Source organism: Thamnophis sirtalis, unplaced genomic scaffold (assembly GCF_051295495.1).
Source record: "Thamnophis sirtalis isolate CommonGarterSnake01/CBP01778 unplaced genomic scaffold, rThaSir2_p1.2 scaffold_6, whole genome shotgun sequence".
NCBI lineage: Eukaryota > Metazoa > Chordata > Lepidosauria > Squamata > Natricidae > Thamnophis > Thamnophis sirtalis.
Genome location: NW_028261386.1, coordinates 97,570,541 through 98,600,495, shown reverse-complemented (window position 1 = coordinate 98,600,495; position 1,029,955 = coordinate 97,570,541). Strand labels below are relative to the sequence as shown.

Here is a 1,029,955-nt window from a genome sequence, read left to right as displayed (position 1 = left end):
GACACCAAAAGTGAAAAACCAGAAAAACAGGCCACAGTTGAATTCTGGAAAGAATTGTGGGAAAATGCAAAGGACTACAACAAGGAAGCAAAGTGGATACATGACTTTGAGAAAAGCATTGGCAACAAACAAATGCAAGTATTAGAAATAACAACTGAGATGGTCAAAAATCGAGTTAAAAAGGTAAAGAATTGGACATCACCTGGAAAGGACCAATTACATGGTTTCTGGCTCAAATATCTGACCAGTTTACATGCAATATTGGCCAGGCAACTGAATGAAATTTTACAAAAGGGCCAAATTGATGAATGGTTGACAACTGGAAAAACATACTTGATTCAGAAAGATCCAACTAAAGGAACAACACCTGAAAACTATAGACCAATAACATGCCAACAACCTTCAAATTACTCACAGGCATTATTGCAGATAACATGATGGATTATTTGGAAACAAACAACATCTTCCCAGTAGAGCAAAAAGGCAACAAAAGAAGGAGCAGGGGCACAAAAGATCAGCTTCTAATTGATAAAATGATATTAGAAAATTGTAAGAACAGAAAAACGAACTTGAATATGGTCTGGATTGATTACAAAAAGGCATTTGACTCACTGCCACATAGTTGGATCATAAAATGCTTAGAAACAACTGGCATTAGCAAAAATATTACATCCTTTACTGAAAAGGCGATGAAACAATGGAGAACTGAGTTGGCAGTAGGGAATGAGATCTACGGAATGGTTAATATCAAGCGAGGAATTTTCCAGGGTGATTCACTTTCACCTCTTCTCTTCATCATCGCAATGATCCCACTATCAGTAATCTTAAAAAAAATGAAATTAGGCTACCAAACAGCCAAAGAAGTTGAAAAAATTTCGCATTTACTATATATGGATGATTTGAAACTCTATGGAAAGTCATAAATAGAAATCCAATCATTGACAAACACAGTCCGAGTATTCAGCACCGATATTTCAATGCAGTTTGGCATGGAAAAATGAGCCACTGTATCCATAAAAAGGGGCAAAATCACTGCATGTGAGGGAATTGAAATGCCCTATGGCCAATTAATTAAATGCAAAGAAAATGAAGCCTACAAATACTTAGGCATTCTGCAGTTGGATAACATCAAGCATGGAGAAGTAAAAACTATTGTCAGGCGAGAGTACACCAACAGAGTTAGGAAAATTTTGAAATCTAAATTGAATGGTAGAAATACAATCAAGGCAATAAATACCTGGGCAATACCAGTTATAAGATACACAGCTGGTATAGTTAACTGGACACAAGCTGATTTGGACCTTTTGGACTGAAAAACCAGGAAACTAATGACAATGCACTACAGTTTACATCCACGTGGTGATACTGATAGACTATATCTGCCCCGAAAATCAGGTGGCAGAGGACTACTTACAAGTGAAACAAACAGTTGAAGAAGAAAAACATGCACTGGCTGATTATTTAAAAGAAAGTCAAGAACATCTATTAATTGAAGTAAAGAACAAAAATCTACTGAAGGCCCAACAGACGAAACAAGAATACAGAAAAGATGTGATAAAATCAAGAATGAAGAGTTGGCAGAACAAAGCACTGCATGGCCAATTTCTGGAAAAAATAAAAGATAAAGTGGACAGTGAACAAACTTGGTTATGGTTAACAACAGGTACATTAAAGAAAGAAACAGAGTCACTAATCCTGGCTGCGCAAGAACAAGCTATCCGCACAAATGCCATTAAGACCAAAATCGAAAAATCCTCTGATGATGCCAAATGCAGACTTTGCAAAGAAGCTGATGAAACTGTTGATCACATACTCAGCTGCTGTAAAAAAATCGCACAGACTGATTATAAATTGCGGCACAATTCAGTAGCGCAAATGATCCATTGGAATTTGTGCAAAAATTTTAATATTAAAACAGCAACAAACTGGTGGGAACATCAGCCTGAAAAAGTCACCGAAAATCAGATGGTCAAGATCTTGTGGGATTTCCGTAAACAAACAGACAAAATACTGGTGCATAATACACCAGACATCACACTGGTTGAGAAAAACAAGGTTACAATCATAGATATTGCAATACCAGGTGATAGCAGGGTCGCCGAGAAGGAACATGAAAAAATCGCAAAATACCAGGACTTAAAAATCAAAATTCAATGACTATGGCACAAACCAGCAGTGGTAATTCCAGTGGTAATTGGCACACTGGGTGCTATTCCAAAAGCACTGGAATTACATTTAAAACAGTTAAAAATTGACAAAATCACCATCAGTCAAATGCAAAAAGCCGCACTGCTTGGATCTGCACGGATATTACGAAAATACGTTACAACGTCCTAGGCCCCTGGGTGGGGCCCAACTAGTAACCACTGCCAAATCCGGCGAAACAACTGGCCGCTGTGATACAATTGTATAATAATAACATCTATCTATCTGTCTGTCTGTCTGTCTGTCTGTCTGTCTATCTATCTCATCTGTATCTGTATCTGTATCTGTATCTGTATCTGTATCTGTATCTGTATCTGTATCTGTATCTGTATCTGTATCTCTCTCTCTCTCTCTCTCTCTCTCTCTCTCTCTCTCTCTCTCTCTCTCTCTCTCTCTCTCTCTCTCTCTCTCTCTCTCTCTCTCTCTCTCTCTTCATAGATTTTTACAGGTGTAGGTATGCTGGTCTTGTTGTATTCAGGTCTTTTCCTGTGTAAGATTGAGATTGTCTTGGCAATGTCTCGCTCGCCATCTTCAGGCTGGTGTTTTGGGCTTAAAACATGATCGGAGGGGAGTGCTGGTCCTGTTTCAGCAAGTGGATTGATTGGATGTGTGGCTGTATCATGATTGGTGCTGATTGGTGCTTTTTTTCTTTTTTTTTCTTTTTTTTTCTTTCTGCATTCTTGTGTTCTGCGATGCATGCATTTATTTTCTTGTTCGTTTGTCCTATATATGTTGCAGGACAGATTTTAAACCATATATATATATATTAGATGTTTACAAATTTATTTATCAGCACAAATAAAAAAACACACACATATATATATATATATATATATATATATATATATATATATATATATATATATATATATATATATTTAAAGTCACAACCAGTCTTCGGCTCGTCACAAGAGACCATCCAGACAGAAACCCAATATTTTTTACTGTTGCATAAATATAACAAATATATATATATATATATATATATATATATATATATATATATGTGTGTGTGTGTGTGTGTGTGTGTGTGTGTGTGTGTGTGTGTGTGTGTGTGTGTGTGTGTGTGTGTGTGTGTGTGTGTGGTGTGTGTGTGTGTAGATATAGATGATGTAGATATAGAGATAGATAGATAGATAGATAGATAGATAGATAGATAGGTAGGTAGGTAGGTAGGTAGGTAGGTAGGTAGGTAGGTAACCCCAAGTAGATTATTGTTACATCACTTCATGGCTATACACTTTGAAAGAAAATTGATCAATCTTATCTATAATTTTATTCTAAAGTTCCAGCAGTAGAAGTGTCCATGATTGTTTAATCGCTTCTCTAAATGAATTTCAGTGTTAAGGCCTGATATAACATCACCACATGCTTGTTCACCCTTGGCACTCATGGGTTGTCTCATTAGGTGAGAAGTTGCGGATGCATAATTAATAAATCAGTGCCTGGTTATGAAGGCTAGCAAACTAAAGCTAAGTGCAGACAAGATAGAGTCCAAAGGATTAAGTCTGTAGCTTAGAGGTGCTTCTGGATCAATTTCTGAAATCACAGCACACATTGCATCAGTGACAAGAAACAGCTTTCGTCAGTAAGGGCTGGTATGCCAGCTGCAGCCATACTTAGACAGAAATAAGCTCCCTATGATAATTTTTAGATTGCCATATATTTTACATGACCCTGAGTATGCTCCAAAACACCAATTAAATATTGTAGTAAGAATTCTTATTAGAACTGAGTTACATACAAGAAACAGCTCTTTTGGCTCTTCAATAGTTCCCAATTACTTTCCATTTAAAACTTAAGCCCTTCACAGCATGAGACCAAAGTTTTGAAGTAATGACTCTTTCCATGTTATCAAACCCTTTAAGACTGGAAAACTCGGGAGTTAAAAGTCACTTTGACTTCCGAAATGAATGAATAATGCTAAGGTAACAGAATCTTGAAAACCATCCAAAGTTGTTCTCCAAACCAGCTGTGAGATGGGATTTGCAAAAATAGTTCTGTAAATATGTTGCTTAAATTGCATATTCTAAGCTGTAGTAAATAAAATAATGGATTTGCTACATTGCACCAATACATGTTCCTCAATGTTGTGTTGCCAGTTTGATGAACTGTTTAAGGAATTAGGCTAGAAACCAGGAAATTGTGAGTTCTAGCCCTGTCTTAAGCACAAAGCCAGCTGGGTGACCTTGAACCAGTCTCTTTCTGGAAACAACAATTATCAACTTAATAGCCAGCCATCAACACCCTAATTAACAACTAAAAGCTACACACAACCAGGACCCATATAAATACAATGCATAGAATAGCCCAGCGCTCATATTATGAAGAAAAAGTTCCCTAAGGATGGGCTCCAGCATGAGCCCAAAAGCTTGGAAGAATAAACCTTTAGTCATGGTGACTGTCTCAGATTGGAACCTTCAACATTAGCCTGGGACATGTATATTTACCTTCATTCTCCAGTCTCTTTCTCTCTCAGCTCTAGGAAGTAGGCAAGGACCAGCCATTGTGAAAAATTTTGCCAAGAAAACAGGGAATCCAGACAGTTGCCAAGAATCAACAATGATATGAAGGTACCATCCATCTCCCTCCTCCTGAGTTAAAAACAAATTGTGGAATTATATCTTCAAAAGCAAAACATTGTTTCCACTGTAAAAATAATTGCAAATCACAAAAAGTGGAAGTTTTATTTTAAACATTATGTTCCATTTCTAATAATTGATTAGTACACAGTATACCCTCCTACAAATGTTTTGCTTATTGACAGGCGCATCTATATCCATGCAGCCATAGTCTTGAAAATACCTGGCATATACTGTGTTATTGGAACAGAATTACCTGTTCACTGACATACATAAATGATGCTTGTGATGACACAAGCTATATGAGTAATGCTAGGACATACATTTCTTCACTTTAGATGATGAAGACAGGAACTCTTTCTATACTATACTGTAATTATGGACATTTTTGACAATCTCTTTCATTTCACTGGGTCCTGAACTGTGATTTTACTCTGAGACCTGCAGGCTTCCTTCTAAGCTGTTTGCCTTATCTAGAGGACTGAAGATAAAGAGGAAATTGGTTTCTGTAATATTTAATTATATCTTGTACCTCTAGGATTCCTCATCTCATATTTACATCTTGCCTTTAAAGCCAAAACAATTTCTTGTGGAAAACTCTGAATTCCATTAATTATTTTGATGCCTTGTGTATAAACCTGCAAGTTGTATTTTAGTATTAAAATGTTATAAGCAACTAATAAAAATATTCTGATAGCAGAGAGATTCAATGGCACAGAAGCTCCAACTTCTCAAGTATCATGAGGAGAAAATAAGTGCATCAGCTTCAAAGCTAAAACCATTTTTCAGTTTTTCTTAGGGAATGGTGTGCTGCCCCAGCAGTATATATAGGTGGTATATGAATTAAGAACTGTCTCCTTTAAGAAACTACCTCATGGGAAATGTAGGCAGAGACTGCCTTATGGGAAATGTAGTTCTATAACATGTGATCACATCTATGTTTCTGATTGGCCACTGGGACATTTGCCCGCGTGCAAAGTTTATAACTGGTCAGTTTGAATGCCTTTGTGAACCGGAATAGTAGTGTGTATCTCTGCTCAGCATGGGAGTAAAATCATCATCTTTTTACACCACATGATGGAACAGATTATGAAAAGTCAGAAATATCTTAATACTGAACTGTAAGTTTTGCTATTAAGAATGCCTGATAATAAACTTGATTTGAAAGAGATTCCTAAGCGTGGAGTTAACTGCATGCCCCGAGCAAGTCTACAACGCCGAGGCAGAACAAATGGAAAGGATTTGAATCTGACAGATCCAGAGTTTTTAGTTACCTATCTTTAAGACCCACTATGACACACTAACCAAATGTTCTATTGACAAAGTAATAGCTCAACCTCCCACCAGAGGAGCTATATAAGAACATTATTCAGATGTGTACAAATACAGTGCAATGATCCAGAACACCAGAAGAAGAAACAGACAGCCTATATGAAATGAATAGTGATGCAACTTTATGTAAAGTGCCCGACCACTCAATCCATTACAGCAGAACTACCTCAAGCTATGAAAAGGGTAATAACAGAAATATCTTAGAAACAACCAGCAAATATTGCAACTACATGGGATCATCATAGCACCCACCAGTTAAAGCCCTCCAAAATATCTTAAGTAAATGCAAAGACCCTGTACCCAAGAAGAAAAAAACATGAGTCATCTACAACATACAATATAAGGACCAGTGGGGGGTTGCAGGTTGTACAACCCAGTACAGGTGTACTGGAGCCTGCCTGGAGCACCAGATACTGTTCCGGTACAGTGCTCCAGAGGGCCTGCCCGCCCACCCGAGCTCCTTACCGGTCTTTTAGGTCTTCGACATGTACAGCACCTGCACGACGCTCTGCTGAGCAGCTGGAGCATCATGGAGGCTCACAGAAGTGGTAAGATGCATGTGCACGCTGCATGCGTCCATGTGGACAACGCCGGGCCCGTTCCAACCATACCAGTTGGAACGGGATCTGGAACCCACCACTGATAAAGACTGAAACAACCATTGTATATAACAGACAGGCTGAAGATTAGCAGACTAGCAGAGTGCATCCAAGAACACCAATTAGCAGTCAGAAGACACAATGACAGCTCCTTCATCTCACAATACATGGACAGACTAAACCATACTTTCCTTGGGAAACTGGGAGCATCCTAGATCAAGCTAAATCCAAAAATATAAGCTTGACACTCAGATATTTTAGCCATCAATAGACACATAAAAATAAAATACATTTGCACACTATTAAAAAAAGACAGTGGTCAAGGCTGATTTGTAAGGCACCTCTATTCGTAACTTGACAACAGAAACTAAGAGAGGTAGGAGGAGAATGCTTGGAATGTATTGGGAGCTGGGAGGAAGGTGACAAATTTATTTGAGCCATTTGCAGCCTGAGAAAATTTTGACACTTTAAGGCCATGTAATGGGAACCTTCTGAAGGTGCAGATGTGTGGGATTGGTGGACAATGGACAATGGGTGGCCCAAATGAGGAAAAGGGGAAATTAACTATGCTGTTTTTCATCCAAAGACCTCAGAGCTTCTTCCATCCTTCTTCCGTGCCTGTATGGAATTATCAGTAATGTTTATACTCTTGTTAATAACGTCCCTAATCCTGGACAAATAGGCAGAATTTAACCCATGCTTGGACTCTCCAAGCAGTGCACAGAAGAACCTCAGAGCTTCTTCCATCCTTCTTCTGTGTGTTTATGGAATTATCAGTAAAGTTTATACTCTTGGTAAATAATGTCCCAGATGTTTCTTTTGCTGCCTATGCCAACGGTACGGTTGACAACAATAAAAATATTAAGAAGGAAACAAAAAGAGCAGAACACATCCTCTTCAGCAAGCAGCATTAACAGCATTAAAGCAATCAATCAATTAGAAAATAATACCTTAATCAAGAAACTACTAAGAGGCAAACAATGAAATTGAAAACAATACCTTAATCAGTACCAAGGAGACTGGTCGCTCAGTGGTTAGAATGCAGTATTGCAGGGTAACTCTGTCCACAGTCTGGAGTTCAATCCTGACAAACTTAGGGTTGACTCAGCCATCCATCCTTCTGAGGTTAGCAAAGTGAGGACTCAGATTATTGGAAGCAAGAGAGTGCTGTAGAACACTATGGCATGGTATGTAAGTTTAAGTACTATCACTATTGCTAATCAAAGAATTACCATGGGAAAAAACTTCCATCTCACCATCACTGACAGGGCAAGCTACTATACATAAATAGTGAGTCAACACCCACAAATAGCGAGCCACTCATTAGCACTGATGTTATCTAGTTGGAAAACAAAATGTCTGCAAACAAATAACTAAGATCAGAGAGCACCAAGGACTCCACAGTATTTCTAAATGTGAGGACTGGTTGTAAGTCACTTTTTTCAGTGCAGTCATAACTTCAAATGGTTGTTAAATGAATGGCTGCATGTTGAAGACTACTTGCATCAAAATAGTCCTCCAAGAAAAAAGGTCATACACAAGAACCCTGATATTACGCAAAGTAACTAGCCAAGTCATACCTTGGCTAGTTACTTCATTGCAGTATCCCAGACTCTAGGAGGCAGGCTGTTCAATACTTAATAGCCTCTGCCTGCAAGCTATGGCTGTAACCCAGGAAGACCAGGAAGATCTTCACATGAGGATTTGCACTTGAGTGCAAAGCAGCAGAGCAGAGAGCAACAAGGATCAGCTGCCTAGGATAAGAAACAGCTGCTTTCACAAAATTTAGCATAGATGCATCTATCCCTGAAAAGGGTGTTTTGGGGGAAGGGGCAAAAACATTCACAAAATAAGTACTTGGCAACATCGTACCATGCGGTGATTGAGCCTGGATTCTTTCTACCACTTGCTATTTTGAAATTTAGAAATATAATCCTCTCACATTCCATGAAATTGAATTCCATTCTGATTCTCATATTTCTTTTCATTTTGAGAAAGTCAAAACAAGATAGTATCAGCTTTCAGTATTTGCTCTTATCTACTGGTCATCCAGATTTTTGCAACTCAGATCTGGTTGCTATAGCTGTTTTATATATTTTCTTAAAATGTTAATTGGCATTATGCATGCCTTTGAGCCATTTACATATGTTTGTCCTGTGAGTCGGAAGGGTTAAAAAATGGTATACATGCTTGTTCACTCATTGGCTATGTTCAATAATTTGCTTAAATGGATTAAGTAGTTGACCTAGCAGACATATTTGTAATATACTAAGTTCATGACTTTTTGTTTTTGGGAGGCAATGTTTTGTGGCTTAGTGTGTTGAGTTTATCTAGCCCATTCATTAACTTGCTTTCCAGATACAATTCAAGGTGTTAGTTATTATCTTTAAATCTCTCCATGACATAAGGCCAAGTTACATGTAGGATCACCTCTCCTCAAAGATATGTGCTTACTAGGACAGATAGAATGGGCATGTCCCAGGTCTCTTCCTTTAAATATTGTCATTTGTTGGACTTTGGAGGTGTGTCTTCTCTATAGGTGTGACCACCCTGTCAATTTGCAATAGCCACCCTCATTAAGATTCAGGGATCCTCTACCCTTTTAGTCTTCCAGAAGGCTGTAAAGATCTGTTTGTCTTCCAAAAGCAGTGGGCTAGAATGGGGTTGAGTCAAGGGGTCCACAGAATGAGTGATCTGGTATCTGGTGGAAAGGGTATGACCTGTTTTTATATTTCTGTTTTTATTAATGGTTAGCAGCTGCCTAGGATCAGTGTCAGATAGACAATTATATCTATGTCTATGTCTGTGTCTGCCTGTCTATCTACCTACTATGTTTCCCTGAAAATAAGACTGGGTCTTATTTTATTTTGACCCCTGAAATAAACATTTGGCCTTATTTTCAGGGAGGTGTTATTATTTTTGAGGTGCAGGAAGCAGCGACCGTGGTCATCTCATGGCTGCTACTATGTTGCAATATTTTCAGGAGGGCTTATTTATTCAATTGGGCTTATTATCTGGGGAGGTCTTATTTTCAGGAAAACAGGGTATCTATCTATCTATCTATCTATCTATCTATCTATCTATCTATCTATCTATCTATCTATCTATCTATCTATCTATCATGAGTTAACAAGCTCATGGCTTATTTCTTGATGAAACCCAGAAAATGAGTTATTTCAGAGACTGAATTAATGAGATGCTGACAAAATAATAAATAAGAAAATATAATTAACAGTAGGGTTGTTTTCACACAGCGCACAAAGCTGTTTTCTTTAAATTTGTATTATTCTGATTGGCTGAATAAAAGTAAAATCAAAAGCTACTGTCCATACAACATTAAAGTACCATATTTAAGCTACTGAATTCAATATTTTCTAGTGATTGTTTACATTTTTGCAACTCAGATTCAGAAGCCCCGTGTACCTGATGAAGCCTGGCACACAATCTGCTAGGTTAAAATAAGATTGAAATTTGGAGTTGATGTGTCACATGGTACAGGTGAATCTATATACAATAGAATCATAGTTGGGCACAGACAGTTCAGGAATAGCAGATAATGTATTGATAAAATGCCCTTTACTAGATTGGTAAGACTGGTTGCTCTCTTAGACATTTAGCAGCATTTGATACCTTCCTTTTCCAACTGTCTGTGCTCTGATGATTTATAGCATGATGAGGAAAGGGAAGTTAGAAATGCTGGAGACTTTGGTTGGATGCTTAATCAACCTGATCTCATCTGCATTTCCAAACTCTTACAAAGAACAAAATATAATTATTCTTCAGGTTGTGTACATCTCTGAATTTTGTAGTGCAGTTTCAGCCAAAACTGAAAAACAAAATTCAAATAACAGACAATGTAGTATATATATATTGGGTAAAATTAGGAATGTAAAGAAAGTTTTGGTTTTTGTAAAAATAACTGTGCAAATAAAAAAAATAAAACTTCATATGGTGAGCTCAATATTTCCCAACTGTTTTGGTAAGAAAATATTGGAATTCAAATTTTCAATACAATATCGGTTGTCTCTAGAAAACAAAGCTTCTTAAAACAAAACTGTGATACACAATTGTATCACTCCAACTGTAGTGCACCACATTTCTCTACCATTATTCATTTGCTTTAAAAATGATCAAAAAAAGGGTATTATTTGAACAAAATATGTTATTTAGATTTTGGAGGAAATAAGACTGCAAACAGGGAGAAGCTAGAATTCAGTTGTCTCTGCCTGATATGTTTGTACTTAGTTACTCTCTGCCAGAAGTGCAGTTTTTTATTCTGCATTTTCTGAGATTTGAACCATTTTATCAGCCAGACCTCAGCAAAGGCAATAGGAAAGCATGAGTTCAAGGTAGTCTGCAGTGACATAGATCTGTTGAGATCAAGGCTCAGATATTTTTGCTTAAAAGAAGCAGAAATTAGCACCATCCACTTTTTGGTAATACTGAGCCAAGCATCCCCTGTTCTCTCTGGGAAACACTTCACTCTTGAAAGTAACACTGGACTCCAGCTGAGAAACATAAGGCTTAACAGCTATTTGTGTATGCTTTTAGGCCCACTTCTGCACTCAAAATCAATTGCGCTCAGTGTAAAGAACAGCAGCTTGATCTCATGTACATGAAATGCCAGGAGGCCAAAATGACAGACAGCCTGGCATGATATAAAATTCCCTTTCTATTTCATTTCATGGAAGAGTTGAGAGTTTTTCTGCTGATAGTTTTGACCCTTATGGTCACTGACGGTGATTCACAGCATGCATGTGCCCTCAAAAATCCCATCTGTCTTAAGTGACAAGAAGAATCTTGCACGTTTCACGGTTTGGAGTTCAGCTGTTTTCTGAGTGCTCAATTTCCAATACAATGAATTTATCAGTGATAGGTTTTAAAAATCGAGTTTATATAACCGATTTTGAGGGATCAATTTCAAAGCCACCTTGCAATCTTGAAATATTCAGCTTTTTGCAATCACTTTTCTTTTTTGTTTGCCAGTAGGAGGTTTCCATAATTGGCTGTTTGCAATTCAAAGAAAGCTCAAAGGTTCCTTATAGCAGATCTTTTTAAAATAACTTTCTTTTAAAATGATAGTATCTCATCTCTTTTTTCAACCTAGAAAAATCTGACTAATCTTTTTCTTTTCATTAACTGGAACTACACAGTCTCATGAATTAAGCCACACGTGCGCACACATGATCTCTTATTTTTGGTACATATCTATAAAATTAGAACAAAACAGAAATGATCCTATAGATTTTTCCCATTTTAGTGTCACTTGGACATGTTGAGTTTAGAATAGTCAATACTTAGCAGCAAATTATATTATTTTTCTGTTGGAAAATTTAGCATTGTGTGCTTTGGTTTTCTGCATCTATAAAACCAATTAACAGACATACTCCACATTTTTATTTCTCCCAGTTGTTCTTCAATAGTATGGACTCTCTATATATACATCTGGAGGATGCACAATGTGGTTTTAAGCTACAGACTGATACAACTTAGCTTTTCTATCATTTTACTTCATGAATAAAGATTATCTTTCTGTTTTCTTTCAAATAATAACCAGCTTCCACAGTTGTTTCTACAAACATTATTCTTCATAGACTTCAACAGTTAATTAGAACTGCAGAAAAAACAATTGCTACTAATCTGCCTTCCATTGAGGATCTGTATACTGCACGTGTCAAAAAGAGGGCTGTGAAAATATCCACAGACCCCTCACATCCTGGACATAAATTGTTTCAACTTCTACCCTCAAAACAACGCTATAGGGCACTTCACACCAGAACAACTAGACACAAAGACAGTTTTTCCCCAAATGCCATCACTCTGCTTAATAATTAATTCCCACAACACTGTCAATAATTTGCCAAGAATGTGTTACTATTATTCTTCTCTTCCTTCCTAATATCTATCTCTCCCAAATTATGACTATAATCATGTTGCTTGTATCTTTCAATTTATATTGGTTTTTATTGTTTCCTAATATGATTTGATAGCTTATTAGTAACCTTGACTATTATTAGTAACCTTGACTATTATTAGTAACCTTGACTATTATTAGTAACCTTGAATATTATTAGTAACCTTGACTATCACTAAGTGTTGTATGTTTTTATTCTTGATGAATGTATTTTTATTCTCCTTATGTACACTGAGAGCATATGCACCAAAGACAAATTCCTTGTATGTCCAATCACACTTGGCCAATAAAGGATTCTATTCTATTCTATTCTTAAAACTTTATCTCTAAACATTATTTCCCCTGTACAAAGCTACCTCCTCCAATATTTTAGTCCCAAATCAGAGGACACTTTTCTGAATGCTGGTTTACATTCAATAAATCTAAAGATAATATTGCATCTACTTGATTATGGAATTTTTTTATAGTGCTTTCGTTTTGCTTAGTATATAAGAATGTGGGTACTGATTAAGTTTCTGAAAAAGAGGCCTTGTTGTTTAGAGCATTGTTAACTGTTGCTAATGAAAAATAATTCTCTTGGGCATCATCTTTCTGAGTTGCATGTCCTGAAGTGAAATGTGGCATTGAAAAGTGGATTTTAAACTGAATTGCTGCAAAACGTGGCTTGTATCAGATTCCAGGAAATTGTGATTTATGAATATATTTCTTTTAGCAACCACAAAATTCATCATATTAACATAGATAAATTGAAGAGTTACAATAATACAAACTCCACTGAGAAATAGTATACATAATCTTTATGGAAACATGACTAATATTCATCAACTATTTCTTTAGTGGCTGTTCTAGATAGGAAGGATTTACTTAGCAAGCTTGGCAGCTGCATGTTATCTACACACAGCACGCAATCGCTTGGAGTTTGTTCTGAATTCAGTCTGAGTCCCAAAATACAGAATTGTGTTTGTAATCCAAGAAAAAGTTAAGCTAAGATTCAGGAAAAGAGAACTTGCAATTACTTCCATGTGCTGCTTCCCTTTTCCATTAACTTTTATATAAATTGATTTTGCAACAGGGAAAGAGTTAAATTATATTATTTACACTGAAAATTTCATTTTAACTCATTAAATTGGAATTGGAATTCACCTAAGAACAGAAGATCTATGACAGGATGAAAGTTCTTAATAGCATTCTCAACACTTACATGAATAGACAGTTGACAGTAAAATATTACTATATTTGTTAAAAAAAAACTCAGGACCTGCCATGGTTTGTGCAGATGTAAATCTAATGGCCATCCTGTTCTGTATATTCATAAAATGAGAATTTGTATCTGTAGGGGTATTGGTTAGAAAGTCTAAGATTTCATATCTCCTTCCTTAATCAGACATAAAACATCTATGTATTGCCTATAATTTTGAGCCATGCTATCTGTAAGCATAATTTTGTAGTAGTTGGAAGGGCATGGTTTGCGGTTTGGATGGCATGGCTATGGTATGGCATGGTATGCCATAGTCAAGGTTGATATAGATTTTTAAAATCATTTGTTGAATGTGCCACAATGAGGATTTGGAAGAAATATAAAGTAAGTTAGACTCCTAAAATTCCTTTAGACTTATCACCCCAAGAATCTTTTGTAGAAGAGAAATGAGTGTTACACTAACTTGGCTGACCTATGCGGATTTATTTTCTCTGAAAGGAGAACCTAAATTAAAAATAGAGGAGAACTGGAAAGTGATAGTAACATTTGTCAATGGTTTACCTACCCTCAGTTGACAGGGAGATTAAACTGGAGGAGAAGAATTCTGTTTTTATGAATGAGAAACCTGACTTTGAATTGGATTTATGTAGCACTGGCAAGCATATTATTGCTAAGATGTATAAATTACTATTGAAGATGAATATGGAAGATGAATATGTCAAAGATCATATGATTAAATGGGTGAAAATATTGGATACAACATAATGCTTGATCAATGGGAAAATATGATGAGTAAAGGGCTGAAATTTACATTGAATTTATTATTTGAAAGAAAATCTTTATAAAATGATGTATCATTGATATTTAAATACTTGATAAATTGTCAAAGATCTATAAGGGTGTGTCAAATGTATGTTGAAAATGTAAGAAAATTGAAGGTACCTTAGCATCATAATGTAAGAAAGCTAAGAAATATGGGGCTGAGATCTATATTTTAATTCAGATAATTCTCAAATTGAATCGAACAATTGAAAGCAAATGTTTTTCTTCCAGGTTTGATGGAGAAACAAACTGAAAATGGAACCAAGATAGCTTAAAAAAAACCCTTCCTCCAGTTACAAAGCTGTAGCAGTTTTGAGAAACAGATAATACCTAACGTACTTTTAAAGGATGCATGGTGAAGGAGTATGGCTAGTTCATTTGTAGACTAATAAAGATTCAAGTGTTCATTGTCTAACCCACCCTGGAGAATAACACCCCGCCCCATTGTTCATATTTGAGACTTCTCATTGTCATAATGCAAAACTATGAGAAAAGACATAAAGTTCCTATCCTAATCTAGAGATATATACTTTTATTCTAAAGGAGAAATAATTCACTTGTTGGAATTCATTTTAACACTCCTACTTTTATCTTTGTAAAACATGCTCCTGAGATTTGTCCTTGGGAAAAAAGATTTACTTTTGGTTTAGGCAGCTGCCAACAGCCTGTGAGGAGCAATTTTTAATGTTAATTTATTGGAGCATAACAAAAACCTTACTTGTAGAATACAATGAGACTGGCTAATATACAGAGATTGTGGAAAACTCCTTAAACCTACAGCAATCTTTAGCAACCTTCTATTAGCAACAGGATCTGCAAGTTTTACTTTTCTCTCCCTGATGTCGTGGCACATAAATAATAAGAAAGTCTGAATTATTTTGCAATGAAGCATGGAAGAAGAGTACAATCCTGCAGTTGTCTCCTAAACTTCATTTTCTGTAAGTGAATAACATCTAATAAAGATATCAGGTTTATAGAAAACAGCTTTTTTCAGTAGGAAAACAGCTTTTTTAAATTTACAACATTACAATATGCCCTGACACTCCAAATTTTATTTTCTGCATTATACGCTGGTCTTGTCTCATTCTTGTATTATGATTTAAGCAATCAAACCCACAGTTTTCCATTTCACAAAATCCTTGGAAGTAACAGAAGAAAATGATGGAACTTAAGGCAAACACAAGGGTTGGATTCCTCTAGGGGTGCTATGAAGAAAGGTTGTTTGTTTGGTTTTTTTGACAAAGAGGATATCCTTATGCTTCTTCCCTCTCTCTTCCTGGTTTCATAGCTGGAGATCTTGGAAGAAAAGAATTAATTTTCATAGAAAAGTCCATTCTAAAATTCCAAAATTCTAATAACTATTCAGAGCTCTCCAGAGTGGTTCATGAGAGCTTTCTTTTCAATGACTCCTGTATGTTTCTAAAATGACTAGTTCTGATTTGAGGTACAGAATTTATTTGAAGCATGTTTCAAGTCCTTTGCTGTAAACATAACTACTCATACACACAGAGAGAACACAGATATACATAATAATATAATAAATACTTTAATTAAAAATATAAACTTTTGAGGCTTCCAGAGGAAAATTCCTAAGTGAATAGCTAATAATAATAGCCTCCATCTACCTTCTTACATCTCAGTGGTACATTCCTCTCAATACTTCATTATTTTACATAATCAGTGTTTTCCATTTTTTTACTGTTCTTTATCTCCACTCCTGTCTGATTCAAAGAATTTAGAAATTAATGTATACAAAAATCCCCATATGATACATTTAGGTCTACAGCAATTTTCATCCGTTTATTTATGCAATCCTGTATTATCAAATATGTGAGGATGTTTAAAAAATTTATTAGTAGGATGACTATAGTAGATCAAAATGAGAAAAAATGGATGTGAAAATAAAAACTAAAATAAAAACTAAAATATTGACTCAATTGTGTTAACCACACTGAGAATAGGGGGGAGAGGAAGATGAAGAAGTGCAAGAATTGTGGTATATTTGTGAAAAAGAAGGCTTCTTTAAATCAGTTTATTCTTCAGTTAAGAAGCAGGTGAGAGCTCTCTCTCTCTCCAGCACAGATTCCATCAGAAAAGCAGGATTTTCTGGTATGGCAAAATATAACAAGCAATGCTAAGTCCATTTTTTCGGTAATGAATAAAACCAGGAATTAAACAGTCCAAATTCTCCATCTAGTGAGGGCAATCGACAAATCAACAGAGCCAGATCTATCCTCAGAGAGGATCTATCATTGGTTCTCATCCACAAATCATAGCTCAAACCATTCAAACACATTTTATAGCCCATCCTGGACAATAACACTTCACTTTCTCAAGCATGGATAAAGGTGTGGTGCAGCAAACCCAGTTCTTAAACATTTAGCAGCACACCATTGCATACTTCAGATGGTTTCAAGCAATCCCACAAAAACACAATGGGTTCTTTGACATATGACAATTGTTAATAGAATAGCCCCAACTCACCCTAATTTATGTCCTACTTCAAGTTATTTAAGTCCTACATTAAGCCCTTCTAGCCATTTGATGAAGTGAGTTCCACTCATAAAAGTTTGTACCTTTTAATAAAAAAAGGGATAGGAAAAGTGCTATGAGACTTCTTTTGATATGTCACTCTAGACTCATACAGCTCCCTTCCTTCAATTCTTCACTAATGACTTAGAATACTTTGTAGAATCAGCCAACCACAGCTCAGAGTATATAAACTTTGTTACTGTTATATCAACACAATAATAATGTGGATGTTGTTAGCCCTTCAAGGTAGGCAAAGTTAAAAAAACCAGGCCCAGGCAGTTTCAAAAATAATTTTCACTGGAATAGCATAAGAAAATCAAGTCCAGAGTTTTTTCTCTGCCTCATATCCAGCAAAACAATCAAAACAGGTTTAATTACATGTTTTTCTCACACTTTCCCTTCTTCATGGCTGAGTAATATTTTCCAAGGCCACATCTGAATTTCTTCACAGTTGATATTGTGAGACTCTACAAGTCACTAGGAGATGAAATATGTCCTACTGGGACTTAATCAGGGGTGAGCTGCTATGGGTTCACCCAGGTCTGGGAGACCTCGTAGCTAATGTTATGGCTGGTTCGGAGAACATCCAAATCCCACCCCTGGTTGGCCCTGCCCACTGCTCCCCTCCCATGAGTCTCCATGCAGCCCATTTTGGATGTGAGGTAGGTGCAGGGCCCATACAGAGACTCTGGGAGGGGGAACAATAGGGCTCCTGGAAGGCCTCTGTAGTCCAGGGGAGGCAGTTTTCACCCTTTCAGAGGCTTGAGGAAAGCCTCTGGAGCCTTCGGAAGGTGAAAACATCCCCCCCCCCCAGTGCAATGGTGCAGGAGGCAGGCTAGGCCATGCCTACCCAGCAACCAGGCAGAGAACCCATTGCTGAAATTTTTGAAGCCCAAATGGTATAGTAGAGGGAATATGAAAGATACCTAATGTTTTTTTTAAATCTATAAAACTAAATCACTATTTGTAAGGTAGTTTTTCCTCAATTTATCATCCTTCAGTATACAGTCTCAGTACGGTCTCATCATTTTTTTGGTGAGTATAAATGAAGTGCATGTTGTGTGGAAACCCACACTTCATTCATTCTCCGAGAAGTATTCAAAATTTATTAACAATAATTTAGCTATGAGTAACTGAGCACTCAAGTGTCTCCTTTCTGTGCTAATGGTTATGATGTGTGTGCTTCCCATGAACTCTGGTTAAACAATTAAAAATTATGTAGTTATTTATGAATCCTCAAGAGTTTAGGAAGTGGACACTTATGGGTTTGGAAGCAATAAGGATAAGGAGGGATAGAAATAAGTACTTCGGCATATCAGTAATTACAAAATTGGCATTTCACTTTACAGGCACTATGAAGAAAAGAAGCAAAAGAAATGCAATTAGAAAACCAAAGCAATTGCTAGAAATAAAAATAGAGAGAGGTTAATGAAGAAACTGTCTCAAACTATAATTCAGGCAGATTGTTGTTGAGAGAGTACTTTTAGAAAACAGTGGGTGGTATCAGTAAAAAATGTGGCATGATAGCAATGGGAATTCAATTTGAGAAACATTGCTAGATTCCCCATCTGCAGTTCTGTTAGAGAAAACCCATTTTAAATCTGTTGATGAAGACAAACATAAACGTGTGCAATTCAGAAAAAAACGTATGTGCAGGGGCCAAATACCTTCTTGAATGAATTCAAATAGGAATATTTTTCCCTTTCCTGGCAAGAATATTTGGAGAGTGTATCATTAATAAATCTTTATCTATTATAAAATTAGAATGATGTTACACTCTGAAATATTGTAGCATAACAGCAATACTTGGCTTTTTCTCCAATTTAATGTAGTATTTTTACAACATATATAGTGAGAAATTAAAGTTGCTTGTCCATATGTGTGTCTCATAGCTACCAGATGTTGCCATGCTGCAAGAAGCTGGAGAGTTATGGATAAGGAGAATGTCAAAAATGATTGTCTTAAAGCAACTTTGGTTTCCAAAGTTTTCTAAACTCAGTTATCTAGCCTCATTTCCCCCTTTCTGAAGGTACAAAAAGCAGAGTCGAGAAGACAGAACATACAAAGATTAAATGTTAGGCTGTGTAGACAAAATGATAGAAAGAACAAGTACATAACATAAGTTATTTAAAAATATCAATCAACTCTGAAGAGTTTCCTTTGAGGCATGGATAAATGTGATGTTACTCTAAGAAAAAGATTTACTGAAATTCTCTGAAAGTGAGTTCTTTGAATGACTCATACATAAGCAAGGTCTGTTGGCTCTCCAACACTTTCTGACAATCTGTTGAGCAGCTAATAAAATTGTGACTCAATTGAAATGTATCACTGGGAGCCCATTTTACGGGGGAGTATCTCTAACTGATCTCTTTGTAGCAGGGGCTGCATCCAGTCCTTTCCAGGTGTGTTGGATTCTTGGATTCTCACAGTTCCTTGAAAGGCTTTGCTAATCTGGAAAACTTCAATTTGCCTATTGCTCTTCTATGGATGGAGCTGTAAAATGAACTTCAAGTCAGTAAAATCCTGTTTAAATGTCTCAGTGAAGGCTAGTAGGTCAAAATTGTTCAGACATGTGAAATTTCCTTAAACACACAGTGATGGGGGGGGGGGAGAGATATTTAAAGGTGGACACATGGGAGAACAGGACTTGGGGATAGGGATTGATGGTATTACTCAGAAAAATCCCTAAATGCAGCATGCACACCTTGTTTCATTTCAGAATCAATGCAATAATACAACTATTTACTTGAAGCAAAGGGCAACATTGCCTTCCCCACCCGCATAGCCTTTACTCCAAATATTAAATTCACCAAGCTGTTTTACTGTGACTGATATATGTAAAACCTAGCAAAGACAAGTAAAATCATACTTAATTCCAGTTCGCTTGATGTTATTGTACATTCATACTCCTTTAAAAAGCATTGAGCATCTGGTAGATGTTTTAGAGCATGGAGGAGAATTTAAATCAAGTATATTTGTACTCAAAAGGAAGGGAAGGGAAAAGGAAAGGTGGAGAAAGGGAAGTAATCTAGTCTCTTGATGCCTGAAGAAACATCCTCCTTATTTGAAAATCCACTGAATTAAGACTATGTATTCTTCAAGCAGTCCATTGCTCTGTCAACATTTTTAGAATATTACGATACTGGCAATTCATCTTTTAATGTAGCCTGCTCAAATCCAGCTGTTCCATAACAGCAATGTAACTCACAACCCATTAATGTGCGCAATATAAAAAAAAATATGGGAAACATGAGAAGTTTTTTCCCTCTCTCCCCATCCCCAAGTTATAGCAATTAAAAATATATTAAAACATAAACTTCAAAAAATGCATTCAATTTAAATATCAGAAAGGAGAAAAAATAATTAAGCAATAAAATATCAGCAGGGCAGCTATTATAAGAATTCCTCTGGGACTTTTCTGAGGTTTCTAATCCCAGTTATAAACAAGATGAAAACAAATGCCAATGCTTAAGTATTGCATGTGTGTGTGTGTGTGTGTTTAATAACTATGATGACAGATGAAGGAATATTTGAATGTCTAGAATGGTAATGGCAGAATGAGCCTTATTCCTAATAAGGAAACCTAACACAATATATTGACTGTAGTAGAATATTAAAACACTGGCTTAGGAGTGGACAGATTTATCTTCATATTCTCATTTAGTCATGAAGCTCGCTGAATAACTTTGGCTAGTCATGATTTCTCAGACTAATCAAGTTCATAAGATTTTCTTTATATACCATGAGTGAGTGATGATGAGCTTAGTGTCAGCATTTACAAATTTTCTTCATGATGATCCCTCCCTAACATGGTCTCTCAGGTCTTCCATTGCCACTGTAATCTATCCACCTTGCCATTGGTCTTCCTATTCTTCTCTTCCCTTCCATCTTTCACAACATTAGAGCCTTCTCCAGAGAGCTGGGTACTCTCCCATACATAATATGGGAACATCAGGTAGTTCTACTGGCTCCTGCACAGAGTGCTGGACCAATAACCAGATGAATAAACTAGTAACCAGAAGAAAAGTCATGAGTTACTTTAGGAAATGAGGGGTATAAATGTTATAACTCAGGGGTGTCAAACTCTGAATGACACATTGTCTTCATGTGACGTATCACAACTTTTTCCCCCTTCGCTAAAATGGGTGGTCATGGCCAGTGCAGGATGTATCCGGCCCGCGAGTTTATACTCCTGTTACAACTGTTTGAAGCTTCAACAAACAGCTTTTAAAAGCATTTATTGAGGGTTCAAAATATTGAAAAGTACCTTCATAAAGCATCGTGATTATATCCTGACAACACAAATCATGCTACCCTATTAAGGCCTAGCCAACTCAACTATCACACCCTTTCACACACCTTTAAAAAATTCAGGGAAACCCCTGAATTTAAGGAAGGAAAAAAATATAAATGCTTTTTGAAGGAGACTTCAAAATGATGCAAAGTACTTTCTTATGTACTATCTTCATGTTGTATCAACTACCTCCCTCTTCCACACATTAAATTCACATAAGCATGCAAACAAATATGTTTATGCTACCTCAGATTATTTTAGATTAGAAGGAAGCATTCATAATATAGCGAAACACATTTATTGTAATAGAATTTGCTTCCAATTAATAGGCATGGGATTATATAGCCTTAATCTCTTTTATTCTGATTCAACACATCTACAGAAAAAGCTTTCCCACATACCTGTTTTCTATTACAAATGCAGATAAGGAGTCTCCATTCTATCTTTAATATCCAATAAAAAGCATACTTTTTCCACCAAAAAGCATGGAGAACTTGTGGCCTTTTATATGTTACTGAAGTACAGATCCAAGAATTTCCAGTTCCATAATTAATTTCAAAAGACACTTATTTAGTTTTTGCTGCAGCTGGGTACCAAATCAGGAGATTCCCATTGATTACTTTGAAAATTTTAATTCTTCAAATTAATATAAGAGCTATATATTTACAAAGGGGATAGTCAAATGCCTATTAAATTTAAAACTTTCATTCTTTCACACTTGCTTTTTTTACCAAAAAATATTTGGTTTACATATCATCAGGCCTCCTTTTCAGCCCAAAACCTGAGAGATTAACAGATCCATTATCTCTTTAGTTGTGATGGAATGTGCATCTGGAGAATCAGTGGATAAAAAATTCTGGCAGCAGATAACTTTCCAAGAAGCCTGGATTAAGAGACTGTGAAATTCCAAAATAGATGGAAGATGAGACTGGATGAGTAAGGGATGAGTAGAAGGTTCAGGATAACCACACACCTTTCTCAGGATACATCCAGTAGGTTAGAAGGTTACAGCTTTAGTTGGACAAAATTCTGTTTTATTCTGCAAATAAGAATTGGGCTCAATAGTTTGAAGTTTATTGGTATTTGTATGCCGCCCACTCCCAGGGGACTCTGGGCGGCTTACAGACAAACAAGGGAATATAAAATTAAAAATAGAGATATATTCATTTTAAAATTACACAACATACATACACTTAAAATGGGGCTGGATGCTGATCAACAGCCCCAGGCCTGCCGGAACATCCAGGTCTTAGTGGCTTTACGGAAGGCCGGAAGAGTAGTGAGGGTCTGGATCTCTACGGGGAGATCATTCCATAGGGCCGGGGCAATAGGATTTTGCTATGGCTAGGCTTGTGCCTGATTTGTCTACCAGTGGTTTCATTCAAAAGTAGAACATCCCCTCTAATGAACAATTTTATGACTAGCTCTGGTAAGAATGACACCATCCATTCTGATGAATGTGCTGTCCTTTAAGGAAAACGAGAAAACAATTTATTAAACTATCTTGGGATAAATCTCATTCACTTTAGTAAAAAGATAGGAATTCTTCACTCTAATGTTGCCATGGGTGCTTTGTATGAACTTGCTTTTCCTACCCATGACATGAAATATTAATTATCCTATGAAATCATCAATGAACTCAGCCATATTACAATCTATTGAAAAAAAGAAGTCACCCTTAGTGGAAATGAAACATATCTTTCCTCTCTAAAGATCTTACAGAGTTGCTTGAAAATTGTGTGCTCTCTGGAACTCTCTGAAAGGTAGAAGGTAAAATGAGCAGCAAGCCTCCAACCAAAAGCAAATTGATTCCATTTAGCAATAAGTTGGGAGGCGCCAAACAGACTTGCTTTCCCAGAGGAACCTATTTGTGATTACCATTGCTTTGCTGTGACCACTGCAAAAGGAGTAAGAAAGCAATCAGTATTAAATCATGACATTTGTCCTGTTTCTGGCTCCAATTGAACACTCATTTATACATTTGCTATGGGAATTAGCAGTTTACTCAAAATCAAAATATAGCAGCAGACAACAAATGCAAGTCAAAACACAATATCTGAAAGAAACTTGCCTGAATGGCTTTTCTTTTAAGAGAAGCATACAGCAGGGTAATCCAAATCCAATTCAGAGTTCCAAGATTCAGGTCAGAGCTGTCAGCTAATCAAAATCAAACTTTCACAAGCAGATTTCACATACAAGCATCACACAAGAGCCAGAGATCAGACAGTTGCTTCCAACAAGGAATCATCGGTCAGGGGTGCTTCTTAAATCAGAAGGCAGTTTTCTGTCTTTGATTAATAGATTTAATCCCTTGCTTGGCAAGGAGCCTCACATAATTTTTGCTCTGCTCTCCTCTCTATTTGCAAAATGTGGGGCTGGGAAGCCTTACTTCATTATCTGATTTCTTCATATGCCCAGGTAGTGAGCAGCCTCGTGAAATTCTTTGCTTTGCATGTCCTGAGATGGACATTTCACAGACCTTGCTGAAATGCATAGCTTCTTCACAGAGTCATTCTCTGATTTTTTTAAAAAAGATTTTTTTTTTATTTTTGGTTAAAGAGACAAACACAACACCATAAAATAAAATAAAATCATCTTTCGTTACATATTGTAGAAGTGTGTCGATTGGTTACAAATAACTTTCGTGCATCTCTTCCACAGTTATTACTTATAATTCATATCACATTTTATATTTTAAATCAAAAATCTTTATATATCTTACTATCAACATCCCACAATTCTCATTTGACTATAATTGTTTTAACGTCCTTCTGCATAAAATAATCCAAAATTGAAAAACACAACCACATGACATTTCATTAATTATTTCTAATATATCCAAAACATGTTCTAAGTAAGAATTAATTATGATTGATAACAAAATTTCTAATCCTCTTTTCCAAGTTACTATTTGTATCCCAATACCTTTTATTGAGCCAGTACATATATATATTGTTAAGTATATCCCCTGTCATTTCATTGTTATTATTATTTGTTATTTATTAATAGAAATTCATTCGCTAATTATATCAGGTTTCCTCTCTTCAAACCAACACATGTGTGTACCTTGTTATCATGATCAATTATTTATTTAACATATCACTCTAAAGATTACTAAATTATTAATCACTAATCATATTGTAGAAGTGTGTCGACTGGTTACAAATAAGTTTCATGCATCTCTTCCACAGTCATTGCTTATAATTCAAATCACATTATGTATTTTAAATCAAAAATCTTTATATATCTTACTATCAACATACCATGCTTCTCATTTGACTGTGGGGGTCATGACAATATTTTTATTATATGTAAAACTCAATGTGCAATATTCCTTCAAGAGAAAATCAAGCAAGTAAAACAGTAGCAAAGAGCTTTGATGATTAAAATGGCATGTTTCTATTGTAAAATTAATTGCCCAATCATTTCTCAAATGCAAACAGAATTGAATAAATTTGCATTATCCCTCATCATTGGCCATGCTGATAGGAACAAGTGAGAAAACTAAAATTCAGAAACATCTGTAACGCCATCATTTGTCTTCCCTTGTTCCAATAAGTAGTTCCAGAGTGAAACACAGTGAGTGGTGAAAATCCAAGATAATGAAATGATCTGTTTGGAACTGATGTGATTTGAAGTCCAAACATATGGAAAACACCAGATTGTCCTCCCAGCTTAGATATACTTTTTTTAAAATACTGAGTTATGGCAAAGCTAACCCAGAGGGAAAGGTCTAAAACATGAAATATAGCGAGCATTATAAGGGAATAGAATAGAGTAGAGAAAATGAAGTAGGTACACTGGTAGTATGATCAAAAGAATATTTGGAGAAATGAAAAGGAAACCAATGTGATTCTAAAAATAAAGCATGTAAAAATTAGCATTTGTTTCACAAGAGGAAGAAATATGAAAAAAGAAGAGGATCATAACTTCAAGTCAAGTAAATATTTTGAAATTGTAAAATAGTACATTAATTGTACTGTAATAATTATGACACTCTTTCAGCTGAGCATTTAAGCTTCCTTACCTATTTTACAACTCAGTTCAATTGTCTGTTTGGTTTGACCCAGCATTTAAAGAGGGGTTAAGAAGGTTATCAGAATGCAAGTGGGATGCAGCTTTAAACCACTATAAACAATAATTTTATTGTAGAAAAATAAGCACAAAGTAGCATTTTTCTTTTCTGCTTTTTTACCTCAGTGCTTTGTGGATTCTCAGAACAAAACCAGGCAGTGTCTTGCATTGCATGATAGATATCACCAGATAATTAAAACCCACAGCTGCAATTATGATCTCAGTGGTTCAGGAAAAAAGACAAGAGACACACTTCAGTTGCAAATATTCAGCAATTATCATAAAATGAAACTCCTGGAATTCTTTATGGGGAGGGGCAAATCATCAGGAACCTGTATTTTGAGACTTTTTGGATAAAACAAAAAAATGAACTTATGATTTATAATTTTGATGATTAAACAGAATAAATTATACAAAGAAGAGAGATATGTTGTAACCATGGAATAAGATGTACTTATAATAATTGCAAAGAAAATCAGAAACTACTTTGCATCTTTTTTCTATTTTTCATTTCTTTTCCTTATATTTCTCTTTGACTTCTTTTCTCTTATTTGTATTAGTTTGTGCTTACTTTTATATTATTTTTAAAAATATTTACACACTGAAATAGACTGAGAAAGAACGAGGCAGGAGGCTCCTGAGGTAAAGTTAACAGCTCTTTATTCAACAGATCTGAACAGTAGACAGGCTAGCGGTAGATCGGGACCCCGCCCTGCTTGACAGCTATTTATACGGAGCTGTGAAACAGGGAGGCCAATAGGTGCACGTTTGACAGCCTGCGCTCAACCAGCCGCGCCTTAGCCAATCAGGCGCGGCCTGGCTGTTGCTGGCTGTCAAGTCGTAGGCGCGAGGACTAACACTTCTTTCCCCCCCTAGCGAGGGCACATGCACCAATGTGGAGCATGTGTACTCGCGAAGATAGGCGGGACGGCGGTGGACATACCCCGAATGCCTCAGTTCAGGAGGCGATACTGGAGAGGTAAGACGTCCCTGTAGCAGCTCCCCCCAGAGGGAGTGGAGCTCCAGGTGACGTCACAAAGGCCTAGTCTGGAGGGCGGAATCCCAGGAAGAGGTAGGCCGGGTGGCGGGGGGCGCGCCCTGAACAGGCAGGGAATTACAAACTGGTCAGTATGCGGCAAAGGGGTTGGGAAGGCCTGGAGACAGAAGGCCTAGGTGGAGCGAAACTGGGAAATGAGAGGTCGGTTTGAGAAAGTGCAACAGGTTGCTGGGAAACGGTAACTGGGTAGGAGAGGCCTTATTCGAGGAAGGCCTCATGTGGAACGGAGACTGCGAGCAGCAGCGGGCCTGAGGCTGGCTGCTGGGCGACGGTGGCCGGCCTCTGCGGGTCGGATTGAGTCGAGGCCTCTGGAGAGTGGCGGCACCTTAGTTGGTCCACATGGCGCCGCCATTCGGTGCCATCTGGTAGGTGGACCCTGTAGGAACAGGGACCAGTTATTTTGGTGACGGTAGCAGGCACCCACGGAAGATCCCCAGAGTAGCTCCTGGCCCAGACCAAGTCTCCCACCCGGAAGGAACGGGAAGGGCCCCCCAGGTTGCCAGGCTGATCCCCTGAATAGAGAGGGTGCCAGGTTCACTTAACAACCGTTCTAACTTAACAACTGTAATGATTAACTTAAAAACTGTGGCAAGAAAGGTTGTAAATTGGGCAAAACTCACTTAGCAACATAATTTTGGGGGTCAGTTGTGGTCGTAACTGGAGAACTACCTTTACAGTTTTTGAAAGAAATTAAGGGATGACAATCCACATAACTGCTGCACTTTGGGGAGTGCACAAACTAGAGTAAAACAGGCTAAGGGGAAATTAACTGCTGAGAAGGAGTAAAAATTCAACTCCATTTGACTATATTTAAACAGAAGCACGAAAGACTTCCACCTGGGACAAGCCAAGCATCATAATATTTCTCTTAAAGCAAGCAAATTGTCAAACAAACATATTCTATGAACCAATAATTTTAAACCCAGATCTTCTAGGTCAGAGTTTTCCAAACTGTGAGGTGAACCTCCCTTAGAGAAGGGCAGATAGCGTCCAGAGGAGGCATGTGAAGAACCTTTCGGTTACAAGGTTACAATCAATCCACTTTTCCCAAAGTTTCATTATATTGTTTGTATTGTTAACTTTGTATTCATTGTGATATTGGAATTTTAGAGGTGATGTTTACATTAGGATTACACTAAAGATACTGTATGTTTCATAGCAAAAGGTTTAGGAAGCCCTGCTCATATTTACATTACCAGTAGCTATATGAAAATTAATGAAAACTCCCTTTCTCACCCTTAATTTCTGGTGTTTTTTTTTAATAGGAATAATAAGAATATGATTTGATATTGCTTTCATCTAGAATGTTCTTTCAACTTCCAAGGTTGTCAGGATGTTGGCTGGATGACTTTGGACCAATCATTCTCTCTCAGACCAGCCCACCTCACAGGGTTGTTGTTGAGAGGAAAATAAACAAAAGGGGTATTATGCATGTTCACCAGTTTGGGTTACTTATAAAGTAATGAAGGCAGTGTAATGTCCTCGACTTGTGACTGGTCTTAAGTCCTTATGACCAGCCGCAAGTCCTCGACATATGACTGACAGCCGGCAACCAAAGGCTCGTACCTATTGACTAAGACATGCCTGGCTGGAAGCGGGCTTTTTACACTGTTACCATTGGCTGCTCTGCTTGACAGCTCCCGTATAAATAGCTGTCAAGCAGAGCAGGGGGCTGAATTGTTTTGTAGTTACCTTGAGAGTTGTCTGTTGCAATAAAGCTCTTCTTTTTACCTCAGCCAGTCTGTTGCCTCATCTGTCGGTCCAGACTTCTGCAGGCAGGATAAAAATCTAATATACTGTATAAATAAAATTACATTTCCTTGTGGCTTCCCATCGAGTATTTACAACAATTGGTAACTAGTAACTTTGTAGACGTCTTCCACTGCCTCTTTCTTTCTTTTTTTACTTTCCCAAATTCCTTTGTGATCTCCACTTGTTCATTGTTGAAGCTATGGTCAGAAAAAATGCCTGTCACCAAAGGTTAAATTATAAAAAAGTCAAACTTAGAATCTGAATTTATAAATGACAAATGTGGTCCTTTAAAAAAAAAAATGCTCCTTGGGGACATTTGGAGGCATTCAGTACAAATGCACTAGCTGACATCTTAGACATCAAAAATTATATTATGGCCTAGCTTTTTGTGAAGAAAGAAAGAAATGAGGTAACAGTTATGGGAAGGCTCCAAAAGGGATCAATATATTAGAGCACCTTCCAGGTAAAAACAAAAATCTCTATGCTTTTATACATTGCAATATATTAGCTAAATATTAAAATTGACCAACCAAGTATCAAGTGAAGTATTGCAGTCTAATAATATGTGCAAGCTTCTGAGATGAGCATATTTGTACAGTAAACCACCTGAGATAACTGCACTGATAATTCATGCTATGTTCATAGAAATTTTTAGTTCATCAATGGATGCTTTTATGGAGACTGGGATGAATGCATTAAATTCAAATAAATCATAAATTGCCATACTAACACATACATTTATTCAAAGTGGGGGATGGTAAGCTAAATCAAACTTAAGGAGCAAAACGTCTTCCCTGAAGATCCAAATATCAAAGGTTCCTGGTGGCTGCACCTTCTTGATTTTTTGTTTGTTTTTTATTTACTCTTGAGACTGATCTGACTGGCTTATCATTAGCAATAGCTAAGCAGTCCGCCAATGTCTATCAAAGGCTGAGACATTTTGCAAACCAGCCCTTATTGATATATAATGCTACATGAATCAAAAGCGAAGGAAAGAACAATTTGTCATTTTAACAGCCAGGTTTCCAATTAGCCTTTTTAACTATTATTTCCTGCATATGCCATGCATTTTTATTACTCAATACATTTTAATTGAATATCACAAATACTCAAAGGATTTGATGCTAATCCCCCTTCCTTTTTGTTTTTAATTTAATCAAAGAGAATGACTTCTATTGCGTACTAAGCAGAAGCCTGAAAGAAGACAAAGGCTGCTTTTTCTTTTTTTTTTTTTGGGGGGGGGGGTGTTGATGCCTTATTTTGTGCCTTACTCTGTCTATGAGTTGAGAATCAGGGATGGACAGCATCCCACTCTTTCTGTCATTTCTCCATGTCTTCACAGGCATGTTCACCTTTGATCCCAAAGATAGCATATAAAGAGACTCATAGTTGGTAATCAGTGATACCCTTTGTCTTTGATTCATGAGTTGCCATATCTGCCATGAAAGAGAACATTTATTAAGTGTAGTAAATGAATGATGGAACCACTGAAAGATGGAAGCTTTTCCAAAGTCGGTAAGAACTCCCCCCCCCATTAGAGAGACCCCCTCTCTCTCTCTGCAAAAGAATACTGAATCTTTCTCCCCACATTCTCCACATGCCTCTAGCTTATATATGCATGGTTACCCTTAAAGGCAAAACCCCAGAATTAGAAGACGGCTAAGCAGAATCTAAACAGGTTCTGCTTATTTACCTATTAATAAGTATTCATATCTTTGAAAGAGGCCTTTGGGCACTGAAGTTCTCCATTGGGTTTTGGTGCTATTAAATATCTAAGATAACTTTTAGTGAGCAAAGATGGTAATTCCTTTCCTGCCAAAAGAGCAAGGAGAGGCTCCCCCCGTTTTTGTGAATGTTCCCCACCACCCAAATTCCCCTACTTAATTTTACAAGTCACTTCTCTGCTTCTTTATTGTATACAATATTTTTTTCACAGCAAGAGGGGAGTTAACCTTGAGTGTTTAGAAGACGTTAAATGTCCACAGCATTTTATGGAGGAGGAGATAAGTTGTGCATGCTATAAAAGTTGTGGTAGCTTTGTTACAATATATATGTTCAAACTTTTGTATTCTAAACTCCTAGTAAAGCTAGAATAAGTTATGGTAAAGTATTAGGGTTCTTTGTGTTTGCAGCAGATATCTTGTGATTACTGGCAATCACCTGAAGACTATTGCAGTTTAGAAATCACATTATATCCTGTCAGATAGGGAATCTTCATGTACTCTTTAGCCTGTCAGCAGAACAAGTCAGCCATCTCTCCCAGAATGCAGAAGCAGATGACATCATGCTCCTCTTTTTCTTACCCTACTGCAAAAGCAGTCTCTGCTAGTGTTTTCCAAATACAATAAAAAAAGTATTTTTCAGCCCAAGTTGCCTTATCCTCAAAGCACATTGTTTCAAATCCCGTGTTCTGATTTAGTTAACAGCCACAACTATGATTAGCTTTATGGCTTCCTACCTCCTTCTTTAGATAGCTTGATCTAGTTTGATCTCTACTCCCTTTTATATTTTTTAAACACTTGCAATTTTAAAGACTTTAAAGACCTTTTTAAAAATCTAAATACAAGGATGGCACAAAGATTGGCAATTTCCCAATATCTATAAAAACTCTAGATACACTTATTCCCAGAAAGCACTCTTCCAGTTTCCTCAAAATTAAGTGTGAATCTTGCTCATTTCCTCTCCTATCCTATGGCTATATATACAATATTCTCCCTTGGTTCCGCAACTAATAAAGAAAACTCTCTAGATGAGAGCATTGCATCACATTCCTAAAGAGCTGCTTTTTGCTCAGGGGTCAAAAAGAGGGAATATTCTGGCAAATATATTTATTGTTCTTCAGCGAGAGCATTACTGCTCTCAAGACACAAGGGTACTCTTTCCTACACTATATTTTTATCTTTGGTGATCACCCCACTGTTGATTATAATTATGCTTTAAACCATGAAACAATAATACTGTGCCATGTATGGCACTTCCTCCTCACACTGCTGTATATATTGTGTGATGAATCTAGGCATATCTCCAATGCTACCACATCGTGACTTCTACTTAGGATAGCTAGTTGGCCAGCACAGATCTCATGTTATCACTTGAAGCAAATCTAAGTTGCCCAGATGATAATAACTACTTTTTAAATTCTACAAGGAACCTATCGACTATTATTATCAATATGTTATGGCTACTTTCTGTTTTGATGTTTCAAATCCAAAACATGTAAACACTTGGAGTGAGCTCTCCCATACATTCCTCCTTCCACTAAACAGTCTCAGTTTGTCCAGAAATTGGGTATAATACAACACTTTAGACATTGTTTTTGAAACAAACAGGAAATAAGAGAATTAGGCTGCCTGTAACTCGATTTTTCACCGAGAACTAAAAATACTGAAAGAATGCCCCCAAACTGTTTAAAAAATTGAAAGAAGGATTGACAATTAACATTTATAAAAGGATATTAGTAGTTAAGCTACCCTTTATTAGAATTGTGGCTTCAGATCATCAAGCCTTTTGATCCATCTTTACTTTAAAATGCAGCCTTTTGTGTGCATTGCAACAAATAATCCTTAAATTATCCCCCAGCCAGTATTTTCATCACAAATTCTAGTCGTTCAACTTTTAAAAAATACCTACAGATGCCATTTGGTTAGAAACAAGATAAAGCACTTTGGTAAACTTCAAAATCAACATAATGCAAATGTAACTTTTTTAAAAATTTGAAATATTTAAAAATCCATGCATTTATGGTATAGTGGTATACAAATGGAAATGTTTCTTAAAGATGAAGATACATTTAATGGTTCAAAAGTTATTAACAATGTATGTATTCTTGGTGAATATGAGATAAGAGTGAAGATGTACAATTGTGGCTAATCCAAAAGCTTTACATGTTGTTTTTTAAAATCCCTACATAATTAAGCATCTGTGTCATTGTAAATGAATCAAAGGCTGGTACATTGGTTAATTTGTATTGAAGACTTTTCACAAAGTAAAAGCAGTACGTGTTTAGCAAAAAAAAATCAATAGTAAAGAAATGAAAGGAAAAAAGCATAAATAAATAAAAAAGAAGTGGCTTCTGGTCTTCTTTTACAGCAGTTATAAATGCATTTATATATTTTATCCTCTCTAAAATTACATAATGGTGCACTTCTTTCCATATTCTACTCTTTGTAATTATCAAACCCATAAAAAGACTGATAACATAAGAAAGAAAAACAGAGGGATATATGTATGTGTGTGTGTGTGTGTATGTATGTGTATATCTATATATCTATATCTATATCTATATCTATATCTATATCTATCTATCTATCTATCTATCTATCTATCTATCTATATATATATATATATAGAGAGAGAGAGAGATAGAACTTTTATAACTATCTATTCCCTCTTTTGTTGATTACAGTAGCTTTAATAAATTTTGTGCTTCAAAATTCAGGGTATAACATAGAGTCCTAGAATTAAATTAGCAGCAGTTTCCAACTGTGGTTCCAGGGCTTAAAAACTAGAAAAATAGATTTGGACATTTTAATGACTCCATTTTGATATGACACTAAGTGGCGCTCTAGGCAAAATTAGATTTGAACTCATATCACTTTGGAAAGGCAAAGTCCTGAAGGCTAAAGTGTCAGCACCAGCAAGGAATTGCAGTGATTCAACAAAAATACAGCAGCAGAATGATTCTTAACTGCTAGGGCACATGCAGAAAAAATGATCTCACTCCCTGGCACAATATATCACAGTGAATAATTCCTCTCTGAAAACTTGTCTCAGAGCAAGAATCACAAAAGTGGATTTGGAGAGGCAGCTGAAAGGGGCGGTATCCTCTGTTCCACCTGAATCTCTGAAGTTAACCAAGGAGAAACAAGTACAGACATCAACCCTGCAGATCAATAAGGTGACAGATATCACAGCCAGATTGCCTGTACAACCAGAACAGGTCAGAAGACTTTTTATTTTTGCTATATATTTCAAAAGTGGATAGACTGCCATTACTCAGGTGATTTACAACCACAAATAAAGCTCAGCCTGAATACATGGGAATCAAGATAAAGACGAGCTGTTCTCTAAGGATTTCATTTTGTCTCCTTAGAGACTAGGTAAGCAGACATATGCCTAGTAGCCTAGAGCAAGATTATCCCCCCGAGTAAACATATATACTGAATCATTTCAATATCCCTATTTAGTATATGCATTAAAGGATCTAATAGAGAGGAGTCAGAGGAGTGTGGTACTGGCTAGGTAGTCCAAAGATGAGAAATTTGATGTAACTGGACCTTATTCCTTGTCTGACTTGATGGGTGTCAGACCCATCAAGGGTGAGATTTATCTGTGTCATTTAAGCACCACTCCTTGGTTTTATTCATATATTAGTGCTACTTAGAAGGTGAACTTCTATGCCAACTGCTTACTATAATCATAATTGTGATTATACGTATGCATATAAAAAACATTCTACTACAGTGGTTTTCAACCTTTTCTTCACCCCGGACCCTCTTTAAATATCTTTTGTGGCCACAGACCATGGCTACAGATCTCAAAAACTACTCAAGATTTAAATCATAACATTTCTTCAAGCCTTTGTGGAGCCCCTGTGATACCATGGACCCTCAGGGGTCCGTGGGCCACACTACTCGTTTCTTATCCACAGCATATGAGTTTGTAGCAATTAACTGTACCAGCAGAAGATGCATGCTTTATTGGAGGCATCAAGTACTGATTATACCTGAATGATGAAAATTTTTATTACTTCTTATAAGGTGAATCCAGCAGTTTCAAGAGCAATCACACACTATAACCTTAGCCATTCTCCATGTTTCCTGAGTTCAACCAAGTGGCCAAATTATTTCTTGACCAATTTGGTGGTCTGCATTGTTCTTTCAAGTTGAAGTTTTCAACACCACACAATCAGTGCTCATGCCGGCTAGAATCTGTGCTTTTTATAAACTATAGAAATCTTGGGTGAATATTTATTGTATTCTATTATAGGTCAGTGCAATGATTTACTGACAGTTGATGGATTGTATATTTAGGACAGTCTAGACAATGAAAGGCAAAAGATACTTGAGTTTCTGCAGAAGATGGGTGACAAAATGTTTGTTACAACTTACAGTACACTCTGTTCCTTATGGATTTGCATGTAAATTGTGACACAGTTATGAAAGGGTGAAGCTTACATTGCAATGTTATGCAGCATATTTTGACATTTTGGCATCAATGTAATTTGCTGGGATAGCTATGAAAGAATCAGTTTCACTGATTTCATATATGTTCCATTGAGTTGCAAAGGTACATTGCAATATATAGTCCTAGGCTACCAGACAGTGTGACTGACTTGCCCTAAAGGCCACAACTATAATAGGAGCAGAATTAAACAGAATAGTGTGCAAAATGACTGCCAATTGTTAGATGTTTGTTGCATTGTAAACCACCCACAGCCACTTAGTGAGATGGGCAAGGTAGAAATGTGATGTATAAATAATAAAATAAAATAAAAAAAATATGAATACTTCAACTCCCCCAAACTCAGAGGTTAGGCTCTTTCCCATCCTATCAAAGGCTTTGATGACTGAAAACATCCCCTTTCTTGGTGCATTTGATCAGTGATTCTCATTCAAACTTGAAAGTCTTATCATAATTCACATCCTAGACTAATTATTTCATAACATTTCAAACTCCTCTCCTTAAACATCTACTTTTTCAACAAATGGTTTTATGAAAGTTATAAGAATTTTTACCCCAAATGCATACAATTATGGCTTACTTATTGAACATCATTAGTAAGTATCTATGAAAAAACAAAATTCCTACAGAACACAAAATACAGTTTTATTTATTTTATTTCCCCTTTTTCCTGGAATTAAAAATCCTGTTTCCCATTTTCATGTTTTTGTTAGAGCAAGACATTCCTCTTTTCCTTGCTTTTTCAAATTCACATATACCAACTGGTTTCCACTAGTCATAGACTGCCAGAAATCAATCAGAACATAATTTCTTAAGTGCAGGTCATAATCTGTGATATGTCAATCCATCTGAGTAATTCAGCTATAAGCAAGCATAAATATTGTATCTCAAAACTTTGACAAAATGGCTGTGCTACATAGTTCAAAAGTAGTTTTCTTAGCCTCTCAGCCTTTTTAGGACATCAAATAGTTCTGTGAATTCAGAAATAATATGTTGATTTTAGTGCTGTTGGCAACTGTCTTGAAATAAATCAGCAAATAGAAGTTGTCTCCAAATTAAATTTTTTATTTTTGAAAAATATTGGAAAATTATCCAGTACAAAGAATTTAAACTTTAGACTGTTATCAACATAACCTTTACAACATATAATGCCAAAAAATCCTCAGTTACAATATGTGTATGAAATATTGAATAGAAAGAAACATTATTTCTGATATGGCTCATTTTGCAAAGAAGTGTGGTTAACTTAAGACACTTCATATCCATGTTGATAGGAAAGTACAAATGTGAACATAAAGCTACAAAGATTTATGACTAAAAAAAAAGCCATAACACAACAGATGAAATAGAGCAAATTGTCTTTTGCAAGTTACGTTCTTGCATGTTCAGCATACTTTTTCTTATAACTAGCACACTTATCCATATAACCAGGTATTGTAAATGATTCATGTTATGTGATAAGTATGAGACTGCACACATTTGTGAAATGAATATAAATAAAAATGAAGCTGACAGATTCATCCATTCATGGATATGGGTTTTATTGGCTGACTCTTAGAATGCCCTTCTGTATTTGGCTATATTTCTGATGTTAATATTGATATTAATTTTTTGGCAGTTTCCTCATTTCGAAGACTGATGGAAAGGGGAAAAGTCTAAGATAGACATATTTCCATTTTTAGATGTTGAAAAGCTGTAGCTATTTAATTTTGGTGGTTTAAGTTATGATTTATCTTCATTAAAATAAAAAGACATCCAAAATTTACATTTGTTTCATTAATGTAATAGAAAAGCTTACTGCTTTTAAGCAACCATGGGAGAAAGCTAAGGTGATCCATCTATCTCCTGATTTTCAGTTAAAACACACCTTCAAGGAAGCATGATTAGGATTGCAAACTAAATGCCTAATTATATAAAACAGAATAAAGAAGTTCTTTTAGTATCTCCATGAGAACCAGCTCCACAATCATACAATATCATCTAGCTTTGAAAGCCACATCATTTGTTTTCAGGCTCTGCTATGATTTATATGAAATCAGAGGTGGCCAGAACAACATGCAATTTTTCACATTTTCTTTTGGCTTCATAATGCAGATTTGTGCACTAAGCAATTGCTATTTATCTAGAATCCTTAACTGCTACTTTGAATTCCAGTAGTTTAGATGCCAAGGATAGTATTGTGTGTACATTACTCTTTTCTGTAGGTTCTAGAAAGGATATGCTTTCTTAAATAATTGTTCAAATTCATTCCAAATAAAGCTGGGGAGAATTGTCCACTGATCCAGCCATATTATCAAACAAAATGAAGTTGACATCAAGAACAGATATGGATAGTGAATAAAGGATCCTATTCATTTTCTTGAAGTAAAATACACTATTTCATCTGATTAACTTCTATGCATGCATTTGGAGTGAGATGGACATTGTCCTACACTCAAGGCAGCAAAATATTTAAAGCTAGGCCGGTATATACAATGAAGATCACTCTTCCCTAAACTAGTCAAAGTTAAATGCATTTGACTAGAATTCCTAGCAATGCTGAAACTTGTTGGAAATTAAGGGAACTAAAATCTGCAAATTTGGAAAGTGCTTAGATTGGAGCAGCTAGTAAAAGTCATTCCTGCTCAACCATGACAAGTTTTAACCAGCCTTTTCTTTTAGCATTACCTATAGGAGTAATAAAGTAAATGCTTATTTTAAATTATCTATAAGAAGCAAAACCTTGCTGGACCTGAGTCAATCCCTTTTGGAAGCTGAATAATATGTTAGCCACAGATACATTCCTCTGAATTTTTTTTTAAATAGTAGTGATTTATTATTCAGATGAGCAACACCCTTCAATAAAGTCTCCCTACATTCATAATCAGGTGAGAAGGCATGTTGCATCATGACCATGTATATTTAAAATGAACATTAGGAATGCATGGTTTAGAGACTGAATTGAATTAATCTTTAAGGTCTTCTTATTTCTATGAATTTGAACTCCATGAATAACAAAAAAGGAAACGTATGTAAGAAGATTTTTGGGGAAAGTAGCCAAATTGTTTAACTTCAGCAAAAGATAATAATAAATACGTTCTGTTGAAAGTAAAGGGATATATTAGTTTGAATTTCAGGATAACGTAGCGATAATTTTACCTAGATCAGATGTAATAAGTATTATGTAAATATTTTTTTACCTACCTAATGTCAGTAGATTACAAATTACCACATTAAACAAATCAATTAATGTCTGAGATCTTCAAAATTGTAAAGACTAGAAATGTTTCTTGATCATTAATTGTCAATAAGATGGCCTATAGAAGAAAGGCCTTTTATCAAACCACCAAAAAAGCATTTAAGAATGAAAAATATCATGCTTAGTTATCCTCTTATACTTTTTTAATGTGTTAATTTTGAAAAAGAGACTTTCCTATTGATCTCTGAGAGATAAATCCTAAAGCAATAGCCACATGAGGTCACTGTTGTTCATATATGAATTACAAGTTTAAACTCACTGTGTAGCTAAGCTGACTTGTCCCACCATGTCATCAACACAGAAGACAAAAATATATCATGAAGGAATAGTGTTTACATCAACTTTAATTTTTAAAAGAGTTATTAAAATAAAAACCAATGTAATGCAAAACAAATGTTCATGCAACACTAACTATATTCAAATATTCTTACATTGTTCAAGTAAACATGATTCAATTATAATATTCTGCCCAGGAAATTAACTCTGAATTTCAATAATTTATACAAATTCCTGCTTCCACCTCATAGATATTTTACACATACTGAATTTTTGTAATCATACTATACTTTATATTAAGGCACTGAATGTGTGCAAATTGCTGTCATAATATTTTTAGCCTCACAGAAGACTATTGATATTTGTTTGTTTGTTTGAGACATGATCTCATCAATGTAACCACTGGAATCCAACATTCATATTTATTTCTCATGACAGTCATTAGTTTCCTAGAAGAGAAGATGACAGCATGGTAAAGGCTTATTTTCAAATCTTTTAAGCCCACATAGTAAGTTTATGAGGAAGCAATACCTCTAAGTCACATTTCTTTTATCCAAATCAGCCTTTAACCGTATCCAACCATTTCTATTATGAATAAAAGCAAAATGATATGTTATCATTTAGATGCCTAATTAAAAGTCTATTTTTTATTTCCTAAAAAGTGTATTGCTATTGAGAACTGACTGAAACTAGCAAAAATATGAATTACATTCAAATGCTTTTTAAGACATACAACTGCTTTAACTGAGTACCTCAAAACATGTAGAGTGAGAATGTAACAAATCTATTGCTAAATCTCTTTTGGTTATTTTACATTATCCTGTTTGCTTTACTATTTTATATAGTGGGCTATTTATTTAATGATGTATGATTATCTCTTTTTGGTTAATGATTATTTATATGATACAACACTCAAGAGTTGTACTGTTTGAGTTAGACACCTTATAAATGTTTGAAATACATGTTCGCATATATAGAGATTGTTGATTATCATACAGAACTAGCTTAGGATGTGTTATCTTCAAGACAGCCTTGTCCAAGGTGTGAAATGGTTCCAAGTCTTTCATTATTATTAAAAGTGTACTTGGCAGAAGGTAATCTTAGTAATCTTTTGTCTCCTCTCAAGCCCCTTTTGAATATAGAAATAAGTTCCAATCTCTTTATATACAGGTAGTCTTCAACTTACAACAGTTCATTTAGTGACAACAGCACTGAAAAAAGTGACTTAATACTTCAAGAGTTTCTGCCTAAACTTGTTATCTGTGTTTCATACCTTAGACCTTTGTTCATTCACAGTTTGTTATCAGAGACCTATATAAGAGTTGTAAACAATATGTGAAGAGAGATGAGGAAAGCTAGAATGTAGGACTGATGCTGCAGTAAAATGGATGATAAATTATCTTTTTGAAGATGATCTACTGACAGGCTGAAAGCCTTCATAGGATCAATTCCCCTTTGATCCATGGTCCCGTAAATGAAAATGGAGAAGTATGGTAGGAATGTAGTTTGCACTGTTTTTCAAGCTGAATCAAATAATCTATTTTCTAGTGAGTATTCTACAACAATTGGGATTTTCCACCTAGTATTTGAAGTCATATGTGAACAGTGGATCTAAAAATTAATTCTTTTCTGTCAACAAGGAATATTGGAAAAGCTATCCAACATCATTTCTCAGAGAACTGTATCCCAAACATTTAAAGCCGTGCTCTTTTCTAGCTTGAATTTTGTAACAGTTTGAAGTTTGCAATTTAGCATGTTGAGATCACATCAGTTGCCCTTCATTGCCTTTTATTTCAACTTAAGAAGTCGGTTTTAACCTGCCTGACATCTAATTAAGACACTGCTAATGAGGCTGTTTTAAATTTGGGGTCTCTAGAGAGCGGCTACTGACATTAGTGCCCTCTTTATCTGAGAAATATATAGTTGTCTGTCTTTTGAGTGTTTTCACAGAGAACAACTTCTCATAAAACTTCCAATGCATTAAAAAGAGAGGTACCTGGCTGTTGTAAACCTTAAAGCAGAAAAATGTAATAACAGCAAGTAAACTAGTGTTATGTTGCAGCAATTTGCATTTTATATTCAGACAGATAAGAGGGCATTTATTTTTTCAGAATAGCATAATAGTGCAAAATCCAATACACATTTAATATTGTCGGCATTCTGAAATGTTTCATAAGCTTGTCCCAAAGGTACTTTTTCAGGAGGCAACTGGACTTTCTTGTTTTTTGATTTAAAGACATTTACTTCTCATCCAAGAAGCTTCTTCAGTTCTCACTGGATGGTGGGGAATGGAAGGATTTATATTCCTTGCAGACAGCTGGTCATTTGCATCCTTTTAAAGCTTCTTGGATGAAAAGCAAAATGTCTTTAAAGAAAACACAAGAAAGTCCATCCTCCTGAAAAAGCACCTTTGGGACAACCATGACCTGGATGATTGAGAATCTCTACAGAGTTTCATAAGCTTGCAATGTTCCAATTAGGAAAATGAAAGTTGTCTTAGAGGCAACATATTATCTGTGCTAATGGACCATTATAGCATAATTTATTTAATGTGGTTACTAGTTCAAGCTTAAATTCTATTTCAGCAGTTTGTTATATAAAAATTCCACAGGCTTTTGCAACTTGTATAGCAATAACACTTCAACTTATATACCACTTCATACTGCTTTACAGCCCTCTTTATGCTTTACAGAATCAGTATATTGTCCCCAACAATCTGGGTACTCATTTTACCGACCTCGGAGGGATGGAAGACTGAGTCAACCTTGAGTCAGTGAGAATCAAACTGCTGGAAGTCAGCAGAATTAGCCTGCAATACTGCATTCTGTGGCACCATGGATCTTACCAGAGGTAGTATTTAGCAGGTTCTGACCAGTTCTGGAGAACTGGTAGCGGAAATTTTGAGTAGTTTGGGGAACCAGTAAATACCTCTGACTCCCCTTGCCCCCATTTATTCTCTGCCTCCCGAGTCCCAGCTGTTGGGAGGAAATGGGGATTTTGCAGTAACCTTCCCCAGGAGTGGGGAGGGAATGGAGATTTTACAGTATCCTCTCCCTGCCATGCCCACCAAGCCATGCCCACAGAACTGGTAGTAAAAATGTTTGATTCCCACCACTGGTTCTAACCATATCCAAAATACAAGCTACTTCTACTTTGGCCTCCCCTAAAGTCTTGTTGGCAAACCCTTGCAGTCCAGATCTAGGTCTACCTTTATAATGTAAACATTGTAAATGCACATTGCTATTTTAGACGAACACATTTATTACATTGTAGTCTGCAGTTATTTTATAAAAAATATGGAATATTATTCCCATGGCGTGCCACCCCTTAAAATAAAACATTTGTAGTACTCCTTATGAATAATAATCCTGCTACTGAGCAGTAGCATTGATGATAATGATACTAATATTATTTATTTATTTTAATTTATTGGCCACCCAACTCTAGTGGACCCTGGGTGGCACATAAAATTAAAAAGACATAAAAACCGTTAAAATTATTAAATCATCAGGAAACACAGAATAAAAAGCTCTGATAATAAAATTCATAAAGCAAACAGCGTTATTAAATCACCAGCAAACATCAGTCCTAGGGTTTGAACCAAAGCCAGGTTTCAAAGCTTTCTGGAGCCCCAGGAGAGAGGGTACTGTCCTTCTTTGGGGGATGCTCTTCCAGAGGGTGGTGGCTGCAACAGAAAAGGCAGGCTTCCTAGATCACACAAGATAATAATGCTTAATAGTGGGGGACCGGAGCATATCCACTCTGCTGGAACATTCTGGGTGGGCAGAAATGACTGGAGACAAGTGGTCTCTTAAGTATCCAGGTGCTATGATAGCTTCTCTTCCTCCTCCTTCTCTACCACCACCACGATTCTCTAGACACAAGTACCTCCAAGAAACAGGCAGCAAAAGTTTTTTAAAAAAAATTTCTGGATTCAATTCCTTCCTTTAGATGTCTATGGAGATTCTCATACATCCACATCATGGTTGTCCCAAAGATACTTTTTCAAGAGGCAACCGGACTTTCTGGTTTTCCTTTGGAGTCGTTTCGCTTCTCATTCAAGAAGCTGAAGAAGCACATTTGGATCATTCCTTTAAGTATTTCCAAACTTTATCACCCTCAAAACAGGAAGGAGTAACTAGGAGAGAATAAGAGGCTGAAAGAAGGGAGAAGAGGCCCAAAGGAGAATATCTCTGAAGGCTGTGAAATTACTACTTGTTTTGTTTTCTGGGTTTTGTTTCTCTTCCCTGAGTTTTGTTTTCAATTCTTCCTGTGGGCTGTTTTGGAGGGGGAATCAATCTGGATCAAACCATGGGGACTCAGTGACCGAAATGATTTTCCTGGGACAGAAGCACAGAGCATATTTCACTTGCTCTCTACTGCTTTACTTTCTTGATTTTCTATTTCCATATTTCTGTCGTCTCTTGCCATTCTATATTTTTGTAAATTGGTATGAAATGCTACATAAATTAGAACTAATTTCATCATTGCTCTTTTGCAGCTACTGTTTATTATTCCATTTATTTAGTAACAGTAAGAAAACATAAGGATTGAAGGGAAGAACTTTGCATATATGCACAAGCTAAAACCTTGACCTAATGAATCTTTGAGAAATCAACCCGAATGCCTATACTTTTGTGCACACAAATAAAGCCAGTCAGCTGTGTTACAACCCAAAGTATTACAAGTAAGGGTCAGTACCACGGATATTGCCAGTATCACTGATATTCCCAATTCCTTTCCATCCTATACCTTCTCATCACCTTCCCACTGATCTTATTGGCAATTCTTCCCATCAATCCTCCTGCCCAATCTCCCCCAATTTTCCCATTACTGTCCTTCTTGTCTTCCCATTGGTCTATTGATCTTCCCAGCACCTGCGCACAAACAGTAAAAAGTCATGATTTCAGGGACATTATTTCAAGATAATGTCTACCTTCCAATTCTGTCCATTACATTTAAAGACAAGTAGATAAATAAATATATTCTCTGGGGCACATATCTATTTCTATCTCTTTTAGTTTTTTTCCTACTATTTGGTAAACTTAGACATCCCAATGCACACAACCATGTGCTTGTAACACAAGATACTCAGGCATCAGTTGGCTTCCTGTCTCTACGCTTGCACCTCAGTAATAACAGAACCATCTTTATATGAGAGAATGGTAGCGCAGTGGTTAAAGTGCAAAATTGTAGGCAAAACTCTACCCACAGTCTGGAGTTCAAATCTAACAGGACTCAAGGTTGACTCAGTCTTCCATCCTTCCAAGCTCTGTAAAATGAGAACCCAGATTGTTGGGGGAAATATGCGAATAATGCTTCTGCGTTGTATATCACCCAGAGAGTGCTGTAAAGCACTACAGCAGGTAGTGCTTTACATTTAGATATAAATCTAAATGCTATATCTTTCAATCTTATGAGTAGGAATTTCCTTACTTATTAGAGATATTCCATTAAAAGTTTTGATGAATTTTAAAACACTGCCTTTTACTTCTGTCATCAAATTTTGTATGGTTATTAATAATTATTTGATGCTTCTACACAATATTAATATTGTTACTCTTTCATTTCTTCGAAGTTGATACATGGTTGATTTTTTTAAAGGAATTTCAGAGACACATCATTTACTTTCAATAATGTTAAACTAATGAAGATGCTTGAGACAATTGACCTATTAGTGACTCCAATGTCATTTCCCCATTAGAGTTGATCAATTACCCTTTGTTTGCTATAATTAAGCCATGTGACATATCTATTATTCTCAGTTCTTTGGCAATTTGAATTAATTCGGGGAACATTTTGTTCAAGGATGATGCTTCTTATCCATCAAAATGTGTATCATCCCATTATTTTTATCCTATTGTATTATTTTGTAATGAACAGGTTTGTTATGTGCTATTGCTTTTAAAAGCATTATTTTTTTAAAAAAAAATATTTTACACACATAAACACATCAACAACAAACACATGACTTAGGACAACATAGGAACCAAAAGTTCCATCAAAAATCATAGGGCAGTTCTGTATTGGTTTCTTTACAGTTAGTATTTTCCCTTTCTATAATTAGCTATTTATAACCAAATATTGTTTATCTCTAATGTGCTATATATACATTCATACAATTCCAGGTAAACATCGTTATTCTTTTTCTTTGCCCATCTTATACTATTGTTATTCCATTTAAGAAATTATAGAGTAAAGTTTCGATTGTCTTTTTTCATTCAAATGTTTTATTTTCATTTTTTCATTTTCATTTCATACAGTCACATATATACTGTGCATGATTGGGGCCATATAACATTGGGCAATAAACACAGCCATCCTTGTACTCCCCAAAATACAAAACCAATATACCACTTCAACCCTCCATACACCCTTTCTTTCTCCCCCCTCCAACTTTCCTTTCTCCCCTCCAACATTCCCCTCTCCTACTTCCCCTCCCCCTCTATCACTCCTTTCTCCCCCTCCCTTCCATCTCCCCCTTCTTCCGATCCTCTCTCCCACCCTCTCTACCCCTCCCTCTTCTTTCCCTCTACTCCTCCCTTCGGTGTATTTCTACTATCTATCGATATATTCAGCTTCTTATTTTTATACTAAAATTAAAAAAAGCAACAGTATACAAGTGCAACCATGTTACTTTAAAATCTGGCACATACTATATCTCCCCCCTATGACCCCACCTCCCTTCCCCCCTCCCGCCTTCCCAGAGCCCATACACGGTATAGCTTTTTATCAAACACAGTCTAAGATGTATTACAACCAAGAAAGTTAGGGAAAAAATAATAATAAAGAAAAAGAAAAAGGGAAAAGAAAAAAAAAGAGAAGAAAAAAAGTCAGTAAAATCTCTGCGTTGAACTCAGCTTCTTACCATTACACAAACTTTAAGCAGTTTACATTGTTCCTAATCTTAATTGTTTGATTACCTGCAGGATTTCCCCAGAAGTTATTTGTTGATTCAGCTTTTGCCTGTACTCTTCTCTAGCTAGGGGCCTTATCTCTTTATCTAAGTATCTGTCTGTTTCTAAACCCTTAAATTTTGTCCCCTTTGTGCCTCCTTCCTCTATAACACAATTTGGATACATTTCAAATTTTTCTTTTGGTATCCTCTTCCAACTCTTTTCGTTTTTGCCCTTGTTTATGTCTATATATATATTTTTGTATTCATCAGTACTCCTCTCATATATGCTTTACTTACATCTCCTACAAATTCCCTGAATATACCCTTATTCATATTCAGAACAAATATTCAGATAGCAATTTTTTACGATCATTAATATACTTTTCATATCAAAATAAACTCCCATTCAACCTCCAAGACTTTCTTGCCTGCACTACCCTTCCCAATTCCGTCCCGACTGGGTTATGATCCAAGAGAACCCTCGCCGCAATCTTTGTCTTCTTCACCCTAGAAGATAAATCATTAGTGATTTGTATAAAATCCAAAGTTATCCATCAAGTCTTTTTCCCTTCTAGAATTAGGTCTAATGCGATATATCTTCCAAAGGGATCTGCTTCAGTTCACTCAGCCTTAATGTCTTTTCTTAAGTATACAACTATACCATTTTTCTTTTGCGTAGCAGAGGTCACAAAATATTGACCAAGTTCGAGGTTGAACAGATATTTTGGATCAGTTAATTTAATATGAATTTCTTGCAGACAAGTTATATCGTTCTTGATCTGTTTGAGATAATAAAATATTTTCTTTCTCTTCTGTAAAGAGTTCAGACATAACTCTTTGATCAATGGCCGATGATTGTTGAAGTTGTTGCAATCTGCCTTGTTTTCCCATTCGTCTGGTAGTCGTACGGCTAGGTCCTTGTTCTCTGGTCCCTTGCCCTTCCGGAAGGAAGAAATGGTGCTTTCTGTCTGGTAGTTGTGTGATTTGCTGTTTATCTAGTCCTTATCGTAGTCGTTCTCCAGATCCAGATGATTCAGGGTGTCCCACCTTCAGGGTCTTGTGATAGAAATCTCGGGCTTCCCATACAGAGTTGAGACGATATTTTTCCTTATCAAATGTAATTATAATACCAAATGGCACATCCCACCTATACTGTATCTGACGGTTTCTGAGTTCTTTCACTAGAAAAGCATAATCTCTCCTGGCTCTTAGCATTTGGGGTGGTATTTCTTTCAAGACAATCAAGTCCTGTCCGTCAATTTGTAGCCTGGTATTATAAGACTCTTGCAGTATCATGTTTCTAGACTCTCTTGTGGTAAAATATATAATTACATCTCGAGGAAGTTGTCTCTGTTTTGCCGCCCAAGAGTTAATGCGATAAATTTTTTCGATCTGCCAGTCAAAGTTGATCCCCGGTCTTCCCACCAGACGATTAAAGGCCTCTGAGAAAATCTGCTTCAAGTTCTCCTGTTCGTCTTCACGCAGCCCCCTGACTCTTAATGCAAGCTCCATCTGTTTGTAGTGTATCAAAACATTTTGTTTTTCTGCGTTTTCAACTTTTTGTTGCATCACTTCCATTTTGGATGTCAAGTTAGTGTTGGCTTCATCAAGAACCTCTAGCTTATCTTCCATTCCAGCAACATATTCTGTCAATACAGTTACAAGTCCCACCATATCGTCCTTTGTTTTGGCAATTCTAGTATCAAGCTTATCACATAAGTCTGCATTAAGTTTCTTTATCTCCTCTCTAAATTCTCTAAGAGTCTCAAAAAAAAATTCTTTCGTTAGCAAATCTCCAGTAGGGGGTGTAGAGGGTGAGAGCTGCAACTTTGTGCCAAGTGCGTGAGGTGTATTCCTAAAAGGACGTCTCCCCGACTTTGATTTTGATGCCATTATTTCTTTTCTTCAAACAATTATTCAACAATTATTCAAACTCTGCTGGCTCGTTGTGTAGCTTGCGAGAGAAGAAAGTATTAAGTCCCCCCTTTATTTGTTCTTAGAAGTTTTTCACCTCCCTTTTTGCAGAGAGTTTACGGAAGGTTTCAAAAGACTGGCATTACACCAAAACAGTTCGGCAAAAAAAACCCTCTGTTTGGAATGTCTCTCCTTCTCTTTCTCTCCCTTCCATCCTCCTCTCCTTTCCCTTCCTTCTTCCCTCCTTTCACTTCTTCCTTCCTCTTCTCCTCTCCTTCCTTCTTCCCTTCCTTTCTTTTTCTATTGTTACAGGTGTCTCTTTCAAATCTCAATTTATGTTTTCTTGGAAATGGTATTTCCACAAACCCATATAATTTCATATCATTTCTTTTTTTCTTTTTCATTCTATAGTCTATATTCCACATTCAGTCCATTCAAATTTATCGAGATAATTGTTATTTCTTGATCATCTTTAACTGGGGTTTTTTTGTTTTTTGTTTCTGCTTTGTATCTGACTTTTCTCTTTCGCGTGTTCCTTCTCTGCTCTCTCTCTTTCATGTCTCTGTTCTTCTCTCCTGTTTCTTTCGTTATGTTCTGATGTTTCTTCCTCTTGACCTTCACTTTCCAGTTCCTCCTTGTTTCCTTTTTCTATTTCTCTCTTGCGGAATTCATCATAGAATTTCTATGCATCTTCTGTATTTTCTATCTTATATCTTTTTCCTTGCCAAGATACTAGAACCCCTTCTGGTACCAACCATCTATACATTATTCTGTTTTTATTTAACTGGTTTGTTAAGAATTGGTACTGCCTACGTTGTTCCCGGATTCTTCTTTTAATAATGCTTTTAAAAGCATTATTAGTAGGTCAAATTAGTTTTACTGAATCTGGGTCTCACTTGATCTCTTGGGACTACTTCTTTCCAAATGCCAGGTGGGAACTCTGAGACCAATTACCACTCATGCAAAAATCTTCAGAATGAAGCATCACATGGGACTGAACTGCTGGTTAAAATTGAGGGGTCCTAGGTAGGAAAAAAGTATTCCACAATATTAAAATTATTTAATATTGAAGTATTGAAATATTTTTCACTCAGTGAAAAAGGAGCAACATTTCAATAGGAACAACTCTGTATTTGAAATATTAAAGCAGAGAAAAACAATTTAAATCTAATTGTCACTTAAATTTAAAACATTAACTTTCAATTTCAACATTAATCAGTGGCAAATAGGCTTTGATGTTATCTTTACAAAGATGGTAAACCATGAAAAATCCTTAATAAAAAAACGCCTAGAATATGAGAGCCAGTTTGCTCTAATGGTTGGAGGCTAGAAATAATGAGCCTGTGAGTTCTACCCCTGTTTCAAGTACAAAGCAAGTTAGGTGACCTTGGGTCAGTCACACTCTCTCAGACAGTGGCAAACTATTTCTGAAATCTTGCCAAGAAAACCACAGGGACAGTTGTCAAAACAGTTGTCAGATGTCAGTACTGACTCAAATGCTCAATACACTCAGATGGACATAACAGTATGCATCATATTGTCTTTAATATCTCTTCCACCTTCTCTACTAGTATCTTTAAATATCAGAGGTTACTGGTAAATATTTAACAGTAATGTACAATAACCATGAGAGCCAGTTTGGTATAGTGGTTAAAGCATCAAGCTAGAAACTGGGAGACGGTGAGTTCTAGTTCCACTTGAGGCACAAAGTAGCTGAGTGGTCTTGAGCTAGTCACTTTTTATCAGCCCCAGGAAAAAGGCAATGATTGAAAATCTTGCCAAGAAAACTGCAGGAATTTGTCTAGGCCCATGATGGTGAACCTATGACACGCATGCCACAGTTGGCATGTGGAACCATATTTGGCTGTCAGGTCTGCACGCCAGCCATCAGTTCCGAGCCGTCAGGTCTGGATCGAACTTCCAGATGGCCCTTTGGGGCTGTTTTTGGCCCTTCTCAGCCTCCGGAGGCTTTCCTGAAGGCTGGGGAGGGCAAAAAACGGCCCCAATGGCCCAACTGGAAGTTTGGAAAGGATCCGTTTCTGGCTTCTGCAGGGCCGTGGAGGGCCGTTTTTGCTCTCCCCAGGCTTCCCTGGAGCCGGGGAGGAGTCGCACGTCATAAGAAAAAGATTCACCATCACTGGTCTAGGTGATCTCCAAGAACAGGTCATGATTGAATGGAAGAAAATAAAACAATATCCGTAGTATTTGGAGAGATAACAAGTTATTGTAAAACATCCCAACTAGAAACTAGCACAATAACAAGGTCAAAAGGAACAGTTCAGTTGGGAAGATTTTTCTCATTCAAATGTGAACAAAATATGGGACTAACTACCAGAGGAAGCTTTTACTAGTAACTGAGAACCAACCCTGTCTTCATAGCCAGGTTATCACTCTGTACTCATCCTAGACTGGGAAGAACATGCCCCTCACATGGTAAAGCCCTATCCTGCTTTTAGTAACTTTGTTTTGACATAACCTAATGGTATTATACTAATGTTAGATGTGGAAAGTAACTGGTTGATTCCTCTGACCTCCCTCATCTGTCTTCAAAACTTCTATCAGTTTCAGTATGCCTCTAATGTTAAATGAAGCTAATATGCGGCTGATTTTAAAACCAGGTAAAGCTCCAAACTCTTGTGTTAGTTGTAGACTTATTTCATTTATTAATATGGATATTAAGATTCCAACTGCATCATTGGCTAAGCAGTTGCAGAATGCTTTATTATGTATAATTCCCCTTCTGAATCTAGGTTTATCAAACATTAGATAATCTGTGCTTATGAATTGATAGGTAGGATAGAGCTAAATATAGAATGGATTTTGCTCTACTAGTATCTCTGATGCAGAAAAAGGCTTTGATTTGGTTTGGATTAAATTTTTATGGAGTATTAATGGCCATAGAACAGAATAAGTGGCTTGCTTTAAGTATTTAGGAATAGTCATGTGTTTCAGTGACTCTAAAAAGCCCATTGTGAATATGCTGCTGCTACTAGAAAAGGATCTGCCAATGCCATCAATTTTTTTCTGCTCCAAGGGAGGATATATTCCAGTGAGCTCTTTCAAATTAAGCCATTAACCCAACTCCTTTTAGGGACTGATTGGCAATCCAGCTTCTTGTTTCACTTCCTTGGAAAGGGTAAAATCTAAATTCAACATAACAACTCTCCAGAAAGCTTTTTGTTTCTCAAGTGCACATCTACAAAGGAGATAGGCATGATCAAAGTTGAATTTATTATGTATAATTCCCCTTCTGAATATAGGTTTATCAAACATAGAAGCCTAGCTTCTATAAACTTTTGGTTAAACTTAACTTTTATCCTCAAGGCCTAGCAGCATTCAGGACAATACAGGACTTCAGGACAATTTTTTAATCCACATGATCAAAACTGTTGAAGCAAATCTTTTAAATCTAGGCCATCTTCCTTTTTTGGTTCTTAAAATAAAATATGATCAGATGAAACAAACTCTGGAACAAGAAAAAAGGATAGAGAGCAGCAAGCAGATCTAGAGAGGCTCAGGCTTCCTGTCAGTAGTAGACAATATATGTGTTATCATTGTTGCCAGCTACTTTACACACCTGGAGACACCCTGTTATATCCCATACACTAGAAAGGCATATTATTTCCAGGAGTGCAGGCTGCAATAAATATTTGCGCCATATCAAGGCGTAGATTATATTTTAGTAATGAGACTCATGAATATTTAACTCTTTGGATAAATTCTATCTTAAAAATAGGTGATATTTTTTTGTATTGGAAGGTATGTTGGAAGCAGTGACTTTAATTCAATTATAATGTAATATATTTTAAGGATTTTTAGTGACTGCAAAAAGAATTTCTTAGTTCACAACAATGGTAATATTTTGAATTTAAGCAAGTTTTAACAACTCAATATGGGCCAGATTCTTTGGCTACTCCCGGGAGTCTTTCTTATTTGATGGAATCCATGGCAGAAGTTAAATGCACAACATAACTTTATCAAAAGTTCAATATGAATGGATATAACTAGGGATGTATCAAATATGGATTAAAAAATGAAATCTCCAATAATATACTGTATATCAATGGCAGCATGCCCTTAAAATGTTATAATGACATTTTATAGTAATATTATTATAAGATTATGTATAAGATTACATTATATAGCAATAAAAACTAATACAAAGTAAAATAGAATAAAAAGAAAAAAGGTGCAAAAAAGAAAAAATAACAACACAAAAAATGAAAGATAAGAATATAATGAATAAATAAAAGAAATATATAAAGAAATGAATTCCCTCTCATCACAAATTTAAACAATATTAGTAACTTATTGCCTTCTTTTAAAATGAAACAAACAATATATTCTTATTCCATCTCTTATTTATAAACAAATTCATAAAACATCATCATTTCAGTACTGATATCAACAAAAATCCACTAAAGGTCACCAGAACAATGTATCTATTTTAATCTTAATCAAATAAACCAATTTTACATTTCTTATTTCTAACAGTCTTGATCATTAGTCCTTTCAAATAATGTCCTACAACTTGATTTCTTTTCATTTTTTTCTTTGTTCCTTCCACAAAAATATTCAAAGCTTTAACAAGTTTTTTTAGACCTAAAAATATTTTCAGTTAGACTAGAACTCCTTTGAACTCATTGGTGTTTGCTTTAAAGTTCATATATTTGGAATCTTGTTAATAAATCAGTTGAGGATGGAAGCTTATTATTCAGTTGGACAGGTGCTCATGTTTTCTGAAACTATAAAGATGAAACAATGCTTTTTTTTTACATCATGTTCAAATGATAAATGTGTTCTCAAGAGTGGCTTTAAAGACAACAGATGACAAAGGACCTGTTCCATGGCAGCTGAAAAAAAGTTCTTTTATTGGAAATTAGCAATCATGAAATAATTAAAAATTATGATATCAAATTATTAGAAAGCATGGAAAGACTTATCAAATTAATATATTTTTGACTTTTTTGCAATTTAAATGCTCTGTGAATAAATAAATAAAAATATTTGTAATACTTAAATTTGCTCATCACAATAAGGTGGTTTGCCTACCCCATCTGGGTTTTCTCCAATTAGGATTTCAAGTTCAAGAATTTCTCAGCCTGCATAGCCATTGTTGAAATTTCTGGGAGTCATATTCTATATATTTGAAGGAAACTAAGGTTGAGGAAGGCTGTGTGATAGAGGAATTTGGCTACTGTGGTAAACAACATAATAAATTGAACTGTGCTTGAATAATAGCTATTCATTGACCACTATGAATAAATATAGTCAAGTCAATCATAACATAGTATAAAATGTGAACCAAGATTTTCTAGTCTTTCAATCACTCAATTGTCAAAGACACATATAGATGTGACATTTTGAACAAACAAGTAATTTTTTCAACATGGAAAAAAGCAAAAAAAAAGTCAAGGAAACAATTGATCCACTAACGGGAGAAGATGGCAAGAAGGTGACAACTCTATCACTAGTTTCTATCCAAACATTGAGGAGAGACTGTGATTGTTTTGGAACAGATGACAATGAGCTGAGATACAATCTAAGAGCCAGGCTGGTCTAGTGATTAAGGCATATTAGTCTAGAAAACGGGAGACCATGAGTTAAGTCTCAACTTAGCCATGAAAGGCAGCTGGGTGACTTTGGTTCAGTCACTTTGTCTCAGCCTAACCACCTCACATGGTTGTTGTTGTGGGGAAAATAGAAGCAGGAAAGTGTATGGGATATGTTTGCTGCCTTGAGTTATTTGTAAAAATAATAAAGATGAGATACAAACAAAATAATAAATAAATGTAATCATAAATGACTGAAGATGTATGGATAACAAAATATCATGAATAGAGGGTTATAATTAGTGGGTTACAATTAACCTGTATACACTCTTCCTGAAAGGGATATACAATTTGAGAGTTTTCATGGAGTGAGGAAATAAATTTCCCCAAAGGTATTTTTCCAGAGTTTAGAACATATGCTAACTGCAACCCTTTTGGATATAATACTGTTTCCCCCAAAATAAGACAAGGTGTTATTTTCTTTTTACCCCTGAAATAAGTGCTTGGCCTTATTTTTGAGGTGCAGGAAGTGGCAAGTGTGGTCACCTCATGGCTGCTGCTGTGTTGCAATATTTTCGGGCTTATTTTAGCCCATGTGCTCAAAAGCCTGATTGGGCTTATTATCCGGGGAAGTCTTATTTTCAGGGAAACAGGTTAGATTTCATCTCTCTTATTTAGAATAATTCTATATTTTATTGGCTTTTTTGTTTTAATCTGGGGCAATTTATTGCTGAGATCCTCAAGTTTGCCAGAAAATTGAAATCCAACTGGCATAGACTGGAAGCTCCAGGAGATGTAGACTGCTTGTTACTTAGAAAATGGGTTCTTGATCTGTGAAAGCTAAAATCTTTTGCCAGGCTATAGTTATAGCATTCCAAATGGCTACAATGAATGCTGAAGAAAGCCAGAAGCTAGTTAGTAGCAAGATGGACCATCTGGTATTACTTGGCATTCTGAACCCTACCTCCTTTCTGCATAAATTGCATTAGTTTTATTTTTTCCTTATTTTTTAAACCTACGGATTAAGCCACTTAACCAAAGGACACATGGCACTTGGCAATATCAAAATTAGGAATGGCAATGTTTCAATACACAATTCATAGTGTACTTTCCTGTTTCATACATTTTGGTGGTTAATTGACAAGAATTATGGAGAGAAAGCCTTTTACATCCAGAAGAGTGCTTATAATATATCCACTGGCATCCTTTTAAGATGCTAACTTCCCCTAGAGAATCATGATAGATCATCAATTTTTGACAGCAAAATACTGCAGCTTTTATGTGTTTTCTCTCACAAAGTGCTTGGACCAGAAAAACTGGAGAACATTAAGTCCTGATGATGAAAAGAGGAAACTGTATCATATTTGGTTGATTATTGAAATGACAGGGAAAATAGAACCCAACAAGAATGGATGGAAGATCATTAAAGAGAGATCCAACTTAGAACTAACAAGAAATTTCCCAACAGTGAGAACAATTAATCAATCAATCTGGAAGTTGCAGGAGCTCCATCACTGGAGATTTTCAAGAAGAGACTGGACATCCATTTGTCTGGAATGGTATAGGATCTCCTGCCATGGGCTTGGGCTAGAAGATCTCCAATGTCCTTTCCAACCCTATTATTCTAACGTCTATGTTCTATTTTTGGTCAGTTTATATATTCTAAGTGTATTAAAAGGACCATACTAAATTTGTGAGAGAACATCATCTCCTATTTCTTTGTTACTAGTTTGGTTTGATCACTGCGAATGACCAACTTTTTAGGGTAAGATCCTTAAGCTGTGGTTCATATCTGCTCCCTCCTCCCTATGAAGGGCATAAGCATAAGAGCAGTGTGCAATTTTCAAAATAAGTTTGTGTCAAGTTTGAATTTTGAGAATTACTGAGATTAGAAATTGGTTTTCCATCTGATTCTAGATGGAAAAGATTCTATCAATTACCAAATCAGTCTCTAAATTATTATTTGTGTTTGAAATTTTTTACATCCACATATCTATTTTACAAAATATTTAAATATATCCATTACTATCTACTATGTCAAAAATACCTACCATGTTATTAGCACTAAGGAATTCAGCTTAATTTTTACATATAACCATACCCTCCTAGCTTTGGGTAAGCAGGTGAAAATGGTCTTATTCTATCATGCTTTTAACTCCAGCTGAATGGGAACACTATGATGAGGGTTTTATGGTTTTGATAAGAATTCTATTGTATTAGCTTTTGTTTTAATTGTATTGTTACTATTTTATAGTTCATGACCCAGAGTCTGCTGAGAATGGAACAGCCTAAAAATGTGTATAAACAAACAGAAGATTCCAGAAAGATGGTATTGAGGAAGCATTTGTTGTTAAAAGCTCCCTCTAAAGCCACTTTTTAAATTTTTAATTAACTCCTTTGTGTTTATTCCATTCCATTTTATCTTATTTTTATTTTATTTTATTTTGTTTTTATTCTTGTTCTGCTAGACTCCCATATTTTTACTCTTTTTAATGGTGACCTATATTCTTTGCATTTCTGTCATGGAGAAAAGGAAGAAGAGGCAGTATTCACATTCTGCTTCTCAGATTTCACTCAAGCCTACCAAACAACTCAAAGTTGACAGTTACTTTAAAAGCAAACAGCTAACCAAACCCCCTGCACTTTTCCTGATAGCTTCTCTAATAGATCCTCCTGGAATGGGATTTACAAACGGAGACAGAGAGTTCCCAATTTTTAGATCTTTCTTCTTCTATCCCTGAGGAAGATTCTGCCTCACAGATTGCAGCCATTTGTCCAGCTGCTGCAAGGCTTATACAACAAGGGGATTAGGACTTAAAAATGAAAATGTTACTGACTTTATAAGCAGCCAATGCCTACTGGTGGCACAAACTGTATTGTCAATTCTTGAGCTTTTAACAACTAAGTAGATATTCTAAGAGTCTCTTATTAAGCTTAAACACATCCATACACTACCGGCAAGTCAGTTAATACAACTTCACCCTGATATAACTGTGTCTCAAAAACCAATAACTGGACTGGAAAAATGGATCTCGTTTTGGAACCTAAAAAGAGAGTGAGGAACAGAACAGAATAACAGGATTGGAAGGAACCTTGGAGGTCTTCTACTCCAATCCCCCGAACAAGCAGGAGAACATATACTATTTCAGACAAGTGACTGTCCAATCTCTTCTTAAAAGCTCCAGTCATGGAACACTCACAACTTCTGAAGGAAAACAGTTCCATTGATTAATTATTCTCATTAATGGGAAATGTCTCCTTAGTTCTAGGTTGGTTCTCTCCTTGAATGGGTCAGCAAGACCTGATAAAGACCACCATTCACCAACATCTACCAGTTTATGACTTCACACTGAGATTGAGAAACAGCTTCCTTAAAAACGTCCGCCCCCTGCTAACAAGCAGTCACCGCATACTTCCCTGGAACAATGGAAGGGAGTAAGTAGCTATTGGGCAGTTGGGCAAAACTACATGATTGTCTGCTGCCTGGTCAAGAGCAACTTTGGCCTGTGTGAAAATTGCTAAATAGATTGTGCACTGAGGTAGGAGGATCAAAGGTCAATCCAAGAAAATGAAGTTTCCATACAGAAGACACACTGTGAAGAATCCATCTCATACATCCTACAGTACATACAATGTCCGATCTAAAACATATACGGGGGAAGACTTCATATTTAGAGGTCTAAACCTATATCCAGAGAAATATACAAGAAAAGTATCACTTTGGATGAAAGGCAATTACATCATAACTGCTGCTTACAGCCAAATCAGATTCCAAATCCAAAATAACAGAATAAACACAGGAAAATTGGGATCCAGAAGTGCAACCATTCTGCCTCTCAGTCAGCTTCCACACTGTGAAAAGCAGTGCATTGATTTGCAAAAGGTTGCATGGCTTCCATCCAGGAGAACTACTAAACAAATCCTCCTAACATTTGAATATCCTACTATTGCCAGCAGGTTGTTCAAAGCAAAGCCTTTTTAGAGCAAATTTGTGATCTTCCCATTACATGTGTTTCACACAGAGGGAGTAAGCTCATTAATAACTCATCTTGGCAATAAAAGTGCTTTTACTTTAAAGTTTAATTGTAGCAAGATAAAAGTAGGTAATTCCAAGGACATTCTATCACCACTGTCCTGAAGAAGAAAAAGTCTGAGCAAACAATCTGTACTTCCCACAGCAAGTCAATTTTCTGAAGAACCCTTAGAGACAAATTTGATTAACTCTTTCAGTTCCTTGCCAAATAGCGAACTAGTTGATGTTATAACTAGATGATCTGAAGGAATTATTAGTTACAACATACTATACTATGTTTATTGTACTATGTTGGAAGCATCAAAGTGCTCCTGTGGTGAAAGGATCAGTTAGTGACATCATCATTGCTCTGGTGGATGCCATGTTGGGGGCTCCTTTCATGTCCCCATTAATGAGCCCACTGAAGTGGTACCTATTTATCTACTCACATTTTTACATGTTTTTGAACTGCTAGGTCAGCAGTTATTAGAGCAAATGACAACAGCTTACCTCGTCACACAGCAGCACTCAGGCTTTGAATGTGGGCTTGCAAATTGTCAACCCAGCGTCCTATCATGTGAGCCACCACACTCCTAATAATAGCATGTAAAGTTACTAAATCTTTAACAGAGCTGGTCACTCTGCCCATGAAAATAACACCTATTGAGAAACCATCTACCTATTTTAACATGAAATATAGATATGGTAAAGAACAACAGTGTCTTTAGGAGTACTTTCTAGCATACTTTCTCTGCTTCTTTATAAAATACTACACCTTATGGAAAATGTCAGAAATGAAATTAACATTAAGGGCAATAGACAAGAGGCAAGAGGAAGCAAAGGCAGCCCAAACGTTCATGAGTTACCAGTAGAACTTGGCTATGGAGTAGGACTGAGTTATGAGGAACACAGTTTTATTAGTTCAATGTTTCTAAAACTAGACACAAGTCCCAAATCATCTGTTAGGGCCAGAAAGCAGTCCAAAATAGAAACACTCCGAGACATGGCTGACCATAGGTGATAAAAACATTCACTTTCCAGGCAGGCAAGAAATAGGGGTTTATAAATAAGTTACTTTCACTTTTTAAACCGCTTCTAACTTTACTAATTCTATTCAGATTCATGTGTACATCAATATTCATCTATCTCTGCATGTTTCTCTCTCTCAGTGTTTTGTTTCCTAATTGTCAGGCCTTTTACCAAGAGCTCAATTGTAAATCTTGACTCTCAAAATACTTAACCCTTTATTCAGAAATTGGATTTCTAGATATTACTCAGCTAAATTAATATCTGTATTATAGACAAGAATGAAAATTCCATCACAGCCATCACATATAGATGTATGTTTCAAGAATTTGTTTTTTGGCTGTTTTTCTTTACCAAGAATTCATATTCTGAGGATATTGTATATATATTTATTAACAATTTTAGCTGGCCCACAGCTGTCTCTCTATATTCAGCAAGAAATCCTTGATCACAACCAAATTTGTCATTTTCTCTCTGCTCTCTGTCCTTGGACAACTAGCTTCTTCTTTACTAATCAATGTAATCTACAGTATTTATACATGTATTTATATCTTATAATGATAAGATTGTCAAGCAATTTTTCTTGGAAATATTTTGAAAATGGTTGTTTTTAGTATCTATGGTCCAGAATGCCCAATAGTCTATCCTATTTCCTAACACTCCTCAAACTTCCCCACTATTTTAGTTCTCACCCATTTCATAAAAATGTCTCCCCCTACTCCATTTTGTCGCAATACCTTTGCATGCTGGCTTTAATTTCTCATTTTCCTTAATCTGTTTAAGTGTGTAAGGTTCTGCTATCTTTGTTCTTATACAAAGGCAGCTATACATTTATTTAAGGATATCCGCAGTTGCTTCCAGCTAAAGGTCACTATCAGAGTTTGAGCTCTCATAAGTCAATTTCTTATTTTTGGTTTATGTTCTAATCTCTGCTTGATTTCATGAACTGATTTTAATGTGGTCCTCCTCTCCCATTTATTTCTTAGAAATGCACCTAGGTTTTTACAAGGTGTTGTTTTCCTAATATTAAATCTAATCTCACCATGTTGCAATCATATCTTATAAAAGTTTTTAATATAGTATAAGAATAGCGTATAACCCCTGCTTTCCCACCTGCTCCCAATAATGCTTTATAAAATACTGAAGCAGATGCAGGATTTCTCTTCCCCCAAATTTAAATTCTAAATTCCATATGATAATGAGGTTGGGCTATCCGATTTCAGTAATGAATTAATTAACAAATGCAGAAATGCATCTGATCATTTTGTACTGATGCCACAGCTATGGCTAATGTATAGCATAAGAATTTAAATAACAAAATGCTCTTAAAATATAATTTTATTTTGCAATTTTATCCTATCTAACAAACTTTTCATTCTTTTCCACTCTAGAAATGTTCCTCCCTTTCTCCTTTCCATTTTTTTCTTTCAATTCTCTCTTAATCTAATATAAAATAGCTTAATATAAACAAAATTATATTAACATTAATCACTTAATATAAATAGAAGTTGCTTATATATGTTATCTATTGTCTTTCCTTTTGGTAGAAATTTTACATTTCCTCCATTTTTATGTACCTTTAGACTTGTCTGTAATCAATGTTTCATTTTACAACAAGCCTTGTATATTAATCCCATTTTCACTGTTTTGGAATAAAACTATGCATTACAGACATCCTTGGCATAGGTTTTTACACAAACTGCTATTTCCCTAATGTAATATATTTTCACTCTTCAGTTTTAGCTGTAAAATCCCACCACTTTGACTGAAGTAATATATAAAGATATTGGTCTTATTATGATAAAAGGAGATTCATTATAATGTATCTAATAAGTATTAAACATATATCTACTCTTCTAATGAAATAATGTAGAGGGCTGTAATTATCCTAATGTTATTGGACTTTCATCATACCTGATTATTGGTTCCTACCCCTCAAAATTAAGTGAACAGAGCAACAAACTATATATCACACATATATACTAGGGATACTTGGGAATTTATTGTTAGTGACACTAGAGGGCGTTAAATATTTCTACCATTTAGTTATCATAGAGTAGTAAATGGCATATGTTAATAATATATTATAGAATTTTTGCAAAGTTTTCTAGAACAATAAGTAAATTTCTTGGTTGTAATCCTTATAAAGAGATCTTACTTTTCCATGGATTTCTGTGTTCATGGCTAATTCTGGGGAAAGTTCCATTTAATACATCCTAATATTTAGTTAAAATCTGATATAAGGCACTTGTAAATCAGTTTTACTGCAACAAATTACATTTTTCCACTAGGAACTGTTATTTAGTTAAATGGGTTTAAGACATCAGACTATTATATGACAGATGATTTTGTCACTATGCAAAATATGAATCCTCTAATCAACTTGTTACAGCATTTCACAAATGTATATGACAGTAAAGTAAGTAAACTGTCATTTGGGCAATCAATCCTTGAAATCCTTCAGGACCAGGAAAAGGGTGTTTGACACAGTCTTTGAAGCAGCAATAGGGTTTACAGTCATACATGAATGCATTACTGAACAGCGATGCAGTAGAAGATATGTAAACAGAGTTGCTAAAGATAAAAATGTTACATTCATTTTCACATGACATTTCATTTTCCCTCAAAGCACAATTTTTCTTAACATTTCATACATCAGTTAAATCCAGAATTTCTTTCTCATGCATACATCATGGGGAGGTTCTTAGAAACCGCTCCTTTTTCCAGTTGCCCAATATCATTTTCATGTGTTTTCATTTGAGAGTGGGCAAAATCAGAATTTCATTTTTTTAATGTGTGCCAGTGTGCTCACAGTAAAAAAATTGACAATAAAGATTATCTTATCTTTTCTTGTCCTGTCCTATCCTATAACCTAGTTTATCCTATTACAGAAATTTCACTAGATCTCAGAAGCAGCTTTTCAAACAGAAACCTTCAAGGTGAAAGAGATATTTGCAAGATGGTCTCTCTTTCCAGATAGGATGCTTTAAGTAATAAATTACCAGAATATTAAAGTCCATACAAAAACTCATACAAGATCAAATTTCTGAATTATGGTAGTAACTGCTGCAATCTATTACAGATGTACAAATTTATAGACCGAATGGCTGTTGTGTTTTCCTCCCAAAAATTTGGCTAACGTTCCATCAATCAGGCTGGGGGGGCAAAATTTATCCCCCTCAGATAGGGTCCGCAACTTGGGAGTCCTCCTGGATCCACAGCTGAGTTTTGACCACCACTTGTCGGCCGTGACCAGGGGGGCATTTGCCCAGGTTCGCCTGGTGCGCCAGTTGCGGCCCTACCTGAACCGGGAGGCTCTCACAACAGTCACTCGAGCCCTTGTGATCTCTAGGCTGGAATACTGCAATGTGCTCTACATGGGGCTGCCCTTGAAGAGCATCCGGCGACTTCAGCTAGTCCAGAACGCGGCCGCGCGAGTGATCATGGGCGCACCACGGTTCGCCCATATAACACCAATCCTCCGTGAGCTGCGCTGGCTACCTGTTGATCGTCGGGTGCACTTCAAGGTCTTACTTACCACCTATAAAGCGCTCCATGGTAGTGGATCTGACTATTTGAGAGACCGCCTCCTGCCAATTACCTCCCTGCGTCCCATCAGATCGCACAGAGTAGGCCTCCTCCGAATTCCATCCGCCAGCCAGTGCCGACTGGCGACTACGCGGAGGAGAGCCTTCTCAGTTGCAGCTCCGACATTATGGAACAACCTCCCCGTGGAGATCCGTACCCTCACCACAGTCCAGGCCTTCCGCACAGCCCTCAAGAACTGGCTATCCCGTCAGGCCTAGGGATAGGATTACACTAACCCCGCCCGAATGTTGAGTGAATGTTGTGTTTTTACGATTAATTTTCTTTTTATCACGATTCTTTTCTTTTTAAGTCTTGTCTCGCACTCCCTTCCCTTATTGTTGTAAGCCGCCCTGAGTCCCCTCAGGGAAAAGGGCGGCATATAAATTTCCAATAAAATGAAAAAAAAAAAAATAGATGTGATGCTGGTCAAAGACAATATGTTTTCCTTTGTTTGTTTATAAAATTTATTTGCTCTTTTGTTATCCAATAATTATTAACCTTACTATACAAAATGCCACTCTCCTTTCATAAAAAGAATAGCTATACAAAGAAAATAGTATAAATTGTCATACCTAATACTGTTATTGCCTAAAATACGTTCACTTTGAATTGATAGGACCTCTGTGAAAAATATAAGCTTGCAAAGAATGTGTGGATGGAAAAAGACTGAGAAATGAGAACAAGGGAGACATAGATCACAATAAGCTATCCTCACATTAAGCTTACTGTTTTTAATCTGAACTTGAAATATTTATATTTATAAATTAATACTATAAAGTTATTGTCTGACAAAAATGTTTTTTTTTAAATGAGCAAAATCCGTTTAGATTTTGGTGGGTTTTTTTAACATTTATTTAATTGCTATAAAATGAAATTCCATTTTGTAAAAGCTGATTTTCTCTAATACGCAACATATACTCTTCACTCATTTGCAAGCATCCTAGAATTTTAAGTTAAAGTTTATCTTTAATGTCAATGCTTTGCAATCACATATAGAATCTTTGCTTATACCTTAGTCCCTAAATATCCACCCATACAACCTGCTGTGGAATGCATCAGTACAGTTATTAAAGACAGCACGAAAGACAGGTTATTTTGAACATTTTGACACATGAAAGAATAATTATGCCTTAGTTACTTTATGATCATTTCAGCAACTGCCAACATCTCCCTCACTCTGAAGGTTAAGCAGGATTGGGTTGGTTTAATGCTTAGAGAGATGGCAGAGAAATCCACATTAGAAGGGGATGGAGTCAAGTGATACAATGTGCACTTTTATATGTTAATGAAAATCGTGCCCCTTAAATATTTGCAAGGGATGTTATGATGCAAATAAGAAATGGCAGATCTTGTAAAACATGCATTGTGATGTCAGAGCTGATCTTAATAAATACAGTTAATTCATCTTGGGTCTTTCCCTCCTCATAAATGAACCCAATACCATCTAGTCATAATAAGGAGTTTTGCAGTCCAGATCTGGTAGTGCTAACTTTATTTGCTACCTTTCTAATTACAGCTAGTCCTTGATATGACTGGTCACTTAACAGCAGTTCTAAATTACAACAGATCCCTTAAAAGCTACCCATGAATCTTTTTCAAACTTACGGCTGTAAGTCCCTTCTGGTCATTTGCTCTTATAAGTGCCCACAGGGATGCTGCAACACCCCCATGTCTCTCTCCACCATCCCACCTCAAAGAGGATCCCACGCCTGCTTCCCATGCCTCCTGGAAGCACAATTACTTGTGGAAATAGCAGCTGCTTTTGGAGCTTTCTGCCCCAATCACCTGGCTGTTAGGAGATTGTAACCTCTCCTAGGCTTTGGGGAAGTCAGCTGTCTGCATACAAAGGTGGCAGCTTCAGGACAAACTTCCCCAAACCTTTCCTTTTCTTAATTCCTCCCTCCCTCCAAAATTGACATTTCTTCAATAAAGAAAAAAGCTGGGAGTAACAGACTTCTTGATCTTTCTCCCTCAATTAACTGAAACTAAACTCTCTGCCACTAACTCTCTAATCTCAGTCTCTTTTAACCACTTAATTTGTTAAATTTACTGCAGGCCTGGAAAGAGGGTGACAAAATCTATAAGTTATTTACCTTGATGTGTCACTGCCAGAACCAAAACAGAAGGAAGGAAACAAGCAAAGAAAATCTGTCTGCGACTTGTTTGCCTTGAGAATCTGAAGAAAAAGTTCAGGTCCAAAGAAAAAGTGCATCGAATGGCTACAGCAGAAGCTGGGTCCTGAAGACAGCAAAAAGGTTGGAAACCTCTGGTAGTTTGTCCTGAAGATGTTGCTTTACATGGAGGCAGCTGACTTGCCCAGAGCTAGTAAAAGCCAGGAGAGGTATGCAGTTTCCCAATGACTATAAGATTGGGGCAGAGGGCCCACCCACAATCATGGCTTCATCAGTCAAGCATGGAGGCTTGTTTGGAAGCTTCTCTGGCATTGAAATGCAATGCTAGGCCCTAATTTACAAAGTTTTTTCCTGCCTCCTTTATAGACCGAACTGGGAGGCTGTAATTTCCTCGACTTGCGACCAGTCTTAAGTCCTTGACTTATGATCAGCCGCAAGTCTTCGACATACGACTGACAGCCCGGCAACCAAAGGCTCGCCCTATTGGCTAAGATGAGCTGGGCTGGAAGCGGGCTTTTTTGCTCTGTTACTATTGGCTGCTCTGCTTGACAGCTCCCATATAAATAGCTGTCAAGCAGAGCAGGGTGCTGAATTGTACATAGTTACCTTTTGCAAGTGTTCTGTTCAATAAACACCGTTCTCGTTACCTTAGCGGTCTGTCGCCTCATGTGTTGGTCCAGTCTTCTTCAAAGGCCTGCCTCTCAGGGCCTTCTCCTCCCATGAGATACCCAATGCTCATTTAATGACCTGTGCTTTTAACAGTGGCATCAGGGAGAACAAGAGATGGGGGTAATTAAACATGGATCTCTCATAATAGTTGTCACCACTTGTGATTGTAGTGGGGAGGCTCCATTACGGTCCCTTCTGTATTCTTGTTCTTAGAACAGAACCAGAATTTAGACTGCCTCAATAGCATCACCATTTTGAACTTCTAACCTCTTTTATTTGTTAACAAACTTTTAAAAAGTCTAGTTAATATTACAGAAAAAAACTACAAAATTTCCAGAGTAATATTTTGATGGAAAATGCTAAACAGAATAGAAATGATTGTTGGAAAAATGCAGCTTTTTATGTTTTTCATCATCTGCTTCACACAATACACTACAAATATTTATTTATTTAGAAAATTTATATAGCCACCTACTAATTCACAGTAACTCTAAGCAGCTTACAAACCATAAAACACAGTACAAAAAGAAATATTGTAGTTATTCTATGGATTCACTTTTCACAAAGAAATCAAGTAACTTACTCAGTTGTATATTAGTGCATTCAGTGGAAAGTCAGTTGCACGTGAACCATGCCTTGTAATCCAATCAGAATCAGAGGTGGAACAATAATTGTACAGTGTTTGGAAACAGAAGCAGTTTTGTTTACCTTATGTTGTATCTCTTATGTTAATAACAATCTAGCTCTTGATGATATGAGGCCATCATTTCATGATATACAGTTAGACAGTCACTGCAGCTGTAATATACCCAGAAGCAAAGAGTGATTTTAAAAGTGCTGCAATTTTTAAAAAAGCAATGCAGAGAAAACAATATATAAAAACAAATTAAAAAGAAAATAGTAATATCCAACAAATTAAACAGGTAAATAAACAAGCAAAAAAATAAATAGGAAAAAACCTAAAATAACCTAATATACTAAAAAAATAAATCACCTATATATCACAAATTTACCCCATCGTTTTTAAAGGTACCAAATTGTTTTTTAAAAGCACCTTTTCTTATAACATATCATGGAACCTACATCAAGGGAATCAGGCTGTATGATTTTTTGAAGATAGCTTTTTCAAAAACTGGATAAATATCTCATTTCCTGAATCCAGTCTTGGATATTTGGATAATAGCATTATTTCAATTTCTCATTAAAATTCTTTTGATTCTTCCTCATGCCCAATGTAACCAAATGGTCAGATTTCACAATTTTGGAACATAATTAAAAATTACATTGGCATATTTAATTTGAAAACATTTAATATATATGAAACATCTACTTGTATATGTTACATATTTCCAAAAAGAAATCAAAATCAATAATTACATCATATATTTAATGTACCTCTTAAATTATCAACACAAACACACTTATATTGATAAATTTTTCAAAAGTCTAATAGAGTTAGAATAAAAAAATTGATGGATGAATTTAAGTTTCAAATCCAAAGAAGCAAAGTTTTTATACACTCATTCGTGTTCAATTATTAGGTTTTGAAAGTCTTTCATAATCTTTCATAAATCAAAAATATCAGTAATTTCAAATTTAAAGATATTTGCAACACCTCACATAATTTCAAACTTAGTTGTAATTTCAGGACTAGAATCTATTTTTAAAAATGATAGCAACTTAGGTTAATGCATATGATGCATATTAAAAAATCAAAACACACTTAAGTTAATTATATTGCTATTGATTTGCATTAAGCCAAGAAAGTTCCACATTAATTGTTGAAAAATTGTAAAACAATAATTACAAAATAATTGAATTAATGTGTCTATTTTAGTATTTGCCAATTCTTTCCAAAGACTAACTTATCACCTATTTTTAGAGCAGAGTTTTTCTATAAAATTAAATATTCATGAGACGCAGCATCAAAATCCAATCTATATCCCCTTAGGGCCTAAACATGTTTAGTTCTATGTAAGACAGGAAATGAAAAAAAGTTTTTTCTTTGGTTTATATTGATCTGAGTAATTGCCAAGATCTAAATAGGGATACATAATAACTTTTGAATAGAATCCATAGAGATTGATATGCAGTTAAATTCTCATTCCACATAAATATAGATAATCAAATAAATTCCCAATGATATTTTGAAAAGTCTGGCAAATTAAAATTTCCTTCTTTGTGACATAGTACCAATTCAGCCAATAAAAGTTTTGGCAGCCTATCTTATCGATTGACCGACAAATGCGCCATAGACATGTGTGCGCCAACAAAACCGCGATGGACAAATGAGCGCCGTCAAAATCGCTAATTGATTTTCGACAATAGCGTGCCGACAAATGCACGCTGACAAAATCGCGTCATCAACAAACTATAGACAGCCCAGTGAGTGTGCTGGGCCTTTAACATAGTGGGATGCATATACATACGTTATAACCCTAACCCCAACCCTAAAAAAATCTCGATGTTATTGTGCTTGTCATCGTGCTTTTGTCATCGCAATTTTATCATCGCGAATTTGTCAGCGCAATTTTGATGTCACGTTTTAATCAGCGCTATTTTGTCGGCGCGCATATGTCTATCGTGCAATTGTCGGGTCACGTGTCTTGTCATATAAATTTCCTTAGATCAATATGAATTAAAAAAACACTATTTTGAATTAACACCAGAATGCCTCTTAAAATTTATATTGAGGAGTAATATTAATTTCATTAATATTGATTTTACCCACCAATTAAGTAGAATTTTAATGCATCAACTACAGGTGGTTCTTGGTTAATGACAGTAACTAGGAATAGAATGTCTGTCACTAAGCAATGTTGTCAGAAAGAGCAAAGTCACATGACCACATTGCTTAATGATGACAATTCCAGCACTCCCAATTGCCATTATTAAGCAATAATTGAAAGTTGTTAAATAAGTCCCTGGTGGCTTGCAATCAGGCCAGCAAATAATTAAGGCATGGTGAGCACAGCAGAGCCAGAGATGGCTACTGTCTGGCAGAGGACACATGGCCTGCAATACATGGTGTGAATGCAGAGGGGCTTGGGTAGGCTGGTGCTGAGCATGATTTCTTTCATGACAAGCCATTTGCACACTCTCGTCCAAAGGAATGACTTTTAACCTTCCCTGCCTGTTTCCCCATTGTTTTTGCTTGTGGAAATCTAACAAGAAAGATTCCAAATGTGACCATGGTATGCTGCAACCATCATATGTGCAAGCTGGTTATCAGGCATCAGTGACCACATGAGCATAGAGATGCTATGACAACTAGAACTTCAAGGACAAGTCATAAGTGCCATTTTAACTTTGACCAGTCACTGAACAAATGGCAATAAACAAAAGCTACTTGTAATATCCATAGAAATCTTATCTATGACATTTGACATATTCATTTCTACATATTTAGAAGTATTTTGGTATCTTTAATCCTAAACATTTAATATATTTGTACATGCAACAAATAGTTACATGTACAATTTAACATGTAGCATGTTAAATTGATCTAGTGATCAGAAAGGAAAATGGTTTTTTTCCCCATCCAATTAATCTTATATACTGAATATTTCCCAACCAATTGAACTAATCTATACCAGGGTAGATAATGACATATAATAATGATCCAGATTTGGCATATAAAATAACTGATACTGTGAACTCACCATTGTAGTATCAGAAGCAAAAGGTGATAACATGTTAGTGGAAGAGGTAACTTGTAAGTTTCTGTAGGTGCTCTGCAGCCTTGGTTTTTGCCTCCCAAACCAGTTATGCTTTCAGAGATAGGATCTTTTGATCAGTTGTTGGAAGATTCAACTAGCATTTTGATCAAGTAAGGTATTTCTATTTTGCAGTAGATGGGCTACAGAAACAGTACAAAAATGTCAATAAGCACCAAGTGAAATGTGTAAATTTCATGCTTTTGTTTTGAAATGTCACAAGAATTTTGACTGGGTGATTTATTTATTGTACAGTTAGAAAACAAAAGATAGCACAGAAATCCAAACTACATGAAAAGACTACATACAAGGATTTCATAAACCAATGTTATGTATCAGAATCTATTATCGTCTGTACATAGTCACACTCAACATCCTCTAAGGGTGATGGTAATGATACAGATTTTCAAAGAGATTTCTTCAGGCTGATCTCTTAATAAACATTGTGGCCTGTGGAGCTATCTAAGAATCTGCTACTACTGAAATAAATTAGTTCTGTATGCCAGTCTTGATGTAGAAGAAAACTCAATCAAATATTCAGTTAAAGTTCTAATGCCTACCCCTGTGTCCCATCCAGGCTGCATCTAAATCCCACTTTCAGTAACCATACCATCAAGACCTGGAGGAACATTGTCCATGGGGTTATGATGGGCAGACACAATTTCGCAACTAACAACAACCACCATCATTTGAGAATAACCAGTTTAGATATGACTTTTCCAATATGTTTTTCCAAGACTTCTGAATTACAATATCATTTGCCATCCACACTATGCTGTTTGGGACATATAGAAAATGCAGCACTTTTTAAAAAGATCTAGAGTAAGATTTTCTTTTTCAGGTTGTGGAAACTTGGTGATGATCCCAAAACAGTCAAGAGCAAAGGTCTAGTGATTTAAAACTTATTTAAGTTTCCTCTTTAATCTCACATGAATCTCATCCAATTCTTGCAGATTTAAAGTTCCACAGAATATAATTTTAAAAATGTTATTCTACAGGACACTATACTGCCAATTTTGTACTTGAGTGTCTTCTAGTCTCTTTTTACTCCTGGCGATTGCCTGGACAAGTCCTTGCAGTTTTCTTGGTTTGTTCTTCCATTCTTCCCAAGGCTGAGAAAGAGTGATTGGTCCACAATTACCCAAACAGCTTTGTATCTGCAGCAGAACTAGAACTCTCCTGGTTTCTAGTGTCATATCTTAACCATTTCCCCATGGCAGGCAATGTATATGACTTGAAATAAGTGAGAGAGATATGCCTAGTCTTGCCAAAGCATTTTTCTCCTTTTAGCTTCTGTTCTTGAATATACTGAAAAAGCTGTAGTATCTGCTGACACCCATCAGATGGATATTGACTCATTCTAGTCACAATGGGTAAGTAACAGTGTTTTAATTATGTTTTAAACTACAGTAATGACTTGTAATACTTGGAGAAAGCTGAGAAAAACGATGCGAACAAAACAGATAGAAGTTCTCCTTTCTTTCTTCCCTTCAGCTCAACTTCTAATGCTATGTACTGTAAATGCTACCTGATGATTGTTAAGGTGCTTAAGATGCTTAAATACCCAACTACCAATTTGCCCACCAAAAGGATTTCAGTAAACCAAATGAAGCTGATAGCCACACCATCCATCATAAAAGTATATTTTCATTTTCCTTTACCATTGTTGTTTCTATAGTTGAAATGAAATAAATTGCAATAACATGAACCTATCTTCCCATTTCAAGGTGTGAGTCAGGTAGGGCATGTGGGTGACACACAAGTGGAGGTGTGTATCTGTGTGTACGCACAATCTAGAAAGGGTTGATGGAGGTTTCTTTCTCTCCCCCTTCCCTTCTCAGCAAGCACTGCTGTGTGGGGACTAAGGGAGGGAGGGATTGTGAGAGTGGCTGGGAAAGTGTCCCAGAACATTAAAAATGAGAATCACTAGATCACAATACTCACAACGTCTCTCCATCCCTCCCTTGAATCCCTGCTAGTACAACTACCCCAATTTCATTCCCCTGGGAGTCATTTTGGAGATTGTTTTTTTGTTTGTGAGTCATTTTGGAGATATTTTGCAAATTCTCCCATTTGAGGTACCTTGGTTCAAAAATTGTGATGCCTTGTTTCACCCAGTTAGATTATAGAGAGTTTCAGTAGTATGTAGACTCAAGTCTTAAAGAAAACTTGAATGTAACTCTTTTAAAATCAGTCGATAGGAATGGATAAAGAAATCCAGCGGGGTGGATGAGAAGCGGAATATAAAGAGCAAGCAACCACACTTAGCAACCTCTTTCTGTCTTTCACGGGCCGAGGTGGCCGCTAATCAAGAAGGGGACGGGCACGCCTGCCTTGCTTTCCTTTACCTGAGCTTGCCTCGGCAACAAAGGCCCAGCAGCCGGCAGTAGAGAGTGCCGCGCCGCTCGCCTGAGCCGGTGTCCACTTCCAGAGACACAGCCCCCGCCGCTTCCTCAGTTGGGGAGGAAGGTAGCAGAAGCGAAGCCAGCCAAGCTCCCTGGCGGGCTTCTGGGAGATAGCAGGCAGGTGGCGGCGCCCGGGGACCCTTCCTTCCGCCAACCGAGGCCGCCCCTCATTTCCTTCTGAAGGGAAGCGGTCAAAGAAGCCGCTGTCCGGGGGCGACTCTCCCTTTCTCTCCTACATCTCCCTCGAGGTCCTTGTGTTGTGTAATCCCGCTCAAAAAGCACCGCTTACAGTCTTCTCAACTTCACGGTTTGCGCCGCGACGCAGGCGGGGGTGGACGCGAACGCCGAGGTGCCATTTCAGAAAAGAGAAGAAGAAGAAAAAGGTGGGGGGAGCGAGGCGAAAGGCTGGGTGCGCGCGTGAGAAGGAAGATGTTCTCGAAGTCTAGGGCAGAGCTAAGGTCATAAGGGGATCGGGAGGTCTTCCTCCTATCCTCTCCCCCCACCTTTCCTTTCAGCCTCCCTCCACGCCGCCCCGCGTGCTTCAAACTGAGTAGGGAGCGGCGGCGGCTGCCGTTGCCTTGCAAACATTGAGAGACAGCGCCTGTCATGCTTCTGAGCAACAGCCAGCTCCCTTCTCCTCCTCCTCCTTCTGTTGCTGTGCTGCATTGGGAATAGCCGCGTTGCCATTGAACGGCGGGACCGAGGCGAAGAGGAGCCCCGACCGAGCGCCGACAAGAGGCTTGGGCTTGCTGTTGTCTTGAGGCGAAACAAAACAAGGAGGGGTGGAAGGATTCTGTTTAAGCGGGGCGTGAGAAAAGAACCAGCGCGGGAGAGAGAGAGTGTGTGTCAGACTACAGAAGGGGCTGAGCTCGCTTGCTTCTCTCCTTCCCACCTGCCCGAATGGCTGGATGGATCAAGAGCTGAGCCCGGCTGGCGAACAAACTTGCAAAGGCCGTCGGATGCCTTTGGGAGACGCCGCCGTGCTTGCTGGATGCCGGGACACCATTTCCGCCCGCGCCGCTTTGCACGAGGGGCGGGAGGGCGCCGAAGGCGATTGTTGGCGCGGCGGTTGCTGCTGCTGCTTCTGCTAAGGCGATCCTGATGTCCGCCCCTTCCCGGGACGCAATGGCGGCGGCGGCAGATAGGAGCCCCTTGAATCCTGCCCAGGCTCGCTTAGCCTCTCCCACCATCTGATTGGATACGGCTGGGCTCTGCGTGGGACTGCGGGGCTGCTGCGAGGGCTCGGGGAAACCATGGGTTACTGCAGCGGCAGGTGCACGCTGATCTTTATCTGTGGCATGCAACTGGTAAGTGAGTATGCTGGCTGCTTGCTTTGGCTTCCTTTTAATTGTGTCTCCCGATCCCCTCCCTCCGATCCGAAGACTCCCTTGCGAAAGAAAGTGCAAAAGAGGGGTGGGGGCTTAGGGCGGTAGTGCTAATGCGAGGGAAGCAGGAATTAGAAGAAAGGTAACCTGAAGTGTGGCGACACTGTAGGTACTTGCTAAATGGATTTCACCTGAGGACCGGGTAGATTTTTTGTTTGGGGTTCCGGTTCTGTGCTCTTAAGTCGGGAGCGAGTCTCCTTGAACGGAGTGGGCTGTCTTTCCGAGTGCGGGAAGCATTGGTGTGGTGTTTAAAAAGTGAGACCTCTTTTCCACTTGAAGGCCCGCCAACTCAGAGAGATATGGGATCTTTCTAAAGCTGAACGGTTTTTGAAAGGGAATTGGACTTAGAGTAAATTGCCACAAAAGGTGTAGTTTAGGAAGGCATGAAAAGTTAACTTATCTTCAGGGAGGTTTAAAGCGGAGACTTGGAATGGGCTGTTTTTAATTAAAACGGGTGAACGCTTTGCGATCGTGATTATAAAGTGGTTTCATATTATCAGGTGAGAGGCTGTGTTTAGGGATTAAGTAGCGTATTGTTTTTAAGTGGGTGGTAAAAGCTCAGATAACCGCACCGTGTAATTTTATTGGATGATGAAACTGCCTTGGCCACAGATTGAAAAGAAGATAACTAGCAAATCGGTCTCAGTCTCTGACCTTGTGTGTCAGAGATTCCAACTACTGTAGTTTTGCTGAATACTTTGACTGGTAACTGAAAAGGTGTTTCAGAGATGCAGTTCCAATTAGCCAAACAGTTTGTGAAGGTACCTTGATTGAATGAATTAGGTGGAACAGGTTGTGAAATAGTTTTCTACAATTGCAATTCTGTCCTCTTTGCATGGGAGTGGATGGTTTGAACCTCTGTGTAGAGTCTAGTTATAAATGAGTGAGAAAAGCAATTAACCTTGAGAACAGGAACAAATTTTCTAATAGTTGGTATGATACTATTTAAGGTGCTTTATTTTCTGGGAATGACAGGTGGTTAAAAAGATAGTCTGGGAGAAGAAAATGGCCAACTATAGGTACATAGTCTAGGAAGGTGTTTCAGTGAATCTATCAATTCTAAGTTGTCTATGGTGGTATCTACAAATAAAATCTTCTTCAGAATACTATTTGTTTTGCTTATTTACCTGCAATTTCTTAGGGGGAAAATGCTGTCTTAAAAGTTATACTTTTATGTTAAACTGTTTGAAGAACCTGGAACATTTATCAGTAACATTTATCAGTAACATTTATCAGTAACATGTATTAATTGGCTATTTCAAATCTTTATTTTCTTCTTTTGTGTCATATAGCCAAAAAAGTCAGTATTCAGGACTTGTCCTATGGAATCTAGTAGAAGGATGAGTTAGTTCATTGTAAGCAGATGTTTTTTTTGGGGGGGGGGGAGAATGCTAGTAAAATGCTCTATTTCCTTCTTTGTCCCAGACACCCAATGTTATTGGGTTTGGTTTCCTTGTATTTTGGCTCAGCATAGAAGGACCTATGCACACAACCATTAATTAATTTAAAATGTGCCAAAGTTTACTTGAGCTGAAATGGACATGAAGTTGTACAGTTTCCCTGTTTCAAAGTTTATTAAATAGAATATAAGGGCAATTGTAAAACTTAATTCTTGAGTTCATGACATTAGTTTAGCTCTCTTGACTCCTGCTAAGCAAACCTTAATGCCACATAGCACTGATCTATTAGAGAGAGAGGAGAAAACTGACCGTTTGATAGTTCAATTGCTTTATATCCTTGGACAACTATATGTTACATATATTCCAAAATATTAAATATTGTTGATAAATGTTTTCTTACTTATTAGATATTTCTTCATCGTTTGCTCATGAATCACTTCACTGTGACTGATCTGTGAAAGACAGTGATGCATGTGAGCATGTATTGTATTACGATGTTTATTAATTTTTATTACTGATCCTGGAAAGGTTGAAAGTAACTTAAGACTGTTATAGACTTTACTTTTTTTCAGCATGCCCTAAGAAATTTAAAATGTGTAGTTTGTGTAGGACAGGAATCTTCAGAAACATTCATACATTGATTCAGAGACATACATTAATTTATCAGGCAGTTTAAACTAATTGTGTTTTTCTGGTGAGTTTTTGCATAGTTGCTAAGTGCATTTCAGAATTTCTGGACTGAGAAAGGCCACCTTCACAGAAAGAGTTAAACATATAATATTTATCATATCCCTGTTTGTGGATTGTACAAAGCAATCTATGAATAATCTACTTTTAGACCAAATGTTTATGCTGCAATAATTATATCATAGTTGTGAAATTGTATGGGTGGACATCAAGAAATTATAATCTTCCATTTAAATGTTTTCCCCACTGCATCCTCTCCCTTTTTTTCCTCGCTGTTAAAAATTCATTAAGGTAAAAAGAAGAGCTGTAAATTGACACTTGATTGATAGTACTGGTATGAAATCAGCATACCTAGGGGTAGCAAGGGAGCTGGACCAGGTCATCTCTGCATTCCTTCCACTAACACTGCTTGCTATGTATTCAGTTCATGATCAGTTGCTGAGAAACCGACCCCTGACAAGACAGATTATAAAATAAAACAAGAAATAAAAATAATTAAAGACAAAGAAGGAATTGGCATTTAAAGGAGTTCAAACATTCTCAAGTTTGCATGCTAACAGTTTATCACGATTGCACTTTTAGAAAATGTACTTCATAGCATCAAGATATTGATTGTTCACAGTGGTATAATTGATCAAAATTTTACATTTTTATTTTTTATATTTTAAAAGATAACTAATATGAAATAAACAATTAGAATAAAAATAATTTTCAGAAAACAATAATAAAAAAGGAAAAATAAAAATTAAGCAGAGAAAAATAAAGAAATGTATAAATAATTTTAGTAATTAGTCACTTAAAATACAACAAATGATGTATTCTTCCCATGTCACCTTTTTATCTATGAACAAATCCTTGAAACCTCCTTGTTCAGTCCTGATCAGCAAAAGTCCATTAAAGTTTACTAAACATAATATATCTATTTTAACCTTGATCAAATAAACCAACTTCATCATTCTTCCCTTTTACTATTAACAATCTTCATCTATTACTGTTCAAGTAATAGTCTAGAATTTGATTTCTTTTCATTTTTGTCTTTGTCCCTCATCACAACATTCTTCAGAGCGATAACAAGTCCCTTTTGTAAATCTGATAAAATTATCTAGGTCACTATCTTGGTATGTTATTTGTATATCCCTTTTAATTATTAAGAGCTCAGTTGGTTTCATTTATATATTCAAGGTTACCCCACACAAGCGTGCTAGTTGTTTCTGGCTCTAGGGGCAGTGCTCATCTCTGTTTCTAAGCTGAAGAACCAGTGCTGCCTGAAGACATCTCCATGGTCATGTGGGCGGCATGACTAAACGCTGAAGGCGCACGGCGTTTTGTTATCTTCCCACCAAAGTGGTCCCTATTTTTCTACTTGCATTTTTACGTGCTTGCATTTTTATGTGCCTTCGAATTTCTAGGTTGGCAGAATCTGGGGTAAGTAATGGGAGTTCACCCTGTTACATGGTGCTAGAGATTCGAATTGCTGAATTGCCAACCTTCAGATCAACAAGCTCAGCATCTTAGCCACTGAGCCACTGCGTCCCTTTTATATTCAATATAGCATCTTTTCCTATGTAATTCTTGTAACCTATCATTTTAAAATCCACTTTCAGAACAGTCTCAATCTTGTCATAGTCTCTCTATAGAACCAAACATTCTTAAAATTAACTTCTGAGGTCATTGTTCAAAGATATTTTTCAATATGTCTAATTTAATAATATTTTACCTCCTTTTTTATTGGTCACATTTAGTCAAATTAGTGACATTTCAGTATTCTTCTCTTTTAATTGTAATCTTTAATTCCTTCTAGTTTTCCTGATTTACAATCATTCATTTAAAGAACATTAAAAGTAATAATGGTGCTTTAAAAAGTGACTTATGACTGGTTCTCACATTTACGATCTTTTGTAGCATCCATGTGATCACGTAATCAAAATTTGGTAACTGGCATGCATGTATGATGGTTATAGCATCTTGAAGTCATGTGATCTGCATTTCTGACTTCAGGACTTCCAACAAGCAACGTCAATGGGGGGGGGGGGAGACAGATTTGCTTAACAACCATGGTGATTCACTTGTAACCCCAGCAAAAGTGGTAAAACTGGGCACAAGTCACTTAAACACTTAGCGATGGAAGTTTTGGTCTCATTTATGATTGTAAGTTAAGAATTACCTCAGTATCCAACTTTCAAAGTCTCATCATGTTTTTCAGAGAATTCAAAACAATAATATTTTCCAATGGGGAGGATTCTTATAATTAATTGCAAAATGTTATTTCAAATCCACCTGGACCCTCAGTCCATTTGTAACTTTCCAAAATCAAGATTCTAATCACCCTTTTGCTGTTCATTCCAAAATATTTCTTTTTTAATCGTTAAGCTTCTATTTAAAACTTCTTTCAATAAGGGTTGAAGGACACTCATCTGGAGCTCTAAAGCAAGTTGATCCAAAGCTTCCTAATAGCTGAAAAGCAGTTAACAAGCAATATTTGGAAGTGATTAGAGAAGGAAGTATGCGAACCCAGTATCTCTTTTGAGGGCACCAAATGTAGTTTCAGCAAGACAGTTATTCCCTCATTGCTTAAAGCTCCGCCAATTATTGTGTTGCCATTTACAGTAGCAAGCATCTGGAACACATATGGATGACTTCAAGTCCTCTCCTTGCCCAGAGAAAAATTATTGCAAACTCTTCATTTGTTTGTCATTTCTCCCACCTAAGTGTTTACAATATAGGTTCCTCTTGTTGGTTTGATCTGTTCTGTTTTTTGTTTTTTTTTGTTTTGTTTTTTGTTTTACTTTTCTGTCCAACTGTATTTTGCGTATACTGGCTTTTACTAGTAAGTTGCCCAGAGTCATTTAGTAAAATAAAATAAAGACATTTTTGGAATAGACCAAAAGGCATTTTGGTAGAGTTATATATAAGAAAAAATCAAATTAAAAATGAAGTGACTGGTACAAGAACCAAGATGATTTGGCCAATAGAATAAATGAGTGGGAATTGTAGTGCAAAATGGTTCGCATTTAGGCTGAAAAACAAAATTACGATGTAAATGCTAGGTTAGTGAAAAATGATGGTTTTCCTGTATATGGAAAATCAGCACAGTATATAAATTACAGTAAAGTCTAATTTGGTTCAGTCTTAAGAACATTGCTTTGATCAAATGACTTGTGCTAAGAAGATACTATAATGAGTTAGGATTGTGCTAGCGCAATCTTGAAGGTGAATGTGATTATCTAGGCCAGAATTTATTTCCATCTGGTAGCAGTACTGCTGATTAGCTATCAGTAGGTTGTCTGCATGTCTCCTGTGATCTGTCTGAGTGGACATTCCACCTCATGGAGAAGCAGAGAGTTGAGATGGGCCCGACCTCCTCCACTCCATTAACAAAGCATTCATGTAAGCAGGGCACAGGCATGGAATCTGCTGTGAAGCAGCAAAGCAGCTGTTCTAGTTTGGCAAAGAAAAGCAAGGTGCTTCATTCAAAGCCTCATTGAAATAGAACAACTCTTCAGAGATCCACATACTCCCACAAACAAGTTATTGGCCTTATGTTCCAAGAAATAATTGAATTATTTTAAGGGGATTTTAATGTTCTGCAAGTTGCTAACCATTATAATATCTTGTGCTGGTAGATTATAGCTTAGAGATTGGAGATTAGTATATCTTTCCTGCCCTTGGTCTGTTATCAATAAGCTTGATTATATCACCTTGGCTTCCAATTATGTGAATAAACAAAGGAATTATTTTTCCATGGCATCATAATTTTACATGCCTCTGTCATATCATGACTCATACAGGTTTACTTTTAAAAAGTTTAAAGCCCTCAAAAGTATACTCTTTTCTCATCATGGTTTATTTTTTCTGTCCACATCTTTGGCTGTTGAACACTAAATTTCTTGAGGAAGTCAGCTAGGTGACTTTAGGTCAGTCACTCTTAGTCCAATTCATCTCACAGTGTGGGGATTGTTGGAAAAATAGGAGTAAGGTTTGTGAGATATGTTTGCACAGAGGTGGGTTGCTCCCGGTTTTACTACCCGTTTGTTTCACTCATGCATGCCTAGTTCAATGTAAATTGTTCTTCTCGCATGCACAGAACAATTTACAGAGAACTGCGCATGCACACGCAGTAGTAAACAACATGACGGCAGTGGCAACTGGGGAACTGGTTCAGGGTGTCACCAGCCTGAGTCGCTGCCGATTCTATGACCCAGACTAAAATACCACTACTGGTTCAGCCGAACCAGGAGCAACCCACCTATCTGTTTGCAGCCTTAAGTTTCTTATAAAAATAAACAGCATTCTATATAGATTTGTATATAGATTTGTTTTGATATGAGTAATTTTATTTTTTATTCCTTTTCTTATTAATCAGGTTAGAATTTCCTTTTTTAGTAGAAGCTGTATGTTGATTTCAGTGTCTCCACTAGATATTTGTCCCTGAGTCCCTTCGGGGAATAGGGCGGCTTACAAATCGAATAAATACCAATACCAATTTAGTGATTATCCACAGAGACTGTATTATATATGTTAAAAATGCCATTTGGTTCACTTAGTACTTGCCAATGCTTAATGATTACACTAGTAGGAAGATGTGAATCTCTTAAGAGAGTTATAAAGTCTATTTTGTCATAGTGAAGCACCCTCAGAATGAAATATAGAGGCAGGACCCATCTACTTCACTTCCAGTACCTTCCTTTAAATGTCAGTTTGAGATAGAGATCCACTGCTTATTTTATCCAAGGGAGGAAGTTTCAAATAATTGTTGTTTTTGTGGAGGGTCCACAACTTATATGAGGGTGCATGTTGGTGAACAGTAAGTAATAAAACCATGTGGGCTACTCATTTTTATGAGATTCTTTGGAGATTATTTGTTTTTTTTTCATGATCTGTAACCTTTGTATAAGGACTATGCAAATCCTTCAGACTGGTTACTAAGGAATGCGTGGGAGAGCATATGCAGCACCTCTCTTTAAATAATTAAAGCAGCCCTGTCTTTTTCCAGAATCCCCTGGCTGCTTCAAAAGCTTTCCTTGTTGTCTCCAAGTGACTGCATGGACAACCACTTTGTTTTCAGCAACTAACAATTATATAAGTGAATGAAGCACAGTTACCATTTTTGTGGCAGCTCCTTAACTGTGTCTTTAAGTACAGGTTACATAGAGACATTAAGAGGTGATAATATTTATTTCCAAGCTGTGAAAATCTTTAACTGCTGATATCTGTAAATTATATTGCTATTAAACATACTGAAACTGTCCAAGTTAGAATTTCATGTTCTTTTTAATCTCACTTAGCTTGCAACTTCTTTGAACCATAATTCATTCTATGATCCATATGTTATCCTTACCACTTTATTTTTGGATAATTGTACTTCTGTTTTTCTGGGGAACATATGCTGATTGAAATATATCATAAAAATTGAATTCAAAAGTTCTACAAAATGTCTTTGAAAAATGTTCTAGGCTATAGCTTTCAAAATTAAAATTCTTTATCTTATCTTTATTTTAGAGTACTAAACTGTTCTAAATATGTTTGTAATTTATCCCTGATTTCAAATTGACCTGGTAATTATCTTATAAATAGTTTTTAAACTTTATTGTGATTTTATTTATTATGCTTATGACTCACCAGCCATTTCTGACTCTGAGAGAGGCTTACTGGTATCCAGAATAATATGAAATTAAAAACAAACAAAAGAGCATAAATACCACAATATAATAAATATTAGTCCAAGGAACAATCGTTACAGAATTGCATTTCAGGAGAAACTAAGATAACCCTCTCAGTCTTTGAAATCTTGCTGTTGAAATCTGTTTCAAACCATATTTCAATAAAATTATGGAAGATTGGTAGAAGCAGACCTGCCTGATATCAGGTGGAGTTCTCTTCCAAAGAAGTTGGGTAAGTACTGAGAAGGCCCAGTGCCAGGACTTATGCAGATGACTTTTTGTGAGAGTTTGAAGAAGGAGAGAATTCCCTCTTCTGCTTCTCAACAATGATCAGAGTTCATTGGGAGAAGAGGATCCTGCAATAACCAAATCCTGAGTCATGAAGGGCTTTGAGGATGACAACCTCAATGTTCAATATATTTATTTTAGATCCCTTGGAAATAAACCCATAATCAGTGCAGTTCTTGAAGCACAGATGTTACATGGGTAGATTGGCTAACAGCAGTTGAATTGTTCAACTGTTCATTTGCAGTCTGATGCAATTTCTGGGAAGTCTTCAAAGGCAATTCCATGTGGAACATATTTCATTATCCCAAACAGGAGGTGAGTGACAATGAGCAAAGTCTCTTGATCCTGAAATTGGTGCACAAGATGGATCTTTGTAAAGACCCTTCTAGCCACAGCTGCCACCTGTTCTTCTTGATAAGAGCTATGAGCCCAGAGATTCCCCAGCTTACAAATTAGCTTTGCACAAGGAAGCATAACCCTATCCAGATCCAAAGATAGAGATTCTCCCATTGAAAGGCTTCTGCGCACAAATATATTCAGTCTTATGAAGTCTAATGTTTATTTCCATCCAGACCCTCATAGCCTCCAAACATCAAAGACAGAACTTTGGCCACATCTTCTTCATGGCTCAGAATTGAGGTATGTAATTAATTGTCATCTATGTACTGATTCAAATATGACTTTATACCATTGGGTGATCTTGCCCAGTGGCTAGAGGAAGGAGAATGTCAACCCTGGTGTCATCAGGATCCACAATTGCAAATCCAAAGAATTGATCTCCCCTCCCCTCTACTGATTGCAACCACCCACTTAGTTTTAAATTGTGTCTCCTTTCTTACTTTCATAGATAATCCAGAAGGTTGCCGTAATCATTGATATTAAAACTGCTGAGAGATCAAACAAGTCCAAAAGAATTACATTCCCCTTTGTTGTAGTATTTCCATATATTATCCACAAAAGCATTCAGTGTGGATACAGTTCTATATCCGAGTCTCTACCTGATTGAGTCCTGATTTTATTAATAAAGTTATGGATCAACTTTTGCATAAGGTTTTGCTTGCATTGCATTGTGGAAGGCAAGTCATGTTACATGATTTGACTTACAGTGTCCTAGGCAAATAGCATAGCAGCTAATGATAGCAGGTTAGTTGTTATTGTACAGACCTGCTTCTTCTGAAGCTTCAAAATGCTCATTTAAACAAGTAAGAGTACAAGTCTTGCTAACTATTGGAAGATCTTTATTTTCTTTTTAGTAGTTTTAGTACAAAATACAACTTACAACAGTCCATTTAGTGACTGTTCCAAGTTACAATGGCACTGAAAACATTGACTTAAGATATTTTTCACACTTATGACCATTGTAGCAATCTCATGTCACATGATCAAAATTCAGATGCTTGGCAGCTGGTTCATGTTTATTACAGTTGTAGTGTCCCAGAACCTTGTGATCACCTTTTGGGACCTTCTCACAAGTAAAGTCAATGAGGAAGCCAATTTCACTTAACAGTCATGTTACTAATTTAACAAATGCAGCGATTCACTTAACATCTATGGCAGGAAAAGTCATAAAATAGGGCAAACTCACTTAAATAAATGTTAGCAACATAAATGTTGGGCTCAATTGGAGTCGTAACTTGAGAACTACATGTACTATCTGTATCGTTATTGTGAATGAGAGTACAACCATGTGAATTCCTATAAAAGAAAGTATTTTTGCATGTAATGCAATGAATGTCTGTGCAATTTGGGAATATCATCAGAAGGTTTTAATTTGCAGAGAAGACAATTCAAGTATTTTTATATTACAGTACTTTTGTTGTAATTCATGCATTATGTACAATGGCATAGTTAACACAGAGAACAATAGTGTATTCTCTCTACACAATAAGTATGTTTTAGTGTGCAGTTGTACAAGAGCTATTGTTAGGAATATAATCTAATGGTTGGGTTGTCAATATATAAATCATGTAACAATACTATACCTGTTCCTTTAAATCATACTGTAAAATGTGATTGGTTGCTGTTTTCCTCAATCGGCCATAAGAGAGAGCCAGAATGACTGTTATCTCTCTGTTTGTTAGATGCTGGGCTGATCTGATCTGAGTGTTTTGGAAGCTGGCTGTTAGAAAGTGCTGTGAGCTATTGTAAGTTTTGCAACTGCTAGCTAACTTTGAGTACTGAACTGATTATATGATACTGGACTATGTTATTTGTGTTATCCCTTAACTGAAAGACATTGATGACTGACTGTCTTAACTGTATATGACTTGGACTGTTTGATGGACTCTAATACCTCTACTTCCATGAAAGTAAAAGCCTACTTAAACTGCAGTGTCTCTGCTGGTTTGTGTGTTCTCCAACAACACTCTCACAACGCTTCTCTGAATGTACTCGCTCTCCCAACGGGGAGCTTTCCTAACACTGGACATAACCCAGTTTTATTTGAAGTGTACAAACATCTTCATTTCTTTCATTTTTTTCATTGTTATAATCAACATTTACCATCCTGGAATCCTTGAGTCTTCAGACTGCAGTTACATTTTACAATTGCATTTGTTTATTTAACAAAGAAAAAAGTGTACACCATTTAATTCATCAGACTCACATGGATAAGAAGTAATTTGCAACCACAATCCATATATAATATAAAAAAAAGCTAAAATACTTTGCTTGGAGTTCTGGAGTTCCATACATTTTATAAGTACTAGCTTAGAAAAGTTGGCTCTTAAACTATTCAAACCCTGTTGTAGATTGCAACCTGCACTGAAATCTTCTGGATAATGGATAGGCTATAAATACTTTAACTGTATATACATTTCTGCTATCCAATGAATGTTTAATTAGAAGTTAGACACTTAGAAGTGATCCAAATCTCTTCAGAAGGCTATATCACCCAGGATTGTAGAAATTTCATGTGTACATGTTGCTTCAGCTTTCTTGTTTAGCATATCTTGCTACAGGTGTGGCTCACAATGTGGATAGCTATGACTGTGGTTGTGATATTGAGGCAGCCGGGAGAAAATGGCCAAAATATGACCATATCACCTGGGTATATGAGCCCCCAGGCTCTAACTAGTTTTTGAATATCAATATAGACTTAATATAGATTTTTATTAAGTTGCAACAAACCTTACTGGAACAGTGTGGCAAGACTGTAAAGGAGGGGCACAGGAAGCCAGGCGTGGGTGTAAGATAGAACAGAGGTGAAACGGCCGATAGCTTAAGACATTATAGGAACTTCTCTTTTTGTATTTTTCCTATGTATTTCTTTGTTTGTAACATTCCAAAATGAACTTCTCCTTTTTGAAATGTCATGTTTGTCTCGTGTATTGAAACGCCTTGAGAATGCACAGTGTGGAACACGGCATAAAAGTAGCGTCCTGGTCAGAGCCAAGGCAGTTCAGATTTTGGTGTGTGAACACGCTGAACTCGATGTATCAATAAACCTGTTTCTCTTGCACCTTCGTGGTCTCATGTCCCGTTTTTCTTGAGCATTGTGGTGAAAGCCTCAATTTGCTGCAACATTTCGGGAACTGGAAACTTGCTAGCCTCTTTGTTTTGTAAGCAAGAACCAGAGTCATTGCTCTTAGAGATGGATATTCAGTAGCGCTGACTCCTTGTGTTTGTATGTAGGTATGTGTTTTTCAAACTTTATTAACATTTCAAAGTAAAATACAAAGACACAGGGAAAAATGTTTATTTAAGCACCACATGGTGTGCTTGTCTTATTCTGCAAAATGTATTTTCTTTATTCTTTTTAAATATAAGCTTCCTAGAGTCTTCCTGTAAGCTTCTTAGAGTCACTTGGCAAGTGGATAGATTCTAAACTAACATAATAGTTAATGACCTAGAAAGTGAAGAATTTATTTTATGTCCCTTCTTTGTTTTATTGATACCCAGAGGACATTCTCTTTTGACTCTATTGACTCTTCTCCTGGTGGTCTACAGTTAGCTGGGTGCTAAGATTTGCTTATCCCTGTAATGTATTTTCTGTGAATCTTTCTCTTATAGTTGCAAAACGTACATCATTAAACATTGCTTAGTTTTGATTTCCCATAATGCTTGGAAACGCAATACACACACACACACCACCCCATGGGTTTTTACTCTGGCTTATTCATAAAGAAATAAGTGCCTGATGTGCATATGATGAGTAGACTTGGCGTTGCTAGATTCTTTTTGGTCATCCCCGCTGGCAGCATGATCGAAGGAAGACAATCAAATAGCATGAATAAGCAAATTAGAGCATGCTGTTTCCCAGGTAAGTTGAAGCCTGAGGAATTTTGGATGTTCATTACATGCAGTAGTAACTCTAGCTTTGTTCTGCTACTTTGTTGTAAGCGTAGTTTGGGTAGAGTATTAGTATACTCTCAAACTAGACAATGTCAGATCTCCTAGTTTTAAACATTTGATTCAGATGTTGTGTAACCTTTATTTTCTCTAGTTCAGGAATGTCAAACTCAAGGTGCTTAGATCTGGTCTGTGGGGCCACCCTGGAAACAGCGAAGGACAGGCTCACGGTGCCTCTGCCAGTGAAAATGGAGCTCCATTTTCACTGGCAGAGGGCTGCAGGAGGCCATTGTGGTTGAAAATGGATGTCGAGCTGGCCATGCCCACTCTTGCCATGCTCCCCCGGCCCCCGAGATCAACACAAACCTTGATGCTACCCCTGCCTTAGAACGTTACAGTATATTATTGGTAGAAATTACATTTAAAAAATGAAAGGGCCCATCTTTTGTTTTCACTAAAAAGTAAACATCCATAGTGAATTGATCTATTTTCACATATATTGCACTTAATGCATTTTTAATAATTTTCTTGATTTCAGTCCATCCATTACAGTCCAAGATGAGAAATGTTTATCAGTTTACAGCTCTCTGAAGATCGCAGCCAGACCTGCATGCATATCTTACCATATATTTTTAAGAGTCCTTTATTTTATATTTTTAAAAACATTTTTCTATCAAACTCTCTTCTTGAATATACAATTGTGATATAATCAAAATAATGATTAAAGAAATCTTAATGGGAAATAATATGATCTGCATGCAAAGAATTCCAATTTCCTAGCTTATTCATTTTTTTTTAATTGTGGGAGAATATTGGGACATCAGCATTTTATGTTGGGACAGATGATTGCTTTTTATCCTGGAGAACTGTGAGTAGGGAAAGTAGATTTAGTGATGTGAATATTCCAGGTTTCTTTTTTGAACACGCAGAGAACTTTGAATGTATTTCAATATGATGCCCGGCACAACATTTTATGTAACAGGCAGCTCTTTAAAACTGGTTTAATCCTTAGCTGCATTGTTATGTTACCGTGTCTGGATCTGTGGATAGGGGAATGGAAATTGCATTATCATATTTATTAACTTCTAAAACTTCATGGACTCATTTGCACTGGAAAACGCAAGACTTTTTTCATGTGAATTTATTTGTGCTTGATTTGATATAGTTCTAAACATAGAGCATTTTCCCATACCATAACTGGTTTTTGTATAATTTAAAAAGAAGAGTACTATACTGTAACATTCCTCATCCATTTTAATGTGTATATGTGTGGGGGTGTTAAATAGCCTAGGAAAGAATGGAGAAAGATATCTAGATTTCTTTTTAAGAGACTTTCACATTTCTATTCATGGCATAACTATATTGTGGAAGACTCAGACAGATCAAGCTTTATTCTTATTATTTACTATAGAGTAGAATTGCCTTGAAGTGCGAGATAGGTGGCAAATAAATCTAAAAAATAATAATAGAACTTTACATCTCCATGAAGTACATTTGAATTATGCATTGTATACAACTGAACCTTGTAGTTTTAGTATGGAATGGCAAGTAAGCTTGTTTTTTAAAAATGGCATATAATAGGAAAATCGAAGGTATTAAGAAACTTAAAATAGATAGCACTGCAAATATTTTTAAACAATGTTTCCAACTGTTTTCTTATGGTATGCTTGTTTATATGACTAGAGTTTTCTACCTGAGACAAGACAGCTTTGTTACTTAATAAAGTATGCAAAATATTTTGAGGAGTTTTTTATGTTGTGAACTGAATGTTATGTTGAACAAACTGAATCTACGAGCTTATCAATGCCTCCCCTTGTAGGAAGCTGTGTGGTGTGTCTAATTTTTAAGAAGACTTCCTTGGAACTAATGGCACTTGATAACTATTGCTCATTTTACAGCATTCTATTTTTAAGCAAGATTATTGAGTAGGATAGGGAATTCGCTGCAGAATAAAATAGGGGAAGCAGATTACCCGAACCTATTATCAGTCAGGACTAAATGTGGGCATAGGGTGGAAATGACATTGATGATAGATTATCTTTGTTTGGACCTTAAAGGGGATAGTGCATCCCTCTTGGTCCTATTAGACTTCTTGGTAAGGGATATTGATAGTGGCAATCATGATATCTCATTGGATTTGTGAAGGCTGGGAACTGTTGTTATACAATGGTTCCATTCTTATCACACTGAGAAATTTCAGTCAGTAGCAAAGGGAGTTGAAGAAGAGGATTACCTATAGTTTAATCTTATGATGTCCTTCCCTTGCTGATTAAGCTTAACAAAGTTGCTGGCAGAGATTGTCCAATGGTTCAGGGTCTGTTATTTTGATAATATTTACATTGACATTGCTCCCCTGGGCCTAGATGAAGATATCATGAAATCTTGTCTTAATGTGTAGTGGCTATGAGACTCTAGATGGTACAAAGAAGGCTGAAACAGATCTCTAGCAAAAATGGTTATTGTTCGTTCAGTAGAATTCTTTTTCAACTGCAATGCTGTGTTTCTAGTGCGTGATACTACCTCTGAGGTCCATAACAGACTCATGCCTGTCTTTAATTGATATACCCGCTGCAGCCTTTCCTGGAGTGGGAGGCATGGCTATTGGGACTGAAAGCTTTATTACGAGCCATGGTGGTGCAGTGGTTAGAATATAGTACTGCAAGATAATTCACAGTCCATTACCAGGAGTTTGATTCTGAGCAGCTCAAGGTTGACTCAGCCTTCCATCTTTACAAGGTCAGTAAAATGAGGACCCAGATTATTGGGGCCAATATGCTGACTCTGTAAAACTGCTTAGAGAGGGCTATAAAGCACTGTGAAGTATATAAGTCTAAGTGCTATTGATATTGCTATAACACAGACTTCTGCAATGTGATCTTACCTGGGATCAGAGGACATTGTCACAGTGACTCTTAGGCTTAATGCTTTACTCTTGGTTACTGTAGGTGGTCTGTATAGGGCTACCTTTAAAGAATGAGTGGGAGCCAGTCCTATCAAGACTAAGTGTGTCCTATCAAAAGCTACAATTTTTCCTAGGTAACTGTTAAGAGCAGTTGATACATAATAGGATTTTTATGGGATCATGAAATAGTGAGATTTTAGATTTTTATCTGAGTTTAGTAAGAGGACATAACTTTTGAGATGTAATTCCTTTTTGTCCATTTTTAGCAATATTTGATGTGTGTGTGTGTTTGTAAATATGTGTGTATAGTTAATTAGATTGGAGATAGGGTGTTGTAGCTGTGTTAATAATCATGGCTGCTGCATTCCTAGGACTTTCTTTGTTACAGAACTTCTATTTAAGATAAGTATTAGAAAAAGATCCCACTGCAATGTCTTCTCTGACATCGAGGCACTCTTAAGGCAAGTATGTTCTTTAATTTCAGTGCCTTCTTGTGTAGTATGGGGGGAAATAATATTGATTTCTTGAGCAAGGATTTGATTGGATTTCAATTAGTTAATGCATATGAAATCCTCAGTGCATTTGAAAGCACTATCCAGTGTTAAATATTACCATAATTGAACTACAGTATATCCAAAATAAATGTGGTTTGACTTGGTGCTTAAGCATTAGAAATTTCCCATCCCATCCCACAATCTTCCAGAATAGATTTGAAAATATCTGAGTTGATATAGGACAAAGAGATAGTTTTTCTGTGGCAAAGGGACAACGCTTAAGAGTGATATATAGCTTTATTATAAACAAATGTGATGCAAGTTAAATTGAGAATCTTTATAAAGAAGTATTTTCACAGATAGTTACTTTCTCCTATCTATTAATTTTCACAAAAGATTTTTACCTATGTGTTAGCTGTTTCTCTTCAGTACTGTTTCTGTCATTGTCTTGTAAATATTTTTTAACATAATGCATAAAGAGGTAATGCCCTAGACTATTTATTAAACTAATTTTTCATCTTGTAAGAATCTCCTTCATAGGTCTGGTAAATCTTGGATAGTTTTGATGCATTACAACCCCCTTTTTTCTTTTATACTTTATTTTTCTTTGAAAACTGTTTCTTTGAGAACTAGTATGCCGAACTTTTAGCAGTATATATTTTCTTCAGTGTTGTAACATACAAGACTATGAGGTCCTAATCGAAATTAAACATGAAGCAATCTATGTAGCTCATGACACAGCAATGAACGTCAACATATTAAACTGAATGTTCTTCTTACAGATTGTCCTGCCCCTTCAAAAAAAAAAACCCCTCCACGGTTAATATTGAATATTACTCACTTAATTATGTACATAGCAGAAAAGGACATAGTGATTTCATTATGATAAATGTGTGAGCAACTACACTAGCACTAATGCTGTCATAATGCAATCAACATTCATGGTCATCTAGCAGCCAATCAGAAACCTCCCCCCAAAATTGCAAAATAAAATGTTAATTTAGAACTGATGAAAGTTTTTACAGTTTCTTAGTTAACTACCATCTTGGTAATTGCTGATAATTCGTATTATCTCAGCAGGAACATCCACTACCAGCTGTATAACTGTGGCTGAATAACCCAATCTAATATGCACATATAGTCCAACTATAGTGTTCAACTGTGTCCTGTATATTGGCTTACTATGCAGTTTTATACACAAAAGTTAAGAGTCTCCGTATATTGCTACTGAGTTCCCTGTTACTTTTCAAATTACAATATTCTGCGTAATAACTAGGACCTTTCTGTATGATTTAGCCTAAGCTTACGTTGTGGAAAAAGAAAATATTGCAGGCTAAGGGAGAGAAAGGTCTTTTGTTTCTAATGGAAAATTATTTATCATTTACAGTATGTAATATGGATATATATTTATATATTTTTATTCCTTTGCAGGGTATTATTTGCAACATATATGGATTTGGTTTGAAAGCTGGCAAGTAAGGATTAGAAAGACCAACTTCATGTTTATTTCCATGTAAAGGCAAATTCCACATTTGATACCACAGTGCTAATTCAAGACAAGCTATATAGTAATGATAGCAAAAGTCATGACACAAAGCAGGAATTGGGAACATGCATCAATTCCTAAACAGCTTCTTCATAACCTCAAAAACCAAGGAAGATGGAGGAAAAAGCTCTGAGCCCAAGAATAAAAATCTAGAGATTGTGATGGACTTCTATGATGGGTCCAAAGGCTGATACTGCAATCTGTCTAGTATGCTTGGACCTGAATGTTGATGATGAACCAAATTGTAGTTTAGTTGCAGTCTACTATAGGTGCTCTTCCCCAGCCATACAGCTTGGTTAATAAAATAATATTAAAAATTCAAGAATGAATAAATATTATGTACAATTTAGTTAATCCAAGATAACATTAGCTCCACTAATCTTCCTGTAAAAATTGAAATAAATAATTAGGATTTATTCAATTGAAATTCAGTACATTTCATGTGAAGGAAGACTGAAATCTAAAATGTCCATATCTTTCAGTCTGAAACTATGTTTAATAAGTACTTGAATTGCAGAAGCTTTGGAATGAATTAATAATTGTTTAACAGTAATACATATATCTGAATTGTAAGCACAATTAGATATAATGTGTATTAAAATTTCTTCTTCTGTTCTCTCTGACCTGAATACTTCAGTGTTTCCCTTAATGACTTACAATAGATTATGTGCTTGTCCTTTGTTAAGCATAAGCTACACGGTACAAGCAAATGCATACCATGTTGGCAATTCCCTTTAAAGTAGAAAAATTTTGCTACCTATGATGGCGATTAGAAATAAAATGAGACAAGAAGCAAGGAAATTGATACTTAAGTCTTTCCTTGTCACTTGCTCCAAACCTCCACACAAGTATCTTATTTCTCCCAAATGTAAAACTCTTGGGATAGAGGCCAAACACTCAATCTGGAATAGAGAAGTTTCTGGCAAGAAAAGATTGCTTTTTGGATTTCTTTCTAAATCATACAATAGGAATAAGAAGTGACATTTTCTCAGTTGAAGGGATTAGTGGCCTACTATCCATATGTAATGGGTGCTCTAACCTTAGTATTCTGTTACAAAGAATTAATTAAATTTCCTTTACTGGTAAGCCGTGATAGAAGCTTTTGTTGTGCAGCAGTGAAAGGAGAATGTGATGCTAGCTACCCCTTAGTGTCCATTACAACCCTCATGAAGTTGAAAGCATTTGTTTCCTTTGTGTTTGTTGAAAAGGAAGAATGAGTTTTATGAACATGAACTCCTGAAATGAGTATATTGGATGGTCAGAATTGAAGCACTCCCTGTTCTTTACAATTAAGTTGTTTATTCATGTACATCCCCAGTAAATGACTATTTTAACTGTTTAATCTTCATTTGCTTGTAGTATCACATAATTTTGCTATAGTGTTCCTTTTCATAGAAATATTGTTAGTTTATGTTTGGAATGAGGTCTCAAATTTCTCAGAGTCAATATACCTGTTTTATTTATTACGAGAGTTATAAATGTTTCAGTGTAGGTGGCATATAAAACCAGTTTTATCACAAAACATAATAAACTCAGAGGAGAAGCCAAAGTCACTTAACAGCCAAGTTACTAACTTAAAAACTGCAATGATTCACTTAACAACTGTGGCAAAAAATGGAGCAAAACTCACTGAACAACTGTCTCACTTAGCGATGGAAATTTTGGGCTCAACTGTGGTTGTAAGTTGAGGACTACCTGTATTTAAAATAAAAATTGTACTAACAGGACCTAATGGCATGTATTTTCTTTTAGCTGCTTTTGTGCCCATTGCTGACATCTTTTCCATGAGATGTGCTTGCATGAATATTGAATATTCCCTCTGATGCTATTAGTACTAAATAGAATTTTTCTACAGCTGTCTTTATATAGACATGTACTGTACATAGACTTTTTGTTTTCATTTATTCCTAAATTATTTGGTACTCTGCTCTCTCCTACTGCTGGAGCTCTCATTATTATGTACAGGGATAAGAAAGTAAAAAGGTTGATAAAAGATATTTACTGTAATCATTGCCTCATTCTCATAGCTCTATTCAGCCCCGCTCAATTTGCTAACCAAGGTTGTAGTAAAGGAGCTCATGCTTTCCAAAAATACTTTCATAAAATGGTCAGTAATTAACAGCAAGGCATTAAAATGTACTTTGGTAGCTCACCGATAGACGTTATCTGATCACTGTTCCCCAAAATGAAAATTATTGGATGTAACTAATTCCAAAATGATAATCATTGCAATTGAAACATACATATACATATATACATATACATATACATATACATATACATATACATATACATATACATATACATATACATATACATATACAAATACAAATACATATACATATACATATACATATACATATACATATACATACATACACACACATACATACATACATACATATATTTCAATTGCAATGATTATCATTTTGGAATTATATATATATGTATGTATGTATGTATGTATATATACATACATACATACATACATATAATAAAGTCTGTTTCTTAATGGATGTACTTTATATATGAAGATCTTGCATATTAAGTATATCATATGGCATTTGTGTATTGCATTCATATATCAGTATTCAAAAGCACTTTGTTCATATTTTTTGAACTTTGCCGAGTACAAATCCCAATTCACACTTAACCAGAAGGGTTCAGTGCTGGATAGAGATCAAAAGGCAACCTGTTGTGTGATTGTTGCTTAAAATTATAACAAATATACTAACAGGGCCAAGCCCAAAGATGACACAGTGACATCCAATCAAGTCCAATATTTTATTTGCTTATGTCTAATGGACAGAACCTTGTCAAATGAGAGCTATAACCTTCTAACCTCCTAGCTACATCCGTGGAGATTCTAGAGCAGTGATGGCAAACCTTTTTTGCCTCGGGTGCCAAAAGCACATACATGCATGCTATCTTGTGCGCTCATGTGCCCACCCCATAATTTAATCCCCTCCCAAGCGCACGGCTTTCTTGGAGCCTGGGGAAGGCAAAAACTGCCTCCTTCACCCTCGGGAGGCCAGAAGTGGCCCGTTTTCTGACTTCCAATGGGCCCAGTAGATTCGTTTTTGCCCTCCACAGGCTCCAGAGGCTTTCTAGAAGCCTGAGGAAGACAAAAAACATGCAAACCAGAAGTTTGGGAATGGATTGCTGTGTTGCCCATTGGACACTTTTTCTCCTTCGGGAGGCTTCAGAAGGCTTCCCTGAAGCCTCTGGAGGGAGAAAAACAGCCCAACACGGAAACCGGAAATCCATTCTCAAACTTCCAGTTTGCGCTTTGGGTGGTTTTTCACGACGAAGGCGCACATCAACCGCCCGGGAGGCACGCGGTCCAGGTCCTTGATGTTGGAAACCGACGACCTAGGTCGGTGGACAGAGATCCATCTGCTGTCCATACAGGCGGAGCACACCTCTGGCACGGTGAACACCCAGGCGGACTGGCTGAGCAGGGCGACTGTCGATCACTCAGAGTGGTACCTGCACCCGGATCTATTCCAATGCATAGTTCAGAAGTTCAGTTACCCCCAGGTGGATCTGTTTGCAACAGCGGCCAACTCTCATCTTCCCAGGTTTTTCACCAGATTCCACGACCCAAGGGCCGAGGGGGTAAATGCTTTACACTGCCCCTGGCCGAAGGAACTGCTCTACGCCTTTCCACTGTTGCCTCTTCTTCCCAGAGTTATCAGGAAGATCCTAGCGAAGGCAGCGAAATCCTTCTAGTAGCCCCCTTTTGGCCCAGGAGGACCTGGTTTGCCGATCTGGTGAGTCTGTCCGTCCAAGACCCAGGGTGGATTCCTCCACATGAGATTTCTCTGCCAGGGGGCCCTTCTTCATCCAGAGCCCCAGTGGCTACAATTAGCCGTTTGGCACTTGAGAGGGATCTCTTGAGCAAGGACAATCTTTCCACCAAAGTAATCAGCACCATTCAGGCGTCACGTCATCCTTCCACGACTCGGATTTACGATGCTACCTGGAGGGCTTTCGTTGCCTGGTGTTCTTCCAGAGGTGCTTCAGCTCCTTCAGCTTCGATTCCTGTCATTCTGGATTTTCTGCAAGACAGCCTTGACAAAAGTTTGGCTCCTAACACTCTTTGTCGAAAGCTGCACTTTCCACCATCCTGGCCCCTGAAGGTCAATTTTCTCTCGGCCGTCACCCCACCATGTGCAGTTTCCTCGGGGGTGACTAACCTGAGTCCCCCGATGGTTCACAGATACCCAACTTTGGGACCTTAATGTGGTTTTGTGGGCTCTGGTCGAACCGCCATTCGAGCCTCTCCATTCGGCCAGTTTGAAACATCTCACCTTTAAGACCGTTTTTCTCATTGCCATCACCTCGGCTAGATGTATCTCTGAGCTGGCTGCTTTGTCTGTCCGTGAGGACTTGTGTTTGATTCACCAGGACAGGGTGGTCCTTAGGCTGGATCCTTCTTTCGTGCCTAAAATTAATTCCTGGTTCCACCGAGCCCAGGAGGTCATCCTTCCTGACTTCTTTCATCTGCGGCTGCGTGAGGAAGATGGCTGCTTGAGCTTTTCGCTCGGCTGGAGAGCAAGCTGAAATTGCTCAAAATCGAGCCTCCCGCCGAACGCAAATTTTTTATTCGGTGGGATTTTGGAGGAGATCTTTTGACCAGCCTGGAGAGGTGATGTTCGTGTGCAACATTGCCCTGTTGGCCCTGAGACGGGCCGCGGCGTGCTTGGCAGTTGCAGTGTGCTCGGCTTTGTGGACGATGCCCCCCCCTACGCGGACAGCGGCTTGTGAGAAATACTGCCTCGAGGCTTGGGGACGGGCAGTGGCGTGTCTGGCAGTTGCGGGCGGCTTTAGCTTCACGTACGCCCCCCCTCTTCGTGGATGGCAGCCCCCAGTGTGAATTAAGCTGGGGACAGCGCTAGCGGAGTTTGGGTCAATTAACATTTTGTGCACTATTGCAGAGAGTGCTTGGGGGCGACTGAAGAGGCTTGAAGAGTGCTGGGACTGTGCTGTGATTGTGAAACGGAGGGTTACAGCTGCTTTGGGTCATCACTGCTGCAGCTGCCTCCGTTTTGAATTACCATTTAAATAACCGACTGAGCTGCCATTTCATATTACTACGCTGAACTGCCGCGCTATTTCTGCTACGCTATTTCACCGACTGAGCTGCCATTTCATATTACTACGCTGAACTGCCGCGCTATTTCTGCTACGCTATTTCACCAACTGAGCTGCTATTTCATATTATTACGCTGAACTGCTGTGCCTGCGGGAAGAGCTAGGGACGGCTCTGGCTGCCCCCTGGCCGACGTTTCTTTGTCTCTGCTAAGACCGCAGAGAGGACTTGAGAGGATTGAGCGCCCCACCTACAGGAGAATCGATCCTTGGGAGATTGCCGGAATTGGTTCACCTGACTGCTGCTCGAATGCTGGAGCCTGGAGAAGCTGGCTGAGGGGATTCGACCTACTGAGACCGCCATTGGTCACTACGGGGGTGGTGACTGGAGGCCTGTCTTGGGGGGACCTGACCCCTTCGATTGCCTGACCCTTCAACCGCTGGTGTGCTGCTGCAGGGCCAGGCTAGGGACAGGGTTAGGGCTAAGGCTAGGTTTAGTTAGAGTTAGGGTTAGTTAGGGTCAGTGCAAGTGTTAGGTGTAGGGCTAGGGTTAGATTTGATTAGGGTCAGATTTAGCGTTAGGGTCAGGGTTAGGGTTAAATTTAGGGCTTAGATTAGGGCCGATTAGGTTTAGGGTTAGGGTTAGCCTTAGGGGGAGGTGGGGGCGGTTGCTAGCCTGATGACCTGCCGGTTTGCTGCCGCCATTTGAGAGCGTGGCAGCTCAGCTAAGACTGGGGGTTTCCTTCCCCCCTCCGCCACTAGTTCTAGTTCTGGGCATTGTGGGAGCAGTCCTCTGGCGTCTCCTGTTCCTGTAGGAAGCTGTGCTTTGATCCTGGCTAGTTGTGGCCCATGGCTGGCTTTGTGATATCTGCTGCCTACTGCCTGCTAGCCTTCCAGTTATTCCTCCCCCTATTATCAGGGAGTGAACTGGGACTTATGACTCTGTCGTCGGCCCTTGTGGGTTCCCCATTTATGCCCTTCCCGGTCATCTTTCATCTTTACGCCGTCAGAGAGAGTGGGCAATGGACAAAGAGGACGTGGCTGAGGAGTTTACTTCCCCCTCCAGTTGCGGTCATTATACTGTTTTGCAGACTTTTGGACCCTACCCCTTTGTGGAAGAAGACCGGGACATCAACTCCTTCTTACACACTAGGACAATTCTGAGCTAATTTTTGCTTCGGTATTACTGCACAGCTTTTAAACTTTTTGTATGGTGAGTGTTTGGTATGAGTGCGGTTGACGGAATGTATCCACTTTTTAACTATAGTGTTGTTATTCTGTCTTTAAATTGTCTGTGGGGATTGTCTGATAGTATGGTTGTGTATGTCTGAGTAGGCTGGGACCATTGCAGGGTACCTCCTGCACTGAGTGCTTTGCAGAAGTGTCAGGGGGGCCCTTGCCTAATCCCAGCCTTAGAATGTCTAATTCGAAGGGCCTGCCGGGTAACGCGGTGGCCTGGGGGGAGGTGGGAGGAACCATGGACACGGGAGTGGGCCGGAACATTAAGGTCATAACAGAGAGGGGCAGATATGGTGGGGATTTTAGGGCAAGCCATTACCGGGGAAGGAGGGTTCGCTACGTCACAGAGATCCCTCCTTCCGACCCTATTAGTCCCACTCCAAGGCCAGATGGCATGAGTAGTCAGGACCCTGGACTCAGGCTGTTGTCGCTAAATGCCAAGTCTGTGGTTCACAAGGCTCCCCTCGTCCGGGACCTAATTTTAGACGAGAGGGCAGACCTGGCATGTATTACTGAAACCTGGCTGGGCCCGGAGGGAGGAGTCCCCCTCACTGAAATGTGTCCAGAGGGTTTTCAGGTGCTTCATCTTCATTCAGCGACCCCAGAGAAGGGGTGGGGGAGTGGCCATTGTTATCCGAGAGTCTCGAGTTCCTCGTAGGATCCCTGCTCCGGAGCTTGTCGGGTGTGAGTTCTTTCTGGTGAAGTTGGACCTTGTGGGTCAACTGGGCTTGTTGTTAACGTACCTGCCTCCCAACAGCGTTACAACAGCTCTCCCCTCGCTCCTCGAGTCAGTAGCCGAGCTGGCAGTTGAGTTCCCCAGGCTTATGGGGCTGGGGGACTTCAATTTGCCTTTGCTCGGCGAGCACTCTGATGGAGCGCAGGAGTTCATGGCTTCCATGACAGCCATGGGCTTGACCCAAGTAATTCGGGGCCCGACTCACTCAGCGGGTCACACGTTCGACCTCGTATTCCTCTCAGAGCAGTGGAGTTGTGATCTTGGTTTGAGGGGTAGTGAGATCTTGCCCCTGTTATGGTCGGACCACTTCCTACTGAGGCTTGACTTTCGGAGGCCAATCCCCCACTGTAGGGAGGAAGAACCGATTAGGTGGTTCCACCCCAGGTGCCTTATGGACCCTCAGGGCTTTCAGGCGGCGCTTGGAGTTGTACCTTTTACTCTCATCCACAGTCGGGCGGAGATCTTGGTTGCTGCTTGGAACTCAGCAGCGTCGGAGGCTCTCAACCAGATTGCGCCTTTATGGCCGATCCGAAGCAGTGGATCCAGGAGGGCTCCTTGGTTTACTGAGGATCTCCGGGAGATGAAACGCCAAAAGAGACGCCTAGAGTGCCGCTGGAGGTCCAGTAAATCTGAGTCAGACCGAGCACTGTTAAAAGCCTGCATCAAAGCTTACCTTCTGGCAATTCGGACTTCTAAAAACACATATATTGCCACTCTGATTGCATCCGCTGAGTCGCGCCCAGCCGCCTTGTTCAGGATAACCCACTCCCTCCTGAAAGGGAGGGATACGGGCAACCCTTTACGAGGTAGAGCTGAGGAATTTGTCCAATTTCTCGCGGATAAAGTTGCTCGGCTTCGGACAGACCTGGACTCCAATTGCGCAGAGCCAGCCGAGGTACTGGGGGAGGGTCTTGAGCGCCATCTATGGATTGATTTTCAACTTGTTACTCCTGAGGAAGTGGACAAGGCCATGGGAGCAGTGAGTGCCTCCACGTGTGCGCTGGACCCGTGCCCCTCCTGGCTGATCACGAACAGCAGGGAGGTGACAGGCGATAGTTACTGCCTCCCTTTGGGAGGGGTTCTTTTCCCCCCCTTAAAGGCGGTGGTGGTGAGACCCCTCCTGAAGAAGCCGTCTTTGGATCCAGCCATTCTAAATAACTATCATCCAGTCTCCAACCTCCCCTTCGTCGGGAAGGTTGTTGAGAAAGTGGTGGCCTCTCAGCTCCGTCCTTCCTTAGATGAAACCGATTATCTAGACTCCTTTCAGTCTGGATTCAGGCCTGGCTACAGCACGGAAACTGCTTTGGTCGCACTGACCGATGATCTCTGGAGAGCCAGGGACGGGGGTCATGCTTCCGTCCTAGTGCTCCTTGACCTCTCAGCGGCCTTCGATACCATCGACCATGGTATCCTTCTGCGACGGTTGCGAGAGGTGGGGGTGGGAGGCGCCGTTCTTCGGTCGTTCTCCTCCTACCTCTCGGACAGGTCGCAGTCAGTGTTGGTTGGAGGGCAGAGGTCGACCCCTAGGCCCCTTAAGTATGCGGTTCCGCAGGGTTCGGTCCTGTCCCCCCTCCTGTTTAACATCTACATGAAGCCGCTGGGTGAGATCATTCGGCAGCATGGGATAAAATATCACCAGTACGCGGATGATACACAGCTGTATCTGTCCGCCCCGTGTCAACTCAGTGAAGCGGTTGATGTGATGTGTCAGTGCCTGGAGGCTGTTAGGGTCTGGATGGGGGTAAACAAGCTTGCACTCAATCCTGACAAGACTGAGTGGCTTGTGTTTTTCCCTCCCAATAATTGGCCATGTATTCCATCTCTCAGGCTGGGGGGTGAAATTATACGCCCCTCAGCCAGGGTTTGCAATTTGGGAGTCCTCCTGGACCCACAGCTGGCTTTAGAACATCATTTGTTGGCTGTGACCAGGGGGGCATTTGCCTAGGTTTGCCTGGTGCACCAATTACGTCCCTACCTGAACCGGGAGGCTCTTGCAACAGTCACTCACGCCCTTGTGACCTCAAGACTGGACTACTGCAATGCGCTCTACATGGGGCAGCCCTTGAAGAACATTCGGAGACTTCAGCTTGTCCAGAATGCAGCCGTGCGAGCGATTGTGGGTGCACCTTGGTACACCCACGTTACACCTATCCTCCGCGAGCTGCACTGGCTGCCTATCGGTCTCCGGATACGCTTCAAGGTGCTAGTCGTCACTTATAAAGCCCTTCATGGTACTGGACCTGGGTACTTGAGAGACCGCCTGCTGCCAATTACCTCCCAAAGACCTATTAGATCCCACAGACTAGGCCTCCTCCGAATTACATCCGCCGGCCAATGCCGATTGTCGACCACCCGGAGGAGGGCCTTCTCTGTGGCTGCTCCGGCCCTCTGGAACGACCTCCCAGTGGAGATTCGGACCCTCACCATCCTTCAAGCTTTCCGCAAAGCCGTCAAAACCTGGCTGTTCTGACAGGCCTGGGACTGATGAGTTCCCATCCCCACTCGAATTGTGTGGCTGTTGACTGCTTTTAAATTTTTTCCGTATTTTGTTTGTTTGTCTTTTGCTTTTTTGTCTGTATTATTCCCTCCCCTTTGGTTTGTTAGCTGCCCTGAGTCCCTCCGGGAATAGGGCGGCATACAAGTTTAATAAACCTTGAACCTTGAACCTTCTGTCCGCATCCGAGGCATCCTCGCGAGGAGCGCTAGCACAAGCTGGATGTTCGCAGGACACTACACAGATACATCAAGCGTATGGCCAGTTTTCAATGTTCTGAGTCGTTGTTTGTCTCCTTTCAGCCATTGTCTCAGGGCAAGAAGCTTTCCTCGTCTACGATTGGCGGATGGCTTAGGGCCTGCATCGCTCTCGCTCATGTTCTGCAGTCTCAACCGGTACTCATCACGGCACATTCGACCAGAAGTGCTGCCACCACCGCGGCCTGGGCGACGCGGGCTCCCATTAAGATTTGCAGAGCGGCCACATGGACTTTCTTATCTCTGTTTGTGCGGAATTACAAGTTAGACAAGTTTGCTTCAGCGGAAGGGGCCTTTGGGAGGTGTGTGCTGCAGGTTATTCATTCCAGCGGAGAGACCCTGTCTGCTTCTGCTTCCCATCATAGTGACATTTAGCTTGGGTATGTCCCTTGTTTTGACTCTCCTGAGCAGCGCCCTGGAAAAGGACCATTGACTTACCTGAAGGATCGTTTTCAGTGTGCTGCGAAGGAGAGTCCACCCCACCCTGGGGTCTGGCTCCGCTTTTGTCATCTTTATTTCCTTGGATGTTCCAGTTGGACTTGTTCCGGTTATGTTTATTGTTGATCCAATGTTGGACTTCTCAGCGCGCAATAGTTCCATGTCTTCATTGAAAAATCTGAAGATAATCAGCACCAGAGGCATGGCTTAAAGTTTCAATTCAGTTCTGGGCAGTTTGGCTGTATTTAACCCTTGCTTGGACTCTTCTTCGCAGCACCCTGAAAACAACCCTTCAGGTAAGTCAATGGTCCGTCCCCTTCCCCCATTGACCTTGCTTGAGGGATATCAGCAGGGAAGGCTTCAAATGTGATCATGTGATTGTAAGGTACTTGGAAACTGTTCATAAGTGTAAACAGATTGCCAAGTGTCAAGATTGTGATCATGTGACCATGAGGCTACAACAACTGTAACTTTGGCAATGAGTTAGTATTTCTATGGTGCTACGAAGTATACAGTAACCTTCTGAACTTTGGAACATCTATTACATTTTTTAAAGAAAATATTTCCAAAATACAACTGAAGGGTTAAAGTTGTTTTCTGATAGCTTTTGGATGTGATTAATGAACAGTCTGGGAATACATCCTGAATATTGCAATTTGTGACTATGTACATGCGCTTTTGGTAGAAAATATATAAAATGTAAGAAAGAATTCAGAGAAAAAAGATATTAAACTTGTGTTTTGTGTTTTCCAAGCAAATTGTTTTTCACATTTTATACAAGCAATGTGTGTTTTATTTTTATTTCTTTAATTATTGGAGTTTATTCAGTTTGAGATCTCTCTTCATTATTGTTATGGTTTTAATGTATTGTCTGTAACCTAACGTAGAAATTATGTAAATATGTGTAACTATGGACATAAAAATGTTAATTAATTTGAATGAGAGATACATGACTTTTTAATGAAGATATTTTCATTCAGGTGGAAAACATTTTTTTCTTGAATGTGGAAGCAAAAAACATTTTCCCTGTACAATCTTATAAATTTAATTAACATGCTAATTCCTATGATAATCACAAATATTTTTATATTATATACTGGGAATTTCTGTTATTTTATTAAACATTTGAAATAGAAAGATCATCAATAAACGTTCATGCCAGAAATAATGATTCTATTCAAAGTTTGCATTTTAATGCCAGTACCTGTAATTTCAAGATTAAAGGTTTTGGATACTGTATTTTTCAGAGTATAAGATGTACCAAGGTTTTGAAGAGGCAATTAAAAAAAAAAAAATTCGCACTCTGCAGACCTCCTAAAAAAGGCCCGTTTTTCGCAAAAATGGCCCTTATTTTTTAAAAAAAGGGCATGAATAGCCTTTAGGAGGCTTGTAGAGTGCTCCTGGGGGGTGAGAACTCAAAAACGAGCAAAAATTGCCTTTTTGTGAAAACGGGCCTCTTCTTTGTCAAAAAAAGGGCATGCATAGCCTTTAGCAGGCTTATAAAGTGCTCCTGGGGGCTGGGGGGGAGAATTAAGCAAAAATGGCCCTTTTCCCACTCATTTCTGCCCTCCCCAGCCCCCAGGAGTACTCTGCAAGGCTCCTAAAGGCTATGCATGGCCATTTTGGTAAAGGGGTTGGAGTTTCAGGAGGCAACAAATGCTGTATTCAGTGTATAAGATGCACCCAGATTTTCAGCCTCTTTTGAGGGAAAAGGTGCATCTTATACTCCGAAAAATATGGTAACTTCAAATATTTTTCATAACAGTATGTAAATAAGTTACAAACCAAAGAAGTATTGGCCTTACAATTAACGTAAAAGAACTAGAGAAGTATGCTGTTTCTGGAAGTATTTGGTTCATTTCAATCACTATCACTATCACATTTCTAGTTGCTTGTTTCAAATCCCACAAAGTCTTGCATTTATATAAATAAAGCATTTGAATTAAGGGTGAACTAAAAGGTAACCATGTAACCTTGTGTCAATACACCTGAAAATAAGATACTTATTTATAATAATAATTTATAATAAATTAGTGGTAGACAATGATCAAATGTGAATATTCATTTATTGTGTAGAAGGAGACATTGCTTAACAACTACCTTGTTCAAAGTTATGATAGCAATGAAAAAAATAACTTTGTGATCTTTTCTCGCATGTACAACCATTGTACCATCTACATGATTATTTGGTTGACATTAAGATACTTCACAACTGGTGAGCATTTATGATTGTTACATGTCTCTTGGTCCTGCAATTGCCATTTGTATTCTATACAATCAGTTTCTTAAAAGCAGAATCAATGAAGAAGTCAACAATAAAATCACAAGCTGTGATCACATAATGCCTTGCTTAATGATCCAGGGTGATTCACTTAATGACCATAGTAGAAGTGAAGTTGTAAGTCCATTGCAATCAGGTGATGTTTCACTTAATGATTGTTTTGCTTAGTGACAGTTGCTGGTCTCAATTGTGATTGCTAAGGGGGACTATCTATAGCAGTGATGGCGAACGTTTTTCTGCTCGGGTGCCAAAAAGGTGTGTGCCCCCACCCATAATACAATGCCCTCCCTGGCACATGTGCGCACTCCTGCCCTTCTCCCCACGCATGCACGCAGGCCTCACTGAAGCCCCCGGACTTCTTGGGCCATTTTTCACCCCTCTGAAGCCTGGGGAAGGCCCAGTCTGGCCCTTCTGACTTGCCACTGGTTTCAGGGCAGCCAAAGGCCAGAAATGGGATGAAATCGGCTGGTGGAGTGAAAGCGAGTACCTTACTGAAGCTTAGGGCTGGGAAGGACCAATCCCGGAATGGCTTGAATTGAGACGGATACTTATTTAATGACCAGCAATTTTCAATTAATGTCTGCAGAAGGAAGTGCCAGGATTGCTGTTGTAAGTCATTGCGGTTATGTGACATTTCACTTTGTGACCTCACAAACTTATGATAGCAATCGTGGACCAAATGGTAGTTGTAAGCCAAAGATTATCTCCATGAAAATTACAATTTTCCTATTTTGCTCAAATAAATGGATGTTATTCTCTCTATTTTGGCATTTTGTTGTGAGACAACAAAATAGCCCAAAGGAAGTACTACACAAAGATTTCTGGTTGTCAAAACAATAAAGTGAATATTGTTCCATTTTTCATGTGCTCTGATTTGTCTTTCAATTTAATATCAGAAAAGAGGAAATCTTTCCTAGGATGTCCACTTCAGCTGCATAACTCTTCTTCTCTTGATTTTGAGAGGCCACGTAATTAAACAGATTTGGCTATGTAATGGCATGACATCATTCGGCATGGCATCATATCTCTAGTAGCTAGCCAAAATTTGTTTTCATTATAACGCTCTTCCTCATGCTCTGGCCGAGCTGAGATTGGCTGTTTTGATATTACATTAATCCTGAATATCAATTCAGTTGTGATTCTCCCTTGATATTCATCTCCAGTGCTGGGGTATTCTCCAAAGTTGGAGGAGACAGCGGTCATGCATGGGTTAACTCAGTCAGTAACCAATAGAACTGAGTCTACCAAAGTGATGTCATTGCCTCAGAGGAGCATGCTCCCGCTTTTTTAGACTCAGTTCGATTGGAACTGGCTGTGCTAATCGCTTTCTCCGTAACTAATATTTAATAATTGACTATTCTAATTGGATTTAATTGGCTTTTACTCAAAGAACAAAATTTCATCTAAATTGGAAACAGAGAATAAGCTACTACTGGACCTTTGGAGGCAGGACTCTCAATAGCCCCTCAGCGGCTGGAGAGACATTGCCAGGGCTTCTTCGAGGCTTTTGCCTCTGAATAGGTTTCTGAGGCTCCTGGGCTAACAGCACAGTTTTGCAATAGCCGTTGGAGGCTCCGCTTAGCGCTGCCGCCTCTGCTGCCTTCCCCTGGCTCTTCCTTGCCTCCAGCACTGCTCACCACCTCCGCCGCCTCCAGAAGCCGTCGGACGCGCAGGGAGCCTCAAAAACCCGCGAAAAGCCACTGTTGCCGCTGGGAAGTGCCGCCGTTGCCACCGCACCTTTCTGCCATTCCTCCATGCTCCCGCTGCGGCTGGGCCACCACAGCTTTGCCCTTGGCTCCTCAGCCTTGCTGCAGGGCCTCAGATGCCCACGCGCACTTCGGCAACTTTGTGGTGCCGGCCCATAGGCTCTGTAGCTTCAATGGCCATTTTGATTGGGCATGAAATTTGTCTGGTGGCTATTTTAAGTGTCTTCAAGAGCCGTGAGTACAGGCTATGGCCTCCTCTCCTAATCCTGAGCCTCAACTGCCTTCAGTCTCCTTGGCCCCTGCTCCCACCACCAAACCCCCTTCATCTCGGGCCCACAGGCACAGGCCTGCTCCTGAAGATACCCCCACTGAGCTCCCTTCCAGGAACCCCAGGCCTAATCAGGGGGGCGTAGATAATCCATCCCCTCGGGAGGATGACAGAGCCTCTTAGGTCCCTACAAAGAAGGCCAAAACCAAGCACACTGAATCTCGCATATTCCAGGCCCAGAGGCCTGTTCACTCCAGTCCCCTTCCTGACTTATCTTCGGATTCGGAGGATGACTTCTCCCCTACGGCTTCCATTCTCCAGCCCGAGGATGCCAGGGGCACAGACGATTTGGCCAAGGGGGGGGATGATTCGGATTGTGGCAGGAGCATTACCCCTGATGAGGATCCCCTCTACCAGGAAGATATTTTCCCCCTCCGCGCTGCCACCGTTGTTACCGGGCATGGCTGATATGATCTCTGAGGCCATCGAACGGGGCATAGCGGCTGGTCTTAAACACAGATCTTCTAACATTTCTACTTCTTGCAGGTCTGCTTCTTCCTCTAACTCCAGGCGCAAGGATGGCGATCTCTTGGCTTCATCTTTGCACGAGCTACCCGGCACTTCCAGTCAACTGTTGGTTTTTGGGGAAGAGGAATGCCCTGCAAGAGACTCAGATCTCTCAGAAGATGAGGGTCTTTCTCCCGACCTACCTCCTTTTGTCAGTTTATTTAAGCCTGCTGTTTTTAGATCCCTCCTTTTTAAGGCCAAAAAGATCGTGGGCATTCATTGTCCCAAGACAGCTCAGGGTACAGAGGCAGACAAGAATGACACCACTGATTCTCTCTTCATCCAGCCTACGGTAGAAAAGGAGGTGATTCCCTCACCCAGATTCTTCATAGACGTCCAGAATCAATGGGCTTCATCAGGTACAGGTCCCCTTCCCAATACCTCGGACAAGCGCCTGTATAATGGCACTCCTGACCTCGCCAAGGCTTCTATTGACTTACCTATAATTGGCCTTTCCTCTCCTAATGTAGTCTCAGCAGCTCCTGAGGAGGCTCTTTGACCTGAAGACAAGAGGATAGAACAAACTCTGGTCAAGGGTCACCAGGCCTCAGCTTGGGCCATTAGAGCGGATACCTCCGCTTCTTTCTTTAGTCGCTCCGCTCTTTTATGGCTGATACATCTTCAAGCTTGCCTTCCATCCCGAGATTCTAGGGCTCGCAGGGACATTAACAAAATTAAAGCAGCCCTAGAATACACAGCAGATGCCTCCTTGGATGCGGCCCAATTTACATCCAAAGCTATTGCATCCTCCATCTCCACCCGCTGGCTCCTTTGGCTGAAAGTGGTAGGCAGAAGTGCGTGCCAAGTGGAGACTTGGCTCTCCCTATTTTTCCTCCCTTCTCATTGGTCCTTCATTAGAGCCTGTACTGGTAGAGTCCAAGGATAAGAGGAAGGTTCTACAACCAGCCACAAAAAAGCAGGAAGGTCGGAATCAGGTCTTTTATCACAGGCAGCCCTTTCGTGGCCAGGACGGGGGTGCCTCCAACACTTGTCCGCAAAGGCAGGCCCCACCCAGACAGGCCCTCTCCCAGATCAGGCAGAAACAACCAGAGATTCCAGCCCAGAAAGCCTTTCAGAGACAATTCCAATCGTTCCTTTAAGAGACAGAAGTGAATGCCTGGAGGATCTCCTAATAGGGGAGCTTCTGCTGGCCTTCGTGGATTGTTGGGACGACATCACCAACGATGCGTGGGTCAGGTCCACAATCACATTCAGCCTTCTCCTGGACTTGCGCTCCCGCCCTCTGAACCACTTTGTCACTGCCCGAAATCCAGGGACCCTCAAAGAAGGCTCCTGGTAGAGCAGGCCATTCATCATCTGCTCCAGATTCAAGCAATTCAACCTGTGCCTCCAGGCCAGGTGGGACAAGGGTTTTATTATTATCTTTTTATCGTGCCATATCTTCGGTGGGCTGGAGAGCAATCCTCGATCTCAAATTTTTAAATCAATTCATAAGATACAGGAGATTCAAAATGCACTCTCTCCTATCAATTCTGGAGAGTGTGAGCAGACACGATCTCCTAACATCAGTGGACCTCACGGAGGCTTACCGCCACGTGCCCATTCACAGGCGACACACACGGTTCCTCCACTTTGTCCATGTGGGTTGCTACTTCCAATATTGGGCCCTTCCGTTTGGGCAGTCGTCGCCCCTCGAGGGTTTTGACAAAACTACTGTCGGTCATAGCAGCCCACCTGCGGGCCAGGCCCATCCGGATCTTTTGTTACCTGGACGACATCCTTTTGTTGTCCAGGTCACGCAACCAGGCCCTCAGGATCTCCAGGACACCCTTCAAGTGCTGCAGGAGGTGGGGTTCTCCATCAATCCGGAGAAGAGTCACTTCATTCCCACCTCTTACCTGGTGCACTTGGGAGCCCTCATCGATTCCTCGCAGGGGAAGGTCTTCCTGTCTTAGGACTGCCAGAGCAGTCTCAGGGATTTAGCCAAGGAGGTGCGAAGGAGACAGTGGGTCCCTCTTCTCCAGCTGTCTCAATTGCTGGGGAAGATGGTCTCCTGCTTCTCCATCATCCCTTGGCCACGGCTTCACAGCCGCTGCCTTCAGTGGTTTCTTCTGCCATTCCAGAAGACCAACAGCAGCTGTTCCCTAGTGAAGGTCAGCTTGACTCCAGAGGTTCTTCAATCTCTGGACTTGTTGATCTCCTCGGCCATAGTTCAGGGCTCCCTCTTCAGGGAACCTCCACGTCTCGTAGTTACAATGGATGCGAGTTTGACAGGTTGGGATGCTCACTTGGAGGATCAGGTAGCTCAGGGTCTCTGATCCGACCTATCCCACAGTATGAATTGGCTTGAATTGAGGGCCATTCATCTGGCCCTCCTTCATTTCCAAACCTCTCTTCAAAACACATATATGCTAATTCGGACAGACAACACTACGGCCAAGACGCATGTCAACCGTCAGGGGGGGATGCTGTATCTCTCATGGAATCTGCCTTTCTCCTAAGAACCTGGGTGGAAGCCAACCTTCTCTCTCCACGCTGAACGCATCTCGGGGTCCGACAACACTAGGGCAGACTGGTTGAGCCGCACAACGATTGATCCAGCAGAGTGGAGCCTGAATTGTTGCATTTTCCACCAGTTGTCATCCAGGTACGGGACTCCGACTCTGGATCTCTTCGCAATGGCATCCAACAAACAGCTGCCCAGGTACCTGTCTCACTACACAACACCAGGCGCGGAAGGGACAGATGCTCTACGGTGCAGGTGGTGTTGCGGTCTCCTGTACGTCTTCCCTCCCTTCCCCCTGATACAGAGGGTGATTCAGAAAATGATAGAGGAGGAGGCCGAGCTCATTCTAATCGCTCCCCATTGGCCGCGTTGACCATGGTACGCAGACCTGGTCAATCTTTCCTTGGAACCTCAGTGGCTTCTCCCAATGATACCGTACCTCCTTCATCAGGGCTCCATTCACCATCCCAACCTGCGCTGGCTCCACCTAATCGCTTGGATGCTGAGGGAGCGATCTTGAGGGCGGCTAACCTTTCCAAGACAGTAATCCAAACTATTCAGACCTCCCGCCGCCCAGCCACTAATAGAATCTACAAATCTACGTGGCAGACCTTCATGGCTTGGTGCCTGTCTCAAGGGGAGGACCCTCTGAAAGCTTCGATATCCCAACTTTTGGAATTCTTGCAACGGGCTTGATAAGGGACTCTTCCCTAACACCTTATGGCAGCAGGTGTCAGCTCTTTCCTCAGTTGTCTCACTTCACCGGGATGAACCCCTCTCTTTGCACCCTCACGTCCGCAGGTTCCTTAAGGGGGCTTCTAATCTCTGTCCTCCTGTCATACACCGATTTCCCTCCTGGGATCTGACCAAGTCCTTGACTTTCTCACTGACCCGCCCTTCGAACCCCTCAGGTTGGCATCCTTGCATCACCTCACGCTTAAAACTTCCTTTCTGGTGGCCACAACATCTGTGTGGAGGATTTCAGAACTGGCGGCTCTTTCCATCCGGGCTGACTTATTTGTGTTCCACCAGACTATGTGGTCCTTCGCATCGACCCCCACCTTTGTCCCAAAAGTGAATTCAGCATTCATCGCTCTCTGGATCTCACTCTTCCAAATTTCTGTCCTACTCCATCTCACAGTCTGGAATGCAAATGGCACAAACTAGACGTCAGGCATGCTCTTAAGATCTACATCGCCAAGACAGCAGTCTTCAGACGCAACAAAGCCCTCTTCGTATCTTTCCACCCTACCAACAAAGGGCTGAAAGTTTCTCCATCCATGATTGGCCGATGGATCAGGTCTGCCATTGCACAAACTTACATCACACATCATCTCACTCCTCCATCCAACATTACGGCTCATTCCATGTGCAGTGCGGCTATGTCAGCGGCGTGGGCATGGCAGGCCTCTGTGGAAGAGATCTGCAAGGCAGCTACCTGGTCTACTCCTAATTCATTTATACAACATTACAAGGTGGATCGGCATGTGTCGGCGGATGTGGCCTTCAGACGGCGAGTCCTCCAACAAGTTCTTCCTTCTTCCAGCTCCTAGGCCAGTCTCATTCCCTCCCGGGGACAGGCCAGCTTCGGTACGTCCCATGCATGACCATGCATGATGTTCACCAGCTTTGGAGAATGGGGCATTGGTCCTTACCTGATATGCCCCTTCTCTGGGCAGGTGGAGACAGTGGTCATCCCCACCCTTGGGGTCCTGGCCTAGGGAGATCTGGGAGCATGTTGAAGTCACAGGACGGAAAGCGATTGTTCACCGCACAGCAGTCTACTTATCTCCTTCGTAAAGAAAAGCAAGAGCATGCTCCTCAGAGGCGATAACATCACTTTGGTAGACTCAGTTCTATTGGTTACTGACTGAGTTAACCCATACATGACTGCTGTCTCCATCTGTCCAGAGAAGGGGCGTATCAGTTAAAAACCAATGCCCCATTTATTAAAAGACTGGCATTTTGGAGAGTTCTCAGTTTTCTGTGATCACATAAGAACCTGATTCTGATTATGTGATTTCTTATAGCTGGCATCATTTCCTGCAAGAAATGTAACTGACTGAATAAGAAGAGAGAAGTAATACGACAATAGTAATTTTGTTGGATTATATTTATGATGGAATCACTCATTTGTGCAAATAACCAGATAAGGCACAATTGTAGCTCATTACAATTATTCTTTTCTTGGCTTTTTTTTAGGAAATAAGAGAATTGCGTATCCTGATTAGTAAAGAAGATTGTTGTTTTTTTGAACCAGACATTGTTAACATTATGAAGAAGGTAACTTTTCCCCCCATGTGGTAATTGGTCATTTTGTTTTGACAAACTATCATGCATGGAGAGCTACACTGAATGATTCTTGATTCTCCTCATAGGGAGACTGTTATCTTTGGTAATCCCTATTTAAATTAGCAGCTCTATGATCTATCTAAACCAGGCTACTTACTAAGAACATCTTTTGGATGTGTGAACTCACATATGTGGAATTTTAAGAAAGGAGGAAGTGACATAAATGATTTTTGTGCTCACATTATGGTGACACTGGAAGAGTTTTTTCATCGCCGAACAAAAAAATGTAATCCCCAAAGTCATTTTTTAATGTTTTACACAAAAAGTCCAAAAGGGGTTCCTAGTCAGGGATCAACATAAGTATTGTCTCTTTCCTCTAATCTTTGCGGGTACAATTCAAGTTGTGGCTATCTCCTTTAAAGCCCTACATGGGCTTTATCTGACTATCCCACTAAGTTTGAAAAGATGAATGCATTCCAGGTCGCATCTTAAATGTTGCCAACTGAAAAGATCTCTTCTTAGTGGTTGCCCCAGCCCTTTGGAATATTCTTCCACCTCAGAGCAGAGAGATCCCTACATTTTTAGCCTTCATGCAGACTGTGAAGATCTGGCTCTTCCCCCAATATTGAGCTCAGATGCGAGTTGAGGTGTGAGGATGTTTGGTCTGGCTCGGGGGTGGGGGGCACCTTTGTTTTATGGATTGTTGTGAGCTGCCTAAAGTCATTGTATGAGATGGGCAGCCATATAAGTCCTGCATATTCATACATATATGCAATTCTTTTGTTTATTTTTTTACATGGAGTTTTCTCATGCAAGCTGACATCATTGTGTGGAAAAGCAATATAATTTCTTGGCCCCCCTCTTTTTCTTTTAAAGAGGGAGAGAGAGAGAGAGACTAATAAGTGTGAAAGTAATTTCTGGAGATTAGTGTGTTCATTTAAAGTTCTCAGCTGGTTGAATCTCTATTATAGACACTGAAATGTGATAGTTTATATAGGCTGTCAAATAATGGTTTCCTGCTGGCTGTGTTAGATTGTTTCACTTCAGATTCATCAAAACTTATAGAATAGTATGATTATAATGGCTGTAATTGAGTTTTCACACTCTTAAACCTGTAATTCTCAAGAGTATTGAATTTGTGTAGTACATCCTTTCAGAAATAAATTTAGGCTTAGAATTTATTTTAAGAAGTTATTTCATCCCTTTGAATGATCAAATAAGTGTCCTGAAGTTGCACATGTCTTTCTTCTTGTCTTGAAGGAAATTCTCCTTATAATGATGTGCCTTTTAATATGCTGCCATTTATTCCCCATGTAATTATTAAAGTTGATGTGAGCCAAGTTTCATCCCATGGGTAGATAAAGATAAATATTTGTTATGCTTTACAAAATTGAACTTTATATAATGCTCAATTTCAAACTGTTAGGTTAGATTGACTGGAATAAATTGGATCTTAGTCAACCTAAGATCTGAAAATAATAAGGTAATGCTTCTGGGGTGGTACTTTAGTGGGGTGAAGATCAAATAATTAGATTAGGTTTACCATTATCCTTTACCAGAAGGTGCTAAATGGTATTATTTTGAATCAAACCACTTTTTTTTAACATTTAGATGTAGATTTGCAGTTCTGAGGCCTTCAGCCTCCCTTTTTAGTTTTAGATGATTTAATACTGCCAAAGTGATCTGATTGTCATCTTTTTTTTTAAGTATAATTATCAGGAGATTTTTACTTGCCAGTGTAGGAATTAACAATGCTTAGAACTTCAAACTCATCTCCTGCTGCACATGTCCATGTGCATATGGGTCTTCTACATCATATGGGTCTTATAATAATTGTACAGCAGGTTAGGGTTTTGGATTTAAGCTCCCTAGTGCAAGTTTATGCTCAGCTTTGAAAGTTTATGAATGATTTGGAGATAGTAATTCTCATTCCAAGCTATCTAACAATTTGTTGTGTTGGGAAAAATGTAGAAAGGAGTGGTCTTAAAAGAAGTGAACCATAAAATCAGAGTTCCTTAGAGTTCATCTAATCCAACTTGCTGCTTAGTGCAAATTCCATTAGAGGATCACTGGAAGATAACCATTCAGACTCTATTTGGGGACTTCTAATTCTACCATTAATTTTGCACTTCAAGTTATAGCTTGTTTTGTTATCTGATAGCTCATATTGTCAAGATGTTTCTCTTGGCGTCTTCTTTCTTTGTAATTTTAATGCATTACTTCTAGGGCTGGTCTCTGGGACAAAAGAGAATAAATCCTCTTCCTATTTGATAACCCTCAGTTCTCAAGAAATCTATTATGTCTCCCCCTCAGTTCTCCCCCTCCTATTTAATTAGCCATTTTCTGAACATGCTCTCATTTGTAACTGATCTTTTTGAACTCATTTCCCCAAATTTGGACTCAACACTCCAAATAGAGTCTGAACAAGAAAGAGCATAGTGAAACAATTACTTTCCGTGAGCTAGCATTTATCATTTTTAGCCAGATGCATTGCACTGCATTGCACCTCACTGTTGGCTCATGTTTAACTTCTAATTAATAGGTTTAATCAGATCATTTCACATGTACTACAGGTAGTCTTTGACTTACAACCACAATTGAGCCCGACAATTGATGTTGTTAAGTGAGAAATTTGTTAAGTGAGTTTTGCTCCATTTTACAACTTTTCTTACTACATTTGTTAACTGAATCACTGCAGCTATTACATCAGTAACACAAGTTGAATCTGACTTCCACATTGACTTTGCTTGTCAGAAATTCACAAAAGATGATCACATGACTCTGGAACACTGCAACCATCCATATATATGAACCAGTTGTCAAGCATCTGAATGTAAATCACGTGATCATGGAGATGCTGCAATGGTCATAAGTGTGAAAAATGGTCTTAAGTTACTTTTTCAGTGTTGTCGTAACTTCGAAGGAGTTACGACGACACTGACAAGGACTGCATGTACTCCCAAGCCAGGTTGACTCCATTGTCCCTACTCTAAATTCATCACACAGTTGTATTTTAGGATTTTATTATTGAGAATCCTTATTGTCTGTTTTGCTGAAATCAAGTTACTGTAATGTTTGCAACATCTCCTCTAACCCCCCAGCCCCCCCAAATGTATTAAGCAGATAACTGTCGAAAAGGGGGGGAAAATCTTAGGGTGGTAAGACTTGCTTATGGAGGATCTATCTTGTGATTTTCTTAATAATCTGATAAAAAAGATCAGTATATTAATCACATAAATAATAAGGAACTTATTGGTGCAGAACAAGAACCAGAAAAAAGAGGAACCAGGAACAAGAGCCTTCCAAAAAGCCACCAAAACCTGGCTGTTCCGACAGGCCTGGGGTTGCTGATTTTTAAATCAGATCCAACCCCCAGCTAAGCCAAATGTATGTTGTATTTTTTAAACTGTTTTTGTTTCTTTCCCCTATTTGTTATTTTATTTTATTTCGTATTTGTAAGCCGCCCGGAGTCCTCCGGGATTGGGCGGCATATAAGCTCATTAAATTGCGAAATTGCGAATTGCGAAAAACAAGAGATAAATAGTAACTAATATAATAATTAGGTACTGAACTTTTATTCAAAATTCTTTTAATTCAAAAAATTCTTGGAGAAATCCATACATATCCCAGCTTGATGTAGAATCATTGAATTCAGTGTGTCTGTGTCTGTGTCTGTGTCTGTGTGTCAACACACATGCATGCACTTCTGCAGAAAATTTAATCAGTGTTGAAGGAACAAGTGCAGGTATACTATAAATCTCTAGAAAAAAGAGGAGACTTGTTCCCCTCTTTGTTTTATCCACCCTCTTTTAAATTTTATTTATTTATATACCTATAAGTCAATATTGACTCTTAGCAACTGCCAACAGTACTGTAGTGCCTGTAGTTTTGTTGGCAAGATGTTTCAGAAGTGACTTGCCATTGCCTCTTTCCTAGAATTGAGAGGGAGTGATGGCGCAAGATCAGCCAGCTAGTTTAGTGCTTAAAGCAGTACTAGAACTCAGCATCCTCTGGTTTGTAGGATAATGTCTTAACATACTGGCACTCTTTTATCCCTTATACTTTTGTACAGATTATCCCCTATACAGATAATCTCAAAATATAACATGCATTATATTGTGTGGCAACTATCAAGCCATCTGACTCATTAGCATTTTAAAACATTCACTGACATTTCGGTGGAGTGATTTTAATTCCAAACAATCAATCTGAATTTATTAAAAGATGATAGGGATCTGTTAACATCTGCAAGCTGATTGATCTGGTTTCTGGAACGAATGAGATACAGCTGCTTTTTCAACCTGTGGACATGTGTACAGTTCTGGAAAAAAAAACCTCACAAAAGGTTTCATTATTTAGGGCTCTTCATAAATATGTTTTTCTGAAAGTGAACAGGTTAGAAGTAATTTAGAATGCCCAATAGGATATCATTAACCCCACATGTTTTGTCAATTTGTGCTTTGTCCTAATACATATTATGAGTGAATGGGATATTGGATTTGAAATTGTTTCAGAGTACAGCAGGGCATATTTGAAAGATCTCCTACAGTCCCTAAAAGCAGCTGTATTTTTTTCCAGGATCATACAGCTACCTGACAGATAGATACATTTGTTTTAACAAGTTGCAGGCTAAGCCCTTTGAGGTAGGCCAGGTCAAGAATTAGACTACAAAATTTTCTGGAACACTGTATTATTGATATAGCCCAGTTATGGCTAATCTTTTTGTCGTGTGCCAAAACCATAATGCACTTCCTCACATGCCCCGCCCTGGCACATACGCATCTCCCCACGTGCCCCGCCCTGGCCCATACATATGTGACACCCCCCATGTTCTCCCCACACCCACACATGCATGTGTGGCTAGTTTTGGGCCTAGTAGACCTCCCTCAGCCTCCTGGGAGCAAAAACAGGCTACTGGAGGGGGACTCTGCATTCTCCTGTGCCCTGTTTGGGCCTAGTAGGCCTCCCTACAGCCTCCTGGGAGTAAAAATGGGAGCATACGTGGTGCAGTTGAGCTGGGTCGATGGCTCATGTACCCACAGACAGGGCTCTGCGTGCCACCTGTGGCACATGTGCCATAGGTTCACCATCATCGATATAGGTTATAATACCAAAATCTTTAAAACTTTGCAGCATTATCCTCTCTCCCTCTTATTGTTAAGGAAGAAACAGTTCCAGTTTCTTTCTAATGTTCTCTTCCTGTCCTGGACTTAAATCATATTTTGCTAATTCTGTTGTTTATCTTCTTGGAGGTTATCTCTGTAGTTCTCTCCATAGATAGATACTCCAGTTGAACTCTTGAATCCTCCAGAAATACCCAACAGCTTCCAAATGAAATTAAAACCTTTAGTCTATTGAAGACTGCAGTAAAAATACACAAACCTATAATGAATAGAACTAAAAGTAGACATAGAATACAGTGGTTTCTTATTTAAGAAAGCTAATAAGAAAACTTTCCTGTCTCCTCCCGACACAATATTCTGTAAGTGACTTGCCCTTGCTTAACTTGTACACAACAAAAATCCACATAAAAATGAAACTAATTTATCTGATTGAAAATATAGTACACTTTTATTTTTAAAATGCTCAGTTAGATTAGTGGCAAATAGTCACATTTGACAAATTATGGAACTGATACTACAGCGTAATCTACCTATCTTGTGACAGCATACCTCACTGAAATAATTCGTTATGTTTAAATTTACATCTGATGCTTCAGATACTATTCCTCATTGTGCTCTGAATACCTTGTTCTCTCTCCTGCAGTGCATGTTCCTAGAATGAATGACATCTTCCTTAACTGTCACAGGTAAATGCTAAGCACATTTGGCAGAAGAATGAAGGTCAGGCATATAAAAGCCAAAATGGGAAATGGTACGATCAGTTATTAAACAAATTATTTCTTACCTTAGATGAAGACTGATCCAAAAACAAATGAATCTGGAGAGTTACTTTGTACTTTGCTCAGGCTGCATCTGAAAGCTGGGTGCATGACAACTATTTGGTGGTTCAAGAAGGGCATTTTAATTTTTATGACCCGATTCCATCAAGCACTTTAGTCCTTTTCTATGGGAAGTTTATAGGAATTAAAATGTAGTTATTGGACTATTGACATTCGTTGAAAAAACATCACTCAATGTGTTGCTGTAGATAGATTTGTATGTATATGCATATGGCATATCTTTCTGTTAAAAAATTGTTTGGATGTCTATTCAGAAACACTTGCAGCAACCTTGCACTTAAATTCAGTTGCTGCTTTTATGTTCAATATATCAAAATGAGGTTGTACTCTTCCTGTTTGGATGAAATTTAGACATTTATTTATGAAGTATGCTTAACATGTACGGTGTAGGAAGTTAGTACATACCCCTCTCTTAGGAAAATGAGATATTTTAGGAAATATTAAAAGGGCAGAATATTTCCCCTAAAAGGTAGGCAGAAACCCACCCACTCCCATCTGTGTCAGTGGGCCATTAAGGCCTGAGCCAGTCTATTCTACATAACAAAGATCATCTTCCTTCAGGCAGAGCCACAGTAAGAATTGCCCAAAGCCCTTTCATTACATCATCACCCAGCAAGAATCAACCAAGCCTGAGACTCAAAAGACAACCTACAAAATTTCCCCTGCATGGCCCATGGGAGTCTGATAACCAGTCAGAACACAAGCTCAAATTCAAAGCCCACAGAGGGCATAAAACCCAGACACTCTCAGCATCTCTGCCCTTTTTGCCCAGGATCTCACGCCATGTGATCCTGTTCATCAATAAATCTTCTTTCCAAGCAACCTCCATGAATCCAGTGTCTTTTTCCCCACCAGATGGAAATTTCTCCCAACAACGGTATACAAGAATTAATATTATATAAACATGTATTTAGACAACCCAGGCTTTATTCCTTGTCTTTCTAGAGTAACTTCTTTTTTTTCTCATCTCCTTTCTTCTCCATGGCTACTTTTCTCTTTCCAAAGACTGGTTTAGAAAGCATCCATTAAGTATACAGTTGCAAGAGTAACTTTTATATCAGCAATCCAATTTGGGCAGGATCATCTTATTTGGATAATTTATTACATATTGGGGAGAAGAGGGTTCCTTCTCCCCAAGTTCGTTGCTTCCAATTTCACAGTCTCCTAGCTTTGAATTAAATTTCAGGAACACGAATGAAATTTCTGAACTTGTCACAGTGGAAGAAAATAGCTAATTCCTATGCCTTCCCTGATATGACTAACACAAGAAGAAGTTAGGAGACCCCAAGGAGGACTATCACCAAGCTGGGGAGGGGCTGATAAGCTTATTGGTATATTAAGAAAAGGAATCCCTCAGTCTCAATGCAATTATGCAGAAATCAGCATGCATCCTATGAAAGATGCCATATGTCACATCCTCCTGTAATACATGGAAAAAATTAAGAATTGTCAAATTATTGTATTAAAATTGGGATGGATTTTTCACCAGTATGTTTGGAGGTAAAGTTGAAGGAAGCAGTCTCCTTTGCCTTGAAGTGTTGACGGAGCTTGATAGGTACACCAAACAGTAGCCTTCTGCGTTGTTTCAAAAATATGCCTTTGTTGCTGGATGCCGTGACGGGACGATGTGCGATCTCAAAGCTCTGAGATCGCACTCGATACTTTTATTTCTGGGGGGTTCTAATGAACCTAAATCATCCCGAAGAGATGGTGAATAGGAAGATTATATCTTGCTGATCTCGGAGATATCGCAAGTCTCCGAGAAAAGCAGGTTTAAAGTCTTCGTTTGGTAGTAAAAATTCCAGTCTTTTAAGACTGTCAAAGTCAGGGCAACTTGAAAGAGAAAGTGTTTCCAGCTGGTAAAAACATTTTATTCTTTAAAGAAAAACGGAGTGCCTAAAAATTCTAAAACTAATTTAAATTAAAGAATAGAAGAACCTAGCGGCGATTTTGATCTTTTTAATGGTTTTGGACAGTGGTTATCTTACTCTTTAAATGTTATTCACATGGATTGATTCTAAGTAAAACCTTTTCAAATGGATAGATTACTCCAACATCTCTTCTGATTCTCTGCAAGTGGGCTGTAAACTAATTCACTACAATTTGACTATTTACATCTTGACACTTTTATTGCTTGGTTGTTTTGGCTTAAGATCTGATAAGATTGTACAGCTTTCAGTCTGCTTTTACTTGCAAATACTTCAGAGCTCTTAAGAAAAAATACAACTGCGTATAAACATGGCGTCTATTCAAGCATCTCTTCAAGATACTCTCAGCTCTGAAGACGCTGTCTGATACAGAGGACAGAATTCAGAGAAAATTGGATTATTTGGTGGTTTTGGCAACAAAGTATGAGGAAAAAACTGAGGATGTTTTCCAAATACAAAATAAGAATGAAAACGGAGATAAAGAATTTGAGCTTGTTGATATTCGTGACAATTGGTTTACTTCTGAGGGAGGAAAGAATGGAATATTTGAAGAGGAATTAAATGGAGAGAAAATGTACTTCAAAAGACAGGGCGCAGGAGGAGAAGAAAATATCAAAGAATTTATGGTTTATGAAATACTATTTGCAAAACATTTGATACCACTGCTGAGAATTAAAGACAAGCTGATAAAGGAAACAAAAAGAGGGCGTCAACATCATATGAGAGACACCACAGACAAGAAGGTGCAAAGATTTCTTCGTATGGACTTGTTCATAAAGATGTTTGGAGAATTGGACCCACAAATGGCAGCAGATATAAGATTGTTCTGTTATTGGAGAGATACAGGTTGATAGATGGAAGAGTATAATTAAAAATTAGCTAAACTTAGTTAAATCCATTGGTAATAGGTATAGTTAAATAAAAATTGATAATGATAGTAATGTATACAATGTTGAGTTGATATGATAAGTAATAATTGGATATGAGAAGGGAAGGTTAGAAATATTTTGGACTATATATAAAGTTTATTAATAACAATAATAATTATCATAAAAAATAAAACTATATACAGTTAAATTTTAACTAATCGGGGGGAAATGCTATGATATAGGATATAATTAAATAAAGAAAGGATAATGATAATAAATTATATACATGGAGGATTAGAAATCTTTGGTATTAAATATTATGGATATTTAGCTAAAACAGGATATGAGGACTTAATGTTAATGGAGGATTTTATAAATAAGTAAATGAAATGCCAGCATGTGGTTATGGATTGAATCTTGGTATATTTAAGGATGAAGGATGTTTAAATAACTGTAGTTAAATAAAAGTGGAGGTATGATGATTTTAATATAGTAAATATTTGAGTTAAGGCATTTGATTTAATATGAATTATATTTGATGATGGTGGAAGAGATGCACATAAGCTTTTTGTAACCAGCTGATATACTTTTTTACAACATATGTTTCTTGTGTTTTTTTGTGTTTTTTATTGTTATGTGTATCAAATATAGAAGTATATATACAACAGTGTGTGTGTGGGGGGGGAAATATAGTTAGGATAGATTAGCAAAGGTAAGGGAATAAGAAATGATACTAAATTATGTCTGGGTTGGCGGAAATACCATCCCAAGGAAACATAAACTGAGATTTAAAATAGACACAACAACAACAATAGAAAAAGAAAGGGAGAGAGGAGGAGAGAATGAAAGGAAGACGGGGGAAAGAAGAAAGAGGTAAGGAGAGGAGGATGGAAAGGAGAGAAAGAGTAGGAGAGAGGGTAGAAAGGGGAAGAGGAAAAGCAGGAGTAGGAGAAAGGTACGGAAAGAAGGAAGGGGAAGGAAAGGAGGAAGGAGGAAAGGAGAGAAGGGAGGTAGGGAGAAAGGAAAGGAAAAGGAAAGGATGGAAGGGAGAGAAAAGGAAGGAGAGAGGGTAAGAAGGGAAAGAGGAGGAGCAGGAGCAAAGGAGAGGTAAGGGAAAAAGGAAAGGAAAGGAGAGGAGGAAGGAAGGAAGTAGAATTTATGCTCAAATTTATGTGAAATGCAGAAATGATGGGCCTGATTTAACTGGCCCTGATGGATAACTTTATTTTTCCTGTTTAATTATTTTTTAATTTTCATCCGGAACTATTAATTCTATGTCTTATTCATAACAATTCATAAAAGGTAAAAGTAATGATAGACAATATGCTGGGTATTGTTCTGAGGATCAAATGGGTAGGGCACATCCTATCCCACATCAGACTGATGGAAGTGTAAGACAAAACACAGTAAAATTGTCCAATTGAAAAGGGCTCTTTAAAACATCAAGCCCAACTCTTTGTTCAGTGCATAAATTCAAATTAAAGCTTCCCTGGCAGATGAAATCTATCTTCTTGCACAAATCCATGAAATTTACACCATCCTTCTTTGTAGTTTTTTTCCTTACTATCAGGGATTATTTTCCCCCTAACAATGAATTGGAATCTGCCTTACTGCAATGTAAGACTACTGTCTGTCCGTCCATTCTGGGAGTACATCAACAGGTCTTAACCTCTGTGTAACACCCTTTAGGAACTTGAAAAATGTTGCTCTTGTATCTCCTTAATTTTTTTCTTAAGATAAAATATACAAAGTTACCTCAAAATTGCCTTGAAGTGATCTAGAGCCTTTATGGTAGTTACCGAAAAGTTTAGGCCTGCAGGAAATGTTTTAAAGAGATTTTGCATTTAAGTAGGCAAAAAGCCTACCTTATTTTTCGGAGCACCTTTTTTCCTCAAAAAAGAGAGTGAAAATCTGGGTGCTTCTTATACACTGAATACAGCATTTATGGCCTCCCAAAACCCTGTTCCCTTCACCAAAATGGCTGTACATAGCCTTTAGGAGGCTTCCAGAGTGCTCTTGGGGGTTGGGGAGGGCAGAAATGAGTGAAAAATGGGCTGTTTTTTCTCATTCCCCCCCCCCCCGAGCATTCTATAAGCCTCCTAAAGGCTATTCATGCCCTTTTTTTGACAAAAAATGGGCCCGTTTTTGTGAAAAATGGGCCATTTTGGGGAGGTCTGCAGAGTGCAAAAACTTTTTTAATTTGTCTCTTCAAAATCTTGGTGCATCTTATACTCCAGTGCGTCTTATACTCCAGTGCGTCTCATACTCCCAAAAAATACGGTAAATAGGTAAAACAACTTAAAGTGCTTAAACAGGTTCTGAAACAACAATCCCAACATCATTTGGAATAGAGAAGCTTTCAATGAAGTGCTAATAATGTCAGTGCTAATAAAAAAAATTGTTCATACATCTAACGCAGATAGCAAAAAGAATCTTGGTTTAGCCAAGGAATAATATGGTTGGTACAAAGGAGATAGGTTGTTCCCAGGTTTATAATTTTTACTAATACATTATCAAAAGCATGCAATTTTAAAGATTAATTTAATGCTTTTGAATAGTTAAATTATCTCTTTGTGACCAAAATATAAACCTTAAAGTATCTGTACTTACTTGCTTATTTTGAGGTATATTGAAAACTATTCCACTGCTGTAGGACATTGAATAATATTATGGCAGAATTAACAACTATATGGCTCAAATCTGGCAATTTATACTGTTATTTAGCTTTGAATGAATTATCTGTTTTTGCAGAACATAGCATAAAGAAATAGAAAGCAAGAATAACATTATTATCTTATTCTACGGGACTTAATAAAGAAATTATTTTATCCAGCCATCTGAAAATATGAATGCTAAATCCCAGTATCAGATAAATATGTGCAGTTCATTACCTGAATTACTTATACAGTAATGGCAAGGTATAGATGATACTATTGCAGATATCTGACTTTTTTTCCTCCAAAAAAATCTTAACTTTCCTGTCTAATAGTACAGTTGAAGGTTTTTGCCCAAAACAGTTGCATTTGCAAAGAGACAATATAGAAATAACATGGGGGGGGGGGGGGCTCTCTTGGTTATATAGTTGTTACCAGCATAATAAATTGTTGTTGGTTTTATTTTTGTCTTTAGCCATTTAAGTTCAAGGGCTGGCTGATTTCTTAACATATTTATCATTATTTTAACATAGTTTGCAAACATACTGAATTCTTCTTCTCCCTCCCGCAGTATCTCTATGTGCCTGTATGGGAGTTTTATTCATGTTTGGGTTAGCAGTCATCTCCTATTTTAATCAGTTAATTACAATTATTAATCAGCTGCATATACAAAAAACCAGAAACTTAGAAGTACCAAATATGGTTAAAGGTATCATTTTGAATTGGTAGTGTCTTACAGTTGGCAACTTTTATAATAGTATCTAAGTTAGAACACACCACCCAACCCCCATATAATCCTGCTGTGCTACCATATCTTGGTGGGATGTTCCCGGGAGGGATAAACAAAGAAGAGTATATGCCAAGACTATATAATCCCAGGATAGCTACCCAAGGTATGAAGATTATCCTAGCTGCCCAGCTAAAGCAAGGAGACACCTCTATTGGGCAGCCACAATATAGGAAGATCACTCTGGTGTCAACAGCAAAAACGCCATTTCATACTGCATAAGAGAAAGCATCACTCCTGTATGATACTAAAAAACCTCCTCATTGAAAGATAAAATAAAATGTGGCTGCATTGTCATGGAGAAAATTTATATTGTTGGTATGATTTAACATTGAGTTGATGGCACATAATAAACTAAAGAACACCCATCCAGGCAATGTTTAGTCCTTCAAGTTAGGCCAGGTCAAGAAACAGACTCCACAACTTTCACTGGAACTATACTTTATTGATATAGACCTGTGATGACGAACCTATGGCACGCATGCCACAGGTGGCACGCAGAGGCCTGTCCGTCGGCACGTGAGCCCCAGCTGAGCTCCACCAAGCATGTACCGCCAGGCAGCTGATTTTCGGGTGTCTGCAAAACACTATACAAGCCATCGATATACATCCAACAGGAACAGGAAGTTCCTCACAGGAGCAGATAGAGGTAAATCTAGAGAGGCAGGAAATGCATCACTGAACAATGTAGATTAATGCTAGAGAGAAATAAAGCTGTATACAAAGCTGACATAACTCCTATAACAGTGTAGGCATACACAGGGGGGGACCACGGGGGTGGGTGGGTCTGTGGCCCCCTGCACCCTTTTTTTGGTCCTAGGAGTACATTGTATTATGGGTGTGGGCACACGTGCACATGCTGTCGTGCACGCAGGCGTGCTTTTGGCACACAAGGACAGAAAGGTTAGCCATAACTGATATAGACTATAGCAACAGAACCTTGAAAGCCTGACTGTGTTCCTCTTCTATTCTGAGCTTCTTTGTCATGCTCTTTTTGGTTCCTTGGCTTTACACAGGTTTTTGTTTTTATTTATTTGTATGGTTGTTCATCTCAAATTCATGACTCTGCATGGTAATCTGCAGCTGAGGTAAAAACCACTTATCAGCACAACCATTACATGTCTTTAAACCTTGCAAAAAGGCAATAGAGTCAGGGACAATCTAACATTTGGAAGAATAATGTTCTAAGGCAGTGGTTCTCAACCTGTGGGTTGGGACCCCTTTGGTGGTCGAACGACCCTTTCACAGGGGTTGCCTAAGTCCATCGGAAAACATGTATTTTCGATGGTCTTAGGAACCGAGACACCAATTTTATGGTTGGGGGTCACCACAACATGAGGAACTGTATTAAAGGGTTGCAGCATTGGGAAGGTTGAGAACCACTGTTATAAGGAGTGGATTTCTAAGCTCTTTCTGTGATGTATGTTTGGGAGAACCCAAAATACCACAGAAAAAATGATGAATATATTTTTATGCAGAATTTTGATTATAATAGTAAAACCTAATACAAAGAAAAAGAAACAAGTGAATAGAAAGAACTAAAAAGAGAGAAAGAGAAAAATAAGTATAGCAATAGCAGTAGACTTATATACCGCTTCATAGGGCTTTCAGCCCTCTCTAAGCGGTTTACAGAGAGTCAGCATATTGCCCCCAACAATCTGGGTCCTCATTTTACCCACCTCGGAAGGATGGAAGGCTGAGTCAACCCTGAGCCGGTGAGATTTGAACTGCTGAACTGCTGATCTAGCAGTAGCCTGCAGTGCTGCATTTAACCACTGCGCCACCTTGGCTCTATAATAAGGAAAGAGAAAGGAAACATAAAATAATGATTTCCAACCTTGATCACAAATATAAACAAATGTACCTCTTTAAAGTTACAAATATTTGTCATTTTATCCATAGCCAAGCTCTTGTCAATAAACAAATCTTAAAACTTAAAACAAATTTTATGAATATCATCTTTTTAGTTCTAGTGTCAGGAGAAAAATCTGTAAAGGGTTGCCAGAGGTAACATATCTTGTTTTTAACCTTAATTATTTTTCGTTATTTCTAACAGTTTTAATCTTTAATTCATTCTAATATCATTGTAGGATTTGATTTGATTTCTTTTTTGTACTATTTGCACATAGTTCTTCAAGACTTTAAAAGCTTCTTTTGTGAATCCAGTGGGGAAAAATTATTCAGGTCACTCTCTTGGATTTTCACTTGTATTTCCCTTTTAGATTTTAAAGCCTCAGCCAATTTTTTTGTAGACCCAGTGAAACATCTTTTTATACGTTTTTCTGTTGCCCTGTCAGTTGCGAATCCTCTTTTGATACCATCTCTATCTTGACAGCTAAAATTTGTCCTACATCTGTAATTCTTTCAATAACATCTTTTGGACATAGTCTATCCATAGAAACAGATATCACTACTGACATTTTTGATAATCGTGGCATTTTCTGATGCCATTGTTTAAAAATCATCTTCAGTATTTTCACTGCTAGAATGCTTTGCAACATGTTGCAGGTTTGCAAATAGTTCCTCTACCTAAAAACTTAAGACTTCTTTCAAAAACCAATTTTGAAATCATGAAACTGTTATTTTGTCTTGTAATAACTAAAACCAAATCTATTTCCCATAAGAAACTGTTGTTCTTTATAGTTAATTTCAAAATCTTGCACTCCAAATTTTATCTGCCCCCTAGTCTTTTTATAATTTTCTAAGATCAAAATTTAATTTAGCTTTTTGTTATTTATTTTAGATTTTTAAATTCTTAAGCATATAGTGGAAATTTTATTTCATTCAGGATTGGTCCGAAAGTCTCTAATAAGTTAGAAGTAGTTAATGTGCAATTTCCGAAAGTGATTAGAAAGTGAACTTTGTGAATTTAATGTTCCTTAAAATAGGGATTCCATACCACCAGGCCACAGCCCCGAACCGAGTCACATGAGCAAATGGGCGTGCACACAATTGTGCAAAGCTCCATTTAGCAATAGCAATAGCAGTTAGACTTATATACCGCTTCATAGGGCTTTCAGCCCTCTCTAAGCGGTGTACAGAGTCAGCATATCACCCCCACAGTCTGGGTCCTCATTTCACCCACCTCAAAAGGATGGAAGGCTGAGTCAACCTTGAGCCGGTGAGATTAGAACCGCTGAACTGCAGATAACAGTCAGCTGAAGTGGCCTGAAGTACTGCACCCTAACCACTGCGCCACCTCGGCTCTTGAATTTGTGCAAGCGGCAGGTGCACACATGAAACCATCCCCTCTCCCCCTCCACTGCTGCCACTAGTCCTCAGAGCTGGAGAGGTTGGGGAACACTGCCTTAAAAGACTATTCCATGGATTGCAAGCAAGATTACTCCTTTCCCCTTCTGACACTCACACCTGTAGAAAACTGCTGTCTTGCAGTCTCATTGTGAGGTACAGCTGTCTGGTGCATATGTGGTGATCTCCCATCCTGTTCTCATCCAGAGAGGTTCCAAGGAACTAATTTACTCACTGGTCCTTTCGTCTTTGCTCCGATTGTCAGCTCTGCTCTTGCACAGCTGTCTTCAGTTTGCCATAACCTCCCTTGGAAGCCTGAGAAAAAAAGTATCTTGCAATTTAGTGAAACTAGAATCTATGCATCCACCATGGGATTCCATAAAAGAATTGAAAACCCAAGTTGGCTCTTTTAAAAATAAATAAATAAATAAATTTGCCAATTTGTTTTTTGCCAATTTAGAATAGTATTATCCATTTGGCAGCATATGAAGGTCCAAATATTTATGCATGAAAGAGGACATAAATTTTAAACTACTAGAATAGACTAGATTTTAACAGAATTCTTTCATTTTCATATATAATAATAATATGCCTGACTCAGTCTCAAGTAAATCTTGGATAGTTCAAGATTCAGAGATCTAGCTCTACTGATCAGACTGTGATACAGAAAACAGTTTTGTCTTTCTCTTTTTAATGGATTTGTGTGTGGGGGGTGGGGAATAGTGAGAAATGAGAAAATATGAGAGATTTACAAATTGAAAATAATGGCATCTGTCTTCCCTGTAAAATTGTATCCCAGAGGAAAAGTAAATGCAACATAAAGTGTATCTGAATATATCCATATCCTAACATGTTGTCGCATTTGATGACTTTGGAGATGTATGTAGATACTTATTGATGCTTAAGATGGCTGTTTTATTTCAGTCCTTAAAATGCCTAAAGCTCCTTCCAAAAGGCCCTTGGCATGTTTACTTTTGGAATATGCAATTGACCTACCATACTAAGCCTTGAACTGCTGGAGGTTTGGCATTAAAGCTCTAAGTGGATGCATTTAGACATCGCTAAAGACTGTACTTCGCTTATACTCTTCAGCACTTTTGCACCAGTGTCTGAACGGTATTGTTGCTGTTGGATTGACTTGTGCAACAATTATTTATATAGAACAAATAAAATGACATAGAATGCAAATTCCTTCAGCATATTAATTACTTGCCTATTCATCTGTGTTTAGAAATGAGTGCCATGAGACACTGGAAGTTATTCCTGGGAAAATGACATAGGATGTTGTCCACTCTGATAATATAAATTGCCAGAGGAAGAAATCAGTCAGTGTTTATGTGGTCTCTTAGGAAGTGATGTTTATGTTCTATGGAAGATAATACCTAAGAAAATATTATTACTTGAACATTACTTTTTTTTCAAAAAAAGTTAATTAACATGGTTTACCGAACAGAATAAACAATTTTAAAAACTAGTGAAAACCGACTTCAGTCTCAGCAACAAGCAATCAGAAGAAAGTCTTAGCCAATGCAATAACAATAAAATATAATCATATATAATAAAAGTATATATAATTACAGTTTGAAAATTGCAATTAAGGTAGCATTCCTGGCACCAGGGAATCTACAGCACTCAGTTCTCAAAAACTTTCTGGAACAGCCCAATTTTTATGACCTTCTGAAAAGCAGTGAAAGCTGTAACTTCCAGGGTCTGCTACTAATCCTCTCACAGAATTAGATCTGCATGTTTACAGAGTGGCTGCTATGGGGCGAATTGGCAGTTTAAAAAAAGACTTAAAAAAAAATAAACCAACAAACTGGTGAAGACATTATTTGTGCCCCTCCCACTCCAGGTCACTTGTTTATTTCTCTTAGAAGACTTAGACAAATGTTACAGAATGCTCCGAATCTTGAAATGGTAATGTAAATTGGCAAAATATTGCAGGATAGTAATATGGAATATTGTCTTTTCATATCAGGCATGCAGATAGCAACATCTCCCTTACCCCAAGAGGCAGTTAGAAAGAGGAATCAAAGAGGCCCTGCTTATTGATAGATGGAGCGCTCAAGCATACATATCCAGCTTCTTCTGTAACTTAATTCTTTTTTCCTTTCAATGAATCCAAATAATGAGGTTCTGTGAGAATTGAGTTTTCTTGGCTGTAGTCAGCTTTTCGAGACTTGACAACACACTTTCAAACAAAATACTTGGCTGCAGCTACTTGGCTTTTTTAGTTGTTAACATTCTAACAATGGACTATATATGGGGCAAAAACACCTTGTAAATAAAGAGCCCTGGACTTTGGCACTTTGCAGTGCTTTCATTATCTCCTCTGTCTTTTGTCTTTTAACACAAAGTTGGGTGAAGCTGAAAACTAGTAGGCTTAATGTGACTTTCTATTGCCTCTGCCTAAACCCATTTTTTTCTTTTGTATCAATGGTTTGATATATTAGTTTTGCAAACAAAAGAGATAGATGCTTTTCCATTGATCTGTGCTGTTTTTTTGGTTTTTTTTTGGTTAGGGATCTTTATAAATAAGCCTTTTTTCCATGAAGCACCACAAAAATATTTCCAGGCAAAGGACATCTTTAAGATAATTGGTCTAGTGTTGTTAATATTGTTAGGGACTCTGCCTCTATCTAGTTCAGGTTTATTGCTCCAAAGAATACTTGCTCTCAAATTAAATTGGGATGTGCAATGTCATTTTGAAATGATATATTTTCAATAAATTGGAAAAGTATTCCTGTAGGCATTAAAACTTTCATTCTCTTAGGCAGCTGGCAGTGATAGGTGTTTATTTGATATCAACATTGTGGTAACTCCCCCCCCCCCCCACACACATTGCAGTTTTAAAAGTTTATACATTGTTAAGACAGCACTGTTGCTTAAAAATAAATTTGAGGGAAAACATAAAGTACATAGCCAAAAAACACAGCTAAATGATGTCAGGATAATTTATTCCTAAGTGAAATGATGAAAAAAGATAAGAAGGAAAGCTCTAACAGATTTGCACATACATTTCACAGTCAAATAGAGTCTGTGGTCTTAAAGACATGAGATAGTCTGAATACCCATAGTACTTTTCCCTTGAAGGTGCCATATTTGACATAGGCAAGACCGACTGGATCCCAGTAATTGGGAAGCAATATTATTTTTGCATATCCAGAGGACAGTTTTTAATGTTGTGTTGTAAATATATTTATTTATTTTTTATTTCAACTCTTTCCTCCCTCTCTTTTCTTTTTAAAATAGAGCTATAATTGATACTTTTATTGCACTGTTGTAGTACAAGTAGTTCTCAACTTTCAGCCACCATTCAAAGGGATGATGGTGCTTTAAAAATGTGACTTATGGCCAGTTGTCACACTTATGACCATTTTAGCATCCTTTGGTTACATAATCAAAATCCAGGCCTTTGGCAATTGGCATGGATTTACAATGATTGCAGCATCTGTGGTCATGTGATCATCATGTGCAACCTTCCCAGCCAGCTTCCAACAAAAGTCAATGGGAGAATCCAGATTTGCTTAATGGCTACATGCTTCACTTAATGACCATGGTGATTCACTTAACCACCATGTCAAAAGAGGTCATAAAATCTGATACAACTCACTTAGAAAATACTGAAATACTTGTAATTCTATATATACAGAAATAGGTGGCTGCATCTCATTTCCTTGATGGATCTTGAAAAAAATTCAGCAAGGTTAGAAGTGGTTGCTAACTAGGGAATTCTGGGAGTTGAAGTCCATGCATCTTCAAGTTGCCAAGGTAGAGAAATGCTAGTTTAAAATGTCTCCTGAAATAAGATAGTAACAAACCATTTATGCTTGTTGGAAGAAAATTGCATGGATTATGGCCACAAAGACATAAGTGAGAGCAGGTATTTTCTTTTTATCTTAAGTATCAGCTGTTTTTACCAGAAATACAACAAGCTTTTGAGTTCTTTTCTGTTTGTAATTTTTTGTGCTTGCTTGTTAAAACTGAAAGGCCAAACTTATTACATTTCGGGCTATGCTGAAATTTCTCTTTGAGTCATCTGCATTGTACCAAATGATAGAGCCAAAACTTAAGAGGTCAGTTTTGTTTTCCACTGCTCATTGAAATTTTACGAAATTTGATCATACTTGAATAGGACTTCCACTTTCTCCAATTCCAGTAGCTCAGAATGGGTTTCATCTTTCATTTGGAAATAAGAAATGCTTCCATGAGCAACAGAATTCCTGCAGAGGTTTGTCAGATGGGGCCAGTTTTTAGGACTGGAGTTGCTGCTAATTTCTATAGAGAGCTTTGTTCGGTTCTAGTTTCTTACAGCTGCTGTTGAAAAACTGTAAACAAGTGTGCAAAGGAACTAAATCTGTTGGTGCTGTTGGACTGAATGTTTATACTGGGCACAAGGCACCTAAATCTGGAGTGAATTTCCCAGATACAAAGATTACTGTAATAGTAGTTTGTCAATTTGGACATTACACATTACAGGAAGAGCAAATAATGGTTTGCAAACTTGATTCATATTAGGGATTCTAATTCTTCTTTCCTTTCCATTTTTAAAAATCCAATTTTGTCAAACTCTGGCATTTTGAGGAAGATAAAACCCTCTTGGTGAAGAATCCATTCTATTAGTATTCTTCAAGAGGAAATGGATTTTCATCATGTTGCCTCTTAAAGGATAATGGATGCCATATCTCTAATATGATTAACTATCCTGTTCAGAAAGAAAATACAGAACAGAAGGAAATTGGTGACATTGTCTTTATTAATGATTTAAAAATGGGAAACAGCTTATTAATTTCTTTTGGCAGATCATACAAGTCTGCAAGACTTTTGAACGCCAGTGAGGGATACAAATAGAGACATTAGCACCATAAGAAAAGTAATAAAATTCAACATAGAAAAAGATAAATTAATGAGCATACAAAACAGTGATTTCTTAATACAAGTAAGTTCTTTGTAAATCATAAAATGCTTGAGATGGTTATAGGGATAGTAAATTAGGTGTGAGTCATCATGTAGCTCCAGGAAGGAATTCTACAAATCAAGCCATTTTAAAACTTTTTGAACAATTATAATTGTGGCCATTTTTTGGCTGTAACAGAGATTAGTTTATCTTAATTCAAAGTTATTTTGTAGCAACAACCAGCAAAGCCGGTTTATGTCAATAAAGTGTGTGAAAGGTTGCAAAAGTTCTTATGTGCCAGGAATGAGGCTCTCTATAGCTACAATAGTTAAATACACAACTCTCTATTAATTCCTAATATGAATTAAGTTTGCAAACCATTACTTGCTTTTTCTGTAATGTATAATGTCCAAATTGACAAATTTTGCAGTAATCTTTCTATCTGGGAAATTCATTCCGGGTAGCATTTGAATGGAGTAAATGCTAATTCATCCAAAGTCCAGAATCTAAAATTGGATTAGAATAATTTGGAATATATTTTAATTTATTTGAAGTGAAATCAATGGATCTGAAGTTGTTGTGTTGGTCTTCATTAAGCGTTTGCTTCTCTATTTTTCCAAAGGACTAGAAATGCTTTCCAGTGTGCCCCCCAAAAAAGAGGGTGTAATGGGAGGACAAGTGTAGCAGCTGTGCCCAAAGAAAGAGATCTGGGCAGAAGAGTATTGGATGCAATGACTGACAGGTTTGGCCTCAACTAAGAATAATGAGAACAGCCATGAGATCAATATTTCATTTTTCTATTACAGTTGTGTCAGTAATGTATCTGGTTCAATATTGCATCTAGCCAAACTTGGGGGGAAAAAACCCTACAAAACTAAGCATAGCACAGCAAGAGTTAGTTTATGTTTGGTTTGGACCACATCAGGAAATCCTAGGGCCCTAGGCTAGTCTGGGAAGTTGAAAGATGCCCAATTGTTCAGCATTTTTGCCAAGAAAATTATATGGATATACCCATGCAGTCAAAAGGAACCAAGGTTAACTCTTGGGAGTTTAAATCTTTTTACCTTGATCTAAATTTAGTACCCTGACTGCTCTTTAGAAGGCCAGATCCTGAAGATGAAACTCAAATTCTTCAGCCACCTAATGAGAAGGAAGGACTCACTGGACAAGAGCCTAGTGCTGGGAATGATTGAGGGCAAAAGAAGAAGGGGACGACAGAGACTGAGGTGGCTGGATCAAGTCACTGAAGCAGTTGGCATGAGCTTAAATGGACTTCAGGGGATGGTAGAGGACAGAAAGGCCTGGTGCCCATGGGGTCTCAATGGGCCAGGCATGACTTCATGACTAACAACAACAACAACAACAACAACAACAACAACAACAACAACAACAAAGTTTAGTATTTGGCTTAATTCCATCATGCTCTTGTAAAACTTTTGTTTACAAAATTAAAACTTTGTAGAAAATAGTCTCCCTTTTTGCACTTTAATTTATTGACTCATAATAGCATATTATTTTAGCATCTTTGTCTTTGTGTTCACATGTTGAAAATACATATTGTACGTATGGTATACATTGCCAGTGATTCAAGGTTGTTATAGTTTTGTAATCATGGTTAACTGTTCTTTGCTTTAGTTAGATATGGCAGTACAGTTTTACAGAGGAATTATTGAGTCTGTCATTTGTACTTCTATAATTGTCTAGTTTGGTATAGTGACCAAATGGGACAAATACACACTCTAACGGATAGTTAAACCTGCAGGAAAAATAATTGCAAACAGCCTGTCTTCCATAGAAGACCTGTATATTGTATTAGAATGAGGGGTGAGAAAATATCTGGAGACCCCTCACACAATCTGTTTCAACTCCTCCCCTCAGAATGGCACTACAGGGCATTGCAGGTCAAAACAAGTAGACACAGCGACAGCTTTTTCCCTTATGTCATCACACTGCTGAACACCTAATTCTCAGTTGGTGGAAACAGCAGCCAGGATGGGTTATCTCTGTCCAGTGACCAATAAGACTGAATCTACAGCTGTGACATCACTGGTACCATTGGTGATTCCTCTCAGCTTTAGACTCAGTCCGATCAGGACTGGATGCATTTTGCAACTCTCCTCCAAATTTATTTAGTAATTAGTGATTAGCTATCTTTATCTAAATATTTCATTTGACTTTAATTGGCTTTGGTTCCTGCCCATCAGAACTCCAAATTTCTTCAAATTGACTGCTGCTGCTCAATTTGAAGACTGCTGCCTCTCAGCAATCTGTGGGTGCCATAAGTATACTCAGGAGCACTCCGCGGCCGGATCTTTGGATAACCCCACGGGCAGTAACCTAATGGCCTCTGTCCTCTCTGTGGCTGGCTACAAGGCTCCCTTGAGGTTCGCTACGTTTGGCACAAAAAACAGCTCCAGCAGCCATTTTATCGACGATTAGAGTTCCAGTGGCCATTTCCTTTGGCGTGAAAATGTCTGGTGGCCATTTTAAAGCACCTGAAGGGTCGTTTTCTTGCTGACAGCACAGTGGTGGCTTGTAATGCTCAGTGAGAGAGCCCTGAATCACGAATACTATGGCTTCTCCGGTAAGAGGAGATATGGACCCTATCAGCCCACAGTTGTCCCCTCCTGATAGCCTTGTCGCTGCCCCTCTGGCTTACCAGCAGCTAGAAAGAAGGCAGCACCAGAACCCTGCCCAAAGGACAGACCTTCTAAGATTTCCAAGGCAGCCCAAAAGGTGGAGGATCGCCGCCAACGCCAGCTGGACAAGGAATTTGGCAAGGCACAGCATTTGGCAGCCAAGCAGCACACCCAGGTCATTGCAGAGCACCCAGCCAGCCCTCATCCTTTCCTGCCAGGGCCATTACCGATTGAAAGTCCCAGACCCACTGACCTCTCTTCAGATAGTAAGGAGGAATCTCAGGAATCACTGGGCCAGCCTAGTCCAGGGTCGGTGGAACCTTCACCATTTCTTCAAACCATTCAGCCATCTCCTGAGTCTGGAATTCCTCTGGCTGTGCAGGGCCCCTTACCAGCTATAGGATTTGATATGGCCTCCATAATATCTGAGGCCATTAAGCAAGGCATCGCTGCAGGTCTCCAACAACATGCTGCTGACTCTCCAGCTCCAATTGTACCATCACCAATACAGTCTCAAACTAGCAAGAGCCCATCATCTCAGTCTGACCAGGCATCAATGGGGGTGGAGGAAGAACAGGCAGTCAGGAACTCTGACTTATTGGAGGATGAAGATTTAACAGCTGAGCAACCTACCTTTGTGGGTTTATTTAAGTCAGAGTTGTTTAAATCTCTCCTCCTCAAGGCTAAAAAGATTGCCATGGTAGGATTAACTCCCCCTCAGGTATCAGATCCAGGCACTGGGGATCCAGTGGATCCTTTGTTTCTGGAACCCATGGTAGAGAAGGAAGTTATTCCCTCTACTAAACTGTTTCTGGATTTGGTCCAAAGACAATGGGGATCCCCAGGATTGGGGCCTCTCCCCAATTCCTTGGAAAAGAGACTCTACAATGAGGGACCAGAGCTGGCAAAGCTACTGGAAACCTCATCTGGAGATCCCCCAGTGTGGTCTGTCCTCCCCTTTGGCACTAACAAGGGCATCAGAGGAAGATTTGAAGCCCAAAGATAAGTGCTTCAGCCAGTCAAACGCTTGTCAAAGGGCCCCAGGCTTTGGCCTGGGTTGTTAGAACCTCCACTTCTGCTTTTTTCAGCAGAGCTGCCATTCTCTGGATCAAACAGATCCAGGAACGCCTTCTCCCGTCAGATTCTATGACTCATAGGGACCTCAATAAAATCAAAGCTGCCATGGAGTTTGTGGCAGATGCGTCCCTCAATTCAGTCAGGTTCTCTTCTAAGGCCATGGCCTCCTCAGTTTCTACCAGACACTTGCTTTGGTTGACACAATAGCAAGCCAATGCCAGAGCCAAATGTAAGCTGACTTCAGCTCCATTTGGGGGAGAAAAACTTTTTGGGGCTCCATTGGACCCCCTATTGGTAGAATCTCACGACAAATGCAAGATTCTGCCTTCTCTTTTTTGCAAATCCGAAAAAAAGCCTTCTCCCTTCTATCGCAGATTTTTCTTTCGGGGAGCGGATGGGAGGTTCTATGCCTCTCGTTCTCAACGCCAATCAAATGCTAGACAGTCCTATCAGCCACAGGACAGATTTGGGAGGGGAAGCCAATAATAAGCCCTTCAAGGGCTCTACTAACTGACAGTTCAGACATCAGAAGTGACTATCTGGACAATCTCCCTAATGGAGGGTTGTCTCCTGGCCTTTGCTGCCCAATGGGAAACCATGACCATGGACCTGTGGGTTCTGAACACAATAAAATTTGGCCTGTCTTTAGAATTTCTCTCCACTCCCCCAATGCTTTTCTTCCCTTGCCCCATTTCCTGGGAGCAATCTCGCAGACTCCTGATGGAACAAGTGGTCCACCATCTACTGGAGATCCACGCAATTCAACTGGTTTCCCCTGATCAGGCAGGTCAAGAGTTTTACTCATGACTATTTGTAGTCTCAAAAGCACTGGGGTGGGTGGGGGTGGAGAGCAATTCTCAACCTAAAACCCCTGAACCACTATGTCAAATACCGCAGGTTCAAAATGCATTCCCTCCAGACCATCCTAGAGGGGATCAGGGAGGGCGACCACTTCACAACGGTGGACGTGACGGAGGCATACCTTCACTTCCCCATTCTACCAGCCCACAGACAATTTCTAAGGTTTTGCTATGTATCAAAGCATTACCCTCCCATTCGGCCTATCGTCCGCACCGAGGGTGTTCACAAAGGTCCTCGCAGCACTAGTAGCCCATCTCCATGCCCAGCCCATCAGACTGCAGTGCTACCTGGACGACATGTTAATACAGTCCAGGTCAACAAATCAGGCGTGCAAGGATCTCGAGGCCACCCTCTCGACAATCAGGGAGCATGGCTTCTCCATCAACATGGAGAAAAGCCACCTTGTCCCCAAAACAAGCCTGCTACATTTAGGTGCAGTAACAGACATGGTGCAGGGCACAGTCTTTCTCTCCCCAGACCGCCTCTCCAGTCTACAAGAAATGGTCTGACAGATGAAGAGGAGCTGCCAAACATCTCTCCTCAGACTCTCCCAACTCCTGGGCAAAATGGTCTCCTGTTTTGGCATCGTCCCCTGGTGCAGACTGCACAGTCGGAGACTGCAGTGCTTCCTCCTGCCACACCAGAGAGCCAACGGGAGCTGCTCGGCAAAGCTGGTCACCGTTCCAACAGAGCTAATCAGGTCCCTGGGGTGGTGATTCTCCCCAAGGATCACTGAGGGAGTCCTCCTTCTGGAACCCAGCCTGCATCACGATGATGACAGACACCAGTCTCATGGATTGGGGAACCCATCTCCAATCTCAGATTGCGTGGGGCACCTGGTCTCCTTGGGAGACAAAACACATCAACTGGCTCGAGCTGCAAGCTGTCCATCTAGCTCTCAAACAGTTCCAGGACCTTCTAACAAACTCACATGTGTGGTCCTCATGAACAACATAACAACAAAAGCACACATCAACCAACAAGGAGGCACGCGGTCCTGTGTTCTGATGGAGGAGGCAAATCACCTAGTCATCTGGGCACTTGGGCAGAACATCATCTGTTGTCCCTCTGCACAGTGTTCTGCTAGCTGTTCAGTGGAGTGGACAACATCCAGGCAGACTGGCTGAATCGCTCCCAGGTTGACCATGTGGAATGGAGAATAACACCAGAGCTGTTCCTCAAACTGACCAACAGATTCGGCATTCCAATGATAGACCTGTTCTCGACTCATCTCAACAACAAGCTGCCCACCTTCTTCACCAGATATGCGGGCCTGGGGTTGGCGGGGGTAGATGCCCTCCATTGCAGGTGGCCAGAGGGTCCTTCCTTTCCGCTGGTCCAGAGGGTAATCCTCAAGATGATCAAAAAGTGGAGGCTGTGGTTCACGGACTTGGTCAACCTCTTCGTGGCCCTTCTGTGGCAGATCCCCATCCCCAGGGCCACACTGACACAGAGCTCGCTCATCCATCCAGACCAACTTTGGTTGCAGTTCACCACTTGGAGATTGAGCGGACAGCCCTAGCTGCGGCAAACCTCCCTCCAAGGGTAATTCAAACTCTCCAAGCCTCCAGGCGTGTCTCGACCAACCATATATATGACGGTACTTGAAGGGCCTTCCACACCTGGTGCGACAGTCTCGATATTGTCCCCACCTCTGCATCGGTCCTATTGATATTGGACTTCCTCCAGCAAGGACTGGATGCAGGCCTTTCTGTCAACACCCTAAAAAGGTAAGTGGCTGCGCTAGTGTCGGTTCTAATCTCTCCATCATTTGAGGCTCTTTCCCACCATTTTTTAGTGACTCGATTTCTTTGGGGGGCGGCCAACATCAGCCCACCCACAGTGCACAGATTCCCCACCTGGGACCTGGGCAGGGTTCTGGACGCTCTCACGCCTTTTTGTGGCAATTACCTCAGCGTGCCGCATTTCTGAAATTGTAGCCCTGTCCACTAGGCAAGACCTGGGTGCCAAAGTCTCTTCCAGGTCTGTTGGACATTGGATCAGATCCTGCATCTTGAAGGCCTATGGAGCTCAGGAACTGCCGCTCCCTCCTCACATGACAGTGCATTCTACGAGAAGCGTGGCCACTTCGGCAGCATGGTCTACCCAAGCTTCAGTCAAGGAAATCTGCAAAGCAGCCACGTGGTCTTCACCATCTCTATTTGTAAACCATTATAGACTAGACAGATAATGCGTCAGCAGATGCTGCCTTTGGCAGGAGGGTACTCTCAACAGGTCAGAACAGGACAATCAGTATCAGGCCAGTGATCTACCCACCCTTAATATTATGGACAAGCTTTGGTATGTCCCATCTTGGCTGCTGTCTCCACCAACTGGGGAGAATGGGCGTTGGTTCTTACCTGATATGCCTTTTCTCTGGACGATGGAGACAGCAGCCAGCCCCATCCCATAAGATGACTAAACTCTGAGAGACTGTTACTGATTCATTGATTAGGAGTAGTTTAGGGCATACTGGAGGAGAGCGTGAGTGTGTTATTGGATATTCGTGATTAACACAATGCGTCAGTCTACAGATCTACCTTTGTTAAAGCTGGGAGGCGTCACCAGTGATGTCACAGCTGTAGACTCACTTCTATTGGTCACTGGACATAGACAACACATCCTGGTTGCTGTCTCCACTGTCCGGAGAAAGCGCGTATCAGATAAGAACCAACCCCCATTCTCACAGTACTGTCTTATGTCACATAGTAGTAGTAGAATGCCTGTAGCACTATTATTTATTCTTCTGACTATCTTCCTTACTTCCCCCTCCTATTAGTATTGTTATGATTATCATTCTGTTGAATGAACGAAATGAATTTTATGAGAGATTTTAAACGCATGCGCGCGCGCACACACACACACACACACACATGATCCATGAAAGCATTTACAAAAAGTCAAGAGAACCAAATCTTCAGTAAAAGTCAGGAATCAGAAATCATATTTATTGAATTCATCGTGAAGATGCTATAATATACATTTCCTTCTGTTTATGTCTGCTTTCATATTTAAACTCTACAACCTTTTAAGTATAAAAATCAAGAGATATGCTTGTGTCTCCAATATTTACAGAATTATGTTTGCTAATTATGCTTATTTTATTGTCAGAATTGTTCCTATGTTACTTATGAATGCTTGCAACCCTAAGCAAAGCAATCAAATGACTTTCTAGATCAGTCTTGCATGACATACAGCCTTAAGCAGCATGTGGCCTGCCAAACAGCCTTGTGCAGCCCACTGGCACTTTTAAAAAAGTAATAAATTCTCAGCTGTCTCCCCAAAAGACGTGCATTGGTATTGCCTCCAAGCCTTATTGTCACTGCCAGCTCCTGTGGTGCCACCGCTTTACTAGCTGTGGAATAGCTGATCTGTGTGCCAGGTGGCTTGTGAGGATTTTAAATTTATCAATATGGCCTTTTCTCTTCTATAGGTTGTATATGCCTGTTTTAGATTCTCTGAGATGAAGAGATATATGCATTCTAATGGTGAGGCCAGGTTTTTTAAACTTTATTCCTCCTAGCAAGTATTTATTTCTCTTACCAAGAATCATTATGAAACTTTTCCTGCTCTGGAAGGGATCTTAATACAGGTAGTATCATTCCTACATTATAATATTCTGTTATTTCCTAGAAATCTCTAGTCTGAGTTGTTGATCACTTTATTTTTATGATGAGTTGGAAGTAGACTTTTTTCCATTCAGGAGCCAAGTAGTTTGAAAAATCCGCAGTGGTCTGTGGTATGTACAGCCACTCATTTTCCTTGTCTTTTGATTTTCAAGTGGGTTTTGCAAGTGTTTGAACAGTCATAATACAGCAAATGCATTTAAAGAGAATCCACTCTGTAGTTTAGTCCTTCCATTATTTTATATAGAAAGATACATAGATTACTAATGTGCACTAAACCTGAGTTTTCTACAAACATAAAATTTAGCTATTTGCATTATAAAACTGCAATTGTTGCTACCGATGACATTGCAATTTTCTTTGTAGTATATAATTTGAACATTTTGTACTCTTTCATTTCTCTCTGTCTTTAAAATGTATCCGAAGTCACAAAGAAAACTAGCTAAAAGCAAAATGCCCTTTTAACTACTTTCTATTGTTCCAATTGTACTTCACTTAACCCTACTTTTCTGAAGATTTCAGTTTCAATAAGGGAGAAAACATTTTGCCCTTATTTTAAGTCGCCCTGCTAGGACTGCTGTTTTTTCCTTCCTTTCTGTTTGTCTTTTAGGTTGGTTTAGATTGTAGTTCTTCGGCCTCTTGGCATCACTGATCATAGTGATATACTGCCCTCTTTCTCCAGCTTTAATTCCATGCAGTATTGACACTATGAAAGCTGAGTTTCTGCTTCCTACATTTGAATAGCATTTGTTACTTAGTTCTTAGAGGCTTAAGGAATTAGCCAGAGATAGCACTCTCCTGATGGTGTATTTTATGTGTAATTTAATTCTCATCTAGAAAGAGTTGGAAGTTGATTTAGATATTTGAATATAATCTAATCCTTTCTTTATAGCTGGAAATACTTGCATAATGAGACATTCATCTTGAATTTATACAGAATAACAGAGTTTAGAAGTCTTATAGTCCAACCCCTAGAGCCAAGGTGGCGCAGTGGTTAAATGCAGCACTGCAGGCTACTGCTAGATCAGCAGGTCAGCGGTTCAAATCTCACCGGCTCAGGGTTGACTCAGCCTTCCATCCTTCCGAGGTGGATAAAATGAGGACCCAGATTGTTGGGGGCAATATGCTGACTCTCTGTAAACCGCTTAGAGAGGCCTGAAAGGCCTATGAAGCGGTATATAAGTCTACTGCTATTGCTATAACCTCGTGTCCAAGCAAGAAACCTTATACTATTTGAAACAAATTGCTGTCCAATCTCTTCTAAAAATCTCCAGTGATGCAAAGCTTCTACTGATTAATTGTTCCCACTGTCAGAAAATGTCTCCTAAATTCTCTCTCTCTGATAAGTTTCCATCTATTACTTCTTATTCTTTGTCCTTTGCATGGAAGATCCTGATCTGTGATCTCAAAGTGTATCAAAATCAACAAAATAATAGCAATAATTTCTGATATTTTAGAAGATAAAAGCTAATACTGCCACTGAATATGCTCATAAAACATACTTCAGCAATGCATTGTAATTGATCATTGATAGCATAGTGAATATGCATAAGTCCTTATATGGCTTATAACTAGGTACGTGGATCAGCTTTGGATATCAACTTGTTCTGAAATGCTTCACCACTTGAATACAGGAACAATGTAAGAAAATTTTCTGAAAAAAACAATTACTTTAGATCCTCCATAATCTTTTAATTAGTCTATGCTGAAGTCATATCCTGAGCTAATTACCTGGAAAAGTAAACTTGACTTCAGATAAATGAAAATAATTCAAGAAGGCAGGGCTGACGTCGCTATATCACAACATGCAATCTTGGAGCTCCAGGATTGCTATTGATATCTCTGTTGCTGGATGGTCCTTTTGGACCTAAACTGTCCCGAAGAGACAGTGATAGAGAAGAGCATATCCTGCTGATCTCAGGGACATTGCAAAGTCCCTGATCGATCCAGGACAAAGCTCTTTTTGCCGGCTACAAGAAAAGCAGCCATTTTTAAGCTGCACAATTTTGGGACAGACCCCTGAACAGAAGCTGAGCAGGAGAGTGAGTGTGTCAGAATTGGTGAGATAAATTTTACTTTTAGAGAACACCCAAAAGATTTAGATTAAAGTTAAAATTGAAGACACAAGAGAGCAAGCAGCAGACTAGCCTGAATTAAAACTATTCTGTTATCTTTTTTAAAAAAATTGTTTCCTTTTTATGGATAAAATGTTTTCAAGTGCTTCTTACTTTTTAAATTGGACTGGTCTCTTTTTCCCTTCTTCTATTTTTTCTTATTTTTTGTATTTGTGGATTAAGGATTCCTTTCTTATCTTTCCGTCAATGCATGGCAAGATCGTCCTTTTTAACCTTTTTTTCTTAATCCAAAGAAAGTTTAAAGAGAGAGCTAAAAGCAGAGGAAAAAAAAGTAACACTGGCATCTGGAGGCTTGGTAATATTGTTTTTTTATATTAGACATATATCTTATGCTTCAAGGCTTCAGAATTTGTTTATTGAAAGAATAGTGGGAAGAGTACAGTTTGTTTACACAGGTGCTCTTCTGGAATATTATCAGTAGCTGGACTACAGTAAAGAGAAAGCCTTGACTTGAAAGATTATGGTGAATTTATTTGAAACCTAGTAAAAGGCCATGGATGTCCTAGTGGCAGTGTTTACAACCTGGAAAAATGACCAAATATGAAGAAGAAGAGGAAATAACTTTGCAAAAAATTTGCAAAAAATTATGTTAGAAATTCAAAAAGTCCTAATAAGCATAGAAAGAATTGAAAAGAATCTGGGGATTATAGAACAAAGAACAGAAATAATGGAAGGAATAGTTGAGGATATTGATGAAACAATGATGAAACTTGAAGATAGACCTCAAAAAGTTGCAGAAAAATATGAACAAAGTGACAAGAAAATTGTTGATACTGACAGCAAACTGAGAGTGGAAGGAAATGATACATATGGAATACTGAAAGGAGAGGTAGACAAACTGTATCTTTATCTCATGCTTCAAAACACAGATGAAGAAAGGGGAGAAAACCTGGCAGAAACAATGAGAGTATCTTTGGCAGAAGCACCAGTGATAACCAAAGGCAAGCTGATGAAAGGAACAGGCAGAGGGTTTCGAGTCTTTACAAAATATGCAACGAACAACAAGTTGCCAAGAGAAGTTCACATAAGACTTATCAAGAAAACATTAGAATACAGATTTTACAAATGGCAAGAGATATTGGACTGAACTACTACTGGAAGGATACAGGATGATGAAATGAAATATCACAATAAAATTAAGTTAAACTTAGAGTATTATATATAAGACAAAGTAATAATAGTTATAGTCAAATAAATGATTAATGATGATAATGCATTTATATACACTAGATTGATATATGGAATTTTATATAAGATGTAAATGCGGACCATGGAAGTGATGTGGAAAAGCCTTTTTTAATAAAAGATAAACAATACTATATAGAATAGAATACAAAGATGTAACACCATTGGATGAGTCCAGGATGATGTAATGAAATGTCATAATATAAATTTACTTTAAATTTAGTTTCCTTCACATAAAAAGAATGTAATAATAGCTATATGCAATGAATGTTTAATAATCATAATAATTGTATGCATATATATTAGAATAATATGAGCAATGGAATGTGTGAAAATGAGTAAGTTGACATATGAAATTAGAGAGCAAGAAGATAAACAATTTTATAGGACAGGGGATCTATTTAATTAGTGGTTAGATTTAAAAAAAAGATATGGAATTGAAAATTTATTAGAGAATATTACCAACACTAAAATAATAGAATGATTTAAAATGGGAGAACATACATACATACATACATACATACATACATACATACATACATATGTTGTATTTGTGCTGATAAATAAATAAAGGGAGACTTGTATAGATCTATTTCAAGCTATTTAGCTCTCATCAGCTAGCCATACCCTTACTGGGATTCGAACCTGGGCTGTATTACATAATAGGCAGATGTGTTAACCACTAAGCCACAGGCTCTCCTCCTTTATCAGCTGAGCCAGGGAAATAGGTATGTAATTAGTGCTACAACCCCTGGTATGCCCAAATATGGGAGGAAACTCACTGCTTCCATTCTCTGTCTATCGGCTCGTCACAAGAGATCATCCAGACAGAAACCAAATATTTTTACTGTTGCCTTTGTTACATTTGTGCTGATAAATAAATAAAGGGAGACTAGTATAGATCTATTTCAAGCTATTTAGCTCTCATCAGCTAGCCATACCCTTACTGGGATTCGGACCTGGGCTGTATTACATAATAGGCAGATGTGTTATATATATGTGTGTGTGTGTGTGTGTGTGTGTGTGTGTGTGTTTGTGTATGTATGTATGTGTGTGTGTGTATATATACACACACACACACACACACACACACATACATACACACACACACACACATACATACATACATACATACATACATACATATATACATACCACTTATTATTGGACATGTTGAAAATGATGTAATGAATTATTATAATATAAATGAACTCATATTTAGAATACCTTGTTTAAAATGAAGAAATAATAGTGACAGTCAAATGAACTACTATAATAATAATGTATACAAATATACTTGATTGACAATATGTGACTTCATATAAAATTTCAAGGATAACTATGGAAAGGATGTACAAAAACTTTGTAACCAATCGACACATTATATGGAATGGAAGATGTTTTTTACGTTACGTGTTTTGTTTGTTATGTTTGTTTAAAAAAATGAAAACATAAAATAATAATAATAAAAGAAAATAATTCAAGAATTTCTCCTTGAATTCTTGAAGTAGTAAAAATGGAATTTACTTGACTTAGGTCAAATTCTGATATTGTCAGGTGTGGGAAACCAAGAATGACATGTGTAAATGCTCATAGCTGTTCACCAATAGCAATGCTTGTTGCTGTTCACAAATAGACAAAATCTTACCGGACTAAAGCACACACTGCATAACTAACTAATAAATGCTGAGAAGAAATTAGGGGGATCCTTTCTGAGTAGATTTTTGCATTGCTATGATTAAAGTCTGATATTTTTCTTTACTCTTCCCTCTATAGCTTAATGCCAGATTCCGCCACAGATATTTAGCAAGTGAAGCTGTAAGATTATGAATGAATTTGGTATTATTTTTTGCCTCTGGGGAGAGGAGTTTTAGATGATGAGGGTTATTTTGTCAAAAACAATTCAATTACTTTTTTCTATGGGAGCTTTGTTTAATCAAGTATCACATGTACATTGAAAAAAAGTCCTACCTTAGGCAGAAAGCCAACTGGGTACCTGTGAGCCAGTCATTCTCTTTCAGTCCTAGGGAGGAGCCAATGGAAAACCACTTCCAAAAACATAGCAAAGAAAATTTCAGAGATTTGTTCAGGGAGTTGCCAGGAGTCAATGTTGACAAATGTATCAAATGGTTGATTGATGCTGGCATTTAATTTTTAGGTGCACTTTCCTATTTTATGTTTGATTTCTACACTGCAGTTTTAAGTATTGTATGTTGTTAATTAAATTTTATAGGGGAAGAAACAAGGAAGAAGGAGAATGACCAAAAAAGCAATGTGTTCTAAGGGACTGTTAGCTCAGCTGTAAATTAATCTTCTGATTGCAAGGGGATTTGTTCTGAGATTGCTGATTGTCCTTTTTGGGTAACTTGATCACTGTCACTTTTGAGTAAGCACAGACTGTGAGACAGTCAGATTCCATAGAGTGAGAGAAGAGGAAGAAAGAGAAGGGTGTTAGTAGAGTTCAGCAAGGAACAAATTTGCCCAATTGTGTTTTTTTTCATAGTTCTTGGCTTACAGCCACAATTGAGCCCAAAATTTCTGTTGTTAAATGAGAAAGTTAGAATAGAAAAAAGATTTCTGTCCCATTTTGTGATTTATCTTGCCATAGTTGTTAAGTGAATCACTGTAGTTGTTAAGTTAGTAACATAGTTGTTAAGTGAATGTGGATTCCTCGTTGACTTTGCTTATCAGAAACTCACAAAATGTGATCACATGATCCCACAACACTGCAACCGTCATAGTCAGGTGCCAAGCGTCTGAATTTTGATCACATGATCATAGAGATACTGCAATGGTTGTAAGTGTGGAAAACAGTTGTAAGCCACTTTTTTCAGTGCCATTGTAACTTCAAATAGTCACTCTACTTCAAACAGTTACAATTGTTGTAAGTCAAGAACTGCCTATATTAACATGTGAACGTATGAATGGGCATAAAAAATTAACAGATTAACAGAGTTGGAAGGGACTTTGTATATCATCTAGTCTAACCCACCCACTCTGCCCAAGCAGGAGACCCTACACGATTTCTGACAAATGGCAGTCCAGTCTCTTCTTGAGTACTTTCTACCAGTGGTACCTTAAGAATCAAAAGTAAAGATGGTCAAGATTCAGTCTTCATGACCTGCAGTGGTGTTTGAAAACAACAATTGCAACCATACTTGAAAGAAGTCAGAGGATTGGCACAATTGGTGACCATATTTATGTTTATGAGCAGATCAAGAGTTCTGTAATGAGCTGATAGGGGAAGCAACCAATTCCCAAGAAAAGCAATAAGCATATATAGTTTGGGAAGATGTTTTAGAATGAAATCCAGTGTATTCGGTTACAGTGTTCTAGAGGTAATAGAATACTTCAGTTTTTGTTCTTTGGGAATGGGGAATACATTCTGGCCTTGAAGAGGAAATTTGATGTGAGGCATCCACTATTTCCCACATCTTTGTGGCAAGCTATTTTAGAAAAGAAAAGAAAGACAAGACATCCTTTAAGGGCTATGAATTGCTTGGACCAAATTATTTTGCCACCCTCCATTCTAATTATAATCCAAGCAAAAGTTGAGATTAATTTTGCAATAATAATAAGGACTTTTTAAAAGTCCAAAAAGAAGAAAGAGATGCAGTATTTCTCTGCCTAACATCAACATCCCCAAAGACTCTAAAATTGGAGCAAGTCATGAACTGCAGTAGGATTGCCCTTATACTTACTTCACCATATCCATAATTGTTTTCCTTAAGAAGGGAGCACTGAAGGTATAAAGGGTAGAAATTTAGGATTGCATGATAACTTACTACCCTTAACGACTGCAAATGAGTATGTATTATCATAAAATACCACATCCTGTTCTATATAGAGAAATTTGGCACAACTGAACAATCTTTATCATTTTTTTAAGATTTTGCAAGCAAAAATATCAAGATTACACTTAGTAATCATTTTCTGTACTTGGGGTTTTACTTGTGAATTCTGATATTGTCAAAAGATCATTATCTCAACAGATATCAGTAGCAGGTTTGTTGGAATCTCAAAGTTGAAAACAAAACTAGCAGGAAAAATATCAAAATGAGGGAAATTCCAAAAGCAACCTAAGTATGTTCATTGGCTACAGAATAATGATTTGTTGTGGATGGGTGCAGAATATGACTGTGAGAAAACAGGATACTGCACCCATAGTTAACTTTTTAGAACATTAAATATTTAAGATGGCAAAATATTATTACATATAATTCTTGTATATTCAAAATATTTTACCAGAAAAAACAGTGAAGCATGCAATCGTATTTACAGTTATGGAAGAAAAATTGAAGAGTATGGAACAGTGGCCAATGAGTATTTCTTTTATTCTTCAAAAGGCACATTTTCATCTTCTGAAAAAGAAATAAATTTATCCACCATTTTTTTCAATAAATGATCAGAGAACTGTCTCGAATGTAAGCTTCCTACAGCCAATGAAAATTTGGGTTACCATAGGTGAGGACAATTTGCAGTCCATGGGATATTTACAACTTTTAATCCCTTTCTTATGATCTTCAGTATCACAAAAATACATGCTAGGGAAAAATCTATTATATGATTTCTGGCTTTGAAAAAAAAAATGAAATAGGTGATAGCTTTAAAATATCTAATTTCTCCACCCTTATTGCATCTGCAGAGTATCTGTTTTGCTGACCAGATCTTTCCTGTATAAGGAAGAGTTGGGGAGATTTTTCAGGGCTTCTACGTAGAATATTCTTGGCATCTGTCAGATAAAGTTGCTTGATTTCATTCGGAGTTGGACTCTGACTGAACAGATCCTTTGGAAGGGATTGAGGCATGTCTGAGCCCTGTTATATAGAAGGCGTTTGAGCCACTTGATCCTGAGGATGTGGAGAGGGTTCTTCTGCCTGTGAACTTGGCCATTTGTGTTCTGGACCCTTGCCTTTTCTGGTTGTTAAATGTCCTGTGAGATGGGTCCAAGCAATGGTTAATGCTAACTTGAAGGAGGCAGGAATGTGCTTCCTTCTCAAGAGGCCATTCCGGCATCCAGCTCTTAGACAACTTTTGTCCTGTCTCCAACCCACCCTTTTTGGGGAGGAACATGGTGTTTGACATGCAGCTTCAGAGGAGCCTGGATGAAGTGGATTATCTAGATTCTTTTCAATCTGGGTTCAGGCTGGAGTCCGGCAATGAGAGAGCAATGGGCACACTTGCTGATGGACTTGGAAGGGCTCAGGAAGGGGTGGTATAATTGTTCTGATTCTCTTGGTTCTTTGCCAGTTTTCAGTACCATTGCCTATGGTATCCTTCTGGACTGGCTCCAGGGGTTAAGAGTGAGAGGTGTCATTTTGCAGTGGTTCTCCTTTCTCCATGAACTAGTTCTAGTTGGTATTGGTGGGTGAAGACAAGTCAAGTCCCAGGTCTCTACACTGTGGATTGCCTCAGGGCTCAGGTCTTGTCATGGGCCAAGATTTAGATTCTCACTCCAATTCTGGACAGGATTATTCTAGCTGAGTCTGTAGATTGTCAGCTTCAGGATAATCTTCAAGTCATAATTCATCTGAGGATGCTGATCAATCACAGACATCTCCTGATCAATTGGAGCAGTTGGATGATATGACACAACCCCCAAGTCCCAGATCTTTATGCATGCAGTGGTGAGCAGAGAAATGTTAAAACATACTTCTTAGGCAACTACTCTTTGCATAGACATCAATTTATGATCTTGTCTACTTTTATCTGCTTTGCTATAGTAAATAACTCACCTCCTTAGCAGGACTTCTGCATATGTTTGTCTAAAATCTGAGACAGAACAGGTCTCTCCCATCTCTTCTTTAATATCTAAATGAAACTGATGGATGAGATAATTCAATGGCATAGGTAAGGGTATCATCAGTACAGTGATTATACTCAGCTGTACAATTCTATCCCTGGCTGGGTGGTAACACCATCCCAGTGCTGTCCAAATACCTGAGTTTGGATGGGGAGGAACCAACTTTATTTCAACTCTGGCAAGATGCAATGTCTCTGCGATTTTGATCTCCCAGGATCTGGAAACTTGTCATCTTGGACTCTGGATGAGGTTGCATTCTCCTGGGCCAAGGGTGCTACTTTGATATCCTCCTGGACTTATACCTGAATGAGCAGGGAGCAACCATGACTAGAGATGTGTTTGCACAGATCTGTTTTGTGTACTAATTGTAGCCTTTCCTGGACCAGGAGACCTTCTTCATGGTCCCTTATGCCTTAATCACTTCTCATTTGGATTACTGAAATCATTTGAATTACTGGCTTTACATGAAGACCATTTGGAAGTTACAACTGGTGTAGAATGCAATGCTGTCTATGATACTGAGTGTTCATAGGTTTGCCTACATTACACCTTTATTGTGCTGCATGCTCTCAGTTTCCTACCAGGTGCAATTCAAGGTGCTTATTATCATCTTTAAAGCCCTACCGGATATCTAGTTATTTGCCGAACCACTTCTCCCTGAGAATATCTGATGATCCCACTATTTGAGACAGCATAAGCACTCTCCAGATCCCTTCCCTCAATTTTTTCCACCTATTGGAACCTTGGAAGAGTGCCTTTGCAATGGCAAAACCCTATCTTTTGAAATATCCCTCCCCGCTCTGGCAATTCAGTAGGATCTCACCATTTTAGCCTGTTGGAAGAACATCTAGTCCTGTTTTTTTTACTGTGACCTGGGATAGGATAGAAGGGAAAGAAAAGAATGAGGGTAATTGGAGTTTGCTGTAGGGCATCCTAAGTACATTATTAAGGTGTAGGGTATTTAATGTTTTTTATTGTTGTACTTTATGTTTTATAGTTATTGGTTTTATTGCTGTTGTGAACTGCCTGGAGTTATTTAAGATGGCCAACCAATCAAACCTTTTAAATAAATAAAATATATTGGATATTAAAAATATACACACATATATTCTAATTTGGGATATACTGTATGTGAATACAATGAATCATAGAGGCTGTAGTTTCTTTTATGTAATGGTGTTATAATTTACCTTGCATTCTGAAAATATTATTCTGTTACTATTGCTTCTATGTTCTTTGCTTATTTTTTATGGGTTTGGAATGCTGCTATAATATCAAATATAGACTTTGAACATCTGGTGTGTAACTCTGAAGCTTCAGGCACAACACATTAATTTGGGAAAGGAAATAATATGTCTCTCTTGAGACCTGTATTAGGAACATATGTTCATAGGATAATTAATAAGTGCAAAAATGGTGAAGATGAGACCTTGATAGAAATTATTCAGAAGTTACTATTGTAGGACCTGCAGGGAAGAAATGGCAAACTGAAGATGAGCAAGCAAAATGAAGGGGGCTTTCTTCATAATTCCTCTCCAGACAAGGAGAGGACTTGAAATTGCTCATAAGCGCATGATACAGTTACTTCTTGCCAGTGAGTTTAGATGTCTGCAGGTCAGGGGAAAAGCCATTTTATTGCTCACACCAAGATCAGTAAGTTTTAAAAGGACATTGAGTTTGCATATTTGATTTTCTAATCATTTTTGGAAATTACTTATTAATTGCTTTTCAGCTAGTAGAAACCTTTGGATCAGCAGGTTTTATAGCAGTGGGTAATTTTCTTTTAACTCTTAGCAAAAGCTGTTTTCAATACAAGTTTAAGGACAAGAATTATTTTGGAATAAACAGCAAAAAAGTCATTAAGTGTTGATTCTAGAAAATTACAAATGGACTAAAAATCTCAATAGATTTGAAATATTTTGGAATTGATTATAAGAAACCTTTTAATGGGAAATTATTTTGTTTTGAATTATCTTAAAAATCATAATAGACTTTGAAGATTGGACATTAAGGAAATCAGAAGGCACTAAAGATTACAATTAAAGGAGAGAACATTTACATTTTGTTTACTAATACAGAATGGAGCAGAATATTTTAACATTGGATAATGGATGGTTGAGTGCTTTTTATTGGTATATTTAACAAGATTTTCTGTGCTATCCAATTCCCAAGATTCTAAATATTTCAGAATTAAAAATCAAATCCCTATTACACAACATCAATGAGAAAGTAATAAAAATATTACCCAAAACTAAACAGACAGCAATATCAGTTATGAGTCACTGAATACTGCTAGAATGCAGCTAATTTTGATACTTTGCAGAAGGCCAATTAGGTGCTTGACATATCTCTTAGGATGGGATGTTTCAAAGTGGGGGGATGGCTGACCTCATTGGGGGTAACTATTGTAAATACCTTCCAATATAGCATTGGACAGATTCTACCCTGAGAACTTAGTCTCTTTAGACTAGGAATGAGAAAAATGCATATAAAAAGAATGGCCGTTGCAAAATGTTTGGATGAAGGAATGGCTATTATTAAAACATAAGAAATGGTTATGATTTGGGTGGCATGTTTTTTTGGTATGATAAAGTAAATATTGGCTTTAAAGATCATTATATTAGGAATCCCATATTATGAATATGGAATACATACATACTTCAGACTATGGCTGAAAATACTTATATTTGCCTCAGCTCATGTATTTTACAGAAAATAAATTGATTAACATATGAAGATTTGTTAGTATAGGAAAACAGGTAATTTAAGATGAAAACCAAGAAAATTATTAATTGAAGAAGAATGTACTTTTCAGTAGTTTTCATAAGTACATTTAAGGGGGAGATTTTACATAGATAAAAAGTTATCAAGTATAGAACAGTTGTACTTGATTTGAAATGGAAGAACAAGTTAAAAGAGGGTATGATAAAATGGACTAAAAATCTTGGTTATAATTCACAGCTGAATGCTTAAAAGGACTAAAATTCATATTGTCTTATGATTTCAGAGAAAATCTCTATAAAAGGATGTAACATTAGTATAAGGAACCAGAGAGATTCTGAAAGATACATAAAGGTACTTCTAGCTGCTACTGGAAATATGAAAAGCACAAAGGGACATTTCACCATGAATGGTAGATTTATTAAAAATTGTTGAATACAAATATATATGATGATGTGGAGAATTTTTAAACTTAATTTTCAAGTTAAACCACAGCTTTTTATTAGGACTTATGGATAATTGACTAGATAAGACTCATGGACAATTAGTTTTACATATGGTAACTGTGGTGAGATAACTTTAAAATGCACAAAACTGAAATAATAGTGAAATACCCACAATGGAAGAATATACAATGAAGGAATGCTGATATGGATTAATTTATTTGCATAATTAGACAGAAATAATAACTACTTTTTAAAAAGACTAGAAACCATTTCTAGGTGTTTTTTCTAAAAAGGAGCAAAAATGAATTGATTTCAGATTTATTTATTTAAAATGTTAGTTTATAAGATGAAGGCATCATATAGTTAGGAGGGCGGAAATGATCATGAACATGTTTGTATTGGCTACAAAGAAGATCAGAAGTAATGTCTTTAGATAATTTTCTTTTTCTTTCCAGCCAATGTGACTTGAGGTCCCAAAACTCCACAATCAAATGGAGCCCCCTGCAGGTTCATGAAAATAGTACCTGCTTGCATAATAGCATGAAGTTGCCATGAGGCAGGCAGCCTCTCTAAGAAAGCTGAGCCTCATGTTGATTTGGCTGGGCGTCACTGCAAAAAACAGAAAAGCAAGATGGATGCTGCCGGACCCTGAAACTGGGTGAGGAGCAGTCCTGTAGGTCCCTTGGATGTCTGGATGGGAAGGCCTATGTGGAGGTCTACAAGCTGTAACTGCCATCCTTGTGCCTATAGTTGTGCTGTCTGGCATTGGGCTCCCTTGGGTGTGACTGAAGGGCCAGGTTGGGAGCAAGCTAAGGCCTGCAAGAATCCTGGGGGCAGGGAATGGAGCATGGAGCCTCAGAGGGGTCTATGACAATTCGCCACAGCCAGCTCACCAGGTCCAAGTAGCCACATCCAACTTGCTATAGCCAACTTGCGGCCAAGTCACTCTGGCCAACTCTCCACACAACAACTCACCGTGGGACAAGAGTTACATTAATATCAAAGAAATGGTGGAACAGAATAGAATAGAATCCTTAAAGAAGGGATTCCAAATGTAATGTGGATGACAAAATTTAAAATATTGTTTTAATTTATTTTAAATGAATAATTAAATTGAATTGTTAAATTGCCCCACGGCAAGTTGTCCCACAGCGAGTTGGTCATGGCGAGTTGTCCTGTGACAAGTTGGCTGCGGTGAGTTGTCCTATTCCAGCCCCAGAGGTAGAGAAGGCCTTGGTATGCCAGGGCAGTAGGCAGTAGTTTCCCAGGGCATCCCCACCCCAAGGCACCCTGTGCTCCACTTAACAACCCACACATTTGTTTAACAACTATATCAGGGATAGAAGGGGGTGGGGGGATGACATTAAATGTGACTGTCTTGCTGTCTACTGGTGACCATCACCACTTGTGACCTTAATGGGCAGGCTCTATTATGGTTGTAAGTCAAGTACTATCTGTAATAAAATAATATCCTGAGCTTCAGGAAACAATGTATTAGAATGCTGATTATATTATTTTGCTTCACATTTATATATGAGATAAAGGCTCCTCCAAAGGAATGCAGGTATTAAATCCCTTGGAGTTGTACCCTGGGAAGCAGCCATGTGGCTGATGTGGCATTTCTCTTATCCAAAAGTTGAAACAAACTAGTGGGAAGTTTGCGGACTTCCTTTTAAAGACTTCATAAATTATTTCATTCACACTTGGTTGATTGGTAAAATGAAAAGGTTTGGGCAGCAGTATATTGAACAGTTGGGCTAGAAATGCTGAATATTATTCTTCCTGCTCTTTTCACAAATGGAGGATCTGTAGGGAGAAAGAAAGTTATTCCTCCAAAATCTACGGTAAATTCAAATCTTGTATGCCATCTCTCTTCAATTCAGTGCCAAGAAAAGAATGAGCTATCTATAGTATTTTTTTGTATTTTTTCTGCTCTCTATATCAGTGTATGTACAGATTAACAAATGTATCTAAGATTTAAAAAGTGGGTCCAAACTTTTGTAGCCTATTGGGAGTGGGGGTGGGTGGGCATCATCCTTCAGAACTACTTTTTGTAGAAATCTCAAAACTATATAATAAAATTAACAGCATAATTTAAATAGATAAATGCATTTTTTTAAAAACAAGCACAATATTGTTTTCTTGGTACTGCTTTTTAATTGGACATAGCGTACTTTGGAAATACAATATTCCAATCTACATATTCAGAGAGATATTTAGTGGGAAGAGGAGTAATAATTATTTTCCCAATGAAGCACTGATGTTCCACTTAAAGAGAATAATCATTATAAATCAGCAAGTGTGCTGAATTCTTCAAAATATCTGATCTGGAGAACTTCAAGATAGATAAGACTGCTACTTTGCTTCCTTGTCGATATCCACACTCTACACTTTAAGAGAAAGCAAGATATATTATTTTGCATTGAAGAAGTGAAAAATAACTTCTAATTGGAAGATGTGATTTTCAGTTCTCTTTAATAATTAATAGTGTGGGTTTTTGCACACTCTTTCAAGTCAGTGTTCACTCCTGGTGATTACCTGAATAAGTCCCTGCAGTTTTTTGGCAAGATTCTCAGAAGCGAGACATCAAACAGTTTCTATTTGGAAACTATTCCTCTGGAATGAGCTGCCCTGGAGCTTCGTATAATCCCCGACCTCCGGTCCTTCTGACGCGCCCTAAAAAGTTGGCTTTTCCAGCAAGCCAGCCTGGCCTGAACAAAACAAATCAAAGTATTGATTATTGTTAATTTGAATTTGAATTATTTTTTAAAAATGTGTCATTGTTAATTTTAATTGGGCTTGGGGATATCCTATTTAATTTCTTTTTAATTTTTGTAGTATGTGTTTCTTTTAATGTTGTATGCCGCCCTGAGTCCTTGGGAGAAGGGCGGCATATAAATCGAATAAACCTCAAACCTATTTAAAAGAGTATTAGAAGTATTATTTTTTAAAGATAACACTGCATAGGGAGGAGAGTAAGTTTGGTGCAATGGTCAAGGCATCAGAATAGAAGTCAGGAGACTGTGAAATCTAGTCCTGCCTTTGGCATGAAGCAGACTGGGTGATTTGAAGCCAGTCATTCTTTCTTAGCCCCTAGGAAGAAGACAATGGCAAACCACTTCTATAAAATCTTGCTAAGCTAATAGTAAGGACTTGACCTGGCAGTTGCCAGGAGTGCAAACAGACTCACAAGGCACCAAAACAAAAACATTTGCCTAGGGAGAGATTATAATTCAAACATAAAATTTAGAGAAAGAATTAGGGAATAAAGAAGAGTTTCTGTTCTCTTTCTTAACAGAGGTAGAAGACATAAGGATATAGAGTTTTGAGCACATAAATTGAACAATAGGAATTTGGAGTGGAAAGAGAGACAAGATTACCTCCAAGAAGAGCACGGGAGAAAGCTGATGACTGCTTGGTTGGTTTTGGATCCAACATGGTTAGGGCTAGTGTTGTTTTTTGCAGAGAAAACATGAGAAAGTGGAGTCTGTGTCCAGGAGAGCCTTTGCAAGAGCCTTTGCACCGTTGCTTATTAAGGAAATTATTAAGGAACATTTCTGGATTGGGAATATTTGTGCATGGGGTCAGTCATGCCTGAACTATTGAAATGCTCTCATTTGGATTCTTCAACTTGTGCACTTGTATTGATTGATGGAAGGAAATGGGAAACAGAATCAGGGATAGGTAAGAAGAATTTTGTAAAATATTCAGGATTATGGTAGGGTGGAAGGGACTGGCATATTTTGTTGTTGTTGTTTATATATACTTCTGTTCAAATTCATTATGACTGATGAATCAATTCAGGAGAACAGCTAAGAGAGAAGAATAAAAGTAGAGAACAGCTACTTCTGGTCATTCTGATGATATTTAGCTTAGCTCATTAATAAGAAATAATTACCAGAATTTGTATTCAACACATCGCTTCCAGATTTTCAGAACCAAACCTGGGGAACTAGAAATGGTCTAATCAGACTTCAATCACTCAAAAGATGGTTAGTTGTGTGCAATCAAGTCAAGCTTCACTTCTGGCTAAATGGACAAATTTATGTCATCTAAATTATAAAACTTTGTTTAAAGTATGTGCTTTCCTGCAAGCTGATAGTTGTGTTAAAAAAGAAACAGACTACTTTTTAATCTAGACGGTTGATAGGTTCTTCTCTCAATCCATGATACTCTGATTTCAATTCTCTAGTTTTTTCTTTTCTTTTTCTCAGACTTTTATACTGCCTGTTTTTCATAGCCATTCAGTACTGCAGAAAAGATAACTTTATTTTTCAGCCCAAGGGGGAAAAAAAGGCCATGTCCACTTCTGAACTGTAAATTCACTAACTTTATAGGTTGCATATTTTTGTCTTGTTCATATTTAATTTTAATCTGTATTTTTCACATTCCATTTTTACTTTCATAATGAGCTCTAAGTCTTTACTTTGAGCTAATGCAAGTACCATAATCTTCCACAATATTGCAAATTGTAACTGTTTTAATCTACAGGTTTGATTCTAGTTCTTATCTGTTTGAATCCTGCCATTCTTACATTTGTTCTATAAGATAAATAAAGATGGGGACAATATGCACTCTCATCTTATTCTCTTATTTTGGACATTCTGCTTCTTCCTTTATTTTAATAGACTTTTGTTCATTGTAAGGTTTCCTCAGAAGGATAATCAAGCATTCTGGCATGCCCATTAGTCTTGATATGTTCCACATCTAGCCTTGCAGTAGTTAGGAAAGTGAAGGTAAACTTCTATCTTCTGTTCTCTTTCCATTATCCATCTTGTGTTAGTTATCTGATTTTATGTCATTCTGCTTTTTCTGAAACCTGGCTGTTCATTTGTCATTTTTCTCCCCATGCATTGCTGTATTGTTCTTTGTAAGAACAGAAGCAAAACTTTGCATGACTAGTACAGAGGTTTGCTAATTGGCACATTCCCTTCTCTTGATCCATATTGACTGACATACAGCTGTTAGTACTTTAACTTTCTCTTCTCTTGCAGCTTTAAATAGTAAAGTGAATATTTCATCTGTACTTGCTGTTTTCCTATTTGACAGTTGGTCTGCTTCTTCACTTTTTAATGAAGTTGGTTCTTATATATATTCTGTTTTTACAAATAACTTAGTTATTCTATAATCCCATATTATGGCAGACTTCCATATTTTAACTTCGTATGCCTCTGATTACCTCTGAGATTATTCTTGAATTTTCCGGTCTTAGCAATACATTATCTTGTGATTCTTGTTATCTTTTTTTAAAGATCTTTTATTTTTCTACATTTATGAACATTCTTGATTGAGACATCTTTTCTTATCCTTTCCTTTTGATATTTGAAGTCTACATTCAGTTATCATATGTCCTTTTTGTTGCCCAAGACTTTCATCCTTTATCTTTTCTATCATGCTAGCTTTTTGTGAAAGGCACTTTGATTTTTACCTCTTTGAAATTTAGTGATTTTTGTTCTGTTTTAGTTTCATAATACCTCTTTTCTCTTTCTGTAGCTTCTCAAGCTCCATTTTGCATAAATGAAATGTACTAAATCTGTTCTTTCAACTGATCTTATATTCTGACTGTATCTCTTCCAGGTCAAGTTTTGCTGACACATTTACTCTGCTTAATTTTCTAATTTTAACCTATGCTTGACACCAATATTTCATGGTCTTTTTCATAATCTGCACCTGAAAGTATCCTGGCTGACTGGATTCCACTGGTCTATTTCCTCTGAGGACGTTTATTTGGTTCTAATTCTGTCACAGTCTCTGATGCTATACAAATGTAGAGACTTTTTTTATGTTGCTGGAAGCAGGTATTGGCAATGAAGAAAGTACACTTTTCCAATTTTTAATTAAAATTTTATATTTTTCAGAGGAAGGGAGGGAGTGGTCACATGTGGGTATTCTCAAAGCCTGATTGGTCCAAAGACTGAGAGCAAAGGCTTAAATATTGGTGCCTTCCAATCCTGGCCCATTTCTCTCAGTCTTTCTTGGTCCAAGTACTGTTTGAGAATATTCCATAGGTAGCCTTTATTGTTATTGCAATCTGGCTTTCTATTTGGCTTAAGCAGCTGCTACGGCTGCTGCGCTTGCTGTTTGAACTTTGGAAAGGAGCAGCGCCGCTGCGAGGCGCCTGCAAGCCGTTTGCGGACCCGGCGATCGTCAGATCAGCTTCCACGCTTCTCTGCCTTATCCCTGACTGCGAGTGGCCTCTGGGGGAGGGGGCTGCGAGCCTGAGTGCCGCGTGGCCTCCCCCGATCTCTCTGGAAGCAGTGCATGGGAGCCCGGTTGAGCCACTGGAGATTTGCTTTGGCCGCTGGACTTGTACAGAGGTGTCCGGTGGCCATTTTGGTTTGCCACCATGTGCGCGAGGAGTGCGCTTCGATCTGCAGCTGCTCAGGCCTCGATTTTCACAGCGTGCTGAAGGCCTCGGTCCCGGTGGGGCCTATAGAGTCTTGAAGCCCTCATTCCAGCATCGGACACGTGAGTAGTCATGGATGAGGGGGCTGAAAGTCCCCAGGGCCAGGAGGTGGGCCCAATCAGGGGTGGAGAAGGCCTAGGGCAGGGGGCGGAGCAGGGGATTCCCCCCCCCAGGTTCTTTGGCTGCTCAATGCCCATCTAGGTCCTCTATTAGGGAGGAAGCCAGGAGGCACAGGGCGATTGAGAAAACTTTTGTAGGGGCTGAAAGACAGGCCAGGTCTACTGGGCCTTTATCTTGGGATAGATCCAGGTCTCCTCTGGGGCCTCTTTCAGCATGCTTTTCTCCTAGGGGATTTAGCCCTTCTTCTCCCTCGGTGTCTCCGGATAGGCCTCATTCCTATTCCAGGAGGAGGAGGAAGTCCCCCTCTCCTTCCCCTTCGAGGGATCCTTTGGAGGGTACGTCTAGGAGACCCTGTCCCTCACACAGATTGGCTCCTCAGGGGCCTAGCTCTGCCTTTGGTGATATGGATGATTTGGAACGACTCCCTGAGGGTCTTAAGAGGCTTATTTCTGCTGCCATTTCGCGGGGCATTGCCCAGCGGGATAAGGGCTCTATTTCTTCCAGACATGGGGGGCCCCTGTATCGGGCTTCCTCTCCTTCCATGGTTAGCGAAGCTTCCTTCTTTGGGGTGGAGAATCTCCAGGACATGGGCTTCTCGGATGATGAGAATGCGGGTCTTCCAGATGAGCCGTCTTCTGTGGGCCTCTTTGTTCCAGCCATGTTCAAAACCCTCTTGGACAAGGCACGGCAGACCACCAAGGTAGGGACGGGGGATCCTTCGATGCCCCCTCCTAGGGATCCAGACATGGCCATGTTTTCTGCCACAGCCACAAACAAGGAGGAGATTCCGGCTCCTCCCCTGTTTCTGGAGGTCTTGACCAACCAGTAGGCTCGCCCCTCCAATTTCTCGGCTCCTGGGAGTAATGACCGCCGGCACTATAACGTGGAGCAAACCTTTGCTCAAGCCATTCAGCTGCCGGCCATTGACACCCCGGTGGCAGCCCTTGTTTCCTCCTCTCCGGTGGTATCAGGCGATGCGGCAGATAAGTTGAACCCAGAGGATAAGTGCGCGGAGCTTACCTTGCGGAAGAATTTTAATGCCACGGCATGGGCTATCAAGTCCGCGGCCTCGGCATCCTACTTTAACCACACTTTAAGTCATGTGGCTTAAGAAGCTCCAGGAGCACATTCCCATCCAAGACCAGCGGCTCCACCAGGATCTCTTCAAGATCATGGCGGCCTACCATCATGGCGCTCCGCCGATGCGACCCTGGACCCGGTCAAGTTTGCGTCCAGTGCCTTAGCCACCTCTGTCACCTCTCACAGGCTCCTTTGGCTGCGTCACTGGCAGATGGATAACAAGGCTAAGTGGGACTTGGCGGCCGCCCCTTTCAAGGGGCCCAATCTTTTCGGGGAGGCCCTTGTCCCCATTCTTGTAGAGGATAAGGACAAGAAGAAGGTTCTTCCTTCTAATACTAAGAAGCCCAAGACTAAGTCTCATCCTTACCGTAGGCAAAGGTATAGGGCTGCGGATTATGGCTATAACCAGCGTTTTTTTTCTTTCCGCTCTGATAGGCAGTTCCCCAGGTTGTCCTTTCAGGACAGGAATTGTTTCCAGAACCAATCCAGGCGGCCCTTTCGTGGAGGAGGAGGCCGTCTTTACCGCAGGGGGAAGTGACTCGAACCCAAGTCATCCCATCGGTGGCCGTCTTCCCCTCTATGCGGATCAATGGGATAAGATCACATCGGACGCTTGGATCCGAGCCATGGTTCGTCACGGTTTCAGGTTGGAATTTCTCTCCACCCCTCCGAACCTCTTCAGGTTGTTCTCGGAGCCTGGAGTGCCGCCGCCTGATGGATCAGGCGATTGCCCACCTTCTCGACATTCGGGCAGTGGAGGCAGTTCCACTAGAGAAACGGGGCCTGGGCACTACTCCAACCTGTTTGTGGTTCCGAAGAGCACGGGGGCCTGGACAGCGATTCTAGACCTCAAGCGCCTGAACTGTTTCCTGGTATACAGGCATTTCAAAATGTCCTCCCTCAAATCTATCCCTCAAGGCATAAGAAAAGGGGACTTCCTGGCCTCCGTGGACCTCATGGGGGCCTATCTTCACATACCTATTCTGCCCACTCACCGCAGGTTCCTGAGGTTCTCGCACGGGACCCGCCACTACCAGTACAGGGCTCTTCCTTTCAGGCTGGCCTTGGCTCCCTGGACTTTCACGAAGATTCTGGTGGCCCTGGCAGCTCACCTGTGTTCCATCCCAGTGCGGCTCCAATGTTATTTGGACGATGTCTTGGTTCAGGCGGGGTCTCTTCCTCAGGCCATCTCGGATCTTCGGCTCACCATTCGGAGCCTTCAGAGCCTGGGCTTTTTGGTGAACTTTGCCAAGAGCCATCTTTCCCCCTCCACGCGTATCCTCCACCTGGGGATGGTCATAGACTCCGTGCCGGGGGTGGTGCGTCTGTCCCAGGACCGTCAGAGCAGCCTTCATCAACTGGCGGAAAGCGTTCGCGGAAGGCGGTTAGCTTCCATCCTTTCCCTGTCACAGTTATTGGGCAAGATGGTCTCTTGCATCGGGATTGTCCCGTGGACCAGGCTTCACCTTCGGCCCCTCCAGTGGGAGCTCATCCCCTTTCAGAGGGGGCGACTGAGAAATTCTCTTCGGACTCTCCATCTCCCAGCGGGGGTCCGGGTCTCTCTGGCGCCCCAGTGGCTCCATCTGACCACCTGGCTCTTGAATGGCGGCTTCTAAGGGGGGGCTAACCTGTCCTCTGGGGTCATTTGTACCATCGAGGTGTCTCGGTGTCCATCGACGACCCGCATTTACAATTCCACCTGGGCAGCCTTTGTCCGGTGGTGTTCTCCTCTTGACATTTCTCCTGATAGGGCCACTATTCCCAATGTCTTGGACTTCCTCCAGAAGGGCCTTGACGGCGGGCTTTCACAGAATGCATTGCGCCACCAGGTGGCGGCTTTGTCTTCTGTCCTGGGGGTGGGTGGAGTCTTCTTCCCTCTCCCATGTCCTCCTGAGCAAGCATTTTCTGAAGGGGGGCTAATCTCAGGCCTCCCCCCCATCCACAGGTTCCCCACGTGGAATCTTCCCCTGGTGCTCAGGCTTTTGACGGGGGCCCCGTTCGAACCTCTCCGGTCGGTTCATTTGTGGTTCTTGTCGCTGAAATTGGCTTTCGTGGTGGCGGTTACTTCCGCCCATCGTATTTCGGAACTGGGCACCCTGTCGTCCAGGGACGGTCTTTGCCATTTTCACCAGGACAGGGTGGTGCTTCGCCTTGATCCTACCTTCATCCCGAAGGTGAACTCTCCCTTCCATAGGGCTCAGGAGATCATCCTGCCCGACTTTTGCCTGGGCCCGTCCAATGATAGGGAGAGGCTATGGCATCGGTTGGACGTGCGCCGCACTCTGCGGATTTACCTCCGGTGGACCGAAGGGATCCGTAGGTCGGAGGTCTTGTTTGTTTCTTTCCAGCCGGGTACACTAGGTTCTAGTGGCTGCGTTAGGCTATTACGGAGGCCTACAGGGTGGCTGGTCATCCGGCCCCATCGGGCATCACGCCCCATTCTACCAGGAGTGCCGCGAACACTGCGGTGTGGGCCATGAGGGCCCCATTTGAGGACATTTGTCGTGTGGCCACTTGGGCTTCTCCGACGTCTTTCATCCGACATTACCGTCTAGATGCCTTCATGTCTGCGGACGCGTCGTTTGGTCGGAGGGTCTTGCAGAGGATGGCGGCTGATGCTCCCCTTGGGTCCTAGTGGTTTCTTGTTCTCCCTCCCTGGGACTATAGCTTGCTTATGTCCCACATGTAACCACTCCCTCCCTTCCTCTGGAAAAAAATATTGGTCTTACCTGAACGTGTCTTTTAAGAGGAAGGGAGGGAGTGGTCACGACCCACCCCGAGTGTTGTTCCGTTGGGGCCAAGGGGAGGGCCCGGGTGGTCCCGGGGGGTTGTTGTTGTTGTTGTGTTTTGTTGTTTCAGTTCTACCGTTCGACTTCGAGGAAACTGGGCCAGGATTGGAAGGCACCAGTATTTAAGTCTTTGCTCTCAGTCTTTGGACCAATCAGGCTTTGAGAATACCTACATGTGACCACTCCCTCCCTTCCTCTTAAAAGACACATTTGGGTAAGACCAACGTTCTTTCTGCATTGTTGTGTTTACTCAGTCCAAATTTTCCTGTAATTTCAGATTCTCAAGTTTACATTCAAATCACACATTGAAAGTATTAAGTTCTTTCTTAATATGCATTTAGTGCCTCTTACAATTTTTGACCAAAGTTGTCAGTGTCTTCCTCCAAGTTATTTATTTGCATTTTTTAGCCACCCAACTCCAATGAACTCTGGGTGGCATTCAAAATCTATTGATAGTAGGTGTACCCTGATTTTTTGCTATATATCTGTTTATTCTAATAGCTGTGGTCCTGTCCTGTAGTCTTAGTATTCTTTTTAAGAATAATTATCACTCTTTTCTTTTCAATGGATGAGTGCCAGGAATAATTTATCATGTAAATAACACAGTGGAGGCAGGGCATATACACACTAGTCCACAACAATCAATGGGTTAATATAGGAATGGTAATTTTGCCTGCAAACCACCAGATTGTCCACCTACTGATAAGGATTGTCTTCACATTTAAACTGCCTTAATAGGGGAAATATAGGGGAAAAAACTCACTACTTTAAATTGCAACTGGGTTACTTAAACCTGTCTGAGCTATCGCAGCTGAGGACAAGATGAAGCCAGCATTATGAAGCACAAGAAGCACAGCAAAAATGGTTGCCAGACATGTTCACACAATGCTTAGATGCAAGTGTGGAAAGGCCATCTTTTTCTTCACAGGTTACATTTTTCTCTTGCTATTTGTTTTTTTAATGAATGTAATTGAAGGCCAGCCATGTCTATTTGCCATGTTTTAACCTGTATTCCCCTTAGGTCCCCCAAATATAATATATCTGAAAGGACTATCTACAGATTTGTATTAAGCCCTATTTCCCCAACTTACTTAAAAATGGGAAGAGACTATGTAGAAAAACTGGAAGTTGTTGTTATTTTTTTCCCCTAAGTGCCATCTTTGGCCATACTTTCTGGAGACAATGATCATGACCAGGAAGGCTGATACAACTCATTATAAATACCTGTTAACTATGTCTGTCATTTATATTTCCAGATGCTAGCTGTTCATATTGTTTCTGTAACATTCTCCAAACCCTTTTGAACTCATAGTTGATTTAAAGTTGCCTCTGTCTCCTCCTTGATTTGTCCTTCTGCTACTGTCTTCCCTAACCAGTAGCCACAAGATCTGTCCCTATGATTTTAGGGTTTAAGTTTGATCTGATTGCAAGGGTAACTTTGAGTTGAGTTGAGAAAAGGCCACACTTAGTCAAATCTTACTTATCTTTGCACTTTATGCTGTGGGCTTTTTAACAAGTACTGTATTTAGTGCCAGCATTTGCATCATATTGAAACTCCAGGGCAGGAGTATGAATCATTAAGAGCTATTTACTTAATCCCAAATAATTGACAAGCTGTCCTGAATTAACTTGATCTGTTTTAGGATTCAGGATTTGTTCTGATGGGGAGCACGGCTCATTCTCATGTCAAATGTAGATTTAAAATTTAGAAGTTTTGTTTTATGACTATACCTAAGAGGTGGGGGTGGGAATGGCATATTAATATTTAATGAATTAGCAATTGAGACTTTAAAGCAAACCCCTTACTTAGCTCTGTAAAATAGTTTCTCAATGCAGTTTCTCTTATCTGATTTTACTTGTTCTATACTGTATAGCAGGGGTGTCAAACTCAATTTCATTGAGGGCCACCTCAGGTTGTGTTTGACCTCGGGGGCTGGGTTGGGCGTGGCTAGCTCAACGTTACTCTGCCAGCGAAATCGGGCTCCTGAGCTCCATTTTCGGCTGTGATGGCCTCCTGCAGCCCTCTGCCAGCAAAAACGGAGCTTGAGAGGACTGCATAGAGGCATCGTGGACTGGTCCTTCGCTGTTTCCAGGGCAGCCCTGCGGGCCAGATCTAGGCACCCCATGGGGTGGATCTGGCCAAGGGCCTTGAGTTTGACACCCCTGCTGTATAGCATAATGGTAAAAAGTAGCAAAAATTGAAATGAAACAATTCAGTTGTATTAGAATATAGTAGAACTAATGAATGAAAATTAAATTATTTACCTCTACAGAATTACTTTGCAACTAACAATAAATCCTCCTTATAGGATCATTACCAATAGCTTTCTTGAGACTAACAATTTAAAACTGCTGGTTAGTGAAAATCCTAGCACACCCTTAGTGTAGTTCTGACGCAAGTATGCCTCTGTGGGTTATCTGATTTTTCTTGAAACCAGAAAATCATTTTTTTTTAAAGTCAACATGAGGGGCATAGGAAAAGTATTTCTTTAACCTCAGAAGGAGATTTTGTCAGCCCTGGAAAGTTTACACATTGATCCCCTTTTATTTGAAAGGAAACCAAGACATTAAGTGTAACATATTTGTAATAGCAATAGCTATTAGACATATAGTGGTTCATAGTGCTTTACAGCCCTCTCTAAGTGGTTTACAGAGTCAGCATATTATCCCCAAAAATCTGGGTCCCCATTTTACTCACCTCAGAAAGATGGAAGGCTGAAGCAATCTTGAGTCAGTCAGGATCGAACTCCTGGTTGTGGTAATGCAAAGCTACCCTGAAATACTTCATTCTAACCACTGTGCCACCACGTAATCCTAAGAGCACTTTCATGGTAGAACCAATTACATGTAGTCCTTGACTTATAATCACACTTGAGCCCAAAATTTCCATTGCTAAGCAAGACTGTTGTTAAGTGAAGTACTCCATTTTATGACCTTTTTTGCTTCAGTTGTTAAGCAAGTCATTGCAGTTGTTACGTGAATTTGGCTTTCCCCATTGGCTTTGCTTATCAGAAGGTGGCTGGGAAGGTTACATAATGATCACATGACCACCACCACCCCGGGATAGTATAACTTTCATAAATACATGACAGCTGTCAACATGGGATCAGTTTTGACTCCATGACCACAGACATACTGCAATAGTTGTATGTATGAAAACTGGCCAATAGCCATTTTTTTCAGAATTATATCTTTGAACATTCTCTAATTGAATGATGGTAAGTTGAGCGCTACCTGTATATAGAGAACTGCTGGTCTGACTTTCACTAGCTGAGTTCAGGTGAAGTCTGGATGGCCATTTGTTAGATATCCTTGAATTAAGATTTCTGCACTTAATGATGTATTAGACTCAATGGCTAAAATAGCCTTTCTAACTGTGATTTTAATGAAACTTTGGAGATGCAGAAAACACTTTATCTTTGCAGCATGTTCTTGTACCACTTATACATATATTAAATCGGAATGAAGACTACTTTAAGAGAACTTTCAGGGGGTATTCCTGATCTGGGGATTAATCTGGAAAGAAATAATATATTCAAATGTAGAAAATGGTTGAGTGATTTAAAAGCTCATCTCCCAAAGTCCCCTCATAGGCATTAGAGATTTCTGTTTAATTACCAAGAGAATAGAAATACACATGTTTAAAAAGTTTGAAATAAAATCTAATTGCATTAGATAGGTATTACTAAATTGGATCTTGAAGAAACTGACAATTCAGTGAAAAACCGTTAATACCAAATTTGTTATATCATGTTTACTTTCTTAAATGCTACTTATCCCCTGTACTTATTACATCTCACTAATTTATTAGCATTTGTGGAAGAGGTGAGAAGATGTCTCAAAATAGCTTCTAAATTATAGGAAAATGTCTTACATTGAATCAGACTATTTGCCTTCTTCTGCAGTGTTTATTCTGACTGACTTTACATTTTCTAAAATTGTGTTACTTCGTATTTTATTTGAAGAGATGAAGGATTTGAGTAACTAAGGAAAGTATGAAAAAAATGTAATACATATTTTAAAAAAGCAATTTTTATAATTGCCAAACTATTATGGGCCAAATGCTTGTTGGAATAGTACAATTTTATAATTGCATTCTAAAAACAAGGAAAGTTGGGGCATCTGTATTTGGAAACTGGGTAAATTATGGACCACCACTAAGAAGGTCTGTCACATGTTCTGCCCCATGAATTTCAGCAGAAGGTAGAACAATACACTGCTAAGTAGGATTAAGAATACAAGTTAAAATAGGCAAGACAATGGTAAATGAGCACCTGTGCACCCAAATGAGTTCAAATCACCAGGACCAAATGGGTTACACCCCAAAGTTTTGAAGGAACGGGCAGACATGATCTCAGAACCACTGAACTATATCTATATCTTTCAAAGATCCTGGAGTACCGGAGAGCTACCAGAGGACTGGAAAAGAGCTGATGTAGTTCCCATCTTTAAAAGGGGAAGGGGGGAATAGATCTGGAAAACTACAGACCTATCAGCCTGACTTCAGTACCTGGGAAGATTCTGGAAAAGATAAGCAATGAATGAGTGAACACCTAGAGGCAAAGTCATAACCAAAAGCCACTATCGTTTTGTCAAAAACAGATCATGCCAGACAAATCTTATTGCATTCTTCGAGAAAGTGACAACATTAGTAAACCAAAGGAATGCTGTGGATATAATTTACTTGGACTTCAGTAAGGCATTTGATAAAGTAGACTACAACCCTACTACTTGGTAAGATACCTGTAGAAAAAATGTGGGTTAGACAGCATCACCACTAGATGAATTCATAAATGGCTGAACGTAGTCCTCAATGGCATTGCATCTAGATGGAGGGAAATATGCAATGAGGTACCCCAAGGCTCTGTTTAGACCCACCACTCGTCAACATCTTCATCAATGATTTGAATAAGGTGATAGATAGGGAACTTGTCAAATTTGCAGATGACACCAAGCTGGCAGGAATAGCCAGCACTCCAGAAGATAGGCTTAAGATATAGAAGGATCTTGACAGAATTGAACATTGGTAACTATCAAACAAAATGAAATTCAATGTGTAAAAAAGTAAGCACAAGCAAATGCATAGATATAGTATAAGTGATACCTGGCTCAATAGTAGTAACTGTGAGAGGGATCTTGGAGTCCTAGTGGACAACCATTTAAATATGAGCTAGCAGTGTGCTGCAGCTGCCAAAAAAGCCAACACAGTTCTAGACTGCATTAGCAGAGGGATAAAATCAAGATCATGTGAAGTTTTAATTCCAGTTTATAATGCCTTGGTAAAACCACACTTGGAACATTGCATCCAGTTTTGGTCATCATGATGTAAAAAGGATGTTGAGATGCTAGAATACAGAGAAGAGCAACAAAGATGATTAGGGGACTGGGAATTTCCTGACAGTTGGAATAATTCAGAAATTTTGAATGCTCCAACACTGAAAGTTTTTAAGAAGAGATTGGACAATCATTTGTCTGAAATTATATAGGGTTTCCTATCTGAACAGGGGGTTGAACTAGAAGACCTCCAAGGTATCTTCCAACTCTGTTAAAGTAAGATAGCAGTATAATTATTCTACAGTTTTGAAACTTTATTAGGGTAGGAACAAAACCCTTCCCATTCCTTTTCTTTGTATATAGGTAGCCCTCAACTTATGACCAAAATTGAACCCAAACTTTTTTTGTTACTCAGTGAGACAGTTAAGTGAATTTTGCCTCATTTTACGACCTTTCTTGCCACAGTTGTTAAGTGAATCACTGCAGTTGTTAACTTAGCAACATGATTGTTAAGCAAATCTGGCTTCCCCATTGACTTTCCTTGTCTGAAGGTTGCAAAAGGTGACCACATGACCTTGGGACACTGCAGCCATCATAAATGAAAGTCAGTTGCCAAACATCTAAACTTTGATCACATGACCATGGAGATGCTGGAACGATCATAAATAGGAAAAATAGTTATAAGTCACTTTTTTCAGTGCTGCTGTAACTTGGAACAGTCTCTAAATGAATGGTTGTAAGTCAAGGACTACCTGTAATTACCTAGTGCTGTCTATATTGAGACTCTGGTTACAACACTCACAAGGCAATATTGTCCTATTTAATTTTTTGGAATTTATAGACAAATAATTTTAAACTGGATTACATCCATGTTATAAAAATAAATTATAGTTAGAGAAGCCAGAAAATTACAGAGGTAGACTACTAGGTGATTATTGATTTAACAGTCTGTTGTGTGTTAAGAATTCCTCCACATAGGCCTGTTGTATTACATAAATAATGAGAATTATGTTTTATGGTTCCCCACTGTTTTAACACAAGGTTGGTGACAGTAGCAAATGATTCAAATGCTGGTATAAGCCCAACTATTAGGAAAAATGTCTTCTGGACCGTATCCAGAACTAACACTAATGTTGGTGTAGATTTCAAAAATTAATATAAAATGCTTTAAGATGCTGTTATTTATCTGTGAACAATTTCACCGCAGGAGCTTTTCTAAGGCAAAGAAATTAGAAAGAGTTCTTAAACAGACTATATGTTTTGAAATAGTTTCATTTTTTTTCTTGTATTATCACAACAGGTTCTTTGTATGTAGTTCAAAGTTGAAGCCAAAATGCATCACTTTTTCAGAATTTAGTTTGAATGAATTCAGTTGTGCCTTGGAATGGTAATGAAATAGCAGACTGTGCAATTTCTAGAGATGACTTGAGGCATGGAGGGAGAGTTTTAGTTGTCACTTTGAACTGCTTCACTTTTATGTAACAGCTTTTCTGTAAAGGAGGTAACAAATATAACAATTGGTATATTCATATGGGATTATCTGCTGCATATGCAGTCTTTGTAGGATTCAGAAAACAGCTGTCAGACTAAATAAAAATACATGGAAAAAATGGACTCATCTCTTTAATTGATTTTAATCTATTTGCATGCAGCCATAAAAAGTTTCTTGATGATGATGATATGGCAAATACTGTGAATGCAATTAGTTAGCAATTCAGTAAACCTTCCCGGAAAAAAAATCTCATCTCTCTAAAAAAGAGCTATTGTGGATCCGTCGAGAGAAAGCAAATGCTTGTCGGCTTTATAGAAATTATTGATATTGTGTTCAGCATTAAGCCTTTAATCTTTTTTTGTTCCCGTTTCCTCATTTAAATTTGCTGGATTGTTTTTCACTTACTCACTTATTTCAATGGCCATAGGAATTATGAAAATGCAAACAAAACATGAAATTTCATTTTCTCTGCCTGTGTTTCACCTAGTAGTAATTTTAGTATGCTATTCAAGAGGAATGCTGTTTATGTAGCAACCCCTAGTGACATCATCAAGGAAGATCAATTGATAATTAGGCTAGAACTAGCATAATTCAGGGAACCATTTTTTAAAAAAATTTTTGAACAGCCGGGGATATCAAAAATAGCAGCAACAACAACAGATTTAATAGTGCCCTGATGTTTTCCTTTCATGTATTGTATTCCTTCATTCCTCTACTGGAGAGATTTAGATCCCTAAAGTAAAAACATCTATGAATGATAAGATTTAGTATTTCATATTAGCATATTACAAATTAAATGCTGAGGGTTTTTTATTTTTTAGCTTTCTGCTGATATGAATGAACCAAGGTGAACCATTTTTTCTTATTGTGGTACTCTGCGACAGATGTAATTTTTCTCTGGATTTTTTTTTCCTGCAGTTTTTGTAGTTCCTTAGACTTGAGCCCATTTGTGATGAAAAGAGCAAGGAATTAGTCCAATTTGAATATTTGCAGAAGGAAATCCTGTTTTGCTCCTACTCCAATTAAAATATTGGACCTTTATATAAATTTAAGAATCTTGAATACATTTGTGGAGAAACAAAATATTTAAAACATCAAATATCCACAAGAATTAATAAGCAGATTGTTAATAATTGTTTTAAACATATGTAAATGTGTTGGGGATGGGTGAAGTCACTGGAGATAATAAAGTTGCAAGGTCTTGTATCTTTTTGCGACATTAGTGTTTAGTGGAAGTGATAAACCCTTCCAACTCTTGGTGTATACAAGTTCTATCATATATCTGTACTAACAGTAATGAATTAACAGGATCTGTTTTTCTGGAAGCAGAATTTATGTATATGTATGTGTTCCATGTCTAAAAGGACTTCATACCTAAACAACAAATATGATGTACAGTTCTTTTATTTGGAAAGCATTACTGGAGTACAGTAATATACATCGAATTGTGTTAGTTTCAAAAGTTGCGTTCTAGAGTTCAAATTTTAATCTGACACGTAGTGTATACATTATTTACAATATTTTAGTATTGTTTATTATTTATAGCTTTTCTTTTCCATCTTACTGATTTTAGTTGTCCTAATCAAGTATTTTATAGCTTAATAGAGACATATATATCAAATGTCTGTATATTTAAGTTAAGAATGTTGTACTAGAATATATTAACCATATTATATATTCAATTTGCTATTTATTCAAGACATGTTAATTGTCAAATTGTGTTTTATTGCTTAAATTGCTTCTTCCTCTTTTTTCTTTTTACCACCCCAAAATGACTTTCAATTCAGCATTGAGGTTTGAAGTTACTGTGCGTAGTATTAATGTTCAGACCTCGACTAAGATTCTAAACATCATATTTGCATAGAAGGACTTTGCAGTCTTGACTGGTCTCCAGAATATTTAGGCCAAATCAGTAGTAAAAAAAAGGAATCTGGAACATTGATAGTCAGAACGATATCACCAGTGCCCCTGAATTCTGTTAGATCCGCGGAAGAACCAGTCTGAGGCGTCTGAGGTAACCTTAAGTCAACTGCTTTTATTACAGGCAAGAACGAAGTACATCAGTAGACCGGCACCCTTCCTCCGTCTGACAGCTTTTTATATGGAGCTGTCAGACGGAAGAACCAATAGCCGCGTGTATGACAGCCCGGCAACTTGCAGACGTGCCTGATTGGTTATTCGATTGCCAAATGGTAGGCAGGCGTAAGCCCTCTTTGACAGGTTATCTATCAGAGTTGGGTAGCAAATCCCAGCGCTACTGGTATGCTTGTGTGCGGGTGACGTTTCTGCGCATGCACAGAAGCGTCCGGGTGGGTGGGTATTGCCTCCATTACCACCACTACCAATTCACCCAATCTGAACTGAACCGGGAGCAACCCACCTCTGGTATCTATAGAATCTAACCATAAGAAATAGAGATAGGTCTTTTCTAGACCACTCTTTGATGCCTTCTCATCAGTTCATCAGCGAGATTTTGTGGGATTCCTTATTTGCAGAGAATTTGCCCTTGTGGATCCAGGAAGGTAGAAACTCTTGTTCCTTTCCTCATGCCTTTTTATGATGTCATCTCAATAATGTACAAGTATGAGGGCAACACTGATAAATTTTATGTTTCACCTTGGATTGTATAAGGACTCCTGCCTTGGGCAGGATTTTGGACTAGAAAACCTCCAAGGTCACCAAATAAAAATCCGCCATGGGTTTCAATAGCAGCATAATGGCATGAATCTGGCAAAATAAATTATGTTTAAGTTTTAATCAGCCTTATTAGAGTCTGATAATGCCAGGCATTTCCTTACTAAAAAATCATAGAGTATATTTAATATTTTTATAATATTTTTGTAATTTAAAATATTAGAAGTAGCCTCAGGATTTTTTCCCTATAAAGCAGCAATTCTTTGCATATTTATTCAGAGGTAAATTCTATTTAATTTATTAATACACTGAATGTGGCTTAATTGTACTTTATTAATCATTCAACTATATAAATATAACACATATTAATTATTCCTGCTATTATTTTAACATAGTGAGTTGCAGATCAAGATGAAATAAGATAGAGGAAAGGAGAGGTTTTTTTGCTGTTGTGGATACAGTGCATTGTTCAGTATTAGTGAAAAGATTAGTAAAAAGATCATGAGGAAATCCAAAAATGTTTCATAGGGTTATGATTAGGAACAATCCTAAGTCACTTTAAGAAAAATGGAGAGACTTGGTTAACGAAATGGATATAAACATATAAATATATATTGCAAAAAAAGCTACTGTTTTGTAACTCAATCTCAGGTACCCAAATCTTTTTTTACACTTTTTTTGACCAATTATTATGAAATGTAAAAAATGCGGGTTTTTCCTTTGTTTTTCTTGTTACATCTTTTTCTATCAGTCTGTAGTCTTTGCGGCTGTAAATGTTTTCTGAACTGGAAAAACATGAATAAATTATCCACCATAGCTTCCTATGATATTTAATTGAAATGTGAGAAGCCAAGAAAACCCCAAATCATTTGAATGATTGCTGTAAAATGAAAGAGAAGATGTTGTCACCTACAGTATGTGGCACTGGGCTTATTTATAACTAAAAATAAATTAGTGTCCTATGAATACGTCACAAATAGTTTCTTTTTCTTGAGAAAAAAAGGAAAGTGATTTCCTATCAAATTAAAAGTGCATAGCAAAATAGGGGGGGGGGGAGCTGCTGGAGATGAAAAGGAACTCTGAATGGTGAAAATGAGAACCTGCAATTATACCTCTAAGTAATCTTTGATCATTGGTTATGACTCCATTTGAAGGGAATAAAATGGTTGCTCTAACAATATATAGAATGGCCTTCCAAAAGATAGCTTGATATAAAATCCTTCTGTTGCTCAGGAACTAAAAATCCTGAATAAAGAATTGGAAAACTGGTGATGCAAAACATCTAAGAGATACATAAGAAAGGAATTATAACATCAAAGGAAGAGGAGGAGCAGGAGGGGGGAGATGATGAATAAAGTGCTGATTGAAGAACACCTAAAGCATTCATAATTGAAATTCAGTAGCATCTTAATTATTAATGGCTTTCTAAAAGACATGAAGGACACTGATTACCAGTAAGGGAAGACTGGATTAATTTTCCAGAAAATCCTGGTCCTATCTTGTTGGTTGCTTAATAACTCTAGGGAACCAGAAATAGATTGTTAGACTCGGATCTGGTTTAATTCAACTGTGAATCCTTTAACTCTTTAAATGACAAGCTATGACAATCTTTCAACCAAACCTTATCTACATATGTGTTCATTCCAAAAGCAAAATGAAATAATGTTAAGAATTCCATCATGAGCTTCTTAGACTAGGGGGACTGATACAAATTAAATGAATGCTGTAAAACTAGTTGCTTATCACATTTGCCTACCACTGGACTTCTTCATTGATTGTTTTTAAACTCTGATGTATTGTTATTAATAAAGGTTATATAAACATTCACTGAATCTTGATGACAAATTTAAATAGTCTTTCATTTTCAGTTACACTGGCTATAAAATTGCCTTCAAGAATCACCTGCCTTAACAAAAAAATCAGTCTGACAGTGGCTTCTGTTATAGCTGAAAATCTCTCCATGTGTGACAGTAAAATTGGACATTTTAAAATATTTTCTGTAATTAAGACAATTATTATGATTAAGAGAGCTGCAGTTGTGCTTCAAATGAAAACTTTGGGTCATTTTGATTCACAGTTGATAGTGCAGAAAGATAAACTGGGATGAGACTTATAATTAAAAGTAGATGAAAATGTACTGTTTCAAGGATTTCCCTGGGGAACACTGCTCTAGAGAATATTTTGCATCCAAACATCTTTCCTGGAAGTACAAACAATGCTTAAGTAAATACCAAACAACTAGGATCCTAGATGTACGTTATTTATTTTTTTTGCTGTCAAAACTCTACTACAACTATAGAAAAACTTCATTGCTATAAATTTGAAATTCATTCATATGTGAAGCAGAAGGATAAAAAATTTAAAGCATGAGCATGTTTCCTTTCCTCCCTTTTTCAAATTTTGTTTTTAAAAAGTAGCATATTTTTGAAGCAGAACACAGTCATTTTCTGTCTTGTTTTACAAGTGCATGGAGGTTTTCAGGTTTAGAATAATATTTGTAGGAAATACCGTGGTTCCCTGAAATTACGACATGTCCTGATAGCCATATTTTTCCCGTGGGCAAAAAATACACCCTCCCCCAATAATAAGCCCCATGGACAACCCCCCCTCCAGTCAGGCAGAGTGCCACTCACCAACCTAGCGATGCCCCGAAGGCGCAAAGCCGCAGGAGCTGGGGGGAGGGGGCAAAGGCTCTCACATTGCTTGACACCTTTGGGATACCGCTAGGTTGGTGGGTAGCGCTGTGCCCAGCTGGAGCGGGGAGTTGCTGGGAAGCTGCTCTGATGAGCAGCTGCCCGGCAACGCCCATTTCCAGCCAGGCAGAGCGCCACTCACCGACCCAGTAATATCCCAAAGGCACTAAGTTGTGTGGGGCTCTGCCTGGCTTGAAAGAGAGGTTGCGCAAGCACTTGTTCTACCTCTAGCTCGTGTGCCTCCCTGCCTCACCATGCCCAATTCTCCCTGCCTGGCTGGGCCAGGGTGCTGCTGGCACCAGCGCCGCCACTCAGCAGCGGATCTCCAGAGTTTGGAAGCCAGTTATTCTTGGAGCACCCTGACCCAACCCTGCAGGGAGAATTGGGCATGGTGAGGCAGGGAGGCATGCAAGCTGGAGGCAGAACAACCTCTCTTTCCAGATGGGCAGAGCACCACGTGGCTTAGCGCCTTTGGGATATTACTGGGTCAGTGAGTGGCGCTCTGCCCAGCTGCAAAGGGGGTTTGCCCGGTGGCTGCTTGTGAGCGTGGTTGCTTCATGGCTGTTGTGTTGCACTGCTCCAACAGCGCAACACAGCCATTCGCCCATGAGGCAGTGCCCAGCTCTTTGGGAGCCCTCTCGCAAGACAGCAGTCACCCGGCAACCCCAAAACAATAAACCCTCCCCCCATAATAAAGCCAGAGCCATATTTTGTAGGTAAAAAGAAAATAAGACCCTGTCGTATTTTCAGGAAAACACGATAGTTATAAAATAAAAGATGGAAAAAACCCCTGTGCTTTATTATTGTATAAATCTGTCTCGTGGGAGTTTAGTATACTTTTAGAAAATCATCCCATCTGTGGGCAATACAAAGTACTTGCTTTTTCTATTTAAAACACTAAATCATGAAGTATTATGGAGAGTTTTACTACTAGAGTTATCATGTCTGTGTATTCAAAGCCACTATAATAGAGTCTGCAGGAATTTACCAATTAAAAATACAAATCTGATGCTCTAATAGTTATAATGGAAATGTAAAGATATTTTGAAGATCTAAATTCATTGGAAAAGTCAGATTACTTATCAATGCCTCCACTATCTCTTGGTGTCGTTAACAGTGAAAGCACATCTAGCTTCCAATGAACTCATGGTCATTCTATGACAACAAGACTTCATCACATGTTTAAATTAGCTTTTGGCTGTTGTGATGGACTAGATTTTGGCAATTAATCTTTGCTCAGATGTTTGAGGTGCCTCCTATAAAGCTGCTTTCTGCATGAATTTGTTTGCCTTTTTTAATGAGTCAAATAGATAAGACTTTTTCCTTTATAATAACAGCAGCTCTGTGTTTCATTTATCTTCTGCCCTTTGTTAAAATAAAGAGTGAAGACCAAAATAGAAGTGGGAAATGTAGTGGCCTCTCTTGTCCTTATTATGAATATTTATGTTGTAAAAATATATATGTACTCTCTTTTTTTACTCTTACATCCTACAAAGATGCAGAGGAATATAACAATTAAACCAAGAATGTTATAGCTTGATTTTGCTACATGTGATTTTTGCAAACAGAGAAACTATTCATACTCTTGTTAATCCAAATCACATGATCTAGTTCTTCTCCCTAGATATGTCTAAGAATTCACTGTTGTTTTTAAATTGCTCCAGGCAACATGGTTTTGACAAAGCTTTTAATTTTCAAAGGCAGATCTTGTACTTTTGATTGACTGATGGCATTTGTTCAAGTCAATCTGAATAGTGGATCCTCTTTAAAGAAACAAAGGATCATATATCTAAAATTAAGGGTTATCAGAGTTGAATCTTGAACAACGCGATCACCATTTAATAGAAAATGCCCACTGGCCATGCATTATTATTCTTATCATGGGCCCCATTGGATTACCACTACCGTAGCAATTTCTAACAGTATAATTCTTATATGTATTTGAATTTAACTACAGCTGCTCAACTCCTGTGCAGAAGACATGTAAAAAACCTACTTTTATTATGCAGGTCAGCTGATCTCCTAGAAAAAGAGATAAGAAAATATCTAACCAGCTGAAGCTGTGAGACCTAGAGGATTTCAGAGTCATAGACCTGTTCCTTTAGGGGCAGTGCAACCAACAGGAAACACAGAAGAATCCTGATGTGCAAATAGTAGTTCCATTTTGCTAGGGTTCAGTGTGTCTCTCTCCCCCCCCTCCATCCAGAATGAATTGGGACAAAATTCACTCAGCATCTGCATTATAGCCTGGAGATGTACAGTTGGGTATCATCAACATATTGGTAGTACCATATCCCAAACTGCTGGATAACTTCCCCAGTGGCTTCATGTAGATATTAAATAAGCCGTAGCAAATGTTTAACAGATGCATAATATAATTTTCTTTAACCCTCAAGGTTACACAAAATCTACATGTGGTATTTAACAAGAGGAGACACTAACAGAAAGAAAAGAAAAATTACATTAACGATGTATGATACTGTGAATAAGAAGGGGAGAGAGACAACAGAGTTATGGAGTAAGGGGAAAAAAGAGGGAGAAGAGTAGATTGATTTTAGGTTTGTGTAAAAATGTCTGTTTGAAGAAATCCAGGAAAAGATAGGAGACAATTGTAGGGAAAGAGAAAATAAAATCATAACTATAGAGTTGGAAAGAAAATAATCTACAGAACAAAAGTATTGTTATAAAAATAAATATGTGACCAAAGAACACTATAGGATAGGGAGATAGGGGAAAATCAGAAATCAGCTTTGAAAGGAAAGGAGGATTAAAGCCATTAAAAAGCCTTAAAAGAGCACAGCATATTTTGAATATTGGGAAATAACAAGAAATAATAGCAAAGTAAGTTTAATTTAAAACTATCAAGGATGGAACCTAAGAAGGACATAATCAATACTGCAGTCTGAAAAGGAAATTATCATTTAAGAAGGAGCAGAACAATTACATGTCTTCAGATTTGGCTGAACGTTGTTTGATATTCAAGGCAAACTCCTTCTTCAATTGGAAATAAAGAGTGAAAATTGAACAGTGAAGGGATAAATAAGAGAATGATTGGAACAGTTGAAAACCAGTCAAATTTCCTTTTAATCTTGTTGGAGGGAAAATGTCATAAAAAAAGATACAAACTGCAGTTCTAATCCTAGATCTAATGGCTGGAGAAGACTTGGTCTGGACATCAGTGTGCTGCTAGAATTCAGTGGAAGGGTAATTCTACTTCATAAGCTCTTAAGTTATAGTTTCAGAATAGTCCTTTAATACAATAAAGGTAAGTAAATCCACTTATCTTTGGCATTTTCTGATTTGCTAAATTCAATGGAAAGAGGCTAGGAGAAGAAAATTATAGTATTGTATGCCACAGATGTAGCATCAGATTTTATGTAATGGTTTAGATAAGTTATAGTTTTAAAGATTCCTAATTTCATGTTCAGAGTTTATGGATCAAAATTGAACAATATTTGGTTGAGCTAACTACTTTGATATGTTTCAGTGCTCACTTTTTTTTTTTTTTTTTGGCTTAAGGACGTCTAGAATTAGATTTCTAGATACAGTTCAGAGGTGGGTTCCTACCGGTTTGGCTGAGTAGGTAGTAATTCGGCATGCCACTCCCCCGAACTGTTTTTTTCCGTGGTGCCGTAGGCGCTGTCATCTTGTTTTTCTGCAGGTGCAAAAGCATTTTTAAAGTACTGCACATGCATGCGCAAAGCACATGTGCGGCACATCCCTGAGTGAACTAGCAGTAGCAGCAGCCGAAACCCGCCCCGATACAGTTCATTAAATGTATTAATCAGAGGACATATGAATTACATTTTCTGTAAATATAGCAAGCACTTGGCTCAGGAATTAGGAAATGTTAGGCTAAAAACTAATTAGAAATATTGCGAGGTTTCCACAACAGCTTTATCTACAGTGGCATTTCTTTATTTTACTGTTGAAAATTTATTGTGTGGTATATATTGTCTCCATGGTAACTTTTAATATTATTTTAGTTTAAGGAACAATAAAACATTTGGATATATATGTAGATCAGTGGTGGGTTCCGGATTCTGTTCCAACCGGTATGGTTGGAACGGCCCCGGAGTTACCCACATGCACGAGCGCGGTGCATGCATGCGTTCTAGTGTCAAATGATGCTTCCGCAAGCCTCTGCAATGCTCCAGCTGCTCCACGGAGCATTGCATAGGCGCTGTACGCACCATGCATGTGCGCAGAAACGGCAACAGCATAAAGCACTGGTAAGGAGCGCAGGCGGGCCCTCCGGAGCACCGTACCAGAACGTTATCCGGTGCTCTGGGCAGGAGCTGGTACGCCTGTACCGGGGCTGTTGTGGCCCAGCAGGAGCTGTTGGGGCTGCCACCAGACTCCGACAGCGAGGGGCCCTATGAGTCGGCTCTGGAGGATGTGGAGGACCCTGGACAGGGTTCCGACCCCGAGCAGGGCGCAGAGAGGCTGGTTGGCCACCAGGAGGTGCCTGAGCCTTGGACCAGTGGGGAGGAGACAAGGGAGTGTGATCCAGACGTCATGCATTGGAGCAGTGGGAGGAGCCAAGGGAGTTGTTCCTGGATGCCCAGCACCGAAGAGCTAATAGGCGTAAGGAACAGTTGCGCAGTTACAGGAGATATTTGCAGTCAGCTGGTGGTAATTAGGCTCCTCTCAAGACTATAAAAGGAATGATTGTGCACACGCCCTTTTGCAGGAATCAACATATTCACTTGAGCTGGAGAACTCTTGGGGCTAGCTTGCAGGCTGGATTGCTGCCAAGGTTAGTCTGTGCTGGATTGCTGCCAAGGCCTGGACTGTGCTGGATTGCTGCCAAGGCCTTGACTGTGTTGGATTGCTGCCAAGGCCTGGACTGTGCTGGATTGCTGCCAACTTATTGTCTGTGCTGGATTTCTGGCAACATCTTGTCTGTGCTGGCTTGCTGCCAAGGTCCTGTCTGTGTGTCAATAAATCCTTGCAGTATCTTTGTCTTGGCGTGCTTTGGTGTCGGAACATGGGGCATACCGCGTGCAACCCACCACTGATGTAGATGTATGTGTGGGTGGATGTTGTATACACATACACACACATATAAATAGTGTCTGAGTGTGTGTGTATCTATAAAAGAGAGAGAAACATATGGTTGTTGATTAAAGTTTATAAGAACATTATGTGAGAATTTATATAGAACTATACCGAGAAGCTAAATGTTAACTGAATATAAATATCAGAAATGTGATTTAAACAGATGGTTCTGACAAGAAGAGAGTCAGTTAAGCATTAGGTAGAAAATCAGGAGGAATACCAGGGCACATTCAATAACCTATTGAAATTATAGTCAAAATTACCAGTTCAATATCTACAGAGATTGGAAATGTAAGGGAATTCTCTCAATTCATGATTTATTAAAAGAAAATGTATGTGATTCTCACACAACATAGTTGTGAAAGCTCATGTGATTGTTTCTCCATAATGCATTACTAGAAGAAAACTGATGAACAGAAATGCATATTTCTACTCTTCCAACATATTAGGAGGAGGACAGCTTTTCAGGAATATTAGCTTATCTGATAGATAAGATTTAGATTTATATTTCCTGGTAAATTACAAGGAAAATCCCATTAGTGTGCAAATCATTTTAAGGTTAGGGTTATGTCACCATGAGTTCAGGCAGGAAAATTGTCACCACCAATGGTTTGTTAAGGCATCGGAATGTTTAGGAGGATGCTGATTTTTTGAGCATCCATTCCATTTTTCCTGGTAAAAGTCATGTGAAAATCCCATTGTAGGCAAACCCGTTTAGGGTTAGGGTCATGACTGCATGATTTGTGAGAGCAAAATGGAGGTTTCCTAAGCATTCATAGTGCATCGGTATGCTTAGGAGGGTGGTGATTTTTTTGACCCATCCCAATCTACATTTCCTGGTAAAATTCATGTAAAAATTCCATTCTGCAGCAAACCACTTTGGGGTTAGAGTTAGGTTTGCATGATTTCAGAGAGCACAATGGAAGTTGCGAACGTATTTGTAGCACATCAATAGGTTTAGGAGATTGCAACTTTTCCTGTCCACCCTATTTTCATTTCTTTGTGAAATATATAGGCAAATCTAATCAATGTGCACAAATCCCATTTGTGTCAACTTAGGGTTAGGTCACCATGAGTTCAGGCATGCAAATTGTCAGCACCAATGGATCCTTAACATATTAATATGTTTAAGAGGGCACTGACTTTTCGAGCACACACTATCTACTTTTCCTGATAAAATAAAGGGAAAAATCCCATAAACAAACTTAGTGTTAAAGTTAGGTCTGCTTGAATTTTAAGAGCAAAATAGAGGTCAACAGATTTGTAGCACATTGGTATGTTGAGGAGTGCACTGACATTTTGCGTCCTATATACTAGTGATGGCTAACCTTTTTCCCATCATGTGACAAAAGCAGGGGGAACGCAGGGGAGATCGTGCACAGGCGTGCCCATACCCATAATGCTAGGCACGTGACCCCCATGTGCATGCACACATGACCCCTGCCCCCCCGCTTTTGGCACGCGATGGACCCATTTTTCACCCACCCCAGGCTGCAGAGGCTTTCTAGGGCCTTATGGGCAACCTGGAAGTGACTTCTGGGTTGCTCATAGGGCTGTTTTTCGCCCTCAGGAGGTTTCCTTGAAGCCTCTGGAGTGTGGAAAATGCCCCAATGTGCAAACTGAAAGTCCATTCCTGAACTTTTGGGTTGCATGTTGTGTTGTTTTTCGCCGAAAAAGAAGGCCGAAGTCAGATGGCCAGTGTGCACATGCATTCTGGAGCTGACAGAGCAATGCCTCATGTGCCCTAACAAATGGCTCCATGTGCCACATGTGGCACACATGTCATAGGTTTGCCATCACAGCTGTATATATTTCCTAGTTTAAAAAATTGGGAAAATCCCATTAGGAAGCTAATCTACTTTGAGTTTTTGTTAGGGTAGCATGACTTCAGAGAGCAAAATGAAGTTCACTAACATTCATTGTGGATCAATATGCTTAGGACGTTGGTTACTTCTGGAAATCTGCCTTTTTTGCATTTCATGGTAAAATATATGAGAACATCCCATTGGGAGGCAAACCCATTTAGGGTTAGGATTAAGTTCCCTTGGATTCGGAGAGCAAAATGGAGATTACCAACAGATTCATAGTGCATCTATATGCTTAAGAGTTTCTTTTTCTTGGTAAAACACGTAGTATAATCCCTTTATAGTGGAAATCAACTGTATCCACATGTCTTTATGAATTTGCCACAAAAATAAATATCACAAATACATTAATACAATGTGAGAGTGTATTTTTAGTTAGGATTGGGATGAAGATTCTGGTTAGGGTTAGGTCTACAAGATTTTGTAGTAGAAAACAGTATTGCCATTAGAATTCTAGAGTATCAGTATACATAGAAGGGTTCTCTTGTTTTGAGACAGCCTTACCCGCGTGTCCTCTAAAACATATGCAAAAATTCCACTAGGGTGCAATTGCAATTAGGCTTGGGGTTAGGGTTGTTATTCAGATTAAGGTTAGGGTTAGTTCTCCATGAATTCAGCCAGCAAAATTGATATCGCCAATAGATTTGTAAAGTATTGATAAGATTAGGAGGCCTCTCCTGTTTTGAGACTGCCTTATCTATGTTTCCTGGTAAAATACATTGAAACATCCCTTAGAGTGGAAATTCACTTAGGGTTAGGTTTTCCTCTTCAAGAATTAGTATTGGAAAATAGATATTGCCAAATAGAGTAATAAGAATATTGGTATGCTTAAGAGCCCCCTCATGTTTTGGGACTACCTTATTTGCATTTCCTGATTTTAAAAAAAACTTGGAAAAATCCCATTAGGGTAGAATTCCAGTTAGGGTTAGAGTTAAATTTCTGTGAATTTGCCCAGTAAAATAGATGCCACCAATACATTTGGTGTGCTTAGGAGACCTCTAGTTGCCAAGGTTGGAGATCCCTGCTTAAAAAAGATATTTGGCTGATTACAGGTGTGGAAGTGACCTAGGTTGTTTTCCAGTTCTCTGAGATAAATAATGCATCATTGTGACTATGGAAGCAAATACTCAAGCGACAATGAAGTATGCTGTTATGGTTTTCTAACTAGATATAACTCAGTAATTAATATAAAGCAGTAGCTTTGTATTCTTTCTCTCTTCTCTCCTGAGTACAAAAATGCAACTTCTATTACAGAGCATAAATATAAAATTAAACATTTGTTTCTGCTTTCATCTCATTCTCCAGAACTTGCAGTTGCTTGTTAACATCTGTTTTTAATATGATTGCCATTGTTCATAGTGCTGCATCTTGGAACCCCTGATTAATACAAGAGGGTAAGTATTGTCTTTTCAACCCCAAAATCTTATCTTGAAACTTGAAACTAAAGCAGGAAGTCATTACTGCATTGTATTAACAACATTGCATTATCAAAATAGGGCTAATGTAGGAAATATCATACCAGTCATCCTACTTTCAGGATCCCATGACAGAAAATTACATGAATTGTCTGGGCCAGGCCGAGTAAAATGCTGTCTGTCCAGCAGGAAAAAGAATGAAGTATGAATTGTTGAATGGTGATAGCTCAGTTGTGATTTCTTAATACAAGGAGGAAGGGGAAAGAAGGTTAAGAGTCTTCCTTGCATTATATAAACAACTAACATTAACAAAATGAACTGTTGTTTTCTGGCATCAGCTTTTATTTTTATTTTTTTGGACAGTTGTCTGTATATATATCCCACATCTTAAAAGAACTATAAGGATGTAACCCTCCCCTCAACTTCATTTTCTTTAAACAAATACTTTTTTTTTTTTACTATAATGCAATGTTCCCTTTAGAAAGAGACCAACTCTTGGCAAACAAAAATATAAAATATAAATGTTTCAGGAGATGATTAGCAACAGAAATCATAGAAATAATGCAGATGACCAACAGAACACAGTATAGTTTGTAGTAACACTAACCAAAAGGTATTTACGATCTGATTTCAAAGTTACGGCCATCACAGTGCCCCTGTCATCGTTCATCCCTACACAGTGGTGGGATTCAAATAATTTAACAACCGGTTCTCTGCCCTAATGACTGGCTGGATGGGCATGGCTGGGTGGTCATGTCTCACCCTTAGGAAATTTCTCTTTAGTCCAACTCACAATAAAATAGCACTGTTTTCCAGGGCGCTGCTCAGTAGAGTCCAAGCATGGGTTAAATACAGCCAAACTGCCCAGAACTGAATTGAAACTTTAATCCATGCCTCTGGTGCTGATGAGCTTCAGTTTTTTTCAATTCAGCAAGCCCAGCGGACGTGCTTTAAGGTTTATCTTCAATTCTATCTCTTGCTTGGACTCTTTTTGTCTGTAAGTAGTTTATGTTTGATTATATTGGAGCAGGCTTGGAGAGCAAAAGGAAAAAAAGGTTTTCCTTTAATTGTGTGAATTTGGCCATTCTCTCCCTTTCGGTCCTCCCGGTGTCCTGGATACCTTAGGCACCATGGGGGAAACAGGCAGCTGTTGGGGGGGCGTGTGGGTCAGAGTGCCGACACCAGCGCTGCTGCAGCAGCCCTGCTGCAGCCAGATTCCCCACGGAGAGCTCCGTGGGCCATCGTCCGTGCTTGCTGAAGCCGGCGTTCGGCGTGGTTTTTCTCCGAGCGTTAATTGATTCTGCCGGCTTGTTAATGCACAGGCGCAGCATGCAAAAAGCCACCCGCCATCTCTCCCCTGTTCTGCTGGTTTCGCTTTCGACTCCTCGCACATGCTGCAGCTGCCTGAAGCCTGACTCATCGCAGGAGCCGCTCGGAGCTATTGTTGTCCAGCCTGGCTGGCAATTTATCTCCAAAACACCTCATTAGCAGCGGCTGAGTTTTGAGGCCCCCTGGGTCACAATTGTTATTCCTGCCGGTATTTGGAGCTGTGATTGCTTGTGATTAACACTCAAATTGCGAGGTGGTGAGTGGGGGTGCCCCTTATCTATTGAATTGAATCCAGGGTCAGATTCCAGAGCAACCTGGCCAGTCAGGGGTCTCCTCCAAGGCCTTTTCTAGGCAGGCAGGCGTGGCTGCCAGGGAGGCTATTAGGGGCTCCAAGCCCTATTCCAGACCTGGGCCTAAGCAAGGTTCAGGGCCTGATAAGGATGCCTTGCGCCGCCAGAAGGCCCTTGAAAAACATTTTTCCAAGGCCCAACAGCTTACCCAAGCCTCTCAAGTGGTGTCTCCTGAGGAGCCCAGCTCAATCCCATACTATTTCTGACAGTGATGAGGAAGGCCAGGAATTTTCTCCCATGGCTTCCTTGGCCATGGGAGTTTCCCCGGGTGTGTCCTTGGTGGACCAGGTCGACCTGTTTGCATGTCCTTTGGACCTGGAAGAGGGACCAGTTTTGGGGCCCTTGGCTCCACAGGATCCATCCTCCAGACCAGACCCCAGGGTGCACCCTGTTGAGGATTGGGGCCCCAATCTCTCAGCAGAAATGCAGGAGGTCATTAACAGGGCCATTTCTTAGGGTATTGAGGCAGGCATGCAGCAGAGAGGTAAACGCACTTGTAAGACCTGACACTTACAACCCCCTATGACTCCCAGGGCGGCTTCAATCTCCCAGGAGCCTCAGTCTTTCCATTCTTCCATGGTTTCTGATGATTCAGAATGGGAGGAGGAGGGGGGATCTCCTACCCAGATAGGAGTTCTCTGGGGACAAGGGAGGTACCTCTGAGAAGCCTGCTTTTTCTGGTCTCTTTAAGCTGGCCAATTTCAAGACCATCTTGGATAAGGCTAAGATAGTGACCCACATGGGGTCCAAGCCCCCAGTTCAGGTGCCCACCGAACTGGATGATCTTTCTGGGGACCTCTTTGAGGAGCCTGTTTCGGCTCAGGAGATAGTGCCTATTCCCAAGATGTTCCTTAATATGATTCAGAAGCAATGGATGCAGCCTGCCACCCTGGCTACCCCCAGTAACAATGATAAGAAGTTGTATACGGTAGATGCTTGCCTGGAGGACTTGCTTAAGCTCCCCCCCCCATCGATCCTCCTGTGGCGGCCCTTACTTCAACCTCCGTTCTCCCACCTGATTTATTGGAAGGTCTCAAGGCGGAGGACAAAAAATCTGAGACCGCCTGTCATAAAACGCACCAGGCGGCCGCTTGGGCAATTAAGACCTCAGCTTCGGCTTCCTTTCTCTCCAGGGCTGTCCTGCAAACAATCAGACTAGGACTCAACTGGAATTCCTCTCCCTTCCCCCCCCCCCGCCACTTCATCAGGTACCCAGTTCCGTTGTGCCCAGTAAAAAGTGCTCTTATGGAACAGGAGATCAAACATCTCAGGGAAATCAGGGTCATAGAGCCGGTTCCTCCAGGCCAGGAAGGGACAGGGTTTTACTCAATCCTGTTCCTGGTTCCCAAGAGTTCAGGGGGGTGGAGGGGAATCTTGGATTTAAAAAGACTAAATTATCACATCACCTACCGGAGGTTCAAGATGAAGTCCCTGCAGTTCATTCTGGGATTCATCAGGCCGGGAGATATCTTGACCTCCATAGATCTCAAAGAGGCCTACCTCCATGTTCCTATTCACAAAGCCCACCATTGTTACCTCAGGTTTGCTTACACCGGCTGCCATTACCAGTATCAGGCCCTGCCCTTCGGCCTCTCCTCGGTGCCAAGGACATTTACAAAGATACTCGCGGCTGTGGCAGCCTTCCTCAGATCCTGTCCAGTTCGTCTGCACTGCTACCTAGACGATGTCCTCATTCAATCGTCATCGGCCCTATTATTCTATGTTCCAAATTCTGCTTCACAGCAGAAGCAATACAGATGGCTGGACCACACATGTATTAAATTCTGTATGATCAAGCTGCATCTTTGTCCCCTCCTGTATCTTTTTCCCCTAGGAAGAAACAAAAAGTAGCCAACACTGCAGAAGCTATAAAAGGTCTTGGGGAAATCCAAGGAGTATCAGATGATCACAGAAGTGTTATTAATATTCTTTATAATGAAAATGTTTGTAATCTTGTCCTTCTTCCTGAAGGGAAGAGGTTAATCCCATCCCTAGATGGGTAATTGATGGGTTTCCCTGCCCTAATCTTGTCATTTTCTGTTGTTTATTGACTTTATTCAAGGCATTCCAGCTGCAACTGTTAAATGGTTCTTGGCTGTCTGTCTGGAGCTATTAACTGAAGGGAGAGAGAAGAAAAAAAAGCCTTGCACTTTATTTTCAGCTGGTTCTCCAAACTGCACAAGCAATTTACTAGTGTTTCGGGTGAACTGGTGCGAACTGGCTGAATCCCACCACTGCCATTACAACTGATGGGAGATTTGTTCAGCACCTATCCCCCTTTTCCCAACCATCCCGCCAGGACTCCGCAGACCTTGGCCTGCTCTCAAGCCAGCCACTCAGCTAGGCAAGGGAGCCTAGATATGGTCAGCAGAAGTGACCAGAATGCAGAGGGCTACTACAGTCAAAGCCTATTTCCCATCTGACTTGCCAAGGGCTTCCCAAGGCTTCCCCCTGCCCTTTGGGGTTTCCCAGGCTTCATACTGCTCCCAAACTGGCTATTCAGCCAGGCAAGTGGTTAGACTCCCTTTGTGCTGGCTTGGAAGCAGGTCAAGGCCTGGAGAACCCTGAAGGAAGCAGAGCACCAGGTGCCTTGAGATTTGGGGAGGCCTTAGGAGGCCTAGAGGAGGTGAGCCCAGGCTTTCTCTGAGCCTCTAAGAACCTCCTCCACCCCTTTGGCACCCTGTTCTTCACTTAAAAACCTTCACACTAATTAACAATTGCATTTGAGAGTACAGGGATGGTTGGGGGGCGGTGTTAAATGAGATGCTTCACTCAATGGCAATTGTGATATGCAAATGCAATGGACAGGCTCCATTTCTATGGAAAGTATCACCTGTATTTTGGTATAAGGTTTTATTAATTATTTTAAATTAATTCAATGACTATTTATGTATCTGGATTTATTGTCTATTATAACAAACTTTTCCCAATAATATATCGAAGACTATTTTTGAAAAGAAAAAACAAAGTGGTAGATTTTTAGCAAAGTGGCATCTGCTAACAAAAAACTGCAGCTGTGAAAAAGTTACCAGAGTTCTTTGTTCTTTGCATTTCTCATAATTATTAAACTATACACACACACACATACACACACACACACACAGACAAGCTGCTTAGTAAATTTGCTGACACAGGAGGGAAAATAATTACATACACATTTTTTAAAAAAAGAATTTAAACACTTCGATCTATTAAAGGACTTTTTACTTGTAGAAATTGATTTATAGCGTATTTTGAATATGGGAACAAGTATATGAGTCTTCAAACATATGACAGAGGAAAGAGGCTCCACAGAATAGTGGTGAAATTAGTGTCTTTTAAATATTTTACTTACACATGAACTCAGGTATTTCCAGTTCTTGTGTCCTTTATGCAGGGCAAGAAAGTCTTTTTTACCCAAATTATTTCCAAATAATTTCCATAATTTAAAATATAGAAATAAATCCATATCATCATTAATAAGGAAGTAAGAGGCTTTTTACCATAGTGCTAAATGTTGATGGTTAATTCCAAGGCATAACTTTGCAATTCTTGTTATTTAACCTGGATTTAGAATGGATAGACCCTAAAACACATGATGCCTGTAACTCTGACTGGGGGGGGGGGCAGGACAGGGGGGACGACGATGACCAAAAGCACATAGCTCAGATATGTTGATTTCAAATACAGAAAAAAAATACTATAGAACCTTTTCAAAACATTAATTTTCTTTTTTACCAACAAACATGTTTGTATCAATATTACCTGTGGTGACCCTGAATCTCCTGGTTTTAATTGGGGATAGGTATATAGGAAAAAGTCTAAAATGAACACTTCAGACCAATTGTAAAAGAAACTAGGAACTAGAAACACAGCAATTGACACTTTGCAAGTTACATTGTGATGTAGGAGTGACAGATGAAATTTGGTTGCCACATTTCTGATTAGAGATGAAAGAAGATTGTACACTGTCTTCAAAAGCAGCTCATAGACAGTGCACTGTGTATTGTATGAAGCATGACTAACGGAAGCAATGTCTGTCTTCTTCCGATAAGATTGTACCTTATGTTTCAAACTATTTGAGAAAAGTGAGGATCAAGGAGAATCCCAAGGGATATACGGAATAGACTTCCCAATCGAGGAAAGGACGTATTTAGATTTTTAATGTCTTTGAATAATGAAACCCTGCAACTGGTATGGATTTAACATTGTTGTTGTCCCTCATTCATATTCCAATTCCCTCCAAATGAGCTATAGAGTCCATCTTCCAAGTTTCTGATTGAGTGTTGCAAGTCATAATATTAACCAGATTTTAAAACTATCTTCAATTGCTAGCCAACCTGCAGAGTAGCTTTGTGATTTGCAGTGGCATTCTAGTGAGATGTTAAGAACAATTTTGGTTCAAGTAGACTAAGAATGATGTGATATAAAAATTAGAAAGATATGGTTCAGCAGACACTTCTCTATTTTTTAATCCTGAAATATTGTTAATGTTTTTACAACATACTATTTCTATTGTATTAACCTAAGAAAAAAAAATCCAAAATATCATGAGACAAGAAACCAAAAATTGTATAGCATGGCATTTCAAAGGACAGCATGGGTGCTGAGTGGTTAATGAGATGTAATAGCTGCCTTTTGAAAAAGAGACAAGTTGTTTTAATCAAAAAGGTCATGGGTGTCAGATAAGATTATTGTTTTCAATGTTAGCTTGACTTAACCCCAATCTCTGGGAATTAGTTTCCAGCATACATTGCTAACAGAAAATAATTTGTTTGAAGATGTAAGTTGATGTGTCTTTTCTGAATCTGTGATACCAATAAATAAAAAAGTACATTGTGCATGGGATTGCAGTTTAAATAATAGAAACAGCTATGCATTGATTAATCCTCTAAATTCAAGCAAATGCTAAACAGAAAAGAGTTCTCACAGTCCCACAAATCAATAGTATATGGATAAAAGCTTCCTTTGTCTTGGAATGTCACGTCCAAGCTATATACGTTTCTGCTTTGAACTAATTGAGAGGGGAGACATATTGCAAGATTGTTCAGCAATTCATAAGATTCTCAAGAATAAAATATGCTTGACATCCCTGTGAATTCTTCCAGCAGTGACACTGGACAGCAAAGTTAAAAGTAATAATTTAATAATCCTTAATATTGAAGGTCAACAACAATAATTCTAGTTTATAAGAAAATGAACAGAGGACAGAGACAATAGACAAGTACTACTTGGTGCCTTCTGTGTGTACTTGTTGTCCCATATGTAGCTCCCTCAAATGTGACTTGCTCTTCTATCTCAAATGACATAGATTGAAGAGGTCTTTGAATTGAGAAAAGGAAGTTTAAGAAGTTCAGGTTTGATAGAGCCAAGGTGGCGCAGTGGTTAAATGCAGCACTGCAGGCTACTGCTAGATCAGCAGGTCAGCGGTTCAAATCTCACCGGCTCAGGGTTGACTCAGCCTTCCATCCTTCCGAGGTGGGTAAAATGAGGACCCAGATTGTTGGGGGCAATATGCTGACTCTCTGTAAACCGCTTAGAGAGGCCTGAAAGGCCTATGAAGCGGTATATAAGTCTACTGCTATTGCTATTGCTATAGTTTACCCTTGAGTAGTACATGGGTGATGAGTCAGGGCTGTATGGCTGTGGACACTTTTCTTAGGTAGCTATTGCATTGTCTTGCTTAAGTTTTCAACAGTATAGTTTTCATGAATATTGTATCAACCTGTGAATATGTTTTTTTTTAATTTCTATTTTAAAGAAGCCTTTTTGCAAAGAATTTACAGGTGAAACTCGAAAAATTAGAATATTGTGCAAAAGTTCATTTATTTCAGTAATGCAACTTAAAAGGTGAAATTAATATATGAGTAAGACTCATTACATGCAAAGCAAGATAATTCACGCCGTGATTTGTCATAATTGTGATTATTATGGTGTATAGCTCATGAAAACCCCAAATCCACCATCTCAGAAAATTAGAATATTACATGCAATCAATAAAACAAGGATTGTACATAGAACAATATTGGACCTCTGAAAAGTATAAGTATGCATGTGTACTCAGTACTTGGTTTGGGCCCCTTTTGCAGCAATTACTGCCTCAATGCGGCCTGGCATGGAAGCTTAGAGCTGAGGTGGCACAGTGGTTAGGGTGCAGTACTGCAGGCCGCTTCAGCTGACTGTTATCTGTAGTTCAGCGGTTCTAATCTCACCGGCTCAAGGTTGACTCAGCCTTCCATCCTTCCGAGGTGGGTAAAAATGAGGACCCGGATTGTTGGGGGCAATATGCTGACTCTGTAAACCGCTTAGAGAGGGCTGAAAGCCCTATGAAGCGGTATATAAGTCTTAACTGCTATTGCTATTGCTATTGCTAGCTTATCAGCCCGTGGCACTGCTGAGGTGTTATGGAAGACCAGGATGCTTCAATAGCGGCCTTCAGCTCTTCTGCATTGTTCGGTCTCATGTCTCTCATCTTTCTCTTGGCAATGTCCCATAGATTCTCTATGGGATTCAGGTCAGGCGAGTTTGCTGGCCAATCAAGCACAGTAATCCCACAGTCATTGAACCAGGTTTTGGTGCTTTTGGCAGTGTGGGCAGCTGGAAAAGGAAGTCAGCATCCCCATAAAGCTCTCTGCGGAAGGAAGCATGAAGTGCTCCAAAATCTCTTAGTAGACGATGGTGTTCACCCTGCTGTTGAAGCACAGTGGTCCAAAGTCCTGTTGTTCAGTGGTCCAAAGTCCTCTTTTCTGATGAGAGCAACTTTTGCCAAAAGCACCAAAATCTGGTTCAATGACTGTGGGATTACTGTGCTTGATTGGCTTCTTCATTCTTCTTCCATACTCTGGGTCCTTGGTTTCCAAATGAGATGCAAAAGTTGCTCTCATTAGAAAAGAGGACTTTGGATCACTGAGCAACAGGACCACTGTGCTTCATTAAGACCAGGGTCAACACAGCCATCTACCAGGAGATTTTGGAGCACTTCATGCTTCCTTCCGCAGACAAGCTTTATGGGGATGCTGACTTCATTTTCCAGCTGCCCACACTGCCAAAAGCACCAAAACCTGGTTCAATGACCGCAAACTCGCCTGACCTGAATCCCAGAGAATCTATGGGGCATTGCCAAGAGAAAGATGAGAGACATGAGACCGAACAATACAGAAGAGCTGAAGGCCGCTATTGAAGCATCCTGGTCTTCCATAACACCTCAGTAGTGCCATAGGCTGATAGCTTCCATGCCACGCCGTATTGAGGCAGTAATTGCTGCAAAAGGGGCCCAAACCAAGTACTGAGTACATATGCATGCTTATACTTTTCAGAGATCCGATATTGTTCTATGTACAATCCTTGTTTTATTGATTGCATGTTCTGAGATTGTGGATTTGGGATTTTCATGAGCTGTACGCCATAACCATCACAATTATGACAAATCATGGCTTGAACTATCTTGCTTTGCATGTAATGAGTCTTATCTCATATATTAGTTGCACCTTTTAAGTTGCCTTACTGAAATAAATGAACTTTTGCACAATATTCTAATTTTTCAAGTCCCCCCCCCCCATATTTCTGTTGAGGATTTTTTTAAACACAATTGCAAGGTGGGTATACTTACCTTTTGCTGTTCATATTACAGAACATATTTCTCCATTGCAGTACAGTCTCTGGGATACCTGTGATTTCTGATCCAAAAAAGTTATTTGGGAGAAATTAATTTATAATTCTTCCTTTGGGATTCAAATGATGTATGAGAGGTCAGAAGAGCTGCACATTGCTGGAAAAATGACTATACAGTGAAATACACGACAGAACATTCTTCTTTTAAGACAGCATGTGTGGAATGCCGTGAACTGCTCCCAGTTCAAAGGATATTCTTCTGGAGAATCAGTGGACTAATTAAGGAACAGTTGGATCTGTAGACAGTGGAATTAAAGTGATATGTTTTGCACATACCAAAAGCTTGGCCTCCTATGGTCAGGACTGTTATTCATATTGTTAGTTTAAAGAACCATTTGATTCAGTGGTTAAGGCCAAGGGCTAGAAACAGAGAGGTGCGTAGTTCTAGCCCTACCTTAGGCACAAAGCCAGCTGGGTGACCTTGGGCCAGTCATTCTGTCTCAGTCATTCTTTCCTACTTCTCACTGGGAAGTAGGACAGGGCAAACCATTTCTAAAAATATTGCTAAGAATGTTGCAGGAGTACTCCAGGTAGTTTCAGGAATCAACACTGCCTTGAAGGCAGAAAAAAAGGGCTAATGTGGTTCACAGGATTGCCCTGTTTTCCAATTTACTTTTATACTTAAGTCCGTTCGCTCATTGCAAGAAACTATATACTGTAAAGAGTACCTTTTCCCACATCAACTTTTCTTTATAGATACCTTAATTTTATTTGCATTATGTACAGTGGTACCTCTGTCCTTGTCGGTAGTTGGTTCCGGAAGACATGCCGAATAGTAAAGCCAATGGGTATGGACAAAATCACACGATTTATCACGTGACCAGCTATTTCAACCGGAAGAAATAGCAAGTCACAAGAGACTAACATCAGCAAGTTCTTCCTTACATGTCGACTACCAGGAGAAATATGAGTTCCTGGATAAGATTTCTGCTTCAAATCACATTGAATACCAAATTTGAGGAGTTTTGAAGCAGTCAAGTGCTGAGGTATGACTATACTTATTTTTAAAATAATTTTGTACCATGTTATAAAGTCTTTGGCAATGAAAGATATAATAAAAAAACTTTAAATTAAATAAATAATTAATATATCATCCTAAGACTGGAAATGAAATTGACATCTTACTTGATCACTGTGAAATGAATATCCTAAAGTACTTTAAATTCTGACAAACTGTTCCCCTATGTTTGAAAATAAGAAAAGCAATGTAATTAAGTTTGCCAGTGTATATTCCTTTGGTTCTGTAGTGTGGATAATACAGTTATTCTAACTCATTCCCAGGAGTATCTGTAAATTCACATGGAATGGGCAGACTCATTTTCTTACCTCATTCTTTTCCTTCTCTATCATTTCCCTTTCTTTTTTAAGAAGAATGTTGAATCTAAATTATTTTTGGCTTTATGAATTCCAGTTCACAGAATAAAATCTAGAGCACAGGTAGCTGTACTTATGATGAATGCACATCTGATTACAAAATGAGTCATCTATTTAAAGGGAATATTTGATTAAATTATGACCCCTTTGTGCCAGTGTTTCCTTTCTTACTAAAAATATGTGTATAACAAATAGACAAATCTGTAAATGTTGTTCATGTTTATTAAATGTTATTCAGAATTTTTTGAATGCGTGGAACAATTATTCACTTTTGGATATATGAATGGGCAGTTCTTTCTTCAAAAGTTGGAACCATTTCACAGAATAATTTACTTTGCATTTCTATAGTATAGAGAGGGTAACATGCCAACATCAATCTATACTCATAGATTACTTACACTCCGTTTCAAATGTATATATGTACATCCATCAGTAAACATCAAAGTATTTCTTTTGGGGGGGTAAACAATATTCTTTAGATCCACCAAATGAATAAGTATTGCTATAAATCAGACAAATTTAAAGATATGAGGTTTTTAAATGGGAGCTTAGCTTAAACTAGTTGATACCAATAATCATTCCCTATCTCTATCTTTCTCTCCTTGAAAACCATTCCTGCTTCCATTGCAGCCAAATACAGCATGGCTTAGGATTGTATCTGAACAAATCACAAGATCTTTTGGACAGATGAGATTAAAGTGGAGATATTTGGTCACAGTGCCATGTTTGGCAAAAACCAAACAGCATATCAGCACAAACATACCAACCATCAAGCACAGTGGTGGAGAGGTGTAAAAGCCATCTGTCCAACTACTAAAACTTGGCTGACACTAGGTCATGCAACAGGACAATGATCCCAAGCATATCAGCAAATCTACCACAAAATGGCTGAAAAAGTAAAGATTCAAGGTATTGCAATGGCCCAGTCAAAGTCCAGATCTCAACCAGACTGTGGCAGGACGTCAAGATAGCTGTGTATAAATGAATGCCCACAAATAAACTGAAGCAATGTTGTAAAGAATAGTGGACCAAAATTCCTTTATAATGATGTCAGAGATTGATAAAGTTATACAGAAAATGATTACTTCAGATTATTGCTGCTGCTGTTCTACAACATATTGAATCACTAGGTGTACTTAGTTTTTCATACATGCATCCTCCATATTGGCTTTCTTTTTGTAAAATAAAAATATGTTCTTATTCATCTGAGGTTGTATTTATCTAGAACTGCTAAGGACCAGATAATTTTTACTATGTCCTGACAGGTAAAACCATAGAACTCAAAGAGGGTGTGCTTTCTTTTTCACATGACAGTATATTCCTTTTCATTTTTTATGCCTCTCACTCCTCAGTTTTAGGGTCTTGTGAACTCCATTCAACTACAATTTCCTTTTGACCCATTTACTCTTCCTTTATATAATTATTTTGCAATTCAGTTTTCATTTATTATTTTTCTGTGACTAAAACACTTCACTCTTTTTGCACTGGTTGCCTACTTTTAAATTGAATGCACATTCCTTGAGCACTCATTTGTTCTTGACCCCTATATCTTCCGGTTTTTCCACACACACTTAAGAACTCCATTCCAGATGCTTTCAGCTCTTTAAATCTGTTTTGTCAAATTCACAGTTCCGTGTAACAAAGCGGGCAGAACTACACAGCTGTTTCCATTTCTTTCAAAAACCATTAATTTCTTGCAACAGACCACATACTATTCACAACCTTTCTGTTTCCATTTGCGCGTATTAATATCCATTTTCCATCTTTAATAAACATTTGACCAAGTTACAGAATTTTTGTTCTCTTTATTACTTTGTCATTTGTGTATAACTTAACAATATTTCACTCCATTTCTTTTTGGTTTTCTGCAACATCTTCAGAAACCAATTCTCATTTCTGTATGGGTAAAATAATTATCATAATTCTATTTTTTTCATTTTATAATGCACTTTCTGAAAATCAAGAATTGTACTTTCTGATATTCATACATTTCATAATTGCCTTCATTGGTATTTTCTCCACTGAGTTTGGACATCTTCACTCTTGTGATTATTGACTTCTAACCTTTTTTACTTCAGTGTGCTTGATGTTGTCAGCTTGAAGGATGTCCAGATTTGTAGTGATTGTCTTTATCCAGATTCTTGATGTTATTTGCATAGGAGATCTGGATCCCTTGAGTTTTCACTAGTTTTCCCCTGTTGATGAGGATGGCATATTTGTTCAGTCAAAACTCCATTTCAATGTCTCAGCTACATATATGTTGAGCAGCAATTCTATTTCAGATCTTTTACATAGCTACAGATAATCCATATTACTGAGGTGGGGTAGCCTGGAAGATGTTTTTGATATTTGATCGACTTGGCCTGAGTTATTCTGTATTTTTGAGAGAGGAATCTGCGCAATGTTAAACAATAGGGGTAATTATGAGTCTCCTTGAAAGATTCCTCTTTTGATATTAACCTCTCCCAATCTATCACCATTGACCAACAACTGTGTCATCCATTGTGCCACCGATTTTTTCACAAAAACTTCTGATGTTTCTATTGACTCTTGTTATTTTTAGGAACCTGATTATCCAATCATGTGGCAGGAAGTCAAATGCCTTCTTGTAATCAATCCTACATTCAAATTAGTCTTCCTACTCTTGTAGTTTTCCAGAATCATCTTGTCAATTAAGAACTAATATTTCCTTTCTCTGCTGTATGGGTTATTTCCTTTTTTGTTTTGAACTACTTGTGGTTGCACTGCATCAGCTGCAGTCACTGATCTGCATTTATGACTGTTTGCAGTGTGCCAATCATGGGACCACAATTTATGATAATTTTGCCAGAAACCACTGTTTACGCCCAGTTACTTAGCAATGCCCTTCCAAGAATCTGTATTTTTTTTTTCTTATTTTCTTACCTGTCTCCAAGGAGTAAAGTTATTTTATAGATATCTGCACAATATTATCCTATGGTGCTTTAGGACATGAACATACTTATCCATTCTTCTGCCAGCTAATGGTCCATTTGCAATTAGTATCAAAATACTGCTTCCACAGAAGTAAAATGCTTCAGTTCCAAGGAGGAAGAGTTCATAAATTCATAGAATTCATTAGCCTCTAAGGCATCTAAAATTAATTGGCTATCTCTCTGGAAATGCGGATTATCTCTTCCTTTAAATAGCTGAAGCCTTCTTTAGAATGATCCAATTATCCAAGATATGCAGATAAGTCCTACACATGAAAGAAAGCATATGGCCATCCCTGTGGGAGTTCTCCATGGCCCTTTGTGTACAACCTCATCATCTTTTCCAATATGACATGTGCCAATTTAAGGGAAATGCCATCTGTATATTACATAGCAGAACATAATTCTTTGATCTGGATATATTATTTTTATTATGTAAATGGTGGCAGAGGTAAGGTTCTATTTTTACTCTGGGTAGGTAGCATTTATTACCTCCTCACCGGTCTCGCCTGCTTCTGCCTGTGGGGTGAAATTTCTGTAAAAACACAAGGGTACAAAAAAAATGTAAGAGTGTGCTATAAGCATTTCTTTTCCTATTCCATGTAATACAGTTGCCAAGATGGCTAGTCACACAGCAGCTATTAATAAGAGGTGGGTTGCTTCCGATTTTACTACCGGTTCGCTTAGCGCGCATGCCAAACATGTGCAGCGTGTGCATGCACAGTTCAATGTAAATTCTTTGTGCATGCGCAGAGCAATTTACGGTGAACTGTGCACCGTACTGAACAACATGTCGGCTAAAGCAGTAGCGACCAGGGAACCAGTTCGTGGATATGGCTACCCTAGGTCGCTGCTGGTTCTGTGATCCAGGCCAAAATACCACTACTGGTTTAGCCGAACTGGGCCAAACCAGGAGCAACCCACCTCTGCTATTAATGGATTTAATATGGTAGCCTGCTGGGTTTGAATACTGGAGTGTGTTTAAAAAGGAAAACTGCTTAATACTTCAGGAAACTCTAAATTTTTAGTGTTACACTATGAGATTCTTTACAGCATGAATTAATTCCTTGAGGATTTTGTGTTGTTTTAAAGAAATAGAGAAGGCTATTCTAAAGGTAATTCCAATGATCTTTTCATGCTGAAAAGGATGCTTTCTATTTTTTAAAAATAAATTCTTAAAACTTAAAAAGATTGAAAGAATTAAGGGAGATAAAAATAATGAATTTTTCTTTGTTTTTTGAGAGAAAAATTGAGAGAAATTTTAAAAACAGCCGTTCTGATATTCTCAATTATCTACTGCATATGTGTTTGTGTATGTGTGATATCTATATATACATGCATATCCAACATGTTAATCCAACTTTGGGATAAGTAACATTATGCAAAGTGTGGAAAAGAACTAAGAAAGTATAAGTATAATCTTTATTGTCATTGTACTTAAATACAACAAAATTGGTTGTATTGAATAATCCAAATAAATTAAGTGCATCAAGATAAAGAAAAACATATACCAATACAATTTACTGTACAAACCAAATCATCTTTGCTTCCACAGTGTGCTTCATCCATGTTATTTAAATTTGTTACTTCTCATTGAAAATGAGGCAACTCCACTCCATGAATTTATCAATCTTCATTCTTTGTTGCTATGTTTATTTTGTGTTTTGATTCCCATTTATTTTCTCTGTAGAATGAATTATTTTAATGTATTTCTTTCACACTATTCACTTTCCTATTCTACTGCATTCATTCATTCCTCATTCATTCACTCACTCACTCACTCCCTCATTCCCAACCCCCCTTTTTTTGTTCTATTACAAACATTTTGTAACTGCCATTATCAGTACATTCAATTCATTTTAATGTTTCTCCTAATGCATTAACTTTCACTTTACTGCCCAAAATATGATTTTTAATATATAGCCAGTTTTATTTCTTTTGGTAAGCATTGATTCCTCTTAATAAACTACATACTACCTAACTCCCCTTTCTGCCAGTATTTGCACAACTTAATTTTTTTTATCCAGCTAGGGAAGGAACATTATAGAACATGAGTTTTCATAATTTCCCCTTCATATATCCATAATTTATAATAGTTCCATCCATTTTCACTATTAAACATACTTATTTTGGTTTCTAATGCAATAATTTTCATAATTGTTATTTATACAATCCATTCTAGCATTTGCTGCAAATTATTTAACTTTCTACTTAAAAATGTCTTCATAAAATAGCACATGTACATTCACGACTTAAGTAATAATCCAAAATCATAAGAAATGTTTACACATGTATTTATAGTCACATTATTCAGAGATACTTTAAACAATCAAGATAACAGAAATCTTGTTATCAATGTTCAAACATTTTTAATATAATTTAATGCATGCTTTATATCTGTTTAAACAATTTATATTTAATAAATACCAGATATTTAATAATATGTGTAAGACTGTCTCAACAACAATGATTCTGGGTGAACAAAGATTAAAACAAACAACTGCAAAGGATAAACCATGACTTCTGAAGTATATAATACATATCACTCAGCAGTATTGCTCACCTAATGGCCTGGCCTAAATTCCTAGGAAAATAACCTGGTCTTCAGAATGATTCAAAAGGCTAGTGGGATTAGAGCATCCAGATCTCTTGTTTGTTGATGTTCCATAAGGCCATGTGTTGTCACTGAGAAGGTGTGACTCCTGAGTCCAACAAGACATTACTGTTTAATTTACTGTTTAATTGAGGGGACTTGAAGTATGTCCTCTCTTCTAGTTCTGGTGAGATAAACTGAAGCAATAGGAAAAAGGAAGTACCACAAGTATTCTGGCCCTAGGTTGTGTAAGGCTTTATAAGGAATAATCAGCACCTTGCATTATCCTAGAAGACTATAGGGAGCCACTGCTATTTGCGGAGTAATAATGGTATATGAGAGTGGTGAGAAGTTCCAAAAACTGCCTGTATCAGTTATACCTTCCACATGCTCTTTAAAGCTATTCCCAAGTAAAATGGCTGATAATAGTCCAAGTAGTAAGTAACTAATGCATGAGCAAGGAATGCAGAAGTGGGCCCAGTTGGTTGGACCAAAAAAAACCTGTGCAAAGACCTGGCTTAGCAATTGGTGTCACCTGATCTTTGAGCAAGAGCCATGAGTTCAGGAGGGCCCCCAAATTGTGTATCATCTCTCACAGGAAAAGTGCACTCCAGGCAAAGTTGAAAGTGAAAAATCATCTAAACCAAGAATGGATCTTAAATCTCAAAGGCGTTCCGTTTTGCCAGGATTGATCAAAACAGACTCTCAGAGGTCCAGATACTGGGAAATAAGCGGAATCTTATTTTAACAAAAGCTTTTGTTGACGGGGGCCTTATTAGTTAGTCCAAATTGTATCTGCTAGGTCAACTTGCATCTCTACCAAGGTATATTTCTTTTCAAAAGAGTAACTATTTCGTCTTCTATATTTTTTATTTGTCTGGCATATTCTCTCTGCGGTGCTTTGATTTGTGACTGTAAACTGAAGTATCAAGAATCTGTTTATAGAAGTGCTGTAATTGTAGTTTCAGAAGAACTGAAAGTATCTGGTTTTAATGTTTATGAACTTGTTTTGCTTTGAGGCTGGGCCTGAAGGAGGTAGTGTCATAAGGCTTTGGGCTGTCAGAAAATTAAGAGATCTTGAGGTCACAAATCCCTTCATTTTATGAGTTCTTTTCCCCTTTTCACAGCATCATCAAAGATAGGAATATCTCCTATTCACTATTAACCATGCAAGACTAATTCTATAGCTGTCAGTGGGTATAGAGAAAGAAACCAGTTCTCACTTCATAGCTTCTGGCAGTAGGAAGCAATAGCTTGATTTATTATGTCTAAAAGCATGCCTAGATTAACTGTTTCTCTTTCTGCAAAGTAAGTCATCCAATAAAGGAAGAATACCTATTTAACTCATATGTATGTGTATCTAGTTTTAAAACCCTTCTCCCTCTTTAGCGTTAACCATGGGTATTAATCCCTCAGTTGGCAGAGCACTGCTGGCTTGGATCTTCGCCACCAGACCTATCTGTGCCAAATAGTTCTGTCCTTCACTTTGATTATCATGATACCCATCTTCTTTCTTCAGAGAGAAACTTCAGTAAATTTGTCTCAGCCAGTTATAATTTATAAGGGAAATTGTACATGGAACAAAAATTGCAAGGGAGTACTTTAAAATATAAGAGAAATTTCCTAACAGTGAGAAAAATTAACGGCTTGCCTGCATCACTGGAGATTTTTAAGAAGAGATTGGACATTTATCTGAAATGTTGTAAGTTTTCTTGCTTGAGCAGGGGGTTGGACTAGAAGACCTCCAAGGTCCCTTCCAACTCTGTTATTTTGTTATTCTGTTCTACTATCTGCATTTACTTCCTGGAGTGGCAAAGGATGATAGCGTTTGTTATCCCTCATAATAAGAGAAGGCTGATTAATGGAATTAACCTCAATGTTATTTACAATATCTAACAATGAATAATGGATAAGAATGCATTTTCAGATATCTTATTAAGATAAAATTTCATTTCTGAATGAAAGCATGTTGGCTAAAGCACAGTTATTAAAACAAAGGTTATTTTTAAGAGCTGAAGAAAACAAAATTAATATTTAATATTTCAAAAATGCTTATTAACATAGCATGGTATGATGTAGAAAAGTAGAAAAGTTAAACTGCCTTAGAATATAGGATGTATTACTTAGCATATAGGATGTATAGGATACAGGATATAGGACAGTGGTGGATTCCGGATCACGTTCCAACCGGTATGGGCCCAGAGGCGTCCACATGGACTCGCCCAGCGCACACGCACACATGGACCTCTACGATGTTCCAGCTGCTCAGCGGAGCGTCGTACAGGGGCTGTACACGCCTTGCATGTATGCGGAAGTGTCAAAGACTTAAAAGACTGGTAAGGAGCTTGGGGGGGGCTCCGAAGCACTGTACCAGAATAGTATCCATTGCTCCAGGCAGGCTCCAGTACGCCCGTACCGGGGTATACTGTCTGCAACCCACCACTGATATAGGATATACACAGGTGTATGTGTATGGTTACTCTACTTCCTGTTCTAGATTTTAATTTAGATTAAAATGTGAGGGACTGTGATAATTTACAGCAAGAGAACAAAAGTGAAGATAGTTTAGAATTATGAACTCTAGAATATTTATACTCTTTTCATTTATAGTTTACATGTTAAACAATTATATAAATTTCTGCTGTAGGTGGACAGTTAGTAAATAGGCATTTGAAGTCCTAGATGACAGCTTCAAAGTGGGTTGAAATAATCAGATGGATATAGTTCCGTTTGAAACCCCAGGGGCTGCTGAAAGTAAAGGATTATCCTTGCCACCTACAGTATTTTGTTCCAGTAATCTCATACAAGAAGAAAAGGTTAAAAAAAAAACCACCTTTTGTATTAACTCATCTTTTCAGCTTTTATACAGCATTACATTTTCTAGAAATATCTGTCCTGCAATTAATTTACTGCTGGCCTTTGATTTATTAATTACATTATTAATACAACAGAGGCCTCCCTCTAAAGAACAGAAAATCATGTTTTGCCAATTTCCCCTTCCCATTGTAGTCTGTATAAGGTCTCCAAAACGTTTTTGCAGGATGCCCTTACCATCTTGGAACAATTTTCAAGGGGACACAGAGGAAGTGGGAAAATATAATGATAATAATAATGATGCCTCCTTTTTCACTTGGAAATTTTTGCTCAGTCCCACAGTCCTTCTAAAGATGCAAAGACCGTGTGGGCTCAAGCATCAGTATTTCCTCCTTGAAGTGTTCTTTTTCTTCTGTCTTTATGCTTTTGCAATTGAAGCCACAGAGGTACTCTGTAATCTTTTGGCGCTTCTTTGTTCATCAATATTTTATAATAGTTAACAATAATCTCTCTTTGCCACACATCTGGGAATGCTTTCGCCAGATAGGCTGCCTTGTAAGCAGTAGAGTCAGAACAAATCTTCATCAATTTTGTGAGCAGAGAAACATTCTTTTTCTTTAAAGCTTTGTGAAACTAGCCAGGAAACTTCTTAGGGATTGCTCTTTAAAGGCTCTTTTAGTCTGGCTTTGTCCTCTAGCAGCAAGCCTCCTTTTGATTTAAATTTTTAAAAGTGTTCATTCTTGCGAAATATCTTAAAATTGCAAGAACTTTTTATGGCCTTGTTTAATCCGTAGATGTATATTCTTTCTGCAAAGTGCAGTTTTGTAGTTTGTAAAATCAGTCTTATCAAAGTTTTTTTCCCCCTCCTATACTAGGCTGAGAACACTATTTTTAGTCTAATGGTTAAAACCCTAGACTAGAAATTGAGAAATCTGAATTTAGTCCTGCCTTAGTGGTGAGTCCAAGTGAGTGATTTGGGAACAGTTGTTTTCTCTTAGTATTATGCAAAAGCAAGGAGAATTTACTTCTTAAAATGCTGCCAAGAAACAATCTCTTTTTAATTGCCAGGAGTCAGGTCTAACATGAACATGCATACATACACTCACACATGAATACAAATGAATAAATGTCTATGGAGATTCTCGGTCATCCAGGTCATGGTTATCCCAAAGGTGCTTTTTCAAGAGGCAGCTGGACTTTCTGGTTTTTCTTTGAAAATGTTTCGCTTCTCATCCAAGAAGCTTCTTCAGCTCTGACTGAACTGTAGGGAATGGAAGGATTTTTATGCAAGGAGTATAAATCCTTCCATTCCCTACCATCCAGTCAGAAAAAGCACCTTTGGGACAAGTGAATAAAAGTTGTTTTTTTAAAAAATAACAGGTGTTACAAAACCAAGATAATATTGGTTGATATTTGTCTGATAATTGACTCACAGTTTTAACATTTGCTGTGCCTGATGAGTATGGTGTTGAGGGCTCCAAGTGTGATGATGGTTTGTGGCAATTTAAATCAAACGTGGAAGCTTCATTGATTCATAGTTTCATTATGACCATATAAAAAGTGTTTATGATAGCAGGCCCAACATAAAATAGCAGACCATGCTATGGAACTAGTATAGATATGGAGAACCAATCTCATGAACAGATTAATGTTGAAACCTAGACTGTTTTGCTTTTTCTGCATTGGACCTAATTCAGTAGTCTGCTGAGACAGATAAAATCCAGACATTTTCTAAAGGCTTGGGTAGATTATCTACCATTGGTCCATCTGTTGCTCAGGATGTCAATTGGCTCAGGGATATGATTCTGATTTTAAGCAATGCCACTCACAAGTGTTTTGAGCAGAATTACCTGATGCTCTGAGGAGTTAAAATCACTGAAATGATTGATGGATAATTATAGCATAAATGATGTAACCTTCAAAAGCATGATCTAGCCATGCTAACTCTAGCCCTAACTAGGACCACCAATGAAACACTGCACTTCTGCATGCATTAACAGCTAGGGACAGCTTCGAAGTAGCTGTGCAACCTTTTCAAAGGACATGGATGCTTTAATGTTTGAAAATTCTGGTCAGGATAATCTGCTCCATATACATCTAGTGGATACAATGTTTCAATTTTCATTCCGATGTTATCACCAAATTTGCAGTGCATTCAAGTTTTCTTAGTCTGCCTTGCGCTAAATGCTTTTGCTTGGGATTTTCAGTCAAAATGAGTAAAGAGTAGTCAATCAGAATCAAGGCAGACTGGGCAAAAGACAAGAGATCACAAGGAAGATCAATGTCCAATCCAGGAAACAAGAATCAAAAACTAATTGCATACACAGAACACTAAGATTGTGGACCAGATATGTATAACTGCTGAACTCCAAGTTCCCCCAAAAATTTTTATAATTGGCCTTTCTCCTTAGATATTTTCTTTTTCTCCCATAGATTGGATCTTGAGGTTCTGAATACACATAGCTTCATATGTATGCACATGGCTTCACTTTTGTCAATTTGGAGGCATTCCAGGCTCTTCCAATTTTAAGATATTGTATTACAGTTGGAATCTCCCCCTTTTCTTCGTTCTATGAAATAGTGCCATTTCCTCCGCTGCCAGTTCTCAGTCCTCAGAGGAGAAATCAAATTGATCTTTGTCAGAGATGGATGTAGCATATGCATTGTCTTGATTAATTTTAATAGATATTTTTCAGCTTGTTTAAACAGAAGATCTAGACAAGCTACTCAGAAATAGAATCAACCCATTATTTCATTGTTTGCCCGTCATAATTATGCAAAATATCTAGGTGGATTAAGAACCTACCTTTTTATTTCGGAGAGGGTATGGTCAGTGCTGTTTTGGGGAAACCAGTAATATGATTAACAACAAAAACAACTCTAAACCACTAACATGATTACTGTTCATTCAGAAGAGCAATTAGGATGTTGAGTTAAAGTGGGAAGATCTCAGCTTTGGATAGAAAAACTTGCAATGTTTGTGTGAATACATATGTTTGCAAGATACCTGAGCTGCTTTGAATGGTAGCGATTGGGGGACCTGTTCTATGCTGAAAGTCTTTCTTTCATAGAAGCCAGTTCCACTCAATATTGGTAGTTGGGGAGAGATTATTCCCATGGTACCTTTGTGGTACCTACCTTCTACTCACTCTTCCAACCTTTTGTGTATCTAAATTTATATATTTATATTAAATATATAAAAATTACTTTCTCGGTCTTATGGGTGGTCTGTGTCTCTTCCTCAATCTCATGTCCCTTATCAGAGACCTGCAAGTGTGAGGATTCTTCCCAGAATCTTAGCTAGCACTGCACTCTTCTGGACAGAAAAGTTTTGATGTTGTTTCTGGAATCTCTTGGAGCCACTCTCCCAGTTTAGAATTCACATCCCTGAATACTCCAGCACTACTGGGACCACTTTGGCCTTTAGTTTCCAATCTGCCTATTTCATTGTCAAGTGATTCTGGGCAGCTTACAGCAATACAAAAGTGTAATATAAAACAATAAGAACATTAAAAACATTCAATTTAAGAATTAAAACATTAAAATAAAGCAAGAATGAGATAAAAATGGACCAATGCATAAACAGTATGTGGGTGGGATCTTCTCCTAATGAAATTTCTAGATGCGTTAATCTGCTGGTTTGTACTATGTTTACCCGAAAATAAGACAGGGTCTCATTTTCTTTTGACCCCCCAAAATATGGCTTGGGCCTTATTATTGGAGGAGGGCTTATTGTTTTGGGGTTGCCGGGTGGCTGCTCTCTTGTGAGCAGGGTACAGCCTCGGGCAAAAGGCTGTGTTGCACTGTTGAAGCAGCACAACACAGCAGCCATAAGGTGACCACGCTCACAAGCAGATGCCCAGCAATCCTTCCAGTCGGGCCAGCACCATTCACTGACCCAGGGATATCCCAAAGGCACCAAGCTGCATGAGTGCCTATTCTCTGTCCCCCCGGCTCCCGTGGTTTGGCGCCTTCAGAATACCCCTAGGTCAGTGAATGGTGCTCTGCACAGCTGAAGGGGGGGTTGTGTGAGCGGCTGTTCTGCTCCCTGCTCGCATGTCTCTGAGCCTCACCATGCCCTGGCCCACCTCTCCTTGCAGGGCCAGGGCGCCGCCGCCGCTGCCATCCCCAAAATTCTTTGCGGCTTCCAAACCCCAGAGGTTGGCTGCCAAGTCTTCTGGCAGTGACTGCTCTGGGAGTATGCTCTATGGTTGTGGGCCAGCTGCCAGAACCATAGAGCGTACTCCCAGAGTGGCCACTTCCAGAAGACTTGGCAGCTGACCTCCGGGGTTTGGAAGCCGCAGAAGAAGCCATGCAGTGATGGTGATGGCAGTGGTGCCCTAGCCTTGCAGTGAGAGCTGGGCCAGGGCATGGTGAGGCTCGGAGGCATATGAGCGGGGAGTGGAAGAACAGCTCGTGCAACCCCGCTCTCCAGCCATGCAGAGCACCATTCACTGACCTAGGGGTATTCTGAAGGCACCAAGCTATGGGGGGTGTCAAGCTGCGGGGTGGCTTGGCACCTTTGGGATACCCCTAGGTCAGTGAATGGTGCTGTGTCTGGCTGGAAAGGGGGCTTGCCAGGCGGCTACTCATGAACATGGTCACCTCATGTGTTGCTGTGACAGCGCAACACAGCCGCTCACTCCTGAGCCTGTGCCCGGCTCTGTGGGAGCCCGCTTGCAAGAGAGCAGCTGCCCGGCAACCCCTCTTTCCAGCTGGGCACAGTGCCACTCACTGACCTTTGGTATACTGCTAGGTCGGTGAATGGTGCTCTGCCTGGCTAGAGGGGAGGTTGTCCGAGGTGCTTATTTTCAGGGGAGGGCTTATATTTTTGTCCACCTGAAAAATATGGTATGGCCTTATTTTCTGGACATGTCATATTTTCGGGGAAATACAGTAGTTTAGAATCAGTAGTATGCTCATGATACCCAATTATATCTCTTGACCTCAAGGTAATCAAGTGCCTCTGTTGAGAGTCTCTTCCTTTGCCTGAAAACCCTATGAGGAACTGGTCAACTGAATCCTAGTAAGATCGAAGACCATGTGTTGCTTGCAGAATCCAAGCATGGGTTAACTTCGGTCTGTCTGCCCAGAGACTAGGTTTGTAAAGCTTTGGCCATGCCTCCTCTGCTTGGCTGCTTCCAGTTTTTCAACTCAGTCTGAGCCTAAGAGATGTGAGCCAAATCTCTCTTACAGATTTGAGCAGAAAGACAGAAGCTTTCTCATTTGGATTCTTCAGCAACCTTTTCCAGAGAGTTCACAGTGCAGATGATTTGGGGGAGACAGCTCAGTCACCATGTGGCTCTTCAAGCCTTCCCCAACTACTGATGTGCGTGCTGGTTGCCTGGCTTACCAGCACCAGTCACCACCTAAGGAGAACAGGCAGGCACCTCCGAAGCGTTGCTTGTTTGCTTGGGTATGCTCAGAAGATCACAGCTGGGATCAGCCAACAGCTCCTGATCATTGGTGCACCAGTTGTATCCTTTCCTTCAATACAAGGCTTTTGTGACAGTCTTTGTGCCTTGATCATCTCATGGCTTGATTATAGCAAACTGCTATCCTTGAAGACCATCCAGAAGATTCAGTTGGTCCATAATGAAGCTGTGCAGGCAGTGATGGGTGTTCCACAGCACGCAGTATAACAACTCTGCTTTGTGAACTGCTCTATCAAAATGGAACTTTGGCTTTGTACAATGTCAAGAGTCATTGCAAGCAAGCTAGTATCTCAAAGAAAAACTGGAAAAATTCCCAATGTCATCATTATGTTCGCTCACATAAAGAGAAAATAACTATGTTCCTTTCAAGAAGTATAAACCTAAGTCTTCTATGTGGTGTTTCCAAGTAGTTATTGTGGTTCTTGAAGAATCCTGATGAGAAGCTTTTCTTGCTTTGACTTTCTAGTCACCGCTGGGACCATTCAATATTCTGTTCTCTGCAGGACATCAGTATCACCAATCACAGCCTTGGGAAGGTGACTCAGCAGCTATTCCGGCTAAAGTATAAACCCTGATAACCCTTCCTTGTGTTCTTTTGATATCATTAGTGAGCTCAAAGAATCTACAGCATACCTATATCCTGGAGGCAATAAAACGACTGAAGAAATATGGAGTTTCTCAAATACTTTAAAATTGTTTCTACTCTGGAACTGCTATAGGATTCTTAAGTTTCCCAGTTGAATTAGAACATCAATGTTTTTCAAATTTAGGGTGATTGTTAAGAGTTAAATATTTACATGGGTTGGAGTATAGGAATAGATTTCTCTCATGAAGAGTGGAAATCTGTGAAGCATATTTCTGCATTTTCTGTTACTGGGATATCTGAAAAATGATAGGAAATTTCATCTTGATTTTAGCAAGTTTTTTGAGATACTTTGTACTGGTTTCAAGTGATATTCTTACAAATATGATGGACTTATAAATATGATAGACTTCTACCACCTTCAGAAATACAATCAAGTGTCTGTCCTTGGCCGCCACCTTTTTGAAAATACCAAGAGATTTAAAAGGAGTTGAAGGAAATGGATGAAGTTGCAGCCTTATCTAAACCCAGTGATTTGAAATGTAAAACCCATTAGGATGCTGCTAGACAGGAAGGAAACAATACCTGTAATTTATCACAATAATGTATGTGTTAGAATACTGTTCTAATACACAGAGGTTTTATTTGCAAGGTCAGAAAACCAGAGTTATGACGTCAGTATTAAATAAAATTGAAAGGCTTAGGGTTGAAGTTAACAAAGAGTCTGTAACAAGCTGAGATAAATGCAAGTGCACACATGTACAGTAGCTTCTGAATTATGCCTTATACAGCAAATCCGAAGGCTGGAACTTCTTCCTATGTTCATTTCAGAACTAATGGCAGTGTACTCAGTAATATCAGGAATAGAATAGAACCAGCTATCATAGTGTGCTTTGATGCTTCCATTTGCTTAATAGCTAACACAATGTCTAATTGATGATAATATTTATTTGAGTGCATTTTGGGTTCAGTATGCTCATACCAAAAATGAAAATGAGGATCCCTTCAATCAATGAGCATTAGTATTATAATACTGAACATCTCAACAGCACCTCGCAGCCAATCTACCAATTATAATGTTCATAACTGGTGACTAATATTTCTGTTTGAACTGTTTCTTTTATTTAATTCCCCCAAGAATAAAAATATTTTCAGTCACATCATACATAAACAATAAAAATAAGGGGAGAGGTAGAGTTTAGGTTTCCCACTCCATTGAATAATTTGACCTGCAGACTTAGATGTAAGTAATGATTGAAAGCAGTATAAGTCCTTGAATGATGTCAACAGCAGGTTGGGTGTTTTTTAATCAGATATGAAAAACAAAATACAGCAAGAAACTTTCTTTAAAGCAAAACAAAAGAACTTCACTGATTTGGAAAAGATAAAGGAAGGCTCACGATGACAGATCGTGAAATTACTTCCACAAGTTGGATATATTGGGGACAAAGTTTAGAATAGTACTTTGTAGTTAAAAAAAATTCAGTTTATTTTGCATGAAACAGAATATATTATTATATGATTTAATGCAACAAATTGGGTGGCTTTCTATGTAGGAATAAAGAATATGAGATGAATCAGATCCCTTTATAGACTGGGATGTTGAGATGTATCACTTTTATCTAAACCTTCTACTGTTCTCTGATATCTATAATTTCCAAAACATTTTCTATTCATATCTTTTACTCAGGGTATATATAATAGATATTCAACTGAGAATTTCAGTCAGTAAGTGATAGCTGTCAAAGATAGTAATATACAGTAGTTAGCTATACTTGTACAGATTTAGCTGTATTCTACAGCAGGGGTGGGTTACGGCAGTCACTACTGCTGGTTCACTTGTGGCCGCACTGCACATGCACTTTTTGCATGCACACTTAATGTGTGCACATGCGCAGTGCAATAAAAATTGCTCTGTGCATGTACAGAAGCAAAAGAGAGAGAGAGAGAGAGAGAGAGAGAGAGAGAGAGAGAGAGAGAGAGAACCAGTTCGGGGGCTTGGCAGGCCTGGGTCGCTGCTGGTTCCAGCGACTCAGGCCGCCAAACCACTACCGGTCGGCTGAACCGGTAGGAACCCACCACTGTTCTATTGTCACTCTGATACTTATTTTGATTTGCTTCTGTTGCTTTGCATATACACTGACAGCTTCTGCACTGGAGACAAATCCCTTGTGTGCCCGCATCAATAAAGAATATTCCCCTTCCCTTCCATTCCAGACTTTCTTTCCTTGCATCTTAAACCTATTCCCCACTCCTCCCAATTTTGTACAGTAATTTCTGCAATTAAAGCTTTTCCTCCTCTCTCTATGCTTCTGTCTGAAGGTATTTCTCCACTTCATTTATGCTTTGCCTGTGTAAATTGTCTCTGATTCATCATCAGGAGGCTCTTCCTTGAGTAAATCTCAACTAAAAAATCGTAAGATCATACTTGCCTCCATTGCCCATGGAAACCTTTAAAAAATATTTCCCCCATGTCCATTGTTTTATTTAAATTATTACTGTTTGACTTTAATTCACAAATTATTAAATAGTAAATCCTGCTCTGTTACGTTGGTGCAGGCTAGTGCACTGGCCACCTTTTATATTGTAGCTTGTGAGGTTAAATCTGAAGTATGTAAGTTATCTAATCATCTAAGTCATCTCATACCTAATTTAATTAGATACTTTGTGTTTTTAATATGCCCCAGGAGTATTATGACTCATAAAATTAAGTTGACTTCTGTTTATAGCAAACTGTTTCATTTTTAACTGATTGGAACATACATTTAAAAAACATACAAATAATATGTTGAATGATAAGATGTCATTATTTTTTGAGATATTAAGGGGAAAAAACTGGCTCTTTGTGGAAGGGATTATTTTTTGTTGCCATAGTCATTCGACTGAAAGGCATCTGAAGTGATTTGGTTAATTTAACAACACTGGCATCGCATCACATTTGGCACATTAAGGCAGAGGACAGAGAGCTGTTTGGTGGTAATTTAGTCATTAATGACAAATGCCATTTTCCCAAAAAGGAACAGATCTCTGAATTATTAAACATCTGGATCAGCAACTCAGTTGGGAATTTTCTTGGGTCATGAAAGTTGACAGGTTGTCAGGGAGACAGGAATAATGCAATTCCATGCTTATGTTGATTGTAAAAAGACTTCATTTTTCTTTTTTCTTTTGATTGAAGGTGAGCTCAGTTAATGAAAATAAATTTAATTTAGTTTTGATTTTCTTTAGACTTGCTATTCAGTAATAATTTATAATGGCTTGTTTGAATTTATTTTAGTACTTTAAGTTATCCTGCATAAAATTTAATTTGGGATGAAAAAAAACATCCATTTCATGTTCATATTTTTCAAATACAGTTTTGTTTAGATTTATTTCTGCCTTAATTTGGAATTTAAAAAAAAAAATTAAAAGAATATTGTAATATATTTTTGTTGGAAAACTATATTAATAGATTGGGAGAAATATGAAACTAAAGAATATGTTCCAGATCAGGTATAGTTCTTGAAATATAGGTAGGTAACCCTTCTTTCAAAACCCTGTTCAAAACCTGTTTCTTCTTGAAGATGTTTAATCTTTGCTTTTAAATACAGTAAACTCATAGAAAGCCGTAGATCATAGATGTCCTCTTTGACCCTTCTTTCAAACCAGTGAGGAAGATTTTTCCACCAAAACAACATACATGCATACTTTAAACACAAGAATACACTAAAGTAGAAGCTTGTCCAGCCCAAGGACAAAACACTCGGATACAAACTGAGCAATGTGGTATGTGCAGTTATAATGCAGTGAGACGTGCAGATCTGTACATTGGAGAAACAAAACAACCACTTCACAAACACATGGTACAGCATAGGAGAACAGAACCGTCAGGATAAGGTTCAGCAGTCCATCTGCATTTGAAAGACCGGCCACTTTTTTTTGAAGACACCAAAATCCACTTTCTAGACAGAGAAGATCTCTGGTTGGAAAGAGGGGTCAAAAAGGGAAACTATATTAAAAATTGAACAGTCCTCTCTCAGCAGAGAGGGAGGGATAAGATTTCTCCTATCTCCTGTTTAGTCCTTTCAGCAGTTCCAAGAAGGTTCCACACCCATTTGCACTATTCAGGTGACCCTGAGGGCACAGATAACCTTCAAGTTACCCCAACGATTTTCAGAGAGAGTACTAACAACAAGATGCCTTCAAGGAATACAAATCCTTTCATTCTCCACCATTCAATCAAAACTGAAGAAGCTTCTTGAATGAGCAGCAAAATGCCTTTAAAGAAAAACATAGAAGTCCAGTTGCTTTTTGAACAAGTACCTTTGGGGCTGTTGCTGGATTGTTTTTCTGACTAATTCCACAGTAGTGTGATAGTACTATAAGCCTGCTAACTATAGAATGAGACGAAAGATTGTTTGGTGGCAATCTTCAAAACTTTTGTAACATTAAACTGTACAGCTCCAAGGTCCTCCTTCATCATGCTGTCAGTAATTGCTTGTCAACCTGTAAATATGTCGACAAATACAAGCAATGAGTTATTTGATGGCCATGGCTGCACTAGTATAACTGATATGGAAAAAGACATTGGCATGTTTTTGATGAAAATGTCAATTTTTTTATAACCATTTAACACCTTTAGGAATAACTTCCCAGGGAAGATTTTGATTGTTGTTTCTAGTAAAATAGTGCCCAGTGTGACATACTTCAAACATCACATTGGGAGCAATAAGCAAGGACTGTCATCTCAGAATGTTGTCATTGTATTGAGGTAAAACATTAATGTTTATATTATTTCTCATGCAAGTTGTAAATATTATCTTTTTGAAATAAAAAAGGTTTTTTTTAATATGAACACTCCATCCTTTCTTAAAAAGTGTGTCTTGATAATATATGGTTACCACTCAAATATATCCAAGTTATGAAATGATGATTGAAGTTCAGGGAATGTTTGGATAAAAATTGTGATTACATTTTTTGAGGACTTTTTCCCCAGGGAAAAACTCCACCAAGCCAACCTTGTTTGTCCCATTCTTTAAGATATGCATTTGGGATGTTTTCCCATATATTGGTACATTCGAATTTATTTTTTGAACTACAAACTGCATCATAAAGAACATGGTCTCTTAAGTAAAAATCAATTCTCATATTAGTGATAAATTATTTTTGAGACAATGCCGTTAAATGAAATAAGGGCAAGAGTGAAAGAAAGCCAAGTCTCTAGGAAGTAAAAAATATGGAGAAGTAGCAGGACATGTGCTACACAATATTTTTACCCCTACTTCACTTAAAACAGAGAGCGCAAACCTGGGAAGGTGGCAGAGACCTGAACCTCAGATCTGGCTAAATTTGAAGTCAAGAGAATGAGGTTTTCTCATTCACAAAAAGGGAGATACAAACAATAAATCCGTTGTGGAGAAGGTGTACAATTTGCCTACCTCTGATGCCTCATCAGATCGATTCCAAACAATGGCCTACAGAGTTGCATTATAAACTTTAACGAAGTTGCCTAGTATTGTCCATCTTCCAACTCATACAAATTGACCAAATGTCATCCAATTCTGTAGGCCATAAACCACCTACTGAGAATATCAGCAGAAGAACACATTTCACCATATGAAATGCTTTCTAATTTTTATTCCTTTTTTTAAAGACTGCTGAATAATAATTTTTATTAAAAGGAAGATATCAACACAAAATTGCCTCTACATACTCTATTTTCAGAAAGGACATCTCTACGTAGGCATTCGTCAAAACCCATGTCCATTTTGTTTCACGTCTTCTATGCAAGGGACTGGACAGTCTTCATGTTTATGAAGAAAAAGGAAGCTTCCAATCCTAGGGACAGATAAATTTCATCATCTAGACCCAGGTGTGAAGATTGAGCAGATCCAGCTCTACTCCTAGAATATGCAGTAAAATCATAGAGCAGATCCTAATGTTTCAAATGTGCTATGTCCATGTGCTAATGAATCACACATTACACAGGCTATCAATATCTACCTGAAGAAAAGAAAAAAAGAGTTTGCAATCTCCAACAGACTCTTAATTAACTTTTTCAGCAGTTCATCTTCTCAGCAGAGGTGTGTTGGCTGACCGTGATATGCAGGTGAATCAAATTCTGCATCAAGCAAGCTACAAGACATAGAACAGCATTGCTCCATGGGGTGTATAGGTATTCCTCTATTTGCGACTACGATCCCAAAATTTTGTTTTTAAGTGAGACATTTGTTAAATGAATTTTGTTATGAAATGAATCACTGCGGTTGATAAGTTAGTAATCCGGTTGTTAAGTGAACCTGGCTTCCCAATTGACTTTGCTTGTCAGAAGGTTGAAAAAGGTGATTACGTAGCCTTAGGACACAGCAACAGCCATAAGTATGAACCAGTTGCCAAGCATCTGAATTTTGATCACGTGATCATGGGGATGCTGGAAAAGTTGTACCTGTGAAAACGGTCATAAGTCACTTTTTTCAATGCTGTTATAACCTTAAATGATCACTAATGAATTATTGTAAGTCAAGGAACCTATGTGAAGCGTTCCATGTTGGCTACCCTCAGCACCAACATCTCTTGGGGACAGGACTATCATGTGGTCATTTATGTTCCCCTTTATTAAATACTACACACAGCTTGAAATTAAGCAAAATCTTTCATCAGGAGAGTGGAGGGAAAAAAGACTGCTAATTGATTGGCGGTCTTCGGAATGAGTTTCCATCCTCAGGGATAGTTCTGGTATATTCTACTGTAGAATATCCTAGCTAAACTGTAAGAAAAATGATACATTGGTCATTATGAAGGCCATTTTTTGCAATGGCATGAGTACATCCAACAGACTAATTTAAAAAGGAATTTAAATACCACATATTAGGGCCGCCTCAATACAGTCTTCCTTGGCATCCTTCAGTCTCCAAAGGCTATACTATCATGCTCTGAAAACAGGTCCTAAAACCACATCTGGGGCTGCTGAAAAGGCTAATTCGAGAGTGGCAATCCCTTCCACACACATTCTGTCCCCTGCCTAGCCCCCAGCATTCGCTGGTTCTGGGACTGCCTCTTTGCCCCAGCCTGCTGAATAAGTGTCTCTTCGAATTGGAGAAGGCCATGCTGCGTCTAAGCTAATTGATCAGAGGTCAAGATTTTCCAGCTGTTCATGTCCATTCTCGAGGCCTTTAAATCCCTCTTGCAGATGTCCTTTTACTGCAGCTGTGGTCTCCCTCTGGGATGCTTTCCCTGCACTAATTCTCCATATAGGAGATCTTTTTTGGAATCCGACCATCAACCATTCTCACAAGACGCCCAAGCCAGTGTAGGCATCACTGTGTATACATGCTAGAAATTCTAGCACATTCCAAGGCTGCGCTATTTGGAACTTTGTCATGCTAGATGATGCCAAGAATACATTGGAGACAGCGGATATGAAAAGTGACCAACTTTCTCTCCTGCCATGCGTAAAGGGTCCATGACCTTCAATACAGTGAAAAAATTATAAATAGTATCTTTTTATTATGATTTTATTTCTACTTTTCTCGTGTATTCTTTTAAGTTCTCTTTCTTCCTAGTCATTTTGAAACTGAGAAATGCGACAGGAAGGAGCATCAGACGCTTCTAGCATTGCCTCTTGAATGAATGGGAGAGATATACCCTTTATGAAATACCCTGCCTCTGCTATAAGAAATGGATTCTCATAGTGCTATACTCTGATGAGCAATAATCTGTGCTACTTAAAAGCTTGATGGAAAGTAATTTGCCTATCATTAATTAAGTCCAGTAGATAAACACATTGTAAACATTCATGCCATACATAGTTCAAATGTTTTTAAAATATAGGAGTAATCTAGCAGTGCTTACTCTTAAGCATTATGTGTGAAATTAAATCACAAAATATGACACTTGATCACTGCTATAGCCTGTAGTGGATTCATATTAAAAGTTTGAATCAGTCTGCATGATCTTTCTCAATTACATTCTAGAGTGTTAAATTACATAAACTTTCTCATTTATGTGTCATTTTTAATCTGCTTTGCATTTCTTGCAATTCCATCAATAAAAACTAAGTTGTTATTGAAGCCTTGGCAATTAACAGATCAAGAATCCTGTGTAATTGATCAAGAGTCCCATGATGAATGATGTTTGTCTGAGTCTCTAATATGGAAACTAAATCTTTTTGAATAGAATATTGCTCATCTTTTTCTATGTTGACTAAAGATTGAGATTGAAAATCTAGTAAGAGCTTCTTCTTCTTCTTTTTTTGTATGGGCCATTCAGGCCAAAAATGTTTCTGAATAAATGTTCATCTTTTTTATATTTTAGTTTATAGACCCCTGTTTTATTTAAGCAGACATATAAATATTAATAATTCCAAAGCATAAAGCCAGGGGTGCTGTTTTCAAATCTCCCGTCCCATTTGCTTCCCCACGAGTGACTTGATATATAGTACACATCCACCAAAATGTTCATTTGCCTAATCAAGATCTTTTCCATTCCTTTTTTAACCCTAATGTAGTGCAATCAGAGCCATAATTATAGATAAATAAATTGTAAGTTATATCTATAATATGTTTATACTATTAATATATTAGTAAGGCAATTAGTGAAAAAGCAAATGAATTGCTAATATAGCTCATTATAACAGTCCTCTAGATTTTAAAATATTATCACTATAACAATGTAGAACATTCTTGCTAGAATGTTTTTGAATTTTTTAAATTATATTTTGGGGTATTTTTAATTTATATTGATGTTTTTAAATTGTATTTGCAAAATCAACAGCCATATAAATCTATTTTTTAAAAAAAGTCTTGAATTTTTATTAAGTAATTTGCAGGTTTTTCTTAAATCTAATCCAGTTTTAAATTTAATGTAAAGTTAACCAGGTAAATATGTCTAATATGTCCAAAAACAAGATCTGCTTTACATTCTTTAATTATATTTAATTCTATAGGGGGAAAAAACATGATAGGACTTTCTTTACTATTCACAAGTCTCCATATAAGATCAGATAAAGATTTATTCCCACAGTGGAATTTCTTCGGCTTCAAAAGATTCTTTCTTGCTCTAAAAGATTCTCATCCCTCATGGGATATGTGGGGAATGGAAAGTGAAGAGGGAATAACAAATTTTGTTTTGTTGCTTTATTGTTCTGTATACTGTCTCCATAGTTGCCCATAGTTTTGTAGAAGGATGAAAAAGTAATCGACTAGCGATATTTGATATGAATCCCTTCCTTCTTTTCTTCTTTTAGAATCCAATATCAGAGACCCAAGTAATACTCTGAAAATCTGATGTATATACAAGCAGAGGCATTTGGTGCCATAGCTGTTTTATATTTGCAAGTCAAGTAATATTAAACATTGATGCATTATTATTTTGAACCTTCATGATGCATTTTTTTGACAATTGTTTAACGTTGGGCATGCTTTCAGCTATCTACAGGAATTACAGGAATTTAATCTGCAGGAATTTAATCCTTGTATCCATTGTTTTGTATTTTTTTAAAAAAAAAAGTTCCTTGTTTCGAAGAGACTTTTACAATGTCTGTGATTTTCATTGGCACAGTTCACTAAACAGCAGAGATAATTAGTGAACCCCTTTTTCCAAATTTGAAATTATCTTATTTTCACAAGAGCCTTCCACTATACCTGGATAATGAATTTATACAGGTAGTCCTTGAGTTTTGATGGAAATTGGGACAAAAATTTCCAGTGTTAAGTAATTATGTGTGAAGCATAATGCTGCATGACTATAACATTCCTGCTTGCCACTGTTAACCGAATCCAGGCATTCATTAATTGAGGACCTGCCCTGATCCAAGCCACTCCTGGCTTTTTTCTAGGAGTGTTGGAGTCTTTGTTCTAGCCCCAGGCCTTGGTTAGATAAGGAACTGCCTCTTCTTCAACTCCTCCTCCCCCATTCATCACCCCCTTCAATCTCTGCCCTTTTCGCTTCCTTGCACTCTACTGACCATACTGTCACTCTGCTCTCATTGACCTTACAGCCTCCAGTTGACCTTTGCCATGTTCCTTGTAATCTTCTTCCTCCCTGGCCCTTTGTGAAATAGTGCTGACTTCACCAAGCTGAACACTGGGCCCTACCTAACAAAATGAAATTTAATGTAGACAAAAGTAAGGTTTTACACTTAGGCAAGAAAAAAAACAAATGTATAGATACAGATTAGCTGAAATCTGGCTCAATAACTGTAAGAGGGATCTTGGAATTCTAGTGGACAATCACTTAAACATGAACCAACAGTGGGCAACAAAAGCCAACACAATCACAGGTTGCATTGACAGATAGAAGTCACATCCCATGAAGTATTAGTACAGCCTTTGTAAAGCCTTTGTAAGACCATACTTGGAATGTTGCATCCAGTTTGGTCACCATATTATAAAAAGATGTTGAGACTCTGCAAAGAGCGCAGAAAAGAACAACAAAGATGATTAAGGGGATAAAATATAGTGAGGAGCGATTGCAGGAATTTGTTATGTCTAGACTAGTGAAAAGAAGGAGTAGGGGTGACATGATAGCAGTGTTCTAATATTTGATGGACTGCCAGAAAGAAGAAGGTGTCAACCTATTTTCCAAAACAAGCAAGGCAAGAAACAATGGATGGAAACTAATTGTTGCGGTCTGCCAGCGGCCTGCAGAGCTGGCAGCAGAGGTTGGGGCGGAACATGGGCCAGTTCTAGAGTCTGGGGAAGGCTCTGATGAGGGCTCTGCATCGGAGGCAGAGAGGGGGCCAAGGCCATCTGGTAGTTATGTGCTGCCTCTGGAGTCTGACATCAGCAAGGCAGAAGAACTGTGTGAGCTTGTTCTCAGTGTGCGCATGCACAGAGCTATCAGAAGGCAAGAACAGTTAAGACAAAAGGGGTAACTTGGGAGTAAGGCTTGGAGATGATTGGCCCCTCCCATAAGACATAAAAGAGGACCAAATGGACACGAGCCTTTGCAGAAAGCAATTTTGTTCATTCTGGTCAGTTTAAACTCTGAAGCTCTGTTTGACTCTGTGTTCTGTTTGGCCTTGCAAAACTAATTGGAAATTAGGTCTCTGGCAGTGTTTCAAGGGAAATAAAAATGAGTGCTTATCAGCATTACTCTGAAAGACTGTGAATGATTACGGGCTGTGAACATAATTCACAGCCGTTTAAATAAAAAGAGGGTTTTTGGAACTAAGCATGTGATTTTTACTCTCTCAGGAAGCTTAGGTCAGAACACTAATCAAAAAGAGAAGCAACATAGAACTAACAAGAAATTTTCTAACAATGAGAACAATTATCTTGCCTTCAGAAGTTGTGGTTGCTTCATCACTGGAGGTTTTTAAGAAGAGACTGGATAGACAGTTTCTGTAATGGTATAGGGCAGTGATGACAAACCTTTTTCACCTTTGGTGCCAAAAGCATGTGTCACACCAATAATTTAATCATCCCATGCCATGCCCCCCTGTGCACGTGCCCCCCCACTGCCCCATGCATGTGCACATGGCTTTTTTGGAGCATGGGGAGGGTGAAAATGGCCTTCCCTGCCCTCCGGAGGCTGGAAACAGCCCATATACTGACTTAGATAGGTCCATTTTTCGATCTCCCCAGGCTACAGAGGTCTCCTGAAGCCTGGGGAGAGCCGAAATGACCTCCCCTACCCCCTTCTGAAGGCCCCCCGAGGCTGAAAATGCCCTCCCTGTACTTACCTTGCATCATATGAAGACTCCTGGGAAGGAAAGGGCAGCATGGGTTTGCCAGCCAAAAATCAGCTGGCCAGTGTGTGCATGCACATTGGAGCTGAGCAAGGGCAATGGCTCCTTTACCCACTGATATGGCTCCACATGCCACTTGTGGCACGCACACCATAGGTTTGCCATCACGGGTATAGGGTCTTCTGCTTCAGCAGCGGGATGGACTGGAGAACTTCCAAGGTCCCTTTCAACTCTATTATTCTTCTCAAGACCATGCCCACCCCTTTGAGTTGAGTTCAGAAGTGTCCAGAGAAAGAAGAAGAGATACATCAAAGCAAAGCCAAACACATTGTGGGAAGGTGCCAGCTCTCTACATGCCACTCATCAAGAAAAGGGGAAAAGGGGAAAAATGAAGAGAGAGAAAAGGGTGGGGGGGGGGAGGAGGTGGGAGAGAGCGATGTGGAAGGGTTTCTTCTATAGACCAAGGTCTATAAGGAGAAAACACTGCTAACTAGTAATACTAGTAGAATAATAACAATGATTAAAATATAGTAACAATAGAGTATAATATAGTATAGCTGTAGAAGTAATGGTATAGACCAGTGGTTCTCAACCTGTGGGTCGGGATCTCTTTGGGGGTCGAACGACCCTTTCACAGGGGTCGCCTAAGACCATCGGAAAACACATATTTTCGATGGTCTTAGGAACCGAGACACCAATTTTATGGTTGGGGGTCACCACAACATGAGGAACTGTATTAAAGGGTCGCAGCATTGGGAAGGTTGAGAACCACTGGTATAGACTATCATAAAGGAGAATATTTGTAACTCGAGGTTGAAATGAGGAATGCACTGGTGATGTTACCTAGTTTGGGTAATGAAACATCTGCAAGAAAACGACCATTTTCAGAGAGCACCAAAGACCCCCCAGTGTAGAGTAAGATGTAATAATAATAGCAGAATATAGTATACAGATTACTGTAGAGTGTTAATAGTAATACAAATACAGTATAGTTTCAAAACAATAGACATAGAAAGAACTCATATATATATATATATATATATATATATATATATATATATATATATATATATATATATATATATATATATATATATATATATATATATATATATATATATATATATTACCATGTTTCACTTTAATATCTTAGATTTTTTTTCACAATAAAACATTTTTCCAACCCTTAGATGGAGATATAAAAATCTAGTTGGCTAGATTCCAGTGCTTTTGATGGATATTTTGAGCTTTAGCCAATCAAATTGGGTACAGATTAAAAAGAGCCTGTGATACTCCTGTGTGTCCAAATTTTGATCGCACGATTGTGAAGGCATTGCAGCAGGTGTAACTTCAGTGAACAGGTGTAACTAGCATTTGTTCAGTGCTACTATAGCTTCAGTCACTGAACAAATGGTGGTACATTGATGACTACTTGTAATGTTTATCCATTTCAAACAATATGCCTGCAAATTTATTTCTTTAAACAAAATGACAACCACAATCAAATGGAAAAGAAACAGTTCAATCACAGCTGTACTTTCTGAAAGCAACTTTTTCCAGTTTCTGAAAAATTAATATGTTAAAAAATAACACAATGACGATTGTCTGTCTTTCCTCCTTTTTTCTTAAATTTAAAGATTACCTACCTCCAATTGACTTCAGATTCCAGAACAATGAAATACTGTAAAAAATACATTCAGAGAACACATAGACACAACAAAATCCCACAAGAAAACCTTAACGAGATCGCCTACTGCCCTGCAGTGCCTGGGAGAATAGTATAAGGTGACCAGATGTTCCGCATCTGGCGGGGCAGACATGCCTTTTCATAATTTTTCCCGTGTCCCGGGCCGTTCTAGAAAAACCCCGCTTTATTTTGGGGCTCGCTCGCTCCCCTGCCTATCAGCTGCCACTAACTCGCTCGTTCGTTCCCTCATCTATTCTATTCTATTTCTAAAAATCTAAGCCAGCCCAGCCTGCCGCTCACTGATTGCCTGGACTCCAGCCAATCAGTGAGCTGGCTGGGATGGAAAACTTTAAGCACGCACGTGGTGTGCTTAAAGTTTTCCATCCCAGCCAGCTCACTGATTGGTTGGAGTCCACTTAGCACGCCACGTGAGTCGCAGGAGTCTCCATTTCATTTCAACATCGCGGCCGTTTGCTTTTGCTGCTTCACTGGTGAGTAACCGGTGGGAATTAGTAACCTGCGCCGCCGCCACCCTCCTCCCCTTCCCTGTGTGCGAGAAAGGCGCCTGCTCACCAGCCCGCCCACCCTTGGGCTCCGGGGGCAGCACCTTCCCAGCGCCGATGTTGCCGTGCTGGTTCCTTCGCGCCCCTCCCACCCCTCTGCCTCCTTAGACCTCCACGCAAGAGCGGTGGAGCAAACGAGCGGCCACGGCCATCGTTGCTTTTAAATGAGGCTCCGCTCACTGCTCATCCCGCTCCTTCAGGGCTGGCGAGCGCCAAAATAAAGCCGAATCCTTTTGAGAGGGGACGGGCGCGATTGGCAATGGCGGAGGCCGTGCCGACGCTTCCCAGGTCGTGGAGGGTCGTGTAAGTGGAAGTGGGGGGATGTCTCCCCGGCCAGGAAGGGCTGAGAGGCTGCCGGCCCCTTTCGCAGGAAAGTTAACTTTTCTGGGCGAAATCCTGCCCCCCCCCCTCGTGGGTGAGTGGTCGGCTGTCCTCTTCTGGCCTCCCTTCCCCTCTGCCATCTCCGCTCAAGGTTGGGTTTGAACTTTGATGTGAGATGATCGATTGTGTGAATGCCGCGTGTTTGAAGTGCCTGGGAAATCACACCGCATTCGCATAAAGGAGGCAGCAACACAATAGGCGGCAGGCAGGTAGGCAACCCTCCCAGCTTTGCGCTAGACCAGCAGCTCATTCTCTGACCTCTTTGTTTGGCTGGTGAAGAAAGTGTGAGGCTCAAGAGCTAACATAAAAAAAAAAAAAACGAGGACCATATTTTCCTGGCAAGATTCTTGCAAAATTTACTTGCAAAATTTTAGAAAGGCTCCTTATGTGAAGATTTTAAAAAGGTGAACTGGACCTCTATTAGGGAGGGGAGTAGAAGATCAGAGGTAACCATTTGGATCCCTTTTCAAAAGGGAATAAATATTATCAGCAGTTTGGTTAGTAAATTGTAGTTAACAGCATGTTGGCTTGAAAAGGTTGGTGAGGCATTTAGTGGCCTATGGATGAGAATGGTGGCTGTTTAGTAAGAAAATCTGTTTGGAATGTGCATATATATTATATGTGGCCATAGCAAAATAATAAATAGAAATAAAAAAGCATGATTGATTTTTACTGTTTTTGATGAAAGTTTCGGAAAGAGGAGGTGTGGGGCAGATCGTGGGATTGCTGGTGCAGCAAGGATCCCACTATCTTACTATTTTATTTTTCTTTATGTACAGTGAGAGCATATTCACCAAAGTCAAATTCCTTGTGTGTCCAATCACACTTGGCTATAAACTATTCTATTCTATTTTACTCTACTCTATTCATTTCTATTTCAATTCTAACAAGGAGTTTAGCTTCTCTCTCTCTTGAAAATGTAAGCTAGCATAAGGCATTATAATGCAAGCTAGCCTTAACTTTCAAACAGTTCATTTAGTGACCAAAGTTACAATGGCATTGAAAAAAGTGTCTGATGACCATTTTCACACTTAGTGACCATTTTCACACTTAGCAACCGTTGCAGCATCCTCATGTCACGTGATCAAAATTTTGATGTTTGGCAACAAATTCGTATTTATGATGGTAAAAATATAAAATTTTTAATCAAGGCCCCCCCCCCCCCCCGGTCAATGGTGTCCCTCTTTACCAATCTGAAAATCTGGTCACCTTAGAATAGTAAGATTTTCAGCGTGCTTCATGAGAATGGGAGCCATTTTGCTTCAAAGCAGAAATATTCCAAAGGACAGACAATGCGATAGAGGAGACACATCTCTGAGGTCTAGAGTTTCATTGTTTAGTTTAAGGGACTCAAACTTCTCCCACTTGGCTGAATCTTACTGGAGATAGGCACTCCCTCATATTTATTTGTGCTATTACTAGGAATTCAAACTGTGGTTCAGCCAGCAGGGCACTTGGCAGTTAAATACATACACATTAAAACAAGCTATTTTGTAAAATACCAAGTGGGATCCCAAACTACACGTTGTGTTTAGTGTCCATCATTTCTATATCTCTCATTTATTCCTTGAAAAAGTATCCAACCTTTGTAGACTTAAATGAATATATTTAGGAAGATTCCAACCAAAATTCTTTTTTCACTATTATTGTAGCCTGGTCTTTTTATACCCCATACTTCATTATTACATTCCACCTTCACAAGAATGCCATACTAGATAATGCATGAGTTGATATTTTTGATAACTAAAGGGAACATTCAGGATGTCTCTAGTTCTTCACATAATTGCATTAAGTATCAACAATACTTAAACCAACATTTAATTCTAGGGAAATCTTTGGAGTTTGGGGACTAGCAGCTACTGTACAAAAGGCTTACGCTGTACAATGTGTTTATTCATGTCTTTTCAAGCTTTAAAAACCAGAAATGGTAACCTAGTAACCTTTCTTTAGTTGAAGGTCTTAACAATGAGGCTAAGTGGTTCTTTCAAGGCAGGAGTGATTATGTTTCAGCTGATTTCACTGAATTACATTTTACCTACATTTTTAAATGAATCCCCATTGATAAGTGGTTTTCATAACTAAACCTTATTCTGCAGAGTACCGTAGTGTTGTGGCCCGGCAGGTGCCGTTGGAGCTGCCGCCAGACTTTGACAGCTAGGGATATTATGAGTCAGCCCTGGAGGAGGTGGAGGACCCTGAACAGGGTGCCAAGTCCGAACAGGGTGAGGAGAGACTGGTTGGCCACCAGGTAGCGCTGGAGCCTTGGATTAGAGGGAGTGATCAGGAAAACACTTGTGAGTTGTTTCAGGGCTACTCGGCGGCAGGAACAACTGCATAATTATAGGAAATGATTACGCTCAGTTGATGCTTATTAAGATCCTCTCCTGATTATAAAAGAGACTGCTTATGCCACGCCCTTTTGCAGAAGTCAACGTTTACGATTAAGAGAAACCAACTTGACGAATTGGTTTGCTGTGAGAGCTTGTTTGCAGTGCTGCTTAGACTTGTAGAATTTGCTGCCAGAGTGCTTATCTCTTTGTTTATTTTGGGCTTGCAGCCAACGAGAGTCTGGACTGATTAAAAACATTCTCCTTTACGTTTGTTTTGGCATTCGTTCCTGGACAGAGAAGGGGAGGTCAGAACACCATACTATGTTGGTAGAGTATGCCTATGATGATAATAAAGATACAGTATTTAAATAAAGTTTGTGTATATATGTGCATATGTATATATACACACACACATACAAACCTTTCTATTATGCATGGTGATAGTGAATCAAGGTGATTAAATCTCGATTTACTTCATCCATTTAAAATGAGATAGAAACACCTTAATTACTGTCTTGTTTTTAAACTGGTTAGAAATTCAGAATGCTTTCCCAGATGCCTTTTCTCACTTAGCTGAACTGTTTTGAAGATAAAGGGATGCTGAGTGACTTTACAGACATGTAAACCTCCCTCCTTAGTGATACCTAGCCAATATCTTAGGATGTTATCTAATTCCTGGAAAATCTGGTTCAAATGACTATAACCATGTTTCGTTTTTTGTCCATGGAACTACTAAATTGATAATTGGTCCTTCAAGGAATGCCTTCAGACCCTAAGGCCAGGCTTTGCCAAATTCATATTTTTCTTTTTTAGAAAAGATGCAAGGTGGTTTTTTTAATGTTTGCCTGTAGCAACTTATGTATATACTAGGAAAGTACAAATTAAGTTGTACAATTATGTTGTACAAATTGTGTTCATTAAGAGGTGCAGAAAATGGATTCATATTTTATGCATTTATTTTAAAAATGGTTTACAGAGTGCATCAAAACCAGATCAAAACAATTTGGAAAAATGAGGCTAAATCGAGAGTTGTCCAGTCCTACGTCTCAGGTAGGTCTGGCAATGTGCTGGTCAAAATATGGTCATGTTCATGAAGAGGCAAATGTGTTAATTCTCTCAGAGCTCTTAGACATTTTCACAAAAACTGATTTTAGCATTATTCTGGATATATTTCTGGGTTGGATCCTGGGAATATTTTTAAGCTGGGGGAGTATTCTTGCTTTTTACTTGTGTTATGCTTTTTTATAACTTATGCTTATTTCATATAACTGCAGATTATACTATAGATTTTTATATTTATTGGTAGGAATATAATCTAACGGTTGGGTTGGCAATATATAAATCATGTAACTATACCTGTTTCTTTAAATCATACTGTAAAATGTGATTGGTTGCTGTTTTCCTCAATCAGCCATAAGAGGGAGCCAGAATGACTGTTAGCTCTCTGTTTGTTAGATGCTGGGCTGATCTGATCTGATTTTGGAAGCTGGCTGTTAAAAAGTGCCGTGAACTATTGTAAGTTTTGCAACTGCTAGCAAACTTTGAGTACTGAACTGATTATATGATACTATGATATTTGGATTATCCCTTAACTGAAAGACATTGATGACTGACTGTCTTATCCGTGTATGACTTGGACTGTTTGATGGACTCTGATACCTCTATTTCCACGAAAGTAAAAGCCTATTTAAACTGCAGTGTTTCTGTATGCTGGTTTGTGTGTTCTCCAACACAACTCTCACAACGCTTCTCTGAATGTACTCGTTCTCCCAACGGGGAGCTTACCTAACACTGGTTATGGGCCCAGGGTGTATCAGACGCCATTTTAACTTGAAATTGATCTTGATTTCAGCACAATTATTGAATGAACAAATAACATTGGAAAAATGGTTTTCCTTTAATAGTGTCAGGCCATATTTGTCTAATAGGCTACCTGTCAAAGAGAAAAAAAAAACCTACCTAAAGTTATCCTAAAGGTAAAGGTTCCCCTCAACATATGTGCTAGTCGTTCCCGACTCTAGGGGGCGGTGCTCATCTCCATTTCAAAGCCAAAGAGCCAGTGCTGTCCGAAATCGTCTTCTTGGTCATGTGGCCAGCATGACTAAATGCTGAAGGCATATGGAACACTGTTACCTTCCCACCAAATGTGGTTCCTATTTTTCTATTTCCATTTTTTACATGGTTTTGAACTGCTAGGTTGGCAGAAAGTGGAACAAGTAACGGAAGCTCACTCAGTTACGCGGCACTAGGGTTTTGAATCACCAAACTGCTGACCTTTCTGATCGACAAGCTTAGCATCGTATCTAATCAAAATATGCAATGAAAATAGTGCTAACATATGTCTGGCAATGATCAGATGAAAATAAGTGTGAATACTAAATAATATAAAATAAAATACATTTTAGTCTATTTTCAATAGCCTGTACTTTGTATTCACAACCAATAGACAACACATTAGAAACAACATCTGATAAGAAGAAAGTAAAATGTACATCCTTTGACCCCACTGACCTCACTGTAAAAGTTGTTGAAAAGTTGCAAATAGGAAGGAGGTTACATCTGCCCCCTTTATTATTTATAAAAGTAATAAATGATTCATTTATTATTTTCTCTCTCTCTCTCTCTCTCTCTCTCTCTCTCTCTCTCTCTCTCTCTCTCACACACACACACACACACACACACACACACACACACACACACACACATAGGGATACTACCAAGTCTTGTTCAATAGGGCCAAGGGTAAAACAATTGAACTGCACTAAAGCTATTCTTCAACTTAAGTGTGAGCTTAAATGAATAGTTCAGTGATAATAAACCTGTCTACACTTCAGTCTGTCTGAAGTTCAATATTCAATAACTATTCTTTAATAGCCCTTTACAGCCTCTGTAAATCAGGAATTGAGAAGTGAATTGGCAGTTATTCATAAAGCCTTCACTTTACTTTTTTACAGGATAAAATATAACTATTCCAGAGGATTGGAAGTACTGTTTCTTCAGTACTCAAAAAAGGTATTTGAAATGCAACATGGTCTCCTCAAAATGGCTTTCAGAAGCTTGTCAGTTGCAGGTATCTGTAATCCCTATAGAATGAGTCCTTGGTGACTTGCAGTCCATTTTTTGATTCCATTCAGAACACTGCAATTGCTGGAACTCCTAATGGTGACCTGAATGACTGTTTCTTACTATATATACTTCGGTAGACCCTAAAGCCATCCCCTGAGGTCCTTTCTGAGGTGCTGTTTTCTATTCAGGTAACTTAATGTTTCAGAATAATAGTTCAGTAACTACCATGGTTGTAAAATTCACTGTCCTGGTGTGTTTTGGTGCTAGATTTATTTATTTATTTATTGAAATGATCATACACATCACCACTTGCCACATTTGCCATTGCCGGTGCTCATTCACTTGCTACAATGCATATCTTGCCTCACTTTTAGATTCTAAGCAGCTTACTTATAATAAAATACAGAGTTATAGAAAACTAAAAATTAACAATTTTCAGAACTAAAACATCCTAGTCCCAATAACAACATAATGTTCATAATATTAGGACTCTCAGACGCCAAAGTTTTTGGTTCTAGAAACACATCTTAGGATTTCTGTCTAGCACATTGCTAGTGTTGTTAAAAAAAACTGCTTGCTTTATATTCATTCTGTGCTGTTCAGTAGGTTTAATAGGTATCAAGCGAACAGTCATATTTAGGGATTACATAAACATGCTCCTAATAGTAGTATGATTTTTTTTCAATTTATTTGTTTTTATTTTTATCTGTGCAACCACAAAGATCACAAAGTGATCTGCACTTTAAAAATAATAATATTATATTTCTGTGCCAGAATGTAAACATAAAATAGAAACAGTAGATTTAAAAACATTGTTTGAGGTCAATAGTCTTGAATTTCTCAATCAACTGAGAAAATTGCCATGTGTCAGTTTTGACTTCTGTGACTACTCCCTGCAATTTTCTTGGATACATTTTTCAGAAGTGATTTGCCCTTGCCTTCTTTCCAGAGCTTAGAGAAGTGGCTTTGTGGCCAGGATTGATGGAAAAGAATCACAACCATCTGATTTGGATAGAATTCAACCACAATGAATGGATTTAGAATTTAGTCCAAGTCCCAAGAAGATCTGAATCCGATCCTCAATTTCCCAGGTTTCCACCTCTGGTCTGAACTTATTGTTATAAAAAAAATGGACGTTTTCACTTATTCCTGCCAGATATGAGAAAGACACATTCCACAAGTCCACATTTTTCTTAGCATGGAGAACTTTTGATAGGAGAATGCTGCATTTATGAAATGTTTGATCACTGTGGAACAAAATTCCAGAGATTTTCTCCAGAAAAAGTAAAACTAGAGCTTTATCGAAAAGATACATAGAATTTTTAATAGAACAATGCTGTAAGAGAAGTTTTGCCACATATCTTATTTACCAGGAATAGGATATTTTGATATCCTAAAACATGCTGGGAACTCTGTAAGAGAAATCTGGCATACACTTCATTCTTATTTCCTGTAGTTCAAGAACCGATCCCTTTTAGTTATCTGAACTGAATCTTGCTTACATAAAACTCCACTTTTTTACCTTTCTTGCTACAAAACAAGGTGAAGCTTTTAAATGTAATGCCCCATATGAGCAATTTATTTTTCAGACCGCTTACTGTGTCTTCCAAAAGTGATTTAGTTGCATAGTCAAAATTATTCAATGTTACCTAAATGATGAATCAAAGAGCATAAGCAATGAAATTAATGTGCTGAGGTACAACAGGAGGTCGTCTTTATTTAAGAGTTATATTTATGTGGGAAAGAACCATAAGTAAACCAAATAGGTCATTATATGGAATAATCACATCATAAATTGAATATAATCTGCATTTTATAGGACAGACCTTGGGTCTTTTCTCAGAATCCATCTTATTTGGAAAAGTTTATGGTTTTATTACTTACTAAGGTAAGAAGTGATATATATTTTAATGCTGGAAAGCTTCAGAGATGAATAGATTTTCATCAGAATATATTGCCAAGGTTGATTAGGAATCTCCAAAGAAATTTCTTCACTGGTCCTGAACACTAACTCTTGATCACATGTATGCAAATAAACTTGAAGGAAGGAGTCTTTGCTCTCTTCCAAATAATTCACCTTTAGTGAAAAGAATAATGGAAACTACTGAAGTGGTGCACAAAATTAAATGTAGATTTTCCTGCCATATTTTAGCTACTGAGCATGAACAATTCATCTTCACAATACAATCTGTAGAAGTAGTGGAAGAATCTAGAAGAGATGCTAGATTACATTGGCAGATAGACAAATTGTCTCATAAAACATAGCCACCCTAAAGGACAAGAATAAAGGTATTAAAAAAACAGCATTAAAAGGGGAAATAGTGAAGATTAATTTATGGATAGTAAATCTCTTGAGATCGAGCTTGCTATGATTGTGTAGGTTCAGTTATGAACTTTTATCCATATTTTGGTTTCTTCTTTGTTCTATCCCAGAGTGCTGCTTTATAATGTCCTTTGTCGTTTAATCTCCCAGAGCTCCTCAATAACCAAACAACTTCCTTGGATCAGCAAACAGGGAGAGGATGCTCAAGAACAAATCTTTCAAGACCTACTGTCATCTTAGAAGTCTTAGGTCAAAAAGGCTCACCACAGGACTACCCACGAGAGGTTCAGGTGATCTCCTAGGTATCATTGGAAATATATCATGGTCTATTAGGCACCTGGGGGAAATTTGCTAAAATAGCTTCATCTTCTCTCTTATAGTGAGTCACAGCCAGGAAGAACTCCAAGGAGACCATACAGTGACCTGACCATAATGAAGGATTTATAGAAATGTCCTCTAATTTCAAATGACCTCTCTCCCTGCCCCTCTCCCCGCAAAAAAACAGGTTTACTAATCTTGAACCTGAATGGTCAGATTCCAGATTAATTTGAACAAGCCATGATTCTCATCCAGTTAATTGATGCATTAACTTGTGGACTGTATTCTTACTCAGGGAAGGTATAGCATAAACATCTTGGACACTCAAAGATCATGCCCAAGCATCTTGGGACAGTGGAGAATGATCTAAATGGGAAATTTGTGAGAATGGAATATATTGTCTAACCTCATCATTCAACTGTTCTATCAGCTGCAACCTAGGGTAGGGTAGGGAATAGACATTAACATCCAGGAAGCCTTGAAGAAATGCTACTCCAGATATTATTGCGGTGAAGCCTGATATACAAGATGAATCCATAAGGAACATTAGGGGTGCAGCAATCCCACTAAGATCGGTTTTTTTTTAATGTAAGCGACAATGTTCTGGGGAAACTAGTCCATCATCAGCTAATTTTTTTCAGGTGGTCATTTGCAGTGATCTGTGGCTCTGTCCACTTTTTATATAAGTGTAGCAGAAGTTTTTCTTAAATTTTTCACATATTGCCTGTCTTTAACAGTTCCATGTAATTTTCATTCTCAGCAGTACTTCGCACAATGGTAGACTCCTAGCTGGAAGTATTTTAGAGGCTCCCCCCCCCCAAAGTCATTCATTGCTTTGTACTAATGAATTATCATGCATGCTCACATTTTCGGTTCTCTAGGCAAACCAGTCGTTAACTTATGTGAAACCCACTTCTGAGTAAAGAGACTTGTTCTGCTTGATGCATTTCTTCTGGAGTTGCCTCATGGCAAACATCAAAACTCCATTCTGGCCAAAAACAACACAGCCCCTCTGGAAGATTCCTTTCCAAGATAATGACCAGTCTGTTCAGGAGGATGTGGGCAAAGATGTCACCTGCAGTGGACAGCAATGAGATAGTTCTGTACTTTTCACAGTCTGATTTGCTTCACTTATTTTTATAGTGAGCCACAAGAGAGCATCAAGGAAGTCATCAGGTATCATCCCTGGACTCAATATCTTGGAATGCCAGCAGTATATTTAGGTCTCATGCTTTGTAGATCTCAGAAGAATACCATCTTGCCGTGTCACTTTCTGGATCTCATGAGTAGAGGTCTAGGACAACCAAGACTGGCAGCTGAGGAATCTGCTGTAAGATATCATGATCAACTATGGATGGCTGATTAAATTGGAAAAGTTTTTAGCCCAGGATTTTTTCAGTCCTTTCTGGTCAGCCTTCTGCCGTCCTTCATCCTTCATGTTTCACAGTACTGTCTATACTTTGAATTTCAGGTGCTTAAACTTTTCTTTCTTTGAGAGAGTTGATAAAAGAACAAAACTGAAGGGTGTGCAAATATCTACACCTATCTTGCAGTGGTTCATGGATAAGGCATTGAGTTCTGTTTTTTTCTAGGGAGCCTGGCATGCTATGGTCCATGGGGTTGTGAAGACATGACTTAGCAACTGAAAAACAACAACAAATGATGGCCAGGTTTACTTTGAATACTTTTCTTTAATTTAAATTGTCTGTCTTTTTTTTACAATTTATTTGTTTCTTTAACATACATTAACATTTCTATGCTACTACAATAAAAATGATTTTCAGTAGCTCACATAGAAAAAAAACCCTACAATATGAAACAAATCCAGTACAAAAATTAAGCCTGATGTGTTTCTTTTTCATCAATTTTCATCAATTTTGAAAATTTAACTTTCCCTAGCTTCCTAATATTCAAAAATAAATATTGGATAGGTACTATGACTAAATCCTTGTTTAATGCTCTGTAACATTTGGACTCTCATTAGAAAAGTGGTTAGTTGCCTGCAAAATGACTAAATCAATTGCTTTTACTCTGGAACTATAACAAAGAGGCTTTTGTGTACTTTGTTGTGTATTTCCGTTCTTTCCAATTGTTTTTTTCAGAAGAATTGGATAAAAATATAAAGCTGCAATATACTTCATTTATTTTATAATGAACTGTGCAACAAAACAAATCAGAAATATCATAGATTTTATTTTAAGAGATTAAAAATTATTCCTTAGAATCAGATGTTGGCAATAAATGATAGATCAATACTATTTTACCTTAGCTGGAAATTTAGAACATCCAAAATTAGCTTTCTCCTTCATTGGATCTTTTAAAAAAATTACTGCAATCTATATTGAATATGATAGGCAATATTTAATGTCTTGCAACTTTACTTAGCTGGGAAATGCAGTGTATATAATATTGCTAGATTAATTTTGCCAGGAAGGGTTTCTATATTTTCTAGTTTCCAGATTGAGCCAAGGAAAAGATATGTATGTGGTGTACATTTATGGCTACGGAAATGACTATTCAGTCCTGGGTTTGCTTTTGATTAAATTTAACTGCATATAGAGTTAAATTGAGTTAGGTTGGGAGCAGTGGTGAGATTCAAATTTTATTACTACTGGTTCTGTGGGCGTGGCTTGGTAGGCGTGGCTTGGCTCAGTGGGCATGACAGGGGAAGGATACTGTAAACTCTCCATTCCCTTCCCACTTCAGGGTTAAGGTTACTGCAAAATCCCCATTCCCTCCTGATCCTCTGGGACTCAGGAGGCAGAGAATAGATGGAGGTGGGGCCAGTCAGAGGTGGTATTTACCGGTTCTCCGAACTACTCAAAATTTCTGCTACTGATTTTCCAGAACTGGTCAGAACCTGCTGGTTGGGAGTTAGTATAGCTTTCTGGGGACAACTTAAGTGGGATGGTTGCTAACTTTAAAAACATTGCGATTAGGTAATAGATATCCTTGGGACTGCCTTTCCCCTACCTATACGTGATCAGTAAGATATGAAGAATTGTTTCTTTCCAGATCTCAACTGTAAAGCATATTAAGAAAGGGGATTATCAGTCCCCAAAATCAGGAAAGATACATAGTGATTCTTCCAAACTAAGTTCTTTATTGTTTCACATTTTTAGACAGAATCTTGCCAAATTGACGTACTCTACTATCTGCATCTGTCATATACCCTAGATAAACTATTAGTGAGAGGCTTTTTCCGTCCTCATTCCCTTACACCTAATACCTGGACCAAGCTGCCTCTTATTTCTCTGGAATGCACCCCTCCCTTCTGGGAATCCAGCCTACTACATTCCACAACAGGGATCTAGAATATAGTGTATTTTTCAGAGTATAAGACGCACTGTTTCCCCTGCTAAAAGATAGTAAAAATTTGGGTATGTCTTACGCACCGAATGTAGCCCCGCTCGCCCACTAACCCCTACCTTTTGGCCCCACCCTCCCAGCAATTTACCTCCTTGCAGCAAACGGAGAAAATGGGGCTTGCGGAGGCGGCAATAGGCTATGGCAATCCCTGCAACCTGAAACAGCTGATCATCGGGAGGCCCATGCTTAAACTGAAATTGAAAGTGAAACTTGCTGTTTATTGCAAGGAGGCAAATTGCTGAGATGCAGAGGCATATATATATTTTCTTCTAAATTGAAGGCTAAATTGAAACAGGCTGTTTGCCATTTGCTGAAAGGAGGTAAGTCAATAACTATAAATGCCTATAGAATGTTCAAATTATTAGACTTATATTTTAAAGACTGCTTTATTATTGTTCTACACAACTTAACAAAATGAAGAAGCTTTTTAAAATAAATGCTTGATCTGAAGAGGCCCAGTGCTATTGTGTCTTCTTTTAAATAGCAGAGAATAATGTATACTTCCAGAAACCCACATCAATTTTAACGGCATCTGTACAAGTATAGTCTGAAATGAACACCACAAACAGTGTATATGTTCTGTGCTGTTTGCTTTTAGCTGCAAGGAGGCAAATTGCTGGGAGGCAGAGGCAGATTCCCCCCCTTGTTTTCCTCCCCAAAAGCTAGGTGCGTTAAGACGTATAAGTACTTTGGAGCATCTTATACTCTGAAAAACATGGTAGATCTCTGTGGCTGTGGTATGGTGGGCTATGGTCTGATTTTTTATTAAAGTTCCAGCTTATAATTGTGATTAAATGTGGTTCATTTTCTTTTTATTTTCTTTATTTTCTCCAAAGTGCTACAGAGTTTCCTTATTTATGGTTTATCTGTTTATTCTTATTCTTCTTAACTTGCTTTTTCTTTAATCTAATCTCTAACCCACCTACACTTGCCTTTATTTTTTAGGCAGCATACACATTGGTTTTAATTTATTAATTAATATATGAGCCTTCTCCTTGACTTATTGTGAGAGGAAGGATTCAGTGTGATAATGGGCATTATCATTTTATTTATTTCTAGTTTTGGATCAGTCCAAATCTTAGCTGCATAGTTGTAGATTGTTGTACTTATATTAATCAAATTATAATATTTTAAAATGTGCATTTGTTGCAAACTTTGTATAGGTGTCACGGCTCCTTCATTTAATAACCAAGAAAGAAACCACTCAACTCCATGTTTCAGAATTAAGTGTACTTTTACTGATTATAAACGATGAGAAGCGAAGCAAAGCTGGAACTGAGTAAAAAAACGTGAAAGCAATAGATATCAGTACATGATTCATTCCTCTCCCCTTGGTACCCCAGTGTATAGTCCAATCATATACCACCCAACTGTCAGGTGGGAGACATCTTCAAAAATCATCATCAGGATGGAATGCTGGACAGTTGGCCTCGGCGGGAAACTCCTCTTCTTCCACATGCGCAAATGGATGGTGAGAATAACTCCCAACTACTTCCATTTACGTAGCCAGGGTAATCCCAATATAAGGGGTCGGTCCATCCTTGGGGCTACAATAAAACTTATCATTTCCTGGTGGGTTCCCATCCACATTTCAATAGGTTCAGTAATAAAATGAGCAGGGCTACCCCCTGCAATAGAGCCATCTAATTGACAAAAAGCAATTGGGATTTTCAAAGTTTTTAGTTTTAAACCCAATTTTTCCACTATTTCTGGGCTCATAATGCATTGTGAACAACCGGAATCCAAAGGAGCAAGAATTTTCTCTTGCGTGCCAGAAGATGGCACTCTAAGCTCAACTGGGACAGTCATGGGCCCCAAATGGGAACTTACCCAGCGATCAGTCTCATCAGAGTCACTGTCATTGGAAGGGCTGGGGCTTTCGTTGTCTCCTTCTTCCGGTTGGAAACGTCAAGAAAGATCTTCTCCTGTTAAGGCTGGTTCCTTTTGCTGGGAGGTTTCTCCAGCCTTTTCTCTTTCCGAGGGGGTAGGGCGCTCTGGCTGATCTTGACTCGGCAGTTTATGGCACAATGCCCCTCCATCCCACAGCGGAAGCACACGGAAGGCTTGGGTTTGCCTGTAAACCCACCCTTCCCCCCTTTCAGCATTCTCGGAATGGGGGTTTTGGGTGGGTGGGGAGTCCTCCCCCTCCCCCTCTCCTTTGTAATAAAGTCTGGCTAGGTCAATTTCCACATCAGCGGCTGCCTCATACCAGGGCTGCAACCTACAGGGGGGTCTCCTGTTCACACATTGCTGGTAAACCTCTGTTTAATCCATCAGCGAAATGGTCTAGCAAGGCTTCTTCAGACCAACCTCTCATATAAGCTGACAGCTCCTGAAATTCTTGCACATACTCAGCCACTGATCTTTTCCCTTGTCTAAGGGTTAAATTTAATTCTTGCTCTGCGCTCAGTGAGGGGGTCATCAAAACGCTTCCTCAAAGCTGCCATAAATCCGTTAAAGTCTCTTAAAAGGGGGGAGTCATTATTATGTAGCCCGCTGCTTTTTTCTCCAAAGCCATTAATACTATTCTCACTTTAGCTTCATCAGATCCCAGATCTTGTCCATACATTTGCATATAATTCCAGACCTGAATTAGAAATAACCTGAGTTCTTTAGGGTCTCCTGCGTATTTCACACTTAAAGGAGGAACTTTAGCCATTCGGCATCGGCGAGCCCCCCCCTTCTTGGAATGTCTCTAGCCGCAGGGATTGGGGTCGGCCATGGGTCATCATGGGCAATTCCCCCTTCGCCCCCCCCCCCAGCCTCTCTGGAACTAGGCAAAGTGTACCTTCTCTCTGGTTCCTCCTCAAGCCCTCTGTCCACTCCACTCTCGCAAGTCCGCCGCTTTTCCCAGGCTCCTTTGAGAAGTTTCATGGCTTGGGACATCATGAGATCTTCCTCTTCAGGGCCTCTCCAGTCAGCTGCTGGTTTCCTGGGTCTCCTCACCGTAATCCCAGTTAACAGTTCTTCAGATTCCTCTTTCTGTCCCACTCCCCAAGTCCACCTGGGTCAAACAGGTTGTTCCTCTACTTGCAGGTCGGCCAACATTTCTGTCACCGAAGGAACTGCAGCCGCTCCCATGTCTTCTTCTTGATCACTGCCATGGAGGGACATTTTTCAGCGTTGGGTACACCCCCCTCGGAAGGTGTTCGCTCCGGGATGGGTGTGAAGTAAGTTCCAGCTTAATGTCACGGCTCCTTCATTTAATAACCAAGAAAGAAACCACTCAACTCCATGTTTCAGAATTAAGTGTACTTTTACTGATTATAAACAATGAGAAGTGAAGCAAAGCTGGAACTGAGTAAAAAAACATGAAAGCAATAGATATCATTACATGATTCATTCCCTTCCCCTTGGTACCCCAGTCTATAGTCCAATCATATACCACCCAACTGTCAGGTGGGAGACATCTTCAAAAATCATCATCAGGATGGAATGCTGGACAGTTGGCCTCGGCGGGAAACTCCTCTTCTTCCACATGCGCAAATGGATGGTGAGAATAACTCCCAACTACTTCCATTTACGTAGCCAGGGTAATCCCAATATAAGGGGTCAGTCCATCCTTGGGGCTACAATAAAACTTATCATTTCCTGGTGGGTTCCCATCCACATTTCAATAGGTTCAGTAATAAAATGAGCAGGGCTACCCCCTGCAATAGAGCCATCTAATTGACAAAAAGCAATTGGGATTTTCAAAGTTTTTAGTTTTAAACCCAATTTTTCCACTATTTCTGGGCTCATAATGCATTGTGAACAACCGGAATCCAAAGGAGCAAGAATTTTCTCTTGCGTGCCAGAAGATGGCACTCTAAGCTCAACTGGGACAGTCATGGGCCCCAAATGGGAACTTACCCAGCGATCAGTCTCATCAGAGTCACCGTCATTGGAAGGGCTGGGGCTTTCGTTGTCTCCTTCTTCCGGTTGGAAACGTCAAGAAAGATCTTCTCCTGTTAAGGCTGGTTCCTTCCTTTTGCTGGGAGGTTTCTCCAGCCTTTTCTCTTTCCGAGGGGGTAGGGCGCTCTGGCTGATCTTGACTCGGCAGTTTATGGCACAATGCCCCTCCATCCCACAGCGGAAGCACACGGAAGGCTTGGGTTTGCCTGTAAACCCACCCTTCCCCCCTTTCAGCATTCTCGGAATGGGGTTTTTGGGTGGGTGGGGAGTCCTCCCCCTCCCCCTCTCCTTTGTAATAAAGTCTGGCTAGGTCAATTTCCACATCAGCGGCTGCCTCATACCAGGGCTGCAACCTACAGGGGGGTCTCCTGTTCACACATTGCTGGTAAACCTCTGTTTAATCCATCAGCGAAATGGTCTAGCAAGGCTTCTTCAGACCAACCTCTCATATAAGCTGACAGCTCCTGAAATTCTTGCACATACTCAGCCACTGATCTTTTCCCTTGTCTAAGGGTTAAATTTAATTCTTGCTCTGCGCTCAGTGAGGGGGTCATCAAAACGCTTCCTCAAAGCTGCCATAAATCCGTTAAAGTCTCTTAAAAGGGGGGAGTCATTATTATGTAGCCCGCTGCTTTTTTCTCCAAAGCCATTAATACTATTCTCACTTTTGCTTCATCAGATCCCAGATCTTGTCCATACATTTGCATATAATTCCAGACCTGAATTAGAAATAACCTGAGTTCTTTAGGGTCTCCTGCGTATTTCACACTTAAAGGAGGAACTTTAGCCATTCGGCATCGGCGAGCCCCCCCCTTCTTGGAATGTCTCTAGCCGCAGGGATTGGGGTCGGCCATGGGTCATCATGGGCAATTCCCCCTTCGCCCCCCCCCCCAGCCTCTCTGGAACTAGGCAAAGTGTACCTTCTCTCTGGTTCCTCCTCAAGCCCTCTGTCCACTCCACTCTCGCAAGTCCGCCGCTTTTCCCAGGCTCCTTTGAGAAGTTTCATGGCTTGGGACATCATGAGATCTTCCTCTTCAGGGCCTCTCCAGTCAGCTGCTGGTTTCCTGGGTCTCCTCACCGTAATCCCAGTTAACAGTTCTTCAGATTCCTCTTTCTGTCCCACTCCCCAAGTCCACCTGGGTCAAACAGGTTGTTCCTCTACTTGCAGGTCGGCCAACATTTCTGTCACCGAAGGAACTGCAGCCGCTCCCATGTCTTCTTCTTGATCACTGCCATGGAGGGACATTTTTCAGCGTTGGGTACACCCCCCTCGGAAGGTGTTCGCTCCGGGATGGGTGTGAAGTAAGTTCCAGCTTAATGTCACGGCTCCTTCATTTAATAACCAAGAAAGAAACCACTCAACTCCATGTTTCAGAATTAAGTGTACTTTTACTGATTATAAACAATGAGAAGTGAAGCAAAGCTGGAACTGAGTAAAAAAACATGAAAGCAATAGATATCATTACATGATTCATTCCCTTCCCCTTGGTACCCCAGTCTATAGTCCAATCATATACCACCCAACTGTCAGGTGGGAGACATCTTCAAAAATCATCATCAGGATGGAATGCTGGACAGTTGGCCTCGGCGGGAAACTCCTCTTCTTCCACATGCGCAAATGGATGGTGAGAATAACTCCCAACTACTTCCATTTACGTAGCCAGGGTAATCCCAATATAAGGGGTCAGTCCATCCTTGGGGCTACAATAAAACTTATCATTTCCTGGTGGGTTCCCATCCACATTTCAATAGGTTCAGTAATAAAATGAGCAGGGCTACCCCCTGCAATAGAGCCATCTAATTGACAAAAAGCAATTGGGATTTTCAAAGTTTTTAGTTTTAAACCCAATTTTTCCACTATTTCTGGGCTCATAATGCATTGTGAACAACCGGAATCCAAAGGAGCAAGAATTTTCTCTTGCGTGCCAGAAGATGGCACTCTAAGCTCAACTGGGACAGTCATGGGCCCCAAATGGGAACTTACCCAGCGATCAGTCTCATCAGAGTCACCGTCATTGGAAGGGCTGGGGCTTTCGTTGTCTCCTTCTTCCGGTTGGAAACGTCAAGAAAGATCTTCTCCTGTTAAGGCTGGTTCCTTCCTTTTGCTGGGAGGTTTCTCCAGCCTTTTCTCTTTCCGAGGGGGTAGGGCGCTCTGGCTGATCTTGACTCGGCAGTTTATGGCACAATGCCCCTCCATCCCACAGCGGAAGCACACGGAAGGCTTGGGTTTGCCTGTAAACCCACCCTTCCCCCCTTTCAGCATTCTCGGAATGGGGTTTTTGGGTGGGTGGGGAGTCCTCCCCCTCCCCCTCTCCTTTGTAATAAAGTCTGGCTAGGTCAATTTCCACATCAGCGGCTGCCTCATACCAGGGCTGCAACCTACAGGGGGGTCTCCTGTTCACACATTGCTGGTAAACCTCTGTTTAATCCATCAGCGAAATGGTCTAGCAAGGCTTCTTCAGACCAACCTCTCATATAAGCTGACAGCTCCTGAAATTCTTGCACATACTCAGCCACTGATCTTTTCCCTTGTCTAAGGGTTAAATTTAATTCTTGCTCTGCGCTCAGTGAGGGGGTCATCAAAACGCTTCCTCAAAGCTGCCATAAATCCGTTAAAGTCTCTTAAAAGGGGGGAGTCATTATTATGTAGCCCGCTGCTTTTTTCTCCAAAGCCATTAATACTATTCTCACTTTTGCTTCATCAGATCCCAGATCTTGTCCATACATTTGCATATAATTCCAGACCTGAATTAGAAATAACCTGAGTTCTTTAGGGTCTCCTGCGTATTTCACACTTAAAGGAGGAACTTTAGCCATTCGGCATCGGCGAGCCCCCCCCTTCTTGGAATGTCTCTAGCCGCAGGGATTGGGGTCGGCCATGGGTCATCATGGGCAATTCCCCCTTGCCCCCCCCAGCCTCTCTGGAACTAGGCAAAGTGTACCTTCTCTCTGGTTCCTCCTCAAGCCCTCTGTCCACTCCACTCTCGCAAGTCCGCCGCTTTTCCCAGGCTCCTTTGAGAAGTTTCATGGCTTGGGACATCATGAGATCTTCCTCTTCAGGGCCTCTCCAGTCAGCTGCTGGTTTCCTGGGTCTCCTCACCGTAATCCCAGTTAACAGTTCTTCAGATTCCTCTTTCTGTCCCACTCCCCAAGTCCACCTGGGTCAAACAGGTTGTTCCTCTACTTGCAGGTCGGCCAACATTTCTGTCACCGAAGGAACTGCAGCCGCTCCCATGTCTTCTTCTTGATCACTGCCATGGAGGGACATTTTTCAGCGTTGGGTACACCCCCCTCGGAAGGTGTTAGCTCCGGGATGGGTGTGAAGTAAGTTCCAGCTTAATGTCACGGCTCCTTCATTTAATAACCAAGAAAGAAACCACTCAACTCCATGTTTCAGAATTAAGTGTACTTTTACTGATTATAAACAATGAGAAGTGAAGCAAAGCTGGAACTGAGTAAAAAAACATGAAAGCAATAGATATCATTACATGATTCATTCCCCTCCCCTTGGTACCCCAGTCTATAGTCCAATCATATACCACCCAACTGTCAGGTGGGGGACATCTTCAAAAATCATCATCAGGATGGAATGCTGGATAGTTGGCCTCGGCGGGAAACTCCTCTTCTTCCACATGTGCAAACGGATGGTGAGAATAACTCCCAATTAACAGTCCTCCTGCACAGATTATTTCCCTCACCCCAAATGCCATGCCCTCCCTCCCCGTTTCAATGGCAGCCGAAAGCAAGCAGCAAAACAGAGGCTGACATCAGGTTTTCAGTTTTTTCCCCTCTGTTGTGGTCAGTTGCTTTTTTTCAGATGTTAAACAGAGAAAAAAAGTTTATATTCCTTTTTTATCTTCCTTCATCCCTAAATCGGGGGTGTGAAACTCAAGGCCCGCAGGCCAGATGTGGTTAGATCTGGCCCATGGGGCTACCCTGGACAGCGAAGTACTGGACCTGGTGCCTTGGCCCTGTCCCAGACTGGATGGGTGCTAATCTAAAAGTTGGGGCAGCCATCCGGGCTGGAACATGGTTAGCTTTAGATTGGCAGAGCCACCCTCTAGCCTGTGAGGGCTGCTCTCACCCTACCCCCTGAGACAATGTATTGTACTGTATTGTATTTAATGAATTTATAGGCCGCCCAATCCCGGAGGACTCTGGCCGGCTTACAGAAAAGAAGTAAATTATAAAAAATAAAGAATTAAAAAAAGACAAAGAAAACAGATTAAAACCTCACCATGCACCCAATCTGGTCGGGGCTGGACCTCAGTAATGAGGTCAACAGCCCCAGGCCTGCCGGAATAGCCTGGTTTGGCAGCCTTTCGGAAGGCCATGAGAGTGGGTAGGGTCCGGATCTCTGGGGGTAGTTCATTCCATAGGGTCGGAGCGGCTACAGAGAAGGCCCTCCTCCAGGGAGCCGCCAGCTGACATTGCCTGGCTGACGGCACCCGAAGGAGGCCCGCCCTGTGTGATCTTACTAGCCGTTGGGAGGTATGCGGCAGTAGGCGGTCTCGCAGGTATCCAGGTCCTAAGACATGTAGGGCTTTAAAGGTAATGACCAGCACCTTGAATCAAGTTCGGAGACCAATAGGAAGCCAGTGCAGCTTGCAGAGGATAGGTGTAATGTGGGTGTACCTTGGTACACCCAGTATTGCTTGCACAGCTGCGTTCTGGACTAATTGTAGTCTCTGAACGCTTTTCAGGGGCAGCCCCATGTAGAGCGCATTACAGTAGTCTAGACCTGAGGTGACAAGGGCGTGAGTGACCATTTGAAGTGCCTCCCGATCCAAGTAGGATCGCAACTGATGCATCAGGTGAACCGGGAAAGATCCCTCCTGCAAAGACGCATTCGTAATCATCTGGAGCCAGCCTCGTGTTACCTCCCTGCTGGTCAAGACCAGCCAGGAGGGACACGGGTCCAGTAAGCAAATGGAGGCACTCGTCGCTCCCATGGCCTTGTCCACTTCCTCAGGGGTGACAAGCTCGAACTCATTCCAGGAAATCTGATCAAGACTCTCCCTCGGCATCTCCGCTAGTACTATCCAAGTGGAGTCCAGTCCAAGCGGATCCTTCCACCTGGACCACCACAGTCCCCCCCTGACGCAAGTGATGGTGAGCTGGCCCACCCCAGCCATGCCCACCCAGTTGATTGGGATCACCTGGTAACGCCCATCCTGGCTACACCTGCCCGGCCTCCTGAGGTTGGCCACAACCCTGATGCAGCCCTCAATGAAATCGAGTTTAACACCCCTGCCCTAAATGATAGTCGCACTGTTGCGCCAGTCCTGTATACAAGAATAAACATTTTAATCATTCATTACATCTCTCCAGTGATTTAATAAATAGATTGAAATTCACAAATATAATTGGCCATAAGGAATTCATTGTATATTTGTTTTGGATAAAATTTTAAATATGGCAGAATCCAGTTTTGTGTTATTATTGTAATATTACTATGCATTATTATTGATCCAAAAGTAATGTTGTCATCTAAATGATTGCAAGATTTACATGTAAAATAAGTAATGTCACAGTCACATAGAAGTAGACTAATCCAGCTTTTATAAGCAGCCTCACTTACTGTACCATGTGTTTACTTAATTTTAATTGCTCTTTGAGTTACAAAAGAATACAATACAATGCAATACAATAGCAGAGTTGGAAGGGACCTTGGAGGTCTTCTAGTCAACCCGCTGCCTAGGCAGGAAACCCTATACCTTTTCAGACAAATGGCTATCCAATATCTTCTTAAAGATTTCCAGTGTTGGGGCATTCACAACTTCTGGAGGCAAGCTGTTCCATTGATTAATTGTTCTAACGGTCAGGAAATTTCTTCTCAGTTCTAAGTTGCTTCTCTCCTTGATTAGTTTCCACCCATTGCTTCTTGTTCTGCCCTCAGGTGCCTTGGAGAATAGTTTGACTCCCTCTTCTTTGTGGCAATCCCTGAGATATTGGAACATTGCTATCATGTCTCCCCTAGACCTTTTCATTAAACTAGACATACCTAGTTCCTGAAATTGTTCTTCATATGTTTTAGCCTCCAGTCCCCTAATTATCTTTGTTGCTCTTCTCTGCACTCTTTCTAGAGCCTCCACATCTTTTCTACATCATGGTGACCAAAAGTGAATGCAGTATTCCAAGTGTGGCCTTATCAAGGCATTATAAAGTGATATTAACATTTCATGTGATCTTGATTCTATCCCTCTGTTTATGTAGCCTAGAACTGTGTTGGCTTTTTTGGCACACTGCAGTTCCATTGAGGACTACATGTTGAGTGCGGTTGGTCAGCCAGTTACGAATCCATCTAGTGATGATGCTCTCTAACCCACATTTTTCTACTTTATCTAGTAATAGGTTATGGTCTACTTTATCAAATGCCTTACTGAAGTCCAAGTAAATGATATCAACGGCATTCCTCTGGTCCACTAATTTTGTCACTTTGTCAAATAATGCAATAAGATTAGTCTGGCATGATCTGTTTTTGACAAACCCATGTTGGCTTTTGGCTATTACTTTGCTTACTTCTAGGTGTTCACTAATTGGTTGATTGATTATCTTTTCTAGAATCTTTCCTGGTATTGAGGGCAGGCTGTTAGGTCTGTAGTTTCCTTGATCTTTTTTCTCTCCTTTTTAGAAGATGGGAACCACATCAGCTCTTTTCCAATCCTCTGGCAGTTCCTCGGTGTTCCAGGATCTCTGAAAGCTATAGCTCAGTGGTTCTGAGATCTCAACTGCCAGTTCCTTCAGAACCCTGGGGTATAATCCATTCGGTCCTGGTGATTTGAACTCGTCTAGGGTAGACAGGTGCTCATTTACCATTTTCTTCCCTATTTCAATTTGTGTTCCTAATCTGATTTTTGTGGTTTTGTTTTTGATAGGTTGGACTGTTTTTTTCTCCTTTGTGTAAAGATAGATGCAAAAAATGAGTTAAACAGTTCTGCTTTCTTCCTTTTGCTTGTCACCTTCTTGCCACTTTCTCCCAGCAATGGACCAATTGTTTCCTTAACCTTTTTCTTGTTTTTAACATGTTGGAATAAGCTTTTTTTGTTATTTTTTACTTTTGTGGCAAGCCTTGTTTCATTGTGAGCCTTAGCTTTCTTCACTTCATCTTTACAGGCTCGGACTATTTATTGATATCCTACCTTAGTTATGTCCCCCTCTTTCCACTTTTTATACTTATCTTTTTTGTCTTTCAATTTGTCAGAGAGTTGTTTATGCAGCCATGCTGGTTTCTTTTGGTATTGTGCTAGACTGGGCTTTTGTAATCTCATTTTTCAAAATTTCCCAAGCTTCTTGAGTTGTTTTCCCCTTGAGGATTCTCATCCCTGGAATTCTTCCCAACCTCTCTCTAAGTTTATTGAAATTAGCGCTCTTAAAGTCCAAGACTCTAGTTTGACTTTGTTCTACTACTTGTGTTTGCATAATGTTGAATTCTAATATTGCATGATCACTTGCCCCCAGGGTTCCTGTGGCTTCAACACCTTCTATCATTTCCTCTCTGTTAGTGAGACTTAAGTCCAATATGGCTGATCCCCTTGTTCCCTTCTCTACTTTTTGGGAAACAAAGTTGTCTACTAGGTTTGTTAGGAACCGGTTGGATCTTCCACTTGGTACAGAGTTTGTTTCCCAGTTGATGTCAGGGTAGTTAAAATCTCCCATTACTATTGTGGTGTGCTTTCTACATACCTTAGCTGACTAGCAAAAAGTTCATCTACTTCCTCTGCTTGGTTGGGTGGCCTGTAGTATAGACCTATAGCAATGTCATTTCCTCCCCCTCACTTTAATATTGACCCAAATTCATTCAAGATAGTTCTCATCACTGTTGTGCTCTATTTCTGTAGAGATGTAGTTATTTCTTATATATAGTGCAACTCCACCTCCTCTTTTATTTGGTCTATTTCTTTTAAATAATTTAAATCCTTCTAGCTGTATGTTCCATTTGTGGATTTCATCCCATCAAGTTTCTGTAATGGCAACAATATCGTATCTGCCCTCATTTACTCAAGAGTTCATTTAGATAGCACAATAAGAACAGCTTATGGTTAACTGTGAAACATGTGATCACACAAATTGGTTCCTCACTGTTCCACCAGATTTACTAATATGTGCTGTTCTTTTGGTTTCATCAAGTTCCAACTGCTTCTTTTAGAGACACCTTCCTAAAGTATGCCTTGTTAACACTTAACAATACACTTTTCATTTCTTTTCTTCTTTGTTTTGGTGGGGGAGGGATATTTCATTTGGCCATTTAAGGAGAATTCAAATATTTTTGAAGATTAGTGCTGTGGAAATATTTTAATAAGCTTTTTCTTTAATTTGTTCTACACAGTTATTTATTTTTTATTTTATAATTTGTGTTCAATTTCTTCATTTTTTTTATAAATTTTTATTTTTATTACCCAGACAACACATACATAAAAAACCAAACACACACACACACAAATACAAAGCATCATCACATACAGCATGTCGTTTGGTTATAGGTGTTTTAACATCCATATTCTCAAATAACATTTAACAGCACAGATTTTTCATCTAGTATAACTAAATACCTCACTTTCATTGTACAGTATATGTTCAATTACGATTAGTATTATTTTTCCCCCCAATAAATCATAGTTCCCTTACATTCTTGATTATCTATTTGATAACATTATACCTTTATATAATCCCCATGTGAAAGAAAAGATTTTTTAACCAACCTTTTATATTTATATATCACTATTTTCCATTATACATAATTCCACCAATCAACTATCAGGTATGGTTATGTTCATTGTTATCCTTGTACCTCATACCTTCAAACAGAGATCTTATTCCTTCATTTTTCAACAAAATATTCTAAATAGTCACTACATATTTTAATAAGCTTTTTCTTTAATTTGTTCTACACAGTCTTATTTATTTTTTATTTTATAATTTATATTCAATTTCTTCATTTTTTTGTTTCAGGTTTCAGTTTTTTTTTTAAAAAGCAACAATGGTTATGAACCTTTATATCAACATTATACAGGTTGAAATTAATAAGGCTGAGGGAAAAATAAGTGTTCTCAACATGTAGAATGCACTACATCTAAATTTAGGCAAATAATAAATCTGTACCATTAATCATTAATAAGCTAGCAACAAAATACAGGATCAGCATAATCTCTTAAGACATCAACAATGGCCCTCTCTGCCATTTTAAATAATGGGATTAAAAGATTGCATAGCTACTCTGTATGGATTTACCTTAGCAAATGAGTGTGTGCCACTGTGTATATTTTGTTGAACATCCCCCTATTATCATAAACATCCTTTCTGCCTCACAAAGGGCAGCCCGAGCTGGAAAGAAGAATTACCATTCTGCATGGAGTTGGTTTATTGATGAGGTGGACAAGAAGTAATATTTTTAGCCTACTGGCTGTCCATCTGTAAGCAGTTTCCTGAAGCTGCCACTTTGCCTTCCTTGGTGAACTGTTATGGCTTTGTCTACCCAAGAAAAATAATGAGATCCATCTATCAAAAGGCAAGCAAACAATAAACTCTCTACCTTCCAATTAATTTGTTTTTCACCTCTGTTTACTAGTGTGTATGCAGTTCACTATCCATCATATTATAAGCCTTTAAAGCAGTGCATTTTTCTAAGGCTGAATCCATTAACCCTTTTGCTAGCAAATATATCGGAGTGCCCTCCAGCTAAAGAGGGTCTGACAAAATCAGTCATTTTAGAGAGGCTGTAACCTAATGAAATAAAGTGCCTGGTAAAACTGAGTGAAATAGCCCTGTTAGAGCCTTGTGAAGGCCAGGTGCTGAAATCTTTCTGAATATAATTTCAACGCAAGGAAGATGCACAATGTGTAAGGGAAGGATTATACCAGGGGTGGTTTCTTCTGCATTACTGCTGGTTCTGTGCGCACATGATTTTGCTCTGCGCACATATGCAGTTGCCTGTAAATAGATCTGCACATGTGCACAACATTTAAAAAGGCCAAAATAAGATGTCATGGCGACTGGGGAACCAGTTCGGGAGGATGCCTTTCCTACCGGTTCAGCAACCCAGTCGCCATTTCCACTACTGATTCCACCGAACCAGTGCTAACCGGTAGGAACCCACCTCTGGATTATACCCATTTCCTGTTCTCGTCCAATATAGTTCCTCATTTGCGTACAGTAATACTTATTTTGGCAGGAGAGACAGATTTGAATTACCATGTGAACATCAGCACATCTGAATTTTAAAGGTGACTTAGTTTGTATGCTAATATTACATTTGAGGCAGGGGTGAGTTGCTGGCGGCATTACTGCCAGTTCACTGCATGCGTGCTTCGCTTGGCTGGCTGAGGAATTTTGGGAGTTGAAGTCCACAAATCTTAAAGTTGCCAAGGTTGGAGATCCCTAATCGAAACTGAACCTTTGTAATTTCCATTTGCTGTTATCAGGTCTTGAAGGTGTTCCCAATCCAACTATAAGTTATTGGCATATAATAATACAGCAGAATAAGGTGCCATATTAATGGCAATTAATGTAGGAGTGCTGTAGATAAAGATACATCTGCACAGATATTCCTGTGTAATTTGCATAAGGAAAAGCACAAAAGAGCTAAACAATTGCTGGGATGGACGGCGCATTGATAAGAGGATTGCACATGTAGGTCCAGTTGATCCTATACATTTGTGTTCCCTGTTGCAGATTGTAAATTTGCCAATTGTCTTTTCTGTAGAGCACACAAAAAATACCATAAGCACAACTTGAATATTTTGTTGCAATTATTACTACAATAATAGTAAAAATTGCAATACAATGATAAAGTAGTAAAAGCATCAAAAGTATGTCCTTAGCCATGATACTAGCTATGCTTATGCCTTGGACATATGCCTTTTCTTTTTCAAAAATATTCATATACAGTGATCTAATGCAAAATAAACATTTAGATTTGCATAAATATAATAGATCAATAGAAACAAATAGGTTTGATGAATATAGTTTTATCTTTTTTTAAAAGGTTTTTTTTATCCTATATTTTGCAATTTAGATTTTGTAAACAAATTTAAAGAATTAAGTTAAGAGATTATTCAGGTCAGGTTATCTAAATCTAGAAACAAACTTTTAGTATATCCTTCTGTGATACATATTTCATACCCTAGTACTCTGATGGTGAACCTATGGCACACATGCCGGAAGTGGCACACAGAGCCATCTCTCCGGGCATGCGAGCTGTCACCCATTGCTCTTCCAGGTTCTGGCACACTGGCCAGCTGGTCTTCACGTGCACTGGGGAACTGGAAACCAGAAGTGCAACTGCCCAATGCACCTGTGCATGCTGGGAAGATGACCTTCCGGTTTCCAGATGTACATGCATGTGCAAACACCAGCTGTCTGGTGTGCATGCATGCATTGGAAACTGTAAGAGCAGCCACCCGGTGCGCATGTGCATTCCGGGAAGATGATCTTCCAGTTTCTGGGGCACATGCATGCATGAGCAGCAGCTGGCCAATGCGCATGCATGCACCCAAAACTGGAAGATCATCTTTCCAGTGTCCACATGCATGCCAGCCGGCTGCGCTTCCGGTTTCCAGTGCAAGCGCACACCCGTTTCGGCACTCGGTGCCGAAAAGATTCACCAACACTGTACAAATACGTATAGTACCCTGGACTTTAAAGCCTGGGTATGCTGAATTGCCAAAACTTTGGGGTGTTAAAATAATAATTCCCCCTGCAATAGCACCGTAGAGGCTACCTTTTTAATAGGATTTTGAGAGACATAGAAATTCTTCAAAGACTAGCTGGACCAGATTAAAATACAGTACCTGGTTGAGTTTTTTTTCTTCATAGCAGTGCGACGGTTTTGAGTCATCTCTAGGTAATTATGGGGAAATGTACTTTTCTTATAATGAATAATTGAAGCCAATTAGAAGGTAGCGTAGAAGACATGAAAGGAAATCCAGCAGTTTCTTGTACTATAAGTATATTGTTTCTGCAGTCCACTTGTTATTTGCAAGACATTGAGCAGTCACGTGTCTTTCGTGCACAGGTTAAAATAAATAAGCATTGATGAGCAATACTTTACTAAATAAAATGACAGTTACTTAGTTGATTTAGAAAGATGACTGGAAACAATTATTTCTTATTTTAGGGGGAAAAAACTTCCATGTATAAAATTGTTGCTTTTAATCCTACTTAATTACAAGATGGAATCTGAGGTTAATAGTGAAATATATTTTTGTGAATCACACCAAATTATATTGAAGATTTTGAAAATGACCAAATGCTCTCCAACAATGGTTTGTAAGACCCCAAAGAGTTTTGGTTTATGTGGATTACATCTATCAGTATGTACTATATTGGAAATTTGAAGTTTTTAAAAATTATTTATTTGACTTTGTTGCATCCCTGGCAGGGTCTCAGAGACATCTATGGGCCCTGGACCACACTTTAAGAACTGCTGTCCTAAAATAATGCAAATTAGAAGAACAGCAATCTAACATTGCAAGTGGTTTATTATAAGTAGGATAATATGTAATTTCTGTTCACATATATGATATTGACACATTATTATTAAATATCAAAAAGTGATTGAGTTTTCTTGATGACACCAAAAGCATTCATTTCCAGAATAAGTAATATTCTACTTCAAATATGAGACAAGTAAGCAATATAATCCCAGAATCTTGAGTTGTATTATTACTTATACAGTTAAATGATCCAGTTGGGTCTAGTGGTTAAGGCTTCATGTTAGAAAGCATGTGACCGTGAGTTCAAGCCCTGTCTTAGCCATGAAAGCCAACTGGGTGACTTTGGGTCAATCACTTTCTTAGCCCAAAAGTGGCGTGGGAAAAATAGGCGGAAGGTACTTTTGATACGTTCACCTCCTTATTTGTAAAAATAACGGAGGTGAGATACAAATAAATAATAATAAATTATGAGTTTAAAACTGAAAAAAGCAGAGGGAGCACCCGCAAGGCACCAACCACCCCCAGGGGTACATACCAGTCTTAAACCTCCCATGCCAGCTGGCAGAGCCATGCCTTGACATTCTTCTGGAAGACTTCCGGGCACAAGATATTCTGGGGGTGGGAAAATGGCAGAACAGGCTCTTTTCCTGGATACCACCATTCAAAATTCTTTTAACAGGTGGGATCCATAACATACCCACCATGATTGACCAGGTGGGATGGGTCAGTGAAAAAGGATCAAGATTGCTCTGCAGGTAACCTGGTCCGATGGCATGAAGGGCTTTAGAAGTAATAACCAACATCTTAAATTGGACTAAGGAGCAAACCAGCACCCAGTGCAACTCACATGTTTTTGGTACAACCCTAGGGAGGCCCAAAACTGCTTGAGCCACTGCCTTTTGCATCAGCTGCAGCTTCTAGAGCGGTGGTTCTCAACCTGTGGGTCGGGACCTCTTTGGGGGGTCGAACAACCCTTTCACAGGGGTCGCCTAAGACCATCGGAAAACACATATTTTCGAAGGTCTTAGGAACCGAGACACCAATGTTATGGTTGGGGGTCACCACAACATGAGAAACTATATTAAAGAGTCACGGCATTGGGAAGGTTGAAAACCACTGTTCTAGAGACTTTTTAAGGGTAGTCCCATGCAGAGTGCATGGCAAGATCACTTTTTTGTACTCCTTTCCTGCCCCCCTTAATCTATGTTCATTGTTCATATTTTCAAAAACCACAGCAAAAATAATTGAAGAAAAAGAGATAAATGCAGATTTATGAATACAATTTTCAATTTTGGAAACACATATTGAGAGAAAATGAATGTCTGATATACAAAAAAAAAACCCACATCCTGTTATAAATAGCAATATGGGAAATCAGTGAAGAAGGAATTGTATTTTAATAAAAAGAAATCTAGGCAGTTGATACAAAATAGCTTCATGGTATATTAATAATAACTGATTGAAAAGGGTTACATTTTGCATCACAGCCAAAGAATAAACTGCAGTTATGTTCAGTGCAGAAAGATCACACATTTATTAGATCATCTGACGCACTCCCCATACTATTTAAAAAGAATGATACAAAACAAATTAACTGAAAAAGGGATGAATAAAGCTGCAATTTTTATTATGAGGTTTCTAAAATGGAACCCTAATAATATATGGATATACTGAAGAATGTAATGAGCAGGCCATGTTGTAAAGGAATGAACTCATCTATAAAGTTTATAAGAAGATAACTTAAAGTTCTATTAACAGAATCCAATAAATGAAGGTAGAGTAATTTTATCAACGTGTCATAGAAATGACCTAATAAGTCATTTGAAGTTGATTAATTGCAATTATAGATAACCAACCAGGAGAGCCAGTTTGGTGGGGGACAGGGGGGACTATAAATTCTAATTGTGCTTTAGGCATAAAAATGAGCTGGGTGACTTTGGGCCACATCAATTGTTGTGATATTTAATAGAAAATTTCCTGGGAGCGGACAGTGTACCTTTTGGCGAATGAGAAGCATATTTTACAGAACTTTAAAGTAATATCTATACAAAGGAATAATTTTGAGTGAAGGGGATCATTATAATCAGTGACTTCCAGAGACCATTACTTGACCCATCAGGCTATTAATCTAAATCTGGGAACTATTCCATTTCTTTATCTCTAAGTAACTTATCTCTCATATGGCCTCTGGTTGATGCCTAGGCAAGGATTTTTTTAAAAAGCTCCTTCTGGCATTAAAGGATTGGATTGGATTCTGAGTTATTGTGAATAACACTTAACACCTGTAAGAAGACAATATTTAAAAACATCGAGGTCTGTGTTGGTGACAAATAATTCTATGGAAATTGGAACGATTGTTCAAATATTGCTGTAAATGTCAACTTCCTTCCTCTTGATATGCCTGACTGACCTTTGTTGGCTGTGCTTAAAAGAAAATACAAATACCTTGAAATGTAAACACATAAGTAATACTTCTTGTTTATAATCAATGAACAGAATAAAAAAGTAGAGATTTCTATTTATAGTAATTTTAAGGTCACATATCTAAAACACATCTGCATACCCACAAACACCTACAGATTTTATATTCCTTCAACTTAAACTCAAACTGTAGAATATTAAAAACACACAATAAAACTGAGTTGTTTCTCTTTATGAAACATGAGATTTAAAACCCCATCCACTTTGGCCAGCTGTGCAATGTTAAACATTGCACTTCTGTTTAAATAAAGGTGACCACTGCTACCAAATATATCAAACAAGCAACCTGATTTACACAATATTTTGTTTCCATTCTTGTATAATGAAAATATAACTTTTTGAAACTTAATTCCTCCCCCAAACTCTTGAAAGTTTTAATAGTGGTTTGTTTATCCAACCATTCTTTCTCTGGCCCAAGACCTTGGTGAGGTCCCTGATCAAAACCTGTGAGTCATGTTATGTGTGTGTCTTTTAATAGCCTAAATTAATCAATGTCAATTCATCCTAGATTTGGTAATAAGAAAGCCTATTGTTAGAGGAAACATTCAGGACAATAATCAGACAGCAGATGGTAGAACAGCCTGCTGTCCTTTACAAAACTCCTAGCCAACTCTTGATGCAAAGTGACATAGTGAGATCTTATTCATTGTAAGACTTTTTTGTTAAAAAATTGGAATGCTTTTTAACCAAAAATACAAGAGGCTATAAATATTAATACAAAAACAAAAATCAAAAATCAACTTTGCTCCTGACTAAGATACTAATAATACTTTTAACTGTTAAAGTTAAAAGATACGAGGAGAGCAAGACTGAGTAATTTTTGGATGCAAATTAATGGATGCAGAATGTACTAAGAGTTACACAGTTAGTCCTCAACCTACGGCCACAATTGAGTCCAAAATTTCTGTTGTTAAGTGAAACATTTATTAAGTGAGTTTTGCCCCATTTTACAAGTTTCCTTGCTTCTGTTGTTAAGTGAATCGCTGAGGTTGATAAGTGTATAGTATAGTATAGCCTTTATTGTCACTGTACATCATGTATACCAGTGGTTCTTAACCTAGGCAATATCGCCCCCCAGGGGGCGATTTTGTTTTTGGGGGAGGGGGAACGAAAAGGGGTGACGCAGGGGTGAAGGAACGGAAAGGGGGTGATATGGGGGCAATGGAGCAAAACGTTTTGGGGACAGTTTTGAGACTTTTTTCGTACAGTGAACCGCTGTATATCTGTCATACAAAAACATCAGATCACTCGCTATTAGTGAATTGAACTGTGTTTTAAAATGTTCCTCCAGCTAGCTTCAGTACAGAATGCCGTACATATGTGAATACGCATCGCTCATCTTCATGCGCATTGCGCAGCAGACTCTATCACTCTACCCATACAGTGGAGTACCATTGGCCAGAATGGGCAGTGATGGAGGAGTGAGCGCTTCTTTCAAAACATCGCATGCTGAGTGGCTGTCCCCCATGATGTCAACTGTAATATCAACGTAACTTAAGAAACTCGGTTTATCGACGTCCACATGTGTTTTATAGTGTTCCAGTGCAGTCGAAAATTTAATTTGCAGTTAGTGCCTTTCCTTTCGAAGACCTCTCAACATGGCCAAAAAGAGGAAGTGTCACCAATATTCGACGGAACACCTAAAATTGGGATTCATGGCTGCTGAAGTGGAAGAAAGGCTTATTGACACCTTGAAAAGTACAGAATTCATGATGCAGATTGATGAGTCAACGATTCATGAAAATGAAGCCTTGTTATTGGCTTATGTCTGTTTCATCAAATGAAGGGATCGGGGAATACCTGTTATTTGCTCGACACAAAAGATTCTTCGATTTAAAAAGGTTGAAGAGTTTTTTAATGAGAAAAACATCCCTTTGACAAACATAGTGGCATGTGCAACCGACAGAGCTGCATCCATAGTTGGACGATATCGTGGATTTCAAGCTCATCTAAAATCAGTTGTACCTAGAGTTATGATTGTCCATTGCATCATTCATAGGCAGCACCTTGTCTCAAAAAAATTGAGTGGCTGTTTGCACAAGTCTATACGTTATGTCATTAATGCTGTGAATAAAATTAAGTCGAATGCCTCGAACAACCGACTTTTTCACAAGCTTTGTGAAGAAAATGACGAGGAGTTTGAACATCTCCTTTTGCACACTGAAGTAAGGTGGCTTTCAAAAGGAAAGTGTTTGTGGCGATTCCACGAACTTTTTGACACAGTTGTTGAATTTCTTGAATCCATTGATCCAAGTTCTCTTAAACTTCAACGTCTGGATGTAGCTTATCTCACTGATGTTTTTGACAAGCTGAATGAAGTGAATGTAAAGCTGCAAGGTGATAAAATCAATTTTCTTAAGGCCAAAGGAGTAATCTGCTCATTTATTTCCAAATTGGACCTCCTTGCAAGCAATATGAGTCGCCAGGAACTGTATCAGTTTCCAAGCCTTTGTAATGAATGTCAACTCCAAACAGAAGATTTGGATGTTTTTGCTGCCACTTGAAGCAACTAAAATAAAATATGGAAACCAGATTCTTTCTCTAACCTTCCACTTACTTAGTGGAGAGGGGCTTCAGCGCCGTCCAACAGATCCTTTCTAAGTCAAGAAACATGTTGAAGATCACTGAGTGCGGTGATTTAAGAATGAGATTAACAAAAATGGTTCCAGACATCAGAAATTGGCATCAGCTCACCAAACACAAGGCAGCCATTGATGTTCCCTTTTTTTGCTTTTTGTGTACATACATTTTCTTTATTAATAATTGTCTCAGCTCTTATCTTATCATTGTATTTGCTTGCATGGGATTTCATGTTCCAGTTTGAGTTTTCGGCTTTGTTTTCGAATTCTTCTTGTGCTCTGTAAAACATTTTCTGTGTCTCTTTGTATTGCACTTTTTTAGCGTGCACTCCAGTTTGATATTATATTTTCTCTGTTTTATGGTTTCAATTTTTTGTTGTTGTGATCTTTGTGTAGTGTGTGTGTATCTTCAGTTTAAGGCATTAAATTTGTCGCTCTGATTTTTGTTGCTTTCCTTCTGTAAAAAATTTCTTTGTGTCTTTTTAACCCTTTTTACAGTGTGCATGAATATATATTTTCCTCGAATCTTAATTTAGTTTCAGAGTTTTCGTCTTGAAATTCTTAGTTCCTGCATTGCGGTTTGTTCTTATGCCCTTTTTATATTTCTTTCTGTGTCTTAAAATTCACTTGTAATTAAATCATTAAATGTTACTGTTTTTTGGGGGGCATTTCATTTTCTTGCAATTGAATTTTGTTTTCAGTGGTCATTGCATTTAAGTTTCTTGAATAAATAAGATAATAATGAAATACATGTATCACGAAGTGTGGGTGGCATCAGAATTTTTCACAAAGTTGAGATATGGGGAAAAGACTTGAAATAAATTATTTGCATCGATATGCCCTGATGACAATTTTAAAGAAAACAAAAAATGTCTTTGCATAAATTGAAGAATTATTTCCCTGTGTTGTGATTGAGAAGTTATGTTGGGAGAGCGGGGCGATGCTAACTTCCTCAATGGCTCAAGGGGGCGATTTTTTTCAAAAAGGTTAAGAACCACTGATGCATACAATGAAATTGGTTTTAGCCTCACTGGTGCAATCCATGACAAAAAATACAAACAACATATCATAAAGAATAAGAATGTTAAGTCAATCTGGCTTCCCCATTAACTTTGGTTGTCAGAAGATCACAAAAGGGGATCATATGAGTTTGGGACATAGCAGCAGTCATAAATATGAGCCAATTGCCAGGCATCTGAATTTTGATCACATGATCATGGGGATACTGCAAAGCTGCATTTTTCGTAACTCTGAAAATGGTCATAACTCACTTTTTTCACTGCCTTTGCAACTTTGAATGGTCACTTAATGAATTGTTCTAAGTAGAAGACTACCGATATATTTTTACTTTTTAAAGTAAAATTGCATCCAACAATTAAGAAAAAAATTCTGCTATTTTCTGACATCTAGAACTGGGTTCTCTCATTTTTGTAGAGTTACCCAGTAGTTTGAGTGCTGTGCATAGCAAAATGCATATCAAGAATTTCTGCATTAAAAACAGATACAGAGCACTAATCCTTCAAAGAGATGTTGACTTCTTGGAATGCTACTTTCTATTTATACAATAAATCTGATTTAAGCAATCAATTCAGAGGTGCTGAAGAAATAACTGAATTTAGCAATCAAAGCTCTTGTTTTTTTCTTTTGTTATGTTTATCAACGCTGTGTAGACTGCAAGAAAGACATGAATATCCCAGGTTTAAATGTCAAACTTATACAGAGTTTATGGAGATAGCGTGGGATACCCTATATCCTGAATTCTCACTTCAAATAGTCCTTATTGGGATGGAAGTTTAGTTTAGTTTTAGTTTAATTTTATTGAACTTGTATGCTGCCCTATTCCCCCGAGGGGACTCAGGGCGGCTAACAAACTAAATAGGGAAAAGGGGAAGTACAAAAAACAAGAAGACAAGACAAATACAAAAAACAGATTAAAAATTCGTCAACAGCCGCAACAATTTGACTGGGGCTGGGAACTCATCAGCCCCAGGCCTGCCGGAACAGCCAGGTTTTAACGGCTTTGCGGAAAGCCTGAAGGGTGGCGAGGGTCCGAATCTCCACGGGGAGATTGTTCCAGAGGGCCGGAGCAGCCACAGAGAAGGCCCTCCCCCGGGGGGTCGCCAGTCGACACTGGCTAGTTGATGGAATCCGGAGGAGGCCTAATCTGTGGGATCTAATTGGTCGTAGGGAGGTAATTGGCAGAAGGACCTTACTAGCCTAATTTGTGTTTTATTTTACACATATTTGGGTTGAGGAAGGTTGCTCTGTCTTAATTTAGTATTGTTTAGCATCACAATAGTTGTTTATGTAGCTTGTAGCCCACAGCTTCTCCAAGAATTTCTTCTAAACATTTATATTTTTCTTTCCTGTTAAATACAGTGATAACTATGGTTAAATATAGCATATGCAGTGATTTTTTTTTTAATTTTTGAGCTTTGAGGTCTGTTCTTGGCCTCAAGTGACATAACCATCCTTGTTCCCCATAAAGGAACTTACCTTTACAAAAGCTTGAACTTTAAGCGTCCTGTTTTACATAAGAATAAAAACTTTTGCCATGGTTTTGCCTTAGAAAAGTTCCACGTTCAAACTATTTTAGAAATCTTGAACTTATTTTGATACAAGCATTTCTTTCTAAGGCAAGTGAAGGCACTGCCAGGGGACACTTGTCTACATTCTCTCTACATGTCTTAAAAAGACACACTTGTCTCAAAGCAAATTAAACTCTGACTTCTAGAAGCACTTTTACATGCAATAGTAGTCTAAGGTCCAGGATCTTGTTCCCCAGGGAACTTCTTCCTGTGTCAAGTGGTTATTTCTCCCATTGGTCTCTTAGGAGTTTCTTTCCTGTTTTGCTGCCGTAAGGATCATGACTCAACCACACTTGGGGCTCATCTGAGTTGTGGCAGGAAAAGCAGAAAGTTTCTATATCCCCCCCCTCCCCCCAAAAAAAGATAGTTGTTAGAAACTTGAAAGTCTTGTTGCTATCAGTTTGTAAGAGAACTAAGATTGCCGATACAATTAAAAGGAATAAATTCTAAACTGTGGAAACAAACATAAGAAATGAAAAAAATAGCATGTCTAGGTATGGTCGGATAAATAAATGTATGTAGTCGTTGTTACTCTCTTCCACTCTTTGAAGTGAAAAGAATATGACAGGAAGATTTTTTTATTTTATTTTCAACCTGTCTTTCTACTCAGAATACTTGGGTCAGCAAATAAATAAATAAAATCCCAAGTAATAGGACAAGCCATTCCTGAGGTTATATCCCAGTTACATGCTCTGATGATGTGGCAGGCAAGTGAACATTAATGTTAGGACAATCTCTTGCTTTCTAGTTCTCACTGATATACATTAAGCATTTGTTGAATTGAGACATTTCTGATATCTTGATTACAGTACAAAGGTATGCTGTGAACAAAAATTAATAACATATTTGTTTTAAATTAGTTATACTCCATATTTCTAAATGGAATCTCCCTCAGATACATCCTTATTTTTATACTTGCATATCTTTGCTTATTTTAACAATAGTGTGAAAAGAAAAATAGAGCCCCACTTCCTCTCTTTGTTCTTTCACTACTTTCACAAAAAACACTAATTACGTATCAGTAACAGGTAAATATATAAAAAGAAACAAATCCCTTAACATGTAGATACGGTTGCCAATTATTATCTATGACATGTGAGCTTCAATACTTTTATATAAAAAACAAATTATAAAATAAACAATTTTTCTTTGATATTTTTTTAACACAGAGAGACCAACATTTTGGCAGTGTAATCAGTGACTACAATGTTTTCCCCATTGTGGTATTAAAACAAAGAGCACATGAATATTTCTGTTTAATGAGAAAAACCAAATGAATGGTTAATGTACAATCACTGTGAAAAACAGAGAAATATTGGAAGAAATAATAAGTATGGAAGCCAACTTTGCAAATGGTTTTAAAAGATGTAATCTTTTTAAAACTATACTTTCTAGAAATATAACTAAATTCTAATGTCCAGAGACCTGTTTCGATCAAATCTCTACAGATTTGTGTGATTTTGTCTTTTTCAGAACTATATTTCAAAATAGTGTGCTTTCCGAATAGATCATATCCCACAAAGTTGTCATGTTCAATACCTTTCAGACTTCAAACAATTCCACATTAAAATATTATCTTTAACAACTGCATATTGCAGGCTAAGTCCAAATGTTTTTATTCGTTATTGATCGAAAAACACCTTTACATGAGAAAGGCATATAATTGGGATTTTCAAAATAAAAATCAGTTACTTTTTATTTTGCTTTGTTTCATCAAAGAATGTTAACATTTTACATTTTGAGAGTCTGCTAGGAATAAAGGAAGTTGTGGAGATTCAATGCAGTGAACAATCTTTGAACTATGTGGCTTCATTGCCTCTGAAGAACACATTTAATGTACACATACACATTGTCATTTGTCTCTCTTCCCTAGCCAATGTCTTATACTTTTGCTCTGTTTAGGTACTGGAGATGATAATGTGATTTTAGTATCTCCTTAGAAAATGTGATTCTTTTGTACATAAATAACACATCAGGAGGATTCATTTAAACTCTATCCACAATGAAGGAAGTAGAGCTATTGTACCTAGGCTTCAAAATTCTAGAGAACTACTAGATGGCATCAAGAAGTTCTACATAGATTTAGGTGAAGCTTATCTACTTGTTTTAGGTCTTTATTTAAGATCTTCTCTAATCACTCCTCAAATAAGATGGGTAGAGGGCATGGACAGCCCCCATTTACAGTCATTTCATTGACTCTGGAAATATCCTCTGTCACATCCTAAGTAAGCATGTAAAACATATCAGCAAATTACATGGTGATAGAGAATTATAAATATTGAAGACAAAGAAGAAACCCAGTGCAATTCACAGAATGAAACATAAATAAAATAGTGGGATATCTGTAGACTGTTCAAAGCATCAAGAGTGGGGTTGTGTTCTTTTCTTTATTCTCTTTCATCCTTTTCTCATTAATCTTGGCAATTCCTAGCTTGAGACTTATATGGGCTCTATCATATCACTGGATATTGTTTCAAATATGATTATTTGGCTTGTTTGAATTTTTATTATTTGTTCAGCGGTTGTGAACCAATTTTATTGGAGTGATTTTTTGTAATTTCTGTATTTTTCTAATAAGTACCATGCATTGGTAAAAGTGCATTAATTATTATTGTTGCAAAAAGGTGCTTCAAAGATGCAAAAAGGTGCTTGTCTGTCACCTGTCTACAACTCTTTAAAATAGTTGTGCTTTACCCAGGGTTGTGCAGCAGTTTGAGAGCAGCCATAGCACCCGAGCTAGCAGCATTTAATTCAGTAAGGGACAGTACTTACCATCTTTGCATTGCCATCCACTCTAGACAACGTTTTGTAATCAAACCCACAACATAACTTGATGACCAGGGGTGGCATTCAGCCGGTTTGGACAAGTTGGGGCGAACTGCATGCTAATTTTACATCTGGTTCACCAAACTGGTAGTTGCAAGCACTGGCTAGCCCTGCCCACCCTGTCCTGGCCCTCCTAGGAGCATCCACACAGCCCATTTTGGATGCCAGGTAAGTGCAGGGTCCGCGAAGAGGCTCTGGGAGAGTGAAAAATGGGCCTCCTGGGTCTGGAAACAGGCCCATTTCCGGCCTCCAGGGGGCCTGCAGAGCCCGGGGATGGTCATTTTCGCCCTCCTGGAGGCTTGAGGAAAGTCTCTGGAGCCTGGGGAGAGTGACCCCCCCTGCTGTGGTGCAGGAGGCCAAGTAGGCACGACCACCATGGCCACACCCATCCAGCAACCGGGCAGAGAACCAGTTGCTAAAATGTTTGAACCCCACCCCTGTTGATGACCAAGGATTGGCCCTAATTTGAGTTGGCTTTCTTATTCCTATAAGAAAGAACGGTTTCTCTTGTATATGCATAATAAGTCTCATGGAATAAAACTTTGAGTTCCAAATCTGTTCCTCATTCTAAGAAAGTAAGCCTGTATAAAAAGCATTGGAAAGCCATAACGTCAACTTCTCATGAAGCTGACCTTATAGCTTTCCAATGTTTCTCACACAACAAACATGCAAGAGATTTTTCCACCTGTTATTTCTTCCTGAGCAAAGGAACTGATCAAACAGGAAGACTGTCTTATGACAAGCCACACATAATTGAACCTCAAGATGGAAGACTTATTATCTTGAGGGGGAATTCTAGAGATCCTCATTATAGGTACCTCAGCTGTGGAAGTTAGCCTCATCAGGCAGCACTGATTAACATATATAGTTTCCTAATCAATCTTCATATCTGGTAATAGGATAATACATTTGCATATTTTCACACTGAGAAATGTGTCTGAATTATTTGACATTTTGACTCAGAAATTTCTTTGGTATGGAATGGTGTTCAGTTTGTAATTGTAATGGACATGCTATATTTGAGGATCATAAATATGCTTGCATTTAGCATATTCTGCATCTGTCTTTTTTTGCAGATTGTTTTTCCCAAGATCTGCATTTATATCTAAGTGTTCCCTCTCTTTAAAAGAATTGATTAGTGATATACTGTAGCTCTCTGAGGAATTATTTTTATTCTCTTTTTTGGGAAAATAATAAGAAATGGTCATCCATTCTTAGCAAATACAGCAGTATTAAATATCCAATTCACTGGTTTCCTTGGACAGAGCTGCAAATGCTGTCATAAGATGATTGAATGGCTGAAAAATCAGTTACCAGTATTGGCATGTCCACATGTTGGCATGTATTAACATGTAGATATGGGGAATTTCATGCATCTACAATTGATTAGATGCAATTGCTCTATGTATTTATTTCATCATGTTTATCAAATTTGTGTGGTTGCCATCTCACACAATAGTGACTCTGGGCAGCATTTTAGCCTTAATTAAGAAACGATAGATAGATAGATAGATAGATAGATAGATAGATAGATAGATAGATAGATAGATAGATAGATAGATAGATAAAGATGATCTGCAGTAAGGGAGCCATCAAAAGGTCTCGCTGGTCCCCTCCTTTCTCTTCCATGGGATATTTTATATACCCATTGGCAAGGTCATTTAAAAAGAATCAGCATCACTTAAAGCTGTGTAACAAAAGAAAATAAAACCCTAAATGCACCAAGCATTTATCTAATGAAGTAAATAAGCGTGTTTGCATGAATAAGTTATTGCTCTGTCTCCTTGTTAATCTGCTTGACAGCAGGAAACCAAGGTGATGTATTAGTGCTTTAGTTCTCCTTCTGTTCTAATGTCATGTACTAATCTCCTTTGTATCAGATGAGGAACATTTGACACAGACTTTTTTGATAACTTCATTTCTCTTACGGGCCCTGGTAAATTTGTATGAGAGACTGCCATTACTTAATTGAACATAAGTGCTTAGAAAAATGATGTATAGCCCCAGGTGAATGCATTTAATGTTTCTTTTTAAAAAAACACAAAGCTTATGTTTAGGAAAATAGCCAAGCAAATCATGAATAACATTCAGATTCCCTGTGGTAATTGGCATGGATCCAGGCAAGAGTGTTAGAGTTCCTTGGCCATTAGGTATTTTGCAAACAGTGACCTTATTTTCTCATAGAAAGCCTTTGAAACCATACACTAGTAAATGCCAATTACTGTAAAAGTTTTTAAATAATGCAAAGAATTATATCCTAAAGTGCCTGGAAGAGATAGTTGAATTAGTTCTGGATGGAACTATGTGATCTCTTGAAAGGATCAATATAGAGCTGTTAATTTTTTTATAGACACAGATGCAAATTTACCCTATATTCTGTATCATGATCCACCATATTCTGATTAAATCTATATTGAAACATTGCTTTGCTATTCATGGGATGCCTTGACATTCTCATAGCTCAAGGCTCAGGGTGAGCAACTAGTTTGCCAAATTGACATGACTTTTGAAACAATTCACTATCTCCTTGCTTATTTTTATTACCTTTAAAGACAGAAGTGATTTATGTATATGGCCAAAGGTCTTCTTTTATGTCTGAATGCTCAAAATGTGGTAGTTTTCCTGGCTTTGGACTTGGGTAGATGGGATTCCCGTTTGTGATGTTTTATATTCTGATAGGTTGTCAGGATTCTCATCTTGAAATAATAATAATTATTATTATTTTGCTGTTTTTTATGAGCTGCCTAGAGTAGGTTAGACTGGCAGGTAGCATCAAAACTGAATAAATGAAAGAAGACTGTGTGGTGTAGTATCTGAACCTCAAGCTTTTTGTGTGTGCAGATGGAAGAGCTTTCTTGATGGAATAGCAATGTTTCACAGTGCTTTACAGCCCTCTCTAAGCAGTTGACAGAGTCAGCATATTGCCCCCAACAATCTGGGTCCTCATTTTACCCATCTTGGAAGGATGGAAGGCTGAGTCAACCTTGAGTCTGGTGAGATTCGATCTGCCAACTGCTGGCAGCTGGTGATCAGCAGAAGTAGCCTACAGTACTGCACTCTAACTGCTGCACCACCACGGAATATCTTTGCTACCATACTCCTAGTTCTTCGGCATATATGAAAATACAATTCATGCCATTTGTTTACCTTATATAGTATAGTATAGTGAAGTATAGTGTAAGGTTTTTTTTACCCCATCTTCCATATACATGGTCAAAGAGGTATACCTAGAACTCTGTCCTCCTACTTTTCCCCAGAACAACAATCTTCAGGTAGGTTAGCCTGAGACAGGGAAAGAGTGTAATGCTCTTCAGCCTCTTCATGTCATTTTCCAAAAATTCAGTAAATGTTAAAATAAAAATTCCAGTGAAAAATGGACTACTGTTGGATATATCCTATTACCATTTTCATTAAAAGGTATTTAACATTCCCACTTAACAATTGCAGTTCTGCAAGGATTTACAATATACGATTCCATAAAATGAGCTAGTAATGCAATTGTAACCATGTAAGAAAAATATTGTATTATGAATATTATAAACTATTCCAACAATATGCAGAATGTATTCATTTTACAACCAAATAACAAAACTTCAGGAGAATATAGAACATATTTGCAAAAGTTTTTCTCCCAAATATTTACAGAAGTAAACTGAGGTTTCACATACAATAAATGTCAGGGAACTTTCTGGCTGGCTATTAAACCATCAATATGAAGAATTATTAACTTAGTTGTAAAATTATTGTTTATTTTATTTTATTTTGTAACTCTTCAAATTCAATGCAAGGGGGCCATAGGTAGGACATTAAAAGTAATAGAGTTTGGAAAACATGCTACCTGGACAGTGCACATACTACTAGTAAACATTTTCTAATTTCAGAAACAAGAAAACACCTACTGCATAATCATATTATTTATCTTTTCAAAATTTTGGAAATTAAAATGACAACTTCAGTGTCTTATGTTTGTTCACATTTTTAATTTTTAAAGAATTTTCTCCCCACATCACAATGTGCAATAGTTTCTCTTTTGTACAAAAAATCAAATCGTCAATATTCAAACCTGAACCCAAACAGTACAAGAGAAATGCACCGGAACTTTTAGCACTGTGTAAAGCTGTAACATTAACCTGTTGTCATATTCATTAACAAAGTCAGTTTGCAAGTTCTAACATAATTGCAGCCAAAACGTGGCTTGGAAGTAATGCAAGTTTAAATAGAGTTAATGTTGAGAGGCAGAATACACTGTGATATTTTGCAAGTCCTATTTATTGACAAGCTGAAAGTCACAACATTGCTGTGCAGTCATTCAGGTGTGAATGGCAGGAACCTAAAGAGGGATTTTTAACAGGGATCCTCTATAGAAAGCCAAGGAGATGGCCTTGAAGCAAATATTCAGAAAACATTAGGTATACAAAGATGACAGAATCATTCCTTAGTCCTGGGAAGGGAGATAGCATTAAGGAGAGATTCGGGCATTGTAAGGGGTGAGATATAAGTGGGAGGGTAAGAGAAGCTCAGTCAGGATTACAAGATTCTGTTTTATAATTCATTTCAATAAAATAAAGCTATGGTCTACCTGAATGGCTGGTATCACCTGTACCTTGCAAATCTCTGCCTTCGAGGTTTGTTTCTATTTCTTTCTCCCATTTTCAGGTAGTATTTGATTGCCTTTTCAAACAATTTTTGTTGTTTGATGGTAACCAAAGTGAGCCCTTAACTGGAAAATGAAATACTTAGTTGCTATTGATGTGAACTGGAAATCCAGGATAGGGATTTAATAATTAATGAAAAGGAAGAAGAATTTCCGTAATCCCAAGGAGTTTTAGGTTTCTTTCTGAATAGAGAAGGTGCTGATGAAAAGGGAGAGAGAGAATTGGTTAGAGATGCAGATGATTACAGATATTCCTATTGTAAGTGGGGATAGCCTTGAAGATTAGCTTGTTCCCCACCCAACTTGGAAAGAGAGAATGCGAGCCTTTTGTAAGTTTTGTAAGTTTCTTTCTCTTGTCTTTCATTCTTTCTTAGTTCTAATTCAGCTAGGTAGAGTTTTGCTCATTGCTTTTCCTCTATTCCTTTTTCCAGTGTAGCTTCCCTTTCCGTTTCCTTTTCCCTTTCTCTCTCTCTCTGTCTGAAATAAGGAAAGGTTTTGTGTTTGTATGTGTCTGTGTGTTGTTAGAAAAAGTACAGGATTCTCCCCCACTTATTCTTTTATGCTTTTCCCAACCTGCTATTGTTTTTCTTTTGGGGGTGGGAGGGAGGCATTCTATAAATTTAGAATTGTTTTCCTTTGAAGAAAACATGGTAGGAACATATGACAGATGAATAATATACTTTAAAATTTCCAATAAGATAAGTCAGCTTTTCAACCTGGCACTCTCAAAATTGGTTGGGTAATAGTTGCTATCATCCTTAGCCAATTTGATTGATGATGGAACAATCTGAAAACCAGTTTGTTGTTCAGACTGCAATTCTATATATGGTTGTCAGAAAAAGTCCTGCTAAATTTAATAGAAGACGCTCTTTAAAAATGATCTTTAAGATTGCAGCCCTGACTTCAGAAAATAAAAGGTGCTGATGAATATGCATTGTGTCTTGAAATCTGTATCCAAATAACTCAGGATTAAGTATAATGATATTGTTTACGCTACAATTTGTTAACATTATTTTTTGTGCCTTTAAGTTGCTATTGATTCCTGGCAACTCCCAGGACAAGTCCCTGCAGTTTTCTTGGCAATTGATTTGGAAGTGATTTGCCCTTGCCTGCTTCCTAGGGTTGAGAGGTGTGACTGGCCGAGTTCATCCAGCTGACTCTGCCTAAGGCAGGTCTAGAACACACAGTCCCCAGTTTCTAGACTGGGGGCTTTAGCCCTACACCAAACTGGCTCAATATTGTGCATCCTTTAAAATACACAAAGTATGCTAAAAATATTTCCTTTAGGTCTTTGGACAGTGTCTTCTATGCAATTTAAACACATTTAGGGATTATGAAAATATTAGGTTTTTTTTCTAGAAGTTCCATTTTAATGGATGGACAAGTTTCATCTGTACGTTTTGGCATTAATACATATTTAAATGATTATATCCTATTAAGATATGGTACAATTTTTGGCAACAAATACATCAGGACTTCTGGAAAGAAATCTGGCACAAAAGAATGAAATCCCTCCTTGCTCCTCGTTGTTTCCCTGAGCTGCTTCCCTCATCTAAAGATAGAGGTATCTGTGCTGATTGACACTCCTGTAGGATGGAAGATGCTATCAAAATCTGTAAGCTAATTTACCTGATCCTGGCATCTGGCATTTTTAAATTCCTCTGAGGATTGCAACCTGTTTTCACCCAGCTGATGTATATATTTCTCTATCTTTTTCTCAATTGCATACCTGTTTAGAATTCATAATGGCTTAGGTTTTTATATTAATACATATTTAAATGATTATATCCTATTAAGGTATGGTACAATTTTTGGCAACAAATACATCAGGACTTCTGGAAAGAAACCTTTCATTGTAACAAAAGCAGAGAATTATTTTTAAGTACAGTACAGCTAGCACTATAGAACATTTGTGATCTATGAAACTACCAGCTTATACCCAGCAACACATATGTTCTAAGTGACAATTAACTGAATGCCCCCTCTGAGTTTTATTGCCCCCCCCCCTTCTGTTATACACAGTACTTGACTTCTGGGAGAGAGGAGAGTACGGCCAATCACTTTGTGATAGAGTGATTTCTATGGGATCGAAGATATTCTCTCATATTTTAAAAGAATACTCTAAGGTATAGGGTCACATAGCTATTGTGTAATTGCTGCTACAGACTCTCCACTTGGAAATATATGCTGCCGTAAGCCGCTGTATTAATGAGATGGGTGGTATAGACATTTAATGAATAAATAAAAACAAATAAAACCATAGTGCAGTATGGTGGAATGTAATCTGATTTCCATTCTAGAAACACAAGAGACAGAAAGGTTTAGATAGTTTGGTTGTGAGGAACAATACTGGAAACTACTTTGAAGAAACTCATTGTGTCTTTCTTCATTTTTGGAATCTGACATGCAGGAATATTACAGATGCATAGACAGGTTAAAATTAGAATAGAGTTAGAAAGGACTTAGGAGGTCTTCAAGTTCAACCCCTTGCTCAAGCAGGAGATCCTATACCATTTCAACAAGTGGCTGTCCAGTCTCTTTTTAAAAACCTCCAGTGATGAAACACCCATAACTTCTGAAGGCAAGCTGTTCCAGTTGTTAATTGTTCTCATTATTAGGAAGTTTCTCCTTAATTCTGGGTTGCTTCTGTTCTTGCTAAGTTTCCATCCATTATTTCTTGTCCTGACCTCTGGTGCTTTGGAAAATAAGTTGACCCCCTCTTCTTCATGGCAGCCCCTCAGTGAAGGGGAGGGGGGGGTCAATTTATTTTCCAAAGCACAAGAGCTATGTCTGATAGCAGCCTACAATAGCCTGAAATCCTTTTCTTTCTCACCCACATCCCAATGCATGAAGGAGATATGCATACATACGTACGTACGTACGTACATACATACATACATACATACATACATACATACATACATACATACATACAGTGGGGCAAAAAAGTATTTAGTCAGCCACCAATTGTGCAAGTTCTCCCACTTAAAAAGATGAGAGAGGCCTGTAATTGACATTATAGGTAGACATCAACTATGAGAGACAAAAAGAGAAAACAAATCCAGACAATCACATTGTCTGATTTGGAAAGAATTTTTTTGCAAATTATGGTGGAAAATAAGTATTTGGTCAATATCAAAAGTTCATCTCAATACTTTGTTATATATCCTTTGTTGGCAATGACAGAGGTCAAACATTGTCTGTAAGTCTTCACAAGGTTGGCACACACTGTTGCTGGTATGTTGGCCCATTCCTCCATGCAGATCTCCTCTAGAGCAGTGATGTTTGGGGGCTGTTGCTGGGCAACACGGACTTTCAACTTCCTCCAAAGGTTTTCTATGGGGTTGAGATCTGGAAACTGGCTAGGCCACTCCAGGACCTTGAAATGTTTTTTACGAAGCCACTCCTTCGTTGCCCGGGCGGTGTGTTTGGGATCATTTTCATGCTGAAAGACCCAGCCATGTTTTATCTTCAATGCCCTTGCTGATGAAAGGAGGTTTGCACTCAAAATCTCACAATACATGGCCCCATTCATTCTTTCCTATACACGGATCAGTCGTTCTGGTCCCTTTGCAGAGAAACAGCTCCAAAGCATGATGTTGCCACCCCCGTGCTTCACAGTAGTGAAGGTGTTCTTTGGATGCAACTCAGCATTCTCTCTCCTCCAAACACGACAAGTTGTGTTTCTACCAAACAGTTCTACTTTGGTTTCATCTAACCATATGACATTCTCCCAATCCTCTTCTGGATCATCCAAATGCTCTCTAGCAAACTTCAGACGGGCCCAGACATGTACTGGCTTAAGCAGGAGGACACGTCTGGCACTGCAGGATCTGAGTCCCTGGCGGCGTAGTGTGTTACTAATGGTAGCCTTTGTTACGTTGGTCCCAGCTGTCTGCAGGTCATTCACTAGGTTCCCCCCGTGTGGTTCTGGGATTTTTGGTCACCGTTCTTGTGATCATTTTGACCCCACAGGGTGAGATCTTGCGTGGAGCCCCAGATTGAGGGAGATTATCAGTGGTCTTGTATGTCTTCCATTTTCTAATTATTGCTCCCACAGTTGATTTCTTCACACCAAGCTGCTTCCCTATTGCAGATTCAGTCTTCCCAGACTGGTGCAGGTCTACAATTTTGTTTCTGGTGTCCTTTGACAACTCTTTGGTCTTCACCATAGTGGAGTTTGGAGTGTGACTGTTTGAGGTTGTGGACAGGTATCTTTTATACTGCTAACAAGTTCAAACAGGTGCCATTACTACAGGTAATGAGTGGAGGACAGAGGAGCCTCTTAAAGAAGTTACAGGTCTGTGAGAGCCAGAAATCTTGCTTGTTTGTAGGTGACCAAATACTTATTTTCCACCATAATTTGCAAAAAAATTCTTTCCAAATCAGACAATGTACATACATACATACATACATACATACACACACACACACACACACACACACACACACACACACACACATAAAGAAAGAGAGAGACAGAGACAGAGACAGAGAGAATGAGAATGAATGAATGAATTCTTGTTAAAATTATTTTTGGGCTTTAGCTTTGCACTAAATGTTCACTCCAGATTTACAAATCCAAATGGAAGCCTCCACAACAACAAAGATTCAATCTGATGTTGTATCTCTCTGGTACAATTGAGCTATTGAAAAAGAAAAAAGAAAAATAAAGGCTTTATCTAAAGGCTTTGTTTAAATTTGTGTCTTATCATGATTCTAATCTAAATCATGATTTGGTAATACAGCTACATGAAAATTGTTTATTATTCACCTTTCACACACTTCCAAGTTGACTAAAATTTCTAACATTATAGCAACAGACATTGTTAACTACAGCAATTTCTGGAAAAAACAATCTTTTTGCTTGAAAGCACAAATGGAAAGGGCACACCCTTGAGATTGGAAAAAGAAAATCAACCGTAATTTTATAAAAATGGGCAACTGTACAGTGAAAAGAAACTATGAGTGTCACAAAAGTAGAACAGATTATGGCATTTGGTTCCTGAATAAAGCTTGGTCCAGAAGTTGAAGCAGGAGATGTGTCAGATAAACAATTCTGATCTTTGACAGCTTTGTATCTCTGTGATTTTATTTACTTACAATGAATTATTTGGCATAAAAGCATTAACTTCATTATATATTTGGGAGCACAATTAAAGAATATATACATTAGGAATTTAACTTTAAATTATCAATCATCACGAGCAATTTGGGATTGAGGTGGAGAAGACTACTGGAGTAATACTTTAATAAGTATTACTTTACTAAAAAAATATGCATATTGGATATTGATGCTGAAATTATTGGAAAATTATAAGCTTTAGAACAACTATGTTTTAATTCAGCTAACTTGCATAATATCACATTTTTATGTTGCACTGATTCAATTCATAATGTGTGCATTTAGTTTTCCGCAAATGCAGGTTTTTTGCATGTGATCTTGTGTTGCAGGAGTATTGATACTAGATAATCCTGTTTCTATAAAATGGCAACTATTTTCATGTGCAACCAGACTGAACCACTATTTCCAAAGCTAGTTGCTTCTCTTGTGTTTTTTGTGCTGAATTTTCTTTTTTGCCTTTCCTACCCTTGATTATTCTGTCCGTGCTAGAAACTGACCAACAACTCAAAACCTGTCTTTTTATAATAAATTGTCCTGTCAAGTCTTCAGTATACCATTAACAGCAGTCCGTAGAGATCTTGCGTACAGAATCACCATCATGTCTTTAATTTTGTCCTAGTTATGAAGGGTAATCAGAAGACAAAATAAATTGCATTTTCCCTGTTCCTATTTTCATAATTAAAAACCCTGTAGAAATTCAGGGAAAATGTGATTAAAAATAACTGTTCAAATTAAATGTGTAGGTTATACGACACACTGATATTTAGAATCTCCTGAAAAATGTACTTGTGTGAACATGTCCTTGTCTTCCTCAAACCACCAACATCCATCATTCAGCCTAATGTCCAGAAACAAATCCTCTGTGTCTTATTTTCCTTCCAAAATGAAATATATATTTGTCTTGCCTACTGCACAGAGACATGGTCAGGATTTATTAGCAAATACCTCTCAACATTTTTTTAAAAAAATGGTTTTAAAATGGGAATGGGTTTATTCACATACTTGTTCCTAACGATGCAGGAGATGGATGGCAGGATATATGGAAAGCTTTACTGATGTTTTAACTAAAGAGTCAGCTAAAATTTGTCTGTGATAGTGTGGGGGCATGTTGCCTCTATTTTGACTTACACTTATGTCCATGCAGTTATAGTCTTGGGCTCCTGGCTAAAAAGCTGTGATATGAATAAAATGTTCATGGGAATCAAAGATTTATAGTGCAGATTGGAACCAGGTTCAGAAAAGGATAGCATTGTTCGCTCTTCCTTAGCTGGGTCAGCCAGCACAATTCACTTCATTTCTGACCCACCATAACCCCGATATTCCAGCTAGAGGTTTCTCTTGAGCAGAGTCTGGGCAATTATATTACAAGAGAAAAGTGTAGCCAGAAAAATCATGTATTAGCCTCTCTCATACATGACACTGAAAACTTCTTTGATACTGAGGGCAAAGTGAAATCATTACTTATGTTCTTGGAATTATATGAAATACTTTTCCTTGCCTTTATTAATAATTTTTCTGAAATAAGATAGAATTTCAGTCCTATATGCATATCTTTATTTCATGTTCTCCTCTGAATTTAAAGTTATCTCTGATATTGTATATGTGTGTGTAATATAAGTATATATCAATACATGGTTTTTCAACACATGAGGTTGAAGCTAGAGAATTAGGTTTATATTTTCCAAAAGACTCTGTATTTGTACAATCAGCGCTAGAATTTTGACCACTATGATATTGACCAATTTAAAAAATCAGGGTTGCAGCAATTTTGCACTCTTACGCTCTTTGTATCTCTTCATCTGCCCTGCTACCTCTTGAAAAATACCTTCAAATGCCAGTCATGACAGGGGCAGTGGAGTAATGCACTCACTTAGCTCTTAGAAGTCAGGAGGCCCATGAAGCAACTTCGAGACTTGAACAAAGATCCACTCAGCTCTAGTAGCTACAAATGACATTAAGTAACTAGTTTGCCTTCATTCACAGTATTATTAATTGTGCAGTCCAGGTAGACTTTGCAATTCTCAGATAAGCATGACAGTGAAAATACCGTATATTTTTGCTTCTTTGTATATTTTGCCTCTTCCATATAAGACAGGAGGCATTGCCCATAGCCTCCCAATATTTCTCTTTCAAAAAAAAAAAAGCTTAAAACTCTTAACACAGGTCAATGCATTTGGTTTTGTTTCTTGATTCTAGTTCAGTATTAACATTGTCATAATATATCCACATTCTTGTACAAGGCTGCAACTTGAACAAAACAAGCCAGTTCAACTGAGTAAGCTTTATATAATTAATTAATTAATTAATTAATTCATACATACATACATACATACATACATACATACATACATACATGCCTACTTCAGTCAATCTGATTCCAGATAAACATTGGAAAGCTCACAGTATCGAGACAAATACAAATATAAACTAAAACATTAATAAAGGAAATAAACAAAATGGCAGATCTGGACCACAAACATATAGCCATATGACAAATATATCTAATCAGAGTTTCCATCTTCTCTACTCCAAGGCCTGGGAGTACATTTGAATTTTTGAACTGTGTCCAGAACACCCCCTGGTTAGAAGCTGTCTGAATCCCAGGGCAAGTGTTACAACAGAGAAGACATGCTTCCTGCTGAGACATGCATCCCCAAAATGACACTGTTTAATCAAGGGGACACGGAGCGCAAGCATTATGTTGCCTTCTTATATGATAAAGTTTAGATTTTAAAGTGATTGTGTCATTCAACAAAGCAACAAAGAGCCAAACATTAGTTTAACAATAGGGCAACATTAATAGGCTTTATTATGTCTGTAAGTGAACCTTGCTTATTGACTGCTTCATGCAGTGACAGTTCAAGGTTACCTTATTGTTGAAAAAAATAACTTCAGAGCAAAGGCATCTATTTATTGCCTTCTCTCTCCCTCTCACACACACGCACTTCAGCCATTATAGTCAATTAGTGCACTTTGTCCTATCCCTGACCATTTCCCCTCTTGCTCAGCGGTGAGATTGGAGAAGAAGGGATGACAAGAGAATAATCAAGCACACAGTACACATTAAAAGCAATGCTCTTGCCATTTGTCTAGTACACTGGGGACTAAGAGATGTGAGCATGCTGGGCAAGTAGCTGTTACTAGTACATTCCTTTCAGTGAGCATTCCTCATTGCTTGCTTACTCTCTTGTCTTTCCTCTCCTCCAGTGAATGTAAATACAAACATAATTCCTTTCTAATTTTTCCAGCTTCAGAGTGAGTATTTCAAAGGAAAGAGGAATGGAGAAAAAATAAAACTGACATAAAATCTTAAACAAAGTCATGGTCTTTGCAATAGCATCGCATAACAACCAAGTTGATGGACCCAATTGTGGATATAAAAAACTATCAATACAACCAATTCCTGATAATGTCAAGGGTTGGGATGTATTGCAGTGATTCCAGTGTTCCCATGTTTTCCATTTCTTCTTCTGATTTTCCCATGTTAATCTGGAAAACATGAACATTTGATTGACCACTCTTAAAAGTATTCTGAAACACAGCTTCTAAGTGCAGGGATAACATATGTATCTTTGCACAATGGATGTAGAAGCTATCCTCACATATACAGTCACAACAATATGGATGAATAACCAAAGCATATGCCCTTTGTGGAAATTATAATTGTTCTCAGACATAAACAGGAATTATGAGTCATTAATAGAGGTAAGACTGGAAAGTCATTTTGAAAAGAGAAAATTGCCTGTTTCTGCTTGGTTCTTCTTGGATCCAGTCATCTGAAGTTGAGCTCTCAGCTTGAGGGCTTCTGTATCATTTAATATTGACTAGATTTTGTTCAACTAGAATTAGTCAATGTTATGTGTTTCTTTCAAAAGCTAATAACCCTGATGAAAGTTTCTCTCAAACTGGGTTTTATCATACCCACTAAAGAAGTTCTTAATCAACCATCTTCATAATTCTCTTTGTACATTGTAGCCTTTGTATATGGCACTACTAGTGTGATAAGCAATTGGCAGGGAAGGAATATAAGCCAACACAGTTACATGTGTACTTAAATATGCTTACAATTGGGGTGGGGGATTAGAGGATTAAGGACATTTAAGGAGGTTTAGTATAATTAGCTTTGGTGAGAAAGTTGATTTTCATATGCATATGTTACTTTTGAGATTTAATGTTTGCCACCTTCTGAAAACATAAATTTATTTCTAAATTTATAGGTAGTAGCAAAACACAAATGTTGTAAATTGCATTAAAAATTTAGGGATGCCATAATATAAACTCCAGTTCTCCATGTATGTTTGGCCTTTAATGTTGCTCTAAGTGCAACAATAAGAAAACTCCACTGGTAAGCAATGTTGAATTCAGTGGGGCTGACTCCTGGCAAAATAGAAATAGATGTGTGGGTCAGATTGCAAACACAGAATTTCTTTCAGGATCATTTGCTTAAACCCCGCATACACAGCATTCAAAAAAAGGCAGACCCCACTAAAATGTTGCCTTCTGCTTTAATGCATTAATTGGTATTGCACCTTCCTGACCTGATAGCAACCCAGAATGCTTTGCCTCAGGCACCCAAATTATACTGTCAGGTTTTCAGCAGTGCAAGGCTTATGAGGCTAGCAAATGAGCTCAGTGCAAGGCACTGAATTACAATATACTAAATTAATATTGTCCATGTTAGTTAGTGTGGCATTCATATGCCCTTAATAAAGCAGAGCTAATAGCATCATTAAACTCCTTGTTATACAATATTCCTCTCCTGTATACTTGTTCAGGGTTAAAGCAATCTATCCATTTCTAAAAAAACAAAAACAAAACCTATAACTGTGGGAATGATAACCATCTAATGCTTTTAACAGGGAAATCCAAAGGTTTTAAAGAAAATCAAGTATAACACTGAAACGTTATAAAATTTAAAGTCAGAGATGAATTCAACTAGCCCATAACAATTCAAAAACCACTTTTTTGAATCCCTTTTTTTATTTTTTTTTATTTTTTTTATTTTCTTGCACTTTTTGCTTTCTCTTTGTTTTCTTTTCTATTTTCCTTTCTTCCTTTAAATTAGTAGTCCTCGATTTATGGCCACAATTGAGCCCAAAACCTCTGTTGCTAAGTGAGATGCTTGTTAAATGAGGTTTTTTTCATTTTACGACCTGTCTTGTCACCGTTCTTAAAGGAATCACTTCAGTTGTTAAGTTAGTAACATGGTCATTAAGTGAATCCTGCTTCCCTATGATCTTGATTGTCAGAAGGTCGCAAAAGATGATCCCACTGCAACCATCATAAACATGAGTCAGTTGCCAAATGTCTGAATTTTGATCACTTGACCAGGGGGATGTTGTAATGGTCGTAAATATGAAAAACAGCCATAAGACACTTTTTTAAGTGCCATTCAGTGGTGGGTTGCTCTTACTGTTGCTACCGGTACGCTGCTCATGGTCTGTTCATGCACACGCCAGACATGCGCTGTGCATGTGCCGGACATGCGCTGCGCATGCATGCACACTCCACCGTCCCTGCAACACCCAGTTGCTCATTGGAGGCCGCACAGGCACCCCACACTGTGTGCATGTGCACAATTGGCCCAGTTGCTTCAAAAACAAGTATGGAACGTGGGTGGGCGGTTGGGCCAAATGAACCACCATACCGGTATGGTGGCCGTTGCTTCCAACTACTACTGGTACCGTCTGGAACCCACCACTGGTGCCATTGTAACTTCAAACAGTCACTAAACGAAATGTTCTAAGTCAAGGACTATCTGTATTGTATTATCTTTGAAAGTTGTATTCCAGTGGACTGAATGAGAATATCCTGGAACTTTGGAGTGATCAGATCTGTTCTTTATTATTGAGAAGATATAAAATTGAAAAACATAAGTTTGAATACTTAATAGTTGTTGAGCAAAAGCAAAGTAGAGTAATTCAAAAGGAATTCTTAAATTCTCATAGGCGCTGCTTGGAATGTCCAAGCATGGGTTAACGTCAGCTTGCTGCCCAAGGACTGAGTTCAAAGTTTGTGTAGCCACGCCTCCTGCTCCCTTTAGAGGCTCAGTTTAAAAAACTCAGTTGCCCTAAAAGGGCACAGTTGGGGAGATCCAGTTCTTGAACAGCAAGTTGGACTCTTCAAACAGTCTAGTTTAGCCTATTTTTTTTTATTTTTGTTGTCAGTAGATAGTTTAGGAAGCATTAGGGTTTTATTATTTTTCCCTGCAAGTGAAAACTTTCTCATACAGCCTTCCTGATGCATGGAACAGGCAGCTTGGAGTGAGCGACCACCGCAGTTAAGGCACCACCGGAAGGGTCATCAGCAGCCGCTGGCGAGCTCAGGGGGCAGGTATGAAGGTTAGGGAGCCCCCAGAGGCTGTCAGAGGACTGTTTCTATCCCTGGAGGCTCTATTGAGCTATCCGGATTGCCAACAGTTCCCCAGTTCTGCTCCAAAGCTCACGGCAGCCATTTTGAAAGAAAAAAAGGGGCGCACCTTATTTCCCAGCCATTTAAAAATGCCGCAGCCTGGTTTCCAAAGCAGATCACCGCTGGGAGGGCGTTTAACATCGGAATCTTGTTCTGGGGCTTCAGGCAGGTTCCCCCCTCCCCAGAAAGACTATTGAAAGCGGCCGCAGGGAGTTTGGCTTTGCTCTGACCATTCCCTGTTTTATTATAGCACGGATCTGCGGGTGCTCTGGTACTTTCCAATTTGGCGCCAAACCTTGCACCGCTGTTGCTCCCTGTCTGGCCCTTCCCTCAGAACTGTGACTGTATAAGGGGCTCATCACTTATATCCCAGGCACTTCCAAGGCTTAATTATTCAACTTGCCTGTGTTACAGCTTGGAATGGACCATGGCCAGCAATAGTGTGGCTGAAGTCAGTGATCAGACAGGTCCTTCCACCAACAAACGCAGCAGACTTAATCCTGCTGTCAAGGAGAACAGTGCAAGTCGCCCTGCAAAAGGGAAGCAGCCCAAAAACAGGAAGGCTTCCAAAGCAGAAGAAAGATTGGCTGAGAGGCGACAAAAGGTATTGGAAAGGCAGTTTCAAAGGGCACGATCTGCCCAGGAGCAAACTGCCCAAGCCAGGGAGGCACCATCTGCTGAGGTTCCTCCAGCTCCTTCCGCAATTACAACCAGCAGGATAGATCACCATCCCTGGCAGAGGAAGGGGATTTTGGTTTTTCGCCCGAGGCTTGAGATTCCTCAAGGTTCCATTTTGTTAGAGATGTCATATTGGCACATCTGGGGAAACCCGAATCTGAAAATTTCCAGATTTTCCCCACCCAAATGAAAGTCCAAGCCCCTGTCCATCACCCACATGTCTATCACATAGCCCAATCTGCCACCCTCCCAACTGCAGATGCCTCCCAGTCACACCCTTCCAGATGCAGTGCAAGATGTTCTTGACTCTCTGAGAAAGGAATGTTATTATGACCATATATCTCCCATATGCCATATAATCCCCCCTCCCATTTGCCCACAGCATTAAATGTGGCAGGCCGGAAGGCCCAATGCAAAAGATGGCTTCCAGGCGTGACAATAAGTCCCAAATGAAAGATAGTAAACATATTATTTAAGAAAGCCTGAAGAAAATGCATTGATATAACATTATTCTAAGTGTAGATTTGTTAAAATCTTTGCATGGAGGAGCTTTTCCTGGATAACTTTGCAAGCATAGCTGTTCCCAGAGGATAAGGTCCCTGATGTGCATCTTTTAGGAAACCATTAATTATACTGACTTCTTATGTAGGCTATTTGGAAAGGAAGGATTTTATTTCAAGGAGAGAAATCTGAGAGTGTTTGAATAACATGACTAACCATGATGGAGACTTATATTATTATGGACAAGGAAAATAATAGTTTGTATCAGCAATGCAAAAAAACTGAGTTGACCATTGCATGCATATACTTTAATTGGGTGCTGTTCGCCTTGTTAATGGGAGAGAAATTCAGTTATGCACATGTGTGGTGACCTCAAGTATCTATTCTTAGCACAAATCTAGCATGCTAGGACTCACTGAATAGCATTTGAATTAGCAATGAAAAATGTACCGTCTATTTGTGAACCACAGGAGGGAAGTATACAGTAAATCATCATTCAACAATTACTCTACCTCCGCACAGCTCTAATGGCAGGTGCACTTCTTCTCTAGAATTTTCTGAACTGTAAAGAGGCCATAGAGCTGTCTCTTTTAGGAAGGGAGGGAGGGAGGGAGGGAGGGAGGAAGGAAGGAAGGAAGGAAGGAAGGAAGGAAGGAAGGAAGGAAGGAAGGAAGGAAGGAAGGAAGGAAGGAAGGTTGGTTCATGGAAATCTGCCAATTTATTGTTATCCTTCGAAACCCAAACAATTATCCCTATCTAACATTAGGCAGGTTTTTTTTAATTTAGTAAAACAAAAGTGCTTCTTTTGTGTGTTCCTTAGATAGAATGATTGCAGTTAATTTGGTGAATTTATTGACATGAATGAAGATGCACTGTGAAAAGAACTCCTTCTATATTTCATTTTCTTCATGTTATTAAGTACAGCTGCAGTCATTTCCAGACTTGCTTGGAGGTGATTATTTAAAGTTCCAAGTGTGAGGTTTTGACTTAATATAATCCAATTGATGGGGGGAAGGGAGGAATAATCTGTTACAACTACAAGCAAATACACTTAACAGATCTAAGGGATAACCATCTTTTAAAACAGTATAAAATTAATAATATTTCAATGATATCCATTGACCCTAATTTTCACTGGAGTATTTTAAAAATAAAATGAAATACTTCAATAGCTCTGGCAATCTATTCATAATTAGAAATATTTGCATTTAAAGTTCATTAAAACTAGTGATGCTACAGTATAGTTTTTTTTTTAATCAGAAGATCTTGCCATAGTCATATAGCATAAGGAGACTTGGGAAGTCTTTGGTTTTTATTGTGGATAGCAGGGGAGCTTGTTAAAACACTGGCCTAATAATATAAAAGAGTTTTCTCTTTAGATGACTGGATGATGGTGACTTTTTACCATCTCCAATGCTTTAGCATGCTTTACAGTACATACCCCTACATAATTAAATAACCATTATTTTTTACAATGTTCAGATTTAAAAAATACTCTATAAATAGTTCTGCTTTTTAAAATTTATTTCAATCATAGTATCATTATTACCACTAGACTTTACTATCTTACTTTCTAGCAACCATTTAGTCCGGTGAAAAACAATATAACTTAAAAATTAACAATAATAGACTTTGTACCTAACTCTGCCCACTGCCAGGAGTTCAGACCAACTCGACTCAACCTTTCATCCTTCCAGGGTTGGTAAAATGAGGACCCAGATTGTTGGGGGCAATATACTACTCTGTAAACCGCTCAGAGAGTGCTGTAAAGCACTATGAAGCAGTATATAAGTCTCAAGTGATATTGCTATTCCTATTGCTATTTTAGCTCTTTTACATTTTCAAAAAAGAAAGCACAGTGCTTCTCTTTAACCCTCAGGAAGCACTCACAGGTTCAGGAAGTGTGGTTTTCAAACACAGTTGTGTGTGTTTGCTTTAGTTTGATCATATATTGTGGATAAGCCTGGGCTATGGTTCTTGGAGGTGAACATTGACATCGAACTGTTGTTGCCCCTCTGAATGTAATAGAAGGCAAGGGAAGCTTAATGGACTCTCATAAAACTGATTTAATAATTCTACATTTAGATTTATTAAATTACATGAATTTATATCTTCTTTGTTTATAAATGAATGTGAAAAAAGAGGTTTTTAATCATGTCTTAGATAAAAATAAATATTGAGCCATCACTATCTAAATGTACGAGAATCTCTGTTCCTCGTGTTTGCATTAGAAAACGTCCGATAAATCTACATTTTAATATCTTTATAAAAGCAATCTTTTATCTCTCCATGTTATGTTGCACCTGGGTTCTGTTTAACTACAATAGCAGCGCTATTGTACTTTTATTTAGTATTTAGTTAGTTAGTGCTTCATTTGTGTTTTATTTAATTAGGAGAGTTCTAGTAGTTCTCTTCTTCAAATACTACACGATATTGTTTATGGAAGTGCATCTGGCCTTGGAAATGAATGTAGGGCTATTGCTTTTCCTTGTTTTCCGAAAATGCAAAATCCATATGGCATGCTCCAAAATGAAAGTGTTTATGTTTCCTTAGTGCCAACTTAGTTGTCATTACATGTGAAAAAAAGGTGAATCGCATGAGGCAAAAATCTATTGATCCTTTAGTGTTGCTTAGATTCCTTATGCAAATTAAACATTTGCCATTTTAATAACTATATGGAAGATCTAAATATATTTTTGTTGCTCTAAGTATATCTTTGTTGCAGTGAATCTTTATCATTTCCTAGGCTAAGAAACTCTAACCAGATGGATTGATGAAAGAACAAGGATATTAACTGATCAAAATCGGTGTCAGGCTGGCTAACAATTAACAAAATGCTGCTTCAGAATTTAGATGTAATCAAGAGGATAGTTGTGTATAGCTATTGTTTTTCTTTCTAATTTTATGAATATGTGGCATTCCCTGTAGAATTTGATACATGAATGCAATTCTTAATTTAGCATAAATTATTTATTTTCTCAGAGTACAGATTTCTTTTTCTAAACAAGTCACTGGCCTACTGATTATCACAAAGCAGAGGGTGAGTTTTCTTAAATATCTGCATAATTTATACAGCTTTGTACAATATTAAAATATAATTGTAATTTAATTCTTATTATTTTTCTTGTTTTTTACTTTCTTATTGTATGTAGTATGTAAACCATTCTGCATGCTGCTGGATTGGATTGGCAAGCCTATAAATGCAAGTAAATAATTAATAAATATAGATTTCTAAAAGTAGAATATGGCTTTTAGAAAGACATGTTTATTTTTTTTGAAAAAATAAACTCAAATTCTGTCTAACCATTTGCATTTTAGTGTGTACTTATAAAAACACTGATTACAATTCTCACTTATGTTTATCAAATTCCAGGTACAGTTATTCCCACATGGTAAACAGCTTGCTATGTAATAGAGAAATATAATTTCCCTACTTAAAAAAACCTCCACAACTACCGTAGAAATCATAAAGTAGAGTTCCAAATATAGACTGAATATCCAGGGATTCAGATACAGTTGCTTAAAAGCTGAACAGTTAAAATTCTTTGCCTTGGTTTTCCTTTGTTCTCATTTGAAATATCTTAATTATTAATTAACTTTATGTACTGTTTATGAAGAACTGTGCAAGTTTGATAAGACAGTATTGAAAAGCAAAGAAAATTCATACCTTTCCTTGTTTCTCATTTCACTACATTCTTTAAGTAAAGTGACAAATCACCAGTTAACATATAAACACATTAAAATTATGGAGGCATTTTTACAAAATGGCTTCAATTTTCGGGAGTGAGTTGCAGGATGGTCCAGTAGTGGTATTGTCATGTCCAATTGGCCTCAGGACTGAGTTGAAGATGAAGCCACGCCTATGTGCTCCTCCCTTCTGACTCCAGTTTCAATTCAGTCCGGCCTGAGACAAGACTAAAAACTTTGGACTCCTGATTGTTTTCACCATTACTGGATCTTCCTTACCTCATCCCTGCTTTCCCTGTAAGCCCCTGGCAGTGGCTGTGGTTTTTCCAACCACCTGGGGGTTGGGTGAAGAGCTCAGGGGCTCCGGAGGCTTGATCACCGTTCCGGCTGCCATTTTTAGCTGGCAGCCACATGGAAATTCTTTCCCTCATTCGCAGCGGCGATGGGGGATAATGGGCCTTGGGTTTCCAGCCCGACAACCCCTGCTGTCTCAGGCAGCCTTTCCCACCTGTGTGCCATCGAGGGTGAATGCGGAGAAGAGTGTGAAGCTTTTTGGTGTTCCGGAGAGACGCAGCAGCAGCGGAGACCGGCACACATCCTGTGAAGCCTCCCAAAGCCTTCACAGCAGCCCCAAAGCGCGCAGATCACGGTGTTTTGCATCGGAGCAAGCTACAAGGTGGGAGGTGAAGACCTTTTCCTTGCCGTTGAGTGGAGGTGTGGGGCGGATCACGATGGAGAAAGCACGAGGAGGGTCATAAATACAAATTGCATTGCGTGGCCAAGATGGCAGATGGGACTGCGAGGTCTCCTCCTCCTCCGATGTCCCCTGGGGAGGGAACTTCTTCCAGGCAGTGGCCAATTGCCTCCTCCAGGAGGTTTAAGGCCTCAACTGCCACTCGGCCTTTTCATGCCACCCAGAGGGACGAGCAATGGAGGCATAAGGCCTTAACCAAGACCTTCTCCAGAGCGGAAACGTTGTGGGACCAGCAGGACAAGCTCAGCCCTTCGCCATCCAGGTCCAGGTCTAGATCGCCTTTGGGTGGCACTTCGAGGAGGATTCCCCTCCTGATTCCACAGATTTGTTGAAGGAGTTTTTGGGGAGGCTTCCCCTTTGCCGCCTCTTTCCATGGAGAATCAAGAAGACCTTCCAGTCAATGGCTTGGGCCTTCAAGGTGGCGGCCTAAGCATTATTTTTCAACCACACGGCTATCCTTTGGATGGAGCAGATCCAGGTGTATATCCCACCGGAGGACGTTTGTGTCCACAGGATCTGAACACGTTAGTTGTGGTCTCTCAGTTTTCGGCGATGTGACCTTAAATGCTATGAAACGCTTCCAGGGCTTTGGCTTCATCCGTTGCATCTCGTCGTCTCCTCTGGCTCCAGGGCTGGCAGGTAGACAACAAGGCGAAGTGGCACCTGGCTTCAGAAGCATATTCTGGGGATTCCCTTTTTGGAGCTTCTCTCGACCTGATCCTGGTTGAGGACAAAAACAAAAAGAAGGTCCTGCCTACTTCAGCAAAGAAGGTGGAACAGAAGTCCTTGCCTTATTTCTGCAAGTCTCCGTATCTCCCAAAAGAGCAGGAGGCGCACTAGAGCAGGTACCCTCCCGCCAGGTCAGATAGGCAAACTGACAGGGGTTATATTAGGGATAGATCATGCTTCCAGCCCTAGGGTAAACGGCCCTTCCAAGGGAAAGGTAGTCGCCCTTATCGCTGGCGCAAGTAAGTCATCTTTGACTCCACACATTGGTGGCCACTTGGCACTGTTCTCAGATGACTGGGCAGAGATTTCCTCTGATGCTTGGGTACTTAGTACGGTCATGTATGGTCTCTGTCTGGAATTTATCCCCCTTCATCTAAATTATTTTCACACATTCCTTCCTGCCAAGAATATAAAAAAGTGCCAGTAGATTCTGCAGGCTATCCAACACCTGCTTGACATTGTAGCAATAGAGCTGATCCTGGGGAACAGGCGGGCCGGGAATTCTATTCAAATCTTTTCCTTGTGCCAAAGTCTTCAAGGGGATGGAGAGCCATTCTGGATTTGAAGCTTTTGAACCAGTTCTTGGTCTACAGATATTTTAAGATGGCTTATCTCAAGTCCATCTTGGCAGGGATTCATGAGAGGGATTATATGGCCTCCATCGACCAACTGGAGGCCTACCTGCATATTCCCATCCTCCCTGAGCATAGATGATTTCTTCGATTCTCCTACCTAGAGGTGCACCCTCAATACAGGGCCCTGCTGTTTAGGTTGGCTTTGGCACCCAGATCTTTCACCAAGGTGTTAGCGGTAGTTGTTGCCCACCAGGACGCTTTTTTGGACGCTGCTCCCATACCAGAGATCTGATTCCAGCAACTCGACGCTCAAGGTGCCAGCTACACTGCAGGTATTGGTGTCCCTCAAATGGTGGATGTCCCCAGCATTGCTCAAGGGCTGTGAATTCAGAGAGCAGGAGTGCCTCATCCTGACAGCGGATGCCAGTCTATTCAGCTGGGGGGGGGGGCAAGCCTGGACTGTCAGCTGGTGCAGGGCCAGTGGTCATGAAGCAACCTTCAGCACAACATAAATTGGCTGGAGTTCCGGGCGGTCCATCTAGCCCTGCGACATTTTCAGGCCACAGTTGAAGGTCACCATGTTCTCGTCTTAACCGACAATGTTGTAGCAAAGGCCCACATAAATCGGCAAGGTGGCACATGGTCCAAGGTGCTTCACATCGAGGCGATGTCACTCGGGCACTGGATGGAGAAATGTCTGCGCTCCATCTGGGCCAAGCACATCACCAGCATCGAAAATCACCAAACAGACTGGCTGAGTTGAGAGACGGTAAACAACGGGGAGTGGAGTCTTTCCAATGAGCTGATTCTGAAGGTCTGCCAGAGACTGCTGTTGGACCTATTTGCCACTCCGTCCAATATGCAGGTTCCGCGATTCTTCTCCCGGTTCCCAGATTGGGGAATGGAGGGGGTCATTGCTCTTCTCACAAGGTGGCCAGTTGGGCTACAGTACGCTTCCCCCCTTCCTCTCCTTCCCAGGGTCATCCAGAAGGTGGTCAGAGAACAAGCAGAGGCCATCCTGGTGGCCCCACACTGGCCCAGGAGGGCCTGGTTTGCGGATCTCATGGACCTGTCAGTGGGAGACCATGGAGGATTCCCCGTGGTGAGATAGAGTTACATCAAGGGAAACTGGTTCACCTGGAACCAACTGGCTTCAGCTATCCATGTGGAAATTGAGCAGGAGCGCCTGAAGGGTGCCCATCTGTCCCAAAGGGTGATTAGGACTATTGAGGCTTCATGCAGGCAGTCATCTAACAGGATATATGACTCAACCTAGACAACCTTCATGGCTTGGTGTCAGTCTGCTCATGTAGTCCCGACCAATGCCACGGTTCCGCAGGTCCTGGATTTTATCCAAGACAGTTTGGACAAGGGCCTATAACTTGCCACGGTAAAGAGGCAATTGGTAGCGCTAGCCATGGTGATTCAGGTTGAAGGCCAAATTCCGCTGACCCAACTGCCAATAGTTAGGAGATTTCTCAAGGGGTAGCTCACTTCCGTCCCCCTCCAGTTCATAGGTTTCCTACATGGAACTTTTCCACGGTGCTGCAGGCCCTTGTGGTCAAGCCCTTCGAGCCATTGCAGACGGTCAGTCGGAAGCTGCTCACCTGTAAGGTTGTATTCTTGGTAGCGGTTACTTTGGCTAGGCATGTGTCCGAGCTGGGAGCTCTTTCTTCCAGGGATGACTTGTGCATGTTTCACAGCAACAGAGTTGTGTTCCACCTTGATCCGGTATTCCTGCCTAAGGTAAACTCTATCTTCCATCGTTCGCAGGAAGTTATTCTGCCGGACTTGTGTCTGGCCCCAGCCATGGAACGAGAGCATAGTGGCACTGCTTAGATGTAAGACGGGCCTTGCAGATTTATCTGAAGCGGACAGCTGACTTCCGGAGATCTGAGGCTCTGTTTGTATTCTTCCAACCTTCATCATTAGGGAAGAGTGTCTCATCTTCCATCATTAGTTGTTGGATCCATTTGACTATCGCCCTCACTTATGAGGTGCAAATGTTGCCTGTACCGGTCGGTATCACGGCACATTCCACGAGGAGTGTGGTCACATCAGTGGCCTGGGCTACTCAAGCTCCAATTGATGATATCTGCAGGGCAGCGACTTGGGCCTCCCCTTGCCATTCATCCAGCACTACAGGTTGGATGCCTTAGCATCCTCAGATGCAGTATTCAGTCAGTCTTATAGAAGGTCCTGTCAGATAAGTAACTGCCCACCCTATGAGACAGTAACTTGGGTATGTCCCACTACTGGACCATCCTGCAACTCACTCCGGAAAATGACAGTTGGTCTTACCTGAACTGTAATTGTAGGAATTGTTGCAGGATGGGTTTAGTTCACACCCTAGGATTAATTAGAGTGTGGTGGGTAGAGGTGTCTCCTTTGTGACTTGTTTTCAGGATCTCGGGATTGCACACTTCACTGAAACTGGAGTCAGAAGGGAGGAGCACAGAGGCATGGCTTCAGCTTCAACCCAGTCTCGAGGCCAATTGGATGTGACAATACCACTATTGGACCATCCTGCAACAACTCCTAAAATTACAGTTCAGGTAAAACCAACTGTCATTTTCAGCCACAAAAGAAACAATCATGTTATTATGTTTTGCTTTGCAGCTCCATTCTATTAGGAGAAACAAAAATAAATTATTGACATTAAGAGCACGATTCTCCTTTTAAATATTTTCTAATATGCCTTTTTTCTTTTCATCAATGTAGTCACTTGAAACATTTTTCTTCTGTTTTGAATGCAGTTCTTTTTTATTGCTGCTTGTTTTTATTTGTATACTTCTCTTCCTTTTTAATATTTGTTTTAAAGTTTCGCTATTCCCATACATACCCATACTCCCATACCCTCTTGTCCCCCTCCCCTCTGTACAAGTAGCCCTCGAGCTATGGAAGCAATTTGGACTGAAATTTCCATTGTTAAGTGATGTGCTCATAGAGTGCAACACCACATGAATGCATTGCTTAGCCATGGCCATCCCTGCAGCCCCAGTAGCCATTTTTAAGTAAGGATTGTGGGTCATTAAGCAAGTACTTCCTTGCAATTGTCTGCTGGCTCCCAATAACCAAAGTCAGTGGGGAAACTATCAAGAAATTGCATCTCCTGGGTGGTTTGCAGGCAGGTTGGCAATCAGGGAAGGTTTCATGAAAATGTCCAAGGAGGCCAGGGAGACACTGTGCAAGCTCAATAAGGCTCATGGGATGTGTGCAAGGGTGCATGGTTATCAGGGGAGGCACGACACGTGCACAGTGGAGCTTGGGGTGATTGCTGCCGGTTGGGGGAGACTGTGTGACTGATCAGGAAGGGTGTGTAAGTAGCAGGAAAGGTGTAGCACAAGCATAGGAAAGTTGAGGGAAGACGTGTGAGTGGGTGTGGGTTTCTGTGGAGGTGTGGCCTGAATGCAAAGAGGCTGGGAGAAGGTGCCCATGTGAGGGACATTTACTTGAGCAACTTGCAATATTCGCTGCCAGCATTGATTTTGCTTGTGGGGAGACAGCAAGGAAGGATGCAGATTGCAATCAAGTGATTGCAGAACACTGCAACCTTCATATAGACCGATTGTAACCACCACTGATGCAGTGCCGTCATAACTTTGCATAGATGTTGAAAGACTTGTCATTAATTGAGGGCTACCTGAATCTGTATTGCATTCTCTGTGCTTTCTAGTGACTGTCCAATTTTACCTGTAATATTTTCATATTTTATTTGTGGACTAAAATACATTTTAATTGTCTATAAGCAGGGGTGTCAAATTCGATTTCATTGAGGGCCACATCAGGGTTGTGTTTGACCTCAGAGGTCTGGGGGGCATGGCCATGGTGGACGTGACATGGGACTCGTGTCGTGGCAATCTGTGGGGCCAAGTGCTAAGGCAGGACTTCCCTGAGACCCTCCCTCACTCTCATTATAATCTCCTTCCTTCCTTTTCCTTCCCTCTTCCTTTTTTTCTTCCCCTCCTTTTTTTCCTTCCTTGCTCTCTTCCCATCTTCCCTTCGTATTCTTTGTAATTCCTCTTTCCCTTTCTCTTTTCCTGTCTTTTTTTGCATGTTCAAATGCAAAAGGGAAAACATTTCTCCTTTTGTTTTGTTTTTAGTTTGTTTTAATAGCCCTCTGCCAGCAAAAATGGAGCTCAGCGGGGCCGTGTGCTCTTCCTCCATGCCCCGTTTTCAACCGTGATAGCCTCCTGCAGCTCTCTGCAGTGAAAATGGAGCGCATGCCCCTCCTGAGCTCCATTTTCACTGACAGAAGTCCTATGCTGGCTGGTCCTATGCTGTTTCCAGGCCAGCCCCATGGGCCAGATCTAAGCACCCCACGAGCCTTGACTTTGACACCCCTGGTCTATAGCTATTCAGATATTTGTTCCAATGATAACATCATAACTAAATCCTCCATTGTTGATTTTAATTTGGCACAGCATGTAGATGTAATACGGCCAGTCTTTGTTGGAATAGATAGAAATAATGCATGCATCGTAAATGATTTGTTTCAGGAGAAATCCTCTCCGACAATGTCCCTCTCCGACAATGCTTCAGACCAAGATGGTATATGATACATTCTCCTTATTTATTTATTTAAATTAATATTTCATTATGGATATTTTAAATATGTATATGTACCTCTGGACATATGGTGCACTTGTAGAATCTAATTTATTATCATTATTTATTGATAAAAGATGCCACATTTTAGTGACTTTTGATATATGGTTTTTACTTTTGCATTAATTTTTTACATTGCATCAAGTGAGTTGATGGCCTGAATTAAAAAAAAGAGGATTTTTAATGGTTCATACTTTACATGAATTTTAATGTATAACTGCCTCAAGGTGTTGCTTTAAATTATTTCTGTTTATCATTTGAGCAATGCTAATGGAGTCCATAACAAAGAAAGTTTTTGTTTTTAATAAGAAACAAGAAATTGCTTGTTTATTTATTTATATTTACAAATAAATATACATAAAAATATACCATAAATGCATAAACAATCAATAAACAATACAAAACTATATGAACAGTTTCCATGCTATTTAAGTTCAACAGGACTCTAATCTTAACCATGCTAATAAATATCTATTTACTGTAAGCTAAAGATAATTAATTGGATATTAGAACCTCACACGAGCCCAGATTGTATTAAGTGGTAAATCAACTCTATAAAATTTTATGAAATTTCATTTATGTTGATAGACATTGGTAATTCTCTCACTTCCATCCAGATGAATTCCTTAAAAAAGAATGTATTATAAATATAATTATATGGATATATTCCTAAATACAAAACATTTCAACTTATCCAGATAAACTGGAAAAATAACTCTTTGGTGTTCAACTCAGGTTGCTATGAACTTTCTTGACAATTCTTGTTGTCATTCTCAGTTAATTCTTTTGTTTCTGCACTACATTTACTGCATTATTTACATTTTTTATCTTTATCTTTTATTTATTAGACCCAAATTCCTGACTACAAGTCAGGAAGTTGGGTCTAATAAAGTGTTTTAAAGAACTAAACATTAAACACATTTAGTGTTCTTTTTATACTAAGACAGACAAAAATTTTTTTTTGCTACAGTATGTATGTGGTCCTTGACTTACAACCGTTCATTTAGCAACATTCGAAGGTACAACACCACTAAAAAGGGGATTTGTGGCCAGCCCTTCCTTACATTTAAAATTGTCACACCATGCCCACAGTCAAATCAAAATTTAGGCCCTTGGGTCAAATGAATTTATGAAGGCTGCAGCTTCCTTGGATCATCTGATTGCCATTTGTGACCTTCCCAGCCAGCTTCCAACAAACAAATTCAATCACTTAACAACTGTGGAATTCTTTGAATGACTGCAGTGATTCACTTAACAAATATGTGAAACCTACAGCTAGTTAATATAACCTCAGTTAAGCTGAAGCCTGTTCTTCCCCATTCAAATCCTCATAGTTTCCAGGCAATGGAAAAGAACCTTTATGGTATCTCTTGGGATGGAGTTCTATAGCTGAGTATTATCAGTATACTAATAGTAAAGGTAACGGTTCCCACACACATATGTGCTAGTCGTTCCTGACTCTAGGGGACGGTGCTCATTTATGTTTCAAAGCCGAAGAGCCAGCACTGTCCAAAGACATCTCCATGGTCATGTGGCCAGCATGACTAAATGCTGAAGGCACACAGAACACTGTTACCTTCCCACCAAAGGTGGTTCGTATTTTTCTACTTGCATTTTTTACGTGCTTTCGAACTGCTAGGTTGGCAGAAGCTGGGACAAGTAACAGGCGCTCACTCTGTTATGCTGTGCTAGGGATTTGAACTGCCATCCTTTCCAATCGACAAGCTCAGCATCTTAGACACTGAGCCACCACGTCCCTATACTAATGACATTTAATTCCATATTCCCATATTCAGCAGATGACCTTACACAGCAGCTTCTTTGAGATATTAAAAAGTAGATAGAATCCTGAGAAATCCAGCGAAGTTACACCTTTGTCACCCAATATACCAACTGGAAGTGGCCCTAAAAGAAAGAGAATTGTGAATTTTAGTCCCACCTGAAAGTTTGTTGGGTGACCTTGGGCCAGTCATTCTCTTTCAGCTCAACCTAGCTCATAGGATTGTTGTGGGGGGAAATAGGAGGTGGATGAACTATGATATATCTTTATCACCTTAAGTTATTTATAAAAATAATAAAATTGGGATAAAAATAAAAAAGAGGATAACCACTCAACACTGTGCCCCCATTCCTAAACCCTGAACCTGGTTTATAAGGATATTATAATCAATGGTACTGAAAACTGCTGAAAGATCAAGAAGAGCCAGAATTAATGTGGCCTGACCATCTTCTCAACCACTTTCATGAAAAAGGATGGAGATAGCAATGTTGTATCCAGCAGAGTTTTCTTGGGGAAGGGGTAGACCACTCCTTCCTCCTCCCTCAAAATGTTTTCACTACTTCTGCTGGAATGTAACAACATATCATCTCCCAAGGGACTGTCCAAACAAAGGTGCTGGTTGTAATTCACAAGTGACATCACTTACTGCCCCAAGGATTCTGTCCAGTTCAATAGTACCAACAAGCTAAAAGTCTTCCCAGATAATCAAGCATGACTGTGTCTTAGTTAATTCCACAGAATCTACAAAGCCAGCTTGCAGTTCAATGCAGAACAAAGTGCCTTTATCCAGCAGATAATTTGAATAGTACACATGGCAGCCCAGTAGGTGTTCCTCTGGATCCTTCTTAGCCAGAAGTGGGTTGCTCCTGGTTCGGCCCAGATCAGCCGAATTTGTAGTAGCGGCAGCGGGAAGCTCCGCCCACCTACCCAGATGCTTCTGCGCATGCACAGAAGCATCACATTCATGAGCGCGCATGGGAGCATGCCCAAACCAGTAGTAAAAAAAAAATAGCAGCCCACCTCTGTTCTTAGCCATAAGGAATTAGGTCACTTCAAACAGGGCCACTGCCCAGCTATCTGTAGATGCAATTTGAGTGAAAAAAACAATTATATTTTGCTTCTGTTGTCATCACATTAATAAAAGCTCTCAACATGCTTAGATGAGTTCCTTCTTCATTTCCTCCAATAATTGTTTTTCTATTTCATCTTCCAGATTCCTCTGATCAGTGAAGCCTTTGGGGGGTCACATATAAGAAAAGTCTATGTTAGATTGTCTAACAGTCTGAAGCTGTTGCTTTTTCATTCCAAGCAGTAACTAAGGCTTCAGTGAAATCATGAACCAGAATTTTAGGAACACTCCCCAATCTCCTCTGAAACCCAACAAGGATCCATTAGGTACCTGAGGCAAACTAGAGAATACATTTTTCCTCTCAGCAGTGGAGAGCAGCTACAGAAAACTTAAAAAACAAACAAACAGCGATCTGACCATTACAAGGGACTGATGATAGCACATACCCTAGCTTCAGATCCCATCTCTACTGCCCTAAGCCAAATACCAGTTCTAACATGTGACCACTGAGAAGCCAAAGATATACAATAGAAAAGACTGAGTAACAGTGACGGTCCTTTTTGTATATTGCAATCAACTTCATCTCAAAACAAATTATATCCCACTGACAACCGATCACTTTATTTAATGGCAAAATTTAAGTATAAACTAAACTATATGATCGCTTAATTCTAATTATGTATTGCCATTTGTAACTACTGAAAAAGATTGTGGAAGTAGACAGCATATTGTGTATTACTAAAGAATCTAAAAGCAATGATTCTTCTTTAAAAATAGATTTGGATAACATAAGTGAAGTGTCTTATTATTATCATGCATTTGGTAATATCATAGAAAACTTGTGCTTTTCATCCATTCTTTATGTCTCTGCACCCATCATTTTTTTGTGGAGCTAAATTGACTTCACTGGCAAATTATTATTGCTTCTGATGATGGAAGCTTGTAGGCTCTAAAAATAAAGCATTACGGCTTTCTTCTAACTACGCAAACAGACTTGCTGCTTATGATTTACGGTTCCCTTTTTGTGGAAACATTTGAACCATTAATGTATATTTCCTGAAAAGTATTTCATATTGACTTCAGAAATCAGGCATTGCAATGGACAAAAGATCAGCCCCAATAAATATAAACTTTGCAGCAGAACAAAGAATCCTTCTGAATTCTGACATTATCCCTGGATACACATTTCAGAAAAAAGAATAGGGATGATGTCTGTTCCATTATTTGCCTTCCCATATAAAGCATGCTCACTTTGATGGGAAAGATAAAGGCATGTAATTTATGCAGAATTTTTCTAGCCTGTGACATCACACTTTTCTTTTTCAAAAAAACCTGGCCAAACAAGATGCTTCATCAGTGACCTAGGTTGCATTAGAATTCATAATAGAGAAGGGAAGAAAGACTTTAACCTTGTCATCCTCTGAAATTTCCATGAACAATGTGAATGTGTGGTGGTAGGGATGTGTATGTTTCATTTCAACTAATACCATCAGTCCAATTAATTGATATGTTCCACTACTGCTTATCTTTAAAAGTTCACTTCTGATTTTGACAGTCCCTTAAAAGGTAAAGGTTCTCCTTGCAGATATGTGCTAGTCGTTCCTGACTCTAGGGGGTGGTGCTCATCTCCATTTCAAAGTTGAAGAACCAGCGCTATCCAAAGACGTCTCCGTGGTCATGTGGCCGGCATGACTAAATGCCAAAGATGCATGGAATGCTGTTACCTTCCCACCAAAAGTGGTTTCTATTTTTTTACTTGCATTTTTACATGCTTTCAAACTGCTAGGTTGGCAGAAGCTGGCACAAGTGACAGGAGCTCACTCCGTTACGCAGTGCTAGGGATTCGAAACGCTGAACTGATGACCTTTCTGATCGACAAGCTCAGCGTCTTAGTCATGCACCATGTCCCTCGACAGTCCCTTAGTGGCTAAAAATATATATTAAAGATTCTATCTATGATATGGATGCTTGATTTTTAAAATCTAGCAAATAAAACATCCTTGCTTCTAAGAGGTATCTACAGTATGTTGTGGTCAAATTTCTTAATATCATCAATAAAACAAAATTAGATGTATTTTGGAGTTTCTATTTTATCTATTGAATGTTAGCAACATGAGTTGGCATTCTGAATCTAATTTGCACATCTGGCATTTGTCATTCCATATATTGTTGAATTATGGGTTGGAAATCTTGAACATTATCTTGCTAATGTATGTGATAGGATACCTGGTGTGAATTAAATTAGCAAAGTTTGTGTCAAGTCAATCCCTATGATTACAGTACACATGAATTGAATGAGATTACCCTATTTTTTTTTACTTTCTGCAGAAAACAGTGGGTCTGAGTAAACTTTTAAGAGCGTGTAATATTAGATTTTGTGATTCACATTTGCAAACAAACAATGTATACAAGAAAAGCATATGTTATTCATATTTTGTATAGGAATATAATGTATAAATGGTATAAAATAGAGATTGCTTATAAATATTTCTGCCCGTAAAATCATTCATAATTTTCCATGTATGTATGTATGTATGTATGTATGTATGTATGTATGTATGTATGTAATAATGAACAAAAATATGCATAAACTTTTTTTGCAGATTTCAAGAAACATTCACAAACCGATGCAGGAACAAGAAGACATTAATTTAGCTCTGAAAAATTAGAAAGTCAAATGGCCCAGTGCACCACCACCTTTGTACTTTTGGGCAATCAGACTGAAAGTGAAATCAGAAAATTACAAACAAAAACATTGCTTAACATCGATGTTATTTAATCCCATGTCAAGATCGATTGCCTACTTTAGGAAACAACACATAAGCACTTCCCTGGAGAACTCCATTATAATTACGGTAGTTACATCAGAATAAGAACAGTTTTAGCTGAGAAGTAGCCAGCATATTATAATCACATACTGTTGCTCATTTATGGGAAAAAATGAATTAATGCTGGAAGTGAAGATGTGTTAAGTTTGTGTTATCACCTATTCCAGAGAACAGCATTTGCATTGGACCTGTTGAATAACAGCACGCTTGAATGTTGATGATTCATTTTTGCGGTTTGTCTAGCACTTCTCTGCACATCTGAGGTGGCATTCTAGTTTTCTCTTGGGCAGCCAAACAGAAATAATTATTTTATCCAAAATTCTTGACTAATTTTCTTGATTTATCTGATTTATGAGGAGTCCATGTTATATATATTTAATTTATAAATATATAAATTAAATCTAACAAAAGTAAAGATTTTTTTTTAAAGTGAGAAAGGCATGTAGTTTTATTGCACATTTCCAGGCCATTGACCTGTAATGTTTACAGGTTTCTTTTTATTTCTGTTGTCCCAACCCAAATTACTTTTTCATAGCGTGTTGCTTTTCTCAGCTTTCAGCTGTTCAAATCTGTCTTATTACTTTCTTGCCTTTTACTCAGTGGAATCGATCGATAGCAAGTGTTTTTAGCAGTGACACATGACACCCGTTTACTGCAGAGTAGGTGCTGGATGGGATTAACCCTGTTGATCTCCCTCGCACTGTGTGTGGAGTTAAATAGCGGTTATCCTTTTGTGATCTTTTCAAATATGTCTTCATAGGCTTGGAACATGCCTAGAATTAAGCTTGAATAATATATATGCCTTCTTGAACTCTGCTGAAGAATGTTGTAGTGCCATTGTTATTTCAAATTCCACCTGCAGAAGATATTTTTCAAGGACCTGTAGGTCCTTTATTCCAAGAGAAACAACCCATACTCCAAAGATCTCCAGAAAATAGTGACTATTATCTATTATTTTTACTATTTGCAATCTTCATAGAGTATAACCATTGCCACCTAGTTGATGATTATGGTTACTATGTTCTCAAATGAAAAGAAAAAAAAAAGGAAAATGATTGTTAGTAAATACATAAGGAGTGAACATTTATGAAACAGTCACCACATTTAATATTACATTAAATTGCAGATGAAATATAATTTCTAAGATCCAACTTACGCTGTGATTGGCAGAATGTCTCCACTCTTTCGTACTGTATATTTTTAAATTTGTCCTGGAACTAGTTCTCCTCCCCCCCCCTCTTTTTTCATTGTAGTATATCCTTTATTTATTTTATGAATGATTTACATGTCTTGCAGAACTCAAGATACAAATACTTACAGTAGGTTGACATTAATTCTCCTAAATAAGTATTTCTGCTTGTTTCAGCGTTACAAATCAAACTTCAGAAATGCTGCATACTCCCCATAGGAAGATACAGTTGATCAACAAAATAATTTCACCACTTTCAGTAATTCTTGTTGAGTTCATATTCTTACTTGGTCAAATTAGACTGAAAATGCACAAATACATGTTTGTGCTGAGCCCATTTTTTCGCTCAAGTGGCTTGGAGTACATCTATCAGTTCTGATAGTTTTTCCATATCTGTTCTGCAAGTCAGCTCTGAAAATATATAATATGAAGACCTGATAACCCAGAATTCCTTTCTATGAAAAAGAAATGAATCATGAAAGCTCTCATAAAGTCCCTACTTATTTACTGAACTGAAATGTGATTTAACAGAGAACTCATTTGGTCTATAAGGCATGATTTATGGCGTACTACTACATGTAAAGCAGGTCATAATGACACCTGGAACACACTATGGTTTTTCTTCATTAGCTTTCTCAAAGACATAATGAAGGAGGGTTTTGTCCCCCCCCCCCCATAGAATGCTTTTCCTGTTAACTTAGATTTCATATTTGAATATGCCATAATATAATCAAAATATAGTTTGATTTAAAGTTTGAATGTCAGACTGTGCCTTTTACTTTTCTTCTGAGAAATAAAGTAGCTAACTGAGAACAGGTAAGAAATAATGATAGTATACCATATCCACAATATGTTCCATATTTGCAAGTTGAATTACATTGAACCCCACAAAAATATGTTTAGCTATATGATTTTGGAGATTTTCTTACTTTCAAAATATTATTTATATTCTATTCTAATATTTAGATTTTTGGAAATTATCGTTCTTTTTTTTTTCAACAGCAGATAATTGAAAAGCACTGACATTTTGCGAAGGTCCTATTAATGAACTCTCACATTCTTTTAATATTCAGATTACAATTATTCATTCCCATCATTTTCTTTTACATAGCTATGCTAATGACATTCACCCCAAGAATGCACCTTTTCTCCTTAATAGCTTTACATCTCTCTCACACACTGACCTTCACTATCCATGCAAAGCAAAAAAGGGACTTGTTGCCATCAATCCCTTTTGCATATTTGATTAAATGACCGTTGACTGAACTGACACATTGTTATCAAATGCTTCAGGTTATCCCTACAGTGTAGTAAATTAATGAGTGATATATTGACACAATTCTAGGAGATAAAAGAGGACAAGTGATTTCCCTCTTCTACCACCAAATTGTAAGATTTATTTATATTCTCATCCTTATAAAGCACTTATCATTCCATGTTACTGTTACTCTATATCTTTTCATGCAACTAAACAACAAATTGTATCTGTGTTTTTCTTTTTCAAGTATATATCACACGAGAATAAGTACTGTTACCCTATTGTTTGAGCAATTACATAGAATGAGTGAAATATTTAAAATGTTCGCTTTTAATGTTATTTAATTCAAATTCCATTGGAAATAAAGGACAATTTATTTGCCGAACCTTTACATCTGTTTTGGCCTATTAGACTGATCTTTGCCTGGAGAGATTTCCTATTCAAAAGATTTGTAAGATAGGGACATTTGTAGTTTGGCAAATTGCTATCTATCAGTACCAGTCTCTGTCCAATTACACAAGATCACCCAGATGCAGCATCTTCCTTTCCTCCTTTCTGTCACCTGTCATGCTATTGAACAATGCTAGGAGTTTGTGGGTCTGTTGTGTTGACTTACGTGCTGACTTTCAGAACTGGACACTGCAGTAACTACCCAGATAAACTAAATTTTGAAGCCTTGTTGACAAGACATACTATATGTTAGAGTACCTTTCCCATGAATTTTTTTGCATTTCCCTGTTTTTTGTCCAGTTGTATGTATGTTTTTCTTTATCTTGTTTCTTCTAGGTCTCCTGCTTATTCCAATGTCTGATTTTTGCTTTGTTCTTCAGTTCTCATGCTTGCTTGTTTTCCAGCTTCAGATTCATTTTTTACAGGTGCCTAAATCCCACTCTTATAGACACAATGTGTCATCACTTGGATCCACATTTTCTCATCCTTCTTGTCTCAACTCATATATTATATTTTGTTTGCTGAAAAGAAGAAAGCTTGTATTGTGGTGGAATTTTGACGTACATTTTCAAGAATTTACAGAAAATAGTTTATGGAAATAAAAGTTGTATGTTCCTGCAGGTCTTGATGCCCTGCTGGTTATAGGAAATTGTAGTCTTATTGCATCTGTAACTAAAGTGCTATATTACACTAGGTGGTATTCACTTCCCTTCCGGTTCGCAAATGTGAGCGCTCATCCTTTCGCGCATGCGCTTTGGCTTAAAAAAAAGTGCCTAAATGGGATGCCATAGAGCCAGCTGTGATTTCCGCTACTGGTTCGGGCAAACTGGTCCGACCTCAGATTACCACCACTGACTATGATGATATAATAGTATAGTTGCAGCTGCAGCAATTCTTTTGCATGTACTCAGTGTTAAGTCTAGTTTGTTCCCAGAGTTGGTAGAAATTGCCTGGTGTGAGAGACCCATGTGGGATTGTATTGCTCAATTTCATGAATTCAGCATAGACCATAATGTTGATTCAAATGAAAATACAGAGCTAATGGATGGTATAATCAAGTGTGTGCCAGCAGCAAGGCCACTGGGAATATAGCCAGTGTAGGAAACCAAGTGCTGAGTCAAGATTTTCCAGTTCATATGCTTAGCAAAACCAGGCCTTTATAAAATGAGTGATAAAATGTTTTCCTGCTTAATGCCTCTTTTTTTTTACACTGACTGCACTAATTGCTATTATAACTGAACAATGGAGTGCAATCTCTATAATTATTCAAATAAGCATATTTGCTTTATGTGGAGTGGCCATAAAAAGCAAGAAGGAAAAAAAGCTTTCAGTGCAGTTAAATTAAAAATATTTTTAAGATGAAAAGCATCCAGGCTATTCATAAATTATCAAGAGATCTTATGCTATCTCTTTTTACTTGTACTTTGTGCTAATTTGACTCTTAAATTCTAAGCTTAGGAAGCTTTGAAAGAAGGACATTGAAGAGATTTGCTCAATATAGTAGTTATATTTGTAACAATATAATTGTTCTTAAAATATTTTTCTAGGTAACTACATCTTTAAAAATATTTCCTATATTAGTGATCCAAGTACAGGTAGATTTATGCCTGATTGCTTAGCAGCTGTTGGAAGTTATGACAGACTCTACAAAAACTACTTATGACTCAATTTCAAAATTACAAGGGCCACAACCTTAATAACCACACCCGGAGTTAGACGATTACATTTTGGGCCTTTCGCAACCAGCTCATGTTTATGGTTTGTAGCCTAATGATGGCCGTTTGTAGCATCCCAAAGTCATTAAACAGCACAAGTCATGATTTTTACATTTCTTGGCTGTTTCCAGCATTTACTTCTGGGTTTTCAGCACAAAAAAAAAAGTCCATTGGGTAGAATGGATTTGCTTAGCGGCCTTTGTATTTGCTTAATGACTGCCACAAAAACAGTCATAAAATCAGACCTGGTGACATAACAACCTCAATGACTTAAAACCATAATATCAGGCTCAACTTTAGTAGTAAGTCAAGAACTACCTGTATATTACCTTTCTCTGTACAATAGCCTCAAAATAAAGAATAGCTGGGGAGGGCATATATTTCAACAACTAATAGTCTAATTTTTATGAATCAATATGCCAGAATAATATTTATCTATACGCTCCTTGTTTGGTGTAATATTTGGGGCAGCTTTTGAGAACTGAGGATTTATCTCTGTTCTAAAAAAACAATTTGCCAGGTTGAAAAAACAGTTGAGATTAAAATGTAAAACGCAGATGGTCTTCACCAGTCCTAAATGTGAAGTACTTCATAAAGAAAATATATTGCAAAAAAAATCTTACATGAGAATCCTTTCCTTTGGGTAGTGCAGTATCTGCTGATTCTTTGTGATCTCCCAAGCTCCCAAACCAAGAGGATTTGAATTGAGTAGTGTTTTTAGTGATAATGCTTTGTTTAATTTTTTTTTTAAAAAAACCCTCAGAACTTTTTCTGAGCATTTTATGAAGAATAATTAGATTTCAATGCAGAAATATTTTCAATTTAAAGGCTATTTTATTATCAGAAGCTAATTGGACGCTTTTCCCTACCATCTTTCATAGAATATAGGACATTTCACACATGCATAATAAAATGAAGTAGTGACAATCCAACTTTTTGTGGATTGCACTCTAAAACAGCTACTTAGGAAAAAAAATAGCCTAGTGAGCAATTGAGCTTCATATTCGTTTCCGATGTGATGGTCATTACCTTCTGCAAGATTTACCTGCCATCGAATTGTTTAGAAAGCCAACACAGTAATAGGTAGTCCTCGATTTACAATAGTTCATTTAATGACCATTCAAAGTTATAACGGTACTGAGAAAAGTGACATGGTTATTTTTACAGTTATAACCTTTGCAGCATCCCCATGATCATGTGATCAAAATTCAGATGTTTGGCAACTGGCTCATACTAGTGACCATTGCTTTGCCCCAAGGTCACGTGATCATCTTTTGCAACCTTCTGACAAGCAAAGTCAATGGGGAAGCCAGATTCACTTAACAATCAGGTTACTAATTTATCAACTGCAGTGATTCACTGTAGCAATAAAGGTCGTAAATGAGGCAAAACTCACTTAACAAATGTTTCACTTGGCAACAGAAATTTTGAGCTCAATTCTAGTCATAAGTCGAGGACTACCTGTATAAAGCTTGTTAGACTAATCCTGGGGAGACCCAGCTTCAAATCTACTCTTATTCACAGGTTTACCAAAGTCAGAGAGGTGATTTTGGGCTAGTCAGTAACTCAAATAGGAGAAAATGAAGATTGTGTATGCCTTTTTGATCTGCTGAAGGAAAAATGAGATATAAATCTAACAAATAAGTAAAATGAAGATTGTATCTGTTTCAGAAGCTTGCAAACATCATAGGTGAGCCATTATGTGAGACCTCTGGTTGCTGAGTATTCGCTAGCAGCTGTAGCATCAAATGAACCAAGTGCTGCATGTGATTTGTCAAATTACAGTGTAAATTGTAAGTTTTACATTGATTCCCTTCTCCCAGACGGGGAAAAAAAAACAATGTTAAAGTGCAATTTTTGATCTTTAAGTGCTGAAATAAATTCTTGTTTTTGAATTCAGTCATTTAATTTTTTTAAAAAAATGTTTAACTTGTCTATTATACTGCATATGTTAGGACTTTGGCATAGTATTACAAAATTATTGAACAACAGCACAAATTCAGTAAGAAAACACACAGTTCAGGCTTTCAGCAACAATAGTGATGCAGACTTCTGCAAAATCAATGATCCAGTAAGAGTTTTGATTTTCAATTAAATGGTTTTCCTAAGTTACTATAAATCCTTCAAAAATGGCACTTTTTCTCATTAGGTAGCCAGAATGCATTGGGACTATTATTGTAGTTGGCAAGGCACTGAGAGTAGCCCATTTGACTTAGAGGAGCATGAAATGTTTGATCTTATAGATCAAATGTTGGAAAGAAAGAATTGGTAGAGAAGAAATCAGCATGAAGCTCCATATTCTATAACCGTAATGGCGAACCTATGGCATGCCACACGTGGCATGTCGAGCCATTTCTGAGGGCATGTGAGACGTTGCTCTGTCAGCTCCTCAGCTGATTTTCGGCCTTGATTTTCAGCTGTTTTTTGCCCTCCGGAGGTTTCCCTGAAGCCTCCAGAGGGCGAAAAACTGCCCAATGCACAAACCGGAAGTTCGGGAATGAACTTCTGGTTTGCGCATTGGGCTGTTTTTTCCCCTCCGGAGGCTTCAGGGAAGCCTCCTGAAGCCCCCAGAGAGAGAAAAACAGCCCAACGGACAACCCCGAAGTAGAAAGCCTCTGAAGCCTGGAGAAGGTGAAAAATGGACCTACTGGGCCTACTGGAAAATGGGCCATTTCCTTCCTCCGGAGAGCCTCTGGGGGGCAAGGGAGGCTGTTTTTGCCCTCCCCCAGCTCCAAGAAAATTGTGCGCGCATGTGTGGGGCAGAGGGGAGGGTCATGCATGCATGCACTGGGGGAAGGGTACAGGGGGACATTAAATTATGAGGATGGGCACCTAAGGTGAAAAAAGTTTGCCATCACTGTTCTATAAGGAGTAGATTTCACATTGCTTCCTGATTACAGGAAACTATGTAAGCAGTCTGAAATAAGACCGCTGCTTTATCTTTATAAAAACTATCAGTGTTTACCAAGACTGATTTTATTGAGTGGTTGTCAGTGACGCTAGAGGGCAAAGACAATCTTAAAAATGATCTAGTGAGAATTTGATTTGAATGGCACCAACTATTTCTGCCTAAAGGAAGAAAATGAAAAGAAGACATAGATACCTACCTATAATAAACACTGAGAAAAATGCCTCCAGTTGCTTTGGGATGGAATCTCCTGTCCAGCTAAAGGCTCAAGAAATTACCTAAAGATTTGTATTTACAGGAAAAGGAAGAGGGATTAATAGGTTTAGGCTTTGGAAGAAAAAATCACCTCAGAATCTGGAGAACTCCCTGATCCCCAGAATCAGGATCATTGGGAAATCATTATAGACTAGCTCAGATTTTTTTAAAAAAAGTGTTTTTCTAGCATCAACATATGGTTGATGGCAAGATTAAGATGGCAAAGCCTTTTGCTCTATCTCTGGATTGTTATAATTTATTTTCATTCTTAATTGCCACCAAAAAATGTGGTCATGTGACTGCAGGACGCTGCAAACAAAGAGCAACAAAAATGATTAGGGGACTGATGGCTCAAACGTATGAAGAATGGTTTCAGGAACTGGGTATGTCTAGTTTAATAAAAGAAGGACTAGGGGTGACTTGATAGCAGTGTTCCAATATCTCAGAGGGAGTCAAACTATTGTCCAAAGCACCTGAGGGGAGAACAGAAGGTAGAACAAGAAGCAATGGGTAGAAACTAATCAAGGAGAGAAGCAACTTAAATTTCCTGACAGTTAGAACAATTAATCAGTGGAACAACTTGCCTCCAGAAGTTGTGAATGCTCCAATACTGGAAGGTTTTGGATAGCCATTTGTCTGAAGTGATGTAGGGTTTCCTACTTAAGCAGGGGTTTGGACTAGAAGACCTCCAAGGTCCCTTCCAACTCTGTTATTGTAAAAAAATAAAAATATCTGTAAATGCAAGCGGGTTGCCAAAGTGCAATCACAGGATCACGGAGGAGGGGTGGATATAAGAACTCTGAAACTGGATCATAAGTAATTTTTGAGGTGTCCCATCATAACCTTGAATGGTCACAAAACGATTTGTCATAAAGCGAGGGCTGTTTTGAATTCAACAAGCAATTGCAAAGAATAGAGGGTGTATTTCCCTTACATTGCAAAGGGAGGCATGCTGCTCTTATGAATTGTGGCCTTTTCAGAAAATATTCCATGTACCAGAAGCAATACTTGGGAATAACCATCCCTTTCCCCCAAGACATAGTCTAAGTGGAGGACAGAGAGGCAGAAAGGAGCTAAGAAGCTATCCCTTTTAATAGTATTGCAAATTGCTGATCAACAATGCTGATTTTTTATGCCAGAATAGCAGTGAGACTGGAAAAACCCTAATAAGCTTTCTGTTGCTCCCAGAAAAAAACGAAGAAATTATTCAGTAGGAAAACCAGCCCAATCCTATATATTCTTTTTGGTATTAGAAGTAAAGATGTCACCAGTTTAGCAAAAAATCCACTATTTACATTTTGTTTTGCAGGGAGCTTCAGACAATTGCCACCCTCTGTAGTCTGAATCACAGATACCTTTACAATATTTTCAATCTGTGGCTTTTTGGACAGAAAACAAACCTTGTGGTTGATCTTCCTTTTAAATCTTCCTTTTAAATCTTCCTTTTGTTTGCTTTGTTCCCCTTGAATGATGATGCTAGAAGGATGAGCTTCTTTTTGAGGCACCTGATATGCAGGGCCTGGCTAATGGTCCCATTAATATTGTCATCTTCACTGGCTAGCACAGGTAAAATGCAGCTGTACTTGTACTTTCTTGCAGGGAAAGGTCACCAAACAGTCTATTATTCAATGTCCTTGGTCCTGAGGAGCAGGGTAGAGGGAAAAAAAAGTTCTTTACTTGATTTACTTAAAAAAATGGTCAGAGGGTACTTTCAGGTTACCAATGCTATTTCCAGATCAACCCACTGAAATGTCTTTGTAAATAAAGAAAATAAATATATACTGTAAAAAAAGAAATGACCATCCATCTGCTGAACAAGGAGGACGTGTGATCAGTCCTTAGAGTTCTAGCTATTGCAGGATCCCCACAGTCACATGATCACATTCCAGCTTGCAATTATGATGTCGCAGCAAGTCACAGTCACATAATTATAATTTCTGACTCTTTATGCCTGCGGGCTTCCCACAAGCAAAGTCAATGGGGAAGACAGCAGGAAAACAGAATTCATGTTCATGTGAGGTGTGAAATCACACTTTGTGATCATGTTGTTTAGCGATGACAATTCTCAGTTGCCCTTATAAGCTGTTATGCCCCCAAAACCACAAAAGACACATGGTGATCATTTCAACTAGATTTCTTGATTGTTGCACATAGTATTGTTCCATACAGACAGAATATTGCCAAACTGAAGCACTCGACTATCTACATCAAGCATATATTTCGAGAGCTATTAAGGAGTTGCTGTCTTTACCCTCATTCTCTCAAACAAACTATCTGAACTGAGCTGTCTGTTATTCCTTTGGAATGCATCCCCTGATTCCAGGGAATTCAAGCTACTATATTCAATCACATAAGCTTAGGAATACCTGTAATAAAACAAGATACAAAATAAAAATAAAAATATATAAGTGCTGTGGGGATGCATCCAATAAGCCTCTTCTGGGCCAAGTGCCAGTAAACAAAAACAGGTGTTTATTGCCTTCCGAAAGAGTAATGTTGGGGCTAACCAAATTTCAGGGGATACTATTGGAAAACAAATGGTCTCACAAAAAACCTGGTTCTATACCATATAATTAAGTATCAGCACCTTGAATTACAGGTGGAAGTTATTTATATCCAGGGTATATTAAGCTATACCTGTAACTGACAACATTGCTGTATTCTGGACCCAGTGAAGCTTTTGAGTGGTTCCCATAGGCAGCCCCAAGTATGTATTATTTTATAGGAATTTCCAGACAAAATTTCCAGATTGGAAAATAATGGAAATGATAATGCTGTTATTATGTATTTAGAGCAGAGGTGGTATTCAGCCATTTCTGACAGGTTCTGGAAAACTGGTAGCGGAAAGTTGAGTATTTCAGAGAACTGGCAAATAGGCTGGAACCGCCCCTGCTGCCTCCCAGCCTCCCAGCTGATCTTCTTTTGTTGCCCTGAACAGAAGAAAGGAGCTGGAAAGCAGGTTAGTGGAGTGGGAGAGAATGGGGATTTTGCAGTGACCTTCCACCAGGAGTCGGGAGGGAATGGGAATTTTGCAGTATACTTCCCCTGCCAAGCCCACAAAGCCATGCTGACAGAACTGGTAGTAAAAAAAATTTGAATCCCACCACTGATTTACAGCTAGTTTGGCATAGTGGTTAAGACAAGAAGCTAGAAACCATGAATTCTAGTCCTAGTTTGAGCACAAAGCCAGCTAGCTGTATGACTTTGAACCAGTCTCTTTCTCGTAGCCCTAGGAAGCAGGCAATGGCATATCACTTCTGAAAAATCTTACGAAGAAAACTGCAGGGATTTGTCTAAGCTGTGTCTATTAATTGGACACAACGTAATTGAAGAAGAAAAATATTATGCATATAAAAGGGCATCATTGTTACTGTTATTGTTGATATTAGTTTAGGTTGCTTTCTTATTAAGTCTATCATATTATCAGTCCATCAAAGAACAACTGATCTCTCTTTTTTCTGTATATGTGCTATGAATCATTGAAATAAAGCATGATATACAGATCAAGAGTCTAATAAAAAATATGGTTCACAAGCAATCTGTTTTTGTGTGAGTTCTCTAAACATCCTCATTGCATTAGCAATAACTGCATATCCTGCATAAAGAGTTGATATTTGATGTTATTTCCATCTGGGAAAAGGGTGATAGATGTAGAAATACAGAAAGAAAAACAATGACTAGAACAATGATATATATGGAATAAAATATGGTTTGAAAATCGATGGGAGATGCATCAAGAGCTTTTGGCAGCAATATCACTCACACAATTCCAGACAAGTTATAACATCAATGAATGAAGTTTTTTCAAAATATTGGTATAAAGATTAAACATCTAGGGAAGCTTTTAGAATTATATCTGGACAAAAGTAAAGGACTATGGATTTCTGAAAGTGGAGAATGTAAAAAAAAGGGAGAGAGTTCCCTCATCACCTACCCTGGAAGATATATGTACACAATTGGAGCTGTCTTTGCAACAGAGTATATATGATTTATTTCTATGGAATACAGCACATAGCAATATGGAGAGAGCAAACAAAGCAGAGTGTGAGCAGCTATTTCAGTCTTCAGAACTCTTATAGGTGTAGTCTATGTAGTCTAGGGTTCATGGATCCAAAAAATTTCAGAATTACTTCTTACCAGATTTATCTAAACAGCCACAATAAGATATGACAGAAGAGTGCATATGGTCACCTGTGAGTGAAATAAAAGTTGCACTAACCCTGTGGCCGGTTCAGCATGGTCCATTCCCTGCCAAAGCGGCCCATTCAGTGTGGGCCTCTTACCACTTACTCTTACTTTGTTGCCGCCACGGCCCATTCGACATAGCCCATTCATCGCTGCCGTGGCCCATTTGCCATCACCTGTTTGCTGCTGCCCATTCTAGAACAGCTGATCTGTGCCCCACCAACTCCCTCCCTCCTGCTGTAACATACACTGTATAAGATGCACCAAAATTTTCACCCACTTTTAGGGGGGAGTGCATCTTATACTCTGAAAAATACGGTAAGTTTTTCAAAACAGAACATTCTGTCAATGGCAGTCCCCATTCAGAGACTAAATAATTAATAAAGGGTTGCAGATCCAAGTTTTGTTTCGGTCATACATTTCTCTGAATGTCCAGATTTTCTCTCATCTAAAACTTGCATGCCTTAGAAAATAATAAGTATAAAACTGATACAGACTTTGCTTCCCGAAACAGAGAAATGCAGTTGTAATAGCGTTTGAGCAAAGAGTTTAGGACAGTATCTTAAAAATCAATAGGAATAGGAAAAGATAATTATTGAAATGTTAGATGAAAGTTTTAGTTTCCCAGAATTGTTTTCACTGCATCTGAAGGAAAGAAATTCTAACTCTGTTAACCTATGATCTTGGCATGCTATAACAAATGAACAGTGATAAAAAGCAAGAGAGAAAAAAAGCTTGAGCAAACAAGGCTGCCAAGCTCTACTGGTTTCATTACAGACAATCAATTTTCTGCTGTCCTGCTAGCCTAATGTCTAATTTAATGTTCTGATACTTCGGCAAATATCCACTTTTTCTTCATAGGATTCTTTCATATACACTCTCAAAGTCTACAGCCCACCAAAGTGTTACGTTACAAAGAAAACTTTGCAAAATTGCTGTTATCCAGATTTCCAATCTTTGATTGCCATAGTTAAACAGAAAATATTATTTTTTCACCACTTTTCAGGTTCTAATTTCATCTGTATGGGCATTAAAAGCTACCCTGTCCTGTCCTGTTCTGATTTATCATACCCTTCCCTTAGCAATAGCAGTTAGACTTATATACCGCTTCATAGGGCTTTCAGCCCTCTCTAAGCGGTTTACAGAGTCAGCATATCGCCCCCACAGTCTGGGTCCTCATTTCACCCACCTCGGAAGGATGGAAGGCTGAGTCAACCTTGAGCCGGTGAGATTTGAACCGCTGAACTGCAGATAACAGTCAACTGAAGTGGCCTGCAGTACTGCACCCTAACCACTGCGCCATCTCGGCTTCCCTTGTTTCTTAGCTGTTTCGGTTCTATGTAATTTTGAATTTTAAAATAAATAGAACCAATTAACCATATATTTTTTTTAAAAAGCAATAATGTTTGCCTTATGAAAACTTCTCTAACTAATAATTCATACTTAAGCTTTTTTTTAAAAAAAAGTAAGAGCATTTTTGCCATGAACATTTGGCACTAAAGAATCCATTTTTATTTTACAAATATTGCAATTTGTCTCAGAACAAAAAAGTTAAAACCTTTTTAAAGATTTTTAAATATGAAAGAGATTGGTATAATATTTAAGGCACCAGGTTAAAAACTGGGAGACAGTGACTTCTAGTTTCATCTTAGGCATGAAACCTGATATGTGACCTTCAGTTAGTGGCTCTTTTTGATCCCTAGGAAGAGTGAGGCAATCCACTTCTGAAATCTTGTCAAGAAAATTGCAGGAACTTTTTCATGCAGGCGCAAAGAATCCAGATTGACTTGAAATCACAGTAGAATGAATGAATGAATGAATGAATGAATGAATGAATGAATGAAGTTTGAAAGTTGAAACCCTTTCAAATTTTCCAATAACATTTGACAGGACTGTTCTCTTAATAGAGACCTAAACTTCCTGTATTTTTTAGCCCAAATCTTATTTGCATTTTAAAGAAACAGATTTCCAAATCATGTAACTCAAAAACCTTGCCCTACAATATTTGTGTAATGGTTTAATTTTCCTGTCTTGGAAAAAGATGATAGAAAACAAAAATTTAGGGGCTTTGTTTGTTTGTTTGTTTCTTTCTTTCTTTTGTTTTGTTTTTGTTCCATAGTCCAAATTTTCTTGGAATCAGTCTAGGATGATCTTTTAGATTAATAAAAATGAAATTAAACCTCTTTTAGAGCTAAGGATTCATGTGTCAAGCAGATTTCACAGCCTTAATATTATGCATGTTGTAGCTTTTTGAAAATGAAATTTGCATTGTTTTCAAGAAAAAAAGCCATTCCCACATGGATACGAGTAGGGTCTCTCTCTCTCTCTCTCTCCGTCTCCCCTCCCTTCTCCTCTCCCTCTCTCCCCCAAGATTTTGGATTAGGGAAAAAAGCTACATTATCTGTTTTCTGTTCTACATTTAAGAAAGAAATTGCAGTTCCTTTCCTTGCCATTCTCCTAGTGATTTGCTAGAGAATCAGATCGAATAATGGCAAAATAAAGACAACTGTTACTAGCATGTCTATTTTATTCATTTGTATTCTTTCCTTAGATTCACATATTGATTTCTTTGGCCAAATGACAGTCCAAAAAGCATTTTAATCAATAGCAAAACATATTGATAAAATTGAATTGCCATTCCAGGGCATAATACTTCTGATCTTTGATTTGGCTTCAAGGTTTGGACAAAATATCTCTTCAAAAATTACTATTTCTAATTACCACAATTGGTGGGGGGGGGACACATAACTTTTTTGCTTTGAATGACTCTTAAGAGTAGCCACTCCCATTTTAATGCTTGTAAGGAAATTTCTGTTTCCTATTGTCAGCTCATGTTTGCTTTCTTTTCCCCTCCTTCATGCTTTTTCTCTCACAGTGCAGTTGGCTTATAGCAAGTCTGGGCATCATTGTGGTATCTATCCTTTGCACTAAATCTCTCCTAATCCTTTGGATTGATCATGTTGGTCCATTCCCTCTGGAGAGTACTAATCATGTACAGTTTTTTTCTTGTTGTTATTTTAGACCTGTATCTGACCGAGTTCCAAAAAGATACTGGTTGCATAGTTTGCCTGAACAGTAATTGGCAGTGAATTTAATGAGAGAAAAGGCAGAGAAGAAAATATCTAGAAGAGTAACAGCAGAAGAGAAATGTATGTCAAAGGATAACAATCAACATTGGAGAAAGTAATATTATCAATGGTATAAATGCTATCTTTTAGAAGAGAATCTTTGTAGCTCAGGGTTGAACTGTGAGGTTCTTGGACCTTTGGTGCTCTCTGAGTTTGGTTGTTTTCTTGCAGACATTTCATTACCAAACTAAGTAACACCATCAGTGTAAACAACCAAAAAGCAACCACGCTCAGAGCACAACAAGGATCCCATACTGGAGGCTGGAGGCTGCGTGGCAGCTGCGCGCTGCCGAGCACTAGCAGGTGTTGCAGGGCGGGCTGGCCGAGCGGCCTCGCACGCACATTGCCCCCCCCCCGCCCCAATGGAGGCTGCCTGGCTGCTGGCGCTGCTGCTGCTGGCGCTGCTGCGCCTCTTCTCCACCGCCAAAGATGCCACCGCCACCCCCTCACCCGGACGCCTGCTGTCCAGGAGCCGCCCGAAGCCTTCCAGCCCGCCCGGGGCGAGTCGGCCGCGGTGCAGCTGGTGGTGGGGATCAGCAGAGGGTGAAGATGAGGCCAGGCGAGAAGAAGGACATGGGCACGCTTGGCTACGTATTGAGCACCCCTTCGATTTCCCCCTCCCACTTTTCTCCTTGAGTATTGAACTAGGTGGTGAGTATTTTAACTTGTTGGGGACTAGAATGTCATATCAACTTCCATAGACCAAATTTTTAATCAAGACTCTCCCCCCCCCCCCCCCCCGTCAATGGTGTCCCGCTTTACCAATTTTAAAATCTGGTCACTTTAACCTAAACATAGGCATGAGGAAAGAGGCTGCTTAACTAATCTTAACTATTGGGGAGCAATATGACTGTGTTATAGTGAATCTGAATTTGTCATTGTACCCAAAGTTCTGCATGGGAAAACAATATACCTATGATTCTTCTACAGCAATTTTTTTTCTTCCTCTTTCTTTTTTGTGCAAGCCATTCTTATTGTAGATGCATTTAAAACTTAAATAATTGCTGAAAAACACTGGAAAAAGACATAGCTTGTATAATAATAACAACTCTAAATAAGGTTAGTTGGAATGAAAAGCAATTAAACGTAATTAGATATCTTTTCTTGCAGTTGATAATTTAGGAGGTACAGCAGCATTATTTAATTCACAAGATTGCATAATGGCACCTAAAGCTGTTTCTGACCCTGGCAAGGGTTAATTTACAAGAATAGTTAGAAAAAGAAAATGTGGCATGTTCCAATTAAGCACTAGATAATCATCAAGACTGAAGAAGCAGCCCTAACATCTGTGTGACTTTTTTGAATGTTTTAATATTTAAAAGCTGTTGCAGTCTAAATCTAAAAAGACTCACCTCACACACACCACCATGTTACTGCATAGAACAACTTTGAAAAGGAACTGCAACATAAGACAGAAGTGAGGAAAACAAGGTGTCAGAGCAAAGAATCAGGACCATTCATAAAACCTTATGAATGCAGTATAGAATATTTATCAAGCATATATACAAGTATCTGGTCAAGTAAAGTTCAACACCAAATTGGTACTAAATGAGGGTCAATCGAACTCAGAAGGAATGATTTTGGATCACTTATGGGAATGCAAGGATTCTAAACTGATGATACATTTAACTCTGCCCCCACCCCAGCTTTGCCGGCTCTTCTTCTACACAAGGCCCTCTAGAAGATACTGAATTAAATCTCCAATAATTCTTACAATCCTAATCCAAATTGTGGTCATTGACCACAACTCACTTAATGACCACTTCACTCAACAACCAAGATTCTTATCTCAATTGTAGTCCTACTCTGAGGCTTTTTTTTTTGCTATGGTTCCCATACATATATGGGTGTGTAGATGTAGAAGAACAACAGGCACAGCTGGGTGGTGGTGGAATTAAGTGAGTCTTCAGCCTAGAGCTATTATATTGCCACAGATGGTCCAAGTTCAACCCATCTTGAATTCTGTTGAACTTTATTTGGTGCCAATTTAGTATTCTATGTTACTTGACTAGATTATTCTGTATAAGTTTCAGCAATAAACCTTCTGAACTAGAATTTATGTGCAATCCTGATCATTTGTGCCTGAGAACAGAAGTCCTTCCACTTGAAGGTTCCTGATATTGATTTGCTCATTATTTTGTTGGAGTATGCTTATGGAACATAACTGTACATTAATAAAATCATTTGCAACTGTACCTTGTGTTTTATAAATGCTTCCCCCTGTGTAACTTTTAAATCCAATTTCTAATAAAACATGGATAAGACTGTTCTTCAGATCTTCCTGATAGAGAGGCAAGGAAGCAAGGTCAGTTATGCAAACAGACTAATTCATAAGGCCTCATCTCCTTCCATGTTTTCAACTTTTATGGATTCCAACAAAGAAGGAGAAGGCGATTTTAATTTATCTAAATCTTGAAGTACATTCAATAAGACTCTGCAGTGGGTTTATAGGTAGTATTCAAACCAACAGCTTGGATTATCAGGGTGTGGCATCATCCTCAAAGCACTCTGTGTGTGTGTCTTTTCCACTTGAAATGCCCTTTTCCACTTGAACCACTTGAAATTTTCCAATGATCTTTACTGCTAGGAGGGTAACATAACAGAATCTCTCCTGTCAAAGCTATTCCCAGCTGAATTTATCTTTAGTGTAATTAAGGCAGGGTTGCTTTGAGTGTCTGCATCGTGCTGCTTTCCTCCCCTTGGCTGGGATCTCTCCTTTGCAACATTCTCCTTTTCTCCTCCACTTGCCCAAAATCTATTAGACATTCCTTCATAATTTAAAAGCCATTAGTACCTTTCATTAACGTGGTTATCCATAGGTTTGGAATAGCAAAAAATGCAACTAAATAGAAGTTATCTACACCAGTGATCCCCAACCCCCGGTCCGTGGACCGGTGCCGGGCCGTGGAGTACCTGGCACCGTCCGCGCAGCGGCCAGGGGCCATGATCGCTGCAGCGGCCGGGGGCCATAGTTTCTTTCTGTATGCAAATTAGGGCTAACTGGCACAAGGGGTGTTACTGGACCGCTGGTGGAACTCTGACGTCACCAGCGGCCCACCGCCCCCCTGTGTCCAGCGCCGCCCTTCTCATTCCTTTTCAGCGCTTCAGTGCTGGCCGATTCCTGAAAAAAACCTAAGAGCGCCTGCGCAGCTATGTAGGGCTAGCGGACAGTGCTAGTAGCGTAGCCTTGCACTTTATATTTATGTAATTGTATTTTATTTTGTAAGGCATGTTTAAATACAATAAAATAAAAGTTGTTTAATCAAAACAATCTGATATATAAACAATCAATGTGTCGTCGCGAACAACGCCCCCCCACCCCTGCGCGCGCTCAGCGGGCCACGGTAAAATTATCAAAGGCTGACTGGTCCGCGGCGATAAAAAGGTTGGGGACCACTGATCTACACTATTCCTTGCATACGAACTTGACTAACAAGCACTTTTCCAATTAGTCAGCACAAGCGCAAAATGAAGAAAAAATATGTTTAGTATGAGATAACTCTTTTCAGGTAGGAAAGCAATAAGTGTGAACTAATTGGATTGCAGACATTTGGTGAACTCAGAGTCAAGTATCACCAATTCTGTTATGAGATGCAACGAAAAATGGAGAGGGAACTAATTAGTTCAGCAATAGTTATCTAAAAAGTGCATACGTTGGGGTGTTTTCTTGATCTCCAAGACCTATGTAGCTTGGCTTTCTGGAGATGAAGTCTGTTCCACCACCCTCACCCCTGGAGCTAGCAAAACTCAAGGTACTATTTAGGTGGGGAAATCCTCCGAATTAATATATTTGCTGAAGAAAAAAATGGAACAAGCCAAAACAATATGCATCATGGAATATGCCTGATGAGGATCTCAGCCAGTCAGGCATAGGATGCTTTAGAATTTCATACTCTCTTAATTTTCCTTCTTCCCAGTGGATGATTATTATTCTGTGCCCACTGAGCATATTCAGTCCTCATTGCTCCACAATTATATATTTATGAGTTTATTTATTTGAAGTCTTTTTGGCTTACATATTTCATAGAATAATATTGCGGTGAGAACAAATTAAAAACATAAAAATAGCAGAACAAACTAAACAAAGCAGCATGCTATTTTATATTATCTTGGTAAATAATTAAGTTTTAACCTGATGTTGAAATGTTTGCAAAATCATAGGTTTTTGAACTTATTTTTGGGGGGGGGGAGTTTACCAGTGACAAGTCTTCCCTTTGGAATATATTCTCAGCAATTCTAGAAACAAGACAGAAACCACAGTTTAGAGAAACTTAGAGCAGATCCACATGACTTTTTAAGCCAAACTAGATGCATCAGATTACTGTGGCTCTGTCAGTTTCAGTTCTGGAAGTTGCATTCTCCCCTATTTAAAGCTTCAATACTATCATTCTTACAGTTTTATTATAGGCTAAGATGTAAAAACGACCTTCAGGCCTTCCATCACTACTGTAATTGAATCCATCTACCTTGCTGCCTCTTCTTCTTTGGCCTTCTAACTCTCTCAGCATTATACTATTTTTCAAAAATCTACTCTACAAAATGTATTCAATATGAGGCTGATCATTTGCGCTTCCAGTGAGAACCCAGAACTGATTTGTTTGAAGATCCACTTGTTTATTATTTAAGATTCCTTGAGGTTGTCCAAGGTATTCTTGGGAGTCTTCTCCATCATAGCAATAGCAATAGCAATAGCAGTTAGACTTGTATACCGCTTCATAGGGCTTTCAGCCCTCTCTAAGCGGTTTACAGAGTCCTCATTTCACCCACCTCGGAAGGATGGAAGGCTAAGTCAACCTTGAGCCAGTGAGATTTGAACCGCCGAACTGCAAATAGTAGTCAGCTGAAGTGGCCTGCAGTACTGCACTCTAACCACTGCGCCACCTCGGCTCATCAAATTCAAAAATATAAATACTCTTCCAATCCTGCTTCTTCAAAATCCAACTTTCATTTTCATAGCGCCATGATGGCAAACCTATGGCAGGAGGGCCAGAAGTAGCATGCAGAGCCCTCTCTGTGGGCACGCACGCCGTCACCAGCTGCTCTTCTGGTTTCCCATGTACACTGGCCAGCTGATCTTCGCATGTGCCAGAGCCCTGGAAACTTGAAGACCAGCTGGCCTGTGCGCATGTTCCCACTGGCCACCTGGTTTTGGGGTTTCCAGCATTCTGACGCGCATGCGTGCATGCACACACACCCATTCCGGTTTGGGCACTCAGTGCCAAAAAGGTTCACCATCACTGTCATAGAGTGTCATAAAGAACATCATTACCTGCACAATTCTGATCTTTTTTATGGAACAACTATAGTAGTGTATAGTATTTTCCTGGAAAAAATAAAAGGCAAATCTAAAAGACGCACATAAGGGTTAAAAAAAGGTAATTGATTATGTTTTTAACTGTGCTTTACAAAGGAAAATTCAAGAAACCAAGAAAATAAATACCGTGTTTTTCAGAGTATAAGACGCTCCAAAGTATAAGATGCATTTAGATTTCGGAGAGGCAAGTAAGGGAAAACTATCTGCTTCTGCCTCCTTGCAACAAACAGTACAGACAATGTACACTGTTTGTAGCGTTGTATTTCAGACTATACTTGTACAGACGCTGTTAAAATGTGCTTTCTGGAAGTATACTTATTCTCTGCTATTTAAAAGAATAGTACTTTTTAAAACAATAGCACTGGGCTTCTTCAGATCAAGCATTTATTTTAAAAAAACCTCTTCATTTGTTGTCTAGAACAATAATAAAGCAGTCTTTAAAAATAAGTCTAACAATTTGAACATTCTATAAGCATTTATAGTTGTTGACTTACCTCCTTGCAGCAAACAGACTGATTAGGGTAAGGAAAAAAAAACATCTGCCTCCCAGCAATTTGCTATGTGGAGCAAACAGCTAGTTTCACTATCAATTTCTCCCAATCATCAGCTGTTAGAGGCTGTAGGAATTGCTACATCTTATTGAAGGCTCAGCAAGCCCGTTTTGCTGCAAAGAGGTAAATTGCTGGGCGGCAGAGGCCAAAGGGTGGGGGCCAGTGGGTGGGTGGGACTACATTCAGTGTATTTTCACCCTCTTTTAGGGAGAAAAGGGTGTGTCTTATACTCCGAAAAATACGGTTAATTAATTAAATGAATCTAAACGACAGCTTTCTGAAATAAAGGATTGACGTTTAAGGACATATGATCACTATAGTGTAGAACAAGTTAAACAACACACTCAAATTCTAAATATATCTTATTCCTACTTACATGATCTACTTGTAACCTTTTAAATGATTTTTTTTAAGCCTTGAAAGGCAATAATGCTACCTGCAAGCGCACAAAAGGGAGAAGGAGCATATGAAACTTTTTTATTCAAGATGTTCATTCCCAAAGCTATGAAAACTTCTTGACAAGTTCTAGTTTAACAATCCTTTTTATACTGTATAGAGCAGGATTCTTGAAATCTGTGCCAGACTCTTAAAAACAATTCATTTAACAGTTTGCTGCCTGTCACGGGTCACCTGGGATTCTCCACAGCTCTGTTATTTACTACAGCCAATGCTGGCTCAAGGGTATATGGCACCCCTCGACGACATTGACTGATGTCACCTTCGCCCACTGATGCAAAATGTTGTATTTTTAGAAAGTTTAGGAAGGAGGAAGGCATTGGCGCCCTAGACCACTGTCTACTTGTATTTAGTCTAAATCTGGTCGCAGCTACATGTGACCTGACAGCATCACTTATTTTTAGAGCAAGCCCCTTTCCCTGATTCCTACCTGGACCAGTTTTTTTGCTATAGTTTAAGAATAAGCCTTAGCCTGAGTTCACTCTCACCTTACACATAATCACAAAACTTCATATTTATCTCCCACCCCCTAATTTCATTTTCCATGTTAAATAAAGTTCCCTCTTTATGTCCTTATGCCTTCTACAGCTCTACAGCCCCTTGTATTACCAAGACATTTCCTTCATCCTAGGCAGGTTTTTGTCTCACAGACAAAAAAAAAACATAAACAAGAACCATTATTTTACACCAATTAAGCTATTTGCATACAAAGCTTCAGACTATATTAAAATAGTGACATCAAAGACAAATTTACTTGTGGCATTGTCACATTCCCCCAGACCTTTTACACTTACAATTGTGCACCACCACCCCGACTCTCAACATCCCTCCCTTGTCCCCTCTCTCACATCTCTCCCTCTCACACATCCTTTCCCTCTCACTTCATTTGCACTACCTCCCTGTCCCAGGCTATATTCTCAAACACTCCTTTGCACACTCAACCTTTCTGTCCTCACATACCCCATCACACACCCTCCAATTGCATTGCCTTTGCATTCCCTTACACCCCTATGGATCCTTCACACCCACTTGTACCTCATTCACCCTCTCCAACTCACATCACACCTTTTGAAGCCTCACCTGAAGCCTTGCAACCCCTTCCCACTCCTTCACCCACCTGTCAGCAACTACTTACCTGTCTGCTGGCTAGGAGCTTGAAATTTCCTGTCATTGACTTTAGTTGTGGGAGATGGATGGAAGTTGTAATGTCAAATGACCATAGGATATGGTTAATGATGGCAACTGGAACTGCGGGAATTGTGTTTATTAAGCAATATGGTTTTGCTTTATGACTGCATTGCTTAGTGATGGAAATTCCGGTTCTAATTTCCATCATAAGTTGTGATAGTTGTAGAGCAAGTAATCATGTGACCAGAACTGATTTGATCATAATTTTTACCATGGTTATTAAGTGAATCACATGGTCTTTAAATGGATCAAGCTTCCCCAGTTGGCTTTTTTTGTCAGAAACTGGCTGGGAACTTTTTCAAATCATGAACACATGACTATAGGAATTTGTAACTAGTCATAAATACAAGCTAGTTACCAAGAACCTAAATTGTGAAAACGTCACCACAGAGGTAGGGCAACAGTCATAACCTCAAGGACACTTCCTGGGGCTCTAAAAACTTTGAACTATCACTAAACAAATGGTCATAATTCAACTTCCAGTATATAAATGGGTGGAAAATTGATCCAAATTTATAACTATTTTCTTTCTTCTCTATCCCTCAATCGCTCTTTCATATCCATCTGGAGCCTTATCCTAGACAACTAATATGTGATATTTTTGAGTCCTGACCTCCTTTATTATTATTTGTTCCTGTAGTTTTTTGACTGATAGGCTACAGTAGGTTTGAGAAATTTCTTAACTGACTGTTCAGATAGCTATTCGTCATTTCGGACTTATTTATTATTCAGTAAAATAATGCTGAAGCAAGACACTAAAGGAATTTTAGCCTGTGCCAGTATTAGATTTATATACTTATATTTGTGCAAGGGTCGAAGTAGAATATTAGCAAGGGAATGATGATAAGAGGGGAAAAAATCAAATATTTGTCTTCCAATAATAACTACTTAGGATGAGTTAATTCTGCAATATGGTAATGGAATTTATTCATGCATTTGTACATGATTGAGCTATAAGTTACTGGAATATTTATTTTAATTTGTCAAATAATCATTCTGTTCATTTTTTAAAATTTGGTACCATAGGAAGAATAATAATATTAAAAGGCAAGCAAAGTCCAGTGTTGCACTGAGCATTTGTCAGACTTGTTTTTTAACAAAACTGTAGTCAAGGTGAATTAGCTAGCTAGTGTGATAGTTTCTGTTAAAAATTCAGTAAGATGAGTAAAATTAATGACCTACTGAACTGAAACAGTAACTTTTTAATTAGACAATTAATATTTAATGATGTATACATTTTAATAATTTTGTTTTCAGCTTATTGTCTTTTAGCCTCAATAGGTAGGCTTTGTTATAACTGCAAGAATCAGTTTGAACCTTGATGGCAATGCAGTTGATGGAAAACAGGCGACATACCAGTGGTGGGATCCTCCCGGTTTAACAACCGGTTTGGTGATCGCGTGATTTGTGTGCGCATGTGCAGTTTGAAAAAATCTTCACTTCCGGGTATCTCTGGAGGAGTAACACAGCTGATTTATGTGGCAATCTGCTCTGCCGCACGAATCACCTGAGAAGATAAAGGTAGGAAAATAGCACAGGTGGGCATGTGGGCCAATCTGATCATTGAGGTTCGCTCCCAGCTGATCATCGGAGCTACGGGTTCACCTGAACCGGTCCAAACTGGTAGAATCCCACACCTGCTACATACTTACATTCTCCTAACTGTGTGTTGTGGTCCAGCGGAAGCCTGTGGAGCAGGCAGCAGAGTCAGACAGTGAGGAGATTGGGGAGAACATGGGCCAGTCCTGCAATCAGGGGATGGCTTGGACAAAAGGGCCATCTGGGAATTATTTGCTGCCTCCAGAGCCGGACATCAGCGAGGCAGAGGAACAGAATCCCCCTGTTCCCAGGGCGCTCGTGTGCAGAATTGTCAGAAGGCAAGACCAGTTAAGACAGAAGGGACGACTCAGGAATAAGCCTTGGAGGTGATTGGCCCCTCCCATAGGACATAAGGGAGGAACAAAGGCATGTGAGCCTTTGCAGGAAGCAACTGATCAGTTTACCTTCTGAAGGTCTGTTTTGACTCTTTGCTCGGTGTGGCCTTGCCAATCTAATTGCCAATTAAGTCTTTGGCAGCATTTCAGGAAAGATAAAGATGGGTGCTTATCAGCCTTATCCCGAAAGACTTTGGCAGTCTACCCTTTACAACTATTTGGGACTCATTATGTGCTGTGAATGAACATAATTCACAGTCTTTGAAATTAAAAGAGCATTTTTGGGACAAAGCATGTCCTTTTTACTGTATCAGAAAGCCTAGATCAGAACACTGTGCACAAATATTCCTCAACAACCATTTTGATGTGATCTCCTTATTAATGTGTAAACTTCCACCTCACCATCAATCCATCTTGAAGTTCTCTTTATTTGTCCTAGTTTGAAAATGTGGCTTACCCTCTTCTATCAAGATAGGCATTGCTATGGATGCACTCTAGCATGTTTTATTAACAATTTGATTTCTTTTCCAAATCATGATTTATTTTTTTACATAATAGTATTAGCTACATTGCTCTTTAGCTTGTACATAAAGCTATAGCTACGAAGACTTTCTAAATATTACTTACAATGTTTTTAAAAGTTTAATGACGTGAAAATTTAAATTTAAAAGAAAAGCAAGCAAGATTCAAATCCTCAGACACTTTCTTTAACTTACTTTAAAACTGAAAAGAGAGCACCCCTTGCTGGCCTCATTACTGTGGCAGAATAAAGCTCAGCTATCATAGCTGCAAATTTTATGCTGACACATTTTCCTGCTAGCTCAAGGACTGATGGATTGCACTTTAATACATCTGACTGGATGTATCTGGGAGCAAATCCAGAAGAAGTGTAACAGAGGCATCATTGATTCCCTAATTTTGTTTGGGTTGGAATATTAGTAAATCATTATAAAATCTCCAAGAAAAAGCACTTGGACAGAAATTAATGAAATGAAAAGGGTTTAGTTAATATGATAAAAGCAAGCTATATTTCTTATTCTGACCATATCAGTGGAACTCAGAGGCATGAAAATTAGAAAATGAATGGGCTTAGAATAATCAATTCTCTGTCGATTCTTCGATTGGAGACTTTTACAAAGTGCCAGAAAGATTAAAATATTCCAGATATTAGCATTTTATCCATGTAAATAACCTTCTATAAAGAGGTACTTTTAAATATGTGCAAGCTATGCAATAGGAACAATTAAATATATATTAGGTGGGGAAGAGGATGAAATAGGAACCCACTTAAGCTATGCCAAAATGAACATCTCACATTCTTCTGGCTTGGGTGTGATTCTAATAGATCTGTAAAGCAAATGTGATTTGAAGACTTCAACTCCTAGAATTCCTCAACCAGCATGGTCATTGCTCAAAGTCTGAGGATTTGATCTATAAATGTGGACATAGCCAAGGCATTGTGATAATAATTCAGACAAATATATTAGCATAGGTAGCTGTAGGTAAATTGTATCCAGTCTACTAAAGAAATAATTGGCTAGATATGTGAAAAATCTTGGAGAAGACTTGGAGCGCCACCAGATGATCATTAGAAGGGAAATATGGGGAAATACAGAACAGTCTGTCTAACCTTGATGCCTGGGAAGATTCCAGAGTAAATTAATAACATACCTAAATATCTTGAAAGCAGTGTGGTTATTACCAGAAATCAATGAAAAGCTTTGAGTAGAATAATTTTTAATCACATTTTGATTGGATAGCTTCCTTAGTGATTGTGGGAAAAATTATACAACTCAACTTCAACAAATTATTTAAGAAAATACCCCATGAAATTCTGATTAGCAACCTTTGTGTATAGGCTCAATGATAGAAGAACACACAGTTGTCTTGAAAATCATTTTCAACAATATCTTCTCAGTAATTTCTCATGACACTGTATTGTTTCAGAGTTTAATGCAGGGCCTTATACTCTTCAGCATTTCTTTAAATGAATGATTGAATGATGTGATGCAAGGAATGTTTATAAATATTCTGGGAGGCAGAAATAAAATCCAGAATTCTATTGCTAAATTAGAAATATGGGTTGGAAATAACAGATTTAACAAGGTCATAAAGTGTTTCATTTTATGGAGCGAAAAGCAATACACAGATTCAATGTCAAATATATGTGACTTGATAATAGCACTTCAGAAACAGATCTTGGAATGCTAGTGGATTGCAAACTGAATAAGAGTCAACAGTAGAATATGGTTGCCTAAAAGGCAAACAAAATTTTAGACGGTGAGAACAGCAGTACTGTTTCCAATCAGGACATATTATGTTGATCAGATCCCACCTTTATTGTGCTATGTGTTGAAAACCATGCTGGGAAAGATTCAGACAAACTGGAACAGATTTAGAGAAGGATAATAATAGTCAGAGGACTAGAAAGTAAATCCTACAAAGAGAGATTAAAGTTATTGGGACTGTTCTGTTTGAGATAATTGTGGGGTGGAGATGTAATAGCACTCTTCATATCTCTTAAAGAGTGTCTACCTATCTATCCATCTGTCTGTCTGATACACAGCGATCAAGACTTGTTCTCTGTTGTTTCTTCATTTAAAGGATATAGAAAAATGACTTTAAATTACAATAGAGCAGATTGTGACTGAATGTTAGAAGAAATTTCCTAGTAGTAAAAGCAAATCAACATGGATGCCACCCTCCCCCTTCACCAGAGGCTAGAAAAACATCTGTTGTAGTTGTTTAACTTTAATGCATAGCCCCTGATGGGATTTTATGGCTTAAGTGTTGCCTTCCAATTTTCTAATTCTATGTTTCATTATATCCCGAAATTCCAAGCCAATGAATGAATTCCTACTAGCTCTTTATTCAACATTCTGTTTTAAAAATATAGAAATAATTGAACATGTTAATAGTGATGAACCTATGGTGCTGAAATTTCATTTTGAAATATTCCAAAAGTCAAGAAAATAGCAGACAAAATGAGTAAAGTACAAGTCAATCCCTCAAGAAAAGGATTCCATGATTTAAACTGCACAATTTCTCCTTGTTCTGTCGAGTCTGGCTAATAGGTGGTTATATATATATTTGAAAGCAATCTGTTGGATGACTTAAACCTATATATTAGGGGGGGAAATACCAATATAAATGGCACAAAAGTAGTCACCTATTGAGATTTTCTGGTCCTGTCTAAGCAATAGCAACCAATTTTTAACAGCCATTGCTTTCAACTTATCCTGAAAGCTAAATTAATCAAGTTTAAGAGATAACTGTCAAATAGATGGCTGTGACTAAGCTCAATAAAAAAAAATAACTTCACAGATGGTGTCTTATCCATAGTGGATAAAAAACATTCATTATCTGTCACCTTCAAAACTTCACCAACTAGTACCAAAGAAAAGTATACATCTAGATGAGTGCTGCTTTGTCACCAGTATCTTCAAAAACTGATTTTCCTTTTCACAAAGAACCTCTGTCTTACCTGCATTAAAATTCAGTATATTTTCTCTCCTCCCTTTTGAAGTAACTTCCAGTCCATATATCATCCACAGTCGCTCTAGATTCAGTCATTTGTCCTTTTTCCTTTTGTATCAAAAAACAATAACATGATTCTTTCTGTCACCAAGCACAGCTGTGGTCTTCACACATGTAGAACATATTGTATATTTGTTTCATAAATAAACTGCATCCATATTTTAACATTTATCCAGTTACTGTGTACATTTGCAATGTTATTGGCTTTGGCTTATTTTCTAAATGTTAAGTGTTAGTAATCTCTTATTTTCTAACTCAATCACTATGGTAATTTGAATTTAGGTTTTGTAGAAAGGGCTGCTTATATTTTGTTTAAGCAGTATTTTTACACAGTGTTAGTGGACTTGTGAATACCTATAGTAGCTGTATTTTTGCTACATGATTTTAACAAAACCAGATTCATTTTGCAAATCTAGATTTGGCAGGTTATTGCAGTTGAATTGATCATTTTTGATAGCCTCATATTTTGGACCCAGAAAAGCTCTATTTGACATAATTGATGCATAGGTGCTTAAATTGAATATGCCAAGGATAAAAAGTAGATTTTCTTCACTGTCTGGCTTTGCAGTTCCATCAATGGTGTTTCTGATGTTTTTAATTTACATAGATTAAGAAAGTAGCTAGGAAAAGCATTTAGTTCCTTTTCTCATAATTAAGTAATTTTCTAGTTCAATTTTAAAAAAATTAATTATAACAACCAGTGGTCCATAAATTACAAGTGCCCTTGGATTGTTAAGGTTGGTTTTAATTTTCTGCTTGAACATTTTGTTGAATATTCATTTTGATTGAATGTTTGACTCTAAGAAAATAAATTTGCCTAGAAACTAATAGAAACAACTTTTTTATAATGGGAAAGGAGCAAAGCTACAAAAACAACTTCTTAAAAAAGATGATCCAATTGGCAAAGTTATATATGAAAAATAGGCCCAATTAATTCATATTTTAATAATACTTGTTTTTCTCTTGTAAAATGCATATGTGAATATGGAATTTGATTATTACGTTCTTTCAGACATGAAAACTTTAAGGTTGTAGATTAAATTATAAATAATGCAGATTATGCTGTAATATATATTGTAGTATCAGCCTATACATTTTATGATCAGTTAAATTCAATGCAGCATCTTATGAATACATCTTTTAAAATTATTGCCTGTCTCAATCTACAGCAACATGGAGTTTATTACTCACTGGCAAACTACAACAAATTATTGGTGAGCCACATTTAAAGTGAAGTTTTTTCAGATCATCTTAGGAACTAAATATGTCTTTCATTTATTCACCTTGTTCCTGTCCCAAAATCTGAGTGTTGAAACCTGCCTTGTGAAATGCATTTGAGAGACAAAATACATTCCTAAATTCTCGATCACTGGGAAACAATACACCAAGTTGGCTCAGCTAAATCATGAACTTCATATTTTTTCCCCTCTCAGATTGAATCAGGAAGCAGAAAAAAATAGCAAATTCTAGTTCCATAGATATAAAGTATTGCCAAATCTTATGTTGTACATTTCATTATAATTCATTTTTGAGACTGAAATACTTTGCATACCCTGCTTCTAATGATTTCGTTAACATGGTTATTCTTAAAGATTGTTGCTTGGGAGAGGAAATGAAAGGTTTGTTGGTGTTTCATGTAGGGATAAATCTCATTTAGCAAAGTTTTAATTCTTGGATTGACTTGAAATGTGGGCTTTTGGGACTTTTTGTCTATTACCATAAAAGTTGACGTTTAAAATTCATCTGGATTTCAAATGTCAACTTTTGAATTTAAATCCTTTTGCTAATTGTGAAGCCTGATTCAATAAATTAAATAAAAAGTAGAATGTTGCCTACCTGTTAAAGGTAACACCAAACTACCTGTTACCCAGGAGCCTTATGAACACCTATATTATTTGATGGTTAAGATTAGACTCATCTCAATTTTATGAGTAGCCTGTACGGGAGAAAATATACGTCTTCTATATAACTCACTGACTTTCACATAGTCAGAATCTGCCACACACTTATACTACAGTATTATTCATTCATTCATGAGGATAAAACGTTTCTGTATTCCTAATTGTTTCCGTGAAGGGTAATTTTACTTAGTGTCTGAGAATATCCCTCTGCATGCATAAAACATACCCCGTGCTAATAGAAGATAACATGGCAGAATCCTTCTGCATATGAAACGCCATAAGTAAAAATAGTTCTCTTGCTTTTGTGTCCCACGCAAAAATGTTTCAATGATTAGAACTGAGGAAGAAATTTCTCCTAATCTGATTTTCCCAAACTCCCTCTCAATTCCACCTGGCAGATTTGAGTGGCACTAGTGAATTCTTTGGGTTTTCCCAGAAGTGCTTAGCCTGCAGGGGGCAAGGAAAAGAAATACACATTTCTTTCAGTGTATAATCTGCTTGCTGTTGATTTACATTCATCTCCTCTCTATCACCCAGGAATCATTTGCAAAGCAAAGAAACTCCAAAGCACACTGCATTTCCAATAACCCATACTGTAGCTTTTAAAGCGTTGAGCATGCAGATTTCATTTTTTTCTATGTAAAGGATCAGTTTTTCAAAACAATTCTCATACATCGTCACCCTTTTTCCTATACAGCCCTCCCAACTATTCTTAAGGGATTCAGTAAATGTCAGGCAATTTATAGAGGACATTAAGATTTCAATTATGTATTTATTTAAAACATTTATGTGGCCTCCCAAGTGATTTAGGAGGGGGGAAAGCGTCAAGAAATTTTTTATTAAAAACAAAGAGAAAGATAATCTCTGGATGAGTTTTCTTAACTCTGGAATTGATCCTTCTTTTCTAACTAAAAACAGCTCATCTCTTATGACTAAAATAGCTCTTGAACAACTCTTGTATTGGTATAGCCAGTCAGATTGCTTGTTTTTGTCTATTGCTGATTGCTGATTATTGTCTAATATAAATGGATTGAATAACAATTGAAGTGAATTTTATGGGTGCATGCACCACCATTTCTTTCAAACAAGGAGGGTACACTCTGTCATAGGTGAACTTCCTTGATGCAAGCCCCATCTTCACTTCCCTGGAGGATTTTATGAAATGTGTTTGTGGAGCTCTATCAGTGGTGGAGTTTTTACTGCATGTAATTTTTCTTTCAGGGGAAGAGGTATATGGGATATGGTTGCCTCGATGTTCCAGGTTTTCTGTTATTATCCATTGATGTTGTTTAGCATAGCAGTTCAAGTTTGGAACCTTCTGAGTTCAGAGATCTTTTTTCATATTCTATGTCTTTACAGATCTTTGTGTTAAATGGAAGAATTGATGGCAGTTAAGTCAAATCACTTAGTAAGGTATAGATCTTCAGTCAATAGAGAATGCATTTAAGATAGAATTCTTCATATTCGGGTATGAAGAGAGAGCTACCTCCAATAGGTGAACTCCCTATTGGAGCGTCAACATTTGCTATCATTAAACTTCAACTACTGTATAAAATAAAACACATTGCAAATGCAGTAGTTTTTAAAGGATACACCCATATCATTCTGATTTTTAACTAAGTAAGAAAATGGTTCATTCCTGATAATTTTAAATTAGGTATAAAATCTTTACTTTACAAAACAGCAACAGTATTGTAATATAATTATGATAGTCAGCGGAAAATAACAAAACTTATGAGCTTGCTAACATCTAAACTGAACTTTGTAAGGTATAGATCTCCAGTCAATAGGAAATAAAAAGAAAATTGGGACTGTTGCTGCTAAGAGATTAACTGCAGATCAAGTTATGCCAGTAATATATTATATTCCGTGCCATTCATCAGCAATGCTTTTTTTCTTCTTCCATGCCATTGTGGTTTAGCAGAGAAGAATTATATGCAATTTGAAAAATAACTCATTACTCTGTCTGTGCTAATAATTGGTCTGATCTTTTTATATATGAAATTATTTTCACACAAATTGCATTTGAAAGGGTGATTTTAGAGGATGGCCTATGATAGAAAAAAAATCATTTGGTACTTTTAAGTAGACACTCCAGGATGTGAAGTTATGCAAGTCTTTTTGTTGCTTATTATGGACTGATGCCAATTTCATTTTCACTGTACATAAAAGTCTTTTAAGGAGATATTTCAAATGTGGTTTTACAATAAATGGATCTATAGGTCAAGTAGAAAATTTCACATTACTTATGGCTGACACTTATGAAAATTGTAGACTTAACTTGCTCCAGTCAACTGTGCAAAGACTTACTCATAGCTCCAGTCAAAGGTGCCAAAAAAATCATTATCATTTTATCTTTAAATTATCTAAAATAAAGTGCTACTGATTTACTCTACAAATGTGCCAAAACTTTGATAGGTTTAACAACAACTAGGGCAAAATCAAAACAGAGTAACTTCGGTTACAGGGGATCCTAAAATACACCAACAAGAATTCACTACTTGAAATAATGTCATAATCATCTTGTCAGCCCTAGAGGTCATCTTTTTCATAAATTCTTCAGAGCTGCCACATTTTAGTGCTGTGGGAAACTGGGAGAGGGAATTGCATGGAGTCGCAGGGATATCTAGCCATAATAACATTCCTTTCTCAAAGAGGACATTCGACCTGCATCTGGAGTAACATGACTGGGAGGCATCTCTAGTTGGGATGGTGCATTGATTGGACTATGTAATGGACATGTGGATGCAGGGGAAAGGTCTTGGACTTTCTTTTGGGTGAGGAAAACTGGAAGTTTTCAGATTTGGGTTTTCCCAGATGTGCCAATATAACATCTCTAATAAAATGGACCATTGAGGAACTTCTAGACTCAGAGTCTCCTTTCATTGGGGGTGTTACTTGGAACCCTGACACATCTCTAATATTAGATATGTAGTATATTATTTAAAAGGTGCTTATTAAATATAACTGCCTCCTCCACTCAGAAGACTGAAGAATGTTGTTGAGGGTATTACCATGGCAGACATAAACCAAGTTTATGGTTACATAGGTTACATAAAAATAGTATGATAATATCTCATTATAAATTACAACTATTACAGTGAATTGTGTGCCAGCAATTATGGCAAAGTGGCCACTATAAGCTTCAAAATACTTAAAGTTCATGAAAGACTTACCAGAATTCATTATCTATTTTCCATTGAACATCTATGCTTCAGTGGGGGATTTCCATTTTTTTTTTACTATTGGTTTGCTCGTGCACGCACACATGCTCACGCACAGCACTTCTGCGCATGTGCAGAAGCGTTCAGGGTGGATGGGCGGAGCCTCCCTCCCCCGCTACTACTGGTTCGCCTGATCCAGGCCGAACCAGAAGCAACCCTCCTCTGCTATGCTTGATGAGGGAATATGATAAATAGCAAAAGTCAGGAACCAAAACATACTATAGAAGATATGGAATTCTGTTTATTGACTTCAACATTAACAAACAAGCATTAACATTAACATAGCTGCTCACCTTCTTTGTATTTACTCTGTTTAATTTTTGAATGTCAGTAAAATCTACTTGATTTGCCAATGTAAGCTGACATTTATACATTTCGGTGTATAAAGTAGTTTCAGCAAGCTGAACAGTTCAGAATATTAAAAAAACTATCCTGTGGATATAAGAAAAATCACACATTTTCTTAGGCCTTAAAATGTGTCTTTAAAACAGAATATCATTTCTGATTTTAACAGAGCAAATATGCAGACCTCTGGGCCTCTCAGATAGTGAGAGTATTTTAAGATTTCTTATAGTAGTTGCCTTTAAAGTTTTCTTCATCTGGAATTTTAGAAAATAGTCCTCCATTACTTACTAATTTTCAAATATTTCAGAAGTGATTTATCAAATAATGGATTTAAAATACTGGATTAAAACAACAACTAATTGGACCTGTCATTCTCACTCAACCCAGCTTACTTTATAGGGTTGTTATTGAAGAGATAAAATGAAGGACACTGTCATGATCCCTTGGAGAAAAGGTGGGATAGAAATCAATCGAACAAATTGCTGCAATTTGTTTTCACGATCTAATTAGAACATTGTTTTTGAGAGACCAACAACATATGTAAGAGGAGTCATATTATCAAATCATAGCTTGGGTCTCTGTAATGTGAGATGTCAGTGGATCGATTGCAAGCCTCTCTTTTTTTGCCATTGATGGAAATAAGAAAGAGTACATCTATTCATTTCTTTTCTGCCTCATTTTTCTGTAAATCTTGCTCATAATTGAACAAACCTGAGCGAATCAAGAGAGACAAAAAAAGAGAGAGATTTGACATTTCATGAGTTTTTTCACAAAGACAAACATTTTCATTTTACTTACATTTCTGTCTTTGTTTAATTACCTTTGTTCAATAGGTAGCTAATAGGAAAAGCCATTTGCATGAATATAGGTAGCAAATGAATCAACAGCCAATGTACAGGACTCCAAAAACGTCCATATTAGAAGAAGTTCTGTTCACTTTTCTTCCCTGCTTCAATTCCTTACTTATGAAGATGCCTGCAACCTTTAACTTCAAATACAAGAATCATTAGGATTCAGAAGAGTAGATTTTACTTATTTGTTTAGCATACGGCATATCATACATGAACTAGCAATATAAATTAACATTTCAACTAGATTAACAGAACCCAATAAAATATAAATGTTAAAAAAAATCTATATTCAGCTATCAATGTCTAGGCCAGTGATGTGTAAACTTTTTTGGATCATGTGCCAAAAGCAGGGGGAGCGCAGTGGGGTCATGTGCGGGCGTGCCCACACCCATAATGCTATGCGCATGACCTGAGTGTGCATGCGTGTGAGACCACCACTCTCCCCTCTTTTGGTGCAGTTTTTTCATCCTCCCCGGGCTCCAGAGGCTTTCAGTCTCCCCTGCTCCCCTGGAGGCCCTCCGGAGGCTTCAGGAGCTTCCTGAGGCAAAAAATGGCCCTACAGCCATACCGGAAGTTTGGGAACAGTGACTTCCGGTTTGCTCGTAGGGCCATTTTTTGCCTTCGGAGCTTCAGGGAAGGCTCCTGAAGGCTCCAGTGGGTGGAAAACGACCCTATGGCCAAACCGGAAGTGACTTCCGGCATGTCTTTTGCCCTCCAGAGGCTTCAAGCCTACAGAGGACGAAAAACAGCCTTAAAAGAAGGCTGAAGTCAGCTGGCCAGCGCATGCATGCATGCTGGAGCTGACAGGGCAATACCTCGCATGCCCTAATAAATGGCTCCACGTGCCACCTGTGACACGTGTGCCATAGGCTCACCATCACGGGTCTAGGCCATCTAAACATTGAAGTACAGCATCATTTATATTATTAAAAAATCAGATACTGAACCAGTATATGCCCTCAGCTTATAGCTGGTCACAATGTGTTCAACCGTTTGATGTGGGACCCTGTAGTCACAATGAGGGAGGATACTATGCCCCATTTATAAAAAGATGCATGTGAGGTGCGGATCCTATTCAGGATTGTCCATTACTGACATGATAGTTCAAATTTTTTGGTGGGAAGGGAAGTGTCATTTATATGTCTTCCTATAATTGGGCATTCAGTGACCCATTTGGCTTTCCATTGGGAACTGATGTTAAAGTTGTTGGGCAGATGCTGTGCAAGTACCACTTCCTGGATATGAGTCAGAAGAGTAGAAAAATGCTGTTATAAGTTGTATATTTTTGTCATTACTCTCTATATATGATTATACTTGGTATCAGACTCATGCGAACCTCAACAATTTTGTTGTCCAAGGGCAAACGTTTGTTTTAGCTTTAGTGTATGGTTATTGTTTTTTACAAAAGAATAAATCATATTTTTTTTAGTAAGAGGTGCTCATTCTAATTCCAAAAATGCAGTGATTCTAACCTAAGAAACTTCTTTTTCTTAGTTTCTTTATTTGCTTAAAACTAACAAATTTTAAAATCAATTTATTTCATTTACTCATTACATATTCATTTCTTACATTGCATATTCATTCAGAATCGTGAGGTCAGTCCACCATCTGTGTCAGTGAAGAATCCAATATGGCAGTTACTGTGGAACAATATTTATAAGTATTGATCCTAAAAAACATTATCCTTGAATGGAGAATGCATACTAGGTTTTTGATCCATTAAAACTGTGCCAAAGCATACTTTTCTATAGGCATTCACATACAGTATTTAGGTTTCTTGTAAATATTTTAACAAGTAAATGTAGGATAGTTAGTGAATCTACGCTCCTCCAGATGTTGAGGAATTATAAATCATTGCAGCCCTGCCACTTTTGGCTAGTGATAAAGGATGCTAAGAGCTGTGGATTTCCAACTTTTGCAGGGCCACAAAAGTTGTAGTGCCTCCTTCTTCACATGGAGAAGGTTTCAAAATTATATTTGTTTCTATATTCAGACATTTTTTACTAAGCTGTAGAGATTTTTTTTAAATGTTCAAGGCACTGATGTTAGATTAGGAGCTCCAGGTAAAAACTGGGCTGCCGCTATTTTGTTGAATAAAACATACTTCAAGGTTTATTGTAACTTTTGGTAAAATGTCAACATGTGTTTCCATTGTCCGGGGGGTGGGGGGAAATAGAAACCTCTAATTCTTTATTCCATACGACTGTTAAAGTGTGTATTTCAGTTGGAAGCCAGTATTTTAAATACTCAGATAATACTTTAGTCTTAATGCTATGCCCTGCTTTATTTGAATTACAAAGTGTTTACAGCCATTGTAGCATTGGACAGTCATTTGTCCAATACTACAGGTCTCCTCCTCAAGCAGGATATTGGACTAGAATACTTCCAAAGTCCCTTCCAACTCTGTTGTTCTGCTATTCTGTTACACTTTTCTTTCTGTCTGTACACATAAATGGCCTAAATTTTAAGGGAAAAAATTTCCAATCAACATCTACTAGTGGAGCAGCCTGACTCATACCTTGATTGATTGATTTCAATTTATTACCCATCCTACTCCAGGGGATTTTGAAAAGTGTATAAGCCTAGAAACCACAACAAAAAGAACATCTAAAAATCACCAGACAGTGCAGAATAAAAAAGAACAAAATCAAAACAGGGCACATTAAACAAATCATAAACATAAAACCCAGGCCTGGAACAAAAGCCAGCTTTTCAAAAGTTTCTGGAGTTCCAGGAGAGAGGGTGTAGTACTGTCCTTATCTCTGGAGGATGTTGTTCCAGATAGTGGTAGCTGCAATGCAGTGGTGGGATTCAAATAATTTAACAACCAGTTCTCTGCCCTAATGACTATCTGGGTAGGTGGGGCTCGGTGGTCATGTGACTGAGTGGGCGTGGCCAACTCAAGTTCATTCAGGTCGATGGGTGCTTCGCCTTAGCTGTTACAATGTAATAAGGGTTAACCGGAGAGGCAGTTTCTGTAAGCAGGTCAATAAAGATTAGGCTAGAAATAACACTAGAATGTTTCCTTCCTGCCTTCCTTACAGGATTAGCCCTGTAAAGTGGAAAAAAACAAAAAGAGATTTCTTCCAACAATCGGTTTTCTGAACTACTTAGAAAGTTACCAACCGCTTCTCCCGAATAGGTGCGAACTGGCTGAATCCCACCACTGCTGCAATGTATACTAGATCCCACAAGAGTACCCACTCTGCTGCAAAGTACTAGGTGGAGAGATGAGATATGATATCCAATAGTTAAATCCAAGTCCTGTATCACAGTTATTCTCTCTAAATTAAACATATCTAATATATTTCACCATACCTCATAGAATTTTAGCTTTAGCATCATAATAACCTTGTCTGAATTTGCACCAATTTATATTGTCTTTTGGAAGTGGAGTGGACCCAATACTCCAAATGAGATCAATCTATTCTGGGGCATATTCCTATGCCGGCCAAGTCCATCTGCCTCTTAGTATATTTCCCAGTATGTTGTTGGTGACTGAAGTAGCTTCACAAACTGGCACAATTGCAATAGTTTAGACATGTCTGCAGGCTTGGAATTCCCTCGGGCATACAACTAATCAAGGGCTTCTTCATATTATAGAGTGATAATGAAAGTCTGATTATGTTGCTGCATACTGTGAAACAGGAATAGCTAAAGATTATTTGCAGGTGTTGTTTGAACTTTAAGTTTAAAAAAAGGAAAAGAAAGCCCATTGTCTTAGTACTGAGGCCACTGATCTGAGGGAGGGAGGGGGGAAGGAAGGAAGGTTGGTTGGTTGGTTCTAGCCTTTGCACATATTCTGCTTTTCCAGATAAAACAGTAACTAAACCAAAGCAAACCCTCTAGATGATACCATTGTTATTGCTGCTGAAGTATCATCGCAGGTGACAGAATATGACTTGGAGGCTCTGGGCTGCATGTTTGAGGCCCCTGTGGTAGAGAAACTGCAAACAAACGAATTTAGAGTTAATGTAGACTGTATAAGTGAAGTAGGATAGATAATTATTGTAGTTGTTTGGTGTCTTTTATTTTTGCATTCCATTCTTCAGAATCAAGTTTTCAGAGTAGTGGTCAGGGACTAGCCAGAAAAATGTATTTAAAAGTTTGAGATCTTTCTCAGTTGCATCATTAATATAAAACTTACTCTAATGATGATGAATGGATTTGATTTGTTATATTATGATTCTTCCTAAAATGCCATTTATGTTTTTTTATTGCACTATGCCTACTAGTCCTTTCTCCTGAAATTTTAAAATTGTTAAAATTGCCAGTCCCAGGTAGCTAATGAAACACTATTTCCTATTTCCCAGGGCATCCGCTGTGTCCGACATAGGGCGGCTTTTGCCCGCTTGCCTCACCAGCCATAAACCTCACTGCATGTCACTGGTGTGTATGGTACTAAATCATGTATGATTTAGAAGGAAAAACACTTGATAGAAGTCTCTGTTCTGGGGCTGTGCATTTGGAAGAGGTGCTTTGCTAAGTGTGTTAGCATGAACTAAATACTCCACTCTGAAATATTAAAGGTGCCACCTCCTTGGCAAGGCTCAAGTATTCCTCTGAAAACTATTCCCAGCCAGGTATTAGGACCAGGTTTTCTTGGTGGGCCTAATGACATTAATAACATTATGATGGCTGGAGAGAAAAAGTCGGTTCAAAGTTACCTGGTGACTTCCAAGTTGAATTTGAATGGCCAATTGTGAAATCTAACATCTAAACCCTCACATAAGTCTCGCATGTTGATTTTGTTCCAAGCCTGCCACTGACTAATCTGTATAACTGATTTTAATTAACTTAGTTCTTTCTTAGTTAGATTTTCAGTGGAAACTATACAGAGCTTTAATGCCTAAAATCCTTTAAAATCAATAGGGATTATATACCTGCTAGGAATCTGAATATTCTCAAATCTGTCCTTTTCCCCCAGTTTAATGATTCGGCAGACTTACCTGGCTGGAGCCTTCAGACATATAGTATCTTATTACAGAATAAATAATATATATTTTATTGGATTATAAAACCTGTCCTACTCCTTAATGAAACATCCTATTTTGGCCTAGTATATTGAATTGCAAGTTTGTTGAAACTCTACAATCACCTTTTTATTGTGATATATCCACCTACATATCCATCTGGTTCAGTTCCAAACTGGGAGAAAGACACTGGAAACATGGAGGCTGAATGGAAAAATGTTTATTAATGAAGCAGAACCACATCAGTTTGTGGTTCTGGGCAGGTAAACAAAATGGAGTTGAGAGTGGGGAGTTTTTATACTTGCTCTTGGGCTTTGCACTTGAGCTTCCATTCCTGTGCAAGAACGTGTATTATATTGGCTATTGTCAGACTCCCATGGGACTATGTAGGGATTATGTAGGGATCATAGCTGGCTCTATAGACAAAGTACAAAATCCTAGATGTTTGTCTGGGCTAGGTTTGGTTTAAGTTTGGACTGCTCTGAGAGTGATGTAATGAAGGGGCTTGTATTATGAAAGGGTGTTGGGTAATTCCTATTGTGGCTTAATGGCTTTTATCCTGTTTTGGCTCTTGGGTGAGGGTATTTGCTTATGAACAGAGCTATCTAGATACTTGTCTTCTTTCAGTAAGCTCTTTCTCTCTTAAGTGTTGACATCTGCTGTGGGCTATTAAGGAAAGTGGGGTTTGATTTTTTCCATTTTAATATTCCTCAAAATATTTCATTCTTCTAGGAGGGGGAGATGGCTTCCCACAATTGATAGATTGTTTTTAGTAGAAAATAGTTAGAAATCTGTTCAGAATAGACGATACACATTACAGTGTCTGCAGTTTGTATAGTTAGATTTGTTTCAAAAATGGAGATTTTGATTCAAGGTATATTTTATGTATTTATTGTTACTAAATCTGAGCATTTCTACTGCTTTTATGAACTTAAATGAAGCATTAGATTTCTTTTCTCTTAGACTAATCTGTGTTAAATGGGTCAAAAACAGTTGTAAACACCTAGCTTTCGCTGGTCATGATTGCATAGCTAATTGCTTCTTACCTCAAAAAGGGTCATTAGCTAACAAGCCAATGTCAATGAAAACGGGAGATAATCTGAAATTTTTCCTCCTGATAGGCATTGTGGAAGAGTATGGCAATTTAATTTGCCTTTCATATCCTATGACAAGACTCATGATTATTAAAAATATTCAATGCTACAAATGAGTAGACCCTACTGTTTTGGACAGGCAGAATTTAAATACCTGCCACCTAACTGTTTGCTGCATTGCACCCTGCCGGGATAATAATTATTGTTGAATTCTTGGATTTTATCAAACCAGCAAGGTGATCACCCCCTTGATATGAGGTATGGCCAGAAAAAGGAAGCATCAACAATATCTCTCTGTTAGAACTCTGGCAAATGCTCTTCGAAACACGACATTTATTTGGCAGTGGCAAGATTCTGTTGGAAAATTGCTTGCAGCCTCACCCTTTGGCTGCTTCCAAGAGAAATTGCTGTAAGTAATGAAGCAAAGAAGCCAAACTCAAGGGAGGAGAGCGCAAGAGTTAGAAGGCAAATATGGGGTGGAAAATTGGGCTTTGAAATGGTATGGGGTTGGACTTCCAATGAGCTTGCTTGGGTTTTCTATCAAAGCTTAGGAAATGTTCTATATCCTCTTCTGTTTTTCCCCTGAAACTTAGCAGGATTTATTTGAGAGATGGTGAATGATGATGTGCAAAATATGCTTAATAGCATTATCCCATTCTCACTTTTTTTAAAAAAAGGTAGGAGTAAGCAGGAAGCTTGCTGAACATATGATTGCACATAATTCAGTAGGAATTGCAAATAACTTATGGTGGGGAGAAGTGTTTATTAATAGTGAACCTTTTATCTGTCAGCCCTGCAAAGTAGTCCAGGCAAGAAGCACAAACCATGAATATTAACCTTACCTTTATTGTTAGGTTACAGTAAAGAACTTCGAAAAACTGAAAATAATTGTACTCTCCTCTCTATTCCTTTCCTTTTACTTTTCATAAAACTAAGGAGAGTAATGTACATTTTACTCCATTTCCCCTTTTTCCTCTTATAGTTGTGATGGTGAACATATGGCATGTGTGCCACAGGTGGCATGTAGCGCCTCCTCTGTGGGCATGTGTGCCACCGCCAGCTGCTCTTCTGGTTTCTGGTGTGCCAGCCAGCTGGTCTTCACAGGCACTGGAGCGCCTGAAAAAGCCCAAAAAAATGGATCATTTGGGGGGTATTTTCAGGTTGGTTTTGGTACCATTTTGGTACCAAAACCGACCAACAGGGAGCAGGCAGGCAGAGAGGCAGCAGGAACATGTAAGACACTGGACTGGAGGGACAAGGCTAGGGTCACTAAGCAGGCGAGGCTGGAGAGGGGGGTGGGGGGAAAGCTAGGCCGCCTTCGCCGCCAGCCCGTGGCTTTCACTAGGGAAGGCCTTCCCTTGCAAAAGCCACGGGCTGGCGGTAGCCACGGCGGCATAGTTTTTGCAAGGGAAGGCCTTCAGGTCACAGGCTGACAGTAGCCTGAAGGCCTTCCCTTGCGAAAACTAGGCTGCCGCTGCCCCCCACCCGCCTTTGGCCTTGTGGCATACGCCAGCCCCGCCGCCGGGGCTTAGTTGCTTACCTGAGGGGGAAGCAGCAAGCTCCTGGAAGGCGAAGGGGGTTTTCAAATGGAGGTCAAGCACGAAGCTTTTGAACGCTTCGCCTCCAGCCTGCTCACTGATTGGCTGGACTCCAGCCAATCAGTGAGCGGCAGGCTGGGCTGGCTTAGTGTGGAAGGGCGGGGGAGCGAGTGAACGAGCTGCGACGCACCGGCAAGGTCACTTTGCAGCGACAGGGGCCAGGACCGGTTAATTACTTCCGGGTTCACCGACCAACCGGTTCACAAGGATCGCCGCGGAACCCACCACTGGTATATTCACTTCCCATTCTCCCGCCGTTCCCTAGCTTGTTGTGCATTCTTTCGAAAAATCGGGTTTTTTTTAAAACGCTGCGGGACGTGGGACAAATTGTGCAAAATTGGGATTGTCCCGCCAAAAGTGGGATGTCTGGTCACTTTAATCTTGCAGGGCTGACACAGTTTAATTGTTACATGGCAGTTGCCCTTGAAATGAGAGGACCAGTATTATTTAGTGATTACACTGCTGGACTAGCATCAGGTTCTAGGCCTCCCTTGGCCTGCAGGCCAACTGCGTGATTTTAATCCATCCACTTCCTCATGAGTCCTAATCCATATCAGACTGTGTGATATGTGGGCTTGAAATTGCATTATTCATTGACAGCTCTGAGAAGTCAATGAATGCAGTACAAAGCAAGACGACCTGCTAACCAAGTGGAACAAAAAGTATGAACTATCTCTCCAAATGAGTTGACTTGCCCAAAGACCAGATCTATTTCCAGTTATAACCAACCTTGTCATGTGTCTCCCCCCCTCCCCACCCAGCCTTCTTCCTATTTATTTGATGAAGCCCAGGAAAGATTATATACAGGGCCTCAGGCTATTTATGTTAATTGTCTTTTTGGAGCAAAGAACCTCTGCAGTGTATGAAGAAATATCTCACGTAGCTAAGGGTTTGTGATCCTAATAATAGAATTATTATTTCAGTGCTTCCTTCCTAATTTAAACATGATAGGTTGGTTTTCTAAAGTTCATAAATTTACAAATGGCTAGAGTTCGTTCTTGTGGATACTCTTTCTTACTTCGGCTATTTAAGGATATCAAAGTTTAGAATAATAAGAATAGGGAGACTCTTCCTTACGTAATGATCTGTGAAGCATTAGGAAACCATTAGAGGGACGTATCACAGCTTCCACTGTCCAGTGTAATAACCTTTACGTTTAATCAAAGAAGACCACTTTAGAATTACAAAGAGGCTTATGCAGTGCTGCTCTTGCCTGTGTTGAACTTTAGAGTTGGCCTCTGGTGGTTTCAAAGACTCTGCCAGCATGATAAGCAATAGAACTTTTGCGGAAACTGTTGTTATCTCAAGTGATGACTCTGTAGCTGTGTTTGTGGGAGAGTGTTGTGGCATTTGCTTCATCTTCCACTATTCCTGAATTTCTGCTGGTCTGTCTCCTTCCCTGTCAACCTTCAATGGGAAGAAGTCTGAAAGAAGGATGCGGATCAGAGGTGGCTTCCTACCGGTTTGGACCAGTTCGGCTGAACCGGTAGTGGTTTGCCAGCCTGGGTCCCTGGAACCAGCAGCGACACAGACCTGCCAAGCCTCTGAACCGGTTCCCTGGTCAGCACGGCATTTTTTTTTATTTTTTAATGTTCTGCGCATGCGCAGACCTATTTATGGGCAACTGTGCATGAGTGTAGAGTGCGCACACACAAAATTTAACGTGCTCTGAAGTGGCAGTAATCCACTCCTGATGCAGATGTATAAGCAAGTAAGCATCTCACATAATGTAGAACTTTCAATGTGTCGTACAGTAAAAATGTAAAACAGCAAAGCTAATTGTAATGTTGGATCATATCTACAATCCAATGTAACACCTGATGTTGATATGGTAACTATAATATTAACACAGTACTGTAAATTAGGAAGTAATGGTGACATTTATGGTTACTATGCTAAAATGCCTTGTTAATGCCATGAAATCCGTTTCTGCATATTAGCACTCTAGAAGTGCTTGTAACAAGTTGAGCAGCAAAAAAAGAATTAAAAAAAAGCCCAACAGTACAAATCTCATAACATTACAAATATTTTTTTATATAGCAGCACAGTAATCTTTGAAGTTGAAATGCAGACAGCATGTTTTAAATTCTGCTATTCCCAACTATGGCTCCAATCAATGTTATATTAGACCTCTCTTAAGCAAGATGAGCTTTATAGAGGAGGGGGGGAAAAGCAACTTGAATGTTCGGATTTGGTGCCAAGTAACTAAAAAGCAGGAAATTTCTTCTTCCTCTGAAAACCTACAAGGACTATCTGTACTTGTCATTAGTGCAGTCTGTAAATAAATATTTCTCTCTGAAGAGAAATATATCAGTCTAAAATTGCATTCTGACATTAATAAATTGTTTATTTTTGCAATGTAAAATTTTTTAAAAACTAGAAAATTCTTACATGTATTATAATTCAAAGAACTCTGTGTATCTGCGTCTGTAAACAAATTCTAAAGGAAAGAGTTGTTTTGTAGTCAATAGTCATTTCAAAAAAAACATTTACAGAGAATTTTAACTACAGAGAGGTTTCTACATTTCATTAAAAGAAACAATGGGCTGATTTACACAGACACATCCATTGCTCAATACTTTTGTCATGCAATTTGCTGCCTAAACTTTTACTGTTGAAACTGCATATATAGAAGTTTTTTAATTGGAGTATAAGAACATGACATTTTTTTTAGCATTAGCTTTTGGTGGGTCACTTCTGGATGATGTAGTGAATAAACACATACATTTTCAATGGAATGGAAAACCTGCAGGCTTTTTATGATAGTGTTTATAATTCATAACTCTGTAAATGGTAGCAAACTTAATGCATAAATTACAAATAAGAGTAAGTTAGCTCAGATAAATTAATAACAATAAAGTTGTATTTTGATATAAATATGTTTATTTTTTAATAGCTTGACCTATTTATCTCTCATTTCTAGGATGTACAGAATGCAACAATTTTCCAATAAATATATCCTTTGGGTTATTATTGCAGCTGTTAATATGCAGGCTATTAACTTTTGTGCAGATGCAACTAGTTATTTACATCTCAGTGACGATATTGTGCATAAAAACCCTGTTGCATGAAACTTACAACTAAATAACATGGAAGATCTAACATATTGAATACAATCTAAGCGATCAGTTTTTTCAAGATCTTTGAAAGAGGATGTTCCTAAATCTTGTTGCTAAATATCAGCATGAATTAGTTAGCATTTATTTTACACTGGTTGTATATTCAGTGATATTCATTGTACCTGTTTGTTAGGCAAGAATGTAACATTTAGTTGTATGGCTTCAAATCATGTACTTGTAAATTAATATGGCAACTGCATTCAGAAGTCATTAAAATCTGGCAGGAGGGGCCCATGCCTCTCTTAAAACACCATAAACAAGGGGTAAAATGGGGAAGCATCTTTGAGATGCCTTTCAACTGAATATTAATTAATTAATCAATCAATCAATTAATTGATCCCTAGCATGTTGTACCGTTCAGTCCAGCATTTGTCTAGATAGATGTGTATCTCACTGAAAGGAATGGAACTGGAATATTTTAAATTCTTCCTGTAGGATTTGGGATTTGTTTGTTTTGGCACATAAAGTGTGTTAAGTCTCTTGGGGTTTAACACACCTATTTTACTTCTTATTTTGATTTTATTCACCATCAGGATCCTTTGTGCAACTCATCCTGAATTGATCTGCATTGCTTTATATAGTTTAAAGGGCCTTGACAGTACACCTGTAAGGCATCATAAACCCAATATCTTGCTTGTCCCTATTGCTTGGTTGAGGCTTTATTTTCATAACAAGGTTGGGCTACCGTTAGTATAAATTATACTTGAATCTGTCAGTGTTCCTACTAAACAGAAGAAGCCCAGAGACAATGTTGCTTGCCATCAGCAAAAAATTAAAAGCATTTTCAGCATACACAGGGTGCCTTTCTCCTTGCACTGAATACATGAAATATGCAGTTAAAATTAAACAGGGCTCCATGTTCTTAGCAACCATTTCCTATGACAGAAACTGCTAAAACCTGAGGCTTTAAGGATTCTACATTGCCCTTTTATTCTACTCTGGATATTAAAAAAACAAAACCAGAAACAATGTCACAGGGGGCAGAGCCATCACTTATACTATCCCATAAGCCATAAACTGCAGAGACATACATATACTAGTGAACATTGAATTACTACACAATTCTGTATTTAATAACAACCTGTCCCAGCTAGCCAAAAGAGCCACCAAGAAGCACAAGGAGGCTGAGAGATAAGCTGGATATAATCTGTTGAGACCATAAAAGAGAATTCTTGGTTCAATTGCAATTTTTACGGGAAAGCAACATCTGCCAAAAAATGTATATATTATAATCCACTTTTAGTAGTGGACTTTAGCAACACATTTTGGGATGTTTTCTAGCCAGAAATTCCTTCTGTCAAGGAATAGTACTAAAATTCGAATTCAAGCACATTTTTGATCCTGTGACTATATTTTAAAAAGGAGTCTAATATCTTGATTCTATTGTATGAAAAGCCAATACCCCCCTCCTTCAGTTTCCAAGATGATTTGAATGAAAAATAGGACATAATCAGAATTTTTGAGGGATATGCAGAGATCATAAAGGATAGCTTGTCAGGTGGCTAATAATTATTTTTCTTGTTTCTTTTTTGAAAACAAGTAGTGGCTTACTGGGTTGAGTTAAAATGACCCTGGTATAATTTTCTGCCACTGAGAACTGCAAAACTGAATCCCTCGTGCCCAAATCCCATTTCCTAGTAATCCTGCTGATTCCAGAATGCAGCTTCCAAGCATTTTGTTGAAAAAATAAACCTATGGATTATTTTAGAAAATATTACTGAGGCTTCATATGCAATACTCTCCAGTTAAAAAATCTTGGCATCTGATTAGTGTCAGTTGTTTCCATTGACTGTGGGAAATAAAAAAGAGTGTTAAAACATTCTTGGCAACATTTTCACTTGTCTGTCTTATCCTGGTGAATGTTCATATTTTTCTTCTTTGCACTTATGTCTTCTTGTCCAGTGGTATGGCTTTATATAGTCTGATTATAAATTCTCCTTGAGTTCTGATTTGGCTGGAATCTCTTCTTAGAATAGATATTTTGCTTGTGGGCATATTTCTGAAAATTTTGATGTTCAAAGTTGGATTGCTGAAGGCTAGAGTCCAGGTTTTTTTAAAAAATAACACCTGGTCAGAAAACTGGTCAGGGGCCTCCTAAAAATAATACGTAGCTGGTCCTCGGGCAATAGTAAATTATCTATGTGGCATTAATTTTGTAGTTCTTGCCAAGATGTTCTTTTACAGTTCTTTCCCTTTTTTAAAAAATGGCATTGTCTTATTTCCAGGAGCACAGTAGGTTTCTGATGGAGCCAACCAAACTTAACTGCCAGATTATATAGTTTGTCATAATCCTTACATTATATTCTCTATACTAATTTCAACACTATAAATATTGAAAATTATTATAGTTTACAATATATAATACAATTTAGATTAATAGTCTAGAGCACGGAACTCGCTGCGTCATGTTGCTGTCATATGGTGTTTCACAACTTTTCCTCATCTACAGAGCTGGGGAGGGCGTGGCTTGTGCGTGACGCATCTAGACCATGGGCAGCCAGTTTGACACCCCTGATCTAGAGGGTAAAGTCCAAGCAATCCTTGAGTAACGATGGCAATTGGAATCGGAATTCCCAATGCTAAGTGATGTGGTTGTAAAATGGAGTATTACATAGCCACAAAGCTTAGTGATGACTGTCCCTGTTGCCATCATTAATGAAACCCCACTAGTCATTAGCCGAGGACCCACCCTGATTTAAGCCATTGCCAGCTTGGTCCCACCTTTCATAAGGTAAAAAGTACCTTTACCTGTCTTTATACAATAGTCTATAGGATTTTTTTTGTCCAACGATATATTTAATTGTTGCAGTTCATTTTTTGAAAGCTCCTGCAATATTTCAAAACTGAAAATTGAAAATGATTTTTAACATGCATAAACAGCAAGCTTCTATTAGGTGAAATAAGGTTGTACTACTTTTGGACAAGTTGTTTTCTAGAATTCTGTTTCAATGTATTTCTTTCACTGTGGCCTGTGACACTACAATCCTGTTCCGAACTCTTGTGTTCCATAGTATATTGTAAATTTAGTAACAAAGAGAATTTTTTTTTCTCTTTGTTACTAAATTACAGTTACACTACAGTTCTTTCTACATTCAAAGCGTTCAAAGGCATAAAGTAAAACAACAGATTAAAATACCAGGATTAGTTCATGAAGTAAACCTATCAAATAAAAATTACCAAAATATCAAAAATTAGTGTACATATGGTATTAGTGTGATACCATATTTTTCGGACTATAAGACACACTTTCCCCACCTCAAAAGTGGGTGGAAATGCCTGTGCGTCTTATAGAGCGAATATTGCAGCAGAGGGGAAGGGGTTGGTGTAGGACTGATTAACTGTTCTAGCACGGTTCTAGCATTCTAGTTCTAACATTCACGCACAGGCTGTGGCGGTGGACCTGTTACAGCAAATGGGCTATGGCGGTGGCGAACAGGCTGCAGTAGTGGCGAATGGGCTGTGGCAAACAGACCATGGTGAATGGGCCACGGCTGTGGCAAAAGGGCCATGGCAGCAAAGGAAGACCTTTTTTCTTGTTTTTCTCCTCTAAAGCTAATGTGTGTCTTATAGTCCGGAGCATCTTATATTCTGAAAAATATGGTAATAATGTTTTGCATAAAAATATTGCCTACATGGAAAAAAATATCTTGTGTTGCTAATGTGAATTGATAAATTTTCTCTTTACTTTTTAATTTATACTTATTGAAATATATTTTTGATTAGCCTCCTTCCTCTCCAAAAAAGCCAAAAAAAAGATCAAAGCAAACAAGAAATAGAAATTTACAAACTGCATAAAATGATATAAAAACTTTGGAAGTAATGTTAATGTGGCAATAAGTCTAAAAGTGATGAATTATCAAATTAGCACACAAGTTATTTTTTACATTGAGACATACTCCCACAATTTCATTTTTCAAAAGAATTATGTGTGATTTCCAATAAGTAACTAAAAGTGTCTCAGCAAATGTTACCATATAAAAAGGGCAACTCCATGTACTTTTTAAAGTTATAAGGTTGGCAATGTATTTTGCTAATTAGGTTTTTCTCCAGCATTTTTTTGCAAAATGCTTTTAGTAAATCATGATGTGTTTCTTCACTGCTTTCTTGTGTGTGTGTGTGTGTGTGTGTGTGTGTGTGTGTGTGTGTGTGTGTGTGTATGTATGTATGTATGTATGTATGTATGTATGTATGTATATATGTATAATGTGCATAATGGCTAAGACGTTTGCCTAAGATGCAATGCAGCACAGGTTCGAATCCCAGTAAGGGTATGGCTAGCTGATGAGAGCTAAATAGCTTGAAATAGATCTATACTAGTCTCCCTTTATTTATTTATCAGCACAAATAAAACACAAATATAACAAAGGCAATAGTAAAAATATTGGGTTTCTGTCGTGATGGACTCTTGTGACGAGCCAATTGACAGATGATGGAAGCAGTTAGCTTCCTCCCATAATTGGGGCTTACCAGGGGTTGTGACACTAAATATATACCTTCTTCCCTGGCTTCAGCTGATAAGGAGGAGACCTGTGGCATAATGGCTAAGACGTTTGCCTAAGATGCAATACAGCACAGGTTCGAATCCCAGTAAGGGTATGGCTAGCTGATGAGAGCTAAATAGCTTGAAATAGATCTATACTACTCTCCCTTTATTTATTTATCAGCACAAATAAAACATATATATATATATATATAAATATATACCTTCTTCCCTGGCTTCAGCTGATAAGGAGGAGACCTGTGGCATAATGGCTAAGACGTTTGCCTAAGATGCAATACAGCACAGGTTCGAATCCCAGTAAGGGTATGGCTAGCTGATGAGAGCTAAATAGCTTGAAATAGATCTATACTACTCTCCCTTTATTTATTTATCAGCACAAATAAAACATATATATATATATATATATATATATATATATATATATATATATATATATATATATATATATATATATATATATATATATATATATATATATATATATATATATATATATATATATATATATATATATATATATATATATATACTTAAAGTCACAACCCCTGGTATGCCCAAGTATGGGAGGAAGGTCACACTTCCACTCTCTGTCATTAGGCTCGTCACAAGAGTCCATCCAGACAGAAACCCAATATTTTTTACTGTTGCCTTTTTTGTTACATTTGTTATATTTATGCCGATAAATAAATAAAGGGAGACTAGTATAGATCTATTTCAAGCTATTTAGCTCTCATCAGCTAGCCATACCCAAGTTTTTTGGGAATCGAACCTGTGCTCTATTGCCTCCCAGGCAGGGAGTTAACCATTTGAGCACAGGTTCGATTCCCAAAAAACTTGGGTATGGCTAGCTGATGAGAGCTAAATACCAGGGGTTGTGACTTTAAGTATATACCTCCCACCCTGGCTGGCTGATAAGGAGTCGTTCTCTGTAGCTCAAATGGTTAACTCCCTGCCTGGGAGGCAATGGAGCACAGGTTCGATTCCCAAAAAACTTGGGTATGGCTAGCTGATGAGCGCTAAATAGCTTGAAATAGATCTATACTAGTCTCCCTTTATTTATTTATCAGCATAAATATAACATTATATATAATGTTATATATATATATATATATATATATATATATATATATATATATATATATATATATATATATATATATATATATATATATATATAATAAAATTATATATTATATATATTCAATTAGTATACCTGTGATATACTGGTTACTCCATCTCTAGCTTTTCTCTCTCTTTTGCAATCCCTTTCTCGGTGTCTAAAAATGCTGAGATCTCTTTGGGAGGAAATATCCCTTTTTCTAAAGTTCATTTTTTTTAAAAGAACTTGTCTGTTCAAGCTGTCTTTGCCCATCATTTTTTGTTTCCTTAGGGTCCCTCCTGGCAGCTGAGCATTCCAAGTTGTTTGCCCTATAACAAAGATTAGCTAAAGTGCTTCCTGATGTGCTTCCTAAAATATGGGAAGTCTTTTATGCTGTTAATAATATGCCTAATGTAATATAATTAGTTGACAAAAATGGAATTATTGGATGTGTTGCTTGCCTGTAAATTCAGAGCTGAAGCAAAGTTCAAAGAAAATGCGGAAGAGAGAAAGCTGTTTCTTCTTAAAATGTAAAAAAAAAATGGAAATACTCTGTACGTTTTTTCTACTCAAACATGGCAGTGGAGCAGTTGAATAAGGTGCTTATGTTATGCATGCCCTTTTGTTTATTTAAAAGCTAATATTGGTCTCTGAGATAAAGTATCTCACCTGAATAATTAATTTTGTTTACTGATTTTATTTTAATTTATGAAGGATTTCAAGGACACAGCTAGTTAAATCCTCTTGAGGACCTTGTTCCTTACCAAGCTGCTGTTTGCATATAGCAAAATGATGCAAAGCATTTACCGATATATGCATGCCATTTAAAATGGTACACCGTGTGCATATTTTGTTGGGTCTGGAATAAAGTACATAAATAATCATATTGAAGAGCTTTTCTATATTTCTTCGAGATTAATGTGATTATTCCTCAAGAGCGTCAAAATCCCTGATCAATTGCTCACTTAGTTTATTCATGTAAACAATTAAAATAAACCAGTGCTATACATACATACATACATACATACATACATACATACATACATACATATGTCTGAATCAGTTCAAATAAAAATGTGTTACTGCTTGTTGGCAATGTTCCCTCTAATTTTTTTTCAGTGTGTGCGGAAAAGTATAGTATTTGAGCAGCACATTTGCATCCCTGAGCACCTGAATTTTTTTCACAGATGTTTCACAGAGCAATTGATTTATAGGATCTGAATTGGAATGGAGAAAAATGGTTGTGTGTGTGTGTGTGTGTGTGTGTGTGTGTGTGTTTTTGAGTGAGCAAGGAATCCAGTAAGGGAACTGCGCCTATTTAGGAAAGAAGGTAAATTATTGCAAACATGATCAATCGAAGATAAGTATGGGGACAGGTTGGGCAGTAGAGAGAAAGTGATAAAAGAGTGGGAGAGAGGAAGAAAAAAAGTGGGAAGAGAGACAGAAAGAGACAGAGAAGGACAGAGAAAGTGACAGAAGAGTGGGAAAGAAGGAGAGAGAAAGAGAGACAAAGAGAAAGAGGGTGAAAGAGACAGAAAGAAACAAAGAGGAGAGAGAAGGGAGAAGGAGAAAGTGACAGAAGAATGGAAAAGAGGGAGAGAGAAAGAGAAGAGAGACAAAGAGAAAGAGGATGAGAGAGACAGAGAGAGAAGAGAGAACATCTCATTTCAACCCTGAGGTGCAAATATTCTCTTTGATTGGTAATTTTATTTGTCCATTTACTATCCAATACTCTCATTTCTCCTTAAATTCATCAAGAATTCCCTTCTTTTTATTAAATTTATCACAATACCATGAGAACAACTTTTTCAGCATAGCTTTACAGCTATTTAAAATATATAGAAATTTAGGTCACGTTTTCAGAACATTAGTCTTCTATTTATAAGTCACTAAGTCAAAGAAACAGATTCAGAAAGTTGGCTTCCCTTTTTGTAATTGCCTATTGCCTGCTTAATTTTCTACCTACATTTTTCATAACTGATATTCACGTTGACCCAAAAAGCCCATCATAGAAAGAAACGCTCCCTATGAACTTTGTTGGGTTTCCATGGAATGAAGTTTGATCTTTTTCTCAACCATACAGTAGCATATTCTTTCTAAGGAGGATATAATCAAGATAGTCCATAATTGCCTATCAATCTAACAGTATGGCGATTGACAATCTCTTTATATTTCAACTCTAACTCTTTCAGTCTTAAAGGTTTGGTGAGGAGAAATCCAAAAATTCTTTTAAAGAGGAAAAAAATGCTTGCACAATTGCACCCATTGAGACATGTATATACACAACACACAGAGAAACAAACTTAACAAAGTGCTAAGTCTGCCCACCAACTAACTAACTAACTCTCTCTCTCTCTCTCTCTTAAAGAGAGGGAGAGAGAGAGAAAGAGAGAGAGAGAGAATCCCTCCTTCCTTCAGCCCAACATGCTTGCTGGTATCCCGGACGGATGAGAAGGATTGCAGAGGGTCTCCTTGAGTCTAGGACAGCGAGTCATTCGATGGGAAAGTTGCCTCTTGGAAGGAATGACCTGGATTGGCTCTCGCTTCATCTCTCCTGCTTTGTCTCTCCTGCCTCTTTGCTTCTCCGTTCAGTCTTTGGGCGGCAGATCGAAAGCGGAAGCTCCCGCTCTTACTCACTCACTCCCCTCCTCCTCCTCCCTCCCTTCCTCTCTCTTTCTCTCAAATGGCAAATCCGAGCAGCCGCTGCTGGGAGCCAGCCTGGTCCCATGCCTTCTCCCAACCCCCGCACCCCTTCTCTCAGCTACTTCCTGCCGTGATTGCTGTCTCCAGGCTGGCTCTCCCCTCGTGGAAAGGGTCTCACAAAAACCACTGGTCGGCAGTTGGAAACTGCTGCGCGGTATTTTGTTGCCACGTGCGCGGCCACTCACCTGCGCACCTTAGAGGGAACAGTGCTTGTTGGTGCCATTTTTATAATTATTACAAGATATGCATTGTTATTACCACAGTATATCTTAGGATGTATACTGATGTTGTTTGTACTTGATGTAATGTTAAAGATCTTTAAGGATGAAATATCATTTTGTTACATAACAAAAGTCAAATTTCTTTGTTCCCTATGTCTAAATCTTCAATTCAGCTTGGAAAAAAAAAGATAAATTTGAACCTGTTATGTGCTAGTACTGTTGTTTTTTTTCCCATTTTGATTTACAACAACAACAACAGGTAATGCATAAACCATGTGTATTCCTTGGCTAATGGTAATGGGTACCCAAGGGTTACAAGCAAATGTTTTGCTTTCCCTTGCTTTTAGTACCACTTTTCAAGATAGATGAAAAGGATAGGCACTAGTAAAATTAATGAATGGATTTATGGGTAAGTTCAGAAATAGTTTCCAACTATGCAGTGAAAATTTCTTAATAAATTTCAATAAATGCATGAAGAATGCTTGTGATGATATTAGAGGCATTGAGGATGTGAAAGTATTTTTGTGTGTGGATGCTGTGATTTAGTTAGCTGAGACCCTAAGTTATTTGCAATAAATGTTATATAGACTGTATGATGCAATGGGAATATAGATGTGAAAACCGATACGTATTACACAGGTCAATTAGATTGAGTGATTGTTCTATGTTTCTATAAGTGTGATGACTTAATTCTAAAATTATATTAATCGTATTACACAGTTTGTGAGCAAAATTGAAAAAAAAATCCAAATTTCCTTGAAATAATGTATTATTTAATTGAAATAAAGAATTATGTCATCCTTGACATGTTAAAATGACATTAGTTCAAATTTACATGTTTGTGTGTGTATGTGTGTGTATATACACACACAAACACATTTGACAAAACATATACAAAACAAATCACCTGGTATGCCTAAATATGGGAGGGAGCATACTGCTTCCCTTTTGCCTTTGAGCCCCACTTCAGAAGCCTTCCAGGCAGAAAAACCATTTTTGTGTTGCATTTTTGCTGATAAATAAATGAAGGGAGACTAGTATAGATCTATTTCAAGCTATTTAGCTCTCATCAGCTAGCCATACGCTTACTGAGATGTGAACTTGGGCTGTTGTTACATCTTAGGCAATTATATTAACCTCTAAGCCACAAGCTGTCCTCCCTTATCAGCTGAGCCAGGACAATGGTTAAGTGTTTTGTCAAAGTACCTGGTATACCCAAATTTGGGGAAGCAGTATGCTCCCTCCCATATTTGGGCATACCAGGTGCTTTGACAAAACACACACACATACACACACAATTCTGCATGCCTTCAGCATTTAGTCATGCCAGCCACATGACCACAGACACCTCTTTGGACAGCGCTGGCTCTTTGGCTTTGAGATGAAGATGAGCACTGCCTCCTAGAGATGGGAATGACTAGCACATATGTGTGAGGGTAACCTTTACCTTTAATGTGATTTTTTATTTCCCAGCCTGGTCTATACCCCTGGGATATTATAATGGTTTCCCATTCAGCGATGAACCAGACCTCTTCTAGTTAACTTTTTATATGACAATCAGGATGCTTTCATCTTCTGGGATTTTATGAAAAATATCTGATTCAGCTAAACCTGAATCTCACAGGTAATAGTAGTCATCAGAAAACTAAGCAAATCTGCTGAATCAAACATCCCTCTCCTTTCCATAAATAAGATTCTGAAGGTGAGAACCAGGATTCAGCTCTCATTTGTTTGTTCTTATGCATACTGTGTGTGTGTGTGTGTGTGTGTGTGTGTGTGTGTGTGTGTGTGCATTTGTGCTGATAAATAAATAAAAGAGACTAGTATAGATCTATTTCAAGCTATTTAGCTCTCATCAGCTAGCCATACCCTTACTGGGAATCGAACCTGGGCTGTATTACATATTAGGCAGTTATGTTAGCCACTAAGCCACAGGCTCTCCTCCAGGGAAATAGGTATGTATTGTGTCACAACCCCTGGTATCCCCAAATATGGGAGGGAGCATAATGCTTCTCTTTTCTGTCTATCGGCTCACTCTGGGAGCCATCCAGGGAGAAAGCAATTTTTTATGTTGCCTTGTTACATTTGTGTTGCATTTGTGCTGATAAATAAATAAAGGGAAACTAGTATAGATCTATTTCAAGCTATTTAGCTCTCATCAGCTAGCCATACCCTTACTGGGTATCAAACCTGGGCTTAATGGCTAACATAACTGCTTAATATGTAATACAGCCCAGTAGTATTATGTAACAAGGCAACATTAAAAAAATGGCTTTCTGCCTGGAGGGCTCCCAGTGTAAGATTGACAGTATCTTGGTGACGTTTTGACAAGGTCACACTCATCATCTTCAGGCTGGTGTCTTTGCATATGTATTTATATATTTATTTATTTATATTTATATATATATATTTGTTCTTTGCAACATTAAGGAGAAACTCCTTCTATGGGAAGCAGCAGAAGAGGGGAGGCTACTTTGATACTGTTATTGCGGTTCTATCATTCTTTAGCTTTTTCAGTCAACTCACTGGAACCAAGTATGCTTAGTCTGTGAATGGTGATGGTGCTGAAACGGTTGTCATATCGTTTCATCTGAGGCTGTTATCCTTAGATCTTGGATCAGAAGTGTAAAGCAGTGATGCATTTAGCTCATATGAAGCCATTCCATAGGGCTGAAAATTACACTACATGGGTTTTGACAGTTGCTGAAATGGACTTCCACTTTACACAATGAGAACAACTACAATTAGTGTACCTTCTATGTTTGGCATTCCTGAGAAAAATAAGTTCTATACGTTTCCAAGAGCTTGAGATATTTTGAGAGACAATTATCTGAATGATCCATCTTTGTTCTTAAGCGATGGTATGTGTCTAATGAGTCTCTGTCTTTCTCTCTGTCCCCCCCCCCTCAATGTTTTATCAAGGTAGAAGAAAAGTCTTAGAAATAAACTGAGTTTTTCAATAGATTTTCAGATGGTTTCAGTAAGGCAGAATATAATTTATAAAATGTATCTCGTTCCCAAAATCTCTTTCAGGACTCTACAAAATGTTCAGGTCCATACTGTAAATAAATCCTTTATTTGATTATTGTTAATTTTAACCCTTTTAGTGCTGTCATGCTATTGTAAGCCATCCAGAGTTACTCTGGGTAATGAAACTAGCAGCATATAAAATAATTAGTAAATAAATAATAAATCATAATTTTGCAGTGCAATCACTTGCCTTGCAAACCTGGATCAATCTTGATTTCATATATCCAAGACTTGATTCACATCTCCTTTGCCATATACGCACATGTATGCGCTCACATTTTGATCTGTATTGGACTTGCACACAAGCCACCCATTCTAGACATGGAAATCCTATTAATGGTAAATGATGAAGTTGTTAATGCTTCACTGCCTTCAGCTGCAGCGTCTCATTGAATGGGGATTTGTATCTTGCTAAAACTGCCCATGTGAATATTTTATCTAAGTAGATTTCAGTGGACTGTTGCTCTAAAAGTGTACATTTTTAGTAAGACAAAAAAAGTGAATCATAGTGAAAATCTGCTTTTCTTTGCCTTCTTTGCCTCATCAAGCGATATGACAAGTTTCTAATGGTACTGAAGAAGGAGAAACTTTTTTTCAAAACACTGTTTTTCCCCTCTCTCTTTTCTTTCTCTTTTTTTCTTCAGCTATTCTAATCAAAGCACTGTTGTTGTTTAATCCTAGGTCTGTGTGCTGGAGAGACAGATATTTGATTTCCTTGGTTATCAGTGGGCACCAATCCTGGCAAATTTTGTACACATTATTATAGTCATACTTGGCCTATTTGGAACCATCCAGTATAGACTTCGCTACATAACAGGCGTAAGTATCATTAACTTTGTATGCTTAAGAATGTACCTGCTATATGCAGTAAGAATTAAGAGATGTTAAGACAATCTGTATAGATTAGGATGCATCTGTACATATAATCTTTGTGATCAACACAGATTAACTATATCCAGAAAATACAGCAAATTGTTCAGAGATCACTGGATTATTTTTTTTAAAGTATGTTACCAGGATTTACATAATGTCATGTATAAGTACTGGGGTATTTCAATATCTGAAAAGTTAAGCTATTTATGCTTTGTGAGTGAAATAGGCGATTTCCATCTCTCTCCCTCCCTCCCTCTTTCTCCAATCTGACTCTTTCTTGTACTGTTTTTCTAAAAGAACTAAACTTAAAATCCACAAAGAGCTATGCAATCTTGCAGTTAGCTGCTCATAATAAATTTTGAAGGCCAGAATGGGTAAAGTGGCAGAGAGAGGAAAAAATACTTACCGTATATACTCGAGTATAAGCCGAGTTTTTCAGCCCACTTTTTGGGCTGAAAAAAGCCGCCTCGGCTTATACTCGAGTCTACAACTGGATCCGGCAGTGCTGTTGCCTGTTGGAGGAGGAGGAGGCGAACCAGCCTGCCATCGCCGGCCACCGCTAGCCCCGCCGCTCTTCCCACCCCCTTCCAAGCCCCACAGTCCAGCGGATGGAGCAGCGAAGCCCCGGGACTTCGCTGCTGCTCCCCGCATTTTCTGCACGGGGATCCCTTGGAGAGGGGATTCCAGCCTGCCATCGCCAGCCACCGCTAGCCCTGCCGCTCTTCCCACCCCCTTCCAAGCCCCACAGTCCAGCGGATGGAGCAACGGGGCTTCGCTGCTCCATCCGCTGGACTGTGGGGCTTGGAAGGGGGTGGGAAGAGCGGCGGGGCTGGCAGTGGCCGGCGATGGCAGGCTGGTTCGCCTCCTCTTCCTCCAACAGCACTGCCGGATATCCGCCCAACGCTGCGGGGGCTCCAGCGGGAGCTTTGGCGGCTTCACCTCAGCCGCAGCGCTGGGCAGCAAATGTGCTGGTGCTGTTGGAGGAGGAGGAGGCGGCGGCAGCAATAGCACCTGAGGACAGGACAAGAAGCAATGGAAACTTGTCAGAAGGAGACTCAAGCTGGAAATAACGAGCAATCTGACAGTAAGAACAATTAAAATCCTAGGAAAATGTCCTTTCATGAAAAATTACTTTTTCAGTCAACTCTGCCTGACATTAGTTGGGTGAACAGAAATATTAGTTGGCCAATTCTAAAAGGGAGCACCAGAAAGAACTTAAAATATTTTTTTAAGAGAGCTGGGTTTTTCATTTATATTATATGTATGAACAGAATTAACACAAATTGCAGATACCAATCAAACATAAAGAAAAAAAGGATGAAATAATGCTCATTTTTAAAAACTCAGTGAAAATAAAAACAATATACCAAGAAGGTGGCATACTGGTTGTGATTTGATCTCTTCGGGGGATCCCGGGGATCCCCTATACAAGTATTTTAATATTGCAGACTTGCAGTATTATAAGTCATACTGATATTATAGAACACTTTAATTAAGCAGGTCCCTTGAATAAACATAACTTTGAGTTTCAAATAACACTGATTTTTTATTTTTGAAATTTACCGTAGCTGCTGCATTTCCCACCCTAGGCTTATACTCGAGTCAATAACTTTTCCAGCTTTTTGGGGTAAAATTAGGTGCCTCGGCTTATATTCGGGTCGGCTTATACTCGAGTATATACGGTAGATCCAGTCCTTAGCTCAGTGGAACACTTAAGACAACATGCATATAACTGTAAGCTTAAAACTATTCACGATAGTGGCAAATCTAATTCAGAGCTGAACTCAAATAGGAATCAGAGTTGTATTCAAAAAAGGATGAAGGTAAAAAGGAATGCAATAAAATGGTTTTAAAAAATAATACAAGATGTCTGGCCAACAGAAATGACATTTCCATAGATTACAGCGTCAGACTTTATTCTTTTATGGCTTGGCCTACTGGATTGGATGGCTTATTTAGCTTTTCAACATATGCTGAAAAATGTTATCCATAAGGATCAATAATAACAGCAGATTAAGTTCATCCGCTAGAATTTAGCAACTGCTATTTTGACTCTATCAGCAACTTTGATGATTCAGGGTTATTATATGAATATAGACCTTCATAATAATGTAGCTGTAGTTATATACTTCCAATTTTTGAAATTGATAACTGCTACTTGAGTGCTCAGAAGGCAAGAGGACTTTATTTATTTATTAAAGTTATTAGAGCTGCCCACTCCAGAAGATTCTGACTGTCTTACAAAATATGATACTAAATTAATTAAAAACATTGATAAAACAAAACAAGGGATCCTGGGCTAAAAACTGCCATTAAAAACAAAACAAAAATGGGGTAATGAAATGTCTACAAGAAAACAACCAAGCTCAGAGAGCATCTCATTTCAACTCTAAGCTACAAATATTCTCCTTTATTGAAAACAAAGAATGGCAAAGTCCTTCCCAAACACATCAACTCTGAACCTGGGACTAAAAGCAGATTGTAAGAGCTTATTAGAATCACAAGAAAGAGGGCAGCATCCACATTTCTGGAGAAATGATGTCCCAGAGTGTGGAGGTTGCAACAGAGAAGGTGTTCTTTCCAAATCCTAAAAGATGGCAACATGTAATAAAAGATAACTGGAATGCACCCATTCTGTCCAAACACACTGGATGAGCAAAAACAATGGGAGAAAGATGGTCCGCATATAACCAGTTCATGAAGGGTTTTAGAGGTAAGAACCAGCACCTTGAACTGTATCTGGAATCCAACTGACAGCCAATGCAGCTCTCACAGCAGTGGTGAAATATGGCTACAATGAAAAGTGACCATTACTTTTTGCACCACTGCATTTCTGAACTATCTGTAGTCAAAAACATAATCAATGTCCAATACATCTTTTGAGAATGGCTGATATGGTTTGGAATGTCATGGAAGACACTTTTTAAATATTATGTTTCTTGTGGATATTCCTTTATGCTTAGTCACTGTTGCTTCTAAGGAGCAGTTTGAAGTTTTGGTAGAAATAAAATTTCCATTTGGTTCTGGGTATGGTCTTACTAAACTCAGATAATTGCAATAGTTCCTTCCTCGGGATTCCCTATCACAGTGTTTTGATTTGAATATTGTCTTAAAAGCTATGTTTATAATAAAAATGATACAGTAGAATATCCTATCACACTAAGTATTTTTACAAGTCATTCCTTTAACTATACTGTGTAGTTTGTAGTATCCTAGAAGAATTTATGCAGCTTTACCACCATTGACATCTCTGCCAATACTATAGATTTTTTCCCCACACACATCAATTTGACAAACAAGCCAGTGTCTACTCCTTTGCTTTATGTCTGCAAGACTCATGTCCTGTATGCTTCTTATACTTAGCATTCTCTTCATTGAAGTTCATCTCTGAAGTGCTCTCCAACTCATTATTTCTTCATAGAATCATTCTGAATTATTGACATTATAAAACATAATTCACGGTTTTCCTCCGAATTATAGTAAAAGAGCTCCTAACATGCATGCAGATTCTTCTTTCCCTTCCTTCTGTTAGAATAGGTCACACAAAACAGGAATTCTCCGTCTGTTAATTCTTGGCATGTTTATAAGCAATCTCCTTCTGTTCTAAATATATAGCCTTTTATACAGGATAAAGCACAGGTCAGTGAACTATCTGGATGATTCACAGATTACAAGCATTGTCACAGGATAAAGAAGTAATTCTCAAGTCTATAAGAGCTTGTTTTTTTTATATTTTGCCAAATATCCTGATAGGAAGATCCATGCAGCAAATCTACTCTCCTAATTTCATATAATGATTCTTGGATGTTCTGAGTCTCTCTGTTCACTGCTGGGAATAGTATAGATGCCAGCCTGATGCTCTTGTGGATTAAAATTAACATGTCAGAGGAATGATATAGCAACTTCCATTCCTGATATATACATGTTAATTAGGACAGATCTACATAGCTCGTTTGTGTATATATTTTGTGGATGATAAACAGCAACATGTTTGGCATGGAGTTGAAGCTGCTTAATGCAATGTCATTCTGTCTCCAGGTAAAAAGGAGCACTAGAAAAAGGAGCACAGAGCCAATTTTTTCTTCTTACATTGATTTACAAATTACTTATGCTTCATATCTGTCTCGGGCACATTTTTCTGGTAAAGCAATTTGGAAACATTGTTCTACTAGAACAGCCATTCTGCTAAAGAACATGAACTATTTTCTTCCTAATTCTGCAATATATGATCATTTGATTGCAAATTTGCCCTTCCAGTAGAATAGGATATTCATACTCCCATTATCACCCTATTTCTATTTCCACAGACAGAAAAGAAGGAGATCTGTGAGAATTTTTGTAAATACAAGGAGTATTCATATAATATTGAATATAGTCGTGTGCTTTGAAATGCTCAAATTATTTTATAAATTCTTGACTCTACAATAGTTACTTTGAGAGAAGAATAATTTATTTGCAGGCTGGTCCTACAGATTCTAATTTAAAAAAACAACAACAGTAAAGCAACAATCCTATATCTTTCATATTTATTCAAGGTCGAGAAATGGAAACATGTTTTGGTTTGAATGGTTATAAAGACTCAACAAATTCCCCTTTCCCAAACTATGTTAGAACCAGAATAGATTTGCAAAAAAAAAATCAGAAAATATACAAGTACTATATACAAAAAGCATCTTTTGAAGTATGTACAAAATGAATATGTTTGAAGACATGTACATGATAGGAATAATAAAGAAAACTAATATTTATGAAACATGTACAGATTAGAAAGTTCTCTCAATGACTAATATGTTATTAATTTCCAATCAGGTTTTCTTATTTTATTTTTTTGCAAGGTATTATCATAAAGTACAGAAATGAATGAAATGAATGTACAACTTGGTTGGGAAATGCAAAAATGAATGAAAGGGAAAGAATTGCCCATTCTCCTATGTCAGTGGAGACAGCAGCCAGACTGGGTTTGCTCTGTCCAGTAACCAATTGGACTGGGTCTATAATCTGTGATGTCGTCATGCACTGGTGGCTCTTCCCAGTTCTCAGTCCAACCTGAACAGTTGTGATATTGATCTCTCCTTACTAAATTTAGGGTTTTTTCAAGAAAGGTACTTTTAATAGCTTTTCCCCCAAAAAATTACCTTTTAAACTTTTTTTCTCCTGCTCTCCATACCATCAGATTGAGCGGGAGATTTGAAAATTGGCCTCTGGGCCTCTTGCCTGGCTGCTAACTCCCCATGGATCCACAGACTCACGCGCCTACGAGTTTGTTCCGGAGCGCAGGGAGTCGCATTTCGAGCTGCACTGACTACCAAGCTCACGAGCTGCAGCTCAGAGGCTGCCCGGGGAGACCGCTTTGCCTCCTTTTGGCTCGTCTCAGCTGCATCTGAAGAATCTGACCTCAAAGGGTGCCGTTGAAGCCACGAAAAGCCACGGTAGCCATTTTGATGCTTCTAACGGCTTGTTTGAAGCGAGGAGAGTAGCGGATGCCATTTTGTGGCCATCAGCCTCACTGGAGCTCAGCAGAACTACAGAGAGGCTTCCTTTGGCTACCTTCATCTCGACTGTGGTGAGATTGGTCCATTTTATTACTGGAACTTTGTTCTTAGTGGCCCCTTCCATTTACCTCATGGCTTCATCTGGGGATTCCAATGCCCTTTCTGGCCCTATCCCTCAAAGAGACCTAGAGGAGGCAGGGCCTTCGGGGGTCAGAACCAGCCATAAAAGGATGGCTAAGGATAATGGAGATAAGGGCAAAGCTGCCAAAATTTCAAAAGCTTCTCTGAGGGCTGAGGAAAGGAGACAGAGGGCCCTAGACAAAGAATTTGAAAGGGCCCAAAGGCAGGCTGCTCAAGGGGCCAGATCTATCTCTCCTCCCACAATTGTTGCACCAGATCCTCCAGAGCTGCCTCGTATTGATGCTTGCCCCTCTGGGTGAGATGTCTTCTGATTTTTCCTTTTCTCTGCAGCCTGATATGAGAGGGAATTTTTTTGATGCACCTCTCAACAGGGATGGCTCATTCGAACAGGGCATTTCAGGTCTTCTTCATTCCCTCCAAGACACAGGCCCACAGGCTTCAGCTGCAGTCCCTCCTGACATGGCCTCAATCATCTTTGAGGCAATTAAACAAGGCATTGCTGTGGGCCTTCAACAGAGGCTTTCTTTTAGGTCATCTAGCATGCGCAGACACAAGTCCTCCAAGGGGTCAAAACATCCTCCTCCTTCCACCTCAGCAAGTCAGGCTTCATTTTTTTGGGAACAGGATACCCTCAGAGTCTTGGTTCTATTGGATGACGAGGGCATCACCCCAGATGTTCCGGCATTTGCCGTTTGCTTAAACCAACCACTTTAAATCACTTCTGTTTAAAGCCATAAAGACAGCTAATCTGATTTCTTCTTCTCAGGCTCCGACTCCTGACACAACATCTGCAGAACATCCCAATGCCCTATTCTCCACCAATGGTGAAGAAATGGTTCCATGCGGAGGACAAAATCGCGCTCGACGAAAGCGCGCATTTGACGTCATCACAGCGCAACGAAAACATTGCGCTGTGATCGAAAAATGTAAAAATAAAGCGAAAACCTTACCCTAACCCCCCCAAACCTAACCCTAAACCTAACCCTTAACCTAACCCTAAATCTAACCCTAAACGTAACCCTTAACCTAACGCTAAACCTAACGCTAACCCTTAACGTAACGCTAAACGTAACCCTAACGCTCTAAACCTAACCCTTAACCTAACCCTAACCCTAACCCTAAACCTAACCCTTACCTTTATGTGAATCAGCTTGCTTTAATTTTAATTTTATTTCAATTTTAAAAATTTTTCGTCGCGCTGTGATGACGTCAAATGCGCGCTTTTCATCGAGCACGATTTTGTCCTCTGCGGTCACGTGAAGAAAGAGGTCATTCCAGCTCCAAAACTTTTCATGAATGTGGTGCAGTGGCAGTGGGCATCTCCAGGAGCAGATCCTCTTCCCACCAACTTGGACAAGTGCCTCTACAATATTGCTCCTGATCTCTCCAAGTTCCTAGAGACACCTCCAGTTGATGCTACAGTTGCAGCCTTGTCGTCGCCTATGGTAGTTTCTGGAGTTCCTGAAGAGGTCCTCAAGGCCAAGGAGAAAAGGTCAGAACAGACATTAGTTAAGGGCTATCAGGCAGGTGCCTGGGCTGTGCGGACTTCTACAGCCACCTCCTTTTTCTCCAGGGTGGTCCTAGTATGGATCCAGCAGCTCCAGGAAAGAATTGCTACCACAGATACCAGATACCATCAGGATCTTAATAAAATCAGGGCTGCTATCGAATACACTCAGGATGCTTCTCTGAACGCAGCCCACTTTGTATCCAAGGCAATGGCATCCTCTATCATGGCCAGGAGGCTGCTATGGCTTAAACCATGGCAAGCTGATGTCCGCACCAAATGCACCTTGCAGCCTCCCCATTTGCGGGCTCTCACCTTTTCAGAGCCCCCTTGGATCCGTGAATCCAAGGATAAGCGTAAGGTCCTCTCCTCCATATATAAAAAGCAGGACAACCGCCCTACCCCTTTTTATAGGAGGTGCCCTTTCGAGGGGCAGATGGGGGATTCTCTTTCCCCTGTCCGCAGAGACAGTCTTTGCCTTCCAGACAGGGACCCCAAAATCAGGACAGGTCCAATAGAAATGCCCAGACCCCCTCCCCCCAAGAAGTCCTATCGAGGTCGGGGAAATCATCAATTCCAGAGGAGAAAGTGACTACCTGGACTCTCTCCCAATCGGGGGTCATCTAACGTTCTTTGTTCACCGGTGGGAGGAGACCACATCAGACAATTAGGTCATCAAAACTGTCAAATTTGGTCTCCTTCCTGAGTTCCTCTCCACCCCTAAGGAGCACTTCGATCAATGCCCGATTTCCCAGTTCCCTCACAAACAAGCTCTAATGGAACAGGCCATTCAGCATCTGCTGGCTATTCGGGCCATCCAACCGGTTCCTTCGAACCAGAGCAGACTGGGATATTACTCCTGCCTGCTTGTGGTACCAAGGGCTTCTGGGGGTTGGAGAGCGATCCTAGACCTAAAATCATTGAACTGCCACATTGTCTATGGCAGTTCAAAATGCACTCCCTCCACAGCACTCTGGAACGGGTCAGGAAGGGCAATTTCCTCACCTTGATAGACTTGACCAAAGCTTATCTTCACATTCCCATATTCACAGACCACCAAAAATATCTCCAGTTCTCCTATGGAGGGAGACATTCTAAATATCAAGCCCTCCCGTTCAGCCTCTCCTCCGCTCCAAGGGTCTTTACGAAAGTGTTGGCTGCCTTAACAGCCCACATCTGATCGTCTCCCATCAGGATTCTCTACTACCTGGACAACATCCTGCTGTTTTCCAGGTCAGCACACCAGGAAGAGAGGGACCTTGCCCAGACCATTCAAGTGCTGAGGGACCACTGGTTCGGGGTGAATCTGAAAAAGAGTCACCTTGTTCCCGAAACATGCATCCTGCACCTAGAAGCTGTCATAGACTCCGTGGCAGGAAGAGTATTTCTGTCTCCAGACCGGATTCTTGCCCTGAGGGAAATAGTCAGGACAGTATGTCACTGTCACGCAGTATCCCTCTTCCTGATATCACAGCTGCTAGGAAAAATGATATCCTGTTTCAGGATAGTTCCGTGGGTCAGGTTCCACAGTAAGCCACTACAGTGGCTCATGCTTCCCCACCAGAAGACCAACTGCAGCTGCTCCCAGCACTAGGTCCTCCTTCCCAGGGAGGTCTTACAGTCTCTAAGGTGGTGGGACTCCCCTGCCATCCTGAGGGGAACACTTTCAGGACACTGTCCATCTCACCCTTACGACAGACACCAGCCTGATGGGGTAGGGAGCTCACATGAAGAACTTATTGGCACAAGGCCAGTGGTCACTAGCAGAAAGCCAAAACAGCATAAATTGGCTCGAACTGTGGGCAGCCTGCCTCGCCTTGATACAGTTGATACAGGACAACCATATTCTAGCCCTAACCGACAACATCACTACCAAGGAACACATCAACAGGCAGGGAGAGACCCGGTCCTAGCCTCTAATGCAGGAAGCCAACATGCTTTGCCACTGGGCAGAAACCCATCTAGCATCCCTCAGGACGGAACATATATCGGGCATCTCCAATATCCAAGTGGACTTGCTAAGCCAAGCCACAATAGATCAGGCAGAGTGAAGTGTCCATCCAGACTTCTTCCATCTACTCACGCTCTGGTTCGGTCTGCCAGTTCTCGACCTGTTAGCAACAGCAGACAAAAATCAAGTCCCAAGATACTATTCAAGGTTCGCGGACCCATATGCAGAAGGGGTAAATGACCTCAGGTGCCAGTGGCCCAGGGGCCTCCTGTACGCATTCCCACCCCTTCCACTCATCCAACGGTTGGTACGCAAGATGCTGGAACAGGAGGCAGAATTCTTACTTCTGGCGCCCCATTGGCTGCATTGCCCCTGATTTGCCGAACTTATGACCCTATCGATCTCCCCACTGTGGGTTAATCCAACACCCAGACCCCCAGTTCTTGCATGGTGATTGAGCATGGCCTTGACCGCTGACATCCCTCCCTCAACGTCATCGCAACCATACAGGAATCCCACAGAGATGCAACAAAGCATATGTACGACACCACATGGCGGGCGTTTTAATGCTGGTGTTCCACCCTATCTATCAACCCACTCAGGGCCTCCATCCCCCAAGTACTGGAGTTCCTACAGAGGAGGCTGGATCAGGGTCTTATACCAAATACATTTCGATGACAGGTGGCGGCCTTGTCTTCAGTTCTCGACTGATCTTCTACAGAACACCTTGCAGCTCACCCACTGGAATGGCGATTCCTCTGGAGTGCCTCTAACCTATGACCTCCTGTCATTCACAGGTACCCAACCTGGGACTTGCCTAAGGTTCTAGTGTAGCGGTTCTCAACCTGTGGGTCAAGATCCCTTTGGGGTCAAACGACCCTTTCATAGGGGTCACCTAAGAGTCTTGAGTGTGGCTCTTCCACAACCCGTGTGTCCCGACCCCACGCTGATACCAGCTTGGAATCTGGCAGGCGGTGGCAATGGAGCCATGGCGCTCAACCTGCAGAGGCGGCAGCTGTGGTGCTGCTGGGCACGCTTCTCTCTGCTACACCTGCTGCTCCTCTGCTAGGCCTCCCATCCATACCCCGTCGATGCTACCCGCTACCCGCTGCCTGCAAGAAACTTCTGCAGAAGTGGTGCACCTGCCCCGTTGCCCTTCACCCACCACCCGCCAACTCCTCAGCCAGGCCGGCGGGCAACAGGGGCGGCGCGAGCAACCAGGCCAAGGCAGCGGTAGCGAAGCGGCTCCCGCACGCACTGATTGTGGGCATCAAGAAGGGAGGCACCTGTGCTGTGCTGGAGTTCATCTGCGGCCACCCGGGCATGCGCGCCCTTGGCATCAAGCCCCACTTTTTCAACTGGCACTACGAGCAGGGCCTGGAGTGGTACAGATGAGGCGGGGAGAGCCATCCAGCAGCCACTGCCCGTCGCACTGGGTTGCCTGGCTGCAGCGCTCTGCTTTCCATTGGGGCCGGAGCGTTGGAACCTCGCAGCACTGCTCCACGTCTCGGGCTCCCCTGCAACCCGCCAGCTCACTCGGTGGCCTGTCCTGTGCTCCCCGCATGCTTTCCCAAGTGCCCCGCTGACCCTTCACCTCCTCCTTGCCCAGTCTGAGGCGGTGGTGGTGGGATGCGGTGCTCCTGCTCCCCGTCCATCACCCGTTTCCTGGCCAAGACTTCGTTTCGAGTGACCACCTCCTCCTCCTTCTCTCGCAACCAGCTGTGGTGGGGCTGGGAGGGTGTGCACACATGGGGAGACCACCCACAAGCAAGCACCAAAGCGCAGCAAAGGTGTGCATGGGGAGGCTGGCTGCTCGCTTAACGAGGGTCTTAACAGGGCACAAAAGTATGTGGCTTCTCTCCTGCACTAAGGCTCCAGTCATGACCGTGCTGTGAACTCCATGTCTTTGGCACAAGCTCAAACCTGAAGTGGCAGGAAGCGAAGGCTGCCTAATGGATGAATGTGGTGCAAAGGGAAGTACAGGGCTGCTTCACTCCTGCACTAAGGCTCTGGCGACCCTACTCTTTCTCCCTCTCCTCCTCACGTGTGAGAGAGAGGGATGACACAGCAAGGCCAGGGGATTGTGAGAGGGGGAGGTGGGAGGTGGGTCAGGGGGAGGCCTCCACCATGGCTAGCGATTGTTCTTCAGCAGACGGAGGGAGAGAGAGAGGAGAGAGAGAAAGGGAGAGATGGGGAGAGGGAGGGAGTGATAGGGAGGGAGAGAAATGAGAGAGGGGAGTAAGGGAGATAGGGAAGAAGAGAGAAATGGAGGGAGGGAGAGAGAAAGATGAGAGTAAGAGAGAGAGAGATGGAAGAGGGAGAAAGAAAAAGAGGTGGGAGAGGGAGAATGAGAGAGATGGAGGAGACGGAGAGACAGATAAAGAGATTAGAGAGGGAGGGAGAGGGAGATAGAGAAGGAGAAAGAGAAATGGGAGAGGGTGAAAAAGAGAAGGGAAGAGGGAGAAATGTATGTATATGTGTTTGTATTTCCCATAGAAAAAAGAACAGCCACAAAACCTGGGAAGCTGTGGCTAGGGGGGAGTCAAGTGACTCAGTGGGAGTGAGTAACATCAAGTTGACCATGCCCACTCAGGTTTTGTGGCTCCCGGTGTTTTGTTTTCTCTGGGAAATGGGCCCAAGTAGCTCTTTGAGTGTTTAAGATTGCAGACCCCTGGCCTAAGACTATCGGAAAACACATAATTTCTATGGTCTTAGGAACCGAGACACTGGTTCCTATGGTTGGGGGTCACCACAACATGAGGAGCTGTATTAAAGGGTCGCGACATTGGGAAGGTTGAGAACCACTGTTCTAGGAGCTCACACCTCATAGCCATTTGAACCTTTATGATTCACATCTTTGAAATTATTGTCTTTAAAAACTTTATTTCTGGTAGCCATAACATCAGGTAGGCATGTTTCAGACCTTGCAGCCCTGTCAGTGAGACACGATGTATGCATATTTCACCCTGACAGGGTTGTGCTACGCCTTGACCCTGCCTACATACCAAAAATCAACAGCAGTTTTCACAGGGCCCAAGAATTGACATTACTGGACTTTTGCCCAGCTCTTCAACACCAGCTGGAGCGCAAATGGCACACCCTTGATGTCCACAGGGCTCTTAGAATTTATATCAACCACACTGCCTCATTTTGATGTTCTGAATACCTTTTCGTCTTGTTCCACCAGACATCTTTGGGGACCAAGGCCTTACCATCAAGCCTGGGGCGATGGATTAGAGCCTGCATTAAACTAATCTAAGATTACGTCTCACTCCACCAGGAGTGCGGCAACCACGGTGGCATGGTCTACTCAGGCATCCATCGAAGATGTTTGCTGGGCAGCCACATGGACATCACCTATAGTCTTCATGCGCCACTACAAATTAGACAAATATGCTTCGGCCAATGCAGCCTTTGGTCGCAGGATGCTGCAACAAGTACATGTGCCTTAACAGACTTTTACCGTCATTTCCCTTCCCTAGTGGACAGCCCTTCCTTTGGTATGTCCCAGTCTGGCTGCTGTCTCCACTGACATAGGGGAATGAGCATTGGTCCTTACCTGCTACGCTCATTCTCTCTGAAGTAGAGACAGAAGCCAGCCCCACCCTGTTTTTGTCTTAGTCGAATCGAGAGCTTTTTGTACATAGGGAGAGAGTGCTTTTCTGCAGTGCTATTTGTTTTCTCAATTCTCACATGAGTCTACAGTCTGCTTTGTCTAGAACTGGGAGAAGCCACCAATGCATGATGACATCACAGATTGTAGACGTAGTCCAATTGGTTACTTGACAGATCAAAAACATGCTGGCTGCTGTCTCCATTTCAGAGAGAATGAGTGTATCAGGTAAGGACCAACACCCATTCTTAGTGCAAGGTCACATGAGCAGCATTTCTTGACTATTTCTGAAAATGTCTTCCTTGCTGCATCAAAATCATCTCCTTTTCAAACAGCAGCAAGTTTGGATTCATAAAATCAGAGTCTTTTTGTTAGATAAGTCTAAAAGTTACATTAACTGCAGGTAACGGTTAAATGTCTTTTTCTCAAACCTCTCTTAGAAGGAAAAATAAGCAAATGAATGTTGCACTTTCATCTGGAGATTAGCAGTTAAATTAGTCCATCTTCCTACTTATAAAATCTAAGATACTGCTTTAATTACTGCTATGCAAATCACTGCTTGAATTTCAGGAGCTAATATGGATTTGTAGGTAAAGACTGTAAATTATCATAATTGGCTTTAAACTGCAATCTTAAACTCAAATGCTTGGAAGTAAACTTTATTGACTTTAGTGAGACTTCCTAGTAAACCTTTTAGAGATGAGCTCTTTCCCCTCCTCTTTGTATTTTAGATATTTCTTTCTTAGATTATTTGCAATGTATATATTCCATCTTTTTTTCCACAAAATCAGATTTTTATTTATTCAAATATAAATTTATGTTTTGTTTCATCTTTATGGAGCAGGTAACTGTTAAAAATCCATTCATCTTTGAAGAGTACCTGATATTTTCAGCTATACTTCTTCATTATGTTAGCATGGTTTATTATATTCCTGTGGTCCCTAAGCCAGGTGATGGAAGAAAGGCCACAACTCCCATAAAATGTATTACTTTTTATTTCATTGTTATTTTAGGGGGGAATCATTTTATTCTTCTGATGGCTAATGGATTCATACATCCTATTCTTTGTATTGACATATTTATATTTCCCTAAGGTAATTCCTTTCTATGATAAGCAATATTATGCAGAACACATAAAAGTGAGTAAGGAATAACGCATCAAAGAAAATAAAAGCATGAAGCAAGATAATATCTAAATTTAATTTACGGCAACACCATTTTTCTATAGTTCTCAATAACTTTCTGTTCTTGCAAATATCCTTTTAGCACATCCATATATAGTTCTAAACATATTTATATATGAACCAAATAGAGCCTCTAAGGAAAATGACTACTTACTAACTACTTATATTCCAGCAGGAAGGAAAAAATAAGATTTATTCATAAATTTATCTACAAATGTCTTTCCTGGTTGTTGGGGTTTTTTTTTTTGTTATTTGAATAGGTAGTTAGCTATTAATATCAGCTTTAACTCTCCTAACAAAAACTTCTATAGTTTATCTTGACATAGGTGCCTATAACGTGCTTTATTGAAAGAAAAATAGAACTGGATGTAAGAATAGACGAGTTAGAAGGAGGATACCTGGGATAACTTGGTTTAAACTACATTCAAAACTGTATAATAAAACATACCACCTGGCTGCTTCCTTCATGCCTTGAAGTCATGAAAAATACCAGTGCAAGCTTATCCTTATCCTTATCCTGGGGCCCCATGGGCCAGATCTAAGCATCTTGAGTTTGACACCCCTGAGTTACAACTAAGAAAAGCTCCAGTCAGAAAACTTGTAGACAATCTGTATAAGCTATGCCAAGTGGGGTTTGCACTTCTTTGACAATTTTCAACTGGGAAAAAAAAGGAATTGGAATCAATGCAAAAATGATTCTTGAGAGATAAAATACAATTGAGATTGTATATTTGAAGGGAAAACATCTTCATAACTGCATAATTAGATATATGGGTTTTTTTTAAATGAAAAACATTGCTGATTGATGCAGAAATAAAATGGATTGACATATGACATAAATTTATACAGTAATTAGAGCTTATTGTTTGGATAAATAATTTGCCCTCATTCTTTTTTCACAATCTGTACAGACAATCCGCATGCAGATCTATTGTGATATTTTCTGTGAATGCTTCTTTTCTCCTTAACATGATTCATATCTTTTCTTTTGGAGAAGTAAGTTGTCTCTTTTTAATTTAAAGATCATTCTTTAAGACATGTGCACAATACCTTTGCAGCTGAATTGCTTTGTACTAGCTGACTTCCTTTAACTTTGGGTTTATTGCGTCTTCCCTTTCTTGAACGTGTGCATGGGGTTCTCTGTAAATCTCGCCATTTTGATCCTTCTCTATCTTACTGTTTCAGCAAGTTGTTCAGCTTTTGAGTGGTCTGCAGGGAAAACAGCAAATTACTTTTTCACACCATGCTTGTTGTCATGTGTGCTATTCCCTGGAAAGAAACATTTTACAGCTGACATTGAAAAGCAAGATAAAAAACATGCATAGTGTGAAACACAGCAGTTAGAGTGCCCCCAAATTCCAATTTCTCACAATTTCCATAGTTTAGTTGTAAATTGTGCGATTTATCTAGAGACTTGTTTTATGGTTTATTGTCTATGCATAGGCACAGTGATAAGGCCACACAGATTCCTGTCAGAGGAACCATACTGCAAATAATATATATCAAATGTAAAGTAATAAGAATCTCAGTGCTGTAACATCTGATGTTCAGTTAGGTTTGGAGATATTGCATTATAAATGACTGCCAATATGGCACTTTATCCATGTGGCACTGACAAAAGAATTATTTTTTTCCTAAATAGCATGATTTTCTTTGCAACTTGTACCCTAATAAATATCATGCCACACGTAAGAGGCAGTGCTACTAACTTTGGTTTTCTCTCTCTGTATGTGTAATCCTTGTTTAATCACAACAGTTGGGATTGGTAATTTAGTTGCTAAACGAAACAGCAACTGTACTTACTATTTCTGCTCTTCTTTGACTTACACACTTGTGAAGATCATAAATGAAAGGACAAGTTGTAAAATTATTTTTCTTCACTGCTATAACTATGAACAGTTGCTGTACGAAAGAGTCATTGCATGAGGATTACCTGTAATTAAGAAATTAGCTGTGGTAAAAAGTCAACAAATTGAGGACCTGTATACTGCACGAAACAGAAAGAGGGCTATGAAAATATCTACAGACCCCTCACATGCTGGACGTAAACTGTTTCAACTCCTCTTTTCAGGGCACCACTATAGGCCATTGCATGCCAAAACAACTAGACACAAAGATTTCCCCCCCTTCCGAACAGTCTATTAGACACCTAACTCCAATAGCACTGTCTTTTATACATACATACATACATACATACATACATACATACATACATACATATTCAAAACAAACATACAAATCCTCCTTCTTTACATACTGTAGAAAGTATCAGTTGGTTACAAAAGGCTTTTGTGCATCTCTTCCAGAGTCACCAAATATAATTCATATTAACTTTAGTATCTTAACTCAAATGTTTACCATCATCATACCTCCACTTTTATTTGACTATGATTGTTTAAACGTCCTTCATCATAAAATATACCAAGATTTAATACATAACAACATACTGGCATTTCATTTACTTATTTATAAAATCCTCCATTAACACTAAATCCTCATACCCTATTCTAGCTAAACATCCATAATATTTAATAACAAAATTTTCTAATCCTCCTTTCCAAATCCCTGTTTACAATTTGCATCCTGTTCTCTTATATTATACCCATACATATATATATATATTTAAATTATTATCATTATCCTTTCTTTATTTGACTATATCCTATATCATAACATTTCCCCCCAATAATCAAAACTTAACTGTGTCTAATTTAGTTCTTTTTTATTGTTATTATTATTATTAACCTTTATATATAGTCCAAAAGGATTTCTAGCCTTCCCTTCACGGGTATCATTCAATATTCATATCCAATTATTGCTTATCATAACACTACACATTGTATACATTACTATCATTATCAATTTTTAATTTAACCATATCTATTGTCACTAAATTTAACTAGGCTTAGCTAGTTTTAAATTATACTCTTCCATCTATCAACCTGTATCTTTCCAATAACAAAACATTCTAATATCTTCTGCCATTTGTGGAACCAATCCTCCAAACATCCTCTTAATCAAATCTGTATGGACTCCTCTTAGCAACTCCTTGCTTGTAGGATAGCTCATGTAGTCTTGGTGCCCTCTTTCTGTTTCCTTATTCAGCTTGCCTTTGAATATCAGCAGTGTTATCAAATATTTTGCAAATAGGATTTCATAATCCATAGATTCTTTAATGTTTTCTTCTTCTTTTATGTCTTGCCCTTTGAAATAAATTTCCTCTCTATTTAATTCCTCTTTCAATATTCCATTTTTTCTTTTTTTCAGACAGCACTGTCTTATGCCTAAATATACTTACCCATGTAGTAGGGCTGTATTGCTATTATTATTCTTATCTTTCTCATCTTCTCATCATTCCTACTACCATCTCCTATTGGTATCTTATGATTTATTATTTGTACCTTATAGCAATAGCAATAGCAGTTAGACTTATATACCGCTTCATAGGGCTAAAAGCCCTCTCTAAGCGGTTTACAGAGTCAGCATATTGCCCCCAACAACAATCCGGGTCCGCATTTTACCCACCTCGGAAGGATGGAAGGCTGAGTCAACCCTGAGCCGGTGAGATTTGAACAGCCGAACTGCAGAACTGCAGTCAGCTGAAGTAGCCTGCAGTGCTGCATTTAACTACTGCGCCACCTCGGCTCCTAATGATTTATGATCTGTAACATCACTTCATTGTTTGTGTAGTATGTATACTGAGAGACAATTCCTTGTGTGTCCAATCACACTTGGCCAATAAAGAATATTCCAAGTCCAATATTCCAATTATGTGTTTTCATTTCTATTGCAATGTATAATTTTGTCTGAACATAGAGTAAATCATTTAATACTTCTTTATATGTTATTTAATATATAAGGTGTTATGAATAAGCTACAGAGATTACAAGACTAGAACACCTTTGCTGGAGAAGATATATTTAAATCAATTTTATCTTGCCAACCATTATTTAAGAAATTAAATTAAATAATTATTATTTAAGAAAATAATGTAATATTTATTCTTATAATTGGAATATTCATTTCTTTAAATAAATATTTTAAACTGTATCTTTACAAACCATTAGAGAAATTACACTTACATTCAAGGAAATCTGTGAGAAATCATTCATATTTTCATAATATCGTGATGTGATACCGATGAGAAGGAAAGCATGAAATTATTGAATCTCAAATGTGAACTTATTTCTGGATGTGTATTAATTAATTGTTGCATGTTCCATCTACTACTAGGAAATGAGCAGATGAGGATGAAATTTATTTTATAACCAAATTTGAAATTCAGAATGTACCATCATTATTCTGACACATTAAGACTAATGGCAAATCTTAACATTTTCATGTAGTTTATAGACAGCAGAGTTCTGATGAGGCAGCCTATTCATTCCAACAAGTCATAGTAAATAAACTGCTAGTCTTCTTGATTTCTGAACAGCTTATGTTTTGCCATAATTCTTCAATTTTACAAAAGAAAAGCAATTCAGCCATTGAGATGACCTTTAGAAGTGTACCAAAAACAACTGTCCTTGTAATGAGATTAAGTCAGATGGTGAAGCAAGGTGATATCAATATATTAGTCTGGTATTTCATTTTAAATGCTTATGAAAACTTAGGTGCAGTTAGGAAGACATGAATGTCCTCAGAGAGGAAGGGGAATTGTGCAAATGATGGAAGTAATTAGTTTGTGTATGAGTTACCATTGTGTTTTTTAATGGATGCCTTGCGATGAGTATGTGTATGTGAGTGGGAGAGAGAGAGAGACAGAGAGCGAGGGAGAGAAAGAGGTATCAAAGATTTTTTAAAATACCATTTTCAGTGCAAAACTAAAGATACATAAGATGAGAAGAGACTGACTATTCCTTAGTAGAAACTATATGGGATAATAAATTTGTATATAATTGTATTGTATCTGCCTGCAGGAGTAGAACTAGAATTGGATCTAACCTTTCTACCCTTCATTCTTCTTCTTTTTTTCTGTGTAAATGTGTTTTTTTATTTTCTATTTTCATTTTCGTACAGTCACATATATACTGTACATAACCGGGGCCATATAACATTAAACAATAAACACAGCCATTCCTCTTGTCAACAATACCCCCCAAAATAGAAACCCAATGTACCTCTTCGACCCTCCATACACCCTTTCTTTCGTCCCCCCTCCAACTTTCCATCTTCCCTCCCTACCCTTCATTCTTGATACACTCCAGAATATGTAATGACAACAAACTGCTCCTCAAAATATTGTCAAGGTCCACCTCTTTCTTCCCACTCCCCCTTTCCCCAGCTATGCCAATCTATTTCAATCCACGTCTTGCTTGGGTAAGCAAGCATCTCACCCTAACCCTAACCCTAACCCTAACCATCTCACCCTCTGATGAATCCATCTGTTAGCTCAGGAACAAGTTCTTTCTTTCTTTCTTTCTTTCTTTCTTTCTTTCTTTCTTTCTTTCTTTCTTTCTTTCTTTCTTTCTTTCTTTCTTTCTTTCTTTGTATCCTTAAAAATACTCTTCAACATCCACATGAAATCTAACAATGATTTTACTGGTATTGTTCAATTCATTTTTTTAATGAAATGAGATTTTGGAGGCTTTTAAAAAGCAATATAGATGCCTTAAGCTTAAGAAGCTTAATATGGTCATTTAGTTCTTATCTGAACTTCACTAAAACTGTAGCAGAAGAAACCAGCAATTTGCTGCTGAATTTTGATAGTATTTCTGATCTTGTAGGAACCAGAGGCCAGGCAGGCACTGCTACAGAGAAGACATACTTGCAGGGTCCTGAAAGGGCTTTATAGATAACAATTAGCACCATGAATCACACTGAGAAGTAAATTGGCAACTAGCGCTATTCACAAAACAGAGGTGGTACAACATGGGCACACCTATCTAACCAGTGACTGCGGTGAGGTTTATGGCTGGTGAGGCAAGCAGGCAAAAGCCGCCCTATGTCGGACACAGCAGCAGGGTGTTTGGACGCCCTGGTGCTGTGTCCGCCGTAGAGTCGGGACACCTCTATGTCGGACATAGCGGCAGGGCAGTTTTTGCCTCTAGTGCTGGGGCCATCCAAATGCCCTGCCGCAGTGTCCAGCATAGAGGCATCCCACTATGTCCAAAAGCCCTGCTGCTATGTCCAAAAACCCTGCAACTATGTCCAAAAGCCCTGCTGCAATGTCTGACATAAAAAAAGTGCCAGCCCGCACACCAGCAGAGGCGGGTAAAACACACATACACACACACACAAATTACTTACAATAATACAATTACTTACAAATTGCATTAATTTTGAATTCCTCCCCCTCCCTCCGACCCACATAGCTTTTGCATCTGTTTCACAAAGGATTTCAACTCTGCTCTTTTCTGCCATGAGGAAAATATAAAAATGTAAAATGAAAAAGGCAAGAGCTGCTGAGGTCAGGATAGGTTAGCTGCTGCCAGAGTCTCCAATGGATGACTGCTGCTTAACTGTTTAAAAAAGCCTCTAAAAAAAGTGTCCTCTACAGGAGGAGGTGAGAGAACCACGTGCCTCATCTACATAAGGAATTTTTCGGCTTTTAACCCTTGCTTAACTCTGCTCGAGTGATCATAAAGATAGACTAAATGAGGCACGTGGTTCTCCCGCCTCCTGTAGAGGGCACTTTTTTAGAGGCTTTTTTAAACAGTTAAGCACTAAGCAGAGTCATTGTCAGCCTCTGCTTCGCTGCTGCTTTGGCTGCCATTGAAAGGGGCAGGGGGGGCATGGTATTTGGGAGGGCAATCATTATGTGCTGGAAGAGTGTTCTAGAAGCTCTCCTGACCATCTCTCTGCACATGTGGATAATTGTCCAGCATTCCAACCTGATGATGGTTTTTGAAGATATCTCCCACCTGACAGTTGGGTGAATTATTATTGGACTATGGAATGGGGTGCCAAGGGGAGGGGATTGCATTATACATGATATCCATTGCTTTTGTGCCAATTTACCCAGACTCAGCTTTGCATTGTTACTTATCATTTGTAATTAGTAAAAGTACACTTAATTCTAAGAAATGAAGTTGAGTGGTTTCTTTCCTGACTGTGACTCTGGCAGCAACTACCTCAGCCTTTTTCCTTTTACATTTTTTTTCTTTTCATGATGATAGTGGTGAGGCCCTGTATCCTCTGCCTCCCCTGACTGCATGTCCCTGTATCTAACATATATCAATGACCAGAGTTTGATTAATAATAAAAACTGGGAAGCACTGAAGAAGAGGTTCAACCTAGGTCTTCAGCAAAGTAATATCTTCCACTTGAGCTACTCCTTAAAAAACTTGAAGACTACCTGTAGTCTATGCATTGCATTCTATGCAATAGGGTAACACTTTTACTGTTACTTTTGCGCTGAGCCCACTTGAAATGGCAGCCCATTCAATTGTACTGTTCACTGTAAGCCTGTCAGATTTGTAATGTCGCTATTCCAATAGTAGACAATGTGACCTGGTTTGGATTGCCTCTTATTCCGTTCCATTCTCTTCCTTATTAAATGAATTTGTTCCCACAAATTGTTCTAAATCTTAATTTACTAAGCTGTGCCACACCACAAACTGTACAATACCCAAAGCATACCCTCCCACCTATTTTTTTCTTTATGCCAGACTTTGAGACCCTGGCAGCTCAGAGGCAGGCCTGCATTTCATGCTCAGCTTCATATGTGCTTGGGGACTTTATTGGCACAAATATACTGTAATATGTATGGCAGCAATTCTGAGTTTGAGATTTTTCCTGGACTAATCTTTTTTTTCCTTCAGTATTTAATTAATAGAACATTATCTGTATCTTAATTATGTACATGTGCCTGGAAGGCCTTTGGGTATTGGGCACACATCACATTACTGTTAATAATGATATCGCTGCTCATATTATAATTACTAACCTATTATAATAAAAGTGTGTGTGTGTGTGTGTGTATGTGTGTGTGTGTGTGTGTGTGTTTATATATATAATTTGTGCTGATAAATAAATAAAGGGAGACTAGTATAGATCTATTTCAAGCTTTTTAGCTCTCCTCAGCTAGCCACACCCTTACTGGGAATTGAACCTGGGCTGTATTACATATTAGGTAGGTGTATTAGGCACTAAGCCACAGGCTCTCCTCCTGTGTGTGTGTGTGTGTGTGTGTGTGTGTGTGTACAGGTTTTGGTGTATTCGGGTCTTTTCCCATGTAAGATTAAGAGTATCTTGGCGACGTTGCTCGCACAGGCACGAGGCCGAAGACACCAGCCTGAGGATGACTAGTAGGACCTTGTTGAAACGTCGCCAAGATACTCTCATTCTTACACAGGAAAAGACCCAAATGCACCAAAACCTGCATACCTGTACCTGTGAAAATCTACAAAAACATACACACACACACACACACACACACACACACACATATATATACATACATATATGTACATATACATATACATACACACAGACACACACACACTGGTCTTGTTGTATTTGGGTCTTTTCCCATGTGAGATTGAGATTGAATCTCAATTTTACATGGAAAAAGACTTGAATACACCAAAACCTGCATACCTGTACCTGTGAAAATCTACGAAAACATATACATACACACACACACACACACACACACACATACACATATACATACACCCCCCCCCACACACACACTGGTCTTGTTGTATTTGGGTCTTTTCCCATGTGAGATTGAGATTGAATCTCAATCTTACATGGAAAAAGACCTGAATACACCAAAACCTGCATACCTGTACCTGTGAAAATCTACGAAAACATACATACATACATACATACATACATACATACATATATACATACATGTGTGTGTGTGTGTGTGTGTTCTGACCCCCCCCCCCCCCGGCCTGTGAATAAACCAGAACATAGACCTGGCTGTTTGTCACTATTTACTTACTGAGATAATGAATCCTTTGGCTGAGGGCCCAGACAACTCACTTTCAATAGAATAGCTTGGCAGCAATCCAGATAGTTCAAATGAAGCAACGCAGACAATCCAAACGAACAGACACGGCTAGAATACAGACATTTTTTCTTCACTACTAATTCGAACGGTTGTTTCCTACAAATGTCCCCTCCCAATGCCTCACTTATAAACTCTCTTGGAAGGGGCCAATCCACAACCACCCGTGCTTAATTATCTTCTGTGAGTCTGCCTACAGAATTCCTGCTTCCATTTCTCAGCCCTTCTCAATCTAGCATCAGGGACAAACTGCCTTTGATCTTCTCCACTGCTCCATGCCTCAGGTGCCTCCTGGTGGCCAACCAGCCTTTCTGGTCCCTGCTCTGAGTCTGAACCCTGCACAGGATCCTCGACATCTTCCATGGCAGATTCATAAGGTTTCTCGCTATCCGAGTCCATCAGCAGCTCAACCGGATCCTGATGGGCCACAACATACATACATGCATGCATCCATGCATGCATCCATACATACACACACTGGTCTTGTGTACTGGTCTTGTTGTATTCGGGTCTTTTCCCATATGAGATTGAGATTGAATCTCAATTTTACACAGGAAAGGACCCGAATTCAACAAGACCAGCATACCTATAGATATAGACATAGATTTTCACACCCGTGAAAATCTATATCTATATCTATATCTATATCTATATCTATATCTATATCTATATCTATCTATCTGTTATCTATCTATCATAGATAGATAGATAGATAGATAGATAGATAGATAGATAGATAGATAGATAGATAGATAGATGATAGATAGATAGAAAGAAAGAAAGAAAGAAAGAAAGAAAGAAAGAAAGAAAGAAAGAAAGAAAGAAAGAAAGAAAGAAAGAAAGAAAGAGGGGTTTAGATGTGCCTTATCGGGTTAGAAATGCAAGAAATAATTTGGACAAGAAAATTCTTGCTTCATCATTACTTCAATCCCTATTTTATTTAATAAAATACGTGTGTGCTTTAAGATTTTCTTGGTGGTAATATTCTCAGCATGAATAACATCTTATATTGCTTACATAACATGCCTAAGATGAGAAAAATATTTTCGTTGTTCCTGTGTTATTTAGCCTTTATTCTAGTTTGAGATTTTTTTTAAAAAAATGCTACCACCAAGCACTCTTCTAATATACAAGAAACTAATGGTCATATTCCAGCAAATGATTGTCTAATTAACCTGACAAAAATCAGCAAGCTATATGCTAAATTTCTTTATATAAACATTTAGACTTATTCCAGAAAACATTCTGGCCCCTAAATGGACAGGACATGAACCTGGATACTGTAGTTCTATTGGCAATTCTGTAATACGTAAGTTTTCCTAAAGATTCTTTTTACATTGCCTTTGATTTAAGAGTAGACTTTGAGTCTATTATTTGAGACTGAAGCTGCAATATCCAATGACTACCACCTTCTCAGATTAATAATTTTGCTACATCAAGATACATTCATGTACATTTGAAGTAATTGTAATAGTGATCTTACAGAACAATTTAAATATCCTTGAGGTCATAAATGCAGATGGGTTGCCAAATGCTCAAATCTTGATCACATGATTGCTAGGATGCTGAAATGATTGCAACTGTAAGGACCAGATGTAAATAACTGCAACTGTAAGGACCAGTTCGGCTGTAACTTCAAATTATCATAGCTCAAGGTGTACTTATATCTGTTATGCAAGTGAACCTTCATGCAGATTGGTTCCCTGGTCCATCCCCGTCTACTAGATGGGTTTACCTCATCCAGCAGGAGGTAAATTGAATCTGTTGGGTTATGTAGTCTCCTGGCTATATCATCCCTTAGCCCAGATAATGTTTTGGTTGATCTTAAACAGAGGATTTGATAGTTAGGCCTATAAAATGACAAGGATAAAATTCTTCTTTTTTTAACTTTGGCCCAAATTGGCATGCTATCCATTGTGACAATGTCAGACCAACGGTTGACCAGAATAAGAAACCAATGGCATACAGGTCAATAATACTTTTATTGTAATGGTTGGTAGTAATAGAATCATGCAAATCTGAATACATTTTCCCCTCTCTTACCTTAACTTTACTTAAGAGCAGGGCCTTATCTGAGACATTTTTCTCATGTTATTTTCTTGGCTGAGATTCAAATCCTCCTCTGACATTTTTCTTCATAACAGATCTTCCTCCTGTCCTTCAATGCCATTCCCTATATCCTTTACAGACAACACCTAACAGTTATACTAGCTTCCTATATGATAACCACAAACAGGTAGAATCAGTAATATGTACTACTAAAATATCTATTATCCTATAAAACCTGTAACTGATAAACCTGATTGTTAGCCATCTCTCTGACCAACAGATTATAGACTTCCTCTATAAAACCAAATATGGATAAAAATCAGAAAAGTTTCCAGGTTCTTAGCAAGAGCTATGACTGGCAGAAGTCAATTTGACATTCTCTTTTTATGAGTGTTTCAGTGTTTGGCTTACTATGTCCTTTTGAACTGTGTTTTTAATTGGTTTGCAATTGTAAGTCAATAAAAATAAAATACATGCATAAAATACAGGGGCTTTTTGCCTCATTTTCTCAAATCCTAACCCTAACCCACAGATTTAGGAATTTATAAGAATCGTCACATAAAGGCATAACATAAGAAGTGGAAAAGAGCAGCATTCAAATGATTCTGAATTCCAATTTTATAAACCCCTTTTGGCTTCAAAACACTAACTTGTTAGTTGTACATTAAGCATGTAAAAGTAAAAAGTTGGGATTGTAATTTTACTTTTGGAAGTCAATGCTTTTCTTTCTTTTTTTCTGCTTTACCATACACTTCTTTTTCTTCTCTTTTTCCTTCCCTATTTTCCCACTATTTTCATTTTTTTCAGTAGTCTATATTTTGATAAGGTTAATAATTAAGAAAAGAAAACACTCATTTGCCAACACATTGTTTCTAGATTTCATGTAGGTCAGCTGTCCACCATTCCTTACCACAGCATAATAAGGAAATTGCCTTCTAACTGTTCAGACTGGTTTCTAATGAGCATTTGTTTGTTCAGCTTTGCAAATAGGTAGTTGTTGCAGATGAAGCTTCTATTTTAAAAGTAGACATAGAAATACAGGATGTGAAATGGGATTTTATATTGAAAAATCTCGAGTTTTTCTTTTATTTTTTCCCATTTTTCCAACTCTTTTACCTTGGTAAAAGAAGCAGAAAGAGGGATGATTGGGATGATATGACTAGGATATTGATCACATTTTGACCTTAATGAGGTAAAAATGAAATATTCATATATACACTAGAAACATTTATTATTCTATCTACCCAAAATAGCTTCTTCCTGACAGTTTTGCATGCCTTGAGACTATCTGTGAGGAGAGTGGAAATAATTTCTATCTGGAAATGCTAACATTTAGAATTGGAATCTTGTTCTTTATGACAGTACTGAAGAAACTATAATTAAACATTAAATGTGCAAAGAGAGAGAGCGACAGGTTATGATCATCTCAAAAATATTCACTGACTTAGTTTCTTTTCTTGTCAATTTACTCAGTGCCACTTTCCCTTTCGAAATAATGAGCACTAGCAGAAAACTTAAATGCTAAAATGGGAGAGCTTGGCTGTAGTTGTATGAGTGCATTGTTATCTTAGAGAATTTCAGAGTCTGATCTATGACTGCAGATGGTTTTTAATGCTTCTTTGCATACAAAAAAAACCTATTTATGTAAGCACTTGCAATTTTTGCTAAGTGGGGAGGCTGAGGAAAAGAATCACCATAGATTGAAATTATAACACATGATTTAATTGTTATCATTTCCAAGCAGCAAAATTAAATTTTCAGGTGGAATAATTAAACATTCATCTCATTCATATTGAAATACACTGCTGGAATATACTGCACAGGTTGCTTTATGCCTGAAGTTTGACTAGTGGATTGACATTTTTATTATTAATATAGTGTGTGTGTTTGTGTGCTCGTGCACACGCACTAACTTGGATCCCCTTTTTATTTATACTTTCTTGGAATCCTATTTTTATGTGTAAAGACTAAGTGTTTTATAAGTGGGTGGATTCTACACAGACTTCATCAAAAAATTATTTATCTCTATGTGTGCATAAACAGAAAAGTGGGCTATAGATGAAATCTAGTAATTTAGAAAACAGTGTGTGAATCTGAAAAATGTAATATATAGTACTATAATAATCATTCAAAATTGAGTGGTTATTACTTCTTCACTCTCTCTGAACTGGCTGAGTTTAAGAATAGAACAACATACCCGAATTTTGCCTGCACTACTTCAGTGGGGTTTTTTTTTAAGAATTTTCAATGAATATTTTTATTAATCCATTTTCAAACAGTTTATAGGATAAAAAGAACAATTCTCCATATAAAAGACCGTCATGCATGCTAATTCCACTTTTAATATAAGGTTATCTTAACAGAATTTTGCAAGTCCAAATGTTCTTTCCCTCTATCTTTGTGAAAATAGGATGGTTCTTTCTGAAATACTTTCTGAGATTACAGTTTTGACCCTGACTCAAGTTTCTTTTAACTGACTGTTGTCCTTATTACAGCTCTTTTGTTCCTCAAGATTATTCCTCCTTCCTTCGTTTTATTTACTTACACTGAATACTAGCTTTCCTAGATTTGTGTAGCCGGTTACAAAAACCCAGGATTGCAAACTCCCTTTCTCCTAATTATCAAGATCTATCTTGCATTGTTTTTTGTGGATACAGACATCCATTCCTAATTATGCCAACACCAATTTTTAAAAAAGCATTATGACATAACAGTGCAAGCTCCACCCTGCCATAGTTGCACCTCAAGTTGAATGGTAGTAGGGGCAGAGTTTGCACTGTGATTTGTGATAGATGTTATTTCACTTTACACACCACTAGCCCTTTGCATCCTTCCCCGGTTACCAATGTATATTAATAATTTGGACATTTGACACTTAGAGAACTAAGAAAGAGATTGCAGGCACTTTCATCATTAATTTCAATATTTAAGCTTGGGGTGAAAACATAATACATGAACCTGCCGGGGGAGGTCATCTATCAGCACAAGGTCAGGTACCATTAGTATGCTGATGATAGCTAGTTATATTTTTTGACCTCAAGGCAAACAGGAGTACAGTAAAAGTGTTGTCCAACTACCTGGAGACTATGTAGGTTTATAGGGGAGGAATAGATTGAGTTTGAATGCCCCCAAGCTAGAATGCTTTGGGTTTCGAAAACGCTGTATCTAACCCCATTTTCTTTTCAATAAATTTGATTAATTAGACTCAATAAGAAAGCAGCTGAAGAGAGATAGTCATAATGAATGGAGAAATCAAGTCTGGAGTCTAATAGAATTAAATCACTGTCCATATCTAGGAAATGCAGTCTAGATTAACTTTGAATCTAGGTTTTATTCCAGCACCTATGTGGCTTCAATTTAGGCTTTAAGAAAGATAAAGAGGCTGATCGTTTCTCTGCTGTATCCCAGGGGTGTCCAAGCTTGGAAACGTTAAGACTTGTGGACTTCAGCTCCCAGAATTCCCCAGCCAGAATTGCTGGGTAGGTATTCTGGGAGTTGAGGTCCACAGGTCTTAAAGTTGCCAAGGTTGGACATCCCTATTGTATCCTGTTTGCTGCTGACTTTGCAAGTAAAGGACCCTAAAGATTGAAATGAAATTCATGTAGGCCAGTAAAACTACAAAAATTATATAAATGTGTCAATTAATGATAGATTTTATCATCAGTCCAGAAGGATATAAAAGTCCTAGATGTTGGGGATTTTAATTCAGGATACTTATTACTACCACATGTTTATCGGAACTAGACTGAATCTGAAAATACAGCAACATTTTCCATTTTCAATGTGCACATTTCAAATATGTCCTCATATTTTAGGATAGTATTCAGATGAGGTTTCTTATAATATGTTGGAGTCTCCTTTTACCTTCTTCTAAAAAAATGATATTTAGGATTAAGGGAGAGTTCCTAGTTGACAAGAATTCCATTCTCTGTAGTATGAGTGTGAGTGTTGTGTGTTTTCAAGTTAATATCGACAAATTACTGCAGATTTTCTGGCAAGGTTTTTCAGAAGTGATTTGTCATTACTTTCCTCGTAGGGTTAAAAGAGGGTGACTAGTCAAAAGTCATTCAGATGGCATCATGCCTAAAATGAGTCTAGAACTTCCAATCTCCTGGTTTCTAATCCAATGTTTTAACTGCTACACCAAACTGTTTTTTGCAGAGTTCATTATGGACAAACATTTTGATATATGCAGGATGTATGGAAAAGTATTGTGCCTTGCCGTTCTTTGTGGACTTTTTTTTATCTTGAAAGTTGGATCTCCAATTTTAGTAAGAATTTTAGACCAGACTGATATTTAAAAAAATATTTTCATTGACTGATTATCCTCAACCTAATTCTCAGATAACTGGACTTCTTCTGGATTCTCTAAGCATGCAAATGTTTGTTGATGCAAAGAAATGTGTGTTAATGATGAATGCCACTTCTTTTCCTGAAACAACAAACATGCAAGACAGATTAAATGTATACCACAACAATAACATAAATGAAGCTCACTTCAATTTTTAATTTAGCTTGAATTTTTGAAATTGTATAAGTTTGCACATTAAAATAGCATGCATTTAATGTCTTGTTGTTATATGACAAAGGTAATCTCAGATTTTAACAGGCTATAATAATGTATGTTTATGTTTCATATACAAATAAATGGTGTCTCAAGTACGGCTAACATTTGTTTATTCAGCATTCCATTAGTTTTCCTACAGCTGTGTGACATTGTGAGTGCAGAACTGATGTGGATAAAATGTGTTTGCTGTTTCCTTCAAGTAAAATTAGTTTTCATGAAAAAAGTCATCTTGGAGGCGTTAGAAAAAGAGTCAAGCTTTTATCTTTTGAGGATTAGAACAGCATGAGCACTTACCTCTCTTGGTAACATATGTATCAAAACCTTGGCAATTGGCCGGACACACCAATTCAGTCTTCCTTCCTCGAGTTCATTGATGCAAATTCTCCATGACCAAATATTTCAATCTTTGCCCTTTCTGCCATATCCAATCTAATCTCAGTAGTTTCTGCTAGAGAGCTCATTAGATTGGTAAAGTGCCTAACAAAATTCTAAGTCAGCAAAATGTGAAAGTGTCAAAGAATATAGCAACAGTTTCCTTTATTGCAGCCTCATCCATTATATCGTTGGATTTATTTTATATGTCTTCTTTTCCTCTTTTCCACTCTTTCCTTTGGGTTACACTTTATTTCCAATGCAATTCATTAAAGAGATTTTTCCTGCATAATGACTTATCCAAATTATATTGTGTATATTTATTCACTATAATAGTGAATAAATCTCTCAAAGTGTATTTTAATGTAACCAGTTATTTCTTTTGCATTCATAAAAAATATAATGTAAATCATAGTTGACTTAATACATGTATAGATCCTACATCTTAATTGGAAAACAGACAATGCATTATGTTATACTTAGGTTTTTAAAAACACTTTAGCTAGCGAAATGGATTATTGAATCAAAACCACTCAAGATTTCTTACACAAAATGGCAGTATGAAAAGCATCTTAATGTAATCTCTCCATATAAATTCACACTAAGCCTCCTTTTTGCTTGTATGTTTTATCAGTATGTGAACCTAGATAATTTATTCTAACAGGAAAGAGTAGTCTCTTATAACCAAATTGGTTTTGAAACCAGTGGTCTGTTTTATTAGGCAATCAAAAAATATTTTGGCTATAAAGATAGATAGAACTGAACAAAACTATTATGAGTTATACATTATACATTGGATATCTTGATAATTATCGAGATGTTTCATCTAAAACTATGGATATATGTTTGATTATTAGTTGTTAAATTAAAATGAATGTCTACTAGACATCCAGTTGAATCACAAACATTTTAAATGCCTGTAATATAGCGGAATAATTAGTTTTAAATATACTGGAATAATTATCCCAAGAAGATAATAGTTTGTTGATTCAAATATTTCAAATTGTTTCAATTGAGTTTCATATTAATGTATACAGTTGGTTGAAAATTGTCAAAACTTTATGTGGCAGAATAAATGATAAATATATTTCTCACAGCCTTAAAATGAGCTTAATTCATCAAAAAATGTCATGTTTATTAGACAATCCAGCAGACATTTAAGAAGCTTTTGGTATCAGTTTTTATGCTAAATACTGTACGTAGTATTTTTGAGAAGACTCTGACATATGATTTGGGCTTGCCAACTTGTCAACCTGTTAGTTGTTCCATTTTGGTTTAATATTTGCATAATTTGGGGAAGATTAATAAGTCTTCAAGATGTTAATATGAATGATATACCAAAAATAATTTTGTTGAACTTTGGGCTTAATGTATTTGTTTTGTTGAACTTTTGCCTTAAGAAGATAATTTTGTGTTAGAAATAAATTACCTGTGAATTTAATCAATGTTAAGTCTCAGCCATTGAATATAATATAATAGAAAGTCTATTATAGACTTTCTATTTCTTGCTAATATAATAGAAAGTCTGATCAATATGATTCATTTGTCATATTTGGGAGACAAAATCTAGAATTAATATCAGCAGTCAGCCCAAAATTTATGTTTGTGAGACAGTTGATAAATGAATTTTGCCCCATTTTATGACATTTCTTGCCACAGTGGTTAATTTAATGACATGGTTGTTAAGTGAATCTGGCTTCCCATTGACTTTGCTTGTTAGAGGGTGGTCACATGAGCCAGGAACATCGCAACTGCAAGTCAATTGCCAATGCCTAAATTTTGATCCCATGATCATGGGAATGCTGCAACGGTTTTAAATATGTCTATTTCATTTCTGTATTCTTAACAAAATTGCAAAATGTCTTTAATATTTCTGTAGTGATATATTCAGAAGCAGGATGTAGGAGGACTGGGAGCACCTGAGGGGAGAGTCAAAAGAGGGATCAGCTTAGAATCTCTGCATTGCCATAAGCACACTAAGTCCAACCCTTCTTGAATACTGTTAACCCTTATCTACCACCAAATTGTACTAACCATTAGTTAATTAGATTCCTCTGCATAAGTATGAGCAACAAATCAGTTTAAGCTGCTACTCCACATAAAAGGTAGTCTTACTCTATAGTACCTACTATTAAATAATTCTGTTTTTAATTCTTGCCTAAGATAAGGCATAGGATTTTATTCTTTATCCATACTCTTATTTTTATTGAAGGGCATATGGGAAAGAATGATTAGTTTCCATTAATTTATAGCCGGTTTTTAAGAAATCCCCATCCAATCACCGATGACATAATATTTAGAAATCTATCTGAACTGAGGCAAAGGATATATAACATATAGCTCAGTGAGTTACTTAAATACTAAATAATTCCGATTGAAATAAATCTATTCGGAAATGAGCACCAAATAGATTTTGCAGCTGTTTTATGCTGTCAATAGCTTCCTGGGTCAGCAAATATTAGTCATATGTTGATATTCTCTCTATATATTTTTTTCTTTGTCCTATTCCCAATTTGCTGTGTCTTTTATAAATTGCTAGTTGAAATCACCAGGATTACATTCTTACCTTCATTCAGATTTTTCTGCCCATACAGTTTTTAACAATATGCAGGGACTTATGGTATACCAATGTTTCAGATAAAAGCTACTTCTTGCGAAGAAGGCACAAGGTTTGGGAACCTGTCTATCAAAGGTTCCTTGGCACTAAAGCCCAATCTCGTACTGTAGCTAACCGAGAAGTGGCATGAGGCCATTGCAACAGATGGACCTGTATGTGTGCAGAGCCAAAAGACAATGTCTGTGCATCAAGTATAAATGCTGATGGCAACTTTCCCAGCCAGCGCCTTAGCTGTAGCTGCAAGAATGCCAGCTTTGCTGTGGATTAAATTTCCAAAGAACTGAAAAGAAATCCACACCAATGGAGATGTTTTACAGTAGATTCCAGGTACAAGCTAAAATAGAAAATAAAGAATTAATGTGAATCTCATCTGCTGAAATGTCAGACAGACACTTACTCAGGTTGAGCTGCTACCAAAATTACTATTGACTGAATATTATTCAATCAATACTAAATTGACTGAATAATTGACTGAGCCTAGTCTTAAAATCTTCTAAAGCTTCCTGCTGAGCAGTGTTGATATATCAAATCCCTTGTAAACGGAAGTTCATTGGAACTCATGCTTTATCTTCTTAGCACTGGGTATCTTGCAGGCTATTGGTTTTAAATTTGAAATTAATTTTAAGGGAAACTTTTTAATAGTAAAACATTTGCAAAATCGCAGATTGACTTTTCTAATTTCTCATTCCAACTCCCTAATTCCTCCATGAATAAGATCTTGAATTTCAGTTAATATAGATTCATTGTTTATATTTGTAAGGTGATAAGCTTGGTCTTCTCTTTTGTTTGTATGTGTGTGCATGTGCATGTGTATGTGTACATGTATGTCTCTAGCTAGCTAGCTAGCTAGCTAGCTAGCTAGCTAGCTAGCTATCTACCATCTATCTACTTTAGAAATAGTTCCTCTTACTCACAAACCTTTTGTGCTTCATACTTCCCCCCTCCCTTTCTTTTCCCACTCCTTGAGCACAATCCTCAGTTTTATATGTGTAGGATAATTAAATATTCCTCTTTGGGGAGACTCATTTTTTTTGAACAATTAAGAAAAGCATTCCATGTTTGGTATCTTTAATCATGAAAATTATAAATTATCTAATAATTAAACTTTTCTTATTAATATCCTTTGGAATTATATATGCACAATTGAGCTTCTACCAGCTGGGACATTCTATAATGGTATTATATCAGGAAAGGGTTGTTTTTTTTTTACAATTTAGCATGGTGTCAATTTATCAGATGCTTTAGTAGACACTGTTGTGCCATATCAGTAGTTGTCACACAAGATTACACTAAAGTGTAGCAGATTGTGAGGTGCCAGATTGGAAGGCTCTTCTCTGATTATTGATTCCATGTTCAGACAAACATTGTAAGGAAGTTTGGTCACCAATGTTATTAATCCTGAAAAAGAAGCTCCTTGGTTTTTGAAGATCCAAGAGCAAGAGATTTGAAAAGCACGAAAGAAGAAAAGTTGGAATTGTTAAAACATGAATGAAGAGTGTGTTAGGAATAAGTAAACCTAGATGTATTAGAATGTACTACTTTGTTTCAGATTATTACACAGGATACTAATTCAAGGCATTAGATTTAAAAAGAACCCTGCTAAAAAGCTCTTCAACCTAATAAAAAACAGAATTCTATCTATTATTATTAGTGAATATTTAGTTGTACAGCTGTTTTCTCTTACTGCTTTAAATAGTCTTACTGTCTTTAGAGAGGAGCACAAAGGTTAGGAGTAAAGTTGAATAAATCTCTAGATGTCTAATTAGTTTAACAGTGTTACTAAAACCTGTTATTTGCTGCAGATGTAGCTTTTCTTCAGATCGATTCCATGTGATCTTCTGGGTCTATTTTAATCTGATATCCTGATACAAAATCATACCGTTGTAACTGTTCTAACAATCTTTCTGTTTCTGCTATTGGAAAAACTAAAAGACACTTCAAAGCCCATTACCTGGTATCACACCTGGGGACACCTTTGCCTTTGGAGACACATTTACAATCCCTGAAAACAGAAGCTGGCACCCAAACTATCTTTTAGAATAGTGTCAGATTTATTAAGACACCAAATGGCAAAGAGAAACACACAGGTACAGTAGGTGTAAAGAAAAGGAAGAAGCCTCAAAAAAAAAAGAGGACAAAGGAACAATGGGTAGAGCAGAAGAAAGAAACCCTCTTTTTATATTTAATGTCAAGGGAAAGTATTTATTCTACTAGAGGTAGAAGGAATTATTCTCCAGGTATGGATGTCTGTGGGATGCAGAAAGCAGATATTGTTGCAATGTTGCAGTACAAATTCCACTCCTGAACTGCTGGCATGTGGCATATAGGAAAAAGACAGAGTTTGTGCATTTGGTACAGGGAGTCTTTAACTAATAACTAATCCCATCGTGACCATCCAAAATTACAACAGGCCTCCCCCAAGCTACAGGTACTTATATTTTGGGCAATTGTCAACCAGCCTGCATTTATAGACATTGGCAGCATCCTGCATTCACATAACCATATTATTACTATGACTATTATTAAAAAATTTTGTGGAAAACTGGCATTTACTTTTGGTTTCCAGCAAAAAAAAAATCCCCATTCATTGGGTATTATGGGATTGCTTAATAACCTCTACAACAGTGGTTCTCAACCTTCCTAATGCCGTGATCCTTTAATATAGTTCCTCATGTTGAGGTGACCCCCCAACCATAAGATTATTTTAAGTTTTCCGTATTTTTTTGAAAATATGTGTTTTCCAATGGTCTTAGGCAACCCCTGTGAAAGGGTCGTTTGACCCCCAAAAGGGTCCTGACCCACAGGTTGAGAACCACTGCTCTACAAAAAAAGGTTGTAAAATTGGGCACAGTCACATGGTGACCCACTTAGCAACTGGCATGATTACAACTAAATATATTGCTATTATAGCAATAGCACTTAGACTTTTATACCACTTCACAGTGCTTTACAGCCTTCTCTAAGCAGTTTTACAGAATCAGCATATTGCCGCCAACAATCTGGGTCCTCATTTTACTCCCCATGGAAGGATGGAAGGCTGAGTTAATCTTCAGCCTGGTGAGATTTGATCCGTCAAAATGCAGGCAGCCAGCAGACAACAGGAGAAGTAGCCTGCAGTACTGCATTCTAACCACTGCACCGCCATGGCTCCTTATGGACAAAAATTGAGGCTTACCTATATCAACATGGCTATTTTCAGTCACCACTCTGCAGATAAACTATAGCTATGTTGCTAATCTAATAGGAAACTCTTAGAGCTTGCACTATTTGAAATACCACTTACCTCCTCCCACCAAGAAATTAACATTGTGATCTCTAGAGTTTAGTTTAAATATTCTTCTCCTAGCATTAAAGATAACTGTTTTTTACAACCAAAATTCTCTCTCTACAAATTAATCAGATGCAAGATAATATGCGGGTCATGAGTCTATCCATAAAACCCACTCATTTGTGTAACCTCTGAAGACACCATAGCATCACTGCTATCCCGTCCCATCCATAAAGTATGTCTACTTATGTTTCTTTATAGCCCAAGACTTTGCTCTCCTTTAAGAGCTTAATAAAAAACCCAAATCTGTTTCTCCCACTTTTAATTAGCACACCTACTGAATTTATCTGTTCTGTGTATCTCTGAAAGGTATGACATACCTCTTGGGGGCTTGAGCCTGGCAATCCTAATTTTCTATTGTTATAAAGACCTTATTGATTTGTGACTCTTGTAATTTGTGTCATGCTTGCTCTCTTATGTAGTTCTCTTACTATTCCCAGAAAACAGGAGGGCAGATTTTCACAATTTGAAACTCTCTCATAAAATGCAGCGGTAAGTAGAAATAGGTCATGGTATGGGATTTGTTCATTATCTTGCCACAGAGCTTCTATGCTATCTTCCCACATTGATTAGTTCAAGCATGAACCCAAAGAGGTATTTAACTGGCTGTAATCTGGAGGTCATATATCCTGACACATTTGACACATTTACAATATTTTTTGTAATGAGGCTTTGATTTTGAAGATAATTGTACTAGCAATTACATAATACAAGGCAACAGTTAGGAACTAGTACAGTTGCATTCTGTGGTCATTGTGAACTAGGAAGACTTTGATTCAAGCCATTAGCTGGCCTTAGGTGAGTTAATTATTTTCCAATCCAATCCCTTCACCAACATATCATCAATATGTTGATGATAATATTGACCAATCTTCCAATGAAGACAAGAGGAACTGGGAAGAAATGTGGTATGCTTAGGAGCAGCTTTAATTACTGTTCTTACAGCAAAGCACCTTTGCACACCTGTCTGAAACAGAGTCCATGCATTAATTAATTATCTAACTTAATTAGTACTTACATCTATCAGGACATAGTGTTTCTTATTTATAGATAATTAAAGTTGTAATGATCAAAGGAAAATTCAGCTGTGTATAGATTGTTTCCTCTTGAGAAAAAGAGAGGAAAATTTGCCAGGAATTTAAAATTAGCATTGGAAAAATACTTACACACATTATGGCTCAAAGTAGAATTTTCAGAATTATATGGTAGCATTATTTCTAATGGGGCAGTTTTGGTGAGATGAATTTATTGTGACAAACAAGGAGCAGAGATATTAGAACAGTTTACCAACCTCTCTCATTTTCCAGAGCAGCCACAAAGTGCTGTTTTGAAGGTGTCAGCAAGGTAATACCAACTGTGATTTGCTGAAATCATACTCAGAACCTATGATTTGGAGTTGGTTTGTGAAGAACACTTCCTACCAAGGCATATTTAAATGGAAGCCAAGATATACTTAATTTGAAGTATGAATTCATATATTAATTTGACCAATGCCAAAGTACCAAAGACTAACAGCCAATACTTGGAGGAGAAGGATGTTATACCGTATATCCTCTCCAGGGATTGATACATACAAATCTTCAATTTGATTGGTTAGATTATAATTGCAGTTAATCAACATTAATATAGTCAATAATTACTGTTAACACAAATGACAACATTGCCTTTGTTCTTTGGGTAAACCTTATGCTTATTAAAATACTCTGGAAGAAGTGAGCTAGATAAAATCACTCTTCTTTGTACACAGAGCCTTAACTTAAGCAAGTGGATTTTTAAAATCTAATGTTTTTTTTCTAACTGCCACCTGACACCAACCACTAACCATTCTCCGCTATCTTATGCACTCCTGCTTGCAATCTTGAAGTTAACACTTTCTATTATTTTGTCAGTGCCTTTTACTTTAGGGACCTAATTTGTTTTTGCTGAGTTTACAGTTAAATCCTTTTTGTAAAATTGGGATTCAATGTAAGATTCTCCTAAATTCACTCTTCATCTATACATACAGTATCTCACTTGAGAATAACTATGAATTGAAACAAAACAGTTGTTCAATCAATTCATTTTGGTTTTAGTCTTTAAATTTTAAACAGAAACTAAAACTTTCCATCTTCTTCCAGACTAAGACAAGAAGTGAAAGGAAATGCATTAACAAAATAGATAGCCCTCAACTTACAATCACAATTGGGACCAGAATTTCCTTGGTTAAGCAAATTGGTTAAGTGGGTTGTGCCCAATTTTATAACCTTTTTTACCATGGTTATTAAGCAATTTGCAGTACTTCTTAAGTTAGTTAGTTTACTTTATTGATTAGCCCATGGGCCACATCAAAGTGCAGAATTCCAAAGACAAATTATTACTAAAATCTGATAAAATACAATTTAAAATGAAATTGGAATAAAATACAATAATTTAATATATGGATAAATAAAATATAATAACATTATATTTCAGTGTTACCCCTCCAATCTACCCCAGTCAGTATCACATATGTCGATCTCAACCGAACTATTTTGCTCAAGTACTGTGCTATATTAAATGTTGTTTTCAAATGCTGGCCACACATACGGTAAGTTGCTTTGATATGGGGTTCCCAATGGATCGTTCGCTTAGTATATACCATGTTTCCCCAAAAATATGACCTGTCCTGAAACTAACCCCTTGCCACATTTTTCACGTGGGCAAAAATAGAAGCCCACCCCTGAAAATAAACTCCCGGGACACCCCTCCCTCTCCGGCCAGGCAGAGCACCGCTCACCGACCTAGCGGTATCCCGAAGGTGCCAAGCCACGGGAGCCAGGGGGAAAGGCGCTCATGTTGCTTGTCGCCTTCATGATACCGCTAGGTTGGGGAGTGGCATTTTGCCTGGCCGGAGGGGAGAGTTGCCGGGCGGCTGCTCCCTTGCGAGCGGGCTCCTGAAGAGCTGGGCACAGTCTCAGGGGTGAAGCAGAAATGAGGTAACCACGCTCACGAGCAGCCACCCGGCAAATCCCCTCTCCTGCCGGGCAGAGCACCATTTACTGACCTAGGAGGTATCACTAAGGCGCCAAGCCATGTGGCGCTCTGCCCACCCCCCAGCTCCCGCAGCTTGGCACATTCGGGATACCCCCCAGGTCAATGCATGGAGCTCTGCCTGGCTGGAGAGGGGGGTTGCATGAGCACCTGTTCTGCCCCCAGCCTCACCAAGTCCTTGCGCAGCTCTCCCAGGGCACTGCCACCGCTGCCACACTCCTAACATAACTTACAAACTCTAAAACTCAGCTGCCAAGTCTTCCAGCATCGGTCGCTCTAGGAGTGCTGTCTATGGTGGGCCGGCTGCTGGAAGTTTTAGTTTTTTAGTTTTAGTTTTATTTGTCATTTATAGGCCACCCTTTTCCCTGAGGGGACTCAGGGCGGCTTACAATTCGTGGGAAGCAGTGTAAGACAAAACATAAAATATGTGAATAAAATAAAATAAAACAGTAAAACACAACATTCATTCAACATTCAGGCGGGGCAGATTAGGATCTTATCCCCAGGCCTGACGGGATAGCCAGATCTTAAGGGCTGTGCGGAAGGTCTGGACGGTGGTGAGGGTACGAATCTCCACGGGGAGATCGTTCCAAAGGGTCGGAGCTGCTACTGAGAAGGCTCTCCTCCGTGTAGTCGCCAGTCGGCACTGACTGGCGGATGGAATTCGGAGGAGGCCTAATCTGTGCGATCTGATGGGTCGAAGGGAGGTAATCGGCAGAAGGCGGTCTCTCAAGTACTCAGATCCACTACCATGGAGGGCTTTATGGATGGTAAGCAGCACCTTGAAGCGCACCTGGAGATCAACAGGTAGCCAGCGCAGCTCGCGGAGGATAGGTGTTATGTGGGCGAACCGCGGTGCGCCCACAATCACTCGCGCGGCCGCATTCTGGACTAGCTGAAGTCGCTGGATGCTCTTCAAGGGCAGCCCCATGTAGAGCACATTGCAGTATTCCAGCCTAGAGATCACAAGGGCTTGAGTGACTGTTGTGAGGGCCTCCCGATTCAGGTAGGGCCGCAACTGGCGCACCAGGCGAACCTGGGCAAATGCCCCCCTGGTCACAGCTGACAAATGATGGTCAAAAGTCAGCTGTGGGTCCAGGAGGACTCCCAAGTTGCGAACCCTGTCTGAGGGGTGTAAAATTTGGCCCCCCAGCCTGAGTGATGGAACATTGGCCAAATTATTGGGAGGAAAACACAACAGCCACTCAGTCTTGTCTGGGTTGAGTACCAGTTTGTTAGCTCTCATCCAGTTCTTAACGGCCTCAAGGCCCCGGTTCATCACATCCACCGCTTCATTGAGTTGGCACGGGGCGGACAGATACAACTGTGTGTCGTCCGCGTATTGATGGTATTTTATCCCGTGCCTCCAAATGATCTCGCCCAGCGGTTTCATGTATATGTTAAATAGTGGGGGGGATAAGACCGAGCCCTGCGGCACCCCATAAGTTAGGGGCCTCGGGGAAGACTCTCTGTCCGGCAACCAGCCACTATAGAGAGTACTCCTAGAGCGGCCGATGCTGGAAGACTCGGCAGCCGAGTTTTGGAGTTTGAAAGTTATGCTCAGAGGGTGGTGGCGGCGGCGGCAGCCAGTGGCGGTGCCCTGGGAGAGCTGCGCAAGGACTTGGTGAGGCTGGGGGCAGAACAGGTGCTTGTGCAACCCCCCTCCCAGCCAGGCAGGGCTTGACCTAGGGTTCTAGGGGGTATCCCAAATGTGCCAAGCCGTGGGAGCTGGGGGGGCGGGCAGAACACCACGTGGCTTGGTGCCTTAGTGATACCCCCTAGGTCAGTAAATGGCGCTCTGCCTGGCTGGAGAGGGGATTTGCCAGGCGGCTGCTCATGAGCGTGGTTACCTCATGGCTGCTTCACCCCTGAGGCTGTGCGCGACTCTTCGGGAGTCCGCTTGCAAGGGAGCAGCCACCCAGCAATCCCAAAACAATAAGCCCTCCCTGATAATAAGCCCAAGGCCATATTTTGTGGGGCAAAAGAAAATAAGACCCTGTCGTATTTTTGGGAAAACATGGTAGACCCAGGTACCTGTCTTTCACCCTCTCATATGGGCAACAATCAAATATGATGTGTTGCTCAGTGAATCTAGAGTCCTCCATTGACAATGGTGGATAAAAACTGGCTGGAAAGGTCGCAAATGTGGATCACATGACTCTGGGATGCTGCAATCATTGTAAAAACATGCTGGTTGCCAAGCACTGTGGATAATTGATATATAATTATCCTTAACAAATAAAACAGAATCACTGATTTACATGGTTGAAACAAGTAAGTAGCTTTTGAAATGATAAAATGAGAGCATATAGCTTTAAAGTTGTGCTTTGATTTGCTTGAAAACAATTTCGATAATAGTAATGTAATGGTCCTATATAATTAATTTAATTATCGTGGAGTTGAGGCAGATTAGCATGAAATTATTATTTATTCTTTGAGAATTACCAGAACTATCAGTACGTTGCTTATCTTTCCTAGTGGTACTTGTGACTAATAACATTTTGGCTTGCAAAGTAGTCTCTCATTTGCAAGTCTGAGGTTACTTGGAAAAGTGTATGCATATTTTTGCATAATTTATGAACTTATGCATATTGACAATATGTACCAAAATTGACCTAGACTGATTATGAATATACATGTGACACACAGACCCATTTCAGTCAGGATTCATGCAAGGATTCATACAGAGGTAGGGTTGCTTGAACTTGATGATGAACTCTGGAACTGGAATAGAAATGATACTCATCTTGGTGCTTCTTGGTTTCTCAGCACCTTTTGGTACCGCCAATTACAGAAGCCTTTTGGATAACCTGCAGGAATTGGAAATTAGGAGCACCATTTTGTGGTGGTTCTTCTTCTTCCTGGCCAAATCCAGTCAGTGTTGGCTGGATTCGGTGGAAGTTCTCTCTTCTTTTGTCAGGTACCACAGAGCTCAACTCTCTCTCTCCCCATCTGTTTTACATCTATATGAAATCCCTGGGTGACCTCGTCTGTCAGTTAGGGTTCTGTATCATGAACATACTGATCATATCAAAATATCTCTCTTGAGTATGAGTTAATCAAGTGAAATATGGTCCTCTCTCAGTGCCCGTAAACTGTGTGAGACCAGATGGAAAGGGACTAACTTCAAATCGGTCTTACCAACACTGAGTAGTTGTGGCTCTTGAGGTTCCTTGGAACTGAGGATTTTCTATCTATGTTCTTTGAGGGAACACAAGAGTGAGACGTAATCTGGGGAGAGTCTTGAATTTGCAGCTGCTGCTCAAAGAGTAATAGGTGCTAGCTATGACTAAGGGACCTTGGTAAAGCTCCATCTGGTGCACCACATGTACCCCTTCCTGGCCCAGGAATCCTTTCAGATAGTCACTCATACTTTCATCTTCTCAAGGCTTGACTATTGGAATACACTCTACCTGGGACTATCCTTGAAAATCACTCAAAAGTTTCAACTGGTCCAGAATATGGTGTCATGGACAGTGATGGGCATACTAAAATGACACCTCTGCTCCATGAGCTGCACTGGTTTCCACTAAGCTTGGCATGATTCAAGATGCTGGTAATTACCTAAGAAGTCCTACATGGCATAGGGCCAGACTATCTTAAGAATCATGTATCTCCCATAGCTGTGCAGAGTGGCCAAAAAAGCAGAGATGAGGAAGATATGCAAGTGGTGGGAGTTGAACTTCCTCTGCATTTGTGTCAATGGGCTGCCAAGTGCCCACTTTTTTATCACGTGACCCTAGGAGCATTATTGGGGCCATAACTCAGGGACCAGGCATAAGTAGGAGTTGTATAACACTGCTGTATGTTTGAATGGTTGCTGAATATATTGTCATTCATTGAGGACTAGCACTCTATCATATTATTATATGGAGTAAATGTGAAATGAAAGGTGCCAGTCATTTTGTCTTTATTTGGGAAGCTAAAGTAAACCTCTTTCACGTAACAAAATGATTGCATGCTGTGTATGCATGCCTGTGTCAGCATTTTCACTTTTCTTGTTTCAGAATCATTTCAACCTAAATGATATTAAAAAATAATAACATTATTTTCTTTTCCTTCTCTACAGTATGCTGTCTGGCTAATCCTCTGGGTTACATGGAACATATTTGTTATCTGCTTCTACTTGGAAGCTGGAGACCTGTCAAAGGTAATTCACTGCCTGATAGGCTAAATCATCTGATGTTTACCTCTCCTGTTCTAAAGACATTTGCTCTTACATATTTAAAATCTGGTCATTTCTTTAATAATCTTGGAAATGAGGAATATCAGGGTTGCTTCAATAGTGCATGTCCTAAATCACTGGCAATATATTATCAGTATAAAATACACACCTAGGAGGACAACTTCTAATGATGATAGTGAATGGACTAAGATTTCCAAAGACAATATATATATATATATATATGTGTGTGTGTGTGTGTGTGTGTGTGTGTGTGTATACATACATACATACATACATACATACATACATACATACATACATACATACATACATACATACATACATACATATATATATATATATATATATATATATATATATATATATATATAAAGTTAATTTCATACTTGGGAATACCATAACTTGGTCAGATGCTTTTAAATATGATGCATATTATTCTTTTTTTCTTGTGCATTGAGTTGTGAATTTGATATAGAAGTATGCATTTCAAAATATTTGTGCTTATTAGTGAAGAAAGGACAAGATAACTGGCATTGGCAACTGTTTTGTAATTTTGTTTCCTTTTTAGTAATATATAGAAGGATTGAAGTACCATATTTTTCAGAGTATAACACGCTCTGGAGTACAAGAAACACCAAGATTTTGAAGAGGCAAATAATAAAAAAAAGTTTTTGCACTCTGCAGACCTCCCAAAAACGGCCCATTTTTCATGAAAACGGACCTGTTTTTCATTTAAAAAAAGGCATGCATAGCATTTAGGAGGCTTATAGAGTGCTCCAGGGGGGGCAAAATGAGCAAAAAATGGCCCGTTTTACGCAAAAAAGGGACCCATTTTTGTCAAAAAAAGGGCATGCATAGTCTTTAGGAGGCTTATACAGTATTCCTGGAGGCTGGAGGGGGGGGGAAGCGAAAAAAATGGCCTGTTTTTCGCTCATTTCTGTCCTCCCCAGCCCACAGGAGCACTCTGGAAGCCTCCTAAAGGCTCTGCAGGGGCATTTGGGTGAAGGGGGCGAGGCCAAAAATGCTGTATTCAGTGTATAAGTCACACCCAGATTTTCACCCTCTTTTTGAGGGAAAAAGGTGTGTCTTATACTTGGAAAAATACTGTATTTTGTTTATACTTTAAGTGATTTCAACAACTTTACTTCCATATACATACTGAACACACATCTTGGGAAGAATAGGAAAAAAACATCTTTGTATGTATTATTTTTATGCCATCTTTATTCTGAATAAGGTGGTGTTCATAGTTTAACAGAACATAATAACAGAGATGGAAGGGAGGCTTGTGAAGTAGAACTCTTCCTACCAAGGTCATAGGACAAGATAGTCTAATAGGGTTGGAAGGGATGAAGGTTTTCTAGTCCAACCCCTTGCTCAAGCAGGAGACCCTATACCATTTTAGACAAATGGTTGTCCTCTTAAAAACCTCCAGTTTTTCTGGAAGTAAGATGTTCCATTGATTAATTGTTCTCACTGTTAGGAGGTACCTCTTTAGTTCTAGGTTGCTTCTCTCCTTGATTAGTTTCCATCCATTGTTTCTTATCCTTTCTTCAGGTGCTTTGGAGCAATTCAATAGGGTTGAATTTATGTCAACCCTTAGATATTGGAACCCCTAGTCCTTCTTTTCATTAAACTAGACATACCCAATTCCTGCAATGTTTTAACTTCTAATCCCCTAATCATGGTGCTCCATTTTCTTTTCCCCAAAGTACTGTGAGGTGGTTGCCCTGAGAAAATGGCTGGCCCAAAATCATCCAGCCAGCTGCCAAGACTATGAAGCACTTGAAGTCAATTCTGTATTCATACAGATCTAGCAATAGTTATCTGAGAAATCCTGTCTTCCTATAAATGTGGATGGAAGGACGGAAGGAAGCAACAAGGGAGAGAGGGAATTCAATGGGGAAGCCAATATGAATTCAGAAGTCACCTCCCACTCCCACTTATTTTTCTTTGCCTGTAATCATTCTGTAGGGTAATACCTCTAAAACAATGACCCAATAGGTCACAAATTGTCTAGTTTCCTATAAAGCTCTTTATGACACAGGTATATGTTACATTAGGCACTGTTTTGCTGCAATTAATTTTGTGGTCTAACTCAAGAAGGCTTTATGGGAGTCCCCTCTTGTGAGGCTCATGGGACTTGAATGAATCCCAGTATATCAGCTTGAAGGTTTAAAAGGTGCCTTCCACCTTTAGAAAAATCAAAAAGCTGTCCTTTGTGTACATTTTTTTAGCTATTACTGATTGGACCATTGTGTTCCTCCATTCAATTAATTTTCTTGTATCTTTATTATTATTTTGTTATTTGTGTATCTTTGATTTGTTTTACCCTGATGTGTGCCACCCAGAGTCCTGAGATTGTGATGATTTACAAATAATATAAAAGAAGAAAAGAAACAGTTTTAGTTACTAGTACTGCTTTGCTGGCCAAATGTTTCAACAAAATTTTCAAAGTTTTATAGGAAGTTATCAAGATTAATCAGAAATGCATTTTTGAGAAAAATGTATAATATATATTTTGAGGCAAAATATAATTATGAATAAGTGATAAAATGTTAATGTAATTATGTTTCACTAAGTCACAGTTGACTTACAGACTAAATAGATTGTCTTCATGAAGTAATGAAATATCTGCTTTTATTTAATTTTGTGTATGGTTTAATAATACTTATACAGTTCATTAAAAGGATAGAACAGACAAAGTTGGACACAAACAAAAAGGTTAAAGAGTTTGAAAATAGACTGATCAATCTATTCTTACTCAGACTATGTGGAGAAGATATACACTGATATGCAAAACAGAAGAGATGGATTCAAATGGAAAAAAAATGTCTGTTGGTGGCCCAGCATATTTTGGATTAAGCCCTTTGTGAAGGGGATTACAGATGAAGAAATATTTATTAAAATGTTTGATTATACTGCAAATTGTTTTTTGCCAAACCATTTAAACAATAAACATTTTGCCTTTACTTTGGAAGCCATTTTCCCTGCTTTTGTTTCTACTACTATTCGGTGGAATTTGTGAATTGCTTCAAAACCACTTTTTCTGCTTACCTTGTTTCATTCAAATTGGCCTCCAGGTCACCTAATTTTCTTTAAGACCATGTATAAGACAGACCATTGTATATAAGCTATTTTAAAGCTTTTATGTGAATTGGCTTTCAGAAATCAAATGATTTTCTCTCTGATATTGAAAATCTTTGTCTATTGGAAAGTGAGTGTGTGAGAGAGAGAGGGCGGGAGGGAGATGATGGTATGGGGGGAAAAACTGATTTGTATGGTGGATTAATCCATACAAACAATGAGGATCTCAGAGGCTGCCAGCATGGGAAGCCACAGCTTTCATGCTGTGCCCACATAATGGACAATGATTCTAAAACAGATATATATTGTCTAAAATTTTGCCTGTGTAGCAGTATGAAAGAAACACTAGTTACAGTATGAATTGGTTGTGGTTCCTGCAGGGAATCGAGAGGTACTTAAAGAGTCATATCCTTTTTTTCTAGCTTTGAAAAAAAGAATTACTAGCAACTGCACATTTTCTGAAAAAATACTTTCACAAATCAAAAGTCTGAAAGTTTGATGCAAAAGCAGACTCAGTTAGATTTTGTAAGATTTTATTCAATTAGTATGAAAAAATTTTTTCCTGTCCCATGTCTAAGTGCATTTGAGGAGCTTTTATTTCCCCATCACTATTTGATTCTGTTGTGATGCCCTCAAACTGAGATTTGTAACGAACTGGGTGGAAATTCCCTACTGTGTAGCATTCACTTCAATAGTCTCCTGTGTCACACTTATCTAGGATAGCTTTGAAGCTGCTGTGATATATCCACACATGTGTTGCTCATCTGTTCCAAATGTTGCTACTAATACATCCCAAGTCATAGAAAGTCTAAGCATTGAATCAGCTTGCGATAGTAGTCACAGAAAAAGTACTATGACCCAACTGCAGATCACCAACTTTTTGAGAATAAATTGTTAGATGAAAGTTGTAAAACTGTTCCATCTTTTTAACAATATTGAAGTATAAGTTTAATGACTTTTGAATTATCAGAAATATTTGGAATGTAGACAAATTGATGGATACTTTCACAGCAATGGTTGACAGCCATTAACTATGGGTTGTTGTTTTTTGAAGTAACTGCAGGGATGGGCTGCTATGGGTTCGCCCAAGTTTGGGATAACCCGTAGCTAATGTTATGGCCAGTTTGGAGAACCTCCAGATCCTATCCCTGGCTGACCCTGCCCACCCTGCCCCATCCCTCCCAGGAGTCTCCATGTGGCCCATTTTGGATGTGAGGTAAGTACAGGGCATGTACGGTGACTTGGGGAGGGGAAAAAACTGCCCCCCCCCCCCGGATGTTCCGGAAGGCCAGCAACAGGCCCGTTTCCAGCCTCAGGAAGGCCTCTGGAGTCTGGGGGGAGCAGTTTTTGCCATCCCAGAGGGTCAAGGAGAGCTTCCGGAGCCTGGAGAAAGTGAAAACAACCCACCCCTACCCCGCCGTGGTGCAGGAGGCCAAGTAGGCCACTCCCGCCATGGCCACACCAGAGAACCCATTGCTGAAATTTTTGAAGCCCACTCTTGAGTAAGTATGTATACATTCCTAAGAACCTAAACAGATAACAGATAGGGAGTGAAAGATTTTGATTATGACTAATAAGAGACAAATGCAATCCTTCTTAAAGTTCACACCCAAACACATACTCTTATTCAACCCGACACTCCTGACCACTTGATATATTTGATTACAGTATTCTACATGAGCATCATTGAAGATCACACATTCTAAAAACAACTTGTTCACTGTTTTCTTTAACAGAAAGTTCAAGTAGTCTTGAATGATCAAATGAGATTTAAGGTTGCCAACTGTTTTGGTTTATTTGAGTCGCCCTCCCCCCTCATTTGAATGTTTTCCTGAAAATAAATATGACAGCATGGTTAAATGCACTCATGGGAAATTCTTTGCACAAGAAAAAGAATATTGAACCTTGTTTGAAAAGGCTATTGCTGTGAATTAACTGTAAATAGCAAATAAAATGTGACCTTGGGGAAACTCTGGAACATTCCTATGTTACACCAGGGACACAGTTCAGATTGTAAAGCATGAGAGATAATCTTCCGCAACGTTATCTTAGGAATCCATATGTTAAAAATATAGCTTAATAATTGCCCAGTTGGGAATATATTATTTTTCTCTGTATGTAAAATATACCTTTCTTCCCTACAAAAAGCTATTTCACCTGAGAAGGAAGTAGTTATGAGCCTTATTTTCCTCTTGCTTATCTACAGCTGATTTTCTGTCATTACTTGACTGATCAAGATAGTATTTTCCGAGCTATTGCTCTATTCCCTGTGAGAAAATTTACTAATGGTTCTTTCTCCTCCTCCCATGTCACAAAGGTTGTGACACTTTTACACAGCTCTTTACCAAAGTCAAAGAGTTTGATAACAATAATGGGATATTCAGAATGATGAGATTAGCAGTTCCTGCCAATGAGTTGCTCTTTTTGCATTAGAACCTGAGATAGATAAATAATGTGAAGTCTGGCAGAAGACTTGGGACATTTTGGGCCATTGTGTCATTGTTAATGTCCTCCCCATGACAGAATGGCTTTCACAGCTTATCAAAATTATTGCGAGCGGTTGCCAGGTAACAAAAGGACAAAAGTTACATTTTAGAAAAGCTGCCTTATGCATGCAATATTTTCTGTTGGGAGTACAAATTACATAGAGCTCATGCTATTACGCAGATGCTTTTAAATAATATTGTGTTGGCAAGAAAAATTATATGATATGCTTTCTTAAAGATTTATTACTTTCTTTTTTAGAAATTAAGCTGTAATTTACCTCAGATTCACAATCTCTTAGGTCACTGGAAGTGCATCTGGTGTCCTTACTTCAAAGAACACTAAGTAGCACGGAATGTTTGCATGAAATTTTAATTTTTAAATTATCACCTTGAAATAAGGTGAGTTAGAAATACCAGCAGAGGAGGAATATTGGTTGTGATATCCCTGAGTACAAGGTGAAATAAAATGTGTCCATTTTGCTTTAGAATCACATCGAACTTTGTCCTGGAATTAAGAGCAATACTATATAAGCTTCAGAAAGTGCTTTCAAGAGCACAGATGCATGAAGGCAGCCTCTGACTGCAACTCTTTAAAGCAGTTGTGCTTTTTCCCAGGATCAGATGGCAGCTGCAGAGGGCAGCATTATTTTGGAATGAAACCAAGGTATAAAATAGGTGAGGGCAGACTTTTAACCCTAAGAATGATCAAGGCTGATGAACGTTGAATGTTGACTGTCACAGCTAAGAATGGCTACATAAATGCAGAGGAAGCATAGTACTTTTAAAAAAGCAGTCTTAATAGATCCAGGAACTAAATGAGTTGATTTAAATTCAAATATTTTCCTTTCCTTTCTTATTTATGAGTCTAGATTTCCTCTTTCAAGTTAAGAAACTCAATAAAGAATTTCTTTCTTCCTCCTCCTCTTCTTTCTCCTCACTTTCTTCTCCTCCTCTTATTTTTCCTCCTCCTCCTCCTCCTCTTCCTTCTCTTCCTTCTCCTCTTCTTCTTTCTCCTCCTCTCTCCCCCCAAACACACACACACACACAAGTGTAGGATATCTCTTTTACAATCACAAATTATTGCCTTTTTCATATAAAATTGTGTATTCTTACTATATTATTGCATGTTTTTTATACTTGCTGCTCTGGGGATTTTACTAGCTAATATAATAAGTTTATTATGAAGAGTTGAAAGAATTGAATGCAAATTCAAACTTATATACAAACTGGTTTAGACAGATAGTACTAGTGAAAGGGGAATGCACCATCAAATAGAAAATCTGCTCAAAACAGACAAAAATGTACAGTATTCCTTTGATCTATGAAAGTATGTCAGTTATCTGACTGAAATATTATGATGTGTTATCATCAAAAAGTAATTGTATTATATATGTGTTGTTTAACATGCGATAACTCTGGTGCCTCTACAGTTACAATTTTTACACTCTGTTTGACATGGTATTTTGTTTGACATAAAATTGTAATTGAATTGTTGCAAGTCTAGCACTTTTAAAATGTGTCTAGTTTGGTTTTATCTATTCACTAAGGATGTAGAGAGAGAATCATTTGGTTTGCAGATCCAGTCTGATTTGATAAATCGATCTGGAATGGCACTTAGAAAAAAACTGTTATTTCCTAGTCTGACATGAGAAAAACAAATTATATTTATATCTGTTTGCTTACAAATGAAATTTGCAAAGAAGTTAAATAGCAATAGCACTTAGACTTCTATACCACTTCATAATGCTTTTACAGCCCTCTCTAAGCAGTTTACAGAGTCAGCATATTGCCCCCAACAATCTGGGCCCGCATTTTACCCATCTCGGAAGGGTGGAAGACTGAGTCAACCTTGAGCCTGGTGAGATTCAAACTGCAGCTAGAAGTCAGCTGAAGTAGCCTGCAGTACTGCACTCTAACCACAACGCTATCTTGGCTCTGTTGAAGTGTCATAAAGGAATGAACATTCCAACTGTAACAGAAATCATGTTTTTTAGGTTACAATCCTTTAAAATCAGTTGCATTTGTTTGTTTTTAAGTGCTCAGAGCTTAGCTTTGTTCCTAGAACATGGTACAGGTAGTCCTCGACTTATAACCACAGTTGAGCCAAAAATTTATGCTGCTAAGTGAAACATTTATTAAGTGAGTTTTTCCTATTTTACGACTTTTCTTGCCACTGTTGTTAAGTAAATCACTGTAGTTGTTAGGTTAGCAACCCAGTTGTTAGTGAATCTAGCTTCCCCATTGACTTTGCTGAGCAGAAGATCACAAAATGTGATTGCATAACTCTGGGATACTGCAACCTTCATAAATGAGTCAGTTGCTAAACATCAAAATTTTGATAATGTGACCATGGGGTTGCTACAATGGTCATAAATGTGCAGAATGGTCGTAAGTCACTTTTTTCAGTGCTGTTGTAACTTTGAACGATCACTAAATGAACTGTTGTAATTCGAGGACTACCTCGTTTTATCTCTCCAGAAGGTTCATTTCACTTTGTCAACAGATGGAACGAGTATAGGTTGTTCTTGTGGCCTTCTGCAAAATTCTCTAGAGCATCACATGGCCTGCCATAATGATGTGTCCTAAATATTCATCTGTCGAGCCAGGATCTTTAAATGTCAAAAAGACCATCACCCTTGTAGAAGAGAGAGATAAAGCGCCTATCTGCATGTTTTTTTAGAATTTTTAGCAATTCAAACAACTAGACCAAAATTAAATTAAAGGAGAAAGATAAGAAACTAAATACCCTCTAGATGGACAATTTATTATGTATATTAGACTTACTTTTATTCTTCTCTCTCCCTATTTTCACTTCATGCTATCTGCTTTCAGCATATCTCAAAATGAATGTCTAGAGTGAGGGTTCCTAATTAAATTTATGGATTCTTTTAAAATTATTTGTAGGTTCACATGATTATGTTAGTGTTCCTTTCCTTATCTACATGGGGCTAGTGATTCAGTTTCAAAATGAAAATGAAAAATCACACATTGGAGTCCATAAACATTATGCATAGAAGACATTACAGATATCTAAGGTAACAGTTTTGACGCTTTGTATTACATTTTCAACCACGAGTCAATGAAATTACATAATTTCAAATGTATGTTTGTACATTTGTACATAATAACAAGTTAAACATGTTATTTCATAACATGTAAAAGATAAGACATTTTTAATACATTTCAGCAATTTTCTCATTGTATTTTTTCCTACCATCTTAGTATTGGAGTGATTTAGCCTTAGAGATATATAGGCCCCTTATTACTTTATATCTCTCAGATAAATAATTTATAATGGAGTGGTTAGCAGTTAAATTTCAGTGTTGCATGTATTCTAATAAGGTACCTGCAGGATATTTAATTTTGAACATATTAGCTTCCATGGATATTGGTTTAGCAGATGTTCTGTTAAGATAACTGAGAAATTAAATTACTTTTCTTCTCAAAGCATCCAGTTAACTTTGTAGGTAAATGCCTTTGAGCATGAAATCTGACCAGGTTTTTTTTTTTTTTTTTTTTTTGAGCTATCAAAATGTTTTAAGTAAATGACTTCATTTTATTTTTCCAACTTCTATTACTATTACAGATTTGACATGGTTGATCATATATCTAACAAATGAAAATTGAAAATGGAGCTGGTATCCAACAGTGTAGGCTATATTGAAGATAGTTTCATGGGTAGATACTATAAGGATGCTTGTGGTTCCAGATAAATTAGTTTGCAGGGTTTTTTAACCTCAGCATTTCTACCAGTTAGAATGGAAATGATTGCAAAATTAAATTCAGTATTACTGTAGAAATGGTGTATTTGGGTAAGCTTTCATGAACACTTTTATTTTTCTACTTTCAACTAATAATTCATATGGTAATAAGAAGTTAAAGGTGATAGAATAGAAGGAAATTATATTCATAGTGTGTTAGAAATATTTGAGTCTCTAGCAGATTGTAGGAGAAAATCTGACTAGACTTTATTTGAAAGAGAATGGGATAGAGAGAGTACATTAACCAAATCTTAAGAGAATTCATAAAAATTAAAGAAGAGGAAATGAACTCATGTTGGATGTATATTACAATATCAGCTACACATAACATGCTTAATCCCGCTTAATTGCAATCCTCAAATTTCAGCCAGGACTCTAGACAGGATTTGAGATTAGGTACGTTAATGACAAAGAGAATGGTCTTGAAGGACAGGACAGAAGGAAAACCCACTACCAAGGCAATACTTAGATAAGAGGGGCTTGAGCCAAGGAAATTGGGTGAGAAAACCACTTTCTATCTCACCCAAAGATGAAGTAGGAGAGGTGGAAACACATTCATACTGAAAGATTCTGTTACGATAGATGTTACAACGAAAAAAATCCTGACTTTGCTGGCATTGGTTTCTTACTTTGGTCTACCGTGTAGGACTGACATGTATATTTTTCATGTCATGAGGCACACAAAGGCAGTCTCTCACCGAAGAACCTTCCAAATTCACTCCAGTTATTCAAATTTCCATTAGATCCTTTCTGTTCCACTCGAGCTTAGTGCAGACAAAAGGATCTTCCCACACATTGTTGGTGTCTTCAATTTTTCAATTCTAACTGACTTCATCCTGACACGCTTCCTGCTTCTTAGTTATGCTTGTTGACATTATAGTTGTTAATTACCAAGATATACTGACCAACATAATTCAATTAGCAACCTCACGAGAATAACATAAGAGAATTCCTATGCCAGTGATGGCTAACCTTTTTGTCATTGTGTGCCAAAAGTGCGCCTATAATGCAATGCGTGCACAATGCCTCCCCTCCATGCCCTGACCCCTGCATATGCATGCATGACCGCCTGCATTCCTGCTTTCCTCTGTCCCTGTGTATGTGCGCATGACCCCTGCATCCCATTTTGGCCCTAGGAGGCCTCCCTACAGCCTCCCGGGACCAAACATGGGCCATGGGGGGGTGGGGCAACCCCTGCACTCCCCCCACATGTGCACAATCAGTTGGTCGGTGGGAGGCATGCACCCATGCACGGTGGAGCTGGGCTGGAGTGAGAGCTTGTGTGCCACAGAGAGGGCTCTGCATGCCACCTATGGCACACCTGCCATAGGTTCACCATCATGGTCCTAAGCAATATCACTTAGGTATTTCTAGGTGGTCAATCAGACAAGGACATTTTACACTTAATAGTCTCGTTTCATCAGCCTGTCCCACCCAGTCAGGCAGGGAAAGTATTTTGAAGACCCTGCCAAGCAAAGAATTTGGACTGGCAGTCTCCAACAAGATAGACTTCTCTGCCATTGCTCCCACTCTGTGTAATATTCTCCCCTTGGAGGTAAGGCATGCCCTTACTTTTCTGACTTTCTGGAAAGGCATACAAATGTGGCTTTGCAGCCTTGCTTGGGACACACAGCCATGGGACTACTTAGTGCCCTAAAAGTTCTACTCCCTTTAACATGTTAACTTTAACATTCCTTGCACCAGTTTTAAATTTTATATACTGTTTTTGTGCTGTTAATATTTTATTGAAATATTCTAATATTTTAATTTTTATTGTACACAGTTCTTAAATAAATAAATAAACAAAAAATTAGCTGAAAGACCATGTGTAAAGAATAGCTTAGAGAGAAACTGTGTTACATTAAATGTAAAAGGTTGGGAAAATACAGATCAAAAGGAGAAAAAGAAAGTTTAATGTAGAACTAAACTCCAATGCATGGAGAAACAGCAATATATATCATTACATATCTCCATTTTTTTTTCAGTAATGGTACTACAACATCTGACTTTCTCTCTGATCCTGCCTTCTAGGTATATTTTAGCTGTGTCTGATCTCATCACCTTGGCTGCTGGCCTCCTTTACAGATCGTGATTTTCAGATTTCTCTTTTTCCCAGACTACTGCTTAGGTCTTATACCCAAATTTCATTACATCTTAGTTTCTGGAGGACTCCAAGGGAAGAAGATGCAGTTTGAAAAGGCAGTCATTCTTATGTCAGTTAAATTCATCAAGAGTTGCTAGGGGAATCAGACTCATTGGACAGAAGTCAAACTTTGACCAGTCTCTATCAATGGGCAGTGCAACTTTTAGAGACTCAACTTTTTTCTGCTATTGGTGTTTCATTTGTATGTACAGTCATACTGCTTTTCTGCACAACTAGTACATTTATTTGTTCATTCATTTAAACCATTTATATTGTACTGCAAACTTATTTTAAGAATACTTTGTTGACTATCTCCAGGAAGATTAATTTTTTTTAAAGTTCTAGAATTGCCATAAAAATGGAGCTACGTTTCTAATATATTCATGATACTTAGCCCTCTTTTTTTCCCCCATTATGGCTTGTTTTTGTTCCATGATGATGAAAAATTCCGTTATGTGGTGTCTTACCCCATCCTACCCTTGTACATTCAGATATAGAGACTTGGTTGTACCTAATGTGCTCTTTCTAAAATCTACTGCTGCAATTTTAATGGGATTAATTTATGGTGCATGCTATCTGTTCACCAGACAGTTGCAAGAGTATAGCATTCTACTTACTGAGGAACTACAAGCACTTATTTAAAAAGAAATTGGATTTTGTGTTTGTGGGATGGGACTTGATTGATCAAGTAACATTGCGAATCAAACAGAAGTGTAGGTGATTGTTGATTTCATTCCAAGAGCTACCTCTTTAACAAGGAACAGTATAACAAAGCATCTCTCTCCTAAAATAGGTAGCTAATTTGAGCAGTTCTATGATTTGGACTTTTATTCTCTTGACTTTGCTCAGTGGTAAGTTTGTTTACATGCTGAGATCTATCCTAATAGAAAAATACAGATTAGACAAGTGGTGGAGCAGAGGTGAATAATTAATTTATGACTGTAGGTCTTCAATCTGTTAAGGTAGCTTTCAACTCCCCCTGGCAAAAAAATGTGAAAACAACTAATAAAAATAAAAGGCATATATAATAGAGACTGGCCAGCATAATACTAACATGAAGGAGGTAGCACACTTATTTCCATGCAAACAATATTTGCTGCGGATCTTGCAACAAATGCAAAGCTACCCAATCCTCTGTCTCTCTCCAAAATAATTCCTACACCCACCATTGCCATGTTTACTGAATCATGCTGTTATTTCTTACTCAAGAATACTCAATTCACCTGAAGTTCTATGTTCAAGCTTATTATTGGAATACCTTGTGGAATTGTCATGCTATATAAACAGCTACTGGCTTTCCTTTTCTTCCACAGGAAGAATTACATTTGGGTAACAACGTAGAAGTTTATCTCCCCTTACAGTTTACACTGATAGTTTATGATATTTATGTGATTGATTGTCAAGACTGGGTGTCAACCTCAGTGGCTGGCTGAGTGGGTGAGGCCTCGTTATTATTTGAATGGGGAAGTACAAAGAAATCAGTGTAGTAATTCATAATACATTCCGGAAGAAGGCAGTGGCAAACAATATCCATAATGTTGCATATAACACATTGAGTTGAGAATGACTTGACCTCTGCCTCTTTATTTTACCTATTATATAGATTTTATTCATGTGATTTATTATTATTTTGGTGTCAGACACGGAAGACTAATTATACATGTGAAGTTCTAATTATAAGTATAATCTTTATTGTACATTGTACTTAAATACAACAAAATTGGTTACTTAGTTACTTGGTTAATTAGAATTTGATTTAATTCATCCTTATGCACAGGAATTTGTTTAACTAACAGTCGGCACAATTTTGGCACTAGTTAAGGGTCAATTCAAGAGGGGTTGTACTTTGTCCATTTGTGGCTATATAAAGACTCAAGGTCTATGTTGGTGAACCTATGGCACAGGTGGCACGCAGAGCCCTCTCTGCGGGCATGCCAGTCATCGCCCCAGTCTAGCTCCACCGCACATGCCTGAGTACCTCCCCCCAGCCAGCTGGTCTTTGGATCTCTGCTGTGCATGTGCAATGCACATATGGGGGGTGGGGCACATGCATGGGAGGTGCTCGCATTGCATTTTGGGGCCTTGTTTGACTCCACTCTCGGGTTCTGCCACTCCTCCTACAGTAAGCCACACAGAACTGTTTGACAGTGAGCAACATATAAATTTGTGAAATAAAATATTACACAGAAAGCGGTTCCATGGAATTAAATAATACTTCTGATTTAGTGTGTAAATATCCGAACTCTAGATGGAAGATAAAATTCAAGCTTTTTATGATTTAACAGTTTCGTGGGATGCAGTGCTTTTTAATATATAAAAATGGGGAAATTAATGGGCTTCTGATGTAATCAGGCATTTATTTGGAAGGAAGGTTTTTGGGGAAAGACTTACTAGGTTACTGATTATTAGTTTTTCTTCATTAGCACATGACTTGAGAATACAATTGTAATGATAATTGCATGGCTCTTGGGTTTTGCATTTTGAAATACCATGAGGTTATAAAAGTGGAGTAATTGGAATCTGTTTCTAGGAATGTTTCTTGATGCATTTTTACAGTTTTCTTCCTACCTAGTGAAATATCACATTTACATGACTATTAAGAATGAACACAATTTAGTAGTCAATGTCCTTATTCAGACTCTTTGAAAAGTATGCAGCTTCCACAGGAATTTAATGGAATATATGATGCCAATTGCTGAGTAAAGTGGTGAATTCTCCTTCACTGGATAGAGGTAGGACAGCTATCTGTCAAAGATGAGGTAAACTGGATTGTATTAGGATGTCTTAAAGAGCTCTTCCAATTCTATGACTCCATGTTTATTTATAAACAAGCAAGCAATTTTATAGATGTGTGTATTAAAGCATCTTTGAATTATCAAATGCATAAGATATGCTAATGGAAAATTCAAGTATTCCTGATCTCTAGAGTGCATCTATTTTGACATTAAAAAGACCACAGATTTGATCTTTGTCATTTGCTGTATTTAATAACAATACTGAATATATTAAAATTTACAATTTATTTAAAATTTTAAATTCAACTACCATACTTTTAAATAGTTATTTACAAGAGATTTTGCTCTCAGCATATAAGAAGCAGTGGTCATTGACCAAATCACTTGATCTGTAGGCAATCTAATATAGTCTGACAGTAAAGGCTGCTTTGTGAGTAGGGCTGGATTATGAGTGCCTGATTCCCAGCCACCCATAATCCAGCAGTAAAAATGACAGCTTCTGTGGTCTACTTACAAGGAGCAGTTATATAGAGTTTGGATGATCTTGTGGATATATTCAATTGTTCCAGAGAAATTATTCCTGCTCCTATTCAGTCACATTTCCTCTCACAAAAGCTGTGTTGTTAGCTAACAAAAGCCAGCAAAATGTCAGCTGACCATGGAACTGTGCAGCAAATCGCATTTTTTGATGGGGACCATTTTTCATCTGGCAGTCACTGAGATTGTCCAGTCAACACTGGTTTAGGATTTCATGCCCATTGTAATGACCATGTACTTTCTCAATTATTATTCAGCCCTATGCTTGCAGTAGGATATATGCTAAGTTTGGTACAGTGAAATCTCAATTTATGGACTCATGATGGAATGCACTTTATGCATGAAATGGACTAATATTTACATTACACAATATAAACATATCATCTGGATAATGATGCTGTTACAGAAATGGGCTTGTTTGCACAAATCACTTGTATTTGCACAAATAAATAGGAGACATGTCCTCCTCCCAATTAAACTTACTAGGGTTTATTGTCTTCTGGTTTTACTGTCTTCTGCTTATCTGAAAGAGATGATCTGAAAATATAGGAAATCTGTGTACCTCAATTATTATGAATAGCTCATTCTCAGATAAATTATAGATTAACAGCTGATATTATAAAATGTTTGCTACACTAGAGGAATATTGAAATTGTCCAGCCTCAATCTCTCATGGATCTCCTGAATATCCTGCTGTAATTGTCTATCTAGTATGTCAATGATACTTTTGGAATATAGCAGTAGACTTATATACCGCTTCATAGGGCTTTAGCCCTCTCTAAGCGGTTTACAGAGAGTCAGCATATTGCCCCCAACAATCTGGGTCCTCATTTTACCCACCTCGGAAGGATGGAAGGCTGAGTCAACCCTGAGCCGGTGGGATTTGAACCACTGAACTGCTGATCTAGCAGTAGCTTGCAGTGCTGCATTTAACCACTGCGCCACCTTGGCTCTCTTTGACATTATCTTTCCTAAATCCAATCTTCCCTCTAACTAAAGGAGCATCTCAGTTTACAGGAACCTGAGTTCAGTGAAGCAGCTAGGTAGAAAGCAGAAGACTGAACATGGAGTGAATCCTTTTTTTAACGTAATGGATGCAGCAAGTGGACTTGGCACCCCCTGCCTTATTTCATCTGCATAAAATAAGTTGCTAGTGTTATGGATGTCTTGCATTTTTAAGATTTTTGGAGAGATGAGCCAGAATAGTTGAAAAATCATTGTGATGAATTCTCATATTCTTTGCAGAAAAAGACATAAGATATACTGTATATGGAAAGATTATAGTCACCATATGCTTTCTTGATCTTTCTTATTTCTTGTTGGGTCAAAGAATCAGATTGGGATTAGTCCATAAATGAAGAGTTCAGTGGTTGTTTGAATGTGCATTTTCCTACAGAAGAATTACTTGAATATTTATTTATTTATTTTGTTTGTTTGTTTGTTTGTTTGCTGCCCATCTAATCGCAAGGCAATTTAGAGGTTCTCCTTAATTATAGGGTGGAAGAGTCCTGCAGATTTTACTCCACTAGTGATTGCCGACTATAGGGGGTGGTGCTTTTCTCATTTCAGCAAAGTTAAGCAAGCACTGTCCAAAGACATTTCCACAATCATGTGGCCAGCATTACCTTTAGTTCTATGCTTGATTCAATATTCCATTATTCAGTGAAATAAATGTAGAAAGTACTCATCTTGCAGCTCCAGATGCATTGTAAGATTATCTGGACCTGTTTCAATCAAAATTTTGTCCATGAATCGTATCCATCAATATGGATCCAATATCAATACCTAGGCCTTGATTTCTGAACATTGACAAGATTCTATCTTGTTCCGATGCTACTTTTCATCTTCATGTAGATGAAAAATCATTTAAGCCTCTAGTCCAAACTTTAGTACAATAAAGGAACTCATACCCTTTGGTATTGCTTTATCTTGATTAAAGTCTGGATGAAAGAGAATAACTTGGTATGAAATCTCAAAAGGTGAAGATTGTGTAGCACACAAGAAAATTGGATTTGGAGATTAAAATTACGCCTGTTTTGGACAGCACTGCACTCGCTCAGAGAGAATGGGTTTATAATCTGGGCGTACTCCATGGTAATTGAATTCTTACATGATGGCTCTAACAAGGAATATATTGCCCAGATTATTGGTACTGGTTAGCTAGACTTTGATTGCAACAAATATTTATTACTGCAACATGCTCTAAGTGAGGCTATCCTTGAAAAGTATTCAGAAATGACATTTGGTGCAAAAGGCTACAGGTATGTTGCTAAGACTGCAATGTGTGGGTATCACATGATATCTATACTGAAAAATCTGCACTGGCTATAAATCACCTGGTGGATATTATTTATGATTTTGGCATGGACTTTTGAACCCTATATAGCTTTGTGTCTGATTCTCCTAGTGAAAATACTGTAGTCCGTATTTTCAAGTATTTTGGAAAACTAACAGAAACACATCTCTTTCACCAAGCTTTCAGTTGTTAATTTATTTAATGATAGTGATTGTTAATGATACTGATTTCACTGACATGGTTTATAGTTTGTATTTAGTTCTAATTATTTCAAGCCCCCTGGAGTGCTTATATAAGCAGAAAAGCAGGAAATAAATATAATAAATAAATAAAATGTTACTTCTGCAGTAATACATCTCTATAAATATTTGAATGGTTAAAGTACTGTTAAATGAAATTAAAAGAAATGGCATGCATATCATAAAAAGTTGTTCCTGTAAATTTGAGTCACTGGCAGTTTCCAAAATATATGCCACTTTTAGTTGTTGCTGTTCACTCTTTCAATTTTATTCATGATCCTTTTAATTGGCTTAGATAAGCTCTCTCCCACTGATTTAAAACTATGTATTAAAATGCCAGCTCTCTGAAGACAAATGTTCTGGCTTAAGTGTCTGCAAGTGTGTTGTGCCAATGGAATTAAGGATCTGAGACATTTGGGAAATAGAGAACGAAAGTGCTCCTAAACATTTCTTCTAGAGATATATACAATTTCCTGTTGACTTTCATGAGCACCAGACTCTTTTTTGCAGTTTTAGATGTAGTGAAACATATGAGTTCAGAGTGAAAATAAAGACTTTTCAATTAATGTACACATTTCTAGGCATATGCTGTTTCAGATTTGATCCTTTTAAGCACGTCTTCCTGAATCAGTTAAGACAGATAAAATGAGTTTTCCTGACAGACATCTTATTTATTTAGCTAATACTGTGTTCAAATCTGTCCTCTAGTCTCTTGTAATTTTTAACTTGTAAAAGAGGTTTTTGTTTACTAACGTATTCTCAAGCCACCTTGAAAATGTCTCTTGCCTTACTTTTACTGTTGTTTCAGCTGTTTTCTTTTTGTGAAGTGGTAGAAAGGTGTTGGATCTCTTGTCATTTACTTCAGTCCATCTCTTCCCCAACATCGAAGCCTCCTGTCTGTAGAAAATGGATTAGATTGATTATTTTTTCATGTCCTTCCTTGAGATTTAATTTTAAGAAACTGGAGGCCCATATAATGAAAGACAAGACATAGCCAAATTATGCATTTTTATCACAATTTCGATTTTAAAACAAATTGCACATTAATATCTCTATATTAAAAACAGTGGTATCCCCCTAAAATTGACTAATTTTAAAAGATATTTTTCCATGATTAAAAAAGCAAAATGGTTTAAAAAGAAAAAATGATAAAATTGAAACAGAAGGCATGCTTGGTATCACAGAATAGTTTAGTGGTGGGGGGGAGGAATCAAAGGCCCTTTCAGACAAGAAATGTTCTAAACTTCTGGTTTAATTAATATTTATGTTAAATGGATGAGTCTGATATATACCCTGTTTCCCTGAAAATAAGACCTCCGCGGATAATAAGCCCAATCAGACTTTTGAGTGTACAGGCTAAAATAAGCTCTCCCTGAAAATATTGCAACACAGCAGCAGCCATGAGGTGACCATGCTCGCCATCTCCTGCACCTCAAAAATATTAAGACCTCCCCAAAAAATAATAAGACCTCCACAAAAAATAAATCCAAGTGCTTATTTCTGGGGTCAAAAGAAAATAGGACTCTGTCTTATTTTCAGGGAAACACGGTAATCCTGTCAATTTTTAAGGCAAAAAGCAACAAGCATTTGTATAAAAAAGGCAATAAATACATGGAAACTTTGCATTCTGAGAATCTGTCATTTACTGGATGTACATCTGAGTCGGTAGGACAGGACAACAGAAAGGTAGTAGTTAGACATTCTAGCTTGCAAAGTAGAGCATAGTAATTTCATTGGGAGAAATGCCAACTTTGTTTGTGCTTCTGACATACTTAAGGTGACCAGATTTTCAGATTGGAAAAGAGGGACGCCCTTGACCGGGGGGGGGGGGTGGGCTTGATTAAAAAAAAAATTTTTTGTCAAAAGGTCACCCCAGGACACTGAAACCAGCATAAATACAAGTCTGTTGCCAAAGAAAATTTTGATCACGTGACCATGAGGATGCTGCAACGGTCGCTAAGTGTGAAGCCTCTTGCTTACCTACCTTCACCTTATCCGTCTTCTGCTCTTTCCCTCTCTTCCTTCCTTTCTCCTTCCATCATTTCCTTTCCTCACTCACTCCCTTCCTCCTTTTTTCTCTTCCTTCCTCCTTCCATTCTTTCAGCTTCATTTCTTTTGCCTATCTACCTTCTCTGTCTTTCTGCTCTTTCCATTTCTCCCTTCCTCTTCGCTTCTGTTCCTTTCTCCTTCCCTCCTTTCCTATTTCTTGCTTCTTCCTTCCTTCTGCCTATCTACTTTCACCTTCTCTGTCTTTCTGCTCTTTCCCTGTCTTCCCCTTTCCTCCCTCCTTCCCTTCTTTCCTTTCTAGTTCCATCCTTTCTTCTTTCCTCTCTCCCTCTTTTTTTCCCTTCCTTCCCCCTTCCTCCTGCCTATCAACTTCATCCTCTTTGTCTTTCTGTTCTTTCCCTCTCTTCCCCTTTTCTTCCTACCTCCTTCCTTCTCCCTCCCTTCTTCTTTTTCTTCCTTTCTTCTTCCATCTTCCTCCTTCTCCTTCCATTCTTTCTCCTTCCATCCATCTTTTCTCCTTCCATCTTCTCCCCCCTCCCTTCTTCTTTTCCTCCCCCCTCCCTCCTTCTTTCCTCTCCTTCCCTTTCTCACACACAGGAAGGGGAGGGGGGGGCTATCTAGTCGCTTTCACAGCATAATTTCTTTATCTAACTTTTAAAAAACAGTGTGCAAATCAAACGAGATTTTCGTAACCTGCGAAGCACCAAGTTATATTATGTTGTTACAAATTCGCAGGTACTCCATTCTTTCTGATAGGGAACTACATTTCCCAAGATGCCTCAGGTCCTCAAAGCGCTGAACGCAGTTTTGCAATTGACTCCAGCGAGGCCCGGTAGCCGCCGGCTGGGGTGGTTGTCAGGGCGCTGCGGAGCGGACGCGCCGTTTGTTACTGCTTCCAGCAATCAAGACGGACAAGGGAAGCGACTGAAACGGACACTGGCCGCAGGAGAGCGAGGCTGCTGCCAGCCGTTTCACCTCACGCAGAGAATTTCCACTGGGTCCCGGGGCTTCTGCCGGGCGGCACAAGCCCGGGAAGCGAATGGAAGTTTTCTGCGCGACTGAAACAGAAGCCGCAGCAGGAGAGCGAGGCTGCTGCCGGCTGTTTCACCTCGCGCAGCGAATTTCCACTGGGTCCCGGGCGGCACAAGCCCGGGAAGCGAATGGAAGTTTTCTGCGCGACTGAAACAAAAGCCGCGGCAGGAGAGCGAGGCTGCTGCCAGCCGTTTCACCTCGCGCAGCGAATTTCCACTGGGTCCCAGGCGGCACAAGCCCGGGAAGCGAATGGAAGTTTTCTGCGCGACTGAAACAAAAGCCGCGGCAGGAGAGCGAGGCTGCTGCCAGCCGTTTCACCTCGCGCAGAGAATTTCCACTGGGTCCCGGGCGGCACAAGCCCGGGAAGCGAATGGAAGTTTTCTGCGCGACTGAAACAAAAGCCGCGGCAGGAGAGCGAGGCTGCTGCCAGCTGTTTCACCTCGCGCAGAGAATTTCCACTGGGTCCCGGGCGGCACAAGCCCGGGAAGCGAATGGAAGTTTTCTGCGCGACTGAAACAAAAGCCGCGGCAGGAGAGTGAGGCTGCTGCCAGCCGTTTCACCTCGCGCAGAGAATTTCCACTGGGTCCCGGGGCTTCTGCCGGGCGGCACAAGCCCGGGAAGCGAATGGAAGTTTTCTGCGCAACTGAAACAAAAGCCGCGGCAGGAGAGCGAGGCTGCTGCCAGCCGTTTCACCTCGCGCAGCGAATTTCCACTGGGTCCCGGGCGGCACAAGCCCGGGAAGCGAGTAGAAGTTATCTTGACGACTGAAACGGACTCCAAACGGACTCCACGGCAGGAGAGCGAGGGAGCAGCCGCCCGAGAACTTCCACGTGGTTCGGGGGCTTCTGCCGGGCGGCGGGAGCCCCGGAAGCAAGTGGAAGTTATCTTGATGACTGAAACGGACTCCAAACGGACTCCACAGCAGGAGAGCGAGGGAGCAGCCGCCCGAGAACTTCCACTCGGTTCCAGAGCTTTGCTGCCCATGCCAGCGCAGCACAGGGGCTGGCTGTGAACTCCGCAAAGGGGGAGAAGGAGGAGACGAGGGCTGTCTCCTCCCCCCAGCGCCTCCCGATTCCCACCGGTACCAAATCATAACATGAACATGATTTACTCACCAGTGAGTAAGCGCAGCTGCAACCCCAAAACAAAGACGAAATGAAATGGGAGACTCGTGCAGGCGTGCTCAGCTAAGGAGTCCAGCCAATCAGTGAGCTGGTTGGGATGGAAAATTTTCAGCACATGGCGTGCTGAAAATTTTCCATCCCAGCCAGCTCACTGATTGGCTGGAGTCCAGGCCAATCCAATCAGTGAGCGGCAGGCTGGGCTGGCTTAAATTTGTAGGAGGTAAAAGGCTAAAAGCACGCTTTTTTTGGCGCTCGCCGCTCCCGCCCATCAGCTGCTAGCTTGCTGGGCTGGCTCATCTGGTAGGATAGAGAACAGAACGATGAGCCAGCCCAGCAAGCTAGCAGCTGATGGGCGGGAGCTGCGAGCGCCAAAAAAAGCGTGCTTTTTAAAAAAGCGTGCGGGACGCGGGAAAATGCATTGGAAAGCGGGTGTGTCCCGCCAAAAGCGGGACGTCTGGTCACCTTAGACATACTGGCAAAAAAGGACCAAAATTGATCCTTGAACTATATGTGAGACTATGACTAAAGTTGATAACCTTGTCTATGCTGAAAGCCTCAATTAACCCAAACCATCATAAGTGGTGGAGTTCAATATTTATGAGCCCATCAGATTATACTCATGGGAAATTGCAGAATGAAATGTAAGACGTAAGGCATGAATCAACAAATGAAATGAAAAATCTTCCAGTTCTAGATTGAACGTTGATTGCAATTATTATTATTTTTCTTGTAGATAAAAAGTATTATGATTGTGGGGGGACAGAAATTTAATAAAGAACAGAAGAGAATACAGAAAAATAGACACCTTATTAATTTGCAAAATTTAAAGGAAAGGTTGAAGGGTATAACACTAGTTTTCCAAAAATGTTCTGGTCTCATGATTGATCTGATCAATACATACAATATAAAAAAATAAAACATGGGTTTAATTGTAAATAAAAGGAATAACATGTGTACCAGAAATTAGTGTGTATGAATGTAAAAAGTTGTAGCATGATGATAGTTGTATGTACACTCCAATAAATGATCATAGTAGAAAATGTAGACATGATTCAGAAATAAAAATGTAGAATATTCTGAATTGTTTTGCTGGCGAGAAAGACAAGAATCATTGGAAGAGAGGAAGGGAGGGCAGCACTGTCTTCACTTATCTTTGTCAACTCCAATTTCAAGACTGATAGCTGTTCTGCCAAATATCTGATGTACGCTATTGATCAAAGATAACTGTTTTATGTAATGTGAAAAACATCAGTACAATGTTGAATGCTAAAGCATTCTACTTTTTTATTTTTTTGACTCGGAAGAAGGTGATTAAAATAGCATGCGTGCAATTTGAAGCAATAGTAGATGATTGCAGATTGCTTCAATTATTTACTCTCCTGCTTCAAGGCACTGTCTAGTTTGATGATCCAAATAATATAATTTGCCCAGCATTTTTCCTGTCCACTCAAGATTAGAAAAGGGAAATGTCATGTTATAGTTCTGTACTAAATCAATATATGATTTACCAAATGGAATGGAAAGATAAAAAGTGTTTTTGCTGTATAGTTCCTTGGTACTTAGCACTTAAACTAATAAAAAAATTGTGGGGAAAGCTGATTCATGGACAACTTTCTCTTATCCTATTTTTCTTGTCTAAAGAAGAAAGTTAGTCCAATACGTTCACAGAATAGAACTCTGCAAAACTGATGTTTCTTCGACTGCATAGAAAAGTGATTTCATTAATTCTGCTGTGCATCCAAAACTTTTTGCTGAAGTGTTGAGAGACCTTGTAATACATGGGTGTCAAACTGAAGGCCCGGGAGCTGGAGCTGGCCCATGGGGTGCTTAGATCTGGCCCCTGAGGCTGCCCTGGAAATACTGAACACCAGTCTCCAGTGCCTCTGCCAGCAAAAATGGAGCTCGCAAGGGTTACACGTGGTTCCCTGAGCTCTGCTTTCGCTGGCAGAGGGTTGCAGGAGGCTGTCTCATCCAAAAATGGAACTTGGCAGCCCATTTTCACTGGCAGAGTACTCGGGCCACCAAAGGCGCCCTCCCCCGACATGAATGACATCATGCTAGCCAGGGTCACCCCAACCCCTGAGGTCAAACACAATCCTGATGCAGATCTCAATGAAATCAAGTTTGACACCTCTATTGTAGAAGATAACCTGGGCCCAAGTCAAATAGAGTTTGTACATCAAATATATCACTTTAAATTGTATGTGGACGTTTATTTATTTATTTATTTATTTATTATCAAAATTTATATGCCGCCCAATCCCGAAGGACTCCGGGCGGCTTACAAAAAAAAGAGAGAGAGAAAAAAAGACAGTTTAAAATCACAACACCACATACATTCATTCTAATCAGGGCTGGACCTCAACAATGAGGTCAACAGCCCCAGGCCTGCCAGAACAGTCAGGTTTTTACAGCTTTCCTGAAGGCCATGAGAGTGGGTATGGTCCGGATCTCTAGGGGTAGCTGATTCCAAAGAGTCAGAGCAGCCACAGAGAAGGCTCTCCTCCGGGGATCCGCCAGCCGACACTGTTTGGCTGACGGCATCTGAAGGAGGCCCAATCTGTGGGATCTTACTGGCCACTGGGAGGTATGTGGCAGTAGGCGGTCATGAAGGTACACTGGCCCTATAGTGTTAGATGCTAGCATCAGCTATAATGGTTTCCACCAAGGTCTTCTGTTTCCAGCTATAATGGTTTCCACCAAGGTCTTCTGTTCCCGCCGAAACAGAGTTCAATCTCATTGGTCAAAGGGTCTGACAGCTGCCTTCGCTGGATTGTACATAGTTGTTACTGAGTTAATAAAGAGCTGTTGTTACCGTTAGCCTGTGTGTGCCTTTCCATTACCCGATGTATCATATAGCATCCCCAAATCCATGACCTATAATGTAGGAATGTTTCAATGTCTGAAATAATTTTAATCTACCAGCATTAGATTTTGGAGTAGACTTCAGAAGCAACCCCAAGCAAAGCACATTGCAGTAATCCATGATGGCATAATGAGGCTATGAGTGGCTCTCATCAAGGACTCTCTTATAGAGACCCTTTTGAGGAAATTATTCCCCAATTGGAGAATTATTGGTGGGATTTTTATAGGCAAGAAAAAGTGGATCCTCTACTTACGGTTCAAATTGTCCTTTCAAGATAGAATAAAACCAGTGGTTTGAATTACGCTCAGAATTGGCTAGCAATCAGTAAAGATGAATATAGTTCTGATGTAATATGATTCTCATGCAATTTTCAATTATTATGGTAATGCTATATAAATTTCTACAATGAAAATCTTCAGGTCTGAAGTATCATAGGCATTTGTTGTTCTAAAAGAAAAGAAAAATGATCTATAGAATATTAGATCAGTCTAGAAGTGTACCAATAGGTCTAGAAATGTACCAATAGATCTAGAATTAAGATGTTTCCAAGGAACAGAAATTTGGACTCCAGATCATCCTTGAAAAATATATTAAAATATAAGTATTAAAAATACATACTTTGCTTGTTTAAATGTGGCACTGAATATACAACTTGGGAAAAAACTATTTTAATTAAACCACATAAGGACACTTTTAACTCATTTTATGTTTTGGAGACATTTTATAACTTCAGTAACATTATCTTTTGTCAAGAAATTTTGGTTTGGGGTATTTACTATTTAGAACTGTGGCTCTTGGGATTTTAATGCTGGTGTTCTTCTTTAAATGAGTTTGTGTGCACAGTAAAAATAATAATAATAAAGTAACAGAAATAAAATGACATTTTTAACAGATTTAGAATACAGTATTTTAATTATGATGCATCTGAAAGCAATACCAACTTTTTGGCTATAATTGTTGATTTGTTAAAAGGTTGGAACCTGGCTGACATACGCAAAAAAAGAACAAAGACTTTGCTGTGAATCTTTCTTTGTTTTTAGTGGTATGAAGTCCCTTTATATGAGAAATAAAAATGCAAATTAACTAAAGTCTATTACTGTTCAGTTTCTGAATACATTAACTTGTAGATGAAAGGTTACATGACTTTTCAGTTATAAACTGGTACTCTGAGAAGTGCAGTAAAACTTTTACTGAACATAATTTTTAGTTGGGCCTGTACCAACAACTTTTAAATACCTTGAGGGCTTCCAAGAATAATTTTATTCAGTCATTCTTCAGAAATTGTCAAATAGAGAAAGGATTTTTCTGGAAAGACTGCAGGCTAAGGCAGGTTTCTTAGCAGATTGCATAATATTATTAGGAATTGTCAGTCTATTCCTACTAAAGAAAAAAGAAAAAAAGAAAAAGAAATACTGAATTTCCAAATATAGAGTGAATACTTGATAGGCCATCTGAAATATAAAATGCAGAGGAAATTCAGATACCATATGCAAGATAAATTAGTACCAGTTTTTCTTTTAGATTACCTAAAATGTAGAACATTTACATATTGCTTTAGAGCCAAATAAAGAACTTCCTAGCTTGATTTCAATTTTTATTTCATCCTTACTAAGCAATTAACCCAGAATCAAAATAATCTGATTTTTATTTTTTAAAAATCTGTATTTTCTTAAAATACAGTCAGTAAATTTTGCATGAAATTTATTGATTGTATTTATTGAATATGTATTTATTCTTCTCTATTTTGTGTCGGGTTATGATAGTCACATTTCCACTTAATCCACCTCCCTCACTCTCATGTAGAAGATGGCTTCTCCTCTTTTCTCCTCCAATGTTTTAATTGCTGGTGTGAAGTATATACAGATATATATTGTGACTATTGTGTTAGCATTAGGTGTTGACTTTGAAAGAAGCTAGGTATACCTCATACTTGTCAAAATAAACCACGGTTAGCATCCAAGGGGATTTGAAGAACCTTATTTAGAAGTTTATTGATAGACCCTTCTTATGAGTGGAAATTTATGTGAAGAAAAGAACATGGTTTTGGAGGCTCACTATGAGCATTTATAAGCTATTTGGGTTCTACGCTGTTTCTCTTGTCATTTAATAAGGCATTTTGGAATCCAGTTTGTCCGATAATTGGATTCAGGATAACCTAAACCATGTTTTGGGAAATAATTCCATTCTCTAAAGCAGTTATTAATCTGTTATAAATACTCTTCAAAAAAAATAGTTTTAAGAATAGTGAATTCCTAAAAAAAACCCTTAGAAATTAATAGTAATTTTGATTTCCTACTTTTCCTACAAATGTTTCATACAAATCATTCAAATATTCCAATTGATCCAAAATAATAATTTTCATAAGTTGGAAGTTTTATTTGTTCTTACTTAGTTAGTAGTGAGTTCATATTATGCCTCATTTTAATTAATTCAGAAAAAACATAAATTATCCCAAATGTTTTTAATTTACTTTTGTTTTTCTTTTTAATTCTGAGTTTGTTCTACGTGTGGAGACATTCCAGCTTGTTACAGCTGAATGTAAAGAGGTAAAATATATGTTAAATTATTGGAAAATTAAAACCTACAAATAGTTATAGTAATATTTTATATTATGTATTTCATATTATTGTACACACACACACACAGACACACACACAAATATTGATTGATTGATACTGCATATTATACATACATATATACTCCCAATCAATATAAACTAGAAATAATTTGTATAAAATTATAATAAGAGTAGGTTACCATGTATATCAAGTATAGTCTTTTCAGTAATAGAATATGGAGCAAACATTTTATATAAATCCGAAGGGATGTAACAATAAGATTGTCTGCATGTCTGTGCAAAAGAAATTGTATTTGGAAAAATAAGAGAAAAGCAAACTTCAACAATGTGATAATTATTAGAATTTGAAGAACAGGATTGTGAAAACTATCTGGTTTAAATATTTCAATCCATATATTGTTGAATAGTTTATTTTCTTGAACACATGAAGTAATTAATTTCTTGCCAATCAAGAAAAGGACTATATATAAAATAAGCCATTCATTCTCAAAATTTTCATCATGTACAGACATTATTATGTATGTGTTCACAAGCAAAAAATATTGTAAGAAAATTTCATTTATGCTCAGGTCCATTACAATTGCTTTGTTTAGAATATCTGACCTCTTAATGTTTGCACATGACAAGGATATCTGTCAGCTGGGTATACTAACATTTTTGTACCATAACCATTTTTGAATTAAATATTATATCGAGTTCTGAGTTTCTGTACTGTTTTTTTTTTAATGAAAATAATTACATGTTTAGGTGGTGGATAATGAACAGGTTAAAATTGTTTATGTCTTTCTTTTAACAACAGAAATATTTCTTAACACAGTGCAAAGTCAGAGTATAAAATCACTGTTGGAAAATATATTGGCCACCACTTTGAATGGCTTTAAAAAGAAATTACACAAAAGCATTGAAGGTAAAGCCATCAATTGTTTCTTTTTACTGCATGATCTCTAGAATCATAGGCAATACACCATTTCAATGAAAGTTGCTGCAGCATAGAAACAGAAATTATTTTGAGAATATGGTGCTTGGTTTGATAAGTATTTAGTTCGAATTACCTTGATATTTCTTATGAATTTAAGTGACAGGTACAGAGATAAATTTAAATATTAAATATCTAGATACTCTAAACATTAGCAGAAAGACTAAGCTCAAGGAAGAAGTTATAAGCAAATGTATTTTATACATAGCAGTATATACAGTAAATATAAATCCTGTAGTAAAAGTAAGTACATATTGGCTTTCCCATCTGAACATACATATCTGTGTTGCACATTTAAACCTTTGTGTAGTATGAGAACAGTTATTTCATTGAACTAGCTGAAAAAGTTTCTACATAAGGGTTTGTGATAGAAAATTGTACTGAAAGAGTATTCATCAGACATTCCTCATTGAATTGGAGAAAGGTATTGAGTGAGATGCTGTGGGGCTTAGTCCTACATTATCTCGTCTTGAACAGTTTTATTAATGTGTGTGATAGATCTACAAAAGTAACAAATGCAAATTAGGCTGTGTTAACAGAAATACCATTTCCAAATCATGCAAAGTAATTGTTCAATTTGGTTCTGCTTTGGTTAGACCTTACCAAATCATTGGATTTGTTTATGTGCATCACAGTTTAAGAAGGATTCAAGAAATGGGAGAATGGTAACAAAGATGATATAAAATTTGAAGGAACTGTGTATTTAAATTTGTAAAAAGTCAACTGAGTACTCAGCATCTAGAAAAACAAAGCAAAAAGATGCTACAGTTACCATCTCAGTTTCTATCTGTTAACAAGATAAAATGTGCAAGGGCTGATCCTGCTGGAAATGCATGGCCCACAATTACGGAAGGAATATTGCATCCCCCTCCAAAAAAAGGGAAATGCTTGTCCACTTGATGAAAGAATAGAATTTCCAGGAGTCTGGAAGTGAGGAGTGAGTTCCCACCAATGGGAGACTTTCCTGCCTATAGCTCCAAAGAAAATGTTACATGTTTATTATGTCTTCAGCAGAAGAAGAGGTAACCTCAATTTTCCAATGCTCATGTGGGTTCCGTAACGTTATGAGATCTAGGGCAGTTCTAGTCTCAAAACATAGCAGCCCAAATATATGGAAAGATGTTTACAGCCTTCCCAAAATGAGAGAGAGAAAAAACAAATTTATCAGCCTAGGACCAAAAGCTTTTAAGGTTCTGCTTTTCAACTATTCAAAAGTATATGTAATTTATGAATTTTTATAAAATGAGAAATGTGAGATATTTCTCGCGCGTGTGCTCTCGTGCTCTCCCTCCCTCCCCCTTCCCCTCCCTCCCCCTCCCCCTCCCTCTTGGATCTTGGACTACAGAAAAACCTATATGATAGGTGAAATACCTAGGCTAGGATTCACATATAGATGAGCATTGTACAGTACTTTTTTTTCTATTTACATTTGTATTTCTGTCTATTCTTCCTTTAGGAGACAATGTTGGTGATGACAATTCATCGTTGTCTTTTCACACATATTTAAGGTGACCAGACGTCCCGATTTCGGCGGGACAATCATGATTTATAACAATTTGTCCCATGTCCCGGGGCGTTTTTAAAAAGTCCCGATTTACTGGCTTCATGTTGAAAGCCCAGTGGATTTACTTAAGAAATCCTAACCGGGGCAAGACCAAAGATACTCTGTCTAACCCTCTCTCTGTCACAGTACTTTCATTGAAGATATTAAAATGTTAAAGCAAGAAAACGGACACCCCCCCGCCCCTTTACCTCATTTTGTAAGAAAAAAACGACCCAGTACCATAGAGCTCCAGGAAATACTTGGCTAGAGAAGTTGCGAGTGTTCCTGGATTTTCGAGAGGGGAGGGGCACGAAGGTTGGAGGTCGGCTCGTGTGGGGAAAATGGTGGCAAAGTTTCTTTGAAAAATATTTCCCTGACTAATTTCACCATTTTAATTTGCTCAGTTCTTTGTATTAACATCTACATCATTCTGGATTGACATGGAGTGCAAGCCTGCTGGTAAGTGAGCTGGGTTTTTTCTTTTATTTTTTTAATGTATTTTAAAATAATATTTTATTTATTGTGCATAGGATTTTTTAAAATAGTTTTATTCTGTGTGAATTTTCTTAGACTATTTTAAAAAAGATTCTATCCAAAATAAATTGAAGTGAAACCATTTGTAAAAATTCTATGCACAATACTTTGAAATATATTGTGCATAGAATTTTTAAAAATAGTTTTACTTCAATTTATTCTCTGTGGAATAGTTGGAAATGTTTTACTTCAATTTATTCTGTGTGGATTCTTTTTTTAAATTGTCTTATTTAAAAAAAGATTTTATCCAAAATACAAAAATACCAGCTGCAGTTATACACTAAAGAACTATGGCAAGAAAGGTGGTATAGCGACCAAAGTTACAATGCCATTGAAAAAAGTGACTGATGACCATTTTTCACACTTAGCGACCATTTTCACACTTAGCGACCATTGCAGCATCCTCATGGTCACACGATCAAAATTTTGATGTTTGGCAACAGTTACAATTTATATTTGTAAATTGTAGTTATGTTGAAATTTAAAAAAAATATTACAATACTATTTTTGCGTTGTATGAACATTTTTGTTGCCCCATATAAAATTTTTAATCAAGCCCCCCCCCCCCCCGGGTTAAAGGTGTCCCTCTTTATCAATCTGAAAATCTGGTCACCTTACACATATTTCTAATAGTATGTTGGTTTCTGTGAACAAATTAGTAGTTCAACACACTTTTAACTAGAATAAATGAATTGCTAAAGTCCTAAAAACAATATTTGGTAAGCATCTCATAGGAACACCATTGAAATATGTGAAAATATGTGAAGTACTGGAATGCTTAGGAACAGTGACCTTTTAAGACCATTTGTAATACTCAGATCTTCTATTTTAAGTGCAGAGTCAAAATACTATGACATACTAAAGTTATTGAATGAATATATATTATTGTTTCTTGTCATGACAGAGCACTGCCAGTAAGCTGTATAAGTCAGATGGACAGTTAGAGGCACCTGCATTTCTAAGTGAAGTAACTCCCTGTGGATTTTTCTCAACCTTTTTAAAAGCCATTTTCCGCCCTCCCCAGGCTCCAGAGGCTTTATAGGAGCCTGGGGAGGGTGAAAAGAGCCTCCCTGCACAAAAAAGCGGCTCTTGGGGCAAACCGGAAGTTCAGGAATGGACTTCTGGTTTGCTCAGAGGGTTGGTTTAAGAGCTTCGGAGGCTTCAGGGACCTTCAGCCTCCTGAAGCCTCCGGAGGGCTTAAACCAGCCCGAGAAAACTGGGGCGGGGGAGGCTGTTTTTGCCCCCCCCCCAGGCTCCTATAAAGCCTCTGGAGCCTGGGGAGGGTGAAAAAAGCATGGAAAAATGGGGGGGGGTGTTGCACCTCTCATGCATGCATGTGCACTGGGGGGGGGTGTCGTGCGTTGCATTATGGTTACGGCACGCCCATGCACGATTCCCTTGTGCTCCCCCCCCCCCATGGCATGCGACCCAAAAAAGATTTGCCATCACTGGTCTAGGGCAAGGGTCCCCATCTCCCAGTCCATGAACTAGTACTGGTCCACAGCATGCCAGAAACTGGACCACAGAAACAAGCAAAGCCCTACCCATGGAATGTAGGCAGCACATGAAACCACATCCTCTCAGTCTGCAGAAAATCCTCTCTTCATGGAATCAATTCTTAGTGCCCCAAAAGTTAGGGACTGCTAGTCTACTCTGTCAGTATCAGTGAGGGTTGGCCCTTGAGTGGGATATTGTTTACTTGATTATTGGTCGGTTGCTAATCTTGGAGTTTATCTATGCTTATCTATGCATATGCTGATTGCTGGTAGAGAGGTGGTTAGCTCTTTTTGTTCCCTTTTGGCTAGTTGTCTCCTTTGCATAGTCTATAGATGTTAACGTCTATGTGTCTATTGAAGACTAATTTGTCAGATTGCCAGGCTGCTAGAAATTCCCTATGGTTTTTTGACTTGACTTTCAGATGGTCATAGTTTTCCACCATGGCTAAATCTGTCTATATGTTGTGAAATTAAAACATTTTAATCATGTCTTCTGATTGTTCATTGGTGTTCATTGAAGTTTTCTGCCAGTCTTCTGTTGTGTATATATCCATTTTGTTGGAATATATTGTATAGATACAGTTTCTTTTTTCTGCTGCTCAGAGTTGCTGCAGTGAGTTTGTGCTCATCTAAATAATGTTCTTCTTCAGCTTCTCGTGTGGGAGGTTGGGTTGTTGCTTTCATAGTGGAACACTTGGTGGTGTGGGTGGTTTTTCTGTACACTTGTGTTTCTAGTTTGCCATTATGGCCTATGCTGATCAGGATGTCCAGGAAGAGCAGTGAGTTGTTGCTTGCTTGCTTTTCTTATAAACTGGATTCCTTTCCAAATGTTATTGATTCCATTGGTGTCATTAACCTACAGTATTATCTAAGAATGTATCAATGCAATAATTATTTTAAGTACAGTTGAAAGGTTCTTCTTGTGCTTCTTTTTCTTTTTTTCTGTATAGATACATCAAATATTGCTTAAGGAAATTTTAATTCCAAAACACAGTACTCAGTTTTGTTAAATTTAGGAATAAATGTATGCAAAACACTAAATTTACTGGGCATCAGGAGAGAAAGTATGATTCTTTCTTAACTATTTTATTATTGGGGTACTCATCTAATTTAGGGCTAAGCTTATTTGCGATTTCCAGCTGAACAATTTTTAAATCTATGGCTGACAAATCTTCAAGGAAGTCTAGTAGAAATGTCCTACCTGGTAGCCTATCAGAATAATCGGAAATGCTGAGAAAGTTCCCTTGCCAAGTACAATAATTTTATCTTTATCAAACAGCTGAATTATAGACTACACACTGTGGACAGGGAAGAAGGAATCTATTCTGCAAGAAGAAGTCATTCAATCCATGGACAAACACTATAACTCTCAGTATTTGCAGTACTGATATTGTAGCAATCAAATAAATTATAGGTTTGAAGAGTTGTAATGTCAGTTATTACTATCCCCCAAAGTTGTAATTTATGTGATTGTTACAAGTGGGGCTTTCCTTCTTGATTTGGAATTGGAGTATGGTTCTATTTCAGTTCAAGAGAAAGCCTGACTAAATTCAACTAACCTTATTTTCAATAAGCAGTTAATGCACCAGATAACTCATTTAATGTTTTTTTTATTATTGCTATCCCCATAAATATCATCAATAGTATTTAATTTAACTCACTTCTGACAGGTTCAGTTTGGACAAAAATATTTTTATATCTAAAAAAACAAAAACCATTGAAATTACATTCTGATATGATTTGAATATATTTTAAATATATTAATAGTTCTTAGTGTAAACATCCATCTGTTATTTGACCTATGCTTTGATTTTCTTTTGTTTGCTGATTCAGTGTCTGACTTTTTGAGTTTCAGAAATTGGCTTTACTCATTCCTTCTTAAATTATTTCTCCCCTAAGTACACATTTCTTTCTTGGTCAGAGCTTTGTGTATGTTCCCTACTTTATTAGTATTTGCATATTTACATTCCATTGGCACCGAACAACTATTCTAGATTAGGGTCCCAATGCTGTTGACCTTTTTCAGTAATCTGATTTGCATACTGTTAATTGCGAAGGGAAGGGAAGATGCAAGCACAGTGCCCTTTCTGCTTCTGTCTCCAACATTATAATGAAATGGCAAGTTAGGCACAGATATTAACTCTTTTGTTGATGTTATGTACAACTGAAAATATAAACCCCCTTTCTATGTATTCTTTACTCTATAAGACTCCCACTTTCCTTCTTAGCTGCTTGTGACCTCTTATCTAACAAAAATCAGTAGCATTACAACTTTAGATAAAACATTTTTCCAGTAGTAAAGAGTCAGAAATGATTATTAGGAATAATATTTATTGGGAATTTTGTAGTGTCCTTGGTGCTTTCTGAGCTTGGTTGGATACAAAATATCAGGCCTGTCAAACTGGTGGCCCACGGGCTGGATGCATCGTGCACAGGCCACACCCACCCACCCCAGCTCCACAAAGGCAAAAAATGTCACAATACGTCATGCGATCAAGTTTGACATCCTTGCAATCAATGAACCAAATGTCACTGAATAATCAGCTGTTAACTGAAGATATTATTGGATACCAAAATTTTTGCAAGTAAACAACCAAACTCAGAGAGCACCCAGGATACCACATTTCAACTCTAAGAGTTGTATTCTCTTCTATTGATATGCATTTTAAAAAATCGTTTAACATTCTATGGTATTGGTTCAGCATCATATATGTATCCAGGATTTATGGCTAATAATTAGTGGCATTTGGTTCATGCATTATGTGGTTAAACCAAGCCTAGCTCAGTGAAGTGTGTAAATTCAGCCACGGTTTCCTGGCTGTAAAAACCCTCCACCTTTCTTTCACAGACAATATTATAGTAGCATTCCTACCACAAAAAAAATATCAGACTTTATCACTGTCCTTCATAATCCTTCAGAATCTTTTTTTTCTTTGGAATGCATTATTTTCTTCTTCATAATCAGTCTTAAAAAGTTTTTGCTCATCAATCTGTTTTTCACCTACAGTAAAACAGTAGCATTTTGGAACAGACACTTTATATTCAGCTTCATTGATCCCAATCTGTGATTCTCACAAAACACCAACTACAAGCTACAAAAACAAGTCTGCCTTGATCTCATTCAGCTGTCACCTTTTTTTTTATGATATCTCTTTTGGCCTTTGGGGGTCTTCTTTTCACTAGCAGTGAAATGGCACTAACTGCTCTCTCACTTTTTATCAAAAGCAGAGATAAAAGGAACAATAAAAAAATCAGCCTGGTTTGATTATGACTAGAAATATAATTCCATTTGCTTCCTTCTGTACCGCAGGGGTGAACACTGCATAAGAAAGAAAGAAAGAAGGGCTATTTTGTATCGCATAAATATATCTAGCGATATATACCTACATTTCCTGGGGAGGCTCCATCTCTCCATGTGCATTTAAATAAATAAATATTGAATATGGGATGCTGTGAATATTCTCAGCAGCTATTTTTATGTTGGTTTTAGATTTTTGGCTATTTTATCTTGTTTTTGTTTTAATTGTTTGCCACCCAAATGAGATGAGCCACGCGTGCATCTTACTAAAAAAAAATAAAGAAATTTTCAAATGCAAGGCTGTTGCACATACACATTTTTTTAACATAGCTGTGAAGGTAATAGATCATGAATTGTCCCTCTGTGAAGGGGATCACAGAACTGTGACAGTTCAAAAATGTAATAAATTAAAAATAAATAAAATAATATGACAAATTGGCTGTTTTATTATCCCATTACTGTCTATTTCCAGGTGTCAGACTTGGAAGCCATCGTTTACCTTTTGGACTCATGCCTGCTACATTTTCTACTGTGGGAAATTGGGAGGGGGGATTATACAGAGTGTGGGTGCTATGTAGCCATAATAACATTCTTTCGCAGAAAGTCAAGGTCCACTGGCCCTGCAGCTGCAATGAGGTAAATGGGAAGCATCTCCAGTTCGGATGGTGCCTGATTGGACCATGTGACGGACATGTGGGTACTGGGCAGGGACTTGAACTTACTTTTGGTTGGGGAAAACCCAGAAAATTTCAGATTCAGGTTTTCCCAGATGTGTCAATATGACATCTCTAATAAAATGGAACTTTGAGGAAACTCAAGCCTCAGAGGCTTCTTCCAGTGGGGGTGTTACTTGGAACCCTGACACCAGACTTATAAGTTATGATAGGGTTATGATAGGTCCATACACACAAAGTTTTCATTTTTGCCATAAAATTGGATCAAGACTTTGCTCTGACTGGTGGCAATGTCCGTTGAACAGAAGTCTGGTTTAGAAATAGTTGTATTAGCAGAATGGGATTGCTCATACTACTGCAAATTATGGGGAGACTAACTAGAACTGTGGACAGCTGCTTTTGTATATGACTGTGCTTCTAAATGGAGATTCATCCTGCCTTTCCTCCAGTAGATCAAAAATCTATGTTTAATTTTCCAGTCCCCAAATTTGTTCCTCTGCAATCTTACATAAGAGTTTTCTTTTGGTTCTGAATATTCCCATCCCAATAGATTATAGTTCCTAGATTTTTTTTCCAATTGCAATCATTGTTCTATTTTTCTTTGCAGAATCATAGCAATTAGCTTCTCTAAATGAAACTAGTTTGTAGCTGGGGATTTGTCATTTTATTGTATAAAATTCCTACATTATAATTCAGAAGGTTCAGGATACTAATATTATAAAATTCATGATACTGTAGTTGGCTGGAATTTCCTTTTGAGTGTAACAATCCAACCTATATATCTAAAATTCCATAAATTACTGTAACTTCTGAACAAAATATTATTGTGAGTCAAGTATACTGTGAAAGGTTTGCATATATGAAATAAGATAAAAACCAAACATTTCCTTGGATTTACAGGGATTTCTATCCTAGCTGGCTTCTTAATGTCATTTTAATAGTCAAATATAATACCTCTCCATGTTTATATAGGAAACTGCCTAAGCATATTATTTTAATTTAACAATAACACACACACTTAAGCATGTGTGACATGCAGTAGAAAAAGTCAATGTGAATCTTCCTTTTTATTTGCATATGAAATGTATCCTTTCTACATTTAGTACGAATTTTCTTCCGAATCTGTTTATTTTTCACTGTTGCTAAATAGAAGTTCATAGTCCATTTGATATATGAACTGCACCCTATTAAAGAAATGTTAGCAGGTTGCTGATGTCTTCAGGGTCTAATGTTTCTGTTATCAAACAAACAAACAAAAATAAATAAAGCGAGAGATCTGAGAGGCTATAAAGAGTTCAGGATCAAAGTGGTCTACATTCTTGTGTACGTTTAACAGCCATAATATTGCACAAATCTCCACCTTCCTATGTAATGGATCATGGACTAGAATGTTTCACAATTAAATTATAAGCATTGCAATTGAATTGTGTGACCTTTGGGGCAGAGCTCTATCTTCATTAATTTTCTAATACAAATATGTAAATATTATGCATCCCTAGCAATCATGATAGCAGAGCCTTTGCTTGCCTTTGAAAGTTTCGCTTCAGTGCCATATTAAGTCTTCTTTGTAAGTCCTCACGATTCTAAGCTCCCCTCTTCTCCCTTCACCTTTGTTCTGTCAATCTTAAATTGTAAGCCTGTAGGCGAGAACTTCTGTATTTTGTGCTCCCTATGACTCTCTGTGAACACTTTGATGCAAAGAGGCACTCTTTTCACCCCAGGCTGTCTTAGATAATTACTCTGTTTTTGGATCCCAGCTTTGAATCGAGTTTGATAGTTAATTGAGCCCTATATCTAGTATTTAATGACATTCTGGGTTTGAAGCGGTTTACAGTACATGAAACATTTTTCAGCCATTGATCAGGTAAAGAACTGCACCCTCACCTGTCCATATGGTAGAAAAAAGTGTCCTTTCTCTCTCTATTCTCTTGTATTGCAATGACATTTTTATATGCTATTCATGTTTTAATTGTTACTGCTATATTTGGAAAGTAAGTGTTTATTGTGCATAAGAAATTCCACAAAGAGTTATTGTTTTCAAAGGAGATGCAGAATATTGCCTTTTGTTCAGGTATATTTTTAAACATCGACTTTATGGCAAGGCACTGTCAATTGTTGATATGGAAAATAGAAGTCCTTATTTGTTCATGTATTTACACATATACACATTATCATATGTGTTATAAGGGTTCTATTTACTAAATGGCATTAATATTTAAAAAGGGGGAGGATGATAAAGAATAGATAAGTAAATGATTTTATAATATACTTTTTTCCCCAAATCCTTATTAGTGCACTTAATTATTTTCCTTATTTACTGTCTGGACTGAAAATAGATTATTGCCTGCTGACATAAGCCACAAGGCACAAAAATATAAGAACAACCTGGAAAGAAACACTATTTAACAGTATGAAGAGAATATATATTCTGTATTTAAGCATAATACACAAAATTGTGTACTATGTACCCTTTTCCCCTGAAAATTAGACCTCCCAATTGGGCTTTTGAGCACATGCTCTAAAATAAGCCCTCCACAAAAAATAACCCTCCCCGAAAATATTGCAACACTGCAGCAGCCATGAGGTGACCACACTTGCTGCCTCCTGCATCTCAAAAATAATAAGACCTCCCCAAAAATAAGGCCAAGTGCTTATTTCAGCATCAAAAGAAAATAAGACCCTGTCTTATTTTCGGGGCAACACAGTACATAGTACACAAAATTGTGTATGTTCTTAGCATAGTACACAAAATTGCCTGCTGCAACATCTTGCCTGTCAACTTCTTCAGCTTCAACCACAAAAATATATGGGCAAACAATTGATACAAACTCAAGGTAAACCGCTTCAAACTCGGTTGCAGAAAATACAACTTCAGCAACAAAGTGATCAACGCCTGGAATGCTCTACCCGACTTCATTGTTGCAGCCTCAAACCCTCACAGCTTCAATCTCACACTGTCTACCATGGATCTCTCTTCATTCCTAAGAGGTCTATAACGCCCCGTCTTACTGTTCCCATTTATCTGTATTTACTTCCTTTGTTCATGTTTATGTTCATACCTGTTATCTTGTGCATGTTTGTCAAACAAACAAATAAATATACTTACGCATCTTCTGAATTTTGTTTGTCCCCTGCAAGATATCTTTTCCCTCATAGTTTAATGTACAGGGCATCAGTTTTCTAATATGACAGTGCATGTAAGGAATCTTTTATCTCTGCCTTGCTTTATGAAATTCCAGATTTCTGATAAACATTCACAAAGACAAATGATACTGAAATATATGCTTCCAGAAAGGAGGCTGTTAGCTTAGGTCTTTAGAACAAATGAGACACAGGTCATAAAGCAGTTTGACGAGGCATCATTTCCCATCTCTCGACAGCCAACAATGAATTGTCTAGGAAGAAAGTGAAAAACAACTGAATTTTGGTGCCAGGTGAATCTAACACAATTGCACCATCAAACCAAACTTGTATAGACAAGAGAACACCATGAATATTTGATACAAATGTCTTCCCAGAAAGAACAGTGTGAATATGTCCTCTCATTTGCAGAAAAGGGGTCCTTTAGTGTCAGCTCAACTCTCTTTGAAAAAGACCATTTGTAAACCACAAAGCTTTCTCTGGTGTTTTACTCTTTGGCTTGGTTGTATTTGGCAGAGCATAAGGGTAGCTTAGTGGAAAGAATATATATCTCCAATTTGCTGGGTTATTTTTCTGTACCCCTAGCATATTTGTTATGATGTTTCTCACTAAACAGCATTATGCTTATTACAAGATAATCACCTGTACACAAAAATAGATGCGACCAAGATGAATACAGGTATAAAACATTCTTCCATCACAAACAGGCGAACATTAGGATCAGATATGAATCTTTTTTTTCTTTATCATACTAAAAATAATCAATGTTAACTAATGTTGTGTTATCTATACTTTCAACTGCAAATTGGTGCTGAAGTCTGTAGGGTTCAGTTAAAAAGTATGGTGTTCTCCTTATACAAGGTTATATTGAACAGACTCGTGAGAAAATAATCAATTCCCAATATTTTTACTGCATGGTTAATTCCAAGGAGAAGTTTACCTTTACCTGAGAGACCGCCTCCTGCCAGTCACCTCCCAAAGACCTATTAGATCCCACAGACTAGGCCTCCTCCGGATTCCATCTGCCGGCCAATGTCGGCTGGCGACTCCCCGGGGAGGGCCTTCTCTGTGGCTGCTCCGGCCCTATGGAACGATCTCCCCGTTGAGATCCAGACCCTTACTACCCTTCCGGCCTTCCGCAAAGCAACTAAGACCTGGCTGTTCCGGCAGGCCTGGGGCTGTTGAATTATCCAGCCCCATTCAATGTTATGACTGTTGCTGAATTTTTAATTTTTGTTTTTATTTTTGTACCCCCCTCTTCTTCTTAATGTTAGCCGCCCTGAGTCCCCCGGGAGTAGGGCGGCATACAAGCTAAATAAATCTAATCTAATCTAATCTAAGTTTGGAATATGTTTGAGGGTAAAAGCAGGATTTGCTACTTCCTCTCCCAGATGATATATATTTATTTAGTATTTAGTATTTATTAATACTTATAGGCCGCCCTTTTCCCTGAGGGGACTCAGGGCGGCTTACATAAAATGAGGGAAGGGGATATACAGACAATAACACATACAATACATAGAGTAAAATAATAAGCAACATTCATTCATCATTCGGGTGGGGGCAATTATCTTTGTCCCCAGGCCTGATGGGCTAGCCAGGTCTTGAGGGCTGTGCGGAAGGCCTGGACGGTGGTGAGGGTACGAATCTCCACGGGGAGATCGTTCCAAAGGGTCGGAGCTACTACTGAGAAGGCTCTCCTCCTTGTAGTTGCCAGTCGGCACTGACTGGCAGATGGAACTCGGAGGAGGACTAATCTATGTGATCTAATTGGTCGCAGGGAGGTAATTGGCAGGAGGCGGTCTCTCAAGTACGCAGACCCACTACCATGAAGGGCTTTATGAGTGACAAGTAGCACCTTGAAGCGCACCCGGAGATCAACAGGTAGCCAGCGCAGCTCGCGGAGGATAGGTGTTATGTGGGTGAACCGAGGTGCACCCACGATCACTCGCGCGGCTGCGTTCTGGACTAGCTGAAGTCGCCGGATGCTCTTCAAGGGCAGCCCCATGTAGAGCACATTGCAGTATTCCAGCCTAGAGGTCACATTTAAAATAAGACTTAAGACTTAAAGCAGGAATTTTTATCTGCCCAGATGAAAAAGCATTTCTATTAATGCAAGCCAAGTATAATACATTTCAAGAGATAAAATGCTTTCAAATTAGCACACAGAATCACATAAGAGGAAATTTAGAAAAGATCAGTATGAACCATATCTTTACTCAAATGTTTAGTTTCCCAAATATTTTTCAATCTCGATTGCCTATTCAGTGATAACTATATAATTATCTAACTCTATTGCGCAAATCTTTTTTCCATCTATTTTAGATTCATTTTGTATTAAGGTAAAGGTAACGGTTCCCCTTGCACATATGTGCTAGTCGTTCTTGACTCAAGGGGGCAGTGCTCATCTCCATTTCAAAGCTGAAGAGCCAGCATTGTCCGAAGACGTCTCTGTGGTCATCTGCCAGGTTTAATATGACTAAAGCCAAAGTTGCACAGAACGCTGTTACCTTTCCACCAAAGGTGGTGCCTATTTTTCTACTTCAATTTTTACATGCTTTTAAGCTGCTAGTTTGGCAGAAGCTGGGACAAGTATGTTGAATGTTGAATGTTGATTTTATTTATATGCTGCCCTTTTCCCCCGAAGGGGACTCAGGGCGGCTCACAACTCAACCAGGGAAGGGGGATACAAACAGAAAATTAAATGACACAAAAACAATACATAATTTAAAATACACAACAGTCATACCAATTCGAGACGGGGGCAATAGTTCTTTAGCCCCAGGCCTGTCTGAACAGCCAGGTTTTAAGGGCTTTGCGGAAGGCCTGGAGGGTGGTGAGGATTCGAATCTCCACGGGGAGTTCGTTCCAGAGGGTCGGAGCAGCCACAGAGAAGGCTCTCCTCCGGGTAGTCGCCAGTCGACACTGGCCGGCGGATGGAATTTGGAGGAGGCCTAATCTGTGGGATCTAATCGGTCTAGTGGAGGTAATTGGCAGCAGGCGGTCTCTCAAGTACCCAGGTCCAATACCATGAAGGGCTTTATAAGTGACGACTAGCGCCTTGAAGCGTATCTGGAGATCAATAGGCAGCCAGTGCAGCTCGCGGAGGATAGGTGTTACGTGGGTGAACCGAGGTGCACCCACGATCGCTCGTGCGGCTGCATTCTGGAACGAGATGACCGAGAGCTCACTCCATTAAGTGACACTAGGGATTTGAATCGCCAAATTGCCGACCTTTCTGATCGACAAGCTCAGCATCATCTTATTCACTGAACCACCATATCTTTTATTTTGTATTACAAAGAAAATTTAAATGAATTTCTTTTTAGCAGTAGCAGTAGTAAGCAGTATTACAGTGCATTATCACCTATTGCAAATATTTCAGGACTCTGCAAACTAAATAAAATAAAAACTAAATAAAAATTGCATAGTGAATCTGTAATAGGTGATGAATTTTACTCTTCTAAGTAGACAAAGCAGAAATAGATTCAGGATTTTTCCCCTCCTAAGAAAGGCTTAGCCTTGAAAAAGTTGAACCAAGACTATTTTTAACTAATTAAACATTACAAGAGGGTTTAAAATAAGATGCGCCCCCCACCCACAGCTAAGCTCTTTTAAGTCTTATTGATTTCACTTATATTCCTCTAAGATCAATAATGGAACTTGAAAGTTTTTGGTGAAATGATGCTCATACTGATTAATATCAAAATCTTTCTCTCCTTCAGCCACTTATATTGATTCATTTGACTGATCATGGGGCAGCTTTCTGAATGAGCAAATGTTTTCATTTGATGTAATCATAAAAACCATAATGTCTTGCAGCTTCCCCCCAGTTACATTTTTCAAAATTCAGTAAATTGATTTTCCAGAATCAAGGCCACCTGAAATAAAATCCTATTGATGTTATTGTTTCCAGATTCATTTTTAGATCCAGGAAGCTGAGGATACTGCCTCTGAAAATATCACTAATGGGGTTAACTTGGCATTTATAACTTCCTGAAGAAATAAAGATGAAAATAAAGCTTGCCTACATTGGGCTTCCTAGAAAAATGCTTTCAAGTGCTTTCAATGTTAGATAGTATCCCACCACCCAATTTAACCCTCACATGCATTTCAACCACCTAAAAATGGGTAGAAACACAGCAATAGTTAAAAGGAAGCATTAGGCTTTCCAATAATGATGCCAGCTAACAGAATGCAAAATATTCTTTCTAAGAAAAGGTGCTTTCAGGAATTAATGCATCCATTGTTTTTTAAATGATGATAATGCTTGCTCATTTACACTAATGCATTACAAATGAACTGCATTATTACTACAAATTTACAGTAATATAATCAAATGAAATAAGACTACAGTAGCAAGGAACACATTTCAATAATTCTGATACTGAATACATTATATAAAGGAAGGAAGGAACGGAAGGCAATGGGAAATCACCTGTTTAGTATGGTTACTAAGAAACCAATATAGGGACTTCCTCTGGTGACACCATCGTGCTTAGATCTGAGGAACGGGAGCTCTCCTAACCTCAAGAGCCAAGGTGGCGCAGTGGTTAAATGCAGCACTGCAGGCTACTGCTAGATCAGCAGGTCAGCGGTTCAAATCTCACCGGCTCAGGGTTGACTCAGCCTTCCATCCTTCCGAGGTGGGTAAAATGAGGACCCAGATTGTTGGGGGCAATATGCTGACTCTCTGTAAACCGCTTAGAGAGGCCTGAAAGGCCTATGAAGCGGTATATAAGTCTACTGCTATTGCTATTGCTATCTAACTCTAACTTCTTTGTTTGGGCTCATTTCTAAGTACTGTGGATCCTGAAGGGATCAGCAGATTAAGGGGGAAACTCTGAAGAATCTGGGGTGATAAGGCAAATCCCCCAGCGGGTAGAAGAAACCCACTAAACGGACGAGGATCTATCCTGCTACTTGGTTAGGACCGGAGCGATGGCGACTGCATAAGAAGGAAGCAGAGAGAGAAAGCAGTTGAAATCGAGCAGTTGAAATCTATTATTGACAACCCAAAGAAGAGAAGGACAACGTGAAATTGGCAGAGAGGGTGAGCTGGAAAGAAAGAGGTTCTGGGAAGGAGACTGTTTTTGCAGTTCAGATTTTTGCCGAATAGAAGTGAGAGCATAGACACTGAGTTGGAATTGACAGCCTGAATAACTTGAAGGAAATTGACTACAGTGAGAACGAAAACCCAGCATGGACAACAGGAGTAGAACATAGTAACTGCTGAGAAGACTTGGAAGGCACAGAAAGGATTGTTTAACAGTTGGGTTGGTTGTTATTTTCCTTCTTCTTGCTCTTCCTTCTACTGTTTGTTTTTCCCCAAAAATAGTTGAACTTGCAAGTATTTGGTATTTATTCACCTCGGAACTTGGAATGGTACCAGAGACAGTAGAGAGAGAACTGTTTTGGAATGATTAGAGGGCATCTTTACCCACCCCCTTTATTTTCCTTTGCCGCTGGACTTGTTGTATTAACTAATTGACACTAACAGTGATACTGAGGAGAGGGTGACACCTAGTGGATTATAAATTTGAACCGTGAAGTCTGATGCAAGAAAACCAATTGAGAGACATCTATTTGTATAAGATAACAGTGTGATATATAACTCTATGATATATAATAATTAAGGATCAAAAACAGAATAGAATAATACATAGGAATGTTTAGATATTGAAACGTGATATTAAGGAAGGTTAATTATTGTTAAATATTGAGATATATAATTATTGATACCATTGTTATTGCTGATAAAGTAGAAGTAAAGTAGAATTTACATGCAATTGTGGGCAAGGATAAATAGGGGGATAAAAATGACAACTTCAGTAAAGTTAGTGAAAAAACTACACCCAATATGATTTCAGCAACCCCCCCCCCTCCTCAAATTAAAGATCAATTGAAAGTGCATTGGGGCTGGAGAAAGGTGGAATGATGGCAGAAACAACGGGACCAGCACCAACAATGCAGAGTATGCAGTTGATGCTCCAGATGATACAAGAGACATTAACGAAAAGCCAAGAAGTGACGGCTACAAATCATGAAGAGGAATCATGAAGAAATGAAAAATGAAATGGGAGAATTGAAAGGAAATATCAAAAATGTGGATGACAAAAGTGAAAGGTTAAGAATGCCTTAGCAATCAATGAACAGAAAATCCAGAATATCGAAACAAAAATAGAATAAACAGATCAGAAGATGGAAAAATGGAGCTGGAATATGGACAAGTTAATAAAGAATTAGAGTTTTCAATAATCCAACTTGAAAATGAAAGACCTGCATTCTATCTAAGATTCCAAAACATACCGGAAGAGAAGGAGGAAGACCTGAAAGGAAAAATGATCGAAATCTTCACCGAAATTCTACAGAGAAAAAAACAAGAGTTGAGAGGGGACATTGATGAAGCTTATTGTGTGCATTCTAATTATGCCAGAAGACATAGGCTCTCGAGAGAAGTGTACGTAAGAGTCTCTAAAAAAAACAACTAGAGATGAAGTGTACAAAAAACCCAGAGAAGGGACAATTACATTTCAGGGAAAAGAGTTGATCACACTTAAACAGATTTCACGGAGAATTCGTGAACAACGTAGACAATACCAATTTTTAACAAATTAGTTAAATAAAAACAGAATAATGTACAGATGGTTGGTACCAGAAGGGGTACTGGTATCTTGGCAAGGGAAAAGATATAGAGAATATAGAAGAAGTGCAGAAATTCTATGAAAAACACTGCAAAGGGGAAGAAGAACAAGGAAGTAAAGAGGACCTAGAAAGTAGAAATCAAGAGGAAGAAACATCAAAAGACAGGGAAAGAAATAGGAGAGAAGAACAGAGGCAAGAAAGAGAGAGAGCAGAAAAGGAAGGTGCGAGAGGGAAAAGTCAGATACAAACCAGAAGCAACAAAAAACACCCCATCTAGATAGACAAGGAAATAACAATTATTTCAATAAACTTGAATGGACTGAACACACCCAAAAAAAAAAGAGCGCAGATGTTTAATAAACCTAAGAAACTGAAGGTAGATATAACCTGTATACAGGAAGTGCATATTAAAAGGGAACATAAGAACTTACTAGAAAACAAAAAAACTAGGGAAATTATATACACCACTGGCAGATTAAAAAAAAGAGGAATAGCAACCTATATAAAGGAAAAAAATAAACTCCAAAGAAGTCTACTCTGATGAAGAAGGCAGGATACTAATGATTGAATTAGAGACAACAGAAAAACCAATATTAATAGTCATATATGCACCAAATCAGAAACAAGAGGAATTCTATAGGAAATTACACAACAAAATAAATGAATTAGAATATGAAAATATTTGCTTAATTGGGGATTATAATGCAATAGTGGATTAAAAAATGGACTATGAAAGCAAAAAGAAAAATAAAACAAAAAAAAATACATTACCCAAATCCTTTTTTGAGATGGCAATGGAATATAAACTACATGATATTTAGAGAGAAAGGCACAAAACAAGAAAGCAATATACCTTTTATTCGAACCCCCCCACCAGTCCCTATCAAGAATTGACATGGCTTGGATTTCATCTGGTCTATGTAATCAATTAGATGAAATTAAAATAGAAGCAAATGAGTGGGCAGATCATAATCCAATAAAATTAAGATGGAAAGGTCAAAGAAGAAGAAAAAGATGGATGATGAATTCAAATATTGCAAATGAAATAGAATACACCCAAATGCTGGAGAAAGAATTAAAGCTATTCTTTAGAATAAATAAAAAAGAAGACACCTCAATTCAAAACCTCTGGGACACTATGAAAGCATACACAAGAGGCCTTACAATTGCCTACATGGCGAGAAAAACTAGAAAACAAAAAGAGCAACAAGAATGTATGCAAAAAGAACTCATGGAAGCCGAAGATGAACTACAGAAAAACCCAAAGAATAAAATTAAAAAAGAAAAAAGAGAAATGATAAAACATAAGATCAACTTAATAACTCAAAAGGAATTAGCACAGAAAATTAAAGCAGCCAGACAAAATTACTTTGAACAAACCAACAAACCTGGACGATGGCTGGCATACAGATTGAAGAATGAAAGAGAAAAAAGGATGATATATCAATTAAAAGATGACAAGGGAAGAATTCAATACAAAGAGGAAGAAAAGAAGCATATTATTCATAAATACTTCACAAAACTATACATGCATGGTAGTATGGAGGAAATCAAAATAAAACATTATTTAAACACAGAAAAGATAACACCAATCTCAAAAGAACAAAGGGAGGTGATAAACAGGCCAATAACATTAGCTGAAGTGGAATTAGTCCTGAAAAACCAGAAAAATAATAAAACCCCAGGACCAGACGGAATACCGGTGGAGTTAGATAAATATAACAAAATAATATTGGAAGAGCTAGGAATGGAAATGTTTAACAAAGTTTTAGGAAAAGCTAAGATACCTGAATCATGGACAGAAGCAATAATATCACTAATCCCAAAAGAAGAAACCAACCTACAAGAAATCCAAAATTACAAGCCAATTTCATTACTAAACTCCTATTATAAAATATTTGCAGCAATTATGGCAGGTGTCAGGCCTGCAGCAGTTCCTTTAAGAATCTTTGGCCTGCCGCATTCTTATTAAGGTGGGGATTTAGCAAATGGTAGAATGTGTTGTTTTCAAAATAAAAAATTCCTTCCTAGAAGTTAAAGGTCATCTTTTGTCTCCCAAACCTTTACACCTGACCAGAAGCAGTTAGGCGTAGACGCCAGGGTGGAAGAAGAAGATTGGACCATGTGATGGACTGTGGGTGTGGGGGCAAGATCATGAACTTTTAACTGGGTGGGATTCTGATGTAACTTCCAGAGTCGGAATCCCATAGCACTATGCCAACATCCCTGCTTTGGAACTTTAAGCATAGTTTTGGCTTCGACTCTGATTTAATTTTACATGGTATTTGGAACGCTAACAGCAGGAAGAATTAAACAGGTTTTAAATGAACGAGTACACCCGGACCAAAACGGATTTTTACCTTACAGACACATTAAAAATAATATGAGAGTCATCCTAGACATAATAGAGTATTACGAGGCGTATCCAGAAAAGCAAATGGTACTGGTTTTCCTTGATGGACAAAAAGCATTTGACAACGTAATCTGGAAATTTATAATAACACTATTGGATGAGATGAAATTCGGAGAAAAAATTATAAAAATGATAGAAGGATTTTATAACAGTCAGATAGCCAAAATTCTGATGAATGGAGATCTCTCTCCTTTGCTGTTTATATTAACTTTGGAAATTTTATTAAATGAAATTCAGAAGGACCAGGGAATAAAAGGTTTAAGACTCAAAAATGAAGAATATAAGGCCCAGCCTATGCCGATGACTTAGTATTTGTTCTAGAGGAATCCAGCCTGAAATTAATTCAAAAATTAGAAGAATATGGCAAAGTGGCAGGACTAAAGATCAATAGAGACAAAACAAAAATGATAACCAACAACAGGACAAAAAAGCAAGATGAGGAACTGAAAGTAGCAACCAGAATGCAAATAACTAAGAAAGTGAAATACTTGGTGATCTGGGTGTCGCAAAATGTTCCACAATTAAAGACGATAATTATAATAAATTAGTGATACAAATAAAGAAAGGTTTAGAAAATTGGAAAAATATTCAGTTATCACTCATAGGACGTATAGCGACAATTAAAATGAATATTTTACAAAGAATCTTATTCTTGTTGCAAGCCGCACCTATTAATCCAGGTAAAAACTTGTTTTAAGAATTAAAAAAAATCACCGCTAGGTTGATTTGGCAGGGACGAAAAGCAAGGATTAAACTAAAGTCAATGCAAGACAGCAAGGAGAGGGGAGGCTTAGCATTACCAAATTGGGATTTATATGCATCAGCAGTAACAATGACATGGGTGAAGGATTGGCTAGAGCTAAAGAATAAAAGAATTTTGACCTTAGAAGTCCATGATTTGCAAGCAGGCTGGCATACATTCCTATGGGATGATAAAAATAAAACACACAAATACTTTCAAAATCATTTAATCAGAAGAGTGTTATTGCAAAAATGGCTCAAAATCAAAAAAATCCACTATGTGAAAATCCCGAATTGGCTATCACCGACAGAAAGGACAACCCATCCAAATTTTATAGATTTGAACAAAATGCTAAGATACAGAGACTTAATTGATAGACAGGGAAATTTAAAAACAATTGAAGAATGCAGAACAGAACATGAAAGTTGACTGGCTAGCTTACCTCCAAATCAAAACTAAATACAATAATGATACTAAATTATGTGACATTGAAACAGAACCACACGAATTGGATAAAATTATTCAAAGCTCAGATAGAAAGATGGGGAGAATATATAAATTTCTCCTGAAGTATAATATGGAAGAGGAAATTGTGAAAGAACAAATGATAAAATGGGTGCAGATCTTTGGCTATAATATTGAATTAGACAAATGGGAAAAATTTTGGGGAACAAACTTAAAAATGACACTATCAGTAGCATACAAGGAAAACCAATACAAAATGTTTTACAGATGGCATCTGGCACCAACAAGGTTAGCTAAAATCTTAACAAATACCTTCCCAAAATGTTGGAAATGCGAATCAATGCACGGAACATATTACCATTTATGGTGGACCTGTGAGGAGGCTAAAAATTTTTGGAAAAGGATAAAAAAATGGCTGGAGGCAATAACAGAGGTTAAAATAGAATGGAAACCGGAAGTTTTTTTATTAGGAATAATGTCTGCGAAATACAAAAAAAAAAAATCCAGTATTTAATACTACATATAATTACAGCGGCAAGGATTGCCTTTGCCCAGAAATGGAAAAACAAATTAATTCCAAGTGAAGATGAAACAAAAAGAAAGGTTATGGATTGTGCTGAAATGGACAAACTAACTAAAGAAATCCAGGGAAAAGAAGAATCAGAATTCTACCAGATATGGGATAAATGGTATAGGTGGTTGGAGGAAAGAAACAAACAAGAATCAATGAAGGAATATAACAAAACTCAAAAATAATAGTTATGAGTAAAATAAGAGGGTTAAGAATGGTGAAATCCAAATGAAATATAATAGAAGGGGAAATAATATGAGGTGAGCGGTATCGATTGATAATTGCTATTAGAAAGAACAGGAAGCTCCTGTTTGTATTGTATTGTGTAAATGTAGTGTACGTCTAAGTTTTGTGTGTGTGTATTTTAGATGTTTGTTAATAAAAAAAATTAAATAATTAAATAAAAATAAACCAATATAGGCTTATTTAGATTTTCCCTCCAGATTTTTTATCCATTCTTTATTGTTTTTATAAATAACGCAAACATACATAATATTCCTTCCTCCTGCTATTTCTCCCACAGCAATGAACTTGAGGGAGTGATTCAACTGGTTTTCATGCCTAAGGCAAGACTAGAACTCACAATCTTTTGGTTTCTATCCTGGTGCCTTAACCACTAGACCAAACTGGCTTCCATAGCTTCATAGTCCTATAGACTTATCGGTTTAATTATCAGGATGTCTATGGAGATTCTCAGTCATCCAGGGCATGGGTGTCCCAAAGGTGCATTTTCAAGAGGCAGCTGGACTTTCTGGTTTTTCTTTGAAGATATTTCGCTTCTCATCCAAGAAGGTTCTCGGATGAGAAGCAAAACGTTTTTAAAGAAAAACCAGAAAGTCCAGCTACCTCTTGAAAATGCATCTTTGGGTTAATTACCAGGTGTTTATTCAATTGATGAGAGCAGGTGTCATCTGCTTGTCTGATCTCAGAAGCTAAGTAGGAACAGGACTGGAGGATCACAAGGAGAGTCCTTGTCTGTAGTCTACATTGGGGAGTTGAAAACTATCCTGGAGGAAGATGCTGACAAGCCATTTCTGAACCAAGAAAATTGCCTAATTTTTCTTCAGGTAGTTACCAAAACTTTCAATATCTTTTGCTTCTCTTTTCCTCCTCAATAATTAGAACATTTCAGCCATTTATTGAATCAGGAATGAGGAACAAAATATAAACATTTCCCAACTGTGAAGCAAAATACAAAAGATCTAAATATTATGTATGTGGAAAAAATAGAAAACAATGCTGAACTAATGACATATCTTGCTATGCAATTTTGTTTCCCTTTTTCAAAAATTAAGAGTGATTGCCTAAGGTCCTTCTCTGTGTATTGTTTATTTGTACTGGGCCATAAGAAGCACACAGTAAAAGTAGTTCTAATATTTCAAGTTTGATTAACATAAGCACATGCAGAAGTGGTGAAACTAGTGGTGAATGGAGAGCTGTAGGGTGTATCTGCCGTTGGCTAACCCTGTTATCTCAATATGTTTATGTTCTCTCTATCCAATTCTATTAAATGAGGGCAGTGTCTTGAAACACTGTATTTTGCAAAATAGTCTAAGCTATGATTGCTAGCATATATGTTCTGTTGTCAACAAACTCAATTTCTTTAATATATTAACCACATCCTTATTATTAATTTATTTAAGGATTCACTAACAAAACAAGCTTAAAGCCCTGAAATAGAATGTTCTCTATTTTTATGCATTACTGAATTTAACTTTGATTCTAGCTAGACTTCCCAGTGCTTGTTTGCACAATTACCTACTCCAAATTCCTGCTGTCTTTCACAGAACTGCTTCAATGTTTTCACATATTGCTATCATCAAATATTGCTATCATCAAAGGGTAGATACAGGTTCAAATTTGCAGTGATACATTGGTAAACGGGAATTCACTGGTGGTGAAATGCTTGTGCTCATAGAAATTAAAACTAAATCTTTTCAAGCAAAGATGTGAGCACATATATGTATTTTTATAATTAAGAATTTTTTTAAAAAATGGCATTGTTAGAGATCATAAGATTTTCCCCTCTCAAACTTGAAAAATTACACAGTTTTGAACTGCTCCTATTGCTGGGAAATAATTGAGATAGAAACAAATATATGGACATTTCTGCACTGTGCATGTGTTTATTTGTTTATAAATTTATGTGCCCCCTATTTTGTATATAATAATCCTAGACGTTCCTCAATAATACTTAATAAAAAGAGAAGAAATATGAAGAAATATAACATTATCCAAACCACCGAACAACATCCCACTAATTCCACATTTATATTAACATTTATTGGGCTCATATCTATCTTAGTACAGTGCCTGGACAAAAACCAAGTCTGCAGCTTTCCAAAAGGCTGATTGTGCTGGAGCACTCCAAATCTCAAAGTAGAGATTGTTCCAAATGATTGGGGCAGCTACAGAAAATGCATGTTTCCAATGTCCCACCAGATGGCAATATTGAAGGAAGGCATCTGGAACACACCCAGGTTGCCTAACCTGATAGGCCAGGCAGATACTCTCAGGGAAAGGCAGTCCCCAGAATCCTAAAAGGTGGTTTTCCCCTAGGCTATAGCCAAGAACAATAAAAAGGACAGTGAGAATTTCACTATTCAAATTATGATGGAAATAACTTTCAAGATATGTCAATAACATCTACCTAAAGTACTGGACATGCAATATAGACTTTCCATTTTTTTCTTTAAAGATTTATACCCAAATTGATCCTAAAAGTTTCCTTCTGGTATTTTCTACATAATTAGATCAATGAAGTTAGTGAGAGGCAGATTTCAGATTTTTGGGATCTATTTTAAACAGAGCCCCATGGAAAAGACAAACATTTAAAATGGAACAAGAAAATTTTGTAATTTAATTATATTTCTAAAATTCTTCCATCATTAAAGTTTCTTTACTTCATTTCTTTATTGCTCAGAAATGAGTAATAAAGATGGTGAACGGCTTAGGGATTATTTTGAGAGGAAAAAGAGAAATAATTAGGCATGTTTAGTTTAGAGAAGGAATTATAAAGATGCAATATCATTATCATTTGAATAGCTGGAAGGGACCTAGGAGGCGAGCTAATGTATCTAACCTCTGTCTAATGCAGAAATCCACTATGACAGGGATGTCAAATTCAAGACCTAGGGGCAAGATCCAGCCCACTGAGTGCTTAGATCTGGCCTGCGGGGCCACCCTGGAAACAGCAAAGGACTGACCCACGGTGCTCTGCCAGAGTGCTCAGGCCACCACAGATGCCTCCAACACAAGTGATACCAAGCTGGCCACCCGCACTTCTCCCCAAACACAAACCTGATGCGGCCCTCAATGAAATCAAGTTTGATACCCCTGCACTGTATAGCAAGGAAAATTTAAAAATGTGTTTCATGTTGTTCAAGATGCTAGACAAGAGATCCAATTTAGAAGATTCAGATGATACCACAAAGTCTCCAAAAATGGAACAGATTCTATGGGGAGCAGGTAAACAATGTGTCCTGTATTTGGCATCTTTAAGTGAATGATGGACAGCTGTCAACAAGGGCACAATTTTTCATACATCAGAAGAGTTGAGATTGGGAGTGTCTGCAGTAAGCCAAGGTTTTGCTAAAAGATTTAAATGTGTGCTGTTGACATCATGTGTGAACTCTGCCTTTTATATTATTGCATTGTGTCTTGACATATATGTCATTATTTGTGCCCGCTCATTGTTCCTTCCTGAGGATGCCCATGATGAAATTATGTTTCTGGTCCTTCTGTTATTCTAGAAGTAACTTCTTGCATTTCTACAATGTTTTGGTAAGAAAAGTGAGCAAAAGCTGATAAAAGCTCAAAGCAAAAAGCAAAGAGATTGTAGGCCCACAGTTTTATCTAATTCTTTACCTGTCAGATTCAAGCTGTTAAGGAGAAATCACACACATGCTTGCTCATCATTTAATAGCTGTAGTATGAAGTAATGATATGCAAAATGAACCTCACAAATCAAACACCAGAGACATAACAAATGCAAAGCAGTTTACTGGAAGCTGTCCATGCATTAAACAGTAAATTATACAATAATAGAGATGCATGTATGAATCAGCTCTTAGAATGAGCTTTATGTCACTTTATATTGTGGACAGTATTACTTTCATTGTTGAAGCTATTTCACTGCTTTGAAAAAATACAAACACTGAATATCTAAGGTGGGTGGGTGGGTGGGTGGGTGGGTGGATGGATGGATGGATGGATGGATGGATGGATAAAGGGACTGATGGATGGTCGGTGGACAGACATATGTTTCACTCAGAACTCTGCCTTCTCTCAGATTGAATTGAGATGGGGACAAAAAGAAATTTAGAAAGGTATAAGACTGGGTGTCTAAAGGAAAAATTAAAAAGACTCAACTTCACACACATTATATAACAGCACATTTTATGGCACATCCAACACTGCTAAAATTGGGTCTCTCCACCTTTGTCCTCTTGTTTGCTTTCCTTCCAGCTTTGTTGGTATGTTAAACTTCATCAGAAAACTCGATCTTTGCATAATGTGACTGAAGTATGATCATTTGAGCCTCGTCATATTTGCCTCGAATGAGAACTCTGGGATGATCTGTTGCAGATCCTGCAAAACCAATAATCAAATACATTAGTATTTGTTCTTTATTGCTAAGTACTAATTCAAAGCCCAATATTCCCTATCTTATACCTATGCATTATATCTGTTTCGTTAGGAAATAATTTTGCATTTGTTTCTATTAAACTTGATACTATGATTTTTAATCTCTATCAATAATCTATCATATTGGTCATTTCAATCCACTTAAGTTTTACTTCTAGATTTCTGATAATGATACACAATTTTATGTCAGCACCAGTCTTCATCCAAGCCATTAATAAAAATACTAAAGAATGCAGGGCCAAACCATAAAATTTTGACATCCCACTCAATATCTTGTTCCGGTTTGATAATGAACCATTGATGAGCATACTTTAAGCATGTTTTCTAAACCAGTTATGTACTTACTTAATTGGGGTGTCATCAAGCTCACACTTAATTATTTTGTTAAGCAATTAATTTTGAGTTATGAGTTACTTTCTCAAATGCTTTGATGAAATCAAGGTATGTTACATACAGTATTCTTGTGATGGTAATGATAATCATAACAGCAACAATCTGATCAAAAAGCAAGATTAAATTTCTCTGTCCCTTTTTATCTTCCAAAAAAGTAGTTTGTCTTCATTCATTCCTCTGTTCTAGGAAAGTTTAGTTAGATAGCTTCACTTTAAAATATAAAACCTAAATAAAGAGCTTTTTATCCCAAGCATTTGGTATAGTGTATAATCCCTTAAGATTTTTTTTTCTTCTTCCATTCTGGAGAAAAGTGGAGAAAGACCATTGTTCTTTATTTTGGAAGTCTCCGTAAAAAATGGGCAGGATTGTTTGGTAAATCTGCCATTCAATCCTTTGGCATAGAATCAAGGAGAGCATTTGAATTACCTAGCACCTCTGTATTTAGGCTAAAAATATGCTGTTTCTAATTCTACCATTCATAACTGTAGGTACAGTTAAAAGTATATCCTTTCACTTTTTCGTATATTAAGAGAGTAACTACAATTTACTTTGAATTACCTTGCATTGACAATGTGTTTAAAGATTAATTGAAAATTATATGTTTTTCACTTGTTTGGCAGAAGAAATTCTTTGAAAAAGCTTTAGAACACTTCAGAAAAGAGAAATGTTTATGATGTTAAATGTTCCACTTCAATGTTATTATGTTGAAGGTTCATGGAAAATGTGTACTTAAGATATTTCTAGGGTTACCAGGTTGAATTTCTGCATTGTTTAGGCATTGTCTAACATTAATTTGCCCCCTGTGTGTTTCTGCTTAAAGAATAGTCCAAATTTGCTGACACCCTTTTTCAAATTTGCTGACTGACGCAAATGCACTTTTATGGTGTAAACATAGAATCCCAATGAATTAATATGTAAATGAATATTGCCACCGAGCAGCAAATTTTCATCCATGATATAAAAAGGAGAACTCTGTGAAGAAATCCTGTGTATGTCTTAGTACTATTTTCTTGGAAATGCAGCTCTGGTTTCTTTGAACGATTTAAACCTCAGTTCCCTTAATTGGTCAATATTCACTCACACACGCGCGCGCACACACACACACACACTCACACACCAAAGGTCAGTAAGATTATCCAAGAGAATATTGTTGTTGTTATTTATAGTAATATTAATGAATTGGGGGTTCATGAACAATCTGGAATTTCAGAAAAGGGCCAAAGTTTGGGAAAATCTGATGTAAACAAAACTTTAAGGTAATTAATTCATGGGTGTCAAACTCACAGCATCACTTTGCAGTAATGTGATGTTTTGCAACATTTTTTTCCTTTCACGGAGCTGGGCTGGGGGTGGCCTGCGTGTGACGCATCTGCCCCACAGGTTGCTGGTTTGACAACCCCGCTCTAGGTAAAGAGAAAACATTTTGCAACATTAATCTGAAAAGCTTGCCTCAGTTCACAACATGCCCTGAACAGAGTCAAGGGGAAGAAGATGATCCACATGCATCTTGTAAACGTATTTTGAACCTCTTGTCCCGAAATTGGAGTTGAAGTCTCAGGCATCATGGAAGCCTTAAGTTCTTATTTTGATGATGGTTCAAAGCGGTGATTTGGGGATACTCCTATAGAACAAAACTTAAAGATAATTAATTTGTGGTGTGCGGGTTTTCTACCAGTACTCCAAATAGAGAGCAATGACATCAAAAATATTTTCCTTGCATCTTCTTCAATTATTTCCATTTCTCCTTCTTTTTTTTTGCTTTTGCAAAAAGTAAGTAAGCACCTGACATATTAAGCTTTTGGGTTCAATCTATTACATAAAAGGTAGAAACAAAATGCAAGCGAAGAAAAACTATGACGTGTGAATAGAGGTTGACATTGTGATTTATGATATAGGTAACAGCAAGGACATTAGTCATCAAAAGTTTGTGTCAAAAGTCAAACAAATGTAAGATTCAAATCAATTGATACCAATGTAAGCATCATTTAAAAACATTACTTGAATTTTGACTGGAGCTCTATGTTGCAATAAGATTGGATTACTGAATTTGTGTTCTCTATGGGTCTCCCTTTGAAGACTGGAAAGATTAGTTGCTACATAATTCAATTAACAAGGCTATTTATTAATGGAACTAGCCAGGCTGTAATATATAACACAATAATTCCTTGTTGGTATCCAATTTTATCTGTGGATAATACTCAAAGTAGACCTGGGATCAGGTTCTCTAAATGTCTTGCTCTGATCATCTATTTTTTCTACTTGTTCCCATCTTTAGAGCAGGCCCCCCAACCTCCAGGCCGCAGTGCTGGGCCACAGCCCATTCGGACTGGGCCATGGAATTGGTGGGAAAGTGCATGCATGCTTGCAAAGCTACCTTTGTGAAAGCAAGCACTCACACACGAATGAAACTATCCCCTCTCCTCCACACACCTCACTGTCACTGCTTCTGCCTGTCCGCTGAGCCAGAAAGGTTGGAGACCGCTGCTTTAGAGAATAGGTCAGTAAAGAAAAGAAAATATTTTTTCTCTATAGCCATACCTCATCGTAGTTTATATCTGTTCCATCATCAATGGGAAAACCAATGTCAGTTTTCATTTTCTTAGATATAACAATCCTTTTCATCTGAGCAACATTGAGGAATAGTTTATTCTGTTATTATGTTGGACTTCCAGCCATCTGTTAAGGTTTTCATCTTAACACTGCTACTACACCTTCTGCTGCTGGCTGCCAGTTGCTGCTGCTATTTTTGCCGGTTGCTTTGCTTCATTTGATCAGTGTTATTTATTTTGGTTTTATTGTTTTGGAACCGCAATGCTGAAAGGTGAGGTGCAAGTGCTCTAGATAAAACAAGCATACAGACATTAAACACTTTCCAGTAATAAGGATTGTATTCAAAACAAAATTTGGCAGTGAAAACTACGTTGTGTATGTGTTGAAGCCATGCTGGGCAAGGATCCAGATAAATAGAATCCAGGAGGTGCCAGTTGTGAGGTTTGGAAAACATCCCTGACATTGTAGATGTACAGTACTAAGCCTATGAAAGAGCAGAACACATTGAACAAATGCTAAGATTTTAGAAGAGCTTTGCATGATAATGAGAAAGTTATCTCTGCATGTAGAATATAAATTTATAGATAACAATAAGCAAGGTCCTGAAGAGACCAGGAGCATTTCCCGCTCAGCAAACTTTGCTCTACTTGAAACTCTTTAAAAGCCCATTCACATCTCTCCATGCAGTCTTGTCACTAAGTGTGTTAACAAGTTGACCTTGTGTCCTCAGCTGCTTCTCTTATAAAATCCTCTTCCTGCTAAAAACTTTGATGCCACAAAAATTTAAAAGAAGAAGAATTTTGAGCATCTGAATATGTCCCTAACGAAGTGGAAGAATCCTTGTTCAACAACTTATTCTGTTAAATAAATAGTTATAATTAGGGCAAGAGCGGTTGGAAAATAATGACATAACTGAAGTTGAATCATATGAAGTTGTCGTCCTTTTTCTTTTATAACAAATTTTATAATGCAAAATAAATATAAAATGGTGGGTTTCAAAAAAAATTCAAACCTACTCTGTGGGTGTGACCTCCTTTGTGGGAGTGGCTTGCCGGCCATGTGTTCTCTCTCTCTCTCTCTCTCTGTCCCTTTTTCCTTTTTTTCTTTCATCTTTTTTCTTTCTTTTTTTCTTTTTTCTTTTTTTCTTCCTTTCTTTTTCTTTCTCTTTCTCTGTGTGAGTCTGTCTGTGTGTGTCAGTGGTGGGTTTCAAAAAATTTTGGAACCTCTTCTGTAGGTGTGGCCTGCTTTCTGGTGGAACCTCTTCTAACTGGTTCAGTAGATTTGACAAACCGGTTCTACCGAACTGGTGCGAACTGGTAGGAACCCACCTCTGATGTAAAAGTATAAGGGAAAAATATTTTTCCTTATCTTATTTTTAAAAATTGATTAATCTCTACTTCTCTACTTCTACATTTTTTCATTCATTATAAATTTTCTTTCCCACGAAAAATGAGAAGGGAAGCTGGATAACGCTGGAGTTCTAAACCTGTGCATTTTACACTTGAAGAAATTTTCCTCACACTTTCAAAACGTGGATAATGGTGCTATAACTTCAGTGGGATATACAAGCCTAATGTTAGAATGAGTTGATACACTATATCACAAGGAATGGACTTTAGTCATTAAAGTTCTAAATTATGGGCTACCTAAAGGAAAAGTTCTAGATAATCCAGTTTGATGTAACAATTAAAACATCACATTAGAAACCAGAAACTAAGAATTCTAGTTTCTCCTTAGACATGAAACCAGTTAGGAGACCCTTGGTCAGTCACTCACTTCCAGTCCTAGGGAGCAGGCAATGAAAAATGCAGAGATTTGTCCAGGCAGTTACTGTCCAGGCAGACACTGACTCAAAGGTTCCTCCCCACCCTCCAAAACAATCCAAGGAATAAAGATGTCTGGTAATATATTCATTTATATGAAAGCTTCTTTATTGCAATTTGTGAGAAATATGATGTTGATATGGTAATAGGATACTGTTGTGACTCAGCAGCAGCTTGCTGTGAGTTGCGTCGGGATGCAGGAATAATGAGCAGCTGTTGCCTGTTAGGGTCGTCTTCTGCAGATAAAAGACGGATGGTGCCACGCCTTAGTTGCAGAAGTCAACGTTCGTCGTTCGTCGTGTGTGGTTCATCATTTCAAGATTCAAAGAGGCACTTGAATAAGTGATTTGCTTTCTGTAAACCTGATTCAAAGAGGCACTTGGATAAGTGATTTGCTTTCTGTAAACCTGGTTTGCTGTAAGAGCTTTTTGTTTTTGCTTTTGCTGTGTAACGTTTTGCCAGAGACTTTATCTACGTTTATTTTTGGGCTCGCAGCCAGCTTGAACCAGGACTGACAAAGATATTTACTTTGAAGTTCTGTCTGACTGTCATTTGTGAACGAGCAAAGAGGGGGGGTCAGAACAGGACACTATGAAACTGAGTTGAACAAGGAACATTTTAGAAATCTGCTTGTTTTCTATGAAAAATCAGTAATCCTCACATTTTGCCAGGTTCTATTCAATATCTCTGTTTATATTTTAATACAGTAAAGATAGAATTTAACGTAGAATGTGGTTTCTTTAATGTAATTTCTGCAATTCTATTATATATAAAATATTGTGAGTTATTTAAAATGGGAGGGAGGGAAGGAAAGAAGGAAGGTCCAATTAAGATACACATTTCAAAAAAAAATCCAAAAACCACTCTGATCCACTTTTGCTAGAAAAACACAGCTGTAGCAGAACTGCCCTAGTGATGTATTCTATGGTAAGCAGATTGCAGAGAAAATCTGATATCCTCATTTTGGACAGCATTCAATTTTTATCAGCATCTTCTAAGGTCACTTGCTCAACTTCATAATACTGCCTGAACGTAATTCGTACCTTGTTACATGCCCATCAAATCTAACTGAGGCATTTTCGTGCCATTGCTGTATAGTAGCTTGAGAAGCATTTCATACAGAAATGCACAGTATTTTATAAGGGCTATCCACAATACTGTACATACACATTTTGCAGAGCAAAAAAAAATCCAACCCAATACCTTTTAGAAAACTGCTCATTTTTCTGCTCATTTAAATAAATAAATTAATTAATAGGCCAGATATTAGTTGTTCTTCCTTTTTATTTTCAAATACAGGTAGTTCTCAACTTACAACAGTACATTTAGTGACTGTTCAAAGTTACAGCAGCACTGGAAAAAAGTGATTTATGATCATTTTTCACACTTATGAGCATCCCCATGATCATGTGATTTACATTTGAATGCTTGACAACTGGTTCTTATTTTTTGCAATGTCCTGGGGTCGTGTGGTTATCTTTTGTGACTTTCTAACTGGCAGAGTCAATAGGGAAGCCAGGTTCACTTAACAACTGTGCTACTAATTAATAACTGCAGTGATTCACTTAACAAATATGGCAAGAAAAGTCATAAAAAGGGGCAAAACTTATTTAACAAATTTATCACTTAGCAACATAAATTCTGGGCTCAATTGTGGTCAATGTTACCACAAGGTAACATCGAGGATTACCTGTATATAGTGACCACATTTACCTAATTTATTTATTAGATAAACCAGTTTTTAAACATTTAGCCAACAAACAACTAGCTTTTTATAAAGGAACAAATACAATTATTAGACGCTAAGCATATCATAGAAGAGATGTTCCATCCTTTCCACTATCCAAGAGAAATGAATGTGTTCACCTTTTAAAAGCAAAGAAATAATCTACTTTTTTAAAGAAAATGGTAATGTTCAAGGATTTGTTTACTCAATTTTCCAGGCTAATCTACAATTCTGAATTATCTGCTGGGCTCTTATTCTCCAAAGCTAACTAATTCTGATGCAAGTCAAGGACAGTTAATATCAAGATCAGTTAAAATGTTACCACATGCTGTGATTACTGTGTTCAGTGTACTCTATGTCTACAACTCCTAAGTCGCTTTTAGTTAATTAAATAAAATGACTTTCTGTTGTGGTCTAAAGAAAAATGGATACTGATTATTTTTTAAATATGTAGATTAGATTTCAGATTTGGTTTAACTCTGTAATAGAGAAACCCAAAGAAAATAGGGAAGAAAAGCAAAATTATGTGAAATTTACGCGAGCAGTGTGAAAGATAGGGATATAACTGAAAATTGTAATTGTATTTATGAATGACTAGGAATTATGAGTAATGATTATATTGCCGTTCAGGCTGGAGAAGGTTGCACTAGATAAAACATGATTAGGTGTAGTGTTTTCTTTTTCCATCATGTACCGAAATATATTATGCCAAACAAGAGAACAAGTGATTCATCATTTGGTTTGCATTCATTTGCTATGCTGAATGTATGGCAAAAGTTGTCAGTAAAACAATCAGAAGTGGTTACCTATGTCCAGTTCTCTATTTTGCTTATGTTAGTTAATTCAAGCTAGCCTTTTTTTTTATGCTCAGACTTGACTGCATCTTCGGAACCAATTCTCATTTTCCCAAATCTGGAGCCACATTTTATGCAGCCATATAGATAATTCTGCAGAATACTAAAAATATTTTCAATGAATTTTAAAATATTTTGTCTGTCCACGCAACATCTCTCCTACCTCTTCCTGCCTGATTTGTGAGACCCGTTCCAAATGATGGTATCTTTCAGTTAATTAAAAGAAAACTGGTAAAATATTTTCCTTAAATATAATTGCTACTGTGGAGCTTATGTTATTTGCCACTTGTGTTTATAAAAAATGTATGACTAATACCATACATAATGCAGATAAAAATCTTTCATCTGTTTCTGAGTTGGAGAGAAAATATGTAACCCGAGCTCTTTAAATTTAATGACTAAATTATACTGGCCAGCTAGCCAGAAATGAATACTCAAGTTCCTTGCTTCTGCTTCTTTCTCTGTTAACAGCTAATATATGCTAGGAAAGCGTACATAGTAAAAAAATATTTCTAACTGTTGTTATTTGTTTGGTTGATTTATTTTATTTATTCTGTTTTATTTAATATTATAGTGAACTACCTAGGATTATCTTGAATAAGAGGAAGGAAGGAAGTTTTAATGTTATTAATATAAAGAAAGAATATAGAGCAGAAATCTCAAACTTGCAGTTCTAGAGGAGTATGGAGATGGTCCCGAAGCACAAATTCAGCAACTGTTACATAAGCATCAACTTAACTTGAATACGCAGGAGAGAATGAGGAAAAAAATTCCAGTTTGACCCACTATGATTATTTTTAATATAAGAGGGAAGAGAGAATCTCTTTCAGGCTTTCAACCTGTGTTACTATTATTATGTTGCTATTATAACAACAGCGTTCCAGTCATTCTTGTGACTTCTGTTTCCTAAGCTATACCATTTCAAAATGCTGACAGAAACCCATAGGTCATATTCAAACTCCAATTATTTTGTGTGGCCCAAAACAAAACTTCCTAGATGCGAAGAACTTTGTCCAGCAATATAAGAATCCTGACTACCATGTAGACATACAGGAAGCACCCAGTAAGAGGAACAGCTAAACAATCACAACCTTAAACTTTCCATAGCCCAACCTACAGAAATATGATCAGGGAGTGATTGATGCATATGCCACTATGACAGATACAACTTCTTCAGCACCATCTGGAAGAGGTCAAAAAGGACTCCTGATCACTGTTGCTAGCTGAACATCTATCTACTTCCTTGGATAACTTTTAGTGAGAGTTGAATTGCTGATTAACAGATTTATTATGCTGATGTTCTTTCCGGTGCAATTCTAGTCAGATAGTCCAATGTCATCTCAGAAATTAATTAATTGACTAATTAATTACAATTTAGAGGCCTATAGGTGACTCTGGATAAGTCACACTTTAAAAACAAGAAATAACCTTGCAAAAATTGATTGATTGATTGATTGGTTTTATATATACAGTATAAGATAACTTTTATTGTCATATTTTACTATGGGCACACTGGAACACATTAAAAATGAAATTCTGTTGCCCGCTCTCAAAGTATATATCTATCTATACACATACATAACACACATATACACATGTTATATACATGTGTGTGTGTGTGTGTGTGTATGCACAGACACACGTATAAAGAGAGAGTTCACAAGATTGATGCTCTATGGAATAAAACTGTGACTGAATCTAGATGTTCCGCTTTGGATACCAGGAAGCCTCTTCCCAGAAGGTAACAAGAAAAACAGATCATGAAGATGATGTGTTGTGTCCCAGGCAATGCTGCTGACCCTTCTCAAGCATTGCTTACCGTATTTTTCAGAGTATAAGATGCACCTTTTTCCCTCAAAAAGAGGGTGAAAATCTGGGTGCATCTTATACATTGAATACAGCATTTTTGGCCTACCAAAACCCAACCCCCTTTGCAAAAATGGCTGTGCAGAGGGTTTGGGAGGCTTGCAAAGTGATCCTGAGGGCTGGAGAGAGCAAAAAATGGGCCGTTTTGGGGGTGCCCCAGGAGCACTCTAGCAGTCTCCCAAAGCCTCTGCATGCCCCCCTTTTTTTGCAAAAAATGGCCTATTTTTGCAAAAACAGGCCATCTTTTGCTCATTTCCTCCCCGTCCCCCAGGAGCACTTTACAAGCCTCCCAAAGCTCTGCATCCCCCCCTTTTTTTTTTGCAAAAAAATGAGACATGCAAAATGCTTGGGAGGCCTGCAGAGTGCAAAAACTCTTTTTTAAAAAAATTTACTTCTTCAAAATCATTGTACATCTTACAATTCGTTGAATCTTATAGTCTAAAAAATATGGTATATGCTATGCTATGCTACCTTATGCAGTGGTGGATTTCAATTTATTTTACTACCTGTTGGCATGTTTCATATTTAAAAAGTAAATCTGATGTTTTTCTCTATGTGGAAATTAATATTGGATTATAATTTTATACATGGAATCATGCCACGTTCCAAATTTGAGTTTTCTTATTTGCAGAGCATGTTATAATTTGACATATTGCTTCTAGTTTCAAATTGGTGAGTGATGTAATCCTGAATATGAGTTGTTATTCATATTCAATCAGGCATGTTGTTCATCTTCCTGTTACAATGCTTCAGACATCTCTGGCATTTAACCTCCCAAAGTTCCTTGGAAAACCAAGATGCACCATGGGATTAGTGCAGAGGAAGAGGCTGAATAGGGACAATGTCATCTAAGGCCTCAGTCACTCACTGATTCCAAGCTGTGACTTACCTTCAGCTGAATTATCCACCAGGCCCTAAGATCCTTTTAGAACTCAACAGATCCATAAGTCACCTGGAGTAAGCCATTGCAGAAGGCCTTATCTCACTAAAAGGGTGGGGGTAATACCAGAAGCTGAAAGACAGAGAGACAGAAGTGTGGATCACTACTATTTCCCTTCTCCAACTATCATGACATTTTATACAAATTGGAAATGTTGTGTTGTTGTTTACTTGTTTTGATTTGGTACGGTTGCTGCACCACCATCTTTAGCTCTGCATCAGAATCCAAGGACAACAGCTCAGTATTTACTAAGCTTTATTAAAGGTTTTCAATTGGGACAAGGCAGATTAGAGGTTTGCTCCTCATTGTAAATTACAATCTGTCACAAAATCACTTTAGCCGACCCTAATTTCCAGGTTTTATCCAGATTCCAAGAATTAATAGAAACTAGGTTTGTCATATCCTACACTTCCAAGGAAATAGAGATGTTGAGCAGAAAGCAGGATCACAGAAAAATTATGTTCCCTGGGATTAGGAGAAATTCACATATGGATTTAGAGGAGAGAAATAAACTACCAACTTACATTATGCAACCCAAGCTTTGTTATATGAGAGTTGACATCAGAGTTAAGCCTTTTTTCCTGGCCAATTTCCTATCAGTGGTTTTCCCCATCCAACTCAGTTAACAGGATGTCTCCTCCAGAAACTGCATTTCTCCTTCTGTCTAAACCAGCCCATAATACAGAGGACCCACAGGCTGCCTAGTCACATTAGCCATTAAAAATCTGCTGAACTACTCCTTAAAATGAATATTGCATTTGTACTATAGTAATGGAGTTACCCCATTATTAGGAAAACATCCTAGAAGTCTGTACATACTGTTTAATGTGCATAGTGATATGGTACATAAAAGGATTATTTATATACCTTACTCTGAATTAATATAATTTTGTTCTCTGGAAACAGGTTTAATAACAGATGCTAAGGCTGGTATAACTCCTGTCTAGTATAAATTGACATTGATTACCTAAGTGACTCTGGACAGAACACACTTCCCAACAGAAATAATAAGAAGCTCTGCTAATGCCTCTTAAGTCGGAATGCCAAAGGATGCCCTTGAGGGACTTAAACAAGAGAGTTCAAAATTAGCTAGAGCACTGAGCTGGTCACTTGTTAAATAATTATAATTTACTTATCCTGCTGAATCTCTCCCTTGCTCTGTTCCACAATGGATGCATAAATTATTTCCCATAATTCAAATACAAATTATAGGTAGGTGCTTAGAAAGAGAAACCATCCTATGCAGAAACATTCTAAAATAACATTTATGCTGTTTTTAAAATATTTATGCAGTTGCGTTGAGTGCAAAGTAACATTTCACCCTTTTAAGATAATAGGCTTCTACCAACTACTGGATCACATTAAAAATAAGAGGTGAATACCTTTGGGTGAAGCTTCTAAGATTCATAATGCCCTGAAACCTCAAAAGAATGAAGTTTTCAGCCTCCTTTAAATTGCACACATTATCATACTACTCCAAATTTATATTAAAAGTATTTGCCCCAAACTAACACATTGCTAGTTTCTAAAAGGCATTCCTGGAAAATGTCAATAATGCTGGACAGATTAAATTGAAAACAACTAATGGATGCCTACAGTCTTCTCTGTATGATCTGCAATCATGTACAAGTAATTGACACATGCTAAGTTCATTGTCATTTTGCATGAGATGGCCATGCAAAGAAACAATGCTTCTTAGGACACAGTTCATAGCTGTTGTGGCCCATCGGCTGCCAGCAGAACTAGCAGCAGAGGAGGAAGAAGAGGCTGGGCCAGCTTCTGAGCCATTGGAAGGCTCCAATAAGGAAACAGCATCAGAGACAGAGGCAGAGCCAGGTCTTCCATCCTCTCCCAAGTAGAGAGGCAGCTGTTTTGGGGGCCTGAGCTGAGTGAAGGGGAGGAATAGATGGGGCCCATCTCAGATGTGCATATGCACAGAGAAGAAAGGAGAGGAGATCAAAGACACAACTTTTTTCCTCAAAAAGGAGGGTGAAAATCTGGGTGCATCTTATACACTGAATACAACATTTTTGGCCTTCTGAAACCCTTCTGAAACCCTGTCCCCTTTGCCATGTGGGAAATGTAGAAAAAACTAATAGGAATTTTCCTGGGTTGTTGATGTTGTTGTTGTGGTTGTTGTTGTGGTTGTTTTTAAAAGAATTTCCATAGCACCATAGTGGCCTCCAGAACACAATCATCTCCAGGCACTGCAGCCAATTTTTAATATAATTTTTTAGATTAAAAAACTGAGAAATCACATGGCAAGAAGCAAAATCCCATTTTTGCTTATCAGGCACAATGCCCTTCAAGATGTAAAAAGTGTAGGTGGAAAGAAAGAGCCGAGGTGGCGCAGTGGTTAAATGCAGGCTACTTCAGCTGACTGTTAGCTGCAGTTCGGCTGTTCAAATCTCACCGGCTCAGGGTTGACTCAGCCTTCCATCCTTCTGAGGTGGGTAAAATGAGGACCCAGATTGTGGGGGTGATATGCTGGCTCTGTAAACCGCTTAGAGAGGGCTGAAAGCCCTATGAAGCGGTATATAAGTCTAATTGCTATTGCTAAATCAATGGAATTTGAATGATATTTTAATATTTTAATTTGCTTTTATGAATTGCTATGTAATGTGCATTTTATACTCTGCGGTGTTTTGTATGTGACCAAGTATAGATTGGTTGAATTACATATTTTTCCAATTCTCATCTTTATGATTGATTCTTGAACTAAGATTATTTTAATTCAAGGACAGATGATGTCTTAGAACAGGGAGGTCAAACTCGATTTCATTGAGGGCCTGATCGGTGTTGTGTTTGACCTTGGGGGCCTGGGTGGGTGTGCCCTGGGTGGGCATAGCCATCTCTACATCACTCACATCTGCTTGATGTTACTTGTTTTTGACTGTGACCGCAGTCCTCTGCCAGCTAAAATGGAGTTTAGACGCGCTGCACAAACTCCATTTTTACTTGCAGAGTGCTGCAGGAGACCATCACAGCCAAAAATGGAGCTTGGGAGGACCATGCATGGCCCTCCCAAGCTCCATTTTTGCTGGCAGAGGCAATGCGGGCTGGTTTTTTGCTGTTTCCAGGGTGACCCTGCAGGCCAGATCTAAGCACCCCGTGGGCCGGATTCCACTTGCAGGCCTTGAGTTTGACACCATGTCTTAGTAGAAAACATGTTGCACTATGGGATAATTATTGCAATTGACAATATTCAGCCTAGCTAAAGAGTATAAGACCACAAATCTTGGTCATTTACTTTATGTTGAAATAAATAACTCTGGATATGTTGCATCAACTCATTCATGCTGGTAAGGTGGGACTTCAGTATAGAGTGCAAGGAATTGTTTTCTGCAGTCCTGTTTGTTAGAATATATAACTCATTGGAATTGAGGGCGGAAGCAAATAAAAAGAGGGAGAGAAGCTGAATATGGTAATAGGGCTTATTTATCTTTTCATTAAAATGTTGTTTTGCTCTCTTTGAGTGTTAAGAATCCCGGGACTTAATCTTTGATCCGAGACCTTTAAAACAGCAGATATTTCTGCTTTGTGACATTTTCACTTGCATTTAATTGATAAAAATGCATAAAACTTCAAATATGCATTTCATTTTAAATGTTACAAGCTTGATTTTAATAAAATTACACAGTTTGCAATTATACTGTCTCTTTATGCATTAAGGAGTTTTCTTAACACTAGAAGACCACTTCTTTAAGCAATCTAGTGCACAGTGAGGCATTGAACTTGACATTTTATGGCGCACGGATATTTGCATCATCTGCCTTTCCATTTTCAAGCATGCTAATTGTGCTTTTCCAGATGTACTGTTTATTTTACAGCTTTTGATTCCAATATGATCATTTTTAGTACTGTATCATGAGGAAAAAGATAATATTGTATATTCATTGTAATCCATGTTGATCTTACATAATCAGCATATCTGGAAAACAAGAAAATGTATACATTCAGATTAAAAATGAATGGACAGCATAGCTCATGTGAGAGTACTGGGGTGGGAAGTGTATGTCTTGAATACTTTTTGTATGTATCCCTTTTTCCCCCAAAGAAAATTACTGTATTAGGAAAGAAGTTTTCTCTTTATTTCATAGATTCACGGCATTCTGAATCATGAAACAACAGAATAACAAAGTTGGAAGGGACCTTGGAGGTCTTCTAATCCACCCCCCCCCCCAACATTTCAGACAAATGGTTGTCTAATCTCTTCTTAAAATCTTCCAGTGTTGCAGCACCCACAACTTCTGGAGGCAAATCGTTCCACTGATTAATTGTTCTGTTAGTTTCTGTTCTGTTCACCTTAGTTCTAGGTTGCTTCTCTCCTTTATTAGTTTCCATCCATTGCTTCTTGCCTGCCTTCAGGTGCTGGGGAGAATAGCTTGACTCCCTCTTCTTTATGGCAGCCCCTTAGATATTGGAACACTGCTCTCATGTCACTCCTAGTCCTTCTTTTCATTAAACTAGTCATACCCAATTCCAGCAACTTTTCTTTATATTTTTTAGCATCCAATCTCCTAATCATCTTTGTTGGTCTTCTCTGTATTGTTTCTAGATTCTCAACATCTTTTTTACATCGTGGCGACCAAAACTGCATGTAGTATACCAAGTGTGGTCTTACCAAGGTCAATCAGGAGAATCTGTCTTAAAAAAATAAAATGTGTATTAAAAAATTGTAAGTCTTAGCATTAAGCAGTCCTCTTCTAGGCACAGACCCATACCCACATCAACATACACCAGAGAGAAATATAATAAAAACTTTGTATCTTGGCTTTGGGAAAGCTAATATACGGAACTGGATCCTTTCCAGAGTTAGTAATGCTTAGGATAAACCCATAACAATAGGACAAGTTATCATGATTGTTAGTACAAAAAAAACAGCAGATGGCAGTACCATGTGATCTATTCTAATTTCTTTTACAAAAGAAAAATGTAATTTCTAAAACTATGCCTATGATTATGAATGTGGGCATCATCTAAAATAAAAATATGCCTCTTCCTGCAGAAATACTGTGTTTTCATTCATATGCAAAATTATGCCAGTGTAAGAGAACAGTCAATTAATTGTCTAAAGCTCATTTGATTAACTATTTGAAATTTCTTTAGTTAGGTTGCAAAACCACACACAAACACTTATATACAATGGCATTATATGTCAGCTGTACAGAATTGGGACATTATCTCTACATCTAGTTATTTGTAATTGCCAATTCTTTAAGAAGTTATGTTTAATTTGTCCCCTCCAATCCTGACTAATTATATGTTCTTAGTCTATTTTTCTACAGATTAATTACTTTCAAACTTTTATATTTGGCTGTGACAACCAAGCAAGTCATTATACACTGTGATATCACATAATTATAAGGCTTGTTTATAGACGTCCTCAGTTTATGACCATCTGTTTAGCAACTGTTACAATATAACAGTTGTAGTGGCGTTGGATGAGCAATACTTACTGGTCCTCAAAGTTCCGGCCATCACAGCTTCCCCCACAGTCATATGATCTTAATTCAGGTCCTTGACAACCAGTTCACATTTACAAAGTTGCAGCATCCCTGCATCATGTGACTGCATTTGTGATCTTCACTTCTGGCTTCCCACAAACACAGTCAATCTCCACTCCTACTACTTTTTCTCCTCAGAAACTTCACTATGTTGACCTTGTAGCACTTGCCTGCAGCACCTCTCACCTGCACTCTATAATGACCAACCACCCGGCTGTAATTGAACTGGACTACAGGACCCAACCTGCCAGTATTCATACCATGCTGAAGCACCTTCACCAACCCGCATGTATTTGCACCACTGTACTTGCCCAAACATCATACCGCATTATGCCACAACACTTCACAGCACCTGACATCCTTCTGCCCCCAGCCTGCACTCATGGCACAGCATCTACCCTCCCACACGCCATGGTACTAGCCTGCCCAGCAACCTACGGAAAGGTTTGTCATAACTGTCACTTCCAACTTCCTGCTGGCTTCCCCATTAAATTCACTTATGGAAGCCAGCAGGAAGTTCCAAATTACAGGTAAGCTTAATAATACCCTATGATCTTCACTTGATTATTGCAACAGGGTCTATCAGCCTGCCAACACTAAACAATGTACTCATGTGATGACACATTTTGCTACTCCACAGAAATTCTGGTCCCAATTACTATCATTAATTGAGGGATACCTGTATCTAATCTGTGTACACAAATTCTTAATGCATATAGAGATATAGAAAATATAGATATATACATTTGGAAACTGCTGTCAAGATCATGATGCCATGTTGATGATTTTATTATCACTATACCAATTCTGTAAGCTTATTTTTATAAGCTTACAGAATTGGTATAGTGATAATAATATAGGAGGGCCTTCCCTGTGGCTGCTCCGGCCCTCTGGAACCATCTCCCCGTGGAGTTCCGGACCCTCACCACCCTTCAGGCTTTCCGCAAAGCCATAAAAACCTGGCTGTTCCGACAGGCCTGGGGCTGATGAGTTCCCACCCCCTCTCGAATTTGTGTGGCTGTTGGTTGCTTTTAAATTGTTTTTGTATTTTGTTTGTTTGCCTTTTGTTTTTGTCTGTATTATCCCTTTCCCCTTTGGTTTGTTAGCTGCCCTCAGTCCCTTCGGAAATAGGGTGGCATACACGTGCAATTAACCTTATAACCTTAACCTAACCTTATTTCAAAATATTCCTAGTTCTTGTATAGTCTGACCGTGATTTTGAATATTTAAGGTATTGAATATTAAACCCGTGTTAAAATGTTCATATTCATTATGATGAATAGAGAAGATGACACCAACTTTAATCTGTGTTTATTGTCAAACCTTAACATTATATTGTACAAGAACCACAAAGTCAGTTCACCTACAAACACTAAACTCGATTCTTCTTCCTTGTGAGGCTCCTCTTGGTGCATTTACGCTTGTGAGTAGCATCTGGAATGTCTCTCTGAAGCATCCAACAGTAGTCTGCCATCATTGTAATGCTCAATTTTCCCTGGTATCTCCTTTCCATCTCTTTAATGTCTTGGTGGAATCGTTCACCTTGTTCCTCACTCACAGCTCCCAAATTTTCAGGAAAGTAGTTGTTGCGTCCTCCTGACATAGCCGGCAGCCAAATCACGCCCTGCCGCAACCTGATTGGTCCAGGCGCGGTTGGTTGCTGGCGGGAGATTTGCGCCTCTCCCATGGGCTGGCCGCCTGACAGCTATCCGTATAAATAGCTGTCAGGCGGCGCTGTCCGGCGCGCGTGTTCTGAATTGTCAGTTGTATTGTTCCTGTTAAATAAAGTTCTACCATTTTACCTCAGCGCCTCCTCATACATAAAACCACAGAAAGCAGCGTAGAGTCCGGCCGATGGCCGGTGGGAGCCCTAGAGGCTCGAAGAGCCGAAGCAGGAGACTGGCATGCGGCTGCAATGTGGCCGTTCTTTCTGCATTGGCGGCAAACGGCGGCGCGGAACCGGCAGGAGGAGCGCTGGTGGCGGCCGCCACAGCTGAGGCAGGACCCGGCGTCCTTGAAGGATAAGGAACGCAGCCGGTCCACGGAGGCATCGAAATTGGGCCGAGGTTCTTCGTGGGACACATGGCACTGATAGGAAGAAGGAGGAAGTGAGGCCAAGACCGAGGGCGGGACCTGCGGTAGTCCAGGGTGGACTGGCCGGCCATCTCGTACGCCCTGGCCTCATCCATGGAGATCTTCAAGGACAATTTGGTCCTAGCAAGGATGCGCCGGTGAAGGTTGATGTCACAAACGCTGTATATGAACTGCTCCAGGATGGCATCGTCCAGATCATGGAATTCGCAGTCCATAGCAGCGGTGCGGAGGGCCGCTATGTATTGGGCAATCGACTGGCCCTCCCTCTGGATGCAGCGACGAAAATGCTGTTGCCTCGAGTAGCGGGAGGGAGCCGGCTCATAATGGACCCTCAGGTGGCTGAGAAGGGTGTCAAAAGGAATGGCGTGGGATGGCGAAGGAGCGGCGCCCATTGCCTTCTACTCGCGTACCTTGTCCAGGGCTGAACGTAATTACAGCCACCTGGACAGGGAGGTGCTGGCGGCCGTAGCTGGGGTAAAGAGGTTCCACCACTACCTCTATGGCTGCCCCTTCACGCTCCTTACTGATCATGTCTGGTGGCCCTCTCTGGATGCCAACATCACTGACTGGGTGCAGCGGTGCCCTCCCTGCCAGGCAGTCCGCCCCGTACCCCCCTCCGCCCCGCCCCAGGAATGGGACATCCCCTCCTCTCCCTGGAGCCGCCTTCATGCCGACTTCTTCGGCCCCATTGATGGCCGCTCCTTTCTCCTAGTTGTCGATGCTCTGTCCAAATGGGTGGAAGTTGTCCACCTCCGCTCCCTCACCTCCGCCGCGACTATCCATGCCCTGGAGTGCCTGTTCTCCACCCACGGCCTCCCTGACACATTGGTGACCGACAACGCCCCCCAATTTACCTCGACAGAATTCTGCCTCTACCTTGCCAGCTTAGGGATCCGCCATGCCCTGGTGGCCCATAACACCCAGCCAGCAATGGCATGGCAGAGCATGCTGTTCGCTCCGCCAAGGAGGGCTTGGCCCGCTTGAGCCACCAGCCATGGACAACCTGCTTGCCTACCTACCTCCAGGCCCAGCACTCCACTCCCTGCGCTGCCACTGGGAAATCGCCGGCCGAAATCCTCATGGGCCGCCGGCTCCGCACAACCCTGGACCGGCTACACCCCCACTTCTCTCCCCTCTCTGCTTCCCTGACTGCCACCCCTAGGGCCTTCCATGTGGGGGAGGAGGTCTACGCCCAAAATTATTCGGGCGAGCCGAAGTGGGTTCCGGCCGTGGTCCAGGAACTAACAGGACCCTGTTCCTACAGGGTCCAACTTGGCGACGGAAGAATTTGGCGGCGCCATGTAGACCAATTGCGCTGCCGCGCATTGGTCCCACTCCCAAGACAACAGGGCCGAGCCACTCCAACGTCTGCACCTAACCCTAGCCTCCAGCCGCAACCGCAAGAACCTCGGCATGCACCACCCAGCGACCGCCCACCACCACCCATCTCATCCGCTGCCTTGCCTACCTGTTTCGGTGCAAGGCTAGGGGCTGGGCCTCGATCTCCACTCCTCCTCCCGGCCGGAGCTCCTCCTCCACGATCGTCCTCCTTGGAGACCACACCCGAACTGAGGCAGTCCCAGCGCAGTAGACCAAGATACTTGGACGACTACGCATGCGCCATCTGGGGGGAAGGAGTGTTGCGTCCTCCTGACGCAGCCGGCAGCCAAACTACGCCCTGACGCAACCTGATTGGTCCAGGCGCGGTTGGTTGCCGGCGGGAGATTTGCGCCTCTCCCATTGGCTGGCCGCCTGACAGCTATCCGTATAAATAGCTGTCAGGCGGCGCTGTCCGGCGCACGTGTTCTGAATTATCAGTTGTATTGTTCCTGTTAAATAAAGTTCTACTATTTTACCTCAGCACCTCCTCATACATAAAAGTAGTCAAGGTGGGACTGGAGGAAATGCACTTTCAAACTCATCAGACAACCTAAAGCTTGAAATGCTTTTAGCATTCTTCTGACGATCTTTTTGTAGTGAGGATCTTTGTTATTGCCTAAAAATTTCTGTACGACTTCTTTAAATGCAATCCACCCTTCTTTTTGAGGATCCATCATGGTATTGACAAACACTTCTAATGTCTGGTCCGATGAACACACCTTCCTTCAATTTTGCCTCTGACAGGCAAAATTGGGATATGAAATGGAATGCTTCCATTTGGAATTAAACCCTTTCACATTGCATGAACAAAAGTAACAGTCATCACTATGGTTCTTTTGCTCTTGCCATACCATAGGAATCCCATAACTGAAAGATTTTTTCTTATCCTTGAACCAGTTTCAGAGGTCCTCAACACACCGTTTGCACACTTTATGAGGTGCCCAAATTTTATCTTGATCTCCAGTTTTTAGTCCAAAGTATGCAAAATATACTTTTTTCACAAAGTCTGTAATATTCTGCTGTTTCTTCAACACTGTATATTCACCACAAATGAAACAGAAACTGTCTGGCAAATTAATATACTTTCACAGAGCCATAACATAACAGTTGAAGAATGACGAGCTAACATGAATTGCGATGAAAAAGTGTGAACAGCTTAGAACCAAGAACCTGATGATGATTCATGCACAAGTGTGGCATGCAGGAGAGAGCAGCTCTGTGTCTGTACACAGGATGTCACAGTGCTGGCCACGCCCCCTACACTGACCGGAGATGCTGCTATCTGCCCTGTGTCTCCCTCCCACTGGATTCTTCAAGAAAGATTAACCCCTTCTACCATTAGAAGCACAGACTTAAAACTTGCTTAGCTTATGTATATATTGCTGACCATCAGATTTACAGTGCTATTTTTTTATATATAACTCAGACAAACCCTTTAAGGTTTTTTGGCATTTTACAGGGCGGGGCATAACCTTTTCCTAGGGGGTCACAGCAACACTTGTAATAACAACACAAATAATTCATACACCATTCGAAAGCCCATCAAAAACTGAGTTTATTGACACGATTTAATAGTCAGTATGACCACCATTAGCCCTTCGAACAGCATTCAAACGAGGTGGATAAGAACACAACAAATCTTCAAACAGTTCCGTTCGATTTTCCAGATTTTTCAACACAGTTTCCAAATTCATTCTCAAAGTTTCAACCGAATATCGATTTTGACCTTGCTCCTGAATCATCAGAGCTTCCACTTCATCCTTAATTATGGCCCCAATGTTCTCTGCCGGTTTGAGATCTGGCGAATTTCCCGGCCAGACGTCATTGCCCCAAAATTCGACATTGTTTTCCTTTAACAATTGCTGAGTCACATTTGCACGCATGCAAGGAGCTTTGTCATGATTTTCCAGCCATTCTTAAAGCAAATTTAACATTTAATAGCTCATTCAATTCAGTTTTTTATGGGCTTTAAAATGAGGTGTCGCGGAAGTTGTAAACTGCTGTCGATCTTGCTGTGACCCCCTAGGAAAAGGTTATGCCCCGCCCTGTATATCTTAAATGCACTTATATGAATTAATTAATAGTAATTTGGACTTTAAATTTGGTTAAAAAGCCATAATATAAAAAAATACCAAAAATTTAAAAAAATGATACATCTGAAGACAAATTTGCATGTTGTGGCAAATCATGACGTCTAGGAGTTTTTTCAATATTTTATTTGATTCAGCACACCAAAATACATGGAAATTAGATTAAAATAATCAAACAGCTTTTTAGTCGCAGACCTAATCTGTGATCCGTCTCCGCTGATGGTATGCGTGGAATGTCAACACGGAGAGTTGACATTACTCTTTGAAATACCTGATGGAAAGTGAATGTTTAGAATTATTTCAGTTCCCCACCACCACCACACACCTACTATTCTGACACACAAAATGAATGGAAGCAATTGCAGAGCTTGGAAATGAATTGAATTGGACTGGGTCATTGTCAGTTTCTTCATTTCCTTTTCTGTAATAGTCATTGAAAAGCCTCCTTGTCTCACTTCAATAAAAGGCTGGCCAGTGCCTGCAGAGCTTCAAGCCGGCTAGTTTATTAGAAATGTAAGCGAATTCCCTCGTGGTTCACATAGACATTGCATCTGACAAATGGAAATCTCTGCCAGCAGATATATAAAATAGCTAGAGAGCACTTGATGGACATCCATCAATGTTGTCTTGTTCTTTTGCAAGGAGAAAGAGAGTTGGGACAATCACAGTGTAGCAGACAAAATATATAGAATACAGTACTCTTTCTTGAAACAACTTTTGCTGGTAATTATTCCAGGGCAGCTGAATCTACAGCTTGTAACAATTCCTTCTCCCTTTCCATCTCTCAGAAATAATTATGCACTGTAATAGAGCACCACAGTGTCATAAAATAAAACAAGGAAGAACAGAATAATGTTTGGAAAAGCTAGTTTCCCCCCACACCCATTAATATCTGTGGAGATTCTTAATCATCGGGGTCATGGTTGTCTGAAAGGTGCTTTTTTCAGAGCTTCTTCAGAACTAAAGAAGCTTCTTGGATGGGAAATGAAATGTCTTCAAAGAAAAACCAGAAGGTTCAGTTACCTTTTGAAAAAAGCACCTTTGCACACCCATTAATGTTTCTGTTTGATTTTTATATTATGAAAAGGTTATTTATCCAGTAACAGAGGGGTAGACTATAGAAAGTTTCAAAAATAAAAGCACAGCGATGAATATGAGTACTGGCGAAGCAAAAGAAGAAGTTTCAGAACTGATGAAACCTGAATTTAGAGTTGGCTAAAATGATCGGAGTAAAGTTTCTGTTTCCAGCCCTGAATCAAATAGTCTGACGGATCTGCTATTTTATATTTCCTTCATTTTCGTCACTTCTGTCTTCCTGCTTTTTGCTCTGTCCTATAGCACATTGCTGAAGAGACAGCTTAGACCGTCTGTAGCATATTTCAGCCAAAGCTCCCAAACCAGCCGCTTACCTTTACTAATAACAAATTACATTCATCTTTGATGGCATTTTAGAAAGTTTCACAGCCTGCTGTGTATTCTAATGAAGCTTGTATTGCTATCAATTAGACACCTGCAATAGAAGCGGGCTGTGCAATTCCAACATCCCAAATGCTATTTTCCATCTCACATTAAGGTTGCAAATGAAACCTCATTGCAGATAATGGTTAAAGGCCTTCTCCCTCTCGTGCCAGAATGTTGTATGGAAGGTAGCCAAACATCTCCAATTCATTTTAATGGCTGCTACACCTTACTATGTGTTTTGAAAGTGCATTTACATTGCCTTTTGCATTAATAAAATTCTCCCTTCACACACACACACACACAGACACACACACACATGACAAATTGGCAGGTTTTATAGGACTTGATTATTGCTTCAAGCTTTTCAGCTTCAGAGGCAAGAAATTCAAGTATGAGTCAGTGTAGTTCAGGGGTTTCAAACTCAAGACCCATGGACTGTCCCGTGGTGCCTCTGCCAGCAAAAAGAGAGCTCAGAAGGGCCTCTCAAGCTCCATTTTCACTGGCAGAAGGTTTCAGGAGGCCGGCACAGCTGAAAACAGAGCTTGGGAGCCCATTTTCACTGGTAGAGTGCTCGGGCCAGCACAGGTACCCCCATACGAGTGGTGTAAAGTTGGCCACACCCATCCTAGCCACACCCATCCTGGCCCTCTGAGGCCAAACACAACCCTCATACGGCCTTCAATAAAATCGAGTTTGACACCCCTGGTTCATAAAGGATACAGACAAACCCTCTCTTCGTAAATAGCCAAATAAACAGCAGTAGTGACTTAGGGAACTGCACTTCTTGTAGTTTCGAGTAATCAAATAAACTAAGATAAATTGAGCACACTGGAGCACACATGTAACATTCAAAATGCTAAAGTAAACTTAGAATTGCACAGTTCAGTGTTCCTTGCATCAGCCAATGCTTTCAGTCAGGCATAACTTGGTTTAGATATTTGTTTTGCTTCATTCTGCCACTTTTGCTAGTTCCTCTCTAACTTGACTCACCTTCCCCAGTTTGGCTGCCTGCTTTTAGAAGATTGAAAGTTAGTAAGCAGGCAGCCAAACTGGGGAAGGTGAGTCAAGTTAGAGAGGAAGTTAGTAAGCATGGTGGAGACAACAGCAGCACTGCTATCTCTCCATTTGTTTTTTGTTCTTCTCCAGATTTTTCCTTTGTAACTTTTGCCGTGTTGAAATCTATTCTCTATTTTGATCTTCTCTGAGTCTGATATTGGAATGTAGTTCCCTGAATTCCCAGCCAGACTGAGACTTATCTCATACATATAGAAGATAATTGAATACAAAAAATTCCCACTATAAATTTCTTTACATTTTTTCTTTGTAAAATACTGTATGTATTATATACACAATTGGATTAGTATTCCCATTCATAGAAAATGAGATAAATACATACTGGCAAATTCTACTTAGGGACAAAAGCAGCTTACTTGGGCCCTTAGTCTATGGTTTTTCATTTTCTCTATGATACACTGTCTGTGATACTTCAGTAGTTCAAAAAGAAAAGAATGGGAGGGGAAATAATGATTATTTTAAAGCCAGAATGTCTTTTAAATATTCTACATACAAACCATCCTGATAAAACTACACATTTTTAAAATGCTGAAAAAACTTCTATTTATAGTATCATCATTTCCCTGATATGTATATAAGTGCACATTTCCCAAACATACATAATTTTTGAACTGAATTTCCTTTAACCTACATCTTAAAAATTAGCAATAGCACCTAGAATTATATGCAAGCTCAAAGTGCTTTACAGCACTCTCTAGGTGGTTTACAATGTCATCATATTGTCCCCAATAATCTGGGTTGTCATTTTATTGACCTTGGAAGGATGAAAGGCTGAGTCAAACTTGAACAATAGGCTGTGGACAGAGTTTGCCTGCAACACCTCATTCCAACCACTACACTCAAAATAAAATGGATTTCAACGAATTCTACCAAATTCTACCAAACTTTTTATTCACACAGCTGTTCTATAACCTGTTTTTTTTTGTACACAACTTTTCTAAATACATTGCTTTCTATTATATTCATGTAATATATTACATGACCATAAACATAAGTTCAATAGGAACTATTTTGATGGATTCTGCCACTTTGCTATCATTAAATTTTGTGATTGTTTTTCTTTTAGAACCCTAGTCTTTGGCTTAAAGAGATAAATAAGATGTTAATTGAGACAACAATATGAAGACTCAGAATAATTTATAGTATTATAAGTGCACACTTTTATAAGGTTCTTTGTTTCAAGATAGAAATTCATTAAGTTACATTTTTATATAGTAGACTACTTTAATGCTGTTGCTGATTACTACAAATAGCCCTTTTTCCAGAATTTCATAGATCAATAGAAATTTTTCTGCAGTTATCAGGCTATAATCAATTAAAGAACATTGATACCAAAGAAATGAAAAATCTCCATATTAAATAAAAGGACAACTATTTTAACCTCTAGACTATAGATTTTTTTTGAGCTTTTGGGAACCTCTGGAGAAAGAAACTCCCATATAACTATAAAAAGCCAATGGTATTATTGAATCACATTATTAGTAGGAATAATTTAAAAGTTCCTGGCCCAGAATAGGAAAAACGCCAACATTATCTTGCCTACAAAAATAGAATTTATTTTGATTCACAATGAGGCAGAAATACTTAAATCAGAATAGGGCAGCAGGAAAAAAAAGTATATCATATACAATCTGCAATTCTTATGTGATCCTGGTGCTAATGGTAAGGAATTTGACAAAGAGTACAATCTTAATGCCACAAACAAATTTTTGAGTACATTTTGCCACATATTAGTGCAGCTAATAACAGAAGTTAATAATGATGTAGATAATTTGTCTATGGAGAGTCTCAATCTTCCAGGTCATAATGGTCTCAAAGGTGCTTTTTTCCAAAAGGAAACTAGACTTTTTTTTGGGGGGGGTGTTCCTCGGAAAATGGAAAATTGAAGTTACAACTAAAGAGGTTTGTTGGGATGAGACAAGAAACATTATTATTTTTTCAAAGGAAAAAATCAAGTCCAGTTACCTTTTGCAAAAAGTACCTTTGGGATGTACTGTATATACCTTCCACACATTGACTTGAAAAAATAAATAGATGTAGATCCGAATTTACCCTGTACACCTTATTTATTTAATAGGGTATATTAGAAATGTGGAAAAATGTTATGAATTTAATATAGAATAGCCCTACCCTATTTGTGTTGTGTTGTACTATAGATCCAGTTTTGTAAATATATTGTTATATATTGGGCATGATAGAGAAATTAATACAAAGTTGGCAATATCAATAAGAATTCACCTTGTTTCATTTTTATAGTTTGAAGCCATGCTACAACTAGAATTGGGCAAAGGACACCTTAATTGGGAAAATGTTAAGATTAAAAAGTTACTGCTGAATATTTTTAAGAGGGTTAAGTAGATAGAGCTTATTTGATATTCTAGTTCCCCCATTTCTTATTTCTTCCCTTTGTTATGATAATTTCCAAAACTAAGGCTTTTGCTCGCTAGCTAAGAAGGCAACCCAATTACTGTATGTGTGCATAGGCCCAATTTGCAGAATTTTAGCCCCTCAGTTTAAGATAGCGGATATTTCTCCCTTCCAATACAAATTACATTCAATTTGTTCATTAGAAGTTTGGCAAGATTAAACATTGGATTATATATTAATATAAAAATATATTTAATGTTTTAAAAAATCTGATTCTAACCATAATATAATTTGGAAATAGTTTTGCACATGGTTTTCTGTCACATCTGAAGTTTCTATTTCTTTTAAGAATTCTTTCCCATTCTTGTATTATTAATAATTTGAGTGATGTTTTATATCAGATTGGTAGTTTTTGTCAATATCTGATCTGATTTTAATATTAGTTATCTAAATGCTAAACTAATTGATACTTTTTTTAAAAAAATATTTCTTCCATTTAATTATTACTAGTGAGAATATTGGTGGTGGTTTACCTTTGTCTTTAAGCATGTATAGCTTTTTAAAAATTTTCAGTCCTAGGTATATTCTTTTTCTTTTCTTTTTTCTTTCTTCCAGTGAAGGCTTAAAAAATAAAGGGGAAAATAAAGGTGTGCCTATTCCATCACCATCCTGCCATCAATGTTGACTATATTTACTATATTGTAAATACCGTATTAACAAGATGGCAAACCTATGGCATATGTGCCACAGGTAGCACACAGAGCCATTTCCCTGGGAAGCGTTTCCCTGTCAGTTCCAGTGTACATGTGTGCACTGGACAACTGACTTCAGCCTTCATTTTTGGCTCTTTTTCCCCCTCCAGAGGCTTTCCTGAAGCCTCCAAAGGGCGAATAAATCCCAATACGCAAACTGGAAGTTCGGAACAGACTTCTGGTTTCCATGTTGGGCCATTTTTCTCCCTCCAGAGGTTTCAGGGAAACCTCCTGAAGCCTCCGGGGGGTGAAAATACGGCCCTACAGGCAACCCAGAAGTCCATTCCTGAACTTCCGGTTTGCCGATAGGGCCGTTTTTCACCTTCCCGAGGCTTGAGGGAAGCCTGAAGCCTCTGGAGGGGCTCCTGAAGCCTCCTGAAGCCTCTGGATGGAGAAAAATGGTCCAACATGCAACCTGGAAATTTGGGAATGGACTTCTGGGTTGCCCGTAAGGCCATTTTTCACCCTCTGGAGGCTTCAGGAAAGCTTCCTGAAGCCTCCAAAGGACCTTGGGTGAGGCATGGAGGTTGTTCTCGTCATCCCCAGACTCCTAGAAAGCCTCTGGCACCTGGGGAGGGTAAAAACAGGCCCATCATGCGCGCATGCGCAGGGGTAGTTTGTGTGCGCATGCATGTGCAGGATGTTGCATGCATAGAATTATGGGTGTGGGCATGTCTGCACATGATCCCCCCTGCACTCCCCCCACCTTTGGCACTTGATGGCAAAAAGGTTACCCATCACTGCAGTATTAGATGGGTGCTTATAACATTTGTGACTTAATGGTATAATAACTGAATAAGTCATTTTTCTAATGTGCCCATAACTGGAACTTTATATGATCTGGTGCTAATGGTAAGGAATAAGTTGTCATCTCATGCTGGTGGGATGGGGGAAGAAGGAGGCTGTCTTTCCATTAATTCTTCTGACCAGCTACCTCATATAGAAAAACATGGGAGGCACATTCTGTTATAATAGTGTCAAGTCGTGCTTCTACATGGCTCATAAGTAAGCTGGTTTTATTTTCTGCTAATGACGTGTTAGAGTTGAGAACCTCATAAAAATTGGGGAAATCTATGGTTGTTGCTTCAGATCCCTCATTAAGTCCCTGTATGACCACAAAAGAGATGTTGTGGCTCAGTGGCTAAGACACTTAACTTGTCTCTCAGAAAGGTCGGCAGTTTGATGGTTCAAATCCCTAGTGTCCACATAACAGAGTGAGCTCCTGTTACTTGTCCCAGCTTCTGTCAACCTAGCATTTTGAAAGCACGTAAAAATGCAAGTAGAAAAATAGGGACCACTTCGGTGGGAAGATAACAGTGTTCCGTGCACCTTTGGCATTTAGTCATGCTGACCACATGACCATGGAGATGTCTTCAGACAGCGCTGACTTTGAAACGGAGATGAGCACCACCCCCTAGAGTCAGGAACGACTAGCACATATGTGCGAGGGGAACCTTTACCTTTATGACCACAAAAGAGGGCTTATTTCCCAGTACCCAAAGGAAATCTTTGTTTCCCAGAACTTGGCTGCTTAGATTATTATGTGGGAGGGGGTGTATACCAGTGGTAGGTTCCAGATCCTGTTGTAAGTGGTACGGTGCAACTGGGCCTGGCGTACCCTACATGCATGTGCACAGCACATGTGCACAGTGCACACATGCATCCTTACCTCCACAATGTCTCTGCAATGTCTCTGCAATGCTCCAGCTGCTTGACAGAGCGTCACGCAGGTGCTGTATGCTCCGTGCGTGTGCGGCGAAGCACCGAACAGCTCAAATACAGGTAAGGAGCTCAGACTGGCAGGTGGGCCCTCTGGAGCATCGTACTGGAATGGTACCTGGTGCTCCCGGCAGGCACTGGTACATTTGTACCAGGGTGTGCTGCCTGCAGCCCACCACTGGTGTATACAAATGAAGAATGAGAGAATTACAGTTTTTTCCAGCATGCTTTTTTAAAAATCTGAGCTCCTACTTTCAGTGTAGAATCCAAATGTCAGGCATGTAACTTACTATAAACAAAACACAAATGTTATAAGCTTTCTCTAGAGAGGTAGTTCATGAAATGGTTAATGCACCAAGAGAAATTAGGAGACCTTGAGTTCTAGGCCCACCTGATGCTAGAATGCCTTTGAAGACTTCCAAAGCTTTATATCTTGAATTCAGGAATTCAGAGAGAAGCAAAAAGGGAGTTTTTGTCTTCCTCTTCCTTTTGACCTTAGCTAGCTAAGATTGGTTAAGAAGGCTTAGGGAACGAAGAAGACAGCAAATTCACAGCAACTACATTATTTACTAACTTGGGGAGAAAATGCTCTTTATTTTTGAGCTAAATTATTGCAAATGCAATAATGCACAGTCAGTCAGTCAGTCTGTCTGTCTGTCTGTCTGTAAATTGCTGTGTGTGTGTGTGTGTGTGTGTGTGTGTGTGTGTGTGTGTGTGTGTGTGTTCCAGCATAACTCTGGAACACAGATGACTTACTCTCTGGAAACAAATACTGTTTAAGACCCCTCTGGGTGTGTGTTGTGTTAAGATGCAGCCTGTTGTGCCTTAAAATAGCTTCTACTATATTGCTGTAAAATAGCTTCAGCGCAGTGAAGTTGCCATGGTAATGGCTTCAGAGTACTATACAAAAGAGCTCCCTCTGGTAAGGGACATTAGAAATTATGTTTGGTCTGGGATTATTTTTGAGGTCAAATGAATGGATTAGGACAAATAAATACCTGGGCAACGTCAGGTTATCAGCTAGTGATGTAATAAAGATGCCAAACAAACTGTCATTTTTGTTTGCTATAGGAATTGTTTTGTTGTTCCCTATGTACATAACAGCAAATTTGGAACTGGGAAATGATGAGGTCTTTTTATTATCAGGTGACATACAATATTTTTAAGCTTTATTTTGAAGAAAAAAATTCCAATCCTGAATTAAAGTTTGGAACTGGTTTTATTTTAAAAAAATCAGTGTAGTCCTTTTTAATGATAAACATTATTTCTGGAAAAGGAAAGAGATTGAATTGAGATGACTTAAATGCAATTAAGTTGTGTTCTAATCAGCCTGAAGTTTGCTATTTATACTGCAAGATTGGAAATGTTACCTTATTACCTATGCAGAGTGTTTTGCATGGCAGAAGGGAAATGAATTATGACTTTTTATTTCTGTAAAAAAAACCTAGCACACAGGTACACAAATTGTTTACAGCTAAGGACTGTGTTTTGGACACACATTTGAACAATTTATTTTAATACCTAAAAGTTGTATTAAATAAATTGGAATTACTTTCTTTTAAGAGATTATAAACTATGTGAGAAGTAAAACTTCAGGATGAAGCTTAAATTCAGAAATGGCTTTTAACCAGTGATGGGTTTCTACCAGTTTGGCAATTTGTGTGCACACTGAACCGGCAGCAATGTCAGCAGCAACCACCCTTGCTTTGAACCAGTCTGCAACTTTGGTATTATTGCCTTTATTTGCCTGGTACATTTTTGGGCATGCACACACCAACATTTATTTTATAAATTTCATTTGATTACTCAAACTAAATTGCATTTAGTAAGTTCAAGTCGAATCTTTGATTCAAAAGTTCAGATTGGACCTTGGCTGATTAGCATACCCCTAACCTGCAGGTTTTAAAAATATATGATATTGCTTTCCGTGCTTGGTTTCTTTTCTGGGATATTTTCATTTTATTTGTGAAGGCAAATATTTATTTTTCAACATTTATTTGGAACCCTTTAGCTATGCTAGAAGGGGACACAGTGGCTCAGTGGCTAAGATGCTGAGCTTGTTGATCAAAAAGGTTGGCATTTCGGTGGTTCAAATCCCTAGCGCCATGTAACAAAGTGAGCTCCCATTACTTGTCCCAGCTTCTGCCAACCTAGCAGTTTGAAAGCATGCAAAAATGCAAGTAGAAAAATAGGGACCACCTTTGGTGGGAAGGTAACAGCGTTCCATGCGCCTTTGGAGTTTAGTCATGCTGGGCACATAACCACAGAGATGTCTTTGAGCAGCACTGGCTCTTTGGCTTTGAAACAGAGATGAGTACCTCCCCCTAGGGTCGGGAACGACTAGCACATATATGTGAGGGCAACCTTTACCTTTACCTAGCTATGCTAGTCAAATACTTTGGCCACCTAATGAGAAGGAAAGACTTACTGGAGAAGAGCCTAATGGGAACAATTGAGGGCAAAAGAAGAATGGGACAGAAGAGAATGAGGTGGCTGGATGAAGTCACTGAAGCAGTCAGCATGAGCTTAAGTGGACTCTGGGGGATGGTAGAGGATAGGAAGGCCTGGATGAATGTTGTTCATGGGGTCGTGATGGGTTGGACACAACTTTGCGATTAACAGCAACAACAGCTGTGGTAGATTCCCTCTCCCATGAGATTGCATTGATGAGTATGGGAGATTGCAAATATACCTTATCACATGGATAGTTTGAAGTACTTTAGAAATTTTCCCATATATCCCCTTGTGGAGTTTTGTGCTTAATTTATTGTTTGAGGCAGTAGAAAGTTATTTTGCAATATATGGAGCTAATAGATCTGGTCTGCAAAAATCACATATAATCTTCCCCACTTGGGAAAGCAATGTGCTGACAACATCTAACATACTTTGAAAAAAAGTATTTCTCAACATTTAAGACTTCTCACTATGCTGCTATCTTCAAGCACTTTTTAAAAAGGTGATAGCATTTTTAAAACCTTCTTTAAATTAGTTTTCCTCAACCTGGTTGTATCTGATGCCCCAGGTATTTTGTGAATCAAATTCAACATGTTTGAAAGAAACTAGAATTGAGTTGGGAAAGCTGTTTTAAATAATTTAATATAGCCAGCCAAGAAGAATATGTCCATCATTTATAGAATCTGTTACATTCTGGAAATTTCTCAGAGTCAGAAAGTAGAGCGACCATTAGCTTAAGAATAATTATTAAGTTCTTGGAATTTTCAGAAAATTCCCCTCTCTTTGTTATGACATCATTACAATACAGTTGACTTTGCAATGGCCAATTAGTTTATGGGAGGTCTGAATAAAATGATCTCATGATTTACTGATCACAAATAGTATGTAAATGGAAAGGATTTACTTTGTATCCCCCAATTTTTCTGCCTGATTTTTTGCCTAATTTTTGCTTATCTCAGTTAATGTCCTTCTGCCATTCTCGCCAGGCACATATTCACAGGTATAAAGTAGGTGTATTTCTTGCAAATAAATCTTATTTCTCTTATAGTCATAAGACCTGCTTTACCAATAATAGCTCTCCAGTTTTCTATTTCAGGAATGTTCACACAGAAATACAAATGCATACAAATAATATTTCAACTTCCAACAAGAATGCTGATTACACGAATTTTGCTCTTTGTGCTTTTAGTAATCAGTAGCCCAATAAAGGATAAAAACTCTTTTTGCCAGTGCAATAGGGAAGACACATATTCTGAAAGAACAGAGATGGGAGTTATTTGAAAGTTTGCTATTCAGGAAAGGGGCTGACTTTGCGATGGCACGACCTGCGATCTTGGTGCTCTGAGATCGCAGTCAATATTTCTGCCGCTGGACGGTCCATTCAGACCTAAACCGTCCCACAGAGAAGGTGATTGAGAAGGGCACCTCCTGCTGATCTCAGGGACACCGCAAAGTCCCTGAAAGATCCAGGAATAGCCTTTTTTTCCAGCGACAGAAATGCAGCTAATGAAGCTGCTAAAGTTGGGACAGCTCCAGAACGGGAAGAAAGCGAAAAGAGAAAGTGTGTCGAATTGGTGAGGAAATTTTATTATTAGAAAAAGAGACTACCCCAAAAAATTAAGTTAAATTAAAATTGAAGATAGAAGACTGTAAGCGGCAAAATTAATCTACATTAAACTTAGTGTGTTATCCTGTTTCTAATTTTTTTTTTCATGGATGTAATTTTTGCAAAGACTCCCTATTTTTTAAACTGAATGGATTAATTTTTCTTCTTCTTTTTTCACTTTTGCTTACACCTATGGATTAAATAAAATTTTCCTTCTTTTTTTAATAATGCTTGATTGGATTGATTGGATTGTTTTTGATCTCCATTTAAGGTTTCTTTTCTTAAGCTTGCAATATAAAGAAGATAATAAGAAGGATTATAAAGAGGGTTGTAACAACAGGAGGAAAAGCAGTTACACTGCCACTTAAAGGCTGGAGGCTGGATACATTGTTTTTTCTTCTTTCTCTTTGATCACTTGAGATTGAAGGTTCTTTCAGTTTGTTTACTGACAGTGATAGTAGGAAGAGCACAAGTTATTTATACAGGTGCTTTTTGGGAGTTCTATCACTAGCTATTGGAGGGAAGACAACATTTTGACTTGAAAGATAATAAATGAACCTGTTTGAAGTTTATTAAAATAGCCTTGAATCCTATGGTGGCAGTATCTGCAAAATTGGAAGAATGGCAAAGCAGGAAAAAGAAACTGTAACATTGCAAATGATTATGTTTGAAATTCAAAATCTATTAGTTGTGACAGAGAGAATTGAAAAGAGATTAGAGAATATGGAATACAAAACAGAAAAATTTGATGGGAAAACTGAGAATGTTTATCAAATGAAGAATGTGGAGGACAGAGTTCAAAAAATGGAAGAAAAAAATGAGCAAAGAGATAAGAAAACTGTGGATACTGACAACAAAGTGAGCGTGCTTGGTAATGGCAAGAGCAGACTATGGAAAGAGGAGATAGATGGATTGGAACTCTACCCCTGACTTCAAAGCACAGAAGAAGAAAAGAGACAAAAATTGATGGAGATAAGGAGAGAAATCTTGTTTGTTTTATTTGTTTGTTTTATTTATTTATAGGCCGCCCTTTTCCCTGAGGGGACTCAGGGCGGCTTACAATCAAAAAAGGAAGGGGAGTGTAGGACAATACGAAAAAAGAAATGTGCACAAAGTAAATTAGACAATAAAACTCAACATTCACTCAGCATTCGGGAGGGGCGAAATAAGATTATCCCCAGGCCTGACGGGTTAGCCAGTTCTTGAGGGCTGTGCGGAAGGCCTGGACGGTGGTGAGGGTACGAATCTCCACGGGGAGATTGTTCCATAGTGTCGGAGCCGCAACAGAGAAGGCTCTCCTCCGAGTAGTCGCCAGTCGGCACTGACTGGCGGATGGAATACGGAGGAGGCCAACTCTATGCGATCTGATGGGACGCAGGGAGGTAATTGGCAGAAGGCGGTCTCTCAAATAGCCAGATCCACTACCATGGAGCGCTTTATAGGTGGTGAGTAGGACCTTGAAGTGCACCCGGAGACCAACAGGTAGCCAGTGCAGCTCACGGAGGATCGGTGTTATGTGGGCGAACCGTGGTGCGCCCACGATCACTCGCGTGGCCGCATTCTGGACTAGCTGTAGTCTTCGGATGCTCTTCAAGGGCAGCCCCATGTAGAGCACATTACAGTATTCCAGCCTAGAGATCACAAGGGCTCGAGTGACTGTTGTGAGGGCCTCCCGATTCAGGTAGGGCTGCAACTGGCGCACCAGGCGAACCTGGGCAAATGCCCCCCTGGTCACAGCTGAGAGATGGTGGTCAAAAGTTAGCTGTGAATCCAGGAGGACTCCCAAGTTGCGGGCCCTTTCTGAGGGGTTTAAATTTTGTCCCCCCAGCCTGAGTGATGGTATGGTGGTCAAATTTTTGGGAGGGAAACACAACAGCCACTCGGTCTTGTCTGGGTTGAGTATCAGCTTGTTTGCTCTCATCCAGTCTTTAACGGCTTCCAGTCCCCGGTTCATCACGTCCACCGCTTCATTGAGTTGGCACGGGGCGGACAGATACAACTGTGTATCGTCCGCATATTGGTGATATTTTATCCCGTGCCTTCGGATGATCTCGCCCAGCGGTTTCATGTAAATGTTAAATAGTAGGGGGGATAGGACCGACCCCTGCGGCACCCCATAAGTTAGGGGCCTCAGGGACGATCTCTGCCCCCCCACTAACACCGACTGCGACCTGTCCGAGAGATAGGAGGAGAACCACTGCAAGACAGTGCCGCCCACCCCTATCTCCCGCAGTCGTCGCAGAAGGATACCATGGTCGATGGTATCGAAAGCCGCTGAGAGGTCCAGGAGAACTAGGATGGAAGCATGGCCTCCATCCCTAGCTCTCCAGAGATCATCAGTCAATGCGACCAAAGCGGTTTCTGTGCTGTAACCGGGTCTGAAGCCAGACTGGAAGGGGTCAAGATAGTTAGCTTCCTCCAAGGTACGCTGAAGCTGGAGAGCCACCACCTTCTCAACAACCTTCCCTACAAAGGGGAGGTTGGAGACTGGACGATAGTTATTAAGAACAGCTGGATCCAGAGACGGCTTCTTCAGGAGGGGTCTTACCACCGCTGTCTTAAGCGCGGTGGGAAAGTACCCCTCCCGAAGAGAAGCGGTAACAACCGCCTGGATCCAGCCTCGTGTCACCTCACTGCTGTTGGCAACCAGCCAGGAGGGACACGGGTCCAGTATGCAGGTGGAGGTACTCACAGCTCGCATAGCCTTGTCCACATCCCCAGAGGCAACTTCCTGAAACTCAACCCAGAGATGGTTTGCCAAGTTTTCTCCTTGTGTCTCGGCTGGATCTACTGGGGTGGAGTCCAGGTCCGCTCGAAACCGGGCAACTTTGTCCGCCAAGAACTGGACATACTCCTCAGCCTTACCCTGTAAGGAGTCCCCCGTCTCCCTCCTATTTAGGAGGGAGCGGGTTATCCTAAACAGGGCGGCTGGGCGGGACTCGGCGGACGCTACCAAGGAGGCAATGTATGTTCTTTTTGTTGTTCTTAAGGTCCGAATATACTCCTTGGTGCATGCTGTCAAAAGTGCCCGTTTCGACTCGGACCTATCGGACCTCCACGAGTGCTCTAGGCGTCTCCTCCGGCGCTTTACCTCCCGGAGCTCCTCAGTAAACCAAGGAGGCCTCCGGGGGCCGCTGACCCGGAGGGGCCGTAGCGGCGCAATCCGGTCTAGACACTCCGAAGCTGCCGAGTGCCAGGCAGCGACGAGGGTCTCCGCCGAACTGTGGGCGAGGGTATCAGGAATAACCCCAAGCTCCGTCTGGAACCTAACAGGATCCATCAGTCGCTTGGGGCGGAACCAGCTGGTCGGTTCCTCCTCCCTACGGTGGGGGTTTGGCCTCCGGAAGTCTAGCCTCAGTAGGTAGTGGTCTGACCACGACAGGGGTATGATCTCATTACCCCTCAGACCAAGATCGTAACTCCACTGCTCCGAGAGGAATACGAGGTCAAGCGTGTGACCCGCTAAGTGAGTTGGGCCTCGAATTACTTGAGTCAAGCCCATGGCTGTCATGGAAGCCATGAACTCCTGCGCTCCATCAGAGTGTTCACCGAGCGAAGGCAAGTTAAAGTCCCCCAGAACTATAAGTCTAGGGAACTCAACCGCTAGCTCGGCTACTGACTCGAGGAGCGAGGGGAGGGCTGCTGCAACGTAGTTGGGAGGCAGGTACGTAAGCAGCAAACCCACTTGACCCTTGAGGTCCAACTTCACTAGCAGGGACTCACACCCGACAAGCTCCGGAGCAGGGATCCTATGAGGTACTAAAGACTCCCGGACTACAATAGCCACACCGCCACCCCTTCCCTGGGCTCTCGGCTGGTGTAGCACCTGAAATCCGGCTGGGCACATCTCGACGAGGGGGACTCCTCCCTCAGGGCCCAGCCATGTTTCAGTAATACATGCCAGGTCTTGAGAGAATCATCAGTGATAACCAAAAATAAGCTGATGGAAAGAGCAGATGCTTGGTTTTGATCTTTTATGAGATACGAAAGGAACAACATGTTGCGAAGAGAAGTTCATACAAGATTTATTAAGAAAGTAACTAGAATATTAATGCTACAAATGGCAAGATATATAAGACTGCACTATTACTGGAAAGATACAGGTTGATGCAATGACAATGCATAATAAAAACTAAGCTAAATTTAGTTTACTAGTAGCATCATTTCCCGCCTGTCCCCACTGATAAAGATGATCTCCACATACCCACGTACAATATTTGCAAGGGAGGTAAAAAATGAAGTGACAATAGCTATAGTTAAATAATGATTAATAATGATAACAATACATACAAATATATTAGTTTGATAATATGAAATTTTATATAAACAACATATGGAGAATATGAGAGGAGGTTTAAAAGCTTTATCTAGAATATGTTATAAAGATGTATTGCAATTGGATGATTTTAGGATGATTTAATAGAATGTTAACATATAATCCTATTCCAGATTTTCAATATTATATATAAGAGGATGTAAAAAACAATTATAGTCAAATTAAGGTTGAGATATGATAATTGTGATAAACATGAATATATGTGAATTTAAAATATGCAATTTGATATGAAAAGCAGGTGATGACTATGGAAGAGATACATGGAAATACTGTAACCAACTGACACACTTTCTACAATTTGTAATGGAAGATGGTTTTTTTTATTTTTATGTTTGTTTGTCTTTGTTAAAAAATAAATAAAAATTGTTTTAAAAAAAGAAAGTTTGCTATTCAGAATAATTGAGGGTAGAGAATGAAGTACAAAAATAAGATGAAGTAAGAAAGAGAAAGGTGAAGCATTTGAGAGATTTTCATACTCGTTCCCTCCAAAATACAATCTGATATTTGATATTTTGGTATTTTTATTATCTTGGTTTCATATTTCTTTTTCTAGTAAAATGACTGAATGCCTCATTTCATTCTAGTCCTTCACTCTCTTCTAAATGAATATGATCCTGGTTTGTTTTTTTTATTTGTTGGAGAAATATTGAGGACTAAATGTTTATAATGTTTGTAATGTCAATATTATAGTAAAATAATTTTCTTTCAAATACTCCAAGACAGGTTTATTTTTTAAAATACTTATATTTTTTTAAGTTGGGGCAGCAATTTCAGGAATTCTAATTTTCAGGCAGAAACCACTACTGTTTCCAATAATCTGATCTGTTTCTAAGGAGATTTCATATCAATAGGGTTAACTTCTTTTGAGTTTCCTCTGGATAGATTCATCAGATAATTAAGATGCTGAGGGTCGGTCATGACAAAGGAGATTCTATTTGCTTTTTATATACTTAAAATCTGGTGGCTTTATTTAAGCTTCTCTGTTAGCAGTTGCCTAGTTTAAGGAGTGCTGCATGCTGTTCTAACCAGCCATATGCTCATATCTGCACATATTAACATAAAAACAACCAATCGTTTTCTCCATTAGTACTGAACTGCATTTTTAATAATTTATGTAGAATAAAGTATATCCTAGAGTTATTTTCCATAGAAAAGATCAAAATAACTGATATGTTTCTTAGGAAACATAAAAATGCACAATAACAATGAACAATAACTCATACTTTTTTTAAAAAAATCACAAAAATTATCTAGATATTAGCTATAGCACTGATAAAAATCAAAAGTTAAAACTAATAGAAATAATATTACATAATTTAAATATTTTTTAAAAATGTGTAGTTTTGGTCCACACCTCTAAACTTGTTGAACTTTTCAATTTCTATTCTGTTTTCCTACTCGATAATTTATTCTAGATTAGTAAAGCACTGATGATAAGATCTCTTGCAATAAAAATTTCAGTCCAATTGTAGATCAACCTGATAAGCCATTCAGCTCAATCAAAAGCATTTGCTTTGTCAAATGCTTTGGTAAATATAAGATATACAGTATTATGTTTGCAGCACTTCCACTTTCAAGTAAGGTTAAAGAAATGAAACATTATTTTGATTATTCTGAAAAGACTTATTCCACACTGATGGTGATGATAACTAGTAAATTCATGATGTAGGTTGAGGAGTTTATGACTCAGTGTTATTCCTGATTTTTAGTTATTCTTTACTTATTCTTGCAGTACATAAGTACTGATCAGAATTTTGTAAAGTTTTACAGCCCATGTAAGACTCAAACTAAAGTTTACAATGCTTCAACCATATATTGTACATTCTTCCTAGTGTTTGTGAGTTGCAGTTCATTGTGTGCAGCTGTCATCCAAGAAAAAAATATCATGTTCTTTAAAACAAAATGTTCCCCCATCAATTAGGTAGATATTAGTATTCAGTGTTCTTTTTGTTTCTGCTTACTTTCCATGGAGAGTGATGAGAATACTAGCTGTTATTTTTCTGCTGAAAACTGAGATGATACAGGTTTAGTCTTTCATTGTTGCAAATGAGATGGGTGCAGTTTTAGCCTTTCATTTATTGAATCCTTCTCTGCTTCCTCTTTTTCCACTTTATTGAATTATTACATTCAATACTTATTTTTGTTTTAGATAATTATTGATTTTTTTTAAAAAAATAGATATATTGGGATTCATGATGTGATTCTATAAGCAATTAAATAATAAGGGTTGTATTTATTTCTTTGGCTTACATGAAACATGGAATTCAGTTTGCAGAATGTCACTTGTGTGTCTGGCGAGAGCAATGCCAAACCTTCTGATGGTTAATACATCTATTGCACTTTATACAAAAGCAGTTCAGATTGAGAATCAAGGAATTCATCTCATTTGAAACATGTGAATTTCCTTCCAAAGTATGATGCTATTGAGACTGAGACCTCAATATTTTTGCTGGTTGTTTAATGTCTCCATTTCCAAGTAATGGTTTTCACAAAAAGTGCTTTATATCCACTTAGACAGGTGAATGTATTAGTGGCAGAGGGTGTGCCAGGATCTAATCTGGCATTTCCAACTAGGTGTGGAGTCTGACAAATTGAAATTTTGGAATTTTACTTCCAACCTGATCTAAAACAAAGAGCTAAATGGACCAATAATTTCACTCAGCAGGAAAGCAATTTCTTACTACTGATGGGCACAGGTTAATTCCAGAATGGATTAATTCAATGCATTTTAGCATTATGCCAAGATAATTCTGAAGAGGCATTCGATTTTAGCTAGAATTTAGTTACTGTGGAGATGCAAAGAGGAAAATCTCACTATCATGAAGATGTTAGAATAAAATGCTAGTGTTTGGATAAGATACAAAAAAGTGAGCCAAAACTGGAATTACCATATAATATTTTAAGTCAGCAAATGCGGCAAATAACATTTCTTTCTGATAGTGTGCAATAATAAGCAAAGAAAGATCAATACATTTGACTAAGAAATCCAAACAAAGTTTGAAATCCCAAAAATTCTTCTCACAATATTACATAATTTTTTTGCTTTTCAGGAGAAATATTGCATGATGATTCACCTAGTTTGCGTAATAAAACATCTGGAAGAAAACAACCAATCTCAGGATCCCTCTATTGGAAATACTCTGCAGGTTACAAAGGGGATAAAACAAGGGAACTGCTTAATGATGAAATTTATTTAATCTTACATTACATTTTAAATTCACAACCTTAACTCAACCATTGACTTGTCCAACAGGCTACGGATGATGTTTTTATTTCTGTTCAACCAGAATTGCATGCTGTGGAAGTAACTCAGGTCTCTTCAAGGCAAAGAGTGAACATGATGTGCCTCTATAAAGCTTGCAGTCTCTTCATTGTTTTTTCTGTCTTTCATTCAGTCTCATCTGTTATTTACAAGTATGCATGTACAAGTATATTTAAATTTTTATTTCATTATTTCAAAGTATTAGAAGTTATTCCAAAAACTTTTGTTGCTATTTTTTTTTCCGGGAGTAGAAAGAGAAATAGTAGATGTCATGAGTAAACTGGCTTCAGACTTTTCCTAGAATTTTCATACCTCCTCAAGTATTTCCAAACTCTATCTTGCAAATAAATTCCCATTAGTTAAGCCACCTTATAGGGTCTGGAATGTAATAATATATTAGTAATATCTAAAATTCTGTTATTAGTGAAGGCTTTGAAGTCACAGTTAAAGTTTTCAAATTATGTTTTTAAAAATCCAAGTATATCATAAAAACGATTTATCACTGTTAAATTACACTGCTGAGCAAATAAGGCCACAAATCTTTGCTTTGATTGACATACTGTTTTTAACTATCGTATCCTCAAGTGACCCTCTCTTCTCACAAAATGCATTGTAAGTTCATTTCCATTTTAATAAAAAGCAAACATTTCCATGGCAGGGATGCTTAAAAAAATGACTTTATGATGAATTTTATTTACTTCAAAGGAAGTATGCAAGACCCAAAACTCAGTCCAAAGAGGCTTTGCTGAAATACTCCTGAAACTTATTGTCAGTGGTGATCTATAATCATGCAGAAAAATAACCTGAGCACAACAGAGCTTTCAGTATTTCTTCCAAACTAATGACTGCTTCTGGGTAAAAGCCACAGGAGTCAATGTAGCACCTGGGCTAATTTTAATGTTCAAATAAAGCTATCACTTCTGTTTCCAGGTATTGTAACTCTTTAACCTTTAAAGAGTCTAAAGTGATAAATGAGTCAAATGTACTTACTAAAATAACTAAGTTAGATGTTCTGTGATAGTGGTTGATGAACCCCATAAATGGTGTATGGTAATAAAATGACTATAAAAGATTTTTGTTTTAATTGTGTATTAACAAACGATTGTGGTATCCTTTTCCTTGTTGTTTAATATTTTAATTATGTGAGGATGCTACTTGAAAGGGGGGAAAAACTTTACCTTGAAGGATTTGCAGCATTTCAAACGACCATAGATTCATGCTTAAGTATCATAAAGTTGTGGGAGAGCCAACCAGTTTGTTTGTTGACTAAGGCTGATGATACATGATTTATTATCTCTTAAACACAGCACTCTCTAGTAACATTCCAGTGGTAAAATCCAAGCAGACTTTTGTAAAGCATTCTACCGGAGCTCCGATTTGATTTATATAGCAGGAATGTAAGTAACAATATGGAGTGTTGTCTTCATTGCTGTTCAGAAGAGAAAAAATATGTCTGAAATTTGGACAAAATCAACACTCATAGCTGTATGACTCAATGGGGTATAAAGCTGGATGGCTGATACTTTGGTAAGGACTAATACAAAAAAGCTTAAAAGTTCTCCAGAACCCTTCATCAGGCAAAAACCTTGCATATTCTTTTGTTATAGTAGCTGTCTTAATGAAAATATTTCTCAGTTATGGCTTCAGAATAAATCTAGATGCCATTCACCATGTTTATAAAGAAAAACTGATTAACCAATAAAATTAGGGTTTGTAGAAATATGGAGTCTGACTTATGAATATAACCATTTCCAATCACATTTCTTTTGAGGGAGCATACTTTATTTGTATACTAGCTGGATACCTGTGCTTCACAACAAAACTATGTAATCGGGCAATGCAGGAGAAATCTGGTTCACTCCGGTTCAATCTGTTGGCTCAGATTGAAACACATAAAGGAATAGTGCTCCCACCGCCTTGAGTCCAGAAGCAGCTCCATAGGTGGAAGCCATAGACATTTTGGTGAGGTACCGATGTTTAGTACTGTAAGGAGTCCCAGGCTGCTCCTGAGTGAACGAGTGGAACGTCTGCAGTTTGAACTGAGGTAACAGAACATGAGGCAACTGGCAGTTGGAACAGAGTTCCAGGTAGGGAGGGAGAATAGAATGTCTAACTCCTTAGCATCAGAGCATGTTAATATAAGGCAATTGGCAGTTGGAATTAAGTTCTTTTCAGGTGGGGAGGGGAAGTAGAACTCCTTAGCATCAGAGCGTGTTAATTACTCTATAAGAAATACTAATGATCTGATGGTCATTTTGAAAAATCCTTTCTTAGCAAGCATCTAGAAGCCAAGAGGAACATACATGCCAAATTTCCTATCAAGTGCTTAATTTTATCTGGCTTGCTATTATTTATATCTGCCAGGATAAAGTGCTGAGATTGAATGGTAGAGACTTGTTATGCAGCAGCTACAAGATTTAAACACTTCATTCTGATGTTTGGATCTATGGTTTCAAGCAATTTCTTACAACATGTAGAAAAAAGTTGTTTGCTAGCAGAAAAATGTTTCTAGACTTTACCCACATGTGAAAACAAAATCAGCAGGGGAGAAAACATGAACCAGTATTGTTGACAGAAAAAATGGATGTTTATTTCTAATAATATATTTTTAGTTTCTCAAATTACTTGCAACCAAATTGATATTCATAGTAAAATCTACAACTAAACTGCATGTATTAGGAGAAAGCACATGAAAAGAATCATATATGAAAAAATGGCTTGTAAATGAAGAGGAGGAAAAATAATTGCTCATTTTTGAAAATTAAAAATTAAAAACTGTGACATACTATGATTGATAGATTTTCCTATTCCCAGTTGTTAGTATGTGTATAATATTCATTGTTCCTGAAAGTCCTCATGATGGAAAGCTGTCAACTGTATATATTACTTATCTATCACAATGATGGACAGCGGGGTACTAATACATTCATATACTCTCTGTAAAGCTATCTCATAGATCACCAAGAGAACTGGCATGGTATATACTAAAACATTATATAGCATCACAGTAATGAAAAGAGGGATAGGAGATCAGTGTGGAAAAGAGAATGGGGCTCTTTACTGAACTGTCCATTTTACTAAGCAAACAGTTCACGAAGACTGTCCATTTTACATAATGCAGGGAAACTATTTTATGGAAATAATGATCTACCAGTGTTTTTCAACCTTGGCAGCTTGAAGATTGATGGACTTTGACTCCCAGAATTCCCTAGCAAGCCTTGCTGTTTGAGGAATTCTGAAAGTTGAAGGCCACCCATCCACAAGTTGCCAAAGATGAAAAACACTGGTCTACCCAATACATTGAAATATGGTTATGATAATAAAGGACCTATTTACAAAAAAACAAATTAAAATGCTCATTAATATTGCTATGGTATTCTGGTTTATAAAAAGTCATAGCATTTTTATGCTTTTTTTATAATTTTGTGTGAACCTTGCCACCTCCATTCTCGCATCTTTGACTATTGCAGTCCAAAATAGTACTGCTAACAAGCAGAAAGCCAGCATTGTACTGTAAGTGTGAACAACTTAAATATTATACATCTATGACTTAAAAGTATTTACTTATGTCTATTTGATATTGTTATTCTGTTCCAAGTAACAAAAATTTTCAAGAAATGCAGAATCATGGGCAAGTATTTTATTTGTGTTATATATTTAATTGGTATTCCATCAGATTAACTATAGAACCAGTGTTGGTTTTCATGGAAATCAACAATAAAATACATATTAAAGCAACTACAGTAAGTACACCTTAAATAAATAATAATAAAACTTGCCACAGCAAAACTAAGCAGTTCACAGTAAACACACATATTATAGTAATAACAAATATTCCTAACAATAATAGCAACACAAAATGAGATAAAGTCAAATGAATAAAATAAAAATAATAGCAAGAAACTACCTACAAAATATTCTTTGGAAAAGCTCATTTTAAAATAGCTTTTAAAATATTAAAATAGATGAGCAAACTGTAATAGTCCTAGATGGTCTATGAAATAACCATTATATGTTGTATATTTTCCATTTATGTGAACATGAGGTTTTCCTTTCATGAGAGCTTAACGGTGACATGAGAATGGATCATTGAACAAAATCATCTTAGCATAAATAGAGGTAGTCACTTAGTCATCAAATTGGGACAAAACTTCATCATTAAGAAAGCCAGGCACTGTGTGTAACCATGATTGTATTTTATGATTATGATCATGATTTTATTTGTTGCTTTATTTATTTATCACTTGTTGATTGTATGTACGCTGAGAGCTTATGCATCAGAGAAAAATCCCTTGTGTGTCCAATCACACCTGGCCAATAAATTATTCTATTCTATTCTATGATGGGTTTACAATATCATTTCCTATTTGGTAATTAAGAAGATATTACATGATCACAATTTATGGTTTTAGTTATGCATTCTCCATTAACTTTGCTTGTTGGAAGCCTATTATGATGCTTACAAATGATCAGATGACCATGGGATGCCACAACAGTCATAAATGTAAGGCTTGGTTGAAAAGTTGGCTTTTTTACAGTGTTCTAACTTTAAGAATTGTTAAATAAGACAATCAATAAACAAGGGGTATCTGTAGTATATATTCCCATTCCTGTGATGTTTACATTAGCCTTGTTTTCTGTTCAACCCATTCAGCTTTACATGCTGAATGGTTACTCTAGGATTGGATCTCGAGTAATTTACAGTGCATTCAATGTTGAATGGGAAAGAAAGAATTATATTTTAAAAAATCCTTCTACAAATAGTTTTTGCAGCCCCATGTAAAGAAGGATCACGGCTGTAACATTTGTTCATCTTTCATTCTAAGTATTATCACAGAGATCAGTTGTTCTAGATCAGAACTTATAATAATAGCCTTTATTGTCATTCTACATCATGTATACAACAAAATTGGTGTAGCCTCTACTGATGCAATCCATAACAGAAAATACAAGACAACATGAATAGTAGAGAATAATCCTTACACAAGTAATTGTGGGGAGGGAAGCTAGTCACATGCTTCCATATGTACGTGGAGTGATTGTGATTGTTTTTAGGAGTCTGACAGCCCATGGGTAGAAACTGTTTTTAAACCTGTTTATCTGGCTGGCTATACTTCGATGTCTTCTGTCCGATGGTAAAAGTGAAAAGAGACACTGGCCAGGGTGTGAATGATCCCTAAGTATCTTCCTTACTCTGCTGAAACAACGAGATCTGGTGATGTCATCCAGTGGTATTAGAGGGCAACCAATGGTTTCTTGTGCCAAATTGATCACTTCCTGTAGTGCTTTCCTGTTCGCAGCTGTTAGACCAACATGCCATACTGTATGTGAGGACATTTTATATCATAGACCAATAGAAAGAAGTCATCAGCGGATTTTTCTGCAGGTCTGTAGAGAAATGAAGTCTCTGTTGAGTCTTACTAATCACCAGGGACATGTTTTTCCAGGTGAGATCTTGACTAATGAGCTCTCCCAAGAATTTAAAAGAATTTATTCATAACATGTGGGCCTAAAAATTGCCATAAATAAATAGGCAATTCTCCCCAAATCGTGATGTGCTGCTTTATCATAGTTGGGTGTACATATTGTGTGTGTTCTTGGGAGGGATAAATGAAGAATGTTGGGAGTCTATGCCAAGATTATACCAAAGCATGAAGGTCATCCCAGTTCTCAGGTCAAGAAAACAAGTGCTTATATCAGAAGAATATAGGAAGTAATGTAGAGGTAGAAGTGATATAGGAAAATACAAAGAAACAGTTTGGTGTAGTAGTTAAGACATCAGGCTTGGTACCAGTAGACTGTGAGTTCCCTCCCATTTTAGGCATAAAGCCACCTGGGTGATCTTGGGCCAGTCATTTTCTCACAGCTGTAAAAAGCTGACAATGGCAAACCACTTCTGAAATCTTGCCAAGAAAACTGCAGGCACTAGTCCAGGATTCAACATGACTCAAAGGCACATACACACTCAAGAGTGCAAACTATACTGCAATATTGTTAATTTCACATATTAGCAAAATAATACTTAGGTTCATTCACAAATTAAAGCCCTACCTGGAAAAAAAGATACCAGATGTTCAAGCTTTATTTTAAAAAAAAGCTGAGAAAAATGAAACATATTACTGACGCTTGCAGAATAATTGAGAAAGCCAGAGAAGTTCTACTACTCAGGGACTGAAGTTAAATGTGAAGAAAACCAAATTAATGATAACAAGTAGAATCACCAGCCTTAGCACTGATTATGAAGATACAGAAGTGAGATAAAGTCAAATGAATCTTTTCCGGATCTTTTAGGATCACCATCAACAATTAAGAAACCAGAAGTTTAGAAATAGAAGTAAGGCCCCAAGAAAAGATATTCAAATGTTGTGATGTGTTTATACTGACAGGTCGGAATCATGCTAGCCATACTATTTCCTGTAACATCTATGGAAGCAGAGGTGGGTTTCCGCCAGTTTGCCCCCGGATTGGGCAAACCAGTAGTGGTGGCGGCAGGAGACCCTGCCCACCAGTCTGGATGCGTGTGCGCATGAGCGTATTGGTAGTAAAATAAATTGAACCCCACCACTGTATGGCAGTGAAAAGTGGACTTACACTTCCTATTGAATATTGATGCTTTTGAACTTTGGTGTCTGCCAACAGTTCTTATTCAAGGTATGTATGGCCAGGCTCAAATCTGTGTGCTTTGGATACTGACCTAGCTCTATAGACAAGGCTCTAATGCTGAGAAAGGGATAAAGAAAGAGGGCAACCTTCAGCTAGATGTATGGATTTAGTTACAGTTGTGATAGCTACTTGTTGAAACCCCTAAAATACAGGTGAGGAACAAATTGTCACAGAGAACTAGCTATGTGTGATTGCTAAGAGTCAACAATGACTTGATGACACATAATCTATCAACAAAATAAAGAGTGGTTTGGTAAAATAATTGTAAATGAAGAAGGTAAATGGTATGACACAGGCAAGGTGTATGTTTACTGGCCGGGTCCCCCCCCCCCCTTTTCCTTTAAGAGAAAGAGAGTGGGAGCTCAGTAGAACAGTGCTTCAATCCTCTCAAATACAGTAAATATATACAGTATAACTCAGGCATGTGTTTAGAATTTGATTCAGTAAAAGTCTAGTCTCAGCTTCCATTTTTGTCTTGCTGTTCCTGCTGTTGTGTTTATTTATCTGCGGCTTCAATGATGGTAGTGAATTGGCAGTGTGGCAGATGAAAGCCTGTTTGTGAAATAAGATTAATATTGGCTTCCTTCACCATTTTGAGGCAACCTTGTAATTTGTAAAATTGAGCCCTTGATCATGTTCTTTACCACAGAGCTTGAAGAGAGAACATTTGCAAGTACTCTCTCTCTCTCCTATATAACCCCTCCTATAATTTCAAAATCTTTTAAAGTTTTTTTGGGGGAGGAGGATTGTTTTTTTAATTAATAGTGAAATTCCATGCATATTCATTCAAAAGTAAATGCTGTTGAGTTCAGAGAGTTTTACTACCCATTACATAAGAATACTTTTTCATGTACATTTATGTTTTGTATTATATTTAAAGCAAAGGCAGCAGTATATATTGGCATCCATTTAATCTTTATTATTACAGCAGTGAAGGAAATGACAACTACTTCCATGTTTATCAACTGAAATCAATACTTATTTCTTAAAATTCACCCACACAGATTACACAGTTCAATTTCATTTCCTGTGACCAAGACCAGCTCACTTATTTCTTCTTTTAAAATGTCTCATTTTAAAAATCCATAAAACTGCATTTTCAGAAGGTAAACTGGAAAAAAATGTCTATCAACAAGGAATGGGATTTTTCATCATGATTCATTATTGGGACATAATTCCTACCTGCCATAGGGAGAGCAAATAACATGGATTACTAAAGAAGATGGTAACAATTCAGCTTTCATTCTGAACCAATGAAATCTTCATAGTAGTAGGGAAAAAACTATCCTATTATATATTAATCTATATTTTATGTAAAGAAAAAACCCTGCACTAATCTACGTAAAGTAAAAATAGGGGGAGGGAAATACAAGAGACAAAGAAAGAAACTTTGCAAACGCTTTTAAATGAACAACAATAAAACTTGAAAAATAGGAACTACATTTGATCTTAGTGAAAAGGCCACGAAGAATCAATGAGAATAATGCCTCATTTTTTGCTTCTAGTGTTTTCACTTCTCAGATTTTATCACCTTATTAATTGCTGGGGTCATAATGTAGATAAACTTGGTGTTGCACAGAAAGATTTAACCTTTTGTCTTTGAATAGTGTAGTCTTTTAGATATTCTTACTGTTACATAGACAACCCTCTGCCCGGGAATTATTTTTAACAGGCTCTTACACAAGGCTGCAATGTGTGAAAAAGCCACTAGGATTTGGACAAATTGTGGAGATAATTAAACCATTACACATCCTTTTTAGAATCACAGGGCTGGAATGGGTAATTAAGGCCATTCATTCCAGCCCCATGCCCAGTGTACTGATCCAAATTAAAGCATCACTAAGTGATAGCTATCTAGTCTCCATTTAAACACATCCAACAAAGGGAAACCACCATCTCTCTGGGTAACCTGTTACATTCTCCAGCGCTCTTTTTGTTCAGAATCCTTTTTCTAATGTTCAGTCAAGCTTGAGTGCATAATGGAGATGACCTGACATAGCCTGGCTGGTAAGTTGCAGCGTTTTGTCTCTGACAGATAAGAATGGAGCAGTCGATGAAATTGTCATACTGCACCATTCCTACAGTTATTGGTCTGAATCCAAAGTCAGTCATAAATGTCTCCAGATGGCATAGGGGTTTTTCTGGAGCGATTTGTTAACTCTGCTTTTTAATAACCTAGCAGCGGTGGCACAAGTCAAACATTTAAATAGTCTCTAAAACAAAAGGCAATGTTGCTATTGTCATTATTGATAGATTGGACAAACATTAGAGAATAATAATACTAAAAGAAAAAAGAATTCATAAATATCAGAGTCAACATTCATTAAATCTTCTTATGTTTAGCATAATTCCAGCATTTACGCATGATACAGATTTAAAAAATCAAGCTGGCAAATATGAAGAAGATACAGATACAGATTAACAGAGTTGGAAGAGACCTTGTAGGTCATCTAGTCCAACCCCCATTCCCCAGCAGACCCTACACCATTTGTGACAGATGTCAGTCCAGTCTCTTCTTGAAAGCTTCCAGTGATGAAGCTCCCACAACATCTGAAGGCAAGCTGTTCCATTGGTTGATTGCTCTCGCTATCAGAAAATTTATCCTTATTGAACCTCTCCTTGATCTCCATCCATTATTTCTTGTCTGGTCTTCAGGTGTTTTAGAAAACAGGTTGACCCCCTCCTCTCTGTGACATCCCCTCAAATATTGGAACACTGCTTTCATGTCTCCCCTGGTCCTTCTCTTCACTAGACTAGCCATGCCCAGTTCTTGCAACCGTTCATCGTATGTTTTAGCCTTCAGTCCCCTAATCATCTTGGTTGCTCTTCTCTGCACTCTTTCTTGAGTATCAACATCTTTTTATAGTGTGGTGACCAAAACTGTAGTACTGTAGGTGTGGTCTAATACTGAGGCTTTATAGAATGGTATTACTACCTCACTAAAAGAAGAGGGGGGGAACCTAATTCAATGATATCTTGCACGTGTTCTTTAGTACTGCATATGCTGTTCTTTGGCTAAATCACAAAGTTATATATAGGTAGTCCTTGACTTACGGCCACAATTGAGCCCAACATTTCGGTTGCCATGTGAAACATTTGTAAAGTGGGTTTTGCCCCATTTATGACCTTCATTGTCACAGTTGTTAAGTGAATCACTGCAGTTGATAAATTAGTAACCCAGGTTAAATGAATCTGGCTTCCCCATTGATTTTGCTTATCAGAAAGTCGCAAAAGGTGATTATATGACCCTGGGACCCAGCAACAGACATAAGTGTGAACCAGTTGCCAGGCATCTGACCATGGGGATGCTGCAAAGGATGTAACTGTAAAAAATGGCCATAAGTCACTTTCTTTCAGTGCTGTTGTAACTTTGAATGGTCACTAAATTAACTGTTGTAAGTCAACGACTACCTGTATATATAATTGGGGGGACGGGACTTAAAAACATTCTTCTTTGAAAAAAAAATTAGAAACTTTCAATAAATACAGGAAGCAATTAAAAGGATGTTTTGTAATAGTTTTTTTTTTCTAGAAACCAAGGCCTTAGAGGCTATTCTTGGCCTCTGGCACATGCCACCGCTTAGGAGAAACAATCTGTCAAGTATTAAAAACTACTGGGGATTCTCAAGGCCTGAGTCTGCTGTTGAAAAAAGTGAGTTCAGAGCTGAACAGAGACCATGCCAATTTGGAACTATAATGGACCTCTTTGATTCTATTACATGCATGAGAGACTTCCTGGTGTAGCCCAGCAGAAATCTTCTTTGAAATGAGTGTCAAGGACTATGGAGAAATTGATCGTTTATCTGAAATAATGTTATTTCTCTGGTTTATTCTGTTTGTGCAACCACTGGAAAAAGATTTCCTTTCTTTACAGAATCGTTTGACAGGTCTTATCAATTGCAGGGAAAGGGAATCCACCATAATAAATGGATTCCTTATTAATTTTTGTACTGTTAAGTTAAATACTACTAAGCACCTTCTGAAAACTTCCTTGTAATAAATTGTAAAGCTTGCTTCTTCGTTCTTCCAGGCTGAAGGATTCAATGTTTTGATTTATTTTTCATCAAGAAAATTAAAAAAAGAAGGCAGTATCATTCTAAAAGGGTAGGATATTAACTCTTTATGAGCCAAAGTATGGTAAAACAATGCTTCTTGTTCCATTGGCAGTCTTTCTCGAGAAGATAGAGATCCCTCTCAAGAGGATTCATATTCCCCATTGGTAGGTCTCCCAAACAAATGCCTTAAAGCAGTTATTTTAAATACGTGTACACTGTTCGTTACTACTGTGCACTTCCTATTGCTTTCCAAATAGCCATTCTATGTTCCTCTTTCCCATTTACAGAGTATGGTGGATGCAGGAGTATCTTTTTCCTTTCTTGGAGTGTCTTTCCCTGTTGAAGTCTGGGCATGCAATCAATTTCCAGACTCTGTTAATTTACCCCAAGGCCAATGCATATAGTACTCGTTTAGTGACTACCTTAGTTAGCAACCATTCACAAATATGACAGCAATAAATAGTAATAAAAATCATTTCCTAACCATGCACTTGCCATCTAATGCCATAATGCTTGACAACCAAAGTCTTCAATGTGAAACTGATTAAAGTGTGGTTGGTTTCAGGCAGCAGTTCCCAGCCTGTGAGAGGGTCTAATCAATTAATTAAAGTCGCAGAGCTGAATTTGTAAACTTACGGTTAACACTTTATTTAAAATGTGCTGCTGCATAGGAGAGAAATCAGCACCTGAAGAATGTCTAGGCAATTCTCCATCTCTGTGAGGCAGGGGTGGGTTTCTGTTGCTGTTACTGCCAGTTCAATGCGTGCAGTTGCCTGTAAGTAGGTCTGCGCATGCGCAAAACATTAAAAATGTCAAAAAAACATGCCGGGGTGACCGGAGAACGGTTCCGGGATGTGACAAGCCTGCTGTCCATACCGGTTCAGCGACCCAGTTGCAATTTCCACTACTGGTTCATCCGAACTGGTGCAAACTGGTAGCAGCCACCTCTGCTGTGAGGCATAAAAAAAACCACCCAAAATGGGTCAGGCACAAGACACTAGTAGCAATCTATAACCCTCACAGTCTCTCTCTCTTCTCTCTCTCTCTCTCTCTCTCTCTCTCTCTCTCTCTCTCACTCACTCTCACTCTCTCTCTCTCTTCCTCCCTCACTCTCACTCTCTCCCACCTCCCTGCCTCTCTTCCCTTCCCTCCATCTATCCCTCCCCCCTTCCCTTAATGACCAAGTCATTGGAGTAGAATGTAGTAACTAAACAAGGAGAGGGTAACAAGGAAATTGTAGGAAGAAGAGTAGTTCTGTAATTGAAGCATTCTTCAAAATCTGCAGAATTATAATGATCAGGAGAAGAGTCAATGCTGGCATGGTAAGTAAGCATTCACAGGGTTCCAGCATAAATCATTTATCCAGTCATGAGGAAAACTTTTTTTCAGCTGATAAGAAACATCTACAACTTTAAATTGGAAAAACAGCATTAAAAATAACAATTGGAAAATCTGTTTTTATCTAAGTTTGTATTTATCTCTTCTTTGATCTTTCTTTGGTCTTGTAGTTCCGTCTTCGGTATTATAAGGGTGATGTGGTGCATCTTTTATTACTCTATTTACACAAACACCATTCTTTTCAGCACTCGCCGAGTTTGAGGAAATAAGGAATAAGAAATAAAAAAACAGTGTGTTACAACAGATGAGTGTGCATAAAATTTAAGGTTTAGAAATTAAGCACAGAAATTAAGAGGCACAAAAATTCTTAACGCACTAAGGCTAACAAATTTATTAGCACATAAGCATTCATGGGCCACAGTTCTTTTTGAGAGTTCTCACTTTCCCACACCATCTGTTGCCTCCTAGATGGAATTTTGCTCTCTACAGGAGCCATTTCCAAGTTGGAGATAGGGCGAAAGGATGAAGAGGCAGGATACTGAATTTGGGATTCCATCTGTTGTCTTGGCTCTATGCATGGGGTCAGAAGCATTAAATAGCTTAAAATTAAAATTTCTCCTTCTGAAGAATTTAAATACAGTCAAAATACATGGAAAAGATAAGTGCATTGCATATAATTATTGCTATCCCAGAGATAAACATAAGAATGCTTATGCTTCCATGCTACTTCCCTCCCCCTTTTTTAAATCTGCTCACTGATTTCTTTATTAGGATCTGACACACTAGTCTTCCCAAATCACTAGATTGCTCTTATCTCATGCTGTTCTCCCCCCTCCCCTTTCATTTTGATTAATATTTGTTTTAGGGCTAATATAACTGAAGTACAGTCTTTGTAGCAAAAACTGGGCTGCACAATTATTCTGCCTGGATTGGAGCAGCAATTACTGATGTAGGTGGTGATCCAGGATCCTATCTGGGTTGTCCAGGAGTGAAATGGTTTTATTGTTGTTGTATTGTAAATGATAACACTGCAGAGGCTGGTATTTAAATGCTTCATTAATGTAACAATATTGGAGCAGGAGGAGAAAAGAAAAGGAGGAAGAGGCTTTTCCAGAGCCATCTGTCCTTTCTAATATGCTTGAATATGCTTTCTAATATGCTTGAATTGGTGGGTTTTACTCTCCATCTAGTTTGGGGGAGGTATCTTGGTAGCATATACAGGTATTCTTCTCCACTTACCTGTTCATCACTGGTCTTTACTGCCTTGTTCCTCTTTGTCCTCTGGGAATAATTTCAGTTTTGGATCTGGTTCAACCACTGAATATCTATTGCACAGGGGTGGATTCCGGCAGGCATTACTGCCAGTTTGCTCATGTGCACGCTTTGCGCATACACACTCCGCGTGCATGCACAGTGCAATTAAAATTGTTCTGCACATGTACAGAACTGAAAAACAAGATGGCGGTGCAGGTGCCCCCACCCAGGGAACCATTTCGGAGGCGTGGCAGACTTGGGTCGCTGCTGGTTCCAGAGAATCAGGCTGCCAAACCACTACCGGTTCATCTGAACCGGGCCGAACTGGTAGGAACCCACCACTGCTATTGCAGTATAAAGGATGGAACCTCACTGTCCAAATTCAGCTTTAGGTGATTACATGTTTTATTTTTGTCCCTGAATAGAGAAGCACCTTCTATTTGGAATAGATTACTGAGCTTTCTCATCTGACATTAAGGACAGTATCCAACTGCTTTTTTAAGTCAATTTCTGAGGCGAATCTAATTATTAGGATTATCTCAGTTCAGCAAGGCACATAAGCATCAATAGATATTTAAACACTTGCCTAGAAGGCCAAGCATGCTCTCAATACTGTCAATGATGGTGTTGTATGATTAACTTGTATGTTTAAAGTATGTAAAGCTCTTTTGAGTCAATCTGATTCCTAGTAACTTCAAAAATGTCCATGTGGTATTTTTGGCAGAAATGTGAGAGTAGTTTAACATTAAGTTCTTTTGATTTGTTTTCACTCTTCCCAATCTAGTCTATAGTTCAGGTATGCCCTGGAAATGTCACATCCAAGCACTAGTTAAACCTAATTTAAGTTCTTGGGCCAGCCATGTCCAGCCAGGTGCTGAGTTTAACTTGTGGAAAATTGAAGGGTAGACCCGATCAAGAAAGACAGAGTAAGAACATGAAAGAGAGCTTCTTATAAGTGTGCCTGTATTCATCCTTAATGGGTATTCATTGCATTTTGGAAGTTTTACTTAACAGACACACATTATTTTAATATAAGAAATCCCACATATTAGCAAACTAGCACCCCTCCCCCAAAGAAAAAAGGCTTCCCTGAAGTAAAAACCACTCATAAACAAAATGCCTTCAGCTGCAGCCTCCACAGAAGGCTGGAATGGATCAGATTAAAAAGCAGGGAGACAAAAGATACCTAAAATCTGCATTCCCCACCTGACCTCAAGGACAGGGCATGACCTCCCAGCCACAATAGAAACCAAGCTACCACAATTAGAATAATACAAGCTTGAAACTATTGCCCAACAAGCCCAGAAATCTCAATCACACAGCCCCAAAATAATATAAGTTCGTCCACTCACCAGCGGGACGCGGTGGCTCAGTGGCTAAGACGCTGAGTTTGTTGATCAGAAAGGTCGGCAGTTCGAATCCCTAGCACCACATAACGGCATGAGCTCCCATTACTTGTCCCAGCTTCTGCCAACCTAGCAGTTCGAAAGCATAGAAAAATGCAAGTAGAAAAATAGGGACCACCATTAGTTAGAAGGAAACAGCATTCCATGCAGCTTTGGTGTTTAGTCATGCCGGCCACATAACCACAGAGACGTCTTCGGACAGCGCTGGCTCTTTGGCTTTGAAACAGTGATGAGCACTGTTCCCTAGAGGTGGGAATGACTAGCACATATGTGCAAGGGGAACTTATCTTTATCTTCTACCTCTCACCAGACCAACTTGTCAGCTGTCCTAAAACCGATTGCTAATTCATTTCTCTTCTGATTCCTAAATAAATCGAGACCTCCTTTCCTGCTGCCTGCTTCCATTTCATTTTTTCCCAGCGTCTTTCTCCCAGCTTGGAACCGGATCAGATTTTACTTCCAACAAAGATATAGATGCCTCAAGGAATCACAAGGCTGAACAACAGATTTTGGGGATTCCTAAAAAGAATCTCTGACCCTCATCTGCAATCAAGAGGCAAACCTTTAGCCTTCATAAGTTGAAACTTGAAAATACTGAAATGAAATTCTGTATTTTATTCCTACATTGCAACCTTTAGGTTCTTTGCTGTTAAAACATTCTGTGCCTTTCCAAAATTTCACCTCTTACTTTCAAATTTTAATATGTAAAAGTCTGAGAAAGCTGTATGTGGAAGAGAGAATACTAACAGAAGAATTATATTACACTATAAAGAACACTTTTCCTAGGGGGAAGAAATCCTTAAAGATTTAAGTGTGATTTGTGAAGCATTGGATTAAAGTTTCATTATACATTGCTTCTAATTTATTAAATTCGATTTCTTCTCTTTGTGACTTTCTCATTAGCTTAATCATATTCTTTGTCCTGGCAAATGATCTTTGCACTTTTTTTTGTGGAATTTTGTTCTTCTGAGTAGTAAAGTATCATTTTATTCTAGCCTAAATGTATTCATGGTCATGTTTATATCCTTTTGTTCTTATAAAATAGATGCTCTTTTGCTATGCTCTCCTTTTACTTGACATTCTTTGAAAGACTGTCTAAGTGGAAGGAAATGGATTTTAAAAAATCACAGGAGAAAATTAGGTCAGTATAGTAACTATGAATAGTAATCCTGATAATAAAAATTATCCATAAGCCACTGTCATATGGTTAGTGTTTTTTTTTCCTTTGAAGCATTAACTGCAATTCAGGTCTTCCGTTGTATTCATTGATTTTCTTAAGAGAGGACTCTGGCAATAGCTTTAAACTTCAGAAAGCTGCTTTGAAACCAAATGTACCTGTCAATTAACTGAGTTTGATGTCCTGGCTTTTCTTGAGAACAATGCTTTGCCTTTAAGTAGAGTCTCATGAAATTTAATATAATTGTCAATCTGATTAAGGAGGGAGAAAGAAAAAGCATTTATTAATACACTGTAGAAGTCAGAGCTTCTTGTTAGTGTACAAAGAATAGGTCATGTTGAAAAGACCTACTGAATATTTAGTTTAACACGCTAAAGCATACTGAATTGCATAACACAAAAGAATGAAAATCTAATTTGAACTTGGTGTTAATGAATACCACATGAAAATATAATGCTTAAATTAACATAATTTGTTTATCCTTATTTCTAATATTTAAAATGTTCAATGTAAATATCCCTTCAGTTAAAGTGGGCTTTAAAATAAAGGATGAAGTCTGTCAGGCTAGAACTATTATAGTTGACATTTTGATTTGAGTTGTTATACGGTTAAAATAAAACAAAGGATTCCGCATTTGCATTCATTTATTTCCTTGTGTGGCCTTGTGCTTACAATGAGTGTCATGACAGCATGGCCATGGATGGATGCTTGCTTGCTTTTTCTAATTTATGGAAAAGGCTGCTCCTTTTGTTTGACAAAGGTAACTCTATCCTAATAAGCTTTTCTTAATTAGGTGCCCTTTATCTGTATAGGACTACAACTCCTATCATATCCAGTTAGTCCATATGGGAAGATCAGCTGGGCATTTCAAAGGCACCAGAATTATGGAATGGTGGCAAAAACAGCTTCCAGGAAAATGTATTGCGGTTTCCACATTAGCCTATGACTTTGGCTGGAAACTGCATATTGAAAATCTCAAATTGACTTTCTGGTGTGGATAAATATAGGGGCAGTCATCAAACAGCGTTATCAGCTTCTCTTCATTTTCTGTTCCATAAAATTGGGATTTCCCATGCTTAGTAACAGCACTTCATACCTCAATCCAGCAGTTAGATCAAAAAGTAGGTGATGTTCTTAAATAAGCAGAACAATTCATCTATGTTAAAAGAATAATTAGCAATCAAACAAGTGCCACATTCGTCTAATGATGAGATTAACAATCAAAGAATTATATCTGAATCCAACAGTAAACAGGAGCACTTAGTAATTTCCATAACATTTAAAACCATATTTCCATCCCTTGTTTGATATAGGGTATTTTTCAAGGAAGAATAATCTGAAATCACTATTTTTAAAAGTATTGCACAGCCTTGAAATATGGAAAATAGGAGGTAAGTGAGGAAAGACCCAAATGATATCCTATTCTAGGGCTTTTCATGTCTGTTTTATATGAAAAAATGTTTTATGTTGCTTTGCTTTCGTGCAGGTAATTTTGTAATTAAGGTTTTTTGAATAAGTAAGATGAGTAAACTAAAGAAAAAGAGAAAACTGTAGAATAGAGGAATAAATAAATAAGTGGATAAATGAATAAATAAGGGCATTAAATAAACATAAGTGCACATCCCATAATTGCTTATGGGAAAAACTTGTGCACATCAGTGCTTTGTCATAACAAACTTCTACATCTGGGAAATTGCCTTGTCTGAAGCTGTAATTTTTGTCTAGATTAAGTCACATTTTTCTCTTTTATAGATTTCATAGTTTTCATATTGAGGTAAATCTGAACAAATAAAATAGATTTTTGTTAGCATAAACATGCATAGATTCCAGTACAGAGACTGGTGTATTTTTTTTCTATTCGTGAGTTTAAATACTTCCTAGAGTACCACATTCTAAGCATTTATGCTAATAACTTGGTAAAGAATTTGCCAAGTAAACACCCATCACTGTCATTAGCTTCCAAAGCATCCTGCCAAACAGCTAATGACAGGAATGGGTGTTCACTCATCAGAAATAGTGTGCTATTGCTGACAGTGGTACCATTTCCTGATCAGTACTGAATGATAACTGCATACAAATAGGCAGCCACGCTGAAAATTCACAATTAAGTCATACGATAAAAAAAAAAATATGAAAGGGTGAAACAAGAAAAAAACAAGCTCTTACAGCTATATAAAATTTAATTACAGAACACAGTTATAACTGTGATGAATTTTAGATGAATGATGTAACACTAAAGAACTACTACAATATTGCCTAATTTGGTGTATGATGTGAGTTTAATAGGGCATAGTACCAAGTTACTCTCAACGCATGTGAGTTTCTAAAATAAAATTGTCTTTTTTAATCCATGGAAATTAACAAAGGTATAATAATAAAGCTTTGCCTAATACCTTTCTTAACATTTTCTCAGATGGAACAGTTCATTTGAACTGGAAAACAAAATGAGAATTAATATCTGCTTCTCCAATCCACCCATTTCTAGATACTACAAATTACTGAAAGTCAGGTGTTAAACCCTAAAAATCACAGAAAATAATTATTGTGTGTTCTCCAGAATTAATAAGAGAATAATGTCCACACTTCTAGAGTTTCAAAAGAGAAAGTAGAGTTTCTTGATCTTGCTTACTTCAAAAGACTAACACATCTTGGAGGAGGAACCAACGTCCAAACGGTACGGACATGCGGTCTCGATGCTCCGAGACCGCCACTGATACTTTTGCCACTGGGTGGTCCAATCCGTCCCGAAGAGACAGTGAACAGGAAGACCACGTCTTGCTGATCTCAGGGACCCTGCAAAATCCCTGATCGATCCAAGAGAAGGCCTTCAAGATGGCAACAAAAGGCAGCCTAGGCTGATGAAGTTGGGACAGCTCTGGAATGGAAGGAAATGGAAAGAGAAAGCGGGTCCATCTGGTGAGGAATCCTTTCTGTTTTGAAAAAGACTGCTCAAAAAACCTTTTTTTATGCTAAATTAAATCCTTAAGCAGAAGAAATAAGCGGCGGAATTGATCTCCATTGGATTGTTTTGATTAGTATGCTTTTTCCCCCCTTTTCTAATTACACTGTGGATTGAATTGCTCACAACTTTTTTCTCTCCTCTTCTTAAAGTGAACGGACCAGGTTTTCTTCTTCGGCTTTTTCTTGCTTTATTTTTTAACTTAAGGATTAATATCTCCTTCTCTACTCTAACAAAAATCTTTTATTATTTGCTATTAAACTCCATTTAAGAACTTTGTTTCCCCTAAACCTGAGACAACATCATAGAGTGAAAGGAAGCAATACTGCCGCTCGGAGGCTAGAAGCTAAAGTTTCTGAAACCACACATTCTTTCCTGTTTCTCCTTTGATTTCACTGTCTTTGTACTTCACAGTTCCGTAATTAAAAGTGATAAGAGCCAAGGGCACAAAGTGTTTACACAGCTGTCCTTTGATAGCCTTATCGGCACTGGGAGAGGGGGAAAACAGGACCTCTTTCTTGTGAAGATTACAAATGATTTTGTGTTTAAGCTAAATATATATATTTTAAAAAGTCTTGAAAGCTAAAGTGGCAGTAATTTACAATTTGGAAACATGGATCAATTTTCAGAAGAGGAAACTTTAACTTTGTGAAAGATTTGGGATGGAATTCAAAATTTATTGAGGTAACTGGAGAATTGAGAAGAAGATAGAGTTTATACTAGAAAAAATGATGGAGAAGGAGCCCCAAAAATTGAAGAGAAAAATGAATACAAAGATAAGAAAACTAATGATTTGATTTGTGGAGTGAAAGTGGTTGAAAGCGAAAAAATGGGAGTATGGAAAAGGGAATTTGATGGACTGGAGGTCTACCCCAAATCTCAAGGCACAGAAGAAGAAAAAAGAGAAAAAAATGATGGTTTTAAGGAGAGAGATCTTATCAGAAGCACAATTGACAATCAAAGATAAATTAATTAAAGTAGCAAATGGAGGGCATCGAGATTACCTGAGAGATGCAACAAGTAACAAGGTGCAGAGAGATGTCCATAAAAACTTTACCAAGGAAATAAACAGAAGATTAACTCCACAAATGGCAAAAGAAATAACACTATATGCCTTCTGGAAGGATACAGGTTGATATATGAAAGTTGATAATAAAAAAGTAGCTACGTTTGGTGATTAGTAAGAAGGAATTTAGTAATTTTTAGATTGCTTTGTTAAATAAATAGTTGATAATGATAACAAGGTACATATTTATGTTGGCTGGAGGTGAGGAAGTTGGATATAAGTAATAAATGATTTTGTTAACAAATATTAATGATAACAATAATAATGAAATGATAAGAGATATAGTTAATGACATATTTATGTACTGGTTTAATATAAGGAATTTGGATATAAATTGCAAACAGTGACTTGGAAAAAAAGGCTTAGAAATTTTGTAAATTAATTCTTATTTGAATATGTCATAAATGTGTAATGTTATTGGATATATGAAAGTTGATAACAAAAAAATTCACTAAATCTTATAATTAGTAAGTAGTAATTTACTAACTTTTAGATTGTTATGTTAAATAAATAATTGATAATGACAATAAGGTACACATATGTGTTGGCTTGATGAGTAGAAAGTGGATATAAATAGTAAAGGATTTTCGTAAATGATTTTGTTAAATATTAATGACAACAATAATAATGAAATGATAAGAGATGTATGTACTGGTTTAACATAAGGAATTTTGATATAAATTGCAAACAGTGATTTAGGAAAAAGGTTTAGAAATTTTGTTAATTCTTATTTTGACTATGTTATAAAGGTGTAATGTTATTGGATATACGAAAGTTGATAACAAAAAATTAACTAAGTTTTATAATTAGTAAGTAGTAATTTAGTAACTTTTAAATTGTTATGTTAAATAAATAATCGATAAGGGCAATAAGGTACACATATGTGTTGGTTTGATGAGAAGAAAATGGATATAAACAGTAACGGATCTTCAGTTAACCAATATTAATTATAACAACTAATAATGGAATGATAAGGATAAGGAATACAGTTAATGATATATATATGTACTACCATAACAAAAGGAACCTGGACACAAATTGTAAACAGTGACTTGGGGAAAAAAAGGCTTTGAAACTTTGACAACTAATCTTTATTTAGAATATGTTATAAAGGCTTAAGGCTATTGGATGATTTTGTAATAATTAATGAAATGCCATCAGGTGGTGTTTTTAACTATGGATTATTTTAGGCAAAAGGACACTAAAACAACTTCAGTCAAATGAGAACTATGCTATGTTGATATTAAGACTCATTAAGAATCTTTGACATTTGATATGAATATAAGTAATGACTGTGGAAGAGATGCACAAAAGCTAATTGTAACCAATTGACACACTTTCTACAAGATGTAATGTAAGATGATAATTTTTTTGTGTTGTTTGTTTAATAAAAATAAAAATTTATTGCAAAAAAAAAAGACTAACACATCTTGATCCTACATTAATAATAAAGGCTTCTATGCAACCAATCGTGCAACAACAAAAGTAAAAACAACCCCAAAAGTGGGTTACAAATACAAATGCAAAGCACAATCAATTGACAATTAAAAATAGCAATGATATTGCCATCAAAATAATGTTTGTATCTGCAATAAATATACAGTGGCATTAGCAATAGTATTTAGGCTTAAATACTACCCCATAACTCTCTGGACAGTTTACAATATAAGCATTATTTGCATATTGCCCCCAACAATCTGGCTCGTCATTTTACCAACTTCTGAAGGATGGAAGGCCAAATCAACCTTGAGGCCTGTCAGGATTGAATTCCAGACTGAGAGCAGAATTTGCGTGCTCCACCAGGACTCCAAACATATTCAGAGATATCCAGAATCATCAATTACTACAAAGAGTATTGCTATAAAGGTTCAGATGTTGAATTTGCACTGAAAAGCAGTTATTTCAGATAACATTATGGATACATAGGCAGTCTGTTGAATTTAGATAATATATCATATATACAGAGGTTCTGCCCTGTTGTAATAACAAATGTAAGTATTGAATACAAAAATTTATTATTTGTGTTAACAGCTCTTGCATTATAAATACTTTCACTATAGTTCATTTTTCTACTTTGACTACACCTATTCTTTATTTCAAATATCAGATTTTTGTAAGAGGAAAATGATCGAATGAATACAGAGAAAATGAATATTGGACAACATATTAGTAATGAAAAGGGTATTTGTTGAATTATTTCTCTGAAACATGATTAGGACAAAGTGCATTAAGTATTAAATCAGCACAGTGACATCAGAAGTGATAATGATGTACTCTATGAGAAGATCACAGAAAACTGAAAAGAGAACAGTATAAAGAAAGCACAATTCCACCCTTTGAGCTGATTTTTCATGATTTTAAGCTTAGGAAGAGCAAATACTAAGAAATATTTACAGGTGAATAAAGGAAAAACCAATTTGGTGTCTCACTGGACACCCCCTGCTTTTTCAAAAAATGATGTTCAATAACAACCAAGAGGAACAGATCTCTTTCCCTTGTGAGATCCATTATCTCTGATTAATTTCACATGTTTTATAGAATGAGTCTCAGAAAAGCAACTGTTCCATTACATTCTGAGCTAAATATTGATGGGACATTATCAGACCTTTCAAATAGAAACCTAATGACAAAGTTAGCAGGGCCAATTCATAGCCGGCTAAGACTTTTATTAGTGTGTATGATCAATTCAAATGTATTCCTATCTCACAAAATAATTGGCTCACAAACATAGAAGGCTTTCAGAGCTAGTGAACTTTAGTTTAGGAAGAAGAAAATGTTTCAGGAGCTGATTGGGTATGGGATCAAAGAGCAGTAAGCAAGTTAAACTTGCAGAAATGAACTATATGGCTCTGTATTATCTGCCTGCACAATATCATCTTATATCACCCAGGTTGGGTAGCATGTAATGACACCAAAGGCTTTCATGCTTGGAGACTATCAAAAAAATACTTATTGAATACAGTCTCTCTTATGCAGGAAGTGGGGAACTGGTCTAATCTATTATACCTGGAAATTGGTCACTTTCCTAACCAGATTTACATCAAGCAGGTCTTAGTGAATCTTTACTAAAGCTGTTATTTATGATATTCTCCAAATGCCATTTTTGGATTACAATATTTTTGTGTAAGCATGAGAATAACTTAAGTATATCTTTGGAAGATGGTGGTTTATCACCTTTTTCATATCCATACAAAATATAGAAGGATCCAGAATCTGTGTCAATCAGACATTCACTGGTCTGGCCTGGGAGTTGACCCTTAATCAACATAAAAAAAGACATCTTGGCACTCTGCATGAGGCTACTCCTGAAGAGCATTCAGAAGCTTCAACTGGTACACATATAGCTATCGGTACAAACATAGAAAATGGTATCCCCTGATGCAATACATATATTGTAATAGCTGCATCAATTGCCAGTATGTTACCAGATGCAATTCAAGGTGCTGGTTGTCACCCTTAAAGCCCTGGGTTTGGCATTTTGTAAGTCTTTAAAAACTTGGCTATGTCCTTAGGTCTGGAACCCTGAATACATTTAGCACCCTGCTTCTTTTTGTTTACTCACAATTATTATGATAATTTTATTGGCTGATGTATATATTTATTTTGTGCTGTTTTTAAAATATTTATAAAATTGTTGGCAGCCTAGAATAAGTTGGTTGAGAAGGCTAACTAAATTCTATTGCCACTAAGTAGAATAGGCACTGCCACATGGGACACCCAGCTCTGTCCCCACTACTGTTGATCATACCTCAAGTCTTCTACTTGACATAATCCTATTATCCTGCTTAACAATGACCCAGCACTGTAAAGAAAGCAACTGATTAGGCAATCATATTATTTTTTAATGTTGGGGTTGTTCCATTAATGTTCAAATTTTTGTGTGCTTGACTGCATTGCTCCCTGGCCTCATTAGCACCTCATTGAACAAGGATGAGCCATTGAGTTTTATGTACACATCTTGTATTGAGAATGAAAACATTCCTAATGTTGCTTTCAGATTTGTTGTACTTTTTTCATGTTTCCTTTTATTGGGGAGAGAGGGGGGGGAGGAGGTAGGGAGAGAGAGAAGAGAGAGAGAGAGAGAGAGAGAGAGAGAGAGAGAGAGAGAGAGAGAGAGAGAGAATGAGAGAGAGAGAAACCACTAACCAACCTAGCACATAATTTGTCCTTCGTGGATACAACATTTAGGACAGTGCAGCCATTTCTGATAGTAAATGCTTCTGCGATACAGCAAGTCTACAGAGGAGGGCCTTAGGAGCAACATTCCCAAAAGGAGATGGTGGATTCTTTGACAATAGACTTCCCTTGCCTGAGGCCCTGTTCCAGAAGTATCCCAGCAGGAATAGTGGAAAGCTGAAATAAGGCAAAAGATTATGGTGAAAAACATATACTGGCAGCCTGAAGAGAAGGGTGAACAGAGGGGGGTGAGGCTAGGAGAATTTGAAATAGTAGTGATAGCACATTTGAGTGGCCAAGTAGTATTCTTAAGACAGTAGGCACAATGGGATATTTTATTATTTAATAAATAGAATTGTTACTTCCCACAAACTGCTAGGTTCATGAACCTATTCACGAATGTATAAATGTTCTCTGTGCTAATACATAAATGTTTTAATTAGGAAATATGTGCAATAGATCTTTTCAGCTCTTTCAAATATCTTATTTGCCTTATCATAAAAGTGTTAAAATAGTGCGTAGTTCTGTGATTGTGTAGCCATGAACAAATAAATATGAATTTCACAACCTGTCTTAAAGATTTTCCACATTCACTCAAATTATATACTGCCAGAAAAAATGACTATTAAATGTTGTGCTATGGCTTTGGTGCTCATAATAGTTTTGCTGTTCCCTGGGTGTATTTCTTTCACCATAATTTTTTCTCTCTTTCTTCCTTTCCCCTCTTTTCTAAAGTGTGTTTGTTTGTTTATTAGATTTATTTATTATATTTGTTTATTTATTATATTTGTTTATTTATTATATTTGTTTATTTATTATATTTGTTTATTTATTATATTTGTTTATTTATTATATTTGTTTATTTATTATATTTGTTTATGAGATTTATATTGCCGCCTATTCACACATGGAGACTCAAGGTGGCTTACAAGAATATAAAATCATCATATTAGAAAAATAAAACTCATAAAAGAGAATCATATATAATAAAATAAAAGAATCCTCCACCCCGACGATAACACATCATATGAGCTATATAATGGGTTCCATCCCACCTTATGTTCCCCAGGCCCACTAGCAAAACCAGGTCTTCAGTGTCTTCCAGAAGAATGTTAGAATGGGGGCCATTCTAATTTCTGGGGGAATGATGTTCCAAAGAGAGGGAGCCACCACAGAGAAGCCCCCTCTTCTGGGTCACATCAGGTGTAACTCCCTAAGGGATTCCTTTCCTCCCCACTCTGGTGGGTCGGGTAGATGTGACTGGCAAGAGAAGGTCCCTCAGATATCTTCTCCTTTGTTTAGCAGTTAGATTTCTACCTGCCATCAGAACTTAACTCTGATGTCCTTACAAGCCTTCTCCAAGTTTATTAATTTGGTAATTTATATTTCCTTGTTTTTTGCTTTTGTGGACAATTAAGTGTCAGAAAGTGACTTCAGCATTTATTCTCATTGACATAATACCTAAAGTAAGCCATTTTTTTATTGGAAGAATATAATTAAAATAATGCTACAATGCTTTTTAAGAATCTATATTATCATGTTCTGTTAAATTGCCAGTGATGCATTATTCTCTTATTTTGAGTTCACATTTCTTAATGTTTTATATTTTGAAACCCAGAAAAAAAGGGAGAAAGGAAACTTTCTATAGTATTTCTCTCAGCTGGAGCCCTATTGAATATACCAGCTTTCCAATTCAAAGTAATAAAAGCATTGATCTTCCGGCTCTCTAACACAGCAGTCCCTCTAATTCTGCATTAGTACTAAACACAAACAAAAAAATTAGTATAAGAAGCCCCAGGAGACAGCTCAACCACAGTTTTGCATTTTCCAGGGACAAATCAGCTACTGAAAACTTAATTTAAGATGCTGACAGAGGCATCTGAGTTAGAAGGGTAAATCTGCTGTCTACCAGATCCTTAAATAAACATTTCAGTCAGTTGGTCTTACCTGAACTGCATGTCTATTCAGACTTCAGAAATGTCAGTTGGTCTTACCTGAACTGCATGTCTCGAGGGTGGCGTGGGAGCAGTCACTGATAGGGTATTGTCACGGCCCAATTGCCTGGAGACTGAAGTAAATCTGAGGACACTCCCTCTGCTCCTCCTTCTGACTCCCCAGATTAACCGATGGTCCAGATGAAGAAGAACCTGGGAAGGAAGGGACAGAGACCCCTCCCAGCTCCCTCCTCGGTCCCTGACTGACCTGTAGCTATATACTCAGGCCTGGCGCAGGTTTGCCTGAAAGGTGGGAAGTGACTGCTCCCACACCACCCTCAAGATATGCAGTTCAGGTAAGACCAACTGACAGTCTCCAAGGTGGGGTGTGGGAGGAGTCACTGATAGGGACATATCAAATCTAGATGTCCATGGGAGGGATCATTGGGCCTGAGTTTCCCGAGTGTCCAGAACACCCTGAAGGACCCTCCTCCAGAATGATGCCTCGGCTGAGGCATACGTATCTAGCTGGTAATGCCTGAAGGGTGAAGGTGAGGACCAGACAGCAGCCCTGCAGATGTTCTCGATGGGAGCCTGGGTGGCCCAGGCTGCTCAGGTGGCAGCGTTCCTAGTGGAATGAGCTGTGATGCCCTGCGGCACTGGTAGCCCTTGAGCCTCTCACCAGAGGCCGAACATTAGCCACCCCTCGGAGGAACCTCTTAATGACCTGGACCTGTGACAGGGACTGGGCATTCCCCCCCCCCACAAGGATAGTGGCTAGAGCAGAGACCTGCCTGAGGAGGGTGCTATGGGCCAGCCCTTTCTCCAGATCATCCTGAAGAAATGCCAGTACCTGAGGGACTGAGGCAGATGATGGGTCTATCTGTGCAGACTGACCATGCCGCGAAGGAAGCCCAGGTCGCATCGTAGATGTGGGTGGTGGATCTCCTCCTCGAGGCCTCAATGGTGCTGATGACTTTAGAGGAGATCTGAGCATCACTCAGTTGTTCCCACTCAAGCACCATGCAGTCAGCTGGAGCCACTCTGGATCTGGATGCTCCAGGCTCCCCTGGCACAGGGTCCCCTCCCCCTGTGGAATTCTCTAATGGGGCAGAATCGACAACTCCACCAGGTCCGTGAACCAGGGGCGCCATGGCCAGTGAGGGGCCACTAGAATGATCTCTGCCCTCTCTACCACTAGCTTCTTCAACAACCCGGGAATGTGGGGGAGGGGAGGAAAGGCATAAAGCAGGCCTGCCAGCCATCTGCAGCATAGAGAGTCGATGTAGATGGCCCCCTGCATTGGGAATCGTGAGATGAATCTCAGAAGCTGGGCATTCAACGGTGATGCAAAGAGATCTGCAGATGGATGACCGAACCTCTGGCAGATCTGGTTTAAGATGCTGGGGTGAAGTTGCCACTCCCCATGGTCTACTGTCTCCCTGCTGAGCCAGTCCGCCTGCTGGTTCTCCACCCCGGAGATGTGTTCTGCTTGGATCGACAGGAGGTTCCGCTCTGCCCAGTATCCCAGACGTCTTGCTTCATCGTGCAGTGCCACGGAATGGGTGCCTCCCTGCTTGTTCACATGGGCCTTGGCTGCCATGTTGTCCGTCAGCACTAGAATGTGGTTCCCAGCAACCGTCTGCTTGAATCATCGAAGATCTAGGTGAATCGCTCTGAGCTCCAGCCAGTTGATGTTCCTCCGCAAGTCCGTTGGTGTCCACCAGCCTTGAGCCAACTGTGACTGGAGGTGAGCTCCCCAACCGAACAGACTTGCACCTCTCATTAGGACTAGCCTGTCTGGCTCCCTGATTAGGGAGCCCTTGGCTAGAGCCGGGGACATCCACCAGCGAAGGGAGAGAAGTACCGGGGGGGTCACAATGACCTTCATCGCTTGTCCTGTTCTTCTGGGGGGGAAGGAGGAACCACTGCAACTCTCTGGCGTGGAGGTAAGCCCAGGGAACAATCCCGATGCAGGAGATGAACTTCCCGAGAAGCCTGGAGAGAAGAGCTACGGGAACAGATCGAATCCTGTGAATCTCTCAAATCAAATCCACAATACTGTCCCTATGCTCCTGGGAGAGGAAAACCTAGCCCTCCACCGAATCGATAATGGTACCCAAATGCTGAAGCCTGGTGGAAGGGACTAGATGGCTCGTCTCGAGATTAATCGAGAACCATAGGGTGCTAATGGTGGAACTGAGATCCCCTTCTGCCCGAGCAGCTGAGAGGGCTAGTACCAGGATATCATCCTGGTAACAGTGTAAGCAAATGGGAAAGGAACAAAGGTGGGCCGCAGCCACGGCCGGCACCTTGGTAAAGGTCCTGGGGGTAGAGGCCAACCCGAAGGGAAGAGCCCTGTATTGGTAGAGGGCTAGTACCAGGATATCATCCTGGTAACAGTGTAAGCAAATGGGAAAGGAACAAAGGTGGGCCGCAGCCACGGCCGGCACCTTGGTAAAGGTCCTGGGGGTAGAGGCCAACCCGAAGGGAAGAGCCCTACCCTGGTAGGAGAACCTGAGGAACCTGTAGTGCTCAGGGGCAATCATGATGTGGAGATATGCCTCCGTGAGATCTATGGAGGCTAGGAAGTCCCCCTGTCTGATCGCCTCCAGGATTGACTTGAGGGAAGCCATTTTAAATTTATGGTATATAATCCTGGAATTTAACAGTTTGAGATCTAGTATTGCTCTCCACCCCCCACCCCACCCCCGAGCTCTTGGGGACCAGGAACAGGTGGTAATAGAACCCTGACTCTTTTCCCCCCTCCAGAACTGGTTCTACTGCATTGATTTCTAGAAGATGGCGATGGCCTTGTGCATGAGAGAGCACTTTACCAGGTTCTTGGAGAAGGGAAAGGTACGGAATCTATTCAGGAGTTGAGAACGGAACTCCAGGTGGAGCCCCGACCTGACTGTCTGGAGGACCCAGGCGTCCGTGGTGATGCCCTCCCAGCGGTCCGCAAAGGAGGAAAGGTGACCACCGATGGGGTGATCCGGTCCTGAATCACTTAGCTCTGTGGAAGGGCAGCCCCCCCCCCTCGAAAGGGCCGCTTCCCGGGCTGCTGGAATCTATACCTGTTCCTGGAAAATTGCCTATCCCCCTGTCTGGGGGGATATATATATATATACCTGGGAGCAGAATACCTCTGCTGTTGGAAGTCCTGTTCAGGAGGAGGATAGGAGGGTCTCCTGGGATAAGGGGCCACCTAGTGGTCTGAGCATCTGGACATGGATGAGAAGACTTTCCTCTTGTTCTTGTCCTCAACAAGGATGGGATCCAGGGCAGGCCCAAAAAGCCTGTCCCCTGTGTACACTGCTTCTGCCAGATGCCACTTCGCCCGGAACTCGGACTGCCAATGGTGTAGCCATAGGAGGCATCTGGAAGCCACTGAGGATGACAAGATCCTGGAAGAATACTTTACCACGTCCAAGGTGGCGTCTGCCGAGAACTGGGTAGCCACCATCAACTACATAATGACCTGCAGTAGCCTCATGTCTGATGCTGGTGTCCTGTCTTGGATCTGCTCCAGCCATAGGAGGGTGGACCTATTGAAGAAAGAGGCAGCAGCCGCCGCCCTGATTGCCCATGAGACAGCTTGGAAGGTCTTACGCATGACCAGCTCCGCTCTCCTGTCCTCTGCCTTCAGGCAGTTAGATATATCCCTGTCACCATGGCAGAAGAGGAAGCCAAGGCTGCTACTGGGGCATCCACAGGAGGGACCTGTAAGGCTTGGGTGAAAGAATAATTCAGGTTATAAAATCTGCAATCATTACTCCCTGGAGTGGAGAAGGAACCAGGCTTGGACCACTGGGACTTGAGAACCACTAGGAAGAGGTCTGGGGGGGGGAATCTCCTCCTTCTCAACCTGGGGCCTGTGAAAGGGGCCCTTTTTATTTCCCCCACTAGGAGTGGGATTAGTGGGGTTCTGGTTTGGGGTATGGTCCAAGTCTGCTGTGGCTTTGGCCTTGCGTAGCAAGGAACTAAATAAGGCAGGAGGAAATAGGCCTGTGATGGTTGGGGCCTCTGTGGCTGTGAGAACCCAAGATCCTTCTGCTCCTCCCCCTCTGATACTGAGCCCTCGCTAGCAGTGGAAGGTGAGGAAGCTCTGAAATCCCTGGAGGCTGAGGGCTCAGGCTGGACTGCTTGCTCTCGTGGAGCCCCACGAATAGACCTATGCCTGGCTCCCTAAAATTGGTGTTGCATGTCTGATGCAATGCCATCCGCTATAGCCCTAGCTAACATGTTTTAGAAGCTTTCAGAGGGTTCTGGGTAGGCAGGAGAGAGGCTTGGGGGTTCCCTGTTACCTCTGGAGCCAGGAGATTGAGGGGCCAAGCGCTGCCTGGGGAAACTCACAGCCCTGCGGCCAAAATGATCACCCCTCGCCCTAGGGGAGTGGGATGGCAACAAGGGAGGCAATAAGGGGCTGCCCTCCCTGGGGTCTCTCTCTGCACCTGGAAATCCAGGCTCCTCTGCTCCTGGTGGCCTCCACCATCGCAGTACTCATGGTTCGTAGCCTCTCTCTCTTCTCTCTGATAGTCTCTGGTTCCTCTTCTATCGCGTGGATTCGGCGCTCCTTCGAATCCACTTTCTTCGCAGCTACCCGCCGATCTGCGGGTCGAAAGGAAACCGGTGCACCGCTGGTGAAAAGACCTTCCCCAGATTATCAGTGGAGCACAGGCCCAACGAACCCTCCTGAACGAACGTGGTGTTGAAGCGCTGTGGCAGCTGCGACCAGCACGCCTCTCTACACTTTGCGCATCGCTCTCGATTTAAAATGGCGACTGCCGATCACACGGTCCGAATGCCTGAGGTGGCTCAAGTGAGAGTCCATGCTGTTCTCGCTGGATCGCTGCTTCTGTGAGGTTGGTGGCGGTGCACGAGCTCTGCCCCCCCCGAGTGCCGATGGCTCAGGGCCCGCAAAACTGCAGTGAGCGTAGCTTATGTGCAGGCAGGAAGAGAGCGCAGGAGAGAGAGGTAGGAGGATAGGAAGAAAGGTAGTGAAAGACCTTAGAACTTTAAAGAGATTTAGGAAATTTAAAGAAATCCAGAGAGTCATGAAATAGCTCCTTTTAGGCCGAAGACTGAGGTTAATCTGGGGAGTCAAAAGGAGGAGCAGAGGGAGTATCGTCAGATTTACCTCAGTCTCCAGGCAATTGGGCCGTGACAATACCCTATCAGTGACTCCTCCCATGCCCCACCTCGGAGACCAACGGGTTTTCTTTGTAACTATCTCTGCAGGAAGTCATTCTTATTAAAGTTCATTGCTTTTAGTGCTGAAAGGTATCAGGAAGGACTTTTAGGTGTTAGAGCCAATGGCTGAAAAGGCTTTTCTTTTATCAACTGAATTGATTAAAAACTGGTGTATGGACAATGCATCCTGAGAAACTTGATGGTAAGCATTAAGAAGCCCTAATACATCAAGAAATGTATAAGCAAGAAAGAAAATGGAAAATAAGGTGGTGTTATAACAGGAAGAAAGGATGGTAAACAAAGCAACCCAAACCGTATATTATACTTATTAAATGAAATAATAAATGTATAAAAATGATAAATGTTAAAACACCCATAACCAAATGACATGCTATATGTGATGATGTTTTTTTTCTGTTTTGTTTCTTGTTCTTTTTTGTTCTGTTTTTTTCACTGATGTGGGTATGTGTTGTTCATGTAACAAAAAAATAATAATTAAAAAAAAAAGAAATGTATAAGCCAGAGAAAGAAGAGAAAGTCTATGGAGGCTAAACCAGACCGAAATATGTCTACATTCTAGTCACTAGTAGAGAAGAGAGAATCAAGTGATTCCTTTTAATTTAGTTTCCCACCCACTCACCATGAAGCGCACAATGTGTCTTTAGACCGATTGTATTTCATAAAGATCTACATTAATTATATACTACCCTGGTTTCCTTAGAGAAACAGTAGGGGAGGGAGGAAAGAAGGAAGGAAGGAGGAAAGGAAAGGAAAAGGAAACAAAACAAAAGGAAAGGAAAGGAAAGGAAAGGAAAGGAAAGGAAGATTATTTATGGATTTATCATCTTTATGTATTTATTTATATTTCACATTTTTATGTCAGCCAACTCCAATAACAAATCAGGAAAGTGACTTGGATAATTTTCCTTTATTGGGTTTACAAAGGAGACCTGTTAAAGTTTTTAAAAAACTAGGTGAGAAAGGCAGGGGGGAAAAAGAGTGTTAAGATATTTGGAGGAATTAAAAATCGTCAGATCTTGTTTTTTAACAATCTTGTTAGATTGTTAAATAAGGGGAAAGAAAAAGGAAAGAAATATAACATTGATTTATTTGACCAGGATTAAAATTTAGGGGCATGTATAAATCATGAATCAAATTTCTGAATATATTAAGAAAATAATTATAAAACTATCTTCATTCTGCATAAAGAACTGAAATATAAACTCAGTATTCAACTTCTCTTATATTTAGCTATAAGTAGTTGTACTAATAAGAGCCAGTTTGGTATAGTGGTTAAAGAGTCAGGCTAGAAACCAGGGACTGACAGTTCTAGTCCCACCCTATATGCAAAGCCAGCTGAGTGACCATAGGCCAGTCCCTCTATCGGTCAAATCTAAAAACATTGGCAGATACTTGCCAAGAAAATTGCTGGGTCTTGTCCATCCAATTGCCAGGAGTCAATATTCACTCAAAGGCACACACATACACACACACACACACACCAAATTTTATTCCTAATGCTGCTTATTCCACTTGTTCCCAATTATTGATTTGAGGATCATGATTTTTCAGCTTCTTTGAAGTAGAGCCAACTGCTAAGACACTACAGCTGCAGAGATTATACAGTTTGACTCTGTTGCCTGAGTTTCAATCTCTATCCTAACCTTGAGGTTATTTGATTCTCCTGATGATATCTCCTATTGCGTCACTAACTATTCCTGCTGGTATCTCAACACAGTACAATCTGTATATGGTGTTATTATCCTTTCCAGTTGCCGACCCCCTGCTGTTGCTATGCACATTGAATCCTGTGCTCTACAGGCTGCTAGTAAGCTTGCCAATCCAATCATAATATTCTTTATGCTTAGCCTGTTGCTGCTGCCATTGAAAATGTATTCCCTGAGGAATCCAGGCAGAAGATTTGTTTGATAGATGGAAGGAGAGTTCCTAACATGAGGTTTGGAAATAACTGTGCAAGGATAACTTCAGGCTAGTCAAGAGTATATTCTGAAGTTCCAATAAAACTAAATAAACATTCTCACCTGTACTTGTACTTTGTAAAGTATTGATTTAATTATTTGAATTTCTCACTCCATAATTTCATTGGATTGAAAATATTTTGGACTGAAACAGGTTAATCTTACTCCTCAAGATCTTGTAAACAATGTCATTTATCTAGATGAAAGTTCCATTTTCAATTCCAAAATAGATGAAGCTCACTTATCTAACAGAAATAGTAGAAACATAGGGAGAATGTATGGAAGAAAGGGTTGAAGTTTACCATTAAATTATAATTTTCAGAGGATTTTTATAAAACAATATTATCATTTGTACATGATACTGGATAAACATTTCTTGGACTTTTTGAGACAAACTGAAAGAAATGAAAAATTGATTTTGGAATTTGATGATTAGAATTATATGGGAAATAATCTAGACAAATGTTAATCTTAAAGTGCTTTTTATTTATAACGACACCAAAAATGTTGTGATTCATTCTTTTTTTTATTTTTCTTGCTTTTCCCTTTCTTTTTTACACTGTCACTCTTTCCTAGCTTTTTCTTTTTTAAAACAGTTTTCGTTTGTTTATCTTTTAACGTTGTATATTTTTTGAAAATTAATAAAGTTATATTAAGGAAAAACAAACATTAACATCAACCTCTATTCTTTATAAATCTTGCACCTTTCCGTTAAATTGACACTCTTAATTATATCATTTGGCCAGTACAAAAAACTTTTATTTTGTTCTGTGAGTACTTTGATAATGTTTTATGAAGGAGACTAAGCATGTATGACTACTTGTATGACTAGGTATAGTAATCTTACCGGGTATTCAAGACACCATCATGTGAAGATCATAGCTTCATGCACCAATATAATTGCAGAATAATTTCTAGTTGCTTTGTCCATCATGGCCACCCAGAGTGAACAAAACCAGATAAGGGCTATAATTGACTTTATTACAGTTGCATCAACAAATCTACTCCTGCCTTAGACATAAAATGTACAAAGTAAGTTGTTTTGCTGTCCGTAACAATGTCATTCAATAATTCGATATTTAGCAATGCTTCTATAGAAAATAAACCTACAATCAACAGTTGTTCACTAGAAACATGCTGGAGGACTATCTGTAGATTGCATTTTTCTAACTGAAAACATTGCAATTTTCCTACTGTTTGCCAATGAAATTTACAGAAGTTGCCTTGTGGTTTCTGATCCATTTATAATCTTTTTAACATTAAAGTTTTAAGATTTAAATAAACTGATGAAATTTCTTAGAAGCAAACACAATAATAACTTTTTCCTGCTGCAGTATTATTTTGTTGTGTTGGTCAAAATCTTTAATACATATGAACATCCTCTTGTAAAAGGCAAGTCCCAACTCATTCTGCGATTTCATTCTGAGATTCTGAGATGCATCTACTTGAATAATAGTTGTCTTATTTACGTCATATAACTTCAAAAGAGGTCCTATACATAACACACTGGACAACAATTTTTTTTCAAAGGTTTTACTTCCTGAAAACTTTTAGTGGTTATTAGATTCCTTTAAACTGAAGATAAACATACCGTATTTTTCACACTATAGGACGCTCCAGACTATAAGACACACATTAACTTTAGAAGAGGAAAACAAGAAAAAAAATATGCCTCTGCTTCTCAGGATCCATCAGGTATTAATCTGGCTAGCGTCCCTGCATCAAACAGCAAAAAGCCTGCCTCTGCCAGGGAACACTGGCATCTTTGCTGCTGAGTATCTGATTGGTGGTTTGATCAGCTACCCGGAATACCGCCGATCAGCTATTCTAGGCAGTGGGGATTGTCACGCTGCCTATTGCGTCCACCATTCACTGTCACCCATTCGCCCTTGCCACCAATTGCCATTGCCAATTCTCCACTGATCGCCATCGCCAGTTTGCCGCCACCAATCAGAAGCAATAGGCAGCAGTGCAAACAGGTGGCTCGTCACCTAGAATAGCTGGTTGGTGGTATTCCGGGAGACCAATCCAACTGCTAATCAGCTGCTTGGTAGCTGCTTGGTAGCGAAGGCTGCAGTGTTCCCTGGCAGTGGCAGCAAACAATGGTGTACCAAACCCCTACCACCACAATATTCGCTCTATAAGACACACAGACATTTCCACCCACTTTTGGGGGGTGGGAAAGTGCATTTTATAGTGTGAAAAATACAGTAATTTCAAGTGACTGTATTACATAAAAGTCTTGAGAAATATCAAATTAACTTTTAATGACTATAATGTATTTAATCATAACATATTTCCCATGTTCTGCATGGGTTCAACAGGACTAAATGCTTGCTGCTGATTTTTGTTTGTACTCAGTGTCCAACAGTAGTTAGCCAGCACTGATGTATTCCATGATACCATTTTTCCATTGTGGCAATGACCTAGTGAAAACTTTCACCATGTTCGTCACTGATTGCACCTAGCTTGTTGGGAAATAAGTCCAAGCATTAAGGCAGAAAATGAATATTTGGTAACAGGTTTCACTTCATGGTTTAGTACACTGTAAGAAGTTTGTCAATTAGCTGAATGTAGCTTGGTACTCTGTAATCGCCAAGAAAATTCTCAATGACATCTTTGAATGCTTTCCAGTTAATTTGTTCTGGCCTGCACTAACAAATCTTCAAACTGCTTGTCACTGATGACAGATCTTCTCTGTGGACCAACAAAATGCTTTCCCTAATCTTGGCATCAGTTATTGGATATATCTGTCTGAAATAACAAAAGCCTTCATCTTCCTTGTTCATCACTTTCACATAATTTGACATCAGTCCATGTTTTATGTGAAACAGAGGCAAACATATTTTTGTCGGGTCAACAAGTAGTTTTTCTGTCCTGGAACCAAATTCTTTGGTTTTAATGTAACATGGCTTTCTTGCATAGCTGTCCCATTTGCAAATGTAATGACAGTACTTGGTACATCTACTTGATATATCCAAGCAGCGGAGTTACTATTTTTAGATTTCCACAGATATTCAATTGTACTTGGTGTACTGGATGTGCTTCAACAGCAATTCCATGTTTTTGTATATTTCTTTCACATGTTCATCATGGCCAGCAGATACTGAAGAATGTATATTGCCATTGTGTGACAGGACAGCCTTGAAACTTAACACTGATGACTCAATAAAACGACACCATTCTAGTGGGCATTAGTAATTAGTAAAATTAAAATGAGTAAACTTTGTTAATTTGCTAAACTTAAAATATACATTATATTTTTAAAAAATTGCAAAAACAGAAGATGTCTATAAAATAATACATGATAGGTTAAATTACAGGTTATTTTTGCGATTCACAGCCAAACATCTATAAGATGCACCCAAAAGTGTTCAGGAAACAAGATCTGGTCCAGTATAGTTTTCAGAAATGTCAATGTATTGTCATATCCCCAAGACTATTGCAACATGGCATTATCAAGCAGAGGTTGCCATCAGTTCAATTTGACCCTCCCCCAAAATTCTCTGTTAACCTTTCTTTATCTTGTAATGCAATAATTAACTATAGCTTGAACTTTACTATCATTTGGCTTAATGCTTCTTGATGAAAGTATATGTCCCAGATGCCTAACTTCATTCAACTTAAACGGGATCTTATCTGGATTAATTTAACATTCTCCCATTGGGCTGTTTCAATTACTTCCTGCCAAATCCTATCATGCTGCTCCTCCTTTGTGGGGATAGCTACAAGCACACCATCAGCTATGACAGGAATTGCAGTGATATTGCCTAACCTTTCATTTATTCTACTGACAAAAACACTTCACTGACAGAAAGTTGTTTGTACAACTCTTTCCTTTTTGTCCTAATGCAATGAAGAGCAAGTGCTAAATTCTCACCATCATTCTATGTCTGTTAGGGTTTTCCCTCGCTCTAGAGTCAAATTATATGCTCAATGAAAGGACATCTTCTTTTTTATGACATCTGCTAAAGAACTGAAGATGGACTCCAGCACCAGTTCTAAAGCTCAGAAAAGTAAACCTCTGGTTTCAGTGATCGACCCAGATTCGATCTTGCAACATTATCCTGGGACAAATATATTTGCCCTCATTCTTAAGAACTTTCCATTTGCAGCTTTGAGTCTCAGCAAGGCTGAACTCTAAGTCAGGCCTAAAGAACTCATGCACTACAGATTTCTGCGGCACACATTTTACTGTTAATACCCTCATTGCCTCTATAAATTATTCATTCACTCTTAATCTATTATTTATAAAAGGCAGTACACCACAGAGTAATTGGCCATCTTGGTTGTTATTTCACATATAGACTGACACAGATGTGAAGTGCATGGAGCCAAGCAGCCAATGACCATGTTTGGTGTGTTTAGATTTTGTTTAGATAATAGAGGTAGATAATTTAAATAATTTAAGTGTAGCACTGTTTGTGACAGATTTTCTTTGCTCAGCTGTCGAACCATATCTCTTACCAGACTATTAAGAGTGCATTGCACATCTTGGTTAGAGTTAGGACTAATATCTTAGTAGATATGCATACAACTGCTCTATAATACTGCTGAACTGCATTCAATCTTACAATCATATAGAAATTTGACTGACTTCATGAAAGTTCTGGAGCAAAACCGTAGTTTATCCAACCTATATTTTTCTATACTTATCATCATAACTAGCAGTTAGCCTTCTGCCTTGTTAACCCTCTAGAACAGAATATGAAGTAGGCCAGGAATTCAGTAGTTTACGATTTCATTACAGTAGATTTGATTTTTGCTTCCCCTCTCCCAGGGTAAAAGATTTTTATTTTGTGGATTTTAAGGAAGATAACAAGGGGAGGGGTTTCTCTTTCTGCCTCAGGTGTCTTCAAAGGGAACATATATCAACCTGAATCCCAATGGTATTTAAACGTCATTCTGCCAAATACTTAATTTCAATTAAAACACAACAGCATTATTTTCACATTAAATTAAATTAAAATTAAAAGAGTTTGACTGATTGTAACCAAAAATAATGAGAGGAAAAAGGAAGTAGTCTTCATAGTTTTATTTTCGTGTCATCTGTTGAAAAGTATAGTTTGCTCTGTAGTTGTGATCTCTAAAGGGTTATTTACCTATTTACACTTACTCTCTCTCTCTCTTTCTTTCTATCTCTATCTCTCTATGTACGTATACTCAGTATAACAATATAGAATAATAGAACACTTCTTTGTAGCTAAAATATACTCACCACACCAGTATGATGTCTAGCATGGAATAAATTGGAATTTTTCATCACCTTATGACCTCGAGGTATTTTTTTTTTTTTGGTCAGTCAGTTCTGATCTTCCTAGAGAATATTGATCTGTAATACTTAAGTCCAAAATAACCTGGTGTCACCTGCAAAAATGTTCACATTAAAATTCACCTCTAAATCTACTATAAATTATTCATACATACATAGACATACTTTAATGACAATGCAAATTTTTGAAGTACAGGTAGTCCTTGTTTAGCAGCTCCCTTATTAAAGACCATTTGGAATTCTAACAGTGATGAAACAGACTTTTACTTCTACAGACTTTTAGCTAACCAATTGGGGATGAACATCCTTTGAATGGTGTGGGAGTAGGAATGGATTTCCAGAGAAAAACCTGCAGACTACAGGAACCAGGAGCGCTACCCAAGTGACCCTAAGGACCCAGATAAATCTCCAAGTGCTTCAAGGACCCTCTAAAAGGATACAAATGATCAGGTGTCTGCGAGGAATATAAATCCTTCCATTCACCACTATCCTGTCAGAGCTGAAGAAACTTCTTGGATGAGAAGCGAAATGTCTTCAAAGAAAAAACAAGAAAGTCCAGTTGCCTTCTGAAAAAACACCTTTGGGACAACCATGAACTAGATGTCTGAGAATCTCTACAAATTTTCAGTGATGAAACAATAATTGTATGACCAATCCTAATATTTTCATCATCTGCAAGTCTGTAAAGCAAACAGAAAGCTGACATAAGATCATAAGTGCAGTTGCAGTATCTCTTAGTGATTACTTTGCCTCACTCACAAACTGCCAGTCTCAACTGTGGTTACTAAACTAGGACTATCTGTATTCTACTTTGTATTTCTCCATTGTGATAGTATAATTGTGTGGTTCCTTTTATTAATATTCTTATTCTTTAGTCACTTATAAGCTAAAGTATAAAGAAGACCTCACTGGATGATTGTCATTTCTTAAGAAATTTTGATAAGGTATTTAGTTAAGAGCTTTATATAAAAATCATATATAATTATAGTATTTATGCAGTAGTTTATCACCACATTAAACCATAATACAGTATAGCTATATAAAGAATAAAATCAGGGGTGGACTGCTAGGGGTTCGCATGGGTTTGGGTGATCCTCTAGCTAGGATTCTGCCCAGTTCGGTGAATCCCAAATGCCCCCTGGCTGGCCATACCCATCCCACTCTGCCCCTCCTGTCCCACCCCTCAAGGAGTCTCCACACAGCCCGTTCATCATGCCAGATAACTGCAGGGCCCGCGCAGAGGCTTGCCCTCCCTGCTGTGGTGCAGGGGGCCGATTAGGCATGCCCACCATGGCCACGCCCACGCCTGCTGCAATTTTTGAAGCCCACTCCTGAATACAATGTATAGATTGCCTTATTGGTTATTTACAGGCTTTGAATATATGAGAACAATCAAATATATGGCAATTAGCTGGCTATTCCAATTTACAGTTCTCTGAAAATATATTTGCGTCTTTTTGATCTTCTGAATTTTTGTATAACTCTGTACTGGAGCTTCAAGTGAGCGATAATAAATAATAAATTGAATGAACAAATAACACCAAGGTTTAGTGCTTGTTTCATTTATTTCATAAGCAAAATAATCGAGTCAGTATGAGACTGGCACGAATGTAAAAAAGGAAGCATCCTTTTCAAGTAATATCAGTGGCAATAACTGCAACCAAATTCTTCCTCCACTTGGTGATCAACCTCCTATGTTCCTTTGTAGGCATTTTGGCTCATTCCTTCATGCTGACTTCAGGAATATCTGAGGGCTTCCCAGTGAAATCATATAGTTTGTTTGTTTGTTGTTTTGTTTATTTGTATGCCGCCCTTTTCCCTGGGGGGACTCAGGGCGGCTCACAATCCAAAGGAAGGGGGGAAAACAGACTTTTACATATAAGACAGTACATGATTAAAACGCAACATTCATACCATTCGGGCGGGTTACAATCTTTAGCCCCAGGCCTGACGGGATAGCCAGATTCTAAGGGCTGTGCGGAAGGTCTGGAGGGTGATGAGGGTACGAAGCTCCACGGGGAGATCGTTCCATTGGGTCAGGGCTACCACCGAGAAGGCTCTCCTCCGCGTGGTAGTGGCACAACATTCTATGCAGTTTCAGTCTAACATTCATTTGGCCATTTCGAAACATGATACATACCATGTCTTGTGCTAAGGGATGGATGGCCTGATGTAAAACAGAAATTTCTGCTTACTTCAGCCACAAAATACAAAATCCTTCACTCATTTAGTTCATTTAGTGACAGTTCAGAGTTACAACTGCACTGAAAAAAATGACCGGTGACCATTTTTCATACTTACAACCATAGCATCATCCCCACCGTCACATGATCAAAATTCAGATGCTTGGTAACTGACTCATCTCTATGGCTACATTATCCTTCTGATAAGCAAAGTCAGTGGGGAAGCCAGACTTATTTAACAATTGTGTTACTAACTTAACAACTACAGTGAATCGTTTAACAACTGTGACAAGAAAGGTCATAAATGGGCAAATTCACTTAGCAATAGAAATTTTGGGCTCAATTGTGTTTGTAAGTCAAAGACTACCTGAATTTCCAAACCATGATATTATCACCTTCATATTCAATGGTTAATATCAAGTTCTTATTGTGGAATGTAATGGTTCTCTCCCATCAGACATAACGTTTATGAAGTCCCAATATTTTACTTTTGACTCATTTGCCCATTGAACATTCCTCCCAAAGTTTGACAAACTTGAGATGACCATCAATGGTTGCTTTTGTGTTCAGTGACTTCCCCCTTGCTATTTCTCTGATGGTCTCTTCCTTAGAGTCTTTAGTTTCAAAATCTTCATTAGATAGCTCAATATTGATAATAAAAATTAATGGAACTGTAAGAACAATCTGTGGGGATGATTGGATTCTGAGCAGCCATTTCACACAAAAGGTTTCATTTTCTTGCTTGGCTGAACATTTGGATTCCTTTTCACAGGTTGCTTCTTTAAGCCGATTGTGGCCTTCTGTCGCCAGTCTTCATTGTCACTGGATATACAGGAGACAGCACCATCTCTCTTATTTGTGGAAGCTGAATGATATCATAAAAACTGAAATACTATGTCACAAATTACAAGTCTAGTTGCAAATTTTAAAACTGAGTGGAGATCATTTTAATTTTTTTTGAAAAAGTAAAACCATTGTTCAAACTAAACTTCAGCTGATTGCTTATTGACTTTTCCCTTTGACAGGAAACAGATCTTATTCTGACCTTCAATATTTCAATGCACCGGTCTTGGTGGATGGAAAATGGCCCAGGCTGCACAGTGACATCTGTGACTCCAGCCCCAGATTGGGCCCCAGAAGACCATCGCTACATCACTGTGTCAGGGTGCGTTCTTGAATATCAATATATAGAAGTGGCTCACAGTGCTCTACAAATCTTTTTTGCAGTAAGTATCCCATTATCTTTCATTGTCTTCTTAAATGAGGTATCTCATAGAGAATACGAAAATTGCAATATTCTTTTTAAGTACATTTAGTTTGAACCACATATCATTTTTAAAGAATGATCTCTAGAACTGTATAAATCTAGAGGACACAAAATCATGTGGTACTTTACAGAACATTTGCAAGCTATAGCTTCGGATGAGAGCATCAGAATTTCAAAAATTTCAATGTGTCTTGAGAAGCATTTAGGAATAAATGCAAGGTGTATGATTGAGCAAGCTACCATCTTTTTATTAAAAACTGCGACTACAGTTGTGCAGTTGTACTATTTGATGGCGCAACAAGGCTTAGTCTGTATTCATTGGAATAATTCCCAAATGACAGGAATTTAGAATTATACTACAATACTTAATTGTAGATATGTTGTTCCAGTGTTTTCTTCTTTATCCAAAACCTTATTTATTCATTTTATTTACATGAATTATCAATAGAAAAGTATTAAAATATGAATGTATAAATTTATAAATAAATAGATAAGATATTTCACTGATTTCAAAATCAGTAAGGCTTTTTATTGCGAGAAGATCTCCCTGGGGAAACACATAATAATTGTGTAAATTGTGCCTTAGAAGTGAACATATTATTAATTAATGCTACATGAGATTTCTAAAAATCAAAGAATTTGAAATATATAGCAAATGAGCTTCTGTAAAATCACCCAGTTTTTTTCTACATTCCTTATTCCATTTTTGATCTAGTACAATTAATTTTTCTTTTCAGGAACAAATCTGCCAGGAAAGTTTAAGCCCATAGTCAGAATTTAAAATTGGAGTTTTAGTAGAAAGAAATACTCACATATCTTTCTATGTACCATAAAAAGCAGGCACAATATTTAATATTTAATTCTTCACTTGCTATAATAACTGTAAAAGCATTATTAAAGCACAACCATTTTACATTCCACAGAGCATGCTTATGGAAGCAGAACTGTGATCTTAAATTAATCGCCTGTTTTTTTCTGAAAGATTTTTATATTGTAAACTAGAAAAAACATTGCAACAAGTGATGAAAAACAGAGTAGTTAAATATTATTATAGACTATTTCCCTATATTGAATAGCCTTGTGTAAATTTTGGGCAATGTTTGTTACCTGAAAGAAATTATATGTAAAAGTGATTCTTGTAAAAACAGAACAGAGAAGAGATATATTTGCACAAATATGTCCAAGTATTGGAGAACATATAGACCAGTGAGTTGAACTGTGATTTAATAATAAATCACAACTCTGATTAAAAGGAATGAAATACAATATCATGTTACTCCAATATCATGTTACTGCATTATAGAGCTCTCTTTCTCTCTCTTTAACACATAGACATAGAACAAGATGGCTTATATTGCCGTTTCCCATATGCCTATGAAATATGTTTGAATTTCACAAGAACATGAGCTGAATTTATCCCTAGAGCTTTTCCCTTTATGTTGAAACCTAATAGTATACATAATCTACATTTAGTAGAGACATTTACTTGGCTCCTACTTCATATTCACACAATATTCACATACTATTACTTAATTTCTGAGGGATTGTTCCTCAAATTATAAAGCCAGAGCCCTTGTTTTACAAGTTGCATCCATAAAAAGTACCCTATGTTTTACTAATGAGCTATGGCATTAGCCTATAGATCTTATTTCCATATGGATTAGCAATGGATTTATAAAGTTGCAGGTAGAAGACCTCCTCAGTCTTACCTGAATATGCCAGGAATACAACCTGGGATTTTACATATATCAGATTCATATTTCATTCATTTTATTCTCTGTAGGCAATGTGTGTAGAAAGCCACAGAGATAACCTTGGGAAACCTATGCAGCAATAGTTAAAAAAACAGGCTTTAAGCCCAGAAAATGAGAAACAATAACAACAACAAAAACAACAAAAACCCTCAAATTGGCTCTGCCCTAATTACCTGGATTATGGAGGAAGGGAAAGGACTTCACAGTTAGGATTTCATGATTTGTTTCTATAGAATTTATTAATAAAGTGTGGTTCTAGTCCAAGTGCTCGACATAGACAATTTCCATGGGCTGAATCTGCTATTGATCACAGATAGAATTGATAGCACTTATTGGTCAGGTGTAACTAAACATTCAAAGCAAACATTTCTACTTTTTACATTTTAAAGGAAATTCACAAACTTTGTAAATATTGGCAACTCATACTCCACTCATTCCATTAGTAAATCATTTACATGGACTGAAACACTGATGTCATCTAGTAGCATCTAATGCAGTGTTATTTCTATTTCCATAATTGCAATTCCTGATGTTATCCAATTTGGTGTATTTTATTAAGTGAGCATAAGCTACAATAATTGTTTGAGTCCTTTCTAAACAATTCCAAATATCTTTCCTAAAAATTTCCTTCTTCCTTATCTGCCTTGCTCGATTTCTCTCATTGGGAGTTCTTGGTGAGAACCTAGTAGCAATGGACTTCTAATCACTCAAGATTCTTCATGGGTAGTGTTTGAAAGGTGTCCAAATAATCCCCTTCCTCTGAAGTGATCACTTTTTTGCACAGTGTTCTAGAATAAGGGTCCCCAACCCCCAGTCCATGGACTGGAACCAGTCTGTGGCATGCCAGCAACTGGTCCATGCAAACAAGTGATGCCCCATCTGCACTATGCAGGCAGCACACAACACCATGCCTCCAGTCCATGGAAAAACCTTTTCCCACCAAACTGGTCCCTGGTGCTCAAAAGGTTGGGGGCCACTGTTCTAAAATTCATTATGGCTTCAATGAATGCTATGGTAAGGGTATGTTCTGCCACATGTGGGTTGGATCTATGACCTCTTGGTTATTTCTGGGGTAATAGGGTGATATGAATACAAAGAAGTAGTCAGCAGCACCCAGAAGGAAGCGTTGTTGTGGCCCTTTCTTAAGAAGCCTTCTCTGAACTCGGCTGCTTTATGCCATTATCTTCAAGATATGGTTCTAAATTACCGAATGCCCTAGAAAGTGGGATCACTTGGACTGTCTTCAGTCAAAATTCATGGCTAGAGATAGGACAGAAAAAAAATGATCTGGTGGATGACTTTTCCTGGATCTTAAATGCCCTTCTAGTCCTTTTGAATTTCTGAATCATGAATTACGGTGTCTTGCAATCCATAAGTGATGGAAATCAGAGGCACTGTTCTGCAGTGGTTCCATTCTTCTAGGTGTGCAGTTCCAATTAGAGCTGATGGAAATGAGAGACTGGACAGGTGAGCACTCCCTTGCAATGTACCTTGGCATTTGGTTTGTCCTCACCTGTTGTTTACTATCAGAGGAGGCCATATGTTGGTGTATGACACTTCATCATACACCTGTATATCTTCATTCCAAACCAGGCTAGAGATCCAATGAAACTCTTGACCTAGTGTCTAGCGTCTACATGGACTTAAATGGGACAAAACTAATACTGAGATTGACTCTAGAAATATAGAGCTAGGAGAGCATTTGGCAAAAGCTTATGCAACAATCATAGGCCTACCTCCATGATGGTGAACTTGTGGCACGTGGAGCCATTTGTTGGGGCATGTGAGGCATTGCCCTGTCAGCTCCAGCTGACTTTGGCCTTCATTTTTTGCCATTTTTCGCCTTCCAGAGGCTTCCCTGAAGCCTCCAGAGGGCAAAAAACAACCCAATGCACCAACTGGAAGTACAGGAATGGATTTCCGGTTTGCACGTTGGGCTGTCTCCTGAAGGCTCAGAAGGGCGAAAAACGGCCCTACAGGCAAGCAGAAGTCTGTGCCTGAACTTCCATGTTGCCCATAGGTCTGTTTTTCATCCTCCAGAGGCTTCAGGAAAACCTCCTGAAGCCTCTGGGGGGGAGGCCATTTTTGCCCTCCCAAGGCTCCTAGAAAGCCTCTGGAGCCTGGGAAGGGCAAAAAACGGGTCCATCGCGTGTCAAAAGTGGGAGGGGGTAGGAGTCATGCACGCAAGGGGTCATGCACATAGAATTATGGGTATGGGCATGCGCTCCCCCCACTTTTGGCACACGATGGGGAAAAGGTTAGCCATCACTGCCCTTTCTGGAGCAAGAATTAATTACTGTCCTATTTGGAGCCGGATCGTTATCATCATCATTTGCTTTTCATGGGGTCTGTCTTTGCAAACCATCCAAAAACTGCAGTTGTGGTTGAATACTACGGACCACATGTGGGCAGGTGAGAGTCATTAGAGTCACATAATGCATTGGTTTCCAGCAGGCTTCTGAATATAATTTAAAGAGCTGGTTTGGCTCCTAGAACCACCTTTTCCAGACAGAACCCATCTATCCAATACAATTATCCCAAGGGTACCCCATGACCCAGGGAGTGTCTGAAGGGAGTACTTTATTGTTCTGGACTGATCTTATGAAAAAGCCTCTTCTCAGCAAATTTTGATTTCACCTACTTTGCATCATTTAGAAGGACTTTGAAAACTGCACCCTTCTACAGGGCATTTCAGATCTAACAGTTATGAGATTATATAGTACCCTGGTTCTTATTTCTGTATGTATAGCTGCTTTTATGTGTATATATTATATGATTGTAAACCACTGAGAAATTGCTCACAGCTGGTGGTAAATAAGTAAGTAGATGGGGCTATCAGCTTTGCAAGCATTTATAGGCCCCGGCTTAGTTACACTATAAATATTCATGCCATGCCGGGGGGGGGGGTGTGTGAAATTCTGCATTTTTTTTCTATCTAATCTCCATTCATGAAAGAGAATTTGCTGTTGAAATTTACTACAAAGATGAGAAATTCTCAGGGGTGAAATTGCACTTAGTTAATTATGAAGTGGCTGTCTGGATGTCTTGTCTGTTACTGTACTATCCTCTCTTCCGTGGTCTGAAGCTGTCCTGACATTCAGCACTTCAGTTTAATCCCAAAGGGAGAAATCGTGAATATCATGTTTTCTTCCCACTTTTTCAGCTTAGACAGCCCAGGGTTTTCAAAAAGATGGCAACAGAAAACAGCTATTCCAGCAGTAGCACCCTTCACACCTCTAGCTCTATTAAGTAACCTTGTAAACCCTACCGAGATAAGTTCAGAAGAAATGCTCAAGCCTAGAGGGAAAAAAGATGCTTGTTTCAAAGTGAGAGTGGGGAAAGGACATTTTGAGAAACCAAGAGACAGATCATAGCAAAACTTCAGGGGAAAAAAACCAGCCTGGCAACCTAGCAACTAGTTTTGAAGTTATCCCCCGCTCCATGTGATTCAAGCCCTTCTCTAAGCTTCATTGTCTGACCTTGTCATTAGAGAGAGAGAAGATGAGTTTTTCTTCCAGAGATGGTCACAAATATTGCATTTAGAAATGGAATTAAATTAAAGCCTCATTTGAGCATCACTATTCATGTAAATAAGATTATTTAACTTAAGTAATTTCTCAAGTTCTATTTTCAGTACTAATGCCTCATATTTTGTTCCCATTCAGTAGTGGTATTTTATTTTTAACATAATGTTCTAATGTGCCTCCTACTTATGTAGAACTATATAAAGCAAATCTGAACTCCTCAGATATTTCTTGTGATTCAAATTGAACTTTGATATCTACACCAAAAGAAAGGAATATGCACTTTAAAAAAAGTTCATATGTAAGCTATTTATTACAGAGTTATTGGAAATGATTGCTAGAATTGCTAGCATGAAGAATTGCTAGAATGAAGAGAAACGTCTTTTATTCTACACTAGTCGATAACCTGGCATTGGCCAGGTATTTATTTATAGGGGGAAAATGTCCGGACCAAATATAATTTCTAATGTTGGATTTTTCCCCTTACCAGAGGGAGCCCTCTTATGGAGTAAAGCCATGGCAACTCCACTGCATTGTACAGTAGAAACCATTTTAAGGCACAACAGGATGTATCTTAACAGAACACACACACCATGTTAGTTAGGGTGTTAGGGGTGTCTTACCCCCACAGTATTTGTTTCCAGGGAGTAAATAATCTGTGTACCAAGTTTGGTTGAAATTGTTCCAGGCATTACCAAGTTATGCTGGAACATACACACACACAGCCATTTTTATTGGATGGATGGATGGATGGATGGACGGACGGACGGACAGACAGACAGACAGACAGACAGACAAATGAAAAGAAGAAATCAAGACAACACTTGACACACAAACAAAAAGAATAGCTGGACATATTTTTATTTTATAATAATGGAATCTTGCAAGTTATACTTCACAGCTCTTTATTTTTCTTGACTTCTTCCTTTCCTATGAAATAAATTATTCTAGATATGATCTCTCCTTTCTGAAGTACCCTGCTTCAGGATTCCGGCCATCCATTCTGTCCAAATGAGTGAGGCATGAAAGTTCCACTTGTCTTGGATATCTTGGTTTTCTTCTCTTCCCTCATGCCAGATATTCAGTATTGAAGGTCTGCTGGGAATCCTTGTCCTCCCTGGGGTGTTATTCTTTTTGGGGGAGGGGGGAGGCTTTTGTTAGGAGTGTTTTTGTGAAGGGATGTCACAGGGAAGAAGAAATGTATTCCCTCTAATACCTGAGGGGAAAACAAAAACCAACAGATGGAAGGTTTAGAGTAGGAGATCCAAAGTTGAACTAAGGAGGAATTTCCTGACTGTAAGAGCTATTAAGTAATGGAAGCAGAGGTGGTATTCAGCTGGTTCGGGCAGGTTCAGACGAACTGGTAGCTCTGACGATCAGCTGGTCCCGCCCGCCCACCCCTGCTCTATCTTGTCCTTTATTTTCTGCTTTCTAGCTCATCTCAATCGTGCAGCACAGCTGATCCCCCCCCAGCGGTTTTACTTACTGTTGCTGACTTAGGAGATAAGCAGCTGAGCTTCTAAATGCTGCATTTTCAGTGCTGCATGTGCATGAAGCGCACGCTCACTGGACTGATTGTTAAACTGGCAGCATCCCACCACTGAATGGAAGAAACGGCCTCCTGAAATTATGGATGCTCCACAACCGGAGACATTCAAGAAAAGACTGGACATTTGTTTCCTGCACTAAAGATTCCTTCCCTGGGCAGGTGGTTGGACTAGGAGACTTCCAAAGTCTGTTCCAACGCTATGGATCATTTGATAAACTGCAGATTCTTTCTGAATAAATTGAGGTTCTTTTTCTCAGTGGTGAGACTTTAATTTGAATCCAGTCAGGATTAATTTACTCAAGCAGTTGTTTTCTGAGCAATCTTACTACACTTAATTAAGCTGTATGCCTGAGAAAGGTTGTTTACAACTTTAATAAAAATAAATATTTAACTATTAATAGTTTCAAGAACACATTGTATTTACACTTTATCTCTGAACAAAATAAATAAATGCAAAGAACAATAGCATGAAACTATTCAACAAGAGATTCCTTCCAATCTACAAAGGCAAAGGAATCTTATCATACTACATGTGTTAATTATCTCAGTAATGTCAGAATATCACACCTAACAACTGTCTTGTGAATGGCCCTGTCAAGTAGGTAATTATCACTCTCTGTGCCTTTTGTATTTTAATTCTGTTCGACCTCTTAATTATTCATTTCCACCCAAAACCTCTAAGCCTATACCAAATTAAAACTGTTAAAGATAAGGATATACAGAAATGATTCAGTACACCTCTGGATCATCCAAATTTAGCTGATTTACTCTAGAACATTTGGGATAATTCAGCTAACTCATTCCACAGAAAAATGTATCTCTACCTTCACAATTTTGCGTGGAAAAAAATATGGCTCTAAGACATGAAATGCACAAGAAAGGCAGAAATTTCAATAAAGGAGAACTGAATAATGTTTAACCACAAATTGGTATAGAAGATTTTGAGATTTTTGAGTCTGTGACTTTCATTCTTGGGGACAGAACTAGATGAAGTTTAAGAACAGGTGAATTGTTCATATATTGCAGATGCAGGTAGTCCTCAATTTACAACAAAAATTGGGACTAGAACCTCTGTTGCTAAATGATCCAGTTAAGTGAGCTGTAATCAATTTAACCCACTAAGACATTTTTGCCTTGATTGTTAAGAGAATCATGTCGTCATTCAGGGAATCTGTTTCTTCCCATTGATCTTGCTTGTCAAAAGCCCCTGGCAATGACACAATGGCAATCACATGACCCCAAAATGCTACATCTGTAACAAACATACATACATATATACGTACGTACATACATACATATGTGCGTGCGTATGTGTGTGTAGGTCTCCTTAATTTGTCTAGCAATTGTTCAAAGTTATGACAACTTTGGAAAAAAAGTGACTTAAGACTAATGCTCACACTTACAACTGTTGTAGCATCTCATGGTCCTGTGATTGTGATTTAGATGGTCAGCAACCATCACACATTTACGAAAGTCACACCATGTCACGTTCATGCAATCACTATTTGTGACCTTCCCAGACAATTAGCGCCAAGCAAAGTGAATGGGGAAGGAGGTGGCAAGCTGCAGCCATATGAATAATATAATTACAGCTTTGCTTAGCAACAAAGCTGCCTGTCCCAATTAGGATTGTTAAGTGAGAACTACTTGTAAACTTCAGATTAGATGCAAAGGAACTGATGAGTTACATCATAAGACTTTCATTCACACTTGGTGAGTGATTTGCTTCCTCTGCTCATTGGGAATTTCTCTTCCTCACCTTTTCTGCCAAGCTGGCACAGCACACTGTGCAAACCTGATAGCAGAGCCACACTGCAGATAATTCGTACTTCTCTGTTCACCCTTTTCTCCCTACTGATCCATTGCTGTGGCTCAGCAAAATAGCTTATGTCTTCAGGGAACACAGGGAGAAAAATGTAAATGATAAGGCATAATAAAATCTGGATGTCTCCGTAGTGGTCATAAAAGTCAAGATGGCAGCGAGAACCATGCAATAAAAGTCATGCCTTCTTTTAATGTGTGTTGCAACACTGTGAAATAGAGGCTGGACCTCAATTGTTAGGTTGCAGTCATCATCTTGACCTTTCTGTGAATGCCATTCTCCAAACCACGCTCTTAATTTGTCTGCTACACATTGGAGAGTGGTTTACCCTAATTCTGCCTGATTGTCCCCTTAAATGTTTTGTATGTTTCTCTAAACAATGAGTGGTGATTTCTATGGTACATATTTCTTACAGTAGCACTGTTCACACTAGGTAATCTATGAGGTCTCTTCTATCTCAATCCTATCCCTTTGAGATGTTTTTCAAGATGTGGACAGCTTTAAAATATATGGACTTCAACTCTCAGAATTCCCCAGAGCTGAAGTCCACACATTTTAAAACTGACAAGATTGAAAAAAAAGTTAGCTGTGTGATGTTCCAGTTGTTATGGCCTGTAAAGCATTAGTGGGGAATTGGAGTCACTGCAATTTTATTTAAGAATTTTATTTTGTTTTATATAAGCCTTGTTATAGGTACTGCATTTTCCTTCTCTTAGAGAAAATTCACTAAATATCTGTTTGAAGTATAAAATTGAACAAACTATGTCATTAATCTTAGAAATCCTTAGATCAAAGACTTACCTCAATTATAGTTTACAAGACAGTTAATACTATTCATATGCATAAACTTTCCAAAGAAATGATTACTTCAAAAATCTATCTCTGCTCGTCACCGTTTGGGAAGTGTACAGTAGTGCACTTCACTACAGATTTAGGATATAAAAAGATATTCTTCAACAAATTTGCTTAGAGTTTATATAGGGCAGTTTGCTGTATCTCATATCCAAAAATTATTTCAAATGTAATTTTAGCAACCAAAAAGCCCTTTATTGCACATGCACACACACACGCACACACACATAAACATTTGTGTGTGTAGCTATATACTATTTAAACTCTTCTTCCTATAACTTTTAACTGGGTAAAACGGTACATTATAAGACAACAATTCTTGAACCAAGGTACCTCAAATGGGATAACTTAACAGCATGCATTCCAAATCTGGGATCCATGATTCCTGAGGGACTGAAGTTTGGGAATCCTGTGAATGCTTTAGTGCTGCTGAGTGGCTGCTAGTGCTGCTACAGCATTGCTGGGCTGCCGCAGTCATGTGATGCTCATTTTGAATGTGCTGCGACAGTTTCCCAGCCACCCTCACAATCTGTGGCTCTCCCCTTCCCACCCCCGCAACCAGCACTAGAAGGGAAAGGAGGGGAAAATAGAAAGCAATGACACACATGCACATAGGTACGCACTTCTTAGCTTACACTGCCCCCATGCATAGTTCCCTAACTATGTAGCACTTATTACACATCTCCACAAGCCAAAGAAGCAGAAGGAAAGAAGGAAGAAAAAGGAAGGCAGGCAGGTAGGCAGGCAGGCAGGAAGGAAGGAAAGAAGGAAGGAGGGAGGGAGGGAGGGTGGGTGGGTGAGGGAAACTGACAGGGAGTTGGAAGTTGTTTCTGCTCCCACTGTTTTTTTGCCCACCCACTTTTTTTTTGCCCACTCATGGTCATTCTGTTTTCTGTTTAGGATAAGGAAATATTTCTGAAATTATGATATGGCTTGTAAAATAGTTTACACATATTTGAGGATTATGTATTTCCATTTATCCAACCTTCAGGAGCTGACAAAATAATCTAAAATTGTTTCTTTATTTGAAAAGGAACATTCCCTTCATCAGCTTTAAATGTTAGTTTAAAGCAGTTTATAACAATAAATTTTACATTAAATCAGCTAATTCTTCTCAAATATTATTACATTAGTAAATTCAAGAAAAGTAGAATAGTGGTTTAATACATTAAACCATTACTACATTAATAGTTTAATGTATAAACTATATAAACATATGCAAGAAGTATAGCATGAATGACACCAGGGTTACTAGAGAATTTAAGAATCAGTTCTACAACTGAAAATCTTGTTTCCAGTGGTACAAAGAGTCAAAGTAGACCAGCTTTGGACTTTCTGAAAGATGAAGTATAAATTTCTGTGCTGCCTGGGCTTTTATAAAATCTAGGAAGAAGAAACTGAAAACTTGAGCAGCAGCATTGCAATCATATCTGCTACTTGAGGGAATCCAGAAGAAGTGAGGCCTTATCTTCAGGTTGAAGAGAAACATCATAAATTGCGTTTTCAAGGTTATTGTGTCTTGTCTTCTGAGACATTGCTGTTTCCAAACAAACTCAGCCATAATCAACATGATGCTTTGAAATTTTTTTTACTCCTTCCTACTGAGTCAAAACTCTGGATTCTATCCCCCCCCCCCAGTTTGTACCAGTTTTTGCCATTGTGCCATTTTAATAAAATTAAATAGCGTATATTAAAGTTAAAAAAGGTCATAGTTGGATCTTGGGAGTGAGTTGGCAGTCAGCCGCCTGGCGAGCCACCGCCTGTCCTAGCCCCTGCCTCTCGGTGCTCCCCCGATGCTCTTAACTGAGTGTCCCAGGGGTCCGAAGCGTTTACTTTGAAAAAATTAGAGTGTTCAAATAGGGGTGTGCATAAGTACACCAGCGTGCCTAACGTCCCTGTCCTAATGCCCCCATTTATTTGTACCCATTTCCTGTGTTCTTATTCATGTTTATTTTTATTCCTGTTATCTTGTACATGAGTGACAAGTTAAATAAATAAATAAAAATAAAATAACATTACTATTAAAAATTAAAAGAAGTCTAATTAAAAGAAAAAATAGATGGCAGGTTTTTTTTTTAGATCCCTATATGCCTCCATAAACGCTAATGTTTAAAATGTGCAAAGTTATCTGATTAGTTTGTAGGATACACTGTTTATAAGATTTCTGGCCTTTTTGAATTTGCCAGTTGTGTGAGATTTCTGAGCCTTCTCCGTTGTTTTTTTTCTTACTTCCTTTTCAAAGACTAAGTTCAAAGATGGGGCCTCCTTTCCTCTGTTGGCTATTTATAAGCGGCATTTCATGCACAAATCATTTGGTTTGGCAGAATGAATAATTTTGTTATGTTGGCTCTCAATGAACTTTACAAGAGATTCTTTTGAAGCATCTACTTTATTTTTAACCATGATCAACAGGTGGGAGACTGTTGAAATAACAGTTTGTGCCAGTAAGAAGCAATGTCTTGTCATCTAAATAGACATAGTTACTCTTTTCAAAAATTCAAGATTTAAATCCCCATCCCTATCGGGTGGTATACACCTACCTTCCCTACTGGTTCGCAAATGTGAGTGTGCGCATCCGCACATGCACTCCGCCTTCCATGCATGCGCTTTGCCTTTAAAAGGGGCCTAAAAGGGATGTCATAGAACCGGGACAGGTGAGTGGGGCCACCCATGATTTCTGCTACCGTTTCAGGCGAACTAGTCAGAACCAGCAGAATACCCCGTCTGAACCCTATCCTGCGTGAGCTATATGGCCACTGAGCAAGCAGCCATAGTCTGAGGAGAAATAACATCCTCTCTCAAGGAGGAAAAAAGATCTATAAATGGCTGATTTTCAATCTGAGTTTGTAAATCCCACTCCAGGGAATCATACCTATCAGACAGCCAAAGTGGGGTGATGTTACCTACAAGAGAGGCTTGCTTGCTTGTTTGTCATAGATCTGTGAACTTTCTGTTTTTCATAGTCTTGGATGGAGTCTCTGATGCAAATGTAGCCTGTATCTTCTTCCTTTACCCCATAGTAGTAGTATAAATATTTACACTTTTAATGGGACAAACCAATAATGTCTGAGGTAAAAAAAATGAAGATACAGGAGGATAAAGTGATGTGAAAATAAGACAATAAAATGAAACACAAAGTATTTGAGAAGACTTTAGAGGACAAGTTCATTATACCTTGATGCCATTTTTCTGCTTTCCTCCTTTACTGGATATATCCTTATTGAGTTAGTAAGGTATATTTGTTCAAGAAGATGCTGTAACCCAACATCAGGTCAAAGAATGCTATTTCTATCACTTTCATCATCTATTTCATTCTATTAGGACCAGTCTTTTTCAACGAATCCATATATGAGCTGGCTTGCTGAGCAAACAAAGGAAAAAGATCTCTCAGGTCATTCAGTCTACCAGTGATTGTATTTTTCCCTCAGGGGTTGGATCATTTCTTTTCCCACCAAGTGGTCTAATTAGATGATAGTCTGAAGTTTTCAAAAGCATTTTTGTGATTTGTCATAGTGCCAGCATCTTGGTAACAAGTATATTCTGCTGCCAAACATGGAAAATGTTCCTGTGGATCCTAATATTTCTGAACCACTGACTAGCTAAGGCTCTTCTCTCAAATCCTCTTAGGTTTTTACATCATTTGGCACCTACTATGTGGACTAATTAGTCCAGAGCACTAGCTAGGTTTGGTGTTAATTAATCAGTATGATCCTAAATTGCTATGTATATAGCCCATTCCCAAACCATCTGTAGATCCATCCACAGAGATGATCTTGGAGAAACTATGCAGAAACCATTAAACAAGCAAAAATATAGTTTTATATCAGGGCAACAGAAAAAGTAGATTTTGAAGAGCTATATCAGATCAAGAAATAAACATCACATAGGCCTAACATTACTTGCAATTAGAATGGCTATAGTAACAACATTTTTCAAGTCTGGATGTTCTTCCTCACTTCTCTCTTTAATTGCCATGTGAATTAGGGAGTACTGGTTTTAGGCATTTTTGTAAATCTTCATAAGGGCTTAAGCCATGTTTATCTGATGGTTGCCTTTCCTCTCTCCATCAGGGGCCTCCTTTATATTCTTTACAGGCTGACATTATCCTGATTCTTGGCTGATTCCCATATAATTCCAGGTTTTATTACCAGTATGACAGGGATACTGGGAGAAGTCAGGAGTAAACATATTTCTATAGTGTGAGAAGTTTGTGCTCGAGCCAGATAAATCAGACAGCAATATGAAGGTGATGTAAATAACAAAGATAGATAGCAAAACTGAAAGTTTTCTGCTCAAATGATTTACTTAAAATAATATAAGCCAGGTAATATTACCTTCCCATCATTGCCATTAATTAATACTGAGGGGGGATCTTTTTTGTTGTTGTTGGATAGAGAAATAATTGTAATATATTTCTGTACTCTGTACTCTTCTGTACTCTATTTCAATAATTGTAATATATTTCTGTACTCTGCAGAAATGTTCATTCATAAGTTACTGTATATTGTATAATAATGTACAATATAATATTAAAATGTTATTGCAATTACTGCTAGCCTACTTTTCAGTTTTATTCTAGACTAAGCTTCTCCAAAGTAGCCAGTATTGACATTGGGGGTCAGTGGGGTATTTATGGTTAGTTATAAAGTCATTCAGACATTTAGATTGGATATGGCATTTTTATCCATCTATTGAGTCCACCACTTCTGACTGACCCCACCCCCATCTATTCTGCCTCCTGAGTCCCAGCTGATCGGGGGGGATGGGGATTTTGCAGTAACCTTCCCCTGTAGATGGGAGGAAATAGAGATTTTACAGTATCCTTCCCCTGTTGTGCCCATCAAGCCATGCCACGCCCACCAAGACACACCCACAAAACCAGTAGTAAAAAAATTTGAATCCCACCACTGATTCAAAATGGACGTGTGGTTAAATATTGCACATAATTCAACAATGAAAAAGAAAAAGTTGGGTAATTCTTTATCTATGCATTACAAATATATCTTTAGTAACAATTTTAATACAACCAGCAACAAGAATTGATATAAAAGCTGAGTATTTTCATATTGATCCCTCTGAGTGCTTGCCTATATAATGTTCTACATATTGACTGCAATTTGTTTTCCACTGATGTTATAGGAGTACTTTAAAATAATTATTGTGACAGCATTACCAACCTCTCTTTATGTTTAATAACCAAATCCAGTAATCAGGTTAGCAGTTCTGGATTTTTACTGTAAATGTTTTGTGGAAAAAGCAGATATTATAGTTAACTCCTCCTTGGCTGGAATTGCCTAGCCTATTTTTATTTCTCTTTTTTAAAATCAATATTATTGTTATCAGATAATACAAGCTATTATAGTGTCATTATAAGATTTACAACCTCCCACAGTTCTTTTTTAAATTCCCAAGCAGACTTTTTAAAAAAGAGCTTTAATCACTAAAATCAAAATGGATTCCCTGAAGCACTATTCAACTAGTATAAGATTGCCATCACAATCCTTCTAATTCCACAGAACTACAACTTTATTAACAGAATCGTATTCAGAAGGGATTTTTTTTCCAAATACTACATTAAAATATCTAAATTATACTTGGAATGATAAAAGCATAGAATAATAGAATTGGAAGAGGCCATTTAAATCACTGAGGTCAACCCAAAGTTCAATGCAGGAATCTAAACCAAAACATCCTCTGACCAATATTTCCACTTAAACATATCCAAAAAAATGGGAAGACCATTTATTTCTATATAATTGGTTACCCCATCAAGACTTCTCTTATTTTTAAGAATATTTTCTAACTTTGGGATCCCATTATGCTGTGTCCTGCATTCTAGAATAGAGAGTAGGCCTTGTCCTTTTTCTATTTAACAACTTTTCAGGTATTGGAAAGACACCATCATGGTCCTCTCAGTCTTCATTTCCCAAGAAATGGGCATTTATTAATGTATTAATCAAAAATTATGTAGCCACCTTTTCACCAAAGGCAACTCTCAAATTTCTCAAGTGTCTCAAATTTCCTTATGTTATTTTCAGTTGATTTTTCTATCTTAATTAATTCAATCCTACTTTTATTCTGGTTTTAGGATATAATTAGTTGTTCCATCCTATTTTATGTCATTTGCAGATTGCATTCTTTGAAATTGAAATCATTCATTAAAATAGTGAATACAAAATGTAAGATGCAACCTTTCACATAATTTTTGTGTGATCTATATAGCTATGCAATTGTCAAGCCAGCCATCATTCAGTTGGCCTGTTAATCAATATATCTTGGAGTATATTCTTCAATTCATTCTGAAAAATATGTCTACAATTTATATGTAATCTGTTGTGGGATTTTCTTTGTTTTCAAGATATTTAGAGATTGATTTTTTTATGACCTCCTCTGGAATTTCCCCAGTATTGATTTCATAGAAATTACAATTAATTCATAATTCCCTGGATTCTTTTTTTTTTTTTTTTTTTGCCTCTTTTTGAAGACAGATACAGTACATCCCTCTCCCTGCTCAACTGGCATTTACTAGTTTTCTAGGATTTCTTTAAAACAGTATCTAAGCCAATGCCTTAACTACTCTGGGATCAGGAATACAATTAAACTTATTCAGAGTAAATGTACAGTATTCCATACTTTCTGATCATGTTTTTTAATTGAAATTTCAATCTTTTTCCTTCTCTTGCTCTTCACAAGGACTGAGCTATAATGAGAGTTTTCTTTGTTATCATTTTATATTCATTGATGACATAATACGTAGTTATTTTTTTCTTCCTTCTCTTAGGGAGATGTCTAAAAAGTTGTTTTGGTCATTCTTAGCATCTTTTGCAGTGGTGGGGTTCAAATTTTTTTACTACCAGTTCTGTGGGTATGGCTTGGTGGGCGTGGCAGGAGAAGGATACTGTAAAATCTCCATTCCCACTCCACTCCAGGGAAAGGTTACTGCAAAATCTCCATTTCCTCCCCATCAGCTGGGACTCAGGAGACAGAGAATAGATGGGGTGGGGCCAGTCAGAGGTGGTATTTATCGGTTCTCCGAACTACTCAAAATTTCCGCTACTGGTTCTCTAACTGGTCAAAACCTGCGGAATACCACCTCTCATCTTTTGCTAAACTCAGTTTATTCTGAGGTTTAACTTTCCTGTCAAGTTCTGGATTAGCTGTATCTTGACAATTTCTCTTTTTCTATTTCCTATATGTGTCATGGTTTTGGTTTTATACATGTTTATTAAACTTTGGATGTAGCTGTATACTTTTCTTATGCTGTTCTCTATTTTCCCCACTGGAGTTGTTTGCAACTGTGCTTTTATTATTTCCCACTTTAAGCTCATTTTCCCATAAAGTTAAGGAATCCAGCATTATATAGTCACTTTGTCCCTGCTACTTTGTGTTCCTCACTTAGACAAAAAAAAAGAACTTCCTGAATTGCTTAGCCTCAAGCATGTATTTTTATCATCTTTCAACAACTATAAGGAATAGTTCACAATATTTCTTACATTCCCAACATATACATTAGAAAAGGAATTCCTGGACCATCCCTGGGAGAATTGTCTCCCAACACTTATTGGGATGATCAATGTCACTCATGAGTAGTATTTTAGCACAACTATAGGAATGTTGCAGGTTCCCAATCCACAAGAGGGGATATGGTGGGGCTGATAATATAACTTCTTAGTGGCTGTCTCCTTCTGTTTAGGGCACTATTGCTCTCAAGAAGAGGAATGTCTCAAACCTGCTACTCAAAAAAGGCCTTTAAAATTTCTATATTAGTTGCTATTGATACTTGTGTTGTCTTAGCTTATTGGGTAGATAGTTTTATAGCCTGCATTTTGTTTACGAGCTCAAGATAGTATGGGTAGTCCTTCCTCATTCTATTTTTCTCCACAATAAACAGTAAGGATCAGCTGAGAATGAATGAATGACCTGCCCAAATTCTCATCCAAGGACCATCCATAGTGGACTTGAATTTGGGTCTTCTTAATACCAAATTTAATCACTTTATGATTTTAAATTGTTGTATTATTTGGATTGTCCTTTTGAAAAAGTTTGTCTACAAATGAAAAACAAAAAATACTGCATATCTCTTTAAAAATCTTTTATAAAACATCACTCATACTGTATTTGTTCTTTAGTTGGGTAAGCAATAGTAGCTATCAACAACCTTACTGCTTTTATTCTTTCTTCCACTATTTTTATAAAATAGTGTCTATATCAAGTTTTCACTTGGATTTCTGCTATTTTTAACTAATAGTGCTACTCATCATTCTTCTCAATTGCTTCTGTTTCTTTTGGATAAATTGGATCCTTCACTTGCTATATCCTATTCATGGGACTCATCCCACCAGTCTTCACCAGACATATTTAATCAGACCTGTCTTCCTTTACAAAGAGTTCTAAACAATATTTTTCAGACTCTGAGCAATAGTATCCAGAAAACAAAGGCCATGAATTTTATGAGCCAGTTTACCTCTAAATATTTTTCACTGAGCAATTTAATAAGCCTCATTGCAGAAACGCTTTCCTATCCTATTTCCTTGTACACTCAACAAGTCTATGTGAGATCCTTCTTTTGGGGTTTTACTCTCCACCACCCACAGAATTAAACTCCCTCTGATCAAGCAAATTGTACCAGACATACTTTTATGAAACATCATTCCTGTCTTCTGGAGGTAATAAGATCCTAATAACTTTTCCTTCAGATCTGATTCTATAAATCACACAAATCTGCATTGAGTATAAAAGTCTGCTTTTACATCTTTTTGTCACTTCAGAATTCAAAATTATTCTTTTTTTTCAAATTTTCAGAAAAGTTTCCTGTAAATAGACCTCTTTCTGAAGCTGGGATTTTCTTTCTGCTTGAAGTTTTATCATAACAACAAGGTATAGCTTCACATCATCTCATCAATCGGCTTTCGCCTCTTACCTTTTTCCAACATTTCTGGAGAGAAGTTGTTGTTTTGCTCTCAACTTTTAGCTGTGCTGCTTTCAGTTACAAAACAGCCTTCCAATTTGTCTTTCTCTGTTACAAGTTGGCCTAATTGTAATTTTCCTGTGACATTCTCCAACTGCTTAACTGATCACCTCTCATTTTAAAATCTTGGCCAGAACATAAAAGCTACTTTCTTCCTCAGTCATGATTAAGATAGATGCACTGATTTTAGTATAGTCCAAATTTAACAGAATAACAGAGCTAGAAGGGACCTTGGAGGTTTTCTAGTCCAAACCCCTACCCAAGTAGGAACCGTATAACATTTAAGACAAATGGTTGTCCAATCTCAAGTGTTTCTGGTGCTTTGAAGAATAGGTTGACCCCCTTCTTTGCAACAGCCCCTTCAAACACTGCTATCATATCATCCCTAGTCCTTCGTTTCATTAAACATTCTCAATTCTTGCAACCATTCATCATATGTTTTAGGTGCCAGTCCCCTAAACAGCTTTGTTGCTCTTCTCTGCACTCTTTCTAGAGTCTCAATGTCTTTTTTATATTGTGGCGACCAAAACTGGATGCAGTATTCCAAGTGTGGCCTTACCATTATAAAATGGTACTAACACTTTATGTGATCTTGATTCTATATCTCTGTTAATGCAACCTAGTACTGTGTTGGCTTTTTTGGCAGCTGCAGCAGACTTTTAAGTGATTGTCCACTAGGACTCCAAGATTCCTCTCACAATTATTACTGTTGAGTCAGGTGCCACCTATTCTCTACCTGTGTGTTTGGTTTTTCTTGTCTATATGTAGAACCTTATTTTTCTCACCATTTAATTTTCTTTTGTTAGATTGGGCCCAGTGCAGAGGTGGGTTCCTACCAGTTCGCACCAGTTCGGTAGAACCGGTTCGTCAAATCTACCAAACCGGTTAGAAGAGGTTCCACCAGAAAGCAGGCCACACCTACAGAAGAGGTTCCGAAAATTTTTGAAACCCACCACTGACACACACACACACACACACACGCACACACACACTCACACAGAGAAAGAGAAAGAAAAAGAAAGGAAGAAAGAAAAAAAGAAAAAAAGAAAAAAGAAAAAAAGAAAAAAAGAAAAAAGAAAGAAAAAGTGGGAGAGAGATGAAAGAAAAAAAGGAAAAAGGGACAGAGAGACAAAAGGAAGGAGAGAGAGAGAGAGAGAGAGAGAGAGAGAGAGAGAGAGAGAGAGAGAGAGAGAACACATGGCCAGCAAGCCACTCCCACAAAGGAGGCCACACCCACAGAGTAGGTTCGAAAAAATTTTGAAACCCACCACTGGCCCAGTGTTCTAGTCTGTTGACATCCTTCTATATCTTCAGCCTGTCTTCTGGAGTGCTGGCTATCCCCGGCAGCTTGGTGTTGTCTGCAAATGTAATTAAGCTTGAACTCTTCTCAACATTTATATGAAAAAATGTTAAATGAAAACTCCAATATTTAAATGAAATTGTGCACTGTGCAGCCAAAGTGCCAATAGTCAGTTCTTTACTGCCATGAAAAATTTCAGGATAAGAATGTCAGCTACTTTATCTACTACCGCACTGTCAACTTAACCCCAACTGAAGCACTTAATCTACATATTGAGAGCTCTGCTGATTTGAATTCTTTAAAATCAACTTTCTCTTTTATACAACATTGTGCTGTTTTTTTTAGCCCTACCCAAAATTAAGCAGCTCAGCACCTTCCCTTAAAGATGAGAGCAAAGAGAGGGATTCTGTTTTGCTGGAAGGAACTTTTATTATACTTCTGTCAATCAAATGCAGTTAGAGGTTTTAAAGCTGGAGTTATCTTTATATTCCTGAGTAAATGTGCTGAAAAGATCGGGTCACCTGTTCAGATTTTGGAGAGAATATTACAAACTTTATCTGGAGAATTTTCTCACAATGCATTGAAGACATTGTTGCCAAGTCTTTCTATGCTTCAGCTGATTAGTAATAATTTGTCAGAGTTGGTTAGGTTAGGTTAGGTTAGGTTAGGTTAGGTTAGGTTAGGTTAGGTTAGGTTAGTTTTATTTGGCTTGTATGCCGCCCTACTCCCGGGAGACTGAGGGCGGCTAACAATAAGAAAGGGAAGGGGGTACAAAAATAAAAACAACAATTAAAAATTCAGCAACAGTCATAACATCGGATGGGGCTGAATAATTCAACAGCCCCAGGCCTGCCGGAACAGCCAGGTCTTAGTTGCTTTGCGGAAGGCCGGAAGGGTAGTAAGGGCCTGGATCTCAACAGGGAGATCGTTCCATAGGGCCGGAGCAGCTACAGAGAAGGCCCTCCCCTAGGGAGTCACCAGCCGACATTGGCCGGCAGATGGAATCCGGAGGAGGCCTAGTCTGTGGGATCCAATAGGACTTTGGGAGGTGACTAGCAGGAGGCGGTCTCTCAGGTAACCAGGTCCGATACCATGTAGGGCTTTAAAAGTAACGACTAGCACCTTGAAGCTGTCCGGAGACCAATGAGAAGCCAGTGCAGCTCGCGGAGGATAGGTGTAATGTGGGTGTGCCGAGGTGCACCCACAATCGCTTGCGTGGCTGCATTCTGGACTAGCTGAAGTCTTCGAACACTCTTCAAGGGCAGCCCCATGTAGAGCGCATTACAGTAATCCAGTCTTGAGGTGACGAGGGCATGAGTGACTATCCGAAGGGCCTCCCAGTCCAGATAGGGTCGCAATTGGTGCACCAGGCGAACCTGGGCAAAGGCCCCCCTGGTCACAGCCGACAGATGATGTTCTAGAGTCAGCTGCAGAACCAGGAGGACTCCCAAATTGCGAGCCCTCTCTGAGGGGCGTATAATTTCACCCCCCAGGCTGAGAGATGGAATAATTAGCCAATCTTTGGGAGGGAACATCAATAGCTATTCGGTCTTGTCGGGATTGAGTGCAAGCTTGTTCGTTCCCATCCAGACCCTGACAGCCTCCAGGCACTGGCACATCACTTCTAACGCTTCACTGAGTTGGCACGGGGCGGACAGATACAGCTGTGTATCGTCCGCATATTGATGAGATTTAATCCTGTGCCAGCGTATGATCTCACATAGTGGCTTCATGTAGATGTTAAATAGGAGGGGGGACAGGACCGAACCCTGCGGCACCCCGTAATTGAGGGGCCTAGGGGTCGATCTCTGCCCTCTGACCAACACCGACTGTGACCTGTCCGAGAGGTAGGAGGAGAACCACCGAAAAATGGTGCCTCCCACTCCCACCTCCCACAACCGTCGCAGAAGGATACCATGGTCAATGGTATCGAAGGCCGCTGAGAGGTCAAGAAGCACAAGGATAGAGGAGTGACCCCTATCCCTGGCTCGCCAGAGATCATCGATCAGCGCAACCAAAGCAGTTTCCGTGCTGTAACCAGGCCTGAAACCGGACTGAAAGGAATCCAGATAATTGGTTTCATCCAAGGACCGTCAGAGTTGAAAGGCCACCACTTTCTCAACAACCTTCCCTACAAAGGGGAGGTTGGAGACTGGACGATAATTGCTCAAAATGGCTGGATCCAGAGAAGGTTTCTTCAGGAGGGGTCTCACCACTGCATCCTTTAGGAGGTGCGGGAAGGACCCCTCCCGAGAGAGGTGTTAACTATTGTCTGGATCCAGCCACGTGTCACCTCCCTGCTGGTCGAGACCAGCCAGGAGGGACACGGCTCCAGTATACAGGTGGAGGCACTCACCACTCCCATGGCCTTGTCCACTTCCTCAGGAGCGACAAGTTGAAACTCGCTCCATAAAATTCGCTCAAGACCTTCCCCTGGTACCTTGGCTGGTACCGTGCAATTGGAGTCCAGATCTGTCCGAATCCGAGCGGCTTTATCCATTAGAAACTGAACAAATTCCTCAGCTCTACCTTGTAAAGGGTTGTCCGCATCCCTCCCCTTCAAGAGGGAGCGGGCTATTCTAAACAAGGCGGCTGTGCGCGATTCAGTGGATGCAATAAGAGCAGCAAAATGCACACATTTCGCCGCCCATATTGCCACAAGATAGGTCCTGATAAAGGCTTTCATCAAATGAGATCATTTGTCATGAAGTTTGGGCTCAATGCGTGTAGTGAGAAAATAATAATAATTGATTGAAGTGGAGCTGTTTGTTGAATCAATACAACTCTGTTTTTTTACCAGAATAATTGGTTGTCACCGATATAGATAGAAGTTGCAGAGTGAGTAGTTCTTCAGATAAGAATGATTGAAATTAGTACATGGTATAAATATGTGTGAGACCACGCACTGCTTATGCAATAACACCATCTTGTCTTATTAACAAAAAAAGTGACTTCAGCTGTAGTCTGCTTGACATTGCCTCATAGCACCATATATTGACGAGTCTGACAGTAATATTAAGCAGCACATCATTAGCAGTGAAAGTTTGGGGGAAGAAAAAAAACTATCAAGTCATTGTATCATCTGTCTGCACTGACAAATTTAGTCACATAAGCACTTATTTTACAAAGGGAATTTCAAGTATCAAGCTTACCCTTGATCTTTTGTAGAAAGTTTTTTTTTAATGGGTTTGATTGTGAGCATAATACAACACTTGGTCAGCTTGAAAAGGTAAAGATAAAGGTTCCCCTCACACATGTGTGCTACTTGTTCCCGACTCTAGGGGGCGGCGCTCATCTCCATTTCAAAGCCGAAGAGACAGAACTGTCCGAAGACGTCTCCATGGTCATGTGGCCGGCATGACTAAATGCTGAAGGCACACAGAGGGCTGTTATTTTCCAGCCAAAGAGAGTTCCTATTTTTTTCTATTTGCATTTTTACATGCTTTTGAACTGCTAGGTTGGCAGAAGCTGGGACAAGTAATGGGAGCTCATTCCATTATGCGGCGCTAGGGATTCAAACCATTGAACTGCCGACCTTTCAGACGACAAACTCAGCATCTTACCCACTGAGCCACCATGTCCCTTAAAAGGTCAGCTTTACAAGGCATTTAATGTATAGTGCACAGAGAGATAAATCTTGAGCTGCTTATCTTTTAGTTCATCAGTATTAATTCTACTCCCATAAAGATGGTTTGTCTATAATGGAAGGAATGGTGCATAAATTATAAGGATTGCTTAATAAGAAGGATATGGTGGCTGGCATTTCCTTGTGGCAGATTGAATGGGACTCAATCTCAGTGGCAGAGAATAGGGTTTGTCCTGATTACACGAATTCCCCATAATGTGAAAGTTTTACATAGGAGTGAATGACAAAATTCACATTAGAAGGCATCAAGGATGCGGGCTGAACCTCTTCCTTGCCCTTGCTCACTGCAAACATTTGAAAAAGCCTCAGGGGGATTTTTATTGCTCATTCAAGATTTTTTCCTTTGTAAAGCTCACAACCTCCTTTTTTCTCATTATTTGACCCCACCGGTTGAAAGGAGCCTGACCAAAATTAAAGTGAATGAGCACATAATTTTAAATTATCATGAAATTGTACTTCAAAAAGAAATACTTCTAAATAAGTGTACCTAGGAATTCAATGTCTAATAAAATTATGTCAGTGAGGGCAGCTGTAACAAAATATTAGGATCTGATTTCATAGCTTCCTTGATCTTCAATATTTTGAAGTTTACTTTATAACACCACAACTTCATGCAAATTTTATCTACTCTGATAAGAGCCCCTGAGTAATTGGTAAGCCTTACAAATAGGGAGATTTAAGATTGAAGGCTCAGTCCTAGCATTTTAAGCTAAACAGATTAGGCACACAAATTCTTCCCTTAAATCACAGGATTTAATCTTACCAGAGTTTTGCCTTTGAAAGACCAAGTGTATAGGGTGTGATATTTTCCCCCTATTAGCAATCAGAAAGAATAACTAGTGTTTCTTAGTTATCTTGGTACAGTAGAAGAGATCTCTATCTCAGTCCTTCCAGAAGAAAACACAAATAACATATATTTGTGCCTCTTGGGTTAATGTGTGAAAAATGAAAACACGCATAAAGAAATATGCTAGTTCCCTGTACACTCCTCCTAATGAAAACTGGATGAACAAAAAAAAGTGTTATATCAATTTTACACAGCTTGCATAAGGTACAAAATTGGCAGCTCTCTGTCTTTCCTTAAGTAAAGTGTGCGTGTATTATGTATTTGGTTGGGATATAAATGATAGATAACAAGATTAATTATTATGCCTTTATCATTTTTTTCTGGAGAAGATTTTAGTAAAGCCAAAGGCAGGTTTTGTGGATAGCAACCAATAGATTAACAATTGTGGAAATTTAAGATGCACTTAGGAAACCATTTACTAAGGAGCAGTCTAACTGGCATTTTGCAATAAACAGTTTTGGTGAGGGTAAATAATGGTTTCATAATTGCAGGCTAAGTAGGGGTAAGTAATATCAAATGGGAACTTAGAGTTCTAATGAAATACCTTCTGGAAATATTAAACACAAGAAATACCACAGATTTTGCCTCCCTTTTGTGTTCTTACTAAATAATTCAGACCATATCTATATTAGAAAGGTACAGTAGGAACCAGCAATGTGTTGTGGATCTGATCTTAGACTTTGGATAGTAGAAATCAGTTTTCTAATTCCAGTTTAATTATAAAACTCACCGGGTAATATTGCTCATCTTCAGGCTCAGGTTTACTCAACTCATGGGGTGAATAGAAATGTCATTAAAAAAAGATTTTCCCTATCCTTCTCAGCATCTCATAAAAATCATTTCTGGGAAGTCAAAAATTTCTCTACACAGAGAGGATGAGATATAGGAAGATGCACAGTTGGGGAATTCAGAATGCTTATATATGCCATATATATTATCTCTTCTTTTTCCCATGGCTGCTGTCAAGCTTTACTTTACAAATGATTCTGGGTTTAAAAAGATCTGTTTGCCAATTCTCAAAGAAAAGATAATGTGCAACTTCATATTTTAAATTCACTTAACTTATAATTATGTAATAACTATGAGGAAGGAAAACAGGTTGTTTCTGTGGTCCTGGGGTTAAATCGTTTTTCTTAGTTATAAGCAGAATATTTCTATAGTAAAGTAAAAGTACCAATATTAAAATGAACACCTTCTTCTTTTTACTTGATGAGCCAGGTTTCCTCAGACTACAGGTAGTCCTTTACTGTAAGGTGATCAGATTTTCAGATTGGTAAACAGGGACGCCTTTGACCAGGGGGTGGGGGGCTTGATTAAAAATTTTATACGGAGCAACAAAATTTTTCATACAACGCAAAAATAGTATTGTAATATTTTTTTATTTCAACATAACTACAATTTACAAATATAAATTGTAACTGTTGTCAAACATCAAAATTTTGATCACGTGACCATGAGGATGCTGCAACAGTCGCTAAGTGTGAAAATGGTCATTAAGTGTGAAAAATGGTCATCAGTCACTTTTTTCAATGCCATTATAACTTTGGTCACTATACCACCTTTCTTGCCATAGCTCTTAAGTGAATAACTGCAGCTGGTATTTTGCATTTTGGATAGAATCTTTTTTAAAATTTAAAAAAAGAATCCACACAGAATAAATTGAAGTAAAACATTTCAAACTATTCCACACAGAATAAATTGAACTAAAACTATTTTTAAAAATTCTATGCACAATATATTTCAAAGTATTGTGCATAGAATTTTTAAAAATGGTTTCACTTCAATTTATTTTGGATAGAATCTTTTTTTAAATAGTCTAAGACAATTTAAAAAAAGAATCCACACAGAATAAAACTATTTTAAAAAATCCTATGCACAATAAATAAAATATTATTTTAAAATACATTAAAAAATAAAAGAAAAAAACCCAGCTCACTTACCAGCAGGCAGGCACTCCAAGTCAATCCAGAATGATGTAGATGTTAATACAAAGAACTGAGCAAATTAAAATGGTGAAATAGTCCCAGGGAAATATTTTTCTTTTTTTTATTAAAATTTTTAAATTTTTAATTTAAAACAAATACAACATCCTTCTTTACATGCTATAGAAATGTATCAGTTGGTTACAAATAGACTTTTGCGCATCTCTTCCACAGTCAACAAACATAGTTCATGTTAACTCGAGCATTTTAACTCAAATATTCATACATGTCACCATCATCATATATCCATTTTCATTTGACTATAATTGTTATTAAAATAATAATAATAATAATAATAATAATAATAATAATAATAATAATAATAATAATAATAATAATTCAACGACTATGGCACAAACCAGCAGTGGTAATTCCAGTGGTAATTGGCACACTGGGTGCTATTCCAAAAGCACTGGAATTACATTTAAAACAGTTAAAAATTGACAAAATCACCATCAGTCAAATGCAAAAAGCCGCACTGCTTGGATCTGCACGCATATTACGAAAATACGTTACGACGTCCTAGGCCCCTGGGTGGGGCCCGACTAGTAACCAATGCCAAATCCGGCGAAACAACTGGCCGCTGTGATACAATTGTACAACAACAACAACAACAACAACAATAATAATAATAATAATAATAATAATAATTTTTGTTTCTTAAACAATACATGCCCACACCAGTGGGAAAAGAAAAAACAAACAAACAAACAAAGAAGACAAAAAGAACAAAAAACAAGGCAGGTGGGGGGGGAAGAAAAACAAAAGAAAAACCAAAAAAAAAGACAAAAAAAAGAACACAGGTATATATTATTAAAAAAAAGTATATCAGCTGGTTACAACATGTTTTGGTGCATCTCTTCCATTAATTCATATTAATTCAAATATCTTAACTCAAATGTTTACCGTATTGACATCATTATACCTCCACTTTTAGTTGACTACAGTTATTTAAACATCCTTCATCCTTAACTATGCCAAAGATTTAATCCATAACCACATGCTGACATTTCATTTACTTGTTTGTAAAATCCTCTATTAACATCAAATCCTCATATCCTATTTTAGCTGAACATCCATAGTATTTAATACCAAGAATTCCATCTTCCATGCAGTATAGTTTATTATCATTCTCCCTTCTTTATGTAATTATATCGTATATCGTAACATTTTCCCCATATTAGTTAACATTTAACTGTATATATTTTATTTTATTTTTTAATAGTGATAATTGTTGTGATTAATAACCTTTGTATATGGTCCAAAAATATTTCCAACCTTCCCTTCTCATATCCAATTATTATTTATCATATCAACTCCACATTATATACATTACTATCAATATCAATTATTATTCAGCTATGTCTATTACAAATAAGAGTATTAGATTTAGCTAATTTTAAATTGTATTCTTCCATCTATCAGCCTATGTCTCTCCAATAACAAAACCTCCTTAGTCCTATTGCCATTCGTGGAATAGATTTACCAAATGTTTTTATAAGCAAGTCCAAACAGGAATATCTTCGCACCTTTTTGCTCAGGATGCCTCTGATGTAATAATAACGTTGTCCCAGGCTTGTTGCACTTTTCAGTTTGTCTTTAATTCTCAAGGGTGGTATTGAAAATTCTGCAAATGATGTTTCATAAAGTATAGGTTCTTTAATGCTTCTCATTCCTCCTGCGCTCTGTCTTTTAAAATAAATCTTCTGTATGGCTGCCCCCCTTTCAAGCATTGCATCTCTTTCTCCCTCCAAAGTAAACCAGACGCCCGGCATGTCAGCAAGTTGAGAAACTTCGTTTTTGACATTCTTCATTTGTATTTCAGGAACATTCAAACATTCAACATTCTCACTTTTTTCTTCATATTTTAATGTTAAATAGTCCAGGTTTTTTTTCAAATCTTTCATATGTGTCAAACAACTTTTGAAATGCAGAGAAAATCATTTGAAATGAATCACTTGAAGCATGTATAGACGCCATGTTGTGACGCAGCTAGAAGCTCTAAGATATTTGCAAGTAAGAACACGCTGGGAGCTGTGCGATCTTATCTGATCTTAGACCAACACAGCCAAGCAATAAGTGTCAAATCGTAAGAAGCCAACTTGTAGTAAATTAGTTTACAGCCCAATTAAGAAGAGTCAGAGAGAATATTGAAGTAATCTTTAAAACATTTAAGAAATAGGGTAACCACCGGCCATAAATCCATAAAATAAAAAAAAATTCGCCGCTAGATTCTTCTGTTCTTTGGTTTCAATTAGCTTAAATTTTAGTGCGGACCGTCTCTCTTTGAGTAATAAAATCAGCTTACCAGTTGAAATCACTTCCACCATTCTTAGGGGCAACCTGCAGTTTCGGTTAGCTTACAGCTAATCCAGGAGTTGGAAAAAGGGGTTAAATTCCAAGCCCCCCAGAGACTTGCGAACGTCTCTGAGGTCACTGGATCTCCCCTAACCTTTCACTGTCTCTCCAGGACAGCTAGGGTCCAAAACGACCCGTCCAATTCCTTTGGAATAGGGGAATTTCAGGAATAGCCTGAAACTCCGTCTTCTCACTGCTAAGCCCCGCCTTCTTCCGGAAGAAAAATATTTCACCATTTTTCCCACATGAGCCGACCTCCAACCTCCGTGCCCCTCCCCTCCGGGAAATCCAGGAAGGAACACTCGCTACTTCTCTAGCCAAACTATTTCCTGGAGCTCTATGGTACTGGGTCATCTTTTCTTATAAAAGTAAGTAAAATGGATTGGGGGGGGGGCGTTTTCTTGCTTTAATGTTTTATCTTCAATGAAAGTACTGAGACATAGAGAGGGATTAGACAGAGTGTCTTTTGTCTTGCTCCGGTTGGGATTTCTTAAGCAAATCCACTGGGCTTTCAACATGAAGCCAGAAAATAGGGACTTTTTAAAAATGCCCTGGGACATGGGACAAATTGTTATAAATTGTGACTGTCCTGCCAAAATCGGGACGTCTGGTCACCTTACTTTACTGGGATCTTAATGGGGACTCGTATCTTAATTATTGAACAAAATGATTAATAAACAAAATACAGCATGACTGCTTCACTCAATGACTGCAACCTCAGCACTCCCAATTATGGTCATTTATGCAATTTTATAAGTCATTAAGTCCCAGCAGGCTAGGTGAGGTCCTCAGAGTCCTGACCCAGGCCATTTTTGAGGGGGAGAGGTGCTTCAGGGTCATGCAAGCACAAGAAGGCCAGGAAAAAAGTGGCAGTGGCCCAGGAAGCTGGAGCTGCTCTGAGCCACCCTTGCTCAGGACAGGAAAGCAGAATGAGGCAGCCTTTAAAACCACTCCAATCTGAATCTTTCCCCATGCACAATGACAGTAGCTGAACCACTCATTTCAGTAGCTTCCTTCATAAACACCATGGCAACACTTACACCAGACTTTTCCGTCCCACTCCACCACCACCACTGCCAGAGTCAGGTTTAACCTTCTGGCTAGACCAGTCGGGGCCCTGGATCCTACCTGGCTGCAGGTGCCAGGGTCTTTGGCTGATTGGGCAGCTTTCTTTGTCCTGAGTGGCCCTGTTTCCAACAGGCCACCAATTAAAAAGGAAGAAAAAACCCTACTAGAATCCACATCCCAAACAAGCGTACTCTTTGCAGCAGCAAACTCCTCTCCTCTCTCATTACCTCCTCCCTCCCTTCCTCTCTCTTTGTTTCCCCTTCTCTCCCTGTGTTTTTAGAATATAGACTTCATAGTGCTTTATGGTCCTCTCTAAGCAGTTTATAGAGTCAGCATATTTCCCACAATAATCTGGCTCCTCATTTTACCGACCTTGGAAGGATAGAAGGCTGAGTCAATTTTAATCCTATGAGATTTGAATTGCTGGTTGTCGGCAGAATTAGCCTGCAATACTGCATTCTAACCACTGTGCCACCACGGCTCTAAAGTCAAGCTCAAAGCCTCCTTATTCGAGTGACAAATGAAAGGGCATATATCAATGGCTCTGTTGCAAAATTCCTTGTTGCAACATGAATTGATAGCTTCAGTTTAAGATTTAGGTTAGTATAATACAATAACCAACAGTTCCTTCAATCAAGGAAGACAATTGCTAAGGAAAAGCACAACAAACTAATACATCTCTATGTATTAGTTATATATTATATCTCTAATACATGATCAGGTAATAAATTGTTCAAGCTTTTCAATGATTCCACCCTAGAATCAGCATCCAGATTTTTAAATTCAACTTACTTATAGCTAATTTATTTTCTGAAACAAGCAGTAAGACCACAATTCATTAAAAATCTTCAGTGAATCGCAAGGTTTTTACTTTATTGATAGAAACTATTCAATCACTCAAAATGAAATATAACCTTAGAAAGAGGAAAGAGCTAATGTGTATCAATAACATTCTTTGACATGTTTAAAATCTTTGATCTGGGGAAAAGATCTAAATGACCTTTCAATTATGAACCCATTAAAAGGTCTTGTACTTGTCCTATATCTCTCAGTACAAGAAAATTTTCCTTCTAAGGAATGTTGTTAGTTCAAAGTTGTGTCCGACCCATCGCAACCTCATGGACAACGTTCATGTCCTCCTCTTTCTGTCCTCTACCATCCCCCAGAGTCCATTTAATCTCACACTGACTACTTCAGTGACTCCATCCAACCACCTCATTCTCTGTCCTCCCCTTCTTCTTTTGCTCTCAATCTTTCCCAGCATTAAGCTCTTCTCCAGTGAGTCCTTCCTTCTCATTAGGTGGCCTTCTCACTACTCTAAGGAATAAATGTACCTATTAAAGCCAATTTATTTTTGTATTTACACAACTTTTGGTTGTATTTCCTATATAAACATGGATCCTCATTCACTAAATTTAATTTCTGTACAATAGTTGCTAGATGGAAGAATGTATGTGAGCATGGTATAATATGGAGGGTAAGCTGAAATTAGTAGCTATTTGAAATACTCATTGAGGTTTTATTTTTAAATTGAGACACTGAAGTCTTTTTGAACTTATACTAGGATGAGCTAGTCTCTTGCTTAGTTCTTTTTAAATAATTCTATCTCAGCTGCCTTTACAAGGTTACTGTGAGGATATAAAATAGATTCCATTTACATTCCTTGGCATGTTTGAAATATAACATATACAAATAAGAAAGCCGATGGCTGGAATATGAGAGTATCTGACCTACACACTATGACCATATTTATAATGAAAATAATTATTACAAGGATTTGCTCTTTTAACAGCTGTTGTAAAGTTGTAAAAATAAATAGAAAAAATGCTATGAAGTAGAAATTCTTCTATGGCACAACTCTTGGAGAATAGTTAAATGGATGAGCAGTATAGGAGAATATGTATATATCTGTCAGTCGATTCCTTTTGTCTCCTTTTACCGTTCAACTTTTTAAACTACAAATTACATACCAGCTGACTTAATTGACTCCTAATTGATGAACCTATATGCTAATTTCTCAGATTAAAAAAAAACCAGGAAAATTATTTGAAACTGCTTACATTCCACTATAGCATACTGTGGCATCTTTCCTCTTCTGAAAACATATGGTGCTATGTGCATAAAGACACTCTAGAGATTTACTGTAATTATGTCATGATGGGCTTATTGTTATGGGTTTGACAGCTTTTCTTACGTTTCTACCTGCTTTGTTTGAGAACAGCTGCTCACTTCAAGCAGCCTGTCACTGTCTGTTTTCAGCACCAAAACAGAATGAAGAAATGCTTAGGAGGGAGGGCAAAACAGAATAAAACAAAAGAACCAATCTAACCCCATTGTGGAGACCTGGTGAAATTAGTAGCAGCTACTTGATTATATGGTGATAGCAATATGAAAAAGGATCTCTGAAACCTTTATAGCTGGTAAAAGGATGAATGTTCTCCTATCTCTTTATTGATTTCACTTCATTTCCATTTCTGTGGGAAAATGTGGAGGCTCTCTTTGAAATCCATGCTGAATTCCTATTGGCCTTGCAATGACCACAGGGAAAACTTAGAGATTCATACCATTTTGCCAAATTTCCTCTAGCCCAGGCATGTCCAAAATCTGGCCCGGGGGCCAATTGTGGCCCATTTTCAAATTTTGAGCGGCCCGCAGCCTTTTCTCCCCACCAGATTTATTTGTTTAGTCTTTCATAAAATAGTTCATGCATTTAATATTAATGGTTCAAAGAATGTCAGGCTGAATGGTCCACCCCACACATTTTCACCTCACCAAATCTGGCTCTCCTTGCAAAAAGTTTGGATACCTCTGCTCTAGCCCATCAAATAGAGACCAGTATTGGAGATCAGGGATCAAATGGCCATCTACTTTTTTAGTAGTAATTTTATTAAACATTACATTTAAAGAGATAAAATAATACAACTAAAAAAAGATAAAAAAATAAAAAATAGAAACTGAAGAAAGGAAGCAATAGAGAAATAGAAAAAAATAAAGAATAATAATATAGAAAAGAAAAAGAAAATAAATATATAAAAAGGACTCCCCCATTAATTGCAATAAAGGTAAAGGTTCCCCTAGCACTTATTTGCTAGCCGTTCCCAACTCTAGGGAGTGGTGCTCATCTCCATTTCAAAGCTGAAGAGCCAGCATTGTCAGACGACGTCTCCGTGTTCATGTGGTCAGCATGACTAAACGCCGAAGGCATACAGAAGGTAGTTCCTATCTTTCTACTTGCATTTTTACATTCAAACTGCTAGGTTGGCAGAAGCAATTTAATTACTTAATTGCAATAAGTATAAACAATTTTAGTAATTTATCCATTTCCCTTAAAATACAACAAATGTCCTCTTCTTCCCATATCCCAACTCTTATCTCTAAACAAATCATTAAAGCCTGATCAGCAAAAATCCATTAAGGGTTACCAAATGTAACACATCTATTTTAACTTTGATCAAATAAACCAACTTTATATTTCTGTATTTTTATAATTTTGATTTTTAATTCTTTCAAGTAATGCTCTAGAGCAGTGGTAGTCAACCTGGTCCCTACCGTTCCAGCTTTCATGGTGGGCGGTAGGGGTTTGCTGTAACTCTGCTTTATAAATTTTATAAAGTAAAGTTACTTCCCTACTTTATAAATCACCATTAATATGGAACCGGTGGGCGGTTAGAAAATTTTACTACTAACAGAGATACAAAAGTGGGCGGTAGGTATAAAAAGGTTGACTACCCCTGCTCTAGAGCTTATTTCTTTTCACTTTCTGTTTGTTTTTTCTCATAAATTTCTTCAAACAAGTCTCTTTCCTAAATACAATATAAGAAACAAATCTAATATATGGGTTTCTTATTTATATATTCTTTTCAATTATTATGACATCAGCCAGTTTTGTTTGAATATCCAGTGTAGCATCTTTTCCCATATCATTCTTCTTGTTCAGGGGTCTTCAAACTTGTCAACTTTAAGACTTGAGTACTATAATTCCCAAGATTCTAAGAATTGAAGACTATCATTTTTCAATCCACTTTCAGATGAATCTCAGTCACGTCTGGTAAAACTTCCTCCACTTCAATAACATCTTTTGAACCGAATCTGTCTATAGAGGCTGACACTCTTAAAATTAATATCTGGGTCCATTTTTTCAAAAATATCCTTCAACATCTCAGTCATTCTGTATTTGTAAGTTGTGCATGAATGTTGTTCTCCTTTAATTTTAATATTTAGTTTCTTCTACAGTAGTTCCCTCTAGTGTCAAATTTTTGGTCTTATCTTATTTTTTAAGAATTCAAACGAAAGTATTTTTCCCACAGGAAGGATTCTTTATAATTAATTCCAAACTCTCGTTTTAAATTTATCTTGGCTCTTAGTTGATTGATAACTTTCTAAAATCAAAGTTTTAATCACTTTAGTTTCCTCATTTTCTATTGCTTTGTCTATATTATAGTCCCAGCAATTCTTCCTCACTAGACATTTTTGTAGCATTACATTGTGCCAAGGTGAAAACTTTTGTAATTATTTTATTGGGTGCACAGAAAGCACTTTGATAAAATTAATTGGCAGTATCTGTTTATCAGTCTTTCAAGTTGTTCTTTTCTTTGACACCTTTTAAGACAATTTAAGACCAAGGTCAAGACCAATGGGATTTTTTTGAAACCCTTTTTTTAAAAAAGTCATCTCCTTTTTCCATTAATGTTTTATGCTTAGAATATTAGAAACTGAGATTACACGTAATAGTGAGATTCTTGGTTTTAATTATATTAGCAAGGAATATTAAATAATCTTGTTCACAGTTGATCTGTTGACACTGGTAATGTTTTTTATACCAAAATTAATACAATGAATTGTGTTAGGCATCCATCTCACCAGAAGTGACTATTAATATTAATTGATCTAATTCACAATTGATGCCATTAGAGGCTGTCAAGATATAAAATCAGTTTTATTCTAATAATATACAGAAGCAATAATGTATCCTACACAGGAAGGGATATACCTAGAATATTTCAAAAATATTCACAAGAAATAGCACTATTCAGAAATAGTGCTAGGTTCAGATAGGTGAGCTGTACAAAAGCTCAGTATTTCAAGCCATATGTTAGATATTGAGAAAGAAAGAGAAGAAAAGTGTTAAGTCCTCGGACTTTCGACCTGGGATCCCACCTTCATCGCCAGTGCTTTGTTCGCAAACCAAGGTAACACCAGATGCCAAGTTGTAGTTGAACCATTTATTAACAAACTAACATAGAACTATGACAGACGAAAAGAGTCTGACGGCTATTTGTAAGACCGCTATCGGACGCCAATCCAATCCGCGGCTATGTTTAGCGTGCGTGTCCCTCAGCGCGCTGGAACCAATCAGCGAAACTCGGCTCAGCCCATTTCTTAAGCATATTTTCAGGAATTAAACACATCATTTTGGAAGTTTATGAAGAAATTTCGTCCCTTATTTTTCACTCAGAAAAGGCTCCCTTTCTAGAAAAAAAAAGTTTCAACTTTATATTGTATTGCGTAATTTCTGTCTCATATCAATAAACGCATGGTTTGTCCTATTGAAATTTTTCTGGAGCAGCTGTTTTAAAATAGGCATCTAATAAATTTGAGGGCCCAGTTCTTTCAAAAAATGTAGATTTTCTCTTGTTTTTACTGTAGCTGCAAGAGTGGTGAGAGTTGCAATAGCACATAATCTTATCATGCTAGATTAATGATATGGGAGAAAGCTCATTAGAAAATAGAAAATATCTATTTTACTGGACAATGCAGGTCAAATTAGGAGCATAGTTAATTGATTGATTCAGATGGTGCTGATGCTACTTGAGGTTTTGCAACACAATATTATTTTGAAAAATCCAAAAAATGGAAATACTTGAAATCAAACACCTTGTAATAGTACTATATGAAGCCCCAAGGCTAAGCTATTCAAAATTGCCTCTGCTTATAGGTTTAACAGAATCTCTACAATACAATAAGCCTGCAGCTCTAATTTATAAATGCTTGTTAGTTTATATTGTTAGATATAAAAGAATATAGGAAGATACAGAATAAAGAATTGTAATGTTCTATACATGTATTCCAAGAAAACTATAAATCTTATTTTTAGAGATTTTAAAATTTTATTTTGCTCTGAAAATCTCTTTAGTTATTGTAGATGGTGATGTTTTTTTTTAAATTACATGTCCAGTGTGCAAACCAACAAGAGAACCAAGAAATGGACATTGCATAATTTTATAATTGCACAATGGTTTTTATTAACAGATCCCAGGATACTTTATATATGTCAGTTACACCAGAATTTATCAAATTCTTGATTTGAATACAATATTTTCTTCCTGGAGTTTTCAGGGAGGGGGACTATATAGAAATGAACACTGTTTATGCTTATCTATATATTTAATCCTACTTTTTTATTCTTTTTATGAAGCAGGTAACTGATTTAAATATAACAAAATAATTCTAAAATATGGTATGATTTATATATAAACCTAACTGAATATGAAGGATATGTATTCTTATAAAAGCTTTCTTTTGTTTTGTTATTTAATAATAAAAATAAACGATTTATGAAGAAAATCATTGCAACCACACAAAAACATGATTTCAGTGTGGACCAAAGTTATTAGAATTGAAAAATCAATCAGTTAAAGAAATATAAACTTTTAATGAAGGCAAAATTAATCAGAATGGCATACCGTAATAATATGGCGCCTTTATTTCAACATGAAGAGGCAATTTTTCTAGATGACCCAGAAAAATTAGTTGGAGCAAAAAAATCAATCTTCTAATCTTAGAAACAACATATGCAAGAATGGGAAGAGGAGGACCAGAATGAGTGATATTACAATGAATAAATACAGTTACATAAACCCAAGCAAGATGGGAATTGAGTTAAAAAAACATAGAGAGGATTGAAGGCTGAGAAATAGCATTATCAACAAAAACAAACTATGCCAAAAAGTGCAAACTGAACATAAGCAGAACAATTATATGCAATTTGCACCATTTGGAAGATCTGATATACTAAATGAAATGACTATTTGGTCTATTAGATACTAACAGATGCAATAGTAACTTATTTATGACATTAGATCAAAGTTGTTATCTGATTGAGAGATCTAACTCCAAGAAGAATATAATATAAGAGGAAGAAGTTTCATGGGACAAAGATATGTTGGCGAAGAAAAATAGACCTAGATTCTATGATGAATGATAGGATTGTACAATCCAATCCAATATTACATTTATCTGCAGAAAACACTCCTTGCGTACAGTGGAATATACCCCCAGGAACAGCACTTAAGGCTTGCAACCTTAAAGAAATTGTCTGTATTAGTAACACTTCTGTCTTCCCTCTCAGACCTTAAAATCAATGTGGCCCTCACAAACACAAGCTTATTTCCTCAGCGAAGAAACAAAAATTGTTTATTCAGGCACCGAGACTAATCATCTGATGCCTTACCATGGACTTTCTTTCATATGTAAACTTCAAAAGCTACCTGGAAAGAAATTACAGCTGTTAGCTGATTATCTCTTACCTAATTAATTAAGCAATTAAATTTGCATATGCATATAAACAGCATTTCTTTGCATAATTTTTTATTTTCCATTTCCATAACATATAATCACATGTATACTATTACATAGCCAATATCATGTTGTATTATTGAGTAATTACATCAATTCATCTTGCCATCAACTAACAAAAAAAAAAGGCTGGGGAAAAGAAAAACCAGTTATTGGCTCTTCTGTTCTCCATACACCATATTTATACCTTATCCGACACTTTCTTCCACCTCTCTCCTCCCCCTCTCTACCTCCTTTCTTCCCTCCATCATCCTTTTCTACTCTACTTCCCCTTCCTTTCTCCTTCTCCTCTCTCCCCTTACCACTCCTCCTTATACACCTCATCTTCCCCCCCTTACCCTTTCTCCTATCCATCTCTTCCTATCTTTCGTCTCTCCTCTGCTTCCCACTCTTCCTCTCATTCACTTGGTGTATTTCAGCTTCTGAGCAAACTCCATTTTGTGTTGATGGTATTTATAATTCCATTTCAATATACATAAAAAAGAAAAAATAAGGCATAGCAGTATACATGTACAGTCATATTACCTTAAAATCCAACAGCCCTCCTCAAAGCTAGTATACTTCCCTCCCTCCCATCCTCCCACCCAACCCCCCCAACCTCCCCCCCCCGACTTCCCAGAACCAATACAAGGTATAAATCTTTAACAAAAACAGTTTAAAATATACTTAAAGAGAGAATAGAAAATTAATAACGTCTTTAAATTGAGCTTAGCTCCTCCTTGCTAGGCTAACTATAAACAATTTGTATCATTCCTGATCTTAATCATAAGCTATCTGAAATTTCCTAGGCTCATATTTATTTTGAATATAGTCAATCCATTTATTCAAGTCTCGTTTATATCTCTCATTTGAATAGTCCTTAAGATATGCAGATATTTTAGCCATCTCTGCTAAATTTGTAACTTTCAATGTCCATTCTTGGATAGTAGGCAAATTTTCCTTCTTCCAGTACTGCGCCACCAACAATGTAGCTGCAAGTGCAAAATCAAGTTGATCTCTATAGCTGTACAGTCAGTAATTATACCTAACAAAAATAGCTGAGGGGTAAACTTAATCCTTTTTTTAAGAACATTTTGCATAATCCACCATATTTTTATCCAGAATGCCTTAACCTTTTTGCAAGTCCACCATATATGAAAATATGTAGCATCCATACAATCACATCTCCAGCATTTAGGTTGTAAGTTCAAATATATAGAAGCCATTTTTTTTAGGATCTAAATGCTATCTGTAAAACATCTTATAAAAATTTTCTCTCAAGTTTTGGGCCTGTGTAAATTTTACATTTCTCACCCATATCTTTTCCCATGTATCCAACATTATTGGTTCTTCAACATTTTGAGCCCATTTAATCATACAGTCTTTGACTAGCTCCGTTTCCGAGTCAATTTCTATTAATATGTTATATAATCTTTTTATATGTATTGGACTTTGATCTCTAATTTGTTTAAGTAAATTATCCTCGACTTGCATAAAGCCAATTTTTTGATCTATTTTCCATCTAGCCTGTAACTGCCCGTACTGAAACCATGTTTGAATTACCTTTTCCTTTTTTAATACATCCAAAGATTTCAATTGTGGTACACCTTTTTCTAGAGTGAGAAGCTGTCTATAAGTAATTATATCCTGTTTTTGTACTATGTTCATATTTTCTATTGCATGTCTGGAGATAGCCCATATAGGTATCTTATCATTTAGTTTATATTAATATTTTTTCCAAACCCGCAGTAGAGCATTCCTTAAAATATGGCTTTTAAAATTCTTATCCACCTTTTTGTTATATAGCAAATAAGCATGCCAACCATATACCAAATCATACCCTTCAATATTAAGTATTCTATCATCTGTTAAGTTGATCCAGTCACTAATTATAGATAGAACTACTGTATCATAATAAAGTTTTAAATTGGGTAATTTCAAGCCTCCTCTTTCACGCACATCTTGCATTATTTTTAGTTTTACTCTCGGCTTCTTAACTACCCGTACAAATTTATTAATACCCTTCTGCCATTATAACAGGTTTGCATCATTTTTAAGTATTGGTAACGTTTGAAAGAGAAATAAAAATTTAGGTAGAATATTCATTTTCACTGCTGCTATTCTTCCCAGCAGAGATAACTGTAATTTCTCCCATTTTTTCACCTCTGTCTGTATACTATGCCATAGTGGTTCATAATTGTACTTATATAACTTCCCGTTTGAGGTTGAAATATAAACTCCTAAATATTTGACCTTTTTAACTATTTCACATCCTGTCATTCCTTCTAGTTCTTCCCTTTGTTTAGTATTCATATTTATAGCTAATATCTTTGTTTTCCCTAAGTTTATTTTGAATCCTGACACTTGACCATATTGATTAATCATATTCATTAAGATCTTACTAGATTCCTGTGGTTGGGTTAATGTTATAACCAAGTCATCCGCAAAGGCCCATACTCTATATTCTTGCTGCCTAATCCTGATTCCCTGTAGGTCCCCTGAACCCCGTATTTTATTCAACAATAGTTCCAAAGTTATAATAAACAATGGTGGGGATAAGGGACACCCCTGCCTTGTGCCTCTCTTGATTTTAAATGAATCTGTTAAGCTTCCATTAACTATGATTTGGGCTGTTTGTTCCTGATATATTGCTTTAATTTATTGTAAAAAATGCTCCCCTATTTGCATTTTTTGCAATATTTTCAGCAGGAATTGCCAATTCACTCGATCAAAGGCTTTTTCAGCATCTAAAAATATAAGCGCAGCAGGGATTTGGTTGTTCTTCCCCAGGTATTCTAAAGTATTAAGGATTAATCTTATGTTAGTTCTCATTTGTCTCCCTTGAATAAAACCTTTTTGATCATTATGAATCAATTGCTGGATAACCAACATTAACCTGTTCACTAGTATTTTAGTGAAGATTTTATAATCTATATTAAGTAATGATATGGGTTTATAATTTTTTGGTTGAGTAGGATCTTGATCTTCTTTGGGTATCAAAGATATAAAGGCTGCCTTCCAAGATGGGGGTACCTTCCCTTCCACTTGGATCCCTTCGGGGGAAAAGGGCGGCATAGAAATCTTATTAAATAATTCCTTAAGCGGTTCTACCATTTCTAACTGCAAATTTTTGTAGTAAGCCGCTGTCAAGCCATCTGTACCTGGTGCTTTCCCTGCTTTCAGCTGTTTAATTGCCTGGAGGATTTCCCCCGAGGTTATTGGTTGACTCAGTCTTTCCCTCTGCTCATCTTTAACTATGAGTAGTTTTTCTTTATCCAAATATCTATCTATATCTAAGCTTTGAATTTTATCGTTTGTATACGATCCTGTAAAAAATTCACGAAAAACCTTTTGAATCTCCTCCTGTTGATACACTTCCTTTCCTTTAAAATGTAATTTTGATATGTTACGAGACTTCTGTTTTTTCCTAATCATATATGCTAACCATCTACCAGATTTGTTTGCATTACAGAAAGTGTTGTGTTTTGCATATAGCAAATTGGTAGCCACCTGATCTGACATCAACATATTAAATTGTTCTTTTAATAATTCGATTGTTTCTTTAATCTTTTTGTGTCCTGTGTTTAAGATTAGCTCCTGCTCTCTCTACCTAATTTCATTCTCAAGTTGAATTCTCTTTTCCCCCTGTTTGCGTCTATGTAGTTTTTCATATTTATCAGAACTCCTCTCATATACGCTTTACTTGCATCCCATACCATTTCCATAGATGTACCCTTATTCATATTAAAAACAAAATATTCTTTTAACAACTTTTTACATTCATTAATGTTTTTCTCATATCTAAATAAATTTTCATCCAAGACCTTCTTGCTCAAATCCCCACCCCCAACTCCATTCAGACTGGATTATGATCTGATAAGGCTCTTGAGCATATCTTCGTCTTCTTTGCCCTAGAAAACAAATCATTGGTTGTTAATATGAAGTCAATCCTAGAAAAGGATTGATGTCTATCAGAGAAAAATGTAAAGTTGTATTCTTCTGCATTCCTTTCTCGCCAGATATCCCTCAATTCAAAATCCTCTATCATATCAAAAAAGGACTTAAGTAGTTTTGCTCGCTTTTGGGTATTTTGGCGGAAAGCCTTCTTGTCTGTCTTGGTATCCATAATGCCATTCCAGTCACCCACTGATATACAAGATCTATAGTCCCAATGTCCCTATAGTCCCAACTTAGCGTGAAGCATTTTGTAAAATTTATCTTGTTATTGATTGGGAGCATATATTCCCAATAGTAGTGTCTTTTTCCCTTCTAAAACCAAATCTATTGCAATATATCTTCCATGGGGGTCTGCTTCAATTAATTCAGCTTTCAAATCCTTCCTTAAGTATATAATTATACCATTTTTCTTCTCAGTGGCAGAAGCTATAAAGTGTCATCCAAATCTTGTATTAATCAGGTATTTTTGATCAGTTGATCTAATATGAGTTTCTTGCAAACAAATTACATCATTCTTAAATTGTTTAAGATAGTGGTTTATTTTCTTCCTTTTCTGTGGGGAATTTAAACCATTGACATTCCAAGTTAAAAACTTAGTTGCCATCTTTAGCCCCCTGAAGCTTTTTACGAGCCATCTGAACATCTTGGAATTTAATCTTTGGCCTGGCTCCTCCCACTGCTTCTGCAGTAACACCTGTAGGCTCCTGAACGGTGGCTTGTGCTTGTTGCTTTTTTAATTCCTGTTCCATTCGTCTAGTAACCATGCGGGCTTGTCTTTGTTCCTTAGCTTCTTGTACCTCTGAGAGAAAAAGTTGATCCCCCCTTGTTAATACTTGAGTGGTTTGCTGTCCATCATGTCCTTCTTGTTCTCTTTCTCTGGATCTAGAGGGAGGGGGGTGTCCAGCCTTCAATATGTTGCTGTAGAAATCTTGGGTCTACCATACTGAATTGAGGCGATATCTTTTTCCAAGGTAGCTAAATGCAATGCCGGCTGGCACGTCCCATCTAAACTGTATCTAGCGATTTTTAAGCTCTTCGACTAAAAAGGCATAGTCTTTCCTAGATCTCAACATTTTAGGTGGTATCTCCTTCAAGACAGTCACCTCCTGGCCCCCAATTTGAAGCTTAGTTTTGTAGGACTCCTGTAATATCGTGTTCCTCATATCTCTAGTGGCAAAATACACCACTATATCTCTTGGTAATTGCTTTTGTCTTGCCATCCAGGAGTTAATGCGGTAAACCTTTTTGATTTGCCAGTCGAAATTCCTTCCTGACCTTCCCACCATCAGGTCAAAGGTTTCAGAGACAATCTGTTTCAGGTTCTCTTGTGTTTTTTTCTGGGAGGCCCCTTATCCTTAAGGCAAATTCCATTTGTCTATACTGTAACATTATGATTTCATTTTCTGCATCACTGACCTTTTGCTGGACCACATCCAACTTCATTACCAGGTTCGTATTAGAGTCGCTAAGATCTTCTAACTTTTCTTCAAGTCTGAGTGTATAGCCTGATAGAGAATTCAAAGCCATCAGGAAATCCCCTCTAATTGCTTATTACATGTCATAAGTTCTTCGGACATCTGTTTGTTAGAAGCAGCTATCTCTTCCTTCATTTTTGCTTCCATCGTATCAGCATGATTTTTTAACGCATCAATTAATTCTTTCTGCAAAATTTCTCTTGTCAAGGGGTCCCCTGCAGAAGTAGGAGGAAGTAATGACTGTAATTTAGTAGAGGGCGCTGGAGAACTTCCGGGACTTTTCGACGCGGGGGAAGTTTTGCTTAGAAGCCATCTCAAGTTTAATCTTTTTTAGTCAATGAAAAAGTCCAAGCAGTCCAATTATACAGCAATTGCTATTTGGTTTGATAATAAATCACTTCTTGATAATAAATCACTTCTAGGCTTCACAAGAATGCTATCGGAGTCTCACCCCTCCTACACAACTCCTACACAGCTCGGCGCCATTTTTGTAGAGCTTTCAGCAAGTAATTATCAGAAGGAATTCTTTACAAATGGAGCTAAGGATTTATACATACAATTAGAAGTTCACAAATATTGGTTCAGCTCGACTTGAAATCCGCAGTAAATCATTCATTGTGCTGAGAATGAACAAAGACCTTCGTTCTGCAACAAAAGGCAGAATGATTCCTGGTGCGGAGCTGCTATGCTGCCGGTGCCCTCCCCCTTCCTCCCAGATTTTAGGCTGAGAGGATTAGTTGGAGGGAATGCATAGCTTCTCACCCTCCCTCTTCTAGGCCCGAAGAGGGGGTAAACAACTGCTAAACAGCTTGATGGATTGCTGTTTAAACAGTTTAACGACGCCAAGATTCGAGAGCTGTTAAGAATAACAACTCCCTGTCAGGCCCTGCCCACCGGAAGTCTCCATATAAACAACATTTCTGAAGGAAATGCATTTTTGTTTGAGTTTGAGTATGTTACACCAGGCATTTATTTTTAAATGTTTCTCCGCTGTATGGGGTAAAAATAGGGCCTTTCTTTAGGTAGCATGTCTCTCCACAACATAATTGCTTGCATTAGAAATATTGTCCAAATAAGGGCATATTATTCAGTGAAAAGGATTTTAAGAAATTGAAATCGGATTAATTGATTAAATGTGGATTCCTAGAAATAATGCACCTGCTTTAAAAAATATACCAGAATTATTAATAGAATCCCAATACATAAAAAACACAATAATTAAATAAAAATATAATGTGGATTAATGGAAAAGAAAAGTAATATTGTGTGACCAATTATGTCATAGAAAATTTTGAAATGCAAGTCTCATACTCCCTGGTTGTCCCATTTTAATCTTCACCAATTGTCCACTATAACAAGCTCTTGTTAAATGCTAAACATCTTAATTGACTGCTTATGAATAGCTTGCACTAATCTACCTAACTATTAAATTGGTGATAATTAATATCATATCCTGCTTCGAGTTTGGATTACATAGGAGACTTGATTCAAGTCCACATTAAACCATGGTATGTCATTGGTCAATGGGGGGCCATACGTTTCTTAACCTATTATAACTTTCAATGTTGTTTAGTGAGGATAAAATTGGAGGAAGAAATACCATGTAGAGCAGAGTTCCTCAACCTTTCCGGCTTTGTGGACCGTGGTGGTGGTGGTGAGAAGGGATGGTTCCATTCGAGTGGCCGGCAAGCGTCCATGTGCAAAATGGCACCAAGTACAGCTCACACAGTAAAGTTGCAAAATGCAGCATCCTTGGGTGACCAAAATTGTTTGCGCTGCTGCATTTTGTATCAACTGTAGCTTCTGGATATTCATCAAAGATAGCCTCATAGTTAGCATATTGCAATATTCTATACAGGAGATCATCAGGAAATGAGTGATCAAGAGAAGGGTCTTTCAATTCAATCTTCTAAAGGGTCTATCTTCTAAAATATTAACAACAACACACACACACCAGGTTTGGTATCATATACATATTTGATTAACGGCCATTTAATCTCCTCATCTAGGTTATTTATATGTAATGGATTAATGCATAATGCAAGTTTGTAGCTTGGAAGCAAAATGAGATATCTTTCAACACGGTCTCCTTGTGCAGTGCAAAACTAAAGATGTACTACATAACAATAGATGACTTTTTTTTGTTGCAAAGAAATAAAGAGCTCTAAAGCTATACAAACAAGCAAGCCAAATCATACTGTTATTTTGTTATTGGATGTTTGTTCGGTAAGGAGATTCCCATGCTGTTCCCCCAGTAATATAGTAATACCCCCACAGCAGCTGATTGGAATTGGAAGGGAAGGGATACATAGGTTTACAACATAATTGTGGATTTTCCCGTCTTTTCCTAATAATAATTTTAACAAGCTCCAGGTGATTTTTATTTCTTTATGGCAACATTCAATTCAAATAAGCCCCAATGGGATTACAAAGAAAAGATAGGTGGATTCCTCCTTTTTTTCTTCTTCTTCTCCACATGAGACCATTTGCCTAATGGGCACTTAAGTGAGCTGCAGTGTGAAAAAAGCAATTAGCTCTTTTAGTCTTGGGTGCCATTTAAAACTTCCAGGTCTGTGCACTTCATCATACAATTGACCTTTTTAATTTTTGCACTTACTTGCACTTAAATCTTAAAAGATAGTATGTATGTATGTATGCATTTTAATTTTTGCACTTACTTGCACTTAAATCTTAAAAGATAGTATGTATGTATGTATGTATGTATGCATGCATGCATACATATATACATACATACACACACACAAACATACATACATAGATACATACATACATAGATACACACACACACACACACACACACACACACAGACACACACACCAGCCTGAAGGGAAGAAAAGGCCTAATGTTGCTTGTAGATTTATTAAAAGATATCTAGCCCCGAAGCACAACTATAGCTTCTGCTCATTACTATGAATATTATCGAGTCTATCAGATTGCAGACTTAATGTTTAAATAACTATGGTAATTAAGTAATATAATGATACTCATTATATGTATATTACACATAGGCTATGCACAAGAGATAGCCAGGGTTTTTATTATATTGCTCAGAAATTCTGCTGCTGTCATCACTATATACAACATAGAAATTTCCCTGTTGCCATGAATGAGAATAGCCCTATCAGCTGACCTTCCTGTGCTGTTCTAATGTGTATGACACAAGATTGTTTGTACACTCGTGCTTCTTGGATTAAGTCTTTAGTTGTTAAAGTGGAAACCTGCACAAGACATTGCTTCAAGACTACTGTATAGCTCATCAGCTATATAATGTAGGAAGTTCTGACAAAGATTTCCAGAGGTATCAGTATGAGTACTAAGGTTATATGTAAATGCTTGGACAAGCAGTTGTGGTCACATTTAATTTTTGATATTTGATAGCAGAAATGTTTAGCTATAAGATACTTCTTACATTTCTTTATATGAACAGTCTACTGGTGTGAAGAAGAAGCTCCGAAATAAGTTGAAAGAAAGAAAATGATGACATAAGCCTCCTTATAGTTTAAAGAAATATGGTATACTTTATTTCCAAGCCACCAATTGAAACCTAGCATGAGAAAAATCAGTATCATTGTTCAACAATATTATTTCCTCTCTGGTGAATAATTGATAAAAACTTTAAACATTAGTTTATGCAATTACATTCAAAGTGAAAGTGAGATCACAAGAAATCCAGAAATCAATCCATGTCAGCAAGAAGAAAGGCTTGCCCCGACTACTGTACCCTAGGCAAGAAATGAGGAGAAGAAGATAGGAATTTTAATCTCATTTTTTTGCATGGAAGTGGGAAAATCATTCTGCCTTAGGCTGAACAAAAAGAACTACAGAGAAGAATCTTCTTTTGAGGAAATAGAATAACCACAGTATTTAAATACTCGATGTGTGCTGTAGGTGTCTTGAAAAATCAAGAATTTAACAATATCCAAGAAGGCATCACACAGAAAGCTATAAGATACTCATAAAAGTCAGATCCCATGGCAAAAAAAGTGAGAAAGTGAGGGGGAAATGGAAGGGGCATTGAGCTATACCAGATCATATAGTGAATCAACCCAAAAGGGAATTGGAACCTTAGAAAGCTAGGCACACTCCAAACTGATTATCATGCCATCCTCCAGTGATCAAGAAATAAAACATTATCTGTGGGGGAAAGAAGAAGCAATGGAACTCAGTCAGAAAAGCCTAAGTGGTTTTTGAGCTTGAGCGGATTGGAGATTAAACTAAGAAGCAACTCTTGCCATTAATTCTGCTCAAAAGCTTGATAATACCAATGGCATCTGCAAAGTGATAGACAATGGTAGTTGGTAAACACTTGGAAATGTAAAACCTATATAGACTATATTTAGAATAGAATAACAGAGTTGGAAGGGACCTTGGAGGTCTTCTAATCCAAACCCCTGCCTAGGCAGGAAACCCTACACCACTTCAGACAAATGGCTATCCAACATCTTCTTAAAAACTTCCAGTGTTAGATCATTCACAACTTCTGGAGGAAAGCTGTTCCACTGATTAATTGTTCTGTCAGGAAATTTCTCCTCAGTTGTAAGTTGCTTCTGTCCTTGATTAGTTTCCATCTAATCCATTGCTTCTTATTCTATCTTCAGGTGCTTTGGAGAATAGTTTGACTCCCTCTTCTTTGTGGCAACCCCTCAGAAATTGGAATACTGCTATCATGCCTCTCCTAGTCCTTCTTTTCATTAAACTAGACATACCCAGTTCCTGCAACTGTTCTTCATATGTTTTAGCCTCCAGTCCCCTAATCATCTTTGTTGCTCTTCTCTGCACTCTTTCTAGAGTCTCCACATCTTTTCTACATTGTGGTGACCAAAACTGAATGCAGTATTCCAAGTGTGGCCTTACCAAAACATTATAAAGTGGTATTAACACTTCATGTGATCTTGATTCTATCCCTCTGTTTATGCAGCCTAGATCTGTGTTGGCCTTTTTGGCAGCTGCTGCACACTGCTGGCTCATATTTAAATGGTTGTCCACTAGGATTCCAAGATCCCTCTCACAGTTACTACTATTGAGCAAGGTACCACATTTACTGTACCTGTGCATTTTATTGACAAGGCCTTTGTGAGTTAATAAAAATTGAGCAATATATATATATTGTGCACTGACCCTGAAATATTTCAAGTTTATAATTAATTGTTAAGTATTTATAGATATAGCTGTTTTTGTAAAACAAATTCATAAATTTTAATGGAAGCTATTCCTGGATAAACCCATTTAGAATTTCAACCTAAACACCTTGGAAGCAACTATGGTAAAACTTTGTCAAACCTAATTAAGTCAAGCAGCCTTATTGAAAAGAGGAAAAAAACATGCATTAATTATTTTCAGAGCATTTCTGGATTTAGAACTACAATACAATTACAGTAAGTGTATTGTAAACTGTACAATAAGTGTACATTTATTATAACTGGTCTATTTAATCTTTTTCCAGTACACAATAATAGCGTATGATATTTGTTTTCATCATAAACAGCCTAAACAGTTAATTGCCTGCCAGGTTTAAGAAAAATTGATTGTGCTATTAGAGTCAGTACTGCTCTGGTTTGACAGCCCATTCAGTGATTCTTTATAAAGTTAGATTTTATTGTATAAATTTAAGATTTTTAAACCAGCAAGTCTGTCAGCCCTTCGCATTGAAAATAACAGGCTTAACAAAATCTTTTCAATGTAATTAAGAAGGAAAAACCAACAACTCTTTAACATAACATTAAAATATATATTGATAATCAGGTAGTCATAAATAATAAAAGGATCCTATAGCTTTATTTAAAGCTGTGATAAACATCCAATAATTTCTAAATAGGAAATCATAGCAATGCTTTCTTTTGAAACTATAGTAATGTTTCATAGATACTGTATCTATGTATTCCTTTTATATTTATCTGTCTCTTGAATAAGCATTAAGAGAAAATAGGGGCAGGCATATAAATCATGGAATCCTTTGAAACAACCTTCTAACCTGGAAATTTTTCAAAGAGATTACAGTAGTTAAAGTCAAACAGAACTATGAGCAATTACTTATGTTGGTAGTGATTATGTGTTACAGGCAGTCCTCGACTTATGACCAGAATTGAACCTAACATTTCTCTTACAAAGCAAGAGAATTGTTAAGTGAATTTTGCCACATTTTATGCCCTCTTGCCTAAGGTGACCAGACGTCCCGATTTCAGCGGGACAGTCACGCTTTATAATAATTTGTCCCGTGTCCCGCTGCGTTTTTAAAAAGTCCCGATTTTCTGGCTTCATGTTGAAAACCCAGTGGATTTGCTTAAGAAATCCTAACCGGGGCAAGACAAAAGATACTGTCTAACTAACCTCTCTCTCTGTCTCAGTACTTTCATTGAAGATATTAAAACATTAAAGCAAGAAAACGGACCCCCTGCGCCCCTTTTACCTCATTTTATAAGAAAAAATGACCAAGTACCTTAGAGCTCCAGAAAATGCTTGGCTAGAGAAGCCGCGAGTGTTACTTCTTGGATTTCCGGAGGGGAGGGGCACGGAGGTTGGAGGTCGGAAAAAATGGTGGCAAAGTTTCTTTGAAAAATATTTCCCTGACTAATTTTACCATTTTAAGTTGCTCAGTTCTTTGTATTAACATCTACATCATTCTGGATTGACTTGTGCCTGCTGGTAAGTGAACTGGGTTTTTTTTTTAATGTATTTTAAAATAATATTTTATTTATTGTGCATAGGATTTTTAAAAATATTTTTATTCTGTGTGGATTCTTTTTTTAAATTGTCTTAGACTATTTAAAAAAAGATTCTATCCAAAATAAATTCTATGCACAATACTTTGAAATGTTTTACTTCAATTTATTCTGTGTGGATTCTTTTTTTAAATTGTCTTAGACTATTTAAAAAAAGATTCTATACAAAATACAAAATACCAGCTGTAGTTATTCACTTAAGAACTGTGGCAAGAAAGGTGGTATAGTGACCAAAGTTACAATGGCATTGAAAAAAGTGAGTGATGACTATTTTCACACTTAGCGACCATTTTCACACTTAGCGACCATTGCAGCATCCTCATGGTCACGCGATCAAAATTTTGATGTTTGGCAACAGATTCGTATTTATGATGGTTTCAGTGTCCTGGGGTCATATAATCACCTTTTGACAAAGTCAAATGGGGAAAAAGATTCACTTATGCTACTAACTTATCAGCTGCCATTATTCACTTAAGAACTGTGGCTAGAAAGGTGGTATAATGGGCTTAGTGACCAAAGTTACAAAGGCATTGAAAAAAGTTACTGATGACCATTTTTCACACTTAGCGACCATTTTCACACTTAGCGACCGTTGCAGCATCCTCATGGTCACATGATCAAAATTTTGATGTTTGGCAACAGATTCGTATTTATGATGGTTTCAGTGTTCTGGGGTCATATAATCACCTTTTGACAAAGTCAAATGGGGAAACCAGATTCACTTATGCTGCTAACTTATCAGCTGCAGTTATTCACTTAAGAACTGTGGCAAGAAAGGTGATATAGTGCCCAAAGTTACAATGGCATTGAAAAAAGTGACTGATGACCATTTTTCACACTTAGTGACCATTTTCACACTTAGCGACCGTTGCAGCATCCTCATGTCACGTGATCAAAATTTTGATGTTTGGCAACAGTTACAATTTATATTTGTAAATTGTAGTTATTTTTGCGTTGTATGAAAATTTTTGTTGCTCCGTATAAGATTTTTAATCAAGCCCCCCCCCCCCGGTCAAAGGTGTCCCTCTTTACCAATCTGAAAATCTGGTCACCTTACTCTTGCCACATTGCAAGTTGTTAAATTAGCAACTTGGTTGTACTTGTATTGACTTTGGTTATCAAAAGGTGTTCACATGACCCTGGGAAACAGCAATTGCCAGTTGCCAATCATCCTAATTTTGATCATGTGACCCTAGGAATGACACAACAGTCATAGGTGTGAAAAGCAGTCATAAGTCACTTTTTTCAATGCCATAGTAACTTCAAGAGGTCACTAAACAAATGGTTGTAAATTGAGGACTACCTCTACCTCCAGTATCAACACTATCTGTCTGTGGAGTATCTATACCTTCCTCGATACAGTTCCATAAATAGAGGGTGCAATCAGATATAACCAGATCAAAATCTAAATCCTAAACTGCCTTTCTTAAGGACTCAACTCTGTGCTAAATAGGTAAGTATCACATGGAAGGACTTGATCAAATTATCAAGTTGGGTCAAAATTCCAAGAATGTCCTTTCCCTTTTTTCTCCAGAAAAAAACTCATGGGTGATGTTTATTTTGTCTTCTAACAGCTACAGAGTTATCTATATATGTTACAATGTCACAGGAAAGTCCCTTAAATCAGGGCTGACAAACTCCCTGCCCATGGGCCGGATGTGTCATGTGCTGGCTACGCCCACACCGTTTTAGCAAAGGGGGAAAATCCCAATACATCACATGACAATGACATGATGATGTGAGTTTGACATCTCTGCCTTAGATATTTTGAAATATTTAGATCCCTGATAAGTTTAGATAATTATGTCTATCTTTTTTTTTATTTTACATTTCTGACTTTTCTCATAGAAGGTGTAGCAACCTTAACATTTATCCTAAGTCTGGGGAGCATCTTACCAATGGACCAGACTTCCAAGCATTCGTATTTATCTGTTTCTTATGGGAAATTCTAGAAAAGGATCTTGGTTTACTAATGCAACACCTCTGTTTTTTCTGTCTTCAGGCGGAATTAAATTAAATATTATTAATCAATAAGTGCAGCTACTTCCGAAAAAATAAAATAAAGAGGGCTTTTAGCAGCTTGTCATCTCTCAGAACTGGAAGTGTGTGCATAGTGCATTGCTGGGAGGAGAAATGGGAGAAAGTTAAGAAGCACAAATCCCAATTGTGGAGTTTTCTTAATGCAATTAGCTGAACACTATAAAAAATACAATTCCGGACTACATAGCCTTTCTGTCTGAATCCACAGTAGTTTGAGACTACAAATTGTTTTGCTTGATGGTAAATAATATATTTCTACGTGTATTGTTCAGTACAGCTAACAAAAAAATATATGTATCTAGGGCCAGCTCCAAGAATTGGGTCCTGCTATAAAAATAGACATCTGAATGCAAAGTCTATTATGAAATCCCTGCAAAATTAGAGGTGAAACTTCCTTGTAGACAATAGAGGTCAGAGCTATAAAAATAATCTGGATTAAAGATGAACCCAACCAATCAAAATGGTATCTCCTTGCCTTTAAACACAATGCAAATTTATGACCTTAGATAAATGTATTAAACGTAAGGTAAAGACATGGTGGCTTGATTGATAAACCAATCAAAAGAAATGCTCTGGGTGATTAATGGCTGTGTCATATCTAATAAGACACATGTTTAATGGCCTCCTGGGTTCTGGCAATTCTCATGGCAACTAATTGTACTATCTTAAACTTGTGCAATCTTTCAAGCCACAACAACAAAAGTTTCCATTTGGGGCAGGTTGGAAATGCTAGCAATGCCTTGCCTGTGTGTTGTTGTTTTTCATACCTTAGCAGATGTCATAATGCATGCTTATTTTCAGGGTTCTTATCATTAATGTCTTATTTCACTTTAAGCCCTTTCACTGCGCACGGCAAGAAGCAGGCAGAAATGAAGGGTTTTGCAATCAGACAACAAAAGAAAACACTGTACTTACGAATCTAATTTTCATTTAAGTGTTGCAGATTGCAACTCCCCGAAGCAGTCCTTGATATCAGAAAACCAATTTCTGGCAGATTGGAGGGGTTATTCCCCTTTGGTTTTCCTGCATCAGCAAGGAGATGGGAATGGAGGACCCGTTCTCAGGGGGTTGGCAACTTCACAAAAGAAAAAAACAGATGGAACCTGACAGGCTATTTCCAGGAGATGGAGGCTCTGAAGCAGGAAGCTGGGATGCCTGAGTGACTACTGGGGGCCTCTTGCTTTTAAACTGGGAGAGTCAAGGAGTCTGATGAAATAACAGCAGGCAACATTCTTTGTCAGGTGTTCTACGGTCTCATCTTTCACACATTTTCTCCTCCTTTCTAAGATATAATTTGCAGGTTGTCTTGTGAGTACTATATTATTTAACCCTGTATACCACCCTAGGCTGTGTTCAGTGGGTATTTATTTGCTTTTGCAGTTTTCTTGAATAAGATGCTGAGCTGAATATACTTATGCTGTTCAGGTCTTTCAAGACTAAGCATGTCCTTTTGTCCCACCTCAAGCTAAAATGAACAAACAAACAGCCTTCCTCTTCCTCCCTCCCAATATATGTTACCACAGATGCTTAAAATGTAATTTCCTCCATCAGAATAATAACTGCCTCCACCATAGGAAACTTATATGTATTTATTTTTCCCTCCTTTGTTGTTAGGTATTTGAAATCCGTGTATGTTGATCACACATTACAAATTATTATTAGACCAGTTGGAAGATCTCTCGGATAGCCAGATGGATAGGGGGAGATTGTGTCTTGAAACTCACCGAGTTAAATTTCATACCTCATACTTTGAAGTATTTATAAATGACTTAATTCAACTGAGACTTGATCTATTACCTTTCGCAGGACTTCAGCAGATGAAACTGTGCTCAGCTCTGAATAGATCTAAATATAATATCACTAAATTAGAGTATTTATAGAAATGGCAACACATTTACTTGGCTACAATTACATTCTTTCTGTTGCTTGTAGAGAAGTTTAAGACCATTTTTTTCCTTGGTTCTAATTTCCTTGTAGGGAGCTATATGCCAACACTAAAGCAAATGGTGGCTGAGGCCAGAGCAGTGGTGGGATTCAGCCAGTTCGCACCTATTCGGGAGAACCAGTTTTTAACTTTCTAAGCAATTCGGAGAACCAGTTGTTGGAAGAAATCTTATTTAGTTTTTTTCCACTTTACAGAGCATTCTGGTGTTGTTTCTAGCCTAATCTTTATTGCTCTGCTTACAGAAACTGTCTCTCCGGTTAACCCTTATTATATTGTAACAGCTAAGGCGAAGCACCCATCCACATGAGTGATGTTGAGATGGCCACACCCACCCAGTCACATGACACCAATCCCCGCCTACCCAGCTGGTCATTAGGACAGAGAACCGGTTGTTAAATTATTTGAATCCCACTACTGGGCCAGAGTCAGAATCTGTTTTAGATTTTTCACTTTCCATCTTTCTTTTAAGGTACACAAAGGAGATCAGGAGAATCTTCCAGAATTCTGAAAACAGATTTGCTTAAAAAGAAATTTCCAAATTAGTCCTAAGATTACATAAAATTAGGCAAAGAGCAGCACATAGTCATTGGGTTTTAGAATGCAAGTAGTCCTCATCTTACAACAGTTCATTTAATGACTGCTCAATGTTACAACAGCACTGAAAAAAGTGGCAGGACCATTTTTCATACTTACAACCATTGGGGCATCCCCATGCTCAGCGAACAAAATTCAGATGCTTGACAAATTGGAATTGATTTTGGAATTGATTTTATTGGAATTGATTTTATTTGTAGGCCGCCCTTTTCCCTGAGGGGACTCAGGGCGGCTCACAGAAACCAGGGAGAGGGGAATACAATACAATACAGTACTAAGACGACAACACATAATAAAATAATACGCAACATGCATACAACATTCGGGCGGGGTAATGGTCCTTATCCCCAGGCCTGACGGGCGAGCCAGTTCTTCAAGGCTGTGCGGAAGGCCTGGACGCCTCTGACTCATCTTTTATGATAGTTGCAGTATCCTGGGCTCATATGATCACTTTTTGCAACCTTCTGACAAGTAAAGTCAATACGGAAGGCAGATTCATTTAACAGCTGTGTTACTGACTTGACAACTACATGGTTCACTTAACCACTGTGGCAAGAAAGGTTGTAAAATGAGGCAAAATTCACTTAAGAAATGTTTCACTTAGCAACATAAATTTTAGACTCAATTGTGGTCGAAAGTCAAATGACTATCTCTACTTCCCTCTTCTAAAGGCTGATGATAGGTGGCTACTTATCATAAACAAAGTGTATTCAAGAGGTGTTTCCTGAAGAGGTGTTTCTTGTTTCTTCAAGAGGTGTTTCAGGAGGTTCAGTCCAAATACTATTGGCACAATTGGACAACTTGATTGCCCCTGGGCCTGCACAGATTGATAGTCACAAGATCTTCCTAGATCTGGAGTGCTAGTAACCAGAAGATGATTATATTGAGGAGCACTGTGTAAGTATTGATGGTTTAGTAATTTTAACGTTAGAGAAATGAATTTGACGGTAAACAGGGCTATGTGAAAAAATGATTGCTCAAGTTGCTGGGTGTTTTTCTATCTACCAGGGTATGCAAGAGGCATCGCATGAGGCGAAGGCATGAGGATGCAAGGGGTGCACAAGAGGTGCTGCATGATGGGTCAGCAAGCATGCATGAGGGCATAGGGTGGTTGTGACAGGTAACATGCAAGTTGGGGAGAATATACAGGGATGCCCAATGAGACAAAGGTCAGGAAGGATGTGGGAGAGGCACTGTGTGGTTTGGAGAAGGTATGCATGACTGGAAGCATAGTTCAAGCGCAGAAGACCTGGGGGCGGGTGTGCCGGTAGGGAAGACTTATTCCAGTGACTTGCAGCCTTTCCTGTGAACTTCCCCATTGATTTTCTGGAGAAGCTAGCTGGGAAATTTGCAAATGATAATCATAAAGTCACAGGGCCCAGATTGCCATGATGTGGAGCTACTGTTGTGGCCCGCTAGCAGCCAGCAGAGCTGGCAGCAGAGTCGGACAGTAAGGAGGTTGGGAAGGAGCATGGACCAGTCCTGGAGCCTGGGGAAGGCTTGGATGAGAGGCAGAGATGGGGCCGAGGACGTCTGGCAGTGATCAGGTGCCTACGGAGCTAGACAGCAGTGAGGCAGAGGAACAGCTAGAGCCTGTTCCTAGTGTGCACATATACAGAGCTACCAGAAGAAAAGAACTACTCAGAAATCAGGGTAGATTTGGGAGTAAAATCAGAGATGGAAGGTGAATGGCCCCTCCCAAAGGAAATAAAAGAGGAGTGAAAGGGGAGTGGGCTTTTTTAGGAAACCATTCATTCAGACATTAGATTCATTTCAGGAGTGTAAATATCTGTCCGTGAATCTCAGACTCTGTGCCCAGTCTTTCCTTGCACAGCACCTCATTTGGAAAATATTTACACGGCAGATTTCCAATTAGAGGAATTCACATTCATTTAATAAAAGGGGTTTTGTTGGAACAAGGACTCTGCCTCGTGCTTTTTGGGGAAGCTTAGGTCAGAAGAGCTGCTGGGACAGCCAGACCTCCAAAGAAAGGCTGTAAAGGCCATTTGTTCAAGACCATTGTTACTTAGAATGGTCGTAGGTTGAAATCTGTAGACCGGTAATTTCATTACAAATTTATTACAAATTTTAAAAGAGAAAACAATATGAAGAAACAAAAAAAAAATATACATAATATTTTACATTGTATATACAGATATATATATATATATATATATAGATGCTCCCTTATTTATTTTTAATAGTTCCTTAGTTCATCCTTTTAATAGTTCCTTGGTTCATCCTTTTTTAGATTCTCATTTTTCATAACTTTATACTTTCTGTGGCTCATATTTTTTGCATATTCTATTACATAATTTCATTTAGATGCTCACTTTTACTAATGGAATTTTACTAACGTCTTTTAGATTTATTTATTTTTTTTGTCTGTTTTATTTTTGTTTCTTCCTACTAATTTTTGTCCCATTCCCTTAGGCTGCTCTATGAACATAATAAAGATTTATTTGATTTGAATAGCAATATGCACACACAAAATAAATAAATTAGTTAGAAAGTTAGAAAACCAAAAGAAATAAAATGAAAATTAAAAAGAATGAAATGAAATGAAAATGAGAACCCTAAAAATTAACATACTCACATAAATCATTAGATATATCACATTTTCATTTAATGATTTAATAAGCATGTAACAAATTGCAAACAAAAAATTATCCATGCTTCCAAATTTTATGAAATCAATTCAAATGGTAAATGTGTTGTATTATTTTTAATTAGTAGAAATCACAGTCTTTTCAAAAATTGGCAATTTACACATTACTTGAATCCTGTCTTTGACATCTGGGCTAATGGTACCGTTTCAGTTTCTTAATATAATTCCTTTTCTTCTAGCTACTAATTTCTTAGTATGAAGTTAGTTTAGTATTAATTCTAGAACTCTTAGCCTCTTCTTCCTTCTTTTAATCCATTATGTTCAGTTGTCTTTACTTTTTAGCTAAATTGTCTATTAATTCTACAAATTAAATGAAAAATTGCTTTGGACAGTTGACTCACAACTGTAGGATCTCATTTTCCCAAAGGCTTTCTAATTTTTATTTCTGGACATCTTCATTAATTATTCCAAGCCTTCTTGTTTCATTCTGATATTTACTAACAAAAGTTAAGCCACAGTTAAGTATTTTATATACATGCATTACACAACAACTTGAATATGTGTGTGTGTTTGTACATTCCCCTTGTTTTATAGGATGGTCATTGAAAAAAGTCAACACAGTTCTAGGTTACATTATCAGAGGGATAGAATTAAGATCATGTGAAGTGTTACCGGTAATACCATTTTATACTACCTTGGTTAAGGCCACACTTGGAATACTGCAACCAGTTTTAATTGCCATGATATAAAAAATAAGTTGAGACTCTAGAAGAGGGGTGTCAAACCTGCAGCCCCGGGACCAGATGCATCACGTGCCGGGGGTGGGGCAGGCTTACTTCCGGGTCCGGTGACCAACCAGTTCACGAGAACCGGCGGGGACCGGCAGCAACCCACCCCTGAATTGGGTATATCTAGTGTAATGAAAAGAAGGACTAGGGGTGACAAAATAGCAGCATTCCAATATCTCAGGGATTGCCACAGAGAGGAGGTAGTCAAGCTATTCTCCAAAGCACCTGAAGGCAGGACAAGAAGCAAAGGATGGAAACTAATTAAGGAAAGTAGCAATCTGGAACTAAGAAGAAATTTCTTGACAGTTAGAACAATTAATCAGTGGAACAACTTACCTCCAGAAGTTGTGAATGCTCCAACACTGGAAGTGTTTAAGAAGGAATTGGACAACCATTTGTCTGCAATGGTATAGGGTTTCCTGCCTAAGCAGGGGTTGGACTAGAAGACCTCCATGATCCCTTCCAACTCTCTTATTTTACTCTACTCTACTCTAGACTGTTCTAAATACTTTAGGAAAAATGAGTAAATGACAGGTGAGTTTAGGCCTTGCAATTAATTTACAAGAGAGAGCTGGTCTTAGACAAGCATATCCTCTTTCTACAATTAATTCAAGAAAACTAACCTTTCTCTTTTCTCTTTTCTCTCTTTGCCTTTTTCCATGACAGGAAATAAAATTCCCATCCTATGTCATTTTTTTAAAGATTCCATTCATTAAAGTTACAACAACTCTCCATATAGCAGAAAGTGCAGCATTCTTGCTTGGCCCAGGCTTGAAGTACTTACAAGCCTAGTAAATAAACAGAAAGAGTGAGAGAAACTTCCAGAAGAAAGGAAAAAAATATTGACCCCTTTCTTGTACTTGGGGACAATTGAGCTGACTTACTTTTTTCATTGAATTTCTTCTTTTTTTCTTCTGTCCATCTTCATTTTGCTTCTATTGATCTAGGAAGGGCATGCACCTTTAGGTTTAGGTTAGGTTTAGGTTTATTGGATTTATATGCCGCCCTAATCCCAAGGACTCAGGGCGGCGTACAACATAAAAGAAATATTACAAAAATTAAAAAGGACATTAAATAAAGTATCCAAAAAAACCCCAATTGATATTTACAATAAAATTTTAAAAATTAAATTAAAATTAACAACCAAATTAATCCTATATTTTATTCTATTCAGACCAGACCGGCTTGCTGGAAAAGCCAACTTTTTAGGGCGCGTCGGAAGGCCCAGAGGTCGGGGATTATGCGAAGCTCCGGGGGCAGCTCATTCCAGAGGGAAGGCGCTCCCACAGAGAAGGCTCTCCCCCTGGGGGTCGCTAGCTGACACTGTCTGGCCAACGGCACCCTGAGGAGGCCAACTCTGTGGATCACACTGGACAGTGGGAGGCTACTGGTGGCAGTAGGTGGTCTCGCAGGTACCCTGGGTCTAAGCCATGGAGCACTTTAAAGGTCATAATTAGTACCTTGAATCGCACCCGAAAGACAACCAGCAACCAGTGCAGGCCGCCTAAAAGGGGTGTAACATGGGAGCACCTAGGTACCCCCATGATAACCCACACATTCTGGATCAGCTGAAGCCTCCGAGTGCTCTTCAAGGGCAGCCCCATGTAGAGAGTGTTGCAGTAGTCCAGGCGAGAAAGGATGAGGGCATGAATGACTGTGCACAGAGCACAACCTTCATTCTTGGATCTTACGGCAATAATTGAAAACCCCTAAAACAGACACAAGTCTTAACATTAGGATGCTATGGTAAAGTATATGCATTTTGCTGAACAAAAAGTTCACTCGTAAGCATGGTGCAGGATTTGCAATCAACTCTGGTCAGTTTTTGTCATAGATGGAAATGCTGAGATACAGGAATTACTTTTTATATCTTCTTCCTACGAATCAGTTCATCGTTCAGTAAACAGCTCTGCATGGTCTCAGGAATTTCACTCAGCTGTTTACACTACAGCTGTCAAAGAATTTGTCACACCTCATCTCAAAATAGAAAGATAATGATTTCTTGTCATTGAACTTCTGCAGCTTTGCTTTGACCATCTCCCCTCTCAGCCCCCATTTTCACTCTTCTTTGAACATAGTGCTGGTTACAGACATATTTACAGGTGCTTTCAACACCTTCAAACGCACTTTAAAATACATAGGTACCAAAATTTTGGAACTGTAAAATACTTACACTCTTTTCAGTCATAATATGGATATTCTGATGTTTTATAACAATGAAAAATGAAAGCAAGCCCTCCCAATTATAATACACAGACAAGGTGAAACGCAACATCATCTGTTTGTATTATTTTATATTAGCCAAGTTGGATTTTTTCCTAAAAAATGAAATATCTTTTAAAGGAAAAAATGAATTAAGCATTATGATTTAAAAACAGACTCCTTTTATCCAAAAAACTAAAAAGACTGAAATCTAGGATCATATCCACATAATCTAGAAAGAAGAATGAGTTCCATGATACTTGGGAATTGCAATATCTTTCAGATTATATAAAATCATTTATAATGATTCCATTTCTTCAATTTGCAATAAATGAAGGTGCTATTTTCATTCAGGTACTATTTATGAACCATGCTTTTTTTAGCCAACTTAGTGGGAACATTAAGATTATCAAGGAATAAGAAAACTATATAGTAATGTGCAATTATATACTGTCCTGTCCTGAGAAATGTGAAGAACTTAATTTAAATTTTGTTGGCTGGTAATATAGTTTTATAATTAAAATACATTAAAAATAGTTTATGGCGTACTTGCCAAAATGTGCTGAAATCTACCAATTTTGTGACCAGAAGATTATCAGAAGAGCATGCTCAGTGGTGGGATTCAGCCAGTTCACACCTATTCGGGAAAACTGGTTATTAACTTTCTAAGCAGTTCGGAGAACCAGTTGTTGGAAGAAATCTCCTTTTGGTTTTTTCCCATTTTACAGGGCTAATCCTGTAAGGAAGGTAGGAAGGAAACATTCTGGTGTTGTTTCTAGCCTCATCTTTATTGCCCTGCTTACAGAAACTGCCTCTCTGCTTAACCCTTGTTACATTGTCACAACTAAGGCGAAGCGCCCATCGACCTGAGTGACATTTGGTTGGCCACGCTCATCTGGTCACATAACCACCAAGCCCCATGTACCCAGCTGGTCATCAGAGCAGAGAACCGGTTGTTAAATTATTTGAATCCCACCACTGAGCATGCTATTTGTGTCATAGACATGTCTAGGGCAGCTAACCTAGTTTACACTATCCTTTTCTTCCTGGGAAAAAATGGAAGGGTGGAGGGTGGAGGTTAGTATTCATGAGCCCAACTGTTGACAATGTATGGAAGCTTCCATGAATTAATTAGTGGAATAAAAGAAGGAAACAATGTGTACTTGAAACAAAAACAAAGGTGAAAAATTTACAGATTTAAATGAGGATGGATGAACTTGTGAAGTTGATGAATATTCCCATGGAAATGTATATTTCAGATAAATTCTTAATGAAGTCTAAAATCTCAGAAAGTAGGGGTTGGTATGATTTAAACTGTTATAGATTAATATTAAAGTGGAAATTTATAGATTGGTGACATATTTTAGTTCTTAAATTGTAATAATTCACTGGATCCCAAAATACTAGTAATCCTTGCTTAACAATGTATGTTGTAATATGACTGCATCGCTGAGTGATGGCAATTCTGGTAGTCCCTGTTGTCATTGTTGAACAAAAACTGTGGGTTGTTAAGAGAAGATTTCGCATGACTGCAACTTTCAATCAGTTTCCTACAAATAAAGTCAATGGGGAATCTGAGTGGAAGTTGCAATTCCCAGGTGGCTTACAAGTACACCAGACGGCAGATGAGCACTATGGTGTGAGGCAGGGGGATGCAGTGGCAATTGCATTCTGTGAGTCTGTGCAGGCTGAGGAGGGTTGTTGAGACGGTGGTGTGGCTATGAACCTCAATGATTGATCATAAGTACCAGTCATTCAGCACTACTGCAACTCTGAATGGTCACTGAACAAGTGGTTATTGACTGAGGTCTACCTGTAAATTAGAAGCTACTCGGATCTCTTCATTTCAGATATATTTAAGCAGATGTCTTTTTGCACATACATAGAGCTAAGATTAATTTGATAGTTTAATGTAAAAGAGTGAAAGAATCAGTGAAATATGGAAGGATGATAAGAGTTTATGGATGTGTGGAAGACCCAAATGTTTTGCAACAAATATTTTGCTAATACTTGCCCACCTCATTTCTAAATCTTCTAGTGGGGCATTTTTCTTTCTGTGTGTGAATCAAATTGCTTTCATTATAAAACCTTAATTTGCTACATAGGCCTTTAAACAATAGCAGTTTAGTTAAATTGATTTGATAGGCTGATTATGTGCCATCAAATCAATGTTGATTCTTAGCAATTTTTCTTCATGATTTTCTTCTGGATGATCTGTCCCTAACCTGATACCTCAGGTCTTCCAATGATATATCCATCATTACTGTAATTGGACTTATCCACCTGGTTGCTTGTTATCCTCTTCTTCTCCATCTTTCCCAGCATTGTATCATGTGGAATATCATTGTTTCTACAATTCTCATTTTTGTATGTATAAGCATTTGAATATCTTTTGCAAGCCCTTCATGGCTACTCTACTAAGTGCTAGTCTACAACAGATTTCTTGTCTCTTTGTTCCTTTGCAGTTTATTATGATTGATCATAAAAAGAAGAAGACATCTACCATGATCATTGTCAATTCTAAGGCTCATTGTTCTAATTATTGTCATTGGGTTACTCATAGTCTCATTTTTTAAAATATGCTCCTTGCCTTTTGTTATTGCAATTTGCAGATCATTTGCATTTTCAGGTATCAGAGTATTGTCTTCAGTATAACACAGGTTATTGGTGTTTCTTCCTCAAATTTTAAATCCATGGTCATCTTCTTCCAATCCATCTTCCCTTAATATGTATGCAACATATCGATTGAGTAAATAAGGGAAGAGTATTCAACCTTGTCATACTCCATTGCCATCCTGGAGCCAGTCTGTTTTGCCATGTTCTGTTTGTATTGGGATTCCTGACCTATATGTAAGTTTCTCTTTTATGTATATTAAGTAGTTGAAAGGAGAGATTGCATTTTAATACCTTTATGCTTATTTGATGGCCTTTTCAGAGTCTTTCTGAATTAGTCCTTCTGAAATTACTTATTAATTGTAATAAGGGGGGTTTTCAGGTTCACTCTTGTTTAAAAACAATAAGGAAGAATTATTTTATGCATATTTATTTAAGCAAATGTTTTTAAATACATTTTATTATATTATCCTGGAAAAGTGACTAGCTGCTCACAAGCAATAAGTGAAAGAAAAAATAATACTAGTTATTTGATAGAAGTGTTTGATCAAGTCCATTGAATAAATAACTGAATTTTTACTTACAAAGTTTAAGTCAGTAAGATCTTGGGACCACAACTACAAATTAAGATCTCAAATAAATTGTTTATGCTTTTAAAGTGTACATGATCAGGCTTTTGATAGGAAGAAATTCTGCTTTCTTCTAAATTCCAGCTTTTAGCTTTATTTTCTTTTTAGGCTAAAATTTGCCTGCTAGCTGCATGAATACCAATTGTAAGTGTTTTGGTGGGGAAATCCATTGCTCCTTTTGTGTTAAGCTGTACAATTCATCAAACATCTGCAACTGAACTGTAGGATGAACTTGGAGACATCAAGTGCATGAAAAAGAATTCTTTATTTTTCTTTCAGTTTCAATATATTTCCCTTTTTGGCAACAGCAAATCTTATACCAAATGGAGCACTCAGCACAAGTTTTCTAATAAGCAAAAGCACCAGGCAACGGGCCCCCACTTTCTCCCTCATTATCTGTAATTGCTTTAGAAAGTTTATCAGATAAGATTTGGAGAGACAGAAAAAATTCAGGATCCAAATCCAAGAAGAAGAAAACAAGCTGAAATGCATATAACGTAGTACGTTCCATTATGCAGCCACAGAGTGCCACAGTTGATGAAAACAATGAAAGACTTTGGTAAAATCGCCAGATATAAAATCTGGGTGGCTTACAGCATTAAAAGCATTAAAATGATAAATATTTCTAAAACAATGACAATGAAAATTACAATCAAAATAGAATTACACTGAAAAGATAGGGAGGGAGGGAGTAGGATTCACAGTAGAGAGGTGGGATTGAAGTCATCAACCACCTCCAGTGCAGGGGTGAAATCCAGCAGGTTCTGACATGTTCTGGACAACTGGTAGCGGAAATTTTGAGTAGTTTGGAGAACCAGTAGTGGAAATTTTGAGTAGTTCAGAGAACCAGCAAATGCCACCTATGGCTGACCCCAGGATGGAGTGGGAATGGAGATTTTGTAGTATCCTTCCACTGCCATGCCCATCAAGCCACACCATGCCCACCAAGCCACGCCCACCGAACTGGTAGTAAAAAAATTGAATTTCACCACTGCTCCAGTGTGATGCTCGCCCTTGGGCCAGCAGGCCAAGCCAGGTCTTCAGGGCCTTGTAGCAGGTCAGAAGGATAGGAGTCAACCTCACCTCAGAAGGCAAAATTTTCCGAAGGGCCAGGGCTGCGGCAGATAAAGCTGTTCTCCTGCACCTACCAGCTGGAATTCCTTGACCCACAGCATGGCTCTTCTGCTAGTTCAGTTGGGGCAGATCAGTCCTTGTGGGGCTGAGATGGTTCCTCAATGTAAAGAAAATAAATACACAATATTTAACCCCAAAAGAAAAAAAAATGCAAAAAAAATGCATATCTATAATAAAAACTCCAGTGAAATATTTGGGACTTCATCTGACAAGGTGCAATAAAGACTTCTTTCAGAACAGTTGTAATAAATTATGGAAAGGTTTTTTTTTAAAGAATCTTGAAAGATGCACAAATCTTTCTTGACCAGGACTTATCCCAACTGTAAAAATGCAATACTATCCAAAATGAGCTATTTATTTCAAATGGTCCAAATTCCAGGTAAAAGGCAAGTATCATGAAGTGTTTTAAAAAGACAAAATGCCAAACTTTAAAATTTTGCAGGATTCAAAAGAAAAAGATAACCTTGTATTTCATAACCTTAAATTATATTATTGTGCTGGTTGTCTATCATGGATAACAGAATGGATTAAATCCCTAAATAGTAGGCTATCAGTCATAGAAGGAGCCAATTTAGCCAATGGACTTCATAGATATTTATGATACAAACCAACAAAAGAGGAAAAGAATTTGAAAGCACATATTACAAGACAAAGTTGGATAAAAATATGGAATCTTTAAAAAACTAGAATACGTCCAGCAAGTTCACCATTAGCTTCGGAGTCAAAGGCAATTTACTTCAGGGACATTGTAGTATGAAACAGTATATATTATACAGATTCAATTATAACTTCATCCAACTTTTAAATACTTTTAGGAGATATTTAAAGTTTTGTGGCCCAGAAGGTGACCAATATTCATTTTCTTTCTAAAAGAGAACACTTTACTGAGATTCATTGTAAGATAGCAATTGGAAAAAAAATCCTTTCTACAGATAATCTTTATTTATGAACATTTGTTTAGTGACCATTTGAAGTTACAATGGTGCTGAAACAAATATATTACAACCAGTCCTTCCAAAAAGCAAAGTCAATGGGAGAGCCAGATTCGCTTAACAACCATGTGATTCACTTAACAACTATGGTGAGTTACTTTATGATAACAGCAAAAAAAGATAGTAAAATTAGGCACAACTCACTTAACAACCTCCTCATTTACTGACAGGAGTTGTGGTTCCAATTGTGGTCATAAGTGAATGACTACCTGTACTTTATTCTAAATTCTTTATCACAGTTTCATTATCTAAATGTTTAAGTAAGCATGTCATTGACTTTGAATACTATCTTTTCTACAGTTCCTCATAAAAAATCATTTCTATTGCTTTTTTTAAAATAGGGCTCAGGTAAGCTATTATTTAGCCCAATGATAAATGGACTTTGATGTTCTTCTCCTAGGTCAGGGGCTTCAAACTCAAGGCTGCAGGCTGGATCTGGCCCACAATATGGTCAGATCCAGCCTGCGGGGCCATCTTGAAAAATGTTAGGTGCCTGCCTGTGTCGCTTCAGCCTAGTTACATTGGGTACAATATGGCTTCCACCCGGTCTACCTAGTGCAAAGAGGAAACATTGGACCAGCATGGCTTCGGCCCTGTCTACGCAGTGCAAAGAGGAAACATTCCAGCTGTTTGGCGAGCAGCATCAAGCTGGCCTCGCCCACCCAATCTCCCCCCCCCGAGGTCAACCACAGCCCTGGCCCTCGATGAAATTGAGTTTGTCCTAGATAAACGTAATGCTTAGGAAGACTAGTATGGCTCAGTTGCCATTCACACTATTACTTCATGAAAGCTTTTTTCAAAATGGTCCATGTATTATTCCACCTGTCATTCAAATGACTAAAACTACAAAACATGTGAATGGTAAGAAATTAAAGTCAAAATAACGTGGTTATACCTAACCTTTATGTAATGAAAATATAATTTCTGTGGCTACAAAAATAGTTTAGGAGGAAATATAGCTAGATAGCAGCCTGTGAACACAGCTGCCAAGCAAAGGAGCAAAACAACACTTAAAGCCATGATAGCTATTTTACAACAGAAGAAAATTGGATCAGACATATTAAACACCTGGCACAGTAGGGGACTTGTTGGCCCCGTAGCAACGTGAATTCATGGTGGAATATATTTTATCATCATTACTAACAAGGATTGATAGTTATCAGATTTAAATGTGGTTTAAATGGTCATTTTTGAAAGTATAATGGTCTGTAGTGATGATAATACACTTTTTAATGGGAATTCCAGTTTTAAATGATACATTAAACAGAAAATTAGTACTAATATTATCAGTATTATTGTTTTATTAAAGTGTTCATATTGTAGTTCTTCTACAGATCAAAATAAATCACGTAGTGCAGAAAATAATTAAAAAATATAAAGGTTTCTCCTGTTTTAATTCTTTGCTGTAAACCAGGGGGGTCAAACTGGCAGCACGGAGGCCACATCCACCCCAGCTCTGCAAAGGGGAAAATTTAAAGTGTGCATTCCCTTTTACAAAATAATATGAGTGTGAGCCTCCTTGCTGAGTTACCTTTCCTGCAGTCAGCAGCAGTAAATATTACACTAGCATGCTGTTTCTTTGCAAGGAATGTGTTTTTAATCATATCAAGCCACTAATGAAGAAATAGCTTGAGAGCTACTTTTATGAAGCCAACCTATTTAAATTTTTGGAAATGAAAGATAATCAGAGAGAATCAATTGGATGCTCTTCGTGCTATACATAAAAATTGAGAATTTGTTTTATGAAATTATAATCAACTAACTATTCAAATTTGGGAGTAGGAATTAAAATATAATAACCTAGATCAGCAGTCCCCAATCATTTTGGCGTCAGGGACCATTCATGGAAGATGAATGTTCTGGTTGCTACTATATAAGAGGACCTGGAAAGAACAGCCAAAAACCAGGTTTTTTTTAATACTAAATTTAGACTAAATTTTATGAATGCTGTTTTAACGAATTGGGTAGGGTCATCCTAAGGAAAAGACTAAGGAAATACATGATAGTAGTTTCTAATATTTGAAGGGAAGAGAATTTATTCTCCATAGCACCTGAAGGTAGTAACCAGTGAATGGAAAATCATTTCTCTGGGATGCTATGAAGATTCTTGCCCTGGATAGAGAATTGAACTAAAAGACTCCCAAAGTCCATTCTGACTATAATTTATTGTTATATAAAGTGCTAGAATTTTTAATTATTTTACTGTTTAATTTCTAGAAGGGCATGGTGGCCTAGAAGTGAAGTTCTCACTTCCCAATCAGGAGGCTGTGAGTTCAGTCCTCGATATTTCTCTCTTTGGGGCAAAAAGAAAATATCTGCTGTGAACTCTACACAGGTGTCATCAAGCTGGTAAACACTCAGCTACATTCAATTACCCCAATTTCATCCCAATACAAAGGATTACATGGTGATTAAAAAACACCTGTTTAATTTCTAGAAGAGTTTCTTTCTATAGGAGTTCAATTCTCCCTGGAAACTGTATCTTTTGTACCAAGTTTAACGTCATATGCTAATACAGAAACATTACAATCTATTTGCAGCTACTTCACCTAGATTTTGAATAGTTAAATGGGCAGTAAAGATGTCATGAACATATTATTTCATTTTCAATCGTTTCTACTATCTTACTTGGCTAGTAATCTACTGTTATTCCTATGTTAAAAATAGAATCAATACTTTGAAAGTCAACATGCTATTGATTTTTCAATTATATACAGGTACATTTCTCCAAATACCATAAATGATAGCCTGGGAGTCTTAAAACCTTGCTGTACAAGCAAATAAATGTAGGAGATTTATAGGGGACAATGGACAATATTAAAATGGGATCATTTTAATATTGAACTACCTGGAGTATATTTGGAATTTGAACAGACCTACTATACAGATAAAGTACCATTGGTCATTGATCAGTGTGATCATTGATTATTACTTGTTTTTTAAAAAGCTAGAATTCAAACCATGGGCATCTGGAAGGGGAATAATAAAAAACAAATGACAGAACATATTAAGACATCACACAGCTCTGTGGCTTATTTTCTTCTTTCTGTTAGAAGATATCATGATACAACTATGAGATTTTTCTTCTTGTTTCTGATATCAATCTAACAAATGAGTAAATAATTTTCATTTCCTCGGATTCAGATGTCAACAAAAGGCACACGGTACAGGATTCCTTCTGATTAAGCTCTGATTATAAATTGTTAATTTTAAACTAACCATAGTTATGCCATATAATAGTTAGAGGAAAATCACTAAGTAATTCTTGTTCTTTTCTAGAACAAATATTTAACTTAAACTTCAGTGGTATTCTAATATTTTGGGATCTCAGAAAAGCACTTATGATTACCATACAGTTCTTTTGATTGAGATAAATTGAAATATACCAGCTGCAGAATTTTTTGTGGGTGATATATTCTTTTGAGGAAGAATATATGCTTTAAATGTAGAGGACTGGAGACTTTCTTCTAAAGCTTTTAGTTCTTACACATCTGACCATATTTCACTTCAGCTAAATCTGTATTTTTTTTTCTGGATAATGCTCTCACAACTATAAGCCTTACTTGACTAATCTCAGTTCTCTAATAACCATGATCCCCTCCCCACTTTGCACAAGATTTAATTCTGTAAGTAGCATTAGAAATGTACTGCTGCTACCTTTTAGAAATAGATCCACAGATATTTTCCTTGCTCTGTATGTGAGAAGGGTGAGATCGCAAAGCAGCTTTATTGCTTGGCTTTGCCTGGCATTTCTTCTTATCATGCAGCTGCACAGATCATCTGTTTTTGAAGATGGCTACATGACTTCAAGCCTACTGTGTAATGTCATCTTGCATCCTCTTCTCGTCTGCCAATTAAATTTTCCTGCTTCAGTTTGGATTTAGCCAAGGCAATGAATCCCGCTATAATAAGGTCATACTTTCAGTTTCATATTTCACTTGAATGTAAACTGCCCTTCCTTTCTCCTTCCCGCACAAACTAAGCAATCATTCCACTCATTCCATTTTACAAGGTGTCTCAAACAACACTGTTTTGGCCCATAACATTTTTAACCAGCTTCTTGCTTATCTTTTCTTTTCTAATTTTATCAGGGCCTGTACAGTGTTCTCCTTGGGGTTTTGTGGTGGTAGGCTTTATTATAAAAGTTGTTTGGGTTTAAAGACATTTACATGATGTTTGCTACAAAAGAAATGAAACTAAATAATCATTCATTCATTAAAGCTAGAAAACATGCATATATAGATTGCTCATATCAACATGGCTGCAGTTATAGTCATGTTTTGGCCAGAAATACCTATTTCAGTACAGCAGTGTTATTTAAATAACTTTTTGTTTGGAGCCAATTTTCAATTATTTTCCTTCCCTAGTTAGTTTAGTATCTTCTACCCCATACAGATGGTTCTTTTACTGGGTTACAAGAATGATTCTGTGTACTATCACTCTACTACGTGGTCAGTAAGATTTCTCTATGTAATTATATCACTGAAAAACAAGAAAATAAAATAGGGTAATTAAATCATACTCTCCCAGAAGTAATGTATGACTACATACAAATTACTAACAATTCCTTCATAGATAAAGTGCTTGGATAAGGGATTTATAGCCAACTCTTATTTATATATTATTATTATTTATTACATTTATTTGCTGTCCATCTTGTTTCAAAATGACTCTGGAAGGCTTAGAGCCTTAAAAGCATTAAAATGATAAAAGATTCTGTTTTTACAATCAAATAGAATTATAGTTAAAAGATGGGGAGGGAGGGAGAAGGATGCACAGCAGAGAGGTAGGATTGGCTCTTAATTCATCAGCCACTTCCAGTTGGTCCCAAGCCAGTTAGCAGAGCCAGGTCTTCAAGCCCTTATAGGTGGTCAGAAAGATAGGAGCCAATTTCACCTCAGTGGACAAGATGTTCCAAAGGGCCAGGGGTTGTGGCAGAGAAGGCTGTTCTCCAGGATCACACCAGCTGGAATTCCTTGACTGTAAGTGCCCACAGCATCAGAGGTGGGTAGCTACCGATTTGCACCGGTTCGGGTGAACCGGTAGGGATGGCAGGCTGGATATGCCCCCGAACTGGTTCCCAGGTTGCTGTGGGCATTGCCAGCTTGGTTTTTAATTAATTTTATTTTTTAAAAATAATAATAAATAAAATAATAAATAAAATAATAATAATTTTGCATGTTCTACGCATGTGAACATGCAAAACACGCCTGCAGGGAACCAGCAGCAATGCCGGCAGCAACCCAACCCTGCACAGCATGCCTCTTCCACTAGCACAAGTGCGGCAGGCTAGTCCTAATGGAGTGAGATGGTTCCTTAAATAACCTAGACCAGTGTTTCTCAACCTTGGCAACTTGAAGATGTCCGGACTTCAACTCCCAGAATTCCCCAGCCAGCGAATGCCTAGACCCATGCCATGCAAGGTTTTTAAAGTAATAATTCTTGGCATTATTCCAGGAAATAGAACTTTTTAAATAAATAAAACTTATTTCTGTCTGACTTGAGCCTGAATTCTTTGAGACAGAGATTACCATGATTGCTACCTGGAATTAACTTTTCTGAGAACAAGAAATAGTATTAATGCACCTGTTGATTCTGTTAGATATCTCAGCAACTTTTGAAAACATAGATCAGAGGATCCTGCTGCACTAGCTGTTTAAGTTGGATGAATTCTTTTATAATGATTCTGTCCCTTTCTGATACGCAGCTTTCAAACAGTGATACATAAAAAATTATAACTCTTCACCATGGCAGTGTCATGGGGCTCCTTAAGGTTCAGTTTATCCCTCATGCTGGCTGCTTTGCTAACATGGTCTACTAACAGGTCTCAGTGCTTTCCACAGTGGTGGGTAGGTCAAATTAAGCAAGCAGAATGAGTTGCTTTGTCCTTACATTTAATAGTAAGAAACCTTTTCCAGTGTTGTAACAATATGATTATGCCAGATAACTTTGGTTATTGTGAAGTTTAACTGTATATTTATATTAGAAAATGTTAATGGAACTTAGTCTATTGGTATTAGGCCAATTTAAGACCATAACAAAAAAAAATATTTTATTATTACCTTGTAGCAATGACAGTATAACTTAGAAGAATAATTTCACAAATGGTACTGAAAAAGAGAATTTTGTAGTACTGCTAGATGTTCAGTAAAACAAAGCTTTCGCCAACTTTGTTTCTTATTATTAACCTTGCTGAAAATAGGCCTTCTGTAATTAAAACAAATATGGGGATGGTGTAGAATCCAAGAAGTTAAAACTAAAGAGCAAAAAATATAATTGTAAAGGAAAAATGTTGTTCAGATACTAGAAATTAAGGACATTAGCCATCCAATTACAAGGAACATTAAACCGTTGGCTTTTTATAGAAAACTGATTTTACTACAACTATTACGGTATATTACCCTTTCCACTACTACCACATCCAAAGTCTTTAACACAAACTATAACAGAAATATAACACCCCAATGTGCCACAGAAATATATTTATAATCTATTACTAGTCCAGTTTTTAAAAGATAGGAAAAATAATATCCTCAAGTTAAAGCAAATAAATTTGAGAACAAAGAGAGTTCTCAGTGTAAAATTCCATGAAAGCAGGTTGGGTGAAATAGACTACCTCTTCCCAAGGCAGGATTCTTATAATATCTTTCATTGAGTAGGGGGACCTGCACTGGACTTCCAACATGGCTCTTCTGTTCTCTAGATGACTTCCCTAGATGGGCCCCTCACTAATATTGAGGCTTTCTAGCTTGTGGAAACTAGAACTGTCATGCAGTTACTATTTTCCCTAAGCCAGCCTCCATCCTGAGCTACCATAATTATTTGCAATGGCCATGCTAACTAGGGAAATATGGGAGTTGAAGCTCAAGCATCACAACTTGAGGACATCTAGGTTGGGGAAGATTATCCTAGACTATTGTTTATACAGTGCAGCAACCATTCAGGATTTTCACAAACATTGGTTGACTCCAATGTGGCAGTTATGAAATGGGTTCCTCCTGTCTTTCCCTGCCATAGTAGCCGGCAATGATTTCCACTAGAAATATGAGTAATATTTTTTTCTTTCAAGTTAACCTTGCATTTGTAAAGGCCAAGCATACTTTTTGCCTTTTTTCTCTGTCTCAACTGTCAGATGCATTTATTAGCTATAATGAATTTTGTTATGGCTTGGTGAACTCACCTTGTTTTTAAGATGTTTTGTGTAAACAAAACAAAAAGACAAATGTCTTAAAATAAGGTGAATGCATTAAGCCATAACACGCTTTCACCATAATAATTGTTAGCAATTAATATTTGGAGGATAATTGCAGAGTAATAATTAAATGACATACTTGCATTTATTTTGGTCTCCTTTAATGTGAATTCCATCCATGCAAACTATTTCCTTCCTTAAGGAACACCCCAGTTCATTGAACAATGGTTTTTATTATCATTTAATAACAAACACAGATTACTGAATGCCAACTAGGGCATTCTGAGTATTCTACCTTGAGCCTCTTGGACTGGATTTGATGTTTTCCTCTAGGAAATGCAATACAAAATGAAGGGGTTTAGAATTGTTCCTTCTCAAAAAAAATCATTTAGGAAGTTGTGATTATATTATTAAAATACAATAATGTCTAAGGGACTTCTTTCAAGTTGTTTTGATTTTTAAAAAGTCCAATAGCAAGACTTACATGCATTGTTTATTTTGTTTTGGTTTTCCTATGCTTCCTAAACTGACTTTGTTCAATTGTCCATTTGGATATCTACCAAATGTTAAAACAAGTTGAAAGTAACCCCTCTACTACTTCATACATTTAAAAAAAAAAAACTGGTCTAAAGAATGTTTATTTGATTTAAGAAATTGTTGAAACATTTTTAAACATTTCAGTAATTACGTTTGTGTTTGTTGCTTTGGATAGTGAGAAGGGTGGCATACATATTTAATTAAAAATAATTTTGCAGATTAATCAACTCTTACTTGATATATGTTGCCAAAAAAGCCAACACAGTCCTAGGCTACATAAACAGAGGGATAGAATCAAGATCACGTGAAGTGTTAATACCACTTTATAATGCCTTGGTAAGGCCACACTTGGAATACTGCATTCAGTTTTGGTCGCCACAATGTAGAAAAGATGTGGAGACTGTAGAAAGAGTGCAAAGAAGAGCAACAAAGATGATTAGGGGTCTGGAGACTAAAACATATGAAGAGTGGTTGCAGGAACTGGGTATGTCTAGTTTAATGAAAAGAAGGACTAGGGGAGACATGATAGCAGTATTCCAATATCTCAGAGGTTGCCACAAAGAAGAGAGAGTCAAGCTATTCTCCAAGGCACCTGAGGGTAGAACAAGAAGCAATGGGTGGAAACTTATCAAGAAGAGAAGAAACTTAGAACTGAGGGGAAATTTCCTGACAGTTAGAACAATTAATCATTGGAACAGCTTGCCTCCAGAAGTTGTGAATACCCCAACACTGGAAGTCTTTAAGAAGATGTTGGATAGCCATTTGTCTGGAATGGTGTAGGGTTTCCTGCCTAGATAGGGGGTTGGACTAGAAGACCTCCAAGGTCCCTTCCAACTCTGCTATTGTATTGTATTGAATTGTATACGGCTTTAAATTAACTAATTTAGATCATCTGATTAAGGAATTTGTAATTAAATCCTCCATACAACTGAGTGGATTCAAGGTATACAGTTTCACTTAGGAAAATCTTCGGAGTACAAACACTCACTATTCTTTTTTCTTTTACCCTTAAATTATATATAGCAAGGGTGAGGAAGTATGTTTGGAAATGAAGATGAAACTAAAGTTTGGTGCTTTTTTGCAACTTGCCAGTCTTTAATTTACCGTATTTTTCAGAATATAAGACACACCTCCCCCCCCCAAAAAAAGAGGGTGAAAATCTGGGTGCATCTTACACATGAATACAGCATTTTTAGCCTCCTGAAACTCCACCCCTTTGCAAAAATGGCCACGCATAGCCTTTAGGAGACCTCCAGAGTGCTCCTGAGGGCTGGGAAGGGCAAATATGAGTGAAAAATGGGCCAGTTTTTGCCACCCAGCCCCTATGACCACTATATAAGCCTCCTAAAGGCTATGCATGTCACTTCTTTTTACAAAAAATGGACCTGTTTTGGTGAAAAACAGGCCGTTTTTGAGAGTGCCAACACTTTTTTGAGAGTGCCAACACTTTTTTTTAAATTTCAAAATCTTGGTGCGTCTTATACTCCCAAAAATTAATTAGTCTCTAGTAGGGCAGTAAACTTGGTACAGCTTTAAGGAGGCATCAATGGACATTGTGAGAGAGAGCCATGGTGGCACAGTCGTTAGAATGCAGTATTGCAGGCTAATTCTGCCACTTGCCAGCAGTTCTCAGCAATTCTCAGCAGCTCAAGGTTGACTCAGCCTTCTATTCTTCTGAGGTTGGTAAAATGAGGACCCAGATTGTTGGGGGCAATATTCTGACTCTGTAAACCGCTTAGAGAGAGCTGTAAAGCATTATAAATCAGTATATAAGTCTAAGTGCTATTGCTATTGCTATGGTGCCTAAAGCAGAGGTTTTTCAATCATTTTTAGGCCATGAAACTGTTACTGACTGAAAATTTGAGCGTGGTGGTGGTGGTGGCTTTTTTGCCCTAATTTCTTATAGAACTTGGTTTGAAAAACCCTGGCCTACAGGATAGCTGTAAGAGCACCCCTCTTCTGGATAATTTCAGAGTACTTCCTAGTTTGGAATTATGTATGCCAGACTGGCTAACCACATGAGAGGCTTCCTTACAGGGCTCATAAAATGTCTTTTCATTTTATTATTCAACCAGCAGCTCTTCCTCAAGCAAAACATTTCTTTCTGGGCCAACAAATTGTTATCTGGCCTTCTTATGGTTTGTGGAGCAGATGACTGATGAGTTAGGCTTCAGCAGATAAAAGTTCATGCCATAATTAATTTGGGAAATGTTTAAGGTACTGCAGAAACTTTTCACTTTTCTTACATTTGAACAGCTACTTCACAGATTTGTTTGCAGTTAGATAAAAAAGAATGTATTCTAAAGGAAGTATTTAGCATAATAATTAAAAATTCTACTTTCTTCCTCCATTCTTCAGATGTAGAGGGACTTTGTATGATCTTCTCCTTCCCAAACTTGGAAAAAAAGTCTAAAAAGAGAACTCAAAGCATTGTTTCACCTTTTATCATTGCCATTTCTAAGATTCTAAGATTTTTCAATTGAGTTATAAAATTCAAACTCTATACTTTTGAACCACAGCTCAAAAGAACAAACGTCACTATGTAGAGTTTCTTTCCTACCACTAGTCATTTAGCAAAATGGACCAATGGTCTGAATTGGTATAAGACAGCTTCCTATTATTTCCATGCTTTCCCCTTCTGCCCCTCCCCCTCCGGGCAATTTAGTGCTACAAATAATTGTGCATTCAGGTCTATTGTGAGCTTTACAAAGCCCAAGAGCTCCAGGTTGAATATTGCTGATTTGGCAGCAGAAGAGACCATCTCAGCTAAAACACTTGGTGTTAAATGGGTCTCTGATTCCTGCCACCACTGTGGTCTAATTTTGACTTCCCTGGAACTTGCTAGCTGGCACTTTCCCAGATAGCACATTATATTAACAAGGCTCATAAACTGTCAGAAATAACTTGTCCACTTAACTGGCTACAGTGATGCAGTTTTAGAAAAAGAGAGACCGCCCTCCCAAGAATGAGTCCTCTTCTTAATTTGTCATCTCCCCTCCCTGTAGCTACTAAAATAATTTTGTTAGATTCCAGAAATAAAGGCTTTTACAGCTTTAATTTCTCGGGAGATTCCAGCTTCTTTGGACCAGTTGCCTGTAGGATGTCATATCATATCAGACTGTGAGGGTGTCACCCTCAAAGAAGTCCTTTTAATGCCCCCTGACAAATCACTGCCTTGTTGAGTAGTGTAACTATTATAATCCTCCCCCGTCTTTATATGTATCAGAGACTGTGGCTTTCTAAAACTGTCCTTTTCCTGAGGAGATGAGTATTGATTACTTTTAAGCAAGCTGCTTGGGGAAGGACGGCCATGGTAGAGACGCTTCATATTTTCCTTTTCCGTTATTTTTTTTTAAACCTTCCATTAGTTTTCCTGTCTAACCCCAAAGCTGAAAATGTATATTGTTTACCCATTTCACTATTAATTACCTAAATGATGAGTCAAATCTTCCTTCTTCCCTGCAGATGCCCTCACCTGTAAATCCCTAGCTTATTCCCAGTGCTTAAATGGGAATCTATCACCATTAATACAACTCACTCAAGTAGTATCTTGGGTTGCAAAATTGCTAAGGGGATGCTCATTAAAATACGCTTTCTAGAGCTCTGATATTACATTGAAAATCTGAAGGAGGAAATTTAACAATGATGCAAAGATGAGCGTAATATAGAAAGTCATCAGGATTGGGATGTTGAAATGAGCTGGAGTTCATAAAAATATATGGCTTTTAATTTAAAAAAATTATACTATACTAGATTCCTTTATTTTTGGTCCGTAAGAAAGTGAACGCCTTTCACTCTTACAAATGTTGCCTTGAATTGAATAGAGTCTGGGAACCATTTTCCATCAGGGAAGTTAGTTAGGGACCAATTTCTGTTCTACCATTTCTAAACAAACCCTAGCCAGTTATTAAAAGTGATGGAAGCTCTTAATTATATTTTAATGATAATGCTATAATAATGTTAATTAATTAGACAGAGAAGAGAGAAAGAGAGGGAGAGGAAGGAAGGAAGGAAGGAAGGAAAGAAGGAAGGAAAAGAAAGAAAAGCCCACTTTTCCTCTGACACAGAGATGCACGGCTATGACCCAGAAATGGAGGTCATCCCATGTTTCACTAAAGAGTATGAGATGTTTTTATTTTGGTACCTGAAAAACAAATTGGATTCTCAAAAGGAAAGCATCTGATCCTTTTAATGATCCATTTTATATCAATGATTTCAGAAGCAGTACCATTTTAATGAACATTTTTAACGTCGTGTTGTGCGCCATTTGTCCCTTTTCCTGGATCATGAAGCTGTGCACACAGTCAGTCATGTCCTCGTCATCTCTCTTTCAGATCACTGCAATGTGCTCTTACATTGAGCTATCCTTGAAGAGTATTTGGAAGGTACAACTGGCACAGAACATAGCAGTACAGTCATTTCGGGGGTGGGTGGGTTTCACATGTAACACCACTTAACAGTGGTGCACTGTATAATGAGCTGCACTAGTTGCCAGTATTATTCTGGGTTCAGTTCAAGGTTTTGGTCATTACTCTTAAAGCTCTTTATGGCATGGGTCCAGAGTATCTGAAAAGTCATCTCACCCCAGTGGCAGTAGCCTGTCTCACTCACTCCAGTGGAATAGGCCTACTTCAAATCCCGCCTTCCAAAGAATTTCAGCTTGTGGGATACAGGAGAAGAGACTTTTCTGCTATAGCCCCCAGACACGGACTCCTGGTCTACTGAAAGAGCTGGCTCTGCTACCTGGCCTGGAATCCCATTTCTTTAAGGCGGCTGAGCAGTAAAGACAAGATCCCACCGCCATGTTAACCATCCTCTTGCTTTTTAGCTTTCTATTTAATCCTTTTAATTATAATCGCTTTGCATTGTCTTTATATAGTAAGCCTCCCAGTCACTTTATCAGAGAATCGGGAAGCATTAAAATGTAATAAATAAATAAAATTTAATAAATAAATGTGATGTCTCTAGAGATTTGACTACAATACTGCTACTTTGGTTCTCCTTTTAAAATACCTTTTCCTTCCCTCATCAGCTTGCTAGCTCTTGTCAAATTCAGGTATCTTAGATCTTAGCTCCTTTCTCTCGCCTGTCAGCCTGCCCAGTTGTCATGTAACAAGTGAACAGTAGACTATAGTGGTTTAGTTAGAAGAGAAGCTGCAGATGATGTATAAAGGATGCCCTTGGGAGATATCAGTAAAATAAATATGCCTGGCAAGGTAACGTGTTTCCTAACAGGTACAATAGGTCATGGTAAGCAATTAACACATCTTATTTACAGATGGTTCTTCTTTCAGTAAATGAAACAAATTATTAAATCACACCATGGATGCTGTTGGGTATCTGATTGTGCTTTCTAAAGCAGACTGATCTAAGCTTTTGTTAATTTCTCTCTTCAAGCTGTATTACAATTGTGAGGCAGGCATGGATCTCCAAGGAGCCCTTACAGATGCTAAGCAATCCAAATTGTTTAATTTGCATGCATTCAGAGTGAGAATAATGCACGGGGTTTTGTTTGCTTTAATAAACACAGATAAAGGGGAAAAAAGACAATACTACTCCTGACTCCCCCCACAAAAAAAATCAGAAAGCTTTGTTGTATGTGACCAAATATGACTAGCTGCATCATGCTATGGTATTATAACAATTATTTTACCATCTTTAGCACCTGCAATTGCATAATAACAAGAACACAACTTTAGTAGTTCCACAGGATCAGATGGATCTGGAAACCAATAAATAGGTTTGTTTTTGCTTCTTTTGAGGAAAAAATATGTCATCCTTTGAAAACACATTTATATCAAATTCTACAAGAAATTTATCCACAATCCTTTTTAGGCAAGTTTTGGCTACTGATCAGTTAGGATGGGAACATGGCCCCATTCGCTACTAAAAGAAGCTGGCAATGGGTTGATGATAACTATGCCAAATTGAATGACAATGTAAGGATCTTTTGAATCTGTCTATAAATTGTTCCCTGTAGGATGTTCAGAGATTCCTAATGCATTTACTGTATTTCCCTGGAAAATCCAGAACAGTTATAAATAACTAGGAGAAGAACTATATAATTGGAACCTCTTAAGTGATCCAGTGTAATGGCTTCCCAGGACACCCATCATGGATCTTATTTTTCAATACATGCATACATTGAACATGACTGTATTCATAAAGACTGTACTTAGGATGGTGTTTATTTTATGATTTAGTAATTTTAAAATAGCTGCAATATTCTACTGTTACTTATGGTAGAATATAATGCTTCCATTTTCATGTTTGTTTTCCTCAGAATTATTTACACCTCTAGAACGTGGATCCAAAGAATAAATGAAAGATTAAAAAAAGTTGGAGCTGCTGTTTCTTCCACTGTCTCCTGAGGTGACCATGCTAAGCAATTACAACAGTCTTGAGAAGCTTAGAAAAAAATACTCTAAATTCAGAACCCATCCTTCATGCAAATAGTTCACCATATGGGTTTCTGGCTTATGAGGCAGTTTGTACTCAGCAGAGAAGAGCTTGTCAAAGCTTGTCTTTGTTTAACAGAAAGATTCTTGCTTGTCTTTTCTGCTATCAGAAATAGATCTCAGCAAACAGTCTTCCCGGTCTTCAGGATATGCAGATGTTGTCTGCCCCAAATAACTGCCTAACATTTATAATCAGCTACTTGATCTAATCCAGGTGGTTACAAAGAGGGGGTCGCTTAAGGCAAGGCATTTGTTTGGAGAGCTGTGAGCAGGAGGTGGTTTTGCCGGATCTGTAGCAGCACAAAGCACCAGTTTTTCTTATCCTAATCCTAAAGCTGATGGGAAAAGATGACATTCAAGGAGACAGTACGATAGGAACAGCTCATGCTGCCGAAAGCAATCAGATATCAAAACCAGGTGATTAAAAACCATTCGGTAACTTTCTCGGAAACCATGGATGTGGGAAGGTATTATGTATGATTCCTTCTTGAAAAGCACTTGAAGAAAAGTGACAGGCAGGTGCACTTCTTCATATGCTTCCCTGCCCTGACAGGAAGGAGGAGAAGCAGCGCATTCAGTACATTCTCTACACATTGTACTGTTTTCTCCTACTGTCCTTTCATCATCAGAATAGAGGTTTTGTGAAACAGAGCAATCTGCCGAATAAATACAGTTGGGCAGGAAAGGGAGAGGGTATTGAGATACCCAGCTTTTCATCTTGGTTGTAATAAAATGGTAAAATTTGTCGGGGGGAGGGGGAGGGAAGGCTCGCAGTAGGGTTACTGCATCTTTATATATTCATATATTCCAGTTTGGTCGAGTGATTAAGGCACCAGGCTAGAAAGTGGAAGACCGTGAGTTTTGGTCCCACCTTGGCCATGAAAGCTGGCTAACCCCTAACCCTAACCCTTGGGTCAGTCAGTCTCTCTCAGCCCAACTCACTTCACAGAATTATTGTTATAGGGGGGGGGAGAAAGAAGGTGTGTTGTATATCTTTGCCAAGTTCACTTATTTGTAAAAAAATAATAAAGGCAGGATATAAATATATGAGTAAATAAATATACATTTACAAAATCACAATCTTTTTTCTAGCCCATGAGAAGATGTTTTTTTTTTTTCTGTAAACAAACAATTTCCTTCATGGTAATGATTGCCACAAACTTTATCTCATATCTTTGTATATATCCAGCTTAGGCCAAGGCATTCAGTATTTGTATTTATAACTTTGAAACTTTAGTACATTTACTGAAAGTTCTATTTTGAGAGTTTTTCTCTACTGTTTTTAGCCCTTTTCTTTCATGCCAGTTCCGAAGGTTTTTGGAATATATTTCAGAAAAGGAAATATTTGGTGGGGAGGATTTCTCATGAATGAGTTGCTGGGTTCATATTGCTAATTTAATTAGAAAGTAGCTGAGGAGTGGACCAAGTGCCCTTCACTATTCTGCTATCTTTGAACTAGCATGAGGATTTTCAAGTTTCAAAATTTAATCCTAAAATTAACTCCTAAGAATTAATGGCTATTATGAGGCAGTTCTTCCTACTGAGTTTTTTCAATAAAACAAGATAGCAAAGAAAACAGTGTAGTGATAGCATTTCCCAACCTCAGACATTTTCAGAAGTGTGTGGACTTCAACTCCCAGCAATACCACATTACTGGCTGGGGTATTTTGGGAGTTGAAGTCCACACATCTGAAAATGGCTGCAATTGAGAAGCACTGGTGAAGTGGTGGTGTTACATGTGTTGGGAAACAGCTACAATACTTTATGTTTTAAATTTTGATTATGTTAATATAACTCTTTATGCAATTATTCAATTTTAATCTTAACAATAGATTCTTAACAATCTATTCTTTCAACTTCTTAGAGGATTGGATATAAAGAAGGAAAAAAGTGGATATTAGAGCTGTGGTGGTGCAGTGGTTAGAATGTGGTAAGAATGTAATACTGCTGACTAACTCACTGCTCCCACCAGAAGTTTGATTCTGACAGGCTCAAGGTTGACACAGCCTTCCATCCTTCTGAGGTTGGTAAAATGACCCAGATTATTGGGGGCAATAAGCTGATTCTGTAAACAGTTTACAGAGGACTGTAAAGCCCTGTGAAGGGTATATAAATCTAAGTGCTAAATAACGCAGCGTGTTAATGCATACTTACCACCCGCAATGCTCCCCAGTAAACTCCCTTCAACAGATGAGGGAGGCACACTGCTGGGTTCACTAGGCACATTCCAGGGCTGCATCTTCACCCAGCTGGGAAGAAATTAACAAACAATTTCCAAAAATGATTAGAAAAAGTAAGTGTTTGAACAATGTCTTTTGGAAGGTGTTGACTGTGGTTTGAACAAGTTATCTAATTGCTCATCTTCCAGAACTTCCAGAGTCTGTTGTCTTGCCATCTCTGTCAGGCTTGGAAGCCATATTTGTATGGGGCCTCAAGCCTGCCACATATTCAAACATATTCTACTGTGAGAAAGTGGGAGGAGGGATTGTATGGAGCATGGCAGATATGTAGCCATAATAACATTCCTTCTCAAAAAGTCAAGGTCATTTCATTCCTGCACCTGGACTGGCATGGATGGGAGGAATCTTCCTTCATGACTGGTTGATTGGGCCATGTGATGGACATGTGGGTGCTGGGGCAGGGTCTTGAACTTTCAACTGGGTGGGGAAAACCTGGAAGCTTTCAGATTCGGGTTTTCCCAGATGTGCCAACATGGCTTCTTTAATAAATTTGAATTTTGAGGACCCTCTATCCTTGGATTTTTATTTAATGAAGGATGCTATTTGGAACCCTGACAGTCTCCTCACAAGGAGAAACAGTCTGGAGCACTGGTGAGGGATCTTGACTCCTCTCCTTCACTGGAGAAGAAATACAAAGAACTGGTCTATGTAGCAGCTCTTTGTTTTGCTTCAGTTGCCAGCTCCACTTTTAATGGCACAGTTTCTAGTTTCTTCATGGGAAGTCCAAAATATATGAACATTTTGAGGGTCAACTTTTGTGAGCTCACTGTCTTTTGCCTTTTTTTCTCTCAGAAAAAAACATACAAACCTAAAGCACGTGCTCTTTCAACTTTCTCATTCGATGCAGCTAGCTAGCTTTGCCTATTTATATAATGTATTTTCTGTAAATAAATCTTCCTGTTGTAATTATGAAACATTCAGTAGCCTTTCCTCAGATCAGAGTCCTTCAGTTTCCAGTAATTTCATGGATAGTCACTATCCTTGAAAATGTTTGACCTTAGGGAAAAAAAGTCTACTTCAAATTTAATTGATTTGTATTGGGTTAGCATTATTTGTTAACATAGCAACGTGTATAGAGTATATGTGTGTTAATATTTTTGTATAAGTTAAATTAGTGAAGGCACAATACACAATCTGAACAAATTCCTTCCCCAATTTTGAACTATTGGCTTGCTCCAAATCCCTTAGCGCTTGATTGCTATTCTGAATTTTTGGCACTGCTTTATTTAGATATAATTCTTTCTCTGCCCTTCTCTGGAACTCTGATTAGCTAGACAATTTTTCATCTTTCTTGTTTCTTGCTTTCTATCTTTCTTTGTGGTTTGTTTTTTTAAATCTATTTATATTCTACTGTTCTTTATGAGGAAAATAACAAAACACAGGATAATAATGACAGAGATACATACATTGTCAAAGAAAAGAAACAAAACAGCAGATAAAAGATCCATATAAAATCTACGCTTATAGACAATCCACTCATAAATGGCAAATTCAATCAGGTCTTCAATTCACTGAATAAATTGAGTCATACACCTTTCCAATGTTGCAATATCAGTCATTTAGCAATATCAGTCATTTAGCAATAAGGGCATGTTGTCTAGTAATAGTTGTCAAATTCCATGCACTAGGTATACAGTCCAAAAGAATATTATCCTTTTCAATTTAGCTTTTGTTGCACAATCATATTTATATAATCCACTACTTTTTCTCCAAACTTGGTAGGTATGAAACATTCGAGAAACATATTTTAAAGAAGCATTATTCTTCTTACATCTCCAAAGAAGCAATGTTTTTGACAGTCCTTCTCTGTACAAATGTAATGAAGTCCAATAAATTCTACATAATACTTGTCATAATTTGAAATTCATTGACACTTTTGCTGTAGAAGTTCAGACACTCTCCCATTGCCTGGACAATATAGGAACCTCTAGTTTTTTATTCCACTCATTTCCTAACATCTGCATGTCAAATTCATGTATTGACAACAAATATTTATAAAAACTAATTGTAACTTTTTTAGTTTTAAAGGATTTAACAAGTTATTCTAGTATCACAGGTGTCTTTGAAACTGGAAATGCTGCTGGTCCAAACAATGTTGTTAGCAAATGTTGTAATTGTAAATATTGGCACTAAAAATAAATACATATTTATATTTATATAAATGATTTGATGATACATCCCCCAAATAAGTAAATATTTGATGGATGATATTTATCTTTTAAAAAAGAGTATGTAAAAATTATTTTCATCTATATTTTGGGTCAAAGTCAAAATCCCCATATCATCTAATTTTTCTGTATCACAATTTTTTCTCCCAATTTTAAAAGTTCAGTCTTTCCATAAAGTCAATTTAAAATGGAAAAATGGTCAGTTTTTTTAATTAGACATTACATCCCATAATTTTCTAATTTACATAGAGATGTAGATATTTAGATACTAATACTGTCCATCCAGCCAAAGGTACTATATATATATATATCATGAGTTACAGTCCAAACTTTTTCTGGGATTTTATTTTTCAGCTGTAATCTATAAGATCTGTTATTTATCTTCATTGAATAATCATATGGGATATTGTTATCCCATATCTTTTTGGACTGATTATTTGATTATTTACTGAAGCTGTAATTTTTTTCAAGAAAGAACTGATCTTCTGAGTTGCAACCAGTACCAAATCTTGTGATGACTTACAGAGTATATAGTCAATTTGATTTTAATGTTGTCCATCTAGTGATGTGTGTAAAGCCATCTTTTAGATTGTTTGAAGAAAATATTTTCTGTACACCTTGTGTTTTTTGGCAGATCTGTTTCCTGCTTCATTTCATACCCGAAAGGACATTTTTCTCTTTATACTAGATGCTAGTTTACTTCCAACTTTAGCATTCCAGTCTCCTATGATTAATTATCTTTTATTTTAGTATTGCATTGACAAGATATTGCAAGCTCATTGTGTCCTCAGGATGTGCCTGGCCAGGTAATGATTCTGAAAAAGCCTTGCTGTATACTTCAGTTTAAAATTATGAAACACTTTTGTAGAGTTCTGATATGGTATTTTGTTTCCGGTCAGCAAAGCTTTTTACTCCTTCTTTTGAAGTAGCCTTAAGGATAATTTCTTAAAAGAAATAAAACATTTCTCAATAGGGTCCAACCATTTGATATCTAAATTCTCATTCTAATTCATCTGTATTTTTCACAGCATCTTCTTCTTCACTTCCTTCAACTAACCTCCTTTAATTTACCCATGTTCTCTTCTTGCCTCAGTATGTATGTATGTATGTATGTATGTATGTATGTATGTATGTATGTATGTATGTTACCACTATCTTACAATCAAGTTACCAGCTTTTGGTAATCAGTTTAGTGTTTGAACATTAATGCAAAATGAAATCATATATAAGAATTATCTGCTTTCCTATATAGCATACTTCTCCCTCACCAACTCAGATGGTATTTTTAGTGTATGAAAACAATTTGTATCCCTAAAGAGAGTCAGAGGAAACAGATAGACGGAATTTGATTTTTATTTTAGTATTATCTCAGAAATTGGTAACTGTATATGTATACTGACATCTATATTCAAGAAAACTCTTAACATTCTATCTGTCTGTCTGTTTATATATCTATTATTTTTGTCTATCTATCTCTATCGATATATCTGTCTTTCAGATTTATATTTTTTAATTATTTGAACAATAATTGTGACCATGATCCTGCATACACAGAATATCAGTCTGCAGTTGCTGTCCTTTGCTACTTATTCTATTCACTAAGGTAGAATTGTATGGAAGAGAATCTAATCTTCAAGATTATAAAGATGCCACATTTTACACAATTATATATTTAGTTTATTATATAAACAAGGGAACTAGGGGTGGTTGTTGTTTGATTCACACATAGGAGTTTGATACGTTCTAAAGTTGAAGCAGTTCTCAGTTGCACACAATTTATGTCATAAGCGCAACCTGAAAATTATACATCGTTATTTTCAACGCATTTGTTGTTGTTACTATTGTTGTTTTTCTTCTTCTCTTCAATTCTGGTTTATAAATTGTTTCAATTACATATTGCAATCATAATTGCTTCAATTCTAAGAAAAATATGCTCCTTATTCATAACAAGGGTTGTTTTTAAAAAATCCCAAACAGCCATGCCTCATACCTATGAAATCTGTTCCACTGAGGAAACACTGCCACTGTACACAATCTTGAAGTGCAGGTGGACCTATTCTCTTCAGTCTCCAAAGGTTTCCTGGAACACCAAGATTTAACAGCCTTCTTCAATACCAAAATGTGTGGATCTGCTCTAATCCCTACTCCTATAGGACTGGCACCATAAAAGTCACTATGCTATACTATAAATGCTTTTCTCTGCTCTTCCTGCTAACACTCCATACAGATCTTACAACTCCTTCCCAATTTCCCTGTAATGGTACTGGCAGCCTGTCCAAACTCTATGCAACCTTCTCATGACTATCAAGTCTCCGCTCAAAGACCTGTCTGAATCTTCCCTGCTCTGATTTTGCAGAACTCCCTTACCTCTTCCAGTGTGTAGCTTTCCTCAACTCTCCTAACTGGGAACATGGGTCTTTCTTGCATTCTTTTTCTGTTTCCTTCTCTTCTTTTTTCCCTATTTTTTTAATGGCTGAACCTGCTGTATAAAAATGCTTGGGAGGAAATCAAGCCTTCTAGTTACAGAAATAAGCTTTATGGCATATAAATTATAACAGGGTCTTGTTAAACTAGGTAGTTTCATGCCATGATTGAGTTGTGTGAAGAAATTTGCATGCCATCGCATCACGTTGCCAAGTCCAGATCTAAGGGAAGGTGTTTCCTATTCTAGGCTCTTGATTTCAATCCAGGTACACGTTTCTGTCTTAAGGGGATATGAAGGAGAAGGATACTGGGGATGGGTGAGGAACAGAGAGGAAAAGAAATTGTTTAGTGCATCTGAATAGAATTACTTGTTCCACTTCTCTACCCCAGACATAACTAACCAAGCCTTTCTTTTAATAAATCTGGATACTCTTAAAGCTGGAAAGATATAGATTGAATCTTGGCAGAATGCTCTACTCCATTGCTTCTAATCATTACAGTCTCTACAAGAGAAAAAGAGGTTTCAGAAAATCTCTCAAAATAAGAAATGTTTCCATGGCAGCATTTCTACCTTGAGGGTAATTCTGTAAGGAAAAGCTAGGGTCTTTCACTCCACCATCCCTCAAAGGCTCGTTATCTCCTTTCTAGTGGTGCCATTTTTTTCATTAAATTCTGAAAGGTACCTCAAAACTTATGATATCATGTTCAAATTCATTTGAAGGTCTATGGTACTCTATTGAAATACTCATTTTCAGGGAAAATAAAATAATGCATGCCAGTCCTCTTAAGCAAACCTTTTAAATCAAACTAGTAATTCACACAACCCAAAGGGGTTATGTTTAAAAGGTAAAGGTTCCCCTCTCAAATATGTGCTAGTTGTTCCTGACTCTAGGGGGCGGTGCTCATCTCCGTTTCAAAGCCAAAGAGCCAGTGCTGTCCAAATATGTTTTCGTGGTCATGCCATGTGGCCGACATGACTAAACACCGAAGGTGCATGGAATGCTCTTACCTTCCCACCAAAGGTGATCCCTATTTTTCTACTTACATTTTTTACATGATTTTGAACTGCTAGGTTGGCAGAAGCTGGGACAAGTAACGGGAGCTCATTCCATTACACGGCGCTAGGAATTCGAACTGCCGACCTTTCGGATTGACAAGCTCAGCATCTTAGCCACTGAGCCACCAAGTCCCATGGGTTATGTTGAGGCCGAAACAAAAGTGGACTTGTTTGAGATAAAATAACTTCTACATCAATTTTTCCCATCATATGTAAACTGCTTACTGTGGAATAAGTTGATTCTCTTGCCTTCTAAGACTGAGACAATCCCATAGAGAGATCTTGCAAAAATAGAGGGTCTCTACGGAGAATCTGAGTAAATGCTTTTCTCAATCTGTCTGCAGTGAGGTTGACCCCAATTATGCCACCAATCTAAGGAATAAAAAAGAAAAGAAAATGCAAGAAATAGAGAAGACGTCAACCTTTCTTTTTTGTACAGAAGCTAGGACAGTTTTAGAAGATTTGGGAGGGAATGGCTGGGCCATGCATCAGACAAACAAAGCCACTTTGTGCTGCTTGATTTCAACCATCCTTAATCACCTCCTCTGGGAAAGACAACAGAGTTCCTGTTGCTACACTTATTACAGAGAAAGAATTTGTGTAAGGTAATGTTAAAGGAGACAATCCACACTTCAGTGAAAACAAATCCTGGAGATGGAGAAATTCATGTAAAAATTAATTTAATAATACAATAATACAATAGCAGAGTTGAAAGGGACCTTGGAGGTCTTCTAGTCCAACCCCCTATCTAGGCAGGAAACCCTACACCATTCCAGACAAATGGCTATCCAACATCTTCTTAAAGACTTCCAATGTTGGGGCATTCACAACTTCTGGAGGCAAGCTGTTCCACTGATTAATTGTTCTAACTATCAGGAAATTTCTCCTCAGTTCTAAGCTTCTTCTCTCCTTGATTAGTTTCCACCCATTGCTTCTTGTTCTACCCTCAGGTGCCTTGGAAAATAGTTTGACTCCCTCTTCTTTGTAGCACCCCCTGAGATATTGGAACACTGCTATCATGTCTCCCCTAGTCCTTCTTTTTATTAAACTAGACATACCCAGTTCCTGCAACCGTTCTTCATATGTTTTAGTCTCGAGTCCCCTAATCATCTTTGTTGCTCTTCTCTGCACTCTTTCTAGAGTCTCCACATCCTTTCTACATTGTGGCAACCAAAACTTGAATGCAGTATTCCAAGTGTGGCCTTACCAAGGCATTATAAAGTGGTATTAACACTTCACGTGATCTTGATTCTGTGCCTCTGTTTATGCAGCCTAGAACTGTGTTGGCTTTTTTGGCAGCTGCTGCACACTGCTGGCTCTTATTTAAATGGTTGCCCACTATGACTCCAAGATCCCTTTCACAGTTACTACTATTGAACAAGGTACCACCTATACTGTACCTGTGCATTTCGTTTTTCTTGCCTAAATGTAGAACCTTACTCTTTTCACCATTGAATTTCATTTTATTAGATAGTGCCCAATGTTCAAGTTTGTCAAGATCCTTCTGTATCTTGAGCCTATCTTCTGGAGTGTTGGCTATTCCTGCCAGCTTGGTGTCATCTGCAAATTTGATGAGTTCCCCATTTATTCCCTCATCCAAATCATTGATGAAGATGTTGAAGAGTACTGGGCCCAAAACAGAGCCTTGAGGTACTCCACTGCATACTTCCCTCCATGAAGATGCAGTTCCATTGAGGACTACATGTTGAGTGCGGTTGGTCAGCCAGTTACAAATCCATCTGGTGGTGATGCTGTCTAACCCACATTCTTCTACTTTATCTAGTAGTAGGTTATGGTGTACCTTATCAAATGCCTTACTGAAGTCCAAGTAAACTATATCGACGGCATTCCTCTGGTCCACTAATTTTGTCACATTATCAAAGAATGCAATAAGATTAGTCTAGCATGATCTGTTTTTGACAAACCCATGTTGGCTTTTGGCTATTAGTTTGTTTGCTTCTAGGTGTTCGCTAATTCGTTGCTTGATTATCTTTTCCAGAATCTTTCCTGGTATTGAGGTCAGGCTGATAGGTCTGGTTCCACCACAAATGCGCGAACGACAAAAGCGCTCCTGACTAAACTGCGGTGACAAAACCGTGGTGACAAAACCGCGCCGACGAATGAGCGCTGAAGCGCGCCGACAACAGCACGCCGACAGAAGCGCGCTGTAACCCTAAACCTAACTCTAAACCTAACCCTAAACCTAACCCTAAACCTAACCCTAACCCTAACCCTAACCCTAACCCTAAACCTAAACCTAAACCTTACCTTAACTTAAATCGCGCTTCTGTCAGTGCTCTTTTGTCGGCGCGCTGTTGTCGGCGCACTTTGGACATCGCGGTTTTAGCACCACGGTTTTGTCGGCGCGCTTTTGTCGTTCGCGCATTTGTCGGGTCACGGATAGGTCTGTGGTTTCCTGGATCTGTTTTTTTCCCTTTTTTGAAGATGGGAACCACATCAGCTCTTTCCAGTCCTCTGGTAGTTTCCCAGTGCTCCAGGATCTCTGAAAGATATAGTTCAGTGGTTCTGAGATCTCGTCTGCCGGTTCCTTCAGAACCCTCAGGTGTAATCCATCCGGTCCTAGTGATTTGAACTCGTCTAGGGTAGACAGGTACTCACTTACCATTTTCTTCCCTATTTCAATTTGTGTTCCTAATCTGATTTTTGTGGTGCTGTTTTTGATAGGTTGGACTGTTTTATCCCTTTGTGTAAAGACAGATGCAAAACATGAGTTAAACAGTTCTGCTTTTTCCTTGTAGCTTGTCACCTTCTTGCCACTTTCTCCCAGCCAATTGTTTCCTTACCTTTTTTGTTGTTTTTAACATGTTGGAAGAAGCTTTTTTTGTTATTTTTTACTTTTATGGCAAGCCTTTCTTCATTGTGAGCCTTAGTTTTCCTCACTTTATCTTTACAGGCTCGAGCTATTTGCTGATATTCTGCCTTAGTTATGTCCCCCCCTTTCCACTTTTTATACTTTTCTTTTTTGTCTTTCAATTTGTCAGACAGTTCTTTATGCAGCCATGCTGGTTTCTTTTGGTATTGTGCTAGACTGGGCTTTTGTAATCTCATTTTTCAAAATTACCCAAGCTTCTTGAGTTGTTTTCTCCTTGAGAATTCTCATCCCTGGAATTCTTCCCAACCTCTCTCTGAGTTTATTGAAATTAGCACTCTTAAAGTCCAAGACTCTAGTTTTACTTCGTTCTACTACTTGTGTTTGCATAATGTTGAATTCCAATATTGCATAGTCACTTGCCCCCAGGGTTCCTGTGGCTTCAACACCTTCTATCATTTCCTCTCTGTTAGTGAGAATTAAGTCCAATATGGCTGATCCCCTTGTACCCTTCTCTACTTTTTGGGAAAGTAGAGGTTTGTTAGGAACCTGTTGGATCTTCCACTTGGTGCAGAGTTTGTTTCCCAGTTGATGTCAGGGTAGTTAAAATCCCCTACTACTATTGTGGTGTGGTTCCTATATACCTTTGTTAGCTGACTAGCAAAAAGTTCATCTACTTTCTCTGCTTGGTTGGGTGGCCTGTAGTATAGACCTATGGCAATGTCATTTCCCTCCCTCCCAACCTTTAATATTGACCCAAATGCATTCAAGATAGTTCTCATCATTGTTGTGCTCTATTTCTGTAGAAAGGTAATTATTTCTTATATATAGTGCAACTCCACCTCCTCTTTTATTTGATCTATTTCTTTTAAATAATTTAAATCCTTCTAGCTGTATGTTCCATTTGTCGGTTTCATCCCACCAAGTTTCTGTAATGGCAACAATATCGTATCTGCCATCTTTTACTTGAATTTCTAATTTGCCCTGTTTATTCCTCATACTCTGTGCATTGGTGTATAGACATTTGAGTCCATTTTGATTGGCCCTGTGTTTACATAACCTGTGTTATGCCTTACTGCCTCTATTTTCTTGCCACTTGTATGATTCATGCACATGGTATGGCACTGACTATTAAATGCTTGGTTTTGCTTGACAGCGGGAGTGATAATCTTACCTGCATATTTACATATTATATGAGTGATATCGGACAAATATATTCTTCCACAAAAGTCCATTTTCCATTATGAAAATTGGTTCCAAGAGGGAAAGCATTCCCATCTATTTAGTGCCTTCATTGCATCTTTTTTTTGCTAAGGTAGTAAGTCATAATTGTGATAAAACCATGTTGCATTTGGCTATGGAGCAATATCCATGGAGTTGAATCACAATTAAATGAAGCACTGATTACAGTAGTTAACAATAGTTAAGATAAATCAACTGAATTGTAGATTTTTAGTTTTCATAAATTTTCTATAGTGTACCAAGGAGGTGTGTGTTACTAACATATTCAATTACAGAAAATGAGAAATCCTTGAATAGAAACACTTTTCTGTGTTTTAGATCTCCTTTAGAAATCCTGAACTATTTGTTTAACATGGTGAGAAAGGAAATCCCATATATAGAACAAAACCATCCACCTTTAAACCATGTAAAAAGAATAGTAGTAGAGATGATATCCTACAGTGATGAAAACTGCAACAAGGTTCTACATCGCTTCATGTCTATTTTTATTCCCCTCCTTGTCTTACTTAACAACTTTACCTGTGTATGCAAAAGATGCTATCTGAAAACAAAAAGCAAATCTGTATTTGGGAAACTTGCAACTTTCACCTGAGAACTGATCTCTGAAATGCTAATTTCTTCATGAAAAAGAACATTGTTTTCTTGTTATTTTATTCAGCAAGCCTGCATGCTCATCTTAACCCTATTTGATACTTGGGCATTAAGATAACTCCAGGATCAAATTTGATAATATAGGGGAATTCTCTGGTTAGTTGTGTTTATATATATACAACAATATATATACTGTATATATATATGGACAGAGGACCTTGAAATAGAGGACTTCAAATTTATACCCATACTGTTATGCCCTCCCTGTCTTATCATTTGTAGAAGAATTTTCAGCAGGAAAACACCATGGAGCAAGGGAGAATTTTGAAAAGCATTATGTTCCCATAATGCCTTATCCCTAATTGAGACCCTACTGCTGCTGTTGCGACAAAAATATAAACAAAAATTGCATGTGGGTAATACATGGTGTAATTTGACCCTCCAGAAAAACATGAATTCCATGTTTAACATACTGAGAATCAAAAGGACAAGAATAAATAATTGTTGTTTGAATAGAATGGCAAACAATAATTGATATAGCTGCTGCCGATTAAAATAGCTATAGTAGAATGAAATGGTACCATGCTAAAGTACAGATGGGACATACTTTGTTTAAATGATCTCCTGGGTAAAATATTATCTGAAAATAAAACTATAGCATTTTTCCAAATGACTCCCAATGTAATAGTCATTCCTTTTCATGGTTCTGTGGTTTGTGACTCTAGAGTTAGAAACATAATCTTAAGATCCTGATTGCCCTATCAACTCACTTTGATGCTCCTCTCTGACCTTTTAATCCTAATCAGCTAAACAATTTAGTACAGCTTACAACTTTATGATAACTGTCTTTTTTGTTTTGCTCTCTATTCTTCTACCACCCTTGTTCTAAATCATGCATGCCCAACTCATGGGCTGCATGTGGCTTTGGACAGCTACTTTCTGGCACCACAAGACACCCCCCCCCAAAAAATAAAGGAAAGTTGTTACTTATATACATTAGCTATGTTATATATTTCCTATGTGACCCCAAAAATTCCTCTTCACTCAGTGCAGCCCAGGCAAGCAAAAAAGTTTGATACTCCTGATCTAAATGATATTGGGGGCTAGGGGGGAGAGAAAATCCAAGTGATAAGCTTGTGAGGGAATGTTTTCTGACTTTGTTTTAAGCCAGTAAATCAAGAGCTTTTAACAGCCTAATCAAGACTGGTCCAAAACACTAGAGCAGACAGAATTAAAAAAAATTCAAATCTTTTATTAGAAATTCTTCAATTACATCTTAAAACAGGAACAAGCAATTGTTTGAAAGCAGACGCAGGAGAGCACTAGAGCTATATAAATAATTATTATTTTATCAGCAGGTTATAAATCTTGATACAGAGACAAAGGCTGGCTATTTATTTAGAGAGCAGCAAGATTTGAAGAGTTTGCTTGCCTTGTAATTATACCTAGCACTCCAACATAGTCAAGAATATTTAGAGACAGGAAAGCCAAGTTCAAGATAAGTACATAGATTGAGTCAGTCTGAAAAGTAAGCCAAATGTCTGATCACAGGGAAAAGAGGCACTAATTGGAACAGGGTATTAGAGACACAGAAATATAGAAGCAGGAATGTAGTTTCCAATAGAGGGAATATCTGAAATTCACTGTTATGTAGGCAGTTCCTGGCTGTGTTAATCAAAGAAGTTAATGTCGCTTTCCCTCAAAGTCCTGGTCATCAGAATCAGCTGCCAACTGGGTTGAGTCAGACCCATCACTCTTAGGTGACTAACAGCCTGTTGCCTCTTGAACTTCAGGCCAACAGCTTGTTAAGATCTTTACTTCAGCTTCCAAAACAATGGAGCCAGAGGAGTCCATAAGACATGCCAAACAATATCAAAAAACCTTGCTTTTGTAGGTTTAATAAGAGTAAACAGCACACTGTCATTCATAGTTATTTAGATCAAAGCCATCTCTACCAAATAAATTTAGAATTAACATCTATTAACTTTCAACCATTTTGAGGCTTGCAAACAGCCATCATTGGCTAGACATGACACCATTTTCTAAGGCATCAGAGCACTTTGTATCTTAGCCCACAGCTAATTCTTTTGAAAATACATCATCTGTTGCCAGTTTGGGAGAGTTTTCCAATATACCTCTTCAGTGGCCACCATCTGCTAAACATCTTAATAGTGAAAAATATGTTTGTAATTAGCCTGGTATTAAAGGATTTTAGTAAAAGTTAAATTAGACAAATGGGCTACTTTGCCAGAAGCATGCCATTGCATTTCATGCCTCAAAACTGATTTCATGCCAGTCCTTTGTAATATTAACATAGACAGCAGATGGATGACTAGTATATTTTCTCCACCTATGTGCATGCTCATAAAATTCAAATGGCACATACTTTAGATAAGGCAAGATTTTATTAAATTTTTATTTAAACTCTTTGGGCAGTTTACAATAAAATACACCCAAAGACATAATTTCAGTAAAAACATATGCAATAAAGCCAAACTAAATACAAAATGAAAACACTGTGCAAATTAAGCAACAGCAAGGTGATAATTCAAAACCAAAAATAATACAAATTAAAGGCATTTAAAAATATGATGCTCTAGGGTAGGAAATTCTATAAATGGAGTACCCCCACAAAAAGTTTTCCCCAACCCACCTCCCTTAATGCAAGCATAAGGAGAAAGGCCTCATTAAAAAATCAGGTAACATGGTCCTAAGCAACTTAATGCTTTAAAAATCAAAATAATTGCTGTGAACTGGATATGGAAATGGACACAGTCAATATGGATGAATGAAATACTGACTTAATATATAAATAGTGGCCCTTTCTAATGAACCATCTTGCCTCCCTATTTTGAACTAACTAAAGTTTATGGACCACTTCAGCTCCAGATACAATGTATTCCTATAGTCTAATCAGAAAATCATCAGAATTAAGTATTGTGAAACAGTGGTGGGATTAAAAAAAAAACAACTACCAGTTCTATAGACGTGGCTTAGTGGGCGTGGTGTGGTGGGCGTGGCATGGTAGGCATGGCAGGGGAAAGATACTGCAAAAATCTCCATTCCCTCCCGATCAGCTGGGACTTGGGAAGCAGAGAATAGATGGGGGCAGGTCAGAGGTGGTATTTGGTTCTCTGAACTACTCAAAATTTCCACTGCCGGTTCTCCAGAACTGATCAGAACCTGCTGAATACCACCCCTGTTGTGAAATTATTTCTGTCCACATAAAGTTGCAGTTGGTAAATCAGTAATGGTTAAGTAATGGTGGTGAAAAAAAGCAAGGGGGATTAAATGGGGCCCTGAGGGACTCCATAATGAAACAGCCTTGAAGCAGAATAGTAATCCTTCAGCACCACCTTCCGGAAACAATCATCTAAAATATTTACTCTATAAAACACATTTAATACCAGCCAAATTGTTTAATGACAGAACAGAACATTAAATTTGCGGATGCCTCCAAAGCTAAGAAGGTTAGCTAGGAAGCTACCAGGAAAAAAAAGGAAAGTAGATTGGACTGAGAAATTAAGAAGCATTCCAGAAGGCAGCTTTAAGAATAAATGAGTTTGTGTAATCCCAGGAATCAAGGATATCAAAAAGGAGCGGAAATGCTTTCTTCATGAGATATGACAATATTCTGCTACAGTTTCTCCTAATCCTTTTGAGCAATGTAGTTCTTTACTATTATATTTTGATTTAGACAACTCTTGAAGAGTATCACATGTTTTTAAATCTATGTATACATATAGATAGATAGAATTGTACTGAATTTCAAACTTGCTGAAATTCTTACATAATGCAACTCGTCCCTTATTATTTTTTAGATATAATTAAAATAATTCCTCAATGTATTCAACAGAATTTTTCAACCAATTTACTTCAGGGATTTCTTCCACCCACTTCCTCTGCACATCTGTGCTAATTTGCTGTTCTTCCCAAAGGCTAGCTAAAAGAGAGAGCAGAAAGACGCAAACATTTTCTCCCTAGTGGCCCAAAGGTCAGAAAGTGTATAGCTGGGCAGACCAGCCACTGAACACCCATCTAGGGCTGATCACCAGCTGGGAAATTGTGATAAAAGAGATGGTTCAGTGAACAGTTATAATTGGCTCCATTTGGAGGTCTGCTTGACAAGCTGTGCTAAAGCACAGCAGAGAGTCTTTGTGTGCTAGTCGGGAACTCCTGCTCTACGGAGCTCAGCTAGTGACCTATGAAGAAATACATTTTTCCTACCATCCGCCATTAAAATGATCAGCCCAGATCTAGTCATTCTGATGCACGAGTGGATCTCCAAAAGAGCAGGCCTAAGACTCTTCTTGATCTTAAGGGAAGCGCAAGATCCTTGCCTTTTTTGTTCTTGGAAAACTGTCTCAGCATTAAAGGGAGTTTAAAAAATGTTTATTTGAACATTCAAGACTCTGGTGCTGTGAGCTATTGTTAGTATGGACCCCTCGTGATGAAAGCTTAATGAATATTACCTGTTTCTACTACAAAGAAATGGGAGTGCCTGAAATCACACAACTTCCTAGGCTGTGAGTTCTGATCTCTGTGAACACTGAACATGGAAAGAAGGGTCAACAGAATCTCTTGGTTGTGAGGAATAACATTTTCCTGGTAATATATGAAGCAAAACTTTATAGTCAAGCTTTTGCTGACCATCTCCCCATAACCCCCATTCCTTTCATTTACATCAGAGTTGGGGAATTATGGCCTTTTTATGACTGGCTCAGGAATTCTGGGACTTGAAGTCCAGAAGTCATAAAGGGGCCATTGTTTCCCATCAGAGTTTGTGGCAGACACACCATGACTTTTGCTTGTGTGGCAAGCTTTCAGTGAAACAGCTACAGGCATTCTTATATACCATTTTATTATTATATTATAAGAGCTATGATGGCGCAGTGGTTAGAATGAAGCATTACAGGCTAATTTTGCTGAGTGCCAACAGTTCGATTCTCACTAACTTAAGATTGACTCAGCCTTCCATCTCTCTAGATCAGTAAAAGGAGGACCCAGATTGTTAAGGGCAATATGCTGACTAGGTAAATTACTTGGAGAGGGCTGTAAAGCACTGTAAAGCTCTAGATATAACTCTAAATGCTATTGCTACTTATTTCTGAGTGACAAAAATATGTTCATAAATTAAGGGGGAGGGAATCCACCACTGCAGTAGACCCAGATAATCATTACAGATTGACCTATCCTGTGCAGATTATTATTTCTAGAATGTATCATTGTTTTAAACAGAACATATGCCATTTTCTTAACAAAATGGGGGAGGGTTAGCATTTGTCTTATAGGAACAACCCTCTGCCAAGCTTACTAATCACTTTGTCTGCACATCTAATATTGTCCCATTTTGTTTAAGCTGGCAGGATTCATCTACGCCTGTTATGTTGTGAAATGTATCACCGAAGAAGAGGACAGCTGTAAGTACTAAAGGTTTATTACGTGCGGATTGAAATCATTTTTATATCACCCATCTCGCTCATCCATTCCACTCTAATACCATTCTGAATACTTTGTCATGCTATAAAAGATAGGAATAAGTTAAAGTTTAGAAGCTTGCCTAACATATGGGCTCCTAAAAAGCTCCCAATTGTTTGAAGCCAATGGAGAGAATGGTAATATGCAGCTTTACAAAATAATTACTTTGTTCTGAAATCAAGCTGCGCAAATTCTCTCCCTCCAAACTTTCTTCACTAGCACAGCTCGTTTTGTTTCTCACTATGACTGATAACTACAACCTTACTAATGCTTTATCCTGTATGTAAACCTCTCATAATTGGCTATGGGATTTGTGGTGGCATTTGGCAAGGATAGATACAGTTTCATGGCAAAGAGATGAAGTAAAGGAGAGTCTGCTAACATCAAAAGAGAATGCAACATATATATATGAATGACTTTTTCTTGGTTTAACATGCCTGTACACCTAGTTGAATAACATGATTACCCATAGTTCAGTGGTTTTAGTTTTACTTTTGATAAAGGCATAGGTGTGTGTGAATTATGATGCAGTTCAGAATTCAGTAATGTCACGGTCTGATTTGGATTTGAGTTTCTAAGGAAAGGGGCTTCCATTTAATCAATTCAGGATTTGTGATTCAATTTGATAAAAGATTCAGCAACATATTACAATGTGAAAACGTCAACTTGTCGACGATTGTTCCTGTTTTTTTCTTTGCCAGCCTTTTGTAAGTCACTAAAAATCTGCCTTTGCCATCAGTCCTAGGGCCCTGATAGTAAGGGTGAGCCCAATTTGTGGTTAGTTTGAGTGTTTATGAGTATTCGCTGTTTCTATCCTATGCTTTTCCTGGGTTTTTCCCCCCAATGCTGTGTTCTTATTGCAAGAGCCAAGGTGGCGCAGTGGTTAAATGCAGCACTGCAGGCTACTGCTAGATCAGCAGTTCAGTGGTTCAAATCTCACCGGCTCAGGGTTGACTCAGCCTTCCATCCTTCCGAGGTGGGTAAAATGAGGACCCAGATTGTTGGGGGCAATATGCTGACTCTCTGTAAACCGCTTAGAGAGGGCTGAAAGCCCTATGAAGCGGTATATAAGTCTACTGCTATTTTGCTCTGATTTAATTATTAGTCTTTCAGAGATATGTGAGATGGGCAGCCATGTAAATTTATTAATTAAATAAATAATGCTCTGAAGAGGGTGTTGTCACAATGCTGTACACAATACACTAAGTTATAAAGATTTAGTCTGCATTGTCTACAGTTTTTCAGCAATGGGCATGCAGTCTTAGATTCATTCATGCAATGAAGACTTAATACAGTACAAGCTAGTGACAGTGAAGTAGCAGAAGGCAGACGTAAGGATTGCATATTTGTTGGGGTAGGCAGAATCAAAGGGAAATAAAAGATGAAACTGAAAGAATTGAAGAATGGCAATTTAGATGTAGGACACAAAACTAGGTAGAGTGAAATATAAGAAAAGGTAAAGGTAAACAAAGATTTGAGGAAAGACAAGAAAAACTGTTAAAGAAGAGCAGCAGAATAATTGGAAAGTCCCCTTCTCCCCTTCTTTTGTACTTTTTTTTACTTCCTTCTCTCCCTCCCTCCTTCCTTTGTTCTTAAAGAAATTATGTCAGAAGAGAGAGACACAAAGAGCAAGGCAACACTCTTCCCAATGCTTTGACAGGTAGGGATTGTGGAGATAATAAAAGTTATGAGGAATTGACTTGTATCAGCCAGCCTCTTACACTAGCCAGTTCCCAGTCCCTTTGATTTTCTCTACATATGGAAAGCTGCAATAACCATTGAGTCTCTGAAAGCCCAATATTACAGTTGACTTTTTCTGAAATTGTTTAAAGACACTGCCTTGATTCTATATCCTGAATGACCTTGGAGATTTTTGAGTGGAATCTCCCTTTAAAGCTGCACACAATCCTAATAGTCACCACCTCTTCCTTGAGTTTATTATGTTATCATTTTTAACTTCCATTCTATCTTTTGCACTGTACATCAGGACCGTGGACAAACATTACAAACAGTTCAAATATTGTAGGCACAATCTAGCTACATACACAAAATATAAATTAGAAGTATATTTCCCCGTAACAATTTACTTGCAGTTTTTTCGTCAGATATGTGCCAACATAACAAAATGTTTCTGAAGGTAGAAGTACATATTATGTCTAAGAGGTCTAGAAAGCAAAAGCTCTGTGTTGAGTTTTCTCACCATTCCAAAATGTTCACTCACTTATTATCTTACGTCTCAAATTCTGCTACAACATCCTTTTAAGGAGTCCTGGGTGGCGTAGTAGTTAGAATACAGCATTGCAGGCAAACTCTGCCAACTGCCAGCAGTTTGATGCTGACTGGGTTCAAAGTTGACTCAGCCTTTCATTCTTGTAATCGGTAAAATGAGAACCCAGATTTTTGTAGGCAATAGGCTGGCATTGTAAACCACCTAGAGAATGCACAATGGAGCAGTATACAAGTCTAGGTGCTATTGCTAATTTATGTTGAGGACAATATAATAATGTCCACAATGCAAATAAATACACTTAAAATGCTATTGGGAGATGGAGAGGTGTTAGAATTGACAAAAGACTACTATTTTTCAGCTCCAGTCTGTGTTGAACATGACATCTACTTCTGCCCTGAAGATACAAATGTTGTTTTTAAAAAATATTTCAGTAACCATGTGCATTGTTTAGCATTCTGAAGTCTCTTAGATTTCACCAGGAGAAGAAAATTAAGTTCTAACTGTGGCTGGATTAGATATCATGTTGTGGAGCAAAATTCTTTCCTAGTTTTCTTTCATAAAAGAAAATCCATGAAGTCTGGGATAAAGGATGCATGAATACCTCAAATCTTTTTCTTCTCTCATAATTGACATGTTTATTTTATAATAATTGACATGTTTGTTTTATTATTCAATATAAGTACAATATAAGGTGTTTTAATGATCCAAGAATATGCCAGAGCAGAAGATGAATTTATTTTATGCTTTGTTTTATAGACCTTAGGCAGATATTAATAATCACTCTATAAAAGGGAAATATTCCAATAAACCATCTGATCAAGAAAAAAAATTGTTTAGCTACATGTTCACTATCTCCTTGGTGTCCTAAGAAGGTTGTAAATAGGCCTAGAGCTTAAGATATCTTTATTTCCCTATAAAATGAACAGCTGTAGCAAGTTGTATTAGCAAGGAGAGGTAAAAATCTCTCTCAGGTTGAATACCTGCTGACTTCATGAACATCTCTATGTATTTCTTTGAACAACCATACATAAGTGATTTCCCTTGCTGTCTTTAGTGGTTCCCCTCTCCACAACTTCTTAGTTCAGCCTACAGAGACATTTTAGTAATCTCTTGTGGGTATCTTAAGGCTAAGAATCAGCCCCAGTCAGCTGAGAGAAGAGGAAACAAAAATTAGTTATAGTCTCCAATAACATACAGGATCATTTCACATTCCATATCATACTATGTAGCAGCTGAATGAAATTATGTTTGGGTTGGATAGTATTGTAAATTAGGCAGATTCATATTCTAAATCATTAAGGTCCCTAATGTAGTTAAAATACTCTGGCATTAAAATAGTCATTTTATTATTTTAGATAAACTGTCCAAAATTTTCTTGGGAAATATTCAGTGAAATCTGGAACTCTGGGAACAGTGCTTCATATGCCAAGGCGTAAACAATATCAATTAATGGAAGATTTTCTAAGGAAAGTAGATAGGGAAAATGAATTAAGTTGTAAAATAGAATGTAAACCTAAAGATTAAACCTTTTAGAAATAAAATGTGATAGAGTTAGAGTTCTATGACGCAGAGAGGAAATCTGTGTTTCCCTTATTTTTCACAGTCGCTGAATTGGATACCATAAACCAATTGTATTCTACTGTCACTGGAAATATTAGCAGTACCAATTTAAAGCAACTAAAATGTCAACATTTATCTTTCACGATGGAATATCTTATTCACACATTATAGTTATTTTTGGAACTCTTATTAGAACTACATTTTCTTCAAATTGCACAGTAATTTTATTACTTTGAAATATTCATTTAATCAGTTTAAACTCTATGCAATTTGATTCCTCCAATACAAGCTTTATGTCCACTTCCCCAACAATTCTGGTTCTTTTTTTTACAAAAACATTAAATATTTAGTTACTTCATAAAAAGCTCTAGAGAGTCATCAATAAAACACCAGCCTGCTGGGATTCGTAGATTACATGAAATTAAAAGAAGAGTTTCTAAGACTGCTTTCCCTTTTGGCACTGCTGTGCCCTAATAAAAAAGAAATGGTGTAAACGTAGTGAACTTTAAAAGATAAAGTCATATTACCATATCTAAAACAGCTCTTCTCAGCTGTATGTTCTTCACATCGTTGTACTTCAATATCCATAATCCCTATCAAGAGTAGCAAAAGGCTGCTTTTGTGTGTGCAAGTTGTTGTTGTTGTTGTTGTTGTTGTTGTTGTTTTACTCCTTGTGACTATCTGGACTAGTCTCTGCAATTTTCTTGGTCAGAAGAAATTTACAAACCAATTTTTGGTAAGTGGTTTACCCTTGCCTGCTTCATAGAACTGAGAGAGAGTGGCTGGCCCAAGGTTACCCAGTTGGCTTTGTGGCTAAAATAGGCTGCTCTCCAGTTTTCTAACCTGGTGACTTTATCACCACATCTTGAACTTTAATATATGTGGAGATGAAGACATGGTGGAGGCTTTCAAAAGAGCTTTTCCTGGTTCCACTTTAGGATAAATGCAGTTTGCCAAATAGGATTATTTAGATAAATATATTATTTTTAAATCATTTAGGGCAGAGCTTTTGTTGTGTAATAACTTCTTTTGTGACCCATATCACTTAGTTTCCACATTTCTTTCTATTATTCTGTTTATAGAGCAGGGATGTTAAACTCAAGACCCGCGGCCCAGGGGTGCTTAGATCTTGCCCACGGGGCCACCTTGGAAACAGCGAAGGACTGGCTCGTGGTGCCCTGACAGCGAAAATGGAGCTCAGGAGGGCCGTGTGAGACTCTCCCAAGCTCTGTTTTTGCTGACAGTGGGTTGCAGGAGGCTGTCGTAGCCAAAAATGGAGCTCGGGAGCCCATTTTCTCTGGCAGAATGCTCAGGCCACCACAGGCACCCCTGACATGAGCAACATTGAGCTGGCCATTCCTACCCTGGCCACACCCACTCTGCCCCCCCCCAGGTCAAACACAATGTTGATGCCTCCCTCAGTGAAATTGAGTTTGACACCCCTGATATAGAACAACACTAATGTTGTTCTAATTAATGTTACCTTAATGTTAGCAAGCATGATTTGTGATCTAATAATATTTATTCTCTATATAAATAAACCTGATTTTTTTTAGGAATATCTAGCTTTGCATATCATCTTAGAAGTAAGTTTCACTAAGTTCAGTGAGACTTTCTTCCAGATTAATGTGTATATAACTTCCATCTCCTAAAAATATATAGAATGGCATTTCCTTGTAAGAAAATTTACAGAATCAGATTACAAACTACAATCCTAAAACTGCAATCATTTAACTCTGTGGGATTAAATTATTTGAATCCTTTTCCACAAAGCATTAACCATGTTATGTCATGTCATGTTATTATTTTTACATTCATTTTTATTATATGGCCAAGCACATTATCATTTATATTAGTAATTTATTTCTGAAGATATTGTAGGTAGACAAACACCAGTATCCCTTAATGGGAGTGAGGCAGCTACTTATTGCTTCATAAAGATTGATGTTGCTCACAGTAGTTTTGTGGTATATGGAGGATACTTTGCAATCTGGCTAGTCTGTCATTTTATTTTCCACTCTTTCTATCTGTGGTTCTGAGTAGTTTTGAGCATTTTAATTCTTATTGCTAATTTTATGCACAAATGTAGAAGTTTCAATTACTTCAGACTATTAGATATTAAAAATATTACAATTTTCTCTGTTAAGCATTATAATTTGACATACAATTGATATTTCATCAAATCTTAAATTGCCATTTAAATTCTCAATCAATTTCTCTGCTCAGTGCAGGAATCCAGATAAAGCTTTTACAACTAATAAGTATCCATTCACTGTCTGAATACATGCAGTGAAGGATAGCCCATCAATTCCCTTGATATGGCTTCATTGTTGAACTGTTCTTACTATTATGTTGATCTTTTAAAGGTTCCTGCAGAGAGTAATCAGCATTGAAAATCCAAGCCAGGCATCCATTCATCCAAGTAGCTAGAGAGAAATTCAAAAATTGCTCAAAAGTTTAAAAAGTCTTTAATAAGAAACGTGCAAAAAAATCAATTAATAGGACAATCTTAAACCTACATAATATAGAAGCTGAAAATAAATAGTTGTGAAATAGTCATCTTTTTGAAATCATGCTTAACTCTGAGAAGGGAGAGAAGAAACATACCATCAAGAAATACAGAAATATTGTGATCTTGAGAAAATCTTGGACCGAAGACAAATCCTTTCAATCAGAAAGTATGCTAGCAATGACCTCTATTTGCACCCAGCATAGAAAAAGAACCAGTGAGTATAGGGTAATGAGGGCATAGCCCAGTACAAACATAAAGATCATCGCACATACAGTACAAACTGATGACAAATGTATCACTCCATCATCTTCCAATATAATTCTGTTAGGCCATCTCTAGATATCCATATAAATAAACTTCAAATCCAGATTGCCTCTTTAGTCAAACATTCAGGACCAACAAAGGACCATAAACTAAGGAGAAAACACACACTAGGGCAACCTATAGCGGGGCAGCCTACTATAAACTGAAAGCAAACTCCACATTCAATTGCCCTGATGATGTTACCTAATTGGGTAATGTGATGTTTGCAAGCAAAAAACCCAAGCTCAGAGAGCAACAAAGACTCCACAGTTCAACTCTGAGTTACATATATTGGAATAAAGTTTATTTTGACAAGCAGTTGAGCAGGAAGCAAATATGCATGCAGCAAAGCTGACTAAAATGGTCTCATACAGTTTTAAAGAACTGTTCTTCAATAAATATGGGACAGGTTTGAGTATGAAAGAAATCAGAAACAATGAGGTTGGATGCTAGATAAGAAATCACACATTGCAAAAGATAAATATTTGTGTGGAATCATTCACACATTTGGTGATTAGGAGCTTTCAAATTAGCGTAGTTGCTGAGAGGTTGAATATTACATAAAAGCACTGAACCAAGATCTGTTGAAATTGACGGTCCCTATTCACAGTATATTTCAAATTTTCAAATCAATGCAAGTATCTATCAGATTTATCACAATCATTTACTTACATATTCATTAAGTATTCCTTAATCATTAAAAAAAATCCTGTAGATGTCACCTGGGGAAAAGGATCTCTTGATCCGACCCACCTAGACAATATTCATCCAGTTTCTAACCTTCTCATTTGGTTAAAAAAAGTGTTGCTTGGCAACTTCAGAGGGTCTTGGATAAAATTAATTCTGTTGACCCCTTCCAGTCATAATTCAGGCCCATTTGGGCGCATGCGTGAGAATGGGAAATGGCTGCTGAGTCTCAACGCTCCGGCTATTGGGAAGTAACAACAATAGATTCCAGGCGACCAGGACCCCGGATATGATAACGGAGGGGTCCCTGCAAGATATCAACATTCGGGCTTCCCGGGGAGGCAATTATTTGAGGAGGGGGCTGCCTTCGGGTGGCTCCTGGACGGTGTTACCTCCCTCGGTGATTTTTTTGTACAGCTGGTCGGCGGCAGCAGTGGCGGCTTTGCGCGAGCGGCGGTGGTTTTGGCCCCGCTGCCTTAGGAGGCTGCCCCGCTACCCTGGGAGGCGTTGGTCCTCTGTTAAACACTGTCGGCGTGTCGACTTATGCCCTGAACAGGGGGTAGGGAATTCCATGGAAGTGCCTGCCTGGACTGTAGGACTGGCTCTCTACCTCCACCGCAACTTTGCTGCTCTGTACCGCGGCCCTGCTGATTCCTTCCCTTCCCCCCTGGCACGGCATTCTCTTTGTGTTTTGCCGTTGCCCCCGCTGGGCTTTGCGTCGCTCTATCATCTATCTACCTGGACTGTGACCCCAGGATTTCAACGACAGGCTCTTTGTCGTACTGGTTATCATCTGCTGTTGCTGCTGCCTGAGGAGGGCCACGTTAGGCAAAACCGTCCACCGGACTATTCTATATTGGACGCCATTGCTCCGGAAAGGCAGCATACTTGGACCTCAGACTCCCCCCAGTGGCCATTACTGGTACTTTTTTCATCCTTTGGCTGGTTTATTATCTTTACCATCTTTATCATCTTTACCGCCTCTTTAATTACCATCTACCCACCCCTCCTACAACTGCAATTACATCTACAATTACATCTCTTGGGCTTCCTCACGTGCGAACAAACTGTATCCACCCGATCAGTATTGCCCTTCGTCGCCCCAGGGAATCCATCTCAACTACCCAGACTTTGTCTTCACTTACATCATTGGCAAACCGGACTTGAACATCTTTGGCGGTTTTTTAACCGCCTGGACTTCTGGGACCTTTCCAACTACATAAGAAGGGAAGAAATGCCACCCTCCCCTCTGCATATTTTTCTTTTGTACGTTCTTTTATAAGACCTACGCACGCTGCACAAATTTTAAATGGTATGGTGAGTGCATGGGACTGTATGTGTGAACTGGATGATCCCACTTTTATTACTCCATGGTTGTTGTATTCTTATGTGTTTTTAATTATTACGTGGGGACTGCTTGAGTGAATAAATGAGTGTGCTTGATTCGGAGGGCCTGTCGGGGAATGCGGGAACTGTGGGGGTGGTTGAGGGGACCACGGCCACGGGAGTGGGTCGGAGCATCACGGTCGTAACAAGGAGGGGCAGATATGGCGGGGACTTTAGGGCTGGCCATTATCGGGGAAGGAGGGCTCGCTACATCACAGAGATCCCTCCTTCCGGCCCTATGAGTCCCACTCCGAGGCCAGATGGCGCGAGTAATCAGGACCCTGGTCTCAGGCTGTTGTCGCTAAATGCCAGGTCTGTAGTTCACAAGGCTCCCCTCGTCCGGGACTTAATTTTAGACAAGAGGGCAGATCTGGCATGTATTACTGAAACCTGGCTGGGCACGGAGGGAGGAGTCCCCCTCGTAGAGATGTGCCCAGACGGATTTCAGGTGCTTCATCAGCCAAGAGCTCAGAGAAGGGGGGTGGTGGTGTGGCTATTGTTATCCGGGAGTCTTTAGCACCTCGTAGGATCCCTGCTCCGGAGCTTGTCGGGTGTGAGTCCCTGCTGGTGAAGTTGGACCTCAAGGGTCAAGTGGGTTTGCTGTTAATGTACCTGCCTCCCAACAGCGTTGCAGCAGCCCTCTCCTCGCTCCTCGAGTCGGTAGCCGAGCTAGCAATTGAGTTCCCCAGGCTTATGGTCCTGGGGGACTTCAATCTGCCTTCGCTCGGTGAACACTCTGATGGGGCGCAGGAGTTCATGGCTTCCATGACGGCCATGGGCTTGACCCAGGTAATTCGGGGCCCAACCCATTCAGCGGGTCACATGCTCGACCTCGTATTCCTCTCGGAGCAGTGGACTTGTGACCTTGGTCTGAGGGGTAATGAGATCATACCCCTGTCGTAGTCAGACCACTGCCTACTGAGGCTTGACTTTCGGAGGCCAAACCCCCACTGTAGGGAGGAGGAACCGACCAGGTGGTTCCGCCCCAGGCGACTTATGGACCCCTTGAGGTTCCAGACGGAGCTTGGGGTCATTCCTGATACTCTCGCCCACAGTCCAGTGGAGACTCTGGTTGCTGCCTGGCACTCGGCAACATCGGAGTCCCTTGACCGGATTGTGCCACTATGGCCCCTCCAGGTTGGCGGATCCCGGAGGCCTCCTTGGTTCACCGAGGAGCTCCGAGAGAGGAAGCGCCGGAGGAGACGCCTAGAGCACCTATGGAGGTCCGATAAATCCGAATAGAACCGAGCACTCTTAACAACTTGCACCAAGGAGTACATCACGGCACTGAGGACAGCAAAAAGATCGTATATTGCCACCTTGGTTGCGTCCGCTGAGTCCCGCCCAGCCGCCCTGTTTAGGATAACCCACTCCCTCCTAAATAGGAGGGATACGGGGGACCCCTTGCAGGGTAGGGCTGAGGATTATGTCCAGTTCTTAGCGGACAAAGTTGCTCGGTTTCGGTCGGATTTGGACTCCACCTTTGCAGATCCAGCCGAGGCACAAGAGGATAAATTGGCAGACCATCCCTGGGTTGAGTTCCAGGATGTTGCCCCTGGGGATGTGGACAAGGCCATGAGAGCTGTGAGTGCCTCCACTTGCGTACTGGACCCGTGTCCCTCCTGGCTGGTTGCCAACAGCAGTGAGGTGACACGAGACTGGATCCAGGCGGTCGTTACCGCCTCCCTTCGGGAGGGGCACTTCCCCTCCACACTTAAAGTGGCGGTGGTGAGACCCCTCCTGAAGAAACCATCTTTGGATCCAGCCGTTCTCAACAATTACCGTCCTGTCTCCAACCTCCCCTTTGTTGGGAAGGTTGTTGAGAAGGTGGTGGCCTCCCAGCTTCAACGGTCCTTGGAGGAAGCTAGTTACCTTGACCCTTTCCAGTCCGGCTTCAGACATGGTTACAGCACAGAAACCGCTTTGGTCGCATTGACCGATGATCTCTGGAGAGCCAGGGATGGAGGCCATGCATCCATCCTGGTTCTCCTTGACCTCTCGGCGGCTTTCGATACCATCGACCATGGTATCCTTCTGCGACGACTGCGGGAGGTGGGGGTGGGAGGCACTGTTTTGCAGTGGTTCTCCTCCTACCTCTCGGACAGGTCGCAGTCGGTGTTGGTTGGGGGGCAGAGATCGACCCCTAGGCCCCTAACATATGGGGTGCCGCAGGGTTCGGTCTTATCCCCCCTACTATTTAACATCTACATGAAACTGCTGGGCGAGATCATTCGGAGGCACGGGATAAGATACCACCAATACGCGGACGATACCCAGCTGTATCTGTCCGCCCCTGCCAACTCAATGAAGCGGTGGACGTGATGAGCCGGGGTCTCGAAGCCGTTAGGGACTGGATGAGGGCTAACAAACTGGTACTCAACCCGGATAAGACCGAGTGGCTGTTGTGTTTCCCTCCCAATAATTTGGCTAGTGTTCCATCACTCAGGCTGGGGGGCCAAATTTTATACCCCTCAGACAGGGTTCGCAACTTGGGAGTCCTCCTGGACCCACAGCTGACCTTTGACCACCATCTGTCGGCTGTGACCAGGGGGGCATTTGCCCAGGTTCGCCTGGTGCGCCAGTTGCGACCCTACCTGAACCGGGAGGCTCTCACAACAGTCACTCGGGCCCTTGTGACCTCTAGGCTGGAATACTGCAACGTGCTCTACATGGGGCTGCCCTTGAAGAGCATCCGGCGACTTCAGCTAGTCCAGAATGCGGCCACGCGAGTGATTGTGGGTGCACCACGGTTCGCCCACATAACACCTATCCTCCGCGAGCTGCGCTGGCTACCTGTTGATCTCCGGGTGCGCTTCAAGGTGCTACTTACCACCCATAAAGCCCTCCATGGTAGTGGATCTGAGTACTTGAGAGACCGCCTCCTGCCAATTACCTCCTTACGACCTATTAGATCACACAGATTAGGCCTCCTCCGAGTTCCATCCGCCAGTCAGTGTCGACTGGCAACTACGCGGAGGAGAGCCTTTTCAGTAGTAGCCCCGACCCTTTGGAACGATCTCCCCATGGAGATCGTACCCTCACCACCGTCCAGACCTTCCGCACAGCCCTTAAGACCTGGCTATCCCGTCAGGCCTGGGGATAAAGATTGTAATCCGTCCCCACCCGAATGATGAATGAATGTTGTGTTCTATTTTTACTTATGTATTGTTTTATGTCTTACTGTTTTGTATTCCCCTCCCCATAAATTGTAAGCCGCCCTGAGTCCCCTCAGGGAAAAGGGCGGCCTATAAATAATAAACCATAAACCATAAACCATAAACCATTTGTGGGACAGATATTACATTGGTTGCACTTGATCTCTGGTGAAAGCAAGATAGGGGTAGTACACCCATCCTTGATTTATCAGCGGCCTTTGATACCATCAATCATAATATGCATTTAGGCTGCTACAGTGTATAGGGCTGGGCAGTGCAGTCTTGCACTGATGTGTTCCTTTCTCCAAAGCCAGTCCCAATCAATGTTGATAGATATTGTAAGATCAGCTCACAGCCATTCCTTTGTGGCATGCTATAGGGCTTGGTACTCTCTCCACTCCTTTTTGACATGTACAGCTGAGTGAGATCATGGAGTTTCAAGATCTGGTCCTACTACAGAAAGAACTAATGCACAACTTGGGGTTTCTCATAGACTCACAACTCCTTCTTGAAGAGCAGGTGGCAGTTGTGACAAGGAGAAACCTTTCCTGCATCAAGAATCTCTGCACTCAGTCATTCAAGCCCTGGCCATCTGATGGTAATACATTCTACATGGGGCTGCCTATGAAAAATATTCATAAACTACAACTAGTACAGAATATGGCGGCAGAGGCAGTTCTTCGGGCCCCTAGGTTGGCCCAAGGTACAGCTATCTGACTTGTTTTGCAAGGCCCATGAACTTAAGAACTTCTTAACAACTTCTAGGCAGCAAAAGAGGCTGAAATTGAGAATATTTCTCAAAGAAAGAGCTTGTTAGAGTGGCTTCAGACCCAGAAATGTTGAAAGAGAAATGAGTAATTTGGCATAACATGATGTTCAAAGAAAAAATATTCCTCCAGGCATAGCAATGCACTGCATAGTAACGTTGTTAATCTCAGACACAGTGTATGTACAAATGGCACTTAACCCCAGACCTTTGTGCTCATAGTTTTATACAACTTGAACTATAAGGGCAGAACTAATGTTGCACTAGATATATGTGGGCAATTGGTTCAAGATACTGTCTTTAATGAAACGTTGACATGGGAAGCTGCCTTTTTCAGAAAATTAAACTCAAAGGAGATAACTGTGGTTTAAACCCTACCATTCCAGCTATTTTCCATAGTTTCCTTCAGCTCATTTTCTTTATTTTAAAAACAAAATATACTGAATTATTCAGTTATACATTAAAATATTGTCCTGTTTGTTTAGCAGAGATGGAGTAAACAATTCAGCTAATTATGGAAGATGACGCCAGTACAGTGTACAACAGTGATGTGGATTATCTGTTTAAGAAATTTCCCAATGAACAAAAAGTCAGAAATGTTTATGGAGTTAGTGACAGTTTTCCCATTGTGCTCTGAATTGTATCAAGCCCAGATTGGCATATCATAAGGATTTTAACAGCTCAAGCCTTGTAGAGGCAGAACATAATCATTATAATGTTATCACAAATAGAAGCAGATACACAGATAGAAGTTGGCTTCCTGTATCTGCAAGTAATCTAAACTGAAAGGATAGCTAGTAAAACCAGCTACTAAGGCTGGTTTAAATTTTAGCAAGTACCATAATTAGGCTGAAGACAAAAGCAGAGGTGGCATTTTATAAGTGAAATTAATTTAAAGGTTAATTTCCTTGGGTGCTAAATCTTATTTAAAACATTTACCAGAAAAGAAAATTAGGATGTTACTTTCAAGATGCATGGAGTGCATTTGGGAATCCATTCCTATTATCAGTAAAAAATTAGGTTAGGCTCAAGATGGGAATTTCAATTCATTTTAGTGGATTATAAATGGCTTCGAGTGGAAGGATTTTGCATTTCTTTTGTTTGAAGTTATTAATTGCAACTATTTTGAACAAAAGGTCTGCATTTATATGTGAACAAGAACAACATGAAAGAAAATTGGCTATGGATTGCTGCCTTCCCAAGTAATGAAGCTTATGTTAAGGAAACTGCTAAGACAATAATTGTGTAATGAAAAACAATTAATAAATGGAATTGCATTCTAAAAGTGGTGCTGTTGATGGGCTTCCTATATATTAATTTATCTTCTCCTCTTTCCACAACATTTATCTGCCCCCCCCCTTTTCTGAACAATAGTTACCATCTCCTCAAGGAACTGTTGATATAAGTATGGATAAAGCTATAGATACAAAACTTTAAAGAAGTAATGTTTATATTTAGTATCATATCATCGTCCTAAGATTGTGCTTAATAAATATTCAGTGCTGTTTAATAACAATAACGGTTTAATATTCTACCAAATTATAATAAATGGATTGGCACCATCTGAATTTTATTTATTTTTTCTTAATCAGTCACATAGTTTTATTATTTAGAAGTATTATAATCTTTTAAAAACACATATATAGATATGAATCTGGTGTAGTTGAACTGACAGCTACAAATAAGATAAGCCAGTAGACTCCTTCTGGGAAAATATACATCACAATTTTATATACACAACAATTTTATATTCTGACAATCTCTGAATAATAATCTTGAAAGCAATAATTGTGGAAACTGGGGGAGTCATTTCTAACCTAACTTTAATTCTGCTGCTATTCCTCATATACTCGAGTTTCTTGAACTGGTTCAATTAGAATCTTAACTAAAACAAACCATGGTTTGAAGTAAGGAAATGATCAGAATTTATGGACTAGCAATTAGGAGCATCCTAAAATATATGTGTTGGATTAGGGTTGATGCATCTATCCACTGCATGTTGCTTTATTTCTCACACTTTTCATCCACTAGCATTTTGACAACTTAACAGGCTAATACTGTTTAGAAGCTTCTAAAGTAGTATCCAGTGAACCATTAATTATTTTTTTTAAAAAATACATTACCTATTAAAGAAAATCACATCTCTATTTTCTCAAACTCTCACCTGAGTTTTGGCCTGCTAAAATTTACAGCTGAATACCCGGTGATGGGCGGAAGATTGGCCTACTGGCTCCCCGGAGCAAACCAGAGTATGTATTTCTTTATCATTATGAATGTTTTGCTTCGAGTGTCCTTTGAAATGGTTTGTGGGAACTCTTACAAGGTTTTTCTTTCATTCTTTCTCCTTTTTTCTTTTTCTTTTCTTTTCTTTCTTTTTTCTTTCTTTTTTGTGGCATGAGTTCACTTCTGAGATCTGCTTTCCTATGACCCTTCAAGTTCTTCACATGCATCATAAAACATTCTTCTTCAGAGTGCTTTAAAAGAATTTGGGTTTTGTTGTTTTAGAAACTTTGCCTGTAGTTATGTTTATATGAATGAATTAATAAATGAGTGAATGAATGAATGCATATTCAAAAAAAGCATGTGATAAAATGAATGGCTTGAATTATGGAATGTTTTGCACTGTTTTGCTGCTAAATAAATAAGACAGAAATGTTACAGAAGTGAAAAAAAATGAGAATAAGTTAAATGCTTAGTGAATGGTCCAACACTGAGCAAGAAACAAAATTAGGATGTTTGATGTCCTCTTGGGTGTTTAATGAATGTATGCATGCATGAATGAATATATTAAAAACATTTTTTATGATGTTAGAAGGATGTTGATCATAAATATATTTTGAACACAAATGGTGCCATATGTCTGGCTAAATGAATATTAGATAGATTATGTCTTGCAATGAGGATTATAGATCTGAAAATTAATGTTTCAAGACCAAGGTAGTTGTGTGCAATAGGAAAAATGAAATGAGTTATTGTAAGTTATTCATAAATCAAACCAAGTAGATATTTTAAGATCTTCATAGACTGGGAAGGCAGATGGAGAAATTTAAGACATGCAAATACTGGGGGGGGGGACAGTTGAATATACGTCATCAGTTGTGGGAATGAACATTTGTTAAAATGCTTTCAGCTCACTTTTTAATATCAAAGTAGGAATTGGATGAATAAGGTTGATACAGGAATAGGATATTCAGAAAGTGTATGTCATAGGACAAGAAGAGATAGGTCAAGAATGTGGGAGCTAAATGAATATAGGTTGAATATAAAAATAAGCAATCAGTATGAACAAAGTACCTTGCAGAAAATGAATGAAGATTAAATTATAAAATAAATATAAAGAGAATAGTTAATGGGTTGAGAGGAAGAAGAAGATAAAATCATGATTTGATAGTTGAGGATATCCATAAAAAGAGAGAAGTCAGAAGTTTAAAGAACAAAAAAAAACTATATAATGACATAATGAATGGACATAGTAGAAGAAAGTGGATGGTGTTCAAGATACGGAGAACTGCTGTGAATTATATAGATAATAACTAATTAAGTATGTTTTCTTCTTTTATCTCATGTATTGAACTTATTTAGCTTGCTCTTGCTTACTTGTTTAGCTTACAAAACATTCCTTACCCTGAAAGGGAATATGTGAATGTATTTAGTGGTGTTAATTGTAGAATGTTTGGCATTTTAGTTTGACATTTTTAATAACTGTGTGGTGTCACAGTTAACATATTGCATTAACTCCAAGAAAACCCTGATATATGTCCATCTTCAGCTACAGAAATTCACTGGGGGCTTTGGGCTAATCACTGCTCTAAACCTGATTATTTCATACTTTGAAAGAGTCTCTCAACTTGGTGACTTGAGAATGGGTGGATGGGTGGTCAGGAATTCTGGATCTAAAGTCTCACATCTTCAAGTAGCCAAGATTGAGAAACAGTAATCTCTATAGTATTGTTATCATGATAAAATTGATATTCCTTATATACTCCTTGACCTCTAGAGAAAAGCTTAGATTGAGCTATGCTATATCACCATAGAACACCACAGCAAATCACACTACACAGTTGTACTGTATATTATTGACAGTATGGCTAGAATAAGCACATCTTAGAATTTAATGAAACCATAACAAACCTTCAGCTAGGCATACTTTTTATTAGAAGCTATTGTGAAAATAAGTCTATTGGAACCTCACCAAATTTACCCAATCTAAAATGTTATTTCTGCTCTGACTTGACGAATAAGGAGCCCTTTCAAACTGTACTCAGAAGGATCTCCATTACATTTTGAATCATGTACCAGGAGTTCCTTGGTGAAAGCAGTAATGGTGGACAACTTTTTCTAAAACAGGCAATCTGTTCCCTCTGAAATCTGAAAGTTTAAAAGAATATTTGGTGCTTTTGCAAAGATTTCTTGTGAGCAAGACTCAGTCTAAGCTCTCTCCAAATCCCATATGTATCCCAAGGCATAGCTTACATCCGTGAACAATGAATTCAGCCAAATTCATAAGAAGATACGTAATTGCCTGAAGGTAGAACATCTGTCCATAATTGTTGTTGACTCATACTTGCTTTCACCTTTCAGAATACTAATCTTCCTGCTGGAGTTTTCCTCCATTTATACCAGTTTTCTTACTATATTTCTCTTCTAATAAAATTGTCTACAGCAATCTCCACTAAAAACTTATTTCATTAGAGATTTATTTCATTGCTTGGGCTGGCTCTAAATGGCACTGATTTGGCATGGGCCTGCCTCTTTTCTTTTCTTCTCCTTTTTTCTTTTCTCAACTTATTTAAAGCATTCGTTCAATTGGAAAATCCTTCGGGGACAGTTTTGGAATGCTCCATATGTAAAAATGGAACATTATTATGGAAATGATTCTGGAAATACCCCGGTTCAACTGAAATTTGACTTCAGAGAGAGAAAATATAAATTATATTTCTCTGTGTGCTGTCTGAATTGTATGCATGAAATATAGGTTCTTTTGAGTGCTCTGAATGTCTATATTGTTCCCTGCTCACTGACTTTCAAGGTTTTATGAGTAAGAGATGGCAATTACTAAACATTTGGTCAATGCTAATACTATTAGTTGGCTAAAAACCTAATAGGTGTTGTTTGCAAGCAGGTGAATGTCAGAGCAGTCTGAATCTATAGTACCTTGAAAGTACTGCATCTTTTCTATTAAGTAAACCCAAAGGGTATCTAATAGATTCTAATCAGTGTGCATCTTGGACATTAGGAAATCTGATTTTAAAACATTTAAGAAATACCAGTTAGAATATATAGGATCCCATGAATACACACACAGTCAAGTAGAAGGAGGTCCAGGAATAAAAAGAGTGACTTAAAGCAAACTGTTGACAGCATAATAACAAACACTTCCAATAAGACAGCCTTCCTTAACTTGGATGGTTATTTTTTTTTTATTTATTTATTAAATTTCTACCTGCCCATCTCACCGGCTGATTGTGGACATTTTACAATGCAAATATTAAAGTCAATCCTCAGCATTACCCACTCAGGTATAGTATTGCCAAGACTGATATAGATAGTCCTCAGTTAATGACTGCTCTATGATATTTTGTTATTGCAACTATGCTGAAAAAGTAATTTTACAACCAGTCCTCAAACTTATGACTGGTGCAGTGTCCCCACAGTCAGGAGATCACAATGTGGGTATTTTACAACCAGAGCACATATATAATATATATAATTGTCGTAGCATCCCACAGTCACATGCTTTCTGTCCAAAACAGTGGAGTGCTAGGAATAGCTAAGATGCTGAGCTAAGATACACAGAACCTTCAATCCTTCAAACTGCCAGGTAGATGACCCAAGAACGAGGAAGACACATACTACTCTCAGGAGTGAGAAGGAGATTTATTTATACTGTATGTGTAAAGTGTGTCCAGAAAGGTTTTTACTAAAACCATAATGTTGATACGCTTTCAAAATTCATGAATTAAAAGCAGAGACTTGTAACTTTCCTGGGTACAATAGCTGGCTGGATATTAACAGGGGATTTGCCAACAGTATTTCACAAATATGAAATGTCACAGAAAGGATGGCCTCTGCATATACATGTTTGACAGGATGAAATTCCAATAATGGAAGAAATCTTGTTTCCACTTAAAGCTCAAGAACTCTACTGACATATGCTGATCATTTTACCATTATAATCACTGCATTGGCTCAGAAGAATTGCTTCATTCATTCATCTGTCCCTGTCTGTAATTTTGCCGATTTTTAATCATGCAACCTAAGAGGAAGAAGCAAAAATTCACAGGATCTCAATCTTCCACTCTGTTCATCTCCTATTTCTGCAAATCATATACTAAGTGTGAACAGCTCCTTTCTCCCACAGCCTTTTGATTTGCTGGCATGGGTTTGCTTTTTTTCCATACCGCTGCTTTGTTGTATTTCATATTTCATTTCACAAGTCAGATCTTACCTGGCTGCTACTGTAACCTATTTATTAATAGTTCTTGGTATCTCACAGACACCTTTCGCCAGTAATATTACCTCACTTTCTCCTTCACTTTAACATTCCAGTGGATTCTGTACATAATTACTGATTTACTAATCAGTAGCATAATGCTGACTAGCTACATTGTAAAGGCTTTTTTGGACTTTTCTATGCCAACACCTAACAGGGACAGCGTGGCTCAGTGGCTAAGACCTGAGCTTGTTGATCAGAAAGGTCGACAGTTTGGCGGTTCAAATTCCTAGCGCCACATAACGGAGTGAGCTCCTGTTATTTGTCCCAGCTTCTGCCAATCTAGCAGTTCGAAAGCATGTAGAAATGCAAGTAGAAAAATAGGGACACCTTTGGTGGGAAGGTAACAGCGCCTTCAGCATTTAGTCATGCCAGCCATATGACCACGGAGATGTCTTCAGACAGCGCTGGCTCTTTGGCTTTGAAACGGAGATGAGCACTGCCCCCTGGAGTCGGCAATGACTAGCACATATGTGCGAGGAGAACCTTTACCCCAACACCTGATATTCTGAGGTGCATTGGAATCAGCTAGGTTGGAATAAGTGCTGGATGAAATTTCTGAACAAGAAAAATAGACATTCAAAATTGAACACACAGGTACATAAGGAAAACAACAACCCTCATATCCAGTCTAATCCTTTATAGACTTTTTGGAAGTAAGTCCCACAATTTGTTCACAGTATAAGTTGGATGGAACTGCAGCTAGTGTTTGTTTCAGGTTTTCTGCATTAGTTAAAACTTTATGTTCGTTTTGTTCTGTTAACAAGTTGTTTTTTTTTACTGTCAGTATTGTTCAAGAACAAAACAAGCTCACTGATGCAGATATGCATGGGTGTTCTTTGATTATGTGCTACTGTCTGCCTCGATTTTTACATCTGAAGATCCCAACAGTTGATGTTGGTGATCTCCCTCATCTTCCTTTGGCTTTCTTAAGAAAAGGGGAAAGATAGGAAAGAATAGGTACGGCCAAATAATACAAGTTTTGCAATATTTAAAAAGTCCAATATAGACAAGTAAATTATCTTTAACTCAATATTCTATTTCTGTGCATTTTTATTTTGGGGAGCAGTTTATGCCACCAGGTTTTATGAGACAATGAAATTCTGAATTTTGTAAAGGGATAAGCAGTACATGTGTCAGCAAACAAATGGTTGAATGTGTTTGTAGGTCTCTCTCTCACACACACACACATTTAGTATATGAAGAACAATGGGAATGAAAAAATATGACTATTTTCAATAGGCTCTTGTTACTGTACATTTATCTAGTATTGTTCAGTTTGTCACCAGACTGGAACTAGTTCAGATCTAAGAGAGACCTATGAAGAAAAAAGAACTAATGATGAGCATTTTCCTGTGGATGCAGATACATATACATTGTATTTATCCCAACATTCTACAGACAAATTAGGTGAAATTACATTCTGATGCACGCTTAAGCATTTCTAAGTTGTATTGGTAGTCTGACTTATGTGGTTATTTATTACCATAATGATCTTTCCTATAAACATGTACCTCTACACTTATAAATATTTAAGTCTTTTAAGTATTGTACAGTGGTGGATATTTAGGACACGTTTTTAATATTTTCCCCACATTGTGGCGTACATTGTATTATAGTGTCCATGTTTATCAGACAATTACAGAAAGGTTGTGGATGTGAAATGCTGACTGTAACATAGAGTATGCCATACGACTTGTGGCATTGAAACATTTCACTGCAATATATACCATCTATATCAGTAGGCCACTTGGTCATATTTGCTGGAGGCAGTTTCTTTGAGGACCATATAACACATAAAACGAATGTCTGAACTGGATGGGTGGATTCGATATTAACCAGGCAAGCTTGATATTACCTAGTGTTTCACAGTAAAGGATTGTAAAATCATTTATTTATTGTGTTACTGTGGCTCAATCAGTGTCCACATCTCTGAGGGCATGAGTCACTTGCCCCAAGACATCCTAGAATTTAACATCATGAAATAATCTTTCTGGGGAAATACAACTCTTTTGAATAAATATTGAAGCTGCTGTTACTTCATTATCTAGATGTCCACTGACAAACAGAAACTTTATCTTGTAAGGATTTAAATTGACCATGTTTAATCCCATCTAGATCCTTATAGCCCCCAGCACTGGTGGGATTCAAATAATTTAACAACTGGTTCTCTGCCCTAATGACCAGCTGGGTAGGCATGGCTTGGTGGTCATGTGACTGGGTGGGCATGGCCAACTCAATGCCACTCAGGTCGATGGGCGCTTCACCTTAGCTGTTACAATATAATAAGGATTAATAAGAGAGGCAGTTTCTGTAAGCAGGGCAGTAAAGATTAGGCTGGAAACTACACCAGAATATTTCCTTCCTGCCTTCTTTACAAGCTTAGCCCTGTAAAGTGGAGAAAAACAAAATAAGATTTCTTCCAACAACCAGTTCTCCGAACTGCTTACAAAGTTAACAACCGGTTCTCCCAAATAGGTGCGAACTGGTTGAATCCCTCCACTGGCCTCCAGGTACCAGTTCAAAGCTTCCACAGTATCTCTGGCTTCTCCAGAGTGCCAATGTATACTAGATGTTATTGTCCTTTTCCAGGCCAAGCACACACAAATACACAAAGAAGGAGCTTGCTCACTTTACTAAACATACACACTTGCAGTTAGAGAAAAGTTGCTCACGCAAAAATTCAACAACTTTGGCTTACAGAGTTCTCAAATCAAAGCGGTGAGCAGAAGAGTAATCAAGTATAGCTCTCTCTAAGTGGTTTTCAGAGTCAGCATATTGCCCCCCCCCCAACAATCTGGCTCCTCATTTTACCCATCTCAGAAAGATAGAAGGCTGAATCAACCTTGAGCTGGTGAGAATCAAACTGTCAAACTACTAGCAGCGGCAGTCAACACAAGTAGCCTGCAGTCCTGCATTCTAACTACTGTGCCACCATGGCTCTTAGCCTGAGCGTTAGAGCATAGCGATTCAAAGAAGGATTCACCAAGAGGGGGCATTCACCTTTTTAGTGCTAGTGGCATAATGCCACCATAATTGATTGCCTTATTATATCATGTATCATATAATTACATAATAATGCCCAGTGAAGGGTTGATAGTGTCCCGCATCCAAACATTCATGTCCTGCCTGATACCCCTAAGGAAACAGGAAGCCTATAGAAAGGAGCCTTCAAAACACAGCAAGTGCCCTATTGACTTCATTAGGCGCCATAAACTCAAAGGAATCCCAAATTACCATGTAGGACATTGTCTCATTTACCACTGTAGAATCTATCCAGTCCTGAATGGATATGGACAATTTTAGCCACTAAGAAAACTGGTAAACCATCTGGAGTGCCTATAAGAGCCTAATCTTGCTCACCTTTTCAAAATAGAGTTGCTGTCAGAATCAGCAGATACAGTAAGGGGAAGGAAGAATTGGTGTTTTTTCATTGTTATTGTTACTATGTAGATTCAAACCTAACCTCATATCAATGGTTGGTCACATCCACTTTTAGGTTTTTTCTACCTTTCTTTCTTTTCTTTTCTTTCTTTCTTTCTTTCTTTCTTTCTTTTTCTTTCTTTATTTAAAAAAAGATGTTTTAGGCATCTTTTCAGTCAACTCTCTAGACATGAGATTTTGTTGAACAAAAAAATGTGTTTTTGGTATAACACATGTAATCTTATAATGTGAAACATCTAATCTAAGTCAGCCATTACAATCAGAATGTTTTCATTTGCTATAAAATCAAGTGAAAAAAATTGCAGTGACTACATTTCTTAAATGAAATCATTAATACAGGAACTGGTAATGTGAATTCATCCTTTTCTCCACGTGAAAGATTTTGTAAAAATCTTCTTTTAAAATAGCCCGTTGCAGAGTATACAAAACCCACAAGGGCCCTGTAATGAACATACAGCTTGATATTTGTTTGAATCTTTTAGAGAAATAATTTCGTAATAGATGTTGATAGATACACTCTAAATAAGTCCTCTGAGGTCTTTTATTTTCTTACATTTGGGAGTTTATCTCTTCAGTTCCAGTTTTATTTTCATCATTCTCACCATTTATCTGAACTAGCTGACCCATATCCAGGATTGTAAGAAATTAATTCTGTGCATCTGAGAGAATATATACATGTTTTAGGATGGGTGTCTTTATAAGCATTTTTCTAAAAATGCATAGATTGATTTAATAGTCATTACAATAACTGAAATATTTTTGGAATCAAAGAATATTTTTATTTATTTAACCTGTATGGAATGGATATTTCATCCCCTAACCAGAAAGCAGCCTACCTAATATAGGATTTTTCCAGATGGAAGGCTACAGAATCCTAGAGCTACACACTAATTGCTTTTCCCCTGGATCCTACAAATGGAATTGCAATAGATTTCTCACACAATGATTGATGTTGTGCTGTGTATGTATATCTATTGGGTGTGCTTTGTCTACCCCAATGCAGGCAGGGAGAGGACAATTCCTTTTCTTCCTGCCTCCCTAATATCATTGCAGGCTTTACATCACTGTGGCTGGTGTTTTTTATTTATTTGTTTGTTTTGTTTTGTCTAAAAATGGACCAGTAGATTTTTTAAAAATGCCCTGCTGCCCTTTTCCCATTGTCTCTGGATTACAAAGTGAGCAATGTAGGGAGAAAAATCACAATTCAACCCAGCAATTTCTTTGTTGTTACAAGACACAGAGGCTTCCTGCTGTTCTCATCCAAGAGGATCAGAGAAACAACAGCAGCTCTGAACTAACTGTTCCTTTACATCCTCTCTTGTCAAAAAAAAAAAATCTGGCCTGTGAAAGTCACCAGAGATTAAGTTGCCATTCAGATTTCTTCTTTTCGTTGTTTGGGAAGCATTTGCACACGTGGGAGGGAGTCCTGTTGCCACCCATGCATTTCTCCATTTTGTGCACACTAAATATTACATCTTTACAAAGCATTTGAATGAGAGGCTTCATAAACTGCAATGGTAACACAAGCAAAGCACTCGTCTTTGAATCATTAAAGCAACTGTGTCTTTTTCAGGCTCATATGGCTGTTTCCAAAGCTGTTCACAACTGTCTCTGCAGGTACTGGTTATGTGTGGGTTGACATACACAGTCCCTTTGTCACCACAATTATGCAGAGACATCCATAAGAAACCTTTGAAGTAACTGCACAAGCCTGGGAAAATGTGTGGCTGCTTTAGTAATCCAAGCAGAGGCTGAATTTTTTACATGTTTCGAAGTATTATTTTGAAAGAATTACAGGCAGATCGTGGTTCACAACTGACCCATGAGTGACTATTTGGATTTAGGGTCACACTGAAAAAGTGTGTCTGGTCCTTACAAGCATTACAAGTGTCCCACAGTCATGCGATTAGGAGCTTCACAACCAGCTTTTGACACTGAGTGGAGAAGCTGGCAGTAAATTGTAAGCCATGGTCATGCAATGTGCTTAATGTCTGTAAGTGATTCACTTAATGACATTAGATGTCATTAGAATGGTGAAGTCACATGATGTTTCACTTAATGTCCATGTCACCTAGTGGCAGAGTAGTAGTCCCAAGTGTGGTTATTAAGTGAGGACTGCATATATTAGCTCTAAATGTTTTAAATCTGATGCCTTGCATAAGTTTATTCCCCTGGAATTTCAGATACATTTTTTTAAGTCAAGTTACAAAGTAAAATCGTATAGTTAAATTGCTAGACAATTATAAAATATAATGTTACTGCTAAGAATCAAAGCTGCTTCAAACCATCTAGATGCTTTAGTAAGCTACTAAATTAATGTAAACATAATTTAGAATGGAGATAGAATTATTATTGTTGTTGTTGTTATGCTGCCTAACTTCCCATAACTCTGAGTAGTTAAAGGGCATAAAAACTGCTTATGTGACACCCAGAAGTGCCAATGTCTATTGAGCATTTCCTTTGGTGCTCAATAGATTCACTGACAGATTATTGTTCCCCCTACCTTTTAAACAGGTAGTAATTGTAATTCTCAAGCTGAAAAGCAAACTGCTAATCTCTAGTATCTTTATTTGCAAGAAAGTTTTTATTTTATTTGAATTTTTTTAAGAAATGGATGACTATATCCCAGTTCTTTGCTTAGGAATATGTTCAACCAGACTATTGAAAAGAATAAAGGTAAGCTGAGATAATTTGGAGCATCCTGTAGGAGAGAGGTGGGAGTGACTGACAAGTAGCATCATCCTAAATCAGATCTTTGTTTATATTGCCATGGCTGCCATTCTGTGGATACGTGTCCTGAAAGCAGCCATTTTGTGAGAGAGCCCTCATGTTTTCAAAATTCCAAACAGACTCACCAGCTCACAAAGTTTCAGGACTATGCTTGAGAATGCATAATAGAAGAAAAGGCAAGTCTCAGTTAGAGTAAGAAATTATGTTTTATTTCCAACACAACATTCCCCAAAGCAGGATGCTTAGCCTCCCTATACCTCATCTGGAGGCTGAGCAAAAATGGTGATTGCATGCTATTCTCCATTTCCTTTTATAATTAAGGTTTTATGATTCAAAAGAAGAAGAAGCAGTGCTAGGAAAATCCAGGGGAACTGTAAGAAGATGATTATATTATGTTCATGCATCATCTTTTGCATGAGAAATGTAGTTAAAAGCCATTTATATATCCAGGTACTAGCATGCTTGAATCTTCTATTTCCCGATTAATATTTGCTGCATTCTAGTGTAAAGAGAACTAAAGCCTCAGTGAAATCATCAATCAAGCTTACTTCCAGATAAGCATATAGATTTTGGGGCTTCATGAGATTTAACACAATTCCTTCTTTTAAAAGTATTTCTTAGCCTTTGATGTTTTATATCAGTGAGAAGATATCTTAGCACTTGTATGCTTTTTCTGAAAGAAGAAGCTTAATTAGTGGTGATATTGCATGATTATTTTTCAAGTTACAAAGCAAAGCTCCAAAGCACTTTTGATAAATCAGTTTAGGAGTTAGAGCATCTGTTGGTATTTATTTTATATCTGTGTTATTAGAAAAAGGAGCTGATGAAACTTTTTGCAGCTTTTTAGGCACTTCCATGCTAAAATGCCTAGTGGAAAGAACAATTGGGAAAAAACGTTCAAGATGTCAAAATAAAATTTTTATTTCAGGCTGGATGCTATGTAAGGACTGACAGGTCTGAGTACATGGTACTATAATATAGCTTATGGATATTGGGCACAATTCTATGGCCCTGTGCTATATTTAGCACCATCACCATCAAGCTAAGGGGAAATGATCGGATTTCATAGCTGTAATGCAAACTTAGCATAATAGTGATTTTATTGCTACAATAAATATTAAAATAATTTGTGACATAAAATTGCAAAAATAACAGGGTTAGCCATACTATACAAAATGTGTTTACTTGTTGGGTCAAAGAAAATATAAAGTTAGGCATGCCTCCTTGGCAAACTGGGCTCTCAGTTCCTTATGGTGTTTGGCCAACATGCAGCAATTCTGGGAATTGAAGTTCAGCTACAACTGAAGGACCAAAGGTTTCCCATATTCAGTCTACACCAGGGGTGTCAAACCAGCAGCCTGCAGGCCAGATGCGTCACGTGCAGACAGGCCACGCCCACCCCAGCTCCACAAATGGGGAACTCATCGCAAAACGTGACAGCAACATGATGCCGTGAGTTTGACACCCATAGTCTACACAGTCTTTAATATTGATCAACATATAGGGATTCTTTGATGCCAAGCCAAGGCATCTCTGATAAGAAATAGACTGAACTAAATATATTTGTTTTCAGAAGTGAGAAAAATAACAATTATTTTATGCACATGGTTATGTGATATCAATATAGTCAACCCGGGCTTATGTTTTGGGGCTGATTTTATTCTACTGACCTTATAGTCTAAATGTATAGACTTTTTTCCTTTTTCCTCTTTTTTTTTTTTTTTTTTTTTTTGCTTTTCCTTATTCCCTATCCCCTATTTTTGATAATATCTTGCCTATTTAAAAGTTTTGGAGAAATCAAAACCAACATGCTTTTTTTTTTTTTTTTTTTTTTGGTGCTAATAGGTTTATCATCTCATTGTGGATTTTGGCTTTCCCCCCATGGATCACTGCAATCATGATTATTTTTTTATTTCTTTCTCTTTCCATTTCTCCCTTCTTTCCTCCCATGCTGAAGCCTTTTATTTTTTCAAAAGAACTGTCCACCTGCTTGCATCTCTTTTTCAGGGAATCACAGTGTGGCAGCAAATATGTAATACCTATAATCACAACTAGCTAAAACATTTGGGAGTTGCAAAGGAATGGTTTTGCATTGTTTGTAGCTTCAATAAATGAGCAATTTATACTCACCACCTAGGTGGATTGCTTGCTGGCAACAGAACCAATGTATAATTCTTTTTATTATACAGATAGATACTAATAAATTTGTGACTGGCATCTTCCTGAAGACAGGAAGAGAAGCTGCTGGCTGATATAGTCTTCATGTAAAGCTGTTTTAAAGTCATTATATTTAGCCCTTCAAAGAATGATGTCAGCAATTTAAAAAATGCTTTCCTTTTACAGTTGATTTCATAGGTGGATTTGACTCTTACGGCTATCAAGGCCCACAGAAGACGTCACATTTACAGCTACAACCAATGTATATGTGAGTATCTACATTCTCTTCAGTGGACTGTTGGAGACATACTAAAAAATTAAAGAAAATTACTTGTTGTAATTCAAAGAAAATTATTCGGTGATAGTTCACAATGTATTCCCAATAAATTATTACTTTGATAGCATGTGGCATTTTGTCCTGTGCAAAGCTTCGTGTAAAGGCACTGAAAGGTAGAATATAATGGTGACAGATGTGTTAGGCCGGTCAAACTCTGAGATTGTCATTAATCAAGCCCACTTCATCAGGAAGAAATGTTTTTTAAAAAATGTTTGGGAACTCCAGCATATTAATGTGGACATTCAATGGAAATCAACTAGCTTATGGACAATCAGCTTACTACATTATATGAAGTGTTCCTCATTCCCTGCTCCTACTGTTAAGTTCAGCTTATCCATACGGCTATTAGAAAACATATGAATATACCATATTTTTCGGAGTGTAAGGCGCTCCAGAGTATAAGAAGCACCTTAGTTTTGGGGGAGGAAAACAAGAAAAAAAATTCTGCCACTGCCTACCAGCATAGCCTACCTCTGACTAGCATCCTTGCAGCAAATAGCGAACATCCAGGTCAGCTTCAGCACGTTATTGCAGCCCGATTTAGCATAAGCAGCTGATTGGCGGGTGGACCGGCTTCCCAGAATACCCCCAATCAGTTGTTCCAGGCTGCAGGGATTGCCACAGAACAACACTGCCTCTGTGCCTCCCGTTTTTAGCCTCTGTGCCTCCCGTTTTCAGCCTCCGTACACCCCATTTTTGGCCTCTGCACATCGCATTTTCAGGCTGTCCTAGGCAGCAGAGATTGGTGAAAATGTGAGGCACAGAGGTGGCAATGATTTGTGGCAGTCCCTGCAGCCTGAAACAGGTCTAAAACGTGACACGCGGAAGCCGAAAATGACTGAAGGAGGGAGGCTGGTGAGTGGGTAGGGCTACATTTGATGCACAAGACACACCCAAATTTTCACTCTCTTTTAGGGGGGAAAACAGTGCATCTTATACTCCGAAAAATATGGTACTTTTTATGTAAAAGGATATGACTATTTTGTCTGATAATGCAAAAATCTCTAGATTTAGGGACTGAGTCAACTTTATTGAAGCAGCGGGAAGAGAAATACCATAGCTTCATGGCACTGTTCATACTTTGCATGTATAAAGTCCCACAATCAGTTTCCAGGAAGGCCTGGAGACCCATGATCCAATCCTTGAACAGCTTTTTGTCAGTAAGCAAGAAAAATACTAAGCTAAATAGTCTGTGTTTTGCTTTGTTTTTTTAAAAAAGCAGGTTAGCAGTTAGACTTATATACCGCTTCATAGGGCTTTCAGCCCTCTCTAAGCAATGTACAGAGTCAGCATATTGCCCCCAACAACAATCCAGATCCTCATTTTACCCACCTTGGAAGGATGGAAGGCTGAGTCAATCCTGAGCCAGTGAGATTTGAACAGCCGAACTGCAGAACTGCAGTCAGCTGAAGTAGCCTGCAGTGATCCCATGGGTGCTCAACATTTAAACAACAGAATAATCAGAGAAGCCATCGAGATAGAAAAACGCCCACACAGCATGAACAGGCGGGACGATACCTCCCGCCTGCCAGCCATTTGGAAGTCTGCCCTTATTGATAAACGAGTCCCTAACATGATGAATGACACCAGGCCCACACTCACAAGAGCCACACAGGATGTCACCACCAAACATCCACAAAGACAGCAGACAAAAACCTACACTGATGAGGAGGCACGACCAAGGACCAGAAGCCAGACTGCAAATGCACCATTAGCCACTTTAAACCCCTCCTATCCTTACATGAACCACAAACCCCCAACCAATCAGAACACACCTCCACCCAATCAGAACTCAGCCAAGCTCCCACCCAATCAGCTCAACCCCCCACTGGCAGTTAAAAGGAAGAAACAGCCGAGATCTCACATTGCTCCTGGAAGCACGAAGCCTGAAGATGACGAATGAGATTTTGTCGAAACGTCCCCAAGACACCTCCAATTTTACGCGGGAGAAAACCCGAATAACCAAAGACCTACATACACACACACACACACACACACACACACACACATCCAAGATGGCTATTCTTAAAACAACATAAGAACTAAACAGATCAAGTTAAATCTATCAGGTCATCAAAAACAAAACACACAAACATTGGAAATTAAAATATTCACAATACACAAACATTGGAAATTAAAATATTCACAACATACTAAAATTCCCCTTCTTCAAAAACTCCACGAGATCAAAAATGGAGAGCAAAATAAATCAATTTTGGCTATAAATATAATCTTCATGTATGTACAGTGTCATACTTGTATTAAATCCAGGACTTAATTAGAAGGCATGATAGGAAGATTGGGGAGCTAGGATATCTAAAGCTTGTCATGACCATCAATCTATGCCCTGCCTTTTCCAATATCAGAGCAGTGACATTGAAAAGTTCAAGGCTGCTGAAGTTTCAAAAGATTGGAAGGGAACTCTCTCATTTACCTTAATATGATGGCAGCCTTACAGACATGTGTTGTGAACACCCCAATTACATTATAAGACTAGAAGTCTTATAACTAGAAGACCTCCAAGGTCCCTTCCAAATCTGTTATTTTGTTAAGATGCCATGCTAATCAGCAAGGGAATCCCAGATTTTAGGGACATTGAAAACGGTATCTCTGTGCCCTTTCCTTTCAATATATAATGTTAGCATGGAATTGGTCTGCCTGTTTAATAAGCTGCTTTCCAATAATTAAATACCATGTGCAATTTTTTTTCTTAATGTTTTCAGAAGCTTCTGGGTTGGTAGTCATAAGAGCCAGAAATAGCAGCACATGATCCTATCATGGCTGTGACTGGGAAACTGTGGCTGTGGCTTTAACATAAAGTTTTTCAATTGTATGTGTCCAGAAAAATGTTTTACCCTCTCCTCTTTGGTTGTTGTTGTTGAAATGTTATACAGGTAGTCCTCAATTTACAACCTTTCATTTAGTGACCATTCAAAGCTACAGCAGCACTAAAAAAAGACTTATGCGCATTTTTCACACTTACGATCACAGCAGCATCCTCATGTGAGCTTGTGATCAAAATTCAGATGCTTCTCTGTTCATATTTATGACAGTTGCAGTGTCCTTGGGCCATGCAATCACCTTTTGTGACCTAACAAGCAAAATCAATGGGCAATAAGTCAAGGACTACCTATACACCTAACACAACTCTACTTAGAGCAATTTTAATTGCATTTTTTCTTCATCAACATACAGAGCTTCCTAGCTGAGATATTGTTCCATTCTTTTATGTTCTCGGCTTGGAGAATAGCTGCTTGGAGAGCAGCTTATTAAACGTGAAGCTGGAGGGCTGGAGGAGTCAACATAAATTTTGAAGCGTATAGCTGAAACACGGGAGTACAGAAAGAACATTTCAAACTCTGCTTTGTTTCATTTTTAAACTGCTTCCTCACTGATATGTTGGTAACTTCAGCATAGTATTTCTAATAAAGCAGCAGAGGACCTACTGTTACAGTCTGACAAATTCTTACAAGCCAACTGACATTGAGAAGAAGCAGGTATAGCCCAGCAGATGGATTCACACCACATGATGTGTAATTTTGACTAATGCAATGTGTAAACTCAGTTGCCACTGCTATAATTGGGTTACTGTTGTGTAAATCCAGCTGCCTCTTATTCGGCAAACCAGGATTTTAAAATGGTAATTATACAAACCATGGTTTAAAACAAACATAGCAATGACTGCAACATCTTTCTGGGTCTTTTTGTGGTGATGTACAGGGCGGGGCATAACCTTTTCCTAGGGGGTCACAGCAACACTTGTAATAACAACACAAATAATTCATACACCATTCGAAAGCCCATCAAAAACTGAGTTTATTGACACGATTTAATAGTCAGTATGACCACCATTAGCCCTTCGAACAGCATTCAAACGAGGTGGATAAGAACACAACAAATCTTCAAACAGTTCCGTTCGATTTTCCAGATTTTTCAACACAGTTTCCAAATTCATTCTCAAAGTTTCAACCGAATATCGATTTTGACCTTGCTCCTGAATCATCAGAGCTTCCACTTCATCCTTAATTATGGCCCCAATGTTCTCTGCCAGATTGAGATCTGGCGAATTTCCCGGCCAGACGTCATTGCCCCAAAATTCGACATTGTTTTCCTTTAACAATTGCTGAGTCGCATTTGCACGCATGCAAGGAGCTTTGTCATGAAGAAAGACAGCCTCACCAACCACCAAGACATTGTCTGGATCACTGAGAAATGGAATGACATTCTCCAATAAAATTTTCTCACGGAAATAACTGCCATCCCAGGATTCCCCTTTATCCTTCAAAACCCAATGCAGTTTCTTGGCTGTGAAAATGACGAAAATCGAAAGGCAATGCATTTTATTCTGTCAATGATCCTTTGTTCTTCCGAATCGAATTTTCCAGCCATTCTTAAAGCAAATTTAACATTTAATAGCTCATTCAATTCAGTTTTTTATGGGCTTTAAAATGAGGTGTCGCGGAAGTTGTAAACTGCTGTCGATCTTGCTGTGACCCCCTAGGAAAAGGTTATGCCCCGCCCTGTATTGTCTAACCAAAATTATCTGTCTCCTATTCCATATCTATGTTTTTTTTTTCCTCCAAAACTTAAGAGTTTGATGAGAAATGACTATGTGGTAGTAGTTTAGTAGAAATAATAATCCAGGGGTTAGGAAGACCAAGAAAGGGTGTCATGTTTCAGATGATAGGTACTTTTGGATAGCCAGGTTGTGTTAATCCTGTACTTTTGTCCACATTTCAGAAAGTTAAAAATAGTGCTACATGTTACTGGGAACGACATTGCCAAGTTGTGGTCCCTCAGGCTGAGTATCTTTTCTTGACAGATTTACCTCCAATCCACTTGTTCCACATGTAGTCTATAATTTTACTGATGCTAGGCAGGATCATATTCCTCTTTCATTCCTCTCTTTTACTCCTTAAGTTTTATCGCACTGTAAAATAAAGTGGTAATAGTACTGCCAGTAACTTAGTTCCTCTAGAACACAGGTGTCAAACTCGCCGCGTCACATTGCCAACACGTGATATTTTGTGACTTTTCCCCATTTGCGGAACTAGGGTGGGCACGGCTTGCATGTGACACATCTGGCCTGTAGGCCACCAGTTTGACACCCCTGCTCTGGAAGGTCTCTAAAGGACACAAGGCAAGGAAGAACAAAAACTGCTATTGAGCCATTTGTACCTCTTGACCCAGCTTAAATAATACTACTGTTAGTGAGTAATGCAGGTAGAGCATCTCTAATTCTAATGGGCCAAAAAGTAATCAGAAATTATTTGCCTCCAGTAGTGAGTAAAAGCCCTCAAAGTATGTTATTTCTTTTTTCTTCTATCCTGTTTCCCTGAAAATAAGACCTCACCAGATAATAAGCCCAATCGGGCTTTTGAGCGCATGCACTAAAATAAGCCCTCTCCAAAAATATTGCAACACGGCAGCAGCCATAAGGTGATCACACTCACTGCCCCCTACACCAATGTTCCCTCTAATTTTTTTTCAGTGTGAGCGGAAAAGTATAGTGATTGAGCAGCATATTTTCATGCCTGAGCACCTGAATTTTTTTAACAGATGTCACCTAAGACAACAACAAAATCAGTATTATTTGAAACTCAAAGTTATGTTTATTCAAGGTACCTGCTTAATTAAAAGTGTTATATAATATCAGTATCACTTAACAACGGTCCTGCTTAGCAACCAAAATGTTGGCTCAGAACGTCTAGCTTTTGAAGCACGCAAATCTTAAAGCTATTGTTACAACACCCTCGCGCCCCTAACCCTTTAGAAAAAAAACCTCTGGGGTCTTCAAACCTGACAGCTTTAAGACTTTTGGACTTCAACTCCCAGAATTCCTCCTCCAGTCATGTTGGCTCAGAAACTCTGGCAGTGAAGCATGCAAGTCTTAAAGCTGTTACAAGATCCTTGCACCCATAATCCTTTAGGGGGAAAAACACAGGGATCTTCAAACCTGACAGCTTAAGACTGTGGACTTCAACTCCCAGAATTCCTCCTCCTCCAGTCATGTTGGCTCAGAAACTCTGGCAGTGAAGCATGCAAGTCTTAAAGCTGTCAAGTTACAAGATTCTTGCACCCATAACCCTTTAGGGAAAAAAACACAGGGATCTTCAAACCTGACAGCTTAAGACTGTGGACTTCAACTCCCAGAATTCCTCCTCCAGTCATGTTGCGGCAACGTCATCTGCGTGGATCTGCTCCATCTTCGGGTTTTTTCACAGGGAGCAGGGCTGCCGCTGAAGATGCCGACGAGACTTCCCCCCACCAGAATAACTCCTGCCACCTCCCCCTCCTCCTCCAAGAGGACCACCACATTTGCTGCCCAGCGCTGCAGCCGAGGTGAAGCCGCCAAAGCTCCCGCAGGCGCCCCCGCCCATGGCAGTGGCGGCAGTGCCTCCCCCTCCACTCGGAACACCTCACCTAAGCAGGGGTGCTGGCAGGAGCTTTGGCGGCTTCACCTCAGCCGCAGCGTTGGGCGGCAAATCCAGCAGTGCTGTTGGGGGAGGAGGAGGCAGCAACAGATATTCCGTTCGAGCAGAAAGCAGGGCAAGGGATGGGAGGAAAGAAAAGAGCCAGAAGCGCCCGAAGCGAGGGCTTCTGGAAGGCGGAAAGCGGGGGGACGGAGATATCGGCAGGTCGGGCATCCAGGAGAGCCATCTCGGTGCCGCCGAGGCGGGGGGGACACCAGGTGCTGGGCTGCCTCTGACTCGCCCTCTCCGTGGCTCCCCAGGGCTGCAGCAAACCAAGCAACAAAGCGAGCTAGAAGGACCGCCGTTTTTTTTTAATATCTCTCCCAGTCTGGGGAAGTCCTTTGCGGGCGGCCAGTTCTAGCCGCCTGCAAAGGACTTCCCCACGTTTGCTTTGATAGAAATCTCTGTGCGGCAGTTAGAAACTGCTGCGCGGGGGTTTCTTGCCACGTGCGCGGCTGCGCAGCCGCGCACCTTAGAGGGAACAGTGCCCTACACCTCAAAAATAATAAGGCTTCCGCCAAAATAAGGCTAAGAGCTTATTTTGGGGGTCAAAAGTAAATAAGCCCCTGTCTTATTTTCAGGAAAATACAGTCATAAGGGAGAAGAGAAAGAGTAGGGGAAAGGCAGAGAAGATATATAGAGAGAACCAGAAGTGCTTAGAAATTATTTTCCTTTCATTTATTAGGAGGCTAAAGCTTCTGCCTCAGTTGACACAATCAAGCACAACTTAAGCAAAATACTCTATGTCCTGATTTGTGATAAATAACCAGTCTAAATATAGCCTAATAAATGTTAAATAACCAACTTGATTATGACATGGATTTCTGCAGTGATTATATTCTGTGAGGCTTTAGCATGTCAACAAGAAAGCGAAACTTTGGCTTTGTTTGGCAAATGGAATTGAATCTTAGAAATGAATTTTGTATCAACAGATTAAAAATTAGTACCAACTAAATTTTGAGTTATGTAATGGCAGATATACTAGGAAATCCTTACAGAAGAGATACAACTGGGTTGACAGAAAAGAGGTGGGGAGGAAAGGAAAGAAATCAGATGCTGGTTGTATTGGAAGAATTGCTCAAGAACAGCTTGCTACTATTGAAGGATTTTGTATGTCATAGTGTGAAGTATTTCAGTCATGCATGTCCTCTGATCTATGTGGAGCCACAAATTCAATGACATACAATATGCTTCTTTAAATGAAACCTTTAGATAAGGAAGTTCAGATCTTGTGATCCATCTTAAGCCATATTGGGATTCACTCAGTGGAATCCATAAAGATTTAGACACTTTACATTGATTCCATCATTTGTGATCATGTAAAAATATTTATGCATGTATTAATAAACCTTTATGCTGTCCAGATTTCAAAGACTCTACCTTTAAAGCCCTGATCCATTTTGTTATCACATTTCCCTCTCCACATTTTGTTGTGCTTCTTCTCTAAGCTAGAAGAGCAAACTTAGAATGTCATTGTTTGCTTATAATCCACTATGTCCCTAAGAGCCAAAACAAATGTCAGTTGTATCATATCCCCTTGTACAGTTCACTGAGATTTGATCCTATTGTTCTATTGAGAAACAGCCAACAGTTGTCACCTTATCACTCACAGTGCCCAGATAACATGAAGAAACCTGAGACAACTCTAACTGCAATACACTGGTTTTCAAATGGAGTCAGAAATCTAAGGTTATCTAAACAGTGTTGAAATAGAATTCCCAGCTGGTTTCACTATTGGCCCTATGGAGGAGTTGCTCTAAGACTTGCAAATTAGGAAGTTAACACTAGATTTAGAGAGAAATTCTTCACTCTTATCATTTCCTCTTCCCTTAACATTCCTCTAGAAAAGCAAAACAATTATTAAATGGAAACATGAAATGGATAAGGACCACAATCTCAACCACCCTCTCCCATCTCTTCAGGTATCAGATTGTTGCTATTGGTGCAACTAGTAGGAAAATATCAAGGTGAATAATGTATATAAAGAGTCAAGGTGGCACAGTGCAGTACTGCAGGCTACTTCCGCTGATTGCTAGCTGCAGTTCGGCAGTTCAAATCTAACCGGCTCAAGGTTGACTCAGCCTTCCATCCTTCTGAGGTGGGTAACATGAGGACCCAGATTGTTGAGGGCAATATGCTGACTCTGTAAACCACTTAGAGAGGGATGTAAAAGCACTATGAAGCGGTATATAAGTCTAAGTGCTATTGCTATACAATAGTATACATGTATTGATATACATGTATACACTATAAAGAATATCAGGAGAATATCACATAGAAAAGGCAACCGGATTTCCAGGGTCAAACCAAAATACCTGTTCACCCTTTCAATTAACTTTGAATTGTTCTGATATTCTATGATATTAAATGGTGTGGCATTTTTTTTGTAGTTCTACTGTAGTTTAACCGTAGTTTAAACAAGAACTTTAGAGTAGAAATGGATTAAGATAATTTTGGAGAAGGGCCAAGCTCATGATGCCTGTTCAAAGGGAACTGATGAAGGATATGTTATATTTGTGACAAAATGTCTTTATCTTTTTTTTCCTCTTTCTTTCTAGGTCTAAGTAGACACAAACTAAATCTGTCCTGGGGATGAAAGACTGGACAAAGATCTACTTCTTGCACAGCCTCCTACAGGTTGCAGAAGAATGAAAGAAGACTTAACTTTTCTGTTTCAATATATAATAGAACACTCAGAGACAAGGGCCTCTCTGTCTAGCTAGTGCTGGCAGAAATGCACAAGATCCAGTCACTCCCAACTTTGATTTTCCAAGTTTTTGCACAGAAGGTTTTAAAAAAAAAGCAGTGATGCCATCTCCTGGCCACTATCTACCTTCTGCCTTTTTTTTTTGCACTTGCCTCTGATTTATGAAACAATCTCATCTGTTTTAGCTATTTGAGGCTCTTTTGTACTCTGTCTGGAGCCATGTCTTCTTAGTCCATACAGATTAAAGATCTTTAGATAATGCTGAAGCTGAAGTCAGTAGACAGGAAGTTGTTTGCCCTAAAGGCTGTTTAATATATGCTTGCCTTAACCCATACTAAGTCACATACTGAGAACTTTGATGAGAGCTCTCTGAAATCACTTCCTTTAGGATCAACCATACTGTTCATGAATTCTAAACAAAAATTATAAAGCTGTGTCAGGTAATAAACTACGCTCCCACCATTCCGGAGATGTCTGTATTAAAAAAAAATCTGTCAGAAAAAAAAGTGCATTATGGTTAAGCTTCCAGAATACCTAGTTTCAAATTACTTCAATGTATTTTAAAAGAACTGGACACTTTGGGAGCTGGGGAATGCCAGGAAAAGGAACTTTGACTAAACAATAACTAAAGAAAGTGCAAACTCAGTGCTCCTTTTAGTGAATGCACTCTAGGTGCTTTTATAAATGATTCTAACCTATGTCTTTTACTAATAACAGAGATATATGCCTATTTCTATTGACAGAGGCCAACTGCATAAGTATTAACAATGTTTACTCTTTTATAACTAATTCCAGTTGAAAACCTTACGTAAGTGAGCTTTTTAAAAAAAAACACTGAAAACCTGCAGCATATAAGATCTTTCTGGATTCTGTTCTTTTTTGTTTTTACGTTGGGGTGGGAGTAGTTGCATTGGTGAGATTTTTGAAAACCTTTTTTTGTGGTACTGGGGAAACTGTTGTGTGTTAGAATGTGTAACTTATCTTCCTGTATTTTTGTGGCTAAAAAAAACCTGTGCTGTTATGTAGTTGGCAACAAGATGCCTTTGAAAACTTTACTAGTAGGTCAATGTCTATGAAATACTCTTTGACTCCTAGAAGCGTCTGTATTCTGAATTTGAGCTGTATATTCAACTACTGCAGTGGTTTTTCTTTGGGAAGAGTTATATTGCTCAGGCTTTTTTTTTACTTGAATTGCCCTAATTTCTTTATTTAAAACCTACAAATACATCATTAGGCACTTGCTGGGTTAGGGTCTTCTTAGCCCACTGCAGCTTCTTCAAATAACTTTTGTCTGCACTTGCCAAATGTTTCAATTCTATATGGCCTAGATAGCCACCATCCACTATAGTAATTCTCAGTACAAGTACCCTAGAAATAAGACAGTTCATCTTTTACCCATTACCACCAGTGTATACGTACCATACTTACCAGTGTATTTACAAAAATGCCACCTGAATGACAATAGAACAGGTATTTCTAACAGAAACAAAAACTAATTGGTTCCAGCAATAAATGTCACATCAGTAACAGAGATATGAGTGGAACACCACATTGATCTATAATACAATAATGAAATGTATATAAAATAGTACTTGAAAATTCCCCAAAAATATAGAGCTTATAATTAAGCCTCTGTGTGGTTATATCAACACCAGTAGTAGTAATGATAGTATATGTACTGTTGCTTTAGTTAAGCTTCTAAAGATGCTTTCAGTTTTAATGGTTGTTTGCAATTTAATTATATTTGGTCACCATCAAGAGGCACAACTCTTGTAGACCTGAAATTTACTTATTACCAGTGAAATTAGTCTGGAGTATATGATATATGGATTGTCTCCCCAAACTTGTTTTTTACATTTATTATCCTTAATATCAATGAAAAAATGGGATGACTCTGCAGTAAACAGCATAAAGTCAAGACAAATGTATAGGTTTACATTCAAATCATTAAAGCAGCAGGTTTGATGAAATGTTCTCTCACTGACATTGTGCACCCGATAAAATAGGACAAAGTATTTTTAAAAGTAGATTTGTAGATTCTAAATCAGAAGTTTAGACATCTTAAAATGCTAACTGTCCTGTATCTCAAAGTCTTATTAAGAAGAAATAAGGATCCATTGCATAATTTATGCACTAGTTCACTTTCACTGAACACTTTATAACTTAATTCTTTTAATATTACAATTAGGTACATAGTTTTGCCCTATAATATAACTGGAGGGCAATGGGTAACCAGTTTTGCATCATTTTGAAGAGAATTGCATGTTTGTGAAGTCACCAGCAGTTCAATTCTATTCAAAAGAGACATTACATAAACAAAAGCATACAGTACATCATACATGCTGGGGACCAATTAAATTGTGCTTACTGTCATTCCCCTGAGCAAATCCCATGTGATTCTTCTAGTTTAGAATTATTGAGCTCAAACTAAGCACATTTCACCAATTCCTGCTTTGTGCCACATTCTAAATTAAGGCATTCCTGTACTTCTACATCAAATGTTTACTTTGATACAGTTAAGGAAAGAGTCATTTTTCTGTTACTTAATATAATAACAATATAGATATATCATGGTTTATGTATCTCTCTCTCTCTCTCTCTCTCTCCCTCTCCCTCTCTCTCTCTCTCTCTCTCACACACACACACACACACACACACACACACTCATAGGGAGAAGCAAATCATCCAGTATGGGACGTAAGTGAATAAGAAGAAGGTGGAACATTCCCATATATTCTATGCGTTGATACATTACTGGGCCTGTGGGCATATTTGTCTTCATGTAAAGAATCAAGAGCCTCCATAAACAGCATGGAAAGTTTTGCAGGCCTATAATCAGCTATACTAGACTTTATAAGAAACATGATTTTGAGCATCAGCAATTATTTGGAGCATAGCACAGTATCTGTAGATGATGGTGTAAGTAGCAGAGCAGATGGCAGGAAGAAAAACAGGTTTCTGTGTTTGGATGAGGCCTGTTGATCCAGGAAGAGGCTAGAAAGTACATTTGAATAAGACCAGAGAATTTTGAGGCAATGAGAATTCTAAATTTAAATAAAACATTGTCCACTATATAGAAATATGCCTGCACAAACCTATATACATTAAACACGTGGACAGAAATGGGACCAGGCATTTATTTTCATTCTTGTGCAGCAGAATCAGTACCATTCCAAAAGAATTATTACAACAATGACTGAGTTGACAAATCCACTATGGAAAAAAATTTAAGAGCACAGTAGTGTGAGAATATTTGAACACTTGAATTATACAGCTGTGTGCTCTTCAAAATCCAATGAAGTATGTTATTTTTCTAGACTGGGCTTTCTGTTATTGTTATAAATCCAAATATTCAAAAGGCAAGTGTTAACAATCCAAATGTCTCTCTCTTTTTTTCTTAAGAGTCATTTGTTAATTCTGAATGTATTTTTAACAAAAGGTGACCTTTTTTGACTAACTAGTGTAATTTGCATTTTAAAAAATAAATGGAAAAAATATATAGGTTTCCCAGTTTTTATGGTCCTCTGATACTATTCACAGCTTTTTTTTCTGATCTGTCATTCTTGAAGGAACAAAAATACCACCCCAAAAAATTCCTATTATATTTACAAGAAAGCAATTGTGAGCTGTGCTCCACATAGATATGTCAGGACTGAATAGAAATTGTGAGGTCATGACATCATTTTAACTCAGTCAAAGGTGACCGGTATTTTCATTATCCACTGACATTAAAAGGCTTTTTCTAGAACTCAAACTGTATAATAAAATCTCTGCTATTAAACTATGCCTTTTTATTGCCTCCCCATCAGTGAATTTAAAGTCTATAATAGACTTTCAGTAATATTAAGGCACTGCTTTAAATAATCCCTGTTGAGAGGGTGTGATACCATATCTATATTAAAACAATGTCTCTGCCATTCATTTGAACAGCTTTTCACATTATTATTTTTCTTTGAAAATTTAACACTATGAAAACTTTGCTCAATTATACTGTTCTTCGACTGAATGATTATCATCTTAATTTCTGCAGAAAAAACAATCTTGATCTCCAGGAACAAACAAAGTAACTGAGTTCTGATTAATTTCCCCAGATGGCCATCTCCTAATACTTCTGTTGCAGCTGATGTGCTACTTTTCAAATTGATCAAACTTGGTAGCTCATTCTTATTTCCATGCTCACAACACTCAAGTGATTGCCATCATTTCTGAGGATAGCAAATTAAAACATGGTTGGGCAGTCTGCAAGATGGTTAGCAGAGGGAAAGGTGAGAGAACAGCAAAAAAATAATTTAACATCTTATATCTCAAGCACAATCCCAGGAAAAAATAATAAAAGTTACATGTGGAGCATTGTTTTCCATAACAAAAACTTATTCAGGACTTATAACCCCTTAGAATATAAATATAGTTATTGGAAACAAACTAAAATACTGCATTGTAATTTAGCTGAAAGTTTTGAGCCATTTTATAAAAAAATGATTATGTTAGAAATCTAAATTATCTTTTAGCTTTAGAGATTCCTGAGATGAGTAGAACTCTCTTCCGAAATCTTACATTTCTTGAGAAAAGTTTCCAACCAAAGGCCTTTGATTTTAATAGCCCTCTGGGATCTTCTGATTGGAAATAGGTTTGGGTTTTTTTGCTACTGAAATTGCACAAAAAAGAAATTCAGGTATATGCCCTCATTTATGCTATATGGCCGTCGGCAGGAAAAAAAATGTATACCTCTTTTCCTTTTGCTGCTGCTGCTGAAGATAAGATTGACTTTCTCCATTTGAGAAAATTTGAAAATATTTTATGCTTGAGACAAACCAATGGGTTTGTTTCAGCCAAAGGACACTTTGGTGGGAAATCTGCTGAAATATATTAAATATTGCTGCATAAGAGAGCAGATTGTGATTTGGGGTCAAATAAATGGGAACAGACTAATTCTGGACACTATGGCTTTATTCCAAAAGCCACTAGTGAAAATTCCTTTAATCTTGGAAAAGGTAAATGATAAGAAACTCGTCAATGGTCAAGTTCAGGGCAAGAAACCTTAATGTTGTGCAAAGAAGTCCTATACACAGAGGCAGAATCTGGCAAACAAGTAGATCAGACCAGTTTTTCTCCTCAGTCAAGATAATTTACAGAAATAATGCACTGTATACCTTGCAGGTTTGGCCAAATCATAAGAAATATCTTCGCAAATCAGTGATCACATAATGAACTTTAGAAGGGGTAGGGGACTTGAGGAAAGTCTTATTTCAGATCTATCTACAGAACTTTCTAGAACCTACTTCACCTCATACATGTTTGCTGCAAGCTCTGGCAGCAAGAATATCTACATTCTAAGGTATCTTATCCCAATATCCAGTGCAGAGAAATGTGAGTTTAATGCATATGTGCCTCTTGATCAAATAAATAATCTTTGGGGCTGAGACGCATCTGTACCAAAGGCTTTAGGGCAGCGATGGCGAACCTTTTTTGGCTCATGTGCCATAAGTGGGGGGAGTGCAGGGGCGTCGTGTGTGGGCATGCCGCACCCATAATGCAATGCGTGACCTCCCCAGTGTGCATGCGCGCACTACAGGCACGACCCCCCCATTTTTGCATGCTTTTTTCACCATCCCCAGGCTCCAGAGGCTTTATAGGAGCCTGGGGAGGGCAAAAACAGCCTCCCCCCCCCAGACGCTCTCTGGAGGCTTCAGGGACCTTCAGGAAGCCTCCGGAGCAGTCAAAACGACTCTCCAAGCAAAGCAGAAGTCACTTCCGGTTTGCTCAGAAGGTTGTTTTAAGCGATCCGAAGGCTTCAGGGACCTTCAGGAGGCTTCCCTGAAGCCTCCAGAGCAGTCAAAACGACCTTCCGAGCAAACCGGAAGTCCGTTGCCAAACTTCCAGTTTGCCTGTAGGGCCGGGTTTTTGCACTCCAGAGGCTTCAGGGAAGCTCATTATGCCTCCAGAGGGCCTCCGGGGGGTGGGGGAGGCTCTTTTCACCCTCCCCAGGCTCATATAAAGCCTCCGTATCTAACTGTAGATAACACTCTCCTGGTACTTACAAATGCTCAAGTATTCTCATTGTTTGATGCTGTCCATGGATTTTCACAGATTCAATAAGGCCAAAATTGCACCAAATTTACTATAGCGATCATACCATTTGATAGTATTATTTTGGGAACTTCTCAAGTTGTTCAAAAGGAAATTACTGCATGTCTGTGACACCTGGGGCAGGGGGGACTTACTTAATTCATAAATGACATTTTGCTTTCTGGTGTTTTCAGGAAATGGGCATGATCAGAAGTTGGGTAAAGTTCTAGTAGCTATACAAATGTGGCTCTAAAACTATATAACAGTGAGGGGTCCTTGGTCCTCTCTGAGCTGGGTTGTTTTCTTGAAGTCATGTTATTACCCAAACTAGGTAACATCATTAGTAGTAGTAAAGCACTCCTTTTTAGCACTAATGATGTTAGCTAGTTTGGGTAATGAAATATCTGCAAGAAAACAACCCGGCTCAGAGAGCACCAAAGAGCCTTCATGTCAACCCTCAGCTACAAATATTCTCCTTTATTACTATATAACAGTAAATATCTCCTACCCCTCAAAAATGCTTCTATGTTGACCATGAATAAATGACAATGCAATGAGCCCAATCCAAAAATAATAATCCCTTAGTAAAGTAAGCAGATTTGGCAACATGGAGCAATTTTCATCACAACTGACAGATGTTCTGGAATGCTTTAATTAGTATACATGATATAAAGTTATCAGCCACACCCAATGTTGTGATTCTGTGATGTAAATATATATGTGGCTGTACAGGTAGTCCTTTACTTGGGTAATTACAGTTCATTTAGTGACCATTCAAAGTTACAACAGCACTGAAAAAAGTGACTTGTTTTTCAGTTACAACCTTTGCAGCATCCCCATGATCATATGATCAAAATGATTGGCAACTTGTTCATATTTATGACCGATGCAATGTCCCAGGGCCCTTTTGCAAGTTTCTGACAAGCAACTTCGGGAAGCCAGATTCACTTAACAATTGAGTTACTAACTTATCAACTGCAATGATTTACTTGACAACTGTGGCAAGAAAGTTCATAAAATTGGGCAAAACTAACTTAACAAATGTCTCACTTAACAACATAAATGTTGGGTTCAATTGTGGTTGTAAGTCAAGAACTGCCTCTATGTTGGATCTATGGAATTGGCATAGTGCATCAAGATATACCTATCATGGGGGACAGTGAATCAAGAATTTAGTATACCTCAAATGGGGAAGAATATCTTGAAAAACGTGAATAATTCATAACAGTTTTTAATGCAATGAAAGCCTTCCACAGGTAGCAATATATAGATACTATTCATTCTTCTGAATAATCTGTCAGTAGTTGGGATGAATATCAGTGATTTTTCCATATGATGATATATAGTCCTAATGCCGAGTGTAATTCAAACAAAACACACATACTTGTCCTAGGTAAAGGTAAAGGTTCCCTTCACACATATGTGCTAGTTGTTCCTGACTCTAGGGGGCGGTGCTCATCTCTGTTTCAAAGCCGAAGAGCCAGTGTTGTCTGAAGACATTTCCGTGGTCATGTGGACAGCATGACTAAATGCCGAAGGCACACAGAATACTGTTAGCTTCCCACCAAAGGTGGTCACTATTTTTCTACTTGCATTTTTACATGCTTTTGAACTGCTAGGTTGACAGGAGCTCACTCCATTACACAGCACTAGAGATTTGAACTGCCAAACGGCTGACCTTTCTGATCGACAAGCTCAACGTCTTAGCCGCTGAGCTAGCACGCCCCTTTTGTCCTACTGCCTATTAAAATGTTCTGACCCAGAATCAGTTCAACTTATCAGCCTCACGTACCTGAAAAACTATTTCTTAACTTTAAAAAAAACAACAACCTTACCTTACCTTTAACCCAGAACAACACACAATATTTCACTTTATCAAAATGTGATCAGTTACCCACAAGCATGCAGTATGCCAACTAGATTCAACCATATTCTATGCACAGGAAGGAAGACACAAAATATCACAGAGGTTAATTGCCTACGTGTCAGAATTGTTACTCTAGCTACGATGCTGCAAAAAGATTGGGAGGGGGAAAACTACCTTAGGCATCACTGAATGTAGAGAATGTGCATAACTATTTCATATGATTGCTGAGTCCAAATTTTAAAACATTTGTAGAAGAGTAAGTATCCTACCCATTATAATTTATAGCACTATCCAACCATTCTTGAATCAGCAAAAAAGTAATTACCAGCATGAAATCTGCTATCCCTATAGCTCATCCCTGTCCTGCTTCTTTTGCTTAGCACTACAGTCATCTGACTTCCTTCCAAGATAAATAGTGGCAAAGCCCAACAGGTTTTGTGACTTTACGCTGCCTTTGGAAAGTCCTGGAATAAGGGAGAAAATTAATTCTCTACAGTTAAGGATGACTTATGCCTGTTTCACTCCTGAGCTGAGAATGAAATGAAGGCAACATCATGAGGACACAGCAGAAAAAAAGATGTTGTCATGTTTGTGCCATGCTATGGTGCAAATGAGGAAGTTGTCTGAAAATATTGCCTGAAAAACAAATCTCGGCAAAAGGAAAAGTACTGTTTCTTACACAAATCCCAGACAGACCTTGAAAGAAAAGGAGATAATATTTGTGAACACAGACATAGAACTTCATTAATCATATACTATTTTTCCAGATATATCACAAGATTGCCTATATGGCTAATCTTGTAAGATGTCTGAAAAATCTGATCATCTGATGGAGAAATCCTGAGGAACATGAGAGAATACATAATCATTCACATAGGAAAAATTGCCTTATTTTCAGGGAAATACAGGCAATATTCCCTCTAAGGTGCGCGGCTGCGCAGCCGCACATGTGGCAAGAAAACACCGTGCAGCAGTTTCCAACTGCTGCGCAGTGATTTCTAATGTCACAGGCTCCAGAATCTGAGGGGCCTCAGATTTTCTGTCCTGGTTAGGGTTAGCACGGGTGCAGGGGGTGGGGACGGCAGCAGGACCTTACGTGGCATGGCTGGTCTCCTAGGACCTCCTAGGTGCCAGCTGCGCTGCTCAAACTACCGTCAGTCTCCCCGTGTTCAGCAAAGCAAGTGCGGGGAAGTCCTTTGCAGGGGGCTAGAACTGGCCGCCCGCAAAGGACCTTCCTCGACTTGTTTTGATGAGTATGGGGCAACTGACGGTAGGTTGCGCCGGCCACACCTGCTTAAACTACCGTCAGTCGCCCCATGTTCAGCAAAGCAAGCCCGAGGAGGCTTAAGTAAAGCCCCAAAGCCCCCGCTGCCACCAGAATAACTGCTGCCGCCTCCTCCTTCTCCAACAGCACTGCCGGATTTGCCGCCTGACACTGCAGCTGAAGTGAAGCCCCAAAGCCCCCGCCGCCACCGGAATAACTGCTGCTGCCTCCTCCTCCTCCAACAGCACTGCCGGATTTGCTGCCTGCCACTGCAGCTGAGGTGAAGCCCTAAAGCCCTCGCCGCCACCGGAATAACTACTTCTGCCTCCTCCACTTCCAACAGCACTGCCAGCACTATGGCTGTGGTGAAGCCGCCAAAGCTCCCCCTCTGCTCGGAGCATCAGAGCTGGACCCCGAGTTACCCCTGCCCCTTCCTCCTCCGCCGTGCTTTTGAGGAGCCATGAGGCCTTTTTTTCTTGCGGGGTGGGAGCTGGACGGCAAAATCCATTCCATGTAGGCTTTTAAAACTGTATCCTGGATCCCAAGTGCAAATGAAATTAGATGGTGAGAAATTATAGTCAGAATCCAAAACTGGAGGTACAATATTAGTCACCAAAACACAGACATGACGAGGCACGTAAAGCACATATAGAGAAGCAGCAATCATCGGAGAAAAAGGAGGAGAAAATCAATACCTCTTAAACAATATACCAGAAATAATAGAAGCAGATTTAGTTGCAGAATTTTATATTAGAAAAAGTAGATTAAAGGCCGTATGAAGTTTATATAACTTTTAATTGTAAAAATAATTAATTTTGTTATTTACCTTTAAATCAAGTCATTTTATAAAATCTGACACTTAAATAATATTCTGTTTTTCATTGGAGCTCTGGAAAACAGATGAAGAGCAGGGGTGGGTTCTGGCAGGCACTACTGCCGGTTTCCTCGTGTGTGCTGCGTGCGCATGCACAGTGCACATACGCAGAACTGAAAAACAAATGGTGGCGCTTATGGCACCGCCCAGAGAACCAGTTCGGGGGTGTGGCAGGTATGGGTCACTGCCGTCTCCAGCGACCCAGGCTGCCAAACCACTACCGGTTCGGCCAAACCAGTCCAAACTGGTAGGAACCCACCACTGCTGAAGAGTATGTATGTACAGTGAAAAACCAAACTGGGTCTCATCGTTCATTCAATTTTCCTATTTTTAAATCCCATGTTTTAATAGTTTCACTATTTAAAAGAGTCAGTTTGTTGTAATGATTAAATCATCAGACTATAAATCAGGAGACTGAGCTCTAATCCCACCTTGGCATGTCATCAGGCCAGTCATTTTCTCTCAACCCTAGGAAGGAGGCAATGGTAATCAAATTCTGAAATCTTATTGAAACAATCAAACCTCCAACACGTCTGTATCATTTAAGAAGTAAATGGTGAGCTAATTATAACAGCAAGATGGAGTGAGTAGAAACACCAGAGGAAAAAAGCTGAAGATGCAATAATTTTATTACGAAATAAGAATCCTAGAGGAAAAAATGAAACATATTATTAATTTGTCCCTCCTGATATTAGTTCTCATGGAACTATTAGCACAATCAAGAATAACTTTGCAGGCAAGTAGAGATGTACAAGGTAAAAGATTTCTGGAGATGGAGAAAAACAATGAGAATAGCTTTTGTTGATATTTTCTATATTCAGGGATTTTTAAAATGTATTTATTGTTTTAGAATTTAGATGATGAATATTTAAACTTTTCCTTCCATCTGAAATAGTAGAGAATGTCTGCTGAGTTCAAAAGGAGACACTCTTGTACTGATGTTACTGAAATAACTTTTGAAGACAGCGAAAAGAAACAAAGAAATGAATTTTCCATCTAATGTGAACTAAACAACTGGAGGAAGAGGAGGCCTTATTCCTATGATCCTTCTATGTCTCAAAAAATTAACAGATCAAGCTTTCCAAAATACTGCATTTCACTAGTGGGGGGATTCACTTACCTTCCCTACCAGTTCACAAATGTGAGCACGCATGGAAGGTTGCACATTATGTCGGGGGGCGGGAGCCTCCCGCAGTCACCGCTACCAGTTCATCTGAACCGGAGAGAAGCAGCTGAATACCACCTCTGACTTCCACATAAGGAAAAGAAGCTTCTCCTGCTATTTTGTAGCTTGCTGGGGAAAATCTGTATTTCAGACTCTTAACCCAGGACTATACCTCCTTCTGTAAACTCACTTCAGAATTTTAGTCAGTAAGATCTGGGAGACAGGAAGATAGAATAAGCAACAGAACTCTATCAGTTAAGTAATTGAACCTCGTACCATTCAGTATAGAAGAAATTATGCACGTGTGTACTTTCATATAAATATATTCCATACCTCATCTCATACTGATGTGCTCTTACAAGTGTACTTCAGACATGAATCACACTCTGAAAATCGAATCTGCTACCAAAAAAAGATGGATTGATTAAATTAACCAATAAGTCATCTTAAGAATTTTGCTGGGAGAAACATACTAAAGCCATATAGTGTTTTGGCTGTCTTCAAGGTTTTGCAATATGGCTTTTTTTCTTATTAATTATATTTAGTTTCATTCTGTAAGTATTTGGAAAAATATTCTATTTTCAGTGGCTAGGCTGTTCTACATATATCTATTCATTTTTACTTATCATATAACTTTGTAGCAAAGGCAACCAGACATCTTCCTATTTTCGTGATTTCTTATATTAAAGATTGGCAGATGCTTCTCCACAGGTAGCCCTGATTTGTAGAAAGAGCATCATCCTACATATATGCAACTCTGCCTTAGGTTTCATGAACTTCAAAACCAGGAAAAGCCAAACTTACAGAAATGAATGCCAGCTCTCTTTTTACAAAATGACCAAATATGAAGGATGTGGCTCCCAGCAAGACAATCTTGATTTCTCTATAAAACCTCTTGGTTGCTTAAACTCTTGTCAGCTGGTAGGCATGTTAGAAATTTAGAAATTATGTTAGGGGCTTTCTTAGCCTATAGCCACTCCCGAGCCACAGTGGCACAGTGGTTAGAATGCAGTGTTACAGGCCACTTCTGCTGCCTGCCGACTGCCTGCAATTTAGCAGTTCGAATCTCCCCTGACTCAAGGTTGACTCAGCCTTCCATTCTTCCAAGTTCAGTAAAATGAGGACCCAGATTGTTGGGTGCAATAGGCTGACTCTGTAAACCACTTAGAGAGGGCTGTAAAGCACTGTGAAGCATTATATAGGTCTAAGTCCTATTGCTATTGCTATGAAGAGCATGGCTTATCAAAAACCATCCTTTCACTAACTGGACACAAATCCAAACAAAGCTGAGCTATAGCCTTTATTGCATGATTTTTCTTTTCTAAGAATGATTTTGGGCCCCACAAACATTTTTGTACATGTGAATTAGTTTTAAGATTAATGCCTGCCTTTCACATTCAAGCTTCTTGTGTATTAAAGCAAAAAGAAACAAAAGCAAACATTACAATAATGGGGAAAAGAAATAACTGAGGGATGGAGTTTAGCAGCCACTAAGCCGGACGTGGTGAGGGACTAAGTGGGATGTGGTGGCTTAGTGGCTAAGATGCTGAGCTTGTCAATCAGAAAGGGCGGCAGTTCAGCAGTTCCAATCCCTAGTGCCACGTAACAGAGTGAGCTCCCATTACTTGTCCCAGCTTCTGCCAACCTAGCAGTTCGAAAGCATGTAAAAAATGCAAGTAGGAAAATAGGGACCACCTTGGTGGGAAGGTAACAGTGTTCCGTGCACCTTCGGTGTTTAGTCATGCCAGCCACATACCACAGAGACATCTTCGAGCAGCACCAGCTCTTTGGCTTTGAAATGGAGATGAGCACCACTCCCTAGAGTCGGGAATGACTAGCACATATGTGTGAGGGGAACCTTTACCTTTACTTTAAGATGCCATAATTGTGCTCATTAGTACCATGGAAGAGGACAAGGCCATAGGCTATTTTCTAAAGTTCTTGCTTTATACTCCATCTATAGGTTTATGTTTTGCAGTGCTAAATTACAAGTTTCTTTTCTGATACTCCCTGTCATTGCTGACTGTGAGTTGCTTATCATATAGTTGTACTTATCTCATAGTGTCCTGTTGAGTAATCAGGAAAAAAATATCCAGAAATTTGGTGTGATCTATAAAAATATGAAGTTTAGCCTGGATTAGATAAAATACAGACTATAACATATGCCAATCTAATGGGATTCTGTTTTGTCTTCTGGATTACTCATTCCCAATGTCTAGTCATATCTGAACATTTTTTCATATACCGATGATGGTTCTCAGAATGCAAAGATCTGCTACAGTTACAAAACTTTCTTCACATATAGATCATAACATTGCTCTGTTTGTTTCATTAAATGCTTGAATTTCAAGATTTTAAATAGAAATATTAACACTTTTAGGTGCTATGATATTTTTCTTTATTATTTTATTTTCAAGTTTTACATGAGATCCTTAAATAAAATTTCTAGGGCAGCATGCAAAGTATCCCAACATGATAGTAGAAATTTAAATCATACAGAAATATAGCAAAGCTTTAAACCATAAAATTAGTAAGAGCAGCCAAATCCAGCTAAGATTTTAAAAAAAACCCAACTGAATTAGAATTTTTTGGCTATTTTTAAGCGCAAAGCAGGAGCCATGACTTGTATATTATCTTATTAGTGATGACCAATTTAAATAAGATTATATCTGGGTTTGGCACAGTATGGATGAGAACAATCTTTCCATTTGTAGAGAAAGTTTATCCCTATCCGAACTTTCCTGCATCAAAGAAAAATAGGAGAAAACCTCCATGCATAAACATCTATCATTCCTCCAGCATCCATATAATGCAGGTCACAGATTACAGTTTTATATTTCTGGGAAATGCTGTGTAATCATTCAGTTATGTCATGATTCCAAAATTGCCAATGTCAAGACTTCAGATCTCCAACAATTGCTTTATCAACCTGGGCATAAGCAAAATATGAACTCCATCAATTTAAGTTTAGTCACATTGAGGATATATTCACTGAACCTAGCAAATTTCAAATAGTACAAATGATGCATCAGCTCTTTTACATTACATTACATTTACATTTACCTATAGAGGTACTGTGGTGTTGGTAATTTATAGCTTACTACAAATGTAATAACTACCCAGATTCATGAATATATTCAAAATTCTAGGTATTTGTCTATATCATTTTGTCCCACACATAATTACTTAGCATTTTTATTATTTCTTGTTTCAATAGCAAAATATAATTAGATTTCTAAAATACAGACTCATATATGGATAAGGAGCTATTATAAGACACAATTTATTCTTTAGAATCCAGTCTTTCTGAAAAAGTCTTATCTTTTTAAACAAATACATTTTATGGAAAATGACACACTGGATTGCGGTTACATCCAAACTCATAAAAAATTTGCTAGTTCAGTGAATTTTTCCATTGTTCTCATCAACCACTACCAATTTTGAATATACTTTAATCTTCCTTTTTCCTCAACCTTTGGAGATTTGAAAAATGTTCAAATATAGGAAGAAAATATAAGAACTATATGGTGAACAAAAAGTTCATTCTGTGCAATAACTATGCTCCACCATAGCGGTTGGCAAACCTTTTGGTGACCAAGGACCACGTTTATATTTGAGTGGGGGATTTGTTTTTGAACCATTGTTTGCTTCTTTTATGAATGGCACAGTATTTTCCATCTATTAATTGTCCTCAAGCTTAATTAGTCATATTTAGATTCTGAAGGGAATAAAAAGGCTTATTGAAATTTTAAAATGGAGAAGTTCAGAGGGGGGATCATGTACAGCTCTGAGCGCTAGATTTTTGTATTAGAATAACATTATTCAATCAAATTATTTTTGTTGCTCTTCACATTTTAGAGAGTATTCATTAAATAACCACTTTTTAAAAAAATGAACCTTGGGCCTGTTCAATGAATCATAGTTGGAAAGGTCTTTTTACAATCCTATTTTTAGAGCAGAAAATCTAAAGTATATCTCTATAGGATGAAAACCTGAAGAGTCATTAGTGCCTGAAAATTTCAATAATCGACCATCCCCATTCTATCTTCACTGCCACATAGATATTGCCTAACATTAGTACTTTTACATTAAACTTCATCGACAGAAAGAATTGTGATGAGTTTTCTTGATGCACTTTTCTTTATATCAAAGCAATAATGGAGGGCAATTAATTAAGTGACAGAACGCTAGCAGCAGGAAGAGAGAACTGTCTAAATCACAACTAGAACTGCTATTGTTGGGTGGGTGGGGGTAACTGCATAGAAGAGGCATCCTGCCAAACCTCTTTGCCCAGTCAAATCAGCATGTCCTCATTGGTTCTGGGCAATCAATGCCATACCTCTCTACACATATCCCAAAGGTGCTTTTCAAAAGGAACTATATTTCTTGGCTTTTTCCTTGAAAACATTTTGCTTTTCATCCAAGAAACTTCTTCTGTTCCTCCTGAATTCCTAAAACTTAATGCAGAATTGAATACTGAGACTTGTGGATATTTCCCCATCTCAGTTATCTCTCTTTCATTGCTGTTTGCTTTTGAATGTGTAATAATCCTGAAATATTCATTTTCATCATAATTAATAGCAATATAATATAATATTTCCTTTTCTTAATATCCCACTTGATTTATAACTGTTATGATTTATAACAGTGTTTTTCAAATTTGGCAACCTTAAAAAAACTTCAACTCCCAAAATTCCTCCTCAGCATGCTGTCCAGGGAGTTCTGTCTAGCATGCTGTCAAGGGACTTCTGGGAATTGAATTCCACACTTCTTAAAGTTGCCCAGGTTGAAAAACACTGATTTATTGCTTTATATAAACCAGTGAATATGTTACGGAAATATTGAGATGGAGCAACATGAAAAACATGAATTGAATAAGTAGCTGCTATGCTGCATGCACACCCTAATAACTTTTCTTTGTTTAAATATTTTAGAACCAATGAATGACTAACTAAAAGGAAGAAGAAACTGTTCCCTCTCCATTCAGGCAAGCTGATATATTTGGGGACTGTAGCTATAACAAATCCATTATTGCATTCAGTGGGGAGGTATTTATAATGCCATAAATTTACCCAATGAATTTCAATACTATTGTTTTATAAATCTCCATGAGTATAAGAATTTTTCCAATGGAGCAGATATTTGCATAATTCTTGCAATGCTTCTATATTGTTATTTGCAAGAGGGTTTTAGCTTCACTGAAGATACACTATGTCAGCAATGAGAAAGAAATATAAAATTACAGCAGACACTATGCTTGTTTCTTCCAGTTGGAGGTATAAAGGCCAGTTGTGAATGTTTCAGTGTTCTGGCTTTGTTTTGCCAGAGCCTAGATCTATTTCTCCCTCTCCCACTCCCAGTTCATTGCCAATTAATAATCAGTTTCCTTAAGAGTCCTCAGCCCACTTCAAACTCAGATGTTTCGGATACTGCTTTATTCGGTTATGTCATGGAAGAGGAATGATCAATGGAAGTTGCTGCCAAAAAGTAGGAGATTTTTAGTGCTGAGAAATACGTTAGCAGGAGAGAAAGCAATAAAATAAAATGCAAGCAAATTTCAGCAATGAATTGAAGCTAATCTTCATGGTTATATAAAGAACTGGATGTGGTTTATTCAGATGTGTAAGGAAGTGAAGGAGGTGCTTAATAACAAAAATCAGTGTACCGTGTTTCCCCTAAAATAAGACTCATCCCAAAAAGAAGCCCTATCATGTTTTTGAAAGCATGCATGCAAATTAAGCCCTACCCCCCCCAAATTAGCCCTAATTAAGACTCTGCCCATGTCAGGGTGCAGGGGTGTGGTGAGGCAAAAATTAAGCTAGAGTGGGGATGAGGGATGGAGCTGCCCTACTTACCAGGCCTCTCACATCTGGACACCTGCCTCGCTTCTGCATTCCACTTTTTCTGCAGCTGCATGCTGCAGTTCACACATGTTGCCCCCAGCCTCTATTTGCCTTCAGATGCCTTCCAGAAATCCCTCTACAGCTGATAACAGAGGGCTCTGTATTGGCTGCAGAGGGCTTTCTGGAAGGCATCTGAAGGTGAAACAGACGCCAGGGGGTGCCACATGCATCAATCCGGAGCCTGTTTCTCAGCTGTAGAGGGCTTTTCAGAGGGCTCTAATGGCGAAACGGAAGCCAGGGCGACATCTGCAAGCAGCAGCAAACAGCAGCAGAAGTGGGCCGGCAGCGGGTTCCTACTGAGCAGGGCTGTTGGTGCTGCCACCACAAGGTGAGTCAACACACATGCATATCCATCCTTATCTGGTTCTATTTCCCAAATGATGTCAGATGAGTTAAGTCAGCAAGTTAAGATAGCTGAATTGAATTCGGTTGAAAATCTGGATTGGATTCTGTTGAAACATATTTCAATGGTTGCAAACATTCAAGGCATCCTTAATTGTAAAGGTTATACATCACAGAAATTGCAATTCACCATACCTGGCAATTTCTTTTAATTAACCCCAAAAATTGATGTATAAACAGGTTTATGGTAAAACATAAGCATCCAATCTTTGACCCACAACAGAAGAAATCAAGATCCATAGGAGGCTCATAAATCTTCCCACTGCTTAGAAAAAGGGCAACTTCACTATTAAAAAGGAGGGGGAATAACTAAAGGTAATAGGAAGAGAAGTCAAAGCAAAAAAGCATATTCCGCAAAAGAATGCACGCTTTGTGCACTGGCATAACAATCCATTTCAACATCTAGAGCAGGCTCTCAGTCATACATCTTTCTTCCTGCCTGCTACGAACCATCCCTGGAGACCAGTTAAGAATTGCCATGGACCTTTCATAGACAATGCTGAATTCAAAGCTCTCGGTGTTCAGATTAATCCTCTCCATAGCTGTTGCAACAATAGTAATGTGTCCTAACTTCTGTATTCTACTATCATGAAACCTTTTACTTTATCTTTTCCAGTCAGTAGTGTTCAAAAGCTAAATATTTTATTCCATTTAAATGAGTATCTATTAGGTCAGTACACTAGGCCATTCAGAAAGCTGTTATCTGGCTTTTAATTACATTTTCCATTATTTAACTCATTATATTAAAACCTGCTCTTAAAGATAAAGGTAAAGGTTCCCTCGCACATATTTGCTAGCCATTCCCAACACTAGGGGGCGATGCTCATCTCCATTTCAAAGCCAAAGAGCCAGTGCTGTCCAAAGATGTCTCTGTGGTCATGTGGCCAACATGACTAAACAGTGAAGACTCACGGAACACTGTTAAATCCCCACCAAAGGTGGTCCCTATTTTTCTATTTGCATTTTTTACATGCTTTCGAACTGCTAGGTTGGCAGAATCTGGGACAAGTAATGGGAGATCACTCTGTTATGCAGCATTAGGGATTCAAACTGCCGACCTTTCTGATTGACAATGTCAGCATCTTAGCCACTGAGGCACTATGTCCCAAGCGTGCTCTTAGCCTCTTTCAAATCCCTACTAGTTTATATCGTGTTAGATAACCTTGTAATCAGACTCAACTTGTTCTACTATTTGGTCCCTAAGTATTATATAGTAAAGTTCACCTTTTCTTTGTTTATGGAAAAGTCTTGAATCAGTAACATTATGCTGTTGTATAGCTTGTGGCTTCTCTTAATTTGGAAAATCAAATTTATTGTCCTACTTTTAAAAATACCAAATGAAGGAGCAAGAAAAGGATGGGGAAATGCTGAATCCATGGGAACAACCACCCAAATCTGAGCATAATGGAATGGAATCATAGCCAGGAACAAAATCAAGAGTTTAAAACAAGGTTGATATATGGTTTCTGGATCAAGGCTGCAGAGAAACTTTGATCCAAAATTAAGTAATCATACTAAATGTCGTTCTAACTCTATTCAGAAGTCACTAGAGTCTAGATTTGTGATGGCAAACCTATGGCAAGGGTGCCAGAAGTGGCACACAGAGTCCTCTCTATGGGCACGTGCCATTGCCAGCAGCTCTTTATGCATGCTGGCCAGCTGGTGTTCACGGCCTGAAAACGGCTCCAAAAACAGCAATTTTCCAGGCTGTTTTGGGACCTTTGGGGGGGCTGTTTTGGGACCTTTTTGGGGCTGTTTTGGGACCTTTTGGGGGGCTGTTTTGGAACCTTTGGGGGGGCTGTTTTTGGACCTTGGGGGGCTGTTTTGGAGGGTTGTTTTTAGGCCATATGTGGGCCTGCAAAACAGCTGGGAAATGGCCTGAAAAAAGCTTGAAAATGGCCCCCAAAAACGGCCTAAAATGGCCAAAAAACAAGCATGCACACACCAGCCAGCTGGTCTTCGGGTTTCTGGCACTCCAGCGCATGTACATGCACACATGTTCCAGTTTGGGCACAGTGCTGAAAAGGTTCACCATCACTGGTCTAGATACTGCTGAAGGAATTTTCAGTAATATCCTAGCAATCTGATTTCAAATTATGTACTCTGGTAATTCTGATAAGCATGTTACTACATGTGCAGGGGAAATTCTGGCAGTCCATCAAAGCTCTAGAAATTTGAAGCTAAGGCACCCAAAATCCATTCCTGAGCCAAGATATGCTAGGCCAGAACTAGTCTGGATCTCCTTGTTGCTAGTTTATGAATTCATAGCTAGGACCAGCTATCACTCACAAATTCAGTATTCATTTGACATATCACAAAAGATGATCCATCTATGCCATCTTATAAGTTCACTACCTTTCAGACAGATATGAAATTAACACTCCACCATATCTACATCCCATTTTAAGTAGAGATTTTTCAATCAGAAACATTGTTACTCCTGCTAATTCTTCCCACAACAAAAAATGTCACTTTACAATATTATTTTAAATTAACAATTTATTATTTTGAACTTATCATGGACCTATCCCTAAGGTGCCAGCAAGATGTATCTTATATGTAAAGCCAATTTCACTGGCATCATTTTTGATGTTAATTTCATTTATAGCTAACCCCAATTTCTATTATTATTAAGGATAATATTCCATCATAAAGGCAATGTATTTAGATTCTGAAGGGAATAAAAAGGCTTATTGAAATTTAAAAATGGAGAAGTTCATGGGTCTAGAGGGTACAGCTCTGAGCGCTAGATTTTTGTATTAGAATAACATTATTCAATCAAATTATTTTTGTTGCTCTTTACATTTTAGAGAGTATTCATTAAATAACCACCTTTTAAAAAAGTGAACCTTGAGCCTCTTCAATGAATCATAGTTGGAAAGGTCTTTTTACAATCCTATTTTAGAGCAGAAAATCTAAATCTAACCCTATCTCTATAGGATGAAAACCTGAAGAATCATTAGTGCCTGAAAATTTCAATAACAGACCATCCGCATTCTATCTTATCATGGAACTATCCCTAGGATGCCAGCAAGATGTATCTTCTATTTAAAGCCAATTTCACTGGTATCATTTTAATGTTAATTTCATTTATAAATAACTCAATTTCTATTATTATTAAGGATAATATGCCATCATAAAGGCAATGTCTTCATCAAATCTTGTTGCCTAACCACTTCACTCTAATCTCATTGAAACACTGAACAATCAGAGCCAATGTCCCAGAAGTAACAATAGCTCACTAAAGTGCAGATAATTTTATATTTTTAATTGGGGGAGGAATAGCTTTCTCTTCTAATATCAAAATTCTTTATAATTCTCTTTACTAGCTCTGATATGAAGCCATCATTCTATCAGCATTGAGAAAAGGATAACAAAACCCTATCGCAGCACTCAACTTGCTTAGAAAACAAAGATGTGGGTCACTGTTGGGAAGAGAATTAATGGCAGAGAACTCACACTGATTCTTTTTCCCCCTCACAGCCATGCAGCATGTATGGCTGATTACCATGTTGTCATTTTAAATGAAGTTGAAAACATGCTGACAACTCAGCAATGTTTTCCTCTGAGCTCTACAAATGCTGCAGCAGCTGATTACTACAGGATTGTAAGTGCTTAACAAGAGCATTAGAAAAAATGGGGAAAAAGACTAATGAAGAGAGGAAGTGGGAATGTGATGCAAAAATAAATTAAATTAATGAAAAGGAAGGAGAAGACACCATTTCCATGGTGTTTGTTATGCTACAATTCAGAGCTACCCTGGCAGGGGAAAAAAATCTATAATGGATTCTCTTTATGGTTTTATGTCCCAATTTGTAAAAATGTGTCTCCCTGTCTCTATTATTTTCTCTCTATGGAAAATATTAATGTTCAAACTACTCTGGGCCATAATTGAAATATTAAGCAAGGCAACAACACAAATAGGCAAAGTATTTGGCAGAGGAAGATTCGCAAAGAACCTGTTCTCACTTCAAAAACAATTTGTGCTGTACTGCATGAACAGGAAATGCACAACTGCTTTCAATTTTTTTATACAAGTGTGCCACGTTGTCCATCTTTCCCATCACTAGACTAGTTTATTTCTAAATTAATTTAACCTTATACTTCACTTAGTTGATTACAGGATGTTTTTCTTTCCTATGTTATACATTTCACTACTTCCTGCTATGGATGAGGTGGGGAGTTTTATATATACCTTAGAGATTTTCAAATGAGGTTTATACAAAAATTAAGACAATCCTAGTGACTGCTTTGACAGAAGACTGAAAATTAAAAACAAAATCTAAATTAAACTCACCTCTGATACTATAAAGGTATTTCCGGTACAAATAGCTGATTAGAAGAATTAAGTGCTGGAATGCCAATTAACTGGGGTAATTACATTTCTTGCTTTTAAGGGGGAATCGTGGAGCTTTTGTAAAAGCAATTTATGCTTTAATTCTGGTAGTTCTATTTACTAAAAGGGATTGCTCTTCTCTGTACCTCAGGGGGTCTCAAATTATATCAGTTTTGTTTCAGCCTCCCTAATTGTAATTAAAGGCTTGTCCAGACAATTAGGTTAGCTGTATTCTCAGCACTAGTGGTTCTTACACTTTACTCTGTTCACAAGTATGGAAGTGATATTTGCCTGTGAAGTCTTTTCCCATCTTCTCAATCTACCTCTTTTTCTCCAGCTATTTTATCAGATGATATCCATCTCCTAACTGCAGGTGTGACAGTAATAGGATGCAAAGAAGCAAGTTCACAATAGGTGTCAGGCATGGTTAAAATCCCCAGAAAATATATATTTGCAAGGGGAGAAGCAATTCTCTCTGGCATCACCCATGGGGCACACTTCATGCCAAGTATTGTTCAATATGAACAGGTCAATCATGCCAGGAAGTAAAACCAATCAGCTAAAATATAAATACAATAGTTTTTTTCAGTATATTGAGTTACACACTTCCACCTACAGGGTCACTGGCTTCAGTAGAGTGAGATGAAAATGGAAAGGGATCATCTGAACAGCTTGTTCCCTGATTCATAAAAAGGTATTGGCTTTAATTGCCAATACTAATCTAGCACAGAGATAGTCAACTTGTTGCTTTTGGACAACCTCTAGTGTGAAAGTTGATAGACAACATCTTTGTTCTCCCTGCGACTTCTTATCAAACCCTGAAGAGGAATTGGGAGATCACGGTAAGTGTTCACTTCATTCGTACAGGCAGATTTACAAAGTTCAACAAACATATGAATTAATAAAGTTGATCTAAGGCTAAATTAAGACATTTAGTGACCCTTGTAGTAAATATGGACCTCAGAGGAGTTGATCCCTCGTAGGTGTTGACTGAGATGCACCAGCTGGTGGCTGCAGTTGAGAATTGTCACTATGAAGGTGCTGAAGATAATTCAGATTTAGGGGGAAAATGTGACATTTAAGGGCACAGCTTAAATGAGCAGTCAAAGAGTCTCTTTCTCCAAAAAAATTATCTGAGCTTCACCACATGTTTTACTTGGCCAGTAATACAACAGAAATTCTCTTTCAAATAGAGTTCAGTTTAGATAAATCGGCTTCTGTCTACATATATTTTTCAGGCCTCCAAAATATTTCAGCAGGCTATTGTATTCTGTATATAGAGAAAAGTAGGAAGAGCCAGGTCCTGGAGGCAAACAGCAGTTGTATTTACCGTACTTTACTTCAGAAGTTGCATTAGATTCCTCTCACTTTTTAAACAACATTAAAAAGCTTAGAACCCATGTAGCACACTTTAAAGGCTGCAACTCCTCAGATTGCTAGTTTAAAAAAATAATAATTAATAGACTGAACTTTTGGACAAATGATAAAACTAAAATAGCAATAGCAATAGCAATAGCAATAGCAGTAGACTTATATACCGCTTCATAGGCCTTTCAGGCCTCTCTAAGCGGTTTACAGAGAGTCAGCATATTGCCCCCAACAATCTGGGTCCTCATTTTACCCACCTCGGAAGGATGGAAGGCTGAGTCAACCCTGAGCCGGTGAGATTTGAACCGCTGACCTGCTGATCTAGCAGTAGCCTGCAGTGCTGCATTTAACCACTGCGCCACCTTGGCTCTGTGCAGTCTTGTATGCACTATGAGAGGTTGGAAGATACCTGGAATTTGTTCTACTGAGCATCTGTCCCACTGGCTGAAAGATAATATCCAAGCAACTTCTAATTCTGAACTGAGGTAATAATCTCAGTTCATATCAAAATGTGGTTGCAAAACACACATCCACAATACGTTTTTCACAAAGCCCAGAAAAATGTTTTTAAGAGGCAATAAAAAAAGGAAAGCAATCAAAACCGGAGCCTATAGTGGCTGCTGTAATGCAATCACTGCCACAGTTGTCTCACTGTTGCTCAGATAACAATTTGATATATAGACTTAAACTGCCATAATGGACAAGAATTGTAATCACACATTTTCATTGTTGAATTGGGTCAGTAGTTAAATTCCTGAAGAACAGGAAAGATTGTATAGAAAGATTGGTCAGATTAATATCATTGCTTTAGAACTCAGACACAAACCTCTTGCCTCATTTTAAATATTCAGGGTCATAATAGGGAAGGATATTTACATCCAAAAGCTGAATCTTTCCCTTTAATGAAAGCAGCCTGACAGGGGGATTATAATTCAGAGTGTGTGGAATGTCCTGTTAAGATGCTATTTACAATATAAATCTTAACACCATTTTACTACCCTACCCAAATCTCTGTAAATAACCACTTTAAAACTTGCATCACAGGTAAACACCATTAATTCCTCAGAGATGCAATATAGTGACATCATTTCAGCATTCCTTGTATCTTTATTATTCAGCTGTGTAGAATTTGATTCTCAAGTAAACATTAAACTGTCCTCAGCAGGACGACAGGTTTATGTACAATTAATTCAAGTTCCCTTCCCTGTCCGCTGTGTTGCTTCTTAGGTAATTCTTATTAAAAAAAAAGCAGCAGTGACGTGCGGTGAGGTTGATACCTGGTGAGGCTCAGCAGGGCAGCAGTCGGCCTCGGTGGGGGGGGGAATTTGCATCGCAGGAGCAACCAAGCGCCCGGGTCTGCAGCAAAGGCGCTTGGTGGCTCCCGGGATGCAAAGTGCTCCGCTGCCCCTCCGCTGTCCCGGCCTGCGTTCGCTGCTTCTCCAAGCTCTGCCGCTGGAAGTCCCGGATCGCCTCTGGGGAAAGGCTGAGTGAAAAACGGAGCAAAGCTTCTCTGCGGCCTCCCGGCGCTGCCCAGAGGCTCTTGCAGGAGCACGTGTCAGCGGCCGGTGGCCTGGAGCGGCCCCGGCTGTGAGACAAGGGAGCACTTAAAGTAGCCGCTGCTGCTGCCGCCGCCACCGCCCCACCGGGCGAAGGAGAATTAGTGCCTCTTTTCAATCTGAACTTCTTTGCCTTTTAACTCTTTATTAACTTTTAGAAGGCGAAAAATTCCTCATGGAAAAGAGGCCCTGAGTTCTCTCGCCTCCTGCTTTGGTTAACACTAAGCAGACACCAAGCCACTGTGAGCTGGAATCTGGTAGCAACTATCTTGGCTTTAATTATTTTAAAAAATATATTTAAATTTCTTTCTTTTTCGTGAGGAGACTGGTGAGGCTCCGCCTCCCTTGCCTCTAGTGACTGCACGTCCCTGGAAAGCAGAATCCATTAAAGTTCCTCTGCATGAAGGAAGTCTCATGGAGGAAAAAACAAATGTTTGCTTGCCATGTACCTCCATCTTTGCTTGGGCACAAATCACAGAAAAAGCCATTTCAGTATACAGAGGCAGTATACAGAGCAAATTTCCTATTTTCTCTTCATCTTCTGCTGCTCTTTTTTCAAACAAACAAACCAAATTAAGTTAATTAAGCAGTGAATAGGACTACCAGGTATCTGAACAGGCAAAGGGACCATTGGAATAGGGGATAAATTTGCTGGGGAAGGATACACCAATTGTTTAACTTTCTTGGTATCTGTAACAAAAAATACAGTGAAAAATTACCTACATGTATATGAACTAGCTTTTTCCAGGATCAGAAAGACTGATTTTTCAATAGCATTATTTTTCCAACAAACTTTTATTTTTGAGAAATGTGCTAGTGATAATATAGAATTGGCAATGGGGCACTTTTCTAATTTCATAGAAATTGGAAAATGTGAAATATGTACTAATCTGATCTACTGACTAGAGCCATGATGATGAACCTATTACACCTGTGCCACAGGTGGCATGCAGCATCCTCTCTGTCAGCATGTGAGCCAATGCTCCAGTTCAGTTGTCCCATGATGCTCACACGCCTTCCATCAGCCAGCTGATCATCGGGTCTCTGCCACGCATGCGGGGGGGTATGCCCAGGGACGGAGTGCATGCACAGGGGCTGCACTCATTGCATTTTGGGGGTTCATGCATGCTTTGGGCACTTGGTCCAGAAAAGATTAGCCATCACTGGACTAGAAGGATTGTTGATTTGGAGAGGGTTAGGCTGAAGCCAACTGCTGGACTTAGGAAATACATTATGTAAATCTAGGTGTTGGTGAAATAAAGAAACAGACAATTTATAAGGTAACAATAGTCAAAAGTTTGAAAAACTATTGTTGTAAAAATGATATAATTTTTAAAACCTCAAAAAATAATCTGGATAATATTTTATTTTAGGTCTATGCCTAAATGGAAGATATAAAGACAAAAAGGAAGATGTGTCCTCCTTTTGCCAGTTATCTAATAACCCTAGAAGTGGGATGACATGACTCTTGAGAGTTATTTGAGATTTATTCAACCAGCCATGGAGGCAACTGCACAGTCTTTCAAGACAAGGGAGAGTACAACAGAAAACTGTTTTGTCCTATGGCCAAAGTAGAGAACTTGGTGCTATCCAGGTATTTTAGACGTCAAATCCTATTAGGCCTTGGTCAGGATAGCCATAATGTAGGATGTAAGTACTGTTACTGAAAACATGTGAAAAACACCATATTGACTAATGCTTACATCATAAAAATTCCTCCATGCACTGCACATTCATATGAAAGAGTCAGATTTTTCATAGTTAACATATTTTTCGGAGTATAAGATGCACCTTCCCCCCCCCCAAAAAAAGGGTGAAAATCTGGGTGTGTCTTATAACTGAATGCAGTATTTTTGGCCTACTGAAGCCCCACCCCCGTTGCAAAAATGGACATGTAGAGGACTTGCAAAGTTCTCCTGGGGGCTGGGGAGGGGGATAATGAGCAAAAAGCGGACTGTTTTTGTTCCTTTACGCCCCCCCCCCAGCTACCAGGAGCACTCTATAAGCCTGCCAAAGCCTCTGCATGCTCCCCTTTTTTGCAAAACAAAATGGGCCAATTTTGCAAAAAAACGGGCTGGTTTATGCTCATTTTTGGCCTCCCAGTCCCCAGGAGCACTCTACAAGCCTCCCAAAGCTCTGTATGCCTTTTTTTTTCTGTGCAAAAAATGAGGCATGCAGAGGGTTTGGGAGGCCTGCAGAGTGCAAAAACTTTTTTAAAAAATTTACCTCTTCAAAATCATGGTGCGTCTTCTACTCTGGTGCATCTTATAGTCTGAAAAATGCAGTAACCAGTAACTTTCTGTGTGTATGTAACTGGTTACATACACACAGAAAGATGTTGTATTTTAAGGTAGACAATTGTTCCAAAAGACATGCTATATTCATCGCTAGAGTGGGTGGAGTTTACAATACCTGGCCTAAATATCAATATGTCTCTTTTCCTGTTTAGTACACTAAATGACTAAAATCCGGTTAAGTGCTTTTTTACAGATAAATCAAAGCTTTAGTACTATAGACAGTGATCTGGGACTAAATTCCACTGGACTCAAAGGGACTTACTTAGAAGGAGGCATTTAACATTGTAGCTAGATTGTGAGGGAGTGTTTGTTTTCATGTGGGTTTTTTTTTAATGATCCTTTTCTCCTTATCTCACCTTTTCCTGAGCTTGCCTTAGTTCTTTTCCAATATAAGAGAATATATCAATGTTTAGAATTGAACAGTTGGTTTTTGGTGCTCTCTGACCTTGGTTTTTTCTGGTTTGATGTTTCACTACTAAGCTAAATGTCTATGGAGATTTTTCAGTGTTCCAGTTCAATTCAATTCTTCCATCTTCCACCATTTGGTCAAACTTTCTTGGATGAGAAGCAAAACTTCTTCAAGGAAAAAACAAAGTCCAGTTGACTTTTCAAAAAACACTTTTGGGACAATAGCCGGCTAGGTAACATTGTCAGTGTGAAGGACAGAAGGATTTTGTTGGCTGTTTATATAGAGTAGCTTGTTCTATCAGTTTTGGTTATAATGTGATTTCTTCCTTCTATGATTGATACTACTTGATTGATATTACTTGATTAAAGTATTGGTTTTTTTGATTATTTATCTTGCTTATCCAGATATTGGTTGCTAGTGGAGGATGTGTTCTGGGCTGTTTATTTGCTTCAGAAAAAAAATATTATAATAAGAAACCATAGAAAGAAACACTGCAGCCAAGTTTTTACATATAGACATTCAGCATACCCCATTCACTTTCACATTATTATTTGTACTTAAGGTAAAAGTTACTCTCGCACATATGTGCTAGTCATTCCCAACTCTAGGGGATGGTGCTCATCTCTGTTTCAAAGCCGAAGAGCCAGCACTGTCCGAAGACATCTCCATGGTCATGTGACTGGCATGACTAAACGGTAAAAGTGCACAGAGTGCTGTTACCTTCCCACCAAAGTGGTCCCTATTTTTCTACTTGCATTTTTTTATGTGCTTTCGAACTGCTAGGTTGGCAGTAGCTGGGACAAGTAACAGGAGCTCACTCTGTTTTGTGGCATTAGGGATTCGAACCACCGAACTGCTGACCTTTCTGATCAACAAGCTCAGCTTCCTAGCCACTGAGCCACTGTGGTCCTTATATTTCTACTTATAGGAGCTTTTAAATTCATAGTAGTATTCATTCCAAGCTGAAGAAGAACATGGAAACCAAGTAGGATATATTATTTCCTTGGCAGTAAGGAAACCAATAATTCTCCCCAAGTCTAGGCACGTATGAAGTTCTTGGATATTTGGTCATGGATTTCAGAGGAATCAATCCCACAAAGCTGAAAAACAGAAAAAAGCATCAATAAAATGATTGATCTAATCATCTAAACATGATAAATTCATAAAATCAATATGTTCTATTAAATTGTTCATATTAATCTCAATACAAATATGAATCCATTCATATTATTAAAATATATACTGCACTTCAGTCACACAAGACTGAGAATTTGCTTCTATCAGTACTGGATGTTTTGATATGTTCTAATCTTAATCCCATCGAGAGACCTAAATCCTGATCTGTAAATAGCTTGTATAAGAGTTAGAAATCCCTTATCTATCCTCCTTCTGTTTTGTTCGAGCTTGCACATGTAGCTAAAAAAAACAGAATATCCACAACTGATTGCATGAATATAGTACAGCTTAGAGAAAAATAAACCATTTTACTCAGGAACAAAATGCCAGAAAGAAATGTTGAGCTTCTTTTGATCACATGAGATAGAATCCAAGTAGTGTGGAATAGGCACACTAATTTATAATTTATAAAATGCTCAGAAGATTAATGTTTCCAACGGAAGAATTCAAATGAGAAGATATAGAATAACAGTCAAATACCCTACCTGTAGGTGTTTTGCAGGGGTGAGTTCCTGCCAGTTCTAACCTCTTCTATAGAAGAAGTTACACAAATCTACAGTGCCATTTAGAACCGGTTCCAGCTCCCTCCCCATGGCCATCCGCACATCATCAAGATGAAGAGCAAGAGGAGGAATTCTGGGAGTTGAAGTCCACAAGTCTTAAAGCTGTCAAGTTTGAACACCTCTGGGGTTTTTTCCTAAAGGGTTAGGGGTGCAAGGGTCTTGTAACCTGACAGCTTTAAGACTTGCGTGCTTCAAATGCCAGAGTTTCTGAGCCAACATTTTGGTTGCTAAGCAAGAGCATTGTTAAGTGAGTTTCACCACATTTTACAAGTTGGCCACGCCCACCCAGTCACATGGCCGGCAAACCACTCCTGCCTGGTCACATGGCTGGCAAGCCACTCCCACAAAGCAGGCCACACCTCAGGGACGTGCAGTCAGGGGAGGCAGGGGAGGTGGGGCCTCACCAGCATCATGAGGAAAAGAAAAGAAAAATTAAAAGGAAAAAGGCTAAGGTAGTTGCTGTCAGACTCCAGAGTCACAGTGGATGACTCTGAGTCTGCTTAGTGCTAACTGCAGGGGGAGGCGAGAGAACTACAAGCCTTCTTTGCATAAGGAATTTTTCACCTTTTAACCCTTGCTCAGAGTTAAGCAAGGGTTAAAAGGCGAAAAATTCCTTATGCAAAGGAGGTACGTGGTTCTCTGCCTCCTGATCTGGCAGCAGCAAATCTTGTCTAAGTTGCCTTTTTATTTTTCCATTTTTTACAACTTCATCATGGAGGAGGAGGAGAGTTGAAATCCACAGCTGGAAAAGGTATGTGGATCGGACGGAGGGAGGGGGGGAATTCAAAATTATTGTAATTTAATTTAATTTAATTTGTAATTTTTTATTGTGAATAATTTGTGTGTGTGTGTGTGTCCGTGTGTTTCTTTCTTCACTTCACTCAAACAAACTCTCTCAATTTGAGAGAGAGTTTGTTTGAGAAGAGAGGGACAGCCCTCTCCCCCCCACACACTGGGAGCCCCGTCCTGCTCCCCTCTCCCTTTCCTCCTTCTCCTCTCCCCTTTCTTTGCCGGCTGCCACCTCGCCCTCCCGCCTCCTTCATCCCCGCTGCTGTGTCTGACAGGCCAGGCATCTTGCGTTTATGGCGGACATAAACGCAAGACGCCTGGCCTGTCGGACACAGCAGTGGGGTCAGAGGAGGCAGGGGGCGAGGCAGCAGAGTGCGGCAGCGGCAGGGACGTACCCGCCGCTTTGTCCGATAGGCCAGGCGTCTCACGTTTATGTCCACCATAAACGCGAGACGCCTGGCCTGTCAGACGCAGCAGCGGGAACGTTGCTTCTTGCCGCTGCCGCGCTCTTGCCTCACCAACCATAATCCTCACTGCACATCACTGCCACACCTGCAGAAGAGGTTCTAAAAAATTTTGAAACCCACCACTGGTGCTTTGCTCCCTAAATACAATGTGACATTCAGTTAGAATTTGAGGTGAGATCTGCTTTATAACTTTTACATAAAAAGAATAGGTATTTTTTTTTAAAGGAAGAAGAAGAATTGAAACTTTAATAATGAAGAAAAGTGTTTGCTTCTTGCAAAGGCACAAAAGTATTCAGAAATTAGCTCAAATCTTTCAGCTGACTGTTCTTATTATTGCTTATTTAGAACTAGCCAACAAATGATCTAAATACATCTGAATGATAAATGTCATCTATGCTATCTAGCATGGCACTTAATGAAAGATGATAGGATGCAGGAACACCTGCTGGACCACATGTTACTCACTGTATTTTCCAGAGAGATGAGTAAACGAAGGCCAGTAAATTGAGATACATTTCAGGCAATATGAAAAAACTCATTATTGTGGTTCCACTGATTAAATTATTCTCACTTTATCCGAAATGAATTGTCATTTTCACAAGAATCAGACTTAAAGTTTAAGAATGTTCTTCCATCCATCATTTCCATTAGACACCTAGGTGGCTCAATATGTCTTTTCAACTCAGATTCATAGCCTAACTATTGCTCTGCCTGAGCAGTCTTGAGATAGATATGCACGCTCTGAATCACTCAGCTTTGGGTTACTATGCTATTAATATGAGTTAAAGAACATGAATTTCTATATAGCCAATATCCCAGGAACTTTAATTTTGGGCTGGGCAAGTTGAGAGTCCCTTTTGAAGAACCTGTTTGACATCATTAAAGAGGTTAAGCCTGATTAGAACCTGGAGGGGAGATTTACAAGGAAACTCAGGGCTATAGATTTGAGAAGTTGAAAACTATCAGAGAAGATTGCAATATTTTGGAACTGGGGCCAAGACAATGGTTGCATCAATAGGTGAAGGTTTCTTTGTCTTTATCTCTAAATCAACTGTATGTACATTACTCCAGCTCATGGCATCTCTCTTGGCTGATCCATCAGCAGTGCCCAAAGAGATTACCTATCCAAAGGTTTTTTTTTCCTGAAAGCAGTGTTATACAAAACTGGGACTGGACCAGTGATGGGATTCAAATAATTAACAACCGGTTCTCTTCCCTAATGACCAGCTGGGTAGGTAGGGCTAGGTGGTCATGTGACTGAGTGGGCATGGCCAACTCAACATCACTCACTTTGATGGGCGCTTCGCCTTAGCTGTTACAATGTAATAAGTGTAAACAAGGGAGGCAGTTTCTATAAGCAGGCCAATAGAGATTAGGCTAGAAGCAACACCAGAATGTTTCCTTCCTGCCTTCCTTACAGGATTAGCACTGTAAAGAGGGGGGAAAATGAGATTTCTTCCAACAACTGATTCTCCGAACTGCTTAGAAAGTTAACAACCGGTTCTCCCAAATAGGTGCGAACTGGCTGAATCCCACCACTGGACTGGACATTGAAAAAGAGAAGAGATTTAGAAAATAAATTTCCCATGCCTGATGAATTTATTTTTTTCCCTTAGAATTTTAGAATGTTACTGAACTGCTTTATAGTACTACAGTACAGTATAGTAATTCCTTCTCTATTAACATTTTATGTTCTAGTTTTTATATTAGAATTGGGGTTTTTTAAGTGGCATTCTTAACGGTTTAACTTTTTGTAATTGACTTCTTTCCTTCTTGAGAACAATATTGCTGGTGTGTGTGTGTGTGTGCGTGCGTGCGTGTGTGTGAGAGAGAGAGAGAGAGAAGGGGGAGAGAGAGAAGACAGTCCCTTACTGAGATTCTGTAAGGGGGGAATATGTATTTAAATAATTATATAAATGAAGGAACAGAATATAAATATTTTCTATATCAATTTTAGTAGAGAACAGACTTATACTTCTGTATGCCATTAGGTAGGATAAGGAAGCTTGTTTATTTGTTATTCAAAACAGCATTTTTCTCTAGAAAATATATCTGCAATTATAAATATTGGTGAAACACAACAAAATAGGTTATACTTTATAGGAATGTTGAAATTGGCTGGAATTAGGAAGACATTTAGCAGTTCAGTTATTTGTATTGCAGAATTAAAGGAACCAAATAATTCTTTTTGATTTGCCAGTGCCACCTATTGGCAAACTAAAATATTAATCCGTCTCTTTTTAAAGTATGGCATTTCTGAAACAATAGACTAAAGTGCTGCAAATAATCTGCATGTTTACTCCCAACTTTCCAGGTTTTATCCTGAGTATTCTGATTATCTTTACCTTAAGTCTGATTTTCTCAACTGATGCTTTAGAGGGGCTTAGTAAACTTTTCCAAAATGTCTCTGAAATGTAGCTAGATGCAAGTTGTTGTTTTAAACATTGCCTCTCACAATCAATGGTTCTTTCTTTCCTGTTTAAACTTGTTTCATCTGCTCTTTCCTTCTTTTCTTGTTTCTTTTGTAACAGATTGTCAACTCTGATATCCTGTTTTCTATTAAAACCTTAGAAGATAATGTTTTAAACAGCATTTTAATAACATAAAATCAGAAACTGTATGGTAAGAGAATGCCCATGGAGAAGATTAGTATCGGTTACAGAATATCCATGAAAGGATTAGTATCAATTAACTTGAGGCAACAAAAACTAGTAATCTGATTCATTTAAATTATGCTACATGAATTTTGATTTCAAGGTAGATCTGTAAGCATAAATAAGAATGCTGCCCTAAAAAATTAATATATACTAAATTGAATTTTTAAAGGCCAGGTATCTATGTGTTGCTAGACTCCAGAGATAAGAAACAACTTATAATGTTCCCTTCCAAGTTCAGGAATAAAGTAGCAATTATTTGATAAAAATCGTATTTCAGAAATGTAAAACTGCAGCTTTCTTCATGATAATGGTAGATAATCGAAAGCTTTAAAAATTAGAAGACTTACCACAATACACAAGAGAAAATGTATCACCTCTTCCCAAAAATCAAATCTGAGAAGAAGGATAATTTACATGAAGGAAAAAAGAGATTTGAAGAGGGAGAAAAGAGTGAAAACGACAGGGATAGAGATAAACATGATATTAGAAAACACCTAGACGTGCCAGAATCAGTACATTAGCACAGCTTTTGTTAGAAACTTCATCTCCTGTTAAAAAAACACACTAAAATGCAATTTTAAAAAGGGGGCAATGGATAAAAGATCAACCCATCATATTTTAAATATATAACGATGAACATAAGTGTATGTAATAATGTTTACACAGGACCAGAAAGAAAGCAATGAATTTCCTGCAGGTGCAGGCTTCATGGTTTGGTACAAAAAAAATATAAATCCCTTTCAGATCAAGTTCAGGTACTCCTTGTATTTTAATGAAAATAACAATGTGCTTTTCTTGGCAACAGTATTGGATTTACGACTGTGAGTTTTTATCTTCCCAGCCTAGTTTATATACTTGATATTCCCTGAAGATTCTAATTAGGTTTACCCTTCTTTAACTTCTGATACAATATTTTTGTGTTGGTACCAGAGGTAGGTTGCTGCTGTTTAGCCCGGATCAGCCCAGATCGGGCGGTGGCAGTAGCAGGAGGCTCCGCCCACATGCCCGGATACTTCTGCGCATGCGCGGAAGCATCACATGAGTGCACATGCATGCACGAGCAAACCGGTAGCAAAATAAATTGCAACCCACCACTGGTTGGTACCATGACAAAAAATGTCCTCCCTGTTTAGATGTAATTTACTTCTGGTAGGTAAGGCACACAGAGAAGATTACTGGAGCTATACAATGACTAGGCAGGCACTTTTAGAAATAGGCAGGACTTCGGATTCTATGTCTCACAGAATTACTTTTAAAAATAATAGCCAGCACTTTGAATTGAGCCGAAAAGCAATTAGAGACATTTTAGAAATGAGTTTCAGATATTTTTTAAAAACCCTGTCCCAATCCTGTTATTGTTTTTGGCATTAACTGTAGTTTCTCCTAGGACAATCTCATGTGCTATTCATGGCAAAAATCCCATAAACATTACTAACTCAGTACCAGTTTGTTCTAGAGTTTAAGGCACCAGGTTAGAAAGCAGAAGATCATGAGTTCAAGTGCTGTCTTAGCCGTAAAAGCCAGCTGAGTGACTTTGGGCCAATCATTTTCTCTCAGTCCAACCCACAGGGTTGTTATGGGGAAAATAGGAAGCATTTTGGATATGTTTGTCACCTTGAGTTATTCGTAAAAGCAATAAATTTGGCATTATCTATCTATAATTTATCTATCTGGATCTTATATATATATTTGGCTCCAAAATAAGCACTAGAGCACTATGGAAAATCTTATTTTTTCCATCTATGGGAGCCCACTTCTTCTGCTTCCTCAAGGCTGCAACGGGGAAGAACTGCATGGTGCCAGTAGGAAACAGGGTGGGTGGAGTTTCCCCATACTCCCTGCACCAGCTTACCTCAGGGCCCCACAGCCAGGCCATCTAAGTCCTGACACCTGCTTCGTCTCGCGGCAGTGGCTCCAACAACCCCATCCAGCAGGATCTTACATGGTCACTGGCCCACTTCTTCTGCTTGCTCACAGCCACAACAGAGCAGGCAAGCCAAGAGATGATGAGACGGAATGGGACGGCAGCCATAGGAAGCTCATCTTTGCATCCCTCGGCTTTCCTGCAGCCCATGCAACAGGATCACCTGCCTTGCCTCTGTGCCTCTGCCTCTATATGCTGCTGGTGCACTCACATGAAGGCAAGGCTCCTGGGGCTGCCTGCTGTGGCCCACCAACTTTCAGGATTCCCTCATCCCACATGGCATGTCTGGATTGCATGCCTTCCCCTTCCTCTGCCTGCTGCTAGGACAGGTAATCAACTCACCTGTGCTGTGCTGGCTGTGGCTACTATTGGGCACCACCAGTCCCCACACTCTTGCTGCCTCCAGTGTTAGCCGTGCCCCCCCCATTGATGACGACCTTAACTAGGACTTATTTTGGGGATATGGCTTATAGTAGCATGCTAAAATCAGGGTAGGTCTTATTTTCAGGATATCTATCTATCATCTATCTACATTCTTGGCGTTATTAATTTTGCCTGAACATTATTTTCTTTTCTGACCATTACCAGATACTGGAAAGATCAGATGAAAGCACTTTACATCATTGTTCTAGCATTGTTAGTTATTCAGGACATGAGTTGATGGAAGTTATTAATTTAAAAAAGGAATTGACTAAAGAAACCAGAATTTTTTTCATGATAGCTATCACTGCTAACCTGCCTCAAATACCTAGCAGATGCAGGCCATATTTCTTCAATACTTACTTTCTTGCAACTGGACCTAACTTTTTTCCCATGACCATTTTTATCTCTATGAGTGCAGTTTTAACTGGACTAGGGAATACAGGTGGTTGAGCCTGCAACTTTCTTTCAATTATTACAGATATATTGGCCAGCAAGAGATTTCTGATCTTAGTCAGATGCATTGCCCTATAAGTTTTACTCATTGTTCCATCTGGTAATAATACTTCTTGAGGATTAACAGTCAGACCTCTTGGGGATATGCATGGGAAGGAGTGATATATTTTTGGGGGGGTCCATCGGGGGGGGGTTATCTTCCCTAATATTTTTTACTTCTGCATACCTTTGAATTTCCCCAAATATACTGATGCCTCCATTTTATTTCTCAGTAGTTCTCCTTTTCACTTGATACTACCTTAGTTCATGGCTAGAAGCACTGATCAGATGGTCATATCATATCAAAGAACCATAACCAAAAGAATAAATAAATAATAGGGAACTAAAGCCTTAATTATTGTAATGCTTTTCATACTAACCAAATGTACACAAGAGGGAGCTCTAAGACTAACATGTTCTTTACAGAATTTTATATCAGGTTTCAATTGAAAATTGGAATTATCAGAAAAAAGATTGTTCCCATCTCAAAAGTATGTTTGTTACTTTTCCCCCCCAAAATCTGAATGACTCTTCTTTTAATAGAGAAAATAATATGTAATATCCCAGGAAAAATACTGAAATGGGTTCAATATTCTACAATCATTAGGGATATTAGGTCATTCTTTCTAATTTGGTGCCCTTAAAGTGTATTCCATACCAGTCACCAGCTAGCATGAAAAAAATTCCAGAATTCTGCAAGTTGTAACCCCAAAAGCTCTACCAGGGGTCAGCTGCTCTACCCAGTTTCCATTTTGAAAGAAGTTAGCGAAGAATCATTAAGTGTATTGCCAAGAAAAACTGTCAATGAGATTGAGGAATTTATTTATTTAAATTATTTAACGGTTCATTTCACACTGGTGCTCTGGGCAGCATACATCTGAATTCTGAAAGAAATTCCTGGTGTTCTCCTTGAAAATGATAAGTATATGTTCAAGATCATATTTTGGTAACTGGCTGGCTTTCTTTCTCTTTAACTTAACTTTCTCTTTCTCTTTAACTTAACTTGGAATTTACCAATGAACAGTTCATGATCAGTTCTACAGCCAGCACATGACTATGTATTTAAAGCTATAATTAAGCTCTTTTATCTCCTTTTAATAATGATGTCGTCAATTTGATTTCTATGTTCTCTGGTACTTTTAAAATACTTCTTTGTCAGGCTTTAATTGCTGGCCTTTATGATGCGTGAAATAGCTGACAGATAAAATACATGTCAAATTCTCCTTTATTGTAATTATTTTATTATTTGCATAGCAAAATTCTATGCTTTTCAACCCAGGGCAGAATTGTATTTCACAGATCTAGCTAATGTGAGTCCATTTACTTCAACTAGATGTTTGAGTGATTAAGTTTACTGAGCAAGATGTTATGAAGGTACAATAATTTCAGTTGCCTTAATCTGATGATTACCTGTGTCTAATCATGGAACTAGAAGCCATGCCATGCCACCAGCCAAGCAAAACAAGTTTCTCAGTATTACCAATTCATAACAGTAGCTACTTAATTTCATCTGAATGGCTTAGTTTAATAATGGAAGGATATGATTAGCCTAGAGCATCATGTACAAGCTGCAAAGTACTGTATATTAGAAAATTATTAGAAGCCTGGCAAAATTAATTTTAAGCAAATTACATAAAATTAGAAAAAAATATGAGGAAACAACCTTCCTCTGTTAACCTTTACATCTTTACAGTGTATTTGGCTTATTCTCAGATTGTAAGGCAACCATATTATTATTATTCTTGGTTACCCAGTCAGCCAGATGTTTAGATTGGATCTGGTATTTTAAACACCTACCAAGTCTTTTCCAAAGCCCTGGAATGGAGATGTTGTTGTTTAATAATATTAAAGGCATCATTGCAAAATGTAAGCTGTTCCAAAGAAAGCTGCCTTTTCCAATTGATTGATGATGACTTTGTCAATGTTGATGATGTTCAAACGATGCTCCAGATGTTCGGGAATTGCACCCAAAGCTCCTACTACTATTGGTGCTTTCTTTGCCACAGTTGTTCTACTTCTGTTTGGAGGTCTTTGTATTTTGTGATTTTCTCCAGTTTTTTCCCTTTTCTTATTCTACTGTAAGGCAGACATGAAACAAGACATGAAACAGTGAGATCCAATCAAATTTGGTGAGGTAAAAATTTAACAGTTTTTCCAGATAATTTGTATACTGAATTTGATAGCTTGATAACTACTGTATTTGTAAAAAGGAAGATAGCATGTGCTGTCATTTTTACTGCATATTGTACATTACACACACACACACACACACACACACACACACACACACACACACACACACACACACACACACATATATATATATATATATATATATATATATATATATATATATATATTCAAAAATAATTCCCATTGACTTAACTTCAATTAGACTTCTCTCAAAACATTCTATCTCAGTATTAATATTTATATTACTAAATTGTTACTAACACTATTAGTCATGTTATCTTGTGAGCATGGAAAATGGACACAATTTTGCACAGAACACTGAATGTTTCCAACCACTTCCTGTTTTCTTAACCAAAGACTAAAGTTTTGGTAATAGAAGGCTTTTATATAAATTCTTTAAAATATAAGGTTGATTTTTTTAAAAAAATGGATTGTGGCTTGCAAAATTTGAAGGATCATAAATTATGATGTCCCTCATTTATTTATAATGAGATGCTGTACATTTGTATAAACTAAAAGCAGTGCTAATCGGAGGCAACAGTTATTTCAATTTCTTCTTCTTACAAAGTAACATCTCTGATGTTAATATTATTATTTTATATAATAAAAATGGCAGATCCAATAAATCCAGTTTCTATCAGCTATTGTTGTTTTTACTATTATTAAGTCACCAGTAGTGGCAACATTTCAGAATGAGTATAGAGTAAGTCTGTAAGCAAGTATTGTTCCATAATCTTCCAGCTGTACCATGCAAACCTCTAATAAGTTACTGATCTGGCCCTAATTTATTCTAAATAATGAGGCTATGTTTCAATTCTAGATCAATATGAGCCTCAATCAACTGGGAATATTAGGCTTAGCATTGCAACGTGACCTAGCCATTCCTATCTTAATTCCTTCTAAATAGAGAATAGCCAGGTTGGCTAACAATTATGGAATAGTAATAGATCACATTTAGAATACAATATATTGTACCGCAAACTCTTTTGTGTCTGTGCAGTGAACAAGAAAGAGGAATTGGCAAGTTGCCTATCAAGGAAGTGTGCCTCTGAGGAATCTCCAGTAATCCTTTAAGAATCTCTGGGGGGCTTTAAAACCAGTAGATTAAAATTATGATAACTATAATACTTTTACCCAAAAATTAAGACCCCAAAGTAAAGGAACTCTGTGTTCCTCTCTGAATATGATCCTTCACCAGAGATGTTCTAAGTCGACTTATTTCTGAACAGAGCCTTTATATATAATGTAGCAACATAATATATAACCCTGTGCATTCCAGGCAAGTAAATCCTAAACTCACCTATATTTGGTTTCCCTGAGCCAGCAGCTGAAAGTGCTCAAATTTCTCTGGAGACCTCAGTAACAATGCCCTGCTGTCTACAGTAAAAGCTTTCTTTTCTGAAAAGAAATCAAAGAACTTACATAAAATCTTTATATTGATACAGAGATGAAATAAGATCATCAGCAGGTTGGCTTAACATTTGGGCCATCACACGTCGTGTTAGCAAAGGAAGAATGGGCTGCAGAACACGACTTAGAGAAAGAATAAATTCTGCCACTCCAAAATGAGAATACAGAGGTGATCTCAAATTCCAAGCAGGAAAAAGGAAATCTCACAAAGATATCTGAAATGACACCATCCTCAGGACAAATAAGAGTTCAGGAAATGGGCCTCTGTAGGGTCAGAAACCAGCATCTAGAAAATAAACAAACTTCTTTTCCCTCTGAGACTTCTCAACAGGGCAGCATTAGACGTCTCATTAAATGGACCTTTGTTAAAGAGATAACAAATTCCTGGATCACTGGTAAGAATTACATCCTCATTCATACTTGCAGAAAAGGTAAGTCAAAACAAGGATCTTAATCTTCCGATTTTGCATCATTAGATCTGGGGTAGGCTTCAAAAATTTTAGCAAGGGATTCTCTGCTCGGTTGCTGGGTGGGCATGACCATGGTGGGCGTGGCCTAATTGGCCTCCTGCACCATAGCAGGAGTGTGTGTTTTTGCCCTCCCTGGGCTCCGGAGGCTTTCCTCTGGGAATGCAAAAATGTCCTCCTCAGGCTCCGGAGACCCTTCCAAAACTTCCAGTAGGCCCATTTTTCACCCATCCTGAGCCTCCGCGTGCACCCTGCACTTACCTGCATCCAAAACGGGCCACGTGGGGATTCCTAGGGTGGGCGGGGTGGGGTGGGCATGGCGGGCAGAGATTTGGGGGTTTTCCAAACGGCACAGAATCTTAACTAAAAGTTCTCCCCAAACCCTGTGAACTTCCAAAAGCCCCCTTCATTATATAGTATTTAGTTTAAGAAAAATGAAGAATAGAAATAAATAAATAAATAAATCTTTATTTATAACTCTCCCGATCTTCATCTACAACAGTGATGTGCAGTCAGGGGAAGCAGGGGAGGCTCTGCTCAGGCGAGCGAAAGAAAGCGCTTTAATCAGTGGGGTGCCGGGAGAGAGGAGAGAATGCTCAGGCATTCTCTCCTCTCCCCCGCCATGCATCCCACTGACTAAAGCGCTTCCTTTTGCCCGCCTGAGCTCTGCTGCGGGCGAAAGAAAGTGCTTTAATCAGTGGGGTGCCGGGGGAGAGGACTGCCTCACCAGCCATAAACTTCACCGCGTGTCACTGATCTACAATATAAGTAAATTTCAAGATCATTATGTATTAACACACAGGCAGGCATGCTGATTTTCAAAGAAACTTCATGAACTATATTATATTCAGAAAGCACTTACTTACTTCTGCCAGAAAGAACTTGAGACTGCAACATGATTGTGCAAGCTTAGAAACATTTCTACCTGCAACATGAAGTTCCCTTCTCGGTCTGAGAATCATAAGACAGCTCACGTTCAGATCATTTACATTCTTCGGTACCAGTTCAATCCCCTTTTGCCACGGAGACCTGCTTCAGTGCATGAAAGGGGAATTCCTCACTTGCAGCCCGCCCCTCTTTTCCTTGGCATGCTCTTTGGTGATTGGTTCCCTATGAGTTGCCCACAAGTTCCTTTTTGCTCAAGTTTGGGGAGAGGATATGAATCGTAGGTCATAAAGTTGTAACTTTATTGGTGCTTGGAATGTTTCAAAATAGAGAAGTGCTGATTACAGTACTCCAATCTAGTAACCCTAACCCCTTTAGTAAATAGTAGCAGTTCATAATTATTTAAATGAAAATGCATGAAAAGCTGTGGTGGGTGCAGTGGTTAGAATGCAATAATACAGGCTAACTCACTGCTCACTCCAGGAGTTCAATCCTGACCTGCTTAAGGTTGACTCAGCATTCCATCCTTCCAAATGAGGACTCAGATTGTTTGGGGGCAACATGCTGATTCTGTAAAGTGGGAGCAGTAAAGCACTATGGAGTGGCATATAAATCTCAGTGCTATTGCTATCAAGCCGATGGTTTCAAACCTCACAGGTTTCAGTAATTCACATCTCTTGAAGCATTCAGAATGGCAGAGTCTTCGGTCAACCAACCTATCTACCTGACAGATGCTCTGGAAATCATTATATTTGTTTAATAGATTGATGTCAAAGAAAGGGCAATGAAGAAATATTTATAGGAGCCTAGAAACAAATGATATGAGTGCACGAGATGAATAAACCACTTCCCCATCAGTCCAGTGGCAAACACACACCATAATTAGCTGTGGCTTATTGATTAGTTGTCATGCTTTGGATTTTCTAAGTCCACCAATGAAGCCTCCCCTTCTTTTATTTAAAGGCTAAGGGACAGGAAGTTTAAATTGCTTAAACCTGCACTTCTGGAAGCAAAAGGACAACACAGGTTTAGCCACCTTACAAAACTGGTTCCACAATGCAGGGGGGGGGGGGAATGCAACAGTTGACTAAAATCTGAGCTCCATCTTCACAGGTTTGTACAGTCCTACCTACTGAGATACCAGGACTGGAATGTAAAACTGGGACAAAGCCTGCCAAACCAGGATATATGATATTTACATGTTTCTGACTCAGTTTGTCATAGTTTTTTCTCCTTGGCAATTACAAAACAGATTAATCCCAATGTGAATATGAATAACAATTACAGCTAAATGTGTTTGTTTGTTGTAAAGGGCAGATAGTAGTCAGTAGGAGGATAGTAGATCCTTCTTAATAATTTAATCAGTGGTCCAAGTTGAACTATCATACTAGATCTAAACAGAAAATGACTGAGCATGTCATTTGAATATAGCTAATATTTCAGCACCAATGACGAAGCACCCAGGTGAAAAGTTAAGCATGGACAAAATTAAATATTCATATAAGAAAAACTAAGATCTTCCCATATAAACTGTCATTTAAACCGTTATTAATTCATCAATTTGTTGAGAGTAAGTATACAAAGAATTTAAGTATATAATTCAATATCATATAAATATGATTAAAATTTAAAATATTACTATGTATGTATGTATGTATGTATGTATGTATGTATGTATGTATTGTATTGTATTGTATTGTATTGTATTGTATTTGTTCTGATAAATAAATAAAGGGAGACTAGTATAGATCTATGAGGACCCAGATTGTTGGGGGCAATATGCTGACTCTCTGTAAACCGCTTAGAGAGGCCTGAAAGGCCTATGAAGCGGTATATAAGTCTACTGCTATTGCTATTGCTATTAGATCTATTTCAAGCTATTTAGCTCTCATCAGCTAGCCATACCCTTACTGGGATTAGAACCTGTGCTGTATTACATTTTAGGCAGATGTGTTAACCACTAAGCCACAAGGTTCTCCTCCTTTATCAGCTGAGCCAGGGAAATAGGTATGTATTTAGTGTCACAACCCCTGGTATGTCCAAATATGGGAGAAGGCCTATTGCTTCCTTTCTCTGTCTATCAGCTCATCGAAGAGACCATCCAGACAGAAAGCCAATGTTTTTACTGTTGCCTTTGTTACATTTGTATTGTATTTGTGTTGATAAATAAATATATATATAAAAATTCCATTCCAAAAAGGTATCAAATAATCACAGGACTATATCATGTAGGTCAATGAACTCTCAAATATAATTTAGAACATCTTGGACTCTCCAAATAATGTATTTGAAAGGGTATAATGGTTAAAGTTTGTATTTCTGCTAAGCCTTACTGCTAATTAATATGGAAATATGAAGTATTACATGTAGACTTACAGAGGATGGGGTGAGTATGGGATGAAGAGGTGTTTGGTTGTATTTTAAGAGATAGTGATAAATTGTTAATGTTGATTGTATTTGCTGGGGATGAAAGGGGAGGCTTTCCTTTGTATCCTTTTCTTTCTCCTTTTTTCACATCTTTAATTTTATTTTTTTAATTTATTTTTGAACTATGTATTTATTTAATGTTACCTGTATAATATAATCAATAAATTTATTGAAAAAATATAAATATAATTTTTGGATAAATCAACTTAAATCTCAAATCCCTTGACTCCTTTTTAGCAAAAGCAATACCTCTTGGAAGATAGGTTGCAAGATGATTTAGACTTTTCCAGATTAAGAAAAGATAAACATGGACAATATAATAAGTATATTTATAATTGTGTCTATTATGGGGAATATGTTCCTCTCTCATAATTCCAGAATCTGAGAGAGTCAAGTAGAGAAGAGTGATTTCTCCTGATAATGTTTAAAAAACTGGAATAAACATAAAATAGTGACTGGAACCTTCTGGGATCCATTCATGAAAGATAAATCAATCAGTGACTATATACAACCTTAAGTATTAAAGGCAAAATACCTCTTAATATAAATGTGGGTTGTACAGGATCAGGATTTGAAGGGCAAAATATGATTCTGATAGGACACTTGAGAAATACTTGTGATAGAAACATTTTAAAGCAGCTGTGGGTTTTCTAGGACTTGCATGGCTGTCCTGATATATGATCCTAGGAAAACATGTGTTTGAAACATTTGCTGCAATCATAAGCAGGACAGTGCTACTGCAGTCATATCCTGTTTATGGAATTATAAGCATTTTGTTAGTCATTATGGAAACTGAATGCTGAACTGAATATATTTTGTTGAGATCTATCCAGTTCTTTTGACTTTCTTGTTGGGTAGAATGAGTATGTATAACAAATGTAAATTATTCTATTGGAATAAGTTGTGCTTTATTGCATTTGTTGACTGTTGTTTTATTCATTTGAATATAGGGCTATGATTTCTAGGATATATCTGCACACATGTAAAGTTAGAACTATGTTATCTAAAAGCTTATTGGAATTTTTGATTTCTCTTCTCTATGAAATGTTGAAAAATGCATTTGCCCAAAAATAGCATCTGGTTTCAACAGATTGTGCAATCCTAAAAGGCTTAAAACTGAAAGCAGAAATATTACTCTAATTTACTTTTTTGCAGATTGTCTGAATGAGATAATGCTACATATATACATGAATACACGTGTTTTCATATAATTTCATTATACACACACACACACACACACACACACACACACACTGCTTTCTATAGAGTTAAGAATCCAGTCATTATAGATACACTACCTCCAATTCACTAGTGTTGTATGCTAACTTTAAACAGTAAATATAGTTCTAAGTATAAAATGATTGTGAAAATCCTATGAAATATAAACAGCCTGACTTTATGGAAGGCAATGGGAAAAATAAATATGTTGTTTTTAATCTAAACTAGTGCTTGACACAATAGGGTGATTTAAACCTAGTTGTTCAGAACAGTGAATAATTCAGGGATTATCTGTGTTGACTCTTCTAGCCTCTAAAGCAATAGATTACAGTAGAAACCAAAAAGAATCCCAAAAATCAAAATGGTCTTGCATCTTCCAGCCAATGCCGCTAATAAAATACTTGAGTGTATTTCACCTATGTTTAATTGCATCCAATACATTTCTTAACTTTCTCAGGCATTTCACATTCTTGCCAAGTTTGTCCCTTGGGACTCTATCCATTTACCGGTAATATGTTCACTGTTAATTAATTCCCTTGATAAAGAAATAGCATCTTCAGCAAAGGATTACATATAATGGATTTTTCTTAAATACGATTGCTGCAAAAGGTGCCCAGATTTTTTTTAAGTTTATGGAGATCATAAAACTTTTTCCTTTGTTTCTATGTAATGTTATACTTGCTTAAACTGTTATATATTATTGGACTGCTGTTAAAAATACAGAAATTGTCTTAAAATGATGGTAACCAATACAAATATAATCTTCATATGGATGAAACATGAATAACAGCATAGTGAGAGACTAGGAAAAACTAGTCACGTGCTAGATCAAATTATAACATATTGTTCTGACTTTATGTGAATCCAGAAAGTGCAGCTTATTAAACCATGATTTACAGAATATGATTGTTCATAAAATCTTAACTGAAACAAAAACATGCATTGGTGAGTGGTGCATGTATACAATGAATTAATTTCAAAGACTGAGGTTCTTATCATTTTATAGGGCACTTCAGGCAAAAAAATCTTTCATGTGCACAGGTCCAAATGAAGTTTGGATGGGATTCTAATGGAAGCGTGGAAATTTAAAATGCAAAACCTCTGGTTTTACATATGTTGAGGATGATGTCCCCAAAACAGTTATGGTCTTCTCAAAATTGTTCTCTGTGACACCTGCTGAGTATACAGTTCTTGAAATTAATATAGAAAGTATAGATTTTAACATAAACAGTCTCAGAGAAATGTTTGTTGCTGAAAAAGCACCTCTGGAAATCTGTGGCAAGCAAAATGTTTACAGATCAATCAAAAGCATTATTTCGAAGTCCTCATACCAATTGAATCCTATTTCTATGTGCTTCTGGTTTTCTACACATTACTCTTTACCAGTTGTGAATATGCCTACCCTTTAGCTATTGTGCAATAAAATAAAAGTGGGACACCACTTAGGGATGTCTCGTGAGAAACTATGTGTGAGCAAGACAAAATATTAGTGGTAGAGTGCTTTGACTTAACTATTCAAGCCAACTGTGCTATCTTCCTACTTGTCCTGCTTGACAAGTTCTCACTTTTTTTTCAACTGGCATTCAAAATTAGATGGTCACCAACTCATAGAGAACATTTTACTTGCAATATAACTGTTATACTTTATATATGTTTCTATTATACTTTTGATTATATTTTAGTTAGAATGTAATCATTATTTCCAGCCAGTATAACTTTTCTAATCTTGAATCAAGTGAGGCTTTTTGGTTTTGTGCTATAGAAGGTAACATTTCTCAACTTAGCCATGATGTTCGATTTCTTTCGTTTACTTACCCGGTCGTTAAAATGACCTTATTGAATAAGCTTTCATCACACCCCGACTAATCAGAATCAGCTAGTAAGGTAAAGCAAGGTAAATCCATGATGCAAAGCCTTGAGGAACATCTTAAACTACCATATACAAATAATATACAAACGTCATGCCCATTCAGTTTTATTAACAACTTTGGTTCCTCTCCGCCGCCCCTCCCTTTCTCTCGCACTTTGATTAAACCTGCATAACTCCAACTATCTGAAACGCTAAGCTGATAAAATGAGGAGGCGAGTTCAGGGAGGCTCCAAAGCTCTTTTAAAAACAATCCCTTTCGGGGGGGGGGGCGGAGAAAAGAAAGAAATCTCGGCATGTTCTATTCATACACCATCTAAGTAAGAGAAAGGTGGCATTACGACCACTGGATTTGGAAACGTCGAAGTGAGGAGGGGGGGGGAGAGAAATGGTAGAGGCGTCAGCGAGCTGGATACAATCCCGCAAAAGAGGAAGGTAGGTAATACGAGGCGGTGTGTCGTGCGCGCGCGGCGCGGGGGCGGAGCTACTCCTCTTTGAACTCGGCAAGCCGAGTAGGAGGAGGCGGTGCCGCGTTGGGGCGTCGGGCCCTCGGCGCGGAGAGCTGCGAAGTGGCTGCTGCCCCTCCTGGCTTCCTTTTGCCCAGGGGCTCCCGACGGTCACCTCTGGAAGGAATCGCGGTTAGGGTGCGAAGGCCAGTCCCGGCTTGGGAACTGGATGGGAAGCAGCCTCAGCCAGGGTGGCTGCAGGGGCGGCGGGCATGGGGGAGCGCCTTAGCACGGCCAGCTCTCCGCCGGAGCCAGACGGAGCTGCCCCCGAGCCGCGTCTCTCGGGCACGGAGACCCAACCTCCGCTGCCCACAGTCAGTGGAAGGACACCAAGGCCACAGCAAGAGGACGATGCTGGACCGCCGCCGACTGAACCGCCAGGCCAGGAAGCCGGCGACGGCGGCGGGGCTCCCTTGGAGGAGGGTCCACACTCGGAAGCACCAAGTAGCAACAGCTGCCGGCTTCCTTTGAGGCCCGTCTCCCGTGCGGAGAGCGAGCAGTCCCGCGACGGCCCACCGCCTCTTCCTTCTCCTCCTCTTCCTCCAACTCCAGGAGAAGAGGGCCGACAAGAAGACCCCCCGCCCGCCGTCTCGCCGCCGCCGCCCTCCCAGCCGAGCGCAGTGGGAGTTGGAGGAAAGGGGACCCCTTCCGGCAACGTCGAGGTCGACCTGTATCTTCTGCCCGAATCTTTCTCCGGGCTGATCTCCGGGGACTTCGGGACCCTCTTGGTGCTTTCTTGCCGCGTCTGTCTGGAGGAGAAGCCCCTGAAGCCGCTGCCGTGTTGCAAGAAGCCAGTCTGCGAAGCGTGCCTCAAGCGCTATCTCAGCTCCCAAGTGGGTACAGCTTTGGCGCAGTTGTCCTTGACCTGCCCTTCTCTCCCCTTTCCCCGGAACGGCTCGGGGAGGGGGGGCGATGATGTCTCCCCCTCCCAACAGGCCCTCGGGCGGGTGGTCTTCGCCGGGAGGCTGCCTCCCTTGTTTGCCTCCTTAGGGCGATCCCGAGTTGCCCGTCCTTCCGTCTCCTGCGGGCGTCGGTAAAATCCGTGCGGGGATTATAGCGCTCGGGACATGTGCAGAATGTTTCCCTCCCAAATCCGCGAAAATCTACTCTCCACCCGTCCCCGATGTTTTAGGGGACGGAGCTGCCAGTAAGGAAGTCGGGGAAAACCTGGCTTAATCTTCTTCTATCCCTTAGATTCCCACCGTCGTTTTTTCCTATTTCATACGTGACCGTATGTGGAACGTCCCTCGTTTTAACAACACGTTCTTCCTGAGTTGAACGCCTAAATTATTTTTTTGTTATCCTCCACAAGGTTTAGCAACACCTTTTGTATCGGTAACCCCCCCCCCCCAACACATACACTTCCTGTTCTGTATCCTGCATCCCTGAATTTCCTGTTCTTCCTTTCTCCTCTCATTTCTCTTTGGTCCACTAAGCAAAACTTGTAAGGGGAGCAGAGGGGGGGGACACCTTGTTTTTAAAAGACACAAATGTCATGCTTTCCTTGAAACTTCCTGCTCCTGGTGTGTGTGTGGGGGGGGGGAAGGTGATTGGAATGGGCTGGTTGTTTATCGGTCATAGAAGCCATTGAGGGCAGTGCAATGAGAAGATAATGCAGCCTTTCCCGAATTTGAACTTACTTTAGGTTGAAACAGATCAGGTTAGAGTATGGATGGGAGATATTGAATAGAATAGTGGTTCTCAACATGTGGTCTGTGAAACCCTGGGAAGAGGGGCACGATGTCCTCACTGGGGGTCTGCGAAGAAATGTTATGATTTAAATCTTGAGTTAAGCCTTGGAGGGCCATGGTCTGTGGCTACAAAAGGTATTTAAAGGAGGTCCATGATGAAGAAGAGGTTGAGAAACCACATGGATAGAATAAATAGAAAGTGGGGGGGGGAGATGGAAGTGGAAACATCCTAATGTCAAATTCTTCCATGTTGTTGTGGGGAAAATTAACCATGTGTAGTCACAGTAGTAATTGAGAATCAAGCTCAACTTGAAGGATACTTTTTACATTACTCAGTGCTGTAGGAAATGGCATAATTTTCCTTTTCCCTCAATATTAACAATCCATTGCTGCTCTAATGATTGAGTTCTGTTGCAAATCATATAACTGCAGCTCCTCCTATGGGACGCACAAACGCACACGTCTGCATTTTTTTTTCTTTAATGTTAGCTACACTTCGTGTTTTGATTTTTTTTTCTCTGCCAAAACTCTCTTCACCAGAGTTCAATTTTTGCATTTCTTTTAGAGTTAAAATCAGTGCGGGGAAAGGAAAAAAAGAGACATAAATGGACTTATTCCTCTGTAAAGAGAGAGAAAAAACTTGAATGTTATAGAAGTTGAAAAGGCTTTTCAGTTTTTAAGAAACAGTTTTCAGGTTAGTTAAGAAAAAATGGTGTATGGGTGAAAGATATTAGTAAAATTAGCAGCATTAGGTTTGTGTCCTCTATAATGCTAGTTTACTTATCAAAAAGTGTTCTTATCAACATGTTGCTGACATGCATTTTTTTCTTTATCTCATATTTGATGATATCATCATAATTTTTACAAAGAAGATTAGCAGAGTTCATACCTACTCTAAGCCAAGGATTGTTCTAACTATAGTTTTCTTAGTTAGATTCATACATTCTGCTAAACCATAAGCTATGTTTTGCAAATGTATTACATAGATTACACAAATCACATTATGAATTAATTTTGTGAACCCAGGTAATTGTAGTTTAGTTAATAAACTGTGACTTAGCAGGGGAGGTGAATCAGGTAATTAACTGACTTTCTCATTTAAAACTTTTAATCAATTTTAATCAGGCGAACAGCTTGGATATGTATTTAAGCAAGATATTCTTTTTATGCTGTAGAATAGCTGTTATTCATCAAGGTCAGTTGAAGATATTCATAAATAATGTTTAAAGACCAAAGTGATCATCTATTTCTATTTTGTTATTTTCTATATGTATCAATGTATTTAAAGCTCTTATATTTTCCATTCATCTGAAAATACTACTAGAACAGATTACAATTATCAGAAATAAAAGAATCTTCAGACCAAATACAGAAAGAAAAGAGGGTAAGAGAAAATAATTTCCTATATATTAACAGCCCTGTGACGTAGGAGCAAGCTATGAAAGAGTGATGTGGTTAAAGGATCTAACAGTCTATAAAGAAGTTGAATTCCGTCTCCATATTTACATCAAAGAATCTGAGAGACTGCAGCAGTTTTATCTATATGTCTGACAAAAAAGCTGTTGCCTATATGTCTAAATTTTTATGGTATATTTAAACTGAGTCATTGGGAAATTGGACAAGAGGTTATTTAATATTTTACATTTATATGAGGCTTTGCACTCTTGTTCTAGTAAAAATAAAATCCTATGCCCAGTTTTGGTACTAATGTTTTTGTTTTTGTTTTGTTTTGTTGCTTGTCTTGATGCTCTTTTGAAAAAGTTTATTTTTTACTTGATAGAAAATTCAGGTCTTTCAGGATAGGTGGAATGTTGACTTGCTGGTAGTGTCTACTGATAGGCACACTTCCTCATTTTATTCTATAAAATTTCCCAGTAATTTTTGTTTCCTAATTCCCTCAGAGGTTGAGGGAACTCTGGGCAATTTTGAGACACTAGTGACATTATTCCAAGCTGCTGACCAAGATTTATCTTGAAAACCCTTTTTGTGTTTGATTTTAATTTTAAACATACACATAACACCTGAATTATAAAAAGGAACTTACTTTTTTTGTACACAATGGACAAAAATTAGTTATTGTATACTTATATAATTTAGTTCTATGTTTACTATGCTGGCACTTCATAAGTTCGCATGTTGAAGGAAAATTAAAAATAGTATATAACATGACAGTAAATGTTCCAAAAGCTTCATATTTATTCCTTCCACGTTACAACATCTCTTTGAATAGGTCAGTGTTACATTGTTTATTATTTGTGACTTTCTTTGCTCTAGTCTAGAAAGTACAGAGTGTGTTTGCCCATAACCCAGCAAACACAATAAAATGTTTAAAATACTAATTGGGGAAAGAGGATATCAGTTACTGATGAATATCAATTAAAGATCATACCACCTTGTAGAACTATGTATGCAGATGTTGATTTTAGCTAAGTCTCGAGCTTTCAGTCACTCCAAATCTTAATGTTAGGTCTCTACTCCAATAATAATAAATTGAACTGAATAGGATTGCATTTTTTTGCATCAGAAGTGACAAACAATTATTTTTAAGGTACTTAAACTCAGAGACAATCTTTTGAGAGGGTGTATCTGAATTCATCACTTGAAGACTCTGGAATGGGGTTGGGGCTTGAAGTATTTTTGAATACTAGAAACACCGAATCAAGGTCATAATGACCCACAGTAATGCATATTGTTTTGGACAATTGGGGTCATAGGTCCTCACCATGCAATGTTTGTTTAATGGGTAAATATACTAAATAATTAAACAAAAAGTTTTTTTTAAAAAAAATGAAAAATGTGATGTGCATTGTGCGTAGCCCAAGTCCTGGCTTTGTTGTTTTCTGTAGAACACACCATACAAATGCATGCTAGATTAGGTTGGATAAAACTGTATATATAAAGTGATTGGTTCTTGACTTATTTTTGATACACAAAATTGCAGCAGCTCCCTCAGCATAGCTTGGCCAGGAAATAGGAAATATTTTGCATGATAACATTATATAAGCAGTATACTTCAAAACATGGGTTGGTCATGTGCTGTCTTCAACCAAATAATAGGAAATAACTGGATTATACAAGGCAATAATACACAATAAGAAAATGAGACATCATAAAAAGCTGTAATTGTATTTGTTTGCTTTGGATATAGCATTTTATGTGCATCCAGCTTTATTGTGTTTGAGAGGCTTAAGACCATGTGTCTAAAGCAATTGTATTTTTGTTTCAACAAAATATAGTTGAACAAACCACAGCTTAATCTTAACATTTGAACCTACATTGTGCCTACAATGAATTGACCCTAGTATGCCTTATATAGTGGCTGAACAAGGAATGGATATTATGGCAAGAATATTCTTCATTTTTTCTTTAGATGTTTCTGGTGAGAAGAATAGAACATACTTAAATCTCAGCTAGAAATAATTCTAAAGCTGCTTCAGTCTTCAGGATTATGTCAAGTGATGGGGCGAAATGTCCAACTCTATCTTTGGCAAACATTTTCAAACTGTTTTACTCTTTAATCAAATTTTGTAAGATTCTAAGCAAAAAGATTCCCTTTTCTATTCGGCTGCTGACAAATGACTGTGTCACCAGAAACATTTCTGTGTTTTGTGCACACCGTTTGTTTAATAATAATAGGTTTACCTACAGATAGTCCTCGATTTATGACCTCAATTGAGCCCAAAATTTCTGTGGTTAAATGAAACATTTGTTAAATGAGTTTTGCCCCATTTTATAACCTTTCTTGCCACAGTTGTTAAGTGAATCACTGCAGTTGATAAGTTAGTAACCCGGTTGTAAAGTGAATAGGGCATCCACATTTACTTTGCTCATCAGAAATGGGATCATATGACCGTGGGACACTGCAATGTTATAAATATGAATCAGCTGCCAAGCATTTGAATTTTGATCACATGAACATGGAGATACTGTAAAGGTCATAACTGTGAAAAATGGCCATAAGACACTTTTTTCAGTGCTGTTGTAACATTGAACGGTCACTAAACAAACTGTTGTAAGTCAAGGACTACATGTATGTATATTAAAGAATTCAAATGTTTTATCATAATTCCACTAGGCTGGAATAACAACAAATCTGTCCAGAGTATTCTCGCTATATTAAAATTTGAATTATTTGTTATAAAATTCCATGTAATGTATTATGTTTGCTTCATTATATGATATATATAGGTGCAAAGAATATCATTACTGAACTTTAAAAGAGAATGTATTCAGATTTAAATTTATTAAACACTGTATACTGCATGCTGTTAATGAGCTGAAAGAATAGTATTACACTACAGTAATGTCAGACAAATAATGAGCAGCTGGAGATAGAAGCCTGTGGAGTCAGCAGGCAAAAATAGGCATCATTTTGAGTAAGCTGAGTCACATATTCAGTAGAGTTTTTCTAGCCAATCATCAACTGAACTTTAATGGGTTTTTTTAATTAAATTGTTTATGTATAGGGCTCAGGTGATGACAAAAATGTATCTGACACTATATTAGCCTTTTTAATTTCCAGCCATATGCAGTATATGAAGTGTTTTCTTGCTGTACTTTACTTTATTTCTCTTATCAAGTTATGGATTATAGTTCTTTAAATCATTGGATCAAGATAACTCTGTGAATTACCTTGGGTATTACATGAATTGCTGTTGTTTTTGTGTTGCTTTCTGTTGCTTTCTGTTGCTTCTTTGTTTCTAAATGTTTTATCAATATGTAAACTACCCTAAGAGCATATAAATATATAGCATATAAATTTAACTAGTTTTTATTTTGGTGTGCTATTTTAAGGCAAGAACAATAACTGGCAAAATTAACCAAGCAAACTTTAGGGCATCAATCAGTTATTTAAATGTGTGCATTAATAGTCCCCAAATATTAATTAATATGTATGCTATGAAGTGTTAAGGGACTTCACTGCATTTACACAGCATTTTATAAGATCAATTCCAATAATTCCTGAGCCCTTTTGCTGCACAAGTCTTCCTTCCCTATAAGACTGGTAATACTAGATCTGTGAATGCTGTTGAATGCTTGATATGCATGTACTCTATGGAAAACACACTCCTGGGTATGCCCATATGTTTTCTATATAGAGTAATGATGCCTTGCATTCAATATACTGTTCAGAGCATGCTGTGATGGCTCAGCTCAAAATATTTTGCATTATAGGGACTGCCTAGGCTTTTTAAATTGATTTTCCAGCAATTTTGAGTTGCAATTTATTATGTTGAATCTGAGGAATTGCCTTCTTATACAGAAGCTATGCTTTTTTGGAATCATGATCTTTCAGTCAAACTGGACCTACTTCAAGCCAGATAGAATATACCGTGACCCCTCCCCCCGAAATAAGCACTTGGCCTTATTTTGGGGGAGGGCTTATTATTTTTAAGGGGAGCATGGTCACCTCATGGCTGCTGCTGTGTTGCAATATTTTCAGGAAGGGCTTATTTTCAGGGAAAGGTTTATTTCAGCGCATGAGCTCAAAAGCCCAATTGGGCTTATTATCCGGGGAGGTCTTATTTTCAGGGAAACAGGTTAGAGACCAAATGCACCCTAACATGAACTTTAGTGTTTGATATACGCCCTAACCTTGCTGTTTTTATGTTTGATTCTTTCTTAGAATGATTTATATGTGGTGCAATTTTAAATGAAATGTTTGAGATTTCTTCAGAAGCAGTGCTATTGAAGTAACTACCATAGTGTTAGCTATCATGTTCTTTTTAGTGATAATTAACCAGTTTTTTATAGCAGGCTCTTACTGGATTGAGGGAATTCAGGTTTGAAGATTCAAATGTAATACAGGTAGTCCTCAACTTACAACCACAATTGAGCCCAACATTTCTGTTGTTAAGTGAGGCATTTGTTAAGTACATTTTGCCCCATTTTATGACATTTCTTGTCACAGTTCTTAAGCAAATCACTGCAGTTGATAAATAAGTATCTCGGTTCTTAAATAAATCTGGCTTCTCCACTGATTCTGCTTGTGAGAAGGTTGCAAAAGGTGATCACATGATCTTGGGATGCAGCAACGGTCATAAATATGATCAGATGCTGAGCATCTGAATTTTGATCACATGATCATGAAGATGCTGCAAAGGTTGCAACTGTGAAAAATTGTCATAAGTCACATTTTTCAATGTAACTTGTAACTTTTTCTGCTGGTTGAATATAGGCTTTGCTCAATGCAAGAGAGAGGGAAGGCTTCACCACAAATATTACTCTTCTTTCTACCATACATACTAGTTTGACCAATTGCTGTTTTGTTAAACAGTATTCTTGGTATTTTATTTATCTAGTTATGAAATTTATATGCTGCCCATCTCACCTAGAAGTGACTCTAGTATACACCAGTGTTCCCAAACTGCTCTGCTCCTGGGTACTGTTGACTGATAATTCTGAGATTTGTAATCCATCACAGCTGGACAGTTTCAGGCTATGAAGGGTTTATTGCAAAACTTCCAACATCACTATAATTACCACATTCCAAAATGGGTTGGACCAAGGCCGATTTTGAAAGGGATTTTTAATAGTCATTTTTTCCTTGTTTGCTGTTTCTTATTTGATTCAATAACACAGCGGATGCCATTTTAAAGACATTGCTGGCATTAAATGAAAAAGAAGAGGCGCGTTAAGCCATGATTGTACTTGGTGGGTTACCCTAATTTTAAAAAGAGATATTTAGCTTGCCAACCACACCACTTATGGTCTATTATGCTATATAGATAAAATGTTGTGGTTGGAAACTTGTAATTTAATGCAGGTACAAGAAAAGTTGGAAGTTCATTATCTAAAATAATCCAGTGGCAATATGCGGTTTCCAGAATCACTTGAAGAGTTTTCTGAAACTATAATGACATTTCCACTGAGATATTTAACTGGTTGCTGAAAAGGATATGCATTAAGAATGGTCTGGAAGGCCATTGTGGTCAATTTCTTAGGACAAAATCATTTGGGTCTGCTTGAAGTTAGATGTCAACTGGGCAAATTCAGAGGAAGTATCTGAGACTAATTCTTAATAGGTTATCTATGAGGAGTTTGATTCTGTAATAGCCAAGGAACTGGACAAGGTGGACTCAGCATTGACTTTACGCATGTAGTCTGGATTTTTCCCTTTCTAGTTGGTGTAAGTCTCTGGGGAGGTGCTAGGAACATATATTGAGCTGGTGATAAATGCATTGCTAAGTAGAGGTAGTGGCCATCCTCCCTGAAGGAAGCAATAGGTGCTTCTATTGCATTACATTCTGGAAACTTATGGTTTCAACCTTCCGTTTTAGGGATGGTTGTTAAGAAAGTCATGGGGCTGCCTTTTAGAAAGCCCTGGAGGAATCAGTCTCAATTTAGTCAGATTTCAGGCACAGTACATTGTGACATAGTTTGCATTATGGGTAACCATATAGGAGAAATATGATGCTCCTAATGCTTTTTGATCTCTCTTATTGCCGTTCAGTACTGTCAATTATGGAATCCTTCTGACTTGCCATCAAGGATTTGGAATGGGAGGCACTGTTCCACCATGATTCCAACAGGGTCCAGTTGATGGTGATGTAGAGAAAGTTATAGGCTTCACTGTTATGGAATGAAGTCATCCTTCTAAGCATGGGCTTAGGTGTTTTCAGTACATATGATAATGCCAATGAAATCTGTGCAGATACTTGCTTGGGTCTGGAAAGACAGCGATAGATTGAGTCTTAACCCCTTCGGGATGGTATGGTTCTGGGCTTGTAACCCATTCAACTCCAGAGCAGTTTGCCACAATAGTTCTGGACTGGGTTGGTCTCTACTGTATTGACTTGACTTATAAGTTGGAAGTTCTTCTAAGATATACTGCTCCTTCTAGGGAACAAGTGGTAGCTCCCTCCTGTGATATAGCCTTTTCTTCAAATAACATCTTTCCTTTTGGCATTTTAGGAGGTCTATTAAGACATTGCCAGTTAAACTGATTGTATTTTCACTTCAGCTATAAAGTAGTTAATTATGATTAGTTGGTTGTATTTTATTCCTAACTCCCAGTCTTACTATAAAATTATATGTTGTATTGTTTTCTTCCTTTGTAACTTTTTATGCTGAGTAGGAACTCTACGATCAGAATCCTAAACTGTCACAAATCCAATAAAAGTAAGAAACCAAGTGTTCTTTAAATCTTTATCATTTAATACAATTGCTACAAGGCAAAACCAAGGGATAATGGGTAGTTATAATAGTTGTTTGTTTGTTTCCTTATAGGTATGGCTTTTCATCAATAAGGGCAGTTTGATTCAAAATGTATTAAATTGCTCCTACTTCTGAAATTTGATTCAGTTAATTTAGTTCTGTTTAAAAATAATACTTTCCAATATTATTGTGTGATTTGTTTGTTTGGGGAAGGTTCCAAGCACTCAGTTATCATTGCCTATTACCTCCCCTACTTCATTTCTCTTCAGGTGCTTTTAATATAGGACTTGTCAAGTTGCTTAGATATCAAAGACAGTCAGTCACGTAATAACATTTTTCCTTTTCCTATAAGAACTCAGTAAAAATAAATTATTTATCTAATTATTTTCAGCCATTTCATGTCATGCAGAATAGGTTGTCTTGAGGAAACCAGTTCATTCTTTCAAGTCTTTAATCCAAGGATGATTGTGGTTATGTCCCCAAAGTAATAAGGCACCTGAAATGGAGTTTGCTTCACATATTAATTCAGAAATAGCTTGCTTGGATTTAAATCTCAGTGTGTTAACTTTTTGCCAAATAAGTTCCAGTTACTGAAATGATACAATATGTGTTCCTTAAATCTCCCTTTGGAAGTTCTACAGAAGTGAGAATGTTTCATGTTAGATGAATATTCTGTGATTTCAATTTCTGTATTAAAATGTTTTTTTAGATGAAGAAATTTTGTAAAAGTTACTCAGTATGCTGCAGAATATTTCATGTCTTGAGATAAAAATGTGGGAGGGGAAGTTCTTTACAAAATTGAATTAAAGATTACAGATTCTACTTTCACGTTAATTTATAGTATGATAAACAGTATTAGGTTTTTATGTCTCAAGCTTGGAAGCAGATAGAATTTTAATTAAATTTCAGGAAAGTGGTACTATTCCAAAGTTGGGTTCTTTAAGGCTTTAAGCTATGAAAATGTAATAAATGAGAAATATTCATTTGTGCTAAATAAAATAACATACACATTATCTGTAGATATTTATATACTTTGAAGGAATAGATGATAAGATTGGAAGATATATTTTCTGTGTTTCAAAATCAGTTTCCAATTCAATGTTAAATTGTCTTGAAAAGAAAAGAAAGAAATCAAAGTTGCTATTTTGATTTTGGATTTAGACACATTCCATGGAAACAAATTTTCTAAGGAGAAAATAATAAAATTGTTACAGCAAAAAGGAATTTTGTTGTCAGTTGCACCTGCAAGAACTACTTTAACTGAAAGGATGTTTTGCTTCTTGATAAACTAGACACCAGGGAATCCCAGAAAGGGGAACATTCAGACTGTGGTGACTCACTGTCTCTTACCACTGATTTATATACTGATCATTGAATTAATTTACCTTGCACTCAAATTTTAAATACAGTTGATACTATTGCAACCTTCCCCAAGCTATCACCTTCCAATTGTCTTAGGGTTGCCATGTTATGTGGGAATTGCAACTCCAGCATAATAAAGCATGCTTTATTGATGACTGCTGCTTTAATGTATCTACATACTCATTGATTTCTGTAGCTGTAATGGAATGAGTAGATGACCTTGGGGGGAAAAGGAGAAGAGATGCTGCCTAGGAAATGATCAGATAAGAGAGGCAGAACTCCACACACACACCCCAAGTGGGTTAATAGCCACAGAAAGTAAGGAAGGAAACCCACCCCTTAATTGTTCAAATGGTTAAAAGTGGTGTACTTGGAAGATTCTGTCAATGTAGCCTCACAATAAAGTAGAATTAGTACATCTAGCTGTGTTTCTTGTCTGGCTTACAGTGTGTCTGTGTGTGCGCGCGTATGCGCACACATGCACATATGTTTGTGTGTGTGTGTAGGTAGGGACTAGCAATAATTTACTGTTACCATACTTGTATGTCAAAATTATTAGATTACTGTATTAATATTAAATTAGTGTTATTATTCATCACTCCCATTTGACTGATTACCTGGCAATTCTAGCTGTGGAACCTGATACATTCCTCTGTAAATGCTAAAATACATGTTATGACATATCTAGGGCTCTATATGGGTTCTAAAAGGTTGGGTGTGGCCCCTAAAGCCCTTCCAAAAGTTGTTGCCAAACTACATTTTAAAAATGAGATTTTAAAAAATGAGAATAAAATGCATCCGGAATATCCCTATGATTATATTAAGTTAAATCTATATTTAATTTTAATTCTAAATTAAATAACATTTTTAAATCTTCAGCCTATTATTGGTTTGTGTCCCCATGACCCCATTCCAAGATTAGTATGATCCTTAGCCCAAAGAGCTATATACCCCAGATTTTAAATGAATGTATCTAAATACTGAATTTTCAACACATTTTGGTATGCTGACATACATAGTGCTCTAAATATTGCAGGGCAGATATTTCATTGCAAATGTTTAGCAGGATACTTGCTTTTAAATAATATATAGATAGTTGTATCTAAACTCAGCTTTATAGACAATAAATAGTGGATATCAGGGATGTGAGAAATTAATCTCTTATTAGTGTCTCACTCTATTTGCTTCTGGTTCCTGTTTTTGAAGCAATTATTTTTTGCTTCTGAAATACCAAGTAGATACTTATAATAATTATGCAGTATGTAAGTAAAGCCTCCATATGGTATTATTTCATATACTACATCATGGTACTTTTGAACTTTACTTTAGTCTTCAAATAATTTATTCTTGTATTAAAATTGCATGTATGAACAGTTTGACCTCTGAATTCACAGTCTCTATTGAAATGTGACGATCAAGAAATCATTTCCGTTCATAGTAAAAGAAGCCAAAAAGGGAACAAAAATCCCAGAATGCCTCTTTATCAGCAATACAATACCCAGATGAGCAGAGAATAACACCAAAATTAACATTAGGCCAACTATCAAGAAGAAAACTGTGGTTCATAGCATACCAGATTTAATTGTGGTTGAAAAGAATGAAATGTGGATAACTGATATGACAATACCAGGGGATAGGAGAAGATCACAAGGTATCAAGATCTGAAGTTGGAAGATTATTGCATAAACCAGCCATGGTGGTCTCAGTGGTTCACACTGGGTGTCATAACAAAAAAAAAACTTAGATAGCACTTAGAAAATCTGCACAATAACACAATTTTCATCTGCCAATTACAAAACCACACTGCTTGGATTTACTATGCTGATACATTGCTATCCTAGGTTTTTGGCAGGAACTTGATGTATATGAAGGCCATCTTCTGCTAAAGAATTGGCAGCTTTAATTTCACATTGCTGTGTACAATAATAATAATACAAAGTTGGTAAACTCTAATCAAGTGAACGGCCTAACTATGAAAATAGCTGTGAACAACCAGATACTAAGTCAAAGCAAAATAAGAACCCTATAGTATCTTCCAGTTAATATTCCAGCAACTAACATTGAGGGGCTGACTGCTTCTTGACAATAAAAAAGTAACATATAATGATAATATTGCCAATCATTTACCCTCCGTGGATTTTTTTAATGTTCAGGAATTACAGCAAATTCAGAAATTAAAATATTACCAATATTTTTTGTTGGTCATGAAACATTTTTCTGAAATAATCCATTGAGGCTGTTGAAACTAAGCAATTCTGGAATTGGATCAGAACTTCCAAAGAAATTCAACTACTCCAACAGAAAAAAAAGATGATAGCATGATTGTTGTTTTATGTCTTATCTACATTTCTGCATGGAATTTTAGCACAAGGGATTTGATAAGTAATGCAAGTTCATTTAGAGAAGTTTTTCTTCACATTGTGTTGCTGTACTGTTATTCAATTCCCATTATACTCAGCACAGTTTGTAGTCTTAAGACGTGGAGGGTACACGGTTAGAAAACATAATTTTAGATGAGAATATTCCTCAAAATGTGGAATATTGTGTCCTTGTTGATATTATTCTCAAGTCCAACTTATAGAATTGATTTCTACCTTCAGATCTTGAATGGATTTGGGCTGGTATATTTGAGGAATAACTATTACTACTTTTAGAACAAAAGAATGTCTCTGCTTACTTTTTAGATCAAGGGTAGAGAGATGTTCAATATCATCTTACTGCTTGAAGTTTAGTAAAAGACATGGACTCCCAAAAGGCAACATTTCTGGTTCAGTCACTAAATCAATGATGTGCAACTTCTCAAGTTTGAAGTCTTCTCTCGGCTTTGATTGCCATGCTGGGTTACACTCGAGGTACAAGGTTACAAGGGGGTCAAACTCATGTCATACAAGGAACTTTTTTCCCCTTCACTAAACTGGGTGTGGGTGTGGCCGGAACGTGACGCATCCGGCTCGCAGGGCAGGAGTTTGAAAGCCCTGCTCCACAAATTAGTGACTGGTGCTAGGATAAAATATACAGTACAAAAGGTAATGTCAAAAGTTTTCCCTGTCCAGTCACATCTGACTTGGGGAGGGCGGGGTGCTCATCTCCATTTCTTAGCCAAAGGAGCCAGCATTGTCTGAAGACCATTCTGTGGTCGTATGGTCAGCATGACTATAAGCACACAGAATGTGTTAACTTCCCACCAAAGTGGTACCTATTGATCTATTCTCGTTTGCATGCTTTTGAACTGCTAAGTAGGCAGAAGCTGAGGCAAATAATGGGAGCTCACCCTATTGCACCGCATTCGGCTGTCAGCTTTTTAGCCACAAGCTCAGCGTCTTTAACTGCTAAGTCATAGCACCCCTTATACAATATATGAAGTGAGATATCAAGGCTGTGAAATGTTTGAGTTTCACTTTGGAAATGGTGCTTTGAAACACTCAGGAATGCAAAGGCAGCCCTGTTTGGGCATCATTAAAACAGCATCTGATTACCAGGATGAATAGTTGGTAAACTGTAACAAGAAGCCTCCCTCTGGTAGCTGTGCAAACCTGGAAAATTAGCACATCTGCTTTAATGATATGCAGACAGTTGCTGTATTTGCATGCATGTGAATTGTCTTTTGAACTGACCCTAATTATTGCACAGTCCTATAACATTATCAACATAATTACTTTACATAATTATTTTGTGCTGTTGTCACATTATATTTTGATAGTGGACATTGAAAGTCTCTGGGTGCTGCACCTAAAGCTTTGGAACCATGCTGATTTAAATCAACAATTTTAAATTAGGAAGAAACTAGACCAATTTATAACAAGTTCTTGCCAGTGTGATGCATATACCTTATATTGAGCAGTGGTTGCGAAGCGGTTAGAATGCAGTACTGCAGGCTAAATCACTTTTCACTCCAGGAGTTTGATTCTGAGAGGCTCAAGCCTTCCATCCTTATGATTGTAAAATGAGGACCCAGATTGTAGGGGGCAACATGCTGACTCTGTAAACCACTTAGAGAGGGCTGTAAAGCACTGTGAAGTGGTAAACAGGTAATCTTTGACTTACAACCACAATTGAGCTGAAAACTTCTGTTGTTAGGTGAAACATTTTTAAGTGGGTTTAACCCATTGTATGACCTTTCTTGCCACAGCTGTTAAGTGAATGTTCAAAACAACATATAGCATTTGAAGTGTAAATACTCATAATAGAATAAATCCTAAAATAAGCATTTTAAGGCTTAATTGAACCAACCGGTCAGCCTTCCTAGGTATACTGGACAGGAAACATGATGAGCTAATTCTATTTTATTTTAAGGCTACATTATCAGAATCTTCTAAGTCTGAAAGTACAAATCACTTACCCTCTTTTTACAAACTGATAAGTTAAGAGCTCTCTCTTTGTCCCCCAATACACAAAGTCATTATCACATCCCATCACAGGGACCCAGGAACAGATCTGTTTATGTTGTGGTGCCTGCCATATGGAACATCATTGCCCCAGAGATTAGACTTGCACTGACTTTACTGGCCTTTCTGTAAGATCTTGAAGAAAAGTTTTTATTATCCAGCCTGATCCTGTGTCACAGGGATGTCAAACTCAAGGCCTGGGGGCTGGATCGGCGACGGGGTGCTTAGATCTGGTCCACAGGCCTGTATGCAGCCCTGCTGGGCTCCATTTTCACTGGCAGAGGGCTGCAGGAGGATTGCACAAGCCCCACCCAGGCCACCTCAGTGACATCTAGTGACATCAAGCTGGCCACGCCTACCCTGGTCACGCCCACTCTACCATGCCCCCTCCCCAAGGTCAAACACAACTCTGATGCAGCCCTCAAGCCCTGCTGTTCCATGATCAACCCCTGCTGTATCATGACTGTCTTTTGTGGTTTGTTAGCTTGTCTTGGCTGTTAAATATTTTTTTAGTTTTGTTACCTTGTTTCATGGATGTAGATGTACCTAATAGATCTAGCATTCACTATTACATAGTACAGATTAATTTGTCTGGGTAACTGATAATTTTTGAGGATTTTTAAAATTTAAATTGTGCAAACATGAGAGATTAAAAACCTTTATTCTTCAGTTTGAATTTGTTTTGTAGGCAGATTTTTTTTTTAGAAAAAATTGTCTACACAGACTTGGTGGCAGAGGTTGTCCTTAAATGTTAGCGAATTAACACTCTTCACAATCTCTGAGCATTAGTTATTTTATTGGTCCAACCAACTTCTGGACTCTATGAGACCACAGCTTCTAATTTTTATATTAGAATATTCCATAATGATGTTAATAGGTTCTGCTTTTTTCCCTTTCATTTTATTAATATAGCTTGTAGTAGTTACACACAATAAAATGGATACTAAATTAAACCCCATTGCCTTATACCAGGTAGTCCTCATTTAATAACCACAATTGGAACTGACAACTTCATCATTAAGCAGTGTGATCATTCTGCAAGATACCTTGTGCACCCAACTTTCAACTTTTTTGCTAGCTTCTCCACTGATTTTGTTTGTTGGGAGCTCTCTTTGAAGCATGAAAATGGTGATCATGTAACTGAAGGATATGGTGAAGGTCATAAATACCTGCTGGTTGTGAAGCACCCTAACCTCTTTGTTACATGACTATGGGAATGCTATGATGGTCATAAGTGTGAGGGCTAGTCATCAAATTACTTGTTCAGCCCCATCTGAACTTTAAACGGTGACTAAACAGGGCAGGTGTTAAGTGAGGACCAGGACTAGTTATTCACTTAAAGGATGAATTGAATAGTTCTATGAGGTTACTTTTGTGACATATTATCTTATCAACATGTTCTTCTGTTTATATGCAGGTGCAAGTGGGGCAAGCAGATATCCCATGTCCAATAACAGAGTGCAGTGAACATCTGGATGAAACCACCATCCTCTTCAATTTGCCACATGATGACATCATCAAATATAAATACTTCCTGGAACTTGGCCGTATTGGCTCAAGCACCAAGCCATGCCCTCAATGCAAGCACTTTACAACCTTCAAGAGGAAAGGTCATATTCCGACCCCTACCAAAATGGAGAACAAGTACAAAGTGAGCATGCTCACACGAGTTATGGATTAAATGGCAGAGTGTGAGCAGCAAAATTAGGCCAGGATATAGTGGGCATTTAAATGGGCTTTCTTCTCTTACTGGAATCTCATGTAAGATGTGTTTTTAGACTACAAATATATAGCTTATACCCATTATTAGTCGACCATTAACCTATCTGGACTAACTAGTCAGATACCATGTTAATCCTTATGTTTGTTACATCTTTTTGTTTGGAAATGGCTATCCGGCCTGCATTATTTTATGGAGTTTGGCAGTTCTTACCCTTTGAAGTATTTGGTGGTCTTTGCAATGTTTATTTTAAGTATTGTACTATATGAGTACCTAGCTGAAGTTTACAAAGTTCCCAGTTTTACTTTTGTGATTTGGTACTGCTCTGAAATCGACCATCTCAAAGTACATGGAGGGTTTTGCATTTTACTCTTGGGATTATTCTGATAATTCTCATGCCATGTTGGTCTGACATTCTATTAGTTAATAGAAGTCACCTACAAGAATGCAGATATAACGGGGCTCAGTATAACACAGTAATAATGGAAATGTGTTGTTATATGTGCAGAATATTTTTGGAAAAATAGACACTAAAAATATGCATGATAAACTACTGCATGTGCCAGATTATAACATAGTCCCAAGATTATAACATTGTAAATACGCAAAAAGAATTATCAGTAATATAAGCATAGAGTTTTGTCTTAGATTCTTATTTTTAATGCTTATGTCTAATGTTAGAGCAATTTGAAGGACTATATAATAGAAAAAAACAACATTTGGAAATAGTGGTTCAGTGTTCTACAAGATCAGGACTACAAATTAGGGAGTGGTAGAGAAATGTATAACAAAATCTTTCCTTGTAATATTGAATGTGGTTCTGATATATTATTAACTCATAGTTCAAACTCATGGGTATGCTCATTGATTTTAGAATTTTCAGTTGTAGATAATTCATTGCCAGAAGAATGCAGTAAGTACTAACTGATATTTAAGTTTTTTTTTTAAATGCTCAGTATGGTATGTAAGACTTGGTATTTTGCTAGCTTGTTTTTCAACATAGACTTTTATAGAACAGAAATTTAGAAAAGCCCCACCAAAAATTAAGAGATCAAGGTTTCTTCTACATAACACCGCTATTTTGTTGGTTGACCAAAATAGATACTCATGTCAGTTTAAGTAGAGTTAAATATTTCGATGCCTTTTGTCACTAACTGTTACCAATAGGTACACAGTCTTAGACATGAGTAATGTTCTACAAATCATATGGAAATAATTCATTATATTCCAAAAATGTTTTTCAAATAGTGCAGGGATACAAATTGCTCTTTAAAGCAACTGAATCTATTTACAAAAATATATAGCAGCTCTACAAGACAGTCACATGATCCTTGGAAAAGATGCCTTTGTTTTAAAAAGTTTTAGACTATGGTCTCATATTCACTAAAGGGACCTTTTGGAACTGAATTGGAAACTCTGTACATCCCTAATATTTACATTTTAATCTAAATATTTATTAGATTGCATTTTATAATCTATAATATTTCATCATATTGATAATATAAAATTAGCAATTAATTAGATATAAAAGCTCAGTGGTCTTGGGAAAAGCACACTTTTTGAAAATATTTTTATAACACAGGGCACTTAATGAATATATCTTTTTTGTATTCTTAATTTTTATTTTAGGATTAATGTACTTTATATTCTACATTCTCTCTTGAATTGTTTTTTTCTTAAATCACATTGAAAGGATTAGAAAGCAGATTCAAAGTTAATAGAGTTAGAACTTTGGAATGTGTTATTGACTTGTATCCTTACTCATCCCTCACTTTATTTCTTAAAAGTAGTTTTATTCTGCTGCTGTCTACACAATATGGCCAGCACATTGAGTAATGCTGCTTTAAAGGCTCCCCGCCCCTAACTTCCTAATAGTTGCTATGTCTTGCAAATATGTAACTTGTTACTGTGGACATTATGACCAACTCTGATTTAAGAAAATCTACAAAATGCATGTGAGCTTTGAACCATAATTTATTCAGCTCATGATACCTGATCTATTTTGTGGAATTATCCTTTAGAAAAACATTATACCTAGGAAAATCAAACTTAAATGTCCATGTCAGTTGTTCATGAAAGACATCCAGTGAAAAAATCTGGTAGTATGACATTAGGGTGGATATATCTTGTTTTCCTAAAATAAGGCTTGAAATTTACAGAGAGCTCGGGTGTATGCTTGAACTACAACTTGTACATTTCTGTGCACTCCTCATGTTAGCATATATAGCATCCTCTCCCCCCATTTTAACGCACAATATCAACACTGTTAATATACTAGGTTGAAAAGCGTGAAAAACACAATTGGAAAAGAAAATCTTCACACACAAAATCTTGGGGATAGGCTATCTGGTGCCCTCTGGATGCTGTATATTGCAAGACTTGTTCCCCTAATCACTAACTGTGTTGATTGAGCTGAGGAAAATTAAATCCAAATCATCTGGAGGGAGCCAGGCTAAATCTTAGATTTATTCATTTAGAGTATGGCATGGAATACATGGATAACGGTAGTAAGGATGTATAGAAGAAACACGTAATAATATCAGGCACATACACTGAAGATCTGTGGTCAATTTCGTAAGATGTAAGAAATTCAAGAAGTTATATTTTGAGTTAGATTTTTGTACCCTATTAGATAAACTGTAAAGTTGTATAAAGCACTTTATACACTTTATAAAACACTCATTAAGGTATTTGTAGCCTTATAAAGGTTCAAATGTTGATTCAGTGGTCTTCCCAGGCTGTTTTGTGTATGTATGCAAAGGCATCTGTTCCATAGGGTATACAGGCAAAGTTGTTTCGCTTGCAGATACCTGCTGAAACTATCTGGAAGATACTTTAAGGCAGCTTTGTCAAGTCTTTCAGAAGATGGAGATACTTGGCACTTTGAATAGTGGTCTTTTATGTGCTAAGTACAATATGCACACCTAACTTAAACCTTCAGCTGAAATGTTTTTCACATATTTAATCATCTATATTTTAGTACAGGGCGGGGCATAACCTTTTCCTAGGGGGTCACAGCAACACTTGTAATAACAACACAAATAATTCATACACCATTTGAAAGCCCATCAAAAACTGAGTTTATTGACACGATTTAATAGTCAGTATGACCACCATTAGCCCTTCGAACAGCATTCAAACGAGGTGGATAAGAACACAACAAATCTTCAAACAGTTCCGTTCGATTTTCCAGATTTTTCAACACAGTTTCCAAATTCATTCTCAAAGTTTCAACCGAATATCGATTTTGACCTTGCTCCTGAATCATCAGAGCTTCCACTTCATCCTTAATTATGGCCCCAATGTTCTCTGCCGGATTGAGATCTGGCGAATTTCCCGGCCAGACGTCATTGCCCCAAAATTCGACATTGTTTTCCTTTAACAATTGCTGAGTCGCATTTGCACGCATGCAAGGAGCTTTGTCATGAAGAAAGACAGCCTCACCAACCACCAAGACATTGTCTGGATCACTGAGAAATGGAATGACATTCTCCAATAACATTTTCTCACGGAAATAACTGCCATCCCAGGATTCCCCTTTATCCTTCAAAACCCAATGCAGTTTCTTGGCTGTGAAAATGACGAAAATCCCGATGCAAGTCGGATTGCGAACGATTTGTCGATATCGTTCATGTTTGGCGATGTCGTCGACGTCTTTAGCCCAAATTCGATCGTTCTGGAAATTCGGTTTTCGAATGGCATAAACGAAGAATTCGTCAGATGGCGCCAAATGAAGAAAATCTTCCTCGGTCCATTCAGACAACCAATCGCACAACCAAAGCCGATCTTGAACGTGTGTTTGAGTTTTCAATGGTTTGCAAATGACGTGGAATGGCTTCAAACCTTCTTGTTCTCGATATCGGCCGATTGTCCTTTGATCAACTCGTTTTCCACGAATTTGAAGGATTTCTTGGGCCACTTTTCGGTTTCCTTTTCGTTGTTTGCGACTGCCAGTTGCAATGATGGCTTTGCTTTCTTGGGACAGTTGCAGAGGACGCCCTTCTCCAAATTTTGTGAAACATTCTTGGGCTGTTTTGTTCCAATTATCAGTAACCCAATCCGGATGACGTTTCAATTTGTTTGCAATCCATTTTCGATTGATAAACGTCGCTCCAGCATCGCGAGCCTCTCGAAAGGCAATGCATTTTATTCTGTCAATGATCCTTTGTTCTTACGAATCGAATTTTCCAGCCATTCTTAAAGCAAATTTAACATTTAATAACTCATTCAATTCAGTTTTTTATGGGCTTTAAAATGAGGTGTCGCGGAAGTTGTAAACTGCTGTCGATCTTGCTGTGACCCCCTAGGAAAAGGTTATGCCCCGCCCTGTATATATATGATTGATTTTCTTCTGCAGAGAGATTTTTAAGGATTGATTCAGTTTTGCTGACATCCAAAATAAAAACCACTTGCTATCTTTCTTAGAACACTAAGCTTTACAATTCTTTGCATATAGAGGAGATATCTGCAATGGCTGATCTTGTAAGATTATATCAGCTGTTTCCTACACACTGAAAAGGAGAATACTCTGTAGTATATAGTAAACGTTAAACTTGCAGTATAAATCTTGTTAGTGTTGCCTTTTTTTACTTCAATGTTTTATTGGTTCTAAATTTTGCACTTTTTCTATGCAAATGCACATTGCCAAATCATTAAAAAATAATGATAATAAAAAACTATCAGGTATAGTTTTACAAGCAGCTTATGTCTGGCTAGGTTTAATTTGATATTAAAATTTATCTCATATTGTTGAAGTGGCCAAAAATCTCTGTTGTGAAATTAGGTTTTTGTTGAACATTAAGAGCACAACTTGCTCAACTAGGTCATATTTACATATGATTATTAATATTTCAAAGGTCAGCTGCTTTTTTTGAGTTGCTGCATGTTAAGCAGCATGAACAGTTCCCACTAAAGATAGAATATAGCAACTTGGAAAAGTAGAAAACCAGGTTGGAAGGATAATTAGTTGGTTATCTAATTTCTAAGAAGAGGCCTAATCAAAGAATTTCCAGTATTGATCAATGCAAAATATATTTATGTTATGACTATTGATTCAAACAATATAACATATTCTGTGGAAAATATGATATAGGAATAAATAGTGTATTTGCCCAAATATATGTTACCAGGAAGAACATTTGTTAGGTTTATTGTGTCTTTTCTCTAGAAAATCATGTCACAATAGATAGAATAGAATAGAATTCAATTATTTATTAGCCAAGTGTGATTGGACACACAAGGAATTTGTCTTTGGTGCATATGCTCTCAGTGTACATAAAAAGACAAGATACATTCATCAAGAATCATAAGATTCAGCACTTAATGATAGCGATAGGGTACAAATAAGCAAATCTGGGAGGTATATTGGGCTAAGAGATAGCAACTGTGCCAGTGAGCCTTGGTGGCTGGGAGGGTCTTGCACATGGAAATCTCAAGTGCTGTTACAACAATTTAGACATAACATTTCACTGGGGCTCATTTATCTAAGAAGAAAATAGGGACTTATCTGTGCGTCCTTGAATTCCTGAATGAAAGACCACATAAACTCAAACAAATATAGTCAGTGGCTAAGGGAAGTACCTAAAACAAAGGAACTGTAGTTATGAGGATTTTGCGTGTTATATAGTTTGCCTATTATTTCAGGCAGTAGTAGGGCTTAGCCACATTGCACTCATCCATTATATATATATATATATATATATATATATATATATATATATATGTATGTATGTATGTATGTATGTATGTATGTATGTATGTATGTATGTATGTATGTATGTATGTATATGTATATGTATATGTATATGTATATGTATATGTATATGTATGTATGTAATTGACCCCCTCCTCCGTCCAGTAACAAAAGCTGAGACAAGCGTAAAATGGAATGTCCTTTAATAACAAGACGAGACTCTCGGTGGCTGAAAGCCAAATAAACAGATAAGGACCTTGGCAGCAAGACTGACAAACTTTGGCAGCAATTCAGACAAACTCTGGCAACAATCCAGCCTGCCAAGTTTATTTCTCTTTAGTCAAAGCGTTGACTTCTGCAAGAAGGGCATGGCACAAGCAGTCTCTTTTATAGTCTGGAGAGGAGCCTAATGACCATCAGCTGAGCGTAATTACCTCCTGTAATTACTTTGACGGCGTGCATCCCGGAACAACTCACTGTTGATTTCTGGATCACTCTCTCTTGTCTCCTCCCCACTGATCCAGGCGCCACCTGGTGGCCAACCAATCTCTCTGCGCCCTGCTCGGAGTTGGAACACTCTCCACGGTCCTCCACATCCTCCAGGGCCGACTCATAGGGCCACTCGCTGTTGGAGTCTGGTGACAGCTCCAACGGCTCCTGCCGGGCCACAACACAAAATTATGTTTCAAAAATTAAAATAAAATAGATCTTTGTCTTGACCAGAAAGACATAATGAACTTGACCTCTGCTTAATTAACCTTCTGCTAACAGCTTTGCTATGCCATTATTTTTAGAGCTGTACAAATTCTTATGAATATAAAACCTAATGCAAGAGAACTGGCTTTGATCAGAGGTCATAATAATAGTAGGATGCTTGCTGAAATCTTAATGGAATCTTACCAAGACACTTGTTCTATTGCAACAAATCCACAATCCTTATCATATCCAGGTTGTTGCAGACAAATAGCTATAGGGTTCTGTCAAAATGCCTTATCAATATGAAGATAAATTTATTACCTTGGTAGGAAAGATAAACATATGACACCAGTTTTTCATTTGGCATGTTGCAATAAATGTAACAGAGCTGACATTCTGGATTCTTACAAAAGTTAAAACCATTCTGAGAGTCGTCGCTGGACAAGATGGGCAGCTCATAAGTTAAATAAATAAAGGCATAAAACAGGTGAGAAAGAGAATAAAGACTGAATGTTTCCCTATTTTAGGAGTAAAACACCTAAAGCATTCAGCAGATGGTCACTATTATTCATTTAATGAGATTTGCTTTACTTGGAGGAAATGTAGACATAAACATACAAAGATTACTGTGTTGTTGTACTTGGTCCATAGTGCATATTGAAAACTCAGATTCCTGTATTCCTTAAACATTACCACCAAAGCATTGTAAGAATAATAGTACTATAGTATACTACAAAACTGAACCATGAAAACAATATGTTTTGAGGAAAATGTACATATGATAGAAAACTTGAAAAAATTCCCAGATGTCTGTTATCAGTCAATGAAAAAGAGCATTCTTCTTATACCTGAAGATTTGTTGCAGATTCCATTTATTGTAAGATTGAAGGCAGCTACTTTCATTAAATAGGCTTTCAAGACAATCTTCTTTTTTGGAGCATTGTACCTTTTTATAAACTGAAGATCACACCCTTTGACTGGGAGGCACTGGGGCCAGGGGGTGCAAGGTTCCAAAAAGAAAGTAGGCATCACCACAACAAATATAAATATATTTGATTTAACTTTTTAATTAACTTGGAAGGAAGCCTGTCCTCTGTATCTACTAAAGATTGAATATTGATTACCGTAGTGTTTTCCACTTACCATTACTCAATTGATTGATAATGAGAATTTGCAACTTTTTGTATACCGTATTTTTCAGAGTAAAAGACATATCTTTTTCCCTCAAAAAAGAGGGTGAAAATCTGGATATGTCTTATACACTGAATACAGTATTTTTTGCCTAATGAAACCCCATCCCCTTTGCAAAAATGGGCGTGCAGAAGGTTTGGGAGGCTTGCAAAATGCTCCTGAGGGCTGGGGAGGGCAAAAACGAGCAAAAATGGACTGTTTTTGCTTGTTTTTGCCCCTCCCAGCCCCCAGGAGCACTCTAGAAGCCTCCCAAAGCCTCTGCATGCCCCTTTTTTTGCAACCTCATTTCTGCGAAAAACTGGCCATTTTTTGTTCATTCCCCCCCAGCCCCCAGGAGCACTCTTAAGAATCTCCCAAGGGTCTGCATGCCCTCCCCCTTTTTTTGCAAAAAACGAGGTGTGCAGAGGGAGGCCTGCTTAGTGTAAAAACTTTTTTTTTAATTTACCTCTTCAAAATCATGGTGCATATTATAATCCGAAAAATATGGTTAATCAATTTCCTAAGGAAAAGGTGGTCTATAGTTGGTGCTCAATGGAAAGATAAATGAAATGAACAGCTAGTAATAATAAATGGATATTTTACTTCTTGTCTTCCATGTTTGGTTAGAGCATTAATATTAGTGATAAGAACAGGCTTTGTACTGACAGTAATTGAAGTAAGTGGAATTAGTGTGGTGGGGAGATAAATTATATAAATCAGCCTGCAGTGACCACACTCTGATTTCAAGAGAATGTTATTGGTTTAAGCTGCCCAAGAAAGTTAATTCCCTATAAAATGTATTTATCTCTAAATGGTAAGGCTTCTTAAGAGCTTCATCTTAATGTGTGAGTAAATGAGTAGTTGCAGATTGCAGGTAGCTCTTGACTTACAAAAGTTCATTTAGTGACCATTCAAAGTTACAATGGCACTGAAAAATGTGCCTTATGACTGTTTTTCACAGTTACGATCTTTGCAGAATCCCCATGGTCATGTGATCAAAATTCATATACTTGGCAAGTGGTTCATATTTATAACCATTGCTGTGTCCCAAGGTCATGTGATCATCTTTTGCGACTTTCTCATAAGCAAAGCCAGATTTGTTTAACAACCTGGTTACTAATGTATTAACTGCAGTGATAGATGTAACAACTGTGGCAAGAAAAATTGTAAAATGGGGCAATACCAATAAAATTTTTGAGTTCAATTGTGGTCACAAGTTGAGGTCTACCTGTATTAGGTCGTTTTTCTGATACATGCCTTCACCATCTATACCCCCTTGTCATTTTTGTGCAGAGGGGAGCTGTGTTATTGCTCTGCCAGCCTCTGTTCAATGACCATTTGTTTAGAAGTTTATTGCTTTATGCTCTTTACTTAAACAGATCCAGTGCCCAACCTGCCAATTTGTGTGGTGTTTTAAGTGCCACTCTCCTTGGCACGAAGGTGTCAACTGCAAAGAGTTCAAAAAGGGAGACAAACTGCTACGTCACTGGGCCAGTGAAATTGAACATGGGCAAAGAAATGCTCAAAAATGTCCTAAATGCAAGGTAAGAAGACAGTGCATGTTCTTGCAATACTCTTTGAGGTGCCTGGGCAGAGTCAATTAGTAGAACTAACACCCACTGAGAAACAAACCGAGAAAACCAATCCCTTTTATCTGTTGACATTACAGTTCTTATCACCCTCTTTATTGAACCAATGACTTTTAGAACTGTGAACATTCTGTTTCTCAGGAAAAGAAAAGAAGCCAAATAACTTTTCCTTCCCTCATCCCCCCCCCCCCACACACCCTAAGATGTATTTAAATGGTAAGTTCTAAGGATACACTATTTGGGATAATGATATTTGATCATGTATTTCTCTGTTTCAAGACATTATGGATTAGAAGTTGGGGAAAGAAATTTCAACTGGACTTTTTTGATGGAATCTACATTTAGCAATATTGAAAAGCACTGCACTTAAAAAAAATATTAATGTTGGTTATTGATGAAAGGTGAACTGAATTGCCATGGTTGGTCCCATATTTCTTAATGAAAGACCATGGCAATGCAGTTTTATGTGAAAACGTTTTCTTTTTTAAAATTAAAACTATTTAACTCTTTTGTGTAAACATTTTTTTAAAATTATGACAATGTTCATTTTTTTAAAAAAAAAAGTTTGCTTTTTACAGCTGAATTCCAGTGTCGCTGTTTCCGTACTGTACATTAAGTGTCAATGATATTTTCAGGAATGAGGATCATCCCATGATTTTACATATTGGGAGCTTCCTTCTCAACATCTTGAAAAAAACAACCAAATCTTGCAAAAATTTAATCCCCAAATATTTTGAGATCACTGATTGTTGGATGCTTCATTCCCCATGGGCAGTATTTCTCTGATCTATGCTTTTACACAAATAAAAGATGGAACGTGCAAATTTATTTTGTAGGAGCTGTCCAAAACCTATTGAAACAGTGAGGCTGTTGCATTTAAGTAAAATTAAAGCAAAATGTTTGCAACAAAGTACGTAAATAACATTCAGGCAGTAAATAGAAAAATAATGTCATCAAATGCTAGTCTGAAAATAGAAAAAGATTTTCCCACATTCTGATGATGCAGCCTATTTGTTAACAGTATTGTTTCATTCATTAACGAATATAGAACTCAAAATCTGACTGCAGGAATAAAATGTGTTTCAAGTTTCTTCATTTGACAACTTTGTCAAGTGAAAATGAACTTTCTACACACAACAAGTATTTTTATTGAGCAAACTTGTGCTCTATGTTCTAAGGGTGATAATATGCTACATGTTTCCACCAACTGGTTCTGCTTGTTTTACAAACTGCATATCCATTATATAAAACCAAAGTGGACTACATTTTTGGAACATTTTGTCCTGGTTTGAAAATAACATTTCAGATTTTCAGCATTGTTTTCGTAGTGTTTATTATAAATAAATTGATCTATTGAGTTACAGCAAAAGAGGCTATAAATTATACCAAATGATTTCTTCTTTTGGTTAGTTAGCAATTTGTATCTAGTCTGCAATACTTATTTTTTAATGTCAAGGCAATGTTACTGTTTTAAAATTGTAAGCTTTGAAATTGAGTACTGTACAGAATTCAAGTAAAGGGTTATTCAAGACTTTGCTACAATTTCTCAAAGTTTTAAATACTGCTACATATAAAGGAAGTACCTTAGCTTTTCAGTGATTTGCTATAGTAATATGTAGCTAACAAAAGATATTGAATTTATTTGTTATTTTTGGAATCTGGAAAGGAAAATTCACAATATAGAACTAGAATTAATTGCCACATCTTATTTATCAAATTTCTTCAAAAGCTTTTGATCAAAATGAATAAACAGTTTATCAGCTATTATTTGTATCAATTTGATTATAACTTTCAAGAGCAATTGAAAAATACTTTGAAGATACTACAATTTTAAGAAAATAGATTTTAACAGTTGAATTATTTTTATAATCAATTCCTGGTTAGGTTATACAACTGAAAAGTCATGTGTTTTAGTAGTTTAAATTTTAAATACATTGTTCAAAAATATTGATTTACTAACTTTCAGCATAATCTGAAACATTTTTGCTGTACTAATAAGTAATATCTTTCATAAATAAATAAATAAAATACCTACCTAGAATCTTGATTTGCTTCTAAAAAGTAGAAATAATATTGGCACTTTACAGGATTCTTCATGACTTTTTGTATAAACTCTGTAATTATGCTTTGTTGATTTAAAATGATTAAAATAATTATGAAATTATTACTTTAATTTTGAATTTAATTAGCTCCTTTGTTTTCTATTTTATTATTGTGAGCCACTCAATGTTTCCAGTTTGGACAACAGACACGTGATATTAAATAGATAAACAGCTGAATGGATTTTCTTAATAACCAAACATTAATAAACTAGAAATACAATCAATTACTATATTTTTCGGAGTATAAGATGCACCCTTTTCCTTCAAAAAAGAGGCTCATGCTCTTTTTTTTGGAAAAAAACCCGTGAAAAATGGGCCGTTTTGGGGAGGTTTGCAGAGTGCAAAAAAATTTTATTGCTAAATTGCCTCTTCAAAACCTTGGTGCGTCTTATATTCCGGTGTGTCTTATACTCCAAAAAAAATACGGTAAGAAAAAAATATCAAAGAACCAACTTTTCATAGAATATATTTAATACACATATATGTTGATGTTTATGTACTGTATATCTGAACATAGACTCATACTGTTAATTACCTTCCAAAACATACCAATAGCACCGTATAATCTTAACCTATGCTTCTATCCAAAGACTTAGGGAGAAACTTTCTCTAGCAACTGTTTGGTGATGGTCTAATAACTTTTTTTCCTTGACTGGGAATGAGACTTGGAATGCTAGTTTGGGAAATCTAAATTGCTGAAATATCTTGTCAATTTTCTTGAATGCCTTAACTTTGCAGCACTTTAATCACTTTTTCTTAGATTTGACTTAAAGTTGTGTCATTGTTATAGAGCAAATAACACTTAAGTTTATGAATTTTTGTGGCTTTAAGCAGTATTTTAAAAACCTTAATTGCAGCAGCCTTTTAGCTTCTATAACTCTCTATTATACAATATAGCTTTCTTCAGAATTTTTGGGATGATTTGTCATAAAACAATTGAGGTAGTTAATGTTGGTGGAATCTTTCTTTCTTTAAAACAATTATTTTTATCCCTCTCTCCCAACTGTTTTACTTTTAAAGATTCATATTCAGAGAACAGAAGGCTGTGATCATATGACTTGCTCACAATGCAACACTAACTTCTGTTACCGCTGTGGGGAGAGATATCGCCAGCTTCGTTTCTTTGGAGATCACACATCAAACCTCAGTGTTTTTGGATGCAAATACCGCTACCTCCCTGAAAGTCCACATTTAAGGAGATTAGTGAGAGGCTCTGTCTGTGGTAAGTGGGTAATAAAGCCTTTTGGGAAATTGCATCATCTATGAAGTAATTGCCATTGATAGGAACACTGATGCTTATACCTCATAGAATAATAAACATTTCTCCTCCAACTATAAATTTTTGTTCTGAACAAAAGATTCATTACCATGGGAATCTCTTCTTAAAGTATGTTTGTCAGGTTTCCTAATTCTGTGCATCTTGAGGTTGCATGAAGAATTGCTCAAATGTGATTTGAACTTAACAGATATATAATTAGATGCCAGTTATATATTCTGATAATCTAACAATCAAGAGCAGGTGCGTCCAACCTTAGCAACTTTAAGGCTTGTGGACTTCAACTCCCAGAATTACCCAACCTCCACCATAGAATGAAGAAATTAGAACTTTGGTTTCACAATCAGATCTGTTAACATAATATAATGATGGATTTATCCTAATATTTTCTATACATTTCAGACTTAATCTGTTTTAAAAAAAATGCAAATCATGTTAGATTTAAAGAAAATAATAAACAACTAGGCTTACACGTTTTCCATTTTTCTGAAGCCATTTTTACCTCCATCCATCTTAGTCCCTTGTCTCTGTCTCTATATGGGGGATGCTCCCATACAGCCCCTTTGACTTTCAGAAGAACTAGTAATAAATTGAATAATTAATTAATCTTGAGGGGTCTAATAGCTGCCAAATGTTACGTTGCTATTACAAAGAATGAGTTTCAAGGTACCGGGGTTTTGCCAAATCATGATGCAATCTTATTAAAAAATAGAAAGGTTATATGATATATAGATTTTTTGTGCTTTAATGGAACTCACATAATACATATCAGAATTAGGGATAAAGGGGAGCATAGCAGAATAGTTCTGTTAGAACTTTTTATTTCTTTCATCCTTTTACAAAATCATGATGGAACAGCAAACATAGCAAAATAGCAGCAGAGTTTAAAATAAATAAAATACACTGGATGTTTTAAAAACACTTGTCTAAACTGAAATGATGATTGCTTATGATTCAGAATTATTTTAAAAAAATTAAGGGGAATTTCTTGACAATTATACTGGATTGCTAGAAGGACCTTGCTTTTTGTGTATTGATTTTATAGAGCTGCTAATAAGTACTAAACATTGAGAAATGGGTAGAAAAGAAAATGTGTTAAGGAGACACATTAATAACAATACTAGTAGCTGGAAGAGTAGTACAGTTGCTCTTGCCAATGTAATTCAATAAAATATGAAATAAATGTACTGACCATTCCATTAAGCAATTACTGCAATGGTAACTGTATTATCAGTAGAAGCTATTGTTCTTAGGCATGATGTAGGTTGCCTTATAAATTGTAGGGGAGGTAGGGGGAGTTTATTGACAAGCTACCCAAAGAATATATTTCTACATAATATATTTCTATTATGCATTCCCTTTTCTGTATCTTCATCTGCTAAACTGTAGTGTGGGGAACCTCAAGAAAAAACATGCTTTTAAAAACTATTTGGCAAAGAGCAAGGCAAAATGTTAAGTAATTTATTTTTGCCCAGCTGCTTTGAAACTCAAGATGCTTTTCCAGAGTTGCTGATGTTTTGGCCAAGATTGCATATCTCAGTGATGATTTGGAAATTAGTAAAATGCAGTGCTTTCAAATGTATTAAGATATTAAAGCACTGCAGAATCTGAATCCAATTAAGTGAATTAAATAATAGATCAGATGATGCATTACTGCTTATGTATTGTACTCAGAGGTAAAACAAACCACATAATTCATTTCTTTAAAGTGGGAGAGGGAGCTGCTTGGCATGCAACAGATTTCAATTGATTTAACTTCAGAGGAAATAGAAAGATGTACAGATTACTAAATGATCATGAGTCCCTGTCCATGCATAATCCTCTCTGTAATCAGTAGGAAATATGTACTCTTAAATAAGTCCAGGACTAAATTTAATTTCTCTACTTAACAAAAAAATGCATACAACTGTCTAGGCAGAGCTAGGACAACTAACAAATTAAACATTCTGAGAGCAACATTTCCAATGCTTATTGAAGTATCGTGTGTATGTGTGTGTGTGTTTATAAATGATGCATTGTTTGGAATTTTGATCTGTAATTACATTTGTTACACTGGATTTGATAAAGGAGGGTTGTAAGAAATACTTCATAAGATTGCTTTAAAAACCTACTACACTTGCATCACATTCGTGTTGGAAGCATTGAGGCACTTGTGGGTTGAAAGTATTAGCTGGTAACATCACAGTTGCCTGGGGATGCCTAGTTGGGGACTCCTTTCATATCCCTGTTAATGTGTTTATCTACTTGCACTTGCAGGCTTTAAACTGCTATTTGGGCAGGTGGACGTACTACACTGTGACATGCAATGTGAGGCAAGATTTTTATATCTTGCTTTTTTCCCTCATCTTCTCCCACGTTGTTTCACCACTGTGTGCATTTCATGCTTGTGAGCTGCTCATAGTGAGTTTCCTCACTGCACAACAGTCTGCTTTTGACAAAGAAAAGCATTAGAGGCATTGCATAATTTGCCTGTTACTGCTATTGTAAATTTCTGGCCCAGTGAAGAATCCCCATTTGACCATGTTGATTCTAGGCCAAGTTCTTTTGTTCATTAAATATTATTTATAAACCAGATAAGTCAACTGACTCTTAAATTCAGAAAAGTCAGTTTAAAGGTGACAATAGATTAATCATTTGCAAACTGAGAATAGACTTGCTGCTGCAGTTGTATTGTTGATTTTGACATTGCATAGATAGTCTTCGGCTTAGGAATATCATTTAATGACCAAAGTTAACCATGACCTAAGAAAGATGTTTTTCTTGTCATAAACCACAGTCATTGCAAAACATCTCACTTTACCCTCCCTCCACAGTCAAATCACCATATTTTGGAAACTTGACAACTGGCTTGTATTTATGACTGGCTGTCAAGCATCGTACAGTCATGCAATTGCCATTTGTAGTCTTCTCTGCCAGCTTCTGAAGAAGCCAGTTGGGAAGCTCAAGACAAAGGTTGCAAGTAGAGGCGATGGAGAAGAGAGGAAAATACTTGTGGGGCTGCAGGAATAGAGCTGAAACATTTGAGTTTGAAAGGGCTTCCTGCCAGGAGGATTTCGGCTCCACACAGAACTGAAACCCTCTGGTAATCAGCACTTTCACTCTTAAGAAACTGCCTGCCAGGAGGATTTCAGTTCTGCGTGGAGCTGAAATCCTCTATCAGGCAGCTCTTTTGCTCCAGCCACTTAATGACCAGGAGATTGCTTAATTACTGCAACTGGAAGTGCCAAGATTGCAGTTATTGAGCAAAGCAGTCACATAGTGTCTAATTTAAGTACCACTGCACTCAACAACTTCCCTTCCCAAATACCAGCCCCCCCCCCTTTTCAATGGCAGGCAAGAGCAAATAGCGAAACAGAGGCAATGGGGACTTTCAAAGTTCTCAGTTTCAAGGCCAGTTTTTCCACCACTTCCAGGCTAACGATGCAACGTGTGCATCCCGAATCTAAAAGGGCCAGCATTTTTACTTGGGCTCCAGTAGAGGGGCACTTTAAGTTCTACTGGGATGATCATGGGGCCCGATCGGGAACTTATCAGATGGTCATCATCAGATTCGGTTTCACTTTCCCCCGATGAGGAGGATGGTTTTCTTCTATTGGAGTGGGAGGGAATTGCGCAGCAGGTTCCACCCCTTTCATGGCGGTGTCCCTTCTCTTCCCAGGTTGTTTGTCTGGTTTCCTCCCCCGGCAGGGGGCTTTGGACCAATCTTGGAGCGGCAATTTGCTGCCCGGTGCCTCTCCTTTCTGCAACGGAAGCAGGTGATAGATCGGGGCTTGCTTGTAGACCAACTTTTCCCTCCTTTTGGAGCTCCTTGGGGGTGGGGTGGGGGGAAGCTTTCTCTTTCTCACTGTCTTCATGGGTTCCACCACAAATCCACGAAGCCCTTATCCGCGGAGACATAAGCGCGAAGACTAATTCGCGCCATTCAAAGTGCTAAGGAAAAACTCGACCCTACCGCGATGACATAATCGTGGAGGGCAAATCCGCGCATTCCCAAGCACTCAGTACCCTAAACCTAACCCTAAACCTAACCCTAAAACAAACCCTAAAACAAACCCCTAAACCTAATCCTAACCCTTACCTTAATTGAAATCGGCTTTCTGCCGCGGCGCCGTTTTAAAGCGCCCTTCTGTTGCCGTGCTGTTTTCGCAGCGGTGATGACGTCGTGGCTTTAGCACAGTGATTTTATCACCGCGATTTTGACGAGCGCGGTTTTGTCGTGCCACGGTCTTCATGGTACTTGTCTCTGGCTAGATCGATTTCCACGTCCGCTGCCAATTCATACCAGCGTTGCAAGTTACCGGGGGAGGGGGGTGTTTACACAATTCTGGTATATATCTTTGTTTAAGCCATCCATAAAACTGTCCATTAAATCCTCTTCCGATCAACCCTGCATATAAACGGACAATTCACAAAACTCTTGTATATAATCAGCCACTGGGTTCTTCCCCTGGGTAAGGGTTTTCATTCTGGTTCTGGCCTTCCGCTCCGTGAGCAGATCATCAAAGCGTTTCCTCAGGGCAGCCATAAATTTATTATAGTCTCTCAGTAGCGGGGAGTCATTGTTATGCAGGGCAACTGTCCTGCCTTGTTCTCCAGCACCATGGTAACAACTCTTACCTTGGTTTCTTCTGTGGGGAGATCGTGTTCGAACTGTTGCATGAAATTCCAGACTTGGAGCAGGAAAAATCCTAGGTCCTTTGAGTCTCCACCAAATTTCATACCAAGCGGAGGAACTTTTGCCATCCGGCATCTGCGGTGGGGCCCTCCCCCTCTTGGAAGGGCTCTCATGGCTGCTGCAGCCAGGGCTTCTCCATCATGATGAGCTCCACTGTCTGCTCCCAGGGACCCCTTGGGCAGAACACGGCTTCTGCAGTTCTCTCCTGTGTGAAGTTTCCAGAGGCTGTGTTGATTTGGGGAGCCATATCATCTGCTGGTGTTGGTCCATTGTGCTTCATTAAGTCCAGGGTCAACGCAACCGTCTACCAGGAGACTTTGGAGCACTTCATGCCTCCTGCTGCAGATGAACTTTATGGGGATGCTGACTTCATTTTCCAGCAGGATGTGGCACCTGCCCACACTACCAAAAGCACTAAAACCTCGTTCAATGACCGTGGAATTACTGTGCTTGATTGGCCAGCAAACTCATCTGACATGAACCCCATAGAGAATCTATGGGGCATTGCCAAGAGAAAGATGAGAGACATGAGACCGAACAATGAAGAAGAGCTGAAGGCCGCTATTGAAGCATCCTGGTCTTCCATAACACCTCAGTAGTGTCATAGGCTGATAGCTTACATGCCATGCCGCACTGAGGCAGTAATTGCTGCAAAAGGGCCCCAAACCAAGTACTGAGTACATATGCATGCTTATACTTTTCAGAGGTCTGATATTGTTCTATGTACAATCCTTGTTTTATTGATTGCATGTAATATTCCAACTTTCTGAGATGGTGGATTTGGGGTTTTCATGAGATGTAAGCAATAATCATTACAATTAGGACAAATCACGGCTTGAACTATCTTGCTTTGCATGCAATGAGTCTATCTCATGTATTAGTTTCACCTTTTAAGTTGCATTACTGAAATAAATGATCTTTTGCACCATATTCTAATTTTTTTGAGTTTCACCTGTATGTAATAGTCTTGCATATTTGTCTCAAGGTCATCTCTCTTATTAATTGCAGAGATGAATTCAACCTTGATGTGTCAAATGCACATTTCTCTGATTTTACACATAGATGGTGCTGTCATAAGCATTGAAGACAATTTTCATGTGACTGCAATGAGTAGTTATGCTCCCCATGTCTTCAGGCATTTATTTCTAAATTGAGTTTAATTAATTTTACCTAGATTAAAACACATAGCAAAAGTCAATTCTTAAAAGCCACAGTTAGAGCCTAGGGGAAAGCTTGAGTAGGGGTATATATACTTGCATATTGGTTTAATATCGTAATAAACTAAGTAACAGATTCAGAAAAAAAATTCATCACAAGAATTAATTTTGATGCAGTTAGATGAAATGGAAAACATTTCATCAGTAGCTTTAACCAATAACACACAAACTTTGTGTACCTCATGGGAGTTGGGATACCAAGAATCCAAAATTGTATTTCAGTGCATTGTTTTTGAGCTAAGATAGTAATGCAAACTGATTAATGCCAGCCCATATGACTTCAATTTGACTTCAATTTCAAACATGACTTCAATTTCTGAGGATGCATTAATTTTAGGACATTGTAAAACCATATTGTGCAGATCATTTGGAATCCAGTCTATGCAGATACAAATGGACCTAATTATCCAGTTCCAGACTGCTCTCAAAGATACATTTTGGTACCCCTCTCCCTCTTCATTTTTTTGTGAGGGATGTGATGTTTACCAAATCTGAGTAGAAATTGTAAAGTCTGAGTTAGTGGCATAATTACTTCCTCTGAACAGGTGAATAAAGTTATAGCTCTGTTAACTTCCTTTGAGCCAGAGGTGGTCAAATTGTAGTTCATAAAATATACCCAGAATGGGCAGAGTGAGCTCTGCTAATATGTTTTGTTTTAATAAACTGGGAATGTTTACTTTTAAATCATCTATTTATTTCCTGTAAATTTTTAATCTGTCTCATGTTTTCTCTTAACCCCTTTCTCCCTTTCTGCTTATAACTCATTATACCTACCTTTATATATTGATGGTCTTTTAAAATAAAATAATATTTATCTGATTCACAGGTATTTACACCCAGTATTTGTGTTAAGGATTGTCAGATGTCCATCCATTCCATCAATGTCCATAGTTCATCCTCTCACATCGTTAATTATTTTGCATTAATTAGCTGGTTCAGTGATTCAAGTGTTTTAGTCTTTCTGATCCTACCTTTAGGGATAGAATTTAAGATATTGATGATAGTTTAAAGATCAATCACTAAACACAGGATGTTTGGTCTTTTTTCTTTTTGCCAGCTTATCCATTTTTTATCTTTACCAAGTTTGAATTGGAGAGGGGATTTGAGAGGAATGAGGGCAAGGATGAAATAATTTGTGCGCATAATTTTTGTTCACAGTCAACCCCTTCCAATTCTACTTGAAGAACCAAATTATTATGGAAAATTTATTCCTTTATCAAAAATTCTGTAAAAAAAGGATTGTATTGCATCTTCTTTAACAACAATCGATGCATCTGTCTCACATAATCAGATGACAATGATTCAGAAAATAGTGTATTTTATTGTCTATTTACATATATACAATACAAACTGACTTGCACTACTTACCAATTGGATAATATGTTATAATATGTTATAAGACCTGGGCATTTATGTTACAATAGATGGAATGCAGTCTCTGAATAGCCATTGGGGGAAGTTTATCTCTTAACAGCTTTGTTCTTTGTTGCCTACTGTACTTTTGTCTATAGTCTGTGCTGTCTGCTGGCTTGTTTGCTTAACAAGAGTGGCGCTGTCTGCTTTTTCTACAACACAGTGTCTGCCCTACAGGATCCCAGGAAAGAAAAGATAATAACTTTTTACATAAAACAATTGAAATGAAATGGAATGCAGTCAATTATAGGACAGCATGTAGCAGAACATCAGTGAATATTTAAAATAGCAATGAGCATTTAAGATAAATGTTGGGAGACATGTCAGCATGCTAAATGTCATCAAACTTTTTGCCATGTAAGCTTAAGCTTTTTTTAAAAAAAAATACAAAGCTGTCATTATCAATAGAAATGGAGTAAACCTCTTATCCAAAATTAAGCATTGCAAAAGGTAGAAGGGGTGATATTTTGCTTCCACACCTCATATGGACATATTTTAAAATTCTATTTACATCTTATATATAAAAGGAGAAAGAAAAAGAAAAGATTGATCTATATTATATAAAGAATTAGTTTACATTTCACCAACTGTGATTCTTTCCTCTTTCAAAATAACTCACTATGGCTGTACTATGTTCTATGTTCCTCTTTTATCTGTACTATGTTCCTCTTTTATCTGGCTAATTTATATTCTGTGTCTCATCAATAGATTTAAACAATAAACTTGTACTTGTACATATTTTCATATAAAACTCGGTGTTTTTTTATTTTTTAAGAATATTTCTGTGATCTATGCAGAGCCAATAGCCTGCATTTCTGCCTGAAGCTGGTACTTTTGTAATAATATGCCAACTTTCCACCAATTATTATTTTTCAATTAAATGGATGTAAAATAAATTAGTAAATCAAGTGAAACTTGGCTATCACCAAGAGAGGCACCATGATAGAATTGTGGATGTGATGTTGGAAATTTAGGCCATAGCTAGCAATTGGAGTAGATGTTTATAGATGTTTAAAATTTCTGTTCTAATTTATAAACTTTTACCTCTATACTTAGAGTCATTTGAACATGCAAAAACTGCCCTCTTATTTTTTTAACTCATACACCTTCAGACAGTTCCATTGTAAGTTTATAATTTTAACATTGAGAAGTACAATATTGTACTTGAGAATATTCATTAAAATCAGATAATTAAAACACTAGCGTGTTCATTTATTGCACAAACTCTTGTGGTCAAGCTCTGACTGATGTCCCATAATAGAAAAGTAAAATTGAAGAATTAAGAGGGGGAAACAAAATAAAGACTGCCGGACCCTAGTAGCAGTTAATTTGCTAGTCCAGATCTGTTCTTTTTACAACCCATGGGCCACATCCAGCCCACAAATGGTCACAGATTGACCATCTGAGTAGGGCAAGGCGCTGGCAGCCCCAGTTTCTCATGTGGACCAATGGGAAAAGTAATTACTCACCTCTGTTCTAGCCATTGAGGAAGAGTCCTACAGCAGCAATTGCCTACTGCAAGGGCAGGGTCCATATCATCAATCTCCCAAAACTTTCTAGAACAGCCAATTCTTGGTTGAATGCCAAGATGTGGGCTGACCTTACTTTGTACAAGGATAAATGTGTCACCGTGAAAAATGTTGCAAGGCTTCCGTTTGCAGTAAAAGACTAATAGAGGTGGGGCTATTTTTAACAGTAATATTACAATAGTGGATTCCAGAGAGATCATACAACCACGAACCCATATGATTATGTATGAAAGCTGTGAGGGGAGTGGGGAGGGAGAGAGAGAGAGATGGAATCCATTAATAAATTTGTAGAACTTTAATATGGTAGCTAAATTTACTTTGTAACTGCATTAAAGATACTAGTAATACATGAAGTTATGTTTGCAATTTCATTGGAATTATTTAGAATTAAGGGCATACACTTGTATTGTAAAAACAATAATAAACGGTGGAAGAGAAACACCACATTTTTAAAATATGAGTTAATATACTAAAATTCAGTTAGAATGCTGAAATTTATGACCATGTGTTAATAAAAAAAACTAATAACAGCTGCCAGTGACTTGCTCAATTATTTGAATGTGGTTCCTTGAAATCAGTGTTTAATTTTTGACTCATACCTGGAATAAATATGCGCAGGTCATATTTGACAGGCAATAGATTTGTTCTGCAAAGTGCAAATATCTTGGGTGTACAGTACTGCGCAACAGTGTTAGACAGTTGTGCAAAAATCCTATAAATTAACAATGCTTTCTGAAACAGAAGTGTTAATAGTTTATTTTTATTGATTAACAAAATGGAAGGTAAATGAATCAATATTTGGTGTGACCACCCTTTGCCTTTAAAATAGCATCAATTCTTACACTTGCACAAAGTCAAGGATTTTGTAGGGCTGGAGTCAGGCATATGATTAACCAATTATAACAAACAGGTGCTAATGATCATCTATTTCATACATACTGTGTTTCTAAACTACCATATTTTTCGGAGTAAAAGACGCACCCCTCCCCCCGCCAAAAAGCATGGAAATGTTGGTGCATCTTTACACCAAATGGGGCCTCCTGAAGCCCCATTCCTGCATCCCATTTTTTGCGAAAAACTGAGGCTTTTTTGCCTTGCCCCAGTCCTGCTGAAACCTGCAGATTGCTGCTGGGGGCTAAGGGAAGGAAAAAACTTTTTTTTTATTACTTACCTCTTTGAAATCTTGGTGTACTTTATACACCATCTTATAGTCTAAAAAATACGGTACTCTTTAGAAAAAATGAAGTCGATTCTGATTGGCACTTTTACCCTCTTAGCCTCTTTTCTTCAGAGAGAAAAGAAACCATGTTGAATTAATAGTGTGGTTTTTGATGTTATGAGTAATTATGAAATTTAATCCTAGAAAAAGGGTAGTTTCCATTGAGAAGATAAGGGATGTTCAATTTTATCCCCATAATCTAGTTATTCACTTACTTGTGTGCAACTGCAGTTAGATTTATGAAGCAGCGATTGCCAGCCTTTGGAGTTGGATGGCCCATAAATTGCATAAATTTTTTTCACTAAGGGGTATATACTATAATTGCTTTCACAAAAGGGAAAACAATTTAGCATTTTCTCATGTAAGTGAATGGTATGCATATTCCTTAAATTTTTAATGTTTGTTCATTTATTTTTATTAATTTATTCCCAGCAGAAATTAAAATAGCATGGTTTGAAATATCTCACAATCTGTAAAAAAATTATATTTTTCAGGTGGGAAGTTACTTATTGCACCAGCAATACTGGTTTTGGGACTGGTAGTAGGAGCTGTAGTTGTTCTAATAGGTAAGAGAAAAAGGTATGTTTTGAATTACATAATTTTCAAACTCTGGAACATATCAAATTCAAAGAAATTATAAATGGGGGAAAACGAAAGATTTCAGAGATATCTGACATTGAGATCTGGAAACTCAATTAAAAGCACAATTAACACACTTTCTATCCCCTGAAATTCAACCGTATCTATTTATAGATAAATAACCTATAAATAACATCCTACAATTCAGTAACTGCACATTTGGAAGACAGGTATTGATTATATTTAATATTTGCAAGTAACAGTTCACATAATTCCATTTTAACACTGATTGTATTCATCTAGATTACATTAGGTTTTCATGAATTCTGGTCCAGTGTAACATTTCAGTGGTATAGGTAGATAATGACTGTTTTTCTGATTCTTCTTCCTCTTGCAACGTACCTTTACTCCGTTTCCCAATAGATTTAGTTGAAACTGCTATCTTCTTCCTATCATTATATGAAAGTACCGTAAATTTTAGAAAAGTCACAAGTTAGAATAAATAAATTCAGCAGGAATCATTGAAAACACTAGCGAACAGCACATTGTAAAATTCTCTTCTGAATATCAGAAGCTAAGTCACAGTGAGTAGATATGTTTGGAATTATGAGAACCTGTTATGGATGTTGTATGTTAGAGTCACACTGTCTTGAGTTGGGCAGCCTTATAAATCTTGAAATGAAATGGTGGCTTTGTCCACCCACAGTGGTTACCACGCATGCTATTACCCCATTTCAGAATCTACCTATCATGCCAATAAAGCCTATTGCTCTGATTTGTATTCATTTTCTGAGTAGATGGGCATACTTCCAGAGAAAGTACTTTCCCTAATCATTTTTACTTTCTTGGAAATAAAGATGATGCTGGAAGATGGCACTTCACTTTGAAGCACAACAGTTTTGTTCTCTCTATAGATTGTTTTTATTTTAAGATAAAACTGAGGGAATGGTAGGTGTTAATGGTAATCTGTGGATAAATTTCACCTCCAGATGCCATGTCAGAGATCCCAGATAAAGTAAAATCTGATTGTTACACTGTTTTAAAAAAGCCTTGCACTTCATGTATTTAAAAAGGATATTGCTAGATTTCCCAAGACAAAACTTTAAAAAAGATATCTTCAGTAATGGGGGCGAAGTTGAGTGATTTTTTTGGTACATTCTGTAAATTTATCTAAGTTTAGGTATATAGGCAATACCTTGCTTATTAACTGCCTTCAAATGCCTTCATTTGCATAATTTCCACAGTGGCATTCAGTTAATTACTAGTACAGTTGCAAATGCCACTCCAAGAGTAAAATTTCTGAAATGTTTACAAATTGTTTGCAAATATCAATATTATTCATTTCTAACTATCTTTGTTAACAAATACTATTCTTAGACAGATTAAAGGTATTAGTTGTCTATATCTGTGATGATGAACCTATGGCACACGTGTTGGAAGTGGCACACAGCTATCTCTCTGGGTAAATGACCTATCACCCATTGCTACTCCGGGTTCCGGAGCGCCAGCCAGTTCGTGTTCACGTGCACAGGAGCACCAGAAATTGGAAAAGCAGCCTCCTGATGCGCATGTGCACACTGGGAAGATGATCTTCCAATTTCTAGCATGCATGCATGTGTGAAAAAAAGCTGCTGTTCCAGTTTCAGGCGTGGGCATACACACCAGGCAGCTGCTCTTCCGGTTTCCAGCACTGCACACACTCATGCTCCTGTTTTGGCACTCAGTGCTGAAAAGGTTCGCCAACACACAACATACATTGCAAAAATCCAGAAATTTCATTTTATTTTTTCAGCTCTTTAAATTTAAATATGCTGAAGTTGAAAAAAGATGTCCTAATCTTGAATTAGGTCTATGACAAAGACTTGAAAAATGGTTTCATTTTCCAACTTTTTATTTTTATAATGTTATAATATTTATATTTTATAATGTAATTACTTTTAGTATTGCATTTTTGTTGCTATTTTGGAATTATCATTTTTATTCATGCTTTCACAAATCTATGTTCCCTTCAGCCATGTATATACCCACTGGATGATTTTAGGCTGTCCAGTTTAAGTCACTTGTGGTTTTGGGAAGACTTTGCAGGAAAATGTGCTGTATAATGACCGTGAGCTCTTGAAAGAAGAGTGATAGAAATCTGAATAAAGAACGTTGCTCTAAAATTCAGTACTCTGAAGCAAGCATTTTCTTATTTTGTGGCATCAATCATGGTTCCTAGCCGATCACTTTGATAGATTTTCTCAATGATGATCTATCCATAACTTGTTTTTTCAAGTCTCCCAATGGTGTACTCATTGCCCCTATAATTGAGTCCATTCACCCTGCCATGCCACCTTGTCATCATCTTCTCCTTCCTTTTACTTTTCCCATCATCAGAGCCTTTTCCAGAGAGCTGTGTATTCACATAATATGTCCAGATAATTTGAGTCTAGTCATATGAGTCATATGAAAATACTGGAGAATAACAAGTTATATGCACTGCTATTGAATTTTGCTTGACTTTACCATAAAACGTTTATTCCAGTTCATAATTTTCTGTACAGTGATACTGTGGGCATATGTTTAAAATGCAATGATTCCTCTTGTTTTTAATAGGTTTATTTGTATTCCCCATCTATTGCCTTTGTAAAAAGAAGAAGAAAAGACCACAAACTGAAATGCCCTGGTACGAGTGAGGAGTTGTGAATCTGAATGGAGCTGATTCTGCAAGGCTTATGCAAAATAACAGCAACACAGCAATAGTGTGTTGGTTAACTATCTTGATATCACAGCTCTGGCAGAGATTAGGGGCCATCTGCCATATTCCTATTGCACTGTACACTACTAAAGACAAGCCAGAATTCTGCTCAGACCTGGGGCCTCAGAAGTTGTTTTTTTTTTAACTCCCAACCCAACTGCCTAAGATTTTGTTCAGCTCTTCTTTCTTGAACACTTATATCTGCACTGTAAATGCCTATCTACTGATGAGCTCATGAAAGGAGTATATAATTCAGCAACATTTTCCCTAGTTATTGACAATAATTCTGGAACTTTTGCAGAAACAATTTGAGTGAAGGTGACTTCAGAGTTTGGTTTCATGCTGGCAGTTGATTAAAAGTGTTACTTTAAATGATTACTGTGGTCATCAACAGTATGATGATTGGATCCATTTGGTGCTGAATGCAATAATTGTCTTAGATGTGATTTTTTTTACCTAATAATGAACCATATTATTAGCTGTTGACAGATATGCAGAATAGAAATAAGAAATGATTAGACCAGCATCAATATCTCATACTTTACTACTGTTTAAAAAGTTGGAAAAATTAGCTTGGATGTTTGGGAGATAATGTCATCCATTTATAGTGTTTTGAATTGTATAAGCAATTCACTGTGTCTGACTTAGAGAAAGACAAAAACCTGCTCTTTATGATTGTTCTGTAGTGTCTGATGCAATGCAAGCGTTGCCATACATATCCACACCACAAGACAGTAGCATGATCATAACCTAGTATGCCACAGAAATAAAAATGTTTTGAAGAGCTAGGAAATGAAATAATCTTCCTTCAGATAGTTCTTCAGTGTTCTTCAGTCCATTATAGTAATACTTTGCTCTGAAGAAATCAACATATATTACATTTCCACCAAACTGTATCAGTTTGTCTAAAACTATGTTTCCAGTTCTTCCCTAGGAACATCTAGGAATGTCTATAGTTCCAGAAAAAGGTTCTTAATATAAGGCCAATTAAAACTCAGTGCCAGTTGGTCTGGTTCTTCATAATGGTGAAGAGAAAATGTGGACCTTATTGATTAGTCTGCCATATCATGATTCATCCCTAAAAGTTGGGAAGGATCATGACTACCAGGTGAAATCTCTGTTTTTGTATGGACTCAGCATGCTAATGCTTCTCTACAGTTCTCTGGTGTTCACCAAGTGTCATAAAGTAGGTTATTATATAACTAAATTGACCCATATACACATACCAAATATAAGAGATTAAATTGATTCCCAGTAAAATTCTAAGTTTCTTAAAAGCTGTTACAGTAAAATCGAATTGTACATTTGTTTGACTTCAAGAGTAGTTAGCCAAATAACCTTTTGTTTTTCTTGTTGGTTTGCTTTTAAAATAATAACCATTGATTGGATTTAAAATTTAAAAATGATAATAGGCTAACAGGTTTAGGAATTAAAATCAAGGATATTTTTTAAAAGTTTTTGTTTTGTTTTGTCCAGGGTAATATAGAAGAGAATGTTGGGGAAAAGGGGAACATGGTATGCAGTTAGTCCTTAGGAACTGAATTTTAAAAGTGTCCTTTAAGTCACTGAAGTAGTTCTACAGTGAGAGGAAGTATCTTTCACTCATTGAAGATCTGCAGCTCAAGTGCAATCTCCCTCCCTCCCTCTTTCTTTCTCTCTCTCTCTGTCCCCCCCCCTCTCTGTGTCTGTTTGGCTTGGGTGAGAGAGGCCAAATCACCTTTTCCATTTCTATGAGTCAGTGTTGAGACTTCCATTTGCATTCTACAGACAGGATGATTCAGTCTGAGGTGTTAATGCTTCTTTCACTATTGGAGATCCTTAAAAAAGTAAGACAGTATTATTGAAAATGGCTATTTTGCAAATTGTTTGTTCTTGAATTCAGGTTATACTAATGCTAATAGGCTCCATGCATTGTACAGGAAGGGAACATGTCACATTTTAGCAAAACTTCTTAAGTAGAGCAGTTTGTTGATTGATATAAAATCAACTGTAATATATAATCTATATTCATTGTTGAAGTAAACTAATGACTCTAATTTGTTAAATATTTTCACTTTAAATTATGTTTTGCATCAGTCATTTTCTATTAATTCCAAATAATACCCAAATTTACTGCTGCCTTTTCATCCATTAAAATTAAACTGATTTTGGGAGACATTGCATTTTAACATAATTTTTATTTATTAAAAAATAAGATTAGATCTGTTGAAATTAACGGCCTTTAAATTAGTTAGAACTACTTTAGATAATTTGATTTCAATGGGTCCGCTGTTAACACAAATCTGCATTCAACTATATATCATTAATGTTTTTAGCTTAATATGTTTTTCTTTTATTGTGTTTCTCAAAGTTGAATGTTGCCTTAAGAAACTTTTTTTTAAAAGATTGTATACTTAATCCCAAATAATTGTTTTCTCAGGCCAAACGTATCTATTGTCTTTGATTTACTCAGGGATTTTAGTCCTTCCTTATAATATCAGATGCTTTTTTGAAAACATTTTTGTATTACTAACATTCAGACATCCACGTTATGATTGGATTTGATGTTTATAGTGCGGAATACATTAAAGGAATGCTGAGGCTTCCATTTGATTTAAGAATTATCTTTTCCTGCAATGCTTCCATATTTTCCCCCTTCTTTTATCCTTGTGAAACATACTATTTATATAGTAATCCTTGGATTTTGTCTAGAAAGCTTCATATTTAAGAGAAAATTATGTGCAAAAATAAATGCTTATCAGCTAACCCATTTGGCTAGAATACCATCAGGTCTTGATAGAGATAACAATCAGTGATTTTGCGTACAAATTCTGCATTTGAACAATCAGAGTGGACCCTTATGAACTGCTGCAGTCTTTTTCATTCATGTTGCACATTTGGGACCATATAAGATAATCTCATTTATGGAAGCCGAACGTTGAATCCAAAAGTGGATTAATTTTGCTGGATAATATGCATGTCTGTTTTCCTTTTTTTTAAAAATGGCATCTTGGATATAAATTGGATAGTATTGAAAAAGTTGATATATTAAAATAAACAAAAGACACAAATATGTATGCTACTTATGCCTGTAAGAAATTTAAAATTGAAGCTTTATTCCCATTTTAATTCTTAACTTTTAACACTAAACATACTGCTTGAAGAAATATTTCAGTCAAATCCTTTAGTAAATTCACCCCAAAATGAATTTATACTATCCCATTTAAAAAACATGCATTAGCTGCTTTCTATAAAGTGTTTATTAAAGATTAATCTTTGCAAATTGTACTTTAGTTAGCCTTAACTACGTATCTGTGAACATGTTCAGTTTAATAATCATTGAATAATTATGGATTGCTTCTGGGAGAAAATTGTATTTTTCTGAAATGTTTTTTGACTATTATAAATATTGTGTTTCTCTTTCACAATTTCTGGCTTGTTCTTTGGTGCTTTTCTGAGAAAAGTTACTCCAGTTTAAATTACTTTTGTTCCCAATGTCTCCAGTCTTTCCTTATTTATAGTAAGGAAGTCATCTTTAATATTTTTATTTATATAATGTGACTTTATCAAATCAAAAGACTTGAAATATTTAAATTATTTAAAAGTTTCCTTTTTAGGATATAATTCTTTTTTAGTTTGACAGTGAAAAATAGAAAAGCTTGAATGATATTGTGCCACTCAAGTATTTATTCTAAGGTCCTGATTGCTGTATAACTAAATATGTCAACCCCAGGAAATTAGATTATCCAGTGCTTTTTAATATATATATTTGCCAAATAGAATTGTATTTGCATTTAAAATAAAATACTAAATTGCATGTGGATTTCATCTTAATGGAGAAATCACTAATATTCTGGCTCCTTTTGATATTTGCCTTGTGTTTGGTTTCAGCAAATAGGCTTTCTCTGATTATACAAACTATTGTGGTATGTTTGGACATTTTCAGTAAACGAAGTTACCTTATAAAAATCATAATCATAATACAGTGCTGTTCTTGGCTACATATTGGCTACAGTTCTATATTTCTAAAGCACTTTCTTTAGAATTATTCATTTAATGTGTTGTCTATATCAAAGTAATGAATAGATTAAAAAAAATAAGATGTAGTCATGTAACACTACTGCCTTTCTGGTACAGCTTTCAGCAAATTATAAGAAATATGATTTTGCTTTAGGTGGCGTGATGATTGATAATCTATATTGATGCTTGCCTGTTTTTTTTTCTAAAGATGATGGCATTCAAAGTTTTTGTTAAAAATAGAGAAAGCTGCACTACAATTTGATGGATCTGACATATTGAAAAAAGCAGATGAATTATTGAACACATTTTGTTTTGCTGACGTTAATCTATGACAATACATCATCCATTTATACTTCCCTCCAGCAGTGCTGATTTATGCCTTTAAAGGGCTTCTATAATTGTGTTGTCTTTCTGAATGTGTCTTAGTATTAGCAAATATGCTAGAGAAGGAAACTCTCCATGACACGCATAATAATTCTGTGGCATCAGATCTGATAGTACTGATCAACTCTATCTCATGGGAGGAGATCACTTCATTTCCCATCAAGAGATGTCAACTGTGTAAGTTGTTGCTTTACCCATTTGCTTCTCTGAGATGTATTTTGTATGGCAATAGGATCTGAATACAGAATTTTGAAAACTGTAGAGTACTAATTATTACTGAGTACACAGAACATTAATTTACACTTGCAGTCATATACAGAAGTTTCAAGGACAAAAGAGTAAATATGTCTTTTTTCCCGTGTGGCATCCACAATCTTTTTAATGCATTGCCAATGTTATGTGCTAACTTCATAGCTTCTCTGTTTGTATAACATTTCCAAATAAGTTGCATATGAAATCCTGACTATGTGAGAAGGCAAGGTGGTTTGTTTGTTTTGATTTATTTAAACAACCTAGTATGTGTTAACATTACATTTGGACCTATATGTACTTTTGTGCTGTAATAGACTTTATTTGATTATAAAAATCATAAAGATTATTTATGAAAGGAAGTGGTGGACTAATTGACACACAGTAAATCTGAAACAGTACCCTTCCTATGGTAAAAATAAAATAAAAAACCTGTGTTCTCCTCTGGTTTCAGAATCAATGTCTCTATTTTTCTTTTTCTGTAATCATCTATAAAAGTTTGTTAAAGACTTTAATTTAGTTGCAGTTAATCTTTCCTGCCCATTCTGTAGCTCCCAATAACTGGAAGGATCTCTCATGTCAGGATCAGTTTTCAGGAATACGATACAATTTTTACTGAAAGAGGGAGGAAAGCTGGATACATCTGCAATTTTTAACCTCTAACCCAGTGTTTTTCAACCACTGTGCCGCGGCACACTAGTGTGCCGTGACATAGTGTAAGGTGTGCCGTGGGAAAAAATTATTATATATAGTCAATATAGGCACAGAGTTAAATTTTTTTAACATTTTCTAATGGTGGTGTGCCTCGTGATTTTTTTCATGAAAAAAGTGTGCCTTTGCACAAAAAAGGTTGAAAAACACTGCTCTAACCCATGTTTTCTGTATGAAGTGGATGTGAAGAACATTTTTAATAATACTGGGGATTATTAGAGACATTCAGGAGTTCCATTAAAGTGATTTAAACCATGGAGAATGAATATTAAGCAGAGATTTTGCAACCCTGAGTGAGATTTCTTGACCTTTAATGCAATTTGAGGTAAAATAAAGGTGACATTTATTCAGTAAAACCCATTAGGATAAGAACATATCACCTCAGAACACACACACATAAACCTTTTTTCCTGTTATGTGTGTGTGAGAGAGAAATAGGTGACCAAGGTACTGAGATTTAAAACACACTATTTTTCCACAGAGCCAAGATGTTGGGGTCTCAAGTATAAAATCTGCTACGTTGCCTGGAAATTTTAAAGGCCCCTATTCATAAGTTGTTCTTTCCTAAAAGAACAACTTATGATAAAAAATATGAATAGAAGGTAATATAATAATAATTAAACAAGTGTTTTTCCAATGGATGAGCCCTCTTTGTATGAGTGTCTCTGTTTGGTAGGGAGATAATAGAGATGATAGATAGATAGATAGATAGATAGATAGATAGATAGATAGATAGATAGATAGATAGATAGATAGACAGACAGACAGACAGACAGACAGACAGACAGACAGATGATAGATAAATGATAAATTGTATATTACATTTTTTTCTGCATGGGTAAGTGCCACTAGATGACGGAAGATAGACTTTAAAAAAGGAGGTATACCCACATTTTGCTTAAAAATATTTTTCATCCTAAGAGCGCAGGTTTATTCCTTTCCATCTTCTGAATAATGTGGTGCTGTGTATATTCATGTTTAAATATTCAGTAAGATGTTTTATTTGATCCCATAAATTTCAATTATCTTAAATTTGAGACTTCCATATGAAATTGTTCCTATGGCTGGTATCTCTCCTGAAAACTCAAAATATTCCATCTGTATTTTCATAATAATGAAGAACATGAACAAAAGTAAATTTGATAAGTGTTAATCTTCCTATTCCTTGTTATATCCTGTTAATCCAAGTTAAACAACTCTCACTTTTAGCATAAAATCACTTCTTTGCATGGAAGTTTTAAAAGTAAGCAACTTACCAATAATATAGCGTGCATTGTATAATCTTCCATTATGCCAGTTAATGGAGAAAATGCTTCATAAAATGAGAAATGAAATTGTAGAATTGCACTGGCCTTTTCAGCATCATTGCCACCCATGATTCCACTATACCAATTACTTTTTCATAGTAGGTTTACATGAAAAAAAACTTGTCCTTCTGAAGCATGATAATTATTCATAATCCAAGATCTAGAGTTTGCAAATTCACTAAGTACTAGAGGAATGTACTATATTTGTATTTATTGAAATTAATCTTTGCCTATGTCATCCTATTTTTATTTACGAACTTGATGGCTGAGGCTGAAGTTCCATTTGGTCCAAGAATTTTTTTCCAATAACATGTAATGCTTTTTAAATACAGAGGTCAGAACATAAACAAAATAATTATTACTTGTCCCCAGCATATTATCAAACTGCTTCTTTACAGGGGGTTTCCATTTAGAGATTTGTGCTGTTATCAATGGATAATAGCCATTCAACTTTTATGACAATGATTCATCTATAATATTTTAGATACAGATTTAGCATATTAAGAAATAATATATTTTCTAGGCTCAAATGTGTTACAGCTTTGTAATGTATTTCACTAACAAATTTGAGGCAATATTTTCCCAGTATATTTCTGAACATTTACATTAGAATGCCAGTGGCTATTAATTCCTGTTCATGTCTGTTGAAGCTACATCTAAAATGTTTTATATTGTTCTAAGCAAGTGCCTTTTGATTTCAAAATGGCCTCTACAGTTTCTTTGCGTATGTACTACATGTATTGAAATAAACATGTCCTGATGAATGTAGACCATACCTTAATTAAACAGACTGTGCATCAAAAGGAAAGTATTCTCCTGCTAATGTATGTCCTGCTAATGTATGTCCTGCTAATGTATGTCCTGCTGGACAGGACTTTCCAACACAAAGTGAAGGTTTAACTTTAAAAAAAAATTGGCTACCATAAACTGAACTGATTGTTCAGTTACAATCGTGTCTTTCATTTTCTGTTTTGAAAACTGAATGCTATTTATGGTGTAAGCAAATCCAGTAACTAGTGTTATCAGTAACAGCTGATTAATTGTCGGAAGCATAAAGAATACTTTTGTTTTTGTTTTCCATTGATCTCATGACTATTTGTGCTTAAGATGAGGAAAAAAACAATCACAATAAATATGTACAGACTGTATTAATTTGATCTAAAAACTGTATATTGGGCATGCAATATATGGATATTTATATGCAGAGATATAGTGGTTTTTTTAAAATTGCACACTAACTTTCATAGCAATGTTAGCCTAATAAACATTTTAAAACAAATGCCTGATTTGATGCCTGTTTCATTGCAGATTTAGTTTTCACCATTTTAAATAAGCAATTATTACAAGGTAAGTCACCACACATTGTAATCTCAATTAATTGTTAAAAAGCCTAATATGCATATGAAGTTAAGTAAATATTTCCACTTTATATCGTATGAACATGCAACCATTCTAAAAATGTATTTTTATCTCCTGCTTATATTTTTCTGTGTGTAACCCTTTTCAGTAATTCTTTGACAAGGGTAGTTGGACCATGCCAAACCGAATGAAGAAACTGAAAGCTGAAAGATAGCTGCATCCTTTTGAAGGCTGTCCTTAGTTTCTGCGCATGGGTACAACCAGTGGAAGTATTCACACACGCACTTTGGACTTGCAGTTAAGCCGCTATACTGTCAGGCTTGCAGTCATCTTTTCTTTGCGTTCTTTACAAAGGATGCAGCTGCTTTAATACTTTTGAGTATGCTTCACTTGTGCCAACACATTTTGCAGAGTATTTCTCTCGAATGCTTTTCAGAACCTTATTGCATATTAAGTCTGCAATAAAATTCTAATAACATTCAGCTGAATACAAATGGAATTGGTGATGCCAAGTAGTGTGCTGTGCTCAAACAATTATGTGTAAATTTTTCCTGTTACTAATCAACATTGCAAAATCAGGAATCCAAGCAGCCAAGACTGGTCTATGCCGTCTGCTCTCTAGTTTTATGCACTTGGGATAATCCATGGATAAAATGTTTTTATATTTTATTGATACTTCAAAACAAGATTGTTTCAAAATAGATTTATTGATCAAGCATTTCATTCTTCAAGAGCACAACAGACAGTACTAGATATCCTTTTTATGATTGCTGTCCTTTTGATATTTTATGGAATCTGGAAAGTTTAGGGAAATATCCAGAGAGTCTGATCATTTAAATGCAGTACCAGTGTGTAGAGGAAAAGTTAGTTTTGAATTTAGACACTGCTTTGGTTGATTACCCATTTTACGTGTCAAATTGTTCCAGTGTTTTTCTTAGCAAGATTCCAAATGTTTTGTCTGGTGTACAGAAATATTGTAGGATTAACCTATCAATGATATGCACAGGATATGCAAGCCAATGGAATCAAATGTCTTATCACTGCACTTAGCTGCAGTAACATAGATTTCATCACAAAAGTATATGAAGTGTATGTCACAACATTTATTCTGTAATAAATTCCTTTCTTGTTAGAATTTTGAGCAGTAGCTGGATTAACTTTGAAGCAATGTAACCCAAGATATTTTAGTCCTACTTCACTTTCCAGGTCACTCTGATGTTTTACACGCATAAGCTGAGAGGTCTTTTAATAGCTGTATGGGAAAGTGCCACAAATTAATAAAGCTTAGCTGTACTATATTCAGGTTGTTCAGAAAAATGGTTGTAGTATTCAGTGTACTATACTACAATGTTTAATATTAAGTGTACATATAACATTTGACATGTCACATTCCAAAAATGTAAATAGTGTGATCGAATGTATCCTACTGCCTTTAATACCTACAACAAAATATTTTCATATGCCACATTGTGCTTGTTCCAATGTATTCTATTGTCTTTAATACCTACAACAAAATACTTTCATAAGCTACATTGTGCTTGGAGTTATCTCTGCAGGTAGCTACCCAACTCCATGATAGGAAATTGTGTCTCCATCAAACTACATGTTGTATTAAAGGTTTCAGCTGCTCAAAAGGGTGTGAATGGTTATTTTATGATTATTTCATCCTCCTCAAATGTTCAAAAATAAATTTTATCACTATATATCATATAACTAGAAAATGTTTATGTACATATTTCTATTGTGTTAATAAAATGCTTAAATTGTGCCATTACAGTAGAAAGTGCATTCACTTGAACTAAGAGGCTAAGAGGCGCAAAGCTCAGTGTAGAGTAAAAAATGCTCAGTATGCAACATTTGGAGAAATATAAGCCCACAATGATTAGAGAAAAATAATACAGAAATAGCAAGTGCCAGTTTAGCTTAGGTAGATACAACTGAAGCAACAGCATTATAGGTAGTCTTTGACTTGCCTTTCATTTAGTGACCATTCAAAGTTACAACAACACTGAAAAAAGTGACGAGCATTTTTTCAACATGATACTTGCAGAATCCCCATGGTCATGTGATCAAAATTAGGACATTTGGCAACTGGCTCATATTTATGACCAATGCAGTGTTCTGGTGACCTTCTGGCATAGTTAATGGGGAAGCCAGATTCACTTTACAACCCTGTTGCTAACTTACCGTAACAACTGTGACAAGAGAGGTCATAAAACTCCCTTAACAATTGTCTTACTTAGCCACAGAAATTTTGAATTGTGGTTGCTACATCGAGGACTACCTTACTGACCAGACTGAACTTATGTTACATCAAGGACTACCTTACTGATCTTGTGTCCTTCTGTTTATATTCAATTGGAAACTGGATTAAAAATATGGCATTATTTAAATAATGTAAATTTAACATTGATTTAAATAATTGATATATTTGTCTCTAATTTGCAGCTTGCTTAGGAGACTAAAATCATAGATTCCACAGAATAAACTAATATGTGTTTTTTTGGGGGGGGAGGTGACATTGTGATTTTTAAAAAAATGATACATGAGACTGGTCAGCACTTCAGAGCAGAAACAAAAAAAAAATGCTTTCGAAACCAATCCAAATTATACATGAGAAGTTTCTTCAGGATTTGATTAAAAACACCTATTTTATTTTGACTTTAATGGCTTTTTAATGTAGTGATTTATTAAAACATTGAATTTTGGATTCAAAGAGAAAAAACTGCTTGGAAGCATGCATCTCTACAAGGCACATCTTTTTTTGGAATCTGGCTGCAAATTTGGAGTGGTATGATTTATCTCTGTGTGTAGTTGCTATAAGGATGGTGGACAATTCTAGATGCCCCCAATCATCTTTTTGCCATTGAATCCAAGGAGCTATGTGGTTTAGCACACGGCATATTAAATGAAGGAAGCTCAGTTGCTTTAACTCCACTTTTTAATTACAATAAAAATATATTTAACGTGCTAATAATTATTGGAATCAATTCAACCTTCAAATCTTGTGGCCATTCCACTTAATATCTGAGTTGAGCAGGCTTTAGAAAAGTCTACATTATTAACATTGAAACAGGCCATAGCTTTGATCTGCAGGGAAAAAAATCTAAGCTACAAACAAGGAATATTTTAAAGATGAGTGACTTGGTACTTTGGCAGCATTTTTTTACATTAACCAGATTGTTTATGGTGACTTCATCAAACATAGACAGGAAATTGAATGCCTGTTCCTTTGCAAGGATACCTTTTACTCTCACCTGCTTAATGTGCCCAATTTATTCAGTCTGGCTCAAGGAGTTTAAATTTGAACAATGTCCTGCACTCCTTCAGGTTTATTTTATCCATTGTAAAGACAAAGCAAAGCGTGACCAGACTGTCAGATGAAACTGCAAACTTTTGGATTGCTTGCATTCAGTTCATACAGGTAGTCCTTGACTTATGATGGTTTATTTAGTGACTGTTCAAAGTTACGACGACACTGAAAAAAGTGACATGACCATTTTTCACAGTTACAAACTTTGCAGCATAGTCACTTGATCCAAATTCAGATGCTTGGCAATTGGTTCATACTTATGATCATTGCTGCATCCCAATGTCATGTGATCACCTTTTGCAACCCTCGTGACAAGTGAAGTCAACGGGGAAGCCAGATTCACTTAACTGGATTACTAACTTAACAACTGCAGTGATTCACTTAACAAATGGCCATAAAATGGAGCGAAATTCACTTAACTGTCTCACTTAACTGAAATTTTGGGTTCAGCTGTTGTCAGAAGTCGAGCACTATCTGTACTTAACTACTACTCATCTAAGGGTTGCTGATTCTACCTGTACAGGGATGAGGCCTGTGATGAGATGAAAGAGACAAAGCCAGCTGAGTTCTGGCGCTCATTTGCCACCATACTCCAGATGGAAGCAAATAGGCTCAGTTGCCTGAGGATCATGGGGAGCAAGGGGGAAATGGGACAGGACACCAAATCTGAGCTGGGCAGACCTGCCTTTTTTGCCACAACACCCTGGAGGGTAACGTGGGTGGGTGTGAGAATCCTGCAATTTCAGGGAAAGGGCCTTCCATTTGAAAGTGGTTGCACCGGTGAGCAGCTCAACTTTATGGAAGCCAGGCTTCGTGTTAAGAAGACCCCAGAGGTGCTTTTTTCCCCCAAGAAGCAACTGGACTTTCTTCTTTGAAGACATTTCGCTTCTCATCCATTCTTTACAGCTGAAGAAGCTTCTTGGATGAGAAGTGAAACCTCTTCAAATCTCACCGGCTCAGGGTTGACTCAGCCTTCCATCCTTCCGAGGTGGGTAAAATGAGGACCCAGATTGTTGGGGGCAATATGCTGACTCTTTGTAAACCGCTTAGAGAGACCTGAAAGGCCTATGAAGCGGTATATAAGTCTACTGCTACTGCTATTGCTATATTCAAAGAAAAACCATGCCACCTGAAAAAAGCACCTTTGGGACAATCATGACTTGGATGACTGAGAATCTCCGTAGACACTAAGAAGACAATTTGGATTGAACACCCTTTGAATGGTGTGGGAGTAGGAATGGATTTCCAGAAAAATTGCAGAATATAGGAACCAGGAGCACTACTCCGGTGACTGAGGACACAGATAAACCTCCAAGTGCCTCAACAACCCTCTAAAAGAATGCAAATGACCAGCTGTCTGCAATTAATATAAATTCTTTCATTCCCCACCATCCAGTCACAGCTGAAGAAGCTTCTTGGATGAGAAGCGAAACGTCTTCAAAGAAAAAACAGAAAGTCCGATTCTTGCCTCTTGGTTAAAAAAAGCACCTTTGGGACAACCACGACCTGGATGACTGAGAATCTCTATAGACTAAGTCGACGAAGTACCTTTACTTCAGAACCGAGGAACCGGCTTTTTGAGGGCGACGCCCGGCTTGTTTGGTTTTGCAAATGTCTTAAGGAAATCGCGGAGATTGAGGGAAACGCGGCACGAAACCTGCCTTCTCGTCAAAACCGAGGGCAATTATCCCCCGCCCGGCCCTGCTTCCGCTGCCGCCCTCTGGCGTTTTGGCTCCGGCTTCCTAGGAAAGTTGGCTAAAGCTGTGCCTGGAGGTTGCCGTGGAGACAAAGAGCCTCAGTCGGTTGCATTGGCTTTTCCTGGAGAGCTGAACTTGCTGCAGGAAGGTAAGAGTTTCGGTCCTTTTCTGTGCCTGCCATTGCCATTCCCTACGCCGGCCCTTCCTGGTTTTGAGCGACCGAAAGCGCTCCAAGAGAACAGCTCACTCCTTGCGATTAATCGCGAGAGAAGCCTGCTTCTGCTCTGTAAGAACTGATTGACGTCCATGCCGAGAAAGTTGTGTCGTTAGCAACTGTTAACAAAACGAACCCTCTCTGAATTCATTTGCTCGTGCTGGATTTCAGCAACTTCGCTCGTCCATCACCCGTGATTAACAAACCTTCCAAACAAACCGCAAAGGAAAAACGGAGGGTGCAAAATACGCGCGGTTTACCACAAACAAAATTATAAGCCACTTTAAAGACTGAAGGGACTGGGCCGGTGCTCCATCTTAAATGTAGCTTAACTACTGTGGTTTGTAGGCCAAGGGTCGTGCATTTGCATCTGTGGGAGCCCAGCTTTCTAGTAATTGTGTTGCAGTGATTCAATCTGTGTCTTGTAACCTTTTTCCCCCATGCAAGAGAGTTTAAAAATATAATTTATGGACGGGGCTGAAGTACTTGGGAATGAAATAAGAAACGGTGTGATTGCAAGATCAATCCTGATGGAAAGATTTAAAAATGGATCATCATTTAACTAGATTGGTATTAATTTATTGCTTTAAATTAGCCTCATTTGACTTGTAAACCTTCCTCTCCTTAAAAGACATATTCATTTTGTTTGATAGAGGATCAGCAGAAATGGACACAAATTAAATTTTGAAAAAAATTGCAACAGCAGGGTAGTATAAAATATCAGTACTATACGGGACTGGCTTAACTTCTTAAATTAACAATAAATTTTAAGTGAATACTCTTGCATTATTTTTAGTAAAATGAAATATTTTTGATAGGGTTATTGGCTTTTAACAAAACATCTATAGTGAAAATGTCCAGAATGCAAATTGGGAGCATTTGTATATGTCCAATTAAAGCAACAACAGCAACAACTTATTCTCTTCTACTTAATTAAGGAGAAAGCCTATGGAACTCATTGGAAGTTTCTTCTGAATAGATATGTATAGAATTTTACTCTGTTTATTCACTTTATATTACCACTTCCTTTTAAAGGAAATATCAAATATTCCAAAAGGCCATTCATAAATTTATTGCATAATGAAACCATTTCTGCAAAGCTGCTAGTGGTTGGACCTGATTGGAGATGAAGAGTGACAGATTGGAACATTTCACATTCATGTTTCTTATTTGGCCACAAAACTCAAGTGATAGTTTTGTGTCAGTCATTTAGCAATATCTCCCCATCCATAAAAGCCACCATGGCATTATTTAAAAAAATACTAATTTGGGGCAGATGGGTTACAATGTCAATTCGAAAATGTACATTTTATAAAATGGGGAAAATCTTCTAATTTTATTTTTTATTATTTTAATTATTTTGTGAACGATGGCTTTCCAGTGATAACTTTTATTAATGAAAGGACTTTTTTATTGCTGAGTAAATTGGCTTATTTTCTGCTCCAGTCAGTCATGTCCAAGTCTCAGAGATTGCCGTAACAAGACCCTGCAATTTTCTTGGCAAGATTTTTCAGAAACCTGAGAGGAAGTGATTGGCCCAAAGTCATCCACCTTTGTCTCCAGAATGGGACTAGAAGTTACAGTCTTTTGATTTCTAGCCGGATGCCTTAACCATTACACCAACTGGTTCTTATTGAGTATATTCCTAATACACTGTATATACTACTATATAGATAGTGACATATGAGTATTGTATGTTGAATTGTAGAGATCCTATTGAATTATATGGAATGGCTTGAGAAAACTTGGGTAAAACTAGGCTTTTGTGAAATGCCTTGTTTTTGGACAAAATGTTCCAAAACTGACTGATACTGTCTTTATCAATGGCAAAGAATGTTCCATATGGGCATGGGTTGTTTGCCAAGGTGGTGGTTGCAACTGTGCAATGAAAACCCTGCCCATTTTTTTACAAGAATCAGGATGTACGTAAAAATCCATGGTTATCATATGATTGTGGTCATCATCCTGACTTTTGACTCCCCCACCCCAAATTCCTGATTCTGAATGAATGTGATGAAGGATTTTTCTCTTAGATGACTTTGATAAATAGAGGTAAATGATATGGCCATTAAGGACTGAGAATTAGGTGGGTTAGTTGGTACTTTTTGTAGGGGAAAAAAATCTGTTTCTTTCAAATGTGAGTTTCAATTCATACATAGACATGGCAAGGGAATGAATATAACAGAATAGCAGAGTTGGAAGGGTTCTTGGAGGTCTTCTAGTCCAACTCCATGCTCATGCAGGAGACCCTATACCATTCCAGACAAATATAGATTTAAATCATTGTTGATTTAATTGTTTTGAGAAAATTAGTGAAGGATTCAAGGGTGATGAGAGATTATGACCATAGAACATGTATTTCTTTAGGAAAATTTTACCTTTGTACAAAATGGAATTAAATTAGAATGACTGCAGAAAGTGAAAGTATAAATCATTTCTACTTTTTAAGTCAAAAAATTTTTAAAGACAGATTCAGCTCCCAGATGGAAAGGAAATAGATTTAGAAGCTGTTTAACATAGGTTAAAAACATTATTTTACAGAATGCCATGGAAATCTGATAAATTAATTTGGAGTATGAAAACGACTGCTTGTTGGCATGATGTAATAAAAAGAAATTGTGTATGAGAAAAACATTTATATAGAAGATTGATTGTTGGGAGCTAACAAGAAGCCTCCAAAGGAATGGCATTGAAAATAAAAAGGGGAAATAATTTGAATTTGAAGTGACAGAATTCTGGAATAAATATATTAGAGATTGTAGTGATAGGTCAAAGAGAAGAGTTGAAATAAATATTAATGTTCTGAAAAAAAATCTTTAAAAGATTTTTAAGTACTGTGAGAATCTGGAACTATTGTAAGGCTTGTTTGATGCAACTTGAAAAAAATTAATGGGATTTTTTTTTTTAATGCAGTGGTTGCACAATTTACTTAATATCTGGTAAGGATTGTAGCTTGAGCCCAAGGATTAGAAGATGCTGCTGATTTTTTTCATATAGAGGGGAAAAGTTGTAAGGATGGATACAAAATTACATGGGGGTACTTTAAAACTCCCATAACAGTGTTTTAATTATTTTGCTTGCTTTGACATCATCCGCCCCGCACCCCCATGAATGCTTTCCAAATAGGTAAAAATAAAGTACAATAAAATTCCCTGTTCCACATCATTGGCGAGCATCGCATCAAAATGGCTATCTAAGAACTCTAGAAATATAGGAAATTGACGGCAGAAAAAGACCTAGCAGTCCATCAGGCCTGCCCTTTGAGGGGAGTGGGGGTGTTGTTTTATTTTATTATTTATTACTGTTTTTATTTTATTATTTATTTTTCTAATTTTTATCAGATGGTGGACATGTGTTTATCTCAAGCATATTTAAACTCAGTTACTGCTGATTGTCCCACAGGAAATTGGTTCCAAGTTTCCACTACTCTTTCTCTAAGTAATACTTTCTAACGTTACTTTTAAGCTTCTATCTATCCTGTCCATGTAAGAATTAATTACAGTATAAAAGTAAAACTTTTAAAAAAAAATCAAAAGAAGTACAACTTTATAAGTTACATTTTATTTTATTTCATTTTGCTTTTAGAAATGGAAAATACATCACTATGCATAGAATCTGAATACATCAAGAATCTTCAACAGCAAATTTATTTCCTTGAATTGGAAGCTAAGTTTCTATATCCTCTGCATTTCTGAGTATGGTTAACTAAAACATATGACTTAAAGAATTATAGGGGTAGGATATTCAAAAGATTATTTGTAACTTTGGACTCGGATATTTTATTAATGTGGAACCGAATGAGAATTGCTCAGTTGTTTTCTATTTAAAATTTTATTTAAAGTTATTTAGTTGATATTTCATCCTTTTGCCTTAACTTTTTGTCATTACTCGGGAGCAGACTAAAAAAGCAATTAATACTCAGCCTCTCCTTGCATGTGAAATGGAACATATGCTACAAACCCTACAGGTAATTTTTATCTCCATTTGACAACTAATGGCAAAGTAATTCTTTGCATATTTACTTATACTTAGTGGGTTATTAATAGAGGAAAGTGAAAGGACTAATCTGTTTGTGAATTGAGTACTTGCTAACAAAAATGAAAACACAAGGAAAACATCAGACTAACTACCAACTAATGCATTTAAATATATGTACAGGTGCTCAACATATGACCAGTCACTTAGTGGATCATTCAAAGTTAATGGAACTCTAAAACATACATATAATCCACTTCTGAGGTTATGATGTGACCACATTTTAGATGCTTGGCAACTGCCCCACATTTAGAGTTGTTTGCAGTGCCTTGTGATCACTATGATATATTTTTTCTTGGAAGCTGGTATTTACATTTTGTTGTTGGAAAAAAACCACCAATGAACAATGAGTTTGCTTAATGTTGCATGTGGTTAACAACCACCACAAAAAGGTTGTAAAATTGAGTCTAGTTATTTCATGATCCAACTTTACGACTGTCACAACTTACAACTGGAATTGCTAGGCTCATTACAGTCGAAAGTCGAAGATTCCCGTATGAAAATATTTTTCAATATTACAGGAGGTCTGAAATCCAGTTTATTAGAACATGTATTTAAAATGAACTCAACTTCTCTGTTATTTCAGGGTAACTATAACTTTATAACTATAACTAACTGTATTTTTATTGTTCTATAGACAATGCAGTGTAAGGCTGATAACCTTGATCTGGAGCTGAAGCGAAAGAAAGATGGTTTAAATATTTTGATGATGGAAAGAAATCAACTTAATAATCAAATCAGTATGGCTAATGGTAATCATTTTTTCAGCATTATCAAAATTATCTAGTTTTTCCCACGGTACTATTTTTTAAAATTTAATAAACATTTGTATTTTTTTTAACTTCTAATTTCGGTGTGTGTGTGTGTGAAGGGCTCAGAAAATTTTATTGCAAATCATTTTCATTGCAAAAAAATCTCCAAACCTCTTACTAAAAGGAGGAAAAAAAGTGTTGCATATGTCCAGCTATGGTATTGTTCTTTTGAAATTATAAAGAATAAGAAACTTTACTAAAACCATTCAAGATACTTTAACCTCTAATAAATTCTAATAATTACTGTGCTTGGGGAAAAAATCTTTTCTAGATAATAGTACTATAATCATTATTTTCTCTGTAAGGTGTGCAGCATTGTGAATTTATCATCAAGGCATAGCTTTAGTAAAGACATAGTAAAGATTATTTTAAAGAACTACTGGCAATATTTTCACTATCTTGCAGATGCTTATTATTTAACAATTATTTAAGCAGACAAGAAAGCCAAACAGCAAATATAGAAGGAAAGACAGACGAAGACAGATTTTTAATTTCATTCTAAATTCATAATGAATATAGCTTATTGAAACTGTTGACTGCTGACAATGCCCATTTAAAAAAAGCCAAATAATATTTCAGTTAAGCTTCAGGTGACACTTTTTTTTCAAAATAGCACTATCCTATGGTAAATATGTATATTATTGCTTTAAATGATATCTTCAGGAAATAGTAGTATGTTTTCTTTCTTACTTTCAATTAGGCAGACCAAATTCTAAAAGAAAATATGGATGTGTTGAATAGCGGATTGTAAATTAGTCTTCAAAGGGCAGTTCAAATACAGGAAGTGGAGATGAACTAAAATCTGCTCCCTTGATTTCTAAATAAAACAGTCTTGTTTGTTGAGTCTTTGGGTTTAGAAAAGATGGAGCCTTATTAATGCTTTCCACTAGAGGGTGCTCTGACAGAATGAATCTAGGAACAAGTCAGGTATTACTATCAATTATATATGGTATGTCAATTTCAGGAGAAATGGAGAAAAGTAGTGTTCTAAGTAGTGGCATTGTACAGACTTGTGTTGTAAATCAGTAGTTACAGTAAATCTGAAGTACTTATTTAATCATGATTTATTAACTAATCCACAATTATCAGAACTTAGATATCATACCAAGATACAAATAGGCAAACCAAATTTTAACTTGGTATGATATATAGATACTCTATAAGACAGCAGATGAATAGCAGCTCTCATTCACTAGCACATTGGCCACCAGTCCTTGCTTACTTAAAAGACACTTAAAAAGAGATGGAACTAAATCACATTTAGGGCATTAATACTACAGAGAACAAAATCTTCTATTTTGTTGACATTGCTGTGTCACCAATAGGTTCTGGCCTGTTAATACAGAAAATTTGCATCAAATAACCTTGTGGGTTCCATGGTTTACCAATTATCCACAAACCAGCATGTTTGAATCATTGGTTAAAACCACCACAGGTATTTTTCAGATGTTATAGGACCTTTTTTTTTGCTGCAGAAGTCTACCATAACCATCCCCATGACATCAATCCAGGGGTGGGTTTCAGGCGGTTTGCGGCGGTTGGTCGGCGAACCCGGAAGTAAGTAACTTCCGGGAACGCTGAAGGGTCCACCCGCCCACCCGCATTTCTTACCCGGTTTTGACGAGTTCTGCGCTTTCACGCATGCACAGGACACATACAGCGCCTGCGCGATCCTCCAGGAGCAGCTGGAGCATCGCACAGATGATAGTACGCATGCGTGCACTGTGCGCGTGCTCAAGGACGCCACCGGCCCCGTTCCAACCGAACCGGTTGGAACGGGGCGAGAAAACCGCCCCTGCATCAATCAGACAAAACATCCAGTTTAGTTGTTTATTTCCCTATGAATAGATAAAATAGATAATGCACAAAATAAATTATTTATTCATGACAAAATGTCCTTTTCCTCATTTTTCCATGGATTCTATATCTAATTTTGTGCTAAACGTTTTGAAGTTCTGAGTTAATTTAATCTAATTTTAATCTACAACTATGTTAATTTGATCACAACCAAAGTGAGCTTTTTATTAAAAGTATGAAAAGCATTAATTATCTCATGCTGACAAGAATTTCATTATAAATTCTACTTTCAGAGCAGTATTTAAAAGAGAAACAGGGTTTGATAGATGAAATCAGACAATGGAAGAGAAAGAAAGCAGAGAAAGATGAGCAAATCTCGGCAAAACAATTTGAGATCTCATATGCTAAGCAGGAACTGGAAGAACAACAAATGAATCTGAAAAACAAAGAACAAACTATCCTTATGCTAAAAACAAAGGTATTAGTTATTTTATAGTTTATCACATTCTAATATGATTGATCTCTTTTTTTCTAAAAACAGTAATATATACACAGAATTATAGAGCTGGAAGACTTTAATTTATATTTCATTTGTCTAATAAGTGTATGCATTCATAATGGCCATCATTGTTTCTGTCAAGCCCTATGAGGCTGGCAAACTTGGGAAACAGGAACCAATTGGATTTCTGTAAATATGTTTATGGCTAATAGAGTAATGTCATGAGGAGTGGGAGTAGGCTGGGATGCTGAGGGAGCAAGCTGGACTATTTCAATAGCAGTGGGCAGACTGAGATATGGTGGGGATCTGAGTGTGAATCATAATCTCAGACACTGGTTTTGCTGTTTGTTGGTCTGTTGTCCAGTTCTTGGCTTCCTATGTGTCAGACAATCTGATCCTGGAGTTCTGCTATTGTTTTTGAATGCCAGGTTGGTGAATAACAAAAGCAAAAAAACATTCCTTGGGTAGGATTCCTTCTATTTCATGTCATCAATGTTCAGAGACACTTTTTGACTAGGGAAGAAAAATTCTTCTAAACACACAAAGTTCCTTTACAGTCTTCTAAGACAATTAAAAGAAAAGACTTTCCTTACAAAGCCATTGAAAGCAAATTCTGACATCATATTCTATTGTTGCCACATTTTTCGTCCCCTGTATAAACAAGTCTATTCTTCCATTTACTTCTGCATTACTGCAAGTCATGGAACAAATGTTTTGAGAACTGTGACAAGAGAAGCAATATATATTATGTTAAGTATTAAGTATTTTGCATATGTTAAGTACCTTGAATGCATGTAGTTTCCACCAATGTCTTCTGCTACCAGCAGGAACTCATTTAAATCTGATTGGCCAAAGGCCCTGCCGCAGCCCTATAAAAAGGCTGCTACCAGATAGAACCTTCACTGGATTGTAGGTAGCAATCACTGAATAAAGAGCTGTTGTTAATGAGCCTGAGTCTGCCTTCTTTGTTCGCCCGATCTAACATATTCAGCCTTTTGTGAGACAGTAATGGCCTCAGTTGTTAGAAGACAAAATCTTTTAATGCTTGATAAATCAGATAGCATACTATTCGTAGTATGCAAGAGCTCCTAGGATCTATGGTAGATCATATTACCGTACCTTATTTTCTAAACTGAACTGGGCATGTAATATCAAACATATCTCCTTGTGGAGTTTTATATAAACAAACAAGAATATTATCCTGTATTTTTCTCTCTCATTTTAGGGGTATTTCAGAGTTCTTATCCTGGAAAGACAGATAGCATTATGATGAAATCTATCTAGATATTCCTGTTAAAAAGATCCTTCCTTCCTTCCCTCCCTCCCTCCTTTGGAAAAGTTATTTGTAAATATTTGAAAAACAAAAAAAGCAAGAATTTCAAAGTTTAAGTTTAGATATATGATTAATTATTCCATGAATCTTGTTCTGTGATAAAATGACCCTCAACTATTTTTGAATTACAATTCTGTAGAATATTTATCTGCTACCACATGTTATATTTAAATCAAGGGGACGCAACAGTTGGAGCGGCAAAAGGCAATGGAGTTGCAGCTTTCTGAAAAGAAAAGGGAATTCTTGGAAATGCAGTCTGCTGTACATGAAATGGAAGGAAAAATCCTTAAGAAAACAGCAGCAATGCATGATCAAATTGCTCGTGAATTACGGTACTAATTAATGAATTTTGGAGAAAATGAAGGCTAGATAAACTAATATCATATTCAACCTTGCAAGTATTTATAACTGGTGCGAACCCCTACTTAAATTGTTAATTTGTTATAGTATTAGTGCTAGAAGCACAGAAAAAATATTCATTAATAGTTCCTCCCACTAGATTTAGCATATTGAGGTTTTGTCTGGAGGCTTGACTAGGAAACTATGGTAAATGTTTGAAATTAAATCTTTTCAAGTAGAACCCTATAATTACAGAATTCTCTACTGAGACTATCATGCTTTACATTTTTTTTTATAGTATTTATATGACTGGCAGAGGCACTGTGTTTCATGGACGTTTTGAATCTGATTATACTGTATTAAGTTCTAATTATTAATCTTCCATGAAGCTCTATTACTTGTTTTATTTATTTTATTTTTGATTCTTCTGTGCCTTTTTAAATAATTCTGTGCATGTGTGTGTACACACACACACAAACACACCTCACCTAGCTACACGTGTCATGCATTTCTGTCTTCAACAATAGACAACAATTCTCATAATATTAGGAATGATGCAGAATTGTGGCCTATGGCATCAGAATGATAGCAAACTGTGGAAATCGTATTTTTTTATTACTGTAGGAATGAGATATCATTTCTGCACCATCAAATTCGTGAACGAGAGCTATTGGCAGAACAGGACCATCTCTTAAGAAGTAAAATAGCGGGTGATTATGCAACTTTGACCAAGGAAAATAATCTCTTGCAATCCAGGTTAATGGAACTTGTCAAACAAACAAACATTGTAAGAAAAATATTAATCTTATCCACAATAAGAACATACATATTTGGTTGACAGTATGTGAGGAAATATATGGGCTTCTACTGGTTTTGATTTTTTTTAAGTGTGCCTTTTTACCCACCATCTGTATTCCAGTAAAATATATTAATATGGGCTGTTCTATTTCTTGCTACAAATAGGCCAGTTGAATATTCATTCTCCCTTTTCCTTTCAAGGGACAAAATTTTGCCTACATTTTTTATGTATTTGTGTCATACCAATGATATTAATGCTTAAATAATTCTCTATTATAAAAATAAAGCAAAATATAGTAACTTTTAAATAAAAAGAAAGTCATATGGTCAGAATGATTTAAACCCCATGATACAAGAAGAGCTGGTTAAGAATATGAGATGACTTGAATACATTCAAAGTGGCCTTGTATGTTTTCAAAAGACAGAAATCCTATACTAGGATCTCAGTGAGAAGATTATTACACAGGATGGAGAATGCTCTCTTCTTTATTAATTAGTGTTAATTAGAAACTGTAGCACAGATAATGACTAGATGGGCCTGCCTAATGGAGGAACTGAGTTAAAGTTAATGTAGTTTCTCACATTCATACATTTCACTTTTGAAAAGGAAAAATCTCATCAGTGCATCTCCTGATGACATAATATACCACATTTTGGTTAGTGTCACCTTTTTTTTAAACACTCTTTTGGTCAAATTCTGCCAAATACTTTCTTGAGCACTGTTAACAAATGTATTTTATTCAATTTGCATAACTGGCCATTTCAGATCAGTAAAATTAATCACCTTGTGGATTATTTATTAACTTTTTCTATATATACCCAAACATTTCTAATCAACAGGGACTATGGTGCTGTTGTTACGAATATTAAACAACTTACATAGCCATTCTATTACAAAACCAGATCTTTATTTTTATATTTCTCCAAGTGCAGCAGGAACAACCTTACTTTAAAAAAAAAAGCATTTAGACTTTTTTCCTACTTTTTTGGGACACTAGCATAATATTTATTTCATTATTTGATATTTTATTATAATTATCATGTAAATGTTGAAAATACTTATTCCAGCATTCTCTCACTTCAATTTCATCTTCAATTATTTTATCATGTTATTTTCAATGCCATTTACTTTACTGGAAGCTCCTTGTTTAGCCTTTCACTTCTTTTCTTTTTTTTTAATTTCTATCTAAATTACTCTGCATTTTGTTTGCCTCTTCTACTCTTGACTCTCTTTGATTACATTCTTTGAAACTATATTTTTCTTTATAATCACATGATGCAGTATTGTACTTACGAATTTAAGCTTTCATCCTAACTTTTTGCATTACCCTGTTTCCCCAAAAATAAGACCTCCCCAGATAATAAGCCCAATCGGGGTTATTACCCAAGGTGGCGCAGTGGTTAAATGCAGCACTGCAGGCTACTGCTAGATCAGCAGGTCAGCGGTTCAAATCTCACCGGCTCAGGGTTGACTCAGCCTTCCATCCTTCCGAGGTGGGTAAAATGAGGACCCAGATTGTTGGGGGCAATATGCTGACTCTCTGTAAACCGCTTAGAGAGGCCTGAAAGGCCTATGAAGCGGTATATAAGTCTACTGCTATTGCTATTGCTATATTGCTATTGCTATATTTTGAACACATGTGCTAAAATAAGCCCTCCCCAAAAATATTGCAACACAGCAGCAGCAGCCATGAAGTGGCTACACTCACCGCCTCCTGTACCTCAAAAATAATAAGACATCCCCAAAAATAAGGCCAAGCACTTATTTCGGGGGGGGGGGAGATATCAAAGAAAATAAGATCCAGTCTTCTTTTGGGGAAAACATGGTAGTTGTCCTCTTATATGCATATATTTAATGATTTTATAGATTTTGTTCATACACATCTTCTACCAAAGTGGCCTTTCTCACATTTAGAAGTCCTTTGTCTCCTTTCACCATGAATAAACAATATATCAATATATTTATGATTGAACTATTCAGAAGAATCCAAACTCTTTCATGATCCTCATTTATTCTTGGATTTCTAAATTGTTCAATCACTTTTTATCCCTCACTATTTTCACCCATCAATGCATATCACCCATTCCTTTTTTCTGGATTGCCATTCATTTCTTTAACTTCATCTTACACAGAAAATTGCCTGCTGCAGGGCTTCATTATTTTATATAGCACTAAATATCTTGGGTTGACGGGTGTGCTTTTAAAAAATGTACATGTTTCTTTTGAACTTCATCAGTAGCTCACATTTCCTTATTGTAGGAAAACGTTCTCAAGGAAGAGATGTATACAACCCATTCAGCGAGCATTGCTCAATTTCTGACAGTGAAAGATCAGGAAGAGCAACTGCAACTTGAGATTAAGACACACCAAGACCTTCTAGACCAAGAAATTAGCACCTTCCAGGAACTTGAAGATAAGGTTGAATGACTAAATAAAACATTGTTATATTGGCTGTTAAAAAATATCAAAATCACCATTAGACCACTTCAAATATCACAACAACATGTTGATGATCTTGTGTAGGACTTAAAATATGACTTTATACAACTACCAATCAATTCCTTACTTATTTGTGTAGAATCACAGGAATCATTTCTTGTGTCTTTAATAATACTTCAGTGTGATGGGAAATGGCTGCCTGACATTTTGCTGCTACCAGCTAAATGGCTATTATGCTAAATTATCACTAATTGGATGTGTTATAAAACAGACCAGTTTGAACTTAATGGTTAACAAATCAGATTCTTATTCTATATTTGCATGTATAATGGTAATACAGAAAGATGATGCATACTAGTTAAGTACTTAAAGATAAAGTATAAAGATAACTCAGCACTTAGTTCAGTGACAATCTGTGCACATCAAATCCTGTACTAGCTGCTTCGTTAACCAGGTTCATTTTTAAACAAAATCCTTTTAAAGCAATTAGAAACATTTGCAGAGAATAACAGATGGGTGCAACTGAGTCAAAACATTCACTTCCTACTGCTGATTTTTCCTTTGCTTTTGTGTTATAAAGAATCCAGATGCTTGAAAACATCTAGTTCTCCTCTAAGATTCAACCTCAAGCTAATATTCTTTACAGATTGCTTGTTTCTGATACTTAGTCAATACTTTTCGATCTTCAGAAGGTCCATTATACTCATGGTCAATATTCAAGCCCTTTGATGGAATGGTTCCCCATTCCAAAAAGCAGGCCTTCTGAGGACATCACAGATATGGGGAAATTGCTTATCCAAGTTTTTTATTGATTTTTCTCTGTATGTTCCCTTATATTTTCTTGCTCTCTTGTAGTGATGTACATCAACTAAACAATTATAGCATTTTTATATTTGTATGTCTTTCTTTTAAATATCTGCTCCTTGGTTTTTATTGTTTATTGTTGCTGATTGATTCTAGATTAGCATGTTAGAAAAAAGAAGCACAACTGTTGATTTAAATATTGCTACATTGAATAGCCGAATAGCTGAAGTTAGAGCTATGCTAGAAAAAGAAGAACAAGACAACATAGAACTAAAAAGAGAGAATTCTCTGCTAATTGATTTTGCATCTAATCTAAAAAAACAGGTAATTTCTTTTATCATTTGTGTAAGGAAATTGTGGGTAATAAAGAACATCTGTAATCAAATTAGAATGCTCCTATGGAAATACTGTTCTTACATGTACATGTGCATGCACTTATGTGTATACACTTGCATTCACATGTACACTCTATTTATAAATAATCGGGATATGTTGTGACATGAGATATTTTATACCAATTCCACTTAAGAAACTATAGGAAGTAGATAATGGTATGTTGAAATTGCATGAAAATACTGAAATCACAGAGGAATTGATGCAGGAGCTATTATGTCAAATATTTCACAGTCTGCCCAAAAAGGTAAAGGTTTCAATGCTTAAAAATAAAAGTAGTATTTTGTATTGTATTTTAAGCTTTTTTATTGATTATTATGTCATCTTATCAAAATTAAGTTTACCTATAAATTTAATCTCTTTTCTTATGCTAGTCAGTTGAAGAATAGAGCTATGCTTTGCTTTTTTGAGGTCTTCCTCTGAATCTGGGTTTTTGAAAACATCTAAAGTAACCTAGTTAAGTAAGCCTTCTGTAATTCTCATGAAAGTAATGAGAAAATATTAGAGTTTGCAGATTTTTAAATGACTATATGACAAAAGGGAGAAGAATAGAAGGATAAATTATAATTTGCTATTAATTTAGGAGGAGTTTACTTATTACAATAGGACCCAAGTACCCATTTAAGTTAAATATGCTGTTTATTAATGGAATTATAGCCAGGATCATCTCTTCTTTTTTAAAGAAAAAATAGCATTTAAGTATCAGGGTTAATTTGAGGATAAGAAAATAACCTTTTCCACAACATCTGAAGGTATTATTCACCAGTTTAGCTTTTTCCCCTTTTCTAATAGGCAGAGTTTGGAGTACAAATCTAACCCTAGTTAAAATCCTGTCTTTTCCATTATTGCAAAATACTTTGGGAGAAATTCATAGGATACTTGCCCTCGTCACCTCTAGGCTCGATTACTGTAATGCGCTTTACATGGGACTGCCCTTGAAAAATGTTTGGAGACTACAGTTAGTCCAGAACGCAGCCACGCGAGCAATTTTGGGTGTACCTAGATACACCCATATTACACCTATCCTCCGCGAGCTGCACTGGCTTCCGATCTGTCTCCGCACACACTTCAAGGTGCTGGTCATCACCTTTAAAGCCCTACATGGCCTAGGACCTGGATATCTGAGAGACCCCCTCCTGCCACATACCTCCCAATGGCCAATAAGAACTCACAGACTGGGCCTTCTCCAGGTGCCGTCGATGCCGGCTGGCGGCTCCTCAGAGGAGGGCCTTCTCTGTAGCTGCTTCGATCCTGTGGAACGACCTACCCGTAGAGATCCGGACCCTCCCAACTCTCTCGGCCTTCCGAAAAGCCACTAAAACCTGGCTATTCCGGCAGGCCTGGGGCTGTGGACTTCATGAATGAGGTCCAGCCCCACCCAGATTGAGTGTATGGTGCGTTGTTTTTTTTAAAATTGTTTCTTTTTAAATTGTTTTCTTTATTTTAACTCCTTATTTTAACTTGTTTCTGTAAGCCGCCCGGGGTCCTACGGGATTGGGCGGCATATAAATTTATTTAAAGTTAAAGTTAAAGTTACTTTGTATAAGTTACGACAGAACATAACAACTGACAGAACTTTTCCTCTTATACTGTTTATTTGCTGAAAATCATGTATTATAATGCTGTTGTTGTATCACAAAAAGTACTATTTGCAGCAAGAATAGCTGCATTTAAAGCAAATAGCAAGTTAAAGACCTAACAATTAAGAAATATAGTGCAATCACTGTATGCCTTTTCCTTTGGCTAATAAAGTAGTTTGGCCTTAAGAACAATATATTTTTACATAATTTTCACATTTTTCTATCTTCAGCTTGCTGGAAAAGAAAACAGTTTACTGGAGGCATCAAATAAGATGCTAGGCCTGGAAGAAGCAATTTCAGCTTTAAAAATGAAGCAATAGCAATAGCAATAGCAATAGCAGTAGACTTATATACCGCTTCATAGGCCTTCAGGCCTCTCTAAGCGGTTTACAGAGAGTCAGCATATTGCCCCCAACAATCTGGGTCCTCATTTTACCCACCTCGGAAGGATGGAAGGCTGAGTCAACCCTGAGCCGGTGAGATTTGAACCGCTGACCTGCTGATCTAGCAGTAGCCTGCAGTGCTGCATTTAACCACTGCGCCACCTTGGCTCATAAGCATACATTACATCAATCTCTTCAATCAGAAAAATGGGACAAAATCTCCAAAATGGCAAATTCCATGATGAAACTCAGCAATTCAATGGTAAATATTATTGACAGAATAGGAAAAGAATAATTGAGATGTATTAATGAGCTTTGATTTCATATGAGAAATGTTGAATTATGTATGATTTCATAAAACCTTAACCATGTCAATTTCATCATGTTAAATATTATTTGAATCATGACTGTACATAGAAGGAAGATGCAGTGGTATATGGGGATGACTTTGGGATATAGGAGGTTATATTTTACTGTATGTATGTATCAGAGGTGGCTTCCTACCAGTTCGCACCTATTTGGTAGAACCGGTTCGTCAAATCTACCGAACCGGTTAGAAGAGGTTCCACCAGTGGACCCGGAAAGCAGGCCACACTACAGAAGAGGTTCCAAAAATGTTTGAAACCCACCACTGGCAAGGATCTTGTAACTTGACAGCTTTAAGACTTGCATGCTTCAATGCCAGAGTTTCTGAATAGCTACTTGGACCAACCTAAGTACTAATTCATAATTTCATATCCGGTCACATGGGCGGCAAGCTACTCCCATCCGGTCACATGGGTGGCAAGCCACTCCCACAAAGAAGGCCACACCCGGAGTAGGTTACAACAATTTTTGAAACCCACCACTGGTATGTATGTTTGTGTGTGTGTGTATTTGTTTTCGTAAAATGTGTGTGTGTGTGTGTGTGTACGTATGTATATTATTTACATTATAATAACAAATTATACCCACATACTTATATATATGTTATACTAACTCATATCTATATTAACTCATATATATATACACATACATACATACATACATACATACATACATACATACATACATACACCACCATAGCATTATTATACCATTACTATTTAATATTATAACAATAGATTTGGAGAAATTATTATAGAGAAAATGGGAAGACCCAAAGGGAGATCCCAACCATTATATGTTACTTAGGAAAAACACTTTTTGCAGTGTAAAGATGACAAACTCAACAACCATTACCAAAATAGGAAAGAAAACGTCATCAAACCCAGCATCCACAACAACATCCCCGTCAAGTCAACATTAAAAAGATAGCATGCTTGGTGTGGAGAGATCAACTTCCATGCTAAATATGCAGAGCATGCAGATGCTGCTGCTCATGATACAGGAAACTATGACAAAGACCCAGGAGTTGATAGTGAGAAATCATGAGGTGATAAAAAATGAGATGGAAGAAATGAAAGATATCCAAAAAAGGGATGATAACATAGGAATTATTCAACAAACAATAATCAAGATTGAACAGATAATACAAATGGTGGAAATAAAAGCGGAACAGAAATGAAAATGGAAGCAATGGAACAAAAACACATCCCCGCCAATAGGGAAGAGACAATCGTCCTTCTAGAAATGGAAAAGGAAGCCTTCTTCCTAAATACAGAGAGACAAGGACAACCAAACTGAGACATATATAAATAACAACATGGGCAACAAAATCGAGGTGCTCTCAATCAATATTAATGGATTGAACTCCCCTGCAAAAAGTAAACAAACGGTGATAAAACTACAAAGACTGAGTATGGACATAGTCTGCCTCCAAGAAGTTCACATTAAGAAACAATATGGTATTAGAACATCAAAAAATCAGAAAGCTTTATATATCCTTAGCACAGGGTCATGGCAAATTTTAGAAGGGATTCTTTCTAGTTTGTTTAGATGTAAAGAGAAGGAAGGGTGATATATGTTCAGGCTCACAAGATTCTGTAAATTTAACATTACCATAAAGATGGAGTTAGTATTTCTGGGTATGCTTCTTGTCTGAACTAACCTTTGATTAAATGATTGTGTGTAATCTGGTCTTAAGTGTATCATGTTGAGATTCTTTTTTATAGTGATGGTGATTTCTTTCACTCAAGAAATCTTGCACTTACAGTCAATTTGAAACACCCCCCCTCCATACCCCTCTCTCTGTATATACACACACACACACAAACACACCACACATATACCGTATTTTTCGGAGTATAAGACACACCTTTTTTCCTCTAAAAAGAGGCTGAAAATCTAGATGTGTCTTATACACTGAATACAGCATTTTTTGCCTCCCAAAGCCCCGTCCCTTCACCAAAATTGCCATACATACCCTTATGGATGCTTTCAGAGAGCTCCTGGGGGCTGGGGAGGGCAGAAATGAGCCCCCCAGCCCCTAGCAGCACTCTATAAACCTCCATAAGGCTATGCATGCAAATTTTTGACAAAAACCAGGCCTGTTTTTGTGAAAAACGGGCCCTTTTTTGCTTGTTTTTGGCCGCCACCCCCCCCCCCAGCACTCTGCAAGCCCCTCCAAGGCTATTCATGCCTTTTTAAAAAAAAGGCCCGTTTTCGTGAAAAACGAGCCGTTTTGGGAAGGTTTGTAGAGTGCAAAAAAAAAGTTTTTTCTTTTGGAAAGCTCTTTAACTGATTGATGAGAATTACATTGATCAAGTGCTGTGCCAGCAGAAACACCTACCTATCTACTGTATTTCTCTTTCTCTCTCTCTCCCCTCCTTCCCCCTCCCTCCCTCCCTCTACCTACCTACCTACCTACACACATACACACTCACTCACTTTCCCTACCTACCTACTGTATTTCTCTCTATTTCTGTCTCTCTCTATACCTCTACCTACCTACCTAACTAGTCTCTCTCTTCCTACCTATCTACTGTATCTCTCTCTCCATTTCTCTCTCTCTCTCCCTCTACCTACCTACCCTCTCTCTCTCTACATACACTCTCTCTCTCTACCTACTGTATTTCTCTCCCTTGCTATCTCTTTCTCTACCTACCTACCTACCTACCTACCTACCTACCTACTCTCTCTCTCCCTATCTATCTACTGTATTTCTCTCTCTCTCTATCCCTGTACTTACCTAACTACTCTCTCTCTCTCTCTCTCCCTACCTATCTACTGTATTTCTCTCTCTTTCTCTCACCCTCTATCCCTCTATCTACCTACCTTTTTTAAAAAAAATTGCCTCTTCAAAACCTTGGTGCATCTTATACTCCGGTGCGTCAAACTCCAAAAAATACGGTATAAATACGGTGTAGCACACAGGTTGATCAGATATTTTCTGTTTGTACTTCTTTAAAATAAATAAAGATTTATACTGCATTGTTCAAAACATGTCAAAGTATGGTTCTTAATATCCAGATGGCTGCCACACTGCTAGGGTTTTAAAGAGCTCTGAAGACCTCACTGTTTATTTGGGCCTTTGGCAAACATAATTGTGTTGGTCCAATTCTTTTGTTCTTGTCTTCTGCTCTCTTGCTATTTTTAAGTTGCCTTTGTTTCTCTATGTTATGGGGTATGTTTGCAAATAAATTTCCAAGTCTTTGGATCCAGTTTTCCATCAATATTGCACTATGTTGCAATCACATCTTCAATGATCCTTCCACAGTTGGTAATTTGCATCTCATTTCTAAGTATGGGAAACTCGTTCACAACCTTTTTTTCTAAAATAATTTGCACATCATTTTCTCTTTTGTGACACAGAGAAAACTACTAACTACTAACATCCAAGAAAGCCATTCATAATTCATAGGTAAATTCAGATTTAAAGCTGGTTTGTGAGCAAATTTCAGTTACCATTTCAGATGCCTAAAGTGAAGAATACATTGGTTAGCTTAGAAAAAAGAAGCCATGAAAAGAAAAATTATGACACCATATAAAGTTTGTAACTTGTTCCTTAACCTACTTGGTCTTAGCTTTAAAAGCATTTGACTGTACAGAAAAAGTTAGAGGCCATATTTAAGGCAAACACTTATGCTATACTTACAACAAGATACCAATACAGTTAACTATGTACTACCAATACTACACTATAGTTTATATTTAGTAAACTGTAATATAGCATACTTGTTTGGGTGTTAGCATGATCCATCAATCCAACCCCATGGTTTTGTGAACCATGTTTTAGTATGATTTAGTATTAATAGGCTGCCTAATTAATCATTTAATACTTACTGCATGTATGAACATTTGTTCCTTATATTTTGTTCAGCTGCTGAATCCCAATGGCCTAGAAACTGATTTCTACAAACAGCTTAGATATACAATCTATGAAAAGGCAAGGCAATAACATTTGGGTATTTTTGCTGAAGAACTGCCACAGAGCAAGAAGGTAACTACATGCAAAGAACAGAGCAGCAGCAGCAGCAAATAAAACTTCAAACTGCCTAACAGATTTCATATAACTGAGCAAAGGAAAGCTCCATGGAACAAAACTGATCACTAAGCTCTGAGTAGGTAAAGGCAGTGTTGAATTTAGATTTGGTGAGCCCCTTGTTAAAAAGTCACACCATAAATGTGTGTGTCAAACTAGAACTTGTCATCCCATCCCCAATTGAAAACATGTACCTAATAAGGTGAAAAATACATTTTTTTTCTGGGATCTGCTCTCAAAAGTTCCGTTCGTTGTAATCTCGAAATCAGGAGAAAATTTGGTCTCAAAATATTTATCACAGTACACATAAAAAGCCACACTACATTGTACAAGCCAAACAAAAACCCCAACTCAACATTGAAATGTTGTGAGGCCCTTCAGATTGTAACATCCTAAATTGTAATTTGCTTAGTTCATGCCTAAATCCGGCATCGGGTAAAGGAAGAAAAACAGATTTGCTTTCGAGAAACTTGTGACGATATCCTCTTCCCCAAAAAAGCGTCCGCGCAGGGGGAAATAAAACCCAATAAAACCCCAGAGGTCTTGTGACAGAGCGGACAAAAGGCCGACAGGTGGCGCTGCCTCATAGCACGGGCAAACGCGTCGAAGCCGGAGCCGCCGATGGTCACCAGAAGCAGTAATCGCGGCGTAGAAGCGGACGCGTTTTGGACGCGGATCCCTCCACTGGGTCTTCTCCGCGGTGAAGCACTGCCAGTGAAGTGCCGGTGGGACGATGGAAACACAGGCGCAAGGTGCGTGGCTTACTGGTCCTACTGGGGAAGCTGCGTGCGTTTGTTTACATTCTTCTTGTCAGAGATTCCCAGCCTCTCTGTCCCCCCCCCGCCCCTCCGCATTCGCTTTCCGCTTGGTGGTGTTTTTTTTCGGAGGGAGGAGTGGGTGGCAATCCTCACCCAAAGCTTAGACCTCTTACTCTGGTTGCAATAAGCAGAGAAAGTTCTGAAAAGAACTTTCCTCTTGCAAAACAATCGTAATCGATGGGAGAGAAAGGCGCGGAGTTCTCGAATAAATCATTGCTTCTTTTCTGTGGATCTTCGAAGGTTCGGAAGTAGAACCCGCGTCTTGTTTTGAGATACATTGGGGTGGGGGGGGTGAGGTCCCTTGAATGGCTCAGCGCTGGGGATTTTTTAAAGAAAGTTGAGAGTCCCGCAAGGCTCCGTCGGTTGCTCATGCCAAAGTACTAGCTTGAACCATAAGCGGTCCACTGATAGGAAAAAAAACTTAGAACTTGTTCTTCTGGGTCTCCTTCAGTCCAACCTTAATGCCTGTTTTTTTCGGCAGCAAGGGCACGCTCTCGTTTGGCGCCGTGCAGCAGAAGCCCGAAGCCCTAAGGTGACGTGCTCCGTTACTTTTAAATCTCCCGTCAAGAGGCGCAGCCTGGTCAATATTGATTCTAATTCTTTGCTAATTAGATCAGATCGAAGCACTGAAAGAGCCATGGTAAAACTCTGAGGACACGCTCCCGTTGCAGTTTCCCCCTGAAAAGGCTCCGTGTATTCTTAAAACGTGCATAAATACAGTCAAAGTTAATAAAACAACTCATTTTCTTTATCACTTCGCGTTGTTCGGGTTTTTTTGTCAGTTGCAAAGCAAAGTTCTTTTGTTGAGTTGATGAATAGAATGCGACCCATTGTTTACCTAAGATAAGGCTTTCTATGAGCATAGGAAAGGCCCTTACTTTAAAATTACCTTTTAAGTCTCCCCCCCACACCTACCCCTCCCCATGTATTATGGAATACAGCTTTGGTGTATTAAAGACAATTGTTTCCATAAGAGCTACTTACAGCACTGTCTCTTAAGGAGTTTTGCTTGGATTGTGGTGTTGGGCAATAGAAAGTAAATGTCAGAATATCTCTTAAACTCTTTGTTCCTTGTATTACTTCTTTTTGGTCAATGAAGTTTATGAACCAGAGCTTATGTTATTTGCTTTTTCTGTTTACATCCCTAATTTCATGCCTGCATTTTGTTAATAAATGCCTCTTATTATTGGAGAGAGATCTAGTTAAATTAGAGCTCTTCCATGGAGCATTTGCTTTGTAATGACCCTTGTCCTATTATAGAGTCTATAATCCTCTTCTTGTGACTCCATTAGTTACATCAATATCACTTTCCAAACCTAAGAAATCATAGAAGAAAGGCTTTTTATATTACTCTATTTTAAAGAGTGTTGTTCAGAAAATTTTAGCCAGTGCCATTTGCCATTTTGCATACATGTTTGAATATTTCTGAAAGAAATTAATTGTATAACGTTTTGCCAACTAAATTATTATAAGGATAATTTTACACTGTCATCTTGTGAATAAAAAAATGAACATTGGAAACAAGTTTGCAAAACAAGAGAAGTTGTTTTAAGTGAATACATTCCCTCATTATTGCTTAGTTTTAATAAAGGGATTGAATGTACAATATCACCGTTGAATAGTTATTTATATTTCTCCCAAGGGCTCGTTGTACTGAGTGAGATTTCTTTCCAAGTAAAACATGCATTGCATCAGACTTAAAAAAGTACCATTGATGCAGTTTAAACATGAATGTTTTGATAATGCATGTAATATCAAATAATTGGGGAAAAAACTTGTTTCACTGTGTTTATTCACACCTCAGAGTCATTGTTAGTTGCAACTGTCAGCTTTCTGTTAAAACTCATGATTTGAGTGGGACTTGCTGGGAGAGCATGCTTTGGGTGCCAACTTCTCAAATTAATCTTAGACTGTGATGTATAAACTGACATGATAGTGATCATCCAGAAAAATCAGTTGCTGGTTTCTGGATGGGGTGGAGTCAGCATCTGGGTTCTGAAAAGCCAGAGCCATTTGTTGGGCGCCTTCTCTCTGACAGGTTCAAAAAGCTTTTCCTCTCAAAATATTCACAGGTATGAACACTTTTATTTTGGAGTTCTTCTCTGTGTGGCATGTAATTTCTATTTATTAAGCTAAATAACAGATGATTAGGACACTTTCAGTTCACTTTTCTAATAGAAAGTTGCCAAAATAATTTGAATAGTTAAACTTTGTTGTGAAGGATTACCCAGAAATCATTTAATGCTTGTGCTGGCTGCTAATATGCTTCCCACACATTATGAGGTGTTAATGTAAAGCCTGTAAAAGATTCTTTATGGTTTATTGTTTTGAGTTATGAAAAGGTTGCAAGGAGAAGAAAACATTGTACAGTTCAGTGCCTCCTAAGGGAATAAGCATTGTGAAGTACTAGGCATTCTTCTGAAATCTTTTATAGAGTGTTGTGAAGGATTTTGAATAGTGATGAAAAGATTTTGAGCTGTGGGTTCTCAGTTTCTTGAATAATTCTTATTCAGACTTAACCATAATGGTGTTTGGTTATCATTTTCACTTTCTGCTCAGTTGATATATGATATCCATCTAATATTGGAGGGTACTTCCAGAATAAAATAGCTTCCTTGCAAAAGGTCATTAAAAATGGGTTCCAACATGTAATGAGTATATCTGCCTTTCCAGGAGTTGAATGTTCAGAACTCCTAATAGTCTATTTTTTAAAAAATAAAATAAGAAAACCAGAATCAATAATTGAACAAAGATTATTATTGATAATTGAGTTCAGAAGAACTGACTGATCTGGAAGGTGCATTGCTTAGAGCAGGGGTGTCAAACAAAATGGTATCACATCATCACGTGATGTATTGCAATTCCCCCCCTTTGCTAAACCGGGGGTGGGCCGGTCCCCTGTTTACTGAAGGGTGCACAGTCCACGAGTTTAATATCCCTGGCTTAGAGGAAAGAGTAGGAATACATATAACTTGCTGAGTCCAAGTTGGTAACTTTTTTCATTGGTGACAAAGTTATCCAGATGAAAAAGAATCTTCCACACTTTTTAAGTATTAATAGCAATTGTCAAGGAACATTCAATCTATTGAATATTGTTTATGTTTTCAGGACAAATATACAAAGAGAGGACAAGAGAGATTAAATCTCTAAATAATGTTAATTTAAATAGAAAGGAATGTGGATTACAATTTCCAGAATACATTACCAAATGACAAAATATTGGCGGAGTGGGGGGAAATGTCCAAAGGGAGCAATTTTCTTGAACTTAGAAATTGTGTTTCTTAGGAATATATTAAAAACAGGTCATATTTCTTTTCTTCTATCCAGAGAGATCCTCTGATCAGATTGGAAAAATCAAGATGTCCCAAAGATGCTTTTTCAAGAGGCAACTAGACTTTCTTTGCTTTTCTTCTATGACTTTTCACTTTTCATCCAAGAAGCTCCTTGAATAAGAAGCGAAAGGTCTTCAAATAAAAACAAAGTCCAGGTGCCTCTTCAAAAAGTACCTTTGGGACAACCATGACCTGGATCACTGAGATAGACAAAAATCAAGATTGCAGCCTCAACTATACACTCAGAGCTCCAACCTTTTTACATACATCACGACGTAAAATATAAATGTAGATAAATCATAACTTTGAATGCATGTAAAAAGGGAACAGGGCTTTGGATTGCATGGGTATCCAAGTGGGCTTAGGAGAGTTTGTTTGTTTGTTTGTTTATTATTATTTATAGGCCGCCCTTTTCCCTGAGGGGACTCAGGGCAGCTTACAATTTATAGGGAAGGGGATACAAGACAATAAAACAATAAACATGAGAACAGTGCAAGTAAAAATAAAACACAACATTCATCATTCGGGTGGGGACAGATTACGATCTTTATCCCCAGGCCTGACGGGATAGCCAGGTCTTGAGGGCTGCGCGGAAGGTCTGGAGGGTGGTGAGGGTACGAATCTCCACGGGGAGATCGTTCCATAGGGTCGGAGCTACTACTGAAAAGGCTCTCCTCCGTGTAGTTGCCAGTCGACACTGACTGGCAGATGGAACTCGGAGGAGGCCTAATCTGTGCGATCGAATAGGTCGCGAGGAGGTAATTGGCAGGAGGCGGTCTCTCAAGTACGCAGATCCACTGCCATGAAGGGCTTTATGGGTGGTAAGTAGGACCTTGAAGCGCACCCGGAGATCAACAGGTAGCCAGCGCAGCTCGCGGAGGATAGGTGTTATGTGGGCGAACCGAGGTGCACCCACAATCACTCGCGCGGCCGCATTCTGGACTAGCTGAAGTCGCCGGATGCTCTTTAAGGGCAGCCCCATGTAGAGCACGTTGCAGTATTCCAGCCTAGAGGTCACAAGGGCCCGAGTGACTGTTGTGAGAGCCTCCCGGTTCAGGTAGGGTCGCAACTGGCGCACCAGGCGAACTGCAAGCTTTAATGGAATATTGTGACCTAGTTGCATTAGCCTCAGTGGTAAATCAGAAATAATAAATCTGAGCAAGTTCCGGTTTTTAAATATCTTGGCATAATTTTCTAAGCTTCCAGAAGCTAGAGGGAACAAATCAGATCCATCTTTGCCAAAGCTAACAGCAGTGTTAAGGCAATTCTAGGCTTTTTCCATTGTAAAGTGGTTAGATGCATGCTTGCCACCGCTGAGTTTTTAAAAGCTAAAATTATATCCCACATGTCCTACAGTGCTCCTATGCACATTTGCAGTGAACTACAAGCCCCAAGACATTGTTCAGTCTTAAGTTTTAATGAGCACTTTCCCAAGCCCCATGCTGGGACTCAAATGCCTTAATCTGCATGGAAACCTTTTGGAGGCGAGAGACCACAGTTGCCTCCTCTTTTATGAGCTTTAACTTTTTGTTCTCTAATGGCTCACTGACCCTGTTAATTCTCCTTGATGAATTTTCATCAAGGTGGAAAGTGAAAACTCTTAGCTGACCTGTGTGGTTACAGCCTGTCTTTTTTCTACTTCCCCTGGATTTAAAGAAACCTGCCATGAAAAAGCTCTTGGAAAGTTTTCAATATCATGTGTTAGAGGGATTTGGGCACTTTAGCCAATCACCCACAAGTAGGTTTCATTCCAAAGCTACTTTATATTTCCAACAGCTTATTCATCCTTATTTGTCCAGCACACTGCAGAGTGTTTACTTTTTCTCATTACAATGCTTTTCCTTCTGCTGTACTAGAAGGAAGGTTCTCTTCAATAGAATCCCACTCACTAAGAAATGCAGCCCTTGTAACTTATATTTTCTTTTGTAATAATGTATGTCCTGGTAAGTGGCAGAAGTCTTCATTTCCTGCTTGCAAACAACCAAGAAGGAACGTATTGGTTAATATGAGAAACAAAATGCTAGATTACAATGGATGCTGGCCTAATCCAGTATTGTTTATACTTGTAGAGGAAATTATTGTGATCTAAAACCTATTAGTGCTGAGTGAAATATAATAAAAAATACTATGTTTCTTTCTTATTTATTTGATGTATATCTCCATTCTTACTAATGAATAATATTCAAGGCAGCTAGCAGTAAAAAAAAAGCCAAAAAACAAAAAATGCCTAATTAAATTTTGGATTCTTGTATTTCATAGCAAAATGTGAACTGATTATGTTTAAATCGTTTCTGGTAACCTAGCTCAGATGCTGTTTAATGTTTACTTCATTGGTTCAGCAAGCTTTGCGTAATTAGAACACAGTCCTAATCAGCTACATTACTGTGTGGTTTCACTAAGCAACCAATAAATTTAGTAACAAGTCTCAAACTGCTTTGTCTATTTTTACTTGATTTAATTATTTGGATGCCATCAAGTTGGGCCCAGCCATTGGCAACTGTAAGAATCAATATCCACCATCTGAACCTGATCTGAAAACCTGTAGTTCTTCTAAGTGATAACACTGATCTCTTGATCCCACCCACACTTGTTGTCTTTCCTTTCTTCTACTTCCAAATCATACTTCTACTTCATCATACATTTGCATTACATGCCCCCAAATTAATTTCTGCTACTCATCACTTCAAGGGATTGGTCAGTCTTTATTTAATCTAGGACTGATTGATGGGTTCTTTTAGTAACTATTAATCCATTATTGAAAGCATCTGGGTTCCTGCTCTTTCTAAATACACAGCTTTTACAACTATCCATTGTTAGTGGGAAAATATTCCTTTATCTTCATTTTGTCATCCTGATCTTTGTCATAGAACTATTCTTCCTGCAAAATTTTGTTCATATTTACCGGTAGCTATTTCTGATCCAAGAAGACAATGCAGTCACTTCTTTACCATGAACTACAGAGCTATTGCAAAAAACCTGGGTGACTGATAGAGGGCAGCAGAGAGATGGAGATAAATTTGGGTTTACTCCTTCTCCTGTGGATAATAGCACCATGAAGTCAGTGTGTTTCTATCCTCAGAAGTAAGAACTGACGTATCTTAATATTGACTCTTCCAAAATCTGTGTTCTGACAATGAATTGTGTTCTCTTTTAATTGTTCTTAAGAGCTGGTTCCATTTATATAGTTAATATTAGTCTGTTTGATCAGTTATATGGAATTGGTCTTCTCACTGTTCTCAGTGTCTAATTTATCATTGAAATAAAGTGGTGTTGACCAAAAAAAGTGTTTTCAGAAGCATGATGTTGCTACATCCCTTTTAATATTAAACAACCATGCAGTAGCAGTTTGCTTTACAAGATCTATATTACTTTAAGGAGCAGAACAAGAAGTACAGTAACTTTGTATGATGTTGTTGCATATAATGACAGGAAATGATGTAATTGGCTTTAATTAACTTCCCTTAAGGTTGACATTTCAACCAGAATACACAAAGAAATGTGAAGGCATTTCGTACCAGTAATTACCTGAACTGAACAGCTCTTTGGAAATTACACAGATGCTCTGTTTCATTCCAAAGTTCCTTTGTTATTTCTTTTGAATATATTTTGTGCCATTTAAATCATCATAAGGTCTAAATTAATGAGTTGTACAAAGTAATGATTACGAGGGAAGGTTGTATATGTGATGTAGAAAAAATGAATTTTAGATCTGGCAGCAAAGAATTGAACATATGTTAGCTGGTCAACATGTACTGTTCTCTGCAGAAAATTTGGATCTGATATATTACAGCATGTCTATAATCCTTTAAGCTTCATAATTTTTCACCATATCTCAAGAACCTTTGGTTCTATATTTAAAATTATATTCAAGCCATCTATTATAAACTCTTCTTTATAATAAAGATGTCCAGTACATCGTCTTGAGTAAAGTAAGTCATAAGGTTAAGTGAGTTGACAATCTATATGGAAAACTGGATATGAGAATCCTAAGAATAAGTCTTACCAGAGCTTGAGGATAATTACTGGGTAGTCTTGAACAGCCTAATATATTTCAGATTGGTCACGTTCTCTATTAACACAAGGAACACCACTCTGCACTGTAAATTACTTAAATTGCTTCTATTTGTGTTATAAATTCACTTCCAGAAATCTGGATTTACATGCCTATTTATACTTTTAAGATTTATACACTAATGATTATTCCTTACAGCTAGACCTTGACTGAGATTAGCTCATTTAGTGACCATTCAAAGTTCCAACAGCACTGGAAAAAGCGATGTGAACTTTTTCACATTATGACCATTACCGTTTCCCCCCATGTGATCACCTTTTGTGACCTTATAACTAGCAAACTCAATGGGGAAGCCAAATTCACTTAATAACCATGTTACTAACTTAACAACTGCAGTGATTCACTCAACAACTATGGCAAGAAAGGTCATAAAATGGGGCAAAACTCACTTAACAAATGTCTCACTTAGCATTAGAAATTTTGGGTTCAGTTGTGTCAGTAAGATGAGGACTACCTGTATTTGTGTTATCTTTATCTTTGTATCTCCTCATTATCACTTGTCCAGGAATCAAGGTTTCTTAGAAGGAGCCTTATGTTTTCACTCTTTTCTGTGTTATTTCCAAAGGTCTATTAGAAAAACAAACATTCCATGAGACAGATGAAGACACCATCACTGATGTTGATTTGACCAATGTGATTTCTGAAGAAGAGCGAGAAGAATTAAAAGTTGAAGTAATCAAGGTAATTTTATTTGATCTTTATACATCATTTTAAATAAAAATATTCTTTTTTTTTGGAAAGAATTCATTGCTTTCACTATTTTTTCACTTTCTATTATTTTTTGGTCACTTGGTTGTGTGCAATTTCTGGATTATAATTACAAGCAGACCTGGTTAAAACGGAGTATCTGGATCATTGGGGTTTAGATTCATGTCTGGATATGGGATCAAAATTGCAGTGGTTGCTCTTATTGATAAACTTTGGTGCAACTGAGGTAGAGCTATGTGGTTATCCCAATCCTCTTGGACACGATTAACCATGATATTGTCCTCCTAGATTGTCTGTCAGAAAATGGGAGCTATTGTTCTTCAGTTGGCTACTTGAAAGTTCAGTTGGTCAAATTCAGCATATGTTTTCGTGGGGCAACACAGTAGTTGGAGGAACCGGGATTATCCATTCCTGTTCACTTGGTTATTTATGTGTATCTGTATATTATTTATAAAATTGAGTCAAAATCAAGTACAAAGAATTGTATGTTTAGCTCTATAAGATTTTATTCCCCAATGTTTCCTTCTCACTGATGTGAGGTGAGATTAAAGCCTTTATCCTCAAAGCCACAGTGCAAATAATTTTGTAGTCTTTGTGATTATGGAATCTTGGTCAATTCTGATCTTAGAGCATTTATAACATACTATTTCATTGTTTCAGAGAAGTGCTCTGGAGATTTGCCTTCAGAAATGCTTGAAACTTCTCCAAGTTTACTAATTTTCTGAAGAGTGAATGAAGTTTTGCTTATTTAGATTAGCTGTTACCCTTCCATTGGAAGTTATGGGCCTCTTGTCTCTCTGCACCTTTGCAAACAGTCAGTAGTTGAAGACATTTATTAAACCTGACTACATTCTCCAAAAGTAATAAACACTGTAAATATTATACTCATACCTGGTACTCTGTCTCCCCACCAACTGTACCATATTATAACACATGAAGTTGGGGCTACCAGATCAGGTTACAGAAATTAGATGACAATAGCAATAGCAATAGCAGTTAGACTTATATACCGCTTCATAGGGCTTTCAGCCCTCTCTAAGCGGTTTACAGAGTCAGCATATCGCCCCCAACAACAATCCGGGTCCTCATTTTACCCACCTCGGAAGGATGGAAGGCTGAGTCAACCCTGAGCCGCTGAGATTTGAACAGCTGAACTGCAGAACTAGCAGTCAGCTGAAGTAGCCTGCAGTGCTGCATTTAACCACTGCGCCACCTCGGCTCTCTCAAGCAGATTGTACCCTGAAGTTATTGCTCCAAGCTAGTGCTCTTCTGAATTTTTGCAGGTCAGACTCGTAGATCTAGATGAAGCAGAATTCCTATCTATACCAGCTAGTTTTATTAAAACCCTAAATTTTGCATCCCTTTCTTTCTCAGCTTAGATTTTTTTAAGACGCCTTCTTCTAACCATGCTGGTTTATAATGCATGAGCCAATTTTTTAATTGTTTATATAGACTGTCTTACCTAAATTTCCCAATCATTGTTTCAAGAGACATGTGTATAAAGATCCCTGTATATAACAATCCATGGCTCACCGTGACCCGTCAAACGCGCGGACGGCAAAAGCGCGATCGACAAAATCGCGCCTTTGACGTCATCACAGCGCGACGAAAAAGATCGAAAAATTCAAATAAAAATTAATAAAAATTAAATTAAAGCAAGCCGATTCACATAAAGGTAAGGGTTAGATTTAGGGTTAGGGTTAGGGTAAGGGTAAGGGTTAGGGCTAGCTTTAGAGCGTTAGCGTTAGCGTTAGGGTTAGGTTAAAGGTTAGCGTTAGGTTTTTCGTTACTTTAACGGTTAGGTTTAGGGTTAGGTTTAGGGTTAGGTTAAGAGTTAGGTTTAGGGTTAGGTTTAGGGTTAGGTTTGGGGGGCTTAGGGTAAGGTTTTCGCTTTATTTTTACATTTTTCGAACTTTTTCGTCGCGCTGTGATGACGTCACAGCGCGCTTTTGTCGAGCGCGATTTTGTCCTACGCGCTTTTGTGGTGGAACCTGGCTCACTAGTGCATGATTTCTGGATGTTTATAGAATCTTTGTTTTAAATACATCAGTGATCAGCCTTTTTTCCCCCTTGATAGTTTAGGACAGGTGTCAAACTCAAGGCCCGGGGGCTGGATCTGGCCCATGGGATACTTAGATTTGGTCCATGGGATCTCCTTGGAAACAGAGAAGGACCAGCTCACAGTGCTTCTGCCAGCGAAAACGGAGCTTGGGAACCTGTTTTCGCTGGCAAAGCCCTCGGGCCACCACAGGCACCCCCTGGTTGGCCACACCTACCCAAGGTCAAACACAACCCTGATGCGGCCCTCAATGTAATCGGGTTTGACACTCCTGGTTTAGGAGTTCCAAGACTATGGGTCCCTATCCTTGCACCCCTAAATTAAGATTTTCATTGCTGAACTTCGTCATATACTGATGCATACTTTTTAAAATTATAATAAGCCATTTGACCACATCCTATCTGCATGAGTAGTCATATTCATTAATTTTGGAATTCTTTAAGTGAATATAAAAGCAATATATATTTGGTAGGTATCCAATTATTTGACCTTATTGTACTTAAGGAAAGAGTGATACTTAAAATTAATGGGCATTGTTCCTGGGCGGGACCTTGCTGATGGTGGTAGCTTAATAGAGCTGCCCCCGGGTTTCTGGTCGCGTTATCTGCCTAGATATCTGGTAGATACCTCATTCTTCAGGAAAAGAAGAGCGAGAGAGAGATCCAGCTGGTAAGAGCTTTTCCTTTGAAGTTTGCAGCTTTTTTTTTTGCTGTGAATAGAAGGGGGGCCAGCCAAGGCTGAATCATATCTCCGTGCCGGAAATCCCTAGCTGTTTATTACGGCTCAAAGTAAGGCACCTCCACTTAGGACAATATTTGAACTATTTATCTGAAATTAATACAAGCAGAGTCCGTATCTGAGAACCTTATCTGCTTTTTTTTTAAAATCCTAGCTTCATTTTTTACAAGAGCTTCCTTCGTGCACTTGGTTTTTTTTTCTTAAAAAATAAGCTCCTAAAATGTCGATTGTGCATTCTCCGTAACAATGCCACATTCCTAATTCTTCTCCAAAGAACAGTGATAAAAAAGATCAAAGGAACAGCCAGCCAGCAGTTTCTTTCTAATTAGTTTCACTTCTCTAAAGAGCTTACAAAACTTTTTTCTTATCAACTTTTAAAAGTTTTAAAAGACTCTTTGCTAATATAGAGACACTCCAAACAGAGGTGAATATGCTGAACTGTTTTGTTACAATGCTAATCTTTTGAAACCTTCTGCAAACTTTCTGCAAAAAGGGAGGAACAGTTGGCTAGCAGTATCTTATTAATTAGTTTCACTTCTCTGAAGAGTTTACAAGACTTTCCTCTTATTAACTTTGCTAATATATATTTCTGATTTTGGAGAAGTCCAAAATGGCGCTGAATATGCCAAGCTGCTTTGTTACAACGCCCTTTTCTGAAACCTTTTGAAAAATCCTAAAGAACTAACAAAGGGGTGACTTAATACTTTTCTTCTCGTAAGCTGCACTGCGGGCCAGTAGAGTTTGATTAATTGCTTGAAGATAAGACATAATGGCATCAAAATTAAATCTTGGGCCGAAACTTCCTCTGAGAAGCACATCCCCCATACCTGGCACAAAGTTGCAGCTTCCACCCTCTATGCCCCCTACTGGAGATTTACTAACAAAAGAACTTTTTTTGGAAACTTTTAGAGAATTTAGAGAGCAGAATTTAGAAACTTTTAGAGAATTCAGAGTGGAGATAAAGAACGAGATAAAAGAGTTTAAGGGGGACTTATATGATAAACTTGATACTAGGATTACCAAAATAAATGATGATATGCTGGGACTTGTAACTGTATTGACAGAACATATTTCTGGAATTGAAGATAACATAGAGGTTCTTAATGAAGCTAATACCAATTTGACATCCAAAACAGAGGTGGTGCAACAAAAAGTTGAAAACACTGAAAAACAAATTATTATGATACAGTACAGGCAGATGGAGCTCGCATTTAGAGCCAGGGGGTTGCGTGAGGATAAACAGGAGGACTTGAAACAGATTTTTTCAGAGGCTTTTGACCGTCTGGCGGGAAGACCGGGGTCCAACTGTGACTGGCAGATTGATAAAATTTATCGTGTTAACTCTTGGGTGGCAAAGCAGAAGCAACTCCCCCAAGATGTAGTCATATACTTCACCACAAGAGAGCTCAGAAACATGATATTACAAGAGTCCTATAACACCAGGCTTCAAATAGATTTGATTGTCTTGAAAGAAATACCACCCCAAATGCTAAGAGGCAGGAGAGACTATGCCTTTCTAGTGGAAGAACTCAGAAACCGTCAGATACAGTATAGATGGGATGTGCCATTTGGTATTATAATTACATTTGACAAGCAAAGATATCGTCTCAACTCTGTATGGAAAGCTCGAGATTTCTATCACAATATTCTGAAGGTGGGACACCCTGAATCATCTGGATCTGGAGAAAGACCACGAGAAGGACAAGATAGACAGCAAACCACACAACTACCAGACAAAACGTACCATTTCCTCCTCCCGGAAGGGCAAGGAGTCATGGAACAAAGACCTAGCCGTATGACTACCAGACGAATGGAAAAACAAGCTACAATGCAACAACCTCAACAATCACCGGCCATTGATCAAGGAGTTACAGCAACAAGCTCAGAAGCCATGGGAGGAGCTAGGCCAAAGGTTAAACAGGCCATGCAGGAGGCTCTAAAAAAGCTTCAGGCAACCAAAAATGACAACTAAGATTTTGACATGGAATGTCAATGGACTGAATTCTCCACAGAAGATAAAGAAAATATTTCACTATTTCACTGTTCAAGAATGATATAATTTGTCTGCAAGAAACTCATATCAAATCAACTGATCAAAAATATTTGTTTAACCCCAAACTTGGTCAACATTTTGTGACCTCTGCTACTGAAAAGAAAAATGGTATAGTTGTATACTTAAGAAAAGACATTAAGGCTGAACTAATTGAAGCAGATCCCTTTGGAAGATATATCGCGCTAGACTTAATCTTAGAAGGGAAAAAGACATTACTTTTGGGAATTTATGCTCCTAATCAACAGCAAGACGGATTCTATAGAAATCTTCATGCTAAATTAGTACAGTGGGACTTTAAGTCTTGTATACTATTGGGTGACTGGAATGGCATGATTGACACTAAAAGAGATAAGAAGACCTCTCGCCCAAATACTAAAATCCGAGCTAAGTTACCCAAACCTTTTTTTGACATGATGGACGACTTCGAATTGAGAGATGTTTGGCGAGAAAGAAACGCAGAGGAATATGACTTCACCTTTTTTTCTGATAGACATCAATCCCTTTCAAGGATTGATTTTATACTAATCACTAATGATTTACTTTCTAGGGTGAAGAAGACAAAGATTGCGGCGAGGGTCCTTTCGGATCATAACCCAGTTTGGATGGAATTGGGAAGGGTAGTGCAGGCAAGAAGGTCTTGGAGGCTGAATGAAAACTTATTCAGATATGAAAAGTACATTAATGATTGTAAAAAATTGTTATCTGAATACTTTGTTCTGAATATGAATAAGGGTACATCTATGGAATTTGTATGGGATGCAAGCAAAGTGTATATGAGAGGAGTACTGATGAATATAAACAAAATACATAGACATAAACAAGGGCAAAAACGAAAAGAATTGGAAGAGGAAATTAAAGGGAAAGAGTTGGAGTTAACATTGAATCCAGGCGATACAAAGGTTAAGGAAGCAATCACCATATTAAAATCCCAATTTGATATGTTGATCTCTGACCAGGTAGCCACTAGTTTATTATATGCAAAACACAACACTTTTTGTAACGCAAATAAACCAGGCAGATGGTTAGCTTATCAGATTAGGAAAAAAAGGAAAATTCGAAATGTAACCAAATTGAGTTATAGAGGGAAGGAGGTGTTTCAACAGGAGGAGATTCAAAAGGCATTTCGGGAATTTTTTACAGAATTGTACAAAGGGGACAAAATTAAGGGTTTAGATATAGACAAATACTTAGATAAAGAGAAAATACCCTTAGTTAGAGAAGAGTACAGGCAAAAGTTGAACCAACCAATAACCTCAGGGGAAATCTTGCAGATAATCAAACAACTAAAGTTAGGGAAAGCGCCAGGCACAGATGGCTTGACAGCGGTTTACTATAAAAACTTACAGTTAGAAATGGTAGAACCTCTTAGAGAACTATTTAATAAAATTCAAACGGAAGGTAAAGTGCCCCCATCTTGGAAGACAGTGTTTATATCTTTGATACCCAAAGAAGATCAAGATATTACCCAACCAAAAAATTATAGACCTATCTCATTACTTAATGTAGATTATAAAATTTTTACTAAAATACTAGCAAATAGGTTAATGGTGGTTATTCAACAATTGATACATACCGACCAAACAGGTTTTATACAGGGGAGACAGATGAAGAGTAATGTTAGACTAATCATTAATGCATTAGAATATTTGGGAAAGAACAACCAAATCCCTGCTGCTTCATATTTCTGGATGCTGAGAAGGCCTTCGATCGAGTTAATTGGCAATTTCTGTTGAAGATATTGCAAAAAATGCAGATAGGAGATAGCTTTTTACGGTCAATTAAAGCAATATACCAACAGCAAACAGCTCAAATCATAGTCAACGGAAGTTTAACAGACTCTTTTCAAATCGGAAAAGGTACAAGACAGGGCTGTCCTTTGTCCCCACTATTGTTCATTATAACTTTGGAAGTATTATTGAATAAAATACGGGGCTTGGATGGTCTAAAAGGGATCAAGATTAGGCAGCAAGAATACAGAGTCCACGCTTTTGCGGATGATTTGGTCATAATATTGGAACAACCGCAGGAATCTAGTATGGTTTTAATGAATACGATTAATCAATATGGTCAAGTCTGGTTTTAAAATAAATTTAGGAAAAACCAAAATATTAGCTATAAATATGAATACTAAACAAAAGAAAGAACTAGGAGGGATGCTAGGATGTGAGATAGTTAAAAAAGTCAAATATCTTGGGGTCAATATTTTAGCCTCAAATGGGAAACTATATAAGCATAATTATGAACCACTTTGGCGGAGTATACAGATAGAGATGAAAAAATGGGAGAAATTGCACTTAACTTTGCTGGGTAGGATAGTGGCAGTGAAAATGAACATTTTACCAAAATTTTTATTTCTTTTTCAAATGCTACCTATACTTAAAAAAGATGCGAATCTTTTAGAATGGCAGAAGGGTATCAACAAATTTATATGGGCTGGAAAGAAGCCGAGGGTAAAGATGAAAATAATGCAAGATGTATGTGAGAGAGGAGGCTTGAAATTACCTAACCTAAAATTATATTATGATACAGTGGCGCTATCCACAATTAGTGATTGGACCCATTTAACTAATGATAGAATACTGAATATCGAGGGACATGATCTGGTATATGGTTGGCATGCTTACTTGTTATTCAACAAAAAATTGGATAAGAACTTTAAAAGTCATATCTTAAGAAATGCTTTATTGCGGGTCTGGAAAAAATATCAATATAAACTAAATGATAAGTTACCCATGTGGGTAATTCCTAGACATGCAATTGAAAATATGAATATAGAACAAAAACACGATAGAACCACTTACAGACAACTTCTCACTTTGGAAAGGGGGGGGTTCTACAACTAAAATTTTTAGAGGTATTGAAAGAGGGGAAGGTAGTTCAAACATGGTTCTAGTATAGCCAATTACAGGCCAGGTGGAAAATAGACCAAAAAACTGGTTTTATCCAAGTTGAGGATAATTTGTTTAAACAAATAAGAGATCAAAGCTTAATGCATATAAAGAGGATATATAATGTACTAATACAGATGGATTCGGAAACAGAATTAGTTAAAGATTGTATGATAAAGTGGGCTCAGAATATTGAAGAACCAATAATGTTGGACACGTGGGAAAGAATATGGGTAAGAAATGTGAAATTTACACAAGCACAAAACCTGAGAGAAAATTTTTATAAGATGTTTTATAGATGGCATTTAGATCCTAAAAAGCTGGCTTCTATGTATCCGAATGTACAGCCTAAATGTTGAAGATGTGGTTCTCTCGATGCTACATATTTTCATATATGGTGGACTTGTCAAAAGGTTAAGGCATTTTGGATAAAAATGTGGTGGATCATGCAAAATATCTTTAAAAGAGGGATAAAATTTACTCCTCAGTTATTTTTACTAGGTATATGTACTGACTTTACAGCGGTAGAGACCAACTTGGTTCTGCACCTAATAACAGTAGCAAGACTGTTGGTGGCGCAATACTGGAAGAAGGAAGACTTGCCTACAACTCAAGAATGGACATTGAAAGTTATAAACCTAGCCGAGACGGCTAAAATATCGGCATATCTTAAAGACCACTCAAATGAGAGATATAAACGAGACTGGAAAAAATGGATTGACTATACACAAAACAAATACGGGACTAAGAAATTCCAGATAGCCTATGCTTAAGATTAGGAATAATTTAAACTGCTCAAAGTTTGTGCAACAGGAAGAAGCTGAGTTCAACGCAGAGATGTTATTGACTTTCTTTTTTTTAATTTCCTTTGTCTTAATATATTTTAGACTGTGTTTGTTAAAAATCTACACCGTGTACGGGCTCTGGAAGTCGGGGGGGAAGAGAGGTGGGGTCTTAGGGGGGGGAGGGGGATATATAGTATGTGTTAGATTTTAAAGACACACCATTGCACTTGTATACTGTTGCTCTTTCATTCCAGTGTAAAAATAGGACAAGCTGAATATATTAATAGATAGTAGAAATACACCGAAGGGAGGAGTAGAGGGATAGAAGAAAGAGGGGTAGAGAGGGTGGGAGAGAGGATTGGAGGGAGGGTGGGAAGGAAGGGAGGGAGTGTATTGGGAGAGAGGTGTGGCAGAGGGGGAGGGGAAGTAGGGTAGAGGGGAATGATGGTGGGAAGACGGAAAGTTGGAGGGGGGCGAAAGAAAGGGTGTATGGAGGGTTGAAGAGGTACATTGGGTTTCTATTTTGGGGGGTATTATTGACAATGGCTGTCTTTATTGTTTAATGTTATATGGCCCCAGTTCTGTACAGTATATGTGTGACTGTATGAAAATGAAAATGGAAAATAAAACACATTTACCAAAAAAAAATTTAAAAAAAATTTTTAATGGGCATGAAAAACAAGGAGTAATGATCCAAGCTTTTCCTTTGCTTTATTTCTTATATGCAGCTAGAGGATGAAATTGCAACTTTACGCCAAGTTTTAGCAGCCAAAGAGAAGCACCTTGTGGAAATAAAACAAAAGCTGGGCATCAATATGATGAATGAACTGAAGCAGAACTTCAGCAAAAGTTGGCATGATGTGCAAACTACTACTGCGTGAGTGCAAATTCACTCTTCTTTCCTGTAGCTATATAACTTGATAACTTGCATAGACATTCAGAACATGGGGTGGAACCAATTTGATTTCCACAACTTAATGCTTATCTACCACTCTATCATGACTCTCCCTGGAATGCTGTTTTGTTGGCTTGGTCTTTCTCATGGAGCATTATTGAGGTTCAAGACAAATGAATTATCAAGTCTGTCAACTTACACTTTTAGAAATAATTTTGGAATGCCTAGCTTATGTGGGATGCTTTGCATCTTTTGGGAGAAATGGAGTTGTTGTTTAGCTGCCCCCTGTCAATGAAAATCCATTAAAGTCAATTTGTCAGGTACAGAAAAGACTGAGCCTGCTATGTAGCAAGATTGCATTGCGGTATAGGGAAACCTCCCTTTTTTGTTATATTAATTGAAGGAAATATACTGGACAATTTAGAATAAACATTGGATATTATTCTTTGGACAAACCAACTCCATTTGACATTCAAAGAATGCATTGTAGATAGATGGGCTTATCTGAGTCTAAAGAGGTATATATTTTAAAGACAGTACCAACAATTTAATGGATAGGAAATTAAAAAAAACACCATGAGATATTGCTTGCATCACTATTCAGTTTTTGCATTAAGTCTCTACAAAGAAGCTAGTTTCATATACACTTTTGTAATGCATGAGAGGCACCCAATTGATACACCAGACTTTATTTTTCTTCAATTAGTCTTTATTAATTATGACCTATTAAAGTTTCTAGATTCATGCAGCAGGTAAAGCATTTCCTTCTGTCTCTAAATGGTTTCAAACCTTTAATCAGCTACCCCAGTATTCATAATAAAAAACTTCTCTCTTCAAATTACTATTTTAGAAATGTTCATGGCAAATGTTAATATTCTGCAAACACTTAACTGCAGTACAAATAGTAAGGTTTAAATCTGTTACATTCTTAGTTTCCTATTTAATCTAATCATCCACTTTCCATCACAAGATATAATTCTGATGATTAGTTTATTGTTGCCTAGAAACTTTTAAATGGATTAAGGCTCAGTTATTTAAGATTTTGAAATTAATTGAAAGGATCCTTCCTTGTGGGAGAACTTTTCTGCTTGTACACTGAGACTAATAAAATGATTTAAAAAGTTGGCCACAAGAGGGCACTAGATGGCTATAGTGAAATAAGTGTCTGATATATGCGTGTAAGAAGTTTTTAACTTATTCAATTTTATAGGAGAATCAGAAGATGTTATTGAAGAGGAACAATTCTGTTTCTTAAAACTGAAGTTGACTTAGAAGTGCATTTAAAAATTACAGCCTATGGGAAATGGATGGAAATAATGGTTTACAAATTAAATTGGATGATGACTTAAATATTACAAAAAGATAGACACCTAAAAATCAGAAGAGTGTTGTGGAATACTGTCTTATACTGGATTTACAAAATGGTTTTGTTGGAGTTATTCCTTAAGATTGGGAGTGGATTGATCAAAATTTAGCAGGTTCTTTGTATTATTATTATTTGTTAGTATTCAATCCTGTTTCTCTTAATGATATACTTTTTAATTTCACTTTATTTTTTTATTTCTCCATTCCTCTAGGTCACAGTTGTTTTCATTTTAAGACTTAATAGAAAAAATATATTGAATTAAATTATAATAAGTGAACTGCATTTTACTGGGTTTGGTAAACCAACGGTATATAAATGCAAATAGATTGATGCCATCTGCTTGCTCAGTATTTTTACAAAGGGTCAGAGTAAAACAAAGAATAGTTGTAATAGTGTTGGAGTATGAGGGACGAGGTGGCTCAGTGGCTAAGACGCTGAGCTTGTCAATGAGGTCGGCAGTTCACTGGTTCGAATCCCTAGTGCTATGTAATGGAGTGAGCTCCCGTTACTTGTCTCAGCTTATCCCAACTTAGCACTTCAAAAGCATATAAAAATGCAAGTAGAAAAATAGGAACCACCTTTGGTGGGAAGGTAAAAGTGTTCTGTGCGCCTTCTGTGTTTAGTCATGCCGACTACATGACCATGGAGACGTCTTCAGACAGTGCTGGCTCTTTGGCTTTGAAACGGAAATGAGCACCGAGCCTTAGAGTCAGGAACGACTAGCACATATGTGTGAAGAGAACCTTTACCTTTACCTTTATGAGCATATACCTCCAGCGTAGGTACAAAGGTAAAGATAAATGAATGAGCATACTCAGCAAATATAATTGACAAAAACTAACCTGCTGATTTCTAGATTTTAAACAGTTTTGCAGTTGTATTGAAAAATGGAAACACGGCAAATTAAAGCATAATCTATAAATCAGTCACGTGTAAATTTAAGAGGATTGTGATATGCATTGTGTTGTCTGTTTTAAGAGAAAAAGCAGAATTCCTTTCAATGTGAATCTGTTCAATCAACTTGGCTGAAATGGCTATTGGTTTTTTTCCCCCTATTGTAGTTGACATTTTAATTTTGAAATGCTCAATGCAATAATCTTGATTAGCCATCAAATTTCCTAGCTATGTGATAATTTTAACCAGTATAACGCTTTACCCATCTATACAACACAGATCAATCTGGCTGATGTGCACCATTCCAATGAATGGTCTTGGCAATGCATTTTGTTGCTCACTCTTCAACCATTCACAAATTGCAGTATAAGACAGTAGAATTGTAGACTGTTTCTCTTTAGCTAAGTAATCACATTTTTTCTGGCCTACCCACTTCATTCATCAATATGTAATGGATAACTAGCAATTAACATATTAAGGAAACAAGTTGTATATTATTTTAGTCAGTGGTCCTGAATCCTGAGTCCTCCCGGAGAAGGGCGGCATACAAATAATAAAATACAATACAAAAATACAATCTCCTAAGGAAGTTGATGTTTAAGCTTCTTGCTCTTTCTAGTTTAGAGCATATCTAGTAAAGATTGTAAGCTTTGAAAACCACTTGATAGTGTTTTGGAATGTGGGAGCAGAAGTACAATGCTCTTAAATCTCTTAAAACAGTACTGTCTTTTTCAGTTTCCTGTGTGATTCTCAAAAAAGAATGTGGATGCTTTAATAAGTGACTCGTTAAAGCATTCATATCTTCATTGCAATTCATTAAAGTGACTATATTATTTTTCAAACTTGCATGGAAGAGCTGCTGTTAGCAATTTCAAACAATGCACAGCCATATTTAGGAGCATAATAATGATTTGAAAGAATGACTAACCCATTTTAGACATAGATACAACTCATTCACCCTTTTGGTAACTCAGTTTGCACTTTGGCTCTCAATTCCTGTAATAGAATGTTGGCTTCTTGCTTTCAGTTTATAATATGCTGATATCTTAAGGGCACAAATCTTGTTCTTAATTAGGATTGCTATTTACGCTACACTAGGTATAAGAAGACTCAAGAAACTCTAACTCAAGCAGGGCAAAAGGCCACAGCAGCTATCAACAACGTTGGAACAGTTATCAGCAAGAAGTTTGGAGATATGAGGTACGCCAGTATGGATTTAATTTAAAGGATGAAATTTAGTTCTTTCTGGTTATTCTCAATTTACTAGCTTTGCAAAATTGAATCATAGTTAAATTAGCTTTCATTTTTCTTGTTTTATCGTAAAGTAAATTGCTACTTTATTAAGATACATTCCTGATATAACTCCTAAAAAATTGACAATGGAAACAAAACACCTTAAGTCCAGTTTGCTAATTCTTAGTAGTATATTTATAGTTGGGCCACAAAAATTATATTAGCTTAATACTTTTCATGGATGGAATCTTAAAGAACAAGTATTTTGAAGAATAACTATCTATGGTGATTCTCAATCATCCAGGTCATGATTGTCCCAAAGGTGCTTTTTCAAAAGACAACTGGAGTTCAGTTCTGTCTTCAGTGCTTCAGAACTGAGGATGCTTCTTGGATGAAAAGTGAAACATCTTCAAGGAAAAAGCTAAATCCATTGCCTTTAAAAAAAGCACCTTTGGCATGAAGAATAAGTACTTTACCTCCAAACTTTTAGAAATGCCACGTACAGTGATAACTGCACACATTCCTAAGCAATTAGAATGTTAGAACTTGTAAAATCGTCAGTATCTTCATTCATCATTTTCTGTGGACTGCTCCATGATGGATCTTTTCAGTCAGAGTTGTCTTTCATAGAAAATCAGGTTTGATTATTAGACATTTCAAGGTTGAGCTGACTGATGAATCCCAAGGTGATCTGTTGCAGATTTATAAGCTTCTTAGGCAACTAGTTTTAATTTTGTATTTGCTTTGTTACTTATTGCCAAGGTTTTTGCAGTTTGGTAGGAATGAGGTGAAAGGCATTGGAGATAGGTCCAAGATGAAAGGATTAACAGCCTTTTTCAAAGAGATAGTTCCTAATCTTCAAAACAATAGCCGGCAGTAAATCAAGTTGCCCATGGCTTGATCTATATATTGCACGTTATCTACCATCATCTTAAGTGGGACATCCTATGTTGACTTTACCGGTAATTTATATTGTTGGATCTGAGACTTCTCCAATTCAGTATTAAGGGTTGACACTTTTTCATCTTCAGCTCAAACAAAGCCAGTCTTGGGTAATTTTTGCCCATATTAGCTGTTGGTTTTGCCCTAACTATGTGTGTTCCCCCCTCCCCCTTGAAAAAGAATTATTTGAATGAGGATAATTTACTGTGCAGCTCTCTAATATAATTCCAACTAATAGTAGGTACATTTTACCATGGTTATTTGCCACTTGATAAATAATGTAGCACAAAATAGTTGGGTCTAATTTGTCCTTTAAAAATAATAATGGAGATCTGATATTAATAGCAAACTTTGAAAAAGTAAAAATAAATATGTCACATTAAAATAATATATAAGTATTCTTATATTAATGATAAAACTGGATACTTTTTATAGCATTAGGTTCAGGAAATGATTTATTATATGCCATCAAATCAGTGTTGATTCTTAGTGATCACATAGTTTGATTTTCTCCATGTTTATCTCATCAAGGACTTGAGTTGATTCATTTTAAATCATCACTGTTTTCTGTTTCATTAGTTGACACAATTTAAGCCACTGAATTATATGTGCCAAATGTGCTGTCCAGCAAGTAAGCTCTGTCTTTGAATGCTTTCATTTCTCACAGTGGAATTGGCTTGAAATTATCTTGCAAGTCCTGCTGAATTCCTGTTGGAAGCACAACCAGGCGTAGTTGATTAATTAATTCATTAATTAATCTAAAGTTTCTGTGCCACTCCATCCTAAATTGGCTCTGAGAAACAAACAAATCTTGGTGATCCTAACCTATCCCATGCTTTTAATTTCACTTAATTTTATGCATACTTAACTGAAACTAATTGGCTCACCTACATATTTATGTTGCAACTGATTTGATGTATAGATACAATAATGTTGATTTAAGGGATGACGATGCATTCTGAGCTAAGACATTCTTCTTTTGCTATTTAATTACCAGAGCTGATGATGATGATAATAATGGTTATTAAATTTCTGCTCTCTAAAATAGCTATGTTTAAGGAGTATTAAATTGTTCTGAACATTGCAAATTTCAATGAAACAGACACAAATTATATGAAATGTTACAGTTTGACTCCTAGTCCCCTCTGAGAATAAGTTTGCAAAATCCTTATTAGAAACATATTTGAGATTGCAAATATTGATAGTTATAGGGTTGTATAAAGCATTGGAAAGGGGAGCTAAGCAGAGGGCTTTCTACAAATTAGGTATCACTTTTCAAAGTCTGAAAGGACCTGGGTGGTACATTGACCCTGTCTGGAAACGATGGAAGAGATTCGTTCATTCATTCATTCATTCATTCATTCATTCATTCATTCATTCATTCATTCATTCATTCAGCTGGTGCTTTGCATGTGCTAACATACTTCTTGAAACACCATTTTCACATGCTTTCTGGTCATGAAAAATACTGTAAATATTGTTCAATCTTTCTTGGCACTGAATAGACTATGCTGGGTTTTGAAAGCACTTCCATAACTATATACCAATGCTTAATTCTTCCTGATTTTTCCTTATGCTACTGATCCAGGTCACATTCCCTTGGGTAAGGTGACTTTATGTTGCTACTACTTCTTGTTTTCTCTCTGTCTCTCAGTTTCTTATTTCTAAGCCATCAATTGTGCATTCAGGAAACTTTGAAATTATATGAAGAATGCCATATATATCAATGGATAAACCAAGAATTTTAGGTGCCAAAATATACCCCCAAAATTGCTTTGGCTTATCTGTGGATAAACTTATCCATGAGTATATGTAGTAATACTTTTTAAAACACACCATATTTCCCATACATACTTGTGGATAAATCCACCTGCAGATAAACATATCCTAACTTGTTGAACCAAAATACCATGAAAAATGCAAGTTGGCTTACTCGGTACATACATACTATAAATATTTGGCAGTGTTTCTTCTTTTAACAATGTTTTCCCTCCTTTAAGGAGGGAGGTTATTACTCTAACTAAAATATTTTTTGAATATATAGCTAGATTAAACAGTATAGAGATTGCTAAAGACTGGAAAAAATACCTGCAAACATTATTGAGGAAGTTGCTAATATGATATGTTACTTATGAAAATCTAAAACTTTAAACTATAAGTAGCACTTCCAAAGTAAACAGGGATGTATTGGTCTAAGTATAAATATCCATGATGCTCTCAATTATAGCTTGGCACTTTCCAGCTGCCTGAAAGGTGGTTTCTTTCTGAAAAATGGAAACAATTGAGTTAGCTCTAAATCTGTCCTGTTTCCCATTTTTAGAATATTTATGAGCAAGATGTGGCCAACTTGTATTGATTTAAATAGGAGGTAGCTTTCTATCTTCTGTCTGCGCCTTATTGTTGCGGTGTTTTTAAAAAGAGGGTTAGACACAAGAAGTGTTCCTCCTTCTCCTATTCCTCTTCCTCCCATTTGACAAAAGACTACATGAACTTTCATAGACATAGATAAAAATTCAGGTAGCAGGATCTTTAAAGCCCTTTTAGAGACAAGAGTTTTACTTTTCAGTTCCCTAAAAGACTGTGTTTATTAAAGGCAACCATTAACCTAAGACTTATTCATCTTATCTTAGAAGTAATGCATTATCAGCCTTAAACAATTGAATGCAAGTGAATAAAGTATTTCCTGGTTTAGAACTATTGTTCTTCTTCTCGTTAGTATCTTAATCATTCCCTTCCTTCCTGCTGTTGTTATTGGCAGTCCCTAGACTACTACTGATAGCACAATTAGAATGTTATACTGTACTAACCCCATCTAGCTATAGTCCATCAATTAAAGCCAAATGAAGTAGATTTAAAGTGTCACCACAGAAGATTTTCCATTAGAGTCTGACAGTGGAGTGTTGTATTTTAGTGAGATTCCAAAGTAGCACTTCATCAATGAGCAAGCTCTTAGAATATAAACTACAATAGTCTACTGCTAGATGTGATTAATGTGAAATCAATATAGCTGCAAACCTGTAATTGCTTTGTATTTTCTCTTCTTTTTCATGCTTTTGCAAAGCAGGTATTCTATCTGCCATTCCATGAGTATGCCTGCTATGAGGTAACTATGGTTATATATCCAATGGTACTGTAATTAGAAAAATATTTAATCCTACAACCTTTATACTGAATATTAGAAATGTTTTGCATAACTGTATTTTCCATTTTTTCTGATACATGCTTGATTAAAGAGAATGTGTCAGGCTTGGAGTCATTAAGAGACCCTCTTGTTTAGCTGAGATAGAAACTTATTTGCAAAGGAGTATTGCACTGAATAGTAGCAGTAATTGATGGAGAATGGAAAACATTCCTTATTTTAGCAGTACCTGAAAACATTTATTTGTACTCAATGTATGTTGTATTTAAAGAAAATGGGACACATCCTTGAGGGGAAGGGCAGACATTACATTTTCTATCTTATTCTTTATTCTCAAACTTTCTAAGGCCAAAGTCCCAGTCAGATCGTTTTAATTCAGAAATAAACTTGATTCTAATTCCTGGCTAGAGTGTCTGTGTTTCGGTTTCATCTACAACATTGCCTACATGCCACAGTACTTTCACATCAACAATCTAATTCTACCAGAACAATGCCAGAAGTGAATGCTCTGCAAAAAGGATTTGAATCAATTTTAAACATTTTATTATTTTATACCATTGAATTAAAGTTTCTCTCTTATGGCATCAGCCTTCCAAATGAAGTGTTTGTTCCTGTGCAAAGAATAGAAAAACAATACCCTCTGAATATCTCCAATACAAAGTCTCAGTCCAAACCAAATTCCCATAGATTTGTATCAAGTATCTTCCTTCTTCTGGAAAAATGCTATCTGGAATAATATGGCCATAAAGAACTTGTATGGTGATGTGGGTTAAATAGATGTCCAAGTATTTCAGAATAATTCATGTATGTCATTCTTGGTGCCCCGTGTAAGCATACTGCACTTTTCTTCTAAATGGGGTACTTTAAACTTTTAAATATTGACTAAGGAAATGAACAAGATTAAGTAGTAACAAATACTGCTGTTTGTTTTATCCTTTTAAGGAATTCTCCTACATTCAAATCCTTTGAAGAAAAGGTTGAGACCACTGTTACGAGCATTAAGGTAGGGATAAGAACAAAGGGAAAAGGGATTAGGAGAGCCAGGTAAACCCTAAGAAAAACCTTGTGAAAAGTTGCTCAGTTAAGTCATTGTTAGCGCTTGTGTTATAAGCAAACTAGATGCTCATAGGGTTCCTTCTGTGAAATATTTTTAATTTGCATTTTTAATCCCAGAGGGTTGTTTATAAGTTGTAATGCTTGGTTCAGGAGCAAGTCATACTTTCAATAGAACTTAGATCAACAGAACTTAGTTCAATAGAACTCAGATCTTAGTTCAATACAACTCAGATCTGTGGCCAGGTCATGCACATTTTTTCCCCCAGGGTTCCTGGTAATTTCTGTTACTCAGATAGGTTCCTTGTTTCTGCATGGTATTAATTTTTCCAAAATGTAACATTAAATCTCTGTGAAGGAAAGAGGATGAATTCATAACCAACTTTGCATTTAAGAAGTTTAGAAGTTTAGAAATTTTATTAACATTTATAGGCCGCCCTTTTCCCTGAGGGGACTCAGGGCGGCTTACATAAAATCAAGGGGGGGGGGATATACAAACAGTGACGCAGACAAACATAGAATAAAATAATGAGCAACATTCATTCATCATTCGGGAGGGGGCAATTATCTTTGTCCCCAGGCCTGACGGGCTAGCCAGGTCTTAAGGGCTGTGCGGAAGGCCTGGACGGTGGTGAGGGTACGAATCTCCACGGGGAGATCGTTCCAAAGGGTCAGAGCTACTACTGAGAAGGCTCTCCTCCTTGTAATTGCCAGCCGGCACTGGCTGGCAGATGGAACTCGGAGGAGGCCCAATCTATGAGATCTAATTGGTCGCAGGGAGGTAATTGGCAGAAGGCAGTCTCAAGTAAGACTCAAGTAAGAGCTATCTTGAATCAAGGAACTTCTGTACTGCACTTCAAAATACCTAATTTTTAATATAAATGGTCACAATTATATCACACAAAGCTTGTCTATTTGTCGACACGAATAAGCTCCTAATAAAATTTTGCTCTGGCATAAGCTTATTGCATGTTAAACAAGTCCTGCCTCACTTGCTGCTTTGTGAGCAGGGTCAATCAAAAGATAGAATGAGTTACTATGCAAGGGTGCCAAATAGTTCATGGTATGGAAGTCAAAATATGTAAACAGTCCAGAGGGACGAAGATGAAATTATTGATTTTAGCAAAAAAAAAAAAATGGTTTTATTATTTCCAGACAAAAGTTGGAGGTACACCTCACCCTGGAGGAAACTTTGAAGAAGTTCTTAGCTCTGCGGCCAATGCCAGTGCTAGGAGTCCCATTATGGGCAGCCGACTTTCCGAAACTGAAGAGGAGCTCCATTGCTAGGTGAGGGTTTCTTTGCCCTGCTGTTTGCATATGACTGATACATAAAATGTTTCTTTTCTCTCCACGGCTGAGTATGAAGTTGTAGGACTGCATTGAGAATATACCTAGATAGACAATACTAGGCAGAGAAATCGGCAGGGATGCAACCAAATGGCAACTATTGCTGCAGAAATAACTGCTAGCTGTCCTTCTATATTACCCATTTTATTCTATTTATGCTTATAAGTGATTTTACATTGTTACTGCTATACAATTGTGTCAATATTTAAAATGGCATGTATTATCTTAAGAAATTTGTCCATGCATGTTTTTATAATGAATTTCAGAAAATAAGCTGAGGTTATTATTGTTCAAGCTATTACCTATTCTATTTCTCTTGCTATAAACAATGCTGTTTTTGTCTGCTTTCTGTGTATGTGCGTTTATGACTGTTAAAAGAAAACCAACCTCTTTATTATTATATGTGCCATTGGGATAAGCATTGGAACCAAAAACAATTATGTTGCAAAGATTTCTGTCTAAAGAAGCAATGATACACATGGCTTTAGTACAAAGTAGTGAGGAAATAATAAAAGAAAAAAAAAGATAATTTTGAAATAGTCAACCAGTAAAAAATTTGGTGTATATAAACAGTTCCAATTCCTTGCAAACATGTGGAGATTTAATCTGATAATAATCTGAGCCATATTATATCCATTCTTGCCTGCAATTGTTTGAATTGTACGGTAATAACATTTTTCTCTTTTCAGTTGGAGTAAAATAAGTGTGCCTATCTAAAAGACCCCAGCATATTTATACTTTTTAAAGAAAATATTTAAAATTTCAATTCTTACTTTAGGGCTGGATCTTTAAAGTATGTTAAATAAATATAATAACTTGTAATTTATGACTGCTGAACTTGGTAAAAAACATATCTAAAAAATATGGAGCTCAATTACATTTATGCAGCATTAAGCAATTTGAATTGTTTGTGTTTATAAGTTATGTAGAGTGGGACACAAACAGCTTTTTTTTTCCTGTTTCACTTTTGTCTTCCTATCTTGCTGGGTTATGTGGTTCATTTAAAGAAGGTTACTGTTTCTATTGCAAATGTTCAGGGAAGCAGACCAAAAAGTTGACACATGGTTTAATCATTTGGGTTTTCGTGTTTGAAATTCAATAATTGGAACTGCCCAAATGGTGAACGTGTTTTCTCACTTAATACAGACTTTTGCTGTGCAGAGAGTCTAAGATGGAAGTAACAAAGTGGTTAATACTGTGTCCAATTTTAATTTGTTACTGAATATTCTAGGTACTAGTTGCTTCCTATAAAACTCCAACTGTGCTTTTAAAGCAGCCACTTTAATTTTTTGACTCCAATACTTAAAAAAATATTTGCCTTCCTGTTCCATATCACAGCCTCATTCATTTCACTGCCTACATTTTCTACAAATTATTTGATAAACCAACAGTCTTTATGTATATTATACCACAAGATCACACACACACGTTCAAATCATAAAATAATTTATTTTAGATCCAGCTAAGCACATTTCAAACGTGATTCAAGTTGGAGGATCACTGTTTTCCGCAGCTATATTTGCATTTCTTTCTTTATTTATCGAAGATACAAGCTGGACTATTTCTGGGTGACTAAATTTTCCTGCAGAAAAAAGATTTTAGTTAGTTTACATACTCTTCAAATAGGCTAAGTACAAGATTATGGCAGCAACTCTGGTAACTATAATTTTCTCTACAAGAACTGTGTCACTACATTATGTAAGCTTTAATATTTGGTACTTATTTGTTTGCCTAGACTGGTTCCATTTTCTAAGCTGAGGTATTTCATCCTAAAATTACAATAAAGGTTGGAATGTTGAAAAAATGCTAGGCAGCTATGTTGTGTTATTGCCTTAATCTGCTACCTGAAATCAGATCAGATGAGAGGAGAATCAAATCCATAACACATCAACACAATTGGCTGGGCTTTTAAATGTCTTTTGCCTCTGAAATCAACATCACGGAGAGCTACACAAATTGACAGCTTTCTTGCTAGCCTTCCAAAATACAAGTAGACAAGGCAAAGTCATGGAAAACAAGGGCACGAACCATCATAGAAATGGTTGTTGGCAGCAGCTTGTGTCTTTGAAAAATTCTAACTAGAATGTCTTGCAACTTCATGTCAAAGACTTTAATGGATGGATCCATTTCTTGAAGGACAAGATGCTACAACCAAAATTTAATTTCTTGGAAAATGTACAAGTAACTAGACTTCTACAAAATTTAGGCTATGAATAACCCTCTGATCCCAATAGGTTTCCAGAGGCCAAAACAACAAATCTTTTTTCCAGTCAGCAAAAGGGAGCAGCCCCCGGAAGGACAGTCCAACTCCTTCCCTTTTCCATCTTGGTGCTATCAGCTTCTAGTTTGAGAAATTTTGATACCAGAACACTTTGAAAAGGCAATCATGGGGATCCCAGTCATCTGTTTTAAATTAATATCACATCTTTACTTTATGAAGTGTATGACAATGTTACATTAGCTGGGAGACTACAATGCTAATACATACTAGTAGTTTGGCTGCCGAAGACTGCTGGCCCTGTTTGGTTCACATTTGTGCACTTTCCAAGCTGCGCCACAGGGGACGAGCTAGCTCTGCACCAGAAAGAAAGGCGAACGGCATCCTGCAGTGTCATCCCTCAGTAAAGAAGCATTTGTTTTGTCTCATGAGTCATAAACATAAACTTGTTTAAAGGAAAGGATATTTACCAGCAGTAGTATCATAAAAGTCTTGTAATCTCCCAGGTCTTTTCTCTAACTCTTCATACTCTAAAGCTTGAATAATCATTTCACATTGGTCCAGCTGTTTTACAAATTTTGCTTCTGCAGTAGACTGATGTTCATATTCCTGAAGAGAATTATATAATGGAAAAGGAGTTCATCCTGTCACACTGGGGTCTGTAAGTCATTCCCAGCATTACTTTTTCTAGCAACTCAGACATGTAGAAACAAATGCAGGTTTATATTCTGTATTGTTCATTTTCTGATCTAAGAGACTCTAAACTATATATTCTCTTCCTTCACACATCTAAACATACCTTCCCAATGCAAAGGTTAAGTTTGAGTTCCAGAACAATCAAGGTGACCTACACAGAATGTTCCTTCTATGCAGCGGCTTCCAAGGACTACAGTGCCCACTCACCGGATTACTCAAAGCATTTCTTTCCTCCCTTCTGGTACTTTTCCAGCAGAGTGCCTTTCTTCCCTTAGTTCACATGGAAACTACGCGCTTTGAGAACTCTCTTTCGTTGCTAGAGAGATATCTTGCTTCACCTTTGTTAAAATTGTAATTCTCCACATGCAGCATAAGAAATCTTCCTAAACAAACGTGGCCTGTTTTGAGTGAATCTTAAGTTTATTCATCCACATGCATACTGTTTAACAGATGCACAATGCCATTGCTCTTCCCAAGCCATCAGTACTGTGGGATATTGCCTCACCTGAATAATGGGCTAAATGAGAAGGAACAAGTTCAAGTTAAATTCAGAGAAACTAGAGGTGTTGATGGTAAGGAGAAAGCTTCACTCTGGGACTAAGCTGAAGCTTTTTCTGAATGAAACGGCATTCCATTTGTGTCTTTTGAATGGTTCTTGACCTCCAGTGGTCATATGCAGATTGTGGCTGTGATTTGCATATTTACTTTTCTAAGCCACCTTATGTCTGGGATACAATCTGACCAAACTACTGTATTGTGCTGCTCTTGAAAAGTGTCTGAAATTGCAAAGTACTTTCATTACAAGTAATCCTTGACCTATGAGCACAATTGGGTCTAGAACCTTCATCGTTAACAGATAACAGTCACTAAGTGAGACAGCCCAATTTTACGATATGTTTTGCTGTGGTCATTAAGGAAATAGGAATAGCACTTAGACCTATACACTGCTTAAGCAAACCTGGCTTCCCCCATTGACTCCGCTTGTTATGATCCCTGGGAAGGTTGTAAATGGCAATTATGTGACCCCAGGATACTGCAACTGTCAAATACATGCCAGTTGCCAAGCATCCAAATTTCTATTACCTGACCGCAGGGATGCTGCAATGGTAAGTTGGAAGATGGTTGTAAGTCGTTTTTTTCAACACCATCATAACTTTGAATGGTCAGAAAATAAATAGTTGTAACTTGAGGACTATATATACATGATGCCTATGATGAAAGATCTGCGCTGTTAACCATTTTAATGACTACAAAATGGTTTGTTAATTAAAATTAACAAAAGCTTGGCAAAATATAGGTTCTCTACCCCTGTCCCCTCCTCTTTCTGTAGGGAATATATGCATATCATTTAAAATGTTCTTTTAACCTTGTGTATTTTACTTTTTTCTCAGCTTTTAAAATTACTAATTGTTTGTATTCTACCCTTCCTATGCTTCTCTATGACCCTAAAGATTTGGTTGATTGAAACAAGGGTATAATTTAAGTAATAAATAATTTTTATGAAAAGGATTCTGCTCCCTGTTATCCACTACACACATTATTTCATGAAATACAATATTATTTCCTCAAATTAAAACAAACATATTCTAATGCAAACATAAAAACATAATTCACTTTCTGAAGCTGTTAAGCAAAAACCGAAGAAAGAGGTCACTTCAATGGACAAGGTATACTGATCATGTTAAGTATGTATACTTCAAATTGCTAACCGCTTTCTAACTCCCAATATCATGGATCATAGCTGTATGACAATTACCCTGAATCTTCTAATGAGCAGTAGAGAATTTTTTTTAAATTGATGGTGGCTTTAATGCAAAAATATTTTAACATGTTTTTTTAAAAGAAAAAAATATGTCAATAAGTTTATTTTCTGAAAACTTACTTCCCAGAGTTCATAAATCTCTTTTCCCATATCCTCTGACAGCAATCTGGTCAAATGTTTCATAGCTTCCTAAAAAGAAAGAAAGAAAAAACAAAACAAGATCTCCAAGATGCTCTAATTTTTATTGAAATGCTAACAAATGCCTTTATCCTATTCTCTACTTGTGGACATCAATTAGAGCCATAGTCTATTGCATCGCTATTCAAATTGGTAAGACCAGGGGATGTTAGTTTGGTTTTTATCACAACAAGTAGTCACTGATTTACACCCAGTTGCTTGGTGGTCTTTCATAGTTACAATGGACCTCCCTGGTGTATTTATGACTTGGTTATGAAATTCCAACAGCTGGCTGATTCTGTGTACATTACTCAGCAAATGACCACATATTCAGCTATTTGCAGCACTTGTTGTCACGTGATCACGTCTTTATGATGGTTCTGAAAACTGGCATTGACTTCCAGCCCCTAGGGAACCATTGGTTTGCTTAATGACCACCACAAAAAAGGTCACAAAATCAGGTCCAGCATGTGTTTGACTCAGTTAAGAAGCACCACAATTTATAACTCTGCTGGGCAGGTTTCATTATGGTTGTAATTGAAGAACTAGTAGATTAGAACCCTCCATTTACCCATAAATGTACAACAACTCATCATAATTGTTGAAAATAAACACAAATAGTTGAACAATCAAAAGTTCTATACCAGAAAGATGTTATAGAAGTGTTTTTAATGTTGTTTTGGGAATGTCAGTTCAGGGATAACTGCTACGGACAATCACACTACTCCCATCTCCATACTGACCTTTTCTTGCCGATGTTTCTCTTCTTTGGAAATATTGTCAGCAGGAGCAATGTCACCAACTATGCATTCAGCCATATCATGAACCAAAGCTAATCGAATGCACCTGCATAGAAAATATGTATAAAGATATGCAACAGAGAAGCACCACCAGCAAAATGTACTCTGAATATTAGTGAATCGTATATAGTTCTCCAACAAAACATATCTTCATATACCTTAATGAAATAAAAAATGTCATACAAAGGTTTATAAATAGAGCTTTTAACAGTAGTCTTTGTTCCAAAAATGCCAGTAATAATAATTTTAAAAATCCATTCTTTGATTAATGCAACCATTTGTAACAACATTTTGAGGGCCTAACAACAAAAACCCTCACTCTGAAACTGATTAAGGTCTGGCCAGTTTCAAACAGGAAAACTAGCTAGTCAGAGGGTTCTAATCTATTAAATAAGGACAGCAACTAACCAGTAACCTTCAGTGTCTCTCTGTCATGTGTTATCTTAGTGACCATTCTGCTTCTAATTTTAAGGAACAGATTGTGATAACTAAACAAGAAGGGGATGTAGTTTTGGGGTACTGAATTTCAGTAGCAGCACTGGCCCTTGGGAGTGGCTTCCCTCTGGATTTTCCACTTTTAACTGCATTTTAGAAGCTGAAAAATGACCTTGAAGAAAGGGGAAAAGAATACTGATTAAGAAATAATCATACAGGAGAGGCATCTGAAGACATTTCCATGATTATGTGGCCAGGGGTGCACTGAACTGCACAAAACCGTTACCTTTCCATTGAAGTGGTACCTATTTATCTACTTGCATTTGCATGCTTTCAAACTGCTAGGTGGGCAGAAGCTGGGGCAAATAATGGGAGGTCACCCAGTCGTGCAATACTTTGATCTTGAACCCAGGCTGTCAATTTTCCAGCTGATAAACTCAACGTCTTTAACAGATGAACCACTGTGTCCCCATGTGATGTAATATAAATGTAATCAATCAATTAATCTACCCTTATATTGCAAACAATGCTCATTTTTAAAGAGAACTAAAACATAATGAATTCTGCTTTATATCAGTTATGCAGATCTAAAAATGTAATCCAACATGCATCCCATTGTAAAACAAAGCCAATGTGATCAAATATGACCAACTTTTGGGAAGGAGCATTTTAACAATAGCCACAAGACATAGTGCAACCATCAGCATGATTGGTAACATTCATTTGAACAATTAGTGCTATTTCACAATTAGGCTTCAATTGGTGCAGAGTGCAGTGTCACGGGCAATTCTTGGGGTTCCTAGGATGACTCATGTTACATCACTGAGCCGTGATCGCTATTGGCTGCCGGTTTGTTTCTGGGTACAATTCAAGGTTTTGGTTATTACTTTTAAAGCCCTGTGTGGCATGGGCCCAGATTACTTAAAGAACCATTTCATCCACTGGGATTGGTCCGCCCCACCCACACTGGCAGAGAAGGCATGCCCCATTGGTCAAGGAATTTTAGCTGGTGGGGTCCAGAAGAAGAGTCTTCTTTGCCATGGCTTCTGTCCTTTGAATATCTTACCCCAAGATGAGATTGGCTCCTAGTTTTTTGTATTTCTGCAGGAATCTGAAGACCTGGTTCTGCCAGATGGCTTGGGACCCTAACAGGAGAGCATCACTTTGGAGGTGGTGGTTGAATTAAGAGGCAATTTAAAAGGCCTGTTCCTTCCCACCCCATATTTTAACAATATTTTATCTTGTTTGGATTTCTATTTTTATTGTTTTAAAGATATTTCTTAGGATTTTAATGTTTTAATGCTGGAAACCAACCAGAGTCATTTCCTTACAATATGGCAAATAAATTCAATAAATATAAATTCAATTTGTTTAATTAATTTTAAGGTCCACTCACCTATCTTTATTAAGAGTTTTATCTTCAGTAACCATAGCCATAATTGCCATTCTGTACATGTGATCTGAGACACTTTCTGGATTGTTTACCTTTCTGTATACCCATCCGGTCCGAGGTACTCTCTGGTTTCAAAAAAGGAAACAGAAAAGCCAGATTGAGAATTAGACCTATGTTCCAGGTAGCATGTTCATCTATTGTACCTCAGAAATATTTTGGAAAAAATATATACTGATAATTTTTTTTCAAACACAAGGAAAAAGAAGGACCCGGTCATGTTGTTTTCAATATTAGACAATTAGGCGAAGCCTGGCTCAAAAACAGGTCCTTCTATGAGAGGGACCTTGGAATCCTAGTAGATGATCACTTAAATATGAGCTAGCGGGGGGGGGGGGGAGCCAATACAATTCTAAGTTGTATAAACAGAAGCATAGAATCAAAACTATGTGAAGCATTAGCACTGTTTTATAAAACTTTAGTAAGCCACACCTGGAATATTGCATCCAGTTTTGGTTGCCACGTTACAAAAAAGGTGTTGAGACTTTGGGAAAAGTGCAAAGAAAAGCAACTAAGATGATCAAAGGCCTGGAGACTAAAACATATGAAGAATAATTGCAGGATTTGGGTTTAGCTAGTCTAGAGAAAAGGACTACCGTAGGAGTGACATGATAGCAATATTGGATGGAAACTATTCAAGGAAAGAAGCAATCTGGGATTGAGGAAAAACTTCCTAACAGTGTGGAACAATTAACCAATGGAACAGCTTGCCTTCAGAAGTTGTGAGTGCTTTATCACTGGAAATTTTAAAGAAGAAACTTGTCTGAAATGGTATAAGATCTCCTGCTTGAATAGGAGGTTGGATTAGAAGACCTCCAAGGTCCCGTCCAATCAACTCTATTCTGATTGATTTGGCAACTTCATAAAAACATCTATGCAGGTTTTTCTTTTCACTACAACAGTATTTATTTATTCAATTTTTATAGCAGCAATCTCACAAAAATGCTGGGTAGCTCATAACTTTTAAAAACAATGCAATCACGAAATATAAATCATAAGCAACAGCTGAGGTGTCCAAGCAGCCTAAAAAGATAATCGAATAGAATTCTTTATTGGCCAAGTGTGATTGGACACACAAGGAATTTGTCTTTGGTGCATATGCTCTCAGTGTACATAAAAAGACAAGATACATTCGTCAAGAATCATAAGGTACAACACTTAATGATAGTCATAGGGTACAAATAAGCAATCAGGAAACAACCAATATGAATATAAATAGTAAGGATACAAGCAACAAAATTACAGTCATGCAATCATAAGTGGGAGGAGATGGGATGAGAAGACTAATAGTAATAGTAACTCAGCCTTAGTGGATGGTTTGATAGTGGTGAGTGATTAATAATGACCACATCATGGACTCTAAGTAACACTCTAACCCCTCATGCCCAGAACCCATTCATGTCAAAGCACCTTTAAATACACAAGTGGCTTGTGCCAGCTCATACACTGCTGGCCTCCAGAAAAATTACATTATTGAATGAATTAGATCTGGGAAGAGCCAGGTTCAAATCCATCACCAGCCATGGAAATTCACCAAGTGGGCAAAGCCAGTTATGTCTCTCAGCCTAATCTGTCATATTAAAGGTGGCCATGGAGAAAAAACTAGATTAGAGGCTGCCTTGGACAACAGTTTGAGCGAGCAGATTAAAAGCGAAATGGCAATATCCCTCCTATCTTTCTTCGTTTTAATTGCCATTATTGCCATTTCCCGTTCCGAGCCGTTCAAGAGTGCTGGGAAGCCAGGCGAATTTGATGAAGAACTAAAATCTTAAACCCGAAATAAACGAATGTATTTCGGGCGCTTGGATCTTAACGACTCGCCTTCCAACAGGCACTGAAGGCCACGGATAAGCCGATCCTTTCCTCCGCAGGAACGCTCGGATCGTCTGGCTGGGATGGCAGCCTTGTAAGCCCTTCCCGAGGCCCCGCTTATCGTGCGCGTCCTACGCCCCAAAAGACCCGGCTTCGGATCCACGAAGAGCGGAGAGGGGCTTCCGAAAGGAGCCGGAATAAGCCAGCCAGGTCCGCGGAGGGACCGGCAAACGAAGCCGGCAACGAAAGCCCAGCACGAGCGGGGAGAACCACCTCCATCTAAAATCCACACACATACCCAACCCACCCCTCTCGTTCCGCCCGGATTTCCCACCTTCAGCTGCCCCACCAACTTCAGAAACTGTAGCAAATTCCCCATCGCGTCTGCGGCAATAGCGTCGGCGGCCGAGCGCAGCAACAACAGGCAGCGGCCGAGAAAGAGGCGGGATCCGCTCGCCGTTTATGCGCGATTTCCGGCCACTTGCTCCAATCCGCTGGCCACTGACTTAGTTCCTTGCCACGCCTCGGTTGCTTGACTCCGCCTTCTCCTTCGTCAAAGACGGTGGGTCGCGGGAGCCCGTTTCCTTTACGTACGCGCTATGTGCGTTGCGTACATAACGGCAATGTAAAAAAAAATAAAAAAAGAAACAACTGCAGGAGGAAATCCCAAAGGTCCTTTTTTAGAAAGCAACTGGACTTTCTTGTTTTTTCTTTGAAGACGTTTCACTTCTCATCCAAGAAGCCTCTTCAGCTCTGACAGGATAGTGTGGAATGGAAGAATTTATATTCCTTGCCGACAGCTGGTCATTTGCATCCTCCTTTTAGGGTCGTTGAAGCACTTGGAGGTTTATCTGTGTCCTCAGGGTCACTTGAGTAGTGCTCCTGGTTCCTATAATCTGCAATTATTTTTTCTCTGGAAATCCATTCCTACTCCCACACCATTCCAAGAATGTTCATCCCAAATTGTATAGCAAAAGTCCAAGGTGACCATGAGGATACAGATAAACCTCCAAGTACTCCCAACAACCCTCCAAAAGGTTGCAAATGACTAGCTGTCTGCAAGGAAAATAAATCCTTCTATTCCTTGCCATCCAGTCAGAGCTGAAGAAGCTTCTTGGATGAGAGACGAAATGTCTTCAAAGAAAAAAAAAGTCCAGTTGCCTCCTGAAAAAGCATCTTTGGGACAACCAGGATGATTTAGAATCTCTACAGGAAAGGAAATATTTTTAGGGTCCTCATGTTAAAACTAGAAAGCATGGATTGCTTAGCTGCGGTTTATCGTAAAAACCACAAGCAATTGGATTTTGGCAACATGCTAGGTGGTAAAGAGAGTCAGTTTGGCGTAGTGGTTAAGGAAAATGAAAAACCTTGAGTTTTAAGCCGGCTTTAGGCTGGGTGATGTAGGGCCCATCATTTTCTTCTCAGCCCTAGGAAGCAGGCGATGGCAAATCATTTCTGAAAACAATCTTGCCAAAGTAAACTTATCCAAAAAGTTGTCAGGAGTCAAAAATTAGCTTGAAGGCACAAGCACACACGGCCATGATGAACAATTTCAAACCAATTGCCTCAGTTTACAAGACAAAGTAAACCACCAAAACTACAGTCACAAAAAAATCCCATCTTTCCACCTTGTTGTGATTCAAAATGGGAAGCTGCATTTTTTCAATCTTAGAATTTAGAATAACTTTATTGTCACTTTGTACACTAACTGGCATTAAAATGAAATTTCATTGCATACAGCTCTCAAAGGGTCACCACCTCCAATATACACTACATAAAGATGCAAAACAAATAAATACATAAATACAAAATTATGCATATACCCACATATATTACATGACATAGAGTCATATAAAACAACACAATCTTCTCTGAAGTTCCTTTCAATTGTTGTTAAGCCCCAGAATTCTATGCATGTTAACTTTGAAGAAGCCTACTTCTGGGGTGAAGAGTAATGATTCAACTCATTTTCCAACATCCTTGGTACTAGGAAATAGAATCCAATATTTAAATAGCTGCAATAAGAAAGAATCATGCAACACTTTAAAAGAATAATGATTTTACTCTGTTATATGCATTTGTCGATTCCAGTTGGCTGATCGCAGTTGTTCAGCAAAACAAGATTATAGTCAGCTGGGGATCTTTTCACAGCTTCCAATACAGTCAGCCATGGATTAGCATTGGATTTGGAGGTTAGGAGTTGGCACTGCCCTGCAATTATACTTCTTCCTCTGCGGCTAGTTCCAATGGAGACCTAGGTTTCTCCTGTGTGGGTGGCATACTTTCCTTGATAGGAAAAAGGTCAATTTTGCCAGGCCGTGTCATTGGATATTTGGATATTTGAATGTATACCTATAATTGTAAGAGAATAAATGACAGTAAAAATATAAAGCACAATATAGGTAAATAATATTTGATTATAAATAGCTAAGTATAAATAAATATAGAATAGTACATAAAAATGGATAACGAATAAGGGGACCGTGAATGCAAGATAGAAATGTATAGAAGGGAAAACACTAACTGCAAAGAAACCGATACGGAACTGCTGTATGATATATGATGGAACTTATTGTTCCTATGTTGTTTTAAGTTATGTGTCTGTTTCTGTTGATGTGTTTATGTGTTTAAACACCTTATTCCCATTTAGCTCGGCCTCTGTAAGCAAATATTTTCACTGAAGTTGAAGCTGGAACTAAAGCGCCCTCTGGAGTTCCTTTTGCAACGTCATCGTCATTGTCGGGGGTACAGAATCCCTTGGTCGGCCAAAACGCGTTGGCTAATTCTGGCTGAGAGCGCCTCCTCTCTGAAGGAAAAGGCATCGCTTCTAGATAGAATAGAATAAAAAGGAGGGGGGGGGGAGATGAGGAACCTGTCTTTGAGTTCTTGTAACAGCAAATTTAGCTAAATCTGGGAGAAAAGAGCCGCAACACAGACTTTTGCAAGATGTTTGAGGGTAAGAAAAATTGGCTGAAATCATTTTCTTTGTTTCCAAAAGAGGGAGATATAGTATCCGCTTTTGTGTAATTCCTTCCAAACCAGCACTTGCATGTAATCACTCATGCTTCATGTCAGATAGCTACGGATAGAGCTAGGAGTGGCGTCTTGCTCTTACCACTTTCACTCGATTACAATTGCAGCTTCACTTTTTCTGATTCAGGCTTCACAATGAATTCCCCGTGCTTAATTGTTCGTTTCACAGCTACATTTCACTCCCCTTCACCACCTCACCTGCCTTCACCCACATCCAACACATCCAGACAAAAAGCACCAGCTGCCATCCACCCAAACCCTCCACCCACATGCACAGGAACAACCGCTCACACTGCCACCTAAACTACTTTTCTCTTAGCAAAAAAAGTGCAGGCAGAACTTGTTGCTGCCCAAACAGAAAACACAACCTTTTGCACCTGCACCTTCTTTTTCCCCCTCTTACCTTGGGCTCCAACACAGCAAGGCTCCACCTGGGCTGCTCCACTCCCTTGCACAGAAGGGCAGCAGAAAAACAGCAAGGTACCCCCTCACTTCCACCAAATTAATTGCCGCCCCTGTGCCAGAAAGGGTTGCCTCTTTTTGCAGAGAAAACACTCTTTTTGCAGAGAAAACAACACAGATACTCCTTCAGAACCGCAAACTTCATATTAATTGCCCCCCTGCCCCCGTGCCATAAAAGAGTTGCCCCTTTTTGTAGAGAATCCATAGCACACAGCATACACCTGCAGTCACCCTTCCAAGCCGTGGCCGAAGCTTTAGCAGCTTCAGCAGCGGACATGCTCTGCTTTGTTGCTATTGAGCTATAGAAAGAGCCAGCTTTGCTGCTCTCTCTTTAGCTATTCCACCCCCTTCACTAAGGACTTCCTTAGTCTGCTTAATGGTTAATACACCACTGACTGCTAATATTAAAAAGGAGCCACTATGGACCCTGGTCATTCAGGCTAGTCAGGCCCTTACATACTGGTAGTTCCTGGAGGCTGTGAAGGTTTTCAATGGTGCTCTACCTCATGCCTAACAAAATAGAGGTTTGGCCCATCTGGATCCAGAATTATCATCTTTGACTCTCAACGCTTTAGCCCTCCCTCAGATAATTATAGGAATATAACTTGGGATTCCTCCTAGACTCACAATTTTTGCTCGGGGAGCAGATGGTAGCTATGGCTTGGGGGCTTTGCACAAATCCCTCTTGTGCATCAGTTGTGCCATTTCTGGACTGGGAGGCCTTGCTCAGCCATTGATGCCTTGATACCTTTACAGCTGGACTACTGTAATGTACAGGTAGTTGTTTTTTTAGCAACCACAATTGTGACCAGCAACTTGGTTGCAATCACAAAATGAAACCCAATTCTGCTTATGATCTTATTCATATTTCTTTTTCTTTGCACAGATCCCTGTGGCTGGTTCCAATTGGAGACCTAGGTTCCTCCCTGTGGGGTGAGTATGATACGAAAAGAGTCAATTCTGCCAGCAGTGCGCGTTGTTGAGCATTTGGTTATGGGAATGGGATCTTGGCTATCTAACATTGAAGGGCTTCTGCAAATATTAGCAAGCGTATGTGGACCAAATGATCCTCTGGGCTGGAGAACGGAACCTACTGAATCCCAGCAATGGAATTCTCTGCCAGAGAGATTCATTTATGAAATCACATAGACACCTTTTTAAGGGTTTGTGTCCATAATTCTCCATATTAAAAATTCTCTGATACAGGAAAAGGACATTGTTACTGTATGTTTCCCACTCAAAAGGGAAAGATATTATCTATGATTACAATAGGATAGAAAGGGGTGGTAGAGGATTTTGAGGTCTTGTAATAGCAAAGAATGCAAAATTGGGGAGAGAGAGAGCTGCAAAAAAACATATCCGATTTTGCAAGGCATCAGTGTGTAAGAAAAATAGGAAATGGTTTTATCTGTATGAAAAAGATGAGCGGAGATATTAGTGTCCCCCCCCCCCGCCTTTTGTGAATCCTCCATAGCAGACAGCGCTCACATGTAGTCACCCATCCAGATAGAAACCAAAGCCTTTCCAGCTTAGCAATCAGGAAATAGCATGCTTGCTGCCAGACGACTACAGATAGAATTAGGGGAGGGGCCTTATTTTTACCTCTTTCACTCGATTACAATTGCACTTTCACTTCCTCCTGTCTGATGGGAGCTTTACAATCATTTATTTCTGCTTATCCATTCAATTCATTACCCCAGTTCACTCCGCTTCACCGTCTCAAACCACCTGCCTTCACCCACATCCAACAATTTCACAACAAAAAAATACAGTCGCCACACACCCAAACTCCCCTCCGCATGCTCAGGAACACTGACACCTAAACTACCCTTCTCTTACCAAACAAACTGCAGGCATTAGGTGCTGCTGCCCAAACAAAAAACACAACCTTTTGCACTTGCACCTCCTTTCCCCCCGCCCCCCCCCTACCTTGGTCTCAAACACAGCAAGCCTCCACCTGCTCTCTGACCTCTCCCACTCCCTTGCACCCAAGGGCAGCAGAAATGAGGAAAAACAGCAAGGTACCCCCTCACCTCCACCAAATCAACTGCCGCCCTGGGCCAAAAAGGCTTCTCCCTTTTTCTAGTGAAAACAACACAGATACTCCCTCAGAACCGCAAACTTCACATTAATCTCCCCCCCTCCCCGTGCCAGAAAGGGTTGCCCCTTTTTGTAGAGAAAACAACAGGATACTCCCTCACCTCCACAAACTTGAAACTAATTTTTCTGCCCCTGCAAAAAAAAGGGTTGCCCCTTTTTGTAGAGAATCCATAGCACACAACATACAGCATACACGTGTAGCCGCCCTTCCAAAGGAGGACCGAAGCTCTACCAGCTTAGTTAGTGGACATGCTACGCTCTGCTGCTGTTAAGCTATAGAAAGAGCCAATGTTGTGCCTCTCTCTTTAGCTATTTCACTGCCTTCAAATGAAATCATTTCATTCTTTCTCCCCCTGTATTTTTTCATCTTCCAAATATTTCATATCTAGAAAAACATCCTTTCTTTCAATAACAGGATCAAGCCACAAACACTGCCACATGTTGTACAAATAATAGCAGGACCACTATGACAAAAGAAAGAAAATACTGGATAGCTCTGATCATAATGGGTGTATTCGGGGACACCCAAAAACAACTGCAGCACCACCTGAATACTTGACAAAATTACAATCACTCAATGCTAAAAGGCACGTTTGCTTTCAATGCCTTACATTTTGGGAACATTCCTTTAAAAACTACTAAACAATATCTCTCTGCCTATTTCGGATCCTTGCAAAGGTCTTGACAGCTGGGTAAAAATGCCAAGTGCGGTTTGAACATGTGGATGACTCGGAAAATAACCATAACAATAAATTAATATGCTGGAATAATTATCACAATTACCTCAATCAAACATACTGGATTAATATCAATAGATACACTAGTACCGTCATGGCCAGCCTATGGCATGTGTGCCCGGAATGGCCATGTCGCCTGGCATGCGTGGCATCACCTGTTCCTCTTCAGGGTTTCTGGTGGGCATGCGTGCGCAACAATCAGCTGGCCTTCATATGTGTGACAGTGCTGGAATTTGGAAGAGCTTGTCTTCCGTTTTCCGGTGTGAGCATGCATGCCAGCCAGCTGATCGTTGCATGCACATGGGCGCCAGTAACCGGAAGGCTAGCTGACCGGCATGTATGGCAAAAACCAGAAGTTCATTTTCTGGCGTGCGCATGCCCCCTGGACAGCTCTTCTTCTGGGTTGCGGCCCAGACAAGAGCACACAGACGCACGCTCCCTTTTCAGCACTCTGTACTGAAAAGGTTTGCCATCACTGCACTAGTACATACTGGTATCATTTGGATTCTGCTTGCAATACTGACTGTCAAATTCTGGGAGTTGAAGTCCACTCACCTTAAACTTTCTGAGGTTGAGAAGCATTGAAATAATAAATTGGGAAAGTAAAGATAAAGATCAAAGATATGATGCTGAATTATGTTCTGCAATTAATAAATGTATGAATGTATTTTAGTATGTGTTGCTATTTTTCTATTCTCTAGTTTTCCAACAATAGGTGACATCATCGAGGGACATTTTTAATTTTTTCTATCCATTAGATAGCCGGTTTATTTGTTCATTTATTTAACACATTTATATAGCCACCCAATCACAGATAGGTGACTCTGGGTGACTTACAACATTAAAAATGGCAACAAATCAAATCAACCACATTTAGTTTCATATTTCGTTTGCTTGTTTGTTATGTTGTTGCTGCTGTTGCTGCTGCTGCTATGGATTGTGAGGCTTGTTTGGGGAAAAAAATCAATTTTCTATTGTGCAACATGTGCTGAGAACATAGTAATGGAGAACCTCTGCTCCAGAGAAGCTCTTATACTCTGAGGGAAGCCCTAGTAGGCCTTCAGACAACCTCCTGGCCTTCCAGGACAAAGGTTGGATTGACTCTGGGCTGGGGAAAGTGGTACAGTTTGGGAGTTTTGAATTCTGGATTTTATAGTTCCACTGGGCGTTTCATCTTCAGCTGGCTGTGACTTGGGGCCGGATACAGTCATGGCTGACCTATTCAAACCCGGATGTGTTGTTGGTCAATAAGACCAAACTTATTCAAAAACCACTAACATTAAAGGAGAATATTTGTAACTCAGGGTTGAAATGATGGGTTTGTGGTGCTCTCTGAGCTTGTTTCTTGCAGACATTTCAATAGCCTAACTAGTTTAGTCTAGCACTGATGATGTTATCTAGTTAGAGTAATGAAATGACAGCAAAAAAAAAAAAAAAAAGACAAGCAAGCTCAGAGAGCACCAAGGACCACCCACAACTAATTTTAATTCCATTGATTTCCAAGGATATAGTTTAGGTCTATCACAACCAATTGTGTATGATATCACTTGAAAAAACCAAAAAGCCTTAAGTAAATCAAACCAATCATTACACTTCTCAAGAAGATTCTTGAGACAATTTTTCCATCCCTTCCCAAACTTAGTTTGGCCACTTATGACAAAAGACTTCATTCAGCTGCATACGTGGACCATATTTGTGTCATTTCCTTCCACAAGTCTCACACAGCAGAGCAAAAGCCAGCCAGCCAATCCACAGCAAGAAGGATTCCATGTCACAATTTGAGAGAAAGGCCTTGTGTCAGTTAGGTGGAATCTAGAATCTGCAAATTCCCAGATTCTTAAGGATAGCTCTCTTTCTTTTATTGCAAATCTCGAACATGAGGATTTACACATACACATATACCTTATGAGGATGTTCCTGGGATTTCATAAATGAATCGGTCCAGCAGAATTTCCCATTGGCAGCTGCAGTTCAGCCTCAAAGTTGTCCCTGCTTCAAGAAATCAGAGAGCTAAAAGCAGGGCTGCTTTAGGCAGAGCAATAATCAGTAAATAGAGCGGGCCTTATTTCCCATTTATCTCAACCTTTGTTGGCATATGGCTTGGCTGTAAGTGAAAGCTAGTTAGAACTAAAGCGCTCTCAGAAGTCGGTTGTCTTCAGCAGCTGCAACAGCGCAGCAAAAAATCCCTTGGTCGGTCAAAACCCCTTGGCAAATTCTGCTCAAGAGCGCCCCCTCTCAGAATGGAAAGGCATCGCCTCTGGACAGAATAGCTACGGGGTGGAGAAAAAGCCTTTGAGTTCTTGTAATGGCAAACGTTGCCTTAATCTTGGAAAAAAGACCGTTGAAAGAGATGCATCCCTTTTCCAATATGTTGAGGTTGAGAAAAAAATCATTTTCTTTTGTTCAAAAAGAGGGGGAATGCTCTATAGCAGACAGTGTTCACATGTAGTCACCCATCCAGATAGAAGCCTAAGCCTTTCCAGCTTAGCAATTGGGACATAGCATGCTTGCTGCCAGAGAGCTATAGATAAATCTGGGAGAGGAACCTTGCTTTTACCTCTTTCACTTGATTACAATTACAGTTTCACTTTTTCCATTCAGATTGGGACTTTGCAATCAATTCCCTCTGCTTACCCTTTCAATTTATTACCCCATTTCACTCCACTTCACTTCGCCTCAAACCAACTGACTTCACCCACATCCAACAATTTCACAACAACAGCCATCACCCACCCAAGCTCCCACCCCCATGCCCAGGAACAACCACTCACACTGCCACCTAAACTACCCTTCTCTTAGCAAACAAGAAACAATATAACAATAGAAAAAGAAGGGGAGGGAAGAAGGAAGGAAAGGAGAGGAGGAAGGAAGTAAAGAAGGGAGGGACGAAGGAAGGGAAAGGAGTGGAGGGTGGAATGGAGAGAAAGAGAAGAAGAGATAGTAGGAAAGGAAGAGGAAGAGTGGAGGAGAGGTAAGGGAAGAAGAAAGAGGTAAGGAGAGGTGGCTGGAAGGGAGAGAAAGAGAAGGAGAGGAGGGAGGAAGAGAGAGAAAGAGAAGGAGAGTGGGTAGGAAGGAGAAGAAAGAGGGTAGGAGTAGGGGAGAGGTAAGGGAAGGAAGAAGGGGAAGTAGGGGAGGAAGGAAGGAAGTAGAGAAGGAACGGAGGGAGAAAAGAAAAGAAAGAGAAAATAAGGTGGTGTTACAGCAGGTGCTAGGGATGGTAAACAAAGCAATCCAAACTATACCTTATAACCTTCTAAATGGAATAACAATAGTATAAGAATGGCAAAGAAAAAAAAACCTATGTGAATGTATACCTATAATTGTATGTAAGAGAATAAATGACAGTAAAAATATAAAGCACAATATAGGTAAATAATATTTGGTTATAAATAGCTAAATATAAATAAATATAGAATTGTACATAAAAATGGATAACAAATAAGGAGATTATGAATGCAAGATAGAAATGTATAGAAGGGAAAACACTAACTGCAAAGAAACCGATACGTAACTGCTGTATGATATATGATGGAACTTATTGTTCCTATGTTGTTTTAAGTTAATGTTTCTGTTGATGTGTTTATGTGTTTAAACACCTTATTCCCATTTAGCTCGGCCTCTGTAAGCAAATATTTTCACTGAAGTTGAAGCTGGAACTAAAGCGCCCTCTGGAGTTCCTTTTGCAACGTCATCGTCATTGTCGGGGGTACAGAATCCCTTGGTCGGCCAAAACGCGTTGGCTAATTCTGGCTGAGAGCGCCTCCTCTCTGAAGGAAAAGGCATCGCTTCTAGATAGAATAGAATAAAAAGGAGTGCGGGGGGAGATGAGGAACCTGTCTTTGAGTTCTTGTAACAGCAAATTTAGCTAAATCTGGGAGAAAAGAGCCGCAACACAGACTTTTGCAAGATGTTTGAGGGTAAGAAAAATTGGCTGAAATCATTTTCTTTGTTTCCAAAAGAGGGAGATATAGTATCCGCTTTTGTGTAATTCCTTCCAAACCAGCACTTGCATGTAATCACTCATGCTTCATGTCAGAGAGCTACAGATAGAGCTAGGAGTGGCGTCTTGCTCTTACCACTTTCACTCGATTACAATTGCAGCTTCACTTTTTCTCATTCAGGCTTCACAATGAATTCCCCGTGTTTTCTTGTTCGTTTCACAGCTACATTTCACTCCCCTTCACCACCTCACCTGCCTTCACCCACATCCAACACATCCAGACAAAAAGCACCAGCTGCCATCCACCCAAACCCTCCACCCACATGCCCAGGAGCAACCGCTCACACTGCCACCTAAACTACTTTTCTCTTAGCAAAAAAAGTGCAGGCAGAACTTGTTGCTGCCCAAACAGAAAACACAACCTTTTGCACCTGCACCTTCTTTTTCCCCCTCTTACCTTGGGCTCCAACACAGCAAGGCTCCACCTTGGCTGCTCCACTCCCTTGCACAGAAGGGCAGCAGAAATGAGGAAAAACAGCAAGGTACCCCCTTACTTCCACCAAATTGTCGCCCCTGTGCCAGAAAGGGTTGCCTCTTTTTGCAGAGAAAACACACTTTTTGCAGAGAAAACAACACAGATACTCCTTCAGAACCGCAAACTTCATATTAATTGCCCCCCAGCCCCCGTGCCATAAAAGGGTTGCCCCTTTTTGTAGAGAATCCATAGCACACAGTATACACCTGCAGTCACCCTTCCAAGCCGTGGCCGAAGCTTTAGCAGCTTCAGCAGCGGACATGCTCTGCTCTGTTGCTATTGAGCTATAGAAAGAGCCAGCTTTGCTGCTCTCTCTTTAGCTATTCCACTCCCTTCACTAAGGACTTCCTTAGTCTGCTTAATGGTTAATACACCACTGACTGCTAATATTAAAAAGGAGCCACTATGGACCCTGGTCATTCAGGCTATTCAGGCCCTTACATACTGGTAGTTCCTGGAGGCTGTGAAGGTTTTCAATGGTGCTCTACCTCATGCCTAACAAAATAGAGGTTTGGCCCATCTGGATCCAGAATTATCATCTTTGACTCTCAACGCTTTAGCCCTCCCCCAGATAATTATAGGAATATAACTTGGGATTCCTCCTAGACTCACAATTTTTGCTCGGGGAGCAGATGGTAGCTATGGCTTGGGGGCTTTGCACAAATCCCTCTTGTGCATCAGTTGTGCCATTTCTGGACTGGGAGGCCTTGCTCAGCCATTGATGCCTTGATACCTTTACAGCTGGACTACTGTAATGTACAGGTAGTTGTTTTTTTAGCAACCACAATTGTGACCAGCAACTTGGTTGCAATCACAAAATGAAACCCAATTCTGCTTATGATCTTATTCATATTTCTTTTTCTTTGCACAGATCCCTGTGGCTGGTTCCAATTGGAGACCTAGGTTCCTCCCTGTGGGGTGAGTATGATACGGAAAGAGTCAATTCTGCCAGCAGTGCGCGTTGTTGAGCATTTGGTTATGGGAATGGGATCTTGGCTATCTAACATTGAAGGGCTTCTTCAAATATTAGCAAGCGTATGTGCACCAAATGATACTCTGGGCTGGAGAACGGAACCTACTGAATCCCAGCATTGGAATTCTCTGCCAGAGAGATTCATTTATGAAATCCCATAGACACCTTTTTAAGAGTTTGGGTCCATAATTCCCCATATTAAAAATTCTCTGATACAGGAAAAGGACATTGTTACTATATGTTTCCCACTCAAAAGGGAAAGATATTATCTATGGTTATGATATGATAGAAAGGAGGGGGTTGAGGTCTTGTAATAGCAAAGAATGCAGAATTGGGGAGAGAGAGCTGCAAAAAAAATTATCCGATTTTGCAAGGCATCAGTGTGTAAGAAAAATAGGAAATGATTTTATTTGTATGAAAAAGATGAGCGGACATATTAGTGTCCCCCCGCCTTTTGTGAATCCTCCATAGCAGACAGCGCTCACATGTAGTCACCCATCCAGATAGAAACCAAAGCCTTTCCAGCTTAGCAATCAGGAAATAGCATGCTTGCTGCCAGACGACTACAGATAGAATTAGGGGAGGGGCCTTATTTTTTACCTCTTTCACTCGATTACTATTGCACTTTTGTTTCCTTGTGTCTGATGGGAGCTTTACAATCATTTATTTCTGCTTACCCATTCAATTCATTACCCCAGTTCACTCCGCTTCACCGTCTCAAACCACCTGCCTTCACCCACATCCAACAATTTCACAACAAAAAAAAACCGTCGCCACACACCCAAACTACCCTCCATATGCTCAGGAACACTGACACCTAAACTACCCTTCTCTTACCAAACAAACTGCAGGCATTAGGTGCTGCTGCCCAAACAAAAAACACAACCTTTTGCACTTGCACCTCCTTTCCCCCCGCCCCCCCCCTTACCTTGGTCTCAAACACAGCAAGCCTCCACCTGCTCTCTGACCTCTCCCACTCCCTTGCACCCAAGGGCAGCAGAAATGAGGAAAAACAGCAAGGTACCCCCTCACCTCCACCAAATCAACTGCCGCCCTGGGCCAAAAAGGCTTCTCCCTTTTTCTAGTGAAAACAACACAGATACTCCCTCAGAACCGCAAACTTCACATTAATCCACCCCCCCCCCCCGTGCCAGAAAGGGTTGCCCCTTTTTGTAGAGAAAACAACAGGATACTCCCTCACCTCCACAAACTTGAAACTAATTTTTCTGCCCCTGCAAAAAAAAGGGTTGCCCCTTTTTGTAGAGAATCCATAGCAGACAACATACAACATACACATACAGCTGCCCTTCCAAGCAGGAGCCGAAGCTCTACCAGCTTAGTTAGTGGACATGCTGCGCTCTGCTGCTGTTGAGCTATAGAAAGAGCCAATGTTGTGCCTCTCTCTTTAGCTATTTCACTGCCTTCAAATGAAACCATTTCATTCTTTCTCCCCCTGCATTTTTTCATCTTCCAAATATTTCTTATCTAGAAAAACATCCTTTCTTTCAATAATAGGATCAAGCCACAAACACTGCCACATGTTGTACAAATAATAGCAGGACCTCTATGACAAAAGAAAGAAAATACTGGATAGCTCTGATCATAATGGGTGTATTCGGGGACACCCAAAAACAACTGCAGCACCACCTGAATACTTGACAAAATTACAATCACTCAATGCTAAAAGGCACGTTTGCTTTCAATGCCTTACATTTTGGGAACATTCCTTTAAAAACTACTAAACAATATCTCTCTGCCTATTTCGGATCCTTGCAAAGGTCTTGACAGCAGGGTAAAAATGCCAAGTGCGGTTTGAACATGTGGATGACTCGGAAAATAACCATAACAATAAATTAATATGCTGGAATAATTATCACAATTACCTCAATCAAACATACTGGATTAATATCAATAGATACACTAGTACCGTCATGGCCAGCCTATGGCATGTGTGCCCGGAATGGCCATGTCGCCTGGCATGCGTGGCATCGCCTGTTCCTCTTCAGGGTTTCTGGTGCCAGCCAGCTGATCGTCGCATGCACATGTGCGCCAGTAACCGGAAGGCTAGCTGACCGGCATGTATGGCAAAACCAGAAGTTCATTTTCTTGCGTGCGCATGCCCCCTGGGTTGCGACCCAGACAAGAGCACACAGACACACGCTCCCTTTTCAGCACTCTGTACTGAAAAGGTTTGCCATCACTGCACTAGTACATACTGGTATCATTTGGATTCTTCTCCGTGCAGCTGCTTGCAATGCTGACTGTCAAATTTTGGGAGCTGAAGTCCTCTCACCTTAAACTTTCTGAGGTTGAGAAGTATTGAAATAATAAATTGGGAAAGTAAAGATAAAGATCAAAGATATGATGCTGAATTATGTTCTGCAATTAATAAATGTATGAATGTATTTTAGTATGTGTTGCTATTTTTCTATTCTCTAGTTTTCCAACAATAGGTGACATCATCGAGGGACATTTTTAATTTTTTCTATCCATTTGTTCATTTACTTAACACATTTATATAGCCACCCAATCACAGATAGGTGACTCTGGGTGACTTACAACATTAAAATGGCAACAAATCAAATCAACCACATTTAGTTTCATATTTCGTTTGCTTGTTTATTACGTTGTTGCTGTTGTTGCTGCTGCTGCTGCTGCAATGGATTGTGAGGCTTGTTTGGAAAAAAAATCAATTTTCTATTGTGCAACATGTGCTGAGAACATAGTAATGGAGAACCTCTGCTCCAGAGAAGCTCTTATACTCTGAGGGAAGCCCTAGTAGGCCTTCAGACAACCTCCTGGCCTTCCAGGACAAAGGTTGGATTGAGTCTGGGCTGAGGAAAGTGGTACAGTTTGGGAGTTTTGAACTCTGGATTTGATAGTTCCACTGGGCGTTTCATCTTCAGCTGGCTATGACTTGGGGTCAGATACAGTCATGGCTGGCCTATTCAAACCTGGAAGTGTTGTTGGTCAATAAGACCAAACTTATTCAAAGATCACTAACATTAAAGGAGAATATTTGTAACTCAGGGTTGAAACGATGGGTCTGTGATGCTCTCTGAGCTTGTTTTCTTGCAGACATTTCAATAGCCTAACTAGTTTAGTCTAGCACTGATGATGTTACCACCAAGGACCACCCACGAGTAATTTTAATTCCATTGATTTCCAATGATATAGTTTAGGTCTATCATACCCAATTGTGTATGATATCACTTGAAAAAAACTAAAAAGTCCTAAGTGAAAGCTATTATACTTTGGAACCTTTCTGTTCATTTTTCTGCAATGAGCCTCTGGATTTGATTCCAAAACTCTACATTGGTGTGCTGGAGAAATATTTATTTCATATCCCTTCTTGTTCCTTTCTTAAACTCAGGGATTCTTAATTCTTTACATTAATAGTAATCCAGTTAAAAAAATTTAAACTCTAAACCTAGAAAAATATTTTGAGGTATAAGAAAGGGAAATCCTATTTTAATTGAAAAATGTTTGAAAAAAGCAGCATGTCCTACATAAAAATCTGTGTCAGCATGCAAAGAGCATGAAGTCTATCAGCCAACAGTCTGACACACTCAGAGTCCCTCTGTGAGGTAGATGGACATTTTAAAATTTGATTGATAAATAAACTCATCTGATGGTTGATAGAAAGCAAATATAATGGTTGTTGAGAAAGACACAGCATGGAAGGTGTAGGCAGTGTCTGGAAGCATCTTGTGACTTGGTTGGTTTAGTCAAACAATATTTTTTGGAACTGTGGGCAGACCTGGGCAGCAGAAAGTGATAAGTAGTTGGAGAGAAAGGGCTTTTTTCTTATTGTGGTTTGCCACACAGTCAGCCAGATGTTTAGATTGGATTTGGCAGTTTTGCCTACCTATTGAGTCTTTCCCAAGGACCTGGGAGAGGAAGGTGGTTTTTGATGGCGTTAAAAGTATCATTGCAGGATGTAAACTGTTCCAAGTAAAACGCTTTTTTGACAGATGGTGATTTTATCAATATCCACAGTGTTCAAGTGATGCTCTAGTTTGTTTGGGATATCACCCAAGGTGCATATTACTATCGGTATTATCTTTGCTCTCTTTTGCCACAGTCGTTCTATATCTCTTTGCAGCCTCTCTGTCTCTTTCTTCAACTTTCTTGCTATTGATTTGTCTCATAGTCAGCCACATGTTCAGTCTGAATTTGTAATTTTTCCACCTATCAAGTCATTTCCAAGAACCTAGGATAGGCAGGTCTGGATGTTTGATTGTGTTACAGATGTTTCAGAATGGAAGCTGTTCTGAGTAAAGGGTCTGGGTAGAGAGGAAGCAGTTCCTCATCACTTTTAAGGATATGAATTATAGAGAGCCAGGATAGTTGCAGATCCACCTCTCTTTGAGGATATCTGCCCACCCCACCAATCCAGATAGCTGGATGCCCCCAGGTCCCCTCTCATCAGATCACCCAGTAAGACCGAGAGGGCACACTTTGTCCACAGCTGTTCCTGCTCTGTGAAAGAGGTTCCTTGATAAGTTTCCGAAGTCTCTACCCCATCCGACCCCACTTTCCCCCATTATTTATAGATGTGAATCTGGTAAGAACACAGTGATTTCTGTTTGGGCAGCAGCAAGCTGTGCCTGCAGTTTGTTTGCTAAGAGACAGGTACTTTAAGTGGCAGTGTGAGTGGTCGTTCCTGGGCATGCAGGTAGAAGGTTGGGGGTGTGGCGGCTGTTGCTTTTGTTGTGAAATTGTTGGATGTGGGTGAAGGCAGGTGGTTTGAGGCGGTGATGTGGAGTGAAATGGGGTAATGAATTGAAAGGGTAAGCAGAGGGAATTGATTGCAAAGCCCCAATCTGAGTGGAAAAAGTGAAACTGTAATTGTAATCGAGTGAAAGAGGTAAAAGCAAGATTCTTCTCCCAGATTTATCTGTAGCTCTCTGGCGGCAAGCATGCTATGTCACAATTGCCAAGCTGGAAAGGCTTAGGCTTCTATCTGGATGGGTGACTACATGTGAATGCCATCTGCTATAGAGCCTTCTCCATCTTTTTGAACAAAAGAAAATGATTTTTTCTCAACCTCAACATATTGGAAAAGGGATGCATCTCTTTCAACGGTCTTTTTTCCAAGATTAAGGCAACGTTTGCCATTACAAGAAATTAAAGGCTTCCTCTCCACCCCGTAGGGGCCAGATTGTTGGGGGCAATATGCTGACTCTCTGTAAACCGCTTAGAGAGGCCTGAAAGGCCTATGAAGCGGTATATAAGTCTACTGCTAAGTAGCTATTCTATCCAGAGACGATGCCTTTCCATTCTGAGAGGGGGCGCTCTTGAGCAGAATTTGCCAAGGGGTTTTGACCGACCAAGGGATTTTTTGCTGCGCTGTTGCAGCTGCTGAAGACAACCAACTTCTGAGAGCGCTTTAGTTCTAACTAGCTTTCAATTACAGCCAAGCCATATGCCAACAAAGGTTGAGATAAATGGGAAATAAGGCCCGCTCTATTTACTGATTATTGCTCTGCCTAAGGCAGCCCTGCTTTTACCTCTCTGATTTCTTGAAGCAGGGGACAACTTTGAGGCTGAACTGCAGCTGCCAATGGGAAATTCTGCTGGACCGATTCATTTATGAAATCCCAGGAACATCCTCATAAGGTATATGTGTATGTGTAAATCCTCATGTTCGAGATTTGCAATAAAAGAAAGAGAGCTATCCTTAAGAATCCGGGAATTTGCAGATTCTAGATTCCACCTAACTGACACAAGGCCTTTCTCTCAAATTGTGACATGGAATCCTCCTTGCTGTGGATTGGCTGGCTGGCTTTTGCTCTGCTGTGTGAGACTTGTGGAAGGAAATGACACAAATATGGTCCACGTATGCAGCTGAATGAAGTCTTTTGTCATAAGTGGCCAAACTAAGTTTGGGAAGGGATGGAAAAATTGTCTCAAGAATCTTCTTGAGAAGTGTAATGATTGGTTTGATTTACTTAAGGCTTTTTGGTTTTTTCAAGTGATATCATACACAATTGGTTGTGATAGACCTAAACTATATCCTTGGAAATCAATGGAATTAAAATTACTCGTGGGTGGTCCTTGGTGGTAACATCATCAGTGCTAGACTAAACTAGTTAGGCTATTGAAATGTCTGCAAGAAAACAAGCTCAGAGAGCATCACAGACCCATCATTTCAACCCTGAGTTACAAATATTCTCCTTTAATGTTAGTGATCTTTGAATAAGTTTGGTCTTATTGACCAACAACACTTCCAGGTTTGAATAGGCCAGCCATGACTGTATCCGGCCTCAAGTCATAGCCAGCTGAAGATGAAACGCCCAGTGGAACTATCAAATCCAGAGTTCAAAACTCCCAAACTGTACCACTTTCCTCAGCCCAGAGTCAATCCAACCTTTGTCCTGGAAGGCCAGGAGGTTGTCTGAAGGCCTACTAGGGCTTCCCTCAGAGTATAAGAGCTTCTCTGGAGCAGAGGTTCTCCATTACTATGTTCTCAGCACATGTTGCACAATAGAAAATTGATTTTTTTCCCCAAACAAGCCTCACAATCCATAGCAGCAGCAACAGCAGCAACAACATAACAAACAAGCAAACGAAATATGAAACTAAATGTGGTTGATTTGATTTGTTGCCATTTTTAATGTTGTAAGTCACCCAGAGTCACCTATCTGTGATTGGGTGGCTATATAAATGTGTTAAATAAATGAACAAATAAACCGGCTATCTAATGGATAGAAAAAATTAAAAATGTCCCTCGATGATGTCACCTATTGTTGGAAAAAAAGAGAATAGAAAAATAGCAACACATACTAAAATACATTCATATATTTATTAATTGCAGAACATAATTCAGCATCATATCTTTGATCTTTATCTTTACTTTCCCAATTTATTATTTCAATACTTCTCAACCTCAGAAAGTTTAAGGTGAGTGGACTTCACCCAGGGGGCATGCGCACGCAAGAAAATGAACTTCTGATTTTGCCATACATGGCGGTCAGCTAGCCTTCCGGTTACTGGCGCACATGTGTATGCGACGATCAGCTGGCTGGCACCAGAAACCCTGAAGAGGAACAGGCGATGCCATGCATGCCAGGCGACATGGTCATTCCGGGCACACATGCCATAGGCTGGCCATGACGGTACTAGTGTATCTATTGATATTAATCCTGTATGTTTGATTGAGGTAATTGTGATAACTATTCCAGCATATTAATTTATTGTTATGGTTATTTTCCGAGTCATCCACATGTTCAAACCGCACTTGGCATTTTTACCCTGCTGTCAAACCTTCGCAAGGATCCGAAATAGGCAGAGAGATATTGTTTAGTAGTTTTTAAAGGAATGTTCCCAAAATGTAAGGCATTGAAAGCAAACGTGCCTTTTAGCATTGAGTGATTGTAATTTTGTCAAGTATTCAGGTGGTGCTGCAGTTGTTTTTGGGTGTCCCCGAATACACCCATTATGATCAGAGCTATCCAGTATTTTCTTTCTTTTGTCATAGTGGTCCTGCTATTATTTGTACAACATGTGGCAGTGTTTGTGGCTTGATCCTGTTATTGAAAGAAAGGATGTTTTTCTAGATATGAAATATTTGGAAGATGAAAAAATGCAGGGGGAGAAAGAATGAAATGGTTTCATTTGAAGGCAGTGAAATAGCTAAAGAGAGAGGCACAACATTGGCTCTTTCTATAGCTCAACAGCAGCAGAGCGCAGCATGTCCACTAACTAAGCTGGTAGAGCTTCGGCTCCTGCTTGGAAGGGCAGCTGTATGTGTATGTTGTATGTTGTCTGCTATGGATTCTCTACAAAAAGGGGCAACCCTTTTTTTTGCAGGGGCAGAAAAATTAGTTTCAAGTTTGTGGAGGTGAGGGAGTATCCTGTTGTTTTCTCTACAAAAAGGGGCAACCCTTTCTGGCACGGGGGGGGGGTGGATTAATGTGAAGTTTGCGGTTCTGAGGGAGTATCTGTGTTGTTTTCACTAGAAAAAGGGAGAAGCCTTTTTGGCCCAGGGCGGCAGTTGATTTGGTGGAGGTGAGGGGGTACCTTGCTGTTTTTCCTCATTTCTGCTGCCCTTGGGTGCAAGGGAGTGGGAGAGGTCAGAGAGCAGGTGGAGGCTTGCTGTGTTTGAGACCAAGGTAAGGGGGGGGCGGGGGGAAAGGAGGTGCAAGTGCAAAAGGTTGTGTTTTTTGTTTGGGCAGCAGCACCTAATGCCTGCAGTTTGTTTGGTAAGAGAAGGGTAGTTTAGGTGTCAGTGTTCCTGAGCATGCGGAGGGGAGTTTGGGTGTGTGGCGACGGTTTTTTTTTGTTGTGAAATTGTTGGATGTGGGTGAAGGCAGGTGGTTTGAGACGGTGAAGCAGAGTGAACTGGGGTAATGAATTGAATGGGTAAGCAGAAATAAATGATTGTAAAGCTCCCATCAGACACAAGGAAACAAAAGTGCAATAGTAATCGAGTGAAAGAGGTAAAAAATAAAGCCCCTCCCCTAATTCTATCTGTAGTCGTCTGGCAGCAAGCATGCTATTTCCTGATTGCTAAGCTGAAAAGGCTTTGGTTTCTATCTGGATGGGCGGCTACATGTGAGCACTGTCTGCTATGGAGGATTCACAAAAGGGGGGGGGGAAATATCTCCGCTCATCTTTTTGATACAAATAAAATAATAAAAACACATTGATGCTTTGCATAATTGGACATAGGTTTTTTTGCAGCTCTCTCTCCCCAATTCTGCATTCTTTGCTATTACAAGACCTCAAAATCCTCCATTACCCCTTTCTATCCTATCGTAACCATAGATAATATCTTTCCCTTTTGAGTGGGAAACATACAGTAATAATGTCCTTTTCCTGTATCAGAGAATCTTTAATATGGGGAATTATGGACCCAAACCCTTAAAAAGGTGTCTATGGGATTTCATAAATGAATCTCTCTGGCAGAGAATTCCATTGCTGGGATTCAGTAGGTTCCGTTCTCCAGCCCAGAGGATCATTTGGTCCACATACGCTTGCTAATATTTGCAGAAGCCCTTCAATGTTAGATAGCCAAGATCCCATTCCCATAACCAAATGCTCAACAACGCGCACTGCTGGCAGAATTGACTCTTTTCGTATCATACTCACCCCACAGGGAGGAACCTAGGTCTCCAATTGGAACCAGCCACAGGGATCTGTGCAAAGAAAAAGAAATATGAATAAGATCATAAGCAGAATTGGGTTTCATTTTGTGATTGCAACCAAGTTGCTGGTCACAATTGTGGTTGCTAAAAAAACAACTACCTGTACATTACAGTAGTCCAGCTGTAAAGGTATCAAGGCATCAATGGCTGAGCAAGGCCTCCCAGTCCAGAAATGGCACAACTGATGCACAAGAGGGATTTGTGCAAAGCCCCCAAGCCATAGCTACCATCTGCTCCCCGAGCAAAAATTGTGAGTCTAGGAGGAATCCCAAGTTATATTCCTATAATTATCTGAGGGAGGGCTAAAGCGTTGAGAGTCAAACATGATAATTCTGGATCCAGATGGGCCAAACCTCTATTTTGTTAGTGGTAAGAGCAAGACTCCACTCCTAGCTCTATCCGTAGCTCTCTGGCATGAAGTGCTGGTTTGCAAGGAATTACACAAAAGCGGATACTACATCTCCCTCTTTTGGAAACAAAGAAAATGATTTCAGCCAATTTTTCTTACCCTCCAACATCTTGCAAAAGGGATGCGTCTGTGTTGCGGCTCTCCCCCCCCCCCCCGATTTAGCTAAATTTGCTGTTACAAGAACTCAAAGACAGGTTCCTCATCTCCCCCCCGCACTCCTTTCTATTCTATTCTATCTAGAATCGATGCCTTTTCCTTCAGAGAGGAGGCGCTCTCAGCCAGAATTAGCCAACGCGTTTTGGCCTACCAAGGGATTCTGTACCGCCGCCACCGCCGACTTTGCAAAAGGAAATCCAGAGGGCGCTTTAGTTCCAACGCTCTTTCAACTTCAGCGAAGATACTTGCAGAGGCCGAGCTAAATGGGAATAAGGTGTTTAAACACATAAACACATCAACAGAAACAGACACATAACTCAAAACAACATAAGAACAATAAGTTCCATCATATATCATACAGCAGTTCCGTATCGGTTTCTTTGCCGTTAGTGTTTTCCCTTCTATACATTTCTATCTTGCATTCATAATCTCCTTATTTGTTATCTATTTTTATGTACAATTCTATATTTATTTATACTTAGCTACTTATAACCAAATATTATTTACCTATATTGTGCTTTATATTTTTACTGTCATTTATTCTCTTACATACAATTATAGGTATACATTCACATAGGTTTTTTTTTCTTTGCCATTCTTATACTATTGTTATTCCATTTAGAAGGTTATAAGGTATAGTTTGGATTGCTTTGTTTACCATCCCTAGCACCTGCTGTAACACCACCTTATTTTCTCTTTCTTTTCTTTTCTCCCTCCGTTCCTTCTCTACTTCCTTCCTTCCTCCCCTACTTCCCCTTCTTCCTTCCCTTACCTCTCCCCTACTCCTACCCTCTTTCTTCTCCTTCCTACCCACTCTCCTTCTCTTTCTCTCTCTTCCTCCCTCCTCTCCTTCTCTTTCTCTCCCTTCCAGCCACCTCTCCTTACCTCTTTCTTCTTCCCTTACCTCTCCTCCACTCTTCCTCTTCCTTTCCTACTATCTCTTCTTCTCTTTCTCTCCATTCCACCCTCCACTCCTTTCCCTTCCTTCGTCCCTCCCTTCTTTACTTCCTTCCTCCTCTCCTTTCCTTCCTTCTTCCCTCCCCTTCTTTTTCTATTGTTATATTGTTTCTTGTTTGCTAAGAGAAGGGTAGTTTAGGTGGCAGTGTGAGTGGTTGTTCCTGGGCATGGGGGTGGGAGCTTGGGTGGGTGATGGCTGTTGTTGTGAAATTGTTGGATGTGTGTGAAATCAGTTGGTTTGAGGCGAAGTGGAGTGAAATGGGGTAATAAATTGAAAGGGTAAGCAGAGTGAATTGATTGCAAAGTCCCAATCTGAGTGGAGGAAGTGAAGCTACAATTGTAATTGAGTGAAATAGGTAAAAGTAAGCCTTCTCTCCCAGATTTATCTGTAGCTCTCTGGCAGTAAGCATGCTATGTCCCAATTGCTAAACTGGAAAGGCTTAGGCTTCTATCTGGATGGGTGACTACATGTGAATGCTGTCTGCTATGGATGATTTACAAAATTGGTATTTATCTCACCTTTTTGATACAAATAAAATGATTTCCTATTTTTTTTACACATTGATGCCTTGCAAAATCGGAAAATTTGTTTTCACTCTCCCCAATTCTGCAATTTTTGCTACTACAACATCTCAAAATCCTTTCCCACTCTTTGCTATTCTATCGTATCGACAAATGATATCTTTCCCTTTTGAGAGGAAAACATACAGTAATAATTACCTTTTCCTCTGTCAGAGAATCTTTAATATGGGTAATTACACACACACAAGAGATGTCTATGGGAGTTTGTAAATGAATCTCTCTGTAGAATATTCTATCGGTAGAGTTCAATGGATTCAGTTCAGTTTCCCTCCATACCCCGTTTCTCCAGCCCAGAGGATCAGTTGGTACACATAAGCCTGCTAATATCTGCAAAAGTCCTTCAATGTTAGATGCCCCAAGTTTCCATTGCCATAACCAAATATCCAATCACACGGCCTGGCAAAATTGACCTTTTTCCTATCAAGGAAAGTATGCCACCCATAGTGGCAGTGTGAGCGGTTGTTCCTGGGCATGTGGGTAGAGGGTTTGGGTGGATGGCAGCTGGTGCTTTTTGTCTGCATGTGTTGGATGTGGGTGAAGGCAGGTGAGGAGGTGAAGGGGAGTGATATGTAGCTGTGAAACGAACAAGAAAACACGGGGAATTCATTGTGAAGCCTCAATGAGAAAAAGTGAAGCTGCAATTGTAATCGAGTGAAAGTGGTAAGAGCAAGACGCCACTCCTAGCTCTATCCGTAGCTCTCTGGCATGAAGCGTGAGTGACTACATGCGAGTGCTGGTTTGCAAGGAATTACACAAAAGCGGATACTATATCTCCCTCTTGTGGAAACCAAGAAAATGATTTCAGCCAATTTTTCTTACCCTCCAACATCTTGCAAAGGGCATGCGTCTGTGTCGCGGCTCTTTCCCCCCAGATTCAGCTAAATTTGCTGTTACAAGAGCTCAAAAACAGGTTCCTCATCTCCTCCCACCTCTTTCTATTCTATTCTATCTAGAAGCGATGCCTTTTCCTTCAGAGAGGAGGCGCTCTCAGCCTGAATTAGCCAACGCGTTTTGGCCGACCAAGGGATTCTGTACCGCCGCCGCCGCCGACTTTGCAAAAGGAAATCCAGAGGGCGCTTTAGTTCCAACGCTCTTTCAACTTCAGCGAAGATACTTGCAGAGGCCGAGCTAAATGGGAATAAGGTCTACTCGATTTGCTGATTGTTGCTCTGTCTGAAACAGCCCGTGCTTTTCCCCCTATGCTGTGAGACTGGGGGCAGACCCGAACTGCAGCTACCAGTGGAAAATTCTGCTGGGCCAATTCATGTATGAAATCTCAGGGATATCCTCATAAATGGGTGGGCTTGCAAGTTTGGCCCCTTAAAAGGGGAAACCTTGTTCCTGTCTGTCCCAGGTTATTGAGAAAGTTAGTGAAGTGATTGAAGTCACTCCTGGTGAGCCTTGCTTGCAGGGCCTCCATGTGGGGGGGCACATCTGCCAAGCAAACTCCACCCTTAATTTCTGATATTTTGGAAATATAACGGTTAACTAGATTGGGGTTTTTTTTTTCCAATGTGTGTCTGGAAATTGTGACAAATATGGGAGCTGTTTGGTCTTGGCAGTGTCTAGTTTCACTTTTATTGTAATGTTCATTGCTTAATTATGCTTTATGTGGAGTGTATTATTTGATATATCTGACAAGTTTTGATCATAATACACTATATAAACATCAATAAATAAATAAAAATTATGCACATACTGAGAAGATACAAGGGAAATGGAGCTCCAAAGGTTGTCCTATCTTTATTGTTTTTACATTTATCTTCTTCTTGATGGTGAGGGAAACTATATATTACTGCCTTTACCCAAAAAGAAAACAATTTTGAATTGAGAATAAACTTTCTCTTTAGAAGAGACTGGGGGGAAAGTGCTCTTTTGTTGCATTGTGCACAATTCCTAGATGGCTCCCATTTTAAATATAAATAATGTGAGAAAAACAAATAGCCTTTCTTTTGGGGAGATACCATATTATATCATAAAGTGCAGAATCACAAATCGATAGAATCCCAAATACCAATATATATTGTCATAATTTTTTTATTTTATTTTTAAGTTGCTACAGGCATCCTGTTTTGCCTTAGGTTTGCTATCTTGCTTTCTGTAGCTGGGCAACACAATTGATTTCTGATTGAATCCAAAGAAGGTGATCAGTTTTACCATGAACATGCAAGTAAGACCAAAGGTTTCTTGAGAAACATTTATGGTTTATAGCTGTTTGGAAATATTTACAGTCTTTTTTTCTATAACAGAAGGCCAAATAATTCAGGCAGGTTAATTCTTCTATTCAAGTTGTATCTTTGCATTGGAAAGCACTAAGTTTATTGCAAGATGTACTAGAATTTAAATTTCTGTCTCTTTTCTTTCAGTCATCCCTAGTAAACATATAAGGTGTGGTGGGGCATATTTTAAATGTACACCCTTGATATGATAAATGTTAACCATTTTATTCTGTATAATTCAATACAGTTAGTCCTTGCCTTACGACCACAATTGAGCCAAAAATTTCTTTTGTTAAGTGAAACATTTGTTAAGTGAGTTTTGCCTCATTTTATGACCTTTCTTGCCACAGTTGTTAAGTGAATCACTGCCGTTGATAAGCTAGTAACCCGGTTGTAAAGTAGATCTGGCTTCCCCATTAACTTTGCTTGTCAAAAGATTGCAAAAGGAGATCATATGACCTTGGGACACCAGCAACGGTCATAAGTATGAACCAGTTGCCAAGCATCTGAATTTTGATCCCATGATCATGGGGATGCTACAAGGGTCGTAACACTGAAAAATGGCCATAAGTCACTTCTTTTAATATTGTTGTAACTTTGAACAGTCACTAAACTGTTGTAACTGTTGTAACATTTGTAAGTCAAGGACTACTTGTATAAATAAACAATTTGGGGGGTTAAGATGAAATTGAAAAATTGAAGCTTATAATAAAATTTTGGACTCAATTATAAAGTAAATAGTAATGGTCTCATGTAAATAGAGCTTGTTTGGTTTTTTTTAAGGCATAACATAGATTAATAATTTTGTGATTTCAAAAACTGGACACTAGAGGGAACTAAAGATTTTAGGTAGAGGAAAGATATACAGGCTTGCAAGATGGTACAAAAAGTTGTGACAAAGTTACTGAAGGATAATTTTGAAGAATGGAATCAGAAAATAGCCACAATCAAGTATTAATAATGATGTATACTTCTATGGATAATCCAAAAGATGTTGAAGAAATGTAGGACAAATTTTATCTGACAAGATAGATATGATATCAAAAGAAGGTTTACAACTGACAAGCCAAGAAAATGATTTAGAAAAGGATGTTTCACTGGATCTACAAAAGAAATTGGCCGAGTTTTTAAAATTTAAAAGTGGAATACAAATGACTATGAGGGTGGCCTGCATATTTTTTCCCAACTACATTTACAAAAGAGGCTTTTTAAAACCATGAAGAAGACTGTGCAATATGATAAAGAAGAAAGGAAGAAGAATAAAATCCTACAACAGAATTTGAATGAATTAAAGATTAAAATTTAGGAGGAGGATAAAGTTGATTTATTTAATCATTGTTAAAATCAGATATGTTGTTACTTCCGGTTACCCTTTATGGAACATCTGTTGACACTAGGACAGAAAAGATAATACATTATGGATTTGTTTCAAGATAAAAGGTTTTAGGTTTTAGGTTTTAATTTTATTTGTATGCCGCCCTTTTCCCTGAAGGGACTCAGGGCGGCTCACAACTCAAAAGGGAGGGGAAATACAAACAGAATAACAAAAACATAAACATGTTTATGGGATATTGGATGAAGGGGTAAATGTTTGTAATCTTAGTAAGGATCAGAATAACTAAATTTGTTTATACTTGTGATGAAGATTGGAAGTCATTTTTAATATATTTCTTTTTCTTTTCTTTTATTCTTACTTTTCTCTTTTTCCTTGCACTTTTTACTCCTTTCTATTCTCTTTTAAGTTCAGTTTGTATTATATTTTGCTGTTATAATTAAATATTAAAAATAATATTTATATAAAAGCATTATACAATAAATAACATTTATTTATTATATTTGCTATTATAAAATAATATATAAATAAATATTTTATTTATGTTATATATTTTATTATATATATACATTCAAGCAGGTGGCAGCCACAACCTTGCCAGTAAAATCATTCCGGTTGAGAGCTTAGCTAGCGTATTATTTTTGTAGTTGTTTTGTTTTAAGAACTTGGGACAGCTAGAAAAAAATAGGAAGTAACAGAAAACTGCTGTTTCAGACTTTCTGAAACACAGCTAGCAAACACAACTGAAGTGAAGCATTATTAAACTTTTGATTTGCTAAATGATGGTATATGTGTTGCAGGCTACAAACAAATCATCGGAGGACAAACCTGTAAAAATTTATTTTTGAAACACAACTGAGCTGCTGCCTTACAAAGACCATTGACCCAAGCCCGTAAATCATACGTAAGGTTATTTCCTTCCCTGATTAGATTTTAAAAAGGCAACCAATATAACAAGGAGATTTCTTTTGGTGCTTTCTTTTCCATAGTAAATGACAAAGTCTTTAAAAAAAAACATGGGAATTGTATTTTCCTATGTCAGCTATTGAAACAGCTAAATTACAATAAAGAATATTTATTCTCCACCCCCACTCCCCTAAATTTTGTCATACAACAGTGGTCTTATTATACTCTTATACCCTTTTCTCTTCTATTACAGATAGGATGTTTTTTTTTAATGCAGATTTATGAATAAAAGCAAATTCTAATAACATCCTCCTGAATTAAAAAAAATTAAGCCCAGCTAGATGGTACTACCTAACCAACTTTGATAGAGTTTGCAAAGTTAAGTATTTCTAACTGGCTTATCTGTGGATGTAAAGGGGGAAAATAGAATACTGGCTAAGACATGGAAATTGAACACGCAACAGCAAGGAACTGGATTGGCTTCTGAAATCTTTTTCTGAAATTCATTCTTATATGGAGAAGCACAGAAGGTCCATATTTTCTTCTGTGTTAATATGCTGGGTTTGTCTTTGTGCTATATCCTTGCGTTGAATCTCCAACCCTACATTTGACCCCACCCAACTTTTATTCCAATCAGGATGGATACGTTGACACACCCACACCCACACCCACACCGTATGCAACTACCCATCAGATCCAGCCTATTTTTGAACTTGTATTTTCTATTCCAGGTCTCTCTCATGATTCCATACTGGTTTGGTTACCAAGAGTTACCCTATTGATGTCCATTTGTCTATAAGTCTGTCCATCTTAAGCTTCTTCCCATAATTTCTGTTCCATATTCTGATGAATTAACGAGAAAGAATAAAACCATCCTAGAGAAAGGCAGTACCAGATTGTTGCCAAGGAAAGATATCTAGAAGTTTCCAGGAGTCAATGGAGACTTTATTTGTAATAGGTAGCTGAAGTTGACAACTGGTAATATATTTCTTCATAGCAACTATACATTTAATTATTAGTTTCTGTGCTGATATCAAACTAATAGATAAACAACCAAGAGACATAGCTATTGTTTATTTGCAACAGTATTCCTATATTTCCCACATGGCATACCTCTTTCCTATTTAGATCAAATGAAGGCTCAGGCACTAAAGAAGAAATCACACAACGTGGAAGTGAAGGACTTTGGAAGAAAATGTAAAAATAAATTAGGTTTAAGATTGATTATGGACATCATTACTGCTTACCTGTGATTTTGATGGATTACAACAAATTCAACAGCAATGGATGGTCTTAGGAGAAATACTATCTGCTATATGGTCTGTCTGTGTTTGTATGTGTCTATGTGGAATCACTCTTGGCAGATAATGTTCTGAAAACATCTGTAACCCATAAAAATTAAATTTTCTGCCCAGGTTGCAGAGAGCACAGTGAAATGTACTGTAATGCTGCATGTACAGAGAGAATTTCTGTTTCAATTTCATATGAAAATAATTAAAAACACTCTTATCAGCATTCATCAGCAATAAAATGGCAATGTTTTTGTATGTTACAGTCAAACAGATGATGATATGATATATATTCCCAGCAGCTAATAGAAAATCATCTGGAAAAATATTCCTTGAATGTGTTAAGAACTTATCTTTCTTTGAATTTCTAACCAACATAAGGGAAAGAAGTATATGAATTACAAAGTATCCTCAAGTTGTCCTAGATTCCAGAACAACTTTTTGGGAGGGAAAAGCTTTTGAATGTTCAGAATATAAGAACTTTGTAAAAATATTGGAATAACCCTCCGAGAAAATATCCACACAGCACCACACTGAAATGTCTGTTTCAAAATCCTAAGGCATTCCAAATAGTCTTACAAATAAGCAAACGATTAAACACAACAGAGGTGTGCTATACTAAGTTATTTTTCTGTGGCTGTCATGGTTCCTACTGCCACCTTACAATACCTGATTAATAGAATCCACTAAGGTCCCTAACTTTAAAATGATCAATATTGTTTTGAGTCTTGAATGTCATTGTAAAGAAAGTTTAGCTTCTTTAAACCCAATAAGCCAGTGGTGAATTGCCATTTTTTTACTACCAGTTCGGGCGCACTCCTGCATGCGTGTGACGCTTCTGTGCATGCACAGAAGTGTCTGGCTGGGTGGGCGGAGCCTCCCACCGCTGCTACTACTGGTTTGCCCAATCCGGGACGAACTGGGAGCAACCCACCTCTACAATAAGCCCTTCCAGTTTGCTGACTTCTTCCTCAGCACAGGGTTATCACACATTTTGTAAGTGTTCTTTTTCTTTTTGAAAACTTCCTTAATATGCCAGATTTTTCTTCCTACACATACAGATCCAAGAATATTTTAGAAGACTGCTGGCCGACAAATGATTTAACCAAAAGGAATTTATATTTTGATAAACTGGCACGTAGAAGACCTGCGTTACAGACAGCCTCAAGTACTAACAAGTCACAGTGGTGACATTAGGAAGATTATGGCAATGCTTTAAGAATGATTCAATGTGAATCATATTCATTGCGTAGTACTTAACATATGGGGCCAAAAAAAAAGCACAAGATTCAAGCTGAAGAGCTTTTCAGTGGTGTTAATTGTTGCTGAAGATAACAGAAATTGGCTGACCTTTAGGCAAACTATTGACCTATCATGAAATATCCTTCTTCAGTTGATTCCTGGTTTTAGGATTGGGACTTTCTACAAATCATGTCAATATATTTCTTAAATTAGTTCTTAAATTAAATAAAAATCAGTTTGTGGTAGTGGTTGAGGTAGTGGTCTAGAAACCTGGAGAATGTGAGTTCTAGTCCTGCCTTACTAGCTATGAAAACCAGTTGGATGACTTTGGTCCAGTCACTCCTTCTCAGCCCAGCCCACCTCACAGGGTGGTGGTTGTGAAGAAAATAGGAGGAGGAAGGAGTATTACATATGTTCACTGCCTTGAGTTACTTCTGAAGTAATAAAGATGGGATAAAAATCTAATAAATGAATGAATAAACAAATAACTGATGATGGTAGACATAAACGTGTTGGATTGATTAAGTTATATGAAACTAGTTTCCAAGAAAAATATTTTCTGATTTGTCAGGGCTCTTCTAATTTGCTTATCTTGGTTCATTTGCAAGGAACTGTGTTACTAAAAATGTAACTCACACTGAGCAACATCTAATCCCTTATGTGGTGTAAGAAATAGAAATCCCCTGATTCACAATTCAATAATGTCTCGTGCTATGTATTACAATAACAGTTTATTTTCTACAAACATTGAAATCGATTTAAGTTCAATTTGATAGGGTACAATACCAGTAAAATAATTTAGAATGGTTATAGTTTGCTAAGTTACTTTTTACAAATAAAGGAAAAGGATCGCAAAGCCCTCTCTGCAGGTAAGGCTGTATATTCGGAAATGCATTTGAATATGTAACATGATTGTTTTAGAAGTGGCAAAGAGGTACAAACATCTCTTGTGACCTTGCTATCTGCAGCAGACTGGGATCCCTTCCAGCAACTGTTAGGGGATGTGGCATTACACCAATGGCTAATTTAGCAAAGTTCAACTATAGTGCAATTGGAGGTCTTAACATGAGCTATAAGTCAGTATAGTGGTGTGGGAAGCTCTCCCCCCCAGAAGAATGAAATATTTTGGGAAATATTAAAAAGGTAGAATATTATATTTCTTTATATTATATTTAAAGACAGAAAGCAGACTTGGTCTTTCTTAATAGCCCTACCCAGCAGACATTTCTTCCCATTAAGAAAGACTGGGCACGCTTATCTACAAAACAAAAGACCTTCTGCTCCAGGTGATGGGATTAAGAACAGGACATGATCCTTCAGGACATAACAAGATTAATCCACTACCATTTAGCAGAAGAGACAGAACTCACTACATTGCACAATCTCCTAAGGGCATTTCAGACATTGTACAACCCGCTAGCAGCATCTCTGAAACTTATAAAAAGCCATCTACTCATCAAACCAATTGGTCAGCTCAGTGGTGTTTTAACCATTAATCAAACTAAGCATGTGCTTAGGGCCCCAGGCCCAAAGGGGGCACCACAAAGTTGAGAAAGAAAGAAAAAATAAAGATTGGTACAGTATGTACAAAGGTGGGGGCCACCAAGATTTGTCAGTGCTTAGGGTACCAGTGATCCTTAATCCACCACTGGGTCAGCTGCACCAGAACCACAAACTCTGGTGGTTATGTTCATCAATAAATGGACCCTTCTTTCCAATCAGCCTCCAGCCTCTATGTTGTTTCCAGCATGTTTCTCCCAGTTGGAACTGAATTGGATGGATATTTCTTCCCATACCAGGAAAGAGAGTTGCCAGGTTATCAATAGAAATCTTCTAATGTTCTCAAGCATCTTTTTTTCTAGGACAAAATTATGTGTTATTTTTTTAAATAAAAGGCTTGGGGAGATAGAAGTATATTTTCTTGCTTGCTCCCTTTCAGTAAATGGAGCAAGCAATATATACTACAAGATTGTGCTTTAAAAACATCTTTACATTCTCCCCCACCCCTCTTTGGATGGGTGGGTGGGCTGGAGAATGATAGCTATATTATTGAAAGACAAAAAAGTTAAGTATATAAAGTAGAAAGAGGGGGACGTAATTAAGGCAGAATATCAGCAAATAGCCCGAGCCTGTAAAGATGAAGTCAGGAAAGCTAAGGCTCACAATGAAGAAAGGCTTGCCACAAAAGTAAAAAATAACAAAAAAAGCTTCTTCCAACATGTTAAAAACAAGAAAAGGGTTAAGGAAACAAGTGGTCCATTGCTGGGAGAAAGTGGCAAGAAGGTGACAAGCAACAGGGAGAAAACAGAACTATTTAACTCATTTTTTGCATCTGTCTTTACACAAAGGGATAAAACAGTCCAACCTATCAAAAACAGCACCACAAAAATCAGATTAGGAACACAAATTGAAATAGGGAAGAAAATGGTAAGTGAGCACCTGTTTATCCTAGACGAGTTCAAATCACCAGAACCGGACCGATTAAACCCCAGGATTCTGAAGGAACTGGTAGATGAGATCTCAGAACCACTGAACTATATCTTTCAGAGATCCTGGAGCACTGGGGAACTGCCAGAGGACTGTAAAAGAGCTGATGTGGTTCCTATCTTCAAAAAAGGGAAAAAAAGAAACCCAGGAAACTATAGACCTATCAGCCTGACCTCAATACCAGGAAAGATTCTGGAAAAGATAATCAAGCAACGAATTAGCGAACACCTAGAAGTAAACAAATAGCCAAAAGACAACATGGGTTTGTCAAAAACAGATCATGCCAGACTAATCTTATTGCATTCTTTGACAAAGTGACAAAATTAGCGGACCATAAGAATGCCGTCGATATAGTTTACTTGGACTTCAGTAAGGCATTTGATAAGGTAGACCATAATCTACTACTAGATATAGTAGAAGAATGTGGGTTGGACAGAATCACCACCAGATGGATTTGTAACTGGCTGACCAACCACACTCAACGCGAAGTCCTCAATGAAACTGCATCTACATGGAGGGAAGCATGCAGTGGAGTACCCCAAGGCTCTGTTTTAGGCCCAGTACTCTTCAACATCTTCAGCAATGATTTGGATAAGGGAATAAATGGGGAACTCATCAAATTTGCAGATGACACCAAGCTGGCAGGAATAGCCAATACTCCAGAAGACAGGCTTAAGATACAGAAGGATCTTGACAAACTTGAACATTGGGCACTATCTAATAAAATGAAATTCAATGGTGGAAAGAGTAAGGTTCTACATTTAGGCAAGAAAAAGGGAATGCACAGGTACGGTATAGGTGGTATCTTGCTCAATAGTAGTAACTGTGAGAGGGATCTTGGAGTCATAGTGGACAACCATTTAAATATGAGCCAGCAGTGTGCAGCAGCTGCCAAAAAAGCCAACACAGTTCTAGGCTATATAAACAGAGGGATAGAATCAAGATCTCGTGAAGTGTTAATACCACTTTATAATGCCTTGGTACGGCCACACTTGGAATACTGCATTCGGTTTTGGTTGCTATGATGTAGAAAAGATGTGGAGACTCTAGAAAGAGTGCAGAGAAGAGCAAAAAAGATGATTAGGGGACTGGAGATTAAAACATATGAAGAACGGTTGCAGGAACTAGGTATGTCTAGAGGGAGTCAAACTATTCTCCAAGGCACCTGAGGGTAGAATAAGAAGCAATGGGTGGAAACTGATCAAGGACAGAAGCAACTTAGAACTGAGGAGAAATTTCCTGACAGTTAGAACAATTAATCAGTGGAACAGCTTGTCTCCAGAAGTTCTGAATGCCCCAACACTGGAAGTCTTTAAGAATATGTTGGATAGCCATTTGTCTGAAACGGTATAGGTTTCCTGCCTAGGCAGGGGGTTGGACTAGAAGGTCTCTTCCAACTCTGCTATTGTATTGTATTTATTTAGTGGATTTGTACAGTTGTCCATCTCACAACCAAGATTCTGGAAGCTAACAATATTTTTTTTGAAAAAAAGATAAAAACATATACAAAAAAATAAAGTTCGCTCATAACAACTATGGAAAGTATCACCATCCTGACTTCCTAACTCTATTTCCATAACATGATTAATTGGCCAAGGGAGGTCATGAGTCATGCAAATATTCTAACCAACTAACCTTAAATATCAGCTTGGAGCAGCAATGGATCCATTTGGGACAAAATGTAATCCATTCAGTCCTTTCTGGTGTTTGAAAAGGGATGAAAGGGTGACCAAGTAGAACTCTCGCTTTCCATTTCTGAGACAGGGATGACGTTCTAGAGTGACGCTGTGAAGATGAGTTGATCAAGGCATCCTAAATCTCTCTTCTTTGCAACTTTCCAAAACCAAATGCAGGAGGTAAAAAAAGGGGATGAAAGATTGGGGTGGGTACATCCCCTTCCAGCTCTGTCCATAATGGTGCTGATCAAGATGGTATTATCACACATGTTCAAGTATGAAAGACTTGATCTCTGATTGATTGGAGTTTTGGTGATTGGGCACATTGAGGTAAGACAGCTCATTGGATCATGTAAACACAAGTAACTTTCCTGCCTTATATTGTACAATACTTTTGTGAAACTATAAATTATATAATGAGTTCAGTCAGTAGCCAAATACTACATATTATAACACAGAGAGCCAATTTGACATACTGGTTAAGGCAGTGGTCCCCAACCTTTTTATCGCCGCGGACCAGTCAGCCTTTGATAATTTTACTGTGGCCCGCTGAGCGCGCGCAGGGGTGAAGGGGCGTTGTTTGCGACGACACATTGATTGTTTATAAGGCACCAGACTAAACATCAGGAGACAAAGAGTTCTAGTCTCACCCTAGGCATGAAAGCATTTGGATGACTTTAGGCAAGTTACTTTCTCTCATCCTAACCCATCTCACAGGGTTGTTGTTGTAGAGAAAATGGGAGGAGTAAAAAATACAATTCACCTTGAGTTATTTAAGTAGTAAAGGGGAAATATAAATTAGATAAATAATTGTTAAATCCAGGTTCTTAAGCTATGCTCCTTGTGAAATGTTCAATAAGTCATGTCAAATGCCACCAAACCAACCAACCTGAAAGCAGCATCTTTTAACCTACTCAGGTTCACCATAGAAAATATGGTGAAATGTAATTGAGTTGCTTAAAATACAATTGAAATTTTGTTTTAATATTCTGAGACTATGTAGTGTTCCATATTATAAAATACATGTTTGATCAATGTCCCATTCCACTACTAAAAAGAGATCTGTTTTTTTTCTTTTTGAAATTTGATTAATTTCTTTTCTAAAATGTAAGTCATTGTTTAAATTAAACCTTTTGCTTACATTTCTTACAAATCTTACATTTATCTTTGCACTGAAGTTAGCTATCGCTTGTCACAATGGGAAAATACCTCAAAGGTTTTTAAGGTTTAAAAACCTTAAGGTTTTATTATGAGAATTCTACCATGTTTTGTTTTTCCCTTTCTCTAATCTTTCAACTTGGAATGCCTTGAGAACATCGCTATCTCAACTGTTGAGTTCAGTCAGGAGCAAATCAGGACTGAAATACTTCTTTGAACTCTTTTGTTGACAAAACAAGACTTGTTATAATTTTCTCTTTCTCTGATTATCAAGAACAAGGTCTTCTTTCCTCTCTTCTTTCTGGCTTTTGAAGTAGGCAGAAACCATAGACTGCTTAATGAGCTTGCACTGTTGAAGTTATTTTTACTAACTTTTGTTATAGTGCAGCATCTTTTCTATGCTGCTACATTCTGTGTTGTGTGAGAGTGTCCATGTTTATTTGTCCTATGAGATGTGTGAACTATATATGGCCTGGGAAATCTGTGGCACTATTGGTATTTTTAAACTGTTCTGGCCTCCGGTTTGAACGCTGGCACGACACAGATAAGCAACATTTGCAGTTTCTCATGGGAACCCAGGGATACCCCCATGGCTACTTGTAGCTTTGTTGTCATTTTGGAGTTACTTCCCCTCAATAATGCAAACCACTCCCAAAACAACTTGTGGGACTGCCCTCCCCACCTCTTGCCCAAGGCCTACACACCAAAAAGTTAATTTTGTATTTTAAAAGAGTAGGTTTAAAGACAATACTGTCTATCCAGCTTGAGTCATGAGCCTGTCATACATATTTGATCTTCAGATGCTTCCTGGTTTTGTACAATTGTACCATTACAATTGTTTGCAATTCCATTGGAATGATCTGCCGGATCAGATTTCTAATTGTTTGCTTTAAACAGGAGGATACAACATCCATCTTGAAACAGATGCAGACTTTGCAGTGATCATTACCCTCCCTTGTAATAAACTAGGATTCTCGCTTCCCACATTTTTCTAGGAACATTTATAATAATTGGATATTTTAATTGCTGGCATTCAATTTTATTTTGTTCATCAACCCCAAAGGCTTCCTAAAGTGGGAAAATGGTAATGAAACAAAATGAAGTACATAATAATGGTAAAACAGAAGAGAAGCTAATTAAAGTAGTGAAATCAGAACTTAGGGCATTGATGAAATCTGCATTTATTTTTTTAAAAAAGAACAAACTAGGTGCTGAAAAGATAACAAAATCAACACCTCTCCTGGCTATTGCAACACAAGGGTCAGCTTTCCTACAGTTCTTCGTAGCAACCCCTTGCTATTCTGCAAGTAGCTACTACTTTCACAATTCTGTAGGGGTTCTGTTTTTTAAGGAGGCTCCAATGGAAGTCCGCTCCTCAGCTTTAGACTCTCTTGGTGGTTGAGTGGCCAGGTTTGGAACAGGACCCAGTGGGTTGGGTCGGGAAGATAGATTGTGGTACTATAGCAACCCTGCGATCAGTCATAAGCAGAGGTGGTATTCAACAGGTTCTGACCAGTTCTGGAAAACCGGTAGTGGAAATTTTGAGTAGTTCAGAGAACCAGTAAATACCACCTTTGACTGTCCCTGCCCCCATCTATTCTCTGCCTCCTGAATCCCAGCTGATTGGGAGGAAATGGGGATTTTGCAGTAACCTTCCCCTGGAGTGGGGAGAGAATGGAGATTTTACAGTATCCTTCCCCTGCCACACCCACCAAGCCATGCCACGTCCACAGAACCAGTAGTAAAAAAAATGTGAATCCCACCACTGGTCATAAGAATGAACAACTGCAGGAGTACTTTGTAACTGTGTCTTAGTAGCTTTTGGTGAGTCTGTCAAAACTTTGAACCATTGCTAATCAGTCATAAGTCAAGTGTCTCTCCACCACTCACCCATAAACAGTAAAAAAGATAACAATAAAAAATATGTATTAAGAAACAGAATAAAGAACAAAAACACTTCCACTCGAACAAGAATCACTACTGAGGAAGCCCATTGTTACATAAAATAAAATTAATTGCCTGGTTTCAAACCTTGATTTATGTCTCCCACCTTGAGAAAGACAGGGATAATAATCCTGACCCTCATTATAAATTTATTTCTGAACATATCATATGTAAAACAAATCTTGAATCTGGTGAATTTGTAATAGAGGAAAAATGAAGAAGAAGCAAGAGATCATCAAAGTTTCAAAAGTGCCCAAAAAACAAGTATGTGTCACTGTTATGAAGGGAACATATATAATCTATGAATTGTCTTTACTGCTCTACCATATTGCTATATAGCTACAAGATGATTCAGCACACAGAGAAGAGATCCCTTGTGGTTTGCCACTCTACATGACTGCATAAATTGCATTAAGCCACGATTTTTAAGTTAAGGTTTATAAAGGAAGCTAAAACCATAATTGATAGGCTTACACATCATGCTGAATCATGGCATAATTTACCTATTTGTGACTCAACATGGGATTCAAACTCATTCATCATAAGCTTTTGAAGGATGGCCGTCAGCAATTTAAATGCAGCAGCACACATTGAACTCTAGTTTGTAATGTAAGAGAACATAGATCACAACCAGCGGTGGGATTCACTTATCTTTCCTACCAGTTCACAAATATGAGCATGTTTGTGTGCCGTGTCTGCACATGTGCACCACCTTTTGCACCTGCTCAGTGCGCGTGCATTACGCAGAGGTGGGTGGGCGGAGCCTCCTACAGCCACGACTACCTGTTTGCCAGAACTGGAGAGAACCGGCTGATGCCACCTCTGATCACAATCATTCACATCCGTCCAACTGTTTGTGCAAACCTTATTCACCTAAAAGGATGCTCAATTGATCTATCTTCTTGCGGATTTGTAAGGTTTTATGATTCACAAAATGTCTGAAAATTATGCATACACACATGCACACATATCACACACACATACACAGACACAATATTTCTGTACTTCTCAGGTTTCTTTTGCTCTTCAAGCAAACCCATCTAAAGAAATTCTATCAGAACAGAGAGAGGATGGAAATTACAAAGAGGGCTCTTCCTAAACCCTGTTATGATTTGCAGAGGTGGTACAAGAGCTAATCCATCACTCCATTCCCACTCAGCTCTGTCCTTAAACTGAAGGAAGCAGCAGTGGCGATTCTGAAGACTCAGAAAATCCACTGAATCTTCAACATCCGCTCAACATTCCTCAGAAGCGATTTGAAGGCACTTGAGTCAATGCTTTAAATTGATGCATAGATATCATTTGAGGATCCAATTCGACTGCATCCCTTTAAACTGAGCAACCCATTCAAAGCTTTGCACAGTTGTTCTTGGCTGGGCTTTCATCTGGAAGCGCCTATGGGATGTTTTCCCTTCAGAAAATAGAGCCCCCCCCTTTCCTGTTTGTTCTCTGAACAGAGGAAGACTATAACTAGCAAACGTGACCAACAAATGAAGCAAAAGGTGAAGAGAAGGACTTAGCTGCTGAACCACGTGATCTGACTTAAATGGCTTCCTGCACGGATGCTGAGACCGTAAGCCTTAGCAGGAAAATGTTCAGGAAAGAGAAAGCATTTATAGTGGCAGGATTTTTTTTCCTTTTTTTACCAAAATAAATGAAAGGAAATCTTGCATGTTGGTAAAAGTTTGAAGTCATTTTTAGGTCACCAGGCTTTATTCTGGGTGTCCAGATTCTAACTCCCAAAGTTCAGATACCATCTCAATCTGTAGAGTTACTGGAAGACTTTAGATCCGTTATCCTATTTTGTAAGATGTTTGGGAAAATGAAATTGGGTAGAAGTAGGAACAGAGCATACATATGTTCTACTACATTTATAAATAGTTGTCAATATCACTATCAGTCCTGTATTACTGATACTGAACTAAATCAGTTTAGTTTGTTCCAGTCATGATTAATAATTATGAATTATTGTGAATTCATGTTAGATAATATTTTAAGCCCTTAAGCCTCTGTTAGTCAATATTAGCTCCTGTTCTGCTAAAATCAGTTCAATTTTTCCAGTGGCAGCATGACCCCTGTAATCATTCAGGGATCTTTTAAATGTTGGCTTGGCTCAGTTTCTCTGTTTTAAGGAATCACACACACACACAAACTTGAATTTACACATTATATAGAACTGACGCCATTAACACATATTTTTGAAAAGCTTTCTCCTTTTTAAAGTTTGGCAATGCTCACTAATACCTCTGATGTGCCTTCTCCAGTTGGTTAATGTAACATTTTCCAATTTCCAGTATTTAACTTGAGTGTTAATTTTTCTCAGCATGCACAATTTAAGGCATCTTCAAAGCAAAAAAAAAGGGGGAATGCGGGCAAATGCATCCTTTTCATAATAAAATGGGAGAAAACACCAAACTCTTCCAATTCCTCTCTCCCCCACATTTGAACATGTGCTCCTGTGAAATAAGAAGGCAGAAGATACTTATGACAATTAAGTCTGGAGGCTGTCTAGAAAGAAGCGGTTTGACTGTTGTGGTCTCTTTTCAACCACAGGGATTTAGTGTGATGTTAAGGCAAAGTTGCATGTTACATTATACCAGATGTTTCTGCACTTTGAGACCTTTGTAAAGGAGAAAAAAGTGTGGTACAAATTTATCAGTTAATCAAACTATAGGAAAATCTATGCCTTTCATAGGAAATTTCTATATATCAGAGTAATGGTATCAAGAAAACTCTGTACTGGACCATTGATGAGGAATTTTAGGATAAAGTTATACTTACAGTACATATGGCAAGTTATTTTAATTTTGATAATAGTGTCAATCCTGAAGCTGGCCTGAGCAATTATGGAGGTATTACCTGGAATCCTGACAAATAGAGCTACCATTGTTTTTAAATGAGAATTGCAAAAATGCAGCAACACGTTTCATATGTTTATTACCAAAAGTAATAATCCACCATTAACCAATTGTTTGATTAAATGAAAGTTTTAAAAAGAGCTTAAAATGACAGAACAAATTTAAAATGTATTAACAAAAGGTCCACAACTAGTTCTTGCTATGCTATGATACGTTACCTTCATTAAAGGCATTTTTATGCAATGTACAGGCCAAAAACTAGATGTGAACACTTGCCAGTTGTTTAAGATTTTTCATTATTAAATAACTAGCGCTGGGAGATTAGCACCATATGGGAAAAGTATCAACCTTTCTTCTCACTGTGATAAGCTCGCCTAGTGCCCATATGGTTATTGTCTGTGATGAGAAACAAACAATAAATAATTCCGAGAACCACTAGTTTTGTTTCTCTTACTACTAATAGTAGGAAAGCTTCTGATTGCAAAGCAGGATTTAAAATCGACTGGTCCTCATATCATAGTTCCAGCTCACTTTTGTCCACTATTCATTCTATCTCTTGATCTTGATCTATAACTCCACTAGCTATCATATGTAATTTCAAGAGCACACAGAATTCCTCAAACTGGGGGGCCCACCCTTGCCCTTTGAGTAGTGGTTATCACTATGTTCTAAAAAGTGAGGGGAACATTTTTAGTAAATGGGATTACTAGTGATAGATTTTATAATTTCCCATTCTGCCATATTAAAAATTATCACCAGGTTAGGGTTAGGGTTAGAGTTAGCATGCCAAGATGAATACATCATAAATGATGGGGAGCTACATGTGCAAAGAAGCCCATTTTGTATCTGCTGACAACATATTGTGGAGGAATTAAGACCTGGCCTTGAAAATGGAAAGTGAACTCTTAAAGGGGAAGGTTTTCAGAAAAGATTGCTCTGACTTGAAAAGGGAAAAGGCATGAGAAAGAAACTCAAGATAAGATTGCCTTGACTTTGTTTGATATAAGATGGGGCTATTATACACCAAGACAATAAAAAGAGCTTTTCTGGAGTCCTTGCCATGCCTGTTTTTTGATCTTGTCTACCTCAAACAGTTGACACATAAAGTATAAGCAGAATGAAGCCTCCATCTTGGTGCTGTGGCAAGGTGAAGCTAGGATTTTTGGTTTGAAAAATAGTGTTTTCCCTGACAAAATGGAGAACTATCACCTACTGCATGCAAACATTTCAATGCATATGAAAAGCTGCTGTTCAATTGCCTCCAGGTACCAGAACCTGTGGCTTCATGATGATTTGTGAAGATGATGTGGCTATTAGAAAGACCAGCTGCATCTCTGGCCCAGGTGTTATTTTTGTTAGTGTGGTTAGGCCAGGGGAAGATTGACCTTGTAGAAGACTGAATGTGGGCTTTCCACGAGGTTGATATTCCACTTGCCTTATCTTCCTCCACTATTTTGCAAAGTTCAAAGTATGAATAATTTACACAGGGAAGCAGTGGAGTGGCTCTTTGGATGATTAGAATGGGTGGGAGGAGGATTCTCTCTAACCTTGATGACATTCTGTCAGGGCAGCTACATTCCCAGATTCCTGGCAGAGACAGAATACAAGGCAGGCTTTGATGCCAGCGGTTCTTCTATTAAAATACTTTTCCATTTCAAGGATAGAAGGGAAGGCTACATGGATGAGCCTTCAGGATTGTACAAGCATTCTTTTAGCTAGCCTCCAGGACTGAAAAGTTCACTGTTCTTTATATTTTAATAGAGTCTAAAATCTACACCAAAGATCTGAATTCTTAATAGAGTTCAAATCAACACTTATTTATTGGGCTGTAAATAAAAACTATTTGGACTAGTTGGCATCTATTTTGAAGTTATTATATTTCATAACTTGGGGGGACTGAGATTTATTATAATCTTTTCTTGCACTTTTTTCTTTTCGTTTTCTGTCTTTTTCTTTCGATTTGCTTTTTCCTCTATATAACCCTAAAAAAAGAACATATTTGACACATAGCAGTCAATCCCAAATAATTAGAATTGATTGCAGCTTCAAATGTTGCAATAACAATATGGTAATAGTTATTTCTATTCTAGTGGACACAGCAGTAGCTGAAGACAGCAGGAGAGAAGAGATGGTTAAAATCACAAAACCCAAGGACCTGTAAATAGAAGTCGAACGGCTGTAACAAAAGGAAACAAAAATAGTGCCAATAGTAATAGGTGCCTTGAGCATCGTCCCAAAATAGTTGGAGCATCACTTGAATACCATTGGCATGGACAATAATCATCATCAGTCAACTACAAAAGACAGATTTACATTTTGTGATGACACCTTTGAAATAATGCAACATCTACTTATTGCAGTTCCTTGTGAAGGACCCGACAGTTGAAAAAAAACTGCCAAATCCAGTCTAAACCTCTGGCTAGGACAAATCGAGACCAACTGAATTAATATTCAAATCATGAATTTCACATTTACTATCAATACAATTACAGAGATCCTTTATTAAATATTCTTGGAGATGTCTAAAAGATCCAAAGCAAGTGGGTTTTTTAACAGAGCCTTTGCCTTGAATCAAATATAACTCACTCATCTTATCTAATATGCATCTTTTAATGCTTTTCATTCTTTGATCAATTTCTTTAAAGTGGGACTAATTATGATCTATTCACAAATAATTCACCCATAAGCTTCTTTGTTCATATATTTCATTCATATTCCACTCTTTTTCTGAACAACTCCATTATTTTCTTTTCATTCCATCCTCAAGAGCTTATGGTGAACCTCACCATTAAGAAAGACTCTGGATCCAGTTTTTCTCAGCAGCAATCTACCATACAATGTGGATTCTCTGATTAAGCTCAACAATTGTTAGAAAAATCAAACATTAAAACTTATTGCTTCATATAGAAGAAGACTTTGTCATTTTAAAACAAACATATTTCTAGGGAGCTGAAGAAGCTTCTTGGATGAGAAGCAAACCATCTTCAAAGGAAAACCAGAAGTTGCCCCTTGAAAAAGCATCTTTGGGACAACCATGACCTGGGTCTTCATAGACATTTATTCATTTGAGTTCATGTGTGGGTGTATGTATGTTCTTTCAGGTTAGATTTCACTCCTGATAATAGTTTCTTGGCAGCATTTTAAAAAGTAGATTCTCCTTGCCTTCTTCGTAATGCTAAGAAAAAACAACTGGTCCAAAATCACCCACTTGGACTCACCACTAAGGCAGGAGTAAAATCAGAGTCTTCAGCTGGTATAGGAGGAAAAAAAACTGTGATGAGACTGATTTTGCAAACTACAAAACTACACTTGGCAGAAAAAATGTACAGTATGTCTATGCAACAGTGGATTTCACTTATTTTTACCACTGGTTCACGTTCATCCCAGTTATTCATGGATATCTACATTTCATTTCAAAAATCCCAGAAATTTCACCATATGATACAAGTTTAAAAAATAAAATAAAACTTGGCATTTTAAATTTGATTTTCCAGGAACTAGAAAATCAGATATAAAATTAAAAAAACTGAAAGTGTCTAAGGAAGTTATACAGAAACACCTAGATTGAAACCTTATTCCAAATTCTCACATCAAAGCAGAAGTCTATCAGATCAGCATGCCCTTGTCCAACCTCTTTATATCAAGTTCCTTCTGAATTCACAACTCATTCATGCTGTAAGTTGTATGAAAACTATCTGAGCCATAATAGGCCATGAATGCACATTGTGAAAATATGAATCACTGGAATAACATATCCAAAACTTTATGTTCAAGTGCTCTAAACTTTCGTTAAAATAACATTACAACTCCACAGTTTTTCAGCTAACTGAGTGTCTGGGCAACTTCCAAGTATTATGGATAGTTTAAAAAAGTTATCAAGCTATGCCTTAGTCAGACCAAATGCAATCCTTAATTCATCTTCTGATGCAAGTGGTACCATCTGCACATGTATCTCAAAAATAGTCTATGGGGTTTTTTCCTAAGTAAGTAGACACTGAATCATATCCTTAAAAAAGTTGAATCAATGGTCAATCTTCTGCCCAAGAGTCAATCATAATACAGAAGTATTTCAGACTAAAGAAAAGACTGTGCTCTCCATCTTCTGCCAAGAATTTGAGGGGCTCTTCAAGCAGACTCTTCATGTTATCATTCCTTCACTAACATCTGTTCAAATCAACAGATTCTATTTCATTCTAATCAAAATAATAGCCAAATTACTAGGTGTAGTCAAAGTTTTTACCAAAGTAAAGCTGGTTATTCTACATATATATGGTTATTCTTATTTGAGAATATTTGTTGCTAATTTATCTAGATCAGGCATTCAGCGAAGAGTACTGAATTGTCAGCTCCACTAGATAGACTGGACCAGGAAATCAATTTCACAGGAAGAATAAAATTGTAAGATTCTCCGATTATAGCTAATCTCAGAATTACCTTTACTGAGATTAGATATAATCAGAGAATCTTACAACTCTAATTGTGCTGTATCATCTCCTCTTTGCTACAATTCAATAATCAGGCAATGTTATTCCATTATCCTGGTGGCGCAGTGGTTAGAATGCAGTACTGCAGGCTACTTCTGCTGATTGCCAGCTGCCTGAAATTTGGCAGTTCAAATCTCACCAGGCTCAAGATTGATTCAACCTTCCATCCTTCTAAGGTGAGTAAAATGAGGACCCAGATTATTGGGGGCAATATGCTGACTGTGTAAATTGCTTAGAGAGGGCTGTAAAGTACTGTGAAGTGGTACATAAGTCTAAGTGCTATTGCTAATGCTATCTTGTCTTTAAACATTGTCAGCCTTCTTTGCCAAGCAAATAGTTCCTAGTAATGATTCCTGCAGGTTTCCATCAATGTCATCTTCCTTACTCTCTGCAGATATATAGATATTTGTGGCTGCACTTGGATCCTGGAGCATCCACTGGGGGAGGTGGGAGTGGGTTAAAATAATAAAATGCCATGATGTGATGCCACCATGTACAATCATGTGATTCCTGCTCTAAGAAAAAGAAGAAAAACACATGTTGTATCTTTTCATTTCTTGGGCGCAGAGATTGAATGTTTATTTAAATTTGATTTAATTTGAAAACGGACCATTCTTTTGGGCTGGGACAACCAGTAAATCTTTTATCATTTCAATGGGAACTTTATAGAGCCCAAAAGGCATTGCTGCAAATTAAAAAAAGATCGGAAGCTGATGCCTTGCTATTTGAATGCTAGCTTCTTGTTTATTTTTAATTAAAACGATCTTTAAAATATCAGGTAGAGAATGGAAATTGGGGGCACTTGGAGGTGAAGAGTGCTGGGGACAAATTAAGTTTGGCTGGCTTTATCTTGGCCATCCTAACTTGGTTATTCATCTACTGTCTGTGGGAGAACAAAGATGATCAGGCTACCTTCTGTACTGAGCCTTCTGTGAGGCAAGAAAAAAATCTGGATTATTCCTTGAGAATGCCCTGCAGTAGAAAAGAGAGCTAGAAGCTTCCTGTTACAGGATCAACTGTGGTAGTTTAAAGAGCCTGGCTGGTTGCTCTGTTTTCTAGTCTAGTTCAGACAGAGGAAGCATCTCCTGAAGATTTACTAAAGTTTTTTTTTTTAAAAAAAAAGAAATGCCCTTCAGGAGAAAGGCCGGAGAGAACTTCCTTCTGAAGACTATAGCTCCTTAAAAAAAGCCCGGTAAACAAACAAGTCGAAAGGAGAACGCACGAGTGTGAGAGAGATGGAAAGAAAATGCACACAAACAGCAGCAGACCATTTGACAGGAAAATAGCACCCTGACCTTCTCTGGTTAAAAGCTATCAATCAAGTTTAAATTTAGCTCCCCCACGGTCTCAGATGAACAGGAGGCAGCCAGGGCAAGGCAAGCTTAACGCCTGAGAATGTTTGTACTGTGTGGCAAGGAAAAATAAGAAAGAGCCACCCAAGCTTAAAGTCAACAAAGGCCAGCCTGTAAAAACAAATGGGGCCGATGAGAATGGGGCTGCCACCAGAAAGCTCATTAGCGGCCAGATGCACCCACTGGAGCCGTCTCTCTTCAGCTTCCTGAGAGACAATGCTGCCGTCCCATTGATGCCGCAGACTCTTGGGCTCAAGAGCTCTTTCCCTCTGCCATCAGAGAAGAGAAGCCCACTCCTCAGACCACAGGAGTCCTGTCCTTCCCTGAAGTCCCCCTGGCTTTGGGAGACCAGTGGTTGAGAGCAATCAGAAGAACAAGACAGGGAAAATTGTAGGATTGTCTCAGAAAGAAAGCAGTTTTTCAAGGCAAGAAATAAGTGTAGAGATTTGGAATTAGGGAAGGGGAATCCATCCATGTTTGCTTATTTTCCATCTACGTTGCTTATTTTTCATCACTCAATCACATGTCAAGTTCAGAATGCCAATTTGAGATCCACAGGTATTCAGAGAATGAGGTCAACGTCCACAAGAACAAGGCCCTGCTTTTTGGCATATGCAATGCATGCAATGTCCAGACACACACACAAGGGGCAGGACTTCAAACACAATATTGAACCTGCTGGCAACCTGCAAATTTTGATACCCCTCGTGGATGCTGCTCTCCATTTTTTTGTAAACAAAAAAAAAGTTGCACTAAAATACATTTTTGTAAATGTTTGTTTTCTCTATAATTTCATTGAGGGTGCACATTTCCCTAAGATAATGTGCACTTTTGCACATTATCTTCCCTTAAATACACAAACACATATACATTTTTTAAATTGTTGGTGAACTGCATTGACTATCTACCAAAACACAACCAATTATGTTTTCAAAACTAACATATCATACTGAAAAACATTTGGCTAAAACATTTCCACTTGCATTCCAGGGTTGTTGTTTTTAAATCAATCTGGATCAGCATTCAAATATGGAGTCTTCACGGGCAATCCAAGGTAGTCTAGTCTAGTAAAAGGTTTATTTATTTTCATAATATTTTTATAATTTCTGTCCCACTAAATCTCAAAAACAATTTAATTGAAAATCAACCATTTTGATGGTTCATGGTAGCATACTGCACATGCTTATTCAGCTGGTCCTTGAATGAATGATAATCACATTCTTATTTGCAATCACCATTTAAAGCTACGTTTGTTGGGAAAATAAAATAAATAGGTAACCAAACCAACCCTAAGTTAGAATCAGTTAGAATCCGGCCAAAGTAGTCTATCAAGTAATCCCAGGGGAAATTACTCCTAGACTAGTGTCCCAATTTTAGGAAATGAAGGGAGTTGAAACCAGCAGTAAAATTTCTCAAGAGTAATGCCAAGTCTCTGGAGCTCTGGTGCTGTGACGATCAGGCTGACCCCATCTCGGGAAGCCTTCAGGAGTTGTTGAAATCAAAGCTGTTCCAAAGAACATTTTCTTGAGTTGTTACTTTTCTTGTTACTTGTTTTTATATCTTTAGGCATGCCATGGATGTTTTAGTTTTTTTCTGTTGTGTAAATCAGTCAAGAGATGAACTGTCAAATTTACAAAGTATGCAAACAAATAAATTGACGATAATCTTATACATGTTATCAACGATAATCCTGTTGAACTCCATGTACTTTCTTTCAGAGATATTTTATAGACAATGATAGATAGATGAGAGAGAGAGAGAGAGAGGGAGGGGGAGGGAGGGAAGGAGATGTTTCAGTAGCTGGACATAGTAGAATAGAAGGAAGTAGGGGAAAAAATCACAAAATGCAAAGCCCTGCAAATAGAAGTAGAATGACTATGGCACAAGAAAACAAAATGATGGTGCCTTTGATACAATACTAAAATATCTGGGGCACCACTTGAATACCATCAGCATTGTCAAAATTATCACCTATTAACTGCAAAAAGCAGCTTTACGTAGTATTGATTGTGTCCTGCGACAACACCTTCAACAACAACATCTGTTTATTCTAGGTCCTTAGAAGGGCTCAGTAATGCCAAATTGGGTCTAAATATCTGCCTCATTGTGTAGCCAACCTTAATCATATATGCCTCCCACGTGTACTGATCCTCCTCCTCCTCCTCTTCCTCCTGCTGTGACCTATTCCAGAGCCAGTCACCAGTACCACACCACACCACATCACGAAATCACCTGAATTTGCTATCCTGAAAGTGGGAATAGTAAATTTTACCCCAGCATAACTTTTGCTGGTTCAGGGGCTAGGAAATAGTTCTTTAAATTAGCCAGGCAGACCCCTTTATATCCTTTGCTAATTAGGATTCCTCTTTTCTTCCTTTGACCCTCCAAACAGTTTCTCATAATGTTTCACATGGATCTCTTTATATCTCACTCTCTTGTTTAAGGTTACTATATCTTGGCTGCATACTGTAGATGTGAATGTCCACTAACTGCACTTTATCACAGATCATAGATATGTCACACACTGCAAACAAAAAAATTCCAAAATATTGCAATAATTTGGAGACCAGATATTTCTAAGATCTTCTTATCCCACCATTACAAAATAAGGCAGTGATATGCTTTAACCAGAACAGATACTACACTGTACTCATTGCAGAAAACCTACAGAGCAGCAATTCCATTTGGGAACAAATGCTGCCATACATGAAAGGGGCTTCAGGATAGAGCCTGACTGTGGATAAGCCTTTATGTGGATAAGCACAAACAACTTTTGTAACATCATTTGTTTGCCTAAGAGTTGCCTAAGAAAGTTGGCCCAAGTAGACAGATGCATCTCTGCCCAGCTTCCTGATGCTCTTTGTAACCCCTGCTGGAAGGCTGAATGCCTGTTTGTCTGGAGGCTGCCTTTGGTGAACTTGAAGCACAAGGAGGAAGAAGGAACAGTCCTCCAAGCTTCAGCCTGGCTGGGAATGTCACCTGGTCCTGCAAAAGGGCAGACCCCGCAGGCAGCAGAGGTCAGCTTCTCAAGTGGGATCAAATAAAAATGACAGGCGTAGGCCTTGTCCATAAAAGGACCTCTTTGAGGTCAATTAAAAAAAAGCAATTCATTTTCTGTTCCCGTTTAGCCTCTTTAGAACAGGCAGTATGAGAAAAGGCCTGTGAACGGTTCTTGTTTGGAAGCTGGCCAACCAACAGAAGGACGCCCAGCTCTTTTTCACAGGACCTTTAGCTGCCATTGCTAACCCACGAGCAGCTTCAGCTGCAAGTTAGTCCTCTGTCTTGCCTCCCAGGCTTCCGTCCTCCCCACGCACACATGCTTTACCTCCCAGAGATGTCTGCTCACCACCGTGCCTGACTGCCGTGCCAAAGCAGCTGGCCTTTCGCGGGACACAATCTTGAGAATCAGAGACAGGAAATTTAACAAAGATCCTCAGAGACAGGCTAGATATAATGAAACAACAATAACAATAGAAATGGATTGTTGTTGTGTTGTTGTTGTTGTTGTTGTTAAAACCTGGTTTTCTTCCTGTAACTCCCTATCTTTGGTTTTGAAGAGAAAACTATTCTCCTCATGTTTGGGATAAAAATGTCCCCTCCTTCCTCTCTCTAACAGACACAAATAGAATCGGGCTGCATTCTTGTTTCGAGTTCCCACCAAAAAAAAAATCCCTGCATAACAAACATATGATCGTTCAAAGAAATGAATGGTTGTACTGAAAAGCACTAGCAAATGAAAAATAATCAGGAAAGGTCAGACGGTGGGTAACTTTCATTTTTGATTGTGGGAAACAGCAAAAGCTGGGGATGGGGGATGACATTTTTATTGTTTTAAAAATCCTAACTGACCCTCTGAATTGATTTGGATCTATGTGCTTCCCTAAAAGCAGGGATCTTTGAGGGAGATTTAGCTCTATTTCTTTTTTTTATTTTTTATTTATTTTAAACACACAAACACATCAACAAAAACAAACACATGACTTAAAACAACATAGGGACAAGAAGTTCCATCATATATCATACAGCAGTTCCGTATCGGTTTCTTTGCAGTTAGTGTTTTCCCTTCTATACATTTCTATCTTGCGTTCATGGTCTCCTTATTCATTATCCATTTTTATGTACAATTCTATATTTATTTATACTTAGCTATTTATAACAAAATATTGTTTACCTATATTGTGTTTTATATTCTTACTGTCATTTATTCTCTTACATACAATTATATATATATATATATATATATATATATATATATATATATATATATATATATATATATATATATATATATATATATATATATATATATATATATATATATATATATATATTCACATAGTTATTCTTTTTCTTTGCCATTCTTATACTTTTGTTATTCCATTTAAAGGTTATAATATACAATTTGAGTTGCTTTGTTTACCATCCCTAGCCTAGCACCTGTTGTAACACCACCAAGCTCTATTTCTTTTTAACAAGACAACTGGATTAATAGGTGGCTATATGCCAGATTAGGCTTCTTACTCTTACCCTCAGAGCTGCCTCCTTTCTGAGATTTCTTGCTAACTGGAAATGCCACTTGCTCCAAGAAATAAAATATATGCAGAAAACAGCAAATGTATATAGATAATCATTATGATGAAAGAGAAGGTTCATGGCAGTAACTCCACCCTATGAGTGGAGTGAGGTGCACAGATCATGTATAAGAAGCAGACAAGGAACTTCTCCTTGGCCACTGAGGTGCTTCATTAACCAAGGAGAAGTTCCCTGTCTGCTTGTTATACATGGGTAGGATATTGATGGTTCAGGAAGAACTCAAGTAGCTCTGTATAAATGTGCAGAATTAGAGTGAGGCCGTTTCTTCTTCGGTGGAAGACTTCATGGTGAGAAAAATGTGGACTTGCCATCATCAGATAGGATTGGGAAGGGGAAAAAAACAAATCCTGCCTAAAATACTATAAGGTCCAATATATTAATGATTCTTGCTGAACAAGTCATCTGATTTCATATAGAGCCATTTTTTGGGTTCCACTCAGAAGAAGAAATAAAAGCCAGAGAACCAATCTGGAGTAGTGATCAAGATGCTGAACTACAAACTGGGAGACCATGAGTTCTAATCCTCTCTTAGGCATGGAAGCTGCCTGGGTGGACTTTGGTCTGGTCATTCTCTCTCAACTCAACCCACATTATAGGGTTATTGTGGTGGGAAAATAAGAGATGAGAGCATTATGTACACCATTTTAAGTTGCACAAAAATCATTTTAGGATATGCATTTAAGAAATGAATGAATATATCAAAATTGTCTGAGAAAGAGCGGAGAGTCCAACTATGATCGTTGGTGTCATAATAAAAGCAAGTAGAGCTGTTTCATAGGTAGCAATAGCACTTAGACTTACATACTGCTCCATAGTGCTTTACAGCCCTCTCTAAGTCAGCATATTGCCCCCAACAATCAGGGTTCTCATTTTACCAACCCTGGAAGGATGGAAGGCTGAATCAACCTTGTTCAATGGTATGTAGCTAAGCTTTGCTTTTAAAATATCACAGGGCAACTCCCTGTTCTGCTAAATGCTAAATAACTTTTTTTCTGGCAGAAGCAATAAAATATTAACTGTAATTTCTATGGTGAGATGCAAAATTTAAACTGGAACTTGTTTTAGAAGCTTGGGTAAATAAAATCTTTTCCGCTGGAATTCTTCCAAATGATAAAGACAGCATCAGACAAATTTTCTCTCCCTTTAGTCATTACCCAACTTGCTTAAAGGTACACAGTAAAAGATCACGATAAGGAACTTGAAGATTCAGTAGTCCATATAGTAGGAATTGGCAGTCTTTGACCACAGAGTAGGAGTTGGCAGTCTCTGACTGTAATTGAATGTGGTTTTATTCATTTATGTAACAACAAACTTGAGCTGTCTATATAAATTTCACAGGTCGCATTAACTAATCTTGACTCTGAAACATATACAGGTAGTCATCAGCTTACAACTATTTGTTTAGTGACTGTTCAAAGATATAACTTCTCTGAAAAAAGTGACATGATTAGTCCTTGCATTTATGAACCTTGCAGCTTTGTGATCAAAATTCAATGCTTGGCAACTGGCATGTATTTATGATGGTTGCAGCATCTCAGAGTGATGGGATCACTATTTGCTACCTTCCCAGGAGGTTTCCAACAAGAAAAGTCCATGGAAGAAGCTGGATTTCCTTATTGACTGTGTGATTCACTTAACTGCTGCAATGATTTGCTTAACAACAATAGCAAAAAAAAGGTTGTAAAATCAGGCACAGCTCACTTAACAACTGCCTTGCCTAGCAATGGGAATTCTAGTCCTAATTGTGGTTGTGGCTAAAGCTTACTAGATACCAGTCAGTCTCACTGAATTTAGATCCTTCCTTCAAGTATGGAAAGTTGTAGTATCTTATTTGACTATTTGACAAAGGGAGAAAGCATCTCTCTCATTGGATACACCCCTGTTAGTGGAAGACAGCAAGCTGATCCTATCCTTCATCTGGCAGTCTTTATTTTTTGTAATGGAGACAAGAAATGATCCATAGCGAATGTCTTAGGACTGCTTAGCCTGGCCCCAACAATCCTAAACATGTGTCTGTGCTGTGACATTGCGTGACATTGTTTGTATAATGCCATATTACATGAGTTTCTGGTGTGGCTTTTGGAATATCTCCACAATTACCACAACGGCTGTTCAGGCAGCAAATTTGCATCAAGTATCTCCACAAGCCAATTCTCCTTCTTTTCTAATCAGCTGCTTACTGAAAAATGAGCCCGGAGCGAAGCGGAAGCTGCCTTCCCTTCCTCCATCCTCTCTCTCTCTCTCTCTCTCTCTCTCTCTCTCTCTCTCTCTCTCTCTCTCTCTCTCTCTCTCTCTCTCTCTCTCTCTCTCTCTCTCTCTCTCTCTCTCTCTCTCTCTCTCTCTCTCTCTCTCTCTCTCTCTCTTTCTCTTTCTCTTTCCCCCCCCTCTCTCTCTCTCACACACACACTATAATCTGGATGAAGAAAATCTAGCAGTGAAAATAATGAGCCAACTCTGAATCATTTATAACAAAGAAAACAAACTTTTCTTGCGTATCTTGATGGAAGTCTCTTAAACCCAAATTTTTCCAGGATTCTTGAAAGATAAATGTTTAAATCCAACAAGGGTCTAAAGGCTTGGAACTATTGTAATACACTTGTTAAGGTATAGAAATTGTAATTTATTTATTTATTTATTTATTTATTTATTTATTTATTTATTTATTTATTTATTTATTTATTTATTTATTTATTTATTATTTATAGGCCGCCCTTTTCCCTGAGGGGACTCAGGGCGGCTTACAATTTGTGGGGAGGGGAATACAGGACAAGACATGAGACAATACATAAGTAAAAATAGAACACAACATTCATTCATCATTCGGGTGGGGATGGATTAGAATCTTTATCCCCAGGCCTGACGGGATAGCCAGGTCTTGAGGGCTGTGCGGAAGGTCTGGACGGTGGTGAGGGTGCGAATCTCCACGGGGAGATTGTTCCAAAGGGTCGGAGCTACTACTGAAAAGGCTCTCCTCCGCGTAGTTGCCAGTCGACACTGACTAGCAGATGGAACTCGGAGGAGGCCTAATCTGTGAGATCTAATAGGTCGTAGGGAGGTAATTGGCAGGAGGCGTTCTCTCAAGTACTCAGATCCACTACCATGGAGGGCTTTATGGGCGGTAAGTAGCACCTTGAAGCGCACCCGGAGATCAACAGGTAGCCAGCGCAGCTCGTGGAGGATAGGTGATATGTGGGCGAACCGCGGTGCGTCCACAATCACTCGCGCGGCCGCATTCTGGACTAGCTGAAGTCGCCAGATGCTCTTCAAGGGCAGCCCCATGTAGAGCACGTAATGATATGTGAAAAAGACCTTGTAAGACTGGCAAAGAGCTGCCAAAGAAATGGTCCAATAAGAGACAGCATAGCCCGCAACTGGATAGTGGGCAAGACATATGGGTCAGAAGAGGCCTTCCCTACTTTTTCAGGTTGTGAATGATAGTAGTAGGGGTGGTGTGGATTGTATTTTCAGACTTCCAAGATTCTGTCAATGCAATAGGTGCAGGGGTGAAATGCTCTGAAGTCTGCTATCAGTTCGCCGCAGGCACTTTTCTGAGCCTTTTCTGAGTCTGCAAAGCAGGGGTGGGTTTCTCGCCCCGTTCCAACCGGTTCGGTTGGAACGAGGCCGGCGGCATCCTCGCGCACGCACGCGGTGTCCTCGCGCACGCACGTGGTGCGTGCGTGCACACACGTGGCGCATGCGTGCACACACGTGGCACGCGCATGCGTACTAGCATCTGCACGATGCTCCAGCTGCTCCTGGAGGATCGCGCAAGCGCTGTATGCGTTCTGCGCATGCGTGGAAGCGCAGAATTGTAAAAACCGGGTAAGGAGCGGGCGCGGGTGTGCGGGTGCGCGCAGGCGCGGGGGGGGGCTTCGCCGTTCCCGGAAGTTACTTACTTCTGGGTTCGGCGACCAACCGGATCGCAGGGACCGGTGCAAACCGGTTGAAACCCACCCCTGCTGCAAAGGTAAGTAGAACGGGGGGGGGAGAGGGCAACAGCTGTGCCGCACGATTTAGATTCGCTGGAAAGATTTCCTGCTTTCTAGCCAATGTAAATTGCACGGCACAGCTGATTGTCACACAGCTGATTGGGTCATAGTTTTAGATTAGATTAGGGTCACATTGGTTGGAGCTACAACATCATATCCAAGAATGGCAAGTCATTCATTTGACAACAGAAACCAGTGAATCTAAACTAAGTATCTTCAGGAATGGTTTCACACTGCTGCCTTCAAATCCATAGAAAACATGCCATTCTTCCAACACTTCTGATATGATTTAATCATCTTATCTCCAACCAATTTTCCTAGTTAGAGCTGACAAAAATTCAAAAAGGATAGTGAATCCAAGAAATGTTATGGACATTTAAATTTTACTTATTTCAGTGGGAGAGCTAACCATATTCTTCAATGCCTCCCATGGGAATGGCTTAATTTTAGCAGAATTCAATTAATTAGTTAATCTTCAAATTAATCCTGTATAATAATTGAAATCACATAAAATGATACCACAGATAGTTTTGATTCTGGCATTTGCTACTTCAAAATAAAATTTAATTAAGATTTTTCCTGCAGGTCTTCCATACTCCCTCATCATAAGTGCCTCCCTCATTACAGAGTTTTTAAAATCTAGATTTATTTTATGAATGAAATGTAGAAGAAGAATATAGGTACAAACAGCACATGAACTTTTAAAATGAAAACAGGAAATGCCTAATCATTACAATACCAACTTCTACTTATAATGAAGGGGCAGGCATAGTATTCCCTCATTCCCGGCACTTCTGCATTATAAAATAAGGATATTAAAGAAAATGCCTGTGGTATGTATTGCAAATGAACGGGCGATCTTCAAAAAATGAACAGACTCCTCCTACATTAAATGTGATTTAATGCAGGTTATCTTTTTATTTACTTGGCTCTAAGGCCAGAATGTTACATAGTCATGTAAAATGTAGAATTCATTTTTCTGGTCTCTGCAGATATTTATCATTCCACATAAGATGTAATATGATGTGAGGAGCCAGACTGGCTGCTGAGACTTTCTGATGCTTGAAAGTAGTGGAAACTACCGAGAATACTTAAGGGGCTGAAACATCAGTGTTTACCATTTCCATCTGGACTGTTGGAAGTAATTCTAAAAGGGTTGCAAATGATTTGGGGATATAATACATCAGAGCATGTATTAGAGCAAATACATTCCAGTTACCTTCTACAGCACATGTTGAAATGGGGACAATGTGGGGTAGCACAGTTGACTAACCAACAAAATAATAATTAAAAATCAAAGCATGGCTGCATTAATGAGACCATTTTTTGAGGAGAGTGCTATTGGGCTCTCATGTCTATCATAATGATGAGGTTAAAGTTTTTTCAGGAGCAATTTAACCTTAAATGGCCTGATTATCATAATTATCTGTTGACATGGTGTTGCTAAAGAGACATTAGGACATTAGAATCACAGCACTTCTGTGGTTGGCTAGATTCATTAATGACAGGACTTGCTTAACTATGGCTTGTTTTTCATACATGAGTTCACACCACATTCTGAACTAAACCAAACCCTTCTTTTAAATTCAAGGTTCCTGCGAGTAGAACAAACAGAGACAATTTGTAGAACATGGCTGTAATTGTTGGATGCTAGGACTAAGGAGACTCGGGTTCAAATATCATTTAGCCCATTTTGCCCAAAATTCTTAGTATTACTCTGCATGTCCTTCCATAGATCATAGCCAGAAAAGTCAGTGAATGACTCAGTGGTGAAATTCAATATTTTTACTACTGGTTCTGTGTGCGTGGCTTGGTGGACGTGTCAGGGAAAGGATACTGCAAAATCTCCATTCCCACCCCTCTCTGGAGGTGGCATTTGCTGGTTCTCTGAACTACTCAAAATTCTCCAGAACCTGTCAGAACCTGCTGGATTTCACCCCTGGAATGACCTTAGCTAATCTTCTCTTGCATCATAAAGGGAAAACAAGACATAAAACAAACAACAAAACAGCCAGTTGTCTGGAATCATATAGGGTCTCCTGCTAGAATAGGGGATTGGTCTAGAAGATCTTCAAGGTTCTTTCCAACTCTGTTATTCTGTTACTTCTGTAAGATGAATGAAGCAAGGAAAAAACAGAAGAGAACTATAGTAATCTGAATATGAAGAGCTGGGAGGCAGCAGAAAACCTTAACAATATTTTTATTGTTATAAAACCAGGGGTGGACTTCAAAAATTTTAGAAAGGGGTTCTCTGCCTGGTTGCTGGGTGGATGTGGCCATGGCAGCCTGGCCTAATCAGCCTCCTGCATCATGGCGGGGGGGATTGCCCTCCCTGGGCTCCAGAGGCTTTCCTCGAGCCTTCAGGAGGGCAAAAATGGCTTTCCCAGGGCCTGTTTCTGGCCTTCCTGAACTTCCGGTAGTCCCGTTTTTCATCCTCCCTGAGCCTCTGTGTGCACCTTGCACTTACCTGCATCCAAACTGGGTTGTGTGGGGACTCCTGGAAAGGGAGGGGAGAGGTGGGCGGGGACAGCCAGGAGTGGGATTTGGGGGTTCACTGAACTGCACAGAATCTTAGTTATAGGTTCTCCCTAACCCCTGCATAGCCCCATCAGTGAATCCGTATATAAAGCAATATTTATCCTAGACCAGAAGTAAGGAAGAAAGCCAGAAGGTGCATCCAAGTGATTGCAGCACATAAAAGCCCTAATCAATCAGTGGAAGAGAAAGGCTTCTACTCTCCTGGCTTGCAGACCAAGCAGCTGACTTCCAGACATTCACCAATACAGAAAGAAAGACCACAGCCCTCTTCCCATGCTGATTTCAAGACATGCCACCTATGATTTTGAAAGTCACATGTTCTTCCCAAGACCAAGTGCCTGGGCCTTCCTGAATTCAGTTTAAATATGTAACCCAATTTAAATATGTAACAATATATTGTGCAAAATGGTATTTCTTTTTTATCAATACTTAATCTCTCCACATTTACCTTTTACAAATGATCCTGAATTCAAACAATATGAAAAATCACAGCCCTATTTTATCCTATGAATTTGCAAATTCATATAATTAAAATATAACAAAATTTCGTCAGTTCAGAAAGCAGGCGTGATCAATAAAAGCAATGTTCCCATTTTTGTTTTTGTTTCCATTTTGTTGCACCCTGCACCATTATTAAATAGCGTATCTGTAGCATTCTTTTGAATTTAGTGCATTCATTAAGAAAAACACTCTTTAACTTTTCGTCATCACACACTTTTAGATAAGAGAGTTAAACAATACCCTACGTTTAAAAAAAGAAAATAACCCAATTTCCTAGTTTTGAATCTTACATATTAGCTATATCTGAAATATCACTCTAAAAGGTCATTGTGGTGAACATTACTTGGTCCAGGAACAGATAACACTTCCCTAATTGTGTGTTTTTTCCTCCTGAAGATAAACAGGACCAACAAAAGGGCAATTCTTTGTAAAGTTTTAACTATTGACATTGATAAAATGTTGAGATCTAACAAGTCAATGGCTATTATCCTAACTTTTATAAAGAAGGTTGTAGGCAGGTGAATTTGGTGGCAGGACTCCTGTCATAAGGCCAGAAGAACATGCAAACTCTTTCAGAGGCCATACCTACCTCACAAGGCATTGCCACTGTGGTGATAAATAATTACCAAGACTTTGCATTGATGACCAGCATTAACATAGAAGGCTTTTTTGGTGCAGAAAGTCAGATTGTCAGGCACTTATTGTTGAATTGTAGTAATTACTCATTCAGTATTGGAATGCACTTCATAGTTCACTATAGAGCATCCATAGTATTTAGTAGAAGAATCATGTTCCTGAGCTCTGTTACAGCTACTTTCCACAGATCTCAATTCTGTGGCAAACATAGGATTTTATGGCACTCAGCTACATAGAATGTGGCAAAGGCAACTGAAAACAGCAAAAAGTTAATGGATCAGTAAAAATTTGTAGTATTTGTTTAGTAAAATTTGAAGTTGTACAATAATGCATTTCCTCAATCACATATTTGCAAAGCAACTATTACTATTATTTCTGTACCGTGGATGAGAGATGATATGTTTGGTTGGTATTTTGTGAGTTTATGGTGAAGTTGAGATTGGAAACGAGGGAACATAATTTTAATTGTTCTTGTTTAGGTACTGTTCTTATCTAGCTAGTAGACAGAATGAACTGAAATCAGAGGAATTGCATTGTTGTAAAAAGTATACAGTGGACTTTAAGCAAGGAAAGACGCATGGAATTGCATAAAGCCTCAGTTCCTGAAAACCCAACAGTATTTTACCTCAGCAAAAGGATGTTACATTGGTAATGGAATTACTTATGGTTTAGTTGAAGAGCATTGTATCTTCAACTAGCTGATAACCTGGTGTTGTCCAGGTATTTATTTATATAGGGGGAAAATGTCCAAACCAAATGTAATTTCTAATGTTGGATTTTCCCCCTTACCAGAGGGAGCCCCCTTGTGGACTACTGTGAAGCCATTACCATGACAACTCCACTGTGCTGTACAGTAGAAGTCATTTTATGGCAGTACAGTAAAAGCCATTTTAAGGCACAACAGGTTGTATCTTAACAGAACACACATTCCGAGGGGCGTTAGGGATGTCTTAGCCCCACAGTATTTTTTTCGCAGAGTAAGTGAGTCATCTGTGTACCAAGCTTGATTATAATTGCTCGAGGCATTCCAGAGTTATCCTGGATCATACACACACACACACACACACACACACACACACACACACAGCCATTTATATAGCTATATATAGATTATATAATGAGAAATACTGCATCAAAAATAAAACATAAAATGTTTAAAATGCTAAACATTTGCTCTTTCCTATTCTCTTCTAATGAAGCAGATCATAAGCGACTTGGAGGTCAACCATCAGAAGACTGGGTTTTAAAAAAAAATCAAAGCCATTCCTTTTAATTCTTTAAAAGGCAGCCTTTAATTCATTCAAACAGAAATGGAATGTTCATACTAAACCACTAAAATGTTCATAATTTCTTAAAGATGTTCTTTTATATGATATAGAATGATCTGACACAGTAAACCAGCATTAGGTTGTGCTTGTATGATTTTTTTAAAATATTTTTTTTTGTAAAAGCAAACCAACAAACTTCCCACTTCTTTTTCATTTGGTTTATTTATGGATGAATTCCTTCTAAGGGAAATATTAGAAAGATTTGCTGAGGTGTCTAGACAATATTGAACTAGACCATAGAATTAAAGTGTTTTCTTCACCATATTATAGCTCTTAACATATTAAAATATGCTCGGGTCAGAACAATAGTTTTCCATGAATAAAGCTTCAGTGTGAATCTTTATTCTGTGAATTTTAAAAAGAAACTCAACTGAAAGGTCTGTCTGTTTCAGATCTACATTTACTATATTTTCCCTATAAATATCTGTTTATCATCCCACTTGAGAAGAATAAATATGTAAAATATGCATGGCTGATGAGATGAGGAAGAGTTAAGTAACTCCATTATAGCAGATTCTCAAATGTGTTGAAAGAACAGATTTATTGGACCCTTGGAAGGGCCCAATGGTAAGCCATACTTGGCTTGGTGGGTCATAATCTGTGCAGTCCTACTGCAAGGTATGTGTAGCACCAAGCCGAGGTGGCACAGTGGTTAGAGTGCAGTACTGCACACTATTTCAGCTGACTGCTAGCTGCAGTTTGGCAGTTCAAATCTCACTGGCTCAAGATTGACTCAGCCTTCCATCCTTTCGAGGTGGGTAAAATGAGGACCCAGATTATTGGGGAAATATGCTGACTCCGTAAACCACTTAGGACTGTAAAAGTATGAATGAAGTGGTATGTAAGTCTAAGTGCTATTGTTGCTGCTAATAGCAATAACACTTAGACTTATTGTATATACCAGTGATGGCTAACCTTTTTGTTACACAGTGCCAAAACTGTGTATGTGCACGCTAGCATGCGCATGTGCATACCCACCCTTCTGCGCATGCATGAGCAAGCCTCCTGCGCATGCACAAGCGACTCCCCAACACACATGCACAAGTAACACCCCACCCCCATGGGGAGGAATTTTTGCACACCCCAGGCTTTGGAGGCTTTCCTGAAGCCTGTGGAGGGCAAAAATGGCCTCCCGGAGCCCTCTGGAAGGCTGAAAATAAGCTGACTGGCACATGCATGTGCGCTGCAGCCGAGGGCTGCCAAGGGCTACCGTGCCAGCAAATATGGCTCCGCATACCACCTCTGGCACATGTGCCATAGGTTCGCCATCATGGGTAAATAGTGTTTCACGTGTAACCAAAGAAATTCTCAGTCTTGAAGCAGTTGAGAATATCCTGATAAGTTGGCAGCTTTTTTTTCTTCCTAGCATTTTCTCACAAGTGCAGAGACTTTTTTTTAGATCTACTGAGTGTTGATTCACTGGTTGCAACAGGAATTAACCAACTGATTTGCTGCTTGAGCCTTAGATTGTGTGTTGAGAGAATCACTGACGCAAAGTCACCTAGCTGGCTTTCATGCCTAAGGCAGAACTAGAACTCACAGTCTCCTGGTTTGTAGCCTGGTGCTATTAGATAACCATTAGGAGAAACTGGCTCTCTTATGAGTTGACCATGATATGTTTACATAATTATTATAGATTAATTATCTTCCAAGCTGGAGTTTTATTTATAGAGTTTTATTTAGCAAATTCAAAGGGGAAGCCAGATTCACTTAACAACCATGTTACTAACTTAACAAATGCAGTGATTCATTTAACAACTGTGGCAAGAAAAGTCATAAAATGAGGCAAATTCACATAACAAATGTTTCACTTAGCAACGTAAATTTTGGACTCAGTTATGGTCATAACTCAAAGACTACATGTGGTCACTATTTCCACATATCCCACCACTTTGCTTTCTTCCCTCCCTCCCTCCTTCCCTTCCTCGCTCTCTCGTGAAAGATGCAGAAATGGGACAGAGCGGTAAATCAATTACTTGCACAAGTCTTTAAATGAGCTTGATGACTGCAAGTGTTTGTATAATTATAGCAAGCGGAACATTTTGGTAAGCAAATGTCTCCTTTTTTATGTGTTGGGAAATGACTGTCAGTGACTTCCAATTTAATTTGTACCCAGCATCTTCCCACTCAGTCCCTATATCCAGATCACAGCAAGCATAAATTCCACACTTACTTCAGACAGCTAAAATATAGCTTGAGTTTTATTTATTAAACATCAGCAAGCAACAAAACGATGAGTTTGCAAAATGGGATAAAAGGCAGGCTAAAGCAGGACAAGTAGGACCTGAAGAATAAGGAAGAGTTAAAAACAGATGGTGACTGAATCACAACAATCTACATATATTCCTATCTGTCTCTGTATAAAAAGCATAACGTTTTCCAGGCTGATTTGGAAACAACAGTGTTAGTAATTAGCACGGACAGTCCCAAAGTATTCCAGGTTTAGCCTTTTTTATTTATCTAACAGCAATAGAAGAAAAGTGGAAAAATAGGGTACCACGTGATCCCTCATCTATTATGCATCATTTCAGGAAAAAAACACCATTTAGTGGGTGAAAAAGATGCTTCCAACAATATGTTAATGATTATAACTGTACTTCATATGGATGTATTCCTTTCTCTTTGAGAGGTTGATGATAATGTCTTAAAATTTCTCTGAAACAACATTACTGTTTTGTTAAAAAAATTGTAAAGACTTATCATTTTAAGCAAACTCCACATCCAAAGTGCAGAAAGAATTGCTCATCTTATTTCTACAAGATAATGTGCAGATAATGAGTCTTGGGAGTGAACTGGGACAGTTCACTCTCAAGACTCGGAGGACAGAGATAGTCCCTCTTGGAGAATTACAGGCTGAAAAATGAAGCAAAGTTGATGGCCATAAATGGTATTTGGGGTACTTCCAGATGAGACTTCTAATACGGGAGTGCCTGGCCTTAGACACTTAACATGCCCCGTTTCTTATAATGTTTCGGGCAATTGTTCTAAACTTTTCTTACCAATTATCCAGATTGATCAACAGCTTTCCAGTTATATTCTGAATATTTAGTCAGATTTAGTCACAGTGGCACACAAAGTACTATGTAACAACTTCATATTTTACTGGTTTCAGCTAAAAACGTCTGAGGATATCCAATTAAAGGAACATTAGCATTCAAAAGTTGAATATTCAGTTGACTTGATTGATAAATATTATCCATGCCTTGAATGCTAGAACATTAAGGTAGATGGTGAAAAATTAAACAATCTTAACCACTTCTTACTATAAAATAAAATATGATTTCAAGCAAAACAATTCTAATAATCAAATTTATGACTACATATCTATTAATCTGCGCAGAGGCAGATTTTTTAAATTGGTTTTAACCCCCCCCCCTGCACTAGGACTCTGAGATGGTCTGTCTTTCTCGACTTCCGCTTCAGATGTTTTTCAGAAATTCTTCAGAAAATTCACAGAAACCCAAACTTTAATTATTAAATTAAATAAATAAGACCATCTGAAGCAACAAACAGGGATAATGATACCATGCATAGCTGATCATTTCACTATGCAATTCTATGGACCTCCTGCATTCCAGTTAGGGTGGATTTATATTTTATAAATTGCATGAAGTATAATCTCCATGATCTACACAAGCCACATTTTCAAATTTTGTTTGGAGAGTTTAGGAGAGCCTTACAAAAACAACACACAAACATCAGAAAAAGAACCAAGCCATATGAGTGGCAGAGACCTGAACCAATCATTCTCCCTGCTTGCGCACTGCTTGTATTGAAGTAAATATTCAGGAGCATAATTGGTGGACAATAAAAATTTATCCTGCTTCTGAATGCTTATATTGCTTAGAAATTTGGGATCCTTTCTTATCAAAAAGCCCAACAAGAACTAGTAAGGAACAGTTTTTTGTTAATGTTTTTTTTATTCTGGTTGGAAGAAAGATGAGAGCATAACATCTGTCAAAAAGGGGATTAAAAGAATGGACTTAAGCAAAGAAAAATTATTCTAGAAAAACAGTTGAGTAAGTGCAGAGTCTCCAGGAAACGAGAAAGGCTACTGAAAGTAGTAGAACTTGCCATTTAATAATGAAATTGCCTTTTTCAGTTCCACCACTTGTAACTCTCCATATATGGAGGTGAAGATGAGGGAGATTCCCCCCCCCCAAACACTACTATGCAAAATATATTTTCTTCTTCCCTTAAAAGATTTTTTGTGATTTTTTTCCAAAAAGCCCTTGCTTGAGTATAAATGATGGCATTGCAAGGTTTCTTGTGAGACTTTTTCTGCTTCCACTGTTATCTATTTTATGTAGCACTGAAATGGGGTTGGCGTTAGACCAATATAGGGAAGTATCAAAAATGCTTGTTGATCCCAGTTTTAAAAAATTGCCACAAAACTGAAACCCAGGAGTGCTTGATCCTGGGAAAATAGGCTGTCAACAATGACATTACCATAAAAAAAAATAAGACAGGGCACAAAAAGGTAATAAAGTATAAATTTGGGGAGTGAAGAGAAGGACTGTATTCCACATCTTAAATTCACGCAGGAAATATCGCAGAGTATTTCATAATTACACTCCCATCCCTAACCATGCTTCTCTGGTTTTGCCACAAAATACAGACTCTCTGAAAAGTGCTTGTTGTAAATGTTGCTAGTTTACAATGTTCTCATGTCTTGTTTGTGGCTCTTAAAAAGAACAATATTAAGGTACAGATTTTGGAAAGCAAATATTATATTTTCTGTTTTGCATTACTATTAAGAGTGTCCATTCATATAATTGAGAAGAGCTAACAATTAAACACTCTTGGTGCGGATGTAAACTGGCAGATCTTTTTGGTGGGAGAGGTCTGCCTTCTACTTTAATCTGCTGGAGAATGAAATCTTTTCTTTGAAGCAAGAACAGTTGACGGCGTTCATCTATAAAAGCGTGCTAAAGTCCAATCGTCTTCTTTGTCTTCTTTAATGCCTTTGTGACTTAGGTCTGTCCTATTTGGACAAGTACCTTGAAGATTTGTCAGAGAAAGATCACAGAGAGAAGCACTAGAGATTACTTGTATCCCCTATCTTGGGGGACTCATCCGGAAATTTTTGAATACCAGTGAAGCTTTAATTAACTTCAAAAAGAGCTCGAGGTCTTTTGTTTCAGGTATGTAAACATGGAATCCACAGATACGTCTCATTGTTTACTATAGTGAGGCTTCAAATCGTCAATTAGAAAAATAATGCCATCTTGACAACAGGAAAGAATGTATTGCTAATTATAAACACACTGTGCAGTATTGTTTCCCTTGAAGTCTCTGTTTCCAACCTATATATTACATTTCAGATGGCTCAACATTACATCCATTGTGCCTTCCTTAATGTTAATCCAATCCTGTATTTTGTGAAGACTTCATTATACCAATGAACTATCCAAATATCCCAAATTCTAACATAGTATTTTCAGTTTTCTGATCTGTCTTAGTCACTTTATGCCTTCTCTTCTACCTGCACATTCTAGTACCCTTGTTTTAGAAGAGTCCCAATGTGATTAAGGTCCATGCTGCATCTTTTTACATTTAGGACTGTATTCCACATTTTAAATTCACACAGGAAATATTTTAGTCATCACAATGTCCAGCACATGCTGGACATTGTGATGACTAAAAATGCAGGTAAAAGCAATTAAGGACTTCTGTCTAAAAATCCAAGGAAGATACTTTGGTGTTAACCTTGATCTTGAGGATGCTTTGCAGAAACAGAATCAGAACATATACAAAAACAAAAGCATGTGTCAAGCCCACAAAACAGAGAAAGTGTGAGAAAAAAACCTTACTTGAATTCATTGGTATGTAAAAGGGAAGAAAGGAAAAGCACACACTTTGACCGGGGAACCTGTTTGGGGGCGTGGCCAGCCTGCCGTCCCTACTGGTTTGGCGACCCAGCCCCAATTTCCAATTTCCCAATTTCAGCTGAACCGTGCAAACTGGTAGCAACCCACTTCTGCTCTCTAGTAGGGGTAACGTTCTGTGAGCCTACAACAGCACTACCACAATTCTTTGAATTGTGTTGCTGATAAATTAAATCTAGATTTCTTGATGAAATCAGAATTATTATGCCATTGAAAAAAACCAAATAATATCCATGATTGCATTAGATTCTTAGGGAGTTGACTGATCAGTTGCTAGATGGTGAAGTTTTATGGAGCTTTGTGAAAATATCTTTTAAACATGTGAACATAATAAGAGCATTGATGCGTTTGAAAAGACTAGATGAGACAAATTGTGATGGACTGCAACTATAAAGCCTGCTTTCTTTCCCCTTTCATTGCCCCATCATCAGCACTCCTTTGTGTCACTAGTTAACAAAAGTATAGCTTTCCATGTTGACTTCAAGTCTGAGATTATGTGCCTATTGAATGCCATTTTTTCCTTATCTAAACCTTTCAGTCACTTGGGAGTAGACAGGAAAAAGCCACCTCAGAGGAAAACAGAGGTCGTAGCTTAAATGGATCCGACAGCTTTGCTCAAAGAAAAAAGATAGTTATCCCTGTTTATGGACTCCCCCTCCCAGGTTTTAGGGCTGGTGTGATTTTTTTAGAGTCTTTGTTTGGGAAGGGGAACTAACTGGTCCCACGTCATCATTTAAAGCAATCTGAGCAGCTGAGAAACAATTACCTAAGATGTCCATTTACAGAAGCCTAGGTTCTCTGCTATAACATTTCCATGATCCCCTAGAAAGCATGGTGATAACCTCCCTCTACACTTATTGAAATTTCACAGTCCTTTCCCTTCAACTTTGCCAGTAACTGGAGCAAGCCTTAGTCATGAGAGCATGAAACAATAAAAAATATATTGTTTTGCCTGCAAACATAATCTCCATCTGGCAGAGTTAATATGAAAGGTAGATTCATTGATACATGGAACAGGCAACTGTTTTAGTAAATATGAATAAAAATGTACAGATCAAATATACCTGCATTCTTTTAACGTGGAGAGCATGCATAGAATCTCCTCCTTAATTATTTTTTTTAAAAAGACTTTTAAAAACTTTCCAACATTTTAGAAAATTCTTATTCGTTATTTCATTTGTTCCCATTTATTTTACTATTTCTACTTCAGGAAGTTTGTTGGAGGAGTTGACTCGGAATCATCTTGGAATGATTTGAACTTATCACACTGCAGAGCTTTCCAAGCTTTTATTTTTTTATGTTGCTCAGTGGTTCTAACAAGTCCATTAAACAGGTGAGTGTCGGGGTTCCAAATAGCATCCAAAAGTAAGTCAGAGTCCAAAGCAAAGTATTGCTTAAAGTTCCAATTCATTAAGAGAGCTATATTGGCACATCTGGAAAAACCCAAATCTGAAGACTTCATGGTTTTCCCACCCAGTTGAAAGTTCAAGGTCTTGCCCCTACACCCACAAGTCCATCACATGGTCCAATCTTCCACTGCCATGCTGGCAGCTTGTTCTGGTCAAATGCAGAGGTGGGGAGACAAAGGATGACCTTGGCTTTCTAGAAAGAATTTTGTTTTGGCTACATATTATCAAACTCCGTACAATCTCCCCTCCCATTTTATCACAATAGAAAATGCATAGTAGAATAATAGAAAGTGTGGCAAATCTGAGAACCATAAGAAAATATGGCTGCAGGCCTGACAGTGAGTCTTGTTGATCCACTGGATATGGAGGACAGAAAGTGACTGATGAAGGGTTGGGTCTAAGACAGAATGCAAAGCAGAAGCAAAAAGGAATACCAGGATTTTAGCTTCAGACACAGCTTCCTTGCTTGCATGTTTAACACCATTGTGTTACATACTTTTAAGCTTCAATATTAGACACACATACATAGAAAATTCATACAGAAGGCAAAACCTATAATTTGCAGAAGTTATACTGTTAAGTGATGCATATGACTGGGTATCTCAGGAGCAATGGCTAGAGGAGAGAAGACACCCCAATTGTAATTGCTCTTTTGAACATCTGTCACCTGGTATAGTTGCTTCACTCTACCTATTGGTAGGAATAATCCTGATTCAGATGACAGCACCATTTGTCTGAAATGATATGGGGTTTTATGTCTAATCAGGGGGTTGGACTAGAAGACCTCCAAGGCCCCTTCCAACTCAGTTCATCTGTTAAGTCGTACGTCATAATTTTCTTCTTAGTCTTTAGCTTCTAATCCTAGCCAAGGTTTGAGGAAATTTCTCATTAGAAGGAAACATGACATAAAATTCTCTGGAAACCAAACATAATAAACTTTAGTAGCAGATTATGTTTATTAATGCAATGAAGTTCCAACAATCAAAATTAAAAAGCCAATTCATTATTTTATTAGAAATTAATATAAGCCATCTGAAGGAATCCAGTTCAATATGTGTTTGCTTATATGATGATAATGCTAACCATAGATTTATTTTGCAACTGTTAATTACTCTTCTATTCAAATGAAGAATGCCTCACTGTCCACCTGCCACTAAATTAATTATGATTCTAGGTTTTAAAAGATTCAATTACAGCAATGACAAAAAGGAAGGAAATGGTCCATGTTTCTGTGAAGCTGAGGAATGTTTGGTCTACTACTTACTGCCTACCCAATCTATACCCACCAGATATAACAGCGAAACCAACACTGGTTAGGAATGTCAACAAAGTTGTCTGGTGCAAAGAATCAAGACCACACATGAAGTTCCAGTTAAACTGGTTTATTGCTCATGCTTATGCACAAGAATTTACTCAACTAATGGTTAACATCATTTTGGTGCTAGGTAACAGTTAAGACAATTCAAAGGGGATTGGACTTAGTCCATTTAATTGTTACATAGAGATTCTAGGCTGATTCCTCTTTTGATTCCACCTGCAGGTTCTACCACTCCTTCTTCTACAAAATTCTACATATGTTGAAATTTAACACAGTGAGATAACAGAAGATGGAGAAGGTTACTCCACTCCTGAAGTTCAATACCAACATGTTGTCTTGAATAGACTTTGATGTTACTAGAATATACATAATTTTGTTGGGCTATTACTGGACAATGATCCAGTAGAATCAAACAAATAAATTCCACTCACTACTACATTATTTATAATTGACACTCTACTTGAGGAAATTGGCTGATAGAGAATCGTATTATGATTCTTTGTAATTCAACACAATCTATACAGGGGTTCCCTGAACTATTCATCTTGAGGTATATTTGATTATAATTCTCATTATACACAGTCAGCATAGTCATGTGTTCAATAGTTTCATGTTCCCATTATGAAGATGTCCCGGCAAAACCCAAGGCCTTATACATATAACATCATGTCAGAAATGGTATCTTGTAGGTCAGGGTGTCAAACTCAAGGCCAGGAGGCTAGATCCAGCCCGTGGGGTGCTTAGATCTGGCACATGGGGCTGCCCAGGAAACACAAATGGAGCAGCCTGCAGTGTCTCTGCCAGCAAAAACAAAGCCCGGGAGGCCCGTGTGTGGCCCTCCCAAGCTCTGTTTTCACTGGCAGAGAGTTGCAGTAGGCCGTCACAGCTGAAAACAGAGCTCGGGAACCTGTTCTTGCTGGCAGAGTGCTTGGGCCACCACAGGCGCCCCTAACGCAAGTGATGTCGAGCTGGCCATGCCCACCTGGGCCATTCCATCTTGTCTCCCTGATGATGTGGCCCTCAATGAAATCGAGTTTGACACCCCTGTTGTAGGCCATTTAGTCCAACCCCCACCCAAGCAGGAGACCCTACACCAGTGATGGCTAACCTTTTTCTAAAGGTGTGCCAAAACTGTGTGCGGGTGTGCTACTGTGTGCCCACCCACCTGCGCATGCACAAGCAACTCCCACATGTGGGGGGGGGAATTTTCACCCTCCCCAGCTCCAGATGTTTTCCTGAAGCCTGGGGAGGGTGAAAATAGCCTCCCCCGGCCCTCCAGAAGGCCAAAAATCAGCTGGCTGGCACACGCATGTGCACCACAACTGAGGGCCAAGGCCTTATACATATAACATCTTGTAAGAAATGGTATCTTGTAGGCTGCCGTCCCGGCAAATATGGCTCCACTGGTCACCTGTGGCACGTGTGCCATAGGTTCGCTATCACGGCCCTACACCATTTCTGACAAATGGCAGTCCAATCTCTTCTTGGAAGCCACCCGTGGTGAAGCTCCCACAACTACCAAAGGCAAGCTGTTCCAGTACAGGGAAATAGACTTGCTATTTGACTATGAGTTGATTGGAAGTCCACAAGCTGATAGTTATACCAACTCTTGAAGCATTTGGCGCAATCCTGAAAAATGGCAATGACCAGACTGGCAGATATATCATTCATTGGAAATCTCGATGGAATCTAAACAAATGTCAGTGCAGTGCAGCGTTTCTAAAACGACTGGCCCAACGTCCCATTTGCCAAACCAGATCAAAGGCAGTGAGAACAGTCCCTGTTAGCTGAGCTGCAGCTGAATTCAGATCCTGTCCACACCCTTCCTGCTTCTTGCAGCAGCTTACCTCTGGATGATTAGGTCCCTGCAGGGTGATGATTAGCAGTCTTCCATTCCCTCCATTCTCTGGGGAGGGTGTTACATTGGCACTGGCACTTGTCTTGCTATCTGCTTTGGTTCCTCATTGTTTCTTTTTGCAAGGTGCAGATAGTGGGCTAGACATGTCTTTGCTGCTTGTTAAGATAAGGCTTGGGAATGGGTGTATTTGGTTACAAAACTTTTTTTCTTTTTTAAACCTGAAAAATAGGGTTGATATTTGAACACACTGAAAGCACACTTAAAGAAAGAGCTTGGAAAATGCAAACGGTTATGATCTCAATTCTATAGCAGAAATGTAAACTTCAGGAAGTGTTGATTGTTATAAATTCTACACCATTTCACAAATATCCCTTTCTTGTTCATTAACTTTTATTACAATCTGCTCCTTATTAAAGCAGAACATCTCACTCAAAGAAAGAGAGGACAGTGTTGGTTGCTCAATTTCCCATCACACAGTCTACTATGTAAATGGAAATGACCCGAATATCCTGTATAATGCTACTGATTCATTGTATGTAAAGATGTTCACCAACATGCAACTGAGCTACACAATCTCTGTTGCTGATAGAGAACATACAGATTATTATAGCAATGTTGTATCTTCATTAGGATAGGACAGATGGGCAAAGTTCCATAACTGTAATGAGTTCCAGTGCGTAACCTTTGGACTTTCACAATTACATCTTCCATTCTTACTGCATCAGAGTCATGATAGGTACCATTGTAGGTTGACATGGATATTTGGTTAAACCCCTGTTTGGTTGTATTACATGACTGTGGAAATATTTGCATGGTCAGTCACCAGATAGAAAGGTCAATTCAGTGCTTTTCCCTATTAGTTACGTTTTCCTGTTACAGATATGTAAGGCTTAGTATACAGTTGAATGGCACACCCATGTAGCACTTTCTCTTCTTTCCAATTTGGTATTGTGTCAGTTAAAAATATAAGGACCTTTGGGAAACATCAGTCATGCAGGGTATAGGCCTGGTACTCCCAACAGCATGGATAATTGTTATGAATCCAGCTTTGGGGTATTTGAGTAGTGTCCTGTGTAAAACCAAATGTTCACTTATGGTAAGAGCCACTGAATGTTAGTTACCAACTCAATTTATCTTCTTTCATGAAGAAGTCACCAGCATATTCAGTCCTAGCATCTTCAACTAAATAGTTGTAAAGGTTGCTATGCAAGGTTACTTCTGAGTAAGAGTATCAGTTAATCAGAATAAACAATACAGACAAACAATCTTATCTGGCATTACACAGTTTCCTATATGTCTAATAATTAAGTTCAGTTTGCTTTTTTGTTTGTTCAGTTATTTTATTTGTTTACCTAGTTAGGACTTCCCCCATTAAGTGTGCATTTGAGAGAGAGAGAGAGTGTGTATGTGTATAATTGTCCTTTCCCATTTCCTCTGTCTCTCCTGTTTCCTTTGATAGTTGTTTCCTCTCCCATCATTGATTAGGGCAACACAACATCTGTGGGCTGCAGTTTCCTCCCTCATTTTCTTGTCAATTAGAAAGTGGAACCACCAAGAAGGTGAGGCATCGAGTAGGAAGGCCATCCTGGCTCACAAGCATTCTGGCACCTTGTGAAAGCCCATTGTTAAACTGTGTCCTGTCTCTGTAGCCCTGCTTCCCAGTGGTGGGAGAATGATCCATGTGAAAGAAAGACATTTTACGAAGATCATAAGAAAGGATCTTTTCATCTGGAAATCAAAGAAAATAACATTAGAAAAAATTAAAGAGAGTGAAAGAGATAGATAGAGTGGGAGCAATGATATCTTTTCTACTGTGTAGAAAAGATAATAATTTAAATTTAAATTCAATATACAAAGGAACCAGATCAATGCAATAAATAGATTTGCATGCGTCAATCTTTGTGCAAAAGCAAGGTGATACAGCTCTTTGGAGAATATTACATGTATCATTGTGAGATGCAGAAATATGACATGGGCATTTTATGTAACTATCTATATTCTAATCAGTACAGTGGTTTTTTTTGTGTTTTTTTTGGAGAAAACTAGCACTGTGAAACATGCTTTTGTAGATCTGACTACCATATTATAATTCTGTTTTTACATGTTTCCAATAGAAGCTGGCAATGGTATTTCCCCCCCCCCCAGCCCCCGGATTCATATGATCGCCAGCTTTCTTCCTCTCTCCCCACTTCTTTTCTTACTTGCTTCCTCTTTTACACACACATACACACATCTCTTTCTAACACAGTTTCCCTTACATGTGATGAATTGTATGGCTGAAACCAATTGGTTTTTTCTTTGGGAAGACTTGGCTGATGGTGTAGATAACACCTTCTGATGAGTTAGTGCATTGCTAACCTTCATAGCATGGGGCAAGAAAAAAAGGAAATAGCAAAAGTAATAACTACAGAGCAGATAGAAATTAACATAGGGTTATTGCTGTTCAATATATAACATATTACAGTAGATTGATATGGATAGAAAATAAGTTTGGGTTTCTCTACGGTGTTTTAACCTAGTACCGCTACAGCAGTAAAGAATTAGCAAACCTGAGCTATAGTAAATTCGATGGGGAGGCATTCTAAATATTACACCACCATTTGTAAATAGAAATAAAATATCTGCACAGGCCTCGTGTATCAGTGCTATACTGCTTGTTGACATCTGGAGGAAGCTTTCATGGCTAACACTTGGGTAAAACAGGGACCATTATAGCATTTGGTCTTTAGACATATAAGCAGGCTCTCCAAAATACTCACTCTGTTTATCAAAAATCTTGACCCCGCTCTTCACCTCTGGTTCGGCAGGCCTGCTGCACACTTATCTGTCCTGACAGGAATTTGCCCTTTGCCTCCCGTGCACCCTTTTGACCAGCCACTTGCACACTGGACTGCAGGGCTAACACTTCAACAGTCCGAAGTGGAGACCTGGAAGCAGTTCAGACCCTTCATCTCAGGCGAGGTGTAATAAGAGTCAAGTGGGAGGTCAAGCAGAACTAACAAGTTGGGCATCGCCTCGTGGGGTGTCACAGCTCTGCCCAGTTGCTTATATGAGAAAATATAATTGGGAATCTAAAAGAATGCATTGGGGTTTTTTTCCAGAGGGGAAAATGCAACATTAAGGATACACTTCCGGAGACTTTGCCATGTTCATGTAATATAGCAAAAACAATGACACATTAACAACAAAATCATAAAATTATTATCCTCAGAGCTTTTCCATTTGTAGCCTCAATAATCCTATCACTTATAATATCTATTTAAACCAAAATTTAGAGGTGAATTTTTTGGTCTCTTCAGTGGACAGTCTATATCAGTGGTGTCAAACCTCATTGTATTGTGGATTATATCACGACATATCAGGATTGTTTTTAACCTTGTGGAGCCGGGTTGGGTGTGGCCTACATGGGCTGTATCCCGCCTTTGGGCTGTGTGTGACACCTCTGGTCTATATACAGTGGTGGGATTCAAAAAAATTTACTACCAGTTCTGTGGGCATAGCTTGGTGGGCGTGGCAGGGGAAGGATACTGTAAAATCTCCATTCCCTCCCCATTCCAGGGGAAAGTTACTGCAAAATCCTCATTTCCTCCTGATCATCTGGGACTCGGAAGGCAGAGAATAGATGGGGGCAGGGCCAGCCAGAGGTGGTATTTGCCGGTTCTCCAGACTACTTAAAAATTCCACTACCAGTTCTCCAGAACTCAACAGAACTACTGAATATCACCTCTGTCTATATTGATCTTTAGAGAAGAGCTGCACATTAAAAAAAACAATTCTGGTGAGTATCTGATTAGTGGGCTTTATGGCAGAAGTAAAGGGCTTCTTGTTTGTAAGATAGGAGGAAAGTAGTTTTCAGAGCTGAAGAAGCTTCTTGGATGAGAAGCAAAATGTCTTCAAAGAAAAAATAGAAAGTCCAGCTCCTCTTGAAAAAGAACTTTTGGGAGAGTGGCTAAATTCTGCTTAGCTATCCACTAGATAGGTTGGTAGTGTACCAAAGATAAGACAAAAAGAAGAGGAACTGGATAATCTTTGAATAGATGGGACAACATTTTCGCATATCTGTGCCTTAGCATTTCATAATTTTTCAATTTAACTTTTTGGCACGATAGTATTTACATTCAGATTTTATTCCAGTTCATTTTATCTTATTTCTATTTCTGAATAATTTGATTACTGTTTCTAATAAAAGTTGAAACTTTCATTATCAAACGTAAAAAAAAAAAGTTCATTGACCGCAATAAGGATTTGATGTGATTTGATGACAATTGAAGGGTTCCTTTCTTCCAGGAAACGACTATAAATTCAGTCAAATGCTGTGAAATTAAAGAAACCTGCTTTTTCCATATAGCTAGATACAATTAAATTTAATTTAAATTAAACATTTAAATTAAGTTTCCATGACATAGACTTTTTCTTTGAAAAAAATCCTTGTCTCTTTTTCTTTTATGTAATTCCCTCAAATAAATTTTTGAAAATTGAATGATTGCCAAAATATATTTTTCTGAATTCAATTAATGAGTGGCTTCCTTTGGAGGTTGAAAAAAATGTGATTCTAAGGCTGCCCGCTTAGAGTTTTCATCAACAGAAGTGCAGGAGTATGTAGAAGCCCCTTAGAAAGTTGCTAATGTTTCGTTTATCCCATTTTACTCCTACATAGAACCCATTCTCACATCTATCTAACAAGCATGAAGATAGCATATTAATTGCTTTGTTAGCACATATATAGGTGGACCTCAACTTATGACCACAACTGAGTCCAAAATTTATCTTGCTAAGTGAGCAATTTGTTAAGTGTGTTCTGCCCCATTTTATGACTTTTCTCGTCACATTTGTTATGTTAGTAACATTGTTGTTAAGTGAATCTGGTTTCCCAAAAAGGTTGCAAGAGGGGCTCATGTGACTCTGGGACACTGCAACCGTCATAAACGTGAGTCAATTGTCAAGCATCTGAATGTAAGTCACTTGACCGTGGGGTAAGTGTGAAAAGTCAAACTTTTGACTTGGTCAAAAGTCACTTTTTTCAATGTTGTTGTAACTTTGAACAGTCACTGAATGAACTGTTGTAAGCCGAGGCCTACCTGTATTCAATGTTGTTCTTCATCCATTATTATATTTCAATATAACTATTTAAAGTTATATTGAGCCAGTACAATGTTATTATGTTGTTACTTTTCTGTTTTCCTCTTTTGCAATTTTTGCTGTGAACACCATCTAGGATCCTTTCCCAACAATATGATTGATCATACAGATAGTTGTCACCCAGTGTGACTGTCTTATTTAATGACTATTTAAAGTTACAGTGGTGCGGGGAAAAAAACAGGCTTGTGACCAGTGCTTGTATTTACAATTATTACTGCATTGCTTGGCTATATGATCCTCATTTGTGTCCTCCCAACTGGTTTGCAACAAGCAGAATTAATGGAGAAAATGGAAAATTGCAAGTTGAAGTCACCTCATGTTTTGCTTAATGTCTTCATGCAAAACCAATATATAGTTATAAAGCCACAATGCAGACAGAACAAAGTGAAACAGACTGGCTGAAGGTTGGCAAAAGAAGGAGATGAGGCTGTATACTGTCCCCTTATTTGGTCAATCAATATGCTGAATATATATTAAAGGAAGCTAGATTGGAGGAAAAGCTGGTTTTAAAATTGAAGAGAAAATATGCCATGCTGGTAATCCTACTCTGATAGCTGAAAATGCAAAAGATCTTCAAGCTTTAGTAATAAAAGTCAAGGAGCATGGTGAAAACATGGAATTAAAATTAAATATAATCACCAGGTGAATGACAACCGGTATAACAATCAACCTTAGAATTTGCAATAAAGATACTGAAGTGGTATAACGGTAATTCTTATGATCATAAAAGATACTGCTTGTTACAATCATAAATCATGACAGTGGTAAAGTGGTCATCATGTGACCAGACCTGATATTATGACTTTTTTTGCAATGGTTGCAAAGTGACCACAGTGGTCAATAAGGAAACACAATGATCATTAAAGTGAATCCATTGTTCACTATGAGGCGGTTTTGCTATAAACCAGAAATAAACACTGGTTTTCATCATAAATGCTATAGATTGCAGTCATTTGCCTGCAGAAGGTGGCCATAGCAACTTCAGAACTAGGTTGTATGTACCTTGGGTGGGGGAGGGATTTCGTTGTAACTTTGAATGGTCTAAGTCGAGGGCTTAGCTTCTGTCTTTTAGGATCAATCATCAACAGTAAAGGAACCAGCTGTCAACAAATTCCACAGACAAGCATGGAAGGAGGGAGAATTGGGCAAGAAGATTGAAAAGAAATATGACAGTAGAGAAGAAATTCTGATCACCGTTCGGTCTGCAATGTTCTGTTCTGAGGAAGCTGCTGCTGCTGCTGCTATCAAGGCCATGGCTAAATAAAGGAACCACAGGCGGCAGCAGCCGCTCCAACTTGTTATGAACCAAAAAGGATTGCAACCCACAGAATGTCAGATTTGGCTCCAAACCACCTACATCTCTCTTCCCCTCCCTTTCCCCTTCATTTGAAACAAAAACACAATTCTCCTACTCCTCTCTTTTTAATTAAACACAAGGGGGAAAATGAGGGAACAATGGAGGAAGTTAGAGAGTGGCATCAAAGCCAATGGAGCTCTGTGAGTGACTTCTTGAATACTGCCTTCAGAAGCTTTATCCAGTATACAAGACTATCATGTGCCACCAGCTGCATGTCTTCTCCATCATCAATGAAGTTTGCAAGATGAAGAACTAATATGGTGCCTTACTACAATTTCTGCAGGGAACTTTATTATCTGATACCTACACCAGCCTTTTTGGGTTCTTCTTCAACCAATCTGTAAGACTCTGCTCTAAGAGAGCCATTGAAAGGCTTTTCTGGCTTCTTGTAAGTCCATGATTTTTCTGAGTGAGTCTAGAATCTGTTCCAGGATTGCAGGAAGGTAGAAGATTGAGGCACACTCTCATTACTTCAGGCTCCTGTGCTCTGAGGGAAGGCTTCAGCCAGAGGCTTTCATCAAGGCTTTGACCTCATCCTGATCCACAATAGCCTGGGAAACTCCATCTACTTTGTGTCGAGATGTATTAATGGCACTGCTGCATGCTTGCTCTTTATCCTCTGGGCATCCTCATGGTCAACGTGCAGTCCCAAGTGGAGAGATAGGAAATCTCTGGGGCATTATAACTGACATATGGATAGCTCATGGGAAGAATGCACAGCTGCTGCTTAAGAACAGATATCTCATCACTGTCTGTTCAAGCCTCTCCCCCATCTCATTGTTACCTATCCCTTCCCTTCCCTTGTTAGGGGCTAAAAGCTCCTCTCCAACCTGACCTTGGCTTGACCTGGGTATCATAACAGCAACTGGGGATAGGAGGGTTCTCAATGTTGTGAGACCAAGCAAAATAGAATGTGAATGGAGACAAGGACACAGAGTGGGAAGGAAAATTGCCCTGGAGACAGGGAGTAGCCACATTATATCAGCCTATATGCAGGAATGTAGGAGAAACCCACAATCGGGAAGTTCTGGTCACAAAACACTTACTGACTCTCTAGAAATTTGAAGTGGCAATACTTAGTTGCTCAATCCTCTAAGATGGGGGAGGATGCAGGCACATCTGGATCAAGTTTAATTCCATTTGAACTCTTTTGCTCTGCCCTGAACTGGACCAACACTGGGCCAGCAAGAACCAACTGTTTTTACTTGTCTGCAAGGCAAAGGGAAATTGGCGTCCTGAGGGGGACTCCAACTGAATCATAAATGAAATGGTCAATTGTTTTCTGTCCTTTTTCTGCTACTGGGAAGCTTAAGCTCCAAGCCTAACATTGTGTCGGCATTATACTTGGCATTGTAAGCTGTCAGAGCTGCTTGATAGTGAAATGGGTGGCCCCAAAAATATAATAAATAAATCTCATTAAATAGTCTGGGGTTATTTTTAATCATAAATCTGATTTAGAACTCAGATGGGGCTTAATTTTTGGAAGTATATGTATCAATTATATTAACTAAGTGAGTTTATCTTGGATCCATTTTTTGTTAGTTAAGATATAAATAATGATTGAGTTCAGTTTCTATCAATTTTTTCCTCAGCTGAGTTAGATTTTAATGTAATAAATTAAAATTTAATTTAAATATGAGTTTAAAATAAAGATTGCTGATAATTGGTTCTTTTAATTTTTCTACACAGCATACTCAAAGTGATAGGATCTTACCTTTTCTCTTCCATCAACCTCTTTTTTAATTGCCTTTGACTTTTGCAAGCATCAGGGTCTCCTCTAATGACTGGTAGCTTCTAATTATGGTGCACAGACTATTTAAGCTTTAGCTGCATTATTACTGTTTCCAGAGAGGGGGAGGAGGGACATATAAAAAAGGAGGAAGATATACAATCTGCAAAGGGAGGAGTCAATAAATCCCCTCCAACCAAAGAGTTATTGATTGCATGGAAACCAACCCATTCTTATTTTTGAATGCAGACTGTCATCATACTTTTATTAGAATTTGTTATGATATTTTATTACTTAGCAGCCAAGAGAAATGCTGTGAATATAATCTATTGTGGTTTCATAAAACTGCTGCCAAGGTTCTAATGGTATTTGAATGATAGGGCAAAGGCTACCTGTAAACTAAATATTTCATATCAGCCATCTAATAGGGCTGAAAGCAGTGAGAAAAGACCTAAACTGTTTTGCAAAAGCCTGCTTTTACAAATGTTTAGCGAGGACGAAATATCTACTTAAGTTCTCCTTCTTATAGCATCATGTCTTTGGAAACCAATAGCCATTATTTGCTGTTTGACAAATTGTTTAGCTATTGTAAATCCACATAAATGCGAATGTGTTATAAATAGACCAATATTTTGTAATTTCACATCCCAAATCTTCTTCCAAGCCATCTATCAACATCAGTGGAAGCTAACTCTCAGAGAAAAATGCTGATTTCAGCCAAGAGGTGATCTTACTTATCCAAAATCACGCTTCTACTGAACTAAGACGTATTTCCAACTGAAAGGTAGCATTGAGGACACAGACAAGCTACATATAACTTCAGAACTTAGTAAGTAATTCCTTCAAAAGGGAGAAGTCCTTGCAGACATATGCTTGTACATTCATAAAGGGTAACTGCCTTACTCTCAAAAAAATATAACTTCAGAGGGAATATGCAAATGCCTCTTTTGGAAAAAACACACAAACAATCAAGGTCACAGGTGGGTGGATGTATCCTCCAGAAATATAATACCCTGTAAAGTTCCCAGAAGATGATATAATTAATTTATGAGCCTTGAGACAAAGTTCAAAAGAAATCCATTCATTTATTAGGATCAACATTCTGGCATGTCCTCCTGCGGAGCGGAAACTGACTCCGCTTAATTGCATTTGAACTTTACCCATGTCCCCTCCCCTCTGTCTGAGTCATAAATCATATTCACCAACAAGGTTGTAGAAATATGAGATCCAACTCTGGCTGAAGGTATGCATGGAATCCTCCCTCCAATGCCAACCTGATAATAGTCATGGCAACGCTTTACAAGTTGACACACCCATCTATTTTTTTTATTCTACATTATTTTATTGAATGTTTGAAAAAGACCATAGCCTTAGTCTTTAAATAATTTAATATGGCTTTTTATTTGGGAGATTAGGAATACAAGCGTTGAGGGCTCTTCTCAACTCTACAGTGAAGAATGAAACAATGGCTGCATTGCCTCGAATAGGACAACTTAACCATCATTATGGTAGAAACTAGGATCAGATACTTAGACCAATGAGTTGATGTAGATGTTAAACAAAAGGAGGATGAATATTCAACCCTGATCAGGGTGGTATACACTTACCTTCCGCAAATGTGTTTGCAAATATGAGCATGCGCACATGGACACTTCCTTCCACCGCATGCATTTTTGGTAAAAAAAAAAAAGGCCTAAATGGGATGCCATAGAGCAGGCGCGGGTGGCAGAGCCACCTGCGATTTCCATTACTGGTTCAGGCGATCTGGTCTGAACAGTAGAATACAACCTCTGACCCTCATTCATGCCTTTGCTTGAAAAATTGAGCACATAAAATGGCCCCTAGAAGCACAATGAACCTTCAAGCAAGAGTTTTCGGATACACTCCAAATGTAGACAGGAAGCTGGAAATCTATCATGGATTTTTCCTGATTAGTCCATAAGCTATCCCTCAAGACAAGATCAAAGCTGAGTTGAAATCAACAGAGACTATATTTCTCAGTCAAATAACGTGAAATTAAAGAAACATGCTTTTTTCACATGCAGCTAGATACAATTAAGTTAAACATTTAAATTAAGTTTCCCTGACATAGACTTTTTCTTTAAAAAAATCCTTGTCTTTTTTCTTTTATGTATTTCCCTCAAATAAATTTCTGAAAATTGAACGATTGCCAAAATATTTTTCTGAATGTAATTAATGAATAGCTTCCTTTGGGGGTCAGAAAAATGTGATTCTAAGTCTGAATTTACACAATAAACTTTCCTATGTTTAAGTTAAGTATGGCTTCCCCCACCCTCTTCTCTGAACCAAAAATATAGAGCCAAATATGGATTAACTAGTTGGTGATTTACTGGGTCATGTGATTCCTAGCATCTATATAGGAATTACTGAGTCTGTCATTTGCATCTCTATAACTAACTGATTTGGCTCTGCAACCAAACAAGACAGACATAGACTTCAAAGGATAATTAGAACTGCAGAAAAAACTATTGCTACCAACCTGCCTTCCATCGAAGACCTGTATATTGCACGAGTCAAAAAGAGGGCTGTGAAAATAACTACCGACCCTTCACATCCTGGACATAAATTGTTTTAACTTTCTACTCTCAAAACGATGCTGCACACCAGAACAACTAGACACAAGGACAGTTTTTCACCGAATGCCATCACTCTGCTAAACAACTAATTCCCACAACACTATCATATTACCTACTAAGACTGTATTACTATTATCCTTCTCTTCATTCCTAGTACCTATCTCTTCCCACTTATGACTATAACCATGTTGTTTGTATCTTTAAAATTTATAGTTTTGTTTCCTAGTATAATTTGTTTGCTTATTAGTAACCTATGCCTATCACTAAGTGTTGTATCTTATGATTCTTGATCAATGTATTCTATTTTATTTATCTTTATGTACACTGAGAGTATTTGCACCAAAGACAAATTCCTTGTGTGTCCAATCACACATGGCCAATAAAGAACTCCTATTCTATTCTATTCTATTCTATACATTAGTTGACTGTATTCAGCACTGATAACTATGCCAGAGTTTACTCTGTTTGGCTGGGTTTGCAGGGCTCAGCTCCCATAGAAATCTGTCATGGATGTATTTTCATTCCTGTTGAAAGAAACAGACACAAACAGAGGTGTGCAAAGAGCCATTCATATTAATAGTATTTTGAAAGCCTTGGTATTGCTCAGTAACTTGGTAAGAGAAGCCAATGTGACCACCACAAAGGACTGCTGCTCTGGAGTTCTTCTTAAAGTAAGCTCCAGTAGCTATTGGAAGTGATTTGTTTCTTACACAAAACACAAATATTTGGGAAGAATTTGGGCCAAATACATGCCTAGTTCCCATCTTTCTCCATCTCTGCACTCCATTCAAAATAGATTCCAGCACGAGTCTTTTTAATGTAAAATATCTGGTTTGAATTGGGATAAAAGTTTACATATTATTTGTTGGACCTTCGTGGACTCGGGAATAAATTATGAACAGACAACACAACTGAATTGTCCCTGTGAATTTTCCTCAAGTAAGACTTAGCCCCCTCTATAGAAAGTCAATGAGATTTCAATTTAATGATTTTTTTTTTACTATTAGATTATTCTTAGTGGGTCATGTGTTCATTTCAGTAATTTCAACTAAGTTTCAAAACCAGCGTTTGACCTTAAGCAGAATAAGGTGGGTTTTTTTACATTTGTTTTGATTTGTTCTATTGACATCATGGAAAGAAAAATTGTTTATGGTTAATAAAGAAATTAGTTTATGTTTTAATTCTTGCCAAGCTGGTTGGTTATTTATATTGATAATTTAAACAGTAAAAGTATTTACATGGCAACTCTCATCACAGAGGAATCTTGGAGCACATTACAGTAATTGTAAAACAGTATTTCAGATTAAAAACAGAATAAAATAGTATTCTAAAACACAGTTGTTAGGGAGATATGATGTGTAGGGAAAGCCAGTATAAAAAGATACTACCTAGATTTGCTTAACATCAAGATTTTAAACAACTCTCAGACTGAAAACCAAGCCATCATTTTTTATTTCTTCATTAAGTGAAGGTGGAGCAAGATGAAAAATTAGGCTTAGATAAAAAATTGTTTTGGGATATCTGCTCTTCTAAATGTACGCATGCTTGTGATTTTTATGCTTCCACGTATTATTAAGTTAATAGTTAACTGGATTCCCTACTTTTGCAACATTCAATTAAGCTTAAAAGAGGAAATATAGAGCAATGTGCTAATATCATGTTCTCTAATGACAGGCTTACTGCTGGAGACATGTGTCTATTATTCTTCCAGCATGAAGGTTTGGAAAGGGAGGTGGGTTGGACCTGCCCTGCAAATAAAAGCCATCTGCTGGCTTTGTGTACATCTGGCACATGGTCAAAACCAGACTATAATTTGTATCAGGGAGAATCAGAAAGCAAATGCCATTTGCTACCTGAAAGCAAGTAGGCCCTGGTTATAAGCATGGTGATGTGTCTCTTCTCTGTTCACATTTGGTACAATTATGAAAATGCTGAAAAGGAACATCTCCTAATCAACCAAAAGACCAAACTTTCAAGGAAACCCTTTCCTCCCATGCACTCTCATTTAAAAAACAAAACAAAAACCAGGCTTAAATGCTTAGAAAAACCCCATGAGGAGTAAAGCAGTACTATCATGCCCTGGTAAACAATAAGTAACAAATAATGTTTAAATGTTCTTTTTCCTTCTGAAGGAATGCAAAATTAAGTAAAAAAACAAAGCTTCATGCACTCTTCAGTAGAGATATTTACATAAATAATCAAGAAAGAGTATCTGTCATGAAAAGACAATGAAAATAATAAGAATATAGTAAAAGCATTCAATTTTGACAAAGGCAGTGTTTGATTACAGAATAGTTATAATTTGGGACTTTGTATTCTAAATTGAGGGGTCCGACCGTTTTGGCCTTGTCTCTTACGATTGGATGCTCAGTAGGGTGGCTGAAAGTGTTTGTTTCGTGGCATAATTGATGTGGGTGACCAAATGTAAGGGGTATTTTGGCTAGAATTTGGATGTTTAAAAGCTCCAGACATGCAGTCACCATCTGCTCTTAATTTTTACATGATGATTTAGAAAATGCTTCTTCTTGCAACTGAGCATGTAAAATTTAAATGATTACAAAAGATGTAAGTTTGTCCAAGACCAAGTATCAGGAAATAATACTGCAGTTGGTGACCACCATGCTATGTTATGTATGAATCCAAAAATATTGTTTTGATACACTGAAAATGAAAGTCATAGCTGCTTCATACTTTTTGGTGTCCCAGAATTCATGGTGTTTTGGTTAAGTTAAAAGAATAAAGCCAGTCTTTTTATTCTTTAAGCTTACTTAGAACTTGATTATTTTTCTTCATAATACTTGAATGAATACTTTCCGTGGCAAGAATCAAGCATGTGGGCTTTTTCTTGTTGTTGTTCTTTACTTCCTCTTTTACAGCTTCAGATGTTGAGGGAGATACAAAATTCAGGTTCTTGCTCTTCTGGCGGCCTCAACCACTGTTAATAGATGTTACTGTTGAGTCTTTGATGTTTCTCTCAATCTTCCTCTTATGGTCTGCTTCATTTTATTTCACCTTCCCCGCTTTTTGTATCTACCTTGTACACTATGGGATCCCATGATGTCCTCTCCAGTAAGCAAACCACTTTATTTGCTGTTTTTGTACATAGTTTAAGATTGGTTTTATGCCAATTCTTTCTCTTATAGTCTAATTTCTGATTTTATCTTTTCTGGTCACTCCAGCAGCTTTCCTCAAACATCTAGAATGGGAGTTCATGCTAGCAAAATCACTTGCTTTATCACTGTAAGGGAAATAAACATCAGAACCTCTTATTACATGAACATGCTTTTCACAACTATAGCATCCTTTGAGTATCATACAAAGAAGTGAATATTTATGAAGAGAATCGGAGCCATTCTTCTCTTTCTCCACCCGCATTTTTGAAAAGACTAAAGCTCACCAGATCCAGATGACTCTTGTTAATGTCCTGGTCTAAACGGCGGCAAAGTTACCACAAACACCACTCACTATGCCAAAGAAATTATATTAGAGCCAACTAGTTTTTCAAATAGACTTTACTTGTTTTCAGTAATTAGTTCAAGGTTACTTAAAAGCATATTAAAGGTGTTACACAAATTATAACCCCATACATCTACATCTTTACAATCACAGTTTTAAAAGGCAAGGAACCAACTTGGCATCCAAAGTTGGCATTTCTACGGTAACTCCTCATGATCTATATTTTCCATAAAACAAAGAGAAAAAGATTTGGGACTAAAAACAAAGAAGTGCTATAATAAGGTTGCGACAAAGTTTAATATTTGTGTCAGAGACTGAAAAGAATGCTGACTTTTTTCTTCAGTAAATATTAAACTTTATTCTCCATTTGTGTTTTTTGTTTAAACATTTACATGAGAGGCATTGAAAGGCAACCTTTCAAGCACAGCATTCATAGTACATATAGGCAATTTCAGGATGCTGATAAAAGAACTCTTAGTGTCCAATGTGTATCAATGTGTAGTTTACTTATACACATGAATTCCATAAAATACATGGAAGATAATTAGGGATGAACCAATCTATTTATGTGGGGTACTGTCAGTTTTTAATGCTATCGACCTGAAATTTATTTTTTATCTGCACATCAGTTGGAGATTTTTTAAAAAACCTGTGAAGCATGTTGCTTAATAAACACATTTGTATGCAATAATGCTAAATATTTGACACTTTGAAAAATATTTAAGTTAATTTATAATACAACCTGGATATTATTTTCACCAATATATCTATTTCTAATCCACATTTCCCTTTCCAGAGGACTGTACTGCAAAATTTGGAAAAATACAAATTCTAAAAAATAAAGGAATTTTGATAGATAGACTTGTTTAAAATAAGAAATTCTCTCCCAATAGCTGGTAAAGTGATCGGCACGTAGTGCTGATGAGCAGAATTTTTCATAGGTTATAGAACACTCACTATTCAAAATCCATTAAACAGCACAGTTATAATTATGTAAGTTCTGGTTTCATGGGATTAGTTTCCATTTGGGAAACAAAAAAGAAATCGAGCAAAAAAACCAAAAACAAAGCATGGTTTTTGCTTTTTGTTTGAGGATAAGATAAGAACCAATGTGTGGACTTCCGGTGGTGACATCAAGACGAGTGTGGGGAAGAAATCAGGGCTCTGACTTCTTATCCCAATGCACACGTTTGGAGGATCCCTTCGGGTATGCCGATCTTGGAGAGAGACGCGAAGTAGGGAAGCCCTAGGACTAATGAGGCGGAGGGCGACAACCCGTTATGACGTGGGAATACCCTTTTAATCCGACATGCAAGCGTCTGCCTTGTTTCAATGGCGGACTGGAAGTCTCGACAAACTATCTAAAAGGTGAAGGAAGAATTTAATCAACTTGTTGTTGTGTCATCAAGTGGATTAGCGGGCTGGCTTGCGAGTGGAAACAGCGGTGAGTGTGGGCAGAAAGGGAAGATCGCAGAGGAGAATGGGCAAAGCAGTGAGTTTCTAGAGATCGAGTGAGAGAGCCCTATAACCAAGTGGCCACTTGGAGGAGTGAGATCGACAGATTTTTAGAGGCAAAGACCGGCCCGAAGAACTAATTGGCGTAAGTGAGCGATCAGAGGGGAGACAACAAGAAAGAGCACGAACTGACTCTAAGTCATACAGACTCAAGTAGTGGAAAGAAACCGAGAAAGGAGGAGGACTTGGAGAACTGTGGTGTGCTTGAGAGCAGCTCTTGACAGACAGTAGTTAGGAAGAGAAGAGAACAAAGAAACGGAAGGGGAAGAGGCTGATGGAATAGCTGTGCTGAAATTATTTAGAACTATTTAGAACAGAAGAATGTGGAAAATTCTGCAAAGACTGAAAAGAAAAGTAAATCAACCCAGAACTTAAAGAAAAAGTGGTGAATGAACTGACTGCATTAATAGTTTAGTGAAATAAGTTACAATTATATACAATATCTATATATAATATTTATAATACCTATAAATAAGTACTCAGATCAATATTTATATTCATAAACAAGTAAGTGGAAAGCTTGTGGATATATATATATGGACCGTGCAGCATTTTACCTTCGATTCCAGAATGTAACAAAGACAAAAGAGGAAGATTTACCAATGATAATGTCGGGATTAATAGCATAGATGTTAAAAAGAGACAGAAATGAGATTATAAATGAGTTGGACGATATATACAGGGTAAGCACCAATTATGCCAGAAAACATCGATTGCCCAGAGAAGTATACATCAGATTCGCAAGGAAAAAAGTAAGAGATATAATTTATAAAATAGCAAGAGATGAGGCAATGATGTACAAAGGGAAAGAGATACAAACCCTGAAACAAATCCCGTGAAGAGTGAGGGAGCAAAGGAGAGAATATCGATTCCTGGCGACACAACTGATTAAACGAGATATACTATTTAGGTGGTTGGTACCTGAAGAGATGCTGGTAACCTGGCAGGAGAAAAGGATTAAAATTGACAATCTCGAGAAGGCACAGGATTTATATGAGCAACTACTAGGCCCAGAAGAGGAACAGAGCAGTAAAGAGGAGATGGAATATAGAAGCCAAGAAGAACGACAACAGAGAATAATGGAAGGAGAACAGGGAGAAAGTAGTAGGGAAGAGGAAGAACAACAGAGAGAGGAGGAAGTGAGACCAAAAACAAGGAGCCAAAAAAGAAACTAGAGTTAATAAAAAACAAAGACAAGTAGAGAATTAGGAAGATGGATGGAAGAAGAAATTCAATTATTGTCAGTAAATATTAACGGTTTAAATTCGCCAACAAAAAGAAAGCATATCTGGGCAAAATTAACAAAACAAAAGGCATATATAATATGCTTACAGGAAACACACATTAAAAAACAAGATACAAAATACCTGGAATGTCTTAAATTAGGAAAATTATATGCAGCATCAGCAGAAGAAAACAGAAAAGGGATAGAGATATATGTTAAAGATGGGATAAAGACAAATTTAATTTATGCAGACTCAAAGGGAAGAATATTAATGATGAGATATGGATAAATCAAAAATCAATACTACTGGTAGCAATATACGCCCCAAATGAAAATCAGAAGGACTTTTATTAAAAAATACATGAAAAAAATCAAAGAAATTGGAGTGAGGAATATCTGCATAATAGGAGATTATAATGCCATAGTAGACAGCAAAAAAGATTACGTAAGTGACAAAAAAACTAAAAATAAAAAAAGTATTACCAACAACCTGTTTTGAGATAATGGATGAGCTAAACTTGATAGATATTTGGAGAAAAATGGAACCAGAAAAAAAAAACAATTTACTTTTTATTCCAACCCACACCAATCTTGGTCACGGATTGATATGGCATGGATGAATGGGGAAATTGGGGCAGAAATACATACAATTGAAATATTACCAAATACTTGTGCAGATCACAACCCCATTAAAATAATCTGGAAAGGGGGAAAAAAAACTAGACGAATCTGGATGTTAAATCTGCAAATATTAAAAGAAAAATAATTTATTCAAAAATGTAGAAACAAATTGGAGTTATTCCTTAAGGAAAACACAAAAGAACAGACATCTATACAAAATTTATGGGACACCATGAAAGCTTATTCCCGTGGAATTATTATAGTGTATTCAGCAAAAAGAAACAAAGAGAAATGGGCACAACAGAAGATATTAGAGGAGGAAATTAAAAATTTAGAAATAGAATTACAAAATAAGCCACAAAGTGACAAAATTAGAAAGGATTGGATGTTACCAAAACATACATTAAATATATTAGACCAGGAAGAAATGTTAAAGGGCCTAAAACTAACAAAACAAAACTTCTTTGAGCAAGCAAATAAACTGGGGAGGTGGCTGTCATATAGATTGAGAAAAGAAAGAGAAAAAAGATTAATATATCAACTTCAAGAGGAAACTGATGAATACAACATACAATAGAAGGGAAGAAAAAGATTGCATAAAAGTACTTTGAGAATCTGTATAAAGGGGAACAAGTAGATGGAAAACAAATAAAAGAATATCTAAATGGAGAAGAAACCCCGTAAATAACAGAAGATATGAAAGAAATGTTGTCAAAAAAAATAACAAAACTAGAATTGAAATAGGCGATTCAGAAACAGAAAAATAATAAAACGCCAGGCCCAGATGGATTCCCAGCAGAATGGTACAAAATAATAGATGAATTGAATGAATTGATAGAACCCTTGATGTTGGAGATGTATAATGAGGCACTGATGAAAGCAAAAATACCAGATTCATGGAGGGAAGCATATATTACATTAATATTTAAAGAAGGTGCAGATAAAAAACAGATTCAAAACTATAGGCCAATCTCGTTGTTAAATGCCGACTATAAAATATTCACAACAATAATAGCGGAGAGATTGAAAAAACTATTAAATGACTATATACATCCAGACCAAAATGGATTTCTCCCAACAAGACAAATCAGGAATAACACTAGAATAATAGCAAATATTTTAGAGTACTATTAGGCGCATCCAGAGAAACAAGTGGCACTTGTCTTTGTGGATGCACAGAAGGCATTTGACAATTTAAATTGGGAATTCATGATACAACAAATTAAGAATATGAAATTAGGGGACCAATTTGAAAGATTAATAGAAACAATATACTCCACTCAAAGGGCAAATATATTATTAAATGGGGAAAGTACAGAGACCTTTAAAATAATGAAAGGAGTAAGGCAGGGTTGCCCACTATCTGCTCTTTATCCTGATGCTTGAAAGTCTTTTAATAAGAATTAGACAAAATTTGGAGATAAGAGGAACTACTGTAAAATTAAAAAAGAGGAGTATAAAATTCAGACCTTTCGTATTTCGTATTTCGTATTTATTATAATTTATAGGCCGCCCTTTTCCCTGAGGGGACTCAGGGCGGCTTACAAAACGCGGGAAAGGGGGTACAAGACAAAAAACATAAGACAATACATAATTTTAAAAATGGAGCACAACATTCATTCATCATTCGGGAGGGGACAAACTAGATTTTTTATCCCCAGGCCTGACGGGATAGCCAGATCTTGAGGGCCGTGCGGAAGGCCTGGGCTGTGGTGAGGGTGCGAATCTCCACGGGGAGATTGTTCCATAGCGTCGGAGCTGCAACTGAGAAGGCTCTCCTCCGCGTAGTCGCCAGTCGGCACTGACTGGCGGATGGAATTCGGAGGAGGCCTACCCTGTGCGATCTGATGGGACGCAGGGAGGTAATTGGCAGAAGGCGGTCTCTCAAATAGCCAGATCCACTACCATGGAGCGCTTTGTAAGTGGTAAGTAGGACCTTGAAGTGCACCCGGAGACCAACAGGTAGCCAGCGCAGCTCGCGGAGGATCGGTGTTATGTGGGCGAACCGTGGTGCGCCCACGATCACTCGCGCGGCCGCATTCTGGACTAGCTGAAGTCGCCGGATGCTCTTCAAGGGCAGCCCCATGTAGAGCACGTTGCAGTATTCCAGCCTAGAGATCACAAGGGCTCGAGTGACTGTTGTGAGGGCCTCCCGGTTCAGGTAGGGCCGCAACTGGCGCATCAGGCGAACCTGAGCAAATGCCCCCCTGGTCACAGCTGACAAATGATGGTCGAAACTCAGCTGTGGGTCCAGGAGGACTCCCAAGTTGCGGACCCTGTCTGAGGGGTGTAAATTTTGTCCCCCCAGCCTGATTGATGGAACATTAGCCAAATTTTTGGGAGGAAAACACAACAGCCACTCGGTCTTTTCCGGGTTGAGTACCAGTTTGTTAGCTCTCATCCAGTCTTTAACAGCCTCAAGGCCCCGGTTCATCACTTCCACCGCTTCATTGAGTTGGCACGGGGCGGACAGATACAACTGTGTATCGTCCGCATATTGGTGGTATTTTATCCCGTGCCTTCGAATGATCTCGCCCAGCGGTTTCATGTATATGTTAAATAGTAGGGGGGATAAGACCGAACCCTGCGGCACACCACAAGTAAGGGGCCTTGGGGACGATCTCTGCCCCCCCACCAACACCGACTGCGACCTGTCCGAGAGGTAGGAGGAGAACCACTGCAAAACAGTGCCGCCCACCCCCACCTCCCGCAGTCGTCGCAGAAGGATACCATGGTCGATGGTATCGAAAGCCGCTGAGAGGTCAAGGAGAACCAGGATGGAGGCATAGCCTCCATCTCTGGCTCTCCAGAGATCATCGGTCAATGCGACCAAAGCGGTTTCTGTGCTGTAGCCGGGCCTGAAGCCAGACTGGAAGGGGTCAAGATAGTTAGCTTCCTCCAAGGTACGCTGAAGCTGGAAGGCCACCACCTTCTCAACAACCTTCCCCACAAAGGGGAGGTTGGAGACTGGACGATAGTTGTTAAGAATTGCTGGATCCAAGGACGGTTTCTTCAGGAGGGGTCTCACCACCGCCGCCTTCAGCGCGGTGGGGAGATGCCCCTCCCGAAGAGAGGTGGTAACAACCGCCTGGATCCAGCCTCGTGTCACCTCACTGCTGTTGGCAACCAGCCAGGAGGGACACGGGTCCAGTATACAGGTGGAGGCACTCACAGCTCGCATAGCCTTGTCCACATCCCCGGAGGCAACATCCTGAAACTCAACCCAGAGATGGTCTGCCAGATCATTCCCCTGTGTCTCGGCTGGGTCTGCAAGAGTGGAGTCCAGGTCCGATCGAAACCGAGCAACTTTGTCCGCCAAGAACTGTACAAACTCCTCAGCCTTACCCTGCAAGGGGTTCTCCGTCTCCCTCCTATTTAGGAGGGAGCGGGTTATCCTGAACAGGGCGGCTGGGCGGGACTCGGCGGACGCTACCAAGGAGGCAATGTATGATCTTTTGGCTGTTCTTAGAGCCCGAATATACTCCTTGGTGCAAGCTGTCAACAGTGCCCGGCTCGACTCGGACCTATCAGACCTCCACAGGTGCTCTAGGCGTCTCCTCCGGCGCTTTATCTCACGGAGCTCCTCGGTGAACCAAGGAGACCTCCGTGGGCCGCTGACCCGGAGGGGCCGTAGTGGCGCAATCCGGTTCAGAGACTCCGATGCTGCCGAGTGCCAGGCAGCAGCAAGAGTCTCCACCGAACTGTGGGCGAGAGTATCTGGAATAACCCCAAGCTCCGTCTGGAACCTTACTGGGTCCATAAGTCGCCTGGGGCGGAACCACCTGGTCGGTTCCTCCTCCCTACGGTGGGGGTTTGGCCTCCGGAAGTCTAGCCTCAGTAGGCAGTGGTCTGACCACGACAGGGGAATGATCTCATTTCCCCTCAGACCAAGATCATAACTCCACTGCTCCGAAAGAAATACGAGGTCGAGCGTGTGACCCGCTGAGTGAGTTGGGCCTCGAATTACTTGGGTCAAGCCCATGGCTGTCATGGAAGCCATGAACTCCTGCGCTCCATCAGAGTGTTCACCGAGCGAAGGCAAATTGAAGTCCCCCAGAACCATAAGCCTAGGGAACTCAACTGCCAGCTCGGCTACTGACTCGAGGAGCGAGGGGAGGGCTGCTGCAACGCAGTTGGGAGGCAGGTACGTAAGCAGCAAACCCACTTGACCCTTGAGGTCCAGCGTCACCAGTAGGGACTCACACCCGACAAGCTCCGGAGCAGGGATCCTACGAGGTACTAAAGACTCCCGGATTACAATAGCCACACCGCCACCCCTTCCCTGAGCTCTCGGCTGATGAAGCACCTGAAACCCGTCTGGGCACATCTCTACGAGGGGGACTCCTCCTTCTGAATATTTGCAGATGATTTGGTATTCATTATAGAACACCCGCTAGAAACAGGAAATAGCTTAATGCGACAATTAGGAAAATATGGAGATGTAACAGGGTTAAATATTAATAGAGAAAAGACTAAAATGATAACTAAAAATTTGAAGAAAGAACAAAACTAAGAATTAGAAAGAATAATAGACCTGCAAGTGACAAAGAAAGTTAAATATCTTGGAATATGGCTAACTGCAAGTGCTCAACTATAAAAGAAAATAATTATACAAAATTATTGCAACAAATAAAAAAAGATCTAGAATTATGGGGGAAACTACAACTATCATTATTAGGGAAAATAGCAGCGATAAAAATGAATGTACTACCCAGACTATTATACCTATTTCAAACAATCCCCATAAAATTAGGATTTTTTTTTTTACTGACTTGAATAAGATTATATTAAAATTTATATGGCAAGGGAAGAAAGCCAGGATAAAGTTGAAAGCTCTACAGGATGGCAGAAGCAGAGGTGGTATGGGATTCCCTGACTGGGAGCTTTATTACAAAGCAACAGCACTAACATGGATCAGGGATTGGATACATTTAAAAAAATAAAAGAATACTAACATTAGACGGACACGATTTGCAAACGGGATGGCATTTTTTCCTATAGGAAGAGGGTAAAAAGAAACAAAAATACTTTCACAGACACTATATTAGAGATGCACTGATACAGGTCTGGAATAAAATTAAGAGAAAAACATTACATGAAAATACTGACATGGCTTTCCACAATAGAAGCCATGACACATCCCAATACACTAGATCTATCAAAAATGGTTAGATATAGTGAAATTTTAGACAGCCAAGGGAATTTGAAAACAAATCCAGAATTAAAAGAGCAAAATATAAATATAGATTGGTGGCCATATCTCCAACTACAATCGAGATACAAAAGAGATGTAAAAGAATATGGAATATACACAGAATTTCAACAAATAGATAAAATTTTAATTGGCCCGGAAAATAAATTCATAATGAAAATTTACAAATATTTATTAGAAGTAACATTAGAAGAAGAAAAAGTTAAAGACTGCATGATAGCGTGGGCCAAAAATTTTGGTTACAACATAGATCTAGTGGATTAGGAAAGAATTTGAAACACAAATTATAAACTAACACTCAGCAGCACTTAAAGAAAATATGTACAAAATGTTTTATCGTTGGCATTTACCACCAAAAAGATTGGCTAAAATGTACCCAAACATGAAGCCGACCTGCTGGAAGCATAAAAAAGTGCAAGGGACTTTTTATCACATATGGTGGACCTGCCCGGAAACACAAAAATATTGGACAAAAATTTGGAAATGGGTGCAAGAAATTACAGGAGAACAGATAAAATACAAACCCGAAATCTTTCTACTGGGAATAATCAAAGAGAAATATACAAATAAAATTAAGTACATATTAACACATCTGCTAACTACAGCTAGAATAGCATTTGCCCAATGCTGGAAACAAAATAATACTCCCTCGGACGAATTAGTGATTAAAAAAACTTTGGATTGTGCAGAGATGGACAAATTAACACTGAAATTAAAAGATAAAGAAGAGTCGGAATATCATGAAATTTGGAACAATTGGTACAAATGGCTGCAAAACAAGAATAAAATTAATTAAGCCGAAAAACAATATATATAAATATATATAGAACTGTGTATAAAGGCGTGTAAATATAGAAGTGAAATATTATATACATGTACAGGTATGAGGACATAACAATGTTGATATAATGACTGTAAGGTGTTGTAGAAAGGAAAAAATAATTTAAAAAATCTGCTAATAAAAAAAAAAAGAACCAAAGTGTGGAAGCTTTATAGAGGGCGGTCTGAACTTGAAATGAGGAAGAATTTCCTGACTCCTAGAGCTAATAAGCAGTGAAACAGCTTGCTGTCTAAAGGTGTGGTGCTCCATCCCTGGAAGTTTTCAAGAAAAGATTTGACAGTCATTTGTCTGGGATGGTTTGAAGAATTGGGCAGGATTTGAATTGGAAGAGTCCAACTCTAAAAATTCTAGCTTGGCATTCAGAAATATGGGTTGAAGCAAAAGTATCTATGGACCAACCTATAGACCAGTGATGGTGAACTGTTTTGGCACCGAGTGCCCAAACCGGAATGGGTGTGCATGTGCGCATGTTGGAGCGCCAGAAACCCGAAGTCCCGCTGGTCGGTGCGCATGCACATGCCAGCCAGCTGGTTTTCAGGTTTCCGGCACATGCATGCATGCTGGCCAGATGGTCTTCCCGCATGCACCAGAACACCAGAGCACCAGAAATCCGAAGACCAGCTGGCTGCTATGAGCATGCCTGTTTTTTGGCAGTTTTTTGGGATATTTTCAGGCTGTTTTCTGGACCAAAAAATAGCCTGAAAACGGCCCGAAAAATGGCCTAGAAAAGGCCTGAAAGCAGCCTGGAAAATGCCTCCAAAATGTCCTGTTTTGGGGGCATTTTCAGGGTGTTTTCTGGTGTTTTGGCACCCATGAAGACCAGCTGGCTGTGTGAATGTGGGTGGTGGAAACCAGAAGAGCAGCTGGCAATGGAACGCATGTCCACAGAGAGGGCTCTGCATGCCACCTCTGGCACACATGCCATAGGTTCGCCATCACAGCTATAGACTTAGCCATCTCTCACTGCTGCTACTGAGAAGCGACACCAAATGAGAAGCTACGTTTTGTAATGTCCAAATGAAATGAAAACAAAAAATAGAATATCTATGCACATAGCAAATATTAACAGCAACATTCTCCCCAGGACTGCACAGAAAGAAAGACTTTAATGAATAGCAGAAATGTGGTGTCCAAGTGAGGTCTCAGGCATTTCTTTCAAATCATTTCTGAAGCCATATCAAATATTCTGAGCAATAAGTGCCAAAGGTTCAAGATATCTTCAAAGGCATCAATGTCTGTGTCATTTTGACAAGGTGCGTATACGAATTCTGAAGACGCTAGATAAGATGTGGAGAAATATATGAATAATCAGGGTTGGCTTGCTCTAATCAGATTTAGCTCACACAGTGATTATAATTAATCTCTGACTCATTCAATGAGCGATTGAATCTAGTTTATCAAACACTTTAAAAACAGGCTAAATGAAAACTCAGCTCAGTGGGACATTTACATAAACACACTCAGGGTTTTAAAGGTCTCAGTGACAATAGGGGTTGTGTCTGTCACTTAATAACTAAGAAAGAAACCACTCAACTCCATTTTGCAGAATTAAGAGTACTTTTACTGATTATAAGTAATGAGAAGCTAAGCAAAGCTGGATCTGAGCAAAAAGGCGCAGAAGCATTTAGATATCAATATATGATTCATTCCCCTCCCCTTGGCACCCCAGTCCAAAGTCCAATCATATATCTCCACAGCTGTCAGGTGGGAGACATCTCCAAAAATCATCAACAGGTTGGTATGCCGGACAGTTGGCCTTGGCGGGAAATTTCCCTCCTTCCATATGCGCAAACGAATGGTGAGAACAACTCCCAATTAACAGTCCTCCTGTACAGATTATTTCCCTCACTCAAATACCATGCCCTTCCTCCCCGTTTCAATGGCAGCCGAAAAGCAAGCAGCAAAACAGAGGCTGACAGTGTCTTAATTTTGACGCTAATCACTTTGCCTTGGAAGCATCTATTCTAAGAGCCTATCAGAGGGTCACTAATAGTTGTAGTGGCTGCTCTAATGCTACCACATCCAACCAGGATATTGCTATCTGAATTAACTTTAATTAGAGACAATCAGGGAAGCTAAAAGTCAGTTATAGCTAGAATTATTTTTCTCTTTCTGATTAATTTCAGCTTATCGGTAAGGAAGGCATGTAATGCTATCAGAATCCAATTAACTATGATGTTAGCATGCTAAATATGAGGAATACAGCTTATTTTATTGACTGATATATTAGAGTTGGTAGCATTCAAATTAGTTTAGGGCTGTGTAATTAAGCATTGCTACTTCCAGAGGTATGTGCCTATGCATGTATACACTTGCACACAGACAGTAATTAGGCTGGGTAACCTTTTGACAGAGAAGTGTTAGACTTTTGAGGGACTTGTGGACAAATGATCAGGTACAATGAATCAGACGTCATCAGACAATCAGGCAAAATCTGAATTTTCCATTTTTCCTGGGTTTTAGGATGAAATTATTAGTGATTTTTAAATTTTATTTTAATTATGTTAGGATTATTTTAGGGCATATATTACAGGTTGCGGGGCATGAGCTCTGTCTTAAAATATCAGACAACAGAGCTGTTTCTTGTAATCATTGTCACAGAACTTCCAAGGATCGCAATCAAACTTTTGGTGATTATATGTGATTCTTTGATCATTTTTTTCCATTCCTGACAGAATAATATGGTATTTTCTACGTTGCATGATAAAAGAATTTTTGTTTTGTTTTGTTCTTTATTATTAGTTTAATTATCATTTGATAGCTTTATAATTATTGTACAATCAGAAAAAGAACTTGGAAAAAATAGAAAGAGCAGGTTGCAAATAAAGAGGAGGTTTACAAAACTGTAAAATTAGCAAGAAAAAAATTGAAAAGATAATAAAATCTACATATTAAAATATAACCAGTATAGGTAAAGGTAAAGGTTCCCCTACACATATGTGCTAGCTAGTAACACATATGTGCTAGACTCTAGGGAGCAGTGCTCATCTCCGTTTCAAAGCCAAAGAGCTAGCACTGTCCGAAGATGTCTCGGTGGTCATGTGACCGGCATGACTAAACGCCGAAGGTGCAGGAATGCTGTTACCTTCCCACCAAAGGTGGTCCTTATTTTTCTACTTGAATTTTTACATGCTTTTGAACTGCTAGTTTGGCAGAAACTGTGACAAGTAACGGGAGCTCACTCCTTTATGCGGTGCTAGGGATTTGAACTGCTGAACTGCCAACCTTTTTGATCGACAAGCTCAGCGTCTTAGACACTGAGCCACCACATCCCTTATAACCAGTATAATTTTATATAAATTGTTTATTGAAAAAATAAGAAAAAATACATCTTATTTCGGATTGAGAAAAAAAGGAAATTAGAAAAAAAGGAAAAATAAAAGCTTAAAAACTATAGTTATATAATAGGATTATGGCCAAACTTTGGATGTAAACAAAACTTTTTCTACTATTATAATCTCAACATGCTTTTCATATTGACATAAATTCTGTATCCCATTTGTTTTGTAAGCATGAAGCAAGTTTTGATATTGATGTGTACACATACCCATACATTAATTTGCCATTCCTCAATGAAAGGAATTAGTTGTGATTTCCAATAACAGGCACATTATATCCTAGCAGCTATTAATTACATGTGCAAATCTCATTCTGTGTATTTTGGAGGCAGATATAATCATATTCAGTAAAAAATAATGAGCTGAAAAGAAAAAAAGACTTTTATAATCTGTTTTTCTAGTATGAATCATTTTCCAGAAATGTTGTGCCCAACATTAGCATCAAATGTGAACAAAATGATGTTTAGAAAAATAATGCTCTGTTTTGGCAACTAAAACTGGAGTAATGTACCACAGGCAGAATATTTTATAGCTATTTTCTCTAAATGTAATATTAACTGTAAAACTGACATTTTTCTTCCATTGATATTCTCAGTTGCATATCAATTGTTCAGTTCAAATTCTGCATTGATTTGATCCTACAATCATTAACTTTTTTACTTTGGAAATCACATTTCACCAACGACTTGTAAAGAAGTTCCAATAAACTATCAGATTTTTGTTTAATAGGCGTTTTGGATTCGGCCATACCTTTAAGTGTTCCACCATGTGTTTATAATTCCTGCAGGGTCTATGCTGCTTATCTGTAGATAGAGAAACCATCAAGGTGATTCAGACTATTTTGAATTTGGGAACCCCAAGACTTCTTTATTTTATTACAATTAATTTATATTTGTAAAAATTGTTGTAACTTCACTGATTTAAAAAAATATATTGTACATTCTGCATCATAAACATAGATATTTGGTCTGATAACCCACCTTGTAGGGGCCAAGATGAAAGCCTTGACCAGTGGTGGAATTCAAAATTTTTTACTACTGGTTCTGTAGGTGTGACTTGGTGGGCATGGCATGGGTTGGTGGGCGTGGCTTGGTGGGTGTGGCAGTGGAAGATTACTGTAAAATCTTCATTCCCATCCCCCTCCAGGGGAAGGATACTGTAAAATCTCCATTCCTTCCCAATCAGCTGGGACTCTGGAGGCAGAGAATAGATAGGGAAGAGGCCAGTTAGAGGTTCTCTGAACTACTCAAAATTTCCACTACCAATTGTCCAGAACTAGTCAGAATCTGCTGAATACCACCTCTGGCCTTGATCACTTATCCAGTCAACTTCAACATGTAGACTTCAACATGTAGACTTCAACATGTATGTTTCTAGTTCTACTACTTCATAACTGCTGTGTGTACCAGAGTGTTCTTCAGTTTCCAAGATTAATATGGGCACAAAATAATAACACATTCATACTGATCACTGATATTTGATACAATAGTATCAAATAGGGTAGAATTGTAATTCCATCTTTCTTTCGCTTATTAGAGTTTGGGATAAGTAAAATAAGTTTCTATAGCAAAGAGCTGAGCTGAATTTAGGTCACTCTGGTCCAATTTAACAACTTGACCACTACACTAAATTACTGTAACTATCATAGGTGATAATGATTTTATGAGAGGAAAATCCCCCTGCCCCTTCAATAGGCTGAAGAAACATGTCACCTTTTTCTAATGCCCAAACTGTCCTTAAAGGTCAAAATATCTAAAATTGTTTTAAATTTAACTTTGCTATTTATCAAATTCTCATTGTTTGGAGATTTTTTTTTTATTTTTTTTTTGCTTCCATGGAAGTTCAGCTTCCATGGAACTACAAAGTTAATGGAAATCATTAAATGTCTACGTTGCACCATTTGTTTCCGTTGATAAAATATCTTTCAAGCATCTTTCGTCTGTATAACCTTTGCCCAGTTCCTGTGGGTAAGAACAAATGTCAGCAATTAGCACATATGGGCCTGTACAACTTCCCTGCACTTTGGCATGAACACATGACAAAAATGACAAGCTGCATCAACCACCAGGAGACAAACTCTCTGGTTTGAACAGTGAAGTTCATGAGGCAGCAGATCCCTCTGGAGCATGACTCAACTCTAATAATTAAGGGGTAACAAGAATTTTGACTGACAAGCTAGCTAATGACTACAGCTACAGCTTCTACAAAGTCGGAGGGCGAACTGAGTCTCATTGGGTAACAGCCAAGATGGCAGCAGAAGCATAGCGGGTTAGCTAATTGCTAGAAGAACTTTTGTTTTATTTTGCTTCTCAGAGCCTTCAAGGGCTTCTCTTCTGGAACCTGCTACTGTGAAAACTCTTCCAATTTCTCTCTGCAGCAGAAGATGGGCTTCAGACTCTGACTCCTCTGCTGATTAATATAATCTTCGGAAACCACCTATAAAAGACTTTAAGCTTAGGTTGGCATTCTCTTTTTCCTCTTTATCCCTTCAGTTCTGAAGGGAACTGAAGCTTCAGGATGCTGGCCAGGCCTCCCTTCCAAACATTGGTCCTGAATTGTAAAAGGACTGTTGCAAATAAAAGCAAGTTTCAGTTAATCACCACCTCTTCTGTGTCTTTTCTGAACAGCTAACACCCCTAACTGGCACTGCTTCTCCTTTTAACAAAAGTTGTGTGGAGTGAAACTATAAATACTTGTTTCTAAAAGCTTCAAAATTCAGGCCTTGGATCTAACTTCAGTTTCTTGTCTATAACATTGGAACATCTTTTAAATACTACTGAAAGATGAATCTTTTTTTAAAAAAAATACTATTTGGGACTTCCCCACTGCTGACCTGAAGCACTCTTTGAGTTGGCAGAAAACTTTTTTTTGTCTCTGTTCCTTTTATGTTCCTTGATGTTCTTGCAAGGTAACAGGAGAAAAAGCTGACCAGGTTTTATATTCTTTGTGGCTACCTTTGGCTAGTGTCGAACTGGATGAGATGAGAGGGGGATGTGGTAGGAAAGTGTTTGCCAAGGCATGTTAATCCTGTGCTTAGGCACAAGTGGGGAAAGGCCATAGGACAGAAGTTCCCAAATTTTCTTGGTTCATGGAACCTTAGTGGTTCTCAAACGGTGTACCATGCCAAACTCACTAAAAGTTCCATTTATTAAGAAATAAAATACCATGCAAAGCCCCTGTGAGTTTGGGAAACATGCTCATAGTTATAAAATTCTTGTGTAATGCTATGAATATGACCGTGACCCGTCAAAAGCGCGGAGGACAAAATCGCGCTCGACGAAAGCGCGCATGTGACGTCATCACAGCGCGACGAAAAAAATTAAAAATTGAAATAAAATTAAAATTAAAGCAAGCCGATTCACATAAAGGTAAGGGTTAGGTTAAGGGTTAGGGTTAGGGTTAGGGTTAGGTTAAGGGTTAGGGTCAGGTTTACAGCGTTAGCGTTAGGTTTAGCGTTAGGTTAAGGGTTAGCGTTAGGTTTTTCGTTACGTTAACGGTTAGGTTTAGGGTTAGATTTAGGGTTAGGTTAAGGGTTAGGTTTAGGGTTAGGTTTAGGGTTAGGTTTGGGGGGGTTAGGGGAAGGTTTTAGCTTTATTTTTACATTTTTCGATCACAGCGCGATGTTTTCGTCGCGCTGTGATGACGTCAAATGCGCGCTTTCATTGAGCGCGATTTTGTCCTCCGCGATTTTGTGGTGGAACCGAATATGACACTATCATTGTATCTTTGATTATATATCTTCCTATATGGATGTTGATCATCCAATTTTAAGGCTTTATGACTCTCACAAGAAAAGTAATGCTGTTACCTTCCCACCAAAGTGATACCTATTTATCGACCTGCATTTGCATGCTTTTGAACTGCTAGGTTGGCAGGAACTGAGGCAAAGGGAGCTCCATCAGGTCGTGCTTAGGTCTCAGACTGCCAGATTTTCCAGTCAACGTCCAGCATCTTAACCACTACGCCATCACCCCCCCTTAAATTAGTACATATAGATCACTCCAAATCTTATTTACTTCACTCCCATGTTACGGCATGTCCTCATAATACAGCCATGCCACATTTTTATGGTGGGCAAAAATATAAGCCCCACCCCACATATAAGCCCCCTGGACAACCCCCCCACCTCCACCAGGCAGAGCGCCGCTCTGGGGGGAGGCAAAGGTGATTGTGTTGCTTGATGCCTTTGGGATACCACTAGGTTGGTGAGCAGCGCTGGGCCCAGCTGAAGTCTTTCAGCAGTGACCGCTCTGGGTGCACGTTCTATGGTTGTACGCTCTGCAGGCAGCTGGCCCACAACTATAGAGTATGTGCCCAGAGCGGCCACTGCCAAAAGACTCGGGTTGGAAGCTGCGGAAAAATCCATGCTGGGATGGCGGCGGTGGTAGAGGTGATCTGGCTCCGTAATGAGAGCTGGGCCATGCATCGTGAGGCTGGGAGGCCGGTGAGTGAGAGCGGAACAGCCGCTCGCACAACCCCCCTCTCCAGCCATGCAGAGCGCCATTCAATGGAATTTGGAAGGCACCAAGCCGTGGGACCTGGGCGGCGGCGAACAGGCGCTCACGCGGCTTGGCGATAACCCTAGGTCAGTGAATGGTGCTGTGCCTGGCTGCAAAGGGGGTTTGCTGGGTGGCTGCTCGTGAGCGTGATCGCTTCATGGCTGTTGTGTTGCGCTGCTGCAACAGCGCAACACAGCCATTCGCCCATGAGGCTGTGCCCAGCTCTTTGGGAGCCTGATCACAAGAGAGCAGCCGCCTGGCAACTCCAATACAATAAATCCTCCCCCCCCTAATAAAGCCCAAGCCATATTTTGTAGGTTTTGTAGGTAAAAAGAAAATAAGACCCTGTCGTATTTTGGGGGGAACACAGTAGCAGATCATTAACTGTCCATTGCAGCAAGGAAATAGAATTTTAAGATCTGTTAAACCATCTGCATCCATTCTTGTCCACAGCTGTTTTAAAAAATTTAGAGATCTTTTGTGTACTGCATTTTTTTATTTTTAATGTTGCTTGTCACCTTTCAACAGTTTTCCATCCTGGCTTACAGCAATATATACAACTATCATAATGTACATGGGTATAATTTTCTAGTAGAGATTTAATAATTCTAAATTAGAATATTTTCAAGACGTAGCTTTCTGGTTCCCATTTGCTGCAATTTCTAATGGAGAAATTAAGATAAAGTAGCCTTAATGTAGCATTTATATTAGCCCTGGTTAAGCTTCTAAGTGAATGCATATGAACTTCTATGTTGGCCTACATGTATACACACAAATTCTCCTGTCCTTCATATCTCCAAGCCTTTGAAAGGAAGCATTGCATAGACAGAAGTGCAACTCTCTGAGGCTCCAGAACCCAAATAAAATATAATTCCAGATTGCACAAAAAGCAATCCATACAATCAAGCAATTGTAAGGATGACACCATTTTCAGGTGAAGTTATCAAGAGCAATGGGGCAGGAAACACGGACACAGGAAATTTGACCTAAATATACAATCTCCTGTATATAAGATTTCAGGTCTCACTGATTCAGTTCAGTTCAGTTCAGTTTATTGTATTTATATGCCGCCCTTTTCCCCCGAAGGGGACTCAGGGCGGCTCACAACTCAAACCAGGGAAGGGGGATACAGACAAAAAATTTAAAAAACAAAGCATAACAATGCATAATTTAAAACACACAACAGTCATACCATTCGAGACGGGGGCAACAGCTCTTTAGCCCCAGGCCTGTCGGAACAGCCAGGTTTTAAGGGCTTTGCAGAAGGCCTGGAGGGTGGTGAGGGTTCGAATCTCCACGGGGAGTTCGTTCCAGAGGGTCGGAGCAGCCACAGAGAAGGCTCTCCTCCGGGTAGTCGCCAGTCGACACTGGCCGGCGGATGGAATTCGGAGGAGGCCTAATCTGTGGGATCTAATCGGTCTAGTGGAGGTAATTGGCAGCAGGCGGTCTCTCAAGTACCCAGGTCCAATACCATGAAGGGCTTTATAAGTGATGACTAGCGCCTTGAAGCGTATCCGGAGACCAATAGGCAGCCAGTGCAGCTCGCGGAGGATAGGTGTTACGTGGGTGAACCGAGGTACACCCACGATCGCTCGCGCGGCTGCATTCTGGACAAGCTGAAGTCTCCGAATACTCTTCAAGGGCTGCCCCATGTAGAGCACGTTGCAGCATCAGAAGGAGCCATGCTGCACCAGACCAAGGCACTTCTAGTGTCCAGCTTTGTGTTCCCATAGTGGTTCACCAGAAGTCCCAAAGAGGATGTGGGTAGAGATACTCTCCTAGTGATTTGGCCTTTTAAATATTGGTGCCAGTTTGAATTTCAATGAGCCAATTGATAACAGATTGCCATTTGAGAAAAGGGATTCCGTGTAACGATAATTGTGCTATGTTTAGGGAGTGTGGTTTTCCTCCAACATGTATCTGAATAAATATGAGTCTTATGCATGTGCACATTAAGTCATTGAGTGGCCCTGCAGGGGTGTGGTGCATAATTCTTGCCAGAGGGAGTGCATAAGGGTATGACGAAAAACGACACCTGCTTGCCAAGTCTAGCCACAGTCCAGTGCCAATATGCACACCAATAAATCTCCTCTAGGGCCACCCAGAGACACACAGTCTAGCACTCACCTACAGAATGGGTACACTGCATGTTTCTAATCTGCCTTCCTGCAGCAGCAGTCCCTTGGTAGCAATATGAGATCACACAGTGTCACGTTCCAGGGCTGGGTAGCCGCCTTTCTGGGAGCACTTTCTTTAGAATTACAACCTGTAGTCAGTGGGACATAATGGAGAATGGTTTCCAGGAGCTCAATGGGAAAGTCTGACAGAAATACAACCTCACTTGGAGAATAGCAGGAAAAGCCTCTATTATTCTGCTTCATTCTATCTGCTGGAAGCCATGTGGCGCCTGGAGCCCGTCTGTATTTAACTCACTTCCCTGGATTTCCGAGTCACAACCATAGCTCGGCTCAACACCAAATATTTCACTCTGGAGACGTACTACACTTCCTGATATAGGATGCACTTGCTTGTATCCCAGTGACCTTAAACACTAATAAATGAGTCATAATATGACCTAGACAGGCCTTGAAAGCCAATTGTAACATGAGTGATGGATGGTGGGGGAGGGAGGGGGGGAAAGCATTTAGTGGCCTAAATTTGTCCAGAAGCTTGACATGGAGATCTTTTCATGAAGATTTGCATGGGTAACAGCTTTCAAAACAGACTTGCAATGCCTTGTTTACCAGATGTAAGAGTTAATCATAGAAAGCAGCAATTTAAATACACAAGCAAACCAGTCAGTGCCAACAGGGCGGCTAATGTCAGTCAAGTCTATGCTCTTGGCATTTATTTTATGAGTGTATTTGTTTTATTTTCCATCACTCCTGTTTTTTCTGAATTTTGTACTCTTCAATTGCCCAGTGAATAGTGGAGTAATCCATAAGTGTATTGAAAAGCAATTGAATGTGTTAAAAAGCATACTGGCAAAATTATAATACTGTACATTTAAAAGGCAAGTAATAGAAATAGAAAATGTTCAAAACCAGGACAATCCTCCTTGTTATTTATACATAGTGGGGATAGGCAACATGTAGTTATGTTTGGCCTTATCTCATTTTTGCAATCCCTAGAGACTTCCTTTGAATGCCATCAAAGTTCAGCAGCAAAATATGGAAATCTGGGAGATCCATTTTGTGGTGATTTTTCATCGAAGACACAAGAGAAAGTGGGTTTTTAGAATCTACAGGAATTAAAACATCTATTACCTATCAAAATATCCTTTCTACAACAACAACAACAACAACCCCACAACAACTCTAAGAACCTACTTGGAAAAACAGACCAAAGGTTTGGCCTTGGTGCTCTAGTAACTCAATTCTGACCACCCCAACTGAAAGCCTGACCTATGGTTTCTAATAAGGACAGTCAACCTTTATTGGTCCTATAGACATTTGAAGTAATAAATACTGCTAGTGATAGAAAGATTATCTAATCTTAAAGGAATAGTAACTTAGTGTTTCCAATAGAAAAAGTGTCGGCCAATATTGCTCCCACAACTCCAGGAAGCAAGCTTAATAATTCTCATTGCTAGAGAATTCCCCCTTATTTCCTAGGTTGGATCTCTGTTTGAAAAGCTTTCACCCACAGCTTCTTGTCCTATTCTCAGATGCTATGGAGAATAAATCAATATCTCTTTCCTCTGTGGCAGCCCGTCAAGTATTGCTCTGTAGTTTCCTGGATCCACTTTTTTCTCCCTTTTAATGATTGGAACGTCAACTATTTCCAGTTCTCTGGCAGTTTCCCTGTACTCCAGGAGCTCTTGAAGATTGCACTCAGTGGTTCTTAGATTATATTTGCCAATTCTTTAAGTGGTATGTAAACTATTTCAAAGGTTAAACACTTTAAACAATTAAAAGTTGAATGGCAGGGTTGAAATTCAGCAGGTTCTGTAGAACTGGTAGTGGAAATTTTGATTAGTTTGGAGAACTGGCAAATGCCACCTCTGGCTGGGCCCAGAGTGGGGCAGGAATGGAGATTTTGTAGTATTCTTCCCCTGCCATGCCCACCAAGCCACGCCCACAGAACCGATAGTAAATTTTTTTGAATTTCACCACTGGTCTATGTGCTGCAAATTTTTCTGAAAGCTGAAATGTGAATCCAGCCATATTCTGCTTTGTTTGGTAAGTTTCCTGTCTAACAACAGGAAACATTGTAACAAAATCTTCAACCTCTTATGTACAAATAGAACAGTAAGTAGATTTTTTTAAATTTAGTGATCCGTTAAGATTTGTTAACATCCAGACATTACCAAAATTTAGTCTTGTTTTATTTTTGTTGATGATTAGGGATCATGAATGAAGATCTTGTCCCATTTCATTTTGTAGATGATTTGGGTACTTGGTCCATCATTTGAAGCAACACATGAAATAGCACAGTATTATTAATTAAGGTTGTGATGTGTTTGATGATGATGAAGATTAAATCCATCATGTTATCAACTGCTAAACATATTTTGCACCAGAGCAGAAGCAATTGTGGGGCAGGAATTTTTACATGAACATAATGAGAAAGCAACATCCAATCAAATCGGTGATTAAAAAGTGTAGTGAAGAAGAAATACTTTTCTTTAAATGCCATTTTTTGGGGGAAAGACAACTTGAAAATAAAAAGATAGATAATTAAGTTTTCTCAAGCACCAATAGTGACAACAAGTATCTTCAGTTAAATAGCAAAGGATGATGAAACATCCAGCTGAAGAAAGGTATTCATGGCATTCATTGTATGACATTAGCCATTGTCTTGTTTGGGTTCATAAAAATATCTAGTACTAGATGAGTGTCTCTTATAATATCTTCATCAGATGTCCAATAACGATTTATTTGGAATAATATTGCAATAAGATTCTAGCATCCTAGCCAATTTTGCAGGAGCAAATCAATGAGTCAAATGCAAAGATGTAAATGAATTTCCAACTTTTTTTACATGTCTGGGATGTTTGTGCGACACGTTAAAAGGAGACAGGACTTTGATGACTTGGTTGTATCTACAATTTGACATAGTTACCCTACTTCATTGATGGCCTTGCCTAAGAACATCCATCCTTCTTATCATGAAATGCAAAAAAGTCTATAAAGATGTATTGGATAAATTCTTGTAATGCCCGTATTGCAATTATGAAATGGGGGTGGGGAAAAGAAAAATGAAAATTTCAATTGTTTCAGCAGGAAGTTACAGCAAGTCAATAGTATAAAGGAATATATGGCGTCATAGGAGTGAATAAATGAGAAGCTATTTCTGAGTGGGTGAATCTGCTTGGTTTGTTTGATATGTGTGCACTGTGCAGATATGTGTATTTTCAGTTTTCTTAATCGTCCTTTACATGTATGAAGAACTTTGAGAATTTTAATGGTCATCAAAAAGTAAGGCAAACCATCTGCACCAACCAGATTAATTTAAGTGCAACATGTAAAGGATTGAATTAATTGTATTAGCTAAAGAGGAGGAAACTACCAAGAAAGAAGGGATGTGGAGTTTTGTTTAGTTCAAAATACAGTATATGCTAAATATACAGGAGATAAATCCCTATTTTTAACGAGACATGCACTCAAAGTCCCTTTCCCGCCCCAATCTTTGTGGACAAATTTGGTAATTTCACTTTCTCCTTCATTTAAATTGATTAAAATCATGTATTCTTTCCCTTTACTTTATGGAGAAACATTGCATAACTCTGCACAATATGTACCTACGGTATTACAATCTGTTTGTCATTGAAATATGGGCCACCCAACTATTTTCAGCCATTCTGTTTATTGTGGATTGTATAGTTTGGACCAGATTTCATAGGAACAATATTGAGCCATCTAAAATCCAGTATCCACAAAGCTTCAAACTATAAACGTAAGTGCTTGGCCTTTGTGACTGGTATTTAGGCAAGTTCCTTGCTTTATCAGAGATCATTAAGAGAGAAATATCCAGCAGACCAGAAGAGTTAACAAAATTGGAAGGGACCTTGGAAATCTTCTAGTACCACCTCGCTGCTCAAACAGGGGCCCCTATAGCATTCTGGACAAATGGCTATGCAATCTCTTCTTAAAAACCTCAAGTGATGGAGCCCCATAACTTCAGGAGGCAAGCCATCCTACTGATTAATATCTCCTTAGTTGTAGACTTCCTTTTCAAAATGTTTTAATGTGGTTAGTGATGGATTTAATCAAGCTTGGATCAAGAAAGATAGGATTTAAATCCTTCTTCAGACTGAAGAAACTACTTGGATGAGAAGCGAAACGTTTCAAGCCAAAAAAGAAAAGAAGTCCAGGTGCCATGACTCAACTTCCAGACAACTCTACCTGGATGATTGAGAATCTTCGACAGATTTAAATCCTTTTGAATCTGACATGATGAGATTGTATACAAGGGCTAAGACTACTTCAACTCCCAATTTCTTTCCACTATATGTATAAATGGTGCTTCACCTTATACCCAGATGAAACTCATTTTGACATGCAGTGCTTACTGTAATAATGGGAAACTGACAATTCTAATGATTTGTTTATTTGCTTTTGTCTACCTTGGCCCAAATTTCCAAGTCTTTGCTGTCTTCCCGACTTGAGGCTTTCTATCTGTTGCTTGTCTTCAAATTGTAACTGAAAACATTCCCAGCTCTGGACAATTCTAAAATATATTCTTGCCAGTCCTACCAACTGAAAAGCGAATAGTGCTGAATGAGTTAATTTTTATGAAGACTCAGCGAAAGAAAATCAGACAGTCTACCAACGCACAGTCTTGTGTTGGGAGGAGGGTTAGAAAGCAGGGCTGCTGCTGTTGTTTTCATTGTGTGCACTCTAATCAGGGAGAGTAAGAACAATAGTGCATGTAATGCTGATTTTGGAACGTATCCATGCAGCTTTTCCCAGGCTAGGCAGCCTTGGGAACCACTGATAGTGTGGCACACCAAGGGGCACAGCCTTCACTACCAACATAGGGCAGGGCAGCCTGTTTGGGTAATAAAATATTTGAGGGACAAGGAAGGAAGGAAGGAAGGAAGGAAGGAAGGAAGGAAAGAAGGAGGGAGGGAGGGAGGGAGGAAACAACCCTCTCCATAGGTAATTCTTTAATGCTGGGAACAATAAATAACTGTGTAGGTCCCATACTAGCATCTCGCTCCAGCAATGCAACTTTTTCCTCATCCCTAGTCTGGTGTGAGTTAGTCCACCATGGCCAGAGGGTATGGGCTGCAGAAGGCTGCTCTTCAGTAGAGAAGAGCAAACACATGCCAAGGACGCTTGTCTGCCTTGATGCTCATGCACACGCTGGGATGGTCCAGCAAGCCGCAGCTCCCCTGTGCATGTATGAATGGAATGAAAGACATGTGTGTGAGCACCACAAGTGATGAAGAACACATGATTCACCCCACACACACCTTTTTTCCTGCCTGCCTGGAAAGAGGAAAAAACCCCACACATGTCTCAATCGATCAACATTTTGCAGTGGTGTATACAATGCATGCTGCAATTTTCCAGCAGTCAGCAATTCCTGGTTGGGTGGAAGATATTATTTATTTATTTTGTTCCCGCACTCCTCCTCCTCCTTCCCCCCTTTTGCCTTTCCTCTTCATTTGTTTATTTGCTTCTCTTTCTTACATTCACCATGCCCTACCCCCTCCACACTTTGAAGCCAAGATGAAAGCGCTCTTGTGGCTGCTGGCAGGGAGCAATGCGCAGGGAGCTTGACTGAAGTGTGCTTTAGTTTAAGATGCCATATTTGTCTCCTAAGGGAGGAGGGAGGGCAGGAAGAAGCCAGAGAGAAGAAGAAAAGGGGGGGAAGAGAAGACGAAGAGGAGGAGGGGGGAGGAGGAATTACACTCCATTGGGAAGCATATTGTGCAAATAACTGGAGAAGAAACATGTTCCTAATTTTTCCAGGCTTTTGTCTTCAAGGATTGAGAGCTTAAGAGTAACTAAGATGTGGCATCTTCCCATGCAGTGATAGCTGATGGTCTGTCACAAGAGATTATGATGAGATCTGACATAAGAAGCTGTAGCCAACAACCTGTTTGGGGGAAGGGATATAGTGATCAATTGCTTAGTTTAGCTTTGTTTGCATAAAGGGGAGAAAGTTCTTCTACAAATGTGAGTTTGCTGCTGTTTCTATAAGAAAGTCAGCCTTTCTTTTATTCTCAGAAACTCCCAGGTTTCCCAGGCAATAACTGATACAAGATCATCTACTGAGCTTCATGGATAATAGCAACAGCACTTAGACTTATATACAGTGCTTTTACAGCCCTCTCTAAACAGTTTACAGAATCAGCATATTGCCCCCAACAATTTGGGTCCTCATTTTACCAACCTCGGATGGATGGAAGGCTAAGTCAACCTTCAGCTGGTGAGATTTGAATCGCCAAACTGCAGCTAGCAGTCAGCTGAAGTAGCCTGCAGTACTGCACTCTAGCCACTGTGCCACCTCGGCTCTTTAATCAGAGACACAATCTGAAACCTCTTAGTCTAAGCCTCTCTCTACCAGGGGGATAGATAGGCCAGTTGTGGTCTGGAGGGTGCACCCTTCATGTGACTGAGTGCATGCGCATACATGCACTCAACCCAAACCACCCCATCCCCCCATAATACTATATTTCGGTGTTATGCTTACCAAAACCAGCAGTGAAGCTTCATATTGAGAAAAACATGAACATTTTCATGCTACGAAAATATTAAAAACTCCATCCTCTATTTCAAACATGTGTGCCATAACATAACCCATATTACAATTGTTGCATTGCAACACACACACACACACACATACAAAATTTGGGCCTTGGTGCTTAATTGTCCACTACCGCTTCAGACCAAGGATAGGGCTCCAGACATTTACTTGCCTTTTTCAAGAGGTAACTAGACTTTCTTGTTTTTCTTTTAAGAGGTTTCGCTTCTCATCCAAAAAGCTTCTTCAACTCTGACTGGATGGTGGGGAATGGAAGGATTTATAGTCTTTGCAGACAGTATCCTTCCATTCACCACCATCCAGTCAGAGCTGAAGAAACTTCTTGGATGAGAAGCGAAATATCTTAAAACAAAAGCAAGAAAGTCCAATTGCCTCTTGAAAAAGCACCTTTGCTTTGATCTGGATGACTGAGAATCTCCATAGAGATTTAACACTGACTCCAAACAATCCTAATCAGAATTGGTGAAAGCGAGTGGCAATGGGCGTTGCAGTCCACCAACATCTGGAGAGCTACGCAGTCTCCATTTCAATAGTAGCTACTTCATTTAGGAGAGAAAAATTAAAAATAGGTCCAGTGCATCCTGTCAGTCTACCTCAAATGTAGTTTTGATCTAGTTGACAAGCTTCCTCATTAGACATGGTATGTACAGAAATTGTCCCTCTTTTTCCATGGAACTGAATTGTGGAACTGAACTGATCGGAACTGGAACTGAATGGTGGATGATGATGATGCCCATTTCTTTCAGAGCAGTTCCTCTCAAAAAGGCAAAGCAAAAAAATTACAAACTCTGCTTTGAATCAGTCTAGCTTTCCAGTTTCAGCTTGTAGATATGGTGGTGATTCGCACTTGAGGACAGCATGCGGAATGCATTAATCTGGTCATCTGTTCCTTAACAAAGCTCCTATATGCTAATCCCTTCCTGTTTCCAAACACTGTTAGCTTATTTTGGGTCAACTAAACTGTCCCTAGGGAAGCCAAATAGGAGTTTCTGGTTTGTATTATTTACCTAGGACCCTAATTTACTTTAAATCTCCCAAGGGTATTTTGCAATTACACATTCCAAGCGCTGATTTTACTTGCTTGTTTTTGTAATGTGTTCCACTGCTCAACAAAACTAAATTTGTGCAGGGCATAATCAAGAAAAAGGAAATGAGCATAGAAAAAAATAGTAGTCACATACAATAGCAAATGATTGCACCTGTTCCATTTAACATTCTTAGTTCTGTTTTTTTTTTACTTCTTGTCACAGAACTGACATCCCATCTATCAGAGGTATGAGGGCCACCTAGCCTGCTCACAGTGACTGGTTTTATGAAGATAAGGGTGATCCATGATCCAGATGTGGCTTCCAATATTCTCTCAAACCCTCCTGAAGCAAATGGAACCAAAAGCTTCAACATTTGTCAGTTTTTGAAGAATTAAAATGACTTTTAAGCAAAAACCTGACAGAAAGAATGACTCAAGTTAACCCAGAAGTTGTGTTCATTTTTTAACTAGTCCTAACACAGGGCCGTCAAACGTGTGCCCTGTGAACCAGATGTGTCACGCATTGCCATGCCCATGCCCTGTTTAGTGAAGGGGGGAAAGTCATGATACAGCACATGATGTTGTCATGATGACGTGAGTTTGACACCCTTGTCTTAATACAATCAAAGATCATATGAGAAAGAAAATGCATGCAACTAAGAGGAAATTGATACTTATTAAATATTTATCAGCTGTATGTTGTTTAACTAAAATTTCCTCCAAAGGATGATCCAGATTTATAGCATTATTTCCAGGCTAGAATCTCTTTTCTTGCAGAGAAATAGCCTTGCTATTTTTTCTCTTCCATTGGGATTACCGCATTATCCTCAGGTAGGGTGTCTAGAAAATGGTCTGGAAATTTGTGTTGCTTCAAATATATCTGTAATACTTTGCTATCTTTATTGGATGTTTCCATACCCAATTTAAGGTGTTTTGTTCTTTTTAAATTAAAATTACTCATTGCTTAAGATCAAGGCTCCAAAGGACCATCTTTCTCCAAGTCCCAGCTAGGATCTTGAGGTTTTCTTTGGAAAACTTTTCTGACTAATCTTATCTAATGAGATGTGATGGTATTTAGGCTTAACTGGGACACTTTATCAGTGTCCCAGTTAAGAAATGCCCTCTGCAGAAAGAAATACTGAGTTAACTTCTTGGATGGCATTTCAACACCAGGTAATAATTTTTTTAAAATAAAAACAATTCTAGAACATTTAAGTTTGTTTTAATTTTTAAAAAAATTCCTGATCTGATACCCTTTATTGATGTTGCTCTTTAACTCCTATCATACTAAGTGTTTTCCAGCATAAAACAAAACAAAACAGAACAAAACAAAAGATTTCTCTTAAAAATAATAAGTTACACTTTTTCCTTTCAATTAATAAACCCATTTGTCTCTGAATACAAATATTGCATTTCACTTCCAAATGAAAGTCCCATGTCATTCAAGCCTAAATTTACAGAGAATTTTACTGTTCAAATTTATGTCCAATTTATTTTAGATATAGCACTCTGCTCTGCATATTTATCACATTTATAGTATATTATTCTTGGATGCATAGTGCTCACAGATGTTTATAAATTTAGTAATAAACATGTTTATTAACAATTTCACATATTAATGAATACTAATTAATGAATAACATAGTGTATTATTTATCAGGCTATGTGATTGTTCCCACCCTTTTCAAGTGGTTTTGGCAACTGGGACATTCGTGCTTCACCTACATCTGTGACCTTACCATTGTCATCCCAAACCTGGTCTTTAGATATGTTGAAACTACAACTTCCAGAATATCCAGTCATCAGACCATCTTCATTTCAATTGATTGGTAATTCTAGGATTTAGATTCTAATTCTGATCTGATGGAAATCAAGCTGTGGCAGCCACAACAGAATCTCAAAAAGTCCATATTGTATCAGTTCCCTAAGAGTTGGTGGGGTTGCAGTATGATCTAGCATTCTATACAGAGATATTTTTTTTGAGAAATAGGAAAATGATACATATTACCTTCTAAGCAACTTTTTTTACAATATGTTTATTTAAAATAGAGTCTAAAATGATTCAACTGCCCCATATCTATAAGAGTAGATCAGCTTTAGTTCAGCAAGGTATCTCTTGCTCGGTGCTGTTCCTAAGTTCCAAAATTGGAATCACAAATTAGCCTTAAAAACCAGGGGCACCTTGTAGGTGACGGAAATTAGTTTCTTGGTCAAAATTCTGACCAGTGCCTAAATATGGAATCCCCATCTTGACTGCTTGCTCTGATTGTTTCGCCAAGTGCCATGCAGGCACCAATTTCAATTTCATTTGAATCCTTTTTCTTCCCTACCTTCTAGTTTGTGGTGTTCTCCCCCCCTCTTCTTTTTTTCTCTCTTTCAACTTCCTGAGTAGCTTATTTGCAAAAAAAAAGAAAGAAAGAAAAGGAGTCACATGCTCATTTCCAGATGGGAATCAATCTTTCTAAAGGCTTTTTTCAATGGGATTAATCGTCTCTAGACAATGAGGAAAGAAATGAAAATTACAACATGACTCTGGTGTGTTTGCTTTTTTAGCCACAGAGAGACAGAGAGAGAGAGAATGAGGGCTATTGTCATTAAGTAACTGCTATTCATTTTTATGCCCATTCTTGCAACATATATAGCATGGACACATAATGGAGAATTCCTTTGGAGACTGCTGAAGATATATTTGCCTCTTGTCGCCCAGCAATCTGATGGTTCAGCTGTAAGCAGGAGTGACTGCGTAAACGATGGGGTGAAAGGCTGCCATTTGAAAGGAAAGAGGTTTGCCTGTGCATTTCTATCACTCCCTTCATCTGTGTCGCACGGTGATTGAGTTACAGTTCAGTGAAAGAGGCTGTGGGAATGTATCAGCCAAACAGGAAATAGCCACCAGATCTTCTGTGACACACATATATTTGTCTAGGCCCTATTCTATAAAGTCAGAAGACGTGCAGCACTGAAAACCAATTGACTGAAATTGCAATAAATGATCATGAAGCAGACAATCACATGAATACAAGAAGACACAACATTCCAAAGCAAGTACGCCTGGCTGATTTAACTATTTTGTGGTTTCTTTCATAATCAGTGAGATTTTAAAATGCTGAATGTTGATGGGGTTGAGCCTACAGGCAGCCTAAAGGATTCCACAACAGCCCATTAGTGAAAAAAATGGTTTACTATATTTTACTTATTTTAAACATAAAGACATTTTGGCAAAAAAAAAAAAAAAAGGAAGGGGCTCTGCCTATAAGGCCTTTCCCCCTTTTTAACCATCTCCCATTGGCCTTAGAAATAATAATCTCCTCACAGATACATGGTTTATGACTTGGTTCTCATATTTTTATTGCCCACTATGGCAGAGGATGAGATGGTTGAAGGCGAACATACGTGTCCCAAGATAATGTTGCAGGATTCAATCTGGGTTGGTCACTGGGACCAGAAGAGATGGTTAGATAGAATCATCAACGAAGTGGACCTGAGTTTGGGCAGGACTCAGGAAGACAGGGGAGGACAAGGGACAGGGTGTCCTATGGTCCATGAAGAGTCGGACATGACTTAGTGACTGAACAACACCACAAAGGAAGCTTTTTATTTATTTTCACTTCCCACATTGGAATAAGAGAACTTTGAAATTAAAGCAGGGATGGGATGGAAATGTTTAAGCTTCCCTAGTCTTTGTGTGATAACTGATCTGATATATATTCTGCTTTATTTAAAACAGGCATGAGTAACTTTGGAATCCTTGGTGCTCTCTGAGTTTTGTGTTTGCTTGCAAATATTTTGTTATCCAACTAGGTAATGTCAGCAACACTAATATTTCCTACTCGAGTAAAGAAATGTCTGCAAACAAATGATCACCCTCAGAGAGCACCAAGGACTTTATAGTTGAACCAGAAGTGGGTTGGTAATCTTTTTACTACTGGTTTGGGTGCACTTCCCCGCGCGCCTCCTGCTGCCACCACTATTACCATTTCGGCTGATTTGGGCTGAACTGGCAGCAACCCACCTCTGAGATGAATCCATAGTTGAGCTACATATGTTCACTTCTATTGGTATGCATAACTTTTTTAGATTGGAGCGACACCAGATTTTTCATGATGTGTGGGGGACCACTATCCAAGTAAATAGGCCAAGTTGGGTTGAATGGGTAACATGGATGTTATAGGCATCTGTAAGGCTATATATACTTATTTTGATGCCAACCCCTTATCAAAATCAGGCTAATTTTGTGCCCACTCACTTTGAGAGCTACACCATTAATAGGGTTAGCTATATGCATTCTTCACCTGAAATAAATTATAACACAGAATTAAAATATTTTAGATAAATACAAATTAACAAGGAAATCCAGTTGTTTTTTACTTTATAAAAGAGAAATTTCCTTTAAAATGAGAAAGAAAAATCAAGAGCTTCAAAACTCTTCCAGAACGTATGTGCATGATTTAAAAATAACCTCACTGGAAATTGTTTTCCATAAATCAGAAAAGGTAGCATGAAATTCAAAGATCAATTTTATTAACAAGCAGCACTGTCAAGAAAACTATTTAATAAAAGGAAACTTTCTTCATCATTGGAAGTTTGGCAAGGATTAAAAAAAAGAAAAAAGAAATATAGCACAAGCAAAAAATGGAAGATGATCATAAAGATTAAGCATAGTTAGTGCTTTGCTGAAAAAAATGAAACTAACAATTTAAAAAGCTTTATATATATCAGAAGCAAGAAACTGGCTAGGGAAGAAGCTGAGCATGGAAACAAGGAATTTAAAGACTCACTAAATGAGGATAAGGAGACTGTAGAGATTCATTGCATGCTTTCTCTACAGAAACTATAAACCAAGTATTTGAACTTCAACCAACTTTTTCTGAAAAGACTAAAAATTGAGGAAAACAAAAGTGACAGAAGACCATGAGACTCACAGTGATTGGAGAAAGTCACTACTTCTACGGTTGCTTTTCAAAATATAAAATAATCTTTATATTCAGTTCCTAGTAAAAAAAGTGGGCTATGTAATAGATATGAAGCTAAAATAACACATATGACTCTATTGACAAATGGAACATGAACTAGTTACTAGGCATGACAATTCTTAAATGAGCCATACATTAAATTGCTAATATTTTAATATGTCTCTATATCAGAGAAATCACAGAATCATGGAAGAGGTGCAAGAGTTGATCCAATTCCACTCTCACAAATGTTACCATTTTTGTATGGATATTAGGAGAATAAGAGTTTTTCAAGCTATAAAATACATCATGTTGCAGGTAAGTTGGTGCCAAAAATATCAGTGTCACATTCCGGCATTCATGTTGCATACAAACAGAGATTCAGTTTGTTTGGTGAAAAACGTTTATCTCTATCTAAGAAACTACATGATAACCAGCACTAAATGACAATGATACAAAGGTAATCAAATCCAAGTCAGTTCTAACCAAGTTAACACCATCACCCATATATATATACCCAGCCACCCACCCAGCTCCACCCACAACTCCACCCAGATGACACCCACCCACCCACCATCACCAATCACCATGACCCACACCCTCAGCCACACTCCCACTCAGTGTCATCATAGCCTCTTTCCTGGTTAGCTGCATCCGAGCAAAAGGGTTACATCAGAGTAGGCAGTTGCACCTGAATAGAAGAGCCACATGCAGCTACAGGCTCAATCGACATCAGAGAGGCAACATCAACGTGGCAGCGTGCAGTGGCGTGTAAGCATGGTCGAGTTCCCCCTGGATAGCAGCCTGAGGGCTGACAATCAGTGGAGTTGAGAAAGTGATTGCAGTAATTTTTTCCCCTTTCTCTCACGCCAATACAATTCAGATCATTCCACTGATGAAGTGATTTAAATAAAGTTGTTGCTAATATTTTGCCTTATTTTCCCTTCAAATTCTATCCTCAAGAATCTGCATTGTTAGGATACTTCCACTTCAGCTTTTGACTTAGAAGCATTAAAATGAGAGCATTGGGGATTTTCGAAGACACATCTAAACATTAGCCAACCTCACACAATTGAAATTCCATAAAAACCACAAGGCAATTCCTACTTCTGGACCATTGTGCTGAAGAAGGCTTACTGGAATTCTAGGCGAGATGTCTCCAAAAGTCCTGATTTTTACTTTAATACTATCTCCCTAAGCCTGGAAAACCATGTTTGAAATTTGTAATAGGTGCTATACTATATAGAAAACCTCATAAATTTGCCCATGAATATTTAAATTTAAAAATAAGTGGATAGTGAGAATTGGAGGATTCTTTTTTCCATGTTTTGGAAAAAGATAGTTCAGATTTTAAAAAAAGAGAAAGTTAGAAAGGGAAAGGGCTTCAAGTGCAGGAAATGCCTTTTTGTTGTATAACTTGAGTTCAGCCTACACACAATTCTAGTTTCTTGCTCTTCCCCCAATTCTCTCCCTCACACCCTTCCTCTTTAAAGGGGAAATGAATGAAGTCTGAATCATGCCTTCATTTTTCTAATCAAGTTCCAGTATTCAACTGTAGCTCGTAAAATGCATATATGGTTGAAAGCTACCCATTATGGTTTGCTGTGATCCATCTTTGGCAGGGCCTTTTATGGCCATTCAGACATAGAACTGATTTATTCTCAAGGTTTTCTAATGTAACCCTGGGCATCATCCTAAACATTTGTCTACATGTGCTTTGCATATGCAGCTACAGATTTTGTTTAGCTGAATTTGGGTGGAACCATAGTAAAACAGCATTCATGTGCTTAGCTTTGTTCACGTGGAAATTTCGGAAAGGTGAAATTATTCTGATGAGAGGGGGAATGACAGTGTTTTAGTCTTTCATAAAGAAAAGTTTGTCCAGTGGTAACTAATACATGTTGGCCTCATATTCAGCATTTGAGATCACAATAGTTAAATATGTGTCTTCTATTTAGATGCTGTAGTATATATTTTAGTGTAATGGGAGTGCACCTATTTGTTCTAAAAATTCTCTCCCTCAGTTCCACTCTTCTTTAGCTATCATAATTTGCAGAGTTGTGTTTATTTTCTATTTAACAAACTAAGTGCTACTGAAGTAGTTTTATTCATACCAGCCTGATCATCTTATTGTCTTCTTTTCAATAACAGGTCAATTGCATTCAGGAGCAAATACGTTTGTCCAAAATGTTGGAACCTTGAAAATAAATCAAAGAATGAATGAATGAATAAATGATCAAGATGCCTCCTCCACATTTCCTGACTCTTTAAACAAAGCACATTTACTAGAATCTGTTGGTGCTCACATACTTCTAGGGGATTTTTTTTGCATGTTAAACTTTGATGTATTGAAATGAAATAAAAGTGGTGAAAAGGGAGGGGAGGGACACTAGGAACAACTGTGGTGTAATCCTCTAGGGAACATCATGAGTAAGATTCTAAAGGCTGATCTTTCCATATGTCCTCACTAACAAATGCAGTACGACATAATTACAACCATTCCTGTGAGCTATAAAAGCCCTGGAAAATATTAATTCTCCCCAACAAAGTCAGCTAAATTGACAGTGGTTGTCTTTGCTGGGTTCCAATGTGGAATTCTCTGTCAAGTGCTCCACCCTTCAGCTATGAAGAAAATAAAATAAAAGCCAGTTAGTCTCCAAGGTGCCACAACACATTGTGTCTTCTTCCAGATACAGTTATAACGCCAGCTTATGCAGTCAGCTTAAAATTGCCTTTTCTTGCGTGGAAGGCATGAAAATCTTTGAATAACTTTTTAGTTCACATGTACAGGCCTGGCCTATCTAAAAGTAATGTACATCACACCTTCATCCGCACATCCAATGACAGCTCAGGATTTTCCAACATGCATCTTGTCAGACATACTTTCCCGCATCTATATCTGCATGAGGGACAATTGTGCAGAAAATCAGCTCCCCCTCCCATCCTTTCCTTTCCAAGTGGTAGAGCTTTTCTTCTTTTAAAAGCTGCAGACTAAATTCCGTGAAAAAAGAGCAAGAAGTATGAGGTAAAATTTAGAAGAGGCAGAAGGATGTTTAAGCCTCTAAAATTGTCAGGGAAATGTGGGGAATCATATCACTCTAAGAAACAGGTAACCGGTTTTGGTAGAAATACTGTACTATATAAGATTTATTTTAATTTTAACTAGGCCTCTTTAAATCTATTTGATTGTCTTTGCTCATTGTTATATCTCCAATCTGTGGCATGCTTGATAAAATTCTGTTCTATTTGCACCTTGAGAGATTAAACTATTTTTCAAAGGGATTGGCAGGATGGAATGACCAATTTCCCTACTCACATATGCCAACACACAGGTGGTAGTGCTACTAGATGTAATTATTTTTTCCTTTTTAACTTACCTGTGAGCCACAAAGACTATACATGTTCTATTTCTCTCATCTGGTGAGGTTCGGAGAAAGGACCTCACCTAAAAGCATTCCTTGGAAAGTAGGTGGTAAAAACAATAATTATTAAGTCACTTTTCCAGAGAAGGAAGTAGAACTAAGTTTGCTTTTATAAAGCTTCTGGGACAGAATGGGGAGGTTTCCAGCTGTTTATTCTAAAAGCTCATCCTTGCTGCTACAATATCTAAATATTCTCAGCAGCTTAAAAACTATAAAATGTTGAAAATCTAATTTTTTGAAGAGAATGTGAAGCTATAATCTGTTTTTGCCCTTTAGGAGTTTTTGTGCAGAACCAAGTACTGGGGGAAAAAAAAACTACTGAGTCACTGATACTATGTCCTATAGGATGGGGCAAACCTTTGGCCTTCAGTTGCTAGTTCCCAGCAGCACAGGTTCCGTAACACCTGGAGGAATATTTTATCTGACAGAATGGCATTCTTCTGCATCTACCCATATTTTTCGGGGTATAAGACGCACCAAGATTTTGAAGAGGCAAATTTTTTAATAAAAGTTTTTGCACTCTGCAGACCTCCCAAAAATGGCCCATTTTTCGCGAAAATGGGCCCAGGTTTGTTTTTTTCAAAGAAAGGGCATGAATAGTCTTTATGAGGCTTGTAGAGTGCTCCTGGGCAGTGCCCCCCACCCCCGCGACCAAAAAATGGCCCATTTTTGTGAAAAATGGGCCCATTTTTTGCTCATTTCTACCGTCCCCAGCCCTCAGGAGGCCATTTTGGTGAAGGGAGGCAAAAAATGCTGTATTCAGTATATAAGACGCACCCAGATTTTCAGCCTCTTTTTTGAGGGAAAAAAGTGTGTCTTATACTCTGAAAAATACGGTATGTCCCAAGAGTTCATCCAAACTCATCCAGAACGAATTAAAAAGCACATAAGGATTTCCAGATGAGGTTCTTACTTAGGAATTATGACATCCTATTCACTCACCTTAAACATAATATCCACATGAAGTATCATCCTTATTTAATCCTTCCAGGTTTTGCTTATCTTCTATTCCAGTATACGGACACCCTGGTAAAATCTTCTAAGACAAAAGCAGATCTGGTCATTCTAAAGGTAAGATAGTTCTACAGAATTACTTTCAAATCCACATAGTGGGTGTGGCATTGGTTTTCCTTTATTTGTTTGCCATTATTTCTAGGCCACTTCCATCCAAGACTCAAGGTGGCTCATAATAGTCTAAGAACAATAAAACTATAAAAGCAAGGACAAAGTAAAACGCCATCAAAATTTGTAAGGACATCACATTATAAAGCCACAGGGTAGAACTTAGCTCCACAATAAGCTAGAAGTAAAGCTATTTTCAGCCAGACACTTCAATATCAGTTTTCCAAACCTAGCCATACTAATGTCCCAAAGCTCTATGAAGTGGCAGTCTTGCCAGCTCTCCTATATGTTCATAAGGAGAGAGAGCCATCCTCTAAGTCAAGCTGTTCTAGAGTAACAGAGTCACAAATGAGAAGGCCTTCCACTGAGCATGCATGCTTCTGATATGGAATAGGGAGGTATTCAACTCTTAGAATAAAATAGAGCTGGAAGAGATAAACATATGTAACAATAGAGAGAGAAATACTGGCTTGGACACATTGGACCTGTGTGCACAATATACAAGCATCCCATAAACCAAAAGATACATCTGAGACCTTTTGCTTTGGATGAAATCTACCTGGAATGAATAGACCATGGGGACATACTGAGAGAAAAGAAGAATTAGGGATGACATGATAGCAGTATTCCAGTATTTGAGGGGCTACCACAAGGAAGAGGGGATCAAATTATTATCCAAAGCACCAGACGGCAGGACAAAAAAAATATAATTGGAAACTAATCAAAGAGAGAAGCAACCCGGAATTAAGGAAAAACTTCCTAACAATAAGGACAATTAACGAGTGGAACTGCTTGCCGTCAGAAATTGTGGGGGTTCCATCACTGGAGGTATAGAATAGAATACAATAGAATTGAATACAATAGAATAGACTAGAATAACAGAGTTGGAAGGGACCTTGGAGGTCTTCTAATCCAACCCCCTGCTTAGGCAGGAAATCCTATACCCTTTCAGACAATGGTTATCCAATCTCTTCTTAAAAACCTCTAGGGTTAGAACTTTCACAACTTCAGGAGGCAAGTTATTCCACTGATTAATTGTTCTAACTGTCATGAAATTTATTCTTAGTTCTGGGTTGCTTCTCTCCTTCATTAGTTTCCATCCATTGCGTCTTGTCTTGCCCTCCGATCAGGGGTAAAATTTAACAGGTTCCAACAGGTTCCAGAGAACTGGTAGCAGAAATTTTGAGTAGTTTTGAGAACTGGCAAATACCACTTCTGGCTGGCCCCAGAGTGGGGTGAGAATGGAGATTTTGCAATATCCTTTCCCCAGGAGTGGGGAGGGAATGGAGATTTTGTAGTAGCTTCCCCTGGAGTGGGGAGGGAATGGAGATTTTGCCATATCATTCCCCTGCCGTGCCCACCAAGCCACGCCCAGAGAACTGGTAGTAAAAAAAATTGAATTTCACCATTGTCCCAGATGCTTTGGAGAATAGTTTGTCTCCCTCTTCTTTGTGGCAGCCCCTGAAAGTTACTTTACAACCCTTAGCTCATAATGTGATAAAATTAAAATCAAATTTCCTTCCGTACTATCTTTTGCCAGAGCTAAACTGAGCAATTGCAGACACTAATTTGACATTAAGTCTTAGCATGCAATGATGTTCTTTAATCTGTATTCACATTTCTTAAAAAAAAATCTATCTGCCTTTTATCTATATAACCAGGATAGTGTGCAACTGTAATTAAAATAATATGAAACACAATAAAAACATAACTATACGATCATGACAAAACCAGATTACAGCGAAGGCACCAAATATATGTATATATCATTCATATATACATGCACACACTCACATAAATGACAGCATATTTTCAATTTTCCGTTCATAATAAAAAGCAAAAACAGATGATGTAAAACCATAGTCACTGATATATACTACAAATAAATAAACAATTGCTGTGCTGTTGCTGTTTTCCGTCTAATGAGGACTGTGCTGGGAGGCCCTAGTGTTCCTTTGGTGTTCATGGCTTGGGTCTAAAAACAAATTTAAAAAATAAAATAAAAGTCGGGTGGATAGGGAGGGAGGGAGGGAGTTCTTTCTTTCCCTGCTGAAGCCTAATTACATAGCTAGGCTTGCCCCTCCTGGAGGAATCCAGCTCATGGAGGGAATCTTGTCTTTGAACATTTTTATGGCTGTCACCACAACAAAATATGAAAACTCTAAATTGTAAGGGGCCTGGTATTAGCTCCCAAGTGCATACTATAGTCATGGATGTCACAATTTTCTAACAGTGGAAGGGTAGTTAAATGGCAAGGCACCAAAGAAATATTTCTCAAAGAATGTTCTTTACTACATTTCTAAACCTGTGGGTATAAAGAGCTTCACTTAAAGGAATGTTAAATGTTTTCTTCTCCTTTCTTTAAGTTATAGTGAAACAGGTTTTGTGTATGTGTGTGTGTGTGTTTTTTTTTTTTGCTTCATGGATAGTTAATCCAGTTGGTTGCACTAGAAAATAAGAAAACCTGATTCAAATTCGTAGCCCATTTGTAATGTAATGGGGAAAAATGGATACTAGTGTTTTGGTTTCTTAGATCTATCACTGGAAGAACAAAGGAAATTGAATTCTTAGAAATGCTAGTGTAAAAAAAAAAATGGAAATTAAGGAAAGTAACTGGAAATTTTTTGTTGGGCAACTTGAGATCAGCAAGGATATCAGAATCCCATCAACAAAAGTGTGTAAATTGTAGAATAGCTTATGTTATAGTTAAAGTAGTATGTACATTGCAGTTGTGGGTTCCTGCCAGTTCTAACCTCTTCTACAGAAGAGGTTCCACAAATCTACAGTGCCATTTAGAACTGGTTCCAGCTCCCTCCCCCCGCCCATCATCAAGATGAAGAGCGAGAGGAGGAATTCTGGGAGTTGAAGTCCACAAGTCTTAAAGCTGTCAAGTTTAAACACCCCTGGGGTTCTTTTTCTAAAGGGTTAGGGGGTACAAGGGTCTTGTAACTTGACAGCTTTAAGACTTGCACACTTCAATGCCAGAGTTCCTGAGCCAACATTTTGGTTGCTAAGCAAGAGCGTTGTTAAGTGAGTTTCACCACATTTTACAAGTTGGCCACTCCCACCCGGTCACATGGCTGGCAAGCCACTCCCACCCAGTCACATGGCTGGCAAGCCACTCCCACAAAGCAGGCCACACCTACAGAAGAGGTTCTAAAAAAATTTGAAACCCACCACTGGTACATTGGTAATCTAATCCACATTGTCCTGACCAGTACAAAATTTAGGTGTACCCCAACTAGTCAGAAATGTTCAGAACGGATATGAACTGTTTCATTCATAATTCTTTTTCCTAATAACAACATTGCAGTCACAAAGTAAAATGAGGATTTTAAGGAACCGCATTAGGACTAAGGTGGGGAGAAGTTATAGTTTAATAAAGGAAGCTGCAAGTGACGGGGATGATTTGAAGGCTCAAATAATTATTTTAAATACACAGACACACACACCCCTTTGGCCTTTTCTCTTATCCTAACACCCATTTTTTCTGTAGATAAAATTTGTTTTTATTCTTGTCTGCTATTCAAATCAAATCAAAAATTATTACAGTCCTAAAGTCAGACTTTTCTGCTATTCTGAGTTTGGCACTATTCTATTTCTCTGCTTGTTGTCCATCTCTTTCCCTGAATTCCAATCAGAAATTTCAGAAATGACCATCCAATGAATGAATCATGTCACCAATGTGAGTATTAGAATTCTACATGTTGAATCAAATTAGGCTACATGACAATGTTATAAAGCCAATTCAGAGTGAAGGCAGGGAGACTAATCTAATTCTGGCGAGCTATTATGGAAGAAATTACACTGATTTTTTTTTTTTTTTTGCCTAATCCTATCCCTATGTCACTAAGATATGAAAATACGTTCTTAGGGATTCCAGTATTCACAAAATACAGATTTCCAGCTATGGCAAGACTTTGCTGGACTCCCCTGCTCGCATAGATCATCTTAGCAATTGCATGATAAACCAGAAAGACAATCATTCATGTGACCTCCATCCTGAACAGATCCAAAGGAATGTACCCATTTGCAAAGTAGGACTGTTTCCATCGTTCAGGTTAATCTTGCATGGGAAAATCATGCTGGCACAGCTACGTGGAGTGTTTTACAAAGTTTCCTTTCATTTCAAATTGGACAAAAGCTTAAACATGAGTCATCGTGAAAGAGAACAGTTGCTCAGTGGGAATTTCTTTCATGCTTTGCATGGGAGGATGTGGGGCAAGCTCGGAGCACCTTTAAGTTTCTGACTGGATAGAAGGGTGAGTTGTTCTAACTCTTTCTTTAACTATGCATGGAACACTTCCCAAGCTGTTGTCTTGCCCCATTTATCTTGCTTTGAAGTAGCCTCTTATGCATGTGCAAAGCTTTATTCTTGAACAGGATGCCTCACTCCCATCAAAGGAAAATGGGCAATGGGGGGGTGTGTGGAGTAGAAAACCAACTGCTCACTGATGATTCTTCTGTTTATCCACTACACCTCTTCCTTACCTCTCAAGGATCTCATTCCACAATTCCTCCTTCATAATTCAACATTGGTCCTATTATTCGGCAGCGTGAGTTACTTATCTCAGGCAACAGACTGCTAGCGCTGTGAAAATCAGAGATGCGAGTGGACTGCCTGTTTGCCCACAGATCTTTAATTCTCTGCTTAGCAAATTGATGCCAGGAAGGGCTTGAAACTGTGCTTCAGGCACAGTGTCTTCAGGGTGGCCTATGTTACAATATGTTAGGGTTGCTCCTCTCCTCCAGATATTTGCCCTGAATTAGTTGGATTGGATGGCAGTAGGACTAAATGAATCTGGATCTATTCAACAGACAAAAAAAAAAAACCAAAATAGTTCAGATTGGCAGTCAGAATGCTTGATGGTGGAACTGGAATTATAACATGCAGACAGCACACAATGATACTTCGCAGGATATCAGCAATATTATGTAGAGCAGTATGTATCGTATCTTTGCCCATCTGTTTAGAGAATTTATTCCAGGCCTGTTCACTTTCCCTGCTATTTTTTAGAATATTAATGTGTTGATGAGTGATGGGTTGTACATTAGCAAACCATGATGTTATAGAGCATACCGAAAACCAGATGCCTAATACAAGAGATAATTTACCAAAGCAACTGACAAACAAATAACAAAGCAATTTTAAAGAAAAGCATAGCATAGTGCCTCCAGGACATAAGAAAGTTGACTCAGTCTTCCATCCTTCTGAGGTTGATAAAATGAAGACCCAGCTTGTTGGAGACAATATGCAAATAATGCCTCTATATTATAAACCACTTAGAGAGTGCTGTAAATATTTATAAGCCTAAATGCTATAGCTATTCCTTTTTTAACAAGTGATTCTATTTTACTCAGAACATAGAACAAAGATGAAGACTTAAAACCACATAATTTATAAGATATAGTAGCAAGAATTCTACTATGGTGACTGTCCAGTAAAAAATAAAGATTACTGAAATTTCAGAGAAATTATGTACATTTTTACAAATTTAATGAATTATGTTTACTCTATTATGTGTTGTATTGTATTGGTTACTGTCAATATTTACTAGAAGTATTCCCTTCCATACTTTCCCAGCTTGGGAGCCCTCCAGATATGTGCCTTCAACTCCCATAGTCCCCACCCGATATCATATTGAGATTATATGACAGCAACAATTTATATCTTGAGACAGCGTGTCTGGAAAGGCTGCCTACTAGATGTATAGTGCAGTGCCAACAGTATCTCAGTTTTCATTTTCTACATCCATATAAAAGTCTTTTATGACAACTGGATTCAGACATTATTATTTAAGACAAATGTGGTCAATTTATAGTCCTATAGATGCTGGACAATTGGTTATTAACAACTGAACTGCATTGTTTTACAGGCAACTTCTCCAAAGAGCTCGATTTAATATCCATATGCACATACAGATGCATCACTAGTGATGAATTCAAGAAACTGTGAATGAAGGCAAATATACCTGTCCCAGGATAATGTTGCAAGATCGAATCTGGGTCGGTCACTGACACCAGAGATTTACTCTTCCAAGTTTTCAGACTCATGCTGGACCCATTTTCAGGAAACTTCTAGAACTTTCCTGAAGATGGGCTCCAGCATGAGTCCGAAAGCTCAGAAGAGTAGATCTTTGGTCCCGATGATTGACCTAGATCTTTCAAGTAACTTCCTTGTCCTGAACAGAGATGGTGCTGCAAAAATGTTTGGTGAACTGTGAATATAAATTGCAGGAGATATCCAATATGCCAGGATGAATCATTTTATTGTAACTGGGTTTTTGAAATGCTCCAGTCTAGTTAGAGCACAGGGAAACAATTATCTAACTGCCATATATTCAGTAGAAGAATAGAGGAAGGCAAACATTAAGAACAGATTGTGTCTTCTTTTTGCCTCAAGAATGTACTGCTTCAAATATAAATATTTTTGGTTATATCATGGTTTGTGGGGTTTCATCTGTAACATTTAAAGGGAGATTATTGCAAATAGCAAAATTAAAAAGTTACGTTCCTGACTGTAAAAAAAAAATTTTTTTAGTGGTATTATCAACCCTGAGGATAACAAACAACATTGTCCCTCAAAAAATACACATTTTAAACAGTCTCTTGAAACTTGGCACTTGAGTTTTCCAGCTAGATGTTTACCAGGACAAGGGAGACTTTCTTTAGATAATGTAAAGCAGAGAGAGAGCCAACCTGTGGTTCCAAGCACAGATACATCCCTCTAAATCCTTTCAGCTGGTGTTTCCATACTTAAGCAGCACTTTTGCTGAAAATTAAAAATTCTATTTCCACCATTTTGAGGTGGAATAGAGATGATAACTGTAGTCTAAATGTAAAGCAAACATGCAAAGAACCTATGCCAAAGCCAGAGAATCCCAGTCTGGCCTGCATGTGTAGAAAGCCCAGTTCATTTTATGTCATCACCCTACTGTTTGTCACCCTTGATTTTCCCCTCAAATACATGAAGGCTTCCTTTGTCTGACATAGCTTTGCAAACAGAGCTTAAGTATGATCTCTGGCCACCACAAAGTTACCCCCTTATGGTGTAAAACCTGATCTTTCAAAACACAGAAATTAGTACACACCTTCATTGTGAGACATAATGGGCTCTGCAGCAAAACAATATTACAACTGATGCACTGTGCCATTGGCCCAAATTAAGTCATCTGTACAGAATGACTCATTGATCAGAGGAAGGGACGTATCACTGAGGGAATGTATAAAAGAAGACAAGATAGCAATCTTATTCAGGATACAGATGCCAAGTAGACTGGCAACTGAATGTTACTTCAACATCAGAGACAGGATTACATCCTTTACTACATCTGAAAAAAGAGCCAGTTTGGTGCAGTGGTTAAGGCATCACACTAGAAACTGGGAGATTGTGAGTTCTAGTCTCAACTTAGGCACAAAATCAACTGTGTGACTTTGATCAGTCACTTTCTCTCAGCCCTAGGAAGGAGGCAATGGCAATTCCCTTCCAAAAAAAACCTTGCTAAGAAAATTACAGGGACTAGTCTAGACCAGGGGTGTCAAACCTGCGGCATGCGAGCCAGATCCCCTGGTCATGCACTGGCCATGCAAACCCCCATTTCAGTGATACATCATGTGACAACATGATGATGCAAGTTTGACACCCCCATCTCCAGGAGTCAAAAACTGACTTGAAGAAATACACACTACATCTAAAAATTTGTAATGATTGTGTTCCATGTAATGGTTTGATGTCCAATATAGAAGAATAGCTAGAAGGTTGCTACTACAGTCTTGAAATCTGTCTAAGGTAGTTGAGCCACACTACCAAATATGAGAGCTTCACCAGATGAAGGCAATACAGTCAATTAAATAGAGGAACAACACAGAAATGCAGCCAGGATAACTCTCTGAGCTATTCTTAAAGGTGTTAAATAGCTTCTGAAGATACAGTAGTTCAAGTATATGCTCATGTCTTGCCTTTGCATACTTTCCAAGAATCTACTTTCTTCCAATGGCATGCAAATTATATAAATCCTTTCAATTTATGTTATATTAATAAAACTGTATAAAATGCATATACAAAATGCATATGAAATGTGTAGGTAACATCCTTAAGTGGAAATACATAAGCATTTAATAATTAATCTTTTTTTTAAAGAAATGTACTCATAACACTAATATTTTCCGCAAATATTCAGCTACAGATAGTCTGTTAGCCACACCCACACAGTTTCATTATCTAGACATGCTTGGGACAAAAACATGGGAAGATGACACAAAAGAAGCAGTTCCCACGCTTCTACACTACAGTAATGTATGGATCAGGCCAAAGAGAATAAATCAGAGTTATAAAAACTTAAAAGTTTAGCATTACAAGCTGCTTGAGAGCTCATAATGTCTTGGAATAGGAAATCTATTTTCCTGCTAGTTCCAGATTTCCTCTTTCTTTACTCATCAATCTGCCTAAGTCATTTTTCAAAATTTTAAAAGTGACTGTTCCCTTCTTCTCTATTCCCCTATTTCTGTAGCCTCTTTTCTCAGGAGCTACAGATATGTGAGCTATAAATTCAAAGGGGTTCTTTTCTCTAGAATTTCACAGTATTTTAGGCCAAAGGTTAGAGGGATGTAATTTAAAAAGCTAATCAAAATGCAGCAAGAACCCATGTTGTTTGCAAATTGTAAGTAGGCCACAATTGTAAAAAAAAAAAAAAAAAAAAACTGTTTTACTTATGCTTCTGCCAGCGGGCAAAGCTAACAAGCTAGCCTTCCCAATCCAGATGCAACATTTAAAAAGCAGACAGATGTAGCTGTTTGTGTTTGATAACCAGTTTGATAAGTCAAAAGTCAAAGAAGAGTAATTGAAATCATACGTTATGACATCTGAAATGAAAATCAAGGACTTCAATTCAAAGTGAAGAAATCAGAAGGTTCTGTAGCTCAGTGGTAAAATACATGCTTAGCATGAAGTTGGTCCTGATTTTAATCTCTTATCCTAGAAAAACTCCTATTTGGAATCCTGGATTGCTGTTTCCAATGTAGACAGTCCTGAAATACAACAGATGGGCCAAAAGTGCAACTCCTCATTAGGATGATTTCTGTGTTCCTAACAACTTATTTAATACGACCCAAAGGAGCATTTTGTTTAATCAGTGGAGATTTCCATCTCAGTAAAGGCCTGGGGGGGGGGGCATAAGCTAGAAAAACTGTTAGAACTGCCTTTTATGGTGGCTCTGGAGCTTCTTCTGTGCTCTTGAGCTAAGCGGGCCTTCGACTGGGGAAATGAATACTATAAAGATGTAGGAGATCCATCTATTTGCTATATTGTGGGATTTTCATTATAACAATCAATCACAATTCAGGCCTCTCTGAAAGAAAGAAGACATGAAGGCTTGAGAGGGGTCTTCACCATTCTTGAAGACCGTCTGCAATATTTATTTCAATAGTGGGACTCTTCCTACTACTTTATGGTGAAGAATTAGGCCTGTGCTTAGAAACACTGAAGAAACTGTTCATGAAAATGTTAACTTTGTCAAAGGCGCATGAAAAAGCCATTGTTCTTCTGAGCTATAACTAAGTGGCTCTTAACAATGTCACTACAGTATTGCTCATTTTAAGTCTCTGATGTTGACAAGGCTATGGTGACCTCAGGTCATTCGCTGAGTACACACTGGTCATGCATGTTCAAGTGAAGTGCCTACAGGCTGTTTTGAATAATTCAGGTTTCGGCCTTGTTTTTCATGCACAGTGCAGTTGTACTCTTAATCTATTTGACTATAGTCTTTCCAGCAAATCCCAGAAATACAACAAGTTACTGCTCCATCTCCAAGTGATATTTGATAAACACTCTGCATGAGGGGCTGAGAAATAGTGGGGCTGGGAGGTGGAAGAGAAAAGAAAAGCCTGGCTTGCATCTAAGCTTTATTGGTATTTAGAAAGGCTATTAAGGTTAATTTTTCCTTTGAGGGTTCTTGAGAGTAAGTAGAGTTTAAATTATTTGGAATGATTTTTCCTTAGTATATATGATTATGTATATAGATAGTACACTATTTGTTTTGAGGGTATATGATCTTATATTAACAGTATAAAAGGATTGGTGTGTATGCTGTTTAGATTCAGTTTTATGTTTGAAGCACCATAAAGAAACATAGGTGTGTGCAGGATATGGTTAAAAAGTAAAGATGGCAGCTGCAACAGTGCAATCAAAGCTGTTTTTCATGTGTTATGCAATGTACATACAAATCAGGCAGTCCATCTTCATGATCACTTTCTTGACTTTTTCAACCACACTCTAAGGACACCCCTCTTCAACAGAAAGTTTTGTTCAGTGTACATCTAGACAAAACATTTAACATTCTTTCATCAAATCCATTTTGTTGTTTTTGTACCTTCAACTCAGTGTTGACGGCTGGTAAATGCCTCGATGAGTTCCTGCAGTTTTCTTGGCAAGATTTCAGAAGAGGTTTGTCTTTACTTGCTTTCTAGGACTGAAAGAGAGGGACTGGTCCAAGGTCACCCAGCTGGCTTTATATCTAAGGCACAACTAGAACTCATTCATGGTGTCCTGGTGCCTGAACCACTACACTGAGATGGCTCCAAATCCATGAGATAGCGCCATATGCGCTGTCCTGACAACATATATCTTTTCTACTTCAATAGTGAATTCAAGTGGTGCTCTCCTGACAGCATCAATATAGGACAAGTTAAAGAAAGCAATTTTGAATTTTATTCTGGAAGGAAAAATATCCACCAATTGCTCTCCCTAGAATGAGCTGGAGTGGCAGGAGGTGAATTTTGAGAGATGTACAGTATTTCACATAGGATTTTTTTTTGTCTGCTTCAAAATTCTTTTTGAGAGGAAATAAGAGTACTACAGTGTTTATTTGCTGGTTGCAAACATGTACTAAATACTCAAGGATGCTTAGATGTCCTAACTCAACTATTCTTTCCATAACCCACCTTAAATAAAATGCTTGGTTTGATTTTTGCTAGGAAAACATGGGCAAGGGTGATCAGCAAACCAATATCCTATTTCTGAATATGTCCATGAAAATCTCCATGATTTATCTTTAATCTCCATGCTAAAGAAATATTATAAGATAATCAATCAACTAAATTATTTTCATTTGGATCATTGCAGTATATTTAATGTGGAGGCAAAGGCAATGGAGTATGGTTTGGAATATTTTGTATTTCTCAGATCACTCTACAACATTTAAGCAATACTGACGTTTATAAGCAAGCAATAACATGAAGCTGTGTACCTGAATTCATAATTATATATTTTCACAAATTTAAAACTGGAAATTAAAGTTCTCTTTTTAATTTCTTGAATAAGCAAAGACAATTTGGGTTTACATTCAAAGGGAAATATATGTAACACAATAGTGTCTCCTTTGATATATATATATGCTCCAAAAACTGATAGGGTTTTTTTCTTTTGTGAAGCAAGTGCAACTAAATACTATCTCAATCCATTTTTTTCAGTTCTCTGAATTTTAACTAAAGATATATAGCCAAGGTCTAAAAGAAGTACAGTACATTATTTTTGCCCAGGTCTACTGTTTAAGAGTCCCAACTATATAACTATAAATATATTATTTTCAGAACTACAGTGTTCTTATAATCAACTTTTAATTTCTTCTTGAATCAGCAAGAATAAATATGAGCATTTAATCCAAACTATATGTTAAAGCAGCTATAGCTATAGCAGCTAAAGCATAACAAGTGTATCAGTCAACAAATCTAGTTTTCCATTCCCAAATGGCAGCCACCTAGTGGGCAGATTCAATAAAGTACTATATTCCGCTTATTAATATGCTATGCTTTGATGTAACTTACTTTCTGTATTAAGATAAATCTGCCATATTCTTTGCAGGATTACTTGTTAACCAATGTAATTCTATCCCAACTTACTCAGAAGTTAGCCCATTAAGTTCAAGTTCTTAAAGTTTTCAATAGCAAAGCAAGCCACTTGTTCATTGTCTATCATCTATTGTATTCCTTTTCAGTTATTAAATTTTTAAATCTTTAAAATTTCTCTTTTGAACGCATCGGCCAATGAAGCAAAACTATTAGCAAGTGGACTGCATCACTTTGGGAGTAGAGAAGAATTTACAAAGCGTTTTGTTGTAGATTCAACCTAAAATCTACCTGTTGTAGATTTACCTTTTTTTTTGCAAATTGAATTTCTTGTGGTTTCAATCTTATTCTGTATGAATAATTTAGTTCTATTGCTCATTGAAAAAAAGAAATAAAAAATAAAAATTATGCTTTTTTATTGTCTTTGTTATTGTTAAATTTTCTGCTATTTAAATTTTCTCTGATCTTCTGAGGAAGCATACATTGTTAGGTTACATCAGGCAACTCAAGATCACATTTGAATATCAACAACTATTACAAGTACTTGGTTGATACCTAGGATGCTGGCAGCAACCTGTATCAACCATTACCACCAATCAATGGTATTTGTGATGCATTTTTTAATGTTCAGTTGACTGAGTTTCATGTTCAATGAATAAAGTATATAATAATAATACAGCTATTTCCTTTTATTAGGTAAGGTGTTAAAAATTAGGAGTTTGTTTTTGCTAAGTGTTCTGGAAATGAACGCTAGCTCTCAACCCTTCTAAACAAATATATAAATTAATTTGCCCCGATTAATCAGAAGTTGAAATGTGATTTAAGTTAAGGACAGTGGCTTATTCAAGTATTTAGATTGTAACATTCAGTTAAAATACAATAGCCATAATCTGCAGATGTTATTTCAGTCAAAGATATTTAGATATAAGTATAAGTATGTTAACAATAATTATTTGTTGTGTTATATTTATTAAGGAAAAATCCACTATTGACACCTGTATATACAATACAGCTAGATTTCTGTAACCTAATACAGATAGTTCTCAACTTACACCATAATTGAGCCCAAAATTTCTGTTGCTAAACAAGACAGTTGTTAAGTGAGTTTGCCCCATTTTATGACCTTTCTTTCCACAGTTGTGAAGTGAATCACTGCAATTGTTTAGTAACACCATTGTTCACTGAATTTGGCTTCCCTTTAACATTGCTTGTTGGAAGGTTGCAAAAGGTAACCACATGACCCTGGGACACTGCAACTGACATAAATATGAGTCAGTGGCCAAGTGCCCAAATTTTGATTACATGACCATGGGATGCTACAACAGTTATAAGTGTGAAAAACAGTTATAAGTGGCAAAGGTTCTTTTTTTCAAAAGGCAACTGGACTTTGTTTTCCCTTGAAGGTGTTTCATTTCTCATCCAAGAAGCTTCTTCAGTTCTGTTCTTCAGAAAAAAGAACTCTTGGGACAACCATAACCTGGATGAGTAGGAATCTCCATAGATGGTTATAAATCACCTTTTCTCAGCGCCATTGTAACTTTCAGTCCCTAAATGAATGGTTTTTAAGTTGAAGACTACCTATAATTTTCTGATAGGGGGTTGAAATAGTGAAATGAATATTTGTCATACAATAAGGTGTATACCATACATTCCTTCATGGTGATAAATTACATTACTATAACCCTATACTCAAGATCACGTGAACCACAGAAATCCTTACTTTTCCACAATGGTAGATGTAGTTCTGACTAGGCAATGGACAATTAGGCATGAAATTGCCAGCTGACCCACCTAAACACACCCCAAGACTTGGGATTATGTCATGTGGTATGTCAAAGGGAATGATGGATCTGCTTTATAAAAGCCTGCCCAGTTCTGACACGGCTATATATTAGAATCTAATCCATACCAGCTCTGAAGCCACATACATAAATTATTTTCTTCATATTATTTGCCAGTAGGAAAGAAATGATTTAAAAGGTGGGAAAGGAATCAGTGAAAGGAGAGTGGCCTTTAAAAGGGTGATTTTTCTCTGACTTTCTGGAAGGGACTCCGCAGGGGAGCATAATTCTTCAGGGATCTTGACATTGGAACTCAGGACAGGATTGCTTTGCCCAAATATTATTGCAATGGTTATTATCTGACTCTGAAAAAATCTTCAGAATGATCTTTATGCTAAACTATACTAAATCATGAAGAACATTCTTAACCGTTCTTAACCGAACATACATCACAGCCTTGTTAAGATTTACAGATCTCTGAAAACTATAGAATTGCATGAAGCTTACGTTTTTATGGGGCTCTGTAGCACTTCTTCATAGCTGATCTCTCTCTCTCTCTCTCTCTCTCTCTCTCTCTCTCTCTCTCTCTCTCTCTCTCTCTCTCTCTCTCTCTCTCTCTCTCTCATATAGATATATAATCTACACACACACACACACACATATACACACACCATATTTTTCAGACTATAAGACTCACTTTTTTGACTCTCAAAATGGGGTGAAAATGTCTGTGCGTCTTATAGACCGAATATTACCAAAGCCCTGTCTACCTGCCATTTTTTGGCCTCCGCATGCCTCCTTTCCGGGCCTTTTTCAGGCCTTTTTGGCCGTTTGGGGGCTTTTTCCAGCCCGTTTTTGAGGCTCTTTTTGGCCTGTTTTCAAGGCTTTTCTAGGCCCGTTTATGAGGCTTTTTTGGGCTGTTTTTGAGGCTTTTTCGGCCTGTTAAAAAACCCTCAAAAATGGGCCAACCCCTCCCTAAAAACAGGCCAAAAAACCCCTCAAAACGGGCTGAAAAAAACCTCGAAAGTGGGCCCCAAAACGGGCCAAAAAATCTTGAAAGGGGCCAAAAAAGCTTTGAAAATGGGTAGAAGAAAGGCTAGGAAAGGAGTGAAAGAAGGCCTCAAAAAGGGCCAAAAACAAGGCGCTCAGAAGGCAAAAACCTTTTTTTCTTGTTCTGTTCCTCTTCTAAATTAAGATGTGTCTTATAGACAGATGTGTCTTATGAACACAATGTATTGCAGCATTATTGTGTAACATTGACAAATGAAACAGGTGAAGCATGGGGATTAATGGATTTATCATGTCAGTGAATATTGTTTCTCTGTCAAAACTTTCTTTTGATTTTGCTTTATATTGCTATCCATGGGGTTTTCTTAATAAAAAGACAGAAATGGTTTACCACTGTCTTCTCCTGACTGATATGAAATGATACTTTTGCCATTGTTATTAAAGGGATCATTCACATCCAGCATCTTCCTGTATCATTGCTGTCAAATACAGATGTCTGCTTCCTTTAAATGAGCAGCTAGTTTGACCTTCAAACCATGGGACATCCTGCTGAAAGTGTACTCTCTCAATATATTACTGGCTTTCTTCACTCATCCTTTCCAGGAACATCCCTACTACCCTGAGAAGGCAGCATAGCTGGCCTTGAGGGATCTGACTTTTAACTGAGAAAATTATCTAAATAATAATAACATTCAGCAGTCCTTTCTCAGAACTTGAGAAATCTTTATTTGGAGACCTTTATTGACAATTGTCAATCAGAATAGTGACAATAGAATAGTGACAATATTCAGAATATGAAATGGTGACATTAAGAAATTACATAATAAAAAGAAATTACATAATAAACCTAATTCATAATTAGATAACAATTTCATTCTTTATGTTTATTTTCCTACTTACTTTACATATACACCACTATAGTCTCATCTTAATCCAGATCAGTCCACTCTTTCTTAACTCAGCAATAGTATAGTCAGAGAGGTCTCTGTTGTTATTCTCAAAATATCTAACAATTTTGCAATGACGTAGATAAAATATGACTTGATCTGAGGAACAATAACATCGCTATCACCTAAATTTTCTACATGTACACATGTACACTTAATTCACAAATTGGATTGGCCTCAGTCAGCCTCAATGTTCTTGCCTAGGCTTGGGGGTGTTGGGGGCCCAGATAGTATAAAAATTCCAGAGAAACCTATAGCTGTAGACTAGGAATCTGAAGTATGTATGTATGTATGTATGTATGTATGTATGTATGTATGTATGTATGTATGTATGAATTTTTAAAAACCTACCATATTTTTCAGATTATAACACGGACCTTTTTCCCTCAATAAAGAGGATGAACATCTGGGTGCATCTTATACACTGAATACAGCATTTTTGGTTTACCGAAACCCTGCTCTCTTTGCAAAAATGGACGTGTAGGGAGTTTGGGAGGCTTGTAAAGTGCAGGGGAGGACAAAAAAAAAGCAAAACATGGGCCATTCCCCCCTCCCAGGAGCACTCTAGAAGCTTCTGCACACACACACCCTTTTTTTTGTGCAAAAAACAAGCTGTTTTTTGCTCGTTTTTGCCCCCACCCCCACCCCAGGAGCACACTTAAGAGCCTCCCAATGCTCTGCATGCCCTTTTTTTTTTTTTGTGAAAAAGTTTTTTGCTCATTTTTGCTCCCCCCAGCCCTCTACAAGCCTCCAAAAGCTCTGCATGCCCCCCCTTTTTTTTTTGCAAAAAATGAGGCATGCAGAGGGTTTGGGAGGCCTGCAGAGTGCAAAACCTTTTTTTTAACTTATCTCTTCAAAATTGTGATGCATCTTATACTCTGGTGCATCTTATACTCCGAAAAATACAATATTTCCATACTGTTGCCAAAAACTGTGGGAAATCTAGTAATCAGAAATTGAACTTGAAAACATTCATTAATTCATATTTAGACCAAATTAAAGCAGAATAATATTTGTAACACTATGAAAGCTTCTGTTTGTAAAGTACAACTAAACTATAAATATAACTTGGAAAGCAAGACTGAAAATTATGTACCATCAAGTCAGCATTGATGGTATTAACCATAAAAGATTTTTAAAAATAAACTCTCTCCCTCTCTACATCCCCCCCACCCAGACACGAGCAAATGTTATAAAAGGCCAAGAAAACCAGGCACTTTTTCAAACAAGTAAATTTGCTGGACCCTCCAGAATTCCCAGAATAATATCCCACATTTAAATGTTACATCCCTTGTCTATATATCTAAATGTAAAGTGCATCCCCAGAGAGCTGATAGAAGTCTGTTATTACATTTTACATGCATTCCAGAATTGTTATATTAAACTTTTATTGTACTAGTTCCCTTCTGATTCTAGGAGTCTGATGCTAGTTTTAAAAATGTGGATTATCCATGGCACTGTAGCCCTGCATTATTTTCTTCTTCTTCTTTTTTATTTTTTTTTATTTTAATTGAACAAAAACACAAAAAAAAAGAATCATCCTTCATTACATCTTTTAGAAAGTGTGTCGATTGGTTACAGTTAAATTTCATGCATTTCTTCCACAGTCATTACTTATAGTTCATATTAGATTATATACTTTAAATCAAAAATCTTTGTATATCATACTATTAACGTACTACAATTCTCATTTGACTACAATTATTTGAACATGCTTTTACCTCAAATCATTCATACTTAAAGACATGCTTTTACCTCAAATCATTCATACTTAAAGACACAGCCACATTATGGCATTCATTAGCTATTTCAAAAAAATCCTCCAATAACATTACACCTTTATAACACTTTTTAAATAAAAGTCAATTAATAAAGTTTCTAAACCTTCCCCCCCACTCTTTTTTCCCCAACTCACTGTTTAGAATTTATATCCATAGAATGTATATATTGTTAAACAATGACCATTAACATTTCCTTATTATTATTATAATTGGCTAAAAATCAGTTATTATTTATGTCCCATCTCCTCTCGTCAGCCCCCCCCCAAAAAACCTACACCTTTATAACAAGATCTAAATAAAAATTTGTTAATAAAATTTTATAGGTCTTTTTCCCAAGTCACAATTTGCAATTTATATCCAAATTTCTTTTACTAGATTACCATAAATGTATATATCATTAAACTGTACCCATTATAATTTCCTTATTGTTATTATGGTTAATTAATTGTTAGCGAATAAACATTTGATAACAATCTAAAACAATCTAAGAGTTACAAAATTCCTACTAATTAATCACCAAAATCAACTAATTTTTTATTATCAACTTTCATTGTCAACCTGTATCTTTCCAGTAACAAAACAGTCTTATCTCTCTTTCCAATTGTGATGTCAGTTTTCTTTTTATCTCCTTTATAAGGTTTTTATAGACTTCTCTCTGCACATTGAACTCACTGTTTAGGATTTATATCCAAGTTACTTTTGCCAATACAATAGCATGTATATATTGTTAAACAATGTCCATTGACATTTCCTTGTTGTTATTTTAATTGGCTAAAAATCATTTACTATTTATGTTCCATCTCCTCTCATCCGAGCCCCCCCAAAAAACCTTACACCTTTATAACAAGATCTAAATAAAAATTTGTTAGTAAAATTTTTCTTTTTCCCAAGTCACAATTTACAATTTATATCCAAATTTCTTTTACTAGATTGCCAATACATGTATATATCATTACGCTGTATCCATTATCATTTCATTATTATTATTATGGTTAATTAATTGTTAGCGAATAAACATTTGATAACAACCTAAAACAATCGAAGAGTTACAAAATTCCTACTTATTAATCACCAATATCAACTAATTTTTATTATCAACTTTCATTGTCAACCTGTATCTTTCCAGTAACAAAACAGTCTTATCTCTCTTGCCAATTGTAGTGTCTTCTTTTTATCTCCTTTATAAGGTTTTTAAAGGCTTATCTCCGCACTTTGTTGCTTGAAGGGTCTCTCAGATAATCTTGTTGTCCACCAGTTGCTACTAAAATTAGCTTGTCTTTGGTTGTCAATCTTGCTTCTGAAAACATTTCTCTTCTTATGTCTATCATCATTAGTATTTTTTTTCCTTTTGTGTCCTGGAATCTGGGGTAGAGCTCCAATTCGTCAAATTCCCTTTTCCATATTCCCTTCTTTCCACTTTCACCCACATTTGCTCCATTAATAAATTCATCTATTGTCCTATCTTTGTCTTCTATATCTTCATTCTCCCCTTTAATTTTTGGAGCTCCAACCCCATCATCTTTTTCTGTGAGGAAGACTAGTCTTTACAACTTCTTCTCAATTCTCCCATATCCTTCCAATAGATTTTGAATTCCAGCCAAGATATTTTGGAATTTTAAGGTTTCCTCATCTGAATATTGATCCATGTTTCCAAAACAAGAAGAAAGAAAAAGACAAAATAAATTAATAGCCACTGCCACTCTAGCCCTCCTGGCCTCTTTTATTTTTATTTTAGATTGACTTGAACACAAGTTCTTTTATGCTCTTCAAAGGAGAAGCGTTCTGTTCCCCCCTCTTTCTTTCCCCTGCCAAAATAGTTCTCAAAGGCACCTGTGAAAAAAATTCGTGCCCTTGGCTCTTTATCAGTTTCTGTAAACAAGTTGCAAACCCTTCAGCTACAAAGTTAATGAAGTCAAATAAGGAAAGAAAAGAAATACGTTGTTTCAAAAACCCCAGCCTCTGACCTCCGAGTGGCAGTGTGCTAATTTTTCACCTTCTAATATTTATCTCTGGCTAATAGGAAACAAAGTTCCTTAGATTTCTTTTAGTGAGATTTAATAACAAGTAATAGGAAGAATTGTTAAAATAAGAAGGAAGGTTTTAATCCAGAAATCAAAAAAATAAAACAACAAAAAGCAGAAGAAAAAAAATCAATCCGTTCACTTTAAGAGGAGAAATGAAAAACGTTGTGAGCACTTCAATCCACAAAGAATAGTTACAAAGAAAAAAACTTTCCACAGCAATCCAATTAGGGTTATTTTCGCCGCTCAGTTCTTTTGCTTAAGGATCTAATTTGGCTTTAAAGAAAATTTTCTTTGGGCAGTCTTTAGCAAAATAGAAAAAATACCTGACCAGATGGACTCACTTTCTCTTTTCACTTCCTTCCTTCCAGAGCATCCCGATTTCATCAGCCTGGGGGCTGCCTGTTCACCGTTGGCTTGAAGCACTTCCCTTGGGTCGATCAGGGATTTTGCGATGTCCCTGAAACCAGCAAGGCTTTGTCTTCCTGATCACCGTCTCTATGGGATGGTTTAGATCTCAATGGACCGTCCAGTGGCAAAAGTGTCAATGGCAGTATCGAGATTGCACGTTGTGACATCACAATGTGGCTCCTCCTTCTCAACCCTGCATTATTTTCATTGCAACATTTTGGCAGGAATGGGACTATTGAGACTTCCCTAAAGAAGCGCTAGGAAATTCACATTGGTCCTGTGGTTGATTTTTTAAAAATATGTCTCTAGGATCCATAAATCAAGCAAGATCCTTTCTACTTAAGAAACCAATGTGGATGGTGGATCTTTGCTATTTGATGAATATTTCTGTGTAAAATATAGTTTTCCCCAGTAAAGAGAAGAAGACAACCCAAAGCTAGGTGGCTGGACTGAGTTATAGTGACAAAATGTTCAATGTTGGAAAAGTTGAAGACCAGATTAGGGACAGATTGTCAGGAAGAAGATATATCTATGTGATTGCTAGGAGTTGAAAATGAGTTGATGGCACAAAAGCCAGCAAGCAAAACATAGTTTTACACAGCATGATTACAACTGATTTTTATCATGCTGAAACTATTAGGAAAATGGTTGTGAGAGTATTACCAAAATTGACAACAGGATCAGCATCTTAAATAAAGATATTCAAGCTAACAAAGGGGTGTCAAACTGAATTTCATTTAGGGCCACATCAGGGTTGTGGTTGACCTGGGTGAGCGTGGCCGACTGGGTGGGCATGGCTATTTGACACCACTCTCCAAACTGCTGGCATGTTTCCTCTTCGCATTGAGCAGACTGGGCCAAAGCCAAGCTGGCCAGTCCCTTACATTTTTCAGGATGGCCCCATGAGCTGGATCTGACCACATTGTCTTGAGTTTGATACACCTGGGCTAACAAATGAGCTTTTTGTATTGCTGGTAGCAATAGAAAATTCTCACCCTTATAGTCTCTGGGAAGAATATAATGAAAATATACATAAATGAATGTGCAAATCAATATTTAAAAAAACTACAGCATTCACTTAAGGTTAAATATTCCTGGAATAGTATTGCTTTGGCCCAGATTTTGAAGAACTTCTAAACCAGGGGCCTCTGTACATCCATGAGAGAGGATTTCATAAATAATAATTTATTAAACATCTGTGCCATCAGTTCCCAGTGACACAACAATCAAAACAAATAAATTGCAATAAAACCATCAAAAGGAAGATTAAAGGTTGCAAGAACGACAGATCAGTTGGAACAAAGCAATCCTCGCCCTCACTCATTAAAGACCTGTGAAGAGCCAGGTCTTCATGGCCTTTCTAAACAACAGCAGAGAGGGACTCACCTAGATCTTGAGAGAACCTCATTCCAGAAGGCAGGGGTTACTACAAGGAAGGCACACTTCTGGAGCTCCAAATAAATAACATTGTTTAATTGAAAGAATCCAGAGTTTCAGCCAAACATGTAAGATCAAATCAGTTGGGCAAATACTAAGGGAGACAGACCATAGCTCAAGTTAGAAGATTCCTCTTGAGAGGAAGGAGGACCTGCAAGAATTCCTCTTTAGAAGGCCAGGCAGGATTGGAAAGGTTGATTTCAGCAAAGTGTTGCCTAATCTGTCCTGGTATTGTATCCTGAGGGAATTTAAAGGATAGTTTGCATTTTGAATTTAGTCATACAAGTGCCATCTGGGGCAGTGAGCCTGGTTACTGCAAGAGTCTTATGAACAATTGTCCCATTCCCTGGGCTTGGTAATTTAGCTGTTGTATGACCTCAACCCCAGATTTATAGGCCAGGCTTTCCAAAATGATGCATTCATTTCCCAGCAACAAATGTCTCCCAATTTGATGCCTTCTAGAAGTATTATATTAAAACTCAACTAATGCCAATTCATTGTGATCAGTGTTTTTATATATTTTATAACTGAATAGAACACACCTTATTTTACTGTACATACCTCCAAACAAAATGTGTATTTGGAGAAATAGTTAAGAGAAGCTGCTGGAGGAACTATTCACAGACCAAGTGGGCCTTTCGCCATGACCGACTTAAAATGCTTTTACCTGTCCCTGATGCACAAAGCAATGCTGGAATTGAATAAGTTATCCCCACTGTCAATCCCTATCTGGCCTCTATTGTGTCTGTTCTGAATCATTGCTGAATGCAGTGTTTGGTGAATGAACTATTTGTTGCTGTCCTTTCAGCATCTCTCACCAGTCAATGGAGAAGAACATACAGGGACAGTGAAAGCACTGAAGAATATGAAGAATGTTGTTTCATTTCAATAAACTTTTCTTAATTGGCTTTTCTGTTCCAACTCCCTCTAGGTATCTCCCAAGTTAAAACAAAATATGGAGAAAAATGTTAATATATTTCAGGACAGAAAAAGGCCCAGGGATAAAGATTCTGCCATGAGGATGCAACTAAGTAGATCCTGTTCAGCAGAAAAATGGAAACTGACTAGATAACAAGGCTGCGCAGCAAACTGGATTCATATGATTTGAAGAATGCTGGGCATGTACATTGAACATACCAGGGACATATTAAACTAGCCTTTCCCAACCACCTTTTGTACCAGGGACCAGTTTCATGGAAGACAAATTTTCCACAGAGAGAGAGGGGGGATGGTTTTGCTTTTAGTTGCTTACCCACCATTTACCTACAGCTGTGTGTCCCAGTTCCTAACAGGCCATGAACTGGTACTAGTACACAGCATAGGGGTTGAGGATTCTGTATTAAATCAAAGTGTCAGAAACCTCAGGAAAAATGCAGCTGCTTTAAGATAAAGCAACCAATGCTTTAAAAACCATGATAAAGCAACCAATGCTTTAAAAACCATGTTTTTATTTACCATCTGGGCTGTTACAGAGTCTTACAAGATTGCCTTGTTGTCTATCAGGGTTCCAAATAACATCCCAAAGTAAATCAGAGTCCAAGGCAAAGTATTGGTCAAAGTTCAAATTTATTAAGAGAGTCATTTTGGCACATCTGGGAAAACCCAAATCTGAAAGCTTTCCACTTTTCCCCACCCAGTTGAAAGTTCAAGATCTTGCCCCCCAAGTCCATCACATGGTCCAATCTCTGACTGCCATACTGGCAGTTCCACCCATCCAATTCTGGTCAGGTGCAGATGTGCAGAGACAAAGGATGACCTTGGCTTTCTAGAAAGAATTTTGTTGTGACTACATAGTATGTGACTCCTTACAATCTCCCTCCCATTTTCCAACAATAGAAAATGCATAGCAGAATAATAGAAAGTATGGCAGGCCAAAGACCCCAAAGAAAAGATGGCTGCAGGCCTGACAGCCGGCATGCAAGATGGATGCAGGATCAACTTGGAAAGCAGGAAACAAAGACAGGGAAACATGCAAATATGAAATAAAAGTCCCTATCTTATTTTTTTGGTCCTTGCATAGAGGAAACAACAAGAATATGGCATCTAAAATGAAGATCCCTACATTTCATATATTGTTAAATCAGAACTCACAAATCTTCTCCTCCTCCTCCTCCTCCCATCTTCCTCTTTCTCCCCAAATAAAATAACGGAGGTTGAGTCATTTAAGAGTATGCCCTTCTTCCATGCTGGAGGACTGGAGAAAAATTAGCTTCAAAAATGGGTGTGGAGATGTGAGCAGTAGGAAAGGAATTCAAGAAACAAAGGGCCCGTGGAGAGTTCAAAAACTGGGAGAGAAATCTGTGATGTGCAAGATGGCTGGTAACTAGAGAGAAAACACCCAGCCTGCCTAATTCAAACTTTCATCCCACCTACTACTGCTCACAGCCTTTGTTTCCATGGCAGTAAGGGGTGCAGCATTACATTCCCCTCACCCCATGATCATGTGAAAAGTGGCAAAATGGGGAGTAGAAGTTCACACTCTAAGTCTGCCAAGGTTGAGAAACAATGTTTTAAAGGAGGAAAAGCTAGGTTTGTAACAACATAGACTCATTGTTCAAAGATTGAAAATAGAATGAAGACCACATTGTAGAAGAGGTGTTGTCAAACCAGGAGGGTGTCATAGCAAACAGTTAGTGAGAATAGACTCTATAAATGTATATATTCATCATGTTTACTCTACTATAATGACCATCCCATCTAAATGACAAACCAGCTGCAGCTATTTTGCATTCAAAAACCATCTGAAACCAATGCATTTCTGAGGAAAACTACAATAATAGCACCAAGAATACCCTCCCATCATCCAGAATAAAAAAGGGTTCTTTCCCAATTCCAATATAAAGGAACTATTTTTAAACTGAGTAAAAAACTATTGTCAGGGTTTCGAATGGACTCACTGCATGGAAGGCATTTGAAAAAGGAAAAAAAAAACCTAACATTCCTCCATGGGTAGTTCCTTGATTTGACTGACATTTGTAGAGTGAAAAAAAATGGCAAAGGACATTTATCTATATATTTATCTATGTATGGAAAGTTATTTATTTTCTGATGGAGAAGAGATATTATTTGATAAATATGTACTATATTCTCTGACCAGCATGGATTGGTGCTGTTTCAAGATATCTGCAGAGCAATAGAGAAGGGTGATACCAAGAGAAAAAGCATCCAATTTGCAGGTCTTGGTTCAAATGCTGGTGATATGGTTACTTCAAGGGTACATATGCAGAGCAAGTGAATCTGCAAAAAACAACTGCCCAGGTAGTAGTGCCTGTGATTTCCTCCCCACCTACTGTGCTGTGATGGTTATCATCAGGATTGTATATGGGAATTGAAGTGGTAAGGCTGCTATGAGATCTAAAAGCACAAACTGTTAAAAATGTGCATTATACCCATGTTCTTAACTATATTAGAAGAAAATCCTGAAATCTGTAAGCAAATTCAAAAATAAAAGCAGAAACCTTTTATTTAAACTGCGTGAAGCAAAGAGGCAGGGTATAAATTGTCCCTGAAAACCAGATCTTTTGGAATTGCCCCACAGAACCTGTTCAGCCTTCATGCACATTTTCTCCATATTCCTTTCATGTCATTTCTGCCTAATACAAGTAAGGAGACTGATCAAACACATTCTGCTCATTCCATCCAGCCCACAGACTCGGCATCCCAGCTGTATTGCTAACCTCACAAATTCACAGTGAAACCATCTTCACTCGTTCAAAAGCATTGCTACTTTCAAGGAGAAGACAAAGGAGGGTTCCTTAATTAACTTATTTCTACATTTAAAAAAAATTACTGGACATGTTTCACTCCTTTGTTAACCGTCTGGAGTCAAGAGTTGAGTAGCAATCCTTTTCCCATGCAGTGAAAATGCAGCATATTATTCCGAATTGCTTATTTTTTCTGTCAACTACTCAAACCGAGAGGAGGGAACTTGATTTATGCAAAGTTCATCAGAGATACATTTAGAATCTCACTCTTTCTGGGAGACCAAGGTAGCACATGTAGGAGTCACCTCTTCTGTCATGGAAGGTAATTGGCTTGAGACTTAAAATTCAAACCAGCAGTGTCTGTGATAAGGTGTCGAAAAAGTCAAAAAGGCAGTCACAACAGCAGGATTAAATCCACATTCACATACAAAGGGCAGCATGACCAAATTCACACTTACAAAAAAGCAGAATTTTGATCACATTGCAGCACACATTCAAATGTCTTTTTCTATTAGAGGCTTTCCATCTGTAGGCTGCTGAGGCATGTATCAGGAAGGAAAGAAAAGGGAGGAGAAGGAGCAGAAGAAAAAAAAGAGATGATAACAATAAAGTCGTCATTGTCCAATGGTAGAATGCATATTCAAGACCAAGGAAGCATTGGTTGAGGTCTTGGTTCATTGACCAACACACAGCTAATTTTGTCTTTTCAAAATAATGAGCCTTACAAGGCTTTTGTGAAAATAGCAAGGAGAGGGAAATCCATGTACCTTGCTTGTATAGTTAGGCTGCTTGGATCAAAAGATGTTTATTTAAACAGGAAAGCATTTATTATATAAGGCAAAACCACTGAATTTCCAATTATTCTTTCCCACTTTAGACTTGTCCCCAAATCAACATATCATTCCGGAAGAACCCTTGATCGCAGGAAGTTTGTAAGCAATTAGCATATATGGACTCCTTCCTTTCTTGATGACAAAACATACTTGTATTCTACTCTTTATTCTTTTCTATTACTATTCAATTGCCCCTAGTTTTAAAAAACCGAGCAATATGATATTACAACATGCTGTCCTGAAGGATGAGTCAGAGTACCTCCTCCCTGCATAAATATGAGGCCCATAGCAGGAAGACAGCCTTCATGTTGAATTTGCTGGAATTAACTGGTGTCTCAGCCAACATGCTTTTGTATTTTCATCTTTAATTCTAAGTGATATGCAATTCATGTGGTTTGGATTGCAAAGAGATTTGTTGTGATGGAAGGCGCATGAATCAAAGGAAAATTCCAAGAGATTATCTATGCAGTAAAGTTTAGACCATAATTTACTTCTTAGGGAATTCTGCTGCTTGTGATAACTTTTCTTGGACGTAAGCCTACTTCTCAATCATCCTCTTGAATACAGATCACAGATTTTATTCCTGGAAAATGGCTGATTCAAGTGTCTCTGTGTGTTTATGTTTACTTTTTCTCCTTATTTGTTTGCACAATGACATATATCATTATGGTATCATGGCACGGGGGGACATTAATGTGTTTTTGTTTTAGAATAACATTGAGCTACAGTATTAGAAAAACGCACAAGTTTTCAATTTTTGGTATGTGTAAATACACACATATGCATATTTTCCTTTTAGAATTTTTCATTTGAAAACAGTAATGTGTTATACCATGATGTTTTAAAACATGTTATTTTAATTTTACACGTTTGTGATTTTGATTGCATTATAAGTTTAAAAATATTTTAAGAGGCTAGTATGGTCTAGCATTATTTGGCATTATTCAATTTAATTTTTGTGACACAGTGAAGACTCATTGATACCCTCAACTGTTAATCTTTTAGAACATGTCGTTTCCCAGTTATTTACAGGTATGCCTCTCTAGAATATGTTCTCCCTCCCCGGTCCTAATCAGTTTGTCGGGTAATTTATACTGACACTGTGATTGGAGAAAGAACTTACCTTAAACCTACCCATGCCTGGTTTTGGAACCAACATAATGTCGGTAGACTGGTAAAGTAAGGCTCCCAACCTGACTATGCTGCTCATTGAGCAGGTGACCATCGATCAGATCCCCATGTCTCAGTTTGCCTTACCTCAGAGGATTTGCAGACAAGTTAAAATTGTTCCCAAACAAAAGATGCAATTTAAAGAGGACTTAGAATTCTTAATGACATCATTAATTTCCTATATAATTAGACCCTAACAAGATTCAACACGTGTTTTACAACTGAAATTGTGAGCGCTTTCACTGTGCAACAAAGAAGCTTCCTTGGAAACTAATTGGATTCCCAGTCTCCATGTTTCAATGAATTCTCTTCTGCCCTGAGTGACCTGTAACACTAAACCATTGTGGGAACATCTTTTCTTTTTCTTCTCTGCTCGGATCTTTGCAATCAAGGAGTAGGATGAAACTTGCATATAAAGTTAGTGTCATGTATGTAAGTAACCTTACCTGAACCCCTTTGTTCTCCCTTTGACCTAGACCTTTATTCTGTATATTTCAATATTGCCTTTAGAAGGTAAAAAGTAGGAATCACCCATTCTTTATCATATTGATGACTAAAACAAAGTTACAAAACTTGACAAGCAGTCTATTTTCCAGATACCCAAACAAGCATTTAAGAAGAGTATTTTTATCTACACTACAGGAAGTAGGGTTTTGCTTTAATATTTTGTGACTGCCTGTAGTCCTAAGCAAATTATAAAATTCAGTGAATCTTATGAATAAGCATTGCACCATCGGTTATTTTTCCAACTTTTATTTTTTTTCTTGGCCCACATTCTTAAACCATTAAATTCTTTTCTATGTCCCTTAGCTACATTATTCTTAATATATTTTATGTATCTAGTGTTTCATTTATAAATTGCAGCTGAGTATATTCACTTTGCTTATAGTCATCCTTTTATTCTCTTTTCTTTCACTTTTACTAGCATTAGAGCATTTTCCAGAGAGCAGTTTTTTGTATAATGTCTCTGAAGTAGGATAATTTGAGCCTGTTCATTCAAATAAGAACTCCAATTTGATTTGTTTGATCTTCAGATTGTTTTCATGGTATTCTCAGGAATTTTCTCATAATAAAACAATATTTTATGGAACAATTTAGGGGGTCTTAGTGTTTTCCAAGTGGGTAAACACATAAAGCAATTAACTTTTATTTTTATTTTTGGAATATTTCTCATGGAGAAATATTCACTAATTATCAGATACTCTCCTTGCTATACTATATAGTCATGAACAAATCTTTTAATCTTTTTTGCAAGGGCATTAAAGCAGTTTGTAAAATACACAAAATTATCATTATTATTATTATTATTGTACAATTGTATCACAGCGGCCAGTTGTTTCGCTGGATTTGGCATTGGTTACTAGTCGGGCCCCACCCAGAGGCCTAGGACGTCGTAACGTATTTTCGTAATATGCGTGCAGATCCAAGCAGTGCGGCTTTTTGCATTTGACTGATGATGATTTTGTCAATTTTTAACTGTTTTAAATGTAATTCCAGTGCTTTTGGTATAGCACCGTGTGCCAATTACCACTGGAATTATCACTGCTGGTTTGTGCCATAGTCGTTGAATTTTTATTTTTAAGTCCTAGTATCTTGCGATTTTTTCATGTTCCTTCTCGGCGACCCTGCTATCACCTGGTATTGCGATGTCTATGATTGTGACCTTATTTTTCTCAACCAGTGTGATGTCTGGTGTATTATGCGCCAGTATTTTGTCGGTTTGTATACGGAAATCCCACAAGAATTATTATTATTATTATTATTATTATTATTATTATTATTATTACACAATTGTATCACAGCGGCCAGTTGTTTCGCCGGATTTGGCATTGGTTACTAGTCGGGCCCCACCCAGGGGCCTAGGACGTCGTAACGTATTTTCGTAATATACGTGCAGATCCAAGCAGTGCGGCTTTTTGCATTTGACTGATGGTGATTTTGTCAATTTTTAACTGTTTTAAATGTAATTCCAGTGCTTTTGGAATAGCACCCAGTGTGCCAATTACCACTGGAATTACCACTGCTGGTTTGTGCCATAGTCGTTGAATTTCGATTTTTAAGTCCTGGTATCTTGCGATTTTTTCATGTTCCTTCTCAGCGACCCTGCTATCCCCTGGTATTGCAATGTCTATGATTGTGACCTTATTTTTCTCAACCAGTGTGATGTCTGGTGTATTATGTGCCAGTATTTTGTCGGTTTGTATACGGAAATCCCACAAGATCTTGACCATCTGATTTTCGGTGACTTTTTCAGGCTGATGTTCCCACCAGTTTTTTGCTGTTTTGATATTATAATTTTTGCACAAATTCCAATGGATCATTTGTGCTACTGAATTGTGCCGCAATTTATAATCAGTCTGCGCGATTTTTTTACAGCAGCTGAGTATGTGATCAACAGTTTCATCAGCTTCTTTGCAAAGTCTGCATTTGGCATCATCAGAGGATTTTTCTATTTTGGCCTTAATGGCATTTGTGCGGATAGCTTGTTCTTGCGCAGCCAGGATTAGTGACTCTGTTTCTTTCTTTAATGTACCTGTTGTTAACCATAACCAAGTTTGTTCACTGTCCACTTTATCTTTTATTTTTTCCAGAAATTGGCCATGCAGTGCTTTGTTCTGCCAACTCTCCATTCTTGATTTTATCACATCTTTTCTGTATTCTTGTTTCGTCTGTTGGGCCTTCAGTAGATTTTTGTTCTTTACTTCGATTAATAGATGTTCTTGATTTTCTTTTAAATAATCAGCCAGTCCATGTTTTTCTTCTTCAACTGTTTGCTTCACTTGTAATAATCCTCTGCCACCTGATTTTCGGGGCAGATATAGTCTATCAGTATCACCACGTGGATGTAAACTGTAGTGCATTGTCATTAGTTTCCTGGTTTTTCGGTCCAAAAGGTCCAAATCAGCTTGTGTCCAGTTAACTATACCAGCTGTGTATCTTATAACTGGTATTGCCCAGGTATTTATGGCCTTGATTGTATTTCCACCATTCAATTTAGATTTTAAAATTTTCCTAACTCTGTTGGTGTACTCTCGCCTGACAATAGTTTTTACTTCTCCATGCTTGATGTTATCCAACTGCAGAATGCCTAAGTATTTGTAGGCTTCATTTTCTTTGCATTTAATTAATTGGCCATTGGGCATTTCAATTCCCTCACATGCAGTGATTTTGCCCCTTTTTATGGATACAGTGGCGCATTTTTCCATGCCAAACTGCATTGAAATATCGGTGCTGAATACTCGGACTGTGTTTGTCAATGATTGGATTTCTATTTCTGACTTTCCATAGAGTTTCAAATCATCCATATATAGTAGATGTGAAATTTTTTCAGCTTCTTTGGCTGTTTGGTAGCCTAATTTCATTTTTTTTAAGATTACTGATAGTGGGATCATTGCGATGATGAAGAGAAGAGGTGAAAGTGAATCACCCTGGAAAATTCCTCGCTTGATATTAACCATTCCGTAGATCTCATTCCCTACTGCCAACTCAGTTCTCCATTGTTTCATCGCCTTTTCAGTAAAGGATGTAATATTTTTGCTAATGCCAGTTGTTTCTAAGCATTTTATGATCCAACTATGTGGCAGTGAGTCAAATGCCTTTTTGTAATCAATCCAGGCCATATTCAAGTTTGTTTTTCTGTTCTTACAATTTTCTAATATCATTTTATCAATTAGAAGCTGATCTTTTGTGCCCCTGCTCCTTCTTTTGTTGCCTTTTTGCTCTACTGGCAAGATGTTGTTTGTTTCCAAATAATCCATCATATTATCTGCAATAATGCCTGTGAGTAATTTGAAGGTTGTTGGCAAGCATGTTATTGGTCTGTAGTTTTCAGGTGTTGTTCCTTTAGTTGGATCTTTCTGAATCAAGTATGTTTTTCCAGTTGTCAACCATTCATCAATTTGGCCCTTTTGTAAAATTTCATTCAGTTGCCTGGCCAATATTGCATGTAAACTGGTCAGATATTTGAGCCAGAAACCATGTAATTGGTCCTTTCCAGGTGATGTCCAATTCTTTACCTTTTTAACTCGATTTTTGACCATCTCAGTTGTTATTTCTAATACTTGCATTTGTTTGTTGCCAATGCTTTTCTCAAAGTCATGTATCCACTTTGCTTCCTTGTTGTAGTCCTTTGCATTTTCCCACAATTCTTTCCAGAATTCAACTGTGGCCTGTTTTTCTGGTTTTTCACTTTTGGTGTCACCATTTACATTAAGACTTTGATAAAAACGCCGTTGGTCTGATCGAAATTGCTGATTTTGATCGAAATTGCTGATTTTATTATTATTATTATTATTATTATTATTATTATGCAATTGTATCACAGCGGCCAGTTGTTTCACTGGATTTGGCATTGGTTACTAGTCGGGCCCCACCCAGGGGCCTAGGACGTCGTAACGTATTTTCGTAATATGCGTGCAGATCCAAGCAGTGCGGCTTTTTGCATTTGACTGATGGTGATTTTGTCAATTTTTAACTGTTTTAAATGTAATTCCAGTGCTTTTGGAATAGCACCCAGTGTGCCAATTACCACTGGAATTACCACTGCTGGTTTGTGCCATAGTCGTTGAATTTCAATTTTTAAGTCCTGGTATCTTGCGATTTTTTCATGTTCCTTCTCGGCGACCCTGCTATCACCTGGTATTGCGATGTCTATGATTGTGACCTTGTTTTTCTCAACCAGTGTGATGTCTGGTGTATTATGCGCCAGTATTTTGTCAGTTTGTATACGGAAATCCCACAAGATCTTGACCATCTGATTTTCGGTGACTTTTTCAGGCTGATGTTCCCACCAGTTTGTTGCTGTTTTAATATTATAATTTTTGCACAAATTCCAATGGATCATTTGTGCTACTGAATTGTGCCGCAATTTATAATCAGTCTGCGTGATTTTTTTACAGCAGCTGAGTATGTGATCAACAGTTTCATCAACTTCTTTGCAAAGTCTGCATTTGGCATCATCAGAGGATTTTTCGATTTTGGCCTTAATGGCATTTGTGCGGATAGCTTGTTCTTGCGCAGCCAGGATTAGTGACTCTGTTTCTTTCTTTAATGTACCTGTTTTTAACCATAACCAAGTTTGTTCACTGTCCACTTTATCTTTTATTTTTTCCAGAAATTGACCATGCAGTGCTTTGTTCTGCCAACTCTCCATTCTTGATTTTATCACATCTTTTCTGTATTCTTGTTTTGTCTGTTGGGCCTTCAGTAGATTTTTGTTCTTTACTTCGATTAATAGATGTTCTTGAGTGTCTTTTAAATAATCAGCCAGTGCATGTTTTTCTTCTTCAACTGTTTGCTTCACTTGTAATAATCCTCTGCCACCTGATTTTCGGGGCAGATACAGTCTATCAGTATCACCACGTGGATGTAAACTGTAGTGCATTGTCATTAGTTTCCTGGTTTTTCGGTCCAAAAGGTCCAAATCAGCTTGTGTCCAGTTAACTATGCCAGCTGTGTATCTTATAACTGGTATTGCCCAGGTATTTATGGCCTTGATTGTATTTCCACCATTCAATTTAGATTTCAGAATTTTCCTAACTCTGTTGGTGTACTCTCGCCTGACAATAGTTTTTACTTCTCCATGCTTGATGTTATCCAACTGCAGAATGCCTAAGTATTTGTAGGCTTCATTTTCTTTGCATTTAATTAGTTGGCCATTGGGCATTTCAATTCCCTCAGATGCAGTGATTTTGCCCCTTTTTATGGATACAGTGGCGCATTTTTCCATGCCAAACTGCATTGAAATATCGGTGCTGAATACTCGGACTGTATTTGTCAATGATTGGATTTCTATTTCTGACTTTCCATAGAGTTTCAAATCATCCATATATAGTAAATGCGAAATTTTTTCAGCTTTTTTGGCTGTTTGGTAGCCTAATTTCATTTTTTTTAAGATTACTGATAGTGGGATCATTGCGATGATGAAGAGAAGAGGTGAAAGTGAATCACCCTGGAAAATTCCTCGCTTGATATTAACCATTCCGTAGCTCTCATTCCCTACTGCCAACTCAGTTCTCCATTGTTTCATTGCCTTTTCAGTAAAGGATGTAATATTTTTGCTAATGCCAGTTGTTTCTAAGCATTTTATGATCCAACTATGTGGCAGTGAGTCAAATGCCTTTTTGTAATCAATCCAGACCATATTCAAGTTCGTTTTTCTGTTCTTACAATTTTCTAATATCATTTTATCAATTAGAAGCTGATCTTTTGTGCCCCTGCTCCTTCTTTTGTTGCCTTTTTGCTCTACTGGCAAGATGTTGTTTGTTTCCAAATAATCCATCATGTTATCTGCAATAATGCCTGTGAGTAATTTGAAGGTTGTTGGTAAGCATGTTATTGGTCTATAGTTTTCAGGTGTTGTTCCTTTAGTTGGATCTTTCTGAATCAAGTATGTTTTTCCAGTTGTTAACCATTCATCAATTTGGCCCTTTTGTAAAATTTCATTCAGTTGCCTGGCCAATATTGCATGTAAACTGGTCAGATATTTGAGCCAGAAACCATGTAATTGGTCTTTTCCAGGTGATGTCCAATTCTTTACCTTTTTAACTCGATTTTTGATCATCTCAGTTGTTATTTCTAATACTTGCATTTGTTTGTTGCCAATGCTTTTCTCAAAGTCATGTATCCACTTTGCTTCCTTGTTGTAGTCCTTTGCATTTTCCCACAATTCTTTCCAGAATTCAACTGTGGCCTGCTTTTCTGGTTTTTCACTTTTGGTGTCACCATTCACATTAAGACTTTGATAAAAACGCCGTTGGTCTGATCGAAATTGCTGATTTTGTTTATATTGGATGATTCGTGCCTCATATCTTTCAATTTTTCTAGCTGTTGCTGTTATCTGCTGTTTTACAATCTCTACAGCTTCATTGATGTTTCTTGTATCCAATCTATATCTTCTGATTAGCCGATCTATGATTTTGTTGTTTTTAAGCCGTTGCTCATGCATGTTCTTTAAGTTACTAGCATCTGCCCTTAATTTTTTGATTTTTTGTTCTAGACGGATTTTCCACTTTGGCTTTGATGCTTTTTCTGTTGTGTGACTAGGTACTTTAATTTTAATGCCTAGTTCATTAGTGACTATTACAGCTGCGCTGTACATTAACTGGTTTGTTTCCAAGATGGATTCCGGTTCAATTGTTGAAAACACTGCATTAACCATTTTCATGATAGGGGCCAAAATTTTCTTCGGCACAGTTTTTAGTGATGGTAAACGTTGCCTTTCCTCATTAAGCAGAAAATGCTCCATGATCTTATCCTTCAATTCTTTTTGTTTTTGAGTTAGTTCATCAGTTGGTTCAGTGATAACTGGTTCTAGTGGTGGTGATGTTATTTCCTCCCTGAGAGCTTCTTCTGGGAGTTCTACTATAGTGTCTTTAGTTGTGTCTTGAATATCAGTTATTTCCGCTTGTGATATTGTTTTTTGGGTTTTGCAATTTGCCTGAATTTCCTCATGTTCAACTTCACTAAACACTTTATTCCGTATAATAAATCGCCTTTGATCTGCTAGTCGTTGTTCACTAACATTTGAATCTGGATATTGTTGTTTCCATAATTCATACATTCGCTTTAAATATCCTCTTTTTTCTGGCTCTGAGTTGTAGTAACAGGCCATTATGGCACGGTTTTCATCTGCACTATATTTTTGTCGTTTTGTTGGCTGGTCCACTTGTAGCCCACTTGTCGACAGATGTCCAGGGACCCCAACATCCGCCGCGGCCCTTGTTAACCCGCGCGACGACCGATGCGGTATGGAATTCTTATTCGTTTTTTTCACCATATTGTATGGGTTGGCGGGGTTTTTTTTACGGGACCAGATGCCAACCTGATCCCAACCTTCCTCCTTTCTCATCCGGGCTTGGGACCGGCAACGGCGGAGTTATTATTATTATTATTATTATTATTATTATTATTATTATTATTATTATTTTGCTTCTCAGCTACTCCATTTAAATTATTCACTGCAGCTTTTTAAAGAGTTTCTCCTTTTCTCTTACCATCAGCACAGAACGGCTAGTGTTAAAAGTACAAGAAGTTACTGTAAACTGTTCTTCTCACCCTTTGGCTGACAAAATAAAAAGAGCTTTGTCTAATGCTTGGAATCCACCTATCAAGAAAACAAAATTACCACTGATTGCATTTGAAAAAAATAATAAAACCCAAGCATGAACCTGTGACTAAGAGCGACTAAGAAGCACTTCAGTAAAATGTCAGATCCTGAGTCTGGCATCCTGCAATACCTCTGCAAATATAGCATGACTGATTGCAAAAAAAAGAGAGAAAGGGAGAGAGGTTATTCTGAGGCAAAGGGTCAATTGGAAGATATTCATGACCTCATTTAGTAATACAACTGGAAAATTTTGAGGAATACAGTATCAGAGAATCCCTATCTAGGACTGGACAATTAGATAAGTAAGTGAGTCTACGTTGCAAGCCAAGTACTATTTCTGTATGCCATGCAATTATAGAAAGTTCTCAGAATTGAGCTCAAGTGTTTGTGCTTTACTTAAAAAGTATCTATTACTGCTATTAGCTGTTGAAAGTACCTGATAATCAAAACTTCATAGCTCCTTTCTAAAATGAGGAGAAAAAGTAACATTCTGGCCAGTTTGATTTATAGTCTGACCAGAAAATGCTGATTTGGAAAAAAAAGAAAAGAAAATGCATGGTTTTGGAATAAGTGTCAAAACTTGTTATTTATCTCCAGTTTTTCCACAGTCCTATATTTCAGAAATGGCTTCCCTGTCTGTCACTGATCATATAATTCCCTTAGATATCACACAGATAGGTCAAACATCTGAAAAGGATTTAAAAGAGATTGCAGAATGTTTGATAAACTAAATTTAGTGCAACCTATCACCAAAGCAAACATCAGTGCTAGAAAGGCTTAATAAAACTTGATTTTGCAATTAGTTTAAGATCAAAGTTGGCTAGATCAAGTTTGTTATGTTACAATTGCAATAGTTTAAGTCAGGTAGGCTTAACTCATATAAAAAATAAACACACACAGAGACATATACTGTCAGAGATTTGGCAGTATGACTATTATGAGATAAACCCAGGAGCAAAACACAGCACACAGAGCCTTTATACAATTAATAGTGTATATAAACCACTGTTTATATACAAATATATAGAAACATACACATGGAGATAAACCCCTTACCATTCAGCTGCGGACAATTTTGATGTTCATACCTAACACTGTTTGCTCTGACCTCACTCGCAGTAAAGCATTCAGGAGGTACACCCTTATTATTCCTCTCAGATCTTCTTACATATACATACAAAATCAAAATGAAATACAACACCCCCACAAGATTCTGGTCCTTCCCATTCATGAGATACCAATTCATCGTTGCCCCTTCAACTGCAACTCTTAGATTTTAGATTTTTTAGATTTTATTTATTATTTATAGGCCGCCCTTTTCCCTGAGGGGACTCAGGGCGGCTTACAATTCATGGGAGGGGGTGTATAAGACAAAACATAAGACAGTACGTGAATAAAAAAAAATAAACAATAAAACACAACTTTCATTAAACATTCGGGTGGGGCGGATTAAATCTTTATCCCCAGGCCTGACGGGATAGCCAGATCTTAAGGGCTGTGCGGAAGGTCTGGATGGTGGTGAGGGTACGAATCTCCATGGGGAGATCGTTCCAAAGGGTCGGAGCTACTACTGAAAAGGCTCTCCTCCGCGTAGTCGCCAGTCGGCACTGACTGGCGGATGGAACTCGGAGGAGGCCTAATCTGTGTGATCTAATAGGTCGAAGGGAGGTAATTGGCAGGAGGCGGTCTCTCAAGTACTCAGATCCACTACCATGGAAGGCTTTATGGGTGGTAAGTAGCACCTTGAAGCGCACCCGGAGATCAATAGGTAGCCAGCGCAGCTCGCGGAGGATAGGTGTTATGTGGGCGAACCGCGGTGCGCCCACAATCACTCGCACGGCCGCATTCTGGACTAGCTGAAGTCGCCGGATGCTCTTCAAGGGCAGCCCCATGTAGAGCACATTGCAGTATTCCAGCCTAGAGGTCACAAAGGCTCGAAGTGACTGTTGTGAGGGCCTCCCGATTCAGGTAGGGTCGCAACTGGCGCACCAGGCGAACCTGGGCTAATGCCCCCCTGGTCACAGCTGACAGGTGATGGTCAAAGGTCTTACCTTACCTTAAAAGAAGAAACAAACAATTAGAAGTAAAAATGCAGTCCTGAATAATAAGAGTCACTTCAGGTGGTGACATGGGCAGCATATCAATTTAATTAATTAATAATACAATGTTTCCCCAAAAATACGACCTGTCCTGAAACTAAGGCCTTGCCACATTTTTCATGTGGGCAAAGATATAAGCCCCCTCGCCTTGAAAATAAGCCCCCTGGACAACCCACCCCCCTCCGGCCAGGCAGAGCACCGCTCACCGACCTAGCAGTATCCCAGTAGCCAAGCTTGTTTGTTTCTTCTTTTAAGATAAGAGTTGCAGGTGAAGCAGCAATGATGAATTTGTATCCCATGAATGGGAGCTGGGGGCGGAACAGGCGTTCGCGTAACCCCCCTCTCCAGCCGGGCAGAGCTATATGCACTGACCTGGAGGGTATCCCAAATGTACCAAGCCACGGGAGCTGGGGGACGGGCAAAGCTCCATGTGGCTTGGCACCTTAGGGATGCCCCCAGGTCAGTGAATGGCGCTCTGCCCGGTTGGAGAGGGGTTTGTCGGGTGGCTTCTCGTGAGAATGGTCACATCATGGCTGCTTCACCCCTGATGCTGCGCCCGGCTCTTTGGGAGCCTGCTCGCAAGGGAGCAGCTGCCCGGCAACCCCAAAACAATAAGCCCTTCCCTGATAATAAGGCCCAAGCCATATTTTGTGGGTCAAAAGAAAATAAAACCCTGTCTTATTTTCTGGGAAACACGGTAGGTTGCCTATTACAGTAGACCAAGGCCAAGGTAATTTATCACATAAAGAAAAATGCCACCAAATATCCCTGAATATCAGAAAATACTGTGTGTCCCTCATGAATTAAAATAATCTACAATGATGTACTTGGTATCTTGAGAACAATTCAGAAAGGAGCATTTTTATCTAATCTAGGTGACAAAATTGGCATGGCTGTGAAGATTGGACCATAAGAAAGGCTGAGCACCAAAGAATTGAGGCCTTTGAACTATGGTGCTGGAGAAGACTCCTGCGAGTCCCTTGGACTGCAAGGTGATCAAACCGGTCAGTCGTAGAGAAGATCAACCCTGACTGCTCTTTAGAAGGCCAGATCCTGAAGATGAAACTCAAATACTTTGGCTACCTAATGAGAAGGAAGGACTCATTGGAGCTGAGCCTAATGCTGGGGAAGATTGAGGACAAAAGAAGAAAGAGACAACAGAGAATGAGGTAGCTGGATGGAGTCACCGAAGCAGTAGGCGTATGAGCTTAAAGGACTCCAGAGGATGGTAGAGGACAGGAAGGCCTGGAGGAACATTGTCCATGGGGTCGCGATGGACTGCACATGACTTCGCAACTAACAAAAACAAGGTGACAAGGTCCTATCCACTGCTGATTATGTGTTTTACTCATCTTAGAAGGAAGAGCCTCAGTGAATTGTTCCTAGACTTTAGAGATTTACCACTCTGGAGTATATAGCTTTCTCAATTAAGCAGGGAAAGAAATTATATGATTCATAAATATACTGTGTTTATTTTCTGTCATTGTTGGAAGGAACTGAAATGTTGTGTGCTTCTTAAAGATTAAGACAAGAGATAAACATGGAAGAAATCCAAACCCAATTAAATATTAAAAAGGAAAGGGAAATTGCGCAAGCAAGGAATGGTTCTGGGTGGTAGGGAATGTGTGAATGAGAAACAGTACATAATACAATGCAGAGGTGAACCCAGTTTTTAAAACATAGATTATAATATCAGGACAATGTGGATTAGCATTGGAACTATAATCCATGGATGTTACAGGTCTAGAGGAAAGTGACAATATCATTACAACATAGGGTAAAAGAATCAATTTAGTCTGGAGACAGTTCCATTCCAAATGATATCTTAATGAGACTTAAAACAAGACACATGATAGGAATATATTTTCGCTTTTAAAAAGTAGCATTTGTTGGCTGAATAAACATACTATCAGAAAGCCCACTGTGTGAAAAATAACCAGATTAAAAAAAAACATAACTCAGATTTTGATATTAGTGAGGCAAATTTGGGGAAACCAAAGAGAACAGAACAATATCGTTCTGGAAGCAAAATGACTTCTGTTATAATTTTGGGAAAAAGCATACGGTAGAACATTGTGTTACTAATGTACATGGAACTACAAAGGCAAACAAATTGGAAGGTACTGGAGAATAAACTGACATAGCAGAAATCAGCCTATAAGTAAATTATGAGCACTCTACTACCAGCAGGCTGATATGTATACAATACTCAAAAAAAGAAGCCTTGAGACAAGAAGTTCACATTCAAATACATTTCTTCCTGGGTAGCTAGAAGAATGCCTTTGACATCTTTGCAGTCAACATGCATAATTCTTGTCCACTTGAAATTTATTCTGTGCCATAAATGTGCCTGGAATTTTGGGGGTCAAGTCACATGAGATGACAAAAAATGGTAATAAGCTTTTATGGTTCAATGATAGGAAATGCAGAGGATACCTCACTTAAATTGCAAGTTTTGATCCCTAATATTCCTCAACTGTCCACCAACTCATGCCTTCTTCACATTCTCTCTAACTTTCTCAAAACAATATAAGGGAGTTATCAGAAAACAGGAGAAAAGGAGATGTGTGTGTGTCTAACCATCCATCCATTCATCCATCCATCCTTACACAAAGAAATACACATATAGAGACACACACAAAGAGATACAGATCCTACTGCAAGATTTCAAATGGGATCAGAATGCTGGCACTACAAAAAATATGTGAACTCTTTCCTGATCTAATTCTATCCCTTTTTAGCATTTGCCTCAAGAGGAGCACAAGATGTGCCAGTGCTATTATTTGTGATAATTACTTATCATAACTAAAGGCAGGTTTTGAATTGGGCTGCTGAACAAAATTACTGGGCATATCTTGAATCAAAAGTCAAATAAATAACAGTACTAGAGAAAGTAAAACCGGATTGTTTACCAGAATCACTAAATTAATTCTTAAAATATTTTGGACAGATATCAGAGCACATAATGATTAAATAAGATCTTGATGCATGAAAATTTTAAATGTAATCAAAGGTTGATGAGACAGGTTACTTTGGTACTCTCATTGATGACATAAATATGAGTTTATGAGTATGAGCTTAAAATTGCTACTGAGACGATCCAGGGTCATGAAGAAACAAATGTGACTTAATGATAACAATATGCTAATTGTAGAGAAAGTAAAGGAAGAGTCTTGAAGAGATTATACAGTTAAACATTCTAGGAATCATGCCACCATTTAGCATGAAAATTAAATATTCGCTTGTCCTTATACAGCTTTAGTTATTTTAGAAGTACACTTTAGATTCGAAAAACAGTGCTGGGAAGAAAGTCAAAATTTCTTTAGCACTGCTAGTCTCTTCAATTTTAGAGAATCCTGTGTGCTAGTTTTTCCTTATCAATGTGTAGTTTGGCTCTTAAAAGAAATACTGATCTTTAGTCTCTGCCCTCAATCTCCAAAATAGGATTAAATAAGTAATAATGACTAACTCTAATAGATCATGTAAGAATGCTTTGCATTCTTGAAATATACTCTATAACATAAAATAGTTACTATTCTTAGAATAGTGTTAATACTGGATTTTCTGCATGCATATGTCAACTAATCATGGTATTATGACAATTTAGCCTAGACCACTTTTTCCAGATTTTGCACCTTCCAAATATGTGTGCAGACTATGGGAGTTGCTTCGCAGTACAACTAAAGGGTGCATGGTTGAGGAACAGCTAGCCCAGAAATTAGATAAAGCAAGCAATACTAGCAACCTAAAGCTGAACATGTAAAGTGTTCAATAATAAGCTATGAGACCAAATGTAATATGTAAAATCAGCTATTTATTGCATTAATATTCCTAGATGATACTTAAACAAATTTAAAATTGAAAACTGATTATTTGTTGACATCAATGTAATTATGATGGATGGTGTTAAATATTCAAACAGGAATAAATAGAAAAAAGTAGACAAAAATAAACTGGGAGATTTTCAGACCATGCAAATTATCTTACGACATCAAACACAAAATATGATAGCCAATTTATAGCAGTATAAAACATGAGTTCTTCAGAACCAATGTATCCACGAAAACTCAGAAAGACTTGATAAAAAATATACTGTATAATTGTAGATTGCAAAAGAAAGATAGAACTGCATCCTAATACAAGCGAGATTATTTCCAAGATCAATTGATGAAGACCCCTTTTAAGTTAATTCACTACATTTCCAATAAACATTTCATTTTGGTATACAGTTTAAGATAGTTTAATATCTTAATTTCTATCTAATTTGCTGAAATTTTGTGACTGCTATGACACTTTAACCTCAATATAATTATTCAACGAATTATATATTTGCAGCAATATACAACAGCTTTACATATCTGGACTACATGGCCAAATTCTATTCATATTGATAAAGAATATATATGTATATAGGTAGTCCACAGTAGCAATAATATTTGAGACTAGCAATCTTATAATTAAGCAGAACTTAATGAAATGAAACTGCTTATGATCTAATTTCCATCACTGTCATAACAGCAAACAGTTGCTGTACCAGGAAATAATTTAAAAAGGACTACATTTATGCTCATACTAAACGACCCATGCACCAATGGGTGATCATTTCAGAGATATCTAAATACAGGGCGGGGCATAACCTTTTCCTAGGGGGTCACAGCAACACTTGTAATAACAACACAAATAATTCATACACCATTCGAAAGCCCATCAAAAACTGAGTTTATTGACACGATTTAATAGTCAGTATGACCACCATTAGCCCTTCGAACAGCATTCAAACGAGGTGGATAAGAACACAACAAATCTTCAAACAGTTCCGTTCGATTTTCCAGATTTTCCAGAGGGCGGGGCATAACCTTTTCCTAGGGGGTCACAGCAAGATCGACAGCAGTTTACAACTTCCGCGACACCTCATTTTAAAGCCCATAAAAAACTGAATTGAATGAGCTATTAAATGTTAAATTTGTTTCGGTTGAAACTTTGAGAATGAATTTGGAAACTGTGTTGAAAAATCTGGAAAATCGAACGGAACTGTTTGAAGATTTTTTGTGTTCTTATCCACCTCGTTTGAATGCTGTTCGAAGGGCTAATGGTGGTCATACTGACTATTAAATCGTGTCAATAAACTCAGTTTTTGATGGGCTTTCGAATGGTGTATGAATTATTTGTGTTGTTATTACAAGTGTTGCTGTGACCCCCTAGGAAAAGGTTATGCCCCGCCCTGTAGAGAAACAGAATGACCACGGGTGGTCAAACAACAGTAGGAGCAATAACTATTTCTAACTTCCTACTAGCTTCCCCATTGAGTTTCCTTGTGAGAAGCTGGCAGAGAAGATCAGAAATAATCCTTCCTTCCTCCCTCCCCTTCCTGCTGTCTCCGCTATTTGCTTTGCTTGGAGGTAAGCTTGCAAGGAGAAAATCAGTGGAGATACCTATGCTGATGTACACTCTTCTGTGGAAAAAAAATTCCCTTCCTTTTCTATACTATAATACAAAGATTTTATATGGAAGTAATTCATTTCGGAATGCTGAAACCACTCACGTTTGCATGGGTTTATCTTAACTTCTTACTCACCAGTTATAGCAGGTGGATAGATAATGTTTCCAAAATTATACTTATAGAATTTCATCTGTTCTCAAGATGACATTAGCTCCAATCTTATTTAAACTGCAAGTGAACTATGAATATCATTATCAGCTCTTACTTCTGTAGCTTTAAATGTCAAGAGTCCACTTCAACCTAAAGATGATAGGGAGCAGTATCCAGTAGCAGTCCCTCACTTGGAAACTCCCCTTTTCCCTAGCATTGACAGATGTCCATGAAACTGAATACAGTTAATTCAACATTCTTTGTCAGGAACTCTGATGATTCATTTATCTAAGTCACGTAGGAATTTCACAATACGTGCATGTACATCTATAGCATGTCATTTATATGCTATATGTTTTATTATTTTATATTTTTCATTTTATTATACTGCTGTATTTTAACATCTTCCCCCATCCCGACTTCTAATCCTGCTGAGCTGCTTCACTGTGATGAAGGGTGTTCCTGAGACAGATGAACAAAGAATACTGATAGTTTATGCCAAAATTATACTTTTAGTAGATAGTTCCAAGGTCACCCAAGGCATGACTGTCATTCCAGATGCCCAGCTAAAGCACGCAGACACCTTTATTGGGAATATAAGCATAATAGAAGAAAATATCTGTAACTCAGTACTGAACTGGGGAATTCTTGTTGCTCTTTGAGCTTAGTGGTTTCTTTATAGATATTTCATTACCCAAATAGATAGCATCATCTATGTGAATGTGGGTTTTGCTGCCCGTTTATATATAGCAGCTTGCCCTGCCAATTTTGATGGTAGTGTGGTTTTCTCCTTGGTGGTTCCTTGATTAGATTATTGTTTTCTTCCTGTTTGTCTGGTGTTGATCTCTGCTTATCTGAATGTGGGCTGCTGGAGGAAATGTACGGTAATCTTTTTGTTTCCTTCTTAGGTTTGTATTGTCTCTTTTTATTGGTGTGTAACTGTGGTTTATCTCTATGTGTCAATTGACGGTTGATTTGTCTGAATGCCAAGCTTCTAAGATTTCTCTAGTATTTTTGGATTTAGTCTGTTCTAAGATACTCACAGTTTATAAACACACAAACACATATCAAGGCAAAGTTAAAATGCAAAATACAAAACATCAAAAAAATCCCCCAAAACAGAAAACAAAACACACAATCAAAACATTTAAAAGGTGCATAACCCCCCCCCCCAAAACACCATATACACATTATCTCCCCTAGTTGAATATTGATTAATACATCACTGCATTAGTTCCCACCCAATGTGCCCTCCCACATTTTTTAAAATACTAAATTTATTTCCAGTTGAAGTTATGATTAAATGCATTTTTAGGTTATGGTTTCATCTTATGTCATAACTGCTAGTTGGTTTTCATGGATACATTTTTATCCTACATACATAGAGGCTGTCACAGTCCTTACACTGTATAATGTAGATGACTCCTATTTTATTACTCTTGGGTTACTGAATCTTTTGATTGGCTTAAGATGTTTCAGAGGCTTTAGCTGGTTTGTGTGCTACAGTGATACCAAGGGATTGTAGTAGTCAGTTGGTTGCCTTTGAAATGTTTTTGATTTATGGGATTTTACATCCATTTCATAGGCCTTGCCAGTTGTGCTGTAGCAGATTGCATGGTCAGGCAACTTGGAAGGCTAGAAAGAGGAAACCAACCAAAGGGGAAACCAACTGTCAATTCAAAGCTGAAAAAACAGAATTACAATGGGAACATGGACCCTAAGATATATGAACATGGAAAAGCTTAACAAGATGAAATGAATCAATTAGACACTGTCACATTAGGCACCAACAAATTAAAATTGATTGGAATTAAATACTTTCAATCACAAGATTATAGAGTTTACTTGTCAGAATTCATAAAAAGGAAATGGTGTTTCTATCATAACAAGTATATGGCAAAAGTACTTGGGCAAAATGCAATTATTGACTGAATAATATCTGTTTGTTGACAAACTTTTAATATTAATTAATTCAATTATTCACATTTATATTCCACTCACTTGTGCAGAAGAATAGGCCGATGAGATTTATAATCAAGGTAAAGCTGTAATTTAATAGAACAGGCAAGCAAGGTGGACTGTCTGTAGTTGGGGACTGGAATACAAACCTTGACATATTGAGAAGTGAAATGATCTATAAAAACCAAAATGACATTGGAGATCAAAACCAATTTCCATCAAGCCAATCATTTCTTCACTGCTAACCTAGAAACCAAACTGATACCATTATCAAATGGAATGTAGTATATATAAATCAAATTGATTATAAAATTTATACAGAGTGTTGTAGAACTCATTTATAACAGCAAACTTCCCATGGAAGTATTAAGCATTTATCTGAACAATGGCACACCATACTGCACATTTTGAAAATGACTGGGAAGAAGTATGGTAGCCTTTGTACAAGCACAATACCACCTAAGCGGATTCTGTTTTCAGGGTTTCTCCATGAGCATGATAGAACAATGCTGCTGCTTTCTGTAACCAAATCAATTCAACTTAAAGCAGCAGCAGCTTTGTTTTCAAGGCTTATGCCCGAAATAAAAGTAGCCTGCTTGACAGAACAGCCAATACATGCTATGTTTGCATGAAATCAAAAGCACTTCTGAATCATTTTTGAAGCATGCACTCAGTTTTATAATTAGGTATCAGACACAAGGAATCTTTCTCCTTGATAACAAGATACATTCTCAGACATTCTTTGCATCTAAGAAATCCTGGCATTTCAGCTTAGCTTTCCTATTGCCGGAGAAAATGAATAAACAATTAAATAAACCAACTAACTATTTTAAAGGCAGCTTCATTCATTCATATAAACTATCCCACAATTGAGGTCTTCCATCATTATGTAGTCACTACCTACATCCACATAGGTTTCACACCATACCATACTTACTTCAAGTAATAAATGAATATTTTTCAGGAATATTTTTAAACTGAATTATTGATTATTGCAAGATAACTTTTTATAAATCATAAAGCTTTTGCTTTAATTGCATAATTTTCAGACAATAAGCTTTTCACATATCTTTATGGGCCTAACTTAAAATCTACAAGTTAAGCATCACTAAACAGAAACTGGAACCAAGAAAACATAATAGGTTCTGTCCAAAAGTTAACACATGATATATTCCTTTGAAATATCTGTTGATCTATTTCCCTATGTTTACTTCATATTCCCTCTTGGTTGAATATAAAATGGCTCAAATCCAATTCTTTGGGTCTTTGAATAAAGTCTACAATTAGGCTGTCATTCACAAGCACTCATTTTCCATTAATTTTAATGGAATTTAAAACCAACTCTTCAGTACATTTATTTGAAAGAAGTTACCATTTATTATAGTTTCCAAGTATATGTGTTTATTCTATGGCATTCTTCTAAATCAGTACTATACGTTACAGAACTCATTCCTAACCATGTTTTATTTACAAGCGATGTTCATTATTTTAATGCCAAATCAAAGGCATAGGCATCTGGCCTTGATTCCTATATTCACAAAATGACAATAAATAAAAGTGACAAATCATTTAATTATAATGAATAAAATCTAGTCTTGGAAATATTTGATGGGATTGGTACACCTTAAACTATTTTAATATAAAGATGCTATTTTGAAAATAAACTAATCAGGGAGATGACAGACAGATGAAAAAAATGTAATGTCATTCATTGGTATCTTCATAATGCCCTCAGAAATTCCTAAACTCGCAAAGATTTGTTATTACTAAACAGAGTTGAGAGATTTTAGGAAGTTCAGAACACAAGCATTATTACTAATAATTACTTTCCACTGCAGGCAATATTATTTTACTATTTTTAGTTTGTTAGCATTCTCTATAGCAGTGTTTCTCAACCTTGGCAACTTGAAGATGTTCAGACTTCAACTCCCAGAATTCCCCAATTCGCTGGCTGGGGAATTCTGGGAGTTGAACTCCAGACATCTTCAAGTTGCCAAGGTGAGAAACACTGCTCTATAGCCTACTCAAAACATCTCAAAAAGATTCAGGTATAGGTGGCAATTAATAATTAAAAGTGTATATTAATGATAAGTGACAGCTATGGCAAAAATCCACCCCCATTCCATTTTATGCGCTTCCAATATCTAGATCCATCCCCATTCCATTTTAGGTGCTTCGAGGTAATCATTAAGTAGTTAATAGGATTGTATTTCTAGATAAATTAATGATTAACATATTTTTTAAAAGGAAATCAGGCCACTTGGGCTGCTATTTTTAATTTTTTTTAATTTTTAAAAGATTGCAAGAGCATAGTAATTTTAAGAAATATTCAATTTGATTTGAACAATAAGCAAAATAAAGAGAATTATTATAGCAATCATAGTAGAATTTAAGGTGGTTCGACTTTATATTTCTTCTAGTCCAACAATGATACAAAGGCAACATACAAACACCTAAGTTTACTTTGCAGTCCCAGTGAATTACTTACTTTGGCCTAAATCTTTTCTGGGGATGTTAACCTTAATAAGCATTTTAAACCTACTGGAATTGAAAAATAAAAAAGTAAAACCTTTAATATTGGCCCTTGATTTATATTTCAGTCTTTCAATTTATGTTTCAAAAACTGTCATTCTTTCATTATAAGTTCCCACCATACGTCCCAGAAAGGGGGGAGCAATGTTGCAAGAGAGTGTATATATCCAGTTGTTAAATCAGTCCATTGTGGAGGATGTTTTGAAAAACTCTGAGAACTGCCACTTGTTTTTGCTAGGGGAGGGGGCGGATGAGAGAGAGCTGCTGCTTTTGTTGTGTCTGAGTAGTGGTGCACTTTTTAGTAACTCTGCAAACATCAGCATGAAAAGGATGTTCCTGTAGAGGCAATGAAGCATGAAATCCCACAGTGCCTTTACACAGTAACAACAGCCACATGAAAGAGCGACATGCAACATGTCACTATATATAATTACACAGCCTGGGGCGTGGATGAAAAAGGAACTTAGTAAGGCTTTCTTTTCTAAACTACGAGGGCACGCACCCGCACCCCTCGGCCATACGTTCCTCGCTTTGCATTAGTTGCACCACGCGCGCTTTTTTCCACTTTTTACTATTTTCGCAAAACGGCCATTGTCACCTTTAATCACCTGCACGCGCCACCGGGCAAGCACGCGGGTTTCTTTCTTTCTTTTTATTCATCCACCCAAATTTCCTCATAGGAACCGTTTGCGCTCCCTGCCATCGCCTAGGTTCTTCCACGTTAGTTTCTCACTTGACGCGTTTCGCTCGCCAGACTTCCCATTCGCTCCTTGAAAAATGTTAATTTTCCAGCTCTTAAGCGTCGGTATTTTAAAATTTTGTTTGAACTGCCTCACTCCCACGCGCCGTAATTTCGATTTTAACTTCCCCCCCCCTTTTTTTTGCCTGTCTTCAAGTGCCTCCAGTGCACTTCATTCGGATACGTGTGGACTTGTTTCTTTAGGCTTCCCCGCAGGGGTCCTCCCCGACAAGCCCCCCCCCCATGCAAACGGGGCTGGGATGTGTTCCCTGTTACACTTTTGAAACCCCTTGCCTGTGTTGCCGCGCGCGGCCCCAGAAGTCGCGGCGAGGTCTCTCCCCGAGCGTCCGCTGCCCGAAAGACGCTGACGAGGCGCTCGTTTCGCCTCGCTGCTCGATCGTTTCCCCGGCGGAATTCGACCGTTCAGAGTTCTTTTGAGCAACTGGGAAAGTCACTCCAAATTGGGGAAACGCACTCTATGCAAATTTCTTCTGTTGGCTCCTCGTTTCCCGAAACCCCTTTCCTTTGAGGGATATTTTAATTTGGGTTCGGTGACATAATTTTTCATTATGAACCTTTTGAACTATTAGGACGTATTAAAAAAGCCGAAATATAGTCCCATTTGCTAAAGCTAAAATGTGAATTATAAACGGGTTTTGCAGATTATATTCGTCTTGTCTTTTCGTTGCCCATATATTTTATATTCTTACCGACTTCATAGGCAAGGTGACAATTAGTTTATGCACATCGACCAACGGGCTTTCTTACCAAATTTGGAAATGTTAAACTTTGTGCTAGAGAAATTTGGGTGGACAAATCACAATCTGTATTATTCCATTCTATTAGATTTTTTTTTTAAAAAAATCATGGTACCTATATTCTACACACACACATTCACACACGTACATAATGCATGTGTGCGTGAGAGAGATCTCACACACACTGCAAGATCCTATAGAACCTTTCAAAGCTATGGCACATTCCAAATTAAGTGCTCCAAAAGCAGTCTCAGTGTTGCATTATAGTTTAAGCTTTTCTCTGCTTCTGAGAAAGGGTGGCCTTGGGGTTTTTTAAAGACAAGTCTTATTTTGAGATATGTGGTGATTAGAATTGGGGGGGGGGTTGACCCAAATCACTCTATAGAAATAAAAAAGGTACAAAGATAGGCAAACCAATCACATGTAAAGTATATGTGAATATGTGCATGTACTGTTAATCTGTCTCGTTATTTTGTACATATAGTGTTAATCTCTCTCGGTTTTTTGCTTTATTCTGTGCCTCCTGTATAGAAATAGATGTTCACATCCAAAAACTTGTGTAGGAAGTTACCACCCAGCCCTCTCCCAGAATAAATGAAATATCCTAGGAAATATGGAAAAGGCGGAATATTTCTCTGAATGTGAAAAGGAAGAAACATGTTTTAAAAGACAGACTAGCTTCCTGCAGCTTCCTGCCCATCCCCCTTTGTCAATGAGCCATTAAACCCTGAGCTAGTCCACTTTACATAATAAAGAGTTCTCCCCTTCAGTTCCAGAGTAATGGGATTGAGGCATGATAATATTGGCCCTTTACCCAACTCATCACATGGCATCTGAGAACTCAACCAAACTTGGATTCAAAATGCATAGAGTTGCCCCTGCATGGGCCCATGGAAGTCTGACAACCAATCAGAATACAAGCTCAAGATCAAAGGCCAGAGAAGCCATAAAACCAGGGGCTCAGCTTTTCCTCCCTTTCCTTCTCTTTTCTCCACCAACATTGAAGCATGTGATCACCTTTTCTGTTCAGGACTCAAGCCATGTGGTCCTGTCCACCATTAAAACCATCTTTCCCAGCAGCCTCCATGTCTCCAGTGTCTTTTCTCCATTTGGAGCCGAACCCAGAAGGACATTTCTTCCAACACTTGCTAGGTATTAAGTGGTTCCTAGCTTAGTTTTCACGCCATTTTTTTGTGGAGTTAAAGTTTAAAAAATGCAAGCAGACGCCAACCGTCTGCGCAAAACGACTTTTTAAAAATCTGTTTGCATTTTGCAAGTCCGTGTGCACGCTTCCTCTTTGCGCGCACGGCATCCGCGAGGCAGTCAGCAGGCACACATGCTTAGGAGCGGTTCCTGCCCAAGCTGGCTGTCCCCATGCAGACCCGAAGGTGCTTCCCAGCCAGCGCCAGTCCGCCGCCCTCCCACCCTCTTCTCCCTCCCCTGTCTCCCTTGTGCGCGAGAGGCGCTCGGGGCTTTCCCACGCTTCCAAGACACCCGGGAGAGATTGGCGCTGCCACCGCTTCGGCTCATTCAGCCAATGAAGAAGGGAACAGAAGCACTTGGCAAGGAGGCCTGTCACTCACTCCTCCGCTTTCTCAATCCAGTGGTTCTCCCGGACAGAGGAGGAGTGACTTCGTCGACTGGGCGGGGCCTGGAGCTTGAGGCTGAGCTGCACCGTGGGAAAGAGCTTCAGAAATCCGTTCGATTTCTTGGCGCCGGCTTGGGGTGGGTGGGGGGTGGGGATAGGCGGGCTCAATCCAGACACTGTCCAAAAAAAGGGAAAAAAGCCTATTCACAACCTCAAGTTCTTGCTATTTACCTCCTGATTTGGAAGTTGGACTGTCTCCTTTGGCTACGATGAAGCGACCTTGCGAGGACACTACCTCAGATAGCGATATGGACGAGACTATAGACGTAGGGAGCGAAAACAATTATTCCGGGTAAGAAAAAGCCTTTTCTCCCCTTTAAACATTCAGCCTCTGCTTGTTCTTTCTTTCAGCTTAAGGGGGGGGGGGGGATTTGGGAGTGCAAGAGCCTCTGGCTCAGCGTCATGGACACTGACTGTCCTGTAGGATGGGACAGGGACTAAGAGCCATTCTTGTCTTCTTCCACTGGGCTGCCTTTTGCTGTGTTCTGACTTCATGGGTCCTACATTAAGATATTCACTTCTTTCTTTATACCTTGATTTTTTCACTTACGGTGCCGTGTTTCACGCCGGACTTCCAAATGCAGATGTTCACAATGACTCTGCATAAGACTTGTTTGGGCAGAGGAAGAAGAAAGGCAGGTAGCAACAGTTTTTATCATAGGCATAAGTATTAGAAAAAGAGAAAGATATGGATATTATTTTGGAGCATAGAAAAGAGAAAAAGCAATAGGAAGAGTCAACACTGCAAGGCAATGAACATCTTCAGAGGTAGCAAGGGAATGAGTAGATACTATCTGCAGGATCCTGTAGTAAAGGGCAAGGCTGCTGTTTCGTGCAGTTACTAGATGATGCCATGGATTTGAATTTATATCTTGCAAACCTTAAGTAATGTGCATTGCTGGAATTTCTACGTGTCGATTTGAGAAGTGAGAGGATATATTATAAGCCACATTGCCAGAAGGTGTTTATAAAGCTGACTTATATAATGCTTCAGGTAGTCCAGATGTTTAGATTCAGTTTTTAAAACACTTTGTTTTTCAGCTGCCCTTTCCATCTTTTCTGTTATGTAGTATTTATCTATAAAGGATGCAGAGGTTTGCTCCACAGTGTCCTTTGACTGACAGTAGTTAGAGTTGTATGCCTGGAAGCATTCTAGGTATATCTTCTGGAAAGGATGGGTAGTAAGAAATTTAAGAGAAAATGAAGAGATTCAGTTATTAGATGTTGAATCTCAGTCTGATTATGTTTTACTTACAAGAGGGACGCTGTTTAGATAGATGGAACAAGGCACACTCCAGCTCTATCACTGCATGATGCTCTCCTGCTTGTCTAACAGTTCTTGGACTCTGAGATGTCTGTGATCCAGTGATTGAAGAAAACACTTACTAAGGCATAGTAAGATGTGTTTACAAGAGTGCTTGTCAGTCATCGTGGCATTTTAGTTGGTTATTCAGCTACAGACATTAAATTTTCACAACTTCCTAGAAAAGAAAAATGGGTCACGTTTCCTTTATTTTCTTTGAAAATAGTACAATTTTAAAAGTATTGTACTTTGTCCTGTAATGTTGTAGACCTTTTAAAATATAATTAATAAAGAATCTATGAGAACATATAATAGTAAAATTACATATAGTTGGTTATGAAATCAATTTTATTTTTCTTCAGCTGGCAAGTAGTATTTTCAGCAGGTAGTAGTATATTTTTTTAGTTTGTTAAGACAGTAGTGTTTTCCACTTGTAGATCATTGTCTAATATTATGTAGTGAATGCAAATTACCTTTCATAATGCACTTGAAATTAATCTTTATTGATTCCTTGCTTCAGGGCATCACAATGTTAGCTAGTATAATTATATGTGCTACGCAGGTTAGTTACTCACACCTGATCACAGCAAATTAGCTATGCAGATTTAACTGAACAATTAGTTTTAATTAAGTTATTTTATGAAAGTAACTTAAACCCAGTTTAGAGTAGTATTAAAAATCAGAAGGTAAATGTAAGTAGATTAAGGATCTTTGTCCTAAGGGAAAATTTAATTCAAGTCAGTATAAGTTTGAATAAAACCAAAATAGAAGCTATACTAAATGGATAAGAGAAATAATAGGGCATCTATTAGGGTGTGATAAAGCAAGCATATTTATCTCTAAATAGATAAATTACAAAAAGTGTACACTTTGTCCATATTATATATTTGTCATGTGTGCGTTTATTGCATCCATTTACAAACTAATTTCACATACTCATTATAATGCAGAATTTATGCCTGAACGTGTGCAAATTGAAAAATAAGTTCCATAGATTTTACTGAAATGTTCAGATTTCTACATGAAGTCCTGTTCCTAACCTTTTATACCTGGATGTAATTTATGTCAAAAAATATATGCATTCCTTTGGTTGTATATGTTGCTGTAGTTAAAATGCTCAGTAAAATATGCAGAACAGGATTCTATCTTTCTGAGATCACAATTCCTGTACATTTTGTAATAAACATTTTTATTATTTCTGCCATATATGTGCCATTCGGAGATGAAAGGAGGCACATGGATTTTGGATTCAAGTAATTGTGTCCTAATACAAAACGCATTGTCAGCAGCAGCTTGTAGTACTCTCATGTTCAGAATTTTAATAGTAGGGACTTTTAAGTATATGATTGTCAGTTTAATTATTATTTAATGATCTCTCCTAATCACTGCCTGAAACAATTTTTTTAAAATACACTTTGTGGCTTGCTAATTTTTAAAAAAATTGGTGTGGGGGAATTGTTTAAACTTGTATTTATATTGTTTTCAGCTTGGCTTAAAGGATTCATTGAGAGGGTGGGGAGAGATTAACTCTTTGTAAGAAAAAAATGCACCAATGGGATCTAACACCTGACATACCTTTTCAACTGTTTCTTAGGCCTACTGCCAGTTCTGTGATCCGGTCAAATTCTCCAACCACAACATCTCAGATTATGGCCAGAAAAAAAAGAAGAGGGGTAAGGAATTCTCTCCAGTGTATTTGTAATGTAACATTTTCAGTTGTGTAAATATTTGCTCTTCCTATAGTTTTAATGCTTACATACCCATATGCTTTTTGTTTTTATTGAAATAGATTATAGAGAAAAGGCGCCGTGATCGTATAAATAACAGCTTATCCGAACTGAGGCGACTTGTACCAACTGCTTTTGAAAAACAAGTAAGCATAATAAATAAACAATCCTGTATGTCATTTTGTTGTGTCTTTCATAGAGCTCATGAAAGACTGGATGTGCCCGATCTAGCAGAGCAGGCATTTCAATAAAATGCCCTGTTGTGGCAAACTGATGAAAAGCAAAACTCTCCGCAAAGCTGAAAAATATTTTCATTTTTTTATTCGCTATTCCTTTGAGCAAGAATGCCTATGCTGTTTCTGTTTTTTGTTTTTGTGGGTAGATGGGGGTAATTTTGTGGGTAGATGGGGGTAATTTTCTGTAGCTCTTCCTATTTTATATGATACAGTTTTAAACATGACAAGTTCTCTTCTGGATAATTTCTACAGTAGCATTGTATTTTTCCCATTAATTTGTCTAGCCCAGTTAGTATTTTAAGAGTCATTATAATTGGCTGGATTTTTAAAAAGATATAGAAAAAAATACTGATGTAATGTGTTACTCATGCTATATTTGAAATGACCCAAAACTAATATTTTAAATGGAAATTTCCCCAAAAGGTTCACATGAAAGAGGACTAGTATTCTACTTTCAGAATTGTCCCAACAATCGAAGTAAATATTTTTTTCTGTTATGTGGATTGCTGATTTAAAAGATACATGGCAGAACGGGAAATAAAATGTTTAACTTTGTTTTGTATAGTTTATCCTTACTTTAAAAAAAAAACCTTAAAAATAATTAGTTTAGGGCATTTTACAAAAACTGATGCAATCTGTAGGAACTCATTTCAGCCTTTAATTTCTGAGTGCTGTATACTTTTCTTCAAAAATATAATAAGTACCCAATTAAAAATTATAATTGTTTAGAATCAAGATTCTGCTGAAGTCATAATTATCATAAGGAATGAAATTACTTCGGATTTGAAGAACAAATTTTATTCACCCCTCTGCCATCTTCTCTATTTCCCAAATAATTCAGAATTAGCCAAAAATTCTACAAGTTGAAGAGGTGAACAAACATACACCCCAGATCTATGGATGGATCCTGAATCAGCCTAGATGGCAGGGACAATTTAAACTGCATATTAGAAAATAAAATAAAATTCTTGATAAGTTTGTGAAGTAAAGAAAATAATGATTTCTTAAGTATGGTAACTTTCAATAATAGGTTAGGAGGTTTTGGGTACATCGTCCAATTCTGGTTATGTCTGAAACCTCATAAAATAGAGGATTCAATAAATCAGCAGCTTCAACTCTTTAGAATTCTATCACTAGACAATTTATAACATAAATGTCTGTGAAAGTTTTGGAATACATGTTTAATGATAGATTTTCTGCCTTTGCCCACCAAAAAGAAATGCTATATCATACCTAGTGATCAACATGCGTGCAATCAACATGTGATCCACATGTTCCAAAGCGATCTTCTAACTACAAAAAAAAAACATTTTAAGGCTTACTTCTCATTATTGTGCATGTGTTTCATCCATTATGCTGAGTAGGGATTATAGACTTGTATTCTGAGATATTTAGAAGGTAGTAGGTTAGGGACAGATATTTTAAGAAATGTATGCCTTACACTTTAAAGCTGCAAAGGTATCTAGGAACATATAAACTACCATTAGAAATATTTGCATTTCAGTTCAGAACACTTATTATAAATTATTTCACTTAGTGAGTAAACTTGAATTTAACATTGTAAGTAACTTCATATCAATAAGATCTTACATCCTGCTTTTAGGATTTTCAGTTCAGCTACGTATTCAATATACTCCACTCAATTTCACCACAACTTTTGCTTCCTAATTTTTATTTAGCAAGTAGCTTTTAACATTTAGTTTCCTATATGCATCCTTTGAATTCATTGTTCTAGGGCAATTACATTTTCTTTTATATCAGTGTTTATATCTATTTTTGATGTACTTCTAGAAAAGTCACAACCATGGTGGGACATCCACATTATTTTTCCAGTTGATCCCATTTTAGTTCAGTTACTCTTGGCATTTATCACCTCACTTTGTAAAGGAAGTGATGCCCCATTAAGAAAGCTGTATCATTAAAAATACAATAAATATTGTGGCTTAGGCCTCAGATCACTTTCTTTCTCTGTTCTTCAACTCAAATAGAAAGGGATGGCTTATTTTAGAGAAATAGGTTAGAGAACAGATTGTACAAAGAATGTAGATATGAATTAATAAACTAATTATAGCATAATGTAAAAAAATTAATAACAAATAAGTTAAACTTCTTTCCTGGTGGCCACACTTTATCTTGAGCAGTTTTGGAGGTGATTTTGGCCAGTCAAAGAAACCAGGACAAGAGCCAACAGTTATTAATTGCAATACATTATTTACTTTTAGAAAATCACAAACATTGTAAAACAAGGCTTTCTGAGACATTGGAAAGTACTCAGGAACAAGTAATTATAATTCCTCACTATATGAAAAATATTAATATTGAGACGACGACAAAATGTAATTCGAGGAATATAGAATAAAGTAATTTTAGAAAACAATTTAAATACCAGCACGTATGTGTGCATATGCACATACTTTATAACAGTAATTTAATGTAAATAAGATCCTTTTGAAATCAATTTTTAAATGACCCAAAGCCATATCCTTATAGCTGCTTTATCTTGATCTAAAATGGCTGTTATTAATTATTTTAATCGTATTGCTATGGAAAGTTGATGTAATGTTATCCAAAGAAATGTTGCATGTCTACTCTGTACTGGGGGTATTACTTGAATATTCATGTGCAAGTCTGTATGATTTCTAGTTACATTCGGAAGACAAAGTTACTAGTTTAACTCAAACTTTATGAAATTATGCAATAAAATGAGACAACAAAAGATACTGGATAGTTAACAGAAAGAAGGAACTTTAAATGGCATCATCACTAACAAGAACGAGTTATTTAGAACCAGTTTCTTAACTAATGGTACTAAATTATTATTAATATCCAAAACACGTTAGATTAGGAGGTTGTTCAGTTATTGGTATATTTAAACAAGGATAAAAAGATCATCTTAAAGACTTTTCCCAACTTGCACATGACCTCGAGAAAAATATGCCAAGACACTATGTTTCTTTGCTTGTGTTCCCAAGATGTCCCATCATTTTATCCTATGAATGAGATTAATTGTGTTCCAGTGCTTCAGGTGTGTTTCCCGCTTTATTCCAACCCTAAGGTATATGGTATACCTAAGGTATATGATAGCCCATAATATATAAAACCAGTCTTGTGATTTGTTATCCATGATGACTGAAGAATTTATTCGAGAATAGGGATGTCAATTTTCACACAGGTGTACTTTACTGCTGGCTCAGGGACAGATGAATAGCACTTCATAGCAGCATTAGGGAAAAGCCCAAATATTATTTCTAAGACACCAATTTATATATACACACACATACATACATGTGTGTGTGTGTGTGTGTGTGTGTTTGTAGATTTTCACGGGTGTAGGTATGCTGGTCTTGTTGTATTTGGGTCTTTTCCTATGTAAGATTGAGATTGTCTTAGCAACGTTTTGGCGAGGTCTTACTCGCCATCTTCAGACTGGTGTTTTCGGCTCAAAAGTGTGGTCAGAGCTGCCATCTTTCTATAAATTTTGGTGGGGGTGGGGGGGTGAAGGCTTTGTTTCAGTAAGTGGATTGATTGGCTGTGTGGTTGTATCATGATTGGTAGATTGGTGCTGATTGGTGCTGGCTGTGTGTCCATTGTTTTTTGTTGTAATGGCCTGGGTGGTGGGTGGGGCTTGTTTGTTGACTAGGGCTGGTTTCCAGATATCTGGTAGGTGGGAGGTATTGTCATGTTTGGTATCGTCTGGTATGCAGGAGGTGTCACATTTATTCATGTTATCAACGATGCCTCCTGCCTACCAAACATCTGGAAACCAGCCTAGTCAACAAACGAGCCCCACCCACTACCCAGGCCGTTACAACACAAAACAACAATGGACACACAGCCAACTCCAACCTGCCAATCATGATACAACCACACAGCCAATCAATTCACTTACTGAAACAAAGCCAACACTCCACACACCCCCACTAAGATTTATAGAAAGATGGCAGCTCCGACTACGCTTTGAGCCGAAAACACCAGCCTGAAGATGGCGAGTGAGACCTCGCCGAAACGTTGCCAAGACAACTGTTAATCTGCCATTGCTCTTTCTCCCAGGGACAGTTGGCTAATATGGAAACAGGTTAACCAGAACTTTGAACTGATTCTCCGCCCAAAAGGAAAACAAGATTAAACTAGAACTAAAAGATGGCATTTCACCATACTATAGATTCATATGAATAGTGTTCCAATATTTGCACATACATTTTTTAAAATGACAATAAATGGCTTTGGTTTTGCCTTTCATGGAGCTGAAGATAATCATAGCTGATAGTTGGGCCCTATTTGGTATGAAGTTCTCCTGCAGCTGAAAAGATTGCCATTGTTTATGGCAGTTTCCATTTGTTTCATTTGGTCATATAAAGAATTTATAGTGGATTTTGCAAATGTTTTCAGTAGGGTTGTATGCTGAGTCTGATATTGAGCTATATAGCTCAACTCTCTATATTATCATTGTCTATGCTTTTTCATGCTCCATAGAAGCACATGCATTATATATGTCACGTTATGCAGCGTGATATATAGTGCTTGTGTGTAACAATAAAGTCTGGACTACAGATGCTCAGTAGAAGAATTAAACCGAGAATGCTCTAATGGTTGGGAAAATTGAAACCATAAGATGCAGCTCAAAAGGGAGGAGACCAAATCAAAGCACAGAGTACTTTTAAGCCTTTATTGTTTGTGCCTCTTATCTCAAAGGGATCTGCCAAATTAGAAAAAGCAGAAATCCTGCAAATGACAGTGGATCATTTGAAGATGCTCCAGGCGACAGGCGGGAAAGGTAAGGAACTGATTTTCTAATGTGAGCAGGGGAAACCTTTGCAAACACCTCTGGCAGTTCTAGATTAAAGGAGTGGAAATTGGTGCTCAAGGCAGGGTTGAACTCATGGGAAAGAACTACTGGGACAAAAGGAGCACTTGACCCTGAGCTTGTGTTGGCTTTCATAACACTGTGGGAGAGTAAAGATTCCATTCAGAGACAGTCCAGTCAGAGATCTGTTTGGGGTTTCCAAAGAGCACAGCAATCGGCACAAGAGAGACAAAACAAATACCCCAAACATAAACAAAGAGGGCTGCGGCCACTATTGTGAGGTATGAAACAAAACCAAATTTAAAATTCATTATGCAGTTGCTATACCACGGGAAGTGGATCCAGAGGAAACTTTCCGTATTGTTTATGCATTGCCCTTTGTTCTAGAAAGAATGTTTTCCATGAAAAATTAGACTGTGCCGTTCGTAACCAGAACAACATCTAAGTTTGCATCTTCTGGGTGTGGGTTAGCTAAAGAGGAAACTCTATATTACTGGGGAAAGGGGGGGGGAAAGATCCACCGTAGGTGCTGACTTTTTTGTGGCTGACACGTTTCTCTTGTGGAATTGGGAATGTAGTACATACAGAATGTGGCTTTATGTGGATTTAGAGAACAGTTTTGAAATGTTTTAAACACTCAAAAAATTAAATATGTGAGGTGCTTTGAACACTAATAATAATAATAATAATAATAATAATATGATGATGATTATTATTATTATTATTATTTGTGGATTAGGGCTTTATCAGAGTCTTAATTATTTAGCAGTAGTTTTTAGCTTTGATTGCGCAGTTATATCTCTCTATCCCATAATCCTGTCTTGTTTTTCATAAGGGTTCATCAAGCCTTACGAAGATTGGGGGGGGGGGACTAATACGCATAAAGGAGATATGCTTCTGCAATTCTTTTGATAATTTGCACAAAGGCAGTGTAGAGAATGGATCATTTCTGTGCAATGTTTACCGTATTTCTAAAACTGGATATTTTCGAGATAATTATATTTTCTTGTGTAGATTGTCTGTAAAGGGGATTTATGAATTTCATCAGTCTTAGCAGCAGTCATTTTATCAGGAATTATTTTCTAGAAAATATGACTATTCCTCAGCTCATTCATGTGATTTCTATTCTTGCTAACATACCGTATTTTTCAGAGTATAAGACGCACCTTTTTTCCTCAAAAAAGAGGCTGAAAATCTGGGTGCGTCTTACACATCGAATACAGCATTTTTTGCCTCCCGAAGCCCTGTCCCTTCACCAAAATGGCCGTGCATACACTTATGGAGGCTTTCAGTGAGCTCCTGGGGGCTGGGGATGGAATAAATGAGCAAAAAACGGGTTTTGCCCTCCCAGCCCCCAACAGCACTGTATAAGCCTCCATAAGGCTATGCATGAATTTTTGTGACAAAAAAACAGGCCATTTTTGCTCATTTTTGGCTCTCCCCCCCCCCAGGAGCACTCTGCAAGCCACCCCACCCCCCAAGGCTATTTTTTGGGGAAGTTTGCAGAGTGCAAAAACTTTTTTTTTCCTTTTGGAAAACTCTTTAACTGATTGATAAGAATTACATTGATCAAGTGCTGTGCCAGCAGAAACAAAGTCATAGGTGCTGCAGATTGTCAGTGATTTCTTTCTACAGCACATGGATAAATACACCTGGAAACATCTACCTAGCTTCTCTCTCTCTCTCTCTCTTTCTCTCTCTCTCTTTCTCTCCTTTCTTCCTACCTAACTACTGTCTCTCTCTCTCTCTCTCTCCCTACCTACCTACTGTATTTATCTCTCTCTCTCTCTCTATCCCTCTACTTACCTACTTTTTTAAAAATTTGTCTCTTCAAACCTTAATTTGCCTCTTCAAAACCTGGGCCTTATACTCCGGTGCGTCGTATACTCCGAAAAATATGGTAAATAGTTGCAAAGAGTTGTATTACTAGTTTCCATTTGCCATTTATTGGGCTCTTTTTCCCATATTGGAAAAGAATAGCACGCGGTATATATATTTGAAATTCCATTGCTCTAACTTCTGAGCAAGCTGTGTATTTAGGGTATAAAACCAGAAGGATTAGAAAACAAGAAATGGAGGTGCTACCTAAATACATAAAAGTAACACGTTGGTTTTTTAAATTTATTTTTCTTTAGTATTTCTGGAAGAGAACTTAAAGCTATGATTGTGTAGGTAAGGATCTATGATCCTCTACACTATGTATCCTCTTGAATTAAGTAAACTTAATACATAGCTTAGTCCTCATGATAGTACATTGATTGCTGCTTTACATAAAGCAGCAATCAATAAAGCATAGTGACTAGGCCTATGTTAGTGATTTGGAACATAGCAATTAGTATACAAAAATAGTAGACAATTTAATTCATTTTCAGGAGTTTATGTTTTGTTTTAAAAAAGCTATTGAGAATTGTTTAAGTCCTATTCTTTTAATAGGAGGAATGTGTACACATTTTTCAGAATTACTTTTTGGGAGGAAACTAGTTTTAGATCTACCTCTCATTTTTATTGCTTTAAATAACAATACTACTTTGCTTGATTTTTTTAAAAATGAGAATATTTTTAAACAAGTAAAAGATAAACAAGAAAATAGAAAATGAAATTAAGGGGTGACTGCCTCAACATGCTGTGGTATCAAATTCTAAAGCTATGAAAATGGTCACCAATACTGGGTGTACAACAGTATTTCCTCACAATTGCATAAGCAAAGAAATAATACATTATGTGACATTCAGTTGAATACAATTAAAGATCTCATATAACATGTGAATGTCTTTTAGATGGCAGTAGTAATGATTGCAAAAACTGTATTATTTAATAGTAATTTGCTTTAGATTCAGTGTAAACATTTAATGCAAGTCCAACTACAGCAAGTAGAACATATTTTTAAAAAACGCTGGTATTTTCTATTATGCTTTTCTAGAGCAATGTTCACTAAAGGAAGAAGAATAGTCAGACCTGACTATTGAGGTCTAGAGTTTATGAAGAAGCAATCACTACAGAGGAAAGCTCCTTGGCAGTAAAAAGTCTATTACCTCGAGTGATGGCGCCGTTTGCTCTGAATTTGTTGCTGCTGCTGTTGTTATTAATTATGGTTGGTGACACAATCAGCCACCGTTTTAAATTGGATTTGGCATTTTTATCCAACTATTGAGTCCTTCCCAAGGACCTGGGATAGGCAGATGTTTGTAAGTGTTAGATATTGTTGAAGGATATTAGCTGTTCCAAGTGAAGCTGCCTTTTGTAGTTAACTGACATTGATGTCGTCAGTGTTGATGGTGGTTCAAGTGGTGCTCTAATTGTATTGGAACCACACCCATTATTCTTGGCACCATTTTTGCTTTCTTTTGCCATACTCATTCTACTACTGTTCGCAGGTTTTCATATTTTGTGATGATCTCCAGTTCTTTCTCTTCCGTTCTGCAGTCTCTAGCGATTGCTGCTTCCGCTATTATGATGTTTTTGTTACTAATATTATTACAGGTGGTTCTCCAGTTATGACCCCAATTGAGCCCAAAATTTCGGCTGTTAAATGAGGCATTTGCTAAGTGAATTTTGTCTTGGTACAGTTGTTAAGTGAACCACTGCAATTGTTAAGTTAGTGACTCCGTTGTTAAGTGAATCTGGCTTCTCCATTCATTTCGCTTGTCAGAAGGTCACAAAGGGTGAATAACATGACCCGGGATACTGCAGCTGTCATAAATATGAGCCATTTGCCAAGTCTCTAATTTTTTATTGCGTAACAATGGGGATGCTACGATGGCTGTAATTGTGAAAAATGATAATACAGTGTCATTTTCAGTGTCGTCGTAACTTTGAATGGTCATTCAGTAAACTTTTGTATGTCTACCTGATTCTTATATCCCAATGTTCCTTCAAGAGCACAAGTTACCATGTAGCACTCTTCTCTTTTTCCTAAAAGGAACCATCCTGTAATTCATCCAGTAGACTTTCAGGGCTATGGGTGAACGTGAATCTATGTCATTTTAGTCTTGGTCCAGCACTTTAACCAGTACAGCTCAATCCCTTCTAATTAGCCCAATGACTTGAGTACTACTGTATATCTGAACTACAACTGAATAAGCATGGAGGCTTTGTATTTATTGCCTTTATGCTTACTTTATTTACGGATTAGATTTATACTCTCCCCATTTCACTGTCTAGCAATTCAGGATGTTCTACCTTTTGTCTGAGTACCCAAGGCAGCATAGTGGGGATCTCTCCTCATTTTATTTTAGAATTTAGAATAACTTTACTATTGTCACTTTGAATGTACACTAATCGGCATACATTAAAATGAAATTTCATTGCATACAGCTCTCAAAGGGTCCACCTCCAATATACTGTATATTATATAATCATGACAAAATACATACATACATACATACATACATTCATACATATACATACATACATACATGCAAAATTATGCATATATTTTTTCAATAGCCCTGTGAATATAAGGATTAGGATTTTGCAGCCAAACTTTCAAATACAGGTAGTTCTTGACTTATACCAGCTCATTTAGTGGCACTGAAAAAATAACTTATGATCATTTTTACACTTATGACCATTGCTCAATCCCCATGGTCACGTAATCAAAATTCAAATCCTTGGCAATTGACTCATATTTATGATGGTTGCACTGTCCCAGGGTTGTGTGATCACCTTTTCCAACCTTCTGATAAGTAGAGTCAATGAGGAAGCCAGATTCATTTAACCTTGCTATTAATTTAACAGCTGCAGTGATTCACTTAACAAATGTGGCAAGAAAAATCGTAAAATGAGACAAAACTCACCTAACAAATTTCTCATTTAGCAACATAAATTTTGGGCTCAATTGTCATCCGTAAGTCAAGGACTACCTTTACTCGATTTACGGTTATAGTGTTCGTATGAATTCGATGCAGACTTGGGCTTTTATCAGTCACAGGGTCAAAATCATCATAATAGAAATACAATTTTAAATAAACCAAAGAAAGTTTTTTTAAAAAAAAAATTCTTCCTGAGATGACAACTTTACCAAGTTAATTTACATGCCATCTTCACTAACCTATTTCAAAACTAAAATATGTATTCCAGGCTGTGCTTTACAAGAAAGACCAAAGGAAGCATTTGATAATTAAGTTTATTTTTCCTCTGTGTTCCAGGTTATTTTGATGCTCATGCTCTGGCCATGGATTTCATTAGCATTGGGTTTCGAGAATGTTTAACCGAAGTTGCAAGATACCTGAGTTCTGTGGAAGGTCTGGACACGGCAGACCCTCTTCGAGTCCGACTAGTCTCCCATCTCAGCTCGTGTGCTTCTCAGAGGGAAGCCGCTGCCATGACCTCGTCCATGGCACACCATCACCATCCTCTGCACCCTCATCATTGGGCAGCTGCTTTCCATCATCTCCCTACGGCTTTGTTGCAGCAGAATGGATTACATCCCTCTGACGTCTCCCCCTGCAGACTCTCCACTGCCTCAGAGGTGCCTTCCCACGGCTCAGCTCTTCTCACCGCCACTTTTGCCCATGCTGATTCTACCCTCCGAGTGCCCTCGGCAGGCAGTGTCGCTCCTTGCGTCCCACCACTTTCTACCTCTCTGCTCTCGCTTTCTGCTACTGTGCATGCTGCGGCAGCGGCAGCAGCTCAGAGTTTCCCTCTGTCTTTCGCTGGAGCATTCCCAATGCTTCCCCCGAGTGCAGCAGCGGCAGCAGCAGTGGCAGCTGCCACAGCCATTAGCCCCCCTTTATCTGTTTCGGCAACTGCTAACTCTCAGCAACCCGGTAGTAATGGAAACACTAAACCCTACCGACCTTGGGGTACTGAAGTTGGAGCTTTCTAGATTTTCCTGACTTCTGCAGTTAGAACAGAAAGCTCTTGCACAAAGCTTAGGTGAACAGCTCAAGGAGTCGGACGGATGCTGAAGGCACAGAAGAGAAACAGTGAGCAAATCTCCCATAAGAATCGTCAGAATGGAGATGTTTTCTACTTCGTTTGAATCAGACCTCATACTGGATGACAGTGGTCTTCAAATGATACCCTGTGTCGCCATTAATGCTCTTGCTATGCATTTTTATTTGCCAGGGAAGTGGTGGATTATTGCTCACAAAATCTTCCTGAAAAACAAACTCTGTCCTAAATGCTTAAGTGCCTGCCCTGTTCTGAATAGGCAATATGTTTATGTGTGTTTTTTTGATTTTTTCCCCCTCTAAGGCTAAACCACCAGGCAAGCATGAAAATGATGCTGGAGAGGAAACAATAGAATTTGGAATTGGATAATAAGATCCAGAATAGGGATACAATTTCCAAATAAATATTTCTGCACACAGTAAGGTGGCAGTCCTTTAACATCAGTGGGATCCCACCAAACTAACTATGCGGAGTTGAATTTTAAGAATAACAAGGTTGCTGAGATTGTATATACTTAATCTCATCTAGTTTACCTTCATTGTGCAGTTCTATCAAATGTCTTCAATGTAATCTTGATAAAAGCACTAAATGTTCAGCGTGGTTTAAGAAATTACAAGCTTCCTGGCACTTTCTGTAAAACCATTTGTGTCAAATTATACCTAAGTGTGCATAACTTGACCACCAGTTATATACTGATGCATTTTGGATAAAGTCACAGCTGATATGTCTGGTTCATTTTTTGCAAGCTGGGAAACAGCTTCCTTTAGATTAGAGTCCCTTTTTTTCATCGCAGAAAGAGGTATGATTAAATAGCTACAATACTTTACCCTTCGGCCATTTTCTTTTCTTCCATTCAGTCATATATGATTGAAAACTGGCTTTCATTAGAGCTCAATTTGGCTCTCTTTGGCCATACCGTACCTGAAAAATTAGGGCAATTGTATTCCAGGAGATCTGGAAGGAACTAGACTGCTAAAGGCTGAGTTGTAGTAGCAACAACTTGAACTTTGGGGTTAGTTTCGGTTGCTGCCATTTGGTTTCCTTTTTTTCTTTCCTTTTTTTTTTTGTACGGGTTCAGTTCCCAACCCAGAAAATGTAAGTTTTTTTTTTTTAAACTACCCATACAAGCAGTACTATAAAAAGGTTTTGCTTTGTTGTTATTATTATTACAGCAACATGAAATAATACAAGTATTTTTATTCATTGACTCAAGAGCTAGAGTTAATGATGGGGAGGGCAAGTTAAATGAAAGCACAGCATGTATTATGCACTTCATTTCTCTGCTGTGTGGAGAAAGCAATAAACAGAATGTTAAACATTATACAAATGTACTTTTAAAATATTTGTTTTAAAAATACTGTTCCTAGTTGGAGGAGGGGCAAATTGTTCATTATTTTGGTAACCCTTTTTTCTATGCAAAAGTTTTTATGTATCACTTATTAAATGAGGTCTTTTTTTGACTGAGTTCCAGATATTGTCTTGATGTGATCAGTGAAAGGGAAGAAATTGAATGTGTTAAAAGTTAATGCAAGTCCAGATGGTAGTAGCTTCCTGGAGAAGTTGCATTGTGTTACACAACTAAAAGTGCACAGAGTCTCACTTAAGATTCTATTAAATTTAGTTTCTTATATGTGTGGTGAAATTATGCTAAATAAGTGATAAGCACACAATCACCCATTGCATGTTTGCTAAGTTGTTGATGTAAGTGGAAACTACAATGATCATAACCTGGAACGGGAAAGTCATAATGTTAGGCTGCAACTTTTAGCAATAGCAGTAGACTTATATACCGCTTCATAGGCCTTTCAGGCCTCTCTAAGCGGTTTACAGAGAGTCAGCATATTGCCCCCAACAATCTGGGTCCTCATTTTACCCACCTCGGAAGGATGGAAGGCTGAATCAACCCTGAGCCGGTGAGATTTGAACCGCTGACCTGCTGATCTAGCAGTAGCCTGCAGTGCTGCATTTAACCACTGCGCCACCTTGGCTATAGGAACTTTTGTTCCTATATTAGTCTATCCCAAAGCTGTTTTTTTCCTCTTCTGAAAAAAAGCTGCTGCCATTAATAACAGTAGCTTTCTTCTTGGGTGAAATAGCAGCTGCATTGATCTGTATTAAGGATGATTTGATCCAGTTTTCCTCTACTACATAATCCCATATCCTTATCTTCACTCCAGGGCTGCCCTGACAAAGAGGACATTTTGCTTCTCATTCAATAAGCTTCATCAGTTGTGACTGGATGGGGGGAGTTGTTGGAAGTATACGTTCTGATAGGATGGTGAGGCGGGAATAGAAGGATTGTGCTTCTTTCCAGAATCTTTCAATATGCTTTGATTCTCTAGATCAGTGGTTCTCAACCTGTGGGTCATGACCCCTTTGGGGTCGAACGACCCCTTCACGGGGTCGCCTAAGACCATTGGAAAACACATTTTTGAAAAAATATGGAAAACATAAAATAATTTTATGGTTGGGGGTCACCACAATATGAGGAACTGTATTAAAGGGTCGCGGCATTAAGAAGGTTGAGACCCACTGCTTTAGATCAAGGGTGTCAAACTCAGATCGTCATGGCAGTGTCACATGACGTATCAGGACGTTTCCCCCCCTTCGCTAAACGGGGCATGGATGTGGCCAGCATATGACACATCCGGCCTGTGGGCCAGGGGTTTGACAGCCCTGTTGCTGAATTTTAGATTCCAGAATAGTTTATGATTAGTCATGCAGGTTAGATTGTTGGAAATTGTTCTGGAACATAAGAGGGATTACAGTTTTCTACTCTAGATACAGAATACCACTTATTAGGAAGAATATTCTGGCCAGAAAGAGCCAGGCATTATTTTTAAACACTGGGAAAGGGAACAGATTATGGCTTCTGGATTTTTTCTTCTACATCTTCCCCTACAATTACCAGAAGTAGTCTGCATTTTGTTCTGTGTAACAAAATATCAAAAATGGTTTTTTTTTATTTTTGAAAAGGCAAGTAGACTTTTTTTCCCCCAAGGAAGAAGATGCTTCATTTCCTATCCTGGAAGCTTCATCATTTGTATCGGAGATGGGAGGACAGTTATTGACAGTTGAGTTTAGTTGGGGTGTGTTGGGGAAATGATAGATTCTGACCGGATGGGGGGAGGGGGGACGGAAATATTTTGTTTCCTATGCAGTCAACTGGTCTTCACACTCTGACAGTAGTTGAAGTTACATGAGATTTTATCCATGACCAGGATAGGAAGCGAAACGTTATCTTATTTCTCAAAAACTCAGTTCCGTTGCCTTTTCAAAAATAAAAACCACTTTTGATGTAACAATGACCTGGATGACAGAATCTTCATAGACATTTATGTAACAATGTTTTACGTGTGCACACATATTTGGAACAACTTACTTCCAGAAGTTGTAAGTGCTCCAACACTGGAAGTTTTTAAGAAGAGATTAAATAACCATTTGTCTGAAGTGGTGTAGGGTTTCCTGCCTAAGCAGGGGGTTGGAATAGAAGACCCCCAAGGTCCCTTCCAACTCTGTTATTCCATTCTATGTGCACCTTCTCCTCAAGGACTATTTGAAGGGTGTTACATCCATGTTTGAATCTCTGTTGTTGTGCACTAGAAAGTGCAGAGCAGGTTGCCTGTGCTACATGACCAGCAAAGAAGAGGGAAAACGATTTAGAAAGGAGGAATTGGCAATATTCTGAGCAGCTGCCCAATTCACTCTTCCATAGGGAAGCACTGGAATTCAATCTTTCTTTTGTTGTCTTTTCCCACCAAACCTGTTTCTTGATTATTTTGGCAGTTATTGTGCTGGTGAATGGATGGACAGAATCCAAACCATAAATACAATATCTTCTCAATAAATCATTTTCTAACATACCAATGTTAGGAAAGGCATGGAGAACATGATTTCTGGAATTCTTTCAATCCTTTCATGAGATGTGACCATACAAGAAGTTTGTATTTTCTCCTGTGAAATGCAGTAATGTATTGTGTGTCTGTCAGTGTTTGTGTGCATTGGGAAACACACAGCTGCATATGCTCCATTCTGAATCGGAACAAATTCAAGATTGCCTCCTCTCAGGATGCATCTGATCTGATTTGGATCATTTTCAAACTTAATCCTCCTAATCATTTTTTCACTTAGGCCAAATTCTGCTCCTATTGTGTTCAATTTTCAAAGTTTGATCCGGCTACAGGCAAACAATTCTGGGCCTGCTGACATAGTTTTCTCCCTGATGTCTGCTGGGTTTTAACAAATGAAGTAATAACCAATGTTAATTATTCTTAGGACTTGTAGATAAATTATCCTATGCCAGCAAGAATTCAGTATGTGTGTATATTGATAAAATCATGAAAATTTGGTGTGCATGATGGGGTTAGAACTTTCTCTGCTGCGCTCCCAAATTAAACAACAACAGATTTATTCCTCTTCTACAAAACAAGGCTGGTTCTGCTGTTCTGTTACTTCTTTTATTTCTCTTAAACATCCCCAAAACCAGATCATGACGTTCTGGAACAGAGATGGCCAAGGTAACTAGAAATTTGGCTAGCACTCAAAGCCATTAGACTAGAGAAGGTGAATTGATCATCACCACAAGATTGTACTAATCAACTGTAAAAGAAAAAAGTGTTTTTGTTTCTTCTGTTCTGCATAGAAATCAGAAGCTAAAAATGTGTGCAAGCTTGTTAGATCTATATATTTTAATTTATTTTTACAACAGTTATATTATTGTTGAAGCATAAAGTAAAAACAATTTTTTAAACGTCTGTCTTTAAAAAAAATTCAAAAAACCCATAGCTGCAGGCTGCTGCAGGCTGCAGCAGACATGAAGGAAAAATATATTTGTCTACTCCAATTAACATGACCTTTAAATATTTCTGTATTGCTTGCCAAGGTCTGGTCAACCATACATGGATGCCTCATCCTAGTAAATCACTATTCACCCACAATGTGCTTTTCTGAGAATATAAGGATTATGACACTCATTACTGGCCACTGACAATTATATGAAGCAATCTTAACAATAAACCTAAGCATTATCTTGCTCAACATTGACCAATTCTCACCCTATGTTGAAATCCAAGGACACCAAAAACACAAGTAGGAACTGTACGTAAAAAAAAAAGTAATACTTTAACAGAACAATGGAAAGCTTGTTTTCCAAATGGCACCTTTTTATAGTGCAAACGATTTTATGGTGTATAAAAATGTACAGACTTAATCAGAGAAATATCAGTGTTACCTAAGACTTGAGCAAGTATTAATGTAATGTAAAGTCTTAGCAAGAGTGAGATTTAAGCCCATGCTTAACTCAAACATGGGGGGAGGGAGAAATAACATTTAATGGTCTCTTTGGAAAAATACACAATGGAACTTGAAGTTTGAATTATCTGGACATTGCCCAACATTCATCTGTAATATAAACAGACTACAGCTTTGTTGATTTTGAATCTCCACTTTTCATGCCTACACACAGTTAAAGACAAGTGTGTGTTCATTTCTCATACGCCTCTACAGTTGAGCTTTTCACAAAAGAAAAGCAAATTTTTAAAAATCCTTGCAATGAAATTTTCAAACTGCTGCCAAGTCAAACGATCTGGACTTGTACAAATCTAAGCAAGTGGGCATCAGGATTCTCCCAGATAGTTAGCCTTTCTATAGAATTTTCATGCAATAAGAGTGCACAGTATAGAGCTGTTTAGAAAGAATTATGGAAAATGTAGAATTATCTATGGGGTTGCCACAAAGAAGAGAGGATCAATCTATTCTCAAAAGCACCTGTAGGCAGGGTAAGAAATGAATTGAAACGAATCAAGGAAAGAATCAACCTAGAACTTAAGAAGAAATTTTCTGACAAAACAATCAGTAGAATGGCTTGTTTCCAGAAGCTGTGGGTGCTCCATCATTGGAGGTTTTTAAGAAGAGATTGGACAGCTCTTTGTCCCAAATGATATACAGGTGAAACTCGAAAAATTAGAATATGGTGCAAAAGTTCATTTATTTCAGTAATACAACTTAAAAGGTGAAACTAATATATGAGATAGACACATTACAATATGCAAAGCAGGATAGTTCAAGCTGTGATTTGTCATAATTGTGATGGTTATGGATTACAGCTCATGAAAACCCCAAATCCACAATCTCAGAAAATTAGAATATTGTGAAAAGGTGCAATATTCTAGGCTCAAAGTGTCCCACTCTAATCAGCTAATTAAGCCATAACACCTGAAAAGGGTTTCTGAGCCTTTAAATCAGTGTTTTTCAACCATTGTGCCGCGGCACACTAGTGTGCCGTGACATAGTGTAAGGTGTGCCATGGGAAAAACACCCGCCGGGTGTTTTCAGCGGAGCTCTTCAAAACAAGACTTGTTGAATTCCGCAGGTTTTGAGGCCATTCACTTCCAAAAAAACCCACTGCTTCCCCCAATAAGCCCGCCGTTTCGGGAGCGCTGCAGATTGGTCTGCTTGACAACCCCAGCCGGGGATTCCGGGATCACGTTCGCGGCACCACGCAAATGCCCGCTGACTTGCACCTGGCTCCTCCGGGCTTATTTCCCGGCAGAGAAATCAGGACAAGGAGATTGAACGCAAAGCAAGAGGAACGAAGCCAGCACCCCCGCTTTCCTAGCAATGTCTCCTCCTCCTCCCCGTTCCCGTCACCCTCCTGCAGGCAGATTTTGGCCCAGACAAGCCGACGGGGCTCTTCTCGTCCCGGGAAGGGAGGAAGGGAGGAAGGGGCAAGGTTCAAGGCAAACTCGGGAAGGGGGAAATCGCAAAGCTGGAACGGGAGACCTTCCGCGATGAACACGAGCCCAAAGGGGCAACTCCGCGCACGAGCCTCACCCTGAACCCTGAAAGGCAGAAGACCGCAGGACTCCCATGCGCTCCCCAACCTCCAGCAAAAGCAGCGCAGACGCTGCTCTCTTCCCTGCGCTGCCTCGGAAAGGGAGCCCAAGCCCCGCCGCCCCAAGCGCAGTTTCTCCCGCGATCACCCACCTCTGCCACCTCTTCCCTGTGGCGCCTCGGGGAGCAGCTTTGCTCCCCCCCGTCAAATTCACTGGACTCGCTCCTGTAGGATGGCTCCGAAGCTAAAGCACAGGCTATACTCATGCAAAACAGTTCCAAGATTTTGAATGCCCTCAATTGGTCCTCTCCCAATACTGTTCCTATACTTAAATGATGCTGTTGTTAGCTTTCAGATTTGGAATAATGAGTGAGGAACTAGGTAATACCTACCTCATACCCTTGGATGGATGCTAGCATTCTAGGAAGTATAATAGCAATAATAGCAATAGCAGTAGACTTATATACCGCTTCATAGGCCTTTCAGGCCTCTCTAAGCGGTTTACAGAGAGTCAGTATATTGCCCCCAACAATCTGGGTCCTCATTTTACCCACCTCGGAAGGATGGAAGGCTGAGTCAACCCTGAGCCGGTGAGATTTGAACCGCTGACCTGCTGATCTAGCAGTAGCCTGCAGTGCTGCATTTAACCACTGCGCCACCTTGGCTCTAATCTCAAGAGAGTGGATTTTAAATTGATAAATTGATTTATACTTCACAAAAGACAATTGCAAATTGAGATAATTGTAAATTGAGAAGATATAGTCAATATAGGCACAGAGTTAAATATTTTTAACATTTTCTAATGGTGGTGTGCCTCGTGATTTTTTTCGTGAAAAAAGTGTGCCTTTGCACAAAAAAGGTTGAAAAACACTGCTTTAAATGATCTCTCAGTCTGGTTCAGTAGGAATTACAATCATGGGAAAGACTGCTGACCTGACAGTTGTGCAGAAAACTATCATTGACACCCTCCATAAGAGGGAAAGCTTCAAAAGGTAATTGCGAAAGAAGTTGGATGTTCCCAAAGTGCTGTATCAAAGCACATTAATAGAAAGTTATGTGGAAGGGAAAAGGGTGGGAAAAAAGGGTGCACAAGCAGCAGGGATGACCGCAGCCTTGAGAGGATTGTCAGGAAAAGGTCATTCAAAAGTCTTGGGGACTTTCACAAGGAATGGACTGAGTCTGGAGTCAGTGCATCAAGAACCACCACAAAGATCATATTCCTCTTGTCAAGCCGCTCCTGAACAACAAACAATGTCAGAAGCATCTTACCTGGGCTAAAGAAAAACAGACCTGGTCCACCTGCTCAGTGGTCCAAAATCCTCTTTTCTGAAGAGAGCAACTTTTGCATCTCACTTGGAAACCAAGGACCCAGAGTATGGAGGAAGAATGGAGAGGCACACACTGCAAGATGCTTGAAGTCCAGTGTGAAGTTTCCACAGTCTGTTGATTTGGGAAGCCATGTCATCTGCTGGTGTTGATTCACTGTGCTTCCTTAAGTCAAGGGTCAACACAGCCGTCTACCAGGAGATTTTGGAGCACTTCATGCTTCCTTCCACAGACGAACTTTATGGGGATGCCGACTTCATTTCCCAGCAGGACTTGGCACCTGCCCACACTGCCAAAAGCACCAAAACCTGGTTCAATGACCGTGAGATTACTGTGCTTGATTGGCCAGAAAACTCGCCTGACCTGAACCCTATGGGGCATTGCCAAGAGAAAGATGAGAGACATGAGACCGAACAATGCAGAAGACCTGAAGGCCGCTATAGAAGCATCATGGCTTTCTATAACATTTCAGCAGTGCCACAGGCTGATAGCTTCCATGCAACGCCGCATTGAGGCAGTAATTGCTGCAAAGGGGGCCCAAACCAAGTACTGAGTATGTACTCAGTATGTACATATGTATGTACATATGCATGCTAATACTTTTCAGAGGTCCAATATTGTTCTATGTACAATCCTTGTTTTATTGATTGCATGTAATATTCAAATTTTCTGAGATTGTGGATTTGGGGTTTTCATGAGCTGTAAGCCATAATCATAATTAGGACAAATCACAGCTTGTACTATCTTTCTTTGCATGTAATGAGTCCATTTCATATATTAGTTTCACTTTTTAAGTTGCATTACTGAAATAAATGAACTTTTGCACGATATTCTAATTTTTTGAGTTTCACCTGTATAGTTTTGTGCTTGTGCAGATTGGACTAGAAGACTTCCAAGATCCCTTCCAACTCTATTATTGTGTTCTGTTGTCATTAAATTTGAATGTGCTATAAATATGTGCCCTGGCCTCTTGTGGATGTGCCTTCATCAAGAAAGGAATGTTACATAAAGTTTGGGTAACAGCAAGAAGCTGAGTTCAACGTAGAGATCTTATTGACTCTCCTTTTTTTTCTTTAATTTCCTTTGTTTTAACAAATTTTAGACTGTGTTTGTTAAAAAGCTGTACCGTGTACGGGCTCTGGGAAGTCGGGGGGAGGGAAGGGAGGTGGGGTCTTGGGGAGGGGGAGGGGGGAAATATAGTACATGTTAGATTTTAAAATAACACGATTGCATTTGTATACTGTTGCTCTTTAATTCTAGTGTTAAAACAAGACAAGCTGAATATATTGATAGATAGCAGAGATACACCGAAGGGAGGAGTAGAAGGAAAGAAGGGTAGAGAGGGTGGGAGAAAGGATTGGAGGGAGGGTGAGAAGGAAGGGAGGGAGTGTATTGGGAGAGAGGAGTGATAGAGGGGGAAGGGAAGTAGGATAGAGGGGAACGTTGGAGGGAAGAACGAAAGTTGGAGGGGGGCAAAAGAAAGGGTGTATGGTGGGCCGAAGTGGTGTATTGGGTTTGTATTTTGGGGGGTATTGTTGACAAGAGGGCGGGCTGTGTTTATTGTTCAATGTTATATGCCCCGGTTATGCACAGTATATATGTGACTCTACGAAATGAAATGAAAATAAAATATATTTACAATAAAAAAAAAAGAAAGGAATGTTACAAATGTACAGATGTATATGTTCAATACATCTAGCACCTGAAGGGCCTTCATAGTGATGCTGATTTGGCTAAAGGTAAGAACCTATCTTCCTTAACATATACTGTGAGAATGATAGAGTATTAATAAGAACAGTCTTCATATCTTTGTTACATAAGGTATGAGTTTCATAGATTTTTTTAAATAAAATGATAAATTAAAAAGATAGCAGACATTTTTATAGCTAAACAATATATTGTGAAATAAGAACTAATGCACTGACTTGTGAGTGCCAGCTAAAAGCTCTCTGATCCCTTTGGTGAAGATTGTAGCAATTGGATTTGGAATGTGGCTGGAAAAATTAAATGGAAATCTTTGCAACCATGACAGATCCTATTATTGGATTGGGGGAATAAAAGCACTAATACTTGACCACTTTGAGGAAAAGTGATTATCAATATGTTTTTCAGGATAGCTTCATAAATTTGCTCCTAGATAATCAAACACCACTAAGAGACCATATCTCTGCTCTTAATTGTTTGCAAAAGAGTAGATTCTGAAAGTGAAGACTATCAAGGCACAACAATAGGCAGAGACTGTTTGATGGGACAAAAAGCCATCTCTGAAATCTATCTGAAAAAGTTCCAAAACACTTTATAGCAATATATAAGATGCTAACATTATGCAGTTATTAAAACTATCAAAAGGTACACTTTAATTACAAGCTTAGGTACCGTATATACTCGAGTATAGGCCGACCCGAATATAAGCCGAGGCACCTAATTTTACCACAAAAAACTGGAAAAGTTATTGACTCGAGTATAAGCCTAGGGTGGGAAATGCAGCAGCTACCGATAAATTTCAAAAATAAAAATAGATACCAATAATGCCATTGCCCATTGAATAACATATACAGCCTGCCTGTGCCCATTAAATATACAGTAGCCATTGTAAAAATTTGCTCTGCATAACAAATTATTATCACACAATACCGGTGTATTCAATGAAATACTTCACTCACCTCATGATGCTGATGTCCCGCTGTGATGATGATGTCCCGCCTCCTATGACACACGGCACAGTGATTCCTATCATTGGATCACTGTACCAGAGGAGGTGGGGCATCGCTATGTGGCTGCTTGCCATAACAAGGAGGAGGTGGGACATCGTTGCAGAGCGGCAGGAGGGGGAGGAAGGGGAATCGTAAGATAGCCCTGCATTACATTAGAACGTGAGGAGGGGGGATGGTGCGGTGCACGCTGCGCGGCAAACTGACACAGAGGGAGGGGAAACTCAGGGGCACTGGGCCATTCACGAGCGTCACCCAGCGGCATGGCCCCGCCCCTTTTTCTCCTCCATTTCAGGCAAATTTTTCACTGACTCGAGTATAAGCCGAGGCGGCTTTTTTCAGCTCAAAAAGTGGGCTGAAAAACTAGGCTTATACTTGAGTATATACAGTATTTATAAAATATACAAGGCTTCACTAAAAAGTATAGGGGTGTATATGTGTGTATCTTGCTCTAATAGTTCACTTAAGGTAGAATCCTCTACTAAGAACTTATAAGTGTATTCTAAGGACATCAAAGCACTGAAATAGCAATGAAGATAGGTTTGCATCACTTTGACAATAAGGCATGATCTTTCCCTAGTCCAATGTTGCTTATTCCAACTGACTCCACAGTCCAGAACACTTTATCACTATCAGCCAATTTATTCTTTAACACAAAATGTCATGGATCAAGACTCTGACATATTGCCATAAAATGTGGCCAATAGCCGTGAGCTCTGTTCTCTAAAGTTTCAAAGTAATAAAAGTTCTTTTTCAAAAGCAAACATAAATATTGCTTAAAACTTCCCAAATACTGCCTAAGAAGCCAGTTTGAAACTTACCAAGATACTCTTTCTGAGTTTTTCTGTATTTTTTCATCCTTTTAGTTTTCCAAATTCTAAATTTTGCTTATTCTGAGAGTAAGAATACCCCATTATTAATGTGAAAATCTGCAGCTGTGTTTCATTTGTAAAATGAAAGGTTCCATGGCACAAATCTTTGTTAAAGTTGTGTTATTTAAAAACTTCTTTCCCCTCCCCTGATTTTGGATATACAAAGACTAGTTGAGACTTTTTCTCATGTTTAAATGTGGTGTCTATTATTAATTAATAAGTTCCAGATTTGAATTTGTGCCATATGTAGCTTGAAATGCACCATTGGTGTTTTGAGTGGCCTTCTGAAATGGCCTAGTAGCTAGTTAAGTTCTTAAGCAGTGGCATATGTTCAATATTATCCATCACTGTACTGTAAAGTACAAATTTTCATCAGAACCAACTATATTTTTGAAATTTTTTTGAAGTGGCCATTGTGATAGTCTTTTATAACAAAAACAAAACAAGAAACCCAAAGTGGCACCTTGACAACTACATGTTGTTACAAATATCTTTGCAGTTTTTGAATAGTCCTCAAAGGGGGATTTTATGGATTAAGCAAATCTTAGATTTTTCAAGCCTAGATAACTAAGAACCATGGTGGGGTAGAGATTAAGATGTTGGGTTTATCAACTGGAAGATTGGCAGTTCGATACCCAACTACCCGTAATAGAGTGAGCTCCCATTCCTGCCCCAGGTCCTACCAACCTAGCAGGTTGAAAGTATGCAAATACAAGTAGATAAATAGATACCACTTCAGTTGGAAAGTAACAACCTTTTGTGTGCCTTGGTGTATGGTCAAAGTTGGCCACATGGTCACTGAGTGTATTTGGACAACACTGGCTCTCTTGGCTAGGAAACAGATATGAGCACCTGCACCTCAGACCCAACTGGAAAGGATAAGCCTTTACTATTACCTTATAGATAGCTAACTGATGAAGATATGACCTACTTATTTCTAGCCAGAAGTCCTTTATGTTACACAGCAGCTGATCTCCAAGAACTAAGAATAACATGTCCTAGAATTTAGGATAATTTTAATGACCCCAGATTATGTGCTCTTAGTAAAACAGAAAAGTTCCCTGTTCCTCACTGCAGAGATGGGAAGAAAATATATATTAGGGCTGGGACAGCCAAGCCAACATTTCCTTTACAGTGTATTTCCAAAAATATGTTCATTAATCACACAAATGTCTTATTGTTCTTATGCAATATTTATTTTATGAACTATTTTAAACATAAGCTTCAGATATGAAACCTGATCCCCCCTCCCAACTAAACCTTCATTACTATGTCAAATCCATGTGATTTGAAAGGAAAAAAATGTACAGATTTTCTGAGGAGGCAGCAATCAGAAGCTTGCATTATGGGACTAGTGTGCCCCCTTCTGGAATACTCCAATATTTTTACTAGAATTCCAGCAAATGGCTCTCAGGATACTTACTGCATTTTTGCTATAAAAGAGGAGAACACAGAAAACACCTGCCTTAGGCTTTAAAAACCACTACTAAATAAAGTTATTATTGGTGTAATAATAGCCATCATTTTTCATAATACTGTACAGAATATATGTCAGCCAAAGAATTCAAAATCTAACTTTTGCTAATCTAACTTCCTAAACTTCTAAAAAGTCCCCAAAAACTTCTGATATTATTTTAATGGGCTTTGCAATGTGTACTTTTGAAAACAGTTTAAACACTTTAGATGAAGAAAGGGTGGCCATAATATGATTATGACTCAATTCTCTTACTCCTGCTGCAGCTGTTAGCTGCCAAACCCCAGAGGCAACATAGTGTGGATTGTGCATTTTGGAAAGGTTGTTTCAAAATATTGCATTATTATGATCCATACAGGTGAAGGCTTTTTAAAGTCAAGTTATTTGGTGTTTTGCTACTACCGGTATATGCTGGGTATTTAATTTTTATCTTGCTTACATAAACTTTTTTTTATTGCAATATGCTGGGTATTTAATTTTTATCTTGCTTACATAAACTTTTTTTATTTCAATATATATGTATTTGTTTTAAAGTACACAAAAATGCAATTGGAAGCAATTGGAAGAACTAGTGGATACCAATGAACTGAAAGGCAGTGTGCAATTAGTAAAACAGCACAAAGAATTAAAATGGGAACGCATTAAAAAGCAGTTTAAATTTTTAAAAAGTGTTGTTTCTCTTTCCCAATTAACTTCATGCATATTTGACTCTAGTCACCAACCATCACTGGCTTTTCCTGGTTTTCAAGTATAATATGCAGCATGTATAAAAGCTGCATCAATTTACAAAGATAGATTTCAATTCAATATCCTTACGAAAAGATGAAATAAACTATAAATATGGTTCGAACCACCACAACTAAGATTCCAGTGAATCCATGCTTCTCATTCCCAATTTTTGACATCTGGAATCATAATTTATTTTCTGGAGATTTCCTGATTAACCTCACGGAGAATCACTTCATCTAGGATTTGATCATGGTTTTTCTTGGGTCTCATGAAAAACTCATGGAATATCAACATGATGATGATTTAATAGAAAAGACTTCCTGTGTTTCAGAATACTATTGTACAATGAAAGCTTCTTTTTGAACTTAATAATGGAAGAAGAATTGCAAGTAATAGAGCATTGCGTTCCACTGCATTGCATTCATTTATCCTTATTTTTATTTCTTCCTTTGTACACATGCTTACAAGCAAATGTATAACACCCTTTTTTCTGGGATGACTCTAGCACAAACAGCAGAAATTGTGGTTGCAACATTTTTGTTTGCCATGCTATTATTGAATAGGGAGGCTTAAAAATGAAGTAAGTAGGCTGAAGATTTGACTATCTTGCCTAAGAGTAAAGCTTCATTGTGGTACACAACAGAAGCAAAAAGTTGTTTTCAAAAACTACAGAGGAACTTGAACAGGAGGTAGTAAATTACCCCAAAGGAATTCAGTCATGAATTTAAGACAAGATAGAAGACAGAAAAGGTCATTTTAGCTTTTCATTACATTCTCAAAATAGAAAGGAGAAACATCCCTTCCATAGATTTTTTTTTTCATTTTAAAAAGTATATCCAGTGAGACAGTCTTCCTTTCAGATAAACATAACTAGAACATGTTAGCTAAATAAAAATGTAATGCACATTATTTTTCACTCCCTCCTTTTTCTTTATAAGAAAAAAAAACACAATACATATTATACATTATTGCCCCAAATGGAAGAAAAAGAGGCATTCTGGAAGTTTGGAGTTTAAAAATACTGTTTCCCTGACCGGGAATCGAACCCCGGGCCGAATCCTAACCACTAGACCAGTGTTTTTCAACCTTTTTTGTGCAAAGGCACACTTTTTTCATGAAAAAAATCACGAGGCACACCACCATTAGAAAATATTAAAAAAATTTAACTCTGTGCCTATATTGACTATAGGCGGGTGTTTTTCCCACGGCACACCTTACACTATGTCACGGCACACTAGTGTGCTGCGGCACAGTGGTTGAAAAACACTGCACTAGACCACCAGGGAACTATGAGTCATTTTTCTTCTTTAAATCTATCAAGCTTTTAATCGAAAAGACCACTGCACCAAGCTGAAGAGCGTAATTCTGGCAACTGAACCACAATACATTATTGGTTTTGTTAAAAACCCTCTATCTTTTTCGTCCTCTACGTTCTTGTTACTCTTGCCCTACATCTTGCCTTTGGAGGGTGGGGGAGAGAGGGAGGATCCCATTCCTTGGCTGAGTTGATGCTCAAACTGAAAACTATGCAGCAATTCTACTGAATTCTGCTTTTCTGTTCAGAAAAGTGTAAATTTACACTAGCTGTGTTGAAAACTCTACTCAGTGTTTCCAACCGGCCTCTCTCCCCATAGCACAGATCATGTGACCATGGGGCTGCTGCAATGGTCATAAGTGCGAAGACCAGTCAAAACCACTCTTTTCAGTGCTGTTGTAACTTCAGGTGGTTTTTAATGGATGGTTGTGTTGAAAGAAATGTCCTTCTGGGTTCAGCTCCAAGTGGGGAAGAAGACACTGGAGACATGGAGGCTGCTTGGAAAGATGGTTTATTGTTGGACAGGGCCACATGGCTTGAGCCCTGAACAGAAAAGGTGATCACATGTTTCAATGTTGATGGAGAAGAAGAGAGAAGGGCTGAGGAAGGGGCTTGCTAGGCTTTTATACCCTGTTCAGTCCCACCTCTCTGTTTCCTGTTCCTGTGTAAGAAATGTATTCTGACTGGTTGTCAGACTCCCATGGTGCCATGCAGGGGGCTACTCTCTAGGCTGTGATGAGTTCTCAGTTGCCTTGTGGTCAGTTGAGTAATATCCCTTCCCCCTACAGCTGCAGTGAGGAGAAGTCTTTATTATGTAAAGTGGGCTGGCTTGGCCATCTTAATGGCCCATTAGCTGGGGATGGGCAGAAAGCTGTAGGCAACTATTCTGTCTTTTGAAACATGTTTCTTTTCACATCCAGAGAAATATTCTGCCTTTTCAATATTTCCTAGGATATTTCATTTTTCTGGGAGAGGGCTGGATGATAACTTCCCACAGTTGTAAGACAAGGACTATCTGCAAATGGCACATTAAAAACAGTGTATTAAATGTTCAGGATTGGAACTGATATATTAGTCAAAAAAGGAAGAATGTGAATAGCAGAAATACTTGGATAAGGTGACATCAAAGCTTAAAGCCACAGGGTCAAATTCTGTAGGGCCTCATAGATGTTACAAAATGTCTACTAATTCCAGAAAACATTAAGGCAAGGATGTATAAACAGCCTCTGTCGTGGTTACATCAGCAAGAGATTCAAAACTCCAGGGAAATGGAGACTGTATGCCACATTTAAAATGATTCAAGGAAAGCTGAGCTCCACTGACTTGCCCATGGTATTAAGATGCTTTCTGCATCTCTCAATCAGTTACGGAGTTTCATACCATAGAGACTTTACACCAAATATGTTTCTCTTAATCATTTTATGGAGGGTAAGGGGAGAGCGTTTAGGAAAAAAAAATCACTAAAAAAATTAAAGAACTGTGACTTAGAGCTCCCTCCCAGGGATTTGGGTGCCTCCACGTGTTGAGCAAGAGTTATGACACCAAATGCAAACTCTACTCAGCTGGATGACTTTTGCCTGCATTCAAAGAGGATTCAAATAAATTGCTTTAATGCTGTTTGGAATCCTGAAGTGCAGAGTGAGGGGGACACTTTATGTCATAGTGAGAAGTTCTCTTTTACAAACATCATTTGAAGCAAGCAAAGAGGCAAGAAACAGCTGTGACTTTGCCCCTTGGTGGCACAGTGGTTAAATGCAGCACTGCAGGCTACTGCTAGATCAGCAGGTCAGCGGTTCAAATCTCACCGGCTCAGGGTTGACTCAGCCTTCCATCCTTCCGAGGTGGGTAAAATGAGGACCCGGATTGTTGTTGGGGGCAATATGCTGACTCTCTGTAAACCGCTTAGAGAGGCCTGAAAGGCCTATGAAGCGGTATATAAGTCTACTGCTATTGCTATTGCTATTGCAAAGGAGCTGTGGCTTCCATGCAAGTATTTAAGTTCAGGGCCAGGTTTAGGCTAACACTGAGCAAGAATTGGCCTAAGGTACAGAAGCTCAGGGAGCGTCAACATCATCTCTTTTTCCTTCAAATCATTTAAAAATGCAAATGTTTGCACTGGTGGCACAATCACTCAATGTGACCGAGGGGTACAATATATTCTTCAGCCAGTACTGTACATGGGTATAAACAGAAACTTGCTATTGCTATTGCTATTGCCCCTTATGAGGAAAAGCAAAGGAGCTGTGGCTTCCATGCAAGTATTTAAGTTCAGGGCCAGGTTTAGGCTAACACTGAGCAAGAATTGGCCTAAGGTACAGAAGCTCAGGGAGCGTCAACATCATCTCTTTTTCCTTCAAATCATTTAAAAATGCAAATGTTTGCACTGGTGGCACAATCACTCAATGTGGCCGAGGGGTACAATATATTCTTCAGCCAGTACTGTACATGGGTATAAACAGAAACTTGCTTCCACAGACAATACATGGCCTCCGAGCTTTTCCTGAGAAAAGCTTAATGCCACCATGATGCATCACACTAACAGGACTCAAAATATCTGCCAGCCAATTTTATCTGGCAATTATTACATTTAATGGGATTTCTTTGGAGCAGATAATATATACATGAAACCTGAGCTCTTAAAAAGGCAAAATATAAAATATAATTTAAGGTTATATCCTCCTTATAGGTTATAATGAGCCCCGAACAGCAACAGAAATGAAAATGGTTGCTTATCTCTAATCCCCAGTCTGTGTTTTCTAATATCTAAACTGTAACAGACATATAACAGGCTCGTTTATATCAGAGAGACTTTTTTGGTTTTCATTTTACACTGAAAATACCAACTCGGTTATTAAGGCTAACTAATTTTGATGTTTTCCCCTAGCTATGCTGCAAGCAGGGGACAATACTTTAAAGCTTTGTTTAAGTTGCTTTCTCATCTTCAACGACTTTAAAATGCGTGGACTTCAATTCCCAGAGTTCCCAGGGTCCCAAAGACATTCTGGGAGTTGAAGTCCCCATATCTTAAAATTGCCGAGGTGAAAAAAAAATTGCTTTCAAGTGACAGAGGAAAAACAATTTATCCTGCACTAAGAATTTGGGATTCCTAACAATAGGAAACGTATTGTTTCCTATTTGTAAAGTCCTCTGTACAAAGCTTAAAATCATATACATGCCCGAGAAATATCTAATCAATTTCATGGAGTTCATTAAATTGAAAAAAATTGTAAAGACTGTATTCCATTAGACGTTTGAAATCCAAACCTGAAGAAGATATATTTATTCTTGAAAGTCTAGGAAATAACGTTGCAGCAGAGAAATTGTTCACCTAGCGAACATTAAGCAAAACCGAGTCTAAGGAAACCCTGCCTTTCTTACCAAAGAAGAGTGAAATGAAGCATTTCTACTCCTGGTTTTAAAAGGCAAGGAGAAGCCTTTAAAGTCTTTTCGGTGATTAGATTTAATGGGTGTGGAAAAAATTTCTTTCCCTGACCGGGAATCGAACCCGGGCCGCGGCGGTGAGAGCGCCGAATCCTAACCACTAGACCACCAGGGAAGTTGTTTGTCATGATGATGTTTGCTGTATATCAATAGAATAAAAAAGTTGTTACACTCCTACTTGGCTGTTTCAATATATAGCCTCAATTGTTCTAATGTAGGGTCAGTTGTTGCTACTTTTCAATAGATAGGTGACAGGTAGGTAGGTAGGTAGGTAGGTAGGTAGGTAGGTAGGTAGGTAGGTAGGTAGGTAGGTAGGTAGGTAGGTAGGTAGGTAGGTAGGTAGGTAGATTCTGAAGATAAAAGTTTATGTACACCAGGAACTTTTGAATGAAAGCTGGGAGAAAGGAATAAATGTACTCTGGCTAATAAATGCACAGAACAAAGATTTATAAAAATAGAAATGTCACTATGAAATTACAAGCTATTACCTTATGTATTAATTAAATATATATCCTGCTCCCCCCCCCCTGCATGGTGCCATCTCCTCCAATTTTTATCACCTTCTGAGTTAAGCTAAGTGAAGATAGAGGAATAACCAAAGTCACCTACTGTATTGAGTTTTTGTGGTTGAGAATAGAGCAGAGCCTGACTTCCCACATCTGACACCTGCTAGAGGCTGTGAGAGTTTTCTTTCTGAGCAAGAAAATTTTGTGACCAGCCATGTCACAAAATCTATTAATGAAAGGATAAATCCTTATTTGCGAAATAGCCAGAATATTCTCCCAAAATTTAAAAGATTCCTCTTCTGGAATTACAAACAACTAAAACGTCTAAAAGCGCTCTACCAGAGAGGGAGTATGATCATTAAGGTGGAAGAGTAGAATACAATAGAGAAATTCATCTTCAAGTTTTCTTTTGCTCTGCTGGGGGCCAGTCATTTTCTGTTAGCTCTACCTACTTCATGAAAGTATTTTGGAAAAATGGAAGAAAGGACGTGATGCTTTGAGTTCCTAAATGGAAAAAAGGAATATATATCTAAAAAACATGTTAACTCAGATTTTTCCCTGCAAAGTATTCATGAAATAGACCAGGTTGAAAAAAAAATTCCAACAAAATTACCCCTAATCAGTTATGGAATAATTAAAGCTTACTCTGAAGTAGTTAAATATATAATAATTATGCTAACTACTAATATAAGACTGTAGGAATTAATATCAGTAGCTTTTCTACTGTCCATAGTTATTTTCTTAAAATTTAGGTGTGAATGCTCTATATTATTATTTAATGTTGAGATACCAAAAAGATGCACACAAAGACAATACAAACACTTGAAACTACAGGTAGTCCTAAACTCAACAACAGTTCACTTAGTGACTATTTAAAGTTACAACAGCACTGAAAAAAGTGACTTATGTCAAGTTTTTACACTTCTAAATGTTGCAGCATCTCCATGGTCATGTGATCAAAATCAATGGATGTACGGACCAGGCAGACTTTCTACATTCTTAGCCTACTTTCTCAAAGTTTCTGATAAATCTTCTGTCTTGAAGCCATTATGATTGTTTCATCTAACCCTTAATGGTGAATTAGGGTATTGGTTTTTTTTAAAGCACTGCTGTATTTTGCTACATAATATAAATGATTACACGTGTGAATTGGATTTTCAAGGCCAAGTATCAGCTTTAGATGCTATGAAAGATAGCTTCCTGAACATGTTGAGATATAATATCCCTAATTTCTCACATCCCACACCAATATTGAGAATCTGATTCTGCACCATTAAGAACTAAACAGGCAGAAATCCAGCAGATACTGTATCTTTTCTGCAGCAAGTGGTGGTGCAGAAAGCTTCACCAATTCAACATTCGCTTTAGGGGCTTCATATCTGTAAGCTTATTAAAGAGAGATCCTACCTGGAACTAAGGAGAAATTTCCTGACAGTAAGAGCAATTAGTCATGAAACAGCTTGCCTGCTGGACTTGTGTGTGCTCTGTTGCTGGAGGCTTTCTAGAAAAGATTGGACATTCATTTCTCTGGGATGATATAAGGACTCCTGCCTGGGTCCCTTCCAACCCTTTGATTCTATTTTTGTATAAATAAATAAAACATAAAAACAAGAATTTGCACTAGGACATCATGCCCCAAGAGATGCGATCAGACTGCGGAGACACCTGGGCATAGGTAACATCAGGCATAGATGTAGCATGCTGGGATTCCACTAATATGGATGATCCTGCTACAGGCACTAATTCCAACCTGGGTGACAGACCACCGACTTTGGTAGAAAAAACACCATGCCAATCAGAGGCTGTTAACTGCGGGCAGAAGTAGTTCTAGACCTAACAGAAGTAACACTTCATTAGCAGCAGTAGCTTGGGAAAAGGTTGTACTCCTCTGTGGCTTAGCTGGACAAGCCCCAGGTGTTGGGAACAACTGTGGTATCCGGTTCCTAACTTAGATCTTGCATACTCCAAAGTTTGTTATAGAGAATACCACTTCCAGTGCTCCCTTGACCTTGGATTACATTATGTTACGTTACCACACTCCATAGTTTCCTCTTGATTCTAGAAGAACTTGGTATGCAAACATACATGCAATGCTCTTCCATCTCTCACTTGTAGGCAAATAAATGGGCAAACACAACATTTACCTTAGACCTACTGTTTGCACTGGCGGCTTGGTGCACAAACAACTCCCATGCCTATTCTTACAATTTCATTGCTGGGCATTTCAACATCTTCTATGGTTTTTTGCAGATAAACTATGAATGCTTACTTCTAGCTCCCCAAGTTTGATTCATGTTACTCAGAATGGAGGTGTTGATAAAACCAAGTTCTGAAGGACCAGAAGATATAAGCAGTTATGGTACTCACAGATGTGCAGCCACAAATAAGCAGATTGGTAGTAACGATGACAAAAATACTGAGTTTCTGTTCCCCAAAAGTCTGATGGGCATTCTAACCTATTCCCCATATTTTTCTTTCAGTGTAACTTACTATTATCATATATTATCATACTATAATTGAGGACTTTTCCTCAAGCATAATAATAAGCCTTATGACAAGCCCCATAGTCAAATATCTTGGAGCTGAAAGTCTATTACTCAAATATTAACATGGCTTTGTGGAGGAATTTTGATGTGCAGTTGAAAACATTGCTGAAGTACAAATTGCTAATAAGGAAATATTATGTCTGCACCAACGGAAGCACCCAATGATACAATATTTGACCATCCAATGCTCTCTAGACATTTTTATCCACCTACCAAATCCTCCCCAAGGACCTGAGATAGGCAGATGTTGTTGTTGATTGATGATGATTTGGAAAAATATTGATTAGCTCTTCCATTACACTGATATAGAACTTATTAAGCAGAAAGCACACACACACACACACACACACACAGCAC

At 38.3% G+C, this 1,029,955-nt stretch overlaps 6 protein-coding genes, 1 long non-coding RNA gene, 1 other non-coding gene and 1 pseudogene across 15 annotated transcripts; 5 read left to right on the top strand and 4 right to left on the bottom strand.

The window, feature by feature from the left end:
• The first annotated feature begins 70,452 nt into the window (after window positions 1-70,452).
• Window positions 70,453-665,784, top strand: NKAIN2 (sodium/potassium transporting ATPase interacting 2). Of its 6 annotated transcripts, none has more exons than XM_087718532.1 (8): window positions 70,453-71,277; window positions 348,523-348,660; window positions 391,576-391,656; window positions 527,663-527,863; window positions 624,945-625,005; window positions 639,855-639,911; window positions 652,673-652,754; window positions 661,855-665,784. In XM_087718532.1, exons 1-8 carry the CDS (start codon window positions 71,224-71,226, stop codon window positions 661,862-661,864), a joined length of 684 nt encoding a protein of 227 aa, XP_087574658.1. In that variant the 5' UTR covers window positions 70,453-71,223; the 3' UTR covers window positions 661,865-665,784. The 6 variants fall into 6 exon arrangements, with proteins under 6 accessions (XP_087574658.1, XP_087574659.1, XP_087574661.1 ...); XM_087718536.1 differs by lacking the exon at window positions 70,453-71,277 and adding an exon at window positions 344,690-344,802; XM_087718533.1 differs by lacking the exon at window positions 661,855-665,784 and having other exon boundaries at window positions 70,456-71,277; window positions 652,673-652,758.
• Window positions 569,531-570,371, bottom strand: LOC148045108 (uncharacterized; annotated as a pseudogene).
• Window positions 665,785-708,992: 43,208 nt separating the features above from the next.
• On the top strand, window positions 708,993-757,271 carry RNF217 (ring finger protein 217). Of its 2 annotated transcripts, none has more exons than XM_014065339.2 (6): window positions 708,993-709,807; window positions 725,987-726,220; window positions 735,227-735,391; window positions 738,559-738,760; window positions 749,362-749,433; window positions 752,042-757,271. In XM_014065339.2, exons 1-6 carry the CDS (start codon window positions 709,187-709,189, stop codon window positions 752,119-752,121), a joined length of 1,374 nt encoding a protein of 457 aa, XP_013920814.2. In that variant the 5' UTR covers window positions 708,993-709,186; the 3' UTR covers window positions 752,122-757,271. The 2 variants fall into 2 exon arrangements, with proteins under 2 accessions (XP_013920814.2, XP_013920815.2); XM_014065340.2 differs by having other exon boundaries at window positions 749,362-749,446.
• Window positions 757,272-765,892: 8,621 nt separating this feature from the next.
• Window positions 765,893-782,688, top strand: LOC106548039 (uncharacterized). Its single transcript, XM_087718531.1, has 11 exons — window positions 765,893-765,986; window positions 769,002-769,092; window positions 769,305-769,383; window positions 770,089-770,203; window positions 772,354-772,538; window positions 774,070-774,224; window positions 774,856-775,018; window positions 777,290-777,448; window positions 778,430-778,597; window positions 780,477-780,556; window positions 780,801-782,688. The coding sequence occupies exons 2-11, from the start codon at window positions 769,004-769,006 to the stop codon at window positions 780,922-780,924; spliced, it is 1,317 nt and encodes a 438-aa protein (XP_087574657.1). The 5' UTR covers window positions 765,893-765,986; window positions 769,002-769,003; the 3' UTR covers window positions 780,925-782,688.
• A 2,958-nt stretch (window positions 782,689-785,646) lies between these two features.
• On the top strand, window positions 785,647-814,247 carry TPD52L1 (TPD52 like 1). The gene is made up of 8 exons (XM_087718530.1): window positions 785,647-785,783; window positions 793,819-793,934; window positions 803,213-803,361; window positions 806,738-806,839; window positions 809,403-809,417; window positions 810,879-810,917; window positions 811,896-811,956; window positions 813,162-814,247. Exons 1-8 carry the CDS (start codon window positions 785,765-785,767, stop codon window positions 813,291-813,293), a joined length of 633 nt encoding a protein of 210 aa, XP_087574656.1. The 5' UTR covers window positions 785,647-785,764; the 3' UTR covers window positions 813,294-814,247.
• Window positions 814,248-814,782: 535 nt separating this feature from the next.
• Window positions 814,783-823,134, bottom strand: HDDC2 (HD domain containing 2). The gene is made up of 6 exons (XM_014065343.2): window positions 823,038-823,134; window positions 820,838-820,959; window positions 818,950-819,052; window positions 818,150-818,218; window positions 816,042-816,180; window positions 814,783-814,935 (listed from the first exon to the last, which is right to left on the bottom strand). The coding sequence occupies exons 1-6, from the start codon at window positions 823,080-823,082 to the stop codon at window positions 814,838-814,840; spliced, it is 576 nt and encodes a 191-aa protein (XP_013920818.1). The 5' UTR covers window positions 823,083-823,134; the 3' UTR covers window positions 814,783-814,837.
• A 67,575-nt stretch (window positions 823,135-890,709) lies between these two features.
• On the bottom strand, window positions 890,710-943,433 carry LOC148045107 (uncharacterized). 2 transcript variants are annotated; one of them, XR_015697054.1, is made up of 5 exons: window positions 943,336-943,433; window positions 941,086-941,168; window positions 920,756-920,968; window positions 920,526-920,578; window positions 890,710-894,473 (listed from the first exon to the last, which is right to left on the bottom strand). It is a non-coding gene; the product is annotated as an uncharacterized LOC148045107 (long non-coding RNA). The 2 variants fall into 2 exon arrangements; XR_015697055.1 differs by lacking the exons at window positions 920,526-920,578; window positions 920,756-920,968.
• A 50,540-nt stretch (window positions 943,434-993,973) lies between these two features.
• On the top strand, window positions 993,974-1,009,316 carry HEY2 (hes related family bHLH transcription factor with YRPW motif 2). The gene is made up of 5 exons (XM_014076459.2): window positions 993,974-994,173; window positions 996,779-996,857; window positions 996,974-997,057; window positions 1,001,840-1,001,921; window positions 1,007,099-1,009,316. Exons 1-5 carry the CDS (start codon window positions 994,091-994,093, stop codon window positions 1,007,776-1,007,778), a joined length of 1,008 nt encoding a protein of 335 aa, XP_013931934.1. The 5' UTR covers window positions 993,974-994,090; the 3' UTR covers window positions 1,007,779-1,009,316.
• Window positions 1,009,317-1,026,589: 17,273 nt separating this feature from the next.
• TRNAE-CUC (transfer RNA glutamic acid (anticodon CUC)) lies at window positions 1,026,590-1,026,661 on the bottom strand. Its single transcript has one exon. It is a non-coding gene; the product is annotated as a tRNA-Glu (tRNA).
• Between the last annotated feature and the right edge of the window lie 3,294 nt (window positions 1,026,662-1,029,955).

Bases quoted from the DNA above. Each gene is read 5' to 3' on its own strand.
- NKAIN2 (XM_087718532.1), top strand. From the start codon at position 71,224: ATGGGTTACTGCAGCGGCAGGTGCACGCTGATCTTTATCTGTGGCATG. The intron at 348,661-391,575 runs GTAAGTATCATT...CCTTCTCTACAG, and splicing joins GACTTCGCTACATAACAGGC to TATGCTGTCTGGCTAATCCT. The intron at 625,006-639,854 runs GTAAGTACTAAA...TAAAATTTACAG, and splicing joins CACCGAAGAAGAGGACAGCT to CTGAATACCCGGTGATGGGC.
- RNF217 (XM_014065339.2), top strand. From the start codon at position 709,187: ATGGGGGAGCGCCTTAGCACGGCCAGCTCTCCGCCGGAGCCAGACGGA. The intron at 709,808-725,986 runs GTGGGTACAGCT...GTTTATATGCAG, and splicing joins AGCGCTATCTCAGCTCCCAA to GTGCAAGTGGGGCAAGCAGA. The intron at 726,221-735,226 runs GTGAGCATGCTC...TTACTTAAACAG, and splicing joins AAATGGAGAACAAGTACAAA to ATCCAGTGCCCAACCTGCCA.
- LOC106548039 (XM_087718531.1), top strand. From the start codon at position 769,004: ATGGAAAATACATCACTATGCATAGAATCTGAATACATCAAGAATCTT. The intron at 769,093-769,304 runs ATATCCTCTGCA...TTTTGTCATTAC, and splicing joins GAATTGGAAGCTAAGTTTCT to TCGGGAGCAGACTAAAAAAG. The intron at 769,384-770,088 runs GTAATTTTTATC...ATTGTTCTATAG, and splicing joins ATATGCTACAAACCCTACAG to ACAATGCAGTGTAAGGCTGA.
- TPD52L1 (XM_087718530.1), top strand. The intron at 793,935-803,212 runs GTAATTTTATTT...TCTTATATGCAG, and splicing joins TAAAAGTTGAAGTAATCAAG to CTAGAGGATGAAATTGCAAC. The intron at 811,957-813,161 runs GTAGGGATAAGA...TATTATTTCCAG, and splicing joins CCACTGTTACGAGCATTAAG to ACAAAAGTTGGAGGTACACC.
- HDDC2 (XM_014065343.2), bottom strand. From the start codon at position 823,082: ATGGGGAATTTGCTACAGTTTCTGAAGTTGGTGGGGCAGCTGAAG. The intron at 818,219-818,949 runs GTCAGTATGGAG...CTTTCTTTTTAG, and splicing joins AGAAACATCGGCAAGAAAAG to GAAGCTATGAAACATTTGAC. The intron at 814,936-816,041 runs GTAAATATCCTT...TTTTTTCTGCAG, and splicing joins CTTTTATGATACTACTGCTG to GAAAATTTAGTCACCCAGAA.
- HEY2 (XM_014076459.2), top strand. From the start codon at position 994,091: ATGAAGCGACCTTGCGAGGACACTACCTCAGATAGCGATATGGACGAG. The intron at 994,174-996,778 runs GTAAGAAAAAGC...ACTGTTTCTTAG, and splicing joins AGCGAAAACAATTATTCCGG to GCCTACTGCCAGTTCTGTGA. The intron at 1,001,922-1,007,098 runs GTAAGGAACTGA...TCTGTGTTCCAG, and splicing joins CCAGGCGACAGGCGGGAAAG to GTTATTTTGATGCTCATGCT.